At 41.4% G+C, this 1153433-nt stretch overlaps 6 protein-coding genes across 27 annotated transcripts in view; 3 read left to right on the top strand and 3 right to left on the bottom strand.

Moving 5' to 3' along the window:
• Positions 1-384221, top strand: part of SLIT3 (slit guidance ligand 3) — a gene marked incomplete at both ends in the record, with an annotated part of 527658 nt that extends 143437 nt beyond the window's left edge. The window contains 32 exons of the mRNA XM_082324538.1: positions 130501-130572; positions 157174-157245; positions 178795-178866; positions 183866-184029; positions 198861-199002; positions 215457-215528; positions 221640-221711; positions 230942-231013; positions 242933-243076; positions 245766-245929; positions 259692-259842; positions 261065-261139; positions 270206-270349; positions 273471-273614; positions 279415-279578; positions 281755-281887; positions 291250-291318; positions 292445-292516; positions 292700-292771; positions 299407-299478; positions 304139-304302; positions 308483-308607; positions 326007-326104; positions 332818-332957; positions 346166-346259; positions 352159-352296; positions 359192-359432; positions 361780-361910; positions 377602-377756; positions 380109-380394; positions 382624-382832; positions 383983-384221. Of these exons, the coding sequence (XP_082180664.1) occupies positions 130501-130572; positions 157174-157245; positions 178795-178866; positions 183866-184029; positions 198861-199002; positions 215457-215528; positions 221640-221711; positions 230942-231013; positions 242933-243076; positions 245766-245929; positions 259692-259842; positions 261065-261139; positions 270206-270349; positions 273471-273614; positions 279415-279578; positions 281755-281887; positions 291250-291318; positions 292445-292516; positions 292700-292771; positions 299407-299478; positions 304139-304302; positions 308483-308607; positions 326007-326104; positions 332818-332957; positions 346166-346259; positions 352159-352296; positions 359192-359432; positions 361780-361910; positions 377602-377756; positions 380109-380394; positions 382624-382832; positions 383983-384221 (4162 nt within the window). The remainder of the gene's footprint in view (positions 1-130500; positions 130573-157173; positions 157246-178794; positions 178867-183865; positions 184030-198860; positions 199003-215456; positions 215529-221639; positions 221712-230941; positions 231014-242932; positions 243077-245765; positions 245930-259691; positions 259843-261064; positions 261140-270205; positions 270350-273470; positions 273615-279414; positions 279579-281754; positions 281888-291249; positions 291319-292444; positions 292517-292699; positions 292772-299406; positions 299479-304138; positions 304303-308482; positions 308608-326006; positions 326105-332817; positions 332958-346165; positions 346260-352158; positions 352297-359191; positions 359433-361779; positions 361911-377601; positions 377757-380108; positions 380395-382623; positions 382833-383982) is intronic.
• A 10590-nt stretch (positions 384222-394811) lies between these two features.
• Positions 394812-416331, top strand: PANK3 (pantothenate kinase 3). 3 transcript variants are annotated; one of them, XM_082324139.1, is made up of 7 exons: positions 394812-394941; positions 404392-404744; positions 406601-406854; positions 407509-407685; positions 409310-409433; positions 411375-411500; positions 412905-416331. In XM_082324139.1, exons 1-7 carry the CDS (start codon positions 394914-394916, stop codon positions 412953-412955), a joined length of 1113 nt encoding a protein of 370 aa, XP_082180265.1. In that variant the 5' UTR covers positions 394812-394913; the 3' UTR covers positions 412956-416331. The 3 variants fall into 3 exon arrangements, with proteins under 3 accessions (XP_082180265.1, XP_082180266.1, XP_082180267.1); XM_082324140.1 differs by lacking the exon at positions 394812-394941 and adding an exon at positions 402370-402548; XM_082324141.1 differs by lacking the exon at positions 394812-394941 and having other exon boundaries at positions 404663-404748.
• Positions 416332-435279: 18948 nt separating this feature from the next.
• LOC309596412 (rho GTPase-activating protein 7-like) lies at positions 435280-493537 on the top strand (the record flags this gene model as incomplete). Its single annotated transcript, XM_082324592.1, has 11 exons — positions 435280-435394; positions 480545-480616; positions 482139-482220; positions 483345-483408; positions 484672-486008; positions 486471-486641; positions 487364-487523; positions 488930-489128; positions 490846-491065; positions 492825-492939; positions 493358-493537. The coding sequence occupies 11 exons, from the start codon at positions 435280-435282 to the stop codon at positions 493373-493375; spliced, it is 2553 nt and encodes an 850-aa protein (XP_082180718.1). The 3' UTR covers positions 493376-493537.
• A 2618-nt stretch (positions 493538-496155) lies between these two features.
• On the bottom strand, positions 496156-514358 carry RARS1 (arginyl-tRNA synthetase 1). Of its 14 annotated transcripts, none has more exons than XM_082324124.1 (19): positions 514287-514358; positions 512818-513202; positions 512505-512604; positions 510781-511132; positions 510122-510237; positions 508709-508843; positions 508016-508204; positions 504273-504384; positions 503160-503260; positions 502528-502649; positions 502077-502197; positions 501634-501763; positions 501199-501303; positions 500086-500264; positions 499431-499540; positions 498598-498703; positions 497196-497368; positions 496618-496865; positions 496156-496302 (listed from the first exon to the last, which is right to left on the bottom strand). In XM_082324124.1, exons 5-19 carry the CDS (start codon positions 510131-510133, stop codon positions 496193-496195), a joined length of 1953 nt encoding a protein of 650 aa, XP_082180250.1. In that variant the 5' UTR covers positions 510134-510237; positions 510781-511132; positions 512505-512604; positions 512818-513202; positions 514287-514358; the 3' UTR covers positions 496156-496192. The 14 variants fall into 14 exon arrangements, with proteins under 14 accessions (XP_082180250.1, XP_082180251.1, XP_082180249.1 ...); XM_082324125.1 differs by having other exon boundaries at positions 510996-511132; XM_082324123.1 differs by lacking the exon at positions 510122-510237 and having other exon boundaries at positions 510996-511132.
• A 1008-nt stretch (positions 514359-515366) lies between these two features.
• WWC1 (WW and C2 domain containing 1) lies at positions 515367-588319 on the bottom strand (the record flags this gene model as incomplete). 2 transcript variants are annotated; one of them, XM_082324424.1, is made up of 23 exons in its annotated part: positions 515367-515452; positions 515985-516106; positions 517289-517519; positions 518390-518482; positions 519942-520106; positions 520795-520963; positions 521728-521828; positions 522436-522588; positions 523952-524144; positions 524899-524985; positions 525901-525981; positions 527766-527874; positions 532033-532571; positions 534958-535047; positions 536539-536781; positions 542065-542138; positions 543195-543341; positions 543894-544023; positions 544938-545017; positions 545964-546040; positions 547750-547953; positions 553729-553838; positions 588201-588319. In XM_082324424.1, the coding sequence occupies 23 exons, from the start codon at positions 588317-588319 to the stop codon at positions 515386-515388; spliced, it is 3384 nt and encodes a 1127-aa protein (XP_082180550.1). In that variant the 3' UTR covers positions 515367-515385. The 2 variants fall into 2 exon arrangements, with proteins under 2 accessions (XP_082180550.1, XP_082180551.1); XM_082324425.1 differs by having other exon boundaries at positions 520795-520942.
• Positions 588320-605301: 16982 nt separating this feature from the next.
• Positions 605302-1140832, bottom strand: TENM2 (teneurin transmembrane protein 2; the record flags this gene model as incomplete). 6 transcript variants are annotated; one of them, XM_082323887.1, is made up of 30 exons in its annotated part: positions 605302-606182; positions 607373-607503; positions 610518-612132; positions 613027-613323; positions 617968-618203; positions 619829-620004; positions 626756-627630; positions 628125-628279; positions 629808-630040; positions 634083-634103; positions 637043-637292; positions 638830-638973; positions 640133-640400; positions 641121-641382; positions 642896-643015; positions 647487-647697; positions 658433-658579; positions 686253-686465; positions 687987-688187; positions 693701-693895; positions 714099-714200; positions 717038-717233; positions 725200-725405; positions 736320-736442; positions 775606-775844; positions 788986-789220; positions 839444-839653; positions 920690-920773; positions 1096101-1096376; positions 1140607-1140832. In XM_082323887.1, 30 exons carry the CDS (start codon positions 1140830-1140832, stop codon positions 605421-605423), a joined length of 8409 nt encoding a protein of 2802 aa, XP_082180013.1. In that variant the 3' UTR covers positions 605302-605420. The 6 variants fall into 6 exon arrangements, with proteins under 6 accessions (XP_082180013.1, XP_082180014.1, XP_082180015.1 ...); XM_082323888.1 differs by having other exon boundaries at positions 686280-686465; XM_082323889.1 differs by lacking the exon at positions 920690-920773.
• Positions 1140833-1153433: the final 12601 nt, after the last annotated feature.

The following is a 1153433-nucleotide window of genomic DNA, read 5'->3' as shown; positions in this document are numbered from 1 at the left end:
GCGAGAGGCGGTAAAAACGTAGGTATTTGTTTTCATCTTTATAAAAACATTTTACTGTTTTGTAAAGTTCAGAGAAACAGTTCTCTCAACTATGAATTAAATATCAAAACATAAACAGGTAAAAGCTTTGTTCCCTTTTAAGGCGTTTTTCTGTAAAAGACAATTCCTGAGGTTGGGCAGAACCATAACACTTTTCACTTTTTATCCCTTAATAAGGGATAAGGTATTGAGATCCTAAGTTTGGGAGGGTCTTTTGAGATTTTTTGATCCAACACCTTTCTGCAAAGCTCTATACATCAATGAGAGACTTCTCCCACAGGAGAGAGAGGAGCAGTGGAGATGCTCTACCAGCTGGACTACAGATGAAGAATGCACTGGGAGCGTAATCACAGTCATGCTCTACACTAAACATTCATCTTCCGTCTCAAAGCGTGCAGGAGATGACAGTGTCGCGGGGAAGGAGGTTTTGCGTGGAGAGAAAGTGTATACCTACCAAACCACAGGCTGTGGCTATGTGAGGAGGATCAAACAGCTCAGCTGCAAAGTATTTTTTTTTCCAGTTTAATTTATTTTGAAACTTGTAAATATTTGTGTCATTCATCATCCATATAGGTTCTAAAATTAAGCGTTCCTGAAACTTGGGTGGATTATTTTGAGACAGAAGGCTAACATTCTTATTTAGATTAACTACTGTTTTATTAAACCAATATACAGAGATGGTGGAGGTATACATAAACTAAAAGAAATGTTCATTTTGTTGAACCAAGCTGACAGGCCATGATTACAGATCATCTATTTTTGTGATGCAAACTCAAAATTAGTATAAACAGTGTGGACCAAACCAGGCTTATGTTTTGCTTGTTTTTGATAGGAGCTGTGTGGAAGGGATGTCTCTGTAAATCAGCTCCAAGATTTATTCAGTGATGTCCTGTGAAAATAGTCCAAGTCAAGTCAGTATTCATTTCTGAAAGTGTAACATTTTGCTCTTCAGACTTTTAACTTTGAAATAGGGAATACTACAGCAGCTTGCATTAATTGTTGAATGTGGTGGAGTGTACACTGTGTAAAAAATCCAGTGTTCCCTGAACATCATATCAGATAACAGATAAAATTCCAAATATGTAAAGAGTGGGCAAACTTTCTGACGACAGGATGATAAATCCTGTGGTAGTTACAGCTAAAACAGGCTGCTAATATGCATCTGAGCTCAGGAGATATTAAACTATATATAGATTCTGCTATTCCTAACAGATTGTTGTTGAGATACCTGACACATTTTTTGATGTTACATGCATTCAGAAGAGCTGAGCTTTACATAATTTCTGGTTAGTGTTAGTTATGTGAAAACATATTAAAATGAGTGGCCTAGTTAGGAAACTCTGCCACATACACAAAAAGGCAGGTTTGAAGATTTCTGCCAAAGATGCAGAAACTTTCTTGATACATGGCATTCTTTTCGTGACGTTTCTTTTGAATTCGGTATGGTTGCAAACTACAGCAAGAGGTTATCTGTCACAGCGGCAATCACTGGAACAAGAGCAACTGAAGAGTGTTCCTCGATTGCAAGTGTTACCTGTCCAGCCGATGCTGGCACAGCTCTCGCGCGCACTGGGAAGGGGAGCAGGACCAGGATCCTGGTAGCTAAACATCAGGCACAGGAGAAATGGTATTCATTTTAGCAGCCTTTGGCTAAAGACTGCCCAGTGCAAACAGCCTTCAGAGCATTCCTCAGGCAAACTCCAAACAGATGTGTGAACACGTGTATTCTGAGATCTTCTTGAGGCTCAGCTCTTTCTTGTATTTGCTAAGTTTAAAGGTAAAGAGAAAAGATGGTGCTGAGGCAAGGATTCGCTCAGATTTTATGCTCTGGATTCCAGTGTAAGGATAAACTTGGATGGGGTGAGGGGGACAGGACATAAATGTGCACTGTTAATATGACTGATGGAGTACGTGCTTTTTCTTCATATAGTGCTGTCACTGCTGGAGGTGCACAGGTCTTTTGGGTGCACGGGTCCAACTGGTTCATATCAGAAGAGCTGTAGAAGAATGTGTCGCATGGGCAAGCTATTTCTCTCTAACAACCTGCTGGGAAATTGTAGAATCACTTTTGCTGAAGTTTTTAGCTTGTTTTGCAGAAAAAGAAAAGCAACTGAAAATAGGGTTGTCTTACTCAAAATATTGGGTGTTGTCCCTTATCTGTTTTGCTGTCAACTTTGTCTATAATTCCCAGTATTTCACAAACCGAGGCTCGTCAAGCTGAAGATTATTTTTAATATTGTCCTTAGAACAGTGTATTAGGACTGTGCTTACAGCCAAAGGATTACTTTGGATTTTCAACACCTGAAATGTGTCTAAGTTGACCTTCCTTTTCTCTTTGGATATTTAGTTGCATGTCTTTGATGGGTGATGCAATAGGTCATGTGCTGTTCAACTATTTCTAGGTCTTTATGTCTATTTCTTACTTTCTCAATGCTAGCTTGGTGGTTCTGTTCTCTTTGTCAGGGGCATTAATCATAGTAGTTTAGATCTAACCTTTAGCATAGAGACAAGAATGTTCCATGTTTTTCTTACTTGCAGGGAAATACCCGAGGCTAGTGCTCCTGGCCACTAGAGGAGACACGTTACTGAAGCAGATGGAGATTTTTTTTTTTTTTTTTTTTTTTCCTCCTGGGTATCTATGTCTGATAGAAATGCTTTCAGAGAACTATTGCAATCTATTTCTTGTTTTCTTTGTACACCCATTTAGAATTTGGGGATGTATGGTTTTTCCGGTTCCTTACCGAGGCTTTACTCAGATTCACTACTCCAGTGTCCTTTTGACATCTCCTATCTTTCCCTCTGAAGAGTGGAATAATAAAGTCATTCAACTCTCGAGAACCACCTGACTTCTGATCACAAAATTGTGTGTTCATAATGATGCAACTGTGACAGCAATTTGCTGTTGAACATTTTCACTGTTAGTGTGGTTAAAGATTCATTTTCAGAGAAAAGCATCTGCAAATAATGCAGTGTAATTATGAAGCCACCAAGCAGCAGCCTACTCTGCTAAACAGCTCCAATCCTTTACTAGGATTACAAGAGATTTGTTCGATTTTAGCCACCACAATAACTGAAGTATCAGAAAATGGTAGTCACAGACGGCACTTTTGCCAGAGAATGCTTTTGATTCACTAACAGGACTTCTTAAGCCAAAAAGCAGTAACTATGAGCCTTGACTTTTAGAAACATTTTGATTCAGAAATTGTTCACAAATGTGTCAGATTTGGGAGCGGACGATGCTGAGGTTCGGACATTGCAATTTTTTATGAGTGGAACATGGCTGCTTCAGGAAGCCGATGATAAGATAAGAGCCTTTACCAGTAACTGTTAAAGCTACTAGAAAGCTGCTGTGTCCAGGGGCAGGCAGCTGTGGTGGCAAGCGCAGGGCTGGGAGTCCGTGCTGGTTCCTGGCCTGGGCCTGGCCCTCGTTCGCATGCAGCAAGTCTGCTGTGTGGCGTGGGCTCATCAAAGAAAGGCTTAAACTTTCTCAGAGAACCTCTCTGCCTCCCCGGTGCAGGTGCAGTCACGCTCAGGTCAGCAACATCCAGCTGTGCTTCCCTATCTCCTTAAAGCTGGTGCGTGGGTATGGGAGGCAGAGGGGAACCGCAGCGGTCAGTGCGAGGGGTCCTCGGTGTCTCTTCCCCCGCCTGCTAAATACTCCCCTCTGCAGAAACACCTTCTGGTGCTCCTGAGAGTCTCTTTTCAGAGGAAAAGATGCTGACAGTTGTTTGATGGATGACAGTAAAGATCCTGAACTTCTCTTGTTTACCTGACTGATGGAGTTTTTGTGAAGCTGCCGTTCTTAACGGAAGCGGTGTTTGGGCGTGAACGTGTAGTGTGTCCCGCCAGTGAGCAGATGGAGGTTTGTCTGAGGAAAAAATACTTACCTTTGTGTTTGTTTACTCTGGATTGACATCTCTAAAGCCTTTCTCTAAGCTCCGTTTCCCATTGAAACAACAAGGTAGGAGTGTGAGTTGCAGTTCCTTTTTCAGAGATGGACAATTCCCTGATGGGAAGAGTTTTTCCAGGAGCCAGCGTAAAGGGTTGTTGAAGAGCCTGTAAAATAAAACCACACCTACACAGAGACATGTACACACACACTCGCCCCTGTATCGATCTGTGATGGAGGCCTGAGGGACCCAGCGTTCGATGTTGAGGCCGAGAGCAGCTCAGCTTGCAAAACTCTGCCAGCCGGCCGCGGCGTGAGGCCGGGGAGCTGAGCACGCAGCCAGCCGGCGTCCCGGTGGGACGAGGGCAGGGACGCCTCCGTCCGCGCGGGGGGAGCCCGCCTGAAGCTGCCTGTCGATCTGTGGTGGGTGCGCATACTTGTCACAGCCAAAGGCAAAACAAAAACCAAAACAAAAGTGGAAGGTGACTTGTTTAAATGCAGCCCCCAGTTCTGTGAGAGCTTGTTGACTCACCACGTTGGGAGCCTGAGACTCGGACTGTACCCGCTGCGTCTCAGACCAGCCCTTTTGCTCTTTAACAAGTCAATTCAAGTGTCCTGCTTAAATTCCTGCTCCTGTCTTTTGTCTGGCCTGAATGTGCTCCTGAAATATTGCGAAGTGTGTGTTGCATGACCATTTTAACAGGGAAAAAAGGCGGTGGCTTTGGCAGCTTGATGTTTGCAGTTAGCAAGAGGTTGGTTTGATGTTCTGCGGTAACAGCAAGCTCACTGGAACTATTTTCTGCTCAGTTTGTTGATGTGTTTACTTGGGTTGGAGGCACACAAATAGTTTGCAGTACCCTTTGTCGGGATCAGCCAGAAGAGCAATACGCGCTCAGTGCAGGCGTTAAATCCTGCTTGGGTGCACGGTTTTTTACAGAAAAGGCTCACATTCTATCTGATGTTGCATAGGGTATAACTTTGCTACTGAGAGTATTTTCTCAGATAAAGAAAAGCAAGCCGTGTAAAGACTCATACGACTAAGATGCCTATCTTAATATTAGGACTTTAAGTGTGTGGCCTCTGGCACCCTCGGCTTTTTTGTGAGAACGTGTCATTTAGCATTCAAAGCTGCGATTTTCACTATTTCTGACTATTGTTCAACTGTACTTCAAGTAGCATTAAAAAGACAGTAATAAAGTGAATTTATTTTGAATGACAAAAACTGTGTATAATTAAAGGAACCTGATTTTGAGGAGGTAACCAAGAAAAAACCCACTCATGCCAAAATATCCCATGATGCTTCAAGAAAACCAAACATAACTAAGGATTGAGTTATAACCTATTGTATTTCTAATCCCTGCTTAACATTTCAATAAAAAGAACATTTCTCTATTGAGAAATTAAATGCTCTATATTTACATTTTTTTTATGAAATGAGAAGGAATGAAGTCATTCCACTGCATTATCTTTTGCTTGACTGACATTTGATTTCACACTCTTTAGTCAACTCTTGAGTTGTATTTTCCATAATAAAAAGAGATTTGTTTTCCCTTGCATGTTTAAAATCCATTGCTTCCCTTGGATCTTCAGCCAAGGGTTGATTGTTTTGGGTGGTGGTTTTTTTTCTTTTCCTTTTTCTTTTTAATTTCTGGATTGGTTTTTTAACTGTTACTGACTTTTCAGCCAAGATTTTTTTATTTTTTGTAGGGTATTTCTTACTTAGATAGACTTTAAGGTTGTGTCAAGCTGTACACTAAATGGAGTTTTTGAGAGCGATTGAGACTGCCATCTTAAAATTATCAGAGCACAAAGACAGTATAAGCAGATTTTATAAAGCACTTTAATCTCTGTTATGCCAAGAAATTTGGTAGTGGTGATCTAGGCAAGGTCTCAGAGAGACCAGAGACGCATAGTTTTGAAATAGTTTGGAGTCCAGATCAGCACTTACAGCATCAGAATCTGGGAGGCAACTGCATCTTAGGCTGGGAAACCCCACCCAATTCTTTTTTAGCTTTTTTTTTCCCCCCAAGAAAGTGTTTTCAGTGGGTCCTGATGTTCTGGAGATTTTTCATCTGCTGTTTTAGATTGGAACTGTCAGAACTGGGGCGGGCACAATACTGCACAGCCCAAAATTTCTACTCAGAGGGCTTTTTCTTTCTTTCTTTTTTTTTTTTTTTTTTTAAAGACCCAAGCACTATAGTGCTGAATATCAGAGCTGTCCTATTTCTTCACGTAGATGAGCGTGTTATTTCTTAGGGTGTACCAAAAACACAATCTGTAACACCCTGCATTCGATGTCTGGATGGTAAAGAGGCCATAAGTAAAAGCCCTTGGTCCTACTGTGAGAACTGTTAATGCCTGTTGACATAAATGAGTATTGAGGGTTCTCAGCTGTACTGAGCCGACACCACCACAGCCAGAGGCCAACTTAAATCAACTTTATTTCATTCCTATTTATGTCCCAAGCCTGGAATTTGGATAGAAGCTGCTGTTGTTATTTCATAAACCATATTTAAAAAAGGAGGCTTCCTTGCTTCTGATTTATTTAATCTTCATGTCTGTTGTTGTCACAGGAGCTTCAGCAAACCATTCTCATAACTGATTTTAGATGATTTCAGAATATTTTATTGTCGTTTCCTCTGGTGAACCAGGAACACAATATTCGTAGCCTCTTTGGAGGAACTTTATGCAGAGTAAATAATTCATCTCTCTGTGGAATCATTTTCTTATTGTTTCTATTGCAGAAAGTTACAATTGCCCTATTTTTAGAAATCACATAAAGAAACTAAATCTGAAGAGGTTTTCATAGAAGCATAAAAAAAGAAGGAATAGATTTGAAAACCAATATTCACACACTAGGAGAAGGGTTGTATCTTTTTTTTTCTTTTCTAAAATTAGATGCTGCGAAATATGTTGAGAATTAAGTGAGTACAAAATCTCTTCCGCTGTATTCACGTGTTTTGGTTAGACTGTAACAATCTCTCCCTTTGCGTTCGTATACTTGGAGAAAGCTAAAATGCATTGATACCATTGTAGAATACAATGAATTTATTTGCTTCAATACATCAATACTTGTAAAAATAGACAGTAGAAGGGATTCTGTAGCATGGGTCCTGTTTTCATTGAGGAGGTTCATGTGGTCACACATTTTTATAGAGCTCTTACGCAGAAATACAAGAACAGAAAAATGAAATATTAGTGCTAGTCTTTGGGCAACAGAGTGGCAAAAGTGTAGTGTAACAGGAGCGTATGAAGAAGCAGCTGAAATGTTTCTGAGAATCTACTGGAGAATCTGGGAACATTGGGAAGAGATGCCCAAAGTACAATCAACATGGAACCAGCTGTAAGCTGCTTGTATTTACAGCAGCTGAAAAAACCACCTGGTTGTTGGATTTGGATCTCTCTGCTTATTTTAATAGCATTTGGCCAGATCAGAGGCTTCCTGTCAAAAAAAGTTGAATGTAGAATATCCAAGAATCTAACTGAATAACAGTGCTGTCTTTGCACGGATGACAATATTTGCGTGGCGCAGAAGTGTTCCCTTAGAAATGCTGATAAAAGTATAGCAAAGCTTTTATATACTACTCTTCTGACCCCTTCTTGGTATTGTGGTTGGAACAGAATGAGTAGGAAATACATGTGAAATACTGTGTTTAAATAGGAAGTCTTACTGTGAAATTCTTTTCTTCTCCTGCAGTAGTGGGGGGTACTGGCTTGGCCTGCTTATTTTGTGCAGTATTTGAGGAAATTTCAGTGTTCATTGGGATTTTACAAAGTGTGGTGATTTCCGTGACATGCTTATAATACCTAATTAACAGAGCCACGAGACCGCGTGATATAGGTTATCATTTTCTTTCTCCCAGTCCTGTTATAATTGTATAAGAGTGCGTATATAATACTAATAATATATATATAAAATTATCTTCATTGCGTATCTATATAAAAATGTGGATTTGTATTAGAATGTAATAATTGTGTCGAACATATTTTAGAATGGAAAGCACAACTTTGTTATTTGATCAATAAGGGCCAGAAGGCTGCAAAAAAATTAACTGCTGTAGTATTGGGAGGATATTTTAGGCAATTGTGGATGTTTCTGGGAAATAGGGTAGAATGTGCTCCTAGCTTTCATTTCTTAACTGTAAGGAGAATGTGATTAATTAAAATGTTGCGTGTATTTCCACTACTTGTAGAAGTGCCAGTGAACAACCCGTGATGCTTGCAGAAGTGTAACTGTATTTTTTTTTTACCGGGGAATATAGAGGGACAGAGACAACTAAACAGAAAGGGACCCATGTCAGAGTACACACAGAAGTAAGGAGAACTAAAGGGTAATTGTTTGTTCTTCCTGTTTGTCTTCCCTTTCTGTAGCATATCGGCGATAAAAATTTCTATCGTTACCAAAGTTAAGAAGTCTCAGCTGTGTATAGACAAATGTTTAAGTGATGACCCCAGGTTTTTCAGTGTGTCTGCACATTCAAGTGGGTTTCCCATGTGTTAGTAGTCATAAAAACGTTGTGTGCAAATGCTTAAACTTGTTTTCTCATAGAAAGAAACCAGTTTAACTCTTCCTCCTGCACTTTGAGTCAGAGTCCACAGTTTTACAGTAAATGGTTGCAATGGCAATCTCTTACTCTTGAAAGTAAGGTTTCTTTATTTTCTGTGACATGTACATTAAAAAAAACATTTTCAGATTGATATTTTCTGATGGTGTTCCTCTTATTGAGAGGTGGCGAGTGCTCTCCTTTCCTGTTTTGCTTCTCATAGCCTGGGGCTTCTCTGAGGTCTGCTGGAATTGTCTCCTGGGGTGCCCTTACTCTGGCTCCAGGCTATCTGTAAGCATTATCAGAAATTACAGAATACAATGCACAGTTACTGTTCATTACTTTTTTTTTTTTTTTTTTTTTAGATACTGCACGAAATATACTTAAAAAGTGATGTTCCAGATTGATCAAAAAATACCTTCTTAAAATGCGCTACCACTGTCGCTGATGGGCTCGGCCTTGGCCAGCGGTGGGTTCGTCTTGGAGCCGGCTGGCATGGGCTCTGTCGGACATAGGGGAAGCTTCTGGCAGCCTCTCCCAGAAGCCACCCTTGTAGCCCCCCCGCTACCAAAACCTTGCCATGCAAACCCAATACATTCTGATAAGCTGGGAGCTCTCGGGTCCTGACGGGGTCAGTGAGCATCATTTTCAGTGGGCAGCTGTAAGTGCTGCTGCATCCCCAGGGCCTGCTGTCACCTAAGCAGGTTTCTGTCACCTGGGGGACTCTGCCTGGGGCTTCAGAAACATATCCTGAACTCATTGTTTTAAACCAAGAAGTTTGTAACTCAACCCACTACCTTTTTTTTTTAACAAAGGCTTGTTTTATATGGGCATTTCTGATGAGCTCCCACTGAATGGTATGGGTTTTGCACAGCTGGTTGAACAAATAGTTCTTCCACAGCAGGCTGAAGTCCTGCCTCCCTGGCTACTTCTCTCTGGCCTGACTGCAGAGGCTTTCTTTGGGGTGCTTTGCTCTCTTAGCCAAATGGTGTACAGAGGTCCTAGTCCCATAATGCCCGCTGCTTCTTCCAGTTATCACCAGTGAATAAGGTATTAGGATATGTAATTGTATATGCTTTTGACTGAAAAATGCGAGACGTGTCAAGTCTGAGTTAAGAGATGTAAATGAGTGGAAGATGCTCAGAGTTTCTGATTTGGTTGCCTGGAAGTGTAACGATAAAAAGATCCAGTTTTCTGTGAGAAATTTTCTTATAATTCAGCCAATGCTGTGGATTATTGTATCCCTCTAAATCCATGGCAGGAGACTGGAAATATGGGTGTTCAGAGCAAGGTAAAATTGCAAGAGGTCAGGCATCCTAAGATGATAGGGAAGGAGTGTTTGGCAGAACTGGCGTAGCTGCAATTTGCAAAGCAGTAGCGTTAGCGAGTGCTCACTCCTCAGTGGGCTTTGAAATTAATCTTGCCTTTTCTTTCGCCTTGCTATTTTTCTTTGATCATTCCCCAGAATTTAGGATACATGTTCTGATTTCTTAACACAAGCCCTCTGCTGTCTTGGCGTCGAGTGTGAAATGGCTGTTTAATTCCTGTAACCCTGGTTACTCAGCCAAGCCACAATCTTTTCGTTTTCTCTTATGCAATGCAGTGCTGCCCAGCTGTCTCTAGCGGACCGTATCCGCTCTTTGCGGAGCGGTGTGGTGACGAGAACCGGAGGCAGTGTTTTGTAGGAAGTCTCATCACTGTCTTCTACGACAGCGCTCTTGCTCCTATGGGGGATCGACGTAGAAGCCGTAGTTGTTTGCTGCAGACAACTGGATGAGTTCACCCAGTTTCTGTGGTGGGATACAGACATATGAACAACCACGCTCTGGCCGAAACCCCTGTTTAAGTGTTGAAACAAACTTAAATCTAAATTACACAGCTTATTAGTTGAGAGTCTGTAAACAGCAATTTCTGTTCTGAAGCAGTCTAATGTTGTTGGTCCTAGGTGTATCCTAATCCCCCAGTATCCTGAATCATATTATCACTTATGATTAATAAATTTTGCATTAATTTTATCTTTAAGAAAGCAAGATTTTTTTTTTTTCTTAAAAGAAAAGCAGTTAAGTAGCATCTAGTTTTCATTTATTTTAGAGGAAAAAGTAGGCTTCTGCAGTGGAATCTAATCTGAACACCTCCGCGTTCAGCAAGCAAAGGAAACCCGGCCCCGTTTCATACCGCCTCTAAGTGAGAGCAGTCGTAATGAAATGAGGATACATTATTCATTTGGAGCCTTGTTTGAGGGAAATGTGATAATGTTGCATGGTAGCACACATTCAGAAACGGGTATTTTGAACATGTCTGACTACCATGGCGTTCACGAGGCAGGCAGCAAACAACGGAGGCAGGCAGGACAGCGTGGCTTGTCGGTGTGTGTTTGAGAGCCCCGACCTGCTGAGGGCAGGGGCTGTTCGTGCTTCTGCCCATCAGGGTCGTGCTGTACTGATGCAGCAGGGAGAGCAGCTGGAGGACCCTGCAGTACCTGCATGGGTGCTCTGTATCGCCAAGCAACCACAAGGAAAACCTAGGTGAACTGGCAGCTTCCCAATGGAGGGTCTCTCCCAGGGTGAGACAACTGAGCCAGGGTTTCACCAGGCAACAGCTTGCGATATATTCCACAGCTGGATTTTTTTTTTTTAAGCTTTATATATTCTCTTTACAGTGACAAATAATATCTTGAGTTCAGCATTCGCTCAGGTTTATGGAGCTTACCAAAGCCATTTCATTGCTGAGATACTCAGCACGGTGAGTGGGGGTTTGCAAATGCAAAAGATGAGAGGGATTTTTTTGGGGAGGGGCTTTTTAATGTTTTTAGCTTTGGGCTATGAAGTGCTGGAAGCGCTGCAGAATTCTTTCTTTTTTTTGTTTTTATTTTTATCTGTGCGCCAGGCACTCGTCCATGCGCTCTGTCCTGCCAAAAAGACTTCAGCATTAATGTGACAGACCACCCTGCCCGTGGGTGAGGTGTGTAATTCTTTCTCGGGGAAGAGATCTCGAGCAGAGGCTGCTTATTATGTCGAAGTGCATGTGGTTTTCTGACAGGAGGTACTTGGCAATCCAGAGAAAATATTAAACTCTGCTTAACTTGGAAAGGCGAGGACGACTTAAATGCATAGTAAAAATCGTCTGCGTTTCATTTCTTCTCCTCCTCTGTGTTGGAAAGTCTCGGTGATGCTGAAGAGAGATCTTCCCTTGCTCTGAAGTACGTCCTCTTGTTTGAGTGTGCTAACCTGTTTGTGTCGGGAACAACTGCTGGCATTTGTTCAAGGATGGTTGTTTTTTCCATGGTTGCCTATTGAATCTATAAACGGGAATTAAATAAAATGACTGGTATTAAAATGGAAGTAAAACCCCAAACCCAACAATTTGGAGCTGGGAATCTCTGCAGTCTGTTCTCCATTTTTGCCGATGGCTCTTGAGCATTGCTTGTGCCACACAACTTTTAAAAACAGTTTTTTAATTTTAGAAGTGTGGATTTTTTTCAGCATCGGTATTAGTATATGTTATTATAAGAGGGTTATTTTTTCATTTGGTAAATTCCATTTAAGGTCATCAATTAGAGTTTATAAAGTCTCTCTCCCATTAAAACAAACAACCAACCTTTGGACTTTAAAACACCCTTTTAATTATTGGAAATCATTAGAAATTATCTCTTCTAAGGATTTAATTCCTTTAATCAAGCTCGCTACTGACAATAATGGAAAATTTTCTTCTTTTGTGGATAGCCATTTAATGCTAAACAAATGCTGAATATTTACGTTTTTACTTTTTGTTTTTATAATAATATTGCTATTAGAACCTAGTTTGAACAAGCATTCAATTCAGCAGGGTTTTTTTAGACAGAATTATGCCATTGTGCTCTGAATACTTGTGATAAAGCAACGAGTGTTTACATTCCCATTCCTGCCCATCACCATGCTGCAACCTGATAAGAAGGGACCCGGGGTTTGCCCCGGCGTACGCGCCTGCGCAGCGCCGGGCGGTGCCAGCTGGCCCCATGGGATGGCGACGTTTGGGGCGGCCTGGAATGGAGGTGAGGGAAAATCACGAAAGCAGAGGAGGGCGCGGGGCGGGGTCAGGCAGGTCTTCGGGCTCTTCAGCACCCCAGCAGCTTCCATGGAGTTCACAACTGCTAACTTAAACACAAAATAATTACGGGAGCAATTCTGGCACATTCTTGCTAGTGGTGCATTGGTAACCTGTTACTCAGCAACTCTTTTCTGTGTTACCTTGCCCAGTGTGCCTGGAAAGCAGTCTTAACATATATCTCCAAATGTTTAGAACAAAATTGCTGTTTGGTGTATATGCAAAACAAACAAACAAACAGAACCCTCTTTGAATTACTGGCTATCAATAAAGTTTCTTAGTAACCAGGCTACCACTGGGTTTCTCTTGAAATTAAATACTTCATGCCTTGATTAGGTTTTTTGTATATTTGTTTAGAAAGTTCTCCTCTTGCCAGCCTGGTGTTGCAATGTTTTCCCCTCTCAGCCCAGTAGCAGCCACCGATAGGACTCTCTGAAACTGGCTTCTGGGGCTCGGTGTTTACAGCTTCGCTCCTGCTCAGCCTAGCCGCTGCCTTTGTAACACCGAGGCTTACAATATACGGAAGGCTTAAGAAGAGGGAGCTCGTGATCGAAGTGCTGTTGGATTTCAAAGCTCTTTAGAGGCAAACTTAGCAGGGAATTGAATTCTGAATCTCAAGGAGAATGATAGGAAAAACAGCTGCAGAATTTCCTAGCACTTCATGTATAAGCAGTCTTTTTTTAAAATGAAAAATTACCATTTCATTGAACTGACATAAAATTGGCTTGTCAAGCACTGAAAATAAAACATGTTTTTCCTTTATTTCTCATTCCTTTTATTTTTTCATGATTTAGTTCAATTTTCAGCTTTTCCACGTAAAAAAACAACCACTCCTAGAATCTTTCTTACAATGACAGCCAAGAGTTTCATGCGAATTCACAGCTCCTGAAACTGAAGTTTTAAGCCATCAAATGCTGTGAGACTTGCAGCAGAAGTGCTGCATGTAACCAGCAGGTCTCGGTGCGTGCAGTCTCGCTGTGGGCTCTTCCTACTCTTGATGAATCCATCCCAATTCATTTGAACTGTTTAAAAGCAAACAGCTTCAAGATGCATTATGAAGCCAACACTACGTAGTGCAGGAATTGAAATGAGTAAATAGCAAGCGATTCAGATTTGATGTACCTAGATATGCCTCTAGGAATGTACAGCTGCCTCTGAATTCAGTGTTTAAGCTCCTGTCTGTGTTTGAACTTAAGCAACAGCCTAAATATTTCAGTGTTGTATTTTAACCATCCTGTTTTCACTGGGTTTTGGAATATACGTTTTCCTATAAAGTATTTAAGCATAAAGTGCAGTCATGTTCTTGCCATGTTGATTGGAAAATGAATTTATAATCTGACATAGGAATAACGATGTGTCCAGATGCGGATATCAAATACCATTTAGCTCCCGCTGCGTTGTACGAGCTCAAAACTCAAGCGCTGCTACGGAAATGAAAAGCATCATGTTTGCGAACAAGTTATTCCTCCCCCTTTGCCTGCTCCGATCCCGCGGTCAGCACCCGCGTCCTGCCGCATCCTCATCCGCCGCTGCGTTGTCCTGGCAACGCGCCGAGGCCACGGCAGCGGCGCAGGGCCCGCCGGAGGGGTCACCGGGATGCTCGCGGCTGGAGATGCGCAGGACAGGAGGCTGGACTGGGGCATGTCGGAGATCACGGTTTGTTACCTGCGCGCCTGAATTCACGTCTTGGGCCAGCACTTAATTTCTGACCTCCTCCTCCAAGCAAAGAACACCCTGTCTTCATCTTTGGAGTATACACATGTGGAAAAATCCTTAATAAAATACGTCCCTTTATAGGGAGTTTTAGCAGATCCTGTTTCAGAGTGGCTTTACACTTTTTAGGGAGGAGCCAGGTTATTCTGTGGTTGTTGAAGATTTCTTGAGCAAAATGATAATCTTGTAAAGAAGCACAGTTCACACAAGGGGGGAGGGTGTCAGCCCGAGTGGATCCCCCATGGCCCTCGCCAGCCGCGGGCTGCTGGAGCGTCCTCACCTTGGTGCAACCCTGGGAAAATCAGTCCTGATCTGTTGCCATCAAAATGAATTCATAAGGACTTGTTTACCGCCTTTTTATACTAGTATCGATGGGATTTTACACAAGCGTTTCCCGAAAATAGGGCGTTGTTTAACACTGGGTGGTCTAACACTGAGGCATATGATTTTTAACTCTTCCTGTGTTTACTGAAGTTGAAAATAGTGCTATTTGCTTTAAAGCAATTTTGCTTAGGCTTGGCGAACGTATTGAATTTGTTTTGATTATACTGCTAAACAGTGTTAAAGAATTCCAGCCAACTGCTGTGTTTGCAGAGGTGGGTTTTTTGTTGGAGTAGTATTTTATTAAATTTACAGAATAAATTTAATTAAAAGCCGGTAATTTCTAACATCTTATTTACAGTGAGTGTACAGATTTCATGCATTGATAGCTTTGCATATTTACTTGGCAATTTGTTAAAGTAATTTACTTTGTAATTATTTCATGATTACTAACGCTTTGGTGTCATGCCACTTTCTGTTAAGTTAAAATTTTGTTGTTGGCTTTGTGGCTCTCTGATCTCTGCAATCTTTGTACCACTCTGTAAACGAAAGTTCTTCATCCCGATCCTCTAATCTTTGACTTTGTTGTAACTTCCTTTGCTCTGCTTTTGTCTCTTCCCGACGCATCTGCGTGTGGCCAGTGTAAGAGGAAAGATGTTTAAGATGTCCTTTTGGTCCACCGAGGTAGGCCAGTGTAGCTATTTCTGTGTGGTTTTTTACGTAGAAATAATATTTCCTGTGCCATAGGTACTTTCCAACCGCATATAAAGAGCAGGCTTTTGTCCCCAGAGTGTTCCTGGTCTATAGGATTAACAGAAGCCGAAAGGATGTCCACGCAGCAAGTACTTGAGTGATTCAAGGTACACGTTATGTCTGTATTGTGTCGCCTTTTCCCCGTGACAAACGCTGTTCTTCAGCCCTTAACAATTAATTCCCCCCATCTTAACTCCATGTGGATTTTTAGCTTCAGTTCTGGGCTTCTTTATGTAGCAGCTTCTTCTGACTTAAACCACAGCTGGTAGTGGATGAGGCATTTTTTGGTGCCTGAAGAGAGAGAAGTGGTGGAAAGGCTTACACGTGTACTCTTAGGGTGAAATGAAGCCTAGATGAAAAGTGAAGTAAGGCCAGATGGAAGTGCTGTTAAATATCCCTAGTAGCCCAGATCTTAAAAGCTCTGTTTTCTTTGTAAAGCTTTCCTGCTATTCATTCAGCTTGGGGAATGCATCCCACAGTGTTACTTAGGGCAGTCACCGGTAACAGATGATGTGTTTGCAGCGGGAGCCTGGGGTGGCTCGTGGGGTTGTGCTCCGTTCCTCGGCAGTGAAGTGTTTGTACATGCTTTTGATGAAGATGCGTCTTCCTCTGAGACAAATGAAGAGCGTCATTTGGGCAACCCTGGGACTTTTCAGGGCTTCTTACCTCAGATAGCGTTCGTGCTCCAGACCTGGGCTGGATTATGTTTATCTGTTAGCTCGCGGGGTGCTTTTTACTACTGTGCCTGCTGCTTGTCTTGAAAAGAAAAGCTGAAGTGGTGTTGCTTGGTTTTCCTTTGGCTCCCACTTCATTCTTAGCCTTGTTATTCTTAAACATACTTCAGAAAACTGCTAGAAGACTTCTACAAATCTGAAATGGTTTGTGGGATTATCTGGGATGTATACTTTAGTTAAGTATGTGAGATTTCTTCTTGCCCATTCTCTGCTAGATTTAAAAGTTATAGCTTGAAAAACGACTGTTGGTAATGGCAATTTATAACAGCCTGTGTCCTGGAGCGTAATTTATGATGAAAAAAGCAGAGGATTTAGCAAGTCTAAAGCCTCCCTGTCTGTTGCTCTGTTTTAAGCATTGTGGGATAACCTAGCATATGCTTAGTTAGTCACTGCTTCAAATGTAGAAGTATTTTAACTTTGATACCTAATGTCTTTTGCAGACAGCTTAGATAATGTTGCCGTGTGAGAGGTGTGGTGTGTGCTTACATTTGCCATGGCTGCAGAAGAGGAGACAGATACCTGATGGTAATTTTTTTTTTTTTTTTTTTTTTGCCATGGAACGTAGATTACGGTTTGGCTCGTTTTGCTTGGAAACGTGTACGGGAATCGGATTCAGCGATGTCTCCTGTCCGGCTTTTTGGTCACTGTGGGGTGATAGGGTGGATGTGAGATCTGGGAGAGGTTTGAGGCGCAGCCTGGATCTTGCCTGGCTACCCTGGGGACCTGGCTTCTTGTTGTCCTGCTGCGTTCTGTCCCGGCACTCAGAGGGGCCTACAGCTGAGGGTCAGGTACTGGCACTGCCCTGGGTGACTGCAGCTTTGTCTCCTCCCTCCTGCGTCCTTGTATTTCACGTCTATCTTTAGGTGTGCTCTGCGTCCTTCCCCAGAAACACTGGGTTTTGCTTCGTCAGCACCTTTGCAGAGGTTGATGGGGTCGGCCTCTCGAAGTGGTGCTGACTGTGGACAGGGAACTGGTTTTGCAGAAGTCCTTCCTTTGATACAATCTGAGAGGAAAGCAAATGTGTTTGCATCTCCTTAGTGATCATTGCTACTCAGAACTGTTGACCTCTACATTAGCCCAGTTTACAATATTGACATCTCATTCCATGGGTTATTGCTTTCCTTCTGATATTGTTGTAATATACTAAACAGATTTGCTGTTGTGGTGATTTATGCTAAGATAAATTGCTGGTATGATACACAGGGATTTAATCTCTCAGTTTATCAATCTGCTTATTCCCCGTGCATTAAATTACTGCTTCCTCTGAATAGAGAAATTGTGTGGTTTATTATTTCTTGCACCATTTTGACAGACTTATCAATGTAGTTCAAAGAGTGAAGCTTTTATTTAAATAATACAGATGTGTTTGTTCAACTTTACGTTTAATAGTTCTGGCTTCTTTCAAGTGCGTGACCAGCTTTGCCTCAGATTTAAATATTTTGTTTTCCAGACGCACAGAGAGTGAGAGAAAGGATAAGGGTTTCTGCACTTGGAGAGGTCATGGGACAGAGTGAGCTGGCAGGAGCAGAAGCCTTGCTGGCGTTTGTAAAGCAGCACCCCGGCCCAGATTCCCCACTGTTTAAGAAACTCTGGAAGGCAGCTGGATTTTTCCAAATGCCTGTGCTTGCTCATCCACCCAACAGCTTGATAGTGAGAGAAATAGAAGTTCAATAAATAGGATAGCTAGAAAAATGGTAGGTAAATGCTCCCCGCCCCCTATTTTGAGATGGAGAAATCGTTTTCTTCAGTTTGGATAATTTTTGGTAGTTGAGCTGAGGTCTGGATTATAAAGATGCTCTGATATAGTGGATGCTTCCAAATGACCCCTAATTCTGTGAATTAAGTCTATTTTGTTTACTAGAATTGTCAATGGCTTTAATTTTTTTCTCTTCTAATATAAGCTTTTTAGCATCTGTACTTCTATATAATAATTCCAAGATTTTACTGGACGACTTCTTAGCTTGATTTATTATATTCCTAATCTTATTTCAGAATTCATGTGGCATGTGACTTCCTCAAAAAGTTAAATGTTGGGTTAGTGGCATTGCTTTGTTAATTTAAATTTAATCAATAGAAAATGTGCTGCAGCAGGAACACAGAAGAGCTCAGCGGGTCTCTGACCGGAGCTGGGAATTTTCTAACAGAATTTGGGGACGCTGCGTACCAAATGGACGCTTAATATTTGGCTGGGGGGAGCTGTCATGTGAATTCTCTGAAGCTGGTGATCCATTTTCAGTTAAACTTAATTTAGTGGGCATGTACTTTGTTTTATTACCTTCTTGTAGTATTTTCTATTCTGTGTTTTTGCCATGACTTATATGTCAGTGTTATAAATAAAGCTACTGATGAGCGCAGGCTAGCTTGTAATTTGATTTGGAGAAAGGAACTAAGCATGTTAACTTGGCTAACGACTGCAAGTATGGCTTTCATACTCATGAGTATGAAATGCTCACAAACCAAAGGACAGAATAGTTATTTAATTTGGTCTGAGGGTATAAAATTGGGTAGTACCATGGCTTTTATTTGAGAATAGCCGTTGGCCTCTACAGCGAATAAAGGACCTGATATACGGCAGCATGTAGCTCGTTGTTAGCTGCCAGAGTAGATGCGTGTGGCCTGGGAGCTTGGTCTGCTTCTGTAATATCGGCTGCCTTTTTGTCTATTTTTGGTGTAGCTACTGGTTCCTTTTTAATGGCAGTTGAGGAATGGATAAGGGTACGGTAGGATGACTGTAAGTATTTGCACTTGAGACAAGTGCCAGTCTGGGGAAAAAAATGTGAGCGAGCAGAGTAACATATTTCAGTTGATAATATAGAGAGTAAAGAAATAAGAAATGATAATGTGCATAAAATAACACAGGAAGAAGGGGGGCGGGGGGGAGTTCTCCTGGGACAGCTTTAGAGGTCTGATATAGATGGGCCTGGATCGAGCGCTGTCTTGCCTTATTTGATAAGCTTTGCCAGAAGCACGTAGCTCTGTAGGAGATTTCACGTTCCCCGGTACAAAACAGGGAACAGCAAAGGGTCGCTGAAGGTGCGGCCCAATCGTTCCTGGATGCAGCAACTAGCAGGTGATCGTACAAATAGCAAAGCGAATCAAAACAAAAGGAAGCTCTCCTGACTTGAGTTTGGCTAAGTAACGAACATGTTATAGGAACATTGCCAGCGAGGGCAACTCTTCGAATTGCTTTCATCTCCATGAGCTGATTCAGCACATGGGAAGGAAGTAAGGCTGAGATCACCTCTGAAGTTTTCTGTTTAAAGGTGTAGATTTAGATGAAATGAAGCAAATGGTGAACTTAAGAATCACAAGCTCACAGAGCGGGTATTTTTTCCTTTGAAAGGTTAAAAGAAAAGCAGAAAAGCTATAGCAGAGGGCTCGAGACTTAATTGGACGAATAACCGTATAAAGCGCTAGGACCTGGACAGAGCCACTTTAATAGGAGCAGGCTGAGTAAAGATGCTGATCCATTCTGGAAGGTCTGGTATTGAAGTTATAGGTATTTCTGTACTGAAGAGTGCTAATATAAAGTCAAAATAACGAAGCAGAGAAATCTGGTAGTTCAATATGTTCTAAGAGAATCTGTTAAGCTTCTTAGAAGTATTTTCCCTTCTGCTTGTTCTGCCATGAATTTAGCACATTGTTTTGTATTTCTTACAGCAAAACTGCCTGTTGTTGTAAAGAAAACTGAATTCCTTCTTTGCTGGTCGCCAACACCATCCTTTGTAGCATAAGGCTCAGAACTGGCATAGATTTCCACCCTGAGTCACGTATTTAGTAAACATTTAATTCAATTTGGGTATTCACCTAGGGAGGAGATTAAATGAGAGAGGTCAAGCAGCTGCTGACTGTTGAGTAATTCAATACTTTGGACATGTTGAGATTTTAATAAACATCAAGGTAAATGGTTTGAAATTGGAGCTGGGAGTCGAGACTCCAAAAAGAAAGGGTTTGTCTTTCAGTTTTAATTACGAAACCAGAGACCTCTATCCTCAAGTTTTGCAAGCTGTAGGAAGGTATAATGAGCTGTGTTCAGCTTTGATTCTGTATGTGAGAATATCCTTCAGGTACAGATTAAAAAGACAAATATCTAAAAATATTTTTAAAATTGTTGTTTTGGAGGCTACTAACCTACTACTTTAAAGACCATGCAGTGTAAGTGTAGTATACGTTCAGCATATCTAGACTGCCTATGTTACCAAGTCAAAAGAAAAGAGCAAACAAGACTTGGGTGCTGTGCCTGTGATATCCTTAAGCGTGATTGTGTGTATTATTTCTAAATTCAACCTTTTATTTAGGTTCACATTCATAAATACTGCTTTGGACTGAGATTTCCGTGTTTATTATTGCATCATTCATTTTTCTGCGGTTGACGAATACAGTTTTGCTTTCTGGTGCCAATCCAGGATGCTGCTGCAAAGGTCATTTTCAAAATCTGTTGCTTCAGATGTGACGATTTGTTTGCTGTGACCGGGAGGTGGAATCCCTGGACGTGTGTGGTGCAGAAGCTGGTTGTCTGCAGTTGCAGAACTCGTTCTCAAAACGGAGGGTGCAATCCATCATCCCCTTGCGATGCTTGCGATACAAGACTTCGTCTCCTTCAGTTTTGAAGTTTTTAAACAAGTTGATTTCCCCTCACACCGCCCTTATACTGGGAAGGAATTGAATTCCTGTAAACGCCTACTGAGCCCTTCGGTTTTGCGCCTCCACATCTGCCCTTTCAATCCTTTCTTGTGTTTCCTGATGAAAATACGTCTGCAGCCGCCTGCTAATGTGCTAAAAACACCTCCTGGCCCACTGACCCGCCCGAGCCTGCTGTTTCCTTAGAAGTCCCTCAACTCTCTTCCTTGTATGCATTTGATCCGTCGTCTTTTTCACTTGTGGTACGGCGAGTCTTTTGCCATCTGAAGATCATCTTTGTCTCTCGTTTCATCTTCAGCTGCTTGGAGTCTTGGTGTGTAATTTACAATTTTTAAGCTACGGTGATGATGGATAGCTTTGCGCCTCAGATCCAAGAGATCAGAATGGTGCTGTAATAAAACCTGATAGGAAAATAATTTATTCTCATTTTCCCCCACATCATGAGATTTATGTGCACTTCTAAGGTGTAACAACATCTGCCCTGTGTGACCTTCAACTGGAAAGGGAGTCTCCTTTGGTTCACAGTTCAACCTTGAATCTACGTTTTATTCTGTTCTAGAATATTTATATGATGGGATAACTCATCTCATCATGAAAAAACAAATTTTTGAATGTGAGCTTCCCTCTGCTATGCGTTTCTTCTGCTTGTAAATCCACTGTGTAGGTGATTTGCAAGTAAGAAAAATCTTAGAGATTTGTCCTTGGTTTGTGTTACATACAACACATAAGCAGAAAAGATGTTAGCTTGGTTAAATCTTCATGTATTTTGGTTTGCTAATAAAACTATTAGGGCATTTCAAGAATAGCTGTTTCAAAGAATAAAGCATTCAAAACACTTGCCTAAACTTACAAAAATCTTTTTCAAGTGCTGACTTTGAAGTATTAACCTTAATTCTATTTCAAAGTACGCAGTAATCAGCAAGTGATTTGAACTTTATTTTGTTTTGCTGAATTGATCCTGTTAAAATATTGCTATCAGGGATGATTTGTGTGGCTAAGGCTTTATTGAGCAAACAAAACTGTCAGAATTGTCCAACTGGTCAGACCAGGGCTCATTCTGGTCCGGCAAGCTGAGTGCCATGTGTGCGGTGGCTCCGGCCGGGGCGCGCGAGCACTGCGGTCGCTTGGCTGGGCGCTTCACTGGCAGCCACGAGTACGATACCGGAGATATTCCATACTCACAAACAGTAGCTGCAAGGTTTGTGGGGGGTTTTTTGGTGGTGTGGTTTTTTTGTTTTATTTTGGGGTTGTTTGTGTTTGTTTGTTTATTTTAATTTATCATTGGTATACTTTTTCCCCACAAATATTTGCATTTCTGGTTCTGAGAACAAGTATTATTTTATTTTCACAAGGTCTTACAGCAAGAAGTTCCACGCTACTGTATGCTGTATCAAAAAGCACGTCTTTTTGTTTTCAGAGGCCCTTCCTGGTAATTTTATTCAACATACTCTAATTCTCCACATGGGATAAGCCGTAAAAAAAATTGTTCTTGATTTCTGCTTAACATCTCATACAATTTCTTTATATCCACTCTTTAACTCCTTTCCAAGCTGGAAGTCCACAGCTGTCTCTGTCCTTGTTCAGAGAGCGTTCCGTGTTTCTGAGCTTTCTCGTCGTTGTCTTGCTCTTGGCTGCGTGTTACATTGCACTTCTCAGCTTTGATAAGCGCATCTTCCACTTTGTCCGTAGTCACTTCGTACAAGGAGGCTTCCTGCTGCCCTTAACTTTTGTTTTTACGACATTGACAAAATCCGAATCATCTGCAAACTTTGTTGCCTCATATACTCTTTTCATTTTATGAGTACTCTCACCCGCACAGGTCCTAGCAGCAGTGCCTTTGGAACCGCACTGCGAACTCCCCGTCATTGTGCAAACTGCCCGTTTATTCTCATCTTCTGTGCCTCGCTTTTTTAATATTACTAATGCACACAGAGACCCTTTCCTTTTATCCAGTGTCTGCTTACTCTTTGTAAGTGTCCTTGGTGAAGGACCTTGCAAAAAGCTTTTCGGAAATTAAAATACGCTGTAACAACAAGGTCACCCTGCGTAATATACTTGATGGCTACTTAAAATCATTCTTTTAGTTTAAGGTAAGACTGAAGTCAGTAGAAGCTATGCTAGCAGGTCTGCACCGTAATAGGCCAATATATGAATCCATTAATCCTGATTCATATTAATCCCAATTAAATATGAAGATTTCAGGAGCCACCTTCTTTTCTCCTCTAAGCTGCTTCTGAATATTGTTTTTGCACTTGTCACCTTCTGTTTGTTTTCTGCTGAAGTCAGTCTTGCTCCGTAGTAGTTAATGGAGAAATTTTATGCTAGTTATAAAGAGCTGAAAGCAGCTGGGTAGAGTAACAGGTGAAGCTTACCCTGAGGTAGCACCAAAAAAAAGAGAAAGGGTATTTGGCACTTTGTGTCAGAACTGCTCTTTGAATGACGCCTGTTCCAGGTGATTTTTCTGTGAATTTTGTCCATCGTTATGAAGGGTTTTCCCCTGCCCCTCTCATTTCTGGCAGTCCCTCTGACGCTCACCTAGTGGAAGGAAAAGCTCCAGAGTGGCAGCTTACTGAGCTCCAGTGTAACTATTCGTACTTCACTTCTCTGCTGTGGCCTTAAGTCTCGGGGGCATATCTATTGCATCTTTATAATCTTTTTGCCCTTAATTCTTTATGGCAGTTTTCTTGCCTTTGAAATCTATGAAAATAAATACAATAGTGCTTTTTACACCTTTAGCAAGTTGTTCCTCAGAATCTGTCTTGGCTTATCGCATTATTTTTTATTTATTATTGGAAAGATGCTATTTCTCTTCTCTGAGATCCTTATATGTCTTTAATCAATCCTTATGCAACTTGAAACATATATATTTTTTTTTTAAATTTATGATATCTAAAAATGTATGGTGTCTAAAAATTACTTCCCATCACAAAATGTAACTGGTCTATATTAGGATAATTTCTACTGCCAGTGTACATATGAATATGCTTTTGATTTTGGTCTGGTTGCTTGTGGTAATTTTGCTCTTCTTAAATGAGCGATTAACTGGTGCTTGCCTGCAGTCTCCTCTGTTGCTTATTCATTTTGGCTATACATTAAATTAGGATGCTGCAGAATTACTAGCTGAAATGTCCATTGGTCAAAGAAATTGCTTTGGTGGTTGGAAATTTTAGGACCTATTAATTTAGGATGCTTAACATTTAGAATCAATTGAAGAGTGTATCATTAACTATTTGGCTGATTTCATGATGGTATCTTTGTTATTTCACTAAACAGAGTTATCTTAAAAATATCTCTGTGCAATCTAGCAGTGTATATAAAATAATGGTTATATGGGCTCTATCAGTATAGCACATGCAGATTTGAGAATTGTATGCACATAAGCGACCAGACCGTGCTACCTGTGAGTTGCAAAGCTTCTGGAAAATATGTCTGTAAGGATCAGCTTTGTGCTGTTCTGCTGCTGACCTCCAGTACCAAGATAAAATATTTTAAAGCAAATTTGAATCAAGTGCCGCTGCTTGGTTCAGTGCATCCTGTAGATACTTTTCATTTAAAAATAAATTACAGAAAAGAATTTTCAGCCGCTTTTACCTTTCTCTTGATGTAGCTGACGTAAATTTTAATGAAACTCTGAGTATTCTTTTAGTAATGGCTCTTCATTTAAAAGTTACTTGTTGCTGCCTTGGCTTCTAGCTACAGCTTTTCTCATTCTAGTGCCACATTATTACCTGCTGGCCTTTGCTAAGGTCAGATTAGTTTGATCTTTAGATCTTCTATGCCGGAGGTTATGTTTGTGTAATACACAGGTAAAATTTCATTGCTGTGTCAACATTTATTTTCAACTGTGCAAAACGTAGTTGTTTGCCTATCAAATAAATGAGGTCAGCAGCTGGGTTTCATAAGCAACGTAGTTACAGTTTTCCTTTATACTTACTGAGCTCAATGTCGTCTTCCATCTGACGGTCAAACCAGCTCCAAGCAACATTTAAAAATAGAAGGTTGCGCCTTCCTGTATTTTCGTGTTTGTTTTGACCGGTAACTAAAGTACCGAAAAGTGGAGATGTCTGAGAGCAATAGTCATTTCCCTTTAATCTCAGGTGGGCAACTGGCTGTAATGAGACATGAAGCTGTCGTGTTGTTTTTACAATAGCCATCTCCTGCACAGACCACATGAAATGGCCTTAACACAGATTTCTGTATTTTCATTAGAGAGGGAAAGGTGTTTTTTGCTTCCTACAGGATTACAAATTTCTCTGTGTGATCCCCTGGTGTGCATATGGCAAATATCTGCTGTGATTGCTAAAACAGTTCTATCAAGATTATTAATTGCATAATTAGAATGTATAAATAAAACTTGTCACAGGACTTTGATTCTCTTGCTGAAATTTTAACGTATGATGATGTGCTATGGTAGCATGCCATAGTAAAAGCAATAATTGAACCATCAGACCACTGTTTCCTACTAATATATATTCCTTATAATTATATTTTTCCATGGCTTAAGAGAAAATTCACAAGGGGACAGTCTCACTCTTTGCACGGCTTGCTGCTTCATAAATCAGTGTCAGCATTTTAACTTAGGGGCTCGTCAACCAAGTGTGCTTATTGTCTCTTAGCGGGTGTCCGTGGTACCGAAAAGGATGATGAACCAAAAAAAGTAGTCCAACAAGTTATGCTTTCCCAGAAACAACAAGGAACGAAGATATTCTAGGGATCTTATGGCTTTGAGGTATATTTGTGTTTCTGGTTCACTCACCAAACTTGCACAGTAGAACACTAGTAGAACACCAAGCTTTGTGTAGCATCCCCAGATCTCAAGTTTCCTAAATTATAAATGTACTGGTTTTGAGCTTACATGTGCAGCCTGTGTTAAGCAAGAAGGTATCAGAGACAAGAACTCAATTGCTCTTGGCTTTCATGAGGTGCAGGACTGGTACTGTTTTCTTCTTCGAAATGAAGTCCGTCAGCGGAGGCAGAACTATGATGCCGTTGGAATAAATAAGGAGGAGGGTAGCTCATGTATTTGGTGGCGAGTGGGTAGAGGGTTCTCAGTAAAGACAGGCAGGGAAGAGGAGAGTTCGCCCTCCATGTGAAGGAAAGGCCCCAATGTCTGGAGCTCCTCTATGGACTGGGCGAGAGGCTCAGTGAGAGCGTGCACTGGTCGGGATCAGAGGAGAGGTGATCACTCTTCAAGCGTTTCTAGGCATGGGAAAGAGGAAGAGGTGGTTGGGAGCAGCCAGCCCAGGTTCTCCAAGAGTAAATCACGCTTGACCAACCTGACTGCTTTCTGTGCTGAAGTTACAGGGTCTGTGGGTGAGCGGTGGGCAATAGCCATTGTCCACCTTGGTTTTAGCAAGTTCTGCCCCTGGGATGGCATAATGCCCTGCACAGGCTGGGGACTGGCCACCTGGAGCAGTTCTCCTGAAGGACTGCTGAAGAGTTTGGGGGCCCTGTCGGACACAAGGCTGGATGTGAGTTAGTTGTGTGCCCTGCCGGTGATGGAGGTTGACGGCATATTGAACAGCGTTAACAGGAGCATAATCAGTAAATTGAGGTGATTCTTGGCCTGTATTTGGCACTTGTTAGACTAAGTGTAATGCTGGGTCCAGTTTTGTCATCCCTATTCAAGAAAGATGTTGATAAACTAGAGAGAGGCCAGCAGAGGCCCGCAGGATGGCTGGGGCTGGAGCACTTGCCTGGGAGGAGAGGCTGGGGGAGCTGGGCTCATCCAGTCTGGAGAAGAGATGGCTTCAGAGGCCAGAAACCAGCCTGCCAGTTCCCAAAGGGCCAGAGCCAGGGGTTTGTTGCGGGACATGGGAGGAGAATGAGCTTACAACAGTCACGAATTGAAACAGGGGAAGATTTGAACTAAATATAGGGACAGAAAATGCCACTGCGAGGGTAATTAAGCTGGAACAACCTTCACAGAGAGGCTGGAGAATCTTCCAGCTTGGAGGTTTTCCAGACCAGACTGAACCTCGGAGCTGGCCCTGCTCTGAGCGTGAGCTTGGACTAGAGACCTCCTGAGCTTTTACGTCCAACCGCAGTGATGCTCTGGTGTACTGTGATATACTTCTGATGTTGAGTGAGGTTTAAGTTATAGTGCTGGTAATGCATTCAGTAGTGATCACAAGGTTGATATAAATGAGGAGACAAGGGACACTGCACAGCAAAACCAAAACAAAATAGAAACCCCAAACCAAAGAAACAGCAAAAAGAAAGCAGAACAGAGGAAAACAAATCAAAACAAAGAAAAGAAAAAAACCAGCAAAAAAAGATATAACCTGTAAAAAGCCAGTAGAGACTTTTTTTTTTATTGCAACACAAATATCTAATGGCAAGTATTGGATCTTTGAATGAAAATATTTCATTTGAATGAAAATATTTCATTGTCTAGTCAGTAATAAAAAATACCTCCGCTGCAGTTCAGCTTGCAAGCCTCTTAGAATACTAATATTAAATATCTAATAGTAAAGGAGTGTTATTTCTCTAATTTGTGAATGTTTGTTTTCCCCTTCTTCCACTTACAGCAGTAGGTGAGTTGTATTGATCTCACACCGGCTTTAAAGATGAGGACTCTTTTGGATTAAAAATCAATTTTGAATTTTTCAGTATGTACAAGTACATTGGGGGAGACTGGGAGGAGGAAATGTGAGTGAAAATGGAAATAATGAGGGAAATCCATGTGCATTCTTACCTAAACCAGTCCTTACTTTATTTGATGAAAAATCATTATATAATATCTATGAACTGAGTTATAAATTTATCCTGTAAATTGCCGTTCATTTTCTGGATGATTCAGTGTTTGATACTTAAATCTGAAAAGACGTATTTATTTATTCTCCTTTGTGGAATCGACAGAAAAAATTATGGTGAATGAAGTCTTGTTTTTTGTGGCTTTGTATTTATTAAATATTTAGACTGGAGCCCTTTGTTTTGGCCATTTGCACCTGTGCCTTCAGGGAAATATTTTTCTAAATATCTTTTTAGACTTTGTTGCCACAGCCAGATGAGTCTGGATGCTTCAATGGATGCTTCATCTCAAAGCATTTCTGCTGAGGGGAAAAAGATGATCATTTTCAGAATTCTTATGCAGAAGTTCTGGCAAATAAATTAACCTTTCAGACTTAAATGAGGGTATGCACTGTAAAGTGGTTAGAAGCGAGTACGTATACTGCCTTAAATGAATTCAGAATGGGACGTCTGAAATCGCAGTAATGGCAAGCAATGTCTTCGCTCTCATGCCATTAAAACATTTAAATGCCAGAATACTTCCTCTGAGTTAATGGGCAGGTTGTGATTTACAGAACTGCTTTTGTGCTCGGTGGCTTCCAAGCAGTAGAGCACACGTGGGTCCAGCAGCATGTTTGGGCTCTCCAGCCCCGGCCTCAGGATCTGCCTGAGAAGAGGCAGCATCTGAATTACTGCTGGGCTGGGAGAGGCTGGCTGAGACCCTAGTGGCAGCTTCCGCAGCCCTTTTAAGGCAGTTGTCTATAGCAGCACCTCAAGCAGATTCATCAGCTGGCTTGCTCTCCTTTTTTAATACAAATCTAATTTTTAAGCATCGAAATATCATTCCATGTGTTGTGCCTTTTGTATTTTCTGGATAATTGTTTTCTACCTCCTTTGACCTTCTGCAGTGCCTCTTATCCAGCTCGGCTGCGATGGCAGTGCTTTCAGCAGCGTCTGTGAAAGATTTCAGTATCGTGCCGCTGCGGTAGCCCATGGTCAAGTCTCTGCCTATGTAATAGTGTGGGGTGTGCAAACCCCTGGGAACCTCTTTATAATACTTCTAGAGAAGGCAGTTTGACAGACCTTTGATGGTAGGTTGGCATTGGACCATGCTATAAGTGCTGTGTCGTGGCCTCTGTGAATCTTATTGTTTGTACAGTGTTATTCTTGTCAGTAAGCAGATGCAGACACATTTGGATGAAGAGAATTTTTTCCATCAGTTGGTAATTTCATTGACAGTAGAGTTACCGCGACAGAGGCTTACTTCTGTTTAGTTGTCCTAGCAAAAGACAGTCGTTGTTAAACCTGCAACTGCGGTTTCACAAACAAAAATAAAAGGTTTGAGTATGAGTGTAGAGAGAGGAAAACGATTTACAAGTGCATTTCCTCTTCCCTTCCTTTCCTGCTTCCGAGAGGTCCTTTGCCTTATTAAAGAGATCGGTGATTCACTGAGCATATGGCAACAAATCTGTTGAGTTGGTAATCTGTGTTAAAGCAGTGGCAATTTCCAAAAGTTAGGTTCAGTGATTTATGAGGGAAAAAGTGTTGCTTTCTTCCTTTCTCCAGATACTTACATCAAACTGTATCTGTACCAGGATGCTTCATTTCATCTTGAACATTTTGAGCCCGTCTTCCCGCAGTGCTAGAGCACTACATTTAACAGGAATCAGCTCTGGCAACACATGCTTTACTTGGAGCTGAGTAATATGCTCATGGTTCAGACAGTTGTTGCAGTGCAAATGTGTTATCGCTCACCCACAACAGACAAAGGTCAGGAATCGGTTTGAGCTGTTCTTGCACCTGCTCCCGCGTCGGTCCCGGGCTTTTTTCCTTCCCGTTTCTGAGCAGGTTGCTCAGTTTGGTGGTGGGAAAGGCGAGCAGCCTCTCCTCTTCTGATAAAAGAGAAAGGAGAATCTGTTTATGATTTCCTTTTGAAGTCAGCCCACCCAAACTGTTTGGTAACTCGGACTGATAAACACGGGTGAGCAGTGACTGTGATACAGATACCTAATGATCCCGTTTCCAGCCCAGTGAATACGCGTTGCTCAATAGCTTCATTACACTATCTCCGCTGAAGCAGAGGTGTCTGCCACTGCCAAGCTACCACATTTGTTGGTTTTTCATAGCAGTATAACAGTCTCAGCATCTCCTGTGCAGCCTGCTCTTGAGGTCTTCAGCTGGCTGTTTCATATAATTTCATATAAATAGCTGTGCTATTTATATGAAACGTAGTTTAGTTTAGTTTCTGGAGTATGGTTTTTAGAATAATAATAGAAAAACATTGCATGAAATATTTGAATGTAAGTATTATTAGCAATATGTGGTCCTCAGAATTGATGTGCTCTGAGGTGGTTTATTTTCTTTCTTTTATAAATACTTTTTGCAGTCTTTTAATGGTAAGCCATAAGTGCTAAGCTGCAAGACATGGCTTGTACTCTGATAATCACATTAATGAGCCTTTAGAATTGCAGAATCCTATGTTAACATCATATGTTTGTGTGCAGTTGAAACAGTCTTGTAGTTAGAGTTGTAAAGTTGTAATTATTTCCAAGTGAAAATACAGAAAAGCGTCTGTGATACTGAGTACCAAAGCCAGAGTCAGAGTTCCCAATGTGACGCCTCCCATAATCAAGGCAGGCGTGACCGTGTTATCAGAGCTTTGATAGCTTTGATTTCAGAAATAATCCCTGCTCTCTCGCCAGGAACACAGCTACAAGACAGGTCATTTTCTACTCCTGGCCACACAAGGAAAAAGAAAGAGCAAAAGCCAACCAGGTGCTCACGTGTGCTGGGGGCAGGTATCTCCTGTGGCCCGAAGTCCGTCCTGCTGCTGGTGCCGGCTGTGACACGTGTCGTAGGTCGATGAGATTTAGACACAACTCTCTCTGCATTAGAATAGAAAGGGGTAGTTATTGCTAAAAGCCATTTGCTGATCTTAATTCGAATCTCACAGAAGTAGTTTTCATAAAATTCTCGTTTACTAGAATCAAATCATTACTTATGAATAAAGCTTTCATTTGGAAGAAAAAAATGAAGCTTTAAAGCTCTAATGGATGTAAGCAGCTTGAAAACCTGAATGCTTACAGGTGCCAAGGTTGAAAAATAATTTGGTGAATAAGATTACATAAAATAAACAAGACTTTTTCTGAGAGGTCTAAGTAATGGTTTTTCAGTCCTGGGTTTGATACTGTTGAACTATTAGGTGACTATTATTGCCTTCGATAAACAACATACAAAGCCAAGTCCCCATTTGTGGGATTTTGGAAAAGGAGATTCCTAGACCAGGATTTCACATCAGTTGCAAGACTGGATTTGAAGAGTATCTAGGAGAAGTGTTTGCTAAACATGAATGTGCAATTATCAGAACTTTTAAATGTAATTTTAATGCATTATTGGAATTTACTTTGCACTTTATTTCTTCTCTGCATCATTCATAAAGCTTTGTCTGAAATATTGATTGCTTGGCTTGCTGTGCTAATTTTGGGTTTATTTTTCCTGTGTGGGATAAAGGGTAAAAGTGACTTAAGCCTCAAAGGCTGCGAGGAATGTTGGATCTGGCACTGAGAAAGAAAATAGTTGGTTTGCAGTGGGAATGGTATGGAAACCAAATACTTCTAATGCTTCCTAAAAGAAGAAAAATGAGCAGCTGATGCTGATGACTTGCAACTTTCAAACTTTTATCACAAATAACTTAATAAAAGTGCTTGTGTATTTTGTCAGCCATCATTGGAGTAGTTTTGCGCTATTACTGGAATAACACATCACCAGATTAGTTCGCTTTTACCCAGAGAAAACATAATTTGGCAGATAATAGAAGCACAGATGAAATTTGGTAATACGTGGCCTCATGATCATGAGTGTGTAAGTGTGCGTAATGACACCAACGTGCCTGTATATAAACCTGCGATGCTGCTTCATGTTCTAGATTGACAGCTGCTGTTCTTCATGTATGGTGGTGCCTCACTGTAACGTCCAGACACGTATGTGGGCAAAAGACCTGCGAACACCCAGCGCACCAGGACACCCGGGTTGTGTCTGAGAAAACGTGGATTTTTAAAGTCCCTCTGTGGAGGGGGACTTTAAAGTTGGGCTTGGGGGCATTTGCTATACCTTCAGTTAACTTTCTATAAAGTGTAGGTGTTCCTTTACAGAGCTCCTTCCGACAGCGTCACAAGTCGTGTGAATTAAGTTTTATGTAAAAATGGACTGGTTTGCTCCCAAGTTTTTATACAGTTATGATAGGATTTGGTTTGGCTTAAACATATGTTTGACATTTGTGGTAAATCTAATTGATGGTTACTGTTTTTACGGTAGATATCCCAGCATATTTTCGACCAAAATTTAATGCTAGTCTGTATACGTCCTTTCTAATCTCACTTTTGTACTCCTACGGTATTCTGTGGGTTATGATTAAGGCACTTCCTGAAACTGGAAAGCCTCAAGGTTGTGCGGAAAGAGATCCATCCCCGCTGTTCCTGCGTTATTCTTGGGGTTTCTGCACCACTGACTTGCATAACGTGTTGAATCTTTTACTCCCATAGTGGTATATGATGTTTGTATTCCTACTAGCAAAGTAATGAAAATATTTTTTTAAATGTATGAAAGCAAATGATTAATGTTATCCTAGTTAAGTATTACTATGTTATAGTTGTGGTAGTCTAAAAATACAAGCTAGGAAGCTAGTACTGCTGGGGAAAACACAAGTTTTGAGCTTCAGATACTTTGAAGGATAAAAGTTGTTTGGTTTTTTTTTTTTTTCCTCAGTTGTGTCAGTTACTAAGGCAAATACTGTCTTTTCCTACAGACGTGGCCTCAATGAAACGTTATTATAGACCTTAATTAGAGCTAAGATGTAACGAGCAGGAGCTTTCAAGGTAGTCACTCCTTTGCTTATCACTGTAACTTGTGATATGTAGGGAGCCTTGTGAGAGACAGCAGGTGGAGGTTTGGGTAGTTTGTTCCCAGCTAGGGAAGGTCTGTTTGAAAGAAGGGAGAAGGATGTACTTTCTCTGAATTACAAGTATGCAATCAAAAGAAATCTATCTAGTAAATGGTTGGTTTTATTTTTTATCGAGGAGATTCAGTGCTTATAGAAGTGGCTGAGCTAGGCTGTACCTTATGAAGAAGTAGCTATGAAATAGTTTATTTTCTTAAAACAGGTAAAATTGCAGCTTTTCTGGTCTTTGGTGGTGAGAGATACGGAGTTCATATCAAAATCTGAGGGAAGTGTAGAGCCCCTGTCCAAGAAACCCTTGGGGTCGTAGTCCCTGGCGGTGGCAGACCCTGTGTAGCTGACTGCCCTCAGGCTCTTCAGGGCCATGTTTTGTGTTACTCCAGCTGTAACAGGCAAATAAGCTATTTTGTTGTGGTGTCACAAATCAGTGCCTGCGTTTCGTCTCACTGTGCAATAGTAATAATAGGTCTCTGAGAGGACTGCCAGCACCGTCTAATCGCACCCCCTATTCCCTGGGATCATCATCAAGACTTCCAAAGACTGAGATTAAAGAATGTATTAAAAATGTATTTGGTCTCTTTAAAAATGCATATATCATTAATTGCTCTCATTTCTGCCTCCCTCCCCCTTTTTGTATGCATGCAGTTAGGACGTCCTTTGCCCTAGTCTAGTTAGTGGTACCCTACACTGCTCTCCTTTAACTGAACACGGGCAGACGTGGGAACAGGTAGTGGGCTGATAATAGTGTGTCCGTTGTGGCTGAATGGTAAATGGCTTCGCTGTTAAGAAAATCTTCCTAGTTCTTTGATGTAGAGTGATGAAAATCTTTACAGAACTGCTTACTCTAAGGTCTCTATTTGGGACTTGAGTATTTGAATGAGACTTTAATTCAATTTAAATGAAAAGGAGAAGTTCAGATTTTAGATTAGAAGAATAGGCCATGAACAAGGAAGGCCACTTTTACAGCTGGTCAGAAGCACAGTAATTCTGTCATTGGGATGCTATCACTCTGCTTTCATGTTAGTGTCTTGCTGGCTTGGGTCCTTTTGTTTTTTTCCAGAACGACATCAATTAAATCAGCGGTATCTTTTTCTAAGCTATGCTTTTCTTTAAAGCTTTGCTTTGTTTCTTTCTCATAATATTTTTCTTTTTTGAAGTTGTCACGCTTAGAACATTACTTCGGGCCGCAGCTTAAAAATTAAGAAAATTTTACATGAAGCCTGCTAAACCTATTGCTTTGTTACAGGTCTAACCCGTTCGTGTTCTGTGTCAATGACTTACAGTAGTAACAATGAGGTGAGTCTGGACTGGTGTTGGAACCAAGCAAAATGTAGGTGTTAAAGTGAGGGTCAGCCCAGACTCTGAAGGAGAGCTGAGAGGTAATTCATTTGTTAACTGGAACAAGATCCCAAAATCGGGATGCTGCTACCAACGGTAAAGAGATCAGAGAGTTGTTCAGGTTGGAAGGGACCATTTCTCCTTTCTTCCTTGTGCTGGTGCCAGCCTCAATACCAAGACTATGCTCAAAGTAGCGCAATAGCTACTGTGTGAAAGAAAGAAACAAATAACGAATGCAATTTTGCAGTGCAAAAATGAGTCAGTCCCTATTATGTTTGTAATCTCGCAGTTTTGTTAAAGCAAGGAGTAGTTACAGGCTGCTATGGCTTCTTGAGCGAGAAATCTCTCCCAGAGAGCAAGATGTGATAACTCCAGTGGAAGCAGCCTTCCAGGGAGAGGGCAGTCTCCTTGGTCCGTGCAGTAGGTCTGAGGCTGGCGAGGTATTGGGTATTTACTGCTTGCAAACTTGACACTAGTTCATTCCTGGAATATGAAACTTTTCATATTTGCTCTTGTTACATCTGGCAAGAGGCCTTAAGAAGTCCCCTGTTGGTGCTGCTCAACTCCGGTATCTTTATAGTTCCTTTGATTGATTTGACAGAGCATTCACAGGCCTAAAGCCAGACCAAGCTATTTTCTCAGCAGCAAAACATGAGAGTAGGAAAAAAAGGTACAGTCAGCTTTTCAGTTGCTTGCTTTTTTCTAGTTGCTATTATGTTAATGTGCAAATTAGTGTGCACTATACACATAATGATGGTGTAAGTCCCCATTGAATGTAAATGAAACAAACGGTCTTTCTCAAAATTTCCTAAATCTTTGCAAGTGGAACAAAACTTACACCTTTGCTTTTGAACGATGAAATGATTTCAAGATGATCTGTAGAAAATAGTGGATTATGGTTTGGATGTTCAATGATTTCTGTAGAAAAATATATATGTACTATCATTATTTTTCCATCTTCCTTGCCTAAAATGCAGGTAAGATTTCTGGCACTTCTGTTCATGCATCTCATACAATTTAGGAAATTAAATTGCAAAAGAAAGGAGGAATGAAAACTAAATGACCCACACGGTTCTCATGTACCTTATGGCCCAGTTCATTTGGCAGTTCCGTATTTTCCCGTGTCGTTCACAGTGCTAAGCTTTTTGTAAATGATGAGTGGCTGATGGATTTGCACCTGAATCACTGGCTGCAAGGAAGTTTACAAAGAAATGGTGGCACCTCAGTTGCATGTACGGCTTGAGAACAAACTAGTTGCAGGGAAGAGAGAACACACTGGGTTGGCTTATATAGCAGGAGAAATGCTTCCAAAACTTACAATACTTATTCATGGTAGGAAAATATTTCTGTGTTGTCTTTTCGCTTTTCCATTGATTTGGGGCAGTGAAACTCAAGTATTAGTAGTGTTGATTTGGAAGTAGAATAATTTTGGCAATCCTGGGTTACAAAACCCGCAGGAAGATGTCATTCAAAGCATATTATCCGTCAAAATCCAGCCAGCTGGATTGGGTTGACTGAGGTCAACTTCTCTGTATAAACAGGAAGTTCTTTTTTCTTTTTCTTTTCTTTTTTAGCATGGTGAAATATGTGTTGAGTGAGCTTTTAACTAATTTTTTTTTTAATTCTTTTGAGAACTTTTTTCTTTCTGAAATCAAATGTAAAGTTCAACAAATACTTTTCAGTTAATTCTCATCTAAAGTGCCAGTTGTTTTAAGTATCTCAAGTGTAGTCAAGCTGAATCTCCTTCACTGGAACTTAAAATCTGCTTTATTTGGCTGTACCTGTTGTCACCACGGTTTTTGGTTTCTTCTTCCGAGACTCTTCCAACTTTATCTCTGTTCCTGTATTTCATGTTCTCCCTGGATGGGATTTTCAGATGCAACTGAGGAACACAGATGGCATTAAAAAATAATGGGACTTGGCTACCAAATCATACAAGGTTCTTTGCCAGTCCTACCGTCTTCTGTTCGCTGCATTTGATGTATTCTCCTCGCTGAAATTTGCCCTTCTCTCTGGCTTGGTGAATCTGTCTTCTTTTACCATCACTTTGAGTGGACCTCCCTCCTCCCACTCGCCTTTAAATGTGGTGTGAAGACACTCCTGAGAGCACCAGAGGGACTGCAAAGGCAAGCTCCTTTTTGTACTTGAAGATCTTAGCTGTCCTGAGGTTTCATATAGTTAGTATAATTCATATGAACTCGGACTTGTACCACTGTGTCTAAGCCTATAGTCACAGTGAGGAGACAATGTGGTAACACCTAGAATCCTGAGCACGTGCAAATTGATTTTTGGGTCACATTTTTATCTGAATCTCCTCTCGATATTTGGTTAGCCCTGTTGGTTTTGTTTGGTTTTTTTTTTTTTAAGAACTAAGGAGGGAAGTGCGTGGTGTGTCGGTGTAACTACACATTGAAGTTTGTGCTAAATTACTTGGCTTGGGATAAAGATTAACTTTCTCTATACGTTTTTTGCTATTACTTCATTGTAATGCAATAAGATCGCAGGAACATTGAAGTGATAGCTCTGTCTGGCTTTGATGGAGTAGGTAATGTGGGGCAGGCTTCCTTAATACTTCTTCGCTAACTAAGCCTTCAGTGTGAAACATGTTTCAGAGCAGATAGACGAGGCCTCGGATGCTTTAAGATTTTTTTTTTTATCCTTTTCAGAGGTTGCGCAGTCAAGTACGTAAAGCAGCAGCCACTCCGCTCTAACTTAATGACTGTTACGTAAAAACAGATCAGGTCAGAGCTGTGGTTTGTCAAGGTCAACATCGCGTTTTTGCCTGTGGTCATGGTAGGTCCGTGGAGATGCGCGCAAAGGGCGAGCAGGGATGTAGTGCCTACAGTGCCTGCCACGCGCTGCCAGTCTCCAGCCCTTTTGTGTCCCAGGCTCCTGGAGGCAGCAGGTGTCTTTATCGTCAATAATAATTCCAAGAGAACGTTATTCCATTAGTTTGACCGGTGTCTGTTTGAATTCATGTTAACTTTTGCATCTAGATATATTTCAGCAAGAAGGTGTCACAGCTTTACCATAGTTGACGAAGCTGTTTCTTCCCTGTTGCCCTTCTCTGAACCTTTCCCAGTTCTACCAGTAGGATCTTCCCCAGTTGTTTTTCAGCTCTTTCTGTAGCGAGTATAACAATACTAAAGGTTGCATTGAGGGTGGAAAGCACACCTGGGATTTAAAGAGTGATATAATGACTTATTCTTTGTGTTTTGCTTTGCCCCTGAAAATATCTAACACTTTTTTCCTTTTTTTTTTTTATTTTTTTTTATTTTTTTTAAATAAAAAGCTATTGGGCTGACGTTTCCATGGCTTTGACTATTTAATCCTAGGAACCCTTTAGAAATTTAGGTAGATAACCTCTCATCCTGACAGTATCTTTCTGCTCACTTCATTGAGATCTTCCATAGACTAAGGATGCTTCTGAGGCATTGCCCAAACAGAGGTGTCCTGCAATGCGAACGTCCCTTCAGCGGGAGCATGGATACAAAGAAAGGTTTTTCTGGCTTTGTTCTGGTCTTATCTCTGAATGTCACTTGTATGCTTTGACCATCTCGTCGTCCCTTAGGCTTTCTGGCAGGGTTCTTGCTTTTGATAAATGAGTATATTACTGGTTTTGAGGACTTCCGTGAGTTCTTTTGCGAGTCTTGGTTTTGTTTTTTTTTTTTAACCCCGCCTAAGTAAGTGTCTTTTCACACTGAACCTGTTGGAGTTCGTGCTTCTCCCTGTGTCATTTGGACCTCTGAATGCCTTTTGAAAAATGTTTTCTTTTTTTTATGGTGTCCTTTACCGTATTTTCCAGCTGTGATGGCTTTCTCTTGGTCCTTCTAAAGTTCTTTTTGATTAGTGATATTTTCTCTGAATCTTCAGTGTGATGGCTTTAAATAGTTTCTGTGCTGCCCACCACGGGCTTAGTGTGTCGACTGCTTCTTTTAACTCCTTTTTAAGAGTTTAAGAACCTCCTTTTCTTACTTTCCTGCAGTTTCTGCTGTTGAAGTTAAACAAAAAAATCCACTAAGCTACATTCTTGCTGTTCCTACGTGGATATTGCATTTGAGTGTGCTGCGCTCAGTGCTGCAGAGCAGTTCTTTGATGCTGACGTTTACCCAGGTGCCACGCACTGCTCAGGGTTAAGGGAACCGTTGCTTTTCTGTTTGTGGCTTTCCTGCCTAGCTGCTCGCTGAAGCTGCTGCTAATCACGTCCCTGGGTGTAGGCTTCGCCGTGCCTCCTGATGTGACGTTAGCTAGTTTCCATGGAGGTAATGGAAGGCTCCCATTACTGTTGTGTTTTCATCCTGTGCAACATTTCTGCTTTCTTCCTGCATCTACTTACGTGCTTCTATTTCTGTGCTTGCTGTTGCTACTGCTGGCACAGGAACGGCAGATATTTTTTAAAAATATCCAGAAAAAGCCATGTATGACTTGAACCTCTGGTGCAACCTCTGGTTGCATTTCAAGGAGCTTTCAAAAGATTTAAATTTAAGTAAGAGATGCTAAACTAAAGCTAAATTACAGTACACACTCATACATTCTCCCTAACACAGGAAACAGCAGAATTATCTGATAATTCATGTCTATACAGCGATTGCTGCTGTGCTCTCCCAATCTCATTCTACTTTTGCTGCCTGTCCATGTACGCCAGACTTTGAAAAGTGCTGTCATTGCTCGTCAATCGGCATTATCCAGCACTGCGACTGCCAGCAAGGGTTTCTTGCAATAGTGCTGTGCAGCGGTGCTGCGGAGCACGGGTGGGTTTGGGGGAGTTCAGCCCCCTTCCTTTTCGGTTGTGTTGGGAGCTGTGGGTGATGTGATGGCAGGCTGCGTGTAAGCCACCAAATAAGACGTGTTAGAAATCTACAGAGAAATTAATCGAAGTGTGATGCAGGAAAAATGAGGATGGGGAGGGAGACGAATGGATGAGGGGGAGAATTTCCCCGAAGGTAGGGGAGTGTGGTGTAGAGCCTCCTCCCCTCTGCACCAGGCACCCGTGGGTGCACGTGTGCAGCATGTGCCGGGCAGGGCAGTTTGTACTGCATAGGATATTGTTCAATTGGCACATTATTTCATAAAGTTGATGTTTCCCCTATTTCTGGAAATATTGCATATGTGTAATGCTGTGTATGGATTTTGCTTTACCTTTGCTAACCTGGCTTTCTGTGGAAACCAAGGTTACACTGCCGTATCCCCACTCGGGTGGGAGGACAGTGGTCGATTCTGATCGTCTCCCAGAGGGACGGACACCTCTAATGGAAAGTAGCCTGAGAACATGGAGGTAGCTGGAAGAGACAGGCTTCAGGACTGACCAGAATAAGGACAGGGCTATATCAAGAGCTTGGTTTTCTTAAGCAACAGAGGATCTACTTTTTAAATGCTACAACTGCTGAGAAGTTTATTTGAGTCTGGCTTGCTAACACAGCAAAAACAGTCAGTCAGGAGGGACATGGTCATGGCCAAGAGGTGTTTTCATTTCTGTTACTCACAGAAATATGGTGCCTTTGCTTCTGCTTTTCCTTGTATTTCTGCTTAGGAGATAGAGTGGTAATTTACTCAGCTTATTTTTCTCTGCTGTTTGCAACTCTTTCTGAAGTTGGACAAACTTCAAGAGGGGCAGACCAGGAAACACAGAGTCTGAACACAGGTTTTCTTCCACGGACGGACGAAGGAACTGCAGAATGTCATTTGCAATTAAAACCAGAACAAATTTACACTTTCAGTTCCTCAGCTTTATGTTTAATTTTGAAATTTTTCCTTAAAAAGAATACAAAATCTAAAATTGTATTTTCCTATAGAGCATCGTTACTTTTAACTGATTTTACAGAGGGAGACGCTGTAGCCCGGACAGCGCTGCCTGGTTACTGCCATTGCGCTCGCCTGCCTTCCCGAACAGCATGAATGGGAGGGAGCAGCAGTCGTAGGTTGCTTTGCTGATTAATAAAATTCATATCATGAATCTCAAGTACAAGATCAGTTTTGTAAGGGGCGAAAGTAACCCCCACAAGCAAGAAAAGAAGCTGAGAGATGAGATTCATGCTGAAGATGGCTGTACATCTCATTAACGTTTATAACATGAAACTTTGTTTTATACTTGTGAATTTTCTTTGCATGAACTTTGTTGTAAAAATGGTTTTCCTTTACACCACTTATATGCTAAGTGGTTCTCTAAATATAAAATGTATTTCTTTATAACATGTTTTTTCATGTTTTTTGTTTGTTGGGTAACTTCATAATGCTGTTAATGTAGTTCGTTTGATCTGTTGAGGTAAAAGTAAGATGGAAAAATGCGAAATAAGGGTTGGTATTTTAATCTTCTTTGCTACTGAATGTAACTTGCCCTTACTGTGCTTTTATTAAGAAAAGCTATGCTTGAAAAAAATTACTAGTAACACAGATTTCCTGGCAGCTCCTCTACCTCTGTTAGCTTCTTTATTCTGACTACTTTTTAAAAAAAATTAATATATGAATTATGTGTAAACATCAGCGGCTTTTGTTCCACCCATTGTTTTTTATATTTTTTCACATACATCTGTAATAGCCCTTTCTTCTCCTTCAGTCTCAGATCGTTTTCTGAAAGCATATTAGTAAATTTGGAGAGAAGAGCTATTTCTAAAGTAGCCAATATCTCCTTGTTTTATTTTTAATGTCTCTTGGAAATGAGAGTAAATTGTTCATCAGGGCATTCAGGAGCGGTTGCCTGGAAGGAAAGGTATTAGAGGAGGAAAAAAGAAGGAAAAGCAGAACTAAACACTATTTCTTTCCTTGAGCTGCACATAGCATTTCCTTGGAAATGATTTGTGTTTTCATTCTTTCTTATTTGAATGTCTAGCTGATTTAAGTGTGGAGAAATATTTAATTAGGGATTAATGAAAGACCCTTTTATATTACAAATGAACATGCCTTCAAGCTAATTCCCTCTGTTTAAAATCCCACCTTGCTGAACTTCTAATTAAAAGTTTGAAATAAGTAAAATAAGTAAATTAATTTCTTTATGAAAAAATATATATCTAAATATTAAACTGTACACGTCTCTGCATCCTTACCATCCCATTTTAGCAGAGGTAGCACAGTTGTTCTTCAGTGAATTTGTGCTAGCTTTTCTTTCGACTCCCTGGAGTCAAAATAAAGGACCTCTGTCTTACTGTTGAAATGATTCTCTTGTTTGGTAAAGTTAAGTCCAGTTCCCAGTTTAGAAGTCAAACTGTAAGTTTGCTCCATGCTGTCCTCATCGGCCATGCGTGTCTCAAACGGCCGTTCGGAGAGACCAAAAATGCTAGCTCACCCCCAACCCCTTGCGCTTCTTTGAACCAAGAAAGAGCAACGCAGGAATCAAAGCAACAGCGGTGAGTAACCCTGCATTGATTTCCATTTTGCCAACCTTTATTTGAGATGATGAAAGCAATTGGCAAGGGCTGTGCCATTTACTGTGCTGGCAGGCCAGCTGAAGTCAGATTTTTTTATTGCGCAAATCTTTTCTGTTTTCTCCCACATATCTTTCTCTTTATTTGACATTGAACAGCAGTGGGAATTTGAGTTCCAATGAATCCTGTATCACTGAGAAGGAATTTCAAAAGAATTTTTTTATAGTTGAAAGAGCATTCCACAGCATGTGAGCTGTGATTGTACGTATGCGCGAGCACCGTTCACAGCCTTGGTCTTCATAGGTCTCTGGAGGAATATAAGTAAGCCTCAGCAAGCTCATTAGTTAATTCTCTCCATACAGGCATTTATTTTCCCTGCCCCCTTTTCTCTTTCTTTTTGGTTGGTAGGGAAACCCTAGGATCTGACAGTGAACTTTTGGTCTCAATAAAGCAGTTATACAGGGTTTGGGTGGAATTTCTCTGAACTTCACTAAGAGGGAGAAAATGTGGAAAATGCTTCCTCCAAGCAAAATATGAACAAAATGTTGTGATTCATTAAGCTCCTTCCTATTTGCCTGCAAGTGAGAACCTTACAGTTATTCAGCTGAATAGTGCGTGGCCCTGAGGGGGCAGAGCCAACAGAAAAAGAGATGGCATTAGTCCAAAGAGCAAAATGCATGTTTTCAGGAAAATTAGGAAATTTTGCTCCAGGCACATCCCTACTTGCACAGTGAGTTTGTTATATTGGGATTTTATATTGCTGTTTACTTTGGTTTTTAAGTAAGAAACGAAAGCTGCTTTTTAGCGTCACATGATATCTGGAGGGCGCTCCATAGAGCGGGCCATCTGCTTTAATGGCTTTGTATGCATTTAAGTTTCCTAGTTGAAGTGTTTCAAGTGACACCGGATGGTGGAAGGGCCAGTTACTTTGGCTGGTTTTGGAGAAAGTTTGTGTCAACTTCCTAGTACTTTGTCTTTGTTTCTGAAATGCACGATACTGGTTACAATAACCTATAAATAACCGCATTGTTATCACATTGGTTTTCATTAGTCTAGTATCCCATTTGTGTACTGTTGCTTGGAAAATTCAGATCTTTACCAATTTTAGAAGAAAAAAAGTGTTGGAAGGCTGATGGTAGAAGCGTCAGGACATGCCGTGGAGCTGCTTCCAGGAGAGGGCAGTAGTGTCATGCAGAGCGTTGATGGCAGCCTTCGCGCGCCAGCTGCTTGGTGAGGCGTCATGAGTTCTAGCGTCTGCGTTGTCCTCCGTGGACAGAAGAGGAGATCTCTATGGTCCCGGTCTCTGCATGGTCCTGTTTGTGACGTGCGTGTGAGAACAGAAGCCCAGCAGGTCCTGTGTTCCAATGCAATTAAAACCCTTTCAAGGGTAAGATTTGCCTGAGTACCTTGCAGCTGTACAGAAGTGAGCGTACGTTTTGCCTGCACTACACAAGTAAGTAACTTTAATCCTAGTTGACATACTGGACTTGTGTTTGCATGTTCAACTTTGTTGTAACTTGCGTAAAAGTCCTCACCGACAGAACACAGTATTTGAGGTATTAGCTGGGTACCGGGGGTCCCTAGAGCCGGGAGTACTTGACCTGGACACACACCCGTTCCACGGCCTGGAATAATTCCTGTCATCTCTTTCTGTGCAGTTATTGCATGTATATTGCTATGCAGCGTGTGTTGTTTACAGCGTATTTTTGGCAGTATTTCCTTTTGAAGTTACTGTTATGTGTTTACAGATGCAAATCTTGTTTTGTAAGTGAATTTACGTTCGCTTTTGGCATGTTATGTTCAAGTGTTCATGTAGTTGCGCAGGTCCTCTTAATTCCAGCAGAACTTTCGGAGAAGGCTGCGGGAATGCCTGCCCTCTCCCGGCAAACAGGAAGGCTTGTGTTGCCATGTTACCGCCAACCTAAACACCCTGGAAAAACTGCTCCTGCTCACTACCTTGCTTTATCTGTCCAGATGGGAAATATTGCTGAGCTGTAGCAAGTTTTCAAACCACATAGGATTTGATTGCTTGTGCTCAGTGCCATTCAGAGTATTTAAGAGCTGAATATATGGAATACTTTACAAGATTTCACATCTTAGTACCTCATTGTTTATACTGTCTGTGTTATCTATTAGACAAATAGTGGAAGCGACAAAATAGTTCCTTTTCCTTTACTTTCTTTTAGTTGTGGTCACAACTGCTTGCGTGCAACTGCAGACGAGACTGTAGTGGTAAGAGGAAACCTGGGGAATGTGACTTGGAGGAGAGAGAAGTGGTTAAAAAGATGAACTGTGAGCTTAATACCTTGAAGTGGCCAACAAGAACAGGACTATGATGACCCTTTATGTTCTCAGCTTGTCCTGGTGTGGGGTTTTGGTGCAGCAGCTGGGAAGCCTTGCTGGGGTACCTGTGGAGGAGGCAGTCCTAATGAATCACGGCTTCTGACGTGGGACGCTTTATACTGTGACACTCATTAACCCCTTGTTCTTCGCCTTCCTTTTGTGCTGCTGTGCTTGCAAGTGAGGTATCTCAGAGCACAGTAGCGGCACCTTTATCTCCAGAGCCCTCCCAATGTATCAGCCATAGCAGGTCCCCCCTCTTGGACACCCACTGAAAGATGTTCTCCGTCAGCTAACAGGAGGCACAGGATTGTGTTGGAGTAAAGAAAAAAAACAACAAAACAACTGAGCAACCAAGACTGGCCTTATCTGAGGAAAGGCTGTTTCTTGAGACTACCCGCTGTATTTTTTTCATATAAGGTTCTCAGCTGTTTCAAAAGTTAAGCTGACCCACCAACAGATGAATGTGGTAAATTCCAAGAGAGACATGCAGAAAAACTCCTGCAGATACCACCATATAGAGATTTATGTAATAAATAAGAAAACCAAAGCTACTGGCTGCTGAGAGGAAATGGAAAAAGAAATACTGATGCTACATGGATCAACTCTGCATTGTGGGAAAAATGTTGACTTAGCCCCAAATGGTGAGGAGAAAAAGGCGTGAGCGCTCCAGGAGCTGCGGCGCCAAAGGAGAGAGCTTGCAGCAAACCCTGGGGAGGGAGGCAGGGGAAATCCGAGCAGCACGCGGCCTGGGAAAAGCTGATCTGCTGTAGTTGGGCTTATGGCTGTTAGGTACGGGACAGTAATTTAAGCCTCCGTGAGCCTGCTACTGGTTTGAAGTTAAAACTTGGCCAACCTGTAGCTGAGCACAACGAATGATGGAATTTCTGTTGTCTCTTCACCAGGAGATGTGTGAAGGACACGGTTTGCCTTGTACAGCTTCTTTAAGAAGCAAAGAAAAAAAATTAATCCGCGTGTTTTCATCACTTCTGTGTCCGCAGATGCTGTCCACGGAAGCATCTTTGAGGAGCCTCCATAGTCAGGTCATCGGATCACTCGTAGTCCCAGGCAGATGGGAGCTCTTAATTTATTTTGAGCTTTTGTTTTCCTAGACGAAAATAATTGTTCAGCAAGTTGAGCTCAGAGTTTTAGAATGACTTGTCTTGAGTACATTACAGCACCCACATCCTATTGAATCACACTGTGTGTAGGCTCTTGGCAGGAGTGACTTCACATCTGTTTTAAAATTTTTGAATCTCTCTTAATATAATAAAGATAATGTTTATGAGCCTTTAAAACTGTGGTGTGGGAAAGGGTCGGCTGACTGCTGAAAAGCTGGTGTGATGATGAAAATGAAATAACAAGAATAGACATGGTCTGTATTATAAAAACATGTCTGACATGAAAACAATGACTTCTTCTAATCCTTTAAGGCTGTGACTATGGTTTGTCCTGTAGATGCTGCCTTCAACTTCATTTAACTTCGGCTTAGAAAGGGAAAGACTATATAAATACAATAAGTTGATCTTTGGCGGGATAACTTGTGGTGCCGTGCTACTATCAAAGGAAACAAGCAACTGAGAGCATAGCTGTAGGGCAGCTTCTCAGCACTGCCGCTGCTGTGAGTGTGTGTCTAGACTTTGCTGATTTAGCTGTTAATCAGGTCGAGGAGATGAAGACGCTAACCTAGACATGAAGGGAGGAGTGAAATAATAATTGTCGAGTAATTTCAGTATGGCTTTTTGAATGTAATCTCTAGTGTTTGTGGATGAAGAATTATGAATTATCTATGGGCTGCTATGCTGATGTGAATGAAGAGAATGTTAACTGGGTAATGCAAAACAGACTGGTATAATTAGCATGCAACTAGACTTCATTAAAACATACGTGAAGTAGTTATTTATCTTATTAAACAAAAACAGTTTTTTGTTCAATAACTATTTCAGCAGTCCTCCTTCTCCTTAACAACAAAATCTCTTTCCCTTCTGTGTTACACTTTCAGGAAAATACCGGGGAAACTTAATTTATATTGATCGTCCTCTACTGATGTGCCTATTTGCTGTATTTCGCTCGTCAAGCGCTGCAAGGTGTCTGTAATGCTTGCTTTCTAGTGAGCTAATTCAGTAACAAAGTTACATTTACAGAAAAGGAAAGGCTTTTGATTAAAGTCTATGTTTGGCAAAATAAATGCTCTGTATTGGTGAAACATCTTTTCTAAAAAGAAGGAAATTGTATGCTTTTATTGGGAAGAAACATTCAGTAAAATTGCTTTAACATCCCAATACTTTATTCCAGAATCCATGTAGTTTTTCCAAGGATTTTTCAGTAACAATTAAAGTGAGTACTGGCTGTAGCACACTTGGCTCTTGAAAATCAGCGCCAGACCTTGTTTTGAAGCGTAGAACTTTTGGTCTCAGTCACTATCGGTTCCCAGGCTGCTGAAGCCGCTAGAAGATGGGTCCCAGAGCGGGTTCAGGGACAGTTCTTTACCTTCCTGCATTAAAGGGTATTTTAAAAAAATCTAAAATCTGCAGAATGATCTAATAAAATGTTTTCCTCTGCACCTGTTGAAGATTTCAATCTCCTCCTTGCGTTGAGTAGCTTGGCAGATGTGTTGGAAGGGTTTTCCCTGAGAGAAGTGGAGCTGGTTTCACAAACAATTTTTTATTCTTTTCTTGCATTTTTATATGTCTCGCTGTCTGAAAAAGGTGTAACATCAGTGCTTTGGTTTTAAGAAAACTGAGTCAGGAAGGCTGTGGTTTGCCAGAATGGTTTCTTTCAGGAATGTTTTTTAAATTACATGTTTTTTCTTAAAGGAAAAATAAAACGTGGTTCTGAATTTAAAAAATGGATCGTATGAACCATGAAAGTCATTTTGACACTGTGATTTCACATTCTGTGGCATGGCTGCTTGTGAAGCATTTTGCTCAGCGCCGCACGGGCTTGGCTGTTTGTGCAACCATATGCCGGTGCGTATCAAGGAATAGATCTGGCATAGAAAAACGCCAGGGTTTTCGGTCTTTTAAAAAAAAACAACTTGTGGAACCGGAGCTGAGCATGTTTTGTATCAGGTGCTTTCCACAAATGTAGTCCACGTTTGGATGATATTTTCTTACCCTTTTGAGAAGTTAAGATGGAGTACTGTAATTATTGTAGTTCTGTAATTATTATAGAGTACTGTAATTATTATAGGCTATAAGGGGTCAAGATTTTGTTATAAACATAATGCAATTGGAAAACTTATTTGTTTATAGCAAAGTATCATGAGAAGGATCTTAGATGCGTTTAAGGTAAACAAACAAAAATGAATCTGTGAGGTTAGCCTGTGGCTCGGAGTCATCATTTTTCCTTGGGATTGCCCCCGTTGTTTGGTAAAGTTAATGTTCTTTCATGTTATTGGCTCAATTGAAAAGTTGAGAAATGCGAAACTAGAAAGATGTTGATGTTCTTGACATAATAAATGATATAACTCAAAGGCCAAGCCAAGCTTAGATAGCAAGTCTGCTCATGTAATTGCCAATAGTTTTCCGTTGGACTTGCAGGTAGTTACTTGGTAGTTTTACAGGTCAGCGTCAAGTGCCGTGTTCCGTTGTGTAGCTTCTTGCTTATGTGTGAGCATAAATGCCTCACTACTACTGTTTCAAGAATTTTTGGAGCAAAATTATCTGTTTAAATCATTCTTTCAAATGTAGACGCTTGCTACAGTGACAGCGTAAGCACCTGAATTAGTTGCCTTCAGGTCCTCCCAGTGAGTTAGCAAGTCCGGTGTTTGAAATCCAGAATAATCCGAAGTAAATGATCACCAGCTTCTGATTCTGATAGAAAAGACACCATCTGTCTTTTCCATGCAAAACATTGCGTCTATCAGGAGCAAGCTTGCTTCTTCCAGAGGGGCTCCAGTAGAGAGAGATCCATAGCTGTCAAGTGATAAATGTTCCTAATTAACAGGTGGCCTCCAGCATTTGTAGTCACTGCTGATCAGATGGTACATTGCCCACGTTGTGTCATGGACCACCGTGTGCTAGAACAAGGATGTAAAACCAACAGAAATGTATCATTTTTTGCTCTTAGTGATGGCAATAGCCTCACTAAATAAATATTGAAAGAAACCAGACACCAATACTTCTCTGCATGGAGACCAAAACCTGACGTTTTGTTGGTTCAACTCGGTTAATAAACAATTCTTGGTTGGTTAAAAAGATAATTCCTTCATGCGGTTGTGATAGGGGTTGTTCTGATGATCTGTATTCCAGTCACTGACCAGAAATTTCCATTGTTTGCGAACGTTACTCATTTTTAGGCTCGAGACATGAACTACCTCCTCCAGAACATGACAGGTAGTGGTGGTGGGGCGGACCGGGTGTTCCCCTGAGGAGAGCAGGGCACTCCCCTGGGCAGGACCGTGGAGCTGGAGCAGGGCAGCACAGCTGGCAGGTGGGTGGATAGTGCTGGATTGAAAGCACTGAGCAGAGGAACGGGCTGCTTCAGGGTTTTATTAACTTGTCATGGACGCTTAGTGTCCTGTAGAGCTGGGTAAAGAGGAAGGCTATTCCAACTTCTCATGCAAAAATCTCAGTAAGTGAATGATGGTACAATCAGTTGGCTTTTCTTGGAAGAACAATAAAATGGATGGAGGGTCATATTATGCCTGCCTGCATTAGCAAGGAAAATCATCTCTTGAAACATAAAAGCAAGTACGTATCCTGAAAGTGTGCTGAGCCTCTCCACTACTCGATTTGTACAGGCTGTTAATGTGATTTTAGCGAGGCAAGAGTGGCATCCAACATTAAAACAGATGATTTGGCACCATTTTCCTACTATACATTTTAGTTTTTCTGTTGCAATCTGTTTCATTTGTAGAATACATTGTCTAGCTTTAAATAATTTCTCTTTGGTTAAAATGTGACATAATTAATACCACTACAGTAGCATTTGTGTGATATTTCAAGTTAAACCAAACAATTACTATAGGACTATTTGCAAATTATAGTAGTAGCAGAAAAATCAATTAGATACTTGTTGCAAAAATCATTGCATCAATTGCTCATTTTTTCTTTCTTTTGCTCAACACAGAATGGGGATGACAAGAAAAGCAAGTTACCACTCTAATAGTTTTCTCTAGGACTAAGAAGTATAATTGTTACCAAATTAATGATAACATTCACAATTTCATTATTTTATATTGCAGTACACAAAGCCAAATGCAACAGCTATGAGGACTGTGAATTTATGGTCATGGCTTCCTAGTATCTTGCTGTATTTTAATTATTTTATTTATTCATTCTAAAATGGTGAATGTGTCCAGGTTTTGGTAGCTACGGGGGGGGGGGGGGGGGGGGGGGGAGTTGCTTCATAATTCATTTGGGTATCGGTTGTTTTAGCATCTCAAAAGAGTTTGAAAAGAAACTGGAATGCTATTTAATCATATTTACTGTAGACACAAATATATTTAATGTATATAAAATAAATGCATAAAAAATATGTATCTTTTTATGGTAATAAGCACATACTCCTGAATTTCCTTCCCCTTCCTTCTCCTTAGTGCTGGTGCAGAATTGTGTTTCTTTCTGAATGACTGCAAAGGATATGGTATGCATCAGGGAGCTCTGCTGTTCCTGGTGCCACTGGAATCTCTTGGGTAGATGGTGGATATTTCTTGTTCACGTGCTTGGGGACGGGCGGGTGTAACAGAGCTGGCGTTTGTACCCTCCATTAAGCTGTGTGAAGAGGTCAAGTAGATTCAAATTAGTGCTAATTCAGCTCTTATTGCTACACCAACTGTTCCCAATCCCAAATTGCTTCCACGCAGGTCTGGCACCCAGAGGAACACGAGCAACTTTTCCTTCTTTATGTTTTCTACAAAAGATGGCTAACAATAACTTTCTGTAAGCAACATAGCGTAGATACTATTAGATGTCAAGTGAAGTCTTGACTTCAAAATCAACTTCTGAATTTTTCTACAAAACCAGAGTCATTTTCAGGATACTTTGTTGCTCAGTCTGTTACACCCTGTACCCTGATACCTGGATATAAGGAGAAACTTGTTTTCCGTGAAGACAGTTGAGCAGCAGACCCCAGGTTGCCCGTACAAGTTGTTCAGTTTCCGTCTTTGGAGATTTTCAAGACCAGGCTGGATAAAGCCATGAGCAGTCACGTCTGGCCTCAGAGCTGACCCTGACCCCTGACTGGGGACAATCCAGGCTTCCCTTCCAACCTGAACTATCCTGTGACTCGGGGCTCTTGGGTGAAGAGTGGGAGGAGACAAAGACCCTATTTCTACCGTTACTAGCTGCAGTATGCGCAAGAAGATACTACTCTGAAGACCCAGACGTTTGTTCTGGCATAACTTTTTTTTACTGGTCCAAAATAATTTCCCCATATATTCCTTGTGATTTAGTGTTATTTCTGTCCCTGTGAATACACTTAGTAGAAAGTCATGCAATTAACTGAGTCATCCACATTAGTCACTCCATTTTTATTGTATGAAGAGATTTCCTTACGTTTTCCTTTGCTTATTTCGTTGTGACCCCTCTGAAATGACACATTTTCATTCTGAGAGAAACAGAGAAATGGCCAGTGAATCTGGGTTTATAATGTACTGGGTTTTAAATTAGTTTCTGAACTAATTAGTTTCTGAACTCAGAAAGCGATTTCTGAAGCAATCCTTCCCAGTAAGGATTTCTGTCTTGCCTTCTCAGTATGTTTGGCTTTCATTATGAAACTAGAACTCTAATTTTTTAATCCAAACCTAGTAGGATGATAACTTCTTTTTTTGGAGTATACTTCCAAAATAAATTTCACTTTTTCCGTAAGTACATCTGTTTTGTGAAATTTTGTTTAAAGAATTACTCAAACGCGTGATGATTATCTGTTCTGACTGATTGAGTCAGCGTATCAAATGCACAGGCACACAGTTAGAAGGAACGCTCGCGCCGGAGATTACAACATGAGAACGGCATGTTTGAACGCTCACATGTAGCACGCAAACTTGGTACTTTATACCGCGATCGTTTTTTCGCGGCAGTGCGGTACGTATCGTTCAGAAGGTATCAGTCATTTGGAATTCAAACGAGTATCTAATTCAGTGATTGGTTGTGCTTCAGAGTAGGGAAACAATAAATAGCTCCAGGCATTACAATTCTGCTGAATTTCTTTACTTGTTTGCACACTCGTCACTACCAGTGGGATTAAATGGAGAGATGTGCGAATTTGTCATATTCGGGCCACGTTCCTGTGTGTTAATGAGTCAGCTTAAATACTTCTGCTGTAATTGCACTCACTTTTAAAATATTATTGTTATTCAATATGTTGCAGTTTGGTACAATAGGTGATGATCAAGAGGAGACGGTAAAATCAAATTTTGCCTAGTGAAGAGGGTAGAATGAGTGATTTAAAAATGAGGTTTCATTGGAGTGGCAGTTTGGCTTGGGTAGTGGTGGTGGGGTGTTTTGTTTTTTCTTTTTGTTTGTTTTTGCAGTTCCAGAGAAAATCCCATTTCAGTTTTAGTAATGTTCACATGGCATCAAGACTTCAGCTTTATTTCAAGCAGCTAGGCTGAATGATAGCGTAATGCTACTGATAGCAATATCACCTTTGGAAGCAGCCAGTCCCATGAGCGAGACCTTTCAACCTGGTGAGACTAAAGCTTTCCATGGTTTAGATGTAGGTAATATTTCAAGCCACCTCTGAACCATGGTGCAGTGCTCATTTGAGGGTACAATTTAATATAGCATAAAAATACCAGTGACCATGCACTGTTTATCCTGCACGTGTGAATGACCGCTTAGTATTTAATATAGGATGTATATCCTTCTTAAAGGCTCAGAATAGATGCATTGTAGTGTTAATAGTTCATACAAAGTAGTAGTAGGTAAGTCTAGTCTGCGTTATACAAGAGATCAGACTTCACGAACACAGTAGCCCATTCTGGTCTAAAATCTGTGGATACACTCTCATTTGGTTTCTGGGGTTTTGGTTCGTGACATGCATCTGAATTTTGACTTAAGTACCGTTAGCGTTTGTTCTCCTTTCTCTTGCCCTTGTAATCTGAGAATTCTTGCATTAAATGTTCAGTTTAGCCAAATATTTGGAATACAAGGAAAGATTAGTTTCATTTGTTCGTGTTTAATGGAAATGATGATTGCTTTCACATATTCTGCCATGAAACAGGACTGGGGGACTTGATTCTGGGAGGTGCAGAGGGAGGCAGGCAGGCACTGGGGCTGCTGTCCTGTTTTGTCTTTTCCTTATTTAATTTTGTAGATGATTCTTAGTATTCCTCTTTTAATTGATAAAAATAAATAGTTCAGTCGGAACTGTGTGGTACTGCTGGATATGTCTGGGTAGGGATAGACAGTGTCCTTAGTATGCTTCCCCCAAAAGTCCCATTTGGGTAGCTTGCTTTAGATTTGTATTAGCCACCTTGTTTACATTAGCAGTAGATGCGTTCAGTTCTTCCAGTGCTCTGAATACCCGTGAATGTCTTCGGATAGAGCCTATGGGGCTTGCTGCACCGAGCATAAGGCTTTACTGGAGGAAATTAGAAGCGCGCTAAGAGGGTCTTGACGAAGTTGCTGGGCTGAGCGTCCCGGCGGCGCGGGAGCTTGCTCGGTGTGCGCGCCTTTTTGTATGTCCCCGTAACTATTGCTATGCGGATGGAAGCGTCTCCTGTATATCGCGTCGGGAGCAATTTGCAGATGTCTGGTAGATCGGTTTACTTTGTAGCCCCATATACTCTTTCACCAAATGACTTAAAGCCTGTTTTCAAAGGGATGCTTGAGTACACAAAACAGAGGGAAGCTGCTTGCTGTGTGGCTTGTATCAACAGAAAGAAACAAATCTATTTTTGGTTACTTACAAATGCGTAACTATTTGAAGAATGAATTTCCAAGGAGAGGGAAGTTGAATATACGTATAATGGGTTATGCAGGCTTCTGGCTGGAGACCTTCAGGCTTTGCTATTTGTATATCTCCTTATTTTCATTCAGGTGCAATGAGAAGAACACAGAGCTTTCTTTTTCTGGAGAAAGGTGTTAAGAGTTCATTGAAAATAAATCTATGAGTAACACTTTGTCTGTCATTGAGATAACATTAAATCTATTAAAGATCAGTAGAAATATTAAAAAGAAGTTATGGATTAAAACAAAACCAAAGCTCTACAGAAAATAGAACAAGTTTCTTTCCTTGATTTTTTTTTTTTTTTAACCTGAACTTGTTCCACAATGATTGTTTTAGAAATAAATTTAGGTAATAAAAATGAGCATGTTGTACACTGTGAAAATACAGTGAACTGAAATGGTAGGGTGCAAGGCAAGGGAGTAACCTTCTTTGAATCATTCAATTTGAGGAGAAAATAGTCTAAGCAAGGATACTTTTATGGCTAGGAATGGTTATCTTAATTGGTAATGCGAAGACTTGCCAAATGTGTTGTTTGTGATTCCCATGCCTTCTCCACCCAGAGCCTAAGGAGAAACAGAAAAACCCCAAAGTAAATAAGAGAAGGGTTTGCAAAGAAACAGTTGTGCTGCTCAGGACTGTACATCATCAGCGAAGCAAGACGTAGCCAAGAATGGCATTTTGTAGCAGATGCTGTGTGAAAATCAACTGTTTCAAGTGGAGACAGCTCTTTAAACATCTTATTATAGACCCGAGTATTTGCAACAGCTCTCCAGATAAAACAATAAAAACCGTGTCTCTTAATGATGTGCCCTCAAGTCAATGATGAACTGACAGCACACTCTGTTGGTGAAACCAAGCTCTCTGCAATTTTTTCTGTGCCTAAAGATGGTACATCACAGCCCTGCTGCATGCAAACCTGCAAAGGCCTGGGGTTAAGTACCCGATGGGAGTGGTTTTATAACTTACTGTCAAAGGAAGAAAACACAAGCAATCCTACAAATGGAGTCAATCAGTGATTCCAGGGGTATTGCATATTGTACTCGTGATCTTTGTGAAATATTTGTCCTTCTCGGTGACAGAACCATCTTAGACCCATACAGCAATATTTCTAGCTGCAACGCTCTGAAAGTGCGTTCTCTTGTTGTTGTTTTGGTTTTGTCATAGTGTCTCTTTCACGCAATTAAATCATACAATTAAATCTCATGCAATTAAAGGGAGGATGAGGGCAAGACTGCCTTTTTCTACTGGAATTTTTTGGGAATCCCTGTCTTTGCAAATAATTTTATGGAATCTAAAGCTAGACTAAACAGTGTATTAGAAATGTATCATTGTATGGAAGATTGCTTCTGCCTTGGTAAACAAAAAGGGGATAGAGTTGCTCTTTGTTTGATGTGCCTTCTAGCTTCACATAGTACATTTAATTCTTCCCAGAAAGTACTCTCATACTAACACAGCTCTTCTGAAGGTTTTCGGCAACGTCCGTATCCAAATTACAAAGTGGTTACTAGGCACACACACACACAAACACACCAGAAGGGCTCACCACCAGGCTTTCTGCTGTTGTTCAAAGCAAGCAAAACATTTATCCTGCTTTTCTCTTCTGCCTAACAACTCGGAGCACAGCATGCTTTTATTAGTTGGTTGACTGCAGTTGTAAGGCCTTTCCCTTCTCCTCCCATCGCTTCTTGTTTTTCTATGTGGTTCATGCACCATCGAAGTCCTAGTGGGAATGAGAGCCGAGGGCAGTGCTGTTGGGGAGCCCTGGGGGTCGGGTTGTAGAGGGGAGGGAAGGGGACTTAACACTGATAGGGAAGAGGATCTCGGGCAGCGGTTTGGGGGGAGAGTTAAAAGATTAGACAATAAATTTACTTAACAGAGACTAATCTGCTGGGACTGAACTTCATATCCTGTTTGGGGATAATATATTTCCTTCGGTGCTCTGGAATGAATCTGTCATCTCAAGTCTAATAATAAGAGGCAGAGGATTTTTAATCTCTGACCCCCTTCCATATAATTTAATAAAGGCTGGTTTCTTTATCTTATTTGGAAGCTAACTTATTAAACTGGTTCGTACTGCTCTTCTGAAAAACACAATTCAGGATTTTGCATTTTAAGGTTTTTAAAAATGGAATTGGGTTTTTATTTAATTGGGGATAATAACGTACTTGCAAAATATTTGTTATAGTCCTCGTTTCAGAACACAGTTGTTTATCTCTTAGCATCTCTGTTGAAATGCGGAGATGAGAAGCAGAGTCAGGCACGCTGTTTGCACATTCTTGGCTCCGCATCGTCACCAGATTCCATCTGACTGGGGTAGACAGAGGCGGGAGACCCGGAGCTGGTGTGTGACTTTCTGTAGCAGGGAATGATCGTTATGTGGGAAGCTGAGTGGGGTTTCAAATGTGGTAACCACATGCATAATTAGCTCTAAAATCACAAAAGTTCTCCTCCTCCCTCCCCTCCAACCGGCTGCTTCTCATGCGGCAGTGCTTACAGCTGCTGTGGAAGTGCCGCACCACTGACCTGACCCGTTGGCTTTGCCAAGCCACTTGGTCCTCTGCACGTTGTTGGAGAAAGCTCTCCTCAACTCTTGGGGAGCCCCCAAACCTGCTTTGATTATAAATCACTCTGTGGGCCTGAACGCCATTGTGAAAAGTTGTTACTCTCAAGGAACGTGGTGGCAGGTCTTGCTATACCTGATACAGGATGAGTCAGTAAAATGTAGCAAAGCACAAGGTAGGCCTTCCAACTTCAAAATTAGAAACAAAATACAAAAGGAAAAAAAACAAAAACCAAGCCCTTTCTTTAAAGGTCTGTCTGAAACGTAGGTCTGTGCTAAGGCAGGAGTGGCATCTCCTAAGGACCTCTGTCCAAAGGAGATGTCTCCAGCAGCAGTCAAGCTCCTTTGGTGCAAACCAACCAGTCTCTGCTCATCACAGACGTGCATCTGTGATATTCAAAGCACTTCTGAGATTCTGTTCCTACACAAGCCTGTTTACCATGCTCTTTCTATAAAAAGCCTTTTCATGTAACTTATTTTTAGCTTCAGAGTTTTTACTTTGTTTTTTCTATTACGAAAGGACCGAACATGACAGGGGATGAATTTCAGATTTGTCACAGTGAATTTTAGAGACTGAAGTAGAGAGGCTAATGCAGGCCTTGCAAGTAGCCATGCAATCAAATTCTCAGGTTTCTGTCAAAAATAAAAGTATAATCCTGACAGTGATTAAGAACTTATTTTCACACCTCCCAGAAGCTCAATCTAAGCAGGCATCTCGTGGAACTCTTAAGTGTTGAAGTGGTTACTTTCCTTTTAATCTTCCAGGTTGCTGTATCCTATGTTCAGTTTATGTTCTGGACACTTACGTTTGCTTCGTAGATACTGCTGAGGTGTGGGAGCTTGAGTACCTTGTAGTGTCGTTGCACAGTTTATGCAGTATGTTATTCAGTCCTTTTCAAAAAGGTGCCTTAGAAAATCTGGGCATACCTAATACAGCCCGTTATTCTGAGAGTTCAAATTACTAGTATAGAGGACAGTCCTTTCTTTTTAAAAAAAATGGAACTCAGAATTCAGCATGGACTCCTATGCTGGAGTCCAGATACCCAGCGAAGCTGGCGATGGGCTTGCAATAACTGAAGCGGCACTGTGCTACTTGATACCGGCCGTTCAGCCTGCGCCTTGTGTATTGGGCATGCATGAACAGGCACGGCTCTTCGGTGACTTTCTAGGTGACTGTTTTGTCGTTAATATTGGATTAATAGATTAGCAAAAGCTTGGATTTAAAAATAGAATTAATTTAGGGATGTCAGTCCTCTAGGGAACACGATTAAAATGTGAATATTTTGTTATAATCGCTGATTTCCATAGTAACAGCAAGTCATAGACTCATCAGATTCCCCAATCTCTTTTATATCCTACTGTTACTTTGTTGTTGAACAGCTTTCCTCTTCAGAGCAAAACCCAATAACTCGTATTTTCCATTAGCTGTAACAGGTCCGGTAATTAGAACAGTAAATTTTGTCCAGTAAATAGAGCATGTACTTAGCTGTGATGCTGCTGTTTTTACAGCAGAAGAAAAATGGTGACAATGGCAGTTTTAGAACTGATTCTAGTATTTTCCTGTAATTTAAACAGCAATTATGAAAAAAAAAAACCCAACCTGTTTTGCTTCATCTTGATAAATTACATATTATGGATGCCTCCACTATGTAGTGTTTTGTCTTCAGAGAGACTTTTATTAAAATGTTTTATATACAAAGTATGTTTCCTCCTTCATATTGATTGTATAAGTGGAAGAAACAGAAGAGAGATGAAAATTGACTATTCATGAGTGGTAATGGGAACAAAAAAAGGTTGAAAGAAAGATGGTGGTTTTTCATTGGGAAAGGTGATTTTCTGTAGCGTAGAGACAAGAACACTGGATTGCAACATCTGGAATGTTTGGCTTATCCCCATTAATCTTGAAAGTCAATCTTGTGACTTCTGTGGATTTATTTTTCCCCCCCTTTTAGCACTCCGAGTCATTAAATTGTCTGCTTCATTATACGCATTAGTACATCACACTCCATAAATCTCAATGGTAACTGCTATTCTCATGAATGTAGCTATTATTTTTGGGTTTGCTGTCTGTCTGTGTGAATTCATATTGTATTTTTTCCCCCTATGTTTTGGAAGGTTCCAAAGTTATCTGTTTGCTCAGTAACAAAGACCTCAAGCTACATCAGTGACCTCAGGGAGGTCTGATGCTTCATTCAAAGCAGGCAGACTTTCAAATCACATTTCTGAAGAATTCTTTGAACTGTTGCTAGATGGTAAACTCATTTTTCATACAGTCTCTCTCTCAAAGAAAAAAAAAGGAGAAAAAGCGTCCCAGGTGGAATGGGCAACGAGGCACCCTGTTTCACCTCTGCGAGTTGTCTCTCCAGGTCAGGTCCAAGGGGCTTTTAACGGGGCTCCCGGGGCAGGTGCTCGTATCGTTTGTGCTTGTTCTATGAGTAAATAAATTACTTCAGTCTCCAGGACTGTCTCCAGGGCCTTTCACCAACACTATAAATTCTTATTATCCAGACAAAATCAAAACCTATTTCTAATAGAAAAAGCGGGTCTTTTGTTTCCTTTTTTCTTGAATTCGTTTAAGGCAAAAGAAGGCAAGAAAAATTGCCTAAAATATTAAAACCTTCAGGCAGATTTTGTTCTGCTCCCCTGCTTGGACTTCTGTAATTAATTGGGTAACACACTGAAGCACGCGGCGTTTTTGAGATGAGAAACAAGTGAGAGTGACTCGGCAATCCTGATGGACCCTACAAATACTATGAAGGGCTTAAGAACTGTAGTTTGCAGTGTATTTTCATAAGCTAGGATGTCATTTTAGCATTAAGAAGGTTTATTTGACTGATTATACAGCAGGAGGGGAGAGCAAAGTGGTTTATGCTTTATGGTTTTCTCCTTGCTAGGAAGCAGAAGAAGCCGGGTAGGCTGATGTCTTCCTGCTGCTAGATGTCACTCTGCAAAGATTTTCTCTGTAAGACACAGTTTTGGGCTATTCTATCTACATTTTTAAGTTAGTGAAGCTGTTTAAATAGCAATAAATCATTCTTCAGGCTGGCCAGAATTAAAAGAGGTCACGGGCTAAACTGCTAGTACTGAAATGGTAAACTCTTTTGAATATCTTTACAAACATCTCCTTCCAAAGTTTATATTTGTTGTATTCTGGGCGTGTTACAGCTGAAGAGGTTTTAGCATTTTGATCTCTAAATCTAGAGTTTTAAATAAATCTAAAAGTCTGGGGAAGACTGTTACTCATTTCACTAGTGCCACTTGGAAAGGATTTTTGTAGCGGTAGCTACGATCCACACGCTGTGAAATAATACCTGCAGATTCGATGGCCTGAGAGCTCCTCCTTACCTTTGGCTTTTCTCCTGTTTTGTCCCTGACAGAGTTACCTGAAAGGCGTTTTCTCACCAAGCGCCTTTCATAATTCTCTGGCAATGTGGAGGGATCCTGGTGTAAAAGTAAATGAGGCCCCAAAATTAGGGATTTTTTTCTACACCCTGTGAAATTATCAAATTTGAACAGATGGCTGCTGAATATTCACTTTCTAGGAATAAAAAAAAAAAAAAAAAAAAAAGAAAAAAGAAAAAAAAGAAAAAGTGATAGTCTTTTCTACAGAAATACCTTATCTTCAGCAAGGTTTTAAATGTAAAGGTAATCGTCAGCTTTTACAGAGAAGTTGGTCTCCTTTCGAGGGTCTTTCAGCTTCATCATGGAGCATGATCTGAAACGGCAGTGAATGCATGGTGGATTTGCTTTGTGGCAGTTCACATGTGTTTGTGACAGTATTTACAGTGCCTGCCGCATCTTGAGCGCTGCAAACATGACTGAAATCAAAGCATGATACTCTGAGTGTGATTTCTTATTTAAACAACAGAATAAATGGTTTGTGGTTTTGTTCACTAGATGAACAGGGACCGTTAGTTTTGTGAGCAGTAAGTGTTGCATGCAACAGGCTCTTTAATCCTCGTGCTGTCTTTCTTGAACTTCTCATCACAAGCTGAAGAGCTCTCTTGAGAGCTGGGATGGGAGAAGGTAACCGCCAGTTTTGAAAGGACAGAGAGACTGACCTTATCTTTGCAAATACTCTTAGCCGGCCAGTCAGTCTTAGCTTTCTTCATTGAATTTTTCTCTCAGATCTTTCATGGGACCTCTGCAGGGACTTGATGGAAATGATTTTTGTTAAAACAGTGTTCTGTGTTTGTACTAATGGTGGGAAACATAGTGCAGAGCGTAAGTAATAACTTAGGGAAGGAAAACGATGAAGCTATGGCCAACAGTGCAAGGCGGGCAGAGAATAAACATTTTCTTGGTGCAAAAAAAATTGGAATTAGAAAAAAGAGAAGTAAACACAAATAGTATGTAACTTAATGTAGTCACTGGAGATGTTAATTATTTCAGTAGTTAGATTATTTCTGTGGCAAATATATAATGAAGAGTGAACTTACGCTCTCTGCAAGAACTGTCTGAAAAATATTCCAGTTTTAACTGTGTATTTGACTTACTAGTATGAAAAAGATGCTTTAAGTTTCTTCAACATGGGAAAAATATGCATTTGTTTCCAACCTTGACAACTACAGGAGTCAATAAATTTCCCTGAAATAACACAGCTGAAAAGCTTGATATAAAGTTTCCCATTGTGGTTCACCTTCAAGTATATAAAATATAAATAATAACCGAAGTAGACCTTTTCAGCAAGTTTGGAGGATGCGGTATCTGTGCGTTATAGGAAAAATTGCAATACGTCTATTTCTGTCGCTCAGGCTTCTCCGTGTAGCTTTGTATAGTCACAGCTGATCTATTAGAAACTATAGTTGCTGGAAAAGTTATGAAAACATTGGCTAATATTTTGCAGACTTGAGTTTATTTTCCCAAGGATTTTGCCTTTCATTTATCCCAGAGCCTTTCTTTAACAAACTGGGTGGTGAAAATATCGTATTACGTTTGAATGATGGTACATTGGACCCAGCTCTCTCCAAATGTGCGATGTACAAACTGGAAGCGTGTGGGCACTAACTCGTAAAATAAGCATAGACGTGTCCGGCATGGCCTGAGCTTGGCTTCTTCTCGATGTGTTGATGTCCTGGCGGGTGTGCTGGGGCTGAGCTTCTGTCATTGCTGGAGAGCAGGGGGGTGGCATTCTGCTTACAGAAAACCCAAATGAACCAACGATGTAGATTGTATTGTGATGGGTTTGATAAAGCGATTTCTGTAGCTAGATCTGAATCAGACATTAAGGATGAGCTTTGTTTGGTGGGAGAAACAGCGTCTCATGGCTGGGAGCTGGAAAAGGCAAGGGGAAGACAGGGCGTTAGCTTTATCCAACAGAGCGAGGCTGCTTCCTTCGCTGACAGAACCTACAGTAACAGCAGATGAATCTAAATCCCATTGTTTTAAATGAATCTCCTGTATTTATTTGCAAGAAGCATGGCTTTTTTCCCTTGGCATGGCAAGCCAGATTATTATCTGTGAAATTCCATATACCGCCGATTTCTTCAGACAGCGTAGGTAGATAAACACTGTATTTTGTTCAGAGTGAGATTTCTAATAGCAAAATTGTATATTTATTATGATACAGAGAAATAGTTATACAATAATTGTGCATATTTAAGTGTTCTAGTTACAGAAGCAAGCCCAAAATATATTGGAATCCTGTTTTTAACTCTGCCAGTGGTCAAGACAGCACGACTTTTTTTTTTTTTTTTTAAATGGCTGATATGACAAATGATACATGTAGAACACCTTTCTTAACTACAACCAAGACATTGTAGAAGCCTTAAATTGAGAGTTAGAAAAAAGAGGTGTTCACTTTACGCAAGTATTCTTGGACTAAAATTCTTACTGTGAATATTTGTGTGAAGAACAGATGTTAATCCAAATTAGAAAATGCCTAAAGACAAATACTAAAGAATTTTTCAATGTGGTTATTTGTTCTGAGAACCTAATTTTAAAGGAGATGCTCCAATTTTTGACCATGGAGTCATTCACAGGCTCCAGCTAGAATGATGGATGGATTAAATTTTTAATATTTGAAGCAGTTGATGAAATGCTTTCAACATTTAACAATACCAGTGTCAAACCTATTATTTATGGAATGTAGTTGGCAAATTTTTGCTGTTTGATAGCTTGGGCGTGTAGAAATCTATCAGGAAATGTATTTGTTGTCAGTGCTGATAGGAACCTTCATAACCTACTGCAGTGGAACCGGTTGTTCTTGAGAACGAGAGTCCAGTCATTGCAGATCAGGAGGTCTGAAGAAGCTGCCAATTTAACACCGTGAATATGGTGGGTTTGGTCGCTTAGCCTCAGGAAGCCAAATTATCTGTAGAGTAAGAGTGTAAAAAATGTTGTTTCATGGCTTTTGGATTTTGTTATCTTTAATGCGCACCCTGGGTGCCGGTAGTGGCTGTGAGCAATGAGTCTGTCCAGATTTCAGTCGGATGAAAACTGAGCGCCCTGCATTTGATCAGTTCTCCTCAGCAGTCTCCAGTGCTGGACTTTAATGAGACTTCATTCTAGTTCATTACCAGGGAAGGAGCCCCAGCATTTTGCTGGCAGAAAAGACGTGGCAATACAACAGCAAGTCAGGGTCGTTCTTTCTCTAAGTAGCTGCGGGAGGCCAGCGCTGCCCCAGAAATAGGCTGCTCTGTGCCGGTGGTTGGAACTGGGCTGCTTTAATCTGCTTCTGCTCAGCAGCGTCTGACCGCGAGGAGGACTGGTGGGGACTCGCTGGAGGACTGATGCCTGCTGTCTCCGTCTTCCTCACATTCTCACCATGAAAGCAGCAAGGTGCGCAAGGCTCCGTGGCAGCCGAGTGACACGGGAGGATGCATCTGGACCATTAAAACTTGTTTTAGCAGGACACCGATTCACGTCCTGTATGCTTAAAGCACCGAGGAAACCAATGAATGGAGTGGGCACAGTCGTGGTTACTATTAGGCTGAGGTATCAGTGATCAGCAGAGGGCACCATATCCTATCAACACAGCTCGCTACCTGTGTGACAGATAGGATGAGCTCAGGTTTGCCTTACTACATTTTTAAGAATTGCGTTATGACTTTGATCTTCAGCGGAGATTGAAGTTCAATGATTTTAAAGCTTTCTGCATGCTTTCTTTTAAGCCTTTTAGGCCATAAAGTGACATTATTTCAATCTTACGGTATATTGTTAAAAAGAAAATTTCAGGTGAGTAATGTGCTGCAATATCTCCTTTCTAAAGGCTGTGGGACTTCCAGCTGTGTACTCGTAGCATTTGGAAGCAGCTGCCCTGCTCTGTGATTTCAGAGTGAATAAGATTATTCAGTTACGACTCTTAAAATTCTAAAACCAAGGAAAAAAGTACTACCTTTTTTTTTTTTTTTTTTTTGTGGAGAAAGGTTGAAACAGACCAACAGGAGATGATTTTTTGGAGAGTGAGGATGGTATTCATTTTGTATTACCAGAGTCGCCGCATGAGGAAAGGTATCTGAAAATCAATGAACAAAGCCTTTCTACAAATCGCACCCACTTCTGGCTTGCTTTTCCATAAGAATTGCAGAGAAATTTAAGTTTATCGACATGAACCCCTGAAAGAGCCAGAAAAATGACTGATGAAAATAAATGGTTTGATTAGGAAAACAAGTATTTAATTAGCGAAACGCTCACAGGTTTCATTGGAAGGTGCCAGCCCCGAAGTGGCACAATCCTTCCTTCCCTCTCACGGTACGGCAAAATGTCCTCAGCTCCTTCTTACTGTTCCTAAGGGCCATGCAAGTGTTTAACTGACATAAATTACTATTTTGGTGGAACAAAGCGTTGGAGCTTTTCTAATACCAAAAGGACAGGAAGAAGCTACAGATATCAGCTGTGTTTTCCAAGCTATACAAGTTAGCTTTAATGTTTTTACCAGAGTGCATCACCCCACATAATTTCTCGATCTTTTTATAGCTTTACTAATGATGTTCCCATTTCTTCTATCATCTGTTGCAGTCCTGCACATTAGATTCAGCGATGACTTTGCAGAAAACATAGACTATGATGTTGGCTGGGATTCCCTTCCCTGGAGGTACCAGACATTTGAGTTAGGTGAGAGAGGGCAGGGAGCTTGCAGTTTTTCCTGGCAGTGGTTCAGTGCGTTTCTGGATTTGTTGTGACTCTGAAAAAGCCCTTTATTTAGTCTTTGCATGAAATGCTTCTTGCCTTGCTTTTTGGAATTGGTGAAAGTTGAGAGTATTTTATATCCTTAGGGACTTTACATTTTTTACTAGTGTATGTCAGTGTGGCAGAAAACTTTGATTAATAATACCTCTGGCAGAGGGAATACAGGGTCTGAGAGATCTGCAGTTTATTCGGGGGGAGCAAGATTAGGATATCAGTTGCTAATCTGGCTACTGCTACAGGAATAGAGCAATCTATATGTAATTTACTTTTTCTGAGGGTGATACGAAAAGGAAGAAATAATTTTATATGCGAGACACATGTGTGTTATTTTGATACATTGTCATGGAAATGTTTTAAGAGACTAAACTTAGTTAATAATACATAATGGTGCAGCTAATGCATTAGTTAAATCAATGAGTTATACAGGTCAATGAACTGAAACTGGTGCTAGAAGGCACTGAAGAGAAAATTAATAATTTAAGCTGTGCTGTATGTATTTTCTAAAGCTGAAGATAGGCAGGAGAAGGGATGGATAAATACAGTATGATGGATGGAAGGAAATGGAGAAACACAGATGATTTGTGTAATTCATCCAGCTGTCACTTACAGTAAATATGAAAATCTGTTTTGTGTCCTAGATCAGCCGCCTTTGCTTACGGATTAGCTTCTGCTCTGCCTTTTATTCCTCTCCGAAGATTTTTCAGAAGGATAGAGCCTCAGGAATTTAAAAATCCCCATGTAAACTAGGTGTTTTTCAATAACTTTTGTGTTCAGTTGTGGGAGGTACAGAGTGCCAGCTTCCTTTCCTTCGCTGCTGCCACTTAAGGAACTATTTTTCAGCAGCGTGGCAGGGGTTGATACAGGGTTTGTTGAGCGTCGCCTTTCACGACGTGGGAGAGCGGGCCGAGCCCTGGCGCGGGAGGGCGTTCTTCATGCGTGGGACTTCGGCACTGGAGGTTTATGGCAAGTTGAAGACTACAAAACCTCACGCTGTGTAACGCTGGCCATTAAGCAATCAATTGTGCTGTATCTGTAGAGCTTCTAGATTTATCCTAAAACAATTTTATTTGTTCTTACCTGACTGCTTTTCAGTCAGTGACTGAAATATGGAAATTGCGTGAGATACCGGTACATAATCTCCCCCACCCCCATTATATAAATAATGCTTAAAAAATAATATTTGCCTACCTACAGCAGTCAGGCCATTGAAGTCTTGCCCAATGAAATTAAACAATGATTAAAGTAACGGAGGGACCACAATATCCTTCAGGGTTTCTCATGAAACATCAGTAGAGCCACATGGAGCAGATCAGGTGCTAAATGTTGCTCTTGCAAAGGGTTCTGTGGAGCAGCTATAGAGTGTTAAGTCTTGCAGACCTTTTTTTATGAACTACTTGTTTAGGTAAGCACTGAGAGATTTTCTGCTGTAGTCTGCACACCAACTCTGAATGCCAGAGATCAAATTAAAAACTATTTCCCGCCTTCCCAAAGGAACTACGTTACCTATAAACCTTGTTTACCTTTGGGCCATGATTAACATTTCCCCAGAAGAAAGGGTTTTGGATAGCCTGCAAAGGAAAGGCAGCACAGGGATGCATGTGCTTATAGTGTCAATCTGAGAAGAGGGAAACAAGGAAAAAATATTTGTAATTCTGCGATTTCTCTTGATTTTTTTTTTTTGTTTCTTTTTTGTTTGCCACTTATGTAGTAATGGATGGGATGAGAAAATATTCATGCTGTGTTGTTCAGTAGGGAATAACAATAACGGTCAGGTTTGTACATATTTCTAGTGTATTTTTACTTTTTTGTCAACCCGTGTCCTGGTTCATGGGCCAGCAGAGAACATCTATATAAAAAAGTCAGTTGTTTTTTGAGTATCAGAGCATCCATACTACATGTTTCCTACAGGATATTTTCTGCCCTGCTGTGGGATACAATTGCCTTTTCTGGACTGTGAGTTCCATGTATGGTACTACCGAGATTTTATATGTGGCAGTAATGTGGAAGGACAAATCAAGTTGGTGAGTGAGGGGGAGAAAAACATCTGTTTGTTCAAAGAGGGTATCGTGTAGTGTAGGTGTGTACGTCCGAGAGTTGAGGAGAAGGCAACTAAACCTCAAACTTACTCTATCCCATGCGACAGTAATTCACACCGCCACTGCCTGGGGGGGCCGGGTTAATGACGATCGCCCTCTCCATGTGCTCAGCTGCTGTGCATTCTTTCTCTCTTAGTAATGCACTTAAGGGCAGAGCCTCTCCAAGACATTTCAGCTTCACTGGTCGTCATAAGTTTGGTATAGTGAGTCTGGCATCTTCTCTTTCCATGTTAGAGTATTAAGATCTTTACGGATCTGGACTCTCAAAACCAGCAAATACCTCAGTGCTGTGTTGAAGATATGATTCAAAATGAAGGGGTTTGCGTTTTTTTGTTTAGGATCCCCAAAACTGGTATTCTTTACTAAGCGCCCACCATTTAGGTAGCTGAGAGTAATCTTATCTCTCTGTACTGAATCCCAGTGACTTATCAGAAAGAAATGACATCAACAGCTCATAAGCTTGAGCGTACAGATTAGGATCTGTTCTTGCTTATGGCTTCCCAATAATAGCGAAAAATCTACCAGCATTCCAGTTCAAAGGGTAAAGCATATGAGTAGCAAAAAAAATCTTTGCTAAAGGCAAACATTTTAGATTTTGAAAACAAGCTTCTGCAAATGGCATTAATTGTTAAAAGCATGACTTCTGTGTCATAAGACATTTATGAAATTGAAAACTAATAGACAAGGCACTTCATTTTATAAGAACTCAACACTGATGTTTTAGACCTGTGGGCTAGGTTAGGTGTTCTTCAACAGTAGCATTTTTACCCTTCATTCTGATACGGCTAGCCCATATAAAATGAAAAAAAACCCCTGTGAACAAGATACAAATCAGCACCGAATGACAAATGGGATGGTGCGGTCTTTCTCATAACCAGGTGCCAGAAAATGGAAGAGATTTGATTATTTGGCAAGCGTAACTTAACACTGTGCTCATACTTTAAATTTAGATTCTAGAAACTTTCTACAGGTGTCTCTTCAAAGTAGTATGTTTTGTAAGTAGAAATACAAGTAGTTCCGCTGAACGTTTTTTCTGTCATTTGTGGTTCGTGTGCATTTGAATAATGTAAAAATACCCCGTGTAAACTGATAGGCCAGCGGTATCAGAACATCGCTGCTTGGAATCGAAAGTCGACAGACAGGCAGATCAGTTTCTGCATGTGTTTTTGGAAAGGTTTAAGGAATTTGAAAGTTAGTGGAAACAGCATCTGTCAACTATTATTGTAGTGTAGCTCTTCCTCGTTTAGCAAGCTGTCAACCAGTAAATTGTCAGAAAATCAGGCAAATGTATTTTTGTATACAGGCTTTGTCAAGTGGTAGAGGCCCGGTTGTGTCTTTTCTTGGCAAAGACGTTGTAGGTTCATGTAAAAATCTAAGCAACCTATTACTTCACTGAAAGACACCGAGTTAGGACAACTGAAAATACTTGCTTTCTGCTATAATAAATATTTAATAACTCCACTGTAAATAAGAACCAGTTGGAAAACAGAATTTAGTAGCAGGATACTTCAGATTTCTCTGAAGTGAGCTAAATGCTCCTTTTAGCAGTTAAGCCTTTACAGATGTCAGCTGAGGAGAACAAACATCTTCATAATTTATTTATCACACGTGAAAGCTGATTTGCTACTTGTTCATGTCTATGTTACTGTCATTTAACTGTCTCCATCATGTCCGCTTCACAGAAAATAAAAAGCTGAGATTCTAAAACAACTTTTTTTACAGATGCTTTTCTTCTCTCAAGGTAGACCTTATACAAGAGAATCTGATAAAGGAAAGGTACTGTCCATCTCAAAAAACTTGTCCAGGAAATGCTCTTTTTCCTTGAATTTGCATATCATTTTGTTTATGTTAAGGTCACCATAAATACAGTAGGAAGTTGTTATGTTTGTACATGTGTCTCCTTCAGAGATGTCAACCCCCCAATTTTAGAACTCGGTGTTTGCAAGAAAGGTATTCAAACCTATTGAAGAAGAGAAGCTTGGCCCCAATCTTTTGGACTGACAGTTTTACTGCATCTTTGAAAACCTTTTTCACCATATGTGACTGAAAAGTATTTTTATCTTCTGGGATTTTAAGACTGAGTGAAGATTTTGTTCGAACTGCAAGAAGGATCATAGGAAAGATCACTTAAAAATGAAAGGGGTGGGGTGAGGACAAGCCCCGAACTATTCCAAACTCTTTTGTTCCCTCTTAAGATTCTGAGTTGATACTGCAGTGAATTTTTTCTTCTGATTATAATGTTTACTTGAGGAAGATGGTGTTGAAGAACACCCCAACACCCCACCCCCCCTTTATTTTAGCTTTAATGTTCTTCGGATCACTCAGCTGCTAGGCTGTGCTGTGCACTGTTTGAAAAGAAGCAGAAATTGCAAGATAAGATCAACTGCTCACCTGGGGAGACTTACCAAAGTTTCAGATTTGAAGCACATGTTCCAAATGCTAGTCAGGGATGGATAGCATTAAATTCTTACATCTGGCGCAGAACTGCTTGCTTTTATGTTGGTTTCTTTTCTTGTTTTATTGTTTAGAAGGATAATAAAACCTCACAATAATATCTCATAATCAGTATAGCATATCTCCAGGCACCTTTTGCATGTTGTATTTGCCAAGAAGAACATACGTTGTAGTTTATTTTGCCTACAGAAATGTTGAAGGTTTGCATCTGGATCCCTTTGGAAATAAATTTATGATTTGTACCGGTGCAAAAAAGGAAGAGGAACATATTCTGCACCGGTTGAATATATGGTAATTCATTTTGGCTGGGTGGTAAACAGAATTAATTATCCAAGCGAAGGATACACCTTTTGGCATGGCTTCAGCTGCTGCATGTTGCCATAAATGTTTCAAAGCCAAGGTTCCAGCCATTTTCATTTGGCATTGGCATTATTTCACTGACATAAGTTAGTTCTGAGTAAGGGAAGATGATACAGAGAATAAACTGAAAATCCACCTTAAAATGAACAATAACTCCAACTCTTAGTTTTTCAGTGTATTTTAAAGGAAATTTTAGCTGTGCTGAGCACATGCTGATTTTCACTGCTTGTTTTTAGGATTGTGGGGAACACACTAAGGGCAAGGAAAAGAGTTGAACAAGGAACATTCAGGTGTCTTCATGAGAGCTTTCTCTTTAGACTTCTTTCCAAATAATCTACTTTGTTTCCACTAATTCCTTTTTATTCTTAAATCTAATTAAATGAAGTGTCGATGTCAATGAACCGTTTATTTTATGTGTTTGTTTCTTACCGGCAAATGTGTGTTAGCTGGGTGAGTATCACTGCGTGGGCCCTGTTCACACACTCCTCTCCAGGCGTCTGCGGTGGGCCGCTGCAAGGGGCGGGTGTTTCAGCTCAGCCAAGCTTTTCCTGACCCTGTGCATCCCTGACTGGTCTTACATTTCTGCTTCTGTGGCTTCTGCCCTAGATTTTTTTTCACCTGTTCAAATTCCTTTATAGTTTTTGAAAGCAACTGTTTCCTTAGGAATCTGAGGGAATCGATATCCATCCATCTTTGGAAAATCTAAGTCAAAATGCTTCCGGCTGGTAATTCTAGGGTCTTTTCTTCTCTCCAGTTATGTTAAGATGGCTGAGGTTAGTCTTTCCTACAGATATTCTTTAATCCTACCCTTAGTCTGATGCTGCTACTTTTAGCTCTAAGGAAAAAGTTCTTCTGGAGGTGTCAGAACGTTGTCCCATGAATCTCTAGATGGTGTTTCCAGTAGGAGGAAAGCCAGGCTTCGACTAGTGATATTTGGCCACGTTTGCATGGTCTGATGTCCTTTACTGGGGCCAGAAATTGGGCAGTGATTACATGGACTTCTGCATCCCCTTTATCCTGCATCTTTTCAGGTCTATTCAGTATATGGCTAATCTAAGTGAATTGTGTGACCTGTCCTCTCCAGACTTGGAGAGTTTCTCCATCAGCTCGACTTAATCTTAGATATTTTGGTCTAATCGCCTAGAATAGTTGTGCACTGTTTTATTTTTATTATTGCATTGTAAACTTGTCCATGTTACTAAGGCTTTTTTTTTTTACTCTTTTCTTATAGATGAACTATCTGCAAATACTCTATGAATATGCTGCTTTTCCTAACAGAGTTCTGATTACTAAGCAGTTTATTTTTTGTCATCAGCAAATGATCGTTCGCTTACTAATATAATGAACCATTTTAACAGAGTTTATCTTCTGTTAGTGTTGGTTATAATCAGTTGTCTGATTCAGTCTCATAACTCCATGCAAATTGTTCCCATCGAATTACATTTTTAAAATCTGACAGTGCTAAATCCAGTTAATTGTTTATGGTCTGTTCCATAGCGTAGTCAGAGACAATTTTGATAAATCAGGTAGCTATAAGTAAAGCATACAGATACATTACTGCATAACTATTTTTCAAAAATCATTAGTGTTGCTTTGAAAAGTGCTAGCTCAGTTAAAGACGTCAGCAAATTTGAGGGAAAAACAGAAAAAAAATCTATTTTTTAATCTTGGTTTAATTTAAAAGTTAATGCTGAAAAGTGCACAATTGAAATTTTATTTCCCTTATATTACATCTACTGATGACTGTCATGAGAGCAATAGGCTAGACATGGGATTAAAATTATGTTAGTTAAGTAATTTACCAACTACTATAGCGCTGTTTTACTCTTTTCTTTAGACTGCTAGCTTGAACTATAGACTTGAGAATTCTTACACCTTTAAGACGTTTTGCTGAACAAATATTAATTTAATATTAGGAGTTACAGAATGGAAACTATAGGCTATGCAGTACTTATAGTATTTCAAGGGCTGAATTTAATATAAAATGCAATCTTTCATGGAAACACATAAATTGGATCTTTAAAGAAATACTTTCCTACTAAATCTTTTGATATAGACAGGCATTTTCATCGAACGTGCTCTGAACAGATAATGTGAATGTTAAGGTGTGAACGTGTCTTGAAACAATGCTTTAATTTGCCACGGGAAGTTGTTATGCTGACTATAAATTACGTGACTTGCTCATGCTAAATAAATCCAAAACGAAATCTAGACGAGTCATTAAGGAAATAAAGCATTGGTTTAATTCCATTGTATTCCAACATTATGGAAAGACACATCTTGGAATTGGAATTGATTTTAGACCGAATATGTTGACAGGGAAATCCGATTATTTTTCTGCAGATGCACAGATATATCAGCTTACACTGAACTGCTAGTGAGATCCTATGAGGCATGTTTGCATATTGGCCAGCCTTTGCTAGGTCCTGAGCTTGAATGTTCCTCTAGTATTATGGATCAGAAGTTCATCATTATGATGTCCATGTTGAAATAGTTTTTAATCAGAGCAATATATGTTGCCCTTTCCATGATGTGATCCCATCAAGATCCCTGGAGAAACATGTTTGGTCTAGCTTGTCTTTCATATAGATCTCTACTGGTGCCTGGAGTACTTTTTTTATGAGGAGCAGGTCAGACTCTACAAGGGCTCGTGTCAGCCATCCTATTCTTGTACATTCGTTTGTGAATGTACGTTCAGAACTTGCGTAAGGTTTCATTCAATGTAAGGGTGTCTAATATAAATTTTATTTAGCTTTGATTGTATTCCCCATTTGATATGCGATTTCTTTACCTAAATCTTAATTATGCTGGATCACAGAAATAAATGTGATTATTTTTAAAACTTTGGGTTAAGATTTTTCCAAAGAACCCTACTCACATTGAAAATGATGGGAGCAAAACAACTTGGAGATGTCATTTGTGTCTTTTAAATACTGTATTGTCTAGTGCATCAGTTAGTTTCCCTAAACTTTGCAATTTATGATGAGTGAGTGTGAGAAGAGTTTGTGAAGAAGCAGAAACCTCATTTTCTGTCCACAACATACATTTGTCTTCTCAACTTGTTCAGTAAGGAGAGCAAACTGCAGTCTTGGTATTGAAGAAACTTATACTTGGGAGTTCACATCTAGCCTGTGTGTCTCCGGCTTAGGAAGCGCATATGGGAAAGGGAAAACCTGTCAGTCCTGATAAGTTACTTTTGTTTTAACTATTTTTCAGGTGGGGTTTTTTTGTCATTCACTAGAAAAGTTAAAATCATTAATGAAGTCAGACAGCTTCCTTGCCTTTGGAGTCTTGGGGTTTTGTCTCTGAACAACAGAAGGGAAACACTTGTGCCAGGTAGAACTGAGCTTCCTAGAACACCGCTACGCTGTTAGTAATAGGTCAAAATGATTTTGCAATTTCGATAAACAGTTATTATATTAAAAAGCAGCTCCTCAAATGTTTTACTGATTAATGGTTAACCAGGGCTATGCCATCTGTCACAAAGAAATTTTGAAGAGAAATCGAGCAGATCTTATGCCTCTGTCCATTAGGAACCGATATCAATCGGTTCAGGAAGAGTATCCAGGGTCGTTAGCTGCCGTTACGGCTGAAGCACCAACGTGTGCCTCGTACATCAGAGTTAATGATGCCTACGGTTTTGTGTTTGCATCCAAAGGATCTTCAAAAATTTGACTTCCTTTTTTCTTCTGTGAAACTGCCTATGGGCTATTTATCTTTCTTATGTATTTGGGAACTAAAGAATGATCTTAGTCTTTCTCATTTAAAAAAAAAAAAAAAAAAAAAAATCTCAAAACCGCCGCATCTCATGAAGCTCAGCTGAAAAACAGGACATTTCTCCAAGTTGGTATTTTTATTTTGCTGTTGAAGATTTTTTGATGACTGAAGTTATATATTTTAGTCAATTTTCTGTGACTACTCAAAGTAGAAAGCCCTGAGGTATGTTTTATTTGTCAGATATGACCAACCAAAGCAAGGGTTAAATAGAGTCCTTGAAAAATGTCAGGTTACGTAAAACCACATGCCAAGTGCTTCTAAAGTGAAAGGCATGTGAGAAAACAGGTCATAAATCACTATGTCTCTAGAAGACAAAGTCTCCAGTATTTATTATTTATGCCCCATTTTGATTTGCCAGTAAGGAAGCTCCTTGTCGGGATAAATACTGTAATTACAGTGGTAACATCCTTGGAGCTGCAGCATCCACCAGTGGGGCACAGCTAGGAGAACAAGCATCCTGTTAACGTTTCCAGATACGAAGGTGAGCATTTGTCTCATAGTAATTTCTTTCTTATGGGAAACTATACATAAACTATTGAAGAATAAAATGGAGGAAAAAAGAGGAAAGGAAAAGGAAAGGAGAGTTGTTAAAGTGCCTCAAGGAAAGATGCATACTTTTTTCTCATGTATTCCTTAAAAGCAAGGAAGAGCAAAGAGTTGTGGTTTTCTTTTTTTTTTAAAGAGCTTTTGAAAGACGGTTTGAAATGTCTTTTCTAAAGACATTCTTTCATATGCATCTATATAAAAACGTATATATTTTTTGTGTGTGTGTGTATATATGTACACATTTGGATCCAGATGTCTTTATAGCTCTGGCTAGAGCCAAACAACTGAAGGCAGACACAATGTGAGCCTTCCCACTACACCTCTGTCTAGACCCACACATGCTTGCCCGGTCCTCCAAATCCTTTGAGAAGAGGCTGCCAGATGGAGCAAAGTGACTCCATATACATACATCTCAATATGGAAAGTATACAGGTTTGATACATATCTAAAAGGTTTCCGAGTGATCTGAGAATGTTTTAAAGGTTTTCATGAGATCACCTGTTTGATTTTAATCTGTTGCAGATATCAGCTTTTTCATGGCAATCTGCTGACGCTGCAGGTTAGCTCACTGTGGCTAGTTCTGGTTTAGTCCTCTCTTGTGCTGTATCTTTCTGGCATTGAAAATAAATTTGCTATTCAGGATCATAATAGTCACCGAAGAAGAGACCATTATTTTGTGACATGAAAGTGTGTGTATCTGCAAAGCATGTTCAGCAGTTGGGAAATAGGGGCTGTGTTCTCAGCACGTCTGGACCTTCTATAGAAGGTGACATATGGGGAGCTGAAATTGTATGACACGTTTTTTAAATTACGGTGACTATTCTGAGATACACTGGCTGTGTGATTTTTCTGGGTTTGACTTTCATTTTGTTTACAAGTTTTTAATAATCAAGTGAGCTTTTATTTAGAAGGACACAGTATGATCCTTTGTACGAGAGTAGTTTATGCACTCTAACCAAATGCAGTTAAATTTCGAGTAAAACTTCCAGTTTGTTTTTTTTTCTGTGTTAAAGAAGGGCTTGAAATAGCAGTGTGGAAAGTTTAGGCTTCTTTTTTTTCAGTGGTGTTTACTCCTTTCTTCTAATCTGTAAGATGTTGGTATGTTCCCTCGGGACAGCACACTGAACCAATACTCTGGCAGCTTGGGGTTTATCCCTAGTCTATTCTTTTCTGGTTTTCTCCTGAATAAGTCACTTTATCTGTCTGCGTTTCTGTACTTCTCATGTATGAAGTGGGAATAATGATACTGTGACTTCATTGAAATAAAGTAGGAATTCCTTCGTGAAGATCAGTAAGTAAAATCCATGTGTTGGTAACCTAAGGTGCATTCCCTGTTCTCTTTGGATAAGGTGCCTGTGGAAGTATCGGATATCTTTTTGTCAAAATAGCAAAAAAAATGCTGTCTGAACTGAAGGTATTTTGTAAATTTCAGAGACAAAAAATGGCTTTAAGTTTCCTGAGGGATGTGTGATTTCTCAGCAGGAAGAGAAGAGAGAATTTTACTCTCTGACCACATTCATGGAAGCTGTTTCCATACATATTTTTGCCAGCAAACACTTCTGCCCTCCGTATTCCCTAATTCTACATCTCGTAGACGTGGCTGGCTTTCCTTGAATAAGCTTTTCCAAAACATGATGTAGCAAACCCTTGGTACAGAAAGTTTGGTGTTAGGGATCCGTTCTCTGCCATTTCAAATATGTCTCCATCTCCATCTAGTATGGCTCCCTACTGACAGCACGATTCCCATGAACTCTGTCAAAGACGAATGTGAAAGCATAGAAACTGCAGCAAGTATGAGTAGCAGAAAACAGGATGAATGGCTCCTGAGGGTGTACAGCACACAAGAAGACCAAGGAGATAGCACTTCAGCTCGCAGGGAGAAGGCATCATTTCTCAGCATGATTAAGTGCTTCCACGGAGCTGTAGCAGCTACAATAGCACTTACATCTGGTAACTTAGCTTTTATAGAATTCTTTTGCCAGATTTTTCAGTATTTCAATGAACATATGTATGTTTATATTGGAGAAAGGAGTTTGCTTTAATGTCATCCCTTCCAAGACACACTTGGTAATAAGCAACTCCAGATCACGCCGTACATTTTTGCATCAGGAGTGAACTCAAGATGGTATGCTGAATTTCAGACTAATGCTATGTATTGGTTAAGAATACACCTGGGTTTTTGAAAAAATGTATATCCCAATACAGGATTAGTGTGTGAAATTCAGGCGCCCCGAGTTGGTTATTTTCTTAATTTTAGGTCCTAATGTCTTTTGATTTTTTGTCACTGAAGTGATCAGAGTTGAATGAAGCTTTATGCGTACAGGTTAGGGAATGTGAGGAATTGGTGCCATGTGTTTCCCATTGCGGGAACCTTTATGATATCATCGTCGGAGAACATGCTCAATATGCCTTCCAGACTTGGCGTGCTCTTTAGATTGCATGATTGGTTGGGACTGTGTCCGTACAATATTCATATTCCCTTGGGGGCACAAATATTAAGATATTTAAAACATTTAATCCCTGAGAGGAAAGATTGCCTCCCCTCAAAAAAACCAAACCAAACCAAAACCAAAAAATCCCCATTCTATTCCTGATTAAAATGTATACAGTATCTCATTTAACAGCTTGACCTCCTTTTGCCATGGGGACTGTAAGAAACCTATTCAGTGGACCACTAATTCTTACCTATCTATCCTTAGGTACTCACAGAAAAACGCAGTTTTGGTCCCAGTTGCTCCAAACAAAGTCCTCCTTCTGTCAGCATATGGGTAACAGCTGTCATTACCGCTAGCCAGTTATATTGTCTGCTGTCCCAGTCCTTTATCTGTCCAACTCCAGACACTAATTCGGAAAATAAGAATAAATAATCAAGGCATGTGGAGCTGAGGCCAAGCTTTTTTTTTATTTACAACACCTGTTGCCTTTTATAGGGTTGGCACAGTTAGGCTAAGCCACAATGGCTTTCTAGATTTCACGATAACTGGACTGTCTGAAGAGTCTCTTTGCTTTTTATTTGCTTCTTTTTTTTTTTTTTTTTGAGTAACTTTTTATTTTCATTGAAAGGTTAAAAGTAAAACAAAAAATACCACCATGCATCCACTGCAAAATAATAGGAAAAAGAAGTTTGAAGAGGTCAGAACTTTGCACATTCTTACGTTGCAAGTGGAATGACTGCATTCAACTGGAGCACTGTAATTGCTCCTTCTCTGTGGATGCCTGTGCCAAGGCTGGGGACGTTAAACACCCCATAGAGAAAACTGTCCTAACTGTTGTCCTCCTCTTTATGCTTTTCCTCTTTCACTGATTTGCATACTCACTGCAATTTTCTCTAAATACACCTGGATTTTCTTTATTTTCTTTTCTAAATTTTCTAAATGTAATGTGTTCTGGGAGTGGGGGGGGGAAGAGAGAGAGGGGGGAAAAAAAGCCTGTCTTCCTATTTCCTCAGTTGTTTCAAAAGTTTCACTTGATTTGTTTCTTAATTTCTGCCTTATGAAACCATGCCGATTTAAGCTGAGATTTTTTTGATGTTTTGAACTAAGCAGAGCTTGCAGGTTCAGTATTTGAATGCAAGATGAGGCGAGTCTGGGCTGACTCCTGGCGCCGGGGCGAGCGGCTCAGTCACTGGTGTTTTGAGGCATCTGGTCTTTGGTGTTTTGAGATTGTACTGACCCAGAGCTGCTCAACACAGCCATGGACAGCTGTGCTGCTTTAGGTGTGATCTTGGAAATAAATCCCTTATGTGAATTTTTTAAGGCACACCTAAGTTTGTTATTTTTAGATTATCTGGTAGAGCTGAAAGAAGTAGACAGGCTTTGGAGAATGCAGGCCTTGGAGAATGCAGGCCCTTCTTCAGGTCAGACAAATTATCTTGTTTTCCTGATTATGCTAATTGGTTTAATGAATAATATTTTTATCTGTCTAGAAACCTTGTCTTACCTTTATCCTTAAACTGTCACAAAAACGAAACCTCGTTTATTTTAGGTTAGAATTTACATCAGTTAATGTGTGTTGAAATTTAGAAAGCTAGAAAGAGGACAGAAATGTCTAACAATCTTAATTAGAACTATAGAATAATTTAGGCTGGAAGGGACCTCCGGAGGTCATGAAGTCCACTGCCACTCTAAAGCACAGTCAATTATAACAATTTAAGAAAAAAAAAAATTAATACTATCTCTCTTCTGTCAAGGGAAAGCCATAAACTTGAACCCTGAAAAATGGAACATGTTTCTTGCAAATGTATGTATCTTGGTCTTAACATCCAGTTCCAGCTTCTGGACTACACAGTGTCCCCTGTATGGTACGGCTGGCTTTGCCACCTGGATCAACAGAGGCGGAAAATGATGTACTCGAGTTCCCAGCATTGGTGATTTTATGTGCTATTTAAAAAATAATTAATTTCTTTCTTGACAACTGATTGGTCTCTAGGTTTACAGGTACATAAGTACAGGATAAAAAGGAGAAATGGAAATACATCCTCTTGATCAGCTATATGCGTATTTTTATCTTAATTTGAAATAATTAGTTTGTTCCAGAGCTGCCAATGATTTCTCATTTCTGTCTGTAAACAAAACTTATTACAGAGTTAGAAAAGAAAAAAATACATTTTGAATAAAAAGGCAGCTAAAAAAATCTTAATAAAAAATGAATTATTTTTGTTAGTTCTACATAGAACCACCTTTTCCGCGCTAAAAATTTTTGCAGGCTAGGAGAAATAGCTAATCATGCAGGGCTTCTACTCACTTGGGTTTTTTCTTAATCATTTTAGCAAGGGTACCGTACAACATGTATTATATACAGCATGTGTATAATCTCTACCTATAAACATACATATTATACTCAAAACCAAAATCTATACAACAGACCTTTGAACGTTCAGTTTCCTGGTGAAACGCCGCAGTTGAAAATGAGCACAGCCAGAGTTAAAGTGATTTCAGTGCAGTGCAAGACTGATAGCCCGAGGTGGCACCCATTTCGGTGCTGCTAGGGTTGGAAGGTTTGCAGGTACAGGGAAGAAAACAGGGAGCTGAAGATGTTGTAAGAGTCTACAAACATTTGTTCATCCAGAAGGGAAAGCTGACAGGCCTGTTCCAGTGCAGAACTTTTTCCATAGGTGCACAGTTGCCATTTTCTTAAAACATACTTTTTTAAAACCTTGGCACTAGAAAGTGAAGTGACTGCTATGCTTTACACCTTCTTTTTCAATATATTGTGCCAAAAAGAACGTTTCTTCATAGGTAGTAGAGCGCCATAATAGTTTGTGCAGGGAAAAGAAAATGCTTGGAGCTGAGTTCTCACCAAATAGCCATAATTATGTTGTACGTAAAGAAGAAAAAGCATCATTCTTTGAAATCTGTTATGTTTTGGCAGCACATGCCCAACTTTAGAAACCATACATACCACCAGAGACAGTGTCATTCTCATAATTTCTTTTTCTCAAAACCTGCATGTCAAAATGAAATAAAAAACACCTGCCTGTTCTGACATGTCTTTTCAAAGACCATGAGTGCCTCTAAGTGGCAGGAGTAAATAGAGTGTCAGCATTAAAACTTTATGTAGTGCACTCCAAATGGGATTAAACATCAACAAATCTGTGCTGAAAAGATCTCTCCGTTTGTAATTTCCTGCGTTGGAATTACCACACTTTGAAGGAAAAAACCCCAAAATGCAGGCATTGACTGCGGTGTGAACACGAGGAGATGCTGCAGGTTCCCCAGGTGGAACAGTCTTCTCTCCGCCTATCAAGGCTTCCTCAAACACACCCATTTTTAGGAAATCTGTGTAAGGAACCACACCTGTGTTTTTCAGTGCCCCTAGAAATATTCATTGACCTTTAAACATTGTGATAGAATAGAGCAAAATTTATTAACAAAACTATTAACCTTTAAGTTGTTAAATTTTTTTCTTAATTTATGGCCCTACTCTCCATTCAGTAAATTTTCTGTAATGGGCAGCTCATGGGGGAGGTTGGCATTGAAGTCAAGTCACTGAAAAACCCCATGGGCTCAGTAACTGTTACCTTGACAGGGTGCATCTTTATAGGAGCGTGCCTTTGGAACAGGGTCCTTCGCTTGGTACTTAGCGCACAGTGGAGTCTTTCCCCTTTACCGAGGCTCCAAACCTCCACTGTCATATAAATACTTAGTTTTGTGACAGGATTGCCGATTTCATCCATTAGCCACCAAATCCAACCTTCTCCAACAGTTGCAAGTCCACCCCAAAGTGACAGTTCTCTTTAGACAGTACCAAACCATCCCAGAAGAAAGGGTCCCATTTTCGGTAGTCTTGCTAGAGAGCATTAGCTGTTTTGGTTTGTTTGTTTGTTTGTTTTTCTTTGTTTTTTTGTTTTTGGGTTTTTTTTTTTCCTCCTTCATAGTTGCTTTAACTAGATAGCTTTTTCCTTAACAGAATAAATATCTATTAGATGTCTACAAGGACAGTAGAAGAATAAAATTTTCCAAATTTAGATTTGTTGCCTTCTTGCTAGGAACATTCCCCGTGCTCTGTCCCTGACAATTCTTCTGGCAGTTATGTAATTTTCATTTTGCTCTATAAGATTTCATTTTATTTTCCTGTATAAATGCTAGTGTGAAACAAGTATTTTCTGATTAACTGAGACAGTTTAAACTTTGGGGTTTTTTTTTTTTAGCCAGTAAGGAAGCTGTATTCTATTATAATGACAAATTTGACTCCTCCAACCCTAAAAAATCCAGAACTTTGTTTTTCATTAATAGCAGGAGTGGAAGATTCCCTCGGGTTTTAAAACTGTATGTAAGATAAAAATTTATTTTGTATGTTCTCAATTAGTGTAAAAATGTGCAAATGTCACAGATTGTTAATTACTTGAAACTAGAAACATGGAAGAAGGAGAGGAGGCTCTGTAGTTTTTCTTTGATGTGGATGTGTTTCAGCTTCCCTATAACTCGGTGCTGAATGAAGGAGGGGGGTGTCTCCCAGGTGATAAATTTGTACTCTGCAGCCTGAAATTTATTTTAAGCTGTGGAAGCTGAGATATTGGCCATAGGGTCAGTTTAGGAAAACGCTGCCAGTGAAACAGTTATCTGGGCCTGGTACTACCAGCACGATATAATTAAATATGTTGTTTGGCTAGCAGATCAGAGTGGGAGTTGGAATTGGGGTTATGAGAGTGGAGCTAGCACAGCCAAACAGTCAGGCTGTCAAATCAGCCCTTCTATTTGCATTCTTCTTTATTTAAAAAGAAAAGAAAAAAAAAAAAAAGAGTGAAAAAGTTCATGTTGTCATTACCTCTTGAAAGAAGGTCTTACAAATTATGACACTTAGTGGAGAAGGTAGGGAGGGCAAGGCGGGGTGGAATGGCAAGGCAAGATTGATCCTTGAGAGGCTCAGGGAGTGGGGGGAAACACGTTACAAATGGTAATAAGGCAAGTTAAGAAAAATGATACCAGATGTGGCTGTAATGCCAACAATCAGCGAAAAATGTAAACATATATAAAGCTGTAGTAATAAAGCTGTTACAGCTGTAATGTTCAGGATGGAAAGAAAAATGAGGTCTCTCTTTTTAACTTCAGCTATATCAGGCTCTGGCCTCTACTTATATTTATTTTTCCCCTTGTCCATTTCATCCTTTTAGAATAGTGATCCATCTTCACTAAAATTTGTTAGAAACCATTTCCAACACTTTGTATAACAATAAAATACAATACTGCCGACATTTCTCACAATAAATGATTTTATTTATATCAAAGAACGCTTTTAAACTCTTCAGCGTATTTCACAACCAATTAAATTTCTAAGCGCATGGAAGCATTTGAAAATTCATCCCATTCAATTAAAGAAAATGGGAGGCTTAGGACTCGGCCTGTCTGTCTGTGCACCCCTGCAAACACACGTGCATGCACGTGCTGTCTCTCCTCCTCTACCGTCTAACAGTTTCTTGATCCGCAGTGTCCACTGGTGCTGGTAAAGTAGATGTGGGCCACCCAGGAGGCCACAAATCTGCCAATGAATCTTGCTCCAGTGGATTTGGGGCTCCCTGGCCAAGACTTTAAATCACTTCTATTCAAAAAATGCAGTACTCTGCCCTGACAACACTAAAACCTGTTGGCAACAGGGTGACCATTTTAAGGGCAAACCTTATTTTCTCATCAGCTGTAGGAACAGGGAACCCTTATGCTTTTTTTTTTTTGTTGTTTGCAGCTCTACCTTACAAATGTAATTTTTGAAAAGGTAATTGCATTTGTGTATTCCTACAGTGTATGGAGTGATCCATGCCTGCAGAACATTGTGTTTTTCACCAGCTATGCATTTAGTGATTCGGTATTTGATAATTAGGGTTTGTTTCCTATTGATCCCATGATTCTTCCTAGCTTTAATAATGCAATAGCATTTGGATCGTTTATTATTAATGATTAAAATCTTCAGGACTTTCAATTGCTCCCTGACCAATAGCTTTTTGGGACTCCCTAATAGTTACAACACATCAGCCTAGAGAGTTAGTGCAGTCCTAATACATCCTGAGTGCGAATGACTAAGAAGTCATCTGGCTGTTGTAAGAGCTGTAAATTTTGCATGTAACTGTGCAAAAAAGTACGTCCTTTTATGGTTTGCGGAGGTTGATTCACTAAGTTTGCACCACATTTCTCTCACTTTATGGGCTCTTGCATGTATGTTTAAAGGGAAATATTTTTTAATAAGCTGTTTTGTAAAACTATACTCTGAACTTACAGGGAGTGGATACATTGTCAGAATGCTAGGAATTTCCAGTCCTGATTATTATACAGTGTTGTTCGGTCCTTTCCTTATTTAGTAAAGCAGCTTGTAAGATTGTTATCTGACAGATGTTGTTCCATTCAGCTTCAGCATTTCATTCATGTGTATTCTTCCAGTCCTTATCATGGCATAAATAATTCCTATCTTTTGTTCTGGTTTGTTGACTGTTTTCTTTATTTGCATTCAAGTGGGAAATATCCTAATGTACAGGCAAAATATTATAATTGTTTCCATCGGGAAGGATTCAGCTTTGTGTTTGGCTAGATTAGCTGAGATGACTGTGTGTCATTAGCATGACTGCAGCAGGATTTCATTCTTGCAGCACGTGAGAAGTGTTGATGTCAAGAAGACATGTAGAGAGCAGCAAGATTATGTCTGCTTACTTGTCTATGTATGTATGTTAGGGGTTGCTTTTGCCTGTGACAGTTTGATTTGCTGCTACAAGTAACCACACGCTCACCATTTGAGGCGTACTCTTCTCCTAAAATGAAATAAGATCTGAAATTTGTGACTCCTACAGATATATCAATACATTAGTTCAAATAGATTTCCTTATTCTATCTCCTCTACACTGATTACATGAAACATGATCAGTAATTCAAATTTTTGAGTCATGCTTCAGAAACAGTCAATTTTCTTAGTAGTGATTTGAGATTCCTTACTATTACTGCTTCATGCAAAATAAAATCACCAATTCTGTCTGGGAAACTTTTCAACCACCTGCATTGGTTTCTGCTTCCTAACCCTAAGTATATCGATAAAGAGGCAGTCTTAAAACAGGAAAATTATCTTCAGGAGGAACAAAGGCTTTTGCACGTTGCTGCTACAGCAACAAGCAGCACAACCTGTCAGGTACTTCCTACTGTATGTAAGCATTGACCTTTCAGTAGCTTTCTCCTCACGCTTCTCTTGCTCGTATTCGATCCTGTGCCACGGCCTATCCTTTCCCCGAGCCCTGTGTGTGCCATAAGCACCTGTGGTCAGGCTCCCCTCCCCAAGGTGTCCAACTCACACGGCTGCGAAGGGGAAGAGCTGCAGCACTGTTTGGTAGCTGTGGTTATTGCTCTTGGAGGGGTGCTCTGCGCAAATCCCTCCTGATGTCATGTAATGCAACTAGAGCAGCACCATAAACCTACCCCGAAGTGCTGATCTCATGAGTTCGTCTAGAAAGAATCAGTGGTCTGGAGCTGTAGAGCAGTGTATTTCTGCAGAGAGGGAGTAGCAGAATAGTCATATAAGGGAGAGGAAATAGGTGTTGGAGGAAAAAAAATTGTTGCAGGGTTGTAATGAGCCACTTCTCTCAAGTGCTTGTACAAATACATTCTCCAGAACAGTTTGAGTTGAAAAAAGTAATGGCTCCTGAGAGCCATTTGGTATTCACTTGAAAATAGAAAAAAAATTAAATGCTTTACGCAAACCCCCTGAAACAACACTGCTTTGAGCTATGGACAGCAAATGAAGTCAGAGAGAAAGAAACTGCTGTTGTCAAGTTAACTTAAACTGAGCAATTCACTATGATTTTTGTTAATCAGATTTATAGTAACACAAGATAAACATTTGAGATGACAATGTGTTATCACAGGTATCTCTGCAATTCATTGGAATGCTGAAATAGTTCAAGATCTACAGTTTATTTTCAGAGAATTAGACCTTACTGTTAGGGCCACCCACAGAGCGAAGCAACTCCAGTGACTAACTGGAACTCCTCGTTCACCCTCTTATTTGTAATGTGTGCGAGGCTGCAGAAGCTGCCACTGCCCCACTGGGGTGCTCGGCCTGCACCAACCACCACAGCACCGGGGGGAGAGGACGCTGCCGAAATTCCCATCTCCAGGTCCATTGAAGCCACTTTGCTTCCTCCATCACAGTGGAGGAAAGTGGGGGGGGATGGTTCAGTGCAGGCAGGAACCCTCTCCAGCCCTTTGCCCTGAAGATAAGAATGAATAAATAAATAGCGACACTGTGGTCAGGGAGGCAGGTTGTTCAGAAGGGAGGCACGAAGTCAAGTGTGGGAGTTGAGAAGCTGGTGCAGATGGGGAGGAGGGACGAAGAAAATGTGGGAGGTCGTTTATTCCGCTGTTGAGTGCACCATTAAGTTTGCGTTTTCAGTCTGTAGTTAACACCAACCACAGAGTTTTGTCATGGGAAGTTTTAAATCCTCAAAAAAACTTTTTAAAAATCTCATTCTTTCTTGCAAAATCTTATTTAGTCCAAAATGATACTATAGTTCCTCTCATGGCTCCTTATTTCCTTTTAAGGAAATATAAATGTTTTTGTGAAAAGAATCTTACACCTGTAATAAGCAGAGTTTAAAATTTGCATTACCAATGATAAGAATAGCAGTATCTATGTGCTTTTCTTATTTTGGGTGTGAAACGGTGCTGGGTGACCTCACTGGCTCCTCATGGCAAGCCAACGGCGCTCCGCCTTTGAAGACAAGATGCTCAGATCCACTGGCAATAAATGGGTAGCCAGAGCTTAGAATTTCAGAAGCGAGTTACTTTTAAAAAATAAGTTAGACTTCATGGGGGGTGGAAGGGCGGGCGGGCGGTAGAGGCGGGCTGGGGGTGACGGGCGCGGCTGCCCCCGCCGCCTGAGGAGATGGCGCCCGCGCCGCCCGTCCCGCCTCGCCCTCCCGCAGGTGTCACTGTTGGGCCGCGGCAGCGAGGGCCGGGCACCGCTCCTCCGCCTCTGGCACCTGGGCCTGTGGCGTGGGGGAGATCGAGAGGGCGCTTGGTCCGTAAGTATTCTGGTCGGTATTAGGCGATGGCCAGGGAAATACTGCAATACAATAGGAGTGTCGTTTTCCATTCCTAAATACTCCACTGCCCACCTGCCCCAGCACTGAACTTCTGACAAAACTGGTGGGAAGATCAAGGAGCCGTGGAAGAGTACCTGAGTCTCAGGTGGGACCTGGCGTACGTGGCTGTGCCCAGGCCGCCTTTACTCTCCTGTCCGGGCCTCCTCAGGAGGCCGAGCGGCCCGGGGCAGCGGCCGGCCTTCCTCAGCAGAGACCGGGCGGGCGGAGCGGGGCCGGGGGCTTGGCGGCCCCTCCCTGGGGGGGCCCTGCTGCCCCCCGCTCCCCTCAGGTGCTGCGGCCAGGGCGTTCCCCGCCCTTTGCTGAGGAGAGCAAAGGGACAAAAGGGAGGGAAGGTGGAGCGGGGAGTCCCAGGGCTGCTGAGGAGCCAAAGCTGAAGAGATTGTAGAAATCGTGAGGGAAAGACAAGCCTACTGGGATATTGTGTAGTACCCCAAAGCTGGTAAGGTAAGCTACTTGGCTTGTAGTTAACAAAAACGTAATGCAAATTAAATTTGTCCTAAATACAGTTTTAATTTCTGTGAGGAGGCCTTCGGTCACCCTCAGGAGCGCAGGCAGGGAGCGGCCGAGGGCCGCTGCGGCCCCTCAGTGCTGGTGGGCGTCCCCCGCTTTAAACAGTGTCTGTTGCTGTAATGAAATAATTACAGAATCTCAGGCTGTTATCCAATTACTCTGACATTTTGCCATTCTTTGCCGTTAACTGGATTAAGTTCATTGTAAAAAGATTAGCTGTGGCATAGAGCAGAGCGTAACGGAGCGAGGCGCCTGGGCTGCACGGGCCCGGCTGCGGGGACGCGCAGCCCCTGTGGGCCGGGGCGCGGGGGCGGCTGCACCCTGCCACGGCCGGCGGTGGAGTAATTCATTACACAGAACAACGCAAAGTATCAAAAACCTGCAACGGTGATGTGGAAATCTTGTGCATCCTTGAGGCAGGTTTTTCTAATAAATAATTCAGGGGAGTGGGTAAGAGAAGTGTTTCTCTGATTATTTTCTCTTTATAATTGCTGCCTGTTGCCATCTGCATTGCCACAGTAGTTAATGTCCGTTTTCTAGAGTGGTGAGACACCCTAAAACTTTCTGTATTTGAAATGTTGGAATTCATTTTACGTATAATAGCTGGTACGATACTATGCCTTCTCTCTGAAATATCTGTTTTTAAAAGTATGAGACTGATTAGTAATCATTTCAGTTATTTACTTTGCAGGAGGTTTGATACTTCCATAATACACAGTTTTTCACTTGCCTTTTTTTCCCTTTGTTTCTCTCTTCTTGCTTTCTGATTTTGAGCGGCATAAACATTATGAGTGATGGTTGTTATTAACCAGTCAGACTGTGCAGATTTCCAGTGTTACACTTCACTCACATTAACCACACTGTCCCTAAATAAATTTTTACGTGCGTGATGGGCCTTGGTGCAGTTTCTCCGCACAAAATCCAGCATTTCAGAGGCTGCTGAAGAACCGCTTTTTCTATTGAAGTACAGGAACTGCAACAACAATAAAAACAGAGGGAGGGGGGGGGAAAAAAAGGAAATGGGCTTGTCAGAGTTGAGAAAGGAAAACAGTGTATTAAAATTGTTTTGAAACTATTTAATTCTGCTTGTCTCTTTCCTGCCAAATTGTACTCTCATTGAAGTCAATGGGATCTTTGCCACAGAATTAAATAAGGACATAATGGAACATTGCTAACGTCACTGCCCTGGCTTTTCCCCTCCCCTTCCTACAATGGTTTTCTTCCCTTCTTTCATTTTTATTTTTTTCTTTCAATGAAAGCTGGCATAATAATTATCTGGAGCCATATTTAGTGAGTGTAATTATAGTATATAGAATATAAATATAGTATATAGAATATAAATATATTCATATATATTTACTCTAAAACGTTAAATCTGTTTTTTTTTTTTTATTTTTGTGTTTTTTTTTTTTTTTAGTTCTGGATAAGATTTACTATTCTGTAGGCAATACTAGATGATTTTTAAATTACATTAATTTTTCAGCATCTTATAAAGCATTATACTTTGTAAAAAAAGGTTAATAGCTGCTCACGAGATTTTTGTGCACATATCAGAGCCAGGGTTGCCAGCCCGCAACCTTCCTTCCCAGACCTGTGCTGCAACTGGCTTTATTTCAAAACAGTGTTATTTGAATGTGAAGTCTGGCTGGGGGAAAAAATGTCTTAGAGATGTCCTTGGTGGTAGTGTTTGGATTTGATTCACTGGGAAAAATGGCTTGTAAGCTTTCTTTTCTGTGAAATTTAGACATTTCCAAATCTTCTCTCATTCCATATAATCTTTTTTGGGAAATTTCTAAATAGGCTTTAAAAGTGCTTCAGCACTTATTTTGTTGTTTAATTTAAAAGTTTGCCAAAATTAAACCATTCCTGTTGTACCTGTTTTTTTAAATGGGAAGCTTATCCTATTAGGAAGATCTCAGATCTGTTACATTTCAGTTTTCCAGTTTCTGCTATGGAGATATGTTTCAAGCTTAACTAAGCGTAACCTTTTAGTTGTTCTAAATGGGGCTACAGTTCAGTAGTTGAAATTTTGGAATTTATAAAATCTGGTGTGAAAACTGTAGCTCTTGCTTATGCTTTAGTAAGGCAAGTACATTTCCTGATGAAAGCTAATCAGCACTGAATTAATACATATTTCTTCTTTTTAAAGGTGAACTGCTAAAGGACTGAAACTGTACTTCCTTTTAACCGCTGTAATAGAATAGGTGCAGGAAATAAGACATGCAGAAAGCTTTCTTTTAAAGTTTTCCCAGATTCAGCACCTAATTTTCCTTTAAAGTATACAGCTTAAGCTGCTACATTTTTCCACTTCATGCAAAATAACCCTAAAGTACAGCAGATTTTGACAAATTCCTGCTTGCGGTGCCAACCAATAGCCAGTAACTGTAGCCTTTCCAAGCAGGTGACACTTGACCCTTTTGTAACTTTTTTCCTACCTTTGTCCCTACCTTTCGTTGCCATTGTCTCGTGATTTTACAGGTCCTGTCTTCCCCATTTCCTAATTATGTCTGTGGAACTTGATCATTATATGAGTAATTGGAGTTCTGATACAGGCTTACAGCATGCATTACAATGTAATATGAAATGTAGACACTTCTGCGCTAAGTAGAAGTGACAGATCAGAGCTTACAAATTGCATTCATTCACTTAAGAACCGCCTGGGACCTCTAAATTGATCACATGTGTTGTATGGATTATGTAATATTAATTAGGGTGGTATCCAATAGTGCAGCTGTGGTCCTTTTGATGGTTCTATTAAATCTCTGTTTTCAGGGCGCTGTAATTCAGTTCTGCAAGTCTTTTATTTCAAGGGAGGAAAACTTGAAGCATAATTCTTTCTTCACTGAAATTGAGAAGGGTTAGCATAGGTATATGTAAATTTAAGAGTGAACCAAAGAAAAACAGTATTCGGGAGGTCTCAGAATTCCAGGTACTTTTGCACCTATCCTCAAATGTATGTCTTTACGATGAACACTTTTCATCTCAAAACTGAGTATTTTCTGTTTTAACTAAAAATAATAATGTACTTTATTGCCCTGCTACTATAGCATTAATTTTTTACATAAGCTGATGATACTTTTGTGTTTCTTGAAGTATGTTGACAATTGTTACTCTATATTTATGGCATATATGTATAACATACAGTGTTTGTGATTGATATATGTGATCATTACTAGAGAAGAAATAAACTAAGGCATAGGTGGTACGTTATTTGTCCAAGGCAACATAAAAAAAGCTAAATGTTTAAGGGTAAGGTCACATCTTCCTGATTCCTATGCTCAGTCTTCTTAACTTCCAACTTTTCAGCAATTTTGATTTGATAATAAAATATTTTTATGAGGATATGAACATGTTGCAATTATTTTGTGCAATATTTTTAGTTGGGTTGGATGCTTATAATGAACCATATACGATGTTAAGGTTTTGAAGTTAATTAGAATTACTCACAAACTTTGGTCTAAAAGTTGATTTCTGCTAAAACTCAGAAGCAGCATTCTAGGGCTGATTTTATCTGCAGTATGAGTGGTATATCTTCTGATTTCACACCTTTAAGCTCCAATCTTCTAACATAAGCTAATACCGAATAGTCATAAAACAAAAAAATTAAAGGACTGTATTTGCCTCCTACAAATTATATTAACAATTAAAACATTACATTAGAGCTCTGTAGGCTGATGAGCCTGACTGGGTGTTGGTGATTTAATCTGCAGTGTGACTGATACTAGTGAATTCATGTAGGTGACCTTTTTCCCTTCATATATAACTTCCAGTTCAGAACAACAATGACCCGCATCAGGCAGGGTGCTCCCAGCGCTTCCCAGGCTATTGGAGCATTAAGGCTTCGGCAGCCGAGTCTTACAACATGATTGATTTGCACCGTTTTCCCCAAAGACACTATGTGCAAACCTTATTGTTTAAGGCCTGCATAAATACTTTTTATGTATTAAGAAGTTTCCTATTTTAGTATGTAGTGATAAAAATCTGTCATTATGGAGCTATTTGGGGTTACTTCTGTTTTTTTTTCTCAAAACATGCATTAATATTCATGGTGAAATTACACGCTACAAGTAGCATGTCTCCTTTTGTATCCTATTTTAAAGGATCAGTGGCCCGCGTTCTCTTTTTTGTGCTTTTGCATTTTTATTCAATGCCATGTTTGCTCTGAAGTTTACAGCAACTTGTTGTAAAGCAGTTCTTTTCCTTCTAGTTACTTTCCCTGTCTTTCAACCCCGAAGAGCTGCACTGAAGAGTCTAAGAGCACGTGCAGATTGCATTTCTCCCATGTGCAGTACTAGTTATTTCCTCAAAGCAATAATGCTTTTTAAGGTTCCAAAAGCATTGCAAAGCAAGGTTCAAAACTATCTGTATCAACCTTACTCTAGCAGCATGAAAATAAGATTCCCCCCCCCCCCCCCCGTTTGTATGCCACTTAAGTTTTCAGTATATACAATACAGTTTCAGTATGTACAATATAATGACAAATGGTATTTAATTTTTTACTTTAAAAATGCACAAGAAAACCTTGAAATGATCCACTAGAGTGGAAGAAAGATAAAAGTTTGCTACTGGGATCACTTAATTTTCATCATGTTCAAAGATATTTTATCACAGGATATCATAGAATCATAGAGAGATGTTATGTAGTGTTACGGTTGGTTAATAATCAGATTTCTTGTTAGCTGCAAAATAAAAATTACACCTGAATACATATGCCTTTTCATAGAGGATTTTTGTTGTCGTGAGAACTGGATTTATCCATTGGTGCGCATATTTATATTGTCAATCTTTTTAGTTGATACAGAAAACTAATTTTGTTCTAATCTTTTGCTGAATGCAAAAGATTATCCTTGTGTTAAAAGGAGCTCCTTGATTCTAAAGTGTGAATCGTCTCACCTGCTGAATTAAATTTTAGCTGTATCACAAAAAGTAATTGGAAGTAGAATGAGTTCTTACCATCCTTTAGTCTTCATATTTTTCCGCATTTATTTTGGCTTAGTTATAATTTAAATATGAACAGATACCACCTTCGGCTCTTGGAAAATAACTTTTTAAAAAACCAACCCCTTTGAAAATGCTTTTAAAAAAAAAAAAAATCATTTAAAATTCTACAGTAGTATTGTTGCCAATAGGAAAATATCACTTCTGCATGCAAACACAAAGTATTACCTTATGCTTATTCAAGAGAGCAATGTTTCCAGGAGTGGTTTTGTTCGAGGATGTACTTAATGGATTTTATTTAATGGAGTCACTACAGCTCGCTGCTTACCCAGCCAGCTGAAAGTCTGAATTCTGTTTGTTAGGTCCTGAATATGAAATGTGATTATATTTTTTTTTATATAATCCTTTCTTCTGAAGAACAGATAGTAGCTTTTATTATTTCTAAAATAAATTATAAAATGCTGTCTTGGATAACAGCATTTGGATGTCTCAAGACTATGGATTACAGAGCATTCAGAGCAGGATCTTTTCACCTTAATAGTAGCACATGCTTTTGTGCTTGTTTAAAAAACAGGCTGTTGTCAAGGGGCAGCTACAGGACGACTGTCGCTCCTGCTCCTGGGCCAGGTGTTTGGTAAAGGCCTCTGCCATCCCCACCCCAAGTCATATAATTTTCTGGCTGCTTTGTTCCCTGTCATCTTAATGCTGTTGTCTCAAGTCTGTGTGATAGTCAAGGGGAATGTAGCAGCCCTGCCGCTGGGTGACGGTGAGTTGGGTAAAGATTTAAGCCTGGAGGGAAACTTACTCTGCTTCTCACTGGCTCTTCCCAGGCCAGCAGGACTCTGCAAGGAAGAGGTGGTCGTCCTTAGTAGATACTGGTGCAGAATGTCAATTTTTATGTATCAGTTAATTTCCTGCCTACTTCAGAGTAGACTTTCCATCTCTATGAGGAACTTTCATTTCTGTGAGAAACCAGCCTTTTTGTAAAATTTTTTTTTTTCAAAGGTATTAGATGGACAAGCTTAGATGGATTTTGTGCCTGTTAGTGTGCTGTATGATCCATAAATGCGTGGAAGAGACTTTTTCCACCAGTGAAGGAAGGCTTTAGTGAACAGGCCCTCCTATCTAATGTGATACTTGACCTCACCAGTTCCTAGCGTAAATTACTGCAGTATTTTGCGTTACAATAGTATGTGCTATTTTGCTGTAACTTGTGCCTCAACTTCTCTGTGTCTGAAACTGGAATATAATTGTGTGCATTTGAAATCCTTCTGTGTCTTTTTTTTTTTTTTCCTTCTTCTTTTCATTAGTAATGAAGTAATTTTATATTCATCTCTTCCCTAAATTTCAAAGTAATGAAGGAGTAGGGAACATGCCTGTTTCCAGAAGAGGCATCGCTGTCTTTTGTTTCACTGTTACCCAGCGTCAGAGGCCTGCCAGCAGGTATCCTCTCGGGCTGCCCAGCCTCAGCCAGTTGTATGGAGAAGGTTACTTTCTGGGGTATAGTTAAAGTATGTTCTAAAACTGTTCTAAGTTTCATTCCATTGCTGGTTTTTCTCGAGCTCTTAAAGCAGATTTGCCATAAAATCTAGTGGATACATACGTTTCTTAATCATCTGGCTTAATAGGGTGGCTCTTGTGTTAAATACGCTGCATGGCCGAATGTTTGAACCATATTGTACTGCTGGAAAATCCATCTCTAATGAGATTTCACTGGAAGTTAACAGAGTGATATAAAGAAATGAAGCTAAAGGGCAATTTAACAATCTACTGTTTATATGAAATCAAAACGTTTTGGAGGAATACAGACTTTTAACTTGAAATGCTGAAATCAAAGAAATTAATCAAGTAACCTTTTACTACCGAGAATTTTATTTAATCCTTTTTGATATCTCAGCAGTTTCATTTTCATAAAACTTTTCCTTTATTGCTAAGTACTGAATTAAGGCATTCCATGATTTTTCTGTATGAGGGACTTTTGGGGTATTTTTGGAAGAGGAAGTATGTTGATTGTGGGGTGTCAATGGGATTTGCAGCCTATTTACCTGGTTTGTAGAGATTTTCCTTCAAAATCACACATTTTAAAAAGTTGCCAGAATCATCTAATTGGTTTAGGAGACATATCTTTATTTTACTTAAAATAACAAAGAAAACTTGATAGATTTAATCAAGACTAAGTCTTACTTCTTTGAGACATTAGTTTGTATTTTTTTATATCAACAGCTTTCATTCAATATAGTTTTAAACTTTGTGCATATTGAGAATAATGTTCCATCATCCAGCATAGCTTTAATACCATGATTTTAGTTCTTAAGCTATAGACAATTTTTAGAGAATGACATAAACCTATTAAGTAATTTTTTGTGTCCCTTCCTAAAGGCAGTAAAGAGGAAATGAAACAAAAGAAATGCTGTTATGCATGACAAATAGGTGAGGCAACACTATTAAATAACTAGACCACTGGTAGTTAATGAGCAAGCTGCAGTGGATTTTAATATGATAAAGCAAACTATTTTATTAATATTTATTTGGTTTTCTCACCGTAATAGTTTGAGTTTTTAATCTAGGAGTTCATAGGCTGCAGATCATTTTTTACTATGTGTAATAATACCATTTGTTTTGCTGTCCCTTGTTCAGGGTCGGTTCAAATGTTTGCAAGTTTACCAACCCATTCCAGCTAAGTGTCTGGCACTGTCATCATTTATTTCTGTTCTCTCGTTAAGCACGCTGGAAATGTGGTACAGGTGATTCAGTGGTGTAGCCCCTGGTGAATATCAAGTTAGTTCCATTACAGTAATAAAACCTTTTTTGTGATTTTTGTGAGCCAGTTGTGTTGATATGGTGAAAGCCTCATATCTTCAGCCTTTTCCTGTGACCAATCTCTTAATTCTCTGTAGCTCATATACAGTGTTTGCACTACAGTGTTTGTCAGCTAGGACAGTCAGTGCTGTATCGACAGCTTTCCTTTGATGCCGTATCTGAACTCCTTGCTCATACTAATCTTTCTCAGGTCAGTAATACTCAAATGAATACTGAAAAAGAGACCAATGGTGATGATTTCCAATGTTGTTACTTGGCTCCCTGATAGAATTTATAATTTTCTTTACCGTGCTCCTCCTGGCACTTAGTATCACACTCTCTTTTCATTTCCCTGGAATGAGAGTACCTAAGCCCGGTGTCGCTCCAAGGTAAGCTGGATTCCCTTATTGACAAATCCTACCCATTCCAAACAGTACTAAGTTCTCTTTACCTGATGAATTCTTGGTATCTAGACAGCTAAAAAACCACCTGAGATAGTGGGAGGTACTAAACTTAATGTGTCTTCTGCTTGACCAGAGTCCTTGATTAGGTAGCATTGTGCAAATTATTTATTCCGATACTGTACATGAAGACTAAATAGATTACATAGATTGCATATTCTTGCAGGAGAACAGGTCATTCATGTAGCTGCTAAATAATACGATTACAATTATATTCTATTCTGATTTGATATGAAACTCAGTTTTCTGTTAAATATATGTCAATCATATATAGTCATGTTACAGTGTCAACAGGTCTCTGGAAAGCTGAGTGGCATTCACCTTACAAAGCTGATACCTGGTCAGTGATACATGACTTCCCTGGACTGGCTCCAACTGTCCTCTGTGTACAGTGGCGTCAACAAATGTCAATACGCCACCGCAGTGCCTTTTTAGTCACCAGCTTTATTCGGGCGTTTGAAACTACTTGAGAATTTGACATCATTGCAGCAGAATTTTTCAGACTAGTTCTTCCTTTTAAGCAAAAGTCAAGTGTCCAGGGCACTAGTGTAGGGAGTGGGACAGGCGCATCAGACCTGCCTTTGCCTGAGCACGTTTTAAAGCACATCTCCTGCCACCAAGGAAAGTGCCTCGCTGTGAAATGACCCGCAGTCGTTCTGCTTGGAGGGACTGCTCCATCCTATGTGAATATTCAAATATAGTTTAGTGATTTCTCATCAAGTAACACTTGCTAAAGATACATCCCAATCAAACTCCTGGTTTTCTTTGTCCCGGGGGTAATGGTGAGAAAAAGACCCAAAATGTTTATGTATCAGCATAAGCGGAAACAAATCCAACTTTTTTCCTACATGCACTTGTGTCACATAAAAGCACTTAAAATTATAGAGATGCTGAACATTGCTGCAACAATGGATGTTTTTGCTCTTTTCATCTTTAGCATTAGGCAGTATCAAGTTGAGTGGAAGGGAGTGATAGTGCTGAAGAATTATGTGGCAGTTGCAAAACGATGTTTTGCATCCTCTTCTACCCTTTGCAATACCGCTAAATATTAGGAAGATTCTTCAGCTGTGGATGTTGGGAAGACAGACTGTTTATTGGAACTCTATGGAAATACACTTTCCACCAGACTTTAGTTAAACTGCATTTTTTAGTAATTAAACTAACAGCACTTATTAACTCGACCACTAATTATAGTATTTATACTAAACAATACAAATAGTATTTATACTCTAGTAACAGTATAAATGGAAGTCTTCATCTGGAAAGGCGTTGCCTTGTGCAAGCAGGGACTCCCCTGTTTATCTAAGTAAAATGAGTATTGCAGACTCTTCTGATAGGATGAAATCCAGGCTTCTTAGCTAAACTTGGGCTAAAAGCGAATTCTTCAAATCCTTCCTTATTTTTAAAAGCCAAGGACAGCATTACAATATAGGACTGCTGAAACATCTGAGCTTTCACTCTAATCTACACTTTAGCTTTAAACATCATCAATTAAAGTAATTAAGATTAATAGAATTCAATTCTGAGTAAGACAAGGAGTGCAGACTCTGAACTCTTGCTTCTATCTCCAGTTGTCTAGTTTAAGGAATATTAAGAGTACTGCATGGATTCCCATGAAATGAATGTGTGTAACTAACTACTCTTTTGCCTCTTTTTGAGAGATTTTCTAAGCAGCACAGACTGTTTTAGATAACAGAAATTACTGTGAAGGGCAGGATATTAATGAATATACGAAAACTGAAAGATTTGCTTTTGCAAACTGATTATTTTGCAGGGCAGTTTTTATATCTTATATATCTTTTTGGTAAACTATCAAATGCTTCTTAGCATTTTGTAGTGTTAAGGAGAGCAGAAATTTGGGCAGGTGGAAGGTTTATTGGTTGCTTCTTAGCTACAATGTACCCCTTGCCGTGGACAGAAAAGTACAGGTTGTGACAAATTAAATTTCTAGGAAATGTTGTGAGTGGAGAGACGACAGAAGAGTGTGAGGGCAGTAAACAAAAGTTTTAGTTAACAAATGAGGAGTTGTTTATGAAACATTGTTATTTTTGAAACATTATGTGTAAACTGTATGTGTACGTTAATGCTAATGTTAAAATTGCTGTAGTGTGATTTTATCTGATTGTCGATGCTGCTCATGGGAAGTGACTTGTGTGCCTGGCACGTTGTAGCATGTTGTATGGGTGATGTTAGAGTGCCCAGGGCTTTTGTGTGAGTAAAAACAATAGCCAGCACACCTTCTGGGTGCCGTAGGATTCCTGTAGGAAAATATGGCTCCTTTCAAGTGGGAAAATGAGCAAAAGACAACAACAAATATGGTCCTTTTTTCCTAGGGAGCACGCAGAGCAGTTTTTCTATTTTTAAGAGAGACAGATTAAGATTCTCACTGAAGAGTTTGGGAGTGTTGTCACAGATACGTTATGGAGAGCACGTTTTGCCATGTAAGATTTGTAATAACCATTAAGTGGTTTGTCTGATTTGGGCCTGTTGGATTTCAACAGCAAATCCCAGCTATAGCAGTGACAGGCAGAGCGCTTCTCTGCTCTGAGGGTTATATTATCGTATCCAGAAGGCAGGAGGTGATGCTCAGTGTGTAGAACTGGTCAAAGAGCTCTTGGGATCAGAACATCCACAAAATGCATATATTCATCCTGTCTCCCAGGCAACCCCCAGGCATGCCCCACGTGAGGAGCCCTGCCTGCCATGTGTTTCAGAGAGCCCCCGGGGAACTGCTTGTCATCTCTCAAAGCGAACATAGATACGGAACGCCTCCGGTTTCACCCTCTTCACCAAGCTCAGAAAGCAGAGCCCCTCTTTTATTATAATTAAGTATTCCTGCTCTTTTGAACTCTGAGAAAACAGCTTTTGTTCCAGAGCGGAGATGTAGTTTTTGCAAAATCTCCTCTATTATGTGAGGTACTGAAGGAAAGAAATTAAGAGAAGTAGTAAAGTGATGATGACTGAACAAATGATTGGGATCTTGCTTTCCTCTCATGTTCAGACTATTAGAAAGTCAATTTAAATGGAAAAGTAAGTACATAGCCAACTGTTACGTATGTTGAGAGAAAACTGTGAGCGTGTAATACAGATTACTACAACGGTGCTTTCCAGTTTATGGTGTTTTCAGGAATGGGATGAATCTGTATCCTTGCCTGTGTTTCCAGCGAGTGCTGCAGAAGTGTATGTCCTTGGTCAAAGAACAACCATGTAGCTGTACTCCTGTGTGTTGGTGTTGCTTGCACACTCTTTTCATTCTCCCCTTTGCCATGGTACAGCGGTATCATAGGGAGGGAGGTTCTTCAAAGGCTCTGGTGGGTGTCTGAAATAAACTGTTTTTCCAGTGTTCAGCTCAATTCTTGGATTACATTGGGACTTAAGATTTTCTGTCCTATTGTCATACTTTATTGTAAGGCTGTACTGATTCATAAGAAAAACTTGTATTATATCACAAAGGGATATTAAATTAATTTAATATATGGAGGTGATTTTTTTTTTTTTTGCCTGGAATTCCTGTTTTGTGGGACCAGGTCACAGCAAGCTCTGTTCTTGGCCACTCAGAAAATTAAGCTAGCTGTACATACTTACTTGGACTCCTGAACTGAGATCTTTCAATGTAGGCAATATTTTTAAATTAATGCGAGGGGGAGAAAACATTTGAGAAAATCAGCATTGGATCTTTGGGAGCCAAGACTCCAGTGTACTTTTCCTACCTCTGCCAGTCGTTTGGTGTGCTGTCACTGATAATTCAGTGTCTGTATCCATGATATGTGAAGCACAATTCCCATGAATGTCATAAAGTTTATTTTAATGTTATTACAATATTTGAATGCCTTAAATTAGTTGCCTAGGAAGGCAAGGTATTATAATTATGATATTTTGATTCTTGCATGCCCCTACACTGGAGAAATCCCTATTAGCAGGCATAGTCTTTTAGTAAATAGCACTGGAGAACTGCAGAGAAAGTAGATGTGCCGTAGCAGGAGTGCCAATGTAATTATATTTTGTTCTTCTGTCTGGTTACTCCTAGGGGAGAAGGAAGTCGGTAATTGAAATGATTAGGTACCAATATTATTGTGGCATTAGTTGGCACACAGGCAGTACTCAAAGCTTTGTCACTTTATAGTGGAGCTTTCTATATGATTCACTCAAGGTAGCAGTATTTAGAGTAATTAAGGGAAATAAGAGCTTAGCTGTTTAAGGGTAATAACAACTATAGAAGAAGTAGCAATAGTAATGATAATTTGAGACACCTGGTGACAATCTGGCCCTCTTTTTATTTCTGCAAGGGTATAGTTAGAACCTTTGGTAGTTTTGAAAGCAACTGTATTATTTCTCTAACTGGCAGATTTTATGCAATCAAGCACCTTATGCTTAACCTCTGGTTGTATTTGCCCTTATTTTTTCCTGACCTTGAGTAAATGATTGTCATTTTATGTTCTAGCCAAAGTCCTTGAAATGTTCCTCTCCAGAAAAGGACTCAATATCGCTGTTCTGTTCCCAGAAGATTGCTGGATACTGTGAGGGTGGAAACCATTTGCTATTACTTAATGAAAAAATGTCTTCCATAAATCACCTCTTCAAGTGGAGCCCACAGTGAAACAGCATGAGTCTTTAGCACTGCCAGCACTCTAATAGACTTATATATCCTGGGTACTCATTATTTGCTGGTTGTTAATTATAGAGTGTGTTTAAGACAGGAAATCTGGTGTGCTTCTTAAGGAAAAAGCAGCATGCCCATGCCTACTCTTTAAAGGGAGAGGGAACAGGCGAAGGAGGGGAAAGAAATGTCTTTTGTTTTTAAAGGAATGGACTATGTACTTCACCTACAATGAAACACATCTGATGTTTTAATGCACGTAACTGTCTGGGTTTTTTACTTTTTAAGCCTGAATATTGATGCTAAAGGATTTTAAGACTTCTAGAGAGGTTATTGCTGAGGTGATTTGGGTGCATCTTTGGGAGAATTTGTTTGTCCTTCTGGTAAAGAGTCCCTTTGGGTACATGTGTGAAGGATGTCTCTGGGGGAGGAAAACTGGAGCCTTAAGATCTTTATGCAGGTCCCTGCTTATTAGATCAGTTAATCTAATTAAGTGGTTTACTCTTGACTTCGTGCAGGCATGAATCAGAAGCAATTCATCTTGAAAGTCCGTTGTATGAAATCATTATAGTGGTGGTGGGGAGATGAGGGCTAAATCCAGTGCCTGTGAAACACCAGATTCTACTCTCTGCTCCAAGAGATCACTTTCACATTTTACTTCTGCACGTATGTCACTGGATGAAGTATATAAATAGCTTTACAGCGAGAATTGGCAACCCAGGTTTTCCTTCCTCCAGGCAACCCTTTTAACTGCTGCTCTCTAGTCCTGCTTCTTTCTGATTCTGTCTTTCTGGAAAGTTTATTTTTCTTTCTGTCAGTGGCAGAACTTCAAGAGGGAGGCTAGAAGAGAATGCCCTCCCCAGCATAGCCACTACTTTGTTGTTAATGACTCCCCCTTCTGACGGGGAAAGGCAGGTTTTGAACCCATTCAAACACAAGAGAATGTTGCTAGTCGCCTGCTTTCCAAGCTGGCTTGCAGAAGGGAAGAGTGGAAAGCTTCATCTTCCTCCTCCTTTGGCTGAAAGAGTGCTTGCTCCTGCTTGAAAGGGAAGACTTGGAGGGTAAATGTAAAAGGAAGAAACAGGAAAGGTGGTGCGCAACTGGAATTTGTGACCAGGCTTTGTTATTCACCTCTTTTTATTCAAATGTTATCAATAGCAATAAAAAGACATGGGTTGGTTATAAATAAGCTCACAGGTGATCTTTGAAAGCGTGTTACATTTAGATATCGGGGAACGGAAAATTGGCTGGTGTATTTGAGATGTTCTGTGTGAAGCTGTCATACCCGTGGGAACAAAGAAAATAACTGTAACAACAGAGGTTTTTCTTGATTTCTTGCTAGCTAATGATCCTCATTTGTCAAAATGTGGGAGGGAGAGACAGCATTCCTTTCCTCATGAAAAATCTTTTTGTATCTTAATTTCTAATAATGTATACACACATTGTTCAGTGCACATTAACGCTCAGAATTTTATTCTATGTGCTCTTGGCTCCTCTCAGGTATCATTGAGCACGGAAGGTGCTTCAAAACTAACTTTACTCGGCTGAAGTAATCTTTGCATCCTGTCCAATACATGTGTTTTGCCTTGCAGCAGAAAGGAGCTGATATAAAACTGATGGCAGACTGCCTCTGTGGAGAGATTCTTGTCCTTCTGCAAGATGAGGACTGTACATAGTCAAATTGTTGTATCAGACCAGGAAATCATCTGCAAAAGTATGGGTTATAACATAACAGTGCTAAAGACAGTTAACATAGTGAGTTCCTTCATGTAACAGCTTTATTGTACTATAGGTTTTAATAAGGCTAATTGCATGCAATTTATATCAATAATCTGTCAGGCTTTAAGACCAACAGTATTAGAGAACCTGTATTAGGAGCCTCTATTTCTTTAAGAATACTTGGCACCTTTGAAGACATTCTTGTTTTGAGTTAATTGGTATATGCTAGCCATTATATAATTTTTATTGATGTATAATTGTATATGTATATTGACGGGATATAAACTTTATTAATAATTTTACAGGAGGTGAGTGACTTTCCAAAGTCTTTTGCACTGGCATAGTTGGGGATTAAAGTTGAGACTTGCCTCCACCAGAAGTGGTAGAAGAAAAACTTTTCAAATTACTAAGACAAAATATAACTAAAATGAAAAATCCAACCTGGCATGTTGCCTGGAATTATGCATCAATATCTCTGAATTACAGCACACGTTTGTTTAAGTACAGACTTGAGCAAGGTTAGTAGCACAAGTGCCATACACATACTGCGCTTGTGTACTGCGGTGCGTTGTGGTTGAGGTTTTAAGAGAGTGGGTTTCCTAAGGCCATACAAAGTGGAAAACTGTGTCTGAAATTTATCTGGCTTTTAGAGAAGGAGATTCCCAAAGAATAGCAGCGTTACTGACAGAACAGATGCGATAAATTTTTGAGCATCGACTCTCTGTTGCTTTCTTGATCTACAGAGTTGGACGCCTACGTAGGCAGCCATACATGCAGGAAACATGTATGATTAGATGACAGCAAAGATATCTCAGCCTTTAGTCGCTGGGAGAAACTAGAATCTCTGGTTCCGTTTAAAAACACACATCCATGTTCAGCATTAGCTCGGAGGGCTGGCTCTTGCTCTTATCATGGCTTATGAAACTTTGCCCCAAGTTCAAAGATCCTAGCATAGAAAAATTAAGTGATGGTCCTACCAGTAACAGAACACTGTTTCCCCGTAACATCCTCACAGACAAACCAACGAAGCATGGACTAGAGAATTGGACAGTGAGGTGCTTGAAAACTGGCTGAACTGCCAGGTTCTCAAAGGTTGTGACCAGCAGCATAAAATTTGTCTGGCAGTGGTCAGCCTGTGGCGGTACCCCAGGGGTTATTACTGGATCCAGTACTGTTTAACATCTCCATTAATGACCTGGTAGGTGGGACAGAGTGCACCCTCAGCCAGCTTGCAGGCGATGCAAGGACTGCTGTGATACATCAGGAGTGCTGGCTTCGGCGCTGGGTGACCCAGTACAGAAGACACATGCACTTACTGGAGAGAGTCCAGCAAATGGCCACAAAGAGCATCTGACTTAAGAGGAGAGGCTGAGAGAGCTGGGACTGTTCAGCCTGGAGAACAGAAGGCTCAGAGAGGGATTTTATTAGTGTGTATAAATTCCCAGTGCGGGGGAGTAATGACAGGGGAGCCAGGCTCTTTTCAGCAGTGCCCGGTGCAATGGGCACAAATTGAAATACAGAAAATTTAGCAATTTGGAAACTGAGCAACCTGTTCTAGTTGAGCCTGCTTTGAGAAGGGAGGTTGAACTCGATGATCTCCAGAGGTTCCTTCCAAACTCACCCGTGACTGAGATGATTCTCTATTCTGTGATTGTGTATTCCGCTCTTTGTAATGAATGCAAGGATACTTGGTAGTAGTTTTATGTTCCCTTTACACCTGCCTGTTTCTTCACCTTTCAGTGCTATTTTTAGACAGAAAAAATGTGTTGAGGTCATGTTCTGGCCTAAGACTGTAGTAACATGCTGCAAGTCAGAGTTCATCCATATCTCCTGCCCTGAAGGCTTGTTTTCCAAAGGAGTCCTCCTCTAAATATTTTTATTGCTTTATGGCCTTGATGAAGAGTGGGAATCTTGGCCTGCCAGTTCAAGAATGGTCCTTCTGTGTTCAGACAGCTGCCAGCTGTATAACTGCTGCTGATTGCCTAAGCTTTCTGTTAAGGGAAAAAAAAAAAAAAAAAAAATCCTAATTTTGTAGCAATTTTATGACCCTTGCTTAGTCTTCACCTCAAAGTCTGTTTCCAGATGCCCACTAGGGTGCATTGGGGTCCACTGGTTAAAAACGAACCTCACTCTGTGTCTGTCTTGACCACAACAGAAATCACTGCAGAAAAACGTCTGCTTGCCTGTCTCATAACTAGGTGCAGTGGTTGTGGCAAATTTTTGGAGGTCAGAATTGTCATAAAGCAAGTTGGAAATTTTGACAAACCACAAAGGAAAGATTCTTAATGCTGAGGTAGGCAGTAGGCTGTGTTGTGTGTGCTATTAATTAGTACCTCTGTTACGTTTCAGTGGGAGTTATTCAGACTTATGCCTTTGCAATGATCTTTCATGGTATTAAAAGGCATTGCTCTAAAAAAATGTGTCACTGCAGTTACTGTGGGACATTGTTATGTTGCGCAAAGGAGGCTGCTTAAACCTGTGAACTCCAGCTGTGACTTCGGCACATTAGTTACTGCCAGGAGGTGGTGACAGCCCTGCAAGGTTGTTGTGTGGCCAGGACTGTGAGGGTCAGGGGCCACCCCTGTTTGGAAAGCTACGTCTAATAGTTGGCAATCCATAATAGTCTCGTAAAGCAATCCTTCTTGTGGTGTTTGTGAAGGGACTGTTATTTGCAGTCTGATTTCCTGAAGGCATGCTGAAGATAAGGAGACTTGAATAATCCGATGGCATAGGGAGCAGCAAAGAATAAACTCTCCTCTCCACTGAATGCAGAACACGGAAAGGACAGACCAAGCCAGCACTTCAAAATAGAGTGCAGGGAGAGAAGACGGAGAGGGGCCCCGTGTCCAGCAAACTCTGCTGGAGGAAAATCTGCTGGTTTACATTGTCTGTGGCTCTGCTCCGTCTCCATCCTACCAACCAGGGAGGAGCTTGCTTACTATCCCGAAGCAGGATGTTACTAAGCTGAAGGGTTTAGATGAAAACTATTTGGTTTTCAGCTTACTTTCTATCTACAAAAATCGCATCTGTGTAAGGGTTTACATAGACAGTATAATCCATCTTCTTCCATTTTCCCTTCAATAAAAAAGATTAAAGAAAGGTGTCTTGAAATGTTTAGGATCTGGCCAGTGAAGTACTTTGCTATCACCACAAGGAGGCTGAGGGTCCTTCCATTTTCCCGTGTACTTTGTATTTGTCACAGCCTTTGGATAAGGAGCAGGTACTGGTATGTCCGGTGTGGCATATACTACCCCTCTGCAAACACTTTATTTAGAAAATAAATAGTTTTTTATGTCAAGCCTGCCCCGACAAACTCACAACAAGCAAATAAGAAATGTGTATTTTTTAACTAAAAGCATATTGAACATCAGCTAAAGTCCACCAGGCTCAAGTACTGATTCTCCTTTTTAAATTTTCCTCAGAACAAAAAGACATCATGAATAATACCTTTTTCTGTCTCCCAGCGAAGCAGAGATTAGAAAAAAAAGCTCTATCTTTCTTTTTCCATAAACTCGTCCTGAAACACGCTTGAAGCATTGGAAAAATTAGTAGGCACATGATAAATTGGCCACAAGCGGCAGATGCGGTAATCTGTGTGCCTCTCTAAAATAACTCTCTTAAGGGGAACTTTTATGTCGTTATTTCTTAGCTACTCTGGTTATCAGAATAGCTTTGCACAGTGGCATATATCATGCTTTTATTTTAATTAAACATATCTCTAAGAAGGGCTTGTAAAAACGTACCTAGAGGTATTTTATAGGATTTGAACTTGAGGTCATTTTGTTCTATCCATCTCATTTGCATTCAGTAGCTTCTTCACATTCTCTGTGAGCAAAGAGTACTAGGGCAAAGGATGTCGGCGTGGGTAAAGATCATGGTTTTTGCAAGGTAGCAGTTTCTACTTCAGTAGACTTCTTCGTAATGTAGCTTCCATATAATGCTTATATAGTCTTTTACAGAGGAAGAGTGGCGATTTATATTAAGAACTTCACCCCTTCATTTTCTGAAACAGGTTCGTGTATTTTCTCACACATCTTTGGTCTACAAGGTGTGTCTGCGTTTGCCTTCATGACATCCCCAGGCAGCGTTCTCAAATACTAAAGGGGACAGTTTTGATTATGCTTAAACCTTAATAATTTCTAGAATCACCTTTTTAAAATGTTTTCTGTTTCATTCCGTAGTAGCAAGAAGGCAGATGAGCAAAATGCCCAGTTCCTAAGAATTATCTGGAGGGCAGAGCTGAGGGCAGTAGTTTCAGTACAAGGTAATGTTAAAGTAGATTGGCATAATGGAGTTTCAGTGGAAAGAACATGCATAAAGAGATACGTGAGAGAGTATATTAAATGGACTTGTGTCAGGATTCATTTGTTATATTTACTAGGGATTTGCCTGCTTGCTATACAAGTACCCTGTATTACTGTATTGAATTTAAACATCATCTACTCCTTGGGAAGATATCTTTTTTTCTTTTTGTGTGCTGCAATTTACTTTTTATTATCTTCCATCTAATATCAAAACAACAAATGATATAATTCATTATCAGTGTTGCGGTACTGCAGATTAAGAAGGTATTTCAGTGCAGTGACTTCTGCACGGTGTACTAGTAATTTGGCTGCCTCCCCTGGAGAAAACCAGGTAACATTTTACAGTGGGATTGTTGGCTGACATTTGTGGTATGGATTTGCTAGGACTGAAAAGAGTGATTCCATTGGGATTTTCAAATGAATCTTCTAAATCATCTATATGTGCTGTTATTTAGGACAAAGCCATTGCTAAGTTATGTGATCTTCAACAGAGAAACTGCGTACAGACCTTGTATTAGCTTTTAAAACAATTCTTGCGAAAGACACCATGTGGTTAATGCTGAGGTGTGAACTGTGTTTTCCGTGAGACAGAATTTCTGCGTTCACTTAAATACAGAGAAGAGATTGTTCAAACTACAGCACTGCGCAGCCACCGCTTAACTTCGTAGGGCTTTTATGGCAAAGTCAAAGGCTGGGACATCAGCCACTCTGTGAAAAAGAAGCTTCATTCTGGCAAATATATTTTAGTCGATTTCTAGGTTTGCGAGTTCCAAAATACGTACACATTTTAAAAGCTTTTGGGGTTTTGGATGTAGTTGTACAGTACATAAGCCAAACTGACACACATTTTTCTCCCACGACAACTGCAGATATCCTTCCAACTGATATAAGTTTAGTTGCTTAGTATTACAAAATCCTAAAGAAATCTGAAAAAACCTGAATGATTCTTATGCATGAAACCTGATGACAAAGGGATGGTGCAGGAATCAGAATTCTGAATAACCCAGTGGTTCCAATATAGCAGAGATATAATTTTTACATAGACATAGTAATGTCTACTCTTAAATCTTACAGTAATGTGGTATGATTATTCTTGATTTAAAAAAATATTCTCCGATGATAGTAATGATTTGAACTTTTGTAGCACCTTTAGGCTTAGACCTGCAAAGTTAGTAATGAACTGTTAGTTTTTCTAAATAAAGGTTGCTCCTTCATGAAATGCAGGTGTTCCATGTTTATTTTGAATATGTTGTGTGTGTATTTTAGAGCTTCTGCAACTAATGAATCAAATGTGGTCTGTGTTTTAGTGATAGCATTTGAAATATATATAATTTATATATATAATCTCATAGTTAATATTATGTTTATGTATGCTCACACACACATATGTGTTATAAGTAGAGGGGAAAGATGCGGGAGCTAGTGTTACTGAGCTGATCCAATCCTGACTTGAATTTTAATCATCTTGTCACCATCTAATAATGTTGTCACATACAGTGGAGGGCTCATATTACTGAGTTTTGGTGATTTTGGGGCAGTTTAAATTCTGCTTGCATCTTGTAAAGCAGGAGGAAGCTATACGTTAATGGTATCATCCTTCTGCTGAGCATTTCATTCTAAGCATTGGTTACTGGGGTGGCAATGATGGTCCTGTTTCGTTTTGCTACACTGGCAGCGGGGCTGTTGACTCAAGAAAGCCCGTAGTAGATCAACCCGAGCTAGTAGGATACTTCAGTGTAGCATTCAGCAGAGCCGCCTCTCTTCATGTAAAGAGAAGCACAGCTGTGCAGTCGATGTTTGAAAAAATTTATGTTGCCCCTTGCAATATATACAGTATATATTGTTTCACTGGCTATTTTCTTTCAGGTACTTATCCACTTATAACTAATCTGTATGGAAAGGGATTGAAAATGCAAATAATTTCAGATAGCAGAAGCTGAAAGAGTAGTGAGTTTTTCTGAACCATTAATACTTTTATTGATAGAGGCTTATCTTGCACTGGGTTAATAATGCACATCACAACACTTCTATCATTTTGCGGTTCGTTTAGCTTCTGTTAGCAACATGGTTGGACTCCTACATCGCTTTTACCTTGTTTAAAAAAAAAAAACAACCTAGTCATTAAACTGCATTAGCATCTGTAATGAGCTCAGGCATCCCTTTTCTGCTCTTTTCTTGCCTGTATTCAAGAAGCCTCTGTAGGCCTGTTTGATGTGAGCATTAAACACACAGCAATGTAGTTAAATGCAAAATTTTGTTCTAAGAAACGGTATGATAAAATTTTAATTAATCTTGTCATTTATTCTGATCCCTCAACAGAAAATTAATCCTTTGTCTGGAATACTTACTGGTGTATGGATTTATTTAAAGTCCTGGTGCTTCCATGTTAAAATAAATAATTTTTTACTTCCTAGAGCAAAATGCATAGGTAGCATATATCATAAAGGCAGCAATGTATCAGTCCTCATGTTTAGACTCTCTCTACAACTGGAATGTTGGACTTTTTTTATTTATTTTAATCTATCTTTTTCTTTCCTGTCATTACCTGATTTCACGTGAAAATTTCTTCGTGTGGTTCTCTTTTTCTTAATTCATTAGATTTGGTATGGCTGTTCATTGTATCAGCTTGGCATCTGGCTAATGTAGCTCATTCGAAACAAACAATATGCTTGGACAAACCCCTATAAAACTGACCCTGACGGTCTAAGCAGACGGGTACATATACAGTGTGACTGTAGTTCTTGCTTGGTAAAAATTATTTAGCCAAATGAACACACTTCTGTGTTCTCTTGTTAACCTGTTCCCATCCAATGTATGAAATGTTTAACAACATTTTCAAAACATTTTTACATGCAGTATTTTTACATCACCCAGTACATTCTGCTGTCAAAAGACGTTTCTCTCTTACACTGAAGGGAAAAAAAGGCAAACCAAAACTAAAAAGAACCTTGCAGATCTGCAATATAAATAAAGCAGTTTCAGTCTCGTTTTGAAAAGTTGTAAATCCCTATGCTATAACTTATGTTCTAGGGGAAGTTATAAATCCTTATGCAATTGCTGATGTTCTAACTATCACCCAAACTGGTCAGACTTCGGAATGTAACATAGAGGAATATAGTATGTTCATGCAGAAGTGACTCGTGTCATACAAAATTAAATATTTGTACCTATGATCAAAGGCTGAGTAGCACAATTATGCTAGTGTCTCTAATTCCCAGTTGCTATGTGTTCTGGAACAGGACCTTCATTATTCTCTCTGAAGTAAGTGACCTTGGGGTAAATAAGTATAAGTAGCGAAGATAATGACTAGAAAAAAGTTATTTTGTTTGGGTAAAGCTTCTGTCAGAAGGGCTGGAATTTGACAGATGAGCATCCAGGAACAATTCTAAATTAATTCAATGTCCATTTACAGCTCTCCTCTTCTATGTTGTCAGCTAGTATCACTGTTTCAAGGCATTCTTGCACCCTGTGTTGCGACCTCTGCTAGCAGATTGCTATTTGGCCTGCAAATGGGCAAAAAGAAGTATACCAGAAGTATCCTTATCCTACGGTCAGTGCATGGAAAGTACTACATGTGTAATCTCATGCCCTTTTAATAAACGCATAAAGTACTGTATCAGCATATGAATGGCCTACAGCTGGGCCCACCGTCCTATCAGAAGTGTAGATAGCATTGGTTTTTTTCCCATGTAATTCTAGGATGTGCCTCTCTTTTTCTGTTTTTGGGTTGGGTTTGTTTGTTTGTTTGTTTGTTTTTTAAAACCTGTCCTTGTTTCTAATCTTGTGTTCTGGCATTGGTAAGATATTCCTTCTTCATTTGTTCTTGAACTGGCTGTCTGCTGTCATGGCCTCGTGCTCCATCAGAGGATCCATTGTCTGGTGCTTTCCCGCTCCTCTGCTTCCCTTCTTCAGAGTTTAAAGCCAACTTGTTATTAAAAGGCCCTTCCTTGTGTGGGGAAGATCTGATAGCTACTCAATATCACTTTCTATTTAGTACAAAAATTTATTTTCATATCACTTATTTTCAGTGAAGTGGAGAAACCCAACATATGGTTTTGTTCTTGCAACCCGTAGCTTTGTTCAGTTCTTCCTTCTTCTCCCTCTTCCGGAAAATCAGTTCCTCTCTATGATAACAAAAAGCTATGAAATATTTGAGACAGCAGTTCATTTTGAATGTCATCAAAATCAGTGCTTGCTAGGACCTTGGGATGAGTTTCCATGTTGCTTAGCACAGAGGACACATTGCTCTGTCATTGCTGATGCTCCGAGTCTATCCAGTCCTGCAGCTTTCTGAGCAGAAGAGTTGGGGGGCAGGGGGAGGGAAGTATTTTTGTTTGTTTGTGGGTTTTTTTTTTGTTGGTTGATTGGTTTTTTACTTTCTCTGTCAGATTGTAGTCTTTTTTCTTCGTTACCTATGAATTCAAACATGTTATTCATCCTGCCCGGTGAGGATTGTGGGGTTGTTCTTAATGACTTACAGCTGTTCTGTGCAAGAAGGGAGAGACATTCAAACCAAACATACAAAAGATGTATTTTTTTAATAACATAATGCCAGAGTGCTACAGCATTGTTATAATACCAGTGCTCCCACCAGAGGCCTCATACATATGCATGATAGGAGACCACCACGTGGGAGAAATACTATGAGCATGGGGGAGAGAAAATGAATATTGATAAAACATGTCACAAACTGTGAATAGCCCACAGGAAATATATAATCTCAGTGGGTACACTTAATTGAAACAGATTAAAATCTAAATCCATGCAGCTGATAATGTTTTTTATCTTGAAAGGTCAACTGGGTTTTTGACACTCGTAGTCTCACCAGAAACCTGGGTAAAAGACATTGGGCAGGGTGTCTTCAATACATTTTATTTAGAATGGACATTTATGACTGGTCGTTGACCTTGAGATTCCATTAGCAGTAATGAAGGGCAGTCAGTAATGCTTTGTGCAAAGTACAGTAAATGATGCATATACACAGATGAGAACACGTCCCCTGCTCCATGCTGTGTTGGGATTGTACCATGGCACTGTCACTGCATTCGCAGTGCCAGTAAGATAAAAGGAAGCAGTGATACTAACAACAGTGAGACTGCTTTGGAAATATTTTTAGTATACGGTGTGTTGGAGTCCCACTTTTTCCATTTCTCTTCTTCCTTCCTCTCCCTTTTCTCCCTCTTCTCATTGGTGAAATACAAGACAAAATTTCTAATTCTCTACAGAAAAGAGGACAAACCCCATTTGCCTAACCACATAAGGAGTTTAGTTGAGTGCTGTCAGAAGGAGCTATTACCAAGAAATAAAATACAATAAAATGTTTCTAGGGAGCCCTTACATGAAAATGTTTTAAACTCCAGTTAATCAAAAAGTTTCAGACTGGCTCTGGGTGACAGTTAATGTACCAGAAGCACAATGCGTTGATTCAAGGATGATCATCTCCAAGCTCAACTAGTCCATCCAAACGAGCAGGAACTCAAGCAAAGGTGGCAAGGAGGAACAAGGATTCCCTGACAAAACTCAAATGTAAAAAAGAAGCATACAAGAGGTGGAAGCAAGGAAAGGTGACCAGTGAGGAATACATAGATACAGTCTGGGCGTGTGGGATGGGGCTAAGAGAGCCATCCCTGTGCGTCTCTTAGTTATCGTTATTTTTCGTCTGTGGTGGGATGCGAGGCTGGTTAGAGACCAGAGAGCTTTAGAAGCAAATGAAATCAGCTTCTTCATTCTATGACTTCCTCAGTCCCATTACATTGCTCAGTTACTTATAATGAGAAGGCCCGATGTCTTAAGTTAAAAATGATATTGGCAATGATCAGGCTGGCTCATACATGAGAAAAGTGCAGGAGGGGGAAAAAAAAAAGCATAGGCTAGGCTGCAGACATTCAATGTCTGTTAGTGGTCATTGAGAATAAAATATTGCATTCCTTATCGGTCATCAATAGTTGGATTCAAACTGAGAGAATTTTTAATTCTCATAATTTTCATCCCTGTTCCCATTAATTATGTATTAACATGGCAGTGAGGATTTGTATGCACGTAGGGCATGTGCATATTGTTGTTGTTCTTGTTGTTTTCTCATATTATGACATATTTCTAGTTAATGTGTCCCAGAACATAAAATTTCACTAATTTAATTTCAGTTAATTAAAAACGCATATATGTATAGCTGCATGTACTTCAAAGAATATTGACTAGATAGCACTTCAGTATAATCTTCCTTGAAAGGATATAAGGACCTAACTTAAGCATGGGAATGTAAGCTGCTCTTAAATTATGAAGAACAAAGGAAGTTATGAGTTTCATATCTGAGTGACTTTTATTAATTGTTTCTTTCTCTTGCCTCCACTTGGATAATATTTGCTTAGAGACATTACCTTCAGCAACAATTTGTTCTATCCTAAAATACTAGGTAAATGCGTAGTCCTAATAAATTCACCCAAACAATCGGCATTGTCAGCAAATTAAAACCATAAAGATGGGCACTCAGGCTTTAGGAAGTACATTGTTTTCTTAATAAAATAGATTGTAAATAAAAAACAATAAAAGTTGACTGGTGAAATTTCATTGAGTCCTGGCAATGTCGGCAAAAGCATGGAGGTTTTAAAGGTTATTTTGGATAACTCTCATTTTTAAATATAAAGTCACCTGAAAATCATCCATTTCCTTGAGAAAAGCAAGTTTGCTTTTGGAAATGAGGCTTACCAACCTTTGTCATTATACCAAGCTGAAAAAGCAATTGTGAACCCCCTACAGACTCATATTTTTCCCTTTCAAAACAAAAGGGAGAGAGAAAAGAAAAGCTGCCACCACTCAAGCAGCAAACTTTACCCGTCCTGTGTTCTCCAGCAGCTACCACCAAAAAGATCTTTTCCTGAGACACGGGGATTATTTCCTCTTTCTTTTGGAGGCTTTGTAGCATCGTAACATGATGTGCTTCTGCTTAAAGCAGACCGTTGGTGTGCAGTGGAGCTGGATGAAGCTTCCTAAGCCTGAGCTGTCCCTAAGACCACAAAGCTCAGGACCTTAAAGAACATAATCTTTAAACTAGGCCCGGAGCGTATGGAGGTTTCTCATGTTATGACCAGAGTGTGGGAGACAACCTTGCCCTTGGAAAATGTTTAGCCTGCTTTAGAGTTGTTGGTTGATTTATAAGCACTATGAAAGAAAGGGTGAGGAGACAGACAGAAGTGCAAATGCTGACCTCTTCTTCCCCGCCAAAGTGGGACGTGGCAGGTGAGCCTGCTATAAAGATCTTTTTTTAAATTAGATGCACTTTTTTTGTGCCTTCTCTCACGGAAGGAGCTGAACTTTTTTTAATTTAGGCCTGCTGGAGGTATCTATGGAAATAGTTTCTGCTCATAACCAGGAGCTCGTGAAAAAAAGGACTCTGGTAACCACTAGACGTATCTATCTGGCATTTTGTAACATCTTTATTGCATGTTGAAAAAATGACATGTTGAATTTTAAGGCACCCTGATACGTACTGCTCTAATGCAAGCTGAGTAGTACTGAGCTTGCACTTCTGACTCTGGTTTAAATGCTAGAAGTTCCCATTTGAAGTCGAAAATAAGAAATGCTATCCAGGTTTTAGGTGTGCTGTGCTACTGTTGTGATGGTAAGACAGAATGGACTTCACTGTGGCACAGGTAGGCGAGAGTTATACCTGTGGCATAGATGGAGAAACCCTTTGACATATACTAACTGTGACCAGACCCACCAGAAAGGTGGAGCATACTGGGTAATCATCTTCCTTTTTACATTAGTAAGCATTAAGTCGATCCCTTATCCGATAGACATTGACTGTATGCATCCTTGGCTCATTTAATCTTAGATGATTTGATTAAAAATTAAGTATTTAGTATTACTGTTACGCATTAAAAATATTTTCTTAGTTTTAGACAGTATTTGTAATTGTAATTTCAGCCTCCAGAACACCAGTTAAGTGAAAGAATAATAGAGCATTATATGCTAACAACCTGTATATTACTGCGACTTTGTTTTCTGTATAATAGCACACTTAGATTTGAAGAAATGTCTTTATTATTTTAAATACAAATATATTCACAAGATGCATATTCTCTAATTATTCTCCCTTGGCAAGTGTGTTTCTAATAATAATTTGGCATTTAAGTAAAATATACCTCTTCATCTTGTAAAGCTTAAAGTAATAACGAATTAAAGCAGTAGTTCTGTTTTATTTGAAGAACAGTTATTTCTTTTGGAATGTGTTATAAGCCTAGTTTTAAAGTAAATTGACCTTGTTCTCTGTTTATAAAATTGAAGTGTTCCATTCTGAGGTCTTAATTTCAAGTTTACTGCCACAAAGTTGTTGAGTGGCATGAGTGGCGGTGCACTGGGAAGCCAGGGAGGCCAGTGAGATCTTGGGAGGCAGCTTGCAAACGCAGTATCATTTTCTTTTTGAAGATATGTTTTAATAGAGGTGGATTAGTATTTTTTAATATATTGCTGATGCTTGCAATTGCAAGTTAGAGTACTGTGAAGCATCAAAGGACTGGAAGAACTTTCCCAGAAAATATTTTTTGACACTTCTGCGCCAAGGACAGTGTATTTTGGTGTTAACAGCAAAACCAGGTTTCCTGCAATTTGTCATTTGCAGAGAATACTGCCTTTGAGACACTGGCCTAAAGTATTCTGCATCTAAGTAGTTGAGTTTCATGTTGCCGTCATGTCTGCCATTTGAACTGTCAAAAAAAACCTGTAACTTTTTTTTTTCTTTTTTTTTTTTTTTTTAAAAAAAAAAAGTAGTCCTGAGCAACTTCTTTAGTAATGAGAAAATCTGCTCATTAGGGCATTTCAGCTTTGATTCTGTAGTTTCTGCAATTTGGAGTCAGCTACCCAAATCCTAGGTCTCATTAACACTGAGGTAAAAACAATCTTTCTCTCAAATGATTAGGTATAATCACTCAAACATTTAAATAGTCTAATACGACTTTCCTATTAAGGATGACTGATGGTTTGGTCCTGCAGAAGGTCTTTTGATTGGGATTTTTCTTTTCCTTGAATACGTGTACCTCTGTATGTATCCTTGTCCAAGAAGAACACAGCATATTTTATAACAAACTTCCATAGTTGGCTTAGAGCAAATACCGTGAAGAAAAATTAATTTCACTCGCTCATAACCAATCAGATCCCCCCCATTATTCTGTAAATGTGGAACACTTCAGTGATTATCAGGGGTTTTCAGCTTTGCTTCATAGTATTGCCTAAGCTGAAACTAGTGCTGCTTTTCATTTTCAGTGGATGAAAAACTTGGGAAATAAATGCCAGTTTAAAAGTTACGTATAACCTGTCAGTTTGTGATATTCTGTTTCTTTGCTTCTTGGGTTCCGACATTCCCTAGGAAAGCTAAAAATTAAAGTAAGTTCTGATAATCATGTAGATACTGCTGTCTCCTAATAACGACACATTGAGATCTCGCATCTGTCTGCCATTTTTACATAAAATGAAGTTTAGTCTTAAATGAAGTCAAAAGTAGAACTCTAATAGTTTTTATTTAAGTTAAAGATATTACCCTTGTATCTGCAGTTCCACGAATGACCATGAGAATTAAATTTAGGTATAAATGAAAGAAGGGAGATATTTCAAGAATGTACCATGGGATAACAAACCAATTTAATGTCATCAGTGCAGACAAATTAAAAAAAAAAAAAAAAGCAATTCTGAATATTGAGAAAAGAACACTTTCATCATGGTCTGAGTTTTGGAAGCAGTATTTAAAGTAGTATATTAGGGCTTAATATTGTCGTCTTTTTGTTTTTCATTCCCTTGCCCAAAGCCTCCAGCAACAGCATAGCACATAAACCGTTGCTGCTATTGACAAATCGAATGACGCTTTGCTCCCCTGTCATATTTTGCATTTAACTAGGCGAGTAGAATATCACAAAGCTGCTCTTCATTTGCAGAGAAGGCAGACTCACCTTGAAAGTAAGCAGCAGTGTAAGACATCAATCCTAACCCACCGGTCTCCGATTTCTGGTTAGGCGTAAAACGGTTGCGGATATAGACCCATTCACACATATTGTAATGAAGGGACTCTGCTGATGGAGAGGTCACAGCAGATAAACCAAGTGGAAAAGCTTTGACCTTTTTCTATTAGAACATCTTATTTAGGCCATCAGCTGGCTGGAATGGGTTATTTTTTCCTGAAATGTATTTTATTAGGTATAAATTTGGAAGTGTATGATGAATCAGCGTTTGGTGTGTCTTTAGCCTTACCTGTCGACTGCCACAGTAAAAGGATAAAAAGCTACACTGAAATGATTAGCTGTGATGTTCAGAATGTAATTGAACAATCTGAGTGGAATAGTGCAATTTCAACAGAAAACAAGTGGTTGTAGTTCAACTATATGAAGCAAACAGTGGGTACTCTAATCAAATAATAAATTATTTTCTATTTTATTTAAATAATGGTACTTCAGTATATGAGAAACATGGCTATAAAGACAGCAAACTCTGCTTGTGGTAACCAACTGAAAATCAGTTTAAATCTTTGAGTATTTCTAAGAAGAGTGAGAGAGAGGTAGGATGAGGCTTATATAAATTATTCCTGCTCTTCTTTCCTGACATTTCAGCCATCATTCTTAGAATTTTTTTAAGCTAACAAACTGATATATATCAAGGCATTTATCCTTCACTGTCACAGAAGATGCTGCCATGGAATTCAGCTAAAGAAATCAATTTAATGGTTTGACAAAGGAGAAAAATTAGATTGGCATTACAGAGAAATATTTAATAAGGATAAGAAATAAAGTCAAAGCACTTGTAATGCATGTTTTTCAAGTGTATAAAATACTGTTGGTAACTTTGGAGTGGGGAAAGTCTGGGGAAGCTGAGCAGAAGATGTCGATTGACATGAAAAAGCAGATAGCTGTTACATGCCTTAGATCTGAATGACCATTGTCAAGTCATACTTGGCTTTTAATTAGAGTTTAGTAAGGGTTTTTACAATGCCCAGTACAGATCATAGAATGACTGTGAAATAAATACTTTCTTGGAATATTTACAGGCAAAATCTCCCAGCTGGAATGTAATATATAGAAACCTGAAATTTAAATTATGCAAAGGTTTGAGCTGGATATTATTTTTCTAATAAAATTCACTAAATCATTCAGGTGAAAGAAAAGATGAAGGAATAATAAATGCTCTTATTTTACTTAGGTTTTTCGTATGTGAAACTCCCCGGGATGATTTTTGTTATCTTCCGTTTCTCTGTATTTGTTACTAGGTAATGACAGAGAGAATCACCCGTGAACAGGACTTTTTTTCCTGAGTCTTTTTGGCACAGGAAAAGGTGCTTTGTGCTGTCTGGTCACCTGCAGTCCTGCTGAGGGGGTCTGCTAGCAATTACAGGGAAGGCGCTTCTCACTTGAGAATACATACGCAATTTTACATGTGAGTTAGGTACTCTTCACCTACAAAGGCGCGTGTCCCTTGACATATACTAGAGAACTGAGTCGCTGAGGCAGATGATGACTTTGTAAAGGCTGCAAAAGTATATTTAGGACGGAGCCAGGAATTATGCCAGGAAAGGCAGCATCCAGCACTTTAACCCCTAGATGAGAACTGCCCATCCTTCTGACTGCAAGAGACATTCATTTGGGTTCTGTCTTTTTCTAAGGCTGCGTTGTATCTTTTTGTACTTCTGAGCTGGCAACCTGCAAAATTGGGCTTCATTATTCTAGAATTTCCAATACAGCAGGTGTTTCTGATCGATGTTACTTAGATTTGCCTTTCACTGGGAAGCTAGTGAGGCTAGAGGGACCTGGGGCAGCAGCTCGCAAACTAAATATCTTTTTTTTTTTTTTTTTTTTGAGATATGTTTTAAAAGTAGTGGGTTAGTATTTTTTTTTATTATTATTATTATTTATTTTAATAATGGTTGCAATAGCAAGTTAGAGCATTGCGAAGCATCAAAGGACTGGAAGAGCTTCTTCTCCAAAATACATTTTCTGACACTTCTGCACAACTTCTTCAGGTATGGTCTAGATTTCGGGAAGTTATGTTTGGCCAGAGATGGTGGATACAAAATTGAAGCAAGTCCAGGATGGGAGTGGCAGTCCCCATTGCCGGTGGAGTGAGATCCACGCACCTCGAGACATTATGCTAACGTAGTCTGATACAGAAGTCTTTATAGTAACTGCATGTCTGAATAGAAGAGTTTTGCTTCCTTTTTACTTGGAGGAAAGGCATAATAGTGAGCCTCAACAGGGAAAAAGGCCTATAATCATTTAGGTTGAAGTGCTTCTTAATTCAAACGGTGTGCTACTTAGAGAATTTGATAAGAAGGATTAGAACTGGAAAAGAAAGACATTTTTAAAAGCAAAGCTATTACAGGGTTCATTACTTTATTTATATGTTCTCCAAAATCACATGAATGAAGGAAAAAAATGAGAGAAAAAAATACTGGCTTCAGTTCAGAATGTCAATTACTACTTTTTTAATCCTCTTTTCACAATTTATTTGACATCTTGAACAGTAGCCAAAAAAGCTATTATAACTATAAAACACATTCATTGGTATAAATCTCATTAAGTTGAGCAATTTAATTAAGGTATTGACATGCTTAATTGATACGTGCAAGGAGAGACCATTTTCATATCTAATTTCCATATGCTTTCTGCTTTTAAAAAAACTAGCTCCGTAAAAATGTTATAGATTCAGCTAAGCCCTGTCATCCCAAAGGAGCACTTGCTACCATTTACCTTGATTTAGAGCCAACTACTCTTCTAAGTGGAGCTCCATTAAATGGATCTGATGTATGCCTGACTCAAACATGCGTCAGCTTCTCTTATGATCAATAGTGGAATATTTATATTAATAAAGCACCAAGTTAATTAAATAAAATAGTCTTCTGGGTAAACTTAAGATACTAGGGGATGGGCAGAGAATCAATATATTCTGCCATTTGAACATTAACTATGTGCTCTGAAATTTTATGTTATCTTAGCAAAGATGCTTGCAGTGTGGAAGTCTCAGATGCACAGAAACTCCCAGTGCAGAAAGCTCCTAAGGGTCTCGTGCAGGATTTGCTTATCGAGTTAGAGGAAAAACAAACAAAAAACCTTGGATCTGTTTGGCTTCTGTGACTACCCTCTTCCTTCCTACAAACACATTAGAAATCCTTTATTTTGGGTTGCGACTGGACATAGTCAAGTAGGTATTTTCCCATTCCAGCCTTGCCAGAGAAGGAGCGTGCATGAGAAACTTGCCAAGGAAGGGTTTATCAGTGATAGTGAAGGGTCATAGGCCACCTATTTTGTTTTTGAAGAAAATACCCTCAAGAAATTTTTTAAACTACCTTTAAAATCACTTGGCCGCTTGTGAGCGTGTCTAGTTCTGGTGTATTGTATGTCTCGGCCAAAAGGACAACTGTTCTTCAAGCCTTCTCCAGCAGCGTGGCCTGCAGCCGCCCCCATGGGCGCAGGGGCAAGTGGTGGAGCACGCAGGGGCCATGCTGCCGTGCCTCTGCTGAAACCCTCTCAGACAGAGCTGGGAGAGAGATTTCTACATGAGTGGGTCGCTTCGGACCGCTATGGAAACTGTTAGAAATGTAATCATAAGTCTCAGTCACAAATTCACACCATTATTTTGCTCTGAAATGACAAACTCCGCTGTGCTTGTTGCATTGATGTTATTTCTGTAACATGCAGATGGCCTTTGAAGGAAGCAAGTTCCCTCAGGTAGCATTGCAATGCACTGATACCACTTTATTCTACCTTTTATCTACATTTTAATGCTCCAGTAATACAATAAAGTGAAAAATGTTTCTGTAAATAATACTGCAGCTTTAAAAGAATGCCTGACTTTGATAGCCAAGGGGATGTGTGCAAGGAAAAGAAAATCTTAATTCAATACTAATAGGTTATTCAGTCAGCTTAGAACTTGTCCTGTGAAAATACGTTACCATCTGTTTAGTCAGAGGCACCGTGGCATTGCTAAAAACACTGTCACCTCTGGTCCAGAGGCGAGCAGTTGTGTGCCAAAGCGCGCGATGGAGGTGGAGAGCGGAGCGTTCCTGCCTGCAAGCTTAGCTGGCCGGCACCGGGCTCCTTCTGCTCCCCTCTCACACTTCTCGGGGTTGGTTTGAAGGCAGTGAGGTAAAACTGAGGGAATTAGAGTGTGTTCGTTTGGGCCTTCTCATGTTTAAAAACTGAGATGCGCTGGGCTGAGCAGCAGTCATTGCTGAGCGTGCAGCGATTATTGAATGTCTCGTGACCGTAACCTGGGGTCAGGATCTGAATGGGAGATTTCAATGAGCCCATTCTTTGATGGCTTCTCTATGAGAGATGCCGTCTACCATACGAACTGAATGAAAGCATCACGTAAACCCACAGGGACGTAGCATATGGATTAGTGTATAGAACTTATTAAAATAATCAGCAGGAGTAGTTTTGGGCTGTTGCAGGAAAATGGCGCTGATATTTTCCTGTGATGTATGATTTTGACCTGGTCAAAATATTTCTAATTACCAGTCACAGTGGAAAAGCTGAAGGAATAGTCTCCTCTGTCTTGCAGTGAATTTTGTGTTCCAGTAGCCAATATCAGCATTTTGGCATTTACTGAAAATACTTTTTGTTTTGTTTTGTTTCTAATTTTGTATTAATATAGAATCTTCTGAAGAAGACATATATTTGGTGTGCTCAGTACTTCCAAATACGCTTCATACATGGAGAAATATACTTTGGCTCTTCTCTAATGAAAGCATGTATGCTGCATATGAAAATTCAAAATATTTAATGGATGTAAATCTGTACTTCTGCTGTATTACTGTCTTTGGTGAAGTGTTGGTAATGCATCCCAACCCTACCATTTAGTATTTGTTTTGCCTTTCTTCTTTTATATCATTCTTATGTTCTATGATTTAGAAAGACTGAACAAAGAGTGCAAGCTAGAAACAACATTGGAACCATATGTGTTATAGTTGTATATAATCTATAGCATAATCATATACATTTAACAGGGTGGGATAGGTTTAGTTAGAAAACCACTTTCTGGGTTAGACATAGTTCCCCAGTATTGAGAGCTGTCTTTCCAGAAATTAGCTGTTCAAAGAAAGGGCAAGTGATTGCATCTGAGCTGGGATAAAAACAGATTCCACCATGAATTACTTTCTGGAACCAAACAAAACCCTTTGTGTATGGAACTGCAGTGCAGAAATTGTTGTATTTTTTTGACTGACTCTTAGTTTCTGCCTCTTGATTGTTGGTTTTCTGTATGTACATCTGGAAGTAATGATGTGAATAAATAATATCAGAATGTAAACTTTCCAAGTTTTATAATGAAGATAAATTTGTTTTTTTGATAAGATAGAACTATTTGTGTCATATGAAAAGGTTTTAAATTTTATAGTATCGAATACAAGATTTAAGGCGAAGTCAGTCTTTGTGTGTGAATGTGTAATGTAGACCAAACAGTTTGCGAGATAACATGCCTCCTTGTTCATTACTAGAAATGGCTGTGTTTAGTTTCAGTGTTCTTGGGCAATCCGTTTGCTTCTGAGTTGTTACTCCCCCCCTGCCCCTTTGGTAGCGTGCATTGATTTTATTTAAAAACGAATAATAACCCTGGATGCCAGTTTCCTGGCCAGAAGCTTAGTCAGATCAGTGCCGGGGAGGGGGGGAGCTGGGAGCTCCCATTATCGCTTGCGTTGTTTGCCTTTTAATAACGATTCGAATGTAATACATCATCTAAAGCTGCAAGTACAGAGGCTTCCACTGTCTGGGTGATGCGAGTTCTCTCCACCTTTGCATTTGAACGTAATTTTTTCCAAGTGCCAGGCTGTATTTTGAAAGTAAAGCAATGCATCTTTACCATCAAAAGCTTTCCTGTGAACTTCATGCTACACATACGTGACGCCCCTTGGCTAATTGTTTTTTTGCAAAAGCCTGCTGAAGTAGTTGAACAGAGGTGTCAGAAATTGAAGAAACTTTTAAGTTTGGGGTAATTGAAAGCCAAGTGTTGCTGTCAGGCATAGTTTCTTCTGCAGGCTCGCGTAGCTGTAGTGGACTTTAGAGAAAGTCATCGTCCTTCCCAGCAGTGATGAAATCGGATCACTCTGGAATCTGATATTTGATTTGAGAGTGCTTCAACGATGAAATAGCAATGTGTAGACTTCTTGCTCCTTCCCTTTGGAGCTGTTGTGCAGGAGGCCCTCCTCCCTTTCCCCGGTCAGCTACCAGCTTTTTTACATTTAATTTAATTTTCTGAGCTGACATTGTCAATCTGAAATTCAGCAACATGCCTGACAGTGAGTCAGAGGAAAGCCGAGTTCATTTTTGGAAGTGGCTTTATGCAAATAAATCCTTGTGCAGATTGCTGAAGCAAGGCATTTGCTGATGAATCAGAGTAGTGCCCTTGTTTCCTTGTCGTCTTCAGGAATGAAGCTCAAAATGTGCCACAAGAATCTGAGAGTTACTGCAAACAATTCATGCATGCCCACATCTCCCTATGAGTATTTTGATTGTTTGGGGATAAAAACTGCATTTGTTTTCAGAGTAGAATCTGGAGGTTTTCATAATGCAGCGTTTGGTTGGCTTCAGGGAACTTAACTCGGCTTGTAACTTTCTCAGGCCAGGCTTGCTTGTAAGTGGTGATGAAGACCTAGGGAGACTGTTAATTCTTGTGAATTGTCTTGATTTTAGCTTAGTTTTCAATAAAGTTTTAGCTCCTTGGCAGGTGATCTACCAAAACACTAAAATAACAAATCCCTCAATAAGCTGAGTGACATGATTACAAGTTTAATTACTTTTTTGGAGGAATTTATCATTTTGTGTGCACATTAGCTGAAGGTAATTTAGGTTTAGTTCTATGTTATGTTAGTTAGCATGTTTGTTCTACTAGTATACTTTATTTTTATTTTCTGTGTTTAAAACACCTATCTTCTATTCAGATGCCTTTTTCTAAAGCGTAGCACTATTGAGTGATAAACTTTCTGTGCATGGAGTGGGATACTTGAAGGTGCTTTGCCTACATGGATAGTCATTGAAAAAAAGAAATGGTTTGGTTATGTTTCAGTGAATCTTTTCTTGTATGTGTGGATAAGGTAGCAGAGTGAGGTTTGTAGGTGTGATTCAGCTGTAATGGTCAGGGAGGACCTGCTCGGAAATAGTTGAATAGCTTGTGGGTTCATGGAGCCTGCTGTAAAAAGGAGAAGCTAGTATTACTTAAACAGTGGCGTCTTGCATGAATATCCCCAATAGAGTTAACCACCTTGTGGTATTATATCTTGGTCGAATAAATCTAGATGTCATATCCACATAGAAAAATGCATTAAGGCTTTAAACCAGTCTAAATGGTATCTTCTTACATCTGCAGTGTTTCACAGAGGCTTTCAGGGACTAAACGATTCATAGCAGGAAAGATACGTAAAGGTGAAGTTGTGAAAGAAAAATAGAAGCTAAAACATTACGAAAGAAAGAAGGGACAAGATGCATAAAACCCTTTTGTCCTTTGTCTGGGGCTTCGGTACCTGCTGATGGAGTACAGACTGCTGAATATCACTGCAATAGATATTACTGGTCCAATATTATAATTTCTTTTTAAAACTTCTGTTGCAGCTAAAGCAATAATGTCTCCCTCTTACACTGCTACACTTTTTACCACAGAATAGCAGCCTCTGGATAACCAAGGCTCAGCTATAACCAGAATGTTGTTGTTCTCACTGCAGTGCATTGAAATAATTTGCAATTCATTTCTGCCTCACTAGAATAAATGGAATGTCACTGTAGTTGTTTTTACTATCCAAGGATTCTGTATAATTTTTATTACTTTTATATAGCCACAGAAATGCCTACGGTGATCATGCAAACAAATGAAATAATCGGCCTCTTTCAGGAGAACTTTGTGAAAAATAAAGCCTGGATCTTTACACATGCAATTGCTACTCACTGCTACAAAAATAGTCTATTTTCATAGCTAAAGTACAGGATCACAGCCTGAACTAAATAAATGCTATTATGACCATCTTTATCATTCTACTGTGTGACGGTTAGGTGCACCAGAATATAACTGGTCAGGGAGGTACTTCTCTGAATATATTAGTAAAGTGCAAAAAATTCTTTACTATAAAAATACTCATCATTAACAAAGGCAGAATTAGGTCAAGAAAGATCGTTAAAGAGCGAGTCTTCCTCCAGATGTTAATCAGTTACCCAGTGACGGTGCCGTTTATTAGCTCATGTTTCAGACTTTATGATTTCACATATTTATCTCCTAAAATAAAAACTCACAGTATTTTTTAAAAAGGTATAACCAGTAAACTGCAAATATCTTTTTGCTAAGTGATCAGGCTGGGCTTAAACAGGTGTTCATTTTTGGTCTGTGGAGATCTGAGGAGGGTAATATTGCCTACTGATTTTTAGAATTTCCAAATGTATAGAATTTCTTTCCAATACAGCTCAACAGGCAAAAAGTATAAAACACACAACAGGTCAAAAGTATAAAACTTGTTGAGTGTGGTTTTTTTTAATTAGCTTAAAATAAAGGAGCCTCCATATAGCTGAATTTCTACTTTAGAAAGTATTAACATGAATAAGCAGTGAGAGAGCTTTTTGAATTCACATGTTTTAGCAGCAAGCAAATATTTACAAAAATGGAAAATCACTGGGAGATTCATTACTTTCCACTGATGTCAGCGCTTCACTCCTACCTCTTTGAGGTGTATGTTGTTCCTACTAAATCATTTTAGTGCCTCTGTGCTGTGATCTCACTTGGTCGGCGAACCAAGTGTAATAGAAGTGCATTGGTAGAATTTGGTATTGTGTAGGAACGTCACCACATCGGGATCACTTTGGTTTGTCCGTGATCCAGTTGCGAATGTGTAGTAGTTCTGGATAATTCCACAGTAAAAGAGATTTTTCTGTCAAAATGAATCTCTCTTAAATACGTTGTCAGAATTGGGCATGCTGTTTCTCTGCTGGCAGGCCAGTCTCACTACGTGCGGTAAGGCTTGGTGTGTAAATTGCATAAAATGGAATACCTAATGTATATGACTTTAAGGTTGGGGGTATTTTTGTTTCTTCCCGCACCCTGCTAGAGTACCTTGCTTTAGTCACATACCGCCTCTCATTGTGTCTCATTGCCTCATCTATAAAAAGGAAGGATTGATTCTATTGATACCATTTTGTAAAGCAGTGAAGACCTATGTTAAATACTACTAATAAAGAAGCCTTATTGTCATTTGTCAGTCAGAAGCTTTATCGTATTTCTAGAGGGGTGCTTCTCTTCAGGTGTTTCCTCTGAGTCCACTGTCAGTTACTTTCCAATTCCTGCTCCTGGACGTATCCAAAGTTGAGCATAAAGACATCGAGGTAAAATATAGTGTTTGTGCGTGTGTTCCAAAAGACAAAACAGATGCTGCTTTCTAAAATGAAAACTCTGCTTCAAGATGGGTAGTTTTAAAATAAGTCTCCTAAATGCTCTCTGATCAGTATTTGCTCGGCATTTTAGAAACGGCAGGAGGAGGGAGGAAGAGTTGTAAAAGTCATAAATACAAATGTTCCCTTTAATTGGGTATTGACACATAGGTTATTTTTACAGTTCATTTAAAATAATAAAAAAATATTTACCAACCTTGTAAGAGATATTCTGGTGGATTTAATTTTTTTCTGGTTTTGTGTTGGGTGTGTTGACAGCCAAATGTTGTAGCACTGTGTCTAATTTAGTGAAACAGTGAGGGGGTTTTTTGTTTTGTTTTGTTGTTTGGTTTGTGGTGGGGTTTTTTGTTTGTTTGTTTGAAGTGACTAAGGAATTTTTTAAAATCTCTTACGAAGCGTGCCCAAATGTGTATCCACTGATCTTTTAAACATTTAGAAAGACTTCACCATGTACTGACTGATCTCTGCAGTTGTGTCAGGGCAGAAGTCACAAGTCTGTCAAAGTCCATGCAGGTCGGATCTCTTGAAGGGTCTTTATTAACAGATGATTTTTAATTTGGCCTTGGAGAAAGCGGAAGATGATGCTTAAATAATTATCTACTGCTGAGATCTTTCTCCTCCTTGATTGCTTAGTGAACACCCTTCCCCAGTCTTTAAGCTCAGCCTCTGCCTAGCGTCCTGTTCTTCAGAACGAGAGTATGTGTATGCGGCTTGGGTTAATGAGACTGCGTGAAGCTTTGAGTGAATCTTGAAGTATAGAAGTATAGAGTTAGCACCTATCACCTCACAGTAAAAGCAGATCAACAAAGAAATCGTGGTGTTTATCATCTGGAAGCTTAGCAGTAGTACTTGTGCAGTAGCGCGTGACTGTGTGAAAGCGGTGAGGACTGGTTTAATTGGAATTTTTGAGCTAAATTCCCTGCCTTAAAACAAACAAGACAATACTAGAGTGAGTTTCTCAATGGCTTCCCAGATCATGAACTGAGAGCCAGCTATATTATATTTAGCAAAAACACAATCACCTTGCATTGTTCAGGGCACAAAACATCCGTAGGACCTGCTCTTGTTTTGCAGAACTCAGATGCTGTCAACATCTATACTTTTCTTGCAGTAGTAGCAGGAAGAAATTTTTTTCCTTTTAGAAAATCAGCAGTGATGCCAAATTTCCACAGAGTAAATGCTATACAGTACTATTGTTCTTAAGCTCTTGCCTTGTAGCCCGTCAGCAACAAGACTTATCCATTTTTCCTTTTAGACAGAGAGTTAGAACTGCTACTTTATGGTAAATACCATCTTTTACACTGAACGTACAGGAAGGGAGAAGCCATTGCTTCACTGAGTGCATAGGGTCCCTCCTGAGAATAGAGGTGCTGATGTGAGTGTCAGACCTGCCACAGCTTGTTCTTATTACTATTGTAGTGAGCTGATTTGGTCAATGCTTTTCCCACCTGGAAGATGATAAATATCTTGAATTTATCTTGCATATTTACCAGGCTCAGAGTTACCAAATTGTCCTCAACAGCTAACTCAGTTATTTGTTAATCCATCTATAGAACAAGAAATCTCTAATATTGAACAGTTTTGGAAATACTAGGACAATAGCTCCTAGATAAGAATAGTATTTAGCTGTTGAAAATGTTAAATATTAATTTTAACCATTAAAAAACTACCACGCAATTTTGGCAGAGCAGGGAAAATTATTCTTCTGTTCTTTGCTGTAAATGAAAGGCCAGCTTAATGTGATACAAAGACATTTTAAAAAATGTGGTTGAGTATATTTACAGAGTCTGTTTTGATCCAATCTCGACGTCTGCATCCTTGAGTTTGTGCATACTGGCACTCATACCTCCAGATACATTTACCACGCACGTAATTCAGATCCATTTCTTGCATACCTCCAGCATGGTGATCCCGCTCTTGGCTCAGTCTTCTTAACACACTTCTAAGGCACAGCAGCCTTTGCAATTGCACACTTATCGCAAAGGAGACGGATGTGCGTCCTTCTGCACTGCTTCCTGAGAATGAGGGGCTGGAGCTGCATGAGAGGACGTGACCAGATGAACTGTAATATGCTCACTTCTTTGAAGGGGCATTGTATTGATGGGCAAGAAGAAAATGTAGCAGTTAGAAGGGAATCTGTGCTGCAGCCATTCTCCTGCTGGTTTTATGATCCTGGTTACGCTATGCTTGAAGTTAAGCAGGGTTTGAGGCATTGCAAGTTGTTGTGGATTGTAATAGAAACTCTGGGAGACAACAAAGCTTCGTTGAGAATGTCAAGCCTTTAGTTAAGAGAAAAAGACACTGTGAATATTAATATTCTGTGCTGGAATTGGTACAGTTATAATGGAGTAAACTTCTTTTTTTCCCCTGTGGATTTCCTTTGTATTTCTATCTCTTTGCATGTTACCCCATTTTGTCTTGCAAACTCTGCCCTTAGTAAAGACCGGTGCCTTTGCCCTGTCTCTTCACTGGCTGTAGAAGTCTTGTATCTTCCCTCCAGCTCTTGCTCCATGAAAAAGCTGACATGTATCATTCCTCGCTTCACTGACTTGCTTATCTTTGATTATGTGTTACTTAGAGATACCTATTCTCTTTGGATTATCCTCTAATTTTTCCCCATCTGTTACTCTTTAACTCCTTAATTGTGTTACTTAATTCAGTCAAATGTTGTAGGGTAGAGTTTATGTGCAACATGCCGTACAAATTAAAACTAATTCTAATGAGACAAATTGCAGTGACCAGGTTGTGTTACGTTTGTGACCTTTTGCAGAGCAGTTCAGCCTGGTTTTAGTCCAGTTGTAAAGAAATGTTGGGTTGAAGAGTAGTCACTAAACTTGAATGCACAAAACCTCAAGAATTTTTTATTTTGTTTTATTTTGGTAAATGCATAAGACTGAAATGTTTTTAACCCAGAAATCCTATTTATTAAAAGAATGTAAACAAGTTACCAACATGGATTAACTAATTCTCATTTTTCTCAGCTGCACATTCTGTAGCTGGAGTGAAGCTAGTGGGCAAAGTATTTATTTCTTGGCATTGGTGGCAGCTGACACTTTCTTACAATCAGTATTCATACCTTTCCATTGCGTGCTTTGCAAAATAAAACTAAAGAACATAAACTTTCCAATGTTACTGTGTCAGGAAGAGATGGTGCGAAACAATTGGTTATTTTGCACGCTCAAGCCCCCTATGCAGTTGAATCAACCAGTGTTTGTCGTATGGTTTTGTATCAGCTGCTACAAAGAGAGTTGTGTCTGAGCTCTCCTTTCCCATTCCAAGAAGCAATTAAATTATGGATAAGCTAGAAGGTATTTGAAGGAATGAGGTTAGTTATTCTGGATTTTTCCTTCATGTTAGCTGAACATTGGTTCCATGTGTTAATGGTGACTCTGTGAGCAGACTGTTTTCTTACGGCATCAACATACAATAACATACTGGCAAAGATACGTGATTGGCTGTGAATCATTTGCTCCTGAGTACTAGTTCTTTAAGTCTTTGCATTAAACTTTTAGATGTTAAAGGCAAGTTGAGTTCTTTGTTGGATAACACTGAATGGTGATCTTTCTTTTAGCCCATTTGAGTGGGAGAAATAATAAAAGAGTAGTGTTCAGCCACAATAAATACTTCTTAATCAAGCTGCTTTTCAGGCAGTTCTTTGTTTAAAAAGAGTCTTTTTAAATTTTAGAATCTGTGTGCCAAAAAAGATCTGGAAGATAACTGGTAAATGCTCAAAGGGTTTTTTTTGTTTTTGAAAAGGGAGACAACCTAAGCATAGTGCTATCAGTGTTGATTTTCTGGTTTTCGTACAGTACATCTTATTTTCAGTACCATTGTAACTTTGCAAGTCGTATTAAAGCAGCTATTGTAATGTTTTAGATCTGTAGTTCAAGTGAAGACTCTTATTTTATGAACGTTCAGAGGGTCTCTGGTCCAGGTAACAGATTTATGTTCTGTCACTGGCAAATTAAAAAAAGGAGTCTTAATGTATTTTATTGCTATGTTAGACAGTTGAAATTTCACTTAGGAAGCAATAACCAGTGTTAAAGCAGGAAGCCAAAACCCAGCATTGTAGCAAAGACTACAGAGGCACTTAGAAAACGTCAGCAGTTTTGGGTGGATTTTTTTTTTTTCTTTCCAATCCTTTTATCAGTAAGGCTCTTGCAATTCACATTTGAAGATCAGGAAAACAATATTAGACTTGCAGCGGGAGTTAATCTGTGTCCAAAGCATTTTAGTTAAATTAAAGTAAAAACTAAAAAAAAAATCTATTGACTTGTGCCAACTCTTGTTTGAGTCCGGGTTAGACTAACGCGTGGTCTGCTGTGCTGTGAGGGCGCCTGAGCTACAGCTGCTGGGTTTTGTTAGCTCCTGCATCTCTGATCTATGCAAACTTGAAGTCAAAGTTCTTGCCTATCTCTGTGGCTGTTTCCCCATCTCTGAAATGAGAGTGCTGCTTCCTTAGGGGCGTTCCCTGCACGCTGCTGGCTGGCGAAGCTGGTGGTTGAACGTGCCCAGAATCGTCGCCTGCTGTGCTTTTCACCTAGCCGGTTCCTCTGTGAGCTGCTGCCGAGGCCTTTTCAAGCGTGTTTCCATCGGGCAGGCCCCCTGTATGAAGGAGGCGGGGGGGGACACTTCCAAAAAGAGACCACACTTTATTGAGGCTGTGGCTGGTTGCAGAATCTCTGTGCTATTTGCACTGCTTGAAAGCTGTGTGGCAGGCTGAACTAGATGAAACTTGTCTGTATTTATGAAAATAACAGGGAGAATAATCCAAAACCATCCATTTAGCTCAACGTGTCTGTTTTATCAGTACGCAAATGAATGTGTTCCCGTTGTTGTTGGGCTTGCTGCTTTCTGTACGGAGGAACCTTTGTGAACGAGGGTGCTGCTGACATACTAGCACATTTTCGTTTGTCCTTAGGTCAAGTGCTTTTGGTCAGCTCTCTACCATTGTCCATTAGGGTGAGGATTTTTAGAAGTGTGTATTTCTCTAAAGGCGGAATTTTTCAGATTTCCTCCTTAGCATCCATCACGCATCCAGGCATTGGATTCGTCTTCCATTACAGAAATGGATGGCTTGAAACCTCTGTGTGAGAAATAGGAAATGTATTAGTAATCATCATTTATTTTTCTTCAGATTAGTTGTTTATTTTTTCTTGAATACCGCAATACTTTTTTGTCTGTTTTTTTTAGGGTTTTGGTTTGCGAGTTTTTTTGGTCTCACATTGGTTTATCTGGTTTTCTGCAGTTGCTGTTAGTAACTAATATTTATCTTGCATACTGTCAGTGAGAGCTTCCCGTTATGTCTGTTAAGAGAAGTAGGGAATGAAAAGCTGAAACTTTAAGATAAACTATGTAGACGAGTTGCTTGTTACAGCCTTCTGCTCCCTCAGAGCAAATGTTACGAAGTGCAGGGGCTGAGCCTGGTTGGCGTTGGCTCGCTTATGAAAGATGCCAAACAAGAGTTTGGCACAGTGTTAGGGAGCAGAGACGAACGCTCTTCCTAACTGTCTCAAAAAGGGACGACTGTAATTGTGAGAAGGCAGTTATGGAAAACGAAGCATGCAGTTGTGAATTTTCTTCCGTGCTGCGTCACTAACGCCGTGCAGGCTGTCAGTTCTTCAGACCACTAGAGATATTTATGAAATCAGTCCACGGTCCTGGAGGTTTAGAGAGGCACTGTTGTTAGCTAGAGGAGAGCCTAAATGGAAAATAAAATTAATACAATTTACAAGAAGATTGTCATAGAAAATGGATGAATTTCCTACAGTCCCCTGGTTTTGCCTGACTGCAAGTGAGCGCTGAGCATAAAGACAAAGCACAAAGCAAAAATATAAATTAGCCCTTTTAGACCACAATAATGTTAGAAAAAAATACTTGAAAAGCTAATTTATTTTTAAACCTGATATGGAATAATGCTCAATAAAATGCCCGACAAATGCAACTTGAGGTGTTGGTGGGTATAGTGTGGTTTTATTTGATCACACAATTCTACTTTGTTGAGCCCTTTTTACTCCGCTTTGTGTGTGTCTTGCTTTTGGGTCTTACTCATTTTTGCCTTCCTAAGCCATTTTGTCACACTTTTACTGTTGGCTGTAGCTCTGCTGTGCCTCGCTGTCACACCAAAGTGACTCCCTGTCATGAAATCGGTCTTCAGCGTAAGACTTCCTTCTTATAGGTCTGAAATACACTTTACTTTCAACTCTTCTGTGTTCGGGTTGCCTGATCATTTGTCTGGGTTGAAGGTCTGTCTTTAAAGAACTAATATTTTGTTGCTGGCAAAAGAAAGGGGAGGTGAAGGAAGGGTCAGGGTGTGGATCAGTGTTAAACAAATTGTGAAGGTCACAAAGAATTTTAATCTGGCTTGAAAAAGAGACTTGTATCCAGCAGCACATTTTTGTTTGTGATAGTCTGAATGGACAATTGTGGCTACTTCGAGAATTTGGTGTAGACTGCATGACTGGTATAAATTGAATTAGTCTCATGACAAGGACATAGTCCCCTTTTTTTTTCTATCTGCCTGATGGAAAGCAGAAGAAAGCCCTGCGTGACACATCTTGACCCACAGTGTCACTGTGGGCTTTTGTGACAGGCTCTGATTTCTGGCCTCTCATTTGATAAAGCCAATTTGGTGGAGACTAGAAAGGAGGCTTGCTGCAACACAAAATGTACTTACAGAAAAGAGTATCTGGTGGTGAGTACAGATGACTGCCGTGCAGCCTTAATAACCATTAGAAAGCCAGGGTTTCTTTCTGAAAACGGGGCAAAGTCTTGGGCTTGTACAGCGTAGGGACCCAGTCACACCGAGTGATGCGCTGTGTAATATCCTGCGCTGTGGTATCACCTGTCTTTGTCCTTTTCTCCAGTCATCCCTGTGCCTTCCATTTCCTCCATTTGGTTATTTCTTCCGTTTTTCTTTACCGCTCTTCTGCCTTCCTTTCATCTTCCTACACTTCTCTCTTCCCCCCACTTTGTACCCTGAACCGGAGTGAAATAGCTCCCTCTCTTCCACGCTGACAGGGCACCAGCAAAGAGTCATTGTGAGTGCCGCTTTTCCTTAGCCTGAAAGCATTCCAACTTTCTGATTCTGCATCCGTTTCCCTCCCATTCATGATGCCCTCCTACCTGCCTCCATTGGTGCTGGTAGGGGGTTGCAAACTTGGAAAATTCCAGTAATATTTATGGTGCATCAAAGGAAAAAGGAACTGAATGCAGGTTGTGTAACAGAAAACTGTAACCTGCCGTGCTCGTTGCTCTACCTGCACTTACAATGCAGATATAATGATTTCAACTGAAACATTTTGTGATGTTTTAAGTACTAGAAAGACATTTTGAATTGCTGTTGGTTTGTTTGTTTGTTTTAAACAAGGTTAAAAATTCTGTCATTCCCATCGATACACAGTGCAGTGGTGTTTCGTTTTTTTGGGGTTTTTTTGGTTTTTTTTTTTAAATGCAGTGGATCAAGATCTTTTCAGTGTAAATTTACAAAACTCACAAGAGAATGATTGTCATGTTTTTCCTGAATATTAATTTCAAATAAGGAGCAGGAGTAGCCAAGTATTTTTGCAGTTGGTAAATAAACAGGAGCATGGTGAGAAAATTACATTTACGCTACAGGGTTGCAATTTCAAGGCGTAAGATTTGGCTGCAGGTACTCTGACAGCGAATCATGGCATTGTGCCAGCGTCATGACCACATCTGAGTGATGGTTTCTGGAAGTTCTGTCATTTGTATCACGAATTCTGGTGGTTTTCGTTGGAGAGTCATTTCAGCTCATGCCTTTATCTCTAGAGGAAGTAAAGAAAATTGAAAACATCGTGTGGTGTAACAAATCCATAAACATCTACTTTTCCAAGCACGTTTATGTTCCATTATCTCATGTAGATTTGAGAAATGTGTTCTCTTGTTAATACAGTGTATTTTTTTTCTCTTCCCTTATTCAGAGACCTGAGTGAAAACCAGATAAAAGGAATCCCTAGAAAGGCCTTTCGAGGAATCATTGATGTGAAGAACTTGTAAGTGACAACTTCATTAATATTTGTGGTGAAAAACATTCTCCCTAGGTTATGATTGGCTGTTACCGCATGATTAGCTCTGTGCAACACAGAAGGGAGCTGTGGACGCTGCTATGTGCAGCAGGTTATCATCAAGGGTCTCCCTTGCTACTTTGGTCCGCACGTACGCTGTGCAACACACCTGGGAAAGTTTTGAGCAAAGAAAAAAGTACACTTAAAGGCTTTACCCGTCCCTGCAGTATTGTCCTGCAAAATCCAGTGAAACCACAGTCCAAGCCTTGAAGCAAGATATGCGTAGGAAAAGAACTGGTCGAGTTTGGGGGTGCGATTGAAGTATTTCACTTAGATTAAATTTTCTGTCCCGCCACTTGGGTGGGAAGTAAATATGGCAAAATGTGGCACATGGGCACAGTAGTTGAGCACAAATATCAGAAAATGAAAAAATATTATGAGAAATTAACCATGCATGCTTTGACAGTTTGTATTGAAAATTAAAATAATTTTTAAAAGCCATTAAAAAGAGAAAAGTGGGTTTTGCTGTTTGTGCTGATGAAGCTAGTCTGTCCTAGCCATTTTCTATGACATGCAGTCTGAAATATGTGTAAATAAAGACTTTCTACTCTGTATTTCCAGAGCTGCTAGAGGCTCTTACATGTTATGTACCAGAAATGGATTTTTGTGTGCACCCACACACTAGTGCACCATTGGCATCATTAGAGTCAACACGAGGTGAATTGAAAAAGGAAATAACAGCCAGCAAGTTGGCAGAGAGTCAGGATTTCCTGAGGAAACTTGCAGCCACTCTCGGAAGCATTTCAGAGCCATTAGAATTAGCACTGTGTTATTACACCAGTAGCTGAAATCTGATACCCCAACATGTTAAATATTGTAAGCACAGTGTAAATAGTATAGATTTTTTTATTTATTTAGTAGAATGGTCAGCTGAAGGAGATCTAAAAAGAAGCTCTTTTCTACAAACAGTCTTGCAACATACCTGTGCTCTGTTTTCATTTCTTGCCCCAATGAGCAACCTCTTTAGTGTCCGGACTAAATTTTTTCTATAGGCAGCAGGGGAACTGTTAAGGGCAGTCAACATGAGCCAAAGTGTGACCACATCTGCATCCAAGGGCAAAGCACAATTCTTGTACTTTCTCTGGTGATGCTGTATTGCAGGGAATATCACATCGCTGGGGTTTGTGCAAGGGAGACAGTACTGCAAAAGACCAAAGCAGGACTTCCCCAAACTGGAAAACCCAGGCCCGGGAGCAATGCTGTGAGACGCCCCTTGCTCTCTCTCTGAGCACTGTGCAAGGTTCCTTTGGAGCCTTTGGGACAGACAGAACCTGAAGACTTTTACACGTCACATAACAGTTACAGCTGTTTCTGCAGGCGTCCAGCGTACTGAGCCTGTGTTTCTTCAATGGTTTGTTACTTGCTTCATGTATATTCAACAGTGACTGTAGCTTTTCAGGTGTGAAGGCTTTTTTACCTGAATGTCAGCTTGAGAAAACACATCTCGAGGAGCCATTTAAACTCATCTAAGCCTCCTCTTCAGTGGAGCAGCATCAGAGGACCTGTGTGAACAGATCTAGTTTTTAAGACACAGGAAAATACTGGAGAATATAGCTTACAGTGGGAAGAAGTTTGTGGACTTTAGACAGAAGCGTGGCTTTTTTGTCACGTTAGCGTGAACTTTACTTACATTGTGTAATCTAGAGGAACAATCGATGGTGTTTTGTTTCAGAAAATCTAACTTTCCCAGCTATAATTCACTGTTAGTTGTCTAACTTCGTTTAAAATAGCAACATTCGCATTCAGAGTTGATTTCACCTCTGGCAAGGTGTCAGAGAAATCACGGGTGTTCTTTGATTTATGCACCCAGTCTCTGTGCAGAAGGAACCAGGGCGTCACCTATTACAGGAGCTGATAGCAAGGGATGGCTGGCTGGACTGCTTAGAGGAACTCTGTAAATGTTGGGATCTAAAGCTTGAACAAAAAATTGTGGCTGTCAAGTTAGGCAGTATCTATTATTTTGCTGTAAAAGACACAGTATCAGAAGTGCTTCCCTGTAGCCACCGTTCCTGTCTTTCAGGAATACTGAAGTTATCACAAAATCATAAAATAATTCTGGTTGGAAGTCACCTCTGGAGGTCATCTGGTCCAACCTCGGGCTCAGCAGGAGCACAAAGCTTAGTCATCTAATTAATAGATTTGCTGATGTGAGCCGCAAGTACTGATGGTGTAGATAAATAGCAGGAGAAGCAGCCTTTTCACTCAGATCTATAGTAATTTTTTCTTGACAAGGAATGGATGAATTGTGTATCCAGGGTGGTTCATTAGATCAGACGACTGTTGCTTCCAGACACAGAGTAGTGGCCTATGAGTTGCTGAGAAAAATGTGACAAAATCTGGAGCCAGTTTGCTGCTGGAAAGGCATTAAAATTTCTGCAGCAATAACTGTAAGGGTGTGATGCAAGTTGAACCAAGTTAATATTTAAAGCTCTTAAAGCTTTAAGCACTAAGCTTAAACATGCCAATTCCCATTCTCAGTCTAGATTTGGCAGCCAGATCGCTCCCTTCTGAGTCACAGAAATGACCATGCCAACGAGCGCGAGTGTTCAAGCACCTAGAGGAGGAGAATGAGTCCTTGCCTTTCAGTGCCATTCAGCTGCTCCAACACCTGCACTGCTAATCGCTCGGTGACTCTCTGACACATACGCACTAATGCGAAAGCAGCAGGGTTGGCCGTTTCTATGGTTATCACTTCGCAGATTTATTGTCATGTCTCAGAGTTCTTCCACCTTTGAAAGCGTAGTTTTGAGGGATCTCGGAGACTTTTAGACATAAGAAATAAAGTTATATATTCTCCTGCGCTCCCCAGCCCTTTCCAATTTGTCTTTAAAATTCATATAGGGAAAGGCTGGCATGGAGTTGTCTCTGTTTTCATGGCTTGACATTTAACATGGCCTCACATTCTTCCAGTTTCTACATGAAGTGTCCGAATGTCATGGCAAAGATGATAACTCTGTAGATATTATAACAGGGACACAGCAAGTGCTAGACCACGTGAAAGTCTTCAGATTAATGCTGTCTTTAACAGCAGTTTGAAAAGCTTCCCTCAGGAAAAAAATGCAGAGAAGTTGATGCAATAGACTAAGCTGGGGCGTGAATTCCTTTTGGATACAGGCTCCGACATACGCAGCCTAAGGGCTTAATATAAATTACAGTGGGTGCCATTGGAAAACCCTGTGAGAACTACCCTGTCTCAACATGGCCATAGCAGTAAGTAACACGAAGTGGCAGGCTGTGTCCCGTTGGAGCATACTGGTGGGGAAAAAAGAAAAAAAAAAAAAAAAAAAAAAATCCAGAATTTAAGGGAAGAGGGGCTGCTGCGTGTGCTAAGCGATGAGACTTTTTGGTGACGCCCGTCTAGCAGCAGGACTGCAGAACTGGCTTGGTACTGATACGGTTTTGGTCATTTAAAAAAATAAATGTTAAGGTGATAGGAAAGGGAAAAAAGTGTTACAAAAAGCAATGTTTCAGGATATTCTTCACCATGCCTTTCTTTTTAAATGGTAAAAGCTTTCTATCTTTTGTCATTCTCTTAGCAGAGCAGCAAGCCCAGGAAAATGGGCTCGCATAAGGGCTGTGCTAAAGAGCAGCTTTTAAATGTCAGGGAGACCAATGCTTCACATGAGACAAAGCCAAAGCAGCGGCTGGCAAGAATGAGGTCTTAAAAGTGAGGGAAATTTTGTTGTGTGGATTATTTTCATATGAAGTGTTTTCTGCCGTTTGACTATAGCATCAAAGGAAGAATCTGCACACAAAGAATAAGTTAGTAAGTCGACTTCTAATTAAAATACAGAAATAATTATACAGCTTTTAGAAGTTTTCATGAACATATAGTGTCCATTACCAATAGTGAACTTATATGGGAATTTGACATAAACTGACACTTTGAACATATTGTAGAATAGATGCATAAATGCTACTCAGTGGTCCTAAAAGAGTTGAACAAGCAAGGGCAAGAGAGAGCCAGCTTGCAGTGCGCACCTGTATTTAATTTCTGTTACTTATTACTTAGAGAACAGGAAATGTTTCTTGCAGGAATCTAGCCCCAGGTAAGCACATTTATTTCAAGAATTAAAGTATGTGGATTTGGGTCTTGTTGAGCTTTGGGCTAACTCAGCACTGTCAGCTGTGGTCTTCCATCATAAAAATATATAGAGCCGCTTCTTGGATTTCTGCACGTTTACCCTGCTTGTGTCACATCTCAGCATTCAGATGAGTGTTTCTCTGGTGAGGCATTCCTGCAGTTTCTGTTGAATTAGCCTGCCCAGCCCACCTTATTTTCAGCAGCCAGATTCCCAGAATAGGAATATGCAGAGATTGACTCAAATAAAGATCCTGTAACAGCAGCAACTGTTCTTTTAAGGTGTTGCTTGTGGTTATTGGCAGTAGGCTCCCAGCTCCTTGTTGTGCCCTCTTCAGGACTGTGAAGCTGAACATGACCAATTGAGCTGCGTGAGGATCGCAAAGCATTGTAGGAAAGTGATTTCGTGAAGGCATGATAATATCGGGGCTTGTTGTGTTGCAGGGATCATTCCCCCGTAAGAAATGCACGGGACAGATTTCAAAGAATTACTCTTCCTGGCAAGTTGCTGCCCTGTGTCCTTTTGCCATCTCTTGACAGAAGTTTATTCCTTTATTTTGCAGCATTGCAGTAAGGAAAATCAATAGCTCAAGACTTACCAGCAAGCAGAGATCAGTCTGAGACTAAAATGGCAAGACTCTAGTTGTGTGTTTCCCTAAGCCTTTTGCTCCTTTGTCACCCATTCCTGTCTTGTACCTTTCAGACTGAAGGAAAAGCTACTTCTGTAAGCAGTGAGAGTGCAAATGAACATCTCGGATATATACAGAGTGCACAGATGTGGTGTCGGTGTCTGTGTCAACGCAGCCTCCGTGATCCACATCAAGGAGCAAGTGCTGGTGGCAGGGCTGGGTGGTAGGAACTGGCCCGTGTCCGTCCTGTCTGTAGGGTTCAAGCTCTGCTGTGCATGGTCCTCTCTTTCACATCAACATCTCTCAGCTGAGGAAACTAAATGATTCACTGAAAGGAAAACATGAATACGTATGCAGTGCGGATGCGTGGGGAGAATGACAGAGCAGCAGAGCAGAGGGAGAGCCAGCCTGACGTGTAGATACCCCGTTTGAGCACCACACAGAGCTAGAGCCACATCAAATTACACAGTTACTGCTTTTTCTGTGAGAAGCTGCTGCCATTTCTTGCTCTTGATTCACTGGAACTCAGTTCTGTGCATATTCAGCTTCTGTCTTTTTCCTTTTGTAGGCTTTGACTATAAGACCGAATTTCATAGCATTGCAATTCAGAAAAACACAAGCTAACAGGTTCATCTGTCTTGATAATACAGGCTTATTGCATTTCTGTCTAAATATTTCTCAGCCACACACAAGATAATAGCTCATATTACTAGACCTGCAAGCTGCTTTCCTTGCGTCCTGGGGCCACTTAGGAAATTGTGGGTAATATCCTTCTTTATAGCCCTAAAGGTTCCTTTGGAGGGAGAAATTAAGCATTTAGATTTCTTAAAAAAATGCAGAAATACATCAGCGCATATGTAACATTTAATACTTCTGTAAGTCAGTACGCATTTATTTTCCTACTGGTTACATTACCTATGCAATGTAAAAAATCAAAGTTGTGTGAGTACTGTAAAATATTTTTGTGACTATTGGTTTCAGTTTCTTATTTGTTAAATGGCTTTTCCTGGAAGATACTCTTACTTTTTCTGCATGCATCTACTATTAGCATCGATCCATGTGACTCTTACAAAAATTAAACATCTACATTGCACATTCAGGTTTTGGAAAAAGCTGAACTTGCTCTTTACGCTGAGGGGTATTTTGCATTCCCCTACACAAAATATAAAAATGTTCCTATGTCCTTTTTTTTATCCATCACAACCAGCACTGCAGAGCATATTTGTAATTCTTGCCATTCAGCCATAGAATAGAAATAATTAAACATACCTGTCAAGTTAAAATAATGAATAAACCCAAGGAAATAATGATTGATCTGTGTGTAGCCATTTCATGAGCAGAAAGAAAGCGATTGTAAATTATTTGCTGTACATAAATATGGAGGATATCTTAATGAAATGTTACACTAGAAAACTTAACTCCTTTAGTCTGGGTTCTCAAGGGAAGCTGTTATCCGGAGCCCTCTGAAATTCCTGGCCTTAGTTTCTTGACATTTGTGTACAGTATTCAGTGTTACTGTTGCAGTTTGCAGTAAAATAAAACAAAAAGAGGAAGATAAACAGTTGGCCAGATTTTCCACTCGTTTGGTGTAAAATCTGGAATAAGTCTACTGAAGTCAGTGGTTGGCCTCAAATAAAAGCAATGAAATGGCCAGAGGAGAGTTGATTATCGCATGTTGGCTTGTGTATTTGCTTATGTATCTTTTAATAGGCTGAACAATATGTGTCGGTATTTGATGGTGTGCATAAAAGGCACAGTATATTTTAACTATGAATACATGAAAATTTAAGGAAAGGATAAATTTCCATTGTGGAACAGATTTCAGGTTGCTTTGATCTCAGCTGGTATCTTTGAGTGTTTTCAGAACTGGCAAAACAGGTCAAAGGTATTTAAACAGTCAGCTATTTGAAAATACTCATTAGAGACAAGCCTTTTGCACTCTTTAGGGGGTGAAAAGATCATATTACTTCAACCTTAAAAATTTGTAAATAATTTTCCTCCTCCTTATCCATAAATTCACACTGCACTCAATGTATTCCAACGGTGTATTTCTTTGTCTCCTGTAATTGGTATTCGTTGTGATAGTGACCATAATGAATTCAAGAGAGATCTCTGTGGCCATCACATTTGCTTTCCTAGGAATTCTGCTGTAATGCAGCATTATTATAACATTAAAATAACATGTTACCAACTTACCATGTTCTATGGAGAAACATCACCTGCGGCAGAAGTTAATTTTATTAATATATTAGTTTGAGCTTTTGCCATCTGTTCTACCCCCTATAATAAATGTAAAAAGCATATATTTCACAATTAACTCATTAAAAAGATATGATTGATTGAAATGCACATGCATGTTCCCTACACAATGCAGAATGCATTTAAGGTGAGATATGCAAAACCAACCAAGCAGAGAGTCTGAGTCTTAGCAGTGGACATTTTATGATACAGCAACGGTTATTTCTTTACATCTCATGCAAAGGGCCCGCGTGCCGAGGGACACAGAAGGTGGTTGCTTCCTTTGCCTCGAGAGTCATGGCCCGCCTTTGCAGGGACCGACTGGCCGTCTATCGCAGTTCTGCTTGGGGAACTGCTGCTGCTATATCGTCTGAGGACGGTTTGGCATGTATCATCGCTTTGCTTTTCTCTCTTCTAGTTTATTCAGTTCTGAATCACTAACCTTTAAAATCTACCTACCCTGATCTTTCTAAATAACTTCTCTTGTCGATCTTATAGTAAAAATCAGAGAAAAAGGCAAGAAGACCTAAATGCTGTGCAGCCTGACTTCTGGCAGGCAGGAGGGCGCAGGGAGGAATTGCATTTTCGTTAGCCCCCAGCTGAAGGTGCCTTACTGCTCTCCCAGTCTGTTGCCATCAGGAAAATCATAGGTGCTGCAGCCACAGCCAAGACTAAACCTGTTAGGAATGCAGAGATTAAAACTTTAATTTTAACTCAGAAACCGCATCCTTTTAATCACAGTTTCTTCTCTTCCTACAGTGAATAGGAATAGCCTTTTTTCTTGTTACGCGTGCTGCAGTGGGAAGGGTAGGCAGCGCATACACCATCTGTACTTCCTGATGGTACGTACAAGTGCGGCATCCTGGGCATAAGGGTGCGTGCCCTGCCTATAGGGGAGACTTCCCCTATATCCCTTCCCCCGCAGCAGAGCCTTGTGCAGGATGGCTGAGGTGAGCAAGGTGTCTTGAATAAGGAGTTAATTCTGCATTTTTCTAGAATATGGAGTTAATTCTGCATTTTTCTAGAATATGGTACGCATAGGCAGTGCCTCCTGGATAGCTGTGCTCTCTACCAGTTTATCGTGATTGTCAAGAAATATTATGTTTTTATAGTGTCATTACAATCCTGAAAGTTTTGCATATATCTCTCTTAACATCATAAGGAATAGTCATTCTTCAAAATTACCTTCTTGGGAAGAAAGTTTTGTGGGATTTTTGCATTGTCCACTGATGCTGAAAGATGCCGGTTCAGCAGTACTCTTGCTAGCTAGTGAGCTAATTCCAGTCTTGATAGCACATTTTTGCAAATGCTCTGCAGTAGCGTTATGTCAACTCTTCACATGGCGAACTGCAGGGTTTGGTCCCAACCTGCAGGATATTCCTGTATTTTATGAGAGGAGCTGCTAAAGGGAATGCTGCTTTCTTGCTTTATTCCTGAACAACTTGGGATGGTCCCAAATGCATCAGGGGGCAGTGGCAGAAACATGTGCAAACTAATAACCTGCAAATTCTGCAACACACGTGATAAATACTGGAAAACTCCGGAACCATTTCATGAAGTATTTAAACGTATGTCATATTTGGTAGTGTGATTAGACTATACTTGCGTTTTTAAAACGTATTTTGGTTTATGTAATCCCCTTCCCATGTCCCTTGCTAATAAGTAAAACACCAGGTGGACTAACCAGCACCGAATGATCTTAAATCTGTTGAATGTGCTAAACTACCACTTGTACTTCACTTGAGATTGATTTCACAGATTGAAAATGCACTGCTGCTGGTTTTTGTTTGGTTTTGTTTTTTTTTTTAAATGAAAACATCTGCATTAAGTAGAGTGGATGTCTGGTCTGTTCTCCTGTCCAGTTGCATTGCAGGAAGTATTTGTTTCACGGATGCCCGTAGCTGTGGGCTCGACTAGCCACAAGGGATCTGTCACCGACAACTCATTAAAAGCCAAACCATCACTCCTGAGAAACAGATTTCCTCACTGTAAAGGTTGCTTCCCCCTGAGTAAAATGTCAGATAAATAAAAGCTGAAATATCTCGTAAGTGTGCTCTACCTATAAAATAGAAGTACATAAGCCAGCAGTATTTAGTACTGGGAGGATGTATGTTTGGTGACATTTAATATGGTGGCATTTATTATTTTTATAATTTTATTTTTTCTGATGTGGATCAGAACCGACTACCTCGATAATAAGGTTATACATAATTTTGATTTACCCAATTTCTGTATTTAGTATATCCACTGCAATATATATTGTTTACAATATCAATTTTTGGACAAACCATAGATTTCTAAATATTTCTTGTAGGTGTAAGACAAGCATAAATACCAATTGTTTTTTCCTTTTCTCGAAATGTATTTCAAGCACCATTTAACGGCTGCGCTTTCCTTGTTCTTATGGTAAAACCCTAATGCTGATGGCAAGAAAGATGAAGTGTACCACACAGGCCTAAGTCGCCCTTTCCATCTACTTCAAATTCTGTTCTGATCTTCCCTATGCTTTCTATTTTGCATAATTTATTGCCTTCTCCTGCCTAAGAGGGCTTCTTCTATAGCCATTAGCAATGCAGCTCCATGAGCTGGTCATCAGCGGGGGTTTTGAAGAGTGCCATGGATGTGTCATTCCCATCAGGAAAACAGCACATCTGACACTGCGATGTGAACGTTTTGTGTGAGAACCCCAGGCTTGATGGTCACTTTTAAAATTTATAGTGAATTTTCTCTTTGATTAGGTGGAAAATAGTTTAAAAAAAATCAGTTTCAGGAATCTAGAGATTTAAGGTGTATATAATTCACTTGCCTAAATGTGGCATTGGTGTAAATTTTTAAATGAGGCCACAAGTTCCATGTCCAGAGCTTGACAAAGGAAAACCTCACCCCAAAGTTTGAATGGGATCCATTACCTGGGATTTGAAATCTGCTACAAAAAGTCAGGGTGACTATTGATATTTCCAGGAATTACTTATCCGCTTACTTATTTCGCTGAGCCCTGCTCGGTGCTTTCTGGGCTCATTATTCTTTTATCCTAATAAAGCATAGATAAATTTTGATGCAGCACCCATGCTGCAGCACTGCCTTTCTACAGAGGGTAATGAATAGCAGATTTGGCCCTTTTCTGTTTTAATAGTCTTACAAAAGTCTCTTTGACAGAAACAAACTCCAGAAAATACCATGATTTAAAAACAGGCTATGTGGTATTCTTACTGTCCTTTTGATATAGAACTTGAGTAAAACAGGATGTGACATCAGTTGAAAAAGTATGAAAATCAAATTTTCTTTATTTTGTACTTTTTTAGGCTAACCTATGCCTACAGTTTATCTTTGGACAATTTATGCTGTCTTTGTGCCATACCTTAATTTTGAATACATTTGTTGAAAATTTCCTGTAGCGTTCATTTATGATTGTCAAAATGAGCTTTTATTTTGAAAACAACAACAACAACAAAAAATAGTACTGGTTTTAATTATAATTCTAAATAGCTTCATAACCACTGTGAACTCTGAATTTACATCATTTTTATGATAGCCACACCATTCCAGGTTTATTGATTTTGTCATTTGCTTCATTACATTTAATGCAAACCTTTTGTGTGGAATTATTCCGGTGCTGTGCTGGGCACGGAGGGGTCAGCGTATGCCGTCTCTAGCCAAAACAGCATAGCAATATCATTTTAGTGCAGACTCCATGAATAAATGGGGGTTGTAAATACTGTCCACCAGCAGAACAAAGTTTGCCTTCTCCTCTTGACCTTTCCAGCTGGACAAAGTTAAAACCATAGCTCGAGTCGTCTTTTTTTTTTTTTTTCTTCTTTTTTTCTCTTTTGTTGTTTTTTTCTTTTTTCTCTTCTCCCCCTGTGTTTCAACTCGGCTCTTCAGTCAGTGCAACACATGTCTTTTAGCTAGCAAGAAAACGTGTCTTTTGGTGCACGAGAGCAGGAGGCGGGCAGCGCCGCCTTGTTCCGTGGCAATGCCATGCTGTGCCGTGGGGCTTCCCTGGCAGGACCAGTTCTGTGCAAAATGGAGATCTTGCCTACGGTGAAGGGATCTGCAGGGAGTGCTGCCCTGCTGCTCAGAATCAGTTTTGAAGGGCCAACGTGCTTGTCGGCTTTCGAGGCAGAAATACTGTGAGTCTCTCAAGTTGTTTCACCATTTCACTGGGATTAAGTCTTGATATTTCATTTTGTAAATAGGCAACAGTGTTCCTGGATTTGTTGTACCTTTTAAGGTGAATAAAACTTTCTCAGTTCTTAATTAACACTGCATCACTTTTTCTGGATAACACAATTACTATTTTTAATCTAACTTTGTTAAAAAAAGTGATGAAAACACTGGTGCAAAACAGGTAAGTAAATGGATTCTTGTTTTCTCCAGAAGGCAATGATTTAGGCTCAAAAATTAATTTCAGTAATTGATTGGGGGACTGGATTTCCTGCACCGCTCTTCCTTGACCACAAAATAAGATGGATGTCCCCCCTTCTTGACCCCACCTCAGCAAGGCTGCTGCTTGGCTATTGTCAGTCCCCAACTCAGCTGCAGCTTTCTGTGAGGGGACAGAACCGGGTATTTAAAATGACGATGACGACAAAGCCTGTATAGTTTCTTGCCGTGTTTAGAGCACAGAAGGGAATGATTATGTTTCTCATTCAGTGATTTCAGTCTGTTATATGGCTTCGCTCTCTTGCAATTGGGTGGCTCCATGAGATAAAGTGGCCACAGGAAAACGAAGCCACCTGCAAGTCAGTACAATCCAAAATTGTTGTGCCTTGAAAGGAAAACATTTTTGGAGGAAAAAAGAATTAAACTGTAATGGTATAATTGTATTTTGCAGTCTTTTCATCATGGATTGGTTTTATATGAACATATGTTCACTGTGTTTATACAGCGAGGGATGTTATACAATCCTTTTAAACAGCTGAACTGCTGCATCATTTGAAATTTTCATCAAAAGAAGCTCGGATCATGTAAATCCTACATGGATATTCAGAAGATCCTGTGGAGGATCCTCGTTTTATTCTAAAAAATCGTGTTTGTGCTTGGACTTGCGATGTTTTCTTCCAATGTAGAACAAGGATCTAACTCTAAGTGAGGCACAGAGGGAATCCTCAGGCACTCAACTATCTGTTATGAGATTAATAGAAATAGTGTAAAATTGATTATCTAGGTGTAAATCTGAGCATGGCTTTAGTAAAATAGCTTTGAGGTAGGCAAGAATAAAACCCCTTTTGTTTAAGACCAGATGACATAGGGCGAATGTGAGATGGCAGCATCGGAAAGAGCCGTTAGATGACGGTCTCATTTGTACAACTGATTTCTGCTACCGAGCATCATTTTCCTCCACTTTTTGTCCTACCAAAAGCCTGTGGGATCTAATTTTGCTTCTGTTTACCCCTTGGTAGTCCCATAAATGTCAAAGAAACAAATGAGAGAATTCTGTCTTCATGTGGAAGTAACCTCTGCTCCAGTCTTTTCTGTGTTTGTTTTTTTTTGTAAAGCTCTTTTTGGAGTTATTTTTCCAAATCATTGAACAGTAGTACAGTAACGCCATGGTAATATGCATACACGGCTTGTCCAAGGTACTATTGTCATATGTAGAATTCTTCTTCCTTTCTCTTGTTGTACTAGGGAAAGCGAGGATTTCTTAATTGTCCTTTTGAAGGATCATGAGACTTTGAAGAATGATCAAGATTATTTCCCAATATAATTCTGCCTCAATATCCTGTCAATCAGAAGTTGCTTATATGGCAGTCATGATAGTTGGTACTGGAATATAGAATGGTGCTTTTAAAAAAAACAAACTAACAAACAAAAAAAACCCCAAACCAAAACACCAAACCCCAGAATTTAACTTATTTAAACAGATAAGCTAATGGGCTATATAAAACTGCGACGTGGTGCACAAGATTTCTTAAGGCAAATGGTTTGCATTAAGATCAGCATAAGCAGTTCTTGCTGCATTTCCAGGTGCACAACATAAGAGTCACCGCATCCAGTCGGCTTCTCAGTGCAGCGAAACATTATTCTTTTTCATACGCATTAAAAATTGCGCGTCATGATGTGTGGTGGGAAATGGATCTTTCTGGTGTGAAACTTAGCTTCAGAAATGAGACTGATATTTTTTTTTTTTCTTTCTTGTTTTCTTCTTCCTTTTACTTTTTTTGTCACCCCTTTGTAGCGCTGTACTTTAGTTTCACCCTTGAACCTCCTTTATTTTGTATTTAATTTATATGCTTAAGCTCAGGTAATACGCAGCATCAGCTATTGATTAGGTCCTGCTTTTAAAACCGGTCTTATAAGGCAGATGACTGCTGCAGGGAGATCAAGTGGTTTGCCCGGACTGATTCACTGAATGAGGGGGCTTGCGGTTATCGGAACCGTTTTGGTGGGGGTTTTGTTTGGTTTTTAGCTCTCTGCCGTGAGCTCACATTGCTTTTGAAAGATATGGCGCGCTCGCTTCTTGTGGAGCAGCTGGAAACCATAATTAAGGGTTAATGTTCAGGCTGGGGAGGGGGGATAAGCAACAAGCTCTTGCCAGTAAGTTGGGCAAACAGCACTCTCAGGAGAATGACTGCGAAGGATGGGAGAAATGTACTGTGAAGCCAGTTGTGCAGGTATCCTCTTTACCTACTTACACAAGAGTTGTTGCTTTGCTTGCAAGAGAGAAAATTTTGGGGCAGGGCTTTTCTCTGGCCGTCTTATCTAAGCGCTGTCACATTTCACTATGAATTAGATGTTTGAGATTTTGTTTAAAGGGTCAGGTAAGGTAACTGGTGTGCTCTTTTGATCCAAACTTGCTGCTAATCCTACTAGGGAGTAAAAGTTTGCTTGCACATGACTGCCTTTTTGTTACGACAGTCCTGGCAGAGGAAGCAGCTGTGTCTGCTATGAATATATTTATGGACTAATGTCAGGAAAAAATAATAATAAAAAAATACCACCTAACAAGAAAGTTTCAAAGTCATATGGATTAAGTTAACGTTTAAGATTCTTTGTTAATGGCTTTAATCTTGTAAGGCTTGTAGAATCACTACTCAGTGGCTAGTAAGTAAATGTGAATGAACAGTTTAGACATGTAGCCATTTATATTTAAGAAATCACATTGTCTAAGATGACCTGAAGGTTGATGTTATTAATTTTAAAATGAAATATTTTTCTTAAAAAAAATAAAAACTTAGCAATTTGCGGAGAAAACTATTGAACTCTATAACTTCTACAAAATTCTGTGTATAAACCTGCATCTGCAATATTTCTTGTTGATGTTACATGTAAGGTGTAAAACTTAGATAATAATACTAACCATGTTTCTAATAATAAGCCATCTTCTACCTATATCTTTTTTTTTTTTTCTTTTTAAATTAGGGATGCAGTTATTTCATGATGCTGTTTTTACTAGTTTTAAATGGAGTAATTCTTTCACATTTCTGTGTGTTAGAAGTCCTGCGTTTATAGATAAAAATGGACTTTTAAGTTACCTTACTCGAGTTTCCTGCAAGATGGAATAAAGCCCTTTGGAGGCGACCTGTCATCCTGTGTGTTGTCTTGGAGATTATGGTTGTCCCTTGGTACTGGGATTTCAGTTTCAGATGCAGGGTCAAGTCATTCCTTGTCCAGCAGTTAATCTCTCCAAGCGGACAGGGATTCAGAAGGAAAGCTGAAAGACAGACTTCAGCACCTGTTAGGCTGCTTTTAAATTCTACCCAAGAACTAAGCTTACGTGGTGATATCAGGTACCAGTAGGGTTTTTGATGATAATTTTACTTTCAAGTACTGCAATTCAGTAAAACATTCGTGCTGTTATACATGTTTTACCTATGTCTTTATAAATGTACTTTGTAACAATAGTAACATTATCAATTACTATCTATTGCAGTGAGTGGTGTTCAGCACTTTTGATATGAACTCTCCCTGTTCTATGTTTTAGGTGGGTACTTTACATGTCCTGAGGCCAGGGAAGCATGTTTTAATTTAGAAATGATGTGGGTTAGTGGAACTGGAAGTGTTGCGTTGAGTTCCTGAAATTTTGTGAAACCTCCTTATGCTGCTGACAGCTGTGTGTCTGCAGGGCGGATGAATAAATGTATTAAAGGGCGAGGGACTCAAATACTACAGCAATCACATAAATGCCAAAAATAGATGGATGCCATTTGCTTTTATGAATTAAAAGAAATAGACCTATGGTTTCATGTAGATGGAAAGAAACTCTCCCTGGTGAATATGCGGAAGAGCTGTCACATATGCTCTGTGCCCTGTTCCCGCAGGAGATATAGTGGTGCCACATTGATTTGGTAAAACATTGTTCAGAAAGTTAAAGATCTGCTAACAAAAGCTGAATGTAGTGATCCAAACATATTGGATGCTTATGGTTCATATGGGTGTTCAAACAGGAACATTTGCTCCAAAATGCTTGTAAACATAAATCTGCAGGATGGATTGCTGTCTTTACCCTGGGTGATAAACATTTCACAGATGACATGAATTTGGCTGGCTTGAAAACAATAAAACAAAATAGCTTTTTTTTTGTCAACTATGATCCAGTTTGCTTTGTATTTCCATAGCACTTTTCAAAGTATTTCAAAACTGATGTAATTACTAGGTCCCAAGATGACCAAGAGCAACATTATTTTTGGTTCCCATTTAATATATCAGGTCTTTTATTTGCTTTCCTTTTGTACCATCTTTTCTGGCTTTTCTTTTGATTGACTTTTCTTTAAAGTTCTTTTTTTCTGTCTTTCCTAACGCTTCTTGTTCTGTAGATGCCCAGTTAAGTGTTTTGGGCTTTCATTTGTTACGTGCAGGTGTTTCATTGACAGCATAGGTGAGTTTTGCAAGTGTTCTAGAAATGCGGTAGGCTTGGGCAGAGGAGTGGATGGCAGAGGAGGACACAAGTCACAGAGGCATAATTTGTGTGACGTTTTCTTTTTGAAATATGCCATGAGATGATTAACTTGAATCTGGATAACTACTGGAGGAAGATGGATGGGTCTTCAAATTTATATATAATTGCCCAACAAACATTTCATGTCTGTGAGTGGACTTTGGCAATACTACCGATAAGAATCACCTTTAGGCTGGCCTGCTCCGGACTCTTGCATGAGGCTCTGAATCCACACAGAGTGAGGTTTCTTCCCCACGGACCTCACCGTATAGCAGGCAGGACACAACACTCGCATCTCTGGAACAAAAGGCTGTGATTTTGGAGAAGGCTGTTTGGTGAAAGTTCAGCAGTTAAAGCTAAGCTGTTTTATATCAGTGCTGTATGGCCCAGAGCAGGCTAAAGTCAATTGTTTTCCATTCCGCAATTGCTTATAGCTTATCCCCTTCCCTATAGAAATGATTTCCTAATGTTTTGGGGTCTCTGTGACAAAGGTGCTTTCCCATCGTGAGTCTCCTAGCTCCTGGGTGAGGCAGTGGCCCAGCACCCTCCAGTCCTGGAGCCACTCTCAGACAGTCACTGCTTTTTCACTGAAGGCTCTTCCCTGGTTTGGAAATGCTGGTTTCTTTTTTTACGCTCTGAGTGTTTGCCAAGGATACCCCACCTTGTAACAATAACAAAATAGCAGGTTTTAGTGCTTATTTGAACCCTTTACCAGACTTCTCAGACTAACAGGTGTGTTATTTGCTTACTCATAGAATAAATACTTACATATGTACTTATACGAGTAAACAAATGTACTTATGAAACTACATAAGTTAGATATATCGCACACAGAGGGCCCAGAGAAGTGGGCTTTGTACTAAACATAGTACAAATATCAATAAATATATAAAAAGCGCACAGCAAGAATTCACCCTTTCATCAAAGTTTTTGTAGCATAAGCAGGTAATGCAGAAATCCAAAGCACGTGTTTTGTTAACTTATTTCTTTGAAATCACATAGGAGAACAAGCAAATTTGGGGCAATGAAGTATAGAGTCAGAACTGTAACCATAAGAAGTAATTCTTGAAAGTGGGGTATGGAACTTCAATTCATTGCCTTGAGTAGTGAGAATGAAGTTTGATGTAAACGTCTTAAAAGCTCAGAAGCTTGATGATGAATTCTAAGGTCTCTCTCCCACCCTTAGCACCGACTCGTCTAAATTTGCCCGTATGCTTATCTAGTATTAATTACAAGTCAGCCACAGGTCTGACTTACAAAATGAGATATGATGCTAAGAAATGACAAATATAAAGACTCTTAAAAACGGAGGATCAGGATGTTGCGCGTTCATCGAAGCAATGACGGGAAAACAACTCTCAAATGTTTTTATAGTATTCATTGCTAGCCTTGTTTTATATCAGGAAGAGGGTAACAGCCTTAGGAGCACAGGTATATGATGCACATGGATCTGCTGCTCTTCTTTAGTAGGCCTGAGAAGTCCCATAGCTGCAAAGCAGAGAAACATGTAATCAGAGTGAGGAGTCAGGATTTGGAGCTGCATGTGGACCTCGGCCATTTAGCAGGATTTGCCTATTAAAATCTCTGATAATGCCCAGACAGGTAGGCAGTGAACAAGAGAAAGCTGTAGCTAAGCCAAATGGCTCCTTGTCTCAAAGTAATTGAAAACAATTATTTTTCATTGGTTATTTTTCACTGGCCAATTTTATAGTGGAAATTACTAGAATAATTTAAACTTCATGGCTCAAAGGCGAGTTGCTGTTGCCAGATCAGTATAAGAGAAAAGGCATAAAACCAAACCAAAAAACCTGGAAGCACCCCACACAGAGACCTTTCATCATCTGCAGTGCCACTTACTCATCCTAAAATCTGAGCCCACAGCTGAATGAAAGATGAAATGGCCTGCTCCTTGGAACCCTGTAGAAAAGCTTCTGAGCCTGCGCTAAGCAGGATCAATACTGGAAACCCCTATCAGAGTGATTTAAAACTAATGCAGCATCTTGAAATACGTAGTGTTCATTAACTATGCTTCAGTGACTGTGGGCTTCAGTTATTATTTTAGCACTTCTTGGATGTTGAGGATCTGAATATGACCATGTTAAAAAAAATAATCCCCCAAACCAAAATGGAGCACCGAGATATCCCAAACTGTTCTTCCCTCCCTAGCATTGACTGGCCATTCTTGTTTTTTTAAAACAGTGTAATAAACCAGGATCTGATTGAAAAATTAATTGGTGTGTTTTACTAAGATACTGCAGTTCATAACTGCAAGATGTTAATTGTTTGGGTATTAATCCACTAGGTATTAATATCAATTTTCTAATTTAGGAAAAAAAAAAAAGTCACCAAAACACAAAAACCAGTAAGGTTTGCCCAAATTTACCAGCCCTGTAGCAGGGTTGACACTTTGCTGTGATTTTACTCACAACATTTACTGTTTTGGTATTATTTCCTCCTAATATTTGCCTTAAGAGCTAGAAAACATATCTCAAGTCGTTGTATGACTGCGGGTGATAGAATTAATCTAATGTAATATGTGATTTCAGAGGGGACAGATGTCTGGAGATCAAATGTCAAGATTCCTTTTTGCTCTGTCATCTTCCTAACTGTGTAAAAGAGGTGCTTCTGGTGTCTGGCCCTTGGGCACGTTTACCTTCGCTTAATTGCCGAGGTCTGTTGCATTTGCTCTCTGCCATGGCCTCTATCTTGTCATGTAATTTTCATGTTTGCTGAAAAAGTCTAGGCCTCTTAAAGGCATGAGAGCCCTAGTTTTCCTCTCAAAGCTGAATTTAGTAAATTATTAATAATGGAACTGTGTAAACAATGAAACACCAGAATTAATACGATTTTCACTAAGTAACCCTGTTAAATAACCACCTTGCTTTGCTACATCCCGCCCTTTATCCTGGCAGTACACGTGGGCATCTGTAGCCCCTTCTCCTGATAAGCTGTGCGCGGCCCTGTGCTGCTGGGCTCCCGCGGGCAGCCCCGGGGAAGCCCGTCGGTGGCGTCCTCGGGCCAGCAGCCCTGTCGTCTGCCTCCAGAACGTCTCCTCTCCTGCGCTGTGGGTAAGAACCAGCAGAGCAATAACCCTGCCTTGTTGCGTTGCTCCACAGAGTTTCTTGCAGCCCTCTGGCCTGCTGAAGCCACGTTTTGGAAATACTGGTAGCGCCAAACAAATTTTGTCTGTCTTTGACAGCTGACAGCCGATACAAATTTTAACATTAAGGGATGAAGCATTCTGTGTCTTAAGTTTTGGTTCTGTAATGAATTTGTTACTACACAGAACATACGCACAGAATCGTTTTCAGGGGAAAAAACCCAAAGCCCAGTTGCATGCTGCTATATTGATCTGCTGTAACAGCTAGCCTGTGGAGGCTTATTTGTTTTCCCTTCAAAATGAGCATGACTTACGTGCTGTTAGTTCCATGCAAGTAATACTGTGATGGTACTTGAGCCTGTGTAAACATTGACCTTGCTTACAGTACGCATCCTGACGCGTGCCTCAGGCAGCAGGGCCATCGGGGGCTGACCGTGGCGCAAGTTTGCGGTGCTGCCGTCCCCGAGGAAGGATGCGGGCACGGGGAGCCTGGTCCCTGCGGGCACGGGGAGCCTGGTCCCTGCGGGCACGCTGTCCCCGTGTCTCCCTTAGAGCACCACACAGGCACGCTGAAGGGAAGGAAGGGGCTCAAGGTTTGATGGAAGCGATGGCCACAGACGTGTAAACAGGAGGTAACTTCCAGCTATTATTGCCGGTCAGAGGTGGAACGTAGTAGTTACTTAGTGATCCTATTCCACCTGCAGCACCTAGGTGGATGCTAACCTTCTGCACCTCCTCTACCTCATGCTCTTTGTACATTACAAATTTCTACTCATTATCTAGATTAAATATCTGCATATTTTTTTCTATATAAGTGCCTTAGTTTCAGATTTTCCACAGTTTCATAGTAACATCCCTAATGATATGATTTCCTGTTAATATTCCTAATATGATTCCCTAGTATGATTTCCTATTAATAAGGTGAATGATTAGTAACATTTTGGAATTAGAACTCTTCTTTACCTGTGGTATTTGATACCGGGCAACTGAAAATAACAATAACTAAACCGAAGATTTACGTAAGTGCAAACCTTCTGAAAATGTTAAAACCACTAGGGTAAATAACTTTCATATTCTCTAACACCTATTTTATCTTCCTCGTTCCTTCCCCTTTTCCCCTTTGGGGCTATGGCAGAGGAGAACAACAGATGGTTATCAGTCAAGAGTAACTAGGGAAACCGCAAAACCTGCCCCAATTGCTATGGAGACAGCCATTTCTGTGCTTGGTATGCACTATTTGTTACATCAGCAACCAGAGAGAGTTAAAAAAGGAAAAAAAAAAAAAATTGTTCTAACCCCCCTGATATTGAAAGGAAATCTTGGGTTTGTGTGTATTTATCCTTGTGGGAAGAGGCAGGACTAGTCTCCATGTTCATTTGCCACTTAAGTTTTGTGTTAAGCTAATACGATGTCTATTTTTTGACAGAAACATTTTGAATCATGAGTTAATGTAATAAAAAAACGTAGAGTAAATACTTAATACTTCTGAATAATCTGCAGACTAATTGTTTACAAGCAACTCTTCCCTCCCAAATCAGATATCCCTCCCTCCTTCTTGTAGCAACCTGGCAACACAGGTCAGGTATGAAAACTGAAGGCAGAGAATATGACTGTGCCCAATTATTTCATGCAGATGAGCTGTTTCTGCACAATGCTTCAACCATAGCTTTTGGCAAAACCACATCTTTAGGAAACAAAAAAAAAGGAATTTTGGAACACTTGTAAAAATCCCAGAGGGAGATTTCAGCTTGATCACAGCAGCTCTGTCATTTGTGTTTTGCACCACCTATTTACTCCACTTGAGACTTATTTTACTGTTGAATTTAATGTATTAATTCTTTAGATTTTCTGATACAAGCAAGCTCTTGGAGAATGATTTTAGTAAAGCGTCAATAAAGAGTAAAAATTAAACGTGAAAAATGCATTAAAAGCTTCTTTGAAATAACTTTCTATTATTTCAATTTAATAGAGTTCAGTATTACTTCAAAGGGCTATCAATTATCATTTATGATGCTTCCTTATCAATTCAATTTAAGGATAAGGACTTTAGTTTGGTAGGTGAGAAATTTTACCTAGATGTATCGGTGTCACTTTCCTTTCAAATCTTAACGTTCTCAAAGTTACGTAAGGACTGGTTTGGAGGCTGGACAATAAATGTTATAGAATGTCTCTGTAATTCTTACAGGTTATTGAAGAGCTTCAGTACTAGGGTATGAACTTTACAGGAAAGTGGTGGCATAGACCCAGAAGTTTGTATTAGGAAAAATATGGAAGAGGTTTGGGGAAAACGTTGTCCAAACGGAGGTTCTTTTGGGGATGTAATTAACAAAATTCATTTTTTTCTAACAACAATTCTATAATAAGTTACAGTGAATTTACCTTCCTGGGAAATGACTACTGAAAATTCCTTTAAATTCTTTAGTAATGCAATACCTTTAATATGGATACTTTTGGTTAAATATGCAAGTCTTTTATTAACGAGGAAATGGCTCTTGCTTAATCTCCGATACATAACAGTAGATATCTGTAACAGTAGTAATTTCCTATCTATAACAGTAGAACTTTCTTAAATATGCAACTATTCTAACACTGCTTTTTATGCTAAACATGTAAAATATGAGAAACAAAGAAATCTGAAAAGTATTTATTACGGTACTTGTTAATACAGGCTTTTATTTAAATATTTAACTAGGTTGTGGACAAAATATAGAAAGAGGTTATAGTGATTAAACTACTGTCACATTATAATTAAAAACCAGATTAACACTTGCGCTCTGCAGTGGCCTCGGTGGTGTTTGTAAATGGAAAAAAAAAAATCCCTTACTGAAACAAAGTACAAAACACCGATTATATAGTTCATTATTGAGAAAAGTTGATGCTTGAAGGACCTCTTCTTCACGAATGTGAGTGGCTAATTGCAGAAAAAATATTGAAAGCTCTTATATATGGCATCAGGTTAGTTGGTGTACTATGAAAAAACGTTGCTAGTAAAATAAATGTAGGGGGTTAAATATTAACTAGCTTTTAATGTTAGTAAAAGATTAGATTATTTTGGTTTTGGAAAATTTCACCCTGGATGAATTAAATTCTTTAATATTTTAGAACAGTTTTGGATTTTTTTGATAAAAATCAGCTTTGTTGCTGGGGATTTTTATCTCTCAAATGCATTTGAAAACTAAACATTCCTTATTGTTGTGAGCAAAACCTCCAAGCCTCGGTATTTAAAGGATTATTTCAAATGGCAAAAGAATATCAACATTATAAAATCCTATTCTTTCCAAATGTTATTTGAAATTTCGCTCTCATGTATGATAGATAAATATTCTGTCAGGGGAACCGTGTTTTAAACAGTTACAGTGGTTTCTTGGCCAAACCATAGACTGTCCCGTGATATAAATCTATTAGGATGTGGCGTGATTTCTCATGTCATAGAAAGGTGATTTATGTCTAAGTTTTTTTTCTTTAAAACATCAGTTTTAAAGATAGACAATGATCAGTCAGTTGCATGTAGTTTAGTCACATAATTTTCCTGCTTTTTAATAAAAACTGAGAGTAGCTATTGAGTCATGGTTAGAGTCAGATTATAATAATACATATGGCATTATGTATTAGAGTTCTACCATATGAAAGATGCCTTTTTCTCCAAATAATTTTATAAATTCTCTCATTGTTTATAACCATTTGTCTGTGTCACACTTTACCTAAATCCCATATACCCATCAATATTTTCCTTGCTCGAGCGTTGTGCCCCATTCTCTGGCATCTTCTGGTATTGCTGTGTGTATCTGTTCGTATTGTCTGGTTGCTAATTGCCTGGCGGGGGATCTCGGGTCCCTGGAGCCTCCCAGGTGAGGTCGGAGTAGGTAATTCAATCACACGCGGGCTGCTGGGTTTCCCAGGCAGGGATCTCGGCTCACTGACGTTGGAGCAAGAAGCGAGCCCAAGTCCAGTGCTTTGTGTCTAATGCAGGAGAGGTTCGCTGTTTAACCCAAACGCTTTCACCCAAATAAAAGTTAGATGTCTATCTACCTCGCAAAAACGTAGAAGTTCAAAGTTTGACGGTGCTTATTTGTTCATGCCTTGGCTTGTAGCTCTTATCATGTGCCATACGTATTGTATGGCTGTTTCACGCAGCTCAGTTATTGTGGTTTCATTCATCCTTTAGACTCTTTTAAATATAGAGGCTCACTTTTTCTGTGTGAGAACCCTTATTTTCTTCAGAGGCAGCTGAATCACTAGGTAGTTTTAGATAAAGTCTGAGCTTAGTGCTGTATTCCTTGAAAAGGCAGGAGTAAACAGAGGTATAAAATGTGACTTTGTCCATTTTAAAATTGTGTCTTAAATCTGAGTTTGTGTTGTCTGACCTTTATTACGCCATTACATTACACCGTTACATGCATAACGTTCAGAAGGCAGCGATGAAGAAATGAGAGCAGTGTCGCGTGTTCCTCAAGGAAATGTACGTGCCACCTGTTTTGAAATACCGATTTTGGTTTTTTCCTTTTTTTTTTTTAAGTTGTATTTTTACTTTCTCTGCGTATGATTAATTTTATTCAGGTAAGATGCTCTTCTCAACAAATGTTAGGCACGTCTATTCTGTGCGTTGAAGAGCTGCATGCAGAGCTTACCCGCTTTGAGTACGTGATCTGGCTGCTAGCCCACATCACAGGCTTTTTATTTTGTCTTTACGGGTATAAAAGTACGTGTTGGACACCTGTCTGTGCATTTCTGCAAGGCTTTACGTGAAGTTTTCTCAAAACTTTAAACTATCATGTTGTCTTGGAAGGAAGATGCTGTTTAGACTTTAAACTCTCAAATTTCTAGTCTCTGCTTAACCGCTCACCAGGCTGCTGTACAGGTGCAAAGAAAGAGAATTTCTCCATCTTTACACATTGAGAAATAAATGGGGAGGTGAAGGGTCTTAAACACAGTCATGCCTAATTTTAAGACAACTAATAGTTCTATTCCTTTTCAGAAGAAATTCTCATGCTTTTAAACACGGATGTGAATGTTTTGGCATGATAAGCTATCAGGAGACGTGAGCTCTGTCTGTTACAAAGAAGCATTAAACGTGTGGACGTCTCCCAGAGACTGTGCATCTTTAGTTTATGGGGCACGCAGAATCAGGTGTATCTTTAACGAATATTTTCCCTGTTTACTGACTATCCTGCTAAGTCCATGTCTTCTGGGTGTCTAGAGGTTTGCCTTGCTGTGGTCCTACGGATTAATCACACGGACTAAACTTGGTTGTTAGCGCTAGCATGACTGGACCTATAGAAATATAGTTAAGCTTGTCATTACGCTTTTTCAACAAAAATCAATCTGAGCGCGCAGCGTTTTCTTAAAAACACAATGCACTGTGAAGCCCTTTAATCAGAAGGCTTTGCGACTTGCACACTGGGTTTATTTGCTTATTTTAGTGTATTTGGCAGAAAAATCAATATTATAGTATAACTCAAATAAAAATAGGCAATATATAGTACTTCCCGTGGATGAAGAGAGAGGTGATTCTCAAGTTGCGCCTGCTTTCTCTTCGTCATGCTAGCATGTGCCAACTTTATGCTTAATAAAGCCAACTGAAGTGTAAAGTACTTAGTCATGCAACTAGCGTTATATTTAACTCATTTTAAGTTTATGCTTCCTGAAATCCACCATCCTTTCTGTTTGAGCAAAAAAATTTTAACCCACACAATTAAACAGAGATCTCGGAAAAAGCCACTCAGCAGCCACTGCTCCTCCTAGCAATCAAAAATATATAGTTTTTAGCATCTCTGCTAGGTGGTGGGAGAAGCAGAGAGAACATAAAGGAATATGTATGTATATACTTATCTACTTATGTATATATACTATGCATGAACTCTTACACTACAGAAAAATCCACTCTGGATGATTGTACATCCCGGTCAGTATAGGAGACATCACTGAAGTTTTGCCAAGTTCAGCATGTTCTCCAAAGTTACGAGAGCTATGAGAAACCTCAGCTGGGCTTTATGCCTGCTGAGCTCTTTAGTAGACCTTATAGCGCGTATGGTTTTTTCACGCACTTTAAATCATAAAAACCCCGAATGTTCATCCAGACCAGACTACATTACAAAGGATAAGTTTCCCCTACTCTTCAAATATATACATATTCAAGATGTTCAGTGTTAGTAGATCAAACTCAATTTTTAAAGGGGTGCATAAAGATTATATTTGTTGTTGCTTCATTTAAAACTTTGTATCGCCTTCTGCGCTCTACCCCAAAGAGACTTTGGTTTGGTTTTTTGTTTTGTAATTATACGGCAGTGCTCTGTCTGTTCTTTATTGTTGTATAATAAGAAAGTTGTGACAAATGTCTGTTTAGACCAAAAAATAGGTACAGCAAATAATTGGAAAGAAGTTGGTAAAACTGTACGAATATATTATACACGAGCGTAGTATATTTGCTATCTCTGTGTATATATTTATTATTTTGTAATAGCAACCAGAAACTGCAATGCAGTCTTGGTATCTTTGTTCATGGTACTTCACGCACACAGGACAAATGGTCCCTCCCTCACCAAATCTAAAGTATGTGCTGTGCAAAGGGCGGTGTCATACAGACTTGGGAGCCCGCATCTATTTTTTTATGAAATGCAGATATTGTACTTACACGTGGGTAGGTACATAATTTTATTTTTCTAAGTGTAAAATTTAAAGGATCGGATGTCAGAAAATGTAATTACTGAATTTTAAATTTCAACTTAAAACTTCAGTTTTCTAAGCAAAAGGGACAGATGTAGCTGTACTGCTGTATCCACATGTATTGTAAAATATATTTAAATGATGCGTATGCAGGGAGACAAATGAGAGAACTCCACCATCCAAATATTAAATTACACATTTTGAGGCTAAATAGTGTTTTAAGTGTATGTGTATATAATGCGTTCTGTCACTGGATTGCTCTCCCTGATGCAGTTAGACGGAATCTGTATTTAGCCAGAAATCTTTCAATAGAACGGGCTACCAGATGGGACCAGTAACAATGCAGAGAGGCATCGAACCACCACAGACATTTGGTGCTTAGAATAATAAAAAGACTATAAAATTAGATTAGTTGAGTCTAATTTGGAATTGGTATATTCCCTATGCACTCTCACAGCTCTTGGGCAGATAAAGCCTGGAGATTTAGTACTGTCAGGACAGAGGACTCCAACTTCCAGTAAAAGAAAAAAAGGCATTCTGGGAGGTCACGGAGGGCAGCACAGTGACCTCCAATGATTTACAGGCCTTTAGCTTAATGAAATTGTTTCAGTGACATGACGGTAAAAGCTCATAATGGATTGGATGCCCTAATGTAATGAAATTACTCCCTTCTGCCTTTAAAAAAAAAAAAAAAAAAAAAGGCGCAATTAATATTTACTGAGACCTGACAGGCTTCAGTGTGCGGTAGCGTGCAGCGCTGTCAGACAGCAGCGAGCAGAGCCAGAGCAGCGTGGCAGCTGAGCAGCCCTGCGCGGGGTGGCGAGCAGGCGCTGCGAGGGGGTGGAGGGACACCTCGGTGACGGGGAAGCCCCCAACCTGGCGCTCCGAGGCAGCTCTGCCCGTACCGGCCAGCCTTCATCCTCTCCCTTCCTTTCTGCAGGCAACTGGACAACAACCAGATCAGCTGCATCGAAGATGGAGCCTTCCGAGCCCTGCGCGACCTGGAGATCCTGTGAGTTGACTTGGTGCTGTGCTGGGGCGGCGGGGGGGTGGCTCTCCCCGTGCTGCAGTGCTGGGTGAATCGGGGGGCTTGATATCCTTGCTTCCCACCTCAGACCGGTGGTATAGGTAGCAAAGTGAAATCTCACACTTCCCCCAGGCTGGGGTTACTGCTAATTAAACCACAATAGACGACTTCTCTGCTACCGCTCCTGAGGAGCAGGGATATTGCCGTGCTCGCTGCTGCGTGGAACAGATGGGGTTCAGCAGTATTCAAAGTGCGTCCGATGTATGCTCTGCAGCCAGAAACCCGGCCAGGTCTGCGTAATGTCGAGTAGCGGATGGGTAACAGGTTCGTGGGGAGCAATATTATGAGATATCAGACTATTGCCCTAGACAAAAAGCTGTTTAAAAGGTGTTTGGTATGTAAGAGGGAGGAGAGACGGGCGTTTGGCAGGCTTGTTCAGTGCAGTCATTGGCTTTTGGGGAGGATCCTTCTCTGAGGGCTGAAATAACACCACGTTGTGCTCTTCACGTACCACAAACTTTACACATCGGCTGTTAAAGCTGCAGCACAGACCAAAAAAAGAAAAAAGGGATTTGACAGTGAAAACTGACTCTAACAGAGAAAAAGCACATTAGATTTAGAGCACCATGATTGTAATGTAAAATCCAATATTACCCAGAAATCCGTATCTGAGCAGATAATTTGCTTATTACTAACAGTTCCTTGTTCACTTAGAGACCTTTTCTGGAATAGGTTTTGACTATATGAACTGATATAAAGCTTTCCCTGTTACCTGAAAGTTACTGCTGCAAAGGTGAATGTGTTAATACTTGTGAAAGCACACAGTTGTAAGCCAAAATGGAGAGGGAGCCGGGGGGACCCCTCCAAAATTCAGACCCTCAACATCTGAACTGGAGTTAATACTGGTCCAGCACTGAAACAGTATATGCTTAAATACAGCAGGGAAGGCCTGCTCAGACTGCTGAAAAGCTTGCCCTTAAATTACGTGGTATGAAACAGCAAACGGTAGGTGGGTAAAGCCAGCACCTGCCTCGCACAGTCCTGGCACCTGGAGATTCAGCAGACTCAAGGCTTTGCCTTTGCTTCTGAGAACAGGCAATACAATGGCCTTTATAGGCAGCGCTGTGCCACGCGCCACAGTGGTTTTGAATATGCATGTGAATAATACTGGGAATTCTTCCCCAAGGACTCTACCCGCCCTCGGACTGATGCTCAAAGGCGTTCTGCCATCAGTTTCAGCAGCAGCAAGTTCAGCTTTCTGAGGGACCTGGGAGTGGTGGGTGTGCGTGTTTGTCTGTCACAGGCATCTGGGATGCTTTTGGCCTCTCTCTCTCCCGGGCTGGGATATTGATATTGATCAGACAGTGTGTGTTGCTCGTATTGAGCTAACAGTAGGTATCTGCAGAGTTTCTTATCTGGGAACTTACGTTATCAAGAGTATTGTTGGAATTCTATATTAATAGCACTTTTCAGGAAAAGTAATGTGTTACCACTATAAAGTTTTACTTGTCTGTCAGATTGAAAAGTCTACTGTGTGGTGAAAGAAAGGAAGAAAAGAAAAAAGTCACGTACTCCTATAAAATTGACCTTTTTTTTTTTTTTTATGGACTGATTTTTCCATATCCGCAGAGAGTGAATCAGTCCTCCACTGACAGTAGACTGTGCTATGACTTTCACTAAGATAGGCTGGACAATAGGCAGAACCTTTTCCATAATATACGGCGTTCTGCAGGCTCTGAAAAAGTTGCTGGGAATGCATTCCTTCTCCCTAGGATGCAGTAAATGTTGAATTAGTTTATTTCTCTCTCTGCTTTTAATTGGTTAATTCTATGCCAGTTATTTGTGGGTGGGAGAAGAGGAGGATATATAAAATACATCATAATCAGTTCTTTAATGTATTTTTAATTTTCAGCACAGACATACTGCTACAGGAAAAATCAATCTTAATTCTGAAAGATTAGAAAATAGATTGATAATATCTATTTCTAAAGGTATTTTTCTTGCAGTCACAAAATGTGAGTTTTATACTTCCAACCTAATCTGAATTTTTTCCAAGTTTTTCTTCAAAGAAAGTTTGAGCATTTATATCTCGCTATCAAAATAAATTTTCTTAATGCCCCAGAGAATATCATATCTTCAGTTGTAAAACACTTATAATGTTAAAAAATTAAAGCAATTTGAACCATCAAAGAATATTAACAAGTGAAACCAGTTTTCATCATTTCAGACCCACTATATATCTTATGCAGATATATTTGAACCTGCAATGCAATATGTAGAAGATATTTAATCATTCTGGCAAAAATTAATCTAATTATCTGTTTGAACAGTTTGTAAGGGTACCAAATAATGTATTTTGTCTTTATCTTACTGAAATCTTGTGACCTTCCTGATATCAAGCGTTTACATTTCTGCATCTTTTCTCTGCACACCCGCCTGTCTACAGAACTCTGAATTCTGTAGATAACTTGGGGCAGAGACAAAATGCTTAGCGTTACTCAAAAAATAAATTAAGAACACTTTCTTTAAAAGCACTTTGGTTTCTGGATTGCACTGTTCATTCACCTTCAATTCCTCAAAAAACATGAGTGCAAGGAGCTTGGTGATGTGGTAGATGTAGGAACAGAAGGAAGTTGTGCAGTTATCCTTCAAAATGAAGAGCACTCCGTAGTCCACGTTACTTATTTCTGTTTATCAAGCAAGCTGTTTTCATTTACTACTTTTATTTTCTTTTTCACGTGTTATGAATAAGTTCCTGTAGCAACAAATAGCACAGAGGCAGAGGTGAAAAGACGACTGAAATTTGTGACTGATTTCAGTACTCAAAACGGTGCCGTGAGTTGCTAACTCCAGCTGAAGCTTGGGTCAGACCACGGCGCCGATTGCGGCTCCCAGTACAGACACTGTCTTTTGAGCACGTTTTTGTTCATGAGCTTCCGTGTTTCAGATGTCCCAGAAGGCGTCCCTGATCCTATAATCTGACCTATGTAGACCGTAATGCAGGTGCCAAGCGCTACTGGTGACTCTGAGTTTTGGGTTAAAAAGCTGCAAAAACGTTGAGTATAAAGTGCTTTGGTGCCTTCTGCCGATTGTCTTTGCCCCTGGAGCAAGGTGAAGATAACGCCTGAGAAATGGCATGCAGAAATGACGTGCTTACTTAAACATCCTTTCTTGGCAGTTTTGTATTGGGGCTAGTGTTCTTCATTTTTGTGTCAGATTTCCCATAAAGGTTTTGTTCTTATTCTGTTGATAAAATAGCTATGTTTCTTGTTGACATACTTCCTTTCCCCCTTTTTGTAAGACGATAAAGCATATTTCAGTGGGTTTGTTCTTGCATTCCAACACACAGAAAGGGGTGTGCAACCACTGAAACAGCAATAAAAAGTAAAAGGGGCATGTATTTGTAAGGGGGTGGCAAAAGTTATTAGCTAACTTATGACCTGTTGGAATAGAAATGTGCAGAAAAGTTGGAAAAAAATCGGTGTGAAACTTTCGCCAACTAAAGTGTCATTTTTAGTAGGAGAAGATTTTCTGCTATTCTTAATTTTTAGTTATGTCCCGTGGCAATATCTGGCAATAAGAGTATTATTGAGAAACAGTTATTAGTGTAGCTGTAAGTACATTTAAAGATTATTAAAAAAACCTCACAAAACAAAACCAAAATAATACCCCAAAGAATTCTTTAAAGTAATTGTCCACTATTCCTTACGGTGTGTGGCAATACAACGTTCATGTTCTTTGTAGATTAGAATTTAGTCCATGGCGTTATTTCCAAATGTCCAAAATTACGAAGCATAGGAGATAAAACTCTTCCAGAGCTCAGAATTTCACCTTGAGTCTCTTTGGATACATGAATAAAAGGAATTAGTTTCAAGGTGGTTCAACAAGCTCAGTCAAAGTAGATAAACTAGTAATATCGAGTGAGTGATCACGCTATTGTCATTAGACTGGAAGTGCTGAACAGTACTTGTGTTTTTAGGATCTGTATCTCAGTAAGATACAGAACTCAATTTAGCAGAAAACGCTTTTAATTTATCTGTTATTGTTTTGCCTCGCTGGGGTAGCTTGAACACTGTGTGGTGACAAGGCAGTTGTGCCATGTGGACAGGACAGAAAGAATTACGAGTCACTGTTGGCAGCTTAGGTGGAGTGTTTTCCTTGGTTTATATTGTAAAAGCTGTTTTTCCTCCTACTTCACAATGATAGCCAGAGGGACTGGAGCTTGAATGTATTTTGTTCATTGTGGATTTTCTGTAAAAAAAAATTCCCAAACCCAATCATACCAAGAGCTAATCCTAGGAGGACTGCGGATAGTATTCTGTTAAAGAGGCAAATGAGTTCTTGCCGTACAGAGCTAGTACGGGATGATTTGGGGTTTTGGTTGTTGTTAGTCATGTTAACTGCTGTAGGTCTTTCATATAATATCTCTGAGCCTGAAAATCCTCTTTCCTGAGTTTCAGCTGCTTTTTGAAATGAATGACCACTGGCTCTGAGTCTGTAGCAGCAAACTACGCACGCAGGAATCCGCCATTCAGCTCTGGGCGCTCTAGTGTGAAAAATTGTGATAATTCACTCACAAGTAATACGGAAGAAGTGCAAGTACAGTCACCCAAATATCCACAGCAATTTTAAGTTGTAACTTCAATTCCAAATGAGCCCTAAACATTTGATCTTAAAAAAAAAAAAGGTAATTTTTCAGTTTGTAAAATGTAAACATAAATGAAAACACACCGCCCTTCCATCCCTGAAATCTTAAAATGAAAAGGAGTCATAGAAATTAAAATTGTTCTGTCAGTGTTTGTATATATAACCTTTTCTCTCCGAACATTCCTGCCTCGCTGCTCTTCCTGCTCCACGGCAAACGCCCAGGAAAGCACGCAGCCACAAGCGCCGCGCACTGGTTTCTCTCAAACTCTGATTCAGCGCCGAGTCGTGTTCCGCAGGACAGAGCGCGATCTGCCAGACCGGTTGCGGTCTGCGTCCCCCAGTTCTTCTGCACGTTGTCTGACACATCCAGTCATTGCGAGCGTTTTACAAGTGGAACAGGGTTATTCATGCTTTCCTTTTTTCAATCCGATACGTTTCTGTTATAAAGGATTGCGTTTCATAAAAAATTTAGTAATCTGTGCAATTTCTGCTAGAGATGTCATGGATGAGCGTGCTTACAATACACACTACCTTTTGTCCTAGCAAAATTCTAAGAACTTTTCTGAACATGAATCATTATTTTGTGCTACAGCCAGGATTTAATTGTTCCTGTGGTTGTCTTCTGTATTCTGAACACTCAGTTATATAGTCAGTTTTACTTATTTGCAAAACGCTATTCTGGGCATGTCTTAACTAGATAGAAGACTTTTATTTGCTTTCCCAACCTGGAGAGTCAGGGAGCGAAAGTCATGTCATAATTCTAAATATATGAGATGTCATTGCTTAATGAAAGCCTGAAAATGCCACACAAATGTGATTTCCTCCTCTGTTTTGCTGGAAATTATGATCGGTTGAGGCAATCAGGATCAAATTTGAACTCTGTAAATTGTGTTCCTACAACTGATCCCAAAATACCTAAATACAATAATGCAAATGAGATTTCTATTTCAAATGTTGTGCATGGCTGTTTTACTTACTTATACTAGAGTACAGTAAAATTAAAATGTTTGGGGTTTGTGGTTTGGGGTTTGTTTTTTTTTTTTGTTTGGTTGGTTGGTTTGTTTTACCCAAGAGTATATATTAGCTCAAATGTATGTAAATGAATAAAATGAACCTAAAATCATTACTTATTTCATCAGTCAGCATGTACATAATACATGTCATAAAACCAAAACTGAAGCGGGTAACTATTGGCAGTGTATGAGTAACTGAAGTATCTACCAGTTAGGTGAAAAACAAGGAGTTTGGCTTTTCTAAGAGCAACCCCGGTTTGCTGTGTCGAACTTGTATCACAGGCAATCAGGTTGTGCCAGAGGAAGAACAAAAGTCGTTCTGGCAATTGAGAAATGGTGCACCCAGAGTACAGAGGCATCCGTGGACAAATGATAATTGCCATTTTTCTCTACTCTGTTACTGATTAGACTGTCCTGTAGCTTATACCCTTCCCATTCTTCCTGCCTCCTGTATCGCTGTAGGTCTTTAAGGGAAGGAGAAATGCTCCTGAAGAACCTGGCTGCTGTTATTACAAGGTTTCTGTTAAATAAATCAGTTGGAGATAAGATTACAGAAATGCCTTTTTCTGGAGAACTTTTAGAAAGCTGCTGCACACCCAATGGACCCTAGTGAAACGAGATGCATAATTAGCATAAAGAATTGATGGAGGAAAGAGGGAGCGCTTACTGTTGCTTGATAAGAAATGTTTTTATTTGCTGATACATGTCGGTGGGAGATCTGATGTCATTGCTCAAGATATGGAAATGGAATCTGAGATAACCTCTGTTCTGTAACATATCACAAAATGTAAGGTTGGAAGTACAGCATAGTGAAAGGAACACTCTCCAGATGGCACCGTGGTGACAGGCTTTATATCAAAGACCAGCTGAGATACAATAAGAGCGGGCAAGAGAGGGCCTCTGAAAATCACTGATGCCTGTTACAGATGTAATGTAACTCTCTTTATGGGGAGAATATATTTGCATAAATTCATTGATCAATGATTTTGCTAATCCTGCAGTATTCCAGGCATGTCCCAGAAAACTGATGAACATTTCTATCAATCCTCAGTGCAGATGCCTAATTATATTACATATTTAGAAAAGATGGATTTTTCCCCTCCTGGAGCATATGTAGTAGTTGAACGCTGTGCTCATTCTCCTTTCCTGCTCCCATTAGGTTGGAGGTTTTTTTCCCTTTAAGAATAGCCCGGAGCCGTGCAGGCTGCAGAACTTATCAAGATAAGAGCAGTGCCAGGCTAGAATTATTAGTTTCATGAATCACTGACCAATATGCTTTTTGAGGAAGGCCCAGTTTTATGGCTTGTGTAGTGTAAGCCCTTTATTGGTGCTGCAGTCGCTGCTCCGAGAGACTCCAAAGTCAAAACTCCAGGAGACACAGAGATTTCTGGCAAACCTTCTCACCCGTGATATTAATTGTTTCATTTGCACGCTCTGCTCATCTTGTGACCTGCCCTCCCTCCCCTTTGACTAATACAGTTTCTTCGTCAGTAGTATAAAGGATGTAGAACAAGCATTTTGACTGTTGAAAGTCAAATGAATGTGAACGACTTAATCCAGAGGACACTCAACTGTATATTTAATGCAGACGTGCAGCTCAACACCTTAACCAAAAGCTGAGCTGAAGACTGTGATGGGACTAAAACTCCTCACGGATGAAGTTGAGGTGATGACAGAGTTCTGAGGGAAAGTAACAAGTTCAAGGTAGATGAGTAGTCATTTTATGCCATAATTTGCAATTCACTGTTCATGTGACTCCCCAGAGCAGCTGGACGACGATACTACAGTAGCGGGAGGTAATCCTGTCGGCATTAACAAAGCCTCTTTGGCTGGGGGAGGAGTCTGCATGCTTGTGCGGCACAGGTTTCCGTGATATCGATATCAAATATACCAGGACATCCTCAGCCCTTCTGTGACACCATTGGGGGTCCAGAACTGGTGGGGAATGCGGGGACTCCTGCTTGCTCTGGGGTCAGTCGCCACAGCAGCAAAAACATGATGATTTAAAAAAATGTTTCAAAACACATAATGGTTACATTCTTCTGTTTCTGTGTGCCATTAAAGGTGTTGGTTCTGACCTATAGGGGTATAAATGGTTTGTCTTTTTCAGAGGTTGCTTTTGTCCCTCTGCTGCGCTGGTAGGACAACATAGACAAAGGCTCTGCGCTGTGGCCATCTTTATACAAGAGAGGACTCAAAAGCCTGGTTTCTCTAGAAAGAGAGAGTAAAATTACGATGGGAGCTCTGTATACTGGAATTGTTGATCTACCACTTCAAGCGTTGTGTCAGATATTTAATCTTAAACTGTAGCTGCTGGGATCGGGGTACTATGCATTCCTTATTATCAGCATTATCCGGTATTTTTAGCTGGGACAATAATATCGTACCTGTGGTAAATTAGAAATCAAAATAGTAGTATATAGATAGTTAGCTTGTAGATGAAGTAGATAATTACATCTGCACCTGAAAAAATGCCTAGGTAGAGGCTTCTTCTGATCTAAAAATCAAATAGTGTCTTTCTTCCCGTTGTTCACAAGGTTATGCATATAATGTAAGTACATATGATGAAAAGAGCATGTATCTTATTGTTAAATCAGGAAAAATAATTTTTAAAGCTTTAAAAAGAAAGGCATAGATTAGTGTAAATTAGACTTTCTTTATGTAGCATATCCAGCTATGTGTTTAAGAAAAAACAAAATATAAGAGCGGCATTAAGGATGGAAGTATGAAACAATTTTAAAGTAATTTGGAGCCAAATAATCACAATTTCTATGTTAATTTAGTTATCATATATGAGGCAATTTCATGTTAACTGGTTCGATACTTTTGAAACGGAATTACATTTCTTAATTTTCTCTTTTGGGGTGTATAATCCAAATACATTGTTTTAGTATGTACGAATGATGGATGGCCATGCTTAGGATATCTGCAGACCCTTAGAAACAAATTTTAGAATGCTATAAGGTCATCCAGAAACCTTTGCTGTGACATACCGTGTTGCTCTCGGGTATTTTAGAGACACCTCAGAAAATAGCTTGGTCAGTTGAAAGAGCACCAAATGAGGTGGCTACATAAAGCCATCGAAGGAAACAACGAACAATAGTGCCATTAATTTTTAAAAATTGCATGCATCCCTCTTGTCTTCACGGTGTTAGGTGGTGTGAGGTATCTGTGGTTTGCAAGTGCCAGACTGTGGCTGAGGTTGGGATTTACGTGAGGGTAAAATAGAAGAGAACATTGTGGAAGGCAGGTTGATGGCTGTGGTAAAGAGATGTAGGAGCATATACTGAACAAGGTCTTTGTTCACCAGACTGGGAATTTAGATTTGCTTTTGCATCTTTTGCCATTAGCATCTTAGATCGTGTCTCTCACCAAAAGTGCTTTTTTGGGAGAAGGGAGGGCGGGAAAACAGATCTTGTTCATGGCTTTCAGCTTTGGACTTGGCTACCGTGATCGATAAATTGCCGCAATGCAGCATCTCTGCGACGATGCTTGGAGGCCGCTGAGAAGCCCCCGTTGGTGCAAAAGGAGGTTGCGGGCTGGGCGGGCTCTGGGGAGGGAGGTAGTCCACTCCGCGAGCACCCGAGCTTCTTACTGGCTCCTTGGGCAATTTCAGTGATGTCTTAAAAGGGTTGGGTCCGTTTTATCTGCGAGACACCCCGTCTTCCCATCCACGGCTAGGGCGTTAGAAATGAGGTGAGGCACTTCAGCTAATACTTCGGCTGAAACAGAGTAGGACAGACCATCCACAATGGCAGTTATATTTTATTTTGTATGCATGCAAATGTTACAGAGAAACAGCCATGTATGGAGAACAATTGACTCCTTTTATTTAGCTCCTTTTTGCACTTGTAGAATATTCCTGAACAGATCATGAGTGCTTCGAATTTTTTTCTGTGTATATTTTATTTTGCACTTTTTCACTCTGTGGACTGAACGCAAATGAAACACTGTGAGTATTTGCTATTGAAATTGTTATGGTTTCTTAGCTGTATTGCATACGCATGCGTGAATATAAGCAGGTATTGCTGCTTCTCATGGGCAGGTGGTGTTTGGGAGAAATGTAAAAATTGGAAAGATAGATGTTTTTAAACGTGTTTTTAAACATATTGACCTTTTTCTTGTGTGATGCACACAAGCGCTGTCTAACGTATTATTAAAAGAAAAACTCAATGTTTAATTCCTGACGGAAAGCAGATCCCTTTCCAGCTTCACCAAGAAACATGTAATTGCCCTTGTCTAGGAACTGCGTGTTGTCTTTGTTCTTTCAAGACATTTCTTTCCTCTCTAAACGTAACTTTTCTTTAACGACTGTTCATACGTATAAGTCTAAATTCACAGAATGTGTATCTCGCACATTCCCTATTTCATCCATGTGGAATTACATTAATCTATTTGTAAGCCTTAATTTCCAGCGTGTATGAATTGCAGGTAGGGGCATCACATACTGGTAGAATATAAAATTATTGCACAAATATGGTCTGTGTCTCTTGCATTTTGGGGAGGCACTTTTGGCAGTAGAGGCGAAGTTCCCTCTTTAAAAGATTTACTTCTTTTCCTTCCTCTGCTGTCAATGGTTGAGAGTTGCCTTTGCGCTTCCGTGCCACACCATGCCCATGTTGCCGGAGCTATGAAAGATCTCTTCCCGCTGCCCTCTCCCAGTGGGAATGCCAACGGCCTTGGGAGCTGAGACACCGGGTTGCTGAAGGCAGAGGGGCTGCTCTGGCAAGAGGAATAAGGGGCATTGTTTTGCCTGCAGGACCTGGTAGGTCTGCCGTCGGAGGGAAAAAGGAAACCGGGGGCTCTGGCAGCCCGCTCTCCAGGGACGCCAATCGCCTGCCTCCTCAAAGGCTTTTGTAAAACCTTGTGCTCTGACACCCAGACACTCAGGCTAAACTGCTGCGCCAGTGCCGTTTCTGTTCATTGCTATATTTCTGCTTCCCAGGCAGCTGCCTGCTGCATGCGTGGGGTTTGCCAGCTCAGCCCGCCTGCGGTCCTAGCGGTCAGCGCGGGACTTGCAGGAACCCGCAGTGCCGCATTGCGGCAGTTGATGAAGTGGCAACAGGGTGGCACGGTGACTGTCCCAAAGAGATCGAATATTGTCACATAGCTCCTTACAATGGATGCAGAAGTCCATTTTTTGTCACTTTCTCTAGCTCTGAAAAGACAACTAATTTCTGTCTTCCACTTGGAATGGCTTTTCTGTTCCTGGGCACGTTACACCGACAAGTATGAAAAGGCTATGTTCGTTATGGTAGGGAAGTCTATCAAAATAGAGGCTTTTACCGTAAGGTTATGGCATTAAGGTTGCAGTGTACGTAGGATGGGACAAATGAAAACACGGTTTCGAAGAATGATACTGTTCCTTTCTGATCCAAATTTAATCAGTTTCTTTACAATTTCTTTTGGTGGAGTCCTGTAAGAAAACCATAGCACTCAGCTGACTGAATGCTGAAACCTTTTACCTTGGAAATCTTTGTCATTAAATGCCTTCAGCCTGAACAAACAGCAAAAGTTGCTTGCTCCTTGAAAATATAGAGTTGGACTGTATTAATTTGAATTGGATTATGTTTATAAGACTGATTTAGCTTCAGAAAGGACTAAACAGTAGCAACTGTTCAGGCAGGAACCTGAGAAACAGTTTTATTTTGCTGAAGTACCGATGCGTCAAACTTAAAGGTTTGTATGATCTGACTCTGTCTTCTTGATACTTTTTCATCCTTTCCATAATGCACGCTGGTGGGCTTTCAGACCTCGGTATGCCTTGAGAACCCAATCCAGTTTCCATTGATTTTGGCAGGAGTAGCACAGAATCCATAAACTACACTACCTGACATGCATGCATGCAGTTGGGTCACACCAAGAACTGTCTTTAGTATGAGAGATCTCTGTATAGCCTAAAAAAAAAAAAAAACGTATCTATATAACAATTACTTCATATTAAAGTAATATAATTCTATTATTAATTTAATTACATTAATTCATTGAACAAGAGATTTTCAAATGAACGTACAAAACAAAATTTAGGTGAGTTGAAATTGAATACAATAATGTTTTTGATCACGGTGCCTCCTGTGAAAATCTGCGCCTAAATAAATAGATTGCAGCGACTAGATTCACTCCCTGCTGCGATCAGCAACAGGATTTGCACTGACTTCAGTGGGCATTGGTCTGGGTATTATGACAATTGGACTTGTTCCCAGTGTTTCTAAGCAGTGATATCAGCCCTGGAAATTGGGTACCATAGAGAAACATCAAAACCACCCTGACGATTTAAAACATTTATTCAGTGTTTGTAGAAATACTTGTCTTTCTCTGAGTCCAAATACGTACAGAAAATTATGGATGTAATTGGGAGTTAGAGCCACAGCAGTCGTTCCCAATACAGTGTACTGGAAAACGTGTAGCCTTTGGGCAAAGACTTGAGAAAATTTCTTGATTCAAAAAAAAGTAAAGGCAGTGTTTCTTGTGCCATTTTTGAGTTCAGAAAAATAACTCATTGGAGAATCTTAATTTAAAAATAAAGCAGTGGCAGAATAATTTCAGCCTGCGTTCTTTTGTCTTTGCATCAATGCTTTTATAACTAAAATTTCCATTCAGGCTGGATTGAATTTGTATTTTCTGCCTAGAACTAGAATGTCATTTAAAAGATTGAAAAGCTGATAGAAATTTTTCTGAAAAGCTTTTTCAACTCTCACTGGGCATAGGCGCTAGAAAGAATTGGGGGATGCAACTGGTAACTGTATTTTGTACAGCTAATAGAGGTGATTTGATTGTGTGGGAAAATAGATAGGTCTTTCTGTGTATGGAAAGAGGAGACTTCCTTGAGGGGAAGCAGTAAAACGTTTCGTGGGAGACCATGTGAATGACATTCTTGGCTTAACATCTAACCAAGTCCACAGCCTAAATGAACTCTGTACCCTCATTCTCTGTATAACCTTTATTATATTTTATTTTACCTTATCTTGGCTTAGCTCATTTTATTTTATACTATTCTGTTGTTCTGTTTTCTACTTTATTTTAGCATATTTTATTTATTTGTGTGTCGGTATAAGTAAGTAAATTTAGGCATAAGGATGCATATATGCACATACAACATAAATGCAGGGCTAAAGATAACGCTAGAAAGGTTTCAGCATCAGTCACCAGACATAAGTCACCAGAATCCTTAATTTTGCTCCCACTTGCATACATACGACAGTACAATCTTTGATTGTACAGGCCCGTATGATTTTTTTTTTTTCTGGCCTCTTTTACCCATTTGCGCGGATTCCTAGTCCCAGTCTCTTTACCCAGATAGCTTGCCCAACCATTTTCGTAGCTGCGGGTCCTGTCTTTCCTCTCCTCTGCCCTTAGCTTCAGCTCCCGACCTCGCCAGTCCCAGAGACTCCAGCCAAGGCACAGCCAGTCCCCAGGGAGAGTTAATGCAGCAATTACAGGACTTAAGTTAATATGGCCTGAAGTTATCGCTATAGGCAAATGTGATCACCCCGATTCTTGCTGGGTGACAGAACGGGCATTTTTAAAAAATAATTTGTTATTACGATAACCCAGTTTCCCCAAAGCCTGATGCTTTTGAAAGTAATCTCACTCCTTAAGGGGGGGGGAAAAAATCTGCCATAAGCATCTGGCCTTTGTAATAGCTTAAATAGTTAAAATCTGACAGTTATATGCAAATTAAAATCAGCCACAGAATGGGAAGAATCAGGCAATTGTAGCAGTAAACACTGCTGGCAGTTTTCTGCGTAATTCCATGCTAAGCTTATTTATTTTATTTTTTCATACATTTCTAAAAAGAGCATTTTCTTTCCTCTGCATCCTTGAGAGTAGTCATATTTCTGATGAAGCTTCCCAAGTTAACAATGCTAGAGCCTCTCATGTTGCTGTAATGAGAACATTTGCGAACACATCGGCAAAAGACTAATACTAGAACAGAAACCACAAATTGGCAACTAGTTATTTTTATTTATTTCAGTGGATTTTATGTGTCACCTGGAGACTATTTAGAAGATTATTTTCCTTGGCTAACATTGCGTTTAAAATAGCACTTGTATAGCGCCAACTCATTTTAGAGTTGGGTAAAAATATTGAGACAAAACTCAGCTGTTATTGCTTTTGCTGCTAATTTGAGGTGTCGGATCAGAGCTCTGCTGCTGTATGTCAGTGAATAAGGACCCTTGTGAGATCATTATGTTTTCTAACAGTTGAGAGTAATGGATTAATCAGTGCAGCATCAGTTGCTTTCATTACATGCCCACACGGTAGTTGTGGACTTCAACTTAAACACTCTGTGGGGAGATGAAAGGGTTGAGTACAAGAGGCACTCAGGACTCACCAAAACTCTGAAGAGATCCAGTTGAGTTTCGGACCTTGCTAACGAGCAAATCTTGGATGCCTTGAAAGTTGAGGGTGAGGACTGTGCTCAGTGCTGAGGGATAGAGTGCCGGAGCCATTTTGCTTTTTCATCAGAGGCCATGAGAAGCAGTAAATGTTTAATTTAATGCAAATTCCTTCTGACCCGTGTGAAAAATAGCTCCTTACAGCTCTTGAAAATAGAGCTCTTCTTACCCTACAATCTCAAAGTTAATTACAAACATTAATTATGGCAGTGTATAAAATTCAAGTCTTGGTTTTATTACTAAAAATAGATTTAGATTTACTTTTTGGAATAGGTAAAATGCCCCTGCTGTTAGATGTATTAGGTGGTACGTGGGGGCTGGAAGGGGTCTGCAGTTGTCACCGATTGTGCCACCCTGGGGCAGGACCATCGAGCCCCGTGCCATTCCTGCCAGGGCTTCCTTCAGTCTTTTGTTACAGGCTTCCGCTGCTGATGGCTGCACACTCTGTAACAGCTCTTTTCAGTATTTTTCCTGTTCTTATTCTAAGAGACATTTCCCCTATATCTAATCAAAATTCCCCTTTCTGAAATGTAAACCTGTTACTGCTTTGTTTAACCCTTGTTGAATACAAAGACCAGAGAATTTCTTTTCCCTTTGCAATGGCTTTTTACGTAGTTGGAGAGAGGTTTAAAAGTAAGTGATATGTATCTGCTAACATAGAGGTCTGAGGTTCTGTCGCTGTTAGTGTTAATGTTAGGGCATGGTTTAGTGGTGGACTTGGCAGTGCTGGGTTAACGGTTGGACTGGATGATCTTGAAGGTCTTTTCCAACCTAAACGTTTCTATGATTCTAAATTTTGCTGCTAATGCACCCGAATTCTCGTTTCATCTCTAGTATTTCAGACAGACCCCAAGATCCTCTTCTTTATGTGCATAAATACTGATGGAGATGTCTAATCTTGCATGGATTCAGTAGTTCCAGTCCGTGTGTACACTGTGAAAAGATTCCTTCCCATATTTTTATTTACCAACACTCCACACACAGACACACACCCACACCCAAATCTTTGGGGTCTTGGAGGTGTCTTTCTGTCACTGCCAGGGCCAGCAGAGCTGCTCAATATTTTTTTGCATCAGTTCACCCACTTCTGAACAGAAATAACATTATTAAGAAAACTATTTACATGAGAGGTTTAATTGTGCTTTGAGATGCCTTGGTTAAGTCTTAATGAATTTTCCGGTCTCATTTACTGGCTGTATAGTTGCACTGGGGATAGGAAGCCTGGAAACCATGGCAGTTGTGGGAGAAGCAGTAATCGGGGAGTATGGCAGTAATTCACTCTTGGGAACGTTACAAGCCTGCAGATGCACCATTTGTAGCTATCCATTGCATGCACATAGATAATAATCTTGCATTAGGCCCAATTACATGGTGTTATGGACACACAACACACGGATTACATACACAGCCAACGAGCACACTGTGATAAAGCAGTGGTGTAATTGAAGGAGACAGAAGGAAATGTTAGACTTGTTAGCGCTACCAGGGCTGCAGTGCCTGCTACGGCTGTTCCCCACCAGCCTTGCCCCTTTGCTTTTCTGCTCCGTTTCAAAGTCTCACTTTCAAAATACAGGTTTATCACAGAGTGGGGTCACTCAGCACCTTGTTCTCTCCGCAGCGTGTTGAGAGAGTTTTGAGCAGGAAAAGGAAATGAACACCGTTATTTAACTTAGAGCGAAGCCCAAAGACGCACAGAAGCATGTGCTGCCAAATGGGGACCGTTGTTTGCAGGATTCCTGCTATCAAATCCACTATGTTAGAAGCCTGTAAAGAATCTCTAGTGCCCAAACGTAAAAGGCATTCAAAACCAGAAAGATAATAAATGATCTGCCTTTTCAGATCTCTTTCTCCGTTTACGTAGCAGTAATTATTCTAAGAATATTTCTTTCTAACTGAGAATTCTGCAAATGCTGCAGTGTCCCGTGATCAGCCAAATGTGACACAAAAGCAGCCTGGCGTGTATCAAAAACCTGAATGGCCAGCACAGCAGACCTCTAGTAACTACGGTAGATGCTTATTAAGGCTTGGGGAAAAGTGTTAATCAAAAATTTAATCTACCATATAATTTTTCAATTTGATTAGCTGTTTGTGCTAATCAGCTGCAGAAATGGCATGTCAGAGAAAATCAGTCTCTGTTACTGTCAAAAAACAAAGGGAGTCTTCAGCAGACATCTTCTCCCCTTCCCCTTTCGTTTTAATCCATTCAGATTGTAAACAAGCAGCATCGCTGTGGGTGTTGTAGCGATGCGCAGCTAGTGATCTATGTGCATTATGAAAATGCCTTGTCCTTAGAAAAAAGGGCATTTGCGTAGTGGTTTTTCCTTTTGCCAATGATAAAATAGGATACCGTAACTACTTTTAAGATGGGAAGCAGGCGGTGGTATTGTCATCAGTGTTATGTGTTTAACAAAAAACCCAACCCTCCTGCGTATTTTCCCACTTGAAATGTGGCTGGAAAACATTGAGACAGTGACTATTTTACAGTGTACTTATTGAAGTACTAATTGAAGGAATCAAATAGTTAATATTTCAGATAATTCTGTTATGTTGTATAACTTTTTCTGATATCACTGCCAGAGGATTCTTTTGGTTCATGTCTAATAGTTCACTGGAACAGAGTGGGTAGAGATATGGTAATGAAAGTAGTATTATTTCAGATGAATAAGTCACCAGGCATTCTAATATTCATTAGATGATCTTAATTGTGTCATTAATTGAATTCCAAGTAAGAGAAACAAAATCTCTGTGTACTCTGTAATTTACAGAATTGCAAGTGTTTGACTATTGATCTGACAGCCTGGGATTTCTGCTCTCTGAATTAGTCCAAGGAACGTGAAAGGATGCTTAGAGTTCCTGAGTTTTTAAAATAAAATACTTGTATTACTAGTAGTTTCAAAATTTAAATCCTTTCCTTTTTTTTTTCCAAAGTATCTTCCGTAAAAGTTGTGTGATTTCTTCTAGCATTAGGAGGACAACTTTCTTCTGAGTCTCATCTAGTCCTGAACACATGTATTCCTGTTGAAGAGGGTGGAGAAAGGAGTAAAGAATAGTGCATAAATATTATTTCAAAAAACACACACATGACAGTCATTTCTACAGGTTAATGATTTTAATGTCATTACATTGAGTCTGGAATTAACAGCTCTTTGTCGGGACCACAGTGGTGTACATGAATTTGGAGCAAGTCGGAAGAGAACGGAAATGCAACTGCACGTAGTTAAATTTGCACAAAAAGTTTGAGGAAGGAGGTAGGTAATGGTTTTCAAAAAGTGACAGGATTGCAGAGTGAGCATTCTTTCCTTTAAAAAAATTCTGATTAGTAGGGGCTGTAAGTCTACTCTTCAGGAGGAGGAAAGCAGCTCCATGCATGCCTCTAACCAGTTTCGGCAACTGGCAGAGGAGTGAGTGAGGAGAGCAGTTCCTCTGGGGTTGTAAATTGAAGTCAGTGGGACTATGACAGTTCATACCGGTGGAGGATGTGCCACCTCGAAGACTGCTGATCCCACGTTATGCGTCTTCCAAGTAGTCCTTGGAGGATCCTTAGGACTGCTGCAGTCTGCTTCTGCTTAGCTTGCAAGATCTGACAAGGATCACGGCCCAAGGTGGGAAGTTTGCTGGCATAAATAATACTGCCTATAACCTCAGTTTCCTGATTCAGCATTTTGGATGTGAATAGTTTACAGGGAGAGGACTTCTAAATGAGAGGACAGTGCTTTTTCCAGGGACAAGGGTATATTGGGTTCTGGAAGAGGTGGGAGGTATAAGGCTGGGGAGGACCCAGCAGAATACAAGTTTCCCCATATGACGTTGCAGGAGTCAGAAGATTCTGGAAGTTTTCTGTTTCTCACAGATTCCTGGTGTTTGTGCGTCTGTTTCTGTGGATTTGAATCTTAGTTTGATCAAAACGAGACTGGGGCCTTTGAGCAGCTAGCGGATGACTGGAGCAGAATTTATTTTCTCCCTTCATGTGTTAAAAACGTCGCTGTATGGTGTGCTTACCCCTGTCGGGACACGCGCTCTTGAAAATCATCACTGGGAAGGCTGCAAAGCTTTGCAGAACGCCTCTGGAGCACACCACTACCTGAGAGCGTCCCCGTTCAGGAGCCGCGGAGCTCCTGCTGCGTGGGAGCTGTGTGCTCTGCCCAACCCGAGCAGCAGGGCTAAATTCCTGCAGCTACACCTGGGCTGGAACGCAGAGGGTTCACTCTCAATTAGTGCCCTTTGCAGTGTTTGGCCTTCTTTGTTCTGAAATAATTGCTGTTATCATAGATGCTTTATTGCCTTCATTATGGTTAACATTTAAATATCAATGGAATAGTATGCTACTAAGTCATCTGCGCAATAGCTATCTGCTAGAGTTATCCCTGAAATTTGTGTTTAAGGAGTATATTAATTCAGCACTGGCTTAGGATTCTTAGAAGGAGGGTTATATATTTGTTGATGAATTATGGGAAACCTTTGCTTATTAGGGGCAAAACCTGAGCCGCTCTCATCTGATATTTTGTGAGTAGAAATACGGTGTGACTGGAATAATGTTTTGTCTGTTAAACAGAAATATTTTAAGAAATTTAAATATATTTTTGAATCATCAAACCAGACAGTAAAGGCTGACCTTTCCGCCCCCAGATGAAGAATTGCACTGGGAGACAGGGACGTGTTCTCTGCCCTGAGTTAGCGCAGGGGGAGGCTCGCTGTCACGTCCTGTTCTGCCTGAATCCAATCCGCGTCCTTTTGCAATCAATAGGAAGTCTCCCTCGAATTCCTGTGGCTTCCATTGACTCCCGTAGTGCCACGCGTGACCTATTCAGACATCAGCTATGAATGTGATTGAATTTTTGTGAGCTGACTTCACATGTGGCTTTTATTTATCAGTGTATATCTAAAATCTTCCAACCAAATGCATAGCTCGTTTTTGTGTAACAGGCAACTGAGGCAGAGGGTGAATTATATTTTTATGGTTACAGAAAAAAAAATGGTGGTGTAATTAGAAATTCCATTTGTGAGCCCTGTTTGAACTTCTCAACATGCACGTGCAAATGCAAATAGAAAATAAATATAGATATTGAGGGGTGGGTGTGTTGATGTATATATGTATGCACCCTTATAAGAGGTTTTGTTCACTTTCTGAAATGGTTGTACATGCTTTTTTTGGCTGACTGTCTACAAAAGACTGTGGTTTGCATCACTGGCTAAATAAGGTAATCAAGCAGTAGCAATTGTATGACAGAGAGGTTCATTTTGCACCGTACGAACTGCCACGGTGGGACATTTGTGTTGGCATCCTGACATTAGCAGGAATTCAAAGGCAGAGCTTTTCAGCCCTACAGAGGTAGAGCAATACTCGCCATCTTCACTTCCAGCTCCGAAGCCACAGTATGGCAGCAGGATGTGCGGATCGTGATGCACAGCTGATGAAATGACATGGCTGATAGCTGCGAGAGCTTACTTTCAGGTTTACTTCTGAAGTTGTCAGTATTGCCCTCTTCATCTTATCCAGTAAATTTATAATAGGCTGCATTTTGAGTCTTTGCATATTGAGAAATTGAATACACAAACCTGTAATTTTGTACACCCGTTGATCCCAATACTTAGCTATGCGTTTCTTGCCCAGTTTTTGGCAGCATCAAGTTTTCCAGAGGATCTGGAATGAATACTATATATTATACTCTAAGCCATGATGCATTGAGACCCACAGCTCTTATCAGCCTGGTGTGTGAATGTGTGTGACTTGACTGACACCGATCTCTGGCAACAGATCTCACATGCAGATTCCAGATTTCCAAAACTTTGCTTTTACTGACATAACTCACTCTGCTCACAGGTTTGGAAAGGAAGGGTAATTTTGCTCTGTTGGTGCAGTTTGCTGTCATGGGTCTGTCAGCCCCTAAGCTGGTTCCAGATCGATGGTGGATCCATCTGGCGCAGCACTATGCTGAAATACCAGCTTACGATCCTAAAAACAAAGTGGTCGTGTTCTGTCCTGCTGGGATGCGGCGCAGCCGCAGCACAAACACGCTGCTGCCAGCGTCAGAGCCTGCTCACACGCCGCTCCTGGGTGCGCCTGCACGTAGCCGCGTTACCCCGCAGCCTCCCGGCTTTGCCAGTGTGCGTATGTGTCTTCCCGTGTACCAGAAAAACAGTCTTCGCAGGGTGTAAGCTAATTTAGCTTTAATCTGTTGATGCTGTAGATGATGGTTTTGCCAAGCAATTTCTAGGCAGAACTGTAAAAATGTTTTTAAATTGGCAGATGACCAAGAGGGCTAAAGAGTTCTGTAAAACTCTTCGAGAGCTTGTGATTAAATGTCCAATGTAAATACATAACATTGGAACAACAACGTAGTTCAGGGAGGGGTAATGTGCCGTTAGGTTGCTTCAGCAGGTGTTTTCTTCAGCCCATACACAAACGCGCAGAAGCGCTATCTCCTGCCCAGGTGATGATTCTGTGGAGCGCCGTGCCCCTGGTATAAAGCAGGGGTTGCTCCGTGCCGCGCCGCTGTGGGCACCGCGCGTTTCACGTAGGCAGCTGCAGCCAGCAGCAGGGCTGGCCGCGCTGGCCATGGCGTCATCCCCGGCCCCATCAATTCTCATGACAAACTGGGCTACTGTATTTGCGGATTTGGTGCGTTTGGAGCATGACAATTATGCCCTGTTGGAGGGCTTTCCATTTCCTGTGCCATCTTGATAAACTTTATAGCTTCTAATTTGCTAGAGAGTCATTGATATAATTAGGAGCTACATAAATGGGAGCAGCACACTCAGCTGATGATAATCGAGTCAGTTCATTTCTCATAAGAAGCGCTAAGGGGGTCCCTACCAGCAGCTGAGATCATTTTCTCTTAAGCTCTGCTTTGACAGAGCAGCAGAAATCCTTACACACCTGGGTCGTGACATGTTTTATTATGGTCCGTTCCACTACCTGTATATTTTTTTTCATAAGGAAACCAAAGAAAGGGTATCCATCCGTCCGTGTGTTTTCAAAAGGGCAATTTGAGCTGTCTGTCCACGTAAGCTGGCTGTGTTAACAAGCCTGGGAGAGTCAACAGCTCTCTTTGTGTGTGCGAGTGAGCGCTTTCAGTGCAAAGCTTTCATGTTGCGGCGTGCGAGTTTGATGTTCCTCCACTCAAGTTGCGTCAGGTTTTCAAGCAAAGCGGCGGCTTAACCAAAAAGTCTGAATCCGCTCCGGTAGTCGATAAAAACTCATCTCCTCTGCTTCTTGGTACTCGGACATGGTAAATAGTAACCTTCATCCATTCTTAGGCAGCCGTTGGTTGCTTTGCCCTAACAACATCTTTCTCGCTATGTCACAAGCGGTCTGAGGTATCGGTCAGCATGTCTGACTGCTCACAGCCTGGCAGATTTATTACCAAGAGTTTTAGCAGCTTGTTTCTGTAAATAGTGTGTTGGTGAAGAAATGTTAAATAATTGATCAATCTATTATTCTCTTTTCTCTCTTTTTTTTTTTTTTCTCCTAACAGTACTCTCAACAATAACAACATCACCCGCATTCCTGTTACCAGTTTCAATCACATGCCAAAGATCAGGACTCTGTAAGTAATATCTTTTAATATTATAATAATAATAATGGTCTAAGCCAACTCTTCGGATATTTGTCGTCTTGTGATAATCTTATTTCAGTCTCTTCCCGATGTGAACGATTCACCCTGCTCTCCTGAGGAAGACGGCCACTGACCCTGTGAGGGCCGTGGCGGCCCGGCAGGGCCTTGCGGCTGGGCTGAGCCACAGGGACCCCCCACAGCGGGGGCAGCCCCCGGCTCCTCCGTGGGCACGGGGATGGCTGAGGCCAGGCCGGGACATCAGCCCACGGGTGGGGAGCAGCTCAGACGGGGCCCGTGGCCAGGCAGGGTGGGCTGGGAGCCCCGGGCTGGGCTGCGTTGGAGTCCTGGGCCACGGCAGGGCTGGGGGAGCCCGGGGAGCCCCTGGTGAGGCTGGGCAGGGTTGTGAAGGCGGCTGAAATCCTATTCCTTCTTTTCAAATTCAGAATACTGATTTCTGAAACAAGAAATTTTTTAAAGAACTTGAAAAAAGCTTCTTTTCCAGATACTTTCTGAAACAAAACATCACTGATTCTGATGCATTTTTTATAAAAGCTTCTCTTATGTCAAATCCATTTTTCTATAGCTGGGCACCATTCCACTGAAAAAGCCCTGATCGACTTTAGTAGACCAAAATACAAAGACTGTGAAATTAGACTGTGTGCCTTTGTATAATTTAGCCATAGCCTACCAAAAGCATTTTCTTTAAATAAATTATTCCTTTAAATTCCTTCAGGGAATACACAACTTCAGGAAAAGTCATGTTTAAACAAAGTCTCTCTGTTTTTTCTTTCAAAATCTCGAACTCAAATAAGATATATTTAGTACTAAAAGCAAAGAAAGGGAAATATTAGCTAGCCTGAAAATTTCCTGTGGCACTGAAAAAATAAAATGCTTTAAGGATGTTACATACGCATGTGTAAAATCATATTAAATAAGTTAACAGACCTGAGGAAAAATGGCTCTTACTCGTGTCAATCTATGTAAGATAGCGTCTGATTTAAATTCACTTTCTTCATTAAGTGGTGACATTCATAGATCTTAATAAGTAATTAAATGGAAATTAGATATTTGTCTTTTAGAAGAGAATGGATAAAGAAGATAAAGGTGTAGGGTTAAGGTTCCTGGAGTTTTGCCTTTTCTCATTCAGTCACAGTGGTCCAGAAAATTTGCCTGGCTTCTTCAGATTAGTCAGTCTTGGCTGTTACCAGAGCTAAATGCCTTCTGCCACTTTCCTTTTAGTTTAATTTCGGAGATGGCTTTGTATATAGCTCCCTGGAGACTTACACTGACTAATCCCCCTCTGCTGTAATTAAGGGGGGAAAAAAAAAGGGAAAAAAAAAAGGGGGAAGGAAGTCATAAATAGGATTTATAAAGGGAAGCTTTTATATTGAATTCTGAGAGCCACATTTTATAGAACATGAATGCTGACCCACTCTAAAAGGATTTGCTGGAAATTTAATTTAGGGTCTATGGCTAAAAGGGCACCTTTGCAAACTTGCATTCGTATTCATTCACCTCATGTTCTGTAAAGGTAGTTTCATCAATATCAAGTGGCACGTTTCAGTCTCCAAAGACTGCCAAATAACACGCAGTACCCTTCTTGGCAGTTCAATACAGGAATTAAAAAATCCTGCGTAGACAGGTGGAAATACAGTAAAATGGTTTTGTTTTCTATATTTCTTTCCATCTGTTTCAACAGAGGCAGAAAAGTCATCAAAATAGCAATTAATGTAAGATAAATACAGGAATCAAATAGCATTTCATAATTTCTTCTGCTGCTCCTTCATATTGAAAATTCTTGCTCTATCCCCAAGTCATCTTAGGACTTTTCACAATTAATACTTTATTAATTGCAAGTATTAATGAAACCAGTTTGTATACCTACATATTACTCAATATTTTCTGAACATCATCTGTTCAGAGTTTAAGGCTAATACTGATTTGATTTAACTAAGTTTTGTGTAAAAGGATAGTACTACCCTAACAACTAGATACACCCCTGAGCCCACGTAAAAATGTTTTTGTTCACGCATTTAAAATATTTATATAAAGATACTATTTGGGGGGAAGCGTTAATATTCTCTCTAGTTTCCTGAGCTTTATTTCACTTGATAACCTGTTTCTCCTGCATTAATATAAAACCTCAATGAACAGTTTGCACAAAAGGAGAAAGCTGTCTGAGGCGTAATGGCTGAATAAGGTCTACTATTTCATCTCTTGGTTGTTGATGCAAATTCAGCCCAAATGGATCATGAATAATGTTCGTTACAGTTTGGTGACTGGACTGTGTTCTTGGAAAACAATCATCATTGTACACCTTCTCAAATAGCTTCACACTTAGACATGCTTTTTCCCCGAAGCTGTTGGAGGGAATCCTTGGTCTGAATGTTACTTAAGTAGGGACAAGCCCTTTTTCCCACCCAGCTGAGGCCCAGCGGGGTGCGGATAGTCTTTTCTCTAGGCGTCTCTCTTACGCACTAGTGAGATCCATTAGCGGGACATTTGGGGCTGCTTGTGCCACCGCTGCATCTGCTGTGGTAGTTCTGTGGATAAATAGCTTTTTCTTCATGGCTCTCAAAACAAGCTGCTCGTCTAAGAAGAGCAGAGGAGGCAAAATAAAGAGTATATTCAACTTGAACATGACCTCTCAGGGAAGGGGGGGGGGAGGGGGGAAAGAGAAAAGTGCTAGTAAGATTTGAAGCACTTGAAGAATTCTTTTAAAATATCAGCTTTTCTGTGCTAACCTCTTTTCTTTAACTGTCTTTTCTGTTGCTAAGTTTCATTGATCTTTTAGCTTTGATTGGAAGTGACAGGAATTAGTTTTTATTGATCTGCTTTCCTTTGCTGGAAACAGCTTTATTTATGTTAAGGCATGTCCCCCATACCTATTTGCTTAACGGTCAGTGTCCTGTTATCTCTGCATGTGTGAGTGACTGCTGAGATAAGTAATTGCATAATTTCTTTTAGTTTTGTTATTTAAGGGTAAACCGAAAATGTACCAAATCACTTCAGTGCTTTTCACGTTCACAGGGAATTGGTGTATTATGCTGTTGAAGTACTGTGAAAAGTCTTTTCGTGGCTGTATTCATTAATATAATTATCAAAAATATATTCTAATAGGCTGCTTTGTTAAGCTTGATAGACTCTCTGAATGGTCTCCTCTCAAAAGCAAACTGCAGAATGTCCGTGCAGAAAACCTGAACAAACGACAAGGCCGGGCTCTGCTGAGGCAGGCGAGCTGGCGAAGAGGTGCCAGGCCGCACCACCAAAATGGGAAAACCCAGAAATCAGCTATAAAAATTTAGTGAGGGGAAAAAAAACAACTCACAGAACTGGAAAGCTGCCCCTCTTGTGAAAATGTGGGTTTGTTACTCCTGCCTGCCTCCATCCATACAGGGGATGCGGGGGATGGCACGGGATGAGCTCTGTCTCAGCTCCTGAAGGAAGATGATTCTGAATATAGTTGTTGACTGCTGTGGGGGGAAGGGATAATACTTTGAGGATTTAAATGAAATGCTTACTCTCTAACTTAGAACAAAGTCTTACTTAGGATGGTTTCTGGCTAGGTGATATTTGCTCTTTTTTCTTTGTAAATGGATTTATTTGTTCTTTCAATCAACAAAAAGTGTTCCAGGCAGATTAATGGCTCATAATAACAAAACATATTACTAGAAATCTAACTTACTGCAGTGTCAATTAAATAGCTTCATAATCCCTAAAAACAAGGTCTTCTAGCCATCCTTCTAAAACAATTACGTTTTACAGTGCTCCAGGAGACTAATGTCTTCCAGCTCTACAGGAATAACTCTTCAGTTCCAGATTTGTGGTCTTTTACTGTGGCTGCCCACCCCAGACGTGCAAGTCTGGGGACTGTCAGCCGCGGCACCGCTGCTGACCTGCGCTGCTGCGGTGCAGCATGAAGATCTCGCGGACAGACAGTTAATTTCTTTGGTGGATGGACAAGACTAAATCCTGTGCCCACCAATTCTGTGCGTTTTTGTAAATGTAATGCCTGTAATATTAGTGAATAATGCTTTGTCTAACCATTTCTGACAGGATTTTCAATCTCTTTTATCATTTCAGATTTGGTATAACGCTGCAAATGTATGACTCATTACAAGGAATGAAATAATTAATGTCCTAGGCTTTTGCTTTGACCTAAAGTTTGGTAGCTATTAAAATTACCAGATTCGCTCCCTGAATGCATCATCGTTTTGCAGGCTTCCCCCCACAGTGTGATAATGCTCCTGCACATCTCTAGGGCCAGGCGAGAAGCAGGCTGGGAGGGCAGCTGTGCGGCTAGATCTTCCGTTACAAAGAACGGCCCCGGCGCTGCTGTGTGTCGTGACCCTGTCGTGGTCCCCTTCTTCATCACGAGTTGAAAACTCCTGTCTAGAACCTGCATACTCGTGTTAAATTGCCACTGTAAAAAGAGCATTAGTGAATTTGTACAGGCAAGACAGGACCATACAAGGTATCAATAGCCTCTGGTATGTGGGGTCAGTCTGTTTGTCTGTCTCTCCCGCTCTCTCTCCCCTGCCTCCCCAAAGAAGAGAGAAGAGGGAAGAATCACCTATTGTCCTGTTTTTCAGCCAGGTCCCTGTGTTTATACAACCCATCTTTTGAATTTGCTCGACGATACCTCATCCATGCAGTTATTTCTGATATGAAATCACAGACAAAGTGATTACTTGGAGGAATCTGAAATCCTGCATGTTCTTTTCTCTATAATGGCCAGCTCATGATTATGTGTAGGCAGATAATTATTTAGCTTCATTCTTCCAGGACATTATAAATAATAGCACTAATTTATATGTGGACATTTGTATATTATATGGCAATGTAGGCCTGACTCAGCTGTAACCAATAACCTGCAATGGTCCTACTTAAATTGCAGTGAAGAGCCAGACAGCCTTGTACTTGATGGCTCTGGTTTGTGTCTTCTGTTCAAAAAACTGCTAATAACCGGAGGGTTTTCTGTCGTTCGTAGGCGGCTTCACTCCAACTTCCTGCACTGCGACTGCCACCTGGCCTGGCTGTCTGACTGGCTGCGGCAGAGGCGCACCATCGGGCAGTTCACCTTCTGCTTGGCACCTGTCAGCCTGCGGGGTTTTCTGGTGGCGGAGGTGCAGAAGAAGGACTTCGTCTGCTCTGGTAATGGTGCCAATTATTCATTTATCTATCAGCTCATGGTTTTGTATTGATAGTCACATAAAAACAGTGAGTGGAAAATTACTATGTTGTGTTTGAATGCCATTCTGTAGCAGTCCTGTTTGTTTTTATCATTGCTAAACTGTGTGGGAGTAGATCAAATTGTTATTTTTTTCAGCTTTGTAAGAATTACTGGATTCCAGTTAACATTTCAGTTCTCAAATTAATTTTTCTACTTTAGCATTGCCAATGATATCAACATAAGAAATCAATTAGGTGTGGATAATTTGGTATTTCTCAAGGGAAGAGCTCTATAGCTGACTGCAATACGAAAGAAAGGAAATAGAAAATGCTAATCTGAGACTGTTGATAAATGATTGGACTACAGAACGTGAGGAGCAGATTTTATCCCGGGGACCGAAACAGGATTCTTAGGGAGCCAATGCACTTTGCTGTTCCACAAGTTTCCACGCTGATAAATGAGGCTGATGATACATGGCCAACTCGGAAACCATGTGTCTATATGTTGGGCCTATTCATCAAGTCTCTGGAACTGCACTTGGCTCTTTTGTGACAGAAATGCATTTTCTTAAGAAGAAAAAGAAAGAAAGAAAAAAAGAGAGAGAAAAATAGAAAAATTGGAAAAAGAAATCTCTGAATTTGGCTGAAAGGGAGAGATCTGGCAGAGGAGAGGCATGGCAGTGTGTATGCTGTGAAAAAAACAAAGGAAGATACCAGACACAAGTTTGGAGATAGTTTTGCAGGCCAAATGGTAAGGAACACGGGGAGCTTGTTATGAAGCCGATGTGAGTCCTAATCGTGATAGACTGTGAGTCTTGTGGCATTGTGTTCTTTATCTCTCACGGCCTGTGAACCCTAAAGCTTTATCTCCTTGATACATGTGTTGGCTGATGGAAATACAGTACAAGTGCTCGTGCTAGAAATGTTTTTAGGAATGCCTTTTTTCTATAGTTTCATTTACATGTGGCAAAGAAAGAGAGAACGGTTGTACTTAGAGAAGGAGGGTTTGATCCCCTTAACTATAGCATGGATGGTAAATCAATGCCCAGCCCTGGAGGTGGGCAGGAGGTGTTATGGGCACATGGAAAATGAAGTTGTGCACCACTGATTTTTGTGGCATGATTTTCAAGAGTGCTGAGCAGCTTCTGCGTGGTTGTGGACATTTGATGGTGCCCAGAATATCTGATAAATTACATCAAAAGTTTAACAAAAAGAAAAGTTCAGAAATCTAACAGTCTTGGGAAAGGAAGGAAAAAAGAAATGAATAAATGAATTAGCTATTAGCAGAATCTAATTTTACCAAAGAGGTAACCACAGCATTTTTTTCTTATGAAATGAAGTTTCAGATGGGGCATGAGTTCAGCTATTTGGATTTATGATACAGTGAAGTGAAGGAAAAAGAGTTGTTTAAATCAGAAGAGTTAATAATTGCTTGAATGAGAAATGTGACGTGGACAGAGCTCATCTAAATGGAGATTTCTGTGCAGACTATGACTTCCAAAAGAGAGAAGGTTTTTAGCAGTTGCCTGTTGGACCAAGAACATATAAGAGAACTCTCAAGATTGGCCTGGTTTTTGGGGGTTTTTGGTGGGTTTTTTTTTTTTTTTTAAAACGTGAATTCATAAAAGTTAAAGGAAAGAAGCTTCCAGTGAGACAGTCCATCGACTGTATTCCCTAACCCTCATTTGGGAAATGAAATATACTGAAAAAGAAATAAATTCGAAGAGCTCATTTTAGTGGAGGATTTAGCAGAGAACTCAGCTTAGTACGTGCTAGTTCAACAAAAACCTACGTGGACAGCTAGTTTGAAGAGGATATAAATCTTCCCTGCTCCTTATTACAGCTCTTATTCCTGATTTTACGGCATAATTCGTTCGTGTTAGACTATGAAGTCAAACTAGGACAGGAGGTGAATAGTGAACTGAACTTGTCCCTCTGCAAAGGAATTTTATACGATTTAAGCTTATATGAGTCACTGTAACTAGCCTCGAGCTGGCAGTGAAAGCTGCCTTTGCATCATAGTTATGAAGAGCTGAAATACAGTGTAGTGAACTACTCCGTTTAAGTATAGGCTCAGCATTTCAAGCACTTGTGTTTTTATGGCAGTGGGAATACCATCACAGCAGAAGAAAACCCAGCTTTTCTTCCACTGTAAAACGGGCTTCACCAGAGCATTCCAGTTCACAACGCGTGCTGTTGCGTGCTTCAAAGCAGAAAGAGTAGAATCAAATAATTTGGGGAAAGAAGAAAAACATCCTTGAAAAACTGAATTCTGGTTATTCTTTGAACCCTATGCAAAAATAGGATTTTTTTATAATTTTATGACAAATGTTCCTTTGGAAACAAATTTTGAATGCTACATACTAAGGAATAGCATAAGTTGGAGAAGAAAAAGTGAAACACTGACAGAGAAGTGCCATAACTGGAACCCAAATTGCTTGATTCCTTCTGGACACTGTGCTACCAGTCCTGTACAGTAACGTTTATAAGCATTAGGTGCAAAGTCTCTCAAGATAATGTTGCTGGAGTCAGAGTTATGTGCAGGTGTATCTGTGTAAACTGAGTCCTACCTGTGTAAATTGAGAGTCTGTCTTTTAAAAATGTTGTTCAGCTTGTGCACATAAATTATAAAAATGCTAATTCAAACGGCACTTGTAGGCAAATTGTGAGCAGCAGAAAAGCTACTCCAGGTCTCACTTGTTCATGCCCGTGAGCATTTGGCTCAGAACTGTAGGTAAATGTGTAGGATTAAATAGTGCGCAGTTGCCTGGAGGTAGGTTTGCAAATACGTCTAATTGGATTTGTGTAACTGAGGAGGCAGGGGAAAGGTCATTAACAGAACCGAGCAGGGTTGGGACTAGGTGGCCCCTCACCATCGGGGGAGAGCGCTGAGTACTGCTGGCAGGCCTGTCACCCACCAGAGCCTTCTGGCTGGCTTCTTCGGCAAGCTGTCCCCTCCTCGGAGGAGAGTCTCTCTTCCAGAGCCACCCCTGACAGAGCAGCCTTCCTGGGCCTTTGCCTTGAAGCCATCTGTTCCCAAAGAAATCTCCAAACAGACTCTTCCTCCTGTACAGCCGCTTACTGAGCTCTGGGATGTGTTTGGAGAGATGGTCTCCTACAAGAGACGGTCTCCTACAAGACAGGATGTTGTGGAAGAGGAAATTGTGCGGCACCAGAGGATGAGTGCCCCTGTTGATGTGCTGCATGTAGATCGCATGATGGATTTCTCCTCTCTCTCCACTGTAACTTTGCAATTCACTGCCTCATTGCCGTGACAAGAGAAAACAGTACACTAAACAAAGACTTCATGTGAAATACTACCTGCACTCTGATCCTTGAGAGCTGTTTATTTTTATATTCCCTTAGCTAGCAGAGAAGCATCTGGGGGTGCTGGCTTATGCTTGGTACCTCTTAGAGCCTTCCAGTCTTTGCTTGGATCAAACCCAGCTTCCTTCCCATGTTCAGATGTTTCACTGTTGAACTGGCTTCTCTTTCTCGAGCTCTGTCTCTCTAACTCTGTCTGTCTCTCTCTCTGCCTATTTGTGTGTCTCCTGTCCTCCTCTGACCTCCTTAAGATAGTAATTTTATTTCATTTTCCTCTCATATAAGTTTTATTATGGCTCTTTGATTTTTCTTCTACCTGCTCTTTACTTATTGAAGTTGAAATTAATCTACATATTGAGCAGTTATGTCAGGTCATAATGTGTTTTCTCACCTGCGTTAGTGTGGCTGTAAAGCTTTGCAAACTGAAGCAAACTGAAGCAGTGGGTTCATGAAGTTAGACCATCAGCAGCACCTTCAGTGCTCTGTGCAGGACCCGCCGAGTGAGCCCATTTGGATTTTTTTACAATGATGAATCATTCTGTTTTTCCGAAGTTACATACACGAGAAAATAAATATGCGTCTGAACTGCATATCTAAGAATAAAGTAGATGCATTCAGGAGCGTTGTATCTCATACCATGATGCGTAGCATACTTCAGCCACTGCTGTCCTCAGCGAGCTGCTGTCGGAAAGCTCCAACGCCAGCAGTTCTCAGGGGGTTGCTTGCAGAGGAGGCTAGCTGGCAGATAAGCAGGCAGAGGCTGTGGGTTGATTTCCGTGGGTGGCGGTGGGAAGTTGATTTTTCCTTCGTGCTCTGCTGCCGATTCTGAGGCAGTATGTTAGGTCTTGGTGTTGACTCCGAAGGTGCAGGTAGATACAGATTTGTTATAGTTTTGGGCAGTAGCTTGAGGTATTTTACCGTGGGCAACGTTTGCAATGGAATATGAAGATTGGATGAGATTTCTTAGAATAGACTAGAGATTGATATGTCTAACAGTTAATGAATTCATGCTTTTCTCAGGTAAGAAGCACCAGATTCTAAAATCTTGACATTAATTTGGAGCTGATTTGTCCTGTATGTGTTGTGATGTGAAATTTAGCAAAGTTTAAGTGTAAAATATGTGATTTTTAAGCACTTCTCTAAGATAGGTTTCTTTAATAATGAAACAAGCATTGTAGGGAAGGAAGATGGATCCCTACATCATTCTCTTTTTCATTAGAAACCATTGTCTCTGATTCTTGATCCTTAGTTCCCATTCGGAAGATGTGCAAGAACCTGAAGAAAATCAAGATGCATAATTTGGATTAAATAACTTAAAATTCAGTCTGAAATTGATGCAAGAGAGACATCATGACCAGAGCCAAGTGTCTAGTGATTTCTGGCTAAATAAACTGATACCGATTTTAAGAAAATAGTGGATTGATCCAAATCTCCGTTGAAAATTTAGTTTCTGGTTCATACAGCGAGACTGTACCTGAGGTATAATGAAGAGGAAAATACATTAGCTTCCTGCTGCTTAATGCTGACTGGAAGCCCTAATGAGGAAGCAGATTTATTTGTTTAGGTGAGGTCAAACGGTCTTAAAACATAGCTGTTACTCTCTGGGCCAGACCACAAAACTCAGGAGATTGCCTTGGTCCATTTTTCTCCTAATAACTTCATAGCATATTGTTGAGGAGACAACCAACAATGAGTAACTAATAAAATATCACTCCTCAAGCTTAGTATCTTAATGAGAACTTTCAGAAGATGCCAAAGGAAAAGTGTGTGGGGAGAGGAACTCCCCCCCATCTGCTCCTATTTAAAAGACTCTGTGCCATAATATAGCTGCATAACGAGCAGCAGGTCTGCTGCTTTCAGCATGGGACGTGGAGGTACTGCCAGCAGGGAAGATTGGTGCTCCCTGGAAGCTAAAGAGGGGCGAGAACTATTTGCTAATGATGCAGATTTTGCTAGTGCTGGGCAGTAGCAATTCCTCCGGAGGGAGCAGAGCGGTTTCTCTCCATGCAGTCCGTCCCCGTTCGTACAGAGAAGGGCTGCTGATGGCCCTTCGTTTCGGTGGTCGCAGGAAGACGGATAAACAAAGTGGGAGACGGCGGCCTTTTTCTCTGCGTCTGTGTGTATGAATGGTCGCTTTCTGCCGTGGGGGACGTCCTCATTGTACAGCTGTTGTATTGCTTTTAGAAGTGAGCTTAACCATTTCATCTAACTTTGACCTCTTTCCAAAACAGTGACCTGTGAGTCATATTGGACAAATAACATCTTTTTTCTCACCGTTAAGTTGGTTCACGCTTTTTGTGACCGTCAACAGACCCTATAAGTGCTCGTACAATGGAGCCTATGCAGAACTTTCAGCGTTGTATGACTTCTAAAGCCTTTTGGTAAAAATTGTGCTTTAAATTTGGTCTTAGAAACTTTTTGTGTAACTCTGATAGAATTTTTACCTCCTGTTATAATTTGCTACCACAAACCAACATTGCTGTCTAGTCTAAAGAAACATTTCAATACTGTGCATTTGTTAGGTGCTCCTCAAATGAAATCCTATAGGAGGTTTGGAGAGATACTAATCGCTATTTATCAGAGTTTGTTTGTTTTCTGTTTCCATTAAGTTTCTTATTACAAGTTTAAATTTGCTCTAGCACTAACAGTTATGTTGTTTCATACTGTAAGAATTTACTCCTTGAATTGCTTCATATGTAAGATGCCGCATATGGTGTTTTTTATTTGGGGGACCGTCTTGCAAATCTGAGGGATAAATATGTATTCCTAAGGCACTTAATATTTCTTTGAAGACCAAAGCTGAAAATTTGCTTTAAATGACAGTACATTTAGCTTCACTGTCTGAAAATGATGTCTAACCTTTTCAGTATAATTACCTTTGTTCTGGAATTCTCTTTTCCCCAAAGCAGTATGTGTAGCTCTTTAATGCTTATTTAACGATGGCGGGTTGGGGTATAATTATTCAGGCATTGAGCTTTTGAACTGTTGCTGTAAGAATAATAATGTGGTTAGTTTTTATGTTAATATCCAAAACCAGTGGCTTGTTTTATTACTAGTACGTTGGTAGTATTTTGGTATACAATGGAAAGGCATCATGGTGGTCTGTCCTGCCAGGGGTCGGTGCCGCAGCCCTGCTCTGAGCGAGCTCGCAGAGAGGGCGGTGTTAAATACGAAGGAACAGGGTTGGCTTTGAGTATGTGGCCAAGCCTTTGTGTGAAACCTGTAGACTTTTTCTGTTCTATGCATGTATGTGATGGGCAACATGTTTATGAATACTCAATTAATAAGAGTAATTTAAGAAAGCATAGAGCTGCTTATAAAATGACTGCAGAATTCCGTAAGTGAATAGGTGGCAAATACACAGTTACAAACAGTCAATATCCGGTTTGTGTAATTTTCTGTCTTATTGATGGTGAAATTTAGCGATGTTACACCGTTCCATGAAAACTGTGTGGTGGGACCATGGCCAGCTGCCAGGCGCCCACCCAGCCGCTCCCCCTCCTCAACAGGACGGGGGAGCAAGCAAGACCCGCCCCGCCACCTCCTCCCCCCCTCATTCTCTGGCTTTGCTGCTCGCAGGGCTGTTCCTCACGCTTTTCTCCTCGCTCCTCACTGCCTGCCGCTGTTTTGCCCTTTCTCAAATACGCTTTCCCAGGGGCAGCACCGGCTGCACTGCCCGGCTCAGCTGTGCCTGCAGCAGGGCTGCTGTGGGGCCGGCTGGAGCCGGCACAGGGCAGCCCTGGCCTCTCCTCACAGAGGCCCCGCAGCCAGCGCCTGGGCACGGACACCCTGAACCAAAGCCGAAGGGATCTCCTGGCTCATTGCATTAATTCCTGGTAATTGCAGGCAAGTGTGTTTAGGTCAGAAGATCCATAAGAATGTTATTCTATAAGTTCCAGATACCATAAAAAGCGTGAATGTACCAGAGGTCGCTTGCAAAAGACCAAAGGCAGCAACCTCCGCCTACCCCAGGGGGAAGGCAAGAAAGGTTGCTATTGCCCTGTGTTCCTTAGCGTGTCGCAAATTGCCAAAGAATTTGGTCCAAGGAATTCCGAGGCGGCTCTGGGAAGGGGAGGATGCCTCACTCTTCAGTCCTTGCCCACTCATCTGGACAGAAGTGTTCCCTCGCTCCAGATCTGGCCATCGATTGAGCTCGTGACCAGGCTGGACCCCTCGGGTGTCATTTTCAGGAGGAATGTCACATTCTGCCCGACGTCCTCTGAGTAGCTGTGTCAGTCTGTAACGCTTCCGACTGAAGTGAATCCCACCTTCCTCCTCTTCCTGAAGAGACCAGCTTTTGCGCTGAGGCAGGGACGGTCCTGTGTTAGCTGCGGCAGGGGAAGATGCAAAGACAAACGTGCCATCAAACAAAATCAAGTCGTGTTTAAAACTCCTTTTCGAATACCAGCAAATCAAACCGCAGGGACTCAAAGCGTAGTCTTAAACTGTTCCTGTCGCTTCCATAACTTTATCAAACTTCATCGTGAAACAGTTCAGGGTCTTTAATGGGTAACCTGTTTAGAAGGCCGTTCCAGAACTATACCCCCTTCATAGGCTTACAATTGATCGTGACCATTATCTATCATTTAACCTTGTACAGGTGGTGTCCTTTCACTTAAATAATTTGTCTTCCTCTTCATTTTTATGCTTGAATATATTTATAAGTTCACTGTATTATTTCTGGACCTATTTTTAAATGTCACTTCATATGCACCTTCCAGACTGCTGATACGAATTGAGGAATTGGCTTTAATGAGATTACTGTGCAGAGATGCCATTTGAACTGCAGAGGCACTGCATCTTTTAAGACTTTCTAGTAGCATTATTTTTTTAGTCTTTAGCCTGTTTTGGAAGAGCAAATAGTATACAAACCCAGAGAACCAAATACACACCAACTGCCTTCCTTATGGCGCAATAGTCAGAAAGTTAAGTTCTGCCTGCTTTTAGGAGAAAACGCCTGTGTTGGCAAGGCTGGAGGAAGAGGTTCAAAGAAAGGCTCAGAGTGGGCACAGGGCATAGGAGACATTCAAACTCTACCTTTTCAATCCCTCCTGTGGAAGACTTAAATGGAATAAACTTCCCTGAGAGAAAAACAACGTTGTCATAGTTTTGAAAGGACTTAAGTTGTCTCACAGATTCTGTTTTATTAATCCTCCAGAAGAACAAATCTACCTATTAAACCTCAGTTGTTACAGGTGAGCCTGCTTCTTTGTTCTACTTTCTTCAGTTTTGTTTAGAAGTATTCCATACAATTTTGGCACTATTACTGTTAATTAAATAAATGCAATATTAGTGCTTTTAGAATAAGACGTTGCGAAGTAAGGTCTGATTTTCAGTGGTGTTACTTTACTGATATATTTTGAAATACGCAAAGTAGGTTTTTGTAGAATAAAGCAGGCTTCGTTCATTACACTAGGCCTTCCTTTCACTGCGATTGGATATTTCCTTTTGTATTCCTCAATATTTGTTTGTAAACCAATTGATGTTGACTTTGCCTACAGAACAGTTGTGCTCATGTGCCATGAATTTTTAACAGATAAATTTACTGTTTGGGAATGTTCAGCAAAACAGTGAACTTGAATCAAATAATGAATATTCATGACTAGCGAATTTTTGCATACCATGAACTTGATGGTATTAACATCATCAATCAGGGGCTCAAGTCACTAATCATAAATACTTAATGCTGTGCTCAGCAAAAAGCTGTTGAACAACCATAGATGGAAATATTTGCATAAACCATTTGCTGCACATTCCTGTAGATTAAACACATTTGTACAATTTTTTCTCTGTTAGCGGAATAGTTGCCAGCAATAAGGAGTTTAACTTTGCAGATAGTCAGTTGTGATTGACTTGCCCGTATCTGTCTGCGCGACTGTGCACGCTCAAGTGTATTTTAATACTGGGATGCAAACACCAATCAAGAGCGATACATCCGCTTTAGGTATCTTTTTGAGATTGTGTTCTGGGAGTCTAGTGAAAACTGTAGCTCGTGTACTAGTAATTGATTTCAGGTGTCCCAGCATTGTAAGAATTTCCAGCGGGTTATTTAATTAAACTGCAAAAGGTCATAATACATCCACAGATCTGCAATACTCACAGTGTTTTGCTTATTGATCAATAATTTCATGTCTGCTATACTTAAAATGATATAAAGTCACCAAAGATTTTTAATCGGTAAATCCTGTCAGATTTATCTTAAAATCCATTAATACTTTTTACAAATAACTAACATTTTGCTGGTGGAAAAGAACTGCTGCAAAGGCAATTGGATAGGTGAGGAGGTAATAAAACCCGCTACTTAGTGTGCCGTAATTGCGTGTCAGTGCAAATGAGATTAGTTTATTTAGTCATTGCAAAATTTATTTTAAATGCCTGTGACATTTAAACTGTTCATTTATCCACCATAACCATTCTATTCTAATTGTAATATCAGTCTATTTGCTGCTCTTAAAAGGCTAGAGGCCAATGAGATGCTTATTTGAAAAAAGCACTTAATTTCTCTGTAAACTGCTGGGTCTAAGTCTCTCCCCTGTCTCCTTTCTCCCCATAACACGTAGTCTGAGACTGTAAAATAAAGTGGTACGGGCTAATGGCATGCCAGATATTAAGTACCATAATTATTGAGGCTGTCATTCCATTACATCAGGCACAAAAAGCATAGTAATTTTTGTTAATCATGTTCCTATCCTAGCTTCCACATTTTGTTAGTGTTGGTTTTTTAATAGCAAAATGTATAATTGAGTTGGTGATTTTTATCTCTCGGAGAAAAATATAATTAACATGGTGAACTAGTGCTGCTGTGTAACAGAAAAAATCTGAAATGACAAGATGACAGATAGTAAGAAGAATTTCAGAAGTAAAATAATATAAATGCAGCTGGCTTGTCTATGGCAATTTGCTTTTGTTGCATCCATGCCATAAGGAGTTTACTGCGCTTGTGAAGGACACAAACGTCCTGACCCTGAAATATTTTTGCTTTTCCTGTGTGTTTTCTTTTGAAGAAGTATTGGCAGCAAAAGGAAAATTCATTTTTAGATCTCAAATACCTTCTTTAGAGGCCGTATTGCCTTGGCGCCCTTGATCTATCTGTGCGCTTATACTCTGCATACCTATGAAAATCATACCCAAATTTTAATTTTAAGAACTTCAAATTCCATAGCCTACTTAGACTTGTTTTCTTGACCAGTCTTTTCTTTACCAGCTCTCCACAGCTATACAAACATTAAACTGATTAAACCTTCTTGGATTTTTTTGTGCTTTAATTCTATAGATCTGCTGTGGAGCTAACAATAGATCCTCATTTAACTGAAGCAGTTAAATCCAAATCAGATTTGAAATTCTGTTTATAGCATTATTCAAGAAGCCTTTACCTTAACAGATGACTGTTTGTGTAAGAGCTGATGGAATACGTGCTAGATTGTTGAGTACGCATGTGTAATACTGTATTTTGTTCTTTGCAAAGGAAAAACATAAGCAAAACCATTTGATAATAGTGATAGCAATTTATGCACAAAGTCTTTTTATTTCATTAAAGTTTTCAGAAATCTACAGTCTAGATCTGCTTCTGCTCATGAAGAAGAAAGGAATTCACCGAATATTAAAGGGCTATATTCAGCATGGAATCAAAAGTAGTTTTACTCTAAGCACAAAATGTCAGTCAAAAGTGGCAGGAGTACCGGATATTTTGGAGCACTCAGAGAATTCCAGCTTGCAATGAGAAATTAAGTTGATAAAAATACTCCTCTTTCCATCCTATTTTAAGTGAAATGAGAAAACCGATCACTCATTACATGTGGAAAATAAAGAGTCCGCACAAAGATGGCCTCTTTCTTTACTTTTTACTTTATTGTCTTTCAGTGTAAGGTGTTAGTTTTTCATCCCATTTCGGTTGCAACTGCGCTAAGAATAAAGACATGATATTGCTTTCTCTCTCTATCATGTACCTCCCTGGTTAACTAATTGGTTATTTGTTTTACTCACTAGCCATAAATCAAAACTCCATTCACACAGAAGTTCCTCTTTCATAGTGGAAAATCACAGGTAAATGGGTTTTGGTCCAAATTCAGAGTAAATAAAAGGACTCCTATTGGCTTCAGTCAACTATATATCAGGTGTTTGTTTGGAGAGGATCTGAAAGGCTTAGTGGGCAGCACAACTAATGTTCTGATTTACCCTTTGGCCTTCCCATTCAGAAAGTTGCTGGAAAGTTCCATGATATTTAACTGTAGGATGATATTAATTATCACCTTGTTACTGTTGCTACCTGCTTTTTGTGCAAGGAAGACTGGCGTTTCTGTCTTTTCTCTCTTTTTTCAGAGCGCTTTATGTAATAACCTCCTTTCAAACCATTCCTTTAGCGTAGAGCACTCTGCAGTACTGCGTCACACAAAATATGGAGGTGATGAGCTGAGGTCCACTGAATCTTCTGCTGTTGATGTAGATGCAGTCGAGTCAGGAACAGACTCTTAAAACTCCGACTGGCAATACATCAGGTTTTTTGATGTTGTACCCTAATGAAAAGGGAGTGTATTACTGCTTCTCTAACCCACGGTGATATGTTGTAGTGTTGTAACTGTGCAAAATGCATTTTCCCCTTGCTACAAAGCCTCTTCAGAAAGCACGTCAGATGTGTGATGATAAAGGGTGTGTGGAAGGTTTGACCTTGCTGCCAACTTTCTTTTTGCCTCCCAGAGAGCAAGGATTGCTCTGAAGTGTTTCTTTCCAGTTCGATAATTTCTCCCTATCCCTAACAGCTTGCAATAGCTCGTTTGCACTTCCCTCATTCTTCTTTGTTTTGGGCATTGCACCACAAGGTAGGCAGACAAAGACAAAACGTAAAATGTATGTGGTCAGGTTGTAAGAATAAACCTCTTGTTCTTATGCAAACATAACAGAGGCCTGTGTGCGTTTTGAGGCAATATAAACTACTTTTGGAAGTATTTACAGTTAAAATCTTACAGAAACCTTAGACTCTGTGAAAGGCAGAGCTGGCAGTGCTGTTGGTGATATGCGGCAGAGCTCCATTAATTTTGAAGGAATTCTATTAATTCACAATGATGGTATGTCTGCCCTGCATTTCTATAGTCGGAAGACAGACCCAAGAGAGCTGCTTGTCCTGCCTGTTATACATGTACACATTTAACTAGTGAAGTTTTTTGGTTTTTTTTTAGTTCAAAGAGCTACAACTTAAATACTGTATTGCACACATGGTCACATATGTAGACTACGTTAAGACAATGTCTAATAAGATTTTGAAACTGGAACAAGTTGAAGTTCAGGTTGCCTGATACATATGAATTTGATTTCTTGGGCCATATGAATTAGGATTTAGATTTTAATTACAGTATTGAATTATTTTTTTACAGTAGATTTTTGCCCAGTTGATTCTGTAGGGTGAAGCTGCTCAAGTATTGAAGCCACCCCTGTGTTGAGATAAAAGACTGTTGCTGATAAACTCCTTATCTTCAACTGTCATGGAAGTCAGAAAGGGAACTGTAAATGAGACAGGATATTTTAGCAAAGAGAAAGGATCATTAGGATCATCTCATGATGAAAGCAGCTGCCCACTCTCATAAAGAATGAATTTGACTGCTACCCGTGCCACAAATGTCCTGTGAGATCCATTTTTTTCAAGGTGGTCACTACCTCTGAAAATCTAATTTCTGGATGCCTGAACTGGAGTTCTGAGGTCTGGTCTGCCAAAATACAGTCACTCACAGCTCTGATTAGTATCAATGAAAGCTATATTTAAAACCCACGTTTTTCTTCTGCTGTCCTGACAGAAAGTCAGGTGATGACCCAAGGAAAAAAAAATTTCAAACCCAGTACTTTAACTTGGCAATATTTCGTACACAGTTGAAATGGGGATCTTATCCTGAAACGCGACAGTATATTTTAATATAAGGCAGTTCTGTCATCTCTGGCTACAAAATAATATTTAAAGGGGATGGCCACTTGCTTGAACTAAGGGAAATTCAGACAAACAGAAACGAATTCACATGCCCCCTCTGCAAGTGCAAAGTCAGCCTGTAGAAGTTTTCTGCTGACATCTTTTCAAACTGTGCTTGCCTTTCAAAATAATGACACTTAGAGGTGCCACTGGATGTCTTTCTAATGTTGACTTTTCATTGCTGTTTACAAGTCTTTGAAAATAGGAACATATGTAGGCTTGCTATACGAGTTGACGTTGTTGTACACGGTTAAGGGCTAAACCAGAGGGTATGTAGGCATAGGTCAAGAGAAAAAATTTATAAGAATGTTGCATTGTTATAAAATTTTAATTGTCGTAATGATATTGGTTTGCAAATTGATGCAAACAAATATTTTTGGACTTTTTGTCATCTGCAGTTCTTATGTATGAAAGTATCAATCACGGGTCTTTGCCAAGACAAAACCCAAGAATGTACAGCTTTGTGTATAGTTTTCCATGTTTTCACATGTATTTGTTATTTGACAATTATGATGTTTTAATTTTTCCAACCAAAGGATCAAATATGTTCTGTGATTATAATCTACTGTAATCTAGAAAAATACCCGTTTTTCCTGTTTCTATGATGATTTTGTCACTTACCAACACAAGCCTCCGCATTCAGCCCTCTCTGTCTGGTCAAAAAGGTACTTGAGGTTTCTTGTGTTACGTGTACTTTGGCAATATGACTCACCATAAATAAGTCGGTAACTGCTACATCTTGATAACCTCAATTAGCATAGCAAAACCATTTTCTCTATGTCTAAGTGTGTGTATATCAAAATTTTAAATGTAAGAATCATAACCATTTGAGTAAAATTGACATAATTGCTAGTTTCAAAAAAAACTTAATGACACTTAATTAAACCTGAATCTAATGGATCGACTAGAACGTATGTAGAGCAACGTCCTCATGCTAAACCTTTGCTCCATAAGTAGTTTCTTGTCTTTCAGTGGAACTATTAGATTAAGCAAGGATTTGAAGGTTTGAACTCACATTTTTCTAAATTCTTTTTGTGTTTCCATTAACTGCATTGTCTAATCCTGAAAAAAACTAGCTTTATATTTCCAGTCTTTATGCCATAAGAGGTTACCTCATTTCAAAAACATAAGTCATCATTGATGGCAGTCTTCTCTCAGTATGTAAAAATACTCGAGGAGTGTTTATGTAATCGAAACTTCTAGGCAAAGATAACTTTCGGAAATACTACTTGATCTTAAGGCTTATTTTTTAAATCTTTGAATAAACTCTCATGGCTGATCATGGAGGGGGCCAAAGAAGTGTTCATGAGGGAAAGAGATGGATAGAGTGGAGACTGAGGAAGAATAAGAATACAGTAATCTTTTACATGTTTTTTCTGCAGTTGATTTGCAGCACATTATATTCACTGAATCCAAATACATTATTACTTAACATAGTAAAAGGGTCTGGAAAACTCAGAGGCTGATGTATTTTGTTGTTAAAATCTCAGGTGATCATTTTTCAAAAGTAACGTTCAGTGTTTTCCTTACGTCTCAGGTTCCCAGTCTGAACCTCCGTCGTGCAGTGCCAGTTCCATCACTTGCCCATCTGCCTGCACCTGCAGCAACAACGTAGTGGATTGTCGAGGAAGGGGCTTAACAGAAATTCCAGCTAACCTACCAGAGGACATTTGGGAAATGTAAGTGCCAGTGTAATGCACCATTCTTTTCCATGTCTCTCCGGTTTTAGTCCATGTCGTATCATAGCCTCCTGTGTGGAAGAAAGGCACGTGTTTTGAAAACTGTTCCGAGCAGTTACCAGGTATATTGTCGTTGTCCTCTTTGCTCTCCTTCTTTTGATCTACAGGCTCAAACCATTCTTTAATGTAAATTAAGATATTGTTTGAAGTTTCTCTAGCCCAAAGCAAGATGAAGTTCTTGTCATATTATGTTCAGATCGTATTTACATCTCACAAATCTGGGATTACAGTTTATAGTCAGGAAAGAGAAATACACAGTCCTTTTTTTTGAAATTGAATTGGTTTATTTTTAGTTGGTCCATTCCCCAAGAGATGGAGAGATTTCTTGTTAGCTTGGCAGGATGCATTTGTAATGAAGCGAAGTATAACATCAGAACACATTGTCCCTCCTGATTTTACCTTCTATTTCTTGTCTCCCACATTTTGTTATTGCCAATTCTTTAACACTTTTGTGACTTTTTTGTGTTGTGATATCAGATGCTGGTTTTACAGGCTTGTTTGTCTCTACTGCCTTTAGGAATTGTAATCATCTATTTTTGTGTCCGTGACTTCATACTACTGTGGTCCTGAAATACTGTTACATTAAACCAAGTTGCTTTTGGTTAGTCCATAGGGAATGCAGATCAATTCCTTTTCCTTTTTAGGTGCTTGTCGTACAGAGGTTACTGACATCCAGCCAGCTTTTACAGTCTACGTAGGATGGGTTCAAATGTTTGCGTAGTCACTGGACTCATTCAGCTTCTCGTTGCAGTAGAAATACTGCTACATAGCAAAATTCACTAGGATAAAGCATAAGTTGCATTGCTCATGTGTAGCCTGGCCCGCTATGATATGCCAGGGATGTGACAGTTATGGCCAAGGAAGATGATGTGCTATGTTGTTTGCTGGTGATCTGCTCTCCACCGCCACTCCTTTAAGTCACTTTATCAGTTGCTTTTGTAATTGAAGATTCACCTCAAATTTGTTTGGATTGCTATCTCAGCACAACAGTTTAGGGGTAGCTTATGCTTGATGGTGCATCTCCACAGAAAAGATATATTAGAAATGAAAAAATTAGCTCAGTACATGCAAAGAATAAACAACATCTTAAAATTAACATTGTTGAGGATGTATCTAGAGCATGTAAAAATGTTTACAGGAAATATAAACCCTTATGCAAGCTGTTCTGAATGCCCATTACCTGCTTGCTCGCCTCCTGACAAAGTTCAGAATGTATTGGTTATGTTCATTTCCAGTATATTGTGGCACACAAAATATGCATGTAATACTTGTTTTTCTGTGCATGACAGTCAGTTAAAATTATCCTGAAAATATAAATTGTGTTTGGCATACTAAGAATATTCAATGTTTTAGTCCTGTTTCCAGTTCTGTCAGATGGACTACAAATTTTCAGGAGTGGCTGGAATGGTTCAATAATAAGGGACAGAGGATGAAATTGGTCCAGACTTGCTCACAAATTAGGGTTGGGCTAGGAGAATTGCAAAACTTTATTTTTTAGTGTTGAAAGTGCTAGCAGAGATCAGATGATCTTTGTGGCTCCATGCCAGTCACATGGAGAGCAGCATCTGCAGGAGGACCAAGATTGGTGCCCTCCAGCACTCTCCTGGCAGCAGCGCGCCTCAGTGTGAGAAAGCAAGTGAAATTGTTTGTTTTTAGTGTTGTTATAATAGCATCGAGTATCTAAGTCGTGTCTCTGTTTTGGTTGCTCCAGCCTGCAAACCTGGTCCCTGTAACTTGTAAAAGCAACTTAGGAGAGCAGGAAGTGAAGGAAGACCTGGAGAGCCTTTAAGTTAGATGATGAGGTAGCGAGTCAAGATGCATGCATTTTGAGAAACTTTCATAACGTGGGGGTTATAAACCTTCTAGATCCATAGAACACAACATAAAGCTCTTAGCACACCGTTTAATGATTTAGATCTGTCAGGCTTCGTGCACTTTAGGCAGGACTTATTTGAGTCTTTGTCTGTAGATAAATATCCTGTATCGCTCTAATCCTGCACATATCCTTTGCAACACAGAGGCACTTCAGGTGGGAGTAGTTCTGCAGAACGCAGAGTGTAGCCCTCATGAAAACATTTATTGCTCACTTTCTGTGGGAATCAATCCTGTAAAGATTTCATTTTTATGGAACGTATATATATAAAGACGTTTAAGTAGCTCTATCTATTTACGATGAGGGTGGTGAAACACTGGCACAGGTTGCCCAGAGATGCCCCATCCCTGGAAACACTCAAGGTCAGGTTGGACGGGGCTGTGAGCAGCCTGATCTGGTTCAAGATGTCCCTGCTCATTGCAGGGGGGTTGGACTGGATGGCCTTTAAAGGTACCTTCCAACCCAAACTATTCAATGGTTCTATGATCCTATCAGAGTAAGTCTTAGCAAGTGGCGTCACTTACATAGAGTGTTTCCTACTGGTAAAATGGTGTTTTCATTTTGTAAAAGTACTAGCAAAAAAGAGCAATTAACCTTATACCCAAGGGCAAAGCATTGTATATTCTTATATAGAGTAAACAATATAGTTACATAGAAAAATATTTCTGGAAAGATGGAAGAAGCCGCCGCAGTGTTTTCCTGGAAAAATCCTGACACCAATTCTTTTCACCAAGATAGCTATTTGGTTTATGCAGAAGCCTGTCATACGGCTCAGAAATTCAGTTTGTCTGAGGCTGCTCTGGGCTTATTCAATATAAAATCCATCCAGAGGTCTGGTTCCAGCTACACATGGAATAATGACTGTCTTTTGATTTGATATGTTAGACAGAATACTCTTTCACTGTAGTGTTATAGCAATGGGGCCAAGTAAATTCTCTCTACGTGCTGCAACCTACATCTCTTGCTCTCACACAGCAGGACGGTTGTTTTTTTTCCCTTGGGATTTGTACCACATGGCTGGCATTTAGTCAGACCCTTTGTATAAAAGGTGGCTACGTAGTGGTGCTGCCTGAGCACTTCTTTCTGGACTCTGTAATCCTGTGATCTGATCCTCATCGTCTTTGAGAGACCTAACTCTTACTAGAGATGAGATTCCTCCTATGGAATACGGGGTACTGACAAACTACACGGCTGGGTTGCTGTTACATAGCATCCTAAGCGATATTACTTGAGATGGTGTATTTTTCATTCAGGCGTTTCTATCTAGCGTTGCAAATATTCATTCCACTGAAATACATTTCCCCCTACAGACTGTAGTCCATCCATAATATTTATATGATAGTATTAAAGTGCTGTGCCTTCCTCAGTTCCACTTGGGGCATTTCCAAGTTCCTTTGCTTGCTTATTAGTTGCATTCAGTTACAGCTTTCTAGTTCTTCTATTTCCCCTTAACTCAGTATTTCTTTGTAAACCAAATTGTGTCCGATAAGAACCCTTGACTGACAAACTGTTCTACAAAAATGAAACACACAGCTGTTCCTCTAACATGGTTATTAAAGGTGACCTACATTTCGCTCTGTGTTTCGGTATTAATTAAAGATCTTTTACTCAGCCTTCCTGCCTTTCTTCATTAACATGGGTAGGCAGAACCTTCTCTGACAAAGCTGCCAACAAGTCCTAAATTTGTTTTTGTTGATAAAAACCTGTCACAAAACAGACAACTCGCCTGTCATGGAACATAAAACAAGCATCATATGACACTAATCTTCCCTTGCTGCTGACCGCTGCCCCATGTGACTTAGAAGTCTGTTGTGTTACTCTACTACACCTCTCCCCAGGGTGCGTTATCCTGAAGGCCCTCATTGCAAGAATGTTTATTATCAAATAAAGGAGTGTAGGAAAGCTAGAAATCTGTATCCCAGCCTTGCTTTTTCATAATTTCATAAAACAGGTAGCTAGAATGTACAGAATGCAATTCATTTTTTTATAAAGCTTCTTGTTCTGTGGGGAGCAGACAGCAGCAGCCAAATTGACTGAGGAAAAATGAGTTACAAGAAATTGAAGCTGAGGAATACAGACTGTGTGTTGAATGTTATAAAAGATTCTCTGCTTACAAAGTGGCTCTCTTGTGTTTTTCAGAGGAGAAATGAACAGTGTATGTTATGGAGAAATACATGAGAATAAGCACAGAAAAGTTTTGCATGAATACTTGGATGAAAACAAAAGTCATTAAGCACCTGGAGGCATTTACTGAAAAAGAAATACCAAAACAAATATGGCTTGATGGCTTGCTGGTAAATGAACAATATAGTCATTTCACTACATTGGAACAGCATCTACAATAAAAGGAGAAGTTTGCATTTATTTAGAAAGGGTGAGAGGAAATGCATGCAAGATGAATAGGGAACATAGTATGAATGCAGAATGGACTTGACCTTGGTGGGATATGGGAAGGGAGGGATGATCTACAAACTAGCAGGAGACAAAGTCTCCAAAGAATCTGTTTTTCTGATCAGACTTGATCGCAGCCTCACGGCCGGTGCCTGTCAGGCTGAGGGACAGCTCAGCCCACGGAGGCAGCAAAGCCAGGAAATAGTAGAGACCTGTTAAATCCAAAGCTACCAGCTGTGCCTGCGAGAGTCACTGCCCTGCAGCTTGTGGGAGCTGGGAAGGGTGTTGAGAGAAACACGCTTGCCACAACAGCGGCTTTCCCTCAGCATGTGGTTTGGGTGGTTGTTGGCTCCGGACATTGGGCTGGATGGATCTGAGCTCTGGCACTGTCTGCCCATTCTCAGTCATTAGTAGTTGGCTGGTTTTATGCCAGGGAAAGGACAGTTTTCCTGCGCTTGCAGATGTTGGCCACTGGGAGTAATGGCATGGCTAGCCCTGTCTGTAGTGTTTCAGACGGTATTTTTGCTTCAACATGCTGCCTGCCAGGCTCATTTGATGCCTGGAGAGCGCTGGAGACTGATCAGTAACTCCCTATTAATCTTTTCCCCACCTCGCTACGCTTTTCCTCTGTCCCTTCCTTAGAATGAAGTTTTCATGCTGCTTGTCTGTCTCAGACTGATCTACTTAATTTTTTTATTTATCGCTGCGAACAAGGCTGTATTTTAGGGTATTGATTCTGGACAGCTTTTGTCTGAGAATTTTGTACACTTTAAAACAGTAATGCAGGAACTACTACTTTGTGTTTTGTAAGTTTGTGTAAGACCTTCCTGAGCGAAAGCGGGGAACAGCCCCCCAGCGGCTGGCCCTCCTGCTGCTGTCTGGTCCGGAGCGCGTGGTGGAGGGTGCTCACGCTGTGGTGCCCAGAGGCAGGCGGGCTCCTGGGCGGCCGGAGCAGCAACCACCGGCGCCAGCGCTGGCACTGGGTGCTGCTTCCCTGAAGGATCTTCAGATTGTGTAAAAGAAGGACTTGATTAATTGCTGGTGCTAAGGGCTGGGTTGTGGCCTGGGACAGACACTTGAGAGAATAAAGACTAGCTGGGCCCCGTACAGAAACTGTTGGGAAAAGAAGGCTGAACTCAAATGAGGAAACAACAAAACATACGATGAGAAAGATTGGGAACAAAGGAAATCAAGACAGATTGATAGAAGTGCTATGAGTCTGAAAAAGTGGGGAATGCTTGGTGCTAAGGCCTGAGACTGCTGGTAGCGAGCCTGGGCCACAAGCTCTGCCAGGTGGGCTTTGGGGATGCGGCAGGAGGGCTGGGGACACTGGGCAGCTTGGGTGGGAGCTGGGCAGGCTGCAGGGCCAGGGCAGGTGAAGATGGAGCCGAGGAGTCTCTTCCCACCAGAAAACACACGTGTCTTCCAGAGCCTTCCTGCCTTGTCACCGCGTGCTTGAGAAACCCGGCAACAGTTGGCCTATCTTTGTCCCTGTGCAGTAGTGACCATCCACGCAGAGATTAACTGTTAGGCTACACAGGCATTTACTGTTTTAACTGCTGCTATTCCAGTTAGGCATCAATGCAGAGGTCTGGGTGGCGTACTTCCATTGCACATGAGTTTCCTTGTGATGGAATTAGTTATTTCAGCTTTTCTTTTTGAATCCACTAAATCAAATATAGTATTAAAAAAAATTTTAAAAAATTAGAACATGGCAAAGTTAATGTTTGCAGCTGGAGTCTTCATTCAGCGCTTTTGTATATATTTGTTGTGGTATGCACTTTAATTACAGCATAGTCTCATGTTGCTGTTAAGAGACCGGATTTGTTTCTTGTTGTCTAGGGATGCATCAGGGTTGTGTAGTGAGGGAGCCTGTGTATATAGGATCTGTTTATTTGTTGCAGAAACAGGGAAATTCTAAAATGGGGACTGTGGGGAAGATAATCTCATGAATGCTGTTCGGAGAATTGGGTTGTATCTCTTCTTGCCAGTGGTTTTATTAATTGATTCTGGGCAAGTGACTTGCACAAACTTTTCATGGGTGGTCACTAGTGATGTAATCCTCCGTTTCTGGCTGACTCAGCTGAGATATTCAGAAGTGCTGAGGACTTACAGCTGCAGCAAAAGTCAATAGGAGCTGTGCTTTGAACACGTTGTGCTGTGCAATGCTAATTAGTTTGAAAAGCCAAGTCCCAATCATCTGCAGACTTATAAATCAAACTCCGGAATCCAAAGTGTATCCTTAGATCTTGAAACTGATCTTAGATATCAAACCTGTGCTTTTTCATATCAAGCTTGCTTTATCACTGTTACTTAACCTTTACAATGCTCTCTGTCTGGTGAGATTAAGAGAAATATAATTGTATAAACCAAGAGTAATGCTGGATAGGATGTCTCTAAATCAGAAATGAGGACCTTTTGTTTAAATGCTGATGTAATTACTCCAGACAGAGTAAAGAGGCTGACAGTCCCTCAAGGAAGAGTGCTGCTTAGGCACCCATATCTGGTGAGATAATAACCACAGCTTCCCATCTGGCTTCTGAGCAGAGTAAAATAGGATGGCAGCCCTTCTACCAGCATCTAGGTTTGGCTTAAGGTCAGTTTTGAGTCACTTGTTCTGTGTTGGTTTAGTTTATCATTCTCACTATTGACAGCTGAATTGGTGACTGATATTTTTGTAGGTATGAGTAGTGCTTCATTTTGGTGCATATTTTCTACTCTTAGGAAAAATGCTGGAGTTTGAGCACTAAGGAAAAATCTAATGCACTTAACTGTTGGTTTTCTCATGGTTCTGTCAAAATGAAAATGAACCTACTTTTCTGCAAGAGAATCACTTTGAAAGGTGATGTTCTACTTGTTCCACCTTTAATTAATGCTTTTCTGACAAATTTAATATTTGGAGAACTGCTGTCATGAGGGTACCACTGTGTTGGGCAGTGTTGCAGACAGACCTGTAGATCGGCAAGTTTGTTGCTTTTGTTGCTTCAGTGATTCTCGTGGGCAGGAATTAACCTTCTCTGTTCTTCAGTACCTGTAGGAGCGTGTATTATAGGAGAGCAGGGACTTCAGTTATAAATCTTGATGAAGCTGTTGTGATTTGAGGAAGGTGATCAACAAGTTCTGGGCATTTAAATTACTGGTATGTTCAAAATCAATTTTCCACTGATTAAAATAAAGTCAGAAAAGCTATTATAAAAAGATTGAGCACTGGTAACTATTTATTGTAATAAAATTAATTCTTTCTTATATAAATTATAAATTAACTGCACCATAACAATTTCATGTATATTAACAATTAGCTTTGAAGTTCTCAGCTTCTTAAAGGCAAGAGTTTTTTCCTTTTTCAATGATACAAGTGTGTAGAAACTGTAAACTTTGTGGATAGAGGAATGACAGTTCTGCATTTAACACTGTTCTTCCTCCTAGAAGAAAATTATAATAATTTTCCCAGGCTTCCAGTAAATACTGTAGCTGAAGCCAGCACAGTATTTTTGAACACTGTAATAAATGTTCCATAATTGCCTCTGGTGGCAAGTTCTCTGGCTAGGGAATCAGGTTGGCTCCTGGAGTTGAATCATACAATATGATTTTCATTCACTTCTCTGAATTGGCTCTGGACAGCTTCACATGTCAAATCTGACTACTATTTTCTGGATCTCACCAGGCAAACTGTGTCATTCACTCCTTGCATTCACTATAAAAAAGAGGCTTCTATTGTCAGGCCAAAAATATGTAGAAAATCTTCTATTCTGTGGTGGTAAGACACAAAGAATAAAGAAAATATTTTAGATTGAGAGTCAGTAGAGAAAATATAAATATATGGGAAATGTTAAGCATAAAGGTGTCTTCTGTGCTGAGACAGATTAAGGAAAACGGGAAGCTACGTTTCACGGTTTTAGAAACAAGCAGTAACGGCAGGGAGTTTCTGCTGTAAGATCAAGGCAGGATTTATTTCTTACCTCTTTTATCTGTAAAATTAAGTGTAACTATTGTCATCTATAGGCATAAGAAGATGTTTTTGTTTTGATAAATGTAGATTTCATACACGTTAATTTTCATTTTGGCTGTATCATTTTTTACCTTCTTCTCTTTATAATTGTGAGATTTCTTTAAAAAAAAAAAAAAGTTAGTGCACATGAATTTTACTCAGGCAAGCTGTGTAGGAGTTAGTAACCTTACAAGGTTTGTAGTTTTGGGATAGTTGGTTTTTTTTGGTTTGGGCTTTTTTTGTGTGTGTTCTTTTTTTCCAGAGACATCACTTCAGTCTAGCAGGAACATAAATTTAACCTTATTAATAAAAATGAATGGTATGAACCAAAAGGCATATATCTTTTTATCTAATACAAATGTCACTCAAAAGCTCCTGTTTTGCCAAGCAAAATGAGGCGATTGTAATGTACAATGAGTATATACGTCCTGAAAGTTGATTATGAAAGTGTAGAAGGAATCACAGAAAATAAAGTGGGGAGCATAAAATCATAACTTTGAAATAAAATATCCTAATCAGATTTTTTACTGCATGAAACACTAATTGTCTTTTGGCTTACATGTGTTCTTCTGTTTATTTTCCTAAAAAAAATTAGGTAAAGAACAAAGGATTTGAGGAATGTTTGTATTCAAATGACAGAATCTGTTTTATTGACAAAATATTACAGGTGGCAGAACTTCAACTACCAGAAAGCTATTTAATTTTCCTACTTATTTCTTGTGTTTTACCTTTTCCTTGTCAGTATGTGTAAATGTGTACTAAAAATAGATGTTACAGAACACACAGAGCCCTTCACCCTAAGTTAGATTATAGATTAAACAATTACTATTTTTCCTTTCTCTCAGTTTACTGCTTCTATTTCCACTAAGTCTAAAAATATAATTTTGTGTGAAAACTTGACAAATACAATGCAAACCAACTTGAAATCCTCAGATCCCTGAGCTAGTTATTGCATTGTTACTAAATTTGGAAAGTGATCTGGGCTGGAAGTTTCTTGAAGTAACTGGAAGTCAATAGAGCGTGGGCAGGACTGCCCTACTAAAGTAATAATGAAATAGCAATGCGACTTGTTAAGGGATTGGTCTTTCTGGGGCCTAACGGAACAAAAACTTGCTCTCAGTAAAGCAAACATTATGAGTCTGCTTTGTTAAAACCATTCCTGCTTTTTTACATTTATGAAATGTAACCATAGGCCAACTGTTACTTTGCAGTAGGCACTGTAGAAACCATGTGTCTGCCAAGTATAGACTTTGAGCTTCAGATTAAAAAAAAAATAAACAAAACCAAAACAAACCCCCCAAAACCCAATCCAAAAGTAACAAGAAAAAGCGCTCAGCAGAGGTCTAATGTTGAGTTAGCCTCAGAGCAGATGCTGCGTTGTTGATGTGAATACAAGAACCTCATCCTCTATGTAGCACCCTGCGGGCTGGTCTCCTTGGAGCCTTCTGAACTGGAAGTACTGGGTCTGAACTGGAATCACTGGGTGTCACAAAAATCCAGGAGTGGGATCCACGTTTCTGCTGTGTTTGCTGCACCGCAGCATCTCGGAAACATAAACGCACGTGAACACATGGATGCTGGTTGAATGAAGTATGCAATTAGGCTGCGTTTCAGCAGTAGGGAGTTGGAAATTGCCAGATCTCTCCAACCTCATGACTCTCTCTTTCCTGGATTTGCGTTCACAGCCATGTGCCTGTATACAAGTAAAATTCTTCCTGCAAACTCTGATCCCAAGTCCATGGGACCCAATAAAGTCTGCTGAGATGGGAAATTATTTCTGTCTAGTCTAGAATAAGAGCAGGGAGACATTATTTTATCTTCTACCCTAAACCAGCTCCTGTTTAACCTTTAACATCCTCACTGATTGTACCCACTGATGATGGCTCACAGGGGAGCTCACCTGAAGCCCCTGCTTTTACGTCTGGGCACAACCCACAGACAGTTCATGCAGTTGTGGCATTGCAGTGAGAGGGAGCGCAGGCACCGGCAGCATGCTCGGTGAGTGCCTGCACCCTCGCTCCAAGGATGAAGCAAGGAAAATAAATGAATGAGACTGGCAGGAGAAATAACAATGAAAGGTGACGAGAAGGGCCAAAAATGCCGCCTGGGATTGTGGAGTATCACAGTGGTAGAGGGAGAAACCTTGAGGTTTGGCAGTATATTACTGCATTCTGGCTGTTAATGTTGATAGAGACATTGGTGTTATGTGAAAAACTGTTTTGCAAAATACCAGTCTACAGATTTCTCTGGTGTCTTCCTGTTTGTACCGCATTTGATGCAAAATTAGCATACCACAACAGCGCTGGTGGATTCATAACGTGACTGCCGTTAGAAATTCAGCATTTACCAGCAGATACCTGACCAACTGCTCAACTACAGAGTTGTGTCAGCTGAAACTAAATTCACTGTGGTATGTCAGAAGATCCAACATCACTAGCACTACTTTTAGATGAACACCATGGTACCAGGGAACATATCAAAACATCTGGTTTCATTCTGAAAGATGTCTTTTGGTGAGCAAAATTATCTGTGTAGCTACCTAGGTAGATTTATGTTGAAAAGTCCCTTTATTCTTGATTGGATTTTGTCTATTGAAGATCTGCCCTTAGATGAATAGTTAAGAAGCAGTCCTTTTTAAAACTGTAGCAGGAGCTTGACAGCTAGACCCTGAAAATCAGCACCAAACATTGGAATATGAAGGGAAACTCTAGTTGTCACCTCGTATTAATATAGGTGGGCAGTTTACTGGCTCTCAGCTCTCCAGTTCCTAAGGGAGACTCAATGAGAGGGATTTATAATACATATTATTAATTTTATTTGGAAGTCATTCAGGTAGTGTGATGAAAGGCAGCAGTATAAAAATCTTGGAGAACCATATGTGTTTAGGGTTTTTATAGTGGTGATAGAGTCTTTGGCTGAGGTAGAGATTGAAGGCTTTAACTGTCTGTTAAAACAAGTAGTAAGCACAGATATTTAAAATGCTGAATGTCCTGCCATCCTAAAGCACTTTGTTTTCGACCTGTCAGAGAACTGAGGGGTGAGAGACAGAGCCACAAAAAGGCTGTTCCTTGGTAATGTAGGCCCATAAACACTTTCTGAAGCACCAGGACTGCCGGTTTTTTGCCTTGCGCTTTGCAGAGAAGTGCCCTGTGCGGTGCCGCAGTGCTGTGGTGTAAGGGGCGGTGACTGCCGCTTCTGCGTTCTTCACTGCAGAATAAAGCGCGGGTTCTGACTGCGTAACTGCAGGGCAGGATTCCTTCCTTCCCAACAAGGGTGCCTCCTATCCAGGGCTGTCTTTGGGTAAATACTGCAGTGCAGCTACCTGAACCTGTTGTGCATGGTAGGAATAAAGCTTGTATTTCAAATGAAGAGGCAAGAAAGGCCTCAGGACAGGGATCAGATCTAGCCCATATTTGTAGTAAGACCACCAGATTTTAAGTATGATTTATTCCTCTTAAATACTGAAAATATATCTGTGGACTTTTCTTCATCGAAGTCCAAAATGTACGATAAGATATGTAAGTCCAAAATAGGAGATAAATGTAAGATAATGGTCCAAGCAGCTTTTATAATCCAGTTGTTCTCACTCCTTGGCAAGGAGGACCGATCTCTGTCTTGATTGTTTTGTGCTCTAGAAGTTTCTGCCTTCCTAATATAAACGGTTCTCCCTGGCCCTGGGCTTTGTCACTGTGGGGGATACACATGCTGCTTGCTTCCCCCAAACAGTCCTTACCAAGCTCCCTGCAAATCTCTGCTTATAGGGCAGGAGAAAAGCGAGGGGTTTGCCCTTCCCAACAACGTTCACGCAGGTTGTGTGCATCCTGCCGGACGCCACTGTGCTACGGGTTACTGCTGCACACTAATCTGATCTTACGCTTTCTCTCTCTCAGAGACTGCTTTTGGTTATTGGCTGCCTGAGTGATGTAAGCCCAAAAGAGCCCCGGCACTGGGAGCAGAGCGATGCGATCCCGAGCAATCTGGCTCATTCACTCCCTTTCCCTCTCTCCCAGCAGAGAAGTTCATGACTGCCCAATGCAGAGGGACGTTTCTGACACGTCTCAGGCAAGAGCTCGATGGCCCTGTTAATAGAGCATGGCTGTCTCGTTTGTAGGCTCTATTCATCTGACAGCTAAGAATTATCAGTACTGACGCTTCACTCCCTCTCTCTTTTTCTCCAAGCTAGTGATTTGTCTATGTTATGGGTAGGTAAGCTTGACAAAACATTACACATTAGCAGCTGAGACGGTGTTTGAAATGGGAAAATTGCTAGCAAACTGCTCCATTAGAGACCCAAATAACAAATTCTTTCTTTCCCTCAGTGAAAGAGAGATAGTTAAGGCCCAAATTAATACGTCTGTCTCCCCCACTCTGCAGGGGGAATCACTCTTCAAGACAAATGGCTTCGTCACTCCTGAGAGCGTGAGCTGGCTCTACGAAGGCTGCATTAGGCAGAGATTTTATCCTTTGTGTTTTGCCATCCGGGGTGTGAGCAGTACAGGGGCCTGATGAGGAGGTGATGAAAAGCTGTGCACCTCAGGGAACTTTGAGATGGGTTAGCATGGGAATTCGAGTGCTTATTCTTTACTCTGGGATAGTTTTTCATATTTAACTGCACAGTTTGCCCCTGTTTGTTTTGGTTTTGTTTTTTTGTTCTCTGATATGTTTGCTTTTTGCTCTCGTTGCTGCAAAGTCATTTAAAGAGAGTGGGAAGGAGGAGGACTTTATCCTGTCTAGCATCAAGTTATTACAAGAAAAATGCATCTGAATCCATTGGGCCCTTATACTTTCCAATCTCTGATAATATATTAGAGAAAGGAAATTGTTCTTGTCCCTTGATGTTGTTGTCAAAGACTCTAAAATAAAGCTTGAAGAGGCAGACAGAGCGTTGCTGCATGTCAGAAGGGGGGAGATATGCTTCAATTCATCTAAGCGATACAGCTGGCAGCAGGCGACATGGCACAGTGAAATGGGTAACTGAAAGGAGGAACAAAAGCCCCTGAGAGGTTTGAACATGGCCAATTTATTTTATCAGCTTTGTGAATTCTACTTGTGGAGTCTTTTAAATAGATCTTCTTATGAACTACCAGAGGAAAATCAAGGAAAGTTTTGCTGAGTTTTAAGAAATCTTAAATGTGGGGGGATAGTAGCTCAAATGATCAAAATTTCATCTTTTAGGACTGTCTCTCTTGTACAAAGTTCTTAAATGTGTTGTATAATTATCTTATAGTGTATTGTGGTGATACACGAAAAAAAAAATTAACTCACCGGTGTTGCTTTGCACTAGCACAGATGGTTTTATAGTGTATGACAGCACTTCATAGCGTACAGGGATAGACCATGAAAAATACAGTTTTTCAGAGGTCATGTTCTGGGTAAACGAGGTAATTTTCTCTGAAATAAGATGTGGCTGTAAAATTTAGATTAGCTTTTCACTTTTTGGAGAAAAAAATGACAACACTAGGTAAGAACTCTGTTTTTCACTTTATTTGAAAGATGGCACCTCTTTCCCATTATACCATGAGTAACACTGGTTTATAATTAAGCCTTCATCACCTTGAAATTGCCAGCACCCCTTCTGGCAAAACCTAGTGTTTCCTAGAGATTTTTAATCCTGTACTGTCCTTTACGTATCATTTACGAGCTCAGATGAGGTGAAAGCACAAAGTATTAATACAAATAATTTGTTTTCTACTATTTTAGTTGTGTAACTTCATTGTGTTTTTTAGCCTATGCCTGCCAATCTATAACATGCATTTATGAAAAAAATGAACGGAAGTCAGATTAGTATTTCATACTTGTAAAATACCTGCTTACTTAATGCTGCACTTTATTAAACGCTCCAAGATCAGCTGCATTTTGTGCCCAGGTTGGACTCCAGCTGCAAACACACCCTGATGAGAGCACACGCTACTGCTTGTTGCTTCTCTGGTAGCATCTGCAAAATGCAGTGCACTAAGCATAATGTGTTATGTGTAGTCTTTAGTCCTTTATTTGCAAGAGCTTCATACAATAAAAAGATGTAGGGTGCTAAGGTGAAAATACAGCAGCAGATGACAACAGCCTTGTCCATCTATTTCTGTACAGGCCATCTGCTGCAAATTTTGTAGGAAAGGGTGAAGAATTCAGTACTGCTTCAGAAGGTAGCTCTCTTAAACAACCCTTTTTCTGTATTCCGCTCCACCTTTTCTAGAAATTTCCTTTTTTCTTATTACTCAGGATCTGTGGCGATTCCAATTTTGGCTTTTTTTGCCCTTTGGGGGCAAAATTTCTGTGTATATTTCCACCCTTGAGTCACTAAAATTTCCTTGGAATATTAAGGGATTGTAAAAATGGGCCGCGTTTCCCCCCATCGCTGTATTTTTGTTCCCCTGTAAGGACTGCTATGCTGCGCCTATGTGCAGCATGTGTGAACCCCCAGTTTCCATCCATAAGGCGAGGGAATTAGACAGGCATGGCCCTCTTTTGTTCCTGGAAGTGTCTGCATAGAAATACTTGGGAGGAGTTAAACACCAAACTGGCAAGCTGACAAAAAGCCTTTATGGGAAGAGTATGTGTACTGCTAATTCTGGTGACAAACACCCAACAATAGTAGCGTGCTGAAGCTTACAGCAATTTGCATTTCACTGTGGACTTGCCAGAAACGAAACACTTTATATTTAGACCAACTGGAAGGGAAATCTCAGACACTAATTCAGATCACAAAACAAGGAATAGAATTAACTCTGATCACAACCTTTAAAATAGACTGCTACAGAAATAAAAGAGTGCATGCACATTGACTGTACAAGTTGACTGTGCAAGTATCACAATGTTCATGACTTAAATAGCTTCTCAGAGTATAACTGAGCTGGCAAAATACCTTATTTTCAGGGAGAATTTTCTTTTGTCTATTGAAAGCCCAGATCAACAGAAGGGTACGCTCTGCAGTAGAGGGCTGATGGGCCTTACACGTTTTCTCTACTATTCCCAAGTCCTTTAAAACCATGATTTACTCCTCCCTGCATCTCATTTTATCTCCGTTCCTGGTTTTAAAATTTTTTATCCCCTCTGCATTGCTGCAGCAGCTCTAAATGACTAGAGTGATTCATTCCATCATTCCAGTGTGTTTTTGTATTTCAATTCTAAACTCTTTCCAACCACAGATTCTTGCTGTTGAAACTGTTTCTTTTTATGACATTTTTGGAAAAAAATACACAACGTTTGAATAATAAGTAAGAGCTAGGTAAAATCAAATTTTGCTTTCAGTTCCAACTCTGCAGAATTTTAGCTGCCGTGGTCATTTGAGTTTGTTGGATAGGGATCCACTTTTACATTTCTAATTGAGGTGAATATTTAGGGTTCATCTGAGGAGTTTGGGGAACTTCCTGACAAAGACTTGAAAACACTTCTGGGAAGGAACGGAAATTAATCTTAGTGGTTACTGTACGCGGTATCTTAAAGCTGCTTACATTTTATGTTAGTGATACATGCCTTTATGATACTTCATAAAGAATATTTCTTTCAAACCAAATCTCAGAAATGAAAACCGCAGCACTTTCATGCAGTCTCAGCCACATTTTAGAACACCTTCAGTATTTGGTAGTTAAAATAGGAAGATACAGTCCTTCTTTGCTCTGCTTTAGCATAGACTCTCCCCCCTTGAAAATCTGGATTCATATTGCAGTGAATTCCACTTTGTTTTTCATCGTGTTCCCACAGATCATTGCTCCTGAGTCGCTCTGATAGTATTATTAATCTGCTTATTAAGCTGTCACAACATAGCATAGCTTTTAGTTTAGATAGCTATGTTCTGTTTACAACAGCTAGTCAAGGAAAGCATCTGTATTTTTTACCTTAACTTTGATTAAGCAGCAATAAAATATACCTACTATTTTTTATTCATTCCGTGAGCTTTAAAGATGCAATTTCTATACCTGTGACTTTTTTCTATACAGATTTTGTGTAATCAGTGAGATTATTTTATTTTCAAAGTTATTTTCTCAGTATTTTCTCCATTTAGTGGCTTTCTAAAGAAAAATTTGTTTTGCATAGAAACTTTATAAAATTGTGTTGTATTGATGTAAAAAATTGCTGTCATGTTTAATGTTATTCCTGTCGTATAATTTTTTTAGTTAACATGTATATTACTTTGTTTGTTTTCAGACGTTTGGAACAAAACCTCATCAAAATCATTACCCCTGGAGCTTTTACCCAGTACAAGAAGCTTAAGAGAATGTAAGTTTTAATAACAAGACCAACGTGCAAGAGCAATCGTGAATCTTCTAGCTTCAAGTTCAGTATCTTTATTTTAGAAACATATTGGCAATTTCTATGTTGAAATCACTGGGGATTGCACAAATAATCTCTTCAAAGTGTAAGCAACAACGGAATTTGGTTCAGGATGCCTAACAGTGCATGAAATCCTTAATAATGCTTGATTTCACTTCCTATTAAAAACGATGTGAGTTAATTACTTGCTAGTCTGTTCAAACTTCAAATCTGCTTCCTCAGAAAAGATTTTAAGTTCTATCTTTTCCCTCTCGTTCACTCTGGTATCTGTTTGCACCACTTCGATTTAGTTGACCCCAGTTATAGCAGAAGTGCATGTTCTTGCAGAGTAGTTGGGATATTTTTTGTAATGCATTCAATGTCCTGATGCTGAAATGGTTTGATTGTTCACAAGAAAACAAAGCAGCCTGCTGGAGCTTGTTTCCTCTATTTCTTAATGACCAGTAGATACCCAGACAATTCTTTTCTTAATAACTCTTGTGTTTTCTCTTTGGATTTAAAAAAAATAATCCTGATTTATAGCAGCGCTCTCATGCAGATAACCTGGGCATTGCCCTGGTTGGTCTTTGTTTTCATTTTTAAGTGGTATATGAGGGATGTTGTGACAGTAGTACAATGATGCAGACAATGGTAAAACAAGTTACTCCTGCTTCACCGTAGTATCAGGATGTTGATGGGTACCAGTGAACCAGTAGCTTCCAGAAGTCATTCAGGCTTTGTAGCTCAGTGCTAAGACTGCTAAAAAGGTGCCTTTACAGTTCTTGTTTCCTGGTGTGAACAGTACTTACTGGAATTAAGAAACTGTCAGCTTATTTCACAGAAGACAGTGGATTATCAGATAGCTAATGCTTTTGGAAACCGAAATGAGCTTGTGCTGTACCTTTGGATTTAAGGGTAAAATGACTGTGTTTTCCAGTCTAAACTTATCAAGTTCCTAGAGCTGAAGAGCTGTAAATATGGATCTTAATATTTAACAGGTCAAATCATCAATCTTATAGTCTCTATTCTTCTGTCTCACTTTCAATATAGCTGTATGTATTTTTAAAGAAGTACTGTATTAGATAGCAAGACGGTAATTTCAGTGAAAAATGACGGATCCCTTTTCAGTGACCTAACTTGTAAGTTTTTCATTATTAAAGTCACTACTTGGTTCTTTCTGAGGTATGACTAATTTTAGATTTTGGCAATGTTTTACTGTCCTTTCATTTTTCATGATTGGTGAACTCTAGTTTTATGGGAGTTAACCAAAAAAATGTTCTTTAACTTGACTAGCTGCTCAACCCAATGTCACGCTTACTATGTGAAATGATTAATGGTAGAATTTCACAGCAGAATTCCATTAGCAAGTTGTGTTAACAGCTTTCTGGAGTACAATTGGCATACTCGTTGAGACCTGAACTCATAGTTAAATAATAAGTTATTGTGCCAGATGATCTGTATCAAGGCTTAGTTAACGTGACAGCATTTTGTGGAAGAACCTGGGGTAGATAGTTAGGCTGCACAGTGTCCCAGAACAAACATGTGGTTATTGACCTGTCTCCTTGTTAAAGTTTTATTCCTGCTGGACATTGAGGCTCTAAATTGGGCGTCACTGTTGTTACATAAAGTTTAATTGAGGACATTTGTTCCACTACTTGAAGAGATTATTGACGTCATCTTTTCAGTGTGCAAGATTCCCAGGATTGTTAAAACAAAAATATACTTTGGTCAAAGGACTACCTCTTAAAAGAAAAGAATTATCCATCCTTTTCCTTATGGAGGAAGGACATGTTCGATATCACTGAAGTCTTCAGCCTTTCTTAATTTCTGTCACTTTGATTTCAATGAGCAGTGCAATCGCATGAAGATTATTGATTTAATTAATTGATGCCCTACCCAGGGTACAAATGAAGAACATTATTGTTATTGTTGTTGTTGTTATTATTATTAACTATTATTTATAATAATTTTTATGTAATTCAGAGGATAGCATTAGCATAATATTGTGAATTGTATTGTATTTTTCTCCTTCTGGTGAATAGATATGCAAGAATGTTAGGGATAATAGACTGCTTACTTGCAGCACTCTCAATATTTTGATTGTTTACCGAGTATTTCCTGCAAGATTATGCAGTTTCCTTTTCTTAAATTATCGGATACCTGAGATTAATTTTGAGGTAAGAGCCCGTTGTCCAAGATAATCTTTATATGACTTGATATTAATAGATCAAGATGCTAGCAGAAGATGTCTGTATATTAATTCAAGTGTTATATTTACATCTGGCTGAAGTTTGCTATTTAGAATGTTTCTTCAACAGCTTCCAGGATGGGAGAGTTATTTTGGTGATTGGGTTTTAGCAAAGGAGCTGAAATCTTTTGTGTCCTGGACTACTTCGTAACTGCCTACATCTTCTCACACAATTAATTACATGAAGCTAAATGTATCTGTCTCAGAAGGAAGATTTGGCACCTATAGGATTCAAATATGCAGTTGAATTATATAACCTGGGATGATGGTTCCCCTGATTTTGGGGTGAACGTAACAGGTCCTGGCTCTGTGCTCAATTATTCAAGGACTTTAGAAGAGCTTTGAGGGGCTTGAAGGAGATACATCCCACCTTCAGAATTAGAAGTTGTTGTCATTATTGCATGAAGTATCCAAGCCCAGACATGCCATTTTGAATTCATTTGCATAGCAGTTGTGCTTACACCATAGTTCTGTAACTTCTAGCCTACGAGTTCCAAAGTTCATGGCATTACCTCCCATTTGTCTTTGCTTTTCTGAGGCTTTTAACTAACAAGTTTGTAGCACAAGACTAAGAGCCAAGTACATAGAGCCACTTAGAAAGATGTGGTTGTACCTCTCTAACTCTGATGCTTGTAGTGGCATTTCATGTTGTCAAATTAATTTTACTGTATATTAGCAGAAAACACACTGAGATTTCATAGTCTCCCCAGTAGCTCTGTGGCATTGCTACTTTTGTTAAGCAGTTTCTAAAAACTAAACCATATATGACATGGATTTTTGCTGAGTACTCTTGTCAAATGAGAACAGTCCATTTTACATGTTAGAGATAATCGAGTAATCTGTTTCTAATAATGTTAGTCGACAAAGAGAATATTCATCCCATGCTATTAATAGTTTTGCATTTGGCTGCATCTAAAAATAAATCTGTTGTGTTTCAAAACCTTTTACAGTAAAGACATTTAAGCCCTACAGTCATGTGTTATACAGTGACTCAGAGGGTATCCTTGCTCCCCTGGTGCAAAATCAGAAACAATTTGCGTCCCTAACTGGTAACCGAGCACAGCCACCGTCCAAGCTGTGTTAAACAACCTTTTGAAAGAAGATCTCTACCATGCTGTCAGAGGTGCAGGGAGACTAGTATGAGGTGACTGATGTATTCCCTGCCTGGGTGGAATCCTGCTAAGTTTATTACATTTCCAGCTAAAGAGCCACATTTCCACTGAGTGATTCAGAGATACCCTAAACTATGAAAATGAGCCTTATGTGATCTAAACTGACTTAGTAGTGCAGGTTAGAAAAACCCGTATCTCTTTGTCTTGATGTAAATCAAGCACAGAATAGGGTAATCTTACCAAAGCAAACCAAAGGAAGGGAACAAAAGCACAAGGACATAATTGGATCCCTTTGCTTCAGACAAGTCAGAAGGAGATGGCGCCTCCTTATCCAGCAGCAGTGGAGCTTGGGCTCTAATGGAAAGGAAATAATGTGTCTAATTATCTTCTAATGCTGATTGTAGTGCATCTGCATGAAGTGAGTGAGTATCATCACCCAGCATGGCATTTATGCACGTTCAGGCACCATTAGTTATACGCTCATTAGCGTCCGGACATGGGGAGAGAGAAAGGATGGAAATGTTGAAACGTAGCAAATCAATAAAATAGTGCTGAAATACTTGTTTCAGAAACTGGATGCCCCTTTTCAGGTGCTTGTCATTGTTCAGCAAACTCATGACTTCTTGTCCTTGTAACAGGTTTTAGCATGTTCCTCAATGAATAGATAGCACAGATCCACATCAGACTTCTGCTTACATAAGAATTACTAGATAAAAAGCAGCACATGCTACCAGGCAGTCTAAACAAGTTTCACAAAAACCTGTATAAAAATAAATATTCCTACTTTCACTTTCACAAATTTGGCTGCTGTGAGTTGAGCTGAAGAACCGGAAACCTTCATGGAATGCTGTCCTTGTAGGTGGGATGTTGTCAGAGAAAACGTCAGTAGATTGCAGAGCAGTTGTTTGACGAGCCTTATAAAAGAACCAAACCTTATAAAAGGACCAAAGAAAATCCCACTTTATGTGGCTAGATTTGAAAACAGTTAGAGGACTTCATTAAAATTTTAACCACCAGAATATGTAGCTCAAAACATGCATAGAATGGAAAACCTTCTTACTTTCCGATCCCTAAGTTCTTGTTCAAGTGATGTTGATTTAGAGTCTGACTGGGATCCTTAGCATCTGCCCCAGTGGAAATAACAGTGAAGATGCACATGAAATACTGTGTTAAACCAGCTTCAGCTATCAGTGAAAAGATTTGATACTACTGATACAAGCTGATACCAACTGTCAGTGAATGCAACAAGGCAGCTCCAAGTTATGCCTGTAGCTAAGCACCTGGTTGAGCTGATTGACAGAAAGATTAGATTGCAGTGACGGTCATGATAAGGCACCCAGTTCTGAGCGTCTGGGTCCCAGGTGTAGGAAATTTGGCTCCATGTATAAAGAAATTTTGGCATATTTATCTCTGTGTACTTGGTTGGTTATGATTAAAATTTAAGGGTATTTTCCAAACCAGGAACACACTTTCCCTTGAAAATGACAGCAGGCTGTAACTGAATTCCACTCACATCATAGCTGAAAGGGGGGAATCTTGCTGGGGCTCCCGGACAGGGTCTGCAACGTGCTGGGCGTTCCCTGCAGTGCTGCTGGCTTCAAAGGTCCATGATTTCCATTCAGATGCTCAAAGGCTTTCCCTAGTGTCTGAAAGCTCTAGGCAGACCTGCCAGTGCTGTGTCAACCCTCTTCTTGCCTGCCTCACCAGATCAAGATCATGGTAGCATTTTGTGCTGCTTGTTTTCTCTAGGCCATTAAAGCCCAAACATCACTGGTACAGTGACGAACTGCTCAGTGCCACTGGTGCCTGCGTTGGGATCAGGGGCTAGGTAGTCCTTTTCTCATCCCCTTTCCCATTGGTATTAAACAGAGGTGGTGTGGGAAAACTCTCACCTCAGAAGAATTTTGTGATTGTAAGAATTATTGATATTGTTTCATATAAATTGAGACTAACCCTTAGTGGAATTTCCTAGGGTTTTGATGGGAATTTTGTTTGGCTATCCTACATGTTTCTAGTATTTATGAATATGTTCATCTTTACATCTCATTTACCACACGGTTTCTTCTCTAAGACAAACACAGTCTTGCTGCCTCAGAAGCCATTCCCCTCGTCCCTACACCATTAATGACCTGACACTGTTAATCCCGCCGTCTTCCTTAATGCATGTTCTGCCAGCGCTTTCAAGCTACCTTAGAAGCTCTCCTCACCTTATCTATCTTTTCACTTATAATCAAAATATGATCTTCTGTACTGTTATAAAGTTAGCCTTCCATGCCTGCATTTAAACAGCCAGACAACCTTTATGCTTTGTCACAGGCTGCTCCTCATGCTTGAGGGCCACCCTACAGAGTCACAATGCGATCTCCATTATTAAAAGTTCTTAAGATGGTTTTATCAACTGTTTTTATTCGATGGACTACCTCACTGTTGCTCTTCAAAGGTCTTCATAAAACCCTCTGTTTATAAAATGGAAGACCTTATTAACAGGGGGAGCTGCCGATTTACTGAGGCTATGTCCTGTTGTACTGACTGATGTTTTCTGATCATTCCTGGAATTTGACTGTCTGCATCCTTACATAGCTCATAATTTCTCTGAGGAAATAGAATCTTTTAGTTCTGTTTTTGTATCAAGTATATTCTTCCAATAAACTACAGCTAAAATATTTTCATCAAATTCCTGTTTACAAATATTTTTTTAATCCTCCCTTCTCTTTACAGAGACATCAGCAAGAATCAAATAACTGACATTGCGCCTGATGCATTCAAAGGCTTGAAATCTCTCATTTCATTGTAAGTAGAAAGTAGAACTGAATGGGCATTTGGGGAGAGCTTGCATGTAAGAGAAATAAAAATGATAATGTGCTGTCTGGGAGAGCTTATGTTTCTCTGTGCAGCTGCCAGCTTGCGTGAAGCATCTGATCTTTTGTAATTGAAAAATTGGTTGTGAAGGTTAGAAGGAGGAACTGTTTACACATCTCTAGTAAGTTCTTTTATAGATGAACACCCCCAAGGTTACTGGCTTGTTCACTTCTTCAAATCAGCGCATTAACTGATCTACTGTACGTGTGCACCTGCAGGCGAATCCATGCCCCCCAACTCGTCACGGCACACAAAAACCTCATCATAGCCCAGACGCTGTTTGGTGGTGTTAATCAGGGCGGAGTCAGGGGAAATACTTCCATACTGAATTTTTCTTCTGTACTAAAGAACTGAGATTGTGAGTTTTTTGGTTTCTTTGGGTTTGGTTTTGTTTTTGCTTTTTTCAAACTAGTTAGGGAAGGACCTAAGCTCTTAAGAAAACTTTTATATTTCTTAGCTGTAATTACTACTTTATTAAGCTGGAAGGGTACTAAAATATGACTTCATACAGAAGATAAAAGGAAGGTAGGATCTCTTGACAACCATTCGTTTCTATTTATAGAATATAGAAACTGTTTTATTTGAATTTAAATGCAGCTATATTTCAACCTAGCTACCCACAGCACTATTAAAACAGTGGAGCTTTTAATGGGTAAAAGGAGCAATACAAGGTCAGAAGCTGCATATGGAGAATGAACTGGAATAGAGTGTTAGAAAGAGTCCCAGGTTGAGAGAAGAGGGTAAGCTCAACTGGAATGATATTTACCCGCATTAATTTTAAAGACACTTTTAAAACATTTAGCTCATTAATATTCATATAACACAGTTTTATTTTTAAGAGTGTAGTTTATTTCTAAAAGCTACCATAATTTCATTCTCTGAATACTGGATAATTCCAACAACCTATATAACTTGTTGACTAATGCTAGTATTAGAAGGTTATTCAGTCCTAAACTTATATGTTGCAGTGAACTTCTGAGCCAGAATGCAGAAGGATGGGCCTTTTTTTGTGCCCTGAATCCAGCCGGGAGAATGCCAGAAATAGATATTAAGTGTTGCTAGCCTGTGTTGAATAGTTAGGGTGGTGTTATTCAACACAGTGTGGAATGGTCAAATCCCTCAGTGCTGTCTGGAAACGATTCAGTAAGAGAATGACATTTACTGAAGACTGCAGTTTTGGCTTAGTATGAAACTACTGCTGATCCTGTAATGCTACAGCTTTCTGGTCCTGGCAAGCCTGCTGGCTAGGAGCAAGCTGGACAGGCAAGACATTTCTACTGGGGTTGACTTCCTAACTCAGAAGTTATTCAGCTTTAGCTATAGCTAATTCAGATACCCCCAGGTGGCCTCAGGAGTGGGACAGAACACATCAGAGTGGACAGAGAGGAAATGAGAATATAAACTGGGCAGGAATTTATAGTGTTTTGACTCGCACGCAGAAGCAAGTGAAATGACTGTGTATTCTCTGCCCAGTCATCCAAAATGATATTTTGAGTAAATGATGTTTAAATATGGTTATATCCAAGTGGGTAAAATAGCGCTTAAGTTACTGCTAGGAGGTTACAAGGGGGAAGAGAGGGGTCAGAGAGATGAGATGCAGCACAGAAAGGGCTGTAGTAAGGGAACTGCCCCTTAGTGTCTGTCTCTGCCTCAGCTTTCTCCTACCGCAGCCACGCAAAGCTGTTGTAACACACAGTCTGTTTCTCCTCTCTCTGGCAGACTGGTTTCAAGGGCAGTATTGACTCCAGCCTTGAAATTGTCAGCTTTCTCCTCTAGGTTCAGTTGTCCATTGTGCTTGCCATTGGCTTTTACTTTCTTTTGAAGGGTTTTACTCTTGCTGTTCGTTGCAGGTAGGTCTTACAAATGTTTTCCCTATGGCTGATAGGCAAGAGTTAGTTCCCTGATCTTTCATGACCTGTCACCCACACCTCTGGCAGGTTCTTCCCTGCTGGTCACTTCTGTCGTCGTTTCAATTTCTGAGCCCTAGATACCTTTATGGAGCAAGATTATCTGCTCTTCTGCAGAATCTGGGTTTCTCTGAAGAAACCTCCCCAGGTTTCTACTTCTGAGAAGTAGAGGATCTTCTTTCATCTGATCTCTGCTATAGCCACCAGTCCAGTTCTGTCAACCGCAGAAAGACAAGTAAGCGCAAGAGAAGAGGACTCCTTTGAAGTGCCAGCCCTCCCAATGAAACTGCCAAAGGGGAGAGAACAAGGAGGTAGAAATGAAGTAAGACAGTTTGCTTACTAGTGTTTTCTCTTTTAAGCGTCTCAGACTTTTTGGTGCCTGAGGCCCCAATAACTTCAGTCAGCTGCATGCCCTGAAGGAACGCTGCTCTGCATACAATGCTTCAGCTCAGCTGAGAGTAACTTTTATTTTTTTGTATATGTAAGTCAAATGTGATTGGTGGCATACATTTTAATGAGACACCATTGAGGTTTAATCTGTGCACAGAGCAGCTGGACTTTTCAGCTAGCTGAGTTAAAACGAGAATAAAGGAGGGGAAAATATTAATGCAGAAATGAAAGTAAGCAACTTTGTTTCCATTAAAAATTAAGTACTGCTGTACTGCCTAAAATCCGTGCTTATTTTCCCCCTGCATTATTCCTATTTTCTGCTCCTCCTTTTACTCCCTGCTTGCCTGCAATTGCAGTGCTCCCTATGGGTCTAAGAGAGTGAAAGTGCTTATCTGGAAGACAGCCAACGTTGTTAGTCTAGCTGGCTAATGGAGGCCTATATATAGTGGGTTGCTACTCTGCTTTCTTCTGAAGTTAACTTAGGTTAGTGTTTCCAGGCAGAAATGTTTCTCAGAGTACTCCGCCTATTGTACCTATGTGAAAATGGAAGAAAAAACGGTGTATTATAGTTTTGAAAACACAGGAATGTTTATTACAGAAGCAGTTTCCCCTAAAATATATAAAACTTAAATCTTTTCAAAGGCAAAGTGATCCATATGCTAGCAGGTCATAAGTTTTTATTTTAAATCTATATATTTTCTCTAACAAGAAATCCACCTATGGGAGTCAAACAGGTCACAAAATCTTAACACTTTAAATAAGCCATTTCTGCTTTAGATTTTCTCTGCATTTAGCATTGGTTGATTGCAAAAGAATGTGTTATCTTATTATTTTAAGCAACAGTTTGAGAAATGCTCTATTTGTGGTACATGGTGTTTGTGTTTCATAGTTAGAATTGCACTTTGCTGGAGCTAGAGTGGTTAATAACACAGCGCAGGACATGGGGGCTAAGTTATGAATAGTTTCATGTTTCAAGATTGCTGCATGTACTTTCCAAAGTAAATTAATTTTTCATTTAATCAACTCAAAATCTAATATCAGTGAGAGGATTGTATCAGCGTTTGGTTATTGTTAATAGTATCAAAGATAAATGTTATTCTTGGGGTCAGTAAACTTCCCACAACTATAGGTTTGGAAGGCCATGTCCAGACTGTCCGGGGACATTTTACGAGATATGACAAAATAGTCTAAGCCTTCAGTGTGTTAAACTGAAAGAATAAATTTTAGACCATTGCAGAGGGAGAATTCTTTTGCTTTTGTTCATATACTGAATTAAGCTAGTGAACAATTTAAAAGCTTAGATCAGCCTGGGCACAACGACAAGAGACAGCTTAGATTTTGACATAGCAGTCCCATTTAGACCATCATCTCCTGGGTGATGATGTATGTGGTGTCATTCATGGTGATTTGAAATCTGCAATAAAACACTGTCTCTTGCAATAACTGCCAAACTTATTTTAAGGTAACAAATTGCTTTGGATAGTTTTACTGTGATTTATTTAGCCTAACTTGTTCTGAAGAAATATGAAATAGTGCAGGGAAAAAAAATTACATGTCTAAGTTTCTTTCAGATATTAGAAATTTATTGCTGTTTTTACCCCTATCAATTCCTCCTCTTTTGAAAACTTGAATTCTTACTGAGCCTGTGCCATTGTACGTAGCTTGGGAAATATAATTCTTCCTAGCAAGAATTGTTTTCACAGTCTGAAGGAAAGTTAAAAGCATTCTGAGGACTGAAAAAGACATTGCATAAAGTCAAAATTTGACACTTCGGTAAGAATGTTTCAGCCATGCCAAAATAAAGGAACACTTAGCTGGAAACCATATGGCCTAGAGTAAGGGATTCTGTGCTAGGCTTTCATACCCCCAAAAAGTTCCGTGTCACCTTCCAGAGAAAAAAATCTGTATTCAGGGATCTGACTTAATAAAGCAGCTAAATTGCAACTATATTTGCAAGTAAGGTAGGCCGACAAGCTGTAAAATAAAGACAACACAGCAATTATTGTTTCACACCCTTAGAAGGTGGTATGCTAAACTTTAGTGCATATGAAAGGCCATGTGTTGGTAAAGTCTTTGCAAATTCCTGAATTTTAAGATTGTTCAAGAGGTCAGAATGTCTAGAGACTGAAGAATCAGTGAGACTCCTATGGCTCAAGACCCTGCCGCTGAAGGTTTGTTACGTGCTTAATTACGTTCTCACCCAAGATAACATACTTGTTGCTACGTGTGCTTCCAATGATTTCTTCGTCTGGTATGTCCCAAGCTTTTAGATGAATCTATGCAGTGACTATTTTCGCTGTTTAATCTTTATTTTTAACTGCTTAGAACATCAGTTGGATTAGTCTGCAGCACTTGAAGTTTAGTAGTAACAATTAATTGTTTAACTGGAAATGTAATATTTAATTGTGTCTTGGAATAGATACATTTTTGGGAGAATATTAAAATATGATGCCAGAATCAGGCTGAAGAAACATAACGCCTCATTATGACTTTTATATATTTGTATAATTTCTTATTGCAGATCCATAATAACTCTTCAGCTGAATAGGGTGCTTCTTCCAGGGATCTCCTCCAATGTTTGCAGTGCAGCCAGGGGTCTGTGCTTTATGTATGTTGTCTTTCCCATTGCTTGGAAGGTTGATGGCAGCCTGAAAACTGCTGCAAGTTGTGAGCCAATGTGCCAGGTACTTTTGAAGAACTGCAGCTTGCAGTTTGTGGCCACGCGGAAAGCATTTAGCTGTGAACTGGCGAGCTGATGGCTCTGCGTGCCGGTAAGAATACGGCCCTCAGATGGCTCAGCGCACATCTGCCGTAACAGCAACTTGCTGATGTTGGAACGCCACCTGCAAAAAATCTGAGAAAAGTTTGCTTGAGCTAAAAATACAGTGACTGATTCTTCACACTGGTCATTCAGGTATTGGATATGCCTGCCTTGTGGGAAAGGCGAGAATGAAATTCACGCACTGGCAAGTCTGATGTGTTTGCACATCTTTATGACTGTTTTCTCCATTCAGACTGGTTTCCATCTTTGTAAAAGAGACTCCCATGCGTGGCGAGAAGAGAAAGAAAGGAGCAGTAAGGAAAAGGATACCTATTGGTGTCTCAGTCAGTTTTGGCTTAGTCTCTAGTTGCTACTTTTAAGATTAGCATTGTGAATATAGAATTAAGCTATAGCTCACTTTTCTTTTTCTCCCCAAATGTACATCATGTTTACGGTAATATTTTCTCCACCTGACAGTAAATGGTATTGGTCAGACCTGTGGCTAACCTGCTCTCCCAGCAAAGTTGAGAAGCTAATGAACAATCAGGAGCACACAATAAAAATTTCAGTAATTTTTTTGTGCTCTAATAAATGTCATTCTGATGCACTGGTCTGCTGTCTATTGGCAGCAATTATTGAGCTGATTTTACTTTTATTACATATTGACTTTGTTAGTGTATTTTTAATAAAAAATATTTGGGGGCTAAAGTTTCAGGTGCTAGGGGATAGGAGGAGGGTTGTATTTCCTGTGCCAAGCTTGCCCAGTAGCCAGGACACCTGCCCGTCCAGCAACATATGTGAGGGATGCAAGCGAACATACATTTTTAGAACTTGTAATGCCATAGGCAAATCCCCTAAAATTTATCTCTGTTGGTAAAAGCATTGGAGATTTAAATGAAGTTCTGGAATTGATTTGGCTGAGTTGCCTGTTACATGGCCTTTTGAAGTTATTTTTTTGTTTGGGGTTTTTGTTTGGTTTCTTTTATCCCCAAAGCTGCTATTCTGGAAACATTGCGGTGCGTGCTAGTGAGACGGGCAGAACGACCGGACGCAGAGGAAAGCGGCTGCGGTAACGGGGCGTACCCCGCCTGGCCCGCCTTTCCTGCGGGCTGCCTCACCCTGTGCTGTTAGGGGTGCAGCAGTCAGTACATTCAGAACAAAAGGTGATGGGTCAGAACCTGACCAACGGTCGTATTTGCTGGTATGGGTACGCTGTCTTAAACAGAGAAAGTGAGAACTCTGAGGAAAGCAAAAGTTTCGGTGCTTTTTGTTAAACAGAAATCAGGAACTCTAGAAACGAGACGCAATGCATTATATATCTCCCCTCCCCTCTCTTTGCTTCTTTCTGTAGGACGGGTTGCCTTCAGCTCTGGCATGGCAGGCAGACAATGGCATGAGCTAATTTGGCTCTGTGTAGTGCTGAACATGAATATGAATTAGAGACAAGTGCCTGAGCTCTCATACTGACTTTTGTTTAGCTGTTAATTTGTTTGAATGTTAATGTGCCACATGCGCGTAAGCCCAATTAGGTTTGAAAATGCTTATTTTCTTTTCATGGCTTCTAAAAATTGAAGCTTTATTTTATTTTATGAACTATTTTAATCTGTTTTATTTTGCTCAAAATAGTAGGATGTATAAACACATCCAAGGTTTAAAATTCAGTGGAACACTGCACTATGACCTTCTGACTCTTAAATTAAGAGCAAATGAAAAATTACTCTAATAAGAGTCTTATTTTGATATTTGGATTTAGTTGAACCATAACTAACAACTGCACCGGGTGTTAGTGTTTGAGGTTTTTTTAAGATTTTACTTTACATAAGTGTTTTTACCTCTACAGCCAGAATAACCCTCAGTCTGGAGCGGGGATTTTTTTACTTCTTTCCCTGGGCATTTTGTAAAGCTTAGCTTCTGAACTCTTTCTCACATGCTACAGTATTATGCATTATTGATCAGCATTGGTGATCCTGCTACTACACAAAACTAAGGAAGGTCTTCATCTAACATCCCAGAGCTTACAATCTAAACTTTGTATACAGATGATGCACTTGCCGAAGAAATGTTGTTCAGAAAGAGTGGAGACTGAAATGGAAATATACTGGATTCTGTGGGCATTAACTTAATATTTTAACCTTTTATAAATATTTTATTTGCAGAGGTTTTGCTTTTGCTTCCTGATACAGGTGCTCACATCGGTTGCTTTGTTCAGAAAGAAGTCTGTGAGCCAGCCATTTGGATGTTGGTTTAGAGCCCAGTGAAATTCAGTGACTTGAATATTATCTTTTATTTTGAAACTGCTATCTAAATGGACCTGCTAGACCTTTCAAAGTTCAGCCATCATTTCTGTCTAGTTTTGGGTAGAATATTAAAATCTACGTACATCGCATGAAATTTTGTTGAAGTAGGAAATTGTGTGTGTCTTCTGAGGCTGAAATTAGGAAAAAATGAGAAAAATCAGTGGTACTAGCATTCATTACTCACAAAAAACACTAGCTGTCACAGCACATTAAAAGCCAACCTCCTGACTCTGCCTGCAATAGATAAAGAGGAATCATGTTACATTTGTTTAGAGACAATATAATGCTAGATTAGTTTCTTGGGTAGCAGTTCCGTTCCTGCTAAACTACGAAAGTAATGAAAAATGAAGTTTGAAGTTCAGATTTTCATATCTAAGCGGTGTTATTTTATTTAGATTCATTTTATTTAGGCTCAGAAATGAGCTGATCTGGGAACTCTCCCACAGAGGTGATATACTTCCAATGACTGATGAAGAGTAAACCGAAGTGGCGGTACTCTGGGAAGGCCAGAGGGCGTTGTAAATGGTCCGTCATGCTAAGTGTTTGTTTTTCAGTATGTTCAACTCACCATAATATTTTAGATGTTGAAAGACAGGGTAAGCCAGCATTTCAGCCAGCATCCAAGCCTCACATGGCTATTTGATTCATTGCTAGCATATTATTCCACGTTAAAAAGCTCAGGAATTAACCAGTTTAGTGACACATAAGCAACAAATTTTTGGCATGAGCTGGTTTATAACCATTTACTATGTCCTATGTAGAACATAGAAATTACATAAATACTGTTTTTCCCAATTTGAAGTCTATTAAAATGTTTAGGTAAGGCGTAAAGCTTTCAGAAGTAGTCCAATTTTCTTCCCTTTTACCAGGACCCGTATAAGCTCCTAACGCACTTTCTGGTTTTGACAAATTTTATCAGCTTGCAGAAATGACATGGGTAAACACTTTAGCTGTGGTTGAAATTCAGGTGTTCCTGTTATATGTGATTTTGCGCTGATCCCTAGGTAACACATCTTAGCATAACGGTGGGTTTGTCTGTTTTTCCCTTTAGTTCGATTTCTGAGGATACTATATGTGCATTTTGCCATTAAAAAAGGAAATATTTTTAATATTAAAACGGAATCATGGCTATCAGGTCTAATATATTTATGGTTGAATAAATATATACAGTGACTCTCATTTGTGTTATTAAATCTTTACTGATTTTTATAACTAAACTATACCTAAATTATTTTTGAGTTTCTGAAATATATGGCTGTTTCCAGTTCAGGCTAAATTTCTTTATATGAGCTAGTTGAAATGGTGACAGCAGCTGGTGAAGCCATAATATTTTATCCCATGATGCCTGTGTCACATTTCATGCCGATTATTACACCTTAAGAGATTCAGTTATATGAAATTTTATCTACAACCAACTTGTGCTCCCTGGCTTTTAAAATCAGTATCACTGAGCAGAATTCTAGGTTTTTGCATCAGACAGCGTGCCTTTCAATGGTTAAAATATTTCTAAAAAGGGTGGGGAAAAAAATTCCCTCAACAGAATGAAAAATATTTCAGATACAGTTTTTGGATGATGTCCAGTTTCTACATTAAAAATGCTTTCCAACACCAGACGAAGCCTGAATCATAACGACTCATTTAATACCATGTGCTCTCTGAAAAGAAAATGAGATCAGTAGTTAAATGAAATGCCCACAGATCCTGGGCATGGTGCACAAGATCAATAAAGATGATAATGCAGAGATGTGGGAGGACACTAAACTGGTCTGTTACTTAAGATTTATTTTGTCTTCCTGAATCTTTCAGAGTGCTCTATGGAAACAAGATCACAGAGATTCCCCAGGGCCTTTTTGATGATCTTGTGTCTCTGCAGCTGCTGTGAGTATGATCCCTTCCTCTTCTTTATTTTACAGACTAGCTAGATTTACTGTTTTTTCAGCTTCTGACATATATATAATCACCTTTTCCACTGAAAACTCACTGGGACGTGCTAGTCTTCTTTTCTGTCTCAGGCAAGAGGGAGGCAAGGGCTGAAAAAAAAAAAAAGAAAGGTGCCAACAGTTTTATAGCACAGTGTGTATAATGGGTAATAGACACAGAGGATTTAAGTGCGGGGAGGAAATGAGAGACTCGGTGAAGTCCAAGAAAGGAAATTTGGTCGCCAGCTGATGTGCGGGTGGGGATGCCATCTGATTGTTTTTACACATTTAGCATTTGTGGTTGAATATCTAGATCCTTGAGGGTTACTGTGTCTCAAGTACCTGCACATGCAAGCAAAATGGCAATATGAAAGATCTTACTGTTGCGAGCCATGCTCGGTTCCATATTCTTATTATGCCAAATGTGGCTTAGTTGCAAGAGAAATTATTTCAGAATATCTTGTGTATTTGAGTATTTTATGCCATGTGTGCTTTAACACACAGTCATGATCGGGGTAAGATATATATCATACACTCTTCAGTATTTATTAATGTAGCATATAAAATTTCCGAAGCCAAATGTGAAATTGCAGATTTCACTCACTCTTGTCTCCATAATCACATTGGGAACCAGTAACTCCTTCAAAGAGAAGGAAATCGGCTATTGCAGCCAGTCAGTAGAGGGAGCAGAAGTGAAGTGAGTTTAATATGTATTCCTAACGTTCTGATTACCATCATGGATGATGCACTCAGAAAGGTGATATATGATAAATTAATCAGTTCTGGTTTATACCACACACAATCCTCCACCCACAAGCAATAAATTATATAAAATATAAAATAAAAAGTAGCTTTTAGACATGTTATTTTAAGCCTTTCTGACTGTCTTGACATAACCAGAAATGAATATCCGAAAGTTCATGATCACCAGTGAATGTGTCACTCTATGGCTGCAGTCTTTGCTGCGCTTATATGCTATATAAAAATAAGCGTAGATTTAGATTAGAAATCCATGAGCAAAGCCAAAGAACTAAAATATTAAATAGTTGAAATTCCTCTATACGTTAAGTGAAGGACTACTCAGATGTGTAGTTTATCCATAAGATCTTAGTTGCAAACATGGACAGCCCTATTCTAGAGAAGGACAAGCAAGAGCACGTGCGGTTTGGTTATGACAGTCCTTGAGCTGCAGCGGTGGGAAGCTCTTCGTCTCCTCCTGCACACAGCCAGTTGTCTTCACCTTTTGCACATACTTTTTCTGGCAGCTCCTTTGCTCTCTCCTGTCCCGTATCTCACAAGTTTGTTAGTACTTCAGTGCCTTCATGGCCAGGCTGTGCGGCGAGAGAAGACTCTGTATTTAGGGGGGAGGTAGTTTGCCCTGCGTGAGAACAGCAACCGTGAAAGTGCTTAGAAGCTGGGACTCAGTACATGTTGGTATAACTGGCATGCTAGTCGTTGCCAGACTCGGGCTGTATTTGGTACAATGAAGATGCTGCAAGCAAAAGGAGAGCTAAAACGTAACTTGTCGCTTTGACCACTGAGAAAGAAACTATGTTAAAAAAATCTGAGCTTTATCATAGTCCTCCCCCCCAAATATTTTGTGGTTACAAGTTTGAAGTGATACACAGTTGCTCTATCTAACCCAGGACGCTTTACAGATAGGATCTTTCCCAGTAGGAAAAAAGTATAAAAAATATAGTCCTATAAAAATGTGCGTCTAGGACTTTTGCATAAAGCATTAAGCAGGTGTCAACGCCTTTATACTATAATCCCTGTGTGCCTGTAGTGCAGGCTTTCAACAAATTATATATTTAAGCCCCAATGCAGTAATTTTCCAGTCTGAATTAGCTCAAGTGATGCCTTTTTGTTAAGGGGGCAAAATCTACGTGCCAAAGAATCATTAAAAGCTGTTGCACTTCAACCATTTAAACATGCTCAAGCTGAGAAGATGTAAGCAGGTTGCCCCGTTATGGGATTCCCAGAGTATTGTGGCTCTGGAGCCTTTCAGGTTCTTCTTGAAAGTGTTTGAATGTAAAGTAGCTTTTCGCAAGGAGAGTGTTGAATGATCGTGCTTTAAATGCAAACAAACGTCTGCACACTTTTCGGATCGTGGCTTTGAAGCAGCTACTGTGTGATTGCTTGTAATATTTTAATGGATACCAAAAAAATAAATTGCATTCGTTGGTTTTAGACCTGCTGTTGAACAGTTGGAAGAGTGCCCTATGATTAGATCTAATTTAGTGTTCAGTGGGCTCTAGATTGGATTTCTTCTTATTAGTCTGGAGACACACTGATAAGAATGCTCTGATTAAGGTAGCCTGGTAGCCAGTATAATTTCCTAAGCTTGAGCTGGAGCATTTTTGAAAATATACTGGTGTTATGGTAAAGCAGGACACAATCCGAAAAAGGGAGTTGTTGTAGGTCCTGTATAAAATCGTTGAGATTGTATTTAGAAGGAAAAAATAATTACTGTGAAATTGCAGAGCAGATAATATTGTTATTTACTGTTTTGGATAAGACTCCTCAGAGTTTCTCAGAAATGTCGTTATCCTTCTGTTTAAATATACTATCACAATATAGGCCCAGATTATTCATCTTTTATTGTGGCAGAATTGTTTTGTATAAGTGCCTGACATCTGCAGACAGTACCACTGACGTCAGAAACGCTGTAGCTGGGTACGGTAATGCTCGGCTCAGGCATGGCAGCATCTTGACCTGCCCCGTTTGACTTTGCTGTATGGGAAATGAAGAATTCCGAACAAGTGTTAGACCACCTGGCTAGCTTTAGAATTCTGTATTTCTGTCATATAAGACAGAGGTGAGTAAGCCAATATTATATTATATTTGGCAAGAAAATAACCAGGCATGGTTAGATAATGAGGTTTTTTACTGGGGGCAGGGGTAGGGTGGGGTGTTGTTTTTGGTGGGTTTTTTTAGCCCCTATTGATGTAATTCAAAATGTTGCTTCTGAAGTCTTCATTATAATTAGCTATCTTAAGTAGCTAACATTCCCCACATAAATAATCACAATTGGATTTCTGTTAAATTGCTGATTTCACAAATCTTATGTCTTCCTGAACATGCGATTGTAACCAACACGGCAGCAACCATTATTACAGAAGTCCAAGTACATCTCTGTTCTGTGGAACAGAAGCTTTTCTTGGACCGTGGCACTTGCCTTATCCTATTTGAAGTTGCCAGGAGAGAGGATGCTAGAAAGCTGCTGTAGCTGCTGTACCCTATCCTCATACGTTCTTCTTTTCAGCAGTCTTCTGAGAATTTTAGGTCAATTTGCGTTTGAGAGAGCTATACTGTTTTCCAGAAAGAGATAACTGGAGTCTGATTTTTGGGGTTTTGGGTTTGTTTTTTTTTTTGGAACAGTAAACTGAAACTTTCATTTAATTGGGGCAACAATCCATCCAAGCTGTGAAATAGTGTTTGATTAATTATCGTTGTTAGTGCAACTTGCATTTGAATATCAAAAGAATGGAAAGGGCTTCAGCTTAAGGTGGAAGTTTTCAAGTAACCTTGTGGTTAAAAAGCTGTGGCCACTTTGAACTCCTGTCCAGGAGGCCTTAGACTAACCTTGGTCTGTCTAGAAACGGGAATACATTTAAATGTCCTTCTCACCTGTCTTTTAGTTTTCCTGGAATGTGGACGAGCTCTTTCAGGAGCCCTTGAGTTTGCCAGACTGTCTGCCGGTCACTGCGCAGGGGGCACGCCATAACACTGCACAGCTCTTCCCGTGACCGATAAACCTGACGGTTGCTCTGCTTGCTCCCAGCTGAGCAAATGCGCAGAGCCAATCTGCAGTGAAACAGCCAGTCAAGTGGCTCGAGACAGTGAGCTGTGGGTAACGGGCACCAAGTTTGTTAGCCAGTATTTTTCATATCTAAGTACTACACTTTCCTTTCTGCAACCATATTAAAACAAACGTTGTGGGAGCCTTTTTATTACAGTTATACACTGTCTGTGCTTCACAGTGCTCTATTTCCTGGAACAAGGAGGTATCATAAAATCTCTACTGTTTAAAGCGATTGTGTAGCAAAATAATATAGGGGGATGAAATCTCATTTTTCAAATGTCTGGCAAGTATCAGTTTTCAATAACTCCTTTTCCTTAAGGAAATTTACTTTGCATAGTTACTAATCATACAAGTGCTCACGTGTGTTGATCCTAAATCTTATGCTTCAGATCCCCATGGCATGCTGGGCAAGAAAGAATCTCTATAGTGGACTCTGTTTTGATGTTGCCAGAAGTAGATATACTCCTGGGGTACATATATATTGAAATCAGAGGTTTGTTGTATTCCTCTCTCATAAACGAAGCCAAAAGCTTACAGCCTTTTCCTCCTTCTTCTAATGTCTGATCATTAGGGAAAATTTAACATTGTAGTTGGAAAAGACCAATAATCATCCTGGTGCCTGGAATTTGACGTATTGACAGATAAAGTAATTCCAAAAGTGGTGAAAAATTAGACTTCCAGATCCAGTCATCTAACCTGGGTTAAAATTGGAACTAGATCTAATATTTACAGCTTCAACTGACCTTTATTTAAAATTGACCTGTGTGGAGTGACGAGTCATGGGTGTGCTTTCAGAAACTGCGATTATCAGTCTTCTCGAAATTCAACCACTCAAATTTTGCTTTGAGTGATTCTCCTTCTTAACCTACTTTTTATGCTGTTTCTCCTTGGCTGAATAGTGAGATACCTGGTACTCCTCACCTCTGGTGAGGTTGCTTGGAACATATCTCCATGGCAGATTTGCCAAGTTTGAAATGCTTGTGTTGATTTGTAATTGTAAATTCAATCCCAGTACTTAAGAGCTTAAAATAGGATCTACCAATTATTTATTGTATACTTTTGGAGCTTGTTAGAAGCTCAAAGAAAATCCAGTGAAGTACAAACCCATACAAAGTATTTAAAAAAAAAAAAAAAAAGAAATACTGAATTACTCTAAAGAATGTACATCAATTCCAGTGTCTTGTATTGTATACATTACACTGTTATATACATAAATATCATTAAACAGTGATGCAAACAGTATATAAATACCAGAATAAAGAAATTACAGTTTTCCATTTCCAAGTCCTTCATAGCACAGTAGTCTCTCCTCCTCCCCGTATCAATCTTGCGAGCTCTAAGTGGCGTATAAAATCTTGTTCGATGGAGTTCTTCATTTTTCTCAGGGGGGAGAGACAACAGGCATTTTTTAATGAGCCCTTCTGACTAGATGTAAGGGGAAACATATTCACAACGACAAGTCAAGCAGTGGAGCAGGCTGCCCAGAAAGTTGTGCATTCTCTGTCCTTGAAGATTTTAAAGACCAGATGGAATAAAAGTCTAAGCAACCTGGTCTGACCTTATAGCTCACCCTGTTTTGGGCAGTCTAACAGGACAAGAAACCTCTCAAGGTTCCTGCCATGCTGAATTATCCTGTGACCTGATGAAATAATTATTTCTCAGATAAAGCAAATCGTTAAATATCTATAAATTGGTCATGCTTCGAGTGGGGTTCAGACCAGATGACCTCTGGAGGTCCTTTGTAACCTATGTCGTTTCTGGGTTCTGTGACTCTATAAATTCTTAGCAAAATGACGTATGAGCTTTTCCCTTGATTGCTCCAAATATTTCTGGCTACAGCAGAGATGCTATGCAACCCTTGTCCTTCTAGTCCAGGACAGAATACACTCTGCGCAGACCTGTGTAATAGCTTTAGAATTGTTTTCAAGCTGTTTGCCTCAAGCTTTTTTTCCTTCAGATTTCTGCATTTAGGCTGCTATTGTGATAATACTACTAAACTCAATAACTGCTGTTAAAGTGAGGGAGCAGCATCTGCCAGACACAGAAATACAATTACAGTCAAGCACTAATGAAGACTGCAACAGCATCTGCCTTTTTTGTGTGTCACTTCTGTAGCCTGTCCGCATGCAGCTTCCCAAACAACCGCTAGTTCGTACGTCAGCGTGTAATTCATTAGCTCTTCTGACGCCAGTGCTCCAAGCTGGACTCACCTGACAGAAGCTCTCCTAGTTATTATTACACAAGAAACGAACTCCCTGATAGCACAGGAAGTTGAGAAAATGTGTTTATTCTGCTGTGCATCTGAATTATCATGCGGTTATCTAATATCAGCTGTGACCTTATCTGCAGGAGTAAATTGGACAATATTGAATTTTGAATAACAGAAGTCCAGACGCTATGGCAACATGTGCTTATAATTCTCCAGGTAGTAACGTGAGTACTGCAGGATTGTTTTATGGATGGTGTTCAACTGGAGTTGCAGTCTTTTGGATCAGGAATGAAAGGAGGCCTTTAAAATCTCTCCAAAACAGGACTGTCAGACTGCGCTCTGTGCTTCCTTCTTGACTCATTATCAGCTCGTGACTTTCCTATTTTAATTTACGTTGAATAAATTTGTCATCGCCATCACCATCATCATCATCCGGTTTTCCTGAACGCGGAGGAACACTTGAAGCTGGCTCAAGCAAGCATGATGATGATTTCACACTGGTTATTATCCATTGAAGCACTGACAGACTCTTCAGTGGTCAGTCATCACATTAGAAAATGTTAATTTAGGAGATGTCTAAATATCTTGACACAGCGAGAGGCAGTCAGATTGCTCCCCTACACTCCAGGCCATTTTAAAATATTCCTGGAACCTAACAGAATTATTTTGCCAATAAGTAAGCAGGGGCACACACAATTCTGTCATTAGACGTTGCTCATCATCGACTGCTGGGAGGACGGAGTACTTGACTAGATACTTCCGTATTGGCACTTCAGCTGTTCTCCCGTGATAAGTTGTGTTCAATCAAAGATGACGCTTGATTCCCTGTAAATTTCAAGAGAAAATGCTGAAAAAAACATGCCAAAAAGTTTTTTGACTTTTTGTAACGGGTATTGTATATCTTAAGGAATGCTTTCTGCCCAGAGTCCTTTCTTTGCTGCCCTATGGTGCCTTTGAATGTAGGTGAAGCCTTTGACTATTGATATTCTATAGAAGTCATGTATATTCGATTTGTATTCTCCGTTACCCGTGCAAAACTGTTACCCAGTTCCCCTCTTCCTTACACGTCTCCTGTGCATTTTACATCTGCCTTTTTCTGGTGAGTTCTCATTTTCCCCGGTGGAGTCTGGCATGTGGGATGTGCCAGCCAGTTCACGGGATGCCGAACATTTTCATTTTCGTCATGTTGTCGTTGCTGTCAAAACACAAAGCTAGTGAAAAAGAAAGAGTAGTTTTCCGGTGCCTCTGTGCAGCTTTTCTCCCTGACACTTTCCTTTTGGCTCGTTAATGTGGGATGATTTCTGGTCCGTCCTGTAGCAACAGAAATCAACCTGCAGTCTCCAGCATGTGTTAAGGTTGCTAGGCTGCTGTTTCATTCTCCAAGTTACATAGTTATTTTCTGATAGTTGATTACTTGACTTCACTGAGCTGAAAATACAGACATTGCTAAGGGTAAAAGCTATATAAACATCCCCATTTGCTCTTAAAAAACAATTTTTTAAACCATTTTGGGTTTGGAGTTCAAAATGTTATTTAAATGTTAGATCACTTGAAACTGTGCTTAGGCATATAATTCAATTATGGGACCATCTTAATTATGCAGATGGTGCTTATGAGCATCTGATACAATTACAGTGCCAATTCAGTACACATTCATTCAAAAGGCTTAGCTGAAACACGTTATTATTTCAATGTGTGTGGACAAATTCACTTTTTCAGGAAATGGGTTCATGGAATTGTAATACTGCTCTGCTCTGCTCATTGCTTTCAATGGTGTGTAAACCACAAGGTCTTTAACCATTCTCCTGTATCCTCTGGTGGTCCTAGGCTTGCAAGGGATTTCTTCATGGTTTTAACATATCCAGAGGGATGAAAATGGAGACTTGAGTTAATAAACCATCATCCCTCTGGGTAGCAGGCGGTTTTATTTCTACTTGAATTTTTAACCTCCTTTTCAATGCTGCACCACATCTGGAGGCCGTGTGTAAATCTCATCCAATCAAGCTGATAACAAAATAGGAAAATCAGTGGAATTTACTTTCACCATATGTTGGTGCAAAATAAATAGCATGTAATTCTTTTTAAATAAGACTCGACTTTTAATATTGTCCCTTCTTTTCGTGTGAGTTCAATGAAAAGGAACCCTTAGTATGTTTTACAGCATGGTTCAGTGTTTAAGGAAGATCAGTGTTTCTAGTTCCTATAATATGTTCTTCTCATCTGCCTTTGTGTGAGTTTAAAAAAAATTTCTTATAACCACTTTTAACTCCATGTGAGGCCAGCCTTGTATACCTAATTAATAATTAGATGCCATTAGGGGGGCTGTGACAGTGAAGAAAGATCAAGCAAAGAATTGGAACTTACATAGGGGAATAGCCATAGAGGGAATATCTCAAAGTAACTGAGAGTTTTGAAAGGAATATAAACCTTAATGCTTCTGGCCAAAAGTCATCCTCTAACTCACGGTAAGTAGGAGGAAAACATTTTTAAGCATGATTTATTCTGCTTTCTCGCAGTCTTTCATTTCTCCCCCCTCCCCTTTTCTCACTGATTCTGATCAGAAATAGGACATGGGTCTATCTCATGATCCACCGAGTATGGCCACATCTGTGTTACTGTTGAGCACACCGTCTATCCTCTTTAGATTTAGGTACTGCAAATCTATTGTGTAGATGATATACAGAATAGGTGGTGTCACCTCAGAAAAGCTGTGTAGTACCTGAATTCCCCCATCCAAACAGTCTGCACAAGCACTTTCCTGTTCCAAATTACTTTTTCTGATGCTTAAGGAAGAGAGTGTGCCTCTGTGTTTGTGGCTGTGTATAGGATCAGTTTCTCTCATTTTTGGTATTTGGCTCTTACAGAAATGTCACAGATCATATCACCATGAATCTAGTCATTGAAAATTCATGCCAGGAGAACTTGTCACATTTTAAATTCTAATTTCCAGCATTGGGTTTATTCATGTTTTGTTGAAACTAATCAGAGAACGAATTCAAATCCTGTGTATTCACTGCAGGTCTAGGTCAGCTTTGCTCTGAGGGTTTATTGAGTGGGATCAATGATGGTTAGACTTCAAGCCCACTCTTTGCACAGGAGTGAATAGCATCTGCACAGTGCAGCTTTGCTACGTGTGCGCTTCTTAAGCATCACCAAAAGACATGCTAGTTGTCTGCATATACAAACACCACAAACGATCAGTTGTAAATTCTCTTATTACTGAGATTATTTTCAGTTTTGCTTTATGCTTTGTTAGAAGTACTGCTTGCAACATAAAATAGAAAAAAAAAAAATAGTATCTAGCAAAATAAATCAAAGTACATACTTGCTTTCAGTTTTTTTCTTGTATAACTTAGGTACCAAGCCTGTGCCATGGAACAACCAACCTAAGCTAACGTGCGTTACCTAAAAACAATGTGGGACCAGTGAACGTGTGAACAGATATGTTCAAATGCCACTTAGGCATTACAAATCCTTTGGTTTCTACTCCCTGTCCTTGTGAACGTAACTGTTCATAAGTGGCGTATTGAACAGTATCTGGGGATTGAACTCAGTAGCCGAGTCTGCCTTCTAATGACTTGTTAACCTATTCTGTATGGCAAAGGTAATGTACAAGCTTGAAAGAGAAATGCATAATGCACGAGAACCGAGAGAGAGTGAAGGTTGCTTTGGCTTGAACATACGAATGGTGATAAGAAGCAAATAGCAAGAGATGACATTGATGTTTGCTGCTGGAGCAAAATCTCAGAAGTCGAATGCTTGGGAGGAACTGTTCCTGTAGCCTAATATGAAAATTACCCTGTTACTGCCGGTGGAGTTAAGAGGAGTGTGGATTAGGTGTCACATAATTATCAGTCACAGAAATACAGGTTACAGAGGGATCATACGAGTGCTGCTTATGGTTTCATAAAATTATTTTAGCTATTAGTTCATGCAAAAATGTAACCTCATTTATCCATCATTGCCTTCTATGGGACTTTCTCTTATCTAATGTCAAACTTCTTTTTCCACAACTTACAAAGAAGAAATTTCAGGTAAATTGACACTGACTTTTCTGTTGGCTAGAAAGGTGGGTTCTGCTCTCATGCCCTCTCATTCCGAAGCACTGCATTCCTGCTCTCCTTGAGAAAAGGGCTCTACCCAAGCATGTGTCCATCTTTTACATATCACAGTTACTGTGGCCATTCACCGCAGTAATGAGGCTCTGCCAAAACGACAGTAGGAGCAGAGAGCTGTAACGAGTGTACGATGTTCCAAAGGTTTCAGCAATGCAAAGGCAGGGTGCTATGCAGAGGCAGCACCTTCTGATGTTATTTTTGGAGCAAAAGCAAAGCATCCTGTGCAGCTAACAAGCATGCGTTTCTTCCCTGGTAGGTTGCCTGTTGTCTATAGTGGTTTATGTGCAGTTTGTTGAAAAAGGAAGCTCCCTGTGCTGTTGGAGGTGTGTTTAAGATGGTGTATTTGCTTGCTGAGGAATGGAGGATGTCTTTTCCTTTTTGCCTATAAACACATTTGTCTTCTGATTTAGTATTAGTGTGGTGCCTCATAGAGGGCCACAAGGTTGCAATATGAAGCCCTTCAAACCCATTGACAAAGTAGCAAGACTTTTGTGACCAAGAGAACTGAGTTAACAGCACGTATTGTTTGCAGTGTACCAGGCTGATAGTAGTCAAAAGACGTGGATTTTGGCTTTTGTAAGAAGAATGGGTCATTTCCTGCCTGTTTTCCTTCTAAGGGTAAAACACCACGTATGCAGATGACAATGACAATTTAAGTGTTCTTGTGTTTGATTGTCTCAGAGGGAGATCCAGCTTGCTGTTGGGATTGTATATACTTGTTATACGTGACAGATATCTGGCTGGATAATCTGAGAGAACTTGCACAAATACTGTCCAAGATTTTCTGGCTGAACTGATTAGTTCTGCCAACTGGCTGCTGTGTAGATGTGTGAAATACATATATATATATATATATGTAAAAAAAAAAAAAAAAAAAAAAAAGTAAATTGCCTTTCTACTGCTTTTCCGCAACTGCATAAGAATCCAGTGTGACTGGAATGGAGTTGATTCAGGGAACTGTAGGACAGCGGAGGTTGGAAAGGACCTCAGGTGGTCCCCAGCCGATGAGACTGGAGAACTCTTGCTCAAAGCAGAGTCACCTTATTAGGTCAGAGCAGGTTGCTCACGGCCTTATCCGGTATCATCTCAAAAACCTCCGACGATGGAGACTGCACAACTCTGAGCAACCCGTTCCACTGCTTGACTGTCCTTAGGTATGAAGTGAGCTTGCCTTTCAGTAAGTTTTAGTCCAGACCCTACACTTCTCTTTTCTTGTCTCTGAGGAGAATCACGTTTTCCTTCCTTCCACGATCAAATTAACCCTGCACTGCTTATCAAAAGATGTCAAACTTCCAGAATTTCAGTTAGACTTAAGACAGCTGCTGGTAGAGAAAATTGAAAAACAAGGTTCTTCTCATTGTGGACTTTGTGTAGCATGGAATAGCAAGGTGGGGAGTATTTGCCATTTCTATTTATATTAAGCTGAAGACTTCTTTAAATATTTGTGTGGTATTTTGAAGAAATGGGGGCAGGGGGCTCGGCATACAAAAAAAAAAAAAAAATCTTTTAAGTATTTTAAGATAGCTAGCACTGTTACATGTCTGTATATTCCCCAGCTAGGAGAGTACTAATGTTGACTGTGGTTTTTTTTCACCTTTTTAATATAACGGGCAAATGAAGACCTTTAAATGTGGGTTGGCTTTGGTGGCTGCGTTACTATTTTTTTAGATTTAACCCCAAAGTTCAGTCTATCTTTATTTGATTATTACAAGATTAATGAATTATAAACCTTTCCTCTGTTTTCAGGCTTCTCAATGCCAATAAGATCAACTGCCTGAGGGTAAACACGTTCCAAGGTCTGCATAATCTCAAGCTGCTATCTCTTTATGACAACAAACTGCAGACCATCAGCAAGGGGCTCTTTGCACCTCTCCGATCGATCCAGACTCTGTGAGTATGCACGCATATCATAAATGACAGCGCGCTCTTTTTCCCCCAAAGATGTTGCCTGTCTTTGCAAAGGCTTTGCATCTGACATTAAGACAATTTGGAAGACACCCCAAGGTAATAGCCTCTCCTTTTCTGACAGAAATAAAAGGAGCAAGAAGAAGCAGCATTGCATAAATTCAGCACAGCCAGCTATCGATACAGCCTGCCCATAGTGACATGAATGTCATAACTGTATTAAGCTCCCAGAGCAATTCATTCATACTGTTTGTTGGGAAGATGATATGTAAATTTGACTCTGTACAATATATGAACAGCAGATTCTATTGAAACCATTGCCTAGCAGTTTTTAATGAGCTAGTGACTTGGCATCTCTCCTTACTGGTTCGGAGTCCTGCTGTACAGTTCGTGACTCCTGAAACCGTATTTCAGCTGACATTCCACTCAAGGGAAATGATACATTGTATTATTTGATCCATTAAGAAAATCCACTAAACATTTTCTGAGAGTCTGTGAATTGGAGGCATTAGGAGAAGAGGGATCAGAAGCAAAATTGGAAGCAAAAGTATAGAAATGACTCGATATTTTACGGAAGAAGGTTTCATCCTAAAGCTGTGAGTAGTAAGATAATAAAGTAAATAGTACTCCTTCAGAGCTGGAGTTGGCAGCCTGATATAAATGAAAAACAAGGAAGAACCCCCTCACCCAATATTGCACGTGTGTTTAGATATATTTGTGTGTGCATATATAGATATAAGGCTCCACAGGTTTATGTAGTATGTAAGTATATGCATTTCCAGTATTAAAATATGTATGTGTATGTAGATATACACATACTGGAATATATATGCACATCATATATGTGTATATATACACATACTATAGTACTGGAAATGTATCTGTCCGCATGCACATATATATTTTAATACTGGAAATAGAGCGGCTAAATTACTTTTGGAAATGTTTTAATTCATATGAAAATGAACTGTTAGGGATGATTTCTAGCAGCAGGGTACCTGCTACGTCCTCAGGCGGCCACAAACACAACCTTAATTTCTAACAGATATCTGGCCAGTATGTATGGCTGCAAATCATTAAGGCATTAGAATAATCACGTACGACCCCCCCCAGCCCTGCCTCCCTACCTCTGCCGTGCTGTCGTCTGCTGCAACATGCTCTGTGTGTACATAGTTATATATGTAAACAAGGACGCCAGAGAAGCTTCATTTACAGAGGTATATAAGATTTGTCAAGTTAAACAATGGGCAACACCCTTCAGGTATAAAAATTTCTCCTTGGTTTCCATGGGGTTTTGTTGGTACTCCTGGTGGCCGTTACTTAGAATGGACTTGTCGCTTCACACCGAGACACTTTTTCATTAAATGTTTTGATTCATTCTCCCATTTGTAGTACTCCAAGTGATTGCCATTTTCTGCCTTTTTTCTAGAGCTACGAAACCAGTCCCATATCTTGTGTCTATATGCTTGTTTGTTCTTTGGACCTTTCACACCAGGAATAGCTCTTCTACAACAGTAATCTTTAGTTTCTTCAGACACTTGCTGCTATGTATGCTTTCACTTCCCACTCCTTGACAGCCCTTGCCCTGTTGTATTTTATACTTATTCTGTTAAGTGACAGTTCATAAATATAACTGCAAACAGAAAAGAAAGTAAGTTTCTACAGGTGGAAAAAATACACTGACAGTAACAGAGCAGAGTTCTTGTGAGGATATAACTTTACACTGCTGTCTAAACCAAATTTAAACATCTGTCTTTTTTTAAACTGTCTTTGCAGTTATTGGAGAGCCATGTCCTGCTCCCTTGGAAGTTAGCGGGACTGGTGCAAGTTAACTTAACTGACATCAGAATCAGGCTCTGAGAAAGACCTGACACGCTCTCCTGATACAGTGCTCAACTTTGTCAAGCAGAATGAATCATAACAGCAGCAGAGAAATACTGTTTCTCTCTAAGATACTCCAGCAGATTTCTATTAACAAAGTCTAAATATCCAGTTAAAATCAGTGCTGTGATACCTGTTTCCAGTTGTGGGGGAAATATGTTGTGCAAATTCTGGTGAAGGATAGAGTCAAGTTCTTACCTTGCATCAACAGTTCAGTCTCAAAAGTAAAAATTTTTGGTCTAGGAAAAAATACATACTATTAGGGGAATGCTGTTATGCATGACGAGTGTATGCAAATACCAGCTTCACTCTTGAGAAGAGGCCTCTGGATCGCTTCTGGCTTTGCCTACAGATCCAAGGCACTTTACTAATTCACATTTTGATCCCTAGGAAACTGAGCTTGCCCATAAAATTTATTTTAAACCAGGATACAAAACGATGTTTGGGTCAGGTGCATGTAAGAAGGTGCGTTTCTCTCAAAAGGCAGCATATCAAGCTCTCAGGAGGAAACATTGGACTTTGTAGACAGAAGGTCTGTGTCCTTTGAAGCAGGCTTTGCTATACTAATTTTTGTTTTTTCTGTGAAAGGACTTGCAGCAGGCTTAATGAGCTACGAAATGTGATAGCTCACAGAATTCTCCCATTCATGTGCAGCTCCGTGTGGTTTCCGCCAGGCCTGGGTTTTTGGAAGCTTATTCAATTACTCTACTCTTCAGGTTTGCGTTTGTGAAAAACAGTGATGGAGTACAGTGTCACAGGTCACTTCTGATTAAACATCCCATCCTTCTCGCAGACATTTAGCTCAGAATCCATTTGTGTGCGACTGCCATTTGAAGTGGCTGGCTGATTACCTGCAGGATAATCCGATAGAAACCAGCGGCGCTCGATGCAGCAATCCGCGTCGCCTTGCCAACAAACGAATCAGCCAGATCAAGAGCAAGAAGTTCCGCTGCTCAGGTAATTCATTTATCCAAGCTGTACTGCACTTTCAATTCAGAAATAAGCAGGTCCAGAGAGCCTACTAATCAAATCTGCAGGACAGTGTTTGCTATAAATGGATATTATGGAGCATCTTTTAAAATTAAATTTGGAAAATTCAGTTAGTTCTCCAGAAAGCCAATTACCTTATGGATTTAAAAAAAAAAAAAAAAAAAAAAAAAAAGGAACAAAAAAAGGGGGCAGTCTATAGCTGTCTTCTGCGTGTCTCTTAAAAACAAAGAAAAGAGAAAAGCTTGTGACATTTAATTCTAAAAGAGTTACTAGGTTATAAAATGTCTGAAGAACAAGGAAGATATATATGAATCCATGTGGCAAATGTCATCTTTTGAAGGGGTGGGAGGTGGATGGATCATCATTTTTATTCAGGCAGAACTTTTATTGACCTTAATGAGAGCTGAGCTCAAGTAAGTTCTCAGACCTCAAAGGCTGAGAACAGTATGAGTGAGCTTTTTATACAGCTGGCAATGGGCATTTCTGACCTAGGATGCGAGCGAAGCAGGAGGTGAGGGGATGGCACCGATTCACGTACTTTCACAGATTTTTTTATATCCACAAGCAACATGCAGTAATTCAAGCAAAACTGCCAGCGAAGTTGGTAAGATTTTTGGTTTTAGTAAGTTTTGAATCAAAACTTGCATCATAGTTTAGGCAAAGATTTTGTGTTGTGAGCTAGATGGAAAAATGTTTCCACCTGAAAATAACCTCCAAAGTAACATAAACACCTTTTTCTCAACCGTATCCGTTCTTTATTTATGGTCCAGCTATCAGTAAAAGGACATTTATTGCCTTATACAGCACAACTAACCAGACTGCTTCTTCGTGTGTTTTTTCTATTGGTTGTATGTATTTTAGATTACTGCATTTTTGTATACTGTAAAGACAAGCAGGTTTCAGTGAGCTAACCTATTAGTGTGTACTGAGAAGAAAAATGACTATTATTGATGGAGTACCTTGCAGTGTTTTCTATAAAAATTGCTCTGATTTTTGTCTTTTTCCTCTGAAAAAAAAAAAAAAACCATGATTAATTGTGTTCCTGGTGGTAAAAGATTAATGACTCTAGATGGGGATGCAGCATGAAACTGAATGGCAGCAGCCCAAAACAAGCCGTTGTGCTTTGTGTATCTCTGCGAGCAATATGCTGAGCTAAACCTTCTCTTTATGGGGAAAATAAAATAAAGATAACTTCATTTGCAGTCAGGTTTTCTTGGGCATGCTTGTTAAAGTCTTCAATCACTTGTGACTCAAGCCACAAAATTTATAAGCAGAACTGAAATTATGACATACTTTATCTAGGTTTTTGGATTGTGTCCATCACAGTAAGAAGACAATTAGTCAGTAATATTCATATTTAAAGAACCTGGAAATGAAAATGCATAAATATAATTTAGAAAGGAAAGTAGACTGCAGAAAGAGATCAGTGTAAATCTGTACCCAATTTGCCATTGTTATTTTCTTCTGCTTTTATTAATAGGCTAGAGAAATTAATGTTATGTATGTGCATGCATGCCTTGAACAATGGTGCGGGCTATTGGATAAGGCAAGCACCATCTGATATCATTTATGAAAGGTCATAGCTAAGAAGAGCAACAATGCAGAACACAGTACCTGGTGATGTTCAGAATAATATTTTGTGTGAGTTCTTGTCTTGGGGGTCCTTTCCTTCAGGCATTAGGCTGTTTTTTCCTTGGTCTCCAGTTCTACGAGTATATCAAAACCACATGGAAAAGGCATAAACCTGACTTATGAAGGAGGAGAGCAGGGATTGTACAGCTTCAGAACAAAGATTTCAGCTGGATGAAAACTAATTCTTTTCGAAAACTCAATAGAGAAGATATCCTTGCCTGTAGAGTTTCCAGATGGCAGTGAGATCCATTGAACTTGACTCACTGTCTGCTCACATGAGACAGGGAACGTCTAATGGTTTAGAAGAATCTTAGTTTGTAAATCAGTCCGGAGAACAGACCTCCTTGGCACCTGTTCTGCTCAAGTTGTCCCTTTGAATCATGGCTGCTTCAGACTTGGCATTCAGCAGGAATTTTCCATGTTTTCATTTTGAGGAATATGTTTCATCCCAGGTTTTAATGCAGCACGTCTCTGTGCAGAAAAGTCCATGAGGTATGAATCTTCATCGTTCAAAGTCAGACTATTGAGCAGTGCTTTGTGTTATCCAGGGATGAGCCTGCACGATCCCACCGGGATGACAATGCTTAGTAACTTGTCAGTGCCCTTGCTGGCTGTGGGATTCTCCCTGTCTAGTTTTCACATCTTTTGCTCAGTGTATGAGAAAAGAATTTTTATTTTATATCCTTTTGTAAATGTGCATCTCTTTTCTCAAAGGATTCTTGTTTCAGGATCCTGATATTCTCGTGTAGCTTGTTTAATAAATTTAGTACGTGTCAACAGTGAGAAAAATGGTTCTGTGGGGGAAAGCTCGGTGAATACGAGGGGTTGGTTTAGGAAGCAGCGTGAGGGATTTTATCCTGACCTGGTCTTTGACCTTTGAGAAGTGATGAGGATGCACAGAAAGTGTAAGCTCTGCGGGAGCAGAGGTACTCAGCCGGTGTCAGGATCACACCCATGCGTAGTTAAACTTAGGTGAGCTTAATACTTTGAGATCAGGGAAAGGACCGGTTCTGAAGTCATAAAATTCTGAGGTTGTCCTGAAGCAGTCTGTGTGTGTTCCACATTCATTTCAATTCTACAGAGTATCGTAAAGGGGACTGTCAGGAAGGACCTGGCATGAGAAAAAAATGTGATTGTTCAGTAAATTAAGAGAAGAAAGGGAAGTGCTTTTTGTACGAGGATAGGAGAGAGAGGAGTGGTTAGCAGGAATGGGGAAGAAAAGCTGAGATGCTTGAAGTTTCATCAGTTTGAAATGGTAAGGAACATCAAGAAGGTAGTGTCAAGGGGACATATTCAGAGATGCAGATGGGCTAAATAGAACTGTATTTGATTAATTAAATGAAACCGTGAAGACAAAACTATGCAGCATAGTAAAAAAAAAAAAAAAAAAATCCAAATCTAGAAAACTTAATCCTGCATATTGTTTCCTTCAGTTTTCATTTCAGCTCCCCACCATCCTTTTAGATAGTATTTAGCAAGAAGAACTTGCCTTCTGTTTTTAATTCATCATCGAGGTACTTTTCCCAGATGCTATTTCCTCCCTGAACGAAATGACTCAAGCTTTTACTGATAATTACGGAGCAACATCTGCAAAGGTTATGAGTGGCCATAGGAAGGAGATTCTGTGCAACAGGTAGATAATGTACATAATTCTTTTTAAAAGGAGAATTGGAAGCATTATAGCATGAAATGAAGGAACAGCAGGGAAAGGGGCATGTTTTTGCCCAGGGCTGTGAGACAGGCAAAGCTGTTGAATATACTACCAGATATGTTTAAGCCTCAGACTGCAATAGATACTCTTTCCTGCGTTTTTCTGCCTTCCATTTAATGCAATGCACCAAAATAATAATAAACCTCCCCCTCGCTCAACGCTCTCCCTACAGCTTTAGAATTTGAGACTAAAAAAGGTTTTTCTTGAAAGAGAAATTGGAGGAACAGGCTGTGACTAATTCTCTCTCTCTTCTGTTTAGAAAAGGGAAATACTGTCATTTTCAGTGGCAACAGTAAAATTCTGATGATCATTTTCTTTTTGGCTGCATCTGCCCGCTGTGACCACCTAAGGATCCAATGGTACTTGCCAGCCTTAGGTCACTGGAGGCTCCCATTCTTAGTAGGAACAGGACGAAAAAAGAACAACAAAAATAATCTGCCCAGTAGCGTTTGATTAAGTTCGCTACACAGCAGTTTTGTTTTCTAAAGCAGCACTGGGCTTCAGGAGGAAGGGAAACGAATCTATGAGCAGATTGTGTTGTCTCTGTGGTAGCTTATTGTCACTTCAAGAGCTGGCAGGATCCTTGATTGCTGTGTGACACTGTGTATGAAACAGCTTTTGCAGAGAGCTGCCCTTGTATTCAACTGTATATCTTTTTTTTCCCCTGTGATGTGTTTGCGTTTTTCAGTATATTGTGTATTTCAAAAGCGATGAAAGTTCCACCTGCCGTACCTACACAAACCATTTCTGATAATGATCAAAGCGTATGTATATCTGCGAGCATAACATCACGAAAGCTTTTTATCTTCTGATTCTTAGAAATAAGAATCTTAGAAATAAGGTTACTATTTGAAATACTATGGAGTAAACCTGTCCTCTTGCTTCCTCTCGCGTTGGGGCATACATTGTATCTAACTGACTTTAATTAGTTACTTCGGTTCCAGATAGTGTTGTACAAATCAAAAGCACAGGGGATAATGGGAGGAGGACAATGAACCATCTGCCAGCACAATTCTCTCCTTTTTGGACACTGCTTCTTGTTAACCCAGCCCAAATCAAAGTCAGCCTCTGCGGTGTGGTACATATGCATCCAGAGCTTGCATATTTAGGGCTAGTGTCATATCTCTTTTGTTATCTCCTGTTATTACATTGTAATGTATTTGCTGTTTGTTCGCTCATAATTTTCAAAGGCATTTGATATAACCTCTTCCTACTAATTGCAGTTTTCCTCCTAATTCTTTATGTGTCTTTTCCAGTCTCCGTCTTCATACATACTCACCTTTCTTGGGTTACCTGTCTCCTTCGGAACGGAGTTCCTATTACTTGTGATTACCTGAAATTTTCTTCTCTCTTCTCTGCATTGTTTCGGCCTTAGAAGCACAGAACTGCAGGGGATGGAGTGTTCCCAGTCGGGAGAACACAGGCTGCACATCAGGGCTTTCTGTCCGGTCCCTACAGCACTTCTCATGTTTCCCGTCTCTTGGTCTCCCTAGGTTATCCCCTTCTCTGCTCTTAGTGACACGTAAACACTATTCAAGCTCGTTGAGCTCTCAAAATGAAAGGTGCAATGTATTGTTACACCTCAGCCAGTGTTTAAAAGTCATGAAAGGCAAGTGAATTGAATCCAGATCTTACATAATTTATCTGATTGAAACAGTCTCTGTAGTTCCCGTAATTTGCCAATCACTCTGATGACAACTTTGCAAATTCCTTCCGTTTTCAGTAAGCAAACAGTCATTTACAGGCTATGTATTCATATTCCTGCCTTTAGCATTTTCTGTTTGATGAAAAGCACAGATATCCACCTGCTCTTGTCTGCCTTGTTACAGTGCTGCAGTGCCATGTGCTCGGGGATTCGCAGTTGTGCTTGCCCTTAGGGTGCTGGTCTCCAGCAGCTCCTGCCTGAGCAGGCACCGAGCCCTGACAGCTTGTGGGGTTGTCCGTGCTGGAGGTGACGGTGGTGGGGATCGGCAGTCCTGCACAGGACGCTCTAGGCCTGGTCACGTTTGCGGGAAATCTTGTCTGAGGCCAGGCTCCAGCGCTTTTGCTCACCAGGGCTTTTGCTTGAGCAGAGTGAGGGAAAGGAGTATGAAACATTGCCTATGATCTGGACAACAGGAAAATTAACTGCATTCAGATTTCTTTCTGTGGGGTTTTTTTGTGTGTTCTCTTTTGTTTTTATTCAGTTAAACGCTGTGTGTTCTACTTTTTTTTTTTTTCCCCCTGAAAGACACAAAGACTCAGCAAAAGTACCTTCAGAAACTCTGACTATAGGGAAACTGAGGATGTGTGTTTGTTTTGCATAAGAATAATTCTGTCTGAATGGAAGGTTGTTTAACAGCAACAAATCACCTGCAGATTAAATCCTAGACTGAATTCTTAATTATGAACCTGAAGTCTTCACCGCGCACTGTAACCGAGTACATTTGAGCTTTGGTTTGCGTGAAATTTTTCTGAAGTTGAAGTCATTAGAGAACACAACACGACTGCTATGACTAATAGTAATGGAGCTAAATTCCCTTGTACTGTAGAAATGTTCCTGTTGAAAAAGTAATTTGGCTGTACTGTATATTGATTATAGCCCTCCCTTTTCTGTAAATCTTTAATAGCAATTCAGATCTTTATGTTAATATTTGCATCAGTTTCTCTAATCCTTCACTGGCTCATGATGAACACTACAGTGAAGGCTTCCTGCACTGCAGTAGGAGGAAAGTAGGCAGAACAGAAACCATTTTACTCAAGGAAGCATAAGCTTAACATAAAGCAGGTGGGTCTGTCTGGCAGAGAGTATGGTTCTTAATAAGAAAGTAAATTGACATGTCTCAGTTAAAGAAGTTTATTTTAAGGCTGAGCCTCATTTTATTTTCAAGTTGAAGTTGTCTTCAAAAAAACTAAACATCTGAACTGCTTTGTAACCAGCCACCATCCTTATTTGCAATTATAGTAAAGAAGCAATGAAAAGAGGGAGAATGAATGTCGTCACAGATGCATCCATATCACTTAGGCATCCAAATAGCACAGTTGTCCTAGATTCCCCATGTAGGCAGAGTACAGAGCAATATAGATTCCTCACTTGAGATCTGAGTTGTCCTCTGGAGGTGTCTTCATTAGCTATGGCAGAAAGCTGAGCGATTACTCCTGTAACTCAGATGCCTCAAAAACTAAGGTGAGACGGAGTTTGTTTCTCTCACGTTGCCATTGCGTGTGTTGAGATTAAGCTGAGCAACACTTACCAGAGATACAAAGTTAGCACTTTTTTGTGTGTATAGCGGTCACTTGAATAGGGTAAAGAAAATAATTGGAGAGGCATTGGCATGGAGAGAGCTAGTCAGCTAAAACCAGTGCAAGAATGTTTGAGCCTGCAATTGGACAATAAATTTTCATCTGACTATTCTGAGCCTGCGGCAGTCTCCTGAGGTGTTACAGCTTGATGGGACACTTAAAAATAGGGTCCTATATACAAATTCTCAGCAAGCTGCGGATTCAGTGCCTGATCAACAAACAGATCTTGGATTACCGGAGGTGAATTAACACTAAGAGCAAACCATACAATGCTGCTTGTATGTTGAGTATATCTAGAGGGTGGGGTTTTTCATGAAAACTGGCAAGTATCTGGAGATAAGATCATTCCTTTTTCTACTTTTTTTTTTTTCCACCCAAACATTTATGCAGAACGATGTTAGGCACACCCAAAGGCTTATGGAATTTTTTTTTAAATGTAATTTACAAAATATTGTGCTTCCCTGTTTTTTTCTGTTCTCTTTGTCCAAAACAAAAAAAAAAAAAAAAAAAAAAAGAAAAAAGAGGAGGAGGCTCTGTTCCTGCAGCTTTTTTGTGATAGTCTGCAACAAGCAGAAAGGCCAGAATGTGCCTGCGGAGTATTTTGCCTCTCATGTATTCTGGGGACATAAATTAGGGTTTTGGCAGACTTTGCTTTGTGTGCTGGTACCTCTTGTTCATTGTAGTTGATGATTAGCTTAGGCAGTTATTGTAAGCAGTGTTTAATTAGTGCAGCAAAGGAATAGAGACTTGTTCAAAATATTCTCTAGGGGTTTCTCAGGAAGACGTTTGCAGGGCTCTGACTGCATTTGTTTCCAGTAGGACTGAAAGAGTTCATTGACGCTGAAATTACCGAGTTTATTACAGAAATTCCACTTAATACTGAAAATCAGTATATAATATAAAAGTCTTTGGAAGATATGAACTATTACTTCTCTTTGCTTAACAGAATGCTGTGGATGAATTTATCTGAAGAGCCCATGCCAGAATTGCTGCATTATTAAACCAGTGTAGGAATAAGGGTATGGAACTCTGCATCCTTCTTTGCTAGAGCCATACAAAATGATTGGCAGGAATGCTAGTTATGGGTATAATTTCTGAATAAATGAGGTGTGGATTCCAGGGTTATGCATACTTTCAGTGAATCATGGAAGAAAATTAATGCCTCTTTGTGCCATGTTGCATGAGTCACAAAAGAAAATTAATAATCTAATTTTTGTATCAGTTAGGACTCTGGCTAGTTTGGCAGCTTGTGGGGATTGAAGCTTTATTGTGTTAGGTTCCCCTAAAAAGCTGCTTTATTTTCTTCCTTAGATTGTAAAGATAGACAGTAAATCAAATTGTCTTTCATTGCTGTACGCAAACCCGCAGTATGAGGTGACTAAGTTAACACTGTACTTATTTTCTGGAGTTCCCAAGTAATTGTGTGTTGACTTTCTGCATAATAATGCTGGTTCATAGCAAAATGGTGCGGCAGAGCCCCTTGCTGTATTATCTGTCATCTCTGCTCAAGTACTTGCATTGTTCTCCGTGTAGGCAATGAGTATCTGCTTGATGCTGACTTTGTTCTTTGGGCAATGCAAACCCCTTACTAAGGAAAGTGATATTTTTTTTAAAAGCGCAAGCATTGACCTTCGCTGAAGTCCAGCAGAATGTTCTGAGCAGTTGCAGAGGACAGCCGCTTCCTCTCTCGGTCGTGAAGCCTGCAAGAACATTTGAGACGTGACTTTCAAAAGCGCTCTCCGCTGGCATAGCTCTGCAGACGTTAAAGGCAGTGGGAGTTTCATTTCAGTGGGAGCAGTCAAGCCAAAACTGAATGCCCTGCTTTATACGTCAAAGTTGCAGGAATGAGTTACAAGAAGTAAAGCTGTTTGAAATAATCCAGGATGTCAGAAAGAGAGAATGCTTCCATCAGCAAACGATGTACAAAACCCAACAAATATTATGCCAAGAAACAGACTACCAAAATACTCCTGTTCGCCTTAATATGTCTGTAGTAGCATGTGTGTGCTACCTTGCTGTAAAGTGCAGTTGGAAAACCAAGAAAAGCAGCAGTAATTACAGATTGTCAGTGTAAGTGGCACCAGCACGAAAGGCCGCTGGGAGCTGAAATCAGGCTCAAAGGGCGCTTGGGGAGCACTTAATGCCAGAGCTTGGCCATCAGCTCAGAACATACTATTATTAATACGAGCTGCGGTATTTCTAAGATTGCATTTAAATAAATGGAGAAAACCAAAATGGCATTTATCCTGAAAGGAGACACCGGGAGAGAGTAAGTAGCTAATAAAAAGCAGCGTAGATTGGGCGTTCAATATGTGGTGGAAGTTGCACATCCTTCCCGGAAGGAGCTGTTTGCCGTCCTTTGGTAGTATTTTCTATCACGTTAGTTCTGTTTCTGAATTCGCCTGGGCTCTGTTCTTGTACACTAACCCCAATTGTGCTCCAGGGTGTTCCTGCAGTTGTAGCGTAAAGGATGACCTCTTGTATCCAGCACCTTTTTGCATGGGTGGAGTGGAGAGCAGCTCTCCGTGAACCTTCAGCTTGTGCTTCTCCATTGCTGCTTCCTCTCAACGCTCTTCTCTCTTTGGCGCTGCCTAACTCTGACTCTGGCTGTTCATGGGGTTTTCCTTTGTGCTTGATCTAACCATGTGGTAGAACAATACAAATTGAACATGGTTCTGTCAAGCACCATGGAAGGCTGCATACTCCCTGCCGCATGGCATGCTGGGATACTTCTGCTGTTTTCAGAAGCATCAAAAGGTGAGAGATTCCCCTTTTCTCACAGGAAAAATGAAAAAGGTGAAGTGTTGCTTAACCAGACTCCCGGGCACTGCAGGGGGGAGCCCTAGTGACGTTTGCGACAGACTTTCCAGAGGGCTTGCATGCAGAATAACCATTTCTAAGTAATTAATCTGTTTAATTGCTCTTAGAATGAAGAAGTTAGGCATCCTGTTGATTAATATGATTCAAGGGTGATTCCAGCCATACCGACAGAGATGAAAAATCATTTTTTATCTTCTTACCTTATAAATAATGTAAGCTACATACCTCTATTTGAGCTGTCCGGTGAGTCCTTCTACTTGAGGTATGCTTTGGATGCGGCTTTTGTAACAAGATGCCTGCTACTTAACGTAACTTTGGACCTGATCTGAGCAACTTTACTGCGCTGGCATTTCATTATGAAGAAGTATACTGCAAAAGAACTTCAGAAGAGTCTGCAAAGCATTATCTTTTCTCTCTTGAAATGACACGGGTAACGTGGCCTGTATGAAAACAGTATTTATCCAATAGTGACAGAGCACAAAGCTGAGTCAGCATACCCAAATGGGCCAGTTTAGCTTGGACAGCTTAGATAAGATCTTTAACGTACTTCTGCCTAACTTCCCCTCTATGTGAAGTAGAGATAATTACACCTATTCATAAAGGACTTTGAAAGCCTCATACAGAAGTTTTCTTATACGGAAATATTGCCTCATCTTGCAAATTTGTTACGTACCTGTTGTGGAGCCATCAGAAGAAGGACATCTGAGATTCTTAGATTTTCTCTGTAATTACTGATAAGAATTCATACTACCGGTGTGAAATTATGACAAACAACGTACCTCCTTTTTTTCCTGACAACCTATGAGAATTGTGATCTAGTGGTTACAAGAAGAAGTGAGTGTCAGGATTCCTGGTTTTTTGTCCAAGTTTTAGACCAAGTGATGTCTGTGATCATATTTTTGGTACCAAATTTGAGGCAGCTGGATCCATCTTTTCTAGAATGAAGATATCAGGTCAGTATTCAAGCCCCTGTTGAGACAGCTTGATTTTTTCCAGAAGAGATCATCCAGCACTCCTTTTAAGTCCTTTTAGGCAAAGCTAAGTTTTAAAAGCTGAAATCGGGTTTGCTAAACAATGGTTAAAAAGAAAAGTAGGACAAAAAGGTATTTGTCTCTGTTGCTTAATTTCTTCATGTGGGTATTAGAAAGGCACCTAAAATTTTTGAGCACTTGGAAACGTCGTGTTTCTTTATCTCAATACTGCTGTTTTGTAGAATGGCGTGTGTGTTTGTTTTATGATACTGAGGAATTGCAATGTCCTGGTACCTGATAGTGATGTCACGTAAGTTGTGAAATGAAAATGTTATCAGAATAACTAGCAATTCAGATAAACAGAGTTGCCATCAGTTAAATACAGGCCTTGCTGTTGCCTTGGCTTCTCATTTTACAGCAAACTTAATTCTTTTTAATTTTGGAAATTACTGGAAAGTCCCAGGACATGTTTTACATCTAGCCAAGCTTCACGGAGTTCTCAGCTACAGTGCACATATGCTTTCAGGTATAATAAAATGACCAAATGCCTGGTCTGGAATAGTAAAATGAAGCCAAGTGTTTCTTCTCTGTCTGTCCTGCATCTCTTTTCCATGGCTTTCCACAGATGATTTTACAGCATACAAGAAGTCCTACATGCACGTGATGGGTAATTGTTCTTCCTGAATCCCGTCATGTTCGCTCCGAGCCCTGCAGCAGTACGCTGATAAAGCCCTGTGTGTGGGAATGGATATACGCACTTAAATAGTTCTGCAAGCAGATGGCTGAATTTCACATTAGTATCCCAGATGGGAATATCTTAATAGAGCAGCCACCTGTCCAAGTGATCTCAAGGCTCAGGTCAAATAGTAAATTTTATCTAGTCTTTGGCAGGTGATTCCTGCTGTCTCACAGTCTAATGGATGACTGAGTACTTGCTCATATACATGCTGTTGATGACTTTTGACTCAGTGCTTACCTGGGTAACTCTTATTTAATAAACCTCATTTAGAAGAAAAAAAAGTCAAAGAAAAAAATAGAGTGAGCGAGAGAAAGAAAGAAAAGTACAAAGGTGATGTTTGCTCCCTTCCTCTCCTGCCGAGCCAGGAGGGCTTTCCCCTGTTGTAAGCGTGGAGGCAGTGGACTGATGCCCAGGCAAGATCAGCTTCTTGTAGCTGATGCAGTGTGGAAAGCTGTATGCCATCAGGAGAGTGAGACTGCTAAGTCAAAATGTGGTAAATATACTTTACGTACTTTGCCAGAAAGCTTGAGAGAAAAACAAAACTGATTTTCACCCTCTAATGTTATATACCCCTTTTCCTCTTTTGTAAAGCATTCCACTTACTTTCCCATCCTTCTTTTTTCTCTTAGGAAGATGAATCTTGTATCTATCCGTAGACTAAAAATGATACTTAATAAATTTTTACTCTGTGTAACTTCGTGACGTTTGTGATTATTCTTTCAAAGAGAGCTTTTACGATGAAAATTAGAAGTGCTTCTTCGAGAGTTAATTTGAGGATTTCCAAGATGCTTTCTGATCACTGGAAAATTTTGTTGGGTTTTTCAAGGCGTACTGTAATTGTGGCAGTTTTAATAAACTCTGGTCCTGATAACGGTTCACCGTTGGCGTTATTTTCAAGGAATCGTAAACAACCAAATGTACTGTCTCATAGACCTAGGAAGGAATAGCTGTATGTTCTTGTAATCAAGCCATAATACACTCATCACTTATCGTTTTAGCCTGACTACCAAGCCTGGAATTTTTAGGACTGGAAATCAGATGGGTTTTTCTGAAAGGATAAGAGTTTAAATGATGGTGGTGTGGGGAAAGGCTTAGAGTGTATTTTTATAATACTTTAAAATGCCCAGTGGCCCTAATATTTTAAGTGCTGTGCTGTCAAGCTAAAACCAGGAGCCAAGTCTCACTTTAGATGTGTAATTTACAATAAGCATGATAACCTGCAAAGTATTTAGCACCACAGAAGCGGTAATGTACAAAGCTGTAGGTGATGTTTCTCATAGTCTAGTTCGGAATTACAAAACTAACCTGAAGTGTGTCTGTGGAATCAAAATGTTAGACTGCCTGCAGAATTGCTTGCTTTCACTGCATCACCCTGTGGAGGTAATGCATAACGTAAATTAAAATAATAGTGGGTTTAGGTGACTTCTTTTTTCTTACAGAAAACAGTATGCGGTCATAAAATGAGCAGTGGTGTATTTATTGGTCTGGGAAGGGGAAGCAGGTGAAGAATGTCATCAAGTCTCTAAAAACAAATTTCAGCTCAGGTTTAAGTTTTTATTGATGTTTTCAGGTTCTTAAAAACTGAACTTGGTCAGATCATTCCTGAGAAAGCCTTGCAATTGACTTTTAAAACTCTGGAAAAGTTAAAAAGTGCTTCTTGGTAGTTATGATCACTGGGCGTTACACAAGGTTCCTGAGACAATTCTGGTGCTTCCATTATGAAATACGAAGCGAGTGGGTAGGTATTGGCAGTCTTGGCAACGCTTTGCTTACATACACATTTATTAATGCTCCCAGTTCCTTGAAGCACAGAGATCAAGTTTCCAACCTGCTGCTATTAAAAGAGAAAAACCAAACCTGAAAAGGACAGATTAGTTCATTGGGCCTAATTGGAAAAGCATTTCATTAGAACGGGTCAAAAACCCAGTCAAAGAGGTCTGGCAATCATGGTATAATGGTACATCAGGGAGTGCTTCTCACTAAGTATGGTCTACCCGTTCCTTAATTAAAATGAAAATGATTTAAACTGCTATTACTTTCCTCTGCTGTTTGTGTAACATGGTTAATAAAGGTATCTAATTGTTGGAAAACTGACAAGGTTCTCTGATAAAAGAATGCTCTCAAAAATAACTCTAGTAGCTGAGGTCTGAAAATTTGGGGCTTTGTAATGACATCTTTAAAAATCCTTGGTCATTTGAATGCACCAAGATAGCTCCCGCTTTCATGAGTTCCCTTTTCCTTGTTGCTGGACTAAGTTCCAAATGGGAAAAAGTGACTTTGCTGGAGCTCCTTTGAAGCAGGCTCCAACAGCTAATTAGACGTGCTTCAAAAAATACTTTAACAGGTAGGCTTGTTAGACAAGGAATTAATCTATCAAGGGAAGAGTGAGAAAACACAGACTAGTCTTGGGAGTAATTTGAAAAATTGCTGAACAAAAATCTTTGTCAAGTATTAAAATCGCGCGCAGGAGCTGGGAGCTGACAGGAGGCAGTGTTGAGAACAGATTCCATAAAGTCTCTGATTGCTGCAGTTATCAGGAGCTGTTTGCTGGAATATATTTTCCTTTTATTGCAGGGTCAGAGGATTACAGAAGTAAATTCACCGGGAAGTGTTTCATGGACCTTGTCTGTCCTGAGAAGTGTCGCTGCGAGGGAACAATTGTAGACTGCTCTAACCAAAAACTCACCCGATTACCCAGCCACCTTCCTGAATATACTACTGATCTGTAAGTGCTGCCTCTCCAAAGTGTGCTCAGCAGGGCGTGTTGGTTTTCCTAGTTTTTAAAGGCTGTAAAAGGGACTCAAGGCACCTTCTACTTTAATCTCTGTGTGAAAAAGGGGGAAGTTAATTTTATTTCAAAGGAGCACCACAACTCTCTTATTTCCTTAGCATTCACGCGAACTGTGGGGATGAGAAAGGAGCCGTGGCCCTGCGCATCAGCTGCCTGTGTGTGTCTTCTTGAAGCGTTGACCTGTTATGGGGCCCAAGCTGTATGGTGCCTTTCCCTTCCTCCGAGTCCTTTGTCTTTGCATCTGGTCATTTTTATTTTAAGAAATGGATTAACCCTTTTGAGTTAAATCTGTGATCAGGAACTCATTCCATCTCAGCAGTGCCTGCTCCTTGAGTGAAATGGCTCTCGCTAAAGCTAATGTATTGTTAAGCTATAAGTGATTTTATGAAATTTGTTTGCTTTTAGAGATTCTTAGCAATTATAAACATAATATGCTGCTAAAGAGAGTGTGAGAAAACATGTTTATTACTTAGTAACTTAAGAATCTTGTTCTTTTGTTATATTAGTAGCCCCTTCAAACACCATTCTCTTTTTGTGTTAGTACTCTATTGATTGTACTTAAGGTATTCTATTTAAACCCCCATAAAAATTGTTGATCTGAAGTTAAGATTGAAAAATATGAGAGAGCGACATCCAGAAACACAGCAAAGTCTCTACACAGAAAAATGGAGCCGCATGTAATCAGATAAAGAATTTTGCATCCCAAGCCTGCCAAGACAGTGGCCTTCACATTAATTTTGAAGACAAGTAGACTTTGATGGGAAGGGACCTGAAATCAGATCCCTTGTTTACGCGGACCACATCTCCAATTGCATGCCTTCTGTAGCAGAATGCGTGAAGGAGGTTTAGTCACGCAAACAAGGCTTTTTAATGGTTAAGGTTAATAATCCTGCGCATCAGAAGAAGGTGGCATTCTGACACTGTCCTTTGGCATTGCGCTCTTAAAGGCGTCTTAAAAGCTTTTACTATAGATTGTCTTCTATGGTCCCTTTCCTTCAAAGCTACGCTCTTTTCACTCTAGGAGTCTGAGAGAGATGGCAGATAGTGTCTTGCTTAACAAAGGTCATAGTTCTCTGTGTGGCAGCCCTGCATGTCACAGAGCTATATCTACAGACATCTGTGAAGTATTAAATGTCTTTTTGTTTGTTCCTATCAGGCGTTTGAACGACAATGATATTTCTGTTTTGGAAGCTATCGGACTCTTCAAGAAATTGCCCAACCTCAGAAAAATGTAAGTTTGAGTCACTTGCTTGTTAGAATACATGCTGCTTTGGATTATAAGGAAGGAGGAAGGGATAAATTTTTTATAGTTCAGTACTGCAGTGGCAGAAATTGCTTTTTTAATGTGAATTTAAGGAAACTGAATGAGTTGCCTGTTAGATGCACAGGCCCAGTTAAACCACAGTGATGGATGAAGATCCCTAGGCTGACATGTCAGTATTCTTTAGGCTATGTTTCTTAAAGTCTTCAACTCATGGAGACTGAAGGGGATATTCTGTCCCAGCATTTATTCAGATGTATGCTTATTGTTAGAGATGGCTACAAAGTTTAGCACTTTGGTTTTGTCTTTTGAATGTATTGCGTGACTCCAACTAGTGTGATTGTTTCAAATAGTCAAAGGAAAACAATATTACAAGATACAGATTACAAGGCAACTTCTTTTGATCATTATTGTTTTAGAGAGGAGAATCGATTAGCTAATTTAGAGATCAGTCATTCAAATCTATCTGTATAGTTCCGTTAACAGCCTGAGTCCTGGCATCGTATAATGTATATATTTAGTAAGAGCTGTGTTTTGAAAAGAGGATAATATATTAGATACCTCCTGATAGCCTCTAGATGGATCTTTCTGAAGTTATTGAAAGTTTTAAACCTATGGCCCCATTGCTAATGTCTCATCTAACTGTTTACTTTTAGTAAGATTTTATTGCTATAGTCAAGGTAATTTAGGGAAACCAACCAACCAGGCTTTCTGTTCTGCATTCATTTCACATGGTTTCTGCCGTCTGGAGCTTCCTAGCCGTTTGAATCCATGTAAGATCTCAGGGGCTTTGGAGACAACTGTAGTGGGATTCTTCTGTCAGTTTTGGTTCTGGAAGAGTTTCAGATGCAGCAGTGCAGGTTTGGGAGCGGGGGCTGTCTTTGGGCAAGCACAGGGTGCCAGACTTGGGGAGTTACTCGTATACGTTAGCCTGGTATTTTATGAATGATCCATAGGTTGTGGCTACAGTGCACTTAGAAAAAGTTGTTGACATTGTTGAGGTGCTCTGTTGCCCGTGCAAGTAGGTAGCAAATGGGAATGAAAAATGCATGGTATATAAATTATACACAAATAGGAAAGCATCTGTCCTCGTCAAACCTTCAGGATTTATGTTTTGAAAATTGGAGAGGTGCGATAGCTGGAATAATTTCTTGCATTTTGTTTAAAACTTACCGTAGGCAAGTTATGGTGCTGTCCTTCCTGTTCCCGTCAATCACTCAGGTGGCAGGGATGCCTCGACAGAGCTGTGTTGTTATGCATAAATGTGGCGTGAAACACGTATGAGAGGTTTTTTTAAGAGTTTGCTTCCTGTGAAACAAAAAAATCTTTCTGCTCTGTTCTTGACAGGCAATGAGAACCGAGGTGTACCATTGCAGTTCAAACAGATGGCAAAAAGAAGTAGTTGTGCCCTACGCCTCATAAAAAGTCTCTCCCCTATGGATTTTTTTTTTAGTGGCAGCCTCCAAGCAGAGGCTCTTTAGGTAATCTTTGTAGCTGAACTAATTTCTTGTGTTCTTCCTGATGTTGTAAAGAAGTATCTCAATTGGAATAAAGGGATTTTCTGAAAAGGGTGTTTTTTCATATAAGCAGAGCAACATTTCAACCATAACCTCACTCAGTAGCTTGAAAAGCCAGATTAGACGTCTTTTTCCTAATTCTCCTCGTCCCATTTCATGAAGGGAAGGGGTTACCAGGAAAAAACAAAGCAGCAAACACACACCTCTTTCCTTCTACGTTATTATGTGGCCTTTACTAAGTATCTTTCTGCTAATAATAGGCCTCTTTCCATCATGCAAGAAGGGAAACGCAAGGAAGTACCAGTGGATGGGATTGCCACTGCTAATGGTCCTAATGCAGCAGCTCTCTGTGTGTGGCAGGAATGTGATGCATGTGCTCTTCATTAAGTCTGACTGCGTACTGCTGCTATTAAATTAAGGAGGAAAAATATTGATCAAACCCCCATTTTTCAGTGTGTACAAGGAGCAAGAATTTTTACTGTTATTTCATTGGCATTATTGACTCTGTCTTATCATATTCCTTGTCTGTTCAAGTGTTAAAGGAAAACAGCAGGTGGAGAAATCTGTCTGGAAATTGCATTGCTTCCTAGGCTTAAGAAGACAATTCAGAGCTTTGCAGTGGCAGGCCGTTAGTCTAAACACCTTTTTTTCTTATTTTCTTTATTTAATCTCTGTAATTCTCTTTCTTCTAAAATGAATCTGAATATCTGGAATCAGGATATCTGAATAGACATTTGAATGATTGCCCTCTGATTGTCCTTCACTTCAGTTTAAGACTAGTGACAGATCCATATCAAGGAAATTTGCAAAGAAACTACTTTAAGAGTACCTCGGTTCCACAGTGACTAGTAAAGCTCCAGCATAATTCCACAGATAGAGGAATTAGCCCTTCCTTCACCTTGATGAGTGTTTCATCTTGGTGCCTCCTCATCTTATATTATGCTTAAGTGTAGCTTTGGTTTATAACATAACACTCTGAGGTGGTCTGTAAATTGGACTTTAAGGAGGATTCGGATTTTACTTGCGTTCTAAGTGTACGCTCACATTCGTTGGTTTGTTACTCAGGCTCTGTCAGTTGTCCGTGTCTGTATGTGTGTTGCTGCGTATCGCAGTCTCTTGGGTTTTCTAATAAGATTCCAAAGGGGTGTACTCATAGACTTGGCATTGACGTATTAGGGTTGCTCCAGTGTGTATATGTGAAAATAGTCTTTAATTATATATTCACATAATAATTTTCAGTTGTACTCTTGTCGCAATCCCTTGCTTGGTTCCTCATCTGCTGATTCAGCGTGGTTTCAATTCTCACCGTGTTTTGCCTCAGCGGAAGGCCAGCGTCCGTCCCTCTTCCCTCTGCCTCTCTCTGGCCACTGACACAACTCCTACTCTTCTCACTCAGGCTCCCTTCCTAGCCCTCACGGGCGATTACTCCACTGCATTGCCTTGAGCTTATTTTATAGCCTTCACAGACCTCTGGGGCCCCCTCTCTGTCCAGCCAAGGACATTACTTCTTAATACTGCCTGGAATTGCTAGAGTAGGTACTTGGATAGAGAAATGTGCCCAGTCCCAGACTTCGCACAGTCCGTAGCTCTGTGTCCTGCACTGTCTTGAGAGACATTGGAAGATGTCATCTGAAAAAGAATCTGAAGTGAAAAAAATGTCTGGAAAATTAGCTCCTAAAATTCAAATTTTCCAAAAAATATATCTTGCAGTCTCCTTGGCTTGTGGCATCTTAAATCTCTGTTAAAGACTAAAGATTCATCCAAATCCTAACAGATTTTTCACAGGGAAGATGTATCCTTTGAATAAAACACCTACGTGGCAGTTACCAATTAACAAATTTGAAATCGGAATTTATTTGAGTGTTTTGGGCTTTTCACAAAAAGATTATCAGAGTTTTGAGATATGAGAAAAATGGTATTTTGGTTTGCTTTATTTCCTGGAATACGTGAACTTCCTTCTTTTGTTTAAAAAAAAAGAAAAATAAAACTAAAAAGCATCTACCTCTAAACATGGAAAGGACATCAGACAGTTCATTCTGTAAATCTTGCCAGTGCTGTAAAGGAAACATAAAAAAAAATGGGAAGTGTCAGACCACCTTTGCAATAGGTGGTACTGCTAATCCCACCTCTAATGCATAATTAGCTTTTGGGGTGTAATTTGTCTGTAAATATTCCTCCTAAGCTGAATCTTATTGTATGATGTGTCAGCCCAGGATTTAATACATTTTAATGCAAACCAAAATTGAATTCTTGATATAGAAACGTAAAGGTCACAGATCCATAATGCAAAGTTATGCCACATTTTATTTAGGAATTAAATTGGTAAGATTACCCTGCTGGTTTTTAAAAGGTTAAAGTGTCTGCATATGCGTGTTTTTTGGGTTTTTTTTAAATCAACTTTAATAATTAGCTGCAAAATCCCATATACATAATGCTATTTTCATAACCTAAATTTTAATCCATCTTTATGTTTCATGCTTTTCACAGTAGAATAAAAAGGTTGCTGTAGATTCCTGCAGACAGATCTAACCCGGTGCAGAAGTAATTTACTGGGTTCTCCGGTGGGTTTTGCAAAATGCCTTGAAGTCTGTGTTGCTTTCATTGCGTTCTTACCATATTACCTCACCTGATCTCGCAAGCGTAAAGGTATGACTTGTCTCTGAAAGCTAAAGTCGCATTGCAGTGACTTCCAGGCTCCGAGAACTGTGTTGCTAGTATTTTGCAGGGTGGTTAGAAAAGAGCAGTTTGAATCTGCTTGAAGTGCAGGAGAAATACAAGGGTGTGTTTCTGAGCTCCGTAAGAGTGGGAGCAGCTCCATGACTTGGGTTTTTGGGGGTATCCTACCCCTGTGAGACAGAAAGGCTTTAGGACCTGCAGCCCTCCAGCCCTGGGAGCTGGAAGCTTCTGCCTTTCACAGAGGAGTGTGTTGCCAGTGGGAGATCTTCTCAGGCCACACAGCAAGGTCTCACATCAGGCAGGGGTGAGGGGCGACACTACCATTCACAGAGGTAAGGCTTTGACTTTTGTGGAAGGGAGCAGTTCTTTGCTCGCAGCAACTACCAAATTCAGCAGGAATCAAACACTGGAGACCCCACAACTCCCTGCGACTACTTCAAGTTGTTAATCGGTGAAAAAACCCTCCAGTGCTGGGGGACTCCCATGGCAGTGGGAGCCTGGAGGGGTCTTCTGGCTGTGGCAGACAGGTTCAAGCTCCAAAACCCCCTGGGTACCTAACTCAGTGGGAGCAAGGAGATACACTTGCGTGCTGAAATGGGATGCTGACCCATAGGGAGAGGCGGCAGCTCCTAGATGTCAGCTCCAGAGCCTGCCCGCTCCCCGCTGCCTACGGGAAATCAGTGGGACTGGCCATTGCCACTGAGGTCCCGGCAGCTGTTTCTGCAGAGAAAAAAATGGCAATGAGCTCACATTCAAAATAAAAAGGTGACCTGCCATACTTCATGCACTGCTGGGGAGAAAAGGGACTTGTGGTCTTACAACAGGAAGTGTCAGGCTGTCTTGGCAACAGCTGGTACTGCCAACCCCACCTCTAGTATATAATTGCCTTTGGAGGCCTAATTTGTCTGTAAGTATTTCTCCTACGCTGAATTGTATGGAGTGTCAGCCCAGGATTTAACGCTTTTTACATGCAAAATGAAATTGAATCATGATAAAGCTTGCAGACTAGAAGTCAGTTTAAAAGACAGAATCTCAGGTTTCTTGGGGAGGTAAAAGTAGTTTGTGTCCCTAGAAACAGCCGTTACCTGCTGTTCTTTCCTCTAAGCATAAATTTTGCCATGACAATTGAGGTTGCAGTCATCGTTCACTTGTTATACAGAAATGGACTTTATTTTCTGGAAATGATTTTGCAGAGAGTGTTGTGGTACATGGCATTTGGGCTCTTCATGTGCCTCCCTTTTTTTCCAGTGAGGCCGTCAGTCTGCTCTGCTGAATGAATGTAGGAATGTCAGTGGGTGTACTTCACTGTCTGTAGTATTTAAGCCTTTCAGTGCCATCCTGCTTCTGAGAACAACTCACTCTATAAAACCCAGCCAAACTGTTGGTAAAAGCTGTAAAACCTTCTCAGCAAACATCTTTCTTCCAGAAGAATGCAACAGTATTGGGATTTTCCTCCTAACTTATACTTAAAAATACCAAACGCATCACCAACAGACAGAAATATTCTAGGGAAAGCCTCACTCAGAACAGGCTGTTTGTACGGTAAAACTACAAGGTTCACGGTGAGACCAAGCAGAGCCTTTGCAGTTGGACTGCGCTCTGGTGGTTGTTCTTGTGGGAAGATGTGTCGGTAACGCAGCAATGAATAACATACTGGAATGTTAAAATTGACCCAGCAGGTACAGCAGGATGAATGGTTCTGTTAAGTCTGAATAGAATCCAGCTTGTTCTGTGTTGGTTATAAGATCAACAGAAATAATATTATTATAAACCTTAGCCATAAAGTAAATAAAATCTGACTGAAAAGTGAGCTGTGTGAACAATGTCACCTTGATAGCTTCTTAGATCTGTTCATTTCCTGTTCACAGCCCCACATAAAGTAAACCCAGGCTTTCTGAAAATTTCTTTTGACCTCTTGCTCAAAATAAAAGTCTGGATATAGGATTAAACTTTATCACCAGGGTAAATCAGGGAGTCGTTACGGAAACAATAACCTTTCCTGAGTGACCAGGTTGACTACAGGTTCCCATTTGAGTCCTGCCAGGGGGCATAGGTATCTTGGGAAATACTCATTTTCTTTTCCACTGTGTTCCGGTATTTCAAGAACAATCCCTTGTAGAAGCTTAGCGTTGCAAGAGGATGGGACTTTTCTATAATGCGAATTTGCTGTAAAGTTTGTCAGAATTTTTTTTCTGATTAAAAAAAAAAACCTCCTTGTCAAGTGCTATGATCATATATGAAAGATTCTTTTAGTGCTGGGAAGGACAGAGTAGAGCTCTCTGAGTTGCAGAGCAGGCAAAAGTTTCACTGCTTTCATTTTTCAAGGTTTGTATCAGCTGATTATTTTTGCTGGTCATTCTAGACTGAGAAGTATGTAATTTGTTATGTTTATTATTCTAGTAGGTCAGACTTTAAGGAGGATGCTTTTTTTTTTTTGAGTGAATAAGTGCTGTCATCTACCATTTTTTTTAGTTGCATTCTGGTACGGGAAGCTTTAATTCAGGTAGACAAATAAAGAAATCCAGGTTGGCAGAACATCTGCTTTGACAGTACTCCAAGCAGGTTTGCAGGGCAGTGTTGTCTTTATGTATTTATTATTGTAAAGCTTGTCTTTTCTCTGCCTTGCAACTTTAATTTCACCATAGCATTTAATCTTGGATTTTCAAATCTTTTGCGTGGGAAAGATATATATATAATTGCCTTCTTCTGAAACTGCTAGCATATTTTTGGATGATTTTGTGTTGTTGAAATGATCAGACATTATCAACTCAAATGAGTTCCCTATCTACAGTTGTTCTTTGGCAGCAATTAAAATTCAGATGGTTTGGATTGTATAAAGGTGCCAATTCCTTTGCAAATTATGGCCAGCCTTTTCCTCCAATATTTGCTCTTTTTTGTCTTGAGTATCTAATCATCCATTAAAATTGCACCCATTTTTAAATATATGTGACTAAATGTCTTCTAGATGGTAAAAGCTAAGTAAGAAAACTTTGTAACTACAAGTATAGGTCAGTTGGCAATCTCTGAATTGAAAGTCAAAGTCTTTGTGTATTATAGTAACTCACCCTTCCTTCCCATTTGCTTATTTATTCATTTATTTTTGTGCAAATATGCATCACGGCATGATCTTTACCAGGAAAGTTATCATTGAGAGCAGTTATTTGTGCCAGTATTCAAAAGAGATGCTAAGCTATAAACATTTCCACTAGAGAAATAGCTGAGCCCCAAAATTAAATGCATATGTCAGAATATCCTTCCTCGACTTGCTTTGACACTGAACATAAACTCTTCATGTGAGTGTGAGCACAAAGCACTGAACTTCTGGAAAGCAAAGTCTGCATGTAAGTATTTCTATATGGTTTTATGTTATTTTTGGCTGATTGCTGGCATATTCCTCTTCTTTCTGATCACAGAATGCACAAGAGGTGATGGGCCACATGCTGTAGGGCCCACTATCTGACAGTTGTTCAGCAGACATAAACCAGCGTACTCAAGTTTCCCACATGAAACATATCTCCAAGACTCAACTTTTTTTTTTTTTTTTTTTTTATTAAGTGACGACTTCTGCAAAGAGCAAGACCCACATTATTTCTATCTGAGGCCAAGCTGTCCTGTTGCCATGTCTTCTGTCAACTTTTATCCCAACAAGATTGCCTGTTCTTCTGAGCAGAGTAGCCCAGGTGTTAATCTGATACCTTGTCATTTGTTGTATATCACCTGGAATTGGATTTCAAAACTATTACTCATGCTGCGTGTGTACTGGGATCATTTCTGGAATAATGTGCTATTCAGTATGAGTAATAGTGCTGGAATTCGGCATCTTCTTGGGAGCAAGAGCATACTTTCTCTTTTTTGTTGTAGACAGTAAAACAAAGAATAGTATTTCCCGTCATAAACCTTAACAAATAGGATTATTCATCATGATCTATACAGGGCATCATAGGAGATGCTTGAAGGACTGAGGCCCAAGGTTTTTAATGTGCTCAAGGCCTTTTATATGAATGTTTTAAATAATTAAATGCTACTTATTTTTATGCATCTCTAATGGCATTTTATCATTCAGAAGTTTTCTATTCACTGGGTTTTTCACAAATATGAAATATTCAAAAGATTAATTTTGCATTTCATCAGAACTTCATCTGACTTTGTAGATTGAAGTTTTCCAATGTTGATCTATATGCAAACATCTTGAGACTGTATAGGCAGAGTAAATATTTAGAAAATAATGCTGTATATTGCAGTAGCTGTGAATTGAGAATTAAGTGATACTCATTTCGTTTTGAGTGGTGGTGTTAAATTTAAGTGCCTGGGAGTTCACGAGTGCACGTATTAAAATTTGTGTCAGATACATGCAGTCACACAGTTTTGTACGTTACTCCAGTGTTGAGTTTAAAAAGAGTAAAGGTCCTGGTACACTAAATAAAAGTGGTCCATATTTCAATGTGTGATACCTATTTCAGTGGTAGTAACGTTAACTGATTCTTGCCAGATGAGCACCCAGTCTCAAGCACGGTCTATAACTTCATGGACATAAATCAGATGTTAGAAACCCCCACTTATTGTATCCCTGAGACCCTTATAAGCAAGAATGACATGAGGTGTAAGAGCTGGTAATTCCATTAATTTAAATACTCTTGATATATCTGATACACTTGTGGGTTTGAAAAGTGAAGGGGAGCTATTTATAAGTACAGGAGGTAATCTTTTGAACTTCAATGAATGTCTCCCTAGATAACCAGTAAAAGGCACATATTCTTCCTGTCTTCCTCCTTCTAGCGTGATGATATATGTTTGGAATAAAACACTAATAATTTTCTTATTGTGATTGGTTGTGTCCTTCCAGAAATCTCAGCAACAATAAGATCAAGGAGATCCGAGAAGGCGCATTTGATGGAGCTTCAGGAGTGCAGGAACTGATTCTGACAGAAAATCAACTAGAATCAGTGCATGGACGAATGTTTAGAGGCCTCACAGGGCTAAAGACACTGTAAGTGCAAACACCCATCTTTCTCTATTCCTCTGTAAGTTGAGTGGGAGTGCTCAAGTTCAGCAGTGCCTCCTAAAATATCTGTTACTAGAGAACAAGCTCTAAGGCAGGGTCTTGTATCACTGTCTTGAAGTCTTCAATATATTTCTAGTCCTGGGTAGGTTTGAGATTTATCAGATTTTCAAGTATTTCAGGAGTAACATGATGGTGAACCTGTCATGGGTCAAATTTGGGCACTTCTAATCATTTAATACTTTTATTATTTTGTTATTTCCTATGGAAACAAGGCATGTAGTTTGCTATCTATTAGTCCATCCTCCCACTCCACCTCCACCCAAATTGGAATTGTTGGTCTGCTTGAACCAAACATCAGAGTAGGCCAGGAGCCCTTTTAATATCCTACAAACTATATGAAATCAGTAGGTAGGGAGAGAAGAAAGACTCAAGTTATTGCTGCCACCAAGACAGGTACAGCTAAGCAACATTGAGGCAGGCGTAACCAAACTGTTGCAGGTCCTGCTGACAGAAGGGAGCTGGCCACCCACTCTGCACCAGGTGTAGTCGTCCATGAGCACAGGCATGCCTTTGGACTAGCCACAGCATGCTCTTTCTTGCCCACAGCAAGTACCATAAAAATTACGTGTGGGTATATTATTAATGTGGTCGTGGTTGGGGAGAGTGTGAAGAAGACATAGAGCACAAATGCATAAGAAATCAGTCTGGTATTACTTTAGTGCTTAGACAACCTTTGTAATTTATTTCTGAGAACTAATGCTTATACCTAAACTCATAGTACCTAACACTAATTTATTTTCATGTTAAAAGTTATATTGGAAGAATGATCACAGACAAGATTTCAGGATGGTGTCTAATCCACCCCATCCACCATCCTGAGAAGCAGTCAGGGCCTAGGCTTCTGGTGACAGCAAATACTCATGCCAGATAATGTGTATGATCTGTACGTGGAAAATACCTCTCTTGCATAGTCTTCCCTGCTATAGAAAGAAAGCACTTGACTAGGTGGATGCTGTCTGTAAACAGACTCTAGGAATCAAAATGCAATGTAAAATCTGCAATTTATTCATTAGCAGCAAATACTTCCTATGTTGCAAAGTATCATGCCACAATTACTTCAGCCCTTACTCAAGTGTAAAAAGAAATCCAAGTTTCACTTCAAGGACTTTGGCCTGTAATGATGAATAGGAAACTTTTGCTGTTCCTTTAACGTTATTTTTCTGTGGTTACAACCATCTGTTCTTTAATTTAATGTATGCACTTTACTAAGGGATTTGAAAATACTGTCCATAGATACTAAATTAATTTTTATGCTTAAAGCAGCCTGTGGCAGTGCTCCTAAAGAATATTCAGCATTTTTTAATAAAAAGATGCTTAACATTCAAGCTATCCTGCTGACCTGACCTACATTTCTCCCTAGCTGATAAAACACTCTAAATATACACAGCATGATATGAGGATCTGTAAGTATAAGTTTTCCTTCAGAAAGGGCACACAGTGCATGCTGAACCATGATATGAAACCAAAGGTTTTGGCTTGAGGGACGTATATTTCTATCCATTAATTGACTTTCCTTGAGCATTATAATTGTGGTCTTTTACAAAGAGGCCACATTGGACAGGGTCATGGTCCAGTTTTTAAAAGATTGTGTATTTCCTGAATGTAATAAATCGCTGTGCAAGATGTATCGGCATCCAAATTCGGTCATCCCGTCTTGCAGTACTGCTGCCTGATACTTTACGTACAGAACTGAGAAAATGTTTCCTACTGCTACTAAGCCACTAAGGGGCTTACTTTTCTTGTTTACTACCCTGTTCATTTTGGAGCTTGTGGTCTCGGCCTGGCTTTCAGGCAGCTTAGTACTCCACGTGTAAGGTGAGTGTCTCTTTGCCCTGTGACTCTTTCCCGACATAGTTTCACCTCAGTTGCAATACCAGAACTGTTGAGACTGTAGCAGCTGTGATGGTAACTGTACACAGAGAACAGTAATGCAAAAGCAATGTAATGTCCAGGTCTTAAACATTGAGTATTTGTGACTGCACTGTGAATTTCGTGCCAGCCATATCTAATTTCTCTGTGGTGTTTTTCACATATCTATCGATGTGGTACCTAAATGCCCAACTGGCGGATACCAATCTGAGATTTAAATCCAGACTTCTAAGGGAGTCTGAATTTTCATTGATCACTGCATGAATTTGATACCAAGGAAATAACCCTCCTCAATTTGGAGGATCAATTCACTGGAACAGCAGCGTGAGCTGCATAGATTTTGTGGAGTTTTGGTATTATGCTTTAATTACTGACTAATTTTTCACCTAAGTAGGAATATCACAACTGCGTAGTGATGTTTGCAGACCCAGATGTTGATTGGCATGCAGTGTAACTAATACACATGAGCCTTTTTTGCTATGGAGTGTAACAAGATACTACAGTCTTTCAGATTAATTAGGCTTTATCATCGAGTTCATTGTTACCATAACAACTCAGAGAGATGTATCTTCCAAAACACAGCACTGATTCATCTGGTACAAGCACTGAGCAAAGACCATTTTATAGGATGGTTACTGCCTTCTGTCTTGTCAATTAATGATTATAATGACTTTTCAGAGCTTGTGTTAGGTCTGGAAATCTTTCCTAAGCTATTCCTTGGCTTCTGCCGAGGGTGCTGTTTCCTTCCATACTTCTGCAGCGTGGATTACAAAAACCATCCATGATAGAAGTAATGCAGCTAGTATTGTTATTGTCACACATTGCTGGCAGTCTTCTTCAATTGATCTCGGAAATACATCTTCACTTACTCTCGGATATTTACTAAATTAAGACTTTAGTGTTTATTTCAAGTTTGCCACTAGTCATAATTTTAATAGCATACTACTTTCAGATGTGGAGCTCCCATCAGCCTCTAATGTTGTGTGGAAGAAATGCGTTTTAAATTCATGAGACAATGTTTACATGAATCTAGCCCTCCTTTAGCTGTGTTGTACTTCAGCAATCAATAGAGTACAGTGCTTGCCAAAGCATCTGTTGATGCCCTAGATAAAGGACCTCCTATCCTGAAATTATACCTCCTCCCAGTAGTTCTAATTCCCTGTTTTAATCCTTGCAGGATGCTGAGGAGCAACTCTATCAGCTGTATAAACAATGACACCTTTGCTGGACTGAGCTCAGTGAGGCTTCTTTCTCTGTATGACAATCACATCAGCACTATCACCCCTGGAGCCTTCAGCACATTAGTCTCTTTGTCTACAATGTAAGTTATCTTTTTACGGTACGAACATGTCATGATGCTGTTATTCCATGCTTTCCTTTTAAGAGGACAACGTTTGAGTTTCAAAGTCAAACTACTTATTGTTCATATATGGAAAACCTCGTTTAGGGAAAGAAAACCCCATCCTACTGAAATCACAGGTATGGAGGATTCAAGGTGTGATTTAGAAAAACATTTGAATTTCTTCTGGCTGAAAAAACTTTGAGGTTGCCAGCCTCAGGCAGGGTGACCGCATGTTCTGCTGTGTCACAGGCTGGTGCAGTGCACAGCAGAAGCTCATGTAAAACAATCTCTGCAGATTCAAAGTGCACAGCTTATCATATACTTTAGCTCCCTGAAGCTCCTTTAGTTTCAGTAGAGTCTAATTTTGTAAGAACAGCTTTCTTGGATTTCAGTTAAGTCAGTTAAATATCAGAAGAAATCTACTAGCTAATGCTTAGATTTTCAGAAGAGCCTAAGAGGGCAAAATACTCCAGTCCTACTGAATGTGAATTTGAAAATGCCAACCTAAGCTTATCTGATAATTCTCTTATATTTCTCAGTCCTTCTTTGAAGCATTTCCCTTGCTGCCTAAATACGTTTACATGCTTTTTGTAGCATGTCCATTTTAATGAAGTACAGACTGATAAATACGGAAAGAAAGTCTGCTCTTTGTTTCCAGCTCTGAACGGATGTTGCTGTTAATGGAAGTTGTCTGCTTAATTCCCTTCAAACTGCCCTGAAAATACATCGTAATTGTTCAGTAACAATAAACTATTGGTGCTATGGCATTTCAGGTTTTGAAAGTATTCTCCATCATGTTTGGGGGAAGAAGGAAGTGTTGAATCTCAGCTGTTTTGTTGCTCAGACTTTTATTTTGTTGTTCTAACTTTTCACCAGCAAATAAGGTATCATTCTGGCATTAGCTCCATGCAGCATAAAGAACCCTGGCTTTTCTTCTGTTTACTTTCTGTAGTCCCAAAAGCCTCCTTGAAATTGATGGACAAAGAGAGAAACGCAACCAGATTATTTTTATTGACTGTTTTCAAGTCACAGGTCAAAGCGAGTGGTACTTGCTGAAAGCTTGTCCTCACTGTGCTGCAAGGAACGCCTGCCTGCTTCTCACACGATTGCCTCTGTGCTTCCTTCCGCAGAGCCCTTGATAGCTGTGGCTCTCTGAATCAGTCTACAGAGTCCCTACCTTGTTTGCATAGAAGCGTCTTTGTCATGTTTTGTTAGAAGATAGCCCATTTTCTCCTTTCTTCAGCTGTGCATAAAGATTATTACCATTTCTAGCAACAGCAATTAAAGCTGCTGCTAATTAGAATGCATTGCTTTGGCACTGACTTATAATAATGTTGGTCATGGCAGGTTCCTAGCTGTGTCTTGATGAAAAAGTTTGTTCTTTGACACATTTTCACTCCGTGCTTGATCCACAGGCAGGAGAAGGTGTGCTGTTGACTTCTTTAGACATTGGTTTAAGGCCATGGTGATATTTCACATATAAATGCAAAATTCAGATGTGTTCATTTCCTAGCGGTACCCCATTGTAGGTGGATATATTAGATGACAACACTAGTGAAGACAGATAGTATGACTGCTTTCCCGTTCAACCCACACTTTGTGAGTTAATCGGGTATTGTAATGACCTATTTTTGCATCTATTAATGTGAGCCAGAAATTAATACAAAGTTTGACATTTCCATTTTTATCTTGGCGTATTTACAGCACTAAAAAATATTCCTCCTTTTGTTGTTACTCTTTGTGAGTCAGCCTCATTGATATTATCAAAACACAAACAGCTCTGAAAATAATGCCCTGACTAATGGTTTTCAACAGAGGAAGAACATCTATTTTGTAAGTTATTGGTAAAAAAATAGCAGTTTTTATTATTTCTTACTAGTTAAACTAGGTACTGCAGCATCCTCATTTGAAGAGTGCTTGCACTTCTGCATACAAAGAGTTCAGTCATGTCTTTCAGTCCTTACACAGTCAAGTGGGCATGTTTGCAAGCAGAGCTGGTTTTCCATGAATTAAACATGCAACTATTCTAGTATAAACTTAACCTGAATTCCAGGATATATTGTCAACCTAACTTCAACAATATCCAGATGCGTTTCAGCATGTTTTTCTAACAGGTCACTTGAATCCATTTAAATAGTTAATATTTTATGGCTTCTTTGTACTTTTTAAGAGACGCTTGTAGTAGGATATGCGTATTTCATTCCTCAAGACTTCTATTCCCCCTTGTTTTTAAAAATGTGTCCATGTCCTTGAGTAAACACTTACGAATTTAATGTTAATACGACATCTTTGCTAAAAGCTTGATTGCTTTGTTTCTGTTTGAGTGGTTCAGTCACTATCATACGTGTAGGAACTCTGATTACTAATTATGAATTTTTTATAACAATTTGTCTGCCCAACATTACTGTCTGTGATTTGAGAACTCCACTTGAATAGCCAGCTTCCAAAATAAAGCTGTTGCAGATAATTGACCTTTCCAGACTTCCAATTGCTTTTCAAGTGAAGTAGGGAATCTTTTGTCCCACGTGACACTTTACAGAGAGTCTCGATCTTGCTTTTCCAAAAGTTGCATCACAGTCTTGCCATGGAAAGAGCACGTACGCAGGCACGTGTATGAACCTCACAATACATTAAAGCAAAAAACCACTGCTCTGAAGTTGGACAAAGGACAAAATATAGGTGTTGCTAAAGTGGCAGGAGGACGCGTGTAATGCGTGACAATATAAATCTGTCCTTTTTTTCCCCAGTTACTTGAATTTCAAAACTGTAGATGTGTTTATTTATTCATTTTATATGTAACAACTTATTTCTTTCTTAGTTCCTAAGAAAAGCATATTCCAAATTCTAATCCAAGGGTTTAATAGATTTTAGGTCATATGTTAACCTGTGTTTGCCAAGAAGAAAACGAGGGTTTGTGGATAGTTACTGCTGCTCAGCTAGTGAGCAGTACCACATTAAGTCAAAGCAACCTCTCCTCTGTAGAACAGGGATAATTACTATTTTGACGGGAGCATTTTGTAGATTGAATGTTCGAATGTTTCTGAAAGTTTTTGATATAGCCCAGTAAGATGCTCTCTAGATGTGCAAAATGTTCTTTACACTCAGAGCTGCTAGTTTTGCAGCAACCTGATTATATACACCTGCTGCTTGTTTCCAGTTGGGGTTGTTTCATTCTAAGGATTTGTGTCATGGAAGTTCTTCTGTGAATATAATCTCGCCCTCTTCCATCAGTGGAACAAATGGCCTTTGAAGCATTGGCTCACTTAGCGTTGGAGGTTTAAATACTTGGTTTAAACACTCTGTTCATGCCAAAGTATGTCAGTATGGAAAATATACAAGGCATCCTGCATGTGGTCCCATTATGGATTAAAGAAAATGGAAAACAATTCAGAAGGAAAGTAACTAGAATTAGAGTAATGCTTTCCGTGCTTTCCTCACGTCCTGTCTGAAAGCTCCTGTGTAACCTGTTCGTTTTCTCACCTTTATACAGCAAGTTAGCCTTGCCTTTCAATCCTAGTCAGCATGAAGCAGGTTGAGTATTTTTATTATTGAACATTATGCTGAGGTTTTTCCTCCCCTCAGTTCTCCCTCTACACAATGCACAATAGTCTGTGCTAGATCCACATGTAATTACACACCCAGAGCTCCAGGCTAGTGCAGTGATTGCAGTATGCTTTTTTACAACGCAGAGGGCAGCTGTAAATCATATTCTGGGTATAAGATGTTGGCCTAGAACCTATATAATTTAGGAATTGGTTTGGGTTTGTTTTCTTGCTGCCACACCTCAACTGAGCCATATGTTTTTGTCTTCAGCACTATTGTTTTCTGAAGGAATTGCTTGGCTGAAAACCTAATGTGATTTTGACTACATGTTTAGGTTGGTAAAAGTATGTTGCAAGTGAAGACTTACAGGGTCTTCAGGTACTACACCTGCATTTGAAGAGCCTGTTTCTTTAGGGCCTTAAAATTTTTGTCTTTAAGATATGGTATGCTTTAGCGAAATTTCCTTATAATCTTTTTTCTGTACTGCCAAAATAATAACTCTCGGACATATTCACATATGATGTGAGAATTCCATCAGCGTTAGTTTAGATACCTCATTTTCCGTACATGGGGCTCTGACAGCTCATTTTTCTTCGATGAGGCAGCCTCATACTGAGGCTATTGATTCTCTGTGTCTTTGTACACAAAACAGTCAGCCTTCTTTTTTTACCAGGAATATCAGCCTCTTTCCTTCATCTGAAGTTTAGTCATAAAAAAGCTTACACACAGATTATGGATAGGCGTTTCAGTGCAGGACTCCAGTAAAAAGTTTTTTTCCAAGATTCTCAGCACTAATTCTAGTTAGCTTAGAAAGATCGTTGCTTAAAATAACTGTCACCTTACACTCCTTTCATTCAAAGGATCACAACCTATTAAGAAATAGAAATGAAATCTTTTCTGTACTGACCATCTATGTTACAGGTGCTCCACTGAGAAATTGCTATGCATCCCTGTTTTCATGGCTTGACAACAGGGTGGATAGGGCTTTCTTTTTTTAAACACTGCCAACCCAAGCTACGTTAAGAACCCATCCCTCTCATGGAGGCTGTCGAATGGTTGCTTTGGGTACTGCCCACCACGGTGCCGCAGCTGGGCTGCAACTGTGTGTGCAAGATATTTTGGGAGCTGTAGCAAGATTTGGTGCAGACCTCACAAGGTTCACAAGGCAGTAGAGCAGGCGCTTTTCACTACAGATATACTGACCTTAGAAAGCTTCATAAGAAGTGGCTCAAGCTGACAGTCCTGCTCAATATATGTATATATTTATATATGTACATACGGAGTGCTATCCTTACTATTTCAATAGGAAACCCAAATTCAGGTTGCCAGTGGCTCCCACCTGGCACTGGTTTGTATGGTACGTAACACAGGCGAGCGGAAAGCATGAGCGTACTGGGGCAAGGAAGAGTGTGCTAAGCCAGCTGGGCTGTACGTATAGGGAGTGGTACGTGGAGGTCTGTGCTAAGGGCTGTACGTATAGGGAGTGGTACGTGGAGGTCTGTGCTGGGCTGTACATATAGGGAGTGGTACGTGGAGGTCTGTGCTGGGCTGTACGTATAGGGAGTGGTACGTGGAGGTCTGTGCTAAGGGCTGTAGGTATAGGGAGTGGTACGTGGAGGTCTGTGCTAAGGGCTGTACGTATAGGGAGTGGTACATGGAGGTCTGTGCTGGGCTGTACGTATAGGGAGCGGTACGTGGAGGTCTGTGCTGGGCTGTACGTATAGGGAGTGGTACGTGGAGGTCTGTGCTGGGCTGTACGTATAGGGAGTGGTACGTGGAGGTCTGTGCTGGGCTGTACGTATAGGGAGTGGTACATGGAGGTCTGTGCTGGGCTGTACGTATAGGGAGCGGTACGTGGAGGTCTGTGCTAAGGGCTGTACATATAGGGAGTACATATAGCGGTACGTGGAGGTGAATTTAGACTTGGGAGTGAGCTGTAGCTTGGCTTGAAGTCCACTATAAATACAGCCCTGGTAGTGATGTAAGTTTGTCTAAATAATAGTTGTAGCAGTAAGTACTTTGGTTTATAAACATATATATATATATATATTTTAATTGCAACCCTAGTCCTAGTATAAAACCTCCATAGAACATCCCTGACCTGTAGAACAGAGGAGGATCTCACAGAAACAGATGGCAGGAAAGAGCTTGGACTTGGAACCCATCATCTTTCTGTAGTTATTTCAGTATTTCTGTATGTTCATGCTTGATGCAATTATGTCTTGTTCCATTGCAGTAATTTGCTGGCTAACTCCTTTAATTGTAACTGCCATTTGGCCTGGCTGGGGAAATGGTTGAGGAAGAAGAGAATTGTCAGTGGAAATCCACGCTGCTTGAAACCCTTTTTCTTAAAGGATATTCCAATCCAAGACGTAGATGTCCAGGACTTCACCTGCGATGGTAAGAAAATCCAATTCTGTTTGGCATTTATGATAATGTTGGCACCTCTGTGAGGACCTCCCTTCCTATCAAACAATACTGCATGGTAAACAGTTTAGTGATGAGGAAGACAGCTGTCTAGAGCTGAAGATCATTGTTCCCTATCAGGAGTTTATTTTTATTCTTGATTTCCAGTTTCTGAATTTCTACTATCTACACCTAAATATAAGAATGAATTTATTATAGACAAAGGCTCTGCTTTGTGTAATCCCAGTATAATCCTGGCCCTTCCTTCCACTTCCTTAGTCATACACTTAGTTAACACTCTGAAGCCGGGGTAGTGGTGCTTGCTTGGAAAGTCTTAGTTTTGGATACTGTTCAGTTTCATCAATAACAGGTATGAATACAGGGAAATGAAAAAAAAAAACCTTAGATATTATTTGAAATGACTCAATGATTCTTAATGCTTTGCTGGGTCCATATAGGTTTAAAAAAAAAAAAAAAAAAAACAAAGCTGACATTTCTTTCACTCTCCAGGTAGTTCTTTGTCTTCTGATCAAGCAGATTTTAGAGAAGATAATAAAGAGAAAAATTGACTGATGAATGCACTGCTAACTTGACTTGTATGCTTTTAAGACCAGATATGCTGGAGCTGCAGTTAGTCATACCTCTAAAGAGACCATAAGAGTGACAGAAGTTTCCTACTTAGAGTAGAAATTAATTCTGGTCCTATTTGAGCAATCTGGCAACAGGCCCAGGTGCTTGGGCTCAGAGCTCAAGGGACCCAAGTTTAGTCATTCAAGAATAATTTGCTTTTAGTTTGGGAGAGAAAAAAAAAAAATCCTAGTCCACAAAATGACATTCCACACCTGGGAGCTTTCTCTATCACACAGTCACTCAGACAGCCATGGTGAATGGAAGGTAGATGGTGGCAGGGTGTAAAACACAGAACATAGGGGAGAATTGAATATGCTGAAGAAACGTGCTCTTTCTGCGGGTTTATGAAAGACTTTGAATTTTGTTTCCAGTCATTAAGCTCATTAAGCTCAGCTGGGGAGAACAAGAAGAAAAATCTTCCCTGTTCTGTAGGCTGGTCGTGCTTCTCCATCCCTCTGAATACAAATGATTCCCTGCCTGTACATTTATGGGTAATTCTGTTATCTTGTATCAGGACTTCCAGTCTTATTCTTTAATCTCGATGCTCATGGGTACATCCAGCAGCGAGAAGAAAGAAACAGATCTGTCTCAATTAGTCCTTGCATCAGTTTAAAAAAAAAAGCAGGCGGCACATAATGACAGCTGTCTCTGTGCTCATGGATTGCAGCACTGTGTCTCCGTACTCAGGCTGCCTGTACTCACAAACAGTTGTGCGGTTCCTCTCACTGTCATCTGGAGAATGTGCCACTAAGTGTTTCCTTTCATCCTCATCGTGATACTGTAGTATGCATTTGCCTGGTGTTTTGCAAAGCCTGTTGCTTTTGGGGAAAATCCATGTTTTAATGTTCTTAACTTCAAAGAGTTGGTTTCTTCTGCAGAAACCCTATTGTTCTTCAATTACAAGATTTAATCTGCTGTTTATGGACCTTTGAATCCATTTTTGGAGAAAGTAGATATTTTTATGTGTGCACAGATGGATTGCCAGCAGTTGGAAGTATGCTACTCATTTTGTTGTTTCCCTGGTTATCCTTGTCAAAAACAATGAGGTTGTACAATTCAGAAAATAAATGAAGAGCCAGACGGACTTTAAAAAGTAACAAATTAACATCTAAAAGCTGAATTTTAAGAAAATCTTCCTAAAGCAGAAAAGAGTGAACATCATCTGTCTAGATGAATTTAAGGGCAATGTTCTGGTCAAGTTCTCCATTTCAGCTAGTACATTGGGGGTGGGGGGAGGATTTGGGATTCATATAACTGATTTTACTGTAATTTGCAAAATTAGAGAGAAGTAAATGCTACTTAGAAAAAAATATTTATTTAAAAATACTGCTGTTCATTTTTTGAACTGAGGTTCCTGTTGCCTAAAGAACCTGTATGAAGGCAGGCTGATCCAAAGCATTCGATCTACCTTAAAATATTGTGGTGGTTACCGTGGATTCAGGGGTGTCCCTCCTTGGTCCTTGTAAGCAGTTATCTTCAAAGTGCATCACTCTGGGCTGTAAAGCTGACTTCCTAATACGCCGTTTCTCTCCCTCTGCAGGTAACGATGAAAGCAGCTGCTTGCTTTCACCTCCTTGTCCTTCCCAGTGTACCTGTGTGGACTCAGTGGTACGTTGCAGCAACAAAGGGCTGCGGATATTGCCCAAAGGAATTCCCAAAGACGTGACTGAGCTGTAAGTTACCTTTTGCATGGCTCCTTTCATGAGAAGTTCATGAAATTACATCATAGCGAGGCTTTGTAGGTCCTTGGGGGTTTTGCCTTTGACTTTAGTGGCTGGTGTTTTGTGCTTTGGTGCTTTCCGTATGTTTTGACTGTTATTTTTATACTTATTTGTCCCTTGACTGAATACATTGCTCTGTAATGGGAGGAGAGTTTATCTATCCTTGTACCCATTAATTCTGTGTGTAGAGAACAAATGCATATATTAGTATCAAATAATCCTGTAGTGCTTCTGAGCAGCCTAAGCTCACAACAGGCAGTTTGAAAGGATGATGAAAATATGTTCCTGACTTATGCTGCTCTGAGCTAATTATCCTCTGAGGAGATGAAAAAAAGAAAAAGAAAGCAAGCCAGTGGTGGAAACAAACAATGAATTCTTTTCTCCAAACCTCATGAAATGGTAAAATAACAGATAATTAGATTAAATTGTAAAGTAAATTCATCCTAGTTGAGAACCATCTTTCTAGTTGTCTTTTCATCTACCCCTTGCTATGACTTTACAGTGGATTTTGGTTCTTTCCATGGAAATAAAATACACTGGTGGAACTGCTTGGCTTAAACAGTTGGCAATAGAAATACTGAGCTTTTCCCCTTTAGGTCCTTATTCAAATCTATCCCAGGTGAGTTGTTACTGAAGCTTGTTACGGTCTCATCAACATTTCTATGTGAAAGTAATCGGTTGAGTTGGTTGGTATTTTCAGTGAATTTTGTAATGGATTAAAGTCTGATTCTGCTGATTTTTAGCATCTAGTACTATTTTTACTATTTAGTAACAAGGCACGTGACGAATGAGATACACATCTTTTTACTCCCTTCCCAGTGGGAGAATGGGGTCTGCACTGTTTTTACCAGTGCTGTAATCAAATACAAGAATTTGTTGCTGAATGAGGAGTGTACTGAAAGTGTATGTGGTAACTCAAATGAACATGGGAATTTTGCATTAATTAATACATCCTTGCAACACTGTTAACCAGGGCATGGTTAACAGTGGTTTGAATGAAAAGCCAAGTCCTGGCCTGTATTCCCTTATATATTGCCATCAGCGATAAAAAGTCTGCAAGGTGCTTCCTGGTCTGTTCGTGTTCAGGTTTCATTCCATTCAAATATGACTTGCCAACAATAAGATACCACAGATGTTACTTTGATTTCCACTGCCACACTGAGGAATTTTTATGGTTGTATTTTGCATATTGAGTTTTACTGATACTATCTGATACACTGAAGACATAACTTTCACAAAAGGAGTGAAATTAATCTCACATTCTTGAAAACTGCTATATTTCTTGGCAAATGAGGCAATAGCCTGGAACTGAGCAGTTTGAGTTCACAGGAGTTTACGTGACTGTCTTCTTCAGCAGGAGCCTCTTGGCTGTGCAAGCCTCTAGTTCGGCTTTCTGCTTTCAATCCAGAAATGTGTCAGCAGAACACAGTCAGCCATGGACTGGCTGGCTCTGAATATTTCATGTTCTACAAATATAACCTTGAATCTGTCCCAGCTGTCTCAAAATTCAATCCTGATCTCACTCTCGTCTCAACCAACATAAACTGAGCTCCTTATTTGTATCTATACCAAAAGATGAGCTGCAGGTACTAAAACTAAAAATTTAATGTGTTTGTGGAAACTGTGACGAGAAATAAATAAATAAATAATCCATCTTACTTGCCTGCCTTCTGCTTCCAGATTGAGAGAAAGATGTTGCCCATAATCTAGAAGGGACTGTATCATCTAGGTCCCAAGTTGCTAGTGTAAAAATACTTAAGTATTTTTATTGTTCTGTGTTTGAGAATTTGTCATTGCTACTATGGTAAATAGCATCTCCTGTGGAACCCCACCTCTTGCTTCGTTTTCAGGACACCTAAACCTTGGCAGAGAGAAGCCGATAGCTTTCTGGGCGCAAGGTGAAAGAGATTTATCTTGTTGAGTCTATTTACACTCCTCACACCAAAATACCCCCATTTCACTAGGACGGTCCTAGATCCCTTGAACTGTGTCCTAAGGCTGAAGTATCTTCTTAAAGCTGTTTTGTTTCTGTCGTAGCGGTGGATATCTGTTTAGGACTTGAAACTGGAAAGCACACAAGTTACCCGCTGCAGAAGATATCGCGGCTTTTGCATGGCCAGAGAGAGCCACAGCAGTCTCCAGGGCAGGGATGCCTTCACTTGTCTCACGGGTACAGTGGTCACAGGTGCTCAGATAGATTAAAAACCCTTCCGCCGTGTTGCCGCCACCCACGCTGCCTTTCTCGCCTTCCACACTCTCATGTCAGAGACCTCTGGGCAGCGCGCTGCGGTCTCCGTGCTCCCACCAGGCACTCGCACAAAACCACGGTCCTAAGGACAGACGTCACGCCAAGGAGAGGACAAGGGTGTAAAGAGCCTGTTGTCCTGGCAGCCCACAGCTCCCTCCCTGCGGGACGCCTGAATGGTGATACGATGCAGGGGAGCATTTTAGAGGAATTTTTATGAATGCACCAGTCTGACATTTATAAACTTCCATTATTGATGTATTCATTTACAAGGCACATTAGATGCAGTGCTTTTTATTAAATTGTAGAGTGTTTTTATACAGCATAGTTTAAGAAAAAGAACTGCCATGTATCTAGATAAACCAGTCTGTTACAGCTGAATATAGCCTTCGCAGAAGTTCTTTTAAATTCTTTTAGAGGTCTTAAACCAGGAATTCTTTCATTGTAACAGGTATTAAATAGCAATGTGCAAAAATGAACATGCCTCTTGCACAGGCACATAGGGAAAATGTTACCCTTTGCTGGGTCAAATTTCACTGTACCTAAGCTCAGCAAAAAAGATCACCAGCGATGTTTTATTGCATGGTGGACTGGAGACATAGGCTCGCTCCTTCCAACTTTCTTCCTGAGTTTCTCTTTTGGATGTGTATATAGACAAAACATGTGAAAACCATTATCTCCTTCATATTTAGAGCTTGGAATGACAGGAACATCCCTGTGTTTGGTTTGTACCACCCTTGGGAGGAGGGATTACCTTGGCAAGGAAGGCTTCCATCTAGAAGAGAGTTGAAAAGATCACTAAGTTTCCTGGCTTTTTAGAGGGATGATGATGCAAGAAATTTTTATTTCCCAGTGATTCCTTCACAAAACCATCATGGGCAAGCCTTCTTTCAGCTTCCTGGGAATGGGGAAATATTATGTTATTTCTTGCAAATTCCTTTGCTTTATATTTACATACTGCCGACATTTTTTCCCACTGTTTGCTTGCTCTGAAGAGAAGCCTCGGTTTTTTTGAACATACTCAGTTTTCTGATCCAGATGTTCAAAAGTGACATGTTCATGCAACGAGCTAGTTTGGAACTTAGCCTCACTGCCGCTTAGTGTTTTAGGCTTTCCTTTTCTTCTTTTTTTTTTCCCCAAATCCGTTTGAACTAAGTTTCCCATGCTCTTTTTCCTTTTACATATTACCTCAGTGTGTGAACACTAGTTTTTTCTTTTTTTCACAGAAGTATAGTCTATTTCTAATAAAGTCTTATCTGACAGCATCCAGCTGCTTTTATGGACCTACAGCAAATAATATTTTGCACTGGGGAAAAACATTGGAGGCAATTATGTGGACAGCATGTGCATAAGCTGTAACATAATGAGCATGGTGTATTTTAGAATAAATACGTACTAATCACGTCATCTCTAGACTCCAAATGTTGTCATGACGCTGAGCTATATGATAGCACTGACGGGATTGTTAGGGAAAACTGCATCCATACATCGTTCATGATTATTTTTCTTTCCATTTATATTAATGCATATTAATACTTGCATTACTTTTGCCATTTCTCTTTCTCTCCTCACAAACCTCCTCTCTCCCATCTGTGTTTTTTACGTGTTAGGTTCATTTAGCCTGCAAGCTCATTCAGTACTTGGCCCAGCAGTTCTCACAAGTCGCTGACCTGCTTACTAGCAGAGGCACCCCACTGAACTCTCGTTTAGCTCTTTATTCCCCACCTCTAGTTTGCTGCCTGTCGCTGCCTCGGCCTTAGCATGGCACCTTTATTCAACCGAATCTCCAGTCGCCGAGATGGTTTTGACAATTGCTTCCCATACATTTGCTGCCACATCTGCTTGGAGGTATTTACCACCAATCTCAACCCTCCTTTCCATCTTCCAAGGCACTTGTGATTTCTCTTGACTTGTGACTAAAAATAGTGGCTCATACCAGGGCCATGCAAATTGTTGCAATAAATGTGCTCTAAGCAGTTGGTGATGATACATGTAGAACGTTGGAACACTTTAATGCCATTTTTCAGTATGCCTGTATTGCTGTTGATCAAAGGGATAACGGAAGTGAGATATCTGATGAAAATCATCTGCTTGAGAATGCAAATGCTTTTGCTTGTCTGGCAATCTGCACTATTTTATACACTGACCCTTAACACAGACTTCAGTGAATTTTCGTTTGATAATAAACGAGAGAAACAATTTAGATCAAAGCTTAGGCTTACATGGTCCTGTGTCATAAAAGGTTTTACAGCCTGCTTAATTCACTGCAGAGGAAAACTCTCCCATTGAGAGAACGGATGGTTCTGTAGAGGATATTTTAGTAACAGCTGAAATAGAGGACTTAAATCTGCATTTCAAATCTGATAGTTTAGGAAAAGTAAACAGTATCAATACTGTCAAATAATGTATTCAGTGACTGAGGAAGTTTGAGTACATATCGGAAACGTGACTTTAGCACTAATAGAGGTAAGTTTAACTTTAGGGCCTTCACTTTTCTCTCAAACGCAGTCATGTTTCTGTGTGCCAAACCTGTAGGTTGTGGTCTGACATAAAAATGCAGCAAAATCCAGAGTCCAAATTTGCCAAAACTTAAGATTAAGTTCAAGATCTAGATTTGTACCTAGATCCATACTTGAATTTTGTTTCTTCTCAAGAAACTGTAATTGAAGCTCTTAAAATTCATGCTTTGTGGATATGTTTCATCTTTCACAGTCCAATTCTCTTCTAGACCACCAGTTTTAGGAAATGAAACTTGCCTCAAAATTTGAAGATATTGGCTATCTGCATTAAATAGTTTAGACTATAACATAATTTTAGAGCTGCATAAAATTCTTGAGTATCATCTTTATTTGTAATGTAACATTCTATATGAAATATTTAAAGAAATTAAAGGAAAGGCTTTGTGCATTTTCAGTTACCGCTTGAGAACTGATTTCTCTCTCCAGTTTCTTCTGCTAGCACAGATTGCCGCTGTGAGCTTGACTTTATGCCTGAATAGACATTTCAGTACAAAAAAGGGTCCAAGTGATTCAAATGGTTACATGATGCTTTGGCACCTTGTGCTGGTTATATCACCTCCAATCCAAGTGGTTTCAGTATAAAAATAGACAAGTTGGAAGAAGAACAGCTGTCATCTTTTATGCATAGTTTTAAATTTTTTATATGTGATGTTAGTGTGTGCGGAAGGTGCTGGATGAGCCCCGGGGCTGCTGCCAGCACTGGGCTCTGAGAGCCGGCGCGGTTGGTGGAGGCACGGAGCGAGGCAGGGCCGTGCCCCGCAGTGCCAGCCATCCTGGCCAAAGAGGTACCTGTCTCCAGCACTCAGTCGCGTTGCGGGAGAAGACTTTCCTGGTAGGTGGTTGGTGCCATTTTATGAGAACGTGAACACGTGGTTTGGGGTTTTTTTCAATTTTGGCTCTGGTAATTGCTTGTTGGTTGCAAGTCATTATTGAGACTTCAGGATTCCCAGCAGCATTCATGGGGTAAAAAATAATTTCCCATCTGATATATTAAACTACAGTCTAGAGACTTTAGGAAGCAAATGAGATTGTTTTGGATACTAGTCTCAGTGTTTGTATTAAGGCAGCTGACACCCACTCTTGACTCTGTCTATACATTAATAACTTGACTCTGAGCATTAAAATTAGACATATATATTTTTCATTCATGCCAGGATTTCTTTGCATACCACATGCCATGTACATCACCTTACTTTGGCTAAGCATTGAAAAGAATTAAAAATACAACCTTCCCTCCACATCATTCTGTTACGGTTTGGTTTGGTTTGGTTGGGCAGGAGGTCTGTAGCTTCATCCATGTTTTTTTATTTGTATATACGTATACATAAATACACAGAGTTTTGTAACTGGGCTCCACCCCTTCACCCTCAGGAATAATTGTTCTTCACTCTGTCCAGCTCCCAGCCCCCCTGCACCCCGTACATCGTCGTCAGCCCAGCAAGGGGCAGAGCTGCTGCCCCCGCATCCCCTCCCTGCGCTGACGGAGGCCTGGCCCACGGTGGGCAACACGGTGCAGCAATTGGCTTCTTCAAATGTTGCATCTTGGATCCTCCTGATTCTTGGCATGCTCTTATGCCCTAAACGCTCTGGTTCTTTCAAATTCATTGCACTTAAATGTGCTTTCAAAATGAATGCCTTTTGCTTAGAAAATATTGCCATTCTTTGTATAATGTAGTGAAAGGTTTAACAGTGGTGGATTGTTCTTATTCATGCATGGAAAGCATATAATCAGTAATTTTTCAGTGTAAAACTGTGTTTGTTCAGAAATTATACCGGTGGTATAAGTATTGCAGCTTTCTGCTAGCACATTTATGTAACCATCAGATCACTTGCAGTACAAATCCAAAGCTATTCAAAGCAGATCTTCTGTAGGAGTTTAACTCCAGGGGTCTGCATGTCTGTGTTAGCCTGAATAACGAAGCACTGGATTAAAATGTGCACCCTCAACTTTCGATTGCACCAGAAGGGGAAACAGGGGGGGAAAACCTTGGCCAGCCGTCATCAGTTTGTTCAAATTGCAGGCTGTTTTATATTGGGATCAACAAGAGAATATCCTGAAAATATACTTCGAAAGATTTCAACACATTGCAAGAGTTGAGTCTCCTTTCCTAAAGGAAAATCATAGATAGCTTCCAAATACATAATACATGACCTGCTTTTGATTTCCTTTGGAAATCCTTGGGATTTTGCATTTGGAATAAAGACTGGAAGCATGGGTTTAAGATTTGCGACTTTCTGGGATGAAAAAGAAGGCGCGGACTCTGAGCGGCTTGCTGCGTCCATAGCAGACCACGACTGGGGAAATGAGACGTGATTTGCCCTATTTAAATAGTAACAGATGTGGTTGAATTCTGAGGATCTTCTACGTAACAATTTACGGTGTGAATTCTCCAGGGAACTCCATTTTCAAAATAATTTGTACCAAATTGAGTCAAAACGAAGCAAGTGACTTTACACTTGCTGAACACGAATATCCATGGGAGGTGTAAATGTGGCATAGCTAACCCATGCTCTGCTTTGGGATACTCTGCGTCAGCAGAGCAGCTGTCACTGCTTTGCAAGGGCTAACTTTACTGTGCAACGCTCTCACTCGCTGCTTGTGATCTTTGTGAATGGAGAGCTGAATGTGTTCAGTAGGTTTTCTCATTAAGGAAGGATTTTGCTTTTGGTTAAAAATTCAAAAGCCTGTAGTCCCGCTTGTCCAGCCTCATCCTCGCAGGAGCTGGGGCAGCTCCGCCACGTGCTCTGAGGTAGCTCTGCCTTGCTGGGATCCTGCGCACAGGCAGAAGGGACCATCGTGAGCCGGGGGTACTTTAGTTGAAAAGAGAGCTGAAGCAGCAGCGAGAGGGCATTATGCTGAAATAGAAGGCAGAGGGGGGAATAAAATGTGACAGTTATAAAATGTATTATGTAAAAAATTCTGTTAGTGTTTAGATTTTATTTTTAAATGATATAAAAATAAAGTTTGTGGGAAAATTTTCTTGGATTTAGTTTACACAAATATCTCTGTGCTGTTAGAGTTAATGTAGAGAGGGAACATATAGCACAATAATAATCTGTTATTCTTGTTGTTTGCTATAGTAAATGCAGAATAAGGAGGTCTGTTGCCGAAGAAAAGGAAATTGTATGTGTGGGATAAAAATTCTTAACATGATTATCGGATTGTATTTCCAGCAGTAGAGGCAGCACATTAAGTGTTCTGGTGTCTGTGGGCTGCATTTCCTGGCTACGCTTGATTATCTTTCAAAACATACCACATCAGTTGCGTTGCCCCGTGTCTACCGTAGGACAAATCCCCCAAAGCATCTTGTAAGGAAGGGAAATACCATTTCATCTTTTATCCTCACCTGTGGAGGGAGAAGTGCGTTCCTCCTACACGGTACTTTCTGAGAAGGCTGGATTCGTTTCCCCGGTAGGTACAGCTTCTGGCAGGTGTCTGGAGGATCACCTTGACGGTGTCATGGCACCACAGTGGTCAGTTCCATTGGAGCCTTGTTACCTTCGTATTTTCCAGGGACGCAGTTGCACCCAAAAGCCAAGGTTAAGGAAAAGAAATCCAGCTCTGTCTGTATTATTTTGTGACGAACAGGAAAAGGCCCACATCCCATTGCTACCACAGGTCAGCTGTGGAGGCTTGAGTTCCCATGCTCTCTTCTGGGCAAACTTTTGGAAAGTATTGTATTTGTTCAGGGTTTTTCTCTTGGTTATGTTCATGTTTCTTTAGCAGAGAAAACCTGCAAAATACAGGCACTATACTCAAGAAAATGATGACATAGGATTATCCCAAAAGGCTTCAGCCCTGCTGTGCAGGTGTCTGAATAGAGACACATCTAGTGGTGTCTCAAGCAACTTCCACCCTGGCAACACAAGCTATTTTATTAAATACACTTAATGCTTGTAGGAGGAGCATGTATTCAAAGAGAACTTGTTTTTTGGCCTTCAATTTGTACCAAGTGTTCCTCCTGTACCAGCATACTTGGAAAAGGAAAGGTGAGGAGGGTGTATATGCCGTAGCAGGAATTGCTGTAATGGATGTGGCATCAAACTGATGGATGTTTGTGTTGACGCTGGAATAAGTGAGACAGTTTGCAACACAGAGACCTGGCAGTACGGCTCCTCTTCCAGTTGTGGCTGTACCAGGAACTTACACGCGCAAGACAAAAGCTTCCCTAGCGGGGTCAGTCAGCACTCGGCATTCTTACAGAAACTGGTTAAGGTAACTTTAAGTTCAGGGCACAAGCCATACAATATTTCTCCTCTTCTTCAGTTGCTGTCATAGAAGAACCAAATGGTCATTTCTGTTTGCTGTAGACCAGGGATCCTTTATTCGCTTCCAAGTCTTAAAAAAAATTAAAAAATCAATAAGCTGTCATGCTTTGCATGTCGGATAATTCACTTATAAAGGAGAAACTGTTATAGTTTCAAAGCAGTGAATCAAAGATAATTTCCTTAGTGACTGACTTCATATTTTTCTCATTCATAGTGCGGATTGAGTGACAGGAGTTCTTGTTAACGTGTTTGTGTAATTGTCAAATCTGACTTGTTTTCAGATACCTGGAAGGAAACCATCTGACTGCTGTGCCGAAGGGGCTCTCCGCCTTCAGACACCTGACACTGATGTAAGAAACACGTGGTTTCAATGTCAAGAAAATTACATGACTCTTTCTGCACTATGTTGTAGGTGGAACATAAATAATTAGTATTTGGGGGAAAAACCCACAAAACCCCAAAACCTTCTGTAATTAGAATTTGGAAAGAATTTCACAGTGGCCACTGCTGCCAATAAGCGTTCATAAAGAGTGGAGAGAGAGTGAGGTGACTTGAGAGCACCAGAGACCCTTCCTCTGCAGGGGCTTCCAGCCTCTGAGAGAGGACTAAGCTCTCGTGCTGGCTGCTACAGTTTCACTTGGCAGATTTATCTGTGCAAAGCTGTAAAGGTCATTAACGGAGGAGATGGCATTAATTTGTTCTAGGTGAGGCAGTATTTATAATGCTAAGGCAATGAAAATTTGCATAGCTGTTTCTGCTATGAACGGTCATACAGACAGAGACACAACTAGACTCTTTTCAGTAAATTGCTCCCTGAAATACACAGGAGTGAAATTTCTTGCCTGAACTATTTATCAGAAATTTTCAAATGCTGTTTGAATCAGCTGTAGATACTCCAGGCAAATGGGCAGAACAACCTCAGACAAAAACAACGTGGAGGGGAACACTGGAATCCTCTGTTTTAAAAGTGTTTTATTTGGAAACATCTCTAATTTTGTTTTTCAAGGGAGAGCAACAATAAAACATTCTGTTCGACCCTAAAAGACTTTTTTAAAATTAAAAATGAAATTTTGTTCTAGTAGCTGTCAATGTGAAGAGCATATGGAAATGGTATGCCTGTAATAAATTGCAAAGCAAGTTGGTACGGTAAATATTCACCCATGCTTGTATCATCTATTAATTTATCCTTCTTCAAAAATTTTACTTGTATTCACTGATTTGTTTGTTTGTTTGTTTTAATGTAATGTGCTGGAAATATGCCTTGATATTTCTGAGTCTGAAGCTTTTTAGGGGAGTCTGATGTGCTTTGCTTTTAAAGCTTATTCAAAGTTGGTTAGAAAATATTATATCAATTGATAATATGTGACTTTTCAATTTCTTCAAGCATTTTTCTGTGCAGATATTATGTAATCTTTAAAAAAGTCTTATTTCTTAATTTATACATCTAAATGATATTTTCTGTCTGTGTTTCTTCAGTGATTTGAGCAACAACAGCATAAGCGTATTGGCCAATTACACTTTCAGCAACATGACCCAGTTATCAACACTGTAAGTAGCCCAAAGTTTTGGTAACAGTTTTAATTGCTTTTCAGACACCATCTTAGGCATTGAACGATTAGTATATATCTTGTTACTTAAGCATGTGGCTTTCCATGCTTCTTTGTCGTTGAATTAGTAGTGAAATAATGAAAGAAAATACAGTGTTGTAACTCTGTTCTCTCATTCTCCCAGCATCTTGAGTTACAATAGACTTCGGTGCATTCCAGTCCACGCGTTCAATGGGCTCAGGTCTCTTCGAGTGCTGTAAGTACCACTTCTTCAATGCAGCTGAGTTGCAGCTTATTAGAATGCTGTTGATGGCAGGGAGGTTTTTAATGAGCAGATGGCTTTCGCTTGATTCAGTAGTCATAAATATTTTCACACAATTAGCTTCAATGTACTTGTACTTAGGTGCAATATGTCCGGTAATGACTAGAGCAGGTGAATGCTAAACTTTGAAAAGAAACAATTACATATTTGCAGGATGAATGACTTTTCTCTGATAGTTCAGGGACAAGAACTATCATGAAAATAGGCCTCCAAGAGACTGCATAGAGTCTGTTTCTCTCTTCTACTTGAACAATGTTTGGGTGCTCCACAGGAAAGGACTTTTCTCTTGATCATATTTTAGCGTGTAAGTTTCCATTGGATGCTCCAGCAAGAGTGTCTTTACTGAAAACTTGTGCATTTTTAGAATATTTTCTATTAATTTAAATTTCTGCAGGCAAGTTTTTACGTAAAAGTATGCAATCTGAAGGGAAGTAAGTTAGAAGTCCCCACACTAAAACAATGCGTAAGTCAAGCCAGTGGCTGGGTGCCAGTGATGCTGAGATGGCTGTCTCAGATCTCTTTAAGTTGTGAATAAAATTTCACCCCGTGTTGACTGGTGGCACACTCGGAGATGTCCACGCGTGATTTCTTTCTTTGGAGATCCTTTTCTGCACTCTTTCCTTCCAGTGTTGTTGCTTTCAGCAGCTTTCTGGATTGAACAATTTGCTTACAATCTCTTCTGAAAATCGTCATCTTTATATCATCTTGGAGCGTGGGCTGTGGGCCTGTTCCTTGCAGCCAGCAGCCCCCCCAGCTTTTCTTAGGCATCTGCTAGGCTGACTCCAGCTTCAGTCTCATATTTACTGTCTCTTGCTCCCCTTCTGCCTCATCAGAAACAAACCCTGAGCTGGGTTTGCTCAGCAGTTTGTGTGCAGCTGTCAGGACAAGGCGGAGAAGCCACCTTCCTCCCCACTGCCCAGCAAGACAAGTGGGTCAGCATCACCTGCACAGTAAACTGAAAGCAAATAAATTAAATGGCTCATCTGTGATGAGATTAGTCAGTCTGGTGAAGGAGAAAGAGCTTTGAACACTAGAAGGTCGGGACAGAGGAGTTGAAGAATATGTCCTGAGTGCTTTGAAACTTCAAAGTAGTATTTTCTATTTTTCCTTTGAAGTTAGATGTCATTCACGTGCCAAAGTTCCTGTGAATTTAAAGAGCAGTGGTTGCAGTGCACTGACTCCATAAGCATGGAATTAAGGTGTCAACGTGGGCACTACTGCAACTGTGGAAGCAATAAGGCAATGCTCTTTGGCCGAGTCCTTTCACTGTGGTTTGAGTGGTAAAATAGATATCTAGGTTTCAACCTCCTAACTTACGAGACAGCTTTAGATTCCCAGTTTTCATTATTAAAAGCAAGAAAGATACGTGATTTGGACTTGTTGTTTTAAGTTTGGCTTAGGACTCTGATTTCTAGCGCAGTAGGATGGCCACATTTGAGCTGTTACATGAGTCCTGAAATTCAGCCACAGATTAATATATTCTGTTTCATGGCCAAATAAATTATTCCATATGGAGCTGTCTTCTGGCCTGCTTCTGATATGCAAGCTAGCTTGATTAAAGCTAGTTTGGGACTCTCTACCCTGAATTACAGTGTAGGCATACCATGCCGCACTCTTTCCAATAGCTGCAATTTGTCTTTTCACTTCTGTTCTTGCAGGCCACATATGGACAGAAACAAAGGGCAATATTTTAATAACAACTGCTATCTTTTGGCTTTTTTAAATGATCTGCTAATCAGATTGAAAAAATAACTTCCTCTTTCAAAGGAGAAGCCCTCCCTGTCTTGCACAGAGCCACACGAGTGTAATGAAGCCTAAATGGGAATCTCTGCCTCTGCTCCGTGCTTTTGGAAGCCTCCAGATTGATTTGATTTATTATGGCCCACAAAACTCTGGTATCAGCTACAACTTTTGCCACATGTCATCTATGTTGTTATTAAAAATCAATTCTCCAGAGAGAAAATGTCTTCCGAGTGACAGTGTGCAATCTGTTATTGTCAGTTATTTATTATCCATATTCTCGGGGGAATTTAAAAGAGAAAACATCAGCAAAACAATTTCCACTTTTTTTTTTTTCTTTTCATAAAAAGAATATAGAGATCTCATTACCTTTGGCTGTGCATGCCTTTGGAAGTAGCAGACCCTTCTCATACAGGCTTCTGTGTCTTCCAAATTCCTTAGGTTTTCTTTACCTTTTGCCTCTCTGTAGTAAACAAAGTAAATATGTATTTGAAAATCAGACTAATCATGGATGTATGATGAAGTTGATCTTCAACAGATCTGGTTCTGTCCTCTTTCTCTTACACTTTTCAGCACAAGCCCAACTGAGAAAACTGCAGAGTCAACATGTTTATGTTTAAGCCTGAATATATATCGGCTTTTACACAATCAGGCCTTGAATCTTCAGTCGTCGCATGGCTTATCCGTAATGGCAGCCAAAGTGTGCTGGGGAGCAATTTCAGCATAGAGTCTGAAGAATTTTTTTTTAATAAGCAAAAGTTGATATCAGTAGGTTTTTGCACCAAAACTATTGCGGTGAAAAATTGTGGGTTTGTTTTTTGGTTTTGTTGCGAGTTTTTTGTCCAAAGCTAGTCTTTTTAGAAGCTAAATGCAAACAGATTTTAAAAGCTGAGCTTGAGACAAGGAAATTATAAATATTAGAATTCTCTGGTTGACCTGAACTGATTATTTTAAAGGTTATTTTTCTTGTGTGATGATGTTTTAACTTCTGACATTTTGTCCTGCTTTAATTAAGAGGCAAAGTCCAGAAATAAAAATATTTATAATTTTATTTATAATATATAAAAACAATTTTCCATGTTACATTTATGAAAAAAAAATAAAATTAGCTACAGAATATTCTACTAACATGAGATATTCTAGTTCTACTGAATACGGATGGATATTTTACTGCAGTTCAAAGTTCACACAAACATAGTAATACGTGTGATGATATAGCTACCACAAATACTCTTCAGGCACAACCGTAGAACCAGTTTTTGCAATATGCTTTCATTGTTGGATGCTGCACTGAACTGACGTAACAGAAATATTATTTGACTTTGGTTTTGGTTTTGGTTGGGGTTTTTTTTGCATCACAGAATGACTACTTGCACTTCTCCAGCAAATCCGTAAAAGGCGCTGCTGTTAGGAGCGTTGAGCAGTGACACTGTGGCTGCCCACGTCCTCTGACATCTGAGCTGTGTTGGGTCCTGCGGGGTCTGGCATCCTTCGGGGTTCGTTGTGCATGTCTGCCCTGGATGGGATGTGGCTCTGTAAGCCAAGCTTCCAGCCACATTTCTGTCTTTGCAGGGTAGATCATTGTTTACTGAAAAAGCATCCCCTTTGTGTCTCTGGTAACCTCACGCACGAGACAGTGGGCTAGGGGGCAGGACTTGGGAACAGTTAGCAAAAAGCAAAACCCAATCAAAGAAAACCCAGCCCAAAAGGATACTTTTAGTTCATTTTCTTACCTGAAGACAAAGTAATAAGTTAGTGAGATGACACGTAAAAGAAAGTTTTTATTTCAAGAATTCAAGAGTTTTGTGACTCTGTGCTCTGAGAGGAGATTCCCATCACCCTAAATTCATACCCCTGCTGTTTACCAGTATTTAGACAAGCGGGTATCTAGAAGTTGTGCTTTTGAGGGAGAACAGAGACATCAATGTGTGTGCTTTAGCTGTCAAAATGTTTAAGATTTTATTTGACCATTTGCTTCTAAGGATTTTTGGTATAAAAATATGCTCCTGTTGTTGATCCAAGAGGAAGAAGATTTTATTGCATTGTTAAATTCTCTTGCCACTATTTATTATTGTGGGTTGTAAGTTTTTTAGCATTTATCATTTCATTTTAGTTGCATGGGTGATGATGTTGCTGACGTCATTTTTTTCATTAAAATGGAGGCATTTGCATCCATGAAACGTACCTCAATGTTTCAGATATGTAGTCAAGCCGTTCATTCCAAATGGGTTTATATTTTTGATCGTGTTACCTTCTTACAGATAAATGGCTTTGTCATGCTGCAGCTTCTCTTGGAAGAAGTTTCCAAGACATCTAGGAAAGAAAATGCACCCCTTCACAGAATAAACACAGCTGATATGACGTGAAGATAAATATAAGTTCTGCTGTCTGTTCAGAGAGAATCATCTTGCACATCTTTAAGTAGTTTAAAAGATGAGAATATAAGCTCATTATGAGTTTCTGCTTATTTAAGTATGCTCATTTCATTGAAGGAGGGAACATTTTGATGACAAGTTGTTGACCAGACCTGACCTTGCATCCTCATACCAACAAAAATACTCCTTATTTAATAGCTGTGGGGTATGTCTCAGTCAGTTGGTCATTCGGTATAGAATTAGTGAGTGTGCTTTATCTGGAGTTCCTGTGTGGGAGCTCATATCCTTCCTGTTCCTGTTTGGATTAATTGCTTAGAGATCCATCCTTATATATGCCAAGTGTTATTATTAATAGCTGAAACCTAGGTATGCTTAAAAGCAAATTTCAGAATCAGGATATTGGAAGGGGAAGTTTTTGGTATACTGGTGTCAAGAACTGGAGAGAGATGCCAGCAGGATAACTGCTGTAGTTTATGTGGTTTCATGCTCTGTAGAAAACCTGCAGTACAGTAAGAGAGAAAGTGCAGCTGCAATGAGCAGCTGTGAAACGCGATCGTGGTAACATTGCTTACGCTCACATAGTTCACAGCCCCGTGGCAGGGCCCAGGCTCGCGGGAGACAGGACAAGGTGTATCTTCCCCTGGCAAGTTTGGCTTTCCTTGCTGTGTGTATGCTGGTGTAAGGCAGCGTGTAAAGGCAGAATTCATGAGAGTTATAAGGCATCATGTAGATCCTGGTGAAGCTTATAGTGGTGTTAGGGTGGAGAAAGGGAAGAAAGGATGCAAAAAGAGATGCTTTTATTTTCATCTGAGGCTATCGTGTATTTCCGTGGGCCCAGATGTTTGGTTTGTTTTAAACAAACTCAGTGTGCACCATTTCAAGCATCTGTACAGTCCCCAAAATAAAAAATAAGATGTGGTTGCTGTGTTCTGCAAATCACTAGGTCAATTAGACAATAAATGACTCGAGGGAAAGAGCCGCTACAAAACTGACGCACGGCAGGTTTCTGTTTTCCACCCTGCTCTGCCACATCTGGAGCACTGACAGTAACTCCTGGACCTGGGAAAGAGGACATAAACAATAGAGCAGTTTGCTATAACTGAGCCAGCTCAGGGGAGAAGTGCAAAAGAAAATATAGTTTTACAGTATCGATGTCCTTTTCCTTTGCAAGTTTTGTACCAACTGTTGTTTAAGAAACAGCTAGTGAGATCCAGCGGAATCTACTCCTCTTGACTCCTTACGAGCTCTTTCTGTCTGTTACTATGTGAAGTAGTAAGCTGGTATCCAGTGACATGCAAACTAGAAAAGCTAGAATAAACTATAAATATTTTTCCTCTATGCTATTTTTTGCCAGATAATTATATAGCGAGGCAGAGGATGCAGCAGCTAAATAGCTGATTTTATTTATTTATAAAATAAAATCTTACATGATTGTGTGTCTTCTCCGGTGCATTTTCTGGGTAGTTTTTATGCAGTTGTCACCCCCAGCGTCCTGTGCTCTCTCGCAGACTTACTTGTTGATGCACGTTTTTCTGTCTGGTCGTCGCTCGGTGCTGCAAGAAGCGCTCTCCCTCTCTGTTTGTCTGCCACAGCCTCTGGTGACGGTGCCCTCCTTTGTAGCAGGGCCTTCAGGTGCAGTTGCAATGAAACCACGAGGAATCACAAATAATGATTTTTGCTCTTGTGTCTGCCACTTTGGATACAAGTGTTGTGCTCTACAAGCTGCAAGAAAAATCTTTCCATTTATGCTTGCCTATGTAACACACACATAAACGTATTTCTTAGAAAGAGATAAAGTGGCTGCCTAAATTGTCCTGGAAACAGTGTAGGAGCCTTTTGCAAGGATCCTGAAAACCCCGCTAGAAAAATGTTAGTTTCTTTGCGCAGGGTGAATAATGCCCTAAGACAACTGATTTCAAGTGTTTTCCCTGGTAGCATAAATATATTTGTCAAATGGATTTTTAAAATACCACACAAACAGGTATTTCCTACTGTAAGAATGGGAAACTAGAATGTGAAAGTGGAGATATATTTGCCCTCATGGACTCTTGCTCTCTCCTAGGATCTCTCTGAAGTCAATATTTAATTTAACTTTCACAGTTCCTATTTTCCCTCTTCTGTTTTTTCTGTGTTTCTGGCTAATGGGATTCTATGAAAGCATACGGGTCTGTATGTGAGGGTCTGCTTGTCATCAATATACTTCTAATAGCATAAATAGTATGTCACCTTTTTAATTTAAAACATTAGTCACCAACAATTCCGATTGTACCATTATTTTAAATGTCAACATCTAGAAGTAGAAGTAATAAAACATGGAAGCTCTTGAGTTGTGAAGCTCATAGAAACTCTCAGAGAAACAAAATTACATATCCTTCTTCAGCACCATTTCCTTCACTTGTGGGGAGCAGATAAAATCCTGCGGTTTGATACCTTCCTGCTTCTCCCCTCTTCTAGGACGCTCCATGGAAACGATATTTCCAGTGTTCCCGAAGGTTCTTTCAATGACCTGGTATCCCTGTCCCATCTGTAAGTACTTCTGTCTGGGTTCATCTGTTTGATTGACGGTTTCAGGGTTGGAAAACAGTGCATATTATTACAGATATAACATTGTATAGCTTTCTGGTTTTCCTGCTCACTTTCCGTGTTCTGCTCTGGATATTCATAGCGCATCTGTTCAAAGGAAGTAAAAGAATACTAGAACCTGTTGTTGTTAGTTACCAAAATATTTTCTCAAGGAAAACCAAATGAGCAAATGTGACAGCTTCCTCTTCTGTGGACTTTGTGTTTAAGGCTTTCTTTCAGCATTGTCTATGTGAAATGCAGAGTGTGTTATGGTCTGAGAGTGAGACAGGAAACCTCCCACAAAGAGCAAATATTAAGCAAATGTGAATTCTGTGCTTAATAAGTGTCATATGTTTTGCATACCGAAATGTTGTCAGTGTATGAACTTGTTGATGAATCAGTACTTCAGACATATATATTTAATCATATGGATATCGGCCATTTCACAGCATTAATACTTCATTCCATAATTTGCAAAAATTATTAGAAGTTTCAGCTATTCCAGGAAATTACTATTGTATTGGTGGAGGTCCAGGATATTTTTAAATGCAGTTCGGTTGATGAAAGAACTGTAACGACAAATAGCTGCAGTTGTTACAATATAAACCTGAATTGTAACAGTTGATGCCAAAAGAGTGAACAGAAAATGTTTTTTCGCTGAGATAATGTGTGATACCGCACATTATTAGACAATAGATGTAAAGGAAAAGTAACTTTATGTGGCATGTTTCTTGATTACTGTCCTCAAGTAATCAAAGGGTTGGGTATGTCTTGGTCATTTTGTGAAGTGACTACTTTCACAAGCTGATAGGGATATTTGCTGCTCTGATGCTGCCCTCATGCACACGAGTCGATGTTGGCATACAAACAGAGATGTGTGCATTTAACGTAGGTTTTATATCTCTGTTTCTCTCTTTGCAACCTTAAGCATGCATTCCAGAACACTTACCTGAGCACAAGTTTCAGTTCACATTTACATACTTTCTGGATAGCAAATATGTCCTCGGACTGTTTATTTCTGCATAACAGCTTTCTGTCTCAGTTTCTCTCTAGACAATAAAAACTAAAGATATCTCAGATTGGTAGGGACAGAAACCATACGTCAGCTACTTAAGCAATTTCAACTTCAACTGAGAAATAGCCTTCTCTGTTTCAGGCTTACCCCTTGGTATCTAAGTCAGAGAAAATATTCCTTTTGCACAAAATGTATTTCTTCATCATGTTCCCAGTATAGTCAAGTCATTTTATATGTTGTTTGGAATGGAAGTCTGACTGAGCTGAAGCCCTGTATCTCCTTTTGGAAGCGCAGTGACACCTTCCATACTGGGAATCTGGCTTCTGAGGGTATTTTTAGAACTCAAGAGATAAACATATCATGCCCCATTTGTTTGGATTTTCCTCAGGGTTTACTTTAAAGGAAGTGCAGATACAATTTTCCTGGGTAAACCGTTCACCTTAGGGAGTGATAAAAACCCCTTTGGCCCAATACAGTCACTGCAGTCTATCTGTTTAGATGTATGTGCTGCCAGAAATGTAAAATACACAAGGCTCAAATGAACAGTAATAAATAGGATCCATAAAATAAATAAGACCTGTCTGGGGTGTAATTTGCACAGTTGAACAATTGAATTTTACAGTGCAATTGCGCTCTCCAATTTCTTAAAGAGGATTCTGAAACTTTTAGCAACCACAATGATTTTGCTCTTCACATGCCAGAAAAAGCTGTGCTTATTCAAACAAAGTCATACATCATTGAAAATAAATTCGTTTTGAGCTCTCCCTGATATATAGATCTTCAAGGAGAAAGCATGCACTTGGAATAATTTTGAAAATGATACAAGGGGTTGCTACTCGTCAAACTCATAATGCACAGGAGAACAAAATTTTGTGTTAAATTTACAAGCTGTGTGGCTAAGAGTAGGATAGGTATTACGGCTGGAGAAAGCTGACTACCGAGGCGCTGCGCGGGGTGATCAGCCTGGGCCTTCTGCATCAGTACAGCTGGGGGGCGGCGGGAGGGGGAGGGTAGCAAATTCACCTTTAGAATTGCAAAGAAGTATTTATGTAGCATAGACAAAACTATTGATTTCAGTCAGTCTTCTGGAATAGCTTTAAATTGGTTTGTAATTGGAAGAACAAAACTGAGATCTAGATACTTCAATCACTTCTTCCATAGCTGTTTAAAGCCTACAAGAAAATGTTCACCACATTTCCTTTACATTGTAAACATCATATTGTTGTAATGTCACTATTATACCAAACGATGTAGCTGATATACCTCAGTAAAGACACAGGAAGGTTTGTATACGGTATAGACACACTGGTTTTGTTTACTATGTATTACTTTATTTACTTGAATCATATAATCATCTATTTAGGCTATGACTCTACTAACTTGTTTAGTCCAGGGCAATGATAAAAATGTTACAGCACTACTGAAGGATCAAATATATTCATACTTAAAAAGAACGCAAAATCTGTTGGGGTAGAACCGAGACCTTCACAGTTAGGTCAGATCCTGCATTTGCTGTCCTCACCGTCGCTGGTACACCCAACTCCGTAACTGATTCCGTTCCTCAGTACTGCCCACGCATAAACTGACCTCGGCACTCCAGGGGCTCCTCAGCGAAACCCTTGGTAATGGGTGCTGCGACCAGCAGGTATTTCTGTCAGACATATTTTCAATAAACAGCTCAGATTCCTAGTCCTATTGCATCATCTCATCTTTACTAAAATTTATGTTAGTTACCTAGAAAAATAAGCTATCCCCTCCTCTGTTTCTCCACATTGTCATGGCTAGAGTTATTTTAATTGCCTTTGTTCTAAGTTGCCTCAAAAGAAAAAAAAAAAAAGTGTCTGAACAGAAATATCTGCACAACATTTTGAAAATGCTGGTGGTGGTATTTCATTACAGCACAAGATGTTTTTACCTTCTGGAAATATTTTGCTGTAACGGGCAAAGAAATAGAGAGAGTATGTTAGAACTCATGAATGAAAATACAAGAATTCACTATAGTTCCTAGAAATGAAGGGGAAAACAAACAAACAAACAAAACCCCCAAAAACCCAAAGAAAAAAAAAAAAAAAACAAAAAAAAAAACAACAAAAGAACGGAAAGATGCATGTGATAATTTCTGCAGTTGTACAACAATGTTATTGGTAATCATTTCTAGTGTCTATAGAGCAGCTTTATTTCTAACGTGGTTTATGAAGATTAACACGGTAACTAGTTTTCCGTTGTCCTCCCACTCCCATTTTGTATATGGCAGTTGCTGAACGCTAAAGTTAATTTCTCGGTCCAGCTTTCACTGCTGCATTTTGTTTGACCTTGGACAAGTGAGCCAGTTGATCACAGTTACAGGGTCAAAAAGTCAACCCCGTAGGTTTTTTTTTTTCCGTTGTAAGCAATGGATTTACAGAAGGAATGGATGGATATTTTTTAATACTGTGCTGCAGTACACATTTAATTTTGATGAATGAGCCCTAGACAGGGTTTGAACCTATGAACTCTCATTATGAATCTGTCTAGGGCACAGTGGGTTCATTAGTCACTCCAATCGAAATGTATCAACAAATTTGCTGAGGTTTCTGTCTTAATATCCTGTCTGATATGCTTTTATTTGAAAGAAGCTTGAGTTTAAAATACCGTCTTAAAAATAGTTTATAACATATGCAGAAACAGTAAAGTCTAAAATCCAGTTTGAATTACTGGTTTCTTCAGTATCTCTTCCCTATGCTAATCTTTATTTAGCTAATTTTCTTCCCATGGCAATTCAGGTGTTGTACAGCTAAAGCCTTACGTTTACTTTCAGCAAAATAAATTCAGGCTTCCAACATGCATTTCTTCACACTTTCAAAAATTAATTGTTTTTAAACTGACTTTTCTGAAGTCTGGACTTTGGAATTGACTGATTGCCTGAAGAGACACTTTCTTTAAGAGAAAAAAAATAGTATAAATGAGTCAAGGCAGCACCTAAATTTAAGGTAAAAACATTGTTTTCTTTTGGATAGATCTCTATGAATAATGAAGAAGTTCTGTGAATTATAATTACACCATGTGAACGCATCTACTTCAGCCATATGCCCTAATTCAAGTGATGGGTTAACCAGCAAATGTGTTTTCAAAGCCGTAAAGAAACTTAGCAGCCACCAGGTTGGGGTTTTGAAAACAGGGGTATCCTCTGTGTGTATGTTTCATCCAGTGAGGAGGCATTAACTCAGTCATCAGATCCGAACTGAATTACACAATTCACTGTTAGAATATGCTCATGAAGGCCAAAGACTTAAAGAAAGGGCACCAACATGATAAATTTGATGAAAGCAATATGTCCGGCGACATTGCTCAAGCACAATTGTTTGAAAAGGTGGTTTATTGTTTGAAAAAGTGATTTGTTGTTAGGTATTTATACAACCTCCCTAACTGATGATGGGAAGAAAGGGAAAGAGTGGGAATACTGGAGGAGATAAATCTAAAAGACTTCCTGAATACTCAGAAGATCTTTCCCATGTTTTGAAGTAAAGCGTTCCTGTAAAAGTGTAGAATAAAATGTGCCTCAGAGAGATCAGGGATATTATCTTTGCTTGCAAGCCAAAATAACTGCTGTTAATTGTTTTTCACCACTAGGGCTCTGGGTACCAACCCTTTGCACTGCGACTGCAACCTCCGCTGGCTTTCCGAGTGGGTGAAGGCAGGGTACAAAGAGCCAGGGATAGCCCGCTGCAGCGGGCCTGACGCCATGGTGGACAGGCTGCTCCTCACAACACCGACTCACCACTTCCAGTGCAAAGGTAGGAGCAAGCCGGGAGGCTCTCTCTTCTGTCCTGTTGCTTGTCCTCATGTACAGTGCTTTGTTTTTATACTCTTGGAAGCTGTTTGGTTTTAAAGTGAGTTTGGGGGGGAGCTGGGTTTGGCTTTCACTTTCTGAACCATCACGTTACATACAAGTTCCATTTTCAAGTGTTCTTCCACAAAGCGCAGTTAACTGCACCACTGGGAAAAAACCAGCAGACCTCAGAAGAGTTAGTTATTCCTGTTGTTCGCACCAGGCAAGTTAGCATGTAGGATGTTGTTAGAACTTATTTGAGCAAATAAATTGGTTTTGGCCTTCTAGCTACCCCGGAAAGCTTTGGTAAAATAGGGGTTATTTCAAAAATATAGAGCACTCTAGTTATTACATACATTTACTTGAAAACTGAGAAACTGAGAATTCTTCTGGAAAGCAAATATTTACCGAAAGTACATTTTCATTTGAAGATCTGCAAACTGTTCTCCTCAGCTCTGCATCAGAAGCTGTTGATTATGGAAAATGTTTCGTGTCTGAATACAGCGTACATTCATTCAGGAGAGGGTTGAGGTGCAGCTGTTAACGATAGGGGTAGTCTACGATAGGAGTATGCTGCATTAGAGAGCGGTTACACAAATGATAAGGAGCACACTTTTTTGTGGATAAACTAAGTAGCTTATTGCTGAATGTAGATTAGGGTATACCTCTACGTTCTTATTGTAAAAAAAGTTTTGGACGTTCGCTTAGGTTACTAGCAAGTACGTGAAGATGGAGCTGTATTTATAGTGGAAAAGATGGGTCAGTAGCCTCCTCTTAGAAATGGAAATGAGGACATAAAGCCTGTTTGTATGCTTCCCAGAGTGCCATGCACATTTACAGTACTGCTTGGCAGCATGATTTTATAGAGGCTGGGATTAAACTGCTGAACAAACAAATGATGGTGTTGAGGTGGGTTTAGAACCCAAGTTCCCAAGCCTGAGCTGAATTTTATGTCCTTTCAAGTATATTTTTAATAACTGTAACCTTATAATTTAATTACTTTGAAATGTCAGTCTCAAAACTATCAGAACTGACTATAATTATCAGAACTACAGACTTCATAAGTCTCTCAAATGTGAAGTACAAATATACCCTAGATACTAAAAATACCAAATAATGTACTTGTTCACACGAAGAGAAACAAAGAAAATGATCATATTTGCATGTTAAACAGTGTCTGAAAATTAATCCAGAAAGAGAAGCTAGATGACTTCTTCATTCTGAAACTGTGATATATCAGTAGTTATGCTCACTTTCTCTCAAGACTAAGCAAGCAACTCCTAGGCAAGAGATAAGTAAAGCTGTGATCCAGGCTATTAAAAACAGCTGTATGGGTTTTATGTAAATATTAGTTTGGTCCACTAGAAAGCTGGTGGGCTTTCTATCCCAACTGTCTCCGTGGCTCGTTTTATCTGAATAGAAGAGGAGAAAAAAGTGTCGATTAGGAGGTGGTCTTTGGAGAAGCAGAAACTGTTGCTGGTCTGGGCGAGTGGCAGTATACTCCGAGAAGCTCCAGGCCCTAGCAAAATTCACCTTTTCTCATCACAATACGTATATTTTGAAAAACAACGCATGATTTGGTAGTCTAGCTGAACCCATTTCCCATGTGCATGTTTAAGATGCAGTGCCTCATGCTGTCCTGTCTGGACATCGGTGATGGTCTTTTATGGTAAAGCAACACAATTTCTGACAATGTCACGTGCAGGTTTACCCTCAGGCTGGAGCCTTGCGCGTGGCCTGCGACAGGGTACGGTGCGGCCTCGGTTTGTCCTCCAGCTGCATCGCCCTCTCGTCACTGAGCTGTAGCTGTGACATGTGCCTGTCAGCAGAAGAGCAAGACTGTCTGTGGGTGACACAGAGCGTCCAAGGATACGTCCGTACTTCTGCCTGTGTAGATTCAGTCCTAGCTCAAGTACTGCTAGCGCGGAGCTCAGGGTGGGCTGGACCCCCCCGCGCCCCTAAAAGCCTGGGTCATTGCTGCAGAAGTCAGCCCATGCTAAGTTTGGTACCTTGAGATGCTTGTATAAAAGTAGTGCATAGATGTCCTCTGTGACCTCCAGTAACTTTTACATTAAAAAAAAAATAGGGTTTAACTTATTCTTGTTAAAATTATGTTTTTAGCCTGTGACTGAGCAGAAGGTTATGTCTCAGCAGAGCCAAGAAAATAAAAGTATGTAATGTGCAAGTCATGCAAACTCAGCTCTGCTTTTCATTAAATTGCCCTCCTAGTTATGCAGTAGAGGAAAGGAATGTGCTGGGCTGAGGGCATTTTGCTATATGGATTTATAAATCAGATCCACAAGGGCAAAGTAATGAACTACTTAACTGCTAGGAACTAACGCTTTTCTTATTAGCTCCTACATTGATTGGCTTTTATCTATGCCATAGGAATAAATGGAAAAACGTACGTGTGTGTATTATGAAATAAATAAATAATAGAACAAATTCTGGCTTAGTGACCTCTAAGTCTAGCAAAGTAGCACTGCTGCCTGTCTCATGAGCTCTCTGAGGAGCTACTTCGTATATTCTTCATATACTCTACCTTCAAGACAAAAGTAGCTCAGCTATGTCGCATTCCACCCAGTCAGTGCCAGAAATTCAGATGTTATTTCCTCTTGCTGTCCTAACTCCAAGTTAAAAACATGTATGGTATTTAGTTAGACATAAATGCAAAGACAGAAGAGGATGACAACAGTCTTTTGTTTCATTTTTTGGATTTGTTACTTCTTGTGTATTTATTCCTCATGATTGCATGTTGCACTCTGCAATCAGCTGCGCCCTGTTAACAGACCATTGCACGTTGCACTCTCCAATCAGTGGCCCTGATAACCCCACCATCAGTCTGGGATCGGGATATAGCCTTTACTTTGCAGGTGCTTTGCAGCTGAGGCTCCTTGGTACCCATTTCTGTTATGTATTCAAAGTTAACAGTGAAGGTTTCTGCCTCGTACAGGACGGTCCAAAGCAAATCCTTGACTGGAAGGGATTTTTTCATCCCTAGTTTTGGTAACCTTCTACAGCTCCGCCTTCTCTCTAACATGAAGTATAAGCTGCTTTTCTTCACTTTCAGGGTGCTTCACAATTTACTCCTCCTTATCATTTATCACACAATAACAGAAGCTCTGTGCCCACTTCTGATTAGCACAGGACCAATTTTAAGTTATTTTAAAACGTATTTCCTCCAAAAAAGAAATAAAATTATTTTAGGGTCTTTACTGCCCGATATAGTTTAAGCCCTTTTAAAGTGTTAGGTTTTATTTTTTATGTGTAAAAGCCATTAAGTCATTAATATTTAAAATTTAGCCACTTCAAAATCACCATTTCTTTAACTGTAAATATTACTGTCTAAATTAGCTTTCTGTAAAATCTCAATAATAAAATATTGATTGACTTGGTACCCCAAATGTACTTAGTGTTGGTTTGGTCTGTGTTAATTTTCCTGCTCACCCACAAACATCCCTACTTCTCTGGAAGAGTTCTGTTAAAAAATGTGATTTATTAAATGGTTTAAATATGGCCATGTATATTTACCTGCATACATTTACATGTTTGTGTATTTGTCTTTGTTGCATTTTGCCAAGATAGCTGGATGTTGATAATCATTCTTCTGGGCAGAACAGGAAGAAAATAAGTTTTGAACTCTGTTAAAATTAAGGATGGTAGAACACTTTGCACCTAAATATTCCCATAAGCCTCTAACTAAATCTTTCTTATGCATGTTTTTCATTTCTGCTGTTGCATCTGCACTTTCATTCTTGTTACCAGCCATAGAAATGTCATGTTATAGTTCCCTAGGGGTTGCTATTGCAGAATTTCCAGTGCTGAGAGAAGGAAAAATTGCTGAAAGCCATATATATATATAAGCCCACTCTCTGGAGATTCCCAACATGTTTTTTCAGAGCTGATGTTTGCATGTCCAGGAGAATATAAGCGTCATTGAGACTTGCCTTGCACTTGATTTAAGTACTTAAAATCTCTCTAATCCCTGGGAATCCCATGCTGTTGTGTAAAGTTGCACCCACAGCAAGTGCGTTTGTGCCAACGCAGGGTGAACACTGCATTAGGAAAAAATGTATGTGTAAGTGCGGGAAGTATTAATTTTGTAATCCAGTTCTCTATTAATACACTGTGTTTTGCCTTTCCAGAGCCAGTAGATATCAGTGTTGTGTCCAAGTGTAACCCCTGCCTCTCCAGTCCGTGTAAGAACAACGGGACGTGCAACAATGATCCAGTGGAGTTTTATCAATGCACTTGCCCTTTTGGCTTCAAGGTATGACTACAAATGTACTACATGAAAAGCAATAAAGTGTTCCCCATCCCTTCTGTTTTCTTAATTGTTGTACCATGAGAAGTCAATTTTACAGGCAACTGAGCTCAAAAGATCCCTTACTCAAGCAGATTGTGTGTGACCTTTCAACTGTGCCCCGCTACAAATTTTATCCTGTGCAATAGGAAAGACATTTCTTTCTCTCTGTGCCATGACGATACAGATCATCCTGAGCAACTTGCTCTAGTTGACCCTACTTTGAGCAGGGGTGGTTGGCCTAGACGATCTCCAGAGGTCGCTTCCAACCTTGGGCGTTCTCTGATTCTTGGGCATTCAACATCCATATGAAATGGCAAGTTGATTTTATCTTCCTTTTCATTTCTTTTCTTTTGCCAGCAACAAGATAACCATTTCATAGGCTGCCAGGCCAAAGGGGAGGCAATTCAGATGAGAATTAAGGGCCAGTTTAGTCCGCGGTGACAGAATGATGATACTTGCTAGCTTGCATCCATCTCACACAGACTGATTAGCAGAAAGGTGAAAACTGATTAGACACAACCACTAGCTCAGCTGTCTCTGACTTCTGAGCACTAATGTCCACAGAGTGATCTCCAAATGTGAAATCCTGTAGATGCCAAGCATTGTGAGCGTGCAGTGTCAGCATCTTGAGAACGCATTTGAGAATCAGAAAATCGTGTCATTGAGGAATGCAGTTTCTTCGGTAGCGATGTATAACTCCCATTGGCAGCACCGCGTCATGAGAGCTTAAGGCTACCAAGACTTGGTTTCAGAGTTGCTCTAACTGGAAACCTAGCTCAGTAGTCAGTAGCTGAAGGATTAAGTATAAGTAATAGATGATGCATATGATCTGTTCACAGCCTGGGGGAGATGGGATGTTATGGCCAAAGAAGTAGGTTGCATCCTGTAGACTGTGATTTTATTTGCATCATTGGATGTTTCTTACAGAGTCTTGGTCAGTTGAAGCAGATGCTCATAAAACACAGAGTAATAAGAACTATAGGGAAAAAAAAGAAGGGCAAAACCAGACATACATGTGGGAAGTAAGTACAAGTATTCATGTCTTACATTTCAGGTAGGATTTAGGAATTAGTCGGTTCCGATGCTGTCACCATTTCCCTTCTCTGTTTGCCTAGGATACATCCGAGACGGTAAAAGAGTAATTGTGGTAAATCCCTGAAACACTGGAAAAGGGAAGATGCTCATTTCTTCTGTTTCACCCCAGTGCCCCCACGCTTGCTACTCAAGAATAATAACGATTCTCCTAAGTAATTGAAAAAGCCATGGGAAATTTCCTCTCATTAAAAAACCTTTTACCCATTAGCATATCAACGAGCAACTTTTCTAGGATCTTAGAAGACCACATTGTCAAAAATTCATTCAGCTGAAACTAACTATTTGGTAACCATTGATTTGTCTTTGCAGTGAGGGAAACTGTGGCTGTTTATCTCCTCAGGTTAATAGAACAGTCATTTTAATTTGACGTTTAACATAAACTAGGTTGAATTCTTCAGATGAGACTAGGTGACTGTTAAGATAACTTGAAAAGTAAAAGCTTTCAGAACTAGCGGGAAAATACAGAAATCTCTGTGTATGTCTTCCTCTGTAAGGCACGTGTCATGGAACGGGTATCCAGGTAGTTCAAAGTAGAAATGTGTTCGCTGTGAGCGTATCTTTTTTTTTGCATTTGTACTGCTAGAAGACATGTTTACAAAAGGAGGATTTATTAACAAGAATCATCAAGAATAATCCTCTAGTCATATTAGCAATCACTTTCTAGTGTACATTAGACTTCAGTATGGGTTGTTTTACTTAGAAAGGTTTTGATAAACTCTTGAAGTGACTCACTTTAAACATCTCACAGAGCATCCAGCTTTTCTCCTCTCTCACACACTTTCTCAGGTGACATTCGGTGTCTGAATGTAAAACCTAAACCCACTTGGTGCTTGTAAGCACCAAGCTGTCATCCAAGCATGGCAAAGAGCAAACAGACCCAGGCATGGCACTTAGAGCAGAGTTTAAAAATACTGCCTGGATAACAGTACTGGGACAATTGGTGGAAATTTAATAAGCAAAAAAGAACTGCGTGTCTTTACCACAGGTTTTTGAATAAAAATGAAATTTGACAGGTCCAAATGCAAACCATATGAAAGGAGCACTCTATCTACCACGCAGTTCTCCACCAGAGATTCATGCTAATTCAATAACAATACCTTGCTTCCTTCTCACCAGCCAGCACCAAACAGCTCTATCCATCTGGAAGCTATTTCCCAGACCTTGATAAATTGCCCTAAATCTGCCCTCTCAGCATTTGTTTTTCCTTGTTTGATGTAGATTTTGAAAAAATCCTGTGTGGAAGAGTGCATCAATAAAGTGAAAAACCCACCCTTTTTTCAAATGTAAGCTCATTGAAATGAGCTGATGGCTTTATCATGTTCCCTGGAAGGGGACAGGCAGTTACAGACCGCTTTCTGGGGTTCCTGCGCTCATGCTGGCCTTCAGGGAAAAAACAGTAGGCCAGCTAGCAGAAAGCCACCTAAGTTACCAGTTGCCAGACTGGTGTCTGATGGAATCAGGAACTTCTACCAGTTAACTGTAGTTGCAAAAGCCTATAGATTTATTTTTCACTATCACATCGATGATGGCTCAATCTCTTATTTTTCATGATCACAAAAATGTTTTTGCTACTGAGCGCATGCCTTACGGGGCTTTCAGCAGTGTGTAGTGCTGCCCATAATGGCTTTGCGTAAAGTTAAAAGCGGGATAACTCGTGGACCACCTGAGCTGAGGGGCCGATGGGCCAGGCAGTTGTGTTTGATGACAGAAATATAGATTGCTCACTTAGGAACGGGGAAGGCTGTGTGCTGATAGCTCTCTTCGCTGCTGCTCTTTCCTTAAAATGGGCGATGAATGTGTGTGCTATAGATAAGCCATGGTTAAAGCGGTGTTTTTTCAGTTGTTCTTTGGGGACAAAGCCCCGAAGACGGTGGGAGACGGTGTGAGAGTGCCACCTGCGGCGACTGGCAGGCTGCACAAGCCTGAGCTCCGGGGGGCCACCAGTGCTGCCAGGAAACGCCTCTTCATGTTATGAAACTTGTGTTTTCATATTAAACACAGACATAGGTGTAATTATCCAGCAATTTTTTTTTTTTCCCCGTCTTCTCCGTAGCATTCTTTGAAAGATTATTTAAATAATATGTGTGGTTTAGATTGTGAAGTATGATTACAAGTAGAGAAGTGAAGCTTTCTTCTTTAAATGCTGCTGGCCGCCTGCGGTGCAAGTGTGTGTGAGTGCAGCTGGTGGCTGGTAAACAGATAACGGTACCGTACTAATTCATTTATCCTGCAGAGTGTCTGGCTTTTATGTATTCCCATTGATACTGTAAAATCAAGTCTAGGGGTGTTAGAATTCAAGAGAATAATCAAACTTGCAATCAATAAGCCATTGAGAAAGGATTTACTTGAATAGCTGTAGTAAAAGCTAAGGTGAGTGAAACCAACACTCGCTGTACTTTGCCATTGCTGTATTCTGAAAATGCCCTTTTGGATTTTTTGGTTGATTTTTATGTCTTTCCTACTTTTTTTACTTAAAACTGAGGTAACAACAAATGAAGGAGAATAATTTTCTTTCTTCCGAAAAGAATTATTTGTAGAACTGAGGAAAGAGAGTTTAAAATACATCGTGTTTATCTCAGTGAAAGACCATTGCCAACCTGGAACATGAAATGCAATGCCTGCCTGGGCATTGCCACAGCCTCTTTGATTGCTCAGATAAATGGGAGCCTGAGCTGTGGGGATGCCGGGTGTTTGTCAGCTCCGGGTTCTGCTGTTACCGAAAGCTGTCTGAAATGGAAAGTGCAGATAGGTAAAATTATATAGCACATATCCCACACTTCAGGCAGCAGATGCTGATGCGTGTCTGTGGTAGAGTTGCTCTGTAAATTTTATCCAAATCTATTCACCTCCCTGTTGAGTTCAGCCAGTGTCCTGACTTTTCTAGCAGCACGGCAGTATCTTGAGGGTTCAGGCAATTTCACCAGTCATCCAGAATGACAGATACAACTGGAAAAATCCTGGGTAAAGCTCTTGGGCTTTGGAGAGGCAGTATTCTTTGCAGCCAGACTCTTGTGGTGGGAGGCATTATAGTGAAGCCAGAATGATATTTAGTGAGGAAGCTGGCTCCAAAGTTCTGTTAGGAATTTGGCTCTTCCTCCTCCCCGCCCCCCGTGCCAGGTTTTCGTCCCTGAAAACAGGGTTAGAAATTGAGAATCTCAGAACAAAGTGTCTCTGGGATATGCGGAATTTGTGTCTATCACATGTCGTACGCAGATACAACTAACGTGCCAGTACTTGAGCAGATAGATGTAGCTGAGCAGAAGCTGTGACTGCTCAGCCCAGGGCTGATAAGCAGGTTATGTCAGTACAGACCCCCTGCCATTAGCATGGACTCAGTGCTGCACTGACCGTATCGGTTGCTCGTGGGGTGCACATGGCCTTGCATTTGCCTGGAGCACGCCAAATGAAGTTTGCTGTATTTGCACTTTGCCGTGCAGATGTACTTCTGTAGCGTTACATGAATAATCTGTCAGAGTCCTAGAATAATGGCTGTTTTAGGAGTATTCAACATAGAACCGGTCTTAAAGTGTAGATATGGTAGTGTTTGCTCACGTACAGATATTCTGGCCAGCTCTCACAGCTCAAGGCCAAGACAGTGCAAGTTTATTGCGATGGGCCAGTTTCTCACTTAGTTGTGCTGGTTTGGGTGGGGTTATGTGAGTGTAACCAAGTGTAGAGTTTGGCTGCTGATGCATGCCAGCTGTGTGAGAGTCCATGCCTAGTTTGTTAGGCTAATACTGTTTGGAAATGTAACTCTGCTTTTGTTTCTTTGGATCTATTAACATATGCATATAAGTCCCCATATACATCAGTCAGTGCACAAATAAACCCCCGAGTTGGAATTGCAAAAGGAGGAGAAACTGGAAGAAACTTTTAAACCAGCCTGCCCTCACCCACGTGAGACAGGAGAGCAAACGTCTCTGCCTTCGCACGTTACTCTGTCGTGGTCTCTTTGCTCTCCCAGTGCCAGGGTCGGGGGAGAGGCAGTGGAATGTAAGCTCCATGCCAAGTTTTGATATGAAGAAATCAGCGCAGCTGATTCTGCCTTGAACTTTCATTCTGATAAATTCTCCTGGAGCGTGTGTTTATGTGATCTGGGGTGTTTTATTTTTTGTTTGTTTGTTTTAACCATACTTAAAATACTTATTAATGAATGTTGAAGAAGCATTTTCCACTCTTAGGACAATAAAGCAGAAAGCCTTTAGGGATGAGAAGTAATGGGTGGCCATGTAAAATGAGTAGACCTATATTTATGTATGGATTTTTAGGGCAAACACCAGTGTCAGCAGTAGGTGGTTATAATTTCATGTAATGCTCCTAAGGCAGAAAAAAAACTGCAGAAATCACAGTATTTTCCTGTGTATGCTTATTCTGTAAAACTTACTATGCATCCGTCAGATTTGTGTTTCTTTCTTTCTGCCCTTTCTGTTATAGTAGTTATAAAGAAAATGGAGATTTACATCTAGAAGAGCATAAAAATGAAATGCTTAAGGAGGGATTACCGCCATAGTTGCTGGCTGAAGGTGGTAAGGCATGCATGCACCCACCGCAAGCCCTGTTAAAAACAGAGTAATGTATTGTGGCATGCCCTAATGAGGGCTCTTAACAATAAAGCCAACTCTGAAGAAGTATTTCCATTTTTGTTAGGCCAGCAAGAAAGCAGATGTTGAGCAGCTTCAGGCATTTGCTGTGTTTGTTCAGTGCTGCATCAGGAGAAGTAGCTGAGCAGTTAAAGTGAATAGTAAGCCATACCCACAGGTGGGCACCGTCATATTCATTCTTTTGTCAATGTGGATTATTCCCCCCCCCCCCCCCCCCCCCCCGCCCCGCTTTGTTTTTACTACTGTTTTTCTGGTCTAGTTCTAAATGCCTTAAGAGACCAGGCTTCCAATCTTTCTTTTCCCAGGGTAAAGGAGAAGTTTTTATTGGCATTTAGTCTGAATTTCAGGCTCGTATTCTTATGTTTGCCTGGTCCTATTACACTAAATAATAATTTTTCTTCCTTTGTGGTTTGTCTGTTTTTCAGGTGATTGCTGGTTGCTATAACTCTGCTTAATCAAGTTCTCTTTAACCAGCTCTTAATTTTCTGCATCCCACCATTTCCGCATAATTGAATCAGTTGAAGTAGGTGGTCACAGCTGAAAATCCTTATTGTTAGATTTTCTTGTGATTGTCTGTCATCTGTTATCCTTGAGGCTTTCTTGGCATTGACTGTACTTGACAATATGACTTTGGGGTTTCTTTGATTGTCCAAGAACATGAACAGAGGTTGTCCTAGGAGGTTAATTGCCTTATTTTCCCCTTTCCTTTGGGGATGATGGAATTGGCAAAGTTGCCGTAAGCAGGCTAAGCTGAAAAGAAAGAGTGAGAGTAAACTCTCTCCTGTTAATGGAAATGATACAACGCCAGACTAGCTTGAGAATGAGTAGATTGCTGTGTAGGGGTAAGTGCCCATACACTGCAGGTAAAGTTGTACCGAAGCTCTCTGCGCTCCGGTGCTGGCAGCGTCAGGCTCCAGTGCTGAGCCGGTGCAGGGCAGGCGCCCGGCTCCATGGCCCCCCGGGGGTCCCCTCCTCGTACTTCTGAGCGCCTCTGAAACAAATGTAGTGCTCTTGCTCATTACCGTAGCGGGCATGTTTGATCCCTTTAGTAGTCTGAAAAATTCATTTGCATGTTCGCTTCTGAAAACGTCACCGCCCGCCTGGGTTACCTGTTGCGGATCAGCCCACTATCAAATTACAGTCTTGGTTTGTGCCAGAAAGGATTGCTGGTATCTCTGAACCGGCAAGCCTTGCAGGGGAAGCTTTACACAGCTTCCGCAAGCAAAACAGCTTATACTGGCATGTTTGCTGATATAACTTGTATTTCAGTGTGAGACGTTTTATCAGTACAGAACTGTTCCGCACCAAAAGCCTGCATCCTTAGCAGTCAGGGACACGCCAGCAAAAGTTTTTTCAAATGGACGGTGACTCTTCCAGCATCTTTAGCTCTGTTTATTTCAGAAATCAAGTGAGTGCTTTGGAGAGGTGTTTTAATCGCATAAGCCCTGCCTCATGTTAGGTTTCATTGGATTCCTGCATGTGATGTGTCCCTCCTCTCTCATGCAGTCTGTGTTCAGTAGCTTGTTAGGCATAGGTTAATTGCCTTGAGCAATAAGTTAAAAATACAACAGTTATATTTTCTTTTATTTCTTATTAATAGGAATTGTGTTTTCTATACAAATGTCCAGTCTTTATAACTTTCTCTACAGTGTTCGCATTAAAAAAGAGCCACTGGCTTTTGATAGCCTGAGAGTGAAAGTTTTGTTGTCACTGCAACATGTATTTTAAAATAAATAGGCCCTTAAGTGTTTTGAGGGTACTGAAAACATTGTTCTCATTCATTAATATTGGTTGAATTAGAGACTACATATAAAATATTCACTGTCTTTTTTACATCAAATATTTTGGATTGGATTTTAGGTACAGAGGCAACCCTGGGCAAAATCAACTATTTTCAGTGTCCCTAATTTACTCCTGTGTCTCCCAAAACATTCACCCAGTGATCTGCATCAGGCAGTTGACTGAGTAACCCTGGAACCTCTACAGCACCTGCTCCATCCCGTTTGGCACCTCTGGACTCAGTTCAGATCTGCGCTACGTGAATTGATTCTGTGATAGATGAATGAGGTATCTTCTGTCATTGATTAAAAGCCCAAAAGACCACTGAAGCCCAAAGTGCTTATGTAAGGAGAGGATTAGAAGGACAATCAGGATTTACATGGTAATGAATATAATTGCAAAATAAACCTTAGATGTCCACTGAGAATTAAATTTCTTACTCATAGGAGAAGAACCAGAGATTTTAAAAAATAATATGATGAATCCTTGCACTTTGACTTTGACAGGCATATTCTTGATTACTAGCTACGGAGGTAATGGAAGGTGTATTATGCCCAGGAGGATCATAAATCTTTCTGATTTAAATAAAATGAGGCTTAAGAGAGCAGAGTTCGCCTAATTTGCTATAAATTGACAATTGTGATTTATTAACAAGGACAAGGAAGTCACTAAGAAGTGCTGCTGCCATGCCCAATTATTGTTTAATCAGATGCCCGTGAAGCTAGGGTGGCATAGAAGATAACTGTACAGTGCTGAAGATGGTGGGGTATAAATAACTATTATCTGTATTTTTACTTCAGACACTAACACTGCGAAAGTTTTCAGAGGGAGTTAAATTAGCCAAATGGCAGGGGGGGAAGCAACAAAACCAATATCAATGGATCTACTTTTCATCATCTAGCTTCTATGCCATTTAGCAAATAGTATTTCTCATGATGCTTGTGAGCAGTGGGCAACTTTTTTGTTGTATTTGTTGTGTCAATGTAGGTACAGCTGTATAAACAATGATAGCAAACTAAAAAAAGAATTGTCTAGGTAAATTCAAATTTATTTAAAAACGTTTTTCAAAACTAGAAATGGATGAAGTTAATTACTTTTTCATGTTAAATTAATTGGCTTGTAAACAGCAATCCTCAGAAGGTACATTTTTATTACCCCATTGGGACAGATGATTAAAGAGAAATAGTTAATTCATCAGCACTGTGTATGCCCCAACCTACAGGCACCCAAGGCGGGGATGTCTGTAGCAAGGTCTGCATTCAGAAGGAGATGTCACAGCCTTTTTGTGAACAACAGATGATCAAAATCTTTCAACTTCCACCTGGCAATCTAAAAGCGGTCTGATCCAAAATTACTGTGATATTATCTATGCCTTGCCAAATAATTTGTATATATGCCTAAGCAGATGGATCTAACGTACACCCTGCCAGCTCTTGTAGTTGTTTGACCTTGCCAATGAGCGTCATCTACATCTTTTCCAGATTGAGGCTTAGCCATTATGTCCGTGGCCAGAAAGAGCATAAACAAGGAAACAGTATCACCTGGATCTACTGAAGAGCTTTATACTGCTGTATATAGATATCAGTGTGTAAGCTGTCTACGTATATCTTAATATCGGTGCAATCAATTAGGAAATCAGTTTCAAATGGTTCCGTTGGTAAAATAACAGTAGAGTGATTCCCAATGCTATATTTTTTAGCCCTTCCTGCAAAAGAATTTAGATTAATTGTATATTTTAAAGTTAGTTTCATTCTTCACTCGGACTGCAGCATCTCTAATTACGTAATAACTAAGGATTCCCTTCGCAAAGTGGAGTAGCTATGTTTGCAGTGACCGCTGAGTTGTCCATCAAGCCCTTCATGCTGTAATTAGTGTAAGATGGCATGCTAACTTTCGTAACTTGCTTTAAGATTTGCAATACATGTAAAACTTTTCCTTTTCACGATCTCATTGTAGCAAATACTGGGTTTCTTTGCAATGAAAGGCTCTGAAATACACAATTGTGAATAGAACTTGAGAGAATTTTTCCTGCCAAACTTGTATCTGGGTGTATTGGCTGTGTAGCTGAATTTCTGGCATCGTGTTTCCTTGGTCAATTATGCAAAATCCTTCTTGTTTCTCCTTTGTATTGATGGCTTCTAAATGTATCTATTACAGGGAAACTGCTGAATACCCTATTCTTATTTCCTAGCTTAATTTTCTAGTGGAATTGAGGTTTATGTGATAAAACTTTGTTCGTGAGACATCTCTTTCCCTTCCTGCCCTGGGAATATTTCAGTTTACTCTCCAGTTTTGACTATTTATGACGGAGGATCAAGGTTTCAAATGGTGAAAGACAACACTGGTAAAGATGCCACAACTTAAAAGACCATAGCATCAGTTTATTCCTTATTGGATAGCTGTATGCCATAACTTTGGGAAAACCTCTGATCGTAGTTCTCACTTTACTAAGCACGAAAGAAGCAAAAGTCAAGTTAAAAAGCCATTGAAGATTTTAAACTGAATTCTCTTTCTGTGCTGAGTGTCTGTGTCTTCTGTTATTTCTGCATGTTTTTCCCCCTCTCCTCTCATCCCATCTCATCTCATTCTTTTATATGAAGCATCAGGAATCATGACTTGTTTACACACCACATTTAGCCCTTCACTCTGCTACTAGACCTTTGCAGGTCTGAATACATGAATGAGTCCCGCTGGCACATGCAAATGTAGTTTTAACACTCAAGAAATCAGCATACATCGGAATTGTTCAGAGAAGTGTGTTTAATAAAATACTTCCCAAGCTACGGAGGGAAGCAGAGCAAAGCTATACATAGTGGCTCTAAGTGTCCATTTTTTCTTAATTTCACAACATTAGGAGGTTAAAATTTTAAAGCTGGCAGATACTTGTAAGTTTGAATAATATCCGTGAATATGCACTCATAGAACACATTGTACTTCCGAGTTTGTCTTTCTGTGGATTTTCCTTCAAGCCTGTCATGAAGTGGAAGATTTACTTAGCCTTTTCCCTTAATGTAATGATTGCTTATTAACTTCTGACCAAGAAACCCGTAAGACAAGTGTATTAACATTTGTGAGACTGAGAGTTGGATATGGATGCATTACTTCCACTATTAGGAATGTAAAGGACTAGGTTTGCCCTACAGTATCTTTGTCGCTGGTAATTTTGTCTGATTTCCCTAAAAGCTTTAGCTGTATTTAGAGCTTGATAATTAAGTTGTTTATGAAAATTTCCTAGTTCTTAATTTGAAGTCTCTATCAACTATATTTGTCTTCATCTAGTATTTTTACTACACACGTGAACCCTACCATATGTTCTCTATATATACCATCTAAATAAAATTTATTATGAACACACTGTATATTGTTAACAACTCAAACTTTGGTATTTCTTTTGTATAGCTCATTTTTCCAGCATGCTTTAAAACACTGTAGCCATTGAACAAGGCTGTAATTAGCTGGAGAGAGGTCTCCCTATTCACAAACGATCGAAGTTGGATAGACTTCTGCCTGTCTGCAGGTGTCTTCATCACTGGCTGGATCATGTTTCTACTGCAGTCAGCAGTGATAGTTTTCTACACTAGGAGGTGTCTACCTGGATTGTCTACCTGGAATTCCTGTAGATAACCTGGATTTCTCTAAGGCTTTCGATACCGTTTCCCACAGCCTCCTCCTAGAGAAACTGATGCGTTACGGTCTAGACAAGTGGTCTGTGCGGTGGGTGGGGAGCTGGCTGACAGGCCGCACCCAGAGGGTGGTGGTAAACAGCTCCTTTTCAAACTGGCAACCTGTCACAAGTGGGGTACCCCAGGGATCGATATTGGGCCCACCACTGTTTAATATCTTCGTAAGTGATCTGGATGACGGGATCTAGTGTACCCTGATGAAGTTTGCCGATGAAGTGGAGACTTCAGGAGGGAGAGCCACCCTGCAGGAAGACCTGGATAGGCTGGAAGAGTGGGCTAACACTAACCTTATGAAGTTCAACAAGGACAAGTATAAGGTCTTGCACCTGGGAAAACATAATCCAGGAGTGCCACACAGGCTGGGATCTACCCGGCTGGGGAGCAGCTCTGTTGAAAGGGACCTGGGGGTCCTGGTGGACAAGCAGCTCAATACGCGTGAATGGTGTGCTGCTGTGGCAAAGAAGGCCAACAGGCTGCTGGGTTGCATCAACAGGGGCATCACCAGCAGAGAGAAAGAAGTCATTATCCCACTCTACTCGGCGCTCGTCAGGCCACACCTGGAATACTGTCTTCAGTTTTGGTCCCCGCTATACAAAAAAGATGTGGACAGGCTGGAGGGGGTCCAGAGAAGGGCCACAAAGATGATCCAAGGACTGGGAAGCCTGCCGTATGAGGAAAGGCTGAGAGAACTGGGTTTGTTCAGCCTTGAGAAAAGGCAGCTTAGGGGAGACCTTATCACCATGTTCCAGTATTTAAAGGGTGCCTACAAAGAAGATGGAGACTCCCTTTTTACACGGAGTCATATGGAAAAGATGAGGGGTAACGGGTACAAGTTCCTCCTGGAGAGATTCTGGTTGGACACAAGATGAAAATGTTTCACAATGAGAACAATCAGCCACTGGAATAATCTCCCCAGGGAAGCGGTGGATTCCCCAACATTGGACACTTCTAAGATTTGGCTGGACAGGGTGCTGGGCCGTCTTGTCTAGACCATGCTTTTGCCAAGAAAGGCTGGGCCAGATGATCCTTGAGGTCCCTTCCAACGTGGTATTCTATGAGTCCATGACACCTTGTACCTGTGGTGAGCTCCGTGCTGCTGCCTCTGATCTGTGCCCGCTGCTGTTAGAAATGGGTGAAGGATCACATAAAAATGGACGGAGGTCAAATCTCTGCCATGCGATCTTGAGTGAAGCTTTCAGTCTCCATAACAATACTAATTTGTGAAAATTAATTTTTAAAAAATCGTTGCAGCGGTTGAAACAGCGTCAAAGCAAATATGTGCTTTTTTATCGTATTATCCTTCGTTCTTCCTGCTGAGGTCCTTATTAGTTTTTGCTACTTGTTCTTGGGTGTTTTACTGATCATGATGTAATGTTTTCCAGTATTGGGTACTTGCAAAGGCTAGAATTTGGCACAGCAGTACTGAGGAACAGCTTGTTTATACACTAATGCCCAGTACGGTTAATTACTGTTGAGTATGAACTGAAGAATTGACACTTTCTAAGTATGGTGGATAGTTTCTGTTCTCATTCACTGAAATATGGAGCTGGAGCAGCCCAGATAAAATCTGGACCAGCCGAGGTACTTCAGATTTAAAAAGGCAGCTGGACTCTGAACATACATGTCTTCTGATTAGTTGCAGAAATTTTATGTTTCAACACCTAATCCTTTCCTCTCTTATAGAAAACGAGATAAATTGTATAAAAGTGTTTTGGATCTGATGCTTTCCTATCAGACTAGACAAAAATTTATTGCAGCTTAAAAAAGCTCTAGAACTAAAATATTGCACACAGAGGGACCTTCATCCTCTTTCTGTGAATTGCTGAGACAGTCATATCTTCTTGCCTGTCCTTGAAACAAAATCTGCACCTCCCTTTCTGATTCAGACTTCATTAAAAGGCTCTTTAGTCTTGACGCAAATATACAATATTCTCCTTTGTAACAATAGTTATTTCCAGGGAATGTAATTCAAAGAGTTTTTCCCAGCTCACAGATAAATTAATTTTAGTGATGCTTGACAGAAATTCCATTTTTCCAGTAAGAACAGTCTTACTGTAAATTGAGTCTAGAGAATTGCATTATTCATTTGAAAGATGTTTCTAGAGCGTCTTTAGGCTCCTCTGGGTAGTGACAGTCTTATACAAAAATAAAATGGCCTTGCTTTGCTGTAGATTTATTAGTACCAATATTTTCTGCAGCTTCTCTCCTTTCAGAATTCTTTGTTTTTCATAGTCTTCTGTGTTAGAGAAATCGTTCTTGTTTTGTGGGCTCTCAATGTGCTATTGATGAAGTCAACTTAGCAGATAATCCTCCGAGAAAGATTAAATGCTGTTTGCCCATTTATTACAATGAGTAAACTGAGTCAGAGAGACTCTAATTTTCCTAAAGCCACATAGCAACTTAGTGTTGTAATTAAGTCTGATTCAGCAGCACATACTAATCGGTTTCCATGGTGCCTGAGGCCCAAGAAGCCAGTAATTCAGCCATGTTCCGTACAGAAATGAGAGCTGAGTCTAAGTCATGAGAGATTTCATGTGCCGATGAGAGAGACTGAAAATGCCTTGCTCTCATTTTAACATTTATCTTTATTAAATTTTTACAAGAACGTTCAAAATAATCTGAGTAATTGCAATAGAAGTGATGGGACTGTTTTACACGGTGTTCAACTGTGACAAAAACCTTCAGAAAAACAGATGCTGTGGTTTCTGCTTTGCTTCTTGCTATGCTTAGCTGCAAAGGGTTTAGTATTTGAGTGATACAGGTACAAAGAGCTCATATGAAACGGAGGTAACTGACGTTAGTGAAGTATCTATAAAATAGTCAATTCTTCAGGGACACAGGAAAAGTATTTGTGATCTTAGAAATATAAAAAATGGCATCTTCCAGCTTCACTAGGATAAAGTGGTAACCACACAGGATTCACAACACAGATGGACAAAGCACAGGCAATATTGCAGAAGGGTGGCAGCGGATTAGCGTTAACGCTGCATGGCTCGCATCCGTCGAGTGCTGCGGACCACATGGTGCCAAAATAAAACCTGCATGAGCTTCCCTCGGCGCTTTCCCAATTCTTCCCTGAGACATTTGGGGGCTCGGGATTTCAAATGGAGAAGGACAGGCTGTTTGGCAAGTGCAGCATGGATGAAGCAGAAACCCTCTCTGCCAGGTCTTGGGTGAGGTCTTCGCGTGCTGCCGGCACTGCTGTGTTGGGGGAATGAACTCACAGCGAGGCGGGGGTGGCCAGGTCTTCTGGTGTTCTTTGGAAATGTTTCTCTTCTGATTCAAGCAAGGAAAAGGATGTCGCTGTTTCCTTGTATTTGCACAAATTTTAAAATGCAAAGCTGCTTCTCCTCTCTCTGGGGAATGCTGGGGACAGAGCCTCAGAATTACAGCTTTGTCTCCCATTTCTGTAACAAAGCTCCTCTGTGGTGTTGGACAAGAGTATAATTACCGTGTGTCTCAGTTCTTCTCACAGTATGATGGCAGTGTGTCCTACCTGACAAAATACTGAAGATTTCACTAGTATTTGGAGGACTGAGCTGTATGATATGTGAATGGGAGAGCCTAGCATCATCAGTGGACAGACCAGATCAAATGAACTCTGTAGAAAAGTTCACACTTAGAAGCTGGTTTTGGTTTTTTAATGCCTTGATTAGGCTTAATTGAGGCTGCACCAATTTCAAGATAAGCACTCCAGAGACAAACTAAGATTGCTACTATTATTTATACAGTACTTAAAGCATGAATGGAGCTTGAGCTGTCACAGAACCAGCACAGTCCTTGTCCTGCTGGCTTGTCACCTCCAGGCTGGGCACGTTGCTGGAAATGGGCACACCAGTCGAGCTGAGCATGAACTTCTGATCAGTGTAGGATGTAAGAGAGAGAGGTGGGCAACAATGAACAAGGGTTAGAAAGATGTCACCAGCCTATTTGTTCTTCCCTCAAGAGCGAGATTTCCCAAAGAGATATACAGCCACAGACAAACTCATCAAACCCGTCCTGGTGCGGTTTTCCCGAGAGATCTGTTCCCTTACAACGCGCAAAGCCTTGGTTCAGGAAGCAGCTAGGTTCTTTTGAAAAAAAGATCGGGAACATTTTCCTTGTTGAGAGCCGAATAAGCCTTTCAAACAACTTTGACCTAAGAACGTGAGAAATGCCATCGTGGGTCCGTAGTGCATTTAGTACAGCGTTCTGTCTCTCATGGGGGCAGCAGCAAATCAGAGTAGCCAAGCCTGGCCACCACTCCTCTCCAGTTCTCCCAGCGCCCACCATCATCCAGCTAGGGATGTTGATGTCTGCCTATTGCCATTCATGTCTGGTTTGGATCTATTGTATGTGAATTTGTCTAACGGCTTTTATACTATCTGATTTCACAACCACCTGTGGCAAAAGCATCCCAGAAGCTCATACTTTGGAAGAAGTATTTTCTTTTATCTATATTAAGCTCGTCTTCTAACATCAGTAAGTGTCCCTCTACTGCTGAGGGATTTAGTGTGTGACAAATTCGTCACCTCCATGATTTTGTAAACCTCAGTCATATCACCCCCATCAGTTTTCTTTTCTCCAGACTAAAGAGTCTTAGTCTTTATAGTATCTTCTTCTGAAGTAGTTGCTCCATCTCCTTGAACATTTTGGTAGTCCTTTTCTATGCCTTTTCTAACCCGACTGTATTCATCCAGAGGCAAGCAAATCATTGTCAGGTACCTGCCAAGTACGGCGTTAGGTTTCTCCAAGTCCATTCTTAATTCTAATGTAATGGTATATCCTAAGTGAGAACAACAAAGTCTCAAAGCGAGGCGGAAAAACAACTAACAGTTGATGCTCTCATGTGCAGTACATGACTGAAGCATCAAGATGCTTCATTTGGATAACACAGCCGTCATAAACAAATGAGACTATAGAAACTATCTGAGTGTCTCCTGCTCCAGTACATCACACTAGGTATGTAAAGTGTGAAAAGGGTCGGAAGCTGTGGCAAATTCGGTGGAGAAAGGAATGACTGCTGATGTGTGTTGTTCAGCAAGGAAAGCTGGCGGTGGCAGGCGGGTGTTCAATACTGATACACAAAAGTTACAGCTGTTACGAACTGATGTCACGGCTGGCATCTGTCCTCTTTGTTTAGAGACTTACAAATAGATAAACCATTGTTATTCCTCTAAAGTACAAGGTAAATAATGGGTTTTCAACCAAGGCAAAAACACCCAGCAACTTTGACCGAATGAATGTATCTCCTGAGGTATTTTTCTCATCTTGATTGCAGTCATGTGTCAGCTTTCCAGTAGATGAGCTGGCAAAGGGCCACTGCTAACGGGATCTTCAGTAGGAAGAGTAGAGGGATCTCTTGAACTTCTTGTGATTGCACAGATCCCTTGAGTTTTGAGGCTTTCAGGTGTCTTTATTCTACCCTACTGTGTGAGTAACTGAAAAGCAAGACCAAACTCTTTCATGTATTTGCCAATTTTACAAATAGCTTGTCCTAATCAGCAGAATATACCCATCGGAGAAATATGTCTATGCCTTGAAGAGCCAATAAAAAGTCAGTTGGTAACAGTGGAGGTTGTTCAAGCTAGTGAAGTTCAGTTGGAACTGATGTATATTTTAGGGCAATCTTTAAGAAGGGAACTGATTCAACAATGATATCTGAAACAGGTTTCAGTGTGTTCTGCAGAGAAATTCAGACTCAGCTCCCATGATAAAAATGAATTTTCCCCTTTAGGTTTTGACAATGCGTGGTAATGAGCATGGTGTACTGTTGCAGCATTTAACTGAGCGCTTGGTAAATGCGCTTGAATGAGTGTTGGCTCTATGTGGTCTTGTGCTGACTGTGTGTGGCCTTCTGATTACCTTCGGTCATGATTAATTCTTTTCATTGTAACCAACATTAGAGATTAAAGTGTGTTCGGGTAATGATGAAACCAGCTGTTTCCTTAAAATAGTCAAATGAAAGAGTTAAACTAAAATCTTGAAACTGAAATGATACCAAGATACTCACCAGTCCCATTGGTCAGAACAGTTGGCCCACCCAAATTCTCCCTTGAGTGCTGAATGTATCTGTCCATCAATAAAGAACATCAGGTGATGTGATGGGTCTGAAGACCACAGACCTCCTGTAAATGGTGCCACGTGTAGGGTGAGGGAGCAAGAGACATTGATTCAGATGGCGTGAGTCTTACTAACCTTGTTTCTTTTGAATTTTCCCAAATAGGGTCGAGACTGCAGTGTGCCCATTAATTCTTGCATTCAAAATCCCTGTCAGAATGGAGGGACCTGCCACCTCACCGAGGCAAATAAAGATGGATTCAGGTAGTAACACAAAGTTCATTTAAAATAAGATGATAAAATTAAATGTGTTTCTACTTTGCAATAATGAACTATAATAGCTACTTTATAAAAGCTGCTGCATGTGACATTTCTATTTGCTATACAAAAAAATTAATCTGGTTTCATTGGTGACAAATTGTTTCCTCTGAAACAGGCCTCCTTATTTCTCATAATGGAATATACTCTTAAGAGCTGTTTTGAGCGGTCTCCCTGATCTGCATTGTGTTATCTGTGTGCTAATTTTCCTTGGGGGCATTTCAAACTCACATATACCCTTTTTTGTATTTGTAAAGTAAGCATCTGTTGCTTGACAACCAGATGCAAAATGTTTTCATACTGAAGAATCTTGTAGACAAACAGGCTTTAAAGAAACAAAAAACGGGGAGAGATTGCCACATCTTGGGCATCGTGCCTGCAAGAGAATAACCTTTACAGTTGGACGTTACGGGTTTCAGTTTTCCCATGTAGGAAAGATGTAGCATGGGTGGGGATGCTCCAAGAGGACTCCAGAAATTTTCATGAGGTAACTGAGAGATTTGTGCTGCTACTTTACAGCTAAGAAAATACAAGTTTGAGGCTTTGGCCACTAGTTGTCATTAAAGTTGATACAAATTTTTTTTAGAAAAGAGTTGCTGAAATTTTTGTAGATTTGGTCCTCGGTATTTATGCTATTTCTTGCACAAAATACGTACAGAAGTACACCATACTGTTGTTTCAATTGCATATATGAAAGCCTCACTTCTAAAAGCTTTTATACGTTACCGAGGCTGCTGTTTTGTCTTCTCCTATATATAGCTTCCTACCAGTGACAGCTGGAAGGAGACACAGAATTGCAAGGTTTATAAATGGTGTAAGCAGGGAGTCAAACCAGTACATTTTTTCAGTTTGATTCCAGTTTAGTTTCAGCTGTGATTAAGATGGTTCCAACTAAAGTTAACTGTTTGTTAACCAAGTCAGCAAACCCATATCTTATGTCAGAAAATAGGATTTTTTCAAATTAGAAAGGGCCAGGTAAAAGTTTGGGTGACTGACAGGACTTTAGGTGCAGTGGGGGGTTAGCACCCCCCTCCTGTTCCCCTACAAATGGTAGGATGCCTTTTATATTTCCAGCAGAGCACTGTGGCTTCTTTTTGACTCCCCAAATCCCTCCTGCGGAAATGAGGCACAGAAGAGCTTCCATTTTGCCCCGTGGGGAAGCAGAAAATGGAAGAAGTGCCCCAAAGTTGCTCTCTGTCTCTGTGCCTGCCCACCCTCAAGAATCCCCCCCTTACAGAAGCAGATCCAGCACATGCTGGGCACAGGAGGACACTGAAGATACTACAGTGGAAAAGTGCAGGTGGACAGGGAGGAAGGGACACTGTCAGGCTCTGTTACAAGCAACAACCTGAGGCTTTCCAACATGGCCACGTCTCCATGAGGGGCAGTGTAGAGCTCAGCTTGAGCACCTGTGACGAGGCCCTGAGCAAAGCAGAAGAGCGCATCTCCTGGGTACAGATGCATTTGTACGGTCATACTGGTGCACGGTGGTGGGAGAGGGCGAGGAGGCTCTGCAGACCATAGCACGTGCAAATGGACATGCTGCTTGAGAGGACCCCCTCGATTTTGGTGAAACCACTACTCTGCACTTGTGATCTGATATACCTCTTCTGAATTCAGATTTTAGCAGGCCTAGCAATTTCTGGAGTAAAAGTTCAGGTTCTGCTTGAGAGAAATAAAGGTCCGGTGGTCTTCAGTTCGGGTTCCTTTCCAGTCACCCTCATGTAATACTGTTTAGGTAGCTTTTTCTAGCTTGTGCTGAAGCAAAATTGTACCATATTAGAATATCTGTTTTCTGTCACTCGGTACTCATTTTTCAAAAATCTAGCTGATATTAAAAATGTGCTAGTAAAACATTTTATAATATCCATAATACTGGAATGAAAGGCTTCAGCTTATATTTTGGATCGTGTTTTTCCTTGGCGTTTTAGTTCTCTTCAGTGGTAGAAAGTAAAAAGTTTTGAATGACCTGAAACGAAAGCTGCTTCTAAATTTTTCTCATGGAGAATTTTCCAATTTCAGAGGCTTTGCTTCAGTTCCAAATGAACGTAGTTTTTGAGATACTTTACAAAACTGCAGGGGTGGTTTTGTTGCTTAACAACATTTGAGGCTTTTTAGGGAAGATTTCTGCTTTTATAGTTATTTATATGGTTTCAGTTGGTCTAATACAAGGCACATAAGACCATATCTCAACAAAATCTTGCTTCATAAAATTAAATGTTCAGCTTAAGAGTTGCTCTGTTTTCTCTCCGTGTTTTTAATTCAGTCAGTCCATAGCCCCAGCTGCTCTGGAGAACAGGAGCGTGGGGCTTTAGCGTGTCTTAGAGAAATGTGGTGGTGGGGATGGAACAGTCAGTGATAAAGAAATATTTTGAAATTGAATTTGGTTGGTTTGGGTTTTTTTGGTGGGAAATCTCCCCTCCAGTGGATGGCAGCAGTCAGAGTTACGTGCATATAAATTACGTTCATCAGGATGGGAAAACATTGCCTTCGATTATATGCTGCGAGGAAGTGGATGTCAGAAACATTTTCATGAGAGGCCTCCTTGGATTTTTCTGTTGTGTGGCCTGTAAAAGAAATTATATCTTCTGTATATTCTCTTCCCTAGGGAAATATATTCATACACAAGCTCTGCTGCCAAACTTGTCAAATCTTTACTCTTGCAGAAAGGAAACTTAAGCCAAAGCTCTCTCCCTATGAAATGCCAAGCAGTTTAACTCTCAAGTTTCTGTAGCCTTGGACAAGAAAATTACCTTTTAAATAATGCTAAGGTGGCGATGTTCCCCAGGCAAAGACAGGAAATTCATAGTTATGACTGCGATTCCAGCCTGACTCGCCCGCTGTGCCTGGTGCCCACGAGGGCTCGCAGCAGCAGGCGGCTGAGCCGCTCAGGTTTGTTGTCATAGCAGGTCCTGGTGGGGCAGCCGAAGGGCAAAGGTTCAGCTGGAGTTCTTCAGTCCTTCTTGGCATCTTTTATTCTTGCACTTTTTCAATTCTGAGTAATTTTCACATTCTCTTTTTTTCAGGCAGGGACTTCTTCTGTATTAAAGAACAGTTAAGTGACATCCTGTGGCTCAGGAGATTAGAAACATGGAAGTTCTTCCTCCCTTTGAATAGCTCATTCTAATCTAATCTAATCTAATCTATGTCTTCTTTGACAGAAGGTTGCCAGAAAAGGTGCTTATTGAGACTGATAATGTAAGATGGTCAATCAGACGTGTCCTGGTCATTTGGCATGCCTGTAAGTGAGACTTTGAGAAAGGAGGCAGAGCTCTCAGCTCTGCTTCAGTTAGCCACAGGCAACCAGCTGATCTTTGATAACCTACAGCGTTGGGAAACAAAGTCTCTGGATTATTTTAACTTTTCTCCATATAAAACCCCCTCTATTTCCAGAGCGTTTTCTTTAGCATTTTCCACAAACTTTAAGTTCCCTCATAAATATAAAATCCTGGAACTGATTAACTCCCTAGTGTTAATTCTGCCTAGTTCAAGGAAAAACGTTGCACTTCCAGACTTACAGGCTACTCCATTGGGATGCAGATGTAAAAAGCTCCTTTACCAAGAAACTGTAATGTTCCTGAAAGAATTTACTATCTCTATTTAAAAGTTGATTTTTTGAAACGTGATACACTGTATGCATGCCTATTTTAATAAACAGATGCTAAACTGTTACATTAGAGTTTATGAAAAAAATAATTTTGAATATAGTAAACTTACAAAATTGTCAGTATACTTCAGCTCCAAAAGTTTACCCCCAGAATGTTGTCATTAAGTTCTGTGTTCCCTTGTGCCTTCATGAGGATAATGGGGTTTTACTTAGTTCTTTATTTTTAGGAAAACACAACACTAACAGAAAATCCGTGAACTGGAGGAATAGGGAATTTGGACCTTTATGCGATCACAGTGTCTTAGAAAATAGTTCTTTCCGGCATGGCTCCATTGTTTCTGAGGTCCAAATGAAATGCTGTCTCTCACTGCTTCACCATTTAGTCAGTACAAAGTTTTCATCATTGTCTCTGGAATTAATTTTCTCTCTCGGTCAGCTGGAACCCAAGTTTGATGACCTTCCAGTCACTCTGCAAACTTCATTTTTCTTCTAAGCTTTTTCTGGGAAAATACATACAAACAGTCCCAAACTGCAACTCTTTCAACATACGGTTCAATCCGGGTCCCAAATTGTATGTTTTATCTTTTAATTTCAGTCCTCATATTTGGCACATTTGAATGCAAGTCAAAATAAAGAATCGTACGTAAGCAATAATGTAAAGGCTCCCTATAATACATAGGGACCAGTAGCCAAATGTCATCAATTATGCTGACATTTCCTTCAGTATGGAATGTTTCCTAATACTGAGCAATTGTATGTTAACAATCCTGTATGTATTGTTACTAATGGTGACTCTATTGAGTTGAACCATTACTGTGATAGTATTTAATAATGTCATTTTTAATTGCATACATCCAAGCTGTCCCAATCCTTTTGTGGAAGGAAAATGGTGTTATATTCACATAAAAATAACCAGCACAAAGCCACTCTTGTTGCTTTTCTTTAAATGGAGAGAAAAATTTGTGCTCCCAAACTGAGACCTTGGATGCCAAGTTGCAGCCTGGAGCATATTTTTATGGCTGAGTTATAAACCGCTGAAAATGGGGTTTTGTAATCGAAAAGGGAGACATGATGAATGTGCCACTGTATTTAATTAGATGTCTTTAACCCTCTCCCCGACACTTGCATTGCCACAAAAGATGGTGTGCCAGCTCTTCTTTCTTATCTGCCTCCTGTGATCCTCTGGATCATTGCAGGGTCAGCAAGAGGACATATTTTATTAGCAATAATGAGCTTCAGACAGGAAAAGAAAATATTTCTTATTGATTTATTGTGTCCTAAATTGGATTTATTTGAGCAGTTTGGTTTTGGTTATTCATGGTGAAGGTTTTCCAGCTCTCATGACCTGTGAATGGTCCCTGCAGAGCTGAATGAAGATGACTGTTAGCATGTGACCTATATGCCTGTTCTGTACCCATCTAGAAGATCTTACTGTTGTGGTGGCTCAAGACACATTCCCTGCCCTTTTTTCTTCCTCTTTGTTATTCCCTTAGTTTCTGAGGTTGCACATGTCATGAAGAACCTAACCTTATCCTGAGGGTCCAACCTAGGACCTGCTGAAGGTGGATGCAGAGCTCTGTGCCATCCCTCCCTTGGGAGTCCCTGCGCTCTGCTCAGTCTGTGGCACACAGGAGGAAGAGAAGCACAGGGCATGCTGCGAGCAACCAGCCCAAAAGTGCTGCAGTTTTCTGCACGGATTCTGAAGATCTCCTATTTCTCCAGGGCATTCCCCACCTCAACCCCATGTCACCTACATAAAGCAGGATAACCACCCCGTGTCCACTTTGTCCGTCTGAGCTGAGAAAAATACCCTGCAGCTATCTCTGCATTGGAAATTCTCCTGGTTTCAGAGAGCAGTGGATGGCAATTAGTGTGATTGCTCTGGTGCTTTCTGGTTTTCGTCATCATCAGTCAGTAGTGCTTTACCTTTGTTCGGTTCCTTTTCTGCCACCAGAACTTGCATGGGAAAGGAAATGAAGAGCTGAGTGGATGTGTAGTTTGGACGGGAACTCGAAACAAGACAACTTCCCTTCCACACACACGCTTTCTGTGACTAGTGAACAGCCATACGCTTCAAACGTCCTTGCTGGCTTCTTAGAAGCCACTGAAAGGACTGGAGCACTTAACACGTGTTTTTAGACTCTCTTTTAGGAAACGGGCCTCCAGTTCTTCATCGCTTACGGCTAGTTTAAAATACAAAAGGTTCTCTTAGCAACCATAACTTCTAGATCTAGAGAGGAAACTGAGATTGAAAAAAAATTAAAGTCATTCTTCAACCACTTAGTTCCTTACACTCCCTCTAGGGACCACACATCACAGTCTTGTGAGATAAAATATTTAGTGCAATTATTCTTCAGTAGTGTCCACGTCCTCACAGAACCATTCCTAGCGCTCTCATTGTTTGTTTGTGTTTTAGTTGAATTATCTAGACATCATCAGCTCTTCTACAAATAGATGTTGGAGGAGCTGTAGAAGTACTGAAACCTTACTTTACTTGTAAAAGCAATCATTCCCAAACATTTCTTGTTTGGACAAGTGACAAAGTGGTAATGAAAAGAAAATGTTCATGTCTGTAAACTCAATTCAAGCCGTTGTTCTTTAAAGAGAGTGAGCTATCTAAAAGCTGCCAAGTCGCCCTATGATTGTGCAGTCCTCAGTAGGCAAGTATCCACATACTCACAAAATCATTAACAAAATCATTAACAGAGAAGCCAAGGATTTGAATATTGTGATGAGTGTTTACTCTCCTGCCCTGGAGATGCTTGCTTCGATTCAGGGCTAGGGTTATCAACAAAGAAAGCAAAGGGAAGCACGACAGAAGCTGTCTCCTGCTGATGCTTTCATGTCTCATGTAAATAATTACATGACCCCATGAACCATCAGACTGCATCCTTCACCAAACACATGGGGTTAAAGCGCTCTGTACTTCACAACAGCGGTGAATTTGGCTCCAGCGATTCACTTTTATATGATTTAATTCCGTTTTATACCTCAAACCTCCTGCCCCTTCAGATCCATGCTAACTTTTATTATTTTTTTTCTTTCTCCATAGCTGTTCTTGTGTCCTTGGGTATGAGGGGGAGAGGTGTGAAATAAACCCAGATGACTGCGAGGATAATGACTGCGAGAATAACTCTACATGTGTGGATGGGATCAACAACTATGTCTGTCTCTGCCCTCCTAATTACACAGGTAAGAAAGGGCCACAACCAGAGAACAGGAATCCATGAGGACTCCCTTCCGTGCCTGAAGGGGAGGGTCCAAATGCATGTTTACTTTGTCCAGGAGTGTATAGTTAACCAAGAATCTAGTCCCATTTTAAAGCAACCTGGATGTCTTACTGGAAAGATGTTAGTTCTACCAGTATTGCAGTACACGTGCTCACAAACATGGCCACTTTTCTGAGTCAAAATACTGATGCTTCGTTGTAAAATACATTAAAAAATAGTGAAGTTTAAGGTATCAGAGAAATTTGTACTTCTGCACGCACGTTCTGTAAATGTATTTCAGAAATATTCCCAGTGCTGAGCTGAGTCTCATATACATCTGTTCTGAATCTTGGAAAATAAAAATAGTTCCTGTTTAAATTATGGTAGGAAAATAGGTTTTGGGGCATGGCTTTCACCTGAGATCTCAGAGGTCCGCATTTGTTAAATAAAATGAGCCTGACAATGTGCTATTTAAATTCATTATCTGCATTTCACAAGTGGAGAAGCAAAGGCTGTGCAAGAACCCGTAGGCTCAGTTGCAGACTTCAGAGTGCGCCCGTGGCAGTCAGCCCAGCTCGGCAGATGTGCAGTCACCTGCTAAGTCCACGGTGACAGAAGTTGGTAACTGAGTTAGAAACGGAATTAGTATTTCCAGCGCCCGTCCTGCATTTCAGATAAATTCCTTCCTAAACCTCCTGCAAGAGCAGAAACCCTCCTAAGTGGTATCTAAAAGTGCTTTTTCTCAAGTCATTACTGGAGCATACCGTTGACTCATTCAAACTGCGTTAGCACGGCCTTCCTGGCTCGACATGGAGTGGTAAGGAAACACCTGCAATAGTTCCTACTTCCATCCTTTGAAATGGGTTTATTACCTTCTAAGCATGGAGAAATAATGAAGGGCTTCTTGTACACTGGAATATATTACATGTCAGGGGATTTAATGAGGATCAAGCTTGAGTGGCTGAGTAAGGCAGGAGGAAAGCTTCTAGAATTTCCAAACTCTTAAAATACTTTTGTGGCTGATACAAAGGAGGCCCATGTAAATCTTTAGCTGAGAAAAGCCTTATGACTTGAATGTACATTTATTGGAGTTCTAAAATGATCTTTCTGCCAAAAACTGAAAAACTTCAGCTTAGCAGAGTAAAGAGTTTTGCTTATAGGATGTTGAGCCCATTGTGCTTACTTGTGCACTGTTTATGTGAGCTGTTCTTGGGTGGTTTCAAGCAAAACTCTATACAAGGAGGCAGAGTTTTTACATTTACAAGAGGAAATATATTTGCCCGGCCAAGAAAAGAGATATCTAGTAAGGAACGGAATCCAGCATATATGCAAATGCGCTATCCTTTTCACAGGCATATTGCAGATTATCTTGGGTTTTGCAGACAAAAAAGGCAGGAAAGAACTAGATTGGGATTTCTTCTCAAATGGCAGTCTGGATAGGGGCCAGAGAATTCATATGATATGATACTGCAGAATCAGTTTTGCAATATTTTTAATCAACTTCCAGCTTTTTTTTTTTTTTTTTACCTGAATATTGTCTGTGCTGTGCTTATGCTTATTAGCAGGAGTTTGTCAAATACTAGACCCCAGTCTTACAACGTAGGAGACACACAATTGTATATAGCACACAATAAGCATTTGCTATCACCATGCAGCCAATAGTTTTGACTATAGTTGAAACAAACTGAATTTTTTTAAGAAGAGCAGGAAATACTTCTGGAAAATATAATCTGAATCATAAGTGAAAAAGATTGCAAAAATAAGGGTGTTGCTTAAATTAGAAAGCTGAAGCGTTAACAATAGTTCATGTGGGTTAAAAATAGGAAGAGTTTAGCGAACTATGATAAAAGAATTGCCTTAACCTGCTTTACCTCCATTTTGGAGGGAGATATTTCATCAAACCTGATCAGTCACCTAGAAGGACTCACTGCGGTGCAGCTGGCTGGGCTGAAATATCCCTCGGAGGTACACCTGGCCCTCTCAGAGCAAAGGCAGGGAACAGCATAAAATGGCTGGGAGAACTGAAGCCATCAGCCAAAAGAAGTTACGTACGAGCCAAGCAAATCTGAGCCATGGTTTTGAGGGTGCTCTAAGAGTCGAATCCAAACACAAGAAACTGGACATGATCTGAAGTTGCTTGATTGAATGAACAGCAGCTAAGGAAATGCCGTGGAAGCACACAGGCAAGTCACGAAGAAGCACTTTGAAAGGATTTGTGTGCCTGACCTGAACAGAGAGGGATCTGTTGACCAAAGAGTTTGACTGAAGTCTCCTGTGACATCCAGGGCATCTCTGTGTATATTCTCTTTAAATAAGCTTTTTTATACTGAAGCAATACCTGAAGCTACTATGGCAGTATCTATAAAAAAAAAAAGTAGGTGCAGATGACTTTAATATTGTGTTGAATATGCTAAGAATAGTGAATGCTAACATTTCAGAGAGAAAGCGGGTCACTGGAGGAGTCAGGAATACTTATTCCGGTGCTCAGAATTGTGCATCGAGCTACCTGCCTCCCTCTCAGGTGCTGACTGTGCTAAACGTTGTGTTAGCAAACTGTGTGGGCCTCAGAGTTGCCAAGTGTATGGATTTTATCTATGTTTATATGAGCAAAGAGTGGATGACGGAGGGTACTTTCCAGGGAAGCAGTTTTTCTGTGAAATAGTCTGGGGGACGGTGAGCCCTCAGTGTGGTACTTTGCCTAAAAGGGCAGTGATATCCATAGGCCAGGTGTATCTAGTGGGACCGAAAATGTAGGTAATATCTCTTTGTGTTGTGCCCAAATATTAGACATAGTTCTGTTGTTCAGAATTCAAGGAGCAAATTGAGAGATGAGAAAGAGGATTAGAAGTGAAACATAAAAAAACATTGGGGGATTGAGAACAGGTCTTGAAGATCTCAAGAAAAATCTTATTTGGCTTAACAAAGAGTAGCAGACAGAGCAAGCTTTTCTTTTGCCCTTTTTTTTTTCCCCACAAAGACTTATATGGAGAATAGAAATTTCTTTAAAAGGTTCATTGGCTGGCCTTTGTGGCTGAACAAATACAGACCATGTATTTTTATCAGTTTAGTTATACAAGACTTGTTGGTTCTAGATACAAACTGGATTTCTCAGCAGATGCTGTAGTTCAAACACAAGTTAATTCAAGAGTGGTCTGTGTTACACTGGAGATCAGACTAGATGTTTCTGTACTGATAATCTGTGATGTTTTGAGTTACAGTCAGGCTGTTGGTTATAGATGCCCAGCTCAGCTATTGCAGATTCCGTCTTTCCTCGACTGTAGAGGCAGGCAGGCAGGCTCTGGTAGGACTGCGAAGTAGGTAGCCGGAATCCCTCATCACTCTTGTGGCCTGGGATGCCATAATACTGGTAAGACTGCAATGCTATTACAGTAAACACTGCATGTATGAAATAAATGTATGTTGTATACAAAGAATAGTCTGAATACGGGGAGGAAGAAGATCCAAGAGCATGTATGTATGTTGTTCTGTAAGAAATATTTAGGATCCCTCTTGGTTTAGTTGACTAATGGTTAAATCATGAGAGTAAATCTTATGCTCCTTAATGAAATGCAAATTAAAAATGCATGTGTTGGAAACGTTGACTATTGACAGAGTTGCAGTATCCAGGGTTTGGTTTTTTCCATACCTTAGCATTTTCCTGCTTTATCTTCTGTCTGTCTAGTTTTACTTGTTATAGCCTTTTTAGGAAACAATATCCCAAATAATGATGCATAAATTTTGCTTTCATCGGTTGGAATAATGAAGGCCAAAGATCTTTCTTCAATTAATAACTTTTTGCAGTGTTTTCCTTTAAAATTCCTTGACAGTCTTTTCCCCCACTCAAAGTAGATGAAAAATGGCCAATCTGTTAAGTGACTGCTGAGGGAAGGAGTTTCCCACACTCCAGCCCCATTTCACTTTCATTTAAAAAAGAAAACAAAAAACCACACCAAAAACCGACCCACACTCGCACAATAACCTCCTTCCTAGTTCCTTTCCATCTAATAACTTTAAAACAATGTGCAAATACAAACGGATTCTATGAAATAGGCAAGTATAAGTTAAAGACGACAAAACTGAGAGGGAGGGTAGGCAGATAGCTGATTGCCATAAAAAAGATTCAAGCCCTTACCTGCACCACCAGGATTCCTCACCATTCTTCAAGTCAATGTTTTCAATGTTTGTTGCCTGTATTTACATAACCAAACCAATACTCATGCTGTGTAGCAGAGTCCTGATGCCTTTTATTGCCAGCTGCTGTCTTATTTTTCCTCTCCCCAACTGGTTACTTTAATCCTGAAGCTAAATTATAAATATGTGTTTCCTCCAGGATAATCGTGTACCCAAAGTCCAGCCAGCTCTAAAGCCTGAGCAGTCTGTGGGCTGCTGTACAACCTGCTGGGACCCCTTGTTGGATTACAGGTCCTCCTTACAGTTTTGTAGGCTTTCCTCCTCTTCAAAAAGAAACATGTATAGGAACATCGAGAGGAAGCCGTGAATTAGATCAGTTACCCCGGTACTTTTCCTTTTTGTATTTTTCTAATTTTTATCTTTTTCTAATTTTTGTCTTTTTGGCTTTAACGTGGCCTACGTGCAGCTATCAATGCAAACATTGCGCTGTCTCCCTAGCTTTGTAGTTTAGAAATGTAGGGCAAAATTCATACAATTTTTCCCTTCCATTCCTTTTTTCTGTTCGCTACTGTCATAGACCTTCTTGAGAGCCATCACTGTTTTGCTTATAGTTCTAGATCCAAATACAGCGTTTCATGCCTCCAAAGAGATCCTCTCCTCAGCCTCACTACCCTCTGTGCTCTCCCTTGCAGAGGTGTCCAAACATACATTAAGGACAAAATGCACTGTACCAAACACCTACTGTGTACTTTGGATGGTTTTATGCTTTACTTGCTAGTTTATTTAGTTTTGTTTGTTTGCTGTGACTTTTCCTTCTTCCTATCTGTTTGATTTTAGCCAGAAGCAGAAATGCATAGTGCTTACACACAGAAAAATCAGGAAATATTTCAGGTTTTCGTAAGGATCCTAAAAAGCCTCAGCAAATAGCCACACTTCTTTGTTCTGAAACGTAAACAAAGAAATTAGTGACTTCTACTGCTGAAAATAGGTCTTTTCTAAAATACATGGCATCCCATGGTGGGAAGCGGGGGGAGCAAGCGTTTCAAAATAGTTTGTTTCCCTGGGAAAAAGCTGCGAGCAGTGTGTATCGCAGAAAAAAAAGAACGACAACCAAAAAAAAAGCTAGAAACTACCAGACATTTCTGGTTTTATGTGTTTGGAAGAGAAGGCTAAGATCTATTTTACCTTAGGGGACCTTGTGGTGTCCTGTGGTAGATGGTATCTGAGATTTTTGCAGTTATGCTACTTTTAGACAGAACACTATTCACTGTTGGTGATTACGGTCACTTTTTCTGGCACATCTGATTGTGGTCATGTTGCATGGCCAAAGCCAAGCACTTATCAAGCCAAACAACTCTGGAAGAAAGAAGTTGTGTCGTGACTTGTGGCTGACACTCTGCTGGAGCTCTCCAGCCCGTTTCCCATCGCTAACCGTGGTGAGACTGGTTTGCAGCAATCCCTGAGACGGGCACCAGTGACAGCTGAATGAAGCTGAAGTGGATCATTGCACCATAGGTTATTTTTTCCCCCTTGCGAGTTTTTAACTACGTGCTTGATATAGGAACAGGAAGGTTTTAGGTAGTGTGGTTCAGCCTTGTGGTTTCACAAGGATATGGACTGCCTAATAAACACTGAAGGCTTAAACAACTATATAACTATCAGCCTCTTTTAAAGTTTTGGAACTTTTAGCCATCATTTCCTCGAGACAAACAGAAAATTGTGGTCAAAGTTTGGTGTGTTTTCTTCCTTTTATTTGGAGGAGTTCTGCCTTACATGGAAGTTTCTCAGTTTTAGTTACTTGGCAAATGTGAAGTGTGTTTGCTTTCTGTGCAAAAAATAAAAAGGCACCCGCATTTCCCACTTGTATAACTGTGAATGAGAAGAGCTGGAAGTTTTTAGCTTTGTTCAAGAGCCTAAGCCCGTTTCCAGCCCTGTTTTATTGAGAGAGAACCACATGTCACTGCTATCAGATTGGACTCTCTTATCTCATTGTACCGGGACTGAAGAAGGAAATAGCACAGTAACTGGCGGTGCTGCAGCCTGCCTTTAGTCTCGGTATGGGTGTCCTGTCATGTGGGAGCCCTCAGCTCCAGGATTTCCTCTGGTCACGTTCCCATTTGTAAAATGTAGTGTGTCATGTTTGGGGAACCAGATATACTGGAGAATTTCTCTTGGTTCATCAGGACCACAGTGTATCTCTAAGAAAATGGAATCTCAGCTACTACTCCCTTAAAGGATGGGTGGAGTGAATATCATCCTCGAGTGGGATTCATGACTCATTAAATCCAATCTGTGAAGAAACACATCAGAGGATTAGAAGTTCACCACAAGCCCATTACTTACCTGCTTACTGGCAGATGGTGCATGCTGCATAGTTAATAAAGCTGGGAGGAGCAGAGTCTGCCTATGGACAGTCAGCGTGTTCAGCGCTCCGACACCACAGTGGTGGCCGTGTTGGAACTGCCAGTAGGAAATAAGTAAATCTTTCTGCATAGAAAGTATTCTTCAGAGACCTCAATTGGTTCAAAGGCTGTATTTGCGTTTACGTGGCAAGGTTTTGTAGCCGGGGAGGAGGGGGGTTGTAAGGTGGCTTCTGTGAGAAGAGATCAGGAGCTGCTCCCCTGTCAGACCTGCGGCTGCCTAAAGCTGAGCCCATCAGCAGCGCTGATGAAAAAACGTGAGAGAAGCAACTATGCAAACGCCAAGGTCCGTGAAGAAGGGGGAAGAGGTACTCCAGGTGCTGGAGCAGAAATTTCCTTGCAGCCCATGGAGAAGACCACAGTGAAGCAAGTTGTCCCCCTGCAGCCCATGAAGGACCACGTCGGAGCAGATATCCACACGGCAGCTCGTGGAGGACCCCGTGCCAGAGCAGGGGGATATGCCTTGAAAGAAGCTGCAGCCCACGGAGAGCCCACACAAGGAGCAGGCTCCTGGCAGGAGCTGCAGCCCATGTAGGAGCAGGTTTTCTGACAGGAACTGTGTCCCTTCGGTCTGTTCCTGAAGAACTGTATCCCGTGGAAAGGACCCACACTGGTTCTTGAAGAACTGCAGCCTGTGGGAAGGACCCACCTTGGAGAGCTTCATGAAGGACTGTCTCCCATGGGAGGGAGCCCATGCTGGAGCAGGGGAACAGCGCGAGGAGGAGGGAGTGGCAGAGAGAAAGCGTTATGAACGGACCGCAACCCCCATTCCCTATCCCCCATTCAGACAGGCGTGAGTCTACAGTGTCTCCGCTGTCCTGTCTGCCAGCCCCAAAAGGACGTCTCAGAAAACGTATGGCATCTCAGATGTGACTGGACGCACTAGATTGTGTGAATAACTGAATTGATCCCTAATAGATTCCAGAGAAATCACGTAACCCGTATGAAGTAATACAGCTCAAAAAAATGGGGGGGGGTCCAGCAAAATTAGGATCTATTCCAGACGCAGTGGTTCTGAGGGACAGTGCTATATGCAGGTCACTACCTTGTAAGAGCCCTGGAAATTGTCTGGTTTGGTTGGTGTTTTACATGCTGTGGTGTTGTGGCATTTATGATGTTGAATATGGTTTTTTTGTACTTTGGCAGTGCACAGAACTAGAACATATTCCTTGTTCAAGATTCAGAAATAATGAAAGGATCATTATTTCTTTACCCAGATCTTGTTTAATCAGTTATCCCTTTTTTTAACCTCAAGATTAGAGATAATTGCTCCTTAATTCTGAAAACCAAGCCACTTTGGGAATCTCAATGTGGAGTCTAACTTCAGGTTCCCACTTAATAGGCCAAAACCTGATACGTGAAAACTCAGATATGAGTTTCTAAAGCATTAACACAGAATGAAAAGCATAAAGTAACTTTTAGTTCTTTGCCTACTAAGCGTTGTGGGCAGTGTTTGTCAAGCAAGATCCAACTTCATCAGTAATCCAGCCGGGGAATTCTGCTACAGTGCATTTCAGGTAATTTCTTTTATGTTTTGGTATCTAACATGGCAGCCGAGTGCATTTGCTGCTGAAGGATTTTCACAGAGTTTCTCTTCGTTGCAAGCTGAAACAGTTTGGAAGTAAAAAATTCCTTTTTTTATTTTCTAAGATGAGCCTCAAATCTTTTTCATCAAACATCAACAACATTCCTAACTGAATTAGTTTCTTGGAGGAACATCCTATGTCTGTCCCACCCAACCATTTTTAGGTTCTGTGTTCTCCTGAAATTTCCAATTGGCACTGACTTCTTTTTAATAACTGAAAAGAGAGAAGGGGAAAACAAAACACAAAAAAACCATTTCTTCCGATACAAGTTATTAGATACAAAATGAGTAATCTCTTATGAGAAAAACAGTGCAGTATTTTTTATTAGCCGTAAGGAGAAGAGTTCCATTCTGGCTTACCTGGCAAAGTTCAGAAAATTGCAACATACTATTTAACCACCCAAATCTGTATCTCCTCCCTGTGCAGCCTGTAAAAGTTTGCTCTGTGGATAAAGGCCAGGCTTTCTTCATCCTTTCTTCACTGTAAGCGCTTTCCTTTTCTCAAGTAATGTTGTGAAATTCTTGACAGCATTTTTGCTTTTAGTCTTCCAGGCCCTACAAAAGCTGCTCTCACATTAAGCATGAGAATATCTTCTATGTTGCTTTACCAGTTATTTCATGAATACTCTGAATGGGAGAACAGAGTATCACCCCACTGACATATGAAACAGAAGAAAAATCATCTAACTCATTGGTTGCAAACTGGCCGTCTAGATTGTCTTTTCAGAACTGCAGTTTTACTTACAGATAAGTAAAATGCTATTACTGCATCCAATCTCTCTCTCACTGATTAAGGAGAATTAGTGTAACTTGGATCCTGGGTTTAAAAGTCTAATGTGGCATGAAATATATCGCTCTCATGATAGCACGGAACGGAAAAAAAGAAAGATGATGATTAAACTGTGTGTAAAAGTCATCTTTATTGCTCTGTTGTTGTTTTGGCTTCGTTCTGAGACGTGTGGAAGGCTACAGAAAAGCCCAAGCGTGTTTCTTGGCCGCTCTTCATAAGCAGCAAGCCCTGTAAAAAGTGAATGTGGAAAGCCCTGTGAAATTCATGATTTTGCTGAAAAATTAAGAGCAGGAAAATGTTGCATGAGACGAAGAAATATTTTGCTGTGTTTTTTTGAAAAGCCACAAGCAATGCTGGTGAAGGGGACAAGGGAGGTAGTTTCAAAGGGGCAAAATACCTTCTGTGTTGTTTTGGGATTTATTGTTCTCTCTCTCTCTTTTTTTTTCTTAAACGCATGAGACAACGGCAGTGGGAGATCCACCTGTTAGTGTTCCACCTGTCAGTACAACTTGGTTCTTATCTGGAAGTTGCATTTTTTGTGGCAGATCAGACTGCTTCCTTCATCTGTTTAGTGCGTGCTTCTCCTAAGCAAGCACCAATTACCAGCACGTTACCACCAGCCTTAAGGAGTTTGAAATGCAGTGCCCATACGGCCGAGGATGGGCCTGTCTTTATAAAGGTGCCCTCTTCGTACCACACCTCAGTTCTACAGACCACAGAACATTATTGACCTAATACCTCCAGCTACTATGAAAAATAAAACCTGATGGCAAAAGTCATTTTCCTCTTGTAAATCTGGCATAGTCTTAATCTGTTCTTCACTGGAGTGCATTGCGCGTTGATCTATTCTCTTTGGCTTTAATGAAAGAGAGTAAGCGTGCCTTGATGAAACAAAAAAACATTATTTGGGATAAAAAAATTTGCTTAACTGATTAGAAAAGAAGTACAGTCGTCATTTTCTCATCTTGGATACAAGTACTTTCAAAACCCTTGTGTACCCAAGTTGGAGCTCTGATTTGAGAATACATAGGAGAGGGGAAAATGGGGAGGCTGGATTATTCTCTACGTTTGGGAAAGCATTACACTGAAGTTTTCTGTTGTTTTAGCATGATCAAATGTCTCCCACAAAGAGAATCAGTGCTGCTAGAAGTTGGCCTAAGATTAATGTCCAGTTTGTCTTTAGGTTCGCATAGCTATCCAATGAGAAATTTGGACTAGACCTTTAATTGCTGCACAGAGGAGCAGCCCTGTGTCACTCCAAAAAAAGAGGATCAGATTTTTCCTCTGATCCTGACATTAAAGCAGCCAATGAATATTGCACTCTCAGGTCTGAGGGCAGATTTTTTGGCCCGGATATTTTCTGAGTGAATAAAATATGAGAAAGTCTTTGTGTAGCTGGTGCCTTGGGTTTTGCTTTTCAGAAAGCGTTTTATTTCCCTGGCATGCTTTCTGCAACATCTAGTGAACATTGGTGGAGCCTGAAATAATGTTTCAAGAAGAATTTTCTTCCTGAGATGAGGCAGCTCTAGTTGCAAGGCATTCCCAAGTGAGCTCCCTAATGAGTGATAGATGGGAAAAATAACAGGAAGGATCCTTAAATGTTCCAAGTTTTGCATGAAAAATGATAAATTTTTTTGGATGCTATGTTTGGTACCTAGCCTAGAATTCTCCTACATTTTGATAGTGGTGCCTTCAGAATGACACAGTGAGTCATAATATTTGACATTTGGGGAGATTTTTACTGGATCTCTAAGCACTTGTCAAGACTGTTGAGAAGAATACTTAAAGAAGAATTATGATTTCCTTTGAGAGTTTATGAAACTGTTCTTATTTTTTTAAAGCCTGTTTCCTTTTCTTCAAAACAACAAAAAAGAAGAAAGAGAAGCTTCAAAAGTATGTATTGACCATTTTTAGTGAAAGGATAGTTGAAGGCTTCTATCTGTGCTGTATTCAGTTATTAAATGGTCTTCCAAAAATATTTCCAGCTTTAGATCATTGAGTTCTTTTAATGTGACCAGCCAGTTACTTTTTTTTCATGTTTATTTTCACATAAGATTCATAGCACACAAGGGACATGAGGAATACCAAGACGACGAACTGGCAGTTGTCCAGGCATCGTAGCAAGTTCTGACCTGCTCATGTTGATGTCTGCCCAAAGGCTGAGGGAGTTGCTTTGCTTGTTAGGATTTGGGAGGGTTGGTGGGCTGTGGATTTGGGGATTGCTTAGTAAGCAGACCTATCTCCAGTTCTGCCACCTCAAAAATGTGTTAATAGCTGTCCCCAGTGGCAGCTGTGTTCGTATTTGTAAGACTTGAATGTCCCTAGTTGCTTTTGAGGAGTAACAGAGTACAATGGCAAACCTCGAGCCCAGTGAATGATCTGTTTCCCTGGTTCCCATGGATTTGCAGCATTCAATCCCATTGGCACGTCCCCCTTCCTGAGCTGGATACATTCGTTACCTTTGCCCAAGATTTGTCCAGGGCTGTAAAAAGACTTGGTAGTATTTAGTAGTGGTGGCTTCCTGGGATTCCTTGGCTCCAGATGGAATTGGTTGCCTTAGAACTGATGCTATGAACAATAAACTGTCCACTGCAGATTGCCATGCCAGATTTCTCTGGTGTTGCCCAACCCAGCCCACTAAAAGTCATAAGGGTATGTAAGGCACATGAATACAGGGTTTGTGCTGGTAGTACGCTCTCTCATGCCTCCAGGGCTTGTATTCTTGCTCCACTTTCTCACTTACGCTTGACAACTCTCAAAAGCAGATATATTAGATGTTCCATGTTTGAAACAAACAAAAAAATGAGTAATTTTTGCAAATACAGATTATACTTCCATTCTAATATGAAGAGTCAAATAAAGAGCAATGTAATTTGTACTGTAGGGAGGCTGGAGATGTGGGAGAAGTCACCTGAAGGGGTGAGCTGGGGGGGTTAACAACTTAAACCGTACCTGTCACCACCAGAGTCATCCTCAAAATTGTGCTCTCAGTCATCCCTGCCAGATCACAAGACTGATAAAAGGAGGACGGTTCTGATCTGCATTTTTCCATCTGAATTTTGATCTTTGTAGTTTGCTTGGCTTGCGTTTTCAAGTTTTTCTCTGTAGCCGCTAGAGTTAGAAACGTAAGGATTTTTGAAAATGGAGTTTCTCCCAAGATAGGTGGAGCTGCAGCTTCATGAAAATACTGCTAAAACATCGCCAGCCCACCAGCGCCTCCCACGTTATCCTTTTTCCCACGCTATCCACATGGCTTGTTGCTCATGTGGTGGTGTGTATCGTGTATAGGCACACAAAATATGCATAACCTTGAAACCCTGCAGATGTGGTCTTCTGATAGAGCTGCTTGGGGGACTTTGGGACTGTAGCTTTTGGGGGTTTCCATGTTGAGAGTACCTGACCTTTGCTTTTCCTGCAAGGCTTTGGGAGGTGTGGGGTAGCTTTCTGTTGGTTTCTCGGGAAGGCAGATTTCTGTGGTCTTTGGCTGGATCTCAAATCCTGGGGTACTGAAGTGTGACCTAATAATTTAGGACTCGGAGAAGGGTGGTATTTCAATAAACTATCTGGTTTTGAACATTCTAGAACTATTAATTATTAAAATTTATACAAATCCAGGGAGGTGCATGGCATGTAACACACCATACCTATAAACAGCTGAGCTGAGCTTACATGTGATGGGGTTTTTTCTGAAAAGACATCATCTCCTGTGAGCACAATAGAGCTAGTACTTTTCTTATAAATAGTGAATGTTTTATAATTGCGTGCAGTCCTAAAGCTGGTTCCTATTATTGAGAGTCACAGAGGTTTTGGGGGGAGGGTTTGTGGGTTGTTGTTCTTTTCCAGAACGATGTCCAATCAGCTTCTTTGGCAGAGTATTAACTACGGCTAAATGATGTTGCAGTGTGAAAATGTTACGGTCTAATGAGCAACTTCGCTTTTGTGTCACTTTCTTGCTTTGACATAAGAGGTTCTGGGTCAGGAACTGCCCATTTGATCCTTAGTCTGTCTCCAAGTGGAGTTTATATGTCAGTACTTTTTACACCAGCCTTTCAAATTCATGTGATAGAAACAGTGCAGTCACTATAGGTCAAAGGAGCCCAATTTAATGAAGTCTCACGTGCCCTCACAAGCAATATTGTTGCCTCCTGCTGAACTACTGCGTTGTCTCCACGTAGGGAGGTTCGCCGTCCCTGAACATCGTGGCTGAAGCTCCTTCAGGATTGTCCAAGTTGCGTTACAGCTTCTTTGCTTTTCTTTTGCCTCAGGTGAGCTGTGCGATGAGGTGATTAACCACTGTGTTCCTGATCTAAATCCGTGCCAGCATGAGTCCAAATGTCTTCCCCTTGACAAAGGAACCAGGTAAGCGCGTGTGTATATTCGTCTCCACACACTGGGCAGATCCATCCATTGGCTTGACGAGGGTTGAACTGGCACTGAGTTTGGGGTAAAAATCACCAAAATTAATGCAAATAGTGCAAGACTACATATACTTCAGACCATGTCACGTTTTAATTTTAATGTACTGAACTGAATTCTCTCAGTGCCAGGAGGCACACAAGGCGCGAACATCGTTCTTCCACTTCGATCGGTCTGTGGCTGCGTGCCGTGCCGCTTCCCAAGAGTTCCAGCCTGCACCATTCCTCTCAACCTCCACCATCCGACGCCAGGTTGTTTTTGGACGACCCCACTTTCTTCTTCCCTCTGGAGTCCACCCAAGGGCCACAGCGCAGTCTTCTGTCGTTTTTTTCCTCAGGACATGACCGATCCAGTTCCATCTCCTCCTCCTCGCTTCGTTACTGATTTTCTCCATCCCCACCATTTCTGATGCTCGTCGTTTCCGCAACTTTTTTTTTTTTTTTTTTTTTTTTTCCCCGGGAGGAGGTAGTTGGCCTCCTGCCCAACCCCCATGACTCGGAGGGCCAGTGGTTTTTCTGTCAGGGTGGCCTTCCCTTAGGCTGCGTTGGTTCGCGGCACCTTCTTCAATTTTATCCGGTGCACCCTCCAGAGAGGGATCCCCTATCCACCACCCAGGGGACGCGCCTGCTAGCCGTGCAGCCCCAGCCGAAGGTTAATTTTAATGTAACCATACATAATTTTCTAGCTTTCTGTGGTTTACTTGAAAATAATGGATGTACCCTCAGAGCAAAGAAATTATTCTGGTATAGAGCATGGCAAAAAGAGTACTTCTGGAACAGTTACTGCAAAGTATCTTGCGCTGCCTCAGAAACTAAGGACGGTTTCCTTATGTGTTCCTTAGGGCATCCATCAATTCAAGCAGCATAACAGGAGCCTTAACAGATGTAACTCAGCTCTCCTCAGCCCATGCTGGCTCAGTGTTTAAAATCCAGTCCCCATTCTAACTACTGAGAAGGGAAAGAGAAACTTATGGCCAGAGCATAAAGCTGCAGGTCAGGAGTTTTCTGTTGTATTCCCACTTTAGCTGTTGTCTTCTGGAGTGGCTGGCAGTCTTGGGGTGCATTGGCAAGGGCCAGCCTTGACTGCAGTGGGGCTCCTCTCCCACCTGGGCAGCAGCAGAAAACCCCTGAGCTGGATGGCTCTCACTCGCGCGGCCTTCTGTTGGCTACGGAGGCGAGCCTCGCTCGGCTTACGTTAGATTTTGTGAAGTCTCCTGTGTTTGCATTTGCGTATTGGGAATGGCACTGACTGTTTCACAGGGGCAAAGTAAAGCCTCCTGTTTTAAATGGCAGTAAAACATCTGGAGATTAGAGGGTTGGGGTGTTTTGAGAGGTGCGTAGTAGCAGCGTTCATTACTTGTCTGAACAGGGAATTTCAGAGCAATTTAGCAAATAGAGACAGTCAATTGAAAAGTCAAGCTCTATGGAAAGCTTGTCAAGAAAAGATCTTTGAATCAAAGATGTAAGAAAGGAGGACAAATTCAAGAGAGTTCAGTGCAGTGCGTGAGCTGCGTTCTGCACTTTACTAAGGCTGTTTTCACGGCTGCGATGCAGTCCTGGGGGCTCACCAGTTCCCTCCTGGGAGGCAGGGCTGGGGTTTTGTCGAGGGATGCCCTCACCCAGCACACCCAGCGTGTCGCAGGGGAGAGACGGTAGCACTCTTTGGTCTTCCTGGTAACTTGCAGTTGGTATCAGATTGTGTCCTGTAAAGCAACTGGCACGTCAGAGTAGTGTAAACTAATACACAGAACGTTTCAGGATAGTTCAAAGGAAGCAAAGAAAAATTTTAGAGATGCTGGCTATCTAGAGAGTAGCTGAACCTGTGCTAGACAGTCAGTGTGTACAACTCAAGCCTTTCTTTTGGGTGAAAAACCTCCAGACAGAAATGTTTCCAACTCTTGAGGAAGATGAAACTGTTAAATGATTAGGACAGTTCCTGAAATGATGCACAGGGACTGGATAAGGAGCTGTGTACTGGTACATAAATAGTCCCTGATGTTCTTTCCAGCTTTCCTTCCTAGTTGATCCATCATTCAGCTAATCCAGTAGCTACATCATGTTATGAAGCAAAGGCTTGTAACTCAAATTACCTTACGTTGTTAGATGTATGAAGGGATGGAGACGGCTGTGGTCCTGAAAGGTTTTACCCTTGCTGGAAGCATTTTCATACCTGCCACCAAAATAATTTGAGTAAATAAGACACTTTTGCTTGCTTGCTTGCTAGAAAAGTGTTCTTCACAGTGGGGCCATTAACCCTTGAGGGGAACCTAAATAACTACTTGTTAAGTCTTTTCTGCTACTGTTTGTTGCGTTATTCTTCCCACTATTCATAGAATGCTACACAAAAATCCAGAATTTCTTTACTTTTTCTGTCCTGTTTTGCTTTCTAGCAGGCCAGACTCGAGAGGTGAAAGAGCCTGCCCAGCCTTCAACGTAGATTCATCCAAGTATTGCTTTTTCTTTCATGTTTTAGTTGCACCAAACCATTCAGAAATGGGCTGAGAGCCCTCGGCAGCTTTTGCAGTGATCCGTGGTTGCTGCTGGGTCTCACTGAAAGCAACAACCTCCAGTCCTGTGCTGCTGCTGATCCCTGGAGCAGTCTGATCCCCTGCCCTGTGATTTGCCACGCGTTTAGCACGTAATGGTGCAGTGTCGTGCCACATGCAGAATGAGTCAAGCTCATGCACCAGTCCTCTGCTCTGCTTACAGAGGCGGGGAATAGTAATGGCAGGATTCAGGCTTGTTCCTGAGCTGACCATCCACTTGTCAGGTTTGCACCCTGGGCACGTGAGTAGGACACACCAGTGAAGAACATCATAGCAGCAAGGACGCCAGTCAGTCTGTCTGTCCTGCCTTCAGCTCTAGTCGGTCTGCAACTCTGCAGAGAGAGGAAAAGATGACAAAGACAGGAAAAAAAATAGGAAGCCAAGTTATTTATTGATATGGGGAGGGAAATTCCATTCTGGCCCTGCAATAGAAGCCATGATTCATGGCTTTAATACAATAGACATTGAGTGCATGCAGATGCAAATCCCGTCAGATAGGCCAACATTTTAAACACCACTAGACATGTTTTTAGGCTCTCTCTGATACTGGGAATGTTGCCATCACTACAAGGCTGTAGCAGAAACAGGATTTCAACTGTACTGGTGTCAGATGGTCACTGGGAAATGAGATAACTAATCTAATCACGTAAATTACTCTCTTACCAGGATTTGAATATGAAAGTTTCTTTGCCTCCTCCTTTACTTCATCATGCTTTTACTGATACTCAGTCACTTGCTGGCACCATGTGGGATAGGGATGGAGACCTTGGGTTTCTAGGAGGAGGCTGGGTGAGGCACTCACATGGCTGAGCTCCTCACCTGCTGCATTTTTTGGTAGCTTCAGCCTAGATGTGGCACACTAAGAGCTCAGAGATGACTGACCCAAAAGGAATTCCATGCTCCTAAAGGGAAAGCCAAGCTTGGAAGCAAAAACTCGGCTATTTCAGTGTGTGCTTGGCTGCACAGAGCTCTCTGCTTTCTAAGCTAAAATTGCAGGTGGCTTTCCTCATTTCCAGCCTCCACATCTTTATTGTGCTGTTACTAGAGAAGAAGAGTAGCTTTCTGTATGCCAGAAAGCAAAACAAAAATCAACAAAAAAATACCATTTAACACAATGAAATGACTTCTAAAAAAATAACTTCAGGAAAGGAGCATGTTTTTCCATTCACTGTATTGATGTTGGAGCATGGTATAAATATACTTTATTATTCTAAAGCTTGGAATTATTACCTGACAGCTTAAAATGCTGATTTAATGCAGCCCTGCAGAGAAAAGTGGTGGTTCTGTCATTACTGAGATAGCCAATACACATCATAAAATTGATGCATGGCAGCCCTGAATAAGGAACTGCACATCATTCGTTATTACATCACTTTATATTAGGACTGCAGGGATCAATAAAAAGCAACAGGATTAAATGCTGCCAATTCCCCCCACAAAGTCTTTTGATTGACATTATTTGCTTGCAGGTGTGACTAAAATGTTGCCAAAAAATGTTGCCCGCTTCTTATGGTTTGGGGAAGGAACACTTTTTGCTCTGTTTTGTCATCTCCGTTATGTTAATCACAGTATTCCCTGAGCCACCAAGGTGTAAAAAAGCAATTCAGGCATGCAGAGCTGGAACGTCAACCATCCTGTGGCTGCGGAGGGTCGTGATGGGGCCCTCCTTGTAGGGAGGATGGAGAAAGAAAGTATATGCATCTACGTAACGTTACCCATCCTACAGCCTGCAGGTTAATAGGCTTTGCCCTATTTCCTCCTTTTTTAGCCAGTCACAAGCCATGTTTTGAAATGGAGACTGAAGGTCACGTTCTTCTCAGTGCTTCAGCTAGATGGTTGCTGAAGTCCTGACGCTGTGGCAGCCGTTCGCTGGTCATTGGCAAACACAGGACCCACTGTTGCACTCTGGCAAGATTCCCCCAACTCGCTGCCTTGCACTGGTGAGCTGGGGAGAGGCCAGGATCCAAAACACACTGTCACTCGGAACCAATTTCAGCACAATCCTGCCTGGAAAGTGGAAATATCTTTCCTCATCAGCTCCCATGCGTCCAGTTCCCCTGAAGAGGTTTTCCACAAGAAGCCTCCTCCTGCACTTACCCCACCAGGCTGCTGGCAGGGAGGAGGAGGAGGCCAGCAGAATAGGTTGCTGGAGCAGTAGTTTCTTGCCTGATGCTGCCTCCCTTGACTTTGTGGTGTCTCTCCTCTTCCAGCTCTTGGTGGCAAGCACGCTGGGTCCAAACAAGGGGCTCCAGCAAGAGCAGAGACTTCTTTTCTATTACTGAAGTTAAGTGTAGCTCTCCTCTTGTTTTGGTTTAAGTGATATGCCTTTTGTTTTCCAGATGCGCAGTAACTTCCAGCTGTGAGGAGTAAAACGTGTTTTATGGACTAAAGCGCGTTCATGACTAAAAGTTGTCTACACTATCGATTCCAAAAGAGGCTATTTAGCAATCCCAAAAGATCTGTTCCAAGTCAGAGACTTTGGGATGCATTTTCTATTGTCAGGTTATAAACTCCTGCAAGGCTTATAATAGAAATGCTGATGCAGCCTTCGTACAACACACTTGAGAATTGTATAAAATAAAATAAAAAGCCACTGTCTGCAGGTTTGGGTGCATCCCATTGTGTTGCTCCTACGAATGGTGTTACCCCATAGCAGCAGGTAGATGCTTCGCCTGAGCATCACTACGGGAAAGGACAGGCTTCAAAGACAACTTTCTGTAGTTGCAGCAACATTTGCTAGGCCTTGCAAATGGACGACAAGCAGGTGGTGGTCTCAAAACTGATGATCCTTGTCTTTAAATTTGCTGAGTTTTATAGCTTGCTTGCAGATTGCTTCCACTTGGAAGGTGGAACCTTACTGTGCTCTGTGTAGCTGCACAGGGCCAACCTCAGACACTCAGCAGCGTGCAGACATTGGCAAAATCGTAGTCTGAGACATCGGAGCAACTGCCCTTGCAGAATATTGCCCTTTGAGTCTGTAAGGTTAGAGAAGATGTTGTCATCTTTAGCCTAATTGGGAGACCGCTGTATGATCACCCTTCTCCACAGACTTGGGTGAGGAAAAGCAGTAGTATGGTATTGCTTTGCTCGGCTTGAATTTAAGCAGATTGCAGAAGCTCAGCTGCAGACAGACAGGAGGGACTGGAGCATTTCTGATGGCAGGAATTGTGCTTGATGTTTCCAAGAATAATTGCTAACACCTTTCCATCTCAAATCAGATTGGTGCTAGGCTGCCTGTGTGTGCTATTGTCATGAATGTTGAAACAAGCTATTAAAAGTGATCTTCTTGTATTTCAGATGTGAGTGCTTGCCGGGTTACAGTGGAAAACACTGTGAAATAGATGATGACGACTGCGTGGGCCACAAGTGTCGCCATGGAGCTGTCTGCGTAGATGCAGTCAATGGCTACACCTGCGTCTGTCCTCAGGGTTTCAGGTACGTGAGAGTCAGCTCCTCCCCCGGACTGTCTTCTGTACATAGTGGTGGGGCACTTTCTTTAATTGCTTTCATCCTCAGAGCTAAGCAGCCTCTAGATATGGTATCGATCTGTCATTCCTACGTGAATGGATGGCTCAGTGCTTCAAATCTTGTAGATGAGGTAGGTCTTAACAAGTTAACTGAATACAGGGAATTGATGATTCTTGCTTTGAAAACAGCAATTTGCCTTTTGTGCGGTGCTGTGTTACTTTGCCTGCCTGCCTGCCCCAGCCTTTCCTGGTAAAACGCTAGGTAATACACTCACATAAATTATATGGAGATAAACTCTGCATGCGCGAGAGTGAGCAAAGGATAATACAATTACACATATGAACCCTCAGACCCGGCTGCAAGAAAACATGTGTCTGAAGATTTTGTGCCAGTATCTCTGTGCCTGTTGTGCTCAGTACGATTTGGGCTGTAAATTTCCAGTCTCTGATTCTGACAGCTGCCAATATATCTGACTCCTGGAAATCTCTCTGTCTGTCAAAGATAAGTGTGCTGCTCCAAATGGATTCACTAATCATTGCCTGAGGCTGGATACTGGCTTCCTTCCAGCTAAACCTTTTCTGCGTTTGAAATACACACATGAGACAAAGAAGGAGTACCTGAAAAGATCAGTCTTGACAAAGCAGAAGTTGCATGAACACTTATAAATCATTTTCTTTGCTTTGTATCTGCAACTGTTCTCATTCTTCTTGCTTTCATCCTTGCTGGTTTTTGGGTTTTTTTCCCCTCTCGACACACATTTTTATTGCAAAGCAGACAGACTTCCCTGAATAGGCATTGATATATAACATGATGTCAGCCCGTGGTTTCACAGAATCAGACTTGTTATTTACAGGTTATCAGATACCCTCTGAATTTCAAATTCATACCCTTTTCTCCATGTTTCATTCTCTGCTTCAATCCCTTTGATGGCCTTAGGGATCTTGCAAATTGGTGACTGGCAAGGATAACAAGTGGCTGTCCCACAGTGGAATTGTAAATGCTCGATGTTATCTAATTGTTAGAGTTGAGAAATGGGATTGCAAAGCCGTATCTGGAGTCAAGGGTAACTCGAGCCCGTCATCAGATGGTAGCGACGGGGAGACTTCTGCTGCAGGTCCTCTGATCTTTAAGGCATGTCAGTACTAGGCAGTGATCAATGTGAGGTTTGGTTTTGGTTTTTTTTTTTCAGGAAGGCAGGGTGCCAGTTTGCAGAGATGTTTTAGGTTGTGACACAGATGAGCAGAGCAGTTGGGGTAGGTGGAAGACTGGCCTGCGTCCCTTGCTCTGTACCAAAGAGCTCTACTGGCAATTTGGGCAGTGCCTCGGGTTGGCTGATCTCACACCAGGGACTTCAGGAGCAGAATCTGCAACAGGCCAGCCTGCTCCCTCGCTCAAATGAGGGGGTTTCATTCCACTACAAGTCCTCCAAGAAGAAGAAACATCTTTCTACACAAAGCTCCAAAACCCAACTACTAGCTTAGAGAGCACTTTGTAGCCCAAGGTAGACTTAGGTGAGCAAAGTCATCCTGCTGCCTGTCAACAGCAGAGCCAGGATTAACTTCAGGTCTCCTGCTTGCTTTCATTTTTTTGCACCCGTCCATGCCACCTCCCTAAATCTCCTGTGCAAGATGCAAGAGAGCAAGGGTCTTTTAGGAGAAAAACATCGCAGTGGGCACTAACAGGCTCCCTCCGCCAAGGTGGAGAGCAAGCTGAAGCCCCTTGTGTTCTCCATGCAGAATAGTCCCTGATCTTGTTTGATTTCAGGATTAAAATTCTGCCAACAAAATATGATCTGCTCATTATTCCTTCCATGACTCCAGCCTTTTGTGGTTTAAAGGCCAGCTGCTCTGAAGCGGGTTCTGATTTTTTTTTCCCCCCTTTTAAGATTGCATTGCAAAGACAGTGATTGACAGAGTTCAGGCTTCTGATGTTCAGGGTTATAGACTCAACTGTTCACGAGGCGTGCCTCAGGCGCTGGGCTGTGCGGCAAGGAGATAACTTTGCAAGTTTTTGAAGGCTGCAAGTGTTGATGAAAAGGAGAGAACACAGGGGGTGGTCTGACAAAAGTAACTAGGAGACCTAAGATGATAGTTTATTAATAAAGTTTTTTGGCCAAGTATCAGGAATCATTTCCCAGCAGTGAGTTTGCAGAGTAACCTCCCAGTTATCTGGAGCTTATGCTGTTGTAATAAATGGACCTGTAACAATTTTATGGTTGTCACTACGCTGTACGTCAAAGCCACGTGGAGTCACACGTTAATAAGGATGTCAAAACTTACATCCTCGCATGGTTGAACAAATGGCACTCCGGTAATTCTTACCACTGTAGGGCCTCGTATGCACGCTGACGCACCTCTGAGGACAGCCCCAAAAAGCAGTAGTACCAACGCGCACATGCCTGTTTTCCCATCTTAGCATTTCCTAGTCACTGTTCGTGTGCAGTGGCGCTCCGCACAGCACCTTTCCTTATCACTCAGCAACCTTTTGCAGTTATATAATACACTTTCTTCCCAAAAAGTTTTCAGTGTTTTCTTCCCAAAATAGCACTCGTTTACCCCCTGTAGATGAAGACGTTTTTGAGAATTTGTGAAGCCCATTGGACAAAACTTAACTTATCAAACCTTCCCTCTAGCAATCAGCCTCACAGTAGCGGTGTCCTGATAAATGTTGCTCTAGTGGGGAAGCACACATTAAGGCAGCTGAGCTCGATAGAAAGCACTGTTCCTCCCTTGTGTAGATGCTTCAGAGCTCCCCACTGGGATAGTTTGCTGCAAGAAACTCGGCAGTGATGATTTCAATAAGTGAGATTGTACCAGGCAGAATGGACTAGGCCAAGCTATGCAAGTCAGGCTGTGCTCCACATTCCACTGCTGGGGAAATGAATAGTGTTAATTATTTCTAAAAATATATTTTAAAAAAATACTTTAAAATAAAGAAGAAAAGGCCTTGACAGACACTGTTGCTAACGTATCTTCTAGATGCCAGTAGCAGGGCAGCTGCACTTGTAAAGCCACCCACTGAAGGGGTTTCACGGCAAGGGAGGGTTGTGCAGGAGCTGTACTGGGAGCTCAGGGAATCTCTCAGAGCAGCCCCAAGCACAGACACACTGGCTTCTTGCAACATTTGCTTTCTGTTAGTGGAGGCTGTTGTGGGTTGCATGGATTTTTTTATTATTATTATTTTTAACTTCCATGAAATTACAATTATATACACTAACTTTCCTTCTGCTTTCTAGTTGTCACTTGCAGACAAAACAAAATGATTGGCATTAGGTAGAACAAAGCTAATGGGCTGGGTCAGAAGCGCTCCTTTCTGCTAGTCACCTCTGGAAAACAATCACACCTGCCATCAGGGCAGGGGTGACAGCCATCTCTGGGGTCGAGCCTAGTCTGATCCCATTGCTGGCTCTCCTGACGTGTTCGCCAGCCAGCTGCAAAGCCCTGCACTGGCAAGAGAGATCCCACACTTAATGAAACCAGGCTTTGAAGAGGAAAATGCTCCAGTCGGACAGTCCACTTTAATGCCTGGCTAGCAATGGGGACGTGGTGCTGGTGTGTCCTCAGCTCATCAGCTCTGCCTGGGTCTGACTGCTGTGCTGGTAGGCAGCTACTACAGTAACTACCTTAAACTGGCAAGAATTGCTTTCTGTGTATCTATCTTCCCATGAAGTTGTTGCTATTTTTTAATATTCCCTTGGTTTTTTGGAAAGGGGAATCGAAACCGTCTCTTGCTGAGTGGTGGTAAGGCCCCGGGGTACTGCGCTCGCCCTCCGGGAACAGGGTGGCCCATGGGGCTCTGCCACGAAGCTGCAGCAATGGGTCTCGCTCAGGAAGGGAAAGTTTCTTAGTCTATAACTAATTCATAGTTCAGGTGTATTCACAAAGAAATGTTCCCAAGAACAAATTTACTTTGAGAAACACATCAGACTGAGCAAAGACAACTATTTCCCATGTGCGGTATTCCCCCGCACCGTACTGCCCGCCGTGCTCCCATTTCCACTGCTGCCCACAGCAGGCTGAGCACCGCACTGACCCTGTCTGTCTCCTCCACATACTCCTTGGAGCAAAGTAAATGGGGTTTATTGATTGCCAGCAGTATTGCCTGCCAGATTACACTTTTGAGATACGTGTGTCTAAAGGAAGAGATTGGCTTGTCCCTGCACAAGATTGTGCTGTTCTGGTAGAGGATATTTACCACTTGGCTGACCGGGGGTGCTTTGCTCCCCCCAGCCCCCCGAACCCTTTGCTGACAGTATTAGCAGCCTGTGACTGTGCCCATTACAGCACCGAGTGTCACCCGGGCAGCAAGGGGAGGTAAGGGCTCCCTGTGAACCACAGCTCCCTGCCCCTTCGAGAAGCGAGGTAGCAATGGGACGGACATGGGGAGGCAGGCTGTGAAACATCACTCTGTCCTTGTGGTGAATACTGGCAGTTCAGGGCAATGCAATGAGAAAAGTGTTGAAATGCAGTTTATCCTGAAAAGTACCGAGAAGTGGTTCTGGCTGAGAAGGAAACATCCGCGTGTTTGTGTACACAAGCACAGCCAACGCCGAGTGACGCCAGGGCGGGAGCGGGACAGTCCCTGCAGGGCGTGCGCACGGGGCCGCGGCCAGAGGCCAGCGCAGCGCTGGGCCTTAGGCCTCGGGCACCCCCAGCAGTGTTCTTCACCCTCCACATGCTTATTCCTGCGTAATAGATTTTTGTTTGCCGTACCCACATCGCCATGTACAAGGCCAACATGCAGATTTGGGCACAGTTAGGAAGCTGGTTAGGGTGTTCCATGCTGTAGAACAGCTGTGCGGAAAGGAGAGTTTTCTGGCCTTCTCCCAGGTGCAAATCCCAAATGTTCGCATCTTTCAAGGCATTCTTCAAGTTTCCCTTTGTAAAAGTAGGAATGTAAAACCCTGTGTCTCTTCTTCTCTCAGACATGATAGAAAAGCAGAACAACTCCATGGCTTTTGATGCAGTTCAGGATCTAGCCCTAGAGGTTTAGGCTCTCATTCCACACAGCGCCGGAGTCGTGATACTCTGTGCAAAATTTCACATGAGAAAATGTAAAAAGGAAAGCAGTCATCTCCATTTCCTTCTGTTACAGAGGCAGCAGGTTCTGGTCTCTGTGGCTAAGCAAGATTGGTCTTGAGTATGTTGTGGCTGTTTTATTTGCTGTTCTTGCGCGTCTTGTATCAGTACTATTTCCTGTAGGGTAATGGCTTGGATTTCCATTCTAATTGTATCTAGGAACGTTGCCTAGCAATTCACTGAGCTTCCAAGTCTCACCTGCTTTACTGGAGAGGAGTGAGGTTTTTGGCGGTTTTTTGCATTGTTTTTATGAGCGCGCTATTATTCCACAAAGTGCTCCCTGAATGGCAGGAAATTGCTAGTGGGACAAGCGGGATTTCACTGTTCCAGGACTGGGCTGATGGGTTATTCCCTGCGTGAATGGGTCTGCCACAGTCCTCCCCTGGCAAGCCCTCTGCCCCCGCAGCTACCCGCACGGTGTTCCCCCCTGCACAGCCTGATGCACGCTCCCTACTCACCACCTCCTAATTTGTCATCGTTTCACTGTCTACACGTTTTCAAGCAGTCACAGAACTCCGTGCAGAGAGGTTATGTTCTCTCATCAGTACAGAAAGGGTTTGTTGGGTTTGGACAGCGGTTGCAATGAGAAATTTGGGGTACAGGTGCAGGGACATACCGTCTGCAGCCAGCCAGCCAGCGGGCCTGGCCCGCTCCCTTGGCAGTGCCCGCTGACTTGCACAGGCCCAGTGGGGGTACTGGGCAGAGATTTTTCATTTACTTTTTGCAGTTTAGTCTGACACGTGACATCACTGTGAAGGATGACTGCAGCTTTTTGCACTTTCTCCCTTTTCCCTGCTCCTCCTCTGCTGGTGTCGCTACGTCAGTGTAGCTGAGTTATTCCAGCACACAACCTGTGAAGCGTGCAGCCATGCTGAATCCAGGAAGGCAGCAGGGGACTGAGCCAGCGCTGCTCCGGGGAGATGTGGCCCAAGCCTCAGAGGTTCCTACACGTGGGTTTTGCTCAGCCTCTCCTATAGTTAAGACCGAACCACAGCGCTTTCCTCCAGATCTGAATACAATTCGAGTTCACAAGTACTCAGATCTGGCATTTGGTTTTCAGTTACCTCTGACTCCGGGAGATCTTTCCTTTGCATTTTTCTGATCCAGGACACTGCCAGCCACAAACTCAGCTAAAATAAGGTCGATGATCCTGATTCTGTTAGAAACAATCAATTCAGGGCAGCTGCCCATCAAATAGTGCGGTATCTGTGCATTGCTTCTGAGACTTTTTAGCAGTTGCCCATCTGTTGATGATACACTTGCTGATAGACAGTAAAGCAAGTGAGGAGGCTGTAAAAAACACTAAAAATAGAGGATTTTCCCCTTGCTTACCACCAGCAGAGGTAGACTCAGGTCACAAAGCCTAGGACAGGGATTTTTGGCTGAGTAGTGGTGCATGTTTCTGGATGGCAGGGAGAGCAGGTGAGGAAATCTCAGGTTTGGGCTTACATGGCTCCCAGTTTTTGCTGGGAACATCTGCACGGCACAGTGTGGGATGAAAGCTATTTTAGACAGACTGCTGTACCTTGCAGAGCTAAATAACCAGTGCAAAGTGCAGCAAAAATTGCTTTTCGGTATTTGAACTGGCTCGTTCAGACCAAGCGTGGGCATTTCTGTACAGCGCTATGCTCTGTAGCTTGCACACAGTAAAGCGGGCACATGGTAGCTGAATCTCAGAGTCTCTGTACCACAGTAGGAGAATAACATCAGCATCTGAAAGTGTTTCCTTCCTTACAAAAATTGCAATAATTGAGGCCGCTTCTTCTTTCCTTTACCTTCTACAGTGGACTTTTCTGTGAAACTCCTCCGCCGATGGTTCTGCTCCAGACGAGCCCGTGTGATAACTACGAGTGCCAGAATGGGGCCCAGTGCATCGTCGTGCACCATGAGCCCGTCTGCCGCTGCCTCGCTGGCTTTGCTGGGCAGAAGTGCGAGAAGCTCATCACAGTCAACTTTGTTGGGAAGGATTCCTATGTGGAGCTGCCGTCGGCCAAAATCCGCCCTCAGGCAAACATCTCCCTCCAGGTATGTCACGCAGAACATCAGCTGCCAGCCCAGTGCTTTTCTAAGCAATAATACATACACGTGTGTATTTTTTTTTTTTTATTCTGAAGGAACAGGGCCTGTCGGCCAAGACGATGAAAAAGTTAGAGACAACTTGTGAGCCAGTTGTCTGCTCTAAAATTACTGAAACATTAAAGAGCAACTAAGGCACCACTGTAACTTTGTGGACACACGTGCTGCCTCCAGAATCTCACCACTCTTTTATTCCCAGATGGGCAGTGTAACTAGAGACGATTCAGCAAACCTCCCTGTCTTCTTACTGATTTACAGCATTGTGTTTCATCCTGTAGAAATTAGTGCTTAATATTAGGAGACTTATTAAAAGAGGCTGCTCTAAATGGCCTTTCTAGACAATATTTTGCTTACTCTTTTACTGTGCACTTTCCATAGATAAAAGTGCTGTTGTTACACCTAAATTTGGTTTGCAGTCTAAGGCTCAGAAGGCAATGGAAGATAGATACTAAAGGTGCCATGCCGCTACTGTCAGCTTTGTGGCTGTGGATCAGAGGTGTTTTGGATACTTAGTCCAAGATGATATTTAAGTGATTTGGAAGTTACTTGCATGCACAATCTAGTAGGCATTAAATGGATCTTTTTTCCCCCTAATATCCCAAAGTAAATGAGGGAGTAATTTCTAGCTTTATACATTTTCTAATGAAGAGGTGTGTGGAGCACATGTATGACATGACACATCTCTCTCTTAGGCCACTGATTGTTAATCTGGACTATTTCTATGCTAGATTCATCCTACAAATGAAGCATAACATTTCAAAAGATGTGAGAAGAAAAATCATCACTGTATGTTTTTTATTGCATTTATTTTCTCAATTTGAAGAGATTGTATTCCACGGTTGGAAATCATGTTCTACACTTACTTGATGGAGTTTAGTTGTAATTAAAATACCAGTGTCAACATGTGGGGAAAAGGACCGAATTTCCACATTAGGAATAGATTTTTAAAGGGTGGTTCCTGCAAAGTTTATTCTAATGAGAAAATTCCATAATTAATATTTATCTTTAAGAGCTTGAGTATACAGTTCATATGAAAATGAAGCTGATTCATGTATATTTGAAACTCCAGTTTTTCTTCAAAATTCCCTTTTATTTACTATCACAAAAGAGATTCTAAAATTTGGGCACTCTAAAATATGGCTCCCAAAAGCTCCAAATACTATAGGTCAACTTTAAAATCTGGACATTGTCTTCTTAAGTGTACAAAACATGTTACATCAGCCATAGCTTGAAGAATAAAACATTATTACAGCAAGCACATGCAGATGACTTTCTCACTTCTTGTTTCCCAGGCTGAATATTATTCTTGCATCCAGTAATTAATCACTAGTGAATTAAAATTAGAATACCACATTGATTATTAAGAATAGATAGAGGAAATCTTATTAAAACGTGATCAAGAAAAAAAAAAAAAAATCTTTCAAGGGCAAAAGAATAGTTTTTAAAAATACATATATAAATGCAAACAAATTTTTAAATGTACTGTTTAGCTTCAGCATTTAACAGCTGTTATAAAAAAATAAGCGAGAAATCTCAAGTAATATGTACTGTGAAAATAACAGGCAGGTTGTATCCAAAAATCCCATTTTCGCTCTTCTTTTTTTTTTTTTTTCCCCCTTTCTTTTGCACTATAGGGATATTTGAGAGCTGGAGACTGGGAAAGCGGAGTCCTTGGTTTTTGATTCAGTGTTCAATTTTTTTTTTTTTTTTCCCTTGATGTACATCAAAGCTAGAGGGACGAGGGCTACTCTATTCTTCCTGACTCTAAATGTCCCATGTGAACTCAGCGTGACTTGCTAGTAACTCAGATTGAGTGAATAACTCATGGTTATGCTAAATGTGGGGACAGGTCCTTCTTTCCTTCTTTTTGTTCATAAAAAGTCTGTGAACAGATCAGCGCCCACTGAAATTTGTTTGCTTGTAATTGTGACACACTCCTGCTGCTGCCAGAGTTGATTTTCTAAACCTCCACTTCAAGCTTGGGTAGTAGCTGAGAAATAAATTCTTTATTGACAGGGATCAAATCAATTGCAGCTTTCACCTCCTGAAAACTAGTTCTCATTTGAAACAAGGGAGCCATCCCGTAGTGGGAGGCTGGCCTGTTTGTGTATGAGCTGACTCAATGTCACCAAGAGCTTTTTGTGTCTCGTGGCTCTTGCTCTCATTGTTGCTCATATATATGATTTATTAAATCATATTTGAATTGCGTATATGATTTTCGTTTGATTTTTAATATAGGTTTATTTCTTCTTTAATCATTCTCAAGCAACCTTACGTGGTTATTAATGTTTCACAGGTAGCAACGGACAAGGACAATGGCATCTTATTATACAAAGGAGACAATGATCCTTTGGCTCTGGAGTTGTACCAAGGACACGTGAGGCTCATCTACGACACGCTGAATTCTCCACCTACCACAGTGTACAGGTAAATAGCTAAGCTTTACCAAGACGGTTGATTTCCAAGAAAGATGGAGGGGTAGGATTTTTCTGAGTAATGTGCATGGGAGAAGAACCTTTCATTTTACTTCACTGTATCTCTTTTATGTATGTAATTAGATAGGAAAATCAGAATAAAGACTTAGCTAGAGGCTGCATGGTTAAAAATTGGCATTTATTGGTAATACCAGTGATACTGTGTCCTACTGTGATTGCAGGAAAGCGTTGTGTTTTGTCAGCTACTGTAAAGATTTAGTTTCAGGTGAATGTTGTCCTTGAAATAGTTCCAAATAATCAGTTTCTTTGATGTTGATATTTAGCATTAATTTACTGTACCAAGACAGAACAGTGACTTTGCAGGATTAGACTGTGTCAAACAGGAGGAGCGGGGCTGAATTCCTCTGCAGGGTGGGTATTTTGGGAAGAACTCTTACCTCTATCAGTAGTAACTACACCAACCATGCAAAAGCACAAACTACAACTGTAAATTGTAGGGCAATTTGACCTTCAGACACTTGGGGATACCAAATCCACAGCTCTTATTCATTAGTCCCAGAAAGAAAAGCAAATGGAAAAGTGAAACCCGTGCACAGAGGCGTTTCCCTAGGAACGAGAGATGTGCTGCTCGTGTTCCGCTGTTCCTTTAGCAGCCCTCTCCCTGAGTTAACACCCTTCTGATTATTTTTCAGCCCCGTTGCTCCAGTGTGTTCTGTGTAAACATGCAGTTGTGACCACATGGAGCCCTTCTGGGTTCAGTGCAGTTTGATGGCATTGTGGATGCAGAAGAGCTGGATCACCCAGCCCACCTCGCTCTTGAAGGAAGGGCATCCTATTAGAGCAAGTGAAAGGAGGCCACCACGCATCACTAGCCAGGATGGGCCTCCTACGTTTTCTGGAAAGTTTTCTCAGCACTTGGTAAAACTTGAGCCTTTCAGGAGTATGGTAGCTGTGCAGAGCTTTCTTTAAGGGGAATGGTGACTTGTTTAGTAAAATGAGAAAATTCTTTCTGTATAAAAGCAAATTGGGCAATACCAATGCAGGGGTGTCACCAGGAAGAGCAATGACTTGTCCACTGTAGGAATGAAGACAGCTGATTTTCACCAGCTGGATAGGTGTGAAAAATTTCTCTGTGTGTGGCTGCTAATCCTAATTGATTTCATGTTAGAGCAAAGCTGAAGTTGTTAAACAGTTTTACGCCACTAGTTAGAACATAGGGAAAAGCTCATTATGTGTGGGCGGCACAGGGGGTGACGGATCGGTGTGGATGCTTGCTCTCCGTCGTCAAGGGCAGAGCGGTGTGGTGACAAGAGCTGTTGCCACCATTACAACAACGCTTTATGGACCTGCTGCCTTCTGGCAAAGTTGCCAGCAATGGCAAGCAGCAGCGTCCTCATTATTCCTGTGCCCTTCATATTGATCAAGGAGGAGGTCTCCAATTCAGACTGACACCTCATTACCATAAGATTAATGGCCTGTTCACTACGTTTTGTACTGTGTGATCTGTTGAGATGTGAAAGAAGCTGCTTAATAGGATGCCCTTTCTGAAATGTCACTCTAATCTTTTATTAGTTTAAGGAGTGGAGCAAAATGGGATTAGCATGGAGCTTGATGGGAAAAGATTAGGTTGATTGAGAAAAACTGCAGCTAAAGAATGTCAAAAAGGGCCTCTAAATAGATTAGAAGACTTGTTTTCCTCAAGGGCCGAGGAAGGGGGAGGAAACCTGCTTCTCTCCTTACAGTCATGGGATTTAAGGGTAGAAGGCGTGAGTGGATCTGGTGTGACCTCCCTGTATATCCTGTTTGACTTTTAGTTAAGGTGTAAGCTCTGTTTGGCTAAGACGTGACTTCCAGCTTGGCACCGAGTTTTGACAGGAAAATACCAAATAATGGAAATTCCCGTTTCCTTTAGTAGCTTGGACAATGGTCAATCACTTCCATTATTCAGGCACTGGCCATCATTTTGAAGTTGTGTCGCTAATACCTTCTGGATGTTTTAGAGGCTTTCTCCAGGGACATTAAAGCCCCTTTATACCTGGTGCTGGTTCCCGTGAGTTTATTTGTACTTTTAATTGCATTGTCTCCTAACTTGCATTTTGATGAAATGAATAGCTGATTCGGTGTGATGCATTCTACCTAAGCCCTAAGAATTTGGGGAACTCTTTTCTGCAAGTTCTACAATTTTTTGTTTTGCATTAAAAATAAGGTTACTAGGAGAACCCGAAACATTGAAATCTTAGCCTCACCAGTGGTAAAACAGTTTGCCTTCTCTATCATGTACTCCTTGCTGTCTTGTTTAGATGCCTTTTTCAATCTCAACCTCAGCAGAAGTGGACTGTTTGCCTTTGAGAAGCTCTGTTGAAAGACTGTTAGATTAATTTTCACAGGCAATATCAGGCAGATTTAAGTAGAACTGCAGTACAACGTTAGTCTGGAAAAGCCCAAGATTAACTCGCTGTACATTCAGATTTGCTTAACACGTATCCATTCCTATGGTATGTTTGGATAGAAAGGTGAAAGTTGACATTGCACTTTTCTTTCGTTCTAGTCAGACGAAGGTCAGCAAGTGTCCAATGGAAAAGACTGCCTAAAATACATTGTCATTTATCATCAAGTTAGAAAGAAATACAAGTTAATGCATGAATATGTAATGATTGAACTCGCCCTTTTAAAAGAAAAGCCGACTGGTCTGTTATTGGCACTCCTCACTTGTAAGCTGCAGAATAACGGTTTCCTGGACATCATAGTAAACATCTTAAAGAAGGTCCGTTTTTTAAGTAGGATTCCTATTTGCTCTTTCTTTTATTCTATTTACTTATTCTATAGCTGCACAAATGAGAACAGAAATCTGTTTCTGAGTGCTTTATTGACCTCCTGGTTTCTGCACTGGTGAGAGTTAACTCTTCGTGCCATGACAGTACTTAGTACCAACAGTGAGTTCTTGAAATAAGGTAACTCTTTTACACAGATACCCTACCTTAATTTAAAGATACCAACTGATGAGGAACGTGCTGCTTTTATTTACCACCACGCTCCAGTTGTTAAAAGTTTGAATTCACAAAGAGCATGTAATTCAGTAGTTCCAGCATTCAGCCATTGATACTGGTATCTGTTTAACTGTATTCTATAGGGAAAGCTCCTATTTTCAGTCTTTTTTCCTACATCTGTTCTTTGAACCAGAGATAAGACCTTACTTGTAATTTTTTTTTTTCTGATAGGTTTTATGCTACTACACATTTATATTGATTTGGATGCTAAATTAATCCTTCCTAATAGAAATGGAAAATAGAAAATTGACACAAACTACTGATGCAGTTCCCTCCAGAGTTCCCAGATTGCCGTGTTGCATACAGATTGTCATATCTGGTAAAGAGCAAGATGCAGACGTCATTGGTGTAAAATCATACGTTTTCATGCAGGCTTCCTGACAGCAGTGAAAAAGGAGGCAGTTAGGAAAACATTAGAATGAATTGTGTTTGTCTTTCTGCAGAACCTACACCCAAATTACATTATAATCCTTTTAAAAGTATCCTTGCATAATCTGTTTTCAGAAATGCTACATCATTAGAAATAGTTCTTATAGACTGCATCGTGCAGTTCTCGTGGTCTGGCTAATTCTTACATAAAATAGATGGATGTTCTAGTGGTTAAAGCAAAAGGCCTGAAGTAAGGGAGCTTAAATTCTTACTGTATCTGCCTCATACAGGGTGACAAATTAAATCTGGTTCTCTGTGCACAAAAAGTACAGAAATACACAAAAAATAGAAGTGTTTCAGGAATGTGCTGCGGGTCTCCAGAGGGTGAGGTTCCTTCTCCCTCCAGGCTGTGGAGCAGCACAAGGCTCTTGCCCCGGCAGCATCTGCAAACTCCCCGTGCCGCTCCACGTCGCTCAGCCTCTGCCCGTGGCGGCCGGAGCCCGGGGAGCCGCCCGTGTGGCCACCGGCCCTCGTTGTCCAACAACAGGTCCCTGGCCATGCCGCTCCAAAGAACTGAACTTCGTGGTTCTCAAGGATTTTGGTCCTCAGATTTCAGAGACTCCTCCGCGCTTCTGGTGCTGAGGTTGAACCGTTTCTTTGGTGATGGAGGAACTTCCACGCCTCCCAAGGACAGGGGAGATGGGATTTTTGTGTAATCGCCTCTCTAGCTGCAATTGCTTATCTGTAAAAAAGCCTGGGAAGCCTCACTATTAATTCAGTGCCTTCTAGGGAGGAATGTGCTGGAGGAGTGAAAGCATTAATTATTCTTAGGATCATTATTAGAGCTTGTCAAACCCAGTTTTTACCAAAAGTCTCTTTGCAGAGCTCACTGCATGACCGGTCCTTTCCTTCCTAAGACCTTCATAGTCTGCAGCTTGTGCTGTGCCTGTCCCTGCTGGGATTCCTGTTTGATGCTTCTGGATGGTCTCTAAATAGGCTGTTTTTCAGAGATTTCTATGAGACATCACTGAGCTCTTAACAATTCTGTATATTTGTAATTCATTTTATTCTCTCTATCACACACACTTATTTTTTCAGGTACTCCTTAGGGATTTTGCATCAAATATAATGAAAGAAACCAGTATTAATCTCTGACCTGCACAGTAAAAGTTGTAAAATTTGAATGTACTTATACATCTTGCATGAGCCAAGGCAAAGGACAGATGAATTATTTTTTGCCTTTATAAAGGGCTCTGGTGTATTTGAATGGGACAAAAAAAGACAAGTGTGTGAGTTCTTGTCAAACTACAAACATTGTATTTCCCTAGTTTTTCTTGGATTTTTGTGTAGTAGGACAGTGAAAATGTAAGGCCAAGACCTTAAAATGTCATCTAACTTTTATCATTAGGTTCAGAATCAAATATTTGCTTTCATGAAATTCAGAAACTTTCTTCTGCTGAGATGAAGCTTAAGAAGGGTGAAGTTTTGTCCTTCAGGCTGCCTGAGGACTTAGCAGGCAAAATCTTGTTAAGCTGAATTCATTTTTTCTCTTTGTAAATCTCTTCAGTATCTCTTGCAAGAGTGACAGTTTCTCATCTCTCCTCTCTCCCCTCGCCTCCGCCTAGCTCATTCTCTCCCGTGTAATATCTGGGTACCCAGAAACGCTGTGCTGCAGACCCACAGCTTTATTTCTAACCTTACTCATATGCGTAGGGTGTTTCAGAGCGAGGTGTTTTATCAGAAGAAGGCAAAACCTTTCACAAAGCAAGTCGGCGTTGGCATGTCTCTGTACCAGCTACAGGAAGGTAGGAATAGGTCATCTAAATAAAGCCACTTGCCCCGGGGTAGTGACAGAAAGACGAGTTACATTCTCTGAGTCCCAGGTCACCTTCTTCAGGGCCCAAAACCTGGGGCTACCGGTCTAAGCTGCACTCGGATGTCCCCTCTCAAGAGAGGCCAGGCTGCCCCGGTACACACGGGCGCTGCCAGCCTGCAGGGGCTGCTGCCGTGCCCCAAGGCCCGTGACGGAGGCAGGGCCACGCGTGGCTTTGTCTCCCCCTCAGCACTCACCAGTGAGCTTTGGAGAACCTACGCCACAGTCTGCGAGGACAAGAAACTCAGTAGCTGCTCCTCTGCCACAAAGGGTTTCATGCCGTTTTAACTAATATTTTGAATTAGCTTGTATTACGATCACTTGAAGTCAAAGCAGAGATGTTATTTGTATCCTTTTGATTAGGAATGTGGCCATCTACACCATCACTGTCACCTTTATCACTGTTTTTTAAAAAAAAAATCAGAATACTGCTGCAGACCCAAATCAGCTTCAAACAGGTGGCAGGAGACAGTCCTACTCCGCCCCAATCACTTTTTAAGCAGACTGTGCTGGCTTTAATGCATAGACAACATAGAAGCAAATTGTCAGTAGGAATTGTCAGGGGAACGCAGCCAAAACGAATCAATGTGTTAAAATACCCCGAGTTCAGCCTCTAGCTAGAGCCCAGCTTCACAGCACACTGGCCCCGTGCAGCTCCTCTCTCTCCTGACTGTACTGGACACTTCAGAGCATCGCGCCTAAAGATGGGAAGCAAATCCTTCACAGTCATGACATTTCACTTTGCAGTGGAGCGTGTTGACCATTCAGAAGTATTTTCAAGAGCATCAGGAAGATGTTTGCTCTTGGAGGCTTGCTGGGCTCTAGAGGTAGCTCAGCGCCTTGCAGGTACTTGCTGGTTTTCATGTTCAAAGTAGTCTTGGGTTTATGTAAAAGTGAATGGTGAAGCCAAAGGTTGTTCTCTACAGCGATTTGACTACGACTACAAATAATATAGCTCTGTCATCAAAAGAAAATTGCTGCTGAAAACGCAGAAACCCACATGATAAATGAAGTTTTGCCCCTGTTTGTTAAAGTCAGTAGCTGGGTTGTTTTAGCCCGTTCAGTTCAAGCCTTAAACCTGCCCAGCCAAACCAAAAGTAACTGTGAAATAAGAACTGTTTCTTTCACCCCAGCAGATAACCTGATTTAGCCATTAGTCGGTCCGTAACATGGCCTCACCGTTTCTTCTAGCGAGAGCGTCAGTGACACCACGACAGTGGTCCTGGCAACCCCCGAGCCCTCGTAAATTAGTGCCGATGCCAGTCCACCTTCTGAGCAGTCAGTTTGGCTTCTGCATCTTGGAGACACGCTCTTGTGCTGAACTCTGTTTCCAGTGAGTAACTAGGAGAAAGGTGTGCAAATGTATTTTAAAAGGTATTTTCTTGTTGTAGCACAGGTCGTTAGTCCAGTATTACATTGCCAAAGTTGGTTAAAACTGATTACTTCAGAGGAAGGTTGAAGGATTCTCATAACAGACAATGATGGAATAAACCTAATCATAGTTAAAATGACTTTATAAACTTCCTGTGCACTAATGACTGGCTCATGTCTTGAATTGTAAGGGTTTTGCCTTGCAACAAAATGTAGCAAGCTAATAATATAACATGTTTATTTTTTTTCTGCCTGTAAATTTCTTGTAAACACGATGACTAACACAAAGTTTAGATGTGTACCATGTGTGATGGATTTATATCCCGTTTATACCAAGCGCCAGGCTCTGGATTCAATCGATACAGTCTCTGTTAGAAGAAGCGCGTGCAGAACTGGCACCGAGGGGGATCGCGGAGGTGCAGCGTGGTTCTGCGCACGATTATTTCAGGGCTTCGTCCCGGTATGGAAGTGTGACCCACAGCTCTGCGTTTGCCAGCATGCCCCGGTGGGTATGGCAGCTGCTATTCGGGTTGTCAAATAGGGATGGATTTTGTTTATTTTGGTGGAAGTAGAGGCATACAGCTGTAGGTATGTTGCCACAGATGAGGTGGAAACAATTTCATTTCCTGACCATGTGTCAGGTTTCTAAGTAGACACAGCTTTTTTTTTCTTGGGGCTTAGCCTCCAGTTTCCGCTAAAACCCATCACTCTCTGTCTGTCATTCTAATTGGAAGCGTTTTTTAATTGTATTCTGTAGTGGGGCTGGTCCCCGCTGCTGAATGGCAGATAACTTCGTATTTTCCAGGGCTGAAAAGGGGATAGATGGCGTAAAGTATTCCCCCTGATGAAATGACTCCGTGAAGACACTGGATGGACTTCCTCACCAGAACCTGAGATTTGATATCCAGTGGAATGGCAGAGCGGTTTTCAATAGTGTCTGATCCCGGCGCTGAAAAGTGAACACGAGCGCCCTGGTTTGTCCCGGGTCCTGGCGGAGCCGGGGGCTGTGCCACCGCAGGCCGCGGTGCGTGCCACACAGCTGTACGGGCCCAGCGCCGCCCCTTCGCGGCGGGGGACATGGCACTCGGCCCCTCTGCCAGGGCCTGCCTCCCTCTGTGCTGTTCACAGTGTCTTTTTTTTAAGGATAACTGATTTAATGTGTCCCAATAGCATTGCAGAATCTATATGTGATTGTTTTTACGCTCTGTATTTACTGGGTTTGTTATTTTATATGATGCGTGCTACAGTAAAAATACGGAGATGCAATAGCTCGTTGCGCTGCAGTACGCGGTGTGCCATGATGCGTGGAGTAAGATGGGAAGGCAGCGACGCTGTGATCTGCCATTCAGGAGAGGCCTTGGACTTGAAGAGTTTGTTCAAGCTGTTTTTACTGCCATTACGCTTGCGTTTAACAGATTCTCAGTTAGCAGAGTGAAGCATTCAGCTCTGCAGAGACACGGCGATATTGTAGGAGACCAGTGCAGGCCTCAGCCCCCCAACAGCGCGGCTGGAGGAAGGTGTCGGACCTCTCGCCCGTGTCAGGGAGGCTGCGAGAATTCACTGCAGACAAGGGGTGTTTACCCTGGCCACGAATCTGACCCTTTTATGAACAATCTAGGGAAAGGGGTCAGGATTGTGTTAATGGCATGTTGCAGGGGTATAAAAAAGGTCCTTGCGTTTCCCTTAGAAGGTCTGTAATACAATAACTTTCACTGTTGGCAGGGGTGCTGCAGGAATTGAATTATGACTGGAAATTAGATATGCATAGCCTGGCCAAACGATCATTAAGGGAGATACGGTAATCAGCTGCCAGTGTTTAAGGGCTGTAAACACCAAGAAGAGAAAGGTGGTTTATTTGGGTGGTCTACAGAGTTGCAAGTAGGAGAAAAGGTATAAAACCAAGCAAATGAAAATGGAGGTATCGAGGAAAAAAAAAATCTTTGTCGAGTACTCTCAGCCTAGGAGACCTAACGCTCGAGTCATGTAAAACAGGATTGAACATAACAAAAGAGAGTGTATTTTAAGCTGAAAGTGAACTTGAGTGCTTTAATATATCTCTTTCACCTCTTATTTCCCTAGCCTTGCGTCTCATTAGCATTTTTCATACTTTTTTCTCAACATGTGGTTTTTATTTGGCTTCTGAAGATGATAGTGCTCGAAGGGATGTGTTACTGTAGAGGTAGCACAAACACTGCTCCAATTATGATTTTGCCTTTGTTGCCATGGAGAAGTTTAAATCTATTTTAGGCCAAGGACTGATTGTAACTGGAACTAAGGGCAGGAGGTAACTGTAGCTTGGGAAGGTGAAAAGCCATCACCACCGATCCCTGAAGCCAGGCTGGCACAGTAGGAGTTGCACAGCTCCCAAGTTGCTGACAGGGCAACGCGGCTCCCCGCAGCTCTCACCTTGTGTTTCTTGACTTTGGTACCTCTTCTCTGGTGCCTCCTCTTCCCATGTGCTGCAAGCTCCTTAAGCTCCTTTGGACACCTATTTCTGCTTACTCCCTTCTACTTTGGATGTTTCCAAAGATGATCCAAGTTCAGTGCTCCCCACGGCCTTCACTCCCCAGTCACTTACCGTTCCTGTGTTTGCTTTGTTCTGCGCTTCAAACGAGGCATGTCCCCATTAAGACAGAGGTCAGGAAAATCTGGAGACTGTAGCTAATGAATTGATGTCCTCATTTGCATAATTGATGGTTATACATTTTCTCAGTGACATGGTTTGCTGTGATACTTAAAGCTATTTTTGTGTTTGACTTCTCTGCCCTGCTGTTCTCTGCTGTCTATGCTGAAGGTATATTACCTGCCAGTGAAAAAAACTAACCCCAAAGCCCAAATTTTACAAGTTCAAATTGAATGCTTTAATCCTTTAATGCATTTCTGTTCACTGGCATATTTACGGTGGCTCAGCTCTAAATCTCTCATGGGTATTAGAGCAAGGGGACTCAGTGTTCAGAACATCTGTGTGCGCTTGGGGCTGGAGCAGAGGGGAACGAAAATATCGGAGGGAGAGGAGAAATAGATCAAAAATGAGAGTAGAAATCAATTCTTTCATATATTCCCTGGGGGTTTATGTTTAATACACATCCCTTTCCCTTCATTTCTTTGTGTTCTGGAGTCTAAGCCCCGGCAGAGGCCGTGCCCGGGGCCTGTCTGCAGTGCCCTGTGCAGTGGGTCCGTTGGCTCACCTTGCGGGAATCGCTGTGACAGATGAGGCCAGCTCCCTGCGATACGAGATCTCAAGGGCTCTTTTACAGAGCCCTCCCTAGTGGCCTCCCTCCCCCGCGAGGGCAGCGCCGAGCTTCCCACCCGGGCACAGAGGGAGCAGAAGGTGCTGGACCCCGGGGCCGGCTCATGAACTTTGGGAGCTGGGCTCTCCTCACACGCCCAGTATTTTCCTCTTTTTTTTTGGCCAAATCTGATCAGATGCCACGGCCAGCTCTCCGTGAGGGTCACCTTGATGAAAGCACTGTAACGGGTTGTGCAAGACATGCAACCTGGGCTATGGGAAGACGAGCGTAAGGGAGAAAAGAAAGGTGAGGGGTGCTGCGGGGTGGGGAGCAGCGAGTGCGTTCCCTTTGCTGGGAGGCAGGGCACCGCGGGGCGGCAGCTACCCCCCTCGGCACCCGGGGGCTCCCAGCTCCCACTGGGATCCCTTCACCGTGCTGCCGACCCAGGGAAATCCTCCCGCCAGCCTCAGCGTTTGGCTGTGCGTTACTCCCTTCCCGCGGGGTACGTACTTTAAGGGACCAGAAGCGGTTACACTTGGAAGGGAGCTGAAACGGTTTCTCAGGGTCGGGTTTGTAACCAGACTCAAGTGACGGTCCTGCCGGGACCCTGCCTACGGCCTACGAAATGGCTGACGAGGCAGGCCCTCGCCACGCTGCTTACTGCGGCACGAGAAGCAATCCCTGGGCCCTGAAGAATCTTTTCCGTTGCATAAAGCCGGTCTTTTGATTCCTTTTACGCTTGCATTTTAGCAAGTTTAATTACTAAATTCCTGAAAATCCTTGTTTACACTTCAAATGTTTACACTTCGTACGTAATTCCTCCCTTTTTTCAGCAAGAATATATTGTAAACTATATAATAGGCGGTGGTGGTGGTCCAGAATACTGCAGTTGGAAGTTGGCTAAAAATTCATGACTGTCTTTTTCAATAGCTTGGAAAAATCTCAAAAGCCGGGACGTGGTTCGTTAGTGCCCCTGAGAAAAGCAGTTGGCTCACATCTAGCGGCCTTTGGCTTCTTCCTTCAGTTCCCTTCCCCTCTCCCTGGCTTTGCTCAGACATACTATTTTGATTTAACCGTACAGCATGACAACCTTTGCGAAAAGGAGGGAGCTGGGTAACGTCAAGCCGGCTGTCAGGTGCGACACGGCGAGATCTGTTTCAGTAAATACCTTCTGAGCAGCGAGCCAACCCAACCCAACCCAACCCAACCCAACCCAACCCTGCCCCGCCGGCTCACACGCCCCTCCGACTCCCTGTCCTGAGCAGCGAGTGCGGAGCGGGGCTGTGAATGAAGCCGGGGGCTCCCTCCCGCTGCCGGCAGAAGGGCGGAGGCGCCGGCGCCGCCGGGCCGCCCCCGGGCCCGGCCGCTCCGCGGAGCTCCACCGCCCCCCGCCGGGCTCCGCCGCGGAGCTCCACCGCCCCCAGCCGCGGAGCTCCGCCGGGCTCCGCCGGGCTCCGCCGCGGAGCTCCACCGCCCCCGCCGGGCTCCACCGCGGAGCTCCGCCGCCCCCCGCCGGGCTCCGCCGCGGAGCTCCACCGCCCCCAGCCGCGGAGCTCCACCGCCCCCAGCCGCGGAGCTCCGCCGCCCCCCGCCGGGCTCTGCCGCGGAGCTCCACCGCCCCCCGCCGGGCTCCGCCGCGGAGCTCCACCGCCCCCCGCCGCGGAGCTCCGCCGCCCCCCGCCGCGGAGCTCCACCGCCCCCAGCCGCGGAGCTCCACCGCCCCCTGCCGCCCGCCGCTCCCGCTGCCGCCGTCCCTGGGCGCGGGGCTCGGCGGGGCCCTGCCGTGCCGCACCGCCCCGTCCCCGCCCGCCGCCGGCGCCGGCGGGGCGGGTTCGCAGCTGGCCGGCAGCGGCCCGGTCGCGCTGCAGCGCGGGTTTGCTGAGGGAGCGCGGCAGAGCCCCGCGCCCGGGCGGGTACTGACGCACCGCCGGCCGTGTCGGGAGGAACGGCTCCCTGAGACCACCTGATCCCCAATAAGAGTTGAATTAAGATTTTAATAAAAGCCTCGCGGAGAGCTGGGTCAGGAAGAGGCCCCTTGGAAAAAAAGCCGAGCACAGCAAGTTTGTGCTGCGAGCTGCGTTGTGATGCACTGTTCAGCGTCTGTGGCTTTCTTCCCTTCATCTCCAGCCAAGCCACTGTCTCCAACTGTCTCAGACGATTGCCGAGTCTCCTAAAGGCCCAGCTACACAAGAGGCTCTGAGGAGAGTTCGTGTAGCATTTCTCTCACCACTGGTTTCTCCCCCAATGTTGTCTCCATCTCTCTCAAAATCCAAAGGCATCTTAACATCTTTCTGTCAGCAACAGCAATAAGTGCTTTAACACAAGGATCTCCTGGCCGGGGATTTTCTGCCATCCCGGCTGTCCACATTCAGCCTTTCTATCGTGTGTTTGCGCCTTTTCAAAAGGGAAATGAGTGCTTTGCCCGTTTTGACTTTATCCGCTTTACAAAACCACAGTGTTGGGCGATGGCTGCTTTGTTTCTCAAAGTCCGGGCACAGGTTATTTAAACTCAGAGTTAAAAAGTGAACGCGTCGGAACTGAGTAATGTTCACCCAGGTGTACCTACAGACAGGGACCCCTGGCTCCCTTTCCAGTGAAACCAGCGGCCCTGGGTATGCCGAGAGGCGTGAGCACCGCGCGGGGCGGCTGCCTCCAGCGCCAGGGCACGCAGGCTTGTGTTTGCCTGCTCGTCAAGGCGTAATCTGGGAAAAGCACCCGCTGTGGAGGAGTAGGTGATTAATGCCTGTGAAATCCTGGCCCAGGGAAGAGCCAGCCCTGCCAGATGTGATAATGTTGTCCTCTGACAAATGGTCATAGCTTGGCCTTCTTCAGATAACGATGTAGTTGTGTGCGTTAGCTTCAGATACCGACCCCACCAGGGAAGGGTTCCCTGTCATACAGCCATCCATCCCACCTCCTCAGCGCTTGGCTGTCAGAGCCGATGGGTTTTGGCTATACTTCTTCCTTTCATTGGCACTTCTGCGTAGGCGAACAATTACAAATATGCGTTTCCACTTATCTCGCACCTTTCAGCTGGAACTCTAAGCACCCGTATGAATTGAGCATTGCAACACAACAGTTAGATATGCAGGGAGCAGGCAGGGATCACCCGGTCGGCGCACGGCCGTAGCACAGCTGTTTCTTGTAATGTGGCAGATACTTAGCAGAATTCAAGAATATCCAAACAGAAAGTTTGGCCCAGGTGTTTTCAAGCTTACTTGAGTTGTCAATCCATAAAGTAGTCTGCTAGAGGTGCGGGCCCCAAGACAGCGGGCTCGGCTACGGTGGTGATAGGCTTGCTTTTCGGAGGTGCGGGCGCTACCTCACCTCTGGCACTGAGTCTGGCTTAAGTCCTCAGCCTCTTACCCCGGCCCAGGCAACTCACTGCCCTTGCAGTGGCCCTGACAGAGCTGTATTTTGAGCCAGACTGGCTACTGGATCAACTGGATCTGCGTTTTTGTGCAATGCCAAGGCTTTATTTTTTTTTTTCTTAAAAACACTTCAGACAGTACCCTCAGCTGCAGGTCCCTGAAACGTAGCTCCCCGGGGCGCTCTCGCCAGCCCGAGGATGGGCCGCAGCCGCGTCCCAGCCGCCTCCCTGCAGGCCAAGGACGAGCAGCTCAGCCAGCAGAGCCTTCCCGCGGCCGTTCGTGGCAGAACTCGCTCACCTCGCGTTTCTGCAAAGCCACGCAGGGACGGTGCTCGTTTACTGCTGTCATCTTATGTAAACTTTTAAAGGCCTACGTGTTCGTGGTTCATCCCAAAAACCTGGGGTGACAGCAGCACTGCAGAGGCACGTTAGCTCAGTTCTGAAACAGTGGTGCGCTCTTCTTAAACAAGCACGTCCTCAGAAACGCCTGCAGTGCTGACTGTCTGCCTGACGTGGCTCATGTAGAATTGGTTATGGCAGGTCTACTGTAAAACACTATAAAAATGAAACTTCTTCCAGGAACAACTGAATTCTGGTAATTTCCAAGTCACGTAACGTGTTTCTGAAGTTGAGGTCCTATTTCCATGCTACAACGCCCTTACACATCAGTTATGCAGGACCGGGCGCTAAAGATGGCAGCATGTCCTCTGGGCTGAGAGGTGGACACAGCTAAAAGGGGATTCATCCTCGGAGAGGAGTCGCTCCCCTGGTGTGCCTCTTCCTCTCCACTGAGGGTAGAGAAAACCTGGGTAAATAGCTCAGGGACATCTACGTTGCAGCTTTACAAAGCACCTGAAGGGGATCTGACCGATGCCTTTGTAACTTACTGAGAGGATGCTGAGCTTACGGGCCATTTGGATGAGCAGAAACCCATTCTTAAAACTAACCTTTTACATTTTAAGATGGTGTTTACCACTTGTGCAGCAATCCCAAATCCAGGTTGTTGGCTAAGCGGTATCTGAGGATGCCTGCCTCCCACGGCTGGTGCTTTCTGTCCTTATCCTTGCGTAACAGAACCACCACCCAGCTAGCGAGCCTGCCGGCGGGAATTTGGAAAGGGCTGCTTGCAGGCCAAGCTTAAGCTGTTTTGGCAACACCGTGCACGCGGGCAGTTTACACAACCCACAGTCTGATTTCGGCTGTAACTGCTACTGCTATTAGATTCTCATTACGCGCTGGTGTTTGCATGCGTACGGAGCAGAGCCTGTACCATTTAATTACACCTACAGCGGTGGAGATGTCCCATCGCGTCTATAACTCCCAGCCTGATTTGAAACCCTCCTTGTGCAAGAGCAGGTAATCCCACCCTTGCCCTTTCTTCCTTTTAGGAGTGCATGAAGCTATGGAGTTGTTTCAGGGAATTTCAACACGCAGCATAAAGGCTCGAGAGCTGAAGCTGCCCTGAAAACAAAAAATGATAGTGTGATGCAAATTGAATTGTACCACTGCACCTTTTAATTTCCGGGAGACTGAAGATGAAGGTGAAGATTGTACGTGGGTTGGGTTATCTGACTCGCTGCAGGCTTCATGCATTTGAAAAATCAGTGTTAAAAACACCTGAGCAATAAGTACACGGTGCCTTTAGTATCTCGTCTGCTCAGATGGCTACCTGCGCCCTGTCCCCCCCCAAATTCCTGCTGTCTTATTCGCAAGCCTCAATCTACACCTAAATGTTTCTCAGAGAGGAGCAGCAGTTTGTCGGTGTTCCTTGCGGTCAGGAAGGACTGTATTGTATTGAACAAAATACCCCAGTCATTTACAAGCCAAAACCTCCTGAATTCCTTCGCTGGCTTTAAGAAACTCAGCCTGTCCTTGCGCCTCAGCATGCAGTTACGAGATGCTTCTGCTGTGAGGAAACGCTGGTTTCGGAGGCCCCTGCTGTCTCTTGCCCCGAACTGCAGTCCCTCACTGCCCCTGTGAAATAATTTGAGCTTAACCATACAAAAAGAAATCATTTCAGTGATCCGGATTGCAACATGGGCACCAAGCAGCGCGACAGAGGGGCAGCAAGCTGTGGCTGAGGGCACACAACAGAGGATTTTAAGTAATTTTGCCATCAAAGCCAATATATCGTGTAGCTACCCCATTGCTTTTCTGCCCGGGGAAACTCAGCCGCAGTGGCTACTCTCCTGATTAGCTGTCCTCTCAGGTGTTACGTATGCGTAGGTACTGCCTGCACGGGCATCAGCAATGTTTGAACTTGCACCTTGGAGGCTCACGCTAGAAGAAAGGTCAAGGACACGGTGACCGTAAAGGAGCGTGGAATGGGAGCTCTGCCTTGCAAGGTGCGATACCGCGAGACAGGGTGTCACAGAAGCGGTTCGTTGTTAACGTCGTCTCCTCATCCGCTTTTTGTCTTTCAGTGTGGAAACAGTAAATGATGGGCAGTTTCATAGTGTGGAGCTCGTGATGCTGAATCAAACGCTGAACCTGGTGGTGGACAAGGGGACTCCCAAGAGTCTAGGAAAACTCCAGAAACAGTCTTCTGTCAGCCTCAACACGCCCCTCTACATTGGAGGTACAGTGAGTTGCTCTGGACTTTGAGGTTTTAACAAGTCTTCTCTATCTTCTGGAGAAGACTCTTGGGGGGAAGAACTAGCCATTTGCCTTCCCCCTCTGCCAGAGGTTGCTGCCCTGAACAGAGAGCCTGGAAACCACACCTCTGCTGTTCTGCTTCATAGCCCGTAGCCCACCAGCACCCCACCGCGCGGCCAGCACAAGCTCGCAGGCCAGTTTCTGTGTTAGGCGGCAGTTTCTGTGTTACGCGGCCATGGCAGGAGCAACCAGTTTGTCATTTCTAAACCTTTCAGAACTGGCTGGCACCAGGATGTCGTGGTTGAAGAAAACAACGGAAGTATCACAACCAGTCATGGCAAAAAAGCAAATCAATAGTCAGTAGGTTTAAATATAGCATAAATGAGCTATATTTCTGCTGGAAATTGTATAGAGGTCTAAAACTTTTTTGGGAAAAAAAAGATTAAAAACTCCAAGCCATATTAACACACAAGATAACTAAGAACTTCTTGGCTAATAGTTTTCTCCTTGGAAACTGAAGCCAGAGCTGCAGTATTAGAAAGATATTTGAATTAACTGAACTTCAGTTAAGAAGTTTTTTCCCATTCAGTACTGAATTTTGGGGGAAGGAGGGGCCAAGTGGGGTGGGGAACAGATGCCCAGAATAATGAGGGTCCCACTGATGGGGTGTCTGGATGTGAGAGGCAGAATGAAGGCTGTGCTCTGCCCGATTGATTTGGTTGTGCCAGAACCACCCCCCAGCTCTGTTCTGGACTGAGTCTTGAAATCTCTCCTTTTTGGTGACGCGGAGTTCTTGAATTTTTAGCCAGCCTATTCTAAATACAAGACTCAGCAGAACAATAATAGACTCAGAAAGTCTTTGGGCTTTTTCTAATGAGATCATTGAAGCCAACAGTAGAAACTCTTACTAACTTCACTTGGTGCTGGTCAAGCCTTTTGTAAATAATTCCTTTTAATAACACTTTTCTAAAAGAACCCTGAATATTGCCCTTGTAAATCAGAAAACTGGCTAATCTTGCTCTGTACAGAGCTGAACTTTTGTAATTGGCTCCTATTAGGAATGTCACAGGCTATTAAAGAGCGTTATGCATCAAAGATAATCTGCTGGTGAGGCCATCACCATTTCTCCCTCCAGCACAGCATAAGATACCAACCCCACAGCAGTTTATACACAGGGAGCTTGGGAAGCAATCATGTGGAAAAGTTTTGTTAATGGATGAGCATTGTGGATCAATACTAATTCTCAAAAGGTACCTACAAAAACGCGCTCACAGGGCAAATCTGAGACCTGAAACGAAGGACTATTGGATACCAGAAGCCATGGGCTCAGTGGAGACTTTTTTTTGTTGCCCATTAAAATTCTTCTTGCTCCTTTCTAAACCCTCACTGTTCCGCACGTGCCGCCTCCCTGCACGTAGCATTCCCACAGATGCCAGCTGCCCTTCCGCTGCAGACGTTCAGTTAAAGTAATGGATTAAATCACCCCGGAGCAACTGTTCCTAACCTACGCTAAGCTGTAAGACAGAGCTGGGCCTTCACGTGCCCACGATTTTGTCCCTCTCTCCAACTACATCACCTGGTCCCGCAGCTTTCCCCCTAATGCACAGTTAAACAAAGATGCTGGTTTTGTTTTGAGACCATCTTTAACAGTGGAGTTACTTACAGATAGCAAATTCAGAGGCCTTATGCGGTTGAAAAGGGAAGCGCTTGCCTACGCTAACGCAGCTGTACAGCTCGAGCGGGTGTCGGAGGGGAGGGCGTAACGCACCGTCCAAAAGAATCTGCTGGCCATCTGAGCGTCTGAACTCTTCCACGCGCCTGAACGAGGTGGAGGGTGCTCGCCACAGAGCCTTGGCCTGGCTCCCGAAGCGCGGTTCCCTGCCCCAGTGTGGATGGGGTGCGCTCCTACCGCTCCCTGTCTTAACGCTGCCAGCGAGCAATGCCTGTCGTGCTGCAGCACAGAGGTGGTAGCTACCTGCTGGCGAGTAAAGACATTCTTAAACCTTTCAGAAGGGTAATTGCTATCGAACTATCGACAGAAGGAGCGTTATCTAAAGACAAGAACACGTGGCCATCGGCCAAAAAAACTAGGCTTTTTTTTTTGCTTTTTTTTTTGTCAGACACTTCTTACATAAGCTTGGGCAAGTGATTTTATTTTTGTTTCTATCCATTTCCAGAATGAGGACAATGAGGCGGTGCTATCTTACAACGGTCCCATACAAATTAATTCTTTAAAGATTATAAGGGGCTGTGACAAAAGAAACATGAGCAATTATAATTTATGTGCTATCATTGCAACTGTGAGTAAACCTTCCCTTTTTGTTTTTATCTGAAGGGATCCCGACCTCTACTGGATTATCTTCACTGCGCCAGGGTGCAGATAAGACACCAAATGGTTTTCATGGATGCATTCACGATGTCCGCATCAATAACGAGCTGCAGGATTTCAAGGATTTACCCCAGCAGTCACTAGGAGTCCTTCCTGGCTGCAAATCCTGTAACATCTGCAAGCACGGTATTTGCCGGTCCCTAGAGAAAACAAGCGTGATTTGTGAATGTCACCCAGGCTGGACGGGCCCCCTGTGTGACCAGGAAATTGGAGACCCATGTCTTAACCACAAGTAAGCTCGACTGAATGCTGATGGGAGGGCAGAAGCTTTACAGCTGATGCATATTTCACATGTCATCTTGTAAAACCACATCTGACTAGTTTTTGGAGGTGCTGGGTTCCCACATTAACAGTTGTGAGTCAGCATCCACGGCAACTCTCAGTTTCCACTTCTTGTTCTGATGTTGCTCACTCTCCAAACGAGCTCTTTGTCCTGGAGGAGCTCAGGTGTTAACACTGCAGGTCATACTTTCAGCTGTGACTCTACACGTTAAAATATGAAAGCTCCTGTTAATGGCTATGGCTTACCTCTGAGGTGGCGAGAGCCCGCGCTTATCCAGAGCAGAGCTGCCTGTGAGCGGGAGGTACACGTTTGAGGGGTACGCTCACAGCAGCGTTGGACCCAGTACTCAGACTAACTCCCTGAAGACCATTATGCACTCCAACGTGAACAGTTTTAAATTTCCCAAATAGCTGACTTAAATATTACACTCCGAAACACCCCTTTAAAGTGCAAGTTTAAAGGATAACATGGAGTTTGCATGCGAGGGCAGCACGAGTGTAAAGCATTCACAGTTCAAAGGCTCAATAACCGCATCTCCATCAGAAACACGGGGTGAATAGCTTGCTTATGGCGAGTACACAGGGAAGCAGTCCAACGCAGCCCAGCAGTCTGCATAGTTCTGGGCTGTCTCATACGCAGATGGAAGTACTTTGGGTTTTGAAGCTACTTTGGTTGCGCTATCTGCGGAAGGGGCTTTTCACAAGCACGTACTTTTGACAGGTAAATTGACACAGTGAATAATCACTCTCTTAAGGGCAGAAACATAACTTGGCAGAGGTACCATTTTAAACTTGCTTCTGGTTCTCATTCTGCCTCATTCTGCAAAGTACGGAACCCTGGAAAGCGTTGAGAAGCACCTGACAGTTTACAGACCAAAGGTACCAAGACCCAAGCGAAGAAACACTCAGAAGCCCAAATGTTTCCTTGAATTTCCAATGTCAGCGTGAAGCTGTTGTGGTTGGACAGAGAAAAATAAGGGAGTTGCAGATGTTTATGTGACGAGGGATTGTTTCTCTCATAATCTAAGGAGGGTGGTGCAGTCATGAACGCAGCCCCCTTGCTAGGGAAAGTAGCTGTGCATATTTGTAACGCTCGCATACTGTCCCACCTTTCATTAAATCACTTCAGCCTTTTGGAGCTGTCTCCTTCAAGCCAAGCCCTCTGCGTCCCGGGGAGCACGGTGCCCCGCCGGCGGGTGGCTGCTCCAGCGCTCCCCGGTTACCTCGGGGAGGAAACGCAGCTGCAAAGAACAGGTAGTTGATGATAACAGGAGTCACTATCCACGCACACCTTTGGTTAGCGGGGCAGAAAATGCTGGTTTATGTAGGCTGTGACTCCCTTTATTACAGTATTTTGCACGTCTTGACCTGACTGAAACTGCTTTTAGTATTTGTGCTTTTTAGTTCAAAGCTTAAAAATGAAATGTACAAGGATTCGGCAGAAGCAGGGAACAATTTTAAAGTACCAGAAAGAAAATAAACAAAAATAAGAGAAAGACATGGGTTTATGTCAAGCAGGACCTGACAGAGCAAAGGTTTCTAAGCCCTGAGCAGTTTTTCCTTGGCTGGGCAGTGCTGCTTTCTTCCCTGTCCTCAGCCCATCCAAGTCTGTCCCTGTCCCAGAAGTGGGGCTGGTGTCAGAGAACCTGCTGAGGATCAGCACCCCTCCCCATGCTATTCCTCAGCAATCCCCAAGCTCGCTGCAAACCGCACGAGCCAGGGAACCCTTCAACTACAGCCGCCTGTGACTGAGTCCGTGCATAGCTTTTCCACAAGCACCTTCATTTATCACCCTGTTTTCATCACCTGATACTATTTGTAGAGTAATTCTGCTAAGGAAGCCCGGGCACGCAGCTTGATTGTTGGCACTTAGTTCCCCGTGCTGATGCTGTAAATGCGAGCGCTCTTGTGCAGTTGCCAAGCGTTGGCCCGTGCTCACGGAGGAGCCTAATGTTTTTCAAAGGGATCACTTAGGATCACAAATTCTAAATGTATTCTCTGAACATTTTCCAGTATTCACTGAAAACTCACAGTTTCTTCAGAGCGTTTGACACTGAACTGCTGTTTTTGGATTAGTATCCTGGCATTAAAGGGGCAGAAATGCCAAAACCAAACATCGCTGGGAAAAGGAACTTTCATGTCTAACACAGGCCAGCTCTAAACGCCTCTCTTTCTCCAGGTGTCTGCATGGCAAGTGCATGGTGGCCAACGTTGCTTACACCTGTAAGTGCGTGGAGGGCTACACAGGCATGTACTGCGACAAGAAGAACAATTCCTCAAATCCCTGCAGGCTTTTGAAGTGCAACCACGGGCAGTGTAAAACTTCCGAGCACGGGGAACCCTACTGCGAATGCGACCCTAGCTATAGCGGAGAACATTGCGACAGAGGTACGCTGGGCCGCAGGGCCCGGGACGCCGCTCTGCTGCATTTCTGGTTTACACCGTCGTTTTTAACTCTCTTCCATGTGACTCGTATTTGGGGGTAAATGGCAAATAGTAGAAAATAAAGCTAGGTCAGTCTCTGCAGAGCTGTATAGGGAGGAGAAAACAACCAGACAAGAGCTAGCTGGCTACTACCCAAACGTATGGAACGGGGGACATCTGTAGCGAAGGGTTTTATTCTCTGCCTCCTGAATCCTCAAGGTTTGCTGCCCCCAGGATTCTGGTGGGGTGTTTAAGGGAGAGGTGGTTGCGAGGTTTACCCTCGGCAAACAGCGTTCAGCTAATTGCAGCGCTGGGAAAGGAGGCCTTGCCCTGCACGCCGAGGGCTGTTAGAGATGACGTGAGCAGGAACCGGGAGGCAGGAGGTACCGCGCCAGTGAAGTGGCAGCGAAGATGCCCGGCTCGCTCCCTCGGGTGCAGCTGGGCGGCTTTCCTGGGGAGTCCCACAGATCAGGCTGGGCTTCCCGGCCGGGGCTGCGGCCCAGCTCTTCTGCCCTGACCCGAAAAGACTCACTGGAAACTCAGCGAGTTCTGTCTGCATCCCTTCTGCCTTTTTTCATTCCTGTACAGAAGGAAGGTGCTGGCTTGTATTATTTTTATTTAGGCCCTGCCTCTCCTGTGAATGAACCACAGACTTTCCAAATTACGCACACATTCACGGCCTCACCAAAACGTATCTGGCTGGTGCAGAGTGACTGCAGAACAGCACAGGCCTTTCCAGGTATCCCAGATTGCTGATGTCACGCAGCGCAGGCCGGCCTTTGATCCCGAGGAGCAGACGCAGTAAAACTAATTCATATTTTGCAGGAGTGCTGCAGGATTCAACACTCAGCATTCATTAAAGCGCTTCCAGAAGTGCTGATCAAAGCCAGCGGGCTGCTTGGCCTCTGCCTTCTGCCGGATATTACACATTTGTGTAACACAAGCTCCGTTTTGATGGCAGGTACAAAGCAGTAAAAGATTAAGGTCCTGCTCATGCCATCTGTTTGCCTTGAATATCATTACACGTACAGGGCTGTCTGCTGATGTTTGGGGAATATCTGGCAAAGTAGTTACCACATTTTTATTTTCCTTTACATCTCTGTTGTCTCACCAGAGAATCTCTGCCAAGGAGAGATAATTCGAGAAGTAGTCCGTAAGCAGCAGGGCTACACGTCGTGTGCCACTGCCTCCAAAGTACCGCGCCTGGAATGCCGCGGCAGCTGCGGCAACGGGCAGTGCTGCGTTCCTCTCCGGAGCAAAAGGCGGAAATACTTCTTCCAGTGCGTGGACGGCTCCACCTTCACGGAAGAACTGGAGAGACATGTGGAATGCGGCTGCTCAAAGTGCTTATAAGCCATTCTCCAGTCCCTTGCCACTTTAACCGACTCAGAAGCGCTATCAAAACGGGACCTATTTACTTTCAGAGTGAAGAAGAAGAAAAGAATTATTAAGTATATTGTAAAATAAACAAAAAATAGAACTTATTTTTATTATGGAAAGTGACTATTTTCATCTTTTATTATATAAAGTATCGCACCACTTTGGGTATATGTATCATATAGTGAGTTATTTTTACCATGAAACTTTTTTAACAGTTGTAAGAAAAAAAATTTCAAAAGTTAAAAGTTAAAAAAAATATAAAGAAAACATAGCCTAACAGGAGAAGTGTGGGGGTGACTTTATGTGTATGCACAATGAACAAGCGTAAAGGTGTTCCAAGGACCTGCCACAGAACCGATCCGGGCTGAAGAAATCGCCGAGGCTCCGGGTGGGTCTCCTGAGCGCGGATCCCCACGACTGACAGCCATCTCGCCTGCTCAGGCACCCCGAGAAAGCCTCCCCCTCGGTCCCTTGCTCTGCCTAACACTGCCGACGCTGCTTTCTCCCTGTACAGTGGCTCCGCTTGCTGTCCTCGAACTGGTTCCCCGTAGCACGTAGGCGCTGCCGTAGCTTGAGGCTAACCACATTATTTGACTATTGTAATACTAGAATACATTTTTTGCTGTGTATGTTGTATTTATCTCCCTTCACGTTATATTCTCCAGCGACTGTATCTATAGAGCACAGGCAGCTTTTTCCAAAAGAAGGGGACGAAGGGAAAGGAAGTGGGGAAATATATGTTGCTTTGGGAAATTTGGGGCAAAATGTGAAATAAGTGCTAAGTAACGCCTAATAAATGACACAGTACTTTTGTGTAAACTCCTCAGCTATGTTATTTCCCAAGTTTGTGCCTTCTTGCTCCCAGCCCTGAGCCTTTTTTTGTATATGAAATATAAGGAATGCACTGCTACATAGCTTGTCACGCCTTGACACTGTAACTTGCAAAGGTTGTAAAGAGCATGAAAATATTGCAGGTGCCAGCGCGTACCTGCAACGTAATGGCTTTTGCTCCCGCCGTCACTTGAGCCAGGGGTGTAAGCTGGGCTGTAGCTGCCTGTTCATCCGCACTCCGGCACCCAGCAGCTGGCTGCTTTTCCAGCGCTTCTTCAACGAGCAGAAGTTGCACTATATCCCTGAGAAGGTATTCGGCCGACATTTGCCCGCCTTAGCAGCGCTCTCTTCTCTGCACGAGGACAGACGGCACAGCTCCACCCCGTCCTGTTCTCGCGTTTGGGGCAGATTGACCGATTCAGCCAAAGCTTCTCCACCCGCACGCTTCATATCCCGCACCGGTGTCTCCCAAAGGACTCCCGTTAACCTCAGCTGCGTCCAGAGCAAATGCGGAATAGGAGATGGAAATCCACGCAGGGATAAACGCTCACCGTGAATGTGAGGCAAAAACTGACTCTGGGAGCGAGCTGGGTTTTTGGCAGGGCTACCTTTCAGGGTCAGTACGTACGCGCAAAGAGCACCGTGGATACCTTGAAGTTTCTCTTAACTCCCAAGTTTCAAACATCCCCATCAGCAACTGTTGCGTTATCAGGGTAATTTCTTTCTTTCCCTAACGTAGCAAGTATTACGGTCCCTCTTCAAGTTCTCTTCCTCGGAGAGAGGTAAAGTTGGAGACGATTCCTAGCAGCCGTAAGCTCCCTTTGGGAACGCTCACTGGCCTCACCAAAAAGATTTCAGATCAGGCGCTTCAGCAAAGGATGGGTAGGAACGTTGAATCAAGTAAACGGGGCTTTCGTTTGACCGGGGCTTTGGAAAGCTGCACAGAACGCAGCGCATTGATACTGCCCTGACAAGTACCAATGTTTATTTCCCCTTAAAGAAAAGCGACCATCTAGCTATCGTGCAGCCGGAGAGCTCTAACCTGCTTAGCGTTCTTCTGCTACGTCAGCCTCTCCTTCGCTGCAGCAGCTCATTCGTATTTGTTACTACCAGAGCGACTCGAGCAGGAGGGACATAACCAATACAACAGCCGTCTCGCAAAATAAGTATCGGTACGTGGAGCCTGCGATCAGTGAAACGTAAACCAGTCACTAATGTGCCAAACGCTGATTGAAGCAGTACAGCTCAAGAGCCAGGGAAGAACTAACCCTGCTTGCAAGTGCTAGGGGCTGCTTTTTATTTTGAATAGAACGTCAGAAGCTCGCAGCAGCTGGGGTTTGTGGTGTGCAACAAAAATCACCCAAACCCACAACCTACAGGTTTTAAAAATTCATGCAAGTAACTGCAGACGCTTGTGCAAATACGTGCCTGGCACACCACTACCATTAATGTTTCGTTCCTGCTTAAAACGCTTTAATTTCTAAAGAAGCAGCTGCTACGGTGCCAGGCAGAAGAAATCCAGTGGCGTACAGGCCCTCCGTGTGCTCTTCTGCACGGTTTGCAGCCGCTGACCTGCCGAGGCCTGCAGAAACACGGCCCCTCTCCAACGCCACCCAAACCTGCGTTCGCTGTGTCCCTCGAGCAGCAAGGCGTACGAGAAAGAAGGTGACGTTCGCCGGTGGCCTCGCGCCTGCTGGAGGGTGCTTTAAAAGGCGCGACCTTGACCGGCGAGGCAAAAGCCATCAACATCGTGTTAACGCTTCACTCTGGGATTTGTTCAAGCAAAGCCTTGCAGCAAGGTGACCAGCAACAACTCGGCGAGGCTGGCCCTGTTCCTGGCCCCTTTCTGTCGTGGCACTTCCATGTTACGCGTTGGGATAAAGAACTCAGAATATCTATTTTGTAATCAAATCATGCCATTTTTGTATGCTTTTAGGCAGCACTTGCCATTGGATAGTGATGCTTTATGTCAATGATTCTCTGACTTGCTGTAGAATTATTTTATGTTAAGAAGAAAACAAAAAGCATTCAGATGTGCCAAAAACGTGAGGTTAACTGAAGTGTAATTAGCTCTGAAAGTTCCTCTGTAACCTGCCTAACGTTACAATAGATTTCAAGAACTGCGGGTACAATGCAGTAGTTTTTACCTCTATAAAGTTTTAATATAAAGTGAAGAAAGATGCTTACCCTTAAAAAATGGCAATGCAGACTGGTGTGAACTGATGTATTTTATTAATAGATTCTCATTGTGATGTAAGTTTAAATAAATTGTTGGGTTATGGAAGGTTGTAACGTACCTTGTGATGCAGATTATTTCTGTGTGTATCGTTTGAGGCGCTGAGGCTGACCTTTCAGACGACAGCAGGTAGCTCACAGAAGATGAAGGGGGAACTACACGCGTTCCTCTTGGACAAATCTAGTCAGAGAATGGCTGTAGTTAAACGTAGCATGAACAGCGGTTACGTATTTTTATGGCATCACGACCTAATCTTTTAGGAGTCTTACACGCACAGATGAATTAAGCCACATAGGTTTTGAGCCTGGGCGTTTTCTTCAATGAAATACTTTATTTGCTGCCTTTTTTTTTTTTTTATATGTTTCAGAAAGGCCTGCAGCAAAAATACAGTCATTAACTAATGACTGTATAGTTATTTATACAGAATAAACGAAGAAATACTGGGAATTGGGGTCAGAGGAGGTCTGGCTGAGGAAAGGGAAGTCACGCAGCCAACAGCGGATGAGCGCGATCTCGCGGTGCCCTGACACCCGTCTATTCCAAGTTTGCTGCCGCACCTCTGCAGCTGGCTGTTCCTGGCGACCCGGCTGTAACAGACCTCTTCACCGCGCTCACTGCGTTCCAGCCCCAGCACAGAATAAAGGGAAGCTCCCACCTCGCCCGTGCCCCTGCGTAAGGCTCACTTTTGCTAATTGTGCTTCAAACTACGGCCCCTCGAGTTGCCTTTGCCATTCCATGCAAAACTGGTGACAGCACTCAGCCAGTAAAAGCACTCAACCTTAACGAGCATCATTAAGCCTGAACTATGAAGGTTAATTATATAATTGTAGCAGATGGTAGCATTTTCACCTAAAGCAAACCCAGCTGAGCCCACTAAAAAGCTAGCGGGGACTGTTCAGAAATTTCTGGGCACCGGCTGAAGTAACCGGTTTGCACAACAGTTGTTTGTATCGCTCGTGGCTTTGCAGCGCACGGGTTCCTCGGCGAGCGGTCAGGCAACCGCAGGCCAAGCATAAAATGCTGGTTTGCGCTTCTGCTTGCAGTGCTCTAGGTATCGCTTTTTAGGTCTGAGGCAAACAACGCCGAGAAACCGTCTGTCCCGCGTTCCTCTATCGTCCTTTTTCCTAGTCGGCAGGGAACAGTTGGTGGTGTTGCTGTTTGCAGGGTGTTTGGCTGCGGGTTTTGCGTTGCTCGCTGGGGCTCCTGTCGCTTCTGGTCTCTGTGACCTCTTTTACGAGTTACCTCCCGATTCCCACTTCGGCTTACGCAGGACAGGCTCACGGTTCAGTGGGCCGGGCCGGCGGAACGGGCTTCCTTTTGCCAAGGCCCAGGTGCTCTGGAGCAGCCCCCTCGGCTGAAGGCCCCGCGGGATGTCAGACCGGATCAGCGGGCGGCAGGGCCAGCGCCGCTCGGCGTGGGCCGCGCCCCGCAGCCTCCGAGGAGAACGGCAAAGGCGGGGCCGCCTCAAAGGCGCCGGGGCGCGGGCAAACGCCGCGACCGGGGCAGCGCCCCCCCGCCGGCTGCGGCGCGGCGCGGGCTCCGCCAGCAGGCGGCGCCGCAGGGCGCGGCCCGGCTCCGCTCGGCCCGGCTCCGCTCGGCCCGGCCCGGCTCCGCTCGGCCCGGCCCGGCCCGGCGGGAGGGAGGGGAGGGGAGGGAACGGACTCTTGCAGGTGGAAGGGAGCCGCAGCGATCGTCCGGGCCGGCCGCCGGAGCACCTCAGGGCCGGCCGAAAGCTGGCGCCTGCTGTTAAGGGCATCGCCCGAACGCCTCTGCAACGCGGGCAGGCGCGGGGCGGCGACCCCCTCCCGGGAAGCCGGTTCCAGCGCCCCAGCACCGCTCGGTAAAGGCTTCCCCGGCGCCGGCCTGAGCCTCCCCGGCGCCGCTTTGAGCCGTTCCCAGGCGTCCTGCCCCCGGATCCCGGGGAGAGGAGCCCGGCGCCTCCTCTCCACAAAGCTGCGGAGAGCCGCGAGGTCGCCCCGCAGCCTCCTTGCCTCCAGACGAGCCCAAAGCCCTCAGCCGCTCCTCAAGGAGCGGACGTACGCGTGACACGTGCCTTTGCTGGGGAGCTGCACATAATTTCTGGGGTTTTATTGACCCTGTGCCATCGCCTTCCTAGCGCTGTTCACGCGGGTGCTGTGCGGGAAGGAGCCCTGCTGTTCCCAGGAGCCACAACCCGGCGAGGTCGCTGCCGTCAGGAGGCCACGGGTCACCCCAAGGCTCCGCAGGAGGATGCCCCTGCCCAGCACCGGGAGGGCGCGTGCGAGGCCCGGGGCGTCCAGCGCCTTCGGCACCATTCCCCGCAGCAGGACGGCGGCTGCCTGCGCTGGCGAGGGCGCAGCTGGGGCCCGTGCGCGGCGGCGGCCTCAGGACAGCGTCACGAGGGCAGCGTCGCCGGGCTGCTGCTGACGGTGCCGCCGTCACCTCGGTGCCCGCGCCTTGCGGAATAACAAACAGCTGGTTCTGCTGTTTCTACCCTGACTCCGCGCCGTTTGCTCACGCGCTGAGGCACACGCGCCCAGCAGGGCTCTGCGCCAGGCCCTGCAGCCCGCGAGACCCTCGGCGGCGCAAGGGAGCGCGGCCGTTCCCCCAGCGCCTTCAGCCCTCAGAGAGCCCTGCGGGCAGCCGGAGGCTCCTCGGGCGCATAACGGAGCACGCAACGGAGCACGCGGGCGGTACGAGCGGTACTTATTAGTATGAGGAAGCTTAAACTTACGCCACGCCGCGCAGGGGCGTCCCCTAGTCCCACAGGCAGGGGGAACAGAAGTTGCTGCGAGACGTGCATAGCTCTGCATCTCGTTCCTACATGATCTCTTGACCTTCTCCTTTCCCAGGGCTTCCGTGCTTTCAAAGTAAAGTGATGCTCAAGGCAGCCCGTGGGTGACGCCGCCTTCTCCTGCTGCCTACGACTCTTGTCCCCGTGGCACAAGGATCACTCCTTTCCTGTAAAAATAACCTCTTACAGCTGCTGTGCCTTACCGGGGGAGGACGAGCGCACGCCCTACCTCAGCCACGTGTGGAGGGGAGGAACGAGGGTTAAATGAGTCCTATGGGATCAATGGCCTTTGCGCTCCGGGGCAGCTCAAAACCCAGGGGGAACCAGTCCCTTACGTTTTCGGTGGTCCACAGTCTTCCAGCCAATCTTCCACCAGCAGCACGTAACCAGGCAGCTCCCCTGCCGAGGACAGGCGAACCCGAACAGGCTGCCGGCCGTGCGCCGCCGTCCCGGGCTCCTGCCCTGGCGCCTTTATCCTGCCCCGCCGCCTCGTCTCCAGCGCCGAGACCCAGACCCTGCGCTAGCGCACGGGACAAATTTCTGCAAAGACAGAAAAAGCCAGAACTTAGGTACAGATTTCACCACCCTGGCGAAACGGCAAGAGGCTTTGGTCCAGCGCAGGGCTAGTCCCTAGCCTCGCCCTTGGAACCTATTTCCTCTGCAGCTTAAAAATACGGCTGAAGAAATAGCATAAGGCAGACAATAAACATGAAATTATCACTTGAGGAACCTTAAATTTTGTGAAGTGACAAGCACCTGAAGCCGCGGTCCTCCACTGAGAAGGGTTGTTAACGAGAGGCAAATGACTGGTTTCTGCCTTAAGACACTTTGCATGCAGAGCAAGGTTACAGAAACCAAATACCACAAGGTAATTTACGCTGGGACTCTGCAGCACGCAGATACTATCGTGCTTTGGCCGAGCATCTGATAAGATCATGCACAACAGGCAGTTACTATACAGGAGCTTAAACTTCCTTAATTAGAGGCCAGCACATTTCGCATCTCTTAAACTGCCCTAGTTTCTTCTGGGTAAAGCACTCACTGAATTGTTGGGGTGGTGGGGTTTTTCAATGTTTTCTTTTTTTTTTTTTTTGCTATGTAGAGGTAAATGCTATTTAAGGCCCAGACAGTAAATACCAAAGTATGATTTAAGGCACTAAGAACCAGATAGAGCAAGTCGGTCGTACCAATAAATAAATGAGATTCTAATATAGCGGTAAAACAATTTTTGTCTCGCCCCAAAACATCTTTGTAAGTAATACTGGTTTAAAAAAAAAAGTCCTCGCCATCAGGTGTATCGTTCATATCGAATCCTCTCACGTGGTTTCATCCCACACAGACACTGTAGAGTACTTCAGGATAGTCGTTAACAATTATTGCTTGGAATTGGTTATATAAATCTATAGACACACACTTATATTTATAGAGCCAATCATACCTTCGCCTTCAGACTTATTTATTCTTACTTATGGGATATTCAAAGCAGCACGCTGGCTGATGTACAAATAACTGCAATCTAAAAGCGCTCATAATCTATAAATCAACTTGATCTGCAAATTAAGGGATGTCCTGAGCCTCTCCCAGGCCACACTTCTAGTTTGAGCTAAACCTCTCCTCTGAGTCGGACTAAAGATAGCTAGGAGTTGAGCTTGGCTTGGTTTTTTTCACACATTCTGTCTTAGCTGTGATGATGTTCAGCTAAAGCATTTCACCTTCTTGTGAAGTGGTGCTTAAACTGAACTTTCAGATTTGCTGATCTTGTTTTGAACTGAACAGCCCTCAGTTCATTAATTATCACACAGCCCTTTATTTATTCGCATTTTTTACATGGCGAGATGAATTAAGAAGGTTTGCTAGATAATTAGCTTAAAGTGGGCATCCAGCGCATTCAAATTCAGAACTTGCTCCTAAGAAACCCACGTACAAAATATCTATTTTTTGTCCCTGACTGAAGTCGGAGGCTGGGAAAGCGACCACCGAATCGGCATTGCTGCAAAGGGAGAGTTCTGATCTCCTCGGTGACAGGCTGGGTCAGGAAGTTTTCTGCCTGTTTCCAGAGAGTGGGAATTGGACAGCTGTCGGGCTGTGGACTAGGGTTTCCTTGTTTTTCTGGGTTGCATGTATATGTTTATTACTGGCACTTCCCAGAGGTGGTATTTCGTTTCCTCTAGAGGTAGAAGGTGTGTAGGAAACATAGTCAGAGTGCAGGCGCTGGAAAAAACGCCTCAGGGTGAAGGTACGGACAAACCCCACCGCAGATCTGTTTTCCCCAACCCCGCCAGAGAGGTCTGTGCGACAGCGGGCGGCTCGTTTTGCACAACGCGTTCCGCACCGCACGGTCGGGTGACGGGCAGGAAATGAGAGGCTGTATCTTATGATCACGGTGTGTATTTATGAACGGGCACAAGTTAACTTCCAGGTAGCAGCCAAATTCTCGTATTCCCCAATATGTATGTAAATGCCTGTGTTTAAAATTTGAATAGTAAACTACATTGCAGTGAAAAACCGCAAAGCCAGGCCAAAATTTCCTCCCTTTAAGAATAACACATGGGAATTTCCACAATTACATGCAGCTTACAGGAAGAGAGAAGTTCTGCAGCCTTGTTAATGTGCTCTTAACTTCCTTTAAAGGGCAAGAAGTAAACATTAAGAAGCCTTCAGAGTAAGTTTTCCAAATACAGACATTTCAGAAAGGAAACATGATAAATGGGAGATGGCATCCACATGAGAATTTCAGCTTTTTTTAATGTAAGGTTCTGGATGAAAATGAAGAACTCCTTTTATGATGGGTTTTAGAATGACACCCAACAAAATACCAGTCCTCAAAGCAGATGCAGAACCCCAAAATGAGGGATCCGGGGTCCCTCGTCTTGCACAAAGGTGGGCAGCGTGGGGAGCAAAGCTCTGCTGGACCTACTGGGCAGGAGCTGAGGACACGTCTACGTCTGAAATCTTCCCTTGATGTGGGGCTGTAAGCGAACACTGTCCTCTCCTGGGATCCGACATCCAAAACCCTTTCGTGAAGGAAGGTAGTGGCCAGGACTAAGCAAAGGTCGCTTGGTATGGGGTGAAAGGCTTTTTGGTACGTGCCTGCCCAGACAGAGCTGATGCCCAAATCCTCCTTCTGGACCATAGCTTTTAGATCCATCCTAGATCACGGCAATTGCTCTAGGATCAGTTACCTAGATCACGGCAATTGCTCTAGGATCAGTTACCTAGATCACGGCAATTGCTCTAGGATCAGTTACCTAGATCACGGCAATTGCTCTAGGATCAGTTACCTAGATCACGGCAATTGCCCTAGGATCAGTTACCTAGATCACGGCAATTGCCCTAGGATCAGTTACCTAGATCACGGCAATTGCCCTAGGATTGCACGGCACTTCATCACAAAGGGGAGGGCGCAAGATGGCTGGCTGCGCTGTTAGGAGCGCTTGCTGCAGAGCTGGGGAGGGAGCGGTAGCTCAGAGGCCTGGCCGTGCCCTGCCACCGTCAGCAGGCTCGGCTCCGGCGGCCCGCAGCAAGGAGGCCCCCCGCAGCCCTCCTACGGGGCGTCCGCGGCAGCCCGCCCTCCCGCCGGGCGAGGAGAAGCTTCCCGAGGGCTGCGGGCATTCGCGCAGTTACTGCGGCCCGGGCACCGGCAAACAGAGGGGGCAATTTCCTAAACCGCTTCCGGTGCGTCGCTGCGTGAGCGCTGCCAGCCGCAGTCGCGGGAAACGGCGGGCAAGCGCCGGCTTCCTTCTGTATTCAGGGGCACTTGCACCTGAGGAGCGGCGCAGCGGGCCCGCTCTGGGGCGGCACCGGCTTCGCCCCACACCCCGCGTCCACAGCGGCAGCCGCCGCGGCCGCGCAGGCCCCTCCGGGCCTGTCCCGCTCCCCCGCGACCGCGGCGGGGGCAGAGCGGGACGGGGCGGCGGCCATGGCGGCGGCGGCGCTGACAGGATTCCCGCCCCGCCCCGCCCCGCCCCGCCCCGCCCGGCGGCGGCGCCCCGCGATTGGCGGCGGGGCCGTGGGGTGACGGCGGGCGGGCGCCGCGGGGCACGCCGGGAGCTGTAGGCGGGGCGCGGCGGGCGGGACTGCGGCTCCCGGCGCGCCTCGCGCCGCCCCGTGACGGGCGGGGGGCAGCGCTGCGGCTGCGGCAGCGGCGGGGCGGGAGCGGGCGGGAGCCGCTGCGCCGCCTCGGCCCCATTGTGTGGCGCGGCCGCGGCTCCCCGGTGCCGGCCGCCATCTTGTGCCGGAGGGGCTCCGCGCCGGGCCGCCGCCTCCCGTCTCGGCCGGGGCCTCCGCAGGGGGCCGGGGCCGCCCCTCCTGCCCAGAGGGGCCGCGGCGGCGGCGGGGGGCAGCTCCTGCGCGCCGGCCGCGCCCGAGCGGGGCCTCGCCCGCGCTTCCGCCCCCAGGGGCCGCCCCGGGCCGCTCGCCCCGGCCGCTGCCGTGCCCCGAGGCGGCGGGAAGGGCCGCGCTGCGCGGCGCGACGCGGCGGCCCCGGGACTGATGCTCGGGCCCTCGCAGCGGGACGCAGCCGCCGCGCCGGGCCGGGCGTGAGGGCCGCTGCGCGCCGCCTCCCGCCCCGTCTCCCCGCCCCGGCTCGACAGCCGATGCCGCCGCTGGACCGGCACCTGCCCGCGCCCCGGGCGTAGCGGCGGGCGCCGCCAGCGCCGCTCCCCAGGAGGCGGGCGCCCGCCGCCCACCGGCCGAGGATCAGGAGACCGGGGGCCGGCCCCGAGGCGCTGCCGCCGCTTCCCGCCCCATCAGGCGAGGGGCAGGAGGCCCACCCCGCGCCCCGCCCGCCCCGGCCGGCCGGCAGCCGGGCCGCCGCCGCCGCACCATGAAGATCAAGGATGCCAAGAAGCCGTGTAAGGCGGGGGGGGGGGGGCGGCGGGGCCTCCCCGCCGGGGTCGGGGTCGGGGTGGGGGCCGGGGCTTGCGCTGGAGGGGCTTCTCCGGGAGCAGAAAGCGGTGCGGTCGGGGGGGGGCGGGGGCCGCGTTGGGCGAAGGTGGCACGGATCGGTGCACCAAACACCTGCCCAGGCGGCTGCAGGTGCTACGGGTTTGTGTTGTAAGGGTAACCAACTTCTGGGCTTTACGGGGTTTTTAGAGAGGCTATTTGTTAATATTTGGGTACAAGTCTTTCGTGATGTGTGCTGAATACAAGTCATGATGTATGCTGAATGCTTAAGAAGCACAGCTGTGAAAATATTTCTTACTATTTATTCTTTTGGATTATCGTATTTGTTTTGGAGGGCATAAACGTGGTTCAGACATGAATGCAAACAAAATGTCTTGGACTACCCGCGCTTTTTTGTGGGAAGAGAGAACTGGGTTGGGGAAGGCTAGTCTGCCCCCGAGCAGTGTTTTCGCAGGGTAGCAGACGCACAGCGGTGCGGGTCAGCACACCTGGCAGGCTTACACCTGGGAGGTGCCTTACCTGAAAGGGGTGCAGGTGTTACACCACAGAGTTAGGCTGTTTTTTCTTTGTTGTCGTACTTAAAGGCTTATTTTCAGGGTGAGTTACTGTATGGATAAGATGGCCAGTCCTGAAGAGCTAGGCCTGCTGTTATTCTTAGTCATATGACATGCCTGTCTCATGAAGAGCATGAGACTAGGACAGTGTATTGAGAGTGTATATTTTAAACATATTGTTTCAGCAGCCCAGCCAGAAGAAAATCACCAAACGTTTAACGCAGGAAGTATTAGTGTAGCTCTAGAAATAGCTATAAACATAGAATTGTGTTTGGCTGTGAAAATACTTTTGTTTCTTGTGGTGTGTTAAGGAAACCCTAAATGTCCATTCTGTAGCACACGATTAGCCATCACCTCTTACTAGTGCCAGTGTGTGGAAATTGCGGAATTGGCTGTAATCACGTTTACAAAGAGTGCAGTTCAGGCAGCATTTTTTCCCCTGGTATAATATTTAAGGAATGATAACAAGACTCTGAAGCAGTTGTTGGCTGTAAGACATTATAGCGGTTTGGTAATTTAAAATGGTGAGAGAACGGCTGCTTCTACTGCAGAAACCTGCTAATTTCAGGAGTGTCTCTGCTGGGCCTCAAAGACTGTCTTCTGCAGTGGTGGATTTAAACCTCATGTTTAAATAACAATGCTAACTGCTCTGAAGAAGTTTTAACTGCTTAAATATGCTAAATTTGTAGTCGGATGCTTCCAGTTCTTGAACCTGAACTTTGATGTTGGTTTTATGATGGGAATCAGAAACAATTGGAACTGCATAACCATAATACAGTGTCAAACTACGTTGTTTATTTCATCTTGACTCTTTCACTTATTTTGAACCCGGTGGCTTTTTTAAAGATAACAGCGCTTAGTTTCTTAAGTAATGAACTTCAGACTCATTCTGCAGACCTCTGCTCCTGGTTAGTCACTGGGACTGAAGTGGGAGGGCAGCTGAGTGTTTGAAGAGGAGCAGATCCACAAAAGACTGAAGATGGAAAAGTCCATGGATGTTCAGGGGCTTTGGTGTCCGAATACTGCCGTCCATTTGGCTTACGTGCTCAAATTGACCTGGAAGCCAGGTTGGGCTCACAAAACCACTTTTAGACTATCTAGTTACAAATTATTTGGCAAAGACAGTTGTAGACAGTTTTCAATACGATTGCTGAATGGGTATACGTTTCTTAGGCGAAGTGAGCATTTAATCATCTGTGTTGGAGCCAAAATTGATGCAGGGGCAAAATGATTGATCATTATTTAACCAGAGGTGATTAGTCTGTTCTAAGAGCCTGCAAAGCGGAATTGAGAAGATTGCTTTAGCCTACCTGTACTTCTGTCTGCGATGTTTAGCATCATGACAGAAAGCATGATTGCACTGACTAAGTGCCGTGTCTGTCATCAGAGGCGCGGCTGAAACGGAGGCACCGCAAGTTCAGAATTTCTGGTGTGGATACGCTGCCTAGACGTGCTTGTGCCGTCCTCCCTTTTGCATCTTCGCCTGGCTAGTGCTTTTGCTATTTTGTTGTAAAAATGGTGAGAAATGCAGCTGAAGTTATGGAACACAGCTTCTGAGCTTGACTGTCTTGAAAGAGACTAGTAAAGGGCCATTTAAGTTTCATTTGCAGGTCGTGGTAGGTGCTGGGCATTTTAAAGGAGGATAACAGAAATTCAAATTAGGAAAACCTTGTACTAAGCAGTTGGTGTAGCAGGGGAAGCTGGAGAGGTTGTGGAGCCTCCACCCTCGGAGGATTCTTGAAAAACTTCGGAGATCTTCAGGTCTTGGCTGGACAAAGTCGTAGTTGACCTCATCTCGTGTTGGCCGTTTTCCTGCTAGCGTGACTGAGAGGTTGGACTAGGTGACCTCCGGAGGAACCTTCCAACCAGCAGTTGCGTGATAGCTCTTGTGAGGAAATGCCTATGGGGAAGAACGGCCGGCTCTCGTAAGAGAAACTTCTAGAGGTTATTTGGGGGTGGAGGTGATAAATGTGAGAGCAGAGTCTTGCGGAACCGCTGCTGCGTGAGAGGAGCCACTCATTCAGAGAGCTCTTCATGGCGGCGGGGGACGGCGAGGCCCTTGAGAGGAGGAAAGTGCCGGCATGCTGTGCTCGTCGGGGGAGGCGGAGGCCTTCACCTTGGCTCTGGAGCGTACCCCACTGCCGAAGGACAGGCAAAGGCTTCTGGTAGTTAGTACGCAGTGTATGTTACTTTTTACAGTTTGTCTCTTTTAATTGTTTATTAGAAATAGTTTGGGAACAAATGCCTGCATTTCCCTTGAGGCAAATTGAGACACATTAATGTATGAAAGTACGTAGTAGAGATTTGCAAAATGCCGTATCACTGTAGAGAAAAGATTAAAATCTTAACTTTATTTTCTCTAACGTGGTTTTACAGACACGTGTAGTCATTGTGGACACAGTGATCCCATGCAGGATTTGCGTAGTAAAACTGACGAAAAATCCATTTAGGTTGCTGGAGAATCTTTTTTAAATTGATTTTTCTGCTCATAGAACTTGCTGCTTAGTCTTGTGGTATGCTAGCATTTTCTTATTAGTCCTTGAAAGCTGATTATTAGCCCATAGCTGATGCTACAGGCTTTCATTTCACTGCAGTTGAAAAATATATTTCTAATAATGAGTTAATACTGCCAGGCACAGTTTATACTGTGTTTGCATCTGTGTTAGGTTATGCCTCTGTGTGCTGTATCTCACTATAATAAATACACCTATCCCCAAATAGATGGCTGCTGAGATGTCAACAAAATTAACAGAATAAGCAAGGAGGGAGAAGACGACAGCAGCAATATCTTGTCTTGTGTTAGCTTTACATGGTATCCACTTGTAGATGTGATAAACCTAATGAAGAGCAGTTACAGTAATTGCCGATTACCGCCTGTCCTCCCACTGGGAAAGGTGGCCTTTCTGTAGCACGATTAGAGGTGGCTGAGTGGGAAAGTGTGGTGAGTTTGCAGAGTTTGATGGAGAGGCTTTCCTGTGAGGGAAATGGGAGGAGGTGACAGTGCATGTCAGACACATTTCATTCGGGTGTTTATTCTATCCAGCCCAAATCTATTTTGAGCTGGACTTGGGATATTTGAACTAAAAACCTGTTACAAAACTAGTTAAGCAGAGAAACTCTCCGGTGTCTCGAGGGCTCAAGGACACCTGATGTGCAGTTTTGCTCTGTAGGGGCTCACAGGCATACATCTGCATAACATGCTGCCTAGCCATCAGGTTAATCTCACTTGATTTAGCAGTTCAACCACCTTTGATGTATTTTCTCTTAACTTGTCCCATTGGAATGTTAGCTACCTTAGACTGCTAGCTGATTTAGGTGTTAGAGTTCACCATTAATTTTTACTCTGCTGGATGCAGACATTTTAGGGAAATACTAGAAGTGTAAGAATGTATGCATGTACATAGAGGAAAATGCATTTGGAGAGACTGCAAGATACATTTCATTTAAGTTTCTGTGTTTATAAACAGTGTGTAATAGTTCAGTATAACTTTTATATAGTTAACTTGTTGGTAATCAGATAAGAACGGGATCAAGGTTGGCTTTGTTATCAAAGGCTACCTACTGAGCTGAATTAGAAGATAAGTTTTGTGCATCAGAACTGATAATACTGCATACTTTCATGAAGAACTGTTGCTGTGCTGGCAGAAATAAACTTAAGTTTTCATGTGATTTCGTGATCATTTTCCTTTCTTGTATTTTAAGCCAATATAGAATCATGAACTGCAGCACGCTTCGGCGGTTGTTTCCCAAGCCACATTTGTACTTGACGTGTAACAGTCTTACGTCTTAATAATACATAAGCTTTCTTACAAAGATGACACAAAATCTAGGAGCCTGTTCTCTGCTGTCACTGACAGCTGTGAATTTTTTTTTAATGGTGCAAAGATCCCTGTTTGAATTAGGAGGTAGCTACTCTTCTTCGAACGTTAGTTCTTGTAAATTTAATGCAGGGTTGACGCAGACTGTTATTTTATCTTACAGTGAGAAGGAAGTATTTTAAAGGTGTTTGTTTCAAACATGTTATTACATTCATAGGAAGAAGCTTGCACGTGTAATCTGTTTCTCGGTCTTTAAAAGCTAAATACAAATAAAGTGTTAAACTGAAGAATCTTATGCTTGACTGAACAAGGGGGAAGTAGTTAAGTCTCTGAGTGTGTGCTTCTTGCAGCTTTGGGTCCAAAACAGGCGTACAAAGTCAAAAGGGTAGAATGCAGTCTGGGTGGAGAACTTCGAAAGCCCTCTGCTCTGCTGAAGCAGAACCCATAGAACAGGAAAATACTTCAACCTTTGTGCTTGTATCGGCACGAGAAAGACTTTTTACTGTAATTATTTCCTTTTGCCGTATAAAGACCTTGTATGATAAGATATAAGTAACCTTAAGTTTGGTGTGAGAAACTATGTACGCCAAGAACTTAAGTGCAAACACAAGAGAAGGAGGCCTCCCTGTGTAGCTCTAAAGAATAACTTAAAAAAACACCCGAGAGCCATCAGCTTGGGTTTTCTTACTAGGCAGAACTGCTACATCATTACTTGACCCCGCAGCACCTTGTATCCGCAATCGTCCCGTGCGGGAAGTACTTTTCTGCATTGCAGGAAGTAGTTCTAGGGAGTCCTCTTAAACGTCGTTATTTTTTTTAACTCTGAGCAGGTTGCCTCTCAAAGCTGTCTTCACAGCATGTGTGGAACAATCTCGTGCTTTATAGCGAAGGTTCTTAGTTGCTCTGTCTATGCAGGGACCACAGTGGCTCCTGGCAGAGCCGGGGAGTGAAAGAAAATCTGGATTTGGAATTAAGGAGGTTGGATATTGCGATACTCCTCTTGCTGTCCTGTTGGAGACAGTTCTATTTGGTGTGAAGTATCACATTAAACCATATGGGCTTTGGCTTCCCAGTTTGTGTTCTACTTTGCATATTTGTCTCTTCTCAGGTAGCAAAAATACGTATTTTATGTATTTTTAAATAGAGCCTGGCTTGACTTCCTAAAAGCAGAACGCATGTTTTTGAAGCGGTTTTAAGGCAATTGAGCTTGTTGAGTAAAAAGCTCGATTCCTGCTTTTCTTTTCTAAAATTGCAGCTGACCTCTGTAGAGAGGAGCTGAACTTTGAAAAGACCGAGCACTGGGTTTGTTCTGTGAATAGCAGTTAAATTCTCAGCAAGGAATACTTCTGAGCTGTACAGCACTTTTTGTAGAGTCTTCCTGGGAATAAGAACAGTTACAAAGAGGAAGAGCCGAGAAAAATGTTTTAATGACCAAATCCCCATAGAGCTGCAGGAGAGGCCCAGTTTTAATGCAGGTGCACTGACTCTCCTTATGAATTGAAGCTGCGCAATGATGGTTACAGTTGCGTAAGTCTTCAAACCTGATATCTGCAGAGCTATAAGCTTGGAACGAAGGTTGTGCAATTGGTATTGGTCTCATCCAGGCATGTTTCTTTAACTGGGACTGCCATAAGGATCAAGCTGATGTCTGGGGATATTTTTTTCAAAAGATTGTGCTGCCGTCATTCTGCTCCTAAATCTCTCACTCAAAGAAGCATGACCCACAGATATGAGTACAAAAATACTTTTTATAGAATCATTTATACATGCTCAGCCCAAGGTACGTGCCGTGCTATTTTTGTCTTGTTCTAAGACAGCTTTCAAATACAAGACTGCCTCAGAATTAAATTTTTCACGGATTTGAGAGACTATACCAGCTACAGATGCTGGTAGATATGCTGCGGATACCGTATGTAAGAGTGAAAACTCTTGTGCTTTGAATATGCCTCAAAGAGCAGCAACATGACCATAAGCAGAGTGCTCCTAGTGTGGTGTAAAGTAATGCACAGGTTCCTTGTATGTATGGCACGACTTAAAGGAGAGCCATGGCCACGTTTAGCCTGGCTGCCCTGTGGAGGGGGAGTCTTGTAGGAACCTCGAGCGTGCTCTCCATAGTGTGTTTTCTGAGTAGTCCTTCATCCTGAATCTCTCTGTGGCCTTATTTTAACCCCAAAAATGAAATCACCCTTTCAGTAATTGGAAGCGGAACTGGTGTTTTCACATGGGTTCCTGTTTTCTCCGTTCTCCCTTCACCCAGATAGGATGGATCCTGAGCCAAGATCCACCCAGAGCAAACTGATTTGAAGGCTGCAGCAATAGGAGGAGAGTTCACAAGGCTTCCATGTTGCATCCACCTACAATTACGTTCTAACTCTGTAGAATCAGTGTATTTCTAATATTTAAAGGTAGCTCAAACGGATAAATCTTGTAGCCTTGCAGTCCCAAAATGGCAGCTACAGCTCAACTGATTGCGCGCTTGCTGTGTATGTGTATCCCCTTCTGTGTTTGGAAAACAAAATGGCTTTAATTTTCCTGGCTAGGCCTGTATATAAATCAATCACGAGTGGCTTACATACACAAGAATCCTTGTGTAATATCTTCTTCTGGGTTGCTGGTATAAGGAGTAAGTTAACACTACGTGGGCCCAGTTGCTTGTCAGAACTCCTCCACCTTGCAAATGAAACTTGAGCAATGTACTTACCAGCCAAATCTCGACAAATTTTCAATAGAAAAATATGAAACTTCTTGGCGTTTGTTGCAGAGGTGGAAACTGACCTATTTCTTCAGTCTCAAAATCCTTAAATTGCTGTTAAGATCATTCAGTTAACCCAGAAAACTGATATTGTACAGCATGATCCCATTTTTCAGCATAAAACATGTTTTTATTTGAATTATGGAATAAACTTCCTTACAGTTCAACTGTTCTTGTTTTTTACTTGATATACAAGATTCATAAACCTAAATATTTTTAGAGATGTGACTAATGCTATATTTGCAGAAGCTTTTTGCATCATTTAACGTGGGATGTGGTGGATCTTCGGACAAACAGGCATGACTGGCACCAAATCTTCCTTAAGCTCATCGCTTGAACTTTCAGCTGTGTCCCTCGCTTTCTTGTTGTGGCAGGCTGGATCCGAGTTACTCAGTAGGCCCACTGAGCAGGAAGAATCCCAAGTATTTTCGGTAGTATTTGGCTTGCTGTGTGCTATTTAAATTCTGAATGGGTTGGATTGACTCCTGCAGACACTTTCTGGTCTGCTGGGTGAATCAACTTCCCTGCCTCGGTTTTGGTTCTTGTGACATTGTGTACAATACGAGACTGAAACTTAGTGAGATAGCTTAATAAAGCATCAGTTAATTGTGGTCAAACAGGAAGATGACAAATTTTCTTATGCCCAGAGTCACAGTGCAAAGAAGTGGGGTATGCAGTTGTAAAGTCAATTCATATGTGACTTCAGTCTTATGCTTAGATCTCAGCTTTATAGAACAGATACCAGGTTTATAGAACTTCTTTATTCCCACTTGGAGCTAGATTTTACTCACAGAATTTATCCCTGTAGTTAAATTTTGTTTTTCAAGGTGAGTAAGGTTACTGACTCAATCTTTTTTGTTAAGATCTGACAATATTCTCTGGACGTCCATTCCTGAAAGTTGAGGCAACTTTTCAGTTTCTTTTCTCTAACTTTTTCATTCATGTGATAAATGAACTGGCATGCAGCCAGCCTTGACTAAATACATGAAAATATTTTGTAGGCCATTCTTCTCAAGGATAGATCCCCACCGGCTATGGAAATCCAACATAATTACATCTTACTCATGATGAACATATTAACATCTTTTCAGTTTTGTTCCTGAGTTTCATACTTCTATAATATATGAATTGCATCTGAAGAAATAAATTGGAACTCTACAGAATATTAAAAAACAAACAAAACAAAACAAAAACCTAAAACAAACAATCCAGCAAGTGATGGTGTCAGTTAGGAAATAAAAATACAAGCTTCCCAGCTGGATGTTCAGGATCTGTCTTAAACTTACAAATTACAGTTTAAACACCGTTTCTGGGAGATGACAGTTGGGAAACTCCCCGATGAAGATGATGCCTTTGCTGTAGGGTTGCTGAGTATCTGTATTACCACACACAGTTAGGAAGATTTGTTGATACAGGCATATTCAAATCATGGTCCTAGGTGGCATAAACCATAGAAACCCTGTTAGGAACTGCAGTCATCCCACAGAAGTGACAAAGACAAAATACTTGTGTTTTAGTATTGTTGTTTTGTAGTACAGAAATCCCCCCTTTCTATCCAAGATACAAAAAAAGAAAAATTGGAACCTAGATTCAGTAATATGAATTTTCTATATTGCATGTGCTTCTTAACAGTACTTTTTGTTAGCCCTTTGTAACTTCCAGCGGTATACGAACAGCTCTCTTCAGCTCCATAAATTGGGCATCTTAACTGTGCCAATTTTTAAAATACATGCAAATAAATTAGTGCTTCCCTCTCAAACAAAACACATGTGAGCAGAGGAATACCTGTCCTGCTGCTGTTGTCAGCTATAATGTGTAACCTGCTTTCTCAGGAGTGTGCATTGCAGTCTTTGTGCTAAACTATGTCAAAACTATTATTTTAGAAGTGAAGGTTCTTTTAATCTTTGTTCTCAAAAAAAAAAAAAAAAAGTGGTTGAATTTTGTTTGTGGGTTGGTATGAAAGATGTATGGTTTGGATGATGTATGGAAAGATGTATGGAAAGAGTATGGTTTGGGGAGTTTCTAGATGGGCTTTCTGACCACATGTGACAGCATTTAAATGTGTAAATAGAGTTGCTCGTTTTTCCATTTTTACCTGCGGCCAGAGGGATATTTAAGATCATGTAATGGAAATGAGTACTAATTCTTTGTTCCTGTGAGGATTTTTGTTAATGTCTTTCTTGTTGAAAAGTATAACGTTGGTTTAGTCTTAAGTTACATGTATTGCTTTTTCTCTTTAACAAAGCTAATTGATCAATTCTTGTATCTCCACAGCTTTTCCATGGTTTGGCATGGACATTGGGGGAACTTTGGTGAAACTTGCATATTTTGAACCTATTGATATCACTGCAGAGGAGGAGCAGGAGGAAGTTGAAAGCTTGAAGAGCATCCGCAAATACCTGACTTCCAACGTAGCCTATGGATCCACTGGCATTCGAGATGTCCACCTTGAGCTGAAAGACTTAACGATTTTTGCTCGAAGAGGAAACTTGCACTTTATTCGGTTCCCAACTCATGATTTGCCTACTTTTATCCAAATGGGAAGAAATAAAAACTTTTCAACACTACATACGGTGCTCTGTGCTACCGGCGGTGGCGCTTACAAGTTTGAAGAAGACTTTCGCACAGTAGGTAGCCTATCTTTCCTCATACTGAAGCTGATGCCAAAAGCAGTGCTGGTGATGGGTTAAAATAAGCAGTATTTTGAAAAACTGTGGAATGCTCGAAGATTATTAATTATTCATTTGGTTTTCAGTCTTAAGTATGAAAATCTAGAAATATGCTTTCCAACATCATCATAATAAACATGAAGATCTAATGCTAACAGCTAATTAGAAACTTCCATTAATGCAGTGAAATGCAGGGCACCTTTGTGGAAGTTAACCATTTTCTAATCTGTGTTTTCTCTGATGGGAAATGTGCTTAAACTGATGAGGTGCTTGAGTCACTTTGGATTTTCTTTCCTAAGCAGTCTTTGATGGTAGGTTTTCAATGCTTGTGGGTGGGATTATCCTCATTAATTTAGTCCAGTGCATTGTTTAGAGATCTGTGACAAAATGCATATCTCAAAGACAGTCTCTTTTTCAACCGCCGAGTGGTTTGGGATTTTCCTGGGGTGTTTTCACTCTTCCCTTGATGATCAGAATTGATCATTTGTTTAGATGCAGTTTCTATCTGAAGATAGTTACTAACTGAGAATTGTATCACAGTATCCAGTGTGCACATGTCCTAGTTTTAAAGTGGCTGCAGACCTCTCGTGCTTCTAAAGACAAGACGACTTTCAAGAGCGCAAAATGTTTGGTTTCAAAAATCTGCTTGTATTTCCGTTCCTGTGCCAGTCTTGCGTTGAACTGGTGCAACTGTTTGTGGGGTAGGGTCGCAATTTGTACAGCAGAAGTAAGTAATTATCTAAAACCCCACAGAAATTATTTATGTTGGAACAGTTCCCTGATCTGCTCAACAGTGAAGCTTCACAGCTGTGCCATGGCAAGAAAAGCTGAAGGGAGCTGGGGGAGGAGGAGGGGACCGGCAGGGCTGTGGTCTGGTACTGCTGTCAGTCAGCAGTGTGCAATCCGGTCTGATTGTGCAACTCCATAATCTACCTGCAGGCTGCTTTTTACGTGTGAGCTTGCCCGATTCGGAGATAGACTTTATGGGTGTGTTTTCTCGGATTAGCTGCCTAACTGAACTCTCTAACTGTTGGAACTCCCTGCTGTGGTAAGGGAGAGAGCATGATAACTTTTTGTGAAAGCCCAGAGTTAAATAGGATTAAGTATGGTGTGAAATGACAGCCTTCCTGGAATCCACAGCACCTGTTAAATCGTCTTTCTGCTTTATGAGAGAATGGCACCTTAGATGTCATGTGCAAAACTGAGGAAGACCTGTAATGAGCCTAAAGCCCTGTAGAATTTCTGACCTGTGGTTTTCTTATGATCCTTGGAGTGTTAATAAAGTTGCAAGGATAGTTAGTATGATGCCACTGAAGTTTTTATCTTAGGTTTTTATCTGCTGACATCTTAGAAATGACTGTTTGACTTCTAAGATGGGGGAGGAAGCCCACAAACCTTGGAAAGATGTGCAGATGTCCGAGTTTCACCAAGATGACACTTGATGGGGCCTCTAGGGTATTTGGTGACCTTTTTTTGATTTAGATTGATGAAAAATGTTGCTAATTTTTCAATGGATTAATGTCTGAGTATCTTAAAAGTTATCTTTGGGATTACCAAAGCAGATATTTATACTGCCTGTCTGTTCTTGATTCAAGTCTGAGATCTAGATTTATAGTCAGAGTAATTTGCTAATTGATGTATTCAGAATTTACCTCTGAATTCTTTGCTGACTTTATAGTGGGATCAAAGTTCCTGAATTAGTCGCCTGAGATAGCTTCGTAAAGTTAGGCAGTACAAATATACTCATAAATTTGTAGCATGTTTAAGCAACGTTAGAACATGTTGACACTGCCTTTTTTCTTTTTTTAACACAGATTGGAAACCTCCAGCTGCACAAACTGGATGAGCTTGACTGCCTTGTCAAAGGCTTATTGTATATAGACTCTGTCAGCTTCAATGGCCAGGCAGAGTGCTATTATTTTGAAAATGCCTCAGATCCTGAGAGATGCCAAAAGATGCCTTTTAACCTGGATGATCCATACCCGTTGCTGGTTGTTAACATTGGTTCAGGAGTCAGTATTTTGTCAGTCCATTCCAAAGACAACTATAAAAGAGTAACTGGAACAAGGTAACTTAAAAACCTAAGTTGGGGCTGTTACTCTATGGAACAATGAGCCTTCTGCTTTCAGAGTGGTTCCTCTCCCTGACTCCCCCCACCTATTCCTTCCCTCGCTCTGTAGTATGGAAAAGTATTTTATCTTTAATTTACTGCTGCATTCATTGAAGCCCATTCCCATAGTTCTGTTATTGAGGAGATTCACCTCATGTCTTATTTATCAATGGATGAGTGCTGCAAGTGCTCCACAGTGAGAGTTTTATAGGTTTTGTCTTAAGTTTTGATAATGTGTCTGGTGAACCTGGGGTTCTCTTGCTCCATAAGGATAAATATGCCCACACATGTGTTACAGTAAATGATCAAGGATCAGAGTCAGTGGCATGATGTGGGTATTTAGGGAGTTTGTCTCTGATTAAGTCTTCCAGCTTACCTTTTGAGAGTTTATAACTATTTGTTAGCTCTTACTGTATGGTTAGCTTCTTGTAAGTGACTTAGGTAAATGTTAAATTGATTGACAGCTGTTTGTGTAGTGAACCTTGAGCAAGAAAAGCAGACAGCTTGGTATCTAAGTTGGAGGGCTTTATTTGTTTGTTTTGTTAGTCAGACATGAGAATCTTTCATGTGAGGAAATACTATTTAAAATCAACTAGTTTTCTTTCTTCTTAGTCTAGGTGGAGGGACCTTTCTTGGTTTATGCAGTTTGTTGACGGGCTGTGAAAGTTTTGAAGAAGCTCTGGAAATGGCATCCAAAGGAGACAGCACACATGCTGACAAGCTGGTTCGAGATATTTATGGAGGAGACTATGAAAGATTTGGCTTGCCAGGATGGGCTGTAGCATCCAGGTAAGCAAGACATCTTTTTGTTGGTTCTTTTGCTGGTTTGGGGGGCTTCACAAACAAGACTTAAGCTGTTAATACAGAGAAAACTGCTTTTTGCAAACTTTTATTGTAGTCAAGTTATGTTTTTATCCCAAAAGTATATATACTCAGTTTTCCTGAGGATTTAAAGCCACATGCAACTGCAAGTGCCTGCTAGCTAGGTATTGAAGAAACCTCACGTGGTATGTCATATACAGATTTACATGAGCCAGAGAGAACGTGAGGTGATCACAGGAGTGGAAAGAACAAAGCGCAGAGGAAAAACAAAGCCGATTACTTTTTGACTTCCTAGAATCTTTTAGTAGGCCGTTGTCCAGAGGGAAGGTGAGTGGAAGACGGCATTTGTGTTGCTCTTACAGTAGTATCTCTTCTTTTTTTTTTTTTTTTTTTTTTTTTTTTTTTGAAAGACTCTGCTGTTTTTGATACATGGTTGTCAGTACAGGCACCTGGCATAATGTTTTAACTACTTTTCTCACTTAGGAAGGCTGTTGAACATAAGCAAGTTTGCACCATGAGAATGAATGTATTTTACTGCCAATGACAGAGGATATTTGTCATAGCTGCTAGTTTTATTTCCATTGGGGAAGATTATTGGTGATGTTACAGCTTCTCTACCCTTAAGAAATGTAAGAAGAATAAAATTTGGGAGTGAAACCAATATGTACATAAGAGTTCATTGTATCTTTGCTCTTATTCAGTAGTAAGAGGTCTTAATTCACAGTAACTTGATTCTCCCTCTCCAGCCAGCTGAGGCCAAGCCTCTTGAGAGAGCATATGCTGAGAGGTTTTAGTATGTGTAAACTTCACACTTTTAGTCAATACATCTTAACTTGTTCTGTATGTAGGTACCTTCTGTTCTCATTTACTTTAAGACCCTTAGGATCTTTAATGACTATTTGAGTTTCAGAATAATCAGGATTCTGGCTCTCTGAACTAACTTGGGTATGGCACAGAGTCCTTAGTGGTAAAATATGCATAGCTGTGGATTCTTGTCTTGTTTTTTCTTTTTTATAATTTGTAAGAAATTATCTACTCTGTATAGTAATGGAAATGGCCTTCTAATCTAGAACTGTTCATTTACACAACCTGAACTGCAGCCTGTCAGCTGTTTATTTTCTGTTTGAAGATTGTGTTCCATCATAAAGCCATTCAACTCATCTCTGGTTTACTTTTAAGAATAGAGGATTGGCTAGATACTATGAGTGAAGAAGCAAGCATGAGGAGTTGCAGGATTCACCAGTCACACTTAGGCATTGACTTAATTTACAGTGACTAGATTTGCAGAGTAGTCTTGCCTAAGAGTAAGACTACATTTTGCTGTAGATGCTTCTTCATGGAAGTCAACAATCTAAACGTATTTTGTTGGAGGTCATTATTGTAACAAGATTGACTGTTTCCTGTGAAGGAATAAATACACGTGTTGTAGTGTCAGTTGTCAAATTGCTGTATGTAATACAGACTTTAAAAGGGAACTCCTTAAGAACAAACATGATACTTAAGTTCTGTTATAGCATAAAAATTGCACTCTGAAATTACTTCAAATGCACATGAATCACTTTGTACTTAATGGAAATTTTTCCTGTTCTAGTTTTGGGAATATGATCTACAAAGAGAAGAGAGAGTCTGTTAGTAAAGAAGATCTTGCAAGAGCCATATTGGTCACCATCACCAATAACATTGGGTCTATTGCCCGGATGTGTGCAGTAAATGAGGTAAAAACTTCTGAGAAGGAAAAGGATAAAATGGTGTATCATTTTAAACCTTTTAGTACGTTCTCAAATGAAATTAAGAAATTCATGTAGTATTAAAGAACTAGAATCATGGAATGCTTTGGGATGGAAGGTACCTTTAAAGCCCATCCAGTCCATCCCCCCTGCAATGGGCAGGGACATCTTCAACCAGATCAGGTTGCTCAGAGCCCCGTCCAACCTGACCTTGAGTGTTTCCAAGCATGGGGCATCTACCACCTCTCTGGGCAACCCCTTCCAGTGTTTCACCACCCTCATCGTGAAAAATTGGTTCTAGAAAAACTAGGAATTGTTTCAGAATATTTTGACCGTCTTTGGAGAAGCGGGACAAGGATATCTTTGCCAGTGGGGGGGGTAACCTGATGAGGAGGGCTTCAAACTAGCTTTGTTAGGGAATGGAGCCCAAAGCCTGCAGAGACGTGAGGGAGCAGGGGAGCACAGGATGTTGTGATGAAAGGAGTTGAAGTCCCCTTGCGAAAACAGGATGATTGTGGGCCCAACTTAAGTCTCTGTACACAAACACATGCAGCGTGGGATACAAGAGGACCTGGAAGTCCTGGTTCTCATGAGGGACTATCCCAGCCTCTGTTGGAAGGGTAACATGGCAGATCACAAGCAATCCATACTTCTCAGTGTGCTGGGGACAATTTTCTGACACAGGGTAACTAGGCAAGCATGGTGCTGGACCTGCTGTTCACGGTTGAAGAACTGGTCAGGGATTTCATTGACAGCCTTGAAATAGCAGAGTTTAAGATCCTGAAGAAAGTGAAGAAGGCACGTAGCAGAATGGAGACTCTAGATGGACTTGAGTAGAACAGGATTCTGTTTTGGGGGGGATCTGGGAAGCATTATATTTAAGGGTGGGGGTAAATGAGTACAAATCAGAACTCGTCAACTGCACAAATTAGCTTCATTCCAAGTTTTATTGGTCTAATTCCAACTACATCACAGAACTACAAATCATAAGAAATAGTTAATGGGGGGCACAAACTCATATCTTGAACTGATGTATAAAGATAAAATGGATTTAATTATTTCAGCTTCCTGGTATACAGCAGAATTATGTTTGCGTGCCTTAACAGTGTGTTTACTTTTGTCTTCACTGTGAACTAATCAAGATGGTGAAACACAGTTGCATGTTATAGTCATTTGACTACAGGTTGAATTGTAATACTAGTTTTTGTAACAACTTGGATACGAGTATTCATCTAACATAATTAAGGGCTTATTTAAGCACTATGTTAAGCACTAACACAATTAAATTTTCTTTGATTCTTGCTCTCATATCATTAAACTGGTGTTTAATGTTGGATTTATTTCAGTGAATGAGGAAAATTAAATGATTTTCTCTTTTTTACATTTGACTTGATTAAAATTCACAGCTCACTTCTAGTATTTAAGTCTTAGTCTAATGTTATGCTGAGGTATACCGAGGTCTGAAGATGAAAGGAACATCTGTTATGTCTTACTGTCTTCGGCTTCTTTACAGTGCTGCCTTGTTGCATATGGATCAAGCAGCATTGTACAGGGCTATGAAGGCATTGAGTCTTCTCTACCAAATACAAGTATTTTTCATTTAATTTCACTTTTAGCTGCGCTGTTTCTTTGGCTTAATTACTGAAAATGCTCACTTAATTTGAAACACAAATGCTACTTCTCTGTAAATTAAGTCCTTTAATTCCTGGGGGTTGCATGTTTTTTCCTTTTCCCCAAGTATGCTGTGTTTTAAATTTTGGAACCATGTTTTAATTGTGGGTTGTTTGGGGTTTGTGTTTTGTTTGGTTCCCCCACCACCTCCCCCCCGCCCCTTGCTCCAGACAGTCTGTTCTTTCATAGCTTAATTTTTCAGAGCTGTGTTAAACAGTGAAAAGACTTAATCCTTTGCTGTTTTTCTCTTCTTTTTAGAAAATAAACAGAGTTGTGTTTGTTGGCAATTTTTTACGTGTGAATACTTTGTCAATGAAGCTTCTTGCGTATGCACTGGATTACTGGTCAAAAGGCCAGCTGAAGGCCTTGTTCCTAGAACATGAGGTATGCTGTGGTTCATTTATCTGTATGTATTGTTTTACCATAAATCAAAAATGCATGTATTGAGTAGCTCTCACGTGTGATGTCTTGAGACACCAAGTTCTCAGTAAACATTGAAAATATCAGGAGATTTGCCATTCTGTGTTAGTTCTCTGGGGACAGTGCGCTCTGCCAGGGAAGCACTTCAGTCACTTTGGGGTATCCCAGTTCACACTATAGATCTTTGGAGAGGGACAAGAAATTGTTAAGCTCCGCACTAAGGTTCGAGAGTCTTCCCTTGGTTGTGGGTGGAAACAATAGTAAGTATTGTATTTCAAAAGATTCCAGAGAGATCTGGAGCCATGGGCCTTTGAAATACTTGTATTGTTCTCAGCTGAGCTTGAGCAACATCCTGAAAGTCGAGACTGCTTTTAACAGGGACTGCTTTCCTACCACCACAGATACGCCTTGAAGTTGTAGTGATTTTATGCTCTGTGACCAGCCTGCTTTTGGGCAGCTTCTGCAATCTAGATCAGCATGTAAAGCTTGAGAGAGTTGACCTGTTTTGGTTAAAATATAGGCAACCAGTATTAATTACAGGTGCAACAGTTGGGAGATGCGTAGCGTCTTGGCAGTGGGCTGGCAGTTTTTGTCCTCAGTTTGTTGGTCTGCAAATATTACAGCATTGCATCTATTCCCCTTCAGTTGATTCTCGCAACTTTTTTCCTTTGTTGCTTATCCTGAGACTGACAGTAGTCTGTCTTGGTGCTAGTGTCTGCAGTAATAGCAGAATGGTTCCCTGTTAGTTCTACCCCCTTCAGATTCTTCTTGCATAAATTCCAACTTCTTGCATTTGGTCAAGTGTAGATTCCAAACACTTCTGTATTTCGTAGTTATAGGGAGGGGGAACATCTCACTTCCCTAAAGGGGAAAAGTAATCCAACAGGAGAATGTGGTTCTTTGTATGCAGGTAAGTATACAGTCCAAAAAAATGATGTTGAAGCTTGGACGTAGTTCTTTAAAATTGTGAAGTGCAGTGAGTTTAAGAAATTTTTGACTTGGACCTTAGGGATAGTGTTGCTATGGACATTGAAGATCCTTTGGCAACCAAAATATGCAGCCCCTCTAGGAAAAACAAACGAAACCTGATTTCTGTGCTTTAGGAGTCACTGATACACTGCAGGACTCCCAAGATGTGTATGGGGAGGCTTGGGGTGAAATCTCCTAAAGTTAAGCTAGAGAAAAAGGATAAAACGTTTGTTGCACAAAGCTTTAAAAAACTATTATGAAAGCTGATACATTAAAAATGTACAGCGTTCTTTCTGTAGCATTGGTCCACCAGATGCTTTCTTGTCATTGAAATGTGATTAGTGCAGATTTTAATACCGTACTTGAACCTGAAATATTTTTTTGTTTTGTTTTGAACAGGGATACTTTGGAGCTGTTGGTGCTCTTCTTGGGCTGCCAAATTTCAGTTGAGATTCGAGATGTCGCTACACTGAACTATTTTCCACCTGAATGACACTTGTTTATGGCAATGGGAACTAAGTCTGGGGCGGGGAGAAGAAAATAGCAGATTTTCTGTGACTGTTTTTAAGACGTGATTAGCTACTGACTATTGCCATTATAAGAAAGGGGGTTGCGCTCTGTCGGGCATTGAAAAGTGAACTGTTTGGGGGTGGTGTTTATCTTCTTTGGTACATGTAGCCAGTATTGAACTTTTAATATGCAATACATCCTCTGAAAACAAGCTTCCAGAAGAAGGAATGCCAAAACTTTAAGTGCTCAGCATGAAAATATTGCAAGTTTACTCCTGAGGCTTTAGGCCTGTCAGTTTTGTATATAATTGATGAATGAAAAATTGTTTTCATTAGTTATACTCTATTATGAGCACAATTTCCCATGTGTACTTACAGAAAACAACTTTAAAAACGGTAAGGTACTATCTACAGGATGAGGGAACTGTAGACAATTGTTTCCCACAGTAACAATAGTAATTATTTTATTTTTATGTGTAATGGACATAACATTATTTTCATAATATTATTTTAATTTTCAGTGGGAAGAATAGAAACACAAAAAAATCAGCCAAAGCAGCAGATTAAGCAGTTGATGTTTTGAAGGTTTTGTGAAGATATTCACTTGTCCTCTTCATTTGTTTGAAGATGCAGCTGGTATTTTGGGAAGATCCCCTCTGTTTTTAGTTGTATTTGGAAAAGAATTTAATGATTAATGAAGGCAGGTTTGGGGGTTGGACTTTTTTTTTTTTTTTTGAGGACATCACTTCCAAAATCCCTTTGTTTTTTTTTTTCTCTCTTATAAATTCTGACATCACGCATCATTATTTGTAAAGGTACCACAAAGCCTGAGAGAACTGAAGAAATCCTTATAAAATAGACTAAATATGGGACCTCATAATTCTGATGCTTTGGCTCATTTCTGTAGAGGTTTGGAAAATTTCTGCCCCATCCTACTAATTTGAAAATGTGATTTCTCCTTAATTTTGTAAGAGCTGATCAGAATCTAATTAGATGTTGAAGATGAAAGGTTGTTAGCTTGCTTTTGGATTTGGAAGTTTGTTTTTGAAAGTTGAGGACAGCATCAGAGTTTGTATTGCAGCACCAAACGGACCAATATTTAATGCACTTGCAATATGGAACCATTCATCAAATCGTGGCCTTGGGATAAAATCCGTACTCTGGAACTGATCTTTGGGTTTTTCTGTATACTTTTAAAATTTACAGTTGTGATTATTGTAATAAGTTTAGTCCTGAAGCCAGGGCATGAGATCTTAAACTTGTAAGAATATCACACAGTCATTAGCTATATGACTCTCTGTGGACTAAAGAGCCACCCAATTTTATGATGTCATTTTAATGTTTAATACTTCATTTAAGTGCATGAAGAGCAACCAGACTAGAACACGTTCATATCTTGGGTTTTAAGTTATTTTTAAAACTGATTGCTCAAGTATTCCACAGCATGGCTGTGTTGTATTCACAGACACATCCACCTTAGATGGTGTTAGAAACCTCTGTGTGCTATTTTCAGTCTTCTCTCTTTTCTTAAAATTCAAAGCCCCATACTAACATAATTTTTTTTTTTTTCTTAAAATTTATGTGGTCCTTTAAGAGCACAGTAACTTAAAGTAGCCAACTCATTAAGCCCAATGCCAATCACAAATGCAGTTGCATTTATTGTTGCTTTTCCTGGTACTCATACTACGTGTCCATTGCGCTTGCTTTGATGTTTCATTTTAGACATAAAAAAAAGAAAACAAAAATTACACTCGCAGTTCAACTGATGCTAAATCAGAGCACTTCAGAAAATAAGTGGATATGGTTTTTATAGAATGTCTTTATAAATGCTGTATATTGTTCCTTTTCAGTTATGATTGACTATAGAAATTAACCTTTATTTGGTCATAAAACTTCGTAAAAACTTCATTTTCTGCATGTTTTGACAGCCTCCTGAAAATTTTGCAAACCGACTGGATATTTTTCTTGCAAAGTGAAGTACTTTAAGACACATACTACAGCTGGATTAGAAACAGTTCCCTTAGACCATATTTATTGCTACTTCTCGTTTTGTGATACTGAAAGAGAGAGCTGCTCTTGAAGCAGTAGTTAGAAGTTCCTTGTATATTTAACCAGAAGCACGTGTAGAAGATGATTCCATAATGACCATGGTTAATTTAAACCATTTGAAGTTGATATGACCTAAGATACATTTTTAAAGTAAATTGTACAGAGTTACAGAATAAATTAATGGAGTAATTCTTGAATAGCTGTACTGTACAGAAACTACTGTGAGAATCAAAAAGTATGCCCTACCTCTATTTTACTTCCCTTGAGCTTCTAAAACAATTGGCTTCCTTTTGCTAGTTTTATCAGCACAATTGTTATTTCATTATAAGAGCAACCAGAGAAGTTTTCAAGCCTGACTGTAAAGCCCAGGGGTCCTGTGTGTAAGCCACATCTTTGGGTTTCATCTCATTCTCTCTCAACTTAGAACTTGTTGCTAGAGTCTCCACAGATTTACTCTACCACCAGTAGAAATGCTAGGCATCACAAGCAGTTGCAAGATAAGCCTTGAAGTCTCTTCATCGAAATTTTCTTCTAAATAGGTTGAAAAGGCTTGTTTCTTTTATACAAATCACTGAAGTAACTTGCTTTTTCCTGATCTTTGTTTTTACTTTCACCCTCGCCGTTTCTTTTCCTCAAAGACTGGTTGAAGCACCTTTAGAGTGAGTTGATTCAATGTGATGTACTACAGTAGAGAAAATTTGGGGTTTTCTCAGGGCTACTGTGGTCTTCTCAAGTGGAACCACTTCTCTAGAGGAACGTTGTGTGATGTTTCTTCTTCTAAAGCTCCTTTTGAATGTGTAATCGCTTTCAGCTCATTCAGCCATGTGAGTGCCTTTTAATTTTTTTCATGTAATGCCAATTTTCCTGGTACCGGGACTTTATCCAGGTGGTTTCCTGACCAGTGTTGCTTACCAGAGAAATGGCAGATCATTTTATTGGCCATGGAGGTGATCCCTTCAATCTAGTGTAGCTAGAGATGCCAGGAAAACAGTGTCAGGTTTCTGGCTTCCCATCCCTGTGGCCCTTACCTTGGGATAATGCTTTTGCATTTCTTGGTCTCATCCCTCCAGCTCAGTCTTTTTAAGTATTGCGCACAGTTTTATTGTACCAGTATCTCCCAAAAAATCATGCAAGTTTTTAGTCAGATAAGTACAGATTATTTCTGGCCAAAGAAGTTCATTTTTAGATGAAGCTATTCCAAGTTGGTATGGCTATTAAACTTAACCACTTTCACCTTTCTAGTTCTACTAGGGTAACTGCAATTTGAATGAGAAGGGAACTTCTACAATATGTTTTGAATATTTAGCAAGCTGGAATGAACATACACTCAGCGTTCTTTACTGAAGCTAGCAGAGGTTTAAGCGTAAACGCTTTTTCATTCTTTTAGTAAAGCTTCAATAAATGTAACAGTTTGGAGAGAAGCAGCACTGATACACTTTCTTTGTCTTACAGTTTGGTCCAGATTTTCAAAGGGTCTTCAGATGTCTGACCTGCCTTTTGAAGATCTTTCCCTCTCTCTCTCTGTAGTGTTCTGCAAGCGAGCACCGGTGTGATCTGCCAACACCTCCACTCAAAATTTGAGAGTTATGGCGTGGAGAGAGTACGAGACCGCGCTGTCCCACTTACTCTCAGCCTGTATATTAAGAACAAAAGTTCAGTTCTGGCTTCTCATAACGGATTAAATATTCCTTCAGTAGTACTGTGAGATTCCTACTTGCATTTGAGTTGTTGGTAGTATACATGCAAGGTGATTACATTGCCTTTAAGGGTTGTAATACTAACTCTTTGTCTCTATCCAGTATAGGTCTTCAGGAAATACCTACTTCCAGATAAGTGGCAATAACTTCTCATTTCTAAATGTTTCAGAACAACAGTGAGATTTTAATATTTGGAACTAATTAAAGTGTCTTTTATCTAGAGCAAATCTGTGCTTCTTAAAGACTAGATGGTGTCTTATGCATTCAGTCATTAGCTTAGGTTAATGCCTGAATTTCCATTCAAGCTGTTTTTAAATATAACTTTCACTGTTCACGTTCTGGATACTAGATGGCTGTAATCCTGAGGGAACAGTGTGGTTGAGCTCAGAACAGAGACGAAGGTCGGTGCGGTTCTGTTGAGCTAGTTGTGGTCAGCTTTTTATCCCGAGTCCATTTGCACACGCAACGAGATTAGTGTTTTCCTAGCGGCAGGGCTTTCTAAATCCTTTTTTCGGATTATATAGGTTTAAAAAACATGTAATATGTAATAGAGCTTTGCTTAGGTTAAAAAGTGAACAAAACTCTGTGGGTCAGATTAGAAGTACTTGACCAAGACCTGTAGGTCACAGCGCAGAGCTAGAAATGTGCTTGACACATACAGTTACTGGTTTGGTTGTATTTTTCCATTTCCCGTTAACGCACAGTGAGAGAGGGCAGACTTAACAATCGTTGTGGATAAAATGGGTGAATTAAGTCCTCAGATATGAACATGGGAGATAAAAAATGCTTTATCACAGTATAGAGGGATAATTCCCTGCTTACATTCTTTAAGTTTTACTGCTATATTCCAAAGTCCATCACCAGTATTCTGTCAGCTGTGATAAAATTACTAATTCTTTTCAGTTTAAAAAAAGTCTGCAAAGAAGCCTGTTTTATTAGTTTTGTTTACTTCACACGTGTAAAGCGTATTAAGTATTCTTAAAAACACACTTTCTGAAAACATCTCAAAAGATGCTGTAATATATTTGTAATTATTAATGTGCTAATGGAATATGTTTGAGCAGTCTAGGTTTGCATATCCGAGTGCCAAATCCTGCTCACTTTAGTTACCTGAGTAGGCGATTCTCTGAAATGGGGATCGTTTTAAAGTAACGAGCAAGATTTGGGCTCGAGGTCTTCTGCCTGGGGAGCACAGTAATGCTACTTTGCATATTCCTGCTGGTGCTAAATCATTTGTTGAAAATAAAGATTCTAAATAGAAATTGTAAATAAAATATTTATGGCCTGGTCCTTTTGACAGACTTAAAATTTATCGTTTGCAAATATTTTTTGGCCTTATTTCAAGTTTCCCTTTTGTGGTTTTTTTTTGTTGTTGTTGTTGTTGGTTTATTTGAGTACGTGGACTGAGTTTGTTAACGTGGCACGTCATGGGCAGGTTCGGCTTCCTGCGCTGCTTTCCGTGAGGCCGGTAACGTCCCCGTTGTGCGTTACGATAGGGGTGCCTTTTCATTGCTGGGTTTCAGTGTCGTCCTTCAGCTTGTTTTGTCGTCGTAGCTGTTCAAACAAATAATATCGAGTAGAACACGACTGGCACTTGTTCTCTGCTAAAACTTCAAGAAAATCGGCCATTACCGTAAGCAGTTGGGGAAGTTGTTGAAAATGCAAAAATACCCATTTAAAGTAATTTTAAAAGCTAAATGTGTTAATTAGTCTTGCCTATAAAATAAACTGGAATATGGTGTATCGGTTGCTAATCTTTGCTATAAATTGCTAGCATTTCACAATTCTTCTAGCATCAATTTCAGAACATTGTAAATAAAAGCTTTGGGAGGAGGTATATTAGTTTCAGATTGTGCATTACAAAAGAATTTAATTATGAGACTAGTGAATTAGTATTTTGAGACTTAATAAATTATGACATCTAGAACATGAAAATTAGTGTGTTGATGTTATAGAGATAGGATACAGAGGGCTTTTGATAATCTGCACTTTTTTATATTTCTGAGTTTTGGCATTTTAACAAACGAGTATTTAATTTTCCATCTACTGTCTCGTCATACGCAGGCCTTCTAATCACCGGTTGCTGTTTTCAAATACTTGTTTTAGTTAGTGAGCAAAACGGACAGGCAAATTTATAAATTGTAAACCCGTGTTAGGATGGAAGTTCTCCGAAGAGCCATTTGGTTAAGTTGCCTTATTCTATTACATTGCACTCACGTTATGTCTCCACTTTCTTGTTTACTGTTCAGACACTGAAGATGTGATGTAAAAATATGTGCTACAAATTTTTATTCATAAATTACTGATTAATACCTTTGTGTCACCTGTTAATACAGCTCTTGTAAATGATACCTTTATGCCATCTGTAATACAGCTCTTGTAAATTGTTTAAATTATTTTTCTTTTTATAGATTCTCGTTACTGAATGTACAGATTAGATCCCTTTAATATGTCACTGAGTAATTTGATTGGGGCCCAAATATGGCCAATGCTGTAAGTCATCCCATCAAAACTGTAAATAATTCTTTACTGCTTGTTTGCATGAATGAAGTTTGGATTTCATTTACTTTGTCAAACCCCAAGTCCTCTGTGATGGGCCTACTTTTTACAGTTTATTTTCCTGGGTTTATTATCATTTGTTCTGTATGAATGTTGAAACAGTAATTTGTCTTTTTCCTAATAAATAATTTGAGATTGTTCATTGTTTGCCTACGTTTGTGGGGTTTGGGGGAGGGGTTTCTGGGTGTGGTTTTTCCCTTTAGCATCATCAATTGCTGTGATACTTTATACTGGGGGTTGTGGTGTAACATTTTACACTAAGGAGACATGACTGGTATGGTTTTCGTGCTCTTCCTCTTTAATAAAAGCCTACACTTCACAGTTCTTAGATTCAGGTCCTTTTTTTAAAAATATTTAATGTCCTAAAGAACGTTAGTTTTGCAGTCTCGGAAGTAGAAAGCATGCCGTGAAGCTACCGTAAGCTTTTGCCTTCCAAATCAACTTGAGGGCGCACGCTGCTTGCTGCACACAGGTGACTCAGTGATGATTTCCTCTTGAATAAAATACTTCACGTATAAACGGCACGTTCTATATAAACTGAAATTACTCCTCCGTGGAACTGTTCTTTGCTTATGTTTTGGAAAAGCCAAATGACATTGTCCTGAAGTCGTTCCGACCGGATGCCTAGCGGGCAAGAAGTTGTCGGGAATGAAGCCTGTGCCACACCGCATGCCGGCAGCGCGTCTGGTGACAAGCTTGCTGTGTCAGAGACCGTTCGGCAGGGCTCACCGTGCAAATAACTTAGCCATCCAAACTACAGATCTTTGCTTTAAACTGCCAAAGATGAAACCCTGAAAATTCCATCCTGTGTTGTATCTCCATCGAGTCTGGCAAAGGGGAGCTCTGCGCCGCAGGGATTCCTTCTACCTAGGGGAAATGAGCTTGTAAGAAATACGTGTTCCTTTACAAGTTTATGGGGTGTTGATTTGTTTGGTTTGCCCTTTTTGGTTTTTTATGCAGAAATATCTCTTCTTTCTTTGAGTGTACCGTAGTAGCCTTTTGTGGAAGCTGGTTTGCATTTCAGCTGGGGCCCTTAACTGCTCCCTGGCGGGGTAAGCTGGGTGAGCTTCATTGAGTTCTACCTTACCTGTGGATCTGATTAAAAAAAAAAGAAAGTTTGTATGAAACAAGCGACTTCCTCTTACCGTAAGACAATTCAGCCAGCTGTGTTTGAATTTTTATTACACTCAGACATGCAAACCTCTAATAACCCTTGTAACTTGCCTCTTTTTAGAACTAGAAATTTTAGAACTAGAAATTAAACTCTTTTTAGAATTAGAAAAATGAAGTTGGCTTTTTGTCCCAGCAGGGAAACCCCCCTGCTCCAAAGGCGTTTCTGTCCATCACCAGGCGTTCAGGAAGTATATCCGCTGTCTGCCATTTCGGGCTGCGGCACGAAGAAGCAGCCGTCTCCTTGTGCGCGGCGCGCCGGAGGTACCGGGGTGGGTGACCGCGCTCTCCTGTTTCCAGTCTGGAGGGAGCGGACAGAGCGCCGCGTGGGGGGACGCGGCACGGCGCCTGCTGCACCGCCGGCTTCCCTGCCTCGGGGAGGTGCATCGTTGGGGCTACGGGGCAATCCGTGTTGCTCCCTCTCCGGGAGAGAATTTTTACGCAACCTGTAAGTATGTAGTTGAGAGAGTGAGTTTGGCAATGGTGGCTCCCGTACAGGGTCACAGGGTGAGTTGCCTCCGGGAGGCTGCAGTGGCCGTGGCCGGCCCAGACTCCTGGCGGGATGCAGGAAGGGAAATGATGAGACTACCTCTGCTACGGCAGAGTCGTAAGTAGTTACGGAAGAAGCAGTACCAACTTTCTGTAGGTAAAAATCTCTTTTCCAAAGACAGAACAAAGCTCTTTAGTTCCTGAGGGTGCCTTCCTTGGGAAGGACGTAAAGCTGTGCCGTGTAGAAAGGAAATGTGTGCACTGAGAGCGCTTGAGGCCTCGGAAACATGCTTGAGTTAATGAGCAACCTGGCAAATTTTTAATGTGGGGACAGATACCTGCGTGGTGTATGAACACTACCCTCTCAACCCTTCAGATTCTGGCTGAGCAGTGTTGACTGAGGGAAGCTTTTGGCCATAGTTTATTACAGCATTCTACATTGTTTTTCTTTATGTAATTATAAAGGAGATTTACAAATCATTTTTTTTGCACTAAAACAGCTTACACGTTGAGCAATGAGTAGGGGCAGATTTTTGCATGATGAAACCCAAATGGAAGAGAGATCCACCACGACAGCGTATTTCAAGCAGATGATGAAATACGTTCCATCAGCCAAGGGGGAAGAAATACAGAGAGTGAAGATTCACAGCCAAACTCCAGCCTCTGCAAGTCCTGAAAGGTAAAGGGCCTGCAGCCTGTGTGATATTAAGGCAGAGTAAGCACCTAAGAAATTATTTGCAAATTAAAATTTGAGTTGTTTCTGTACTGCTTGTCATAGCCCTTTGAGTCTGGTTGTTCAGCCGATTTTCCATCCACCCTATTGTCCACCTATTCACTCTGTATTTCACCAGTTTGGCTCGAAGTTAACTACGAGAGGTGATGTCAAAGGCCCTGCTAAAGTCAGGATGAACAACAGCCGATGCTCCTCCATGGGCTGCAGAGCCAGCCATCACAGAAAGCTGCCAGGTCGGTCAGGCACCACTTGCCCTTGGTAAAGCCATGCTGTTCCTGATCACTGCCTTGTGTGCCTGGATGTGTCTTCCAGTAAGACTTGCTCCGCAGCCTTCCTGGGCACCGGAGGGAGGCTGACCAGCCCGTACTACCCCGCGTACACCTTCCCGAGGACGGGCGTGATGTTTGCCTTGCTTCCACCATCAGGAACCTCCCTTGGTGGCCATGACCTGCCGGTGGTCAGCCCCGTCCTCGCCCTCAGATGGAGCCTCTCTGGTCCCACGGCATCGTGTGTGCCCAGCCAGCTCCAGGGCTCCTCAACTGCTTTCCTCTGCAGCGGGGAATGCCTCGCTCCCACCGCTCCTGCTCCTGAGGGCAAACCTTAGAAGTGAGAACCTGAGGCAAAGAAGGTACCGTATTGTAGCCTTGTCTGTGTCTCTTGTTACTGGGGATCACGGGGCTTAACAAACAAAACGGGGTGGTTCTGTTGAAGGAGACCAGTGTATCAGGGTGAGCGATATCGAGGTGAATGGCCCTGGGTTTTGGCCGGAGGCTGGTTATCAGAGACGGGCGGCAGCGGAGGAACGCAAGCCTGGGAGCAGCGAGGAAGCAGGTGTTGCTAGCAAGGGAATGCAAGGAGAGGCGCTTTGCGCAGTGAATGCAAAGAGCCGATACCCAAATTGGTGGCGTTAGAGACGTAGGAGAGAGGTGTCACTGGAGGAACTGGCTGCAGCAAATTAAGTCTGCTGCTTTTAAAAAGTACTCTAAGTCAGCGTCATTGACCTGGAAGCAGTGCTAGCTGTTAACCCCAGAACTGATGTCATCCACAGTATTTGACTTTGGTTTGAGTTTATAGCCCCTTATTGCTTTTCTGTTGTGATCAATTTATTATAGCTTATCACTTCACTTGAATTCCCTGGCAAGGTCCTGCCAGAGGCCATGCGTCCCTAACAGTCAGCTCAGGACAACAGGAACCAGAGCATTCTGCATTTTCTCATTTTGGGTAGACATACCCCTTTCCAGGATAATCCCTAGCAGTCCTATCACCTACCTGGCTGTAACTTTTCATACTAGGAAGAACGTTTTGTTTCAGCGTCTCAGGCTGGTGGATACGCTGGAGAAGGGTAACCTCTTCTACGGGGTTAAAGTCTATGTAGGTAGACTTTATATTCCCCTTCTTCTAGGGGAAGCTGAGAGGCTTCGCTCAGTTCTGCATTTAGTTTCCATGGAGTTACATTTCACTTAAGGAACACTCTGCAACGGATTAATCCGATTTAAAATCTTAACCAAGATCTACAGGTTTATGGCTGCTTATTAGCTTGGGGATCAGCCTCCAATCTGTGAGTAATACAGTGTTCTCCTCACTTTTCTGAAGGGGCTGTATTAAATGTATAAAAGGTTATGAGTCTTTCATAACCCAGACGTGCCCAGGTATGCAAATTATCGATCTGTCTCTGACGCAATCTGTTCATGTGCTTTTTATATCACAGGCTTTGGTCTGGTTTGCTATCATGGAGAGTTACTCATGTCATTTGATAGCAGACAATACAATTTCCCAGAGAACGTGTAGGAAGTGCAAGGGTTTACAGCAGTAATTTAAAACTAAGGGGGAAAGGCAGTTTCTTCTTCTTCAGACAGACTTTTCAGGTCACCGCTGGAGAGCTGCACGCAGGGTATGGCGAATGCCGAATTGCTGTTTTGAAGCCGGCTCTAGGACTTCTGACGTGGCTGGGCTGGACAACACAAACCCGCTCATGGGTGCCGCTGTTCCTTCTTGCCACCGAACATGTTGCTGTTACTCATTTGTCCCCTGGTTAAGCAGAGACTTTTGTAAAGGATTTGCCTTTCATGAAAGGCACATTGCTGAGCTAATGGTCTGCACAAATGCCCCAAGAGTAGAGCGCACCTCTTCTTACTGGAAAGGATAAGGGAGGAAAAAGCCACAACCCAAACAAACAAAAAACCCCACGGTCAGTAAGACTCCGTACTTTGTAAGTGGGTACCAGGGGAACTGCAAGTGTTCAACATCTAATAACCTGATCTCTTTTCTGGCCATTAAATTTATTTATTTAAAATTGCAATTGATTAATCTTTGAGTTTGGGGTATTTAATGGCAGCCAGTTTTTAAGAGAGCCACCGTTGCCCATCGTCTGGAAACCAGCCTGCTTTGCGCTGCCGGCCCTTCCCGCAGTTGCCTCTCGCAGGGGTTGGTGTGGGTGACTCCCAGGCAGGGCCTCCTGCCCAGAGGTCCTGCAGTAGGCTGAGGCTTGGCATCGCCTTCTGATCTACTGGGAGAGGTGATGAATTTCAACAGCATGAGACCTTTTGCTTATAAACTTATAAATGGGATCAGTTCAGAAGCCGTTTAGCCATCGCTGGCTCGAGGTGTAGAGCTGACAGCTGGAGGCTGTAGCTGTTTCAGTTTTTCTCAATTAATCCGTTACTACCTCTGCGTTAACACCCCACTGTCTCTGGCATTTTATGGGTATTTGTCAGCTCAAACTGAGACCTACATGAGACAGGAAGACACTTCGGTCCCGCAGTTCTCACGTCCTTTGGGGGTTAGGGTTTGATTCTGCTGCCAGAGGAAAACTGACCACATGGAGAAGGATGGAGTAAAAAAACCTTCAGCCAAATAGATATTAAGTTCTGCTGTAGGACGGTAAAAAAAATCAGTTCCAGCTTCCACCAGGAATGTATTGTAGATGTTATAAGCATCTTTCACACCAAATACTGCTGCTCTTTGCTCTGGTGGGGTGAGAACGGGGCCTCTGGGGATCTCACAAAAGGTGTGTGATCTCAGGTTCTCCATTTTCAGCTGCTCTTCTCCTGCGTACTGGGACCTCGCACGGGGAAGGGGGGCGGAGAGTTGCCAATGCAACCAGCTGCCAGACCGAGAGAGGAGCTTTAGGCAAACATTGCAGTATGCGGGAGGCTCCCTTAGCACACAGACGCAGTTACAAAACATCCACAGCATGTTCCAGCCTGGGAAATTAATGTAGTATTAATTTTAAGCTGTTTGGTTCACTAGCTGTGGCTGCGCTTCAGTTCCGTGTCCGCTTCCTCTGTATCAACTTACAAACCCCAAATTAACCCTGACACAACAATAATGGCTCATTTCCCACCCGTGGCTCTGCAGGCCACGGTGCGTGGTGATTTCCCCTGCCCGCGGCTGGATAGGATTGATCGGGGCGGGTGGGAGCCCCCTCCTGCCTGTGCCCACGGCAGTGACACCGGGTGCTCACCCCACGTCGTTCTGTGTCACGCAGGCGTGGTGCTGAGGGACGTGGTTTAGCGGTGGACTTGGCACTGTTAGGTTTATGGCTGGACTCGATGATCTTCAAGGTCTTTTCCAACCTAAACGATTCTGTGATTCTACGTTTTCCTTTACCACCTTCAGCTCTTGTGAAATCTGGAAGTGAAGTCTCTTCGATGGAGTATTCCCAGTATTCCCAGCGCGCATTTCCTAGTTTTCTAGAATTGACAGCAGGTTGTGTGGGGAAAGAAAAGTTTCCGAATCTTCACCGGAAAAAATTTTTTTCCACCTTTTTGCTGTTAAAGATAGATCTTAACTCGGACTCTGACATGCTGCTTCCATGGAGGTGGATGCGATGCACCACCGTGTCCTTACACACGTGCACGCAATCTCCTGACTTGCTTTGATACCAACAAAGCCGCGATGCCGGACTGAGGCTGCCGCAATAAGTATTGGGGCTGAGCTTACGTGTTCTTTAAAGTGTATAACCTATAGACGTTATGCATATATATATGCGTGTGTGTATTTGTAAGGCAAATACCGAAGCCCGCGCTCGGCCCCGGCACGGGAAGGTTTGTGGTGAGCGCTGAGTTGGAGCCGCGCAGCGGGCCTCAGCTCCTGCTCGAGCCGGCCTGAGCGCAGCTCGCGCGCCTGAGGGAGGCCGAGGCAGGGCGCGCAGTCACTGCCCGGGCGTTGGGGCAGCCTCCGTGCTGCCGAGGTTGGATTCTTGCGGCCGGAGCGACGGCAGTGACCTGCAGCAAGAGCGGCGGGGGGACAGGAGGGCGAACAGCGGCCCCGGGGCAGGGGCGGCGGGCGGGCGGGCTCCGCCGCGGGCGGCCATGTTCGGCAGGGCCCGCCAAGTAACCGGCCTGCGCGCCACACTCCCGCTCCTCGTTAGTATAGTGGTGAGTATCCCCGCCTGTCACGCGGGAGACCGGGGTTCGATTCCCCGACGGGGAGACAGCGCACCCTTTTCCTCTCCGTTCCCGCCGTGCTGCGGGAGTATCTGCTGCCCTCTCCACAGATTTTATTTGTCCTTCTGTCCGTCCAGGGTCGGATCCAGTGCGTGAGAAGAGAGGCTGACCAGCTACAGCCCAGGGCGGTGCGCGGGGCAGGAGCCGTGGTGGTGCGGCAGCACGAACGCTGCATAACCCACGGGGTTGTGTTCCCCTTAATGAATTTCTGGTTAGCTGCCCCCACTGCCTGGAAGCAATCTACCCTTAGTTTTTAAAAATATCCAGTGATTTGTTACAACCCTTGATAATTTGTGAGACCGAAATTGCCCTTATTGTTACAATTTTGTACCTTATTTCAAGCCTGCACGTCCTTATCATCATCTCCGTTACTAAATTTATATGCCAGCCATCAGAGGCATTTAAATTTTGACCAAAACACATTTTTGAAAGCAAGGTTTCACCTGAAAACTGTGTGCGGGTTTTTTAACCATCCCAGTAAACATATATGAGTCCTAATACTTCCGAGAGGTTCTTCTAAAAAACAGAAGAGCCACCCCGCTTCAGTAGCTCAGCTGCTGTCGGAAGCGAGCTGCCCACCGCGAAACCTGCGTGGCCGCCTCTGCTGCCGGAGCAAACCCTGGTCCGTGGTGCGCTGGCAGCTGCAGAAGTTGGTTGGCGTTGGTTCTGCGCTGGATCCTAGGAACGCGAACCCGGTGAAGCAGCCATGGCCTCTGCTGCGACGCCCAGACAGCGCCGTGCGAAACCTTCGGTGCCGGCCTGCGAGTCCGAAGGAGCGTGGCCCGGATCTCGGCAGGCTCCTGGGGCCGGGCCCCGCGGGTACCGCAGCGGGGTGGCAGTGCCGGGTTGTGCTTGGTGGCTGCCGACATCCACCCGCCTGAGCGAATCCCACCGCCGCTCTCCGAGATTTCTCATTTTTCTTTCAGAGTTTTTGTCGCCTTTGCAGGCGGTGACTGATACTGGTGTGTGGGACTGAAAATGTGAGATTCTGGGACTAAAAATGTGAGATTCTGGGACTGAAAGAGCGAATCCGGGCTGGGGCAGCTGCAGGTCTCGCTTGTGCGGGGGGTCTCTGCAGCACACACCCGCTGAGTCACAGGCTTCTTGTCAACTCTTTGCTAACTTTCAGGGAGAATTATTAAATATCTTGTACAGAAAGAATACTTACATTTCAGTAGCTTGATGAGCAAGAGTTTGTTTGATTGACTGTTTTACTGCAAGCGATGTGTTTGCAATAGGGGTCACAGCTATAACGCCAGTCCTAGAGCTTCTCCCTGAAAATGTGCACGTCCCCCATCTGTACCGGCAGAGGTTGATCTAGCTCTTCTGGAGCACGGACATCCAGACCTGCTTCGGTCACCATGTTAGCGATCATCTGTTAGCTTGTGCTGGCTTCTGCAACTCTTCCTCCTAGAAGTGGTGGTTGGTTCCAGGTGGGCTTCACGGGGAGGCTGAAACCACTGAAGAAGTGAACCTATCTCAGCTTAGTTCTAAGGTTATTTTCAAATACGTTTGCTAAGTGTTGTTAAACTGTGTTTTATCCAGCCTAGGCAGTGCTCTGGGACACCTGCTGGGTCTGGGAGCGCTCCCAGGGACGCCGGGGTCTGGGGCAGCCCTGGGGCGTGCCTGCAGCCCGCCGCAGGCGCGGGCACGGGGCTGCTGTGCTGAGCTGGCCCCGGGGAACCTCGGCCGCCGGCACAGGCAGAGCCGCGACAGCCGACGGCAGCACGTGCTCGTTAATGAGCCTGCTCCTGAGCGTGTGATCTGAAACCTGACGTGACTTACAGAAAAGGTCTTTAATTTCTCTTCAGAGAAGGCTCACGCAGCTGCTGCAGGATGGGCAAGCGCGGTGCGTGCCGCTCTTCATGGTCCTGCTGCCAGCAAGCTCTGCCCGACGTGAGCGTAAACCGGTGGGGCGGCTCTGGAGGAAAGGGTAAGCCTTCGCTTCTTGGAAGGCGAAACACTGGCGTGGAGATGACCTTTCACGAACAGATGCAGTGTTGAAGGTAAAGTTGGGTTTCACGCTTCGTGGGCTCTCACGTTTGGGACGTGCAGTTTAACGTCGAAAAAATTTGTGTTAGAATGCAATTTGATGGCACAGTAAGGCTTTCAGGCACTCCTGGCAATATTTGATTAACACTTTACTGGTCTCTAGTCACTTTAGTTAGTGGATTGTAGGAATTGGAACAGATTTTTCCAAATCAGAGGGTATCAACAAAATGCTAAAAGAAATGTCACACCTAAAAGCCTCCTGCCCAGCCACTGCAGCTCGCGCTGATGGAAAGTGTTGCTGGAGCAAAAAAATTCCAGCGCTTTTAGAGAGACTTCTTAACAGCTCTTTCAACAGATACGAAACTAGATGTGTTGAAATAACACTTGTCACTTACGTGTTTATTTGAAATATGATTCTACTTTATAGTATCTTTCGTGATTTCATTCAAATGCCTGTGTTCTCTGAAGAAATATGAGACTGCTGTCCTACCCTCTCCTACTCCCACGCATACAAAAACAGTATTTTACTCGAAGGGAATATCTTTTTCAGGCTCTAATAACTTGTTTCACGGCTCTTCATTCTCTGTCTTCAGAGACGTGGTGATCCTCTTGAGCGGTCTATTTGTAGCCTGTAGAGGCTTATAAATGTGTCATTCTGCGACTATGAAAACTGAAGCTGATTTTTTTTGGCACAATATTGTCCTTTTAGAGAATTTCCTGGGAAACTGAGAGCATCTTATTTTAAAAATAAATTAAAGAAATCATTCTTTCGGCTCTGGACTCTGCTTTCCCTGCTACTTGGCTATGGGTAATCTTTCGGTAAATTGCTGGAAAACGTGCCTTCATTTTTTAAACATTACTTTCCAATCCCTGTTTTTTGAAAAACGTGTTGGGTTTTTTTACCAGGTGACTCCCTCACGCCCCACGGAGCAGCTCTGCGGGGCACAGCCTCTCCCCGGCACGTCCCTGGTTGTTCCTCCGCGTTCAGGAGTGGCCGCTGTGGCTCTGGCCGCTTCTGTCCCCGTTTCTTATCTTCACCTGGAGACACTCCCGAAAGCCTGCAGAGGCTGAGCGCCTGCAGCGCTGCATTTTGCAGCTTGGCCCCGGCAGCGCACACAGCCCGGCGCCCATCAGGCCCCTAAGCGTTTCGCTGAATGCAGGTCTGGCCCAGCTGGAGCTCAGCGCTCCTCGCAGCATCTGCAGCCGAGCCGGGCTGCAGCCGAGCCTGGGGGTGGGCTGCGACGGGGTGAGCGGGGTTTGTAGGCGGGCGAGCTGGTCCAGCCGGGACTAAATGCCCTTTGGTGCCCCCTGCGCTTGGTATGGCTGTGTTTCTATCACGTACAAATGAATTATTTGTCCAGTGGTGCCCGTAAAAGCACTTGTGAGCCTGACGTGATGCACGTAATAGGCTGAAAGAGCAGAGGGAGGTGTTGCGGACGTGCGATGGGCTCTTCTGTAACGCTGGGCAATATGTACCTCTCCTCCCCACAAACCCTGTCCTTGGCAGGGTGATGAAGTGAAACTGCTCAAACAAGTTTTCTTTAGTGATTTAGGCTTAATAAAATCTTCCTTAAACCTCTAAATTTTTTCTGCAAAACCTGCCGTCGGTCCTTTTAAGTCATCTGTTGTCACCTTCAGCCCCGGCGCTGTTATGAAAGCAGATCTGTGTTCCTTCACCGTAACAGCGCCCTGGCTGTAGCTAATACCTTTCCTTCTAGGGCAGCAGCGCCTGGGTCTCGCCTTCGCGCGCATCCAGCGGTTCTGGTTAACGCCCGGCAAATGCCTCGTGGCGGCAGCCGAAGGCAATGCCTCCGGCTGGTGCTCACGTTCCAATGTTTGCACCAGCGTGTTCCCACTAGGCTAGCTGAATAGCAAAGTACTGAGTTCAGCACGCCCTCACTACTTGGTGTTTTTATCATTTAAGGCTTGAGACAACTTGCAAATGCTTAAAATAGCGTGAAAATGCCTGTGCTGGCACAGACCCCCAGCCCTACTGGAAGGCTGTCTGCTGTTCTCTTGGTGTAAAAGTTTCATATCGTCCACAAAACAATCATGGTAAAGCAAAATTTTAAATAACCAAACCTATATGACAGTTATAATTTAAAAGGAAATCCATAACTTAAGGGTGTCAGAAGAACAAGTTGGCTGAAAAATAAGAGTTGATGAGCACCCAGCTGTCCATCACGTGAGTACCCTGGCTTCAGCGGGCTCCGCTGTAGGAACTCCATTGATTTCCACAATTGTTCCACAAAGGTATTAAATGAAACTTTGTTCGTATAAACTACAACTAACTACGCTACTGCCAGGTTCTCTATGTTGGGAACGTAATAAGTAACATAAACTTCTCCGAGTGAAGGAAGAAGGAAGCAGAGGGAAGGGTTATGGGAAGCAGGGGAGCATCTGCTCCGGACGGCAGCTCAGCTGTCCAGGGAGACAAACCTTTGCAAGTTCACCGTGCCAGCGGGGCTTTTCACACGGCCGGGCTGAGCCCGCTCCTCACTTTAGCAGCTCTGGCCCTGGGCCTTTTTCAGACTCCTTTTCCAACCATCAATGCCCCAGGCTATGTGCTCCCTAGAGTAAAGCTAATGCAGGTCTGCCGTTCCCCTGCTGCGGAACGCCGCGGCCCTGCAGAGGCACCAGAACTGGGAGGGCTGTGGCTGCTGCGCTCGGTAGCTCGGTGCTCACTCGTTGCTCCCTGAAGGTCTCTCGCCTTTGCCAACCGGGAAGCATGTGTTTGCTTGGGAAGAAATGGGAACGTTAGCCTGTGTGTGACCGTTTGCCGGTTTCTGCCCTTTCTGTGACTCTGACGTTAGGTCCCACAACTCTCCGCAGGCTTTCTGCTGATGCCCGCCGTCCCCCTGGTTTGGCAGAGAGGTGACAGCATGTGCTGGCTTGTGTTTTTTGGAAGCAATGAATCCAAAATAGGAGACAGATTTGAGCAATCAGACGGGTGCAGCGCCCCAGCCCGCTCCCACCGTGCGGCGGGTCTGTCCGGAGGGCGGTAAGTCCCAGCGTCCGTCGGACAGCCGGCGGCTGGGTGACTGGCGTCGCACCCGCAGTGCAGGAGGACATCGATTCGTTTCAGTGTAATAAGCTTACAACAGGTGACCAAAGCCTTCCCATGGATGTTTCAGACTGGCTTAACTGAATGTAATTGCTACTTCAATTGCTCTGTGAAGGCAGTCCTTAGACGCGACAGCTGACTTGCCCAGGAAAACACAACTGCCGATATATCCGTCTCCATTCTGTAACACAGTGCTGTTTCTTCCTGCCTTGTATAATTAATCCTAAAATCTTGGTTGAACGCTCCTCTCGAGGAGGAAAGAAGCGACCTCCGTGTTGCTGTTTGTAACACAGGAATACGACTGGGGTAAGAGAGAGACAGGCTGCTTTTATCACCATGGTATTTGTGAATAATGTTAGGGACGACAGATAGCAGGTTTGTTCTTTGCTCTGAGTGTGAACATTAACTAGGGATGTCTGATCTAGTTATAACCTCCTTCTGCTAGTGAAACCTCTCCCTTGGCGTGGTCTGGTTTGGGAAAGGACAGCTTTAGCTGTTAGACTAGAGATGGGAAGGAAAGCTCTTACGTGGGTATCTAGCAGCTGAGATGGCCAAATCTTGCATGTAAAGAAAAATGAGACATCCCTCTTACTGGAGACTATCAGCATGTTTTGATGCCAATGCCCAGCCGCCTATCTTCAAACTGTATATTTTTTATTTAACTGTGAATAAATACTCCTCTGTGCTGGCTAATAAAGCTGTCTCTTTGGGCAAAAGAATGACTCAAGTTTAACCTTAGCTGCTAAGTCATTAATTATCTTTTTTAACAGTATGCACATGCTCACACACCCCTTTAAATCTTTCTGAGAGATAGTGGCAGCATCCAAAACACGGTTACCATCAGCAGCCAGCTCAAGCTAAACCATCACACCCACGGTCTCCTTCGGGTGCAGGGGAAACCCAGATGCACAAACGCTCGAGTTCTCCACAAGGGAGATGCTAAATGGTTACATACAACCCGTTCTATCATGGCCTTTTATGCTATGGACAGGTTCAGATTATTTTTGCAGTGACTCTAATGACAAGTTGTTGGCTTTTTTTTGTTCAAATATGTTGTTTTACCGTTCTGGATAATTTAAAAATGCCAACGTTACCTAAATGCATCTGCTGAGTGAGGATGTTTGCTTCATCTCAAAATGGCCTGATGTTTTGGGAACTGTTTTGGCCCTTGCAGGAGTCCCAAGGCGGAGATGTGAATGTGAGAAACCTCTAGGAATGTGAGTTACTTTGCTGCTTTTTCCTAGCCACAACTTTATTTCTAGCCTGCCTCATGTTTAAGAGAGGGAGACAACGGGAGGTACTTTAGTTCCTTTATGTGAATAGGCTGACTGCTCATTCTTGATTTTTTTGGCTTTATGAAACAGATTTTCTTCTTTACAGCTGCAATATCTCCAAGAAATTGTAGGTGACTGCCACAGACTCATAGGCATCAAGTTAAAAATGAAACGAAGCAAAACGAGTTTGTAGAGCACGGCAGGAGCGTGCCAGCGCTGCTGAGGCTGGGGCTGCTTAGAGGCAGCAGAACCGAAGGCCGTTCCGCGCCCTCGGGAGGACCGCTGGCTGTCCCCGTGCAGGGAGCTGTCGGCTGTCTGTGGGAGACAGCCCAGCGGCACGCAGCCCCCGGCGCGGGCACCAGCACGGCCAGCACTGCCCGCTGCCCGGTGCTGCCCGTGGCGCTGCCCGGTGCTGCCCGTGGCGCTGCCCGCAGCAGAGGGGCTGCACGGAGCTGCCGCCGGCGGCTCATGGCACGTTATGGGTCTCTCTCGGTGAAGGGCTGCCGTGGGGAGGAGGCACGTCAGCGGTGACCAGAATTCCTCCATTCCTGCCCTTTTAAAACTCATCCGACCTTTTCTCATCAGCAGAAGGAAAACTACACTTCCCCAGGATCAGGCTTGAAGCAGAGCTCTGCAGGTGGCACAAAATGCATTTAACAGCTTTTTAATATTAAAAAGCTCTGCGTTTGGTTAGAAGCATTGCCAGCATAACTCCAGTGGGAGGTGACATTAAACGTATCAAGCAAAACGAAATGAACATAATTTTGTTCCTTTGTGTCTCTGTCCCAGCTGCTCGTGATGCTTTTTCCTTCCCCGAGCAGCAGCCGTGCCTAAGGGCTGTGTGATGGCCCCAGCTGCGAGGAGCTCCGCTTTGCCCTCAGAGGGCTCAGGGTGTCTCTGTGTCCCCCCACGCAGCTCACGGGGATGGAAACCAGCCTCTTGCACAAGTTGCGATGTGTGTGTCTGCCATCACTCTTCAGGTGGCTGCTTATGTCGGCTTTAAATCTAAATGCCTTCATCACGCTAAGTCTCATCTTCGTGGAAGGGTAATTCCCTGTAATGCATCCTGAATGCGGCCAGGGAGGTGTCTGCAAACCGTCCTGTGCAGGACGAGCTCGCTGCTCCGGGCGCTTCCCTGGCAGGGAGGAGTGGGGAACGGCTGCCTGCGTGGCCCAGATACACCTGTGGTTATATCTGGGGATTGCATTTGCCCAAAACCAAAAAAACTTCTTGAAATGGAAGCATATACTTAGTGCTTTCTCCTCGACATGATACTAACTCCAAGTGTCTTAGAAATACAGGCCAAAAAATCAGCTATGCATGTAAGTTTGTCGTATCAAATGCGTTACACGTGGCTGAGGACTACCCGGTCTGCTCTGCTCTGCAGGTCTGAATCAGGCAGCGGCTCTGAGGAGGGGATGCTTAATGCTGCGGTTCGCAGCCTCCGAGCAGTCGCCGAGCCCGTCAGCAACTGCACCTCCAGTCCTCAGATTTTCTTCCACTGAGGGACATCAGTTAAGTTGTCTTGATCAGGATGCAGGTTTGCAGCATCAGTCCACAACCTAAGGACTCCGCTTTAAAGACTTCCGTGGTGCTCTCAGACCCCCCGGATGCTCGGTGAGGAGCATCCAGCTGCGAGGGTTTGGTGATTTGTCAGCTGAGGTACAGGCGCGTGCGCGTCGGTGATGTCCGTGCTGGGGCAGCCCGGTAAGGGTTGCTGTGCGCTGAACTCGCTTCAACAAATACCATGGAAACTCCTTCCCGTGAGATATCAGACCCAAACCTGCTGCCAGAAATAGAAATGGTGGATGAAGCCTGAAGTTATCATCTCCCCATTAATTTCTTTTCCAGGACTGATTTTTGCCAAGGAGCTTCATCAGTGCTGAGCTACGTGTCACGTATTTGCTTTTTGTACGTATGCAGTGGCTTCCATTGTAAAACTATTTCATTCTCGCATCCCAAATGGGGAGGGAACCTGAATTTAATGATTGGGTGGGCTTCTTACTTCTTCCAGCGTGCTCTTGTCAGAACATACTTATGTGGGCGCTATTCCCAGGCATGTAACTGAATGGGTATGTGGCAGAGGATTTTTGTATGTCCCCGTCGCCGCTTAGAGAGTGGAGAGCACAGGAGAGAAGTGCCTTTGGAGCAGGGTTTCTCTGAGGATGTTCCTCTGGTAACTGATTAATCTGAGTCCTGGAGACCTCTTCTGTTGGAAAGGTCTCCACAAAACCTTCACTCAGGTTAAGCCCACAACGCAGGGGAAACATCCCATTCCACTTCTAGACCAGGCTGCTCTGTTCAAATTAAATATTAAAAAAAACCCTGCAAACCCAACAAAAAAACATCCCAAACAACTGCTTACTAGTCACAGGCACGCGACCTACCGCGCAGACACTGTAAATCAGCAAGCTCCGAGAGGAGGAGGGAGCCGTTACACAGACGGTTAACGCAGAGCCGTTGGGAATGCAAAGGTACGGCGCTCCCAGAAACACGCGTAGCCTCGTGCTTTATTTATTACCCTGCGCGGTAGGGAACGGCCGTGTTTATACGAGGTGGGAGCCGAGCCTCAGCGCTGGGCCAAGCTCCGTGGTGGGGACCCCGGCGGGGGCCACTGCCCCGGGCTCTGCTCCCCTCTTGCCAGAGGGATGGTCATGAACTGCCTGCAGACTTCTCCCGTGCAGAAAATTGCCCAGTTCCGCTTAAGAGGCAAAAGCTGGGAGAATGGCTTTGCTGTGGTCCTAACGTGCTGCAGTTTCTCTCCGAGACGCTGGATCCGTACGGGCAAGGATGGAGGCACTGGGCAAGCCCCGCCTGAGGCGATGCCTCAGCGACCACCCCGGGGGCTCCACCAGCAAGGCGTGGGATGGCTTCTGGAAGTGCGCGAGGGAAAATCGCCTTGCAGGTCAGTCCAAAGGCATATTTAATCCTGTGTTGGTGTGAGTCAAACATCAGGGCTATGGCCTTGATCAAGGAATGAAAAATACCTCTACTTTTTTGGCAAATGTGCTCCTTTTAATGCTGCTGTGTTGTGTGTCGTGCTGGCATGTCGCACCAGAGTGCTTACCTTCACCTGTGCTGCTTTTTTCACTTGTGGGACCAAGTGGGTTTTTTGAACTGCTGGTTTGTATATAAAGCTGCAAATTTTCAGATTTATCTACAATTTGATTTCTAGCTTTCAGTATTTATGTTGTTCTTTGGCTGGAGTTTCGGAGGCCTTTTAAAACACGAAGGTGTCGGTCAGCTGCGCAGTGCCCAACAGCCTCTTCTCGAGGCGCACGAGTAGTGCTTAAAGCAAGCACTTGTGAGGACAAGCCCAGAAATAAGCCTGAAGGAGTAAGCGAAGAAATATTCCCTTAGATACCAGCTTTTGGCTAACGATGCATAAAGAGCTTGGGACAATACAGCAAAAATTCACGTTCCGAGAAACTACTTAGTGCACAGACTAACACGCCGCTGGCCTGTTCCTTGGGGAGAAGTGTCAGCGTTCCACGGCAGGCTGAAATCAGTGCTTATGAAATGCACGCTAAATAAAACCTCCTTCCAGAACAGCGATGTTGCTGGAAGGAGCTTTGGGGACTTTAAGCCTGGTATACTGTGGTAAAAACACATACGCTCTTGGGAGCAGTGAGGAATAGTTGGTAGGTGAATACAAGGAGTTTCTTCCAGAGCTTTGCTTTCAGATCTGGCAGATTTTCAGAGTGAAGTCAATACAGAAGTTCTGGATAAACCCAGGTGTGATGGAGGTAAACCTTTCCAGAGCATCTCTGAGTGCACACAGTACTGTCGTGTCCTGTTAACAACTACTGTGGGCAGCCCAGCACGGGAAAGCAGTGCTGAGGTTATTTTTAAGTTGAACTTGTCGTGGTTTAACCCCAGTCGGCAACTAAGCACGACACAGCCGCTTGCTCACCCTCTCCACCCTCGTGGGATGGGGGAGGGAATCGGGTGGGAAAAAGTAAAACCCGTGGGTTGAGATAAAGACAGTTTAATGGGACAGCAAAGGAAGAGAAAATAATAATAATGATAAAAGAATACACAAAACAAGTGATGCGCAATGCAATTGCTCACCACCTGCTGACCGATGCCCAGCCCGTCCCCGAGCAGCGATCGCTGTCCCTGGCCAACTCCCCCAGTTTCTATACTGGGCATGACACCGTACGGTATGGAATAGCCCTTGGGCCAGTCTGGGCCAGCTGGCCCGGCTGTGCCCCCTCCCAGCTCCTTCTGCACCAGGCAGAGCATGGGAAGCTGAAAAGCCCTTGGCTGGTGTAAGCACTGCTTAGCAACAACTGCAACATCAGTGTGTTGTCAACATTATTCTCATCCTAAATCCAAAACACAGCACTGTACCAGCTACTAGCAAGAAAATTAACTCTATCCCAGCCAAAACCAGGACAGAACTCCAAAGCTTTTAGTGGACAGGGGGTAAAAAAAATCCATTACTCAGCTTTTGCCTGCACTGACTGCAGTAGGAGCTAATTTGATGTGAGGCTGAATAGGGAACTCCTGTTCCAGTTCGTATTTTCTTCCTTCTGCTGTTATGCCGTTATGTTGCTGTTATGCTCTTGGGTGTTGCTGATGTTCACGAGGATTCTAATGAACAACTTGGGCAAAAATAAGAGAGTAGGTAGTGGGGATCAGCTTGACTAAAACAAGTGAAACACGAAATCTCCAATTTGATCCTTTCAGTCTGGAATTCTGTGCCCGTCAGAGCAGTACCGGGGTTAAGGACAGACACCTGCGGGAGGGGGGCTGTAAAGGAGCGGGTGATCCTGAGGAGCGGTGTGAAGGCAGAGCAAAGCTCTGCCCGGGCTCTTTCTGCTGGTACTCCATGACGAATATTAGTGGCTCTGTTACAGCCATGAAGCTAAACCAAAGCCTGGGTCAAGCCAACCCCTAGCACGTGGGGAAGGTCAGCTTTCGACTTTAGATCTGAGCTTCCCAACTGTTCTGTGTATTTGCACAAAATCCAAGGCTGCCCCCATCATACTGTGAAGAGTTGAGATCAAGAGCTAACCTTTGCTCCAGGGTGCCTGGATTTTGCCCCATTTAATGTCTGCCGGGGCTGGGCGGGTGCCCCGCAAAAGCAGACTGCTCTGCTGCACACCCGGCGGAGCCACTGGGGCGGCCGCACACCCAGCAGGAGCTACTGGGGTGGCTGTGCCGCAGCCCTGCTTGATCAGCGCCGCCGGGAAGCGGGCGAGTCCCAGGAGGAGCGGGCGGGTGGGTTTGGTGCCAAGCATCACGCGGGGACACGCGTGGTTACAGCCCCCGAGAAGCTTGTCTGGCGCCTGTGCTTTGCAGGAAGGTTTCTGGTATACTGCGTAGTGCAAGCATACGGAAACAGCCACTTGCAGCTGTTGGACAAAAAATATATATAATGGTTTCTTTGGCTGGCACCAAGAACTTCTCATCCTTGACAGATGCAAATGCATGGCAGAAACCCTTAGAAACAATTTGCTTCCCTGGCTAAGTCCAGATTTTTACCTTCATGTTGTCTTGTCTTTAAAAACAAACAAATAAATAACAACACCAGATTGTTTTTATTGACTTTAACATTGATTTGTCTTTAAAAAGTTAAAAAATTAAAATAACCACACTAGATCAGCCCAAGAGGGCTCCTGGGATCCGAGAGCCTGACCCCGCCTTCAGGGTGCTGACCCTGCAACTTTCCCATTTCACTTCTTAACACCAGCATCTCTAGTATCTCCTTGGTGTTTCTTGAAGTGTAATTGGTATCTACAAGCCAAAGCATAACTGGAAAGCTCTTAGGAATGACTGCCACAAAGCCCATTTTCTAAAGGTTTCTTTTTGTCTTTTCCTTCTACCCGATGCTGTTGGGAAATCTGGGACTGGTGTGGTCGGTGCAACTGGGGTTTTGGGGTGGCTGCTGCTCGGGGAATCAGCCTGAGCTGAGAAAGCGAAGGGCCAGTCCTGGGCTCCTCTTGAGTTTTGGTGTTTACAGGAAGGTGTGAGCTTGAACCTGCATGGTTTTTCAGGAAGCCTTCCTAGCATGTCAAAAATAATACCTCTAGCTGTCCACCTAACTGTCCAGCTACCTCTCCACAAGGCTTATACTCCAAGCGCTCAGGCTGTGTGTTAGCAAGTGCATACAAAAGGTGCTGGGCAGTAGGAATATCGAGCATGGATGTTACTGAGGGGCTGAAGGAACACAAATTCTGCCGGGTGGATGGTCTCTTTCTTCTGTAAAACAATAGCCAGAACGTCGATTACAGCTCTTCCAGATGGTACGAATAAGGCTCAGCCTTTCGAGGAGCTCAGAGTGCAGGTATTTGCTGTTTCCCAGGAAGGTTTGTGTTATCCCTCTGTCCTCGGGTCGTGTAAAGGCACAAACTCCCACTTCTGGTCCTGGAGCATATCACAAGCATCAGCCTTCAGGACTAGAGCTTATTGCAACTCTGTGTTTCTCAGAAAGAAGTTGTAAGATAGCAATCCTGATATTAATTGGAAAATATACACATATAAATGCGCACACACACACACACACACACAGAGAGAAATAGTATATAAAAATATGTTTTGCTTTAGAAAATATCACATCAAAAATAGAGACTCTTTCAACAGTTTCCTATGAAAAAGTGCATGCATCTGATTGAACTCAGCCTATCCCCTGCCGGGGTGACACAATTTAGGTAATTCTTAAAAACCCAAGCTATAGCTATCTTAAAAATCCATAGAAATCATCTCTTATTCCAAACACGAGCTAATGGGCTTTTGGCAATCTGGACCTCTGCTCTTTAAGGTATTTCAATTCTACTAAGCCTTTCACAACAGCCGTTCTGGCACTTCATTTGGCCAGAGCTGCTCCCTGCTGCCGTAGCACGAGCCCCAGAAGCGCAGGCCTTTGTCCCGAGGGCTGTGCTGGTACGCGTGCCGTTGTTGGTGATATGGGTTAGAGCTTCATTTTTTTCAAATTTCTGTAGATATCAAACACGACCTGTTATTCGTCAGAGGAGAAAAATTCTTTTTGATATACTGTGTTTGATAGACTCCCATTAGAGAAAGATGGGGGAAAATTAGGCATGACAAACTCCTTGCTTTGTCAAAGTAATTCTGGGCTGCATTTGGAAAGGGAAGAAACTCCTGCAGCGAGCCGCACTTTCAACCATTTTTTTCTATTTTGGGACATAATATAAACCACGCCGAGAGCTTTCGAGGGGGAGACGAGCCAGAGCCTTTTGAAACAAGTCACTTTCTGCCGGTCCAACTGCTGCGTAGTACGAAGGGCTGGGAAGCAAAGATTTAGTGGCATGTTTGGGGCTGGCTCCTCTCCTTTTCCCTGGATGGCAGGTTGTGCTCCGTGCCGGGGGTCTCCCAGGAGGCTCCCCTGGGCTCGCAGGAGCAGAGGGACCGAGATACCCGTCTGCCACGCTGGGAAGGGGTGGGGGGGCCAGGTGCACCCCTTGTCTCTCCTCCCCTGGTCTCTCAGGGGCTTTTTCCAGAATGCCAGTTGCCTTGACAAATATTTTGCAGTGTTGTCACAAGCATCCCGGGAGACAGCGGTCCCTCCCCTTCTGCCCAAAGACCGGCAAAGCTGTATGTAATCCTAAAAAAATGAAGCGTGCCGTAGCCCGTGCTGCATCCCTGATGCAGGGCGGTGGCTGGGAGGCAGCGCTGGCTGGAGGGGAGGGCTCCCTCTGGTTTGTGGGTGCTGCCTGCCTTTCCCCCAGCAGTACCTGGCCCAGCCCCGTCCCCGGGCTAACGCAGCCCACCCGGGCCGGGCAGAAACGCTTATCCCCCTGCCCGCGCTGCCTCTGCACAGCGCGCCTGCAGCGCTGAACGCTCAAGATCCTCTCCCGGGGTTTGACAGACGCTGGATGGGGGGAGCTCCCCCACAGGCATCGCCAGAGCTTGCTTTGTCTTCCAGGGAGGTCACTACAGGCTTTATATTTGCATCGTGAGCTGGTGCTCTCTTCTCCTGCCTTGCCTGTACAGGACAGAGGGGGTAGGAGCAGCGTTTTTCGCTGTGCCAGCAGCTCTGTAGGCAGCAGGGCACGTTGCAGAGCCCTAACGTGGAGCCCCGAACATGCCCGGTGGGAGTGGCAGGGAGGTGAGACCTGGCCTGGGCTGGAGATGCTCGGGGTGCTGCAGGGGCAGCCATCCATACCCAGGAGCGGGACAAGGCTGTCCCCTCACTCACCCAGGTCGCCGCCTCCTCTCCCAGCAGGAACCCTCTTGCTGAAGTGGCTCCTGGGGCTCTCGCTGAGCAGGGCAGACCTCTGCCATGGCTGGCTGAGCAAGTGGGGAGAGACGCTCTCCCTGGGCTGAGCCCGCGCTGCTCCCGCTCGTCTCAGCACAGCACCAAGCACGTCTGAACTGCCCAGCTCTCCCTGCACGAGCATTAGGACCAGGGCCTCTGAATGTATTTTTTAGCAACTGTAGGGTGATTTACCTCCATATGGGTTGAGATTTCCCCACCTTTCTAGTCTTGCAGTCACCACCAGAGACTTGTGTTGGCTCAAGCCTCCTTCCAAGACATCCTTTCCTGACCGTACGTATCGGCCACCCATAGCCCGGCCTCTGCTGGGCTTCTGTCTGATCACACAGCTCTGCCGAGCCCTGCTTTGAGATGAAACATCTTGTGTTGACTCGTTTTGACCCGGCCGACCTTCCAGAACAGACAGTTGCACGCGAGTTACATTGGGCTGTGAGAAAGTAGCACGGGTGGGTTTTTCCTAAACATAAGGGACAGAGCTGTGGGTAGTATTTACTACTCTGCACCAGATGTAAGAGCTCTAATTTGGCTGCTTCTCGGCTTGCCCGTACTCTGTGAAGAAGAGCAAGCGATGGCTACCTGGACTGAGTCTCCTGGCTGCAGAGCGGAGCAGGTTTTGATGTGTACCCAGCTGGAAGCCTGGAGACACCCTTCAGTACCTTTAAGGAGAGGCTCAGGTCTGAGGGCCGGGGCGGCAGGGAAGCGCGATGAACATCAGCCAGCGCTCTGCCACGCGCGGCCCCCGTCCCTTGCAACACGGGCAGGTGTTACAGGACTGAAGTGGCATTTGGTGACGAGACTATAACGTTGTCCGCACCAAAACCTGCTAACTGGAACAAAACCTCACCACTTGTAAGTGCTGGTAGAGGGACAAAGGGCATTCACTGGTGTTACAGCATGAGCTTTAGTGCGTTGATACTGAACCGGACCAGTGGCACCTACCTGGTGTCCTCTGCCCAGCACTGGCCAGATGCAGAGGCGTGGGGACTCCAAGCCTACAGAGGCACACCTGTATGCAAACAACGTATATGACAATACTACTCCAATTAAAAAGTATTTAAGATGTGAATATATGGGTATCAGCAACCCTGAAAAGGTCTGCAAAGAAAGGGGAAGATGATATGCTGCTCCGCGTATGACAGGATGGCCAAAACACTAACATGATGTGTGCGCGCAAACTCCAGGAGACTTTAAGGAGGAGCTGAAGAAGGTTGGTTACTTTTCAGACAACTTTTGCAGTTGCTTCTGGGCTGCTGTGCTTAGCCCAAGCATCGCAATAAAAAAAAAAAAAATTGGTAAAGTGGATAATGCTGTGGATAAATGGAGACCACGCAGAAGATCCAGCTACTGGATTCCTGCGGTTCCTTCTGACCTCGTGGTCTCCAGCAATGACAGAGGGGAGCAGCAGGAGCCTGCAGTGCTCCCGTGGTGCCGCTGCTCCTGCAGAGCCGGGTCCTGGCACTTGGAGGAGCTTCAGACGAAGAAACGTTTACTAAAGGAAAGGCAAAATGGTCCTGTTCTCCTGGTGCTCTTTCTGGTTCTCTTTCCTTCCCTGAAGCCAGCATCTACCCAGGCAAACCACTGCTGTGTTGCTGCCCAGATGGCTTCCAGTTGACCCGCCGACTACACAACTTGTGCTCACTCACTGCAAGCTGCGCAGAAATGTACTGCTCTGTCTTTGTAAACAGGCTAAAAATATCGCGGTGCTGTTCCTCCGAGGGCCCGGGAGTTCAGAGAGGCTGGGAAGGAAGCCGGGGTCAGGCTGCCTCCGGGGACCAGGCGCAGGCGTCACACGTAGGCACGGAGCCACGGGACGGTCCCCTCCAGCTCTGCAGAAACGGGGGCTGGCTAGGAGAGACCCAACGGGTCAGACACAGCGCTGGTGTCCCGCCGGCCCAGCCCTGGCGAGTCAGCGGTGCCAGGTCTCCTCGCGTTAGTGCTAATTGCGTGAGAGCGCGGGAGATGTGGCTTGGAAAGCCCCAGAGCTGCATGGCAGCGGGGAGCAGCCCGAGGCGGTGGGACTGCTCACAAAGCTTGGCTTTGGTTCTGCTCCTCTTCTGAAGAGTAATTATTCTCTTTTCTGTATCACTGCATTCATTGGGTTCAGTGGTGCAGGTACCAGCGTCCTGCAAAACACTGCCTTCTCCAGGTGGTGCCACCCCCAGTCAGCCGGGGGTGCCCTGCGTGAGGCTTGTGTCTCCGTTTCCTCTGATTTCTGGAGTCAGAAAAGACTGTTCTTTCAGACATCCTAGTTTAAAAGCAATTAAAAGCTAATTTCTGTTCTCATCACACCAGTGTACCTTGCTGAAGTCCGTGGCTATCCTAACCACATCCCGGTCAGGATAACCAGGACCCATGTCTGGATGTCTCCGTCCACAAACAATGCAGAAGCGTGTTCCAACTAGAAACTCATCAGGAGTTATTTCAGTTTGCTATATATGTCTGGCAGCCACGAGGACCTGGAACGTTTTTGGATTTTCCTTCCTTAGTGCTTAACCTTGTTACCTGGTGCAAGACTGTGCGGCACAGAGTTAATTAGTAATGAGCTCTCGTGCCCCGTCAGGCGTCTGTTGTGCACTGTGAGCAGCTGAAAACGGAGACCAGGGATCAGATCTGGTCTCTGAGCACGAATGGCAGAGATGCCTGCTGTTGTATGCTACCTGCCTTCTCCCTCTGTCTCTCCACCGTTCTTGTAAATTTAATATTTCCCCTACGCGAGCTGGGGCGGTGGAAGCCAGGGATCCGCTGCTCTCCCTGGGCCTGTGGCAACTGCCTGGTGCTGGGCAGTTCGGTCTCAAATGAAGAGGGAATAGGTCCAAAACGGAATAAATGCACGTGGTGGGCAATAAACACATTAACGCCCAAATGTGCTACTAGCATCATCTAGTCCCTACCTGCCCGAAAACCCAGTGGCACCCCAAACTGCCCAGCGCGCAGGTGGGTTGGCCTGGAGGTGGGTGCTGCCTCCTCACCCGCTTGCGGTTGCCTTCCCGCAGCCGGTCTCGCCGTGAGTCCGCTGCCCTCGCCGTACAGACGAAATAAATTCAAACTGACCGGCTGCCTCTTCTCCAACCCAAGTGAATTCAATATAGAGATTGTTTTAAAGAAAATAACCTTTGCTGTGTAAAAGGGTTTCAGCGTAAGAGCACTGGATTTAGCATACTTTTCCCATTGCCTCTGGCAAACCTCGGCAGAGCGTCAGGGGTGGCGTCCGCATTGTAGCCCTCGGCAGCGTGCTTTGCACTGAGCTCATTCAGCTGGGCCACGCTCCAGTTTATCGAGGATTTCTCACTGTCGTAACTCTAGTGCTTCGAGTACCTCTGTGCGTTTCGTTCCTCTCTGTCCCACAGCTGATTTAAACTGTATGTGTCCTGCATTTAGGTCCTGACAGTATTTCTTGCTGGGGCCCCTGCCACCCACACCTTTGGCACTGTCAGACTCAATCCCTGTTGCAAACTGGGTTGTTGATGCTGATGTGAGAGGGCAGGCGACGGGACTGCGGATGCATTCCGAGGGAAAGAGAAAGGAAACGGCATCTCAGAGCCCCGCCGCGATGCGAAGAGCGGCTGGAGGGGGCTGTGACCGAGCTGCTCTTTCCCAGGGAGGATTCTCCACCCCGTCCTGGGTGGGATCTCGGCAGTCCTGCTTAAAGCCGAGCAGACGGGGTTGGAGTTCAGTCGCCCCAGGCAGGACTTGCTCGCTTGCAGGGACACAGGAGTAACTTCTGCACAGGACAGCGATACGTTGCAGTTCACTCTCCCCATGGCAGGTAGGAGGAGGTTTATTTTCTTTCCTTGATTCTTCTATTTCTTTAATATTATTACCGGAAAACAGGGCATGAGCTGTGTTGGGGGATGGAACGGCAAAGATGTGAGTCTGGCTCTTCCCACCTGGGATGTGCTGCTTCTGGCTGTGCTCATTCAGGCAGAAAACAGAAAGTTTTACAGTGATAGATTTTGTTTGGGATTTAGAAAAAAAAATGCAGTTATTATTAGAAATTTTTAAACCGAATGCTTAAGCAGCCCCATGACACGTGGGGCATTTCATGCTACAGCAGAGCCTGATCTCGAAGGGCCGCAGCACGGCGTGAGGGTCCCAGGCAGGGCAGGGGATTCCCCTCCAGCGGGGAGCCGCGCCCTGCCCTGTGCATGGATATACGTGCGTGGGGTTTATTTTGTTGTACGTCGCACGGGTCATTAGTCATCAAATTCCACGTGCTGGCCAAGAAACGGAGGTTTTAGTTCGTCAGATAAAACATTCTGTGTCTCACTGTGAGCGTCAGCCCGGGTGGGCAGGGCAGCAGGAGAGGGCACTGGAGGCTCCTCACAGGGATCACCAGGACCCTTAGTGCTCGCCACTGAGGTTGCACCCCTGCCCGTGCGTGCGCAGGCAGGGCAGGCGCAGGCTTTCCCGCAGGGGATGGATGGGGTGGTGGGAAAGCAGCAGCAGTGTGTCGTGGTGGGGAAAGCCTGTCAGCCCTTGGGAAAACATCAGCATCAGAGAAGTCACCCTGAGCACTGATGCCTCTTCCTGAAAAGTAATGGCAAAGTGATCTCTTTGCCGGGAGGAAAAGAGGCGAGAGGAGGAGACCTTTGCAGTGGGTGCGTGAGCCTGCAGCAGCGGGGTGGCTGTCCCGGCACCTGGCACGAGCAGGGGCTGGAGAGGGGCAGCGGGTGCTGCTCCAGGCTTTGGCGCTCAGCCACGCTCCCGGGTCCTCCCCGTCCTCCCCAGGGCAGGAGCAGATTTTTGGCTACAGGTTGAGCACGTGTTTGCTGTCTCAGCTGGTTCGACCCCTCGGTTGCTCTCCCACCCCGCTGCTGCTGTGCCCGGGTACCCTGGGCAGGGCTGGAGCCCCTCGGCAGCACCCCCAGCCGCGGGGGCTGGTGCCCCCGTGCTGGGGCAATCCTGGCATTGCTCCGGCCGTCAGCTGGGCCAGCTTCAGCTCCCGCCTTTGCCGAAGGCTTGCTTTGTAATGCTGAAAAAATCCTACAGTAACTCTGACGGATCTGTAGGAGGGTATTAAGTGTCTACATGTCAGATGGTGGCTTTTATTTTATCGCTCCATGTAAAACATTTTCTATTCTCTGGGCAGGAGGTGGAAGTGTTACAGTGAATGTTTTCAGAAAATGAATTAGTGTCATGTCGTCCCTTCCCAGCGATGCTCCCCTGACAGACAGCCGCTGGGGCCGCGGCTGCCCGGCCTCGCCGGCAGCTCTGCTCTCGCGTGGGCTTTGAGGACTGTTTGCCAGGACCACAACTGGGAATAACACTGTATTTCTTGTCCTTTGCCTCTCTATAAAATAAATCCAGCTGAGTTTTCAACCCTCTGTTTGCTGATGCTCTCCAGCCAAGTTTTGAGTCAATTTATTTCTCATTGCTTTTCGTCACCCTGGCGATGTGCCGAGCACAAGAGCTGAGAAGAAACACAATTAGTTTGCTGCATTTGAGGCCAGGGCTGAGCATCCATCCATTAGTACACACAGGTCTTCCAGATGGTTGAAAAGGTGTATTTTTTAAGGTAGAAAATTACTTGTCTTTTGGAAATGAATAAATTGTTGACATAAGCTAAAAGTCATAAGAGGAGAATGGGTTATGTTGCCAGATATTCACCATGAGAACATTATGCACTCGAGTGCTGATAGAACCAATGTGGTGGGAAGCGACCCAGAGGGATGCTGGCCAGAGGGGCCGAGCCGCTGGCCATGCCGTGCCCAGCGGCAGGGAAGGACCCACCTTGCCCCATGGCCGCTGCAGCACAGGGGTGCTGGGCAGGGAGACGCCAGCCTCTGTCTGCTCTCCTGTGCGTTCCGTTCACCGGTGAGAGCTGCTCGTAAAGCCAGTAGAAGTGCCCTGTATGAAGTGCAAGCCTGAGGTGGGCATAGGGTGACCCAGGTCCCTGTGGTACCCGTTCGGGGTGTGTGGTGGTGGGGAACCCTGCTGGGATGCTGCAAAGGCCCCCCAAGCGATCGTGGGGCTGCTGGGGTCAGCGCTCCCGGCCGTGAGCGGGGGTACCCCTGTCCCCAGCACTCGTCCTGTGGTCAGAGAGCTATTAAGAGACAGGGAGTTGGTTCTGGAAGCGTTTTCATGTAGGTTGCTGTTCTTTTTGGTATAAGTTTGCCATTCCAGCTTCTGAAGTCCACGATTTAGGAACACTTGCAGGGTTAGCATTATCTGGCACCTGCCCTAAACCCGGCCCTCGTGGTCTGGCAAGACCCGTGCAACAGGGGCTGCGTGCACGCGCTGCCCCTGTGCCTGCCCCTCCTCTGCCTCTTTCCGTTTCCCTCGCTGCTCCTGGGAAAAGGCAGGACCTGGCGCTGTTGGAAGGCGTGCTTGTGTGGGAAGGGAACTTGACTTCTCTGGTGAATAAATAATATCAAACAAGTAGCTGTTTTATGCATTAAAACAGAGGTTTATGAAAGGCAAAAGACAAAGGCGCTGCTGACAGCTCGGGAAGTTTTTACTGTGGTGCCTGACATCTGGCTGCCCGAGCCTGGGGACCGCTTGTGAGTCTCAGCGTGGCTCAGCGGCCTTAAGCAGCTGAAGCAGGATTGGTGCTGCCCACCCTGGTTTCGGCTTTCCAGGGCTGCGGTACTGCGGGCCCTGCTGCTGCTTCCATCGTCTTCCAGAAGCGGGGAAGGAGCAGGGTGTCTGCAGGGGCTAGAGGTTTGTGGTGGGTGCGCAGAGGGTGGTTTTACAAAGAGGCCAGTGCTCGTCTGCTGCACGGCAGCTTCCCGCTCTCCTTCCCAACTCTCAAACGAGAATGAGGATCCTCTTGAAATTTGACCTTTTTTCTCAATTTTATTCATTGTATTTGGTAATTCTTCCTCCTTTTTTTCACGAAGCAGCAAGGTAATCAGATGACATCCCTGACTCGTGCTACCCGGCCTTGCATGATGGGGCCTTTCTATTTGTTAGGCAAAGCCTATTGATTTAATTTCTGTATCATTATTCAAGCTAATATTGAATATGTCACTGATGGTGGTGCATGAAATCGAACAGAGTCGGAATAAAAGGGTGACATATTAAATAAACGCTTGCCAAAGGAAGGAAGGAGGTAGAGGTGAATGTGCAATAAGGTTACGCGGTGCCGTGGCTGCTGCTCAGCTCTCTGGCTGCATGCAGGCTGTTAGCGCCTTTGGCTTCTGGGAAATGTTGCCAGGGCCACCTGAGCTGGTCAAACAGCAGCACTGGTTGCTGCTGGGGGACACGGATTGGAAGCCATATCAAATAGTTAGTGGCCAAACTTGTATCCAGCCCCAGCGAGCGCCTGTGGCACTGCGCAGCTGCAGCCGTGGCTGGGGGGGTGACGCCGGCAGAGCCGTTCACTCGATGGCTGCCTGGGACCGGAGGACAGGACCTTTCCCACCTAGTGCAAGGAAGATGAGAGCTGTCTGCCGAGGTGGCTATACTGTCCCTTTCACCAGCACATCTCGGCCTAAGCAGAAATAGCCGTCATACTCGACATTACACGTAAATACATAATTATGCATAAAGATGGGTCTGAAGAGTGTGTAATAAATGCAGACACGTCTGTGGCTGGTTGGCCAGGGACTGTGGGAAAGACCTGTCCAACGCAGCTTTCTCTAGGCTCTCCGGGTAACTTGCCACTAGATGTCACAGCGTGCTTGGGTTTGTGGCTGGGGACCGGCGAGCCACGGCGCTGGGGACCCCCACCCAACCCACCCAGAGCAGCGGCGAAGTTGTTCCCTGAAGTCCCTCTATTGGACTGAGAAATAGCATCTTTATGGCTGTTCTTTTGTTTTAGAGCATTTTGGAAACATTCTTAGATTTCAGGTGTCATTCAGCAAAGTCAGAGAGACCAACAGGTGAATAAAGAGGTTCACCTGCTGCCAGCCCGGGGGGTTGCCCGATGGGACCCCTCGCCGGCAGGTAGCCAGTGGCCCTTCTCCCACTGCAGCGAACGGCAAACTCGTTAGTTTGTTTAGCAGAAGCGTGCTGTATGTGTTTCAAAAGCTCTTGCTCTACGTGGGACACGTTTTGCCATCGGTCCCGTTCCCGCCAGCACGCGGCAAATCGAGGCCAGAGCTCGTGCAGCAGTCTGCTGCTGACCTCTGCCTAAACCATATCAAGCAGCTATTTATAGGCACCCCGCAAACCGCGCTGGGCCCTCTGCTTCCTCTCTCATCTGAGCTGAATCTCTAACCCGCTCGGCAGCGCAGGGAACGTGAGTTCTGTGTGCTCTTTCATTGAACATTGTGCTGAGCAGCGGTAGAACGTGTCAGGTTTGGGCGGGCTGGTGATGAGATAGGCAAGTCGTCTTCTGAACCTGTTACAGTTTTATAAAAAAACAGGTATATTGTTAAAAGACTAGAAGTAGATTAGAGTGTCATGCATTTGCTGAATAAATAAATGAATGACGGCATTTAAGGCTTCCTGGTGGAAGTGATTTATGTACAGACCCAGGCTGGCGAGGCCACACCACCACCCGTACCCAGGCAGCTCTTTGGTGAAGCGTAGCTATTGAAGTAATGATGGCATCACTCTGCTGCATTCATTTGCCATCAAAAATGAGCATGTTTTTTGACAATCTCAAACTGAACAAATGACACATCCAGGTGTTACCTGGGATGGACAGCGGTATTCTTTCCTCGTGTTCAGTAGCATCGCTGATCTTGAGACTAGGATCTGCCCAGCCTGAGTGGGGATCTTGTGCTCTGAATGCCGGTCTTCAAGCTGGAGAGCAGCTCCCCGGACCGGACACCGCTCCCTCCTTGCGCAGGGGAAGTCGTGCGGCCGCGGGCGCTGCGGGGGGAGGCAGGACTCGAGCACCACGGACCCAGGGCTGCCCCTGGGTCGCAGCGTGCGTGTGCCCTCAGGACAGATCTGGGGACCTTCACACATAGCAGAGCGCTTACTAGTCTAGCTACCCCGGAGTCTGTGGGGAGCTACCTAAGGCGGTACGTGCGTGTGAGTAGTAGATTTATATTTCCAAACAGCAGCGGTACACCTTCCCCAGCTCACACACTTTTGTGCCACAGGAGGTGCCCTACAAGTGACCTTGAAAGAGCAAAAGCCCACTCCCAGGCTGGCTGTGGTGAGCAGTTCCCCATCAGACACCGCTGCCAAAAAAGAAAAGGGCAAAACAATATTTTACTTCATAAATCATGCTTTTTTCCAAGTGTATGTATGTATCCAATTCTTTTCTTCTCCCCATGTCCAGAAAACAGGGCTGTTCCCAGGCTGGCTCTACCTGCTATGTCAGCATGTGAAGATGCTCTCATAGGGTAAGGGTTTTTTTAAAAGGGTCCATAATTTAATAAAAACATTCCTAAAAAGCCTGTGGTTTTCAAAAGTTATCTAGAAAGAAAACTCATTTTGACTCTCAATGCCCTTCCATCCGTAGCAGATTCGCTCTTGCAGCCACCACTGAGGCTGTGCACCCAGAGTGTCTCTTCAGACCAGCGTAGCAGAGGGCTCTGTATGTTCAGTGCTTTAACTGATTAGGCCTCTGATTACAGAAGCTAGAGAGTTGTTTAAAGCAACTGGAAGGAGAAATCACAGGGATTATCTTTGAACTGCTTCCAAACTGATAGGACATTAAACAAAGAAGAACTTGGAGAAATTTAGATTACAGCTTGTGACCTGAACGTCAGCCATCGTGCTGCGCATACACCGAGGCGTGCGTTCTCTCTGCAACAGACAAGATGGATGGGGTATAGCTGCAAACCGCTCGCTGCTATTAATTTTCACCACGTGAATCTTTCTGACCAATAGCACATTATCATTTTGCTTTGTCTGGGATTGCCTTTCTGCCCCCCTGCCGTGGCACCAGTCCAGAATATGTACAAATCTTATTTAGTCACAGTTAGTGACCGTGCCTTAATATTAGGAGTCTCCCCAAATACTTACTGTGCTGCTTTCTCCTTAGAGAATGAGACTTGGGCCACCCTATCATTCCCTGCCATAACTATCAGAGCAAAAGGTGCTTTGAGCAGAACAGGTTGCTCCTCAGGAGAAGAAGAAGGATTTATAGGCTAGGGGACATCCTTTGGTGCTGGGAGGTCAGAGTCCAGTTCCAGCTCTGGGGAAACGGCGTTTCCCTGTTTCGGTGGGGGTGGGAGGAGGGATGCTCAGGATACATGCAGAGAGGAGAAAACGTGAGATAAACACCAAGAAAACCAGCAAAAGCTTCTCCAGGCTGTCCCGCCTGAGTGTCTTAAGGCTGAGTGGGGTCCTCACGGGGCAGGCCGTGGTGCATCTTCTGTGGCCCGTGGGCAGTTCCCAGGGGCTGGCCGGGGCTGGGAAACACCCCGGTCTGGCGAACACAGCATCCCTGCAGCGGGCGGGAGCAGCCCAGCGCCGGCTCCCCGTGCTCACCCGGGGCTGAGGCATGGGCAGAGACCGGAGCTGGTGGCCGGGGAATCAGCATCGGCCCAAGGGCAACAGCCGCAGCCTGGCTCCTGCTCCGAGCAGCCAAGGCCAGGTGAGGCTGCCTGCCCGAGCCTCAGTTACTGCTGGAGTGCGAGGAAGAAGCCGTCTCCTGCGCGGAGATACAGGTGGTGCGGGAGGGTGGCACTGTCTAACAGGTTTACTTCTGTAGGATGGTGCTGGGACTTGGGGCAGCAACTCTTCAGGGAAAAAAAAACAAACCCAACACTTAAAATTAACATAAATCTAATTTTCTGTAGTTATCACCAATCTCAGATTAATTCTGCAGCATGACCAAACTGCTGCGAGGCCCTCACGCGACTATGTTTAATATGTACTAGTGTATGTATTAAATGTGATTTCCGGACGCATTAGGGCTTCTCAAGGGGAGTGCAGATAAGGAGCGAGCTGGGAGGCAGCTGGCCCAAGTGCTCTGCAGGAGGAACGTGTGGGCACAGAAACATGCAGGGCCCCGAGTTTCCTTTCCCTTTTTTTTTTTTTTTTCTTTTTTGCTCTTGTGCTGGTCTGTCACCCTCAGATGTGTCACCATTTGACTTACACCAGTTCATGAGCTGAATCTGGAGCCTGGCGATTAAAACTCACCAAGGAAAGCCCAGGGTAGGTTAAAGCGCAGCGTGGCCAGCACGGCCCCCAGAGCAGCTGCCAGGAGGAGGGTGGGGAGGGGAAGACCCAGCACCGGGGCTGCAAGGTGGGACACGCGCCGTCCCAGCGCCCTGCCCTGAGCAGCCATCCGCACAGCCAGAGGCTCTGATGGAGGCTTTAGCGTTGCTTTGCTCTGTTCCTAAGGCTATGTGAATACTCCTGGAAGTGAAGTGCATTAGCTTCTCCTCCTCCTGAAGTCAGAACCTGACTTCTTCCCGTTTATCCCGCTCCCGTGTCAGCTGGATTCATACAGACTCACACTGGTTTCCCTGTGGCTGAGCGCGGTGCCGCAAAGCTGTGATCTGCTGGTGCCAGGAGAGTCTGCACTTACCAGCTGTAAGGAAGCTGCCTTTTCAGTTTGCTTCTAGGCTCTACCTTCAGAGCTGCCCAACTTTTTAACATTTTAATGCCATGTGCCAGGGAGTTTGCCTCAACGGCACGGGACTTCAAGCACAGACCAGGCTCCTGAGGTGTAGAGCTTGTCCATCTCAGGGAAAGAGAAATTCCTCCCTGGGGCCTTTACTGGAAGCGGTTGGATGGCAGGCAACACGATGGTTCTGCTTCAGGGGCTGTACTTTTCCGGAGGATGAGGCAGTGATGATGCCCCAGAGTGAGCAGGTCTCCAAGTGGAAACAACCCCCAAAACCATTCTGTGCCCAGTGGAAGTGCACAGGAGAGGAGCTGCCCAATATCTGCCCGGATGAAGTATCTGGCTCAACATCAGGCCAGCTGAGTCAGTGGGCATTTTCCCCTTGATTTCAGAGCTGTGGGGTGGTTCCTCCATGACCTGACGAGCAGACCCCGGGATCCGTCTGCACGGTCAGGCACGGCAGTGAGCTGGAATGAGGGGGGCACGCTGAGCGTGAATAGGACGGACTTGGCCTGAAATCCCACGACTGCTGAACGTTTCAAGACAAGCCGTGCACGCTCCTCAGCGCACACAAGCAGAGGCCACGTGCGGTCCCAAGGTATGGGATCCACCCCTCGGTTTGTCCCGGAGTCACCGCAGCAGTTGGCACGGGAGCGATCTTCTGTTGCCAGGGGAAGAGAGCACACGATGTTCAGGGAAGAGAGGTCAGGTCTCTTCCTGTTTAAATGTTTTAAAAAAATGCTTGAGCATTTTAGTGGAAAAATGACTGAGGGAACCATCCAAATTAGGAAACAGGAAATACTGCACTAGCATAAATATAATTTTGACGGCTGAAATGAGAGGCAAGTGGTTGTCAGGTAGGGCTGGTAAGCACGCTGCTGGGCTAGCAGCTCGCGCGGAAGCTCCGCAGCCAAGGGGCATCTTCTCGCTGCCGCGCACGGGGACATGCCTGCTCAGCGGTCGTCACTAGTGCTGTGCCGGCTTGGATGCCGGAGCCAAGTCACTGGGTGCCTTTCATCTTGGGTTCTCCCCACGTAGATGTGTCCTTCAAGTGGGGAACTTTAGCATTTACAGCAGTGGCTACTGAAAACTGTGACACTAAAATCAGACATTTTATGGAGTATAAGTGAGTAGCAGACCTTCCAGTGCCAAGTTACCTGTGCAATGAAATTAGCTGTTCATATCTAATGTCAGCCCTGCTCTTGACTCTTTCTCCTCTTCAGCAAATCACTGAACCCCCCCAAGCCCCTTTCTAGCCATATGTTAAGTTGATGTAATGCTGCTTTTATATCTGTGCGATTACTCAATTACTCCTGCATCCGATATTGCAAGTAATATGCCCTCAGGGCTATGATTCAGTTTTGCCCATTGATTTGCTGCGTGACCTTGAGCACCACATTAAATATACTTTTAATATTCAAAGGAATTGTGCTCATTTATGCTCATGATCTTGCCATCCAAACTCCTACTCTACACCCAGCTTTCCAAGCAGAGTCTGCTTGTTATTTATTGCGAAATTTAAAGACGGAAACTAACCTCTTCTAAAGTACAAAAGAGATTTGGGAGCCTAAGTTCCATTCAAATTCACCTCAGGCGAGTTTCAATGGAGCTTGAAAAGTCTAAGAAATTCAGATACTTCTGAAAATGTCACCCTAGCGATACCTCCAGGGTCTGACATTACACAGACACCTGAATTACTAAGGCAAGTTCCCTTTGCTGATCCAACCTGATTGCTGCGGAGCTTGCAAAGCATTGAGTATGCACATATTTAATGTCTGCTGATGCTGGGGGGGGAGGATGCCTCAAAGTGAAAACTACTGTGCATTTAAAGTTGTTCTTCTTCAAAACTCATCTCAACCCCGTGCCGAGTAATAACAGCTTCCTCCAGCTCCTGGGGAGCCATTTTGGAGGGGCTGTCTGGTGCTGCTTGCTTTCTTGTTTTAGTCACCTATATGTTGTGTGCATTGGCGAGATGAGCTGTTGAGTAGCGTCTGTTTGAAGAGAGGTCTTCTGGAAGAATGAGTGGCCAAGGGAGAAGTGTGGGTAGAGCTTGTCCCGTCACTGGGATTGGCCCCGGCCTGTGATGATACAAGGGTTTTGAGAGTGTTTTCTCTTGTGCATGTTTGTATAAGGACCAGCTGTGGTTTTTTTTAACTCTGTTGGAAGATCACTGTGAAACAACATGGACAAGAAGCAAACCTGTTTTCTGAATATTTTAAGAACTTGTACCTTAGATTTTGTGCATGTTAACTGAAAGTAAACGAGACTCGGAAAAGCAGCCAGTATGGATTTGACCCTGGGACCATTCTGGGAATAAGCAAACACAAATAACCCTTTCCTAAAAACGTTCTTTGCAACCCCACCCTTCAGGAGCGATCTTCTCTGCAACGGTGTAAATCTGGACAACATTGGCAGTCAAGGGCTGAACTTCAGCTCTCATTCATACTCAGCAGTTACTCCTACGGTACAAATAGCTCCCTGGAGCAGGAGGTGAGTTGCTGAGAAACCACGTACCACATATAGAGCAAGTGAGGGCTGCAGAGCCTGGCTGCTTGTCACCCCAGCCCAGTGAAAAGCCACGGGCTGGGGGACAAGAGGTTGGCGTGGGACCTCAGCAGCGGTGGCAGCAGGATTTCATCCCCACTCAAGTGTTCCTCTCCATACCTGTATTGCAAAGGATTTAAACTCCAAAATCTCTGCACTGCTATTAATGCACCAGAGCTGTGAGCAGCTCGTGTCGGCACGCCTGTAAATAAGAGCACTGCTGTACAATTTAATTCTTTGAATCTGTAAAGTGCTTCATGCTCCTTGCCTGTGAAACAACATAGAAATAAGCGTGATGTGTAATTTCTACAAACACTCCAGCTTCTGCATAGCAAGCCCTCAAACCACTGAAATAGCTATACAGCATCAGTGAAGACAAGGATGGTGATAGACTTAAATGGTTTAAAAAAGTAAAGCTACCAGACCTCAGCTGTGTTCTGATTATTTTCTTTGAATTTGCTTCCTTTTCATTGCTTTTTTTATACTGAGACATAAATAATGTTAAATTCCAGATCACCCATGGGTCTGAAATTTAGCTGTAACAAGGACTTCTGCCAACTTTTACAAAAGGATTTTGCTAACATGAAAGAAAAATAGCTCATACATAATAAACACTCCTCCTGACCCACGTTATCCTTTTGCATTTAAGGTCAAACATCTCCGAAAGGAGAAAAAAAAACGGTAAAGGAGATGCAGAGAATCAGCTGCAACAACAAACCAAACCTCTGCGTGAAGGTCCTCCTGTCAGGGTTTTGTTTTTCAGGCTGTTCGCAGCTGCCACTACATTTTTTCCTTGGCCTGAATAATGTAAATACTGGGCTGGGTAGTGCTTTCCTTTACACTGGTGTAAATCTAGGTTGGAGCTCAAACCTTGGCTTGACGATACACACACTTTATCCCTGGGATCTCAGCAGGACAGCATGTGGTATAAAATTAATCACGGGTGTAAATCTATGCAGGACTTCTGCCCAGTTCTGCAAATTTGACTTCAGACGACCTCAAAGCAGTTCCTCTGGAGTTTAGCTGGTGCGACACAGGCCAAATTTGGCTTAGTACATTCTGCTGTACCCACCATGGAGGTTCTAGCCAAGAGCAGCTATTTGGTAATAAACTGCTAATTTTGAAATTCTTCCAGTTTTCTTTTTCTTAGTAATATGTCTCTCTGTCCTGCCAGAGAAAATACCTACAGGTTTCGTAATCAGCTTATTCTGCTGCTGAACTGGTTATGCATTTTGAATGGCTGAAGTAGATGTTCTTTTTTGGAGATAACAAGTAGAACACTTATCTCCTCCTTATATTAACTCCTTTCTCCAAGCCCATGCCCTCATGATTCAAGTAAGACTAGTGAATATTTAAGATGTGGTGGGAGCATGTTGGAGAGGAGGTATTATCATACGGTGGCCAATTTCAAATTCTACTGATGGTTAAGTGAAGATGCTAAAAATGCAATTGAAAGAGGAATGTCTGGTTCAGAAGACTGGCAGCAGGGAAGAGCTTCTGGGCAGTCGGGGGCTGCTGTGAGGTCCGGGTGCGGGGTCCAAGCGTGGCCAGGCTGAGGAGGCCAGGCTGCCTTCTCCCTGCCGCCCTGAGAGCTGCCTGGCACGTCAAGGCCAGGATGCGCTGCGCTAATCAAGACATGAAGCTGGCCTTGGGGACTGGTGTTCTGGCAGCCCACCAGGCTTTCCTCCAGGTGCAATCAGAGGAAACATCAGTTTTCAGAGATTTTTCTGATCCAACACACTCTCTTTTGACCATTTTCTAGAGTTTGGGCAAGCCTGACTCTGCTTTTAAAAAGTCACCTCTTCAATTTGTTTCGATGCAAAAAACGTAAGCAAAAATAATAAAAACTCTACACAGAAAACCATAAAGTGACCAGGCCCTGCAGTACAGCCCACTCATTCCCGTATGCTGGCTTCACCTCGTGCCTGGAAAAATCCGTGTTATAAACAGCGACTGCTCAAGTTTGCAGTGAATCAGGGGGAGGCTGTACTCACGTGAAGGTATGGCGATCTTCATGAGTTGTGGCATGCCCTAACACTGGTTCTCACATGGAAACGTCTGTCTTTCTTTACATTTCCTACCGTTGGTGCTTACTGTATTGCTCCTTTTAGACTCTGCTGCTGCTTAGCTGAGCTTTGAGCCGTAGCAAGGGCCCCTGGGGAGGATGCAACGCATGGCCCAGGAACCACCAGCCATGGTCTGAATACTATCATGACAGCAGTGGCTCCTACTCTCCACTCCTGAGAGCCAGGGTGAAAATTAGTTATTTCTACATGCCAGGCTGGTATCGTGTGCTCTCCTGAGCAGAGAAAGAGCACAACCCTCCAGCCGGGAAGGTGAGATGCTCGGGTCCCCCGCTGTTCATTGCCGCGGCTGAAGGTGTGTTCGTGCCCTCAGCACTCCCCAAGCCCAGGTCCCTGGGGTCCCTCCACCTGCCCTCCGGTAAGGGCATCTGCTTCCTCCGAGGACTATGCCAGCCTTTGATGCTGTGTTGAAAAAAGGGCTGAATTCCTCTTGTTTCTTGAAATAAACTTGCAAACCCCTTGATCTTCCTGAGCTGGAGGAATATTTTTACAGATTGTTTAATTTCATTTGTATTCCTGAGCGTGTGAGAGAGACGTCAGTGTGGTTAAGGGAAGGAGAGCCGGGGAGCTGTGTGACCAGCCCATTTCCAGATCAAAGATAAGACATCAATGATTCCCAGCCACTTTGAATCCCCATTAATTTTTGGAGGGACAAGGAAAGGAATTATTTAATGGAATCCCCTGTAATTTTTCCTTTATATAAGGTTTATGACACAGCAGTATGGCAGGAAAAAAATCATTTTTTGTATTATGTTGTCTATCCTTGCAATGTCTTCCAGGACACTGGTGCTTATAGCATTCTAGCAAAATATCAGGAGATAATTCTGCAGCAGCTCTTGTCTAATGCTACACCATCTAAACTCGTCTTCGCACTTGTGTATTTGAAGTCGGGGTAGCCAGAAGAAATAAAGCTTATCAGAGGACAGAAGAGGCAAAACACAAGGAGGGGAAGTTACTGGTATACCCAAATTAAAGTGAATAGCTTTATTTAAAGGCCTTAGCAGCTGGAAGAAGCTCTTTAAGACAGAAACCATCTTTGCTCTGAGGCTGTATTGCTAGGAGGTCTCATGGGTGTCATCACCAGGTACTTGTAATAATGTCACCATTTCCAGGAGCTGCTCTTAGCACGAGCAGCATGGCAGGAGAGGAATTGCTAAGGGTAGCTGACTGAGGATAATGGATAGTTGAATGGATGAAGTTGAGAGGAAAAACTTAATTGGAATTAACTAGCTGAGAAAAGCCTCTTGATCTGTCAGACAGTGAAATTGCCTCCCAGGAGCAATAGTGTAGTCCCAACCACGTGGGCATTTAAAGCCAGTCTAATGTCTATGATTCCCTGAGTTAGCTGGAGTATCTCAATAATTGGAACTGACACAAAGATTTATCTTCTTTGATTGACTAGCTTTCATAGAGGCTCGTCTCTTTGTGGTACTGCACAGAGCTGTCAGGGCAGCTGTTTGCACTTAAACTGCCAGAAGCTGACAATATGTATCCATTTCAGCTCTTCAAATGTGTTCTTTGAAAAAACACTTAAATCACTGGAATAGACAGTACTAATCAGTCTGCAGGAAAATGGAGCATCCTTACCTGGGGCTCACTGCTATAAATCTTCCTGTGCCAATGCTCAGTTATCATACAGCAGTAGAGAGCCATTTAGGTGCATTACTGCCAAATGCCCAATCAACCTGAAAAATTGGGCTGATTTTGGCCAAGAGAGCAACAGGAAAAGGTGTTTTGCCAAACATATAAAAACAAATGGTTAGTATTTCAGCAGAAGCCCCCATTTACAATCGAGCAGGATTAATCACACTAAGATGATGGAAATGATATCCCATGCTGATTTCAGGAAAGACAGTGTGCGGCAGCAAGCTGGCCCTAAAGGGGGAGGTTTGTAAGGAGGTTTTGCATTCAGCATTGCCCGTTTACCTGCTGGGTGACCCTGTGCAACAGCAGCGTATCTCCTCTCGCTCTGCCCTCTCCGATTCAGCACAGCTCTTCGGAGCAACACCTTCCCCCTGTATTTTGGCCCTTTCCTGAGTGCACAGACAGGACCTGGAGAACTGAGATGCTTCTTTTGCTATGGTGAAGCACAGCGTTTTGGAAATCAGAATTTACGGAAATATTAACTCTCAAGCTGAGTAGTGTATGAGATTTATGAGATACGCCTAAACGCATTAGGTTGGAAGCAAAGAGAGGAATAAGCTACTGGTACCAAATATGAAATCTGCTTGGTATGTTTGCTAATTGCAGCACCTGGACGAGCTTCAGGTAATAGCTTGTCTTGCTTGCAAGGTTGTAGGAGGACTGACTCACAGCCTGACTTCTCAGCTTAGTGACACAGCCTCTCAAAAGCCCGCTAGCCTGTAGGCACACATTGCTATGGTGAAAAGTTAGGCCATCTCAGTCTGCAGGGAGAGAAGCCAGAGCATGCTGCTGACTCTCTTGCAGGTCTCCTCTGAGCCAGTCGCTTCATCTCTGGCTGGTTCCTCGGACTTATCCGTTTGCCAGTCCAAAGGGCAGCTTCACCGGCCTTGCAGTGCCTGCCCCACCTGGAAAAAGGGAGCTTTATGCTCTGAGGATTTCTCTAATGCTTCAAGCTGGCTGAAGCCTTGCTCTCCCCTTAGACCTTTAAGGTCACTAGTGGGTAGAGGTGGATGTTCTCGCTCCTCAGCAGGCTCCTCCACCGGCCACAGCCGCTGCCCACAGGCTGACATGGAAGGGATGGGGGTGCGAGACATTTCCTCTACACCAGGATGTACCCGTGTGTGCGAGAGGGTTTGTTTTCTTGTGTGCTCTCCCTATTGCTTCTTGGCCTTGCATGGTGAGAAAAAGGATGCAAGAGAGCAAAGCAGATGGGAAAACAGGAAGGCTCCTCCCTAGAGGACACAGCCCCCGCCCTGGGTGGGAGCCCGCAGCCCAGGAGGGACGTGGGTGCCGAGGGGGGTTGCAGACTGGGGAGCGGGGGCCGCGTGGCACTGCCCCGCAGCGCGGCAGCGCTCCCACCCAGCAGGCTGAGACGCCGGCTCGCAAGCACGCCGAAGCCGCGGGAAACCACTCATCTCACTGCACCAGCCACGTCCCGGCCACCGGTGCCTGTGGTTTCTGGGAGGTGTTAAGCTCCTCTCTATTTCAAAGCATTTTTTTTACCAAGGTTTCAAGGTCTTCAGGTGTGGAGAGCCAGTTTGCCTTTCTGTACCATCAGTTGTACTGTTATGACTTTGCCGTTCGTGGCCTGAAATGAGACCTAGTTAGGGAAACGAATGTAAATGAAATATGCTATTTTTTTGCCTGGAATGTTGTCAGGCATAGCGCTATGAGGATAATATTCTCACTGACTTTTGAAGAGTGTCTCTGGAGACAAGAGATACAACTGTGCATATGATGGACCACCAATAGCACTACCAGAGAATGGCTATGACTTAATGCAGGAACTCTGTCCAGGTTTATTCTTCGGCAATCTTAGCACTTGCTGTGATGTTCATCAGCTTCAGACTTTGAAAAACAAGGAGTTTGCATCTCATTGGAGCATTCTTTTCAAACTATTACTTCTTCTGCTATGAGAAGGTTGGGTTAAATATATCTATACAGATCCAGGGAGAAAAAGTTAAAAATTTAAAGTGAAAATTAAGGAGAAGAGTTGATAGAAAGAGGCAGAGGCTATTTAAAGATACCAAAAAAAAAAAGGAAAAAAGGAAAAGGTTAAAAATACACTTTGAGAAATTTAGGCTTTGGGTAATATCTGCAAAGCTAGAGCCAATTGTTACCACAGGGAATTTTACACAGATGTGTATCTGTTATTACACTCTTCTGTTAAGTTTCTTCATTCCTTCTACTGTTTGTAAAATCTTCCCAGTAGATCATGTGTTCTGCCGAGCCTGATTGTCCCTGCATGCGGGCTCCTGGGTTATCAAGTGAATCCTTCTCTCAGAAGAAAAGAAGCCTTCAGTCCATAATGCCCCCGTTGAACCAGCTGGACCTGGACTGGGCAGGGTCTAAGGGAGAGCCCTTTAGCTGACGGACATGGACCAAATCCAGCCAGTGATGGCCACCAAAGTGTCCCAGGGAAAGAATGTGCTGGAAGAAGGCCCTGCTGCCAGTTCAAACACCCCGCAGCGGGAGCAGCAGGCATCTTCTGTATTTGCCCTCTACTTGGTTCGTGAGGGCTTTGCTTCTGGCCCACCACTCCCAGGCTGGTTTCCCACACCTCTTCTCCTTCAACAGTCCTTGAAAAGTGCTGGCCTGAAACCTCCAACTTGTGTGTTAAGCCATAAATCCTGCTACTTCCCATGTTGTGCAAGTGTGCAAATAAATAAATATTGATTGTAAAATGATGCAGTCTTTATGAAATCAAGCTAGACTGCTTGGCTTTTAATAGCATCAGCCCTGAATTACACGTCTGGACTAGACACAGTGCAGAGATGAATTTCCTTTAATTTGTTCCAGAGTAACTCACCATTTAATTTAACTGAGCAGTTCCTTGTTCTCCTGTTCTGGAATGATGGATTGTGAAATGCACTCCTTTAAATTAATCCAGACGCTTGATTTCTGTCAGCAGAGTAATCTTTCTGAGTGGTATGCTAAGTATGCTTTTAAAAGGTATGGTGAATATGAATGCTACGCACTTGGTTGATGATTTAAGTGTTTACCCTTTCCAAACATTGCAGAAAAAACCCCAAATATGGCTTAGCTGCATTTTTTATAACCTTTCAGACGCGATCATTGAAATAACATCAAAAGGACTTAAATGGATTTCTAAATGTGATGGTACAAGTGAGGGCAACTCCCCTCTCGTCTGAGAACCATCAATCTGAAATGGGGCTGAGCAAAGCTTATAATATGTCTGATTGCAGGGCTTCCATAGATCATCCAGAAAGCTTTCTATTGGAGCCATTAATGGTAAAATATTTCATGTGGGTGCTGTCACTGCTTATGCTGGCTTGATGTTGCAAGGGACCGGTGCCCATTTTTTTTTCTTTTTGCTGTTTTTACTTCTTAAAGATGAAGTGGGGCATTTCTGGAGAGGAGAAAAGAGGGAGTGGATGAATACTTTATATTTCTATACTGTCTCCTTTACAAGAACTGCAAAAAGTTATAGTGGAGTTGAGTAAGTGATATTGATGTAAAGCAACCCATCAGCTGCTATCAGCCCAGACGCTCCCTGACTCTGTTATCAGAGGGAAGGACAATCTGAATGCCACAGCTACAAACTGCACAGCATTCCCTGGGTCCAGCTGGAACCTGACAGCAATAGTTATTCTTAAATGTGGGAAGACAAGAGCAATCCTCCTGTCACTGAAATATGTGGCAGTGCTTTTTAGGCAAAGGTAAACGTCCCTGAACGTTTATCAACACATGAACTGCAGTACACGCTTGTCTACCCGTTCATTCTTGGCAGGTTTACCCCTACAGAAAATGGCACATCTAACGACTGACCTTGGCTGAAATCTGGGTTCCTACTTTGGAAGTAGGGGCAATGTGTTGGAAAGGGCATTTGGAATCAGGCGGACGGAATCCTTTTACTTCACTGCCAGTGGTAGACATAGAGATGGTATCTTCTCTGCAAAACAGATTTAGATCTTACTGAGAAATATGTAAAAGGCTTGTATTATCCAGAATATTAGGTCAAGATGTTTTGCAGAAAGTGAGAAACCGAGCTCTTCTGCAGGGCACAACTTAGAAGGTGATTGCATGTGCTGACATCCTAGTATTGACAGGATAATGTAGCTTTTTTTCCTGATCCTTCCGAAGCCTTTTACGTATGGAATGCATAATGGACTTGTTACCTCGACTAGGTAGCTAACGTGTACCTTATACCTTCCAAATCTTACTCTGCACCAGCCTATGACGTTTGGCTCAAATAATTTTGTAGATGTTTGGCAAGCAAAGGAAACGGCATGTGTGTTTTTTACTCTTCTGACTTAGCCACCTTTATCTGCCTCATTACTTAAAAAAGAAGGCGAAGAATTGAAGTCCGCTTCATGCTTGTTGCCAGCCCTCTCCCAGGACAACACATACTGTTGTGACCTGCCAGCTCCACGTCCTGTACTAGCCTACACAGCCACGCCATCTAAGGAAAAATTGTTCGGCTCAATAAGCTAGGAGTTGTGTTATGCCTGGTTACAGACAAGAACGTGTGTCCATCGTAAGTAGGCTGGCACCAAGCTTTACCTCAGTCTTAAGCAAGGACTGGGTACTACTGAAATCTGAAGTGAGCTAAGGCAAATCAAGATATTTTGATCTGAAGTGCTTTTATTAATGGGTTTTCATGCTTTGGGTGTTTTAGTGTCAGTATTTCTCTTTTGAACATCTTAACAGCAATCTTCAAATCCAAAATGTGTGAAATACTCTTCTTTTGCGTTTTGAAAGCCTGTTACAGCAATAACAACCCAAAGGTTTTAAGGTCTTAAAACCAAGCTTTACTGGCCTTACTATGTTTCCAAAGCAGAAACTGGTTATAAAGTTGGTTTACCATAGTGCCTGGATAGCAGATGCCTTTTACATCCGTCACCTGGTAGTGGGCACCTTGTGGCCAACTAGAGATGTTATGGAAGATACAGCCATGTATCTTAAATGTATATTAAATTAGAATTAAAATGCAACTGGGCTTTTGCCTTGACTTCACGCTGCTGTGTGGGATAGGACCATTGGCTCAGTTAGTCTTCAGACCTAGGCTTACAGCCTTTCTTAGAACCGCCAAAGGTTTGCTAGCCAGAATAGGTGCTTTCAGCTCCTTCGGGAGAGGAGCTGGGAGAGGCTGAAGGACCTGACAGAGATCACAGAACCAAAACTGGGTGTTGATGTCTTCAGTAGTGACTTTGGGTTCTCTGTTATCCCCTAGAACGCAAATTGTGACTAAACCGTGACTTGGTGTCAGACAGTTGCACTGTGAGTGCCCAGCTCGCCCCACAAAGGACGTTTTGCCGGGGTGCTGAGAGCCTCCGAGGCGCTTGCCAGGGGCTTGGCATAAGCTGGTGTGGGTCGCAGGCCACGCCATAAGCTGCTGCAGTGCTGTGCTCGCTTTGGGCCAACCGGCTCGGGTACTCTGGACATTTCTGGATGTCTTCTAAACATGCAATGGTGCTAGAAATGTTGTTTAAATATTTGTGAGTTATTTAAAAATAGTGCGTCAAATAAGCAGCCTTGTGACGCCCGACAGATATCTGGCTCAGCCGAGTGCTTCGGTGAAGAAGGAAGAGGTCAGCACGAGTTATGTACACAACTTAAACTCTGACGAGAGACACGCTGGATCCATAAAACACAGAGCGAATCTAGTCCCCCGTCAGAAAGCCCCCGTGCACGTGGGGCGCTTGGTGTCCGGGCGAGCCCGGGTCTGCAAGCACAGATGCTCTCTGGGACCTGGAGGACAGGCACCCCGTGCTGGGGCTGCCCTGGTTTGGAGGTATTCAAGGTCTCTTAATATTTCACCTGCTTGGTGCCCATCTGCATTTTTAGGAAACTAAATTTTAGGAAGCTCAAGGGAATGAATTTGCAGTCGACCTGATTAAGGCCTTTTGGCAGTTTCTTCTCAATATTATTAGATGGAGCATTTTAGGTCAGGACAGGTGGGTGCTGAACAGAGGGGAAAGGGATTCCTGTGGTAGATGTGAGAGCTGGACATTATCTATTAATTATATTAAGTATTTTTAATGAGCATTAAAACATTCATAAAATGTTTTAAAACATTCATAAAATGTTAAGGTTTAAAACGTTGTTTAAATGTTTAAAACATTCATAAAATGTTTTAAAAGCTGTTTTCATACGTGAAGTGTATTCTCTTCTTTCACAAAACAATTACCATGTAGAGATTGAAATAAGCTGCCAGGCATTGCTGAGATACATTCTAGACTGTTAAAGAGGCTGAGCCTACTATCACATTTGAATCTAGTTTTATGTTGCCTTTCAATCGATTTGACGCCAACTCCAGACCTATTGTAAAAATGAGATACATGATTAGAACACCACTGTCAGCTTTCCAAGGTTCTTCTTCCACTTTTTAGAGTTGCTGCAAAGGAAATTATTTTTAAAGCATTCAGAATTTTGACCTGTTTCTTGGCTCTTGTCGCAATCCATATAATGGCTGCAATGGAAGATCCTCTGTAGTTACCTGTCTAGACAGCACATTTTGTACATTTTCAAAATGGATTTACAAGTTACTACGGCAATTTTACACTTTGCCTTACAGATTCTGACCTGTAGTCTCTTTCCCCCCGCACTGGTTACTTTATTCTTGTTCTCTTTGACATCTTCTGCTCATTCAAAGTGCCAAAGTGAAAAGCCAAAATGAGTCTCAGCTTCTCTGAGGTCCAGATACAAGCTGTTCTGCTTTTCAGATGAAAACACTACGTCTACTTACAGAATTTATTGAGGCTATGTATTGAAATCTTTCTGGCTATTATTTTTCTCAAATGGGAATTGCATTTTCAGAAGTTTACTATAGGCCTAAGATTAGTGATTCAAATGAAAAGTTTAAGCATGTGTCATAGAAAAGAATGCATAGAAAAAAAAAACATAGAAAAAGAATTGCGGAGTTTTCTGGAAAGGTCTCAAAGATTTCAAAGGATTATCTGTTGATGATAAACTTGAGCTGGGAAAATAGCAAATGACATAAATTATATCATAAAATCACTCCATAGTCTACAATGATAGATTTGGCCCAAATTAACCACCACAGTTTTTTCCTTCTCTCTTGTTGACGCATTCCTGGAAATAGATTGGTAAACACTCATCAAATGTCTTTGAAAGCAGTTTCAGCCTGTGGGAGGACTGCAAACTGATCCAAATTGCTGTGGTATTGGTTGTTCACACCGAACAGCAGCTTTGCTAGCTGTAGGTAAGATCTATTGGTCCCCAGTTATTCATCCAAACAAAATTACGGCTTCGCAAATGCTTGCAAATAATGAAACAAGGATGTGAACGTGGCCAAGCTGAACTACTGTGGTGAATTCAAGCAAGTATTTGTTAAATCTCCTTAATCAGTATACTATCAAAACCTCATTACCTTTCAGATTTTACTATTCTAATAAGCAATTTCACCAATAAATTATCAAGATTTCCAAAGTTTATATATTCTAGTGCTTCTTATTCATGTAAGCTATCATGCCTAGCTCTCCTGTAATAAACCACTACGTGTTCCTTTGCATCACATTGCTGACATTGATGGCAATACCACGCTGATGGTAATAACACTGGGCCACCAGTTCCAAAATACTGAAATTCAGATGTCTTTTTAATTCTGTGACATTTATTTAGCTCAAAAGCAAGAAATTCTTGGAAAAACTCACAAGCAAACCTGTTCTCAGGAGATTTGCAACCAAGCGGATCTGACTGCATGTGCAGATAAGCTTGGGATAGTCTTTGATCTAGTATGGCGCTTGCCTGTTGCTGCTTCCTGAGCTGTTAAGACATATTGTTGGAAACCAGCAACTGTCTTTTCGTGTGTAAAATCAATCATCTGCTAAAATTAGGAGGTACTGGCTTTGGCTGATTGGCAAAAAATTGACCTGTCCAGCTGCTTTGATTTGTTGCTGGGACGAGCACCCACTGGACCTTTGAGGAATCCTCTGTCCAGCCGCTTTGTTCAACGGCTTAGAAACTATGAAAACCGGAAGGAAAATAAGCACAAGGCGCTATTCTGCTGTTCTCGTCAGGCAAGAAACAGCTGTTTGTCAGGAATGATGACTGACAGAGGATCCAGAGTTTGGATACAGATCCTATTTAACTCAGTCTTGGTTCACAGCAATATCACAGCAATGTCTGGCCTCCAGAGGGAAAGACTTGGCCGTCTGTCAGTCTGTACGTTACATCACCTGCTCAACGAGGGATGGTGGCACGCTGCAATTTCTTGAGGAATTTCCATCTGTGACACTGTTTGCCTACATACCAAGCCCAAACCCCGGTGCGGTGGCGGTGCTGCCGTCCAAAGGGTCAGCGTCTGCGCACAACCTCTGCGGCATCAGCGCTGGAGGCACGCAGCTCGCCCTGCCTCCGGGCTGGGAAAGGAACGGCTCAGAACGGACTTTCAAACACCTTTTCTCCTTCAGGCCTGGTCTATGTGGCAGAGGGACACAGCGGCATAGAAGTGATTCTTGTTAGTTATTTTATACAAAATGTGTTATTTCCTAAGTGTCAAAGTGTCATTTCTAGAATGGATCATCCATTCACGCTTGAGTCTGAGCCATTTTGGAGGCATGTTGGTAAGACACAGAGTGGGCAGTCTGGTTATTTAGTTAAATAGCTCAAAATGCCCTGGTGAGTTTGTTCTCTCTACGTGCTGCTGAACTGACAGGCACTGATTTTTATTATTATTATTATTATTATTATTATTACCACCCCCACCCCCAGTTGAGTACCATTTATACCAGTGTGTGTATATTAGGTAAATCAAAGTGAATTTGCTAATCTGGGCAAGGAATGATCACTTGCTGCTGGATTTTCTTCCTCCTTTTTTTTTTTTTTTTGAACTTGTCTGGTGGGTTCAAACTCATAACCAGCACAACCAATTTTCACAAGCAGCGGGGCATCATATTGAAAACCCGAGCAGTCGTGCCAGGGAAATACAACGCTCCCCACCTCTGTTCAGAACCGGCACGCCCGGATCTGGCAAATCCCTCAGCACCGCTTCCACGTCAGAGGCCCGTCGGGTTTACCTGGCAGAAGCAGATGCTGTGTCCAAGGAGGTAGGGAGCAGTGGGCAGAGGGGTTGTGAACGAAGGCTTTGTCAGTCAAAGCTAATTACAATCTGTTGGCTTCTTATGTGGGAAGAGCTGAAAGAAGATACTTTTCTTTTCTGTACAATTCCGCACATATTAAGTAGAGGAGCTTTATATATTTCTTGACGTTTTGTCTCCTCCCATGCAATCGTCTGGCTCTCCCATTTTACGTAATGTCTTTGGCAATGATCACCGCTGTCCGAGGCAGGACACTGTGTTCACTAATGCCTGAACAGGACCTGGCAGGCAGCTCCAAGGCTATGCCGTGGCTTGCTCTTTTTCGATTTGTTTCTCACATGAAACCCCTCTATGTTTCCCTTGTTATGGCTTCAAAAATTTACTATGGAGAGTAGCAGACCCCAGCCTGATTGCTTTGCTGGGAAAACCATTTTGTCATTTGTGAAAGAATACTACTTTGAATAAAAAACAAGCCTTAATGACAGGGAGTCTGTAAGGGCCCATGGGTGGTGCATGTGAAAAGAGTTAAGAGTCATCTATTCCCAAATGTCTCAGGTGTGACCTAAAAGCTTCCTCAAGACCATTTCAACGGCTTATTCATTCCACTGTGCAGAGCCTCCTCTAGCTGCAGTGTAAATAAACCAAGCACAAGTATTCTTATGATTCTAGAAATGCACTTTAATAACAGAGTTGGCAAAACTTTTCAGAGAGGATGCTTTACTGGGAGTAGAAAAGGTAAGAAATTACAAGCAACGACCACATTTTTTCTGCAAGCTATGCAAAATGATTTTTTTTAAGTTTCAACAGTTAAAGTCGGTGTTAATTTGAATTCAGTATGCTTTGAAACCAATTCTATTTATTTAAAACATTTACTACGTTTTGGTAGAAGGAACTGAAATGAAGCCTTCAAGGTTGTGTTATCGGCTGGTTGAGGTCTTTCTTTCCTCAGGGACTTCTGTCTGTGAAGGCAGATTTTGTGAAGCTGTGTTCCTCAAGCATCTGGGCCAATACTCGGTGGTGTTAATGCTTTTATGTAGAGCCTTTAGAAGTGTTGGTGGCTCTGCCTTTGGTGTTACCTTTGCCTTCGTGATTGGCTCTTGACATAGGAGAAAAAAAGAAGTGATTGAGAAAATCTAAGTGTTTGCTCTGCTCGTTTTTCTCAGCTGGCAGGGGGTCAGAGCTGTGACTTTGCTCTGGGTGCCCTGTTCTCTGCACCAGGCAGTTAACCTCTTCCGTGTGCTGTTCCCAGGCAGGGAGGTTTGACGTGGATATACATCCCTGGAGGGAGACCCCTCAGGGAACTCCATGCGCCCACTACAAGCACATTTCTGCTGAGCTTTTTCAAGTTAAATGTTCTTGGTGAATCTATGAAACAAGATGTTATGTTCTTTGTTGCCACATTCTCTCACCCACATTTTAGGAACTTCGCTAGTTCTGGAAGAATTCTTCAATTTGTTTAGTCTAACCATAAAAATTCCTCTCTAAAAAATGCTTTACTTGTAAAAACAGAAGACAAAAACTAACTTCCAGCTTGAGATTTGACCTGCTCTAATGAGAAGCAGATTGCACAATTTTAATGGAAATAGGGGCATAGGGACTTAAAGGAGTGAAGATCAAACCAAGTCACTGTCACCTGCTGGACAAGGCAACACTCCATGCTGTTTTCCAGGATCAGTAATTCCACAATATTTCCTTTCCTAACAGCATAGAGCAGCAGGTAAACAGCCATATAAAAGTACTAACTTCTTCTAAGGGATACAGGAATAACAAGGATGCTTTACCTTTTCCTTTAAAAAAAGGGTTTGTGTTTTATTCTATCTTAGTTCTGGTATTAGAAGGGGAATTTGCCTGGTTTTTATCTTGCAGGGATTTCTAGGAGAGGCAAGGGGTACATTTCCTACCGTTGTGAGCTGCTGTGACCTAATTGTTGAAGGCTGAGTTTGGAAAGGAAGACATAAGAATGAGAACTAATGATTACCTGACCTTGTCACGGACCAAAATCCACAGCAGGAATATCTCTAGATTTCAGGTCTGTGTTTCCTAGGTGAGCTTGGAAATGTGAGAGCTTTATCTGCTGCAGGCTTCACTGGAAGGTCCCAGCCAAGCAAAGTTTGTTGGGAGATGGAGAAAATACTATGAAATACTATGAAAACTATTTGAAAGATTTTAATCATGCTTTAAGATTTTGATGGTGGAGACGGTAAAAATTGGGTCTGAGTGGTTTTGAGTGACCCCAACCCGGACAAACCACGAGGATATGTTTGCTGTTCCAACAGCTTTTTGACTGACTTGGAGCCACAGCATTTGATCTTGATTTTCAGGGGAAAATCTGCTGTTAATTTCAGGGGGCCACTGAATGTGCTTGTTTTCTCATAATTCTGTTCTCACACAGATGCTTTCTGACAGACAGACCAGAATGATAACTGGATGCTACTTTTATAATATGATGGGTTAATGTTTTGTCTTCGCCTCAACATCACTTAAGTGTATCCAAGAATCTATTTTTAACAATATCATTTTCCTCTTTTTAAGCAAGGTTGAAGACTTTATTCAGCTTACTCTTGTCACAAGAGAAGAAAAATAGTCATGCAGTCCAGGTTTTCATTCATACATCTTGCTCCCTGAAATACATGTACTAGCAGTTTGTCTAATCTGCCTTGCGTCGTAGATGATAAAGTTTCCGTCTTTGTCCTTGGGAAAATGCTTTTCAATCAATGGATTTCCTTGTCAGGAAGTTCTTGGTTTTGTTAAGCATTTTTTTTTTCTGAATTTTATCTGATTATTTCCTATTTTAAATCCTTTTCTATTGAGCTTATTAATTTTCTTCTTTGTAACTGACAGTTCTTCCCCACTACCCTTAATATTAATCTCTTTTAACTCTGTCTTAATGTATTGCCTGGGTTTTGTTCTGGATTTTTCCTCCCAATTGGTCTAACTCCTTAATTAATCATGCAGCTTTTCTCTAAACAACTTGTTTCCATAGAAATCTCTTTCTTGATGCCTACTAGTATAGTCACAGCTGAAGTGAGATTTCTTGATCTCCTATGGTAACCCAAGGAAAATGGAGAACAATTACTTAGGGATTTTACTAAGAGAAAGTCAGAAATGAAGTCCAGTTCAGCTTTGATTCCTGAAAAGTGTTTGTTGTGGGAGGCAGTAAAAGGGAGCGATGGGAAGAAAGGAGTGAGGTGAGCTCTGGTAAATGTATTTGCATGGGAAATATTCCAGTGACATCAGAATTAAAATATGCAAGAAGCTTGGCTTTAATGAGATGTGACTCCACTTCTTGGCACAGTGCCTGTCTGAAATAACTTCAGTAACTTGGGGCTTTTGTACAGTTTTGGTTAAGTATGAGTGAGGGATTTAGAAGCAGCAGGCTCATTTATAAAACTGATTCATTTTGTTCATGCAGTATTTTTTGAAGTTGTTTAAAATGACCCGCTCTGGGATTGCCTTTCACCATATTTGAGCAAGGTGGAATGTAACTGGTTTGGAGACGCTGTGTACAGAATCCCACTGAGTAGGCTGATGGCTGGGGTTTTTGGTCAAGTTAAGTCAGCCTGTAACATAACCCGTCAGAAAGGTTCTGGAGAGTCTTCTGCAAGGGTAGGTGGTTTCAGAAAAGAGGAAATCAAGCACTAATGACCGTTTGGGGAAAAGACCCCGTTTTCCGGGCTTCAGTCCCAAACAATGGCGTAAGCTTTGGGGCTTTAGTGATGCTGTTGGGTGGTCCTTGGTGAGCTGCAGAGCTGGGAACGGAAAAGCCCAGGTGAGAAGGAAATAGCTTTTCTTGTCCTCTTGCCCTCTGGCTTGGGAACCTCCATCAGCAGCCCCACAAGTCTGCGGCCAGGCAGCTGGGTGTGGAGGGTTTGACACACCGCGAAAATACCCAAATGCCTCTTCTGAAACTGAGACATCATTATTCCAGGCATCCTTGTGAAAACATTAATTCCTACTTCGGATTTAGGTGCTAAGGACCAGCTTCTGTAGAGCGTAAACTTACTGGGGGGGGGGGGCCTGAACCTCCTGTAGTCAGAGGCTGATGCGAGGGTCCCCCAGCTTCGTGGATAAAATGATCAAGAGCGGGGAATGTGATTCCTTCCTGAGAAGCCTTCAGAAATTCTTCACTTAATGATATGTCATCCTGAAGTAGTTGCCCCACAAGATTTTCTGTAGGCCTTTTCTTGATCAGTTACCCATACAACTCTAGGAAGCTTGCCGTAAGTTTATTGTTAAAGTAACTTAAGTGCCTAACAGAGAGAGAAAATGAGAATTTTAGACCTATGCATTGTCATCTCATGGCAAATGCCCAAAGGAAAATGAGTGGGAAAGAGAAACTGCGCGGTCTAGTTGGAGCATTTCTATCACGTGGAAGCAGTCTACTGATGTTATCCCCAGATTTACATTATGCATTCTGTCTCCCTAACCCAAGCACATAGCTGAGAATTTCATCAGTGCAGGGTGTGTACTTTTTATATTGCTTTGGGTGGGTCTGGCAAAAAGCATTTTCTTAGCTAATCATAGCTGGACGCCGTATATCACACTACCTTAATTTCTTTTGTATTGCGTGTGTGTGCCAATATCAAACATTTTTTTTTATTGTGCCATACAAATTGCCAGTTTAGGAACCAATTGCATGAAAAATAAATCATAAGTCTGTGCAAATTTTGCATTTGGTTGTTATACAGAAACCAAATCTGATGATAATGAAACACACCCATAAACTGCAACTTTATTAGGGTATAACGATCCTAACTGAGGTTGGGGTAAATGAAATGAACTAAAAAATGCATTACTTCTTAAATCTTCATTTAGAAAAAAAACCCAGACACATCCAGAAGAACTCTTGTTTTAAATAGAAAATTTTTGCTTATCCACTGCATTCAATCTCTTTTTTTTTTTTTTCTGCTGTGTTGTAAGAGCCTAAACACTACAAGAAGTTTTCCTACAGAAATTTAGAGCCTGATCTGTTTATCCGGAGTGGTTCATAGGGTTTGAATTATCTTTCAACCTCTGTAAATTAACACAGCATCCTACCCTTATGTCTGCCCTATAGAACTGAAATGCCCAAGAGTCCAGCAGATATAAAATTATTAGTGATTTAAAGTTAACTTCCAGGGAAATAATTTTAAATGTATTAAAAGTTTTGATATGTTCTTCTGAGACCAGCCTACATGACACTCTGGACCTTGTTGAATATCCCACCACAACGGTTGTTCAGGTTGTAAAGGCTGATTATGTATTTTTATTAAAATTCTACAATTTTGTATTGCTCATCTTAGCTTGAAAATCAGCTCAAAAGTTTCTCTTTTTTTAAAAATAAATTTAATGTGACAAAATAGACCATCTACATTTAGAGCTTGAGGGGAGGGGGCTGTATGAGTTTAGGTCAGTAACACAGCATCGTTAAAAGCAGAAAATAAAATCATAGCAGCAATGAACTACAGCAAATGCAAAGAAATCTAGTTAGTTGCGAAGGTCACGAAGCGTGCTAATGTTTTTAGCACACAGGTTCATTGCTCAACTGCATGTGAATTTTTCAGACCACAAACTGATTTTTGTCTAGACTGAGCTTATATAAGCAAAATAAAGGCAGAGGTTCTGTCCGTTCCATGAAAACTGTTGTGGCAGGGGACCTAATTGCAACACAACCACCGCAGCGTGTGGCTGGGTCACACTCAGTGGCTGGGCTGGTTTTAATCACGGGTCCCGGCTCCTCTTCTGTTCCATCTGAAGTCAAAAAGGAAAAGTCTGCTGCTAGGCACAGTACCTCCCGCGCGGGATGCAACATCGGTCTTGGTTTTTTGTGTGCAGGGTGGAGGCAGCATTGTTCTAGGTATTTGTTAGGAAGGACAAAATGAAACAGTAGCTAGTTTTGTAAAAATGTGAGTAATCTGTCAAAGCTACGTTGGTGAAATGTTGGAACACTGAGGTAAGCCAGCAACCTAGCCGTGAAGTGTTGATTTGCCTTCAGTTACTCCTTCGCTCTGGATGAAGGCAGGTGGCTGGAATGAGACAGCACACTCGAGGCCGGTCCCGTAGCGAGAGGAGCGGCCCGCAGCGGCGGGCGCAGCCGGCGGTCGATGGCGTCCGTGGGTGAGAACCCAGGTGGGTGCTGCAGGGACCCTCCGCGCCCCTTTGGTGGTGCTCCTTCATCCGGGTGACGGTGGTTCCCGGGCTGCCTGCGCTTCGGGTCGTGCTCCTCCAGGAGCTGTTGCTTCTGCTTCGTAGTTGGGCGCATTTAGGAAGCGCTTAGTAGATTTTCTGACTTTGCTGCCTATCTTTGAATATCAACAAGCTTCATCAGGGTGTATTGACTGAGTAAAGTTTGCTCATTGACCTGGACTCAAGAGCTGTGAGCAGGCTCAGCACAGCGTACCCGCAGCAGGGCTGATAAACTAGATTTCTTTTAAATACTTACTGGCCGGCCTCTTGTTGGTTTAAATAGTTCCTAACGTGTAGGTTGAACTTAGAGCACACGCAGAGGTATAATTGGCATTTTGGAGAATCAAGGAAAACTTAGTGCTACACGATGAAAGAGCACGGACAATACGCTGGTTGGGGGTTTTGCTGCTTCTGTGCTGTAGGTTTGTTGCTGTTGGCTCTATTGGAAGCAAGCAGTTACCCTTCCTGCTACAGTTCCTCCGAGGAATTTTACATCGAGTATTTCTCAATCACGTGCAAGGGTCCCGTAAAGAAACAGCCATAAGGAGCTGCTGTGTCAGAGAAATGTTGCATCTGTTGCTGTTTTACAGCCGGCAGGACCGAAGCAACGTGTCTGGGATTAGACTGCAGGGAGTTAAATCCCGTCTCTTGCTCCATTTACTTGGACAAGAATTTTCAAGTGTGGATTTGGAAAGTAGAGAATTACACTCTCATTTCCCATAAAGCCAATGGGATTTAGGTACCTAATTCCCTTGAGCCCTTTGAAATTCTTGTAGAGCAAACACTACCTTCTCTAACTTATGTAGAAGCAATTAAAAGATCAGCCAACACTGTCTAGTTAATGTGGTCTGCGAAGAAAATGCCTTTAAACTTGTCTAGGTCCCAGTAACCGACATGGGAGGCTAATGACAAGGACCTGAGTAAAGACCTTAATGTCAGCTTGGGAGTCCTAGTAATCAGCTTGGGAAGCTAATGCCAAGGAGCTGGATAAAGATGCAATTAAGGTTGCCACAAAGTACTGGGATACATTGCAGTTCCCAGCTGTGGTAACTGAAGAGTTGGCTGCCGTTCCAAAACACGAGCGTGATAGTAAAGTAGGAATGAAAGGACAAATACTTTGGCCTTTTCATTTTCCAGACATTTATATTCACTATCTGCATGGAGCCTAAATTATCCTGGAAAAATTCCAAGCAATAATCCTTTTTTTTTTTTTTTTTCCCCTCTTTCTCCAGTGGGTTAATAAAGTACAATTAGGCTTTTCTAGTTTGCATTTCACAAGGGGCAACAGAATAAACATTTCCACTTATTTATGATCCATCTCAGCTTTTGGAGAGTTTGACAGTTTTACAAGTCCCTGACTGCTTACCCTGGTCAGTGCAAACACCCCGCTTCGAAAGCATCGCATTTGAGCCTTCAACACTGAGAAGACGACGTGTTCAGACTCTCTCTTTAAGTAAGAGGAGATAACCTAAGGAAAAAAAAAAAAGTTCTTGCAAATCCTGTCGCAGGTATAGTGCGGTTCTGAATGTCCTCAGGAGATCATAGTTCTAGCACAGCAAATGCATTTTTCATAGAGTGTGTATAAAATGAAATACCTTATTAGCAGCTGTAAGTCATAGGGAAGCAATACAAATTTTTATTGCTACAGGAAGATACACAGACCAGAAAGATGCAATGGGAAACTCATAATTTTATCTTCAAATGGACTCTGGAAAAGCCTTGTCACTTCCACCGCTGCCAGCACAACCGATAACGACAGGATCTAAGTCACTGCGTGAAGGACTTGCCAGCTCACAGGCGACGGCTCGGGAGCTATAGGCAAAATGCGTTGCCGAGCTTGACGTGTGGCTGCCAAGCATGCCCGGTGCTTGTTGACTCCGGTTCTGGAGGAGGCTGAGGGGGCGAGAGCTGGGGGCTGTGGGTGATGAGAGGAGGCAGCCGCACCCCGCTGGGCTGCAGCAGTTGGCTGGGCCGGGCCAAATCAAGCAGGTTGTGAGGCGGGGGCTCTGGGCGTCTGCTTGTCTGTTGCTGTTGTACGAGGATTAGTGCCATGTGGGAAAAAAAAACCTTCCTATGTGATGACAGAGATTGGGAAAGAACAAAATTCTTTGGATTTTTTTCTGTGTCCTTTCAGGTTGGTGTAATATGTAGTCAAACAAAGTCAGAGTCAGTCCTACCCTCTTTTCTGTTCTCCTGTCTGTACTCGCACGGCATGGGGAGGAGAGGCTGTGCGAGTGCCTCCTAGCTGGGCATGCTGAGAAAATCTGCTCCTTTTCGTAAGCACTGCACTTGCATACTACAGGAACGTGGACAAGTAGGGTCCTGGAGTAACTAATGGAGAGGTGCTGCCAACAGCAAGAAAACCTCCCAAACTGTTTGCTCACTGGCATGGTTTTGGACGATTCAGACTTAAACACAAATCCCTCTAATGAATTAAGACCTGATCACCATGTGATTTTTACCTTTCAAAACTGAAAAACTATTTTGTATGAAGATAGAAGTAAAAGTAATGCATCTACCATGGTTTTTAAAAATATCCTAAAAAAAATATTTTGAGAATAGGAGAGCTACAGTGAAACCTCTGTGAAAAATGATAGGTTTAGGCTAAGGTTCCATACTAAGGTTCGTGCCTGAAGGGTGGCAGGCAGTCGCGTGTTCCTATGCCTCTCCCTGCACGTGCCCACCGTTGCCCTTGTCTTGCCACTGGTGCTCAGCTGAACGTGTGGCAGCCAACTCAGAAAGCCAAACCATCACAAACCTGACCATGCCAAAAAAAAGTGGATCGTTTTCTGCCAGTTTGGCTGGCCAGGCCTGCTCGCATGGGCTCAGCGGTGTCGGTGAGGAGGGGTAGGAACATGCCGTCGGGGAAAGGAAAGAAACAGGGCTCCTGCTTTGGCAGCAGATCTGTGCAACCGAAAAGTCATGCTGCATCCTGAGAATAAGGTTCTTTGTACTTATGCTTTCAAATAGAAATTCGTATCCTGCCATTTTATTTAAAGGAAGTATTTTTAAAAAATTGAAGTACAGCTTGACACTCCTCTTTAGTTGAAGTCTGTGTTCATCCTGCAGTAAGACTGACTGGCCTGATTCATATACAGCTTCTCCTTGGTTTCAGTTGCTGCCTCTCCCTTGTTGTTAGGGAAATGCTGCTTCTTGTGAGGAAAACATCTCGGAGAGAATGCCTAAATCTCAGCACAGATGTCTTTTCATTATTGCAAGCACTCCTGTTAACACTGATGTTCATTCTGATAGGGATTTAATACACGTTGTAGCATCTGGTTTCTAAGTACCTGAGGAGCTTGGGTTTGCTCTCCAGTCTGCAAACAGGGTAGTGCTCAGGTGGGGGAAGGCAGGTTTTCAGGTCTTAAGCCCAAGCGGATGAAGGAGAGGAGGTGTCAGCCAAGCCGAGGCAGATACTGGGGCTCACGTAGTACAGCCACGGGATTGCCCAGGTCATGGACTTGTGTGTTGTTTCTCATAAACATCTGGTAGTAACCTACCACCCATAGCCCATGGGGAAACAGCTGGCTTGGCAGGGAAATTTTGCTGGCAGCCTCTAATCTAAGATAAAATATTAAGCTTTGGAGGAAATGGATTTTTTTTCATCTGCTTAGTTATGAAATCAGTTCATGAGAAGGAGGTGACGTGTTTAGGTTGCTCTGCTATTTCAGTTGCACAGGTAGCGCCCAAAAGATCTGTTAAAAAATTGTCATCCTCTTGTATGACATCTAGCTCGCGGGCAGATATGGTGCAATTGCAATAGTATTTGGGGATGCTGCTCCAAACCGGCTTTCTGAAGGCTCCCCTGTTTCCAGTTTCTGTTCAGGAAGAGCTAACTTCTCTCCAGCAAGCATCTAACGTCAAGAAGAACAAAGCAGTTGCTATCAGCTTAGATTAGTACATCTGTTTTAAAAGTTCGTTGGTAAACCTGGAAGATTCTTTGGTAGTGACTGTGCGACTATAGAAATGGGAAAGCAAATTCTAACCAGGCAGTGAGGCTGGCTGGGAAGGTGCACGTCATCATTGCCTGGCGAGGCGGAGCAGACAGGCTGCAAAGCCAAGCTAGGATCAGAAGCTAGGAATGGGTCTTCTGCACAAATGGCTCATCTGTACTATTTGTCTTGCCAAAAAAATTGTGTGAGGGTCCTTTCCATAGCCCCAAAGAGTCTTCAAGAAGATTGTCTCTGCTTTTCATGAAGGAATCTTACATCACAGGAAACTTTGGCATGCTTTTAAATGCATGCCTTAAAGCATCCTGCGAGTTGCCAGAACCGTGATCGTTTCTTTAGCACCTCCATTAGGGCAGGATTTATAAGTATCTGTTGCACGTTTATAACAGTTGCTGCCCAGGGTGGGTATGTTAGTGTTAGCCATTAATGCTGCTCATGATTATTGCTCTTCTTTTACGTGCCTGTGACTTTTATTCCCAGATCTTAAGAACCCTTCGGTGTCCCTGACGGAGAGCACTGCTGGGGTGCTTCATCTGTATTCTGCCATTACTAGCTAATGAGTTTTCCCTTGTCCTTCAGGCTGCACATGCCATAAAAGCCAAGCAGTCTTGCACGTCAGTACTGAGTGCAGCCCTATGGAGAGCAGTTACTTCCTTTTGAGCAATTATTTTTTATTTCCTTTTTATTTCTTCCTCTCACATTGATCATTATCATAGTAATACAGGCTGGTCTGGGAATTTCTTTTCATCAGAGTAAAATTCCTAGGCATCCATTTTCCCTTTTTGATTTCAGTTTCCAGTAGGACTGGGAGGAGGCAGCATAGACGTCCCTGAAATACAGGGGCATCAGTAGGACACTTTTGGTAGCTATTTGAACAGTGAAATAATGGCAGCAAATCTGACGGCAAATAATGGTAGACATGCAGGTCAAGGACTTATTAGTGCTTCATGTGTTATCTCCTAACGCAGCAGAGGCATTGCAACGTGGGAGTGTGCAAAGGTATGCTAAAAGGCCTGAAGATTTACATTAGCAAAGAAAATTCCCCCAGCTCCTGTGTCCTTGTCCTATGGAAGAGGCCACCTCTAAGTGTGAGAGCGTCATTGTATTTTCAGTTATATTAATTGAAAATGTCATCACTAGCTGCAAAATATTTTCTCTTCTTATTTGCATCGCTGTTCGTGGCTTGGTTTGCTCTAAAAATAGTACTTTTAACGTGTCGGGAACTGGGGAAGCTTCAGCTCTTACGCAGCCACTCCTGCGTGAGCTGAGGAAAGCTGTGCACGGGCTCAAGCTGACTAGCTTGAAGCGAGGGCTGGAACGAGGACAGCTAGAGTTTCTCCACAGCTGAGCTGGTTGAGGGAGTCTACTGGGTTTTCCAAAGTGAAAACCACTTTGCCTTTGTGAAGACTTTAGCGTTAGGCTGGTCATCCTCCCGGCTCTTTTCTACAGATTTTTTTTTCTTTCCTGTTTTGCTCTGTGAGTACAATGCTTGTGTTTTATCAGCCCCCTGTCTTGGTATTCAGCAAATGCTGTGTTATGATAAAGATTATGATAAATTGTGGCACTAAGTATAGTAATAAATGTAGGTGTAGTGTATATAGGCTATTGTGGAAGAAATTAGTTTCTGTTCTGCAGTTTGGAAGGAAAAAAAAAAGTCATGCATCCGTTTTATGTAGAAATATCCTTATCATCCTGTGGTATCGCTTTACTCCCAGATGAAAAAGCCATAAAGTTTTGTGCAGGAAAGCCTTTGTTACGGATGGCATTGTCCAAATGAATCAAGTGATAATGGAAATAATTTAAAGTTTAGAAGCAGGATAATAAAATCCTGGAAGTTCTGTAAGCTTTTTGATGAGTTTCTGCAGTCTGTTGCACTGATGACTTACAAGTGAGAAGTTAGAGCAAAGCAAGCAGTGAATTTGAATAGGTATGTATGTGAAGTGCCTTGGAATCCTAATCTTTGAGCGTACCTGTAAAGAAAATAGTTTTGAGAAACAGGTCTGTTCCTCTAGCCTAGCATGCTACATTTTAAGGTGCTTTAAAAACTTTTCTCTCTACTGAGCACGCTTGATTTTAAGGCACTTTAAAAATATTTCTTTCAAAGACGTCTTTGCCTTTTGGTTGGCGTCTGTTGTAACGTGTGCTGGAGTACAGGCAGACATACAGAAACTGTAGTATGGGAATCCTCTCCTCTTCAACAGACCCAGTAATTTCTAGTATTCGCAGAGGTTGGAGCCTGCTGGCAGGTACTCATGCTAAACACGTTTATGTTTTTGAGGTCTGGTCAGTGTTCTGTGATTCTGTGGAGTTACATTCTGCTCCTGCTCCTGTAGGAACGTTACAGTGTTGGCCACAGGGCTTTATGAATTGTCACAAAATGAGCAGCTAATTCTTGACATCTGCTGTGCTGAAGTGACTGCCAAGCTGCGCTGGTAGTTGGCAAGGAAATAAATATTGATAGACCCTAGCAACAGGTACTCCTGAGAACTCTTGTTCTGGGAATGCTTAGGCTGGTCCAGTGTTATTCATGTTGTGATGATAGCATTTTAAGTTTATTTATAGGATTTGTTTGTGTCTTATCACCATCTCTCAGAGCTGGAATGCATGAATGGGCTTTGCTGTGCGACGTGTGTATCATACACCCTTCTCTGGTGACTCATTTCGACATAGGACAGATGCTTCACTGTCCGAATCTCGGGTAGCTGATGTACACCGATGTATGACATCTCAAGTATGTGCTCGCATCTAGACTCTCCTGTGTTTGCTATCTATCCTATGTTGGAATGACTACTCCAGAGCTATGTACATAAAAGTCATAAAAGTGTGTCGGATACAAGAATTTCTTTCTTTTTAGTAATATACTAACAAAATATTCATATACAAGCTCCTCTGAGAATCCACCAGATAAAAGTAGCTGGCTTACGTTGTGAAAGCGCTAACTCTTGTGAGCACTGTAAGCGAACAATTTTATGTTCTCGTTGCAGAGATTGAAGCCAGAGAAGCCTGCGACTGGCTGAGAGCTGCTGGTTTTCCCCAATATGCTCAGCTGTTTGAAGGTATGATCCCAAAGACTTGTCAAGCAGCTGACACCCAGTTCAAGTGTTAACATAAATAATCTTTCAGAACCTAACACTTTTGATGGAAGCACTTCCACATTCTGTAATATCTTCGTGCAAACCTGTGGAAAAATAATAACCTGGTGTGCGTGTTCTTGCAGAAGTGACGTCTTAATTAGGTTAGCAGGGGCTCAGCGGAATTCTGTAAAGGACCAAATCATTCCTGGTTATTGCTAGACTGTAACTCAGTCAAATTTCTGCTTTTGTGATTTTTTAGTTGCTTATAATTTTCTCAGGCTCTTTTCCTTGGTGTGTTGGGGTTTTCTTCCAACTCACTGGCTGCAACCAAAACTCATCGAAGGATCCCCAGCCTGTGGTCTTGAGCAAGATTGTTTTCTGTTGAAAAAGAATATTGGAAAAATCATCTTGCAATCTTGCATTTTTAAAACAGATACTGAGAAGCAGCCAGCCATGGTCAAACAATGTAATTTCAGCATGTTTTCAGGTTGTTAAAGCTACAGAGTGCTTATGAATTGTGAGGGAGATAGGGATTTGTTGAGAACTTGTATAATTTTTAGACATTTGTGCTTATACCTTAAAACTGTTCTTCTTCAAAACGTTTATTGCTACAAACATTGAATGTAACAAAAGCTAATCTATTTTTAAGAGAAATTTGATCAAAGAACTATGGTTAAAAGAACAAACGGTAACTTCTGCCTGCTCTCATTCCCACCTCCTCTGGTCATTGCAAAATTAAAAACTGGAAGCCAAGCAATAGAGCCGAATTTGAAAGCTGTATACTATGAAACATGATGTCTCGTGGAAAGGCTTCCCGCTTGACTACAGCAGATTTTATTACATAAGCTGTCAGTCTTACAGTTTATTGGAAATGTACGTTGCCGTGCTTCTGGATAACAAATCCTCGGTATTACCTTGCTGTTTCTGCAGTGGTCTGACTTGACTAGGTAAGTTAAGTTTAAGAAGTAAGCCAAGAAGAGACTGATGGATCTCACTGGTTCCCCCGCCTGCCAGGCTAAATCTCAGGAGCTGGATCACTGAACTCCTCAGCTGGTGTGTGTTGATCAGCTTCAAGCACAGCACGATTTGTCAGGCCCACTGCACCTCGAAGAGCATATGTCCCGTGCTGCATCGTACCTTACCGTCAGCAACAGCACATGGAACGTGCTCCTAGTTTTACACTCTACTTGAAGGCAGAAGGTGCAGAGAACCTAACCTAAGCAAAACTTTGATTTTTGTATTTCTTAGCTGTAGTCCGTAATCACTGCAAGCTCCTGGCAATGCAGCAAATGCTTGCCTACCTGTAGCTAATAGCAAGCAGATACCTACATTTATTCTCCCGCTTGCTCTAAGGAACTGATCCTCACTTACTTGAAGCACATTTCTGTGAATATATAGCTATAGAAATAGATTTAGATGTATTTTGTCTATGATAAATATGTTGCAAAATTCAAAGTCTTTGCAATTGTAACTCAGATTTCAGATTCAACTTCTTTGTTTACAGATATGCAGTTTCCTATTGATGTAAAAACTGTGAGGAAAGATCATGAATTTTTAGATGGAGATGCGATTGAATCGCTTTTCAGGTAAACGTTAATTATGAATCATCTTTAATACCTCCAGGCTCCATAGTTATTTGTCATTCAACTGTTCGTGCCTTAGTTTTTGTCAGAGACTAAGTCACCAGTGCTATGACTGAAGGAAAACACTTCAGCACATACTTTAGTACCACTGAAGTTTGTTGTTTTAAGAATTTAAAGGTAAAGTAAGCATGTGTCTGCACGTCTTCTTCAGCCAAGGTCTCAGTGACGTTATACTAAGCATCAAATCTGTATTTTCTGTGATGTGAAATGTCTGCAGGCTGAGAAAGGATAATCAGTTCCCTGCAAGCATATGGTAACGTGACAGTTTGCTCTTTAGAATCGCATATTACGGGGTGCAGGGATTTCCTCTGGCTAGCGAGCTTCCCCGGAGCTGGTCCAGGCGATAAACAGCAGAAATGAGCTGCACAAGAGATAGGCTTCCTGTTTCGTTCTCCTGAACGTTTTTTCGAGTGAGAAGCAAAGGTATTGATTTGAAATTACTGTTTTGCTGCAGCTGTTCGCAGCACTCCGGTGAAATTGCATCATCAGGGCAAAGTCAGACTCATTGCTCTTTGGGCTTTCCCCGTGTCAGCGTGGCAGGATAGCGCAGAGGCGTTCTACTTGGCTACCTGCTGCAGTTATTGAAGCCTTCTCGTTATGGGATTGTTGAGCAGCTGAAGTGAGCTCCAGCCTATCCGTGCCACACCGCTCGGCCGATCCAAGGGACGCAATAAGAATTTCTAACTCTTAAGGGACCGGAAAGTTCCTCTTCTGGCAAAGAGATCTGGTCCTTTTCTGTATTGTTAAGTCACCTGAATTCAAATTCTGCTTGTAACGGGAGCACCGACAGGAGCTGTTTGCATGTACATCTCCAATGCACAGCAGATATTAGAGAACCTTGGATATATTTTGTTTCTTGATATGGCTTCTGTCCTGAGTGCTCCTTGAAGGCTGTCAGCGTGCCTCCCTGTTGATGCCACATATTTGTTCGACAGTTAAGTGACTGACTGGTTTGGGGCTTTATGACTCCACAAATTTGAACTAAAATCATAGATAATGAAGTCCTTCCAAGGATACAGGTTAATGTCGTCTTTTTTAAAACTTCTGTCTTTTTTCTTACACCCTAGGCGGCTGAACACATTAAATAAGTGTGCGTCAATGAAAGTGGAAATAAGCCGTCAGAGGAAACGGGTATGTTTATAAAATACAGTTCATTTTCTCATTAAAAATGTGTTTAGCTATTATATCAGAACCCTTTTTTTAAAAGGTCTATAAAGGATTACCAATTTCTGAACCTTTCTTTCTGTTCTTTTCGATCTTGCAAAGCTCTTTCATTTGCATTTTCCGCTGAAAAACATAGTAATGGGGATTGAAATTATGTAATGTTCATTTTGTAACTTTGTAAGGTACCTACCTTAGGGGCGGGTTTTGAAACAGTTTTTAAAAATTATTTGACACACATTACTGTTCAATAGTTGCACCAAGGGCCCTCAACATGTCTTTTATTGCTTTCCTAAGTAGTTTAGCATCTTATTTAAGGCCCGAAAGTGAAATTTCACTCTTATTGACAGAACAAAGGATAGGAAATTAAAATGGACAATCCAAATAGTGTCAGCCAATGTCAAATGTCCAGCCGGTAGAAGCTGGATAGGTTTTAGCTGTGCTGGCTTTGTCCTCTCCTGCAAAAAAGTATCGTCCATAAAACAGTTATAGCCGCATCCTGGCTGGTTAACACCGAGACAGTAAAGCCTCTTGGGTACCACGGACTAACTGCAGGACTAGCAAGAAAATAATGTCATTTTTTTGGAAAAATGTCTAGTTTTTTGAGAAGTTCCACTCTGCCGTCAGGAAAAACTGGGGTGAGAGGGTCCACAGCGAAGAGACGGGTCATTCCCATCTCCCTAGCAGTTTGCTGGCCGGGCGCTTGCTTGGAGTGGGGACAAAACAGCCAATGGAGCACCCGGGGCAAAGGGCCGGGGAGGCTGAGGTCTCCAGGAGGCTGCGCCAGGTATTGCTGCTGCCACAGGCCCGCAGCCAAATGCTTCTTCACCTGACAACGGATGACTTTTGGTCACAGAAGCATGAAAGAGCGTTCGATTTGTTTGGCTTTAGGAAAGGCCATGTAAACCCAGTACAATTATCTTTCAAAACCTCTGGATTTGCCACAGAACAGAATTTTTCATCCTCAGATCAAATCTGTCATCTTTTCGTGTGGTGAACTTACCAGATTTGTCAGCATGCTTGGGAGTAATTTGTCAGCATGTTTTTCAACTAACAGAACAGAGCTCAGGGCAGACCTTCAGCAGCTGAATGGTTACATTCCCACATGTTGGTCTTGGGTTTGGGAGGTAGGCAGAAAAATTAACTCTCCTTTTCTGTTACATTTTTTGATAATTTAAAATTTGCCAAACTTTGCCCTTGAACTGTACTTTTTTTTTTTTTTTTCTTCCTAAGAGTGATGACTCTGAAGATGATGAACCTTGTGCAATAAGTAACAAATGGGCATATGAGAGGTGCAGTCGGAGATGGTCTCGTATCGAGAGCCTAGAAGATTTCCCAGGAGAGGAAGGTGCTAGTGCATCAGTCCCAGGCAGTCCAATACCGAAGAGCATCAGCAACGAGGCTACTGTCTTTCTGGATCCTGGCGAGAAACATGATGTGTCCTCAATTCACAGTACTAGCAGTGGTGACAGTGACGTTGTTAGCTCCCCAAAACCTTTTGAAGATGTGGAAACCAGCACGAGTTCCTCAATTAAGGTGGCTTCACTGGACTCTACCTTTAGTTGTTCTCCTCCCCCCAGTGAATTTTTAAATATCACCAGTGAGGAGAAGTTTTTGGATAAATCACCATGTAAGAAGAGGAAGAGCCTTCTAAAGAAAATGGAGAAGCTGCACTTAAGGAGCTGCAACTTAAGGAGTGGTCAGTCAAAGGCCAAACCTATAATAAGTGAACCTGTTCTTCTGGAAGGACTTAATGAAGAAAAGATGAAGATGCTGAACTGTGTAAATATTTCCGACCTCTCTGGCATCCAAACAAAGAACAATTCTTCCTTTTCTCCCCAGAGCTGCAATAGCAGCAATCAGTCTGAAAACAGCAGCACAGTGAGCACCCCGAGTCCTGTCATAAAACCACGAAGCCACTATGAAGGAAGGGGGGTGTATGCAGAGGACTTGGATTCTAGCAAGCTCTTGCTGTGGAATGATCTGTCTCAGCAAAACCTGAAAAATGACATGAAGTTACGAACGAACCAGATGTTTCAAATACCACAAGGCCATAAACCTGGCACTTTCCCCAAAGCACTTACAAACAGTTCCCTGTCTCCCGTAGACAACTCTTCCATCAACTGGAGAACCGGGAGTTTTCATGGGTGCAGAAGGAGCCAGAGCAGAAGCAGTTCCAAGGACTCCAAAGCCCCCAGGAGCCCCCTTTCATGCACAAACAACAGGCTAAGTGTATATGACAACATGCCCACTATTGAACTTGATAAGTTGGAGGCAATAGAAGTTGGTGATGATGATGTTTTTACAGAACTGAACAATGTTATAGAAGATGTCAATGGTCTCAAGAAGTTGGTTGATCAGTGGACAGAGAAGTTCTCAGATGATGGGGATTCGGACTTTACCAGTGACTTGACTGCGTTGTATCCATCCTCAGCTAAAGACATCTGCCTTGAAACAGAGGGCTCAACAGCAGACCTCCCGGCCACTGAGGGAGAGAGCAGCTGTGAACTGGGCAAGGAGATCAGTTCTGCAGACCTGGCATACACGACAGACTCTAAAAAGACCAACAGGTCAGCCATCCTTGGGTTTCCCTAGTAGACTGCCCCTTGGCAACCTTTCCCCATTGATTCTTTCCACTCAAAATGTAATTGCTTTTCCAGAACAAAATATCCTTCAGTAAGTCTGTTCTGGGTAGCAGGGTCTGCACCGCTGGTGCCAGCTACTGCGGGTCTGTAGGCACTCTGGGATCTACATCTGCTCTGACCTCTGTTGAAAGGAGGGTGCTCACAATCTGCAGGAGCACTCAGCCATTTGGAATCAGACTTTATGGCTAGCTTGCTGTATTTCTTATCGAAACATTTTGTATTGCCAGAGTACCTCCTGGATGAGAAGTACCCTGTTAAAATGCCACTAACCACACGGTGGTTGGGAACTGCACGTCATTTAGAGTCTTGAGTGCTTCACAGGTGCAGGCAGAAAACTAACAGGGACAATGGAAATAGTCCTAAGCTTAAACAGTATTTATCCCGTAGGCACGGGAAGCAACACTGGTCTACGGAAGAGAGCGTGAACTTGGACAGCCTTGCCATCCAGACTGATAGCCAGTCAGCTGCCCAGCTAGCCCGGACACAAAAGCTGGCTTTGTTGAAACTCACGGCTTTAATGGACAGATACTCCCCTTCCAGTAAGCAGGGCTGGAACTGGTAAGTTGTCTAATATTAAAGCAACCTGTGCTGGAAAGAGAGGATTTGATGTAAGCAGGTGAATTTCCTTGCCTGCCTAGATTACAGACGTTCAAGATGAGGAGTTCCGTCCTGTTAAATCGCTGGCAGTTTCATGGTTATTTCAATGGCTCCAGGATCTCCTCTGCTATGGAGTGCGCTTTTGTGCCTCGCTGGTGGTCATGTTATTACTGATTTTAAAGCACATTATAGCTTCCTCATTAAATTTGCCCATTTGCAGGGCTTTGTCAGAGGTCCTTCACAGAGATTGCAGGACCGGTGGTGAGAGCTGGCTGGGCTGAGAATCCATCTCTTCACCATCAAGCCCCAGTTTGAACTAAAACAGTGACAAAAAGTCAGTCACTCGTAGGACTTTTACAACTATCACTTAGCACCTTGTGATAGGGATCTGGTACTTGAATATGGAAAGAAGTGAAAAAAGCCTGCAGTGTCCTAAAGGGATGGAATATATTTCACATGAGGATGCTTTATTAAAGCTGATTTCGGTTTTGAAATGAGGAAGTCATTCCTGTAACTGCCCTTAATGTTTTTCTCTCTATAGCTTATGACGCTATGTGTACAGGTATGTGGCAGAATTTGGGGACGTGGCAAGTATAACTAAATCCTTTCCCATGCGTGTAACTGAAGTAGCAGGCGGAACTGTGCTGGAGAGCTAAGTTGGATGCACTGTTTTTTGTTTTCAGGACTATACCAAAGTTCATTAAAAAAATAAAAGCTTCTGACTACAAGGACAAAAATGTGTTTGGGGTTCCTTTGCTTCTGAATGTTCAGCGAACAAGCCACCCACTGCCTAACGGCATACTGCAAGCACTGGACTACCTAAGAAGCCACTTTCTTGACCAGGTATGAACTTGAGGCAGCCCAGAGCAGCTCTGTTCCATAAACGGATCTGCTCTAGGGAACCAGTCTCTGCTTCCAGCTTTCGTGCGGGACTTTCTGGCCTCCTAAGGCTCTGAATAGGCAGAAAGGTGTCGGTCTGAGCAGGTGGCCTGCAAGGAAATACCACTGCTGTTTCCTTCTTTGAATGCCTTTAGTCCTGTGCCTTGCCTCACTGAAATCATCTGCAGTCAGTTCTCTTGGTGCAGGCAGCCAAGCTGCCTTCTCCTGGGGAGGCCGCGTGTCTCTGCTCCCTTGGGAAGGAAATCCACCACGCAATGTCGTCATTCCCTCTGTGCTGTGGTTGCTGGTAGTGCCAGAGCTAATGGGATAATTCATCTCATTTCAGCTGAAATGTACCACTAAGCAGAGACAAAACGTATTAGAGCAGTGCCCGTAACATCTTTTTCTGGATCTCAACTCTGTATTTATCCACTAAGTGGAGATGCGTGCATGGCAGTGAAAGTACGTGTTGCGTATGCTATTTCTATAGCACAGGTGCAGAAATGGCAGACCCCGTGCCATGAGACATATTAGTTAAAGAGAGGGCTTTTTTTTTTTTTTTCCTGTGCTTTGCAGTTGCATAGGCGTGCAATATTATGCTGAAATACAAAAATGTGTGCACCCTGCGACGTCACAACGCAGTTCGGTGGCGCATACCGGCGCGTGAGCAGGCAGTTGCTTATGAAAGCAGCGTGTTTCATTTTGAGGTCATGGTATCCGTTCAGTTAATATGAATAAACCAACGGATGTAAATACTGTCTCAGCGGCACACAGTGAAACTGTCAGCAGAAGCTTTGCTGAGGTCGAGTTCATGGGCAACTTCTAAATCTAGGTTTTGTCTGAAATGGGATTGACATTCATATTAAAAATAAAATCATGATTTCCCTCAGAATGGCAATTGCCCTTTGCCAACCTGTAGACATATTAGATGTATCAGACATATCAGATGTTAAACCTGAACCTTGTGGATCTCGCAGTCTGAGTTTGTTCGCTCCAGCATGGGCATCAATGTACGTTTGCTTTGGGATGAACACACGTCGGTGCACTAGAAACTTGCAGTTCTAATGTGTGAACATAGCCTGCTCAAGCAAAGTGACAGATGTCAATAGTAATGACTTTAAAAATAAAAAAGAGTAATTTTGCATTAAATGAAAAGCAAGCAAACAAATATGAAAATTGGTATGTCTTTCACAGCTGGTTCTGTGGGCTGGGAGGAATATCCGTGCTGCTTCTAATGATACAAAAATATTTTGGTGTTAGGTCCCACTACCATAGGCTCTTAGCTATCAAAAGGAAAGCAAAGGATCAATTATTTGTCAGAGGTTTGATTCCTGATGAGTCCTCTCTTTAATATTTTCTTTTACCTGTAGGTTGGCCTGTTCCGAAAATCCGGTGTTAAATCCAGGATTCTCTCTTTAAGAGAAATGAATGAAACCAACCCGAACAACGTATGTTACGAAGGGCAGTCAGCATTTGATGTGGCCGATATGGTGAAGCAGTATTTCCGAGACCTTCCCGAGCCTATATTTACCAGCAGGCTCTGTGAATCCTTCCTCCACATCTACCAATGTAGGTCACAAAAGCTATAGTTTTCCAATTCCTTGAATATCTTACTCTTCAGCTGTACAAGGCAGTGGCTGGACCAGGACTAGTGCCATGTCCCCTTGTAGTCAGAGGAGACGAGTCAGGCAGGGCGTTTCTGAAAAGATGAGTTCATTGTGGCTTTAGACTTAAGAGCTACACATCTGCATCCTATGGGCCAGCTGTTTTCTAGCACTGGATCTTTTCTGTTCTTTGAAGGATGAGTGTAATAACATACGTTGAAGCAGCCCTCCTAAACTGTGTTTTAAAACGGTCATTTCCTAATGCAAAATTAAGAAAGAACTCAGTCCCCTGGTTCATGGTATGAAGTAGCTTCTTGTGCAAGAAGCCATGTTATATTGATGACACTTCTGTATTAAGGCGCCCAAGCAGAGTTGCTGTGAAACAGCATCTTTCTGCCTGTGCTCTCACTGTTGCTTTCCTTGCGACTCAACCTGGAAAAGAAGGAAATGTGAAGCTGAAATCTATCATTGAATATAGTTTTAATACAGGTTCCATCTCCAGTACTTTGCCCTCAAGGAATTCACATTCAAAAAGCAGCTGGGTTGGGGGAGGAACTGGCTGTAGGCACTTATGGTGATGTTGCTACAGGCACGTTTCTTTTGAGAAAAGGTTTGGAAAATCAAAGTATGGGATTTCTGAGTGGGCTGGTTTCCAGCCTGTTCTATGTGACTTTTATTGACATGAGTACACGAGCTGCTGCTGTCCTGTGTATGGTGCAGGTTCGTGAAAGTTTGGCTGGGTTTTATTTTTTAACCTGTCAGGCTTTTAGAATTTTGTCTGAAAACGGTTTGGTTATTTGTTTGAAGCAAGTTTTCTTTTTGCATCCACAAGTCCTTTTTGTGAGGAGGTCCACGATTCCTGTGTTCAATGGATGTGGAACCGTTTTCTTCCATTTATTATAACCTGGCCGCTGTCCACCTCCCACCTCTTGTTTTGGGATAGAAACAGCGAGTGCCTTAATTCTACTCGCCCATTTTGTGCCACGTGTGATTTGAGTGAGTGCCCAGATTAAATCACTGTCTTTTGGACGTAAGAAATGCGCTGCTTTCACCAAGCAGCACGTTTTGTGTGTTCTACATGTGTGCTTCTACTTGGAGGGAAAGAGTGAAAGTGATCTTCTACCCTTCGTAGCAGTGTACATCGGAGAAATCCTCATGACCGGGGGATGCGCGGCAGGTTGAATCGTACCTGCTCTCCCGAGGAGCTGTTTGGGCACACAGTCTCACTGGGTTTCCGTGTGAATTAAAATCTGTTGGCAAAACATTGTTGAGTTATCTGAGAGCATCTCTTCTCTTCGTGCCTGAAGCTGAAAGGAAAAGACAGTAGAGTAGCTATCTGCTCCAAAGTATCATTCCGTAGTAATATTTCATGGGGAGACAGGTCCTGATTTGGATTGCAATCAATCAGAGCAGGTTCAGGATAAGTTCATTAGCACGGTGTTCAAGATAAATTGCAAGTCAAGTGCCAGCATCGGTTGGTGTGATGTGCATCTTGACAGGCAATAGGAGCAAACTGTACCTGTGTGATGTGGCGGCGGTAATGGCCGCTGTGTTGTCTGCTGTGAGCTGGAGTGACAGGGAAATGGATGAACCTACAGTTTCAATGCCCTGCTTGGGACACTGTTGATGGATGCTCTCTCTGCAAGTCACATGTGATTTTCACCGTTTTTTTCTGTTTTCAGACGTGCCGAAGGAGCAGCAGTTTCAGGCTGTCCAGGCTGCTATTCTTCTTCTCCCAAAGGAAAACCGAGAAGCTTTGAAAATCCTCCTGTTCTTTCTGCGAGATGTGGTTGCTTTCGTTGAGGAAAACCAGATGACCCCAACCAACATTGCTGTCTGTCTTGCACCTTCTTTGTTTCACCTCAACACCCTGAGACGGGATAGTTCCTCCTCCTCCACCAGGTATTAGCGCCTTAATGCTGGCATTGCTGCTCTCCATAGTGTTCTTTGCTGGAACAATGTCTTCTGTAGCTGGCCTAGGATCAGCGTCTGCTTTTACGGGGGAAATAGCGCGTGTGTCTTGGGGTTTGTCTCAAATATGGTGTTCAGGTCCAGCAGGAGCTGACCACAGAGCCCATTGCCCAGCGTAGAGAGCAGTGGTCACGCTCCTGACCGGTCTGTGTGGGAGCTAGCCTGCCTCCCTCACAACTGCTGTACCGGGTCCGGCTGCCCAGGAGCCCAGCAAGTGGCCCACTGTTCGCGGTAAGGTGGTGCTGGCCATTGAAACTCTGGCTCCTGCACTGGTAGCCTAAGCCCAGGTGCAGCTTTAAGGCCCCGCAGATATCTGGCAGATTGTCGCAGTTGCTGGCACTAGTTCTGCTGGGGGATAAGGGGATCGTTCCTGCCAAACCGAGCCATGGGATTCCGTAAATATATCTTAATAAGTAAAAATATTTAGGTTGCATAGCATCCCCTGCTTGTACGTGCAGGGAGGAAGGTGCCCTTGGGCCAAAGTAGACAAATAATCTCTGGGAGCATTCGTGCCTTATCTGGTCTCCTGAGGCAGGGCTGTTTGCTTTACTCCATGCTCTGTATCAGGGTAGGAAAGGACAGCTGACTTTGACGGAAACATTGTGCACCCATCAGAGCAGCGAGTTCATCACCTCACACGGGGATCTAAAGAAAAGGACTGGTTCCAAAGCAGAAGCTGTCAGACGTGCTACTGGCATCTCTCAGGATAATAACGCAGGCTCGGGATAGCACAGAGAGGGGAAAGAAAACACTAAGGGCTCTTATTCTGAATGGCCCCCACCGCCTGGAAATGCCTGGAGCCTAGGGCTGCCCGGCTCCCCCCGGGCTGAGCCGGCACGGGGCCAGCAGCCGTGCGGGCGTTGCGAGGGCAGCTGGGGATGCGATGGAGCTGTGGAGGAGCAGGTCCGCCCCGGATCGCGGTTGTGTCTGAGCACCGGGGAATCATACTTTGACAGCTGTACCTCTTTGGCTTATGCTGAAATACTAGGACCAAAATAGAAACTGTGTTTTCTCTTTGTTGTCACTGTTTAGAAGCCAGGCTGCTTTGAAGCTTTAGCTTTTTTGTAACATGGCATTAATGCTGTAGCGCAGGGTTCCGACTTCAAAGGGTAGAGGCTGACAAGTCTGACTTTGAGGGGCAGAGCTGAGGACTCTTATCTTCCACTCAATTTTCAAGCCATTTGGCAGGAATGCAGATAGATAAAAGTATCAGAAGCCAGGATTAATGATGTCATATAGTGATTATGAATTAAAAGAGGGGACTCTTTGTGAATTGTGTTTGGTGTGGTTTGGGCCAAAGGCTTTAAAAGGTTCTGCATAGGCTTTGCAGGGTATCAAAGGAGCTTGATATTTGAAGGCTACACACAAATCAGTTTGGAGTCATGGCTGTCTTTGGCCGAGTGTGTGATGATGTGTTTGGGGAATAAAAAGCCTCGACTTGCCTTTCTTGGGCATACGTTGTTAGTGGTCAGTACTGCCCCGGGCGCTCTCGGGGTGTGCTGGGAGGGACCTCGCTGCAGTAACCTACCGTGAGCCCCTACGTGGCACGTAAAAGGGTCCTCAATGCGGTGCGTTTTTGCTGCCGCTGCTGGTTTCCAGCCCCCAGGCAGGCCAGCCTGTGGGCACGGTGTACGCGTGGGTTCCGGCGCCCTGCTCACGCAGCCGGCCTTTCGCCTTCCCCGCTCCGTAGATCCAGCCAGAGGAAGTGCAGCTTGGGGAAGCCAGACCAGAGGGAGCTGAGTGAGAATCTGGCAGCAACGCAGGGCCTGGCCCACATGATAATGGAGTGCAACAGGCTATTCCAGGTACGTCGCTTGCTGTAGCGAAGCAAAAGCCCTGAGCGGCCCGCTGTAGGTGGCCTGCTTGGAGCAGCGGTTTGGGCCAGAGGCCTGCAGAGGTCCTTGCCAGCCCAGCTCTTTCTCTGAGCCTGTGATGGGTGCGAGTCCTGCTGACTCCAGTACACAGAAAATGAATGTCATGGCAGATTTTACCGCAGCTGTTTGTAAGGGCTGTGAGAGCCTTCCTCCATTTCTCCCTCCAACCCACAACTGCTATGGGGGTTTGACTCCCCGGGCTTGGGGCAGAGGCTGCCATGTGCCCTTGCCGACCGTCCCTTCTTGTGGGACCGGGTTGAAGTTGGGGTTTTGCTGCTGGGTCCTGGCTGGAGCACAGCCATGCTTGTGCCTGGCCATGGACACGAGTGATCTGGACCTTGACCCACAGACTGACTTCCCGGCTTGACCTCGGCCTTTCCTCGTCATTATGGACTTGCCTGGCGATCACTAGACTGTGGCTGACCCTGGTTGCTGTCACTGGACCTGATCCTGACCTCCCTTGCTGGCTCACCTTCCTGGCTCAACCTCGGACCGCATCACCATGGATGTGTCTGATGATCTGGACTCTTGGCTGGCCCTGGCTGCCATCCCTGGCCTGGCTCAGGTACTGTGGGACCGGGCAGCTGCCCTGCCGGCCCTGTTATCCCACTCCGCTCCCGGCCCCTTCCCCTCGGGGGGCCGCCAGCCTTGGTGCACCCCGACAGCCAGCTTGGGCCTTCTCACGCTCCGCTCCAGCACCAGGGCTGGGCAGGAGCCGATGCCCCATGGCTCCCTTGCACTGACACGCGGCCCTGCCCCAGGGCTCCCCTGCACTGATCCCCCCAACCAGCCCCTTGCTTCTGAGTGGCACCCGCCCCCCAGCCCAGCGTGGGGTCCCATCTCCCCAAGGCATCAGTCCCCAACCTGGCCAGGGCTCCGAAGCGCCCCCTTCACCCCAGCCCAGCCGCCGGTCCCGGTTTCCTCAGTGGTGGCCTGAGCCCCTCTGCCCAGCCCTGAGGCCCCGTGGGGGTGCCCTGACGCCTGCTGCCCGCCCCACAGCCTACAGCCAGCCCTGGCAACACGGGAGCTGGCCCCATCCTGGCCGCACGGCCCCCGAAGTAGCCCCACAGGGACTCTGACCTGCCCTTGGACCCGCGGACATCCTGCACGCTCCTGCTCGGGCGCTGCTGACGGTGGGGCTGCCCCTCACCGAGGGGAGCCGGGGCCCTGCTGGTGTGTCCCCACCCTGCCGGGGGGTTTGGTGCCGGCACCCAGGGACGGCCAGGAGAGGGCTGTCGCCCTTCGAGGAGAGGCCGCAGGCAGCGCCGCGGGGCAGCCTCCGCCATGCCCGTGCCTGGACACGCACCCGCCGCTCTGGACCTGGACCCTGACGCTTGGCCCTGCCGGTCACTGTGGCTGGAGGCGCTGTCACCGCCACCGAACCCGACCCTGCCTGGCTTGGCCTCGGCACCGATGGATGCGCCTGCGCCTGGGACTCGCGGTTGGTCACCGCTGCCGTTCCCGGGCCTGCCCTGCGTCTCCCTCAGGTAGGGTGGGCCGGGGTCCTGGCCCTACCCCACGGTACGGCACTCGGCGCCCTGGCCCCTGCTGCTCCCTGATGCCACGGTGGGTGCTCCAGAGGGGCCCGGCCTCCTGCCTGCGCCCGGCCCAGCCACGGGAGGAGGGAGGGCACGGCCACGGCACGGGTGCGCACAGAGGGTCAGGTAGCACAGCACGTGGTTTGGGCAGTTGGTGAAGCTCCCGGCACATACGGCTGTCATGCTGCTGCCAGCGTGGCACCAGAGCTAGGTCTGGTTTTGTTTGCGAGCATTGTTCAGCCAGCCATCATCGGCAGCGCAGGTTTGCACAGGTCTGCGCTTGTTTAAGTAAGTGCCAGACCCAGGCCCATTAGGTGCTAGGCGCTGTCGAGCTGTCATAGCTGAGCCCTCCTCCCCAGCTGTCTACAGGGGAAAGAACCTGGGACATCACAGAAGTAGCTATCTTTTGTATAAATATATATACAGATACATATGTACATGTACATATATACACACACATGCATATGCGCATGAGGACCTAAATCAAGTGCAACACCTACTCTAATGGTAGCAAAGCCACATTTCTGTGCTGCGTTACCTCGCAGAGCGGAGCTTCCAACAAATCCCAAAGCAAAGGCAGGAGCCACCGCCCCACTGCCTTGCCGTTGGCCTCGTGGTTACTCGAGATCGATATGCACCCACCAAAGATGTCTGCCAACTCTGTAGGGATTTAAAACATTGCTGCTACAGGGAAAGGCATTTCCCTTGTGTCGTCCTCTGAGGGAATGCAGTTAATTGATCTGCTCCTCCCCTGGGCTTCCTGCTCCTCCAGACAAAACCGCTGCCTGCCTGCCTACGCCAGCACTGCTGGCAGCTGACTGCTGCTCCCACAGCAGGCAACCCAACACCGCCGTCCTCTGAGCAGCACTCGGGAAGCACCCCTTTTCTGAGGGCCGGTGCAGGCCACCCACACAGGGCAGCGATGCAGAGGTGTGTGTTTGCTTGTAGGTGGTACGCCCCTACTGCCTGTACCCCGTTGTCGTGGTGGTGTTTCGCACCTCCCTGGTGTGGGACGTGAAAGCGCAGTCCTTGAGTCTGATGTGTGATCTCTTTCGCAGGTACCTGACTGTTGCCTTGATCAGCTCACTAACTTCCACGACACAAGCATCCTGAGCACGGGGCCTCGCACGGTGGGCTGCGAGGAGACCGCTTGGCTCCCTTGAGAGCTCTCTGCTCTGCTGAGGGATGCCAGAGGTGACATCAAAAGCTGGGTGACCTGCTCACACCTGGCAAATAAGGTAAAGAGGATGGTGGGAGTCATCAGAGTAAGGGGGGCTCTGGGAGTGTGGTTGGAGGGTTTCCTGGAGGTGCTCTTGGGTGTCCTGAGGTCTTGGTCCTTAAACTCTGCAGACTGAAGCAGAGCAGCCCTGGGCATGGGCCTGGGGGGTTCGGTTCCGGCACAGAGAATTGCTCTGAGCTGTGCCCACGGCTCCTCTTGCTGCCTCTACCTGCTGCTTCTCAAGCCCTGCTCCTGTTCTCTCTTTCTTACTTTCCCTCCTTCCTCCCTCCCCCAGCCTTTCATTCCTTCCTTCCTTCCTCTCCTAAGGGGGTGCTCCTCCCCTAGAGCATCTTCCCTTACCACCCCCCCAACAGACACAGACACCTCCAGTTGTTTAGTCCCTTTATTGTCACCCCGCAGGGCACAGCTACATCCTCTGCACAGGCTTAATCCCCAGGATGTCGAATCCTTTGGCCATGACGGTGGCAGTGGCTTCGCACAGCAGCAGCCTCCACATGTTCACCTTCACGATCTGGCCTGCAAAACACCAACGGAGGAGCTGGAGCAGCCGCTCAAACAACTGACGCCGCCTTCTCCAGGGGAGCCCCATCTGCCCAAACCCTGGCCCTGGGGCCGGGCACACTGAGCCCCCCCTTCTCCCCAGCCAGCCCTCGTGTTTCTGGGTGACACAGGCTGTGCCAGCCACCTTCAGTCCTCCCACACGGACACCACTCGTTCTGCAGCAGCAAGTACTGTGACAATGGCCTTCCCAGCACAGGGAAACACCCCGCAACTTGCCTGTACCACGGTATGTGACACAGGCACACGCAGCACCCCTTGGCCAACACTCACCACTCTGCCTGTCCTTCTCTACGCAGTAGCAGTTGTCGTAGAACTCGGTGAAGGTGGTGGCCAGCTCGTAAAGGTAGTCACAGAGCGTGTGCAATAACAAGTCCTCCAGGATCTTCTGCAAGATCTCAGGGAACCGCAGGATGCACTTGCCCAGCTTCCACTCCTTCTCATGGTCAAGGATGAGCACCTCCTCCTTGGCTGCCTTCCGCAGCATCTGCTCATCAATATTGGCCAGGCGAGCAATAGCCCTGCAATGATCCAAAACACAGTCTGCTCGTCAGGGTCCCCCTGCTCAACCTGCCCCAGGGCCAGCCGGCAGCTGCTCACATGTCTGGCCTGTCTCAGGGCCAGCACAGGCCACCTGCAGATCGCCTCACTTGCCCACTCCTGGATTACCAGGCCAGAACAGAGCAATCAGCCCTGGGAATGCACAGGGAGGTGCTGCCCTCGGAGCGATCCAACAGCAATAACAGCACCGATGCAATTAAGTTGCCCCTTTCTCCACACCTCCCTTTGCGACAAAGGCACAGAGAGCACCAGAGACCAACTCCAAGTGGCTCCCAGCACACTCAACCCACCTGATCCGTGTGAAGGCATACAGCAAATATGCAGCTGTGTTTCCTCGGTCATCCAGCATCTTGTCAAAGGAGAATACGTAATCATTTAGTCTGTTGTGGGAGAGATCTGCGTATTTAATACATCCAAAAGCGACTGACGTCTGGGCAGCTTTCAGCTCTTCTGCCGTGAGGACCTGTTGCAATTTCAAAAGAGGTAACAATCATGAGGAGGAATGCTACGTCGGCATCACAAACTGCAGCACGCAGCCTTGGCCACTCAGCACGGCCCAAGAGGAAAGCCCAGGCCGCCGAGGGGATTTTACCCACGCGGTACTCAGTGGAAGACTCACACCCACCTTTCCACCTCGGGGCCCCAGACAACCCCACATCCACCCCTCAATTCTCACTGTCAAATGGCTCTGCAGCCCTGCCCAGGCCAAGGCTGCCTCCCTCTACTGCTGAAGGCAGGACCTCTGTGCCCCAGGAGGTACTATCTGCCATACAGGTTTGATGCTCATACTGTGCTCCTGCTTATTACAAACTGCATGTACACATTAGCAAACACGTAGCCCTCCTACCCTGATAGAGCATTTCAGACAGTCCAAACACTGATAAAACCCCTCACTGGAGGAACAGCGCCCTGTCGGCATGGCAAAGCACTTTGTGTCTGAGTCAGATGAGCCCTTGGGAGATATTCATAGTTCATTGCTGTGCTTCCTCATGTTCCTGTTTAAAAAGGGACCTTTCACTTTCACCCTACGCTGCACAGCACCAAGGAGCTGCACTTCCCAATTCCACTGCCTCACACAGTGCTTGTGAGTTTGGTCCTTCTACCCATTCCATGTCCCACACCGCCCAGTTCTCTCCAGGCCATCAGGATCCAAGACAGACAGAAATCTCACTAAGCAAAGGGCTTCCCGCAAACTCAGCCACAGCCCCCAAGGGAAAGGGTGAAGCCTGATGCCAAAGCCCCCTGTAGATCCCCAACCATCCATCACCAGAAGCCACCGCTACCCCTGCAGGCCAAGGCTGCAACTTTTTATATTCTGCCACCACCTTCTGCATCCTGGGGGAGTCACTGTTGCTGCCATCACACCAGTGAGACGTGATGGTACCTGCAAGGCCAGCTCCCCTGCCAGGCCCAGTCCTCAAAACCTCTGCAGTACCAGCCAGAGGCCAGCATGCTGCCTGCAGCTCACGTTTTCTCACTGCTGTGTACTCGGGGATGCTCTTCTTTACCCACGACAGCACCTTGCCCGAACTGCTATCAAATAATCACACCGATTGTGTACGCAACCCACAGCATCTCCCGGACGGTTTGGCAGTGCTCGTATTCTCAGCTTGCATCCAGAATGCAGAAACTATAAATCTGTGAACAAATCTGGGAAGTTCTCAGGAAAGATAAGCAATTTGTCACAACTACCTTGTCCCGTTCCTTGTCTTTCAGCTTGTCCATGGCTCGTTTCAGCCCTTCTTCCAGCAGATCTATGAGACGCACTGTGTCCCCTGAACGAGTTTTGAACTTCTTCCTGAAAACACAGAGCCAAAATGACCACCTACCTGCACAAGAGGCAAAATACTCCCACAAAACATGGGGATCTCGGAGAACACCCATGGGGTGACCAGGAAGGCTCCAACAGTCAGAACTGTCCCAGTTCCAGACATTAGGCAGGACACAATACCAGTGCCAGACCCCTGCCCAGCCCAGCACATCACCTTTAATTTGATATATTGCTATAGCAAAACCACCCAGTCCGCAGCGGCACAGGACCGTCAGAGCACGCTGATTTAGCCACACCTTCACCGAAACACAAGCACAACTCTGGAGCACAAGGGCCTGGCTTACAGCCCAGGACACAGAGGTTCTTTTCCCAGCGTTCGTTTCATCCACCATGAGGCACGCAGACAATAATGGAAATCATGGCCTTTACTGCTGCAGTCTCCCAGTATTCACATCAGCTTCCACCAGCCATTCCCAGTGCCTCTCCCCACATGCCAGGCAGCAGAAGCCAGGCCCAAGAGGGAACCTGACCACAGCACCAGTGACTACGTGGCTCCAGGACCGTGACACACAATGAAATGACACAGGTATAAGTAACAGCATGGATGTGGCGCCTTTTTTTTTTTTTTTTTTTTGGCATGCCACACACACACATATGTGTCAACAAACAAGAGCAAGTCTTCTGCATTCCCTCAAACATCCTCTTCAGAGCACATACAGAGGACAAACTAACTACATCCAAAGACTTGACTTACTTGTCTTCTCCCAGCACCACTCCAAACGCGGCATGGGCCACTCTGGTTACTTTGGGATCATACCAGCCGATCATCTGTCCAGCTGCAAACACTGTTTGTAAATGCACCGACTGCAAGGGACAAATACCAACAACCAGTTCTCAACCCACTCCTCCGGGTACAGTTTTCTTCCCAGCTTTATCTATCTCATCTCCTTCACAATGCTGCTTTCACAGTGAGACGTAAAATGTTGCCAGCTCCACAGAAAACTTCCGCTTTAGAAAGTTCAGCCTTTCAAAGCATTCTCCTGGCTTACAGGAGCAGCAACCGGCAAATTGCCATCACTGCTCAGACACAGAGCTGACAACTTTGCATTTCCTCAGGTAAGGAGAGACCCGAGTATAAGCAGTACAAATCTCGTTCCAGCTCTATTGAGACTTAGGCTTCACCCACCTCCAACGGTAACCGGGTCTCTCCCTAATCAGTCAGTTCCAGGGGCTCTCCATGGAGACCGCCAGCCACCAAACTAGATTCACCACTACACTGATAAGGACAAGAGTGAATACACCACACTAAAAACCCTGTGGCATTCTACCTTTGTTACTGTTGCATCTGTCATTCATCACACTTTCTGATGACCTGTACCAGCAGTGACAGCAGAGGTTGGCATACTCACCTGGCCGCTATCGACAACATAAATAAGGATATCAGCCTTCTCTTCGCACAGCCTGTGTTTAAGAGCAGCTAAGTCAGACGTGTCATATGTGTAACCTCCGTCTGATTTCATGATTGTCAATGGGACAGGGAAACCTGGGACAAACACGATCTTCCGGCCATCATCGACCTGGACAAATCCTAGAAAAGCAATGGAAGACATTCTGTGTCATATTGAATGGGGAGGTTTGTGGGCCAGCAGAGGCAGAAACACTTGCCTTCCCAGGTGCTACCAGAAAGAAAAGGCCATGCACTCACATTATCAAATAATTCATGGCTCAAAATATGAAAAAACCTAAACGACAACTCCCTCGCCAACCAACACACATTCTGTACTGCACTTCCAGAACTCACACTACACACGAGGAAGCAGATCTGCACAGATTTGGCCTTACCGTAAGAGACCTAACTGGATTTAAAAACAACTCCTGTCACTGGCGTCCAGACCCACCTTTACAGCCACAAAACCACCATCAAAGTATGGCATTAAAGGCAACAGAAACTCTACGGAGATGCAACGAGGACTCAGCACAAAGTCTCTCAGAGAGAAGGCTAGTCAGAACACTTCAGATGGTGAGATTCAACAACTGCCAAATCCAGACAGGAACCACATAAAACCGGAGCCTTGGTATGCTCCACTTGGCTTCTCGCCTGTCTGAAAGTCAACATCATCCAAAAATGCCACTGTCTTCACAGAGATTTCTCAGGCAAGTTCCCATACAGGCACAACACTAAGACTGGGAAGCCTGTCACGTTATCGCTTCTTGACTATTTACTAAGGATACAATAAAATCCAGTAGCATAAAATCATGCTATTGCCTACAAATATCACAGACAAACTGCTTTTGGTGTCGGCAAGAAAGATTCCAGCTTTCTGGACTCAATCCTGCTACTGCTTCTCTGGGAGGAAACGCCACAGAAGATCCACTCGGGAAACGTGGCTGAGAAAAAAGAGCAAGGGTGGGGAACATGCAACTTCAAAAACATCAGTCCTAAGCCTCGCTCAAGAGGAGTGAGGTTACCTCGCTCATCCTGACAGCTGCAGAATTTCTGACTCTGAGACCAAAAGCCTCACCTTTATCTTCAAATTCTTTCACGATGTCTTTCATCATCTCATGGTAGAACGATTCCCCTCTCTCTATGAGTGTGATGTCCAAGCAGTTGTAGATTTTCTGGAACTCTTGAGGAGGGAAACAGAACAAAATACTTCCATTAAATGCACACAGTAGGAATTAGTGGCATATGTTTACCAATGGGCACAGCAACTCCCTAAAGGCATTTTCCATCTCTTGGTGAAGCCATCAGACTAGGACTCAGGAGACAAAAGATTTAGCTGAAAGCCTCCACAGACAGCCCAGTACTTTGGTTGTATCGGCTTTTTTCTTTAAGCTTCTCATAGCAGCCTGGCAGTGATTTTCAAAAGAAAACTAGAGGATGGACTCAGACATAAAGGTGAGGAAAGCCACACTGCTCTACTGCTGAGACATATTTCCGAATCTGGCAAAGTCACCTTTCCGCGACACGTCACAGATCAGCTCCCACGCTTTAATGAAGTCTGGGGTTTTGCTCTGCAGCAGCACCACACATTGGTAGGCACGTTTCTTAAATTCCTCCTCTGTGTCAAACCTCCTCTTGGATTCCTACGGTAAAACACAGTACGTGAAAAAGCATCTCTTTCTCCCCTGAAACAAGCTAACATTCGTCACAGGCTCTCCAAGCATACTCATCTCAAAAGACAGAGAAGCAGCACACTTACAAAGACAGACCTTTAATCATGCCCCATGCAGACAACCAGATACTGCAATTCATTACACCCAGTAGCTGGTTATTGCAATAATCTATTAACAGTGATTCAATTCTTTTGTTTCTCCAAAACTACACTGCAATTTGTAAAGCTCCTCAATCTGCTTTTCAGATGCTGACATAAATATCACACTTATTTGCTACAAATACCTTGTAAAAAGCTTGGAGATCCCCAATGGGAGGAGAAACAGTTAAGTAATCCGGAAATTTGTCTTGGAGGTGAGCAATGAGCATTCCAAACTGGGTGCCCCAATCTCCTAAATGGTTTAACCTTGAAGCAATCAAAGAGGACAATAATAATGATTTCTCAAACATATGCTTTAAAATACACAGATTTTAAAAATATATGTTTTAAAAGAAGAAACACACATAATATCAGCAATCAAAAACAGGCAAGCCCCCCCCCAGTTTCACTGCAATGAAGCTGCTGCCCATCTTGATTCCTAACCCTGCTACACTTGCTCAGCTTAGTATCTTACTACACAAAAAGGATTATTTGTTATGTGCTTATAAAAAAAGACCAATAGAGACCAAAGCATAGAGATAGGCATTGCATAAATTTAGTCAAAGAAGCCCACTCCACCCAAAAGTCGACTCTCACCTCAAAACATCATAACCTGCAAATTCGAACAGTCGGCACATACTTTCTCCAATGATGGTAGACCGTAGGTGGCCAACATGCATCTCCTTTGCAATGTTAGGGGATGAAAAATCCACCACCACCTTAGACACAGTACCAAAGGAAAAAATTAACAAAAGGCAGCAGTCATTATCACACCCCATGTGTTTGATCTGGGGTTTGCTGGGGATGCGGGGAAGCAGGGGGGAACAGGGCTGGAACAAGGCTCGCCTCTGCTGACCCTCACAGCCTCTCTGCTGCCAAGAGCACACAGGACCAGAGAAGGCCCAGCGGGGGACACCAGAGCAGGCTTCCAGCCTGGGGCTCTGCTGCACCCACCCGGCAGAGCGTCAGGGATTGCTCCCAGACTGGCCCTGGCACAACACGCCGTCCTTGGGGAGCCCTGTCCCTCACCCACCAGAGACCACGCCGGGTCCATGCGGCCCACCCCACGGCCCCCAGTCCCTGTGTCACATCCCATTTACTCTGCTGTAACACCCAGCTGACACGGACATCTGCTCAACAAATCACTTCGGGCAGAATTCCAAAGCTACCTGCAGTCCAGCGCGCTTCATTTATGTGGGAGCAGGCTGCCTATGTGCTTACTGCCGTACCTTTTTCCTTTTGCCGACAGCTGGTGGTTGAACTCCATTCATCAATAAACTGCTCAGCTGCTTCGATACAAAATCCTTTCTCAAGTGGACGTTGATAAAACCTTTAGAGGAGAAAACCAGCAATGAGTGCTGGGGCTGCAGAAGCGCCTCAAACCACTTTTTGTTTCCTTCCCCCTTGGATTTGTGTTTCCTTGCATCAAGGACAAGAGCACATGAAGTTAGCTTGACAAGACAAAAAGTTTTTTCAGCAACAGGACAACAAAGCTGTCACTAGAAGACAATTTCTGTTCCCACATTACAAGAGCCTGTTTCACACCGCTGTAGCCTTTACTGCAGGAGTCAGATTCTGCAAGCTAGTCCACTGACAGAACTCCTTTTTGCACACTGTCACTCAAAGGTGAATTTATAAAAACATTTTTAAATAAGAAAATAAATAGTCTTGCCAGGGTTTGCAGAATGCAAGACCAAATCCTGCTTTGTCTCCTTTTTTTTAAATTAATATCCTAAAACATAGTTACACCTGGGATAATCCATGCTTGTGGAAATGCACCGTTTTACTTCTCCTGCTTCACAGAACTAATGAATGAGCTTCTGCCCAAGCACTCGAAGGGCTGTGCCATGTGATTTTTGTGTTTATGCTGCAGGAATCTGAGCCCTTGTATTCCTTCCTGGGTCACAAGGACAAAACAGATGCAGCAATTAATAACCGCCTTGCTACTCCAGCATCTCAGTGCTGAGAGGACAAGGTCTCCTCACCATGCAAGCAACAGCAAGAAGGGCATATCAATTTTTGCTGTGATTTCATGATTCTGGCCTGATACCCATCACTAACATTCAAAGGGGAAAAGCTGGTCCCCTAAGGATCAGTGGAAAAATTGCTAATTAAAGGGCTCGGGATTGCACTTGCTAATTCTGATAGAGAGGTAGATTTTCTGCACAAGTCTGAGGGCTACAAAGCTTACCAAGACAGAAGAAGCTAATTCACCCTGTAACTCCAGCTTTAAATCACAGAACAGTCGAACTCAACTCAGCTTCCCTGATCACCCTCCAGTATAAAATCACCCTATCATCAGCTTTAAAACATACAAGGTGTGTAACATGACACTGTCTTACCAGGACCGGCAATTTCAACCTTCTCAATGCATTCGTTGGCAGGAATATTTTTTGATATCTTCTCAGCGATTTCTCTTGGGCTAACCTTCTGCTCCTTGGTTTTGAGCAGTATCTGAAACACAACAAGAAGATCAAGTAAAAGTCAATCCTCCAAAGCAGAGTGAAACAGAACGCATAGATACCACAGCATTGAAAGATCCTCATGATTCTTTCGCTTCGTAACGCAGACACACACACAAAGAAAAACATCTCTAGCGAATTTCACAGATTAGATCAGCTCCTTCCACATGGCAGAAGTCTAATTAGACCCAAGACGTTCACTCCCTTCTGCTAAGGGCAATTAAAGGGCAGTCCCTGTGTCAGAAGAAAATCTTCCAGGCCATTTTTCAAAACCTGTTAAGTGGTTTGGCAAATTTGTATTTCTCTAAGCTAGTAAAAGACAAGCTCTTTAAAAATCAACATAGCAGGCACAGTCCTTCACATTGCTTCACAATCCTGTTTATCGGTCTCACGGGTATCCTCAGCTCTGCCAGCATTCGTATTTGAAGTTTTGAACTGTGCCTACAGTACGTGCTGAGTGTGGTTTCAGAGCAAGTCTGATGATTTATGATTAAAAGCAACCAAAGCAAACTGCCTTCAGTCCTACCTTAGCCTCAAACTTAATAAATGAATAAATAAAAAGCAACGACCCCAGCAACCAAAGATAACCCTAACACTGCCCAATTTTCTTCAAAGAGCACCAGAAAAACTACTGGTAAAGTAGTTTTCCCTCCAGACGTAAATGGTCCACTGTGAGGAACTCCAATAACACGATGCAAGTTCACATACAGTGACAGAATCACAATAGTTTGGGTTGGAAGGGACCTTCCTAAAATCACCTAGTCTGCAATTTCTCTGCCCGTTCCCAAAGCATCTTCTCACATAGCTTTTTGCAAATCTTAGAAAAACACCCTTTAGGGGGTTTCTGTGAGCTAGCCCAACCCGTCCCTTGCAAAACACTGCATTCACACCGTATAAAATCACCACAACTGTTTGTTTTTGAGCACATGATTTTCCATTCTTACTGTGACGTGTTTGAAAATAATCTATCACCTCACTCCCACCAAGGCCACGAAGGGCACATACCTCTTTGTCGATTCAGAATTTACACTCACTGCTGCTTGTATTCGCTAACTTGGCAGTCTGCTGCAAAACGCGACTTCTACTTAAGTTTCAGCGTCCTGTTTAACCTGTCACACAGCTGATCCCAACAGGGTCCTTACAAGGCTTAGAATGGGCAAGAAAAGAAAACCTTTGTAGCCTTTAATGCTACTCAAAGTGCAAACTACAGGAAAGATAAATGCAAAACCACATTATGGGCATGTCATACCGGATTACAGGCATGTATCTGAATAATTCCAGAAACAGTCACCGTACTCCTATTACTCTAAGGAGCAAGCAGAGCTCCTGGCTCAAACCCCAGGCACTAATATGCTAACGAGCTCCCAGAAAAACAATATGCGTTTGTGAGGGCCGTTTCCACATGGGCGCATCGCAGGGAGAGGCTGCTGCCTGGCACGTACTCCTCAGGGCACGTCCTGCTCCTCTGGCAGTCGCGGTGACGGGTGCTCCAGCTCTGCGCACGGGACAGCCCGGGGGAGCAAGGCTCTGCGGGGAGATGTGCACCACAGTCAAGTCCCTAAAACTCAGGCCGACGGAAAGTACATAACCTGCTGCCCTCAGAGGGAAATGACTGCACTGCATCCCCTGGCTCTGCTGTGCTGATACGCTCTGAGTGTGCTGCCGGTGTGAGTGTTGCCAAGCTCAGGCCCAGCTTATACGGCGCGCCTTTCCAGGGAACAAACTACAGCCAAGCCCAGTACTAGGAACTCACCAGTACAGCTGACAACCTGGAACTTGAAACCCTGGCTTGAAGGGGACTGTTCAGACACCGAGTTATGCGAACAACGTCAACACTGAGAAGCCAGGACTGCTCGAGAATCCCAACCGCGACTTAATTGGGGTAAAGCAGCGGTCAAAAAAATGGCAAGGCTCTGAAAGCCCGTGTCAGTGCAGTCACCCAGGGTGCTCCTCTGGCTGGAGCCCAGTCACAACACGCTAACGAGACCAAGGGAAGATGACACGTATCTGTCAGGGCTGTTTCCGCCTTGGCACTTCAGGCCACGAGCCTGCTGCCTGGCACGTATCGATGCCGCCCGCGAGTCAAACTCATTGTGGCAGGACAACGGACATAGCGGCTGCAGATGACAACCTGGGAGAGGACAATTCTGTGCGCGTCGGTTCAAATTCGATGTCAAGATTACCAGTCTAATAGATTAATAAAGGTGAACTGACAACAGAACATTTAAAAAAAAAGTTGCTTCTGTTGAGATTGCAAAATAAAAGATTCGTAATTACAAAGAGTCTATCTACTTACACAAAGGCACCAATGCCTAGAATGCGCTACCTTCTTTCTGCCCCACCTCCTGGTTTTACTTCAGCACAGTCCCAGCCCACTGAGCAGCTCCTGAAGTGTCCCTTATTCTGTTTGGGTCATCTTTGGCCAAGTATCTTCCAGAAAGCAGCAATGCCATAATTTTCAATGTAGCTGTTGATACTAGCCAGGTTACAAAACCCCCACTCCTTCCTTTGCACACACTTAACAGGTGTTCTGTAAATTGGAAATATTCTTACAGTTGCTTGAAAACCTCCAAGATCAGAACATCATAACAAAAAAAACATGTTTCCTGCCATTTGCTCAGTTAAAAGAAAATATAGATGCCACCAACCATAGATGTGGGGATGCCCACAGAGCCCCCCTCAGCAAATGCTTGGATAACAACAGCCAGTTCAATAGGAACATCCGCACAAAAAGTGTGCGGAATAGTACACTCAGATCCCTCTGAAAGAGGATTTGTCACAACACTGAAAACGCTTAAAGGAACACAACAACAATCAGCCAAATTCAGCTGTAACCAGGGAATTAACAAGAGACTTCTGAAACAAAGGAGCCAGCCAGGGCAGCAGGAGGGACGGTGCCTGAGCAGCAGCCTGCGCCTGGCTGGGCGCGGCGAGAAGGTGCTTCAGGCGCACCACCGCCTCTGCGCAGGCCCGACAACGACCCGCGCCAGCCGGAGCCGCGAGCGGGGACCCGCGTGCGTCAGCGGGTGGGCAGGAGCTGCAGCGGCCGCAGCAACGGGAGGTGTGCGCAACGAGGGGGACCCGCGCGCCCCGAGATGGGGTGCGTGTTTGTAGCCCACCCGCCCTGTGAGAGGGGGGGTGTAGACATAACTGTGCAAATGTGTGTGGGGCCATCATCCTTTCCTCGTGTTACAGAAGAGCATTTAGAGATTTGTAGGTGTCTATCAACATATTGTAACTGTCCAGAGTTGTGATTTATTGTTTTGCTGATATTAGTTCCAAACATATAGCTCACTAATTGGTAGTTAATTGCACATCATTAGTAAATCAATGCACACTTAAATCCCGATTTGATTTAGATCCCACGAACTGAGCAGTTTTTCTGTGTGACACACACGTAACTCGCATACCAGTCATCTAAACAGAATTTTAAAGGTCTACTCTGTGAAGGCCAACGCTTCCCCTAAAACGCCATTAGACACTCACTGAATTCTCAGCGCAGAGGCCTGCAACAAGCCTGAAACAGGTCCAATATTGCAGCTCTCACTGTGCTGTCTGTCACTTAGCTTCCGACAGACAACATCCCCATTTTTTCCTCTCTTTGTAAGATCGTTCAGATTTACCTGTGTTATGCCCATGGCGCTGTTACACTGGTAATCCCCAAATTTGGGCTGCTGACTTGGCGTCACTACTAGCGGTGGGTTTTCTAAATCTGGGTAGGCAGCCTGAATAGCAGCTCCAAAGATCTCCTGAAGACAGCTGTTGATATTAATCATGCTTTTTGCTGTTTTACTTCTTTCCTCTTGAAGGCTCTGAAAAAACAAAATCCAGAAGGCTAAATTCACAGCATCCGAGGAGCCTTTACAACCCACTTTTTTTCTTGGCTGCCTGGCAAAGCGTGGCTGACAGATTTGGCTGACACCTCTAGGCAGAGGAGCGACATATACAACATAAAAATTCAAGAGCTGCTACTCCCTTTGAACCTCCCAGCACAAACACTTCCCCTGACTGCAGGGCTGCATCGCTTCTCACACCTTTGTCGGTGATCCTGGTAGAGACCTGGGCTGGGCTGCCTGTTACAGGACTAGTCAAGACTTGACGGTGTGGGCTTATTAACCTACTGCCATTTTGCATAAAGTAGGTTTCTGTTTAAGGAACCAAGAAATATCTGATGTGCGACCAACAATTAAGGCATCACAATGCAGGGTGAGCACGCTGTCACACATCACTAGCTCTAACAAACCGACATAATTTAGTTAGCTTGTCTTAATGAGAACAAAACCACATGCTGCAGCATTAATTCTTTATTCCCTTACCTTTCGAAGGAAGTTTAACCGATACTTAAGTTTTGCGTTTTCGTCTCGCAACCCTTCCAAACTCGGGGAGACTCCCAAGCATCCAAAGTTCTTCAGACGCTCAATTTCTGCAGTTAACAACTTGATCTCGTTTTCCTGAAAAGCAAATTAAATTATCAGACCGTAATTCTTGGAGTGGAGGGACAGAAGGTGAGGAGCTGCAAGATCTCAGATACAGTTCTAGTTTTGCCTCATGAAAGTAAAAGCAATGCCATGTAAGTTGAATAGTTCCAAACAATTAATGCTTAAAGGTGGTTTCTATTTCTGTCAAAAACAGGGATTCTGAAACATTCTTTAAAAAAGTCAGTGAAATAATAATCTCACTCATATCAAGACAGAAGTGCGAGAAAGACAACAGGTCGTGCTAATAAAACATATTCCCAAAATAAGCACTTTCTCCAACTTTTTTAATCTAATAAAGATGTCAAATGTTTCGACTCAAAATTCCCTAAAGCCTCATCCAGCCAGTTTCGCCATCTCACAGGCCACAGTTTCTCTCCCAGAGGATGAAACCACAGTCACTCACACAACCCCAGCAGGCTCAAACGCCAGCCGGAGACAGGAATGCCAAGGAGCACAGTGTGCTGCTTGACAGGGGAATTCATACGGCCATTTCTGCAGCGCGCACTCCCTCACCTCGCCACACCACCTTTCCTTCCCCACCTCCACCGTGGCTTCTCCCTTAAAACTGCCATAAGGCATTCAGGAACAATCAGGAATTCCAGGTGGACCTCTATGCTTCAAATAAGCAAACTTCCCCGTGCCCCTCCAGACTTCACAGCCCGGGACACAGGCAAATACTTCAACAGGCAGTCTTAGCCCCATGGCTGAAGCTGCTGCAAGGAGCAGTAGTTTTCCTCACCCCATTGCCTGAAGAAACCAAATACCTGAAATTTCATCTCTGTTCTCCATCTCTTATCCTCCCCCATAATAGGCTTTGTGCCCATCAGCCACAAACCCGGCTGACAAACACAAGTCTGGAGGCTACTAAAAATTTAAGCCGCTCACTGGAGGCAGAGGCAGGTAGAAGAGGCAGCGAGCACTCCCCACCCCGGCTCGCCAGCCCCTCACCTGGCTCGTTCAGGCTCTCCTCTACCACAACTCCCACAGCAGGAGGCAGCTCAGGCTACTATTGTAGTCAAATAGGCCACCAAACCTTATCAAAAAGGGCTCATTTACTTTGTTGCTCTTGAAACAATCAGAATATTTAATTAAGAAAAATAATTGGGCCAAATCTTCTGGTCTTATACATCCACCTGAACAACAGCTCCCACAAATGCCACTATAACTAACTGCAGATGCTCAGAAAAACCTAAGCTGAGCCAAAATAATCTCAAGATTGGGCTGTTTGTGGAGCAAGCTCAAAATGAGTACTTTTGAGGTCATTCTTCATTTGCGCTTCAGCTTCCAGCACACTTTACAGCCTCAAGGTCTCCTCTGCTACAGGAGAACACGATGCTTCCTGCAGGTTCAGATGTGAAGGAACAGCACTTTGGGAAAAAAAAAAAAAAGGCTTTATCAAAACATCTGGTTTGGCATTTAGCCAACTAAAATCACTGAACAGCACAGCTGTATCTCAAAAATAACTCACTTCAAATAGTCCATCATAGCTTTTCCTTTTGCAGCCTATTCTTTTTCTAACCCAAGGCAGACCCCCCAAAACCCAGACTGCTTTTCTCTCACATACACATACATACCTTCCCCCATAAAACCACCAGAAAATATATTTGTTTTCAACTTTTCTTACCGGCCTGACCTCGTAGCATTTCATGTAACTTACAGACCCATTTGAAAAATTTTCAGACTGAACTTCAAGTTTAAAGTAGCGCAAGAGAGATTTCATTGCATTGTTTTCCAGTTGTTTCACTGGAAGTTTAAGTAAGTATTATTGCTACAAACTGACTTAAAGGAACATCGGAGCAGCAACATGCATACTCCCCCCCCCCGCCCAAATGTGCTTTAAGAAAAGCACAAAGATACGTTCTACTCTTAATGTCACATTATCTGTAAATTCTGTGTCCGCCCAGTGTTACCTTCTCTCTAGCAAAGCCACCAGCGTCAGGACAGGTTAGCAGTCAGACCCTCAGGAGAGTTTTGCATTGAGGACAAACATTGCCCGGATCCAGAAATTTGCATTCTGCTCTTGAAATTAAAATCACTACGTATCCAAGCCAACAGGCAGCTCACGTTTATTCCCCCTGCATTAAAAGATTCCCCCAAAGCTACAGCCACCGAGATATTTCAGTACCATTGGCAAACTCTTCAGAACAGAGATTTGATTTGGATTTTCTTCCATAATCACAGATGCCTCTGGCTACCCAAGTTAAGACTCGCAGGAGGCAACATGACCAGTGTCTTACTGGAGCTTTTTTCCATCTTGTTGGACTACAAGAGAGGATGAGGAAAGAGGTTTATCCATGTGCATGGCCAGAACCCAGAACAAGGGTTCTCAGGAATCACCGACCCCTGGGGCAGACATCTGGCCCAAACAGCTTTTCCCACCCAAGTACAGGGTGACAGCTAGTATCCTAACCGCTTGGATTTGGCCAGGAGGTAAAAAAAACTCTTAAAACAATGCCACAGTTCAGGAAATCCCATCTGCTTCTTTCCCATGACTGCACCAAAACAGCAAATTCACAGCACAGACACCTGCAGACAGGAGGTGTTCCAGCTGGCCCCATTTCAGATCTGGCCAAGCCCAACGTGTCAGCCCAGACCGGCACACTCTCCTATCATGTCTTGTGCTCCTCTTCTGCAGAAAGTTTCAGCAGCAGTCTTTATGTTACTTGAGCGTGAACTGAAAGCAAAAGGTTTCACGACGGTGGTCTAGCTGCCTATCCCAATATTGCTGCTGCCATTTAAGTCTCCCTTTTTGTGCTCAGCAACAGCTAATATGAAATGAACTTTTCATTCAAAACCACTCAGCAGAAAAGCCTGAACTCAGGAATGATTACTTAGTTCCAGAAACAATGGGGTTAAGACCACAACGGCTGGGCTGAGTACAGCCAACAGCTCCAAACCTGGCAACAAGGGCACCCTGGTTCCCGGGCCAGTCAGGAGGGGAACGCGGCTCACGACCCTCCTCCCGCTGGTGACCAGCAGCAGGACACGAGGAAATGGGATGCAGCCGCATCAGGAGAAGTTCAGAGCGGACATTAGGAAAAGGTTCTTCACGGAGAGGGTGGTCGGCCCTGGGAACAGGCTCCCCAGGGAAGTGGTCACAGCACCAAGCCCGTCAGAGTTCAAGGAGCGTCTCGACAACGCTCTGGTCATCTGGTTTAGTTTTAGGTAGTCCTGCGAGGAGCAGGGAGTTGGACTCGATGATCCTCATGGGTCCCTTCCAACTTGAGATATTCTGTGATTCTGTGACCCCCACACCCATAAACATGTTGCTGAGCTCGCCTGGAAAAACGTCTTTAGACATTCACATGTCACAAACGCCCCTTATCACAGGATAATAAACCTAATTCTCTAGCAAATCACCTACGAATGCATTAAAGGGATATTATAAACTCTACATTCTTTCTGAAAAACAAGCTACTACATTAAACTACAGATACCCCTTGTAACTCCTCTCTCACAGTACCTACCACCCAAGTGAGGAAGGGAGACAACGCCAATACACCTCTGACCTACAAAACGTGTAACTGAGAAAAGGAAGGAAGACGCTGCTGTTCAGGACATAAAGTTTCACCCCCTGGATTATTCTACCTGCACAGCCCTGGACATATCATAACTTGTCAGTACAGGGTCATACCTGATGACCACCTCATGAGAAGCTGCGGGAATTACATGAGGCCATGCTGACATCTCCAAGGGCTCTGTGGTCAGCTGAGTACTAGAAATCTTCCCCTCACCTGTGAATACAAAAAAACTATAGCTTTTTCAATAGGACCAAAATCATCCTTACATTTGCCCTTAGCACCTAAGAACGTCTTCCAAAGACCCCACTGAATTAACATGAAACTTCCATAACCTTCTATCTCTGGGCTTTAATGGGATAGAGCTTTTCTCCGTCACATTTAAAAAAACAGAGAGAAAATGGCCTGAGAGAGCATGGCAAACCATACCTCCTGCATGGTTTTACCTCCGCTACTACTCCGCCAAGCCTCTGCTGAGTCGGCTCAGTGCAATAACTCGGCACACACTCTGCTCTTTGCTGGGTTATTTTCCCAAAGAGCTAATGATTCCTGCCAGCCGGATCACAGAGGTCTCCAGGGCATGCTGCAGCTGGCACCAGGGAGCACGCGGCTGGGAGCGAGGCGATGGGTAGGTTCAGTCTCAGTAATTCCACACGCCCTCCTTCAGCCTCCTGGAGTCAGAGCTGAACACTGTCTCTCTTGCTTTGCTCCAGAGCGACTGGAATTTGTTTACGGACTACAGACCAGAGAGCAGTGACGGCAAAGGGAGAACCACCTTGCCAGAACACCCAAGATGCCCGTCCTCTTCTAGCAGCTACAAAGGAGAAACGCAAAAACAAAGGCAAAAAGGAGCTGCAGAGATTCAAGAGTCAGATTTATTGTCTTGGTATTTTATGGCAGTGCTTACTTTATGTTTGAATTGTGAGTAGAAAGCATACTGAGAAGTTGCTTAAGAACACATGTGCGCTAGGCAAACACACACAAGCCAAATGTCCAGAATCTCTCAGTTACGTGCTCTTGAGGCAATACAGGACAAGCTAACCCCTAGGATTCTAACTTTTTCTGAAGCTGCCTCTGTGCTGTACTGTCCCTATCAGCCATTGGTGATGGAAAACCTGACAGCTGGATTATCCTTTTTAGTCACTGAAAAGGGACGGGGTTGTCACCATCTTTTCCCAACCCTAAGCACCTTATGGCTGGAACAATCCCGCTCGAGAAAGCCACGACGGCCATGGGCCCGCCTGCCCTCCAGCAGGTCCCTGGAAGCGCCCGCCGGGCCCCTCCCGAGGCGGGACGCCCTCCTGCCCGCCGGGCGATGCTCGCAGGGCAACCGGAGCGAGCAGGCAGCCGAAGGAGCAGCGCACAGAGCGAGGGCCGCACCACACAGCCCCCGCCTGGCACCTTCCCGCTGCTTTTTTTTTGGTAGCTTTTTGCAGAACCTCACCTTGAGCCCTCACCCTCGCCGAAAGGGCCCTGAGCGGAACCGCAGCCCGGCCTCAGGGCGCAGGAACGAGCGGGCTTTCGCTCTTCGTCTCAGGAGAAAGGGGACGGGCTGGGGACGGGGCTCAGCCCCCGCCGGGCCCGGCCCCCGCCTCCCCCGCGCCGCGGCCGCAGGGCGGGCCCCTCGCTGCGGCCCGAGACCCGCCCCGGCCGCCGGGTGCCGCTGGGGTGCCCGGGCACAGCCGCCAGCTCGCCCCCGCGGGCCTTCAGCGCCCTCCCGGGCGGCGGCCGCCGGGACCTGTCCGCGGGCGGGGCGGCCGGCACGGAGCCGGTGCCGGCCCCACGCGGGGGAGCCGCCGGGGCGGTGCCCGGCCCCAGGGCGGTCCCGGCCGCGCCGTGCCGCGCCAGCCCGCCCCGCTGCCCGCTCCCCGCCCCGCTGCCCGCTCCCCGGCCCGCACCTGCCGCGCCAGCCGAGCCGCGTACTGCGCCACGCGCGCCTCCATCCTCCACCGGCCGGAAGCGGAAATGGGGCAAGCGGAAAGCGCGGGGAGGGGGCGGAGCGGCTGGGGCGCGGCGGCAGCGCCCCCGCGCGGCGGGGAGGTCCGGGAGGCCGGCCGCCGGCTCGGCCGGTGGTCCGGCGGCTGCCGCTCGCCCTGCGCGAGTTACCTCTGCAGCACCTTTAGCAAAACCTACACTCGGAACAAAAGGGAGAATGCAGAGGATATGCACCAGCTGCCTCTCCAAACGCCTGCGCTGCGGGCTGTGCAGAGCAAGGCCCAGCACAAGCTGTGTACTTCCAGCGAGTGACAGACAACCCCGCCGCGTGGGCGCCCGGTGAGGGCAAGGTTCACACAGGACAAAAAGCGAGAAGGCAGGTTTGTCCAGAAAGGTCACTTTATTGGAAAAAACCTAAAATGGACTTAAAACCTGCAGCCCTCCTCCCACAGCAGTGGTGTCAATGGGCTCCCCAGGTCACCTTAACAGACCCGTTACAGACAGGAGCTGCGGTACAAATGTTAAAAGTGCAAGTATGCTGAACTTCACACCCACTTTTATGACCTGGCAGGAAACACAAACGCTTCACAGCTCACAGAGAACTCGTTCACAGCACTCGGGAGGCAAAACCGGCTCCCTGCATTCCCCACAGGATACGCAACACATCACTCGGAGGAGAGTCCGATGCAGAACATCATAGAAGGTAGGGGTGAGGTTCCTTCAAATTTATTTTATTGCAGTAAAACCTCTAAAAGGTAGAGCTGTACAAAAAGTCTAAACAGCATTATTTAAGAATAACAGCACCTTACGCTGCATTTGTTCTTATTTAAAATTCTATTTCCCAAAAATACATTCCTAAATATACAAACTATACAATCTCGTCACTTTAATGCTGGTTTCTGTGATGATATAACTTTAACCTAAAAAAGTCTTCAAAACATCCACATACTGACAAAAGCTGTAATATACAAATGCCTTGGTACCTTCATAAAACCACATAAATAACTTCAAAACCCAAACTGCATTTGTAGAATTGTCCGGAAAGCAAATACTTTATGGTGATCACACATCGTCTGCAGAGAGCGTTGGAATGTTTACCCTCGGCCGTGTGAAAAATGCCATTTTCTCTCTAAAAAAAGATGATCAGTTGTTAATGCAACAGAAGTCTTGCCAGAAACGTCCATCATCCACATTAAAATTTATCCCACCAGCTGTCGCCACAAGGAGCAGCAGCACATCCTCTCACAACCTACACCTCTTATTTACATATCAGACATGAGGCATCCTTGCAGCTAAACTCACAACGCTGACCTTAGCGAACAGCCATTTCAGAAAGGCTCGGGGTTTTGGCTTTCTGGGCATGTTACTTGGGGAAGCAAAGGGCTGCTTCGGCATCAAACACAGGATTTGTGAATTTGTTGCCAGGTGGGGAACGATTTGGAGTGCTGCCGGTTGCTTTGAGGTGACGTGCAGTGCTGCAGCTCGTTTCCCCAACTCTCAGACCTTATACTTTGATATAAAAATACAGAAATTTTTGTTTGAGCACAACACTTAACTACTTCTACAGCGATTAGCTTTCCTCATCAGCATCTCGGTCACCCATGGAAAAATCACGGTAGCAGTCAATTTTTCCTTCCCCTTTACCAGTGAGCTGTGCTTACCTGAATGACTGTACTTCCAGAGGCTCCTTCCGACTCTGCCCTCGCAGCCTGTGGACATCCTTGGCAGCAGCTCTCATCATCTTATCAGCTTTGAGCTCACACGTGTGTTCTGTTTTTTCCACCTAAACAAATAATGGAAAAAAACCTGTGTTTCCAGGAGGAATTATTTTATCCCAACTAATCTCCAAATACAGCAGTATTTCAGCTGCAGCTCTGAGGGGCTTGGAAACTGTTGACTCTGGAATCACAAGCCACAGAAGCTAAACCGAAGGCTTGTCAGCTAGCCATTTAATGGAGAGAGCTTTTTGTAAGGTCTGCTTCCAGCCCTTTAGTAAGAATCGTGGGTGCTGTCTGCACCTTCTTTGTATCTTCTTGATGTATTTTTTAAGCCAGCAGATCAGCTCACGCAAGAACGTGGCAACCCATGGTCCAGCTGTGCCCCAAAGAGCACCTTGTACCGACTCACTCCTCCACCCGGTGCCCTAACAACTTCCTTTCTGCCCAAATCGCAGAAGTTGAGAAGGAGCCCTGTACATGAGGGCAGGTACACGAGTACGATGCAGACAGGGCAGGGTAAGTGCTAACCACGGCACATCACGCCTACTGTGGACTGGGAGGCTGCACTTCACAAAACGGATGGCATTTGTGACTCTCATGCTTGCACCTGTGCTGAGGCAGGAAACCTCTGTGCTGGTAAATGCACGGGTTAGGGGCTAACAGAACTCTACAGGAAATTAAAAAGGGGTCAAACTCCAGCAAAAGTGATAATGCTTTCAAATTGAAAGACAACTTTCATAAAAGAAAACAAAATTGTTTAATGAACTGTTTGTTGAAATTCTTGGTAATTAGTTCTGTCTCCTTTCCATCCCTGCCCTGCACTCCACCCTTCAAAAGCAGAAAGATAGATACTATTAGGCGCTTAAAGCCAGAAAGTCTGCTGTCATCTGACTTATCGCTTCATATGCATAAGGATCCTATTCTAAAGTCAAGCATCATCCATGCACAAGTTTTATGCGGCCATTATTTCTCTTAGGAGAAGCAAGAGACATAACTGCTATCTTCCTAAGCCTCTATCTGTGGGAAGGCAGGCACAGACACTGCAGTCTGTAAATACCACACCTGAGAACAGCCAGGCACTCAAGGACTGCAGCTTCCGTTATCAAGCGCTTGCTTGACGGAGCCGTAAGTGGAAGACGAGTGACTGTAGTGCTAAGGCTTCATTTCCTGACTGTCCAAAGTACCCTGTTTCTCAAATCACGCTTCTCAAACATCATGAATAAAATCCAAGGGCAGGTATTACTCACTCGTTTTTCCACTAGTCTCAGGAGCAGTCGAAATCTCTCGTCATCCTTCACCCACTGCGGCAACTCTTTTTCACCCTGACTTTGAGCTTGTTCCAACTGTTCCTTCAGTTCTCTCAGCACCGAGATCTCCTGAACCAGCCGATCATGCCAGGTTTTTGAAGCTTGCAGGTCCAGCTCCAGGTCTAGTGAAGTGCGGATTAGGCGCTCTGTACCGAAGGACTTGATTGAAGGCTAGAAAAGAAGGGGTGTGTGAGCACAGTGACGAGAACTGTCCCAACCACTCCCCCGTGAAGGGCCACGTACATCGCGAGACCCATTTTTCCAGAACTTCTCTTAGCACAAAGCATCTCTATTGATCCTGCTTTCCAATCCATTTCAAGACAGAAAGCACAAACTCAAGCAAGTCTTATAGATAAGCCTTTTGATTTTGGTGTTTCCACTAAATTTCTTCCTCAGCAGCTTCTCCAAATCAAACAAGTCTTGCTTGCACACCTTGCTCCTAAGTTTAATGTCTCATCTTCAGATGAATCCACAATGCAGCAGAAAAACCCGTGCTTGTTTTTTCCAAGCCTTCTTGCCTTCTGCTAGCTTCAAACACAAGCTGCCTCAAGAAAACCATCTCCTTAGGAGCTCAGCATCAGTATCCCGGGGCAATTTCAGTGACTGCCATCACAACGGGCACAGGGGTTCATTGTGTGCCACAGAGTCACTACAACAGGGTCACCTGAGCACCTGAGACATCAGTCTCCTCACCCTCTTCCCCAGCTCCTCACATTTATTGTAAGTACTTAAGAATCTCACAACAATAAACACAGCAAAACTATTTGTGCTACTTCTGCTCTGACAGGATGGAAAACACCAGGAACCATCTTCCTAAATTGATTGTTTTAAATGAGCTCCAACTTAAACGTTCCTGTCATATGCTGATAAATCAAAGAAAAGTAGCCTGGAGAGACTTCTCACACACAAAGAAAAGGTTGTGAATGAAATCATGTGGCAACTGATTTATGTTTGCAAATTCTTCCTTTAAACCAGTTTTCTGATTTTTTGCAAGTGTCTATGCTAGAGAAAAAAAAAAAAAAAAAAAAGTGAAGTTTTTACCCGTTTCACTCTGACACTTCGTCTCTCCATTGCATTTCGAACAAAGGGGGGCTTTTTGGATAGCGTTGAACTGTCACTGTCACTGCGATTCAGCTGAAAATGAAAGTGAAACCCACATATTTTTCATGAAAGAAATACGAGCAGTGCATACACACATTATTAGCAAGATCGGAGGGTTCTGTACGTGATTATAAGCAGTGATGTAAGCAGAACTATGAAGTTTTGTGAAAGGCTACAGCGGACAGCTGCCACCCCAACCTGAGTGCACAACACGCAATCCATTTGGCACAGCCAGATCCTGCCACAAGCCTTGAACTCCGTCCCTGTTTGGGAACAGACTGCGTGGAAAGAGAGACACTAAGTCGGGGTATAATAGGGGACTTTACCCCACTGCCCTTCTCCTGTGCAAGTAACTAGGCTGGGCAAAACAGCCTAGAAAAATAAGCTCTAAGTAATAATAATAATAAAATAACTCTTTTTTAGCATCTGTAAAACCTGGGGCTATTTTACTAGAGATTTCTCTTTTCTAAAATCACCTGTATTTTAAGCTCGTGGTGCAGGAGGTAGGTTTACCTGTAAGCTATCCCCCTGGGTTTTTCAACTTAAGAGTTGTCACGTTACACACATACAGCCTGCCTTCTTTTGTGGTTGCCTTTAGACCCTTAAAAAGAGCTCGACTCAAGTAGGGTTTAATTCCCTTCTCATGTTCCTTCTCAAAGTTGGAGGCGGGGGGGGACAGGTGTGTGGGATCTGCATGTGCTGGGACACAGTACCTCCACCATCCAAGCACTGGCCACTGCTGCAAATTAAATAAGGTTTGTTTCTATGGAAGCACCTGCTTCTGAATCAGAGAAAAACTGCACATCAAATCCGGCTCAGCTGTATTAAGAGCATGCCCACTTAGGACAGGTCATGTGTGATAAAAGGCAGTGCTTGCTTGTTTGCCAATTCAATTTAAAAGACGAGTTATTTATAGTTTAGGCTGACCCTCAATCCAGGAAATAATTGTGAACAAACATTTCAAAGCAGTGGAAATGACATCCTGACCCAGTACGTGGTCTATTCAGTTACCTTCAGACAAAGCACGCTGGAGACTTTCAAGCTTCCACAATTTTTTTGCTGACATTAGCAGGTACTTGCCTTTCCATTTCTATCAAGCTTTTACATTCACCTCATCTAAAGTCAGGTGGACACAGCTAACTCAGTTCAAGTTAGCACAGAACAGTCTTAAAGCAGCGGGAAAGGGTCTGATACGCAGCTTATTCATCACTGTCTTACAGCATCCCTTCCAGGTTAGTTTGAGCATCTCAACATGCTGCATGTGCCACAAACATACGTACACATATATATTTTATAAATCTGTGCTTAATACTATTAGTTCCAAGGAAAGATACTGTCTAGGAGGTAAGGATAGAGCAACTTCTGAAGTCAAAGGGGGAGAGAAGAAAGCAGTGTCAGGTCTTTGTGAAAAATTCAGACTATGTGAACATTGATATCATGCATTCATGAATGAAAAACATCATTTATAACCTTAGGATTGCATTTTCCTTACCCGACACACATACTGACTTTGCGGTCCTGGGGAAAATGTTTTTGAGCGGATGATAGTGCTACCTCTGACAAACTGCGTTTGGGGCGGATTTGCTGCTCTTTTGTCTTTCGGACGAACTACGGTAGAAGATTGTGCCAGATTCTCCGTGTTTGTCTCTTTATCCACCTGAAAGACAGACACTGCAGTGTAAATGCCAGCTTGCCATCTTATCTATGACACGTACCCGTCTGACAGCCACACGTGATACATCAGTCCCAGAGGCATCCCATTCAGAAACAGATATTCTTTACCCCTTTTCATGCAGGGTGTCCTGACACTTCACTCTTTGAACTCAGTAGCTGCTACATTAACTGTATCGCTCCCTAAGGGCTCCGCATCTGTTGATTGCTGTACCACACAATTGATTCCAACGAGCTTTGCCTGTTGATCCAGGACATCAGCGTGACCTGGCAATCCCATGCAGAACGGAGGTATGATTTCAAAGACCATTCCCTTACTTGTGCATCTGAAGCGAAGATCCCAATCGCTGTATGTACGTGCACAGAGAGCACGTGTACAGCACACGTTTGTTAGACTACAACAATATTCAGAATTAAACAAGGTCAAAGCCACAGTCACATTAATGAAAACGGTTTTCATGAGCAGCAAAAAGGCATGAAACGACGCTATATTAACTGTGGGACAAAATGGTCACGTAGAGTTATTTAAAAATATTTCAGGTAGATAAACATTTAAACATCAGTGATGAACTTTCAAATAACTGCTGTAGCCTTGCTCAGCTCAACAGCAACCCAGTCAGCTGAGCAACGGGAAGCTTAACTCATCTTTCTGTTCAAAGGGCCCTTGACCTTACCTTCACTGCTGTTTCCATGTGCAGCTGGGAATTCAGACTTTCTTCTGTTTCCCACAGCGATTTTCCGGCACAGAATTCTTCCTCCTCCTCTGCTTCATTTTCACTGATCTCGTCCTGTTCTTCCTGATCAGGAACCTCTTCGTCTTGCCTGTTAAGAACAGCCTTGTTACTGAACTGGCCGCCTGTGCACAAAACTCTGGTGTTGCTGCAGGAGTTACCTCCTGTAAGCTGCTGGACCGAAACGCAGCCCCAAGGCAGCCAGTTGTACCTGGCAGGCCCTGTAGCCACTGAGACTGCGCAAACGCAGGCTTATAAAGGAATGAAGGAGTGAAGCTGCACCAGAAGGCAACCGTTACAGCCAAAAACTTCATACTGATCTTGCTTCAAAAGAAGCAAGCTGAGGGTTCAGCCATGTGGTCTGAGCTTAAGGTGAGCACATCTTAAGGGCAGCTCTCAGGGTGCCATTAATCTTAGTTTAAAAAGTGATGCCGGACAACATTGAAGCATTGCTTTAACATTGTTTTCAGCTCCTTTGAACTCACAGCTGGCTTCTCCATCAAACCCATTGAAACATTTGAAATAAAAAGCAAGCCTGACCATTAATAAAATCTGAATCTGAACCATGTAAACAACACCCAAAATTAATATGCAAGCAAAGCCTTGCTCCATAAAGTGAAGCTTTCATGGATGTCCATAGAACATTGTACAAATAACAAAATTAGCATAGCGCTATTGACTGTTTTCTACATTTATCTGCTTTGTTCTCGTTTCCCAAGCACAACCTCCAGAACAGAAGAAACAGGATTTTTCACCGAAACAGAAAGAGACAGAAGCAGCCTCCCACAGCTCTGTATCATCTGCTTTCTTCTCTGCACATGAACCCCCAAATGCTCTGATCATCCCACAACGCGAAGACGGTGGGATGCTACCTACCAGCTCTCTCCACTAGTTAAAGTGCTTCTGCTTTCCTCCAGTTTCTTCTCCACAGCTTCCAGTTCAACAGCTGTCTGCTCTAAGAGCGCCGAGACAGAGTCCTGAGGAGAGCGAGAGGCTTCTTGTGAAGATACGACTCTCACAAACTGCAAAGCGCCCAGCCCTTCTGGTCAGAACAGCCCCAGCCAGCTTTCCTCTGGTGGCCGGAGAGAGTCGTAGTCTCTCCACCGTGTTCTTCAAGCAGCCTATTGCACGTACAGTGCTCAGTCAAGCCTGTGTGAGCAAACCTGGCCCACCTCCCCCAGTTACACGAGCATATGCACGTGTGCAGCTACAGGATGAGCATATTGCATGCCATGCACGTGCAAAGGTAAGTCCGTTATCTTGACTCGTTCAGCAAGTCCATTGCAGCAAGGTGAACTGTCTAGTGGGAAGAAAGGCAAGAGCTCACACACCACTTACACCGGACCACATACCACATCCCTCAGCTTCATGAGCAGCAGATTTCAGTAAGTATTTAGCCCAGGACAAGGGCATATCTGTAATCGACATGTTAATTATTTCGCTGGACTTAATGACATTTTCAAGTTCTAAATATAAACACACCAGCCTTCACTTCTCGTCTATTGTAACAGTCCTTCAGCCACATAAACCCTCTCATTAGTACTGTTTAGAAGAGATTTGTTTGATTTAAGCAGTTGTTCTTACTGTTTTTTCAGTGCAGGGTACTTCAGAGTGAATATTTCCTTGCTTACTTTTCCTGGTTTGCTTCTGCAGATACTTATAACTAAGGAGGTTATACCAACGGGTTGATTTCTCTCCGGATCTACATATTTCAGCAAGGCTAATTTGTGCTCCACCCTATTGAGAGCAAAAACACAGTTTTAGTGTAATACTAAAATGAACCGCTACCGCACCACCATAAGAAGAAATGAGAGCGAAAATCCAGGACTACTTGACTTCAGCAAGTTTGACAAAAAGCAAAATTGCCCTGTTTATCCCCATTTCAACAGCACTAGTAATGCTTTACGTTGAATTATTTTTCACATTGTCTAGGACTTGCAATCCAAGTAGCAAGTGCTTCACTACAGCTCTTGTGTACAAGAATCCAGAAGTATCAACGGTGCTACTGCAGCCAGGATAAGTTACAGCCAGAGCTTCAAGGAAAAAGGGAAGGGATCAGGAGACGGAGACTCCCTTTCAAGAAATATGCAAGGCTGACAGAAATCACTGCCTCAGACTGATATGCTTTAGTTTTGTATGTTCCTCTTCATCTGCCGTATCATTTTTTTACTGCGTTACATTTAGTACACATCCTGACATATTCAAAACCAAAGTAAAACTGATTTGCAATTTATCTAACCTACATCTGAGTGGACTCCATCGCACCAGCCCAGTCCAGCAGACTGCATGCTGAGCACACCTCCTGCGTGTTAGCGTGCTCCCACCTGGAGCTCAGCTACTGTAGGACTGTACACGCTGCCAAAAGAGGACAACCCCGTTTGGAAAACAGATGCTTTCCTGAACCAAAGTGTGCTTTGCGAAGGAAGACATGCAGAAGCACCATAAAACCTGTACCCCTCCAGCCAAGGGAGATGCTGCAGAACACGTGCAGGACAAAACATCAACTTCTCTGTAACTTAGTAGTTGCTTATGTCCCAGCTCAACACACCCTACTCGTGTTCTGGAGTACAATACTCCAGAAATAGTTCTATTAAAATCAACTTGCTCAGGTAATACCGAGCAACACAAAAGCTCTTCTAAAATAGGGGATAGCTGCCTGTGGCAAGACTAGCACTCCAAAAACTATACTCATATAGATTTTAATAGTGTAGATTAATAGCAGTTTTCAAAAAATCCTTTAGAGATCTTCAATATTCTACAGTGGCTTCTAAATTCCTGAAAGAAGTCCATTCTCAATTACATTACAACAAATGTTTCCAAAAGAAAGAAAAATAGGTAGGGTTTCACATTAAATCATGAGAAAAGGGAAATCTAGTAGTCTGACAAAGTCACCAGTAGTTCTGAAACAAAACATTTGTCTAATAGATTCCGCCCCCCCCGCTCAAAATCGTTACTGCAAAGAACACTATGTGGGAGAGATGACATAGCTAAGGATTATCAAGAAAACTTTCACAAAAATCACCATATTTCAGTTTAAAATTTTGTCTAATTCAAAAGAGGAAACAAACACAAAGATATTAAAATAGAGATTAATACTAACCAAACATTCTTCAAGGTGAGACTTATCTACAGTGCAAACATCGACTCTTAAAGTCTTCTGGCGTAAAGCCGGGTAAGAGATAGAAACCCAAAATACTTCATTGTACACAAGATTGTCTGAAGCTTCCATCGGTCTTGTGCGAAACAAGCAGCTTGTGCTTTCTGAACAGGGCAGGACAGCCACGCGAATGTTCCTATTGAAAAAAGCATTGCAGTCACTACCACCGTACAGGTTTGCAGTCCCCTCCATTGCAAGAGCTCCATAAATCTGTAAGTGAAATTCATCCTGAGCACTGTGGACACTACTGTCCTACCCTATTCTTTGGAATATCAGTCAAACGGAGCATCTCATCACAACATCAGAGACATGAAGTGGCAGGAGTTGCCGTAGACTTCATCCTTCTGAACTTGTAATTGAACATCATGGGATTATGTTTTACGTGGCTGTTTACGTCTGTGCAACTTGTCACACTGCTAACATACCCTTTTGTAGGTAGAAACAGCTATGCAAAAATGAATCAAAATTTTGTCAGCTTATTCAGCACACAGCTGAATTTAAAAAAACTTGTGCCTAGAATGAGTCTAGCCGAAGCTGTACATTCCCCCACACAGGCATCTGTGCCGGTCTCCAAGGATGAGTTCTGTAGCAGGACGAACGCCCCTTCTCCACCCGATGCAGCTGCTCTGGGCACTGCTACAGTTAAGAACCTTGCTGGCTAATTCCAGGCAAGTCTTTTCCTAGCAAATACAGACCTTCAAGGAAAAAACTGTATCTTATTTCAGTTTGTGGGTTTATTAGTTCATAAATGTTGCTACACGTAACAAAGTGTAGAAGCATTTCGGAAAGGGTAAATTTAAGAGAGTGTGAAAAAACAAAACCCAACATCTCACAAATTCCCACTGGAATCTCATACAGATACTTGAGGCATGTTTATTTCACCCACTTACACTTTTTGATCTTGTTGTAACAGCAGTGCTGGAACATTACTCAGCTGGATGACCAGTATCGCAAATTGTTTATTTTTGTCATCATATCTGAATTGGAAAGACACAAAAAAGGATTATTATTAGAGAAGTCTCCCTTGGACTCCAAGAATGAGTATTCCACAATCAAACAACATTAAAAATTTACAAACAAGACAAAACTATAATGGCACCATGGCTTGCCTAGTTTAAAACAAAACCAGTTTCCTATTACATGAAGCTTTGCTACCAGAACATCCAGAATTTAGAACAGTCCAGAACATCCAGAACTTAGGAATTCAGATAAAACGGACTGCAGATTTGACCTAACACACATTGCTTTTCCTGGGGTCTAGCCAAATTGCTGTTTTGTAACTAAAACCTTTTGAAAGGCCTTATATAATGACTGTAATATAAAAAAGTTACAAGTAGAAATACTTGAAGTACAACAGTGAAAATGTTATGGGTAACCACTGTTCTACCGTTGATGGCCATGACAAGAGAGTTTTGCGCTACGTATTTTTTTCCTCAAATCATAAATAATCTTCCACTAAGTGATTTAAGGAAGGTGCCCCTGTGCCTACTTTCCTATGCCTTCCCCACTACTTGTGGGATTCAGGTTTGGTCAATGACTACGATTGCCATTTACTCTCAGCAGGTTTTCCCCCACAAGCTGCACACTGAAGGAGACGGCAAGCCAGCAAAAGGCTTGCTCCAGCCCAGCACTGTCAGTGCTCCCATTGCTAGTCTGCACCCTCCTACCACACCATCACCAGTTGATTTCCGCTGACATTGAAGAGGATAACTGGGCCAAGGACCTCCGAGAGCTGAGTGTAACTCTCAATTACACTACAAAGAGGGTGTTAGTTAGTTAACACTGATAGGACAGGATAAACAGGATAAGAAAACATAAAGCACTATCCTTTAAATCCCATATATCATTCTTTCCATTGGAAGGAAAATCTAATAAAAATGTGTAGCGCTTACCTCATTGCAATTTGCACTTTAGCTGTCCCAACTGCTTCTGTATCATCACCGTCAAACACCATCACTTCTGACACACATGGTCTGAAATAAATCAAAGACAATTAAGGACTTGATTTCCCTCCTACTGAACTGCTAGCATTTAGCTGATACAAGACCTTTTCCCTTCCATTCAGGGGTTGGGTATATGGTTTTTGTAAAATTAGCAGCTAAAAGAAAGCCCATTTAAGAAGTGCGTGCAATCACCCTTAGAGGTACGTATTACAGTGCTTATCAGCAGAAAGTAATATGCCTTCCCCCTTCACTGCCAAAAAAAGCCACACAAAAGACTGTGCAAAAACAAGGCAGTGGGGGTTTTTAAAGGGTACCCTTGACTGGATTTTAGCAAAAACAGCTGACTGCCCAGCAACAGAAATAAGACTTAACAACTGCAATCCTGTCGTGCATCGTGACAGCAAAAATTCTGAAGTTTGATTAGATTTAAGTCATTCCTTTGTTTCTTTAAGAAATCAAACTTCCCTAAGCACATTAAAACTGACAGAATACACTGACTGGTCTTCCTTGAAACAGCTACCTGCATCATTTTCCTCCCAACGTACTCCTCCTCCAAAGTTTTATGCACTGAAGTCCCCAAAACTACGTTCATTGTCTGACTCAGAGGCTATGCTGTAGCACATTACAACAGGATTAGCATTCTTCTCTGCTAAGTATTTTCCATATTACTTAGCACTCTCTTGTATTTCATTACATTTCAGCTAAGAGGACAACGTATTGCTCATCCTACCCTCACCATTTATTACAGGCATCAAAATGATACTGTAGTCATGGCAAAGGTTGGTAAGTCAACGACCCGAAGAACATGAAGTAACGTCAGAGGTGCGAGTGTGCACGGGATGCCTTCCGGAGCTGTCAGGCACTGTCCCTCCTCCCCTCTCGCAGAGCTCCCGAGCCCGCTGAGGGGACACGGGGCCTAAGACACCCAACTGTCTGACTGCCTGGCTTGCGCCCATGAGGTCTGCTTTACAGAAGCATTGCACGTTCTTGTCAAAGTGCATTGTGCTGTAAACTTAAAAAATTATTCATTTATCTAGGGAGTTAACAAAGATAATGAATGAATGGGGGGGATGCGAGATGAGCAATTTTTCACCTCTGCAGCCGTGTCTTGCAACAAATGACTCCATAATTCATCTCAATGCCAATAAAATAGTAAGAAAATCCGTGTTAGATGCAGCCAGACCCAGTACCGATAAGATCAGTACCTTCCAGTGAACTTTTTGCCAAACCACCCCAGACAGCTTTAGCAAGCAGTAAGGGAGGTCCAGAAACCCAGCAAGAGCGGTGCCGCCCAGCTCCGGCTATGAGCTATGCGCTTAGGGGGAGAAGTCCTGCCGAAATCACCGACAGGATCCAGCACTCGGGAACTGCATCGCAGCACGTACGCATCCATGAGGCAGTTCAAGGTGCTTCTGCTATCTTCCCGAAACATCCCGAAGTCCTCTCGCGCTGACTGAGGGCTGTCACCGACACCAGATCGGCTCACTGACAGGAGGGGGGCTTTACGCCTGCCAGATGGCTCCGCTCCCCCGTCAAGGCGGCAGGCACAGCTTACCAGCTCCTTCACAAACAGACCAGCTGTTCAAACAGTTCTCCGAGAGCTTGCTTTCAGCTACTTCTATTATGGGAAGCATGGGTCATTTTGATAATCAAATTCAACCTGCTCATAGTTTTTTCAGAAGCATTAAGAAATCTGTGATTGAGAACTTTAGCCACCAAATTACAAAAAAGATCATAACCAGCATTATTCCAGCTGACTCCTGTGTGCAAAGCTGAGCCATTGGCTTCTTCCTAGAGAGAGATCTGATGTCTACCTTTGTACAGACGCCTCATACACCCCGCTATCTCCAGCAACAGATTCATCAGACACCGCAGCTGACACACACGCCACCTTCAGTGCCGTCCCTCCAGCTGTATTTATACCTATCAGAAAAGCACAGAGGAAAATCAAAAACAGGTGTTAATGAAAACAAACCACCTGGATCAGGAGCAGCTTTTATCTTATCCTCCCCCTGAATTGCATTTTTTCCCCACCCAGGTATTGTTAAGCAACAGCAGGTTTCTGAAGACAGAGGGGACACGGGTAGGGCAGACTGCGCTCAACAGCCACCGCCAAGTTAACGCTCCAGGACGGTGCTGCCGGACTGCCCTGGAGAACACCAAGCCGCTGGACAACCAGAGGAGCAGCCTGTGCTGCAGAGGTGAGAGCAGGGCTTCGTTGCGCAGTCAATGCCCATTTAATACTCGGGTGCTGCAGCAGCGTGCCCGCAGGCCGAGGTTACGCACCCCTTGCGCCGAGCGCGTTACATCTGGCTCCCCCCGCCACCTCCGCGGGTGCAGGTCCTCGCAGGCAACGCGAGGAGAGGCTTTCAAAGCACCTGAAGGGCAGAGGGGTACCCGTGACAAGGTGGGCAACGTGCAGAAGCAGCAGAACTTGTGAATTCCAGTGAAGTTATAAATATGAACCAATAAAACAGCTTCTACTGCGAGTCACCCTTAAGCAGGCAGTAGGCCTTCTGGTCCTAGCTACCCCAGAGAGCAGCAGCAAGGCAAACACTACTGACCAAGCTCTGGCCAAGCACGGATTAGGCTGAGAGGTATATCCCACCTGCAGAGCTTATACCAAAAGTTTAGCCTCAAGGAGGGGAAACAGCAAAAAACCACCACCTGCCTACCCCTGAACCCAAAAGGTTGGCGTACACAGGAGAGAAGATGGGTCCAGAAAGACCAGGTTAACTGGCTAAACGTGGAAAGTAAGAGAGATTATAGGATTCAACGTAGCAGCCACATGCAGGAGTGCAGGGAAAAGGAGATAGGAAGAGAAACCGAGGAAGCTGAAGCAAGGAGTTCTGCACAGAGGTGTTACCTCACGTAGATTTCTTGTGCTACAAAACAGCGAGCTATGCCCTGGAAACTTCTGCAAATTCTGCACCTTTTCACCTGAACCACGACATTTCTGCAGAGATATGCTTCAGCCGAGAGTCTGGAGAACTCTGTCTGCCCAGGCGGCTGACGAGGGCTGGGACGTACCCAGCTCCTGGCTCCCCCTCTCTGGCTGGGCTTTGGGGCGCCTGCTCCGAGGGCGAGCAGGTGCCGCGTTGTCACGCTGGGAGCAGCTGTAACCCCACAGCAGAAGCGTGGCAACACGCTCCTCTCCGAGGGGCTTTCGTCTTTCAGAAGCGGTCCCTCTTTCCCGTAGCCTTAGGAAAGCACATACCCCCAAACCAATACATGGTTTCCATCCCATATTTTCTTTCTTACAAAGCAGTTTGTGGGGTTTTTTTTGCAGTCTCAAAGCCACTTGAATTAAAAACAGGTTTGAAAAAACATCAGTGCAAAAAGCGTGCAAGCTCAACATAGGGTTATGGAACAATATAAGAAGGACTTGTTCTACAATCAACAGTAGAGGGTGCTACAGGTACCACCAATATATTGAGTGCACGTGTGCAATTTGGGCCCATTTATCCATGTATTTTTTGACAAGACCACTGAATGGTATTTTTCATCTTGGTATTCCCGTGGAACTGCTGGACAGAAATAAATGGCCAGACCTTTTCCCCATAGGCCAAACCACATGAATAAAAGTTAGCATCTGTAACACAATATATCAGTCATTAACTGAAACAAATGGATCCATTTAATACTGGCATTCAGTGTTTGATCCATCCTCCCTCCTGCTGCACGCAAGGGCCTGGCCCCTGCTGCACTCCACATACTCTGGGCTGTGCTGGAGGTATGCGGGCAGGGTGAAAACTATGTCTCTTCTTTCCTTAGTGCTGCTTTGTACCCCCCATCCCATGGTTTTAATATGAAAATAATTTCCTCCCCACTGGCTGGCTTTCTAGATCAAGTTGTTTGAGTTTTACGCACTGCTCCCAGAAACGCCCTCCGCAGAAGGCTTCCTCACCAGCAGGCTCAACCTCTTTTTCTCCTTCAATCGCCAATGCCATTTAGTCATTTCAACCCAGAAAGCCTTCATTTTTGACCACTTCACCCAAGCACCTTGCGGCCAAGGGGGGCGAAGACAGAGGGTGCACAAAACCCAGCAACGAAGTGGCTATCTGTTTGTACAGCTGAATGCTAAAGTGTAACCCCGAAAAAAGATGAACGGGTTCACTGAAAAGGATTCATCACGCAGCCATCCTCTTCCTTACTTTTTTTGCAAAGGACTTGGAAGCTCAGCCCTGCAAGTCTTACACACTGAACCTGTAACTTTTGCATGTGGCTAATTAACACAAAAATTGGACTTTCTGTTTTAAGTCTCTAAAGAGGTATCACACTAAAAAAAGTTCATGGAAGAGTTCAGAAATGACTCAACTCTCTCGTATATTTCCAAGCAGGCAGACAGCACTTCCCATGGTTTTTTACCTTTTTTGCCCCCCATATCAAGAATTTAAAGTTTGCTCTTCACTTCCTGCCACTTCCCCTTCCACGGGCTCTCCTGGACACACGGCGACAAGGCCTTGGAGAGCCACGTCGTGCACTGTCCTCACACCCGCGCCATTTCCTCAGGGAATGCCAGACTGCCGGATTCCAGGGTCTGCTATTAGTTTCACCTACATCGCTCAGGTATCTCTCAGGTGAGAGAGGAACCCCTATTTTAGCTTCAAAGGTTCTGTTCTAACGGAAACAAAAAGCAAATCCCTCAGATATATACTGTTCAGCTCCACTTACAGGAACATGTGAGCATGCTTTGCCCATGAGGCCAAGTACCGACCACCCCAGATCCAGCCACCACGTTTTGGGTGCTACCCTGAACCCCCCCCAAAATGCCTGAGGAGTAAAACCTCATCTCGTTATTGCCCTGAAATAAACTACTTATGGTGATTATTTTGTCTGCTGACTGGCTAACAGCAATAATCACTTAATCTGCTTAACACCTGAGCTTTCACTTTAACAGCCCTGACAAATCTTTAAGAGCTAAAAAGGTTAAAACTAATCAGCACCCAGTTCTAATAAGAATAATTACTGTTTCCTACTCAAATGCATAATACCTTTTGCTTGTAGGAAAATGGTAGCTCAAAGGGGAAGAACTGCACGCATGTCTTTTATTGTATTTTAAATAGCAGCAGCCTTCCCAACGCAGAAGGCGGTGATGACATGGTGCTAGTTCCCTTTCTTCACATAGGCTGTTTTATACTCCTATGAAAAACAGAAACAAACTGCGCTGCTGGCTCATACGACTGTAGCTTGCAAGTTTATATTGCCTTTAAAGCTCTTCTTCACTGCAGTTACAAATCCAGTCATTTCACTCGTCTCCATTGGATTTAACCCAACTACAGTGGCAAGGGCTTCAGACAGGCCCTAGCACGAGTGCCCTGACTGCTGCCGCCTCCTTTCCATCCACTTCAGCCCAGCCATCATTCTAAAAAGGGATGAGCCCTTCCCACCCACCAATAAGCCATATGCATGCATGAGAACATCCACTATCTCTGAATGTCTTATTTTATCGTGCTCACAATCTAAACACGTTTTTGTTGCTAAGAGACCATCCCCCTCAAAACAGCAGAAATTCAAGCGCAGCATTGACATGTCTGCTCAGCTGAAGTTAATAAATTCATTGCCACTGATCTACTGGGAACCAGAGCAAGACGTTGCGTATGCTGAGGTGGCGGGGAAGGATTTTTATTATCATTTATTAACTATTAAACTAAAGGCCTTTCCCAGTCTTCCTCAAAAGCTTAGCCAAAAAGTTTGTGTCAATATGGCATTACATGCCTCCCAATTTCAGACCCAAAACACTAGATATTCTGAATAGTTAAGTGCCAAATTAAACCAGGCATCCCACCACAACCATTTATATTTGCACATGAAATCCCTGTAATTTGTGTACACATGCATTTAAATGCACTAAAACCACACCTAGATACAGTCTTCTGTAAGACTCATCAGATCAGCAGTATTTTTTGTGTACAAATTAAAATATCAACCCAAGCAAGGTAGAACACACAGTTGAATACACTTTTCAACACAAAGATATCAAGATGACTGACAGCTTTTGAAATACTTGCTTCTCAATGCTTTATAAACTGCATTAAAAATAAATGCATGCATGTGCATGCAAATAGTTTGTTACCATACCTTGACCTAGATGTTTATCTCCTGCTCTAGGCTCTTCCAGTCTACAGCTGCCACTCCCAGTGTTTAGGGTGAGTTCTGAGAGATTTGTACTTATCTCTGCATCATCAAAATCCATATGGCTTGAAAAGGTATCACCAGTTAGGAGTGGGTCTATCACCAGTGGAGAGCAAGGTGGAGATGGAGAAGAGAGAGATGACCTTGGAGACAGCGATGTCATGGATTTTGGAGTACCAGACAATGATCTCAGAGCCTGTATGCGACTGGTGGTATCTGCTTTGTGAGTTTTTGCTACTTCGTTTTCGTGAATAGTGGTGATACAGCCTGATGGTCTAAATCCAGTGGCTCCTTCTAAGAGCAAGTCAAGTTTGTTTTGATAGTCTGAGTCCAACTGCTCCAACTGCTCCAGATGCTCAAAGTAGAGATCAGTGAAACTGGCTGAAGTGGACGAGTCCTGGCTGGAGGTGGCGAGAGATCCTCTGCTAGATGCAAGAGAGCCAGGGCTGCTGCTCGAGGAGAGGGAAAGCATGCTGGTGGAGAGACTGAAGAAAACAAGTCAGAAAACCATTATAATGTATCTCCTGATTTCTCAGGAAAACACCGTGACGTCACCAAATCTCTAAGTCCACATGGGACATTTTGCTTTGTTAGCTCAGGCCATATGCATTAGTCCCCACAACAATCCAGAGCCACAGTCTACCCCGTGGAAAAGTTGGGTCACTTTTCAGTAAAAATAATATAGTTCATACACATTTTCCTACTCACCATATCAACCTCATAAGAGTCCTTGTTTAGCCAGAACAACTCTCATTAATAGTTTCAAATCAATTAAAATTAGTGACAACATTCACTTCCTCCATTTGTCTGGAAAAAATCTATAGGTCCTGTGAATCTCCAAAGCAGACCACAAAAAACAAGGCCCATGCAAGAAGAAGTCATTGCAACCAACTGTCTGTCCGTATGGCAATTTTCTTCCATTTGCCTCAATCTTGGACCCCCAGCCAAAAGGCAGTATCACAGCTGCCTGGAGCTGGCCCTCAGAGATCACAACAGCCAGCAGTTATCAGAAAACTGGCAGGATTTACCTACGTGAAAGACTGCTACGTGGAATCCAGGGCCAGGAGAGCAAGGGGAAGAGCTGGGGCTGGGCTGTGCAATCGGTTCACACAAATTATTTATCCCTAGAGATCTAGTTTCAGAACATAACTGACAGCAAAATTAATTTTAAGCAGGTGCTGAATAGAAGTCTGTTCAGAGAGAAAGCTCAGACACCACAGCACACTGTTTTCTGCTCAGAAGACCCAACAAATCCTCCAGTACCGACTACAACATATACCATCCCTAGAAATGCCATTTAAACCAAAACTCTTGCTCCAGATATTAAATACCTCGCTCATTACTGACTGTTTAAAGACCCTTAACCCTCACTTCAGATATGGATTAGCTATTGAAAAATTTCTGCATATGTATAAGTGGCTTAAGTTGCCCAACTGAAAAACAGTGAGGATGTTAATAAGCCTAATAATCCCTTGTTTATTATTTATGGGGTAAAAGCTAGAAGCTGCATTCGTATAATTATGCCCATGACCTTACACAAAAAAGGGAAGTATGCAGAATTTAGTATCATTTTGGCACAAAATGTCTTCTGCATTTGTATGACAGATGTGCACTGCATCACATCTGTTCAAAAAAGCTTTTGGGCGAAACGTAACTGAAACATGATAAGTGTTTTTGCATTTTGGCAGTATATATAGATCTGGCGAGGACTAATAAATTTACAGCTTTTCAGTATATTTCACTATTAAAAGGGAGGGGGCTTTAGTTAATCTTTTGCCTATCAACAAACTGGGCTCAACTTCATTTTGTGCATACCTTTGAATGCCAGACATTTTGCATTATGGGGTTAATAACAAATGCTTGTTCTTATGAGGGAGCATGCCAAGAACACTGGGCACATAGTTAGGAAGAAATTAGTTTCACATGCTTCTTGGTCACCTCAAAAGATCCCTAATCAGCTAGACGAAATGAAAATATGATGCATTTCCACTGCATAAGAGCATCACAGATAGCTATTCTCCATGATGGCTTATTTACATGTCAGTCTTGCACTATGATTTCTTTCCAGTCTTTTCGGTGTCATCTTCACAAAATGAAACAGAATCCAAGTGGAGCGGAAGCTACAAACAGAGTAAATTCAGTACATGCTGACAGGAAAAACCTCAACCAAACAAAAACCCCACCAAACTCTCTTCCTAATCAAGAAGATAAAACCATAGTTTTGGCTAATGATGACTTGGCCTTACTGCCTGCAGTCACACATTTGTCTGGAAACAGTAATCCTATGCTCTTCCAGAACTACAGCCTGAACAACCAGACCACATTACAACTGCAGAAACATTTCTGTGTACCATACGAAGCAGAACAGATTCAGGGATATCTCAATACCTTCTCTACATTGCAAGCAAGAGCACACTTGGAATTAATCTAGAGAAATATCATGACACTCATACGTTAACGTGTAGCTGCATTACCAAGAATCACTTCACTTGCTGTGTGTTAAGCTGTCTTTAACATACTTTATTAATATAATACTTCCATAATTCAAACATTACTAAAAAAATCTCTGCTATCCTTAGTCACCTAAATATTACATGTTCAAAATAGAAGGGATTGCAGAAAATCCTTCTGTTGTCAGGCAGAGGCACCACCACAAGGTTATTTATCCCATTCTAAAGCACCCATTTAAACCGAGCCGGATGTATAATCCTCCAGGCTTCTCTTCCCATTGACTACCCAGGGGTCTTAGGTCGCTACTAGAACTGAAAGGCCTTTTAGACCTCTCAGCTGGGAGATGACGTTGTTAGCAGAGAAAGGCAGTTACACCACGTGCAGTTAAAGCACCTACAACTTCTGTAAAAGGTTACGTACCTTTTCAGCTGAGTGTGCAACATTGCAACTAATCGTGTTGTTTCTTCCAGTTCTCGGACTAGCTGATTTCTTTTGCTGTTCAACTTCAACCTAGGAGAAGATAGAAGAAAAAGATGACCTAAAGCAGCATTTACTATTTAAAATGAGGAATAAAGGAAAATTCTATTTTTTTTTTCTATGAAATCCTACAAAAGTTAATAAGAATAACCAGCATAACGTGGGACAGAATTTGGTCAAGATGCATAGGTGTTTATCAACTTCCAATACTCTTAAAATGTGGAACTCAAACCTGAAAACCTTCACAACATGGAAAATAATTACAGCTGGTATGACAAGAGTTAATGTTTCTAGGATCAGGCCTCAAAAAAAGCCCAGCACATTTTGCTTGCTCTACACTATTGCATTCTTATACTTACTGTGCTAATTAAGGTGTAAATGCTTTCATTTGCTTTCAGTAAGGCCCATGGATGACCAAGGTTTACGTGATTTAGTTATTAACTGTCTCATTATAGCTTTACATGAATTATGGACTTTAGCAACATCTCAGTTTTATTTCACACCTGAATTGGTTTGAGACACAAACATGTGCACTTGGGTGCTCATTCTCTAACTTAACAGGCCTCCAGACAAGAAATCCTTCTCCAGAAACATGCTGTTTCTTTGGCACACTAGAACAGGACCATATTCTGAAAAATCACAAACAAAAGCATTCGTCTTATGGCAAGACCAGAAACATCTGTCGAACCACAGATATTTCAAGCTGGTAAAAGTCCTGCACTTGAAACATCTGAGATACCTACAGTTTTTCCAGCATGATAAAACCATGAAAAGACTACGTAGAAAATTGGTGTAGTCTGGACACTGAGCATGTAGAAGAAGTGAAAACACAGAGCCACAGAGAGTGAATGCAACACGCCTATCCCATATAAATGCAAGAGACTGCAGCTGAAAGTAACACTGCCATAGCCACCCACATTAATACATCCAGATTGTAAAGTGCTTGTAGGCAATGCCTAATGCAGTATTCATCCTCACTCTACATTCCCATGAGATCTCCCCCTGCAACACAAGTAAAATTAGGGAGGACAGTTGGCATTTTTTTCAGCTAGTTCAGATTCACAGGACATTCCATGCAACTCCCACAGCCCTGTCAAATACCAGTTCCTACAGGAATCACATACAGGGATGCTCAGAACAAACAACAAATTTTAAAAATTTAAAATTCCATCTGTTGACATTTACCAAGCTCCAGACTGCACAGCAACTGTAGAAGCTGCTGCGAGGAGCTAGCTGCATACAGAAACATTATAGTACGCTAACATTACAGTGGGCTATTTTGAGCGTTTCTTACATTCTCACAGAAGATCCATTTGTAGGAACAACAACCTTTCCCCACTTGGGGAGTAAGACTTGCCGGCAGTTTCTTTTGGGAGATGATGTCAGAAACCTTGTAAGTAAAAACGATCTCCTTGGAAATCTGAGGGCACACTGCTATCGGCATTCAGGCAGGGGATGCTGCTGCTTGCTCCCGATTGCCTCTTGTCCAACAAGGCAAGCTCTGTCCTATGCCCAGTAACCTACCTCTCCGTTAGAGCTTTGCTCTGAGTGTCTCTTGCAGCCTGAAGGTCTTCCTCTAGGCGCCTTCTCTCCATCTCCAGTCTCTCCACCTCTCCTCGCGTCCATTTTCTGGGGCTAATAAATCGCATTTCTTTTAAGAGCTCCTCTTTCTCATTAATTAGTATTAGACGATCCCGCTCAGAGTCCAGCACGCCAGGCCAGGCCTCGCTGTCAAGCTTAGCCAGCTGTATTTTCAGGTTTGCTATCCTGCAGCAAAGAGAGAGCAGTTATTCTATGAGGAGTGTCTGAGCTACTGCTCCACAGACACACAAAGGGGAACCACGACCCACCACATCTCCCACAGCCCTGAAGGCGGCTCTCAGCTCAGGGACAACTACCCTCACCCTCACGCCCTCCTTACCAGGGCGCTGTCAAGTGATGGCACTGCCGGGAGGCTGACACGCACAATGGGATTTTAACTCAGGTTTGCTCCCAATGGTAAGCTAAGTCTCTAGCTACCCTGCAGTGGCCACCAGTCAGGGAATAGTATAAGAGAAATTCTGGATCTCAAAAAAAGCTGTCAGATATACTCTAGAGTGTTTCATATGCCTTACAGCTAATGACCTCACAGGACTTGGTGTGGAGAGTATCATGCGGTAGATAGCTGAGCTTTCATCAGTTCTATGGAAAAGAACGGTATACTCTCCATATACGATTCAGAGAGGCTGATAAAGATCAGTGGTTACTCAAAAGTTCAGAAACTAATTTTCTCTTTACAATGAGGAAGTTAATCATATGCATGCTGCTACTGGAAGAATCCAACTATTGGCTCAACACTGAAGCATTTGGGACACGTTAAAGAGCTAGGCTACTTCTGGTGCAACGTGCACCTGAGGATGCGAAGAGTGGAAGAGGCAATACAATCCTACCTAAATCCAGAGCCACCTATTTGCATGAAATGTGAAGTCTGTTTTCACTGGAGGTATCATTCCAGATTTCAGTTCTAAGTCTGTATCACTAATCCTTCAGCACCATACTGCATTATCTCAGGCAGGAAGATGATTACTAAAAGCAACAGCAATACAAAGCTAGAATTTAGCAAGAGCTTTGACTGACAGCAGAGGATAGCACAGCTCGTGGCAGGTAAGGAGGCTGCTCGCTCCACTATCTGCCCATTCCCAGTTTCCCAAGTATCTGAACTACTGATCAGTTAGCTCCACAAATGATCAACTTTCCAATGCAACGTACAGAGGGAAGCAAAAAACCAGCAGCAGGCCAGGACACAGAAACAAGGGCAGTAATGTCAGTCTTCCCAAAGGAAGCTGACTCCTTCGGCCTCACTGACCTGCAACTCTTCATGACCTGACGGGGCGACCACAGCAGTTTGGTGAGAAACAATAGCAGAGCTGGAGTTGAATAAGAGTTACCAAGGACTTGCACTTCTGGATCTTGCACAACCAAAAATGATCGTGTGGGGAGTGGGGAATGGGGAGGGCAGAATGGGCTGGGGTGGAGAAATTACAAAAGCTTAGACGGCAAACAAGGAGGAAAAGTATCTTGCAATATAAGGCAAGTTAGTTGCAAAAATAATACACCTGACTGAAGACCAGAGAGCCAAGGCATACGTGCCCCTTCATGTGATTAACTCAGGTTAATCTCTCACTTAGGTTTAGTAAATACATAAGAAATGGAAGTGAAATGCTGTACGTGTAAAATGGAAGCCCAATATTCATCTCACTTTGAAAAGGGCTTTGTGATCGGGCAACAGAATTACTCGACTTAAACTGGGCACAACAAATAGTTGCGGGTACTAATTTGGATTCGTCTCTTTGTAGAGTTTGATTTATGCTACAGAAGCGCACAGGATGGTGCACGCTTCCTCCAGCAAACCCGCACATATGCAGGCACAGAGCAAACTGAATGCCAACCAGCAAAATCAAAGTGTGCAGAGTAAGTAATAAGATGCAGATCTGGGCAGCAGCAGCTACATGACTGCTGAATGGCCTTGAAGAATAAAGCTTTGTCTTCCAAGCTCCGGAGGCCAAGAGGAACTCGAGCCCCGAGAGAGCCTGTGAAGGATTAGGCTCACACGGACTGGCCTGCCTCCTCCATCACAGGAGACAGATGAGAGATCACCTTTCTGAAGAGAAGCCTCACTTGCTGTAAACCCATTTCCCACAGCAGGTTGCTTACTCTAATTAAAGTTCCATAATTGATAGATATTCAGCTCAACTATTTTTAGGTCTTCTTAGGAGCTGTTTTGTTTTTGAGCGCCTGATTAAGTGTAACACTGTGCTCCAATGAAGAATTAACAGTGGCATTAATTCATAATCCAAGAATTCCTCTGTGCATTTTGAAGGGATATGAGTTTAAGAGGATTGGTTGGCATTAATCTGATCACTTTTGGCATACATTTGCATGGATATGGCTTTTCCACTGGAATTTGTTCTCTATGCATTTCCGAGTCTAACAGCTTTGTTAAACTAACCTCAAGTTTTACCCTTCGTAAATGATATTCTTTTTCCCCTTCTAAATTAAAAGGGGGTTTATGTATTCTATTTGTCCAATAAAACAGCATCATTACAAAAGAAATGCTTTGCAGAGTGTCTGGCATTTGTCTGCAAACTCCAGCCCTTCAGCGTTCACTGACTGAGTGTGAACTCCCTCACTGCCGAGCCATGCCAGGTTTGCACTGCAAAGAAACCAGCAATGCTGGGCTCGGGTCACGCAGCCTTTCTGAACGGCCGCTAGCTTGCAAGACTGAACAAAATACAGAACGGGAAGCTCAAGTTTTATTTAACTGTTTTCTTCTTACCTGGAAAAGGTAGTTATATGATTTATTCATTGTCATATCAAGTCTTTTTTTTTTTTTTTTTTTTTTTTTTTTTACTGGGGAAAGCTGGTACTTATCTGTGATATAGGCATAACGTGTAAAATTTTTAGTCTCTTTGGAGGTCGCTCAGAGCACATGCATCTCCACAGAAACGTACATTAAGATGTGCATCCGCAATCAGTAATTAACGATCCTATATCAGATCAGCCTCTGTTCTTCAGAAAAAAAAAAAAAAAAATCAAAGTGGGAGGTGTGGTCTAACAACTGACCAGTCAAATACCCACCGTTGTTGCAATGCTCCTAAATGTGACATTGGAATATTCCATCTTAGGAGATTACGAAATACACTTTTAAAAGCCCAGAGTTACCACCAGTCACACAAAACCCAAGCTGAAAGTCTAACTGTTGAAGGAACCAAAACAGCGCACAGAGTGCAAGTGCTACGCAACTGAGTTGCTACTCTATGTCTGAAATTGTACAACATAATTTAGTTGCATCTCTGATTACATTTATACTGCAGTAGCTATCTCCTTGTTAAGATGTACCACTGACATCTCTTTTGACATGATACGCATTATCAGTTTCCACACCAATTAAACTAAAGATTTGTCACTGCAGTTGCCCTTTGGTTTTTTCTGCAGATTTAACGTTATCTGCTCTAGGGCTCTCGTCTCACCGAGTCATGAAAGAAAAGGACTTGGCGGTGGGTAAGGGGACACGCAGAGATGTACCCCGACAGTTCTGGCGTGGTGAAGTTCAGCAGACATTCACCTACATCTGTGGCTTTCGTCTGGCCCACAATACCATAAACAGGGTCTGCTACAGTCCACTTTCAAAATCTTTATAAATCTAGTAGTTCTAACCTAATTAATATGGGATCATCTTGATTTCAAGGCCTTAAGTTTCACCTTTCCAGATAATGCAGAGCTAATAAGATGGGTGTATTTCCACCATTTAGCTCCCTTCATAATAGGTGCACGGGCAAAGCACTTGCTCTTCCATTGTGTTTTTGGATCATTTTAATATTGTGCTGTGGGGACAGGAACCACTTCTAACACACACCACAAGGAGGAATTTTCACAGGAGCAGAAGGTTCCTTGTGAGTCACTATATCCATAGTATTGTTCCAGCTTAAAACCAGTTAAGGTATTTGTTTCTGCAGCTCCTACTAAAGACTATGCCAAAACCACAGTTCTCTGATAGCTGGAGATCTTTTCATTTTAGCATCAATTATTCATGCCTATTCAGACCCATCTTTCCTCGCGATAATGTTTTTTAAACTCTGAGAAAATCTATAGATAATCTAAGACAAACATGAAGTATCAAACCTTCTTTAACTGCAAGATGGTGCTATATGCCCTTCATCATTACTTCAGATGAACTACTGCGCTGCCTTTATAAAGTTCTGTTTCTTTTTAAAGAGCATATTAATTATCTCCCAGGTTTGTCATTATTCACTCGCCCCTCCTTGGAAAAGATACAGGCTAAAGTAAGGGTGCTCCACTTCAATCTGAAGATGTGAAGTCAGTGTGAATTAGTGCAATCTTAAGCAAAGCTTAAAAGTAAAGAGCAGTTTTAACACTGAAAAATTAACTACTGCATCTGAGGGGTTAATATTAACGTTGTTTTAAAAAGACGCAGAAAGATTTGAATGTCAAGGTCATTGCGGACTGGCAAAATAGTTCTGATAAAATTGCTCCATCTAGGATGAGAAGTGTAAGCTCACATCAAAAAGCAGCTGGGCACACACAGCCTTTGACAACTGCCACAGATACAGATCAATTTTATGCCACTGAGAAACACGGCCTATTGACCATGCCAATATACTAAAATGAGAACATTATAAGTAACCTTAGCCTTAAAGCTCTTATCTCTAACCGGAGACTGGAGAAAAATCATTCTCTTCACATATATCGTAAGTAGAGATTGTACCATACATCTGAAGTTTGTTTTTCTGGAATTGCAAAGTCCCTTTAGAGCACTTAAAACTGACATCACCACCGGTGACGGTTACATCGCTGAACAAGGACTAGCCCAGCCAAAGTCTAAATATCGCTTGGTATTTTTTTGTTTAGCTATTTATCCATAAAAATACAGGTACTTTCTAAACAGTTGAGTTAGCTATTATCTATTAAAAAAGAAACTTTTGCCTAAAGAAACCCCAAGAAACTTTTGCCTAAATTAGCCTGCTAAGTAGATATGAATTTTTTAAATCTATTCTTCATTGATCTCAGATCAGAGGGCAAGGGTGAAAACTTACATTCTTACAGATAAGCAGACGAGCTCTGAAATTGTAGTCATTGACTATATTTTGATATGTGAGGTGTTAACACAATATACGCTTCTCCTTATCTGACTTAAAGTCATGCAAACATTCATTCCACTTTGAACAAGGTAAGGAGATGCCTTGCAGTACAGTCTCCTTATTAGGAATGACGAAGCATTGGCAGCAGGCAGCAAAACCACTTATGTCCCCACAGGTGTGGCCAGACTGAATTCTTCATGTATTAGTCACTCCTTAGTAATTTCTAGGATGGTTATTTATTTCTTGAATGATAACGTTGGCCCAGAAAGCCTATTGCCTCACTTGCTCAAAAATTACCATGTTTATTTAGCAGTAATGCTGGGTTTCAATCTGAGTGGCACCTTTTCTAGTGAAATGTATCTTCAGAATAATCTGTGTGACAGCCAAAAGCTACAACAGTCCAAAGAATTACCTTCTCTTTGCTTCTTCATATTGAAGGCGTAATCTCACTTTCTCAGCCAACTGGTTATTGCTGCTGGTAATAAACTGAGACACAAAACATAAAATCAGCAACTTAGTAACCAATCCTCTTTTGATATTGCCTATTGAAATTGATGATGTTACAAGTTACACGTGCTCTTGTCAAACTCATTCACTAGTTAAAGCAATCATAGAATAGGAAAATATTGCCTTTGATTAAACGTTTCGTGATTGCTTCAAATACTTAAAAACCCACAAGATTCAGAGGATCTTTTTGGCCTACTTTATCAGAAAATCTACCACATGTATCTCGGGCTTCTATTTTCACGCACACACAAACAGCGTTGTAATCTTTCTTCTTCAATTCTCTTTGAGACCTTTAAGTGCTGCATTGCATTTTGTTTTGGATGACATCTCACTTTGGTTGTAAAGTCTTAAAGACAAGGGGCATCCCATCATGCCCAAATCTGCAGACCGTTAGTCACACGTGTGGCCCTGACTGAAAGCGGCTGCAAACGTTTAAGGAAAGGTTCGCAGGAGAGGCTTCTGTGATGTCCTGCGAGACGTACGATGTACCCACAGTGCCGATCGAGCCCTTGCTGAGGCTGGCACCAACCTGGCAGCTATGAACTTGTTGCACAAGCAGGACTGAAAGTTTATGAGTACTACACGTTGGGATGGCATCAAAATATCTGCACATATGCTATTCATTCTCACTTGTAACACACTGAAAGCCAAACGCACTCTTAAGGGAAGAGTCCTCATTAGAGCTTAGCCCATACGTAGCTGCTGAATGTTTCTCCTCCAGCAGCATATCATTGCTTTAAAGAGCTAAGGGAATATTTGTATCACAAGAAGCTACACCTACAGGCAAAATAAAACTTCCTTCCCTTTTATTCCCACCTGGGTTGTTCTAATACAGGCAGTGGGGGGAAACAGCTGGTTCCCTTTAGGGATACATTAACATTGCACACAAAAATGAAGGTCACGCTGAAGTTTAAAGCAGGAGAAGGTATCATTTCATAGGTACCTGCCCATGCTTGGAAACTCGTACTAAGGCAGTACTACATATAGTTCAGAGGAATGTCTCCACACGCACTTGGTTTCTCACACATTACTCACATTTCCTGAAACATCCGTCTGGGAGCTGACATCCAGGTACTGCCGGGGTAATAAAGGGCTGGAGCTTTCCACGGACACGCTGCTGGCCCACAGGTCTGACTGGGATCCTCTGTCATTCACAAAGCTGTCCTTTAACCTGGCTAAGCTCTAAAACCATAAAAAGTCATGAGGTGAGCTCACTTCTGCTCAAAGTACCTCAGCAGCTACATAGCTTTAGCCTGAACTACATGATTAAGATCTGACCGTGTTTACTGTGTGCATTCAGACCCCGCAAACACGAGGGCAGGCACGGCTGGACTGCACCTCCCGCCGCACGAAGCAGCCCACAGGCGTTAGCACACCGTCTGGCTCTCTGCCGGAGACGGCAGACCAAGTGGGCCACAGAGTTTTCATGGCTCCTCCAGATCCGCTCTTTGACAGCAGTACAGTCACACTGGTTCATTCTTGATCAATAAACCCCGAGACAAACACTCATCTCTAAGCAAGTGCTTACTACTGTTAGCTGCTATATTTTATACTTCTTGATTCCAGGATCTGAAGAACAAAAAGGCTGCCGTCCAACCACAATACAGAACTAATTTATGTTAATAAAAATCTCAATCACGGATCTGAAATACAAAATACTTAAATTACTTCTCAGAAATTCAATGTGTTAGCAATGGCGACACAAAATACTATAAAGTCATCCTGTTTCAATACCTGAATGAGGTCTTGTTTTTCCTTCTCGCCTGATGTGATGGCCTTCTTGAGAGCTTTCATTTCACTTAAAATGGCTTGTGCCTCATCAAGTTTGTAGCCACCTTGAGTATCAGACATTTTCATGTCAATTCTGCATGGAAATTTTTAAAAAATACAGTAAGCTAACGTTTTATAAAGTCCAGTTAATTTAGTCATCCTAGATGCATGCATCTTGACATTAATTTTTAGGAAAAACACACTCTGAAGTATAATAAAGAACCCCACTCATCAGTGCCTAAGTTACTCCACTCAGAAGTACGTTAAGCTTCAGAACTCTGATTTTAGCCGTATCATCTCTTTGACTCCTTAGGGAGGACAAAGATGCACACGAAACCCCCAAAACAGTATGTCTGGACAGACTGCTGCTAGTTACCTTGTTTCTAACCCAGAGAGGATCATCTCAGCCATCTATGAGAATTACCTTATTTTCAGTCATGATTACAAAAACCAGGCACAGACCTCCCATACACAGATGTATTTGCTTGCACAACCTAATTACAAGCTGCCTCATCCTTCCCTCTTCTCAAAGGAATTCTACCGCAGTTGATGTTTTTAATAAATATTAACCAGTGACATTACTTAAAACATGCCAGATGTCTACTCATACAAAGGTAAGTACCTGAAACTTTTCCTTCCCTTCCACTCCACCCCACATATCTCCTCAGTGCCCTAAAACAATAGCTCTTATAGTTACGACAACAGGCTGTACTGTGTCATCCATTAAGCAATACTGAGTAAAACAGAATACCATTTAACTGGCGAGATCTTGGTTCAAAATCTTTTTGCCAAGAAGTCAGTTCTGATGTGGTCAGTCACATACAGGCATTGATTTGAGAGAACTACCCCCACGGCTGTGTACTGCTTTCAGTTGCGTATGCCTAAAGATATCAGCAGCAACATATTTCAGCTTACGTTATTTAGGCAGCTATTTATAAATATAGAGGGGGATGCATTACAAGCCAGAGATGCTCTACGCTGAAAACAAGATCTTGAGAACAAACTTACTTCTTCAGCGTTTGAAATCCATGCTCTTTGTACTGGAGCTCTTGCTTCATGTGAGCTACTTCTCTCTTGAGTTTATTAACCTGTAACAGGGTGTCACATTTTTAGAATGATACTTTATATGAATATTTAAGTACAGCACTACCCATTCAACTCAAAACTTATTCAGTGTAGACAGTGGTCTAAACAAAGTTTCCAGATAATCAGTTAACCTCAACAGCAGCTAACAGCCCTGACTGCATCCCCATCAGGACATCATCACTGCCTAGGGATTTATCCAGTACCCAGATATTATACCACTTAATAAGGGGCTCAAGGGAAGTTCCAACCTCATAAGCAGAAAAGCTGAGAAAAATTCAAAAGAGACTGGAATGAAACAGATGTCGATTTTACCCAGTAATGTTTAAAATCTTCCCAGTCATTAAAAAGAAACATTAAGCATCCGGACAGGAGTTATGCTGCAGCGATAGAAGCCATCCTCCAAGACAGCAAACTAAAAGGCCCCACTGCATGAGTAACACAGCAGGATGATAATACATACTGTAAATCCACTGACCCTACAGCTTGCTGTTTTATATTCCTCCACAGAGGCCAGACTGACCTACTTTACGTTAGTCCTTTCTTCTTCCCAAACCGAGCTCTGCATGAGAGCGCAGGCTGCCGCTGCTAACAACCCGCACTAAGCCCAGGACAAAACAGCTGCCAGTCTCTGGAGAGAACTCGCAGCTCTCCAGCGCTGCGGCACACCGAGGAGCCAGCGCGCAGCTAAACACCCCACAGCGTACCCGTACAGCAGTATGTACTGCCAGCTTTCAAGGAAGTCTAAAGTCTAAGGGGAAAAAAAAAAAAAAGTGTTTCAAACTCTTAAGACGGCAACGTTTGATAATTTTGATAAATTATCTCCTAGGTTAAGAATGGCAACATTAGCTCTTTCAACTGCTTTGGCATCTCCTTTTTAGAATTTGCCATGACGACTGGAAATATCTGAAGATTACTCGTGGCAAGCAAAGGTCCGTTCGTACTACTTACCCTGGATTTTGTAGTAGCAATCTCCGCCTTGAGGATCTCTGGGTCATACTTGGAACTTGACGATGAGCCAGAGAGCACTAGAACAAATACAACACCCAGTTTAGCAGCTCTGCCTTCCTCCCCACTCTTCTACCAGCCCCACCACAAATCAAGACCTCCCATCACTCCTGCACACCCAGATCTCCATGCATTGCTGCTGTAGGCTTTTTACCCATTTTCCAGATCTCTTCTGACCCCTCAAAGGCAGGGAAAGGCAACAGTCCAGTCAAGTACTCCACAAAAAGCGTATACTAAAGAAGCCAGAGCATGTCCTGCCTCTGCAAAGTCTTGATTTGTTCCAGGTTAACACACTTAACTCAGACTCCCAAACACGTTTACTCCATTCAATAGTGTGGCTTCCTGCATTTCCAAAGGCATTTAACAGAACTGAAGGGACAGGCATTGTATAGACGTTTACTTTATTTTTTTTTAAGACTTTCTCGTTGAGTAAACAATCCACTGAATGTTTAGAAACAAAGAAAAGCAAAGAATGAGAAGAAACTGAAAAACGCGATGCAAGCCTTCTCACAGCCTTGAGGACATAAGCAATCATACAATGTGTCACACCGGATTAAATCAATGTCCCATTAAGAGCAGAATTCTCTTCTCAGCAGCGGTTAAAACCCTTCTGCTTCAGAAGGTACAGAAGCTCCCCAACGTGCAATGTTGTTAGAGGTAGCTGTAGGCAAGGGAGACGTTTTGATCCTTGCAGCCATCAGTTTATGCCCTATAAAACATGGGAAAGCATTTCTAGTTCTTTCTGTTTGGTTGTGTTTTTAAGGACAGATTGCGTCATGCCAATGTAATTCATGTTCACAGTGTTCTTAGTGTACCGCTTTGGTACACCAGTGCTTAGGTAGAATGCTCTTAAGAAAAGACCAAAAACTGTACTTCAGAGATGACGCACAGGACCCTAGTCAAATAACAATCCTTCAGCTGACAGAAAACTACTTAAATACTTTTTAACATCAGGCATAGGATTAGCCAGTGGAATTCACCGCCATAAGATATAACTCAGCAAGAGTGAAGCGGGGGGAGGTCAGTCCATTGATCTGGCTAGCAAGAACATAAAAAGTTTGCAATACTAAGGATTATTAAAAAAAAAAAAATCTAGACTTGCAGGAAATAAATCCTCTTCTGGACATTTTCCAGCTCCTAACTAGTTAAAAATAAGGAGGAAATTTGGCCTTCTGTAAACATTTCTGCACCAACTCTTGAAGCACCGGGTATTGATATTTACTGTGTGACAAAGAATATGGAGCACAAAACAATATTTTTCATGCACAGAGAGATAAGCCACCAATGTTAGCTTTTACATGGTGTAAAATACAGACCCTTAGCTCCCCGAGACAGTCCACTCAACTACCTGGGATGTTAAACTCCAAAAGGGCCTGGGAATGCTATTTGAGATGAGCCTTTTTGCCTTGTTTCTATACTTTGGACAGGGGAATTCATTTTTTCACATTAAGCCAACCACCACATTTTTTCACATTTGTTGAAGCCCATGCTGAAAATCTGCACACTGACTCCAGGGAGCGAGCCAACCACAATAGTGTTTCATAACAATCATCCTTTACCAAATAGGTGCGAGGCAGCTATCGCTTTGGAGACAAACTGAGCAAACGTGGAGAGTGACATGGCATAACACATCCCAGTGCTCTATCAGAGGACCAGCTTCAAGCATTTTACTGTCCTAGTGGGTTCATGACTGAGAAAGTCACTGGATAAGAGTTCACTAGCTACTCACAGCTGGTCTGAGAGCCCAGTTTGTGCTCCCAAACATCATGCAGCTGCCGATATTCTTGCTGGGCCAATTCAAGCCTCTGCTGTTTCACTTGATAGATCTCCTTCTGCGCAGCAATCGCCTCCTGGGCCAGGACAAGATAGTCTTTCAGCATATGCTCCTGCTCCCGCCGCCATTGCACACGAGGGTCTTCTATCTGTGTAGTTTCTTAGAGAGAAAACAGAAGGAGGCAAGATGAATGGAAAGCAGATTTGTACGGCTGCCTGAAGAAGCTCCACCATTTATGGCAATATTTTAAAATAGCCCCTTGCTCCATCCCCTAATAAAAAAAGTGGAACGAGGACATTTTCCTTTTTTCTTAGGAGGTGACCGCTGCTCCACAATGAACTCCGATGAGCTCTGCCACGCTGAATCGCTGCATAGAACAACTCATGACAAAATCATTGTACAACTGGCCAACTCCTCTGCTGCTGAAGCCATCTGGTTCTGCCTCTTAAAGCATCCACACAAGCACATGCACACACGAGCTCTAAGACACTGACATTGACTGTTAGACTTATCGTTATTGTAACTGCTTTACAACATTACTAATAAAATACCTCTACTATTTCAGTGATAAACTTGCAGAACACATCACTGCCACATGACTACATTGTACTGCATCTGACAACGTGAAGGCAATTACAACTCTGCCCATCCTCTTTGGCTGCCAAGTGGCTTTTATTCAAAAGGGGCAAGAAAACCTTCTCTCTCAGATTCCATAGATAAGTAAAAATAAAAACTCATTAAATCACAAAATGTATTCGTGAAACCATCTCAAATGACATTATATAAACAGCATCTCAGAAGGGGCGTAAACGTTTCCTTCACTGAAAGCAGGCAACAGCAGTAAATCACTGCAGAATACAGGAGGCGGAGTTTAAGAAAAATATTTTTTGGTAACATAGGCAACGCTGTCATGAACAGCTACACCATTTCCATCTCCGTTACCCCAACACAACCAATACATTGCTTTTCAGGTTTCTAATCATGAAAAAGGCATAAGGTCACAGACACGCAGCTAGTCCTAATACTAATTAGGCAAATTTATTGTCAGTATTTGTCTTGGTTTTGTGAAGAAGTGTCCAAAATATTTTTCATTTCTCTTTAAAGGCTATTCTATGTTCTTGCTTGGAACAGGTTCCACTATTCAGTTGACTAAGGGCTCTAAACCGTCTAAACTACCGTGCTTGAATAAGGATGCCTAGTTACCACATAATGAATAATTAATAAAAAGGAGCTGCTTGAAACTATCAGTAGGAATCTAATCTGCATATCTTAAGAGACTCTTTAAATATTTAGTAAAAGCTGCCACGGTGGAAGGTATGAGCAGTTCCTAAGTGAGTCAGGCATAAGACTAACACCGCAACACACAGGATGGAGGGAAGAGAACAGTTTGACAATAATCCTAGGAGCAGAACTAGAAATAAAGGATTTTACCCAAGGGAGGGACACTCAACCATTTTCACAAGCTGTCCGTGATCATGCTGAGGAGAAAATTAACAGGATACTCCAGCAATAACTTGTTTTAACAGTATCTCAAGACCCAAAAGAACACATGGCATTTCAAGTTGCAGAGCAAAACTTAGAGAAGCTGCAAAAGATGATTAAAAAAACAAAACAAACAAACTTTTAAGACACTAACAGTATAGTTTGCAGAAGCATTTCAACAAAAAGTCTTTTATAGGTCCTGCTAGCAGAAGGAACAGCTCATGTAATATTAAAGCTAAGCCTGGGTCTGAAAAACTGCCCCAAAATAATTTGAGCGAAAAGTAGGTACTTGTGCCAACTGCAGGTGCTGGTGCCCTCCCAGACAGCACTACGGTCTCTCAGAGAGGGAGCAAAAGAAAAGTCAGGAAGACACAGCAGCGTATCAACTGTAAGAGTCAAAACCCCAGGCTCTGTTCTTGCTCCCAGATCCCACTTTCCAGATAACCATTACCCAGCCCAGATGGGCTAACTCCCTTCACTCCGCAGTTGAAGCAGAAGGGGAGAGTCTGCTCCCAGTTACCCCGAGAGCTGCCCCCCATATTCTCAGACACGCAGCTTCCCCAGACCAGACTGCATGAACAAGCACCAGCAACCACGACTCATGACTCTTAATTTCAAGCTTAACGAGTATGGTGGCAAAGTACCCACAACTCTTGAAGTCTAATTCAGGACACTGGGTCATAAGTCTACCTGTACCTATGGCTTTTTCAAGCTTGGTTATTTTCAGTTTCCCCTTAAACTAGCAGTCCGTTCTTCCTATAATCGCAAGAAGGGAGGTGGAAGCTGCTGCAGGGAAACCCTTCCACTGTAAGCAACCAGGAGGAAGACTATAAAAATCGACATCGTCCTGAACACCTCCATTAGGTGGTGAAACGCTGACACTGCCCCAAACACACACACCACCTGACAAAGTGAACGCGTGGCAGCCAGCCCATAGAGAGGATGGACAACACACTTATGCACTGAAACTGCTTTGCTCCCATTTTTCTAAATATTCACCTTAACATTTTCAGTAATCACAGCACAAACTGTACCCCTTTGACTGCAGCTTTGATTTTCAAACATGTAATAACAATCTATGAAAGTGTTGGCCAAGGGCTCTTGATCTGTCCCAGCTACTGAGAAATGCAAAACACATTCAAAAGTGAGATGAAAGGACTACAGAAATGCAGGCTATTACATCATTTGTTGTCTTGTGAATTTTAGCTTTAATGTTGAGCTTGTCATAAATAAATCTGATTGTTTCATGTTTGAAGAATGTCATCTTACTGTGCTTGCATCAGCACCTGGCAAGAAAATCATCGTTTCTTTGTGCAAATCACATTCCAAAGAAGCTCTCCCAGAGACACACACTCAGGGCTATGCATTAATACTGTATTAGGAATATTCTGGGTACTCAATTAAACTTAACTGTATTTATTTTGCCTCAGAGAGAAGGTTAGAAGTGTTCTCCATCTCACTTTTTTTAATGGCTCCTGGCTTTAGATTTAATTTAGGTCTGTCCTTGGGCTTGTTTCTGATAATTAGTCTCAAATACTTCAAGCGTGCAGCAAGAACCAACATGCCTCCATCCCCTTCACACCCTCTGATGACGGTTCCTTCCTGCACAGGGAATCTGCAGGAGACCTTGGGGAGGAAGAAGGTTTTGGACACTCTCCAGAGGACACTTCAACATAAACCACAAAGATGAGCCTCTTGATTAGTTGAAGCTAAGTGGATATGGCTTGCTTTATCATGATTTGGATTAGAGCTGGCATAAGAAATAGGGCCATGATTTTGTTTCTCTTCTTTTTAACCTCTTAATTGAAATTCTAGGGCAAGTCGTGCAGTCTCTGGCATCCCACAGAAGTGAAACTTAGGTGTCAGCATGGTTTGAAGCCTTCTCTGCACACCCTTGAAGGCTGCGGTGCTTTTGAGTGGCACAGACCAGGGGTAGCTGCCCTGGACGACACAGGGCTCAGATCTGCAACCAGATCTTTGTGCATTCACCCTGGGGCCCTCTCAAACAGAAAACTAAGATCCTGTTTCGTTTGTCCCACCTACATGCTGCAGTTTCTGCTAGCTGAAATGCTCAGGAGGTCCAACAAGCTTCCGTGTCCCACAGCAGGCTTCAGATCCAGGGTTTTTTCCTGTACCTGAACTGTCTCCCCCCCAGGACCACAGCTAGCCATCCTTCTTTAGGCAAATGCCAGTGGAGTAAGTTAATGCCCCAGCTTTGGCTAGGATGGGCCACAGTGACAACAAGCACTCAGCTTCCTCCAGTGTGGATAGGAGAGGAAGACAAATAAGAAGATATAAATGCATCTCAAACTGAAGAGAAAGTTCAGAGGGGACAAAGAAAATACTCTTGGGAACATCCTCTCGTTTTACTTGAGCCAAGTTTTTCCTGTGGCCAGAGGTGACCTGATGTTCAATTCAGAAGGTGGGCCGAAGATGATTTCTTTTGGGGACAATGCCAGCTCGCACAGCGCCTGCAGAGGCTTATATCTACTGCAACAGGGAACTGATCCAAGGGGAAAACCACCAAGCCCCACAGATGTTTCACTAGGAAGGGACAGGGAACAAACAGCTTCCCCAAAAGCACTGTACAGATAAAACTGAATTGGCAGGAACCTCTTAATCCAACACTGCTGCCTAACACAGCGAAGCCCTTTAGTCACTGGAAGGAGGCATGCCCCTGTCTCTGGGCCTGGAGCACCCTGTAGGTACCTCCCACACCCCAGCACCCAATACAGCAAACTCCAGCCACCAGGGAAGGGAAGAGAAGTCCAGCCATACTTTTGACTCCTTGGGAGAGCTTGCCCAGGCTCTTCTCCTTTCCTGGCTGCACACAGTCATGAAAACATTAAATCATTCAGAAGGAGGTAAAAAGAAGTCTTAACAAGACTTCAGCTCTTACTCCTTTTGTAAGCGTGGTCAGCACAGGAATAGCCCAGACCCAAGTGAGACTGGAAACAGCATTAAGATTCAGACTGTCTTTAAAAAGCAACCTTTCTTGTAGAAGTGAAATGGACACAAGACGTGGTCTTACACACCTACAGGAGACCCCAATTTGTGTCTTGCAATTTAGCGCTTTCTCAAGCAAAGTTTGGCCAGTCCTCTCCCCTGCAGATCCTCCTTGTGTGATCTTGTGTGCTTGTCTACCCTTTCTTCCCACTATCCTTTCCTGTAAAAGGAAAAATCAACATCCCCTGCCTCACAAAAAATAATTAGGATAAAGCCATTTAAAGATAAGTAAATACTGTGATATTGGGATGACACAAGCTCTAAAAAATACTTGTGTCACCTCATCTGGAGACATTTGATCTTTGTATTACAGAGAGCAGTTAGTGCTTTTTGAGAATAGGCTTTTTTTCATTCTGCATTTTAAATAACCAAGAGAGGTTGCTAAAACCTGAAGGGTGCGGTCTCAGGCCAGGTGAAAACGTGGCTTTTCTGAAAAAGGGAAGGGTGTAAAGATAGCCAAGAAAAAAAAAACAGACTTCCACATTTTTATTAAAAAAAAAATCTTGTAACTTACTGAAAAAAAATTGTCGAAGTTTTCAGTTGAAGTCCTAGAAGCAGATTTAAAAAAAAACCAAACAAACCCAAAGCCAAACTTCAAGGCACTTTTGTCTTTTAAAAGCTTTTCTCTTTGCACGAGTTACAAACACCCCCAAAAGGATCTGGGCATGGTTTTGCTGTGAACTTCTGGCCTGCAATTGGAGTTGCTCTGTAAAGAGAACCAAAGTCACTGATTTATTTTGTTTATTGCTTTTTTCAGGGGATTTGCTCTAGCACAACCCAATACACGTTTCCTAACAACGTCTGTAATGATATATTGAGTTCTGTATTTTCTTATAATTCAAACGAGCTTATAAAGCTTAACACTTCTGGTTTATCAAGCAATCTAGCAAAGACAGTAAGCAGTGGCGTAGTTTGAGGATACGGAATAAAAACGCCAAAAGCCTGAACGTAACTCTTTTCCAGCTTGCACACCTCTCAGGATATCCCAAGCCTACCTGAGAGTTTGCTCTCTGGGAAAGGCGGTGCGAACTGCTGCAGCTCAGGGAGCTCAGGCAGGCATTCAGTTTATCCCTGCCAGGGGAATAAACACAAGACCTTTGCACTGTTTCCAATGGTCTTGCCACAAGGACAAATTCCAGGCTAAGAACAAACTCCAGATCATTGCTACCTAGTTGGACTCCTCAGCAGAGCCAAGTCTTCCAGAGGTGTGCCCATAGTATCGGCTTGAACGTGACTGCTGATTGGAAGACTGAAAACCAAAAGGTCTCAAATTCCTGCTTTAGAGGGAAGTAACTTGTATGATGGAGGACAGGATTCGATATCACAAGCTGCAGATCTCATCTACCCTAAAGCATGCTGTTAGCAATTTTGTGGTTTTGTGTTCAGTGTATTTTAACACAGGCACAGAACAATCACTCTGTAAAAATACAATAACGTGTCACTTACTGGTGTTGTGGTCTATGTAATAAACTCCAACCTGAGGGTCATAAGCTTCTTCCCATCCTAACGGCAATTCATCACTAATGCAGTCTGCAAAGGTTAGTGGTTTAGTATACCTGAAATGCAAAATAATATTTAGGATGAATAAAAGAACACTCCCACATGTCTGTTCCAAACAATGACCAGAAAACAAGTACCACAAGGGCTTCAGTACAGAAAAAAAAAGAAAGTTGAAAGCTATTTTAAACCAAAAACTCTTCCCTTCCTTCATCTGCAGTTACAGCAAGATGAATTCAGTCTGACAGAGCTCCCGAGCCTTGCCCGGCTCAGCCAGTACTCTCTCCACAAAGGAACATTAAGACCTTTGCCAGAAACAATCCTCGTCTCTCAACTGAAAGAACAAGACTGTTTGCAGGCAAGTACTGTATCAAAAATATGTAGACAAGAAGGAGCAAGATGAGAAATGCAATTTGCATAGCATGAATAATTAAGACTGCACAATCAATAGCAAGTGCTGAGGACTGTGGGACCACTTGTCATGCAACTCCACTCATTTGCATTGCAATATGTTCTGTTTCATTAATGACAAACTAGATTAGCTTCTCAGTATCACAAAAATGTGTAACCCACTGCGTCCAAACGAGGAAGTATTTCCGCAATACCGCTCTGATGAGTTTTTCTATTACAGACAGCATCCAGCAACAGCCTGAATGCTTGTATGGCTAAAAACAAAGCTTAGAGTACCCACTCCCTGAGCGACCCCACAGATCTTGGCCACTAAAACCATGCCCCTTTGCTCCCTTTGAGCTAACGAGGTTCAGCTTCCACCAACAAAACTACTAACCAAGTGTATCACTGCAGGGAGGCACAAGCCAGGAGGAATTAAGCTTGCAGGTATCTCGCAGATCCAGCTGCCAAAAGCATAACATGCCACAGGCCCGTAGATCCACCGCACAACCCCAACACACCGCATGTGGCCTGTCTGGAAGGAGGGCCATGACTTGGTTTGGGGCCCGTCAGTCAGACGCACCAGGAGAGCCCTTTGGGCAGCAAGCACAGGACACACCGTAAACCACCACCGCCCCTCTCTAGCAGCTATGCTGCACGTACAAAGAGCAACTCGGTCAAAAAGCAGCCATGGAACCGTACCAAACTCGGCCACGTACAAGCGGCACGCCACGGGAAGGTAAGGTGGTTAAGAAAGCAATTTTCCAACCCACTGTAAGAGCCTGAACAGGTTTGCAGAAAGTCTTTCATATCCAAAGGTAATTCAGCAGGGCTGGCAGTTGAAGAGTTTTGTTAAGTTTTAAGCACACTTGAGCATACTTCATCTGGAGGCACTGAGCAACCAACTGGTAGCCTCATATTAACATCTTACAGTCGCTCATTACTGTAAAGGGGAATTTTAGGAAAAAGCCTCCAACCATAAGAGGTTCAACATAAAAATCAACGTTTAACGACCCCCCCAGACATGACCTGGAAGCCTGGTAGACAGTAAGAACGAGGGGGAAACATTTCTGTAAAAGCTATGTAAGCCACCAAGATCCCTACTTACCTGCCGCTGCACTTCACTTTCAACACACTGCCTTTGCCATCTGAAGCAGTGCTTGAATCACTATTTTCTAAGAAAATTTCAGTTTAATTTAAAGCTCTGCAGTGCAAAAAAAGAACTCAGAGCTTCACAACACAGAACTGTGAAACTTTCTCAATAAAGTTTCACTGAAAGGTTTATTTTTACTGTTCTTAATCTAGACTGTGTACCAAGAGCGTGTTTGTAGAGAAAATAGAGATTACCTGAACGTAAAATAGAATCTCAATACTTCTGATTGCTATCCCTTTTCCCTGTTTTTCCCTGTGAATCAAGCTGTTTCCTCAGCTCAGGAGAGCCCAGTATGCGCTGCTCGGAGCTGATCAAGTCAAAGATGCACAAGGGTAAAATGCAGAGCAAGGTCAGATACAAGCAGCTCTCTGGAGAGAACACAGACCAAAGTGCCACTGCAAACGTGTCAGCAGTTACTTAAACATTAGGGTTAGAAGTGTCACCTCTCTGAAAACTGAACTGCTGCCTGCAGAGAGCGGGGGGCTCCTGAGGGTGCCTTCTCCCCCAAGCCCATCAAAAAAGATGCAGAAAAACCTCAGTGTCCTCAGGACGGTCATGCATTTGCAAAAATCAGAACAAAAGACAACCACAAGAACTCGTCTCTGCTTATTTTTTTCCGACTTAAGAATCAAGCTGATATTTAAAAGCTGTCTAAGGGCTGGTCTCAACTTCACACACATCAGGAAAGCCAGCTTGATGATACTTCAATGTAAGTGCTGAGGACTTGTGTTGTAGTAATTATTTGATTGCCCTGATAAGCATGACATTGTTCTTCCATGGCCAAATATTTTATAAAAAAAATTCAATGAAGAATTTTCACCTATAGGCCATGGTAAAGCCTAGACTTAATGCTTATTAGATGTTATTTGGAACAAGGGAGAGGAGGAAAAGTTAGTATTTATTTATTTGTGAAAATATATTTCAAGTCAGCAGGGACAGAGTGTGCCATCTAGGCCACGCAGTAATTAAACCCATACTTAAAGTATACTAGGTGAGGGTGTGCTGCAGGTATAAAACATCCCTCAGTAGCTTAATTTGTATTGGACATTGAGCAGAGTTTTCTGCAGCAGAATTCTGCTCAAGAATCACATCTAAGATTAAAACCAAACTTTTTTTTCTTAAAAAACAGTGCTGAGCTACACAATCTGCCCCAGGACTTGGGACTGCTTTCATCAAGGAATGGCACTGTAGTGCCAACTTCGATGCACCAAACTCATAAAGCTTCTGCTCAGCTTTTGTCCAGTCCTATTTTGCTAGAGGCAGCTGAATTCCTTCTAGATGTGCTCAGGAACTGTCAGACTCGATGGGAAGCCAGGACCAAGCAAATGAAGGATGCTTATTCCTATTTTCCATATGAAGTGTAATGCATGAACTACACCCAGTCAGTTCTTTCAGTTGCAGTTTTGGAAAAAGGGGAGAAAAAGCCAGGCAGGATAGCAATGACACAAGCCAACTGGAGACTTGCCAGTTACTAAGGCTCAGAAACAGACGATAATTTCACCTTTGAGATTCAGATTTTCAGCATATCTCACAAGGAGCACCCACCACCAAGCACGGACTAGCGCTGTCCTCCCTGGCTGACTGCAAGCTTGCGACTATCCCATTTGTACAGAGGAGTAAGCATTCATTAAAGAAGAAATCTGTCATTCAGCTAGCAAACAGAAGAGTAATTAGTTTTAGAATTAAGAGAGTAATTCCATTTATTACAGACAACATATGTCATATAGCTATTTCCCCAAATAACTGCAGCTTCATAACCAAATTACTTACTCTTCTAAACTCCTTTCCCTTGCTGTTGTGGGAAAAACTGGCACAAATCAAAGAAGCAATGCTACAATTACAGATGAAAGTCACGCAATATGTTGTGTAGCCAGACTATGAATAAAGCATAAAAAGAAAAAGGAGATTATTTCCTTCTTTTAAGATACGATTTTAGGGGTTGTTATGAAGACTGAAATAAACCAATTTTCCAGAAGGGGTCCAAAATCAAGCACCTCCCTAAGCACACTCACAACGTAGCATGACGGATTAATCGAGCAAAAGGTAACGTTTCTTTCTCACAGCAAGACATGATTCAGTTAGTGTATTATTTCTGCATGAAACAGGACTGTTTCTGCATTTGGGAAGTTAAAGCTAGGGCACATCTGCAGAACTATTTCTTTTGAAACATCTCCTTTGCAATTCACAAAGCTTCCGAGCAGCCTTGGAAATATCTCATCAACTCAGTCAAACCACGTTATCATATAATAGGTCCTCTCTGTAGCCAGACTCAAAGCAGCAATCTAGAAAAATGGACCCCTTTCACCCACTGTGCTTATAACTAAGGAAGAAAACCTACAAAATTATTTATGCATTCCTTACCCTCCTCCGTTAGGGAAACCTGCAGATACATTCATCCAGCTTTCAAAAGAAAGCAAGGCAGCCAAAAGTTCAGAAAATCCTGACTTTGACTTCTGATCTCCAGTCACGAAGAGGGAACCAAGGGGGAAAACCTGAAGCCTGTAGGTACAGCATTTTTTATTAAACCCAAACTAATCCAGTTAAAAGAGACAATATTTTCAGACACTTGAGTTTGCCTGCGTCTTCCAGCCACGCTCACTTTGCTCTAACGCCCTTTAGAGCAGCAGTTAGACCAGAACTACCCCTGCAGTGCTTCATCTGCTTCTAAGCTGGAGGCTAAACTTGGTGTGGAGTTCCTACAAGAGAAACCAGCTGGAGCTAGAGAAGATCTTTGTAAATCACAGCCTTACTCTGGCCTTCCAGCTCACCAAAAAGTAACCCACATGTTCATCTCTTATCAACTCACCTGTATCTCATGTTCATCTTACCTGTGACCGCCCTTCACCCATTACCTAAGTTTTAATCAGGGTCATTTTTAGGAACATTTAGTGTTTTGAAAAAGACCTGTCAACCTAGATTTATCAATTTCCATCATATTTTCTTAGTTTTCAATATGTTTTTTCATTTGATTTCATTCAAGAAATTTACTTGAGCAAATGCAATTGCTCCTTAGGACACCCAGAAACCAGGTACCCTCAGCAACCATCACACGCAGCAAGTGAAGAAAACTGCTTCAGAAACTCATCCTGACAACAGAGGTAAAAGATAACAGCATCACCCAACTTCCTAACCTGAGGAGTATCTTACGGCCTTCAGGCAGAGGCAGGCTGAGGGCAAAGCCGTTGCCCACCCACCGGCCAGTGAAGGCACCGACACACTTCATCTTTGCAAACATCTGTCCCCAATAGCTCCAGTATTTGTACAGCAAGTGATGCTCAAATCCCACTCCCACAGTTGGAAATAGAAAGTTTCCTAGCTCTAGTTTATAAGTCACATCATTTTTAAATGACAAGGGTTTCTATATTTCTTATAATTTTTGATCTATCACCTTCAGCTTCTTTCACAGATAAAACTGGAAGCCAATGTTATCATGTGCAAACACTATTAAATGGAAACTTGCTCATCTCAGATTCAGAAAGCCTTTCTATAGTCTTTAACTCCACTGCTGTCAATCAAAAACCTCATTACACAGGAAACTGAAGGCAAATAATCCTTGTATAACAAGTTTTTGATTGACAGAAGGTTTGTTAAACACGGCTCTAAGATCACAGAGGCTCCTGACAGGAGCAGGAGATGGGTGAACTGTACCACTTACAAACGTGGAGTTAATACTAGGAAGGTAACAGAAATCAGTTCTGAACCTCTTAAAAGCAGAAGTGTTTTGTTTGTAATTATTGGATTTCAGTGCCAGTTGGTGGCCTACAGCAAGCTAGCAAACCCACGTGCAGCTTTTCCGTTAGGCTCATGGCCGTTTGTACGTATATGTGCACGTACGCATATGTGCAAACAGTGCACTTGGGTCACCAAGACGTGAAATGTTTATAAACCAACAGTGGATTGCCAAGTTTCTACGCAGTACGTAAACCCACTTAATCCCTATGTTTGCAGGGTTCCTCAAACCCCCATTACACAGGAAAGCCATTTAAACAGTAGAGCCTTATTTTAATCAGTTCAGTTCAGATCACGTGCCTTTATACAAACCCTTCCTGACTCTATACGGGTGAAGCTACACACCAGGGGATCTCCTACCTTTACTGTACCGATAGCAGCGGCTCGCCGCATAAGGAACAAAGGTAGCACCCGGATCACTCAGGACCTTCGTGTCAGCTCCTCTTACACCTACAGCATTAGCCAGCAAAACCGAACAGCTTAACAGCCCCGTTCACTTCTCCCCTTCCCTCCTGCACTCACAGGTACGCAGCGAGTATGTGAGGCATACAGGTTTCAGGGGCAAGAAGTCAAGCTAGATACCAAAATTATGAGTTCTGGCAGATATTTCCACTCATACCATGTTTCTTACAAAACCAAATAGTTTTTAAACCCAGCATTTTGTGGGAGAAGCTTGGAGTCAGGTTTTATTTTCAATGGCTTCTACTTCTTTTTTTTTTTTTTTCCTTTTATACAGCATTTCTTCATTTCTCATTTGAATAAAATTCACTGCTTATTAGGTGCCAGGATGCGCGACAGAGCCCAGGACAGAGAACGGGCTCCTCAATTCCAGCTGCCGCACTGGGGAAGCTGGACACCTTCCCCGTGGGTCTGAGTTTTGAAGAACCTGTTAATGGGTAGAGCTCCTGCTGTAACTCAGAAGGCTGCTGCAATAATCACTGCCAGGAGTCCCGACACGATGACATACAAGCTTCTTTGTTTTTAATGAGGTCATCTCATTCTCAAGACAGACGATGATTATTTTTAAACTTCAGCATAGAAAAACCTATCACTTTGCAGACAAATTTTCTAGGACTACGGCAATCTCCTCCTCACAAAAGCTTTTAAAAATAGACTCCTACACATTTATTACTCAACTTGGTGATCCAGCCCGCAAACACACCAGGGCTATCCGTCTCTATAGTAACTATTTTCCCTGGAAGCATCTTCTCTCACTGCAGGGAGAAGTGCCCTTGGAGGCTGGAGGTGTGGCAGCGGAGAGGCCCTGTTTTATGATCTTGCTGGCGAAGCCTTCCTCACTCCACCACCACGCACCCGGGCACGATGGAACACTCCCTTGGATTCCCACTCCAACTGCAATTTAGGGAAAAGGTGATGAGAACGGCTCATCCCTAAGAGCCCGTATCCTCGGCAGTGACACAACAGGCAGCTCTGGGCCAAATGACGCCCTCAACTGCACCAAACCCTCAGCAACGGCAGTGGTTTTCGAAAGGGAGACCTCCACACTGAGGGGAGAGGAAAGGAGTAATTCAGGACCACCGTGAGCAGCTAAAAACTATGAATGGGAAAGTGCTTCCCAGGTAACAAGGAGAAGCCCTTAAGAAGTGACCACAAATTTGGGAAGCTTCTTAACTGTGCTCCAAGTAACCCGATGAGAGACCAAATACAACATTTCAAAGTTTTGGAAGCCAGACATTATTCCAAGACCCACAAAAACGCAGTCACCCTGAACTTCTCATTACCCCAAACAGATATCATTTCAATGACTGTGTACGGCATTGCAGCCTGGTCCTGGCCTTGCTGTGATAAAGGATAACTAGGAACAGAACTACACCTCTTACAGTAAAAATGGGGTCAAGTCTGAGAAAACCAGCTTATTTCAAGTTGTCGCTGTAAACCAAATGCATTTGCTTAAACTACAACCTAAACATCACCAATAGCAACGCCCTAAAAAAACAACAAAACATCTCAAGCAACTCAGACTGCAGAGCTGTTTTCTTTTCAGAAGTGGCTTCCTTCGTTGCCACGGTTATTGAGCATCTTCTCAGCCTCCCAAAGGTCTCTCATCTTGCATCTCCTCCTGGCTCCTGATGCTCCACGCATTGGGCCGCCTCTGGGATAAGCAAGCCCAACGTGTACCCTCAGAGCTTATTTTCCAAGCTATCTTAATTTTGAACAGTTTTATTGACACTCAAGAACTCAGTGATGTCCTCTACTGCTCTTTGGCCAGCACATGAGAATAACCGCTGCACCTCATTACGGTGATCTTGAGCTGTATGTAATTTGCCAGTTTAGACCCTCTACTTCATTCGCATGAGTGGGTAACATCCAAATTCTTTTTCTACAGAAATTAGTCACATGCTGCTCAAGTAGGTTCTATACAAAGCAGATCAGGAGACACCAAAGACACCTGAAGTATTTTGAGCATTCCAAACACTAATACATTTATACCTTTAATAGTAATACATTTCTATTACTTAAACAGATTCATGGAAGCATTGAGCTATATAATGAACAATTTACCACCCCGCCAGGCACAACGAGCATGCCTAGTACGCATCAGTCTAACAGTTAGCCGCTTGCTTGTTCTATCCACTTTTGAAAAGGCTTCCATGTTTACAAGCTCTACTTTGCACACAGTGACAGCCTGTTTGCCCATGCATTTCTCTTCAATACAGATCATTTACCCCTGGAAGCAAAGAACTAAGTTATTTGCGAGGAGAAGACTATCAAAAACCACTTACAGATTTCAGATCATTCCCAGAGATTAACAAACTGGTTCTGCTAGCAGGAGAGAGGCAGGAGGTCAGTCATACCTTCTTAATCACTCAAATGCAAAATTCCTGGGATAGTTCAAGGTTAAAAAGTCAGGAAATGGGAGTTGAGGCTTCTCACAACATTAACTTGCCTGCCAGCCTGCATATCCTGGATGCTTTCCTGAACCGATTAAGCAGAAAAGCTATAAAAGAGTAAGGTACAACTTGATGAGAACAGTGCAACACTGCTAAACTAAAAGCATGCAAGAGTTGGAATTTAACCGTGCAAGTAATTCAAATGTCTTTAAATAGTTGAGGTTGTTTTTTAAGTTTGCCTTCAGTTCTTCTAGGATGAGAAGTAGCCTTGCCACCTGCACAGCCTGAACAGATTAACGAAAACCAAGTCAGCTCTCTCTTCACTCCGAGGTTCGACTGCTCTCAAAGAAGGGGACCGGTCACTTCACAGTAAGGGGTAAATTGTCTACCAAACATCCAGACAGAGTAGTTAGACTAGTTTCTTGACATATTTGGGAGATTATGAACTGGAAGGCTTGTCTCTGTTCTTGCAGCCTGCACTCCTACTTCTCTGAAAGGCTGCCTGTAGCGTGGGTGGCAGCAGTTTACATTGGCAAGACGCCTCAAGATAAGGAGGTGTATAGGACAGACTCCCCCCCACAATACAGCTCCTATAGCAGCGAACCAATAGCTACTGTCGCAAAAAGGTAAATATTTGAGATTTTGGCAACGAGGCAAGTATCGAACAATTGCTGTACCTCAGCATTCAGGAACACGTTATCCCATGGATGGCGGCATGCAGAGGCAGGCAGTGGCGGCAGAGTGAGCACTGGGCTGACTGCTTGGATGTCTGTAAAGGGGAACAGATTCGTTCACCCCACAATCTGACTTCATCAGGCACTGAATTTTCACTTCATGTATGGTGATTAAAAACCTTACGCCTGAGAAGTAATGCATGTTGCTATATTTCTTACCAGCATGTTCTGCCTCTACTGTGAAAAAGAGCAGTATGACAGCAAATACCTCCTGCAACGCTACCAGCTCCTGTGCCCTTTATTCACACGGCATTTGAAGTGGGAAAATTCTAGGATGGCATCGCTGGGCTCATCTAGGCTTCCTAGTCTACCCAACGTGGAAACCAAGCATTGCTAGTATGGAAGCGTGTTTAGAAAGGGGCAAGGGAAGCACAGGACGCTGGTTTTACATGCACGTAGTTTGCATGCTGCTCCCTGGTTCACCTACTAGCACTGGGCTAATTGCTAACTCTGTACAGCAGCTTTAGCACGACTGCCTGCTTGCTATTTCTGCATTATAAATGTTCTTGAGTTACATAGCTATTTGATGTTCCCGACCCCAAACAGCAACATTAGCAGGCTCTTTGTTCTGCACCACTTGCAGAACATAGTCTAGGCAAGCAGCAGGGCATCACCACAGCCTCTTCTGCTCTTTGCCCCAAGACACATAAGCTGCAGCCACTTTGCTTTTATGCAACGCCTAGATCAGTTCTGGAAACATTACTTCACTGCTCTCTGATCTGACAGCAGCCTGTCAACTCAGAAATCTTGTCCAGACAGAGCTGAATCCAGCTACACATAGGGAGCTTCCAAGTCAAGCGAACCCCAAAGAGGCCTAAGTGCAGCCACAGGAGGACATGGGCCCCTTCAATGCCGTCGTACACTCAGCAGTACCAGGTAGGAACAGGAATATTTCTGGCTGCCTGTAAGAATCAGAGGAGATGCCTGGTCAAGATGATCTTGGAGCAGTGGAGAACACAGAACAAAAATCCTTCTAGCTGCAAAGCAATTGTGAATTCAAGATACAGAACATGTACTTAAGCATAAGCATTGCCCTGGAAACTGTAATCCATGCCATATCCTTCAAGAGGGGCAAACCAAAATTATTTCAACAGACTCAGCCTTGCGGGTTAGCACCAAAGACAACTTTTGGAAATGAAGGCATGGCACCTCACTTGTGCTCCGAAGAAGAGAAAGCCCAGGTTACACAGCCCTCAGCTCATGGATGCAGCGACTGCTGAAGCACATAAGGAGCTGGAATTCACAATATCAGCTTTACTATCTACTACTGTTGCTATTAGTGTTGATGCAATGCCTTCTCAGTTCCTGAAAAGTCATACTGTATAAAAATAAACAGAAATGTCAAAACAGGAACAGATGTCTAGAACAACCTTGGGAGAGTAAAGCTTTAGGAGATGAAAAGAGTTAGGAGCATAAGATAAGAGTATAAAGCTAATAGGTTTAGTACCTTTTTCATCCAAAGTAGCAAATCCTTGATTTACTACGTAGTTAAGCCACAAAAAAATTATTCCAAACTGCGTTTATAGACAGAACTGTACAAAGCACAAAACATAGCTCAGTACTTCACGCATCGCAAGGGAGTCAATACAAATAAACAACTATTGAAGTTTGCTCGCTCATTAGAAGACAGCAAAAAATGAGATTTGCATCACCAAGTGAGTTTAATTGATTTACTCTTACAAACATCATTTATTGTGAATGACCCACTATCAGTATATTTTGCCAACAGATTAAATTTGCATTAACGTAGAAGTTATAACGCCACTTGCTCTTTGCATTCCCCTTCCCCCCCATCTCGCACAGATTAAAGCCCACCAGCTCTGAAGCGGCACAAGCAGCCTGCTGAAGATCTGCGTGCCCAGCAGTCAGCTCAGGAAGAAAGAAAATAGTCCTTCTGCAGAGAGGCACAGGCCAGAGACTCAGGGACCACAGCTCAGATCAAACTGGGAGAAGGACTACGGTTTTGGTACGACTTTCAAGACTCTGGTACTGCACCACTAAGGTGAAAGCCTTCTTCAGGTTCAGGACAAACATGCATTTCATCACAGGCAAAGCCAAACATATCAGCACCATGGTATCCTGAAAGCAGGATGCTGCTTGTAGCACCCCTTGCAATTCCCAGCTGCCAGGCCCAGGGGGCTGAGGGCGATCCCCCGTGCACGGGGGTCTCCGCTGCCCGAGTGCGTGTGACACCAGGAGAGCTGCCCGCTCCCTCCTGAAACACCAGCCCACAGCCTCCTCCGGGGACACTGTGCTCGTGGGGGACCCCTTCCCTCTCCTTTGCACAGAATTTACACAGCCACAGGGAAAGTCAGTGAGTTTCCCTAAAGCGTTCTAGATCAGTGTATGAGCCTGAGAAAGGGGACGGTAACTCTTAAATTCAGCACAAGTTTCATTATACCGAGTTGCCTTCTCTTCTGCCCAGCAGGAGCATTTTAGTCTTACTCAAAATTTAAAAAATTTGAGACAAATCCCAGAAGCAACATGTCATTTTTCAGAACTCAAGGGAAAATTCCTGATGAAAAATTCATTTCCCAAGACTGTTTACAACTCAAATATTATTGCAGGGAGTATTATCTGAGGATCTCTGTGAACACAAGCTCATGGATGCAATCGGTATCAACTGTTCAAAGAGGGTGTAAGTAGAAGGGCTCAGCAGTTACGTACGAGCAATAAACGATATCCTGATCACAAATTATAACTGGCTGCCAAAAAAAAGCAAGGTGGCATCTTTAAACGCGTGTGTGCATGTGTGTGAAACTGTCCTCTCTTACTATGGGGCAACTGACAGTTGTTGTGCTGTAAAGGCCTTGGGGAGAAGAGACTGCTACATGTTTTGGCCTGAGGCAGTTAACCAAATTTCTACCTCATGCAGTGTATCGTAATTTTTAAGTGTCCAATAGACCTTTACAGAGGTACCAGGTATCAAAAGCTTTATAGTTATTCCTCAGTTCAAAACACACAGCACTTCTTTCCACTAAGCGAAGACTCGGCGTAGGTACCACTTCATCACTGCTTCTCACACTTCATGGTCTAGGTATGTGTCAGAGACACACCTTACACATAGCCTTACTATTAATATTTAGCTACTATTTTACTTTAGTCTATGAGAAAAGAGCACGGGAACCTCCTTCCAAAGGAACAATCTTCCTCTTTCCAATGTGCTCTGGTGAAGGTGACTAAAAACACCTTAGATTATTTGTGTCTTTTTGGTATCGCTGTATTCCTACTTCTCCCATCCCCACTTCTTCCTCATACAACAGATGGGCAAAACTCGTTTGGACCTTGAAAGATTATCAACTCCCGACAGCACAGTTAAGTCAACTACTCTAAATTCCTTTGGAAGCAATAAAACGTACTTTGAAATATTTCTCATAAGGGAAATATTCTAGGCAAAAGAAATCAATCACCAATGGTCTTATCATATTATCTTTGCTTTCGTGTGCTCAAGCTTCTCACTGTTATCAAATTCATCCTTCTCCATAGTCGGTCTCTTGCTCTTCCAGAGAGTCAACTCTGCTAGCAATGTCTCCAAACTTTGGGAAAAAATAGCAACCTTCTTCCACATCTTAAAAAAAGGCCAGATTTACAGCACTCCCTCTCAGGAAAGAGCAAAAGATTGCAACTTTTTATACAACAAAATAAAATCAGAGTAGTCCCTGAAGACTAAATTCTGATTTTGGTGATGACATTATAACCTTACTGGCATTGATGCTATAGTACAGGAACGTTTCACCTCAACAGTACTGGCCATTCACCACTGGAAGTCACAGAGCTAATGAGAACAGCCAAGGCCTCCTACACCCACATTAAGTGCCTGTGATACAAGCCCTCGTGAGAAGACAACCAGCATTCTGCTAAGTCAAGCTGAGAGCAAGCCGGTGGTCCCGCAGGCAATTTGCTCCTCAGGAACCCAGGTCACAAACTCCGGCCTGGGAAGATGTAGGTGGGTCGGCATGTTACGATCCTCTCCCCTCAGTTTTCATCGTAACTGAATGCCTGGTGGATATTGTTTCACTACGAGTGGTTTCAAGGTTTATAATGATAGCCTGTCAAAAAAGTTAGCTTCAAGTCTCTAAAGGTTCTGTACCTCATTCAAGCTCCTGGCTCGTATGACAGCAGACACATCAGCTCAGTACCACCACACTAATTACTCCACGTTAAGAAGTGAAGGAGGTGAATCACAGCAGAACAGGCTGCATTTCATCCTGGCCTTACAAGCTGAATAACTTCAAAGAAAAAAAAAAAAAAAACAAAGATGCTACATTCGTCTTAATCAAGTATCATGGCAAACAAAAGCTGGGGTTATGGCATCAAGCTCGGACCAACAAGGAAGCTGGCTAGCAAGTCCACCAGTTTTGAGAGAAATGGTGTGTTCACGCCATCCCATGCTTTGCCCAGGAGCAGGCTGTGGACAGGCAGCTTATTCTCTGTAACCCAACTAGATGTAGCACATGCCAGCCGACCAATCTTGACAGCTCTGCCACTCAAGAGGACCAAATACTACTGCCACAAGAGCATCCGAGGTGATGGCAAGACTACTCATCACGCTCCTCCGCAAGTCGATTCAGCTCATTCGACTGGGAGACAAGCCTTCACATAGTAGAGCAAAGGGACTGCCCCAGCCAGAAGCTAACCAAGCTCCGTCTCCCTGAGCAGAGGCCACACCATTCCACAGTAGCTAAAAGCAGGCTTCTGAAGATCATTAGCACGTATTCAAACTCCTAGCACACATCTGGATCCTCTAAAACTGCAAAGGGTCTGAATTTGATAAGCAAGACAAGATTTTTGCCCAAATGCTTTGTTAAGCATTTAGAAAGGAATTACTTGAAAGACACTGGCAAACACGTGAATTCCTCTAACAAAAAACACACAGCACCCACAAGTAAGTTCATATAGCCATGGAGAAAGAGAGAGGTTTTTATTCTATCCTTGTCAAGAGAAAAAAAACAACAACAAAAAAAACGACTTTCAAGTATCTGCTCCCAAAGTTGCAGCACAGTCTCAGAAACAAAAGTCCCACAGTCACAGTCAAGCTGTCATGATACTTAGATTTCTTCAGGAATGCAGCATTTATCATTTTGCAGCACATATTCATAGTCGTAGTAGTAAGTGTTGATTTCTTTTTTGCACTACAAGGGTTGTTTTATCTGTACCGTGACACTTTCCTGGGATGTGCTTCAGGATTAAATGCACCCAAAAAGCATTTTAAAAAAGGATCAGTTTGTAGGCAATGCAGTTTCTTAACCTGAATCAGCATGTGACTGTACAAGGACACGTGCTAGTACAGGGGAGGGAGGGAGGGAGAATGGTGTCAGATCCACAGCACAAAGATATCAGCAACTGAGCCAAGGTAATGGTCTGTCACTCCCACAGAACGCATCTCTCCCACCTTCCACCCTACGCACCCTTTCCTTGCTCCCCTTCCCAGTCCAGCACCTCTGCTCTCCCCGTCGCACCCTCCAAGCCCTCCCGCAAACTGCTTCCATCGGTAACACAACACAGGAGCACCCAGGCTTTTCTGCCGAGTGAATTTACAGCTGGGTTAGCAGGACCCAGCAGTCGATAGCATGCCAGCGACAGAGGAGCGTCAGGAACAGAAGCAGGACTGGGGCAAACCGCAGCCCCCCTTGTTGGTTGTGATGAGCTATCTGGCTGCTCACCAGATTTCTGGGCACCAAACTCGCAGATGAGCTTCATCTGCTGTGGAATCATAATTAAAACTGGTCCTCTCGAGTGGCCCATCTTCTCCAGCTGCCAGACTTTGCCTTGCTACTGCCTTCAGACTCATTATTACTTATAAATGAAGTATATAAAAACGGTCGACTTTAGAAGCTGGTCCCCCAGATTTACGCGCACCCTTAGACCACGCCAGCCCTGCCGCGGGACGGAGGGACGCCCTGCCGCCGCCTGCGGGAAGCGATCTCCTGAAGACGTGATGAGCTGTTAGCTGGCGCTCTGTGCAGCCGCAGCGCTCGCTGTCAGCCCGGCCGGGCAGCACGCTGTGCGCAGCGCAGCCGGCGGAGGAATGTGCTCGCTGACTGCACCTTTTCATCTCGATAAGGATTTTCAAGGTCATGTTCGCTTCCCTCCCGGCTCCTCCCCGGCTCCAGTGAAATCCCAAGCACGCAGCCCTGGGCCCTGCTAAGCGTTCCCACCCTCCGCGTCTCCCGGACACTGGCACAACCTGTCGCATTCCTCCGCCCCAGTAAACCCCAGCCTTCCTACTTGCTCGCGGCCAGCTCCCCGGGGTTAGCCTCTCTCCTAAGAGCAAGCAGGCACAGCACTGCAAGAGCAACTGCTTTGCCAGCAGGCCCAGCAGTTCCTGTGCTGCAGGGTCAGGATAACTCTGCAATGAGGCTTGCGACCTCCAGGATTAACATTTCTGAATTAAGTATTTCATGTAAAACCAGGCTGCAGCCTGGGCCAAAGCCTGATCAAGCTCGTGGGCCAAGAGAAGGGCTCTAGTCGTAACTCGCATTGTGCACGCTAAAGCACACGGCTACCGGATCTGGAGAGCCTGTCTTCCAGGGCACTGCACGGAGGCTGCCTGTGGGGACAGCCCCTGCCGCCCTGTCCCACGTCCCCAGAGCAGCCAGCCAAACCAGCCCAGCATCGGCAGCCAAGGGGGAGAGCTAGCTGCCTGCCAGCCCCGAGCTCGGAGGAAAGGCAGAGGTGACGGTGCCGGGCCTGGGAAGCCCCTCTCCTCCGGGCACAGGGGATGCAGCCCCCTCTCCTCCACCCAGCAGTCATCGGTGCATGGATACAACAAGCTTAAGGAGCCGCAGACTCTCCTCACACCACATAAGATTTCTAGATAACTACTGAAGAATCATACATGCTGCCTGCTTACAAAGCCAGCTAATTATACAATCTGTTAAGCATGTATGCGCACACAACGGTGCTTTGAGTCATTAGAGGATGGGATTTATACTTCACTGCACGCATCTTGCTCTTTGTGAGTGCGTGCCTGGATACAGCCAAAACGAACACAAGTATCTGGAATGTCTGCAGCTCGCCAGCCAGCGCATCTGAATACAAAGCTGAGCCCTGCGAGAGCGACTGGCTGCGTGTGACCCCAGTTGCACATATTGCTCCCCCAACAATGTTTAAAATCCCTATTCCCGTTTTTACCACTCCGAGCATCTGAAAGTGGAGTACGGCATAATGTGTAAGCCATATTCTGAAGCTATAACCGTGATGCTAGCGAGGAAAAAGCAGCAGTGCAGGTGATGGGTTGTGAAGACAAAGAGCTCAACATGGGAGCCAGCAGCTCTGCCTGCCATAATGCGGTGCCCCGGGTTTAATCCCGGCAGAAGGGCCCCGGCGCTCCGGCAGGCAGGGACCTCTGTTCCTATGGCAGCAGCCGCTCCTCGACGGCCGAGCCCACGCCAGATGGAGAGCCCTCTCCTAGGTGTCTGCCAGACAGATAACGCCCTGCACATCAGAGGCGCCGTCTCTTCCCTTCAGTCATTTTGTCTTCATTTACTAGTGCCCGGTTTTGCTCCCATTGACGTCAGGCGGATCGACTGGAACGCGACAGCTCTCTGCAGAGCGCCCCAGGCCCGGCGCCCCGCGTCGGCAGCTCGGAGCGGGGCTCCCTTCCACGCCGCGCGTGGCCTCACACAGCAGCAGCTGGCCTGGCTAAGGACAAGTGGCACACAGCACAAAACCACGGGGCTGCACAGATCTACCTGTGCTCAGCACTTTAGTTGGCTTCTCCTTGTATTCCTGTACTCATTAACAAAGCATTTGGGGGCTTTTTATGTAAAAACTGAGAGCAATAGCTATGTTTTTCATGGATTATGCAACATTTCTGGCATTTCTTATTTTTAAAGGAATTTCTTCTGCTGAGGATTTCACTTCAGCTTCCCAGATCTCCAAATATCCAACATTACCTGCAGGTGAGCTCTACCCCCCCCTAATTCTATTGGCTTCATCCCCATAGCATGGCTCCATCCTATGGAAAGCCCTGTCCTAAGGAATCATATACCTATACCTTATGCTATACTTTCAAAGGGATGTACTCTGCAAAGGATTTTCCATTTTTACCTTCTATGTATTGCCATTTAGCCTGATTATTTAACGTGAACTCCAAAATAGGACTTTAAACATTTGGTGCATAAGGCACAAAATATTATTTAGGGGCTTCGTAACGAGTGAAGCCAAACTACCTCCATCTTCACACGTTTCTCTTCCCTGCAAGTCAGGGGAAGCAGCAGAAGGCACCAACTCTGTAAGAGTTTCAGGTTTTTCTTGGAAAATATGAATTGGTCAAAATAAGCTCTTAAAATCTAGTAGACACCACACAAACCTAGCAAGGTACAGTAGGAAATCACATCTTTATGCCATACCAAGCCCCAGCATCTGCTCATCTGTAACAGGGTACTTTCTCTCTTTCAGTTTTGCAGGGGATGTAACCAGGAAAAGAAGATGGTGTAGATACCCTCCTGCTCTCCTCACAAAAGAAGCCCTCCCTGTGGAGCAACCTAGCAAACAGGTCACAGCATCTGCAGGTGCTTTAAGGCACAAGACATTTCACTCCTGAGATTTTCTTGCAGGGCACGAAATGCCCTGGGTCACCAGGGACATCAGCCTTTCTGAGAGGAATGGGACGAGAGGCTGCATTACTTTCCAAAAAGCCATGCTTAAGAGCCAAGCTAATTAGCAACTCAATTGCTATGTGCAACTCTTTTATACATCCACCTTGCTCACACAAGAAAGTACTAACAAATTTGACTATTTGAATCACCGCCACTGGATTTCCAAGCTAACAGCTCCACAAGAAGATGCTCACACGTCAAGAGATGTCCAATTCCAGAACAGGATGTCTCTCTATACATTTAGGTTGTTCTCATCTCCAGTTACCTTAAACAGTACCTTTCCTCGAAATCTAGAGAGCAAGGTTCTGAAAAACAAATTACTTCAGAGCCAGCCTTCTCTATGCACAGTCCAAATCCTGTATAGCTGACATTGTTAGAAAGACATCCTTGTCCAGCTTACGTCAGCCGTGTTTTCCCTTCTTCCACTCATCCAAAAAAAAGGAAAAATCTGGGGGGTTTTCAGACAGTGTAAAATACTTTTTTTCCCCCCAAGATCAATAACATTTTTTCCCCCAACTATCAGTTTTCATAGCCTTTGTAGCTGCCAAAGGATAAGAAGCAGCCAAATGAGTAAAAACCCCATTTTAAGTCTTACTCAGTGAAAACCAGTATTTGTAGCAAGATACTTCAGGTAAAACTGAAGGCGCTGTGGAGGTGTCACCCGAAGCAGAGCTCTGCGGGCGCGCGCACGGCCCGTAAGGGAGCTCGGGGCAGACACCCAGGCGCGCAGCCCGCGCACACCGCGGGCGCTGCTCTCCAGCCAGATCACGCCCGGCACTGTGCAAACGATCGGTTGCCTGATCTAGCCTCAGCTGTAGCTTGTTTATAACTCGCTGAGGCTGTTAGAATACAGCCATCACTGTTGCTCAAGGCAATTACCTAAAATATCTCAGCTATTCATTTCCACCCTTCTTTTTAAGCCACAGCCGTGTTCAATGGATCTGACATTGTGCCTTATAGCACCGTGCACCCGGCCTTAAGCCAGTCACCACGAGAGCTCACGGGTTTGAAATTTGCTGCTTAACTGAGTAGTACTTCACCATCAGTACCTGAATGAGATACAGCTCCCATGCCGGTCATTTTTTCAGCAAATAGTTTCACTGTATTATCCATTTTCTTCATTTCTACCCAAAACCCGATGTACACCATCAATGCAGAATTCTCAACGCATATATTAACTTACTCCTATCAGCTCAGCTAAATAAATCGTTACCCACAGTTCAGCTCATCTGCAAAGACCAAGCTGAAATTCTCTGGCAAACAAAATACTCCCGTTGCCCTTGCCTAGTACCTTTAAGCTAACCTACAGACTGATCCAAAGATCCAACTTGCTATCAAGTTCCAAAATCAGTGATGAAACTGCAGAACTATTAAAAACACAGACGTTACTGGCAGAGGTCTTTGAACACTCCTCCTTTCCATTAATTATGTCCTTTATTCAACGTCCTTCTAATAATTGCCAAATCAATGGCATAAACAGATGCTTCTACTGTTCCAAACCAGAGAAGACAAAGGACAGTGATACTGCAGAAACTGCAGTGCTTGGGATGAATGAAATATGACATTGAAACTCCAACAGCACTTCAGAGAAAAATGTTGAGTGTTTTGCTAGGCTCCTGAGCAAGGCAGGTAAATGGTGCCTTCGGTTATGCACGCAGAAGATACAGGGAGGAGATCCAGAAAGAAGCACACACCTTTTTTAGGTGTCACCTTCACAGCGTCGCAGCAGATGGAATTACAGCCCACAGCGCAGCACTGAGAAAGCATCAATCTGATATTTAAGCTGTCTGCTTTGAAAGACAAACTACAGGTGACACGGCTGCCTCGCTGAACCCATGCTCACCACCCGCGGTGCCAGGCAAGCACAGCACAACCGCACCGACTGCAGCTCAGGAGCAAGCCGTGACGTCTAGGGGAGCCATGTTTTGCAGGAAGGTCGCTCCAACCCAGCAGGTCACTGCTGCAAAAGACAGTCCTTGGGACACTTCCATTTATCGCAGCAGCAGAAGCTGTGTCCAGAAGGAGGGGGAGCAGTTTTCTGTGTGCCAGCTAGCTCAGTGAGGAGATGGATGTGCACTGGGGCTGGAGGAACGGCCACTTCCCATGGTGGGAAGGCTCAGTCGCTCCCCAGCCTGCTCCGGCCCTGCCAGCAGGGCTTGAGCTCAGGCCCACAGCCAGACCTCCAGCGGCACGAGGGGCCAAGATTAAATGATGCACTACCGCCACAACCAAGCTCTAGGGCAAAGCTTTTTAGCTCTTCCACCAGCAAATGTACAAGTGGTTACAATACTGTAAGCAATGGTTCACTGCACTCTTTTGAGATGGATCCAGAGGCAATCACTTATGGTTAATAAAATGGGGGGAAAAAAAAACATATCAAATTCACACCCGATCCAGCCTCTACCCGAGCAGCAGACATTTAAAAAGTGAGGTTTGTTAATAAATTAGTCCCTTCTATTTTTCCTCATTAACATATAATACAAAATATTGGCATAAAACCAGCTCATGCAGCCTCACAGTGATCAGAAACATTATGCCTCACACATCAGCCATTCCTCTGCCTGCACCTGAACTGCTTGGTGGGCAAAGTGTCCACCATATAAAGCCAAGAAGTTACCCGCTCAGGGTTCAGTCTAAGAAGGACTGGGTTTGTTTACCCCAATTTTGTCCTTTCTATGGAACTAAACCAATTTATATTCTTCAAGTACCCAGCGCTGCATTTTCATCCCCTTATGTGACTAGCCACCAGCTTAGACACACTGATGCTCTGACATGGCAGACGATAACAAATTCCCAGCACTCATTGTAAAGCAACAACTTTTCACAGTTACCTGGAAACGTTATTTCAAATCAACCGAAGTACAGCTTTGTACAGCAGAGCCCCCAAGCACCACAGGGACATCACCTCTGCTACATGCCTCCCTGATCACAACACAAGACAGCAACAGGGAATCTCGGGCTCCTCTCTGATCACCAAGGAGCAGAACCTACCTATGACCGAATGAGAAAAACAAGTAAACAGGACTAAAAGGGCAGTTTGTTACACCTGTGCCAGCCAGAGACACACATAGGTAGTCCTTAGTGAATTGAGTGCACTGCCCTGTTCTCTTGTTCAGTTGAATCAAAGCATCCCAGAAGCAGGCTGCTACAAAACAGGAGCAGGAAAGCTAAATCAGACGACACAACTTTCAAAGAGGGACTAACCACAGCGGGGAGGAAAGAACACGAGAACTTTGCTGGCATTTCCCATCCAGCACGGATGTACTTTATATTCTTCCCGATGCAAAACTGATGCGCAAAGGAGAAAGAGCTCATAAAGCTGCAAAAAGGAGCAATTCCAAAATGAGCCATCAGGAATACCAGGGGAGAGCGCAGCAACACTTTGCGATGGTCCAGATACAAGAATAAACCACAGCTTTCCCAAGGGGTAAACGGAGAATTTAGGCTGATGTAACTGAACATGCGTAGGTCCAGTTTTAAAAACTGAGCAGAATTTTAATCCCCCAAAAATGCGGTTCTTTAGTAACTGACCATAGCAATACAGAAACACCTGCCATTGCAGAAGTCCAGTGCTACCCAGCCACCAGTCTGCTGCGCAAGCAAAGCAGCTGGTGAATCCAGAGAGGACACAGGCCTGCTCCTTCCAGCTGCGAAAGGACCCCGAGGAAGGCGAGGGCAGGCACGGAGCACGTAAGACGATCGCATGACGAGTCCCAACCTTCTCTTGTCGCGCTTGTATGAGAGGCCTACGCTGAACTCTGTTTTCTCAGCAGGCTGCCTGTCAGCTGCTGTCCCGTTTGCAGAGCATCACTTAGTCCGATGAGTGAAGGGCAAGATAAACCAGTCGCATCACCCCACCCTACCCAGAAACTCTGCATTCTCGCAGAGCGCTCACTGGCCATAACAACCCAAGTTGCAGGAAACAGTTATTCTATAACAGTATTTTTCCCCATTCATGATGCTGGAAGGTGTATGCTTTGTCTATAATAACTTCAAAGCTTTTGAAAACCAAAAGCATCAGCAACAGTACACCCATATTCATTTTTCAGTGTTACATGAAGAACTGAGGCTACGTCCTCTAAAGGCGATTCACTTCCCTTGGACAAAGGCTACTTCTTTCAGACGTCGGCACTCCAAGCTCTATTACTCATCTGCCTCCTTCCTCACCTACAGAATATGAAAGTTTAGACAAAGGAATTTGACATTAAAATCAGCTGAGAACAACATCCTAACAAGTTTCCAAGTCTATTTGCTTTTCTTAGCATTATAAGCTTTACAATATTTCTTGCAAATCTCTACTTCACATGTTTTGTTCAAGACACTGATTATCCTAATAAAATAATGCCCAAAGCACACCAAAAAACTTTTAATAGAGTGAAAATTAGAGAATCAGATCTATTACACCACCCAGCCTTTCCCCTCCACTGGAGAAGCATTAGAGCCTTTGGACACCTCATTTCAACAAGAAGGTTATTTAGTTCTAGAGTTTGGAGTAAAGTATTTAATCGCTAAAGGATTTGCAAATTACACATGAATATGCATGTAGCACTTCTCACCATGACATAAATCCTATTGTATATTTATGAATGGATTGCTTTGCCTCCAGCTTCTACATGTATATAAACACAGGTTTTAATCTTCAATTCCTTCCTCCCTCCCTTCTTTTTAAGGACTTGCTTCAACAAATTTGCATTTTTGGAATCTATTATCTGCAGTGTATTTCTTGCCTTTTTTTTTAAAAAAAAAAACTCTGTAAGCCTCCTTCTCCCATCAGGCAAAATGCTTACTTTATGAAAGGCTTTAAAGAGCCTGTAAGCATGGCCGTAAGAGAACTGAGCAACAGTGTTATACAGCTTGTGAGAGAGAAAGTGGAAGCAACAATCACTGGAAAGAGGTGTGCTCCGAGCATCAGGGCTGGGAACGGGGAGGCATGAAATGACAGGTCAACAGCTTGCCTTCGACTGCAAAGACACTAGCTAAGGGGAAGTAAACCCTCCATAAGCATCTAGGAAGCAATACAAATAATAAAACTCTTATTGTAAAATCCTTAATTCATATTGACCGAAGTCCATTATTCCCTACACCTTCCATCAGGTATCTAGGCTGGTCACGAAGCAGCTGGATCAAAGCAGCATTTCAGCCTGGCTTCTACAATATATTTGGTAAGAGGCATGACTGTCATTCAGAGAGGTGTTACCACACATCTGCCCAGCTACTCCAGGGAAGTAATTCAAACAATAATGCCTTTAAAGGTCACTGTTAAAATGATTTGATTTACGTTATTTCACTGCAAATCTATTCTGTAATAAATCTGATTGCAAAGAAACACTTACCAACATGCAGCACTCGATCAGAGGCAAGTGTCACAAGCAGATTTCCAAGCAGGATGATTATGGGTGTGAATTACCACTTGGACCGTTCTCATTTTTGTTACTACACAGCAAAACCCTAAACACCGAGGAGTTACCTGCACCAGCTGCCTTCCTCCTTCCAGGACCTGGCGTCACTTGGCTCTGTTCAGAAAACAGGAGCAGCCATCGCGTCCCAGCCCCATCTCACTGCCTTGCAGGAGAGAGCACAAGGGTTCTGGCAGCGGCCACGGAGACACGATGGGACACGGCCTGACACGAGACCAATTCCTCCCACCCCCAAATACTGTTCACACAACTGCCTGTTCACACGTCTAAAGCAGGCTGTGAACCGCAGCGTGTTCAGCTGCAGTCATGTCTTCCTCCGATAACGGAGGGACCTTTTCCCGATGGGAAGGAAGAACCACCACAGCCCCTGACTCCAAACCCACAGTGGCCACACTAGAAAGGACCGCCAGCCCATCTAAGCTACTGAAGATGCCACACAACTTGCCAGAGCTACCATCCAAACTGCAGGAGCCTGTCTCTGGGAAACGGATCGAAAATAAACCAGGAAGCACTATGGGGTATTAGCTACAGACTACTGGACAAATAGAGAATAAAGATGAGAAAATTCAACACAGAACATTTGTTTTAGGGATAAGAGCGGTATTTACAAAGGATGTGTGAAAACAAGCCTGAGCGGAGGACTCCGTGTCACCAGTTCAGTTGCAAATTTGTCTTTGCGAACTGAGATTTTTATCCATGCAACCCTTTTGCAAGTGACCGAGCCAGGTTCCTCAGCCACATACCCCTCCCTTTCCAGCCACACATTCTTCTAAAAAGAAATCTTAAAAAGACAGTGAGGAGCAGTGCCCAAGGAGTACAAGAGATCAGGTGAGCAAACAACATGCGCTTTAGGAACGTATTTACATTCAGGTTATGCTTCTCTTAGCATCAAGCGAAGACCACGATGGCAGATAGCTTCTAAATGGAATTACTAGTGCGCCAGTTGCATGAGAAACTAGCAATGCCATCTGATAGTCTCTGAATAATTAACAGATGACATATGACAACAGATCTACCTTTATGCAGAACTACAGACCATCTCAACTGAAAAGATATCGCATTGATATTCGACAGACTGGATTTAAGTTAAATCCGGAAGCTTCTACATTCAAATTTAAAAAGCAAAAAGTAGGAAAGTTAGGAAGTCTAAGACGTCTTGCAAAACCTCGGTGCCACAGAAAGCCACGGGACATGCTAGCAGCCATGACATTTCACTTTCCTGCATATACAGGTTAAAATAAGGCAGAATAACACTCACTGAGGACTGTAAGGAGATCTCTTTACCAGACAAATCTGCCTATTTCTAGAATATCGGAAAACTTACTTTTTGAGAACCAGCTGTTAAACAGCCTAAAGCCTTCTATGTATGTGTCCACGTAAGAATTAAACAGTCAGCATCCCATCAAGGCTACAGACCGTTTCACTTTGACGCTTAGGTCTCGCAGTGCGGAACTTACTCGTGACGCAAGACAAGACAAATTGCAGGGCTTACTGCCGCGCTGGCTGACAAGCTACTCAGGTTAGCTGGATGTAGAGATAACTTCAAGGAATTTCAGAAAAATCTAAACAAGCGGGTGAACTGACAGCTGAAGTGGAGAGAGATCAGATGTTGAGAAATGTTGAACAATATACTGAACAGAAGAGTTTAACCTCCTTATTCTCTGCAGGGTTAACACGCACCACTAATCAAATACAGCTGAGCATCACCACATGCATGCTCCAACAAAAAAGTCTGTTCAAAGTGCTGATTTGATTTCAAGTTTAACCGTGACAAAACTCTGCAATACGAAAATGTTATTCATGTTAAGGATTTTTTTTTTTAAACACAATTCAATACGAAAAGCTCATCTGGAACACTATATACAGTACAGGTCATCCTAATTTAGACAAGCCTTACCATTTTATCTTAAAAACACTTCCTTTTCAGACCAAGTTCTTCCTTGGGAAAAGTTTCCATCTCTGCTATACAGGAATTCATTCAGGGCAACAGCAGTCAATGAAGCTGCAGCATTAGCATTACTCCACTAGTCATGGGGAGCATCTGGAAAAATCCTAAAAAGAACACAGAAGCTGCTGCGGCAGCAGAGACCTTCCAAAGAAGGAAGGTCTCTGGCTAGCTGAGCCACCCTCTTCCCATCAAAACAGCAAAAGCCATAAGCAGCGACCAGAAGACTGAACCAAAGTCACATCAGATGCTGAGGAAGAGAAGTGGCACCATTCTGAACAAAGGTTGGGTCCGAACAGCAAAAGCCTGTCTAAAGAGCACTGCAACAATCGGACAGCTGTGAAAAACTAGCGCAGCATCACTAATTGAGCACGGACCTTACCCCCTGTGCACTGTTGCAGCAGAACCGTCACACCTCCTAGACCGGTGACATAAGATGCAGAAGCACAGCACCCACATGCTGCCTCAGAAACCCTGCTAAACCCCCAGCGACCCACGGGAGCCCTGTGGAGCAGGCAGTAGATATGCTGAAGATTTCCCCTCAGGGACAGCAGCGCTGGGGTGAGCAGAGGTTTCAGCTTTAGAGCACCATGAAACACCCAGGTGCGCTACTGCAATGCAGGCAACGAGGAGCACCCTCGCCTGCCTGCCCGGGACAATACCTGTCCCGTGCCCGGGGTGCTGCCTGCGACCCCACTCCCACCCACACACCTCCTCCCGTGCATTTCAGCAGCTGCAGAGCAAGCCGATTCTAGCAATTGAGTGTGATAAACTCCACCTCCCAAAGGGGTTACTACGAGCTCCTCTGTAGCCTGAATCAGGCTGGCTGACCCAGCACCACCCAAGACAGGCCACCAACCTGAGACACTTCACAGGAAACAGACTGGATAATTTGCAGAGCTGCATCACATGTGACAGTCAAATACTTTCCATTATCATCCCCACCCAAATTCCCTTTGAGATAATTTGGATAAGCAGCTCAAAAACATAGTCTTTCAAACAGTCCAACTACGAGAACTTCAAATGTCCAGGATGAAGCTGTCAGTGAGATGACTCTTCTCATTCACTCAGGGCTTAGGTGCCACAGTCCAACTGATGGCTGCTGCCAGCCCGTGATGCCAACCTGCCTGAGCCCCTCGAAGGACGTCCCGCAGGGTTCGTGTGCTGGATGGCTTGGAGGCCGCATGGCAAGGGGACAGCCTGCCCAGCCGGGCCACCAGCATGTCTTCTAGCAGCTGCAGAGGCTCAGCTGGCTCAGATGCCACATGAAATCAAAAGTTATGCCTGGCACAAGCAAAATTAACTGCAAAGTTATCCACAGCACAGCTTTATAGAGCAGTTCTCGGGCTACCTACATTTTCCTGTGCTGCTCTAGGGGTCCAGAAGATTATTTTGGCCACTGCTGTTCTTCTGCAGGCCATCCTCCCTGTGGTAGGGTTGTGAAGGATGAAATAGCAGAGCCCTCTCCTTTGCAGGGGACTGCCCTTGTTCTGAGTACAAGGGTATGAAGGCAGTTGTAAGTCACGTATGAGAAATTTTCAAGTTGTTGCAGGTTCATTTAAGCAATACTTTCGCTTACATTTTAGTTCACGATAGTTATGTGACCACCTTACATCTCAACTCTGCATAGAGCAGATATGAATGACTGCCTCTTGCAAATCAATACTGTTTATTGCGTGCTTTAAATCAATAAAGCTTTCCTCCACAGAGTAAATTCTTCTAAAACAGTGATTAGGCATTTGAGGAGAACTAAATAGTTTCACTGAACAATACCATTAGTCCTGAACCATCAGCTTGACATCCCAACCAGAAAGCACTTTGTCAGAACTAATTAATCCCCACAGCACCTCTGTAAGATTGAGAAAGCAATTCATCTGCTTTTTAAATGTGTTGGGTACTTATGTTGCAGAACATCATGGCTGGGGTGGAAGCTGTAAGTACCAGCATAAACAGAGAACAAACCAAGCCAGCAGAACCCATCCAAAAGCATGAAAAAACAGAGAATACTGACAGCTGTAGGATTTGGCTTCTTTGCATCTTCCTGCGACACACCAAACCTCCTGTGACTATCCAGAGAGTCTTCCAGATGTCACTTGACTGGATGAGTGGCAGTGAAAAGCAGTTATTATTCTATTGGGAGCACTTTTGTCTGATGTTTGTTCAGCCAATTATCTATGCATGTAGCTTAAAAGGGAGGGGGGAGCAGTAACCTTAGGCTCTGTGAACAAGAACTCTGGGTTTTATTTGAGCAGTTAAAGCTAAGTCTTCATTACCACAAGCAAAGCACGTAACCTTACTAAACAGGTCTCATGAATGGCAACCAGCCAGCATAAAAAGTATTTTTCTCCAAGGAAGTGGTCGATCTACACAGCTCTCATATCTGCACGTAGCAGCAATAGTCTACACACCTCCACCTGACTTTGCCTAGCTGCTGCAACCCCCTTTATTCATTTATTTTTTCAGCTAACACTTGCCCTGCTGCTGGGGCGCTCAAGGCCACCAGGTTCAGGCAGCCAGCCCCTGCACAGGGAGAACATCAGCAAGGCTTTCCCAAGCCAGCTGTATGATCTCTCCCCCTCTTTGAGAAAGACTTGAAGTTCTCCTATACTTGACACAACCGAGCATCAAGTCAAGCCCAGAACATTTCAGTCCTGGCAGAGAGCAAGATCAGCAGAGTCTCCGTAACACGTGCAGGGACGCATTGCGGGGTGGTGACGCTGCTCGGCATGCTGAGCAGAGTGCAAGGCTAGCCCTGGCAGTGTGCAGTCACCTTCAGGAGCACAGAATATGAATCAATCATTTACTAATAGATTCCTCCAGTAACTGAGATAAGAGCCCGGTCTGAAAAGGTAGTGTGGCAGGTCAGTGACAGGACCACCCTCAGCCACCTAGCACATCTTTATGCACAAGTTATTTCATTAAACTTTTTTGGACAAGCCTTCTCATGTCTTCCAATAAGTTTTCTGGCACAAGCTAGAGGAATTTAAATCAGGTTCAGACGTGGACAAGTTTGTTGCAAACTCATCTTCCCATAATTGTGCTAGCTATGAAGACACTGGTGTGAATTACACCTTTAGGAGATGCTCTGTCTCGCTGCTGAGTTCATCTGGCTCTGGCCAGTGAAAATCCACTCTTCCTGTAAAAATCAATCAGAAATCACAGGGCAAAGCTAAGCACCTCCAGCTTTGGGAACACCTCCCCAGCTGGGCTGGCAGAGAGCCTGACCAGGTCAAGCGCCTGGGGACAGTTTCACCAGCGCACCCTCAGCAGCATTCCCGGGCTGCCGCCGGAGCCAGCCCCACTCCCACACCTCCTAGCCTCCCGCTCAGCCCCAGCCACGCCAGCACGAGTTTCTGCATGAGCATACACAACCCGGATCAACTGTTTCTGTCAAATAAACCCAGGCAGTAAAATAACATTTTTTCAGCCAGACCAGCTTCTGGACCTCGCTCCCTGCACTGATACAGAATCTCACTCCGGCAGCAGCAGCAGCTGAAGGTGCCCCATCAGCGACACCACCGAGCACCCGCCCCAGGTGACCAACGCAGCAGCCACCTCTCACCTGCCGCATCCACATCTGCTGGGATTTACCAGCCCATTTTCTGCCATTCCACTGGACGTAGATCAAGATAACTACTTTGATATGAAAATACATGGCCTAGATAGGGATGAAATTGTTGATCCCCTTGCCAAGTAAGTTTCCAGTCCGTGGCAGTGTCACTAACTTCATAAGCCATCAGTCTTTGAGGCAAAATTAAAGGACTGATCTTGTGAGTAAGATGACCTTGCCAGAGCAGAAGATGAAGCTCAACCTACATATTTCTAAACAATGGGATTTACAGAGATTTCTTCAAAAGCAATTCTGATCTTTTAAGACTCGGAATTCCCCAAGATGCATTAAAAAGCTGCTGAGCTGAACAAAGGGTTTTTTTCATGTTCCATAGGGAAGGAAGGTAAAATAATGCTTTTAGTAGTTCTAAAGTCACTGCCAACATCCTCTGTCACTACACACGTGCGAGTACCACACCTTTAGCGGTGATGCCCTTGTTAAAAAGCATCGTACCTGTTGTTTCCAGCTACCCTCCCCAGTTCGAAGTGAGTTTACCCAGGTGAGGAAGCACACTGGCTCAGAAGGCAGTCCCTGCAGCCTCCAAAGCGATCAGCACATCCTACTGCAGGGTTTGTCTGGGGAGTCTCAGGAAAAAAACAAACACCAATAAAGTCTGATTTCTCATAACTGAAGAGGTCTGATTGATTTCAGCTCCGATCCACTTTTTCCAATTACAGGTACAGCCTCTGTTAATTCATCTTGGAAGACTCTTGATATTAATAAATTAAAAAAATTTCAAGTGTCACAATAATCTTACTTGCTGTCCTTGTCTCCCTATATATAAACCAATTAATTTGCATTTACTGTGGAAAAAAAAAATAATGTAAGAACAGCATGAGTCCTACACATTGACACCTGTTCCCAGAGACTGCACTTAGATGACTATGAAGACTGCATTTCTGTCACTCACTTCTGTACTCATGGAAAATGGTTATCAACGGCTTCTATGGGCACACACTGAACTGCCTGTTCTTTATAAAATAATCAGCTATTTTGGGGAATGCAAACATGAGAAAGCAGCAGATCCACATATATATGACAGGGTGTTTGGCTAGCTATCAGTAAAGAAAGGCAACAGCAGGCATCAAACTAGTAGCCTTCAGCGCATGACCTGCGTTGCTGCCAGTGATGAAAGAAAAACCTAGGGAAATGCTCCATCTTTGAGAATTTTTCTCTCTTCTCCTTAGGCTTACTGATTTTCATCTACAGAAAAGCACAGCTCCTTTTATTCTTGCTGCTTTTCATTGCCCTCCCTTCTTCTAGCCCTTTTATTTTGGAGAACTCCCACATTTAAGTTAGCTATATTTAGCTTTATTCCAGTGCCTATGCTACAGGCAAATAATCCAAGTAGTGGACAGTTACATATGAAATTCTAGCATGATGCTCACATTTCTAAATCTTTAATACGGGAAGTTTGGAGACCAAGCGTGCAGAGCAGACTGGGGATGAAAAGCTTCGAGACCAGAATAATGCAGACACAAAATACTCCGCAGTATTTCACATCAAGCCTAGAAGGCAGACCTAGAGGGGCATGGCTAGATGATCGTGCTCACTGTATGACACGCCTAGCTTTTCTTCTGTAAAATCCTCAGGCTCAGCAAACCTGAATCTTTGTGAGCAAACAGATGGCCCTAACTATTTTAAATGCACAAGGTCTTCTACATGTGGCAACACGCACATTGGCACATATCGGCCCTGAACCTTGGCAAATCTCTTCCCTAACTCTCTTTACCAAAGCTCCACTTTGGAGGTTCAGACTGGAAAAACCTCCATATGGAGTAGGAAGGGGTTTCAGGGAGCAACTGCAGAATCTGGGCTTTCACTTAATAAACGTCTCCAACCCTTTACATCAATAAGAGCCTTCAAGAAATGAACGGCCATCAACTGAGGCGCTGCTGCCTCCCAAAACGGAAAACATCTGCTGCTGTTCAGTAGCTTCACCAAACTTAAGCTAGAAGTGCTCCTATTTCACTAGCTTTCGCTCTCAACGGGAGTCCAGTGACTGGGGTAAAATGAGAAGTGCAGTCAGCTCCATCTAAAATAACCTAGAAAAAACTGCTTACGCCACCATGCCAGCAGGAAGAGTACAAGAACACAAATACTGCAGAGTGGGACAGATTATCAGGCATCTCCAAATCCTCAGTGCAATCAGGAAGCTTCTGGGTTGAAAGGCAAGGAGAAGTGAAAAAAAACCTATCGTCTTCCAAGACAGTCTGAGGGAGAGCAGAGGTTCCCCTAAACCCAGCGTAAAGAACCCGAGGACAGCCCACCCACCGGAACCCAGACAGCCACCTCTAACCCTCACGTCTGATGACAGCAGAAACCTCACTTGGGGCACTCTGGTGGTGCAATTTCTCCTTCACACTGACGTTTAAGACCAGGCAGCAGCCGGTGCTAACGTTTTGAGACACCATTCTTATTTTCTGTTTGGTCATCAGCACAGCACCTTACAGTGCAAACGCACCCTCTGTGTTAAGAAAGCAACTGGGATGACTCTCTGGCGTGTTTTACCAAATGGTACGTACTGGTGCATACCTGAAGGATTGTGCTTGCTTTTAAAACTAGGAATTACTTAATTTCTTCCCCTAGCTCCGTAAGGTTTGATCTCCCATTACGCTGTATCCAAGTCCTGAATTACCTAATTTCAAACAAATCTACAAAAAAGTCAGCTATGTGAGCTTCCTTTTACACAAGGAAAAGGACAGTAGGGTTTTTTTTTTCCCCCACCTGGTCACTAGAACTGCCTTACGGCTTTTTAACCTGAAATTCTTGCTTACAAGGTACCTTGATTCTTTTCTGTTACGCCATACCACAGGTACAGTAACGGCTGAGTCACAAAATTCTTCAGATTATTTACCTTAGATGATTTCCCAAACTGCTCTAACCTCCACAGGCTTCCCAGGACTGCCCTGAAGTCTAGTATACCCTTAAAAGGCACGAGGTAAAACTGCTCTGACACTCAGTTGCTTCAATCAAGATGTTAAGCATCTGAGCATCACTCAAATCTCTCAAGGAGAGGGGGATGCTACCAGGTGCCAGTGACTTCCTACTGGCACGGTCCAACGGCCCCTCTTGCTCATCTGCAGGACTGGTGTCACGCCTTACACCAGCGCTGGAAAACCACCGGCTTCACCAGCCCAGCTTTTGATTTCGTACAGTCCAAGGCCCGCTGAGGTCCCCACCTTTCACCCCCTGCCACCAACACCCCTCCCCGCGTGCCCCCAGCACACCAACCTCAGTTAGCACCACTGCAAACCTGACACCAGCTGGTGTCGCAAAAACAATGGGCAAGCCCGTGCCCTGAAGCTAGATGTTATCCCTGCTCATGTTTATTTCCACTAAATTAAGCTAGAATGAAAGATTTAGGGAAGGTTTAAAAACCTGTGCATCCTATCTTCAGCCACCAGTTGTTGCTCCCTGAATAAACCGCTCAGGTACTACAAAGGTACGGTCCCACTGAGACGCCGCCGGGTTCAGAGTGAGCACTAACAAACACATACATCTTCCTCCACATCCCTCAAACTTGCAGTTTTACAGCCGTGTTTCCTAATACCTATGGCTTTTCGCTGACAGCATGTGTAAGCACAGCACACAGAGAGCACTGTAGCAAATACACAAACCAACCTCTCAGCTGCAGCGATTTTAAAGATGACTTGTAAAAGGCTAGGCTTACAAATATTTAAACTTAAAAGACACTGATAAAGTTCAATGATGAGTGCGTTAATCCAAGTTCACTACCACAGGGAATGGTTATCTTATGACTTGACCTGATCAGAAATTCCCCATCAGCTGATTTTCACAGACAGTGGTAATCAGTTGAAAGAGAAATTTCTTTCCTCTATGTCAGAGCAGGGTTTCAACTCATGCAAGCACAGGGTCCCCCAGGTGATGACTAAATGTTGTGTCACGTAGTTGTTCTAGTGTTGGACCCATAAACTCTTCAAAACCTTGAGGATTTTCAGGGGGAAAGTGTAATTCGGCTTGTTTTCTTGGTAGCCCTACTGGAAGATGACTCAGATGCAAAGCTCGTCAGGGCCATGTGTATTCAGGTGTATTTCTATGTGCATAACAAATGTCATGTGATAGGAGTTATCAGTACGTGTTTGAATATTCTCCTGTAACAGTGGTCAGCAGGTAATGTTTCTGCGACAGCTCAGTACACATGCGTAAATAAGGCACCCATTCAGTTGTTTCTGTCATTTCTGAATCACTAACCAAGGACAGACGAGAATTCTTAGAAGCCACTATTAGGCCTATTAGATTTCTTACTTGTCTTCATTCTCTGTAACAAAATAAAGATGCCAGGAAAGCATTCCTAATTTAAGCTTGTATTGGCTTATGAAGGTTAAAAACACACCTTGAAACAACCGTGTTATTTGCTCTTCTTGACCACATTACCAAAACAGAAGCCTCAAAACAAGTTCCAAACCCCCAGCCAGCAGCAGGTTACATTTGCGTACAGTATACACAAGGATTATTCCTGAATGCAGAACATTCCTTGAAATCTTGTAAAATTGGACCACCATTCACTTCCATGCTTAACAAAGAACCAAACTTTGAAGCAGAACTGGAAAGAAGGTGAAATACTGGTGGCCCCTTCAGAGAACTGATTGCTGGGGCAAGGGGAAGAAGGGCAAAGAAAGTCAGAAATCGCACAAGCTGCCCCATAACAAGGAAAACACCCACTGTCAGATTGGTGAAGTGTGTAAAATTTATCGACAACAAACCATATATTCAGATTGCTGGAATTTCCAGCTCATCGAAATGGATTTTTGAGTTGCTGTGTCCAGGAACTTCAACTAACAGAGCATTAAATGTGAAATTTAGACGCTTCTGATTTCAATAGCTATCCAGTAGTTGAGCTGCCTGCGTGCCTATGTGGGCTTACCGTAACTGCCTCGAGCATGGAGCCAGAACGTGTTAGGACAGAGTGTTGCTTGGTAAATGACCTGGGTCTTGAACAGCAGAGACTGTGTTCTGCTTCTCTCACTTTTTAAAGCGAGCAATATAAGGAAAGAGCTCCTCGGAGCACGCAGGAGCCAGAGGAGACTGCTGGGAAGCAGGAGGCAGACGGGGCCATCAGAAACACACCCTGAAGTCAGCGACCTCCCTCATCACCACACTCACCCAGGCCCCACAGCCGCTGGCGGAGGTGGGCCAGGAGGCAGGACAGGACCCACCGACGCCGCTCCGACCCTGCCCTGCCCGTCCCTCCCGGCTCCCCTGAGCCACCGCCGCTGGTGCGGGGTGGCCCTGGGGGCGAGGAGCCTGTGAGGTGACCCGGGGGCGAGCAGCCTGTGAGGTGAGGAGCCTGTGAGGTGACCCGGGGGCGAGCAGCCTGTGAGGTGACCCTGGGGGCGAGGAGCCTGCAGGGTGAGGAGCCTGCAGGGTGGCCCTGGGGGCGAGGAGCCTGTGAGGTGACCCTGGGGGCGAGGAGCCTGTGAGGTGACCCTGGGGGCGAGGAGCCTGCAGGGTGAGGAGCCTGCAGGGTGGCCCTGGGGGCGAGGAGCCTGTAAGGTGACCCTGCGGGCGAGGAGCCTGTGAGGTGACGAGCCGGGCTCCCCGCCCCGCCGCGCTCCCGATGGCCGAGCCGCTGCCAGCCGCGTTTCCCTCCCGCCCTAGGGGCAGCGCGCAGTGCAGGTCCGCGAGATGCCGGGAGGCGGGAGAGCAGGTGGGCAGGGAGAGGAGAGGCCAACCACCAGCACCGAACCGACCGACCGACCTCCCCCCGGCGCAGCGAGCAGGCGCCCCGTGCCCTGCCAGGGCCGCCGGGACCGAAGCGACCGCCCGGCCCGGCCCTGCCCGCCCGCGGGGCCCAGCGGGAGCCAGGCTGGAGCCGAGGGACGGCAGCGGCCGCCGAGGGGGCGACTGCGGAGCGGGGGGAGGAGGCGCTGGGGGCGGCAGGCGCGGCTCTGCCGCCGGTGCCCCCGCGGAGGGGAGGGGAGAGGAGGAGGGGCCCCCGCCGCCCGCCCCGGCCCCGCCGCCCACCTGTCGCGGGGGTCGACCCAGCTGGTGGTGCGGCTGCCGTGGTCGATGTAGTACACCTTCCCGTCGTAGTCCCGCGCCTCCTCCCAGCCCTCGGGCAGCGGCAGCTCCTTCCGCGGCATCGTCCCCACCGCCGGCCGCGCTGCCCCATCCACCGCTCCGCTCCGCGACGGGACGGCGGCGGGGGGGAGCCGGCCCCGGGGCAGGGCCGGGCCGGGCCGGGCCTCCCCTCCCGCGGGCAGCGAGGAGCGGTGCGGGGGCCGCGCCGGCCCAGCCGCGCAGGGAGGCGCCGCCGCCGCCGCCGGGCAGCCTCACATGCCGGGCCCGCGGCGGGGGCGGGGCGCGGAGCCGGCTGAGGCGGGCCGGGCCGAGGCGGGCCCCTCGCCGCGGCGGGGGCGGTCCGGGGAGGGCGGCGGGCGAGCCCACGGTCAGCCCTGCGGCGCGGGAACCGCGGCCCGCCCGGCGCCTCACGCCTCCATTTCCTCCTCCCGCTCCGGCGGCGGCGGCCCGGGGAGTCCCGGCGCGGCCCCGCCCCCTCGGCGCGGCCCCGCCCCTCGGATAGGCTCCGCCCCCCTCGGCGCGGCCCCGCCCCTCGGACGCGGCGGGCGGGGGGCGCCGGTTCTTAAAGGCTCCGCCCTCCCGCCCCGCCCCGCCGCGCCGCCGCGCGCACGAGAGCGCCCCCTGCCGGCGGGGCGGGCGCGGCGGCGGCGCAGGGCGGGAGCTGGCGGCGGCGGCGGGGGGCTGCGCGCCGCCCTCAGGGCCGCTCCCCTCGGCACCGGGGCCCGCGGCTCGGCTCGGCCCCCCGAGGGGGAGCGCCGGCGGAGGACAGGGTCGCGATGGGGACGGCCAAAACCGTAGATCGGGTGCTGGGCGCCCCCGGGGAGGCAGGGGTGCGGGGGTGCAGCTTGCCGCCGCCAGGCCGCATCCGGTGGCTCAAGCGCGGAGCCCACGGGGGTGACGGCGGTGGCCTGCCCGTCCGTGCGGCCTCAGGCGTGAAGGCTCCGCACCCCGGGTGCGTGGGTGCAGGGAGAGATCGCCAGCAGGCGGGATTGTCAAAATACGTGGGGCAGCGCGAGAAAGGCCCCGGTCGGAGCCCTCCGCCCTCGCCCCTGCCGCCGCTCGGCACGGCTCTGGCGTGGCCGCGGTGCGAGGCGGCAGGAGCACCGAGGACGTACCCTCCCCAGCCTTCTGCCCCAGATGTCGGCAACGCAGGCTTGAGCAGGCCGTCCGCGACAAGATGTCACGGTGAACGGTCGGGACAAGATGTCGCGGTGAACGGTCGGGACAAGATGTCGCGGTGAACGCTCGTGCGCTGGCACGCGGTCAGGCCGCGAGCTGGCGCGGCAACCGGCGCGGCAATGAGGGGAGCTCTGCGCGAGGCCGTGTTCTCCCCCGGGAGCGCCAGCCGCCGCCGGTTTCCCACTGTCAAGGGTGGGGGAAAAGCAAGGCGTTTGTGGAGCTCCGGCTATTGAAACAGCAGAATGGAGCGGGGATCCCTGCCAAGCATGGGGTGGAGAAGGGAACAGGAGGATGGGAAGAGGGGAGCCCCGAAGGGCTGGAGAGGAAAAGTAAAAGCGATAAAGACAATTAGAAATAACATCTCATTTTTGTGCCAGATTTTGAAGGTAAGATAAATTCTTTCAGGCTTTCTGACAACCTGCTGGGAGTCAGAACTGCTTATTCTCCGGAGGCCGAAGCAGAATGCAGTAGCAGTTGGCTGATGAAGTGGTTGAGCAGGGAAGAAAATGAAGACAAGTAAAACTGAAAGTGAGGCATTTGGAAAATAGCCTGATTTAACCCCATTATTTCTGAAGCCAAACTTGGAGGGGGCCACTAAAGGTGTTGCTTTTATGAACGGGACCATACACAAGGCTTTTAAATTCATAATACAGCAAGAATAAGGGAATAAACACTGTATCTGCCCACAACTCTAAATGAAGCTTGTGGTTTCTTTTGGAAGCAAAGCCTGGGAGCACTGGGAGCAGTGCCGCTCCAGCGAGCAGACACCAGGACCGCCCGGAGTCCTGGGCCAACGCCAGCGGCGTGCACTGGCTTTCTGCGGGGCACTGGGCTAGTCGCTGCGGCCATCGTTTTCTCTGTGCTGCTTTTAATCTTGCGGATAATGGTGTTTCTCTCTTTGTAAAACACTCAGCAAAGTACTTAAGGCATTTAAAAGGGGCAACTGTAACAATAGGAAAAAAAAAATCAGCAACAACTAATCTTTTTAAATATTGCAAGAGAAGAAGTGAATAACAAAGTGATAACAAATAAATGTGTGTTTTCATGTTCCTGTATTTGCGGTCTTGTGTTCAAGCACAGCGATACTTCCAAAAGGCCTCTTTCATTTTAAAATGTTTTTTTCAAATTTTCAGAACGTGTGTAGATCAAATAGAGAAAGGCTACATGTAAAGCAGCCGACCAAATACCTTTTCTTTTCCTGATGTCAGCTGTGTTTGTGAAGAAAGTAACTGTGTAATTTTTTTTAAAGATAATTGCTTTTGAAATAAATACCTCGGAAAATATTTGCAGGTAGTTCTGACTCAAGTCGAAAGATCTTATTTTTCTACTCCTCTGTTTTTTAACTCAGAAAGTAAACCCTCTCATTGAACCATATGAATTTATGAATGTAATCAGGAATGCGCATGTGGTAACTTACTCCCTTTTACCTCTTACACTCACAACAAAAGAATTCAGCGTTATCAGAGTCTGTTTGAACTGTAAAGCAATAAACAAACAGGTGATTGTTTTCCCATGAGCAAAGAAAGGGAAGGTTTCGTTGGCAGGTAAGCTCTCACCTTATGTGAAAAGGAAGAACAGAGCAGAGAACAAAGTCTGCAGAAAGCTCTTTTTTTTTGCCCCGGGGCCAATGTCTCCGGCATGACCTCATGCGCTGCACACCGCCGTCCCGTCCCGCTTTGCAGAGTCCGCAGCGGGCCAGGTAGCAAACCGCTCAGGAGCACGAGCAGCCATTTTCCTTTGGTGATGTCTGGTTGCTTGCTGCTCGGGTGCTTTTTTGCTAATGCCTTCAAAAGCCTGCATTTTTGTACTCAGCACTTAAAGCTCTATTCTTAATTGACTGCGAATAACAAAAACACAAATGTCAAAAGCTACCAGAGCACAATATTGGTCTCTTAGGCAATGTCTTCCGGTGTCTGAACTGAAATAGGAGGAAAAATGGGTTTCAATTCAGTTGCCAGGGAACAATTACATTTACCTGAAATACCACATTTTGTTAAAACCTCCAGCATTGTTCAACTTGAAGCACTCCTCTCGTTCCTCTGGAGGGTTACCTTATCCTTCCAGAAAGCCTCTTCCCCACCCTGCCCACCCTGACTGCATGTCAATTTTTTTCAGTTTCCAAATGGCATTTTCGTTTTTAAAAAAAAAAGTCAAAACCAGGTTTGGAAAGACGGAACATTTAATTCTGGCAGTAACCCAAGCCCTTCCCGCTTTCAGAAGCCGTTTCCAGCCCGGCGGGAAGAGCAGAGGTGCCCACGAGGCAGGGAAGAGCACCACAACCTGCTGTACTTTCCAGTCCCAACATGAAAGGAACTGTCTGTAAATATTGGCAAAGCCGCTTCATTGTTTTCTTTCAAACTACGCCTTAAAAAAAGACACATTGCTGGAGGCCTTCAAAAAAAAAAACCAGGCAGCTGGCATCCGCAGAGCCGTCCTGTTGCTCTGGCAGGTATGGGCGGCGCCTTGCCCGGTGTCCCGCCGCGCCCCGCACCCCTCGTTCCAGACCGAGCATCTGGCGCGTCGTTCCGCGCGCGCGCGGCGGTTGGGACCGCGCTGCCTCGCAGGCAGCGTCGCGTAGCCGCGGTGAGACGCGAGGCGTGGTGGGAGCTTCAGGTCCGACTGGCAAGGTGACTGTTAACCGGGACCGTGCAGCAGGCTGGGTTTCCCCCGCCCTGGGAAGTCTGCTGGCTGGAGTTCTGCTGCGTTTTGGCCTCTCGCACGAGGGTCGTGAGAGGTCCCTGACTCGTTTGCTTGTGAAACAAGACGCTACGGAATCAGAATCGTTTAGGTTGGAAAAGACCTTCATCAAGTCCAACCGTTAACCCAGCCCTGCCAAACCCACCACCATGTCCCTATTTAACTGTGCCCTAACTGGGCGCTGTCTGGAACAAATCATTTCACCTGGGACTTGCTCTTTAGGGAACGTGCTGATCACTCTCCCGCAAAGCGCATCCACGCCGGGAGATGCTGCCCTGCTCAGCTTGGCTACACGGGCACACCCTCAGTGATCCAACACGGCTGCTTAACTCTGGCTTTGTTGTATGGAAAATAAAGCTCTGGATGTTTTGTCCCTTCGGGCTATAGTTAAGGTCTTACTTTCAGACAATTTTCTTTTTTCTCCTGTTTCCCACCTGACATTACTGAGGAGCAGAGCTGGGAGCACTGATCAAACCCCAGGGGATTTCAGTAGTCCCCCAAAGCGTATTGGGAGAGCATACAACCATCCTGCTGTATGAAAAACAAGCCTGCTTTTTATCTTTTATTATGTTTTCTGATTTATGGTTTCATACATTCTTAGGTGTCTATGCAGGAAATAAATAAAACACTGAGGTGGCTGTTAGCAAGTATTCTTGCACATACCCGGGGTATTCTAGTGTAAAAAGGCTCTTGTAGCTGACTCCCAAGCTCACCGTGGGAGAAGCCCAAAATGTCCAGAGGCACGGGTTGCACCAGCCGTCCGGAGACCAGACTCAGAGAGTGTCGTGGTTCCCGAGCGAGGAGGTCACAGCCCCGTTGGTGGCCGGCTTTGGTGGCAGCAGGGTTAAGACGCTCCTGTCCCTCCGGCTTCTGTTTCTGCCCTCACCCTTACTGACAGCTCCGGCCACCCTGGCAGAGCTGTGCGTAGGAAATATCGCCGCTCCCCTGGACAGACCACCCGGTCCCTGATCTCTCCTTCAGGAGCTGCTTATTTGCTCTTTCATCCCATCGTCCCGGGTTGCGGTGTGACCCACCAGCACTTGCACAGCGGAGCAGCCAACAAACCGACCAAACCAGGCAGGCTTCTTCAATGGGCTTGTGTCAAAGCTAGCAGAGAGTGGAAGGGAAAGGGCGATCAATAAAGGAATCTTAAAAACTAAATAAAATAAGAAGGGCAGCTGGAAAATAAGTGTGGGCAGGTTTAAGACCTGCTCATTGTAAGCCAATCAAACTAAATAAAGGTTTCTGACAAAGAGGAAAGTTTAATCCAGCCGCCTTCTATCAAAGCCTCGGGCAGCGGATTCTGGATTTCTAATGCTAAATTTCAAGCTACCTTTGTCATGCTGTTTATCATGAACAGCATTAGTAAATATAATGCAGTTCTTTATGCTACCCTAGGCACTGAAAAAAGTGAGCAGAATCCCCCACATTTGTTTATTAAGTAGTAAATATATTACTTGCTTTTGTGAGTGCATAGGATAAAATTGTGTATCTAAGGAAAAGTCAAGAATATGTCACATGGCAGCTAAACCAAGATTGAAAAGTAAAGGCAAGAGACCTGAGGGTGGGTCTGGAAGCTCCAGCCTTAAGAGGCCTCAGCCACTGGAAGCCTTGTGAAAATGCCAGTGCATCGGCAGCCCCGAGCCCGCCGGGCTCTGTCCCCGACCCCTCCCCAGCCTTCGGCCGCGACCGCCTCGTGCGGCACAGGAGGACGCAGGAGTTCTCAGGCTGGCACTGACCAGGTGCTCTTGGAGCTCCAGCTGCATCGCGGCACGCTTGAACCACAAGCTGCCAGGTCTGAAATCATCTTTTTCCAATCCTTTGCTCTGGGTATTTTTTTTTTTAGTTACTCTGTTCAGAAGTAGCTTGCCGTAATTGGGAGCTGTCAGAGTGTGGCGGGGCCGTTACGCAGGGCTGTTTATGAAACAGGGAGAGATACTGGGCTCTGTAGGACAGTCCCCAGCCACTGCTGAATCAGGGTTCTCCCAAGCCACGGGTCAATGTGTACACCAGCGCAAATGTTCAGGCCAGCCCCTGCCACGGGCAAGGCTGGCTCTAACACGGCAGCACGGTTAACCCCCAAAGGCAGGAAAACCCTCCCTCAGCTGAGCGCTGCCTGGGAAGACCAGGATATGTCACAGGACACCTGCGACAGGGACAGCCCTCGTCATCCCTGGGGCTGTTGGGGCTGCCACGAGCATGTCACTCAGCCACGGGTTTGCTCTGTGTCACCTTCACGATCCTTGGCACTTTGTACACCTGCACCAAAGATCTTTATCTTTCAGCAAACAAGCCTGCAGCGAGGGAATAAATTCCTAACTATGACCTTTGGGTGCTCTGAGATTTTTTTTTACTTACAAACAAAACAGGATTTTTATTTTTCTTTCCCAAACAACCCTTATCTCTGTTGTTTTATTAGACCCTTGTGTGCCCACTGGAAACACTGGACTGCAATCTTCCCTTGATATTGCTGGGACAATTCGGCCTCTGTCCTCCCTGAGTGTGTCAACATCCCTTGCAACGTGCACTAGGATGTGTGTTTTCTACCTTGCAATAATTAGGAGCTGCTTAACGTAAATGGGAGACCACCCCAGCGAAGCTGGAGCTGCTCGCGTAGTGGTGAGAGTCTCCGATCCCAGCGTGAGCCCCCGTGCCAATCGCCAGGCACTTGGCTGTCCCCCGTGGGGCACCAGCAGCTCTTGGCAGCTGCCACCCAGCGGCCCACCCAGCCGCTCGGCGTGGGGCTCTGCTGAGCTTGGTGGGAGCTGAGGCCACGGCGCCAGTGCTGAGCTCCTCAGCAAAAGCGGAGGCAGGTCCGCCCTCGGCAGCCAGCCCTGGCGCTGTCGTTGGGAGTTAGGAATGGGGCCAAACACTCAGGCACTCTCAGTTATAAAAAAAAAAGTTTAAAAATTTCCATCAACCTGTCATGGAGAACACATATGACAGAAAAATCAATTGGTTTGGTATCAGTTGCTATTTGTACTGGCCCATTATTTGTTCAGAAGTTAGGGAGACCTCCTCCCGTACGCAGGCTTCTCTTGATCATTTGTCAGCTCACCAGCCACAGAGCTGCCACAGCACTCCACCTTTCTGGCCTGAAAATACAAACTTTTGCGTTACTGCCAGCGTGGCCTGTGACTCCCAAACCCCGAGTCACCCACAGCCGGGTGTCCCGCAGCAGCGGAGCGGGGCGTGGGACGTGCACAGGACGCGGCAGGGCCGGAGCTCGTCCTTATCAAGCGTGACAAGTGCCTTGCGCTGCGCGCGAGGAGGGAATCGCCGGCACATGCACAGGCTTGTAAAAGGAAAGTGTCCATGCGCGGTGATACCGGTAATCGGTCTTGGGCTGTAAAAACACCACAGTGCCACGTCAAAACAAGCTGGCCAAGCACCGCTGCGGACTGGAGCTGCACAGGCACCACCGGGGTGGCAACGCATGCCTGACCCAGGGCAAGGGGAGCAAAATATATTTGGTTTTGCCAACACGCGTTATGTTTTTAACCTGACGGATGTGATATTTCTCTTGGGGCTCATTTTACACTACGATAGCGACAACAGGGCCCCGCAGGTGGGATTTCTGTTGTCTAGCATGGGGCCCTGCAAAACCTCTGCCTCCGTTAGCGTTAACGAACAGTTTCAGCGGTGGAGCTGGGGGCAGCAGCTGGTAGCAAGGAATGGGGAAGGGATGGGTGCCGTCGTCTCTCAAAGGGGGAAGCGGCCGGGCGAGGAATGCCAAGGCTGCTCTCGTGAACCGCCTGCTCCTCAGCCAGGCGGCAGTGGGATGGCAGCCAGGCACCTCGGCAGTCTGTCCTGCCGCCTCGGCAGTCTGTCCAGCGGCATGTCTGCAGCTGCCAAGTGCAGGAGCAGCGCAGGGACGTGCTCACCATGGGGTGCCATTGCTGTGTGTGGCACGGCAGGTCCCAAAGGGGACAGGACCACTTGTCCCAGCGAAGGGCGCCAAGTATCGCGAAGGCAGAAGGAAGTTCTCCAAGGCTTTCCTTTCCCACCTACGTGCATCTCGCTCGCTCAGCAGCACGCTGTTTCCGTCAGGCATGAACTTGAATTTGGCACCCAGAGGCTGGTGAGGTGGTGCCGGTGCCCGCAGCGCGGCAGGGGTTTATCCCCGGTGCTACGCGGGGCAGGGGGCGAGGGGCTGCGGGGGCGAGGGGCTGCAGGGCTGTGTGGCAGCGCAGCAGCCGTGGTGTTGCTGGATGAAGGTGTGTGCACAGCCCTGCGGAGTCAGGGCACTGCTCCTGTCCAGCACACGGCAGCCTCGCAGCTGCAGCAGCAAAGGAAAAAAAAAAAAAACAACCCAAAAAACCCAACAAACTCCACCTAGTTACTTTAGTTACTTTACTACATAAATCAGAGACACTAAAGAAACAACTGTCCATTTAAAGCAGCTTAGTTTCACTTAGAAAATACTTAACAAGTGGCTAGGACTCTAAGGACCGCTTATTGCACGCTTTAGTAATCCACACGCTGCTTTATAGCTGCTGCTCCCCCCCATCGCCCGGTACCGCAGCACTGAGCTCCACCGGCGGTGTGGCTCTCGGTCCGCCTTTCCTCTCGGGGCCCCGTAGCGCTGAACGGGAGAGGTCTTGCGAGGCCAGGCCGCACCTCAGACCAGGTACCGGCGGCTGAACCGAGGCGGGTGCAGCAGCCGGGAGATCTGCTATGGGGGCTGCGGGGAGCAGCGGGCGGGAGGGAGGTGGAGGCGGTCAGTGGGGCTGGTGGAAGCACAAACGACAAAGCTGACAAGCTGGGCCACTGCCTCAGGTAAACAGGCATAAATTTTAAATGGTGGCGAGTTTGCAGTTATGTTACCTGATGTCAAATATGACCGAGAATAATATTTTTCCTTTACCTCCGTCAAACCTGACGGAGCGTAACGGGAGTGTAGGAAGCACAGCAGCGCAGCGGCCCCGCGTCCTGCTGACCAGGCAGTGCTCCCCGTGCAGGGGTGGGCGAGAGCGGCCGCGCTGCCCGGCGCTGCCCGGCGGTGCCCGGCGGTGCCGGTGGCTCTGGTCTGCGCCCAGCCGGGAGGAGCAAAGGCCGGCATGGCCGCAGCTGGGCTGAGCACACAGGTGGGAGCTGGGGCTCCTGGCCACCCCCCACAGCTGAAGCTGCTTCGTGTGATTACCTGTGAGGCTCAGCCCAGGGCAACAGAGCCCCGCAGACACTTCATATTTCTGTAAAGATCAGCGTGAGCTGTCTGCCCAACTGCCGTGGGGGACTTGGTGACATGGAAAAGGCTGAGGTACTCAATGCCTTCGCGGCCTCTGCGCTTCCCTGGTGTGATCTGCCTTCAGCTTGCCCAGGGAGAAAGGCTGGAGCAAGGAAGACTTACCTCGGTGGAGCAGGATCAGGTACGGAGCAACAAATGGGACATGGACAAGTCCCCGGGACTTGCTGGGATGCACCCAGGAGAGCTGAGGGAGCTGGCTGGTGGCACTGCCAGGCCGTTCCCTGCTGTCTTTGAGCGGTCATGGCAACAGGGGGAGGTTCTGGGCAGAGTGGCTGATAAAACAGAGGGTCTTCTGCTGTCCAGGGGACAGGCTGGAGAAAGGGGCTGATGGGAACCTTGTGAAGTTCAGCAAAGGGAGGTGCAGAGCCCCGCACCTGGGGAGGAACAACCCTGAGCACCACTAACGAGCTGGGGGCCACCCAGCTGGAAAGCAGCTTTCCAGGACAGGACCTGGGGGACATCAAGTTGACCATGAGCCAGCAATGTGCCTTTGTGGCAAAGCAGGTCAGCAGCATCTTGGGTTGCATTGGGCAGAGCATCACCGGCAGGTTGAGGAGGTGACCCTGCCCCTCTGCTCAGCACTGGTGAGACACGTCTGGGGTGCTGGGTCTGGTTCTGGGTGACCCTGCGCGAGACAGACACGGACGTGTACTGGCCAGGAAGGTGACGAAGGGACTGGAGCATCTGACGTAGCGGGAGAGGCTGAGGGAGCTGGGACCGTTCAGCCTGGAGAGGAGATGGCTCGGGGGATCTTATCAGTGTGTATGAACATCCGAAGGGAGTAGTAACGACGAGGGAGCCAGGGTCGTCTCAGTGGTGCCCAGTGACAGGACAAGGGGCAACAGGCACAGGCAGAAATACAGAAAACTCTGGTTAAACCTAAGAAATACTAACTTTACTGGGAGGGTGGCTGAGCACTGGAACAGGTTGCCCAGAGAGGTTGTGGTCTCCATCCTTGAAGGTATTCAAAACCCAGCTGGACATGGTTCTGAGGCCCAGCTCTGAACAGCGGCTTAGCCTCACGCGTCCTGTGGCCCTGTGAAACCCAAAGAAAGGAGCTGGACTCCAAGCCCTCCATCAGCCTCCATCCACCCCACCCTCCTCTTCTTAATAAGGGCTCTGGGCTGCGTCAGGTGTGAAAACTCGCCTCTCTCCTTAATGGCCTGCCTCCCCCCCCTGGGCAGAGACCAAGGCATTAAGGTGGGGGTGTCTTGGAAAAAGATCACTACAGCCTACAGAGGCAAACAGGAATCTGTTTTTTATCTCTCGGAAGAATTTTTGACAGATGAAAGAGTGATTTATCAAGAAGAGCCTGTTGAGTCATTGACTATTGCTGACCACTAGAAGGGAGACAGCTGAATTACTGATTTATAGCACTGGGTAATGTTTCTTAATATTTTGCTTTCATTTTCACGATTGCTTCAGTTAATGAAGTTTGGGGAGGGAAAGGTATTTGAAACAGTCACAGGGCTTTAGCAGAACAGGCAGTAGTACAGCCAACACAATTCTGCCGGCAGCTTTTCTTTTTATATGCAACTATAAAATTAGATAAAGCCTGCCAGAAGCTGTCATCTAAAGATGTAAAACTTCTGTAAATATAATTTCTCCAACAGCAATGCTGCTGAGCTGCCGTAGCACAGCACGGACAGTGTTACAGCACACTGCCTGCCGCCTTCTACACTCGTGATGGCTTAACTGCCACTTCCATTGTAAATCCTGTTTGTTAAGGATTTATAAATTGGCTGCATTCACTTGCTTCTCTCTGAAAGTTGGCACACAGCTCTCTCCCATGGTGTTTTTACCACATTTTAGTTTATTACTCTCTTTTCTTTTCCTCCTTGGCTCAGAAGCACCACAGAAATAGCCTGACTGTAACCCCAGAACCACTGAATCCTCGGTAGAGGCTAAGATGCTACACAAATATTTTAACGAACAAAGAAATAAGGGAAAGCCTAACCTGTTACATTAGATACGTATTTTGAAGAGCTCCTGCAGGACTTCTGGGAAGAGGAGCACCCCGCTCCTGCCGCAGGAGGCGCGGGGAGGCCTGGGCAGGGCCGGTGGCAGCCGCTGAGCTGCCGGTGAACTGAAGCGCGCGGGTGGGTGCGAGGCATCTGCCGGGCGCCGACTCTTGCCTTGCTGCCAGCCCCGCGTTCCCCAGGTTAAGCAGCGGCTCTTGGGGCTGGCGGGTGCCGAGGCTGGCCGGCGCGCAGGGCGCTCGCAGCAAACTGTGCGTGGGCAGGGCCGAGTCCCTGCCAAGCTGTTTCCTTGCCCGGGTCGTCTGGCCGAATGGCTGGCCGGGGTACCCGAGCACATCGCACCCGTGCTTCCACTGCTCGGTTTTTATTTATTTTTGGTGGTGGTGGTGGGGAGGCTGAGCTGACATAGGGAGCTCTTGGTCAGCTGGGATTAAAATTAATTACCAACTTGGCCCGTTAGTGCGATGGGTCCTGCTGGGAGGGTGCCGCAAAGCATGTTGTGAGGGGTGTTGTGTGACCCGCGCTCGGCTGCTTGCTAAGTACCGCTCGCTCTTCCGAGTAGCTCGGGTCATCGCCCGTCGGGTGTTGCTGTAGACCCACGCGGTTGTGACCGCCACTCTAGATCTGCCCAGCACTGCTGCGTTCGGTTAGGCAGAAGCAGAAAAGGCTTTATCAGCACAGGGGACTTTGTGCTTTGACACGGGCAATAGTATTTGCCTTTCTAGAGCTCTTGGTCATATTCAAGCATTGTGTAGAACTATGTTTATTAGGGAGATGACAGACATCCATGGCAAGGAAGAGAGAATTGTTTAGATATGATGGACCTAAAGAAGCAGTTACAGTGTTTAATGTGTGTATACTGGTGCCTGCCAACCCCAGGAGCCTCCTGCGCCAGCCTCTGCCCGGCGGAGCTGCCTGCGAGAGCCAGCGCTCCTTCGCTGTCTTCCACGGGCTGAGGGTGCCCGTGAGGCTCTAAGTTCGCTCTGCTAATGCAGGCATCTGGCGAGGAAAGTGTCAGCTGTGCTGCGGCGGATGATGGCCCTGTCTGAAACTCTTCTGTGAGCACGCAGCCCTCGGCACTCGGTGCCACTGAGGTGGAGAAGTGAGTTCGATTCCAGAGCAGTGGCAGGTTTCAAATGCAATGAGTAAGGTTTAAACTAAGTAATCCTTGTAAACAAGAAACCTTTATGCTGCAGGCTGTACCTGAAGAGGCTGGGAAGGAACTTTCCTTGTCGGCAGAAAAGCTCAGAGGCAGAGGGGTGCGGGTACCTCTTTGTTACCCTGCTTAGCTAAAGCCAGGGAGCCTGTTCCACGCTGCATCTGGCTAGTAAAGCCCCATTCCCACATTCAAAATTACCCACGGACATCTCCTCTTAGCTTCTCTTTAGAAAAAAAATTATAGCTATAGAAGGTCTTGTCTTCCGCACAAAATCTGTATTTCCTGCGATTAAGGGCCTTGTGCTTAACATTTGGATGGTGGACCATCCATGTAACGCCATCCTACCTTGGTTTGTAAGGTAGGATCTCGCCTTGAACAGACGCACAGTTAAAATCAAGGCCACCCGAGCAGGTGACTGACCTTAACATGTGGTTCTCATGCAAGATCACCAGATGAACACAGGGCAGCGTGACGGGGTGACAGAAACTTTACTTTTTCGGTTTCCTAGGGCTGCAGCCTCAAAGCTGAATGTCGAACATATTCCCATGTTTGATCACCACTGAGTGCTTCAGCAGTGTTTGCAAGGCTGTCAGCAGAAGGGTCAGCCTGACAGACATTATAGCACAAAGCAGTTAATGGAAATCATTCAATGGCACTCAGCTCTGATGTGGTTTTCTTGGGTTCCTGGGGGAGGCTGGTGCTTGTTTGCACAGGGAACTCTTGGCCAACAAACACGAGAGAGCCTTGGGAGGAGGTGCTGCGGTCACGTCCCGTGCAGGTGAGGGATATCCAGCTCTTCTGCTCTTGCAGCAAGGATGAGCCTGGGCTACATGAAGATCGGGGCCTTACAGGGCAGTATTACAGAGGCAGAATGCTGTTGGCACGTTCATTTCTGGCAGGAAACTTTTGAGAAGCTACATTACCCAAGGGATGGGAGGTGAATGCTAGCAATACCAGGGCCGGGCTCCCATCCGGGTTTCAGACTGGCTCTGGGCCTTCTCAGAGCCCAGCGTGTGTGCGTGTGTCAGCCCTTGCACTCCAGGTAGCAAAGAAAAAAAAAAAATAGGGTCTAAATGCTTCCTTCCCCACATTTGTTCCCATGCGAGTATTGTGGAGCCATTGGTCTGGCCCAGCTCTAGGAGGAGCTTCTGTCGGGGCCTTTATTTGGGCCACACGGAGGCCGCTGCGGAAGGCGACCGCGGCACTGCTGGCGGCCCGGCTGGGCAAGGAGGCGAGGCCGGCACCTCCGAGCGCCTCCTGGGCAGAACTGCCATCGAGCGGCCGAAATGCCGCGGGGTGCAACCGCGAGAGGCCCGGCGCCAGCGGTGGTGCGGAGCAGGGTGCGCCGAGACACGCGCCTGCACCGGCGGCCAAGCCCCAGGCTTTGGGACGAGTCAGGGAGCAAAACAGTTTTTTCAATCTGAAACGCAAGGTTATAAATACCAAATTGCTTCAGTTACAGCAATCCAATAAGGAAGAAGGCAACGCACTCCGATGCCGATTCTCCGCCTGGTTTAGCTTCCAACAGAAGCCTGTTCTTGGATTTGTGTCGGCTCTGCAGCACCTCAGCTCACGCTCGCCGAGTGCGAGGGGCAAACCCCTGCTCGCAGCTCGTGGGCTGGCCCCGTCGCAGCGCTGCTGGGGACACAGCCGCAATGTCACTGCTAAAGCCACCACTTAGCTACTCTCCCATAAGAAGGATCCCCGTTCACGTCTCCTTTGCGTTGCTTTAGGTTAATCGCCTATTCCTCGCGGAAAAGTGTAGCAAGGAAGAGAGAGGAAAAGCAAGAGCTTTGAGAGGAGCAGGAGATGGCGATTGGAGGGGAGTGAGGAAAGGGAGGGCTGTAGAAAGGAAAAGGGAGAAAAAGATACAGGGGAAACCCAGAGGGGACCACAGGAGAGGCGGCAATGAGTGGCTGGCCACGGCCGCATCAGGCCAGTCGTCTCCCCCGTTCGCTAAGTGAAAAGCTCTTTAGTACGGCCTCTAAAAGTCAGCTTTAGACTTTCCATTTAGGCCAGTTCGTTTCCAGACATGAGAGCATCTAGCTCTTTGTCATAATTACAAAATACAGGAATTCTTCCAATCTTTTTGATGCACCACACGAGGGTTTTCTAAGTAACTGGACATCCTACGGCTTGCTTGCCGAAAGGGCGGGCTGGCAGCGTGCCCACGCAGGCACGCTGTCGAAGGCGGCAGGGAGCCCGGGCGGGAGCGCAGCGGCAGAGCCGGGAGGGAAGGCTGGCAACGGCCTCGGGCGGGCCCCGCACCACCGTTAGCGGGATCGAAGAGCTCAGGCGCGTGGCGGGGGCTTCGCGCGGGGCCTGTGCGGAGCTGCACGCAGGAACCCATCGATAGCCCTGGACAAACGCTCTCTGGTGAGTACTTAGCGGGACCGGACCGCTTCAGAAGCTGCGTTTAAGAACATCCATATGACGTGCACGTTATTCGCAAAGGAGTTGGGTAGGGGGTGCATCCCTGCAAATCTGTTACCTCTCCTCCCACAGTAATTAATATTAAAAAGGGTACTTCGCTTTTAGTTTAACTAAGTTTCCTTTTGAAGTAGCAGAATCTCCAATTCTGAGGAGTTTCAGCTTTAGGAGAATGGTAACAGAATGAAGGACATCGGGGACTGTGCGACGGGTTCTCATTTTGACCCTCTCAACTGCAAGAAAAATGCCATTCCAGCGAACGACCGAAGCAGCTTACCAGTGCGGGGCGAGGGTCACCCAGAAAACCGGTGATAATGGCAAGTGTCTCACCTTGTCATTTCACGCTTTATGCCTCTACTAAAAAAAAATAACAATACTTCTTTAAGAGGTTTCACTTGTAAAGAACAGTCTGATAACAGCACTTCAAGTCCATCAGCACAGAAAAGCACCTGCAGTGATGGACACACAGGACTTCATCTGAAAAGGTGCCCAGACCCATCCTTCAGAGGGTGGGCAACCGGGCCGGGGGCTCCAGCGCGCTGCGCAGGGCAAACGCAGAGGCCAACGCTGCGCTCGGGCCGGGGTGGCTCTTGTTTGCCCAGCAAAAAGGGGACGCGCTTTCCGAGCGCCGTAGGTGCCACCCGACGCGGCCACGGAGCCGTTCTGCGTTAAAAATGCCCGGGAGTGAATTAATGCCCATAATCAACTCGAGCATCTGTGTCGATATCATGAATCATTAAAAACCTCATTTGCAACCCCAAAAGCAAAACTGTTCTCAAAATGAAGTAGAGCTCCCTAGCTACATACTGCAATGAGATAAAAGCGGCAGGGCTCTGGCTGACGGACGGTTCCCTTTTAACATCCTCAGGAGTGACGGTTTGCTTAGGAGAGGGTCTTTGATCTTACCTCCAATTTTTGAGTGTGGTAGAAATGAGCAATCTCCCCGAGACGACAGATTTCACGGAGGCTTCCTGGCTCGCACGCGGCCTTCCGTGCTCCGCTTAATGCCACGGTACTGCACTTTCAAACTGTTCGGATGTTCCTGTAGGGCCACTGAGCTGATTCCAGGATTGAAACATGGCACTTTGAGGGTTGCCAGTCGTGAGGTGCAGAGAGGGAATTACTACTAAAGCATTTCCCAGTTTTCTGCCGTATCCTAAACAGAGCTTTGGGTGATGGGTACGTAGGACTTCGCTTACCCGGAGACCAACGGACCAGCCCTCTGCAGAATCCAGGGTACGACAACAGCAAGTCATTTCGACATGTAAGATGCTGTCTGCATTAGGTGACAGTGAGACCCTACTGTTTTTTCGTTTTTAAAAGATTTCACAATGGAAGACAAGCAATTCACAGGAGTTTTAGAGACTTTATTTATGTATAAACAATTTAAACACTTTGCCATAAATTATCTTTGCCTGTCTCTAGTCTTTGCTTAGCAGCAAATTAAAATTAATATAAAAACTCAATGAACAATTCATACATGTATATTACAAAAAAGTTCTTGTACCAAAGTTCTTTATTAGACTTTTTTTTTCTTTTTTTTTTTTGTGGTGACTGTAATGTGATTGTCTCAGTTTCTCGACCAAACAAACACACTAATAATTTTTAAATCTGAAACAGTGATTGTGCCTTCTGGCTGATGTATGTACAGGGTGATCTGACGTGGTGCCCATTTGCAATAGTGTAACACAATGCCCACAGCTCTACTGGAACTGATACCAACAAACTACTGAATCTAAACAGACTACACCCTGTAACTGTGTTATACTGTCCACAATGGAAATCTTCAAAGACAAACAGAGTATGAAATTTATTTGTAGTGAGTTATAGCCACCATTTTGAATGTCACTTTACACTCTGCCCTCTTTGAATAAGTTAAGCTTCAGGCCAGACAAGTGGAGGGTCAGAGTGCAAGTGTGGTTTTGTTACTTTTAAATATATTTTTCTTTACTATTTCCAGTGCGCTCTCACTTGCATTCTCATTGTCCTCCAGTTGCTACACACAAATCACCCCAAAGTCATGTTTTAAATGCACCTGTATTTTGCTTTAAATGAAAACCTCTTGGATATTTATCAAACAAGCAGTCTGAATCAGCTGTGTTTCACCAGCTGGTTAGTGAAAGTGGCCCACTTGGATTTCTTAGTTTGCTCACGTGTGAATGGAGTGAGGTAATACAATACGAGGCCTTCTTTTTGTTTTTCTTTAGACCCAGAACAAGTGGGTAATATTTCAGGGGTACTTTTTAATTTGTATGGTTAGAGTTTTCAGTCTGGCTTTAGTCCACTTCAGGATGTGGTTTTTAATCACTTGAACAGTAGCATTTAACTCAAAAAATATGAGCTTGTTTGCCACTTACTATCCCAAAGTAGCTCAGCCTAGTGCCCCCATTTAGGTCTTCATCTCCTTAGGAGAGGAGATAACAGTTATGACTACTGATTCATCCAGCAAAGGATGACAGCAGGTTAATTTGTTACCTCTTTCCCATTTCATTCTGTCTTAAAAACTGGATGTTGCTGCTACTGTCTGCTAGCTCTGGGTACTGCTCCACGGGCAGGACATAATATCCCTCGTAACCTTGAACCCTTCCCGTGTTCAGAAGCTGCTGCTTCTCTCCGTCTGTCCATACGCGGCTGCCCTCTCGGCCATCCCGTGCCTTCTGCTGCTCTTTGGCCCAGGCTGATCCCAGGGCTCGCTGCCGAGCCTGGTCTAACACTCTCGCCTTCTCCTCGTCCAGCGTGTCGGGGGTCAGTCCGTAGCGGATGTTGATCAGCAGGGTGGAATACTGAAACTCAATATTCGTAAACCTTCGAGTCCTCCCGTTGACGAGGAGAGTGGGCTGGGAGACGGTGACGTTGACTCCGCTCTCCAGGACCTTCCGCCCGCTGGTCATCGCGAGGGTGACAAGGTCGCTGTCGGCCGAGCCTATCTTGACAAAGTAATGGGTATCCTTCCCCTCGATGCTGTAGTGCATTTTTTCCAGGTAGTGAGCACTGTTAAGGACAGAGGCAATCTTTCTGCTATCATCTGTGGCTATGCTGGAAATGCCAGTGGTTACACGGCCTTCCTTCACAGCAAACATGATTCCTTTCCCAATGATAGGAGTGGTTGTTGCGAACCAGTGACCTGCTTTCTCTCTAATATTGGCATGTAATCTTTTAGATATGACCTGTCCCTCAAGAGCCATGAAAGCTTGGTTGTGTCTTTCTGTCGTCTGCTGAACTCCTGTAATTAGCTGGGGAAAACAAGACGGAACAAAAAAACACCAAAGAAGATACAGATCTGAAAATACGCATTTCAGAGACCAACACTAATCTTTGCTTTGCTTTTTTAAAGGAAAGCCATGCAGTGAAAAATTCTACGCTACGGGAAGACCACCCTCAGTTACCGCCCCTATACCTATCCCCTTCAGAATCAGGTAATCAGTCATATCAAATAACATACTTCTCATTAATCAGCCTTTGTAGCATACATGTACCACAAATCTCAATTTTGGCAAATTATATGATGTCCGTTATGAGAATAAGTAAGACATAGTCTAGCACAAGTTTAATCAGAGCTTAAGCCAAACAGAATCAATTTATTAAAAGGTGGCACTTAACTTATGGACACTTTTGCCCAGAGACTTCAACCAGTATATAATGACTAAAATGCTTACGAATTTAAGCCTTTTCGAAATTACACGAGATTTGGGGTTCAAAATACCAAAGCAATTCCTGAAGAGGAGGTTTAGATTCTCAAGTAACTTAGAAGCCTGTGAAGCAGGACGTTTAGGTTTACGTGACCATTTCAGTTCTGTTACCACAAATGTGAAGTGAGCCTAGCATAGACTTAGTTGGAAATTGGCCTAGTACTCTTTCGGAGTTTACTAAATGGGTTGGAATTTATTATGAAGGTTGAAAGCATATACCATTCTCCACCCTAACCTGACAAGTAAGTATGAACACTGTAACTGAAGTTAACTGAAGTAGCAAACCAAAGCCTCTATGAACAGTGTCAGACAAAAAATGACAAGAAATCCTATTACAGAGTGAGAAGTAGAACCATTTCTTAGCAGTACAGCAAGTACCAACCTCAGTTTATTGCAACACATATGTTATTGGGATGGTTTTACCAAAGGTACAACAGATGATAAATTACCCTGACAAAGTCTCCCTTTGTCATTGCTAATCAAGTTAATTGAGTTACAACTTGTTAATCAAGGAAGAACTCAATAAAAGACAAACTAATGACACTGTAATGATGGTAACAACGAAGGCTGGCAAGAAAGGCATATGTTCATTAGTATAAAATCTAGCTATGCTCACTTCATTTTACACTGAAATAAATACTTGGCCTTCTGCTGTAACTACAGAAGAGCCCAGCAGTTCTATTCATCGAGTGGGGCAAATTTATCAAGAAAAAGAACTTCATATTTCTGCCTACCTGTCCATTTTCACATGCTTGACTCTCAGACAACTCATATGGCGGTGACACAAAGTACATTTTTGCTCTAGGGAAACCAGGAATAATGTTGCTAAGCTGAAATCCAAACATCACCAACCAGCTTTTGACATCTAAAAATCAAAAATAAGCAGGCAAGTGAGAAATAAATGTGTGTAATAAATATGAGAAATCAAAAAATTTAGCAAATCCATCCTTGGCCGCCTTAATTTCAAGTAGCAGGGGAACTCATAATTTATATTACAGCGTGGCACTTTACAGAATTGTAGTAATCCACCATGAACAGGCACAGGAAATATTGCTTTAAATTTACCCTAAACAGTTCATCAGGGATATACCACCTCTTTCGTTCTTTTTCCATTACAGCACACGGATGATCCAAACGTTTTACTGGATGCAATACTTGTTCCATCTCTGACACCTTCTGATGTGGCTACTGTAACCTATGAACTGTATTGTAAAATGATGTTTTATTAGGTTAGTACTTCTGAAAACATCTGCCAAGTCCTTTGGGAAAATACATGGCTTCTCTTCTGTGTCCTACTTCTATTAGCTGTCATCAGGTCTCGGGAGGCTCCATTAAATGCAGTGAGAAGCCAGACTTGTAATTCAGATGTCTAAATTTAGGTACCATGAATATCCTCCCCATCCCTCCAGGCCCAGTACGGCAAGCAGGAGCTGCACGGGAGGGTTGCGGCTCAGCTCTGGGGTGAGCTTCGGGAAGTTCCAGCTCTGGGTTCGACCAGTAAAACTCTGTCTTCATATCTACTTGAAAAAGCTAACTAACTAAATCAATAACAGTAATTCTCACTCAGCAGGTATTAAGAACTAACGATGTATTTTAGTTATCAAAATGAAGTTTTTAACAAAAAAAAAAAAGCCCATGACCCCATTTTACATTTCTGTTTCCTCCTCCTCTTTTCTGGCTGTCATGGAGACAAGCAGCAGTGCGGGAGCACGGGCACTTCTCATTCGATTTGGACCTATGTTCATGACCGTTTCTGTTTAAAAATCTCTCCTGTCTTTTCCAGCGGCCTTGTCTCCTCGCTGGCCTGCGACGGCTCCTGACGCTGCTGTTGCCTCTTCTTCCCGTGAGCCAAACTCCGTGTTTGAAAAGAGACAGGGCCGTGGCAGGGCACCCTCGACGCAAGGGGCGCGGGCTGGATTTCGAGCGCTCCAAGCGCGGTGCCGGCCGCAGAGCGGGCTGCGCTCGCTGCCCGCGGGGACGCGGAGTGCCTGCCGAGCACCCGCCTGCGCACAGGCGGACCTCCGGGACGCGCTCGGCCACGGCACGGCACCCGCTCGCTCTTGCAAAGCCAAATTTTTAGCAGAGGTAACGTTACGTCATAAAAAACGTAGTACTTCTTTGGCTGCGGACAGTCGACAGCAGAAGTCTTCTCTTAGCCATTCTGACACTAAAATAAGTAGTAGAATACTCTGCTTCTACAAAGATATTTGTGTCTATCGCCCATCACACAGTGCCTACCATATTTTTGCTCTAGCTTTGGACTGCACAGGGTTACCGCTCCTTTTAAAGGCCTCAATTTATTTTATGGTATAATGGTATCTCCTGAACAATTAACTTTAGCTGCCCTAATTCCACAAAAAAAGAGGAGGGCCTGCGTACAAGGTATATAGGTTTGCTTAGCTAATGTGCTTTGCAGCACTGCACTTGCTACAGGAATTCCTTTTCAACAAAACCCGTGAATACAGCAGTGCCGGGGTTAACAGTAAGACTGGACTGGGGCGGGGAAGTATTTTCTGTTTGTTCGTTTTCTATTTTTTTTTTTTTTTTTTAAACTATAACAACCAAGGTGCCACCATAATCACTTCTTGTGCAAGATAATCTGTTTAGTCCATACAGCAACAAATATTTTCATCAGCAATGAAGTATTTTTACAGGCTACAAGGTGTGTATTATACCGAAATGCAATATATCTTCCTAGATTTCATCCAGCGGATGGATAAATTAAATTGATGCAATTTCAGAACGTAGCAAAACACCATGAGATGACACTGAAAATCTAAATCAAACAGTGGTGGATGAAAATAGGAATTTTGTTGAACTTAGGACAACAGATTTTGATCCCAAGGTAATTTTAGTCACCAATATTTTCACCCTATCAGATACAAATCGCACTATCTTCAAACTGCAAGGCAGCTACAGTAGCACCTACGGTGTGTTACACATACGATTAGGTCCCAATGTACTCATGAGACTTGCTATGATTTTCTTTGAAGGAAATGCACACTTTTCTTGAAATCCAAATTACTGCTAAAATTAAGATAGTTTCTTTTTAAAAATGATATCACTGCTCTAATTATTGTATACTGCATACTCAATTCTGAAAAGCTTTTCCTGAAGACATATTAATTACCTTTCTTTTTAGAAATTGCCAGCAGCTAGTTCAAGTACTGTGTGATCTTACTAAGTGAAAAATTATTACTAATTAAGAAGAGGTTACAAGTTTTACCCAATTCTAACATACGCAATCACGACGACTTTATTGTTTCTCAGCTCTACACCCTTCATGAAATTTCTTAGTCTTTCAGGAGGAAATAATTTTAAAAAACATCAAGATTTTTCTTTTAAAGACTAAAGACTGTTTGCATATTAAAAATTAAATGGGAAAAAAGAGGTTTAATTAAATCTATTCTTGGTGCTAATTCATAATGTGCCCATGGGCGCAGTCAGCAGTTAATTTTGAAAGCAGCCCTCAAGGGAAGAGACGCTGGGCAGTTCTGGTTCCCGATTCTGCAACTAACCCGCCAGTCATTCTTGTAGGTGACTTCACTTTTCTTTATATAAAATCAGAATGAACCCATCTTCATACAGCACTGGTGCAATAGGAAGAGCACTATGGCTGTGCTGAAATGAAATATTTAGGCAAATTTCCCCCCCCCCCCCTCCATAATTCAGTCTGGCTTCTCATTTAGCGGCCTTCGTTCGGGGAGGAGCAGTATCAAAGACTCAGGACTAGCCAGCCCTCTTCATAGCACAAAAAGGAAAACGGCCCAGCCTTGATGGGAGGACTCAGCAAATGGCTAGTAAGGAGAAGTCTGATTTCTTTCCCAAATCAACCTCCAAACTGTAGAGTTATTTATAAGAAATACAATGAAGTCTCACCTGTTACATAATTCTTTAGATCCAGTTCATTGCTGAGAGGGTTGTTACTCTTGAACATGTACAGATTGAAAGGAGCGGGTTCTTTACCAATGTTTTTCCACATGGTGTAATCAGGAGATGTCCAGCGTCCAGCCAGGACATCATAGTCCCTTTGGGTAAAATGGACAAGTTTGGTTAAAGGATCATACAGCCCTCCATGGAACCCAATAACCAGCTGGAAATCGGGGTTAGAGTCGTAATAAATCTCCCCATATGCTGTGTACTGAAGCTGTTTGATCATGAGGCCATTGATGCTGAACACGGCTAGCGGAGTGCCTGTGTTATCAGAGGCGACATAATACTCTTCCCCGCTGCTGCTCTCCATTGCAAAGAGGTGGCCTTGCAGATCGTAGTACAAAGAGGTAATTTCTGAATTGGAATGATTGTAGACGTGAGTTACCCTTGTTGGATTGTGAAGATCAGCGTAAAAGTACTGTAGATGATGCCCCAGGTTAGTCTTACAGGAAGCCCTTCGGCCGAGTCCATCATAACGGTACTGAACACTCCACCCGTTTGCTTTGTTGTAAGCTCTTGTTAAGAGTCCTTTGGAGTTGTACTCAAATACATCTGAGCCTCGCTGGCACAGGAATCCATCATCATCAATTTTGTATGGTATGTCACCTAGGCGGGTAATCCTGTCTCTTAGGTCATAGCGCAGAGGCATCAATCGGACGCTGTTTCCAGGATTCAAGAGATGAAGGTTTCCATTCAGATCGTAACTGTAACGCCAGGTTGGCCTATCATTTACTGCTACGCTTTGCAGCTGCCCATCTCCATCGTAATCGTAGGTATACTTGGTCGTGTTGGCATACGGACCAAGTTTCAGTTCCCTTTTAGTCACCCTTCCCATGCTGTCATATTGGACAGTCATCCAGTACATCAGGGATCTGAACATCTCATACTGCACTTCTTTAATGCGTCCATGGGTATCAAAGTGCTTACTCAGTGTCATAACTGCTGTAGTAATAATTTGGTTTATATCATAATAAATAACTCCAAACTTGCCAAAATGCTCTACTTTGCCAGAAATCTCATCGTAACGGTAAAGATCAACTGGAAGAGGCGTCTCACTTATTATGGGTTTGATGCTTGCGATTCGAAAGCTATTATCGTGATACGTATAATCGAACCTTGCATTGACCATACCTTCTTCAGAGAATCTGTAGATTTGTTTGTCAACGAGAGGACCAATTTTACGATAGCGGATTGTACAAGAAAATCCTCCACTTTGCAAATTCACCATTTTTAGGACACCTGTCGTTTCATCATATCCAAAAGTAACTGCAGTGCTGTCATAAACAATTTCAGATAATTTAGACAGCTTTCCATACTTGTAGAAGACTTGTCGGCCAGTACCTAAAAATGATGTTTTCAAAATCCTCCCATCATCGCTGTAATCAAAAATCACTGATGCATTGCTTTCAGGAGGATTATAAATATTTCTGATGTAGCCAACAGAGGTGTGAGTTGACATGCTGTGCCGAGCAACGCTCGGCATGGTAACAGCGTGAAGTCGGTCTGAAGAATCGTACTCGAAGATGTACTGTCGTTGGCTCTGAAGCAGTAGTACCATCGACTACAGGGAAAAATATGAATACACAGTTACTAGCTTTCAGCCTGTGACCTCTCGGAAGGCATTAAAGAAAAGAAAAGTTTACTGAAGAGGCACTAACGTTATATGAATACAAGGAGAATTAGGTACGTTAGTTAGGGGCACAAAGCTGCTCCGGAGTATTGTCAGATTGCCAGATGAGAGGATCTGCTACTTGGAAATCAATATGCTGACACTCCAGAGAAAGTGTAGGTTAGCAACCTATTAGCTACGCTCCCTGCAGTAGGACTTCTTTTTTTCTGAGGGATGCAAAGGAGTTACATAAATGACTTGATTTATCTTTCTGCTAGCAGTTGTAATTCCCAACTATTGCTGTGAAATACGTGAGAAATTAAGCAGAGAACATCAGCTCTGGTTTGCTTAAAACAACAGATACAAAGAAGGGAAAGGGAAAATAATATGCAATTTTGAAGTATTTAGGACACTTTTATGATTGAAGTGTCTTAATTAGGCTAAGTAAAAATGCATTACCATATTTTCATTAAATAAATAATGATTAGAGATGAATTACCTGTTTCTACCTGAACCTTTTGTCAGCTTTAGTCATGCATTTTTGGTCTTAATTAAGCACAATTCATTGTGTTAGTTTATGCCATTATACGGCAGCCTAACCACTTTCAGGAAAATATCAAAAGACACAAACCATGAACAAAGTATTTCCCACTAAAAATTAGTCAAATTCAGTTGACTAATTGAAAAATAAGGAATTTTGCAATGGGGTACAAAGGGATTCTCAACAGCTGGAATACATCAAATTTAGGTAATTTGTATGTGTGTTATGTACAGAGCTTAAAATGAAGCCAGATAGCATTTTGTCTCTTTGTAGCTGATATCAGAAGGTAAACCAACATCACCTACTTTTTCTAGATAGGTGTAGCTCCAAACCTTCCCATCCGCAAACATGCGCGAGATGATCCTGCCTTGCTTATCGATATCCGTTCTTTCACTCATGGCACCGCGCTGGAGCCCAGCCAGGCGCCCGTTGAAGAAGTAAGACACGTTGACGGCAGCCAGGCCGCTGCTAGGTAGCCAAAGGAAAGGCCGTCCTAGCTGATCGTAAATTATCCTCAGCGTAAATTTCCGGTGATCGTCATAGATTTTTTCTGTGCGAATGTTCCGGTCGTAATCAATGGACAGTAAATTCCTTCCGTGCACCTATTGAATGAAAGCAGGCTGCATTCAGCGAGCGGTGGGCACTACGCCTCTGTGGATCTTCAGCGTAAAAATAGCATGCACAACAGAGAACTCCATTTCCCCACATGTTTGAAAAGAGTAGGATGTCTTCCTCTTAACTGGCTTTTGCTTTCTACTTCTCCGGGTATTCAAATACGTAACTTTGAGTGTTTTACTGGGGTATTTCCCATCTCCCTGCAACACGGGAGCTGTAATCTTACAGAGAGCGGCTTCCCCCCTGTCAGCACAGACCGACATGCTGCACACCTAGGTCTCAAAGTGCAGAGGGTCAGCGCTTAGCAGAGAAACGGATTATTCTGCATGGAAATAATCCTACTGCATGGAAATAATTCTTCTACTTCAGCAGTTCTTAGCCTTTTTCCCTACAATGACTGCAAGAACAATAGAAGAAATTACAATTTTGTGTCTTCATTGAGGTTTAGCCACTTAGGTGCTGTAGCTGCAACACCCTGCTTATGAATTCATTAATTTAATGTTTTCTTAATTTACTTTCCAAATATTCAGTAGATCCCTCAGCAACCCGATCAGTTGGGATGGGTTTCATTTCTTCTGATTAAAAATCCTGATCATACAGGCTGGGAACGATGGACTTCCAGTTTTGAGAAACAAAAGAGCTAAATAATTAGCTTAAATATTTTTCTTTTTTTCCCCATTTTTTTTCAGGTACGATTTTCAAATCAAAGTACAGCATGAAGTGTTTCAGTCCCAGATTTTTTTTTTTTTTTTTTTAATAAAAGAGCAAAACAGAAACAAAGGAGCATAAGAATGCCAAATGGAGAGGCTTCTAGTGAGAGTGCTATAATGAGAGATACATAAATATATTCACTGGAGGCTAAGCCACAGAATTCAGGCTAATGCTGTAATCTGATAAAACTCCTTAAGTAATCTAATTGTAGATGCATCATTAATAAAGTAGAAGTCTTTAAATTAGACGTAATTTGAGAGCAATGACTACTTAAAGAGTATTCATCAGTTTCTGGGAATTTGTTCTTCAGCTTATATTTTACAGTAGCTTTGATTAAGCAACGTTTTCTCTTATCCAAAATTAAACTGCACATCAAACAATATGTAAATTAACCCTGAGCCTTTCTCAAGGACATAAAAGTTATTCTGAGATATTTTCACTGGCAGGGGTAAACCCAATTCCCATCCCCACCAACTCTGTAGGAATTCAGTTATACAGAAAGCAAACTTAAAATTAATACAATTTTGTGTTTGTAAAGAAATAATTATTGCAAATTATCGCTCATTATCCTAATTTTTTCCATTAATAAAATTTAGCTCTTTAACAGTTTGCATTTCCTCAGTGGGTAATTAATAGAAAAAGCTCTTTTCTGTAGGTTTTCCCAAAGGTTATCCCAGCAACAACTTCTGTGATTCAAAGAAAAGACAGGGTATTTTTTTAAAACACCTTGGCAAAATAAATCCTATTCTGCTCTCCCGTTGTAGTGGAAACAAAGCCAGGGAAGCCAAACTCAACATCAGTACTTCTCAACTGATTCTCTAGTTTTGTAAGCGTAGGATCGATCCTGATGAGAGGGACGTATCAAAAGCCTTTCCTTCACAGAGCTCTTGGGGAAGCAGAAGAGAGCTTTCACTTCTCAAAAACATTCAGCTATAACATTTATAACATTAAAGGGCCAGTGCATGACTGAAAGATCCCCATTTCTTAAGGACAAGCAGCTTTTCTAAAAAGCAAAAAAAAAAAAAAAGTTTTCAGAAAGATTGCAAACTGAATTTTAGCTTTTGGGGTTTTGTTTGGTTTTGTTTTGTTTTTTAAACTTCTGAAGCTTCATAAAGCAGCTGGGATTTCTGGGGTTTCTTCTCTCCATTACAGTAACTGCAACTGTAATCTGCATGTAGGAAAGTCTGATTCCAGGTATCCTCCCTTTTCTGCTAAACGGTATAAAGGTTATTAGGTTTTTTGCCATTGAAAACTAAAGTATTAGGGTTTTTTTAATGATTACTCAGACAAGAGCTACGCACACACACAAACATCACTTGGAGAATAAGGAAGCACCTGCTTGGATAATTCAGTAACTTCATTTTCATTTGTAAAATCGGTAAAACCAGAGCGTGTAATTGTAGTGTCAATTAATGATATAGAAACCCAAACAGAATGACTAACTCCCACTCTTCCTGGGAACACTAATAACGCTATTACCAGTATCATGACTGAAGATTACCTAACAAGCTCTTCCTCTTCTATTCCACTACCTACGTGCACATCTGGGTTTCCCCGGGCTGCTGCTGACCAAGCGGCAGCAGGGATGAGCCCTCTCTGCCTTGGGTAAAGGTCTTGCAACAGAAATCGCTTACGTGATGCTGCACTGTAACAAAAACGCTTCAGAAGGGAATCTTATCAAGACTTTATCTGAAACTACAGCAAGACACTGAACGTGTGGTGCATAAAATAGTAGCGGACAGTAAGCAGGATAACACAAAGGTGAAGTGCAGGTCTTCCTTTCTCGGCTTAATGAAGTCTGCCCAGGCACGTTTGCAGAGGCCGACACGGAGAGCTGCCAGGATGAGCAGAGCTGGGGGGCACAGGTAGCAGCACTACCTGAAGAATCATAGAATAGTTTGGGTTGGAAGGGACCTTTAAAGGCCATCGAGTCCAACCCCCCTGCAATGGGCAGGGACATCTTCAACCAGACCACGTTGCTCAGAGCCCCGTCCAGCCTGGCCTTGAGTGTTTCCAAGGATGGGGCATCTCCCACCTCTCTGGGCAACCTGTGCCAGCGTCTCACCACCCTCATCGTAAAAAATTTCTTCCTTATACCTAGTCTGAATCTCCCCTCTTTTACTTTCAAACCATCACCTATCGCAACAGGCCCTGCTAAAAAGTCCGTCCCCATCTTTCTCATGGGCCCCCCTGAAGTATTGAAGAAAAGGGGTATGGGCTCCGGTAAGGACTCACAGGAGGTGAGTCCCGTATAATAACAACCCCTTTCAGTAATACGTGATTCTGAATTGGGGATTCAGGAGACGGCTCCGCACGCTCTCTCACCGGCCGTCCCGGCGCCGGTGGGCGTTTAGCTCTGTCCCTGGCCTGTGCCGCTACGTGCCACAGCCGTCCCAGCTGCCGCAGCCCACCCTGCCTGCCACCTGCTCCCCCCGATGTCCCAACACACTCGCTCTATTTCGTTCACTAAACAATTTATAAAGATGAATTAGAATAAATGAGATGCAAATAAATTCTATGCTTTCTCCATCATTTTCAAATTTCATTTTCAGTCCACTCAACCTGTTATAATCTCATAGTGATTTTCATTTAAAAGAGCTAAATGGATATGTGATTATTGTTACAGGAACTAACACCAGACAATTAAATGTTGAGGTGTTGCTAGATAAAGCAGTGTTTTGATTTGCATAAACACGATGCAAGAAAATCCATCTCAGGCAAGGTTTCAGCTCTAAGATGTGTTTAACTTCAGCTAATTACCACAAGTACCTCTATTAAATTTTTAGTATTGAGAGTTAGGATTACAGCAATTTCATTTCAGGGTCCTATTTATTTTTATTTTGAACACCTCGTCAAAATGCAGAGCTGATCTATTTTCTACTTATAATCAACTTCTGCGGGTCAACACATCAGAAATCAATTACACAGCCATGAAATTTAGTCATTAAGGATTAGCTGCTAATCTCATTCCATTTTTTGTCTAACCTTCCCCCTCTCCCCAAGAGGTGCATTCCGACATTTGTGAGAAGAGGGAAAGACTTGTTAATTCAACACTGTGAATCAGATGTTAAGCAATACCAAAATTTAACATCCGAGTCTTATTATTTTTTTGTAAATTACTACATAATTGTTTACATATATTGCATTTAATAGATCATCTTGAACACACAGAACTGTATCTCATGTCCAACGATGTTGAAAGAATTATTAAACGTACCAGGACTTGATAAGCACTACATTTGTTTTCGGCCCAGTATCTCAAAGCGCTTCCAGAACTGTATACGCTGAAGCAGGCAGTGAAAGTTTAGATACTTAAGGGGTGAAAAACAGGCCAGCTAAGTGCAGAATGGGATTAATCCAGCTGCAGCCCATCTCTAATTTGGCAGGGGATGGATTACATGACCTGAGTGTCTGTCTTATCCTATGCTTATGGCTTTGTAATTATGGCAATTATTTTCCAATCGTGCCATTTGGGAAAGGGAATAAAGACAATATGCCTGTCTCAATGAATCTGTAGGGGGATTTTACAGAAGCAGAACGTAACCGCTCAAGCTGTAATCGTGTTTGCTCCCCGGGACTAGCTGTGGTAAGTGTGCCACAGCATTTTTAAAAACAGTGAGTGGTTGGGTTCCCCCCCGCCGCCCCCTTCAGAAGCAGAGTGACTTGCAGCAATAGTCTGGGTATTTTTACCAACCTCTTTTGGAATACTTTTAGTAATGAAGCTTCGATAGCTGATTGCAGCGGATGATCCTATGCAGTTAACTGACCTCTCAAATAAAGAAAAGATTGTCATACCAAAGACAGTCCCAGAGTTGTACATTTTTAACCAGTAAAAATAGGGAAGATGTCCTTCAAAATGGAAAATTAATTTTCTGCCCACAGAAGAAAAGATCATCGTTGTAACGACAGACACTACTTACCCTGAGCTTTCTTCCAAACACAGTCACTTTGCCTTTAATCTGTTCCTTCCTCAGACGCCATTCAATTGAGTTTAAACCATTTTCCATTGGCAGAGAAATATTACATCGTCCTATGGTGGGAGTCACCGTCCCCGCCAGGACATGGGGTTCGCTGTGAAAGCTAATGCTCATGCCATTGGCATACATCACTCTCAAGGTACCATTATTACAGAGCTGGTAGCTGTTCCTCACTTGATCTACAGCAATAATGAAAAGAAAATAATTTAGCTACTCCAGTCATAAAGAAAACATATAGCTTAATTTGATTGGTTTTTTTATTGCACTCCTGTTGATGTTAAATGAAGTCAGCCTGCAATTACCATTTACGTGGTACTATGGTGGAAATTACAGATGTTACGGATTCACGTAAAGAACAGTAGTGTAACAGTGAGCCTGCAGAGAGATACTGTGTTTATTTCATTATCCTTTCCCTTTGGTCTTAATTGTGAATCAAAATGCACAGTGATATGTGTTCAACCACGTAATGTACTTCTAATACGAACAAAAACTCCTGACAACTGTACTGCTGGATAAACAACGAACCGTTAAACTCCAGGACAAAAAGAAAAAAAAAAAGACGACTGCTGGACTCTCTATGAGTGGGAAGAAGTAAGCACCCTTCTTTTCCTTTCCCTCTGTTTAAAAGCTGTCTCCAAGCAGGGGCTTTGTACAGCATTTCAGTTTGGCTTTAAATCCTCCAGGTGTGGGGCTCCAGCAACGCAAGCTGGCAGCCACAGCCCTTTGCTTGCCGGCCATGGCCCTTTGCTTGCCGGCCTTCCTGCCAGCCCAGCAGAAGCGCCCCAGCCTGATGCGCACACCCGGCCTTTCGGCTGTCGGAGAAGAGTTATAAAAATAATCCTGGACTTCTACGGACTTTTATGGCTGTGCAGTTCTCCAGCTGTCTGACACAGCCAAGTCCATTCTCAGCCAGGATGGAGCGCTACAGTGTGCAACTGTCACCAAAGCATCGATATTTGTCTGACAGAAGGACAGCATCTACCTAATTAATCATCTGGTATAAGAGAAATAAAGTCTTTGCAACCAGGCGTGTCACGGTATAATAGTCTATAAATGTTGACATTTATGTCAGGAGGAGACTATTGTTCAATGATGAAATTCTTATTCCGGTGGCATTATAGCTTAATTAAAAAACCCCGTCACTCACCAAATCCCTTTCAGTCTATCTTTGATAACTGACTGCTTTCGCTTCATCAGATAGAGCGCCTGGGCGGTGCTGGAAAGCTCTATGAAAACATTTAACCGCTTTGCTGCTGATCTCTCCTGCCATGCTTGGGCTGTAACGCTGTTCTCAGAAGTGCCAGCTGTGGCACAAGATCATCCACTGCCCCGACTGTTCTGCATTTTATTTAACGGTAGTGTATAAATTTGGCAGATTTCACTTCTAATAGTAGGAGGTTACCTGAGCCTCTCTCTCCGCAAGGACCTCTACCCAGGCAGCCAACGCGCAGCAGCCAGACTGCATCTCTGTGGCACTGAAGTCAGAACCCGTTTTGCAGTGAAGTACAGAGAAATATGTGAGCGGGCAGAGCGAACCTGACCCAAGAGTCCTGACCCAAGACAGGACTAACTTACGCCAGCAGATCACGACCATACAGATTTGACACAAAGTATGATCGTGAAATGTCTCTTACCTGTCCTGAAGACCTGTCATTTTAGGAATAAGCTTTATGGGAGTTTTTCTTGCAAACCTTATATATTTTTCCCCTGCTCATGAGTGTACTAATGACACGAATCTTTTGCGAACTGCTTTCTCAAGTTGTGTGTGTGGTTAGGAGATGTGCTGAGAAGCGTGCTTTGGTACCTTGAACAACTGTATAGGAAGCCTCCACAGAGGAGAGATTTGTGATGACCGTGACATCGTCATCCCGATTAGAATTCTCAATGTCGATGGTAATAGACTTTTCCATTTCTCGATGAAGGCTAGTTACCACTCCAGTGGGACGTGTTACATTGGTCAGACGCCCTTCATGATCATAGCTAATAGAAAAGTTAGTGAGAGCAAAAAAGCATGAGGATGTACGTTCATTTCAATACCCAACGTATTAATAATTCACCACATTTGTGCAAAAAACCCAGAATGAAACAGATTTTCAAGAACATCCTGGCCATACCTATTTCTCTGTTCTTGAAAGAGTCTATAATGATGAAATAGTAATTTTTAGAGACACTGATCTCAACTACATGACTGTAAATCCAGGCTAGCACCTTTTGAATTATTAAATTAATTAATTAAATTATTATGGATATACAGAGTGATATTTGGCTCAAACAATTATAATTAGTAAATCCATCTGTACTTTAATAGTTGCATTTCACTCTAAGGAAGCGGACTTATGATGGATACTACAATATACAATTGCATCCACTATACATTTGCAATTGAATACTTAGTGGACACTACTAAGTATGGTCTTAAGTGACGTATCAAGGAATAAACTTGCCATAAGAGAGGACGTCAGCTGGAGAACATAATAATTTCATTTAGATCTTATCTGCGGTATCAAACTGCATTTTGGGGTCAGTATTTTGGCTCATAAAGCTGAATGATGAGAAGTTAAAGCACAGAATAGGTTGGAGTTGCACAAAGGGCAGCAGTCAGCACTCAGAATATACCTTAGAAGATGAATTAAGTGCTCCGGAGGCATAAAGATAAAAAAATAAAAGAAAAAGGGCTCTCCATGAGTTTATTGAGTTAAATTTATTTAGAGGTATAAAGCCTGAGGAGGGGGGAAAGAAGGAATGCTGCCTGAAATCAAATCATACTGTTTCTCCCTTTCCTGTAGTATGCTATACTTGTGTGCATACGTATGCTAAAGAAGCAATCCCTTGGATCTTAAGGGCAAGAAATAGGGACCTGCAACAAAATCAGTATTCCAGTCTGACACTCTGCTTGCTGCAATTCTCTACTTGTGCAAGAGTCTCTCACCCAGCCGCTACCAAAGCGCACATACTTCTAAACAGCAGAAAGGCAAGAAAAAATGTCCTGTGTAGATAAAGGGAAAAGTTTAGGTAGAGATTGAAACCAACTGGTCATCCTTCGAACGTAGAAATCCAGGGAGCGGGAAGCCTGGAAGAGAACTGGTAAATCCATTGCACTGCCTGAGAGTAACAGAAGAGAAGAGGAGCACATTTAGTATCACGGAGCTAGCCGAGTTCTTTGTACATCGTGGTTAGCTGTAAAGATGAAAAAAAATCAGTGCTTTCAACATGACTTTTTACAATTAAATTATTCAGAAGCCTCAAAGTAGGCCACCTGAACTGTATACAGTATCTCCAAAATTCATACCCAAACTGGCTCCTCAGTTAATACAAATATAAAATATGCCTTTCCAATCCATTGCAAATGGTTGCACCCATTCAACTGAATATTGGGGAAGAAGGAAAAAAATCACCTGTGGAGCAACAAGCCTTACCAGAACCAATGGAAGTATTAGGCAAAGAAGTAAATCAATAAAAGAAAGCATCATGCGACCTAAAAGGGACCAATAATATATTGTGTTCATTTAAGCAGTGCAGGATCAAATAAGATTAAGCACATGATTTTTCTTAATAAAAGTCACACGTTTCTACTCATATATATATATATACATAATTTTTTTTTTAACCATATCAACAAAATACTGGATAAAAGATAATATGTTGAGATGATCTAGGAAAGGGGGCTTGGTCAAGTCTGTATACAGGTCTTTGCAAAAAAATACTGAAAAGTACTCATAAAGTATAGATGAGGGAAGAACTTGATCCAGTCAAGCATCCATCTAGCAAGGAAAAACAAAAAGTACAAAAAAGGGACAGTTTCAAAAATCTCAGAGGTTAATAATGAGACAGGCCCTAAGAGTCTGTATGTGGACTACCGTGGTACGTTTAGTGACCAGCAGAGGGATGAAGAGAATTCTTAGGTGCCAAATTTTACAGAAGAGACAATGTTATTTAGGACAAACTAGAAAAGTCTATGAGTGGCTTCAGCGTGACTATGCAGAGCTTGGTGAACGTCCAGAAAAATGGTTGGCGAAATTCCCCATCAGCAAATATATTTTAGGCAATGCAAATGAGACATTCATTTAAACTCTTCATTCACATTGCTGGGTTTCTAATTAACCCAGGAAAAATTCCTGGGGATTGCTGTGGGCTACTCACTGAAAATCTCTGTTCAAAGTGCAAGGGCAGTCTAAAAGTAAATATGGATGAGGGTATACAGAGACTGAAACAGAAAAATGAAAATATTGTAATGCTATTTCTAGAAATCAGCGTTTTGCCTCCCGCCACGGGGCATATTTCCCAGTGCTGGTCACAATTTTTGAAATCAGCAATGGCAGAGATTAAAAGGGTTTATAAGCAAGGGATGGACACGCGTCAAGTGATACAAAAGTACTCTCTGCGAAGATCTGCAGACCATTTAGTTTACGAGCTAGACGTATAAAAAAATTCACTACTTAAATGATATATACAGACTGCAATACCCATGTATAAAAAAGGCATTTCTACTTTATCCATTGCATCAATAAAATCGTATTTAAAAAAATACCTTAAAGGTAAAAGATTCTAAATTAATAAAACAGAAACCGTTTATGTACTACAAAATTTAGTAGTGACATATTACTGAGTTTTTGTTTTTTTTGTTAAATTTATGTATTATGTGAGAGCAAGTGCTTAGTAGAATACAACACCCAGACGCTTATCTGAATAATAACAATAAAGCTATATAGGAATTAAATGGTTATATACCTTTCTTCTTCATGACATGAACCCGGGTCTAATGAAGTAAAAAAAGAAAATTTTGCAATGGAAAATATACTAATCGACCTGGGACTTCTTGGTATCTTCTTCAGAAGCAGCCACTACATATCACAGTCTGTGACACAGCATCAGGCTAGATGAATCAGATCTGACAAGGCAATCTTTGTATCTTCAAATAAGGTGGGTTCTGGATACACTGAAATTCCTGAGCTTTTGTTACTCACTGCAACTAGAGTAAGGTTTCATCCCAAGTTTTTGTACTAATAGAATTACAAGGGGAGAGATCCTTCCTTGATCCCAGTATCTTAAAAAACCAGCACCTCCTGCTGCCCACTACCAGCTCGCTAACGTATTGCTAACTGCGACCAAGTCTGCCCGAGCAGGCAAAGGTTTCCGAGAGCGGCCAGCTCTGGGCGACCCCAGCCACCGGCGCCCGGGCAGACACGAGAGCTGTTGGCCGATCCTGCCTGCAGCCTGAGCTGGTGCCCGCCAGCCTGGCGGCTCTCAGCTGGCCACCGCCAGCCCGCGTGCGCTGGGCCACCAGCCGCAGCTATAGCCCAACCGTGAGACGGCGCCGAGCACTTGGGCGGCACCTTCTCAGATAGCTACAACTATCTGCCCTGTGCATCCCTTCGGCGGGCCTGTGGTAATGCACTGAAGGCTCTTCTCCCATCTCCAGTATTATGGCACCTCTAAATCTCATGCAATTTTTATTGCTAGCATTCGGGTCTTTGAGGTTTGAGACGCGTACTGCTCGACAGCTTGCGGGTGGGAGTAGCTAGGACAGTGCCATACACAGTACTGCAGAAAGGAGTAACAGCAGCTTTTGCCTTAAGGCAGAGCAGGGCAAGGTGCAGATCCACATACATTTACACAGATCCCTACTTTCTCTCCCTTATAAAAACCACGCCGATGCAGGAAGAAAACCGCAGCATTCTCTCAGGATGCTCCCAAGACCAAGCGGAATACCACTGAGGATCACTTCAAAGATCTGTGCTTCATGCCCAAAACCAAGCTTAAATTACCCCATGTGAGCCTGCTGGTAGCTGTTACATTATTTAAGAGCCTTGCCTGTTCCTACTGCAAACGAACTGCATGCATATACACGTGCGCTATACACATAGATGATATACGTATGGAGCGTGTGTACACACGCACACACACAAACAGTTTGTGTATGCATTTCTCTGCATATACACATGCATACCTTGATATACGGCACAAATTTAATTCTGTGAGCATGTTCAGGGCACAGTTTCAGATACCCAATAAGACAGCACGGCACTTCAGCGTCTGGTTGATATATATGCACTGAAATAAATCTTTCGTAAGAACTTTAGTTCATGTAGTATTTTACTCCTTAAAAGCCATTTGTTCTTTTCCAATTCTGCTGCCATATTAACAATTTTGGGTATTGATTATCTCTGTATGAATGCATGAACGTAATGGCACAGAAAACTATTTTGTTGTCCTTATAAACTCTCATTGGCTAAGTATTTCTTTCATCTTCGATTGATATTAACGTATAGCTACCAAAATAAGTTGCATAATGATGAATACAGAATTTTGCCCTTGGAGCTGCTTCGAAGAACAAATAGAAACCAGAAACCAGTATTGAGTGACTGCGGACCGTGACTGTTTGTAAATTTGATTTAAATAATTCTCACCATCTTATTAATAATCCCCTCAACTGTGGGGGTACATGAGATGACAAGGCATATTAAGGAGCTACTGTAAGTCAGTCAGCTGCTGAGGATCAGCCTAAAGGAGATGCCTCTGTTTTTCTGGTATTTTGTAGTGAGCCTCTCCAGTGCATATAGCTAACTTCTAGTCCTCACAAAGGGTTTTCCATGCCCATATAGAGGCACGTATCTTCTTTTAACGCCTTTGTGAATGGCATTTTATGGCTTTTTTCCTAAGATAACAATCACCATATATAGTTTATTTTATACATGTACTATAAAGTATATGCATTTTTAATGCAAAAAACCATCTACACTGTCCTCTCATCTATGGGCTCTATGCTTATGGGAATGTAGGTACAAATCTGGGAGAAAGTAAGTTATTTCTGCTGCCACATCACAGGTACTAAGCATCTAAGGCAGCTCCTCAGGCTGTACTTACACCTGACTATGGTAGTTAACGTCCACTGACCTGAAGCAAGGGTTGCGCATCTCTTCTGGTTTGATCTTGGGAAAAAATCTAGTCAACATGTCAGCGCTATATACACATTAAACTATATTTTCAGGTGCATCTCAGTAAGACATCAAAGCCCCTACCTTCTATATTTACTTTGGAATCGTAGTACAACTTTTCTGTTAAATCATGCTAACTTAGTACTTCACCTGATTCTCAGCCACCAGTTCTACCGGTTTTGTAACTTGTAACTTTCCGATGGCCTTTTTTTATGTTTCATTGATTTTCATGTAGAGTTTTAAATTACTTTGTGATTTAGTTTTCCACAATTAATTACTGGTGTTTTGAGAAATAACTAGTTTATATGACTTCTGATCTGAATCTTGAGCTAGCTATTGAGGAAAAAACAACAAAAAACCCCTCCCTAGAAGGGCATCCACATCTCATCAGCAATAACGTGCGATTTTACCACCGTCTAGTACGGTGAGCTTTTACTTGCTCTTGTAATCAGCGGGTAACACCTTCATGCGTTCACATACCTGGATTATTTCTGTAACTAACGTGTGGTAAAGAAATACTCTTTGCAAAATATTAAGGAGAAAAAACCTCCGTATGTGTACCCCCAGCCCAGATGAAAAAGCGCAGTGGTTCAGTTTCCAGGGCCCAGGAGAAGGGGACCACGAGAGGGCACTGCTTTCCTTTCTACGGAAACGAAACACATCACGGACAAAACACTGATGTGCAGCGCGGATTTAGACACAGTTAGAGCAGGCTGAGCGCAGTTCTTTTTTTTCCTGCATTACTTACGTTTTCTCTAAAAAGAAAGAAAGTGGTGGCTAAGATGAACGCATTAGTAAACTGAAATAGCTGTGCATCATTGCTAGTCTGTAACCTTAAAAATAAGCCCACAATTTAAAATTAAATATAAAGCCCTATTCATACTTTTTACCCACTCACTTGAGAAATGGTATTTAGTAATCATTAATTAACAATTTCAAATTAAATATATGGCATCAGACTAGCCATACTTAAAAGTTATATCTATTTTCAATATATCATTTAGCTTCTATTTTTAAAATTGTTTTGATCAATGAATGGCAATAAGACTACTAAGAACAGGATCACTATTAATAAAAATTTGACTCCTTTTTTTAGATTTTTAATGTACTTTTGAACTTCATCTCTGATGAGTTTCATTTGAAGAGGAAGTTCTGCCTTTTTAATCCATGCGCTCATGAACACCAGTGTGCTTTTGGGTTATCTACAAATTATGGAAGTTACACCAGGGGTCTGACAGATAGCTGGGGATCTAATTTCCTCACTTGTCTCAAGAATGAACAATCAGTGAAGTTAATCAACATTTTAACAACCGTGAGTAATACATGAGTCTGAACAGAAAGATATGTAATTTGAGTTCCAAAAGAAACGGCAGCGTTAGGGTTCCCAGCGAGAGGCAGCTCAGTAGGAGCCACAGATTGCTGGGGGCTGCTCTGGATGGGAGTTATCTGCAGCCGTGCTGATGACTAAGAGCAGGGGCCCAATCTGGGAAATCAAACACGGGTTTCTGAACGTGGCACACAGTCCTTCGCACTGGCGGTGGGTGAGCTTCCCCACCGGCCTCAAACCGCGGGCAGGAATTTAGGTGGTTCGGTACCCACCCAAAGGACCCGGCCAAACTGATGAAATCAAGAAGCCACTTAATCATTTCCAGTATCATACTAGACTGAGATGTAACAACGGCCTTATTCAGTACCAGTGAAAAGCCTACAACAAATTTCAGTAGGGTCAGTTTAGGGCCTACTCGCTACCATTTGAAAAATAAATGTACGCTTAATATATCCAAAAACATTCTTACTCATAAAATGTTGTCCATCCTGTTTCATCACTCTTCGTTGCTAAGAGACCACTGTTTCCGTTATATGTCATTAATCCGAGCTCCAGGGTCTGTGTTGAGACTAGCTTGAGTCCACCATTAGTGCCAACAGCCAGCGTGACAATCTGATTATCCGGCATCAGTAAATGGCGGGGCATCCCACTGGCATCCCGACGGACCTTCAAGGAGTTGCCATTGTTGTCCATCACCTCCGTGACATCGTTATCGCTGCTATAGGTGAAATTGTACAAGTACTCCCCGGTAACAAGGCTGAGAGTGTACTGGTGAATCCCATCAGCATTGAAGACATACAGCTCCTGTTCTCCTGGAGATGCAGCTTCATATTGGTTAAAAGAATTAAGAATGGGCCTGTTTTTACTGACAGCCCTAATGCGGATATTTCCAAGATCAGCTATGTAGATGGTACCATCTGGGGCCACAGCTAAGGAAGATGGTGAATTTAAGATGGCATCAGTGGCATACCCATCATCCCCAGAATAGCAATTACAGTTGACATCATTTTTGCAATCACAGTCTGAAGCTGCCCCTGCAAGAAGGCATATTTCTCCATTGGTAGTTACCTGGCGTAGCCGATTAATTTTTTTTTCATCTGTCTCACTGATGTAAAGAACTCCTGTGTGTGAGATGGCAATGGCACTGGCTGATTCAAGTGCAGAATGAATAGCCAGTTTGCTAAGAGAGTAGTCTATACCGGGAACCTGGCAGTGCATGGGGCGTCCAGCAATAATGCTAACTTGATGATTTTCTGTGATCCGTAAAATAACATTGTTCTCTAGGACATAAAGTGAGTTGTCCATGGGATTGACAGCGAGATCAGTAGGCCACTCCAGCCGTACCTATGAGTTGCACAAATTATTACTGTAAAACTCGTAACTGAAAAGTACACTTCTAGTGTTTAAAATTCCATGTGTAACAACAGCAAATTAGTGAGGGGTTTATCAGCGTAAATCATGAAACCAAGCCATGAACGGCAACTATTTCAAACAAAGATTTTGTTTTTCGGAAATATTAAAGCTACGTGCAGTGGTAACTTTGGCTAATTGTGTTTCTGTGCAAAGAATGAACGCTACATTGTGGAAGCTCTACAATAATTACAGAACAACAAGCAATTAAGACAATAACTCCCATTATCTCAACCTTATTTCTCTATAGTTGCATAAATAACCTGTGTTAGCCACAGTAAAAGGATGGTTCACTCATTTCAGTAACGAATCAAATACGCTATCATCTTGTGCTGCATAATGTATTTCTTAAGTGGCCAGGCAGTCATCCAAAATAGATGCCCATCTCTTCTACAGCAGAGAAGAAAATAAATGCAGTAAGAGTCTACCTGGGTGACGTCCATGCTGGAATCACAGCTGAGAGGTCGAACAGCAGTTAGGTCATTGGAGCCCAGCAGGGTTGATATAATTCCGTTCTGATCCACTTTTCTAATCATAGTGGCATCAACAAAATACATGAGTCCATACTTATCCACTGCAATTCCTGCAAATATAAAAACCAGGCATCAGTGAAGCAGTGAGCGTCAGGGCAGGCTTCATCTTATTAACAGGTTTACAAGATGGTGACGTGTGTTCGCTTCCCCTGTTCTTTCCTCCCTTCCAACCTGAGCACAGGTCCTGGAACCCTCCAAGTACCTGCAGTTCTGCTGAATAAATGGCATCAAGCAGGTTTACCCTATGGAGCTTTAAAGAAAACAAAACCACAGAAATCCCCCAAACATGCCAAAGAGCCAGCAGAACGCATCGGCTTATTTCTAAATTCAAACTCTGTATGATACATTAAATAAACCCAACTGAAAAAAAAAAATTATCTCCTAAGTTTTAATCTCAGAAATTTGAGGCGTGGCTTTCTTCATCTGAAGGATCTAATGAGGAAGAAAAATTTTTAGAAATCTTTTAAAATTGCTTTAAAAATTCTGAAAAATTAAGAGGACATTATATTCTTTCAGGACGTTTTTTAATTCTTTGACCTGTTGCGGTAAGGAATAGGGGAAGAACATCTGGTGTTTCCAGATGAAGACAGAGGGGCTTCCAGCCTAGGAAAAAAGGAACGGTTCAATGCCTGTCCCATTGGGAGTCCTTGGAGAGGAAAGGCACCGAAGGAAAGGGTGCTCCCGTGGAGGAACAGGAGGAGGCTGCTGCCTGTTGTGAAGGAGGGCAGGCTTTTCCTCACTTGCCTTTCCTGCTTTGATTTGGCGCACTGCCTTGTCCGTTTCTTGGGCTGAAATTAAAATATTGATCTAAAAATTTTGTCTTCAAATGGTTGCAGTGCTCATCCTATTGGGCAGTGAGAGAAGATACAGCTTTACCGTCTTAACTTCTATGTAGAGGCTTAACTTAAAACACGTAAGCAGCTCTGTCCTGTTAATATACTCTGTATGTATTAACTGAAACTATTACCTATACAAAGAAACAGGACTGTCCATTTTTATTTGCGTTTACGATCATCTAGTTATTTTCAACCATCGAAATAAAACCCAAAGATGTTTCAAACACCTGGCAATACACCTGATTAATTCGTCCTTACAATTAAGATGAAACAATGGGAAAAAAACGTCCTAAAAAGAAACACATCCCCAAATCTCGACATTGTCTTGAAAACTTTCTGCTAAAAATTAGAAACTGGAAAGGGCAAAAATCATTTTATTCTTCCTTTGCCTCGGAAGAAAAAGGGGATACATAGAATAACAGCTCAGAAAACAGCCACAGCAGGCAGTTTTTCTCCCCAAAGACTGTATCTCGAACAGTAATTTGTTTCCCAGTTTACACGCTTGCTTCTTGGAGTGAGCGGTACCCTGCTAATTTGTGTTCTGTTCTCCTTTTGCAGCCTTCAGTGTTGGGGTAATAAAGTTTGCTTTAACTAAACAAAGCACGAACACTTGCCAATCCACTGTAATTAAAGCCCAGAATAAAAATTACCGAGCAAGGAGTGATTTAATTGCCAGATAATTATTTCCACATCCAGCCTAGCCTCACGCAGTCATTTTCTCCAGCTTCTTTTCCTACTTTACCTCGAGGGCTCATTAGGGTTGCATCCACTGCCTTCCCTCCATCCCCACATCTGGCTTCGTCAAAGGGCAGGCACTGCTCTCCAGTCCCTGCCACCACTTCAGAGTTACCAGCTAGGTCTTTCGTGCCAGCGAGGGACTTGACTTTGTATATCCGTCGACTGTTGGTGTCCGATACGTACAGTGAGCCTGAAACAGGGTCCACGGCCAGATAGTATTTATGAGCGGGATTGTTGCTTTAGAGAAAAAGAAAGCATAAAACAGAAACAGCTGAGCAGTCTAGAAACTTCACAGGCTTTCAGAGCTTAGATACTCATCAGGCACAAAGAGATCTGGAGAGAAAGTCCGACACCTTCCTACAGAGGCGGGGTCTGAAGGAGTACCACCTGAGGACCTATCTTGATTAGGGCCTGGTCAGTGTTTCAGAAGGACTGTCATTTTAAATCTCATTCATCCTGCTACACCAACCCTTGCACAGCAGAGCCCAATAAGCCAGAGCTGCACAGCAGACTTTCCTCTTGATCTCTTTAGCCCTTTAGATCTGCTCCACATCAATTCTCTTCGGCTTAGCTCTACCTGTTGCCCCCCTCCCCGCCGCCTTGTTTAACTTCCCCTGAAAGCAGAAGTCGTAAGAGTAAGATCAAAGAATCAGCTTCTGAGTTACTTAGATTATGCCACAGGATTTGTGAGGTTTTGTATAAATAGGAGGCGGAGGCATAACAAATTTATTTCTAAAGCAAATTTGTTCTCAGTCATTCTTATCGAGAATCTCATTTACGGCAGACGAAGTTGGTTATAGAACTAAAACCAGAGACCCCAAGTGCCTGACTTTAACTCCAAACCTTCTGTTATTGAAAAACTGGTCCTCAGCTTGCGATTAGAATGGGTGCTCATATGGAAAGCTACTTCTCTTCTGAAATGTATGTTTTTTGACAGCTTGTCACATTTTGGAACTACTTTAGCAAATCATCTGCAAATTGAGAAATGTCAATCTTCGCGATATATATAAATTCACACACACAGAACTGCAGTGCAGAAATATTTTCAAAATCTTGCCTGGCTAGTTTAACTCAATTTAGTTGGATTTTAAGCATGATGTGAATTTTGCAGCCTTTGGAGCCTATGGGTGAGCGCAAATAAGGTCAATGGTGGTTTCAAAGCATAGAAGACAAATGAAGACAGGAAGAAAAAAAATGAAGGTTACTTACCAGTAACCAGAGATATTTGCCTCCAAATATCCACACTCCTAGCTTCATGTGGCAAAAGTGCCCATCTCCAAGAGTGAGGATACACAGAGGTAAGTTATGATGGACATAAGCCATTTCTTGATCAGACTCGCTGAAACTATAGTAAGGCCACTTTCGGCAGATGGATTATCAGCAGCACAAAGACAACTGCGTTCATGTGGTCATGATCAGATTTGGAGGAAGGAGGAGGCCCAAAAATATCACTTTCTACAGTTATCTTCCTCTATGCCAGTCTTTGACGTGTCATGATTTTAGGTCAATAACAGTTTGTTCTAAAACCGTAGAAAGTAGGAAGGAGATTGGTTTGATCAAAATTCAGTAGGCAGAGGTAATACCATCTGCTGAAGTCTAGGAGTGTAGAAATTAGAGATGAAAAAATACAGTAAACAAAAAATACTTGGCAGGTTTATTTCATGCATGGATCTCAAAGTACTTTAAAAAGATGGGTATTATACCCATTTTACAGAGGAGGAAACTGAGGCACAGAGAGGTTAAGTGGTATAGACAAAGTTATGCAGGGAGACTAGTGACATGCTTGAGATTAGAGCACAATCTCTTTATTCCCCAAGTTCCTCTCCTTATCTTCAGCAGCAGACTGCACCTCTTCACTAGACCCTTATCACACTCCTTCTCATCCCTCCAAAACCAAGCTCCATCTTCTTTGCCACATTTAAAATCATTTCTTTCAACTTACAAGCTTTCTCCAGTCTCTCGAGTATCTGAGCCATACAAACACCTGCACGTTTGTCACTGTTTTGAAATTCTGCTCTCTTCTTCCACCATGCTTTTCCCTTAACACTGCAGAACAAACTTTGCCGTGACACCAGCCTTGTGCCATAGTTCACAAACACACCCAAACTTAGCTCAAGGCTTTGCAACGGCAGCAGACGAGCCAACAACTGAGCGCTGCTGCCGCAGGCTCGCTGCTGCCGCAGGCTCGCTGCTGCCGCCTCCCTGCTGGCCTGCAGCCCCGAGCGCCTTTTGCCTGGCCCTTCTAAGACATCTGGCACCCCCACCTCGGCCAGACAGGGAGACCCGAGGCTTGTACAAACGAGCTGGGCACAGACGTAGCTGCTCGCTGCCGGAGGCAGGGGTCTTGCTTGGTCTCGGCGATGGGAGCTGCTCACGACAGGGCCTGGGGGAGCTGCTCTGCTGCCTGACGCGGAGCAGCAGCCGCTCAACGAGGCTGGAAGGGTCTCTCTTCTTTTTGGACGTGATTTTGCCAGCCTGTGTCTGCCTTCCCGAGCGAGCACAACCCTGCTTCCCCTCTGCCCACAGCTAGCCTTGGGTACGTCCTACTGCTACCAGGATGGGATAAGGTATGCGTCAGGGTAAAGAGCAATGGCGGACCATGGGCTCGTTTCCCTCTCCTCTCCTGCAGCCACTGGTGTGCCCGTGGAGCTCACCCTGCCTTCCTCCTCTGGAATCTCCCTCAGGGCAGTTTTGCCGGGGAGTCAGTCATGAGCTTTTCTTCCAGATCAGGGAGCAACTCACTGGAGCTGCCGAGCTGCTGTACGCCCCTTTGCTCTTTCCTGAGCTCCGTAAGGGAACAGAACGTGGAAGACTCTCCACCTAAAATATCTGAGGGGCTTTGGCAGAAAATGACTGGTGGAAGGCAACATGCACTCACCGTGTCCCCAAAGAAACTATGAGATTATTACCTCAAACAGGGATGTATTCTATAAATGAGTAGCAAATATTTCTCAAACTGGCATCTGAGCAATTAAAGACCTCTGCCTCTTTCTTCTTCATGCCGTTGTACTCTTTTATTCGAGTTACAGGAAGCCAAGGCTTGTTCCTTGTTTTAAAAGATTGTCCGTAACGCTCGGTATTGCTCGGAGGCCTCTGCCAATGACGCCTCCTCCTCTAGCCCTCCCCGGGGATGCAGCAGTTACCACCACGGCAGCCTCACTCTGGGCGGCGAGGGAGCCTGCTGCCTGCCAGCAAGCACAGGCAGGATCAGCTTGGCCTCCCGATTCTCCTCGTACGTGCATCAAATTCACAACAGTGCAACAACAGCTTTTCTTTAAATTTAACCAGAAAGAGAAGCGGCCCAGAGCAAATCTCTAAGCACCTGAAAAATTAACTAAGCTTATAGTTGCAAATGAGGAGCCTCCAGCATCACCAATAATCATTAGCGAATTGTAAATTAATTTATCCAGATAAGAAAATTCCGTGGAGTTACACTTGCTATACCAAAATATACCGTAAAGGGGAAATCCTACTATTTAGTCCAGACATCTTTTGCATCTAATTTGTATTATAGAAATGGAAAGTATGGTTTTAAAAGGGTGATGCACAGAACACTATGGAATAGTTTACAACAGCTCTTCTTGCTCTTGCCCTTGATATTCTCCAGGATAAATATCCCCCCCCGTCCCAGGTGTGGCATGGAAGAAGGTACAAGCGTTTCCTAGGCTGCTGCCATCCAGAAGGCCTAGTGCTCGGGTGAGACGATGAAAAATCGTTTCTCCTAACGTCCGGAAAGGCTATGCCTCCTTCGTGAATCTTACACTGACTGCATCTAGTGGTTGCATACAACCAGCCCCACAGGTTGACTGACTGTTAAATGTATTTGATGAAACAAAATAGAAACTAAATTATGAAAAAGGACAGAGGGTTCAGAAAATCATTAATGACCGGAAAATGAGTTTTTGACCTATTTGCAGTCATTAGTGCTTTTGTGAACCTTTCTGGCATTTGTAAAACTGCTGTTGTAGTTTACCTCAACCATTTAGACCAATTATAGACAGCAGGGAGAACTGTTTATATAGAAGTTAGCTTGGGGTTCATTATACTTGCATTCTACTAGAAATTTCTAATTACTGTCAGAACTTATTTGGTTGCTTTTTGACTGCATTTCATAATTGCTAACGCTTATCATATTCATAACACACAATTAGCACATAAAAATGTTTCTATATATGGTACATGAAGAACATAACATTACACAAGAAGCACAACACAAAAAGCAAACACAATGAAGCAAACAAACCATATCAAATTATATGGGAAAGAGCTCGTGTCTTACCTATGTTTAAACTCTTTATTTCTTTATAGAAAGGGAACAGAAGAAAAAAGAACAAACAGTTAGCTGAAGAATAGATGGTAAAGCAAACATAGTATTTGTTTTATTTTACAAAAGGACACAGGAGAAGATATCTCTTTTCAGCACTAGCCTTAGCTTGGCTTACGGATGAAGAGCGACTGGGAGTGACAGAGTTGCAAGCTAGTTCCCTAGTAGGACACCCCTGCCCCCAGCCCCCACCCCCCGATATTTTACAGGAAACTTTCTGGCCCATTGAAGGAGTTTTCACATGGAAATGTGTGCAGCTTGCGGGCTAGGAGTGAGAGAAACTGGCCGTTTTCTGAATACAGAACTGGGAAGGGGGAAGCACTGGGCTTCGGATATTGTCCGCCAGTTAGAGGCAACCTCTTTAATCAAAATAGTTTTCCAACAGGCTATTTCTAAACAAATTTCCGCTAGACAGTTTATTTTCCTCTTCCCGCAGTCTCTAAAATAATTGCTTAAAGCAAGTTTGGATGCTACTTGGTATCTATTTAAGCCTCCCGAAACAAATCTTCGGGTAAAAAAAAAACTTCTAAGTGAGCAGTACGATACTGTACACCGGGAGATATATACCATTAACTGATCCCTAGTTTACTGTCTAGACACAAAGTCAAGGAAAGTGTTCTCTACTTCCCAGAAGTAAATGAATACATTCTCCACACCACAGTGTTTCACTGTGTTTAGGAATACCCGCTGAATGAAACAAAGAGGTGCGTGACTCCTGAGCTGCAGCATCCAATGCACAGCCCCAAACTTGCAATACCAACGCTAAGCGTGACGTGCGACACTCCTGAGTCAAGATTCCTGTTAGCCACTCTGCTCAGGCACCTTCATAAAGGACAGCGTGAAGCAAATATGCACACTGGGATATTCTGACTTACAACGTTACTCAAGATTTATATTGGCTTATGTAAAACCAAAATTATATCCGTTGTGAAATCTACATAAAGTGATGTATTTGGTTTGTAATACTTATGGACTCATTATTTGCAACATTATTCAAGCTACTCGACGCTAGCTGAAGACTCTGCTCGCATTCATACTTAAATGGCTCAAATCTTTGATCTCTTACCCGTGTAACTCATACAGATTTTAAGATGACCACTGAATCACAATTACTGCTACAGATGATGATTGTTGGAATGGACCTTAATTCCCTTCAGAGGAACAGGGGCAAAACACATCACTGCAAATCCTAAAAATCTATGTGTTCAGTCATTTGCAGCTGTCCAACAGCACTCAAAATAGAAGAGCTTTATTGTTCATTTTCATTGCTAATAGTTACAACAGAAGCTAAAGAAACTATGCTATGGAAAACAGACTTTCATAAAAGAAAAAAGAAAGTGGACAAAAGCAGATTAAGAAGTTTGTCTTCTGTTTCTTTACTGATGTCCTCTCCCATTTTCCCTCACACGTGCTGAAAAGCCCAAGTTTTCTCTCGCACAGAGAGAAAGCAAAGTACTCAGACTAATACTGTTGTAAACTTGGAGACAACATTTTCAAATATCAAGTGTGCTAGGAAACTTTGTCACTGGCTGATGTTAGGAAGTGAGGTGCATATAAATGCCTTATATTAAGTATCCTAATTTGAAAATGTTTCTCTTCACCTATAAAGCTGTAGTCCTATTTACTAGAAAGCTAAACAGAACTGAACGAATTAGAAAAAAAAAAATCAGCATGTTCTATGTAATGCCGAGTTATAGTATATATTGATATAAATATTTATCGCAGGTCACACATCCGTACCAGCTACCTTCTGTGGTTTATACTGAGCTGCTAGCAGAAAGCACTGCATGACCTGTGACTTTTTTTTTTTTTTTAAATACAATGAGGCAGCCTGACGGTGTATGAGGTAGGTGTCAGAGAGTGATTTCAGAGTAGAATTGGCCTGAATTGGATCTCTTTTCTTTTATATAAATCAGAATTCACAACAGTGACATCGACAGAATGACATGAATGGAAGAAAGGTGTAAAATAGAGCTAGGCCTCCTATTCTCCAACAGTCCAATCATCTTGCACTTTTTCCCACTAATTAAAAAGTACGGTGGAAGCAGAGGAATTGTTTATTGGCATATCATGAAAAAAAAAGGCTGATGACCTAAATGCACTCACTGTACTTTGCAGCTATATCCGATTTACGAGAGCACTAATCCTATTGCCTGACTGGGCTGCAGAAGTATCAGAAGACAGCCAGCGCAAGCTATTTTTCTGGAAATACTCAACAGTGCTGTAACTATAAGGTCCAGTTACATGAAGCAGTTTGAAGCAATAGCTCTTGCCTCTCCTAGAAGAATGAAAAAAGGAGATGGAACAGAAATGGGTGAAGTGGTACATTCTACACTCATGCCTTCCCTATTAAGTGACCAAATCTTAATGTTGAGGGGGGGAGGGCGTGATGGGGAGACAGAGATACAATCTTAAAGAGAGTTCTGATGATGCAAAGTGTCTCTGTATGTCAATCTTAACTGCACTTGCCAACCTACAGAAATAGACTTAGGAGTATGGGAAAGAAGTGGGAAAGTGGCTCTCAAAACCATTGATAGGAAAACTTTCCCTCTAACCTCGTAAGACTGTTATACCTTTGTTTATCACTGTGGCTCAATACCTAGAGGGCAGTCAATTCTCTAGTTTTCAAACAAAACTAAATGCATAATACTGAGAGGAGATTATATCAAATGATCACCAACAGGACAGGAGGTGGTTTGTACGTTTTGTACAAGCTGGTTTGTACTCTTTAGTCCTTCTCTCTAGTCATTGCACTGATAAGCTACAGACTTTGAACTATGCATTTCTGTGCCCCATTTCTCCACTGGAATTTAAATAGGTTGAAGTGACAATGTTTTACAAAATTATAAAAAGTAATGGTAAAGGCTGATTTGAGCACAGGCTACGGAAATGAAGTGCTAAGATTAACACCTTACCTCAGCTCCAATATACTAGTCACGTTCCTGGATGGGAAGATCCGCCGAATATAGTTAAAATCTCCAACAAAGAGACTTCCATCAATACCCACTGCCAGTGCTACAGGGGCCAAAAGCTTATTTCCTTCTGCCAGACCATTGCAGCTAGGACAGGATATGCTTCTTCGGCGCCCATTCCCCATAATGCTGGTTATCACAGCCGGCTGCTGAGTTAGAAACTGATTTTCTCCATTGCCTTTGTGCAATATACCTAATAACGAAGAGGAGGAGAAGTGGTTATTACAATCATTCGTTGCAGGGACTTCAGGTTGTTCTCTCTTTAACAGCTGCTGTTAAGGACTGTACACTGAAATGACTCCAGCACTTGGTTCTTCAACGGTGCAAAAAGAGTGAAAGAGCTTTGCAGTAGTAAAAATAAAGGTGTAAGGAAGATCCTCTGTCAAAAAACACAGACCCAAACCTAACCCCAAATTCCACTGGTATTCATTATGAAAGAAAACACTGCCATACATCCCTCTGGCCTGGCACAGTGGTTTAGACTGTCTTGTTAACTGGGAAGTGAGAAGGCAAACAGTGGAGAGGACACGTTCCTTATTTGTGTCCCTGGATCCTCTCACTCCAGTTTCCTACCTTACAGGTTTTTTTTAATTTTGTGCCAACCTTACTGTTCTCTTTCCACCTCTCAGTCTTTCATGCTTTTTTCATGGAAAATGAAAAATGAGAAATGGAGATGCCAGAGAAGAGGACAGCACAGAAAAAGAAAAGATAGGAGAAAGATGAAACTCCTAGAAGGGCTGCTAAGGACCAGCGAAGGAAGGCAAGAGGGAAGCTAGTGGTAAGCATCTTTATTAGCCTTCAAGAAATGCCTTTAAGACAGGATTTCTTTCCAAAATATTTGTTCAAAGAGCAGACCCCTGCTCCAAGAAGGGAGCGGATTCTCTGACAGAGCGACCATTTTCAATGTATCAAAGATTGTAGATATCTGGCCGGAAACTTTTAGCCTCATGTTCTTTTGGAAATGCAGTTGTATGATCCTAATGTAAAGTAACTGGCTCCCCACTGGTGACAACAGTGAATATCATGCACCATCCAAATGGCTATCTCAACTGTGTTTGATCTGCTGCACAGCACTTAAATTGTGTTCAAAGAGCCTGATCTTGCCTACTCCGAACACTTTAGATTTCTTGAGCAACAATATAGTTTGCAATTTGTTAATGCAGGGATCAGCAGGGAGGCCGTAGAAAACACTTCACAGGGATCAAATGAAATACATCCTAAGCATTCAGCTCTCGTCAAATATGAAGACCATGAACATTCAGCTTAGGATATGTAAAGACAAAGAGGAGTGAGGAAAAAACCAAACGGGTGACAAAAGAAGACGACAAATGAGACTCAGTATCTCGTCACAGACTCCTACTCCTTTTAAGTCCCATCTCAGATTAGAGGGAAAAAGGTCAAACAAGAGGAACCGGGAACGGGTGTGGTTAAGATCAGAAAAGCAGGGAAGGAAGACAGAAAGACATCACAGGGGAATAAACGAACAACAAAAGAGAGGATAAAGATTTGGACTTTGAGAAAGTCATGCTGTGCAGAACAGTTCAATATCTGTTGAAATTCTACAAAAATTTTCTGACAACTGAAACATGCGCCATACCTTACCGAGATAGAGATGAAACAAAAAGAGCGGAGAAGTTGCGTTTTTTGAAGTGTAAATATAATGCAAACAAAAAGCGTTCACAGACAAAACTCCATATAGCACAGAGAACACATGGAATTAACTAACTCACCACTCTTGACATTAAGTACATGATGTTTATCCAAAGACCATCCTCCTAAATTTGAGGGATCTAGTTCAAATCCTTGCAGCAGTGCTGTCCTCTTCTCCCACAAAATGAGACTGGGGCAAGTCTCGTACTCAAAACCCACAGAAACTGAAATAAAATAAAATAAAATCTAATATTCTTGCTGAACAAACACTGAATTAAACGTCCAGAGCACATACAAATCATTCAGCATTCCAGTTCCCCAGCCCCCTCAAGAAGATGGAGTGATTATATTCCTCTTTTTTATTTGACAGTATTAAATTCAGATCTCTGACTAGACACAAATTTGAAACTTCATTCGCATGTACTCTGCAGGGATCTGATCACTTCTCTTTGAATAGCTGGCATCGGGAAGTGACTGGTTTGGCGAGAGGAGAATGAGAAATATAATTTTTAAAATCTAATAAAATGATTCTATCAATCAGATAACAGGGCAAGATCAAACTCTTAATTTGCCAGATGTTCACAGCATTTATTTAGTGCGTTCATTTTACATACCACATACCAAGGAGCAGTGAAAACTTTGTGCGCTTTTAAGCACACACGCACTGTGAGGATTACTCAGGAAAGCAGTCCCTTATGCAATAACGTAAGAAAGAAAAGCTATAGCAAAGAAGATTTTAGAAAATATGCAAAAGAAATAAGATTTTTAAAGTAAGTTTTTCTTCCCACACTGGCACAGCTCCGATGCCCATTTTTAGCACTGTTGTACCAAAATTTTTCTGATATTCGAATGAAAATGAAAACTTAAAAATATTATGATGATCACTCTTTTTCCCACCCGCTAGAACCAAGCAAACAAAAACCAGGTATAGAACTACAAGACTGAACAGCATTAGAAAACCACCATTTTCATTTCAAATGTATTATACCACAAGAGGCTATAATAACAGCATGCATGAAAATCCCAATGCACTGAAGAATGCCAGCCAGTCCAGCATGAGGTTCATTTGTTAACTGAAAGAAAATAAAAACATAGTGATGGACTAGGTTTCACCTAAGTTCCTGTGGCCAGTTTTTCCCATTGTCTGGTCTAAACCTTCTAAGTCAGCTACCGATCAGGACACACAGGCATGTTGATGGAGTTTAGACCCTCTGAATGTGATCTTTAATGTGTAAAAGAAACATAACACAAAGATAAATTGTGTCAGGAAGACAAGAACTGTTTAGTCTATATTTGCTTCTCCATAAGAAATCTTTGCAGTTTTCTTACTAAGAATTACAGGTGTTATTTGCAAAGTTTTGGAGCTTGTATATGCTGACTTACCTACAGCATCTGACAACCCATAAACCTTCTGACCATATGCATCTGTTTTGTCCCAGATAAATGTATATGCCAAGTTGGGAGATGCCTGAAATGATTTTTGAAACAGATGCCCTTCTACCGCTACCATCAAATGAACTTTGATTAGATTCAGCGGCACAAGTGACTGAGTCATGGCGATCTTAAGTAAGGATTTGTATCCAGCAGTACGGGAACTCAGGTAGCTAAGCTTTATACTAGAGCCAGGGATCTCAATTTCTTCGTGAAGAACCTGTATAGGAAAAAGATCAAACATTTTACATTAGCGCTTTGTTATTTTTTTTAGAATAACATTGCCTTGCATATTCTTATGAACTTATGACTTTCTACTACTGGGAATGGTTATCCTCAAATCAGTGCAGTGATGCAGTTCAGCTGACATTTCTGAACAAATCGTTATTTGGCATCTGTGTACACTTCTTTTTACGAGCCCACTGCTGGCAAAAGTGCAAATAAGTACAAGTAGTTTCACTGCAAGTTATGTGCAAGGGGAACATAAGAAATACAGTCATGGGAACCCACAACTTCCACTAACATATAAAGTAAGGACCAGCTGAATAAAGTAGTGAAACAACAGTACCAGTAGAGTTTTCCTTTGTCCTAAATAACATACAAGAAAACAGCCTGCGGTTAGCAGCACACACCAAGCCTTTGCAAAATTCTCTTGAAACACCTAAGCTGTCAACTGAAATACAGAGATATACTTGATTTATTGTACGATAATGAGAAGGTGCAAGGTAGTCAAAGAGAAATGTGTCTGGGTGACATAAACCTAGGATATCTCCTGCAGACCTCATTAGAAAACCTGGTATCTGTCAGAATGAATGCAACTCTACAGAGGCATCGCTACAGCAATTCCAGGGGACAAATGGCGACTCTGTGGAGAGTGCTCAGGTCCGCGCTAGCATCTGACCACCGATTTCTATGTGCCTTTCACTCACGCTGTTCTTACCTGGGTTTCTGGTACAATGGGATTCCGGCCAGGAGCATCGCTGAAGAAAGTTGAAAGTGGTGATGAAATGATGACTGGGTCAGGACGGACAAAACCACTTAGATCACAGCTGGGAATGGAGTTCTCCTCTGTCTTCATCACAAGCGTGTCCATGGCATAGAAGCTATTCCACGGCAACCACACTGTCCTCTCCTGACTCATAAATGGGGCCCGTTCAAAGTGCAAGGTTAGGGATGCTCCGCCGTTTGCAACCAAGTCAAATCTAGAAAAATGTGGGCTTTAGAAGTGACAAGACTGAATAATTCCAGTAATAGCATTCCTGGCTAATGAAATGGGTATATAGGTATACCTATAGCAATAGGTATATTTTAAGTGTCATGCTTCAAATGATCAGTAATGGGATGTGAACCTTGGCAACTAAACAACTGAAAACCAGCCAAGACAAGCAATGATTTGAAGTCACCAGACAAACCCTGTTCCTATATATTATAAAATCCGCATTAAATAATTCAAAAATACCCAAACAAACCAACCAGCACATTTATTATTACAAGTCACCTTTATATGTAAAAGCAGAGAAGCCAGGTTCATACTGAGCTGGGCACTGAATTATCCCTTTCCTAAAAGATGCCGCCCCTTCAGCACAGAACGGGGCACATGGCAGTAAGAGCAATGAAAAGTTTTGCTGCTTTCGTTCTACCAATAAGATAAGAATTCCTGTCCCCAGGACAGTTGATCTATCATTTTTCACAGAGATTAGGTATTTACTCTGAAGCCCCTACATAATCATAGCAGTAAGGTGGCGCTGCGCAGGCATTTTGAAATCTGGCCTAAATGAGTAAAATAATTCTAGGTTGTTCTGACAACAGAAGTAGAGATCAGTTGTTTCATGTAAATGCTGGCAACGTAACAAATTACTCAATGATTTCAATAATCGATTCAGATCTAAATACAGTTCAGCTCTCCATTTACTGCAGTATTAAACCACTGAAATCAACAACATTATACTTTTATTATACCAGAACAATATTCTGGGAAATGGGGAAACGAAATACTCCCTATAGTTCAGCTGACTCATATCAATTATTTCAATTCAATTGTTTGCATGCAAGATCAAGATAAAATGGCAACTGTTTACCATGCGCGTGTCACACACATACTGTTTTAGTTACCACAGCCAGTAAACGAGATAAACCACGACACATTGATTCTTGTTTATCTGCATTTGTGTGCATTTCAAATCAGCTGATACAAGGGGGAAAAAGCACTTTTTTGCACAGCAGGAAATTGTCTAAATATATTCAATTAGAATCTTTTGATTACATTCTACCCTGAAGAAACTCAAAAGATAGTGCATCTTCAAAAGAAGAGAGAGGCGGAAGGGAACTTTTAACAAAGTATACTATTCTGTAATGATACTACTTTTTTTTTTTTTTCCCTAGCAGTGTTAGCCTGCCTCGCATTTTAAAATAAAATATTTCTGGTCTCAGCTGGATATTACTGTAGTCCACAAATGTTTTCATGGAGACAGAGCAATTTATTTGAAAGGAGTCTGCCTGCTAACACATTATTATCAGAAGTCAGCCTTTTCATATTTACTTGCAGTTAGTATTCAGAATGCCATGTGAAAAATTACTTTTGTGTTTACTGAATAGCTCTTTGCCCTGGGAGGGATGCAATGTATGCTACCACATGGTTCCATTAGATCACACCATCTGTTAATCAGCAAAGATACTACATACGAAATAGGTACTCAATGAAGCAAGCAAACTCACGTGCCATCCTGACGAGTGATGGTATAGCCGTACTTTGGATACTTGACAAATGACACGTTGACCCCAACTAGAGGAGTTCCATCTGTAGTCACCACTTGGCCTCTTATAAGAGACACAAGACTGAAAAAGAAAGATAATTAAAGTTAGTTACAAAAGCAAAGTTACATTGTTTATAAACTGAGGAGCGGAAAAAGTGTGCCTCATTTACTCTAAATCCAATTTACTCCGAAGATTTTTAGAATACTGAGGATACCACAATATTGCCCAGCTCCCTCTATATACTTAAATCAAGAAACTGCTTATCTATGCAGTGAGGTCATGTATACAGAACGGGAATTAGTGCCTTCCTTGTCTAACGAGGCTTTGTCTCATTGTCTAACAAGGCTTTGCAGAGTAGAAAGCTACCTCACATTCGGCCAAGCCAGAACTGTGACCCTGAAGTCCCACTGAAAGGGTGACTGGGCACGTCTCAAAAACCTCCCTGGTACAGTAGCACGTCTGTGGGTGCCTAATACGCTTGAAAAATAGGGCGTAATGCCATACCTCCCAATTTTCCCAATTAAGATCCACGTTCCTTCATCTTAGGGAGTGACTGATGTTTGTACACTGCATTTAGTCCTGAATTGTAACCCTTGCTTTTCACTTTGCCAACAGGAGAAAGGATTTGGGTTTAAGGCCAGCTTCATGCACAGACAAAACAAAGAGTTTTCTTAGCCAACAGGTTAAGCAACTTTGCTTAACCTAAAGGAGATGAAGACGGGTTGCTCCTGTAAGAGGCACAGTCAGTCTTTTTCTCTTTTGAGAGCGCTTTGCTGCTGCTAAGTGCACAGCAGGCAGAAATTGCTGCTGCCCGCCTGGCTGCGTTCTCGGCCTCCTGAGCACCGGCAGCAGCGAACCCCGCTCCTCCCGGCTCTGCTGCTCTCTGGCACGGCCGGGCTGTTCCTGCCCCTCGCCTCTCCTCTCGCAGCTGGAGGGGAGCCTCCATCCCCTGGCTCCTTCCCCTTCCCTGTACCCTGAGAGAAGCAGACCAGTGAGTGGGGGAAGCTGCACGGTAAAAGGCAGATGGAAAAGGAGAAGCTCCTTGCAGATGGTTTCCATTTCTACACTGGAAATGTGAAAAAAGGAGAAGGCGATCCTGGGAAACGGAGAAAGTTAAATCCTGCTGCAAACCATAAACTCAGGGACCACAAAATTGCATTTTCCCGTAGCCCTAGATGAAAAGACTTCTATTTCAGGACTACGCCGTCCAGCACGACCCACCAACTCTCAGCTGTAGCTATAGAGAGAGCCAGAAAACGAAAAGCCCCGTTTCTGAACTGGCCGTGTGCCGGCAGGACCGGAGCTGCCCCTGAACCTCAGCAGGCTTCAGGCACAGCATCCTGGCTCCAGGATCCGGGGGCCCAGCCCGAGCTGCAGGACACGGGGGTTACCGTGAGCGGTGTTTTGCCAAAACCTGACAAAACGCAGCTGAATTCTGGGAGGGCTGTAACGCCTGCATTATCCCCTACGCTTGCATTTCTGAAGCGATGTACGTACCGGAGAACATCTATTTTCATCAGGAATATCAGGGGTTGTTTGCAGGTCTTTTCTATTAACTCTGAAATGGTCAAGGTCCTGTGATGTAAATTTTGGACTGCGTTATATTGGCTATTAAACGACGACTTCCTCGTCTTTTTATTCCAAATAAGGTATAATATTGTCTTCAATATTACATAAAAAAGAAACTAATCAATGAAAATGAGCCATTTCTGTTACTTTTCTTTTATAACTTTCAACCATACTTGACCCTCCGGGTCAAATTTCCAAAAATCAACATTTTGTAACAGAATATGGAATTTAACAGAAAACTGATACCTGTTGAGAAAATCTAGTTGGGAATACACTGGACCAAAATAATTGTCTTGGCATTATTCTTTTTGCTTGAATTATTTTATCTTACAAACACTCAGAAATAGTTGTCGAAAGATAGCCACTCAAGCTTGTATAGGGGAACAGTGCAGAAAGTCGATTTAGAAAGAAATCATCATATGGCAGAAGAGAACTAATAAAGTTCATGACTTAATTTTTTCTACCTTCAGGTTTATTATTTCAGGAAATAATTTGAATAAGAACATTTTGGCCAATAACCTTCCTTTTTATTTTTAAAATGCCAAAATACGGAACACGATGGATATTAAAATTGTACTAAAATCTGGATTTATTAGAATATGTTGACTACCAGTCACACATAGGACAACCTTTCTTTTTGTAATCTTTTAAAAAAGTAACTGACAAATTAAGCTGATACGTTGTCTTTTTTTTTAACACAGAAGTTAAATGTGTAAAAGCACGTAGCGCTTTTTCTTCCTGAAAACTTAATTTCATCTTGTTTCTGCACAGAAATGATCAGCGAGATCTAAATAATTTCGCAATCAATACATTTTGTTATTGATTGCTTTAGCAGGGTAGGAAATAACTTCTTTTTCTTATACTGGTACTGGGAAAAAAATCATAACCACTCTTTTGTCCCACTTTTTCATCCCTGTCATTGGAATGAGAGGTTGAGCTAAGGAAAGAGAGAGGCCACTGCCTTTCATGGTAGCTAATTCGTGAGACTATGGCAGCTTCAGCAGACATGAAATTTGGAGTCTAACCCTGTGGCACTTTTTAAAAGTCATAAACCTTAGTTTTAAAACTTTCAGTTTGACACTGTACATTAGACTTGCCTAAAATTGGTACCAAAAATAACAGCCGAGCTGCAGAATTCTCAAAAGCACCTTCACAACTTAGAGGCTAAGGCCAATTTTAAAATGTCATTAATATGCCATTTGCAAAGATATGTTAAAATATGCGACGTACTTCAGATGAATAAAACAGAACTAAGACTCCTGCCACGAGGAACCCTAGAAAATGTATTTAAAAAAAAAAATCTAAAATTTCAAATGACATTTTTTCAAAGAAGCCTCAGGATTGCAGTGCCCAGCTCCCAGTTAGTCTAGAGCTCTAATTCTTAGACTGTTCTGAAGACTCCAACCCATATCCATACATAAACAACTTGGTCATTTCTAATATAATTTCTAATATTTCTTGGATGGTGCAAGAATGTTGCATATCACTAAACTCTTCCAGAAATTTGGAATGATAATCACCTGCTTTTGTGAAATACTTCAAGAGCTAGGAATAAAGTGCTGGATCCCGTTAGTAACAGAGCTAAGCATTATCAGATGGTAGTGGAATACAGATTCTAGGTGGCTTCATGAGGCACCTGCTCAAGCCCCGGTCAGCACACAACGTGTAACACGATGTGTACGGCCTGCTCCTCTTCACTCAAGGAAATTCTGCTGACCGTAACATATATAGAGCAGCATGTACCAACCAGCCTGTGGACAATACGCTTTTTATGCTGCAGCCTGTATTCCTTTTTGGACAAATTATTCAGCCTCATGAATTAGTAAGCTTCTCTCTTATCTTGTTTTCCTTTTCATGCAACATGGCAGAAAATTGCAAGAATTCCCCCATTTTATTTTTACAGAGCCAATGAGAAAAAAACTCACAACAAATTTAGATGAGAACAGAACAATTTTCTTCCATTTTTCCAAACGACTTCATGTGTGTGCACATAGAGTATTCTATAGAATAAAGTCTATATGATATAGAGTAGGATCCAACAAGGCTTTTCTGACAGAATATGGAAATCATTGTGCTATTTGAGCATCATAGGGGTGAATACAGTGGGTACCTGCCTGGTGTATCCAGAAACATTATGATCCTCATTTTAAGGACAAATATTTAGCGACTTGCTCTACCATCACCCAGTAAGCCTATAATGAAATCCTGACTGAGAACACAGTTTCCCGTAATGAAGTCCAATCTTTTGGGCGTTATCTCAGATGAAGTTCTTTGGTTTTAACTTTGGCAATATGAACATAATGAACATATTCATCAATTTCTTAGCACCTTTCCATGAAGACATATTTAAACAATATTGATAACTAGGAACACCAGTCTTCTTGTAAGCATACAATGGCATCAAACATCAATGAATGATGTGCTGGCTTTTAGATTCATTATAAATGTATAACTAACAATCACAGGAAGAACAGACATAGAAAAAGAAAACGAAAACCTAGTCAGATGTATTGATGATGCAAGTAAAACAGCAAGTAAAACAGTTTTATATAAGGAATAAATAATAAAACGCCCTAAGTTAACGTATCTTTGAAATAATTTGAAATGTTATTCCATTATTGAAACTTGTGTTAACGGCTCTAAATAAAATGCAATCTCTTTCTAACTGGAAACTAGTTTGCATTTTCCTTTGTTCTAGATTGCAGTCCTCATGAAATGTCAACCTCAGAAGCTCCCACTCAGTGGAAGGAACCTTCTTCTAGGTATGCCAATATGTTAAAATGGTAATAAAATTCAGTGTTATAAAATAAAGGCCCCATCACAAATTGCAACAGAGTGCCCTCAGTGGGAATGATGCCTGAGATGCAAGCACATGAAGCACCTGAAAGCAGCATCTCATGTTAAAACATGAATAAAACCTCTGGGAGAAATTTTCCCATACAATGCAACTGCACAGATACAGCATCATATTTATAGCTGCTACCTGCTGTTGAAGGGATTTTCTCCTGGGATGATATGAGTGCTGTCCTTCCCCACTAAGAGCTTGATTCGATCATAGAATGACTTCACAGCTGGTGAACCAGAATGGCTCTGTTGTATGATGTCAAGAGGATCACGTGAACCCCGGCACAGCAGGCTATTTTGGCAAGTAGACTGGAGGCAGCAGTCTGGGTCTAGGCAGTCAACCAAGCCATCTGAAAGGTAAGAATCATCAAGATTCAGCCGGCTGCACACTGCTATCAAGCAATAATACAGGATGTTTTGTTTTGTTTAGGTTTTTTATTTTTATTTATTTATTTTTTTAATCTTTCCAACAAAGCTTTTAGATTTCTTTGCTGGGCTGTAAGAGTCTTGAGAATTACGCTGTTTAAATTCATTTGTCCCGTTTGGGGAGATGAGGGAAGGAGATGGGGGTGACAGAGTACGTTATCATTACCTAAATAAAATAAAAATTACATTCTACCCATTTTGGCAATTCGTAGGGAAGTGCTGCTGGAACTCCCACCTCCCATAGATATCTGAATCGGACCTTGTTCGCCTGCTGGGATAAGGAAGGATCAGTCACAAAGTTGGTGGGTTCAGTCATCATATTACATATGAGGTTGTCCATCAAGAATATTTCTTAAGAAGTATTTTTCAGAAAAATTAGAACTTAAACACCAGAAATTAAAATGGAATCCTCAATGGGGAGATCAATCTGTACACTTAGATAAAGCACAACTGACTATTTTTAGCACCTACAGTAACAACTTCTAGCATCATCCTTTCCTTTGGTATCATCGTTTAACTGAAATATGCTCTGTCAATGGAGTTCTACTGTAACTTAGAAATTAATAACCATTTACTTTAAAATATTATCATCTCTAACAATTTAGAAACATTTGTTCATCTACGCTGGCAAGAATCAGGCATTCAGTCTGCAACCTACTTAGGTCTGTAAAATTTGAGAGACTCCCCAAGGCATATTAATCTGATTTTTGAATACAAATATGGCCTGGGCACATACTGCATATCACACAGGAGAGAGAACATTCCGGTAGGTTAGCTGACAACAGTACTTTAGAGTAAGATCATGACTCATGTATTTTCAAAATTTTCAAATGCACAACAGACCAGCATTACCCTACACAGTTATAACTGGAAAAACAACAACAACAAAAGAAAAACCAACCCAAACCTATAAAAACCTTTCTTATTTTACAATTAGCCTTGTATTTCCAACAGATTGTGTGTGCCTGAAATGACTGTTTCTGATTTAAAAACAAAATTGCCAAGGTATGCTGACAAGGTTTCATTCAGCCCTCTAAGGACATTTAAGTTAGACAAACTACCTTGTTGCAAGAGCTATACATTGCTTTAAGGTCAGTCGCCTATTCACATTAAGAGCTCCATTCATCTTGAAATCCTTTCCAACGTGGCGGCAGGAATTTTCTTTTTTGCTACAGTCCATTTTCCACCCACTTTATATAATCACTGTAAGGACACCATTAGCTTCAGATTATAACTGAAGGCAGTTTTTCTATTAAGCTCTGAGAACTTTTTCTCAGCACCCTGCGTTCTCTCTCCGTTTGTGACACCTCTACAACTATGGACTTAAAGCTGCCCACTCTTTAGTCCGCTCCGTTCTTTTATTCAGATGACCGGCAGTCGAGAGAATCCTATCTACACATTAGAAATAACAGAAGCAAAACACAGGATATAAATGACTGCCTTTGACAAATTTACATTTTTACCTGTTCGAGCTGCATCATATTTTTGCTATACCTGCTACTAGAGGTGAGCATATGTTATGCCTGTAATGACCTCATCATGCAGCAGATTATGGGATGCTGTGACCGAACACTTCTGATGACACCACGAACTTTCAATTGGCATATCAATCTCTCAGCATCCTGTCAGTCATGCGAATCACATCTTTATGCTCGCGAGCCCCCTTGGATATAGTCTGACATTGCAATCTTCAGTAAATTACCCTGTCACTGCCAATCTCACCGTTATCTCACAAACAATCAAGCAGGCAATCAAACTGCTCTGGATTGCCAGTTCAGGACCTGGGAGGCTAGAAACATCTCCATTCAATGCCAGGGAGAAACCTGTGTACGATTCCTTTCATGGTGGAAGGTTTCTATGCAGTTATCTGATTTCAGACTTGCACGCTTTCAGATGCTTACAAGAATATTTAGAAAAAAACAGGCATATACCATAACATAAATATACACGATTTACTTGTTTGGAACATTATTACTTATACTATATGGCTACATTCCCCCGTACTAATTTATTCCCAGATGGCAGGATTCGGGAGTTAGGATATTTTTACCGTATGCCAGCGAGTTGATCCAGCTTGCTGCAACAGCAGAGCTGAGGCACGGATCTGTTCAGCACACGCAGCCAGAGCCTGGGCACTGCTGCGTGGTGTCAAAGGCTTACGCGCTGCTATACTGCTTGCGTTCATAGCTGTGCTGCTGCTATTATTTACTTTGTTGCTGTGAAACCTCCGACTCTATATATGAAAGAGCATTGATTACTGCCAGAATGTATTTGTTTCTAGTTCATGTTTGCCTAATTAGCTATCCGGACATATTATCACAGAATGGCTGAGGTTGGCAGGGACCTCTGGAGGTCATCTGGACCAACCCCCCTGCTCAAGCAAGGCTACCAAAAGCTGATGACCATGCCCAGACGGCTTTGGATATCTCCAAGGGTGGAGGCTCCACCACCTCTCTGGGCAGCCTGCCCCAGCGCTCAGCCCCCCTCACGATAAAAAGGTGGTTTCCAGCACACCCCGGTGCCTGGGGTTGTTCCTCCCCAGGGCAGGACCTTGCACTTCACGAGGTTCCCATCAGCCCACCTCTCCAGCCATATTGTACCATTACACATGAAGTGAGTTGTTACAGAATCATTTAGTTGCATTAGACTCAGTTGATTAAAACAAGGGCTAGAAAATATGCACCTTCTGTAAGAGAAAACTCTGCCATAAGCATGAATTTTAATTAGAATTCAGTACTTTGTTTTTTAATATATATTTCAGAGCTTGTCGTCTTCCAGATTTCCTCAGGCACACTGAATTATTTATATGCTTAATTCAATGACAAAAACCCCACCATTAGCCTCACCAAGATACTGCTGCTTTTCATAGTGTACACATCTGAGTTTAAAGTGGCCGGTTAGCAGCTCTCTGAAACTCTGTATGCTAAGGGAAGAGACTGTAGAGGGAGTTAAGGTTGGGCTGACTCTCCTCCAACAGTTTGAGACCAAAAGAAGTCCTGACTTGGCCTTAACTGAGAAGAAAGAAATAAGAAATTTTGATCTGATTTAAACTGGCAGCAGAGGATTAGCTCTCCATTGCTGCTCGTGGTTCTTCTGAATCCCCTAATCTTTTCAGAAACAAATCAAGTGACATGGTATTCCTCTTGAAGACTTCACTTCTGTTAATGGATACACACACTTCTTGACTTTCTGTGAACTCTTGCATAAGCTTTTTGGCAGACTTAACTATGCAGCAAAAAGAAAATTTTAAAGTATTACATGTAAGCAGAATAATCTACTTGTGCACGCCATATTTTAAGATGGCCTTATTATTAAAGTTCTCAGTAGAAATAGTGATATATTTTACTGCTAATGTATTTAGAACCTCTCATCATCAGTTTTCCTTCACCACTGAATATATTTCTCATCACGTTCAGGTGACTGGATTCCACAGAATTGGGCTACACTTTTCTTTGGAAAGTTGACGTTCGAGCTATTGTTTTTTTTTTAACTCCTACAAGTAAATTATCTTTAATTTCCACTCTTCATCGCATACTTGCAGGTTGCGCTTCAGGTTCAATTCATGACGCAGGTTAGAATGAGCCAACTTTGACCCGACACCCAGCTGCCCGAGCGAATGCTTCCTGTACCCAGCAGGGGACAATTCTGTTTCCAACCCAAAACTTCTGAGCCCATGCTCAGTAGAGGGCATCCTTACACTTCACTAGCTTCAGGAGCTGGGGACTTTCAGAGCGTAATTCCTGGAAATTTTTCTTTTTTCAATACAACAAACATTTCAGACTGATGATTAAAATGGAGGCGGGGAGGGGGGGAACAGCAGCTACTACGAACCCTGAGGGTAAAAGGGCCTTTGATCACTCTAAGGGCAAATTAGTTAATTTATCATGATCCGATTTTAATTATGTGTAGTATTAATATACCCAAGGTGAAAGAATTAGAGATGCTCTATCAGATTATCAAAAGAGTAGGCCTTCTCTCTGCCAACACAGAATATTTTAATTGAGCTCTAAAACTGCACGCAGAACTGTTTCCACAGACAGGCTATTCCACAGCCCAGTATATCTTATTACCAGGAAGCTTTATCTAATATTTAACCCAAATTTTCACTTTTGTAGCTTGATCTAATTCCTGGTAGCCATATTGGCATATATCACTCAAAATAATTCCTCAGAAGTTCCTGGTGCTAACAAGAAAGGGAACGCTTCTAATCCCTTTCCAGCCCTGTGCCTCAATTAGCCGAACTGGAAAGCCTCTCTGCAAACCGTCAGGATACCCATCAGAGCACTGGCTTTTATAACAAACGGTAAGCACAACAGAGTATTTTCGGAAGCATAAACCTAAACCAAAGCTGCCTTTCAGGAAAAGCTAGATTGTAAATCCCAAATTGTGGTAACGTAGAATAAGCCTGGCTTCTGTGTAAGCTGGGTGTGCTGCTGAGTGCCCAAAAAACTCCCTAAGGGGGTTTTAAAGTACCCTAGAATAGGACATTGGTAGAGCAACAGCCCCACCGCCCTTGCCCACTCAGGAGCCCTGCGCTGCCCAGAGCTCCGGCAGTCGGGAAAACCCTCATCGCTAGGAGCACCAGCCGGAAGAAACTGCGGCAGGTGTAGCGCGGTGGTCCTTCAGAAGCTGTTAACACGGGGGGATTATTGATGCTCCAACTTCAAACCACACATCGCTTCGAGCAGAGTTGACACAGAGGGCTCCAAAATGAAAACAATCTTGAAAAACATGTTTGTTCGGTTCCAGCGTACACACGGATACCTACGCAGCAGCCGGTGGCTTTTTAAATCATGGAATTTGCAGTCACTGAATTTCTTGCTTTCGCTTCGCCATGGGTTCTAAGAGCGTGTTACTGTAGTAACATACCCCGCGAGGGGCAGCGCGAGGATAAGCTGGCTAATGGGTGCAAAGGCGATTAGAGGCTGACATGAAGTTTTAACAAAATCACATCCGAGCACACTCATTAGCTCTTGTCAAACTTACATAATGTACAGTTTTGATACAGATTTTGTACTCGAGCCTACGTGACTCACTCTGGCCCCCATCCACAATAGATTTCAACTACTCATTACATTTAATGTTCTAAAACTGACTATTGTACAGGCTCTAGAAAGGTATTTTCTGCGCCAAGAGTATTCTGGGTATTTATATTGAGAACTTCATAAAATCTTTTGTCTGTGCTGAATTAGAGACCCCTGCTGAGGCAATGCTTGTTGAGGCAAGCTAAATTACATGATTTGCTTTTGTGCTGTGAAATACTTGTATTATCTTAAATGTCAGGAGCCTGATGCAGTATCAAGTCACAGGATTTGTAATTTTGTAAAAGCAATTTTTTTCTAAATGTTTATTGCAGGAAGACACTTCTCTTTTCTTTCTATTTTCTTTCTGTCTAATTTCAGAGATGAGTTTTCTAAGACAACTCAAATAAACAGCCTTTCAATCAGTCAAGTGCACTGTCCTGACAGTGAACTTCTCTAGAAATGTATTTTTCTCGTGAATTGAAGAGAATTCATACTGGAGCAGATAGCTGGCTTTCTCTCATTCATTATCTTTAATGTATTGTGCCGAACAGAATTACCGCCAACTGTACTTCATGGTGGGGTCACAGCTATACAGTAACAAACCGAAGGACAAAATTTGCCTTCTGAGATAGGCACAACACTCTTTGGAAAGCCAAGTGGAAAAAAATTAAAACATATTTTAAAAAAGAATGTCCCACTTTGCATAGCAAACAAGGAATTCCTCATCCTATTTAGCTTAGTATTCTGTACTGCTCTGGGCTGCCTCCTTTCCTTCCCCACCCAATTCTAGTCCAGATAATTACATTTTAAGGACAAATGTGATCTGTGAAGTGATATAAGCAGTGACTGCATTTAAACTTTTTGGTTTTGTTTTGGTGGTTTTTTTTTTTTTTTTTTAACCTGCCTGCACCTGCCCTCTCCATCCTGATCAAATGTGAAACAAGCCAATTTAGGAAAATTTTGGCTCTTCTCCTTTCTCTGAGATTACATCATTTAGCCGTCCTGTCAATACAAATTATAAACATGAGCAGAGCAAGTTTGAAAGGGTGCAAAAGGTGGGAGGAGAGAGAAAGAAGGAAAAGAAAAGCCTAGAAAGAGTAACCCGAGCGGGTGATGGGGACTCCTGCCAGGGCTGCTTCTGCAGAAGCCAGAGTTCTTAAATCTCTCTCCCAAATTATCCCACAGAACTCCGGACAAAGGCCCCTCAAACACGAGCTCCTGCTATCAACTGCATCCAACGTCTAGTGAAACTATTCTTTACAAAAGAAATACGATGTTTGCCATGCATTACATTATCCATTTTACTTGGAAGCACTGTAAGGTCCGGGGTGAAATCTAGTTAAACGCACACAATTTATGAAGACTGTTCCAAGATACTAAAAGCATTTTGCAATTTAGGAGCAACTAAACTATTGTAAAATAGTTATTGTAAAAAGATGGGTATGAATAGTCCCTGTAGTGATTTCCTCATGCAGTATGTCAAAAGAAATATGAACTTAAGAAGTGATGTACCTTCTCCCATTCCTCAAAATATCATTTCTAATCCCTTAATTTCCTAAAATAAATCCACGGTGAATTAAATGGGTTATACATGTCTATTGGGAAGATTATACATTGTAATCACAAGTATAGGTCTTAAAATAAAGCTATTTCTAATCCCTCCAAAAGATGCTTAATAACTGTTAGGCTCCTGAGGGACTGATTAAGGAAAGGGATTAGATTTAGAAGTGGCCACAGTAAGTAAATTATGTAATCCAAACATGTTTTGGAAAACAGAAGCATTTTCCGATTAAAAAAGATCTTAAAAGTGACTCAATGCCAGAAAACCCGTACCTTTCTGTTAGGCTTCTTCCTTACAAATAAATAGATAGATAGATAGATAAGTAAATAGACAAATAAATAATTAAATAAGAGACTTGCAAGGTTTTTCAGCAAAGTAGCCTACGCACCCTTGCGACCCTAGACAGGTTCATAATGAGGACCTCGTTAAGCCCCTATCTAGATTTGACACGTGACGGGAAGGACAAATACGGGTGAATTTGCCAGCGCTACCCTGGAGGAGGCAGAGCGCTACTTGAACAGCTCTAAGAGGAGAAAACCGCTCCGGACACTCTCTCCTCTCTCTGCTCTGGAATCCTGTTTTATTTACGTGAGTAATGCACACTGACGTCTCATTTAAAATGAAGATTTGTAAGCCTCAACAAGACAGGGACACATCTGCCTCTTCTAGGAATAAACCAACTAAAGGGCATTAATCTAAAATTGAAAGAAAATATTAAGTATAATCTTTCATTTTTCTCTTTCTGAACTATGGTATGGAATTCGCATTGTGGCAGATAATAAGACAAAACAGGACAAATGGGAATCCCTTTGGAGTCAGTGGCAATGCTCTTCTTGACATCCATGAAATGAAGACTTGGCCTAAGGCCTTTGAATCTGATTGTGAGATACAATTGCAATAAGAATGGCTGAACAGTGGAAGAGCACTGAAATATGTTAAATCTGTTGCCTCGTGGGGAAGAATGGAAGACAGAAAATGATAGTTGCATTTCAGTGACACACCGAAGCAACTATATTTTAACAAGATGAATAAATGGATGGAAAAGGAAGGAGATTCAGCTGTCCAGAAAAGGATCTCATTTAGGCAAAAAATTGTATTTTTAGCCACCCTACTGCCTTTCGAGAGAATAGCTTGCATCTTCAGTACTACTCCAGAACTACTTGCTTATGTTAACAGAGCAACGTTGGTAATGGAGCAGCAAATGACTTCAACATTTTGCTGCAAATAAACTCGGTTGAGTCTCAAATGAAAAGAGAGACTGGGAGGAGAGGCAATTTCTTGAACTTTCAATGACCTTGTATTTTATGTGAAACTTGGGGTTCTCTAACTAGCTGAATCTTCAACGTTGATTCCCATAGTACAGTTTTCAGCTTTGTCTAATGAGAAAACTTAAGTTTATCGGTTCCTTTGTATACACAGTCACAATTGCAGGAAGGTGCATGTCGAAGCACACAGCACGCATCCCTCCCTCCCTCTCCTTTCCTGCACACTCCTGCGGTCTCCCCTGTGACAGCATTAATAAACATACAGGTCACAGGACACGTTCCTGGCCAGATGTGTAGTGAACCAGACACATAAAGAGCAGTGCGGCTTAAGGCAAAGGCAGAACTGCACTCTGAGATACTAAGCGATTAACGCTACGTTCAGGCTTGAGTTCTGTTGTAGCTCTTGTGACTGACAATTTGATGGGAATGACAATGACTCTGTCCTTACAGCGCATATTGGAAAGGACCCCATGCCACCTCAAAGAAACCTGAAACTCAAAATATAATCAAGCAAACCGAAATAGCAAAAATCACAAAGGCATGAGAGAGACAGGAGGGTACTGCGGTGCCACGCAGCCTGTGGGTAACTCGCAGCCTGCGCCTGCTGCGCCGTGCACAAAACGCAGGGCGGCCGAACCAACGGGTTTGTCCGTTCGGTTTTTCAGGTATCCCTTGCAAGGACGTGGAGACACACCTGAAGAGGCGTTGAACATCACCTAAGCTCCCTTACAGAAAAACTTTACAGAAGCGTAATAAGGACGAGACTATTAGAGCGCAGGAATAACAGTCAGATTGAAGTACTGAGCTAAGGGTCAGAAGACAAGAGATTCGTTTCTGCCTTTATCATCAAACTCCCATGTGAAAATGTGTGGGTCAAATGGACTGTGGTTGTTTGGACCTTGAACTACACAGATTTTCAAACTCTCTACACTCCCACAAGAAGCAATGAGCAGTAACGTCTCTAGCCTCTGGAAAAAAACAACTTCAACCTGCAAGCGTTGAGAACGTCTGAAGAGTTCTCCCCTTAATCTTCCTAGCTTTCAGCTAGACCAGTTTTCTTTCAGGTGCGACTATGGTAAACCAGAAACCGTGCACCATGCATGGTAATGCTGATTAATATTAAATGTCTGCTGTATGGCATATTTATTCTACGTATTCCTTGACTTTGATGAACTACTATTTGCCTACTATTATTTAGCTACTATTATTTTAACTACTATTATTTAAGTTTTAGAATTCTGCAATTTTAAATTGATAGGAACCGCTGAAAGGGCTCACTGGTCATTCTCCCCCTGTCTGCCTATCTGTTTTACAAGTGCAGAATATTGTCTTGGATAAGTAAGTAAACATCTTATTCCGGTATTTCTAATAATGTTTCCCAAACTCATGTCTTGTTTTGAAGAAAATCTGATGATACGACTATTTTCAAATTTTCCTTCAAAGCCTGTAAACACGGCAAACCTAAGCAGTTCATCTTTTAGTTTCTTACACTGCATCTTAACACAAGTTTAGTGGGGTTTGTTGTACAGTTAAATGCCAAATAATATAATTTGGCAATGAGATTCTGCTCTTTACAATTCAGTAACAGTTATAAAGCAAGTTCCAGTTTTCTGAAATTGAATCAGCTCCAACTCTTTTAAAATATTTCTGTAAGCACTGATCACGTGTGAAACTAGCAGAGGAGTTACAGGTTAAAACCAGCAGATGATAGTCAGATGTAGTTAATATCATGTAATCAAAACCAAATATACCTGTTCCTCGGTTTGGGACTTACACTCAATTTCTACACCTTGAAATTTTATATAAAATTAAAGCACTCATCTTAATGACAATTTTACCCTAAAAGCAGCCGTTCAAATAAACCAAACGCTTCTTTGCAGTTTTAGGAAATACCATGAGTAAAACATTTATTAATCAGCAAACAACAGATGCGCTCCTTAGATTAATTGTTGGCCAAAGAAAAGTGAAGAAGTCTCAAAGCTGTGTGTGATGTTTGACTTTTAATGATGAGCAGAAGTAAGCGAAAAAGAATCTATGTGACTTATTAAAGACATTGTAATGAAAGGTGTAAAAAACGACTTCAAATGAAGGATAGATTAAGCAATATCATTCCGATGGCACCACTTCTCAGAACTCCTTTCAGCCCAGCATAGCCTAATACACCACGGAAGGCTCTACAAAATGAGATAAACTAAAGCCTTCTTTAAAGGTAAACACGGAACACAAATGCTGTATTTGATAGGGATATGCCTGATAAAGGAGAGGGAGAAGTGAACTGGCATCTCAGAGCCCTACCATATACGACTGTTCAGCACACCTCACTCAGTCCTTTGAAGTCTGGCACACAAACTGTGCAATATGACAGCAAGCTACAACCGTTTACGCAGGTTGTGTACATGAGAGCGTGACCCTGGCCTCCAGCACAGAGCAGAAAAATACTGCTAAATGTCCTGCTCAATCAGCCGCTACGCTTGCGCACGCAGGGCCAGTACGCTGGTTTGCAATTCACGTGCGCCAAGGGCCCACAGGAAGAAGTTCTGGTCCGCTGGGCCATGCTCTCCACCGTGGCCTTCAGCGGGACGCGGAGCGGGACTGAGCCTGCCTGCTCGCTCCCGACGCAGGCGTCGTGGGTCACCACCTCTCTCCACAAGGCCACAGCTCGCCCCGTCTCATTTGTTTCAAAAGAAATGTAACAACAACACTTGACAACAATGACAGCCGAAGTCCTTCTGAAGGAAAATGACTCGCGAAGAAAGCGCGTATAACCCTCTGTTCTTTGGGGACTGGGAATTGAAAGACTTTTGCTCACCTCCCTCATTATCCTTGTTATCGGCGCAGGCGGTTTCCATGGCGACGTTGCATCCGGGCCCCCTCCAGCCGGTCTGGCAGACACACTGCCAGCTGTTCTGACCCAGCGTGCATCTCCCATTGCCATTGCACAAATCAGGGCAGCCATCTGGTTGGAGAAACGGAGAAGGTAAGTACAAGACACACTCGTTCGCACTGCCGCTCAGACTTCTGACAAGATTACTGTGCAGACAAAAAGGCTGGCTCCTGCCGGTGGGACAAACGCTCTCCTGGCCCAGAGCCGCAGCCCTGGGGTGGAGAAGGAGGGTAAAGAAAGAGGCTACCTCAGAGGAACGGGGATTCAACTCAAGCCAAAAGGCAGGAGGAGTCCTACCATCAGCCAGAATACAAGTTTTAAGAACCCTGTAAAGGTTCAGATCTTGAGTTGATAGAAATTACAGTCTGCTGGCAGAAGATCACAGCCTCTTATTTTCCCCACTGGATGCGTGTGTGTACACATACATGAGGGAGACTGTCTTCTTCAACAAGCGCGTCAATGTTCAGAGTGCCTTTTATATCGTGCATTGCATACTTCTCCAGAGCTTCTCTAAACACAAGGCTTAAATAAGTAGTTTTGAAAATATTTTCCTTCTTTAACAGTCATTTTAAAAGACCTACTTATTTAACACTGTTTACTTATATTATGATGTAACATTTCAAGCTTTCTGAACGACGTGTTAGAAGATATATCCCACAAAAGAAGCATGTTTTGAATTGACTATGGATATGAACGTGACTTACTGTATAGGAAGAGCTGAATTAATAAAAATATTAATTAGCTAAGGTGCTTATATGTTCTAACAAAATGTCCATAGGTAACAGAATACCTCGACTGCTTTTTCCTGAAACGAAACGAGTCTCAGGAGGCACCACTGTATCTTACTGAATATTCATTATGAGAAAGGGCAAGAAAACCAAATTCCAGCCTTGGTATATACAATCAAATCCATCAACGCCCAATCCACACAAGCACGTGTATTTGCCCGTGGAGGTGAGAAGACCTGAGAGTCCGGCAGCAGAGCTCTCACAGCACCCTTTCATTAGCCTGAGCAGGAGGAGAAGGTCGTGTTGCCATACTGACAATAGATGTTGGATCCCAATCATTCACAAGCTCTCTCGTTTGAGCTGGAAATACAGTCTAATCCTGCCATCTCTACAACCACCAGAGAACATGGAATGGTTAATCTCCTTGCTGTTGGTCTTGGGCAGAAAATTTAACCTCAAAACAGCTCACAAAGCTTCGCGCTCTCTCATCTTCCCCCCCACCAGCAGTGGTGGGTCACTGTCAGCATCAAGATCTGCAGGGACCTGCTGCAGCCCTCGCAGCTCTCACCCACTGCCTGGGCTCGTCCTTTGCATTTGCCACCGTGACCCCGAGCTGTGACTATTAATGAGGTACTCCACCCCCTTCCCCAGGCATTTTCAGAGCACCAAGGAACTAATGGGCACCCTACCAGAGGCTGGGAACTCCTTTCACCAGCTGTGAGTGAGGCAGGCAGCAGTGGGAAATATCCTGAAAGCAAATAAATGTATTTTCTTTGTCTGAGCAGCACCACTTCAGATGAGCAGCACCGGAGAAAGACTAAGATGACGGTATGTCACCTTTGTGCCCCTTGGCCTCTGCAGGTGACCGGGAACAGGAGCAACTGTCAAACCAGCACAGCGCTCATGCCAGAGCCGAAAGGCTGAACAGCCTTCCAGAAATCACTAATTTAGACTGCCTGTGTGTTTCTACAAACCTGTTCAGAAAGCCACCGCTCTGGGTCCGTGTCTGTTCCTGCCCCTCCCAGCTGCCTCTGCTGTAGCCCGGCGGTGTTAGAGAGGAGGCCCGCCGACCCCATACTGGTTTTCACACTGCTGCAGGAGTTTCCCGTGCGGGGAAGCGAGCTGCCTTCTATCCCTGCTACTCGCACAACTGGTATCACAACATGTAAGCATTCACTGTTACTCTTCCTCACTGGGTTGTTACTCGATACATTCAAAGTGAGTAATTAAATTTTAACAGGACTAAGTAGTCCACAGCCACATTATTTTTATGTAATGCTGAAAGTTTCCTTTACTATTTCTTTTTTAAAAATGAATGCTAGGCCTGTGGAAAGTGCTGGACTGAGACCTCAGCTGTCCCACAGAAAAAGTTCTTTACAGACGACAGCGACCCAAGTTTCGGTGCCTTGTCCTACCAAGGTGCCTGAACCTGCACCATTTCTAGCAGTGGCCCAGCAGCTCGATCTGCACCAAAGCTCTGCGGAGTGAGATACCACACCTCCGTGAGCAGGGCCAAGACCATGCAGTTCATATTAGACAGAAAGCTATCAGCAGCTAGAAACAAGTCCTAGAAGTTTTATTTCAATGCTGTTGTGTCTTAAAAAAAATGCAGTGCCCCTTTCACTTAAATGTAAGGTTAATTTGGCATTACATATCTTAGACATAAAAAACTGCACTTACTTTTGCAGCACAGGTAATATATTTTCAAAGCATTTTATCTATTTCTTTCATTTGTCAGGTTGTTTGAATGACAAAATGATAATGTTTGAAGGAAGGTATTGTACTGTAGGACAAATTATTTGTTTTAAACGAAAAACAAACAGTAATTGTGAATATACACACACGGGTGGCTTTATACTGAGGCACTGAAGAGAATTAAATCACTAAAGCAGTTTGCTTTGTAGCATATGAGCAAGATGAAAACATGAACAGTAGGGAGCTAGCAAAATCACTGAAAAGTTTTATGTGCAGCTGGGGATTAATGGACATGACTTTGCGTTTAGCTTAAAGGGAGAAGCAAGCATCACCGGTACAGACATGATGTTGCTAGGAAACACTATGCTACCTCTATAGAGTTTATTTAACTGTGGCCTTCCAAAGACAGACTTTGTGTTTCAGTAACATAAATATCAGAAGGAAGGGAAAAAAACAGCAGTAGCCTACAATAAGATCCAAGTACTTTGACAATAATGTCTTCCTTAGAAGATCTTAAATTAATGCTGTATTAACTTTTAAAACAGCATCAAGTAATGGACAATTATTTAGATACTTTGCATGGTTATGTGTGTTTCCGTACATGCGTGTGTGCATATACGCATGTTTGTTTATGACCGTCTTTCTTCAAGCAAATATTTACATAGCATTATAGTCTGTTAGACCAAAACTTGTTCTAACAGCCTGTTGACCAGCTGGACAACACAGCTCCATTATGATCGACTAATAGCAAGTCGTCTTCTAAAAAAGTTTATATTTAGGCAGTGCACTGAGTATCTCCATTTAAATCTCCCTACGTGCGCACATGCGCAATGACTAGTACCGATGAACGTCTGCACGCACAGCATTTGCACATGGCGAATGGGCCTTGATGCGCTTCAGCGGGTTTTGACAGCGGACAAGGTCACAAGTGCCCAACCGAGGAGCCTGCGGAGTCTCAGCAAATGCTCAGCGCTCGCAGCCGGACGTACGGTCTTCGCTGGAAAGGCACACTGCACGAAGCACACCCTAACACTCCGTGCACTGATAAAGCTTGCTTTCATTCCGCAGTCCTGGCTCACACCGAGCAGTGTATTACCTCCTGGCTGTCTTACGAATTCACTCGCAGAGTAAGGCAGTCAAAGAGAGAGTAAGGTAGTCACAGAGGGAAGGGCTATCAACATCTAACCTTCAGAAGTAATCCGCCGTGGCATGAAGCTCTCAGTCACAGCACAGAAAAGGGCCCTTCACGCTAAGCAGACAGGTTGCTATTCCTGGTGTGTAGAGAAATTCTACTCATCTTTTCTATTACAGTATGCTTAATGGAAAATGTCAAAAAGCTAGGTTAAAAAAGAAGAAAGTGCTTGTTTAAAGTGCTAGATTGACAACCTATTTATTCACAGAACAGGCAGAGTATGGGCAGTTCAAGTGTCTCACACTTTCCCAGCGATGCCTCTGCACAGGCTGCTGCTGCTAGAGGTGAAACACTAATGCAGCCTCCCTTCTCTTCCAGTCTCCGCCTTGCCTGCGGGACCGGTAACTGGGAGCTTTCACACAGGTACCTGTGCCTTTACGATTAGAACAGCAAGAAAGATGTCGGTACTTTCTGCCATGCAGCATCAGGAATCTGTGACTGGCACCGTGAGGGACCAGCGGAGTAACAGAAAGTTTCAAAATCAAAACACTAAAATTCACTCCTCTCCATACCACAGACAGACGAAATGCCCAGCATTCCTGTAAAGTGAATGCTGGAAGGCAGCGGCAAAGGAAAACGAGAAAATAAAGGCATTATATCTCTGTATCTAACAGAGAAAGATGTAAACTGGGGTTTTGTACAGACGAGATCCCAAAACACTTTTCAGCATTCATATGGACAGTGCTTGTTTCTAAGAAAGTGATAGTGCTGGATATATTTACAAGAGAATACTCGCAGGTTTTAGCTACAATGAAGTTATTCTGAGACTAAATTGTAAGGTGATTAATTCATTTTTTTAACCCAGCAAATTAATTTCCCGTATCTAGGCAGTATATCAAAAATTCTAATCCAGCTTTGGGTAAATCCTGCACAGAGCTCCTTTTCATTCCACTGATACTCACAGACTCCAGGTGTACAAATACACAGGTACCCAGCTACCCAGGCATATATAGATTTTCCTTTGCATGAACTACTTTAAAACTCCAAAACAAACATTTTAAATAAATCAAAATATAAAGACGCACTGTCCAATTAATTTGTGGTTTCAGTCTAAACCTTAATAATCATCAGAACTCCCAGTTACGGTGGGGCCAATCACTCTGAAAAAGAAGGAGGGGAAAGGGCAGCCAGGGAAAAAGAAGTTAGAGAAATCCTGTTCTTTTTAAAGTTTTCAAACTTTGAAGGAATAGGTAGCCTCTTAGTATAATTAAAGGAAAAAGGGGAATAGGAGAGAGAGGGGAAAAATGTAAAACCTCTCTAGGTGATATCTTGTAACCACTTAGAGAAGCGGACGACGTTTTTAGCCTCTGCTCAGTTTGTACGTGGAAAATGAGAGGTAAATCAAGAGGTTACATCTTCTGAGCCTGTCTGATCCAAAGCTGCCTGTCAGCCACCTATCCTCCAAACTCCTCCGAACAATATATTCCAGCGGGCAGGATGGGTTGCCAGCACCTCTCCCCATTTAGCGCCCATGTAGTATCTGGAACGTAGCCTCTCCCGTTTCCCTTTCCACCTAGCCCCATTTTACACATCCTCATCCGAAGCCTGCTGGCAGGCAGTGGAGCCTTTTCATTGACTTGAACTGAGACTGGACCCGGTGGTCCGATGGTGAAGATGCCCTGCGGTAGAGAGGGCGCTGTACGGCACAGAGTTTTCTTGCTCACAGGACACACATGGGTTTTAAGGGGAACATTTAAATTACATTTAAATCCTCCTCATTACAGCTGTTAAATACCGAACTGTAGCAAATAAAAGTAGTCTGGGATATGATGGTACCTACAGAACATAGAGAAATGACATAGAAGCAGTAACGGTAATAGCCTGTTTAATTTGGATTTTAGAGGATAACCGCTGTTTTCCTATTTTCTGTTCATTCCTTCAGTGAGCTGCTGGTATGCCTACGGCTATCTAGCAAATAATAAATGAGGTACATAGAATGAGGTACCTAGCAACATTGAAAATAAAATTATGCTTTTTATTTTGCTATTGTTATTTTTAATCTTTCCATTCCAAAGCCTACAGGGCTTAGTTAAAGCCAAAGAAAGAGCATACAAATAAAAATGACACATAGTATTATGGTAGGCACACACAAGTTATTTTCTACAGAGTAATATTTCAACTAAAATAAACTCAGGTCCAAACCATGTAACTAAACATCCGTCAATGCAATACAGTGTTGGCTGAGCGAGAGGTGGGGCCCCTTGGAGTCAGTCTGGACAGTTCCAGAACAGGCTAGAGAGCCACGCAGAAGCACTAGCTCAGGTCTTCGAAGCAGGATAGTCACAATTGTCAAATTGTTAAGAAGTAACCCAGCTTTCAGGGTAATAAAAGGCCTGATTTCACTGCTCAAGTACCACAGGAGTGCTGCTTGCGGCCCCAGAGAGCGCTCACACCGAGCAGCACCTTCTCCGTGGCACTGAAGCGTTTGTCGCCAAGATGCTCTGACCGGCTTCCTTGCTTCTTTTTTTTTCCCTTTTTATTTTTTAGAGAAAACTTTTTTTTTTAACATTACCCGATACTCTAAGTAGTTATTTAAGCTAGATATCAAACAAAGGAATGTATGGAATAAATAACTATTTGCAGATGTGTTGGGGGAGATGAATACCTGCCACTAAAGAATGGGCCAGCTACAATTCTATTTATTGAACAGGTTGGAAAAAATGGAAAGGCCGAGAAGTAAGCTTCAAGAATCCAGAATCCTGATTTCCTCCACTCTAATGCTTTCCGCGCAGGCAGACAATTGTGAACGTTAAGTAAGGTTCCTTAAATTGCCTGGGATATGTAAGCCATAACAGAATTTCCTTCTAAATTCTATTTACTACGTTATCTATGCAATTTCTGTCTTTCACATGTAAAGGTAGGAACTCAGAGAACATCCAGCTTTCCAAACGAAATAGGAAAATACGAGAAAAACGTGTGTGACTGTTTAGAAGTAAACCCCTCACAAAGGGGGACTGCTAGTATTAAAAAGGAAATCTCAAGAAAAGTCACTTGCATCTTGCTGAAGAAAAAAAAAACCTATAAAAAAGATACAGGCACACACAAAAGGAAGACAGAGGAAAGCTCATGTTGCAATATAGGTCACAAAAACTGGAGATTGAAAAAAACCCCCCACGGGTGTCAGAGCATCACACCTTGTCAACAAGGGGCTGTTCCCAGCAGTGCATCCCGTTTTATCCAACTTCACCTGAAGCGACCCAAGCAGATGGGCTCCCGTTACCTTCTCGGAGGGAGCCACCCTTGGGGTCTCCCTCTTGTGCACAACCAACAGAGTTTCCCAACTATCACCAGCTTTCGGTGTGACCCCCCTGCAAGCTGCCAACAGCTGGGCAGGGAAAAGAGGGTGACTGTGCTACACTGTCCTGAGACTTGAGGAAAGCAAACAGAGCAATAATCAAAAAATCCATGTCTGCTCAGAAGGCTGAGTATACACAAAGAGCTTCAGCTGAGCCCAAGGATTTGGGCTATTTATACATATAAAAGACAGTTTCAAGAAGGAAGGGAGGCTGCATTGATGGGAAGTTTAGTCACAAGACTGAGAAGCTTCTGCAATGCTAAGAGACCAAGTGCTCTGCTGTAGCCAGGAGGCCAGATCCAGTCCTGCAAACGTGGGGTGTCCATGGGATCCCGTCTCCACACAGCTCCCACAGCATCCGCAGGCGGGGGTAAGGGATGGCGCGAGCACGGTGCGCAGGCAGCGTGCTGTCCGCACGCCCCAATATTGCCAGCCTTAACACAGAAGACGCATCACGTCCTGCGCAGAAACCAGCTCTGTGCACGGTGGCTTTATCGATGCTCAGGTGATGATCATTTCAGATGTGTACCAGCATAAGCAAAGTAGTTATACGACACATACGGACATAAGTAAAGACACTGCTGCAGCCCAAAAGCTACAGCGTATCACGTAGTTTCTTCCATACGCTAAGCAGATTATTTGCCGGGATTTTGAGCAAGAGCTAAAATTTGACCCTAGCACCACATTCAAGTTACACAGTGTATGCTTTTCAAACAAGACTCATATTCAACTCATATTCATATACCCAATAAAAAGATACATAAAAGATGCAGTAAAATTTGTATTTAAGATAGCTCCGTCTTTCAAATTAATCTTACTGTAACAAAATCCATTTAGAATATAATTCCAGGTGAAACTGCATTCATAAAACCAGTACCACAACCATAATCTTTATTGTATTAATGTTTCTGATACGGGATACGAGGACCGGCATCATCCTTTGTAATATGTAATATCGTTTCTGAGAAAGAAGCCTTCTCAGGTTGGATTTATCTCTAAAATAACGTCTATATAAATAGTTTAGTGGCAGTGTCATGATAGAGCGACCTATCAGACAGGACGTGTAAATTCAGTCAATTGAAGAGTAACAAGCAAAACATTGACCTCATATTTAAAAGAATATATAACCTAATTAAAACGCAATAACTAAAATCCCTACATTAATCACAGTGTTATGGCAGGGATTTTAAGTAATTCGTTCATAAAAATTAGGATTCACACAGTAATTGCTACTCAACCTCCTTGCACACAACGCAATTTGCTTTTTTATTATCTAGAATATGTGGCAGCCATAGCTTTTAAAAAATATGCATTTGAACTTTTTTGAATAGACGTTTCGGTAAAGTGTTGGTATACTTTTAGACATACCACAAAGCTTCAAGAATCTCATATATGCTGATGCACAAAGCTCTGCCACATTTCCGTACTCCTTACCCATTCTATCCTCTTCGGGTCATAGGGAGAGACAAAGGGGAAAAAATACAATGTAATTCTTATGTTGAGTGGTATCTGTATCTGGTAAAAGGAAACTTGATATTGTGCTGTCAGATCCCAGACACTAGATTTCAAAAGCTCAGTTTCGTTTGGCTAACTGAAATTTATAAAATTCAACACAAATGACCTAATTTTTCCATATTTCAGACAGAAAAAAAACACAAAGCCATAATTCTGCAATTGTTAACAGCTAAGACGATGTATGAGCTCAGGATCATGCCCAGTTTACTGAAGCACCTGTAGTATGCTCTTCCGACTTTGGAGGAAAGCCTGACATCATGTGGTTTTCAAGATTTTCCTGGGTTCATGTTCCTCTATGCAGTTTTCATACAAAGGATGCTGCTCCTCCATCCCGCGCTCCCAGGCAGCCTAAGCTTGCCAGCGGAGATGGCATGCTGCCATCCGTATCTAACTTGAACCCAATTTAACGGCATTGTGAATGCAGCCTGTATAAAACCAGAGGCAAGCCCTATCCTTCACCTGCTCAGATACGAACTTTTAAAATCCCTGTATACATCAAGATGCCACAAAGGCAGGACCTAATTTCAAATATTTACTATCCAAGACCCCGCTGATATAAAAAGTGGAAGATCAGGCTTGAAGAGGGCAGGATCGCTTGACGCTACCAAGGCTTTGCCTGGTAGTGGAGAGTACTCCCAGATCTCTCCCGTCACTGACAACCCTCCAGTGAGGCAGATGTACTTTTTCTCTATGAATGCCCCGATGGGTCAGCAGAGGAGACTACATTGTCACTGGCTAGCTCTTCTCAAGACACAAATGCCACCCAGCATTTCTCCTACTTCAAATTTTAAAGGAAAAATCACAGTCTGAGCTTTCTGAGCTTTACTGCTCAGAAAATATTTTTAAGCAACATTATTTGTTGTAACAAAGTTTCAGTGCGGAGGCAGGGAATGTAAATGCCAAACCAAATTAAATCAGACATTTTCTGGCAAGCTAAATATATAGATACATTAAATACAACCACATTAAAGTAATTCTTCAGGACTTATGTAGACCTAAAACCATCCTACAAACAAGATAGTTGTAATAAAGCGCAAAACATTGTCCTCTGCTGTGCTCACACATTTACATCTGAATCTAGGTCTCTAAATCAGGTTTGGTAACAATAAAATTATTTCTAGCATTCTGCAGACAACGATGGCCTAACACAAAATGATAACAAGGCAAGCTTTCAAACTCCGGTCTCTTCAGAAGCAACGCACAGACAGAAACGGGGAGAACAACAAAACCACCCACAGGTATGCCGTGCGGAACGTGAAGGCTGACGCTACAGGCAAGGCCTTGGCACTAGCCCTGTCAAACACAAGGTGTACTGCCAACATTGAAAAGTTTGTCTGCCTGAGGAAAACTGACACGCTGCAACGTAAAATGAGCCGTTGAACTGGAGTGGGTAGGCTTCCTGGGATCGCATCCTCCTCCCTCACTGAGAGGCTCACTCTTCATCCCTCTCGGTTGCAAGAGCTGAGGGCCAGGACACGAGCTGGTCCACACTGGCAAAATTCAGCCAAATTCACTTCAAAATCAAATACATGGATTTCAATCGGCTACTGTACCGCCTCAAGGTTCACGGCCGTCTGCTGTGCCTGGGCCCTTCATATAACAGTTAAAATTAACCTACTGGTCGTTCTTCAGAAAAGCATGGATTTTCTCTGGTTTCTATGCATTAACTGACTACCAAGCATGGTGAAAACCCTTGGATTATAAACTGCTGCTGGCGGTTTTACAGCCCGTCCTCCCTCCTGAAAGGGCCCTGGATAACTAATGCTTCTCCTGTCTGAAAGGCAACGAGTCACTTAGAAACGGAGATTCCCTTTCATCGGACTGGCACGAGCCTGAGCACTCCACAAAGAAGCAACCCTTGGATGCATCCGTTCATATCACTGTATGAAATATCCACATAGCCAAACATCACTAGCATCAAATTTTCCATTTCCATACATTTTTATAAAGTCCTACTAAAACTAAACTACCATTCTAGACCTAATGCCGTTTTGGATTTTTGGGGAAGACACAGTTCTCAATTCAGTCATTTACTTCAGAATACTTCTATTCCCTTCACAAATCCTCCAGACAGGGCATACAGGAGCCGGGCTACCAACCGCTCCCGAGGGACTGCCAGACTCCATTCCACACCTCCCGTACAGCCCATTCAGCAACACAATACATACGGGCGTAAGCCAAATTCAGCTAAGGGAATACTGAAGCATTTCTTCTTAACAAGAACAGGTACATCAAATGTTATTTTAGTTCTCTCACCAATGGCTTACTAAAGAAATTCAAAATCAAGTTCAAGGCCTTACTTCTTATCTGGTAGGCTCAGGATATTTAAGAGCCTGCCTAAGGTACAGGGATGGAAATGGGGGTCAAGAGCTCTGCTAAGCTGACAAAAGCTAATCTTATCTGTGTAGGAGGTGGAGATTTTAATAAGCCAATTCAAGACTGTGGAATGAATTCCTTCACTCTATAAATAAGAACTTACTTATATATTAAAAAAAAAAATAATCACATATTATCCACTTTTTCTCCAAATACAAATTGCATTTCTTTGACCGTAACTCCTTTAATAGACAACTAGCTTTACAAAGCAGAGGAGTTTAAGTCAACCAAGATGCTCTGGTAAGCTAAGCCAGCATTGACAGTGACGAAACAGAACTGTTTCCCTTACGCCAGTACTACTTAACAGTAGTTTACACCGGTATTTCTAATCCTATTTGAATTCAGAGATGCGAGGGAATGGGATGTGCGCACACACAAGTAGGGCACTGCAGGGAGAACAAGCCGATATTGTATACTTACGTTGCTCCACGTGCTACGGAGGATGCTGAGCTAGGGCGCTGAGTAACAGCCCATCCGAGGTGCAGTAAAGAGGGTGGTAGGAAGTCTGCCTTAAAAACGATGGGCCTGAGCCTGACGTCCGACCTCACAGCTAACCCTGCTTGGAGGAGGAGGCTGGACTAGATGGCCTCCTGACATCCCTTCCAACCTGAATTAGCTACGAACCCTTCAGGATTAGAGCTTTATAATTCGTAATTCTCAGGGCAGGGAATCCCAGTTTTCTCAGGCATTATTACAAAATAATTACTTGCTATTAATCAGATATTGATGTCTGCATAGAATTTATAATTTAGCAATTAACGTTGAGGTATGCAAATGCAGATCCTCTGTAAGTGTGCAGGTTATCACTATCAGAAGAATAAATATGAGCCTTAGCATAAGTATGCATTTTCCTCCATTACTGCATAACAGATTAGTATGCTTTAGGAGCAAATATCCCTTAATTTGGTACAGAACTTTGGAACCCCTTCAGGATGAAAAGTGCTATATAGACAGATGTATTATATTTTGCAGCTGATCTTCTTAAAGTATTAATCACGTGGATTCCAATAAGTGGCTGCGCACTGCATGGTTTCAGACTAACGGATTCCAATCATTTCAGCTGTCTCAAAGGAAAATCAAAAGAAAGCACTGAAGAAAAAAAAAAAGAAGTTTTTAAGAAATATTGTGGGATAGTTCAGAATGAAAAAAAGCCTTGATAACACACACTGCGTGCTTCTCGCACCCCTTCTGCCTTGCAGGAATCCTAAGTCTTCATGACAGCAAAATATGGTTAAGTAGTGACCAAAAAAAAGGATATTTGAATATTAAAATAAATATATCTCACATGTTTGTTAGAGCTAGAATTTATGGAGTTTAAATATATACAAATGTAACGGATGAAATAATGCCCACAACATAAGAGCAGTATTCTGCCACACAGGCAACATACGTAAAACAAGATACATAACCAATGCATTCTGAGTTATGGGAGTATTTGTGTGTGCCGAGTTGTCTGGCAGATGTAGGATAGGAGATGAATCTTTCACTACATAAAATACATTTTATAAACACGCCTTTAATTCTAAAGTGCTAGACATCCATTCTGCATCCCTTTTCAGTATACAGAAGCCTCATGAATATCATGCAATTTTCCAATTTTTATATCTACCAACTGCACAAATAACTAATAAAAGCTACAGAAATAAAAATGTTGTTTTCACAAACAAACAGTTTTTAATCCTGCATGCACAGACAAAGCGTAGGAAAGCTCTCTTTTTGCTCCTTCTTTATCTGCCTAAGTGGTGAAGGAAGAAACCTCATAATCCTTCAAACATAGCCAGTTGCCTTGATATTTAAATACTAAATAAATCTGGGAAACCGATTTTGATCTACTAAGGAGATCACCTTCACCATTTCACCCCCAAGAAAGCCAAGGGTATTTAATCTGCACTTGGAAGAAATTTGAAAGAGAAAAGACTCTTTAAGCTCTGCTTGCTTTATATTAAAAATATTTACTATCTGGCAACTGATAGCTCTGCTCCTCCCCCAGCCTCACTAGAAGTGACCTTAATTCTCCGGAACAAATACTTCAGTCCTTCTGCTTACGGACAGAGCACTTCTTTCCCATTTCTCTGCTGAAGCCAGCAGAAGCACCAACCAGGCTTTTAACTTGGTTGCCTCGCATCTATATTTGACCGAGTTGTTAAGCCACGCGGGGAGAGGCAGGATGTTATGGGCTATAATGGGACCGCTCGCTAGGAGCACTTCTCTCGGGAGGCGAAACACAGTACCTGAGCGAGCTGGAGATGCAGCCAAGAAACCCAGAGATCGGCTGCAATACGATTGTATGATCAATACATTGGATTAATCCACTTTAGTCACCGATTCATGTCAGGTGAAGAGGTGCACAACTACGCGCTGTCATGATATTGGCTTCAGTTTCAAAAAAAAACCAGGGAAAAGCAGATTTAACATTATTAAAAACAAAGACCACTCAAGAGGAATTTCCAATAACAAAAAAAACCCAAAACAACAACAAAAAAATCTGTGCGTGGGACATCTAAAGGACAATTTGCTACAGTTCTGTGCAATTTGCTCTTTCTTTGCAACATTGAAAATACAGCATGAGTAGCTAATAGTATTTCTAAACATATCAAATAGATGTCAAGGAAATGTTACTTTTCTGTTTCCTATCCAGGTTATTAATTAGCATTATTTACCCTCAGTGTTCAAATGCAATTGTAACTTTGGTTACCGTCCTCTGCCCGTTTCCCATAATTTCAGTTGGGTACAGTATAATTTTTCATTTCTTATCCATAGTTGAACTGTTGCCGCATTCGAAGGAACACATTAGAAACAGATATTAATTAGGCTTTCCTTCAGACAATAACCATTTGTTCAAATGGTTTTCCGCCGGAAAACCCAAAATAACCAGAAAAAAAAAACCCAAACAACTCACTAAAAAAATAAATACCAAGCAGCATAGACCAGCCTCTTCCACTGCACAGCAATACTCCACCAGCTCAGAGCAGAAAGCGAGCAGTCCTGCCCTAACCTAAGCTGCAGAGGACCTCCAGAGTACCCGACTCTATGGTCCCTGCCTCGCTAACAAAACAACACCTCGCAACGCCAAAACGCTAGCTGAGGGTCTCTCACCTGGGGATTGATGCACTTTGTCTCTATTGAGTTTATGAGATCTCCACGGGTCTTAATCAAGCAAAGTGAACTTTGGAATGGCTTTAGGTTTCCGAGTAAATACGTACGTGGGAATATGTTTAATCAGGCATAGTGCATATCCAATTTACTGTAATAACTTCTGTAAGCGGTTAGGAAGTTCTTGCAAAAATCCTTCTTAACTGGGTATCGCTCACTGGACAAACCAGCCCGCAGTTTAATGACGTCGCCTTTCTCCCCAAGGTGCAAATCGGTTCACTGAAGACATTTCAGTGCATTTTCCAGCGAGCGTGCCTGCTTCTCCTTCTGAATGAAACAACTTACTGATTTTAATTATTTCCTAAGCTGGAACGAAGTTACCCAGCTCAAGCAAGGGCTCAGTAGCAGTTGCCCTATGAAACCTTATCTTTAATAAACCTGTAATTTTTAGTCATAGAACAAAAAAAATAGAAGCAACGCTGAAAAGAAGCGACATCTTCCTTTTCACTTCACTGTCATTTGTTCACATTTGAATGACATCTCTCCTCACATTTTATAGCATCTTTATCTCAAGCAATAAAATACAGAAAATAAAATAAGTAATTAAGATCTAGGGGCATATTCTGCAAATAACTTTAAGAAAGCTCCCATTTAATACCAACAGGAATATTCACCTTAAGAAATCAGATACACTATATACACTTTGCTAGAAATTTTTAAAAATAGTGTTTTATCTCAGAAATGCTGACAAAAATCCTTAGTACATAGCAGGGGAAGCTAACTATAAAGGTTGAATAAACAGATGCAATATTAAATGGAAGGCAAATACGTTAAATTACCTCAATTCTGCTGAATAAGTATTTCCCTTCACAAAGCATCTCATACTTAAAACTTTCCATGCAGTAACACTTTTAAATTAGGTATTAAGGATTTTAGGAATTTCATGGTAACTAGAAATACAAATACTGGTGAAAAAAAGACTTTACTTATCGAATACTCTGTGTATGGAAGATTGAAAGATTAAAAGGAATGGAGACATCATCGGGTTTTAATAAGCACTGCCTTCATTTTATTTTAACAGAACTTCATGTGGCATGAAAATATGAACAATTTCAGGAGACACTTCTGTGTATTCACAAAGTTTGGTATCTGAGTGATCTCTCATACGTAATTAAGTCGTCTGATAAAGGATACGAACTACTGTTTGAAAGTAAGGAGGGGCCTGGCTAATTTTGATTCACTTTTTTCTTCAGCATATAAGCAATCAAAATTGTTATAGAATATATAACAAAAGATTCCAATGAAAAATCATAAAACTGATAACCTCTACAGGCCCCTCTGGATTTGAATTAAGGAAAGCTGCAGCTGCAAGCTAATGCTTGGGCATCAATATAGATTTTTTCATTTCCCCTTCAGCCTTCTAGCTACATATGCAAGACTAACACGGTATATACACTGTTTAGGCTTCTGGTTCATAACCATCTCTGCAGAGGAATAATGCTGAAACAAGGAGTGCAGACCCCTTTACGCAACCTTAACATTTTCTATCGTGTAACACTCACCAAGTATTTCCTTCAAGCAACTGTTGCCCTCGCAGCCTTCACAAAGTGACCTTGACTCTAATAACCTGTTCTCTAAATATGGAAGGCTTTCTCCATTCTAAATCAATATTTCTGACTTATTTTTGGGGAAAAAAAAAAAAGGTTCAAACATTCACAGGACACAACGAAGATATATATGGATTGGCTTCATGATAAAGAATCAATTAATAACGATCCAAGGGAGGCAGTAACAAAAAGCAATTTTACCCTTAGTTTCCAAAGAAGCCAACAAAAAGATGCACTGGATATAAAAATCTGTGTCACTATACTTCCCACCCTCCCCAAATTCAACTACCTATTAACAATCCTGCATGGTGAGCAATGTCAACCTTCATTTCATATTCCTAACAAACTCCTATGCAGTGATTTTCTGTCTTAAGTCTAAAACATCTTTTCAATATTTTTTGAAGCAAGAAAAGGCATATTGCCATTATTTTTCCAGTACTGTTATCAAATTACTCTGGAAAAAAAAAAAAAAAGTAAGGAGTAGAATTAATCAGAATCTGTTAACATTTTAACAAATTCATATTGTGCTTTCACTTTTCAGCAGTAAATAATGATCCACGGCTTCCTGCTTTCAGTAATACTTTTCTTGTTCAAATGCAAGCGACCCTGCAATTTAAAAATAAAAGAAAATAGGGAAGAGGAAGAGAGACACCCACCTTCCTTTTCTATAACTGCTTAATTCTGGGCACACTACCTTGCACTGTAAAACTGTATGCTATAATGCTAATTCCTCTATTAATTTCAGAGAGAAGTGATCTGTAACCCAGCATATACACATTTTGCCTTGCCTTATTAAATGGAAAGCAAAGAAGTCAGATCAGTTTATATTTAAAATGTGCTGAAAAGTTGATGGCACCATGCTACATTAGGAACTGAGTTCTACTCTCTGGTATTCCCAGCGGTTAAAACAAAAAGTCAGTTCTCTCATCTGTACTAATGCGTCTCTGGTTTTAGGAGAATCAGCATCTTCAGGGACATCTAGGGTTTTGTGTTTGTGCATGCTGAATTTACAGAAATAACTTCAGTGCTATTCTTGAGGAACTCATTCAACAAGAGGCTCAGCAATCCCTTTTGATTCCTAACAACTGGAAAATCACAGTATTTGAAGCAGTACTACTTTTAAGATCAATAAATCACCATGTTCTAAGTAAACATGTTATTCCTAAACCGAACTTTTTTTTTTTTTTTTGTTAATTTGTTCTTTTGGATAATTGTCCTCTTAGTATTGTTTCTAGCCTAAAATCACAACCTAGTAATATTTTTCACTACAAACTGATTTAGTTTTTAATTAAAAAGAATGGGTTTTAATCATGATTACACCATTGTATTTATTTCTTAGATAACAAAACTATTATCACTACTATTTCTCTTCAGAACAGGGACTGCATCTTGATGCACTGTGGTTCTCTAGCTCAGATGTTCAATGCTCTGAAAAACTGACTATTTGAAGGCAAATTAAAACGTATGTGGTCTAGATGCATTTTGAATCTTACTCATTTATCACACTCATGAATAACTTTACTCTTTCAACATCTACCTAAAAAAAAAAAAATCTCATCTGCAATTTTATAATTAACTGGAATGAATACAGAAGAGATTAATCTTTACTTTATATGGGTTTCTGTAAAAATATACTAAAATGTTAAAAGTGTATATATTTTTTAATTATATGAAAGATTAACTATCAGCTCGTGTAGTTCAGTCTACCCTCATCACTCCAGAACATTTAAGAAGAAATACTTAAACCTTTCCTTGCAGCTATTTTGTATGGTATCTTATTTCACAGCATTTTAAAAGCAGGCCACAGTCTCTTGATGCCGAGTTGATCAACCTGCTCCGTGCTGGACTGTTAAAAGCTGTGAGTAGAAACGAAAAATACAATGGGATTAGGAAAAACCAATAAACCCTGACATTGACTGGCAGTTTATCGAAACTATGGCTCCCTATTTACAGAATGCAGGAAAGCCACAGCCTTTTAAAAGCCATTGTACAACAGAGAAAATACAAATCGGTTGGGTAGGACTTAGGTGCCATTATGTAAGCTGTGTTTGAGAGAATGCAGAAACTGTTTTACACTTGAACATCTGGGACTCACTGCACGGCTCCCAGTAACCACCGAGACAGCACCAGAAAAGGCAGTGAATCCCAGCTGTTAGACATCAGTCACGGGCCATAGAACTGGCAGATGACAGTAAGGCCGGGGTGAAAGTCTCTTAAGTTTAGTAGAATGAGAGGGAGAAAAGCTTTACATGGATAAGCAGACAAACACGTCTCCTCTGCCTAAAGTTTCGTTAGGTATAATGTTATGATCCACATCACACTGAAGCCTTTCTGAAAGCAAAAGTTACCACTTTTTCATGAAAACTGCTTAACTGTTTAAGAGAGGTACTTATTTAGACTGAAATATTTAAGTCAAGTGTGTAGCATCCACTGCTAAGGGTCAGCTCTCAGATTTGAAAATCATCAGGGAGACAGCTGGACCACGAATCCTTTCTGCTCTAATCCTGTTATTGAGTGAAGAGAGAATGAGGATAAATACAGTAACCTTAATTTCTCATGTCCCACTTTTCCTTCAGCTTTTAGTGCTATGACTGTGAACTGCTGCTAGAGTAATGAGACACCAGTATTGCTTTATCTCTATCTATCCCAGCATGGATGTGTTTTGAATACAACTGACAGAATGAGATGGAGAGTTATATGTCAATCAATACGATATCACTGAAAACACTACAGAAGTGTGTCCTGGAAATTACAGAAATCTAAACACTTAGTTATAATTTTCATGGCAGCTATAAATCAGGTAATTTTGACCCCAATATTACTCCAGCTATCTGCACTTTCAGCATACAGAGATGAACGCAGACCATAACCTCAGACCCGAACACCTTCAAGAACACTCAGGTTTGTATTTAGTTCTTACATTTCAGTTACATAAGTGATGTTTGTAATTTCTTTGGGCAAATGAGATATACTACGTTATATGATGATTTCTGCTGGACAGAAAACTTTGCTTCTTTTTATATGTATAGAAAACTGTATCTAAAATGAAATAGATTGAGGCTACCTACAGGAATAATCTCCAGAAGCGAGGTTATCCTAATAAGCATTTCATAAGCAGGTCAGGATAGGAATGGAAAGAAAGAACAACCAAAAAGAGCTGAATAACATAAATCTCCTAAAGACTTTGTTCAATAAGAATGGCTCAAAATACCTCCTAGCTGGTACCCTGAACAAGTCCCCACATTCAATCCTTAAGATCTTTTAAAAATTGTCTTAGTAAGGGCTTTTAGTGAAAGGAGGATGTATCAATATTCAACATCAGTGTGTATTTCATCCTCAGTGAGTAGTTACCGCACAAGAGATAACTGACAGTTTAAAGAGAAAGCTTTCAACAGATTCATTTTTCCCCAAAGCCCTAAATAGATCACACAGCAAAATCCTGAACTGACACTTCAGAGATGCCACGGAGACCATTTTTTCCCTTTTTCTTTTTGACACCAATATTTTTAATACAACATTAAACTAAGAAAATATTAAGTAGAGAATTTCAAAATCATCAAATATCTCAGGAAGACAAGCCTCTAACTTCTAATGCATCCTATGGTTAATTTGATATTATGTAGGAATCGGAGACAAAATTGACAAGAAGCTGGAAAGGGAAAGCCTTGCGTCTGAATTGTTATTCCATAGAGTTTGCAGCAGTCAGGCAAAACACATTTGGCTTTATTTGCATCTTCAAGCATGAAAGATTATATAAAACTGATATTGAAGATACAAGAATTATACCTTGAGAATGTATAAGCAAGAATGCAAGCGATTAAGGAGAAGATACCTTTAACAAGCAGGCCTCAAAAGCATGGGCAGATATTGTTCTCTTTTGTATTTTTTTCCTAGTAAGTATAAATACTATATATATATATATATGCACACATATATTTCTCAGGATCTGGTACTACCTTTCTACCTCTATACAATCTATGTCACTGACCTCTCACAAGTATTCCCATGTCTTTGTTGTTTTGTATCCAGCAACACCATGTAATTCACTCACTTGCTGAAGCTGTGCTTGACACCACAGGGTACAAAATAGCACAGAAAACATTATCTGTGGAAGAAGAGAAGATTGCCTGATGCTGTGAATACTCCTATGAACAGCAAAATCAGCTTTGCCCTTTCAAAAGTTAGATCAGCTGCCTGATTGATTGCCCTCCCCCTCTTTTTGTGGTCTTTTAAGAGTTCAAGAATTGGCCAGAAAATCAATATAACTCATGTAGAAGCCCCTCCAAAAGGAGAAAAAAGAAACGTCATTTTAGTTTGGGAAACTATTCACCAGTATCTGCTGGGTGCATCTTTGAAGTACCAGACAAAATGCAGGAAGCTTTGCTGAAAACACACTCATTAAATTTTTTGGGCTAGAAAGGGAAGAAGTAAGGTCATGTTCTGCAAATATTCTATATACAGAGAAGGAAAAAAGCCACTCAAGTGTTCTGACACTGCACTGTGACATATTTCAATCATTTACAGGAAGCCCTCAGCAAAGAATGCAAACAGGAAAGTTCTTCCTCATGAATAAGCTTGCCTTTTAGCCAAAAAAGATCCCCAGCTGCCCCGTGCAAATTCTGCAGATGAAAAGGAATTCTGTTTCTAAATTCCCTGAAAGTCAAACCGCTCTCACTGTACACAAATCTCTGCATAGAATATTTCCTTCCAAATACATATAATCAGCTATCTTGCTCAGCTATGATAAAGTAAGAGGATGCACATGGTAGTTCTGAATTCCTTGGTGCTACAGAAATAGTTTAGAAAGTTTAGTCATCCCTGATACCGAAAAGTAGCAAAGTATGTTTTAGTTATTGGGATAGGAATTTACAAAGTTACAAATCAGACACAAAAATTAGCATGAGATTCAATACAAGAGCTATTTACACAACGTGTAATCTGGGGACATCACAGCCAAGAGATTTTATTAAGAAGTTTTGGAGGTGAAATAAAAGACGACACATTTACAAAACCGACAAAGCACCCCAACGGCAAATGTAGTTGGAAAAGACTGGCTTGGGGAAGACTGGCTGGAAAGCTACTCGGTGGAAAAGGACCTGGGGGTGTTGGTCAACAGCCGCTGACTGTGAGCCAGCAGGGTGCCCAGGTGGCCAAGGCAGCCAACAGCATCCTGGCTTGTATCAGGAACGGTGTGGCCAGCAGGAGCAGGGAGGTGATGGTGCCCCTGCGCTGGGCACTGGTGAGGCCGCCCCTCGAATGCTGTGCTCAGCGCTGGGCCCCGCACCCCAAGGCGGCCATGGAGGGGCTGGAGCGTGGCCAGAGCAGGGCAGCGAGGCTGGGGCAGGGGCTGGAGCACAAGGCTGGGGAGGAGCGGCTGGGGGAGCTGGGGGGGCTCAGCCTGGAGAAGAGGAGGCTGAGGGGAGCCCTCATCGCTCTCTGCAACGGCCTGAAAGGAGGCTGGAGCCGGGGGGGTCGGTCTCTGCTCCCCAGGAACAAGCGATGGGACGAGAGGGAACGACCTCAAGCTGCGCCAGGGCAGGTTTGGGTTGGGTATTGGGAAAAATTTCTTCACTGAAAGGGTTGTCAAGCATTGGAACAGGCTGCCCAGGTTGAGTCCCCATCCCTGGAGGTATTTAAAAGCTGGGTAGATGTGGTGCTCAGGGACATGGTTTAGTGGTGGCCTTGGCAGTGCTGGGTTAACGGTTGGACTCAATGATCTTAAAGGTCCATTCCAACCTAAATGATTCTATGATTCTACGATAAAAAGCATTATCTTTCCAGGAAGACATTTCTAATTGCTTATTTACTGTGAACTTGCATCTTTACTGAAGCACAGTGATGTTGGACTAGATAACCACTGGTCTAATTGACTAGTACATTTCCTTGTGTTTGGTTATAAAACGTAACATGATATAATACAACATACATGACCAAAACATCACTTTATACGGAAAATGTCTACCTTATGAGTTTCTCTATGCTTGCATGACGGAAATGAAAATGTAAATTATATGCAGAGATGACAGAAATCATTGAGAATCTCAGATTAGTTCATGAGGTACCGGCTACTCTTCCGTTTTGCTGAAGAGACGCATGGGGGGAACCACCCTATCACACTCCAAATGAAAGCTTGACACCACGTACCTAGAAGACTGCATCACAGATGTGCTTATCAAGAAACCCGCTACCAGGTGCACAGACAATAGGATGACTGTATTATACAGGTGATGAACCTGAATCTGCAGAGACAGAAACAGCCAACGTCTCTAACATTCTTGGTCATGTCATCATATATATTACCAACATATTTCTATATCGTCAGTAATGAAAAGTGGTCATGACCCAAATATTCTATGCATTTTTCAAATAAAATGAAAAAATGTGTTCCTCCCTCTACAGAGCGTGCAATCTAAATTTCTATCATCGTCGTTAGTGGTTTCTTTATGCCTTAATAGGTTATAAACTGTTACAGATTAATTTTAAGTTAGAAGTGCATTGGAGAAGTCTAATATATCTAGCTCCTTCTAAATTGCTCTTTGTCAGATACGATGGCTTTCCACTGTCTCCTCCCACACACTTTCCATCTCTCCTGAAAATTGCTTCATCTTTGAATCATTACTGTTGTAATTACAACAAGAGAAATCAGTAGTAGAAGAAAAAATCTTTGACACAAAGAGCATTATCATGGGACAAAAATATCCTGCTGTAGCCAAAGATAACACAACGCTGCATTATTAATGTTTCTATCGATTATTGACTTCACGATAAGGTAAAAATCTAAATCTTTACACTTTATAAGTCTTGTAGTCCTTCCAGTCTACAAAAAATATAAACATGTCTAAAAGCTAGAAAGGGGTCATCCCAAAACACTTGGGGAAAAGATATTTTTAGTAAACTTTTTTTAGTTAAAACAGAGGTGGAATACTATCCACCTAGTGTTCAGCTGGGTGAGTCTTGGTACTTCAAAGGGAGAGGATTTGAAGTATTTACCTACTGGGTGTAATATTTGCTCTTTGCTTGAATGTTTCAGAGTGGCTCAATATACACATTGACAAGCCATTATTCTGCAAATACAGAACACATAGATTAGTCTCCTTGCTTGGATAAATGATCAATTCCACTTCTAAGAGCAGCATTAGATTCTTAAAGCGGATGACAGTACGAGTCAACACAGGCCATTGTAAAACAAGGTACTTAGAAGGAATGCTTCCTTTTAAGCTCATTTAAAATCGGACTGGAAGAGAGCTCATACAGTTCAATGATTTTCTAGTCAGCTTTCTGCCCCAGGGCAGGATGAATTACCTCTCTGCGATTCCTGACAGACGTTTGTCTAAATTGTTGTTAAAAGCTCCATTGACGAGGATTCCACAACTTCCTCAGATCACCTACTTCGGTTTTTCATTTACTGTTACAAGGTTTTTCCTAACACCTAACCCAAATCTCCCATGCTGTAACTTAAACGTCTTATCTTAATCACCGCAGACACCGAGAGCCCTCTCCTTTTCCTGCACACTTTTATGTATCTGAAAATTTTAGGTTATATCCCACCATGTAGGTGACAGGATTGTGGTTCTCTCAAATCTGTCGTCTTTATTCAAAGCCCTGAAGACACAGAAGATAAGGTATAGGGCTAATACAGATTTCCAAATCCGTTATTTACTAAGGAACATGTCCTACCATTTGACATTTTCCGTACAGAGGCCAAGGACTCAGTGGAGGAAAGGGAGTGGCAGATCCCCCCTCCGGAGTTAGATTCGGAAAAGCGGTACCAAGGCCAGGAAGGAGACTCTGCGGAGGTGCGCACGTCATCCCGGTTCGTGTTCTGCCTAGCAGGTAGACAGTTGGAGGTTCAGCTTCTACGGCTGTCAAAGGGGGTACAGCTCATTTGCATTGAAAATAATAATAATAAAAAAGGAACAGAGAAGATAAGAATTGTCTTGATCGTAATCTGCAGCAGAGTATCCATATTATCAAACATCCTTTACTACAATCTTTTGCCACTTTCAGTCTGAAAGCAGGAGTGCTTAACCTACATCTAATGTAGGACGAGAGCAGACAAGAGCAAGGCTTTGGGAATATGACAGGCTGCCACAAAGAAAACCTCACACACAGGCTTCTGGTGAGAGCTTACCTTACGAGATACAATGTGTTTGTGGGCTTTTAAATTTTACTCATAATTATTTAGGATTAAATCCTGGTTTCACTGGTCTCAGTGAGATTTTTACCAATGACTTAATAACAGTTGTATTTCATGCTGCAGGGATATGAACTACAGATGGAATTATGCTTTTAAAATGGTATTTTTGACTGTTTCTCAAGATCTCCATATATATCACACTGTCCTTAGTATACACTCCTGATAGTTTATATGAGAGCACCGTCCACAACAGTTTAAAACCAGCAGTTTTAAACATCTGAATATTATTTTCAGTGAAAGTCACAGATCTGTTTTATAACAGCATGCTTTAACAACACTCAGATGATTCAAGAAAAAGCCAAATCCTCCATCTTAACATTCTGGCATGAAATTGGTTCAGGATTTAGCAACTGCTATATCTTAGTCTTTTGCTTTGTTATTAGTTTTCCAATATTTTTTTCCTCATCTAGATTACCCTCTATTATTTAGTTATAACTTCCTCCATAATTGCAATCAATGAATAGTAATCACTTAATAAACATATCCTGACAGGTCTATTTTTGCACTGGGAAAAGATTCATTTTCTATATCATCACTCCACTAAGCAATTTTTCTTCTCACCTGAAGTAGCAAAGTAAAACGTAGTGCCTGGTGCAGAGTTCTGCTCTGCTACCTACAACATTTGAGCAAGGCCAGACACCACTCCTTTCATTTTTATATTCTTTGGATATAGATTTATCAAAATCTGCGTAACCTGGAATTTGCATTCACTGATTTTTATACATAATTCTACTGCTGCACATAGGTGAAAGCTGCTTGTGCAAACAGCTTGTTAACGCTGAGCTAATAATGGCATTCTCCGAGACTTCTCAGAGTGTTTTTCTTAAAACGCAGGTAATGCAGAGAGAAACTGCGTTCTTGTTAAATTTTTTGAGCCTAGATACTCAACATCAAAATGCCAAAGAGTGTGCATTCTGTCAACTATCTATAAAGGCCTAAATTGATATTAAATAGAATAAAATATCCTGAATGAACCTGGATACTTGCAGGTTGCTATAATGATTTCTCTTCCACTGCCATGCGAATACAGCGCATGAAACTGGTAAAGAAACACAAAGAAAACAAAACCTATTTTGGTTTGTGTATAGAAACCTGTTTTTTTTCTGCGCAAACTAGATTGATTTGTTCCAAGTGGGCTTGGCCTAAAGTCACTGGAACGAAAGCAAGTTTTTCTACTGACTTCAAGAGACTTCAGACTAGGTGTAACAATAAATGGAAATTCAGAGTAAATAAACTCTCCTACGAGATTCACATTTTTCTGCTTGAAGTCCATATGGAGAAATTCTCAAATGTCTCGTGAGGCAAGCCTGGCCATTCATTGCTCCTGAAGACCTAACATGGGTATTCAAAAATTCAAACTATGTGCAGGGAAGGGAGAGATTCAACCTCTGCTCATATGTTACCCCATTCTGTTTGTCAGGTACCTTCCAAACAGGACTAAAACGATGGCTTTGGATTAAAAAAATAAAATAATTAAAAAAAAATTAAAAATCAAGGTTTGAATACATCACATTTGCATTCCTGAAGATTAACTTTTTAGGTGGGCACTCTTCAGGGAGTAAATCTGACATTAAATGGTCTGTCAACCTCTCAGTTGAAAGCTAAACTACAAAGGGAGTACTCTAAATTAAAATGAGTTTCCATAAAATTTAAGTACGCTTTAGTTCTTCACACTAACGTTTAAAACATCTCGAGCAACTCATCCTTGGTCCAAAGTATCAATTCACCCTAAGGACAAATTTTCCAGTGGCAACTTCTAGCATTTTTTGTACAAATACCGACAAAAAATTACTTTTACCACCCTTATCCTCCGAGCTCTCTCTCAGTTTCAGCCCCACGTAACACGAACCGGCAGGATCAAGCTGAGCGGTCCCTCCGAACTGAATTCCATTTCTGGCATCATGCTCTTGCTTTTGTAAATGGCCTCACCATCGGGCCTCGTGATACGAGCATATGAGAATTCTTACTAATACAGGCCTGTCACAAGAATATATAGCTGTCTACATGCAACAGGCAACTTATGACTGCATAAATTTAAATGTACAATAACTAGAAGGGTAAACTTAAATTTTTTGCCCTAGTCTCATCTTTGCTGCAGGCAGACTCACATTAAGTTTCAAAGAAATCTTTCTAATACATACCAAACAAAAAAAAGCTTATGCACATTTTAATCACTTCAGCAGTATCACCCTTTCTCTGAAAAGAAGAATTGATTATATACATCAATAATAAGTAAAATATTTATTTCACAGCTCTGAAAATTAGACTAAAAATCTCACTTCAGAGTTCACTAGTTCAGCACGTAATTGTCAGAATTCTTTTAAGATCTCAGTACAAGGCATCTTTTTGTGTGCACAGTAATGAAGACTTTAAATACACTAATTACCTCTAAACATAGGCATATTACTAAAAGATTATAAAGCAAAACAAATTTTGCGCAAAGCAGCAACTTTTAAATAAGCAATTATTACACAATTTAATGCAAAAAAAATATTATATACTAGGCATTTTGTAAAGGTCTGGGAAGTGCTTGACATGAAAACAAAATGCCTGGATTAATCTAGCAGAGATATGTTGATATGATGGAAGTCAGAAAGCAATTGTGAAAAAACACTCTGCATCTATGCTGGTGACAAAGTGTTCAGTCATAAAAGCTTTGATTTAAATCATATTAGCGTAGTGTGGTGGAAGCATGCAGCACCACAACATCAAAGGATATGCCCCCCAAAATATGTATCTGGTTTTTTTCCTCTCTCCAATAAGAGTATACTTTTAGTTTCCAACTCGTGTGTGTATCAGAAGTGGTTTGTTTATCCAGGGAGAAATCAGGGGGGAATGAAAAAGAAAAACAGCTTGAGGGATGCAAGAATCTCACCATACTTTTAAGTAAAGAAATAACAATTCACTTGTAATAGGACTGTCCCATTAGGGTCCCTGATTGCCATGAAAATCTCAACTGACCTACTCCTTTTCTTTGTTAAATTTACCACTTTAAGATAAGTAAAACAATATGACCTTGGATTTGACTCACTGTTTTTCTTTTAAGGTAACCTCATAGTCCTCCAAAAATTCTTCAGAGAAAAATGCACTTGCCTGAATCTCACATTGTCTCAGCAGCTGGATACTCTTGTTCCAGATAATTTTGCTCGGACTTCTCAGAAGAGATGTGATCACTCAGAATTTCCCATTTTTGATTAGAGCATAGGTAAAATAACAATTTTTTCCTTTGTTTTCAGTAACTTTACGAAATAATCCGAATATACTACCTGACTGCTTGTAGAGACAGGATGAAGAACTTCATTTAGGAACAATTAATTCCTCTTCAGAATGAATTTTCAAGCGTGGTAATTGAGAGGATAGAACATCATTGCTTTGTGTAAGTATAACCTTTTTGAACTTCCCAGGCTGACACATCACAGCTGAGATGCAATCGTGTTAGTCACGGCACTCTGCGTGATGCCACTGCTGTACTGAGCAGCACGCTATTAGGAAAGGGTACAGCAGCACGCTGCACTACCGACGGGGCCCTCCCATGCTGGGATTGTCTATATGCAAACACCATGCCCACTGGCACAGCACAACACAGGAGAATGCTAGGGAGCTATTTCTGTAACACCAGGAACACTTATTCCTCCACAACTTGACCCCTGCTCTGTGTGGTGATGGTGCTGATGTGTTTCAGATGTGATGTGTAATAGCAGGAGAGCACTGATGCATCAGACCAGGAAATTAAAAAAGATGCCATTCACACAAAGGAATGTTTAGTTAAGTTTGAAAATCTTGGCTCAGATGATACTGTGATGGACCATTTGTTACATCTTTACTTACTAATGTTCATTTGCTGTGGAATTTGTTGCTGGTTTCTTCCCTCTACAAATCAGTTTGTTGCTGATTTTAAATGATTCCAAGAGCTCATCTGCATTTCACCCAACACATTTTGAGTCAGAGACAATATCTGAAAGCGCTAGGGTCCTTAAAGGAACAGCCTATTACAATACACAACAGTAACTATGTTTCTACGATTTATGAAAAGAAAGCAATATGTGCCTGTTTCGGTGCCTGTCGTTTGCCTACCAATGGTGCAGTGCTCCCCATTCCAGCCCTCTCTGCATTCACATTTCCCATCTTTACAAGTTCCGTGCTCCGTACAACGGGGATGACACACACGCTGGTCACACGCCACTCCTGTCCACCCTTCTTCACAGCGACATGCTCCGCCGATGCACACCCCGTGAGTGCCACAGTCTACGGAGCACACTTCTAGGAGAAGAAAAGCACAAAGGTTACAGCTAGCTTACGGCAGCGGGGCAGAAGCAGCAACCTGGCCGTGAAGGGAAAAGCGAGTACAACAGGTATGCTTTTGCTGAAAACTGTATGCTGTCAAAGGCTGGCCTCTTCATATTCAGATCGAACCCAGCATTTAACTTCTGCTGAAAACCAAACTAAATTCTATTAAAAAGTTGTTTAAAAAAAATCTGCTAATGTATGCTGGACGAACTGCTGTAGAGCTGCGTCCTCTCGTCAGATACAAAGGAGTTTCAGAGGTAGCTTCCCCAACGCCCATCAGCAGCGCAGAAGGGGAGCACGTAGCTCTGGTTTACTCAAGGCTGGACCTCTGGTGATTTTGATACAGACATTGATCTGCGAAGAATGAGACTGAAACTCACCTAAAACTCATTCAGCGGAGAATGGTGACCATTCAGGGTCACCTAGGCTCTAGGAGTGCCGGGTAGAGGACACTTGCAAGGGAGAGATTTTGCAACCCTATTACTAACATGGTCAGTTATTTGCTGTCTTACTCCAAAAATTCTTCGACCGCTCTCTGCCAGCTGAAGTTGTAGAAAAGCAGAGGGGTCTTTTGCCTCATGCTTCATCAAAGAAATTGAGAGCGAAACTCTCATTCATGAATTTTTCTGGCTGCTGATGCATGAAGCAGAAAACACACATCTTGATATTCATTTCACTGGTGGGGTCTTCTAAGTCATTAATCTTAAGAAATAACTGAATAAGTGTGAAAACTCTAAATATTATTTTGAGAGACTTGCTTATGGCCTACAGCTCTGTCTCAAGGTTCAGCTTACAACAGAAATGCAAAATTCCCCGCATTTTTTCCCCACAAATAGAACATTTGCTGTCTTGTCAAAACTGTTTTTTTCTCTTTAGCTCCTTCTGTTACACTAATCACGTTTTACAACTGTAGCTTTGGAGAGGATGAAATTTTTTAACCTACACTTTTGTGCCTGCTTTTTAGTGTCTCTTGCTCTTAAACTATTTGTTTTCAATATTCCATGTACAACTGAAAAGGGAAAAATACCTTTTATTTGACAAGAGATTTTTCTGTTTTGTGATGTTTTTCATAAATGAGTAGCATTTCGATGTGCAGTAAAGCAAACCCCCAAAATGTACTTAATTGTAGCGTTTTTCATTCCCCAAATGTTATAAACATATTTATAAATTACAGAAGTTTTCATTTACAGTGGGGAAACAGATGTGAAGCACTTAAGTATCTTTTCCACTCCAAATGAGGATCTGTATTAGAACGAAATGTAAACTCCTAACCTGCGCCCCCCTCACCCCGCAGCTGACAGTCCCAAATTAAGAATGTCACAAAAAATAGTGTCTAAGACATAAATACACTTCTTCCCAACAGAGCTAAACTGGACCACACATGTTCCAAAGGCGATTTTCTAAATTATTTGCATTTGAAACTTGCCATAGATATTAACGTTTTAACGAAACAGGAACATTATTGCAAAATCAGGAAAAAAATATTTTTCTTACCAACGGAGCAGTCAGGACCCATCCAGTTGGGATCACAGCTACAAAGACCCGTGTCAGACAGGTAGGTACCGTGCCCACTGCACTGGTCCGGACACTGGGCTCTGGGAAGCTCACAGTTTATTCCACCCCAGCCTGGGCTGCAGAGACATTCTCCATTCACGCAGACTCCGTGGTTGGAGCACGTTGGATCTAAGCAATCAACTACAGAAGAAAACAAAAACAACGTAGAGAAAGGTCAGTTCACACAATACGATGTTTGGAAAACATGTAGCTGCGCGCTCTGGAAAGTTTCTACCACTGTGACAAATAAGGCAAATTGATGTAGTTCTTCAAGTCATATTAACACCTGGTCTGAGAATGAGAAAGTGTGAAGTAATCTGTGCGTTACATTAGCTCCAAATAAAGCAGGGTGTGACTGAACAATGAAAGCTTACTGCAGGAATGCCGTAGCGAAGAAGCACAAAGACTTAAAAATAACACTTAAATACACATAATAGGAGTTCCACAGATAAGCCTTCACCTGAGGACATTTCTTCTGAAATAACACTGAAGTTCCAATGGCTCCTGTTCTATATTTCAATAACAAAATAAAAAAATAACCGAATAAATTGCACTTTTTAAAGGATATTTTTCTTTGGAGTATCTTCATCAATACTGCTATTATTACTATTGAAACGCTAGAGCACTGGGACAGTAACATTATGATATCCACTTTAAGTACCTAGAAGTCAAAGGATCAGTAGCTTTCAGCTTCATTTAGACTCCTACATTACTCAGGCACTTCTGAACATTTCATTCGTGGTCCATTAGTAGCTGAGCTGTGAAACAGAGTCCTGGTTACTTCAACCCATGTTCTAACCAGCAGATAATTCCTCTTAAAGAAATAAAGAAAACCAGATATAGATATTGATTTCATGTTTTCTGAATCCAGAAACAACAGAATAAGAAAGTGAAAATAGTTATGAGGGAAAATCATCCAATGAAATTTCAGCTGCTATTTCAATCCTGATAAATAAAGGAATGTTACGAGCTGTCTTTCAAATAAACTCTATCAGTAACATTACGGTTTTCCAAATTTTTATCTTATATCATGAATTTGCATAAGTATCCTACACTCTACCGCAAACACCAACATAGAGGCTTTACCAACTGCCTCTGGCTGTGGAATTGAGGGCCAAGGTCAAATTCATGTCCTAACTGAAATGAATTCATCTCATGACTGGTATATATTAGCTCACAACAGAAGGACCAAGAATGATTGGCATTCTCTCTTGCAGCTCCAGGAAGATCTGAGTTTATAATGAAAGTGATTTATCTCTCATCTTTTCCAAATTGATCCTTCTAAATTAAGGCAGAGACATTTTCACTCTACCTTATGTGAACAATACTTGATCTTTCAAATCTCAACTTTTCTATAAACATAGAGTCTTGTCAAATTATTTTATGTAGTTGCAGAACATTTAAAGTAAGTATAGAGATTAGATACAACACAGAGGATTGAGGCAGGCACATTTAGAGATGCAATACCATGAGCTATCAGAATAGTTTTGATTTTAACTCAGATGACAGTAGTACAGGAATAAATTCCTATAAAATTTCTTACAAGATTTTCATTTTAATGATGACACTGGCGAAAGTTTTTTTTTTTTCCCTTTTTTTTTTTTTTTTAAATATAATGCTTAGTTAACTGGTCATAAAAACATTATAATGCAATTTTGTATTTATAAGTAAACTAAGATTGTTTTGTGGCTCAGCTCAGATAACATTTGATAAATTCCTAAATTGTTTTAAAATTATTCAGAATGCTTATCCTGTACTGTTATTCCTTCTTGGTGCTTAACAAAATTAGAGACCCTCCAAAGTTTAGAATATGTCTTTCATACTATTTCTGTTGAGCCTGATAGACACAGAGCTGTGATAGAATGATCCGACTGAATAAAGAAATAAAGAACACAAAGATTTAACGGTCAATTTACTTCTAGGATGAAGGTTACTTTTTCCCCCTAAATTTAGTCTATTTTTTTAGATGGCATTTTAATAGAAAATTTGAAAGGATAACACGTGTATGACATCGTATGTGGCAAGACAGCTAACTTTAGGAGATACTGCTGAGTCCTAACGTACTCTCCATGTCAGAAATGTATCATCTTCCTTCTCAAATGAAAGTACTAATGAAAGCAACGTGGAGCATATGAAAAGCACCACCTTCTGCTACATAAATTACCTGTCTTTCCTCTATCCCGAATTACAGTATTCATGCAGCTGAGACTTATTTCCACAGAATAAGCCTATCGATACCCCTAAGCCCCCAATCTCCCTTGCTTTATAGAATACCACACTAACCACCTTTGTCCTTTGTTCTAGACAAATATACTTTATAGCTGTTTTGTTCTATAATATGGGTAGTAATAGCTTTCAAAGTTTAAATTGAAGAGAGTTCTTACTTTGAACTCAAATCTTGTTCTATTTTAATACATGCTCTTACAGTTATCATCTTGGGCCAGATCCTCGGCTGCTAAAATTAGCATAACGTGATTACCTGCAATAGAACTACACCGACTTACGCGGCAAAGGTTCTGGCCCCGAGCCTTTTGAAGGGTTTACAATGGTATTTAATAAGGATTTATAAATGGAGCTTCTCTGGTGTTTAAACAAAGGGAACGCGCCTCAGCGAGGAAGTACGTTAGACTTGGTACTCAAAGCCCCTTGGCAGCTCAGATCATTAGAGCTCATTTAGTATTGGGCCCTCTGTAGATTTGACAAAAAAGGTACTGAAAACAATTTATATCCCAAAGGACAAAAAAGGAGGTCAAGGAGTTTTCTGAACAATATGTGCCATAAAACCCCCAAAGAGCCATGAATTACACTTACGAAGTTAAATGTCATTGAAAAATGACTCGACCATGGAACTGACAAGAAAACCACCCGTAACTTAACCCAATTTGGCAATTTCACTTGTCTCCCCCTAAACCAGATTGAATGAAACCTGACAAATACGCCACTTCATCTTGTGTGCAAATTTGTTAATAGAACAACAGTGTTTATGCTGCAAAAATTGTGCATCACAAATATTGATTTTGGTGCCACTTTCATTTCAGGTAAATTGTTTGAACAATATGACCATGATGAATATCAGAAATAAAAAGCTAACGGGAAGAAAAAAATGCTGACCCACTTATTCTAATTCAATATCCTAGCTGGAAAACAGCGAATGAATCAACCTTCACCATTCCTTTTGGAAGCTCCAATCAATAGAGGAAATTTCGTATATTATATATAAATACAGATATATTTATTTGTGTCATTCCACCGTTAGAATGGTAGAATTTTAATTCATGCAAAGTCTTTACATAAGATCAGATGATTACCTGCAACTGGAGAGACACCACTTCATATTATACCCTTTTTCCCATAGCTCTTGAATTAATGTGAGAAATACGTACAGAAGAAATGGAAATTTAGAATAGAAACATGACGGTTGATTTTTATTTAATTGTAAATTAATGTATTGACTTATTTATTGCCCAATGATGTATGCAAAAGGTTATTTTAACCTTTCTTGTCACGTTATTGGCCCCTTCCAAGTTCGCAGTTAATACCTCCTCCCTTCGTAATCCATTTATCTTTTTAAGAAAAAACTTATCCTTTCAAGCACACTGTTGATTAAATAATGTATATCCTTTCACTTCACTTAGTAATTCACCTCCCCAAAAGCTCTGTTGACGGACAAAGTTTTGTAGCGTTTCCAACTTGGAACGGTGTTAACACCACCTTCGCAAAAAGATACGCGCTAGCTCGTTCTATAAACTTCTCTGGAGTCGGCGATGCGTTTGGTTCACCCATTTCAAACATTCACCTTCGGATAAGCGGAATTAAGCACTACAACAGCCTAGTTCTCTTATAGGAGTGACAGGGGATTCAAGATGTCTGGCTCAGACAGACCACAGCCATTCTAGGCAACTGAAAGTAGAGAGGTAATTTCATGCAAGTAGCTGGAAACTACAATCAAGATCAGGGAGGAACTGCTTACAGGGTAAAACTTACAAAATCAAATGAAAAAAAGATCATTTTAGGTCATATACCATAGTCTCTCTAATAATACCAGCATCTATATGACAACACAAAACATGATTAAATTTATATAACTTAATTAGACTAAGCAAACAATTGCAGTTAGTACCAGAAAGAGAACTGCATTCCTGGGGAATAGACTGGATGTTGCAGAGCATGCTAAAGACAGTCTTTTCCATCTTTGATTTCGATGAGAATGCTAGCTATAGCAAGGCATTTCAGATGTGAAAAAATTATTTCCTATAATCGTACACTCAGGATGAACTGAGAACTATCAATTCTAGCAGACAAAAAGGACATTTCAGAATTTTCCGGATATAGCTTAAAATGCAACCCATTAAAAACTCGGGAAAAACTTTACTGACTTGAACTGGGTTCCGGATTAGAGCTTTAACAACCAGTGTTGTGAAGCTTTCCTGGAAGGAGACGACAGGAATGAACTGAACAAACAGTTGCAGTGTTGACAGTCCCACTAGTGAGGACCCTTGCTTTTTTTTTGCTTCTGGGAAAGTAAGTTCACTCAGACTAATGCAAGATCTTGTCCTAAAGGCGACGACTGCGGTCCACGCCCAAAGGACAAAACCCTCAGTGCTTTAGGTCCCCATAGTTTTCTTCCCTTTGTTTTCTGATGAGAGAAACAGCGGTTTACTATAGGGTAAGATAAAAATCGGTACACGTGTCGCACAGCTCTGCATCCCACTCAGAATACTCCATAGAGACTCTTCAGTCCTAAAAACATGCAGCTCCAGTCCTATCGCTTTAGTCCTCAAACTGGTCCTCCTTTTGGAGGATTAATAAGCTCTGGAATGTCATCATAAAGTAGCTTGAACGATTACTGCTCTGAGGATGTGCCAAGGTATGCTGAACTGTCTATTTAGCAATCATCCAGGGAGTTAAATTCCTTTTTAAAACCATACTAATGTATTTTAAAAAGAAAAGCAGTCCAATTTATGTTGTGCATTCTAGCAGAAAACACTGTGAATAAAACATCGAGCTTAATCTATGACAACACTTTGCACGGGTTATTTTGTTAAATCTGCTCATTCTAGGTACACAAGGACTTGGACACTTTCAACGTGAAGAGCTTCTCTGCATTTAAAGGACAGTTATTGTTTGTGTGTGCCATCTACCTTTCTTTAATCCCATATGATTGCAGCTAACAGGAGTAATTTGCCCTACATGAAGTCTGTAAGCAACATGGATACCTAAGTCTTTCAAATTTGTTTCATCAACTTCTGTCTTAGTAGTGACTGATATGTTTGCTTTGTGTGGAGCTGCAGCTATACAATTTCGTCTACCGCTGCTCCTTTTTCCGCTGCGTTTCACATCTAAATTGTTCAATAAATAAAATCCATAAGAAAAGATTTATCTCCACTCTTCAACAAAGGAATTATTCAGGTTTACTTGCGGCAGACATTCTTAATAATGCAAAACAATGTATACAGAAGGCCAGAAATTTTGTCTGAACTTTGACAGATCAGTAAAATTGGGATGGACTACATTTTTACCCCTCTTCTACAATAATTCGCTACCGTAGTTTTACATTTAAATGTTTACTCTGTTCTTTCCTTTTTTCCTACCCATTAAATAACTCCAAAACCCAGAAAACAAACTCACAACATCACAGAAAGACAATGTCCTACCTTCTTCACAGTTTTCTCCTTTGTAGCCAACGGAACAGACACAGTTCCCTTCGATGCAGGAACCATGACCTCCACATGAGGGATCAATACACTGGCTGATGGGTACATCACATTCTGGACCTTTCCAGCCACTGTAGCATAAGCAGGTGCCTTTAGAGTATTGACCATTGCCACTGCACAGAACCGGGCAGGCAGCTGGAAAATTGAACGAAAGAAAAACAGCATACAGGGTCATACACATATTCATGTAAAAGTGCACTAAAAATCCACTACCAAATACTTATATTCAAATACACTAATTTACTGGTGAAAAAAAATCTAAGATAATTTGTAGTAGCTCAGTTCTTCATTTCCCAAAGAAATATTTTGATTACTATTTAATAAAGCACGCATGTGTTGGGCATTCTGAGAACACAACTACTGTTCTTTATAGACTATTGATGGTGTTTGGGATAACTAATGAGCTAATGTGAACAAATCTGAGTCTGACATTACTCTGCTTTGTTCCACTAGGTAACATCCAATTTTCACAGACAGCAGAACACAGAACATTCAGTTCCCAGAACATTTTATGATATAGCATCTTTCTTCTTCCGTAACATTTTTTTTAATGTAATGTCCCAAAAATTTTTTAGACCCTTTGACTTGTTTTTTTCAGTGTAAGAATCTTGAACACAGGAATAACACAAGCTTTCATCTACAACAAGCGCGCCTTGCCACCAATATCCCTGCTGAACCTCGTTTTCCCAGATCCCAGAGTGACTGCTTTTACCCTCTGTGTATCGGCAAGAAAGCACCATTAACCCTTATCCCTCCCCTCTTGTATTATTAAGGGGGTAAGACACATTCTGAGCAAATATTCATTTATGCAAATGAAGTGAAGCCTTTGAATAATAAAGGTAGTCAGCAGGTCTTGGATGCCAGGAATCAGATGTTGTACATATGCAGAGCAATGGAAAGAAACAAGCGGTTTATTAAAAGCCAGTTGCACATAAATGTTACACTAAGGCATACTCACACTCCTACAGGCCCGCGTCTCCCACGTGAACGTGGCAATCTGTGAACTTACATGCCTGCCAAAGACTGAATGTGTGGTCACCAGCCAGAGCAATGGAAAAAATAACAGGAGAATAACAGAAAATGGGAGTAATGAAGTGAATCTTTGAGAAAAGGTACACTTTTGTGCTCTTCTCTCTGATGCAGTTGGATAAAGACAGAAAAGTATTTCCCTGTCTTTTCACCTGTCAAAGTAATTAGAAACTTACAGCTAGTTTTACAGTGCCAAAAATATACTCAAAAGCTACTATTAATCATTAAAAGGCCTTAATGTCTTCTTGCTTCTATTATCCCTTTGACCTGAATGATCAAGAAGAACCCAAGTAATTGATTTCCAACAAAGAAATGTGTAATTGTCCAGTTACACAACTTCTCCACTCTTCAGTCCTGTAACCCTTATTAATCTTAGCTGTCCCATTGATCTGCTGCAAAAACACATTTCAGGATAGATTTTTTCAAGAATTTTCTGATTTGAAATGGGAGAAAATCGATCAGAAAAAAAAAAAACAACCCACATTCAGATTTGCAACATGAGATGTTGGCTAAAATTGAGAGTGCTAAGAATTATTTCAATTAAGACTACAGGTTGATGGGCCACATGTGACATGTATAAGCTTTTTTAGCCTATTTTATCTACAGTAGAATAATAACAAAATCAGTATGCTTAAGTTTGGGGGTTTTTTGCTACCCCTCCTCTGTCTTAGGGCCATACTGTCCATCCTTTGGTAGCAATAGGACTTCATTCTACTTCATTCCCGGTGTTCTCTCTCACTGGGTCTTGTTCAATCTTTTTCTTCCTCACTCCAAAAATGAATACAAATCTGAATAAAATATAAACTCCAGCAGCAACTTTCTGATTTCAGATGTGACATACGTTCACCAGTGCTTTACTGAGTTCAGTGAAAAAGTTTATGCTGAAGTTCTACTGGTTTTACTTTCTGCAGCTGGCTTCAGAATTAAGTTTACTGAAGCAGCTGGATTGAATTACAATACAGACAAATATCCATTATGTCCATACTGCACTCTAGGACAGTCTGGTTTACATCTTTTTGCACATCATCATGAAACACCCTTCCATGATACACAACACACTAAATGAGTAGCAACTTGAATGCCGTACGACTAACTACTCCTTCTGTCCGCATGCATTACCTCATGGAGTCTATCTCAGGTCCTCAGCATGCACTGCTTTTCACTGCCTAGATATGCTAACTGCTGCTACTGCAAGTCATACAGGTGCGCCATAAAGAAAGGGATCCAACTAGGACCACTTCCACTCTTCAGCTATGAAGACCTGGGGACACAAGCAATCCCTTTGTCCGTAACTCTCCATTTCCCTGCAATTAAAAGTCACGTTTGGGCTGTCATTGATACATTTTCCCAAATCACTTCAGTCCTGCTCTCTTTACTTGCCATGGTGTAGAGGATCTGAAAGTGACTGATCAGAAGGCAGCTTGTCCTGAAGACCTGGAGTAATCATCAGTGGCGAGTATCTTGGTGCCACCTTCCACACCCTGACACACTGTAGAGACACTGTCCCTTTATGTGGGCTTCATCTCAACACAAAAATACCTCTCTCTAGAACAAGGCACCTCCCAGCTCCTGTATGCAGTGGTTAAGCTTGCAGTCCCTTTGTTCAAGTCCACCACAGAAGGAATTAATATTGTTAGATGCAAATTCTCTACATGCTTCTGAGCCATTGCAGAGACTCAATGTCATCATTATTAATGGTTGCTCAATGTGGATGCTCCAGCTGCACTGGGACATGCCAGCATACGGCTTGCTTTTGCCCATCAACCTCCTCACCATGCTGCGATAAAGCTGCAGAGAAAGAAAAGGTCCCAGGAAAGCTAAATGAATCAGTAGGCAGTAGACAGTTTCTTCAGACAAACCACATTTGTCCAAGTAGTTACAAAGATAAAAAGTCAGAGTTGATTTACAAGCTGGATACAAGCGACGAATAGCTTTTTTAGTTTTGTTGTTTTACAGGTCAACTTGGCACTCAACACCTGAAAGGACTTCTGTTCTGCACGCCTCTCCTCTGGAGTCAAAACTCAAATAAAGGCAGTAACTCTATTTGAACAGCACAGTCCCCTGCAAGAGGGACCGAGCAGAAAAAAATCCATTATTGAAATAAATTAAAAAACAAACCCAAAAAACAACAAGCAACTTAGATGTGACCACTGTAGACCTAGCTAGATAATAGTGTGCCAGCCACCGGCTGCAAGATTGCTTCTCTCCTCACCTTGCCCCTACGTCTCATCAAGCAATGGGCAATTGTCGTCCAGCTAAAAGAGGCGTATCTGCTATTTGGAACATGCCTATGGGAAGGCCAGTCTTAGCTCCCACTTTTGATCTGTATTTGCAGGGTTCAACTTCTGGGACACCAGAGACTGGCACAGCAGAAGAAAGATTACTAGATGGTGCTGGGACTTGGGCTAAAAAGCTCCCACAGTAGTTTTTTAGTGTTCTCTTACTCCGCTATGGTGCTTCAGGAATTTAAGAAAAGCTGAAAGCCACGTCACAGCTTTTCATTGCTCTCTTCATGCTTCTGCCAGGTCAGAGGTCTGGCTATGGCTCATAAATCTGTTCAGTCCTTGTGAAGCTTGTATCTAAGTTGAACAGTAATCCACGCTCAGTGGTCTGCCACGGCAGTACGCGTTGCCAAGATGTTAGCGACTCCAGAACTGACTTTGGACAAACGAGAGAATCTGTCATTTAACCTTAGGGATGAAATGAATACAGTTAAGATTAAGACACTTGCAACCTAAAGCCACAAAGTTTGATCTACAACCCTCTGCTGGGGTTATTCTACAAACTATGTAACAGGAATATCACTTTGAGAATAAGAAAAACGACAGAGGTTCTTGGTCAGATTTTGGCATTTCCAAGACTGCCACGTCACTAAGATTGTAGGAGAAACACGTAAGCAAGAACGCAAACAAGCGCAGGTTACAAGAAGCTGGCTTGTCACTGCTGTAATAAATAGCTCTTCATTAACCTCTCAGCCATCGTTTATAGGCTGTCCTAAGTGAGGAACAGAGAGAGAATCAAGCTGCTCTTCCATAGAAAACAGAAGCAGGCAGTCTAAAAAGAGGTCTGCCACCCTTATTTGCTAGACCATGTTGCTGCAGGGCGAGACCCAAAACAGTCCACTCTAACTTTACATCCAGGTGGCTTCAACTGCTGTGCAAATAACTCAAGAGTCATCTGGAGTTCTTGTTACCTAGGACTGCTTATTTTCCCTACGTGAAGTGGATGGCCGCTATGCCAGGAGAGAATTGACTGTTCAAAGTCTGCCGAAGGAGTGTGAAGGAAGGCTGGTTTATGTAATAGCACAATTGAGCTCCATCTCATTTCTGTGGACAGATAGGTTGCATAAAGACAACCGTGCATCATGTACCAGCACTGTCAAGAAGTGGATAGAGGTCTTCAGGAGTAGTTATGGGAACACTCAAGTAAGTTAAGGGTATATCTCCTGAGCGAAGTTTGGATAAGCACAACAGGTATTAACCCTAAATGTGGTTTCGGTGCCATCATTCTGCCCTTTACCAGTATTCGAACAAAACCAGACTAAGTTCTTAATGTGGGTCTCAGCTGATTCAATAGATATTACAGACCTCTGAGTCCTGTAGGCTGCACACATTTAAGAGCATGAACTGAGCAGGAAAGACCAGCCAAACATCCCTCTAGAAGTTCTCTCTCTAAAGGTTATCTTTGGATAGGTATTTTGGAGTAAAGTTAATATTCCCTGATATATGAGGAAAGGTGATTTGATAACAGCCTGGTACACATGTACTAGGAGGGGAGATGGTAAGGGATAATGCCCAAATGGTCTGGCATCAAAAGCCACCATTTTGTCCTGTGACACTTCACACATAGGTATCCCAGCTGCAGTCTGTGTACATACTCCTTTCACCCACCCTTATGGTATCCACACGTACATACTCACCAGAGGTGTTCTTCTAGAGCATGGCAAGGAACCAGTAAAGGATATCTGAGGAGTCAAACTCTTGGAGGCTGTTGCAGAACTTGGTTTAGTATCACAGCTGCTTGGTTGAGAGGCCTTCCCCTGCTACTTGAAGTTCCAAACAGGATTTGAAGGCAGAGTTCTGGCTTGGTTCCTCTTGCTGCAGAGCAAACATTACCCTGGTGCGGAGAGAGTCCTGTCCCACTAGGATCTAGGCTGTCAGTTCTCTACCGCAGACTTTTTTCAGTTCCTCCTCATAAAATAGACAAATTGGTATACTTCTCTTGCAAGTTCTTTGAGTTTCTGGGCACAAAAATATGCAGACTTGAAAGGTTTTTGAACTTGCGTCTGCAATGCTTCCCTGTACTGGACCAGGTCACAAGCAATGCCCTTACATTGCTCATATTTTGCAAGCAGCTCAGTTTTACATCCAAATGTAAATTTTCAAACGGGGCATAAGGTTAGCTTCCTTTGTGCCATCTACAGGCCTATTCAGAGCCCAGACAAGCTGTCAGGAGTCACCCCAGATCAAGTCAAAATTTTTCATCATAGGTACCACAGAATTTTGTGGTGAGACACTCATGGCAGGTTGGTGAGGAGAGTCACTGGTCTGGATGGACAAAATTGCATTAAGCCCGTTGGGGTACTGTTTGAGTAAGGACTAGAATGGTTGTATCCGTAATGCTTGTAAGCCCTAATCTTGCATATAAACCAGATTCTTCTCACCACAAGCTGGTGCGCATAAAAGATGAGCTTGACTGCCTATTCACAACGTAAGCAGCAAGGAAAATTAGGACTGGGTGTTGAAGTGCAAGTTTAAGGCTGCACTAACAGAGCACTTAGACACCATCTAAAGTGCCCTTACATCCTAAGCACTGCGAACTGTTCCAAAAACCAATTTTAACAAGATTATCCGACAAGTTAAAGCTCATGGAAGGACATTCCCTGATTGAACACATAATTAGACAAATTTGTGCAACGACAATCTACAAAGGCTACTATACACAAAGGGACATCATCTGCTGTAGGAAATCCTAACACAAGTTACCTCCAGAACCAAAAAAATTTACTGGAGAAGCATCGAAGACAGGTACAATTTTTACTCTTCCTCAACTATCTGCTGTATGCCACCATCAGAGCTGAAATCCTGGGTAAAATGGAATTTTGGTCTGAGCCGTTACAGCTTTACTTCCATAATATAACCTCTATACAAACAAACAAATTCAGAAAAAAAAAAAAAACATTCTGAAGAGACACTATTTATAGTCCCATGTGAGACACATTCAACCCTTGTTGACCTGTACAGAACTTTGTCAGACCTAAGAGAAGTAAAGATTATTTTTATCTGTAGAGGATCCTGTTTAGGAGCAGAAAGTGAGTTTCAGTCCCAAAACTTTTGCTAAAGCACACAGATTAAAAGAAATGTGCCTGGCAGCATACGCACCTACAAAACTGCACGAGGATCACCTGTTCTGTACATGGGGTCACATACTTGTGCGTCTAATTGGTCTACTGTAACCAGTATGATCCAACCGTGGAGGACATGCCCTCATTTTAGCATGCATAGCACTTGTTGAGGTTTACACAAAGTTCACGTGGGGTCAGCCAAGAACTTGGTTCCACTTCGAAACATATGGACACATTTTGAGTCTTCTCATCAAGAAGGATTTCCAAATTTTTTGAGTCCGGTTTTGCCCAAACAATTCTTCCCTACACTCATTACTGCAAGTCAGCTCAGCGTCCCTAAGCTTGGAGGAAGTCATTACGTATCATGGAACAGAGTAAATGTTTTTCCAAGTCTTTAATACAACCATATTAACATTCTATAGTTGTCTCTCAAAAATCATCTGAACCTACAGATTGGCCAGTTTTGATATGCTCTTTGGATAGAATTGCACAAATTCCTAGTTGTATAAAGAAAATGAAATACACAGTAGCATAATAGAAATCAAGCTGTTCTTTATTTCACTGACCACCGGCAATTGTACTGAAGACAGATGTAGGTCAAACTTCTTACCGACGGACCTTACCAGGGAACCTTCTGGGTGCAGTTCCTCTAGGGGATAGTTAATTCCGACTCTCTAACAGCACAGACTTGGGACTTCCTTTAGCAGAGATTAAGCTGCTGCTGCTGCTGAGAGATTATGCATGATATTGCCAGTATATAAAGAAGATGGATTACTGGTTAGGACAGTCTAATCTGAAACCAATAAATGCATTCCAGGTCAGCTCCAAACTGGAGTAGAAATACAGGAAAGATCCAAACCCAATGTCATCTACAACTGCCTGGTTCCAAACACCTAAAAAATATGAATAGGGCCACATTGTACTGGCGTTTTTCTCTTTTTGGTCTTTATCTTGGTGACGCATATGTAGCATTTAGTCTACAAACACTGATCTCTCTTCAATGGACAAATTAGATTAAGACGTAAGCAGGTGAAGACGTATTTTACTGATGCTAGAGCTGAATCCTGCTACAATTGTATACCGAAGCCCTGCATAATTTTAGATTCACTCCAAAAGCTACAACCAAGTTCTTGCCTACAGTCAACCTCCTAAAGTGAAGTTCTACCTATTTAGATATAAACAATCCTAATTTCTAAATGGCTTAATCCACAGAACCACTAAAACATTACATTACTATTATTGTAAACAAAACAGTATTGAAACATAACAAATTATCACATTCCTTGTTACACCAAGCGTTTGCCCATAAGATATTTCTAAAAATCAGGAGACATTAAATAGATGAGTATTCTTATTTGTAGTTTAAAATACAATTGTTTTGTTTGACAACACTTTCCTTCATATTTTATGTTTAAATCTATTTTCATCACTTGGGTGCACATTTCATTACTTGTCTGCATGCCTATTAGTCTGAACTGGAGTTCATTTATGGATATGAAAATCTGAAATAACTTCTAAGACCACGCCATGGCTTACGCTGTTTCACTTTGACTAGTTTATGCTGGTTTTATGCTGCTTTCCTGGTAAGAAGCTGCCCCACCCCTGGCAAACTTAGCCCCAAGAAAATCATTCTGGAATAGGAGATTGAATGAATCCAGGCTCATTTTCTCTCATCTGTTCTTCATGCCTCACGAACAAGATATTTGCATGGTGAGGAAGAATGGTGTTTGGCCAGACTGCCTGCTCTTCAGAGGCCCCTAACTTCCGTCAGGCTGAAACGTTCCTGAGAACTGTGACAATTAGGAAGCTGTAGAACATCTTTTAGGTTGCTCTAAGACCTTGTGCTCTTCCAAGCAGAAGTCATCTTGTAGAAATTCACCCAGGAGCAGAAGAATGAACAACGATGAATAACTGTTACTGGTGTCATACGCTTTACTAGTTCATGAAACTGTTTACTATGACTACAGAACACACACAGAAATGATTTAACAGCAGTGTTAGTCTATGCTTGCAGGCATCAGGTCAGCGTTAAGAAGAAATGTACAGCCCTTCATAGCAGTCATGCTCTGCAGTCCTTACTGCAGGTGCCCAGACCCGAGCCTTGCCGAGCTCCCTTGTCTAGCTCTGTCAAACTGCACATTAGTAAGCAGCAAAGAGACTCGCAGAAGAATTTCCAGAAGGACAAAAAACCCATCAGGTGTGTCAAATCTCTGACATTCAGAAACCATTTGGGGAAAGCAGCACACGCTGACTTAAGCACTAAAGTATGGATGCTTTAATTAATCCGGGGTGAATTTAATTGCTTTAGTTAAGTGGAAATCGGGTTAAAAATGATGCAGAGCATGCTGGGGTGTGTTAAAAACATGACATATGAGTTGGATGAATCGATAAATTAAAAGCGCACAGATGTTTTAATTAAACCCAGGAAAGTTAACGAAGATCACTAGAGACTTTTAAGCCTATGATTAATTCAATTCATTTAAAATACCTGTAGAGATATGGGGATGCCTCCATTTTGGGAGTTATAGAAGTTCTCAATCGATAAGTACTTAAGCTGTTCGACAAAAAAAATGGCAGGATTTTTATAGAAGTGACTGAACAGCATTAATTGCACAATGAATATTTACATTCTTCTGAACACTCAGCAAACTTTTGCTTTGGCCAAAATTTATCAAAAGGGTTGTAGTTTTTCTCATTGCCTTCAGCGTGACCTTATCTGTCAAAAAGACAACACTTGCTGTTCCCTCCTCTGCCATTCTACAAAGTATCTCTTTCCATTAGATAACGGCTTTGCTTACAACTATTACACAAAATCTATGTAAGAAATACGAATGTGTCTTCCCACACTATCTAGCAGCAATTTCCAGAACCACAGCAAATTCTTAAAATGATCTCTTTGGGGTTGGTGAGTTGGTACAAGAAAATTTTGCTTCATAAATAGACCCTTATAATATTTTTAATAACAATAACAATGCAGTCTGTAAGAATAGGGAAAATAAAAATCAGGCAAATGTCAGATACATTGGAACTAGTTTAGTGGTGGACTGAAAGGGCTGAAGCCCCATTACTGCTAGCATGAAGATGAGCTTAGACAATCTAGCTAGCCATCAACAGAGATCTCAGCCTCAGTTCTCTGAAGATACTGGAGTCCTGAGGGGAGAGAGAAAAAGGCCACCGTACTATCTCCCTGCAAAAACCACAGCTGAACGTAAAAAAAGATCTGCAAGTGGTATAAAACAAACTACAAATTGGAGACAGAGGGAAAAGAGGACATTTGAGTTCAGCTAGACACTTGAAAAATCAGCTAGCTGTGCCAGGGTTCAAATGTCTCGAGGGCTTTCTCCTGTCAGCACTTTCTGGATGCAGCACTTCGTCAGCCTGTCTGCTCCCCCTCCACTACTGCAGAAACTCTGCAACTGTCACTACCTATATTAGAGGAAAGATTGTAGTTCTCCATGCAGTACACTACGATGATTTGCAAAATGGTAGGTCGATTTGCAGCCAATCCAGTTAGGGTCCTCCCTATCTACTGCACCATTAAAGAGCAGCGCAGTTTAATTTCTTTTTCATATGCATCGGTGCACTCAAGGAAATGGAAGCTACCCTGCACTGGTTCTGGTTTACCACAGGAGAATGTGACTGATCAGTTTGCCATATATTTTGTGCCCTTGAAAATAAAGGGGAAAAAAACCCCAAACCAAATCAAAACAAACAAGAGGGAAGAATTCTTGTGCTGGTTTTGGCTGGGGTAGAGTTAATTTTCCCCACTGTAGCCAGCGTGGGGCTGTGTTCTGGATCTGTGCTGGAAGCAGCGTTGCTGACCCAGGGATGGTTTGGTTCCCGCTGAGCAGCGCTCACCCAGAGGCGAGGCCTTTTCTGCTCCTCACCCCGCCCCAGCAGCGAGCAGGCGGGGGGCACAAGGGGCCGGGAGGGGACGCGGCCGGGACGGCTGCCCCCCCTGCCCCAAGGGACACCCCACACCCCAGGGCGCCGTGCTCGGCAGAGAGAGCTGGGGAGGAGGAGGAAGGGGGGGCGTTGGGAGCGATGGCCTTGGCCTGCCCCAGGGACCGTTACGCGTGCTGGAGCCCTGCTTTCCTGGGGATGGCCGAGCGCCTGCCCGCCCCTGGGAAGGAGGGAATGAATTCCTTGCTTGGCTTTGCTTGCGTGCGCGCCTGCTGCTTTGCCTACGAAACTGTCTTTATCTCAGCCCGCGAGTTTTCTCCCTTTTACCCTTCCGATTCTCTCCCCCATCCCACGGCAGGGGAGTGAGCGAGCGGCTGGGGGGGCTTAGGTGCCGGCTGGGGTTAAACCACAACAATTCTTTTCAACTCTGCGCATGACACATGGGATTGGAGGAAAATGTAGATGGTGGATACAGTTGTCCTGAAAATATTGCCTTGCAATCTAAAACTCTTTTTCTGTGGGAACTAGTAACATAGAATCAGAGCTGTGAAATTCCTGCTTCACATATAGAGCAGTGAAGTTGATACAACTACAAGAACATGCAGAGAAATAAATTTTACTTTCTACCAACAGATGGAAATAAACAGATGTTGAAATCGACTACTGTCATAGACAAGCACGTAGATCTTCATTTGTATGTCTTGATAACTTCATCACTAAAAAAACTGAGGAGGAGGGGAAAACTAAACTATTTCAGAGGTTTCAGTAGCTATCTCAATGGAAAGAGCCAGTGAGGAATCAAAGAGATGATGCTTCAAGCTCACAAAGAGCGGCAGTAAGGACAAACACCAAATACCAGAATTATCCTTCCAAACGTGTGTGTTGTGATTCATAACAGAGAAGAACTAACAGTATGAACTCATTTATGCATCTAGAAAAAGAAATGTAAAAGTGAAACATTTCTTCAAATATTTTTGAATGGTGTAAAAACTATTACTTCTCTGGTAATGGTTTAGCTCTGGCTAAACTGCAGTGCAGTAGATGTAGGATTGCACCCATAGGCTGCAGTATTCAGGGCATTTAAAACCCAGACTGCTCTCATTTCATTTGCTACTATTTGCCTTACTAAATTTACGAGAAAAGATTTAAATCATAACATGATGAATTGCACAGTTCCACATTAGCTGCAGATATTTAAACATTTTTCTGCATTTGAATTATAAATTTTTTTGTTTGTTTGAGAAAGCGAAGGGGGAGGACAGCTAACCAAATTTAATCTCACCCAAACAGGGTCTAAACCTAGGAAGAGATCTAAGTTAGATGTTCAAATTTAGATATAATGAAGATATGAAAAAAGTCACGCATGCTGAAATCTGAATCTTCAGGGCTGTTTCTGTTATTCAGGGATGGCAAATGTCTAAGGATCTCTTAACAGCTGTATTTCTATTACGTGACATACAATACTACTTAATCATACTTGCTTCAATGACATTTACCATCATCGCAAGGACTCCAAGATGATCCCAACACAACTGCAAAGACAGACTCTTAGAACTTAATGAAATAAACAAATACCAGTACAAGTCCATGGAGACAATCCAATCTAAAAACCAAAATGTAGATTGCACCACAATTAAATAAGCTAACCAATTAAACACAAAAACAAATTACAAAGCATGCATCACAGCGAGCACAATTCAGCTCAGCAGAGCATCATTAGAGCAGGGAGCCACCGATGGAAGTATTAGAAGATTGGAAGAAAGATTTTTGGCTTGCCAGAAACTAAGCTGCACAATGGTTTGCATCCTGCATGTATTTGTATGCACGTCCACCTCCTTGCTGCACTGGGAACCTTTTGAAATATTCTAGTTATGAGAATTCCATTGAAACAGAAAATACTTGTGCAAATAGATGTGCTGTTGCTGCACGTGTATAAGAAGGGAGGAAAGATAAAGCGAAGGAACTGATAATAGAGCGGGCTTCGAAAGCAGAGATCAAACGAATATACCCTGCTTCTAATAAGTATGACAATATTACTGTAATGCTGTTGAAGAAAAATCCATTAATAAGGTTTTACTGTGTTTCCATATGCTTTCCATCTTGGATATAAGCAAAGCAAACTTCTTTATCATACTAAGCCAACAAAACTTGGTTCCAGTTTGTAGGCCTCAGCTACAGCACTGCCTGTGGCTCTGCCTTTGGTCTCTGAATTTCTACAGGTTGGGTAAGGAGCGATCGATAAAGATGCACTAGCGTTCACTGAAGCCAGAGGCTCATAATTACTTACATGCCCGCCTCTTTTTGCCTATCGTGTCTTGTCCAGCAGTGGCATTAGCAACCTTTCTCAGTTATTTCCTTCCTCTTTCATTACTGAATTGTTCAGCATTCCCCATTTTTTTCTTAATCCTTTTAGCTTTGTCTTCAAAATTTTCTCCTACAGAAATAAGTCTACCTTCTTAGCTGCACCACTATCCTGCGAGCTCCTTGGGAAAAGGAAATGCATAATTTCTTGGGAAAAAATATGTAATTTCAAGTTCATACGCTGCAACATGAATCTAGAAACATATGAAAGGGCAAAGCAATACACAGCCACAAGTTTGGCTGTATGTTTACTGGCGGTTTAATATAGAAAACAAACGCTAATTAAGTTGCTATACTAGATGCAAGTACTGGGTATATTTAATAACATTAAATAAATATCTTAAAAAATTTTAAAGCATTTTTGCTGCCCTGTAAAGGCATAATTATAACAAACAGTAGGAAGGACGTGTTTCTAAACAACAGGAGCATCCCCACTTGAAATTATTCAGGACAAGTTCTTCTGCAGATAACTTCTTTATAACCGTGAATTCAATGCCGGAATCAGCAGAAGCCGTAAAATCTTTAAGAATAATGAGAAGTTAATATTTTGCATGTTGAAATCCATATTTTTAAAGTCTGTTTTCTGAAATATTCACAATGCTAAAAGTAGCTCCTAGGTCCTATTTCAACTTTGTAAATATTCCCTTACAAAGAATGCAGAGGACACGAAGCATCACCTTCCAGCCCAGCGCAGGCTAGGGAGTAATCTCAGTGTCTGTATGTCACCATCCTGTTACTAATAGCACACGCCTTGCGAAAGTCTGCTAATCCTCACATTTAATCTACAATGTACTATAGGGACAGGTACACGTTTTTAAAGAGTAATGAAATGTTAGGATGCTAAATGACTTGTAACAGAAATTTAACAAGGTATCGGTTGTAGAATTCAGGAGTCCAGGCTCTCCAGTCCCTTGTTTTTAACTCTAATCTCCAATAGAGTTCATGAGGATTGATGAGGGAAGCTTCAGACTGGAAACGATGGCTCCTGTATTCTGTTCCTTGCCGCGCTACTGACTGTGTGCCTTGAGCCCCTTTTGGAGCCATGACCACTAAGAAGTCAGAAAGAATTCAGCCTGTGACCCCTCCGGTTCTTGGCTCCTGTTTAAATTGCCAATTAGAAAGAGTTAGAGTGGTGGATTTTGTGCTGGCTCTACTTGTCTACCTGACACTGGATCAAAGCTACTATCTCATTTCATGCAGGCAAGTTAGCAGCTGATAGACGGCAACAACTGTCAATCATTGTCAAAATAGGTTACATGTCCATTTATTTATTCCGTAATTATTTTAGGCACAGTTGATGGCACAAAACCCTTTTCAGAGCATACTGAAGTTCCGTAAAACTAAGGGCAGACAGACAAGCACTGCCCTGTACATAGAACTCACTGGACGGCAAGCGAGGACATGATCAGTTTGCCAGAAATGAAAAACGTCTGCTAATAAAATATGAGACTGGGAAAACAAGAAGAAAATTTATAACAAAGGCATGTTAAGGTACTGAGTCGGAGAGGTGGGAACTGCTGGAGAGGAACTGCGAAAGACAGCCTTGTCTGTTCAAGTACCAAAATGATGCTTCCACCCCCCGTGAGGGAAGACCTGAGTGACAAGCCAGGGCTGTGCTGCTGCTGCAGCACGTACATAAGTTGGCACACATACACACATAAACACGCAAAACCCCAAAACAAACCCACCCAGAAAGAGATACGAAGAGAGAAGCTGAACATGCTGAATTTTGTCAACTGCAAGAAAGGATGTGAGATACGTGTGGGTGACAAGTCATGAATGCAGTATTTCCAAAGAAAAGCACACTTTTTTCTTTTTTTTATGGTTACAGTGTGATGAGACATGCTATGATTATGAACGCATAAAATGGTTGCCCACAAAGTTGTTATTTGTTTAATTTCTCTTTTCTCTCTAACCCACTGCTTCTCAGCCCATCCCTCCATTCTTGCTCTATCAGAATGGACAACACCATTGTTCTACCTGTCATTAAGGTTCATAATCTGGATATTATTTTTGAATCATTCATTTCCTTGCCTCACATTCAGGCTTTGACAAAATCTTACAATTTGTTCTGCGTTGCATCTCTTTGTCAGAATTCTTACCCTAGCTTTCAGCAAATAAAAGCTACATTAAATGAACATCCTTTTCTCCAGCGTTGATAAATTCAGTCTTCTTCAGTCATGTCTGTGCGCAACAGTGCTGCAAAAATCATGTTGTTAATCTGTTAATCTAACCTTCAGCTATGTGGCTCTTCTTTCCCTGCTTCAGGTCCTTTCCTCTTATCACACGGAACATGAACTTCATGCTCCAACTTCATTTACAGACCCGCTTCACCCCAGACTGCTCACTGCTAGAATTCCCACTTCAGCCTCTCTGTGACTTACAATGCTTTTGGAAGTCAAATTTAAAAAGAGCTTTTTTGAGCTCTTTCCTATGCTCCGTCTCCTTTGGAGGCCCCACTTGCCCTCCATTATCCACATGATGTTACCTGTCTGCCCCGTTATCTCTCTTTAAAACTGCCTTCTACCAGAGTGGTCCCCAAAACTGACAACAGTCACATTGCTAGTGTGTTTATAACACTGCGTATCACATTTTTTCCTTCTATCTCCATATCTGTCAATTGGTTCCCATTCATTCCCTTTCAATTTGTATTGACACGGTGAATTCCTGGAGGTAGGCACTGGTTTTATTTATTTCTTTTGCCTGTAAAGCACTAACCATAATAGATTAGCTTTAACAAGTACTATTGCCCATGACAATCTCTTTATTCTGCCATAAAAATGGTGTTTTTTCCTGTACTGTTGTTCCTCTCCCACTCTTCTCTCTGCCAAACCAATCTGCTTTGGGTACCATCATGTTTAATCCAACCTACTTCACTTGTCTGATCTATAATCTGCTATTGCACGAATGTGCAGTGAGTCACTTGAATAGTACAAGACACACACTCCTCAGTTTGACCGTGCCACAGACGACCCGAAGTGCTGCCTCGCCGTGGGCCCCGTCTCTTCTGCCAGGCTACGAACACGTGCAGGACGAGCAAAGGAGAAAGGCTATTCAGTATCACCTTCCCCTCCAAAGTCCAGTGAGCCTCTGTCTGCTTGCACTATTTGCAGTTCCTAAAATTTCTAGCCAAGTTTCGAAGGCAAATACAATTTTCCTTACTCACACAGAGAGGAAATACCAACTCCTATACATTACCAGCATATGCCAGACACCCGTCCTTCATGTGGGCCACACGCTCTACAGCAATGAACTGAGTACTGAATTATTCAGCATGATACACTCCAAAATTCATGTTTTCCCCACTGCAATCACTCCCAGAACCTCTCATGCCACCGGGAGCATTCTGGACATGGCACTAAGAGAATAGCTTCAAGCAGGGTATTCAATGGCCAAAACCCCATTACTTCATGCACTACTGCCCGAGCAATAAGCCTCTGAATAACCTCGGAGCAAGAAGAGTCCCAAGCAACTGAAATTTGAATAACAACTGAGAAAAAGCAAGAGTTGCTACTTCTAGCAATTATACCTTACTTACCTAATAATTGACAGCTTTTTACAGTGTTATACAGAGATTAACAGTACACACATAACAAAGAAAATGGCAGTGGTAGGAACTCTTACTGTGGTGCGGGCAATCATCAGAAACAGCAAATCCATTAGAATAAATTTAAAAATACACAGACTACACTTAACAGCTTAGTAACTATTTCAAACTAAATAGATGTCGCAAAAGAAATAAAAAGAAATTTTAAAAAACCTACCCTTCTTTTTATACTTATTAAAGTGGCGCCGTCCTTTGCCAGTAAGCCAAAAACAAACAGAATGAAAATAAAATAATGAAAAACCCACACAAGGAGAACAGGAAAAGAAACTGCTAACAACATAAATCTAAATCATTAGAGTTCTTAAAATCATATTAAAAAGTCAACTGATCAAACATGGTACAAATTTCTGGTTTAAAAAATCCAAAAGCCTTCAATCCATTTAGATTAAAATATTAAACATTTCTTATTACATTGCATAATCAACTAAAAGTATCTGCTAAATGGCAACTTCATGGCAGCTGACACGAGCTGCTTGACTCAATTTTTCTCCTGTACAAATCGGACACCATCTTTTAACAGGCTATGCTCATCATGTCAACGTAGAAATCCCATGTGATGGTACATTGTTTCACCTTTTCAGATTAGCTAAATATGCTTATGATGCAAATCCTAGTATTTTAAAATGCAAAATTAAAGGAGGCTCTGAGCATATTTGCAAAACAGTATAAGACAGTGTCTTTGGAAGTGTTTTTGTTAAAGGAGTGGAAGAGTTGCATGCCCTTCAAATATATTATGAGATGAAACGAAATCATAGCCAGCTCTGAGTCACTTCTAGGAACCCAACTCATTGGAACACGGAACTCTACAAATGGTGAAAAGCAGGACAGGACGAAGGATGCCTGCTTACAGATTTACCACAGAACTTGGCAGCTGAAAGTCCAAACTATTATCAGGCATTAACAGTGGGAACACTAAGTAAGAAGGACATCTTGATATACTTGGGTGATTATGTCATAGAGGTTACAGAAAAATAGAGATGAATACAAAAAAGTGACAACACTCCAAAGTAACATAATCATAGCTGCGTGTCCGGTTCTTTAATCGATCCTTGTCCGTAGCATTGCTTTGTATCAATAACTCCTACAGATAATTGTGGACAGAAGGTTACTCACAGTGCGGTTCAATTTACAGCAAATCTTCCACTGGCTTTAACTATACACATTTGCTTTATCAGGATACATCTCCACCCACTGAACTATCTTTTGATTATCAGACTTTTTTTTTTCTTTATATGCCATATTTTATCCACACGAGATTAAAACGTATCATTACCTTTTTTGTGTGTTAGACGGAATTCTTAATTAGGTTAAACTGCAAATGGTTTCAAACGGAATCCTGCCTGAGCAAGGATAGAGTAAATCTGTTGATACTAGCTACCTGAGAATAAGTTATTTCCACAGATAAGGGTGAGAAATAAAACATCCCAGTATCTGGCAAGGGTGTTTGAAAGGGTGAAATTTGCTCCACTTCAGTCAGGGTTTGAAAGTGTATTTCAGCCTGCGGGCTGGGCCAAAAGTTCATCTCTTTCTAATAATTTTTGTGGCATTTTCCTGGAGCTAATGGATCTGAAGTCAAATCTGTGTTGTCTCTCATAGATTTCCTTCATTTTTATCTTTTAGAACTACACGGGTGGAGTAAAGTAACAGAGGGAGTACCTGCGCGCTGTCTGCAAATAGTTTGCAGATGACTCCTCTCAAGATTCCTCGCCCCTGCTGCCCTCAAGATCAGCCCTGTGACCAAGGCTTCACTGGTATAGAGGCTTCATATCTATCAACCTTGGGTTTCACCCAGTGCGAAGCTCTTGCACTGCTGTGTTATTGCGTGAATCAAGTTCTAAAAGCCATCTGAGGGGCTTGTTCACATTTTCTCCACATTTCTCTATTTGAGTCTTGCCTCAAATTATTTTACAGTGGAGAACTGAGACATTGAAAGATGCGTTGCTAGGGAAATAATAACAAAAAGATCAGATGGAAAGAAAATCATTATCCTTCTGTACTTGTGACAGCTTAAATATAAATTTAACATTACGGTAAATGTATATTAAACATGTATCATACATATAATATGCTGGAAAAGATTCAATTCTCTATCTCATTTTACTGTGCTTTACCATGCATACAATCCCAGTTTTGAATTCTGTCTTCTGAAACTGCTCTCACATGTAATCAGCATTCAAGTAAGCAGAAAAATCTGCGGACAGGAGAACAGGCATGACAGTGCCTGTGAAATGGGTGAGGCACACAGCCCGTACACCCCACCTCAGCCGCACACTGCTGGGTACGTCTCATAGCATAAAGGTGCGCAGGTACGTGCTTGCACAGAAACACGAGAATTCTGTCAACACACCCATTTTGTCATTTTATGTAGTTTTTCAAGCTTCTTTGTTCTTTAGAAATACCATGATGTCTGACAAGAAAACAGTAGAAGAGTTGAAAGAAGCTTCCAAGAAACCATTTCTGCTCTTGAGGGGAAAGAGACAACACAGCAAGGACAAAGCAGGAAGCGGAGGGAATGTGCTGAGGGGCAGGAGAAGCCTGACAGATCAGTGTGACAAGTACCCTACAAAAAAGCTATTTATCTGACATAGCCTGAACGAAGTATTTTCTAGCATTCACACAGACTACAGGGTTACACAGAGGTTCAGAACACAATGCAGGATTGCTCCACAACTCAAAATGCAAATGAGGCGATTCCATGGCCATGTATGTGTGAAGAGTGGCAGTGAAGCACACAGTCACTGCATGCATACTTTCACAGGTTAACACCACAGAAATGCATATAGCTGTCAATGCATATTTATAGCACACACTATCACACCATTTACTTTGTAATATACAGATATCCCCTCTATAAGAATTTGCCAAGTGTCTTAATTTCTCAGGTAATCAAACAACATGCATGCTGTATTGGAAGCATTCTTTAAAATGAGGACTGAATGAGCACTGAAATAACATCATTAGCTTTCCAAGGCCCTTGGGGTCTTTATTTTTTTTTTTTTTTTTGTACTGGGGCACCTCCAAGAGCCAAATACAGAGACACAAAATGGAAATGACCCTCTCCAGTACGGCTGTAACAGCTATTCAAGGAGTATTTCATAGACACACATGGGTATGCTGGATGCCACCCTGCTACACCAGTGACGGAGGTGGGGCACAACAAACTGTCCTCGGGACTGGATCAGGAGTCTAAGAAGGAATAAGCACATTTCTAAGGTCCTTCAAGGCATTTCAAAAAGCTTTCAAAGACCAGGCTTTCCCCCTTTGAACACTAACAACCCTATCCCTGTGGAAAACAATGGCAGGCACCCGATATTGATAGCGTGCCTAAATCTCCCACGAACTAAGAAGGAAGCAAACTGTAAAATGTTATGACTGTGCTCAGGAACAGCAGGATATACAACCAAGCCACTGATTTAGACAACGTATGTGCTACTAGCTGTATAAACTAAAGAGGCCCTCCTTTATAAATCTTTTCCCTATGACAGCTATCCCAAACTCTCAGAAAAAAACTTGGTAAACACATACTGCCAATCCATAGCTGTCTTTTATATTTCTGTTTAGTCCTTGATAATCATGCATCTTTCAGTTTTAGTTGTTAAAATTTACAATCAACACTTAGGAAAAGGCTTATTTTAAGACTTTATCAAGTCCTACTTATTTTCCTAAAAAAAGGTGACCTTCCTTTGGTCAAAGAGTAATTGTATAAGCAAGAAAGATGCTATGAAGTAGAAGTAAGGCTCAGCCAAGCCAGAATATACATTACATGCTATTGATGATGATATTTAGTGTTCTGTTGCAGACCAATTAATGATTATCAGAAAGCATTGATGATAATTCATCCACTTTCACAAAAAATAAATCTTTTCTGCCATTTCTGCCTACTACCTTTGACACAAAAAAAGCTGTAGTTATGCAAGCTCATCAGCAATGTAGCAATACTTCCACCTGATCATATTTACCTAAGAGATCTAAGAAAAAGAATGCATATTGATCTATTTGAATCTAGCTTGGAGCCATGCTAACAAGCAGGCACTGTAGATCCATACATCACAAACACACACTGTGGTTATTTGTAAACATAGGGGAAATGATACCTTTAGCACAATCTGCTCCATGAAATCCGGGAAAGCAGTGGCAGACGCCGGATACACACTCGCCATTCCCATGACAATTACGTGGGCAGTCTTGCACTGAATCTGAAATACAAGCATCACAGGCACATTAGCTGGTTCCTATTTAGGCTACAAATTCTTTGCTTAGTTTTTCTTCAGTTTATTTTGTCTAAGTATTTTGCCAACACTGAGAAGAACAACCCCTGTAACATTAACACCACGAAGTTCAGGTGAAGCAGAAAGGTACCCAGTTTTATGGCAGCATGAGTAAGCGTAGAGATCTAGTGAGATACTAAAGTCACCTATTAAGTCTCCGAGCACCATTAGACCTCAAAGCCTTCTGATACTGCTCAAGTCCTCTCTTGGAACAGGTAGACAGGACTGCCTGTGAAGACCTCTACAGCTATGTGTGAATTCATACTATGTAGCAAACATAACGCTTCATCAGGAAAATCGACAATCTCCCTTTTGCACTGAGACTTTGATCCCGCACAACCACTTTTCCGTGTGAAACTGATTATCCCAAGGAGTGTATCTTCTTTTCCTTCAACAGACATTTAAAGCCTCATTAATTAAGCTGACAGAAATATCTGCTGAACATGACAAAGAGGAGCTCTTCTGCTCTGGCAAATATTCTTTATCCTAAAAAGATTAACAAAAAAGGTGCAAGTAGCTACACAAGAAGATGAAGAAGAGGTCTGTAAAAACAGAGGACAAGGTTTAACACTAGAGTTTAAGTGCCTGACTGAAGTGTTGATGACTTCAATAACCTGAGAAGAATAAGCATGTCAGCCTGATGATAAAATTTCAGTTGTACCAAAATATTCGTTTTCCACAATTTCTGCTATTATTTGGATAACATATACACTAATTTGCATAATAACAACCTAGAAATAAAATTCCAATTTTGAAATTAATTGTTAAATCACTTTCATTTGAAAGCTGTTGGATTTCCGTGGAAAATATTTTCAACGCTGAATTATTGGAACAAAAATTTAATTGGAATGTTGTTACTCTTCACTGTTGCTCCCTGTTGTTGTGGAACCTGTGGTCCCAAACTAAACGGCTCTGTCAGTCCCAGCCACCAAACAAATAGCAGCTGTACAACACAAAATGAATTTTGGATTGGGAAGGAGCAGAACCAGAGTATTTTGCTGTCAAATTAAACTGAAAAGAGGAAAAAGATTCAAGCACAACTATAAATCTAATTTCACAGTTGCAGGACACTAAATAAAAAGAACCCTAAAGAAAATTTTCAAAGAGGTGTCATGAGCTTGGCCTCTTGAAATGATTCATGTAAACAATGACAAGGAAAATTGAAACGTAATGCTCAAAAAATATCAGTTTGTCTCATGAAGAAACTTGTCTATAGATTTATTCATTATTTTGCTTCACGGCACACAAAAGCGTTTTCTATGTATTCAAAATCATGGTAAATTTAGCATTGTCTGGGAGTTAACATAATTTCTGTTATTCTTTCTCCTCTTCCACATCAGAGACGCTTTCAGCTGTCTCAGATCCTTTGATTATGAAACACCTGATCCTAGGTGTGTGTAGGAGAACCTCTGAACTGGACAAACCACTATACTTTTCTCTACATTTCAGTCCAATTACTATTATTGCGCCATCAGGCAGTCTACCTGACTATTAGACCTCTGATGCTCTTGAAAGCTGTAGCCTAGACCAGGCAATTCTTAAGGACAGCTTATCATAGCTGAAGGTTTTCTAAGCACAATAGTGGCATAGCAAGATACAAGCACGAGTGTTCTTGTTTTTGGAGATGCAGAAAAAGCCTTCTATGGGCAAATATGCAAATATACATATCAACATGCATAGCACCTAGTAACTCTCACAAAACGACATATGAGCTATGGAAGAAAAATAATTTTTTCGTTTTAATTGAGGTTAACAGAAACAATTATATTCATACTTAATGACACAGCATTGGCTATCCTCCTACACCCTTTGGGACTTAAGCCAACAAACTGAATTTTATACTAATGCAAAAGGAAAAAAATTAATCATATCATTAATCAGGCAAGACTGGAAAAGACCTCCAACTATTTTTCATCAAGCTTAAAAACTCACTTGGACTTTTTGCAGCTTCTCTTTCCCTAAACTAACAGGAATTACAGATTTATACAACATAGTGCCATTTAACACTTCACCACCCAGGATGGAATAGCACATAGACTATCAGAACTTTTTATGCCACTGTGACGAGATATTCAGCAAAGTTCATCAAGCGCTTTGAAGTTCAACAAATCTTCTGATAAACTTGGAGAATTTAGACTCAGTTTGATTTTCAACTAAATGGAAACCTATTCTTCTAACAAAACTGCAAGTTTCTCAGATCATCGGCTAGATGTTCTTCTGCTCCTGATTCCACCATGTTGAGGAGATGACCCGCTATTAGGTGAGGAGTAAGCTGTAAAACAGCATATGGCTAATTAACCGCCTCAGTCTCTGGGGTGACTGCAAACAATAACCTCATTCGCAGGTATCAGTTTCTCGTGCTGTCTTTCTACTAAGATTAAACAGCTCTCCTGTTGGATACTATTCCACCTGGGTGTAAAGAAGCTTCTCAGGAAAAGCAAATAAGAAGTATAAAAATGACAGAGATAAGGGAGAGGAATATTAACTGAAGAATCCTTCAACCCAGCCTGAACTTATCCGAGTCTTGTTTTCCAGAATTAAACTCAAGATCTATGGGAATGGTAAAAACTTGAAAGAGAAATCAGCAAATTAAAATCAGCACCCTGTTACAGACCTTTTGACAGAGTAGTGTTGAGAAAAAAAATGCACAACATAACATAAGGATAAACAGGCTGAATACTGAAGACTGCAGGAAAGTATTATGACTTTAAGTAAAGGAAGGCATAAACAGAGGGGAAAAATGCTCAGCTTGTGGAGGTACCTACCCAGAATAACTGTACTGAAAGAGACCACTTCTTTGTCCTTGCCATCATTGTAAAATGCCAGGTGCCACAAACCCACATCCAAGTATTGAACAAACACAGCCTCATTCTGCACAAGGGTCTGAATACTTCGGCGTTCCCGAGGGGACTCCACCACACTCCATTTCTCTTTCCCATCCAAGCGTTCCATGAAATCATACTGCAGGGTAAAAAAACAGGGAAAAAACAGGGGGGGAAAAAAAAAAAGAAAAGAACAAAAAAGAACACAAACAAACAAATCCCCAAACAAACAGACCTGAATACCGAATGATATTTCAGCTCAAAATCTGCCACTATATTTTCTCTTCTACCTTGTCATAAAATGGTATTTCTGGAAGATACATCAATGTGAAACTAATATTTAGTAGTCGGCCACGGAACACACAGAGATTCTGTGACTCTTATCCTTTCTTAAACAGTGACATAGAATTATGCATCTTTGCTCTGCGTAGGTGATCAAAAATGTACAAATGGTGTTTCTTGACAGGCTGGGTTTTGAGAAAGAAGTTGAAATCAATGATTTGACCCATCAAATTTTAGGTTCCTACACAGCTTTCAAAGCTGGAAACCTTCAACCTATGAGAGAAAGACACCCTTTTCTAAGCAATCGCCTACAATAAATTCTTGCTGCAAGAAGAACGGCAGCCTCAGCTGTAGCTCCAGCCATATAATTGAACGGAAGCCCCCAGAATGTGAGAGCAAACAGGAACAGCACAAACAAGAAACGCGCTCGTCTGACGTCAGGTAATTCAGCACCCGATAAAAACACACTGTACACGTTTTTACATCACAGAGTAAGAGTTGCTTACCTGAGTTTGTATGTGGAACAATCAGGGGCAAGTAGGATACAAAAACCAGAGGTAGCATGGAAAGGAATAACACAAATCAAGTGGCTGAAGGAATTGAACTTATATTAAGGAAAACTGAGAATTACTGGTTGGATGGTTTCCAAGTAAGGTAGACCATTACATTAATCTTTGGAAAAGGGATCAAACAGAGCAAGTGATTATTTAGAGTATAAGAAGGATGGCACCCTTAATGGCATGAAACTAAAAAAAGAAAGAAAGAAATTTAAGATGAATGTCAGATAAGCTTCCCATCTATTAAGCTCAGTAATAGCCTCCCAATGGAGATGCCACAGCATCACACAATTAAACAGGACCGGAAGAAATATTGGTTAATCTACAACAGGGAATAACTCTGCGTAACAAAGCAGCTGGACTAGCTGTCCTAATGGGCTTTTTTTTTTTTTGTCTTTAATGCCTGTGATTCTGGAGCTCTCAAGCTGATGCTATGCTCAATTTACTAGCTCTCATAGTCCCTATCTAAGGGAAGCCCTTCAGAAACAACAAAAACAATATATCTAATCTTTTGATGGTTGTATAACAAGTCCCCTATGAAAACACATCTTGTTTTAGACACATTTATCTATGTAGGAGTAGATAGAGATAGATAGACACGTCTAAAGAAAGATGTGTATATTCAATAAAATACAGTAATAGTATGTTCTTGCTTGCCAGTAGTTTCATTGCATTTCCCTCCGTTATCTCTAGCACATACAGTCTGGGCTTGCGACAGCTCTGAGAAAACATACACCTTCACTTGCTTTCAGTTTAAATAGAAAACTGTAATCTTGCATCCTAAACAGACCAAACATGCAGAGAGGGCTGTCTTTTACACTGTATTCCACTCATTACCAGTGAGTTCTAGCAAATCATACGCAATAAAATAACAAAGATTCTCCCTTCTAGTAGAAGAGACAGACAAATGGACTGATTTAACATTTTAGTGTCATGCGACACATCTATCTAAAACCGGGGTATAAAAGCTGACCTTTCTATTTGAAATTTTGTAACAGTTATATATGAGCAGTACAGAGTTCTTGATACACTTGGCCTTACAACAAAGGGAAAAGCATGGAAGTACTGTTACTTTTCTGTTACACATGCGGAACTATGACACCAATACGCAGCCACCGGGGAAATCCACGGCAGGGTAGGAATTTGAGCCCAGGTCTACTAATGTTGAAAGCTATTGTCAAGGAGGTGCATTATCCACCCTTTCCTATGCCTTTAACCGTGGGGAAGAGTAGGAGAATTGGAATAAAAGGTTTCACCAAAGTGTTAATATCAGACTGCCATCCACTTGAGCTTTTTTTCACACAGGATTTTTGCAGGAGAAGGTAAATCAGGTAAATTAGAGCATTTAAGCCCAGGCACACCAGAGATTTAGAGAATTCTGGCGTGTCAGAGGTGCCAGACACACATATATCTCTCTCTCAAACCAATGACATTTGGCAATATTGCTAAAACCTATCGTCTAACAGTCAGAGGTTAAGGACAGGCTCATCACCTCCTTGGGAAATATTATTACTTGGGCAACATCTTGGGAAAAAGAAATCTCGAACAGCGGTTCACAAAGGGTCAACTAAGGAAGTAGCAATAAAAGCTGACATTTCTCACTGGCAACATGCTGTTCATCTCTGCTTGTGCTGGCAGGTTCCTCTGCCTCCCCTCCGTTTGATGCTGATTCCACCTCATATAGTGGAGAAGGCTCAGCAGTTGGCAAGATCGAAGGGGAAGAAGAGTATTCAGGCTGAAACTGCTTGAAGTAATTTTAGCTGCAGAATCTCTCTTCACAATGATGGGGTGTGAGCTAGTGAGAGCAGGTCCCTTGGCATGACTCCCCATACGGCTGCAATTTTAACTTCGGCAAAGTTAAGAGTGGTATTGCCCCTCTTTAATCAAACTATGAAGAACTATTGCATGCTCAGGCAAAAGCAAAATGGCTAAACCTGAATAACTTTGCGAATGGTGAAGTACTGGTGCAAACTGATACAGAATATAACAATACATTTTCATCCCTCTTTGGATTCCTCAGGACTGAGGGAAAAAGAAGGAAGATAATGTATCTGCTGGTGGTTCCCTAGGTGCGCAAATCTTAATGTGTCAGCAAGTACTAGGTATATGTACCCCAAAATCTAAAATCCCTGACTGAAGGGTCATCGAGACGGTACTGTGAATTCATAACCAGATAAGACTGCTTCACATGGCTGGCTGAATCATCATTTGGCTTCTTGTGGCCCAGCTGATTTTCCAATTTACCACACTTGCGTGATTAATTGCTTTTATATAATGTTGTGCTGAAGATATCACTCTTGCTTTAAGGCTACTTATTGACAAATACGCATAGATTAAAAGACCCATCTAGGAAAAGAATGAAAGTACTTTCATGATCATTAAAAGTAACTGCGGAATTTTTAATCTAACACACACAACTGCTAAGGAACAGACAACTAAATCACCTGAATTAGGGAATGGATCTGTCAAACCAAACTAAATGTCTGAAGTAATTTGGAAGTTTCACTGACTTTTTTTTTTCTTTAATGATCTTTTATATTTCATGGCTTCATACTGAAAGTCACACAAAAATGGCAAAAACTGCTCAGAAACAAAATACACCAGAAATCCCAAATGACTGCACCTTGAGTTCAGTTTTGCAGGGCGGAGTACTTACTACGATTAAAGCTCCATATAAGCAAGCGACTTGCCAGCCAACTTCTCTGAACAAATTCCAAATTCAGATTGTCAGTGAGTTTATTTTTACTACACAGCATACCAAAACCCTACTGCATACTTTTATTTACAAACCTACATCTCATACTAAGTTCTTTCTGGGCAATTTGTTTTTAGAATTTCTCCATTCAGTGCTTTCTATCCTCCACTGGTGCATTTTATTCACAGGCTAACAAGGACTTTCTTTTTCCAGTAACCATGGGGAGGCAGCAAAACGGTTTTGGAACTTTACGTGTACAGTAGCGACCACGCTGCACAACGCCATCCGTATAGCACAGATCGACAGAGCCCAGGTGCCCGCGGGAAGCAAACTGGTTGCGAAAGCATGGCGAAGCAAAGAGAGCTTGCAGGGGTCAAGACTGAAAATGCAGACAGCCCGCATAATCTTTGTGTGTTTTTCTTAGATTTGAAACTATCTGCATGCCTCCACAAAATCCCTAACAGTGTTTGAAATTAGGAATTGAAGAGAAAGATTTCTTAGAGCTCTTATCTTAATAATGGATGCATATTCAAATGGGGCGGGAGGAAGGAAAACCCATGTTTGCCTTTGTGGCTAGCGTTCGTCTTTATGCCAAAGCCCTGTAAGACCTAAGCAGCCAAGAAAACATATGTCAGGGAAACTTGTTTGCAAAGTGCTTTAAAATCAGTTCTTCATAAAATCCAGCTGGTAATTAAAATACACCCATGAAACATCTGATACCCACAGTGACAGCCAACCGACTTGTTTCAACATTTGAATGGGACACAACACAACCAGTACAATGCAGCACAGCACTCGGTAATAACAGCACAGCTGCCAGCAGATAGCTTTTAGGTGGTCAGAGCACCGAAATGTGTTTGACCACTGGCTAAAAACCAAGGTAACACTGAAGCTCCCCAGCTACTCAAGTTGTTTCAAATAAAGCCATTTCCTGGTCTAAATTAAAACAGTTTTCATTTTGACATGAAAAATTTCTAAGTATGAAACACTCTGCTGGAAATGAAAACACCACAACTCCGTGCACTGCCTTCTCCAGACATTACAGGGATGTTTCTATAAGGTTACCTTATTTCATGCATCATTTGGAATGTTCTACCAACGTGTAGTAACATCATAATTGCTGTAATCTCTGTAGAGTCACTTCATGCATTATTTGACATTTACAGTTCATTTTCTGCACATTATCAATTTTATTAATATGACTATCCTCTACTAATTTCCTATTGATCATTCAAGCCTGCAATGTGTATTTTGTTATTTCTATGCAGTACTGCACAGGTTGGAAGAATTTTGCTTGAAAGCAATGCATTCCTGCTTCTAGTCTGCTTTCCACGCAAAACTGCATTTTTACCTCTCCTCCAGAGCTCGATTCCCGACGCACATGGCACACAAGGCTGCTTCTAGACAAGTTTACAGCTACATCAGTTTGACTGACTAAACCAGGCATTTGGAATATTTGCTAAACAGTAATACTGAGAAGGTTAAATCTCAGCAGGGCTCTCAGACAGGAACTGCATCTTGTTGTCTCAGGTTAATCATGTACCTAATTTGCTGATTATTGACTTGCTCCCACAAAGGATTTTACTTGGCTTGACATATCAGCACTGATCAGTGATGAACTGTCAAGTGTAGCTGTTCACTGCTTTACAGCTCATGTCCCTAACCTGCAGAAACAAGGATTTTAAATTTCAATTTTAAAATATCGTCTGCTGTCAACTTCAGACTATTTTCATTAATACAAAGCCATTCTGCTCCTTTCTGTTTGAACAAGGCTTCTTTTCACTAACTCAGGTCTGTAACAGCTTGCCTTTCTTTTTCTAAAATTATTTCTCTTGGTAGCAGCTTGGCTGAATTTTGATTGCTGGGCAAAAATGCCAAGCAATCTTCTGCTGTACCACCCTGTTGACAAGCACCAGGACCCTGCATGAATACGGGAAAGCAATTCTGCAGATTACACTGGTGGATTTCATTAACTCCAGCTATGGAAGAGGATTGGAATTGCTCCTCCAAAGACTGGAAAACAGGTTATCTGAGGAGGAATCCAGATCAGTAGGAAACACAGTTGATATCTCTCATTATTTAATTTAACGGAAAGGTCTCAAAATTTGTATCCTATCCACATAAGGTGGAGTGAAAGAAAGAAGTGAAACTTTCCCTGATCATAGCCTTCTCAGATGAGAACATCATAATGAAACCTAGAACAAATACATTTGATCACAGTGCAATAGAAATTAAAGTTCAGCTTGAATTAAAAAAGTAATTTGTACTACCAGTTACATCCAACTATATTTCTTGTAAAAGATACGGGCATATCTCCATCACGTCTTAGCCAGACAATTATAATTAACTTGCATTTATAGCAAACCTTGATGATTGCTTAGGAGCTTTCGTTGCTCTAAGCCATTTTCACTTCATGATTTATACTTTTGTTTGTTTTCCTCAACTAAATTGCTGTTTGTTTCATGGTGGAATCGTAGGGGAAGTGAGCACCAAAATTCTGAATTAAACGAGACATGCTCAGTGAGTTATACCGCTACCTCATTGCAACAGTTAAGTATCCATAGACATAATTTTGCCCTCAAGACAACATATTGAAGCAATACAGCCAAAATCAAAACATTCTCAAGAAAGGCTCCCACCCTGGAACATATTCTCTGTGGATATCTTCTGTGTTGCTTGGATGTCCGGCAATGGCTGAAAATGAGTCAACAGTCCTCTGCAATTTCCCCAATGTATCTAGTCCTTGTACAGAACTTCAGGATGCTGTATGCTAACCTCTAGCTATAGGGAAAACTGACCGCTGGCCCTCCCCTCCCTGGGTTGTGGACTGCTGATCCTTAATTGTTACCAGTCAGATATATCCACTCGATAACTCGCAGAACATTTTAAAATAGCATACTAGAGGAAGCTGATGGAGTTTGGATAGTCAAAGCTCCTTGTTCAGCAATTCTTAGAAGTACAGGTCATAAACCCATGTAAACCTCTTTTCTGCTTTCCTCCCAACTCTGTTTAAAGATTTTCATTCTCAATTCAGACTACAGGCAATAATAAACACCAAGGAACAAGAGGCAATGCAGAATAGTTTTATAAATTTGCCTCACATTGGGAAGCAGATCCAAAATTCAGTTAATGTAAGTGCAGTTTTCCCCAGAAAATTAATTGGTTCACTGTTTGTGCCGTGAGTTTGTGCAAGCACACGGACACAGTTCACTTTGGGTTGGTATCTCCTTGCAGGCAATACATAGCAATGCAATTATGTTAAAGCCTCTGGGCTTTTAGCTTAGATCATGCGTTTTAACCACTTATGTAATTGCAGTCTGCTTTGCCAAATGAAAAAAAAAAAAAAGTAGTAGCAGTGCTCTGCAAATCAGGGCAAGGCATCTAGAAATGTTAAACGGGGCTTTCCCAAAAGGAATGACGGAGTTCTACATTTGCTTTTTGGAAATCATACACTAAACAAAGCATTTTAAGTTTAGGTGATAATTTCTGAACGAAGAACCGATTTTTAGCAGCAAGGATATGCATGAAGGAAGGGGTCCTTTCCGAAAGCTGGTTGCTATTTCTGCTTCCCTTGCTCTCTAAAGAATGGAGGCTCTTTCCTTTTAGTACGTGTAACTGCAAACATATTATTTCTCATTACAGTTCTAATCTAAGTAAATAGGAATCTTTCGATTCCCATTAATGAGTTTTCAATATAATAAAAAAATTTCTCCCTTTAACAGAAAATATGGCTATATCGTCTCACAGCAAAGAAATTAAAACACCCGCTGCACAACCTAGAAGGAAAACACTTAAGTTTGGTCTCACTAACTTTAAAAACATTTTTACCTACAGCCCTTAGCTCTGCACTACAGGGTCACTGTAAAAATGCAGTGTTACTGAGTTTTCATCTCTGAGGCTGGTTAGAAATCAAGAACTGGGTTTCCCAGCTGCAAGACTTGCCCCATATCTGAGTCAGATATTATACCTAAATACCGTCCTTGAGGGAAAAGTAGTAAAATGAAAGCTCTCAAACTCATGGCCACTGCATTATGTTCTCTAATACGGCTGGGTACCCGTGATGCCAAAGTCTGTTGCATAACCCAGCAATGCCATTCCAACAGCCTGTGGAGATTAAAACTTGTATGAAGACAGAAAATTACGTTACCACATCTAGCTGTGCATGCATTCCAACTGTAGACAGTGCTTTGATACGGTGAGTTTGACCATCATCACTCATCATTTTTGACTGGTGTATAATTGGATAGGTTTATCCCAATTGGTGCCAAGATTTTGTCAGAGGTTTTTTTGTCCCAAAACCTTGCGTGCCAAACTGCAAGTTATTTTAAAAACCTGAATGGCAAGATCATCATCATTGATTACTTCTTTTACCTGTGTGCTGTTGAGGTATGTAATAACCTAGAAATCTTACTATCAGGGTGTTCAGTCAAATATCACAAATTAAGTAATTCCCAGGATACTGCACAGAATCCCTAAACTTGAGCTCCATAAGCTCCAACATAAATCTAACACAGATGCTCTAAGCTTTTGCATTTTGACATTTAAAGCCGACAAATACATTGATAAAGTACCTGGGCATGTGATGGTGGGAGTCCTCTTCTTATATAAACACCAAAAAGAGCATCCTTCCCTAAGGATATGTTGAACTTCAGAAACTGTGGCTGGCTGATATGGATCTGAGACCGCCAAAACACTCCAGGGGGCACCTCCTGGGTGACCCTGCGGCCAACTTCTGTTTCTCCGCTATCTATGCTGCTATTCCTAGTGACCCATGGTCCTATAAAATAAAAGCAAATACAAATCAAATGAGATAACTGCTTTTAATACAGGTATTTTTATTCATTCAAGATGAACATCTGTGGCAATGTCACTTTTTAAATCAAACCGTAACTTTCCTTTCTTATTCTGATGCAATTTGCTTGCTGTTCCAACCAGTACGTAAGAATTTGGCCCCTATATGTGAAGTAAGAAGGCTGTGAACCTTTTTCCGTGGAGCACCTGCAATCTTCTAATCCCTCCAACCCTTTAATTCTGCGATTGCTCTTTACTGATCAAATATAGTAACAGTAGAGAGTCAATTAAGCACATACGAATCTTCCTGTGCTCTTTTCAGCTGCATCTTGTACGCAACCAGGGTATAAAAAAAACCTATCAGAAAGGTGAACGGAAGGGGTGACTTCAATCTAAATGAACTGATTGCAAATTTTTATTACCATTGTTTTATATAGTAAAGTAGTCCAATAAACTCCAGGTCATAGACGAGAGGGTTGACAGAAGAAATGAAACGCACAGAAAAGGATTTAGAGGACAGTGGCTGTACTCTAACACGCACCTCCTCCCTCTTGAAACCAAGTTAGTACAACTCAATGTGCTGCCTTTTAAGCTCTCTCTGCCTGAAGCAGGGACTACCTACACGTCTTTCCCCCTCGTGCTGCGGTTAATTAAAATCCATCATTTGATGGTTCTTCAGCATGCATTATTGAAGACAAGACACAAGACCTTCCTGGTTGAGTGCTCTGGCTTCCAGCCCATGAAACAGTCAACCTTTAAAACACGGTGCAAATCCCTTCTGTTCTCGGCTGAACAGGACGCTTCCGAGGCTACGCGTATTTTAAACATGGAGCGCGATACGTGAGGAGGTAGCAGTGCCTTCAAGCTACAGTACACAGCAATGTTTGATTTGGTGTTCCATATTTCCAAACAACATGGTGATAAATTCATTTTAAAATTATTACAACAGACGCTCTAAAGACCAGAAAACCACAGAAAATATCTGTTAATGATACCTTTAAATTTCTGCTATTGTTAATATAACTATTAACACACACTGGACGGTAGCGATACCTCCGATACAACCTGACAGTGTTTGTTAAAAGCTCGATATTTACTTCATTTTTTTTTTTTCATGGTGTAATGCTATTTTCAATAACTGGCAAGTTACTTTTGAAATACATTCCAGCGCTGTACGAATGTAACGGGATGGCAAAGAACGACATATAATTCCAGCAGGTAAGTACATAACAGCTTTTCTGTCTTGACTATCTTTGAGAGCTGCAATAGCATGGTTTTAATTATAGATTCCAAATTATCTATGTTAGCAGCACTTACATTTGTACATAATGAAACAGATATTCGGTTAGCAGTGTTTTGAAATGGTAAAAGAATGCTCTGAATACCAACTGCTATACAGTTTTGGGCAACTTGTTTGCTTTTTCATTTTCTATGTTAATGGGTCTACAATAACATCACAGCACTAACAAAAAAAAGAAAGCAGAAGAAGCTGCAAAGACAGGCTGCAAAGAAAGGAAAAATTATATATTTTCCAATTATATATTTTTTTCAATTTGGTTAATTTCATGACTACAATAGAGATGCTCTAGTCCACAGAAGCCAGTGGGAATCTTTGACATAAAGAATTCTGAAGTCAGTAAATGTAATCTATTTCTGAAATCCGCGCATAAAATTGGTGGGAATCTGGAGCTTAGATCTGTTTGAAATCAGAAGCCTCCCCCCATGTTGGAATCTGCTTCTCATTTAGTTTCTTTTTAAGCAATACTTCATCTTTATACTTTTTAATACAGTATATAGGTAATATTTTTTACTTTTTACTACGGTTCTAGACTTCAGTGAAGCAGTGGTCATGTACATTCAGAGATATGGCTTGTATTAGCAGCACAAATCTAATATTCCAATTAGCTAAAAAATAAGCAGCTTATAGGCACTTACCTCATGTCATAAACAATATATATGTATACACACACATACATCTCAGGGCTATTAAGTACCGATACAGCTACTGACACACATAAATAGCCTATGCCACAGAGTAAGTTTTAGAAAAACGAATCCTTGTCAGCACACTTTAAGTGATGTGGTGTTAGAATGCCCTCGTGCATACATCTGGTTTACAAATTACCAAGTCACGTGTTTTTCACCTACATCAACTAGCAATTATACTGAATATTGCTTCAGCCATTGTACCTCACCTTTATCCAGTGCAGCAAGCTTACTGAGCATGCAAATGGCAAGGCCACCATGGTCTCTGTTGGAGATTAAGGTTTCATTGGCTGTTAAAGCAGCTCCAAAACACCACCATCGATGGCTTTTCCTAATTACATTGCTTCCTAGTCTGCTGAGTATATATTCCCCAGAATTATAGCTTTGCAAATACATGTAATTCTTATGGAGGCTCAAGTTTTAGTATTTCTGTTTAAATTTAGCCTTAGCCTCCTTTGGTTTTCCGAAATTCTATTTTCTGTTTCTGTCTGGGAAAGGGCATTTTTCAGGAGTCAAGAATCCTCAAATACATCAATTAAGCTAAAAAGAGAATATTCCAGTCATCAAGAGAACCAGAGTTACATTCACTCTACTTCAGCATGCACCTCACAGGAAAACAAATATATCAGATGTCAAACTTTCCCAACAAAAAGTTATTAGAAAGAGACCATTCCTTTATATTTCTCATGAAAATTTTGAGGTTATTAGCTTAAAAATTGGTGAAAACTGCAGACAAGACAATTGAATTTGTAATTATCGATCAGCCTAGAGACATAATTCAGGTTCCTAATCCTGAAATGATTCAGTTCAGTTTGGCATTATCTTTGGAAGCATCTCCCCATAGATGCTCTTTTTTTGCTCTACAACATAAGCGATCCTATTTCTAGCCGTCCAAACCGCTCCTCCCGAAACATTTCAGTGTCTCGGGAAAGTCTACCTGGGAAGAGAACCGTTACAGCGGTAGGGGTTCAACACAGCAGAGGATTTTATGAGCAGGTTAGATAAGCAACTATCACAAGTGATCAAGATATATTTAAATTACAACAAGGAATGGAAAGGATGGACGACCCCTTATTTTCAGCTCTGTATTTTTGTAGTATGGCATGCCTCTGCTCTACGTCCCGTCCATGCCACACCTGTGAGAAACAACTGCTGCCTCACCTCCGGCATGCTGAAAGGCATCCTTATTTTTGCTTTTAAGAATTTATTACATGAGATCCTGTTTTTATGGCTCCACATTACAACGCTGAAATAACACAAATTAGAAATGCTTGAAGTTGCACTAAAATGAAAGCTTTATATTTGCAAGTTTATCTAACAACTTAAAAAGTTTTAAGTCTAGCAAGCTATCAGAGCTCTAAAGATTGTGCATTTTTGAATCATACTCTCATAAATTCCTGCTGAGTTACTCTTGTCGGTATGAGACACGCAACTAGTGAGAGCGTCTTGGTTCTAGTCCTTGCTTCGACACAGCCAGCGCACCTTAGCTGGCCACGATCTTGACGTTCTCAGATGACTACTTGTGAAATAGAAATGTTAACAACGACCTATTCAAAATTCTCACCTTAAAGATGAGTAACGCAGAGCAGTCATGTAAAAATACTATAGGAGGTGTCTTACCATTGGCCTCTTCATGTTCCTTCCTCCCCAAGCTAAAATACAGAAATGAAATGCAAAGTAGATACGACCACTGAACCTCTTTTATTAGTCAATAGGCTTAAGTTTGTTTTTTTAAACCTGAAAAGCAGAACATCACCCTAGCTTTATATTTGCAATGGCTTTTTCTGCACTAACAGCTTCACTTATAAACTCTGCCTCTGGAGACTCTTAACGTAAACTTTTTTTTATAGCTCCCTTCAGTCTTCACCTCCTGATGTAGAGATGTATCTTGCCACCTGGCTCACTCCCTCCAGCTATTTTTAGAAGCTTTTCCATTTTGACGGACCACTGCAGATCACATTCAAAGAACATCAACTGCATTTAAGTGAAGTTACAGATGTGACAAACTGACAAATCTGGGAAGAAAGACTAACCCAAACAACTCATGCTACTGTGAACAAATAAATCCCAACATCATTATCTCTGCCGTGGGTGACTGTTTTGGAGTTAGTCTGTTTATCTCACAACGCCATGGATACTTGATTTTTTTTTTTCCCTGTGATTTGCTCTCTATAAGCATCTACAAAAGAGAGTTTTAAAAGCATACTTCTTCATCTTACCCAGGGGAGCCATTTCAATCACTCAGTCAAACATATATTTATCAACTAAATAACACTTATTCATTTAAACTGCTGTGTTATTTACCCAGTTGAATTACTATTTTGGCATATACATTTGAAAAGACTGTTTTAGCACTCAAGTATATTTGCCTTTGAAGCTATCAAACAGGCCACACATGACAACAGCAATGCAAACTCCCCCTGCTAACTTGTCAGCAGGCCTCATCTGTGAGCTGGAGGTCAGTCTGAAGGTGGCAGCTGATAGGACATGCCCAGTCAGCCTTTAATTTAACTGATGTCAAGCAGTGTCAGCTACGGAGGCAGAACTGTATCTACACTGAAACCAGATATACTCGAGTATTTATTATAGGCTCCTCTCCCAAACTGTAGTTAAAATTAAAAAAATAAAAATGAAATCTGGCTACCAGCAGTGTCACGCTACAGACATCACATTTAAATAGCAATTAACTCCAGCGCTTTGACTGTGTGCCTTTGTAACGGTGATGACTGTAAATTGCGTCTTGATAACACTCTTGAAAAATATCTAGCAGAATAGCCATTCCAACGGATCCATAATGAACTACCAAGATAATCTGGACAATTTCAAATTAAAGACAAGGAATAAATATCACCAGTGCTGGTTAAAGAGAATTCTCTTTCACTTCTCTTCCTGTACCCCTGCATCTCTTATAAATCACTGCTGCAGACATAGCTTTCCTTTTCTTTTTATCTATTTTTCTGTTGTTGTTTGTTATATAGCTAGGGATTTTCACAGATGACTCAGAATTCCAGAGAAATTTACGGTACAGCTGTGTAAAGGAAACCATTCCATATAAAAATACGCTCCACTGACTTTTTGTCAAGAAAGAATGTGTGGGAATTACTATGGTTTTCAATGATAGCTTGATTTTTTCCTCAGGTAAATTGCTACTTATATGACCAGACATTTCTTATTATTTCAGAAAAGCGAACAAAAAAAGTAGGAAATGCCTTTTCTACACAAATTTCTTCAGTGGAAAAAATATCAGTGCTATGCACTATTACCACACTGATCACTTCCTATATGAACTTCTGCTTCAAAATATCTGCTACTAATACCTCAGTGCCCTAGGACCCAAGTGAAAACAGATTCTTTTTGAAATGTGTACAATAGATTGACTGCTGATGCAAAACAAATTCCCACAGCTATAATAAAGTAAAAAGCCAGGAAATGAGAGTTTGTCTGGAGAAGCTGCTATGACACATCTTGAACTTCAGTTATGCTGAAGATGCCGGGGTACTAATGAGCTCTATTTTGTGAAGTGAGGAGGAAGGAAGCTGCTGAATTTGTATGAGCTTTCACAAGTCCAGTAAAACAGCTTCTGAAACAGAATCAAAACCTCAGGTTTGCTGGTCAGAATCCCATATTTCTACTCTGGCAAAAGGAAAGAAATTCTGCAGAGAGTGTTTGCTTAAGAGCGCTGCTCTGGCTTAGCTGCAGCCAAACAATCTGGCCCTGCAGGTAGAATTAGGAAACATGCCTTAATACCCTGATACACCTAAAAATTTAGGCACATCCTCACATTCATGTGGGCATAGCTTCATAAGATTCATTGTTTTCAGAATCAAAAGCAAGTTATAACAGAAATGAAATTAAGATCTGTTAGTTCACTGCATTTCACAAAGAACAAATATACACTAGCAGGAATTTCTACATCAACATAACAATCACCTCTGATGGTATATGATACACTTCATCACCTAACCTTAAACACAGCAACTCATACTATCACCATCAACACAGTCACGAAAATAAAACAACTCTTCTGTTCTGTTGAACTTAGTCAAATACTTTGCTTCTGCTGAGACAGCCCTAGAGCCTGGTGTATTTTCAGAAGACCACATCTGCAAGCCTTCATAGCGTCCATATTAATACTTCTGCTTGCTAACGTGTTAATTAAGATCTACATTACATTAGCCACATAACTACTTAATAAGATTAATCCACCTGGAAAATGATGGCATGTCTTGATTAAATTGAATGAAGGTAATGGAAGTGACATTTAAAATACATTGATTGTTATTACATTTTGATCATCTGTTTCAAAGCGTCTGAAAGGAAATAGTAGAAACCAAAAGATTCATGTTGTTTACAATGTTAATGAGATATGAGCGTTTCACCTTTTTATCTTTGGCAATACGACAAAGAGCTCCCTTCGGCTGTTCCCGAGCCCTTACGCTGCCTGATGAGCAGGATTAGGTTCCAGCAGGAGCACAGCTGCGGGCAGCACCCGTGCCTCAGGCAGTCCAGTCAGGGCCTTGTGCATCTGAAGCCCAACTCATCAATACGCAAGGACGGCAAATCTTCCCTTTTAATAATTTTGCTATTCCTTTAACGTCGCCTGTCTGCTGCATTGCTAATAAAATATCTTAACTACTAGAAAATAGTCGTTTCTGTGTGCAAACCAAAATGTGACTTGGAGCTGCAGCATCTGGCAGAGGTCTCAACACCATTTGGAGAGGGCTGAAGACAACCTATACGGCTTCACAATGACTACTGAGTTTAGCTTTCCATAGCTATTCAAGGCATATTTCTGCTAGATTAGTAGAAATACGTTTTCCCCCTCTCTCTTCTCAAGCAAGTAAAATGGTGTCAAGCTTAACAGCAAATTTAACTTTCTTCATTTCATGATTGCCATTATATTTACAATGCTGATTTTGATAACTGGAAGCAAGTATTTTTCATGACACTTCAATACTTTACCATTTAATTAACTGTAATTGTCTTTTCAAAATCCACACACCGTGGTAGACTTAGTGAAATATCTCATAAACTGAGCATGAACCTGGATCAAGCTGGTTGGTCCAAAGAGACCCTGGATTACGTGAGCATCAGAACACACATTCAAATCTGCCTTTTCCAATTAGCCAGTATATTTATGGTAACTGAAGTGATCTTTCAGGTTCACAATCCTTGCCCATAATTATGTTTGGTGTCTTTTAAAATGTAGGTTTCTAGGATCACAGACTACAATCTCTTACTGTGTTTTTCAGCTTTATAGAAACTTACTATAGCAAATAATCACAATAAAAAATACTAAGTCAATTTTGAATTAGTAGAAAATCTGCTAAATTTGCGAGCACACCAAAGACAGACAAAGACAAATGGGCTTCACTCTCAGAAAGCTTTTTTCCATGTCATTACTATCTATCTTATCCCTGTAGCAATTCCACAATTCCATGGCAGTGCCAACTTTTTCTTTTTTATGTACTATGAAGGGATACCACCTTATCATTTGTATTAAAAAGGGAATTGTTCTTTACTTTTGTCTCTTAATCTAAATCCCTAGTTAAGTACAACTTCCAGAACCTAAAGGCAAAAACAAAAAAAAAAAAAAAAAAAAAGCAAGCAGCTCCCTTGTGCTTTGTTTCCAGTCAGAGCGTGGTGGACCTCACTTGCACTTTTACAGCAGCACTGAGGATTTTCCTACCCATTGCACTTGCCTACTCCTTTCAGGCATCCCGAGTATCAGCGAGATGTAGCGTGTAATTACAAAAAACCTGCAACTGTGTTATCTTAATAGTGAATTTTGTTTTCATTCAGATAGGAAAATGCAGTAATAAAGTAATTTACATTCCTCTTAAATTGCAGTTTTATTATTTCATACCAGAATTTAGTCTTTTAATAAGGAGCAAGCAGATCAAATTGAAATATCTGCTTTTTTTTTCCCCCTTCCGAATTGCTCTACTTTAAAATGCCTTGCTTGCTGAGTAGGCACAGCTTGTGTTTAAGTGGCCGTTCTCAGCCTAGGGGTTAAAGGTTTCTTTGGGAGACCCATGTTTTGAAAAGAATGGCTTCATCCTGAGTTGTGTCAATTATAGAAAGGTCACTCTCCACAGCCAGAGCCCTGAGCCCTGAAATGGTTGTTGTGTTAAAAGCTGTCAGAGGCTTTCCTAAAAACTGCTGGGATAGCAATATTAACTTGGACATAATAAAAGGAAAGGTGAGGTAGAAAAACTTTTCACCCTTCCCTGCTATGAGAATGTGTCTTTTAGATATTCCTTGTGTTCATCCAAACCTGTCATTCATACTATTCCACTGTGGAAGATTACTTGCCTAAATATTGTTCTCCCCCCTTCACCCAGATTAACAACATGTCAGCAACCTTCTACAAAATGTCAGAAGAACAAGTAAACTTTTCCAGCATGCTCTGAGGAAAGCTAACTGCAGCAATTTAAGACATAACTAGCAGCTCTGTCTCCTTGTCTCCTCTACAGGAGGTTACCACTCCCCAACCAGCCGGCATCTCAGCCTCTTCAACTGGGCAAAGCTCATTAGAGTGGGGCTGGGATAAACTGCCAGAATTTGCACTGGAGTGCCCCAGGCAGATGAGCACATTCCAATTCAACAATCCTGCTGCCCTATATTTGCACAGAGATGGCAACAAAAAGCTGCAGGGGAGGGAATTTGGAAACGTGTTAAACACCGCAGTTGTCTGCTAAGTGACCATAATTGCAGACTGGAGCTCTTCAGGTTCCTGCCTAAAACCATAGGGTCCCTCACCTGTGCACAATCTGGAAGAAGTTCAGCAGAAATATAAACATTCTGCCTTGTACTTAGGGGTGTGCTGCTGGTCCAGCTTGACCTACAGTCAGAGAAGAAAGCCAAGCCAATAAACCACTGTCTGAAAATATACAGTTTTTTGCCACCGCTAGGATGTAGGATTTCATGAAAAGGAGGAAGGCAAAATTAGTCCCTCCATGGAAAACGTGAAGAAGCTGAGGTGCAGCAGCACTGTGTGTCGAAAACAGAAGCAAACCCATGAAATGATCGGACACACCAAAGAACAACTCGGCTTCCCTTCCCAGCTCTATTTTAACTGAGTTTTTTCCAATACATCCAATGCAAGTATCCTGTGCTAGCATTTGTTTCTAACGCTTCCTTCGGCAAACAGCAAGTTTAACAGGAGCCACAGGTCCTGAGAGCAAGCCGATGCTCAGCTCTGAACAGAACTCCTCTGTTGACCTACAGCAACTGCTCTTACCTCTCTTCTGCTTCAGCCACCCCACCTCCACAGTACCCTGAGGCCTGCGAGGTGCTCTGACTAATCGAAACATTCTGTTCCCTCTTCTTATCATAGTTTTTGTAATAACCAGGGAAAGCCTTACTGCGACGTAGCAGAGAAAACACCTGAACCTCACCAGTAAAACACATTCAATTTAAATGATTAAAATCCTTTTCATGACAAGTAATTTCTCTGTATTTTTGACATACATTTTCTCAGTTTAAGGAAGTATTTCTGCTTCTAGATTTTCCCTCATTCTTCTCAGTGCCCTGCCTCTGTCATCCTCCACTGGAGCACAGTTTTCCTTTAGGAGAAGCAGCAGCCATTTGTTGCCTACATTGCTCATACTAATATCACAGGACAGATTATTTACTATGGGTCGAATTCTGCTCTCCTCGATGTTCTCTATTAGAATTACATCTGAGAAAGAAGAAAAAACAAGGATTTGGTCCCAGCTGAAAGCCAAAGTTCTTGACTTCTCCCAGGCAGTACAAGGTACTTCTCCTACTAAGTCAAGCTTTTTTTTTGAGATCTCAGAGGTGTACCTGGAAACAGGACATATAGCCAGTAAAACGTGTATTTCTTGCCTGAGGGAGCACGTCTTCCTTTGCAGACGAGGGTCTAGGTGAGGGCCAGAGCAACAACAGCCCCGCCTGGGCAGAGAGCCAGCGGGCCACCCCCGGCAGCGGAACGCAGAGAACACCGACACGGCTACCGACAACCTGGCACAGCGGAACGCAGGGGACACCGGCACGGCTACCGACAGCCTCGAACAGCAGAACGCAGGGGACACCGGCACGGCTATGAACAGCCTGGCACAGCGGAACGCAGATGACAGCGGCACGGCTATGAACAGCCTGGAACAACGGCACGCAGTGAACACCGGCATGGCTACCAACAGCCTGGAACAACGGCACGCAGCGAACACCGGTATGGCTACCGACAGCCTGGAACAGCGGAACCCAGGGGACACCGGCTCGGCTATGAACAGCCTGGCACAGCGGAACCCAGGGGACACCGGCACGGCTATGAACAGCCTGGAACAACGGCACGCAGTGAACACCGGCATGGCTACCGACAGCCTGGCACAGCGGAACCCAGGGGACACCGGCACGGCTATGAACAGCCTGGCACAGCGGAACCCAGGGGACACCGGCACGGCTATGAACAGCCTGGCACAGCGGAACCCAGGGGACACCGGCACGGCTATGAACAGCCTGGCACAGCGGAACCCAGGGGACACCGGCTCGGCTATGAACAGCCTGGCACAGCGGAACCCAGGGGACACCGGTTCGGCTATGAACAGCCTGGCACAGCGGAACCCAGGGGACACCGGCACGGCTATGAACAGCCTGGCACAGCGGAACCCAGGGGACACCGGTTCGGCTATGAACAGCCTGGCACAGCGGAACCCAGGGGACACCGGCACGGCTATGAACAGCCTGGCACAGCGGAACCCAGGGGACACCGGTTCGGCTATGAACAGCCTGGCACAGCGGAACCCAGGGGACACCGGCACGGCTATGAACAGCCTGGCACAGCGGAACCCAGGGGACACCGGTTCGGCTACCGACCGCCTGGAACCGCGCCCCGGGGCGCGCGCAGAGCCGTTACCCCGCCGGCAGCCGAGCGCGGGCGCCGCAGCCTCACCTCGGCCTCCAGATGGCAGCGTCGCCGCGTCCTCCGCGCCCGGCAGCCCGGGCCGCAGCCCGTTGTTGAAGGTGTGTCCGTCCGCCGGCTGCAGCTGCCAGTTGAGCCCCAGGAGGTGCATGGCTGCGGGGAGAGAAAGGCGGGGGTGAGTTCGCCGCGCACGGGGGAGACCGCAGCTGAGCTCGCTTAGCCCTCGTTTGGAAAACGCGGTAAGGCAGCTCGCCTCACGGGAATGTTAATATGCTGAAAAAAGGCGACCAAAAAAATCCAGAAGAAAGCCCTGAGGACTCACATAAATCTCTTATTTTTGTTCAGCTATCAGATCGTCTCGGTTACTGGAACGCGAAGGGAAGCGCGCTTACAATGCCGTGTATCGGCACAGAGAGGCGGGCACTGTGTTCGGGCTCGGGCCCCTTCCCGACTCACAGGTAGCCCCCAGTCCAAATGAGATGTGGTAATTTATACGTTGATTGTAAAATTAGCTTTAGCCCTATGTATACTAATGACATTGCAATGCAATTATTTTGTGTTTATTACAATTTAGTTAAACCAACAGATTTGACCGCCTGTGTCTTCATTTTGTAGATTAAGCCTTCCCTGACAAACCCAGGTCTTGGCCAGCCCTTGGACCTCACAATTTTTTGTAGCCCAGCGCACGACGCTCGCCCGCCTGGGCCACCCAGCGACGAGGGCGGGCTAGCAGAGCTTTCTGGCGGCAGCAGAGCGCGGTGGCCGTCCCCAGCCGGCGGCGGGCCCACCGGCGGCCTGAGGCGCGGCACCACCTCCGCCAGGGCGGGAGCCGCAGGCCCTGTGCCAGGGGCCGACTGCGTCCCGCGCAAGCCCACAGGTCTGAACCACCCTCCTAGCAGATTTATGTGCCTCTTCCCCTCGTGTAAGCAGAAGCTACCTGAATACATCTCCATACTCTCATCATATTATCCCTATGGCATCCTCCCAATGTAGAGGAGTGGCGAGGGACAGAAAAGCCCACAAAGCTGTTTTTGTTCGCTTTCTCTGTGCCCACCATCAGCACTCGCCCCGTTTACACAGGATGTATGTAAACCTACGTACCACGGAGAACAGCATCTTCATAGCATTATATACTAAATGGTGTCTGAAGGGATTCACTGTCAGTTTAGGAGCAGAAAATATATAGGATTATGAGCACCCTTATAATTGTGCACGCCTGCAGTGTCAGATCCGCATAAGATCAGCAGGTATTTTGCGTCCAATTACAAGCAATTGTGGCAGAGCTGGTGTGGTCACAAATGGACCATCACTGGCCACGCAGCTAAGAGTTCAGAGATTAAACATTAGGGATAGGTAAGGCAAAAGACTTCTCACAGGAACTGCAATTTACAGTGCTTCAGACGTCACTCAGATAATCTCTGAATAATACAGGGAATCCATTTAGATGACCGATTCATATACCTATTCCTAAACCCCAAGAAAACAAAACAAAGCACCCCCCACCCCCGGAATCCATCTATCCGAACTCCTGGAAATCCCTCAGCACACAATCTATGCAGAGTTTAACCTCCATATTTTTGACAAAAGCAGCTGAGAAGCAAGACAGCTTTCATAGCATCACCTTCCCCTAGACATACCTACGGACCAAGCAGATGTCTAAGAATAGTAACAAAAATCAGGAGACATTTTGTGTGAAGAGGGCAGTTGCCAGATTTTGCATTCATGCTGAATTTGCAAAATTTTTTCCTATTAGGAAAAAAAAAATTGAAAATACATTAAAGCATCAGGTATTTTAAAAAATACCAAGTATAAACCTGAAAAGGATGTTTTGCTGAGAAACTACTCAAGATTCATTTATAGGGAATGTTTAAGAATTCCTGGAAAACATACAAAAATTTTACATGGGATCAAATGTTTTATTCAGTTTCAACTTTTTTTGTTTTGCCAACACAAACATTTTAAAAGCCTTTTCAGTCTAATCTCGAGCAACTGATTTTCTTTTCAGTACGGCAGTGAAACTGAAAAATTATTCATAAAGCTCAAACAACGAACGAGGCGCCAGCTCATACAGACTCTCCCCATCGAGCGAGAGACATCATCTGTGCCGTAGACGTGAGAGGGCCGGGGGACGCCAGGTAGCGGAGCAGCTTGTGGCGTGTTTGTGCTGTCAGCAATTCCCACGCGCTGCGCACACACCGGGGCTCCAAAGACAGAGTTCAGCTGGCCCACCCCAAAGAGTGCATAAAGATTAAGTGAATTTCAGAGCCCCGAAATGAAAACAAGTCATAGAGGAGAATTAGACTTTTGTGTTTTATACTCTCAGGGTGTCTATTCAAAGTTGCAATTTTTTCTATTTTATTGCAAGTGTAACCATAAATGTAGGTCATTTGCAGAGATGAAAGTCTGCTGCTTCAAGCGTGCACCATTCCTTACAACAAAGAGATACGGAAATCATAACTAATAGTCTGTCCAAGAGAATTATAGTTGGTAACTTATAATTACCAGGTAAATTCAGACAAGGAATTATAAAAGATCTTATTAACATGGTATTAAGAAAAACTTTGATCCATCTGCTTCCAAGTACGCCATGATTTCGTTAATAACTCCATTGCTCTGTGTTTTAATCATAGACGCACATTAGGTAGGAGCAATTAGAGCTCCTTCCTAACGGGCAGGCATTTGCACGTCTGCTATAGTCCCTTATAGAGACAGAGAAAAGACGACAATCTCCTGCACAGCTCCCGTATCCATTGCATGATCTACAAACTTCCACTAAGACAACTGAGACACCAGAACGTTCACCTTCTACCAAGAATACCTCGAGAAAAGTATGTCACGGGGGCCTGAGGGGAAAGCTCCGTGTTTGCACTGCATACAGCAAACCTGACTGGCAGCCGAGCAGGGAGAAGAAGGAGCTACCTATTCTCTCCAGCTTCAGAACGCGATGAGATGGCAAATTTATATGATTAACCTTTTGTTCTGTTAATCAAACAAAAATGCCTCCGGCAAAGGAATAAGTAGAAGTCCGTTTAATTAGAAATACGGGGATCCACTCAGAAGTTGAGTGCATGTGTATCAGAAGAGAAATTTGGGCTAGTGAATTTGTGTCTGTTTCCCATTTTTTCTATTATGGGGTTTTGTTTTTGTTTTTTGAAACTACAACTAAATAAGCTGTGATGCTGTGGCTTTGCCTTCTTCCCCAATGACACGATTTCATCAGATACTACAGTACTGGCCACATTTTCTCCAAAGGATATTCACCAGACAGCTGAGTTGGGATACTCAGCTAGATCCAAAGCTGATCATCAAGATAAGCCCCGATTTTCCAAAACAGCCCACTTACTTGAACGCATTTCCGGAGTTCGGTTTATAGGCTAACCTTCAAGGACAAACATATCCCTGAAGATTTTAAACAGAAAAAAAGTGCCATTTTATCTGTTATATGTATGGTATATTCACAAATTATATTTTACAGAGCACTTAACGTATGTTTTGTAGATATTAGTTGGGTTTGTTTGCCTTTTTTCCACCTCAACATTTAAGCATATTTTCTAAGTTCTTGTCTCTAATACCTGATTTTTAAACATTGAGCTTGTCAGAATTTATCTAGTTCATTTAACACTAACATCTAGTAACTCAGGATAGTGAAGTGTGTGTTTATATTCTCTAAAAAATGAGAATATAAACCCAATAAATTCTGAAGTAAAACCTTTGCGGTTTAGGTAAAAAATAATAATCAACCTCTCACTCCCACCCCAGCAACACACACACACACACGGAGCGAAAGCGCCTCAAACTGGAAGCTAAACCTGCATGCCCATCACGAACAAAAGCCGAGATCTAGTTCATCACTCCAGGTGGTAGAGCTGTCACAGATCAATCTAAGACTTACATAAGACAGAGGTTGCTAGAGTGAATCACAGATTATTTTAAGAAATCCCCAAAGGTATACAAATCCACAGAAAAATGACAAAACTTACATGCAAAACTTTCTCGAATGTTCTCTAAGACTCAGTAGTGTCCCCACGTTCCTCTTTCGTTCAGTCCCCTCTCGTTCTGGCCATAAGCCCAATGCTCACTCCGTTCAGAGTTTCGTCTAAGGGACAACGGTTTCCAAGCTCAGGAAGCTGTTTCCCCTTTGTGCGCTCCTGTCACTCTTGACCACATATTTTTAAAATGAGAGACCTCTGGTGTCTTCACGTGCTGGAGATCTCCCTGTAGTACAACTCAGTGCCTGCCAATAGGCAGGGCAGAATCGGGTTTTGCACTTAGCCCTTTACTCTATGGTCTTCCTTCTTAAAAGGAAGCAGATTAACATCCACCATTTTCCCCATTCCTACCGCATCTTCCCAGTTGAGCTCTGGGAGATATGCACCGCTTGCTTGTTAGAAAATGCAGTGTTCCCTAAGTGACTCAACAAGATGGGAAGATTATAAAAGTGAACGGAATTCAGAATGTTTCCATATATTAATTTTCCAAGTTGTCATGCTTACTAAACCCTAAATTATTGTCATCCAAAATGAACCCAGCAAACTAAGATCTCACTTTGTCAGGATGTATCTAGTCATACTGTGTTTAACTGTAGCAGGCCAGCCTCTTTTCATGTGAAAAAGAAATCGGTCCGTTATATCATGAACAACGTTAGCAAAAGAACACTAAAAGCACGTGATACATGTGGGCTCTTGTATTACAGGGGAGTGGAAACACTAGAAGTTTCCTTTCCATCCACTCACGAGGTGAGCAACGATGTAAGTCTTGTTACTCCAGTATACTTAGTCTTCAGCAACATCAGTGTGATTTCCCAATCAGGCCTAATGAATCACAGACATGATGAAACACAAGGTACCTAATAAATCTTAGCGGCATGTAATTTTATAGCATATATATTCAAAGAACTATCTGCACATCTGTTTTTTATTTCACATGGTCTGTCTATCGTTTTAATGCACCACAATATTTGTATGAAGCAAAAGAAGTTTAGTGTTTTACACTTCTGGGTGCGTATATATGGGTAACCTGGATAACTTGAAAAGAATAAATGTATCGCAAAAAATTAAAAAAAACAATTAAACATTGTATGCTTCCTTTGTATTAATCAGATGAGACTCGTGGTTCTTTACTAGTTACTACTTCTTGATCATGCAACAGAACTCCAGGAATACCAGAAATTGATCTTACTGATCTCAACTAGTATTCATAAAATAACAGTTACTTAAAAGAATAGAAACATAGTAGTTTAATGTTCTACTGCTATTCCTCTGGAGAAATAGGTTCAAGTTCAACCCAAGTCACAAGTGAAACGAGTGTGTTAGGCCTATTCCCTAGTGACTACTTGTCCCCACTACAAAATGAATGCACAATTCATCACAGCTGACAGCCTCTCCTCAAGAGATGCCCGAGACGGGAACAGCAGGGCTCTGAAGGTCAGAAACGAGCGATGGAGGAACTGCATGGGAAAAGCCTGCATGGTGGCTGAAAACGCGGCACTGGATCCTAACCAGTGCTTTTAGGTCTCTATCTGACGAGCACGGATTATTGGGCAGCTATAACAAGAAAAGCAGGAAGCCTTCCCTAGCTCCTCTCACACCTGCAGAAGGTACAAGACAGTTCACAAATACACACACCATCAGAATTTGCTGAACCAAGTCTCAGTTGAGATCCGTATTTTGCTAACATGTCTTAGGATTAAAGGAAACGGAATGCAGCGGACAGCTAGGCTTTGTCAGATGGGCAATTCTGCAAGCGTTATTCATGTACCAGCTATCTCATCATGGTGGGCATCAGTAAAAGTCCTCTCCCACAAAATCTGGACTTGGCAACAAATATGCCTGACAAGGTCAGAATGCAGTAAGTCGTAGGTGTTTGTTACAGAGGCTGACGCCATCCGTTGCTCGGTGGTTTTGTTGGCCAGCCTTCCGCCGCGTTTGCAGCGGGAGGAACACAAGCACTGTCAGTATGCAGCCAGAATGGACTATATGGCTCCTTGGAGGAAGTGATGGCTGAGGCAGTTGTCTCAAAGAAAGCTGCTGAATCCAAGGACCTGGACTCACAATTATACTAACGCCCTTTCCTATTCTGTTACCGGCAGAGAGGGACAGTGCCTCAAGGAAGTTCTAATCTGCGATTCCTCCACTTAACATATATTAAAGCGCTTAGAAAATCATTACCAAAGAATATGAGTCTTTGCTACTTAAAAGAAGCAGTCTTAAAATAAACAACGTGAACAAGTGTCACCTTTCCTTGCTAGAGAAACAATGTCGTCTCTCCTAAAATTCAGGACTAACTGCCAGAACTTGCTATCCTTTCGTGAACACCTAGTGTGACTGTGACAAGGATGCCAGCGTCCTCCTGAGGGTATCCAAGAGATCTCAGAAAAATTCATCACATTCCCAGGCCTTTTTCTAAAAGCAAAACAAAAGCCATATGGCTTGCTGGGTGGACATCTGCCATTTTTGAGATATTATCTACAGGAAAGTTTAAAGTAGTATTTTACAAAAATCCAAAGCTAGCATATATGATACGGTAGAATTCCAAATGGAAAACAGACCATGCAGGGTGGTGACAGAGTCTGGGGCTGATTCTGCCTTATTCAAGAAGAGGGCTGACTGAGAACGGCGTCAGGACACAACGCAACCGAGCGACTGGGCTGTAAAATGGCAGACGAAATTCTAAACCCAGTTAAGATAAAAATAACATGCGCTGGAGAGGAGTAATCTTAACTCCACGTATAAAATAATGAGCTCTGAGCTGACTTATCAAACTGAAGGGAAATTTTGGGCTGGATGATGAAGTTCCCTGAAAATTTCAAGTCAAACATTGAATCATTATGAGAAGAGCGAACAAAGCCAGCAATATTGTTATGCCACCTCCCCTCATCTCGGAAAGGACTTAGAAGAACCAGAGTTTGGAAGATCAGTAGGGAAAAGCACATATATGATTTGCCCGTTCTTACAAGACAACCAGTTTCGGATGCTGGAGATAAGTTAATGGATTATTTGACTTTTATCTGACCCAACACAGCTGCTCCTACACGTATACGACACTCCTTGGTGCAGTCCCAATGTTTCTTGAAGTGTTTGACGTGTTTTTATGCCCTAGGCTGTACCACAGCATGTCCCTACCTATCCACCAGCCCAGACGATTTAAGGAATGTTTAGATCAACGCATCACAGGCAAACCCTTGAATTTTTATGCCACAAAGCATTTCTTAGAAGCAGTATGATTTTTAGGCACCCTAGGGCATACGCTTCAGTACATCGAAACAGGCTGAGAATGTTGTATATAAAATGGCAGCTGCTGACATGCCACAAAGTTTGTGCAGGTTTCTCAACTCGTGTAGTTATTCACCAGCACAACAGTAAATACTCTAGATAATTAATAGCAAAGCTGAGTCAGTTATGATTATGAGCGATGTATCTTCAAAATATCTCATTGGAGATCTCAGGGACACGGGAGATAAGAATTTAACGTTTACACTTGATGCCAGAGATTAAAGATCAGGTAAAAAAAAAACCATTCCGTGGACTACCAGTACTTAGTGAATTTATGAACTTGTTTTGGAATATTAATGACTAAGATCCTACAGACCTCATGCAAAACATTTGGATGTTCTCCTGATCGTATTGCCTCCTCTACTTGTGAGCGTTCAATAGTTTGCAGGAAAGGTTAAAGCAGTATTTCAAAAATAGATCACAAATTTAATATTACTGTTGGAGAATGCACGCAAAAAGTACAGCTTATTGACTGTGCCCATCGAAGCTCAGCAATGAATAGATGGCTTACTTTCAAGGTCATTCATTCTCAGTAAATCATCTTAATCATCAGTAGGTTATCCCGTATGCACTATGTTTCCTTAACAAATTTAAATTAAAAGTTCATTTGGGAACTCCATTTAAAGCATGACGAAAGTACACAACTTTAAGAATTAACAGATCTGTTTAATTTCTGTTTAATGAAAACACTGTTTTCATTAAAACAATAGGTTTGCCTCTACTACGGCTAGAGAGCACAATAAAGAACCATTTTTCTGTCTTCTTTATCCTACACGTAACATTGAACAAGACCTTGCACTTCTCCAAGTCACTTTTTTTTAGTTTACAGCGTTAAAAACGGAGAATCCCGTTAGCTACAATGGCACTGCTGCACATTTTTGTAACATGTTTTTTCCCACTTCTCCATCGATTGAATTAAGCTGATATCCTTACCCACATACAAGCTTCTATACGTTACCCATCTACAAGTTTCCACTCGTTAACTGTGCCTGAGCTCTTCTATAGTTTTACTTAAAATAACAACAACAACAACTTCTTGTAACTTTCCAAAGAGAAAGATGGAGTGTATTTTCTGACCACAGGAGGAAAGCTGTGACTGATTACCTGGAAAGTTTATGCAACGACGGATGTAATGAATACCGGGTTAGGGGTTCTGCTAGCCTCCTCGGAGCCGCAGAGGGAACACAGCCCTGTGCTTCTCTAATCCAAGAGCGATCCTATCAACACAGTCACGGTAAAATTGGAATTTCAGCACCTCCCTTTCTGCGACACGAGCAGAGGGAAACAGAGGCAGACCCTTGCCTTTGCACGCTTGGCACGGGCAGCGCTTGCTGCGCGCGAGGGGAGCGCACGCTGCCTCCCCGCCAGGGCAGAAACGTCGGGCACGCTCTTGCCGCTCACCAGGGAGACACGGGAGACACTGTGCCTTTCTGAAAACACAGCGGAAAGGAAAGTTGACTTCACACACTCTTAAACATAAGAAAGCAATCCTTAGGCATAATTTCACCCTCAGCATGTAAACTCTTTCAGACAATAAACTGTTTGGAACGGGGCTTTTGCTTTATGAAGCATCCAGCCCAAGAAGCATTTTATAGAAATACCGTAAAGGATCTATGAATGAGTGTATTGTTGTAATTGGCAGCAAAACTCCTGCTGGGATTTATTAATTGCTTTCTTTTGAATAAATGTTATTAAAGATGAAAAAGGAGATGGAAGGAGGGCTATAAGATGGCTCATTGTCACTGTGTTCATATGGAAGAAATAGGGGGACCCCAAAAAAGCACATTTTTTTTTAATTGGTCACACACCGCCTCCAAGCTGACTGATTTCTTTCCCTGTCCACATCAGTAAACTGAATGCAATGAATTTTCAAAGCACAGCATGAAAGATATACCCACAAATCCCATTAGTAGTAATGTGATTTGTGTGCTTATCTGCCATGCAATGCTTTGAAAGTTCATTCCTCTATGTCCAACTTCAGTCTTTCTACCTCCAAAAATACTTGAAAAGCTTGCACACACTTGCAGTCACTTTGGGGGTGGGGAAAATCGGAGGATGTGAAGACCTGGCTCCCAATTCCAAGGATAACAACAGGCAAGCAGAGCTTCGGCCTGCAAGAGCAAGGCTTGTACCTGGGGTGGTGGTCAGCTCCCCAGTCACCATTCTGACGGGGACTGGGAAAGAATCCCGGGTTTAGACTCTTCGACTTTTCTTGTTTCAGTCCTCTTTACTGAAATGTTTTGATTTTGTGCCACTTTAAGCAACCTTTTTCTCACAAGAAGGGTAACAGCTTTGCATGCTGCCTTCAGCATCTGGAATCTCACGACAAAGACCTTAAAAGCGAAGCAGAATACAGTGCGCTATTCATTTATTCTCGTGACAGGCCTTAGATTGCACAGAGCGTAGAAAACTGGCACAAGATTAATCAGTTCCTGAGACTGTATAAAATGAAATCACTTCTTAACGGCAATTTTAAGAGTCAAGGCCGCAATCTTTTTGGTCTTGCATCTGAACTAGATGGCTGTAACTAATAAGAAAAGTGTTTATATTTTTATTTACCTAAACCAGCATCTTTCGGCCTGGAAGGTCCCAAATCACCTCATACAATACCCACTTTACCAGCCTTGCCAAAACAGTGCCACTTTTGAAATAGGCTTAGAATAGCAGAAAGGGATGCTCTTGACTAAAACACAATGGAAAACCTCTTTTTTTTTTTTTTTTTTTTGAGCAATTGTGAGCATTTAATGTTAATACAAAGCAAATTGAATCCAATTTTAATTTCACACCTAAAAGACACCATTATCACGAACAAAGTACCCAGCTTGTCTTTATTCTGTTTCCAAGAGGAGGAGGAACCTAGCTGAGACTTGAAACTGGTGTTTCAAGGAATATAGACACAAATATACTCTCTTAAATCACTGATGCCTGAACTTACAAGAATCAGGATAACTGCTTTACTTTTAATACTGATTGTAACCCTAAGGGATATCATGTCAAACATTTATTCGACTACGTTCGTCTTCCAAAACTGCAACTGCCCTAATCTCTACAAACATGTTGAACAAGATTTTCGTAATCTAACTGTTCCAAAGCATTCAGACCTTGACTCAACCTCTGGTTGTTAACCACATTGATAAGAAAATAGTTTTTACATTTATTACTCATTTGCATACACTAAATGAATTGGAACTGCATGATTATGAATGGCCAAATTTCTGTCCCTAGTGCAAAAAAGTATAATTTCTAATCACAGAGTATATTCTTCTGTTAATAGAAATCATACAAATAGTTTAATTTAATCACCTGACTGTAAAACCTTGCACGAATGATAAAATATAAGGCTTTACTCTCTACACAAAGTAATTATTGGAGTTAAACGTTCATTACAGAGGAAATAAATCTGAAGATGAAAAGTAAATATGATTTCTTCTCCCAAAGCTTCTCATTCATTTTCAACACTGTAAACTGTTTATATTTCTTTCATGATATGCTTCAAAAGGTATATATAAACATAGCCTAAATTGTATCTTGATATTGAGATAAAGGTACAGATCATATTTAGCATCCAGGCAGATTTAGATCTTCTATACGCCTTGCAAAGCTGACATTATTAATGTATTGTGAATTAGACGTCCCACTGATCCAGAATAGAAATGTATATGAAAATCAAACATACAGATTTTATTTGATAAATATCTTATGCAACCAGTCAGGTACAGCCTTGTAACTCATATTCCTTTGTGGGTTTTTTTTAATGGTAACTTTTTAAAAAATAAACAATTATAAATTGGACTTTAGTTATGTTTTTGAGAATTTTTTTTTCCATTGTCCTTACGTGATTTCTCTTAAGCATTTTCCATAATGGGTTTACTATAACTGGCATATATTCTATTTTTAATCTTATACCTGTCTTATTCTTGGCAGGTTTCCAAGTCTGAAGTTTGCTTATCTTGCCTTCACAGGAAAAATAGTTTTTCTAACAAAGGAGAGACTGCAAGTTTGCCCTCCTGCATCCGTGCCTTCTCATCTTCCCATCTAGAATTCTAGAGCGGGTAAGGGAGCGCAAGCTGCCGGTGAGGAAGCGATTTCAGTGGGATCACACCACTATGGAAGTACATGAGGAAACAGAGAAATCAATGAGGGGTTTATATGGCGCCAGGATTTTCGTTTTGGATCCCTGCTTTATTTTGAAGTGGCAGAGTTGCAAGCTTTCAGACTGCAGCAGTATAGATTTTATACGGAATTTCTGTATGTGTGTTCATATATGATTACCAGTTGCATCACCAAAACATCCTGTTATACAATTTCATCAGCCAATATAGGACTGAAGAAAAGCTTGCATATGCATTTTACATCCCGAGAAACATCATGATAGCACACCAGTCTACATAAGTCCATTTCAAGCACTGTGCACCATGCCTAATGGAAGAAAATTGTATTTGATTTGGATACCTACATCCCGATTCAGCTAAGGAACATCATCATCATATACACTTAATTAAATTTTAATATTTGCATTACTTTATCTATTATGTCTTAAATTGCCTTTTATAATATGGGTTTTTAAGACTAGCTCAATTTGATCTTCTTCTTGATATAACAAAATTCACAGCAGAGAGAGTAGAAATCACTGTTAGAGATGGAGCTGCTGTCCACAACAGAAAAATGAAGCCACCGTACTGCACGGAGCATCCGATACCTGATCATTTTAATGAAGCTTTCTGTCTTGCATACAAAATGGTGCAGAAGCCAGTTCCACTCTCTGAGGCCAGCAATGCAGAATGCTCATCACCAGTCAGTTTAGAGCTGTTTAAAATCAAGGCCCTTTGTAATCAAGGTCAAAATTGTCACTGACTTCAGTGGGGAGAGCTTCACTTCAGAACCCATCTATTTTCAGAACCCATCTATTTATTTTAAGTATTTGAGACTGCTAATGTCATAACAATGCCTGAAAAAATGGTGTTTTCTACAGGCAACAGCAATGCAAGCCATAAAAAACCGTTATCCTCCAAAGTCAACAGTTTAAATTGCAGGGTGAACTGGCCATGAGTGATAATGCACTAGCATATATGCATCACTGTATACAATTAATTAACGAATCATAGAATAAAATATGAGCTAGATTACATACCCTCAAAAACCTTTGGCTTCAATTACACACGCTTTGTAAAGCATAAATGAATTATGTTAAATGATCAATACAATAAATTTTAACATATTTAACAATACCAATAAAATAACGGGGAATTAGCCTTCAAAGAGAAGACAACTTACACTACAAGGGGCAAAAAGCAATATATGGTAGCTAGAACTACACATTAGTACTTCATAGCTAATGCTCAAGTTCTACTTCTTCATGTCTGTAACACCCATTTGGCCAGCAACCAAAGCAGGATTATATATCTTTTTTCTTTGATGGATGGAACAGCCAATGCTATATTAAAAAAAAAAAAAACAAACCAAACCCTAAACTGTATTGAAAATCCATCTAGCATTTCAGCCTCACTCTTCACTATCAAATTTATTTTCCTTTTTTTTTCCTTTCAAGAATTTGCTTCATCTTGGAAGCAGGTATCAAAACTGCTCCACGATAACTTAAAAAGAAAAATGACTAGAAACTCCTCAGTGTCACTGTATCTGACAAGTTTCTGCAATGTATTTACCTTCTTCTTTCACAACATCATTACTAACATTTAAGTACCCACAAAGTGCTACAGCTGAGATTTTTTCCATCCATTTCAATTTGAAAAAGATGCATTTGATTTTATGGTCTAATAGAGAAAATCTGCTTCTGTCTACTGGAAGTGGCTGTCCATACTAATTAGCGAGAAATAAAATACACGGAACCTTTATTTTGCTAGGATATGAACAGAAATTAAAATGAAGACACTACCAAACCTATTCCTAAGTCTTTACAAATCTCACCTACTAGGACAGGTTTAAAAAAAAAGACCCTGTGATAACACCTACAGAGTTATTTCACCAATTTTTCCATTTAAATGTGATTTTGACAATTTAATGACTGCATTCTTTCAAAAATAACAATGGTATTTTATGCCTGTCATGTAAATGTAACTCAGGATTGCTATCAGTTCATAAAATTATTTCAGAAATCTGTTCACATCCATGTTTTTGCAGAGTTTACATAAACTGCAGCTCTCACTTCGTTCTTCAGAAGTATTTTAACATTTGCGTTCAAGTCCTCAGAGGTAAATTTTCAGTTCAGATGCAGGATTAACGAATTTCCATCCCTATATTACATTATAGTATTCTATGCAAAAGCAGTTCTCTCTTTTATAGAGGACCAGAGGAATTTGGGACCAAACAGTCTCTGGAGCATTGCGTTGTTAGCACGCAGGTTGCAGAAAGCACCATGAAAACAACTGCTTTCACACGGTGCTTTCTAAACCGCAATATTACCCAACGCAATAAGTAACGAAGCTGAAGTGATCAGATATTGTGCTGAACAGTGCAACTGGCTGCACCGTACCCGCGAGGTCTGAGGAAGGAACGCGTTATATACTGCTGTATATTTCTGAGCCAGACCTGTGACGGTCTTTGAACCTTTGCTAAACCAATTTTGTATTTGAAATATTTTCAGAACTTATCTTCTCCGTTTTAGCAAGCCAGACACACCAGGCTGACTGACTCCTGTCGGGGAACAATGGGAGGGCCTGAGCCTGCAGCGGCTAAGCACTCTCATTGAAAAAAACAGAGGATGCTGCAATAATTGTCCTGAGAGGCTAGAAAGGAAACAAGACTCTATGCTGACAGCTTAGCTCAGCGTGAACTCTCATTTTTCACACGGAGCTAATTAAAAACTGAAATTAGTTAAATATGGAAATGACACTTGCAAGCACTTTAGCTGAATTCTGGCAAAATCCCTCTAGAGTGCTGCGACACTACCTGCTGCTTCAAAACTCCCCAACTGAATTTCACAGTTAAAAGGCTGAGCAAAGGGAAAGTTATTACAGAGATTTCCAATTCAAAATGTGTCTGTAAAATTCGAAATTAAATTTCACGGTAGCCCTTTCAGTAACTAGGGACGTACTGTGCAGTCCAACGATATGGTGCTCAAATAACGTCCCTGCATGTATGCTCTGATTGTCTCACCTTTAGGCGCTGTGCTGGTCGTGCCAGAACTGCGAAGCTCACAAGGATACCGGCACTTCAATGCTGCAGAGATAAGCCATGTACTGCTGCTGAAGTAGTTATTTGGAAAGCATGGACGCACAGCACATAAAGGAATTACTTCCACAGCTGAACAGCAAAAATCTCAGAAAATCAGAACCAACAACCAAAATATTTTATGCCTCATGATTTCAATTTATATTTGTAAGTGCCGAATACATATGCAGAGAAGGGTCTACACTGCAATAAATTACATGGCCTATATATATATCTCTATATATATCTATATCTCAGTGCTTTACAGACAAGGTAATAATAAAAAGCACTTCTGCATATTTAAATGGGCACAAAGAACCAAGGGACTGGATATGCATAAAAGGTATGATGACTGACATTAGCTTTTTGACTAAAGCACCATGTGAATCCCATTTTGGTGCACGTGACTTGCCTCGTCTGCATAAAAGCAAGGGTATTCGCCCAAGGGCAAATATGATTTCTGAATGCAATTTAACGAAACCCGCCCATGGAGCAGATCATTTTGGATCCATACCAAGGCATTCAGGATAGCCAATCACTTTCAAAACAACTGGAGCGTTTTGATTTTATTGTTTTTCCTACATTCCATCCCTTTACCCTTGAGGCAATCCCCTCCCACTGGCCTGCCGCCACTATTGCACCAACAAATTTCTGTCTAGGAAAGCCAGCAAAAGATGCCATGTAGCATGAAAGCCACTGTTACTCCCAAGTCTGCTGGCAGGGGGTACTGCTGCACCCAGCCTGCCAAACCTCTTCCCTGGCAGCTCTCTGTATAATCTGTATATCACACTCAGGCTTTGCTAATCCAGGGCCTTGAAACATCTCAGCTTACCCAGCTGGAGGGGATATGCTGCAGCTGCACCATCAGACCCTCTTATTTTATTGAATTTTGAATATGCAGTTTCAAAGCAATTCAAATGAATTTGCCCAAGGCCTCAGATCAGTAAAACTACTGATACCATCTGCAGCAGGCTTCCTAAATTTGAAGCATTTAAAAACAGGGGACAGGATAGGAGCTTTCAATGTAAGGACTGACACTGATGAAAAGCTTGCTAAAAAAACTTGGTTATGCCTCATTTTGGCAAGGAAAGCACTGTATGGCTTTCAGCCCAGTTCTCACAATAGCACTGGTAATAATGGGAAGTTCCATTTTAAATTATTTTTTAAATCATGTATATGTTTCCAGGTTAAAAAGGAAGCGTTTATTTGATCACTGAGTTTCATCTCTTTTACAGCATCTGTACGAGTGGAAATAAAGAGCAGACTATGATGAACATGAACTCTTAACAAGAGGGTGTATTAAGAAATCCAGAAACCAGCATCTGGCAGGTTGAGGCCTCTTTCAAGTTTATGAAACTCCAGTGAGGTCATTGAAAGATGGGTTGCCCTAAAGGAGGAAAGCCAAAGGCATGACTGTAACACCCTTCCCTTCAAGTAATATTTTTAATAATGCCCATTGCTTAATCATATTCAATACCCTTAAACATCCCAGGTGATGCTGAAATGTACGTATACACAGCACCGTTTAAGTCCTGCAGGGACACAGAGACTAACAGCAAGACTACAGTAAACAGATACCACATTTTGACAAAAGTCCCTTGTTTAGAACCCTGCTTTTACAAAACAGCGGAATTGTAAATATCCAGAAAGGGCAGAATAATAATTAAAAAAAAAAAAAAAAGATAAAGATACTTCGATGCCCAGGGCCATATGTAGTTACACTGAGCTGAGTCTCCTACAGATTCTGCACTGCCAACACAACCCAGATCTGCCAGCCAGGAAACCACTAATGTTTCCCCACTCATAATGCCATCCAATTCTCCTTCCAGCAAGCAGAGGCAAAAGATTAAATTCCCTATCTAGCGGTTGTCCACGCCCATGGTCCATTTAGAATATGCCTGACTGACAGGTACAAGCTTAAAAACCACGGGGACATAGACCCGGCTGGCTATCAACCCAGGAGGCAGAGCCTCAGCCAGAGGAAGCGGAGCATCTCGGCCAGAGCCCCGTGCAAGAACCGTGTCGGGGCGGCTGTGGTCCCAGCCTGGCGCCCTGCACTCCCTCACTCCACGCTGAACAGGGAGCCGCAGATCGGGTTCTGTGGTTCCATTGCCCCGACTGTGTCTGTATGCACAACCCTGTCCGGAGCAACGATCTAGCAGGTAACTAGCACCTGCTTCTCTTGTCTGTGGGTTGTAACAGCGCCCGTAGTATCTGTATGAGTAACTACCCTATCTGGGGATCGGTATTCTTAAAGAGAGAAATTATTTTTGTCATCTTCTTCTCCCTCTTCTGTCGTCCTACCTGAGTATACTCACAGGAAGATACGGCTTGGTGAGGGAGCTAGAGGCAGAAAAGGGGAATCTGGGGAAGGGTACTGTCAGATACAGTCAGGCAGCTTACTTTGAACAGCAATCATAAGCCAATGACTTATCCCTTTTAAAAGATCCCTAAAGAATAAACTATAAATAACTTGCTAGAAAGAACAACATATATCCCAATCAACTTGTGATTGTACTTCAAATCTGCAATGAACATTCACTCTCCAAAGTGCTTTATGCCACACTCGGCCCATGGCGCAAATCTGGGTGAGCACCACTGGGATAAAACCCAAGACTTGCTTACGAGGGGGACAGCCATGCAGACATCTGCTTTTGTCACTAATGCTTCTGGGAAAGTATTTACTCAAGAAGAAAATGAATAGTGGCTTAAAGGTGAGAAATGAAGACTGAGGATTTTCATCTTCAGGCACTTAAAGGTATGTAATCATTGTCTTGTTCTTTTCCCTCCTCTCGCACCCAGAAATATCCAATAAAGTTTAAAAACCTGAATCAAGGAAAAAAACTGAGCCTGCAGCCTCCCTTTGGGGAGGGAGAAGAGAGGAGGGAGCAAAGGGGCCTGACAGACAGAAATACATTATATATTCTTTCCATAACCAGTATAACATAGCGATGTGAGCCAGGGCATTACATCCACCAAGCACACATCCTACAGCCATCTCTGCCCTTGTAGGAACTATTTCAGTGCTCGGAAGATGCAGCGTGCACAACCCAGCAAGGTCATCCTCGTGACGTAAACCAGCCTCCATATGCAGAAAGCAATGGAGCGAAGATTATTCCCAAAGCTGGGGCCAATAAAGGGCTACTGGTGCCAGGAGGCTGGCGAGCGAGGTACCCCCAGGGAGTTTACAAGCTGGTTCTTTGAGCCATAGGCGAGAACAAGACTCCCAAGACCATTCAGCCTCACCCCGAACTGCTGCCTCATACTGATTTTCTTTGTAAACAGAGCCTACATTCATCCCCTAAGAGGCAGAAAGAGTCACGTTCTGACTTTGCCAACTACAGGGTCCTCAGCGGGAGCTACACAGGTTTTGTCCCGTAAAGTGATTCTGGCGTTCTAGATAGTCTAAGTCATTAAATGAATTCTTTGAATTGTAAAACTTTAGTCAAGGTCATTTGCAAATGCAAACCTTGAGTTCAATTATGTTTTACCAGCAGATGACACAATTACAAGAAGAAACCTGTTTTTATAACTCAACAGTCTTTTCCCCTTGGTTATCAATTTTTAAATACAGGGCATGAAAAAAGGTGTGCTTTTGAGAAAATTCTGAACGCATCAATGTTTCAGATCAGTTCTACTGCACAGAACAAGAAAATGTTTCTTTTAATAGTGTGATTTGATGTAATTTGCCTTATGATTTTTCTTAAGGTACAGCAACTGCTGAACAGAAAACGGCACATATTTCATTTCAAGATACAGAGCCAAATTCATCCCTGCATCTTTTTCATGCCCCATTGGTGTAAGCCTATTATTTTCAATGTAGCTATATTGGTGTGAAAAAGGAATAATGCAATCATGAATCAAGTCCATACTATTTTTCATGACAATTCCACTTCAGCAAAGCCTCAGATATAACCTAGTGAACCACAGATCACGGTAATATTTTATAAAATTTATTCAACAAAATGTGTTAAATAAACTTACATTTCCGCCTGTATCTTAGCAACTTAGCAACCCTTAAAATATCAGACCACGGGGAACAAGCCTCCAAAATCTTACCTACAAATGCAGACTTTACTTTTGAGAATAGCCGTGCCAACATTGATGGCCATAATTACGAGAATAAATTTTGCAGAATGGGGCCATAACGCATACATTTTACCTGTGTCTGCAACCAGTCCTTATGGTATCTCTTAATTAGTGCTACCATCTTCTAGGCTATTCACTACATCTGTCATGTAAGTTCAATGGCAAGGACATCAAGCTTTCATTACAGGAGATAACAAAATAAAAAGTATCCCTAAATAGCTTAAGTGTTCCATGGCCGCTTGTCGCATGTTTTATGGTTTCCACTGATTTCAGTAGCAGCCCCCAAAGTGAGCTGGAGGAAAGAACGTGCCCTACGGCCCTGCATCTTGGGCTCGGGCATCCTTCACAGCACCAGTTTTATGCTCTCCGACCAACTACGGCCAACGAAGTACCACGTACGCGCTATACCTGAATATGAACCCATCGCTAGAGGGCCCAGAACAGCGCTCTCTAACTGAAGTCCAACAGCTGCATGCAGAACAGGGAAATGAAACTTAATTCCTCATGGAAAAATGCAATGGGACTGTATGAAAACTGCAGGAGCTGATCTGCACCAGCTTTAGTCTTATCTTTAGATAGACCGCAATAAATCCTTAGTATTTGCAAGGAAAACTGGTTTATACTAAAGCAACCTGCAGTTTTCCCTTGTAAGAGCCAAGAAGAAACTTAATGCTGCGCACGAAGGGTACAACCACTGGCAGCTTTGTGAAATGAGGGAGAATGCAGTGTCAATAGGACCGTGCCTAATTGATAATTAGACCAAAGTAAGAAATCTGGGGTTAAACCCTGTAGTCTTAACTCAAGATTGTCCCCTCAGTACCTTTTCATCAGCTTCTGCATGATTTAGAGTTTAAATTAAAGCTTCTAACCCTGAGCTCAGTATTGTGAAAAGAAAGACAGTTCAGGAAAGCCTGGCTCTTCACTCAGCTACAAAAAGGGCCAGATCCTTCCTGCTTCAGCCTTCGGGGCTCCTTCTGTTGCAGGCAAAACAAATGTCTTGTGAGCTGGGAAGCTAATTTCTTTCCTTATTCGCGCCAGGTTGACATCGCAGACGTTCCTACCCCCCCCAGCTCCTCACACACCTCATGGCTCCTCGCCGGCGCTGGGCGGCCTGCGGCCATGCCGGGCGCGTCCCTCGCGGCTGCTCGGCCCCTCTCCCTCCGCCGCCCGCGGCCCCGCACCAGCGCCTTGCTGGGCACTGCCTCAGGCACTGCCGAAGGCTCCTTGCTCCCCAAGAGAAACGGGAGAAACGTGGCCCCTGCCACTTCAGAAACGCTGCAACCAAAACCACGTTCGATGGCGGCTGCAGGAACATTACTCTGGTGTACCTAAGGCACTGGCATCCTGGAGACTGAGCTGGCAAAAAGTTAGAAGATAAAGCAGAATACTGCTGGTTTTCCTCCTTCTTTTCTAAAAGACAAGTATGAATTGATCATTACTAAAAACTTTTCTTGACACAAGCACTGCAAAGGACAACTAGGTGTGACCGGGACGCAAACCCCACTTGCGAACACCCGCCCGGGAGCTGCCGGCCGGGCGGGAGGCGTGCGGCCCGGGACCCGGTCCCCGCGACGAACCCCGACACAGGACAGGCCCCGCTTGGCCACCCTTCTTTGACACCTTCCAGCTGCTAGCCATGGCACGCTGCTTTGCTGGGTTTACCTCAAAATCTCCTCGGGGATGGCTGCAGTATGCATTCGTGTAGGCTGATGATTTAGTGGTTGCCCGCTGATACCAGAGAGAGGAGCATTTTTCCCTTCAGTGTCTGCTTTGTAAATCAATTGCTACATTATGTGCTACTTCATTCACATTTTTTTGGGCCTCTATCTGACGTAAGACACCTGCTGTGGCGATAACTGACAAAATATATGGAACCTGGGGAGAGGATGAGGGAAGAAGAGGACGGAGGAGGACTCTGACTGCCTTTGCACACGCGACCTGTTGGCAGAAATGCTCAGGCAGCGGCACACGAATGCTGTAGACTGAAGCTATTGAATTTTTTAGTAGCACAATAGACCGCATACCATTGCTGTTGCACCGGAATACAGGCACTTAAAGAGCAATCTTCAAAACAGTAAAATAAGACGTACCCAGCTGTGTTTCAATTCGTATATATCAACAAGAAAACTTGTACTTTTCCATAATAATTCCACAGAGAAATCAAAGAATAAAAAGCTATAAAAAGCCTGAACAAAATTCTAGAGTAAAACTTTAACCATCAAGAAAAATAAATCTAGTTTTATTAATCTGTATCATGGAAACACAAGCAATTTCAAGCAGCTTCGCAACATCTCTCCTAATTAATCTGTATCAGGTTATTTGGATGAAATCACAATCTTACTGTCAAGATCAAAATGTTCACTGTCTTCTCCACAAAACAACTATTAAAATGTTTAAAAGCAATTTGGGAATGTTGGCAAACAGAGTTGTCGACATTACAAACAAATAGGTACTGCTAACATTCACATCTCCTTATATTTTCTCTTTCTTTTGCAAGGCCTTATGATTTTTTTTTAGTAGTAACATACAAATTACTTTCCTTGGAATCAGACTCGAGATTCCTGAAGATTCTTAAATGAGAAAACACGTTATCGCCGCTAACAGTAATACAAACAGAACTACTCCTACAGGTGACAGCATTGAAAGGAGGAGCGTGTAGTAGCAGCATTAGAAAATGGATGAGTAAACCAGAGGTGGGAAAGCGCAGGTCGCTGTGCGAGCGGAGTAATTTTGAAAGCTTCACTAGGGGGCTGGGATCTGCTCCCTCCAAAAGAAAATCAACTAGAAAGCAGAAATAACACACTGCTCTTTCTCCTTTGTCCGTAAAGTTCTGTTCATCAGGTTGTATGGGAAGTAGAAGAAACCTTCTCTTCTTCCCTTCAGAGCAGAGCATTAATGTAAAATATTTAATTATTATTGCTACAGCTTCCGCCACATTAGATTGTACTTTAACTCATTTTATTTTTTAAGGTGACTATCCTGCTGATAAAAGACACTAGACTGATAGCCCCAGAACCCGGTATTTGCCATTTATTCTCAGAAGAGGAGCAGTACTGAAAGATTCCCCAAGTGGTCCAGCTTCACTCCTGCTCTGAAGAAATTGCTCCTTTATCACTGTCTATTCTGGAAAAATAATATGCCTCAGCTAAAATAACGGTAAAAAGTGACTTAGCACTGAGTGCGGGCAAAGGGCGTCATACCTGACATCCAGGCAACAACCAGTGGATTCACTTCATATCACGGCCTGGTTCCCCTCAACGGAGCCTTCTCAGAGCTGGGCCGTGCTGGTTTCTGTGTGCCCTCTGCTCAGCTTACAGGAGGAAAGAAAGTGCAGAAACAGCTGCACTTCCCCAAGGAGCAGCGCTTCCCCAGCAAACAGCCTGAGAGGCAATACTTTGCCCCACAGGGATGATAATTTGGGGTCCTGAAATAAAAATGGATAGATAAGGTTGTTCCGGGAGAGCAAGTCCTGCATCCTAAAAGACCAGAGGAAGACTTTCATTGCTTTGGTAGCACCCAAGGCTACAGCCCTCTCCTTGCATAAAGTTACCTGGGAAAATCAAACTAGCTGGGGAACAAGTGGTTAGGTGGAGCAGGACAGTGAGAAAAATACTCTGACACACAGATCCGCAGAGCTCCGCTGACCCTCATATTACGTTTTAATAGAATATCAGAACTCGTCTTAAAGAGTATACAGATATTCTTCATCAAAATAACTAATAAAATGTTAGTTATTCACAAATACAGGTGTTGAGATGTTAGCTAGAACAAATTATTTTGCCTACTGTAAGGGAAAACAATGTTAAAACAATGCTCCAAGTGTGATGTGAACATCTAGGATTCTTTGGGAAGTGAATGTAGTGAACCTCATGGTATCATTCCAGCACTTGGTGAAGAAGCCGCTTCACTATCACCAGGCACAAACATTCACACACACAGATCTCTCCTCCTGAACCACCTGAAAACAGGCGCGAATTGTCTATCATGCTTTGCTGTCTTAATAGGCATGAATTGTCTGTCACGCTTTACCACCTTGTGCTATGATTTCTTTCTGAAACCCAATGCTCTTCATTAGATCTAGTTATGACATTACTTTTGAATACCAGAATATGGAGCCTGATACTGCTCAAAACAGACACTCAAAACCAGCAGACCCAAGATCCATTTTTTACAGTAATGTAAAATATATACATTACTGAAACTCAATTTAGTCATCTGGAATGTAGGAATAATAACATTTACTTTCCCCACAGTAAAGTGCTTATAAGCTAAATTAGCATTAACTGTTATTCATCTCAATTCTAGAAAACACTGAATCATAGCTTTAACTTCAACCATTATTTGTTAAACATGAATACGTCATTTCATTGAGCAGGAAATAAAACTTTTCTCTTTCTTTTCAATTCCTCCAACTATGATTATTTACCAGAAGCTAATTTAGCCTATTTACAGAAAAATCAAGTCCTTCTTTTGGCTCTTCTGTGCTAGAATTAATCAGAAGCAGCATGATTCCGTGTTTAATTTCAATCACGGCAGCTATTGCTTTACAAATAAATAAAACTTACAAAAATTTTATTGCTCCTAAATAAGATGCTTGCTTTTTCTTAAGGAAAATAAAATTTAGAATAATGGCTTCTACACGAACTTTTGTTTAATTATGAGAGTGCCACAGAATATGGGTTTTCCCTTAATACCATTCAAGTGCATAATTAAAACTGCATGTTCTTGAAAGACATCAGCAATATCTGGGTCATCTAGAAGATGTCCAGACCGTCAAGAATCAAAATGCTCATAAGGAAATACAATTTGGAGGGGAAGAAGGGGAAAAAAAAAGTTATGATTAAAAGAAATCTATCAACTCTAACTCCAACCACAGAGGCAGGTGCTAGGAGGCGGTACACGGAATTCCTTTTGTAGACCTGGGACTCAGTTTATTTCAGTTTAAGTTGAAAAAGCTGGTTATGAAATTTTCTAGCTAGATTTACTAAGAGGAGAGTAGAATTTAGCCCCATCTGTTAGTCCCTGGCTAGGACACTAGTGCTATCTGTTTTCCTAGCATGGCATCCCAGCCCGTTTCTGACCTGCAAGCTCCTACAACAGGTTAATGGTGCCAGAGAGCCCCCGGGAAGCGGTGCCTGCAGCACTGCCACGGGCAGGGAAGGAGCGGACGGGCGAAGCCAGAGGATCTTGCATTAAGAGGGAAGGAAGCGAAAAATCTGCACTGTCCCCTGCCTCCTCCTCCTCCCCCCGGGCTCGCAGGAGAGTGCATCGAACCTTCAGCCAGCGAAACAGGGAGAAACTTTGCTTTAAAGCTTTAGAGGTGCCTAAGAACACTTTCAGCTCGGGTTTTGCCCAACCATGGGCTGGTTCTAAGCCCACGCCGTCAAAATGAGAGTTAGAGGGATTTTCTCCAGCTTCATAACTGGGACAAACTGCGTTGGCCTAACTGGCTTCTGCCTGAAGACTTTCTCTAATGCCCTCTTTCACAAAAACGTAGACAGGGAACGGCAGTTTTCTGCAGCCCCAGCTGATGTGTAAATCTCTTGGGAGAGTCTAGATTTAGTGTTCAGTGACCCTTACGTACGCGATGCTAAAACTTACGCAAAACCTTGCACTGAAGCTACGGCCAACCCTGGAGCAGCGATGGGCCTAAGTCACATTTCTCATTATAAAAGAATACAATCTTATAATTCCTTATCAGTAAGCATTGGTGGCCCATAGGTACTAGATTACTCCAAAATATTCAATACTTTGAGATACTGTGAATTTTTGAGATACTGTGAAAGAAAATAAAAGCATTTCCAGTTACTGCCCAGCGATTTTTGTAAACTTCTCCCTGCTGCAGAAAAGCCTACACAAGCTATGATTAATTTTCCCATTCCTGACTTTACTTACATGTGCGTTTCCAACAAACTTCAGAAAGGTACATGTGGAATATTTTCAAGAATGGGCCTAGGGTAAACTTCTGACAAATTCATAAAATAAGCAAGCTAAAAAATAGGGGAAATATTTTCATCGTTTCTGTGAATTTATAGTAATATTAGTTATTTTTAGTACAGCACAGAAGATTACCTACGTATGACTTCAGTGCATCTAGTAACACACAACAAGAAGTAGGTGAAAGAAATCAGTAAAATATATATAGAAATCAGTTCAATTTTTAGATATCTGTACACATGAACACAAACAATAAGCAAACTAGAGACATGTATAATATAATTCTGTCTACTACAAATTTGGCCTTTTCATAATCTGCAGCCCAAACTCTATTATAAGCTTGCCATTTCAATCTGGACCTTTGACTTCCAAGAAAAGGCTTTAGGGAAAAACTCTGTTTATATTTAGAAAAAGCTTTGAAAGGTAAAACTATCACAGAATAATATTATCTTTATCTTACCAGACTAGTCAGAGAGTTCAAACTGAAATGGCATTTTATACTAAGCAATAATGTCTCAATTTGTAAACGGTGTGCAGGGCATCTCTATTACTGAAAACCAGGGGTAACGACTGCAGGATTTCCAGTTCCTGATTTGACAAAGGGGATATTTTCACAAAGGTGGCCCACAGGGGTTGCAGAAGGCCCCCCTCCACAGCTGGCACTGGTAAGTAGCAGGACTTACCAAAGACTGAACACACGTTGCACAGTGCACATGCATGTTGTTGTAAATCGTATTTAACAAAAGATATCCCAGCAAACGGGGGTAGGAAGAAGCCCCACAGCCCTACAGACACTTCGAGTGAGGAGAAAGCATCTAGGATTTTGTACTTTCCTTCAGCCAAGAAAGGATATGATTGCGTTTAAACTGCCAGCCCAGGGAAACAAAGAGTCACTGTTGTCTTCAATGCAATTGCATGCCTTCACCTCTACCTACGAGTGCCCCTGTGCCTAACCGTTATGATGGAGACTAGCTAAACACTGGCTGCTTAAAAGAATCAACTTACTTTCGAAGCCCATCTCCTGCCCTCTGATCAAATCAGTAAATCTCTCATCTGAAGATTTTAATGAGCGACCGTCCTGAGCAAAGTAAAAGACTGAATTACTGCCACCTCCAAAACCCCGTATCTTACCCTTGGTATTTGAGGCCTGTTTTGCCTTGCAAGAAATCCAAAAGTCTTTTATCTCTGAAAACAGAAAGATTTGGGGTCACACGGTAAAACTGAGTAAGAAAACTTGCAAATTTTGGCAAAAAGCATCCACACAAAAACTTACTGGTGATCCACTGTGTTCAGTAATTTACCCATGTGTTAAACCCCCGAGTACTGAACTTAGGAAACTGCTTTGTACAGCTATAAAAAAAGTATATATATGATTCCAGAGTCGTGACTATACTGAAGAAAAAGCAAGGTATGCAATACATGCAACCGTCACCTCTTTTGCAAACTGCTCTGGGACTGTCAGAGTATACAAGTCGTAGCACGCAGCAGAAGCTGTTAATGGAGAGCATTTAAACCAAAATCTGCTGAAAGTATGTAAAGGATAGCCGACAGCTGAAAAAAAAATTCATCTGCGTGGTAAGAGAATTCCTGAGCTTTGGGCCCTGAGCTTTGGTTTGGACCTTTCTAGTAGGAAAAGCTAAGATCTCTGCTCAGGATAAGGCTCCATACTTAAAAGGTAAAAACCAGGACGGGTTTTATGAAGCCAGTCCAGTGTGCTGCCCCTTCCCTGGGAGACGACTGACTGCACGCTGCTCACGGGTACCGGGCAAAGGCATCGGCCACGTCAACTGACAGACCAAGGTCCAGGCCGTAGAGCGGCCGGTGCTCGGCAGGGGAGGATTTGTAGCACACCCCAACCTGCGGTTCACTCTTTGCTGGTGTCTCTGGGGCTCCCCAACAAGACGCAGCCAGAAGGACCCAGGGACGGCGGGCTACGCGGGCCCAGTGACCCAACCCACTCGCCCGCGCTCTGCGGAGGACCGCTCATCGGCAAAACACTGCTCTACTAACAGTAGCTACTAAAAGGCCTCCTACTTCAGACTCGGGTTGAAATGCAGGCTGGGATGTGGACAGCTTTGAAACTGGTATCAGAGAATTCCGAAATGGTGAATTCCATACTCAATATCTGTTACTCAAATCAGGGAAACCGCAGTCAAACTGTACATTTTCAAATGCACACACAGTTGAAGCAAAGAAAATTCCCACTCTTTCAATTTACCTGTCATGTATCTAGTATTCCAGGAGTTTCAAATCAATATTAAGCAAATTGCACTGTGTTTAAAAGTCTTTTTCTGTTCTAGCTGTTTACAGTTTTCTACTGGTAAACATGGAAGAAAAGAGGAGTGATTTATGAACGCTCACTTTAAAAAGTCAAACAACATATTAAAACAATACTTCATAGCATGGTCAAATAGAGTTAAGCAGAGCGTTTTCACAGTGATTTTTATAGTAAGAACATGCATAGATTTTTGACAGGAAAAAAGAAATCTAAAGATGAAGAGAACCGTGCGTATTAGATGTTAAACCTTTATTTGCCCTAAAACAAAAGAGAAAACTCGTTCTGTCAGAGACCTATATAAAATCTAAAAGAAGAGATGAAAATCACAGCTTTTCAACCTCAGTAATTTCCCTTTACAAATATTCCAAGATGAGACTGAGTGAAACCCTTCACCAGACTACATCCTGAAACCCAATACTATTTCCAGTCCCTCTGCTAACATGAGAGGGGGTAGTGCTGATCCAATGACAGAAAACCAATCAAGTAGCAAGATGCATCTCGCTGTTTTCTCAAATGTCTATAAATCCACTGCTTTCAGTAACACACTTCCTTAGCCACAGGCCTAATTGGCAGCACTCGCCGGTGGCTGCTTAGGCAATTGCAATGACCCAGGTTGTGCAAGCAAATAACGAGCCCCTGAATTGGCGAAGGAGTGTCAGAACGACGGAAGAAAAAATTGGCCAAGGGAGCACATCAGCAGCTGTATGTGCATCCTCAGGTGGTGCTCAAGGAGAATGTATATTTTAATTTGTAGCCCATTTGCTGCAAAAGGATCGAAGTTTAAGATATGCCATGGAGCCCAATATGGCAAGCCAAGCAAAGAAAAGGAAAACAACTTTTCTATATTTCTGAGAACAAATAGCTGTCTCTACCATCACATCATTGTTTTACTATTACCAGCTAATACAACAGCAGACAGAAAGTGCAGCTGCGGTCCACAGAATATTTGGCATTTCTGGCCCAAGCATAATCCCTCATGTAATGAAAAACCTATTTCTATTTCTGTATCCTCGCTACTCTTCATACTGAAGAGGCTTGCGTCTGTCTCCCATTTATTGAAGCTTATTCTTCATCTAGACAGCCAGGTCTGGTTTGTATTAGAAATTAGGTTTTAAATCACTATTTTTCTATTATTTATTTTAGGATTTTCAGGAAGCCTCCAGAGGTGCAGAAAAATTCTTCTTCTGAAAAAGAGCCTAATACTCTTAATGAACCAAGCCCCAAATCCCTGACCCACGTTAAAGAACTATGATGTTTTTAAGGTTCAAAATAAATTCTGGATATAAAGACAACAATATTATTTTAAGAGTTCAAATGACATAAAAATGTCAAAAAAAAGTTAAAAACTCCCCATGCAAGAGTAAGACTAATCAGATCCCTGAGCTTTTCTTACTGGGCAGGCTCCATTACGGGCTCTTCCTTTCTCCTTTCTCATGTGGTTGGGGTTTTGCATTTCAGTGATTAATGGAGCCTCAAGATGTAGAAGGGGATATATATATATATATAAAGAAAGAAACAACAGGTGAAATCAACTTTTGGCTCAATAAATCTTATGGGCCTAAATTGCATCTCCTTTCTCTTTGTACCCTCTGCTGCCTTGTGGCCAGTTTTAACACGATTCTCTATTTTTAGGCCCCAGCTCTGCACCACATTCTTCTAAACACGTACAGTTCTCTACTCGGAAAAGACCTTATACGATATAGGCATAATAACCCATCACTGCGAGGTAAATGCAAGCACGATGTTGCATTGCCTTTCTCTGGTAACGGTTAGTATGCCTGCTGTGAAATTGCTTAACTTCTATTTCACTTTGAAGTATTTTGCACTTAGCACAGAGCAGCAGAGATATCGCAAGTTCACACCTACCCTTCTATTACCTTGGGACACTTGCTATGGACTCCTGACATTCTTCCAGCATCTATTCATTTTCTCACCATATCAAGCACTGTTTTCCTCTCTTTTAAAGACTGTTAATAACGGAACACAGAAACCCTCTATAACAGTACGTTCTTACAGAAGAATAATCTCCTTTCTTCTGCAAAAGAAACCATTACTCTCACAACTCCAACTCAGCTGAGACCGATTCCAAGTATCAGGAGCAAAACCTGAGCTTGCTGATAAACCACATGCCTTGGATCAGACTAGCTCCCCTGGAATTACACAGGGGTTTCATGGTTTCCATATTTAGGAGACACAGTTGTAGCACACGGCTCCTGATATAAAATGGAAAATTTGTGATTTCGTTCTTCTGACTACACAGAATTATTTCAGCTACACTGCCAAACCTTTTGATAGTAGCAGGTTGGCTTTGCACTTGCTGTTGGTACAATTGCGCTAAAGTCGGTTTACGTGGCCAAATTAGGATAATGAGAACCAGCAGTTGATGCCTCGCCTCCTGCTGAAGCAGACACGGATAGGGCCTTCGGATCATCTCCTGCCTCCCTCATGTAAGTCTGCAGCCTCTGAGTACTCCATTAGTTACACGCACTCAGCCGCACCTCACAGAAAGTAGGGAAGCCTCTTGCAAGAGCAATAAATAAATTGAAAGGAGGAGATGCAAATATACAAAATATAACACATAACCGCAGAAATAGTGCAGTACCCTCAGATTTAAACAAAACAACTGTTAACATACAGGTAGAGGCAGCATATACGCAGCGGACTGACTGACCTTTCAGAGAGTCTTGTCTAACCCAGGTCAATGCCTGCAAGGCAAATGAAGTGCCGCAGAAACAGGGCACCCCTTCGCATCCAGCACACGGGGAACCTGTTCCGCCACACTCGCACTGGTACGTGAAAACATCTTCTGTTCTGTGGCTTTCCTCAGAAAGCATTTAGTAAGAAAAATGTTGGAAGAAATCAGCTGATCAACCAACCAGCAAATTAAAAAAAGGTTAAAATTAAATTAACTGCAGCACTGTTATGTATTATGTATATTACCTTTTAAAAATTAAACATGACACAGGGGCATAAATCTGGACATCCCAGAGAAGGAAACAAACTAAATGCGGAGCATATTCAAAGTTTTAGGTAAGGTCCTGTAAGATCAACGTAAAGAATGACATTCCTTTTCCATTCAGGAACTATATTAATACAAATGCTTGTCTTCTCTAGTAATTATTTAGTAATAGCCAAGATAAAGACATTAATAGTGTCTAATAATCACACAGTGGGGCTCAGTAGTGATTCTCTCATTATCAAATCTGCTCAACATACAAGTCAAAACATGATTTTTCTAACCAACTACATTCTTCATTTTGGCATTGTAATTCAAGCTTCTGATGTCAGGAAAAAATATGAGAAATGAAGTAGGACAGAATTCCCTAAATATTAAGAAAGTATAAAGGCATCAGTCAAAAAAGGAGCCTCTCCTTCCTACACCCCTTACTCTATCAAATAAAATAGGCTTTGGCTCGCCTACCCATCACGGTCAAATTCTGTTGTGGAAAACAAACACCCGCTCATACGCAGTGAAAGGACCACGTCTCAGAGTTCAGCACTCGTCATTATTCAAGCAAAAATGCCTCAAATCACTAGAAATGGCAACAACTCCTTGCCGTGGTGCAAACTGGGGACTGACTGGCCGGGCAGCAGCTCTGTGGGAAAGGCCCTGGGGTCCCAGTGGACAGAGAGCCAAACATGAGCCAGCAACAAGCCCTGGCAGCAGAGGCGGCCAGCCGTGTCCTGGGCTGTAGGAACAGAAGCATGGCCAGGAGACTGGGGGACATGATTATGCCCATCTGCTCTGCGCTCATTAGTCTGCGCCTAGGATAACTGCATGCAGTTTGGGGCCTCCCAGTACAACAAAGACATCAATAAACCAGAGCAAATCCAGGGGAGGCCAGCAGGACGGTTGGGGGCTGGAGCCCTTGCCCTGGGAGGAGGAGCTGAGGGAGCTGGGTTTGTCTACCCTGGGGACGAGCTGGCTATGGGGGCTTAAAAGCAGCCTGCTGATACCTACAGGTCGTCAAGAAGACAGAGCCAGGCTCTTCACACCAGTACATGGTAAGAGCATGAGAGACAAAGGGTATACATTGAAACAAGGCTCAACCTGGATGTAAGGAAATACTTTTTCCCCGTGAGGACAGTCGAGCAGTGGAACAGGTTGCCCAATCTCTGTCATTGGAGGTCTTCAAGACCAGACTGGACTTCAGAGATGACCCAGGTTTGAGCAGAAGATTGGACTAGAGACTTCCAGAGGTCCCTTCCAACCTGAGTTATCCTGTAACCTTGTAAACCTAAATCTGGAGTGCAAAATTTGCCCCAGGGATCAGATAGGTTGTCATGGAAGATGCTATTTTTCCTGATTATAACTACAAGGTTGTCATATAAAGAATTAATAACACGGCACAACATAACGTGAATATGGTCTGCTAGGTATTCAAACTCACTGACCTTGGCAAGTCAATGACTTTATTACTGGACATACAGAATATATAAGATGGCTAGGATTTTTTGTATCTGAATAGTGAAGTGAGCAGGTAGCTCCAAGTATGATGCAGCAAGACTACATAGCCTGAAGAAGCAAAAGCTAAAACGAATCTGAAAACTGTTTCTTAAACAGTTTTTTAAATTACTGGAAGGAGGTAATTTCACCACATTGTATTATATGGTGAGTAAAGTTTTCTGTCATTTCATAGTGATGTGTCATTTCCCTTCCCACTGTTCAACTTTTGCACCATAATTTCTGTAGTCTGTTGCCCTGTCTTATTATTTTCACAACTTGAATTTAATTCCTGTTTTTATATTTCGTCTTCCTGCAAGTTCCTTGAATACTCCTTGAATATTCTCGTCTCTTTAGTACACTGAAGCATTTTTTATTTGTGGTCTTTTTTCATGGCTTTCGTAATAGCTACATCAGCCACAATTACAAAATTCATGTCACATCTTTCAATCTGCTATTACCCCATTGAGCAATAGTTATACTCCTAAAAGCAAACATGTACTTCTACATTTAAATGAACAAAATCCGTAAGGGCGCTAAGTGCAAAACAACACAATGAGTTAAGAAAGAAGCACAGCAACAAGTAATCGATATAAATGAATCCATAAATGATCAACGGGTGATCTCAACGTAAACAGCTGCCAACAGAGCAATGCTTCCCTAGGGAGAAATGAGACATTTTACACTGATATTGAACATTGACTTTTCAGAGAGAATGACCACAGGTTTATTTGATAGGTATCTTTGACTTGGCATTATATTAGCAAAATTTAATCTTCAATATCCCTTATGCTTACCCTTCCCCTGAAAAATGGCCTCATCTCAGTACGTTGGGCTCGGTTATAAAGCATGTCTCACTAAAGTATCTCAAAGCTTTTTCTTCATTTTCCCCCCCGACTTCCTGCAAGATGTGTTTTGCATCTCCTTACGTCTGCTATCTCTTTGCCCTGACCAGACTTCATACCTGTGATTCTGGGATTAAATTCTAGACTACTAAAAAAATTCATAATATTCACTATTTTCACGGATGAAAGTGAGAACAGGCTCTGTTCCGCAGCCATTAGGAAACCCAGGATATTTTCTAGTTTGCACACGGTAGGACGACGACAATGCATGTGAAGCACAGCATGTGCTTCACAACTGAGACAAAAAAAGAAAACACAAGCATCTCTGAGGAAGCCATTCTTGCAGCTTGGAGTAGAAAAAGCCACAACCTGTACTGTGTAAATTATAACTGTACTCCTAAACTACTCATTTTAAACACTATCTGTCTAAAATTTCCAGGTTAGCCATTGCTATCCTATTATATCACATTGCTCATTTCTGCGATACTAACCTCCACCACGCCACATGCTTTGAGTCGTGCAGCACCAGCTAGAACAGCTAGCATCAGCGGGGCGGTGGCATCGCTTTACTCAAGCTGACAGCAATATATTGTAACAGCTTCTGGGGAGCACTACCAGCACCTGTGAAAAACGTTTTCTCAGACCCGTCCTAGATTGTGTTGTGCAATATGCATTGAAAACCAAAGATGTGCCCCCCCAAGACAACCCCAATAACGCACAAAAGGAAACACCCTCTTGGTCTCCTGTTCCTTGCCAAGGTTTCAGAGTATCTTTGCTTGACTTGGTAGCTAGGCAGAAAGGGTTTTCAATCTCAAGTGCCAAGCACGTGATAGCACTTTGTGAGTTATGGAAACATTAGTCTCACTTTAGTTTCAAGTGCTGAGGTTTACTGTATGAAAATCCGCAACAGAGACAAAGAGAATTGAACAGGCTGGTAAGACTGCCCCTTCCCACTGAAAGGCAGCTACTGCCATTATCTCTGAGATCTCTGCTAGGCAAAACAACAGGTACACTGGCTTTTCTTGGAACAAATCTGGAGATCAAGCTTTTATTTTTGACTCAGGAAAAGCACGGGCAAACTATACCCAAATAATTTCACATAAAAATCCTCCCGTTCTTTGTGGCATTATGCATATAGAGCAGCTGGAGCATTTTGTCTCTAAGAAAATTGTCTCCTTCACCTAATGAATCTCTCGCACCTTTGGACCGTGAAACAGGACACTTGCTAGGCCAGAAAGCCACATCTACAGTCCCTGGAGCCAGGCTCCGCGATTCCCAGCACTAGTGCATAGATTTCTTATGGAATGGGGCCAGATGCTTTTCCCCGAAAGGCTTCGAAGCCCCTCTTCTCAGAGGTAGCACCCGACGAGCTCACCGAGCTGCTACTCCTCTCTTCTCTCTCAGATTGACTGATGCCAGTCAGTAAGAATCACTGAATGTGTGACATTTAGAATATGACAGGCATATTCTAAAATTTAATTATTGCCCCTTAACTGACACCTATTTTCAATGCAAATTTAAGAACAGAACCTTCTGTCATCGGCTAATCTTGCAAGATGCAGAGCTCCCTCGGTCTACACTGATTTCAAGTGGATCTGATAGCAGTGACTGGCAGCCAGATGACCTCCCCCTCTCAGAGCCTCCGTCCTTTTTTCAGTCTTGGTTTCCAAAATGCCTAGCATATTTGATTTCACTGAAGTCTGGACAAGACCAAGTCAGTGGTTTTCTGACTCTACAAGTAAAAACAACAAATGCAACATAAAGAATCAAATGAAATGTAGGTTGCCATTCGTCAGAAACAACTCGGAGAGAGAGAAGAAAAGCAATTGATACATAAGATGATAGCCACTTCAGCAAACTGTTTTGATGCATCCTGATCTGTGGGATCGGGGACAAAAAGACAATCGGACTTATGAGTGGAAGAAATGACAAATATGAATGAACAAGAAACTTCACACAAGCACTGAGACTCATTTGTGGGAAGAAAGTAATTCAAGTTGATACCAACACCTGAAGAACACAATCTTACGCAAACTGTGGTATGTACACATACTTGATGCAGAGGAAAGATGAGACTTCTACTTCCAAGTCTAATTTTTTCAGAAGCGCCATAAATTTTATTGTCTGTCACAGAAACAAATGAATACTTTTCGGGGTGCAAGAGGGATAACCAAACAAATTAACCATTTATTTGCCTATATGCCTTTTATCCTTCAAACACCTACTATGATGCTTTCTAATAGTAAGAAGTTTACCAAAATATTTGTTCTGTGCACAGCTATTTTTCAGGCTCTAATTTAAAATATCTATAGGAAATAAAATAAAAAAAAAAGACATTTTCTATGATTTGCTTAATTAACCGCCAGACCCTCTGGCAATTCACCCCTTTCTATAGCACGGAAGTGAATACATTATTTTAAGTTTACGCAGAAAACTGAAATTTATCTTAAACCTCATGTGTCTTTAAGGTCCAATAACACTGAAGAATAAAGCAGTAATAATATTTTCATGTGCAACATACGCACTAAAGACGTACTGCGAGCATGCTACTCTCATAACTTCTTTCCGTCATTTTCCTTTTATTTTTCCTGTATCTTCTTGCACGTGATAGGAGTAGATAAAATAGCATCAATACTCCAAAAGTCATCAGTATGAGTCTCAAGATACTATTTTCAAGTGGAGCATCTTTAAACCCATTGTAGCTTTTAATTTCCACAGAAAATAACAGTTCTATTTTTTTTCCCCGAAAGGAAAGTCCAAATACTTTAAATTACCACATTTTTGATGTACTGACATGTTGATGGTCAGATGTTCTCTAATGCTCAAAGTTAGACTGGCAGAAATCAGAGCAGTGTAGGGACTTACAAAAATGTGGTATTTATGTTTGGCAGCAATCACTTTGTGAAAAACACAAGGTGACTCTCTTTTTCCTCTCCTTCTTTCTTCTTTATATTTTTTCCCCTCCAAGTTTGGCATGAATCTAAAGAGCTAAAAACTAATTTAACATGACAAATGCTTTCATCACTCCCTTAACCTCTGAAGTGAACACTGACAAAGACAATATGTGCGGTATATGCTTTCCTTTTGACACTTTCTAAATTACTTTCTTGTAACTGGGTTTTAGCACCAGTCCAATATCTTCAGGATGTCCTCATCTGAATGCCTGGTTCTACATTCTTCATATGTCACCCAGGATAAGAGGAATAAGTCCCGGGCTTTGTGAAACGACGCATGTCTCGGGCAGGATCGTAGGACAATTTTATTTACATAGTGCGTGCTGGAATTTACCAAGATGTCGTGCAATACTACCAAGTTACACTCTGCGTTTCGTTTACATCTGGCTCCTGAAGAAACAGGGAGAAGTGATAAACCTGGCTTTAAATAAGCAGGCAACATTTTGTATGCCATGTAAGCTAAAAGTTAACTGAAGTGAATGTTTCCTGTTCTCTGCTATTAAAAATAGTATAACACTCAGCCATAGAAACACCTTAAAATGCTCTTTTTCATGGAAACGATCTGAAATTTTTGCGCCTCTGCCTATTCCTTTAACAAAAAAACCCAAAGTTGCTTGATTTATTTTCAACCTGGGGAACGTGATGTGTGTCAAAGTTGCTGCAGAAACGCCATCAGGGTAAAGGAATTCAAGCACAGAACAGTGTGTCTAAGGTGGCAAACCGTACGCCCGCAAACCCAAGCATATTCTGCACGTACATGTGCCATAGCCCAGTAAACCAGTGCCACGCAGACCTGCAGGAATTCTTCCCAGACATCAGTCAGGGTAAGCTGCAGAGGGAGATTTAGGAAAACTCAGATAACGATGGTACTGACTGGCCTATAAAGGAAGAGTCTATCTAAATAGCCAGGCTTCGATGGCATTTTGTGCCCTAAACCATCAATCTACGTGTATCTTAAAAAAGAAAATAAAAACCAAAGTCTCCTTCTAACAAGACATATTGTCATTATTTTGACAAATGTTTAACTTCTTAAAATCTCAGTAGTATCTTTATTTAACATCAATTATGCAGTGTGGCAAAAAGTTCCAAAGGTTATTATCCACTATGAATTTATTTTTAAAGCTTTAAACGTACTGCCTTTTCATTTCATTCATTGTATTTTTGTTTGTGTGTTATCGGAAAGGCAATAGGAATGCCTAAATAATTTTTAAAATATTTATTCTTTTCTATCTGTTATGATACTTGTTTTGCTTGTCTCTTCAATCACCCCCCCTTAGAGATTTTTCCATGCCAGCCATAATCTTTCGCATGTTTAAACACATAGACAGCATGTTTTCAGTGATCTATCCGTATCAATTCCCCCATCTCTTTTATTACAGGACAATTCATTTAGAAGTCCTGAAGACTATGAGAACTTCAAAGTATTCTTTCAATATAATTTAACTCGTATTTGCCAGCATTGCCTTTTTCATTTAGTCCTGCAACAGTCTTGATTAGCATTGATACGATCATCTTCACACAGCCCAGATATATTGACAAACCTAAGTAGCAGAACCATTTGCTGCAAATTTTGACGACTTTTTCCGTACCTATTACTTTTAGCTAATGTAACCCCAGTGATACAACCTCTGCTATGGTGGAGAGCAAGAAATTTTCTTTATGAACACGTACGGCAGAAAAACATTATCAGCACCTTTAAAGCCTCTCCTATGCCTGAAGTTCTGACAGCAAAATACATCAAGAGGAGTTACCGCAATACGGAGTATTGCCCTTCCTCCTGCACGTCTTGGGGGAACTTAACATCTTTCTTCATCCCAAGACTGCCAGCTCTCCTGGTAGATTAATAGCTCGCACTTTCCCACTGTCTCAATGATTAGGACAGAATTGGGATTTTGGTCTGATCTGAACATTATTCTGGTCACCTGTTCTGAAAACAGAAAAACATTTTTCCTCCTGAGAGAGCAAGACAGAGTTATTTTGTCTTCACAGCAGTTCAGGGATTAGCAGGTCAGGAGCTCCAGAAGAGCCGCAGAGGAGCGGGACAGCTGGTATTTCGCATTGCTGCTCTTCCCCCAGGAGAGAGCATGCTTAGTTTTCCCAGGACTGAAGTTCTGTACATACCCAGGAGAAGGCAACCCTCCCGAGAACTGCAGAGCAAGGAAAGGTTCTTAAGGGTTTTCTTTTTTTAAATCAGGAGACGATTTAGCACCTTAAGTATGAAGCACCTTCAGTCATACTACTGGAGGACAGCAAGTCGCAGCAATTTAATGGGTGGATTAGCTTATAGCTGATGGTCTTACACCTGCTCTTTGTCACGTGGAATGAATCGTATGAGTTTTTGCTGAGAGTGAGGGAATTAAATTAATGAATGGCCTAACTAAAGCACATCCCTTTTACCTTTCTGTTGTTCTCATGCACCTAAGGCAATGCAACTTCTTTTTTGTTTTCTTTTCTTTTCTCTCTTCTCCATCACTTTAAATTATGATCACAGTGGATCCATCGAATTTATTCACGGGATTAATTGCAGCTCTTTTCTGGTTTTGACAGCTACTCTTCAATATACTTATTCTTTACTGTCTATGCCATGAAGCTTGTCAGGTAACTTCTCATTATTTAATCCTTGAGCCAAAACTCTCTTCCTAAAACCTGCTTTCTTCTGTTCATTAGCCAGCTCTATTGCGCTCATCATTCTTTAGTCAGGAAAGAAGACCTCAAAAACTTCTGTCAAAACAGATCACTTATGTCATTACTTGAAATGATAGATCATTCATCAATTATTAAGAGTCAATGCATTTCCTTACATTCTCTCTTGAAAGAGCATATGAAAGCGTATAAAGCAATAACCATGTTGCAAAGCTTTGCTTTAGATTACAATAACCTAAATACCAAAGAAAAATACATTTCATAATCCATCACTTCAAAGTTATGCACATGATTAAAATATTCAACTTGGAGGATATCATTTCCCATGTGCATAATCACTGAAACAGAGAGCTGTTGTATGATAACTGTCACGTTCAATAAATCATGTGCTTTCCAATCTTTTTATTTATATATCAAACCAAGCCTGTTATTCTTCTGAGGTTTTCTACAGAAGAAATGCAGAAAGATGGTTAGCTCTGTAGCATTGAGTATGCTGGGATGTAGGCCTGGCCTAAAGAGACGGCAGCAATAAGGTGGCCAGTCAGCTCTCTCTTACTACTGTCTAGTAATTACCCATGGAAACTCACTACTATGAAAAATGGGGGTTTCTTAGAAAACAGTGTCTATCCTGTTGAGTCAGATTATAAGGGATCAAAAAAAAAAAAAAAATTCTCTTCAAATGGAGAGAATAGGGAGAAAATTCAGTACATCTTTATAGGTCTTTTGGGCACTATATACGAGATGAGTTTCAGAGATGAAGTAAAACCCACACAGAATAGGTCTGGAAAGTATTATCAGAAAATAGCAACAAGCTACCATAATTTTGTCATTTACTCAGAGAAGGCAGAGTTTGTGCAGCATGTCATTGTCATCAACGTATTGTCCAAGGCGCTGTAAAAGGTACAAAATACACAGCTAGCTTGTGCAAACACTTAGAAAAACCTCCAAAACAACAGACAATGAGGGGGATATGGGGTGAGGGAAGCAGAAGCGAAGTAAGACAGACAAATAACAGAAGCATGTTAAAAAATCTCGAAGGACCACAGAAAGAATTAGCACATGGTATAGTCAGTATTAATATATTAATCACAGGAAACAAGCACAACATTTAGAGTTCCTTTCTATATTTTTGCTTACAAAATACTAAGGATGTGTGGAATATGGAAAATACCAGCACCAAAATGGAACTATCCAACTATTTAGATCTAACACTACCAGAAATTTAGGCACACAGACAGGTATAGACTGAGACTTAGTAATCAAAATGACTTTGTGTTTTTCATCTCAAGGCAGAACGCGATGGTAATATTTGAATTCAAATGCCAGTAGCCTCTGTTACTTATATGGATGCACCACCTATCACAATTTCTTCCAAATATTTTTTAAACATATGGTAGTACATCAAAAAATCATTATAGCACCCTCTCTTTGGACCATCTATGAGAGATGCACATCCAACACCTACAGTTAACACTGCACATTGAGAATTCTGAATCGATTTCGTGCTTCCACTGACAGTGAACAGAACTTGAACATTTTATTTCTCCTCATTAATCAGTATAAGGAATAATAATTTTCTTTGCTCATTAAGAACACAAATTTGTGAAACAGACTGACCATCCTTTTATCTGCTGAATTTTCAGTTGCTGACACAGCCATGTGATTTGACAGAGAAAACACAGCCTTACCTATGAAATATGCTAGCAGGATGGCAAGCAGGACTGCAGCAGCAATTGCAGATAAAGCAGCACATTTCCAGCTACAATACTTGGAGGGTTTTTTCAGCTTGAACGCATTCCTGGAGAATGTATTTCTAGGTAACAGTCTGGGAGGTGGAGTATAAACTGTTCCTGAGGTCAACGGGTAACCAGGGGAAGAACTACTGAACAGCGGAGTAGTTCCAGAAGATGTCTTAAACAAGAAATGCCTGAAAAACATAAAACGGAACATAGTTGAAAATGGCAAGTCCTGTAGTTAAGAAAGAGTATCTCCTATTCCTATTCCATTCCAGCTGCATAAGGTGTTAAATTCAACTAAAAAGAAAAAGGATTTTGTATGAAGAAATAAGGAGACGAAAATTCTCATGGTCTTTTTGCTACCAGCGCTTAACAACTGTCACCAAAACACCGTGTCAGGATACCTGCTTAATTCTTTCTGCAGTTGGATGCAACTTGACCAGACACCAGCTAAAACACCAGCGTGACCGGTGACGTGTCTTGGAGTCCCAGTTAGATTGCACCTGTGAGAAGTGTCAGCAGCCCAGTAACAAAGCGGATACTCGGAAGTGATGTCATCATCAATTCCTTTTGGGCTGTGTTTGCTTAGGACAAAGCAACTAACTCCACTACAAAGAACTGTAACGTTTATTAGCGTAACGGAGCCCTTGACTTTACGAGAAACCATCCTTTCTGAGTTCACAGGTTTACCTGATCTCCCTGTGGAATCCACTACCCAACAAATATTCTAAGACAAAAAAACTACGAGTCTCATTAACGCTCTTGGCAAAAGCTGCCAGCAAAAACCATTAAGAACATATTGAGCAAAAACCATAGTCCTGTAAGAAAAGATCTTGCCAGAATTAGAATGAACCATTATTTTTTTTAATGGTACACAGGTTTGGGATGAACAACTAAGACAATCACCAAAAGCCCACGACTCGGCAGAAAAAAGAGGACTTCACCTACCCATACATTTGTTAAGAAGAAAATAAGGGGCAAAATATGCTACCTAACGAAATCACAGAAAATGCTGCCAACACATTCCGGATAGAGGAAACGGAGAAAGCCAACTAGGAGACTGGCTCCTCTACATTAACTGCTCACAGTCAGGAAGAACTGACTACAAGCGTGTTCCCCGTAAAGGATAAAGAGAGAAGCACAGAACAAAGGCAGCGGTCTTCAGGAGGGCCACTTGTTTTGAGACAAAAGAGCTTGGAAGCAAAAGAGCTTTTTCCATACCCTACCCCTTCACAGCTCTGACAAACAAGGGCTTCTTGGAATCAATGAGAATGAAGACACTCAGTGATCTCCAAAATCAAAACCATAGCCTGAAATAACCCAAGCCTTACTTCAAATGTGAAAATGTTTAACATTTTTATTCAGACCAGAATCCAGCATGCCGCTCTCAAATCACCTGCTGGAACTTTAAAATCAGTTTCAGTCACTGCTTATTAGGACAATGATTTGGGAGTTGGAAACTGAAACGTGTTTCCGAAGTACGTTTTCCAGCCCATCCTCATGCGTGTGCATACTTCCAAGCAGAGCGTTCGCTGTATACCTATTATACAGCATAACCCAAGTGATTTTAAAGAGCATTAAAGCATGTGTTTTGAAATGAAACCCAGAGCATAATAAATTGCACAGTATTTTCATACAGGCGGAAAACAGTAAAAGGAAGGCTGGCTAGGTTTCCCAGTTTTATGATTCAACATTCACATTTGAAGACAGCCTCTGAAAATACGGTCTTTTTTGGTTTTAATGCAGTCATTAATACACTTTATGAATGAACATGAGAAATCACTTTGTTTGACACTGCCTTTGTTATTAGGTTTTTTTAACCCCCAAATGGCCTTGTACGTCCCTTACAACAGTGATCAAAATTCAGTTTGTTTCAGAAAATACTTCAGTCACCTACGATAGTGGCAGTATTCGCTGTCGTAACTTTTTCTTTGTGCTTTGGAGACACCGCAGAAAAAACTTCAGACACACAAGTACACAATCAGAAGTGGCTTTCAAAGCCTAACTATCTCAAGCAGATTAATACTGTGTTCTGGGTTATTTTTTCTTTAAATGCAGTACTTGTAAAACAAAGAAAGAAGTAGAATAAAAGGGGAATATTCTAACCAGTTACTTGACAGAAACGTTCTGTCGTTTTTTTCAAATAAAGTTGCCCTTCTTGCTTCCTTATCAGTGAGGCTCATTAGACGTTAGAATTGCTTCTTTTCTACACATTGTACATGATCTATGAGAAAACACAGTAAAGGCAAATGCCTAAAACCCAAAAAGGGTTTCCCTCTCAAACTTACCTAGCCTTTTAAACTCAAAGCCACACCTTCCAGTTACAAGAAAGCAAGAAATAATGAAAGTCTGATTTCCTGAACACTTCATTTTAAATGTTTCTTTACTTTGCAACAATTCAATGAAAAGAACTGTTGGGAAAATTATGTTCTCAGGCTGGTTGGTTACACTAGATCTATTGACACTTCTGTTCCTTTTGGCTGGTTAACACCTGATTAACACTTGTTAGCAGAAGCATTTTTAGTCCTTTCTGCTTGCTCTCCGGTGCTGGGAACACAATACCACTTCCATGATAGGAACGAGGGATTGAAGTGACACGGGGCATGAGGAAGGACAGACGGACAGCAGGAAGAGAGATCCGGTGAGCCAAAGGCAGGGGGGAAGGCTCGTCCCGCTCCTTCAGGCTAACTCTGCATCTGCCTCAGCCCAGGACTCCCTTCTCCTCCTAAATCCTCCTGGCACGAGCGGTCCTTGCAGGTTCGGACCTAAGGGTCTCCAACAAACAGTTCTTACTGTTCTGTCCTTTTCCCTGCCCAAAAGCAGATCTCTCAGAATCAGTCTGGAAATTGCAGTCCTTGGCACTGTCTTTATCTGAAATGTCAGGGTTTTTAAACCCAGGACTTTTATGTCCTCTTTAGCTGAGAAGGCAGCTACAGTACCAACAGAAATTTTAATATAAAGCATCGTTAAAGTAAACTCAGATATATAATGAAACTCTGCTCCCATTAAAATTGAATTAATGAATATCTAGATATGCTTTAATAGAACATGTCAATCATATATTGTTTCACGTGAGAAGAAAAAGAAGTAGAAGAAAAAAATCGTTCCACTGTGATCCACTTTGTGACACATAAGGTGTGTAAAGAAAACCAAAATACTTATCCATGCCAACATGATCTCTATTATATTGTTAGAACCCACCAGAACTTGACAGAAGCCAAAAAGGCCAATTGAAATGGATATGTGGAACGGTGTCATTCTCAAAGCAAAAAAGAAAAAATATCTTTGGATAAACTCTGAATTTTGTCACACCTACGAGTCCTCCCCATGGATTTTGAAAGCTGAAAGTTTACCGTCTTCTTATTCTGCCTTCAGAAGTTTTAAAAAGACATTTAACTAAAGATATGTTAAGTATCCACCAAGCCATTTTGGAAAGCGGGCACTGCATTCAGAAGCTGGAAACGGGATTAGCGGAAATACCTCAAGCTATAGTAAAGCACACCAGAAAGGCTGAGAACATAACGGACAAAATACTTGGACCCCCAGAGTTTTAAGTCTAGATTCAGCTACTAATGGAAATAAATCGACTCGTCTCAACTCTATCCCTAAACCCAATGATCTATAGCTATATTTTTATGTGGGATTTGACATGCTCTGGTACAACCAATTGTCTGTGGGCCCAAGCTGCACAGAGAGAACATGAGCATTTATCAACATTAATTACAGTCTCACAGCGGTAAGACTGGGAGGTATTGTACAACGACTGCTTATGAAAAGAAATTATCTTATTTGTACCCATTCACTTAATTTCAAATACATTCCATATTAGAATTAAAAAACCTGTATATTCTTTGTCTTACCTGTTCACCTATCAAACACTATTAAGAAAAACACATTCTCTACCTCACAACTAGCATTAATAATTTGATTTAGGTTGGGACTAAATTTCTATTTTGAAAATGTGGGAGTAAATTTGCTAAGTCTCAGCCCAGTCTCCCTAATTTCTGTGCACCACGAAAACATTCCTATACTGGAAAACTACAAAATATGATTGTCAATATACAATGATTCAGTAATTTCAGCGTCCATGAAAGCTATGGAAGGAGCTCGCATGCTGCTCGCAGAAAATAAATTAACCCTGTAGCTCGCTCAGTGCTCTCCTCCACCGCTCCGCAGCTTTCTGGGCTGTGAAATGCCCCCCCTTTGCTTGAAGCAGCGCGCGCTGCTGATGCGCTGCATCGCAGACGGGGACCTCATCGCTGACGCCGGGAAAAAGGTGACATCTCTGAACGCTGAGCTTGCGAGGGGACATTTGTCCACAGCTCTGTGGACTAATGGTAAATGGAAAAAGCTATATTTTGCTTTCTTCATTAATTCAGAGCTCTCTATAGCATTTATTTTCCTACAGGTCAAAAGGACCTCTGGTGTTCAGGGAATAGTGGTCTGACAGAGACTGTATTAACTTCCATATTCTTTGAGAGAACAATCTTTTTTTTCCCCCTTCTTTCTGGTCAGATTGTCATGGCAGCACGCTGCAAGAATCAGTTGAGGAAAAAAAATTGGGTTTTGAGATGAAAAACTGTAATAGAAAGGAAGAACAAGATACTTTCTAAAATAAATTGCTTCTTTCCCTCCTCATACTGTCCTAAGCTTATTCTGTATGAAAAAAGAAATACAGAGAGCTGGAATGCTTAAATTGTCTTTTTTTCATAGTTTTTTTTCATAGGTTTGTAATAGTAATTAATAAATAGGAAGGATACATACCAAGAGAATAGTAACAGCTCAATGTAGTGGTTCTAGGACTCAAAAAATATCTTCAAGCTGTGGTAAAATCACATCTGTCTATAATTTTATTGGATATCTATTCTTAGCAGAAAAAAAACCAATGAAATATAGAACGCAACATGCTGGCTTTCACGGGGGGGAAAAAAAAATCTTCTGTAGTCCAAGTCCTCCAAAAAAGTAGCCATGAGTCATTTTATGTCAGCGGAAGCCTCAAAGAGGCTGCCAAATTCAGACAGTGAAGTTTTATGGCAGTTTTCTAACTTCCATACAAAAAGAAACCAAGATTGAAGAAAACTACAAGCTGTTCTTATGTCTCTGAGTGTTAGACTGGTGCGAGCTTTGGTTACCTCTGTAAGGGTCTCTCGGTTTTTCCCCAAATGAGATCTAATTGCATGTTCTTGCTCTCAGGTTCTTGCAGAGAAAGACAGGATTATCAGCCAGGCATACACAGCTGAGGGCTCTCTGGTGTGGTAAAACTGCACCGAAGTTTCTACGCTTTTTAGTGTCCAGAACACAGGGACTTAGGTATTCCCCAAATGCACTGGAGTTAGCAATAAAGGTTTAACATGTTATCTATAGGTGTTTCGATTGTATAGTTACAAGAAATTGTCTCAATCATATCAAATCTACAGACTAAACTCAGTAAGATGATAAGATTTTTCGGTGGAAAGCTATTTAAAATACACACATAAATGAAGCGGCCACTCTGCACAAGCGTGCCTGCGGGCACCCTCGCACCCCAACGCCCGCTGCAAACAGAGGACAGCCCCACCACAACACGCTATTGCAGCGCTCTTCAGCCTGCCGCAGGTAACCGATCTGCGACTGACTGTGCATGGTGCAGGAACTAAGGGCACTCCGTTAGGCCCAGAAACAATAATTCGCCATGAACACATCAATACCAATGGGACACTTCTATCCACGGTACCATAACTCCGAACCTCGCAGCAGCCACCCAGCTTCCAGCACAGCTCTAATACCAGCTCCCCAGCTCTCGAAAGGTTCACGATTCCTTAAAGGCTGGGTTCTTCATATCCCCAGGCAAAGTCTTCTAAAAAACGCAGTGTGTTAAGCAGAGTGTCACGGATGTTGCCTTGAGTACCAGACTAGCTCGTCACTGCCATCTCCACACGCTTAACACAGATGCGGTTGGACACACAAAAGCACAGTAATTGAAAGCTGCCTGACAGGAAAGTAGGATGCTGTACAAAAAGGCAGGTGCCAGCCTTTGGGCACCCTGATCTGTCATATTATTAAACAAAAACAAACAGCCAGTGTTCACAAAGCTGCAGTTGAAAACAGAGTAGGTAAAAAAAGGCAAAACATCTGTATTGTACCACAGCTGCAGCATTAGCTCTGTACCAGATACCTCTTTACAGGACAACCTGCATTTGATCTGGATTGAGATACTGTTGGGGAAGCTTTTACAACCGTCTCTCTTTCTCTAATCCCCGCTGTAAGCTGCCCGGCTCCAGCAGCCTCCTGGGGCTCTCCCTGCCTGTGTTCCTGGCTCCGGTCCGTCCCAACGGCACAGCCTTGGCGCAGGCTGCCCAGAACACCGCTGACACAGAGCTGCGAGAGTCTGCAGAAAGATAGGGTGAAAAATAGGGAGAGAGGGAGGATTGCTGAGATCATTAGTAGCTCAAGAATTTGAGAAGGAGAACACCAACATGGAAACGCATAAAATCTGACAGAGGAAAACCCGGGAAGGCTGGCAAGGATGCATTGGGTTGAATGGCTGGCGTTGATGGAGCTGCTGGCACACGGCAGCTCAGCGACCCCAGGGAGCTACGGGAGCCACCTCCCACCTGCCCGACTGGTGCCTGTATGGCCAAAAAGGATTCTGGGTGCCCCGCACCGGGTGGTGAGCACGCTGACTCAGCCTGTCAGCTGGAATCCCAGCTAGCTTTCGGGTGAGGTAGCCAGTAAATCATTGCTTTACCCTTTAAATTCATGCATATCCTTCTTGCACTATTGTTTATTCTCCAGGAATGCAGCAATGAAACTGTTAGTTAACAGCTCGTAAAAATCATAGAATCATAGAACGGTTTGGGATGGAAGGGACCTTTAAAGGCCATCGAGTCCAGCCCCCCTGCAATGGGCAGGGACATCCACAACCAGATCAGGCTGCTCAGAGCCCCGTCCAGCCTGGCCTTGGATGTTTCTAAAAGGATGGGGCATCTACCGCCTCTCTGGGCAACCCCTTCCAGTGCTTTGCCGCCCTCATCATGAAAAATTTTTTCCTTGTGTTCAGTAAAATGAACACGAATAGCTGCAGACACAAACACAAAAGATCTGTTACTCTGCATATGTACTTATATTAAACTGGAGCAGGATCAAGAATGCAGATATAGCAAGATTCAAGCAGCTCTGAATCAGCTCAAACTATAGGACCTTTCCCTTCTTAACTGGAAAAGCTTGTGTCTTTTCTGCTGTGAAGTTCTGACTACTATGTTGCATAGTGCAGTCAAAGTGCTGAAATGCAATAATGCCTACATTTGTTATTGCAGTAACAATGACAATAACAACAGTATTTTGCATTTCAATAGGTCCGTGCATTTTTAGCTTTCTACATCAACTAATGAAGATAATTTCAAAACACTTCTATTTTAAAAGGCATACATGTAAGTTCTTCACTATCTCTTAATTCAACTACTCACTTAACACGAAAAAAAGTAAAAGTACTAGCAACAGTGCTATTTCAAGTCTATAAATAACTATAAATAACAGAATAGAATAATAAACTCAAATCTCTCAAATAATTTTGTTATCAGTCTACATGTAAACTTAAAAAATAGAAACCTAAATCACATCATTCGAGATTAATTTTTTTTAAATAAAAAGTAACAGCCTAAACATACCTGCCCCTTCCTGTGCAGTCACTCGTGCTGCCTGTTCACTCTGCACAACCCAAAACTTAAAAATGCAAGCCAACAAGATCATGAAAACATGCAATTATCTGCAGTCTTGAAAAACTTCTCTGAGCTTATGTGTATGTGAGTGGGAGATTTTCTGAACCATCATTCCATATCCCACTTTTGTAGTGTTTTCCTTCAACCTTTTTTCTCTCCTATCACAGTCTACATTTGTTATGAAAAAGATACTACAGTAGCCTGCTAAAAATGACCTTTCTACAATGTTTTTGGAATTCCTCCAAGTACATGGCCCAAAGGTGTGTGAAGTCCTCGGGGACGCTTTTAACTGTGCTTTACTCGACTCTTCAAAATGGTTTTGATTTTTAGATAGGTCCAGAATCTATCTGTGCAGATCCCATTTATTTGGGAAGTCCACACAACCTTCCTGCACCCTTCACAAGCAGGAACAAGGGAATGAAGGAGTCAGCTCTTGCCCCAGCCCTCAAACTCAGAGGACTAAACTGCTGTAGCATATATGCCTGTAGCCTTATAGTTTAAGTAAGTGGTAAGAGAAAGCCACATAAGACAAAGCAAAATTAGAGCGAGGAGTTATTTCACTGTTCCAAGTAGTTGTTTGTTATGCTGAATATATCCTAGAAATTTGCATCAACAAAAGGAAAAGAAATTTTGTTTCACTATTCTGTTCCAGAACGTTTTGCATCATGTATAGAGATATCAAAATATTGAGACATTATTCAAAAAAGGCAGACAATTGTGGAGAGCGGCTGTAACTTGGAACTTCTGCACATTCAGAAACTTCAAGTTTACATATTCAGTTCAGAAGTTCTGCAGCTCATCTTGACACCCTAGTATGGTACAGCATCTGCATTCAGTATTAACAACATTTCAGATACTTAATTTCTTTCTTTAAAAACCCCCTCAGCACTGAATCCCGCTCTCCATGTACTCTGTTCTTGGCTTTTTTGCCCCAGCTGCTCTAGCCTGTGCATAGCCACCGTGTCCCGCGTTCACTCCTTCACTGCCCGGACGGCGGCAGCTGCACAAGTGCTGAGCTCAGATGTCTCCCTGCCCGGGTGCCCCACGACTCCGAGTTCACGCACTGCAGCGGTGCAGCCTGGGATACAGCTCACGGTGCTACTCCATCCATTCACCTCCCATTTCTGTCCTAGCTCGCTCTCCTCATCGGACTGGCAAAGAAAGAAAAACAGCTTGAACCCCAGGAGCAGGCAAATATTCTGAAGAGCAACATGTTTTTTTTTTTTTTAAGGCTGATTTTTCAGATTGCTCAATCTTTAAACTGAACTTTGCTTAAATGACACTACACTTGGACCGCTGCTCTTATACTACAGCCCACAAGATGGTCTAAGGAAGCAGATCTCGTAATCCCCAGAAGAGTGACCATCATCCTTTCTCCTGAAATACAGGAGAAACACTAGTATGTTATGTTCTTGACAGAACCCTAGTAAGACCCTTGTGAGCAAGCTCAACGAAATTATAGACAGACATACAAAATTATCTTTACAACTAAAAGATTTGGACTGAAAAGATTTCAAAGTATAAGACTAATTATGAGACTAAAGAATAAGACTGATTCCTATTTAATTCTGTCCTTTTTTTCTCCTGGATTAAGTATTATTAATTATAACAGTACCAACTAAATTAATATCAATATAAAGTACCAGAGCAGGCATTAGTACATCAGGCAATCTCAGTCCAACATCCACCCATGAAAGCTCTTCTGTTATCCTCGCTTGTGAGTCATTCCGGTTCGGACCGGCGCCTGCAGATGGCCCTGCGTGAGGTTCCCGTCCCAGAGAGGACTCTCGCAGTGCAAAGCGTGATGCGAACCTTCCTCGCAAAGCCATGCTTTTCGCCCTGTGCCCTCAAAGCATTTCAAGCTTTAAAGCAGAGCGCTGCCTCTCTAGCTGTCTGGAAGTAATGAGACCCACCCCAGGATGTTCAAAGGTAGTATTTTCATCATTCATCCTCTTCGAAAGCAATGATTAAAAAAGCAATAAAGGAACACCTCTTCACTGGAGAACGTAGAAAACAGCACTTTGGAAAGGAGGAGGAGGAGATGGTTTGAAACAGACTGCAAAAGGACAATAAAAGTTAAAGAGCATTAAACAGCAGCTCCGAGCCTAAAGGTAAAGCAGCTAAGTACTGCAGAAATGAACCATAAAAATAGCACCATAAAAATACGGCGATGCATTACTGCATCCTTAGTTAAAGATATTTCAGCCCTTCCATTATGGACCCTTATTTCAAAGAAAACAGAACAACTACGTAGCCAGCCTGCAGGCCTGTTGCAGGCATAAAGCAGCAGCAAACTAGGGAAGATACAGTCCATATTTGTTTGCCTTGATCCAGAAACGAGCACACTAATATCAAGCACACATCACTGGAAGTGTTCAAGGTCAGGTTGGGCAGGGCTTTGAGCAACCGGATCTAGTGGAAGATGTCCCTGCCCATGGCAGGGCGGTTGGACTGGATATCTTCAAAGGTCCTTTGCAACCCAAACCATTCCACGATGCTATGATTCTAAAAAAGCGTAATTAGCAACTCCATATAAGCATTTTGCAATCTTGTAACTCCGCTAAAAGGAACAAGCTGCTGCAATACAGCTAAGCATAATTATGTAAAAGATACAGAACCACAAAGGGTACGTGGAGACTTAGGGTAGAGATGCCTGAAGAGGCACGTTTGCTGCGAAAACATGTGCAAGCAGTAAAAGCTTACTTTACATCGCAAAGAAAATGAAACAAATGTGATTAACCTCCCCCTCTCCCCCATCAATACTGAAACCAGAGGTGGAGAAAGGATATATTTGGAAAATGTGCTGTCTCCAAATAGTCTGAATTTAGCCCAAACTGCCTAAGACAGCAAAGGAAAGAAGGGAAGGGAAAAACATTCTTACCAGAAGAAAAAAAACAACATGCAGACTCACGTTGTATTATTCAATTATTTCAGTGCTCGGTACTGTTAGATAAAGAGACGGCTGGAATCTAAATTGTGTTCTGAGTTTTGTAGTGCTGCCATAAAGCATTCCCTCCAGACAGCTCAGGTACCTCTTTTTGTTTCATAACCAGTAACGTGACCACTTGCACATTAATTTCATTTGAGAGCAGAATCTACTGAAGGTAACTGAAAGGTGAAAACTAAAAGTTGTGAAACTCTTTTCTGATAAAGTAGGTGCTGTCAGCGCTGCTTTGCCTCCTGAGCACTCCACTGCTGAGATTAATAAACTGACAACAGGAAAAAAAATTAAAGGGTAGTGCACTGTGAAGAGGCAGGATAAGAGGGATCAATGTTTCACAACAAGGCAAAGCTATAAAGTAAAGGCTGAACTAAAAAGTCGGCAAAAAAGTGTCATTCTTTTTTGTGGCTACTGGTATGAATTTCGATGAAATACCAGTTTTAAAATGAAAGAATTACAGGCTAATTCTGAAAGTCTCCAATGATTCTGCAGGCATCAAATTCAGCAAAACTTGCTGCAAACCAGGAAAAAAAAAAACCATCATCTTCTGAGTTAATATTCTTGTGATGAAACTTGTCATCAAGTCCTGTCAAGTGTGTAATTTCAGAAAAGAAGAAAAATTGATCCTGAAGCAACTCTGGAATAGTCTTAGAACACAGCAATCCTGTCAGGATGTTTTCTAATGTCTTAATGCTTGCGTATGACAAGCCTATCTGCGGAAAAGCTCCCATTAACTGCCGGGTATCTTGCGACCTCCAAAAATAACAGTATTCACAAAGTAACCTTTTGTCATCAACATGAATACCTATATATTCCCAGAGGTTTTATGATAAAAAATAGAAAAGCAGAAGAACCAAATTTAGTAATGGAATCGACAGTCTCCACATACAGGGAATAGGCACAAGATCAAACAGTAAAAGAAAAACAGCCAGGCAACTGCCCAGTCCTGTTTCTCAGGGATGCCAGTATTATGACAAAGAACCATTTTGTGAATATCCCAAGGAATTTCCTCCCTATAAAATGCTTGGTAAATTGGGACAATCTTAACCCATCAGAAATGACGTATTTCAGGTACCGTTGCACCCAAGAAGAACTTCATGTGAGAACAGATAGACAAGGAACGGCAGGGGGTTGCTCTACACTAGAATTACAAGTACGTTAGAGTCCTGTGGGCAATGAACCACACAGCAACAACTGGCCCCGCCTGAATAGGACCAACATTTCTATCTTGTAATTCTTAGTAATAAATACCAAATCCAGGATGGCAAAATTAAGTTCTAAATAGCAGCAGATGCTCTCACAGAGGCAGCAGTTAAGAGCAGAGCTTCACTCGCCATTCTTTTTGTTGGCCAAAGTTAGCTCCAAACCTTCAGAAAGTGAGAATCCTGTTCCTTTCTCTTTTTGGACATTTCAGGCTTCAGATAGCTTGTATTTGCCATTCAGCCCCCCCACTTCTTCATGGCCCCCACGCTACCATTTTAGCAAAGTAGGGCAATGTGAATGCAGCCCCTTGTGCCCGTTCCAAAAGTGGGCACAGGAGCCCAGACTGGGCACAGACTCCCCGCTCCTTTCAGTCTCATCTGCTCCCCACGGTGCTACAACCGCTGATTAACTGCTGGATAACAACAGCCTGGGTGTTGTAAGCTTCAATCCAGCTATGCCAACACCTCCCAGAGCTCCAAACCAGAAGGCAGGCTTTAATCAAACTCTGGGAGGGACTGGGCTGAGACTGCACGGCGGTGTAACTGTACCATGCCTAGCTACTCTGGGCGTAATCCAGCTGAGTAGCATTAAATTCCTGGAAGGCTGCAATTCAAAGGTAATAGCTCAGAAGCTGTGGCAACCAAGCAGCTGAAACCATGGTACGAGTCAGCGTTACAAGCAGTCCAGCTCCTCTACCTGTGTGCTGTGGTTACAGCTGTCCGGGCAAGCAAGAACACTCTACTGTGCCAATCACTTTTTCAGCACCACAATGGCTAATTTTAAATGCTGGGAGATCAGCTCTGCCAGCTCCGCTATTTAAAGCACAAGTTAAATATATTTGACGTTCCATACCCCAAATGACAACAAACCAGAACATTTAGAACTGCAGCATGTCAGGCACTTATTTATTTATTTCTCTGGCAGGCCTAAGTGCTGCACCTTTTCATTTATATGCAACTGTTTGCCCCACGGGCATCAAGCTGTTAACATGTACAGAAGAGATTAAAATGAGCTTGCATGCTGGATGAAATATAAATTAAAGTTATAGTGCTGTCAGTCTGGAATCTGGGATTGTTTCTCAAGGTCTCCCAAAATGCATAATTTCAAATGAGTCTCTGTTTGTTACTTCAGGAAAGGCAAAATGTGTAATTTTTCAGCAACACAGCCAATATGAATTATAAGTAAGTTGTCCCTGAGCCTGTGAGCAAAATATGCGGTACTAATACCATGAGTCGTGTATGCAGGGATGGTCCACATGAATAAAATGTGCTCTGTGAACAGAGAGATGTCCACCTGTCTACCTTCCGATGCAAGGCACATCAGAGGCTTGTAGGTATTCTAATGGCACTAACTCCCACCGCTGTGTCAGGCAAGGCCACCGTTGACACAAAGCGAATGAAACCCCATCCCCTAAGGAGCCGAACGGCTTTCTCGTGCACTTCAGAGACCCGTGCAGCGGCACCCCCAGGGCTGCCCACCCACGCGACCCACCTGGTCTCGAGCGGGACGTTGCTGTTGAGCACCCAGCTGTCCTGGAGCTGCACGGACTCGGGGGTGGTGGCCAGGTCGTTGGGCGCCGGAGCGGGCGCGTGGATCTGGTTCCGGCGATTCGTGAGCGAGTTCCTGTTGAGGGAGTTGGCAGAGGAATGGTGATGGGACAGGGAATGGTTGTGAGGAGGAGGGAGAGGCGGCCTCAGCGTTGACTGGCTGTGATGATTTGAAGGGCCTGAAACAGAAAAGAAAAATAAATCACAAATGTGTGTTGACAATACTATTCTCCTTGGCATTTTCAAGGGACCACTGCCTGGAAAAAAAGCCAAACCGCGCCAACAGGAAACTAAGCCTGCGTGCCTTTTGGACCTGTCGGCATTAAAACATCAGACACCTCAGATCAGGGATGGTTAGAGATCAGAGGTACAACACAGTGTTTCGAGGTTGCACAGTTGTGATGTTCACAAAGACTACATTTAGATTTAAAAATACTCCTTTATGGATTCTCCCTGGAGAAAGGCTCCACTGTGGAGGAGCCAGGACAGCAGTCTAACTTGACCATCCCGTACCCAGAGGAACTTTTTCCTCCCTGTTTCTATCAGGGACTTTAAGGAGATGAGACTTAATGGATAAAAAACAGCTTTTGAGAATACAGTCTTTAGGCTTCTATAAAACTTAATCAGAGGTCTCAATCTGCTTTCATTCACTGTTATTTCACCAATCAGCTTCACACAAACAGTATTTGCGCCAGTGCAAAAAGATTAAACTCCAAATACGAAAAGAGAGCAACAATGCAATGGTGATATCCTTCGTGTTCTTCCACGTCCTCAGGATTTGGGCTGTATTTTTCTATTTAGCAACACCAGAAACACACACCAAGATCTGAAAATTATGCTACTCTTTCAGCCTCTTTCATTGAGAAATGACAGATGATGCTTTTTAGAGATAAAGAAGGATATACACTTTTCTCATTCTTGGAGTACTGACATGTTTGCATGTATAATGAAAATATTTTTTTCTAATCAATAAGGCAAGTGGATTAAAATAAAAAGCACATGAGAAGAAAATAGAATAAGCAGGTGTCACTCTAGCATAGTCACTTTTCTAAACATAAATGCAGAACGGTAAATAAGTTTAACTGCAATTCCATATGTTGAAATAATTTACTTCTAATAAAAATAGCACAAGAGATTAAGAAAACAAACACTGTAAGTGTATTATGAACTGCACGCTTTAGTCATTATATCAAGTTGTAGTTTTCTAGTGAACAAGAATCACAAAAAGTAATATTAGTGAAATTATAATTATAATGATGTACGCTTGTTTTTAGAAACGAAGCACATTCTGTACTTAATGAATCAAACAATAGAAGAAAACATCACAAGGGGAAACCATTTGCAGCTAGACTTGATCTATTTTTATATGAAACAATGAAGTATAGAAAAACTGCTGAACTGATCAACTAACTGTAAGTTAATTAAGGCCAATATTCAAACAAACAAACAAACAAAAACCAAACCACAACCCAGCCCAAAAAACTGACAAACCATTCAAAGGGGGCTAATCCCAATCGAGAATCAGGCCATGCCGCCAGCAACTGAAATTGGTGCCTCATGTCAGGCTTCTGAATGCCGAGTTCTTATCAAAACACCTTCCACCCTTGGGGGATGGTTTAGACTCTCACGCTAAGCCATCCCAGAGAGAAGTAACCAGCTCTTTTCTTTTGTACAGGGCAAACCACACGATAGTGCAGGTCAAACACTGGCGATCGGGGGGCCACAGCACTGACCGTGTCCTGGCCCCGAGCCCCCCTGGGACCGGCTCCTCCCGGCCCCGTGCTGCCGACCCCCGCCCCAGGGAGAAGCAATGACAACGCCTCCTCCTAACAGCAATACAACCCGGGAACAGCAAGAGAACAGAGGTTTTTGGAGAGAGATCCTTAATTTTCTTAAGCGTTTCTGTGGGCCCGGGGAAGCACAGGCCGATGAAGAAGACGCAGGCAGGTTTACTGGGACTTGCACAAGGCAAGCAGAAGCTGTCCTCTGACAAGAAACTTTAAGAAGGGAACGATAATGAATTCTGCATCCTTCACATGCTGCTTTAAATCTGCACATGAGTTTCTTTATCTTTTTTGAATGCCTGTTGCCTGAATGCTCACCCCATGGTAGAGTCAACTGCTTTAAATACAAGGACACCTTTCATGAACACATCCTGCATTTCAGGGCTGTCACATGTGCTGCTCCCCTCGCTACCCTTGCCGTGGCTATGTCTTACCTGAGCTTGAAAGAGACTGTTTAGCCCAGCAAAGTTTGCGTTTAAAACCCCCACTTGGACCTCCTAAAACATCAATGTCTAATCTGCACTAGGTCCCCAACGGCATGTGGAGTACGACACAGCAGGAAGGAAATGTGCTTGGACAATATCCACACGCACAGAAGCTTCAGTGGAATTACTCTCCTAGTCTGTGTTCTGGCTTTAAACAAAGCATGTTTGGATTTCAGTAAGTGGATATTTATGAGTGATAAAATACAAATGTGGGCCCTTGTGTTAAAAATTACTTCAGAAGTCTCATGTGCTTCGTATTTTCTCAACTTACTTTGGATGCAGCTTTTCCTTTTGGAGGATAAATATGGAAAAGTCATACCCACTTAAACAACAACGTTTTGCTCCAGGAGACACGGTAGTGCCAGCTATATAAAGACTCTGAATCTTGAAACCACAAAATCATAGAGGCTGTCCTTAAAAGTGAGCCAACTGCACAACAATAAGAATGAAGAGAATTTCTGTAAGATTGGGGAAGCAAGAACTGAATTCAACTTACCACAAACTAATTTAATCTGCCTCAAGACTCAGTTCCCACGCAGTAAATAAAATGTACCGAACAAAATAAGCTGTGCAGAAGGAACTGAACATCTACTGCAGCTGCAAAACCTCAGAAATCTGGTGTAAGATGAATGTAGCATTTAATACAGAATAATGAAACAAATACCAATAACAACGTTATATAGATGTTATATAGTTTATAGTAAAACATATAAAAGCTTATATATAAAAAAGTACTAAGTAGGGAGCATGCACACACACTCATGTGTATATATGAGAGAGATAAAAGCTTAATACGCTGCTTCTTCATAAACCTGTTTAAATGAATCAAAAGCAGAAGCTGAACACCACTGAACTTGCCAGGGATATAAAACTGCATTCACATCTGAACACCTGAGCACTTCTTTATCAGCATCGTTGCCTAAATTAAAACTTCAACGGCAGTACCTGCAAATCTGCTGAGCACGAAGTTCAGAAAAGTAGCTCACTTGTCCCGTAATAAAAGCTCAGCAGCCGAAAGGACTGGCACAACGTTCCTTACAATATGACATGCTCTGCGGCCTCTTGCAGATTGCTTTATTATTTGGAAGCTTACACACAGTTAAGTGTCCTGATGGAGTACATCTGGCTTTTTACATCAGGAAAGAGATTTTATTTTTGATATAGCGGTTGCCAGTATTGGTTTGGGGAAAAATACTGAGGAAATGATGTCTCTTCTCAATTATTACACGAATGAGGGGTGTCACCAGAATACGCTACACAATCTCAGATATTTAGGATTGAATGAGAAGTCTCTTAAAACCACAATGAAAATCAGAGAACCGGAAATCTGAAATACTGGTACCCTCCATGTTTTGGCTTTTTTTTTATTTTTTAATTTCTCATTTAAATTCACAAATAGACAAACATACCTAATTCTAATGAATTTTAGTACACATTGATTGGGCTGAGCACTTCTGAAAAATCAGGGCCTGATGACCATATAATCAACACGCGATTCTTCAAGAGGTCTTACTGCAGTCAAGAATATCAGCAATGCTCATTTCAAATGTGCAAATTAGAAGCTGAGTGAGGATAAATTGTGTTCTAATTAAGTAATCTGAGAATACAAAGTCTGATCTACATATCTGAAGTAATCATAAGCTATCCAATTGACTTATTTGGGTTTAATCAGAACCAAAATGCTAAAAAAGGAAAAAAAAATATTTTGCTCTGTTCATTCTTTTATCCAGTAAAACAATTAAACAAATCAGGCTAGCACAGAGGTAGAATTCAGCTAAAGAAAGATGCAAAATCTTTGTTTGTTAAAAACAAAGAAGCAAAACCCCACCAAAACCCGCATAATCCTGCCACTGTGGTCTCCCCTTCTTTTGCCCACACGAGAGCTGAGGATCTGCAGCCCCGCGTACGAGCCACGGCTACCGCCCTCTCTGCAGGAGGCAGGCTGAGAGCAGGGGTGCCGTGGGAAGCGCCGGGCAGCCGCTGCAGGTCCTTGGGGAGCCTGCGCCGCTGCATCCTAACCGCCTTATTCTGGCACGAGCCTGGCAACCTCAGGGATCAGGAAAAGCCACTGGATGTCACAGCGCTACAGGTGCAACAGCGATGGCTGCGGGCTCCCGAGCACGCGCTTCCGAACACCGCTTCTCAGCTATTTTTGCAGTTCAAATGTTGCCTAGAATACAAAGTGAAACTTCAGATCTGCTTTAACATGGTCAAATTATTTTTCAAAGTTCTTCCAAGGCTTTGGTACGCTCACTTAACACATGCGCTAAATCCATGCAACACAACGATCTGAGGAGAACAAGTCAATCTCCCACCTCAGAGATTAAATTCAAAGCAGAATCAGCAGCATCCCTAATCTAAGCAAAGCAATCGCTTCCCTGCATCCCAGTTCTTTGTCATTACTACCTGAAAAAAGTAAGGTAGATTGTATCTTAGTTGTGCTGAATTAGCCTCTGTGCCATGATTAAATGCTAGAGACACATAAACACCTCCTCTTCAATCCTTTTCACAAAAGAACTAGAAGAAAAAACCCGAACACATATTATTTTTCTGAAATGAACAACGATGCAGCTATTTCCTTATACATCTAAACAATACAAATATTGAACGCAAAAAGATAATGAAGCTGACGCATTAAAAGAAAAAAAGAATTAAGTAAACCCACAGAAAATCCTTGTTAGCCAACATCAGAAACCCAGCCTTCAGTATTCCTAGTTCTTTATTCAAATAACTCTACCACACTGGTTTCTCAAGGAAACCACATCATCTGCTACCACAACGAGTAACAGGTTTTTCACAGAACCACGGGGCCACCTTCCAAGCCAAATTCATCTTCCAAGGCAGATCCCATTACTCAGAATCAGGCAGAGAAGAAAGCATGGAAACCCCCAGGAATACAACGCAGTCCCACGAGGAGCCGCCGTCTCCAAGGCCAGCTTTCCCCTTCGTTTGAGGTTGGCGGGGTGGGACCAGGGCTCCTTCCCAAGCAATACAGACCTGGGTTTATGCTATGCCTGCTTCAGTTCTGTTCATCTGCTTTAATTCTCTATGTTATTTTGTACAAGGCCATAGGTAACCGGAATCTAAATGTTCTGAAAATGCTTTCAACATATGCTGTAAAGAAGCACGTTATCTCGCTCACAACCACGGATATCATTAGCTCTCTCTCTTGTTGCTGTAAACCCCAAACATTTGCCAGGTGTTCTTCTTTTGTTCGCATGTTTTTACAGTGTTTGAGGCAACGGTAGGTTGAATGACTGGCTGTCATCCAAGACGGTACACTTCAAACTGAAAATTCAGTAAACGTGTGGTATAAAATTGTAAGTCACTTATCAGTCTCTGCCAGTGCACTGCAGCCGTCTCCTCAGCACAATATTAGAATAGAAAATTAAATGTTGCTGTGGCAAAAAGGAAACAAAAAATACCCCACTGCTTTACCCACAATATCCAGATAATCGCAGAAAAGGGGAAAGGTGGCTTAATGGATAAAGTCTAGGACCCTGTCGTAGTTTCTATATCCTACTCTGACTGAGGCAACCCTTGAGTGATTGCAGCCAAATCACTTGTTATCTACAAGCTCTTTATCCATATCCTTCGCAGGAGTGCTGAAGGTAAATTACCTTACCACTTACACGGCAATCAGATACTGCTGCAGCACGAGCCGGTCACACGCCTCGGGCCTGCGGCTCCCGCCTGCGGGGCACGAGTTCATCGCACGGGAGGCAGGAGCGGCAGCAGCCAAATTAACTCTGCCAGACCCGAGCTGTCGCTGCGCGCACAGAGCGCGACTGCTGCTCCGTCACGCTGCCGAAACCAGGGGTGCCGAGACGCTCTGCGCGGACATCCAAGTGCATCAGCCTGCTTGGAGCAGGAATATGAGCTTGTTCTCAGCATTGCTGGAGCCAAAGCAACGGCAGACTTGGTCTTTGTACCGGGTGGATTGGTTGGTTGTGAAAAAGTGGCGTGCATGCACACGCAAGCAAAGGCAAAGAAGTAGGACCCTTCACCGGGAGTCTAAGCTGAGGGTTTACAGTCATATAACCAATTTTCCCAAGTGAGGGTCACCTACAACAAGGTTAAAAACCACTGCCCTACAAAATAGTATTATCCGAGATAACCATGTACTAATTATATTTGCTGAAATACATCGCTTATATTCATTATCACACTGCATGAGGTGCACTGGCTGCATAAAATAATGGCTAGGCAATGGCAAAACACATCGCTTTAATAATAATGCTTTCTGTGGACTCAGTGTCCTGTGATACTTGTATACATGCATGTATGTGTGTGTATATCTATAAATAAAGATGGGCATACTATTTCCATTTTTACATATTATAAAAATGAGTCAGAGGTTAAAGAGAAGTCTTCTTTCCAGTTAAAAAACAATCCATGCATTTCACATCTTTTCCAATCAACCTTTTCGTTTAGTTTTCCAATAATGAAATAGATATTAAACATATTTCAGAGAGACTAAGGGTGTATTTATCTTCTTTAGCTTAGATATATGACTTTTGTCTGAAGAAGGCACTGATGTAAGAAGAACTAAAAAGAAAAGCGTACATATATATTTCTAAGCAATGAAGTTCATCATTACCAGGGAACATTTAGTGCAGAATGCTAAATGTTGCTCTATAGACTTGGTTCTGCAGAAGGGGAGAGTTGAACCCTGTGTAGAGACTTACACAAACCCTCCCCAAAGCTTACACAACCTCATACACCGAGAATCACACCAAAGAGAAAGTGAAGACATGCATTTTTCTGAACAACATACAGAAACTTCTGAACAGAAATACTTAGGCCAGCATGGTAAGCCTGCTGACATTTTCCGGATCGGAGTATAGCTTGAAAACTGCTGCCTGCCTGGATGGTCCAAGGGGGAGCCTGAAAATTTTCATAGTGACAGAAGAATAATTGTACTGTAATTTCCAATTCACTGAGAGTCTGGAGTCAGGTGCAATGGAAAGTCATCCCCGGAGCTATTACAGCGGTACTTTGGATTTTACATAACCCAGTCCGCCAGCACACAACGCTGCTTTCCAAGGGGGCAAAAGAAATGCTAGTCACAGGTGTTTTAATGCAATACATTATCTTGATTATTTCATAAACGTCATGGAACGTATTAAACATTGTCCAATGTAATTTTTTTTTTGGTTAAACCTAACCTCATTAAAAATTTATACGAGAAAGAGTCTCTCAAAATAAATTACTGCAAGTAACTGCATCAGAGAGAAGATCCAACAGGAGACCGAGATCTCAGCGATGCCTAGGTGAGCTTTTCAATAACTCAGCCTTCCAGGTACTGCAGATCCTTTAAGAAGGAAAGGTCTATCAGCAGAGTAACGATTTTGAATTCCTCTGTTGTTCTAAGAGTCTGTAATGTCAAGTCTCGCCACTGAAAAGTTTGGCAGCCGAACTATTAATGAAACTAAATATATTGAACATGGCTTTCAGCGTCAAGTAATTTCTCCGCTTCTCAGGCAGTATTATCATGTCTTCCCAGCAGCACTAACTTTTGTCAACTGCTGAATTTTTTTCTTATTCCATTTTATACTACTGCCTTGGGATGATTCAACATAATGCACACTGCACACCAATCTAGAATTTTTTCAGTTCAACAGCAGTATCAACAAAAATACACTATTTTCTTGTTAAAAAGAAAAAAAAAAAGTTTTATCTTACTACAGTGCTCTTCCATGGGTTTTCAGGGTTAGAGCATTTTTTTTCAGAAATATTTACAATATTACCCCTTCAGCCCAAAGAAAGCAGGAAAATAATAATGAAATACATTTTCTCCTTTAGGCTGAACCACCTGATAATCAAATGGTGGAAATAAACACTGATATATAAGAATCGTTAACATGAAGACTTACTGACAGATACCAGTAAATGCACGGTTCCTGGAGGAGCTTCCTGGGACAATTCAATTTCACAGCTCCTGGGAAGCCACTTATTTACTACCTGGACCATCTGTTTCCCAACACGTAGAACAGGTAAAAATAATTTGTGTGGACTATATGGAAAAAATAAGAGAAGCGTTGCATAATGCTGGAGTAAAGAAAAGCAAACACAATGCAATGCATATATTGCATTGAATCAGACTTTTCCATAGGTTATTTCTCTTTTTAAAAGCAGGCAAGATACAAATAAATACAAGAAAGAAACGAGCATTTGTCTGCCTCCAGGGTGCCGCAAGCTGCAATACTACATGACTGGCATTTCTTCCATGGGCAGTGGAATTTGGTTTGAATTCTTTATTGGTTGGTATCGGACAAAAAAGAAAGTCACAAACCATTCAAATAAGAAGCCCTGTCAAAGTTGCCTGAGTTTTCAAGGTGCCAGAGAGGTTAACCTCAGCTGCCATGAACAGCGGGTTCTGCTATTCAGAACATGAAACCATGGGTTAATGAGTGAAAATGCAGGGTATCATAAGGTGGTGTATGAAAGCCCTCACGCAGTTTATCACTCGGCAGCAAGTGAGCCAACATTAAGCCAGCAGTTCTTATAGAAGTGTTTAATTAGAGTTTTTAGTGTGTGAAGGAAAAAAAAAAATCCAAAAGCAAGAAACAACCATACCCCCCCAGTCACACATAATAAAACCGAAAAATCAAATCAGGAGAATTTCAGCTATGAAAATGATCGGTCTGTGTCACTGGGTGCCACCCTGGGTGACTAGCTGGAGCAGACCAAGTGTTGTCTTATCTAAATAGCATTACCAAGTATCTTGCAGAAACTTAATCCTCATCAAGCCATTAAACCTCAGTGCAACTCTCTATTATGTGAGCTTGAAGAGGCTCTCAGAACAAGGCTGCGGGTCTTTTTTTCTTTCTATTTTTTCTTTTATAAAATATACCTGTCTAATCACTTACCATCAGTGAAAAAGAAAACACTGTCACTGCTCATCCCCTGGGACCGTGCTGCTCGCTTATCTGACATCCTCTGCCCAGTTCACCCAGCCTACCTCTGATACCATAATTACAATGCCACTACGAGCTCTGGGCTGCCACTTTAAATGTGCGCTGTTCTTACTTCTCCAGCATGGAGAAGGCAATCGAGTTTGCAACCTGAAGAGACTGTGTAATCGTACTGGCAGACACCAAAGAACGAAGCGGTCCCACATTACCAGAACAAACAGAACGCAGGGGACGTGTGATGTCTTTTGGCAATGCTGCTTCTTCCCAGTGTCAAGGGGAGAGCGAATAGCACAGTCCTACCCAGTATCTATACGGCACATATTTTTGCAAACACAGCTTCACCCCAGGTACTCAGATCAACATCATCTTTACCTGTCCTTCTCTGTCTCAAGGCCATGATTTTATTTTTCTGAGAAGACCAGGAATGCAAAGAGACTCAAGTAGAGAGCCACAGAAGTATGGTATTAATTGAGCAATGAGGGAACAGATCCCATTTTCTATTTAAGGTATAAAAGTATCTATGATAATTGAATTATATAGTGTTTCTTCCTTCAGAATGTCTGAGACCACCACAGTACTAAGTGGAGTTTAACGTCTTGAAAAGAAAGAGAGTGAACAGCTCTCAGGTGCAATGCTGTATTCACAATAATGATAGTGGCAATGTTAACGAAGAATGTAAAAATGGGAAAACAGGATGACCCCAATATTTTACCGAACTAAAGTCATAGGAGACCAGAGAGTAGCTAAATACCAGGATTGCAGTTTGGCTAAAACCTCTGGATAAACATCTGCCACCTTGCAAAAATCCCAACAGCTTTTTCTAATGATGAGAAGTACTCAAAAGCTATGTTTGAAATCTCTGCTTTAACACATGTGTGGATTGCTGGAATGCCTTGGACAGAAAAGGTTCATGGCAGTTAAAGCCATAATGTGATAGATGGATTTCAGAAACCTCACAGACCAAGGGGCAAAACTTTTTGGCACTGAAGTTGACTTGTGAAATCGTGACACAGAAGAAAAGGAGATAAGGAGGATTCTGAAGTCAAACAATTCTGCTTCTCTGAGACGTGGGGGCAAGGAAAGAGTCAGCAACAAACAAAGGAAAAAGACACTAAATAAATATGTCCTATGAGCTCTTCAAGTAGCGTGATAGTAGTCTTCTATATAGAGAGGAAGCTTCTTGATGATTGTGTGTGTTACATGTATAGGTAATATGCAGATTAGCAAGTAATTTGGCACAATACAAAGAGATCAGTAGACGAGAGCAGAAGGCCCTAGACCCTCTCTTCTACGCTATATGCTGTTTGCATAGTGTAGGGCGGTAAATTTGGACTAGATTTAGTCTGATACACCTGGATCAAGAGTTCCCACCATCCACGTGCTCTGAAGAAGTCTCAAGGACCAATCGTTGTTTCCACCTCTCATGTCCCCACTAGAAGAGGGAGCCCATTTCCATCAATTTGGCGAGATACTAATAATTTAGTAGATGTCATGTTGCAATTCTGTATTTGAAAAATACAATAAGGATTAGTTTGGCTTGATATCAAAACTATGATACAGAATGACAGTGCACAATCTTCCTATTTCTAAAATAATATGCAAGAAAAATCTGTGTTAAGTCTTTGCAGCCATCTATAGAGACATGTTCAACACGTCAAGGCTCTTCTGCAAGGACCGTTTATCAACCACAATTTCCAAGAAACATTCAGAAACAGAGAAGTCAAGCTTAAGAAATTCCAAAGTCAGGGGGATATTTTTTTTCCTAAACATCTCTAGTATTTTAAGTGAAAGTTATTTTCATTATATTATTATCAGTAAATTACACCTGTCTATAGTTTTAAGTAGTGGGATACTTATTAGGTGTCCCTACTTAACGTGGTGTGAACCAAAATCAAATTACTTTAAAAAATAAACCTTATCTAGCTAAACTGTTGCTGTTAGGTAGCTGTGACTCTCCATGCCAATAACAGTTATCTTAAGAATTAAAAAAAAAAAAAAAAAAAAAAAAGATATCCATTCATTTTTAGTAATTTTCTTGCTACTGGTATGTGTGAAAGATTTTCATTTACACTCATTTATCAGCTCAGACAACTTCACTAATGGGGAAATTTATTCTGGTAACAAAGAATCAAACTGCACCTTGAGAAGGGTATCACGGGTGGGTACACGCATACGGCACATGGATCAGGAATGAGTATGACCTTCTATCAAATGCAACCCTCAAAAATTATGGTTATCTTATCTTTGACACAGCCACAAAGGCAGATGGATGCCCAGATAGCAAAGATTTTATTTTAAATTAGTGTTTCTGAAAGAAATATTCACAACCATGGGAAGGCAGAAGAGATGTTACACTGAATAGTAAAACATGGTATAGAAAGGGATCACAAAAAGCAGTACCCTTGTACTCTGGCAACATAGACTATGGAGTTTTATCTGTCAAAATTGCTTGTAGTCAATGTCACACACACTGAATTGATCAATACCAACAACCACAATGTAATAACAATGATAATACTTAGTGTTCTCTAAAATATCTGCCGTGTGTTCTTTTTAAGGTGCTTCATAAATGAAGCCTCCGAAGGTAAGGATGTTCTCGGAATTTTACAGGCACATAAACGGAAACAGAGGGAGTAACGAATTGATACCGAACCGTGTGACCGTACCCTGGTCCCCTGGTTTCACCCTGGTCTTTTCCTTCTTACAACAGGCCTTCCTCATCTGGCACATACCTTTCTCCCGTCACAACAAATTAAAACGCATGAAAACTCATTCCTGTGGGTGCTAACAGAAAGTAACCCATATTTTAGTTTAACTATTATTTCAAACAGGTTTGGTTTGTTTTTTTTCTCATGCAGAATATTTGAATAATGTATTTCAGGAAGCAGAAACAAATAGGACAACTTCTACATTGGATAACGATCTAGAAATGCAATATCGTTCTGCCTGATCTTTTAGCTAGCTGCTAAAAAACAACAACAAAAAACCCCAATCCAAACGCCACAGCTGATCATAGATTTTCCACATGATACCTAACACAAGTCCTGCCCATTGGAAAGGATTACATTTTCAAGTTAATGTCTAATTAGTACATTTTAACAGAAATGTAAGAGCAAAAGCTACCCTCTACGGGGCATGCAAGTCAATCATCGTTAAAGCTTAAAGACTGTTCCATGCATATTTTCTGCATCATAAAAAAGTAGTCTGGAATAAAACCCAAACTACACATCTGTGTGGGATGCTGATAGACATCTTGATACGGTTTCGCTATTTCAATTTACTTGCATATTGTTTGATACAAGCTCAGGGAAATACGGCAAGCTGTGCCATGAACAGAGGGGAAGAGAACTAACTCTCTGTTGCTGTACATTGTCTTTTTATTAACTGAGACTCCACAAAACTCTAAATTTATGAAATACTCAAGAAAAAATTATTAAATTATTCATCAGTGATAAGACAATTAAGAAGCAAACTAAGGAGCAAGTGGAAGCTTGGTCCTGAGGGAGAACAGCTGGTCCTCTCATTAGAAGTATGTTTTGGCAGCAAAATAGCCTCTGAACAGAGGGAACCTGCTGCTAAAGCAGCCTCAGAGTCAAATTTAGGAGCAAGTGACAGACAGACTCATGTGAAGAGTAAGGTGGGTATACTCTGGGTATCGCCGCGTGGCTGGTGCAAGCTGCATACCCCCTGCTTTTGGCAAAAAGGCGCCGTGCTTTTATTGCACTTTGGAGCCACAGCGTTAAGACGGTAGCCATCTCAGCCACTGGGCAACTTTGTGCTGCCATGTGAAAAAACACTGAAGTAAGCTTAAAACTCAAGGAAAGATACTATTTGCCCTGAACAAACCCTTAGCTGAGCTCGGAATCTAGTGGCGAGGATGGTGTCCGAGCCACGGAGTCACCCTGTGCCCCCCTTCACACTCCTCGTTTATCGAACAGAGAAGCGCTCTGCAGACCCGAGGGGCGCTGGGTGGGCAAACACAGGGAAGCGTCCTGAGCGGCCCGAGATCTTCGCAGGAGCAGGTACCGTGGACATGCTGAACGTCGGCATCGTCCAGCTGCAGAGCGGACAACCACCCACGGGCAGGAAGGGATATTCCACCTTTGTGGTTGCAATTGTGCAGGTGCTATTGGAAAAAAAAGGAACCGTACGATGTTAGTGACATGGAAAGCCTTTCAGAGGTGGAAAAGAGAAGGAAAAGGAGTAAGAAAGGGAAAAGACAGACAGCCCTTTGGCGCAACGCCTTTTGTGGAGTGAAACAGCACGCACAAATACAGCACCGTCCTGCTCTAACAGACTGCTTCATACTGCCAGAGCTCCAAGGGTGTCTGAAAAACTCATCATTAAATACCATTGCTCCCCATGCCTTCTCATCCCTCTCTTTCTGCTGCCTACTATCTTTAGCTTGTGGGCTTTTTCATACTTTCCTTTTGTAGTTTTTATTTCTTTTCCTGTCCTGCCATCTGAGTAATACTGAGTCTGCATAGTTCAGATTTACCCCTTGGCTCACCATCTCTTACAATCTATCCTCAAAGACATCCACCTTAAACTCCTAGGGAAAAAAATAAATCCCATCTCTCACCACAGCATCACAAAGGACTTCTTAATTTGTATAACTCCATTGCTGGAATACATAATTGGCGACAAGTATGATTTCTGCTCTTTAACGAGTGCCCTTAAACATGTCTACAGCAACAAAAACTTTCTGTAGCAGCTGCTGAAACATGAAATTCCCACTCACTGGCACACCTAGTGTTCTATACATTTGAGAAACTTTTTCAAATAACTTAAAGGTCCATAATTTTTGGTGACATAGAAATGTAAAACCTTCATCTTAATTTTGCACAATTTTACTTCCTAGTTAGATAAAACACTGCTAAAGTTTTCCTCCCTAAACGCCACCCTCTGCTTTCCTGTATTTCCCCATGTGTGTGGAGCGTTACGCCGATTCTTGCCTAAGATTCAAACATCTTGCATAACTGGCAGGAATTCTGACATCCTCGCATAGCACCAAATTAGTCTCAGCCTGGTTCAAAACCTGATTCATCATATAAAATGTAATAATTTCCACTCCAATCTTCCTGCACATATTTGTTCACTTGGGTCAGCTGGCAAAATAAACATTTTAGCCTTTCCTACTGCTCCAGATATGTCATACCGAAGCGGGTTTTGCATAAAAAGAAATGGCATGCTGCTACCTCTGTAACGTTTTTAGGGCCTTAGTTATAAATACTTCAGCTGATGCTCTAGACAGGAACTCAAGCGATGCAGATCTCAGCTCTTCCCACGAACAGCAGGGAGAGTTACAGATTCAGACTGAATCGGTGCTACACTAATTCACCCTAGGTGATCGAAGAAAAAGGAAGCATAGGCAAAGCTGAATTTCTAAAGTGATGGAATGTATAGGTACCGCGTTAACAATTCATTAGGTAGACGCAGTTATCTGGGCACATAGGGGTACTGGGCATTCAGGAATGCACAGGACAACGCCCTGGTACACAGAAATGACCCCTGATACACAACAACGATCCCTGCCCGCTCGGGAACAACTGCTGAGCAGGTGAAGCACATCAGTCCTGCGGGCCCCGAGCCGGGCTCCTGCAGAGCTGCTGTGCCCAGCAGCAGGCACCGGGCTGCCCGACCCCCCTGGCTTGGGACAGCGTCGGCCCGATGGCCCAGAGCCACAGAGGCCACAGGGGAGGAAAGAGGAGCTAGCAGGGACAGCGCTGGGAGGAGGAGGAGAGGAGTGGGGCGCCGAAGGCAGCGGAGGAGCCTCCTGCCCAAGGTGCCAGCGCTGCACCTTTCTCAGGTGAGAGGGAGAACCAGGAGAGCAGAGCAGGCAAGTTGAAAAAGGAGGGAAAGGAAAAGGTGCAGAGCTCCTCCAAGACAGTTTGCATCTCTTCAGGCAAGATTCAGCATAAATCAAAAGAGAGGGAAACAACCAGGGAGCTGTCAAGGACGGGACAAGGGAATTGCGTAGGCAGGAGGGATGCAGCATTGAACAGGGTGAACTCCAACGACACACTTCAGACATATCTATACGGCTCTATCACATACTGTAGACACATCTATACCTGTAATTACTTGTAAATGCATACCCATCTTTTATTGATTAGTGCTACAAATGTGTAGCAGCTTGTGTAATGTACACCAGTCCCTCAGTCCTAGTAACACTATCTTCTTTCCAAATTCAGAGATGTTGCTGGGAATTCCTGTGACATACACTTCTTAAACCTCAGTACTATTTTAAAGGGTTTTAAAAATAGGGAGCCAATAGCTATACTATACACCTATAGTACAGTAAATTTAAAAGATACTTTCATGGACAGATCATTGTTTTTTCAACACTGTAGCTTTTGAAAACAAAATTATTTTTCTTTCTCAAGAAGGAGCAGTTTTTGCAAAAAATGCTTCTGCTAAGGAAAAAAAACCCAACCGATGATCTTAAGCCACGTTAAAGAAATTGTTTTAATCCTGCCACTTAGACATCCTGTTTGAAGGGTCAACCTCACCCAGAGCAAAGACTGATAAAGGAATCATTTTAACCCCAACACTTCAAGATACCATCTTTGGACTCAATCCTACTCAAAGCAAGCGATGACAAGACAAAATTGATACTTCTATATATTCTATACTCTTCAAAAAAAATAGATTGTTATTTCCTAAGCTAACATAAACAGATCTGTCTCTTCTTTACGCATTAACAATTAATATGGATCCCGCTTATAGACATCTGTAACGCTTTGGGCTGTATTTATGGTGTGATAACTGTGTCATTTTGAGACACAGTGCACCAAGATGATAGAAAGACATAGCTGAACTGTTCACTCATGCGCCTATCTAAGGGACAACACTGTTTTCTTGTTACAAAATACTGCCCCGAGCAATGAAAAGTTTCATAAATCTTTTTCTACCAGCGTTGTCAGCTTCTATTTTTGCCTGTGGCTGAATGTGATTATAATCTGTTTTCACCATACAAGAAAACAAAGTGATCCAGAATATAATGACTGGGGAACATTTTGGAGCCCTCCTGAGCTGCAGGATATTTCCAGCTGCTAGCATAGCTGATAACGGACTTAATAGAGCTAATGATTTCTAATACCACTAACACAAGGCTATTTTCACAGTGGGTAAATAATGACTCTTTTGTTTTGGAAATAGTTAAGGAGTCATGTAGATGTTTGATAAGTACATGATACAGTATAAATGCAGCAATATTTGGGTAACTAATGGTAGATTACACCATAGCTAGAAGATAATATACTTTTCTGTTTCCTTTTAAGAACTTAAAAGTTTATAACCCTGTTAACACCACTGTGACAGCAAGGAGATTTCGCTGTAAACAATTACAAGTAGTATTTTAATCTAGGCATAAAAATGCATCCATTTGTTTCAGTGCACTGCATCTTTGTTTTTATGTTGGTAATTAATATTACGAATCTTCACTAGAAATAAAATAAAACCTAATTGGATAGTAAAAGAAATTTTATTGAGGGCTGAATGCAAAAACGGCATCGATGGGGCTAACTATGAATACCATATATGCCTACAGTATTTTACTTGATCCTGACTGTATGGTTCTGATGAGGATTAACATTTACTTGGTTTCCTCCTTTCCTGGTGTGTAATCTGTGTTCCCCATTCAAAGGCATGTGTTCCCACCAGGGAGAACTGCACTCCGTAGCCTAGAAGATTCCTTCCAGTTCTTTGTTCGCATGAAATGATATTAAAAAAATTTCCTCTGGTAAAACGTATTGCTCCTTCCCTCTCCCTCCTCTTCCTCCAGAAGTTACATACCTGCCTATATATGTTGCAGGTATGAATCTTCTATTTTTCCTTAAAGACATTTGAACGTCATTCCACATTAAGTTCGTGGTAGCTGTAAGGACCGTTTGGGACTTCTGCCCTAACTCACTGCAGTATCCTGCAATCCCAGCGTTTCACGCGCCCTCGCTTACCCTAACTTTCCCCTTCCAGCATTCCCTGCCCCACGCTTGCTTCTCGGCTTGGGGCCTCCCGCCCTTCTGCGGCCCTGGCTGCGGAGCGGGGATGGGGCTGGCTTTGGGCAGGGAAATCCAGGGAGCAGCCAGGAAGGGCCCCAGCTCCCAGCCGAAAGCAGCCTCCCCAAGCCCGAGGGTGCTCTGGGAGCTTTGCTGCTCCGTGAGGGGGACGCGGTGTGAGCGGCAGGCAGGTCGGGGAGGAAGGAGCGCTGGTTCGGACGCCAAACTTACTGTGAAATTCTGCACTGTTGAAAGCCTGGGCCTTAGCGTGTGGTTTTACTGCCATTTGAGTTTCCTGAGCTGTATTCAATAACAAACAGGATTCCCCGAACGGGATTGTATTTCAGTATGCTCCGTATTCCCGTACCACCCAAAATCAGTGGTATCAAGCTGCTTAGAATCCAAACTTCTCAACAAGCAGAAAGAAGATTAATTATAATTCTGATGAAGGAAACAAAGTAAGGTTTAAATAAAATAACTCAAGCTTGAAAGAGCTTCTAAAGGCAAAATTAAAGAAATAAAAGGACATATGGCACGGACAGAGGATAATAAATGGTATAATGCAACAAAGCAATATCTACCCATTACAAACTTTATAGATTTTAGGAAAGCATATGATAACCCCCATTGTGATTAATTTTCATGTATCTTGAAATATTACAGGAAGCAAGCAAAAATAATTAAGTTTACCAAACTGTATTTCAAGGTATGGCTTCTACGGTTAAACAAAATGCAAACTTAAGCAGAGTGTCTAATACAGCTGCCGGTGTCAAACTGAGAATGCAATCTCTTCTCTTGTTTGTCACTGCCGCTGTTTCATTATGAGAAGAAATTGTAGACTGGAACAACAGAAATATTTCATGGTCTAAGAGTTAATAGCAGATTTTGTTTGTGCTGGTGATACAGCAGTTCTAAATGACAGGTCAAACATGCAAGGAACACCACAAGATTGTTCCACATCACAAATAAATCAGGTTAAATATTATGAAAAATAAATCTAGCAGGAACTCCAGGTTCCAAATCAGGTTTTGTATTAGAAGGCCAAGAAATACAGGGTTTGTAAACTCATATACTTGATAGACACGAGCAAGCCAATGGATATAACCGTATGGAAACAATACCATGATCAAGTAATGCGACAGCTGCATTCACTAACTTCAATGACTTGCTCAAATGTTATTTCTCCCTTAACATACAGACATGGAAACGGGAAAGCCACTAGATGCAGTTATTTATGCATTCTGAATGCTAACGTTTTCAGAAAATATTAGGTATTACATGAATTTAATTCCTAAATACTACGACTCAGAATTCAACTTTTTTTTTTTTTTTAAATAGCACTCAATATAAAACAGAAATTCAAGATACATTAAAAACTAAGCTGGAGCACACAACATAGCTGGCGTACCACTGACAACTGGAGAAGCACGTCAAAGGGCCTACACGTTCTTAAAACCCAGAATATTGAGCAAGTTTAATAAGAATTAAGGGTTGCATAATTAAAATCAGCTATAATATCATAGTGCAGAGATATATTACATGCATTAGCATATAAAAATGAAAAGAGTGGGAATTTTGGAGATCAAGGAGCTCTTCTTATGTATCAATACAGGAGTTGTAATGCCAACTAAAATTAGATTTAAACATATAGATCAGGAATTAATCACAGGAATAGATGGTTCTTAAAGAAAAAAGTAATAATTGGACAGTGAATTAAATATTTTAAGTATCTGGAAAATGTTTATGGAATGGAAAAAAGCCTAGTAGAGAGTACTTAACAAAGAAGGTCTTGAAAATTGAGAAGATATATAGGGAACATTTTGCTAAGTCTAAAAGTTATCGCATTTTGTTAAAAATAATTAAAATACAATATACTATGCGGTCCTTCAAAAGGAAGTAAAGCTATGTAACAGGTGGTGGGTTAGGAGATGCAAATCAGTGTTGACAAATGCAAGAGCAACTTGCAAGTCTTCTATTAACTATTGATTAGAAACTCCCTAAATGAACTCCACGAAGAAGGAGGTGTGGAGGGATGAATTTTTGTAAACAGGCCAATGAAAATAACTGTAATACAGCAGATATTCCAGGAGAACATTCTAAATGCATAACAACAGCAGAAAATAAAAATGCAGCATATCTGCTAAGCTCTGACATTAAGCGATTGCATGCTGCATCCTTATTGCCGAAGTGAAAGCGATCATGGGCTGACTTACGACGTACCTTGTGTTAACATGCACGAATATGCCAGGTTAGGAAATACCGCAGCGTTCGCTCCCGTTGTGCGGAAGGTGTTACGTGCTGCCCTACATCCATCCTGCCTCATTCATGCTCAGCGTTGTGAAAAAAGCAAAAAGATTTAAAATGTCTACTTAGCACAACTGTTGTCTGTAACCTTAGATTAGCATTTAGAATGTGAACCTCGCAGCATCCTCCGCTGCAGATGGCGCTGATCCACGCTCACTGGGAGCGGAGCAAACTCAGAACTACCGAGGACCTCAACGCACGCCCCGGGCTGGCACGCAGGCTGCTGGTTATCTATGTCCATGGTGCCAAGCATGTTCCCCAAATCTCCTAGAGCTCTCTGCATTTGTATCTGTGTATTAGTGAGCACAAACCCACCACTTCTTTATTGACTATGCCCCTGAAAAGTTTGTTCTCTCTATCTACGTAATGTGGACTTAGGTCGGAAATCTTACTGATTCTGTTAGAGAGCTAAGAATTGGAAACACTACGAGGTGTGCAGACACACATTTTTGACGCTCAAGTCTCAGCTGAGTGAAGTCAGAATTTAAAAGTCAGTCAATAACCTCCTCCAGCGACTTCTTACACTAGTGTTTTAGTGAGACGTCTGCACATCTGACTGTGGCAGCTGAAAGCAGGCACTTACTCTAACGTCACCATCAGGGCACAAGCACAGAATTTAGCTTGGTAAAGTGATATGTCCTGGACTAATAAAAGAAAGAAACTTTCCCAAAAGCTCGGGTAGCCAAAAGGTGGCTTGTGATTGCCTCCCCAGACACAGCAGGAAGCCACGCATACAATCATTTGGTTTCAGACCTGACGATCAGGTACACTGCTATTGCTTAGAAGGACAGGCATTCTTCTAGCAGTCGTGGCCCAGCATTTCTGCTGTGAGATCACCTACGCTGCCAAAACAGACGCAGCAACATACTCCTCTGCTGGCATATATTAACCAATCATGCGGGAAACCCAAATACACCAGGTTACAGTAACAGTTAGATCCATTGATCAAGCCCAATATATTTTGTAAGTGTGCAGAGCCGTTTAGAAAAGATTGCATACACATCTACCGCGCAGGGATCAGCCTCCTGGCTGGCTGGTACCTAACTGAACGTCTCTGCAGATGGTTCAGCAGCAACCTACGTCGGGAGGTGCGGCCGCGCCGCACCCAGCCCTCCCGAGGCTCTCCCAGGGTGGGCAGCGTGGGCAAGAGCAGGGCCCAGCGGGGAGGCAGAGGCCAGGCTGGGGCACGCCGAGCTCTGCGACGAGTGCCAGGCACCTGGTAGTTCAGGGTCCCTCGGCTCACCCCTTTGACTTGTCAAAGGGACTGAGGCGTGCCCAACTCCAAATGGAGGAGTCCTGGGCCTGTACTGTAAGCACAGTTTATGGCTGGACATAAACTGCATAAATGAAGTTAGAGCTTCCTCTTCAATCCAACTACTTTGCATTAGATATTATTCTTTTCACTTGTCAGTCAGGCCTGTTATTGCTGTATGTTGCTCAAATGAACTGTGGCATCAATAGAGCAAAATAAAAACAAAAGCATTGCTTAGGCACGGCCTAAGTACTTATATTACTGTCATAAATGATACACAATAATATACCGTCTTCAATTTTCTAACACTTGATAATTCTTCAGTGGAAGAGGCAATATTCTGCTCTCATTTTTCGGTAATTCACAAGATTCAGACTAGCCAGCCCAGATGCAAGTATAACACATTTGTTTTTCAGATATTCTTAGTTTACACATCTGATTTTTCTAACTCCAAGCAATTAGAAGCCCAGTGCAACTGCAAACAAAGCTGCTGGTCAAGGAGACATTGCAGAGTAAAAACAGAATAAGGCTTCTCTAGATCATAAATTAAAGAGCTACAGTGCTACAGGCGTTGTTTATTCACATTTAATAAGACTGTAAGAGACAAGCATGCTGTCTGCCTCAGTTTTTATGGGGGATGTGGAAAAAAAAAAAAAAGAATCTCATGATTCATAAAAGCTAGAAATAGCTCATCGTTTATTTGTGGTCCCTGAATTATCTATCTGGCACCGGCACCGTCAGGCTGCGCAGGCATACTGCTGGGCTGCTTTCACTCCCATCCCACAGAACAGGAGACCTCTGAAAAGGAAAATCTATTTCCTTTTTATTTTTCTTTCTAAACACCGTGTACTCTCCAAAACTGTACTTATTTTCTTGAAGTAAAAACAACAATAACCATTACGTGAGAGAATAAAAAAAATAAGGGAAGGAAAGAGAAGTGGGAAATGCTGTCTCTGACGAGGGCACTGCGGGAGGAGACACAAAAGGTATTCACTTGCTTTGATCTTTCACGAAGTTAGAGCTTCTGGAGTTGAACGAGGCAGGTGAATATTATCTTTGTTTGTCTTTATATATATGTAGGTAGATATCTATCTATCTGTCTGTCTGTCTGTATCTATATATTGCTGCTATCACCAAGTTAACTCAATAAGCAGTTTGACACAAGGGTTTCCTCTCCTAAATGTATCCGTCAGTACTCTTTCCTACCAAGCTGGTGCTTGTCGTCTACGAATCGGTCAGTTTTTATCCCTGGGTGTACCTGAATGCAAACAACCTTTTCCTTCCAGACCGTGCTCTCCCGAACGGTGCAGCACGTTTTCCTCCCGAGAAGGCACTGTGTGCCACCATCAGGGTTCGTAACACATGGCGAAGTCACGGCGCATGAGATTTACCCCAAGCAAAACAGAAGGGTCACCGAGGCACTCGAAGGCTGCGTGGCGCTCGCGGGCGTCGGTCTATGGAGAGGAAAAAAGGAGCAGGCAGGTGCCCTAGCTGTCTCCATTCTATATCGCTGCTCACCTCTGATTATTTTATTAGGTTCCCATTATCAGCCTTCATACCTAAATTGATCTATCGAGTATGGCAGAACCCTTTTTCCATGCCTGCTCTCTGCGAGGCTATTCTGATTGCTCTCATTATTCCTTCTTTCCAACAGAGAGATATTCATTACCCAGTACGTAAATCTGCCTCGTTTCAACCCTTTGCTTATAGCTCCAAATCTGTCACTACACACATATTGTGCTAGTATTTCTTACCTGCTAAACTATTCCACATCACAGCTTTTAACTGAACAGATTTAGGGAAGGAATTGAACGCAAACTGTTAAAATTATTATTAGAAAGCAAAAAATCCACAGGAAGCATAACAGCTTCCTGAGGCCTCTGGAAATTCAAATATTTCCTGTTTCATTCTCATTTATACCTCAAAGTCTTCAAGCTAGTCATTTTAGAAAATTAAAACAAAGAATATTGCTCACAACCATACCTGTAAAGCAAAGGACCACAGAAAGCTCTACAGCGCACTCAGCTCCCTGCTAAGAATAAGCAACAATGTCTTTAAACCATCATTTCCTTCCATTCTGTAACCTCCTTCCTATTGCCACAGTATTCCTCTATGTAAATCGGATTTATTTATTTATTCATAGGCACTGGCATACCATTACTTTTGTCAAAACTGGCCTCGCACGTACTGTTGTCTCTGCGTTCTTATAAACGAACTGGAAAAGCAATTAAGATTCCCCGGCATTTCGGAGAGGGGAGGGGGCGGCCACCGCACTGTTGCTAACACAATCTCCGTAGGCGTACGCTAGTGCAAAATGACTGCATCTCTGTGTAGAGGGAGATAAGAGAAGTGACATAGATTAAAACAAATTGTTGATCCATACCAGAGAGGAGCTAGGCAAACAATAGCAGTAAAAGCATAAATGTCAATTTGGGATGATAAAGGATACAATCTAAATGTAATATGAGAGGCCTCCAGACAAAAGGAAGAAATAGAAATTACACATTACTGAAGTACCAGATGCAATAAACAAACAAATATGTAAACACACACATGAATATGCATATGGACAAATTCGGATCACAGGGTTGATGGCTCAAGAAACTGGATTTCAAATTAAAATACCGAACAATTTCAAAACAGTTTGACTGCTAGATTTGAAGGAAAAAAAATCTTACTTATACTCTTGGTAATTTTGTTTTAATTTTAAATAATCCACAAGTATCTCAACCTGCCTTCCCCTACACCCTGCATTTGCATGCTGATGGCACAACTGTCCCTAAGACACGGAAACCAATGCCGGGAGATTCTTTCTTGCAAGAAGCTAGCTTTTTATCTGCTGAAAAGAGCTGTCAAAAGGTTTCTCTAATTGCTTTCAGAATTTCCTCTCCTATTCCCCTTAACATTTTCTAGTACCCTACTGCCAGATGAATTAAGGTTTCAAAGCTCACTGAAGTAATCTTATGTCTATTCTAGCCTTGGCAAAAAAATAAAATAATTTCATCCAAACTATGACCTAACAACTAGTCACACAGATCTGTTAAAAGACCTATCCAAAATTCACTTACTACAGTCCTCCTTGGGAGTAATATCGCTACATTCTACCTGATACCATTGGATGATCCAAACCTTTCTTTTGTTATGAGAACGTAAGACATCCAAGAAGGTTAAATTTAACTTAATACAAGAAAGTTCACAAACACAAATGAAATTATCAAAAGCTACATGTTAGTAATCAGTTTCTAAAGCACAGTACTGCAAGAAAAATTTCTGCAGTACCACCAAACTGGGAGATATCTCATTTATGATTTTGACCTATATTTGGGGTTGACTGCAGACACACATCAACCTGTCAAGATCAATTTTTTGATGTGAACAAAAATCAACACAAAACCAAATTAATCAAAAAATGTGCAATTACACGATAGCTGTAACAGAATTGCCGCTTATCAAGTTGTGTATTTAAATAATCATATATGTCAGGTGCCTGGAGGTTGTACCGTGCTACAGACCATAACACCAAACGGTAACAGTAACCATCTTTACAGTGCCCTGTTGACTCAACTCTCTCCTTAGTGTAACATTGCAAACTCTTACCTTCCAACATGAGAGATAAGAGGAGGTGGGAAAGAATGAAAACTTACAGGCAGAGATTTTATTTCTCCAAGTCTGAAACGCAACTCCTATTTGAAACACAGTCTCCTATTTGACATACAGTAGCACATTTTTCGATGTACGTGACAACAAATGCTACCAAAATCATTAGGCACTGGTAGCGCTAGCCTCATACCCTCCTCTGCACTGCCTTGACTTAGAGTGCCTCTGCTCGCATGGACTGGTGATGACATTACGAGCAAAGCATCTCTGCAGCAGTGACGGCAGACAGAGGAGAGACTGAAGCGGCGAACCTTTTGCTACCATCTGCCCCAAGAGCAGCGCTCCTTTTTCTCCAGCTATCCACCGTCGCAGGCAGGGCACCTGAATGTGTGGAATCCACAGAGCCTGAGGGTCTTGGACAGGGTGAGGCAGGGGCAGAGATATGGCTGTCTCCCAGAGTGGCAGCATTAGTGCTTCCCATTTCTGTCTTACACTGCGGTCTCTGCCATGGGGTGAAGTCCTCCGTATTCAAGTCCTGCTACACCTCCACCTACAGAAGAGATCGGGAGGAGCGGGGGTTATGGAGAGGAGAGTAAGAGTTGAGTAGAGGGCCTCCACTCACAATGAGCCCTTGTCCAAGAGGTCTAACGCCATCATGAGACTTGATGGTGATGCAAAACTTTTCCTGATGTCAGTGCTGTAGAAGGCACTGCTGCACACGGTGCACTCTCCAAAGCGTTTCACGCTGGACAGAGACAGAAGATCCTACTGTGCGAGGCAGCAGAGAGGTGAGAACCAGACCTGCAGAGGAAGCCACCGAGGGATGCCAGGCTGCAGGGACAGGACACTGAAACTAGCCTGACGAGAGGCTGGGACTTGTCTCTGTCTGGTTAGTCAGAGAATAGGAAGGCTGGACCGAGGGCTAGAGAAGATTGAGGGGGGATGAGGAGCTGGGAAATGGAAAGCTGTCAGTCAGGGTGATGGAGGCAATGAGAGAACAACACATCGAGGTGCTGGGAGAAAGAGGACAGAAAGCTAGACCTAACAGAGAGAGTGGAGAGACACATCTGAAGATCCCAGTAAAGGAAAGAGGGACTGAAAACTACTGAGAATGGAGGGAAAAAAAACCAAAACAACAACAAAAAAACGCCACACAGAGCCAGACAAAGAAAAGAGTAGTAGTCAGTTCCTAAGAAACACTAGAAGATGAGCAAGGAAAATGAGAGTTAGGACTGGACAGACAAGCAGACCGTGTACTTAAGAAATAGGAAAGCTGGAAAAAGACCACCGCGAGAATGGTGGGAAGCCAGCGCTGCTCCCTGGGACAGATGCCGGGGCAGGCCACAAAGCTGCTGGGGCTGCGGGGAGCAGAACAGTGCTCCAGCGTCCTGTACACTGCATTATAATGGACAAGACTGGGCAAATTCAGACTGCACAGACAACCTTGTTACTGACAGTTAGCAAGCTTCTAGGTGCTTGATTTTGCAACTTTAACCTTAAGATCTTTTTCAGTTCTGTGTGTTTTATTTTCTTTGGCCATTTTGTTCTAACACCCAAAATTGCTGACAGTGAACAGAGCGCTACAGCTCCAGCTGGTGAGCAGGAGCTGCGGCTGCTACCAAACAACACACAGCTATTCATTTATTTGAGGGTTATCCTTATTATTTCTCATCACAACAGTATTAAATAAGCTATGCACATACACTGATGGAAAACAGACTTCACAGTTCCTGTCAGCAGTGCTGTATTTGTTATAAGTTTGAATTTTTATTTGAAGTTTCCTGAGCTGCTTTGTTAGCTAGTGAGTTGATCTCAATTTTGCGTTGACACCAAAGCAGAGCAGATTAACTTGGAAACGGTGCCCAAAGCTTGAAGTACTGCTGGATCATTTGTCCTTATTGAATGAAGGCAGATTTCTGCATTATATTACACACTGCTACTGGTGCCACAGTTTTAAATATTGTTCTTTTCATCACTCTTTGTCAATTATCCTACATTCAGAGGATTTTTTAGCTAAATAAATATTCCTGCATGGTGAATGTCAGAATTAGGAGAAAAGTCCTGAAAAGTCAGCTTATAAATGAAATTCTGATTTCAGGAAATTCATTCTTCTCAGATAGCTACATTTCCAGAAAAAAATACCATCTCTAATATCATTACCTGAATATAGCAAACCTGTATTGTAAAGGGTCTTGGCACTGAATGATGATAGGCATCAGAGGCTTAATGTTTAATTACTGAACTGAGTTTTCTGGAGACTTAAGTGCTAATATCATTCACTCGCTGCTGTTGGCTATGTGGCAGAATATTGTGATTGTTACGACCTGTCAAGGAGAAGTGACTCATAAACTTCGCTGCGTGCTACTCAAACGCACAGCTGGTGGGGATAAAAAATGGACAGCTATTTATGGCAGCAAATCCCAACAGGACATGTCTGACTTTACACATACGTGAAAAACAAATAGAAAGTCTTAATGAGAAGAGGAACGTGCATTCCTATACATTGTGAAGCACAGAACACAAATTCATGACTGATATTTCCCTTATATTTGTATGTTTTAGGGGCTAAGAGTAATCTCTGGAACACAAGTGTTACTATGACTAAACTAATTCTCATGTTAATTAACGAAGGTACCCTCCCTGGCTCAACAAAGAGAGCGAAGCAAGCTGGGCTTGGCATCTTCATTTAATACGCTCTCCATGTAAACTATGCAGTAAAGGGACAAAAGAAGGGGGAGCTCGAAGAAGATTCAGGTATCTGATTTTTGGTTTGCTGCAAATAGTAGGGGCACTCAGTTCATCAAGGAACTGAAGACAAGAGCATCCCTATACGTGCTCACCAGGACTGATCATCTCGGCGACCCACGGGCAGTTTTGTGGGGAACAGCAGGTGTGGGTGACTGACTCACAGCTCTAATGGGATTTTTCCCCCCTAGCCTGTTCTTCTGTTCCAAACCATTGAGCAAGCTGAAATAGAGTGAGTTAAAAATCCACCCCCCCAATGTATCAAGAACAAAATATACACCTGAGCATTTTTTTCACTTCGTCCAAAAATGCTACCAATAGAGGATGCAAGAAGGCAGCAACAGTGCCACAAGCATTTCTGCAGGCACTGCATCGATCAGGGCTGCTGCTCCCCACCAAAGCAATCTTTTTGCAAATACAAGCTCTTAGCACCACAATTGATAATGTTCACTTTCAAAGACAATTTCAAAAGGCAAGAATGTGCAAGTCTCATTTCTAGATATGCTGAACAGTAGTAAGGATAAATGCTTGTCGTGGTGGTAATGAGAGGCCCAATTTCTATGCTATATACAGTCTGTTTTTAAAAATCTACACTTTTCAGCATTTACATGCTGCTTTGTATGCGTGAGTAGTTGTATACATGTTTGAGAGTGAAGGAAAAAAAGAAAGAAATCCTTCTTTTTCATACAGGAGCCTAAATGGAGATTAAGTCCTGAAAATCCAAAGCTTGATTTCGGATATTGAATACATCTTTAAATTTCTCTGTCAGAGCTCTGTTCTCCACTCTCATCTGTTTCAATCTACTTAATGAAATAATGTTTTATATAATAAATAACAGGGGAGTTAAGCCAAGGAGTTAACATTAAGCATTAAATAATGAATCAACACAATTCTTGCCAAACACATAGCTTAACGTTGTTTACAAAAAACCAGATACATTAGATTTGATCTTTAAAAATGAAGCAGAACCCTACGTTGTTTGGGAAAGGTGATCACTCCTATTTTGTATCTGCTGGCCAAAGGCCTGTGATTCTGCCCCGGCTGCAATACTGAAGAACTGAACCGTTGTTTACTAAGGTTCAAGATAACAACAAGAAGGAAGACTAAGAGGACACGGGAAGAAAGAAAAAACAAAAACAGTGCAGAAAGGCAAAAAATAGAAGCGATGGAATAAAGTACAAAGTCCTTTATCAGAGAAAGGTCTAGCAACAGGCACGGCGTGTTTCTGACACGTGGTCCAGAGAGCTCAGTGCCGAGAATCAGTTTAGAATTACACACGAAAAGACAAATAAGGAGCAGCACCTCTCAGCCCGGTAGGACATTCTCCAAGGGAGACACCGACAGCGGACCCAAAGCAGAGGTAGTTACAAGCTCACCTTTGCACAAGTATCTGTAAGAGTGCAGCTTCCTAGCGTGTTTTGGCAAAGTCCATGCTGCCAAAAGAGGCAGTTTGGTCCCAGCCCTCCCACCCCGGCCCCTTTCCCTTCTCTTGGCAAGTGATACCATCAGCGTGCTTTGAGTCAAATCAGCCTGATAATCCAGCTGAAAACAAACCTTGCTATCCGGCCTGGCCTGGCTGACAGTCAGAGCGCTCTGATGATCCACCTAACTAGAGAGTCTCTAGAGCCGGCACAAGGGAAGGGGAGCGGCAGCAGCACGAAGCCAGAGGCCGGGGAAAACAGGGCTGAGGCTTTCGCAAGCAGCACAGTCTTCGGCTGGTGGTAACCGATGATGAAAATGTACCCCAAGGTATGGACCAGCAACGGGATTCCCTGGCCAAGAGCTGATTAACTTTGAATTGCTGCCAAACTCCACCCTCCCCTGCACCGTGCTTAATGCTTGTGCAACTGCCTGGGAAACCGGTGCCAGGAGCTATCAGCTTCTGAGCGGAGCACTGATTTTTTTTCCCTGGGGGTGAGATTAATTTTCCTATCGTCTACACAGGTCAGCCCTTTCTTGGGAGCAGTGGTGATGATACACGGTGGGGATGGCGACGGGAACGCCCAGCCTGCGGGCAAGCGCTCGCACTGACCTCAGCAGCAGCGCTGCAGCTCCCTGAGCTGCTGCCAAGCCACGACCCGACGCCCGGCCAAGGCCAGAGGGAACGGAGTAAGGAGCTCTCCAGCCACGTGGAGGGGCACGGAAAAATACACAGCATGAGAGATTATGTATACCTAACTACAGGTGCTGTTATTTCACTTGCTCTGTTAAGTTCTATTTACGGAAGACCTAAGCTTTTAAGCAAATCATTAACACGAAAAAAGTTTTCTGCAAAAAAAATTCTAAGTCATCTTAATTGTAGTTTTAGGGAGGGAAAAGAAGAAAAAAATAGTCTAATAAACATTACAGTAAATGCATTTAACACATTTTGAAGGACAAACGTTTTGCCAGTGGTCTTATGACTGAAATATGTATATCCATAAACTCTGCTGACTTAAGGCATTTGTACAAGCGGACAAAAAATCGCTGGCACAACGGTGTATTCAGACACACGCGTGGGTGCACACACTCAGTGTTCTATAGTTTTACTAATTCCTGAGGAGTTTAGTTTGCTAAAAAGGGTCATATTTTAATTCTGAATTAATATTAGAGCTATTTCACTGTGTAGATGAATCCCTATTTAATAATATGATATTGATAATTAAAATTTATGGCATCTGTAAAGTACCTATTTTAGTAGTAAAAGAGTTGGATAATAACGTGTGTTTTTCTAAGGCACTAAACTGAGACTGAAATAACCTCTATATATGAACTCTTTCACAGCTGGCTACAGCACTCTCTTTAAGTCATTATAAAGACTCTCTTAACTTTACCAAACATGGTGTTTGGCCAATATGGTACTGCACTTTAACAGGAGACACACACAGGCTGCACTTATAATACCATGAACCTGTACATCACTTTTATGAAAACGAGGCACTTTAGAACCATTAATGCATTTCAAGAAAAAGGTGTCAGTCTTCGGCAGAAGAGACAGCAGGCAGCTCCTCGTCTGGATGGGCAGGGAAGTTCAGCTCTGTACATTCAGCTACGGCTGCTCACAGTAATCAGCTCAGTTTGAGCCAAGACCAGAGCTGACTTGTGCTGCCAAATGAAGGCAATGTTTTGCCCATAAGTCTCAGCACTGGTGAATAATCATGAGAGAAGGCTCTCAATATGGGCATCGCTAATGAGACGCTCGCAAACGGAGGCCTTTGGAAAAGCCTGGCTGCGCGGCGTGCTGCTTGCCAGCACCGCTGATTAACCTGCACGCGTCTCCGTGCCGCGGTCCTGCAGCTCCCGCTCAGGTAGGAGCACGGGCGGAGCAGGATGGCAAGGAGCTATGCAGACCTACCCTTTGCCTTGGGTTTGTATTTCTGCATGCTGAGGGAAGTAGTGTAAGGGGCATACTAATAAAATAAACCGGGGATATATCCAATAAAACAAAGGAATAAAGGTATTCCAGCCCTACACGTGAGAGCTCATGTTCTTCATTTCAGATAATGTAAGCATACTCCTCTGCAGCTCAGGTATGATGTTTTTTGCTGTCTTTTACTATAAATTAAAAATTAAGGTGGCTAAATTTCTTTAAACGAAATACGGAACAGACTGTAATCTCTTCTCCTTATGTAAGTGTAATGGACACAAATGAGAACACAGTATGATTCCTAATATTATCTAACTGCATTTTTCCGTGGGCTGGCCATCGGGTCGGATGGCCGCGCACTGCTGCAGCTCGTTCCGCTCCTGGCCCCCCGGTTCCGGAGCTCTGCAGTGCCGTTTCCTAGCGGGCACTGTTCTAGTAAGCTGATCACCTACAGAACATACATACCAAATGGCTGTTCAGAAGTGTCTCCAGATGTTTCAAATTACTGTGGCACTTCAAAACATAAGTGAAGTACCCATGAAAGATTATATAAAGGGATTTCCATGTTCACAGTTTAACAGAACTTAAAAAAACCCACCTCACCCCTTGCAGAATAGAACTGTATTGAACATGGGGTTAGGCTGAAAAAATGAGTCAGTTGACCTTTTGAAAGAATGAACAGGTTCCTGTTCTCGCCACTTGCTTTCACATGGCTGACTGCCACAATGCGCAATGTAAACATCGTTTGGATTTCCATACCTTCACGTCTTTCCTCAGTTTTAAACCTTCCATTACCTCTGCAGAAACAAGCTCTGTCCTGGGCTTGAATTAAATTAGAACTACTTTTGAGGGAGAAACCCAAGAACCTTTCTTACAAGTTTCCGTAAGATCTTAAATTGTCCTAGCAGCAATGTTAGAGCATTTGCTCTTGATAAACAGACACTGGATAGATTAAAAATCACAGGAGTTAAACTGAAAACAAAACATTTTCATAAATTACACTTCCAAAAAATTAGCATCAGATGCCTGTTTTCTCCTGAGACGATTCTAGGGAAAAATGAGTCTCACTGGCCAATCCAAGATTTTATCTAATGTATGACCTAATTTCCTTCCAAAAAGAAATCTGTTACACATCGGCAAGAACAGCATGTAGAGATGATAAAGAGTAGCCTCAGTGGTTAATAGTAATTTAAGACCAAGCAATAGAAGTGTCCACTGACAACACTTAAACCAATGGTGTTCCTCTGCATGTTTTCGTCTGTATCTACCTTATTCCAAAACACGTTTCAATAATTTTGAAACACAGCAAACCCAGAAAAACATCAGTTTCTACCTGCAAAATGTTACCAAAAAACCACAGGAAAATCTCGTGGATGTTTCTTACTGAAAATTTGATCTTATAGAAAATCAGCACTGCTTCTTACAGCTTGGATCCTATCCCCTGCTATATGGGCACAGAAACAATTCTAGTATACCAGCGGTGCAATATATAGTTTTTCTTTACTTCAAAAAATAAATTCTAATCATATGGGTGAACTTTCATGCTCTAGGTGAAAGCAGGTAGTTCTGTAAAGAAAATAGATAATTAATATACTAGATTTTTTCAGAACATGGTTCTGATGCGTAATGAATGCTTTGCTTGAAGTGCTTCATAATAGCATTTTTGTGCATCTTTTTGCAGAAATTTCTTAAAACACGGTGCAATCTGAGCAGTGCAGCATGCCTGACTGTTTAAAAAAACCAACCGCACAACAAAAAAACCCCCAACCAACCCACACCTAAGTCTTAGCCGCTGCTGTCTCCCAGGAGATTGTGACAGATTCGGTGAGAAACCTGGGACCTGTGCACATTAGAAATTCTTTCCTGCAGGGTTAGCAGGTGTGGGCTATGTCAAATAAATTTATTGCAGTCTGTGCTAATAACGAAAATTATAGAAAACCTAGATGAAAGTGCTCTGCATCCAGCTAATTTGAAGCTACCTTACGAGACAATAACAAGCTTCTAACAGTTTTTCCCTTTTTTAAAATACACTAATTATGCTTAATGTTCCCTGTCGCATTAGCTTTCATGGTAATTATATTTCAAAACTTTTGCAATTAGGGTACAGTTAATATTGTGGAATATTGCAATTATTTTTCATTGTGACACCTCCATTGAAAACTGGTGGCATAATGATCACATTGTTCAACTAAATCAGAACTGTAGAAATATGGCAAATGAACCAATTATACATTATTATTTCTAATTACAGATAATGCCCTTTTCCTTGCTTTTGTCCAGAAGAATTTCTCAAATACCCAGACTCTGCCTAATTTAAAAAAAAACAAAAACCAAAAAACCAAAACCCACAACTAACCGAGTTCTCCACCTTCATTTTTTTCATACACATGCTAATATATATGTATAGTATGTTTATGTATACTGCACATCATATATTTATAACACACGTGAGCGTGGACATGTGTGTATAGGTACATCAGCATATGCAGAGATAATTGATGGTTGATACAGGCTCAGTCAGTGCTAGCTATAAACGTAAATACCACTAAGTTGTACTCGCTCTGTGTAAGGATTTTACTCACTGATTGCTCCTTGGAGGTAACTTCAAACGCATTACAAATGCATTCTACACCTTTGCTAATTCAGCCCCATGTTGCCTCAAACAACGTTTCCCTATTTCTGCTCACCCTTCCTCTTTAATAAACTCAAGGTCTTTGGCTCTCTTTCCTTAAGCCTCTAGCTCTCCTTTCCATCATTAAACCTAAACAGCAAAACCCCCACATGTACAGCCCTGATTCTGTGTTTATGGATGCTGAATAAGCTCAAGCACCTGATAAACGACAACAGCCGAAATCTCTAAGAACTAATATATATGTAATTGTTAAAATTTGATGTTCACTCCCGGGTTCTGAAGAGGCTGTTTGCAATTAAGCCATTCTATAACCTGCTAGGACAGAACACTATTACACAAAAGTACACTCTGAGAAACGCAGCGGAGGAGCTGGAAAGGAACCGCTAAACAAAACAGCCAGACAGGTAATGGGAGATATTCTAAGCATTTTCAATACTTCAGCAATTCTGAGAGTAATTATAATTTACCAACATTTACATTCTTCATACGGAATTTTAATCAAAGCTCGCTTAATTAAGTTTTCATTTAAATTACAATAAACCAGTGATAAATAAATCAACGATCAAATCACTGACTTCAAACAGAGAAGACATTTACCAAAAACACTGGCGTGCCAAACCCCACCATCTGTACATGTCCCAGCTACCAGCCTAATGAATTTCAAGGTTATATCACCAAGTGTAAGATGTAATTTCTAGCCAACATCAGACAACGGAAATAAAACACATATAAGATGTCACACCATTTCTGGCATGAAAAAAAGTCTGGAAATAGGTTTACATGACTCCTTATTCCCCTGAACAAAGAACAATATAAGATTAAGCAGAACTCCTCCAAAGATCAGTTCAGATAGAAATCTGAAAATTGCAAATCTCAGCTTCTTCAATATTGTGGAGTGAGGTTTCTTTAAGAGTAAAGCCACTTTTGGTAACCTGAACAATGAGCACATTTTCAAAATGAACTATAACCCTGTCTCCTCTGACCCTCTGAAACTCTAAAAGCTGATTTGAGTGATTAAATGACAGCTGGAAGCCCTGAGAAATCTGGCACGGAATATAATTTTTAAGAATGCCTCAAAGTCCTGCCATCACTAATGTCTCACTCATCACGCACCTTTCCATCATTTCTTGGCTTGTATTAATTGATTTTTTTTTTTTTTTTAAAGTTTATGTGATTTTATTTTTCTGGACATAGTATTTTTCATGCAATTTTTGTTTCCATTGACTTAGACGTACAGTCCCCACCATCTGCTGAGCACTGACAAAATACAGGACAAGTAAACCGAGCAGCAGAGCGTGTTTCTCCCGCTCCGGCTAAGATCACTTACAGGCATGTACGGGAAGGAGAGGGCGGCTCACAGGGGTTATGTGCAGGTATATAAGCATGTTCGACATGAACATCACCCATAAACTATAAAGGTCTCCAGGCTGGATATGGGCAATAAGCAAACACATCTAGGAATATAATCATTTATTAAATAATATCTGCTGAAATATTTTTAATAGAAAAATATTATAATAGCCTTGAAACAGTTTAACAATGGGGTTTAACAGTGGTTACTGGTTTAAAAGCAGAGATTGAATTATTTTCCCCATGAAAAAAAATAGTAAGTATTCAAAATAAATAGCTTTTTTCCCTAAACTAATGGCCACATCTAAGATCAGTGCTGTAGAGTCCATCACATTTAAGAATAAACTAATCTTTAAAGACTCCTCAAACATATTCTTAACAGGCACATTCAACAGTGAGAACATTTTAACACCATAACCATTCTGCAGGACACTTAAAATTTTTTGTTTTCTATGGAATAATTCTGTCAAAATCTTTCAAAGTGTTCTGTCACATTACAGACAAAAGTTTTAAAGTAATGTTCACCATAAAAAGGGCTGTAAGATTTTGAAGATTTATGAAATAAAGACAATACTTATGCGTACCTATTTAATTGCTAGCTCATCCCCTGCATATGTATCATGCCTACGGGATCAATGTTCCGGAGCAGTGAAGCATGTCAGCATAGGTGTTAGTTACCCTGTTCTTCGTAATGATCATTTTTTCCATTGGACAATACCTTTGGCTTCACTGACAGCTGTCAGAACATCCCATTAAGACCTCCAGAGGACACACAATGTACACTTCATCACGGGACCGGCTGGGTAACGTAATGTTTGAGCGCAGTGATGGCCACCCGAATTACCTGAGTGAATTTCACTTGTGCATTCCATTACTTTTGTGGAAGAAACTTGAATATTCCAAGTTCAATTAGAAATCCACTGCTATTTTAATTCGCTTCATTACACAATTTTTAATTTTTTTTTTTCAATCAGGTGTGTGTTGTGTTCGTAAGCTGATAGGCAATTTTATTTCCTGAAATCTTTACTATGCCCTTTTAATTCTACGCAAATTCCTATGGATTGATTAGCCCAATAACGCCTGTGTGAGGCATAACAATTCTCTACAATGACATAGCAGAGCTATGCACCGCTCTGAGCCACTGATATTTAAGTACTCCCAAAGTGAGTACCATTTGCTTTTTTGGAGCTCTTCCAGTACTCAAAAAAGCAACCTAACTTTATTATCATTAAAAGCAACAGCATTATATTTCTTTTACTTGTCTAATCTTTGTGAAGGTTCAACTTTTTTTCCTGGTGATTTAATTTTCATCAATATCGAATCTCAAATGTCTCATGAAAAAGATTCAACAGAGATAAATGGAAGTGCAGGAACCTGAAGTTTGATTCTAAATTCAAAAAACTTCTTCACAGTACTGCCTCTATGTCTTGACTAAATATGTAACGTTTGCAGTGGACCAGCCAATCAGTCACTACTATTTTAAGCTTGATTATCTATTCTTTTTTACATCCTGTAAGTAAGCTTTTAACACTGTCAGCTAAAGAACAGTGGCATACCAATTTCTGCAAAAATCCTAAAGTTTACATCAAGACAGCATAAAAATGACCCATATTCTGATATGGATCACCTGTAAAGTGTAAGTGGTTTCAATATCCTTACTTCAGATTCCTTAGCAATGAAAATTCAGCTATAGGGCATGTTATTTTGTTGGTTTACATTTTGTAGTTGTGAAACAGAGATCGCCACATGAAAAAGCGCTAGAAGTAGCACTAGGCATTGAGTCAGTTGTTCAAAGAAGGTTTAAGAACACATAAAAGCATAAGAACAGTTTCATTACCTGAACGTTGATGAACAGGGTACAAACAAGGAATTATTAGAGAGCCTTCAACTATCATCTAATAACACAGATTAATAAAAAGCAGCTGGGAGAGCAGTAAGAAAATAGGTTCTCTTTAATTTTGTGAAGCCTGTTAGAGCAGGCAGCTCTGTGCCACAGGTTGTACCGTGTTTGAGCAATTTGCTCTATGTCTGCTCTAAACATTCTCCATTGCTGTGAATTTTACTCATGGGAATATTTAGCAATGTTCACATATTGTTATTATACTATTAAATTAACAATGTCTCATATCTTCAACAGATTTCAAGATGCAAATTGAAGGTGGAGAAAGCATCAAATCTTATGAAAATATGTATGTACTTTCATATAGAACTTGGCAATTTCTATAGGAACATGGTGGCCTGTCGAGCAGAGAATCCCGCTCTCGTGGTCGGGTTGCTTTGGGAAGTACTGACGCCTTCCCATCTGTGACGTTTGCGCTGGGTTTGCTTTGCAGTGAGCAAATAAAAGCTTTTCTCTGAAAAGAAGAACAGAAGCCGAACAGTAGCTCAGACTGAAGACTAATGGGGGGAGATACAGAGAGTTTTGGTGTTGGGAAACACGTGGAGGGGTTAGAAAAACCATAGAGAAGAAAGCTCCCTTTTTTCCTTTCTGTTTGTTTATTTATTTATTTATATTTTGTTTTTCTGTTCTTTGATAAGACTATGCTTAAAACAAAATCTGAAATGATATAATTTCACTACAGTTTTCTCAGACTTTTTAGATGCTTTCTCGTAAAACCACCTGAGAGGATTTTCTGGGAACTAGACATAATTAAACTGCAGAATTTTTGCATAGACTGAAACCTAATGGTGATATTTCTGTAGATCCTTTTAATATAAGTCAGCACGTTAAAGCATTAATTCCTTAAAAGAACCAACTGCAATGTACTTTTTTGTTAATCAAATGAACTTAACAGATTGGTTATTAAAAAACAGTTCAGAATTAAGATTCCCAGAAAGACGACAAAGTATTTAACAGATACGTTTAAACATCTAGCTAAAAAAAAAAAAAAAAAAACACAAAACAAAACAAAACACAAACCAAAAACTGAACCAAACCCACATGCGTCCTCCCCTCCACCCCAAACCAAACAAAACCCAACCACCTAGAGAGAACAAACATCAAACCAGCTATCCAGAAACTGAATTTGGGCCTGCAGACCCCTGAGGCATTTGGAAATTTGAATGGAATCTGCCTATCCTATAAAGAAAATACTATTCTCTAAACCAACCTATACTATCCTATGAAGAAACCATGGAATGCAATCCATTGAATGCTGATGCAGCAGGACCCACCAGTACTAATTTCCTGAAAGAAATTCAAATGTTAAATATTAAGAAGTTGCTATCATCTGAACTAAACGTGGCTGAACAGTTTAACATCCATGTTACCCAGCAGAGTCAGCTACGCTGCTGGGGACCTGGGTCTCAAGGAGCAATCGCTGTAGCTCCCCAGAATAAAACTGCCATGATAAAGAGCTGTGAAACAGTACCAGTTGCTTTGTGACAGCAGGGTATTAATGGAAATTGTTCCAAAAAAAGAAAATGAAGCAAGACTCTTTAATGCATTTGTGTTTCTGGCATGATCTCAGAGGAACTGAAGAATGAAGAATGTGGAATCTTTCCAGCTGTCAACAGTAAAAAAGAAAAGAAAGAAAAAGAAAGATATTTAGGAGAACTGGTGCGTGGTTGGAAATACGAGTGAAGAAATAAGTTTTGTGGCCATCTATATACATCTAGATGACGTTTTCTAGTGATTTGTATGATACAATTTTTCTCTGTAAATGATTTGGAACAAGCGGCTGTGCTATCTGTGTAGATAGACTGGGCTTTATTTGCTGACAGTACACTTTAAAAAGTTTAGTTTCTAGCCAATGTCCTGAGTCTTTTCCTCAGGTTAGTTTTGTAAGTACAGTCCCTCGCCAGCCTTTCTGCATTACCAGAACCACCAGTTCTCAGGCTGTTCATACACATCCGTCTCCATAATCTCACCATGCTTTCAAGTCAGTCTCAAATCGGAAACTCAAGAGTCTTGGGAATTCCTCCTCTTCTTCAAGGCCGTCTGGTTTTCTCTGCGTCCTCTTCTCCAGAGTGCATAGAGCACTCACCAGTATAACTGGCTGGCCTTACCATGTCTACTAAGTTCACCGATTTCAGAATAAATAGCTATTCTTTAACTGGTTTCTGCCTAGTGCCTGCTTTACACCACAGGGAGACAAAATACTCTTTAATACCTAATTAAATTTTGCTACGTTTTTAGCTGAAAAAGGTAGGGGAGGAAGGGAGAAGAGTATTTTGGAAAATGCAGAAACATCTAGCTAAAACAATCATTATTTAATTTTTGAAATGCTAAACCATTTCATTTAGAAGATTTTTAAGCAACTATTTTCACCTTTTATTTTGAGGATTTGCATCTGGGTTTGGTGTTTTTTTTTTTTTTTTTTTTTTTTAACCCACACTAAAAGAAAGTTAAACAAAAAGGTTGAAACTTAAAATGGAAAAAAAAAACCCAAACCACCCACATTTTGCTTTAGATTGAAGCAATTCATATTGCTCTTCCTAACCAAATTTGCAAATTGAAGAAGTCCAAATTCCATATTTCATTCCACATAAGCCCTACCAATTGACTTTTTTGTTTTGTTTTGTTTTGTTTTGCCTCCATGTTACTCCCTTTTGTTTCTGCAGCAAGTTTGCAGCTACACTGGAAATGAAGGTGCTAGGAGTTGATGAAACTTGTGTCACAGGGTCACTGGGATTTATACGCACTCCCAAATCATCCCAGTCCTGATCCTCATCGCAGTGTCTTGCTTCGGAGACATCATTTACCACTTCAGCTCTAACTCCCCAAACTCCCTTCACTTCATAAATTATGTTTTCAGAAACCGGGAGCTCACAATCTTACGAAGCTTTTACACCTTTTCACGTTTGCTAGTCCCTACAATTGACAGATTTGTGTCCAGTGAAACAATCATCCACCCCTTTGTGGGAACAAATACTAACAAACATGCTGAAGCACTCTTTTGTTAGGCAGAACGTTTCACACCTCATTACAGTGCCTATTAACTGAGGAGTTAGCCTGGTGTTTGGTGTGCAAAATTCCCACTGATTCCAGTAGAAAAAGTAATCTGTAAAACCCCAGATAGTTACCATGGCCTATACATTACCGATTTAATTAATCCAGTGTGAATATTGCAGTCCAGATTTCCGAATTCTCCCCAAATCATATGAATTAGCAGTTGGGACTTCCCATTTTGTGATACACTAACAACTGTCCCCCAGGTCTGGAGATTCAAGACCAAGAAGGATGCTTCAAAATAACAAGGTCATAAATATTTTTCTTAGGGAGTACTGAGGCAATACTGAACCTTTCTGTTGTTGTTACGAATTCAAGTTTTGGGGCATGGTACTTCGCAGCAAGCCCGTCCCTCTTTGGTAGATTTTGAAAGATCTAGCAGCAGAGTCCCTAGCTTTTAGGGTTTCGGTATATATAGGCTTCTATACCCATACATTGCTTTTTATCATTCATAAAAGGTCATTCTCATTTTCTACAGTCTTCTAGCTATTGTTCCTAAATTAACAAAGCATCAAGGACAAGGAGTCTTCTCAAAACAATACAACTTCTGATTTACTAGGGGTTTTTCCAGATCCCAGACATGCAAGATAAGTACCAGCTATCACTATAATCATAAAGATGCCGTTATATTTCTGCTTGTATGTATGTATGTATTTCTTTATTTCACAAATCATTAGACCTGACCTGAATAAAAAGAGTGAAAAGCTCAATTACTGAAAATCACACTGTTACAGCCCTATGATATCCAACACAAATGCATTCAATAGAAGGGAACTATTGCAAAGGAGCGACACGTAAGGCAATACCTTGGTGGGGTGAGGCAGGGACCGAAGGAGAGCTGAATGACAACTAGCACCCTGCGTAGATGGAAAAGGTCACTGCAATAAAAGCAGCCTAGGGAACTGGGAGCAAGGGCAGCATTGCTACAGACTGGAAGAAAACACAGAATCCAAACCAACGGAACAGAGCGAGAGATGCGATTTCATTCATGTGCGAATGCCACAGCTTGAGCTGTGGAAACATTCGGGAAGCTGACAAAATGGAACGGGATTCCCTCTATGCCTTGATGTCAAGATATCTGAAAAAGTAAGCATTTACTCAGGCCAGTAATTAACTTTCACAAACATTCAAAGTCCTCAGCTTTTCTGTATAAGAATCTGGCAGAAAAATAAATTACATATATTTGTAATGTAATAAAGAAGGCAATATTGTTTGGTTGGTTAGCTTATGTAAGAAACCCCTCATCTGTAGTTTTAGTATGTAATTATTACAAACAACATAGGAATTACAAACAAGAAAGGAACCGGTCAGTTCAAGACTTGCACTCAAAGTCCTTCAGTTCCTGAACCTTGAGAGTGGCGCGAGCCAGCGACCGCCGGGCCGTAGCAGGGCAGACAGGACGCAAGTAAAGAGCATCCCCGCAGGCAGAAGCAAGCTGAAATGCCATGCTCAGCTCTGAACCCATCCCACGGCATCAAAGCCTCTGAACATTTACTGGGCCCCCCAACACAATCCCCATGGTGTGCACCTCCATCATGCTCCCTCTACAGGAAACATCTGTAAATCTCCATCATCATAAAGCAGCTGTTAATGGAGGAACCACGTGCTTTTGTTAAATTTCCACTGCAACGGTGGCTGCACAAGGTTGCTGCTAAAGTTGAAATCGTTAGAAAGACAAAATCCTGGTCTCCAAAAGCATACATCAGCAAAACCCAGCAGAAGACGCAGTGATGCAAGCAAAGGAGTCCTCTTTACACCATGGCTTAATCCACTTGAGGAACTGGATTAGGAATTAACAGGAGAGCAGATTTTACTTGGGTGTGCTGTATCTTCAGTGGAGGGTTTTGTCAATAAAGCTATATGTGCAAACCCTTTTAATGCACATACTCCCAGAGCGCAACAGGGCTGTTACAGGGAAACAGAACGGGAAAAGTATTCAGAGTAAAATGACAGAGTTCAGATTTCTTTCTGTTTATGCTGAAGGGATGTAAGAGAGATGCATGGGACAACTGTCACGCAAAGAGTCAGGCATGAATGGGGGGGGGGAAAACCAGCCTACAGTGAGAATAATTAATAACCACCGAGCGGTTTCTCCAGCGATGCAGTGAGTTTTCCACCTCTTGTAGTTTTTTAGAATAAGATTGAACATCTTCTAAAGGAAAAAAGTCCTAATTTATATTGATTTAATCATGCATTTTATGAAGATAAACTCAGTTTCTAAAGATGTTAACGTAATCAATAAATGACATATATTTACTACATTTAGATATTTATTTGCCTGATAAGATGTTAATCTTTATAAGCATATTAGAAATAGGTATTATATAACTATAAAATTTATTAAAGTAATTCTATAACCAGGAATAATATTTAAGCACTACATAAATTGACAATTTCTCATTTAAATAAAGCAGAAGTGTATGGCTTTGTCTTATCAAAATCAGGAAACCCATAAGACAAGATACTGACCCAGATGAAAAATGTCCCCTTGCCTATAAGTGTTTGTAACAGCCCTTATTTGCATTTGTAGGGAGAAGGAATGAAGTGATTAAACTTCTCGTTATTACAAACCCAACCAAACACACACCCCACAGAACCTCCTGTGCACAAATATCGCAAAGAATTCTGAAAAATTATATCCTAAAGTTTAGGTCCCCAATTTAATAATCTGCGAAGCACACATGGCTTACACGTGCTTGACTCTTCACTTTGACTCAGCTACCAAATCGTGCTGGTGACAGTTGAAAACATGAAATGTTTTCTAAATGTTGCCTTTCCCTACAAACAGCTGCAGAATCCGCTACGGAAGTTGTTAGGACTATGTCGTTGCCAATGAAAAAGGAGGTCTACTGCAGAAGATTCAAAACTGTATCAAAAGGCAAAATGATTGGAAAACCTGAGCACTTCCCTCCCATACAGCACAACTTACAGCACAGAGCATTAGCAAGAACAATTTTAGGCTTTTCTACACACAAAGGAAAACCACACCAACCGTGTCTGGACTCAGCACATGAAAGAAACAAAACAAAATAAAACAAAACAAAACAGAGTTCTTCTGCTTATAATTGTAATATCCCCAGTGCCTTTCAGTTTTCATGCCAGGTACCAAGTCTAGGCACCCATTTTCTTGGCACGACAGCATGGAGCAACACTATCTAGCCTTTAAGTTTCAAATGCATGACATTTACTGGTGATCTCAAACCAGCTGCTAGGAGACAACATAAGGACTGGTCATGAGAAAAAAGAAGGCCTGACTGGCCATAGCACCTAAGTTGTTGGCCAACCATGATGGCAGGTATCAGAAAACAGCAGAGTAACGTGCTGGAGAAAAGGAACCTCGGGAAGTTGGTACCGCGGCTGCTTTGCTGTGCTGCTTTTAGTACTACAGAGGCTGCCAGCTTAACGCATTTACAAGCCTTAAACTAAACTGATGTAAAAGCAGCTAAGAAAAATCTCTGCAGCTCTCAAAACCATGGTGAGCTTAAGAAAAATACAGAAACAACAGAATTAGAATATCTTCTCAATTCTACAGCTTTTTGTAATGCCTTATCATTTTTATTACTACACAACCTTCTGTTTGTCTGTTACGATTATGAATTCATAAATTAATAAATACAATGTTTCTGCAATATCTTAATATCTAGAATCACGTCTTCTGGCTTAAATTCAGACATCTGCTGGCATTGTCAACATAAGCTACACAGATTAGCAGCAGCAATAATAGCAGTAATAGTTGCAGCAACATGGAACAAATACTTAAGGAAAAGTACACCCTTTGGTTTCAGTGGGAAAACATAGTTCACGCTGTTCCCTCCATTTCTAATTCCCGTCCAAAGCTCTAAAATTAGACCTAGTGCTCAAGAGATGCAACAGAATTAGAATGTGACTGGCCATTAAGGATTTAGAGAATTTAAGTATTAAAAACAAATTGGAAAAAAACAATCTATTTAAAGACCTTGCTGCTAAATATATACACTGTTTAAAACAATATGCATAGAAAGAGACTATTGCTTAAAACCTCAAAGCCAGGAGCCAGTCTTCACAGCATGAACACTAGCAACCAACAGGTTTTCGTTTCTATTCCATCTTATCTACTGTAACAGAGGAATCTTTCTTGGACACTGTCACCTGCTGAAGAGAAGCCTTTGAGAAACAGAGGGTGGTTTACGCTCTTCAGCTACATTAAGCATTAAGGACAGAATTCTTCAAATCAGCGTTGCTGTCTTCTACTTCTGGGGCAGCACATAACAGCCATGGGTGCCAAGGCAGGAAAAAAGCCTATGGCACTGAAACTCTCAACAATAACAAGCATGACAACGGACCCAGAAACAAACATATGTAATTTCCTCTTAATTTGGAAATAGAAATTAAAATGATAATCTGCCACTCTTTTTTTGCCTTGTTGTAAAACATCAGCAGAAAAAAAAATTGCTAACGGTACTCCAAAAGCAAAAAACAACCCAAAAACTTCCTGCGTAATTAAAAATAAATATTGATCAAGCATCCTATGCAAGTAAGCAACCCTATTGCACTTTCCATGCAAGTGTGTGGGCAGGACCTCTACCACCTGCAATGACAGTATATGAGCAAAACATGTTTGATGATGCCATACTGTGTGGACCAAGAAAGAATTACTTTGAGTCACCACAAGAAAATTGCTTTGAATCGGAGCAGAACTAAATCTCACCATTTTAATAGCCAACACTGGGAATCTACAAAACCTCTGAGAGCGTGGAGTGCGGAATGGAGCGGCCTGTACCTTCTCTTGGGGCTGCACAAGGAGCTACCACAAACCTGCTCGCTAAGTTCTGGCCAGCCTTCTGCCTTATAAAGAACGTGCAGGTCTTCCACACCTCTAACAGGTACTAACGGCTGAAACTGTTACGGTGGATGTGTTTGAGCATTTCCAAGGATGCAGACTTTACAGCCTCTCTGGGCAAACTCTTCCCATGCTTGATCTCCCTTCATGGTAAAAAAAGTTTCTCCTTACATTTAAACTGCATTTCCTATATTTCAGTTTAAGCCCATTGCCGCTTGTTCTGTCAGTGGACACCCCTGAGAAGAGCCTGTCTCCCTTGTTGTTACTCTTCCCCGTTGGGGTAAGATCCCCCTGAGCCTTTTCTTTTCCAGACTAAACGGTCCCAGCTCTCGCAGCCTCTCCTGGTCTATTAGATGCCCTAGCCCCTTGGTTACTTCAAGTGGCCCTTCACTGGACATGCTCCAGTAAGGCCAAGTCTCTTGTACTGGGGAGGCCAGCACTGGACCCAGCACTCCAAACGTGTCTCCCCAGTGCTGAGCAGAGAAGCACCACCTCCCTCGACGCCGATGGCAGTGCCGGCCTAATGCAGCCCAGGGTGCTGCTGGCCGCCTTCGCCCCAGGGCACAGTGCTGGCTCATGGTCAGTCTCTTCCCCCAAGATTCCCAGGTGCACTTCTGCATAGCTGCTTCCCAGCTGGTCAGCCCCAGCACGTACTGGTAGAGGGGGTTACTCCTCCCCAGGTGCAGGACTCTGCATCTGCCTTTGCTGAACTCCGCGAGATTCCTGTCAGAACATTTCATGCTCAGTACTGAGCCTGGTTAACTGGAATAGTTCCACCAGCAACCCAGCAACTGGCCATCATGCTGGGACAGCTATGCATGCTATTTTTCTTATCTACAGTTTAAACCCACGTCTTTCTGGCAGTAAGATGAAGGTGCTACCTACTGAGATAGCCAAACTCTTTTATTTAGTCTCTTAAGTAAGCCAAAGTCAATCTTCTATGAGAAAAAACATGAGCTATGGATTCTAGATTTTTGTTGCTGCTACTTTATTTTCTATCATGTAAGTTGGCAGATACAGAAATTACTTTCTCCATTCAGCAGGGGGTGATATTTGATCATCTGATGATCTTGATGAGATGTAATTATTATTCTACAGGATTCATTTATTTCTTAAGGATGACTGTCTTCTGTATGGGTTTGCATTATACACTAGAAACTGGTAATATCTGTTTATTTGATGCCAGACTGCAGAGGGTTATAAAACATACACTTCCAAGCACTCCCAGCAGAGGATCTCAAAGATGACCTCCAGCTACAGTGCATTAATGAAAGTTCTGGCTTCCTTCAGAAAAAAGGTTTTTACATACTGGATTAAACAGCAACAGGTAATATCTGTTGAAGGCAGGAGATCCCTCTAGATATTTATACTGAATATAATGAATATTGATATTTTACATACTAAATTACCACAAACTAAGGTCATAAGCATAAGGAGTCTTATTCTTTATTTGAACTCTAACTCACGAACAACACTGAACAACAACAATTATTTCATGCAAGCCAACCTATTTCTCCATTCCCCTCTCCGTGCTGCCAATAACTGCCTGTGAAAAAAATCAAAGCAAACCCTGCCTTCTAAGCAGCGTCCAAACTACTCTGTGGGCAAATACGGTTACACTGCGCCAACTGCTTTGTATTATTGTCTCTGAGCCAAAAAGACATGTTAACACTGACGAACTAGGCATGTCCCCCCTTCCAGTTAAACTTCAGTAACTTCTTGGGAATCACGACAATATCTAATGCACAGTTTAGAATTTTCCCAAAATCAAAATACTCCGAACCGTTCTGCATCTACTTTCTCATTGTTAGAACGGGCGATGATGATGAATGTATCTAATTGTGGATCCACTGTATCAAAAGCTATTGTGCAAGTAAGTATATCCTAGGTGTTTTACTCGGGTTGAAAAACAAACAGTTTTTCTGTTGGGATTCCAAAATTTGGTTTAATAGGAGTAAATCCTATATAAACAAGTAAAGGCAAAGGTGCTGGCAACAAAAGCCCTTATCTTTTTTTTCTATGTAAGACTGAAAGACAGCCTGTTATATTGTATTATGATTGAAGCCATTAAAATGGCATTCCAACAAGATGAGTCACCTTATATTACCAGAAAGAAAATACACACAATGTATCCAGGAAGAAGAAATAAACTTATTCTACCATTAGCTGTAAGAAACCATCCTAGAAAATGGTGTGACAGGAACTGACCTTCTTTTAAAAGGGGAAAAAAAAAAATCTGCTAACTTTTCATGGACAAAACGTCTCATTTCCTCCTATAATATTTGTGTTTTTCAAAATACTATCAGCAGGTGCACCAGATTTCAAAAACCTCTTGTCCTTCATCACGTATAATTGTGCTGCATATTATATTAAGAAATACAAGCAGAGGAATATAAGTGATGGGAGTTCAATTAAACGCAGCATAATATCTGTTGCATAGAAAATGATTCTGCAACTGAAATCAGGTTCTAATGAGGGAAAAAAGGAATACATTTTCACATATTTTTAATTACACAGAATTTCCTCAAACATGATTTTTAATAATATATTCCATTAGGTTAACATCATATTTAAAGAAAGTGCATTTTCTGATTTCATTTTAAGTCTGATTTTGAGCAATTATTGTGTCATTGTTCTGCAGTAGAAAGGTTGAATTCATTTACTGTGTGGTTATGCTAGTTATGATTGATGTCGCTTCTCCAAATGATAAACCAATCACCCCGATGATGTAATGCCATTTTAAGAGTGCTATAATCACATTTCTCTCAAACTGGAAGCTCTGATGAGTTCTAACAAAGATTTATTGTAGATTAAAGGCCTTCATAATATCAACAATAGATTGCTCATTTGATGGAAGATTTGATTAGGTAATTTTTTTAGGCAAATGAGTTTTCCAGATATATCAAGAATGGCTATTGTGAAGGGCAGAGGGCAGTACATGTGGATGACTATCAGCTCATAGCCAAGAAGACTCATCTTAAGCTTGTTGAGGAGCTACCCTCTAATTGTAGAGGTTGAAGCAAGCATAAGTGTACAATCAGACAAACAAGAGGACACTTCTTATTTAATACATGAGAAGTACGAGACTCCTGCAAATATTTCATCCTCAGCATGTACTTTGAAGACTGTGATAGAAATATTTAAAGAAGAACCTAGAAAATGCTAGCAAATATTTATTAATGATCAAAGATTATCTGGAATCTAAGCCTTAAATCTAAATATCTTCAAATCTTCCTTTTTAACCCAACCCCAAATTTAAACAAAATATTTAAATTTATTTACTCTCTCCCAAGTGTCTGCCTCTATGTCGCTAACTTTCCACAGGAACTAAAATGGATTTTAAAAAATGCTTAAAAAAGAAATCAAAGCATGGTCTACCATTCCATATCACGTAGATGGTAAAAGCTACTCTGAGAATCTTTCAAGAATAAAGATGAGCCACAAAAAATGGTGAGCTTTTCCAATTTAAGGTGTATGTCACTATCTGTTGTATTTTCTTATAAACTCTCTAAAGGAAACATTGTCAGAACTACACAAAAAAATGAAATCGCTAGCACATGCTTATTAGTTTCCAGAGGATGTACTAAGACCCGAAGAGCTCATGCTATGGAACACTTTCAGTGGTGATCGAACAATTATGCATGTGTCTATGGTTAAAAAAAAGCTGTTTCTTATACCCTGAAAATTAAAAGTCTTTATATATTATATGACTATTTATTAAAGAAGGAAATGGAATATTTGGGGGGAAGAATGTTAAAACGTAGAACGAACAAATCAGCCATTCATAAACAAATCAAAGCATATCTGAGCATGCCAAAAAGGTGCCTTGGGTCACTCCATAGTAACGAGTGTGAAACACAAAGCTTTTAAGGATATAAAGAAACAATGATGATTATTTAAAATGAAACATAAAGAGCTCTTCCATCAAATTTTCAGATGTTGTTTTACTGCAATGTCCTTCATTTGGCTTCATAAGAAAAGCCACGCTGGCTCACTCAGTCTCCAACAGCAGCTATAAATACCAAGTATTCAAGTATCCTCCAAGTCTGTTTTTGGTTCACATTCCCTGACCTTGATTTTCTTCTACTTAGCAACCCTCGTTGCATCTCTTTCCCATTTACTTCTCCCAGCCCCTTTTAAGCCCTTCTGTTTGATCCACCACATCCTTTAGACAATGTTCTCCGTTTTGTTCTTTATTCCTTTCTTCAGCTGTCAACATTCACCTGTTCCTGAGCTCCGAGATGAAGCACGCACGCCCCCAACAACTCACTCCTGAGTGGTAATGGTCCATCGCTAACCGGTGAAGCAGAGCTGCTTTTTCTATTAATATCACTTCATGTTTCTCTGCCCTGAATTTCCTCTGCCATGTTATTGCCCTGTTACTTAGTCTCACAATTTCCTTTTGTGAATCTTCAGAGTATGATCTCTTCCTTAGCAGCCTGCCATCAGTTACCTTTTTCACCCCGCAGCTCACCATCTTCTCCAAGTATCTTCATGTCCCATGAAAAGTCATTGGGGAGTTCCAGCTTCTGCTTACCATCTTTCAAATAACTACTTACCCTGCAGGAATCCTCCCTCTTACCCTCTATTAGTCTAGTTTCCTTAAAAGCACTTAGTGACAGATTTTGCTGAGACCCTTTTGAAACTACAAAGACCCTTCATCAACTAGATCACCCTTATTCAGAAATGGCTGACCCCTTCAAAGAACTCCTCAATGTTTCTAAGGCAGGACTACCCTTTACAGAAGCTATACTGACTCATCAAAGATAGATCATACCCACTTTTTTTTTTTTTTTCTCCATTTCTATAGTTTCTATTGAGTTGCCCTGTACAGATTTTGAGGTCTGCAGCTCCACAGATCCTCCCGAGCCTCTTAAAAACAAACCCTCAAAACTGGTATCATATTTTCCACCCTCAAACCTGAAGTACCAAGGAAGCATGCTCAATCTTTGAATTATTATTTCTTTGTGTAATTGTATTTTAACACATCTGAACGGATCATAAAGTTAAAGGATAACTCAGGATGGAAGGAACCCCAGGAGGTCCCTAGTCCAGTCTCCTGCCAAGCAAGGGCAGCTCTGAGGTCAGACCAAGTAGCTCAGGATTTTAACCAACTTGTTCTTGAAATCCTCCAAGGACAGAGACTGCACCGGCTCCCTGGGCAACCTGTTTCAATCCAATGCTTAGGACAAAAAGTTTTACCACACATCAACTCTGAATCTTATGTTTCAACTTCTACTCGTTGTCTCATCCTCTCACCACCAGCCACTCTTTAAAGGGCACCGTTCAAGCGTACTGTGTGCACCCACAAAGGGCAACAGGTCCACACCACATACTCTCTCCGACACTGTTCGGATATGTATTGCTACAGGAAAGAGCGACCTTGAGCAGATCAGAAACAGCATATAAGATATAAACTTACAGTGTTTAGTTAAATAGACAGGAACTGCACAATAGATATCTATGTTAAAAAAAAGGCAAAAAATAAGGAGCTATAATATCCTTCTTTTGTTTTGTCTGTACTTCTAAAAAGCAATTGCATCTTCATTTCTCAATTTTTGGCTGTCGAAATGAAAAGTCAGCATCTGCTAATAAAGAAAGAAAAAAAAAAAAAAAAAAAGAAAAGAAAGAAAACCCTAACCACTACAGATTATGTGACTGATAGCAGAGTTGCAAATGTTTTAAAACAGTGGCCTGAAAGACAAGAATTAATTTGCAGAAAAATAGCAATATCTTAGTTAAATGTGACATTGGGAGTATAGAATCAGACAGATTCTGAAACAAGAACAGACACAGAATGGCAGAAGCGACACACATTTTTAGATACAGAACCTCATCACCTACATGAGATACTGGACTAGCCTAGGCAGAACAAAGAACCGTTGTGTGTACACCTCTCTTTTACAAGATGCATCAAAGAGCAGGAAACCTACTTTAAAAAATAAATCCCTCTGATGACAAGAATTCAATAATATTTTTTACACTACCTATAACACTCCTAAACCAAAAAAGCTCTCTGCAATAAAATGAAGGAAAAACATACATGACGTATGGTGTTTCCAAAGAAGTTTTCTTGAAACAATGCAGTAAGATTTTTGTTTGCCTTGTTTCCATATACGCTCTCAGTTTTGTGGTGATGTAAGAACACATTTGCAAAAAAATGCATAAAACCGGCACAAACACGTCACAAACAAACTCCATACGTTTGCAATTTTCTTACCACTGCTGGAAGCCTGCTGTGGCCCTGAACACGCTCTTAGCAGATATGAATTAGGAGAGAACTCCTCATCAGGATTGGTGTCCATGATTTGATGGGACGTATTGCTGTCTAGCAATGGCATCTGGCAGCTAACTGGTGGAGGATTATGAGAACTGGGCAGCTGAGCAGATGGGAGAAGGCTAGACGAGGATGTAGGTGGAATGGGACGACCTGGGAAAGAGGACACAGGGATCAAAGATCAGCAATGAATGTAATGAAAAAAACCAAACAGCCAAGTCATTGCACTGTAACTGTCCGTCGTTACATACGATTACTGCTGCACAGAGCCACAAAATCTCTCCGCTGGTACAAACTTGTCCCTTTGCACCACATTCAAGGCAGTGTGAGCACCTATGTTGTGAACTCATTCCAAAAATCTCTCCACAGCATCAGCTTGCACCTCATCAGGTGAGGAGAGGCCGGGTGAACGAGAGCGACTGCACCCCCTGGATGGGAAGGGTCCCTTCTGCTGGGCACCCACACGCCCAGCAGCCAAACGCCGACAGGCCCCACGCTGCGCTCTCAGGTGCTGCAGAATGCAAGTGCATCGGCTACACATTGTACCAGAAGAATTGTCAGGGAAATAGCTTTTTTGGCTAAATACGACCAATGAGAAAGGGGACTACAATGAGTTGATTCCTGGAGTTACAACACGTCTGTAATCATCTCTTAAAATAACGGTGGTGGATTTTTAATTTTTTTTTTTTTACCAGGGAAATTGCTCCCATACAGGAATCTATTAGAGATGTGTAACAAGAACCATATGAAGGCTACCTGCAAGCTAAGATTCCTCCTGCGTTGTTGTAGGTCTTCCCAAAACCCACTGAGGGCTGTGACGGGAAGCACAGGGGACAGCAGGACTGAAAGGGAATTCGTCCATTTGTAGAGACGGGCTAAGCTGGAATATGGGTTGGAAACTCTAAGCTTTCCTGTCCTTTCCCTCTCATTTCTTTCTGCACCGGTGCTGCAGGGACAGAATTTCCTGCCTGGCTCACCAGACAGATTACTTTCAACTCCGAAGCCCAATCCTTAATGTGTATGATACACCTCAGCCCACTGCAACAACATATTTTTTGGTCAACTAAGCTAGTGGTATCAAGTTAACAACAACAAAAAAATCATATTTATTTTTTGCTTTTGCGAACTTTCCTCTCATAACTTCATATCAATCCATCAAATGCAGACAGATGAAGACATGTTTTGGGGTTTTTTTTGCATTGCCTATTAGAACATGACCAGTTGTAGGGATGTGAGGAAGAAGAGAAACACGCGTTCTGATCTCTGCAAGTTTATCTACTGCATTGGAGAAATTGTTCATGAATAATTTATACATGGGAAAATATGACCTCTGCGTTACTGCCAAAGCCTCTGAGGCACAGAGAGATCTGCTGCAAGCTAGCTACAAATGTTAAAATGCAGCAGAACTACGTAAAATGGTGCATCCTTATTTCCATCATTCTTAAAGAAACAGTAGCAGAGTAAATATACACTGGCTTTCTCATTAGTTACATCTTCAGTTTTGGAATCAAGAACGCCTCACTTCATATGAATTACATACACTAAGGTTTATATCGTTAGGTAATCTTCTAGAGTCACACATCGAATTCTAAGTGAGGGGATAAAGAAAAAAAAAAAACAAGAAAGTGAAAAAATCCGGCCATACATATAAATTATATTTGGGGAGCAGCAATCAACCAAAGGTACCCACAGAAACTGAAAAAAACTTTCCCTGCATGGTACCAGCACATAGCATGAACTACTTTCTTACCTTCAAAAAATTTAAAATAAAATAAATACCTGGAGAAAGGCAAGTGACTATTATGCTTATTTTTTATTATATTTTTAGCACTGGATAAATTGATGATAAGACTAAATGACCAAGTTATCATACGACAGAAATGGGTTTAAGCTACTCCATAGTAACCCCCATCTACTGTCTTTTATGCTAGAGAAAATTCAATATGCATTGAATATTTTCATTGTGGACTTGCATTTATGGGGAAATAATTCGAAAATTGATGACAGGAATAATGCTGATTATGCTATTCTTATGAAATAGTACAGTGAATGTCCTAAACATTCAAGGGAAGTGATTGAGCAAAACCAGTTTCTAATTATTTCTTTGCAATATGTTGGAAACAAGCAGAGAGGCTGAGGTTTCACACACCTCAGACAGGAATGTGACACTGTGCCCATTGTGTGCATTTAATTTTCACATATTCTGGCTCTGCTTCAACATTAAGAAGTTAAAAGAAGCAGCTTATAAATTCAAAATCTGCATTTACTGTATCGTATGGAAATACTACTGTATTATAGAAGAGTTGGACGTGTGAGGTGATGAGAGGAAGGGAAGAAGATTTTGCCTTCTGTGTAAACTACATATAGTATTTCAGAGAAATGTAGGTAGGTTTTTGCAGAATACATTGAGAGAAATGAAAAAAAACCCACAAGAATTCTTTTGCCAGGAAAGCTAATTGTTACCTTCATGAAATAATACAGCCCAAGTCCCTGAAGACAAGGTAAAACGCCTAATTACTATAGCTCTGTTTGTAGCTTAGAGGGAAAAGAAGGCATCAAGTTGTTAAAATGTTGCACTATTTTGGTGGGAAGTTGGCTCTTGAGGAAGATTTGTCCATAAGCAAATTAACTGAAAAACATAGATGTCTGTGAGCCATAGAACCTATAGCCAAACTGTCCTGTGGTTAGATTTCCTAATAAGCTGCCAAATTTGATTAAAACTTTTCTTGTGGTTGGGGCATTCTTGATCTTCCCGTCAAGCTGATTTTTGGCATCTACTAAACATTAAACTCCCACGACAGCCTTTCCCTCTACAGTAGCGGGGCTCTAGTAGAGCTGCTTCTCTCTGTACGGCTCTCCACGTCCCCCTCCCCGAAACACAAGGGAATACATTGAAACACCCAACCTTTTGTAAATTTTGGTGGGAAGCGAGTTGAAAAATTACTGAAGAGGAACAGAAAGAGATACTATTAAGCTTTGTTGCCGTAGGAAATGAATCTAAAGGGTAACTATCTGCAGTACCACAGTTGAGAGAATGGTTGTGAAACTACCAAGGAGAACTGAACGTATGCAGTTAGGCTATAAAGAGCATGATAAATGCAATTTATTTGTTACTATGTACTCCTAAGTTAGAAATAACAGGTTCAATTCATACTGTTGGATACTAATATCTTGGTCAATCAAGTTCAATGTATTACTGTACCATTTAAAATAACAGACTAAGCTTTACAGATTTGATAAACCTGAGCTTCTTGCCAGACTCATTCATGTCTCTGCAAATACCTTAACAGCCATATTTTGAAACCCTCATCTCTGGAAATGATTCTCAATTTCCATCACTTCACAATGGGACTTGCAATACCCAACAGCATTATAAAACATACTGTGATTTATGGTAACATCAGTATTCTATTACGCTGCTGTTTTCAAAAGTTAAATCCATAATGTAAACAGGAGTTCATACAATTTGCGTCTACTCTTCCTATATTAATATGATAAAGCTTCTGTGAATAAGATTTTTATCCAGTTGTGCATTGACAGAAACCCTATGTAATGCATACTGATTTCTATTGACAGCAATAATGTAATTGTGTAATGTACCCAAAGAAACATAAACTAGATACAAATGCTAGAAAGGGAAACCAAAGTCTAAAATCTGATATACTGCAATTTCAGTAGTAAAAGTTAATATTAGTTTTTCTTCAAATCTCTGTTCATATGCATGTTCATACCGCATATACTTGTGCATGGCAAATACTCATACAGATACTGAATACAGTATTTGTAAGGCATTTTTCAAAAAAAGCAAACAGACAAGAACAAAAAAACCTCCCCCCCCCGCTTTCTTCTGCCCTTTATCTTATCTTACTACTTAGAGTGAAGGAAAAAACTTGATAACTCTCCTTCTGGAGAGCGTTCTGATTTGGGATAGCTTTGGGCTTCCATGCCACATGGCACCTCATTCTGCAAGGGCCTTTTTACCCTCTTATCACTTATATTCCCTTTTTCCCTTAAGATTATATAGCAGACAGCACAGGCTTATTATTTCCATTTTTTCTTTTTAACAGCATCACATCTTTCTTCATCAGCCCAGGAACTTTTATGAAACCATTCCTCAATTACTGCTACACTTTAAGTCCCTAAGGCTTAAAATCCGCCACAGAATCAACATTCAAAAATCGTGTCACGCTTGTCGCTGGTAATGATGCCACAGCTCCGCAAGCATTTTCAGGAAGCCATCCCCAAAAGCTGAGTATGCAGGTCAGACATAGGCGTGAGGAATTCCTTCATTCTCCTTGGTGAGGCCAGCTTCACAGCCAGACAGAGGCCGAATAAGGCACCAGCTTACCAGCGTGAACCTGCCACGTGTGGTCATGGTACAACGCGGCAACGGGGCGACAGAGCAGACTGGCTCAGGCCCCGGCACTTCCAAGACAGCTAAGCAGGGTTCTGTTCATCTTCATCACAATATCACATTTGGGAAAGAGATACTCTGGTTGCTGCTAGCCTAAAAGACCAAAACCCATCACCAAGAAAAAAAAAAAAAAAAAGACTGCCTGCAATCACTCCTAGCATTAATATACATAAATAAAAGACACAATCAAAGAAGAAAAGCAGGCTGCTTATCAGTTACTGACGGATTTTTGCGATGGGCTTTCCATTCTCCCCCTTCTTTCTCCTCTTGCGAAGGACCTATGGAGTTTTGTGAGTGAATGAAGCCCATGCGTGTGTGAAACCCTGGCCTCTACATTCCACCGTGCTGTGCGACGGGAAGCAGGGAACAAACACAGCAAAAATCACCAAAATTTAAGAATTTTGACGCAGTCAAAATTCTTAAGAGAGACTGACCCAGCAATCTCTGGGTAAATATGCATTACAAAAATACATCTTGAAGAGCTGTTAAGTAACCTTTCAGCTAATTGTACTATAGTATAGTATTACTACCTAACAACATATAAGAAACAGAATTGTATATATATTTATATAAATCTTTATATATTTAAATAAATTTACCCACACACATTTAGACAGATACACATAATATCCGAAAAAGATGATTTTAAGAGGTCTAAAGGATCAATCCAGACTCCTTAAATAGCCATTCTGCCATTAACTTTGTTGTGGGGAAGATCACAGCTTGTTTGTTGCCATCCCCCACTCCTAAGTTATCCACTTCAATATAAAAAACTTATTTTATTAGAAAAGATCTGAATCCCAGAGGTGGTAAATACAGATCTCAAAGGTTATTGCACCTGCAATGGAGTTCTCAAGCTCTTCCCATCAGGAGAATCTCACTTCTAAGGTTGGCACACGCGCCACTTCTAAGGTTAGCACACGAGTAGCAAAAATCTGTGTAGACTGTTCAACCCCATGCGTTTTCAGCGTGTCACAACGAGAATTTCATGTATCTATAGCAGCATATCTTCATTGATAAACTACATTTATGAAGGCATCTCCCTATGCGTAGAGGCTTTTATAAGCAAAATCAAGTTTCAAAAGCTTTAAACAGCAGGTAATCTTCATAATGAAGACGTTTTGATATAACTATTTTCTACTTCTCGAAGTCAGGCTACCTGCTATTCATGCAGAAAATAAACATAAATGATCTGTAATAACTACAGCTATATTCAGACATATTACTATTAATAAAGTCACTTATGCCTTTGTTCTACTGCTCTGGTCATAAGGACCAGGACTCAAATAGAAGAGAGACACACGAGCCAAAAACTCACTGCGCAATCCTCGACACATCAGACTGCAGAAAGAAGGGAAACTAAGTTAACTGTTCTCTTTAAAACAACTGTTTGGAAGATGTACTAGCATGGAAGTATTAACGCAGGAAGCTAGGGGAGTAAGAAGTGAAAGGAGAGCAGCTGTTTCTACATAACTGATGGCATCATAACAGAAACTGTATAACACGTAATTGGCAATTAAGATTTTGGAATTTACTGATTGAAGCTGATACTCGTGTTAGACCCATACAAAGTATAGAAGCCTATATAAAGTAATCCCATAAAATTATGTTAGTGACTTAAATGATGGACAGTATCATTAGCAGCAGTTGCTGTGTTGCTCATATTTACTATAATTGTACAAGGAAGGCTATCTAGTAATGGCATCGGCTGGACATTAACTAGGGATGACAGAGGGATCAGCTGTCCCCCTCCTGTCCTCCCTTCCTTCAGGAAACAGAGCGGGAGAGGCCCAGGGCATCGGTCGGAGGAGGGGAGCGGGGCCCTGCTGGCAGGGGTACTGCACCCCCCCCGCCTCCCGCACCACACACAGGGCACTGCATCTCCAAGTCAGCCTAACGGCAGCACCTACGCTGTCAGCAATATTAACTTCCCTTGAAAGAGTGAGAAACGTTGCTAAATGTGTCAGGGAACAACTAGAGAGGGTAAGATGCATGTCTCTGCAGTGCAAAGCACTATAAATTAAGCAGGCGGCTGATGAAGGTGAGACTTTCCTGAGGTATAGCACATTCAGCAGACTCTCCTATTCCTCCCCAGAATAACTGCTTTCTGCAAGAAAAGACTGCCCTTCAAATATTCATGCAAAACACGTCTTGCCACTGGGCTGGACACTCTCACGCAGAGCCGTATTTAATAAAGTAAATATATATTGTCATAACTGGCATAAGGAATATAAATATTTTGTATCTGATGAAATTACTACAGTTAACTGACAACAGGAAAAATCACCCGTTTTCTGCATAGTAACAGCATCTATGATTTTTGCAGTTAAAATGGCATTTGCACTTCAGCGCACCGGAGGCCAGTGAGGAGCCCCAGCGGGCAACGCTCTTCTCAGGGGGGCAAGTCATTTCCCCCAGAGCCAAGCAGCCCGGGCTGCCAGCTCTCAGGAGCAGGAGGAGACACACCATGCCACCAAACAGGTACCTCCTCTGGCAAGTGGCACTGCTAATTTAGCTGTAAAGAGGACTCAGTTAACCCTTCATTCACCAGACTGTGTTTCACGTTGACAAGACAAAACGAAAGCCCAAAATGAAGAACGTGAGAAGACGAGGGAAAGAAATCTGACAATTTGTGATCATTTTCTTCAGCATCGGGTTGCTTTCTGTTGCCTAAACTCCTGTTGCGCTTTCTTTCCTCTAAGCTTCAAAACAGCAAAAAGAAAGATATAAATCAGGATTTGGATGATAGAGAGTTATCGCTGAAGAAAGGTACTTCCAGTGCTCCTGAAGCTCCCATCTCTCCGAAAGCAACAAGTGAACAAAACCAGCCAAGAGAAGTGTTTTCACAGAGTCCATTTCACAAGAGCCAAAGGAGAATAAAGCATGGGGCTGCTATTCCTGCACAGACCTGTTTATTGATGTTTTTAGGTATTTCTCTGCATCAAAAAGGACAGTCAGAGCAACTAAGGATGAAGTTGATACCACCATATCATACCAGGGAAAGACAGAAGGTGGCTTTGAAACAATTAAAAGAATGCCAAAAAAGAGCTCTAGATGCAGTAAATCATCATCTGTGCTTTACCTAACAGCGAATCAGCACATCAGTACTATGGGTTTGTATCCTCCCCATTTAACAAAATGAACAACACCCCGAGTGCCTTGCTTAGCTTTTTCAAAACTTTTGTTATGCAAAAAAAGCATAAAATCTGAGCAATGGCATGAACAGAGTAAAGATAATAAAAATATAATACTAATTATGTAACTACGGTATAGGCAAGAATATGCCCCAAAAGGCAATTTCTATCAATGTATAAGACAGACCTGTCTCTTTGGTCAGCAGCTCCTCTGCGAGCTGAACAGCAGAGCCCTGCATGGCACACAGAGAGCCCGGTTACGCCGTCTGCACCAACACTTTGTACGTTTGGCTCTGCCAAGTAAGAAAGGGTGGCGCCGTTTGTGGGCCGAGACGTCTACGTCTACAACTACGTCTTTGCGGACTGCATGTATGACGGGTTGGCTACTGTCCACTCTGCTCTCTGGGGCTGCCTGGAGCTATGTGCCTTCAGAAGGACTTCACTTGGGCCCCTGAAGCCCTCAGACCTTTCTTCCTTTTTTTTTTTTTTTTTTTTTTTTTGTTTTGTTTTTCAGTGAGTTTTTCATTTCAGGGTGGCTGAAACGTCGAAAGGCTCGTGTTGCAGCTCCCCAGAGCAACAGGAGCCGAGCGTCGGCGCTGCTGAGGCACAGCTCCATCACATCATCAACACAGGAACTCCTGTTGCATTCAGGGTGAGCAAAGCATTTACGTTGGCAAGACCTCCAACGTCCCTCCCCTCTCAGGCAGGCAATGGCACTAACTCTTCTCTCAACCACACCAGGGTGCCTAGAGCCTTTCTGTGAAACATCGAAAAGCAAAATCAGCTCTAAGGGGAACAAAGTCGTCAGAAAGAGGGCACTGAAGAAATTAACCCATACCTTCCAAAATCTCTACCTCCTTTATGAAAATATGAAACACAGTAACATAGCATGATCTGATGCAGCATAAAATATAGTTCTGAAAGATTCTTAAATTCACATTGTACAAGCAAAATAGTGCATTTCTTTAGCAAACATAATCCTAGAAATCATGATCTTACCTGGGTAGGTATAGCATTTTAATAGTCTAGAAGTTAAAACGTTGTTTAAATATAACAATCCTAAACCTCAAGGCTATTTCTTCCTAGGTACATGTTATAAATCATATTTACATTTCCAAGCAATCCTACGGGTGGGGGGTGGAGGTAGAGATAAATCAAGAAAATCCCAAACAAAACAAAATAATCCTAGATTCTTTGTGACAGTAATGCAGAAAGTCTCATTGGTTTAGCATTGTTGTAGTTCCAGTTAAATATTGCCCGCAGGACAAGAAATCGTTTATAAGGTATTATATGTGATAGAAAAAAAGAAAAATTTGTAAATGGCAACCAGTTTCTGTTAAAAAAAAAAAAAAAGAAAAAAAAGAAAAAACCCAATGTTAAAATATATTCCTATTTAATGTGTTCCTCTTCCCTGTCCCCTGAAGTAGAACCATTTACTGCACACACAGGAATACAGTTTGAGAGCTGTAGGTAATAGAAAAGGGACAAATGAAGAAGAACCAGCAAGTCCTGGTCTCTATCTTTTATTGCAGATGCATCCTACAAGCTTGTGCAAGTTTTCTTATCTTCCTTAAACCATTTGACCTGTGTATGTGGTTAACATTTCCTCAAGTACTGTGCATGTGTAATTCTTGAATATGAAAATCACTGTACCAAGGCAAGATACTATCATTACTAAAATCTATGCAGAAGAATAAGACTAACTTGGAAATCAATCGCTTCTCTTCTGACTTTCAGTGTTAAAAGTTAATTTAATTTTCCTAAGCAATCCATCTACAAAATATATCAGTTTTATGGAATTTGGATATTAAAAATAAGTAGACAGTCATGACTTAAAAATTATCTAAACCAATTCAGCACGTAAAGCAATAATTTACTGCTGTCAAAAGCTAATGTCACTTAATTCTTGTCTTGTTAAATCATCTGTTGTCCCTTTCTTTTTTAGTTAAACAAAGATAAATAATAAAAACAATTTACAGCTAGAAGATGTTAGGGTTTTGCAGCTGTTCAATGTCTTTTGGGCAGATGAGATTCTGTAATGAGAAGTTATAAGCCTCATTTTATAAAAGCTGTTGCTGTCTTGGGAAAAACATCGGTGAATAAGACTAGAAAACTCTTTTCCTTCATGAACCTATTACACTGGCAAGCTGATTACTTGGCATATGTTTGATACCTTCATAGCTGGAAAGCAGTAACTTGTTTCAGTGATTTTTTTTTCCCATCACTCATCAAGTCAGAACGCCTTCTCCGATCCTACCGTACCTCTGATTGAGCCAGTAAAATCAGAGCGAGGAGGAACAGACAAATCCACATGAGCATAACTCACACGAACTCGCATTAACTTAACTTCCCCCCAAAAAGGTTCTACTGAACTAACTATACCCAACAGTAAATTATAACAACTCATCAACTGCCCGTTCTTTGTGGGACCAAAATAACATTCTAAGATTAAGAACGCATTTAGAAGAAACTTGGAAGATTGACAACCACCATCATATGTGACTGAATTTCCACCCTTATAGTAACTTAATAATAAGTGCAGCTTTTAAAAATTGGAAGAAAGAAAATTTCCTATTTATCAATCTTATCAGCTAAGCGTTCATGCCAACGAATTCCACTAATGAAAGGGTTGTAATTAGGCCCTAGGTGGGTAATTACCAGGCACCCTATGTAATCTACCTCCTTAGATCAATCTATAAGTACTTGATTTGATCTTTATTCTAGTGGCACAGAGAGTTCAGACTACGCTGTGCTACAAACTTGTTTCCACTATCTGAACACCTCCTCCTGTTTACCCTTACCTTATTTTACTGACATTCTAAATACTGTTAAACAACCACTCACGCCATCTCCGCTGCATATCCTCCTGAATGATGTTGGCTTTATTTCTATTAGAGAAATTTATTTTCAGGAACGTTGCAACACTTAGTGATTCAAGTGCCTGGAGTCACTAATAGGTGGGAAAAATAACGCTATCTTGAACAAACATGAGAAAACTCCGACCTGTAATTATTTAACAAACTGTGTGAAAGTCATACATAGATGGTACTAATTGGTGGGACTTGGATAATGATTAGGGAGTTTGTGTTAACTCTTTACAACCTACTAAAAAAGCAGCTCTAATTTCTGGTGAACAAAAGTGGAATGAACACAAGGCTTCACACGATCAGTATTATGTAAATGGCTAAATAATTTAAATAACGTGCTTAAAATCTGCTCTATCATATAGTGCAGTGCCAGTGCTATGTTCTGGCTAATTCTGCTTCAGGTTACTGAAGTCTACTTTTCCTAGCCACACCTACGGTGTGAATACGGTGTTCCGACTGGCTTCCTAAATGGGCGCAGGATGCACTTCGGAATGAGGGCTAAACATCTGCTGCGATACTCTCTAGAGAGGTTTGTATTTTAGTGCTGGGAGATACTAAGGTGCAGTAAGAAAAGTATCAGTATGACGGGAATTAATCTTCCATTACTCTTGACGCCGATACTTACGTTTACATGATTTTATCTTAATTACATTTTTCTTGCTTCACCTGGTTTCTTCTCTCAAGATCCAAGCTTGCATTTCTTACACAACCCGTACTGACATTAGGAGAAATTTTGGCTGTACAAGGAAACGAAAGGCTTGACTCTTCAGTCATGTATGTCACTGGCCGGATTTTCCAAAGCACAAAAGCGCGTGAGCATTTAACTTCCCTGTGTCTTACTGCATCTTCAGGCAGCTAAACTTGTTTTCTTCTTAAACATTTAACGAGTGCTACAAATGTTTAAGACTGTTACGATATTTTACACTGAACATTTGTGCGCCCTGACAAGAAGTTATTAGGCCTTGTAACAGATCTTGCTTCAAGAATGAACATTCCACCACTTAATAGCAAACCACAGTGGAGTCTCAGCTCCATATAAGTCAATATAAATTGTATTTTTGCCTTCAGCACAGCCAGGATTTCACCCTAGAGTCCTAAGAAGCTTTTGCACAGAGAGAAGCTCCCCCAACAGCAGTCTTTTCCTGACTGGAATACCAGGCTGCTGCTGTTCATTCGATTCAGGATGGTCCGCTGTGCTCAGATCCAGAAATACAGCTTGGAGCTAAACTGCAGCTCAAAATCAAAGCGGGAAATGAAACACCGTCACTAATGTGGAGCTAGGCCTCTTTAGCCCTTTAAAAGTCTCTCTGCTGTCTTCTGGTAGAGCTGACTACTCCCTGAAGAAGACACAGAATACAGAAAGTATCCAAATACAGAATTATGGACAAAACTACCAAACCACTTGCAAATGAGCAATTTAAGTGCAGATACAATTTTTCTCACTCCCAGTACTGAAAAAGGTTTGAAATATTTCCGTCTTTGTAAAGTTGATTTCCAGTTCAGAGTTTGGGAAGTAGACTCAAATAAAGAAACAGAATAGAAGTTACGGAAGCAAGGACAACATCATTTACTGTTTGTGGGCCACACCTTAAATGGACACTGGAATCTGCTCACTTTCCTTACATGAAAGCTGAAAAATGTTTCAATTTCTTAAGTGAGGTTTATGTCAAATGTCACTTTACGTGAAAAGATTTAGCCAAAATAAAGCCTTTCTGAGGGGCCGATTGCAACACAACAGCTATCGGACCATTAACTATTTCAGCACTGCTGTTTACGGCCATAATTAACGGCACTCTGGGAGAACAGTCCGGGAAGTTAAACAGATAAATTACCTTTTAATGAAAAGAAATCGCAGGCATGAAAGACTACTATATGGAAAAGGAAGCTTCACTCTGCAGTACTAAGAAAACCTGTAACCTGATTAAAAGGCATTTGCAAGCACAAAATTAGATATGTTAAAAAGGTAAGAAGACTTTTCATTATAGTTACAGTTAAATTTGCCAGAATGAAGGAATAAAGGTACATGTTCTTCCCCTAAAAACAAATGGGCTCTGTTCCACACCTTTTGGCAAAGCAAAAACCCCACTGAAAATCAATCGGGCTACAGACTAGCTTGAACCTGCTATTCTGTATTTCGGCATGAACTGTATCTTTAAAATAATGACAGTTCCTCTCATCTTTTTGATCTTAAAGCACTTTATAACTACAGCTCAGAAATACATGGACAGAGAAGAATTAAAGCAACTGAAGCTGAAATACGCTACTTAGGAATCCAAAGTTTGTTTACACCATTAGAAGGCACTCAAATATATATCCCCATAAATGACAAGGTCCCAGCAGCAAATTAACAGGAACAATTTTCCCATCTCAGGAGCTGTCAAGATGGGCTCTGTTAGCCAATTTATCTTACTCTAGCACATCTCTGGTGCTTGTCAATCAATATGTGAAACATTTGGTGCTGATTGCCATTTTTCTATCCACTTCCTTTTGCCTCTCGTACCAGGCAATTTATTGCAAGTCAATCAAGGTTGAAGCAGACCTTGTTTAAATAAAACACTGTTGAGTTCTTTTCACACCAACAATTTCAAAAACAGAATGAGCTGTAGCTTTTCACATTTACATTTATACTACTTTTTCTGGTTTTCCCAAATGCCATGCTCAAGCTATAAGTCATAACTAAACTCAGCCGAAGGCTTATGGAGAAAACAGTCAGGGAAGACGAACTGAATATAACCGTATATGCTTTCACTGTCACAAATTCAGTCTATCGATGGAGACAGAGAACATTAAAAAGTACTTAAGTACTACGGGATTGTTTCTTTTTCATTCTTGCTTGAAGCCAGGTCTCCACACCACAAAAGCAAGTTCTAAGTTGTCTGAACTTCTTAACTCAGGATAATTATTTCAAATATTCATTGTCACTGCCATTTTAGGGTAAGAAGGAGATGAACTACTACATTGATAACTGCATGTCACAAATAAAAGTATGAAGAAAATAAATTCTCCCAACTAAAAACTTGGCACTGTGTTAAATACACTGACAGCTTCCCTCTCGCACCCAGACAAAACCACCCGACAGCAACCCAGCCCACATCGTGTCTGACTTTGGCACCAGCTGGGCAGCACCTGGGAGCAGCGAGGTGGACAAGTACTGCAGAAACAACTTCCTTAGCAACAGAGAATATTACCTGGTGTACAAGTGAAACAACATACCATCACTATACGTAACTCTTAGCAAATAACATTTCTAAAACCTTGACTTCTTTCTGCACAGTAAGACTTGATTTTAGACACAATACCTGAACTTTTCCGCTGTGCACAATGCTATTTCAGTTTTTAGGTTCGCCATGGACTGCAAAATTAACCACATGATCATTCCCAACAGCGGAGCATAAAACTACTGTCTTCTGAGTTAGAATGGCGATTAAATACCTGAAGCACGCATTTATGTGCTACAACTATAGAGAGTGACAACAACAATTTACTCAGTTTAATCTCGTTATTTATTAGATCCACATACACTAAATCCAATGATGGGCAACAGCAACAAAAGAAAATGCAAGTCAGGTCCACCCCTGAGATCTCACAAGGAATAATCTCGTAAGAGAAACAGAGGCTATATTCCTTTAATAACAAAGAGATAAAGAGAGTGGCTATGTCTTCAGTTGTTACTGTTCTTATTAATAAGATTATCCATTACTCCCCTCTTTAATTTTAAGTGATGCAAGGGTGTCAGACATCCCCCCCAGCTCAACAGCATATATGTAGTATTTTATATATGCTTTTTATAGATATATATGTTGTATAGATATGTTTTTATATATATGCTAGAAAATAAATTGCACTATATATATATATTTGCTAAAAATGAATGGCTTTTGAAAGAGACAAAAAATTATCAGTGCCTTCGCTGGTCAACAACTTACAGCTATCATAAAAGTATAAAAAGAGCTTAGATTATTAAAAACTATGCCTGATGTAAAGGTCTCAAATTTGCCTGTAGTTAACATCTTGCAAAATTTCATGACAGCAATGTCCCTGCTCGTTTGCTAGTACTTTAATATGAGACCTAATATCTTCTCAATCCGTAGCTCATACGATAAAATCCATAACAAACCTATAACAGAGTCAAAGACTGATTGAAAAATAAAGCAAGCATATTATAAGGCATGTACAATCACCAGTCCTATCCTGTCCAGCATTTAAAAACCCTTACAGCAATCTTTTTGGCCAACATAATGCATGATACAACTCAAATGGGTTGTATCTCACTATCTTTTGGATAAAGAATGTACTAGTTTAATTATAAAAGAAGAAATGTCAAACATTTTAGAACATTAGTCTCATAAGAAGCAAAAACCTCTTGCTGTTGATCCTCACTAGGGGTGTGGCTGTCCCCAGTTTAAGGATCTTCCCTCTTAGGTTGCTGCAAGTGATAGAAAAAAATCCATATATGAGAGTTAGGTGTATACCACAGATGTGGATATTATATAAACACATACAAATATGTATGTATACACACAAGTATATGTGTACGCACACTAGGATATGTGTAGGATATCCTAACCTTACCGAGAGCTGACCTTTAAGTTCACAAGAAATTTCTCATTACTCATCAGAAGGCAGATGTGTGTTTTACTTTATATTGATATCACTAAGGAAAAAAAAAAAAAAAACCAACCCAAAACAAACAGCGAGACAGAGATAAGAAAAAGTTACTTCCTGCAAGGCAAACCCCGTTAGCCTGCTTCATGCAAACATGATGTCAGTATATGCTTCAGGAACAATAGCTGGTAGCCCACAATACAAATTATGATAAAGATAGTATAATAATTCGAGATTCCTAGTTTAGGCTTAACTCATGACAAAAGATAATGGGTGATTTTCTTGCCTAGTCTTCAAAAAGATACCTCCCACACTAAAGCACGAAGAATCACACTTATGTAACGTTTATTTTATCATTTTCAATGCTAGGAGAACACTCATGTATTAAGAAATTTTCCATTCATTCCACCTCACATATCTAAAACCGCCCTGAAGAAAAAAAATGTCATTTTAATCCTCAGAAAGCTCTGGGCTTATTCAAATCTAAACTTTGCTGCTGGGCAAGGCATGCATGGCATTTTTACAGTCCTCTCAGCTCTGTGGAAGTTACTCAGAGCTGGCAGAAAGCTCACGTCTGGAACGCAGGTTTACAGCTGGGCTCTGTCAATGTATTGGAAAGGCATTTCATCCAAAATAAACCCAAACACAACAAGTAAAAAACCTTACACCTGCTTATGAACTGCTTCTCTTTGCTCATAGCAAAGATTGTCTTCATCACTAACATATTTTTCCCAACAGTTATACCAATTTCTTGGTAAATTTAAATTTTTCTTGCCCTCAATAAGCAATTGGCTTAGGTCAAAACGGTTAGAAGACCGTCCCCTTTCTGCCTGCCCCCGCCCCCTGGTCCTCTGTCCCCCAAATCTTTTCAGACTTCCCATCAGGGCCCTGCAAAGACTGAACACAACATTTGATGGATTTTAGGGGAATGCAGATGAAGTTAGTAGGATGGAGAAGATCGAGACAGGGAGAAGTAGCGCACACAGCCTGACACATCACCTGCCAGAGGGTTACAAAGGAAGAGGTAGTTACGATTCTCTCGGAAAAGGCCATCACATACTTCACTAACCTTACTGTTAGCCAAAAGTCCAGGCTTTCTATCTGTTCGTATCCTCTTTCTTTTTCCCCCATACCAGATTGTTTAAAGCCTGTACCTTAATTTGAACCTGAACCTGCAATTTTAGCTGCTAAGAGAACTGCACTTTCCTGTCTCTCTACAGCCCCAGGGACTAATTGAGAAGATTACCTGAAGGCTCGAGGTCTAAACGCTCAAGGGAAGAAATACCTGCTTGAAACGATTTCTACAAAGAAGAATGACAGAAAGAGGAACAACCAGGAGATCTTTCTGTCACTGGAGGTTTTTATATTACAAATGATGGCATGATGTATGTGATCATGTGCTGGGAAAACCAGTAATAAGGCAGGGAGTTTCAGTGATTTCTTTTATTGCAGTACATAGAAATCTAATTGATAGATAAAGTGCTTGTTTTCACTACAAATCACAGAACTAAAAAGGAGTCTTGCTCTAAAAATATTATAAGCTAAGCAGGGGTCAAGTTTCTTCTGTCTTTGCCAACCTGCCATGGTGAACAGATGAGATTTGTTAAATATATAAGGCTGGAACAGTGCTTCTCTCCAGCTATCATGGAGATCATGTTAAAGTGGTACTGAGGACTAAATGGAGTAGATATGTAAGAAAGAGTCAAAGACAATTTTAAAAGATGCCATTTTACCTACACTTAATGAAATGAAAACTAGAAAATCCACACTCCTCTTCTATTAGAAGTCATGACCCCATCAAAAACTGATGTACAAAACTGTTCCAGCAAGGTCGGTTAATAGAAATAATACATCACAAGCCAGTCCATTTGGGGCTTTTGTTCTTAAACACTTCAGTAAATGGGCCTGTTTGTTAACTCCAACAGATAATTATGAAGTGCAATAAAAAATTCAAATTATGTTAATAGGCCAGAGAACAACGGCTGTTTCTGAAATCACTGGCAATTACTAGACATAATGGTTCTCAATTAAGCTGGAGGGTATTTTCAATCGTTCATAATTCACTATTTTAAAAGTATCACAAAAATATATAAATGTAAGCTGTTAATAAAACTTTCAGACCAACAATGTAGTTGTTTGTCACAGAAAGTAATACCTATCTTATTTTCATAGTGTTTTTTCTCTTGTGAATGGTATGTGAAGATATTGTTAGTGAAAGGAAGGTAACTACATGGGATTTATATCTCATAGTACTCCTAAGTGCAAGAGGAGCTATATTCCTTTCTCAAGCAACTTCAGTGTCCCTTAGGAATACGGCTGGCAATCATGCATGTCTTTACCAATTCTATTTTTAAATACTGCAGCTCACTATATAAACTCCAATGCATATGCGGATGTGAACCAGGGGACCCGCTGCCTGTCCACGTTCAGATTTTACTTCCGATGTTTTTCAAGGGAACAAAATGGACCAAAAGAAAAAATGGAAAAAATAAGGCCTACAATAAGACCAAGAAATCCTAAGGATCATCTTTCAATTATAAGCTTGATGCACCGTAGATTTCCACCAAACCCAATAAAGCAAACGCCTTTAATAAATGAAGCCACTAAGGAAAGATCAATAGGCCATAATCACTATCTACACTTCCACTAAAACCACCGCTTTCTTATCCACCACAGGTGTAACCGTGCATCAGGAAAATGGCACATTTAGCAATTGCTAAATTCTCATCATAACTTTACTACATATGATTAATGATCAATTTACTGGAGACATGCCTGAATACCCTAAGTAGATACATTTATACACAAATGTGTACACATGTGTTTTATTTATTTATTTCAAAATCAACTATACCTTAGAAACACTTCCTCTAATCCAACCACTTCCATCTTCCTCCTGCCATGAAGCAAAACTTCTTTCATTTTTATTCAAATACATTTGCATACATATTCCTGAGAAAGAGTAAATAATTCAAGAATAATTCCTAACTGTAGAAATCTGTATTTTCATATTTAAACAGCAACTCAAAGGCTTGGGCACAACACTGGGAATCAGTAGTGGAAGTCAGTCAGTCATCATCCAGACCTTAGGATCTTTTGAGACTCTTTATTGCTTTGACCTCATTAGAATGGTGCAAACAATGAGCTAACAAAAATCTGTCTCTCTAAATACTTTCCCCTTTAATTTTTTTAATAGTTCCACACAAAGGGAAAGGTTAAAGCCAATTAAAAGAGATACAAATACTATGATTATTGCCCTGACAGACTGTTAGTTACGGGATTTGGTCATTTCACTTCAGAAAACCATTACTCCCATTTCTGAATGAATTAGTAAGTACACTGTTTATTTGCTTTCCTTGGGTTTTTTTGTTTTGTTGGGGGTGGTGGTGTTGCCTTTTTTTTTAATCCCTTCTTTTTTATTCCATTTTCTCTTTCACTACTTACTTTTAGTCTCAAAGCTAAAGTAAATCTCAAGTGTTACAGCTGGACAAGGATATCTACATAAGGACTAAATTGTAATTTTAACTTCACTCCAAATGGGGGAAAAAGATTCTGAATTCATTCCTATGCAGTAAAAACTTGTTATTCTATCTCATGAAGATCATCATACAATACCGACAGATGCCTAAAAGCTTCTAGTGCCGAAGGAACTGTTGAAAGAATTGAAACAGAAGTACTGATGAATGATAATTTTTCAGTCTGCAAGATTTTGCTTTCCTGTACTATATCTAGCAAAACACACATGCCCCAAAAAACCACCCCACCCCCCCGCAACCAAAACTCCTCATTAAATAGCTACCATTTTTATGTTACTTCATACTGTTTGGCACTGTGAGCTGCAGTCGTCATTTTACTTTAAAAAAAAAAAAAAAAGTAGAAAAAAAAAAAAGTAGAAAAAAAAAAAAAGTAGGGGTTACAGTCTCCCAGAATTCCCCATGACCTCAGTAGCTGCTATGCACACAGAACTGCGAACAGAATATTACCATTAACGTTATAATCATAGTAAACAAGCATCTGGCTGTCATTTAAAATACAGCTTTTCTGTACTGATAATAAGAAGCATTTTCTGCTAATTTCTGTTATCTGTAAATCTCTTTTGGCTTTCCAGCTCTGCACTTAATGTGCTGTACACGCTTCACTTTATGCACAATGAACACTCGCATCAAATGTCAGCATGTCTTCTTGTTATCTTAAAGATAGGCAGGGATTCATTCAATAAAACAGCTAAAGAATAAGGAGATAAGGAATAAGGAGGTAGCTACTTATTATGCCACAGATATTCAACAGAAACATATATATATTTATTTCCTTTTACATTGGGGAAATAATCATAACCTTTTGCAAAAAAGCAGGGTTTTTTCTTGGCTAGCTCCATTAATTTAATTACAGAATGGGAGCTGAAGTCAAGTTTAGATCAGTCACTTGTTTATCCACGCGTCACATCTCTAAATCAGCGAAGTACTACAGTACCTGAGCCCCAAGTTAGTTGTACCTGCTCATTTTCGGGTGCCCCTGATGCTCTCTGCTAGCCTGTTCCTACAGGACACCTGCAGAGGTGTAAACCAGAAGCTGAGCTGCAAACAGCTGCCCCGTTTTGGTTCTCGTGCTTCCTGTTCTGTCAGACTACCAGAAAACTCATCTGCAAGTGACCTTTAAAAAAACGTACAAGCACAGCACACAGGTAAGAAGCAGCAGCCTTCAAAAATGAAACTTGTTTAACAAATTTCTCTCCTTGATTTACTGGTGTAAATCACAAGCAACCCAGTTGACTGAATTCACTAATATGAAGTCAGTACAAGGAATGTCACAATTTGCCACGGGTTTTGAACTTTACAACCGTCTTTACAAAATACTTCCTATGCATCAGAAATAGCAATATACTTATTAAATAAAAGAAAATTTTAAAAATCTAAATTGTCTTCAAATTGAGTGCCTATCTTTTTAATTTTTATTAAACTTTGTTGCTCATTCTCCCCCTCATTTAGATGCTTGCAAAATAAATATAATTATATCCAACTTTAATAACTTTGGTACGCTGAGCTGCAGGTGCTAGCATGCTGTATCTATTACCATATTTTAAGCCCTTTTAAGAAGATTGCATTAATTTCTATGATAATTTAGAGCCCATAATGCATTCCAAGATGCGAATAGATGTTAATCACCGCAGAATGATTTTGCTGTATACTAACGAAGTCATGCTGTAACCAGTAACTACTAACTTTTAAAATTCAATATTGCCACTGAAAGACTTGATTAAGATTTTGTTAGAGTAACGATATCCCTGAGAATGGTTTAAAAAAACCCAAACTAATCAACAACTACATGAATTGCTATATTCCTCCTATAGAAATTATTAGGACTGAAGATGTTTATAATATCCGTTCCGTTCTTTGCCCAGTATTAACAGAAGTTATCCACGCATATTTATCTTCTGCCACTACCGTAGACTTAGTACAGCAGCTAGCTCAAAGACAGCAGGCAGAAAAGAGTCTTCGTTATTAAAATTATATTAAGCTCAATATTGCAGGTACCTCACTGAGGAAAAGCTGACATCAGCGATTGCATAACTATTCCGATATTAGAATATTTAGATTGATAAAATAAGGCAAGAGTTTGCCTCTATGATTTAAGTCAAAGCTCAGTTTGTTCCATCAACTTGAACAACCTCTAACAGAGCAACATCCAAATTTAAATACCTACACAAAGAAGTGGAAATTGGCAACATTTTTCTGGAACAAGCCCATATACAGCTTTTCTGCAACCTAAAGGTAACTAAGGGATGTCTTTTCTGCGTTAGCCTGTTCATTGTTGTTGCTTCCGGACAGTTACTGGAAGCGGGATGTACTAAGGTGGTACAGTGCTGTGTGGCTGTTGGAAAGGTGCCTCAGAAGGAAGGAATACGCCCACCTCCTTCAGAGCTGGTGCTAAGTGACCCATTTCACAGGCTGAGAAAAGCTTTCAGCTTTGCTACCCCTTGCCCTCTGGACAGGCAGGGACACTGGTTATCCGTTCCACTGCCATGTCTATATGCGTGGTACTGGCTACATTAAACCCCAAATCTGCCTTCAATAACCCAGGAAGAAACAGCCTTAGCAGAAATTATTGCTGCACTCCACAAATCCGACAGTTTCACTTAACAATGGATGGTTTCAGCCACGTTATTTCATAGGAAGATTACAGTTCCATCTTCCCAGATCTAGAGCACTAATTTCTTGAGGACTGTGGTCAAAGAACAAGCTTTTGGGGAGTTTACCACAAAGTTTGTTTTTTGGTTTCAGAGTTAGAACAGAATAGACTAAACCATTTTGGTTGGAAGAGACCTACAACGATCATCTAGGCCAACTGCCTGAGCAACTCAGGGCTGACCAAGTTAAAGCATGTTGTTAAGGGCATTGCCCAAATGCCTCTTCAACACCGACAGGCTTGGGGCATCAACCACCTCTTGAGGAAGCCGGAGCCAGGGTCTGACCACCCTCTCGGTTAAGAACATAGTTACAATGCAGAGTAACACCACCATCTTTGTGTCTTCCCAGGTCCCAAGTGATCTAAACAACAGAATCAAGTTGACATTTCAAACTTCCCATATGGTCAAAATTTTATACATTGAATTCTCATGAAGGAAAATTACTGTTTTAACGTTTTTTTGCCTGTAGACAACAAGCAGGTTCAGGCAAGCAGCTGAAAGCCGTTACGACATTGTAATAATTCAAATTGTTGCTCCCTCTGCCAACAACTGACCTACATGCAGAGGTTTAACTGGGCGCTGCGATTCAGCAGTGTGAGGAGGACTGCGGGTACCATGTCCATTACAATGAGTATTCTTCCCCAAAGTCTCTTCTTACTTCTTCGAAGATTTTAAAACTAGCAATCACTTCAGTGCCATGCTCTCAGGTGGGTTTCAATTTCTGGGGTCTCGATGATGCTGTCAGCGCAATCCTTGAAATACATTACGATGCGCTGGAAGAAAACCAGCTCCTATGTGAAACATGCCTCAGAAGAAAATTAAAAAGGGGGGGGGGGGGGCGCTTCTAGATCAACTTTTATTATGATCACTTAAAAGACTTTGCACTCTTTCTGGCATCATGCTTGATACTGTTGAACACTTCCAAATTCCACTGACTTCAACAGAAGTTCATTATGCCTTCCGCAAATGTGCCAAAAGGTAGAAGAAAAATTTTAAAAGACGGCTTAAAAGGTCTCAAATTCTCTGAAACCCACAAATGTAACACTAGAATTCCTGATGAAATTTGAATTTTGAGAGATACATTGAAGGATTCCGTAAGAAGAATAGCTTATTTACTCTTCTTTTACATTTAAGCAGTTCACTTCACAAGATTAATATCTAATTGAGAAATGAAGTATTTAAAGCTGGTTTACTTCTTTTTTTTGAAATAACAATCTGGGATTTATTTAATGGTTGTGTATTTTTGTAGCAGCAGTCAATGCCATTTGAGCAGTGACAGGATTTAAGCTGCCACCAATACAAATTAAATCATTAGCTGCTGCGTGTAGAAAAATTCAGAATCTTGAATTTAAGTCTCAACAGACAAGCAGGGGAAAAATTTATTCTCACACATTTTATATAAATAATCACTTAAATCTGTACATGTTAAGTACAAAATATGTGTTAGCATAACAAAGTATCCGGTTCATACAAATGTGGTTCTTGCCTTCCTCATTGAAAGAGAAGAAAGTATTAAAAAAAAAAAAAAAAAAAGTAGTAGTCTAAAATAAAGCAACTGCTTGAGGAATTAAATAACTAAACAAACAAGTGCAGTATATTTAATGAAAAAAAAACATTAGAATGGCTACAGGAATTTTATACCTAGAAGCCCTACAGAATTTTAGTAACAAAGAAGAAAGTTAAAAAAGGTGAATAAACACCTAAGCAAGGGGCTCATCTGGAGAAGCCTCAGATGGCAGAAGACGGAGGGAGCGCACGGCCCCTCACTTCAGCTCGGCAACTCTCCATCTCTTCCTCTAGCCATCAACACCACCGGGTTCTTCAGGGGATCCAGGAAACGCGAGACCCACAAGGGCCCACGAGCACACCTCTGAGCTTCTGCCCTGCCTTACCTACCACCTCTCCCGCCCCGCAGCCCGACCCCCAAGCTGACACCCGTAGGCGTGAGAAAGGAAGGGCCACGCAGCCGCGTCTGGGAGGGGACGGTGACAGAGAGCCAAACAGGCGTCACCTTCCCTGGCCACAGGCCGTTCCAGGTCACGGCTCTTGAGACCCAGTTTATCTTGCACTATAAAACCTGCCTTGGGGACGGAGGGATGCACTGGGTGGGGGGGTGTGGGAAAGACTTTCAAAACACCGTGGTAAAGTTGAAAAGGACAAAACAAAAGCGTAGACTTGTAAAATCCGTCAAAACCCATGACCTTCTACTCTAATAGATCTTAGACTTTCTAACAGCATAACCCTACAACAAAAAGTGTTTCTAAACCAATATAATAAAAACCCTGGACAAGACTTAGTATTTCATTTACTGTAACTCCACTAATTCAATACCATTATACTCAATGTACAGTACTGAAATGAAGATGAAAATCAGGTCTACCCACGTATTGGAGTAGGAGACAGAGAAAAATAGTAGAAGTTAATATAGACAACTCTCAATATAGAAAAAGGATTAATGCTACACTTCGTCAGAAACCTTTTCTCTACACATTAATGCTTTACACAGTTGGAAAAAACAAAAGGGCCTGAAGAGGCAACAGGCATTATGAATGCCTCTGGGAGCTCTGGGGTCTCCAAAGGACCAAGAGGCCACAATAAATTAACACCGTTTAGAGGAACTGAGGAGAGGACCAGGCAGAGCGGCTAACAGACGTATCTATAATAATTAAGTACCCACAGGGACACTTCTATTTTGGTTCACAAATTCTCCCTCCTGATATCAAGTCGCAAACTGGGTAGCTCAAAGAACAAGATAATCAATAAAATACAAACTGCAGTTTTTAAGAATAGAAACAGTTGAATAATGATGATTTGTTTGTTTTCCTTTTTAAACAGGGAACCCCTGTAATATCCGTGAAGGTAAATTTATAAGGACTATATAGCCAGACATTAAAAAACGTTGAGCCTTTGAGTAAAAGGTACATGATAAACTTCAGTGCTTAATAAAATAATCATAATAGTTAGAATCCATGACAGCTTTTTTTTTTCCAAATATTTTACTTTAATTGTAAAGTTGAAGAGGAATTTTCTATCTTGTAATTTATGATGTCAGTCAAGCCACAAAAACCCTAAGCTAGAGTTAGGAAGAATTTTCCCATTTACAGCCTCACATTACAATATGTGTACACTATCGATATTTTATGACTTAGAATAAAGCATTTGCCCTTTGTCACTGTCAAAACCAAGACAATTACTGTAGCTACCCCTTCAGCCTCTTCTGCCGTAGAGTTGTCTGGTATATCTTAGAAGATGATAACTATTTTTTTAAATGTTTTTAACTTGAACTGCACAATGGATGCACCTCAAAATGACTACTTTGTGTACCTTTTTCAAAAGGTATTCCCAGATTCCAAGAATAAAAAAAAAAAAGAAGAGTTAAACATAAAAGTGTGTTAAAAGCTTAAAACTTGTTTAAAAATTAAAATCAGTGGCGCAGCACAGAAAATGCCAACCAAGCACTTGATCAGCATTATTCTTTAAGAAATCTGGCTCCCTTTTTAAGTAACATTTTTTGAGTCAAGTTTCTTTTTCAATTTAACAATCTCCCTAAAACTTCTTTCCCCATTTAGGCTGCACTACCTAACAAATGGCTTCAATGTCCTTTTCCTCCCTTGAATGGCCATGCATATTTTGCCAGAAACATGAAAAGTAGGAATGCAATTGCATTTGTGCTGATGCTAAATGTTAATAGATTTGCCTAAATGTCTGCTAATAGCACCCCTAGAATTAGCTAGACTAGTAGTGCATGCCTAATGTGTTGTTTTTGTTGTTGCTGCCTTAGCTGTTTTCTCCTTTTTTCCTCAGTAACAAAAAGAAAGGCATTTTTAGTAAAATGTTTCTATACATCTGCAGCCTGTACAGCAGGCATGCCACTAACATCATGTAGCACTGACATGGCATCATTAGGATTATAAATCCCCACATTCTACTGTTTCCTTAAATTAAACATGAAAAGTTTAATGTTTTTTTAAATTAAACATGAAGCCCTGACTTTCAGAGCCAAAATATGTCCTTGTATCACCTCTTCTAATTCCTGCAGGTCACTTCTTTTGTTAGAGAACGTACATGCAGTCAGAGGATGAGGCTCTTTTATTGGCGTGTACTTTCAGAATCTTGTGGGTGAACAAAGCCTTTGAAAAACATTTTCTACAGGCCAAAACATTTAATAAATATGCTTTACACTCCCAGAGCCGCAATTTGCTTAGAATCACAAAGCAATTTACAAATGTAAAGGATTTTTAAAATAAACAGTTAGAAGTGGCTTCATTGAACAATCGTATTTTTAAAACTAAATAATCTGTGAAAATCAGATAATACTGTATTAAAAAAAAAAAAAATCTGTTTTACCAGTTTGTGTCTGCAGTAGCTGTACAAATGCATCATGTTATCAAAGTCTTCTACTGTTTCAAAATACAATAAATGTAAAAATATTATGGAAGACACCACCTTTCTTTTTAATAAAGGCTGCTGATTTCTAGCTGTCAGTTGACTAAGCCACCCTGAAATACTTTACTGTTACTGCAGTGCAGGACAGATACTTAGTCCTTCTATTTCTATCAAAAGTAGTACGTAAAAAAGCTGTACTCTAGTCTGCAGATAGCCACTGCAGACAGAGCACTTACTACTAACGGAAAAAAAACATGGAGCCAGGTCCAAGAAACAAACTTTCAAATCTTTAATTAGAAATTCTGGTCCTGATTCTAACTATGATAATATTAAACAAACCGAAACAACTCTACAAATCTTTTAATCTATGTCAATGGGAACGCACCACTGTGAAGGGTATGAAAAATAAGAATCAAGTCTCTGATTATATTACCTTTCAGAAAATTTGTTAGCGTGTTATTAGCAAAATGTTTATTTGTTAATTATAGTTTTAATTAAGATACAACAATAAATTATCTTTGCAACATTTCTGCAGCTATTTACAGCCCCTGAGACTTAGATATCTCATTCTATATCTGTAAGGCTGACTGAAGCAAATTAAAGTTATACCACAATGATCACCCTTTGCTCACCCCAAATTCCTCCTGAAACTTCAGAGGAGGAATGCAGTGTTCCTCCAGATGTCTCTGTAAGCCACCACAGCATAAACATAACAACCGTTATTCTCATAAAGAATGCCTCAAACCTGGTTTTCAAGGCAGAAAATCCTGATTTTTTATTTTTTTTTAAACTAATTGCTACACTGTTTGCATAATCTAGGATCTTGCTAATGCCAGTCAAAATTAAAGAGAGATGGCATTAAGAAGAGATGGACAGAAAAGCCTGTATGTATTGGATTCATTTGCTGCTCTACTTTGGTGTCACCCATTTCCCTCATCTCAACAACTGAGATTATCCTTTACAGTAAGCTTCTGCTATAGGATACCACGTGCAGCTCTTCTGCACAATAAAGCATATTCTGCCGGTACCAATAAGGCAGGAATGTCTAAAATGTCTAAGTGTAGGAAGATTCTTCCAAGGTGAACTGCAATGAAACATGGCTCATCTATTAGCCATACATACATGGCGTAACTTCTGACTTAAGTTTGGTAGCGCTGCCTTCAGGACCCATCACAGAAGAATACACCCATTTGATTTCACATGAATTTAGAGAATGCCGGACCACTATGGAGAGCGGGGTATGTGACAAGGAGCACATCAGATAGAAAATATACCCCAAATGTCAACACATTCTAGATTCAGCAGGAGATGCAGAAGCCACCTGCTCCAAGTCTCAGCAATATCAGTTTTCAGAATCGTGCAGGTCAGGGACATTTTTCCAATTACAATTATCAGGCAAAAAGTCTCTCTCCAGTATACACGCTGCCATGATTTGAAAAGCAAGGTATGCCAGATTCAAAAGCAGTGGTTTTTGTTGTTTTTGGTTTTGTGGTCCCCCCCCCCCCCCCCCCGAAATCAACAGAGCGTGGTATGTCCCCTTTGAAGAAACACGTACATTAAATTTTATCTTTCAGTGACAAGTACATCTATATGAGGCACAACTGTGATTGTTTCACACCCAAAATGGCAGGGAGCTCCTTATACAACATGGGACAGTGGGGGGTCCCTCCTCACCCCAAGTCCAGCCCAGAGCAGTTCTATCAGCCTACAAATGTGTTACTGCCATGGAAAGAAGAACGATGAGCTAGTTTCATAGGTATTCCACTGCAACTCTATCAGGAAAACAGAGCTGTATTCATTTTTTTTTTTTTTTCACCCACCCCCCAGTCTTAAGTGAAAAGAAAGAATAGCCACATGGATACCTTCCCATATCACACCTATACATACCACCTTCTTTTCCACGAGCCAGAAAGCACAAAGAAATGCAAAATTAAAACATGAATATTTGAAAGGCAAGTATTTGCTGGATAATGTAAGCTACGTGGCGACTCAAAGCCAAATGCAGAAGATCTCTTTTCTGTGGTTCTGATCTGTGGTTCAGGGACATAGCAATACAATAGCACTAATACAACTATATTACAACCGTTGCTTTTTTATATTTTTTCCCCGTATTATTTGTACTTTTCTCATTATCTATCAATTATCTGGATTTTTATGGTCAAAATGAAACAAGGCCAATATATACCTGCCAGAAAACCTGCAAACAGAAACAGGTTTTATAAACACACCCCACAATTACTCAGTTTCACAGCACTGATGAGGTCGCTGCTCTGCTGACATAAGCAGTACTTTCGCATGCTGTGCATCAGAAGGCTTTTAAACATTACTAAGAGATATGCGTGTGTAAAATAAAAATTAAACTCTTTAGACTGTATTGACTTAGTATTTCCACACAACTACTAACGAATTAGTTAACACTAGACAGAAGCACCGATTTTGGTCTTTAGTAGCGACTCTTGGAAATACATGGGAATAAAGAAATTGTACAGTATTATTCAAAAGCATAAAGTGCATCTAACTGACGAGGTTGCATAATTTTCCAACCAACTCTACTCAGAAAGGAGAATTGCTCTTCTTCCCCCCTTTAAAGAAGAAAAAGGTTTTTCCTCTCTCCAGCCAAAGCACTGCAGTAAATGGTACTTTAGTACAAAAGGTACCGAAGCTGCTTCCGTTCTGCTTTAAAAAGTCTTTCAAGTGGTGCTATTTCTGTATCCCTCTGGTAAGTGTATTTTGCTGCCTTAGTTTTGCATAAGAAGGAACAAGGCTAGGTCAAGGACGCAAAACAGCCCTGTGGCATAACGAAGAGAAGACCTGACCACTCCTATCTTTGTAATGCTGTCTTGCTTATCAACATCTTATTTTTTTCTAATAATATTTTGGTATTAATGCCACACTGCATTTCGTAAGGACAACTTTTGCTTCATAAATATATATACACACACTAGAAAAAATAACTGAAAAATATCCCAGAAGAAATGTTTTCCTATAGCAATAGCAATTGACAGTAAATAACTGTTACCCCGTTACCTCAAATTTTCAAAGAATGCATTTAACATCATTATTTCTGCAGCCATGTTATTTGATTTCATTATACAGCTGAGCAGAATCTTGCATTTCAAATGTCTTACACTCAGAAAGTGACTCTTAGCTGGTCAGAGGTATATTAAAACCAAGCGTGTTCAAAGGTGTAAAAAACCAGGGAAAGGTACGGTCGCAGCCACACAAAGCTTACACCGACCAGACGACGCAGAGCACCAGGTACTGCGCTGGATGCACTCTAAAGGGTTACAGCCTTCTTGTGGCGCCGCCTTAGTTTTTCCCATATTAAGGAATAACATAAGAGGTGAGACTACTTGATCTGAGTATCAGCTCTATTACATGATTAGCATATATGGCAAGGATTTGTTAGAAACATAATAAAACATAAGTGAATTGATACTGGAAAGTGTACCCCAGGAAGAAAGTCCCTTTTAAAGTACTAAATCTAATATTTTCATTATGAGACATATTAATGAAAATGTGCTATTAGTGTCACAGCTAGAAAAAAAACACATGAAAATTTATTTATTGATTTTATTTCACCCTGTGTATTCTAAGAGAAGCAGAGAAACATGTTTGGATTTGGAATAGGTGGTTTTAACCATCAAAGTTCAACCTTTTGACAACAAGCAGTTTGACAAGCCCTACTTAGCCCTGCAGTCGCTTGAAGCCTATACTATAGAGAGACATCTCTAGTGGAAAGACAGGAAGGAAACAGAAAGCAGAGCTACCCATTTCTTCAAAGATCTTGTCATAAAGTCCTAATAAAAACATAGGGCATACTTTTCTCTGAAAGGCTTTATACTGAAATGTCATCGTCAGAAATATGCGCATATTTCACCCTGCTCACCTCCGCAAAAAGTGTTCACAATCATAGCCAGTCTCTTTAGTGGCACTGTCAATATACCTATGAGGACATATAAAAGATTTGCTGTACTTAGAATATATATCAACTTCAATTCTTACGTTTCAGTTCCTTTAGCTCAGGGAGTAGTTGGTGATAGAAAAGTGGACTACAGTTGGCCATCGGAAGTCATCCATGCCATCCGCTCCCTACCCAACCACTGCTAGTAACCCCTTGCCTTCCCTTCCCTTTCCCCATCAATCAGCAAATGATTCTCCAAACTAAGACACTTAAACGTTTGGGAGACTGTAAAATTATTCTGGGAACATGTAAAACCATCCTGAAATAAAGACAGCTTAAGCAAGTTACGATCGCCATTGCAGACAGCTTCCCTATCATACCTACATCTTGAAGCAGTTCAAATGCAACTCAAAGCTGAAGTAAAACCTTTAGTGGATTCCAAGTAGTAGTAATCTGTGGCATCTAAAAACACCGCCTTTATATCATTTGAGGCTTCATCTACAGAGTGTGTTAGAAGCCATCATTATAGTGCTTTCTACCGGCACAAAAGTCTGATCTTCCTCAACATTTAGCAGGCAATCCTCACCCTCGTCAGGTGGTCAGCAGCACAGCCTTCACACTGTGTTCTTCCAACTTGAGCAAGGAGTTTCAAGCCACAAAGATCCAATGACACAAACTGCACTTCTTTACTTGGTTACATGCTTAGTTTGCCTTACGGCGCTTTACAGAGCTGCTCTCCCTTTCGTAGGATACTTTCTTCTTACTCTATCCCCTGCCATTACAGTGTCCTGCTGATGACTTTCCTCCCACCAAGTTTCCAAGATGCCTATTGACAATGACAAACAAAAGGACGATAAGGCCACTGTTTTTGGTTTGGATGACAGGGTGTAACCTCTATGCAGCTGCTGTTTTTCAAGCATAAACTGATTCCGGTATTGCCGATATCAAAATACTTTAAGCCAGTCACAGACTGGATTAGGTAAGAGATTCAGTTTCATTAACATCTTAGGTACCTGTCCCTGCCTTAAAAAAAAAAAAAAAAAAAAAAAAAAAAAAAAAAAAAAAAAGTACCTTATTCTATTCAGGCCATACTCTCTGTCTGCTAGCATGCTACTCATTTTCTGCTCAAAACTAGATCTTGAATATAATTGACTGTGCTGTATGTTGCTGTTGCAGAAGATTTCCATAGCTCAATACACTAGTTCTCCATCTCCCTTAAGGTGAAACCATGGTAAAGACCAAAAGAACCTCCTGGTTGTCACAGCCCCATCATGACCTGAAACTCAGAAAATTGCACCTTCAGTAACACGCAGCACATCCCTAACGTTACTTTGAGAGGGAGGCTTACTGTTTGCTGGGACCCAGAAGGAACCAGCCTTCTAGCTCTTGAGCCTTGTAGGTCCTTTGCTCCCATCACGCTGCGCACAGGTGGGCCTTCCCAAGCCTGGCCTTTTAGGACTCATCTGGAAAGCCCCCTATTCCCTTCCATCAAGCCAGTTTTCTGTATCTGTTTACAAAGCGGCTGATATTGTCATTTCAAAAAACGTTCTAAGTGTTCTCAATGTAGCCCCCGCAGATTTATACAGAAATACTTACATGCTTCCTCTTGATCTCGCTATTAATGCGTACGTACCTTTGTAATTTGGGCTTCATTTGTTTTGCTTAGCCGTGCCATTTCTTGTCTTCATGTTGTCAACTTATGTTTCATTCTTTTAATAGAAAATAGTTTATGATTGAACGCCTGGAGGAATGAATGCTGGATGATGTGTGCTTTTGCACTTGTCAATCTTTTCCAGTCTTTAGCTTAAGATCTTTTGATAATCTTTATATTTTAAATGCCAGCAGCGTGTAGTTTAGTACCATTTTGGTTTAGATGAACAATAGTGTTTCGAGAAGAGTGACAGAGAGGATTACTGGTTCCAGAGAGTTGCTGTCTGCCAGGGATCTGACCTGCGTGCCGACATCCACTACTCACATATGAGAGAGGAACTCGTAAACGTGGCACTCAACATAATTAATGTAGTAATTTCCAGCCTTCTCAAATCTGCATTTTATTTTGCTTCTAGGGACTTATTCTCTTCTTTTGCATCTTTCTCCGCTTATGTCCAAGAATGTTTACTGCCTCCATATTGCAATCTCTCTCCACCAACTCAAAATTTAGTCTCAAAATTTTCCTTATGTGTTTGGTTTCATATGCACTATAAATTTCCAGCTCAATTACAAGTTTCTTGCTCTGGTCATAAATTTTTATTTTTGGATAGGACTAGCAGCACCTTCCCTGAACAGTTCACAGCTTGCTTCTATACATGTACACCTTTGAGCATAACATCATAGTCTGTGTGAAAGTGTGTGACTAAGATACATTAACCTATACTAGTGTCTTGAAGCCCCAGGAAGGTACAGAACAACTATTGTTATGTTTGCAGTTGGCTACACTTCTGTATTTTAAATATGGGGATTAATTTAATTTCTGATTTGACTGTGCAGTGGGTTGACCCTGACCTGGATGCCAGGTGCCCACCAAAGCTGCTCCATCCCTCCCCTCCTCAGCTGGACAGGGGAGAGAAAATATAGCGAAAGGCTCGTGGGTGGAGATAAGGACAGGGAGAGATCACTCACCAGTTACCATCATGGGCAAAACAGACTTGGGGAAATCAGTTTAATTTATTGCCAATCAGATCAGAGTAGGGTAATGAGAAAATAGAAACTTAATCCTAAAACCCCTTCCCCCCACCCCTCCCTTCTTCCCGGGCTCAACTTCACTCCCAATTTCTCTCCCTCCTCCCCACCAGCAGCACAGGGGGATGGGAATGGGGGTTGGGGTCAGTCCATCCCACGCTGTCTCTGCCGCTCCTTCCTCCCCAGGGGAGGGCTCCTCACACCCTGCCCCTGCGCCAGCGTGGGTCCCTCCCACGGCAGAGAGCCCTCCACAAACTGCTTCAACGCGTTAGTCCTCATATTTGGAATGTTGTCTTGTTTACGCTGTTCAGACATTTGTCTGTTTGGGAGGCGTAAAGTGAGACTGTCTAGTTTGCACAGGCTTTAGTATGCATAACTGATGTTGTACGCCGCTGAACAGCGCTGAGGTAAAAAAAAAAAACAAAAAACCTGCACCTTTATGAAATAAAAAAGCCGCGTACAGTGAGGTCATATCTATTCAAGTGGAAAATATTTTCTCTTAAACCTTTGTCCCTGACTTCTACTGCCAGACCCTAACACAACTGTTTCCAAAAAACACCCATCAAAACCAAAGAAATGAAGAAACAAATAAAACAACTCCTTCGAACCTTCTGTTATGAAACTGGAAATCAATTATATATGCTCCTAGGTAGTTTGGGAACCTCTCCTCTTCCTTGCTGTCCCTGTGTCTAACGTAGCCCACAAGCCACTGAAAAGCACTTAATACTGTACACACAATGAATAAATAATGCAACAATTCTCAAGGTCAAAAGGTGAAAACAAGACGCGTCTGGGAACATTAACATGAACTTGTACCTTAGCTGCCTGTAGGAAGTAGAGGTGATGAAAAAACAGCATGTCAAGATGGAAACTGTGTGAGTACTGACGCCTTTCAGGAGTAATGGTTTAAGAAAAAAAAAACCAAAGTCAATATTTACACTAATTCCTATCGCTGAGCTCTTGAATGAGGAATTGTAATGGTTCTATGATTCACTTAGCCCTTTCTGAGTTACTTCACAAATATACCTTATTCCCCTGACTGCTTTTTCCTTCAAGTAAGTGTCTGTCCTCGTAATGTATTTCTCAGGATAAACCGTATGCCGATACTGTTCTCCACAACAGCCATCAGCACTGGATCAACAAGTAAACCAATACACTTGTTCACACCTACTTAGTTTAGGAAGGCTGAAGATGCTCTTCAGAACCCGAGAAAGTAAGATTTCTGGACCTCTTTTGTATGTGCTATCACACATGTAAGATGATACATACTTTAGAAAGGTAAGTGGGAATTTTCCATTAGCGTTCTGCCATTTGGAAGTTCAGTCGCGTGAAGATGCAAGAAAAATAAGGAGAAGCGGAAAGGAATCAACTGGTTTCATGAACTGACCAACAGTATACAGTCCAAGCCCAAATGTTAAGTCACAGGTGACTTTAAGTGTTAAAATAAATGTTGATTACGCATTACTTCAAAAGTGTCCTATTTTTCACTTGTAGAGCTGATGAAAAATGCCTGTAACGTATTTGAAAGCTACTACGTACAACTGTTCTTCTCACCTCTGAGAACACGGGCGACAGGCAAGCACCTTGCGCACACCCCCCCCGCTGCGCTGGACCGCACCAACGCGCACTCAGAGAGACCGCGCTCGTTACCGAGCTCACAGGCAACGCAGAGGAGATTCTCTGGCTGATCCGCGCACGCAGCAGAAAAATATTTCTTCACTGAACTCCAGTAACTCAAACGCTGCCCGCTCAAAAGCAGTAGGTCATATTTAAGTATTAACACCATTATGTTCCAACGCAGAGGTAAATTTAAACTGTCCAAAGCGAAAAGAAAACATCCCTTTGTTGTGACAAGGGTCTGTTTTTGCAGACCAATTAATTTTTGATGAAACTTGTAAGACTTCTGTAACCCAAAGTTGAAAGCATGCAGTGGAGATGCTCTCTCTGGCCAAACGTTTACCAAGACAATGAATAAAAACCAGAAGCAAACCAGAAAGCATGAGGAGAAGGAAAGAAGTGAACCTGAAGTTAAAATGGGCCTTAAAATGCAAGTAAGACCTGAAAGCAACAAAAGAAGGTAACCAGCACTGTCTCGGCTGGTCGGAGAAACCTGCACAGGGTTTTAGAAAAGCTCACAGCAAATCCGTCTACTGGTGGCTGAACTTGCCAATGCACTGCTCACTGGTGACCTACAATAACTGTGCCTGCTGGAGTATCAGTTCAAGTATTCACCAAAACTTACTGTATTTGCTAAGTAATATGTACTACTATCCCACAACTACATGTCAGGATTTAAACTTGCTGCAAAAGCTGCTGTGAGGTCAAAGTTACTAGTCATCTTGTGAGTACATTCTCTGTATGAGAAAGACTAGGCAATGCACTGGAGAAATCAACCATTTTTAAAATGTGTTTAAATATAACCAATAAGAAAAATATTAAAAAATCCCTAATTTGATGTGGATTAATCAACAAATAAGATGATCAAGTAGAACGCGTTTCAGATGCAAGCGCAGACACCAGAAAACTACCAGAACGCCCTCCTAACAGAATTCAGAGTACACTTAATACTCTCCACCAGTTCTGGCAGCTAGAGCTGCCTGGTTTGTCTCTAACGTAGGGAAGATGACTGCATTTCTCTTAAGGAAGTGCTATATTAAGAATGTGAACACAATCTTTCTTCGCTGTTTTAGGAGGAAGAAGAAAGTAACAAATGTAATTCAAGTAACAAACGTAATGCTACACCCTGTACCTAGGACACAAGCAACCTCTGCGGTGCCGCACGAATAGCAGGCTTTGCAACGAGCAAAACGCTGCAGACTAAATCTCTTAGAAATGAAACATTCTCGGCCCAGCCGCTAATCCCCGTGACCTGGAGCAGCTCGCTGCAGACTGACCATATAAAGATGAACTAAAAGGCCTTGAGCTTTTTAGGCTATGTCTGGCCTAGAGATTCTTTCACTGAGGACCTTTTCTTTTTTCTCAGGCTGCAGTGTGCTCATCTCAGTGAAAACTGCACTTAACCACACACTGTTCCATTATTTAGGAACCAGCTCCGGAAAAAAATAGCATTTAGGATGTGAATGGGCACTTAGCTAAAGCCTGCATAATGCAAACTAATGGTGTTCAGGTATGTGCCCTAATGTATATGCAAATCATGCTCTTCATAGACAACGCTATATATATACACAAACATATATATGTAAGCATATTAGATGTATATACATATATTATGTAAGCATATCGTTTTATATATATGAAAAGCATTTATATATTTATGTGAAGCATTATTTATTGTATATAATAATATTGCATATATATTGTATAGATAAACACATATTATATACATTTTATATACAAAACACTAACTGGGTATTTAATTGTAAAACAGCCATTCATCATTTTGGATAAAAACTGCATTTCCTCATAGATTTTTTTTGTCCTCTGCTGGAGGCTGTACAGGTATAGAAAAACTTAGGGCATCTCAAATGAAAACAGCAGGTGAGAAATGGAAAACAAATAAAAGAAGGGGTTTCCTGCAGCACCTATAGCCAGTATCTTCCTAAAAGATACTGTAAATGCCAGAGTTTACCTGACATCAAAAAGTGACTGGACAAAAGAAAACCACCTCAAAGGCTAGTAAATATAAAAAGACTAATCCTGGGTGATCAAAAGCAAAGCGCAAACCACTTTTCTCATTTTATGATATATGTGTGGAAAAAAATCTTGAGTTGTATGTATACCTGTGTAGGTTGTAAGATCCACCTTTGGCGGGATGGCAGAATCCGTTTTCTTCTCAGGAACTTACTGCTAATTTTTTTGTCTCTATCTCTACATACGCATACATTTGTTTTTCCAGGTTCTAGTAGAGCAATAGTTCTTTCCATTTAAACTCTGGTATTGACAAATTTTTCCATCTATGCTTATCACAGTCTTTTTTAACTATACAAAACAATAGAATTAGGCCTAACAGCAATAAATTTCTCACACTATACTTGCAATAGCCAATGGTTGCCTATGGAATTACCATATCCTTACATGCTTACTTCAAAAATCATAAAGCACTCCACATTTTGCAAGTATGATTGGATAATGGTGCTCCTTTCTGGTTTTAAGCTATATTCCTCTAGTTCTACATTTACTGGCTGATTGGTCTCCTCACAATCTTTTCCACACTTGTTTGAAATTATTTAACTTTTTAAATAATCCATCCTTCACTCTCAATATATCTTTAGCTTTTGGCTCATGTAATACTTTTCAACACTAACTCAATGCAACCTAATGGGCTGGCCTAAATCCATCAATATCTGCCTTTCATAACCCCAGAGAAAACTAATGATAAGCGGTCGCTTGTTTACAAGGCACTTTCTTTGGTCACCACTAGACAAACTTTTCTGACAGGTACCCATTACACATAATCTAATAATGGACTTCATTTAAGAGTAATACCCATTTAGCATACAGATGTTCAGGCGGAAGGTCATGTGGCAAGTAGAAAGACAGCAATTTGCTAGAAAATGCTTACGTCCCTGTAAGAATATTAGCCTTCAGCAAAAGCGTACTGTGCTGGTATTCTGGCTGTGCCAAACCCAAACTGAACTGGAATCCAACTGAAATGAAATACCCGATACTCTGACTTTAAAAACTCATCACTGACTTCTCCACTGAACACACGAAAACTGCAAGATGTCTTTGTTCTCCTACCACGCTTCAAACATCTCAGTTAAGTCCTGAAGTGCTCGTGTCCCCTTCTTACAACAACGTGCAGACAGAGCGGCCAAGCCAAGGGCCAAAGGCGGCACTCGCTTTTCAGCTGTCTGCAGGAGCCTCACAGAGGCGTTCCCAACGCCGGCAGTCCTCGGCTGACCCTACAAAGACTGGACCTGAAAAACTACCTTCTTCATGCGCTTACAAAATGCTGTTGGGAGCCTTGTAGATCCTGACAAGAAGGGTTTTGTATGCTGGTGCTGGGCGCTGTGACTGTCAAGTCTCCACACATACCATGCCATTAGTGGTCATGATTAATACCCATAGCCAGACTTGGGTAGAAAATTTTGTCTTTAGACTCCCAGAAAAGTATCGTAATCTTTGGGCATCGTATCCTCTTTGTTGTACTGTATTAGATAGAAATCTAATAAAAAAAGCGCTTTTAAATAGGAAATAAATGGCCACCATCACGTTCATTTGCCTTTGATATTTTCAAAGCTTTACTTTTAGAGGGAAAAAAATAAAAGAGAACTTATTTTGATACAGCACAAAAAAAAAAAAAAAAGGCTAAATGTAAAAAAAACCCCAAAAGACAAAGAAGAAAAAGAAACAGAGTTCAATTCTTGGGACTTCAGGATGATTTTTTTCCATCTTAAATATTAAATTCATGAACAAGTGTAGCTTTCAGTCATATTCAGCAAGTATATAAACATTTGTTAAACTTCTGGAATGTATTTAAGTTATGCTTAAATGTTTTGGTGAACAAGGGCAACAGTGGCACTAATCAAAATATAAACTATAGGCAATTTCACAAACAATGTTTCTAAGCACTGAGATGACAAATTGTTCTTTAGAATGAAACCAACAAAATGGTATTTCACCTGTTACCGAGTCTAGTAGTTTCGTAACAAAAACACACTAAGGAAAGCTAGAAAATTGGACTATGAATATAGCACAAAATCACAAAATTCATTTTATCATTTCAGTTACCTTATTGATTTACAGTGTTTTCCACTAGATCATTTCTTTCTCTTTTCAGTCTGTAGAGAGTTAAGGTCTACCATATAATGGTGACACCGTTCATCTAAAACTTAAAGCACGAATCTCTAAAATCTCTTCCCTTGTTTCAGGTAATAAATAGATTGCACTGGACAGAATAATTTTTGCCCAACTGATCAATAACAGCATTTTATCAATTTCTGCTATCAGTTTGTCAAACTCATTTTTTTCCTGTTTCTTTTATAGGACCAGTCCCTTCTGACATGACATCAGTTCTAATTCACCAGAACAAGATCAAAACCCAGTAACACCAAGGTAATCGGAATCATTTGATGTTCAATCTGAGACTAAATAATTTCAAATGAACGCATTCATGCTAAAGGAATGTCCATATATTTTAACCCCCTCCCCCCCCTTTTTTTTTTAAACACAACTACTACCAAAGTATTTTGAATTATCCTAGGGCATCAACAATTTGCAGTTTATCTGCTGGCCTCCAGCTATTACATAATGGGTAATTAGATGCTGAATCTTCTAGTGACTTAGAAAAATAGTCTACATGTTAATTGCTTTTATGAGTCCTTTAATGTGATCTGGGGACAGAAAGAATTTTGGCCTGTCTCTGAATAATAACATTACTGGCAGCAAGCTTAATTTCTTTCCCTTTTTTCCCCAGACATATCTTTGAGGTTTTGACAGATTTCCTTACCTCCTTTCCGTACACTATATATATATATTTTTACCACCAGACTATTACATTTTGTATTTAATTGCAACCAACGCTCATTGACCATTTTCAATGCAGCATCCTAGCTAAAACTAGATTTCCACCCCCCCATGAAAAGACAACTGTATTTTCCATAGCTTATTTGTTTCTAGTAAAAAACTTTGTCTCTCCTTTCTTGTTTAGCATCCTTTTTTGTGAAATTATAATTGAAAAAGGGACATTTCTTTCCTTTCTTCTTCCAAATCCTCGCAGTGATCTTTGACCTTTGACTCTCCTACAGACAGGGAATCACGAACATCTCCTCTTGCTCTCGACAGGCTGACAGTGGTGAATCTTTTGCCATCAAAGCTACCGCTGCCACAACACAGACTGTAGAGGCTTGACTTAGAATGTTGCCTATAAACACCTCAAGAAATGAGGTGAATGTCTAGATCTGAATTGTCAAAATTGGAATGTTTGTGTGATTTAGTTAAGAAAACATTGAGTGAATTTGAGAAAACAGAAAACAAAAACCCCACAAAAAATGAAAATAACGCCAGAATATTCAAAATTAGCATGGGAATATACAAACACAGGAACTTCCAGAACACTACGTCAACACTGTATCTTGTCCTCGACAGCAACAAGTATGTCCAGAAAAAAGTATATGAATAGGACAAGTATATAGTGAGGCTTCCCCAAAAAATTTTTCCAGTCTCCACTGACTTACACCTCTTGAAGGAGTACGACAGATTTCTGTAGTCAGAAGGGGAAAACAAGCATAGCAAGAGACAGAATTTAAACACGGAAATAAATCACATGCTTTAGGGAAAAGAGTAAGTCATGGAAATTCATACACACGCTGCTACAAGAATGTAACCATTTTGCGATGCTCTCCACTTTGGCCCTCCAAATAAACAGAAAAAAATTTCTGTTCAAAATTTTTGTCTCAGTCATTCACATATATCAACTACAGGATAATCCAGAAAGTTCACAAGTTCCCATAAATTCATGATCTCCCTTAACCACCTACTGTAATAATGTTAGTCAATGGCAGGAGAGCGGGGTACAAGAGACAGAAGTTTCAGAGCCGATCAGCCTAAACACTGAAATTCATCAGCACAAGACAGAAGAAAAATACTCACTAACAAAAAGAAATCACAAGTGTTGACATTAACTGTAAAAGGTTTTTTTTTTTTTCTCTGTTCTGTTATGCTTTTGGGGATTTAACCTGAAGGCATGCAGTAAATTCAAATTTTTCTGAAACCTGTGCATTCTCCAGTTATTCAAGTACAGAATCCCCTCTTGGAAAGCCCTAAATGCGAATCTGAGCATATTAAGTGCCATACTTATCAAGTCTTCCTAAAGAATTATCTTAAAACACAGAATTCTTGAAGGGAAGAAAAGCTACCAAGAAACAGTCCATGCTACTGTGAACAACCGGCTTCTGGGTTGTTGAAGCTGTAGCTCTCAGAAGAACCTATTAAACAGAAACTGCTTCCAGAATACACCTGAAGAGCCCAGCTGAGAGCGGCACCTGGATTCTCTTCAGAGAAAGTTGGGGGGGGGGCAGAAAGTGTTGATGCACAATTCCTGACTCGGGTCCAGTGCTTACTGGAATGACAAAACTTCAGTCCTACCAGTGTTTATTCCACCCCATGCCAAAACGGTTTGACGAAAGCACAGACTAACCTCTACCAAACTCTGTCACGGAGAGTAGAATTACTAGTCTCAGGACTATGTATAAACAGGTGGAAACAAGTGCTTCGCGTGGAGAGCGTAGGGGGAATGACTAATCAATGCAGCTCTCCAACACAGGAGGAGACGCAGGAAGGCAGACGCTGGTTGGCATGAAGAAGGAGACTTTTGCCCTCAAGAACTCTACCAATGGAGGAAGCAGCCTGAGCTCGGGTGCCTGCCCCTAGTTTCAACATGACCAGGACCGCACACATGACAGTCCGCTTGCTTTTTGCCTTTTAAAATTCCATTTACTCTCATTTTTTTCAAGATTTCCTGCTCATGATCCTACTACCAGCTAGGTACACCTCTGAGCTAGTAAAACAGCATTGTTATTACAGAGGTATTTAAGTAACAATAAGAAAAACAGAAAGAGGAGATTACCAACAGATGTAATTGGCCAAAGCAGACAGACAGATCTTTTTGCAAAAGCGGCTGTCAAAATTTAGAGTTACATACACTGCTGGTGAGCTGCAATCAGGCTGTGTGCAAGTTAGTAAAAATCAGAACAAGAAAGATTTATAATTAAACTAATTAAAATCTTACAGGCAGTATAGCAAGTACTTCTGAGTTCTTGATGTGGCATGCTGATTCTTACATTTTGAGAACTACTGCTCTACATGGCACAAGCACTGTATTGGGCTCCATCAAATAAAAGTCTACGTCTTAGAAATCTCAATTCCTTAACACAAATCTGAATGTCAGATACAGAATGATGTGCATGGCTGAATGAAAGACTGACCTTTGTGAAAAGAACCTAAGGGCCCTAGGAATGTATTATGGTGTGCAGAGTCGTTTGAAGCTACGATAATCCACGTGCTTACCCTCCAGTGCTTAAGAACATTTTTTTTCTAAACATACAAACAAAAAAACCCCACACCCAGCAGAGTAAAGGGTTCCCACAAAATTCCTAGCAAAACAATTTCTTAAAAAACAAACAACCAAACCCCACCACAAACTTTTCTTTTTGTAGCTTCAAAATTGGATGTCGCATCAGTCTGCTTACTTGTATAGCGTTGAATATATACATTCCATAACCTGCCAACACAAATGAAATAATTTGATACCGTTATAGTTTTAGCTCTACAATTTTGACTTAATTTGGTGGAATTAAGATGTTCTATCCATTTTAACGTGTACCTGCCCTCAGATTCTGACATGTAAATTATTTAGAAGTAAGCACTTTCTTCTAAGAAAGCCAGTGCTCCAAACTAGTCAACATAACAGTCCTGGTATCCACAGAATTCAACTGCACATACTCAAAAATTAAACTTCTCTAGAAATACTTCTTAAGTATTTTTTAATTACCTTAGATCTAAAAGCTACACTCCCTCTTCACACAGAAGCATCACTGACTTTGCTTTATCAAACAAGCCTGGGAATAGAGTGGGAAAGAAGGCTGTGCCAACTCTATTGAGGTCAAGTGGATTGAAGTCTGCTTGTGCTATCTGAATCACACATTGGCAGATGAAAAGACATGCCTTTTACCATCTGTAAATTTTAATGTGCCAGATTTTGGCTGCCATGCAACCTAAAGTATTTACTTCACTGAGGTACGCAGAAAGAAAAAAGGACACAAGAAGTTTTTATCTAGATTTAAGCTGACAGCACTAGATAAAAAGTTTATGCTACAGTTTAACCGTTTAAATTTAAGCACTGAAGCAAATTTCTCATCCATACAGAGACGTTCTGATGGAAAAAAAATACTGATTGTCTCTTGATGTCTCCATGCCTTCCTTTCTGCATTTTAGAAGAAAACAAGTATGCGGATTTTTACAATGGCCTTGAAAATGCCATTTCGCTAAAACTGAAGGTACATACAAATGCCTGATCCTTTCAGGGCTTGTAGTCTCAAAAGACCATTGCAAATGCAAATAGCTAGAGTTGTTACTGAGGAAACAGAAACAATGAGAAGAATAAGAATGGCAGTGGCGGTGAGGACAAGAAACAAGATATGTGACAGAAATTATCTTCCTTGCAGCAGGGAAGCTGGAATCTAGTTCTATTTTGCAATAATAAGTCATGTGGTAGACTGAGGGTAACTTCAATCAGCTCTGCAAACCTCATAGCCTATTTTAAATCACCATGATTTATGCTTCGTCCAGAAATAGTACACAGTGGTGCAGCAACATACCTTTGGCATATTAATACATTTGCCCCATTGCTCCCCCCCTTTAGTCTTTAATCCCATTCATATTAACCCCTTATTTCTCCAAAATCTGTACCGAGTAAACTGATAGTATTATATTTTCCCTGTATCTGTCAATATTTTTTAAGGAAAACTATTTTTTTTGTCCATCAGATGTCTACTGAAGCCAGAAGGGTACAACAGTATTTACACTTTTGCATTGTTGCTTTTCTCTTGGCACTAAGCACAAACGAGAAGAAGGTAGCTTAAAATTGAAAGTTGAGAAAAAAACCCCACAGTTTGAGTGAAAAAATACACAAAAGGCAGATGTGGAGACATGCTGTCTCTCTTATTGCTCTCATTTCAGTTTGACTGCTCTTTTCTAATTTTTCCTTGTTTTCACATGTTTAGCTTCAAGAGCCATACATTTCTATCTGAAGAATTACATTAACTAGGATGAAGAATTTCAAATTTAAGGAAAATCTGAGAGAATTAAAGAAGTTCTGCAGAGTAGCTGAAATTTTGATTAATTGTACTCTGAAATGGAGGAAATTCCTTCACAGGTATGTCAGAAGCAAAATCCACCATTTCTGGAACAGCAGGGGGAAAAGCAACAAAGCATGCCACAGAGATACTGTAGTTACTGTGGGAAAGCCTTTAAGCAAATGCCAACCTGGCAGAATGGAACTATCTGAACATAGGGAAGAAAGAACAAAACATGAGATGCACAGATCAGATTTGAAATCACACTTTTCATCTAACTAAAGTCACTGTAATACCTACTGAAAACAAAAAAGCATTTCTAAACTGCAAGAGTTTTTCTTCATTTTGTCCTCTGCGCAGCTCCGTAAGCAGCATTAAAAATACCAAACATCCAGAACCTTTAAGGAATTCCAGTATCTTCCAAAACTAGAAAGAGTTGAATTGTGAGCACTGTGGCTACGGAAAAGCACAAGACCCCTTCCCACAAGGCCATCCCCATTGAACGACATTTACTTTTCTGTTCCAAAAACGGTTTTGATGTTGCAATTTAGCTTTACCCTAGAGAAAGGGAAAGCACAGGTGCAAACTCAGCCTTCAGACCCTCCGCTGCAGCTCTCCTGGACCACTGCCCGCCACTTTCCCCGCTCAGACCTGTTCAGTTTAGTTGTTGCCAAAGACAACGACAAAAAAGCAGAATTGTCATCCATGCACAGATTACAGGAATTTGGAAATGATTTTTGCATGTCAGAGATCCAAATAGTTTACGAGATAGACACTTAAAGGTACCGCACACATATACGTAGCATCTCGCTGTACTGCGTACAATTTAATCTGTTTGCAAATCTTCCCTAGCAGTGACCATTACAATGCACTCACACAGACACTACAAGTCCACTATGGCAGAAGGAATGGAATAAAGATCCCAGCTCTGATTTCTATGATTTTCAATTAAACTTCCTTTTCTGTTGGAACACGGATCACCTGCTCCACCATGCATACTTCTGTATTATTAATTTGTTAGCTTGCTCGAATCACAGTTGAAAACCTTTCAGCCTTGGTTTGCAGCAATAAATTCAACTGACAGCTGAAATTTGGAACGCTCACTTAATATTGATTCTGAATGTAATAACAAGAGACATGACCTTTTGGAGGGTGTAAAATATGGCTGCCACAACATCTGTGCCACATTTCTTGCTGTTTAGTAATATGCTCTAACAGCATGGAGCTGGCATTGAAGTTAAGCTTTATTATCAAGCAGATCGCTCCATCTCTCTGGCTTCATTAAAAAACCCCCACAAAACCTTACTCCTCAGCCCACCCCCAAGATGCTTCCCACACCTAGCACTTGCGCGCACATCACTGTTTCTAAGACCTAATTTATCCTGCAGTAAGAAAAGAGATGTCGGTCTACTAAAAGACACCCTCTCTGTCAGACATGGCAATTCCAGCAGACTGAAAATCAGGACATGCCTTTAGTCAGTGAAAAGAAGGGATTGTGCATCAAGTATCCTAACCAAATATCTATCAAGTTATACTGTTTACAGTTATCTTTCTACGTATGAGGAAATACCTTTACATCTTTCCTTCCATTCTGACAAAAAAAGAACATATTAATACCATTTTTGTGTGCTCTGACACCACGAACACCATTTTAATTTAGCATTACCCCAGGATACCTTGAACTAATTTTGCTAGGCTGGATACAGAATTGGTTGCATCTGATTTCCTTTCAGTAATTTCCTTTGAAGTGCTGGTATCTTTAAAATATAGTTCAAGTAGGCAGAATATCAATTTCTGTATTTTTTAAAATCCAATTTACATAACTTCAAGTTATGCAAGCAGTCTAACCAAGTTTCAAAACCAGACTTCTGTTAGAGAAAACACCCCCCCCATTATAAAGAATGTTTTAAGTATCTCCTGACTTTGTTTTGTTGACATAACAAGTAAACTGAAACAACTAATCCCATTATCCTTATAAACAACACCTCTTTTACCTCTTAATGAATAATAAACACAAGGAAGCAGATCTTTACCATGACACTGTAATTTTGAATTTTACGACTTCAGTTTCTACGCTGCCAAACACGCGGTAGCAGCTGAAATTTTAAATGCTTTAAAGCTTACCCTTCAAGAAAAATTAAAAACCTTCATTGTTAAGTAAAGCTTATAAACAAAAGACTTGTTGGCAATTTAACAAATATGTATAACACAAAGAACATGGAAATATTTTCTTTTTTAAAATCTTAATAGACCATATACTGCAAGCTTTGCCAGTGTATGTACCTGTACTGGCCTTGCGGCCAGGTGGCCAGTACGGGTGTAATCTGTATCAAGCAGATTGTGAATGCCTCACGGTTACACACTGACAACCAGAGCGCTGCTCTTTTAGTAAATGTTTTATAAAAAACTACAAAGACAATGGATTGAAGTATATAAAAATATACCAAGTATATAAAAATATTCCTTGTGACGTAACCCTGCGACAGTGGGAACAGATTCCCAATATGGAAGTTTCAAAAGGCATTAAATATCATTGTATACGTGTACTGACACATATTAATTCACGCATATTACATTTCATAAATATATGTATATTTGATTATTACTGAAGGCAAAATTAATCTTTAATGATTACTACTTAGAATTTGAATTTCATTTAGATCAATTATATATACACACACTATCATACTAAAATGGCTAGTTCCTGTCTTTCTCTCCCCTGCTCTGAACATAATTTAATTTAATTATAAGATCAGCACCTATACCAATCAACTCTCTCATTGTGTTACAATAGATGAAGCTGAGACTATAACAAAACACGATGAAAGACTGCTTGGGCAAGACGCGAGAGAATGACTGAAAGAAAGAATTGTTAAATTGTTTCAACTACAATGAAGTCTGGGACTCATTTGAAGAAGCTGGAGAATAAAATAAAATACTTAAAAGGTGTAACTGATGTTTGAGTTCCCTCCAATCTCATAATTAGCTACTATCATAGAGGAATAAATTCCATGGAAGGTGAAAACAGTTGAAAAAAGTGTTCTTGAAAGACTCGGGGAACCCGTGGGTTTGCTCGTTACCCAAGCTTCCACGTTACATACAGAGCGCCCAGAAACTTCAGCAGTTTAATCTCTGCTCAAGCGTGTCTGAAATCGGCACACTTGAGCTGCATGCCAGTTGTTCTCTTGAAGAGCAGCATTTACAAGTCCTACGTGATGGAATCAACTGAAGCATCAGAGATAGCCATACACGTACAGCTTTGGAAAAGGTTTCTCGGTATGCAACTGTGTTAGACTTGAGAGTTTAACTGCACAACCAGGCTTTCGAGTTTGAAGCAGTGCATACCAAACCCACTGTGATGGGTCTCCATAGTTTCAAACACGTCTTCCTTAGAGGCTCAGACCCACCGCTCTCTGCACACTGAACTCGCTGCCCTCCCTGCGGAGATGCTGATGTGGCCTTGCACGCTTGCACCCTTGAAGGCATCAGAAAAAGCAGAGGTAAACAACCACGAACTGGATTACTCCTACATTCTCAGTTGAGACAGAATTCAAAACTAATCTGATTATATGTACATTATGAGCCACTAAGAATCTTTTTGCAGCAATTACCAAGCTTCCACACATAAAAAAGGGCATTTTATTTAGCATTGGGCTAATCTATCAAGTGGTAAGCTTCAAAGGGAATGTTGGGGGAGAAAAAACCAAACAAAAAAAACCCTGAAGTAGGTTTATAAAGCAGGGATATTTCTTTTTTATTGAACTGCGAAGAATTATTTCAGACTCTTAAATGCACTGAAAGACTTCTAAATAAAATACAATTTCTCCTTTGGACTTTCAAAGCTTAATTCCCAGTGATATAACTTCTTTAAGTTCTAAAAGGCTCCAGAGCAGCCGTTGGCAATGCTGTCACTGTTTCTGATACACATCTCAAAACCAGGAGCTCTGGCTGGTTAGGGCAGAGCGAAGGCACGCTAACTAGCAGTGGCTGACACCTGCCTTTAAAATTCATAGCCAAGATTATATGACAATTACAGTTATGCTTTTTAATTGCAACTAAAATTTGTCAGACAACCAAATATGAGCTATATGTTTGTTTATAGATAAAACAAGGCTGAAAATGGAAAACTGAAATAATACAGCATAACATTATACATGCATATATGCTCAGGCACATCTGTAAAACTAGATTTTTACCAAAGCTGTCAGTGAATATATTAACATAGCTGTAGGAATACAAGCACGCAACACGGAGTGAAACTCCAAAGTAAAGGAGGAGGAGCTGTAAGTGGAGGAGGGATGCGAGAGGGATAACCACAAGAGGCACTTTCCACACTCCGGCTCAGAAGTGAGGGCATTCAGACACTTTCCTCAAGTGTCTGCCCACTACTGCGCAGAGTGTGGGCAACCATCAGGAAGAAATTCAAGTTCAGTCAGAAATCTGTGACATGATCATGGAGACACAGTAGAAGAGCACATGTGACCGGAAAAAGGACAAGCAAGGATGAGAGGAGAGGGACTACCACTTGACTGCACAGAGTACCAGTTAGAAGAGGTCATGAAATGACTTGAGTTTGGGATCCTGAGAAAGCCTGGGAAGGCAACTAGCAAGAGTCTGGACTCTGAACTTGAAAGTAGGCTTCGGTGTAGTCAAGGACTCGCTAGACAGGACCTCCTGGGGCACAGCCATGAAGGACATGCCCAGGAGATGTGGCATGCAGTGAGGGGACAGTGAGTCGGGGTGGACGCAGAGAACTGGAGAGGGTTTGCCAAGAGTGCTGAAAAAAACCGATGGATGTTGTCGTAAGGTGACATCCACTTGTGAAAATCCCTGCCATGCAGGCAAGCCCTTGCTAATGCTATGCTCACCTAAGAAAGGCAAGAAAGAGAACCCGGGGAACTACAGGCTGATCAGGCTCACCTAGAATGATGCCTGGAAAGAATCTGAATTACTTCTCTTTGGAAACCCTTTCCAAGAACATCCATGACAAGAAGATAATCAGGAATAGTTAATCCAGATTTACCAGAGGGCAAATCATGCTTGACCAAAATAATTGCTTTCTACAATGAAATGACTGGCTATGGAGGCGAGGAGAAAGCAATCGATGTTGCACTTAGTTTTTAGTGAACCTTTTGACACCCTCTCCCACAGCATTCTCAACTGCACGCTGAAGAAATATTGTTTGGACAAATGGACTTTTTGGTGAGCCAAAAACTGGCTGCATTGCTGGGTCAAAGGGCAGGCACTAACGACTCAGTGCCCAGCTGGCACCCAAGAGCAGGCAAAATACTGCAGGGATACTGGAGTCTGTATCATTCAGTATCTTCATCAGAGACCTGGACAATGCGACAGAGTACACTGTCAGTATATCTTTGGTTGGTGTTAAATTGGGGGAGTGACTGACACAACAAATTGCAGAATTTCAATCCAGAGGAACCTTTAAACTCGAGGCCTCAAGATGTTTTGCAGGGAAACACAGAGTTCTCCAAGGGCGGTGGAATAATCCCAAGCACCAGCACAAGCTGGGAAGCGGGGAGCTGAGTGGCAGCCCCGCTAGCCTGCTTGCTTTAGTTCTACGGAATTCACAGAACTCTGCTCTGTGGCTTGAGCCTTCGCAGCCAAGTGAGAATCCTCCTTGTTGCTCTCAGCAAGCAAGGATAAAATAAACGAACTACAGTTTTCAAGTATCATAATGTATTAGGAATACAATGGTATGCAGCTTGGTTTAAAAAAAAAAAAAAAAAAAAAAAAATTAAGTCCATTTGATTCTTGCCCTGTATACCAATAAATTAGTAAATCCCAGTTTCAGCAATACCCAGCAGTCATGATTTTTAAGTTGACTCCAAAGACTGGACGATTGCCTTGTTAGCTATTTAGAACTAGATGCAATAAAAGACACAAGGACTTGCAGTTAAGCACTGTAGCACTTGCTTCCAGTTAGGCACCTGTGATTCTCCATAGATACTATGGCAAGAATTAGGTAACTCAGAAGCGTGAGTAGAAACAGCACCAAAAACTCTAGCTTCTCCTAGAACCGCCTTGAGTTAGTCACCAGGAAGGATGGAGCACCCTAAAGTATCGAAATCCCATCCCACCTCTCCTTCCCCGCAAACACAGGCATGCAAGTCAGCGTTGCGGGATCCACATCTGCTCATCTAGGATCTAGGCTTTTCAATGTTTACATTTACAAGCCTGGAATATTTAATCTAAAACCCTACCTACAAAAATGGCATGTTTTGTAAAACAAAATAAAAGTGTAAATGGGCAGTTAAAGCATAATCATAAGTAAAATATACTAATAATGGAGACCGAGATGAATACTAATCATATGAGATATAGAACAACATGTATTTTATAACAACAAGTAACCCTGGCTCTAAAGAAAAATCTTTACATTTTCATCAAAACATAAGAGTATACAAATCTAAAATTAACAATACATAATGACAAAATAAAAAATTCCACCAATTCAAGTTCATCACAATATGCGCAGTGCTACTTTGTTACAAGAAGTTTTAAATTCCTCACACAATGCGAGTAACTTGCAAAGTAGCCTAAGTGCCACTAATAGGGAAACCAGCGGTGGTACACACCAAGCAATACGACACACCACACCGCCTCAGGCCGTGCTGTGGGTGCTGGGCCACAGATGTTAGAACGCGTGATCTCTCAAACCGATTCCCGTGCGCGCCTAGGACAGACAGACATTTCTGTCAAGTACTGTATGCCCCAAACTGACATCTGTTTTACTCTGTCGCAAGGCCTTCTTAAGTGACACAGAAAATCAACAAACTCAAACAACATGTAATACGAGTTTTTAACTACAATTTGACTGCTGGACCCAAAAGGCAAACGTCTGAAAAACAAAGCAAAACCAAACCACTGAAAATACTTCTTCAGAGAATTCCCAGCTAACCTTAAGGAGAGTCACTTTCAGACAAACTCAAGAATGTTTATTTGCCTCTATGTTGTCTTCAAGCCGCAAGAAATTCCTTCAAAAGTACTTACCTGCATTAGCTTTGGTGCTCTTTTGAGAAGCATAACTGTGGAGACCGTGCCCCAGCACAGTACTTTCTGAGGTATACCAAGATATTCCCTTCTGTTGTCAAGATTTGTTTCAAAAATCTTTAAATGACCACTGTGATAAATGCTGTTGTCCTGAAGTATTTTAATAACATACTTTAATTCCTCACTTTTATAATTCCATTTCTAGGTTAGCAATGCTGTTGCTTTGGAAACTGTTTATTTGCCATTGTTAAACTTATCTAAAATAAAAGCTAAGTCAAGGGAAGATTGCAGATAGGGTTACTGTTTCTTATCCAGTGTCTTGAGAATATTTGCAAACTGAGACGAATCTTGGGACTATCCAAATTTGGGCTATGTGTCCAAAGAGCCTACAAGTGACAGCAGCTAAAGATTAGCACCTCTGGTCTCCCAGTGCCTCCGTGAAGAAGCAGGCGGCAGCAAGACAACCGATGCCAAAGGACAGAGCAGAGCAATTAACTAGCGAGAGAACTGCAAATGAAACACGCTCTTCTGTCTTAACTTACATGTTTAGGATAGGCTTCAACTAGTTCTAACAACTGAAAAACGGTTATCGAACCATAACTAGTCAAGTAGGTACCTCTGCAGTTAACGAACAGAGATCTGCACCACAACAGGCAAATTTTTCCCATGCTACCCAAAGATGAAGCCTGCACTCTCTAAGTGCCTGTCTTATTTTTCTGATGATTAACTTTGATTAACAGCATATCTTTTATATTAGCGTAAATTAGACAAGATGAATTCTATCTTTATTTTCTTATTTTCAAGTAATAATAATCTTAAGCCCTCAGGCCAGAGGTTATTTGGAGCCTACAGAATGGCAGAACAATGTAATTTGCCGTAGCATGTCACTTGTGCCACCCTCCTTTAATCTCTAACATATCAGCATACGCTACTCTCTATTGCCCTGTTGAATTTGGCGCTATTTATGTCTCCTGAGTCACGGACGGTCTATTGTGTTAATGGGACTAACCTCCTTATTTGGTACTTTGCTTCAAGCTCCCACTCCTAGGAGGAGCTGATTATTTGAAAGCCTCAGCGTTACAATCCTCCTAGCTTCAGGAAAAGACTTTTTAAAAAAGGATGTGGGTGTAGTCTAAGGATTTAAAATAAAAAGGCCTCTAAAAATAATCCATTTATAGAAAATCAGCTCGTGATATTGTCAGACTTAGCCCATAACCTGCACTTCAAAATTCCACTTATTTTTAGACCTGTTATTTAACTATACATATATTTTAACCTTGTTGATGGAAAGAAAGATGACAGCCACAGAATCATCTAGACAAAACACCAACATCTAATTTGCATGTTTACTAGTATTATACATTGAAAGATGAGGGCTGCTTCTCCCCAGGAACTTCCCTGCTAGTATGATATCATATCAGTGACTCCTCTGTCTAGGTTTAGGTCACACTTTCATTCAGTTGCTTTCCTGTGTGGGGAAGCTTCTAACAGGCACAGTTCCACCCGCTCGCCTAACTTCACTGCAGTACCGAAGGCATATGGGCTGCACGCAAAGGCTGATCTGCTCAAACAGCAAAGAAACCAGCTCCTCCATCATCACCTTTAGAGGCTGGGCACACACACGACGCTGCACAAGTGCCAAGATGTTAATCTCAGGCTGCGGGCAAAATTTATCTCCCGAAGCTTTATCATTCTATGTCTGTACTAGATAAACCTCAGTGTGGATGTTTACTGTGAAAGCCGAAGAGTTCATCTACATATCTATTTGCATGCGCATATCAGTCAGTTGCAGAAAAAACAGAAGAGCACAGGATTGGTAGAGCTCTCCATTGACATACCGAGCATGAACATTTATCCAGCGATCATAAATATGCATTCCGACAATGTTCTTCCATCCCAGTATGCAAGTGGAGACCAGAATAGCAAAGAGTAGTGAAACATGCCCTCGGAAACCCACGGTTTCCAAGTATTTTCCAGGAATATGAAATCACTAAGGACAGACAAATGCAGGACATCCTCTGGAACCTCTGTAACAATGCTTTTTTTGTACAGGTGAAAACATATTCACAGAGTCAAGTGGCAAAATATTCCAAGCAGCTTATTAATCACAAATACAGAACAAACATATCAGTGCAACTGAAAATCATCAATGCTAATGCAGAAGGCATCTCTGATTAGAAAATGTTCAAAAATGATTATACAGATGAGCAAGCCTGATTTTTGGGATCATCTTTCTGCATCTGACATGTAAATGTAACTATTCTGATAAATCAGAGTAGAGAGCATCACAGTATAATACCGAAAGTTGTATTTTAGCTTAAATGGATCTGACCAACTTTTTAGTAAGGAAGCTGTGATTAACTGTATGTTTATCTGCCGCTCTGCAGACAGGTTGCAAAGCGGAGACATAAAACATGCAAACCGTGTTTTACAGAGTGGGTCGCAAACCCTTCTCTTCGTACTAAAACTTCCTAGGACTACGATGTTTGTGACCTCGGGGAAAGCAAAATTATACACGTAATTTAAAAGAGAAAGAAGAATCGAGAGAGCTGGGGGAGAGAAAAAGGAGTTAAATCTTGAAATGAGTCTAGGAAAAAACCCAGAAGCCATTTGCCATTAATTCAATGTAAAGAATACGTAAAGAATACGTAAAGAATACGTAAAGAATACGTAAAGAATACGTAAAGAATACGTAAAGAATATGTAAAGAATAGTAAACGCTATCCCTTTCTTGTCCCTGTTTCTCTGCTGAGTCATAATAATGTCACGTTTCACAGAACTGGAAAGCACGTTGACCCACAGGCCCCTGTGCTTGCCATCTCCTGGCTGGAATACACAAACATCACCACATTCAGTAGTATGCTGCTTGACAGTTGGCCTATCAAAAAAACACATACAGATTGGTGAGAGGAAGAAAATATGGCCCAAGCAGCACATGCAATACTTCTCAGCCCAACAGACAAGCGAAGAGGAAGCAGCCGTCACTAAGATGAAGGGGTAAAGAAATGCAGGAGAAGAGGGAAAGCGGGGGACCACTAGTGACACCTTATGCTGGTAGCTGAGAGCCTGCAATATGCCACTGCTGCTTCTGAAGGATGCACGCTACTCAGCTGAGTGTCTTCCCCTCTCAGTTTTAGGATAGGTTTTCCCAAAATGTCTTCCCAGGTATAAGCTAAGCTAAGCTAATTCCCAGCAAAACTAAAATTATATTACATGTTAACAGTTTCTAGGGTGATTATACATATAGCACAAGGAGGTGCTCACACGTGCCCAAGGTAAGGAGGGCACAGATAAATACGGGGAGAACAAAAGCTGGAATGCCGAGGCCCTGTTTCTATGAATCCCTGATGCTCGTGCATTGGCACTTTCTACTCTGACCTCCCAGGAATCAATTAAGAGGAGTCACATTCAGAACGCAGCACTTCAATAGCTCTGCTGGCAGCAACACTTTGATTTGTTTGACATTTACTGATCACCTGGTAAGCTGAACGCTGCAAATTCTAAGTTGCAGAACAACAAAGCTAAGGAAGGAAAAAACAAATACCAGCACCGTGAAGCTGGAGGAACAGAAGCTGGGCTAGCGTTCTGTTAAATAACTTGGGACAACTCTACAGATAAGCATGAGAAAGTGAAGGATCAAGCACTAGGGATAAGTTGTACTCACTCAAGTTCTTTACTCCAACACTGAATGTCTTAATGTTTCCCACTAAAAATCCTCCACGAAATCTTCAGTGTAAACAATAATTCTCTCTCTCTTTTTTAATTAGGCCCTTCTTCCTGTCACACTTAAGAGTAACTTATCAGGCTTTTAACACAATGCCATTAATAAAACATTGTCTGAAGATCAGGATTAAAATAATTAGAGCACCATGGAATCGCATCTTCAAATCCCATTAACGCTGACTCAGACCATCATTCAGAAGCAGTTACAGAAAGCTTCACCAAAATGACACTATTTGTAAACATCAAAGGATTCAAAATACTTTTCCATTTGCTCCTTCTCTTCGTTGGTGCTCAGGTTCCATTACTAGCATGTAGCCACGGGTGCACTTCAGTGCTGACACATCAGTACGGGAGTTAAAAAACGGGATTATGGAACTGGAGCAGTTTTGCATAGCTTTCTAAGCTATGCCTGATTCCATGTTTAAATATCTCAGCTTTGGGACTACCATTTCATTAATCAAACTACAGAAGAGGAAAAAAACTGAAGTGAAATTAGATTTCTCCTTAAGCCAAGATATTTTAATAATTTCTTGCAAAAGGAAAACAAATAGAGCCATGTAACAACTTGAGCTTTTATCATAGTGAATTTTGATCAGAAGTTGCGACACTCCATAACTTTGCCTATGTGTTCTAACGGTTCTTTAAAGAGAACGGTAAGGGCTTTACAGTGGTTTAATAAAACACTTGGTCATTAATATGAAAAATATGGACAGCCATGTAGTATCACTGATCACCATCATTATTGGATGTTTTAAACTTTGGCCAAAGTGAAAACTTAATGCGGATACCTCTGGTACCACAGTGGCATAAAGTTCCATCAGGAAAGTTGAAATATTTCTGATGAGGGAAATAGGAAGCAAATAAAAGAAGTGGACACCTTTTTTTTTTTTTTTTTTTTTTTTTTTTTTTTTTTTTTTTTTTAAAATCATCTACTACATGAAATTATGGGAGAAATACACCTACAAGCTGGTGCAGCCTTTTGCCTTCGAGTGCTAGATATTCTTCTCAAAAACAAGAAACCAAACCAACTAGAACCAATTACTGAAAAAATAAAGTAAGTAAACGTTACCATTTGTTTCTTAATATAACTCTGAGCATATTTACACATTGCAACAAATATTAAGATTCCACTGAAAAATTTCAGCACCAAGATAAAAAACCTGAAAGGATGTAGAGGGGATCTAGAGATTCTCTGCAAGCATCCCAAAACTATCCAATTCTCTTCCTTCTTTTACAACACCAAAGAATAAAGACTTTTCTCTATCCAGAAGTTTAAATGGTCAAAATGACTTTCATTTCCCAACCCAACAGACAGAGTGGGAATCAAAGCATGGTTCAGAGGAACAGTAAGGTCCTCAGGCTAGCCCCAAGCACACTGAAGAACTACAGCTGTTGAATTTTTTTCCTTGATAAGCACACTAGTTACAGTTGTGCTCAGGTTTCATTTGAGAAAGACTATAAACCAAAGTAAAACTGTGCAGTTCCAGTTGTTTGGGTTTTTTTTTTTGTTTTTTTAAATAAAAATGTGTTTCCATGAAACTACAATTTTATAAATAGAACGCGATTACTACATCTTTTCCCCACACCCTCTTCTATGCCATTGTATATCCTTCTCTGCTCAGATGCAGTGAAAAAGTTTACATTCAGAATTGTTAGCTTTATATTTAATCAAGTGTTTACACAACTGAGCTTGAATCATGCAACATCTTCATGTGACAAAAGAATGAGAGGTATTAATAATTATTACTGTTTTCCATTTAAGAAAACTTAAGAATAAGCCCAAGGATATTTGTGATATTTGTCAGGCTATTTTTCTAATTCATTTAATTCTTTTCCCCAGTAAGGCTACAAATAATTATTGCATTTTAAAGAAAGTGTGGTTTGTTTTCAGTTAGTAACACAGAGATGTTAAAAGTATTTTCCCTATTAAAAAAAAAAAAAAAAAAGGTTATTTCTCCTTCGAGTTGAGCGACAGCAGTTAGTCCTTACAAAACAAAAATCCCATCTGTCTCCCTGATAGGAAATGGACAGTAACATTTCACCACCGTTTTAACACTGGGGTTTATCATCAGCTATTTCAGTGTCCTCCACTCCTCTTTCTTCAGTTTCACGCAATGCATAATGATACAAAACTCCTAGTTGTTCAGAAATCTATGACTGCAATATACTAGATACAAATTAAGTATATCGTTATTTGAGTCACCTTTGCCTTCCAAGGCATACTCACTATGCAGCCACTGTTGTATGTAAGACGGCAGCAAGAGAGTTACAGATCTGGGAAGAAGCGCTGCACAGACGGTACAAAACCACAGTAACACCCTAGGAAGGAGGCATTTTGATGGGTGAACGCCGACGTGCACCGATCTTAAGAGATACTCGAACAGTGGAAGGACAGAGTAGGTTTCACAGACAGAAGCTGATATAGCAGCTCAGTAAACTATCACAGTCCGTGTTATTTTCCACATATGCTGGGAAAAAAATGCAATCAGTAGAGGAAACTATTTGCTCTGAATCTGCCTTTCCATTCAATGTTGCTCCACTATTTAATACTACTGTTAAATTTGGATAATATTGATTCCAAGGTTTAGAGTTTATAGCCTAAAAGAGGTTAAAAATCATAACTCTTTGCATTTATGGTGTACCTATGAAGCTCTCTATGGGAAACACGGGTGTATAAACTTAAAATTATAACTACCCACTATATTCTGTGTATTCATTAATATATTGATTTTATGTGATAGTATCTTCAGGAGATTTGGTTCTGAGTTGACAGAGAGACGTAAATTGCATTTCCCTACCATGCCCTTAAGGCTACATACTATACCAACAGTGTCAAATTCAACATCCGCCGCTGAAATAAACACCGTCAGTGGTACTGCTGGGATAGTGCATGTTACGGGGGCCAACACTGCCATTTAAATTCAATAGTACACCAAACAGGTTTTTTTTATTATCTGGCAGAGCTGAGGGGAGAGGAGGGAAAGTAACTAAAATGGTTAAACCAGGGAATCAATCCCCCCCACCCCCCGACTTTCCATATGTCTGAAAAGAGACCCCAATTAAACACCACTATACAGGTCCCCCTACAACAGTCATAATCCAGCAGCAGATAATGTTTATTAAACACACCTGATTTGCAAGAGAAGAGATTTTTAACCATTTTTGTATGCAGCATACTAGTATTTGCCCATTTGTACCCGTAAGACTAGTGAGTTGCACAGTTTGATTCATGTCTTGCGCAAAACACGGATTTTATTCCAACTCCAGAAAAATTAACATTCAGCATGACTGACACAACTCACGGTCTTCCCTTAAAGAGAAAAAAAATCCTGTAATACACCTCCACAAAACAAACAATATATGCTTCTACCCCTAGCCCTTCTTCCTCCCTGCAGACAGACTCAGCGTGTGGTTCCTGAGGAATTAGTTGTAGAAGAACTCCCCTGCTGACAGCAAAATGCCAAATGCACGTCCTGCACATGTAATGTGTCTGACATTTCCACATCTCACCAGGTTAACGTTTCTGACAAGTGCTTAAAAATATATGTCTTTTAAAATGTGTGTTTATTGCTGCCTTCCTACCTCCACTTTATAGTGTTTTAAAATGTTATTTTACTCGTGAAACCACCTCCACATTTGTCTTTTAAGTAGACGTAATTGCTTTTTGAGGGTCAGATACCTTTTTGGAATCAATGGGTACGTTTCAGTTGATGGATGGTATGAAATGTGCAAATAGTATCTTCTTCATATACAACAGAACTGTTAAAAACTGAAAAGAATCAACATGATTGACAGATTTAACAGGGGCAGCACTGAAAATGTTTTAACACCCTACCTTCTTTAATGCTGTTATTCTCTGCAGTAGGAGACCTTGGGAAAATCTGCAAAATTTTCAAGTGTTAAAGCCATTTCTTCCCTACTTCTGTTTTTTTTCCCATGCAAGTGCAAATTCCCTGTTGGGACCTTTTACAAAGCCAGGAGGGATCTGGCACAGACACAGGACCAGTGCATCAACTGTAGTTGTAGTTGAGTCATTACAATTTTTCTTCGGGAGCAACGTATAGTGTTTGCAGAAGTGCGGTACTAAAACTGTACCCAACAGTTTTGGGCACACCTTCCAAGAAGCCTTATGGCATTACACACAACGGACATTACATTAATTTTTCTCAGAACTTCCAAAATGCTTCTGGATGGTAGGTCAGTCCTCAACTTTAAAATGTGAATCATGGAAAGTGATTTTATCTAACTCACCCGAAGAGACCCTTGGTTGTACACTCGGCTTCGCGTAAAATAATTCCAGTACACACAGACATACCTGCACACATTTACACATGTTTTATATATGCCTTTGAATTCATATTTGAAATATTTTCTCCTCATTAAGTATGTTTTTCTCTCAATGCTACTGGTATTGCCAATGACAGTAACAGTCACTGATGCTAATTAAACTTTACAATTTTGCAGCGGGATTCATAAATTACTATAATTTCTTTTAGAAATTGAATTGAATAATTAAGCATTCCTCAATAACATGCTGCACACCATAAAAATGACAAAGCCCCAAAACCCAGGCATTTTAAACTCTGCTACAGAATATCTGCACCATTCAGTAAAGGCATTTTTTCCTTTCTGTACTGTCAGTCTTGTACTTTTTAACTTTGCCTGCCCCTGATCATGATAAAAATAGATTTCAAGGAAAATTAGAGGGTTTTGAACTTCCTTGGTATTCAGTCAGAGAGGTCATTCCTGTTTCAAAGGAAGACAGACCTCGTTGGATGCAACACAGAACATTGAGTTCTCTGTAAATTCCTGCTATCTGACCCAGCCACAACTACTCATTTTTACTTCTAACTCACAGTATATACTGACAGAGTTATGAGGAGGATGGCAAACACTGTCATCAAAATATTTTTAGCTTGAACTGAAATCACAGTATTTCAAAGTATTTCTCACGAATCCCCACAGGAAATGAAGCTTATTGTTGAACTTGATGATGTTAAAGGTCTTTTCCCACCTAAACAATGCTATGATCCTACTTAACAGGAGATAACGAAGCTCAATGCCCTTATGCAGAAAAGCTTTGCCCCTGGTGTATGAGAATGGCTGCAGGTACAGAGTAAACTTGGGAAAAAGAACTACGACTATGACATATTTAGATGCAAGATAGCCATGTCACATAATTAGCTGAAATAAATTAAAAACAATAGAGCTGTTATAACACAAGCACTAGAATTTTTTTTTTTTTTTTTTTTTTTTTTAAATCTGGTTTCATCTGAGTTAACCTGGTCAAGCATTTATAGAAATAAACTCGGAGCACTTGCACACTTCCTTAGTGCCCCACGCATGATGTAGCAGTGGCCTGCTGACAAGGGATAAGGTATAACTGAAGCCATACCTTCTTAAACGGCTCCAACCGAACTGACAAAAAACAAGTGTATTCCCTGAATCTGGCATCTAGCACTTCCTTGTATCTTCCTGCAATTCCCCGTATATTCTTTGGAAAGACACGATTCTCCAACAAGCCACTGGAAAGGAATCCTAGAACAGCTCATTTTATTACGCCAGACATATCAGGCATATATAGTGGCGAGGACAACACGAGAGAGGACAGAGTAACTTCAGACTGGCCGTATGTTCATGACCAAGAGAGCGTTACATTGAAGACGTGGACTTCAAGAGTTGAACTCCTTTTTCCCCGTCAGGATCAAATGTTTGGCACCCTGTTCTGAACTGTACACCTTCCAGACTACCCCTCCAATTCACAAGCTAACCTTCATCGATTACTCTTGGCTATAGATAGGAGGACTTGGCCTTCATTATGGATATATTCTGTTTCTGCTTTCATCAGTAATACATTCTGGATTAACCTGTTTTAGAAGTTTTTCCAAAAGTTGTAATTTTTAACAAAATGTTCATAACTGACTGATTCCAGGCTGTCTCATCAGGGACCATGAACGCCCCTGACTCTGAGACAAGGTTAAAGTTTATTTATCTAAATAAATACTTGGTTCTGTCTTGTCAATCTTGTCATGTGCTAGGGACAACATGACCATGCAACCAACTAATTTTTAAGTTATCAAAATGATCAAATGTTAATCCTGTAACACATACTTAAGACATTCACATACCATCATTACGTGAACTGTATTCTATACTTGCAGAAGATGGAAACCTAAGCTATTTTAGAGACTTTTTCTGATAAAGTTTGACTTCATTAGTCTCCTGCTGTGCTTAAAACTCCCAAAACAACAACTTACTGTTTTTTGTAATTAAAATAAACAAACAAATAAATAAGCAAGCCATTTTTATCATTCCTAACAGTCACAATGTAATCTCAGGCCAGGCAGTATATTCTATGCTAGCGCCATAAACAGTTGTGCACAGGTGTCATTTTTGCCTTATTTTGCACAGTCCAGACCTACCGAGTGCAGCATGATATTGCACCACCTGGTAGTAAAATGTTACAACAGGTATCCCAGCCACAGAAGAGTGACTTTGCACATTACAGGACTCTCAAGAGCTAAAAGAATGGATTTCTCTTCCCCCATTCTCCTCTTTTATTTTTAATATTAAGGCACATGTTTCTTATAAGGCTTAGATGTAACTGATTTTTCGCAATTTGTAAGTTTTATCTTTGGGTCCTTTAAATTATCATCTCAGTTTGAGTAATATCTTTCCTTGGCATATAATCACGTTTTTATTAAAACTTTACTGCAAATATTATACTGTATTGTTAACTGCATATTAAATTGCTTCGTTTTGTTACAAAGTTCTTAAAGCCTAAAAAATTTCTTAAACTCTTATCTAGCTAACAGATTGAATCGTGACTGTGTAACAGATTGAAATCTCCATAATGGGAGATCATATCAAAATTCCTCTGGAAGTCTGCTACTTCTTAAATGAACTATTTAAGATGCAGGGGAATACAACGTGGGGGAGCGGGAGAGAAAGAAGAAAAGTGAACCAGCGGATTCAACAAAAGGAAGGAATGAAGCGCATGAGATAACCAGACTCCTTGACAAGGGAGCTCAAAAGCACAGCGAAGAAAAAGCTGTGACTAATTTATTTATTTTAACCAGAGGATGATAGAGAGTACCTGTCTGCTTGATTTAGGGATCACTGGGAAAAACACAAGCCTACCTGTCTGAGAAATTGTGTCTTACAGCAGACGCAGCAAACCTGTCTTGCTGTGCCCCTACAAATATCTAACAGCAGTCACAGACCTGTTGAAGGGAAGGAGACAAAAAGACGACACAGAAACTTCTTCTATATTTTCATTTTATTATTTCTTTTCCCTGTTTTATTTACTAACATCCAGATAACCAATTAGTACAGAGTTAGCATCAGTAGAAATTCAGATGCTAGCCTGTAAATGGGCTTTTTCATGCTTTGTGTTAAAGGTGCCACTTAAAGAATGCTCCAGGTGCTCATATTCCCTACATAGTGTATATATACTCTATAGTGAAGTGCTGTCGGTCAGGCACAGAAATAGGAGTTTCAACAAGAACAACAGCTGATGCATTTCCACATACAAGTTACCAACATCTCCAAGCTATCGTAACTAAAAAGCAGAACGAGCAAGACAGCTGAATGCCTGCAGCTCGTCAGTTAAAATCTAGGCATCCGGCTTGAGGAATCAGGACCAAAGACTATATAAAGGTTTTAGCAACCAACGTGTTCAAAAAAGGAAGAGAAAAGCAAATTCACGAGAGGAGTAAGAGGAACATTACACTCAATGCTGAGGGTTTCTTCTGGATATCCTGCGTGACAGCACTGTCTACGGAACCAACACTGCCCAAACCGCACAGAATCAGAGCACCAAACAAGCTTTCTAACACTGAAACACTGAAAAACAAACAAAACTTTGTTACGCCTCTAACAGACTCAATCCTTTCTTTTTCTTGTTTTTCCACATAGAGCAAGACCGATTATTGTGTACTCTGTCTTTGTCTAAACTCCACCAGTGTGATAATGTGATGTTGCTCTAATTTAACCCCATTATTCTTTTGTCTTTCCCAAAGTGAAACGCCACTTCTCTTCTTCCCTTTGAGGTTCATCTCAAACAACTGTCTTTGTTCTTAATGAGACCGATCCATATGTTTGCTCCTGCATATTGTGTTCAGTTAATGGGAAGATTTTCTAACACTATAAAAACCCTTCTATTATTTGTTCCAGTCAGCTTTGTGTTCTTTTCAATAGCTGTTGTAACCGTTACCTTTGATAAAATGTCCCATATCCAACATGTTCTACTTCTGAATAGTCATCCCTCCCATGAACTCAAGCTTATTTATGTCCCTTCGGCAGATGTGCCTCTCCTTTCCTCAATTTCTTCCTCTCTCATTGTACTGTACGTGTTTAAAAAAACAAAGCCAGAATGTACAGTGAAGGCATCGATCAGGCAGCCTGCAGCAAAGCACTACACATGAACTGATGCATCAAAACTATAATTTAGGTTATTCATCAACAATTATACTTCTAAATATTTGCTTTGCTGATTACCAATAAATCAACAAATAGCCATTATCAGAAAGAAGCAAGTTAATCTCTTTGTTTACTTTTCCTGTTTTATAGCTACTAATCAATGACCAAGAATGAAATTACGTGTACGAACTACTCAGGTGTTTTTTTCAATAAAAATCAGGAATAAAAATAACATAAAAGTAACTAGATTGGTGAGAGTTTTGTATGAGTGTACATGCACAGTATGAAAATATTATAAAATTCATTGAAATTACTAGCTTCTCTTCTAATGTGAAATAGCTTAATGATTTTCTTGATTTAAATGTAGACTCCTGTGGCTCAAACAAGTTGCTCTGGCAGCCAGGCATTAACATGATACTGTCAAGTCCCAGACGAACCCCGTTTCCATGCCACGCCACCTTATGCCAGAAGCCACAGTGGCACAGAGCGGTGTGGCACAGAAGGGTGGCCTCACACTCACCACGAGAGAACATGACTAATCCTGGAAAATAACCAGGGTTATCAGACACCCCATATGGATGCTAGATGTTTGCTGCTGCTTTGCTCACAAAGCAATGCTGAGGAGCCCTAGTGGCTTAAGTAATATTCCTGATTTTCTTTGTAAATAGATCTCATGGCTCTGTAAACAAAATATAAGACAGGACATGGGAGCTCACACAATTGATTCCAACTTCTTTGCATATAGTATGCATAACACTTGCTTTAGATTATGGGGAACATGAGTCCAACAATTTATGTCTAGTTTTATCTTGGTGAATACCTAGTAAACTTATCCAGCACTGAGAAATATCTCATGGGTACTGTCACTTCAGTTTTCTCTTATGCCCTTTCCCCATCAGATATCATCCGAGTTCTCCCAAACACGCTGGCCCGCTGTGGTCTAACCATTACAGCATTTATCTTGAGCAAGTTTTCAATTTTTCATAGTGACCTGCAACTATGGCAGGGTTTACTAAAACAGTTTCTCTCTCCATATTCTATTCCCTTGACAAAAAGAATACATGCTTCTTCTCAAAAAGGCTTAACATCATTATTCAAACATCACCTTTTACCAAATTCCCTTGTTTCCAGCAGGCTGATGGAACTTCTGTGATCAAATTTTATTTTCCCAAGAAATAACAGTTAGGGCTGGAAGCTGAAGAATTCCTACTACAGTCTGAAAACATACGTCATACAGCAATTAAAAACCCTCACAACCTCACTGCGTGGGACTGCAGTAGCCATACAGTAACCATAGCTACTCATTTCAATGAAAATGAAAAGAAATAGCAATGAATAACAACGAAACCATAAAATACATTATGAAGAGCCACACCAAATCCTGAAAGCGAAGAAAACCTTCTTAATGTAAGGGTGAAGAAGATGTGCAAAACAGCCAGCTTTTTGGTTTGATTTCCCATGCTCGTATTTACCTCTTAAGTAACATATTCCAAAAGTATATGTAGGCATCCGTTTCGACACTTTTGGACAGGACAAAAACAGGAGAATTTACCAGCTGTGTATTGTTGTCTGATAAATAACAAGACGTGCAATTTTTGCAATAATCCTGTTACATTCAGGTATGTAAAGTAGCATTTTGAGTAGAGAACTTAATGTGAAGAGAATGAAGAAAAGCGTTTGTTAAAGTCTTGCGAAACCTAGCACGGCACCAGACTCTCCATTGCACATTTACACAAAACATTCCGAGACCAAAATTTGGATCCCGTGCTGGCACTCTGCCAGCCTGTAAAGCAATTGTTACTGCTGACCTTGCCTCGCGCCTTGCAGATTTACTAAATATATGCCACGCAGAAAAAGATCAGCCAATTCTCTCAAATACAACATGGGAGGTACAGGAGGATTTAGATCTTGCTAATTACTTGCTTACAGGGCAACTTCTAGTATTTTAATTCTTATTTATCTATGGAACTGACATCATGTTATGAGGCAATGAACCTGCCTTTAATGTCTGCGAGTCTAGGAAAAATCAACTGTTTATCATCTGGCATCCTCATCCAATTTAATGTTTAACTAATGCAGAAGTTGAAGTACTGCTGTCTCATGTGCCACAAAGAGCTTTGTGATCAGATAAGATTTTTATGATGATATAAGATCAACTCTGGGAAATACCGGAAATTTGGGATACAGGTGTCATTTATTATCAGAACACTGGCTCTCTACTCCTTTGCTCTTCATGCCACTGGAATAACCCGCAGCGATACAGTGGAGCAAGCAATGATCTGGGTTCTGAAGAGATGGGAAGTTCTACAAATGATGTCAAAAGGCTCAGTAGCCTAAGTGCCTATACCTAAATCAAGATTATTATCATTTCAGGAAACAAATTACAGGACTCACACAAATGAACTATCTTCTTTCTATGCCACAGAGGTACATAGGGAGACATTAATACAGACTCGTAGAACAATAAAGGTTAAAAGGGACCTCTTGAGGTCATCCAGTCCAACACACCAACCTCAAGAGCAAATTTCAAAGTTAGATAAGGTTAACTTCTCACTCTTTTTCATTCTTGATAGGAACACCGACATTTTGTAACTTCAGATACCCATTTTGGTGCCTCAGATAGGAGCAGAAAGAGGAAGAGTTGAGCTTAGAGCCCTTACCTTTGCTACTGACTACTTCAGGGGCCTGGATTTTGTTGGTACAAGCATATCAGATCCTCTCACACATGCAGACTTAAACAATAAGCAGGCTTCTACTATTCCTGTGTACACTATGGTTCTATGTTTAGACAAATTATGCAATGTGCTTTTACATGAATAATGGAGATGATTTCTAAAACTTAAAAATTTGTTATTTACTGAAACCTATATAAAATCGATGACAGCAAGACACAACATTCAAGTGACTCCAGCGTCAGAGCTTCAGGCATTAGAATAAATGTTCTTGTTTGTCAGATCTTACAAAGAAGTTATGAATGTGCCAGTCGGGAAGACTGTTCCAAAGCTCCCCCATTCAACGATGAAATCACATTTTCCCGTTAACCCCAAGCATGTCATTTATCTCTGTCAGAAGAAAGCCTTCAATGAACAATAAAGCAAGGGTCACCACTTTTCATTAAGAAGAAATCCGATAGTAATCCTGACTCTCCCAATCTATGTGTGATATGGATGGGAGAGGGGGGATGAGGGAAGAAATGTGAACATATATGAATATAAGCATATATTGAAGAAATAGTTGTCATTTTCATATAGTAACTTCGAAAACTGTGATAACAATAAAGATCTACCTTCTCTATTCCTACTTATGTTTTTAGCAACTCTTGTACGTTAACTAATATTCTGTCTTCAATTTTTTATTGGTATCTAAATGCAAACCTTGCATTTTTTCAAGATGAGTTATGAATAGTTACATTTACAAGAAATACCAACATTTCCTTGAGGTCGTTTTTTTTTTTCTTTATAAAGAAATGAGGAAACAATAATAAAGCAATTTGTCACATCGCTTGACTGAAATACGTGCCACTTACACCACTGCGGATCAGCAGGTGCACTGCTGCATGAAGTACTCCCTCCTGTCATTACTTGCAAGGCAAAATTTATAATATATGAAGATGAAAATTAAAAGTGGGCTTGAACAACCTTACCAAGCTATGGAACTCCAGAGTTGCAGATGTTTAAGTACGGACAAATTTAGAAGAAAGATGATTAAAGTTGCATTTATACAAAACACATTAACCTATCAAAAGCCAACTGATGCAACCTCATAGGAATATTTTAAATAGCAACATCCTAGGAAAAATCATTCAAAACACTGCCTAGGATATGTGAAAGCTCAAAGTATAGCACACAAAGTCAATCGCATAACTGAGTGTATGCCACACAGGAAATCCCAGTTGGGAGCAGATCAACAATTTGAAGAAGTATAAACTCATGTCTGAGCTGAATTTAAGAAAAAGATTTTGGATTAAAACTCCAAACTCAAATATAATTAGTATCAAAGTATACATATACAAAAAATCTCCTTTATCGAAACTTCAATAGCATTTATTTCAGATGTATCAGAAAAGTGAAGGTCATGCTGCATGTAAAATAATACTTTTATCCAAGGACTAAGTTACAGAACTTATATCTACACAAATAAGAGAAAGTTCAAAATGACCACTACATCGTCTTCTGTATGTACCTGCTATGACACAAAGACCTGAATGACCAACGCCTTCTTTAAGAACAACTGGGATCTCTCTCTCAAAAAAACCCAAACAATCAAGCTGTTAGAGGTTACCAGGATGCTGACTGGGCCTAAGCCTCTTGTGGAAAAAAGAAAACAAACAAACAAACAAACAAACCCAGACAGCAAAAAAACCAAACAAACAAACCAAAACAAAAAAACCAGCCAACCCAGTCCAAAATGTAAATCTACAAAATAAATAATTCTTGCCATCAGGAAATGCAGGCCTTAAATTCAGAGTCTTGCTTTGATCAAGCAAATATGACAAAAATTCTGTCAAAGATGCCTCTAGATGTCAAAGCTTAACTGGCTTATGAAATAAAATAAAAATTAAGTTAAAAAAAGCTAAAAAAAACCCAAACAAACAATTGCCAAGGAAAACCATATCCCAAGACAGCTTGGGATAACTTAGATCTGGCAGATAGTTAAGACTGATGGGAACCAAATATCATATGCTTCAGAGGCTCCTGGAACACCCGAAAAACAGTGAGGATAAAACGATACTAGGCAGCATTATACAGGAAGGGCAGAGGCTGTCCTTAAATGCATCCAGGAGAATCCTAGTGATTTATGTGCTTTGCTTTTACACTGAACTAAAAGAACCATGTATATTATATTATATTATATTCCCAGCTAAAAAAAAAAACCCAGGTACTGTTTCAATCACTGTATAAACTGCTTTCTTTCAACACAGTTCTGTTAGCTTTTGATTAGTTTTCCCCTCTAGTATATAACTGTTGAGTCCCTTAACTGGCTGATTATAATCCAATACCACGTGTATGCTGGACTCCTTTTTAACAAATTCTTCAGCTTACTGAAAAAGAAAGTATGTTGAAACAGCTGCTAGTACCTAGTTTACTCATCTAGATCTTGTGCATGTTGTGCGTGTTGAGCACAGATTAATTATACACTATGCCTCTTAGCGTGGTCACTCAGGAAAGCACGATCTGTGCCGTGGTGCAGAGTTACAGTCCTTTGTCTTCACCTGCACGTGCAGTTTGGAACAATAAACATCTGCTCATGCTACCACTCATGAACTTTTGCATAGCATGGACCGTACTTGGCAACGACAATGACAAAGCACTGTGAAAGCAGTGGATTTTGTGAGGTATACATAAACACTTCATAAAGTACATGCACATCTTTATTATTTAAAAATGTAAATTCACTAGAAACACAATTTAGTTTTCCTTTAATGGAAGTTATTTTTCCTATCAGGGTGCTTACAGTCTTTTGGATACTAAGGTGATGTAGGTTTTCAGCTAACAAAAAAGCGTCCACATATGACAGGCATTCTAGTAAAGACAGGGTGGCGTGAGCTTACCGCAGATTTTATTCTCCTCCAACCTCCAACAAAGTACCTGTTGAACAGTGTAATTCACTTGAAAACTACATTTTTATAATATTCATTAAAGAAAACATCAGGAATGTTAAAATCTTGAAAAACTGTCTTTCTCATCTCCTCTGCCCTCTTTAGGAAGCAGACTCGGCTTGTGTCATTGCTCCTCTAGGTTCTCAGTAGCTGAACTCTCCACCAGTACCTGTTACTATACAAAAGGTGTAGATATCCACGTAAAGTGTGCCTTTCTGTCCTATTGCTTCAGTGTAACACTCTTCAGTGCATCTTTCCCCCCGTTTCTTGACATGTAACCTTTTTCCATAACAGAAGAAAAACTTTGGGTTTGTATCTAAGTTATAAAGAAACAACAGTTTAAAACCAATATAATTTTACTGCCACTTTAATCACACTTTCTGATGTAACACGCTTAAGAAGTGATTTACCTTTAAGCTCATAGGTTCAAACATTACTTCAACAAATGAATGATTAAGAATTAACCGTGCAGTGAACCGCAGCCACGCGTCTGCTGACACTAGCAAGTGTTGGCTTGTGAGCTGCACTGCCTAGAGAGGAGCAGGCAGCTGAGCTTTGCCAGAGAACACCCAGCTATAAGATGACACAGGCGAATCTAAAAATGCAAGGTGAAATAGAAAAAAATTAACCCTGACTTTTGAAAACTGGAGCTTACCAAGATGTGGATTATAAAATCAAATTGTTTATTTTCAGCCAATATCCCTCAAAATGAAATGTAACTTAATTACCTTATCATGTCACAGACAGTAACAGTTGCCACATACGAGAGAGAGAGAGGAAAGAGAGACATACTGTTACTTCGGAGTACAGAGAAAAAGCTGACAGAGATTAAGTTCAGAAGTTAACATCATTCTGGGAATTCAGAAAATTAAATTCTGTATGTTTTTCTATCAGAAATAACAAGAATGGAACTCATTGCATATGTAGCTATAAAACAAAATTGAAATTATATTATACATTCCCCTGCAACTAAAATAAGCAGTCATCTGCCACCCTTTTATTAAGTGATACCACTTTAAAAGTAGTACCTGCATTTTCTACTCTAAGCAGGTAAGGCAAGGAGGGTTGTTCTAGCCACAGGTCCCACAGTACATTGAATACCAATCAGACTAGTGTTTAAAAAAACAAACCAAACAACCAAAACACAACAACTGAGGTTATGCTGTTTGTACAACCTGACTTTCCCGTGAATGTAAAGAAGGCTCAGAAGGAGCTGCACCACAGTGCAACAGATGATAGATGGATATTAAGATAAGGACACAAGGCTATTCAAGTCCTGTATGTTACAGTAAGCAAGACTGAAAGATCTTCTATGCATGACACTTCAGGAAAATGAATGGATTGAGATGTTATTCTGAAAAGATGCATTTTATTAAATACCAATTATTACTGTTAAATTTTGCATTTCAATAAGCTTTGCCTCCTATCATTATAGGACCTGTAATCTTTTGACTGCACAAAACATTCATTGGCTATGCTCCTTTAGCTTAATAACGGCTGTAAATTTAAGTAGCCTACAAACAGAAAGGTGTAAAGAAAGCATTTTGTCTCCTACACAATAAGAAGCTGTATCCTTTGTTAGAGGCCTCTTGACTGTGCCTGGCATCTTCTCAGACACGCACCTCTTCAGCCACCGCTGCCCGCGACGAGCTGCGGCTCCGCAGCCATCTCCCGCCCCCCACGCGTACCGGCTGGGGGGCCGGCCCGAACTGCGCCGCAGATTTCAGGGACACACGGGCGTACACGTTATTCACCTGTATTTCCAAATCTGGGTATAAATATAATTCAAGGATATATTTCTGTATAGGTAATAACATGTATTACACAAAACCACAGCTATGCACGTCACCTTCTTGATGCACTGCAAATACAGACACGCACTCCTGTAATTTGCACATACAGAATTTTTTTCACCTATAAATTAAAGAAATTCAATTGGGAGGTCTAACTAAGCAAATGGGAAACTACAGCAAAAGCAAACAAAGCTGAAGTTGGAAGGAAAAGTTAACCAGACTGAACTTCGCATTATTTTGCTGTTCCAAGTTTAAAAGACACATATGCGGTTACCTGAAGTGTTCAAAGTTTTCTAATTTTATGTAGTAGGAATCTTGTAGAAAATGTTTGTTTGTTTGTTTTGTTTGTTTGTTTTTTTTAAAGACTACCTCAATAGCTAATTAAAATCTAGTCCAAGAACAACTTTTAGGAAACAAATGTACATAAACAGTTGAAGAAAGCTACGCAGGTAATTTAATAAATTCTAGGATTTCCAGATTAATTTTAGAAATCGCCTATTTTTAAAGAGATCAGATAAATGTAATTCTTTTTAGTTTTCTGAAATGGATCATATTCTAGGTTTGCCTCAGTTGAGCTCCAAAGGATGAAAAAGTAAAATTAAAAGGACCTCCTCCTCTCTAAATATGAAGTGGCTTTCTACACAGCCCAAATAAAATAAACTAAACCCAAATACTAAAAGAAATCCAGGGGTTTATGAAAATACTGGTTCTACTATATCTTCATTTTCAAAAATGTATTGATGCAACTGAAAAAGACAACAATATCTGTGGCTGATAAAAGTATGCCATTGCAAATATCAGTGGACAGTAACACCAGAAAGGGTGCTTGCAGGAATAAACAGTTTTTGAGCACGTATCTACAGTTCTGATGATACAGGCTAAACCACACATGCTGCACTATTCATCTTACTTTGAGAGTCAGGTTTAAACATACTTCTAGACTGCTTATGTTAATGCCAAGAGACTTAAACTTGGGCAGTATGAATTTATGGCAGGTACGAGAAAAATAAAAGGAGAGCAGGTCGCTATGTCAAGAGAAGCAGCACAGTGGTCTGCCCTGTATTACTCTCTTGGGGCATGCCTGGTATATTGGGGAGGGCACTTCTGATAGAAGCCCTTAGAACTCCAGAAAACAGCTAACTACAAAGGACCTACATGTAGGGAAAAAGCCCATAATGTATCTTTTAAAACTATAGAATATGTATAAATAGTAACTTTCCATAGAATCCTGTGCTTACATGCCTTATCAACAAGGAGGCTTAATAACTCCTCGTGTCAACAGGGACTGGAATAAACAACCCCTGTCTATTTATCTATGTCTAGTTTATTTTTGGCAGTTTTAGTGGAAACAACTTAAAAACATGTTCTTAAAAACATGTTCTTAAAAACATAGCACAGTTTTCCAGAGGTTGCACACATTCTACATTCCAGTAGTCTGTCTAGCCAAAGGTTATAATCTTAAAGTTAGGTAAGTATTTATTAATGAAGTTCTATGACTACAACTAACACTAATCTTAGCTGGCTAACTCATTGCAAATGAGAAGTCGTCTTTGCAACGCTCTAGGGTGAAAGAGAAAAAGGCGCATTTCAGAAATTACAATTTCTCACGATCCACAACGTAGCAGGAAGTGGACGACAGAAGACACCACTTCAAACGGACCTTGAAGAAGTCCGAGCACCTAATACTGTCCAATTCTTCTGGCAAACTTGTATTTAACAGGAATTCCAGGAACTCTCACCTGGAATTCCTACCTCAGGTTAGAAAAACATATGAATATTGAAGTAGATATTTCTATAATGAGAACAATGAAGCTGAAGGAAAGGGAATTTCTAAATGCTAATTTGATTGTCATGTAAAATAACGCTCAGAAGCATGACCTAGTCAAGGAACCAAATCTAGAACTGCATTTAAATTAATTAAAAGCAGACTAAGGAATTCAGGTAAGTACCCTTATTCAGCACACAGATTTTTAAAATATGTTTTCCTATATTAATTTGACAAGGAAAACAGAGGTAGAAGCATTCTGTAATTATGCTGCCTCCACATTGTTAACATAAATTCTCTAAATTCTCTAAGAAAACCGTTTAAAATTTACTTAGAAACCTCAATACCTCAAATTCAGTCGTTCTATATCGTTACAATAAAGCTAAATCATGGAGGAATGATCACATCAAGAAGGTTTGAGGCTATAGTAATGTCTGTATCCCAACAACCTACTCCAACAAACGGTCACAGAACTACTCTGCTGCTTTACCAATCCAAATACTACTTCCCATCCCAACTTCTCACTCTAGAGAGCTAATCCACTGCAAAGTCCCCATGAACCGCTGAACTTCATACCTAAAATGCAAAGTTAAAATATCCCCCATCAAACCAGCCACAACCCAAGTGCTCCTGCTCAGGAATGATTTCACTTAAAATCCCTGAAGGTGAACGGCACCACCTGTTTTTATACAACATTTCTTAATTCCTATAAAGCAGCTCAACTGCTTAAATTTTACTGACTTCAAATTTTGTCTGTATGAACCTCCACATGTATTTAGTGTATCCGTGTACTCACACTTAAGAGATATTTCTGTCCTTTCCCATGACTTCACATTTAACTTTGAGACAATCTGATTTCTACTACCAACAGATTTAGAAGGACATATCTGAAAAAGCACAGTAAAGGAAAGCAAATCCCATTTAATTTTTTGGTAATAATTAACATTTGCAGTACTTTTCCTATTACTACTACTACTACTTTATTACTTAACTTAAATACTTAATATTATAACACTTACAATTGTTCATTGTATCATATAACACTTACAATTGTAATAATACTTAAATACTTAAAAAGTATTAACCACTCTGGCAACTACGCATGCCCGAAATGACATCGCTTCCTAACACTGCAGACTCGACTAACTCTGAGCCACCTTAAAAGGAACGTCAATAATTCATATCACAGAAGTGACTTAGAAAAGGAAGAAATCAATACAGTACATGTCAATCCTATCTATCTTCTTTAGATTCACCTAAATCTATCTGAAACACACTTTCCTTATTTCAGTCCTGCCTCTGCAGAATTTTAATCCTTTAGGCTCTATTACATGTAGCAGTACTGCGCAGCCATGGCAGTTCTGGTCTTAATTTCCTGTTTTAGCCTTAATTTCTTCCTAGATTCAAGAGATTGTTGATACAAACCCTAAATTTAAGCCACAAAAATGCAGGTGTATTGAATACTGCCCTTAAGATACGGAGCTCGCCATTTTTTACAAAAGTGTAATGAACTTTTACAATGAACTTTTAATCCAACATAATGTTCAGAAACCAACCCACATTGAAGCTAGTTCTGAGTCAGATCTATGAAACGAAGGATCCAAACCTTACTGCCAAGAGTAGAAGACAAAGAGCAGTTTGACTGCAAGTGCAGTTCTGTTACTTTTGACAAGGTTTCTATAAAAAGAATGAGGCCTGACAGTGGCCAAAAGAAGAGATGCCTTTTATTACTCTGAGTATGTCAATTCTAGTGACTACGCCAGGCACTTGGTAAATGAGAACACGTGGCTGTTCAGTCTCTGCTGTGCAATGAGCTGTCAGGCAGGTTGCACAAGCTGTTTTTACTATTGAAAAGCAGCACTAATATATCTCCCCCAAAATGATGACACTATCACATGATACACAAAGTCAAATTTCAGAATCAAAACTCAGGGGCAACGTCTACAACCGATCCTGAGAACTGCCAAGTATCCTTGGAGTGGAAAGAGGAGGGAGGGCAGCAGTAGAGTTTTGCCCAAACGATGAATATATTCCAGTGCTCAAAGAAGGCTGAAGATTTTGCATGCTAGATAGGTAACAGATGAAGATTCCTGGTATCTAAAGAGAAAGAGGCCACCTGATTTTTTTTCTAGTTGCAGAAAATTTAGTCTTCCAAAATGCACTCCATTTCCCACTTCCACATGCTATTTAATGAAATAAAAATCATGCTTTATCTAAAAAAAAGGCTACGTCAGTAAGTTTCAGTAAGTCCTTTTGGGGCCTCCTGGCATTAATGCCACATTCAATATTGTCATTAATCGGGACCAGGTAGTTCAAGCCATGCGGGATTTGAGGCACATTGTTTTCCCACCCCAGACTTTGACGGAGAAAACAAAGCTTTCATTCTAAATAAAAAAATGGACCAAGTACAATCAAGTATGGCCAGATTCTGAGCATATACACTACAGAAAAACCCGTCTCTGAAGCACATTCACTCTACTGAACCATCACTCAAAATTTAAAGAGTTATATCGGGATCAAACACTAACTCCTAACGATACTGTTTAAGGAAATAAATTTTGAAGCAGCATGAAAAGGTATTACCAGGTATGTCTGTAAGTCTTACTGGCAGGAGAAATGCTGTGAAGCTGGTTGAAAACACTGAACTCGCTCGCCCCAGTAAGGAAGCGGGTATCAAGAAGCGTGCTGCAGAGTCTCAGCCTTTCACCTCTCCTTATTATCCCATGCAGATTTAATTCTTCAGGTACAATAATCCCATCCACTATCTACATTTCTATCAAAATGCTTGGCCCTCCACTGACAACTTCTGAATGTACTTATGCATCGTCAATGTAAAAATCTTTAATACGGGGAAGAGTTCTCAAGTAACATAGTTTAAAATAATTTACTGTCATCATTTCCTCATTGCTTCTCCGTATTAAAAATTATCATGTAATCAATTTTATTTTACTTACTATTATGGCATTAGCGACTATAAAAATTGCGCCCCAGATGCAGATCCAGTTTGGAATAAAGCACATTATATTTCTAGTTCATAATCCAAACAAAAGAAAGTGCTTATAAAAGCAAGCTAGGGAACCTCACAAAGCAAGCACTGGCCAGGCTCCCTCCACTTTTACCCTAGCAGTGGACGTAAGTAAACCTAAACTAAGGAATTATGGCACTAGTATAAAAAGATATGTATGGAATTTTTTTTTTTTTAAAATCAGTTTTCTTGACTCCCTCCTTACTCAAGTTTCACAGCATACATATGGGTATGCATAAGTAAGGGATTTTTTACCCTAACTTCATGCACAGCAGCTTGAGAAATGTTTCAGATTAACATAAATGATAATACACATACATAAGGCTGTCTTTCAAAAAGATTTGATAATTCGTAAATGCAACGTTTACACAGATCAGGTCAAGTCAAAAGGTTTCTAATATAAGTATTTAACTTATGTAAATCTGTTTATCGCTGCTAAGGAACATGGGATGACTTCAAATGCTCACTAACTAATATACGCAGTACACAGTGCAACTCGCATGAATTCTCATTCCAATTTTTAATTACTATGCAGTCTACAAAGACAAAAACGCACTGTCAGATTGCTCTTTTTTTTTCTTTTATCAGAACAATTAACATTAATCGCATATTACTTCACAGGCACTGCTTTTCTACACATTCATTAGTAAAATAACAAATTGAATTGAGTTTGAATAGAAGTATTAAAATAACCAGAAGTACAGAAGTTCACCCTTAAACATATTTCTATCAATATTTCCTTAGCCAGTGGTCACAAGGAGGTAATGCAAACCTTCATTTATACTCACTATGTGTTTCAGGACTCCAAACAAACAAACAAACAGAGACAGCAATTCCTTTTAAAATTGTTCATATTATGTTTTTTCCAGACATCATTGTCTGTTTATACTGTATACTGTTTTACTTGCATAACTTGTCAAAACGTTTTGTGAAACTATAAAAGGAGGACAAGGATTTCATACTATTAAACAGACCTGGGTGGCAGGAAGGGAAGACATTGAATTTGTTTTTATTTCAGATTTTTAAAGTTTTAGACAAAGAGTCTGAATACATGTCACTGTGGAGTCCATCCTGGTTTTTCACCTACTAGAGAATAATGTAGCCAAAGTTTTTTTTCCTAAGGTTTCCAATCCATGGCTTTAATTTCTATCTCAAAATCTTAAAATTAAGTATTTACCCATCCATATGGAGAGGCAGACATTTACTTTTTTGGATTTATTAAAATCTACTTATACTGATAACAGCATAGGGACATGTGATTTGGCACGGTAAACCCAGGTTTAACAGCCTAATTGCTTGGATTTTGTGTAGCGGATCATTATGTTAATGCCTCTGCAGTAAAGTGCTAAATAGGAATTCCCACAACAAAGACTTCTCATTGCTGACTGAGAAGGAAAAGGTAGGACATACTGGGGTAATCTGGGACGAGACTGCTCTTCAGGGACCCAGGAGAGGAATCTTCAAACCAACAGGCTACCAAAGGGAAGAAAACACGCCACTGCACAGAACGCCATGAATTATGTCTTTATCTGAATAACCCAGGGACACCAGACGATTACATCTTGTCTTGCAACCTTGCTTAGGAGGAAAGATAGCTTCGCAGAGCTTTACAGGATAAAGACGTACTCTATAAAAGTAAACAAATCTGCATATATGAAGAATTCCTTACTGTACAGTATTCAACTGGATCTTGAGATAAACTTCCTTATTTTGTTCTGCAGTTGCAATGACGGCACTGCACATTATGCTCCCTTAAATACCTTCTCCCATGTAAACAAACGTGACGTTGATCCCACACGGCACCTGAACCTGCTCTGTCTTCACAGCCCCAGATTCATGGACGTGACAGAAAACTAGGCTTGCTTAGAGGTCTACGAATGTCACTGTGGAAAAATTTTTGCTTTGGTAAAAGAAAGGCTAAACGAGAAGTTTTCCATGATAACCACTTATTTTGAAAGAATAAATAAAGGCTTAATATTTTTGATCCAATAATAAATTGGATCAAAATAAAAAAAATAAAAGGCATCAACATAGCTATATATTTTCTAAGTTCCTGCTAGTAGTTTAATATTTCCTTCAGTTTCCTGAAAAAGTTTCATTATTGTTTTCCCTAAACTTATGTCCACATTTAATCACCCAAAATGCACCTCCACCGCACAGCAGATGTGTCATTAACTATTTCTGAAAAAAAGTGAAATAAAATCACCCAGCATGATAATACTATGGAATAAGTCAACACTGGCAGATGGTGTTTATTTTGTCACTGCCTGTGTTAAAAATTACCACCTATTTCATCAGTTTCTTTAAGGTAGAAGCTTCATGTAAAAAGTGAAAAATCTATTTTTTATAAGCTGTCATAGAACTCCTTAAAATATAAGCTCTTGTTTTCATGGCTTCCAGTTTTCTAGGACATGGTGCAATACACAGGAGATCAGTTTGTATAAATCTGACATGATCGAGTATTTTGCTAGCAGCTCAGACTTTCAACACACAATCTGTTTTGTTTCTCAAGCAAATTTGCAAATTCTTTAGTTCAAATACCGGTGTTTTCAAGACAAATTCCGTAACAAGTGTTAAGCCTGCTCCTAGGAGAGGCACCTGGCAGAACTGTCAGCTTGTTTTCTTCTATGACCCAATATGCAAGAGAGCTTTATTTCCCCCTCAGAATCTCCTACATTCTCATTATTTTATATTATCACACAGTTTTGGCTATGCAGTTTGCATTCTCTGGTTGATCGTTTCTTAACAAAACAGTATGTTGCATGAAGAGCAACTGTACAACCTGGACTTGGCTACTTAAAGAAATCGTTGCCAAAGTCCCATGATAAAACCAGTTTTTGCTCATGTATTTTTGAAAGAATTTCCATTAAAATGGAAACCCCCAAAACCTCCCATAAATGCAAACGCATATAATCCTCAGTAAGGCAAACCTAGACTGAAAGCAACAGTGAACTGAATTCCTCACTACTGTGATTTGAACAGAATTATTATAAACACTAACCACGGTATCCATACACAGTATTCAAACACAGTTTTCAACAAAGTAAAAGAATTTATTTACATCTGAAGGCTACTGGACAGCAGTCTACCATTCTCACTGATGATTTTAAATGTCATGCCATAGAGAGATCATCCTCCTAAATCAAATCCCCACACAACCAGTTGCATTTTGTACCTAAACATCATAAGCACAGGATAAAACCCAATCCATTTTCTTCCCCCAGAAAAGGCATAATCCCTATCTTAATTAAATTACAGTTCAATTGATAACGTCCCAAAATTCCTTTAAGAACCGACTTGTGCATCACAGATTATCATAGATCTTTGAGACAGCTGTATGCTTGCTGCAACAACATATCAAATATATAGCTTATTAACTATAGCCATTCACATCTCCTTTTGGTATTGACAGGATTACACATGAATGCAGAGACGATGGACCCCACTACAATGTCCAGATTTGTATGTTGACAGCTTACTCAAGATCATCACGTTGAAACAAACAGAGAAGATGCTTAAACCGCACTACAATGGCTGCAAAGCGAACCAAAAGATAGGAAATGGTAGAAAAAGGGCTGCCTGGACAACCACAGTTACTGCACTGCCATACGGTTTTTTAATTACTTGACTCAATCCTTTCTCCCTCCCTGTTAAAGACTTCTGTTGCACTTAATGTCCAGGTTGGCTTGCGCACACCACACAAGGAACCGATGCTTTTACCTTCGTTATTTAATGAGAAGCACAGGCCTCTCTAAGTGTCCTATTCAAATCATACTCTAAGCTGAGCGCTATGAAATGTCTTCTTTTGCTTTTATATATCGCTCAACATTACACTATCTGAATGCTTTAAAAGCATTAATTAATGTTTTTGATAAATCTCTGAGCTTTTGCTACATTACTTTACAGCTACCAAAAGAAACTCAGCGTAGTTTTGTTTGTTTGTTTTTAATTCTAGATGCTTAGTATGAGATAGATTTGCTATTTTTTGGCGGTTTTTTTGTTTGTTTGTTTCTCTTAAGAATTTTTCTTCCAAAAAAAAGAGAAGTCAGAAAAGGTGAGATTTAAGTCTACTCCAAATACTACATAGGCGAGATATTTTCCTATAGGAGGCTTTTATCCTTTTTCCTTCCAGAGTCTGCACATGGATCTGATAACAATCCTTCTGCCTGAATTTCTGAAGCACTGACCATTATAATACCTATGTTCAGCACTTAACCTCCTTTTTTTCCCCATTACCTCTTGGTCTGCACCAGCAGCATCTTTCTCCTTAGCAAAGCAAAAGCTGAATAGATCAAGAAACCTAACATTTTATTAGAACACAGCAAAGCAATCCACCCACTAAATGAGCACACTCGATAACTGAGTACCTTTAAAATGAAAAGTCTGAGGGCTCTACTTATGGTGATACAAAGAGTCCTCTTCTGTTGACACAACATGCACACGGAAAGCTTTGCAATGCTATTTGGATGCGTTCTCAGCCACCTGAGGCTTTAAACCAAGGTTAGTGCCATCTGTCTGTTTTTGGCAGCATCCACATTGATGTAAAAAATCCTATGGCACATTTTAAAAGGAACAGAGAGAAAGCTTGGTTTTGGTCAATTCCCTTGAATTATTAACAAAATAGATTTGGCTGACATCAATGCCAGTCAGCACATCTGGACCTATAAGCTCACTGCACCTTTCTTACCACTCTTAGAGCATGCAACGAACTATTTTACTAGCCATATCAGATTCAGTATGTCCAAGTAACTAGACTCATAAGTCATAAAAAGTACTAAATTTTTCTATTGCTTGCCTCAGTTCTTATTTTCTTAAATTCATGTTACTGCCAAGCCAGAGGTGGGAATTAATACTACCATCAAATATTTTTGAGTTGCTATATAGTTATTAATACATTCTCATGCTCCTCTTAATTTCTAGAGCCCTGAACAAACACAATACCAGAAATTAAAAGCAATATATAAATCAAGTTTGTTTGAATTGGGAAGGGTATCAGGTTGTCAGGGAAAAGAACTAAACCAAAGGGAAGCAATATTTGATGAAAAGCCTCAAAGCTTCAAAGGAGAAAAGGCATTGTTCAGGTGGATGCAATTTGTAGGGTAAAACCTTTCCATGATCCTGGAAAACATACTCGAGTATTTTTCTTTGAGATTTAGCATGGCCTAAATAGCATAACCCATTCATTTTCCCTGTGCCAAAATCCCTTCTGCAACACCAATAATTATGAACACTTCAAAAATGCAGAGACATTTACAAGATCATTTCTGTTCTTTATTAATTTCATCTTTATTACCAACCATACACATGCCACCTTGGGCAATTTTTAGTACTATATACCAGCATTAGGGAAATTTAATTGCTCTACCAAACGCCCTGGCTCCCACTCTTCGAAGAAGCATGGAAATACAAAAAACGGTCCTTATCTCCAGTTTGAAAACGCACTGAGCATTCTTGGGCCGCATTAACTATGAAATGGTCACAGATGCTCAGTACTTTCCAGATTTTGATGTAAGAAACTGTCCCAGGATTTGCTCAGACCCTGAGATTCAAAGCATAATGCCATTCACTAGTTTTTACCAACAATCAAGCAATTATGGAAAGAAATAGATCAGAAAATCAAACCGGGGGTGATGAGAAAACCTTGTTTTATGTCTCATTTAAACATTAAGCAAGCAGAATATTATTCCCGTTTAGGTCCCTAATTCAGCAAAGCATTGCCTTAAGTGCTTAAATGAAAAGCCCAAATGGAAAGGTATCTTTCATGTATGTACTAGGTCACGGCTGCAATGGAAGGAAAGAATGAAGTATCAAAATATGTCTTTCATTTCATTAGGCAGTCAAATACAAGGCAAAAATTGCAGTGTTGGGGACAAAAGACTTTATAAAAAATGGCCCCTGCTAAATTACTAAGGGCACATACTGATAGTATAGTTAGTATAAGTGTACATATCCAATGGACGAAAAGCGTTTTTTGAATTCCAGAAACATCAAGAGGAAGACGTCACTGAATCATTCATTATCTTTGTACTAAAAGTCCTTAAGATGTCTTTGGATTTATATTACTACAGCTTGCTAGTTTTCTCTTTTGCTAAAAAGTACATTGCAAGCTTTTTCCAAACATCCTCCTCCTCCCAAAGGAGTTTTGCTCTCAGGGAAACAAAAGGGTGTGGGGGGGTGGGAAGTAGTGGTACTTTAAAAAAAAAAATTCTTTATCAATGAGGTGATTCCCTACAAAACCAAAACAAACCAATAAAACCCTCTGATTGTTTTACACAGTCCCTAAGAGACAAAACTTCAGTGCTACACCAAGTTTAACTGTCTGAATCCGAAACTCTTAGATCAAAAAAATTGTAATCAAGACTGAAGAGGAGCAGAGCTATCACTAAATCTTTCATTATTAAGTCAGATTTAATAATCCCTGAAGCAACATGTATCACATGCAAGCTTTTACCAATGGGATGGAAAATACGTAATTGCCCTTGTGAAAATACTGCCAGATACAGGTACCATATTGTTTTTAAATTATGCCTGTGTGTACCCAGATCTGGCACCTCTTACATGGCTTAGCTCGCTCGCTCGCTCGCTCTCCGTGTAATGAGCCCTGTCCCATGAAGCAGCATCAGCTTGGGGAAAATGCAGCCCCTTCATCACCCAGTGAAGACTTCCAGTAAAAACCCCACCCTTACTTAGTTCAATCAAATCAGGAAGGTTAATACTCAACAATGAAATAGAAATAAGTAGTAGAGAGAGATCAGGTTTATTCACCAGAATATAAATACCCAGGAGGAACAAACAAACAAAAAATCCCACAGTATTTAATAAGCAGAACACAAACAGAACCAGATAAATCATTGTAAAACCCACAAATTCCAAACTAGGTTCTAAGTTTACAAGGAATACAGTTTAAGCAAGATAAAAACCTTACGTATTAGAGAGTTCTTTGTCTCAGCCAGCTGCTGCCAGCTTGTCTGTCTGTCTTTCAATTTCTCAGAAAGGTGTGTGTGAAAATCTAAATGAAATAAAATAAATACATTTTAGAGATGGCTCTTGTCCTCCTTCTCTTCCATTCCATTCACTGTTGGTGTAATACAGCCAAGAGAGCGTTTCACCTCCTCCCACCCAAAGCATTCCCGAATAATAAAAAATACATTACTCATTATTAACTAGAGATTGAGAATTCTTTTGTCTTGTTATCAATGACATATAAAAAGGCATATTGAGTAGCAGCAGTACTGGTGAAATCTTGCTTTGCAGGAGGTACACATACCCACTTTCATTAACCAGGAAAAAGGACAACGCACATAAAAATCCGGCTATAATACGTGTGTTAGAATTTAACCTGAAGTCCATGAGAGTTTCCATACATGCTGTACAGTAGGTATTTAAGATCACACTAACTTATTTTTCGTCTATTATCTACTACTCCTATAGCCAAATACGTATCATTACATCCTTCTGAAAGATAATTTTTATTATCTAAAAACAGATTCTTAAGATACATTTGGAAAACAGACACTTTCAGCTGTAATATATCACTCCTTACACGTTTATTACAGCATAATGACTTTTAGATTGACTATCAACATAATCATAATGATTTGAGTAGTCTTTCTCTTTGACCAAAAAGAAAACAGGTCTCTTTTGGTTGTACAACTAATTCAAATATACCCGGATTTTGAAAACATGAAGTAATTAGAGAGTCCTCTTAATTTCAAAAGCACAAAAATCAATTGAAAAGTGTTATTAAATTTCATAATAACAACAGGAGAGTTTTCAGATGTAATAAACAGGAAACATAAAACCTATTTTTATTTATTTACATAAATCTTCTTGCACAAACCAGTAAGACAAGAAGCCTAATAATTAATGTATGGTCACTTTAATTCTTGTTCTTCACTGCCTTTAAGGCTTCAATGGGAAGTTATTTTACTTGATACATCTCAGATTAAAATCCTTAATAATTTTTACAAGATAATAATTTAATCTTGCACCCAACACTCACCAGAATCAACAATGAAAATGTGTTCTGTATACCACAGTAATTTATTATATGCAAAGAAGAAAATGCAATGCAAAAAGTGTCAACTTAAAGATACAAAAACAGCTGACCAAAACAAAAAAATAAAGTGCTTTGCATGCTAAAGATGTAAGACAACAAATTCGCTATTTGTTAAGAGCACAAATATTTTGGACCTAAAATGCCTGCAACAGAAATAATGTGAAGGAATGACAGCTCCTGAGTTTTACACTACTGGCTTTGGGGGGAAAAAAGTAATTTTAAAGAGACAAGTTATACTTTTACTAACAATAAAAATCAGACAGAGTTTACTAAACTGCCTATATGTCTCCTTGCCAGACATGAAATTCAAGTTTGATGTGGTATGACTAGAAGTCATTTGCAGGTATTTTGGCTCGTGACTAATTAGTTGAGCTTTACTTTTGATGATACAGACTTTTGATTTAAAAGCAAGGAAGGAGAAGAGGAGATTTTTCAGGAACACTCTACTGAAAGATAATTCTAAGAACAATATGCAAGTGAAGCAAAGCTATGTGAAGTACGGAGCACAATGACTATCAATATAAAAACTTCGGTAAATAAATAAAAAAATCATTGCAAATTTCCTCATTTTGATGTTACCAGCAATTTTCCTAAAAATATAATACTAAAAGTTGATGAGATTGTTTTCATATTTTTCCTACTTTAAAAATAGGAGAAATTAAAACATAAGTAAACACATGCATACACAGGAATATATCAAAAAGGAAGTAATGGAATTGTTTCACTAAGCTTTTTCCCCCCCCGCTTCCTTTTTTGTGTGAAAATAGGACCAAATTCTTAAATGCAGTGCAATTCTTCTGTGGTACTTAAAATTAAATTAAACAATTTTCGTAGTTTGCAATTTTACAATATGCAAATTTTTGAATTCTTTACTGTCTCTATTTTCATTTTAATAGAAGTTTTGCTTTCATTTCTCTTTCAAAAGGAAAAACCAGAATTAATCCATCACCAGCTTATCTATTGACATTTTATCACATTACCCTTTAAGCTTGTGTATGTTACTGAACCTGCTGTTTTCTCTTTTTACCTGTCTGTGGCCACCTTGGGATAGTCAATCCTTACAATTACAAACGGTACAGATGAGGACAACAAACTGTTCCTTGCCCAAGGAAGCTGAGCCAGCCCTCTTTTTGATGTGAAACATCTAAAACTAATGGTTAAAACCTAAGTTCCCAAGCAGTGTTTCTCCAGCAATTAAAAAAAAAAAAAGTTTGTTATCAATGCCCAAAGGAAAGAATAATTTAAATGTTGAGACATTTTAAAAATAGCGTCATCTGAAGGGAAGCCTCCATGGGTATTACCTTCCTTTGACACTCACAGGGAGTTAAACCTAATTGCATTTAGGGTTATCTCTAGCAGCTACACTCAGAATCAAACATCCTCATGAGGACTATTGTTCTAACTAATCTACTTATTAGGCTTTTATTCAGATTTAGTACAGTCTTTTATAAAAAACATCTCAAAGGGATAGTAATGGATTTTGCAATTATCAGACAGGAAAGAATAGACTATGACCTACAATCTTTGGCCTTTCCAAAAATTAGGAGAAAAATCTTGTGTAAGTAAATCTTCAGATCATTAAGTTAATTTTAGTCCCTATCAGACACCACACTTTACATCTGGAAAAGGTAAAGCTTGTGTGAATTTACTATGCTTTCCTCTTATACACTCCTCTAACACACCCCCTCTCCCCCCCATGTCCACAGGTCCGTTTGCTCCTACAGTAACTGACAGAGAGAAATCTGCTTTCTCTACATCACTTTCAAGGATGAATGAGTAGCAGTTTTCGGCTTGCTGTCTCAAGTCCCAGTTTAAGTTAAAAATCAGTGCAGATACAGCTAATTTTAAGTAATAACATAAATACTAGCAACACTTTTTGAAAATTGAGAAAACAAATACTGCAATTCCTAAACCAGTCTCCTGTGAGGCATACAATGTTCAGACTAGCTGCTAGTCTTCTGCACAGCATTCAGCAAACTCATTTTCTTCTCCTTTCCTCACAGCAGCCTTTTCAGAAACTGATACTCTGCTTCCACCGTTTTACTCCTTTTTAACATGTATCTAATGCCCCTCACACCCCAGCAGGCTCCCATGAGGCCTGGCACTCTGACAAGACTTACACGACATCTGCTCGCTGTCCGACAGAAAGGCTGACGGGGAAAGGCTGTAATTACTCTCCCCATTTTCAACCCCTCTCTATCGCTATGCCACGTAACCAGCAACCAGGAGGCACCCCTGGACTCCACGCAAGCAGAGGTCCCGCTCATCAGGACCCCACCGCAGAGCATTCTTGGGCCCCACAGGACAAGTCTTTCTCACAGCAAAGAGGCTGATCACCAAATATCACGTTGTTCTTAATTTATGGTTCCTCTGTTGAGCTGGCCTAACAATGGCTCGTAACTGTCACCTACCCAGGAACACGCATCACTCCTATCTCCTCTTCCTCTCTTCCACCCCATCCCCAGTTCCGTTCTTCCCTTGGAATTCTCCCCTTCGTAGTCCCGTCTGAATGGATGCTTCCAACTATGCACTATGAATTCTCACCCTTATTAGTTTAGTCAGGTATTCTGGAATTTCACTTTTTAACATGTCCCAATAGGCATCACTAAAAGCTTGGCTACCAGTCACACAGTATATGTTCCACCCTTCAAGATGACAGCACTTTGTTTACGATTTTTTTTTTTACAGTATGAAACCTTTTTGCATTTTATAAGGCTTGCTTTTTCCACCCATAATTCTTATGCCTCTATGTCAACATTCATCCAGAAAGTAACTGTGGAACTTTAAATATGACCAGAGCCTAAATATCCTCCTAAGCTCTGTTCTCATTTTCCCCTCTTCTATTTATCAAAGGGCATAACCCAGTTTTTACTGGTAATAAACAATAAAAAGATGGTTTATTTTTATAAACTAGCACTTCAGAAGCATTAAAAAAAAGGTCTTACAAATAAATACCCTTAATTTCTCAAGCTGCTTCCCCTCCCTCGCAACATGCACCCAAGAAGATCCAGTAACAAACGCTCGCTCCCATTTCTGTCACACCTACGTGGCTCAGGCTTGTCCCAGTTGTCTCTGATTGCCCCTCTACTGAACACTTTCAAGGAGCAGATGATGCTCCTCTGTTAACACCTCAGTAGATTTTCACTGCTATTTGCTCAACACTTATTACTGATCATTATGGTTTTTGAGGAATAGGACAAAAACCGTAACAACTGACAGCACGCTCTCTCAGTACTGGGCAGGTCAAAGTTCTATGTTTTCTGCAAATAACCTTTTTTGGTTTTGTTTTTTCATCACATTCTCCCCTAACATTTTGGATCAAGCATACTGGACAGACATAACAAATGCGGTATTCTTAAGCTACATGCATATCATTTCTGGAGGCAAATAATGATTCTGAAGAAATCAGAAAAAAGTCAGTAATACAAAAATCATGCACAAAAGTATGGGAATATGAAGTGTTCTGTAATAAGAGAGCCATACAATTTTTCTTTTCCTATATTGTCTCGACAGAATTACTATCTGCTGTTTTACTCTATTATGTTCTATTGCACATTTTATATCCAATGTTTTGTTTGATCTTTTACAAAAGTTGTATTAATTTTTCTCTCCTCTGAAGCACATTCATCAAGCCAACTAAACTTAAAAAAATCTTTCCCTGCATAGTATACTAGCAGCTCTCAAGCAGAATTATTCTCCAATACAAAACATCCACAAGACATATTTTATTTTTTGAAAGTATACACTTAAGTATGTTAACACACCACCAAATACTCATGCAAGAATGACAAATGCTACAAAGGAAAATGCCCTAATATTAGTACAAGTACATTTGAAAGCCTATTATAGTTGAGTGAACTCAACAGCACATACACCATTTTCCCTCTCCTCTGTCTACCAAAGGTAAGGTTACAACACGGGAGTCAGAAGAATTTGTGATTCACATTGCTCTTTATAATGTCCTAAATATTACTAAACATGAGCAGCAACAGATCCACTGCCCCAGGAGCTGGATTTTCCAAGTGCTCTGCACATCTCTGATACAGAATCAAGTAAGCAACTAGCTACATTAGAGATAACAGTGCAGGACTTAAAATGACAAATACCTTCATTTTGTATTTTCATCTCCTATGGACTAATAAAAGCATTAGGATGTACTAGTACTGTAAGAATCACAGGGACATGCATAATTCAGATCAGCACTTAGTAGGGTGCATTGATGTGTCTGCTTCTTTGTGCAGAAGTCTGTCTACACTGAGGAACTGAAACTAAATTTCATGTGGATTTATTTAAGTCAAATTAAATGGGTTCAACTTGTTTTATTTCCGAAAAGAATTAAATGCAGGCCCTCTTAAGTCCAAATGAATATGTCTACATAGGAGTTTCAATCAATTTCACAAGACCACTTTAAAATCATGCCACAAAAATCACTGGTGATTTGAACGAGTCTTCTCAAATGCCCCTGAACAGTCAAGCCTCAACATCTAAAATATCCGTAATTGCCTCCTAATTCAACATGGTCATTGACTCACATCGAAAGAAAAACTGGAAGTGAAACTTCGTAACATTTTTTTCTCTTCTTCACGCTGTTTCCTTCTGGTTTTGTTTTGCTTTGCTTTTTAAAGTAAGTGTCAATTTAACAACTATTGCTTCATGCTGTTAGGAATGGGTGAGTATCCCCACACGGGTCAATGACTCAGCTACGGGTCAATGACTCAGCTACGGGTCAATATCCCCATCATTTATAAAACCATAAGCCACAACTCTCATGGGAATAATTTATTAAAAACTAAGAAAAGCTTCAGTCTCAAGTAGCAACTACAGGTACTCTAAGGTTGCTTTCTCTTTCTTTAATACCTCTTCCATGCAAGTCTTTTTCCAAAATAACACTTTACTATTAGTTCAGCCTCTGTTCCAATGACTATGTTTTTATATTTTAAACTTATGCCTGGAAAGACCAATATCTGAATTATTAGGCTAACAGGGAGAATTTGATTTACTAAAGTCCAAACGAACTGTTTCTGGTGAAAGTTTGTATCACTTTTTCAAATCTAGCAATTTGAAAAACAAAAAAAAAACCCCTCACTAATTAAAACCAGTATCCTTACACAAATATGGTGACAAAATTCACATTAATCAAGTTTTACAACAAAAGTGGTCAGGTATAAAGTTTAAATTTAGAGGGAACTACATGCATTGTACTACAACCAATCGACACTTCAATTAAAGCACCCACCGCTGTTATTTGTCACTTTTGGCAGCACACAAAACTGTAAATAAAAACTATATACAGAAGGCTAAAAAGAATTTAAAGAATTCTAAAAATAATCCCTTAAAAAGAATTTTTCTCCTTATTGTGGGATACATATTGATATTCTGTACTTTTTCAGCTTGAGAGTGTAAAAAAGAATAAGTCAACCAAAGTACTACCGTAGAAATTATCTGCCACATACTACTTTGCTGCTGCTTCTGCGAGTAAGAGAATAAACCAAAGTTAGCCGCTCTTGATAAGATTGCACTTGTTTTCATTTATCAACAAATGTCAGCAGAATGGAGCGCTGTGACAGCTGCAAAATAAGCATTAAGGGATTCATAAAACAATGGGAAGAAGTTTTCCAGTACAAGCATGCAATTCTAATAGCTCTAAGTTATTATAACCACGTTGGGCATTGTGTCACCCCACCCCTCCTCCAAAACAAACAAACAAAAAAGCAAATCACCAAAACCTGATTTCTTCTGTCAAAAGAACAGTGTAAAGCTCAGGCATATGGACAAAAAAGGTAAGAAGGACAAAAGTGCTACCATGTTAGTCCTACTGACATATTGGGCATTGTTTTCCATGACCTGAATATTCCATAGGCCCTACAACATCCTGTATGCGTCTAACACTGTAGCTTATTGCTCACTGAAAATTAAGGTGGCCCCTAAAAATATAAAGAAAACCCAAACCAAATACATACAGTTGTGCTCCTAGGGAGCTGGTGATTGAGATCAATATGCTAGTGATAATAATGCCTTACAAAAAAAAACAAACAAACAAACAAAAAAAAAACACCACCCAAAAAACAAAAACCAAAAAAGCTCTTAAAGTATTAACTTCAGCATCTGACTTTCTCATTATTCAGTTATGTTCTTCACTGTTAAGAATTATTGTTTTTAAATTGTTAAGCCAAGTTAATTAATTGAGGAGCCTCAACGACATTGAGACCTACTTCTACTTACTGATCTCTTTCTACAGCAAGTTCTATTAGTGAAAAAAAAAAATCAAATTACAGTTTTCAAGTAATTTAGTTGCTAATTTGTCATCTGTGCCTGTAAACAATTTTGAAGAACTAGGAACTGACACACAATTCACAAGAAGACAAGTAGACAAACTTACTGTCTTACTGTGTTATTTGTTGGGAAAAAAATTACAAAGGACATGATTTCAATCTCAAATTTCACCAACTACCTCTTCAGCCTCTATAGTGAGATCACCTACAGCTTTGAAACAAATCGATTCTCAGTACCCTTTGACAAAGAATGTAAGTACAATCTGTAGCGAGTCAGATTTTTATCACATCTCTAGCCTAAGGAAAAGTATAAAACTAGAGTAAAGGTATGATGCTATATAAAGATAATCCTTCAGAATAGCCTCTGAAACTCTAGGAGTTTCTCTCAGAGTTCCTAAAAGTTTTATCCAACAGCCTTGGTTGGATTTTTCTTCCATCAAGTAGAATCGCAGAATCACAGAATCATTTAGGTTGGAAAAGACCCATAAGATCATCGAGTCCAACCGTAATTTCTCAAGTCTGTCTTTGAACCAGAGTAAATTGCTAGTATTTACAAGGACAAGAAGTCCAACAACTTCCCTGAATGTTATAAGAAGAAGTAGATTTTTCTTCGCTTTGGATCTGCCATTTGCTAGTTTGATGTTGTATAGTTCCCATATGGGGAAAAAGCAGTGAACAGTCATTCCTTATTCACATTCTCTAGCTCACTCACCAATGTGCAGACTCCAATCATGTCACCAGTCATCGTTTTTTTTTAGACTAAAGAATATTAAACTATTAAAGTCATTCTTCACAAGGAAACTATGCCATTCTTTGGGTAACCCATCTCACTGGCTCTTATCTTTTACAATTCTACTACATCATTCTTTAAACAGAAGAATGAGAATTCAAGATATGGACAAGGTATCATTCAAGGCACGGATATCCCACACCTTTACAGAATGGCAGAGATGATATTTTCTGTTTTGTTCTTTATATAAACTTTCCACTAGTTCCCCTTGTTTGTTTTAAGAAGGCAGTTGTTTTCATTATTATAATATTGTATGGATATCCTTTCATAGGATTGTCCACTGTCGCACTAACATAACATTCCTGAATAGCGACAGACAATTCAGAGCCCATCATATTTCCTCATCAATTATCAATTTCACCCGCTCTTTTCTCTCCCACCCACTCAGCATCATGAGATTCTTCAGGAAATTTTTCACTGTCTTTGTCTTCACTACTCTGGATAACACCTGGCATACAGAAAACGATCACCTCCGTACATATCTGTTTTCCCAGCTCATTTTAAAAAAAGGCCAAAATTAAGTGTGCCCCATGAATGGAACAACAAAGCGCAGGAGGCAGCTGTAACACCCTCAAGAAACCAGAAAAACTCAGCTCTTTGATGTAACAACGTACGTTTACCTTACACATCATGGTAGCTGCCTCCCTCTGCACGTAACACAGGCTTGTAATAGACAGACTCATCTGTTTCCTGATAGATAGAACCTAGCCTAAGGACTCTGCCCAGGTTCCACCAACCAAGCAGTTTATAGAAGAGCCAGAAGAATTGCCTGGACAAGACAGACATACATAAACATACCACAAGTTCACGCTGTGCACTGTTAGAGAGAAAGCATTAGACACAATGACTCTAAAGGGATAACATTTTAGAGTAAATAAACATAGACAATACTTCCTACATGTACCAGAAGGATATTTACGATGTGAAAAACACTGCAATATATTCTATCTATCTAAGCTACAAATACTGAGTCATGTGGCGACTAACCTAGTTTCCTTTTCATTTTCAGTGTATTTTTAGTTATTCCCTGTTGGTTTATGTTTTCATTAAAACCTCAGAGATATGTCCTTTTGAAGTCTGCTGGAGACTGAATGGACATATGATGCTTTGTAAATAATACCTAGGCATTTTCCCCCAATGTTCTCTCTCTCTTGAAGTCATACTTCTAATAGGAGCTCAGCTGAAGAGCAAATAAGCATCATTTGTTTACCTCTTTATCTTATCTTTCCTTCACAGGAATTTAAATGCAAATGTGAAATAGAATGAACACCAACAAATGCATCAACTGGTAGTGCAGGCTAATGACTAAAATCAGCAAAGGAAAGGAGACTACCGTGCTCCCTGCTTACTGCCACAGCATTCTGCAGTTGGCAATACTAAGTGTTCTGTATATCTTGTGTATCTTATTTTTGCAACTGAATTCATATAGAAATACTCTGAAAATCATCCCGGTATTTACACAGAAGCGGTGTCATTCATTTCTGTAACCTTGTGGCATGGCGCGTAACATTTTATGTAGACAATTAAGGAGATAATATTGATGTGAAATAGAAAAGACAACCCAACTAAGAGAAAAGCCCTCTGAGTGCCTCCAGTTGTGCAGAAGATGCATTAGAAGGGTTTCATTTTGGGAGAATGCTGAGCTTAATTTGCAATAAGTGGAAACTTCTAATTGTTCTCAAACCAGAAATATAAAGTCAGTGAAATGGTTCACTGTTGTCAATTTTTTTTTAGCACCAAAATGGACCATAAAACTTCAAGATTTATGCATGGACTCCAAAAGTACTACTAACTGTACCCGAATTTTTTGTTTTGCCCTTTCTCTACCACTGAATTCAGTTACAACATTAGATTTTGTATAATAAACAAGCACAAAATATTGCATAATGACCTAGCTTCAAATGAAGGCTCCATTATAGTAATGATCTTGATAATTATATTAGGACAGTCTATGTTTCCCTACAGCTCTTTATTTTTCAAATTTAAAGAGGGTAATGTGCGTGATGACAGCTCTGTGTGCTCATAAGACTATTCTTACTTTATCCTGCCTACTTTCGCATGCTCCACAAATTCAGTTTTAAGCTGCAGTTTTCAAGTATTTTGTCAATCACAGTTTATCAAATGCATTCTGCTAAGGCAGCTGTCAGGACAAGATTCAGCAATGACAAGCTGTCTTAGCTCCTGTTCATTCTATCCTTAAGTCACCAACTCTTATTTTTATCTCTGAGGAGGAGAAGTACTCCGGCTAGAAAAGGATCTACCTGTTCACTCAGCAGGCAGCTGAGCCACGCTGCTGGCAAGGCTCCTGATCAACAGAACTAGGAGTACCAATAAATGCTCGGCAGTCCATTTATGCTTACTTTTTCCTTATGATAAGTGCTATTCTGAAAATACTACTGGCACTCTGCACATAGAAGTGATTGAGTAAAAAGATACAGTGCAGGTTGTCAATTTATCCTGAAATAGCCTCTAGTGGATAGAGAAAAGCCATCCAAACCATAGCAGAAGACAGTGCTATTACACAGAATTGCCAAATTCCCCACAAAACACTGCAGACAGAATTCTGGCCTCTGTTACGCACACGCACAAAATGATAACAGCATACATCACTATTTGTGTATATAGTGAAAGATCAGCGCATACGGAAGTATTTTCTTATAAATCCTGGTAATTAAGAACTTCATGGCATCTTACTCTGTACAAATGCTGTAAGCGATATTTCATAAAGGCTAAAACTGGGATTATGCCAAACTTGCCTTTTAGCGTTAATTGTGTTATCGACTATATTACCTAAAAGAATGTTCACTTATAATGACAAATCATGACTGGGAAGAAAGTATAAATCTGATTCCCCCCGAGTTATCATCATGGAAATGCCATAAGCATAAGACAGTACACAGCTTATCTCCCAATACTTTAGTTGATCAAGGTGAGTGCCATTTATCCTATACATGGTCTGCTGTGGGATGAAGGAAGGAGTCTGAAAAGTAGTTCCAGTGTTAATCTAAATCAAATCCTTCTGCTTTAAAGGGAACAGAATGAAGATCCAGTCTTCATTAAAGAGGAAGCAAGAAAAAGGCAAAGTGATGACTTAAATTTTAGAAGTGCTGAATATTTCCTGCACCAGTTGAGATTAACAGAAAGCAGTATTTGAAACAGGCTGGCATTTGAAAATAGACCGTATGTGAACTTATGACAAAATCTTCACTTGTTGTCGATCTTTTAAGTGTCCATCATTGTCCATTTATGCCATACAAAAAGGAACAAAGCAATAAATGGGCCAGAGCAGTCTCAAAACCAAGAGAAAAATCATCAAGATATGAACACGAAACATCAAACTACCCTAAAACAACATCTCATTGCCAACCCTAGCATGAGAGAAGGTTAGAAACAGAGCTAGAGGCGAGAGTAAGGGTGCAGGAAGAAGTCAGAGATAGGATCACAGCATGCAAACGTGTCAATAAGCAGCTTGGGAGTAGCTGGCCTGATGTTTCATAGCACTGTAGATTGTTTTTGTCACAGACCAAACTGAAATCAAAAGTACACAAAGGAGTATTGCATCTTAGCAACACTCCCCAACTCCCTCTTAGGGCAGCTATTTTTGTATTATGATTCTTAAGGTTCCAGATAAAGGAAACCGTAAAGCAAATGAGAGAATTTAAATTTCATTTATACCCTATATCCTCAACTAGCTTGGATAAAAATACTGGAACAGGTGAGCAGGGGCTTTTTGCTATCTTAAAAGGAAATTCTTCCACGTATTAAATGGTGCACTTCGTTGTATCACATAACTGCATTAAGAATTTGGGTACCTGGGACCATAACGCAGATGATGTTCAGAGTTCATAATGTTAACAGGTTATTCCCAGAATTGTGAGAGTCTGAGGGCAAAATGATGGTGGCTGACCTTACTGAAAGACGATCACTACGATCGAACAGGACCAATCCTTGTCAGTACATACGATCAACTCACAGAAACTTCTAATATTTCAGTTATACTGACTAGCAGGATGTGTAGAACACAAAGGACATTGAAATAAAAACACCAACAAAAAAAAAATCAGGAACATGTAAATGACAAGTTTTATGTTTTTTGTTTCTAAGGAGTTTTCTCTCTCTTGTTAGCTTAGCAGTAACGGGGGTGGGGGGGGGTGGTGGTGGTGGGGTGTGTGTGTGTGTGTACACACACACAAAGGTTAGCGTTCTTCCACTAGAATAAGCTGCTAAATGTCTGCTAAAGGCAGAAGGACATATGTTCATGTACTGGTTATTTCATGGAACTGTCTCTTCCTCTGTCACTGAGGGTACTGTCTACTCTAAGTGATTCTCATTCACTAGTTTTTGCAGAAACTCGGTATTCCCTTTATCATCTCTGACGTATTATAGATAAAAATCCTTTGTTCATTTTTTAATATTGTTTTATTTTTTTACAGATTCACAATTCTATTTTCAACATGTCTTAGTTTCAATACTAAACCAAAGTTACCTCTTTCTTCTTTTCATTGTTCTAACAGTCTTTGTCTGACATACTTATTTAGAAAATATGATTGTGGATGCGGTCCAAATTCACTGTCTTATCAGTGTCCATATCAGAGCAATTTATAAGAAGAGGCAAGGCTGGTAAGATATCAGGAGACACACAATTAGACTTCATTAACCCAGAAGAAAATCTATTCCCAGGTAGCTACTGGTAAGGGGCATGACTGGAAAGATTACAAACACAGACCTAAAACCAATTAAGTAAATATGTACTTACTATTTCTGATAACAATACTTCAAAAGTTAGCAACGATGGTGGACAAACAGCTCTGTCGGATTTCTTACTGTAGCTCAAGCAGCACAAAACCATAGCTACAATCAAATAGCTTTCTGAGAGCGTAAAACAAAAATCCATTCCTGTGCCTCGAATTCCCATTTTTAGGACACCTGTATCAGCTGCAGCTTGGGTGGCTGGGGAAATAGTTAAGGAAAAAAAAGTGACCAGAACGTTACTCCAATTCTGCAATCTGCTGCAATGGCTTTGGGGACTCAGAGGCAGTAGGGTGTAAAAAAAGCTAAGCTGAATAAGCCATAAGATGTCTTTTGGGCATGGGGAAGGGTGGTTTTAGTGTTGGTGGTTTTGTTGTGGTGGTTTTTTTTTGGTTTTTTTTTTTTTTTTGTCTCTGATGTTCTGCATCAGGAATAGCTCAGCCAAAACAGAGAACCTATTTCTATAATTCTTATATTCTTATGAATCTATTTATTTAGATTCAAACCATTTCCTTAGAGTAAGTATTGTTATTTTTCAGTGAGAAACTGAGGGCACATAATGTTACTCTGGCTTGACAGCCCTGGTCATCCTCACAACAGAAGACAGCTAAGTCTGTTTAAAACTAGTGGTAGAATGGGTACTCCAGAGTTAGCCAGTCTGCCTAGAAGAATAAGGAAGAAGAAAGCCCATTAGATCTTGAAGAAAACAAGGTAGAGTATGGAGAAAGTAGTAAGGTCCAGTATTCCACAAAAAGAACTTTTGCCTCTCCAGTAGCTTCCAGTATTTAAAACTAGTCCTAGTATTTAAAACTAACGCCAGAGCAAACCTATACCAATGGGAAGAAAAAATCTGACTGTCAAGAAGTCATCCCAGTGACAGCGTGACTCTTGCCTCTGTCAAGCGAAGTCGGGTAGTCACCTAAAATGAAAAGATTTCACCTTTTACCACTCATGACTCACTGAGACCTTGGTATCAATGAGAGACTCGTTAAAGTAACCATCGTATGTTCCATATCTAACTCAGTATTGTGTGTCCTGGAGTTGCCATTCCGGACACCTACAAAAGAGTGAAAGAGCAAGAGAAGCATTCTGTGGTACCTCCTAGCTATAGCCGTTCCCCCTCTCAGCAATCTTCCACTATGACATGTATAATACTCCATAAAAGAAAACCAGGATTTACATCATTGTTCTGTTACATTACAAATGGAAAAAAAAAATGGTCTGAGATAAGCAAGACAAAATAAAACAAATCCTAGATTAGAGGGTGAGGCAGAAGAGATCTAATGTTCAGCTCTGTAAAGGAAAGTAATTAGTGTGATGTGTACTGCAGGAACAGAAGAAGGTGTAAAGGTAAAGCCACGAATTGAACATGAAGTAACAGTGCAAGGAAGGTACTGTTAGATGTATTAGCAAAACACACCAAAAGTAACAAGGCTCCAGCTGAAGAACGTGTATCAACTTTGAAGTTTAATGATGTAGATAATTTAGAAGATATGGAAGAAAATAACTAGAACATTAAGGTGCTTATAAAGAAAGACTTGCAAAAGGGTTGCTTAGTCTGGAGAAGCCAACTGTAGGTTAGGAAAAAAGTTTGTATTTGTGATCAATCACTCAACATGCCCTTTAACAGTAGAAGAAACGATGACTTAAATTTTAGCAAGACAGATTGATATTGAATGCTCCAAAATATCTACTAACCAGGAGGTTATTAACAAATGAAACACATTACCAATAAATGTGTAGAGTCAGTGTCACTGAATGCTTCCAAGAATAGGTCAGGGAAATATCCAAGGGATAGCACCCTTGGATGGAGGATGATTGGTCTCAAAAAAAAAAAAAAAAAAAAAAAAAAACCAACCCAAAAACCCCACCAAATACACACAGGGATGCCCTTAGGTGTAAACAGAAACCTAAGTAAGTCCCAAGTTTTTCTACGTATTGAGCAAGTTCTTGCTAAGTATAGTGACCCTCAAAAATTTTTAAATCACCTGACTTTTGTTTGCCCACTGCACAAGGAATTTAAGCACTTTACTCGAAGTTGCAAATCTTACTCCAGAAGCAAGGATTATTGGAAACACCACTCAGTACAGCATGTGTATGCAAGTCCTTTTGTAGATCTGAGTCAGCGTGTCCCTTCCAACTCTTGTTTCTAGGACTAAATGTAAAAAACAGTTTTGTTTGTTTTGAAGTGCAACGGTTCAATTCTTTAGCCATCACAGTGACTGACAGAAGCTCAGCAAATCCTTCAAAGACAGATCCTGTTCCGTGTTCTCCTTTTTCACTCCATATCTACACCAAATTAATCTAGATGTTCATACAAAAACTGTACCTTGTGTTCACAGCTAGTCTTCCTGGAGAAAAACTGCTAAAAAAGAAACTACATAGGTAGTTTCTGCCTGTTCATTGCACACTGCATGCTGGCATATAAAGGAGCAATAAACTGAAAAACCTGCAGGAAAAGTTGGAGTAAGAGTCAGCATACCTTAAAAGACAGCTAAGTAGGTGAGAAAACAAACATGCAATATAATTGGTTACAATTCTGTTAGATCTAGGAAAAAAACAACTCAAAAGCTCCAAGGACCAAGAATTAGAGAGGACTGTCCTGAAGAAATATGTTCAGATTGTAACAGGTGTAGCTGAGCATTTTATTCCTCTAAGACAAATAAACTTAACACCTCACACATCCTTTCAGATAAAGGATTAGATACCGTTCCAACACTAAGACTCTATTTAGAGTGAGGCAGGGCAGGGGGCTGGCCCCACATCTAGGCCATACTTCCTCTCCTTCCCCCTCCCGCACGGCACTCGTGGTACAAGCTTCTGCCTCCTTTTGTGCTGGGCACAAATACTGAACACATCGCTATTTTTCAGTGGATCCAATAGCATGGAAAGCATGCTTTATGTATAAAATACTACACGGAACTTCTAGTTTGCCAGCTAATGTAAAAATATGCCAAGAGATAAATTTAAGAACATAATACAAAGAACTTTCACACGCCAGTAGGTTTTTGGTTTTTTTTTTTAGCTTTTATTTTAGTACTAGCCATTGGATCAATTTACATCAGTCTGAAAAAAGGAACAGTTACTTTAAAAATAATTTTCCTCTTTCTATGTATGTAATATCTCCCAAGTAAGAGAACATGACGCAACATCTCCCCTCAGAAACAGGCATACTAAAATGTATTTTCATGATGGTGCACAAAATTGAACAAGGGATTAACATGCACAGTATGACAGAAATTTTTATATAATTGTCAAGAAAGCAGAATGAAGAGATGCAGTGACAGGACTCTTCCAAAGAGAGATGTTACTTAAGCACTGCCAGCAAGATGACCACTGGTTCCTGTTTAGTTTTGCAGGAAAGACAAGAGAAAGGTAATAGAAATGTATTCCAGACTTCTTAGAAGGCTATATGGAGATACAAGAACACAGGCAGAAGACAATTCAAGTGAGCGAACGCATCATTAGAAACTCATTTTCTCAACAGTGGACAGACTGTGCCTCGGCCCAGCAGTAATCCCCCAGCTGTCATTTCTTCATTTCTTTTATCACAATACCCCTGATGTGGCTAGCTAGGGACTGACTGGTCATTAAACTGGGATGTTAAATACCTCACCAGTCACCCATGGCCCAGGAGCTGTACAACGAGTTGGGCTATTGTGTGGTGCACCTAAGGTATTAAATCATCTGGGAGTAAAGGCACATATTAGAAAATATGACTTAAAACCAAACCTTTACTATATGCAATGATGTTTATCGTTCATAAAGTCTATATAGCTGCTGACCATGTTCCAACACAGAGAAACTTAGAGCTGTAAAACCAGCACTCTTCTGAACTAGGGCGCGAACAGAGTTTGGCAACGGTGACAAAGCAGAAGCTCTGCTTTATGGAGGACGTTGCAAATGCACTTATTCACCTCCGGACATACGAATTTTACAAAGTAGCATAGCATGATACAATTCATATATTCGCTGATGAAGCAACCAGACATTTTAACTAGTCCTTCACAACTGAAAGGCCTTTTTTGTCTTAGCTTCTTTTTAGAATTACTCAGTCTTATTATTGCATCACAAGCATTTGCAACTATTTAAGTTTCCACATATCAAGTCCTATTTTTCAGTAATGACAGACCCTAGATAATCATCTGGTACATAGAGATCATTAGGAAAATCAAACCTATAATAACAGTACTTCACAAAACGTGCAACTATGAGGTGGAACATATTACTTCTGAAAGGTGCAAGTAAGCAACGTCACAGCTGAAGTAGCCTTTTCAAAAACAAATACGCCGAAGTTTATCTTTATGACCCTTCCTTTTACAAGCTGACACTGACAAAACCCTTTTAAGCTGTTACTTACTGGTCAACATCTCCAGCACGCATAAAAAAAAAATTAGGGGTGGGATCTTGTTTACCTAACTTAGATGCTTAGACCATGCCCAAATTCTTGACAGTGAAGCCAAACCTGCTATTCTGTACAGTCAGCGGAGAGAAATAAGCACTCTGGAGACATGTTCAGAGGGAGATCTTGTCTACCTCACTTAAATGAGTGAACCCAAGACAGAACGGTCTTCCTCTGGCAAGTATCCGAAAGTATTCATCACCCTCTACTGACTCTATAAGGAAATCAACTCTTGAGTTGCAAAATTGCTTCATTAAGCACAAGCTAGGCACAGAATTATGCAGATTAAACCTGTGCTTTGGACGCTTCGTTCTTTTAATCCCCAGAACACAGCGTAAAAACAACCTTGCTAAAAAAAATGCTCTTGCATGACTGAGTAATATAAATTGATACAGCAGACAAGGAAAAATGTTAAATTTAAATGTCACTAGGCACGAACAACCCTTGGCTGCACTAAGGTATGAGTTGTTCAGCCCAGGCAGTGATATACTACGAAGAGACCTCAAGGCCTGTGATTAAGCCTACATCTCCACTATGTCAGGAAATTCTAGACCCCCACTTCCACTACTCCTCACCAAATTCCTGTTGCTTTATTCCTGGATGTCAACTCATGCACAGGTATTCGGATTCCATAACACATCACCAGTTTGAGGTAAGATGCGTATAAAGGGCCAAAAAAAATTGTAAATTCATCCCCACAAATCATACCTAATGACTCTCTAAATGGAGAAGTGGAACCTTCTTGATACTGAAGTGACACATTGACCTTTTGAGTAATCGTGACAACTTACACACGGGATTTGCCATGCATCCCATCACAGAGAGAATATATTGAGAGAGCACTCTACTACAATTCCAGTAGATAAATATCAGTAACTAACAGCACATTCACGTGCTAGACTACTTACGTATACATAGAGATTCAATGCAGTATGATATATTATCCTATCAGTTCTATTTATTTAGACAATTTATTTAGACTGCCCAATTTTATTTCAAGGTATGCACAGAAGTTTTTTTAAAATCATTTTTGAGGACTGAAGTTGTGGATTTTCCCAGAACATCTATGATGTTCCATGAATCTTCACCCAAAAATGAGAGATTAATGGATCTAAGTGGGAAATTTAGGATAGTAACTACATTGCGTATAGCAAATACAATACATAAATATTGCCGCAGTCTCCCTTACATGAAATTAGGTACAAAGGAAGATTATATCAACAGAACTATGAGATACTGAATTAATTCACCTTCAAATATTAGAAGTAGTAAATTTTCTGCTCGTTTCCAGCTTTCTAAGAATCATCTTAATACTAAATATGTTAATGTATCTGTACTCATTAATGCATTTTTATACTACAATGTTCTTCACAGGACCCTGTGGTTAATAAACATTAGGTATACTATGTTTATTTGGTTTTAAATGTTAATTATCTTGGCTTTCAGAAAAAGAAAATCTCATCAAATGTCACACAGTCTAAAAAGAATGCAAGTAAGGAATGGTAAAGCACTGTTATAAACTCTCCTTGTTTTCTTTTTGTTCGGTTCATCTAAGACAGCTAGATATATAAAACCCAGGGTGATTAAAAAGAATATTTAGGACTGGTTATTCAGATGTACCTGCCACAGCTGCATAATCAAGATGGATAACATCTCTCCTACAGCAGAAGCATTTCTCCTTTTTACAATCACCTTTATAATTTAACTAGCCTGAAGATTCTGTTGAACTGCAAAAACTAAAGATAAAGATGATTTTAATGTCACTGTGAATCAGTTAATTTCTGGTTCTACTTTTCATCATCAAACAATTACATCTACAACCCTCCTTGCTCCATCCCCCTCCCTCCTCCCCCAAATTCTAACGTGTGCTAACTGCATACACAAAACAAAAGATGAGAGAGAACTGTAGCTACAGCTATGGCAGCATACCTTTCACCGACAGTGACATACTTTACTGTTTGCACAGTAAATAAATTTGTTTTTCTACATTAGGATTATTCATCTCTCACATCTCCACAATGCTGCTTTAGAATTGGGCTGTAAAACAAAATAAATTAATCTGTTATCATATCATTAAACTTAGTAAGCATTTTTTATATCCCATTTTTCCTCAGTACTTCTCCTGTATAGGCCCAAACCCCTACATAACCAATCACTTACACTTTTTTCACTTTATGTTTTTTGCGTCAGACCATCATCTTCTTCAATTACATGTAGATATGGACTCTGAAGACAGCTACTTAAGGTCACACTAGTGGGAAATTACAAGTTTTCAGCTCCCCAACTATACTAAAGGCTTGTAGGCATTTTAATTCTCCAGCAAGTTAATACTTAATTTCTCTTGCTTTGCTTACTTTACAACCACAGGGTTTTTTCCCCACCGTTGAGAGCACCTTCTTCTTTAATGATATCAATACTATCTAACGATCTATGTGATGTTCACTCTTCCACAGATCTAATGTTTAATGGCTTTAGTATGTCCCTGACCTTACTATTTTGGGGAACAGAAATACAGCAAGAAAGGACAAACTGAGGTGATTGGGTAAATGAGTTTCCCAAATCATTAACACCATGAAGAGCAAGGATTCAGTGCGTTACTTCAGCTTCATAGGATATAATTACATGTTTTGATTAGCAGATATATTTTCCCAGCCTCAGGTGTCAACAAGGGTTCAAGTGTATAACATGTATAAATGGGTGCTAATTTTACTAGTCATGAAAATGTGTTTTGCTAATTACATTTATATCATCTTAGCCAATTTTCATTCAATATTGCTTCTCTGTAGTACATCTTCCTGTTTATTTCCTTACAATGACATTTGAGCTCTTCCAAATGACACAGCGATTCTAAAATTCAGTAGGCACGACAAGTTACTTCCCCACTGAACATCTGTCATAGCCATGAAAAAGTAACAAGATTTACAGAAGTCTATACAATTTTGTGGTCATTTCTGTACCTTTGTGAACCGTATCCCATTTAGGATGTTATCATCTGGAATTAAAATGTTATCGCAAAAGTGGTGCTCTTCTTTCGCCCAGGTGACTGCTAGGAGTGTAAGTATTTCTGATTGTTGACAGCAAAAAAGAAGGGAGCGAGCCTGTTTTAAGAAAGTGAAGCCCTCTTCCCTGCCCTGCTGTTTCCTGACAAAGTTCTTCATGCTTTGCTAAGAGAAGTGAGATGAGGATTGACAACGGAAAGAATCTCTTTTCAGACAACTAGACATAGAATGGTTTGAGTTGGAAGGGACCTTTAAAGATTGTAAGATTGTCTACTTGCATGTCCTAATCAAAACCATTACGGAAAATATTTAAGGCTTTGAATACGAACTTGGGATAAAACTATTAACCACAACCTGCTGGAAATTGGAATGCCTAAGTAAGAGCACGCTTCTACAATTCAGACTGCAAAACAAGAGAACACCAATGACCCAAAAGTAACAGTAATATAGTTTATACATTATGTTCACTTTGAGTCTTTCCAAGAGCAACGTGGTGCCTGAATGGCGTATAGACGAGAGAGCGCTTTCTTCCCCGCACCATCGTGTTACTCATTGTTACGTAGGAAATTGAGCGGTATGAAATGAGTCCGCTACCTCTTCTGCTGCTTATGCCTCTCAGTATACTGAAAAATTCATCAGGATGCTGAATTGCTGCTACTTACAGGCTCATACAGCAGCACAAGGAAAGTAAGCACCATTATAACCGAAATCTTACTCTTCAGGCATCTTTATTGTATATTTAAACATGAGGCAAATCCTTAAAAAGAAAAGCTATGGAACTTCACTTTTCAGCATCGGATTAACCTTCTCAAACTAGTGCTAAGACCTCTTACCTACTTCGTATAATTAAATGGTTAATACGAAGCCATAATTCACTAGAGAACATGAGCCAGTTTTAGCAAACAGCTAAAGACCTCCACAGTTCAGTCCTTCAGCTTACAGCGTGGCCTCATGCAGTGTTGGCATGGCTGAGGCAAAACTTTAGAGCGTGTAAGAAAGAACAATAGGCCAAGAACAGAAAATTTCACAGTATGGCTTCAGGAGTTGCGTGAATGCATGTGATAAAATATTGGTTTGATCTGCTCAGGGTCTGCTCTTGCCACTGATACTTCAAGACCCTTACTAATTATTACAAACATGACTAAGTCCAAAAAATAATTAAGGGGAAAATCACATGGAAACTACTAACATATTCAGACTATGTTAAGTTACTGCAGAAGAGTACTAGCGTAGGGACTGGATTTATAAGCTTGCGCACGGATTGATATACCATAATTACTAACAACTGACAGACTTTAAAAACGATATTAAGAACTTACTGCAAAAACTTTCATAGTGAACAGGTTTAAACAAAAGCCTAACCATGCTTCCAAAAATGAGTACAAGTGATTTACATTTCCCTCATAAATATTCTGAAATAATATCTACACAATAAATACTACATATTCTTCTGATAAGACCTGAAGACACTTTGCGCCTATTCAGTACGTAACAAAAATACTGTTAGAGTGCCAGTTAGGCTTTGAGATAAATACTTGAGCACCGTTGAGAGTATTTTTAAAGAATACAGTGCCAATACCCTTAAAAAAAAAAGTTAAAGAAAGATTAGAAGTTTCAACTTGTAGTAGGTACAGTATGGCAGATAACTGAGCCATGCAACACCTCACCGAAGCTGCACGCAAAGCTTATTACAAAACTACCATCATATGGCTGGGCACAACAGACCAAGTGTGATTTTTTTTTTTTTTTTTTTTACTTCTGCTCCTTTGCATGAGCTATATTATGTGTCTTCAGAATTATCTAGTTGGATGGAAAGACGTAATTGAAGCCGTCAGATTTATGGCGAGAGGCTTCTTTTCTTTTCCTTTACTCTAAAGGCTGCAGATAGCTTTGCCTGTGTTTTAATATTTTAAATTCGAAAAATGGGAGCAATAAGGACATAAACTCAAAGATATTGTATGCATGTTCATTTTAGCAGAGTCATCAGTACTATTTAGTTACCAGTGGACAAAACCTCTTCTGTCATATGCTGTTGCTAAGGTTTTAAGCATAAGCAGCCTCATTTCAGCAAATGAGAGTTCTCACACACGAAGATGAATGCATGTTTAAATGTTTTAATCGCAAGGGGATTAAATGTGCATATTCTGCACTTGGCTAGAAAAATTAAAAATAAAATTTTCTGGGTTTTATTTCTTTCCATTAAAGTTATTCTTACTATCTACAATAGTTTTTAGGAAGTATGAACAAAAGCACTGTGGACAGCACAGTATTTCATGTATATGAAGAATGCTTAAAAATTATATTTTCGGGGTTTTAATTGTTTATACATCAAGTCAAGTCAGCTGCCATAAGAGAAGAATTGATACATTCATGCTGTGTGTTATGAACTCTAATCATTGGAACCCCTTTTCAATCTTGACAACTTATATATTAATTTGTTCTGGATTTCTTTGGGTTTTTTAATGGTATTTCTGTTAATAACAGAGTAAGGTTATACATCATACTTTTATTCCTGATCATTAGAAATGTAAAGCACAACATGAGCCAGTAACTATAAGGGAGGGAAAAAAACCCTTAAATATGGGGGGGGGGGGGGGGGGGGGGGGGGGGGGATAAAAGGAGCAAAGTTGTGCTAAAACTGGATGAATTATTAAAAACCAATTTTGCTTTTATCTTCAAAAAGGCAATACGTTAGGATTAAAACTTACAATTAAAATAAGAATTGTGTACAATAATTTTTTTTTTTTTTTAAAAATCAATGAATTAAAGGATATTTCGGTATCACAGACATACGTCAAGAACAACAAAAGTTGAGCCTACAGCTTTCAATGAAATACTTGAGAAAAAAAAAAAAAAAGAAATCTCTAACCAATTAGTGATCATCTCAGAACACTCAGAGAGGACGAAGCATCCCAGAGGAACAGAAAGCAATATCTGCCTTTACAAAGCGAGGGGTAGGGGAGGAAAAGAAATTAATAGACCTGTCGGCTTAACTCTGATATCAAATGACATGGAACCAATTGCTAAACATGAATTTTGTGAAGATAAGAAATGAAGATAAGGAACAGTCAACACAGCTTTGTTACGAGTGAATTAGAGAACCAATTCAAATTTGTTTCTTTAGCTAAAAGGGATGTGGTACTCTTGGAAAGGATTTCAACATAGTGTACCAGATGATATGTTTTATAGCAATTTAATCTTCACCATGAAAAGACAATGTAAAGATGCCTGGCCCAAGGCAGAACTAACAAGTCGTTCCTGAAAGATACTGTAGAGTGTTTCTATCCTTAAGGACTACAAACTCGAAAGCTGGTTATCCTAAGAAACTGTGGTATGTATATTTTATTTTATATTTTTTTAAAAATTGACAATAAGTCTTTCAGAAATCACCCAGTAAATCAACAAGTAAACATCTGACCCAGCTCAAAGAAAGGGAATAAAAACCAGGTGTACATTTCAATCATGCACACCACAAACATACACTACATTTAAAAATATTCTATGAATATTATATTATGATATAAATATTATTTATGACAGTTCCTACAGTGGAGATTTTCAAGTGAAAAGAAGAAAAAAGTGTTTCAGAAAAACATGAAGAGAAATACAACTCGCTAGAGAAGCCGTAGAAGGAAAGCAATCCCCACTCCCCTGCACCTCTCAAACTTATTTTGAAGTGACAGGGAAACAGATGATGTGCCACATTTTGTAAATTGTTACTGAACAGACCAGGTGAAGAGGAATGCATCCTTCAAAAAGCCATAGACAGCAACCATTTCAGGGATATGCTAAAAAAGCTTCCCTCCACATCTGTAAGTACACTCAGAGAACAGTATTAAGGATTTTGTATTTTGTATTACACTATTTGTCACAAATCCAGCAAGTCCTTGTTGTGATGGTAAAATAACAACTTTGGCCTGGATAGCAAATCCCAGAAACTGAACCGTCAGGTGCGGAACGGAACGGAGCCACTCTGACGTTTCACATGCATTTACTTCTCCATCTTCTCAGGTAGTGATGAAGGGACTGCCTGAAAAGTAAGCCAATTCTTAACATACAAATAAGCACTACTATGCAGTTATTACAAGCCACATTAGCCTAAAGCCTAGTCTAGGATTTAAACCCTCAGTGGCGTTTACCATATGTTGTAACTAACTTGGCTCTTTGTTAACATCTTCTGGACATCGAAACGCGTGTCAGTCTCCATTCACAGTTTAGCACTGTGCAAACAGTGCTGTCTTGATTTCAGAACACACAAAAATTCGGTACTTGGTTACACTTATTCTTCACCTATAGAAGCTTTATTTGGGGAGCTATTTCCAATGATAAAAACTTGACACTTTCTAAAAATCCCATTTCTTTATTGCACTGAAAAGACCGCTAGCAGATGTAAAGCACCTTTCTCCTACTGTGCTGTACACCCAGTCTGCACATTAGAAGCTTGCATAACTGCTGCTATAAAACATCCTAGCTACTATTTATTTGCTTAATTCACAAGTTAAAATTTTCAAGTAAAATCTAAAGACACCATTACCTCGCTCAACCCAAGCACACTTTGATATACTTTCAGGCTATTATTAGTTCATCTAGTTATTCAGAACCAACAAGACGTAAAGAGTTAATTTCTAGGTTAGCACAGCATGCCTTTGGGTAGCATTATATAGCCTGGGAAGTGAAATAATCATCATAAAAATACATGGCCGGCCATGCAGATGTTACTTTAACAAAATGAACTTTGTATTTAAAAATCAGAAAAAAAGAGATGAACAATATTTGAGATGCAATGACATCACTACCACAGCTTTAATAGCCCTCAAACCTCAAATATATTTTAATGCTAAATTCGCTTATAAAGCATTTCTATTTTCCTACTGTGAAAATCATTGCCAGCTTTTGTTATGAATTACACTGTACTTTTAGGACTTCTGTCAGGGTAAATGTTATTTACAAACACCTATGTACTATTTAGCATGCCTGAGGTAAAACAAAAAGAACAAAATCCGAAAAACAATCAAACAAAAAAACCCCTTTAACTCTTACATATCTAATACATATAGCAACTATTTGTGGTGTACATCTTTGAAAGGTCAAGAGCCTCAAGCTTATCTTCTCCTTTTCCAAGAGAAAGAAAAACTATTCAGGAGAGAAATAAAATGAACAGAAATTACACTATACCATTTTCATATACCTTCATTTCAATAGCAACGTTAACATAGAACTGTCTTTACCATTGTTAGTAGTACTTACACAGCAAGCGTATTGCAGAAGAACAAATATTTTCCATAATTAATTCACAGTGTAACATGTGGTTTGTCACTTAGCTATTGATGAAAACATTTAATTTAATAAAATTCAGCCTTTTCCTCTGTATTCCCTCTCCACATTCTATTGTCACTAATTACAGCACCTTCTCTCTCTCTCACACGCACACAGGGAAAGCTGCCAAGCAACTCCCGCCGGAGCCAATGTCATGGCTACTTTTCAGATTACTAGGAGGGAATATGTAAACCGCACTGCCAAGTACCCTATCCGTAGGGATCAAGTGTGTCATTTCAGAATCCGTAGTCTCAGATGAGTCAATCTGAAGTCCTCTTGCCCCACTCCAATACCTCAGTCAAGTCATGCCTGCTGGCAGCTAGTCACCTTATACTCCACTGTTGCCAAAGTTAAACTATGAATGCTTATGTTTAAATTGGGCACCAAAATATTTGAGTACCAAAGGTCCTCATTCATAGCCAAAGTATTACCTAATTAATATTTAAATTAGATATTGCAGTTTTCCACAAGAGGTCAGAAAAACTGAATTTTGATATGGTTACAGACAGATGTTTGTTAAGCCAATGAAATACGCTGCATCTGCAAAAACTTCTATCACCCTGTTCTGTTAATGCTTGTTTAGAAACACACTGAACTATTTTGCTTTATTTAAAATAAAAATAAGAAATTATTCTTTATTTCTCATTAGTGTATCAAATGTCGAACGAAAACAAAGCCAAAAAATCTCCTCACTTTCACATTTTAAACATCTGTCATTTCTTGAGATGTAAATTTGTGAAATTAAAAAAAGAAAATAAAGAGGCATTTATTGTAAGTCATCTCTGGTCATAGTTTGCTCACCCAGATACAAAAGACTCTAACTCAACTGGGCCGCCTCGGTTAGAATGACATTTGCTATTACAGGTAAAGCAGGAGCCATGTCTTTTGTTGGTCAGTTCCACACAGAGGAATCTGCGGAGCAGGTATCCACAGCAGAAAGGGCTGCAGGGAGCTTTGCAAAAACAGAATATCTTCCTTCATTAAAGAAAATGTTTCATTTAGCGAGATTTCAAAGGCAATATCATATGGAGACTGAAAAAACCCCAGTCATGACTCCACATTAATAGCAAAGCCACCTTGTAGTTGCATCACTATTTTCACAAATGAAGTAACTCTTATGCTACGGTTCTACCACAAAAATGAAGCATCAGCTCGCTCAACCTTGAACGGCCTTCTGTTTGGCAGCGCTCATGAAGAGTAACCTCTTGAATTGTACTGTATGCCCCTTTCCAGGCTCTTCCATTAATTCCTTTCCAGGCTCTTCCATCTCGCACACCAGTACCTTTCCATTACAACCACACTCTGCCAAATCCAAGAAGCAGCTAAGAGAGTTTGCCCACCAGGAATTATTTTGAAACACTGGCAAAGAGCATAGACTTCCACAATGACACCTAGCACCACTGAATACCAAATTCTTATCTGCTGATGTAAAAGTAAGTCTGCCATTTAATTCAGTAGAAAGCCGACTTCACCCACCGGATTCCTGCTGTCATTGCACAGATTCAGAAAGCTCTGTAACTAAGGACTGCTACTGCTGTGTATCTGCAGCAGAGAGAAATATTATAGGCATCTTTTTTCTTCCACATATACTTACAACATGATAAGGAAAAGAACTAATAGAGAGTAAGGAACAGATGGGAAGAGAAACGAGCATAGAGGTAAACCTGCAACCTTAACAGAATATTACTCTATTAAGCTAACAATCACATTTTATTTCCTTATTGTTTTCAGAAAAAGAAATTTAAATTTAGCAATCTTCGACCCCATTGCAGGATAAATACAAACTAAAGACAAATACAGGCTCTTTTGCGATGGATGGATGCGTGTAACTTCACTAGAATAGAAGTAATTGTAACAAAAAACCCCACCACAACAGCAAAAAACCTATCTGACCAGAAAGGAGGAGGAAATAGGGTTTTTTCATTATGCAGAAAGATATTCTTTGCACCAAAGAGTTCTTGTAAATTTAATAACAGACAGCCTATCAAATTAATATTCCTACATTAATTATAAGATTACAATTCTCTCTTTTTTGGAATTATTGCTTGAAACTTGTTTCAGAATATTTTGCATAGAATCTCCAATTTTTTCAGTAGGAATTCAGTAAGGACAAATGTTAAGGATACAGCAGCTGGCAATATCTCATCACAGCAATGTACCTCTTATCACATTTCCAAAAGTCCATCAAATGCACATCAGAGGAATGATGAGCAAAACAATAATTCTGAAGATTTAAGAAATCGGTATTCAAATGAAATTTAATTTCACCTTGTCCAGAATATTCTCTTTTATCTTGGGGGGTGGGGTGGCGTGGAATTCCATACTATCTCATTAAAAAAAAAAAGTAACAAAGATACTGGCAAGTTAGCAGCCGTTTCAAAATACAGGCAGAGATAAATAAAAGACAAAACAACCATCAACAAAAATGATGACTCCCAACTCAAGCCCCTCTCCAGCTGTTCAGATGTGTACATACAGAGAATAAAATAGCTGTAAGGCTGTTTTTCCTTCCTTGGGGAACTGCTGTCTTTTCCATCACTGCAAACACCACTTTAAGCAATTGTCATGTCTGAAGATCTCTTTGCCTCTCCCCTACCCTTCTTTTAACAAAATGTACTATAAAGCTTGAACTAGAACAGTATAAAATAGAGCAAAATTGTCACTGAATCTTAAATTTATTGACAAAATTCCTTCGTACACATACATTTTAAAATACAGATAGATAAAGCAATTTCCCCCTGCCCCCCCCCCCCCCCCCCAAGCAATATCTTACTATTATCTAATCAGGTAGGTAAACCCATACAAGAAAAAGAAAGCATTATCAACTTCCTTAACTCACCATGTTCATAAAGTATAAACTTATCCTGTTGTAAGAAATGGCAAACTAATATAATGTAAGTAAGAACAAGTATGTAAATAGTTTAGAGAACCTACTTGTTGGTTGGAACGTCTCATGAATTTTCTCTATCAGCATTAATAGTCCTTGATGGACTATTTTGAACACAGCACGACGTTCTCTACGTAAGCAAGCAGCGTTTTTCATCAAAGCCTAAAGAGGAGTTGCGGTTACAGAGACTATTGTTTCACTATTTTCCGGCAGCCTACTACAAAAAGAGAAGTACACTGGCAAGGTAAAGGACAAGTGACTTTTCCAAACTAAATAATGAGGCCTCCAAGAAAGGGACCTTCCTTTCAAGGAAAAAAAGTTATGTACAAACACCAGTGTGCAAATTTTTATGATTCTACGAATGTTTGTTCAAAACACAGTATATTGACAAAAGGGCTTGTCCTCTACAAGATATCGATTTTTAGCAGTGAACTGTGACACATTCAGTATCTTCCTGTCTCCTTGAAATTTTAATATAAATAGAAAAGCCTGAAAAAGCCGACACATGTATGGATTTAGCATAAGGAAGATGAACTAAGGCCCTATTCTCCAGTTTTGACATTTGAATGAACGTACTCTTTCATGTTTTAGCACACTATTGCTGGTTGTGCCAGAGAGAGAATTGTAATCAAAGAACACATTGATCCATATAAACCATGTGCAAATGGATGATCCTATTTGCATTCTATGAAGACTATGCAAATACATAAAGCACATGCAAAACTGGGATGAAGTATGCAAGCAACAATATCCATAAACTACGTATAAAGAAAACACTCTGAAACAAATAATTCCGTAATCGGAGGAAGTACAGCTTCATTAACACAAAGGTTTGTACCTGAAAAGCCCCCTCCCGTTACTGTAGCATAAATGTTCCAAGCATCCCACTATTTTACATACCATTCCCCTTTACCAGTTTCATACGGCTCTACTCCTATTCTGCCATATGAATACTTGACATTAACAAAATTGGAAGTGCAGACGATCATCGTGTTTCCTTGCTGCACTAGTGAACTTACTTTAAAAGCCTTTAAAATGGTCTATTGACCACACCCCTCCCTTATTAACTTCTGAGACATAATGATGCTATAATCTATAAACCTCAGGGCTTCTTTAACAGTCCACAGAGCAATCATTAAGTTAGCCGCTCCTCATATATCCCTGTAATTGCATTCCAAAATGCAGTGGAATGCAGTAAAAATATTGTTAGAGGAGTTCACTGGTGAAGATTAGAGTTAGCTGGAAAACCCAGCTGTCACAGTTCATTATTTTCAACAGATTCCATGACACCCTGCCAGAACTTGCCTTACAAATTGTTCCACGCTGCTTTAAGAGAGAAAACCTCCAGAAAATGCCTACAGGTTTCAAACTCCACCTCACCTTCCTAAGGTACCAGCTGATCTGAGAGCCTGACAGGCTGCTCAGGGTTCATGCTGAGTAGACATGAAACTGTTGGGAATTTCATTTCTTACCCAAACTGGTGTGTTTTGGGCAGAGAAACATTATGGAAATTTCCATTTTCCAGAAAACTTGAAAACAACCTGACTTTCACTCTGTTTTGGAAGAAGATCAAATTCAAAGAGCTAACTGCAGATTTTGATTAGCTTATTGAACATTATATGTCATATGTTCTTGGTTGTGTGCAAATTTCAATAATAAGTAACATTTAGACACATTATCAAGCTTGGTGAGCTAAACGTGGCCTCCATTTGTTAATGTAAATACAGACACAACGGATTCCACCTACTCAGAAGGAAAAAAAAAAAAGAGAACAGCAGAGCAATAAAGCCATGACAATGGAAGGAACGTTTATCTTCTCAAGCCACTGTTATATCAATACAGAAGCACAGAAATGGACACTTGCACGCATACCAGGATATAGTGAGAAATACACAACATCTAGATAATCTTCCACTTAATTTCATAGGTTCAAAATGATCTTAAGTAATCATTTTACCAGTAAGATCTAATTTTAACAGGATCTTTCTAGTAAAACAAACACAAAGAAGCTGTTTGGATGTTTTGGTAGAGAATTACTAACGCACATTTGCAGATGTAAGAAAGGCTTAGAACACTGTATTTCAATGGAATCTCAGTAACTAAAACCAGAGCTAGCGTTACGGTTTGAAACACACTGCAATTACCTTTTTAAGAACAGATTTGATTCTAGTAATCCATTCTTAATTTAATTGAGACAGTGAAAATAAACACGCTAATACTTCCCAAAGCAGGAAGATTATAAAGAAATAAAGAAATGATGTGCCCAGGTAACACACCTGACACATTTACTAATAATCCAGGAGGTGTTTTGGTTTTATTTAAATAGAAATCGCAAAGAAGAATAACACATTCCAAACTTATCTCCCCATTGTTTCAACTTGGTAGCAAATGCTGCACTGCATCAAATGCTCTAAATATAATTTAATTACTGGAGGAAGGGCGAGAGATCTCTCAGTTTATTGCGCAACGTAAGAAATGGATAACTTCTATTTAGCAGAAGAGAAGCTTAAACTCAAAACAGAGAGCATACGCAACGATCAATTACATGTGAATAGTCATTCAAAGATGCCAGACGGACCAATGTATATAATGACTTCTGTATACTGAGCTTCTAATCCGCAACACAAAGTCAGAAGTATCTCAAGAAGACCCACAGAAATACTAATGTCTTTCTCACTTCAGATGAATTTCCTTTTCTCCTTCCTGACGAATGCAAGTTTAACTATCCACAAAAAGAAAACTGATACCTAAGGAAGTTTCCCACACAAGAACCTATGTGCAACTGAAAAATCAAACATGGCTTTCCCCCAGGCTAACTTTATGTTAGCATCTACAGTGTTCAGAAAAAGGCTTTGTTGTTTAAATTGGTAATAATTAGGGTAGGACAACTGTGAGGTGAAACTTCTGAAAAAAGACCCCAACATATCACAAAAACTCTACATGGGCAAATAAATTAGCAATTGATAGCTTCTGAGATTTCTTAGTTGCAATATTGTTTTATTCATTCGCTGTGAGGTATTCTTTATCACATATTTTGCATTCTTGTTCAAGTCAAGACAAAAGATTTGAAATCTGAAGCAGAAATTCTTCTACAGAAAAAGCTGTGTTGAAAACAGTATTGGCATTACCAAAAATAAGAAGTACTGATTCTCAAAAAAACCTCAAACAGTTCAAATGTAAACATGGTTGAACTTGAATGTCTCGCTTTTTCTGGATTATTTTTTTGCAAAAATGATTCTCAATTTCCTGTGAGGAAAATAATCCTATGATTCTATAAAGCGAGAACAGTAATTTTCTTACTTGCCCATCTTCAACATAGATATTCCGATAAGACCATAAAACAACAAACAGGGCCTGTGTTCATCTTTAAGCTCACCAAAGCACAGAAGACTTTACTGGTGAAAATATATAGCTCAGTTAGTCTTTGCCAGGGCAGAAATTATGATTATCTGATGAAAATAAAATTAGTCCTATTTATTACGAGAAAAATCCTTTACAATACATTCAAGTTTCATAACATTGATTCATAGACGTATTTGGCATTTTAAAAGGCAGTTATTGTGTATTAAAGCTGTGCAATAGAAGTTCATAAGGATGTGGACACTGAACATACAGTCATAGGTGGTGAAATATTTACTTCTGAACTTCTAAAAAGAATCTTCCATGATTCCATGACCTAAATAGTCATGTTACTCTGAAATAGTAACAATTTAACACAGTAACAATATTTTATGTTAAAACGTCTCTTATATAACCAGTATTAGTTATTAGCTTAGAATGTTCAGTAGATCTGTCAGATGGGCTCTGCTGTCCATTCATATTATACTCATTGTAGGGCCAACAGTTCACATAAGCAAAAACTACATCGTAGGATATTAGCACTATTTTTCCTGGTATTGTGCAGTATCTTCTTCAAACGGAAGACAAATGCAATTTTAAAATATCTATTTCCTCAACACTTTCAAAAGATTTACAGTTAGAGAAGTAGCATGACAAGTGATTCCATTATAACACCTCATTTTTGAGAATATAACGTAGAACTGAGCACAACAAGCAGAAACTTGATATCGGAAATCTAAACTGAGCTGAGATTATATATGTATATATAAAAATATATATATAAAAATAACTAACTTCCTTTAGAGTTTTACATGACGAAGAATAGAAGAATGAGAGTTTTAATTATTTTAGATAGTGGAGGTTTATTAAATCTATTATCCACTGAATACTAACTAATGAGTGAGTGAAAAGCAGAATAATTCTGTTTCTAATAAGTCCTTCGGAATGGCAGTTTTACAAATAGGTCATACCAGAGTTCTGCTGTTTCTTTATGGGATAGGCCTACTCTCTTCAATAATGATAAAATCAGTTGGTCTGTATAGACATCACCATTTATAGTGATTTAATTTACTACAAAATTATGATCTTTCTGTAGAATTCCTTAATTAGTATACAGAAATTTTCAGGGGCTTTATCCTTCATGAATTACACAGAATAGTAAAACCAAATAAAAGCAAACCACAGAAAATGGTTCTACTTTACATTATACAAAAAATTTTCAGTAAACGTTCTCCCTGTCTTCTATTTCTTAGACTAGGGAAGTGTGCATATGAGCAAGAGATGAAGAAATCACTATACTGCTCATCTGGTGTAAAGGTATTGATAAACTTACTTATGGATTATGGACATTCTTACAGTCGAGACACAGAGAATCCTTCTGAAAAGCCAATCATTGTTCATTAATGCTTCTACTGCCTTACAGACAGAAATGGATGTACTAAGTCTCTCAGTCTGCATCTGAAGTTTGATGTATCCACTGTACTGGATGGGGTTCAGGTTTACGTGCATTTATTTTTGCTAAGGTTTATTCCACCTGTGTTGAAGGATAACAGTTTTTGAGGAAGACTAAAGGTGAAAAATGAAGCAGCACAGGCTCATATCTGAAGCTGAAATATGTAAATAAGTGTTCAAAACATCTTTCTTTGACAAAATTAAACAAGCACTGGAAGTTAACGTAGACCTGTTTTCCAATGAAATAAATCAGTTCCATATTTACTTTATCTTTTACGATAAAGAAATTCTATGATCAAGTTTCTAACTTTCCAATGGTCGGATGAGCATATACAACCCTCAAGAAAGATGGGTGAAAGACACAAGAACAAATAGTTATGACTGAAAATACCAATCTGTATCCAATTCTTCAATTACTTACATTTTTGAATGAATTCCTATTATATAGTGTTTTCATTAGCATAAAACCCCCCACAAACCACCTGAATTGGGCATTTCAAAGAATTTTTACAGTATGTATTTTGATTCCCTGCTGCATTAGCATTCTATGGAATACAGTCTCTCAAATATGCTTCAGGAAGCCAAAGCACTCAAGAAACTTTTCAGTCATCCCTATCCAAAGTTTGTAATTCCTCCTGTTTAATTATCCCATTGCACTCCGCAAACAGAAAGTGTTTTCTCCAAGTACTGGTCAAGCCATTTTGCAAATCTGCTGGCTCCTGCAAGTCACAACATAGCAAGCTTTAGTCCATTAGTATGACAGGTAGTGCTCTTACTAACAACTGCTTTTTACTCCCTCTGACAAATGTGCTCTGTGCCATGGCTGACGTTTGTGTAGTAATCAGGACTGATGGATAGGGACGCCAGTGCTGCTGAAAGTGCCCCCCATTTTAATGTGAGCGATTTGTCAAATGTGCCGCTATCGCACTGCTGTCAGGCACAGCCAGGAAAGCACTCTGTCATCTTTCCACCAACCAAGGTCACTTTGGCAGGGACAGGAGAACTCTCCAATGAAATTTTCATCTTTACTGGCTATGTGGACGGCCTGGTCTTCACGGCATTTAGTTGATTTTAAGCGGTCCTTAAAAGTTCTTGCAAAATGTCCTTGTTACCAAACACTAAATTAAAATATAAAAACACATTGAAGCAAAATTTGCACAGCTAGCTAACAACACAAATTTGAAGTTTCAGAAATGCAGACTTATTGTAAATCCCTGCTTGTCAGGTTCTTAAAGGATGGACTTAATTTAAGAATTATTTAACAATCCAAGGACTTTTGCCACCAGAACACCTTAAAATACAAAGACAACATAGTATGGAACAATGATTAAATGATCAAAGCGACAAATCAACAAAATATGTCTGCGTATCTTCAGGAAATTTTGAGTAAACTGGAGACTCCAAAAACAAATGATACAGAAATATGAAAAAAAGTAGAACCTTTACTCTCTACCATATAAAATGTAGAGAATGGGTAACTGTTTCTGCACTAATTGTCATCTAGGAGCATATTAAGAGGGGTTTTTTTCTTTTTGCAGTATAGCAATCTCTAATTCTTAAGCATGCTTTTTTTTTTTTTTTTTAATTTTTCCATTGTTTGTGCCAACACTCAAAAATGTAAACTCACCAATGCAATTTAGATGTTTCTGCATTTTACAAAACAAGTTATCCACATCTCCAGTCACTTATATAAAAATCTGGTCTTCATCGACTAAGGAAGTTAAAGAACTTAGTGACCTTCATGCAAAATGTCAGAGAAAAGTTATACCAAAGGCATTTTTGAAGTAATAGCTTCCGGGGAGGGGGGAGGAAGGAGGTGTCTTTTACAGATCAACCGACAACGCAATAGGTAAGTCACATCACTCCTAGCACTTCAAGAAACATAATACAAGTTTGTCCACGAGGCAGAATACAAATTGGTGCACCCCTACAATTCCATCCTAAATCTTGAGTATTTACTGACAAAACCCAAAGCCTGCAAGGAAATATCATTCAAGGTAAAAAGCCATAAGATACACAGGCAGGCTGTAATAACAGAAAATGAGACAAATCAAACCACACTACTCTTGCCTGCTACAAAAACCTGAATGGTGCGGGCAGCCCTGTGCAAAGTTACTCTCACAGCTACATCCACCCCAATCCTATCGGCAATTATTTTTGTTTTCAAGGATTGCAAAGATGAAATAAAGAGAGTCTAGTTCACACACACTGATGCTACATCCTTTTTTTGCTATGCATTCCTCCAGAGCCCCAAATGAACTGACAACAGCTTAGAAAACCTCTACTACTGCAAAGTCACTCTCAATGCTCCTACTCACATCCTAAACTGCAAGCACCGCGGAGTTGTTTGATAAAACCTTCACATACTGTAAATGCATTATCTCTAACCTGACTGGACGTTCATTCTATGACTGTAAAGCAAATACACATTTACTGTTTTAGTGACCACAGAAAAACTACTCTTTCCCTTTTTCTAAAGCATATCATCACTTCACATCAAGAGAGACTCGAAGATTAAGGAAAAGGGATGTTGGAAAGTCAAGAAACCAGAAAAGGTAGATATTGTTTGTATTTTATTTGGAAGTCGATCTAGCCCAAGAATGGCTTTCTCATATAAAACATGTTAAAAACCCACCAGGACATTTGACCAGTCTCTTTAAAGGCCTCCTGCTTTTCTTCTGACCATTTCTTTAACAAAAATTTGGATGAGGTAGTGATTTCAACTTGCTGTGAAAAATGTAAGCATACCTTCTGGGCCAGAAGGCCTTTGTTTGGCTGCAAACTGTGGCTTGGCATTACTATAAGCATAGAACGTAAATAATGACTAAATATCTACATAGTTAAGATTGCCAAAACCATTTTATTCTAGGTCAAATTTCTGGGAAGCTTCAGAAAAATGCGACAGCAGCATCTAGGAATATAGTTAAGGGAAAATACAATTCCTTGTGAACAATGAACTCGTGCTGTTTCTTCTGTTGAAATCTTGAATACCTCTACATTAGACAAAGAGAGAGTCATCCTGCAATTGTGGGTGAAACTTCTGCCGTTATAAAAGTTCATACCAAAATACGCAATGTATGAAACTCCAAAAATTACCACTTCTACAGGTACAGCAGAGATGTACAAAAGAATAGCAAAAAGACATCCTCAAACCCTGTGTTCCTTTAGAAATTGGTATCACCACGTAAGAGTCAATCAAACCTTTGTGAAACTACGGTAACACCAGGCATGGGACAGAAAGGACGAATATCTGTTCTGCTGTACTTTAAGTTGTAGATGCCCAGAAAACAAAAAATAAGAAAGCAGCTGAGCTTGAATGAAAAGGCTTGAGAAGCAGCAAGGGGGAAAAAAAAAATATGAAAACAGGAAAATAAAAACATTGACAGGTGGAAACTGCAAATATCCAACTGCAGCAAAGATTAACGAAACTGTGCATTCAGGATGTAGGTGTGACTATGTATATACATCTCCCTAATTTATAGAAATATATATGCAAACCCTATCATAAAAATGTTTCAAGTTGATCAGCCACAATGATGGAAAGCTTTTGCCAGTCCCGGTTTACTCCCCAGATTTCTCCTCAGGTGAAAAGAAGGGTATCATAACCAGTTCTCAAGCATAAGCACTTGCACAGATTACATTTGGAGAACTGTATATAACCATACACATACACATTGCTAACACATAAATAAATGCACATGGAAAAAACCATACAGACAGAATCCTCTGGGGAAGGGAGGACTTTGGAGACAGAAGAGCAGCAATTCAAGGTCTAAAAGTTAAAGCGTTGGAAATTTTACTTGAGAACAACCCTAAAATAATTGAAGTTTCATGGTTGCATACAATATCAGTCAGCAAAATTAATAGTTAATTACACTGAGAAGTAATAAAGAATGTGGGAGCTTTAAAGAAAAATATTACCAAACAAAAATAATCATCATGAAAACAACAAAAAAAGAGCCATTTCTAATCTACTCTTAAACTGACATCAAGGCAACACTTCCAGCATTTGTGATCAAAATAGTAAATACTCAGTCTCGCTCTCACAGATTCCTTGCTAGAATTATTCCCTGTACAGGAAGTGATAAATTGAACCCATGTATATCTTCCAGTTTCCTCAGCCAAATGCTTCATGCTGCCTATTAAATATTTGAAGACAGTCTATTATTTGAAAAACTTCAAGCTGAAACAACAAAAAACTTAGTTTCTGAAAGATAAAAGTAAGCATAAACCAAACCTAAAACTACTAAATTGTAACTTTGTACAAGACGAAGAGCTGAGATATATCTCAGTTCATTCTATATTTTAGAAGGAACTAGAAAACTATTCAACAGACAAAGAAGAGTTATTAAGCACGCTAAATAATGGTAAAATGATAATTACACTGGAGATTTGTCTTAATAAATGAGATGCGAAAGGGTCTTTATTATCCACCCATGTGCATGTAGAATTTAATTAGTTATCACCTATAAATGCTAATATCAGAGCTGCCAATCCATCTCCTACACAGTAATTGAGGAAACTCCCCAAAATGCCAGAAGTGAATGTTGAAGAACTCCTTGGTTAGAAAATAGTTAACCCAACAGCAATATGGAGAGAAGGAATTCCTCAGAGAGCCTAAAGAAAGAGATGTTTTCATCTCATTACATCTACCTTCATAATTATAACAAACTCATCAGCCTCTAGATGAATACCACGTATAATCATTTTCCTGCATATTTTCCAAAGCAGGAAACTTAACAAGATATAAATGCTACAGACTAATTTAGGCTATTTGCAGTTCTCATCTCATCTTGAACTGAAATAAGAAGAAAAGAAGTATAGTTAAGCTAAAAATAACTAGACAGACACTTTTGCTTATTTATTTACTGCAATCCTTGCTCAGAGCCAGGTAAGTAACAGGTTTATCCTTTTTAAAGGAAGGTAAATTTAGAGCACGGTCAGACTATGGTCTTTAATAAAAAAGTAATGCAAATAACTAGAGAAGCTGGCATGCTTCTAATCTACCTGAATGGCAGCTTTCATTAAAACATTTTAAAACACATAAAAACAAAAAAACCCAAACCAACAAACAAAAAAAACCAACTCAGAAAACAAAACAAATCTTAAAATATTATCCCACCAAAGACTAATTTCACTTACACTAATACAAAAAACTAGGCAAACTAGAGGATTACATTCGGCTGAACAAAATCAATCACATATGAAGGACAGTAATAATAATCGGGAAAATCCTGACCCACCCAGTGAAAGTGGAGCTCTGCCAGAAATACATTTCTTGGCAAGGCTCTGTGCCCACTAATTAGAGACTGAACCATCTGGGGAAAGTTACTCTGTGTCCTCAGGAATTGATACAGAGCTGTCCAAATCCACCTACCTCTCCAAAAGTGAAACTGTGTTGTTACACATATTGGCACAGAATAGGATCAGGCAATAGCGTCCAACGCGAATCAGGAGGATTACAGATGAACTGGGGGATAAAGGGTGGGTGTATGTACACATGCACAACACCTGCTTTGTATTCCCCCCAGAAAGGCAATATTTTTCTTCATTATCTGACTGTGCTGGAGAGTGTGCAAAGCTGCCAAACCTTTGCTCCCACAGTAGCGATGCTGTTCCATAGCTCCATATGAAGATCACTGAAGGAAGTAATAGTCTTTGCCCTGAATACAGCTGTTTTTATTGACACATACAGAAAAGGAAACCAGTGAATAACCATGTACCCATTTGACACAAAACACAAATCTCTTTAATCTCAAACCTTTCAAATCTGTTTTCTTCACAATCTATCAGTATGGAACTGTAGGGAGGAGAGACACAAGCGTTATCTCGAAGAGTGGTCCCAGCAACGACTCGCTCAAGCATGGCTCTATGTTCCCTGCTTCACATGCTCAAAAAGGAATTTCCTTCTAGAGAGTCAGCGTGCACCACTCCAGTTAGGATCACCTAAAGTTTTTAAACTAAATACTATGAAAAGTGGTATGCACACTGATCCCATTTTGAAGTAACCGCATTTATACGTTTCTAAGTCACCAGGGCAGTGGGAGCTCTGCGTCAGCAAGCCTTAAAATCTGGCCTGATAAGGAAATTGGTTTTTCACATACAAAATAGACTGAAATCTCTTTTAACACTTAATAAACATAATGGCGGTCTTTCAGATGTGACATGATTAAACTGTACACTGAAGGAGAATCCTGCTTTCTTTTTCTACTTTGCAACTTAACAAACTTAAATTTCATCTATTATGAAAGATGTATTTAAAAATGCCCCTCTTCCCCCAAATCACAAGCAGTATTAACAGGTAACTTTTGACAGGTAAAAATGATCAAATGCATATGGACAGAGGCAGCGAAAAAGAACTGACACAATCATTTGTATTTTTTGACAAAATATCCAAGAAGTTTAACACAAAACAATTTAAGTTTCATTTTAAATGCTTATTTGCTTGCCAAAAGCATATTTTACACAAATGTTAAAGACAATACACAGCTTTGCAAAAATAGCTACTATGGCTGAAGGGCTAAATTGGACCTGAAATAATGGGTTGAAATCATGTGAGTGCAAAGATTTCTTTTTTTTTTTTTTTTTTTTTTTAAAAACCCAAACATATTAGCATAGCAGGTGTCTCGCTGCCCTTCCTGCCAGCATGCTTTACACGGCCTTTGTGCACTGATTGGTATGCTTGAAAAGGTCATAAAAGAGAAAGGACAAAAAAAAAATAAGTGGAGGGAATATCTGAGAACATCATAAAACAACCCGAAGTGCTGACTCATGCTGTAACCGTACAAAGCCGAAAAGTAGGCCACTGCAGAGAAAACAACGGAAAGTCTGAAAAATTCGCTGCCTTCAGTAACGTGTAAAATTTGTATTCGATAAAACAGCATACAAAGGAGGAGCCCAAATTTCAAGCAATAGCCTTAACTGGAAAATCTTCTGGAACGTATTCCTGTCCTTAATTCCTCGTGCAGACGACAGACAAGAGGAGCGGGGCGGCAGCCCTCTTGCCAGTCCCCCTCCAACAAAGGGGAGCGTTGTTTCCACGCAGGCAGCCACAGCTGCTTCCCGGCGCTCTTGTGGGGAACATTTCTGAAGATCTCAGTTCAGAGACTCTGAACACTGATGGTACACTGGAGATACTACCTGCCCCCCCTCCGACTCTCAGTGTCTTTTTAGCTGACTATTAGTCTGTACTAATCAAGTAAAGCAGACTAATAACTTTCCTATTCAGACATAATTCATTATCCTTATTTACCCAAGCTGGCAAAATTTAGAAAGATTATTCCTTCCAGCCTTTTTAATTACCAAAATTCTACTTGCTTTAAAATACCATAGTCTCCCTTGAGTATTCAGCAGAGCTGAAGATCACCATGGCAATAAGAAAATGGTGCCAATGTTATCTTGGCACTGACTGTCTACAGATCTCAGGAGACTTAGCACAGGAGAAAATTGAGCTCACGTAAAAGCAGGAACTCACTCTCTCTAATGATTTTAATATACCTTTTATTTTTGTTAATTCGATGTTAAAGAAGTTGAATAAAAAAAAAAAAAAAAACACCTTAGAAGCATACACTTCCCTAAACAGGCAAACAAAATAGTTAATGAGTTCACTATTTCAAGGTGAAATCCACTTTACTTACACAAAAAAAGCAAGGTCCTACAGTAAAAGTGTTGCCAAAGCATTGGAGGAAAGAAGAACAACCCCCATGAAGACAAAGTTTGAGGGGGAAGAAAAAAAAAAAAAAAAAAAAAATCTGGAGTTCTTCAGATCCCTTTAGATCTTTGATTCAGGCATGCGATGAAGCTTTTCTCTACAACCACAACACATGCAGAAACCTGTAGTTTTGCTGCCCAGCATAACAATGCCCATGATTTGGGGTTTGGTTTTTTGCTTCCCCTCCTCCCCCCGCCAAACTGTGTCAAGGAGACAAGGAATACCTTTTATCAGGATTCTAGCAGTAATCTAATATGCAACAGAATCACACAAAAACTGGTAGCAACACAAATGAAATCTGCAGCAGCTGCAGTACTGCTCCGAACTTTTAAACTAGCCTTTCTGTAAAAAGCCACTGCAGCACGGGGGTATCTCCTGAAGGCCAAGTACCATACAGACAACAGTGACAACGCGCACCAGAAGAAACTACTACTAAGCCATGCAGGTCGATACAAACAAAGAGCACCTTCCCTTTAAATTTACTGTAGTGCCAGTACAACTGCAGGTCGTCTTCTTTACGGTACCAAACCAGCCACTGATACTTTATGTTCTTTTGCAGTCAGCAAACAGGACAGAGGGGGAAAACAGACTATATATCATCCCAGTGCCTATGCACACAAAACGACAAGCTAATTTTGTGCTAGTGGAAAGATGCATTCAAAATTTCAATGAAGAATGAAAATGCTATATTGCAAACACCAGAAGAGGGATTTAACTCCATACAGTGCTGAGTAACTGAATTAGACTTCAATGTGAAAAGAAAATGCCAGTTCCCTCAAGCCTCATTTTATAAATCTGGTTTCTAATTTGTATTGTACCACTCTCTCCATATACACACAGAATAATTTTTAAGTGGTTAATATAAACTTGTGCTGACATTTTTGTTAAGGAAGTAAATGGAACATATTAGGACATTGTTTTACAATGATGTATTAGTTGCAGCAGTACTTGTGCTTAAGATGTATTTTGGGGGAGCAAGGAGAAAGATTATAGCGGGGGGCGGGGGAACTACAGTGACTCTTCCACTGCCTGCATTCTGATGGTCAGAACATTGGCATCAAGCGTATAAAAGCCATATGCAATGCCTGGCTTTTACAGAGCCAGCAGTGCCTAGGATATTAGAATTTTCAATTTGAATCAGGTACTTGCTTCAATCAGTGTCACTTGTGTCTCTCACAACGCCAGAGCTACACAAATTAAACTGAATGTTTTAATTCAAAAAGCAGACATTCTGATGCAGATAGGCTTTTTGTTCATGTAGATGAAAGGTTCTTTTTCCATCAGAAGGCAGGGAAGGAATAAATATTAAAAAACTCTACATGTGCCACCACATAAAACTATTGATACCTGGATAGGTCTAGTTTAACACACAGGTATTGCAACACATTGTACAAGACCTGCAGTTTAGTACGGGTTTGAAATACAACGCCAAGATTGCACAGAAAGCAAAAAGGATATTGCACTTCACATTAAATGAATTCAGACCATCATGAATAATACCCATTCCACTAGTGAGGTCAAAAAAGGCTCACTGCTTATGCAAGCTCATGGGAACATTTTAGCAAGAAATACAACAGGTTGCACTTAGGATAAGTATGGCTGGTAAAGGCAACAATCCTAAAGTTCCCGTAATGAAAAATGTGGTATCATGTTGAAAATTACTGGAGTTAGACATGGAAAAACATGAACAGAGACTGTTGTCCTTTGCCACGCCAGCCTTAATTGTCGAAAAGGTCCAATCGCACTAACTCAGCTAACCTGAAATCAGCAGGACTACGATTTGCACATCGCTGTGGAAGGACGCTTAGCTGGTCACCAACACACAAAAAAATCTCAAGAACTAATCACTGCTTCCTATTTAATAATAGAATTCTAGATGGATGGGTTATTTTCCGCCCTCAAAACGTATGCATTTCAAATAAACATTCCTGGAAGAAGATCTCTTCAACTTCCCAGGACGGACTCTTCAACTGATCCATTTGGAACTGCAGTTCCTGCTGTTTAAAACAATGGGGGGTGGGAGGCAGGAGGAGAACGACACCTTTCAAACTGCTAAGCTTCCTGACATTTGCTTAGCAGACGTTTTCTGAAGAATAACAGAAATATCTGCTGGATTACAGGTAGAACAAAGCTAATCCTGACTCAATTAGCTTCTTGGCTTTTCCCCCATGTGGTATGCCAGTATCAGAAAACTGCAAGAAAGAATTAATTAATTTACAGTTATTTTTAGATATTAAGCTCAACCTTTCAGGTTACTTGCCTTCCCATAAAAAGGCTCTATCCTTCCCAAATTAGTTCTTCTAAGGAAGTTATTTCAGATGTGACCAAGACAAAACCTGTGATCCAAACAAGAACAGATCATCTTGCTTAGCTTAAATGTCTTATGCAGATAAAATTGCTCAACCAAGTACACACAAAAGGGCATAATCTAGCTCTTTAAATATAAATGGATGCTGCAGGTTATAGTCCTCTGTGCACAGCGTTCATGCATTTTAGTTCTCGATTCTTCATTCAAACCCACACAACTGAAATATTTGGAAATACATTTTTTGCCATTTGAAATAAAGAACTGTTTAGTAACAGAAGTATACAGAAAAATAATGTTAGCTGTAGAAAGCTCTTTCCGGCAGTCAAAATTTATTTTGGTTTAAAACGACTAGACTACTTTTTTACACTTCAATATTCCTTTTGAGCCAAATTCAAGTAAAATAAAAGTGTTACTGAGTCCAGAGAGGATCAAATTTCAATTCAAAGGAACAATTACTAAGTAGAATCAATGATCTTCAATAGTCTGATACACTATTTTACTTCACTACATTATAGAAGCTAGACTGCAACTTTTCTCCTAAATTATTAGCTCAGGGTTTAACAACTGATGACTAAACCTGCATGAAAGTTATTTCATTCGTGACTATGCAATTCTTTACCTCTACGTTTAGCTACTTTCACCTTCCCTGAGTGTCTCCCCTAAGCATTGCATTTTTGTTTTACAGATTAAAATGAAAATACTGCATGCTTTATTAGGTTCAGCTCTCTTATAATTACATTTGGGCTAAGAGACCAATGTTGTTTGTCAATGTAAAATGCAGCTCTTTGGCACAAACGTTTTATTTGCTTGTTGTTTCCCCCTCCACCTCTCTGGCATATGTCAAATGTTTAAACAATATGATCTTGATGGCAGACTAATGTTAGTACTTTATGTACAAGGTCAGCTTTCCAATGCAAAAAGCAAATTGAGAAAATGTAATTGATTTAAAGCTTTTTTAAAAAAATTAGTTTAAGTTTAATCACAATGTATTTAAATGAAAATAAAACTCACATTTGAAAAAAGCCCAACAAAACCCAAAAAACATAAATCCGTGCCAGCACCTTCCAGTTTATAGTACATTCTAAGACAGCAGTGTAGAAGCATATAAACAAAAACATAGTAGTGTAGCTTTGAAATAAAAAAGTTGTAACGATAAGCCTCCTGTAAAAAAGGCCTTCTACTAGCTGTATTCCTAACAAGCTGTAGCGCTACAAAACACAATCCAGTACGAAATAAGGGTTTCAAATTAAAACTTGGTTGTATCATAGGAAGTAATCCAACTGTATTGTGCTCACTTGTGACGTAACAGTAGACTAGTGACTGAACCACACTGCTAGATACACAAAATAGCATTAAGCAAATGGAGTAAGGCTAAAGGGTCCAAAGATAACAGCAGTTAGATAATTCATGTATTTACTGATCATTACATCCCTGAAAAAAATTTAGTCTTCAAAGAGTTACGTTTCACTCCACTTATTCTTTTGTGCATGCACTACACTTTGCGCCTGCACAATGCAGAATCAAACCCTCCTTACTCTTGCGATGGTCATCACGCGCATCTCCTTTGTTCACACAAAACTGTGACCCAAAAGTCCTGTAACCGTGCCCTTTGTTACAATTTTGTAATTAAAATTAAATTTTTTTTTTTGCACCACCTGTATTGCCAACCTTGTTTATTGACCTTCATTAATTTTATACTTGCCCCATCCCTAGAAACATTCAAGGTCAGGTTGGATGGGTCTGTGAGCAGCCTGATCTGGTTGAAGATGTCCCTGCCCATTGCAGGGGGGTTGGACTTGATGGCCTTTAAAGGTACCTTCCAACCCAAACTATTCTATGATTCTACGAGTATACAAATTAATTAGGAACTGTACCAGTACTGCTACTTACTGAATTTTTGTTTTACTAAGTATGTTCTGAAATGATGTAGCAAAACTCTGAAATTAATACAAAAATCACATAAAGGAATGTAATATCTACTTCCTCCTTCTATCATTATCATCTAGGTCCTACTGATTAGAACAAAAATTCATTCTGAGATTTAGTACAAAAAAAGTAATCTTCTAAAGTAAGCACATTTCTGTTAGTAGCCTCATTTCAAACTGCTCATAAGCAAGAAGAAAACCTTTAAAATATTCAGGTACTACATCTTTATTTAAGTAGATTATAATTAGATTATTAACTCAACAATGCATGGATCATACCTTCCCACATATTTGTTCAGCACTTAACCAGACTTTGACCTACTGAGACAGACGGACTCTACCCAATGTAAATCAGGAAGAGGGTGGTTTCAGCAGGGAAAATAGTTGGCTGACAAATCAGTTGATTTGGTTCCAGCTATAACACTGACCTACTTGTATAACATGCTATAAGGCATTTAAATTTCACTACTTCTTGTAAAAGGGAAGACAACCTATCTATTCCACAATGAAGAAACTGGGTTAATGTTTCCTGATTTTATATTTTAAGTGAGCAGATTATCTAGGTGCAATTCTTACAGCATAGGAATTCAGGCCTTCTCTTTCCAACGTTCACAGGAAGGACGAGCAACTGATATTCCATTCTGGGAAGTAATGAATGCAGAAAGACAAGGAGTACCCAATCCCTTTTCTCCAAGACCCAGAAAACAGATCTAAGTGCCTGTCCACAAGTGAGCAAGCATGCGTGTGTAACAACTGCAAGGCCCCACAAACTTAACCGAGGGAATACTGCAAAGATAAATTAATTAATATTTATAGAGCACTCAATCTCAAGTGCTTCTGTAAAGATCTCTCTCGTTTGCTTTCTTGGGTTCTGTTATCAAACATGCAGGAGGCATAAATAAATACAGGTAGGACATAAAAAGCTACTCACATGACTATTACTGATTGCGCTTTAAGAAAAAGTAGTCCGTTTCTCTTCTATCAGATCCTTCCCTAGCTCTTCTTACTACTCACACGTAAGATCCTAGCTATTCATAATAAAGTGAACCGGTGTATTTATAGGCAACACTATGCTAGAACCAAACACAAACATTGAAGAAAACAAAGAAAAACCAGTTATGAAGACTCCAATCCTTGCAAGTCTCTTCTGATTTCTTAAATAAATAAATAAATGAAGGTAAAATAACTGCCTTGAATAATAATCCCTTTTGTCTTTATTTAAAAAGAAAAGTATTAGCTAGAAACATTTCATGAATCAAATAAATCCCAACTCAATATGGTATGCACACCAGTATATCAGATACTGTTTATCTGGAAAGTTACACTGACAAGTCCCTCTCAACTTATCTTGCAGTATCTGTTTGAAATCTTCCCCTTTTTGATCCTGTTCTGAAATCAGAAGCGAGTTGCCTCCAGCATTTGGAATTTAGCTGTCAAATACATCTCCATGAAACACTTAAAAAAAAAAAAAATCATACTAGGTGCTGAAAAAGTTACGTACTGGCCTCATTCACTACTGAAGGCAGACAGAACCCCTACACATGGCTTTTTCTACCCCCACCTAGTAACTACTAATGCTTCACATTCCTTTCTACTGTGAACTTTTATGAAATTATTCCTCTAGTAAGATGTACTATCACTGGAGGTAGTTTATACAGATTAAAATAAGCAACTACCATTCCATGTACAAGAGTTTCATTCTTACGACTTACACCTCTTTCTTTCCTCTTGTTTGCTTTACATTTTGGTTTACGCTCTTCACACTGTACATTTATGAGGAAAGGAATAAGGTTCCTTCATGTTTTTGGAAACCAATCAGAATACTACAGTATCAATGCAATTAAATAATTAAAAATACAATGATCTTGACTGAAGAGGTATTTCAATATACCTCTTGGCATAACGACAGCAATTGAAAACCCTTCTAGACTGCAGCCTACTGGGCACTTGCTTATTTATCAACTTACTCCTTTCTATCCTGTTCATAAAGTGGAGGTAACGAAGGAAAACTCAAGGTATTATTGGTGGGTTTTTGGGGGGTGGGTCTGGTTGAAGCCACTCTCCCTGCATTAAGGAAAAGACTCCCATTGAATGATAAAGGACTCACTGTTACACCATTACAGGAGACGAATTGCATTAACCCCTGCCCTTCCCCATTGTACTCGCTGCCCACTGGAAACAACAACAGAATTACTAAAATCCCACACTCTCTAATGGGATGGTAATAGGATTCAGAGGCCATTAGGGTAAAGGCAATCCATATTTTACAGTTTAATAAGCTCTTGCTGAAGATGCTGGATCCCTCTTCAAAGCCAACAATTACTGACTTAGTATTAACAAATCCACAACTGTCAAGACTGCAGAATGCATTCGAGATGAAGTCAGCAGCTTATGGTGACAGACTTTAAAATGTGTGTAGAAAAATGAAAGCACTTAAATTGAAATAATTTGTAATTTTACAGTGATACTGGTTATTACTGTCATTTCAGATTTCTTTACATCCAAATGTCATGGTTACTCAAGTTTGCACACAATTCTCTCGGAGTTCTGTGGTGTTTGTTTTAGAAGGCAAGCACTGTTGTCCTGTTTTCTAAGCATACACCTCTTGTCACAAAGAAAGAAAACAGTGAACACAGAACTAGAAGAGACCAACTGGGTCATGAAATCATAGATAACCACACAGACAATTTATTAATATTATGATTACCTATAAGCAGATTGTCTACTAGGCTGTAGATTCAAAAGAACCCATCATTCTCCAACAGCATGCCTTGAAGCGTAAGGTGTAAAACACATACTTACTCTGCCCACTGTTACCTTAACTGTTCTTTAAAAACACCGTTTTAATGTTTTCGAAAGGTGACGTGCTGAATATTTTCTTAGGTCCTTTTAAGATAGAATCCTATTATCTATATTTTTGTTGTATCCAGTTATTCCCCATTCTCTTGTGTAACTGATTGGGGACATAAAGAACAGTCCACAGAAGACCCAATCCACTCCTTACATCCCTGACACCAAATGTATGCCTCACTTAGACACCCACCGTAAGCGCTGCTGGATCTAAAAACCCCGTTTCCACTATTCTTTTGTTTGCATTTCTGATGGGGGAAAAAATCCCAATGAAAATGGATGCACTTTGTAGAAGTGGTAATTCTGAGACTCAGTTTTGCCTCCACAAACATTCGTACAGTTCTCCATGAGGTAGACAAGAGCCACTGTATCTAAAAATACAGACCACTGCTGTTATAGTATAATAATTTTGTGCCCGAGAGCTCATAAATCACATAAACACATCAACAGGTACGCAAAATAAAATATACAGACATAAACCAACTAAAAACAAAAGCCAGCAGTCATTTCAAACTGAGGAAACATTCTTCACCTTTTGTTTTCAATAGCTCTGACAACTTCGTCACATTTTTGACGTATTTGTAAATATCCATTTACAGAGGTAATATTTCTCTTTTGCTTATATACATATATATATGCTCTTTTGCTTATATATTTGCTTAGTTGGTCTTCAGTGTTATACAAATAAACTGTGAGATTAGGCTCTTCAGCATTAATTCCAGCACGTGAAATAACTCTGTATTAAAGGCCACAATACAAAATTCTGAGGGGCCATACTAGTTTCTTTGCGCTTAAAATAGAAAACAAGCAGGTATTCCCCAAGGTAGTCATTCTCCAGATATGAGTTGCCTAGTAAGTCCTTCTCTCAGAATCCAGCAGAGTGTCCAAGGCAAACTGAGTTCAGCCTAGCTTTCTTTCTAAAAATATCACCTTGTCCCATACTGGAATGAGGTACTTCCTTTGCGTGGGAACTCATTAGATCACTAAAAAGATCCTCACCAACTCCCTGAAAAATAGTAAGGAGGCATGAATAGGAATGCCAGGGTTTAACACCAAATTGACTGTACGTTTCTCTGCAATGGATTGAAAACACAGGCTTTTCCACAAGTCTCCTGCCTTCTCATCAGCATCCCTTCTCAGCATGTCTGTCGCTAGGGGCCCAAGCAACGGAGAATGAGAAAGTTATGTTTAGCTGTGCAAAGGCATTGCACCTAGACCTCTTTCATGCAGACACATTATTAAGTCTTCTTTTCTGAGGTGGTATTTTCATATATTCAGATATTGCAACTTCACATACCTGGACCAGGCTGATCTTCAAACTTTTCTACGCTGTTTACATGGAGAGCCACCAGACTTCAGTAAGGACCATGCATGTTCACTATTTATCATAACATATCAATAATGAATGTAAGTACATCTTTCATTACCTCCACAGTTTATGTTAAAACCATACATTTAATGAAAATTTAGAGCTGATAGTGTTCCCGCTTCTTCAAAAGTAGATACACTGAAGTTTGAGCTCCACTTCCACATCTTCTTTGCTTCGTTACATCTAATGCTCAAAGAAAGTTTTCAGTACACTCAAAGAACACAGGGGGGAGAAAAATGGAATGATTCCTGTAACAATTAGCTATGTTTAGCTCACTATTAAAAGAAGTTCCATACGCTATTTTGAAAGATGCCTTCCAGGGTATCTAGGGACATCATAAGACATTTTTGAAGCGTATCTTCCAGGCAAATTTAACAGAAATAACTAAAAGCCAAGTAAAAAGGGAATTCATTCTAGGACAGGAACTAATTCTAAACAGCGATTGTCCTATCAGTATTTTACAATACAAAACATAACTACAACATGAGCAGACGACCGATATCAAATGCCACATGAATGGCCTCTTTGAAGAAAAAAACAGAGCATACAAACCAATAATTTCTAAGGACTTGTTGATACAACAATATACGTGTGTTACTGTAACACAGCCTGACTCTAGAATCAGATTTTTTTTTCGAGTTTATGTAGCATGGTTAGGTAGCAACTGCAAGCATCTTCAAATATACTAAAAGCCATGTGTAACTACAGAGGTGTAAAGAGAGTGCTAAAGCTACATTAGTACACCTTCCCATGCAACTATGCCCTAAAAGGACCTATGTTGTAGCACAATCATTTATCAAATTGAACAATAATCTGTGTGTAATGGATACATACTACCCAGTTCCACTTTTTAAGAACTGTTGTGTTTCCTTTTTGGACTAAAGGTGAAAAACATTTGATCAGTGGTTGGTGAATTAACGCTTGGTGAGTTTGAGTAAGTCTTAGAAGTGTTTTCTTTTCAGATGCTTCTTACAAAGATGAGGAAAAACATGATGTTAGTAAAAACAAGGAAATAAAACCCCACAATCTAAGCAGTACTGAAACCAAACACACCCAGCAGGTGCCATCATGGCATCACCTCTATGAATTGACACATAACTGAATTGTTGCTAGCAGAATACCATTGGATTAATAAAGCTTATTATTTCTGTGTTCACTGCAGTGGACTTAAGATTCCAGTATCTTTTTGGTCTGATACTGACTAAAAAAAATCAGTTCCATAATGTAATGAAGCAGTTTATCATTCTCCTCCAAAAAGGATGGAAACATAAAACAATGTACTCGCTTACGTTCCAGAATCAGTAAATCTGTTGTAACATCTACTTTTTCTTGCAGCTAGCTCACATGCTTTTATTGTTCAGAACAGTCTAAGTTGATTTTTTTTCAATGTACAATTCAAAATCCTGCACCCAAACCACAATAATTGTGGAACAAACAAATAAAGAACAAATTAAAAACCCTGTACACCCTGCTTGCCTGCTCTAATGCAGAGCTCCTTGAAAGGATCATATCAGTGTTAACTCACACTTCATCTATACTACCCTTTCCTACCTTTCTCAACTATTCTTTAGCGCAGAATTATAATTGCTTTAAATTTTGATGTTAGATTTATAAAACACCACTAGAAACACAAAACTCCTTTTTGCTTGCAGCATAAATTAGAATTCGAATCAACTCCTTCAGAGATAAAAGCTCTACATCTCTGCTTAGTTTCCTAGAAAACAAAACAAAATCAAGTAATGGAATATTAAAAAAACCCAAACTTGCAGCTTGTAATAAGAAATGATCAAAACAGTTTTTAAAAAGAAAATAGAACCTTCAACCATAAGTGATCAGTTCACTTGGAAGATTTCATTTTGGAAGGTGGTGAACAAGGATAAAACAATTAATTTGTTAAGGCTGGTCAAGGGTAACTGGGTAAACATGAAAAGAAAATGTGTTGTCTGCACTGTAGTCCTGATTTGCTTAGCATTTGACATACGGTGTCTCAAAAGACCGTTTTATTTTTTATCTCAGTCATTCTAAAAATCCTCTCAAAAGAAGGTAGTACGGAGATGCAATGTAATGAACTATAATACAATAATCATGGTTTGGATTTCTGTCAAGTTTCTTAGAACGTAAATGAGCATTTATCAGGAATTTGCCCAAAACAAATAATTTACACTCATTTCCGCAACAAGACAGACATGATTCTCTTTCATTCAGCTCTTTGTTAACTCTGATTAATTACTTCACTTCCAAATTTCATTAGAAACATATTCATCTTTTCTAGGTAGCAACAACTGACATGCTGCATCTTGAAGTCTCATATTAGAAAACTGAACATCTGCCCATTCCTTACATTCTACTGACCTCTAGAGACTGTATGTATATATGTATAGCACATATACATTATTTATGTGCATATACACATACTAGAGCAATGTCACAATAGATTGCCTTGAGAGAAATCTGTGTGCAGTATTTGATGTTACAGTTTTTACTTTAATCACAAATTGTTCTTAGAAACATTTTCTTTCCTGTGTTTTCTAGACATGAGGAATCTCTTGCTATTTTTTTCTCTTTCCTCTCTGTGTCCTTCCAACCCAAACACCGTAGCCTTTTTTATCTGTTAGGTACAGAATTAAGCCACAAGTATGAATACCAATATAAATATTGAAATAATCCAGGTTTTGTTTAAGCATGAACACCTGCCGGGGAGGGAGCACCACAAAGCCAGAAGCTCCTAGTTATTGGAAAATAGTCATTATTGTATGCAGGGAGAGAAGAAAGTCTCTCACAACTTAGTATTGACACTTTCTCCCCCACCAAATCGTAACATCTTGCAGCAGCTTCCTTGTCTCCATTTTACTGCCTGGGAAAACACTGTACAAAAGCTTGTGTTGGGTTTGACATTTAGACCAAACAGAAAGGGCTGAAGGACTTGAATTTGTCAATTAAAACCTATTCAAAATAGACACTAATCCAATAGTAAAGACAAATGAGGGGAACAGAAAAGACTATGTGCCTCCGTAACAAAGTTAGCATAACTGACACTTATGAGCCATTACTTGGTAATACTGTGTGGTCAAGTCTAACAAAAAACATTACCACAAATACATACAAAATTGACATGTGAAATTTTAAAGGCACATTTTCCAACTGAAAATACTTTGTATTAAGTTTCATATCAAAATGCCCAGAAAATATACAAGGGGTTTTCCAATACTGCTAATATTTTACAGAGAGGACAGCTCATAGGATACCTTCATATGACTTTCTCCTCTGGAATCTCACAGACAAAGGCAAGTTTAGGAGAATGATCTGAAAAAAATGTCCTACTTCAAAAATCTTTAGCTAAAAAAGCTTTTTAGCTATTTTTTTGTTTTTCCTTTGAGGGGTGGGGGACAAAGCTTTTTAATGCGGCATTTTACACTGTCATAATCATATTGCATATGATAACAGAATACACATTTTATTTGATCTGGAATCAGCTATGAGCTACAGGTTGAATTTTATTAAATCAATATAAGCTATGGATAGCAACTGAACTCTGTATCTTTCAAAAATTGCACGCATAGAGTAAAGAGCTGCGTTAGCTAAATATATTTTACACAATACAGCTAAAAGACAATCTACATCCACCACTTCAAGTTACTCAGGAGTTACTTCAGCATAAATGAGGAAAATATATACATCCATGTCTTCTCCTTTAGAAGTAACATCCTTAAGATAACTTCATTACCAAATCCTGTTTCTATTTTTCTAAATTATTTTTATTCACCTTATATCAAATTTTAATGAAACTATCACAGTGATCAACAAATGATATAGATGCATTTGAAACAAGCTTCCCAAGTAAGTCATTAAATTACTATTATCTGCAGTACATTTTCCTATGTACACATCACGGCTTTATATCTCAATAATTTACTGCAAACTCCTAGATATTCCTCCTGTATTCCAATAATGTGAGACTAGGTATGTATTTTCAAATTTGAAATGGGCTTAAATTAGAATACATAGATTCAGATTTGTGTGTTTGTTTATACATACATAAGCATCGATAGAGAAACCTAGAAATACAATATTGCTGCTACTGAGAAATGTGGCACTAGACTCAGTTGTGGCCAGAATTATTTACCCTATTCAGCTATTCTGAGCTTTTCATAGCGCACTAATAAATAGAATTCCACTGTACAAGTATGCTTGCTTTTCTCTTCATGACTTTGAGAACTGAGAAATACAAAGATAAAAGTTTATTCCTTAGGGCTATATAGTGTCATAAGCCTTTAAACTGAATTTGCCAATGTTTTCAACAGGGAATTCTCTTTAGAAACTGATGACATATTACGATCTTTTAAACTAAATCATGTACCATTTCATTGAACTGACAAGTCTGAAAGTAAACTGAAATAGGGAAGGTACAAGAACATAATTCTGGTAATATTCTCTTACTGGTAGCAGTCAGGCTTATTTTTCTGAATGACATAGAACTGTAAAAATGTAAAAGTGTTCATGAACTTTTGGCCATGCCCAACTGACAAGCACAATGTTCAATATCAATAGCTAATTATCTCTAAAGCCCTAGGAACTTCTAAGTCTGAGCAAAAAAAGGTGCAAAAAACTACACATTACTATTCAATAAATATATATCGCATTGACGTTTCCTAAACAATACTCATGAAACATGGGAAGATTTCACTTCTTCCGCATATTAAGTATGCAAACAGTTTTCTGAAGGTTAAGGAATTACCTTAGTATGTACACAGTAGTATGCATGCACAAACTCAACAATAATTTAAAGAAGCAGACTATTAAGGAAAACCCCTACTGGCAATAGCAAATCCGTATAGGAAAAAACCCCATCAACCTAAAGCTCGTCAGATTAAAGAAATTTTGGCGCACACATCTGCAAAACCCCATAAAAATACTAAAACCAAACTACAATAAATAATCTACAACGCAAATGACATGGGAGATGACTGTAGAGATCTGCCACACATTTTTCTATCTGCATTTTTTTCCAGTTATAAGCAGAAGCTGAAATTTTCTTACACAGTAAGTAGCAAACTAAATAAAGCCTTGCTGCTATGTATTATAAAATTCAGTGAAACACAGTAATTTTAATTCTAAAACCTGAAATCTCTTCTCTAAAAGGTCTTCAACTAATTCTTGGGTTTCCTTTTTTAGTTAAGGTACAGATAGGTACAAACCAGCTGAATGCAGAGAGATCACATTTTTATTACGACTAGCCTAAGTTTTGCATATTTATCTTGCTTCACATGAAAAGCTATGATTAAAAGAACAACACAACACACATTAGTGTTTTGAATTTTAAATCAGTTACGGTTGATGATCATCTCCAAAAATAAATATTCCCACAGATAGAGGTCAGTGGTTGCCTGAAATTGCATCAGTTAGCACCTGTATACTAGAATCCTCCACTCCTTTGGGACTGCTTTATCATTTTATCAGATTAATTAATAAAACAGTAGTTTTAGCATAGGACATCACAGTTTTCTACCCACGCATTTGCCATTAGTTACTCTACAATTTATTGATCTGAGCCTCATCGTAGGATTTCTCTCAGAATTTAAGCGCATAAGATGGTAACTCACAATTGTTCATAGCTAAAAAAAAAAATGTACAAATAAATACTGTACAAATTACGAAAGGGTGGGTTTTTTGCTTTTAATTATGTTATGTGTTAATCTGGTAAGCTCTTACTGTTCTCACAGGAAAGCAACTTCACTGCATTGGAATTCTAGTTTTGACGTTGCATGCATTTCATTTATTAATTTATAATTAAACGTTTGTATTTTCTGAATGTATTTTAAAAAAAAAAAACTCCAAACTTCTAGGGATACTCTTTCAGCCCTTCCTCTGAGAAAACATGCATGTGAAACAATGTTAATACTAGTGATAAAGTGTTAGAAGTGGCAAGTGAAAACTAAAAACCTTAAAAAAAGACAGCTGTCTCTACTCAGCACATGTACCTCTTCAGATTTTCAGATTGAATAGAACCTAGGATGATGATGCAAGAAATTATTCATCTCATATTATTAAACTACCAACAGCCTGTATAACCATTCGCCTTGAGATTTTTCTTTGGTTTTTGTAATCTCACTGCATTTCTTTTCCTCTATGAAGTAATCTTTGCTCTCCAGCAACATCTACTGGAACATCAGTAAAATGCTGCTATTTATATTAGTCACCCATTTAACATCTAGTAGGGCAGAGTTAGTAAATGCCAAAAGGGGAGATAAACGATCTGCAATTCAGATCCTGCAGTCTGGGCTCAAACAGATCAAGTTAGCTCATCTTCAACCTTCTAGTTTTCTGCCATTTCATGAGGAACAAATTCTTTGTGACTAATTCGTATTGAAAGTCATCTACCATTTACACTTAGACATACTTTATTTAAGTCACAAAATATCATTTAAAATACCACATTACATCCAGGACTTCCATTTTTGTCAGATGAGTTACTCTTCATTTCAGTTTGATCCAACAGGCACTTAAACAGATCTGAAGCATAACAAGAGCTTGGAAGAAAGTATAGAACCATTTTGAAAGGTGCAAGAGGGGTGTAATGGCAATTCCAATGCCAAATAATAAACAACAAGTTCAGCAAAACTATAGTTAAAAAGTAAGAATGTCCACTACAAATCAGTGAAACATTTACAAGTTCTTTTGTCTAAGTTCTCAGAAAACGGATCTGTCCCTTTATCTGAGGATGAATATGTATGATTAACTACCACTGAAAGTAAAAGTAGTAAGGCGTGAAGTCCCTCTACACTGATGGGAGACGAGGCTTCCCTGGGGGCTTGATCCCATTCAGCTGTGTGGTGGCTTGTCACTGCCTATCTTGTAAAATCAGCTACTGCAAATGTACACAGAAAGCACTGCCACTGAATTTTGCGAGGTACATAGCGCTGCGCATTCGTACGTCTGCATGCAGGACTGAGTCATTAGGGTAAACTTGCATAAAGACAAAAGTTCTCAAGTAAACATATTAATTTCTACCTGCAGTATGCTCATGTGCAGGTCTGCAACGCTAAGATCTACCTATCAAACACCATTTACTCTATGACAGCTTATAAAGTTAGCTTTTAATAGCTCTGGTTTCAGAGCCAGTTAGTTAGTACTCTGCTTTTACAAATAACTCTGATGACTACAATATTATTTGCTTTCCTTTAAAACCCTAATAACGGTCCTACTATCCTTGACTGCTTGTTCCCTTTTCAGTATGGCAATGAAATTCAGAACATCACCGCTGCTCACAGAATCCCTTCCTTCTATTTAGAGTCTTAGTTTGCTCATACAGAAAGCAACTGTAAAATATAAGCGCAGAAATGTAGGGAGGAAAAAAAAAAAGGCACCAAAGCCAGTGAAGACCAGAAACAGATGTCCCAATAGCCAAATATGCCAGTTGTGAATAAAAAGCACTTACTGGCATGTAACATTTTAGAAGTAATTAAAATTATTTTTTGCCTTTGGAATCCCTATAGAGCCTCAATGTATTTTTATAGAGAATAAAAGGGCATGTTTCCCAAAACCACAAACAAACACTTTAAGCTATATAATTTTATATTATCACAAGACTTAAGTTCATAGGCTTTGCCTGATAAATTAGCTCCTCTCAATAACTGTTAAACAGAAAGCCCTTTATTGTAATCCAAGTGCACTTGTGGACAGCACTTTCAGAGTTAACTCCATTTGACAACTGACATAAATCCATTATTCTAATTTGGTGATTGCTTTACTAAACACAGATGCAGTTTATGAGTTTCAGTCACGTATTTCATTCAGGATGCTACTTAATCTCAATTTACAAAACATAAACACGAAATAGGTTTTACAGTATGTCTAAAAGGGTATAGCTATTCATCCGATGAAATGCCAGGCAAACAAACCATATTCACCTAGACCTAAACTCAATGCTACATTTTACCTTACTAAATAAATAGTAAATAAGTACAATTAATTTTTAGTTCAGCTCTTGCAACCAAATTGCAGAATGCCAAGCTCCTCGAGGGTTACTAGACTCAAAAGCTTTTCTTATACCGAGATTGAAGCACTGAATTTAACCTTAAGCAAAGTCCAGCTTTCACAAAAGCTGGTTCTCTGATTTATCTTGATACACAGAGAAAAGGGGGAAAAACAATCATTCAGTGTGAATACAGCATCTTCACCAACCCATTTCTAATTCAATTTATAGCACATACTTTACATCTTAAACAAAAGGAATCTGATACAACACCGACGCTGCCTCTTGCTGCAGTTGCTTGCCTCAGTTACAAAATGCTGAAAATCTACCGCTCTGACCAAGCCACTCCATAAAACATTCGGATTCAGGCACTTCTTACCTGCCTCAGTTGAAGGCTTCCTTCCCTTGTTAGCAGTATGAAGCATCCTCTAGCCTTCCCAATCCTCACCACCAGCTTCAAATTGCACAGCTAAGTCCCTTTTTTGCAAGAAAACGCTTATTGAAAGTGATTAGTTTTTGTTGTCCCTTTTAAGTCCCTCCTGCGGGAAAGAGCAGGGGAGCGATGTGACGCCACCTTTTAATCTTTTGCAAGAGTGAAAAGGCAGAAAAGGAGCGCTCGATCAAACTGAGCTTCACACATGACTAAAACTCGCCTGAGAGGCTGCAAGCTCTGGCTAAAGCACCACTAGGCGTAAGTGTAAGAACAGAGAAGAGGGGAGAGTCAATGAAATGTGACAACGTATGTGCATCAAAGACAGGAAAAGAGGGAGAGAACAATAAGAGAGAGATCGAGACAGCAATGAGAGAAAGAGAAAGAATGAGAATGTGAGGGAGAATAAGCATGAAGAAAAAATAGGAGAGTTTTGAAGCAAAGAATTTGCAGAATAAAGCCAAAGTGTCTGGCAGCTTCTGTTTTATCTCAGTGAGCACGACATACTGCCTCTCTCATTTAGCAACACATTCTTGTCTCTTCCAGGTTTGAAAACTGAGATAATCACAATGTGTGCCTGGTTTTGCCTGATTGGCATACTTGTGTGCAGTATACCTGAGATTCCCCTCAACCGTCTCCTAGAGATGCATTTATGTGCAATTAAGTTCATATATTCATTAGGAAGGACACCTCCCCCCAGTCCCAAAAACCAGGAGCTGCTAATTTCTACATCAATTTACAATATAGTTTAACTGGCAGATGGAATTCTACTTATAACTACTAACAAACTGCCACTGATAAACAAATGACTGAACAAATGTTTAATGTTGATAACTGAGTTTTCATAGCAACAAAACATATTAGCATTGATAAGTGCATTTTAAAAAAGAGGTATTACAGAAGCTTTCTTTTATTTATCTTGTTATTTCTATATGAAGTTGCACTAAGTAGTAGGAGGAGAAAAAACGTGACCCAGAGCTACCATTTTTAAAGGAATCGGTCAGAGACATGATCAGATTCCAAATTTTTTCAAAAGCAATACAATCTAAGAACTAAATTTAAAATTTAAAATCTAATGATGAATTCCTGCTCCTTTCAAAAAGGTCCACACACTTAAGTCCTCATACAAGCAGAGTTCATTTTAATGTAAGATGGAGGGGGGGGGGGGGTTGTTTGTGAGGCTTTTTTTGTTTGTGTTTGTTGTTGTGTTTTGGTTTTTTTTTTTTTTAAACTATAGATACCATTTATAACATTAGGGCAGCTTCTATACTTTACTTTGTTTATACCTTTTACCTTTTCGAGGTAAAGGCAAATAGGCTTTTAGCCAACTGGCAATTGGTCAGCTGGCCAAAAGGCATAATGCTTGCCTGCAGAACCAATGCAAGTTCACAGTAAGACTTACTTATTACATGGAGATGTAAAGTTAAGGGGTAAGCAGAAATGTAAACAAACCTGAAAAAGAACATGTATTTTCTCTTTGCTGCAGCATCCTATTTGGGCCTCCCCTTGGATCCTAGCATCTCAACTCCATTAGGGAAAAGCAAGGACTATGTCAGTGACATAAGATTCTGGAAATCTGGATCTAGATCTCAACGGTATGGCATACTTCTGTGTTAGCTTATGCAAGTCACATAGAGCTACGTCTAGGCATCTGTGTCTTAAAGTACCTACCTAGTTTAAAAAAAAAAAAAAAAAAAAGGTTTAACAGCTCTACACAACTCGCTATCCTCTTTTGTAAGGATTTCCCAGTTCCAGAGAGGAGGTTATGAAGATGAGTTCATGAATGATTACCAGGGAATCAGTGGCCAAGTTCAAGACTGAGTACTCATATATCATTATTGTACCGTAAGTTTTACAAGAATTGATGTTTTTGTATGAATGTTAACCTCCAGAATCTCACCATAAACTGCCATATTAAGTGTTGGGGAAACAGAATCCAGTTTTCATATTTGTAAAGTACAAGTTGAAAAACAACTCTTGAAGCTCAAAAGCTGTCCCAAACCCCACACTTATGGCTAAGTTTGTGATTGCTACAGTGTTTCACCTGTTATTTTTGTCCCCTGGGGGTTGGTAGTGCCCTTACTTAAATACAGATCCATTAAAATCAGATTCTCACTAATCTTCTTGAGGAACCTTCATCACATGAGCTTAGAGTAAAATTTACCATAGGGAGAAAAATATTCATACGAACACTGGACTTTTAAACCTCTCTCCATATGCGTACCAATACAGCTTTAGCCTGACCTAGCAAAAGAGCATTTTGTGTGATGGTTTAAATCAAGTATTTCTCCTTGCTCTGTTGACGTAAGGAATCTAATAGAAGCAGTGTAGCTGCTTTAAAGACCTCCTGTTCTCTCTTCCAGACATGAAAGAAATAAACACCACTTGAAGATGTGGGGGGACAGGAGAAGGAAGGAAAAAGAGAGATCTATGTGTTCAGTTATTGCAAATTTTTCCAGACTATTATTAGTAAGTACTCTAATGGAAGTGCCTAGCTACCTTTTAAAAAGAGAAAAAAAAAAAAAAAAAAAAGTCCCAAGTTCCTGTAAGAAGCTCACATGGGTGTGCATAGGCACATGCCTGTGCACACTTAAGTTAAAATGAGTAACAGTAACAATTAGGGAAGAGATCTTTGCTGGCTATTTCCTATTTAATTTTGTACTTCATCATCCTTATTGGTAAATTGCTTTTCTCATGGAATTCTTGATAAGTAGTTTCCATGTATCTTACAATGTACTAGATTATATTCATGACAACAATTTTCAAAAAAAGCAAACACGTATATACATACTTCTAGAAGCATTCTTCATTCTCACAGGCTTATCTACAAATTCACAATGCAGTCAAAACCCTGTATTTACATCCAAGGTCAACAAAACACTTGAAAACATGCATGCAGTTTGTTTGTTTGCTTTCATGAAGGATACAAGATCATGTGGCTAGAACTAAGCATAAACTTACATAGTTTATTAAATACATTCTTTTCTACAAGAACTGACCTTGTGTTTGAACTAAAAATGTTTGGACATTGAACTGCTTGAGTCCTGACAGCTCCAGTGAGCAAAGTAAGTTATTCTCCTATGGAAGATAGTTACTCTATAAATCGGCCACATTTCCATAAGACAGGCTAGGTCTTTCACTAACATGAACGCAAAACCTGTATTTTACTGCTGTTAAACGTGCTTCCACTTAAGCTTCCTCAAGCAGTACTCCAGTAGCATACAGACAGCACACAACAGAACATTACAAAATAACCACACAATGAAATGTACTAGTAATGCCATTTTGTGCAGAGATATAAATAACTGATTTCCAGCCCATTTTTTTATACTGTCACCATTACAGAGAAAACAACTAATCAGAGCTTTCGCTCAGTCTTACCCAAGGAAGTCAAGTCAAGTTTAATCACTGAAAACCTCTTGATCCCTTACTTCTCTACTCTACTAGAAATGTGGATCATTCTTCTCTTTGGTTTAGGTCTAGGATTTCATTAGCCTGCATGCACACACATACTCATGTCTGTGACTTAAAACTTGCAAGGTAATAGTAAAGAACATTCAACGCATTGTATTGTTTCAGTGATGCTGAATCCCCCTCCCCACAACGCCGGGAAAACGCATTGACAGCGTTATCTAGAACATGGAGCGTCACGACAGCAAATTATGGGGAAATAAAGCAGCAAAAGACTACAACAGTACTCAGGCCTCTTAAAGGGATTACTGGCCAGGAATACTCATTGACTACATATCCTTTGGAGCTAAACGAAAGCCTCTAGCTAGGCAAAAGAGCTAATGACCACTTTCTCCTACCAACATCCTTCCGTATTTTACATCTAACAAAGACTTTCTCTTTTCCAATTATCAAGATGGCATGAACACAGAACTAATTTTTCCAACCTTTTGTTTTTGTTTCTTCTGTTTCAGACCTGAAGAAAGACTGTGTCTGAAAGCATCTTTTTTCAGTTATATCGGCTGGTTTAATAAAACATACCACCTTTTTCCCCACAAACCTTGTTTCAATAATACCTTTGAATCTTTCTCTTACACCACAACCACTATAAAAGTAGAACAGCACTGTGAGGCCCTTCATCCCTCCCCAACCACCATTCCCTAGACTGCGATCTGTTCACTGCTCAGAGGAAATACAACAGAGTAGCACAAAGGCTAGAACAGAGGCAGAGCTTACAAGAGAATCCCTTGTGTCTTATATTGTTTATACTTAACTTCCCAGCATCCAATTTACAACAAGAAATGAAACCGGTGTGGTAAAAGAAGCGTCATGATCAGACACAATTTTACTGGTGAGAGGCACGAGTTAAAGACCTTGCACAAGCATAAGCTACATGTAACATCCTGGCAGGGTGAAGGAAAACGTGATGCTATTGCTGGTATGAATTATAAAACCACCTAAATACTGCTTTTTGCGCATAACTGAATACATGTGATAGCATCATTATAAATTAAAATTGTTTATGACCTCCATTTGGTCCAAACACTACAACCTTACTCACTATATGCATGGCTGAACAAATTTATCTATGACTGCTGGTGTTACACAATAGAAGAAATAGCCACGTGTCGTGCAAAGGAAACAAAGAGAAAATACAAGCAGAGGCTTCTTCAGCAGAAGCATCTTGTAATTTGGCTCTGAGTCATACGGATTTCTTAATGGAAAATAATCTTCGATTCTTATCATTGTCAACTCAGTAAGTGATAATAACTAATACCTAAGTTGTTATTTGTTTATACAGTTAATTTTTAGTTATCTCTATTTCATAAAATAAGTGTTAATATATTGTGAAATCAGTCATTTCATGAATGAATGGAAATTCAAAGTACCTTTGTAAATTTTGCCTGACAGAAGAATTAAAAGAGGAGATAATCAGTATGTTCCTGGTTATTTGGGAATACTAATTCCAAAGGACATGTAATTGCCCCCATTGTATTTACTTGTAAAACCATAGAGGAATATGCATTAAAATAACATTTCAAAATTCAGGCTTCTGTGGCGCCAACTTGTACTACTGTCTGCTTGGTACATTTCTGTTTAGAATTTTTGCTCCAACTATAGCTCTGAATTCAGACACACAAGCTAAGGCCTTTTAAGACTGTCATCGGTACATCAAACAATTCCTGAAGTATCTCCCCCAGAAGACTTACATTTTTTAAAACAGCAGTAAACTGATTACCTTCATCTGTGCCTAAATGGTTCATGTGAACCTCCTGTGCCTCAACCAACATTAGGGATGGAAAGAATAGCTTACCTACAAGGTACAGGTGTGCCTGCCATGACTTCTTCCTCTAACATGGGCTGAGAGCTCCATCCCGCTGTATAGATACGTTCTGCTTGCAAACACAAAGGCCAGCTTCCAGAGGAGAGCTGTACAGCTTGTAAAGGATTTTCTTCACTACTAGATAATTTAAGTTCTCTACATGAAGTACAAATCTACACTGAGTCAATAGAGTACATAGCTTCAGAGAGCATACAATTTATTTTAAAATACTGGGCAACACCCTTAAAAACTGAAGAAAGCCTAGTTTTACTGCCCAGTCCTCTGAATTAATATGCAACATTCATGCCTTAAGTATACCCTTGAGCATTCAGTACTTCTCTGAGCCACAGCTTCGAAGATGTGTTGGTTTCCTATGCGCTAACTTGACCTATATTCAGGCTGATTTCTATTCTGAGACTATTTCTGCTGTGAATTCAATTCCAGATGCTATATACGTTGCTTTGCTACACCTACGATACAGATGCCAAAAAGCGGAAGGATGTCAACAAATTAAAAGGCCACTGCTGTTGTTCGCTAATAACCAGGGCTTGTCAAAAACCATGCTTTTTTGTGAGCTGATCTTGGCACAAGTGTATTTCCTTGATAATGTGGAAGCACAGAACCAAATCTAGAAACCTCCTTAAATTATTTGTTGTTATGCTAGGGTCCAAAGACCTGCTGACTTGCCTGGAGCTGAGCTTGATCTGTGCCATGTGCCAAGGATGCCTAAAACTCTTTCAGATGGGGAAGGCTTCCCTAAAAAGGGAAAATAAGCCTGCAAGAGAAGGAGGAAGGGAGAAAGTTATTAAAGAACAAAGTTCCAAGAGGAAAACAGAAAAATGGCTCTCCATCTCTAATATAGGGCACAGCAGAGGAAATGGAAAACAGGGACAAAGGTCTTTCTTTTTAACACTTGCTCCTGTTTACTCGTGTCCTGATCCACAATTTTTGCACCAAAACTCCTGTTTTCACATTTATAGTGCAAAGGTCTTACGGGATTGGGTCTTACCCTACTAGTAACACCTGACCATTAAATGCTTCAAACTGTTTCATGTAATGATCAGTGGAATAGTCATATACTATAATAGAACACCTAAAATTCCACTTACCTCATGAAACAAAATTGTAAAGCCCTCTAAGTCTATCAGGTCAGCTGGAAGACCCCTAGAGAATTCCAAAGACTTCCATTTCTGCATGTTTATAACAGACCCATGATGAACAGTTAACTTTACACCAACAGCTACCACAGTAGTGATAATGTGAGAAACACTGGAGAGACTGCTATACAAACAATGCCATAACAACAGTATGCAAAAACAACCACACAATCCCTACTCGGTGCCTGTGTATGTGTGGAGTCCTACTTACAACACGAGTCAAGAGGTTTTTTCATTAAACAGTTCCATGCTGTATCTATACTATGACTCAAGCAAATGAGCAGATAAGAAAAAGGGTGGGTAGTTTCAAGTAAGTCTGGTTTACTATCTGTCTGTTGTGGTTCAGAATATAGAGTAAAATTCCACCAAGGCGGCTTGACATGGCATATAAAAGCACCCTTAAAACACTTTTCTTGGCATGCCATCAGCTCTCATCAGACATAGGATATTGGTTTTGATGAACCTTTGGTATGAACCAGAACAGCTGTTCCTGTCTTTATCCCTGTCACACCACTAACAGAGAATGCATAGTGAAGCAAAAGACTAAAAAAAAAATTGGTAAATGTAAAGTACTGATTAGAATGTTGAGAACAGCAAGAACTTGACATGATTGACTCCTGAGAACTTTAAGACACAGTATTTTAAGCAAATTGTTAAAAAGCGACAGAAATGTTCAAAAAAGCATATGTATATTAGAAGTTCTATAAAAAGCAAAGATGACATTACATTAGAAATGAATAAAACAAAAAAAAAAGCATTTATTTTTAGTTTTAAGACAACTGTTTCACAGTTCTCAAACGCAACCAGATCACATTATAAATAGCAAGACGTGGCTTTTTAGCCATGTTCATTCTCATATCCATAAGTAACTTGCTGTATTTAAAAATAAACAAAATTTAATACTAACATTCAATATTTTTTTCCTATATCTTGTTTTTCTTTAGAAGATACAGATTTTGATTCCATGGAAACTCAATTGAGACCGTGTCATTTCTTCCACTCAGCTGACTAAAAGAACTGGTGAACTATCTGCCTGTTATCTAAAATGTTCTTCAACTTTATGAAGTCAGAGACACTAGAGCAAAAACTTTCCAGCAAATAGTTTCTGACAAAGTGAAAAAAGTAGTTAGCAAAGAAGTGCTAACTAGTTTTACTTTTAATATCTTTCAGCCAACCAGTTTATTACAACCATTGTCATTTTTTGACATTCTCTCTCCTATGACAATCACGGAAGCAATTCAAAACTTTACTTACCAGCCAACTCTCTTTTACAATAATCTCATTCTTACTTGTGAAATCTGGAACAAAACAGTACAATTTCAGATGCTGAATACCTAAAAAAATCTCTGGAAGCTGCCAGGAATAGATATGAACTACTCTATACAATATGACGGAGTCACCACACACATTCCCTGGAAAGTACTCGTCTTAATGCACAACACCAAAAGCATGACATTTAAGGGGTCCAATCTTGGAAAAAATCCAGAGAGACCATCTTATAAACACTGGAATTGTTCAGTAACCTCCATTTCTTCTTTCCCTGAATCTCCTGGTTTCTTTCTTTAGGGCTTTTTAAAACACGCTTCCTCTCTCAGTGCCTCAGTACCCCTACCTATGAAGAGAATCTAGAGATAACAACTGGTTTGTAAGGGTACTTTGAAAACTACTGTTGAAGAGATCAGAGAGGGGTATCAACACATTAAAAAAAACCCAACCAAAACAAACCAACTTTTTTCCCCCAAATACCCCATTTTTCTCCATTAAAACTGTGATTATTGACCTCAATGGGAAAACGTTTGGCACCCTGATGGAATTTTACGTAACCTTACTCCTTATTCATGATAGCTCTTCTACTGATTAAGGCTCCACAGTTAATATAATAATGTAAAGTAATACCACGCTGTTGTGATTTTTTTTTTTTTAGTATAAAGGATATGACTGCAGTCATGCAATGCCGAAGTCATAAAGGGTGTTTTAAACATTCTGTTGCCCTGTTTATCTCTATCACATCACCTGTTTTTTGTCTCAACTCTAACAGATTTTCTGTTAACCAAATTCACAGAGCATTAATTGTCATCAACCGATACATGTTCATGACAAAGAAAAAAAGAAGTGTTAAAAAACATATAGTACTGGGAGTTTCATTTTAAAAATACTTCTCAGTTTGATACGAATTAGCCAAACCCATTCTATCATCATAGGTAACATCTGATTCAAGGCCTAAGTAGTTCCAACACATCTTCTGGTGTTCACCAGAATGGAAACCTTTCTTCATGCTTGTCAAGAAGTCCTTTAAGACCAACGAAAGGCTATTATTGAAATACTTTCAACATCTGCTGACGTTTAAAGCTCACAAGACAAAGTGTTTACCGTAACGGTGGCAGGAAGAAACGCTAGCCCAGGATAAGCCACCTGACACTGAAGACACGTCTGCGTTTCTCCTACATGCGCTACGAAGCACCGTCCACGCAACACCCGTTCGCAGCCCCGCGCCTCGGGAGCTCCCCACGCACTGCCGGGCGGCAGGCAGCGAGCCCCGGGCCGAGCCCCGGGCCGCCCCCGGCTCCCCGCCCTCCGCCGCCCCTCAGGAGCCTGCCTCGCGCCCAACGGCCGCCCGCGCGCCCAACGGCCGGGCGGGCCCCGCCCCAGGCGGGCAGCCCGGGCCCCGCCGGGTCAGGCCGGCGCTGGGGGGAGCGGAGCCCTCACAGGCCGTGCTGCGACACCCGGCGCCCAGAGCACAGCGGAAAGGCGGCTGCTGTCCAGGCACGCACGCAGCGCCTTGCCCGGCGTTCGCCGTAGCTGCGCAGGTGGCACCTCCACAGGGGGCGGGAGGTGCCACGCCAGGCACTTTAATCTCTCACGGCGCTGACTGAAACTCTTTTGAAAAGGCGGCGCCTCTCCGGATAAAGGTGCTCGGGCCACAAGACCCCGAGGCTGACTCCTCCCGCCCCCCGCCTCTCCTCCCCCAGCCCCGGCCGCTGTAGCGTTCCTCTGAATCCAGCAGCTCTTTAAAGAGGGAGAAAAGGGAGCATAAAAAAGGAAGACAGAAAGAAATAAATCCTAAGTTTTGGGTTGGTTGTGGGTTTTTTGTCAGATTTTCGGGTTTTCTGGGGAGAGGGGTTATACTTGTTCTTCTTTTTACCTCAGACTTAGACACCGAACCCGCACAGGCACCCTCGCCCCTCAGCAAACCCCCAGCCCTCAGCGAGGCGGGAGCTGCCAGCCGCGGCCGCCGCCCGGCCGGAGCGGAGCCGCCCTCCCCTCCCCACCCAGCAGGGGGGCGGCCCGGCCCCCTCCCGCCACCGCCCTCCCGGAGGGGCGGCCTCCCTCCCCCCGAGGGCGCCGGGGAACGGCCCTCTCCCGCTGCGCCCGCGGAGCAGCCCCCGGGGAGCGGACGGCGCCCGGCCCCCCGCCCGGCCCCCTCTGGGCGGTCCCCCGGTAGGACGGAGCACAGACCTGCGGGCGGGGCGGGAGCCCCCCGGTCGCTGCCTCCCGGTCGCTCGGCGCCGGCCGCCGCCCCGCCGCGGGTCCCGCTCCGCGGGGGCGCCCCGCCGCCTCCCCCCCGCGCCGCCCGCGCGGCGCCCGGCCAGGGCGGCGGTTGGGCGCGCGGGCGGCGGTTGGGCGCGCGGGCGGCCGTTGGGCGCGAGCCGCCGCAGGCTGCTGAGGGGCGGCACGGGCGGGGCGGGGTCCCTGCCCCCGGGGCGGTGGCGGTGCCTCTCGCTCGGGACGGCGCCCCCGCCCCGCCGGGCAGGGCCACGCCGCGCCGCCGCCGAGCTCCGCACCCACCTGCAGGGCGTTTGCAGCACCGAGGGTCGCTTTGGAAGAAGAGGAGGTGAACGTCCCGCGCCGCGGGACGGGGGCAGGGCAAAGCCGAGAAGTTCCGCGGCGGCCGCGGCCCGCCGGCCGGCCGGACCCCCGTAGCGTCCGGGCACCGGCAAACGCCCGATGCTGGACCGGAGAGACAGCGGAACTGCGGGCGCCTCCCCGGGCGGCCCTTGTGAGGAGAGGTGAGGAGGGAGAAGAGCGGTGTTTGATGTGAACCAGAACTGACAACGCCCGGACGCAGAAGGAGCTCCAGAACGAAGAGAGCAGAGATCCTTTGGACACCGGTTGCGGCTGTGATGTGCAAGGAATACCTGAAGAGCTCGGCAGGGCTCGCTGATCAAAAAGAGATGCCAAAGGGCTCACACTAATGGCAATTCTGTCTAGCCACAGTCATCAACGTGACAAGGCTGATGCTGCAGGTGCCTGCAGAAACAGGTCTTTTATTTTCTTAGAAAGTCAGGTATAGACTGGGGGCTTTGCTCATGCATAAAAACCAAAATTAGCACAACTGATAGCTGCTAGTAATGTGAACAATTAAGGTGTCTAGTTTTCACCTTAAATTAACAATTTTAAACACAGGATTGCAGTGCATTTTTAACTACACTGCTGCTGAATGAAAAAAAACTATTTTTTACACGAGTCCAAGCAGAACTGGAAGCTTTAAATTAAGTTATAATCAAATAAAACCTTATTAAAATTTAGTCCCCCAGTTACAATTCAGCAAAACCAAAAAACCATTAAAAAGCGCACACAAAAAAAAGAGTAGGAAATTGAACAACAGAGGGAGACAGGGACACGCAGAATCAGTACGTATTCCAAAGAACAATATGCAAACATGGAAATGTTTTTGCTCTGGCTACGAAGGCCTCACTCGATATTCGAGTGTTTCACTCTTGAAGCAAAGCACTTCCTTGGAATCTTACCTCAGCCAGCTCCCTTGTGGCCTCGAAGTACCCTGAAGTTATTTCCACGCGTGTGTATCATACTTTTGCGTATGGCTATCCCGGATTCTAGACGTGCAACCTACCATCCATTGTACGCAGATGACCCTTATGTATATGGGCCATAAGGGACAGGAGCGCGCTCTCTTTACCAGTGCAAACCCGCATTGCCATTGCATCACCTACACGTTCCTAGGAAAGGATCGTTATTCTAGGCAGTAAAAGAAAAAAAAAAAAACCAACAACAACCAACAACCCTTCTTGGAAAAGGCAGAAATGAGAGCCCCGACTGAACTGCCACCGCTCGGTCTGCCTGCACAGGTGACAGATGCTACTTACTCCCCTACCAACAGGCACCGAGTGGAAAGGGAGGTTGCATCTCTTTCGTTTATTAAGTGGATAATGACTGCATATGCTGTCCTGCAGCCAAACAACAAATAAAAATTATAATGTACAGGCCAAATAACTTCCTTGGAATCTAGACACATTACTATGCATAATTCCCTTCCTAATGGTTATAAACAGACCAGAGCAATAGACAAAAATAACATTCTACACAGAAGCATGATTATAATCAACTATGTATGACATTTCTGTGCCATTTGGGTTAACTTTCAACAGCATTCTAACATAGCTTTTCATTTTTCAGGTAATATCTTGCTTCGGTAATTTTATTTCGAAGTAGAAAACACCACCTAAGGTCACAACTACTAATACAGTGATAGAAGTCACCCCAAATACCAAAAAAATGTATTTCTTATTTGCAATAGGCACCCCCAAAAAACCACAGTGCTAGTACTGCCACCTTATTTCTAGTGTGATGACTAGAAAATAAAATGTAAACAATATTTTTATTGTTCAGACAAATTACATTGAACTCCTGAGAGTCAGTGTGTCAAAGCATGCAAAATCCAGGACGGAAATAGAGCTTTGGAGATCAAATTGCATCTCAGGTTGTGATTCACTGCTGGAACTTGGGAAAGACAATTATCTTTGATGTGGTCAATTTTTTCTGTTTATATAATGGTGGTAATGATACCTCATAAGGACCCATTTAAGGGTTTAATAAGTGATGTTTACGCAAAATTTTCAAGTTGCCAATTATGATTATTTAGCTAAGTGTTAACCTAATACATATGTAAGAAAACAATAGTAATGTATTCCCCAAGATGATTATGATCATCATTATTATTAATGCCACATGCACAAGTGCAGCCGTTCCTCACCTGCCGAGGCATGATGTTCGTATGACATTGCGGGAACCTGACAGGAAAGGCACGGCACGGCGCCTGCGCACGTTGCTTTGGCCAACTTAAAAGTCAGAATGCGTGGAAACTGTGCTAGAAAAGGAAATGCTGGAAGGAAACCATGCTAGCAGGCACAGTTCTGAAATGCCTTAAAAAGCCCCATTTAGAGTCAGCCTGAATCATTTTGACTTCGCCTTGTGACTTGCTAGTGAGGTCAAGGAGAAAGCAGCAGGAGTCCCAGCACAGCAACCGAGGAAGCAGCTGCGGCCACCCTGAGACAGAGGAAGTAGCGAGGAAGTAGCAGGAGTCCTGGCGAAAATGGGAGGACACAGAGAGCGAGCGGGGCAAAGAAATGTCATTGCCAGTTTTCTCAGGTAATGTTTTACCCAGAAAAGACTGGGAACCACTGCACTTGGTACAGTCCTCCTCAAAACAGAGCAAGGTTTTATTCTAGCAAATATGAATACATTAGGGAAACTAATAATTGAGAAGACTTTAGAAAGCCCCAGGAAAAGAAAAATCCTCTAAACAAGATTGAGCAACAAGTCTTTGAAAGAGGTCTTTTGTTCCCAGCACAATGCTCCCAAAATCTGCTGCTTCAGAACAGTATTCATTTAAGGGGGGGAAAAAAAAAAAAGGAAGAGATCGATAAAGGGAAAGCCAAGAACCCATTTTAAAGAAAAAGCACTTCAAATCATTTTCTTACTCTTCAGATTTTTTGCACCTATGCCTGGAGGTACGTTGCCCGCACTCCTGAACACGGGAGGTTCTTGGGCTTTACTGTTTGCACGGTTTTTACCCTAGCTGAAACAGCATTTCCTAACAGGGCCAGCACTATTTTGTAGTCAGCAAAAAAAATTCCATTGATTGGCCTGCCAGTGGCTAAGGGACAACACATCCTGTACGGTCTGTGCCGGTGCTTATGGGCAGCCAACCGGGGAAAATATATATACCTCTTAGGTGCAGCTCGCTGCTCAGAGCACATGTAATTCCAGCTGTGGGTAACAGCGAGTGTTCAGCTGCAGTTAGGAACGGTAAGTTCTCAGTTTCAAGCTGGGCAAAACCCCACGCCATCCATTTCCCAGAGGCGTTTTCAGAAAAGCCAGCTCTCTGCCTTTGGCCAGCAGCACCTTCCGCAGCGCGGGAGGAATGGGCAGAGGAAGGTACGGGCCGAGGCTTCTGAGGGGAGAGCAGAGACAAGACAGGGTCTTGTCATCCCCGGCATCCCGGGACGAGAGCACGTGGGGCTTGGCACTGCTGAGCTGGAGACCTGCCGCGACCCCTCAGGCTCACGGGGATGGACTGGCAGTGCTTGCATGATGGGATACGAGGATACTTAGGGCCACGACAGATCAGAATGAAGCTTCAACATAATAAGGATTTCCTTTACAAACAAAAAGGAGCTGCTATTAGCATATCAAACAAAAGCACAGGTTTCATTTTATTAAGCAGTGTAGAAAAAAACCCTTAATACCGACACTTCTGGCTCCTATAGTGGACTTTAGTATAGCCCTGAGGCTGTAACAATTATTGTCAGCTTTACTAAAGATAATAGCCCATCTACCTCTGCCCAGAAAAGGCAAGGCTCATGCTTCAGCTTGTCAGTCTGTTGCACCTAAAAATATCAACACTTTAAAATTATAATACATTCAAAGTATTTTATGACTCTTAAGGAATAGACACAATAGCAATAATAAAGAGGAAAAAGGAAATTCTAGGTTCTATAATGAAGACCAATGGCTTTAGAAATCAAACATTGTCACTGGCACATTTTTACTCTGAGAAAATCTGCTTCTCTGTCGGTCCTTCTCCGGAATATTTAGTCAGCTAGGTACACACAAATTTGTGTGAATCTCAAAGGTCTGAAATTCCTAAAAGTCTGACAAACCCCCTAAGATGAGTACAGAACAGGTACCAAAGTTGTTGTCCCTCTGACAGGAGGGTTTTGGCGCAATCCAAGAATCGCCTGTTCTGTTAGACCTGGCGCGTACTGACCCGCATCCGACCCGCTCCAAACCCGACAGCCTGCGCTCTGCTAACGAAGCGGCTGCGGGTAAGAAGAGGCAGGCGGAAAGAGAACTACTGGGAATGGGAACGGGGAACGGAGGGTGCTGCTGGCTGGTGATGCTCAGGTGCGGGTTGGTTTGGGGTTTTTTTTTTCCTATGTGCCAAAATCCTAAAATGCTATACGCTCCACTGACGTCAATAAGGCTCTAGCGATGTACACTAGTTTACAATGTTTAAAAGTTTTCATTTTTCTTTCTCTGATACTAGCACCATTTACCTCACTGTAATTAAGTCTCTACTAGAGTAAACTTGTTTCTAAACTCTCCTCAAAACCCTAAAACAGTTTCTGCAGCCTGTTATACACATAGCATATTTCTCAAAACAAAAATAAAATAACTAGCTTTAAAAAACCCCCAAATTATAATTAGCACGTATGTATTTTGGCTGCAGTCAGTAGTAAGAAATACAACTTACTGTAAGGCAAACTACAATTACACATATTCATGGCATTCAACATATTAAAATTAGATGGCAAATCTAAGATGAAAGTGACATTTAAGTGAATGATTTCCATAGTCTATGTCCCCATATGTTCTCCATGTTGAAATGCTGCCTCTCTGAAAATATCATACTGACATGGAAGCCCACAGAGATTCCTTTCGGGGCACTTAAAAGTTTTGTATTAATAACTAATGAAATACAATGACTTATTGCAATATTTTTATACACTGCCCTTCCTGCTTTGAAACTCGGTCCAAAACTACACCATGAATAGCAACGTCAGATGCTCCCCTGACGGGCCGTAGGGGTGTGGGCGCCGCCTTTCTTGCCTCCCCGGAGGTGGAGTATGTCACAGCCTCGGCACTTCCAGCCTCCCCCGTCTGCAAAGCTACTGAAAATATCTCCTATTCACACATGCTTTTTATGTGCCGTGGGACTAACAAAGGCAAAGCAAAACAAAACCCTATTTTTCAAGCATACATAAATAAAAACCTAGAAGTAGAAGAAATGTACACAAATAAATTCATCTGAAAGACATAATTTAAACAGCTCTAAGATTGGACTTCTAGTGTGTCTATCTGCTAGAAAATACAGTAAGGCGAGCAGTCAGTTTAGGTTTCACTGACTTGGAGGTAGCAGGCCCATTGACTTTAATGAGGCCAGGATTTCACTATGCATGTAATCCGGAAAAATTGCAGTAGTATTCTCGCAGGATAGGGCAGGGCAGGCTGCTACGTGATTGAAAGGGGTACATAAAAGCGTACCCAGTATGTCACCAAGACACACAAGCCATATTTTGATGGAATGAGAATCCAGCACAATACAGCGCTGTATATTGCATTGAAGGCTTTTTTGCTTTGGTCATTATTAGGATCTATTATTACTGTTTTTTATTAAAATTATACATAATTGTAATTGATAATGTGTTATTATATCCTCCTCTATGTCAGAAGTAATGAATGTCCTAAATTAAGCAAAAAACCAAACCGGTAGGTGAATGCAGGGTTGTTCACACTGTGATTTATGGCGGGGAAGTATTTCTCATCCTATGGACTGTTTTAAGACAAGAAGGCAGGGCGACATTTTCTAAGTTTTTTATCAAAATTAACATTAGAAGTTTGGGGTTTGCTTTTGTTTGAATCACAAATTAGAAAGGGATCCAATAGGTTAAAAAGTATAGAGTTGTACTTTATTAATTTAAATTTTCAAAAGTAGTCATTTAAGTATGTACATTTTCCAGTAGTTCGTAGGTGCTACGGATCTGGGAAGGCTGCGGCATAGGTGCAGCTCACTCAACCATATGCTGCTTTCCTTAAGTAACCCATTATACAAAAAAATAAATATCTTGTGACAGATTGTTTTGACAGCTAAAAAAGATTTAAATTTTTTGAATGCATTTGACTGAAAGGCAAAAATGTTAGATAGATGTTAATGTAACAGATGTCTAGTTTTGCATCATCAGCCTGAAACAGGCAATTTCTAGCAAGTCTCCTTGCTGTATCACAACATGAAATCCTATGAATTCCATACGGATATGCCTTTCACAAACTTCAAATGAGCCATTCTCATTCAAAGGCAAGTAAAATTGTTGTGAGAAGATGGTACCACCTGGTTGTAATTCTGATCAAGCAAGTAAACACATCCAGGGATAATAAAACTGATACACTATCATTTACATTACAGTCTGGAATAAAAGAACATTATTCGTGACTATATGTTAAAAGCATTAATTTACGTGAGAGAAATCAACTAGATGGTCTCCTAAAACCCATACAGAGTCTTGCAAATCTAATTATCATATGGCTAAACAGGAACCTAGGATTTTTTTTTAAGCTTTGCTTTGCATATCTTAAAAGGTTTTTATGTTGACTATATCGTCATACTCCATATATCTATGTATGTGTATATATATCTGCAAAAGAGTTTAATTCTGGTTTTGTACTGGTCGTAGAAGAAACTGAAATAACTATAGCTTAACTAAAGCTGTTGTTGCTAGCACCATTACCTACAATCTTAGGAAGCTTTGGGATTCAATCATCATCATAAAAACCATTTTGATGGTTTCATGGCTTCAGTGGGTTATACTGCATAAAGTAAGTTTAGCACAGTGCGAAATTTTCCTAAAAACGGTACAAGACAGTTGGCTATATCCATTTTGGATCTCACAAGTGGCAAAAACCATTCTGTGCATTTTTATGTTGAATTTGCATATAGTATCATTGTTCCCATTTTACAGAGTAGGAACAGAAAATAAAGAGATTGAATTACATGGGAGATCCGGAACTACTTACTACCGATTTAGAAAAGATCCTAACATTCATAACTGACAAGCTCAAAAATCTGTTGCTGAAATATAATGTCTGTTTGTTAATGCTACCTGATCTCTAAATAATGAGGATCAACGATATTTACCTACTTAATAGGAATATTATGAGACAAATCTAATTCATGAAAGGGTACTTAAAATCACGCATTCTGATTTATATGCTTATATAAATTGCATTTACCTGTTCTAGTTGTGATCTACATATTGGGGCAAGCCAGTGTATTTGTGACATTGAATCCAGACTTAAAATCTGCAATTTTGAAAATGGGAAACGTGCTTCTCCAGGAACAACATTCAGCTGCTCCAGATTCTTTATCAAGTTTGTCACCTTTTACTAAGTAAACACCTGTTATTTCATGACCCTGCCTCAGTTTTAACTCTTTTTTAAAGAAGTATTTGTGTTGGATCTTTTCAGTTTTTCTGGTAATTGGGAATATGTCCCATTGTTTGATTAAGAAATAATATGGCAACACATAATTTCTACAAGCTGAATAGTATTAATGATAACTCAAAGAATTCTGGAAGACAAAATAATTTTTTTTTCTTTGTTTTAACATAAACAGAATAAAAAAATTCTAAGTACATTCAGATTATTCAAAAACAACCTTCTCAAGAATCAAAATTGAGGAGTCGAGATAAAGGAATGGAGTTTCTTTCCCAGGTGAAGCCACCCCCTGAAGTGACTTAAAAAAGGTTTTGAAATTTATGGAAATGCTTTTACAGGGCCACTTTTTACAACAGAGAAAGATTAAAAACACATACCTTAAATACGTTATGTCACTACATCAAGCACAAAATATCTTTTTTTTTTTTTTAGTATATCTTTACAATTGGAAGGAGAAAGATGAAATAAAACGTGGAAATGAAGTTTTCCCACAAGTAGTAAATCATCGCGGGATACCAAGAATCTGCTAATGATTCATACTTACGGTCTGGTCATTGCTGCTTTGTATACACATCTTCGATTTTTTGACCTTGCTAATTAGGCTGCGTGGAAATACCATGAAATGGTTGAGACAGATGTCAAACATCTGCAAAACCTACCATAAGCTGATGTTTACAAGCTTGATTCCATCTGCTTAACTTCACAGAAATCTTCTTACGAATACTGAAAACCATTACTAATGAAGGTATTCTTTATTATTATTTCTGGTTTGACTAGTATAATGATTCAACAATACTGCCTATTTTAATTTTGCTTATTATTCTGCTACATAAAATTAATACAGAGCAATAAATCTTTGTATATGTAGCATATCTCAGGTTGATGACACAAAAAAAATTGGGCTTAAATTCTAACCCCCCGCCCCGGATTGACACAAACTAAAAGATGGCGCACAGGAGCGGATCAATTGACGGCATTTCTAGAGCTCCTTTGAAGAGAAGATAACAGCGGTGTCTCAGGATCCCGATTACCCATGGGGGGGTAGCTCTTGCATTTTCATTGACATGTCAATTACTTGGAAGGGGAGCAGGAATAAAGCCTAAGGGTGTTGAGTTATAAATTAGGACACTCAAGTTGACAGAGAGATTAGCTCAGTCTTTGAGGAAAGAAGAAAGACAGAGTCCTAGAGAATACCCGCTATCAACTGATTCTTCTCACCCCTCTCAGTGGTGTTTTAGGACAGACATCCTCCAAAAGTACGACAAAATTCTTGTCCTGACAAACATGCCCTGCTCTGGCAAACATGGGGAATTCCAGAGAAATAAAAGACTCCCCTGAAGTTTAAACAAACAGAAAAATAAAACCCACAACCCAACAAAAAAATTATTATTCAACACAAGAAAACCCTCCTGTGTTGAATTTTTCCATACGTCTACTAAATTTAAACTAAACACGCTTATATTTTAAAAAAAAGTTCAAAATGCTAAAATGCATTACGTATTCTATCTATTGTGTAGCAATTCCCGACCAACTACAGCCTTAAAAACAAGGAGAAACCTGTAAAGCAAGATTGTTTACCTAAAACCAGCAGTATACATTTTAATATTTTAGTAAGGTTCAGAAACTCTTATTTCTAGTACACATAATACGGTAGCGAGGACGAGTGACTAGAGAAACAAACTGGAGTTTGGAAAAGTAGGTTGTATTCTCAAATTTGCTTCAAGTCATTTGCCTGCCTCTTCCTCAATGTTCTCATCTGTAAACGGAGATAACGACACCAACCTTTTCTATAGAAACACTTTGCAACCAGCTGATTACAAGCTGCATGCAATAGCTAAGTATCATTATTGTAAACAGTAGTGGAAATTAGAAAAGTCACAATATCTGGAAAACTGTCATTATGCAAACTATTTGTGCAGCATTTTGATGATGAAAAAGATGTGCTGATCTGCCCCCTTAACTTCCAAGGAACATCAGCAGGCCGTACCAGTGTAAATCAGTCCATTTCCAATAACGCTGGTAAGCCATGCATGGACGCTTCCCTAAAACACACTCATTTTTCCATTTGCACGGCTTCAATGCAGCGAAATACCATCTCCTAAATACGCTTCATTTTCCGGAGGTCTCTCTCTAAACTTTCAGTTTTTTTCCAACATTCTTATTAAGTCCTCACACAGTCTTTATAATCTAAGCACCGGTTTTCACACTTACATTTTCACTCACATGCTTAAAAATTTCAGCTGTACTCAGTGACCCACCATTTAGGAATATGCAGTGGTTTTAAAAAGAGGCTAAGACAGAAGCACCATAAAATAAAAAAACGAAATTAAGAGTTCACTGGGATTGAATACAGAGAATAAATACTTTGCTCAGCTGTATAATGGATAAGATTTTTAAAAAGCTGACACCTGATCAAGCAGTTGATAGCCACTTCTCCTGTTGCATGGTAGCTGCTGCTGACCTATTGATGGCTTTATTAATAAACTTGGGGTATAGGCGTAAACCCCACGCAGATCTGCCTGCCTGAACGGAAAAATAATTAAGCACATCCAGCCTTTATGCTATTTATTTACTCCTGTTTTCCATTCAGCTCCTCCAACAACATAGACTACTCAATTTCTCTAATATTTCGGAACCAGATTCTGGATAGTATGGCAAGTTGATACCATGCAAATATTGCATCATTTGGAGGAAACGTTCTGCTGAGGACAGTTGAAACTTCAGTACAAGCCATTTCCACCGAAATAGAAATCAATTTAGTGGAGATCACAGGCAAATTGCTTTTTTCGCTATCCATCTAAAAGCTACATTTTGAACCCACATTATCTTTAAAATTAAACTGATAGTAAACAGTTATTGAAAAATGTTTATGAATATGAATTAGAAGGCACCCAGATTCGATAGACAGACATTTCATTTTCAGAAAGTTGAGCAAAAAAGGTTGCATTATCAAATTCAACAGAATCAAAAAAGACTAATTCTTCAGTCCTCCAGCACTTTTAAATATTTTGTTGCATATTTAAACAGTATACAGGTATTTTATCATTAACATTAGTTTCATACCTTTCCTACAGCACGGTTATTTTCAAAATCAGGCTCCTTCTTATGTTATTTTAGAGTAAACTTAGAAGTGTTGCCAAAGCCAGGAATGAAAAATGGCTGGTTTTATTTCCTCCTTCGCGTTTGTATTTTGATGCTGACAGAAGCACAATGCTATATACTGAACACTGTCTATGTTTCTAGCTAAAATGCATTTATCTGCTCTGTGACAAAATTACTAGTAAGGTGGATTTTGTTTATATAGAACTCACGTCTCTCATAAAAGAAAAATGCAAAATAACCCCCACAAACTTAATAATTAACTATCATAACAAGAAACTTATCAACATGACATACTTGAACTATAAAACGTCAAAATGGTAGAATTCCTATAGCATTTTGATTATTCCATCCTTAGCTGTATTGTGTGTTCAACTGATTTAGGGTATATATAGTCATCCGTTTTGTAAATAGGAACATTACAGAGAGTTTTTCACCTGGAAAATAAAAACAAATCAAATTAATATAATATTCTGCACTGTCTAGTGAATTTACCAGCATCTGCAGAAGTTTCAAAATACCTATATTTTAAGTTTTCTGGATCTTGCCTCCCTCTTTATCAATACAGTCATTTTCCCACCCCCAATTATTGGAGCTTAATTTTGCTTTTTATTTTAATTCATGCAGTTCAGAGAAAAATAAAAGTTAAAGTTACTGTACCTTAACAAATGTACCTAAAGTGGCACTATTTTTGCATGCATGAAAGCTCAAAGCCTCAACAACTCCCATGAGCGATTACTCTTCTAACACTAATTAGATATTTGCTAATTAGTGTCTGATGTGTGAAATGAAAAACATTTTGAAGCTGAAATGGATAGGGTCTATAAAGATAGCAGCGCTATCCCAATTCCCTTTTTTCTGTTATCATATTTCATAAATATTAATAAGATCACATGATACTACCCCTTCTATAAAATTATCTTTCGGAAAGCAGCCTATTGTTTGGTATAATAGGGCTATGTCAATATTTTGCATTTAGTGTAAAGCACTCAACGGAGGGAAGTGTTTTCTCTCAGTGTTAAAGAGATGTCACATTTCATGCATCATTTTTATGCTGCATTAACTGGTCCCTCTTTTTAATAGTTTATCTTTATTGCACTGAAATGAAGAATGCAAAACAGTACTGAATAATCCTTTACATTTCTGAATAATCTGACTAAATTCATCTCATTTCAAATGTATCTGGAATAAAATATAAAGGATGAAATCGTTTTTTTCTTAAGCAGATACTGAGAACATCAAATTAGTGTCTCTGCTGGTCATTTCCCGGAAATGTTTTGGAATGTTAGAATAGTTAAAATGTAATAGTGTCTTGAAAAGTAACTTATAAATTTATACTACAGATGTCTGAACAATATCTATCTTTGATCATGCACAGAAAATCGTTCCAAACTGCCAGGGAGAGTTACCGGTGCCGTTTAATGATACAAAACTATTTCTCTATCAGAATATTAATATTTAGATCCAAGAATGAATTTCAAAGGAAAAAAAAAAAAAAATCATTAAAGTGACAGAGGTGAGTAAGTTCAGACGAGGAAGTTAATTCCAAACAGGGATACTGAAGTGCTGTTTTACGGTAACTGCTCACCTGTAAATACTGGCCGTATCACAAATGATAGCTAATCAGAGGATAGATACCAACATTTTAAATGGTACCTAAGCATGAATTGACAAAGGTGACATTGAAACATAATAATGACTAGATTATCGCTTTCCTCAGGCTGACATTTTGTGATTATAATAATACCGATCAAGACGATTAAAACGATAATAAAAGGCAAGTTCTAAGAACCAGAATAAAACAGACACAGGCAAGATAATATATGACAAGTGAAGCTACAATTTTGCATTACACTTTTTCAATGGAATTTCTCCGTTTCAGCTTGAAGTGAGGCAGTTCATTAGTCCCAAAGGTGTTTCTGAAATAGATACCGCCTTTTCTACCAATACAATATGCTTTTCATTTTTCAGAATTCAACAGAAGAATAAGTTCTTCAATGTCTATTTATCCTGAGACAGTAATTTATACTTCACATTAGTTTGATACCTTTATCTAACTTTCATGATTAAAGCATCACAATATTGTTCACACTGATATTCAGTGGCAAATTCTCATTTCACTTAAATTTGTTTGCTTACCGATGTAAACATATTAACGTCAACTACAGGAGCTATGCCCTCTACCTTTAATTACCGTTCCTTCCTTACCAAACATTACGGGTTATCTTCTAGAACATACTGAAATATCTTGCCATTTACCACCCTAAAGATCGCTTCCGTAACAGTGATAGGGATACAGAGGAAATCAATACAGTTCTGATTAAACCTACATAAAGTGGTCCACTGAGGCGGACAGAAGTCCAAGACAGAAGATGACTACTTTTTCTGTGATCACACAGATAAGCACGAACCAGTTGAGACAGATGTATGTGGAGGTACTGTGTCATGGCACATACTTGGGGTTTTTTGCATTTTGGTACACAAACCTCAAGAGTTCTGGGGTTGCTATTACGTACTCCCGCGCGCGTGGCAAACCTTCCTCAGCTTTGCCTTAGGAATCCCTCTCCTTCCAAGGCCGTGACAGAAGTGACAGAAGTCACCAAAGGCAACTTCACTGTACAGAGCATCGGGTTCTCTGCTTTGCCGATAAACGCGATGCCCGTTCACCTCTCGGTTCAAGACTTGTTTGGCTGGGGAGGACAGGGATTGCACTCTCAGCTGCCAATTAACGTCAGCTAAAATGCTTGCAAATAATTAAACTTCACATTTGTGAGTTCTGCACATATTAATCTAGTTGTGCTCTGCTGATACTGTGAAGGAGTGAAAAAGCCACTACTTGTTTGTTTCTTTGATCTGCAAAATAAATGACTGGTTAGAGCCAAACGTCTCACAAATGCAGTATTCGTGGTGCATCTATTAGGAAGAAAAAAGGAAAGAAAATTTTGGTACTTAGACAAATGTTTAAATTGTTAAGGAAAAAAGAGCGTAAGAGCCACTCAGCCTTAACAAGTTGCTGTGTTCAGTGAAGTACAAACTGACACCGAGCACGCCTATAATCCAGTTTTTCACTGCTCTGGATACAACGAGGATATCCTTCCAACCAAACACAGAAACTGATTCTGGGTCAAACACATCACTTCCAAAACCGGAAGGAATCACTGGGCATTTTGCAGTATTATAAAATAATATAAAAAGTCCGCGCTAGCATATTTTTGATGGAAGCTTTGCCAATACACTTAGAGTGCAGTTAGGTGATGCAGCTGCCTCAGTGAGAAGTGAAGTCAAGAAAGCGTGCTGAGGTAAGCACAAGGTGCTGGTTCTTGTAGAAATCGTTATGGTCCTAAAAAGGTTGATCGTATGCTCATTGCCAAAATTTACATACTGTATCATCAACAGAGTAGTAGCAACTGCTGTCCTGAAGCAGTCCATAAGAAACATTTCTGCCAGGGATGATCAAGGGACAAAGCAGATCTTCCTTCAAGGTACTTTTTACTTATGTAAAAATAGGAGAAGCCTTGGGAGGGCAGGAATGTATCTATGTTCAGAGAACATGGAGTTCAAGCAACAAGCTCTATTTTTTTTTAATAGGTAACTTCAAAGAAAACCTCCATCATTGACGTGAAGAATACTAATAGTCTGCACCTTGTGTTCTTCTGTTTGTCATCAGTCTTGCAACCTCTTAAAGATATTTCATTAATATATTAAAAATATTTAGTATTCAGTATCTAAGTCTTTTAATTTCAATGGCTTTCTTGACGCTCTCACAGCGCAAATGTATGGGACTGCCGTGTAGAGCTAATCAACCTCACTGGATGCCTGTAAAAAATATCCACTAATTAAAATGAATCTTTGATAAGACTTATTTTGTGAGTCATCATCTATATGATTAGGAAAATACTTGTCTAGTAACTCATAGCAGCTCACCGCTTTCCGTGCTATTTCTGCCATTTCCTTGCAAAATCCTGAATTAACTGAATCTTCTTACGCTTCACTTATCTAGCAGGGAATTTTTTCCTAAAGAACATAGAGAAAATCACAGCAGAAAAAAAATTCCAGCCTTTACTTAAAATAAAAACGAATTTTTAAAAGTGTTTCTGTTATGACCAAACATTTATTCATTTCAATGTCTGGAGAAAGAGTAATAGCTTAAGTTTTAAGATAATGAAACTCACTTTCTATGAAAATGAAATGGCATCATATTGTGTAATAAATGATTGTTTCTGCATTTTCTCTCTCTTCAACTAACTGAAATTTGACTTTCATTGGCAAAGTTTAATTATTGAACTTTTTATCTAAATAAAAAATGGAGAAGAAGAATTTGTCAGAAGACTGATTTTATACAGCTGTCAAAGAATAACAGGAACACATTCTTAGTAAGTATTAAAAGTATTTAATAGCCTCGGATTCACGTAGCTGCAGATCTTTATACACCTTGGTGGAAAGCCTGAAAACCCAATTGCATTTGCATGCTCTCCTAATGTTTCCTGGCACATGGAGCCTGCTATTTTTTATCAAATGGATTTTGGTCTTTCACACAATTCCATTGTGCTTTGGAACTGTTCAAGTTTCTACATTCTCATTTTTTTCAAATATTTCCAAGTGCACGAGCTTTTATGCCAAGAACGAAAGTCTTGCATGACTGAAATTTAATGAGCTGAACATTCAGCTTTAATGTTCCTCCTAATGGATCAAATAGAGAACGTGTTAAAAAACAAACAAACAAAAAACACACAAAACCTTCCCCCCCGAAGCCCCAAGAGTCCCGTACAGCCCCCTGCGCAGGCGTGCTGCCGGAGCGCCCGGGCCACGGTGCAGTTCAGCACCTACTGGGTAACAGGAACCGGGACAGCCAAGGCGACGGGGAGCTCAGCTGCCTACTCCTGCTCACGCTTTTCCCAGCCCAAGAAGCTGGGAGACTCGAATAAACTGTAAGGTAGCTGTGGAACGACTGGTGTTAATGTACTGTTACCGGTAGAACTCACCGCCACACCATCGCTGAAAATCCACTCGATATGGACACCACAAACAGAAACAATCACGGTAATATTGCAAAGAATAAAAATGGTAAAATGTATAAATCCTCATGCTACCACCAATAGCTCTCTAAGGCTTAGATTTTTCCACTTAATAATTTACATACTTAAAGTTTCTCTCTCTCTCTCTCGTAGTTTGTTAAATATTCCTATGACATAATTGCTGTCATGGCTAGCAGAAAGAGAAGCTTGCCTGGTCGCACCGAACACCTAACCTAACAGTAAAATTCCCAGGGTAATAAACTGCAAGACGAAAAGTGGCCCCTAAACCAGCTGTGCAGACGTGGCTACAGATAGCAGCTACAAGTGGTGCAAAGGAGTTACGGCAGCGCTAGGATTATAAAATACAACCGTATTGACGTAATGTTTCTCGTAACATGACTGATCTTCCTTTTGTAACTTCAATGTGATGGATTTTGAAACAGCCACTCAGATGATCAATAGCTATTTTTCATGGCATTTTTGCTATTTCAAACTTATTTTTCCTTTACTGTTTTTACATTCACTGCACCCAAAGGATCAACCTCAGCCTCTATTCACAAATTATTTGAGTTTAAGAAAACATATACATTCACTTTCCACCTCTGCAAAAATCTGCAAAAAACATTCCTATCACATTGTTATTATTCCTACTATCATCAATGCTGTCGTCAGTGTAAATAAATGCAGATAGGGCAGACAGAAGCAACGGACAACGCTCCCGAAAGCGGACAGCAGAGCTCTCGCGGACCTGCCCTCCGCGGCGGCGGATGCCGGGAGAGGCGGCGCTGGCAGCGCCTGTGAAGGCGCCAGGCCTCGGCTAACCAAGAGCGCGGGCCCCTGGCCGGCCAGCCTGTCCTGGCCTCGCGGCAGCTTTGCTTTAGCTCTAACAATGAGTTGTTTAATAACCAAGTGCCTATTGCCTCATTTGTTTGACTTTTCCTTAGCGTTCTATACTCGCGTGAAATAGCTGTAATTTTTAAAGACTTGTAACAACCCGTGGTTGGTCTGGGCAGCATTTAGTACCTCTGACCCTAGCGTATCGACACAGCACGCTGCAGGGCAGGTGACTGCAAAGAGAGGGGCACAGGGGGACGTGGGAAACCCCAGCACTATAAACGCTCCAGCGGTCGGTTACAAGAAAAACAGACCTGGGAGGCGGGCAAAACTCTTTTTTAAGGGTAACGACGAAAACCATGAAGAAGTCTATACCACATATGAGACACTGCATATGCAGTAAATTCCGAAGTCACACAGAGCTGCAGACCAGTGAAGAAGCAGCAAGGTGCAGAAGCACGTCAGAAAATTAACAGGAGCCCCAGGCGTTCCCTGGAGGGAGGAGGATGAAGAACCCCTGGCAGCGCCATCGTGCTGTTCCCAGGAAAAGAGAAGGGCGAACTCCCCGCCGGCAGCGCCGCACCCCTCCCGCAGCACCAGCGACTCACCAGCCCCCCGGCTGAAGTCCGCAGCCCGGGGACCCAGGGGCAGTGGAAGTGCAGCACAACGTGAGAAAGGAAGGGGTAGATGCTAGGCAGCGTGTGCAACGATTTTAATTGTGTTATTATTGAGACTTGTATTATTTAATGGTTTTTTATTGAGATTTTTCCTGTAATAGCTTTTTCCCCTCTCCCTTTCCTTCTTTTTCTGTAATAGCTACATCTGGCCTAACAGTAATTTTTTGATTAGTCTGTTAGGATTTCAATTACATTTACAATAAATTCTTGACTTTACATATGGTTATGTTTCTTTTTTGTTATGTTTACAAAGATTTGGGTGATAAAAAAAAGGAGCTAACCTGCAGTTAAGGCTAGGTCCCCAGTTCCCCAGTGGAACTGTGAGCTTTAACAAAACCAGAAGATCCAAATCATCTTATGCTTCTATAAGAGGAGACAAAAGCAGAATGTATTCTTTTAATTATTCATGTTCAAAATCCATATAGATTTTGTTTTGAAAGGCTAACAGTGTGATTAAAGAACAGAAGGAAAACATATGTCTAAAGAAGCACTGTTAAAAAAATACTTTAGAAAAATGTTTCATTGCATAAAAAGATCTCTAACTTCAGGAGCTATTTAGCTAGGTATTTGCGCACAACCAGCAGGAAAAAATGACTGAGTCACTCCAAATGAGTGCGAATTGGCAGGTCTGCAGAGCTCAGCACTATCTCTGTTGCCAAGTGTCATGCTTCATACAGAAGACTCACGCATCAGGTGTCCATGTCACACTTTTATTTCACTCTGCATAAATCTCACACAGAGATATCTTGACAAGGTTTGTTTTATGCCAACACAAGTACTCCATAAGCATTGCTCTGATGGGAACTGGGAAGACCAAGAGCTGGCAGCTAGATCAGCTTAGGTGGTAGCGATTCCTACATCAGATACAGAAGTTACCAGCAAACTACTGTGCCAGTTGTTGCTGGAGCCTCAGCACTTACCCAGTAACACGTGTCACGTCCCGAGAGCTTCCACAGCCCCAGCGGTCACGGCACTGCTCTGCTGCACCGTGGCGGCGTGCCCCCCAGGCAGTAACCAGCACCGGCTGCATCCCTCTGAAGCCGGGCTTTGGGGAGATGGGTGGCAACGCAGCAGCCAGGGGCCGCTGGCGCAGTGACCCCGACATCTTGCTGGTATGCAAACATGACTATAAGTCAATCATCTTACTCCATGAACAGCGGACAGCCCAGGGCCCGTTGAACTCTCCTGCAGGGCAGCAGGCTGCATGCCGGGATCGCCCCTCGAGCAGGGACGCCTCTCAGGGTCACTCCTCGAGGCTGAGAGAATGCTTATCGCATCAGATACTTGGTAAGTGAGCTGGGAATAAGGGCGCTGAAACTTTGTAATCTTAGCTAAGTGGTATGAAGGACTGATTACGCATATATAAACCTTTAGACGCTGTTGACCAAGTCTGAGACTAAACCTGGACCCGGCCGCACCCGGACTCCTCTCTGAGGAGGAGCTGAGAACGGCCGGGGGCCCCCTCTGACCCTCGCGACTCGACGGGAGGGTCTCCCTCCCACTTCTGTCTCACCTTGTCCGCTGTGCAATAAATAATCAAGTGTACCTTGCCACCGACTCTTGTTAAACCACGCTCGCGTTCACCACTAAACTTTGTAAACTCGCTGTCTTATATCTAAAACACATTGCTGCTTCTCGCTTGCGAGTGAAGTGAATCTCTTTCTGCGACATGCACTAGCTAATCTAATGCATGCTGACCTTGGTAATACTTCTGCTTTTAGGCTCTGGAGAAAACGCCTTTGTTTCTGTCAAATGAACGATATAATGAAACCTGTCACGTGGCAAACCACATTCAAACAGATTTTAGTATGTCATATAACTAGTATTTTATGTTTTATTCTATTTAGTGTTTTAAGTTCACTCCTTTATACAACACTCACATGTTTTGTTTAAGTCTGTCTATATTTTATTCTATTTTGTCACATCTGATTAACCTCTGTTTGAAACTCTTACTTTGCATTAGCACACTGGCTCTATTCATATCTGTTTTGAGCTACACGGATAAATCATGTGCTTGGAGCACTGCCTCGGTAATCAAATTGTCTGCTGAGAGTGCAGTTCCACGCCGTAATTTTTGCTGGTGGTGAACCCAGAGTAAACAGATCCTGCCCTCCTCCTCTCGCGCCCACTCATCCCTGCCCGTCCTGCCGGCTGCCCGCTCCTCCCGCTCGGCTATTCCCACGGACGGAGCAGCAGGGGAAGGGGAGACAACTGCCAACACGATAGCTGAGGATCTGACTTACACAGAGTAACTGCTCTATCCTCAAAAAAACCCCAAACAAACAAAAACGCAAACAAAACCCCACCGAACCCCCCAAAGCGAGTGCCATTTATAAACCGCTGCGGCCACTTCACCTGCACAACCACAGGGGCTGTCCGGGGGCCGGCGCGAGGAGCCGAGCAGCCGCCGGGCCGGTGGCTCTGCGTCAGCCCGCCCGGAAGGGATCATTAGTGCCGGCCTCTGCCCCGAGGGCGAGACCGCGATGGGGGACAGGAGGCATCTTAGAAGTGAAAGGTCGGGATCCTGTACGTTCCCCAAAGAAGATAATTATGCTGAAGATTTCCTCTTCTATAGCAAGGCAATTTCAACTTTGAGCTCAGTTTCCTTTGTATACTTTGTTTGGTGTATATCACGACATCCATCCATTATTTTACATTGTGTTTGAAGAAATATGGGTACACTCTGCAGATCTTTGAAATGTTCCATGGCAATTTCGCATTTTTATGTTTTTTTTCTCTATGTATTGTCCATGAATATTACCCATCTGGTTTTTTAATAATTTTTAGAAATACACGCCATATAGGGAAGAAATCCATTCTAAGAATTACTAGAAGCTAACAACCCCACAGTCATCCCAAAGAACTGTTCCTGCATTTCTAAAATCCCTGCAGTAGCTGCCGAGAGGTCCAGCCCACAGAGCCAAGCTGGCACCTGCTTCACAGGACTCGGGAACCCTCGGCATTAGGCACCTCCAGGTCTTTAACGTGCTCCTGGTTCTTCCTCTGCATTTGCTGCCACCCTTGGTCTTCCCAGTGCTCTGATGCCACACACAATGTGGCTGCTGGCTTATCAAGAACAGGTCTTGTAATAAAATGCGCCCTGCAATCATTTCATTCAGAAAAGGAGGTTTCATCCTGGGAATCGCAGTTTTCAAGAAGAACAACATTTAGCAGGAAAAGAAAAACCACTGTTCTGTTACGGTGTTTTATGCAAATTCCCCTGAGGAGTATATGGGGTAAGCAGCTAAAGCGCAATGCCTTCTTAAGCACAGGATTCCTTGGAAATTTTGTTCTCCAACAGACAGAATGTTAAATCCGCCTATGTTACGTATCTCCTCCACTTGTACATTTATTTCCTTATCTCATCTATTCAACTTACTCCTTTAAAATACTTCACAACATCCCCAATTCTTGGACCAACTCAGACAGCGAACTCATTTCCCCGTTAAAAATGACATGCAATATCCCGCACCCGAAACTTTCCTAACCTGAAACAAGGTTCATTAGAGAGGAATGCAAGCTTCTTCATTAAGTATATTAACTCCTTTTTCCTTTTTAGTGACAATTTCTTGCCTTCAGTTTCAGCATGCATTCGATTTCATATGACAGTGGAAAGCGGGAAGAAGAATCGCTGGTACATCACTAGAGTTTTGTTTATCATGTGCGGTAAAACGTTCTTAGATAACGCCTCTATTTGTCTGCGACACAGCAGGGAGTACACGAAAATGTTTATTCTGACCCCTCAGCAGAAAGAACTCCCTTAATCCACTCGCTGATGAGATAACGCTGTAGGATTACAATAATCAACTTGCAGTATGTCCTCTATTAGGGCACTAAAGATACGGCATTTCATATCCACTGGGAAATGATTCTTCGCTTACATAACACTGACAGGCTTTCGCCCTTCCAGATCACATTTTTCACCCCATGCTGAGCCCTCAAACTGCTTCTGTATCAAATGGCTAATATTAAGCCAAATACTACGATTCTAAAAGCCTGCAACTAAAAGAAAAATTGTTCGCAATGCCCGCTATTGATTTAAGTAATGGATTGATAAAGAGACAGATGTTAACAATATACTTAAGCTTCTAAGCATCCTCATAGGGGTAGAGTTACAATGAACTGCTTGTGAAGGGCTCTTATTTAAATGTAGATACAAATCTCAATCACTTCCTGCCCTAGCAAATTTTAAAATTGCTAATACTGCGGTTAAAGCAATCGCTGCGTGGATTCCACCACAGTTCAAGTCGTGACCATTGCCTGATGTCACGCAGGAATCCTCCATTTGCTACAGAATTACTCAGTTTTGTCAAAATTCAAATAATGAAACACGGGGAGGAGGGGAGGGAAGACGAGAGAATTCAGATAATTCATTCAAACCTGGATTTTTTCCATACACTTTTCTAAAGGAAATTTTAAGTGTCAAAAAATACGTATCTTGTGCTCATTATTAAATGCTAAATACCACAGTGTTTTGAGCTGCCTTGTGGCCATTGTAAAGAAAACAGGTGTTCTGATAGATTATAAAGTGTGAGTCAGAGGATGTGCAGAACAGAATTTTAATGAGGCTGCGAGCACAGAAGTCTGACTAGCCTTTTGAACATGATGCTAAAACACTGAAAGTAGTCTTAAAAGAGACAAATAGCAGGAACACAACTAAAAAATCCTCATTAATGTACACCAAGTGAATGTGATATAGAAAGTCATTAAGTCAGGTTTTGTTAGGCATCGGTGGAGCTGATTACCACAAGGTCTGCGCGAGCCGAGTCAGATGCTCCGGACAAGCCCCTCAGAGGTGGGGCTGGCTGGTTCAAAGGGGGATTCATCATTTTCGCCTTTGGTCCGTCCGACTCCTGCTGCTAAAACATGCACATTTCTTAATGATTTGCTCGGCTATGTGAAGGTCCAATCTGACGTTACAGAAACAACAGCAGGAAAATCTTTGCTGAGCACCTAATCCAGCCTCCAGCCTCCCTTCTCTCCTGTACCAGCAGCAGATGGCACAGAGCCTCTGTGTGGGCTTGCTGACGCTAGCTCCGAGACCTTCCCAAAACAGGAGCTAAAAGCATCCTTACCACATCAGATAACCATTCAAATCGCTCCTATCGTTACAGTCACACAGAGCCTCTCCAACAGTTTTAAAAGATTATAAACAAAGACATTCTGTGATTGACATTTAGGAATAAAGTAATTTTGAAAAAATTAAATAATTCTTGCAAACCTGGTATGTTTTGTTAACATAGAAGTTTTTGCTGACCGTAACAAAATTGCCGGCTGAAAACCAAACACCACAGGCATTACTAAAAGGCGAACACCTGGGTGGGTGCGAAGGAAAAGGACTGAAAGTGGTCTTCCAAACAGACACCACACCGATTGCCCCTGAGACAGCTTTACTCACGTGATTAAACCAAAGGAAAGGATGGAAGAAAAAAATTGCATCCCTGTGCACAGCTTAAATGAGCACTTGCACACATACGCAGTTTGGTGAAAGCGTTTGTTTTGCTATCTGTGAGCTCCAAGTTAAGCATAAATGTAAATATGGGAGTGGATCTTTTGGTAATAGTAAGAGGACTGCGTTAGCTATAAATCCATGTGCAAAATATAGAGAAAAAATATTTTGAGCAAAAATATGACATTCGCTTTATATGAATTAACTATTTTAGTATAATTCCATTAGCCTGTTAATTAACCACACACTTTATTAAGGTTATTCTCTTCCTACAAATTTCTGTCAAGCAGATACTATCAGCATCAGTACTGTGTTTCTGCAGCTATCTAGTCCATGCTTTGTGAAGCACATGAGTTGTTAAGTGTATGCGTTTTTTTGCCTCCCACACACTCTTGGACATATGCTGTTTACTTTTTAAACTCCAAAAAGTGAGCATAGAAAATTACTTCTACACAGAGAGGATCTCTTCAGCTCAGCCTTAGAAGCAACATCCACTTGGGTTGCTGACACTGGAAGCTAATGAGAAATGACATAGCATTAACAGCAGAGGGAGGGAGCTATTCGTGACTGCGAGACCGACGTTGAAAGAATGCAGGTACAGAAGCCAGGACAATAAACAGAGCAGCAGTCTCCCTTCACAGAGTTCACTGTAACACCAGTGGACAACCTCTTCTGACGACACTGGATACGTGCTTTGTAACCCAGAACGAGGATCCACGGTCTCAATACAAATGCAGAACAGTCCGATCAACTGGGCTGTACTAGTTTTCAACAGAGAGGGACAAGGTTTTGCCTGTTTTCCTGAAGCAGAGAAGGTAAAATGGCCAAGCAATGGGGATACCCCAGGAAAGGTACGGAAAGGCCAGGTGCGAACTTTGAGGAAGCCTGAGTAAGAGACAGCCTTGGGAGAAGCAGGCTGCCAGCCTGCGGCCAGCTGTACTGGCTTGGCTGGCTGTCACCTTCAAGAGGCCTAGAAAGTGTAAAAATCCAGAATGCCAGGACAAGGTTTGAAACCCAGAACGTCCAAAGTTGCTTGGAAAATGTGGTCACATCTTATCTCGGGGGGGACCGTGTTCTTCTGGTGTCCTTGTGGACATATGGATCTATGAAAGTGCGTGTGCGTGGATATATATTTGTACGTATGTGAGAATATATGCCCTATGGATATATAAACGACAACTTCAGCTTCCACACAAAACATCCTCTAGCGGGGGTAAGCCCGGAGTGCACCTCTCAGCAGCAGAGCTCGTAAAAGGTAGGGCAGGTGCGCACACAATGCTCCTGGGAGTGGTCGGATCCTTTCGTTAAGCCTTTCACCTTCATACTGTACACTTTGTGTTGTTTTCTGTCAGAGTTGTTTTAGTTCTGTTGTTCTTCTGGATAGATTTACATATTTTTAGAACTATGTCAAATTAAATTTCTCTATATTTAGATAATCTTATAAAAACTTTAAGGACGTTTCCTGTTCACGGTTATTCTTCTCCCTGCTATTACAGCTCTGAATAAAACAGATGGAAATAAACTTGGTAAGGCCTAATTACAAAAATCCTGAAGTTGAAAAAAGTGCATTAAAGAAAGAAATCAAGTACTTGAAATTCCAGTTTGTATCCTAGTAAGCAGAGGAAGGACCTACAACGAAAATGTATGCCCCTACACCTCAGTACAAGTATAATGGAACTACACCGACTCACACTGAAGTGCCAGCCCACACATCAAATGCCTCTATTATTATAGCTTAAAGCATACACGTAGGTGGTGGGAAAGGTGACTGTGAGTTTCATTCTCCTTGGCCATATACTCTGGTCTTTCTTTAAAAGAAAAAAAAAAAAAAAAAAAAAACAACAAGAAGAAACTGGAAAAACAAGAGTACATCGGGATGAATACCTCTAAATTATTCCACACCCCCACCTCTCCCAATCACATTCAAAACAATTCATGATGCAGAAAACCTGTGACCCGCACACACTTTCTGCACTAAAAATACAAATTTATATGACTTATTTGCAATGCTCATGAACAATACAACACATACAGTGGGTACGTCTGTATCACAAGTATTCAATCTATAAACTGCCAAGCCCCTTTAGCTAATTCTTTAGCGCTCCCGATTTCCCCCTTCAGCCAGCTGAAGATCAGCGGTGCCAAGGATATTCATTCAGCCACGAACGCGAGATCATCTCTGAGCACTTTACACAATTTTTCTCTTAAGAAGCTTTTTAATGTATAGTTAGGGATTTCTGCACCAAGTGGATACTTGTTAGCACTTTACAATCCAGTGCAAAACATATGTTCTAAAAAGATATTAAAGAATAGCTCGAATGGGTATTTTGGTCACCTCACCAACAGTTCCTATCTGGATATTCCTGTGCATACCGGCCATTTTCAAGGTGTCTATTTACATACACCCAGCCAGAAACCATGAGCATTAGAACTGTATCTTTTTTTGATAAAACAAAAGAAGCTTCATAGATATCTTTGTATCACAGGCTTTGTTTTCACTAGGATTTTTTATTTCCATTTGTAAAATGAATTATACAAATCGAGATTTTACAAGCTCTCTTTAGAAGAATAAATGTCTCTGCTTCCACACCTGTTTCACTTAAATCCCCGCTCTCTCAAAATCTCTATTAGTATAATCCAGCTAAAGCGTGTGGCCATTGCCATTAAAAAGAGATATTATTGTTTCAATTATCAACAGATGGCTTTCATGCATACTTTTTTTCAGTCTCGCATTCAAATGCAAACCTGCTCTAACAACAACTTCTTCCATGGTTCTGGCTTTGGGAGTCACGGGGAGCCGAAGGGGAGGAAGCCCTAACACCAGCTCGGTGGCAAACGCCTACCGGATCGTGTTCTTACTGATTTCAGCAACAGAAGTTACCAGTAGTAAAGCCCAGGCTCAGAGCAAGTAAACGTTCTGAAGTTTTAGCATTAGTGTGCTATAGATACCGTTTAAGTTACATTTTAAAATAACCCTATTGTAACCGTTGCATATTAATCACTTGCCTACAGAGAGGAGGTAGGAGTTTGACAGTGTTGCCAAAGAAATGTCAGTAAATGAAAACCGAGTGCCTAAATTCTGGGTTGGAGAACAACAACCCTTCTAATTATTGCACATAAGTTATAGCTTTTGTGTGGTAAACACCTAATAATCAGTAACTGAAAATTAACCCTTCAGGTTTGAGAACCAAACATTTAAAATATTTAAATGACAATGCTAGTGCAATGGCCCTTTAAAATTAAAATGCATGAGGTTTAGTAGTTTACACTCTGCCAGTTCCCTAATTCAGTTCAAAATGCTCAGATCTTCAAGGAAATAATCTTGCTACAAACTTCCCATTTCGTTCCATAATGTCTTCCGTAGGATGCAAAAGAATAATCGAAGCAAAAGGACCATATACATTTGATTTATTTATTTTTTAAAAGTTGATTCCTTGGCAATAACCAGCGCATGAGCATGTTTGTGAGTCAATTGCTTCAAAGACTTATTCCAGGCAACTAACTAAAGAGAAACGTTTAACTGTCCCAACGGAATCTTTAGCTTGTCTTCCCTTCCCCACTACGATGAAACTGAAAACTGCACAAACGCACACCTAATTTCCAATATCAAATTTATCAGTTGCTAGTCTTGTCAAAACCAGTACACCCCAAGCCAGAGAGATCACTGCACGATTGACACCAGAACTGTATCGCCTTTCCGTCATCCACGTCACATAGTCTCCTGGCAGCCCGGCTCCGGAGCTCCAGGTGGGAGCCGTCCAGCCCGGCTGGGCAACGGGAGCCCCCCAGATCTCCCCTCGGACCACAGAGGGGCCCAGCACAGCACCAGCGGGCCGTGCAGGGCATCTTGTCTGGATTTCAACGACTGACTTACAAATAGAGGCAACAAAGTCATTGACATTATCACAGGATAATGGCTACGGACTAGTAAGCACACAAAGTTCCCTGTCTCCTCACTAATGCACTATATGGTCCGCCAAACTTTGTCCTTAAATGACGGAAAACATACAGTAAGATGTAAAACACACCCCTCGTTGTCCCCCCCCCTCCCCCCCGCCCCGAGATTTCATTTACAAGCACAAGTAACTTTCAGAGGATTTCCATATTTGAAGCACAGCCAAAAATGGTACAGTAGGAAACAGCTGTAAGACAGCCTGTTGGATGCATTCATTTTTGTTTTCTGAGCATCATTCCAGTGGCACAAATGATATTTCCCACATGCCCTCAGTCTACAAAAATGATGATGGAAGCTTCATAAATTACTGATGCATTGCTTAGACATACTTCATAAAATTAATAAATTCTTCATGAAGCAATGGAATGACGTGAAAGCTTCCAACAGAGATTGCATGTAGGTCTTCCTTGGGTAGCTGTTAAAAAGAAAAGCCCCTTTAGAATTGAGATTAAGATGGACCAGCTTCATGATTAGACAGAGCACTCACACAGCGATGAAATTAGAACAACTTCATTATTTTCCGGCACTCTAAAAAGAAGTATGCACAAAAGACTAATAAAAATTACGCAGCAAGAATGCAAAAGAGGAGAATCGAGACTGCATTGGGTAAAGGCGAGGCGTGGCTGTGCATGCTCACGTGCAGTAGCACAGAGTGCTGTGCACAACTAATACCTAGTAAAAACAGGCCTCTCTGTACCTTCTATCATCTCTCCTGGAAAACTGTCAATTGAGAAAGTAACTGACTTTACAGTACATTAATTAGTGTATGTTGTGTACTTAGTGACAACTTCAAGTTCTCACTTGGGTTACAAAAAATCCACAAGGTCTGTAAAGTACATACTAACATGTGCTCGCATCTGTTTCCATTGAATGTACAATTTTTCAGCCCTAGAAAACTCAGAAAAGCAGCACCTAAGAACAAACTCAGAGAGATACATATTAAATGAATATTAATTAAATGAATACAAATTAAATGAATATTAAAATGTTTTCAAATTATTTATAGCAACATCAGCTCTGCCTTCTCTCAATGGGTGCTAGCATTTAAGAAGTTCATATTTTCTTTTCTTCTCCTAAATGTCAGATGTTTCCTGCTTCTTGTTTTTACCTAAATACGCAGGACAAACCTAAGCCTGCTGCTCAGATAATCCTGCACGGCTAATACACAGAAACAAACTGCAAACAGCCTGTACTCTTCCGGAGCGGGTTTAGAAACAGTATGCCATTTTCAAATAAAAATCATACAACAAGCTTTTCTTATGCCAGGGCAAAATCGGAAATGGAACGGCGGCCAAGGTCACTATATCCAAACACCCCTAAACGCTGTGACGAAAGCTGATGCTCTCCAGCCTAACGCGAGGCAGCCACGACAGAGGTACGGCGGGACAGAGGTCCAGCAGGGTCTGTAAGCGCCTGCTCAGCCCTCAGAGCGCACGATGGACTACGAAGGGAGTGCAGGAACGCTTGAATAAAAGGTATGCTTAATTGCTTTGCTAGACTTGAGGCCTGATTATTAAAGCATCTGGCAACCCTACTGCAAACAAGTTTTGTATGTGACTACACTCCGCGGAGCTAAGCAAGTCTGCCGAAGAATGTAAATGTTTTCAGGCCAAGGGCCTCATTTGTTTCTCACAGTCTTTTCCTTGCCACTTGCTTATATTAGCATCCATCAGAAAATCTTAAAAATCAAACAGAAACACAGCGCTTTGTTTCCAAAAGTACCACCATACACATATTACCATCACTTGTGCTGCAACCCGCTTTTATCCGTGATAGGCTCTAGTGTTTTTCTTTCCTGCAATTATTGTCATCGATCCTGCAATGCCATAAACAGGCCTTGCACCTAAAATATTAGTTTCTTTCTCAGGTTTCTTGGATGTACAGTTGCAATATTGAGCTGTTTATGGTTACTAGATGCTGTGAATTCCTCTGTCATTTCTAGGAACCATTTCTTTTAACTATATATCCAGCTCTACCTTAAAATGAACAGATCCACACAGGAGAATCTAATTCCTTAAAATATGCAGTGGGTAACAGGGACTGTTTAGAATATGAGGGAGATCATAGCTGTAAGCCTGCCCATAAGCTTGGGATAAATGCATTTTTTAAAAGACTACTGAAATGGAAGTACTTTAGATGATGGGATTGAGGAATGAATCCTTTGAGGAAACAGAGATGCTTATGATAAAAAAAAAAAAGTTGCTTGTAAGTTTGCAAACTGGAAAAAAGCATTAAACCCAACACTTTTCATAAACAACCAAGTACTTATTATTTATAGGAGTATTTGGAGTTCATTATTTCTGAACTACTTACTTCACAAGTAAATGAATACATCATTCAGGCCACTACAAATAAAAACCATGTGCAGAACATGTGCTTGGCATTTCAAAGTTATTTAGGAGGGTGACAAATTACATTCTTTAATTATTGTTGGTGGGCTAAAACTAGAGAAGCCTTGTGCAACCTCCTTTGATCAATATTCTGAGCTGACACAAAGATCAAGGTTAAAATGTGGTCATCACATCTTAATGAGGACCTTGCTTGCAGAGGAACCCCAAATGAACTGATCCCTCAGTGTACCTACATATTATCAGCATTTTTCTCTAAAAAGAAGGAAATCTGGAGCTCAAATACCTTTACAACCGTAACAAGAATTGGTACTAGTCTCCAGCTGAAGACTAGAAATGGATTTAATGAAGGACTTGGCTAATTTTTTTTAAAGTGATTCTCCACCAACTTTAATGACAAAAAGTTTGGTGTCAGCAAAGACACAGGTCTGAGAAAAGAGAAAGGAGGGGAGGAGCTCGCTCTGCCCCCGCCAGTCGCCCCACAACGGCGGCAGCGCAAGGCTTTGCCGACATCTTGCTTCTTTTCAAAGAAATGACTGGTGTGTGAAACCCCACATTGTGGGGGATACAAAGCCAGAATGTTGTCCATACATAGCAGGCAAGACCTATCCACAGTATAATCACACGCAAACGAGGACCTCGCAATGCTTCTCAGACTACACACTGCAAAACCTGCCCCCGTCATCCTTACGGTGAAAGCACCCTACCCCTAGAGGAGGCTGGGCACCAGCGACAGAGTTCCTTTGCCAGCTGACATTAGCGAAAGACTTGCCAACTGAACAAGACTCTACTTCCACGCATTGTTAGGATTAACGGTCTGTTTTATTGCTTTGTTTTGCAGAAGGAGCTCTGTACGTTTTCCAATAGTCACGTGCTCTGAGTACGTACAAACTTGTACATCCTTACCGATGTGTAATACGCCTCTGGAGCCACCCAAGGGAACCTGTCCAGTACTGGTTTATGGAATACACTGATGGCAAAGCCAGCACTCTGTAGCACTTACATTTAAAAAAAATACGTATGAAAAAAACTGAAGAATGGCCTGGCCAGTCCTACTGGGTATAAGATACTAGGGTCCATGTCGGAGCTTCATGCTCTTATGCCACAGAAAGACCTGATGCTGACCAACGTGAAGTTTGGAGACATCCCAAATGAGTCATTATTTGTGTCAATTCGAGAAGGTCGTACCCAGACTCGTAAGAAAACACATAGCACCAACTCCATGAAGACAGAAAAAATGAGAGTGTCTGCTTCCTTGAAGGTTCCAGTACATCTCATCCTATGCAACACAGAATTCTTCTTTCCCGCTGCAAATATTCAATCCAATAGCATGCTTTGGTTTAGAGACAAAAAAGCACAGCCAACAAGATCATCTTGAACTGTTTGACAGGTTTTTTTCCCTTCTGAAAGCCTCAAATTGCGAACATCTATCAAGCCATCCTTTCTCATTTAACTGGGTTGTAGTTTACACTCATAACCAAACAATAAAGTTAGAGTAATGAGCTTCAATCACAGGACTCGAGCAAAGAGTTTAATTTATACAGATAATTAATATCACCACCTTACTGTCCTGTCCTTGTTCTTGGTGCTGTACTAGGACTTGTAAATAGTGGAACATTATCACCAGCGATCTGCTCATAGTATCAGAAACCTCTTCGGAGATGAGGAGCGATTCTCCTACTTGAAAGTAGCATCAGGCTTTACTACACTGAAGGGACGTGAGCAGAGCACAATCCCAGGTTCTTTTACTTATCCCATTTTTTTGAAGATCCAATAATGCCTTTGGAAAGGGCTTCCAGCAACTTGCTATGTATAGCATTTTAGTAGTAGTAATAATTAAGTAGTGATTTTAAATGTAATAAAAACCATATACATCTTCCGACTGAGTGATTAAAAAGGTGCAGGCCCAAACTTAAACAAATTTAACTTGGCATTCATTATTTTACTTAATTTAGAATCAAGAGCATGTATAACTTTCAAAATGCTAATTAGAAATGTGAAAATAAAGTCTTAAAATGGTTTCAAAGGGTAACATTTTGCACGATTTCTGAATTAACCTAAGCCAATCGCTTCTTCCTCCTAAGAATTAAACAAGAATTCAATTAGGCAAAACCATTAAACTGGCAGCTTTAAGAGCAACTCTTCTTTCTGCATTTGAATATAAACACTTATCTTAATACCAAGCTCGGCACTGTTAAAATCCCTTGTATTCAAGAGAATCCTTGACTCTTGTTATACGAAGCAATTTTGATATCAGGAAATCAGTTGCTTGATTATTTTTGTTTATTTATTTATTTTCCAAACTAAATTACTATTTGCCAAAACACCTTAGATTAGAAAACAGCTTTATTATGAAATTACAGCTAGTTGGTTCAGACTTCTTACAAACCCCAGTTGATGTAAAATACCAGGTTTACATACTTCGAAGTAATCTGAGCAAGCAGTGCCAGAAGAAACTGGACAGAGGATCCACATTTATTTCCGTGCGATCAGTAAGGACTTTCCAAAATAAAACACCTGCAAGAACTGCATTGAAATAATGACTGGGAAACACTGACTGCCCCTATTATTCTGGGATCCCAGAAGGGAAACCTTTTCCCGCACTCTCACAAAGCTTTGCGCGTGCTTCATATTGCCACGTGTACGAGAGCTGAGCTCGAAAAATGATAACTGGAATCTGGAGGTAGTGTGCGAGGGTGAGAGGAATTACAGGCTCTATTCTGCTTTACGTGTCAATAAAAATACCAAATAATTAGCACATTATCAGTTGCTTCAGTTGCTATTCACATTCATCGGGGTATTTTCTTAGGACCAAGGCAGATTAGAACCTGCTCACTGTACAAAGGGAAGATGCCTTTAAAAGGAAAAGCCAATAACCATCTGTTGCCCCTTCTTTGCTAAGCGATACTTCAGAAGAACACCCAATGTTTGTACACACAGAAAATGAAATTAAAAAGCAGCATAACAAGCAAGGGCTGGTAGCTCCCTGTACCAGGACACCTGTGTCCATCACAGCACTTCTGGAGTCACATTGCTGCTGGGGGAGGAAGCACAGCCTGTGGGAGGAAGAAGAGCGTGACACAGCACTGGTCTCCATGCTCCTCTCCGGCCTCCTTTTCTGAGAAAGGGCAGAGATTTATTTGAGAGGGAAATAGCCATGAAAAGTGAAAGGAGAGAAACCCTGAAAAGTAGCAGCATTAAGAGGCCAAGGCAAGGCTAGAAGGCAGCCAAGATAACGAGGGCAGGAAAGGGGCCAGCTAGAACTGACAGTCAATTAGCTGCAGGGCAGAGAGCGCCTCATCAAAATCTCAGAAACACTCCTTCAATGGCAAAAGCTCCCTGTTTTGGCTACCTTTTCAGCTGCTCCAAACAACGGGGCGTCCTCATCCTGCGTGAGAAAGAGAAGCAAGAAGGAGTCACACTGGCCTGGCAACTCCTCCTCCTCCTCCTCGAAGAGCCTTTGCCTATTACCAGATAATTAACGGCACCTGCTTGTTGCCCTCCAGGCAAGGGAAAGGAGCACCTTGCAGATGTGACTGCTCCTTGCTCTTCTCCTCTCCCCCATGCACATGCAACTCTTGAACATGACCCTGGTACCAATCGCTCAGGAAGAAAAGTAAAATGCGTACCCTGCCCGCTTTCCCTGCGTCAGCACGTATGGTCGCTTATTTCCCAGGATAAGCAAGGGTTTGTTTTTCTCACTCTTGCATTGTTTTGTGTTACAGTGTTTTGCTTTTCAGTAAGGCTAGATAGTAACATTGTTGCAACAGGTGAATTATAGTCTATTTTAATAAGCATCTTGGTTTAACCTCTGCTTGTCTGAGATTAAACTCTCAACCTCACCTCGGCATTTTGTTTTTCATCAGGGAAATACCAGACTCTCTGTGGTAGTCACGAAGTTTCCTCAACCGCTGTGATAGTTTTTCCAATACATCTTAATTTGTTATTAACTATCAGTGCAAGTGCTCTGCAGGCAGTATCTGCAAGGGTCTTAGTGATGATGGTCTCAGTGGTTACCCCAGCCCTCAGAGGTTTGGTGTGAGCAATCCCCCTCGCACAGACCGCCAGCCAGAAGCCACTGGCTCGGTACGAAGCACGCTGAAGCAACCAGGAGACGACAGCGAGGTGTGTCGCGATCCCATCATCTCTCATGGAAGAGCCTGGGGACAAGTCACCCAGCTCCGCTCCTCCCTCGCGCTGCTGAGGGATGGGATGAAGGCGCTCGGGTTACAGCACGGACGCGCTCCTGCCACGTTGCGGATCTTGGCACAGATGAAGAGCCAGTGACGGCCTCTCCAACCCCTCCTGGCCCCCTCAGAGAGGTCCCCCTTTGGGGACGAGAGAGTCGGGGAGGGGAGGTGGGTGGCACCGTTCAGCCCAGAGGGACAGATATGCCTCCTGGCCCGGGGGTTCTTCACCCCTCTTCGATTTTGCAAAAACAAAGTATCACGTTCAATAGAAATGCAGAAAATAAATCAATTGTAAGTAAGGGTTGAGAAGTTTACGGATTTATCTAAATCATAATTTCAGCTATTCTTAGCAGACCAGGCCAGGCAGAGTTTTTTCTGACAGGCAGCTGATGCCTCCTCGGGCAGCTCAGCGGTGCGCTCAAGGCAGCCACCGGACTCAGAGGTGGGTGCCCACCTCTGCCTCCCTGTACGCCTTCCCACCTGCCTCTCAAGCAGGAGACGAGAAAAACTGGATCGCTTTTGGAAGCAATCAGGAGTTCAAGGACTCTTCCCAGTGGAAACTACTGGTCAAATGACAAGAAAAGCAGTCCAGCAAAGAGGGTGCACGCGTGCGTTTCAAAACTCTTCTCCATCTTGTGACTTGCTTAGGGTTTGCTGGCCCAGTCATCGTCTCCCCCCCAGCCACAGGGTTTTGGTTACTGGTGGAACCACAACCAGATGAACGTAGGAATGACCATACCACCTCCAGCCCCGTACTTCAGTACATACTGGGTTTTCCAGTCCACACAGTTGTGGGAAGAAAAAAGGAACTGGAATTCGGCTAAACAAAACAGCCAAGGGGGAAAGGAAACCCAAAGGCAATTTTTTCTGATCAAAAGCATGGACATGAAGAAAAAGAAAATCTTGATTTTAACCAGAGATGGGGGGGGGCATGTCCCTGATTTGTCTGGCTTCAGTACTTCTACAATCCTGTGCTGTACTGGAGCCCTTAGTCACGGCTTCTCACTGCCAGGTTGAAGAAATATTTTCTCCTGCAGGATGGACATAATTTTTCATACTATGGTTTTAAGACAAGCTTCATATTCAGGAAACAAAAAAAAAAAAAAAAAAGAAAATTCAATGTTGTGTAGTATTTAGATTCTGCATATCTAAGTAGGCATGATGAATTAATCACAGCAACAATGAACTGCAGGAAAAAAATACAACAAATACATTGAACTTTCAAATTTTACACTGAAGCAAAAGAAACCCCTCAAGTTATGCAGTACAATTACCGTAACACTGTTTTGGCTGTGCACAGTCAGTTAAATAAGATTAATTTAGCAACTTTTAAATATCAATAAGTAATAAACATCTTCATGTGTAGGCCATGCTCGCTCATTCATGTGCTCTGGAGTGTATTCAAAAATTATTTCTTCAATTAGCTAGACATAGCGTCTAACAAAGGACCTACTTCTCATTAAGGATTATTTAATCACATGTGGAGATTGGAAGGCATTTTCATTAGCTATTTTTGAGCTCTTGATTAATTTAAGAGATGCTTAAAATGTTTTTCAAATGTATTTTCACCCTATAATAACCCCAAAGAATTTGCTCTATCCCAATCCATTCTTCTCCTACCATCAAGCATAGGAAGCATGCAGACGCTGTCAGAGATGTGCCAACAGACCTCCACCTAGAGTATTCACTACTCTGAAGCCTGCGACTGGAGAAGGGAAAAAATAGTACTTCTCACAAAATTACAGGAAAAAAAGCAAGACACAACCCTGCTGCACAATTCCACTTTGTCTTATAATAGCTTGTTGGGTTTTTTTAAAATCTGTAAACCTCTATTAGTATTACACTTTATTAGGATTTTGCAACTTAAATCAACACCTTCTAGAAACTAGAATAGTAGCAATATTTTTAGTTTTACTTGCAACTCATCATTACCTTGGTCCCCAACCATGAAAGATTATACTGCAGTAGGTAAGCTGAAACTTTTTCAGTCATCTGTCCTGAAATCCATACAGAAATGCACTACACAACAAAAAGGTCTCTTGTAAAATACTGCGTTCGCTCTAGACGCCACAGACAATGAAGGAGAGATGAAATTCGTAGCTTAAGTACTGTAGTTAAATAAATAAAGCAGGAGATTTCAACGTATTAACAACAACTTAATCTCTTGAAAATGAGAAGCAGAAATGAAATCAGCAAAAATATGCCTGACAGCTATGGTTACAAGTGACACACAGAAATCTTATTTATTGTTCTCTTTCCTTGTGAGCTGGTACGTTATGTACCCCGCTACTTGGGAGTTGATTCTGAAAGCAATGCTGGGGTCGAAGATTTTCTTACAACTATTCCTCTGTTTTAATTCCCAGAAGGAATGCAGAAATAGGTCACACCAGCTCACACGCTGCTCTCTAGCTAATTTGGTATGCTAACTTCTATTAGCAGTGCACTAATTTCACCTATAGTACATCACAAGCCACTGACACTTCCATACATACATATAGTTGCTTTTAAAGAAAATAATACTTCATCAGTACTAAGTTATGGAGACTAAGTCAGTCGTGAGAAGCTGATCTGAGAAGTCTACCACACGGCTGGGTTTCCCATTCATTTAAACAAAAACAGCTGAAAGGAAATGCATCACGTTCTAAGTGTTCCTCTTCCCTCTACTATTATTTCCATATATCATCATGAATACTGAATGAGCTTTAGCAAATACAGAGACTGACAAACAGCATTGCTTTTGGTGAGAGAAATCCTTCCTTGAACTGCCTCACAACCACGTTCCTTTTCTGCCTTATCTCCTAGCTCTGTTCTGCGCCTATTCAGACCGCTGTTTTCTCTGCCGATCTTCTAAATCCTTTGCCTTTCTCAACTCATGTTCTTCACTTTCACTTTACTCGCATTACCACTCCTGCTTGTCCATATTTTGGCTTTCTTTCTTAGACAGGAGAGTGTGTTACAAGACGTAAGGAAAGGGTAACTGGTATGAGCAAATACTAGCAATCAGTACTCCGTACCTGATGCTCCATTTCTAACTGACCTGTCATACACACGTCATTTCAGACCTTGGCCACAAGGCATTAAAGTAAATTCACCAACATCAGTGATTTTCCAGGTTCCTCACTTCCCATAACTAGACAGCAATGTCATTAACAATAGCGCATTTTCTGTGACATTTTTGCCTGAGTCTTTTTCCCTGAACTGATAACAAGAATAGAAAACAAATGATATGGTCTATACACTTAAGTGATTTGTAATGGATTCATTTCACACCGAGACGTGGTAAGTAACACCATCCAGCATGCAAAGTCACTACCACAGAGTTTGTGATTAAATGTGAACAGTACAACATGCAGGTAAGGTATCCAGGAAAACTGCCTGAGCTCTCCCACTGCCCCTCACCGACAGCCCAGACGGACCGGCTTCTGTAACGGTCCAGAGCAGCAAAACCCCAAGGACATGGAGTTACAAAGGCGCGGCTGTGAAGTGGTTAAACTATCCTGATTCCTCCCGGGGAGTAAAGAGTCCATCTTCAAGAGCATGGCTTTGGACAGGCCAGAGCCTGGGAAAGCTTGTGGGATGGCTGCAGCAGCTCTAATGCGCTCAACGTACTCAAACCTAAAAAAACCCCACCCAGAAAACCAACCCCCTATTTGTAACAGGAGATCTTACTCCACTTTGTTTCGAAATTTGTTTCTTTGATTTCTCTTGGTAAAGGAAATTAAGTTGTCTCTCAAATTGGGAAGAGAGTGTACAGGGTTAAGTCCCATGCAAATCTATTTTCTTGCCTCTGAAATCTTTTAGAGTCTAAAGAGACATAAGGCACTTCAGGATCCCTAGCGATATGATTCCCCTGCTCAGTCTTTACAGATGACAGGAATGCCCAGTCTTGTTATTTTTATATGATGGAAGAGCCTTTTAAAAGGTAAAATTAAGACACATGACTAGGAATTGCAAAGCAATATTACTCATGCTACAAAAAGCCTTACGGTGTAGAAAAAAAAGAAAAAAATAAAGTACATACCAAGGAAGGTATCTGCAAGTACAACAAAAATCTGAACTAAAGAAATACAGAACTAGCACCCATAAAAAAATTACTAGAAATGCAGAGGTCATCCATTTAAGATAAAAAATTTTATTCATCAAGATGATGGAGAAACACCTAGAAAAGTAACGACTTGAAACTAAAATTGGTAGAACAGGGCAGATCTCACTAGTACACACCGACTAGCGTATTATATGGTAAGGTAAAAGAAGTGAACTGTTTCCAGTTGGTTTGGGTTCCGATTTATTTTATTGTTGATTATTTAATCCTCCTTTTGCTTGCTTTCCCACTGACAAAACTGCGATAAGAGAACTGCAGAAGCACGCAGGTTAGAAGGGACCTCCGGAGATTGTCCGCTCGGAGCTGCTGCTCAGACCAGGTTCCACAGACTGGAGCCCGGGCGCCCAGGGCTTCCCCCAGTTGCTCCTTAAGGACCTGCAGGGACAGAGGTTTCCCCAGCCCTTTTTGGGCAACCTTTTCCTGGATCAAAGGAGAAAATCCTAACCAAATCTAAAGAGAAAATGGTTTTAATGTTTGAAGATGATGAAGAGTTTGAGCAGAAGTTGTGAGGCTTATAAGTGTATTTTCAATCTGGTTTCTATAAGCCTATCTACATACAGCAAGTAAGTATGTCAATGTATGCAGCCTAGTGTCTCCCACCGAAAAAGCTACCTGAGCTCAAGCATTCTACAGTCACGATTTCTCAGTGGGATTTTTTACTTTATTTAGGAGGGAAAACAGAGCAAACAGAATTTTTGGGGGGGGGGAACCAAACAAATGCAAAATTTATAGCTTTTCCTTGCCTAGGCTTTCCAATCCCCAATTATGATGACTATAGAAATGGTACACACATGAAACGGATACCATTCCTTTAACTGATTCAAGATGACTGCCTCAGTATATTTCTCTGAAAATTGTGCATAATCCCTGGTCTAAATAATATACAGTCCCAAATTAAAAAAAAAACAAAACAAAACAAAACAAAAGCAACACTGAAATAAAATGACCTACCTTGCTTGTGCCTTCCTTGACCAGACTCAGCAGCTAAGACAAACATTACAAAGTTTTCGTACTTACTGTAACGTTAAGAGGGAAGCAACATAAATATTTCATGTATCTCAAATGTTGACACTTGAGAAACGCGTTGTATCGGCACGCAGGCCATGTTAGTTATAGACGTGGTGCCTCTGGTACAGGCGGAAGAGACGATTAGTTTGGAATTCTCCAACACTGACCTGCTTAATTCCTCAACCCTAAAACTGCATTAATCTTATGGTAGCTTTTGCACTTAGCATAAGACATTTTGATTTTGTGAAGCTTCCCGAGGGAAGTCAAAGCACTTAGAGCACTTTACAGACAGAGACCGCCTCTATCCAGGTTTGGGGCAGGGAATTTTTTAGGGACAGGACTGATAACGCCACATACATTATAACAGAAATCTTCCTCCTTGCATGAAGGAGGGAGAACATTGGCTACACAAGTCTTTACATAGTCTTCAAAGCACTGAAAAAAAAGAAAGAAAACACCACACCAGGATTCAGTTTTAACGGTCACAGTCACGGTCTATTATGTTGACCAGTATTGTTACCAGGTGGTTACCTTCGATTTGTTTTTGAAAATGCATTGCTGGAAGAGTCAAGCAAAATCTAATCCCGGTATTATGTTTCTTATTAAAAATCCTAGATGGTTCTACACTTGTGGATTATTACGATTTTGAGAAGTACAGCTACATTGTAGAAGAAGCTTCACGAACTCCTCAGCAGACAAATCCCTACTTCTAAATATTACACTGACTCCTGCTCAGGAAATCTTATCACACTGAACCCTCTTTTATTAGAAACTTTATGATTATCAGCCTCAGCACGGTTTAAACTGTCTGAATACTTTTCTTACATAAATATATTAGCTGTATTTTACTGTAGCATACTGCATGGGCTCAGCTTCAAATCCTACTCATAACAGTTATATTGGCAATAATATAGATGACACATAATTGCATTTTTTTAAACTGCTAGTCTTCCCCCCCACGCTAGCAGAGCACATAGAAACCTTTCCATTATTAAAACCTTTCATTTTTTAACTTTTTTTTTAATTTCTCTTCTCAAATTCCAATAGACACAGGATACTATTACTATATAGCAAATTAGTGAATCTTTACAAACCTTCTAGTAATACTGAAAACAAATGGTATATGTTTACGTTCAGTCTATCTTATAACGTTCGCTATATTTGAGAATGCGTTGTAAGAGAATGATGTACTCGGTATGTAATTACATTATTTCACTTTGTACATATAGATGGTACTACAGAAGTTTTTCACTATAAACAACTAGTGCATGAAATTCTTAAGTCGTGGAAAAATGTAATATCTTAAGATTCCTTTTAAGTAGGATTTATGACAAAAAGTTAAAATTTCAGGTTTTCTTCATGGATTAAAATATAACACATATTTTCTCAAAGATCCTGCAATGCCTTTTTCATAAGAATATTTACTTTGAATAATCGTGATTACTTATCATGTACTATCTACTCATCCACTTGTGAATGAAGCTGTATTATAAAGCCTATATCAAAATGAGAAACTCAAAATAAAATGCACTTTTTAATTTTGAATGAATTCCATGAAATAGCTTGTCAAAAGTATTCATATCCTGACATTTCTATTTCTGTCTATTTAACAGAAAACTGAGTCATCAAACCTGATGTAAACAGTTCTAATTTTACCTAGCTTTGCAGTCTACTTAAAGGACTATAAAAAGATTAGTTGTAAAAAGCAGGAATGATCTTCTAGATGCGATCACGGGAAGGGAAGCTGTCTCCTATGGCTGGTCATAACCATCAGCAGAGCATTTTTACATTACGGCATTGGGCAGACAGCATCATCCAAGCAGAAAACTCGTGTAAAAGAACCTTTTTGGAAAAGGGAAGACATACTCTGTCTTTGAGGCAACTGGTTTTAATGAAGCGAAGAGAATTAGTAGTATCTCTCTTTGAATTCTTTGGGGTTTCTAAAAGATATTGACTTGCCTGATACCCAGAATCATCTCAGGTGAGAGTCCTTTGCTATACTGCAAACCCAAATGCAGTATCATTCTGGTAGCTCCAGGAAGTTAAAGATAAGAAATAAAAGCTAAATTGGTCTTCTCTTAAAACACAGAGAGTGAAATGCAAAATGCAAACAAAAACAGGAAAAAGAAAATTAATCACTTAAAAATCTAAATATTAATCACAAATAAATGAATTTGGTTAATACTTGGTGGGGTTTTGTGTTGTGTTCCCCCCCCCCAAAAAAGCCCTACGTGATAGCATGAGGTACCTCAGGAACATCAACATTCTTAAAACTAAGGTCATTTGCTCCAGTTGTATAAGCTGTTGGTTTTTTTTTCTCTGCTCCATTAACAGTATAATTATTTGTGGAAACTAATCATTAACTTTGTGTATTTGTCACAGCAAGAATCCGAGTCCATTATTTTTAAGGTTTTTTTAAAGCTCCCCATGATTTTTGACATTTTGGAATGAAATGAGTGAGTGGGAGGGTAATGTGCAGGTGAACAGCTGTACTAACTTTGCCGAGAGCTTTAAAATAATAGTTCCGAGCGCTGCATATGCGGTTGGCAAGGAGCAAGGCTGCGGAGCTGCGCTGCAGGGGCAACAGCATCAGTCCAGCAGGCCTGAACAATGAGCTCAAACACCTGAGCTGGCCAGAGGCAATCTAAATTAAAGAAAAAAAACCATCTTTAAATTCAAAGAATCCTCAAAATCTTCAAACTGAAGAAAAACATCTCAAGTTTTCAGCAAAGATAGGGATCCAATCTTCTATCTACCTCTGGAATCTCGGGCGTTCCCTTTGGGCATCTAATCCTTACGCTGCAGGAGAATAAAAGACATGCAGATTTCAACACGCCTCTGGGCCTCTGGACAGCCTTTTAATACAGACGACAGACCCGGTGCGGGACCAAGGAGTTACAGCAAACTCTCAAGGGCAGCACACGAATATCTATTGGAAGTAAGATTTTATAAAAGTGAAATTAAAAACAAGATCTATTGATTAATGCAGTCCCGCAGAATGTACACGTGTAGTTTAATACAAAATCAATGGCGTATTTATTACCGTGGCAATTTCCAGAGTTCATTCCATTTGGTTCCTTTGCCATTATTTACATTTAAGAAACCTACAATAGTATTTGTAAACAAGAAAAAGACCACAAAAATATCCTGAAAATACCTCTTTGAGAAGAAACAGGGGAAACTGGAAAAAAACACCTTAGGAAACAAGTATGATACTTACAATATAATGTAACATCTTTATATTGAGGATACATTGGAGAGTTGCAAATGACAGTATCCGAAAGCAAAATAACTGTGAAATTTTTAACCACAGCTATAGTTTCACTGAAACTAAATTCTGATTATTTTTTTTTTAATAAATCAGAGTTTGTTTTGACATGTCAAATATAATAGATAATTTCTAAGTTGTCATGGAAGTGAAAGAATATTTAATGTTTGTACTGCAAAGAAAATAGCTACAAGAATGAATCACTTGTTCACAATCATGAACTGCTAAATAGAACAGTCTGCGAGATACTTGATGAGAGTCTCACATGCCTATTTGCCAGAGCCAAAAGCAACACTTGTTATAGTTTTTCTGTCTTCATTTGTACGTGCTATTTATTCAAGAGACAAGTGGATGATAAATTATCCATAAACTTAATTTTAGCAACAGAGCATAGAAGGGTTTTGCTGATTACCGGCAGGTGATTTGCTGCGGGTAGTTCTCTGCGTCTCTCACATGCTATCGCTCACACTGCTGGCACGCTTCCTTGATGAACAGCATCGCTGACGAGCAACTAAAATCCAGGGACAACATGAACTCAGGAAAGTAACCCATTTGTGCCACCCTGCTCTATATACTCATCTGTAGAAAAGGGCTAGAGACGGTGAGACCTCCTAACACAGCTGACACCACGTCAGCTGTAGGTAACTGCCCAACTTCTCTTTTTATCGTATGCCACCTTTAGAGAACAGTTTTCTTTTCCATCTTTGCGCAAGACTGGTCAAAGGTATGCTGATAAGTACTACGATAATCAGAGTATGCATGTTATACAAAGGAAGAACTAAAGGAGAACTTTTAGTGATTTATTGTAATGATGCAGGCAACGCTCCGTACCCGGGATCCTGACGCTGCACGTGCAATGACACCCGGTCCCTCTGTCTTCAGCGGGAGGCTCTCAATCCCCAAGAGCTGCCGAACACGCTCTAAGCACAACCTCATCTCCTGTGACTCTACCTGTGAGCAAGTCGCTAGGAATCAGCTGCTGCTGTTGACTCTCTGATCATCAAGCAGATTTTCAGCTCCATGACTTGCGTCTGGGTAAAAGCAATGCTCCTATTGAGTTACTGTAATACCTGCCTTTTGTAATACCTGAATAGTTCAAAAAAACCCAAGCCCCATGATGACTTTATTAAAGATTTTTATTGTAGCCGATGATTTGTATCATCAAAACAGTTTTCTCACATAGAATTTCTTCAAAACAAGACAATATGTATTGTGAAATCAAAGAAAATCTAAGTTCACTTTAAGAACTAGGGCAATTCAAAGCAGTTGCTTGCTTGTCAGTTAGGAATGTGACATTCAATGGTATGTACATTAAAGTACTTGGAAAAATAGATTTGGGTTTTTCTCCTCCCATTGTTCCCGGACTCAGAAGCATACAGAGTCTCACTGACTACAAAAAAACTCTCTGAGCTTTGATTTACAGACTTTTCCCTGCTAGGGTGACTGATACTGTTTTTATAAACGTATACATTTATTTCAAATACTGCCCTTTAGACCATTAGTTTCATAAATATTTTCTCTGCCTATAGCACTGATAGGTATAACCAAATAGCTCGAATAGATTAGCCTTACAAAGCCAGAACTTCCATCACAATACATATATGAAGGACTGGTACAGTAAGGGAAATGGACCAACTCCACAGCTGGTATCGAGCCAAACCAACCCTTCACCAAGTTACAAGTTTTACTGCTGGAGCTTGGACTTCATTCACTGACTTCAATTTACACAGACAAAGGAAACAGATCACAATTAAAAATGTAATTTAAATCAAATAATTTAAATGAATCCCCCGTTTACCTTTTAATGGCCTGATATTTCTATTCTTACCTGATTGCGGATTATGCATTATTAAGGAGGCTTGCCTGGCGCTTAGTTGAAACCGTGAGTTAGGCATACGTAGGGCTGCTTTTACGAATAAAGTTCACCCTTGCCCTAACAGCCTGCCTGGTAACTACTAGTCATGAATAGCAGCGTTCAGGGAGGTGGGACATCTTCTGGGAAGAAGGTCTGAAACCCTTAGTTTTACTTCTCGAGATTGCTGTATTCACTGGATGGCAACTGAATAAAAATAACGCTCTGAAAACCTCATACGACTGCCTGGAAACATCCTGCTCCTACAAGGCTGACAGATTTGGTTAATTGTGAGGAACTCCTTCACTCATAAAATAAATGAAATGGCTTCATGTCATTTCAACAAGTGTATACCTGGGAACTACAATATGAATTAGTCTTAATTTATCTGCGGTACTGCCTGTACGCTTTATGAAAAGTATATGTGTATATACAAACAGGGTAGAAATTAACTTCTGCCTAAGGCTACCAGCAAATGTCAATTAAGCTGCCAGACTTTCAGGGGTGGGTATTCCGTCTCTCTGCCTGGGGGAAGCTTTGTATTCAATTTATTGTTGAATAAGACAACCAGTTTGGCAGGGAAACAGATTAACAAATTATACGGTATTTTTTTAAAAGGTGAACATAACTTAGTGAAAACAAATTTAAGGAAGCTTTCTTATTATTGTTATGACTATTTTTCAATGTATAAAGCTGGAAAGGGAAAAAAAAAACATTAACTGTCTGTAAGCAGGATCTAGTATGAGCAACACAAGTTAAAAATGCACTCTTGGCTTTGTTTTATTATTTCACTATTTTATTAATATATAAATATTGGTGGAAGAAGCTGCTGCCATACCCAGCCAGAGGATGTAAAAAAGTTGTGTTCTAAACAAGATACTAATTCACTGTTAAAAATGCTTTGTTCTTTCTATTAAACAAACACATAAATTATCTCTGAGTCTGTCTGTCTCTTTGCAAAGAACTACTACTTACCATTTCAAGCTTAGGTCTGTCTTAATGTTGCCATACCTCTAGAGATGCTCAAATAGTTAGGTACCAGTTGGTATCCCGATTCTATCCAAACACAGCCGTTCACGCCCAAGTTAATTAATTACCCTAAAATGCATGGGGTGCTGCTTTAGACAGAATGGGTACCGTGTTGGGTTCACCTCACGTACTGCCTACCCTGGTTACTTCCATACACAGACTTTGTGACTTGAAGGTCCTCCCCCTGCCCCTCAGCCCCCAGAACCGACAAAGCTTCCATGTCAAGCGGAATGTAAGATTTCCAGCACTCTTCCACGCCAGGTTCTCCGCACACTGCTGCTCTTGCTCAGGCTAGGAGTTCCCATTTAAAACGGCCTATTTTTGGCATTGATTCTGCTGAGATAAGACCTAGTTTGTTTACTCATACCATTATACATACGATCAAACTCTTCCTCTAGGGTGTAAACCAAGCCATTCTGAGGCAAAATCTCCACATGCAGCCAAACGTGTGGAGAAGACCTACACCCAACTAGGCGTCTTCACTATCAACTTCTTGTTCACTAATATGGCCAGATGTCAGAAAGGCAATGTGGTCTTGTCCTGGTTTCAGCTGGGATAGAGTTAATTTTCTTGCTAGTAGCTGGTACAGTGCTGTGTTTTGGATTTAGGATGAGAATAATGTTGATGACACACTGATGTTGCAGTTGTTGCTAAGCAGTGCTTACACCAGCCAAGGGCTTTTCAGCTTCCCATGCCCTGCCCGGTGCACAAGGAGCTGGGAGGGGGCACAGCCGGGCCAGCTGGCCCAGACTGGCCCAAGGGCTATTCCATACCGTACGGTGTCATGCCCAGTATAGAAACTGGGGAGAGTTGGCCGGGGGGCAGCAATCGCTGCTCGGGGACGGGCTGGGCATCGGTCAGTGGGTTGCATCACTTGTTTTTCCTGGGTTTTGTTCCTCTCCCTCTCTCGTTGTTTTCCTTTTCGTTACAAATTATTTTTATTTTTTAAAAATTTTATTTAAATTATTAAACTGTACTTATCTCAACCCATGAGTTTTCTTACTTTTGCTCTTCAGATTCTCTCCCCCATCCCACCGGGGGGGTCTGTGTGGTGCTTGGTTGCCGACTGGGGTTAAACTATGCCAGGTCTTTAGTGTTTCGGGTTTTTTTTCTGATTTTGAGTAGAACTCTGTTTTCTCTTATCTTGTGATCTGAAGAAAATCAGTACTTACAGAAATTATCTATGACTGCAGGGATAGGAGGACTTCTGTCTCCTCAACATGTAATTAATTCAGTGTTCTGAGAGACTGAAGAGAAAATAGAGCTGTAAAAGTCACCATGTAAAAGAGCATTTTGTTTGTTTGGAGAGCACAATGAGAACATTCCCATGACTGCTGGGGTTCCTGAAATATATATATATATATATGTGTACCGTCTTACACCAGAGAAAAACTTAAGCCAGAGTTTGCTTAAGAGCGTGCCTAGTCTGCTGGATTGAGCACGTGCCCAGGCACCGCGGCAGCGGTGCTCGTGCCACGGGAAGTCTCTTTCACCAGTCTGGCAAACAGGGCGACGGGGTCGAGGAGGCACTTCTTGTACGAGAGCCGAGTTTCTTCCGCTCACTCCAAGTAACGGTTTTCCTGCATTTAACTCTCATTACAACAATAACAGAGGGACTAGAAAATGCCATCACTGTAGGTGTCCTGTAGCTCAGATGCTTGCAGCCCATGCTTTCACACTTTCTCTCCATACCCCGAGTATATTACACAGTGTCTTTGCCATTCAGTGTACACTCAGCTTATGCTTTTCCAGGATCCATTAAAGGTTACCAACACGCTCACCATAAGCTCTCGGTGTTTGCCAACAAATATTGGCTAAAGGGTTCTTTGTTTCAAATGATTTGCAAAAAGTTACCAGTTTACAAACACAGAACATCAGAAAAAAAAAGGCCCGAGAGAGTGCTGTGGCAAACAAGAAAATCCTCACAGATGGAGCATCTACTCTCTCATTTTCTCTCCAGGAGTATTCTTTGCCATTTAGAGTCTTCCCACATTTAGTTGTACAGTAAAAATATCTTTTGCTGTCTTTCCTCAAACCTTCATTTAGCAAAGCGTGGAAAAGGATTGAAACAAAAGTATAAAAACTACTAAAAAAGAATAAAAACAATTGTGCAGGACTACTGTATTTTCCTTTAGAATATTTTGCCTGTCAGGGCTATTCTAACTTTCAGCCTCCTTTTGCACAGGGCAGATGGGCCTTAACCTTTGCAGTGCTAAGGGCCTGCCTTCTGCCATTCCGCAGCTGCCCCGTGCCTTCCCCCCTCAGCTGCGGGGCAGAGGGTCCCCGCTCCCATCCTGATGTTCCTGCCCGGTATTCTCATGGCTTTGCAGCTGCAAATCCTGATGTCCTTGTTACCCTGGGTTCCTCATGGCAGAAAATCACTCCTTCTTTCCCCCCTCTTTTCCTACCCCTTGTTTTGAAGCTTCTCCTTTCTTTAGAGGAAAACAAGACTTAATGAATAACAAGGTAAACAACAGTCATGGAAGTAGGCGATAAGCATGACCCCATAATATGCCTGCAGAAAGCGACACCCGCCCTGGTCACAGCGCACACTGCAGCTGAGAGGGGCACCTGAAGCAGGAATGAGCACAGGGTGCCTGAGCAGGTCCTGACACAACTACGTGGTCCCTGCGGGACAGCAACGTGGAGGGCAACCACCTGCAGCACTGGAGAAGGCACGCGGCCTCGCCTCCGCCCAGCTGGCCACGGCCAAGGTGGCCTTTTTTCCTGTCTCTCTTCTTCACTACTTACAGCCGTAGGGTTGAGCCATGCCGTTAGCCAGGGCCCCCACAAGTAAACCTTGCAGCACGTAAGCCTGGCTCATCATCCTTTCTGCAACGCTTTGCAGATATATTCAGAAACGATGCCAGACTAAACCTCAAAATAACTCCCGACACCATTTTCTTATGCTGTGGAAGAGGAAGGTAATTTCAACAGGAAACTGAGTGATCACGTTAGCACATTTTCTGGATCACTATCACTTTAAGACAAAGGGGCAAATAGGGATGTACAGCAAAACAATCAAGTTCCAAAGGAAAAAAAAATCCTATCAAGGCAACTGTACTTCTTATCAAAAATTGTATTTTTGATTGCATTTTGATTGTATTTTTGCCTAAAATGCTAAATATCATTCTCATGGCAGCGTTTTTTTTTTTTTTTTTTTTGTAATTAGGTACAAGTATACTATTTACCATGGCAGCAGTGCTCAAATCTCATTTATTGAATGGACATCATTAGAGCGAGCAGAGCTCAGAAAGGTTATTAGAGCCTCATCTGAACTACGAAAATGTCAAGTCAAGTGGGAATGGTGAATGGTGATATGAAACTTATTCCAGTTATCTTATGTTAATGAGACGAAACAATGCAGAGTTTTCCACAAAAACAAAACAAAGCAAGGAAAACAGCAACGAGATGCATTTGTGACCAGAGCCAACAATACGTTCAGTTTTATATATTCCCAACATCATTAAAATATGCCCATCTTACCGTTAGTTGATCATTGCTTTTACCTCCGATCCACCAAGTCAGCTTTAGCGTGCGAGAGGTTGCTAGTTACAACATGGACAAAAACCAGCTGTATATATAGGCAAGTAAAAAACCGCAAAAAGCCCCTGTGAAAACAGTGATTTATAATTGCTCTTCTCTCACTAGTGAAATTCATGTGTCACATCACTTCTTTTTTCATAAGCTTTTCTTTTCCCCAGGACATGTCTCTCAATTTCTGTGATGAAGTCAGAGAGGTCCGACAAGGTTTTAGAAAAACCAAGTATACATTAATTCTAAAAATTTAAAAAAATATTGGCCATGTTCAAAATCCCTATTTTTAGCTTGTTACACACCTTTACTGTTTCAGAGCGAATATGTCTTAATAGGATTGTCCAATAAATGTGTCACTATGAAGATGCAATTTTTACATTACTTTTGGAATAACATGTTGCCATCCAAATAAAATTAACTGGGATTTTTTTTTTTTTTTTTTAATACAGAATATGTCCTTCCTGGTTTAAAGATAGAGCTTTTATACATGTAGGAAACCCACTAACTCAAGAGCGTTACATGTAAAATACATATTGCCAAAAACGGCAGAGCCTCATGAAAAAATACTACCTCACCATAGCAGCTCACATGCATTGTGCACAGCGTGCGTATTGAGGTTAATGTGCACAAAAAGGGTTTTTTTTCGAGACCAGTAAAGTATTGGCTATGATCTTTTTTCTTCTTTAGTGTACATCTAAGTGCTGTTTTTCTTTCCCATTCTGTTCTACAAAAGATCTTGAGCACCTGTTTTGGCAGAAAGCTTAAAATACCAGGCAATCAGCAAAGAAGTGTAAGAGTGGCTTCACAGAAAATTGAAGCTGCGCAACAGAGAGGAAAAAGGATCTGCAGTAATCCGTGTAGGGCATCTGTTTGTTGTTTTGCTTAGCCCTGTTTGGTATAAATTAATACCTAAATTTTGAACTTTTGTTTTTTTTGAAAAGACCTCTTCAGTTTTTCAAGAGCTGTGCTTACACGATGAGCCTGTCTGCAATCCCATCAGTGGCTATCCAGATAAACCAAAACCTACAGAGCAGACAAGGCCTGAATTTGAAGACTTGATTCTTGGCCCCAAAAAATCAAGCATTATTAAAAAATAACAATTAAAAGCTCACACTGTAGTCCTCCTATATATTCCACACTAAAAACTGTATGATAAAATAACATTAAAAAATCCTGACAGATGACCTTCAGAAATTAATAGGTAAGAATCGGTACATTATAACAAAAGGTTCACATTCTTATTTTCCTTATTTCTGCTTATTTAAGACCCTGGCACATTGATTTGCTGTGTGGGAGGATTCCAGCATCACTGTCTTTGACGGGACTGCAGTAAAGTCAATTGGACTGTTCCTACGCTCAGTTTACTAACCTTAAATTTGGAAATAAAAGTTTCTGGAGGCCCGATAAGGCCATCGCATCACTATAACATAAACCTCCAATACAGAGAGACTTTCAGACCCAGGCCTAAATATAATGACACCAGAGACAGTACAACAGTCCAGAACAGAGGGGGTCAAGGCAGAAGGGGCACGGGCACCGCACAAGAAGGGGGAGAGGCAAGAAAAAAAGCCAGGATTAAGAAGCAAATAGAACTTGTGCTCCAGGGCTCCTCAAGTCATGGTTGCATAGTTCATAAGGTTTGAAATTTGAAAGGCTGTGTTGCCTTATTAAGAAATGTTATCTTGATCTATAATTACATCTGGACCATATATAATAAGCAATTAATTTTTATCAATACAGATTAATACAATTTATGTATTTAAGATCCCAGGAACTGATCTATGTGTTTGTAATCTGTGCTCATTTCATTTTGTGAGGCTGCCTATTACTGGCTTATTAAAGCCTCATTATATTATTAAGTCCAAATGTCAATCTTGGTTCCAGTCCAGGCTCTTCTCTCTCTATTTAGTAATTACCAACAGAAGTAATTTCCAATAGCAATGAGTTTGCCACTTGCTGACCAATACAATGTTTACAGTAACATTCTGAGACTTCATTTCTTTAACTAAAAGGATATATTTACTCAAGACCAATTTGCGGTATTGGGAAATGTGGAACAAGGAAGATGTTTACATCATCTGTTTTTACATGCAAACGATATATATGCATATATTTTACACGGGGAGAACTTTCAGAAGAGCTACCCAGCTTCCACAACCATCTGTCTCACCCATGGCGAAAACAAGCCACATATCCTAGCAGACTCTCGCATGGTTATTAGAAATGGACGGTAGAATCCGCTCCAGCTCACATCTCCGGCTTTCATGCCTTCTAGAAGGTAGAAGCAATTATTTGCTTTCTAGCACAAGTTAAGCTTGTCGCATTTCATCTTATTTTGCATATTCAGGAAAACTCACCTCAGTAGCTATGGCCATAAAAATACTACGATTAGCTCATTCCTCCGATTAGCGGTATTTTGTTGTTGTTTTAAAGGTATTATGGCATGAAATTGTAATTAAACAAGTAAAAAAAGCAAAAATTGTCTTTTAGAATTTCAGAAATCAACGAAATAATGGCTTCATAGACAGTCCTAACTGCAAAATGGTTATCTAAGAGATCTCTAAGTAAATAATTAGATATATCACTATAAGCCTAAGAAGATTTTAATAATTACCCCAAATTACACCGGATTAGGAATTTTAAAAGCATTCTCCATATTAAAACAAGAAGACCTAATCTACCAGGAACAGCTTCCAGGATTCTGTCTAATGTGTTGTCAGTATATTTCAAATTCAGGAATTTGATTTTAAAAAGCAACAGATTTTTCAAAGATTATTCTCACACTGGCTATATATGATACCCATCTGTGAATTAAAATAAAGGAAACTATCAAAATGTTCCTTAAAATCAAACATATGGTGAGCGTTCACTATGTCAGGCTCCAGCTCATTTCTCCAGTAGCTGGGCCTCTCCACATCTGACCAATTTCAAGTTTTTGTTTTTGTTTTCTTAATTTTAATCTGTTGCAAAGGTTTAACGAGTTCAGCAGTAATATGTGTAAGATCTGAAAGAACAATTCAAGAATGTTTCATTTTAAATGCAGATCAGAAAAGTATGGTTTTATTTTTATGTTTATTTTCAGTTTAGAAAAATAAACACCATACTGATAGAAGGTTGCTTATGATTAGGAGAAAAAGGACTTTTTAAAGGTTTTTTTTGGAAGAACAGCCAAACTAAAGGAAACGGCTCAGCTACTCCGCTTGCTCGGCAGTATTTTGCTGTGTTATGATCTGAGTCAGTTCCAAATGATAAATTTAGACCACAGTTAGCAGGAAATAGAAAAGAGGAGTCTCAATCCTCTTGTGAATCTCTGCATAGGCCCTGAGCCCAGTACCTCTGATATCCATGAGGAGAAGAGAAAAAACCTAGTGGGAACTCCCCCCCTACCCGCCTAATGTATTAGGGGAGAGACAGAGAGAGCCCAAGCACACGCTTCCTTTGCCGGAAAGCAAGCAGCCTCCACCTTCCTTTCCATTTCGGGGGCATCACCTGGACAAGCAGCCCAGATGAAGATGGCCTCGAGCGGGCAAGGTGCGGGCGGTGCTGCCTGCACTGCGCGGGAGGCTGTGGGCCGGGCCGGTGCCCGAGCTGCTTCTCAGCTCCCAGGGACAGCGGCGCGCTCAGAGCGGCACCAGCAAAAAGCATCTCCCCTCTAAAAATACATGCACCCACCTGGGAAAGGAGAGTCTGTTTTGGGACAGAGCGCTTTAATAATTCTGAATATTAAAAAGATAAGGTTTTTAAAAATGAAACTTTGGGCTTTGCAAAAAAATGGGAAAAAATATTATGTAGAAACCATTTCAGCAGGTCAATAGAAGAGACAGGGAACAAAAAAGGAAAGCAAAAAAATAGTAGACTACGACGATAAAAATTAAAGAACACAATTTCCAAAGTTAGAGGCCTACTTGAACCAGAAACTCCCACCATCATTTCCCTTTCTTGGTTTATGGATCTATTTATTAACTTACTTACATTTCAAGATGTTATTTTAAGGACTGAAACCTGTACTGTCTGGGGACACCTGCTTCTCTTTGAAACACTGTTGGGAGATAGATTCTAAGGGACAATTTATTTATTCCAGTTGTCAGGCTTAGAACAAGAGATCCAAATAGAGATTTTTCAGATTTCTCTCTCAGCGTTTGCTGGTTCTCTAAGATATGTGACAATGTCTTCATTAATCCTTGCGGCACAGACAATGGGTGCAAGTCAGCACAAGCCCAGGAAGGCTGTGGAAGCCTTCTCCGAGGCTGCAGGTATAGGGATGAGCCTAGTTTCCCAGCAGCCGCTGGAGAGGGGCTCTAGCATGGAGCACATGAGTTTTGACAGTTGTTAACAGACAGCTCTGGCCCCCTCACTCACCAATGGCTGCAACTCCCCGCAACTGGGTTACTCAAATTGGGTTTTTTGTCCTCTTAAGTTCCCTCAGCCTGTCTGGATAGGTTTCTTATTTAAAAATCAGTTAAAGCTGATCCAGTCCATTATTTTTAGGCAGCTACCTTTGGAGGCCAGCGGATGACAACAGAACGGAAAATTCCTTTCCTCCTGCAGCTCTGCAGGTGCACTTGCATCATGAAGGAGCTTCTGAACAAAGCAAATTGTACATATTACTACTGTCTTCAAAATAGCTTATGAACTTTTCAGTCCATTGTGATCACAGTTCCCTGTATTAGAAGGGAGCCTATGCCCTTAAATCTTAACTCTGTGAACTCTTGCCTTTAAAGTACCCAACATGAGAACTTTTTCAGGAACAGGAAAGTCTGAACTCTAATGAGATCCTCTCTGACAACTGTAGAATAAAACCTTCTATTATATGTACTACAGAGATTGGAAACACATTTGCTATACCTCTCATTTTTCCTTACGATCCTCTCAGTCCCTTAACTAGAGTACAGTGTCCCTGACTTGAATTTATATCATGCTTTTCAGGATGCAATAAGCAGCAGATTGCAGAATCTAATCGCTTAAGGAAAGATAACTTCATGGAGAGACAGACTATTGTGAACTAGACTAAACAAAGCAATATATTAATGCCTACAGTAATAAATATAGAAATGTGGACGCAGTGACACTTCTTCATACTCTCGCTTCTTTGAAAATCAGCCGACTGACTGAGCAGCAAACAAAACCAATTCATTCTAGAGTATCCAGCATCGAGCAGATTTTCTGCTGTGTAGCAAATGACTGAAGGTTAAACTTATTCCAGAAGGTAGGATCTAAGTATCTGAGCCTCTGCGTACAGAAGAGAGAGTAAGGGAGGCAATGCATAACAATACGACACAAATCCTGGTATCTTGACTGTATATCCTCTGCTATCCTGCACAACAAATTTAAGTGTCAGGTACAGGGAATAAAACATGGGGCCTAAACTTGGAAGCCTGCCTAAGGAGATCAGTGCAACGGGGTTCAGGGTTTGAGAGTTCCCTAAAGCTCTGCTAAAGCCAGAAAGGAAGTAAAATTCCCATTCCCAAACGAACAGGCTATCAGCTGTTGCTATTTCAGAACCATGGAAATAGCTTTATTGATTTTAATTTTAAAGTCTAGAAACTGTGGCCTTCATAAACACATACACATTAGGTTCAAGTGAAGAACTATATCAAGATCCTAAGGCAGAGTACAAGCTTGTAAGACTTGCCTTCGTACGTGCTGTGAATTGTGGCCAGAAATTAAGGCTAAATTTTGAAAGCAAGACAACGCCAATGTCGTGGGGTTTTTTGTTTGTTTGTTTGTTGTGGGTTTTTGTTTGGTTGGGTTATTTCCCCAAGAGGACAAGAGGAGGAGCTGCTGAAATAGGTCTCTCAGCTCTGCGTCACATGATGCTACTCTCTCTCTTCGTGACCGTATCACCGCTGTCTCTGCTTAGGTCGAGCTACCTGGCCAAGCAACATGGAGCCTCATTAAAACTCAATTTCTGCTGAAAGCGGAGCACAGGTAACATTGCTGGTATGTCATCAAATGTCCCCACCTCTTTATTTGGATAGCGTCATCAATGTTTGAACTGAAGATGAAGTAATCTTAACTACTGACAAAGGTGAACTGAAGATTTAGTTACAATATCATAGAGAACTACTACAGGCTTATGAGTGGAACCAGCACATCAGCCTCCACTGGCAAATGGCATTTGGAGCCCTTTAGCTATGTCCAGTAACAATAATTCTGTGGAGATACACAGTACGCTCCCTTGAAGGACACTGAGCAAATTTACACACAAATGTCTTACAGCTCAAAGCATTCTTGTGTTAGCAGGCATCACTGCCATTACTGCCATCCTACAAGTCAGACATGGGAAAAAAAAGAGATAAAAAGACTAGAAAATATCCCCAATGACCCAACAGCCACAAACCAAGGAGCAGCACTCAAGTCCTCCTCTTCTTCTTCGGTCATTATCATCTCTTGCAACAGCACCCTGTGAGACGATGCTTCCTTCTACCCTTCACTACGGCATACATCACCTCAAAAATCTTCCTTTCAGAAGAGAGAATTCTGGTTTCATCACAATATTCTCTTTTATAATATTGGAATATATCTCAAAACAACTGAGTCTTCAGCAGTCCTATCTTAGGTTGTGTCTACAGCATTGCATGCTCTACATGAGGATTTCCAGAACGGCAAAAGAATTCACTATTAGTGTTTTAATTTTTAATTTGGTTTTTTTGTTGTTGTTGTTGGTTTTTTTTGGGTTTTTTTGTTTGTTTGTTTTTTAGTATTATATGTCCTCCTAAGTTCACTGCATACTTTCATCGCATCTGACCTATGCAGGTTAAGCATCTGAATACAAAAGCACAGTGTAACCGAGAGGTATATTCTCCCAAAATGCCCCTCTAAACAATCACAGTATTTTTTTTTTTTAAATAAATATTCTACCTCCCTTTATTTTTGCTTTTTTGTAGGGAAAGCCATTTGATGAAAAAACTTCATGTGCCATGCAATATCTCCCAAGACTAAATTTTAATGACTGTATTAAATAATGGCTACAGGCCAACAGGAAAAGGGCTTGCATGGCAGTTTAATTGACAGAGTATCTGAAGTGCCCTTGAAAATTATTTAAAAGTTTATTACAGTCCTGGAGGTCAAGAATGAAAGGCTTCAAACAGCAGTTCTGCTGAGGTCCTTCTCTGACCCAGATGCTGTATCTTTGATGTTCCTATTAATTCAAAAATTTAACTTAACACACAGACACCTTCAAAAACTCTCCACTTTTGAAAATTTGCAATCATTCATATACCGTACAGCTCAATAGTGTTTGAATCTCTGACTGGAACATAAATCTGTGATGAAGCATAATTACTTTAAACCAAATAACCTACAAGATGCCACAAGCTATGGGAGAACACACTTTAAATGTCATTAATTTAATACTGAAGCTGTAAAGAAGTGAAACATGTTGAAAACAAGTATAAACTGACACAAGTATTTTATATATTTATGAAATACCTCACAATGTACTTTGTGAGGTTGTGCGTATAACGACATTCCTTTCTCATGAACATTGCCGCTGTAATGAATTTTGCATGATAATATCTACTAAATAAATAGTTCTTGCTGTACTTAGCAATAAAGTTTGCAAAAATTAAATCACTCGTGAGAAAGGGAGTATGCTTTCTACATTGGCATTGCCTCCATCGCACGTCTTGGGATACAGTTTACACATTAGAAGCGTTCTAGCATACATATTTGTGTAGAAAATAAAAAATGTCTTCATACTGAACGGGAAACCTAAATTTTCATTCTGCCAGAGGACAGAGAATACCTTAATGACTCTACCATATACATAAAATTACCAGCATGGCAGGCTGACAAAAAAGAGGTTAACTGACAGACACAATAGCGTCACCTTAACCCAGATGTCAGGAAGCATGTCATTATTGATATTCAAAGCTGGAACAGAACAGTTAAGTGAGTCACAGAAAGCTGAACAGGCAGGTATTTAAAATATCACGCGTGTAAGAATAAATTCATTGCTCACCTTATCTTAGAAAAAATGAGGTCTTTTTTGTGGGTTTTTGTTGGTTTGTTTGTTTGCGTTTTTTTAGAGCTTATCATTCTGTTAAATATCTTCTCTATATGGCTTTGGATGGTTCTACAATACCCACATGTGGTCTAAGACAAACTGACCAATTTTTCTCTGAGTTTTCTGCATTAAATCAAGATAATTATTCAAAGTCTTAAGAAAATCTGAGCTCAGAATTCGGCCTAACTGATCTCACTGTTATGGATGAATATATCTCCAATTCAATCCAACATGAAGCACGGTTTAAACATGTTGATGATAGGTGGTCAGAAAATGTACACGGTGAAAAACAAATCTGCATGCTTCACTTGACTGATTTTCAAGAATGCAGAGCATTTAACTCCTGTTTTAATTACGACAAAACAGGATAAATGTTTCAAGGGAAACGAAGGACAACATGTATGAACTCTGGTTTTACTTCATTTTTTCCTCTTCCGCACACATATCAGGTATTCTTAAAAGGACTTATGAACTGTCAAAATAAGGCTCATCCTCTTACTACTTTCACAGCACATATTTTTATATCTACATAAAACCGTAGAGAAGTACATGATCACCATTACATATGAGAAGCATGAGGCATGCCATTACAGAGGATCATGTTATGGACACAGGACCTGTTCACACACACAGAGTATCCATACTGATTCTCTTATTAAATTTAACTAGTTTTTAATATTTCCAGCAAAAGTAGAGTTATAGACATTTTAGGACAATTTACTTGGAAAGAAATTAGTCTCTTCATAATACCAGTGAAAGGACTATGAATGGTGAAAGGATATCTAGCCTTAGTTTGAAAACAGCTATTGGCCGTAAACTCCACATACTGTAATTATGACATGAATTAGTAGCTTCAAGACATGTTAGAAACCTTTCTTCATTTTCCTTAGAACAGATTTATAAATCTGGTCTCCTCTGAGGAGGTGAATAATTTACAGTTCCCCACCCCTAACTTGATAATGAAAATGAGTCCAATTTGAACTTTTAGCTCTTTGACATCGGAGAATATATCTAATGCAGAATTAGAATGTAATATAAATGCAGGCTGGATCAACCTATTAATCATTTTGTGATCTTAGTTAAAAAAAAAAAAAAAAAAAACAAAACCTATTAAGAAAATTGGTAATTCAAATGAATCATTACATTTCAACAAATGTTAGCTTTTGTATTCTTCATTTAAGAGGAATCCCTATTTTTACCAGAGGTATTTGTCCAGAGTCACCTTTTTTCTAAAACACTAGACTGCAGTTACCCTCAAAACAAATTTGTCTCCACAAACTTAAATAACAAAGATAATTTTTAACCCAGAAAGAAGTCTCAAGCATTTCTTCTAAAAAACCCAAAATCCTTAAAATTCTCTTCCACTTTGTGCCCATTTTTGTAACCGCATGTCTCTCTATCACAACTGCATATAAAACTTTATAGAAAGGCAACAATGCAATAAGAGCAAGTTTATCATAGCTAATACTCAGGTAGCAAGATGACTTGATACATAGATTAAAATGATGAATTATGACGCCTTCATCCCTTGCTAATGACACAGAATGATTTCTACTGTCAAGATCATGAAATTCATCGCAATCTTCACTACAATTCATATCCCAGTTGAATTTGAATTCATAACAAAAGGGACAAAAAGGTCAAGGTACCAAGCTAGACAAAAAAAAAGATGCCAGAACAGACACTGAATATTCTATTTCAAGCATCCATCCTTGACAAGCAAGCTGCAATTAAGATAAGATTTACTTTTATGCATCAAGTCGTTTAGTTTGATCTCTGTAGCTGCACACACTTTCCCCTATTGTTTGAAGCATGACTTCAGAATGTTCAGCACAAAAATACATAAAACACTATCAGGAAATACAGTTGTTTCAGTCCGTCACAGAGCTGGTCTGAACCAAGGACAGAGAGCAGCAGTACGCTCAGCTAGAGTTCAGGATTCCCAGCTTTATTTCCTAACTCAATGACAGCCTTACGCAGCCTTGGACAAATCTCTTCCCACATCTCTGCCGCCCTCTCCAGTTTATAATGCAAGTGTCCATAATAATGGCATCACAGTGACACTAAAGGAAAAAAATTTACTCATTAATTTTGATGCTATTTAACTACCACGCAATGGGGACTACTATCACCCAGCGTACGGGCATTTCTTAGTTATGCAAAGCCCGGTATTCCAGCAGAGCTAGTTACGCAGCAAGCGCCCCATCTCCTTGTTTCTAACCCTACTGAGAAACCAACGATTTTGTATTATATCTGTCCACTGAGTTTTCCTGTGTCATTGTAACGGAAAAAAATCACACAGTGTGAGTTCAAATGTAGGCTTAAAAAAACCTAACCCAACGCAGCAAAAGATCACACTGCCTAGTATAAGTAAATCTAGACTCTAACCTTCCTCAAATACGTGGACATACCAAAGAGTCGTAGAATCCTATAGATTGGAAAAGAACCCCAGAGGTCATCTAGTCCAACATGCTGCTCAAAGCAGGTCCAAGTACAGCAGGATGCTCAGGACACCATCCAGTGGAGCTCTGAGTTTCTTCAAGGATGAATGAGGTACCTCTCCAAGCAACCTGTTCCAGTACTTGATCACCCTCATGGTAAAAACTTCTTCCTTGTATTGAATTGGAATTGCCCACGTTGCAGTTTGCATCTATTGCTTCTTGCCCTATGGCTGTACACCTCCGAGAAGAGCTTTGTCCCCCTCACTCTTCCATTAGGTACTTGTGAACAGGAATAAGGTCTTCTATTAGGGGAGAACAAAACCAGTTCTTACAGTGTCTCTTCTAATGCCACGTGCTCCAGACACGCCCTAAACGGAGCTACTGTGTGCACATCTGCCTTGGTCACAGACAGCACCTCAGCTACATGAACAGTGATCAGATCTGTGAGACTTCTCCGGCCTCTCCTTTGTCTTTTGCTTTAACCAGAGTCTGACCGAAGCTAGAGCTTCAGCTGAATGATATGTCACTCTGTCATTGAGTCACGTTAATTGCTACAAGGCCTGCTAGCGAAAAGGATTACGTATCTTTAAAAGGGATGGCTCTTGCTCCCACATCTCCGATACTGATTTTCTCCTTCATGTCTCAGATTTGTCACAGCCATGTGTCAGGTAAGTCACTGGTTGACATACTCTCAAATATCCACTAGTTATGATAGTTATAAAACAAGAAAAAGGTAGAAATTGGCAGAACATGGAAGACTAGGAACAGCTTCTGTGCTGTACGACCTGATAATAGGGGAGAAAATAAGGCTCTAAGCCATTATTTGTTCAACTTCTGTAACACTGGAGTATGGCTCAAGGAACACCTCATGAGACAGAGATGAATATCAGGGTAACGTAACTGCTGTATTGCTGTCCAGCATCGTACGCATGACTGACCATCCCTCCCTTGAAAAACATTACCAGGACCGAAATCTAGCTCCTTCCCCTTCCTCCTCCTCCTCGTTATCCGAATGCTGTGCCATCAGACCAGCAGCAGCAAACACGTATTCTTGATACGTAAGAGGCCAGAAAGGAGAACAACGGATTCCCAAAAGGGTTCAGAGAATAGCAACCTAATAACCACATAAATGATTAACGGGATTGAACTGAAAACCACCACCTAGAAATGGGAAATCTGTGATGCCTGGCAAGTTGTAAGAGAAAATCGTGTCCTCTGTATGATGCGAACAAACATCAAATGCAACTATGAAATGAGCATCGGTGCTAAAGAACAACCTTTTAGGGATGATAAAAATAAGAACTTAAAGAATACAACTAGCTAATAATGTGTATGGTTTAAAACTTTTTTTTTTTATTTTTCTTTGCTATCTGAATAGCTACTACTTCCTTTAAAGGGGTATTTTTTGTTTTGGGTGTTTTGTTCCAACCCCTCCCCCCGTTTCTACATTAAAAATGCTTTAGCCCATTGCTGCTTAAGTTAGGTAAGAACAAGAGACAGTAATCAGATAAAGATCTAGCACTCACATTTTTAACAGCCTGAAAATGTTGAGAGATGCCGGATATTTTTACACAGACCCATTCTCTCTTGTATATTACAACTGAGAGAGCAGGAGAGAGAACGACCATTTAGGTCATTAGAGCAACATTTTCTACTCACCTAACTGTCTTCGGAGCCTAAGTTTCATTGATTTTCCATGGGACTTATCTTCCTCAGTCACTCCAGGGCTTTTGAAGACGTCATCATTAAGCAGTAATCTAATCTTTTTTTTCATCAATTGCTACCAGCCCTGACTAGTGGAAGTCAAAACCATCCCACTTGCCGGCTTAAAATAAATACTTGAAACCAAACCATACAATAAAATTTTGATCTGCTATAAACAATATTGACAGAAGACCACAAAAACCCACCTTGGAAAGCTGATGGGTGTAGCTCAGTGAAGAGAAACAGATAAAAACAGTCAGAAAGGTGAATCCCCATTAGTCATCCAGCCTGAGAACAACACATAAAGCTCCATTTTGCCATACCTTTCTCTTTTAATAAACTACTATCTTCAAGTATTAAGGCGGTTCAGGACAATTAAATTGCCATCTCAGAGAGGCTAACTTGGCACAAAATTTTAGTCATGCAGCTAGATCCGATCTATTCCGATCTATTACAGTCTGATGAACTGTGTGTAGTATGACAGTGAGTAAAAATCCCCTTACTATACTGCTAAAAATACCAGTACCATGTTAGAGATAAGCATTTAAGCCACACAAAGCAACAAAAAAAGGGGAACGTTAATAACGTGTGCGTTTCTCTATTTCTTGTGTTTGGGGGAAAATTTGCAGCAGCCCCAATGTTTTTTTAGGTACATCTCAGATGTGACAAGGCAACTTATTATTGAAAAATGTTCTTTACATTTGAACAAAAGCAGCAGACAAATGTGACTGAGAACTGACTCCAAGTATAATCAGTAAGATATAGAAATAAGGACAGATTCCAGAATTTTTCCATACTCAACTCTAATTTTCATCTCCACAAACTGCAGACCAACTCCCTGCTTGTGTGGGCTGGTAATGGTTCTCCCTTGGGTTATTATACACTCACTCAACGCTTCTGAGGCCAGACGTGCCCCAGCTGTACCTCCTCTCCCATTACTGTCCCCTTACGGGAAGTGGGAGGTATCCACTATGTACCAGCAACATCTTCACCAGAAACTGTGAAGGGTTTTTTGTTTCCTGGAGGACCTTTCAGCCCTGTCCACGCTCCTGCATTTTGTGAAAACGTTCTTTGTTTTATTTTGGCCGGGGTATTTTGACAGTCTTGGAAAACAAAACCAGCACTCTATGTATTAAAAGCGGACTTGAATTAACATATCTGCAATATAGAATTAATTTCAGTGATTATTCCTTGCATATTATGTTTAAGGTCACCCTACCCCCAAAGAGAGAGAAGCGTATGACTACACCGCATAAACGTTGCAATTTCTCAGAGACTTCCAGTTGCAAGATAAGCTTATATCCCTTATATTTCTGCAACATATTGCTCTCTTGTAGGTCAGTGTAAGGGGATAAGGAGGTAATTATCCTGCCTCCTTCTCACCCACTTGGTAATAATTTCTTCCCTTTATCCCCTTTTCTACACTTGTCAGCACATCTAGTGATAGACAAATGCTGCTTCTAGTGAATACTGAATATTATTCCTACCTATTTTACAAAAGCGTAATAATATTATGAGGAACATTACAAGGAATGTTATGAGGTGGTTTAAGACCTCCATGTTCGGCCAGATTTCAGCTATGAAATGAATGAAACCGGAGAGAGCGTCCAATTGACGTTTACACAGAAGCTTTTGCAATGAGCCCGTCTCAGAAAATCACACATGTAGAATTACTCTTTCACATTTGCTTTTGCAAGAAAGTTGCTTGATATGTATTTCAAGCTTCTGAGACCCAAAACCAATTGCCAGTTGCTAGTTGATTTTTGGAGCTTCATTTTAGTTATGTTAGCTCCTGTTTATTAAATTGAAGATATGTATTTTATTTTTAAACAGCACTTTGTAGTTTTTTCCATTGCTGGCAATTAATTTGTTCAGTGAAGAAAAAAAGAATACTTTCATGTATTGCTATGTTTTTTAATTCTCTGCTGATGTGTGATTAAGTATTCTCTTTCACACAGAACAAAGAGACTTGTTTCTCTGTTATTGTCTTCTCTTTTGTTTTAGGAAGTACAGATGAATCCATTTTATCTTAATTTGATATTTCTAGTAAAAATTAAACTGATGATTTACTTTATAAAGTTTTTTAAAGTGTCATTTTTTCCCAAAGTTATAGAAAAGCTGAGAATGACGTATTTTATGTAGAACTTTTCTGCCTGACTGTGATAAATACTGTGAAAGGAAGGTTACTGCAGAAAGTATAGACATAACTTTGATATGAAGGTTTAAGTCTTAAGTCCAAAAGCACTTAATATTCCACAAGGACCTACCAGTCAGTTCACCTTACATATTTTCACTCTCAAGCTTTTCCAGAAGTCAAAACTACTTTACAGAAAGGAAAGAACCACATAATTAAATGACTTATATTATGTTTAACATAGCAGAGCAAGAAAAAAACAGTTGGATCTAGTTTAAATTAGCGAAGATGAAAGAGAGTTCTCATGCTGATCCCACATTTCAAGATGTGAAAATTCATATAAAATTGAAGTTCCAGTACTTAAAAATGATAGGTGTCAATTTAAGAAACAGGCTGAATTAGCTCAAGGAACTGATTGTGATGATTTGAATTCTAGCAACTGAAAAATAATTGTGATAACTGAAGAACAGAAGAAATCAAGACTGAAAAAATTCAGATGTCAGGTTATGGTCTGGTCTTACCAAAAAAAAGGAAAAAGAAAAGGAAAGGCAATATTAAAGAGAAGGCATACTGTTGCAAAGTTAATAAATGGAAATCAGATATTGAAAAGACTAGGTTATTTTTGGCAGCATTAATGTTTACAATAGACTGCATCCCCAAACCCGTATTTATCCAGACATTTATGATATTCTACTCCTGTTTGGGGGGCAGGGAGGAAGCATTTTAAGGAACAAAGACTTTCTGGGAGCAAGAGAAGAACCATTTTATATGGAGTTAAGATGCATACTGGCCAAAAAAGACTACCTGAAAAAATGTCAACTGCTTATGCTAGATAGGTTACGTATGGCAAATAAATCTTCCAGGATGAGAAGACGAACAAGTGCAATAGTGGTAATAGAAGGTATGTTGCAAATGGCTTTGGAAATACTGCAAACCCACGATTGATTCCTATAAAATCCTTAAGATGCAGTCCTTTACAATAGTGGCAATTAAACAGAAGCAACTCTAAGTGACTGACAAAATGAGTTTGATGAAATACAATCTAATATAACTTTTTAAAAGCAAATACGTATCACCAGATTTAATAAGCATCAACAGAGCTTATTTTATAAAGCAAAATGTTGTAAAATGCTAATACAGCTAGACAAGTAGGGAGTTACCTTTTCAATATTTTTTTATTCATTTGCTCCAACTGTACAAAGAAAATAAGCTTTACATACAGTAAAATCTAGCAACCTACACATCAAGGCATACCTTCCGCTCACATCTGCATACCTTCAATTACCTTAGATGGTCTCATTTTAAGAAAAGTACTAAATACCCTACAATTCCTACTTTGCTTAACCATTACAACAATAATTCAGTTGAGTTGCAATTGGAAACCTGACTGTATTATTCTGCCATTTTAATAAGCTTTTCAAATGAAAATCTATTATGCCTAAACAGCCTGTATTAAAAAAAAAAAAAAAAGGAAAAAATCTGAAGATACTAGAAAGCATTGCTTCCTTTAAAAGTGTACGCAAAGGCTTCAGAAAACATTTAATAGCGCTTGATAAAGTGATTCGTTCTCGTTCCACTCCTCAGCCATTGGGTCTGTAACAGAGCTGAATCCCTACAGAGGGGGTCCGTAGGACGGGTCTGCACACCCTGAATGCCACGACGTCCCTCTTTGTTGGGCATCCTAGGACAGATGGCTCTGCACACAGTCTCTTTCATACAGTGTATGGCAATGCCAAAAAATCAGTTGCTATGCAACCTCAGTATCCCTTCACATCAGCAGAAGTAGGTGATGTATAAGCTTGAAAAAGCTAGTTGTTTAGGGCAAAGAGCCTGCAAAGATGTTACAATTCCAGGCTTTCTCATAAGTCACCATCAAAATAATCTGCAGTAGCTGAAATGGAGCACTACAGCAACTTGCTGCCACTGCCTGCTGACCTGAACGGGGGCAAACCTAAACCCAGCGTGTCGGCTGGCAGCCTGGCAAGCGAGCAGCAAGGAATCCTGCGCCAAGGGGTTGGGCAGTGGATCTCCACACGCTAAAACGATGATTATTTTTATTTCTCAGAAGAGCACTGGACAGTGAGGCATCTTCAACAAGAGGAACAGAGACTACAGTATCCTACAAAGTGACCCAAGTGTTTGCCTCCCTCCCTCAGGTTGTGGAGGTGGCGAAGAGATGACACGGCTGGAGGTGTAAATGATTTAACTGCTAGGTAATCATATGAAGAGGGGACTGTGACCTTTATTTTGCTAACTGTCTTTTAGAAGAACTTCTCTAATTTTGACTAGGACAAATTAGACAATTTCCAGAAATAGTTCTTGACCTTGAGCACATAAACCTTGAAGGCAACTATCGCACAGCAAATAATTAACTGATATATTACCGGATCATACTATAGCGTCCTTTAACAAGATGGCATTCTACATATTCAAGCAGTGAATTCCTATTTTCCAAGTCTGAGTTCTGCACAGATAAAAGTGAACATTAATAAGGGAACAGAAACCAGAGGCTCAAGTATCTGAACCATGAAGAAGAGAATCATTTAAATTGTTTCAATCTTTTGTTTCTGGCACCATGCCGTCTAGTCATATAAAGCTGTAATTGAAACCATGCGGTGTGTGTAGTGGGTTCATTACTGGCTCTGACTGAGTCGTCTCATGTGCTAACCATGTACTGATTTTTTGCATCCTTAGGGTCAAGAACTGTTCACCTACGTATTTGTTAGCACATATGGGTTCTTATTCCTTCTAGGAAATTAAAACTATCTAATATTAAAGAGCCACAAATTGATTTCTGAGTCCAGCTCCCATGTGATACTGAATGGCATGTCTAAGCATCTGTAAAATAAATCATCTGTGAAGATATTATATTCATAGACTTAAAATATAACAACGGTTTAAATGATTGATTCGTAATACTTCGCTATATGATAAATACTCAGTTTGCTGCAAATCCTTATTTGCTGAGTAATAGCTTTCCACTGCTAAGAAGAAAGCATCCATTTTAGAATGAAGTACCTTGCCTAGAAATAATTAATATATGATTTTAAGTATAATTTTAATTATGTCTGGACGAGATACCATCTAAGCTTCTCCTCTAACATGCCCTGAAATGAAACCCATATATTTCACACAACGTATAAAATTAAAGTCTGATAATGATACTTTTGTAGAATTTAACACAATCATATCTATTTCATTAGGCTTTACTCATTAGCTTAGAACTGTTATAGAATTAAACTTTCATTCAGGAAAAACAGGTGAAATGTCTGCTACTGTTCAAAATACTCCTTGTCTTCTGAAGTAAGGCACTGCCAAGTAAGCTGAAACAACAGAAAAATAGAAAGACACAGGTCTCTCTGGTAAAAGAAAGCTGTAAATTTTGACCTGAGAACAGCGAGAGGTTTTCAGAACAAGTACTATACTTTCAGGCTCAAATCTTGCTTTTTTTCAAAAGTATAAACAATAAAAATATTTCACACAATTGATGCATTTGCTACTACTCATGAACATTAGGCATTTAAACTTATTTTACTATCATATGACAAATTCTGCTATCTATATTAAGATTTTGTAATGTTTTCATAAACAGTTCAAAACAAGAGGATTAAGCAAAAACATCGTCAAAGGTCTGTCCTTATTCCCTCCCTAAAATGTTTTTAATCTTTAACATCAAGTGGGCTTGTGTTGTCATGCAAATAAACTAAATTTATGGTGAATGCAAGAAGAAAAATCCAAAGCAAGCCAAGCGCCCCTTTTTAGTTTTACAAAAGTATCACGAGATATTCTGGGGGGGCGGGGGGGGAAGATATACAGGTAAAGAAGAATTCACAGATTGCTTCTATTCCACCCCGAGGTCAAGATTTCACCTTTCTTCTTTCGAACAGTGTTAGCCATTTCATCAGCCTATGAAACCATAAGCACTTAACTTTTAGATTTCAAGCTCTAATAATCCACGGCTGCCCTGGGAATTCAGGGGGGGAATAAGTTAAGCACTTCAACTTAGGAAGCAATATTATTAACATGAGGTACTTCAGCTTGTATTTATTTGTGGGTACGAACCTGGGCTGTGTTGTCTGTGAAACTACTTGATTTAGATATAAAGGGAAGTAACTGCAATTCTTAAATAAGAATGTATTGTTCTTTCGCGCTATACAGCAGTTGATCATATTCACGTCTGTACATGTCTGACCAAGAAGCTTCTTTGACGAAGAAGCTGATGTAAGCATAGCTGGTTTTTTGCTATTTACAGGTACAAGTGCTCTCATAACAAGTAAAGACAGGAATATTTTCAAACTAAGATGGTGGCTTTACAAAAAGTACCCATTTTATTTACACTAAATAAAAGCTAAGCTATAGCACACGATTAGTGTAACATTTAAAAAGATTCTGTGCAAACAGTCAGCGACTTGTACCTTTCCTCAGCGTGATCCATTTCCTTCTGTAGCTTAGCAACATTAAGACTATAACAAACAAAAATTAATTGTGCCAATGCTAATTTCCATATGTGATGCTCATCCAAGTGCACTGGAACCATTTACGTTTAAGCTGCAACACACCCTACCTCACATGCATACAATAATAAATTATTACAATGCAGCTCAGGGAAGCGGAGGGTTGTTGTGTTGCATGTAGGAAGGAATTTCACCGTATCAGTAATGTTGACTGTCAGTGGGAGCCAGTGCAGCTGAAGCAGATGTTTCATGTTGATAAGCAGAGACTGGAAAAGACATCTCTAAGCCACTTTTTCTTTTTTCTTCGTTTTCTCTACCATACTTGGCAATAACTGATCTAGTACATTTGCCATGTGCAGCCACTCTGCTTAGCGGAGACTTCCTCATCTCCTTCCATAAATCCAAATTAGCATTAGTCATGCTAAATCACAAACCTCCTCCCTTCGAAGCTCCTTCTCACTCCTCCAACTGGGAACTCTCTCTTGCTATCAGATAGGGGTGTTTAACTTTCTTTTGGTTATGCTTTCTTAGGGATTTAAGAGGGAAAGACTCAGCCTACGTCAACGCTATTTATCAACACAGCTATAAAAATTCACATACAATGGGAATCTACAATCATCTAAGCTATACATTATCTTATTGCTAAGACATCTGAATTACAAAATGCAAATTTCAGTACAATTCTATAAAATTGTAATTATACCCTGCCATATTCACAGTATTTGTTCAATCCACCACAGCATGAATAGTCAAAACTAGAGCCTAGCATTACAAGCCAGAACTAAGGTAATTGAAATCTCATTCTCAAACTGAGCAAAACAGGTAGGTTGGTACAAAAGCTACCCTAGATTTAAAGAACAGTTTATATTGGATGAAACCTCTGGCCGTCATCTAGTCCAACCCCCAGCTCAAAGCAGATTCAATAAGACCAGTCACGTTCTCAATATCTCCAGGGATGGAGACTCCATATCCTCTCTGGGCCCTTATTCCAGCATTCGACCACGTTGAACAAAATTTTTCCTTTATCAGTTGAAACGCCTTGTGTTTCAACCTGTGTCTGTTGCACCTTGCGCCACAGCTGTGCACCCTGAAGAACAGGCTGGCCTCATCTTCTCTACACGCTTCCGCTTGGCAGCTGTGGACAGCAACACGTCAGAGAGGCAAGGGAAGGGTATCCATGCCAGCCCTGTGTGTACTTGCCTGGTGTCTTGCCACTTGAGAGCAGGAGTGTACAGAAGAAGGTTAATCACTTGCCCACCACCATCCCTGAAGAAATAATGCAGTCTACGCTGAAACGGTCTCAGATTGCGTGCCTGCTTGTGGAGGCCCTTCTGCCCAGCAGTAACTTTCCCTACTGCCCTCAGGGCATGACTTTGGATATCCACAGAGGCTACAGTTGTCCTGGATAGCGTAGTTCCAACACTTCCCTCCGCTTTTCTCTGACTATTCTTTAGATTTGGGAATAAGCTCCTCCTTGTAGGTGACATCCCAAACATCAACCTAAAGGACAAATTATTTTTCGACTATCTCTTGCAGTTTTCCTCTCCTTCCCCACAAGGAAGGGCCACGTTAGCTGTACATCCCGAACTTTTGGAAGTCAACTGAGCTATGCGGAGCTTTAAGAACTATGTATCAGCCTGAATTTCAGGGGAAGACAACCTCTTCCCTTACAAATTAGTTTATAAATTAGGTAACAGTTTACAAATAGAGAGCTATGTTGGAAGGCATTCTGGAAGATGTGAACACACCACTCAATCTCAATGCAACCTGAGTTACAATAAAAAAAAATGCACGGAAGTCTAACAATAAGATAAATTATACCTTCCTCAGTGGTTAAAATATTTGAAGTAGAAAAAATAATAAAAATCTATAAAACACACTCTGGAATTTATTGTCCTTTAAAAGCTCTATGATATTAGTTGCAATCACATCCCTACTAATTAAATATATATTAGGCTACAGAAATCAATGCAGTTAGAGAAAGTAAATCAAAGGCAGAATGTAGCTTACCGATTACACTGAAAACAGCTTGCTAAAAATGTAAGGACTCCTAAATACTGTAAAGCTTTTCAAGATATTTCCTTATCATTAGGCCGCTAGTTTTGTGAAGTCAGAAAATATTTAACAATTATTAAAATCTAGTTGCAGAGGAATGTTAATATGCAAAATTTTATTTTAAGAACTAATTTAATTAATTGAATTACTAGGATAAAAATGACAGATGTTAGAGGACATCAGGGACAAATTTTTAACACTAAGCTAAACGGTATAAAAAAAATTTTCTCCAAGCCATTATCTAATCGCATAATCTACATTGCCAAAATCTTCAAGAGCAATGCAGGTAAAAGGCGGCCGTTGTTTTAAATTTACAGAGGTCTTCATCTCCATCACTGTAACTGTGCAGCCTCTTCCCAGTCACTGATCGCTGCCATACCTGCGCACCTTACAATGGCAATGAAGACTGGTTATTCCGAAACTCTGCCTTACGAGTTCCCATCCTGCGAGGTTTGCTGTGAAGATCTACGTGCAGCGTCTCCTTCTCTTCCACTCTGAGACGAATCCAGCCTGTTTGATCCACTGGCTCAGGGGAGATGCAACTCCGAGAGGCAAGTCAGGGGTTGTGATGCTTCAGGGGCTCCCTGGGAGCGAGGGCTCACCGCGATCCACCGGCCACTGCCAACAGGCCAGCTGCAGAACCACTGGTCCAGTTCAGCCTCGGCTGGTGAAAGAGTGGGAGCTGAGTGCATGTGTGCCCTGCCGGGGAGCTGGGTAAAAAAGGGCAGAGCTTACACAGGCAAAAAGGGCTGCTCATACAGATCCAAACTGCTTTGGAGCCATGGTTTTGGGGAGATATTCCCTGTTTATGCTATGCAGGGAAGAGGGAAGCTACTCTGGAATAATGGTACTGGACAAGAGACAGGCCTCTGACAGAGATCTTTCAGGAAAAAAGGAGAATTCACGCAAATAGATTTATCCAGGCAAGTCACTGCACACGAACAATTAAAGCATGGGAAGGAACAGGGTAAAATACTCTGAAGCACCTACATGACTTGGCAATCTTCATTTTGGAAACAGATCAATTTTAGTGGGAGTCTGAAATTCCTGCCTGCATCTGATGGTATGCAAAAATCTCACTTAAGTCCTGTGAAAATTCTACCTGGATGTAAACCATTCAATGTGAACCAGAAGGTGAGCTTATATTTAAAATATATATATATATATTTAGCTTACTATGTAAGTAACAAAAAGAACGCAACTGGATTTCTTAATTCTTGGATTAAAAACTGTACCATTGTTAAGACACCCTAGTCACTGATAAAGACTTCTGTACATATTATTTGTATTTTAAGTGAAAAAACCCAAAACAAACAGACCTCTAGCAATGAAAAACACCATGAACGTGGTGCTGCCTGTCAGACCTGTGCCTGCAGGTATAAATTGGTATGTTGGAATAACTTTAGAATCATGCATAAAAAAAAAGTATCTTTCCATCTGGATGTAAATGAATCATTTAAATACCATTAAGATTCTAAACTTGGTGATTTCTATATACACATAAAGCTTCTAATCTCCTTTCCCTTCTTTTCACCCATTCAACCTTTGTGGTATTTATGACTGGTCAAACATTCACGTTTGTTTGAATTAACTAATGGCTTAGGGTTTTGTGAAGGTCACCATCCTGGTTTACACACATGGCTGAATTACACATCTCCAGAGCTAAAAGCATCAGATATTAAATTTTGAGTTAAGTATCCTTTCTAGCAGGGACCGCAAATCACCATCTGCAGCAATGCCTTCCTTCAACCTTGACACTGCCCTAAATGTCAGACACCACCACCCAGCCATCAAACCCGTGCACCCTTCTGAAGGTCACTGCTTTCACATCCTCCAGGCTGAGCTCGGATACTGAGCCCAGCATTCTGGCAGGAGCAAGCCCCCGTCCCCACCAGCATCCCGCAGTAGGCTGGGCTACCCCCGCAGCCCTTCAGCACAGCCCCGCTCCCTCCTGACTCCCTCTCCTTCCACGGAATGAGGCACCCAGTGAAGAAAGGAGCCTGCAAACCACCCTCACCTGGCAGGTCCGGTGTTTTGTGTCCGCTACGGGGCATCTAGGCCTACCCACAGAAAGCTGGGAACATGAAGAAGACCCTGAGCACCGCTTCAAACCCACAAATATTCCTAAAACTGTAGGACAGATCTAACGTGTGAAATGCTTACTGTCTGTCGAAAAAAGTACATCAGCATTAACTATATAATACTCACTAATGGCAGCTTCTGTCTTTTCCCCTAGAGCAACTTTGCCATAGCTATTGCTCCCACAGCACACTGCCAAAAAGACAAGAGAGGAGAGAAAGAAGAAAGAAGAGCAAAAACTTAGCCAAACTTGCTTGGCTTAGACACTTACAGGAGGAAGCAGCCATCTCCCATAACTACACTTGACTGCAACCCATCACAGAAGGAAAACACAACAGGCAAAGAAGCTGCAGCTGTTACTGGAAAAGATGTACGAAGAAACACTGCCAAATTTATTTCCAAAAGTATCACAAACCTGAACATCCCAGGAACACTGAGTGTCTGCAATACGGCTGTATGTAAAGGAGATAAGAAATGCCATTACATATGTTTATCTGCCTGCATGAAATAAAGGAATGTGTAAATATTCATTCTCTCTTTCACAAAAACCAAACAAACAAAAATCCCACAACTTTTTAGCAGCTCCCGTGAGGCCAAAGGAAGTAGCAGCAACAGACCTTGCCCGAGAAGGCTGGCTCTCCTTGGGGAAGCTTGTAGGGCGCTGGAAGTTATGCTAACCTTTTATGTCAGAGCTCTCTCTGAGCACTGTTTAGGTGTAACATATTAAATGTATAATGGAAATGCAGAGTCATATAAACGTAGGCAAAAAGTAACAAAAATGCATACATATAAATTGTATAAACTAATGCTATTTGAGTCGCTAATATTTTAATTGTATCTAATAAAAATTAAACAGATATAAGTTTCTCACAGCACGGGGTCGCCGCTGTACTGTGGGCAGAAACAGATGCACGCTACAGTGATTCTGAAGTTTTTTTAAAATTTCCTGCATAATTGTACTACGAAGTATAAGTTTAAAAAGTTCTTTGTGATCACAACCAGAAGGGCTAACCTTTCACATATCATCCAGATGCAAGAATATTTTGTTGAATACAGAGTCACCCAGAATGACAGCACTTAGAGATGTAAAACACTGCTGTTCATCACAGCACAGCATTAAAGGTGAACCTTTCGATCACGACTGTTCAGCTCTCGACTCTGCTGGCTGCCTCATATAGCTTCTTAGCTGGTTCAGCGAGCTGCTGTTGGTAACACTAACTCATCTATCCCTGCACAGGCAGCTATGGAGGTGACTGCAACTCTGAGGAAGGGTGATAGGTTCAATCATTTACGGGCAAAAAGAACAAATTTTAAGTCGCACTGCTCTCCTTTCCCTCTTCTAAAAGGAACAGTAAGGAAGCTGATGAGGTATTTCACCAGAAGCCTTAACCACCATCTAATACCAGAAGTGTATCTTGGAGTCTGAGCAGCTGAAGAAAAAAATATATTCACATTATGCTGAATTCTCAAGGAACAAACAACAACATTCATTTTGAGTCATTATTAACCTAACAGACCATCAAATGCAAACACTCTGAAGTATGATTCAGTTAACGTTTTAACAATTACAGCTTTTCTTGATAAACACATCCATGCCTTCTACAGATTAATAAAAAAAAAAAGGGGGAGGGCGAGAAAAAGAAGCTCTGTTCCATCTTAACAAACTTATTGGTTTTTAATGAAGTATAATGCAGCCAAAACAGTGTTTCAAATGAGGATGCATTTGCACAAAGGAAGCTTGAAGAAGCAAAGACACATACTGTACGTACCCTGGATCATTAACCAGCCTTACCAAACCTAGTAGAATTTCAGCTCCATCTAGTTTATCATACTTCTTATCAAGATCAATCCCCATCAATGCTGAGATGCAGCATGCTTTCAGCACTTAACAGCTCACGATAGGGTCCCCACTTTCTGGATTACCAGCTGTGTTGCCTGGCTATGCAGTGCGGAGACTAATTCTCACCCTTTGGGCACTGCAGGTTTTACTGCTTCGGGAGGTACGATGGCAAAGTTACTCTCAACTTCGTTAACTGATATAACTTGCCTGAAGTTGGCGGGTATGCGTCTGTGCGGATGTATTACGTACGTATGTATGCATACACCTTCTCCTTTCTCTCTTTGTTCCCAAAGAGTGACTAGAAAGCGGCATTTGGAAATTCAATAAATGATCTGTGAAATAAAATAAGATTTATTTTTGCTATTTAATGAGTTAGTTGCATACAGACTGTGTTGCTAGACCCAGGCTATACAGCTGAGTGAGGGATAATAAAACCCAGGGACCAGCATTCTCTGAAACACTTCAGCTCTGTCACTCAGGAGGGTGACACATTAACTGATGATAAACCAACTCCAGAATATTTCAGTTTATGGAAGTCAATTTAAAATCCTGAAATGTGCATTTTTGAGCCTTGAGAAAATTAAACTTTGCTTTGGTTTCAAAAGATTTGGCTTTGATACCAGCAAAAGGTAATATGGTAAATAAATGGAAAAATATGGAGCTATTTTAAGTGCAGCAGCTTCTAGAAGAGGAAATCTTAGCAGAATTGCTATCTCTGGCTGGAAGGCATCACCCATGGGCTACGAAAGGAACAATATTTCACAAGCAAGAAAGGGAAGTCATTACAAACAAACTGTCTTTTCTCACTGCACCTATCTTATCCTGAACTTAACTTCTAAAATTAACTGAACCCAATTACCCAAGTTTCTATATGAGGGGAAAAAAAGAAAATAAAAAGAAAAAAACAAAAGGAAAAAAGCTAGCGGGGGGGGGGAGCAGAAATGAAGCTGTAATATTTAATCAGTATTAAAACTGAGCTGGGGCCAATCAATACCCAACAAATTCATTTTGGTGGCAAACTATTTAAGTTACAGGCTATTAAAGGATTTCTCTCCTCTAACGAATTGATGTCTCACTGCTGTAGAGAATTTCTGCAGTGCTTCATTTAAAAATTCAATTAACCCTTTGATGAATGAAACAGTAATTTGTTGTATTTTTCTGACAGGCAAAGGTGTTATAGAATTAACTAACATATAAAAAAGATGTATTTTCAAATTATAAAGAACTTTCCTTTTAATTTTATTTTGAGCTTCAAGCACTTTTTTCCCCTATTTTGCCTGATACCGCATCAACGGTGCTGATGAGGTGACATTAACTACAGGAACCGAGATCCCTCAGACCCCTGTAAGATTAGCCTTCCCAGCACGAACTCCAGAGACCCTTGCTCCTCGATCTGCTGGCTTTGCGTGCATAATCCCACTGACACACAGCACAACTTGTGTGGGTAGAGCAGATCTGCAGGAATTCCGACTGCTTTCCTGATCCAGAAATTATAAAAACAATTGCTCTTCTCCAAAATACACTGATACAATTGGGGCTACATCTACAGCAAAAGATAAAATTTCATGCAACCATTGATCAGTACTGTCTGCATAATTGTTGCTAAAACCTCAGGAGCTTCATCAAATTTTGTATTCAGTAGAGGCACTTTATCCTGTACCACTGCTTTTTTGTTATGATAATTTAAAATTCACAACATTATTCTTCATGACAGAAACAGTTCATGATATTACATGAATATTAACATTGCAATAAAATATCTCCATTTTGACAAGACAAGCCACAAAATTTAAAACGTTATTAAAATAACCTGAATCAGATTTTTTTTCTTAAACTACATAGCACAAAGTTCCCAATATATTATATGTTGTTGTTTTAAAATGTACGTTGGTTCCTTATCCTTCCTTTTCCCACGTCCTGAAAATAACAACCCTTGCATGTTGGATGGCGTGTGCGTCTCTGTGTGTGTGAACATCATTGTAAGACTTAACAGAACCAGAGAGAGAAGAATGTTTGTCACATATGAAAAGCAGCACCAATAATTATTCAATGAATTTAGAAATCAACTCCAGCGGTGAAGTATATGAGATTCCTGCTGATATTGGTCATCTGAGAAATAATGATTTATTGCTGCTCAGTGCACGCTTACTTATGTGGATACAATTTTCCACTAAGAAATCAAAACAAAATAAGAAGCACAAACATTTGCATGGTTCCTTCAAAGAGACTGAGAAATAAATTGAATACTATTAAATATGTTTAGCACAGCTGATTTAGTCCATGTCCATGAAGTGTAAAACATGCAAAAAGCCCAATGTAGTCAAGTTACCTTTACATATTTTTTTTGTAAATGGGTTAAGAAATAAGTACTCTCCTGCACAAAATTAGAGGGAGACTCTATAACATTCATTTTTTGAGAACATTCTCAATGGTTGCTATTACTTATTTTAACCTCCATTCACAGCTTCATTCATTTCAATGCAGCTACTTTTGATTTACAGCAAGGTAATCATAATCCACGTGTGAAATTTTAAATCGACTCTGATGGCTTAACAAGGGGAAAAAAAAAAAGAAAAAAAAAAGTCAAACTTTTAAATCTGGCCTTTCAATTTGTGCCTTCAACTATATACATATTTGATGGCTGGATCTGAAAATGGGTATTAGCTCACGCATGAAAAGCAGCCAGGTACCACAGTTACACAGAACTTAAGAATATGCAGCACTACACCCCACAGACTCATCATAAACAGGATTGGGAGACTGGATTACTCAAGAGAGAAGTGGAATGCCCCAAAAAAGTATTATTTGATCTTTTTTTTGCAGACTACTACAAGACCTACCCAGTCACAGGCTTAATTCCAGTATGTCGTGCATTATGTACAGCTCGACATCATTAATGGTCAGAAGTCTTTGCAACCAGCACCATAAAAACCAAACACCCCCCCACCCCCGCCAAACCCATGGTAATAATAATTGAAGAAAGCCTTTCAAGATGTTGAGTGAACATTAAACCAGTTAAAATTAAACGCATTCCTATTGTGAGCAAGAGTTTTGCAGGACTATGAGATAAGGGTAAAGCGTTGCCGCTGATGTCCTGCACCAGTTCTCGGGGGCTACGTCCATGAGGGCGCAGAGGAGACACAGAATTCCTGCTGCTTTTTTCTACACATGAGCAATACTATCACCATCTCTGGTTTTCTTCAGTTGCCCCAAAACATATGATCAGTAACTCCAAGGTTCCTGTTTTAACTACAGAACAGACATTTGAACCAACACAAAGTTAAGGTTATTTTTTTTCTTTGAAGCAGATCTGCTTGTTCTTCACTTTGTTTTACAGAAAAAGAAATCCAAAAGCATTGTCCTAATGGCAATGCTTGGATTAAAGAGATTTTTAAAAATAAAACAAAATCCTCTAAACCTTTGCCTGCAGACGTGATTGAACACTCCTGAAGTTGGTAGAATTAACAATTCTAAAAATGTACAGTAATGCCAGATGCTGCAGCCAGTTGTTGTTGACTATTTAAAAAAATGTAAATTTGAACACATCCTGACAGTATGATGCTCTCTTACAATTCTTACGTTTCTTACAGAGTTCCAGCTGGGAAATTATAACTGGAAGACATCTGTCCCTACATCTTATATTCCAAAAATCCGTAAAGGACAAGCTTTTTATCAGACTGGTGAGAGCTTTTTGTTGAAAATATAATTTCTCAGATAATCAATTATCTATCCAATTAGATGGCTTTTTGAGTAAATCCATCTTTTCAGAAAAGGGAACGACAACTCCTCAGCCTCCCACTAATATCCTACAAATATCCTAATCAGCTTCCTACAGTCATACATGCTCTGCGAAGCAAAAGCCTGATTGGGTCTCCTTGTAATTGTGAGCCTAACTTCATCTAATAGCTCTTGCTAAGTAATAAGCTTACCAGATATCACACGAAAATTATGGCACCCAGTTGAATACATACTTTGTACTGCTTCTGAATGAATATGAATGCCTATTTAACTTTACTTAGCACTTGATCCTGATTCCATTCAGCTCACAGAAGAAAAACAGTCCTTGATATTAATGCAGCAGAATCAAGTCGGTAGGCACGTAACCCACTCAATTTCTGCAGAATACTCAGTTAAGAGTATTTAACTCTAGTTAAATAGATGCCTATGCACTCCTAAAATTGGGTTTAAATATTTGAAATTGGAGAGCCAAATATTACATGGTGAAAGACCACTTCCTTCTGATCCAGCTGTCATACGACTGTCGACAGGCTTGAGCCAGGGCAATCGGATCCTTCTGCTTCCTGAGCCGCCTCGGACCTTCCCCTGCAGCCACCAGCTGCGGAGAGCAGGCAGCCTGCGCGATGCCCCGGAGCACAAGGCAGGATGGATAAAGCACGTCATGGGCGAGGTACTGACCTCTAGATGATCTCCAGCCATTCCTTCCAACCTGAAATGTTCGACGGTTCCCTAACACAGACTTACGCCCAGGACGCCAATTGTCTTTTTAAAATATAAATTAACAAAAAGGTCTAGATAGCTCCTAGCACGAGCCCACAAAAGAGAACTGGTTGTTCAAGAGAACCTTACAAAGCTAGAACAGAACTGTGCGTTTTTGAAATCTGATCTGGTTTTTTTATGCAGTCCTCCCTAAAACATAATTCTCTGTGAAGTCCCAGGTGCATAAAATTTTGACAATTCCAATTGAGATGCGAACAATCAGGATTGGACTTAATTCTGCTCACAGTTGTATCACAGGTTACCTACCTTTTCCCCTCCTCAGTTAAAACTGCATACATGCTTAAGAGAAACTCACAAGTTAAAAGGCTTTTGATGATCATTTTAGCTTTAAAATTCACCAGAAAAGTAGCTTTTCTTCTATACAACTCCCTTAAAAAATCTTCCAGATGTTTTTACTAAATAGAAACCTTGCTAAACACCACAGTCAGATGTTAGGTACTTGTACTCCATCAGTAACTTCACTTTCAATGGTCAAACAGCAAAGTCAACCAATTGCTACTGTGTTCCACTCCCTCAAAACAGATGAAAAAATATTGCAGTGGTAAGCACAAAAAAGAAGCACTTGAATTTTAACTGGAACTAGTAAGGGCAAAATGAGCTGTGCTTATGCAGCCAAGCGTAGTAACATGGGGTATGAAATGACATTGGGTGAGTATTCCAAGAGTTAATGAATATCAAGGGGGACACAAATAAATTTATGTTGATATTTTGATGGAGAATTTCAAAGAGATTAGGTTCACGGCATGCTCCTGAGGGAACCATGACTACGATAAGAAGTATGAGCTATGAGACTTCATTTCTGAGAATTACTTAGAAAATAAATAAATAAGCAGCCACGGAAGTTTTGATGACTGGTGTATGGAGACTTACACCTGGCTTGCAACCCTTGGGGAAGAGTTAAACAAGAGAGTCCAAGAAATAATGGATTTCCGAGCAAAAATAAGATATATTGAAAGCAAGTGAATAGAAAATACAAAGGGGGGGGGTGGTGGAAATGAAAACAAGACAATTCCAGTAAGCTACAGAAAACCAGCAAATTGTAAACAACGCATTTAAACCATCACGAAGATAGATTCGTTGAAGTCCTTGGTATCTAAATGTCATTGTTCTATTTTTAGGTGCCTGGTATTTAACACAAAATATGACCTGTACTAATTGATATTTAACTACTCTATTCAATTTGTAAACACGATATAGAGGAAAAGACAAGATGAATGCTTTATAGACATTAAGACGACGGCGTCGGCAAGGACAGTGATGAAAATTGGAAGGGTTTAGTTTACATCCTCCGAGATAGCATACTGTACACATCAGTCCCTCGCTGTCTGTTTCACTGATTTGCATGAGCACTATAATTGACAGCTTGTTAACAGCTTATTAGGGACTCCTGTAACAAACACCACACACAAACCAGCAGAGTGGACAGAGACTCTAGCCATATATTCTACTTTAACAATCCCAACTGAAACCCGCAGGTCAAAAACTGCACCTTGATTGCTAAGAAATAACTATGATTGGGGTGGGGCTAGAAAATCAGCAGATGCAAGAGGAAGAATATAAGAAGAGCCACAGCAGCTCAGAGAAATGGTCAGCCAGCCTAGCTTCTTGTCTCCAACAGCAGCAAGCGCAGGGAGAGCTCTGGCACGCTCTCCCAGCCTCAAGCAATCTGCAGCTCTGGGACTGTCTAGGCCAGGAGTGGCGTTTCACGTTTAATAGCCGCTGATGGATTTTCTTCTGCTACGAATCTCTCTAAATGTATTTTGAACCTCTGTAAAGTTTGAGCACAAGTAAATGGTTTAAAATACCCTGCTATTGCCATTCTTTCTGTAGATATTATCCTGATGCTGATTTTGGGGGATAAAATAAACAAACAAACAAATCGGTATGTAAGCTGCAACTTTTTCTGCATTTCTAAATATAATGTAGTTACAACATGGCCTTCCCGCAGCCTACGATGGAAAATGTCCGTTAGCATGAATTGCAACATATCCCATGCAAGACAATAACAGCATCCTAACACATAGAGAAACCTATTTGTATTTTCTAGTGAGGGAGTACAAAGCTACTGAAAGTTGTCCTTACTTATCTTAGGATGAAAGCCTTATTATAAGCTCATTTCAGTTGAACAAATCTCTCTGGGCTCCCTGCTGAGCAAGGCATTTAAACTTTAAAGCTGAAGGCATTCATTTTCCTTTGCTGACAGTGAAAACCTTCCTGCACAAGCACCACGATGCACATGGAAGCTTTCAGATCGCTCAGCGGCAGAACGCATTAAGGCATTTAGCTGCTTACTGCGTTTCTCTGCAGTGAACGGACATCAAAGGCATTCATTTCCACGGGCAGCAAGAGTGGACTCTTCAGTGCAACTACCGTTACCCCGCGCAGGTTGAAGTGCTCTTTAGATTCCAAATACAGAATGCAGTGACAAAATATTCCGGGCGATATTTTTCAGATCATTCTGACTGGCTGTTATTTCTGAGAAGTATTTAGCATAGCGGTCCAGGCAGTGGAGAGTTGAGAGGCCCTTCTCTGGGTCAAGGCACATAATAGCCATCAATATGGAAAAGATGCATGTTACTGAACCACGGCTTCCTGTCTTTCACTGTCCATGTTGCTAACAGCTTCTACTAACAAAGCTTTTTTTGTTTTCTTTTTAAACAAAATAATCTTTTGCTTATGCCAGCTGGTGATCCCTGTCTATGAAAAGTTACTGCCAAATACAAATATTCAAAAGTATGACTACACGCTACAAAAGGGACCAAGCACTCCTGTATGCACACTTAGGAGCAAGATTTTAAATGCGTATCTTCTTATGTATTGGGTGACTCAGAGATCAGAGCCGAAGTTAATCACTCTAGTTCGCCCAAGTGTAACATGTCCTCAAATCAAACACCCAAATCATAAAAACTCCCTGCCACATACGGCAAGGCAAATTAAAAAAAAAAAAAATTATTTTCACCTCGTGTATCTCTTCAATTTTACTTAGCTTAAATGTTGGATCTAGTCCTACACTCACTGATACTCACTGAAACCAACACAAGGGCAGCTTTTGATCATCTGTTCTCAGAAGAAGCTTCTTCTATTGTAATACCAAAAAAAGTATTTTTAAATAATGATGCTGTAGACATGGCAAAAAGAACAACTCAAAGGAAATATTATGTTGTCTGTTATAATTTGTGTGTGGGAGGGTTTTTTTCTTTGGTTGGTTAGGTTTTTTTTTAAACATATTCACGGTTTACTGTTGCAAATAAGGATGAGAGTAACTTAATACTAATTGTTATCAGTACGTAGATCAGGAAGATTAGGAAATTACTGTGTGACTGTAGTGTTCATTACCTAGACTGCATGCAGGTAGCAATAGGGAGTTCACAACGCTGCAGTAATAAAGCACGAGACCAAGCCAAAATCTCACTGAAACGTGGACTGATTGACATCTGAAGAGCTAAATAGATGCAATAATTACGGAAACACTAGCTTACCAGACTATATTTTTTAATGTATCTATGAAAAAGGTAAAGGCAAAACACAGAACAAAACCGAAAGACCATCAACCTACCATTATTATTATTATTAGGTCACGACTTCAGAGAAGATTCTGTCCAGGTCAGATCAAAAAGACACATAGCCCTAAGGACTCATTTTGTTAGGTGACAAATACTTTATCATAGTCTAGAAAAAGACGTATGCATGCTACTAACTTTTAAATGTATGAGTATTTGATCTATTTTACATTGAAGTCAAGGGACTATTTCCTTAAACTGAAGAACTGTATGAATAGTTTTCTTAATTGACACCAGTATTAACCGTAGTATTTAGCACTTCACTAATATTAAGACTTCTACCAGTAAAATAACAAAACTATTGCCAGTTCATGTTACTGAAAATTGTGGTGGGGACATTATTTTTATGACTACATTATACTACGTGTTTTGCTTTATGTATCAACTCTAAAAAAATAATATATATGACTCAAACACAAGATTTGAAATGAGCCTAATAATGAAATGAAGACAGAAAATCTTAAGCAGAAGGAACGATCCATTCTTCATTAAAAAAGAAACAACCAGGAGTGGGCTTCAACTGTAGTAAAAAAGATTCAAATTAAACATTAAGAAAAACTTCCTAATGACAGAGACAGCAAAACAGAGGAACAGATGACTGGAAGTGGTTAGATCTTCACCCTGCGTATAAACTGATACGCCTTGCTGACGGACTAAGTAACCTTTAGAGGTCTACTTCAGACTACAGCTATGAAAATGTTTCTCTAATGTCATATTAGAATGTGAAATTGTTTTGTGAAAATGAAAAATTGTATTTGTTCTTAAAGCTGTCTAACAACATGCATAAAGTGAAATCTGCTGGAGCAGAGAGGAAGACAAAAGGAGTTCTGCTATCTGGGCACCGGGTAGCAAACACAGAAGTCTGAAGAACCATCTCCAGCACCTATGTACCAGGCAGCGATCCCAGGAAGGATGGAAAATTAGGCAGTGGTTACTGATAACATTAAGAATTCCTGTTACGGCTCATCATGTAACTACTAAAAATATAAGAGAGTATTTCGTGCTTTTCCTTTTCAAGGGTTTTAACTGACATAATCAATATTAACAAAAATGACTTTAACACTCCACTTTATAAGGCTCAACCAGAAATTTAGCCTGATGTTCAGCAAAGATTATATATCCATAGTACTACTGATATCCTCTTTGTTAGGCTCACAAAAAGAATGAGTTAACCATACAATCTGTTGTCTTTTGGTGTAGTCTGCTTGCTTTTTATATTCAGGCTCTGCCTCTTACTACTTTGAAAATATATTTGAAGAATTGGCTTTAATGATTAAGAATATTACAGAGAGAGCCAACCCACAATATGGTAAATGTTAAAGTGGCAAGATTATAGATTTAAATTCCAAGTGTCCAGCAACTAAGCAGGGCAAGCTGAAAAGAGTGGGAATTGCTACAACATTGGCCCTGAGTCAATTCTTACATTTAACGACCAGCAATTTTGATGGTGTTTGGCAATCTTTATTTTACTTACAAATATTTGCATAAAAGCAAAATAAGACATTTTAAATAGCCTCAAACCAGTTGTAAGAATAAAAACCAGCTGTATTTAGTGTCCTCCTAAAAGGGCCCTGCCGCTGTACCAAAATTTGTGGTGCTCTGTAACTACTGAAATTGCGATATGAGATTGCATTCACTTTCATCTTACCCTAAGTAATACTATTTTCTACAACTGTAAAGGAACTGCACCATCATATACTATGCACTATCATATCATAATCTATTTAAAACAATTGGCACAGCTACAATAAGAGTAATCCTTTTCTGTAGCTTCTTCTTTGCAAATCACCCAAATGCTAGCAGTTGAAGAGAGCCTTTGATTTCTTTTCATGTTGGCACCGTAAACCCCCTCTTGTTCGATACACACATATCCCTCAACTTCTGTCAAAAGCAAGAACAAATTTCCTAACCAAAACTGAAAAGTCCTTGGCTTTTCAAATGACTATAAATTGCATGGCTAAGTGCATATGGCCACAGGGCTGTCACAGTTACTTTTCTTGACAATTCATCATAGCATACTAATTCTGTAATATCATTACTGTGTCTCTTCTCACTGTACTGATCCAGCCAGTTAATTTAATCAACTAATAATAGATTCAGAAATGGATGCAAAGGGCCCTAGCACTTCAAATTATATTACTAGAGATGCACAGCAGTGAAAGCAACGTATTCTGTACTTAGCATTAAATATAACCCTAGCAAGTTATATTCTTCTAGTAAGTTGGACATTTTCCTTTAAAATGAAAAGAAAAAATATTTGTAGAAGTTCAGAAAAGGTCTTTTTCAACAAGATTAAAAAAAACAGTTTATTTCACACTAAGCATAACTTACAATTATATTGCATTAATTTGAAGAAAAAATTATAACCAACTATTTAATCAATTATCATAATTACTGTAGGTAAGTTTCAAGGTAAAAAACACTGCAGGAAAGAAATATATATCTGTAGTGGAAGCTAAAAGTGTATGATTAACTGCAAAGTGAGCCATTCAAACATGGACAATTAATTTTATTAAATTTTAATCTTCTCTGAAAATGTCAATGATGATTAAAAACATTATTCTCTAACATCTCAGTCCATTTTGCATGTCATGAAGACTAATACTTAAACTTTGTACGATAAGGAAAAAAAAAAATAGCAATTCAAAACACAGGCAAAACTGAAATGCAGACTGCATCCAATTTTTGCTTCTAAAACACTGACGACCAAAGCAGTACCCCGTGAAATTTCTGAGTATGCAACACAGCCTCGGATCTAATATCTGCTCACTTCAGCTACGGAACCTACCCGATCTAAAGGGCACATCCTGCAAGACGCCGCAGACCTCGCGCGGGGACGGGCATACTTCATAGGCGTGGAAAAATTTGTCATACTTCAAAAGGTGCTACCAGCTCTCAACAATATTCTGATGTAGGTACGTGTGTGTGTGTGTGTGTGTGAGCTAGTGTATCCAATATACGTAAGTGCGTGTTCAAAGTCGCTGCACCCTTCATCACCAACATATTTTTGGTTTAGTGCCCTCACAAGACGAGGAGCAGAGCTCCTCCGGCGGGGAGGGCAGCACCAGCCGCGCGGGTGGCTCTTCCCCGCTCCCGGCCGCGACCAGGGGCTGCGCTCACCTGAAGCCGCCGACTGAGCCGCTTTAAGCCCTGTTTGCACTATCGGAGCGTTAAAAAGGACAAGGATGCCACTCTGGATACGGCGTACTGTGAGGAAACCATGTTCAACAGACCTGATTTCAACCCCCACGTAGAATTTTCTACTTAAGATTAAATCTAGATGAATTGCCAATGTCAATCCAATTAATCTTTTGGGGAGCTTAGACTAAAGTCAATGAATCTCTGCACTTGCTGAGGCATTTTGTGTATTGGGGCCTAAAACAAGGCAAAAGCGGGCTTCCTGATGTAAACAGTTAATTTTGGCAAAACTCAGTGAGCAAGGGCGATAGAGATTTATAGACTTACTCTCTGGCCATGGTTCAGGAAGGGAAATGTTTAACATTTTAAAAGCGATTAGAGGCCTCCAAAATGCAATGAATCTTCAGTACCTGCCAAAGCACTCTCCCTGAAATGAGGGTGCCTGAATTCAGACTTGCATTAAGGCCAGACTAAATACATATTTCTTAAAACACATTATGCAGAGATCAGTGTGTACTCTCCCTTTAAGGTGTCCAACGTCACTTGTTACTAAGCACGATTCAAATTATGCCTACCTAGTCTAAAAACAAGGCATCTGCTTGAGTACCATAATCTAACAAAACAAATAATTTTCCTTTCATCAATATACAACAGCTTTGTTCATTACTGGGAAACGTTAGGTGGTGAAGTATTGAGTGCTATGCATTTTACGCTTAAATCAATGTACTGTCTTGCAGTTATGCCACCTAATGTGTTTTTAAGCCATGCGCTACAGAAATCAATGTGGTTCTTATTTGATATTCAGTGTTAAGTTCAGCCTCATAAATTTAGAATTGCACTCCGTTATTTTGATGGTTATGTATTAACCATGTCCTGTAAGTTTTATGATTTTATATTCAGATGTGCAGTAAATCATGCCAGTTATACACAAATGGCATACGGTGGCTTTATTTTTACTGTCCATTCTGGAAGAGGAAGAAAAGGATGATTCATTTGACCTATCGGGGAAGAAAAATACAGTATATCAGATAAATTTCAGAAGGTGTATCAGTAACAAAATTAGGCTCCATAAAATTTAACTGAGTCTTTTCTGAGACAAACTGATTTGCAGCAGATAAATGTGTTTGATATACTTCATCTTACCAATATTTTACACCGGAACAGGCACACAACAGTTGATCATTCTTTGTAACACATCTAGCAGGTGCTATGCTATTGCCTAGAAATCAAATGCTACACTGTAAATATTTTTTCTAAAAAATCAATATTGGTATACAGAATAAAAACCAAGCCCTTTTTCAGCAACTTCTAAGATGTTTTAATAATGGAAAAACTTTTCTTTTTTTTTTTTTTTTTTTGAAGTATCTACATAAACCTTCTCTTGTACAAGAAGCCAGAAAACCAGGATTCCTCAAGCTATGCTTTTTTCCTAAGTGCAAACTTTATTTTTCTTCCAATTTGCAATTTAATTTCTTGCCATGAAACAAACCACAGGTTCCCAGACCACATGGCAATGCAAAGAGTTTTTGCTCACTTCATTAAATATGGCTTCTCTTCAGCATTTTGTACCATACTTTTTTTCATACAATGGTAATGTCACTGCTTATTCAATATATGTCAAAACAACTGCCATCTATAGTTAACTGGAGAATTGTTTTTCCCTTCATCATTTTACTGGTTTTGGCTGGGGTAGAGTTAATTTTCCCCACAGTAGCCAGCGTGGGGCTGTGTTCTGGATCTGTGCTGGAAGCAGCGTTGCTGACCCAGGGATGGTTTGGTTCCCGCTGAGCAGCGCTCACCCAGAGGCGAGGCCTTTTCTGCTCCTCACCCCGCCCCAGCAGCGAGCAGGCGGGGGGCACAAGGGGCTGGGAGGGGACGCGGCCGGGACGGCTGCCCCCCCTGCCCCAAGGGACACCCCACACCCCAGGGCGCCGTGCTCGGCAGAGAGAGCTGGGGAGGAGGAGGAAGGGGGGGCGTTGGGAGCGATGGCCTTGGCCTGCCCCAGGGACCGTTACGCGTGCTGGGGCCCTGCTTTCCTGGGGATGGCCGAGCGCCTGCCTGCCCCTGGGAAGGAGGGAATGAATTCCTTGCTTGGCTTTGCTCGCGTGCGCGCCTGCTGCTTTGCCTACGAAACTGCCTTTATCTCAGCCCATGCATTTTCTCAGTTTTCCGCTTCTGAATCTCCCCATCCCACTTAGGGGCAGTGAGCGAGCGGCTCATTCCCCAAACAGGTACAAAACAGCCTCACATACCACTGAACTGACCAGCACCACCAGATTTTCCCAGTCTGGCAAATTTCCAGATCGAAGGATGAGCCGGCAGCAAGACAGCGTAATGCCCTTGGTGACAGAGGACGCTACGGTTACACCAGACCTCCTCTATTGTCTTCCACTTTCTCATGTGAAATCCTGAAATCAAAATCCTCTTTCATTTTCCGAGAGTGGTTAAAGACTGAAAAGTCCATTTAAAATCATGGTGTGCAGCAGTGTAATTTTTTTTTTTTTTTAATGTTACTATAGCTTAAAAACTAAATGGATAAGAATCACCGGAAAGACCGTGTGTTTCTTCTGATAGCGATTCAAATTACAGAAAATAATCTGACAGTATCTACAGTGTAATCCAGGAGAAAAACAAGAAAGCTTTTCTTTAAAACTAGTAATGTCTACACTGGGCATTTGCATGGATTCCTATCTAATCGTACCTCAGCAGTTCATTGCTATAGCAGAATAAAAAGGTGTTACCCTCGGTCATCCCAATGGGCCGGAGCATCCCGACTCTGGGGGAGGAGGCACACTGCTCATCTGCCCACAGCTTACCCTGTCGAAGTCTCTTGGAGTTAAGCCCTACATTTTCTGAATTAAGTGTTAGATCTATAGTCCAGTATACGCTGCACTTTACAGTTCAGAATTAGCCACACCACTACAGTAATAAAACCAAAACATAAATGAACCATGAAATGTATTAAATGAGGCCCCGTCAAACAACTGAATTTGGTTTTGCATGACTTAGAATAGGCAAGCAAGCTTGGTTTATTAGGCCTCACATTTTATACCGACTTGGTTTCATTTTTGAACTTATTTTCATTAGCTGCTTTTGTTAATAAATGCCAAATGACTGCACAGGTCTAATTTGGGTGAGCTAAGAATCACAAATGAAGCCACTTCTATGTAGCCTTATTAGAGGAAGGCAATGAAAATTTATTCTGTTTCTGCCTGTGCAGTGGGATAACCACTACATACGAGTCCCGACGCAATCAATTCTTTCCGTACAACTTCCATCAACTAGAACTTCAGACATCCTATGGTATGAGATTTATTATTAAGGCTACTCTGGATTTACTGTGAAGCTAAAATACAGTTTATGCTATGCATTATTGAACTACGTTATGGCATTTGATTTTTCGTGCTTCTGCTAGCAAACTATCATCATCTGGTGCTAGGAATTAAAACCAAATTCTCCTGGGGGCAGGATCTATCTATTCCAGAAGATGCGTCAGTGCAGTGTAGTTTTGGAGGTCCATAGGTCCTTCCTTTCCTTTTGGAACAGTCATCAAAGACCATCAAGTGCACCGTACACACAGAGAAACAACAACAATTGTTAAGAAATTCCAAATGACTGCACAGAATATAATCATACTCAAATTAGCTGTTGTAGAGTTTACTGTATATACAGTGGTACTTGTATTCTTTTACACTATTTTTTTCTAAAACGTAACAACATGCTGGCAAGCAAAATTAGATGCTCTTATCTTCCAATTTTTACTATAATCCTGAGCCCTGATTTTCTCTGCGCAAACCACATACAGATTTATATTTTGACAGTGGGAAGTGGGACATATTTATAGTTAAAGAGAAGGAAAAAGAAGGGAGCGCTACAAAGTATGTTACATAATAATTATCTCTCCCTAAATGAGAAATGTTTTAATTCATCGTATCTGGTACGTTGAAGGAGTTCGCTGCCACAGTAATTTATGGAAAGGATTCCCTAGAACTGAAGCAACTTGTTGGTTGACTAGAGCCCACAGAACAGTATTGTAAGGCCTGTGACAATTTTCCTTTGAAGAAAAACTTCATTTTATATTAATAGCTAAGGTCAATGTCCAGCTAAAAGTCATTTCATAGAGACAGAGAAGTGAGAGAGAGGGCAAGGTGGGGGGGGGGAGAGACCATAATACGGAAATATAACTTTATTTAAAACATTAACCTACAGGGTCCATTTCTCCCAGATTCCTTCAGCAAAAAAGTTGCCGGGCAGGTTTCAGCGGCGCACCAATAGCCCGTTTTAGCAACCCAAGGGCAGATATAAAGGCAGCAGACTCTTGAAGGATAAAAAGAAAATCTGTGCAGCATGTTTCCAATTCTGCTATACTGGCAGGGAGAAAAAAAACCAAACCAAACAGCAGCAACAAAAATAACCCCTTTCCAAACCACAAACTTTGCTGAACGACCTAGCCCTCGGCAAACCAAGAAACCAAACTCTCTAGGAAAGGGTCGGGCTACAACAGATCAACACAGCGACTTTGACGGAGCAAGGGCATATAGGTCAGACTGCATAAAAGAGCCAAGAGAAATGACTCCTCCACACTCCCACGCTGGATCACACCTGCCCAGCGGCTGGCAGCAAGGACCAGCTTTTAAGGAATCATCGGGCGACACAGACTTGGCACCCGAGGAGGAGAGGCGGGAAAAATGCCATCAAGGAACACACTGTTTGCTAGAAAGGGAGAGCAGGAAGATGCTCAGAAACCCTCGTTCCAGGTATTCTCTTATCATCCGCTCTGAAGGTGGAACGGAAAAAACCCTCCGCTACCACCAGACTCCACACCACACCTATGCCTCAGTACGAGCGCCACAGTGCCAAGGAGCCCTGGCTTACGCCAGCATCCTTGCACCTACAATAGGATGCCGCTTCAACACTTGGGCATTTGTGTAGGATGTTCATTTATATATCCAAGGTCATTAAAACTTGCTTCTGCTATACATACCAAGGCATTACATCCATCTTTTTAATCTCTGCTTCTCACTGGGAGAGCACTGTGCTTTAAAATCCGCAGTCTTTTTTCTGAAATGTTCTTCCTGCCTACCATGGGAAAAGATTTTCCAGCAGCCATTAGCTACAGCCATTTTCACATCTCATTTTAACAAGCTATAAAAGCAGAACGACATGCCAATTACATGAAATAAATAAAATGAGTGGGTACAAGATGGCTAAGAAAACCTCTTGCACTGCATATATTTGTTAGAGAGTGTATTAGGGTTTCACTAATGCATTTATAATCCTGCAGAACAGTCTGGCACATCTGCATCTTCAGTACAACAGAACGGCAAAGATGATACAATCCTCAGAGAATTTCTATTTGAAATAATTTTAGATCTGTTTTATGTATACCAAGGAAGCTGCCAGTCAATCTGATCTTCAAACACGCCGAACTCCACAGAGGGAACTCTGGTAAACTGCAGACTGTTCACCTAAACGCATTTATTTTAGCAACATGAAAACTAGTTGCTGTGTTTGGCTAATAATACGTTGCACATTTGGAACTTTGTTAAATACCTTAATTGTGTAGCAGAGAATAAGGCAGTTAATTTACACAAAAGGACACAGAGGTGAATTTTATGTCTACATCTCAGAACAAAATAAGTAAATTCACTGAACATATGGCTTATTAAATTTAATAGTTCCTTTCCAAGATGATTCTGATTGCCATGTTTTGAAAGATAGGATTTTAAAAAAATTTCTTTTGGATATTTGCCGTTAAGCAGATACGCCATCTGTTTCCCCAAACGAAAAGAAACTCAAGACTTTGATTACTATTTTCCTAACCAAGATTTAGGGTAATGTATTTCTAGTACACTGATGAACTAGATCTGACATCACATCTTGGACCTGTTTATTATTCGTTTTCAAAGAAGTGCCCACATACAGGCGCAAACGCACTACGTGATACCCGATGAGGGAACCATAAGGAAGCACCACCACCTCTTGCACCACTGTCAAGCGCTGTTGGTGACACCATGATATTCAAATAGGCATCTTGTATTTTCACTCAAGTTTTAAGGAGACAGATGTCTAAAGCATAACACTCCAAACCGGACTCAGAATTTCTGTCATAAAACGCTCGCATTAAATAATAAAATAAAAAAGGAGGCCACTCACAAATTTCATTGTAAAAATATATATCACAAATAAGATGCCGGACTGAGCAGATCACACAAATTCTGTATATCAAGGGGAAAAGTGTAAGCCCGACAGTATGCCAAATTCTTGTAATTTATGTATTTTATACTTCAAACCCTCCGAAGTCCAACTCATTTTTCCTGCCTAGTTATTTTCTAGGGAAATCTTTTTTGCTAGCAGCCTTCCAGCCAACACAAGCAGTAACTCACCTGTGTCTGAACCAAAACGATTCTTTCATTCCCACCGATAAACGTATAGATTATGCATCTACTTCTTAAGTCACCAAGTACCTCTTTCAAATCCAGCGTGAAGCGGGAGAGAAGCCCAGGAGCAGCGATCAACGGACTGCTGGCCCCTGATCAGTCGCAGGGGCCAGTAGGATACCTCAGCCATCGCTACCGCAGCAATACGGTCCGGGTTGGTCCTGACTCGGGAGGTGAATATCACTGCTCATTTATATCGCATGAAGCTTCACTTGAGACTCTGGGGCATATTACGTTCAGCGCATTACAACAGAGCCGAACAAAAATAAATCCCATATATAGTCAAAGGCATAGTGGAAAACCACAAGTGGTGAAGAAACAAAGATACATAAAAAGCTGGTTTCATCAGCCAAGTCCTATGTATACTACGGAACTGATTTATTGCTACAACACTTTTCTGCTGTTTTAATAGCTGTATTAATCAAAGCATTAATCAAAGCAGCTTCTGAACCAGAGCCTGACTCCTAACTCGCGCCCCCTCGCACAGCGCAAGGCCGACGCGGCGCTGCCCTCCGTGCCCCCGCCTGGCAGGACAGCGCGGGCAGCGCTGACAGCTCCCTTCTCTGTACACTAGGGACAGAAATGCCTTATATGAAGGACGTAACGACGTAAAAAAAGTTGTTTGAAAAGTTGCATTTTAAGCGAATCTTTTTTTTATTTTCTTTTGTCCCGAGACAACACAGCCAAAGCAGAGGCTGCTGTACCCCGAAGACTGGATGCCCGCCTTCTGCCTAGACAGAAGGGCTCTGGATAAAACCTGCACAACCTGCATCAGCGTATGAACATTTTTTAACATAGTAACACTGCAAGAAGCACAAGCAGCAAGAGCACAGAAGCATTCTGTAACACTCTTAAATTAAGTACATAAATAATATATAACCACCCAGGGGCAGAGAGAGAGTTGTGGTATAGCTGGACAAACGGGGCACAGGAAAACATGTGCGAGAAGTAAAATCTGCAAGATAAGAACAAGGGCTGTAGAACAAGCGGGAAAGATGTCAAGAGGAACATGGTCCTTAAAACAAGATACGCTATGCTGGGAGCAAATGAGATCCTTGGTTTTGGGGGAGGAGGACAAGAAGCATAAAACCACTGAGGAGCAGTGAGGAAAACCGGGGAAGACAAAGTTAGTTACTTTGGTTCCGGCTCCTCACGCCCAAGATCTCTGCGGCCGGCGGCCCGCCCTCGGCAGCGGGGAGCGCGGGGGAGCTCAGCACCGGCTCAGCCCCGGTGCTGCACGGGCACAGCGGGCTCAGCGCGAGGCTGCCGAGCACCAGCTCCGCAAGCACGGGGTGAATCGCGATCCAGAACTAAGTGTTCGTCGTTAATGAATATCGTCTAGCAGAGTCTTGGTTTGAACTTTCAAACTGGCTGGTCTTTCAAACGCTCTCCTAACTGGTAAATAAACATACTTAGCTGACATTCAGTTTCAACAGAGAAGGCTGTTCGCACCGGAGGTCAGCAGCCGCAGGCGGGAAGCGATGGGCACCACAGACTAAGGCGAGGCAGCTCGGCTCAAAGCCGTGCGGGCTGTGCAGGCACCTCTCGTCTAATGCAGAACAAGATAAAAAGAGCCAAGGCGCAGCGCAACTCTGGGAGAGCCTCAGCCGAGGGGCTGTGCAATACCATCACCCCATCAAAGGGCATCCTTAATTGGGACACAAAACGCAGGAATGCTCGGAGGCTCACCAGACACTGCTCTGGGTTCGAATCACGCACGTGGTGTGACCGCAGTTCACGTGCTGCCTGTTGTGGTCCCATCTGACAGTACGTCTGGGTGACAGGTAATAATTCTTAAATAATAAAATTACCATGAGATAATTTTTCTTCCAAATATTTGATTTAGAGTATGAACCAGTACTTGAGCACATGTTCAACCTGCCCGATTATCTTGCTATTGCTCAATAAAGGCTGCTTGGCCAGAGCTTTGTATTATCTGTTTAATAGCAGCAGCTGAAATGAATTTACCTAACGGGATGGATTTTTCATAGAAATTCTTGTACAAAATTATCAGAATTCACTTCCTGAACTTTGCTTCAATAGCGTAAGAAAAGGTCTGTAAAAAATGTTGCCCCCGTCAATTTAATTCCTCAGAGTTCAGAAACTCTTTAAAGGATGAGTCAAGTGTTTTGAGACCATCAGCGCACAGAACTAACTTCATCAGGTTTGCAACCATTTCGCAGACCGATGAATACTTTTACCTGCAGAAATAAACGGAGCATGGACTTCACATTACTACACTCAGCACCCCTGGAACTGTGCATGCCTATTCTAGGTTCCATACCCACAACCATCCCATTTTTATAGCATTGCCATAAATGCACAACGTGTATGCATACAACCCAGAACTCTCCTTCGTCATCATTGATTAAATCATAATAATGAAGTTACTCTCCGATTATTTCTCAAAATCCTTCTTAAAATACCATTAGTATTATTTAATTAAAACTTAAAATGGACTTGCAGAACCAAGCTTTTTGTTTCTAATTCTTGCAAAATTCCTTGGAATGTTAAGATTTATTAAACTTGATTACAACATGTTATGCTTACATACGCACCATTAACAGCTCATAGAGTTCTGGAATTTACCTTGCCTTCCATAAATAAGTAAAGCAGATCTTGAAAAATTAGATAAACTCCAAAGACGACTATAAATTTAATTACAGCATATCTTTCTTTTGGGGGGACGGGCAGGTAAGGCTTATCTATGAACCTCATATGGAAAGCTACAGTACAAATTCTCCTTTCCTGCTGCTAGCTTTTGTCGCAGCTCGTCTCTTAGAACAGGTTTCACGGTATTTGTATTCAGATGCAAAAATTATTAACTAACCAAACGGTAAATCCATTCACAAATGCATTTTAAGCACGAATGAGTCATATATGTGCTCACATAAGAAAAGTGAAACAGAAATGATCATCATACTAGGTGTTTTGGTCCAGCATCTGCCTGTGGCTACATGTGTCTCATTGCTACCAAAGTCTGTTGGGATTTTATTAAGTAGCAGAATTTTTTCATAATTACAGAGTCAAGTCTGTTGGTTATAACACCTGTCAGAAATATGCAACTTATGTCCATAATGATATGTTAGCTAAATACTTTCTGTTTTAAGAATAACTTTTTTTTTCTTTAAAGAAATCAGAAGACGGTACAATTTCATTCACCCTGCTTGGTATACAGCTTATACTGCGTAGGAAGACCTGAGTGACACCAAAGGCTCACGCTGGGCTTCTGAACACTCACTGCATTACTCCTGATTATGTCCGAGCACTCTAGCATCTCTGTAAACACAACAAAACATCTGATAAAATAAGGTATTTGTGATCATATCAATGATTTTTCTCATCACACTCACCCTGACACAGTTCAGATTTGTAACAAGTGCATATGCTGCAGTACTTGTCTGTTGGTTTATAACCAACTTTAGGTCTACGTCTACTCGCATTTCAAAGTCACTGACTACTTTCTCTTCTCTCTTCTTGTGTAAGTTTGCACATCTTTATAATACCTTCTGATTAATTTATCACATAGTAAAGATTTTAAAAAATCATTATCCTTTTGATCTAAAAATCCTTATATTTCATCTTTAATATGTTCTTTTGAGAGGATCTTTCTGGAGAAGTTGCCACGTATGTTCTACTCCTCTGAGACATAACAGCAGAGCTCAAGTAAGGCTTTAGGAGCTTCAAATCACAGTTAAAATTGTTGGAAAAGTTTTTGTTTGTTAAAAACCCCATTTCTTTCATGCTAAGAAAAATGAGAGTACTATTGCAGTACATACGGCACAAGAAAACTAACAAAAAGGAAATACATAAAACCAATAGTGGAAAGAGTGTCAAAATTATCACCACAGAAATGATTTGAAGCATTTCTAACATGCAGTTATTTCGCGAACTAGACTCAAATAAGAAGGGACAAAAGTAGAGAGAAGAAAAATATTGATTGCTTCAGATCGTTTTGCTAAGATGATCATTATTTCTGTAAAATGATCTGTTCCTCCATTTTTTTTAAGCCACGCAAAGACTTCATCGTACATAGGAAAAAAAAACCACCTCACTTTGCACATTTATACTGCAATATTCTGCTTTATAAAGAGTGCTTTTAAGCCATCACGTGCCAAACAAAACTAGGAGATTATCTGGAACCACATTAAAGTCTTAAGCTCAAGGCACTATGTTATATTAAAAAAAAAAAAAAAAAATGCAGAAAGGGAGAATAAATAGTCTTTCAGGCAAGGACTGCCATAATATTTTTACCAAGACTGAGAATGATGGGAGAAAAATGTGGTGAAAAATACCAGTAAAAAAAATGAAGTACCTAAAAAAAGAAGGTTAATATAAATTATCAGGGGACTGACCAAAGCCACACAAGGTGTACAGCTACCTGGTCTACCTCCTTTAAACTTCACCATGCACAATTATTTTTCTTAATGATGCTGATTGTGAAGTCCTCAGAATTCTGTTCAAATCCTCCCCCCACAACTCCAGCCTTCAAGTTAAAGCACTGCAGCACTGATTGCTCCCAGAATGTTTTCTCAGCATCTTTAGCAAAGCAGCTGGACTGAGGATAAGATAGAAAACAGTGACTATTAATGTCTGCCTGCTGTGGGTATAGGTCCACTTGCTAACATTTATCATAGGTCTCTTATTTATCTTTTTCTCTTAAAAAAAAAAAAAAAAAAGCGCCACACAAAATATCATAATTGCAATCACACTAGGCTGCCTTCATCTGTCCTGATATGTATGGAAGTAAAACATAATGAATTAATTCAAACCACCGAAACATCTGAAAACACAGGAGAAATTCTGCTTTTAAATTAATAGAAATGTTCATTTGATAAGATCAGATGGCATTCAGTCACCTAAGAGAGCCGATACGGTGCTCCGTTATGTACAGAATGTCCTTACTTCGGGGTAAGGACATTAAGTCTACGAATGGAGTCCACAGGGAAGAGGACAATGAGTCCTGTTTGAGACAGACAGAGGACAGGCTTGGAGCGTGATCCAATCCCAAAATTTAGGATTAAACTGCATATGGGTACCCATCTTCAGATGCTCTTAGTAAAGTCAAATTATAGGTCAAGAAATAAAGTATCTTAAAGAATAAAAACTGGCTAAGTATCACAATAGAAGTGGTCTTGAAGTATGCAGTAATTATCCAGAAAATTAGAGCTGGCAAATTAATCTAGACAATCAAGACTCAAGGAGTCTCTGAGCAGCTACCTAGGGATATATTGACAGGACTGGACAGATAAGGTTTATTAATTCACTATTTAATACTGAAAATGTAGAGAACTCCACAAAGGAAGGAAACAAACTGAATTATTTACATATATTGTTAGCTTTAGAAATAACTGTGAAATGCATAAAAATGAGAAAGAAAAGGAAACTCCAAATATTTGTACCTCATTGACAAACATATAGCACAAACAGAAGTATTCAGTTCCTAGCAATCTTGTGGCATTCACTGACACAATAACCCTTCAAGGCCAACAGCATAGAAGGTTTGCTGTAGTAGAAGAGGTTATTAAAGTGAACATGAGCATTGATACACAGATGAAAACCACCAGAACTTATTCTCTGTATTGCTATAGCATGCTTTTGAAAAACGGCATCCACGCATGCTTAGTCAAAACATTTTTGATGGCAGGTTACCACTTCCTCGCGCAGGTGTGTTGATTCCTTGGCTGTCCTAAACCTAAGCGTTTGATGAGTTCTCTGCAGCCTCCTTGGGCTCCTCTTTCCTTTGCACCTCGCGTCCCACTGCTTGGTCTCACCCACGCATCTTTTCACACTGCAGGTCAGTGTCTTAGCCTTTACCTAATCCTTCCTACCCTGCACCTTCTTTCTATGCATTGTACAAAACTGTTCAGAAACAACTTTTTGGCACAAGTGCTAGTAATGCTGTGTTTTTCTTAGCAGAAAGAAGTTTAAAAAGGGGGGGGGGGGGGGGGAAAGGCGCTACAAAACACAAACCCCACTCTTATGCAATTATATCCATTCCCTTGTTTTGTCCTTATTCACACTGTGTAATATAGCTTAAAGCTGTGGCATTATTGGAGATACAAAAATAGCATACGGCTCCTTAAAAAATAATTCCCCTCTTTTGAAAGAAAACTGGAAAGAGGAGTAACTTCATGGTAATTCATCTTATTTCAAGCTTACTAAATAGAAGTGTTCTATGGAAAACTGATAAACTCATTTCTTATCTAGTACCACTCAAGTTTTTTTTTTGTTTTGTTTTGTTTTTTTTTCCCTTCAGAAAACCATTTCCCCCCCCCAGGAATCATGATTACTCATTCTTACAGCTCAGCATCTGAGGAAACAGAAGCTATATTTTCACTCTTGAGCGCTAATTTGATGTTGAGAAAAGTCCCTTAACCATTTGTGTGAAAAAATCCAACTGCTACCTTTCAATATTTCCGAATGACAGTCATGGCTCTAAGCAAACAAACGATGCTCACATATTGTGCCTTGCCTACAGGCATGTTGTTATAATTGAATGATATTATGCCTCCTTACAAGATGGTATCTCAGTTTCAATAGGCATGGAAGTATCAGTTTCCACAGGCGTCTTGAACTTCCTGGCAAATACAATTTCATCAACTGAACGGTCTTCCTCTCCGTATCGGCAACGCGCTACTGGAAAGCCTCAGAACGACTTGAACAGTCAGCAACTTCTGAGATATTTATAACTGCAGAAATCACAAAAGCCATCCTTTCCACTGAACTGTTGCCCAGCTGTAAAATCTGTCCCAGAGAAATGTTATTTGAAAGCCCTCAATAACACCAGCATGGTTCTTAATAATTAAAAAGTAAAAAACCTACCAAAACCTCCTCTTCCATCTTAGCCGATAGGAAAAGAAGCTTGGTAAGTTCATATTTTTTATTTCATTTACCTGGAGAGCTGCATTGTGTATTTGGGAGCACAGAGAAAATACCAAAGGATGGAAGGTATAAATATGAGTTCACCTTGCATCCAAGTACAGTCTGATACACTCTGTGAATGAACGGTACCTGTGATACAGTCCAGGAATCAACTAAGTATCTTCGAGTCCAGCTTGTGGAAATCTCTCTCTCAGACCCCATCACCTGCCCAGAGATGGATAATCACTGTGCAACCACAGACTTAGGTGGACAGATAGTACATATAAGCCTACGGCTTGTACACATTTTTGATATTAGCAAAGGGACCTTGAACTGGATGCCCCGAGGAACCAGCACAGCGTACATCAGCAACTTATTTTGTAGTAACTGTACCTCTTCCTGTGACTTCCTGCACAAATAAAGCTGCCTCTTCTTCTGACACCAGCGTTGTTCTGCTGCACAGTACTAAGTATCTAGAAACTCAAGGTGATTTTCTCGGTAAGAAACGAGTGATGTAGAGTTTGTACGCAACTACAGTGTAAGCGGTGTTAGTTAAATGTACGTTCGTAACAAGCCCAAGTGGATAACCAGGCAACAGCCCCTTTTTAGGACTTGGTTGCTCCAACTAGCGCTTGATTTCCTGAAACCAACAGCACCAATTCAGAACTGAATCTACACACAGCTCTGCCGCCAGTTGCGCAAATTATTCTCCGCAAGGCCGCTTTTTCTTGCCATTGCTTTACACAACTAAAGGAAGAGGTACCCTTTAGAAGCAGCACCTCTTCCAAAATTCAGTGGTTTTTAGCACAAGAATGTGGAAGATCACAGCAATGGCACCCTCTGGTGACAAACAGTAACACATTATAATGAAATAAATTATTCAGCCTGGAAAAACATTTAAAGCTACTGCTTCATGTAAACCTATTTACATGGAAAGCATTCCTACAGCAAGTTACAAAATGTAGGTGGTCATTTTTAAGAACAACGATAATTAGCCTTCAATAGCAGGCAACTTTACTGAAAAGGCAAGTTCTTCAAAGTACTTCCATCTCTCCGATATCATCGTATCTTCCTTTCATGGGTTCTAGTATAATCTGATGTTCTTTAACCATCAGATAAACAAACTGTAAATTGAAAAAATGGTCCTTTATTTTTATCATAGCTAGTAGCTCATGTTCACATACGGTTAAGATTTCAGCATGGTCTCTGTAGTGCTACCAACGGCCTTTGAGATGTTGAAGAACGTTGATGAGAGGTCTGTGAGCCAAAGACTTCACAGGTGAGTGTTTTGGAAGTGGACAAACAGCTGCTCCTAAGAAATCTTTCACTTGATTCGAGAGGCAGAACTTCAGCCTTTCTGAAGCATTGCCAATCACCCCCATAGCTTCTTAAAGCAAGAATGTCAGAGATTCAGCAATTTCAAATGCTACAGAAAGACTGAACGAATATATAAAAGTATTTCCCTTACCAATGTCAAGGGACTGCCATAGAATGTGCAAAAGCTTAAATTAAGCAGAAAGTTGTCTTTCATCCATGTGAAGTTAAAAGTAAAGCAAACAGGTGATTTCCAGGTTGCTCCTATAGTATCTGACAGAAGTAGTCCAATTCTGCCAGGAGCTTCTGCAAAAAGTTGAGTCACAAAAAAACTTTATGGGTAAAAACATAAAACTCGGGCTCACGAATTACATTTCCTCTCCTCTGATCTAAGGAATGGAACTTACGGCACATCTTTATCATTTACTACCTAAGAACTAAGCAAAAAACAGTTTTAATAAAAGAGAGTAAAGTAATAATCTCTCTTGAAACTCAGTAATTATGGGATTATTTAGTTTTCAACAAGTTCTGTTTATTCTAATATACACATATTAAAACTTTGGCACTAAAAGAGCTAAGGTACAGTTTCCCATCCATTTTCTATCTGAAGATGAATTCTCTTTTACCTGAATAGAATGCTACATTTCAACATCATGTTAACAATCAATTCAAATACATTGTCTTCGACAAGCTGCCAGATTACTTGAAAAGAACAGTGTGCAGAGTGTAAACACGAAGCATATCAAATGAAATATTTAGAAACAGTAATAATAAACAGCCACATGCATGTGTAGTTCTACACATACGCCAAATAGGCATTCACTGTACTATCAAACAGAGTTCGTTGGTCAGACTCAGGCCAAGCTTCATGAATCACGGCATCACTGAATCATAGAATGGTTTGGGATAGAAGGCACCTTTAAAGCCCATCCAGTCCATCCCCCCTGCAATGGGCAGGGACATCTACAACCAGATCAGGCTGCTAAAAGGTCGACTAGAAAAAACAGTATGTAACTTCACCTAATTATGCACTGATCAGTGAAACAGGCACGTCTTTGTAGTTAGGGAGATTATTAATAGTGCTATTAATAAATGCTACATGAGCAGAGGTGCCAGTATCTGGCTTGACAAAATTAGAGAAGGCTTTTGGTAAAATTTCACAGCCTTCTGAAAGGGAAGACAGAAAATAAATTCAATGTATGGTTTCCTGTGATGTGTGCTTCAGTTTACAAGGGAAATGTGAAATACCTATTTTTTATGTTTCACCATGATAAATTTTGTTAAACACTGTGTACAGGCAAACCTTCCCGCGAAGGTTTTATCGCTCATCAGCCACTCACAATGCATTTATTACCAAGCTGGATTAACTTTATCACACACACATCTCTGTTACAGAAAAGTATAAAAAGGCATTATTCTAACTCAGTTATGCTTTGAACAAAGGCGCTGCTGCTTGCTTACCTAGGTGACCTATATCATCTAAGTTTGCTTTAATAAAACTAATAATTGACAAACTGAATGGTGTGCTGTAATGGAGTTCTTGTTAAACATAGTTTCATCATTTCTCTCTAGTAGATGGAAAGGCTCATAATTAAAATATTAATTGAAAAATCTCATTGTTATTTTGAGACTTTTTTTAAAAAGCTCTCCATGTTGTGACCTTCACACAATGACGCAGATACAGCTGCACGCAAAAGCTCTTTCCCTATGAATTCAGGAAAAAGGAAGATCACAGCTAGCCTCAGCAGTCTGTGAACCCAGCTGCTGCAGTATTTTCCAGGTACCCTTAATTCACCAGCCTATGGTTTTGTTTTCCTCAGTTTCCTGGCTAAATACTGGATTTCATTTCCCAGGTCTCAATTCCTGGTTGCCTTGGATCATGCAATTATGTAGGGGGCATTCATATAATCCAAAAAAGTCACTCTGAAGAGAGAGACTGCAGAAAAGGACACAGCTTCAGCCAGGTCCTGTGGCAGAGGTACTGAAATCACTGACATCTCAGAGAAAGAACAATTTACAAATTGTACAGACACTGAAGCCCTGACTCAAATGAATGGGCCAGAAGATTACAGACACCCATGGTATAAGAGCTCACCACACCACGCATAAGAGATTTTTTTGTTTTGTTTTTAATACTCCATCCATTTCTTCTATAACCATGAGGGCCAGAAATACATTTATCTCTGGGAGAATAAACGCCAAGATCCTGGTGTACATCTCTCTCGTCAACACGGAACTGAATGGAAAATCTAACGGCTGCCAAATTGCTGATTGCCAGCTACAAGCAACTGAATGTCAAGATGGCATTTTTGTACCCTTTTAGGCCACCTAAGCAGAGCTGGCACTCTTGCCACACCTGCATCCTTACTCTCTAGAATATCACCACACACTGTGTTCCAGATAGCATGTATTCAGCTCTTTCAATATATCTGTACGTTTAGCACTACTCCCATGGCATCATCCTGCCGACCTACGCTACAGTGTTACTGGGTTATATTAGAATTGTAACAAATGTTTAAGATTTATATACTGTCATTTCATATCCTTGTCTTCCACAAGGCTTCAAAGTTTGCCAGTACTACATACCCATTTTTTGTCCTTAACCCCATCACCTAGCCTCCCCCTGCACCGAATGCATAAGCCATTTACCTGGACAAAATTGTAGCTGATGTGTAGTTAAGTCTTTAGAAGTCGTTCCTGCTAGTCAATTCCCTCATTAGGAAACCACTTCCTATCAGAAGTGCCCTCAGGTTTTGAGAGCACATCAAAATTGGATCCACTTAAGCAACCAAGCTTTGATACTGTGCTTTAATGACTTTCTAAATTTGTCATTTACAAAGTACTTTACAAGCCTTCCTAAAGAAGAGATGAAGTATGCCCGTGCACGAGCTAACCTCCCTAGCACTCCTTCTTAAAAAGCCTAGTTGATGTATGACGTATGCAATTCCATTTTCTGAGTATATGACATTTCATTTAAATCTCATCATTTCCTTAGGACCATCTGGACACTTTCTCAGTTATGAACAGCCCGTACAACTGTGGCAGCTCTTCCTCTCTCTTCTTTCATATCTGTCCCTCCTGCTGTTTCCAAGCTACCTGGGTTGATCTGGGAGAGAAAGGGGCACGGTGTTCCCAGCCAGTACTAACAGCTGAAATCAGCGGTCTACTATGCAATACACAGCAAGTCTACAGCTTCCCTGCTTCTTCTTGTACACAAAACATAGACAGACTATCTCAAAATAAGGGCACATTATCTTTTTTTCCCCCAATTAAAGACTACACAGATCTCCTCCAACTGTGTCACCACTGTTTAAACACCCTATTTCAACAAGGAAAGTATTTCGCAAAGGTGAAAGTGAGTATTTCTTAGTGGGAGTATTTAGGAAGCAAGCTTAATCTCCCAGTTTTTTTAATCCACACAGAATTCTGTCACCAGGAAGGTTAAAAACTTCTACTTTCAGACTGGTCTTAGCACTCAGAGACATTAGCATGCATACAACAAAACCAGAATCTTCTCAAGAGCAGAATCACAGTTTCACCATAACCTTTTCTGCAAATTATGAAGTGTGAAATAGAAAGCTGAATAAAAATGGAAGTAATAAAATATTGAGAACAACACGTCAAAATTAAAACAGGAAAAATAAGAAAACAAACTCCTCGGCTGTCAGCTGATGGTCTGGTGCCTCTCTGTACACTCCTCGGATGCAGTAATAGCTCTTCTTTCCCACTGTAAGTCTAAGTCTGTTATTCAACAACATCCCAGGAAAAGCCCAGATTATACTGCTCATAAAATTGAAGCAACAATAAAATATGAGGTCAGTTTGAATTATGGGGTGTTTTTTGTTTGCTTTTTTAAGGTTTACTTTACATATGCATTTGAGAAATTACTATATGAAATCACTACTGAAAACTTCATAGCAGGGGAAGAAAAAGGAAAATATAATTTCCCTATTTTCTCATAAGATTCAATGAGAAGTACAACACATAAATACAGTTTCTCATATTTTATCCTACAATTTTCCCAACTTCATTTTACTTTATTCATGGTACTCTATTTTTTTATAAGTGATATGCACACACAGTATTGTCTGGTATTCAAACTTGTAATTACTACAATAAAAAACACCACCAAAGTAATGTGGAAAAAAATAATAGAATTCCTTGTCACCAATATGACTAGCACAGCAAATACTGATGGACATCGAACCTGAAAATATCTGAAGCATCCTACAAAACCTTTCCATGTGACTTGAACCCTCACACCTGATGCTGCAGACAGTCTGGCTCCAGCGGAGTAGGGAAGATCTCCAGGAGGAAAGGAGATGAAGTGAGGAAAGTGCATGGCACTACCGGATTCAGCGTCAGGACGCTCCACGTTCACTCCAATAACGCACCACTCTTCCATGCCTCACCAGGTACAGCTGGACTATCAACACAGAAATGGCTCCGTACATTCAAAATTATTTGCTTTTCACGGGCATTATCTACAAAGAGCTACCAAAATCACCGTGTTTTATTGCGGATTTCTTTAAAACACAAACACAGATTGCCACAGTATGACCTTGAACTATTTTCCTTGTTTTGCTGAAGTTTGAGATTGCTTTATTTCTTCCCATTCATTCTTGTCGTGCTGCTCAATTCAGAATCACTACTAGTAAGATAAAAGCATTCCTTGATCATCTTTTTTGGTCTGACATTATTTTAATAACATGGTTTCAGTCCTGCAAGCTCTCCTCCTCCCCCAAGACATGCTTTTTTTCTTTTCTGACACACAAATGTAAAACAGAAACTTCTCAAGTGTTTGATATTATAATATCAGAGTAGAAATCTCATGATAAACATTTTATGTCCCATTCTACCGGTGGTATTAGCCATTATACACAATAATGGTACTAACACAAAAAGTGTCAAGGTAACAACCTTCTACAAAAAAAAAAAAAAGTCACCAACACCATTCCGGATGTTTTCTCCTTTACGACAGGAGAGTTAACATGATCTAAACCCGTACCAAACTGAAAGCCCTCCTTGTGGATTCTCTTGGAGTCTGTTAGTTCATTGCAGCACTCTGAAATATTACTGAGGTCTGAGTTTACATGCTACTTTTCCGTTCTCCTTTCTTCTACCAAGAATTGCATTTTCTCTTCTGTATTACTGGTTTGTTCAGCTTTTCACTCTCATCTGTCTAATGTTGGTTGAGTTTAATCACCTCCCTAACAGCCTGTAACTGGTCATTCAGTAACAGCGAAGCCAGGAGAAGAGAAGGTTGCAGATCTGTTGCAAAAGCATTCTGTACATCAGTCCTCCTTAATTGTGACCGTTCTGTTTTCATGGATTTTTAAATTGAAAGTCGCTTTATTTTACAACTGGTTTTATATTTTTGAGAAGGACATCATTTTCAACTCAACTTAAAAAAAAAAAAAAAAAAGAACAACTGCTCTACTTTAAAAAAAAAGAAAAAAAAAAAAAAGCCCTGGAAGAGTACTTGCTTCAAGGTCACTACCTAAACACAATCAGCACCTCAGCTTTACTCTGGAAATAGGAATACTGTAGGCTTAGGAAAGAACACATAACAAGTGGTGACAAACGCTACTTTTGAGAAGTTTTTCGTGATGTTTTGGAATAAACAGTTACAGGATTTAATAAAAGGAAAGAAAAAATAAGCATTCAGGAACCCTCTGGTATATCCCCTATACTCCGTAGCTGTGGGTCTCTGCAAATAGTTCTCTCTACAAAGCTGGCACACGACAGCAGAGGTGAGCTATATTTCCCATTGACTTCTCACATTCGTAGATATCACAAAAAGATTAGTTTACTTAAATCTCACAACTCAATACATCATGTCGAATTACAATTTGGTGACAGATTTGTTGTTATACGTTCACATTGCCATGTCTAAAGAAGAGACGGCCAGATCGAGACAGTAGTAAAAGCGCAAGATATGATAAGAATTTAGAGCCTAATCAGACTTTTGAAGATAAAAGTGTTGCTTTTCAAACTGGATCATCAATAAGGTGCTTTGTTAGGAAGAATTTTGGTATACCAAGTAAAACACTGAATTTAAATGAGTTTCCATTATTGCAATTTATCTATAAGCATTTCAAACCTGCTAATATTTCAAGGTTCACAGAATTCTAATTTATGATAAAATTAAATCATACTAAATCTAGAAGTGCAGAAAATGGTCATAAGCTTTGCGAATGGGAACAAAATCATATTGTTAGAGCAATTTCTAGAAATTAAGCCTCCTCTGTGCTACTTAGAGATGTACTAAAAGTGACATTAACAGATTTAATATTACAAGAAAAGTGAGAGGTATGGTTTGTTTGTTTGTTTGTTTTTTTAAGTACAGTGCTACAAACTGTGACAGCTTCTCAATATTTAAAAAAAAAATATATCACCTTTAGATTTGAACTACTGTGTTGTAACACAAGAGTTGAACTGTAGCAGGGGAAAAAGCTTCAACAGTACTTTAAATAAATTCAGCGGTCTATGCATCATGAGTTCCCTCTAATATTGCTAGGCATAAATGGATAAAATCTCACACCAAGAAATGTCCTGTTTTATGCGACTATCCTGCAAATCTGACACCATATCAGAGAGCGAATTTCTCTTGAAGTACAGATTCTTGTTACTTCCTCTTCAAGACGAATACCTAGCAGGTTATTGATCTGCTTCTGAAGGACACAGTGTTTATTATGTAGGAAACCACTGCTGGGCACAGGCGTGAGAAATTAATCATGGTTTTGTAAGTGTCCACACTGTGGTGCTGAACCAGTGGGGCAACTGTCAATCTATATGATAATGCATCCCAAAACTTCATAAAATCAGTGATGTGAAGAAGCATTGATTTTTGACCTAACCAGGATTTGTGAGAGAATAAAACTAAAAAGTTTACTGAAGTTAACGCCTCTGTGTATATAGTAGTTGCATCATACTTGAGTGTTTGGGGTTTTGTTTTTGTTTTTTGGGTTTTGGGTTTGTGTGTTTGGGTTGTTTTTTTTTTTTTTGTAACAACTAAACATACAGAAACCCTTATCACAAAACCCTTTCCAAGTAAAAATGAATTCCACATACTGGTTTGTTTCTTGCATGCTGTTTGATCATGTCCTTCTTTCTCTTACTAAACATCATTGTTAGAAAGATCACTTATTAAGAATGGATTCACTACACTGTATTTCCAATTACTTAATAATTCACTTATTGTAAGGAGGAAAACAAAATGCAAGCAAACAGACTCATTTTTTCATCAATGTCTGTGGCAGTATATGTGAAAGTAGGTCCTGAGATTAATCTTCTCAGACAAACGGTGTGGCACAGTGCTTCCACTGAAATGGAGACACTCACCCTCAGAGAAGTGAAGTCATGCTACAGAAATTAATCCAAATCGTTCCGTAATGCCAGAAATTCATTAGTCGGGTTTTTTATTTGAAATCAAGCACAGTAGCCTTACCAAAACTATACTAAAGTCAATGGAAGTTGTCATATTTTCTGTGAATGGCATCATTAAAAAAAAAAAAAAAAGGGCAGGGGGAAATCAATTAATCAGTCACTGATGCTTTTTAAAATACTGGCTTCCTTGTATGCATCATTATTAGCAAATATACCTTTCCTTTTAGGTTTGGATGAAGAAATGTATCCTGCTACACCTAGGGAGAGGAGATATTACTTGAAGATTCCATTTAAATCAACAAAAAAAGATCGCTGTGACAAACAAAATCAATTGCACTTTCCTGAACTTTTTTCTGTCAATATAAAAACTGTAATTCAGTTTTGCCTTGTTTGCTCTGACAAGCAGTCGCTTGTGCTTCTAGTGCCTGGCACACCGGCTTTGCTGAAACTGAGACAACTCTCAGGGAGTGTGGGGAGGAGCCTAAACTCTAAACATCAGAAAAAATTCCTCTTCTGAGAGGCACCCAACATGGAACGAATTCAATTTTATCACAAGTAATATGCATAGCCGAAACCTGGTTTCATTAGCTGGTATCAGCTGCCTGAATAGTTGCTCTGAGGGTGTAATGTTAGGGAGATTCCTCTTCACCTTCTCAGAATGGCAAGTGTCAAAAGCTTTAGTTCATATTTTAACTAAGCTGAGTTTGCCCCTTCATCACCCTACAGGATGGAGGGCAAATTCCTGCAAATCCGCTTTTACTATTTTTCCTCTTCAGTTTAATTTAAAAATATGTGAGCACAGAAAATTCCCCAGGTAGAAATTTTTAGCTGATACATATAAAGAACAGGAATCTGGGTTATATGCATTTGAAAGGACAGCTGGCTTAACGCAGTTTACTTGGAGAACCAACCAACGTCTAGGTGTTTTGTCACAAACGACTGTTGCGCAGTCTAAAGTCTTATTTCTATGAACTTAATAAACTATACTAAACACAAGTGCTTTGCCTCAGTCTGATGCATCCGTTTGCTTTCTAAAAGCCCCCCAATACTTACCAATAAGCAAACACCAAACTAATTTTATCTTTTTACAACTTCAAAAACATGAAAAAACACACAAAATTAAATCTGATTGTTACAAATTAGCACCATTGTTACAGCTACTAGCATACTGTAGATTATTAACATTACTTCAAGCTGTGTCTAAAAATCACATATGAGAAACTATTTCTCTTAAGAAATTTCTTTCTGCTTCTCATCGTTGTGTCATTTAAGGTACTCTGAGCACAAACTTCTGTGAAAGATTATTGCGTGGAAAGTAAATTGTAAGATAAAACACAATAAATATCATATGATATACATGTAATAGCGTTTCCTGATATTGAGGCTAAAAAACAAAAAAAAAATCCCAGCATTAAAAAGCAGCTTTAGTCGAACTGAGAAAGAAAAGTGAAAAATTCACCTTCAGAAGACTACTCATGTATTTTTAAGTATGATCACGTTCTCATACATGTGCATTAAGAACATATAGAAGAAAAAAGGCCTACCATTCTCCTCATCTGACTTATTTTCATTGTCGGAGTCGGTAAGCGTGAGTGCTGAGTTTTCACGACTTGACAGACCGGAACTTCGCCTGGATTTGATCCCTCTTCCCCACAGCCTGATGGCATGCTCCGGAGACATTCCCCCCTCCGTGTCTGAGTCAGCATCAGAGCCGGTGCTCAAGGAATAGCCTTGATGGAGTATTCCTATGTCTGAGCAGTAGCCACTTCGATGGGGAGAGGGTTCACAGATTCCTAGTTCTGCAAGGGTGAAGTTTGTTCCTAGAAGGGCAATTAAAAAAAAAAATAAAAAATTAAATAGTTTAAAAGCTAGGGGACTTATTTTAAGTTTGAAAATAACAGACCTTTTTAATTTCTCTGAACTATGCTGCATGCTAAGCCTTTGTAATGAATTACATCTCTGGTGCACAGATCTAGCAAGACTTTAACTAAAACATATTGAATAGAGTTAAAATGGATGGAATATGCAAAAGAAAGGTAAGAAAGATCTCTAAATTTTAGGTTACTATTTTGGCCCCAAATAATTAATCACTGAGGTGTGTGACTAACATAAAGCTCACGACAAGAGCTGATGACATGACCTGCTTTATTATGTATCTAACCTTCTATTTGTAGGACCAGAGCACGAGCTTTGAAGCTGAGCATTTGATTACTCAAAAAAAGGAGTTTTTTCTTACAAAGCTAATTTTCTCATACATGAGTCTTCCATAGAGAGAGGATTTTTTATTCTAATTTTTCATATAGCTTCCTATTTCATGGAAAATAACCACTTATTTGGGAAAACAGAGTTTACAAATACAGATCCCTTGAAAGAATGCAAACCTATCAACGTCATGAAACCTTGACACCAGTTTTGCACTTTTACATTTGGTGAGATTGGTAGTTTAATCTCTTCTACAGAAATCAAGATGGACCTCATAATCATGGTAATTGTTTTCTACCTTTTTTCACCATATTCAAGAAGAAAGCATGCACTGAGACCAAAATCAGGAGGTCACTGGGTTTAAAGTCAAAATTTTCAGGAACAATGTCAAAACATGTAACCTTCAGCAGTTAATAACAACTCAGGGGCCAGCCTCATACATTTTTAAAGCACATGGAGTCTCCCAGGATTCTCAGAAAGCGTAGACTTGCTGGCTGATTTCTGCTTATGTATTTGTTTCCTACAGTAATGAATGGGACAGTAAAAACATACAGGGAAATATTCACTGGTCTTTAAGGCTTTCAAAGGTTTTGAAAAGCAAGGTGAAAGCTTTGTTACATTGGGCTATAAATGAAGAACAAAGATAGACTGAAGTTTCTGGCCGTATACCCGCCAATTAGTTAATTAACTTCTTAATTCACAGGGAAACTAGATCTGTGGTCTGTGTTTCTAAAATGGTAGCTTCATTTTGTCTAAAAGCAGTTCATATTTTCTCCTCTTCCTCTATATATTTAGCAGAATGAAGCTATACAGCAGAAATTCACATACTAAATATAAAACATACTTAAGCATCTTCCATTAATAAAGACGTTAATTGTATTTTTTTTTTTTTTTTTTTTTTTATTTAAGTATTACAACTTCTTTCATGGATTAGCCAGGAAAGGCTATACAGTATTAAATCTATTTGGTTCATCTATCTGGATCAGCCCTCTCCAGTCTCACACCTAGCTGTTAAAGTGTTTTTCGGATATGGGATGTACGCACACATCTACAAAACGTAAAACTGGGCCCTACTTAACGTTATTCCTAGAGCTCGTCAATTAAAGGCAGGTGACTGATTTCTTCTGGAAGACTGAGCTGCGTCTTCATCCAGCAAGAGCTAGCCAGCAGCGCAGAGCATGGCGAGAGGGAGCAGACATGCTCTCCGTCACCCCCGGCTTAACCAGCGAACCGGCCAGCAGCAAGAGAGCGGCCACCACCACCTGGTAAAGAAATAGCACCGACTGGATGCTTCTAAAGAAATGAAGCATTTAGTGGCAACGTTTAAAAAGAGTATTAAAAGGCTGACATGAAAAAAGTCAGCTCTCTTTCATCAACACCAAATTAACCTGAACCCTCCTAGTGAGGAGTATATTTTAACCTGCCTTCTAATATTTATTCTAGTAATCAGAAATTTTGTGGTTTAGTCAAAAGCAATGAACTGAACAGTCCTAAAAATGAGCTTCTCAAGTGCACTTCAGTGTAGAGATTTTTTGCCTTTTTTTTCAAAAGAGCTCTAGCATAATACGTAGATGAAACAAAGTTACTTTTAAAGAAAATGTAAATTTTAATCATGTGCAATTTCAGTAGAAGAGATTTAACAAAAACAGCTCAATTGATTAGAGTTTTAATTTAGCCATATTAACAAACTAACCTTAGACTCATTTAAAAAAAAGGTCAAAATGAACTCAAAATATAAAATATATATAAAAACTTGAGTGAAGTGAAGCCTACCGGTGCCACACTTTCTGACCTAGACAGGTAGAGTGCATGTTGACATTAGACACACATTAAAATTACCAGACTCATCATGAAAGTCAGGTTTTTCAAGTTTTCTTGTTTGCTGGTGGCATATATGTCTACAAATACACGCCAATTATGAATATATTAGCTTAATCAAGCTGTTTTACATACATGGCAAAACATTTTAATGATATACGGTGGATTTTAACAACCATTACAAGCCCAGATGATTTCACTCTGATTAGCATCCTGTATTGACGTCAAAATCTGACTATAACATCTGATGCAAAAAGCAGTCTTCAGAGGGATTCTTACTTCATTTGTCTGAGGAAAATGGTAAAGCCACTGAAAGCGGAAGGAAAATATAGCATTCACAGAATTCATTCATCCATTTGAGTTTTATTATCTGGGAACTTGGCATCTTTCGGAAACGTGGAGAAAAGGATTTGAAAACTGACCAAATCTAAAAAAATTCGAGGAGGAGATCAGATCAACTCAAGAACACAAACACAATCAGCCTCTGAGCCTCTGGGAGAGGATTTTCTATGCTGCTTCTCCGAAATCTCCTTACAGTCTTAGAACAGAAAATCTCCAGCATCCTGATGATAGACATGAAATATTCTAGAGATTTTCCTCTCTAACAAAAATGTGTTCTTCTCTGGCAGATTCTAAATTAATTTATTAATTTTCAGTGTTTGCTTCTGCAAAATATTATTTGAGAGCGTTCCGTAAGACAGCATACAACGGCAGAATAACTTGTCCTTGGATACCCACGGATAACCACATAAGAACATATTTTGGAGGCGTTTCTCACATCTATATACACACATATATAAAAGCATTTTTCGGATATGTATTTTATATCTAAATATATAAAAATGTATCTATATATATTATACTTCCTGATATCTTTGTAGTCCTTAATTTACTGTAAAATCTGAGGAAAAGGAGATAGAAAAACTATAGTTGTGCTCCCTAGACCTTTTCTTGATCTGGATCATATTCTCCTGCATGCCTCGTTTCCCTAAAATGAAACTGTCCACATCTCTTGAATAACATAAGAACTGCTTTCACTAATGTAATATTCTCTTATTTGCTCAGCCATTACTGTGCATTAAGGTATTAATGGCATTAGTAGACCACCCTTGTAAATTCAGATGGAGGATAAATATAGTTCTGGATGCACAGAAATAATTTATCCAATAATTCATAGCAGAAAGAACCCTACTATTACTCTGCAAATGAAATATAGACTCAGAAACAATGAGAAAACGTCTAACCCATTTCTCATCCACGCAGAATACTCCATACGGGATCCCGACAACAGAAAGGTCACCAGGAGCAATGCAGCCTTCCTCGCCCCCACTGCCAGCCAAACTACAGCACCTACGAGCTGGAGCAAGGAAACGCAGGCACCGCCTGGCCTGGGGTTAAGACTTAGTGTGTCCCTCAAGAAGTTATCTTCCTTACAGCTCTTTTAGTGATCAGGAGATCAAGCAAATCAAGACCTCCGAGAAAAAAAGCAAAGGCAGGCGGGCAGCAGTATCTGTTGCTTGCCATACCCTGGGAATTAAAACTGTACTGCTGTGTATTCACAGAGAGAAATCTGGTCCATGAGCTCTAATGCGCTGCTAGCACCAGCAGTCAAGGCAGATGGATGGCTTCTTATAGTGTTATACAGCATACTCTATTTCTAGGGCTTGCATGGGGTTGAGAGTAACTGCATTTTACCGAAACTTCACTTGCAAAGTAGGACTGAAACGTGCAGGCAGAATCCGTTCTTGCACATTCAAAACCAAAGCGTGTTTTCTTTCAGATTCTTGTAGCATCTACTACATTGCTGGTGACACTAAGTGAAAAGAGATAAATAACATCAGACCCTTATTTGGCGAAAAGAAAGAAACCTCTCTCTCTCAAAAAACACATCACCAAAAAAAAAAAAAATTACAAGGTTTTTTGCTTTTTCATATGCAACAGAGCTTACTATCCTCCACCCCCCCGTCCCTTCAGCCCCACCTGCAGAAATCACCAGACCATTTTCATTAAAGAAAAGCAGTTAATACCAGCTGCTCCCTTCAGGTGTATGTAATCTCTCATACAAAAACAGACCAGTAGTATACTAGTTCAGAAGTGTAATATAATTTTATGTACTTCATCATCATTGCCCATAATCTACATGCTGTGAATAGTCTCTCAATAGGGTAGAAAAGATGTTTTCCTTTTAATTAATACATCTACTATCTTTTGAGCACGTTTCCTTTTACAGACATTTACTACTTAAGTTATTTAGTATATAAATGCTTACTTAAAAGTGTGTTTAATTCAAAGCTGTACATTTCTACTCATTATCTCAGCTAAGACTAGAAAGCATTACCATATAAGCAAAGGTTATTTTCACGTAACCTCTAGGCAAAGGTCTCATTTGGGTAATTACAAATTGCAGGAATTGCCCTTCTGAAGATTAAACTAATCCAGCTGTGATCGCTACAAGATGCCTCAGAGGAAGACATCTGAAACCAGTAATGCACAGATATGATAAATCTGCCTTCAACACTAGATCGGCAGTTCAAAACTGGGCTAAGTCTAAAATCAAAAGGATAAATATCACTTACATCCTTCGCTGCTATAATCAATTACAAGAAGTATAACAAGAATACATTTAAGACATTCCATCCTTTCTCAAATTTTTGTTATGTTCACAGCTATAATGATTTTTGCTGGCACAAGTACCACAATTTAGCTCCAATCTGTGGTATATGAATAGGTCATTCTTTTTAACAAACTCTGATGCACACGTAATTTTTCTCAATTCTTTGTGAATTTATTATATATTATTCTCATTTGTTATAATGACAGGGAGAACAGATTATTCCAATCTCATTTTTTTATCCACTTATCGCACACATTTTTAACATTTACCCTTTTTACTCATCTTCCTTATCCAATAAACAACTGCCATTTTTTTAATCCTTCTTTGTATTTCACCTGTTTCAATACTCTTCTTTTCCCATGATTAAAGATCCTGTTCTACAAAATGTTTTACTGACTTTTGTTTCTAATTCTACACTATCAGATACTCCAAACTGAGACTCCAAACCTAAGCTGAGGGATACACTACTGTCTTCCTGCACTTTTGAAGCTTTTCTACTATTTTATTTACGATTTTTGAGAAGAATTATATTAACGTAAGCCCTTTCTTTTGTAAATATCCCCTTCTCCCTCCCCCTTTAATACATCATTATAAAATAACACTGCATCTTTCTGGTGGTTTAAATACACTTAAATCAGAAGTAGCTTTTCTGTGCAACATACAGGAATTTTAGCCATGAAATCACAATGACTAGCCTCTGTGGCAAATTTAATATTAGCATGAAACATGTCTAGAAAATGCTCTCTCTTAACACCATTGCTATTACAATGACTGCAAGATTCCTTCCCTGAAGAACAAATTCAAAAAGAAAAGCAGAAGGCCAAGATAAGCTCGTCTTTCGCTGTGATCCCGCCAAGCAGAGAGAACCCCCCGCGGTTCGGGAGGCCAGGTAAGAAAGAGGAGATCCTAGCCATGAGACTCATCAGCCTACAGCAGGTTTATGAGCTAGCTTTTCCTCCCCTTTATAATATCCACAAACGTCATTACATAAACGGAACTCTTTACCTGAACTCTCCTAACACTCCTGTTTCCTAACTCTCTATTCATTTTTCCCTAATAATAGTCCCTTGGGAGCGTGGGGAAGGTAAGCTCCTGTGGAACAAACTCACCACTGATCAAACGCTGAAAATACCAGAGAAGGGATTCCTTAGAAATTAGAAAACAACAGCAATGAACAAGCTATACCTTGTTCTAGGTTTTAAAATCCATAGCTGGGGGTTAACTGCAGCAGTAGGCTTCCTACACGTTTCTGTTACTGCCTACTACGAAGATTCGCAGGATGACATTTTCATTATGAAATTCCAGGTATTACTAGTCAGGAAAGCTAAACATTATATAACTAGGCGAATGTTAACTTTAACTCTTAATGCTGATAGATCTTCCCGTCGCAGAGCACATTTGTGACAACGGCATCGGGAAATGCTGTATAGATGGTACTGAGAAGCAGGAGAATGTCACCGAGGTCTTTACGCCCATCTCCGACGTGCTGTCACCCAGCCGGCACGGGCCTACGTACATGCGCACCCCGCTCCGGTAATACTTACTACCATTTGGAATATACAGGTACGTTGTGAAATTTTGTTAAAATACTAACACAGTAGTACACACGCAACGATTTTTAAAATTCAACAGAAACACGATGCTTTTCTTAAAAGTGAAACTCCGGCAGCCTCGGTGCCTTCTGCAGCAAACTGACTAGAAGCAGCGAACAGAAATCCATACACACGTTACCACACGTGGTTTGAATTTGAAATATATTTTCTAGCTTCTCTCATCAATGACAGCAAAATCCTTTAATTGTCTTTTTTATAATCCTCTTTCTGCCTTGCTTCTTTCTGACTCGGAGATCCCCAAGCCTAATACCAGGATACAGATGTTTCTCTTTTTGACAATAAGTCTGTTGACTATTAATACAGTAGATTCATATCCACTTGAAAAAAGTTATAAGGTTTATAAAACCAAGCATCTAATGAGATTTCACTCTAGCGCACAATATTATATAATACTCAGTTATGTGATCGTATTCTATATTTCCAGTAAAATTTCCTTCTTCAGTGACTGTGGAGCTACTCTCTCTCTTTTTTAATTTTTTTAACCTTCCTTATTCAGCTGTTATATACCAACTAGAGAATACAATATTTTTAATTACTTCACACACATTCTCTATGGTTCTGCTGAATGCAGTCTCTGAGAACATCTCAAACATTACTTTATTTATCTTCACCTCCTTGTGAGGTGAGCTTTTATCATCCCCATTTTATAGCTTTTCAGCTAAGGAAAGGGAGAATAGAACAGGCTCTTTCCAGAGCATACACTGATTTTGGCAGAACAAGTACCATCTAAAAAGTGTATTTCTGGCATCACCTTATGGTGACGAACTACTTCTTAATGATATGCTGGTTTAGGGCAAAGTATGCATTTATCGTTTTCTCCTCAAATTCTCATGTCGGTTAAGGACAAAACCAGATTTGGGAGGACAAGAGGACGGAGCTAGGTGGGAAGCATGATTATTATCTACCCAGCACAGCCCAGGTTAAAATGTAATTCTTCAGGCTCATGTTTTACTTTCTTAGGCAGTCTTTCATTTATTGTAAGCTTTCCAACTTTTCCAAGCTCTGAGGAGCGGGAAGAGGAGAACAGCATCACTTATTACGAAGGGATGTGTTCTTCCTACGGATCTGTCCATTCTGAAACCTAAAGGAGACAGGAAAAAAGAGCACGCAATTCTGTAAGCAATTGTTCTGCTCTCCTCCGCTGCTTCGTTCACCCTTCTGGGTTCTGCCTAGGCGCACTTCTCCTCCTCCTCCTCACTGACCAAGTGCCAGCAGAAAGCAAATTCAGGGCTGAGCCTCCCCTATTATTCCCCGTGCCGGTGCTCGGCAGCAGCGCGGGAAGAGCAGCTATGGGAAAGTCCTGCCCAGGCCTGACCCCGCGGGCCGGCAGCAGCTCCTCGGCGCACACGCAAGCTCTCATCCGCGCTGCAGTCAAACTCCAGGAACTCGATCGTATTTCAGCAGAGATGCACAGATGGATAGCAGGGAAAGGTTTTCCAAACTTGGACTCTCTGATTCAAAGGATGGAGATACTTTAGTTTAATGAACACAATGGTCACGTCATGTTTTTACTGCAGGCAAAATAACCTATTTTCTCTAGCATCATTCTCAGAACCAGTCAGACACTCCCAGTCCGTCTCCAAACAAATCAACCCGAAGTAGAGAGGATTTATGGCAAATTCCAACCGGATCAGTTTGATCTAAGGTTTGAGGTGTTATTATAAGAAATGCATGTAAACTCAAGTACACACGACACATTAACATGCAAATAAGATCTTCCTTTCTCAAAGCAACTTTAGGCCTCTCCATGTATCTACGTATCTCTAATGAAATGTATCATCTGTCATTTAGAAGGCAATGACTGTTTTGTGATCAAAATCGAATTAAACAGGGTTTTGTGCACTAAACTTGCACAATGCATACCTGTATTTGCATAAGTATGTCCCATGTCAGTGATGGCTTCCTGGGCAACCTCCAGCAGAAGGGAAAAAAATCTGCTCTTTTTAGGGCTACTTAGTGTCTAGCGAGACCATGAGTATGACCAGTAATCTAAAACGACTCTAATCCGATTTTTCTGCACTCTTTGTTGAAGTGACAAGAAAACATGAGAAATGTTTTACATTTAAAATAACAATACACTTTTTTGCTATGTGAACAAGACTGGAAATGCTTCTGCAGATGGGATAACAGACATTTTAGCATTCTGAAATTAGTTGTGCCACATTACTCATGCCAAAATACGTCCATTACAGCACAAAGTTAACAACTGGGCTGTTGTGCAGCATCGGGGACTAGCGGAAACTAACTTCCACATATTAAAAAGAAAGACTGAAAGCAACCCACAAAAACTGTGACTGGGGGAAAAACAGCACCAATTCTGTTCTTTTCGTCTGTAAAGTGTAGACAACAACATTGTGCTAACACAACTGTCCAAACGATTTAACATACCTCTGCGTTTTGGGGATAAAATCTGTACCAATTCACAGCTATGTACTGTGACACACTCCAACAATAACATGGTTATCAATGACTAAAATTCAGTTCCTATCCCTTTTTCTTTTACTAGCAGCAGAGAAAGAACAGAACACGACGCTTCGTGGCAAGTAATGATGCTGTAAACCTCCCAGCTCCAGTCCAAACACCATCAAAGTAACAGTGGGTTTTGGAGGTGGTTTGGGTTGGGGTTTTTTTGGATGGAATCTTACGAGAAGGAGTTAGAGTGCATATTTTCTATTCCCAGTCCAAAATGACTCAAACTATGGAATAATCTTGTTATATGCCTGTTTCCTTTTTAGAGATCATGAATTTCTAAATAAAATCCACCACAGAAGCACCAAAAAGAATAAGAATATACTGCATTTGTGTACATAAAGCAATAGCCACCATAAAAGAACACAGAAAGAATTATTTTCAAATTGCTTTTACATGTTAAACAACCTGCTCAACACCCAATAATACCTCCTTGTCACACTAGCATAGTATTTTCCTATGAAGGTGTAACAACTACGGCTCCATGGAAAACGCAAACTTCAAAGAGAAGTCAGTTTTAAAGATAGTATAAGGAGAGAATGAAGTGCTACCCCAATAGAGAAGAGCCAGCATTTAGGATCTGTATTGACTAGCCGTGTTTGAGATGCACAGTTGGGCTCATTTGGCACAAAGTAGTACAAAAATTAGACCATGGTACCCACATAGTCCGAGATCTCAGTCCCCACCACTAAAAAATGGTATGAGTCATTTGCATGCTAGTCTAGCTCACAAAGATGCTGGTCTTCTGTTGTAAGAGCATTTTAGTTATGTCAGAAAAGGACAGTGAGCTCTCCTTGGTCTCCAGAAAAAAAACCCTCAGTGGACCATAAATACATAGCTATGAGTACTTTTGGATAAAATCACTGTACAGCTACTAATCTTCATTGATACAGGAATCTGAGTTCAATTATTAAGAAAGATTTCTGCGAAAATCTGTAGGAAACTACCAGGGGATAAATTAGCTGGTGATAATTTGCTGAATTCGTGAGAAGCCTTTTCTTATTTTTATACTGTTAAACCAAGATTTAAAAACAGTAAAAAAATAAATGCCTGTTCATGACTTGATAAATAAACTGTGCTCTCAAGAAGCAGTAGAACTCACAGGTAATAAGCCTTCATGCTTTCATAACTGTTTAATTGGGAACTCTCGAAAAGCCTGAATCAGCTGTCATCACAGGCAAAACCTTAATTGTTTTCTTTTATACCTTGCTTCACAAGTTAGGAACATGGATACTCTATATTTTATGAAGGTCCCCAGGCACATATAAAGATTTCTTAGCACTAGCAGCTGTCAGCTGTTTAGTCACAAGGTGCTTCTTCACTGTAAACATCATGTCACCTAAAAATAACGGCAATGTAAATTGTATCCTGTACAGTAGAATAAAAGAAGTTTAAATCATCATTCGACTCAGAACTTCTGTGTTTACATTCTGAATGAAGCTGCTCGTGACGGGTTTTAGAAATGCCAGAGATGCCAGCCTTTCACTCTGCATTTCTAATCCTGCTAGGAGGACAATCAATAGACCAACACGAATGATTTTGAGGACTGATGAAGGAATTGATCTAAAAAGGGAAAGAAGAGCTTCCTAAAAAATTCAAACAATTTAAATGCAGCACCACATGAATTAAAAAAGTATATTGAAAAAATCCATATAAACTTTATACCAAACTTAAAGAATAATGAAATTAAAATAATTTGAGTACTGTAATTTTGAAGAAAAAGATATATATATATTATAATCAGGTATCAAGGAAAACAGATTAAACTCTCTGAGACAGTATACCTACTAAGAAACAGACACAACCACATTTTCTTTTATTCATCACTTGTGTTCATTGTATGAGAAAGATCAGGAAACTTCTTTATTTATTCGATTGAATTATAAATTGCTTTCAGTTTTTAATTTTTAATCCTAGTAAAATAATTAGTTATTTTCATGGGCAGTCAGTTGTGGTATTATAAATGGAACAGTTGGTGCCAATTCAGATCACTATTGGGCCTGAACTTTGCCACAGATGACATATACACCCTTACTACAGGATTCTTTTATCTACCAGTGACTATAATTTGCAGACTGCATACACAATCGTGAACACAGAAACCGAGTGCATCCTGGCCTGCCTGGCCTGTACAACAGCTGTGATGCTATAGGCAACAGCACAGCAGATCCACCGGGTCCATTGCAGGAACTGACCGGTCTTACCGGGCTTCTGCAGAGCCATGGGAAGAACAAGCACGGCCCCCTTCCATGCACCTCTTTTCCTTCCCTACACACACAAACCAAGCTGCTGGTCTGATTCCCTTTCTGGGAGTCACTGTATAGCCAAGCGCAACACCTTCATTTTAGCCTGTTGCACTTGGGCCGCTGTGCTGGCAGGCGCGCGCTGTTCCCAACATTCTCCTCCTACCTCAGAAACACAGCTCTGCTTGGTTAATGCATCTGTTTCTCCATTGTACCTAAATTTCTGTCTGTTCCAGTGGTTCCGAATTTCAGTTCCAGTGTTTTAATTTTAATTTGGATCACTTTTCCCCCCTTCTTCTTCAAAGAACAGAAGTGAAGATCTGTGGTGTGTGCCAATAAATAGCTTACAGATTACGTTTATTCTAATTTTCTGCTGTTTGAAACTATGTCTTTGTTCTTATAAAACTCCATTTTAACAGTAGGGCCAGTTGTCACCCTTCCATTGTCCTTTCCCTTCCATTTTTCTCTAAAATGTGAAGGACTGCTGGCATTGACTTTAATTTGGTTAATAACAGAATGGAGATGTAATGTGCCAAGCAGTAAGTTAAGCTCCAACCACCACTTCAGCACTGACCCTCTGAAGAGGCAATATTAAGATACCTAAACCAAAACTATGATTCTGTCAAATCTTCTTTTATGTGTGGGAAAAGATTGACCCTGATTTTTAAAAAATGATTTTTCAAAACTGATTTTCCCCCAATAGGTCAACTATTTTACACAAGAACCAGCTGTAATAAAAAACATTTTACTGCCTAGCTCTTCTTTATTGCTTAGTTCTGCATTAAACACCTTCAGTCTAAAACCAAAATCTTAGTGAGGCATTATTATTAGGAGATAACAGAGTAAATACTACAAAGAGAGCCAGACCAAAATTTGGTTCATTTGAAAGAGAGTTACTGTGCAGGCTCTGTTATCTGACTATTTTTAACACGCACGTCATCTCACTTGGTAAGTGCCTTTACTTGCTTCCTAAGTGCCTTGCAGATCAGGTGAAATGATAAATTCACATCTCACTGATAAAGGTCAAGTATACCTAGGTATCATATGATGCCACTATTTTTTTTTATTTGTTTATTATTATTATTTTTCATTTTGCAGACTCCAATTATAGAATTCTTTGGATTTAACAAGAGCGAGATTAGACCGGATTGTTCATTAATCCTCACACTAGTTCACACTTTTTAGCCTACCAACCATTTGCAAAGAAGCATTTTAGTCTAGTTCATGTATTTTCTTTTTGGCTATATGGGAGTCACAGGCAGTTTTCAATCTAATCCCACGTTTGTTTTGAAAGGGAGTATGGAGTAGGTAACGACAGCACTGAAGACTAGGGGTGGAAAAAGTATCTCCTCTCTCCTGCCTACAGGATCCCTTGGATGAGAGAGCTTGCCCATTCTGCTCCCAGCCTCTTTTCCCGTCACGTGGATACTGATGGAAGTACTGCGGCTGGGTGGTACTGGTGTGCGTCTCTTGCCTGTGGCCTTTCAGCCACTGCCTTATTTGAAAAAAAATTGTTTTCTTAATTACCGGTGCGATAGGGTGCATGAGCTAAGCTGGCCAGTAGCTTCAGATGGCTTAAGCTGCCATGACAGGCTCTGGACACTTCACAGATTTAGCCATCATTTGCAGACTGATGAACCTCTGATTCAGCTAAGCATATTAAAACTTGCCAGCACATTATTTAAATTTCAGATTTGTGGATCTCAAAGGCATTTAGTTGCTCTGTTTTCTTCTTTGCCATCTCTTTAATGACTTCAGAACAGGGAACAGGCGTACATGTTGGAAAACTACCCTTGATTTAAGTTCTACAACTTACTTTTGTCATGGAAACTGAACACAGTGTATGTTTTATAGCTTTTTTTTTTGGGGGGGGGTGTAATTTTTTTTTTTAAGCTGGGAATTTGGCAAACAATGTGCATAGATATATAACCAAGGAGAAAGACATTTCACCCTTCAACGGGAAAGCCAAAAGAAAGATCCCTCAGCCCAAAATAATGAACAATCCAAAAGTTTCCAGGGATTTCTGATGTGGAAAGTCAAAAGAGAAATCTATAGCCAGATAGTCAGAAGCGTAAAGTCCTGATCAACTGCCATCCTCTGAGTCATTTTAGGGATAACTTTAAGAAGCCCAAAATCAAGACATTCAAAGTCAACTATGTTCTCTGTAGAGGGGAAAGATACTTTTTTTTTTTTTTTTTTTAAAGCAGAAATGATCTGCACAAAATCGTAAAATGGTATGAAACACGGCCTGGTAAAAATCAAGCATTGAACTAGTCATATTCCTGTTGATTCTTTTAAAAACTATTAATATCTAAGAATATATTTGAAAATGAGCTCTAAAGTGAAGTCGCTTTTAAAATTAAATGCAGGATAACATGCATGGACACCATGTACCACACCTCCTCAGACACTACTCACCCGAGTTAATACTGTGCACTGACTGCATACATACCAGAATTTTTCCAGTGTGGTTCTGTGGGCTGGAGCTGGAGCACCCTTGTGAGCACTGCAGTCTGTATGTCCTCCATCTCATAGGACTGGCTTGACCAGTCACACCCAGCCAGAATTAGTAAAACCTGACTTCAGAGGACTGGTAGCAGAAAATTTGTGAACAGGGAATTGAACCAGTGATCACCTGGTATATGCTCTCTTCTAGCTAACCTACCAGAGCTATATTAAAATGAGAGAAACACTTTTGTTTCCACTTTACCTAAAATTTTGGCTTTTTATCTTTGACCTATTTAACAATACTTGCCTCTGAAGAGTTCCACTGCAGGCACAGCACACAGCAAATGGGGAATACTGCCGAAAAATTCTTTCCAGTGCAGGCTAATGCCACTGCTATTCTTTTATCAGCTTTTAACACTTCTGTTATCAGCAAATTGCCCTTTTTGGAGGGGGGAAAAGAACCCGACAGAAGTCTGCTTTTATGAATGCCTCAAGCCTTCAAAATGAACAGTGAGAATCTTGTGGTCACTGTATAGGCCTGTCTTAAGAGCAGATGTGGCACTGTATAGTTTTGGCATTAAGTACTGTCAAGCTTCCTTTCAAGCAAAGAACTATTTATCTACTTAACACAGAACATAGCCAACTTTTGTAAGTTTCCTATATTACATTTATTTCAAAATGCTTGGCATTATTAATCCTTTTTATACTGTTAATATAAAGATTCTGCTTCAAAACCTCAAAAACCCAGAAAGTTTATTTTTTTCTCTCTTTTTTGCATTGCATGCACTGATGAACTAGCCTGCTCAGCAAGCATTTAACAGATTAGACACTTGAACATGGTTTCAGGCAATGCTCTCTCATGTTTCTGCGTATTGCCTGATAAACACTTCAAAGTAAACCGCTCATAAATATGAAATGAAAAGCCGAGAAGTCGTTATGCACAGCTTTGAGATACAAATCTCTTTATTCCCCTCTGAAGTGGAGTTTGATTGACATAATGAGTCATAGATCCTGTCCAGGGACACACTGCCTTATCCCCTTTTTCTCAGGAGACAGGGAGTCTTTAAAGAAATCCACTTCAGAACTTTCTGACAGACAGCCACAGAAAAGTTGAACACTACACAAATTTATTATTTTGTATTAATACCTGCTTTAACAACCATGACACATGTCAAAGATTGATTCCAAAGCCATGAACAGGCCCCAGCATCCAAACCTTTTAAAGGAGGCCAAAGCCAAGCTGTGCATTTTATCCAGTTATCACTGACGCGGCCACACAGGCCTTGGATCTGCAACCAAAGGAAGACTCTTAGAGCCAGCGAGGGCCCTTGCTGAGCTGGGTACCGCGCCCTGCCGCTGCAGGGACCTGCGTATCCACAGGGCCCCTTTGCGAGCTTAGGGAGTAACAGCTCCATTCCCACCCGGTCCGGAGCAGCTATTACTCACAGAGCTTCATGGAGAGGCAGGTGAGCCCTTCTGGCTCGGGCTAGTCCACCACCGAGCCTCACACGCGCCCTTTGATGTCTGCACAAGCAGCTCCTGCCTGCAAAACTGCATCACACGCATCTGCGGCACAGACCCCTCTACCGCCTGGCTCTGCCTGCTAGACATGTCTCACCTTGGGGGGAGAGGAGAGGAGGGGAGGGGAGAGGGAGAGGTGGCCAGGGGATGCTATCACCCACGTTGCTGCGACCCTCATTAGAAGGCGTATTTATCAGGTACAGACTCCCTACCGTCATTTCCTATACCTCACAGGTCTATGCTGTGAAGGAGATTAAGACTTTCATGCAAGAAGGAGCAGTTAAAATCATCTAGCCTGAAAAACCTCTGAAATGCTAATTTAGATATTGCTGTTAATAAATGATACCCATATGAAAACGACAAAAACTATGGCATGTGTAATTGTTGGCTATTGGTATTCCACAAAACGTCTATTCCACAAAAAGCCGAGCTTTAAGCCAGCACAGTGAAACTGCTAATCAGTAGCGCTATAAACAAAATTATGGTGTAATAAATTGTTAACCTACAATTTTATATTCGCAACCCGCATTTGTAGTATTTGTGGAGCTTTTTAGAATGAATCCAGCAAATATCTGCCTAAACTGAGATGCAACTTCTGGCACTTTGCTAGCCATACTGTATGCATTAAATTATACATCGTTACTGGCTTTTATTAGTCACTACTCCCTATGAAATAACCATACATAAAGTACACAAGATCCACCACTCACAACTTTGCTTCCTTTTGTTAATGGTTGTGCTATCACTAACGTTAGACATGATCCGTTCACATAATTTATACAATAATACATGCATCATTAAGATTTAAAAAGCAACAGTAAAAAATTAGCTTAATTTGTGGTGTTCAAAAGGCACTCAAAAATATTTTTATGTTGCCAATAAAATTGAAAAGGCTAGTATCTATAAAAAAGCATACAGTGAAACAATGAAATGGTGAGAAGACTAAATATTAAAAGAACTGAATTCATATTACATGTACATAATGAAACGTTCAAGCCCAGTTTTGCAGCAAAAGGCTGAGTGAGATTTAGAAGCTTAAGATGATGAAAAAACCACAATGTGGTATCGCCATCCATCTACAAAGAACATTGCTGCCTCTGCTCAGTCCTCAGTGACTGAGATTACTAAGACATTATTTTTCCCTCCGAAACATATACTGTTAAAAACCTTTACTGTTGTTACTTATCGTTTGCAAATTGCAAACACATTTTGACCTTGCCTTATATATTGTGAGCGCTCTTCCTTCTCTGCTGTATATGATCATTCGCATCTTAAAAGTCAATAGTCTGCACCGGCTTTTCTAATCACTAGTAAGCAATATATATTTACATCAAAATACAAATACATGAATTGCAACAAATACTGAGCAAAATGAGGAAGTGCTGAAAAAGCCAAAAACTAAATCAAAGCTTATGACTATAAGCAGGCATTCTCCAATTTTGCAATTTTTCACTATGGATTGCCCTTTCTATGTAAATTAAAAATCTTTGGCCCAAATTGCAACTCTTTCTTTGTAACTACTTTGAATATTTGTGAGGAATGATTATCATACAACTATGGAATTACGGGTATACATCTTGGCACGTATCTGAAAAAAACTGTCACGCGCAAGTATTAATTTTAACACATGTATTATTCCAGGGTCCTGCTGACAGACTGCCACACTGAAAGGCAAATGAGGCATCTGAAATATTCTGAATTACTGAAAGTCTTCACAAGATCTGCAGCACTCACAATTCATATGCAATTTAATTAATATTAGACATACGAGTAAAACTAGATACTTCAAAAAAGAACTAGACCCTAAAATAAACAAGCCTTTTTGATGATAACTATGCTAGAAATAAAGTGTGTGTCTATAAACTAATGTTATTTTAAGAGATTATAGCTCTGTTACTGAGCTTTCATTACAAGATGTGAAATACTTCGATAGGGCTTCAAGCAGCATTAGGTATTCTGACGAGGTCCAAAAAGCACAGCTGTCAGTCAGACCCTTGGCTCTGTCAGTCACTTCAGCACACTGAAACCAGGCTGTCTCCAGGATAAGTGCTCCTCAGAGACTTGCAGTTGCTGCTTGACCTACAGCCAAAAAGCAAGTGCTTCGCTCACTAGATCTATTAGCCCTTTGACTTTATTCATTCACTAGCTAATATAAATACATTGCTAAAGTGAGTGATTAATTCAATTTCTTTAGAGAGAGTGCTAAATTCTTGAAGCCTCTAGTATGACTATCCACGGAGGCTCCAAAACATTCACATAATTAGTTATTAATTATGGAATTGCAGTTAGAAATCTGGTAAGAGCCACTAAGTTTTTAAATTTTTTCTTTTCATCTTTCCTCCAAGAATACCCTTTCCTTACTGCACCACAGCTTCATTTAACATAGACACTACAACGACTATCATCTCTATCTATTTTTAACGGAGTTATCTTTGCGCTGGAAGCCTGTTCAACAAATCATCATCTTTCCATTTCTTGTTTGTGCTTTCCAGGTTTGACACCAACACAACAGCTTAAACAAGAGCTTACCGTTGCTCCTAAAGGACCAAGACTTCCATTAAAACTGCAGGAATTAGACAATTTATAAGAGAGGAAGAAACCCCAGAACACTTATGCGCACACTGTTGAATGAAAGCGTTTCCCTCCATTACTGGAGAGAACCAACAAATATCTTAAATTACCTAAGATATCAATATAACAAGGAGTCTGGAAAGCATTCTGACATAAAAATCTGGGAATCTGACTCGACAGTCCATTGCTTTGACAGGAAAAATGCCATCTTTTTTCTTCTATATTTAAGATATATATATATATTGGCATCTTCTGATCCAAGTATGGCATGGTGATGAAAATACCAGACAACAGAAGCGTCCAACCTAGAAAAGGAAGTTCCCTTCCGATCATGTTGACAATTTTTTTCATTTGTAACCAGAGGATCTATATAGTCAGTACTGATCCTGTGGTAAGTTTTGTAAACGAGGCTTATGTTAATCAAACAAGTTCCACATAGCTGGACTTAACGGAGTAAAGAAAGCCACCACATATTTTGAAAGCTTCTATAGAGACTTCCTTCCCTGCTTAAATCTCATTCTGTAGGGAAAAAAGAAGGAAGGCTTTTACTGGTGTTATAGTGAATTCTAGCTTTACATACCGTAACAGCTATCACTGTAAGAGAGAGGCCATATCTGCTAGTTCACTCATCCGAATTGCCTTAAGCTTCATCAGTTTTCAAAAAACAAACCAAAAAGCATACACCAGAATGCCACAAAACCCCACAGAAGTCTGCAAAATGTGCCAAGAGGAGCGCTTCACTTTTAAAGCTGCTGGTAAAGCAGGCATTCATTTTCAGTACACACAGAACAGTTGCAGCTTAGTCCAGAAAAATGAGCAAGAATATTTTCAACTCATGCATATGTTTATATTTACAAAAAATTCTTCCCGTTTATGCCAGTAGCTAAAAATTTTTAAATTAGCTAAAAATTTCTGATAAATAGTCAAACATTCAACAACGTTGTAACTCAGAGCTTATTTGAAAGCTGGCAACCACTTGGAAGAATATGTCTTTGAAGTCAAACTAAAAAAAGTAAAATATACATCAGTATATGCACTTCTTTGGTTGCCATTTTCAGCAAAGTGACATATATATGTTTTAGTACCCTCAACCAAGGAAACAATTACTTTCGGATAAAAAAACCACTTCCTCGCAGAAACCTGCACCGCACAGCTGTCTGCGCGATGGCCAACACTAACCTGAGCTCAACACAACTTGCGGGATGCCTTCAGAAAGGCCGCATTTCAGGGCTGGAAAGCATGATCCTTCCTACACAGTATGCACTGCACTATGCATTTAGTCCTTTGAGAGCTTTCAGGATGAAAAGACTATAGTTATTACTACCATCATTATTATTAATGAAAAATACACATGTAAAATTAGGTTTCGAACACAATGTTTTATAGCCCCTATTTGTCTCTGTGGACATACGCCATAATGGCTTTAACAGACCTTTAACACTCACTGACTAATTAATCTTTACACTCAGGACCCAGCACTGAGTTTTATTCAGTAAGGAGCAGAAAATAGCATCTGTGGATTGGGCTTGCAAGGTCCACTGCATGAATAAATTGACAGGCTACAGGAAGAGTCGGTATTAAACGGCTCCTCTCGTCCCCTCAGTACTCCTGGAACAGCCTTCACCCGCCACTGAAGCTTCCCTTCGCAAACTTCTTACATACGATTTATTTTTATTTCCTAAAGTGCCTCTCTTTAACCTTACAGAGACTCAGTCTTCCAAATACATTGACACTGACAGAAAAAGTATTACAGGGACCAGATACCACTTTAAAATGTAACTGCATTTCTGACACAACCAAAGTATGCACCAGCAAGTTCAGCTTTCCTATGGAGAGTACAAACGAACCATACAAATTAATAGACCCCAGCAATTCATCAGAAAAACCTTTAGGCTTCCATTTCAAACTCAAACATGTTCTAAATATGAAAAAGCACAGGGAAAATATTCTGCAAAAAAAGGCACAAAGAGAAAATACCCCATGCAATTTCTTAATAGAATAAATTCAAGCTTTACTCCTCTTAAAAGAATTTTAAAGGTATTGTAAAAGAGCAAGCATATAGGGGTAAATTTCTCTCATCTCATTTGCATGATACAGTTATAGTCAATATAGCTTACCTGGAGTCTTGCCTTACTTTAGCTATAAAGCTGGGCAACCAGAACACCACCTTCAGTTACAAAAAACAAAGTGTTACGTGTTGACTAGTCAAGCTTCAGTGAGATTTCATCAAGATTTCAGTAGAGATTTCATCAAGATGAAATTATTACGGGTTCTAATTGTCTTTTCTAGTATAACTGTAGGTAAACCCTGGTAACACTATGAAATTCAAGAACATGATATCTGTTTTATTCCATTAAGCTAACTTCAAGAATAGCTTACTCCACTTCTTTTATAAATAAAATTACATTAGGAAACAAGCCTCGCGACCTGCAGCACAATAAGCAGTAATGACAACAGCACAGCACTCATTTTGAGAGTCAAAAATGACCTCCCTAGACTGTCGCTTTATCAAGGACGATCACAAATTAGCTATGGTGTATTTTTTACAACAAAGCATTTATTTTTCTGTATGCCTATAGAGATAATATTTGTCACATTAGCTCTTTTTCCATTGGAGTTGTTAACCACTTGTTTAGCAAGTCTGCTTTTCACAGCAAAGAGCTATTAATTAAATCCCAGTAGGACTAAAATCTGCACTTATTAACGGTTGGACAGACCCAAGTAAAGACACGTCTACTCCTACACCTCAGTCTACTCCCTTACTCCCCTTGTTTTTCCTCACTTGTTGAAGCACATTTTCAGTTTCCCTCCGTAAATTCCACAAAATCCTCCCTATCAATGAGCCATATTCTACTCTCAAGCCACTTCTAACTGATTTCTCAGCCTGAAAAACGGAAAGGGAGGTGAATCAACTAGGAAACAAAATCCTCATCTGCCATTGCTCGATCAGTCACAGCTTATGGTTTTATCTCCTCAAACATTTTCCCATTACAAAAAAATGAAGGCTAGTAATGCTCTATGCATCAGTATATATAAAAAAAAAAAGACTTAAAATTTAATAGGAGTTTACAAGGACACAGCTTTGTGAATTACACTCATACAAAAAGAAAAAAAAAACCTGAAGTCATTTCTATTTGATTTGAATCCCATTTATGTATGACAATATCTGCTACGTTAAGAGATCCTGACAGGAACAGTCCAGCTGAAATTGCAAACACGTGAAGCTGGCAGCTGGCTCTTTTCCCACTTACCTGCAATCCTCTCCAGTAGGGAGGAACATTACCAAGCACTGTGTAAACTTTCACTCCTGCTTTAGAATTAAAATAACCCCTGGCATAAAAAAAAAATAAGTAACCCATTAGATTAGTTTTTACTCAGATTAACCATTTACTCAAAGGTCACATTTAGACTAACTTCCTAACTGGCAACACACTATGCGTACAGTTTAAAAGCAATGTGGTGTAGCAATAGTCGTTTTGTGATCAGCTATATCGCATTCATCATTAGGACTAATAGAGTCATAGCCCTGTCCATCAGAAAACTGTAAGCACAAGGAAAATATAATTCCAGCATAAGAAAGACTGGGAAAAGCAGCTGCATAATTCCAGTCTGTTGGCCCAGTTCATCAGAAAACACAAATAATGATCTACAACACACCACTTACATATAACACGAAGGGTATGGTTCAAGACAGAAAAAAAAAAGGGAGCTCAGTATTAAACCAGAAACTTAAATTCTGTACCCTACGACCACAGCCTGATGTTCACCGCTGACGTGGTTTCACGGCCAGGAGAGAACAGGCTAATGGCTGCTGTGAGTTGAAAACTGTATTACACGCAAGTCAAAACTACTGTAGGACTGGATCTAGATGGTATCGGATGCACCTTGATTCCTTCTGTTTCATGTACGTGAACTGAAAAGAGATAGTGACCCTTGGACCTAAATTTGTTAATGGCACCTCCAAACTGGAATAGTAACAAGATTTTTTTCAGACTAGAAGAGAAACTAATGGTAAATTACAATGTAAAGGGCATGGCAGAGAACTCTGGTTTAGGTTTCTTGGGTTTGCTACATCTGTTCTGAACAGAAAAAAAATCATCATCACCTTTCTCATAAAATAGGTCAGAACATATATTCTTCATAGAACAGTGCCATTAAAGTGCTTATTTATGTAGAACATTTAGTTTTACACGGAAAGTATCTCATTATTATTTGGAAGCTCCTGAACAAAATATTCACCCCCTCATTCTGAGGTATCAGCTCTGTAGCTCAGCATCATTTGCAGCCACAACTGTGAGACGGGAACAGGCGCTTGGCTTCTGCTGCGACTTCTGCATTGGATCGCCACCTTGAAACACTTGACAGCCAAAGTCTTTATACAACTGAATTAGCTATATAAGCATGTCTGGGTACGAATTTAACTGTGCAAACCCAGAAATGTTAAGAAGAAAATTTGAAGATTAAACTAATAAATATACCTATACGAACTCCGATTTTTAGAAATGTAATAGCTTTACTTTGATGTGACAGCTTCCAAAAATCAACTAATGGAACTGAAGTAAGGTCACTAGAATTCTGAATAAGAGTGCCCACAAAGTGAATTAATGCAGTTTAACTACTACTTTAAACTCTTATGATTATTTTTTTCTCAGTGTCTTCATTTAGATACACATATAGTTTAATTTTCTTGGAGGCGCTGATAATTAAAAGCGTTGTCTCCATATAAAACCTTTCGACTTTTATGAACACATTTTTAAATTACTCAGATTATGTACGGATGGGATTGTTTTGTTTAACCAGGTACATTTAAAATTACCTGGAATTTAAACTACTTCTGCCATGCATTTTTTCTAAAGTTCCACAAATTCCAAAGACCTTGTCCCGCACTTTACAATTACCTGAGGGTCACTCATATATTCTTGCTTTCTCAATATAAACTGGTGGATAAAGAAACGCCAGTTCTCCACGGACAGATGAGGCTGGCCACCACACGTATAATCCATACGCGTATATTTAGCACTGCCCATATTTAGGGTACATCATGCTTTGCAAATATACTTAAGTATCACACAGGGAAGAGACTCATACCGTTACCCTCTCTGTTACAGATAGGAAAACAGAGCTCTAAAACAGGTGCTTGCCTGAAGACTTAGAAGGATTACTGGCCAAAGCACAACAACAGCTCGAACCCTGCATTTTAACTTCATGTTTTAAATCAAGGCTGGCTAGATGAATCTCTAAAAGGAGTATTTCTTTTTGACAGTGAGATGCACCCTGAGTTTCAGAAAAAACAGAACACCATCTTGTTTCAGGTTTTAATGAATGCAATGCAAGATTTACATTGCTTAGAAGGATGGAATAATCTGAATAAGCCAGTCTGGAAGCTTTAGCTACTTCATTTTTTGCTAAACACTGTAGATATTGCACAGGGGACTGTGAATTATACCGGCACAAGCAATATCAGTTGTTATCAACACCAGTATTGCAAAGAATCAAGTGACCACAACAGCATACTTGAAACACAATTTTCCTTCTGCACTTCAGCCAGAAAAACACTCATCTGCTAGAATAACAAAAATCCCTCAGATTTAGACCAAGAGGCTGGCTGAAATATTTGTGCTAGGGCTTCCAAATGTGAAAGGGGCCATAGCCATGCCTTGTTAACGTTATCTTTTTCCTTCCCTCGTGACGCGAGGACATCCATGCTCAGCTCAGGGGCTGCATTTTGCCTGCTGCCTTTTCCCAATGGAAAGCTGATTTATGATTACATCTCCTGACACCACAGGACAGTAATAAGTGAGTATTACTGAAATGGAGACTGTGGTAAATTTTCTTTTAGAGTATCACTCAGAGAATCAACAAAAAAATCCTATCTCTGGACAAGATCCTGCATAGTGAATACTGGGTTTAGCCAGCAAGGCAAAAGTCATCTTAAAACATGGCCAGTCAAGTAGAATTTGCATTTTCTGAGCAGTCACCACAGTGAGAAAGTTAACTTTGATTCACAATGAAAGGCACGGTTATCACTGACTTCTGAGATCTTATTCCCACTTGTAAGTCAGAGCTAGATGACTCCTAAAAATTTTGGCAAATCCAGCTCATTTTTTTCTTCCCTTCTTCCTTTAATTTTCTTTTCCTTTAATTTTAATATTTGTCTCTAAGGTGCGAGAGTCCTCACTCAGCCTCCACTATTGTGTCTCTTGAAGCCTACCTTTCCCATTTCTTTGACTATCTTTTGTTCTCCCCAATCCAGGAGTCAGACTTCTTTACTAAATAAATTATATTAATAAAGCTGTCAAACTGCTTGAACATGAGTAATTCCTACGTTAATAAAACTCAGTAAAAGCATGTCTTTGACTTCACCTTCATATTTTTAAATTCTATTTTGTAACAACAAATAAAGCACTCTAAGCTTTATTTTTCTAAATGATTATTACATTTCCGTGATGGATAAAGGCAATATGTATTTGCCAGAAACATCAGAAAATTAGATGAAGGCAAGACACATGGAATTAACTGAAGTGAAATTCTCCCTTGTGATAGATGGCTTGGAATTTCACTAATCAGAGAACGTTGCTTAAAATCAAAATAATTTTTTATTAGTTAAGAATACATGCTACATAGACAATAGATAAGGAAAGAAAAAAACAACAATGAAAATATTAGCTAATATAAATAAAAATGGATTACTAATCTAAGTGCAAAGATTTTTTTTTCTTCCTTTTTCTGCTCACAATGTTATTCATGCCCCTAAGCAACTCACTTCATCTTTTTTCTCATACACTTTGTCTGTAAAATGGGAATGAACCAACATAATTTATCCCAATGGTATAATATGTGAGTTAGAGTAAGACAAAAAACAACGAAATCCAAACATCTCGTAATTATTTAACTAGGATTTGGTACGTCAGTATGGCACATACCATCTTAGCTTTTGTTCTCTTCAGGAAAAAAAAAAAATGTGAATGACTTAAAATGTACACATTTTTCACTCTTAAGCATTCAACTGAGCCTTTGTCTTCTTCCATTTTATACTGTTTTCAGCTACATAAAAGATGAAGTAGATGCATTTCGAGTTGTTTTCCTTAGACTTAGACTTTAAATATTGGGTAACTCTTCTCATTTACCAGCTTTCACCACAAATTAACATGCACATCAAGACAAGTTCATTATCATTTAGAGGCCTGTTAAAAAGATGAAAAAAGAATTGCACTTTAAAGTGCCCTGGATTATCTAGTGGTTAATAAAATCAGCACTGAGTAAGTTTATAGTTCATAACAATCAGTTTGCCTTTCTTCCTTTCTAATCAAAAAGCTCTGAAAGTAAAATTTGCATTCTAAGTAAATAAATGCTCATTGTTGGAAAGTATCATCATATTTGTTTTCTGAAGGTAAGAATGATGTCTATATACAATAAACAAACACAATTATATAAATAAAGCTATGATATCAATGCATTTTGGTGCTTCTAAATACAGTACTTTGGGGAACTGTAGTTGAAAAATTACTCTTGGCATGTAACAATCCTAATTCAGAGAAAAATGTCTGCATCTTACAGATTTATATAAAAGTTCCATTATTAATACATTTCAAATGTTTGTACGCTACCTAGGAGAATAATATATTACATTCTTCTGGAACAAATAAAACCAAACTTAGCATATGATTGTCCTGCTGACATGAAATTTCATTTAACATTAGCAAAGTGACAGTTATTTTATATGTGGCCCCAACGCAGAAGAACTGTAAAGTGAACAGAGCATTCAAATACATGAGAAGTAGTGGTGGTCCAACCGTCAGTCACAAAATTATCGTAAGCAAGCATTAATAATGTCATAATGAAAACTGTAAAAATTAAAACGGCTGCTTTTTACAGTGAACTGAGATATACCATGGCTCTTAATTAGTAAGGGTTAGGGAAAAAAAAAAGAAAAAAGAAAAAAAAAGCAGCGTTCTAGCTATAGGCCCTGCAGCAGCGGGGTACTTCAAGCTCTGAAGTAGTCTCACTGAGTTCAGTCACAGACATGGCTAATATGCATTGTGGGGAAAAAACCCTTGGGTGGGGAAAGATGCCACCACAAGAGCAATTTGAAATGTATAGAATATGCACGCTGCCTGTTGAGTTCAGCACTGCCCGAGCTTCAGAAGAGCACCTAATAACGCATCACACACTAACTCTGCCTCCAAGAAACTCAGGTACCTCGGTATTTTTTGGTCTCAGTACTATATTAATTTACATCTGCACTGAAGTTCTCTAAAAAACATCTTCAAACAGATTCCTCAGAAATTGCTTTTTTGGGAGGGAAAAAAAAATATTTGTCCACCAATCAGTACATCTTCCACTCCCAACAGCGCTCTCATAAATTAATTTTTATGACGCTTATCAGTATATATGAATTCACACTGTATTTTTAAGTGTACTTGGAAATTGAAACAACAAATTAAAACCCCCTAAACTCTGTAAATGGCGTCAGGCGATCACAGAAATCCTTACCCTGCTAAAGAACAACGTGCTCCCAGATCATAGTGTCTTTTGAAAAGAGACTGAATCTTTGAGGTTGATAAAACACAGTGACAAAATATTGATGTAAAAATACATACACCATTTCATTTACTCATTGTTTTGTGATCTTTTGCTTTATTTATGCCATTTTTCCTTTTCCAGTCTCTAATTTACTTTTCGATCCAAATTGCTTTTACAAGTCTTACCATGATTTATCCTGGAAATCAGTAAAAAAAAAAAAAAATCTCCAAATAATATAAACATCGCGGTCTTTTCATCTGTCAGCAGGATATGTAGAAACTTCATCTGGCTACGAAAACAAAAAAAAAACTCGTCTTCAAATTGGTGACCCCCGATGGGCAACTTTAGCAGACCAACTTGTACAGTCAGAGCATTTTAATGCGTTGGCATTTTCACACACCACCTACTAGCCTGGCACTCTTAGCTGTATCTATCCTACAAAATAAACATAACAATGATCTGGAAGGTGGAATCATCATACCTACTTTATAATATTTTGATATTTTAATTCCTTAATTTTCTATAATATTAATGCATTGTTGGCTGACAAAAAACGGAAAAACACATAGTGCTAATAGAACATTTCTGTTGAGCATTCCTCCTCAATTCTTATTTAATGATCCAATTAAATCACAATCAATAAGGAAAGCTTTTTTCTGAACTCTGCTTGGTTAGGTGTAACCGCTTTCCATGACGCCGGCGCCGCTCCCCTGTCCCACAGCCCAGGCCGAGGTACGGGGCCATTGACACCTGCGGAACCGGCCTCAGCACGCCCCTGCGCCGGCTGCAGACTGGGGGCAAGCCGCTTGCTTGTGCCTCATCCCTCCTCTCTCTGATAATGATTTCTCTGGTTCCCATCTGTTAGAGCACTCTTGCACTTACAGGCAAAGCTTGCTTTATTGTTACAATTGTATATTTAACATAGGGTTATTCTGAAATCTTGCACAGTAGGTATCCCATACAGATACAGACTTGACTATCACTGCATTTCAGAGCGAGTCCCAGTTACACCATCGATTTTTCCTTCAGTCTGTCTGTGGTTTTGAAACAATAAACAACAACTATATGGCAACACAAATTTAAGAGGCTTTTTCTCTCAAGAGCTGAGATAGTGTTTATATCTGTAGCCTAAATACTTCTTAAAGGACACCACTGAACTCAGGAATTACTAAAAGGCTCTGTACCAGGACAAACTTTCTTAAAGGTTTTAGGAAAGGCATTTTGCACTATTTTTTTTCCAAATTAACAAAAAAAGCCAAATGACAATTTAAGAGAGCTGGCAACAAGATCATCTGAAAAAGCTCATTAGCTCTTGTTAAATTAGAAACTCACAAGCCGAAGACGAAAGGAAGGAATGCTAAATGCCGTTCAGTCACATCGCCTTCGGGTAAACAAAGCCAACCACATACATTTCAGCCATCCTTAAGCATCAGTTGTGCCATACGCACTAAGCAACAAGAGCAGAGAAAGAATTACAAGTATGAACACCCGTTATATTTGCCACCACCACTCAGAACCTCTTCTGGGCTTGGTCCATGGAAACCCCTGGGAACACGCTCTCCCCTTCCGTCCTTCTCCTGACACTGTCAGATAGCGCTGCCCAGGTTGTAGACTACACGATCTGTTTTCCTGGCTTCCACTTCCCAGAATGGAAACATACTGCAGATAACGGAAGAGGGGGATCCAACAGGAGTGTGAAGGTAAGCAGGGTTACAGCAGCATTTGCCTATGCTGCTGAAAGTACGTATGTCGCTGGTGAGCTTCAGGGTACTGCCTCCATCTACGTGCTACTGGCTTCCCACAGACCTATTTTAATGCTGTCCATAGTAATTCTACTATGTAGGCAAGAAGCAAAACCCGATCTTGTATCATCACCACCAGCCGATGCTCCCAAGCTGTACAGAGCAACGCCCATTGATACCATCTTACACATGCTTTTCCTTTCACCTCCGTCCAGGTTATTTTGCAAAGCCTTATTTCCAGTTCTCTCCATGGTTGGGATGGCCGTTTTATTGATAAGACTTTCCAGATAAGAGCTAGTTTCAAATATTCTGCTAATGCTTTCTCTTCTTGCTGCTTCTGTCCAGAGTTAGCACCCTAAAGCCCATACCGATACCTTTCTTTCTTTTTCCCTCTTTCAGCATTGCTCCTGACTAGCCTTATTCATCTTCTGTTCATCTTGGTAACACTTCCGTATCAATCCTCATATCTCAAAATTTACCTTGCCTTTCCAACATGAAAGATACTGCCACTTCATTTAGCTTCACTAGAAAAAATTTTTTCTGATATTTTAAAAGCCTTTATTTACCAGTATCATTCTGCATAGGTTAGGAGTCCTTCAGAAAGGACAACCAACGTGAGAAAATCATGTAATTGTTTGGTGAATGCAGAGAAAAAAAACACACAAATGCATTCAAAATATTTTGCCAAGAATCTAAAGGTTCTTGCAAAGAATTCCTTGAGAGAAAAAAGAACTAGAAAATTTGACAGACACACTCTGCCACCTGCATATCCAAAAATATCTACAGATTTCAGCATAAATATAAAACTTCAAGCATAACAGTCTCCTTGACAGTAAGACAAGAAGCCACTTTCCACAAGTGCCCTCTCTCCCCTCATCTGCATTTCAGGTTACGCCGTATGTTAATTTACAACCTCGAGTCATCAGAAATTTAAGATAGTCTGTACAAAGATGTTTTTAAGCGCAACAGGAGGAAGCTAAATGATAAGGATACACAGCCTGCCCTCCTACACAACAGGGTCTACGTATTACTTTAGCTGCTCAAACTGCTAACAGGTTTCCTTTGGGTTGTTTGGGGGGGAGGTTTGTGGCTGCCAAAGATCATATGCAGAATTAAACCACAATACTGTCTTCTTGGGGCTGCTGACAACCGAAAAATATCTTTTAATAAAAAGGCTGTAGGAAGGTAAAGTTTGTGCAGAGATTTAGCTCAACTTCACCCTCTGTCTTGAAAGCTGAAGTGATAAAGGCCTTTTACATATGACACCTCTGCAAGGGAGAATTTCTCTTACGTGAGCAAACAATAAATGAAGTACTTATTTTAACATCTCATTAGATGCGAATGAGATTAATGTAAACTGAGCAATTTGGCATTTTTTCAGGCATATTGTATAAGCATAGCTCTAAGTAAATTATACTGCTGGACTTAATGTAGGCTTTGAACATATTAGGAGCAATACTTATTTTAAAAAAGCATACTCGATATTCACTGATGCTACCAGTAACTACGAGTCTGTTTCCTTGCTAAACAGTCATATGACCTCCGGAAACACAGATTTTAATTCCTATTTTGAAAAACAGTACCGTAAACATGTCCAGGAGCTTAATTTAGTCAATCGTTTTGTGGAAATGTACTGTGCGTTTTGGTAACAGCATGTTTTGATATGCTACTATATCTTCTCTCTTGCAGAACGTTATTCAAATCACGTGAAGAGGATCTAAGGTAAATCTCTATAAATTTGAGCCATTTGTTTCATGTTTGCACAATCCTGGTGTGAATGCAAGTATAGAAGTCTTTCCCGTGCCTGACAAATATACTAACTACCCTAATTTCTCTGTTATCTGGAAGATATAAAGAGGGAGAAAAGGGTATCAGTTTCACCCTCTCCAACTATAGCTTCAACAATGAGGATACAAAAATAATGATGCTGGGTAATTAAAATGTTCTTAAAATAGCATTCAAAACCACTATACGTTAGGAAAATCATCATTTTCAGGAAAACAAATTTGAATCTAAATTAAATTCCTATTCTCCCCATCTACTACTACGCAACTGAGCAAATTGATACTTTAGAGTCAATAACTGAATCAGTACTATTAAACAATCTTTGTACATCTTACAACACAATATTACAACTGTGAAAATCACCTCTTAATTTTGGGTTTCTTTAATCTGCCAAGTCATTCTATTTATTCTAAGTTGTTCCTATACACAGATACCCCATCTTGTTCTACAGATAATCACCATGTTTTGGAATGGCAAAGTTTCTGTTTTATAAATATCCCATCTGTATGGTAAGAAGATAGGTTGCCACACTTCTGAAATTTTCTTTGGTATACGCTTTCTTAAACTGGATATTAAGATCCTCAGCAGGAAAAGAGATACTGGAGAAAAACTGGATAAATCCTATCCCATTATGTTTTTGCAAGCTGTAAAAATAATGAGGAAACACACAGAGCGACAGAAAATTCACTCTAAAACAGTACTTCAGAGGCATTTTATTAACAAGGACTGCTCTGCCTGGAGTAGTGATGTCCACAAAAAACCTGCCACCCAGAAACCCCCCTGTGTGGTATAGATACACTTGGATCAAGGTATAACATTGTTATGCTGTCAAAAAAAAATGAAGGAAGAAGATGAATTTAAGAGACTGAATTTAAGATGGAGGAGTCTGTCATGCAATAACAGCTTATAAGAGTTAGAAAGCCGACATATAAACATAAAAAGCAAAGCTGACATATTTGATAACCACAAAGCCTGCTTATTCCAAATTTACTCTCAATTACAGTCATTCTGGATTACACAAAATGAAAAAACCAAGTTCAGGGAAGTGCAGCGTTACAACGCTCGTCTCAGTTTCTGTGCTGTCAGCCTCTCTACGTGTGACGGAGTTTCCCCAGCCTCCCACCCGGGCAAACACTTGGGGGAAGAGAAGGCAGCTTCACAGCTTCCAACCCTGCAACACACATCCCACCCCTGCACTGATACTCGGGGTGACGCAAGAACGCGGCAAATATGCCACGGCAGCTTTGCGTGATTTGAAGCTGAATGTCATCGTGGAAGTCAGGTGTTTTCTTTAAGGGTCAATTCTAAAACTCAGGCTAAGCCTTACCTGTGCAATACCGTCTCTCAAAGGCAAACAGCTGTGGGTAGTGGACTTTTCGAAAAGACCTTAACATATTAAGCCAGCGCCTCATCTCTGTTGCTTTGCTGCAATTACCCCAGACTAGCCAATGCACAGTAACAAAAGCTTCATTACAGTTTGTTAATAGTAAAAACAAGCACAAAGGTTCATTTTACTTAAGAAATGGTAGAGAAACGGGCAAACACAGATGAGAGATTGTTGCACTGAGTCAACAAGAGAGAATCACATAACTGAAGTACTGAAGACATCTAAAACCACAATCTGTTGTGTACACAGTGATTTCAGAGAGCAAATAACATTTCATTTTTCTGTGCTGCGTTCTGGCTGAATCATCCACATTCGAACAATCCTAAATACAAGTACAGGATTTTAGTCCTCTATCAATACTAGATAATATATATTTCCAAGTCCCCCAAATTTAATGTTCTTTCTTCTAATTAGACTGCTGCTAGATCTGTAGGCAGTCCTATAAACCACTTTAACCTTATTTTAATTTTTCATTATGAAAATTATAACTGTTCATTAACTTTGGAAGACACAGCATTACAGCTGTGATATATCATTCTCATATTATTAACAATCTACTTTATAAATTCAGTGCTTGAAGCAGATATTGGTAATAATGTCTTACGAGTTTTATTTTTGTGTTTGTAAGAATTTAGAAAAAAACGTAATGGGGCACACACGCTTAGTTGCCTACTCGTACACAAAATTTTATTCACTGTCATGATTTTAAAATTAGTGCCAAAATATAATTGCACCAAATTTAGCAGACTCATTAGAAACTAAACCCCAAACCCCCAAAACAAGAAACTATCTGACTATTACTACCCTCCTCATCTCTCCAACTCTTTGGTAGGATTACCTAAGCAAGAATGATGTCCAGATTATCACTTTTTGTCTAGTGAACTTTTAGCATATTGTGAATAATTTTCATTGAAGGCAATAGCTTCCCCCAGAGATTAAGCGCCATTTTAGCTTTGCTTCAATACTGTTTAAATGCCTATCTCAGGGATAGAAAAAACTCCAAGAGACAACCAGATATTGCTATGAAATCAAAGGGAATATTGCTTACAAAAATTTTTTTTGGTCCAGTAACTACATAATTTGAAATATTAATATTATATTTATAATATTTAATGTGTCAGCTTAAACTACCATCTTTAAAACACAGTGTTCTACTGAAAGTACTTAAAAAAAGCTAGAATACTGTGCTAGACCGGGTACCGCAGAACGGGCCATTTGCTTGAGGGAATGAAATTTATGCAACTTGTTCTACATGATGGTCTTTTAAAAAAAAAAAAAAAAAAAAAAAAAAAAACTACTGGACTTAAGATTGCCTCTGGTTTAAGTAGCAAAACCTAAAATATTGATATCCAATACTTACACAAGCTGGAGTGATTAGTGTATTTGAGAAGACAAAGTTGTACTGAACTAAGTCATCCTGCAACTGAGCACTTATTATTTCATATAATTAAAATTTAAACTTCTTTCTAGCCAGCAATCAGCACACAACTTGCTAATTTCTAGGTGAAAACTGATCAAATGCTATTCTACCTTTTTCACATAGAATACTAGAAAAAATACTACTGATGTTGGATATTTGTTTAAATTTTCTTAACATTAGACATTTCTTTACATTTTACAACAGCTGGTGGAACTGCCAAGCCAAAAAATCTCAGCTGTAGAGCTTTGTGTAATCCCATCATACATGAAACTTTCCATGAAGTTTAGGTCACGTATGAATACATTCAAAAGATATGCTAAGAGAAGAAACACAGTGACAGCAGCTATCGAGATTCAGAACTTAAGAGCGGACAATGAGCTGATAAGGAAAGAAGGAAAAGGACAGTGACATGCATGCAGCTAGAAGATGTTTACACTACTAGGAGTGGCAAGGCATACCTGGGCTGATAACCTGGATAACGGGAGCAATGCAAGGAACAGAACAGGATGGACAGTCGTAAGATCTTCCAAGCAAAATTTTTATTAAGCTGAAGAAGCATCTTGCATGGTAACCAGCAGAAGACCAAAGTTTGACTTTCAAAATCACACCGGACAAACTACACCAAAGAGAGATTTCCATACTGATGACCAAATCGTTCTTCTCTTGTAATCTACTGCAAGCAAGTACCTTACTTTGTGAAAGCATTTGATTGTCGTAAGGCAAACCAGCATCATCGAACACGGTGGTAGTCACACAGAGCTCAGAGCACAGAATCATGAGCAAGACAACAGGCACCACTTTTAGTGTTACGTCAACAACATTTTCAAGTGCCAAATTCAGTTTGTAACATCCAGGTTTTGACTAAAGCTTACAAAATAGCCTAGTTCTTAACTACTGAGTTTTCCATAACGCTTCTTTAGGCGGATAATTCCTCTCTCCATTTTCTGGACTTGCTCAAATTCAGCTAAGATGAAATCTCCTACTTTATTTTTCACTGCATGAAGAAGAAACAGAGAACCGTGTTTTTTTGAGTTTTTCCCGTATAAGCTTTCTGCATCCGTTTTAACAAGGTTCTATCACACACACGTGCAAACATCCGAGACCCGTCCTATATCATGTATAAGAAACAGCATTCCTCAGAGAGGCTTTTCTCCAAAGAGTTTTAAAAGATATCTTTTGATTCTGAATTAAACTGGATGCAGGGACTGCCACCAGCGGAGGAGTAGGAATCACAAACAGCTATAACCCAAATATTCTAAGGAAATGTAAGCAAGTAATTACAAATAAAACTGCTTACATTCATGCAACTTGTTTGGCAACAGCAGTATACCATAAGGAAACCTGCTACAATTCATAACAGCATCTTGTAATAAAACAGCTTTATGCATCCCTCTCAAACTGTTTAGTGCTCAAATCTCATCAGATGGCTGAGTAAGCATTACACTTTGGGACAGTAAATCTCTGCTTCCAATATGGTCTACATTCACAGACATGTACTTTTGCATTCACTGTAAGACACTTCCAGCTAAACACTCATAGAAAAAATAGCAATATATAAAAATATCTGCATGCTATTTTGTCTAGTCAGCTACGTAGACTCTGAAAAAAATTAGGAACCTTGAAGGACCAGTAGCTCAACAGGAACTGACTGCTACCAGAAAAAGCTAATTTGAAGTTTGGATTTACCAACATGAAAGTAGTATGAAAGGGCTATCTTTATACATCTCACTGTCTCTTCAACATGTCTTTATCCACGGCACTGAGGCATATATGGCATTGCTATGGTACATTTTGCTTCCTTTAGAGAAAAACTAAAAGATAGGTAAGTGCTTAGACATGAGCAGCAAATCTGAATTCATGACAGAAGATGACACTATACAGGCAGATGCTTCAAGAGCTCTACCTAGATAGACAGATAGATAGATAGAGCTCATAGAAAAGACAACTGGCTTAACTGCAGCATCTAATTGAATCTGCAAAGAAAAAACACTGGGTATTATGGGTGTTCCAATAAAACAGAAAAGGGCATCACCAGACCTAATGGCTAGTAACTGAAGCTGGTTTCCAAAATCCAAAGAGAAGCTGACATCTGCTTCCCACAGATGCTGCCCGCCAGTGGAAATGACGGATTTTCTGCCTATTGATGTTTTCAAGGCTCCAGAATGTGCTTCATTCAAGGACAGATTACTGGGATTAATGTAGAAATAATCTGATGAAAGTTAATGAGCAACTGGATAGGAGGCCAAACAAGAGAACTGGTAGCACTTCTGACCTTAAACTCTGAATCCAGAGACAAATAATATAAAACAAAAAGAACAAATAAAAAATGCTGGGCCCTGCTTACCCAGTTACACTTGCTTCTCATTTTCTTTTCTACTAATTTTGATTCCCATTTATAGGCTTTAAGTGAATTGGTCGTCAGCACTTTGACCCAACTCCAAAACATCCATGCTTCTCTAAGGATGAAAATGAGGTTTGGGTGGTGGTTTTGTTTGTTTGTTTGACAGTTTCCTTATGTTTTTCTTACTAAGTAAACTGTGTGTACTTGGGTCCAGTCACAACATTTGAAAAGCTTCTAAAAATCACCTAATCCGTTTGAGGTATTAAGAGAACAAACAAGGACAAGAAAACAAATAGAAACATAACAATCATCACCACAGACCAACCAGTTGTCCACTCAGTCTAGAATTTAGGCCCCAACAATAATAAGATATTTCAAAAGAACATGGGGAAAAAATAAGGTCTAAAAGACAGTTACAGAATAAACACAATAAACACCTAAAACCTTTTCCCAATGCATTTGAGCTGAAAACTGACTTGTGCATTGGAGCAGTGCATACACTTTGGTGCTTAACCCATCTTCCACACACTTCAAAACTATACAAATGTCTAATCCTTTCCTTATTTTTCTGAAGATGTGGACCTTAAAAACATCTGGTATGGGAGAGTTCAACAATGTGTAATCCAAAAGAAATGTCTTTTGTCAGTTTGAAATTTAGGGATTTCCGTTTTATTTCAATATTTTTTTCTTCCTCTGTTTAGAGAAAGGAAGAGGAGAAGCAAATGGCTTAATTTCTCTTCACCAGAAAACAAACTTTAGAGGGGTTCCCAGGTCCACAGCAGAAACAAAACAATACTCACTAATGCAAATTCTGGACTACATGACTTCTAAAGGCTAATTTTCTGGTACATGCCTAGGATGCAGGGACAAAGATGCCCAGTTCAACCCCAGATCAAGCATAAAAGCTTTTTCAATCTGAGATTTTCATGGTAATAGTTGTATTAGAAAAGCATCTGACTCTCTTCCTTTCATCAGTTTGAGAACACTCACAAGTAATCAGCCTCCTTTCCAAACTCTTCTTGCTGGAAAATACACCCTAAAAATACCTATGTTAAACTGCAGATCCTTCTGAAGACAAGAACCCAGAGAAGGTGGAATATTTGCAGAATTTGCACAACTTAGCCATTTTTGTTAGTAGGACTAATCAAGAAATAAGTATTTTCATTTAGAGTTATCTTATTTTAAAAATAAAAATATTATTTCACCTCCTTGTAGCACATTATTTCCCTTAATGATGGATTTTAATATAAGAAACAGCATCCACATGGATGTGCCTAAATATTACAAACTTCTTAGAAGAGCGTGTGCACGTGTGTGTAAGAGAAAATGGAGAAGGATTTATAGGATCAAAAATTATTATTTTCAGTATCCAAAGTCTTAGACTTCTATTACATAGCTGAGCAAAGGGATGATGAGGAAAAAAGTATACAAATAGGTTTTCTTCAACATACAGTTAGGCCCTAGCATTATAAGGCAAGCAAACACTACTCCTCTACTTTGAAGCACAAGATCCTTTTGTGTGATAGAAATTTGCAATTATGAAGTATAGGAAATACAACTCCTGTTAGTTTTGAAGTGCTTTTGAAAACATATTTGCATTAAAATCGTTACTAAGCCTATTCTAGAGTAGACCTATGTTTTTTTAAAAAAAATATTTTATTCACAGTGTGCACAAACTACATGAGTTGACAATGTCTACGTTTTAGACGTTATCCTTTTATATCTAATTTACACAACGTTCATGTAACTTTGTAAATGGTTAAAAAAATAGAACCTAGTTTAACTTAATCATCAACTAATGAGGAGTCCAGTACAGCAGCAGTAAAGAAAGCAGAAGCTCTTTCTGAAAGCTAAATAACTGTTTAGAAAAAAAGAAGCATAAATCTATACATACCTATATATTTGCATCGGAAATCCCTGCATTCTGATTCTCTAATTTAAACTGTAAACAAATGCTGATTTTTAATAATGATCACTAGAGAAAAACTGCCAAGAATAAAATATTATTCCCTGAGAGAAACTGTGTGTGTACACAGAATTCACATATTATGTCTAGCTGTTTGTTGTTTATTCTACAAATACATATTAATATTAGAATAGTACCGCGTTTTTCAGCACTAGTCGTATTAATTATTACTGGAGTCCTCTGTCGCCATCATAGCTTCTCTATACAAAGTTTCAGAAGACAGTATTTTATTAAACTCCAACTTCATCTTTATTGTGTTCACCTAGAACAAGATTCCCGGTAATACTTTAATTGATTTCATTGTGTATTTAGCTTGCTAGTTGATTACATTCTTTCTGCAGCGATGACAGTTGAAATACCTCAACATGCTGTATTGCAACGGCCGCCCCTGACTTGCCGGGCTGGAATACATCTCCTGTCATTCAGAGGAGGCCTCCTAAGGGCCAAGATGCTGACCTAACAGCTGGCTCCACCAGCAAGAGTTACACCTTCATGCCACAAGTCCCTGTTAGACGGTCTGACTTCCCAACGGTTAGTTCCAGCAGGTCTGAGCAAGCAACCACACCAAGCAAGTTAAGTCATAACGTATGAAGATGGGAAATGGTGAAACGGCAAGAAAGGCGGATGGAAGGGGAATGAAAGGAAGTGGAAAGTAAGAGATCATCAGAAAAACTGATTTAAACTACCATTTACAAATCAGGGAGCTTGCTGCTCAAAAGGAAAAAACAAAACAAAACAAAACCAGACCACCACAAAAGAGCAAGAGGAAAGGATTTATGCATATGTACTTGGAAGTACCCTGAAGACTGAGAGTCTGTTCCATGATGTTGCCCTGAAAAACCACTTCTAAAGAGATTTCCTTCTGATTTTATGTTATTGTGACTCAGATCTAATATACACAAAATGTTAGTTTAATTCTTATTTATCAGCAGATCTTAATATTACAGCTCAAAAGGCCATGTGCCTGATGCTACAGTGTAAATGAGAGGAGGTATGTTAGATTTTGGGTTAGACTTTCTTACATCTTCCTTTCCTAAGAGCATATTGGGGGAAGGGTGCTATAAAGGTTTGTACTTTTATTTATTTGCTACTCTAGCAATGCTGCTACATAGCTCCATTATTAACAATACCAAAACAGATGAAAGCACAGATGAAAAGTGCTTTCATGTTTTCAAATCACATAACAATAAGAACCATATAATCTTTTATGATTTGGGGAGGGAGAAGGTAGGGGAGGGAGTTTTTATTCAACATCTTTGCTTTATTAAATAAGGTATACATATTAGAATATAAATTTTTATTTCTTACTAATGCCGTGCTTTCTGGAGAAGAGAAACTGAATGCAGTTGTCTCGCCTTAATAAATGTTTTACACTGGGATCGCGTATCTCTTAGGTAACCGTTAAAACCAAAGTAAATCTTGATTCAACAGCAGTGCACGTCACATGTGTGTACTGGTTGTAACAGGGACTTTGCCTCGAGGCCTTGTTCCCCACACGAGCTACCCTACATCTGATCGATTCCATGTTGAGGGCTTCCTCCTTGAGCTTCTGCCACCTGCCTCTACCTCGGACTTTGTTTGCGTAAGTGTAGGATAGACCGAAAGGCAACATATTGCAGAATGCCACTCAAAACCTAACATGACAAAGGGAAACCAGGAATGTGCTCCCACTCTAACCAGAATACAAGAAAAAGTTTCCTTTAATGTCTTTAATCCAAATCTATATAGAGAACATTTAATTTTTCAAAAGGTCACAGGTTCTGGAAAGAAATGTTTAAACTAAAATTAGTAAAGCTCAGTTGGATTTGGAAGGGACACACCAATTTGAGCCTAAAAGTTGAGTACAACTCATGTTTGATGACAAGGTGACCAAAATCTCATCTTGGTGTTACGGAGAGACAAGCAGCGAGACAAAGTCTGGCTAGCCTGAGAACTTGTGACAACAACTATCCCCTCCATGTGGCAGCACATCAGTCGTTGCTCAACACAGAATACCTGACCACAATAACTTTAAATCGGAACAAGCTTAATCACTCTCATGAAGTGTTCTTACTGCAGTGTGGTTCTTCGAATGTGTCCAGTAAATTATTCGGTGATAGATTTATGACATGAAGAAGAAGAAGAGAAAACAATATTCATTTTTCTCAGCAATCAGAGCTGCCCTAGAGTAGGCTGTAAAAAATACAACGTAGAGTCATCAGACTGGTTTGGGTTGCTTTAGGTTTGGGGTTGGGGGGTGTTGACATTTTTCTTTTTTCTTCAAGAAACTTATTCAATATGTATGGAGAAAAGATGCAGTATGAAACACCCGAGAGATGATGAGTAATATGGCATAGTAACATAACTTCACGTGAAAGAAAACTGAGTGCATTACACTTCCCAAATGTGCCCCTCTCTAAGGATTGTCTTGTGATAACTTAATTTTCTATTTGATGTTAATAAAAATACTGGACAATCTTAAGGGACATTATAAGGCATTTGTTATAATCATTCTCACTACTTTTTTCTAACTCCCTTTAACATACCTATAGTGTTAAACAGGATACAAAAAGCACATATTTTTAAGTATAAAGGAATAAAAAAATGGAATTTGCGCTGATATACAGAAAGATATTGGCTGTTGTTCTTTACTGAAATTATTGCGCCATACAAAAAAAGATGCTGTGACATATAGAAAGCAATTCAACTGTGGTAAAAAAATTCAAAATGTTTCAGAAGACTGTTGGGCCCAGTTTAATATGATTGTGTTTTTAAGACTTATTTTTAATAACTTCAATCATATACTCTAGTTGCTCTAACATTTCACATCAGAGATTTACTGCTAAACTAGATCTGACCTGAGAATGAGAAAGCAGTCAATTCAGCATAACTATTGGCTAATAAATTTTGCATCAGCTGAAGCCTGGCATTTGGCTCAGGCAGAAACGCAAAATCCATGAGCTATGAATGCCAAGCGAGGAACTCTGGACTAGTAAGGTTTGCCATCACCCCTTTGAAGCCCGGTTTAAAACTCTTAACAACTCAGTACAGTGTTCTTTTAAGCACAGTTTGGTCACAAAGTATACTTGAAGAAAAGTTGCCATTCAAAGCAACCTCTTTAAAGAAAGATTTTCCAAAATTCTCATTTTTTTGCCTTAAAGGATATCTACCTTCACTATGCTGCGTCAGCAGATGAACTCAGAAAAAAGGTATCTTCTTGGGGGGAAAAAAAAAAAAGTAAAGTTTGATAATTGGTTCTCTTTGGTGGAAAAATACATGGCATATAGAGATATTCAAGTATTACCAGAAGATTGTAAAATATTCCAAATATTCAGAGGTGTCAGAACTATTGTCAGGCTTTTGACATATCCTAGCAGAAAGTAGAAAAGTTTCTATTCATCTTAAAATACAGCATTCAAAAAAGACTCCTCAACTTTAAATAAAACTTGTAATGTTTGAATGCACTCTCAGATCCACTGAAGGACTGTATTTTTCAGACTGATTGACTAATGAATATGCAGTGCAGGTACTGAATTATAAATACATTTCTATCTACATTAGGAAAATCTAAGACAAATTAATAGCTCAAGTATGCATTGGACCTGCCATTTTAGCCAAGAATCTCAACACCCATTTTGAAGATGATCAGAAAATAAGCTTGAAACAAAAATACTAAACCTATTCTGAATTACTTTGCACAAATATTATTACCGATACGTTAAAAACAGACTTTACAAGGGAAATTTTATTATTTAGTGAAATTACAGGTAAACATCTTAGGAAAAGCACAGTAGAAGTAATGCCAGACTAAGGTGCTTCAGGTAATATACAGTCATGTCATCCTTCATGCCTTTATACCAAAACTTCCAAATACCACACCAGAAAGTAGCATCTATGACAAAGAGGAACTTTCTCTGGTAGGCGCATTGGTCAACGATTAGCACAAAAAGCTTATTTCAAAACATGCAAACGATGACAAAGTTTTTAAGTTGTGTTCTCAGAGCTAAACTTCCACCAACATTCAGTTTTCCTATTGAGTGCTTTATTCACACTAGCTGAGAGAGGTATTTATACTACGTAGATCTGCTTTTTCATGAAGAATGGGACAAGTCAGAACAGAAGGACAATAAAATACTAAAGCAAACCAAGATGATCTGTTGAAGACCTCTGAGCTCTGAATGTAGGTTTTGTTATTAGCATTTCACTGTCAAACCGCCATAAACAGAAATGGAAGCACTACAACTTGGTCTTACGCTTAACAGATTTTTAAAACCAAATAACACATGATCAGGCAGCAGCTAAAACAACTGCTTTGAACAGTTCCAGTGCCATGGTTAAACCAGACACTTTTCAATAAGCCAAATGCATATAGCTTTACTAATAGGAAAGACAAAATGCTGAGGAAAATATCTACAATTGCTTAAAAAATATGTCAAGCTTTTTTGTAATAGAAGAATAAAAAATTCTCTAAAGACTATTTATTTTAAGCATGTTTATTTCCCACAGAATTTAATCCCATCAAAACACCCACTCAAATTTAGAATAAATTTACATGTATAAATTCCTAGATGTCTGCAGCTGGAAACCGCATGCATAAGATGTAATGAACAGTATTTCCTACTGTATGAACCACATTTTTATCCATATAGTATTAATGTAGAAAGTGAGAACATGTACCAAGTCTTAATCTAGATCTACTTGCCACATGATCTCAAATATCATGTCAGTAGAGGAACTTCACAATCAGAAAGATACCAAACTTTCAAATACAAAGAATCATCATATAGACTTGTTTGTTTTCTAAAGAAATTTTCTTTCTAAACTTAACAAAAGCAGGAAAATAAGGAGTTACCGCTCATACTATTTAACAAAAAACTTACTTTGGCTCTCTAAAATAAACTTTATTTATCTAGACATAACACCACAGACTAGCAGGGGGGAAATAATAAAAAATAATAATAATAAAAAAATCTTTAAAGTGTTTCAATTGAGCTACAAACAATTTGCACTCCCCTTCATAAAGAGGGCAGATAAGAACACATTAAGAGCAGGAGGAGGATGAACAGTTGTCAAATCAGTAATCAAGAGAAAAAGAACACCCTCATGAAATGCCAAATAACGACCAGGAAACTAAAATGAGGCACTTGAGCTTAAGCATCAATCATCCAGACAGGGAAAAGTAATATTTAGATGACTCCTGTACACAAAGGCTGAACAAACCACAGTGAAAATGGCTCCAGTAGCTTGTATGATCTAGTTGCAGTTTGAGCCATTATCTCTAGGTAAATAGCTGCTTTTGGCTGGGGTAGAGTTAATTTTCCCCACAGTAGCCAGCGTGGGGCTGTGTTCTGGATCTGTGCTGGAAGCAGCGTTGCTGACCCAGGGATGGTTTGGTTCCCGCTGAGCAGCGCTCACCCAGAGGCGAGGCCTTTTCTGCTCCTCACCCCGCCCCAGCAGCGAGCAGGCGGGGGGCACAAGGGGCCGGGAGGGGACGCGGCCGGGACGGCTGCCCCCCCTGCCCCAAGGGACACCCCACACCCCAGGGCGCCGTGCTCGGCAGAGAGAGCTGGGGAGGAGGAGGAAGGGGGGGCGTTGGGAGCGATGGCCTTGGCCTGCCCCAGGGACCGTTACGCGTGCTGGAGCCCTGCTTTCCTGGGGATGGCCGAGCGCCTGCCCGCCCCTGGGAAGGAGGGAATGAATTCCTTGCTTGGCTTTGCTGGCGTGCGCGCCTGCTGCTTTGCCTACGAAACTGCCTTTATCTCAGCCCGCGAGTTTTCTCCCTTTTACCCTTCCGATTCTCTCCCCCATCCCACCGGGGCGGGGTGAGCGAGCGGCTGGGGGGGGCTTAGGTGCCGGCTGGGGTTAAACCAGGACAATAAACAAAGACAGACCCTACAAGAACAGAGATTACCTCAGAAAATAGAACTGGCTGTTTGATAGACCAAGCACAATGCAAACACTTCCAAATGTCTGCACACAAATGTGAGAGAAACAAGGGATTAGACAAGGGTTTAATTAGTGATGCTAATTAATAGATATTTTGATTTAAAGGTGAAGACAGACACTGACTGCTGGCAGAATGCTTTGAACAACTTGTGTGACGTGATATCAAGTATAAAAAATGACCTTTAATTGAATGATCTCCACAGAGAAGTGTGATAACTTAGAATTTCCTGAGTCACAATATTAGAAATGTGTAGTAGAGAACTATCATACGCGATTAACAAGCACATACAGAAAATAGTAGATTTTCAGCAATTAAAGATGTACTAGATAATTTACCTTCCGTTGAGATGGGCACAAAGGACTATACATTTATGCCTGAAAACTGCCTATATCTTGCTTGATATAAACCATCTCTGATTCTTCAAAGGTAACTAAACCAAGTAATTTGTTTTAAAAACCATATCTAATTGTTGACTGAGTGACAATTTAATCAGGCTATTTGGTCAAGTTAACCAGATGCTTAAACACTGTTCCTATGAAGCAATGCTCACTAATGGCCTAAACATGCAGACTCAAGATTTATTGAGACAAGTAAATACCTGAATGAGAGTAAAACTATGTGTGTGTACAGTGCAAAGGCACGACGACCGTTTTTTCAACTAAAAACATTTAGATTGTTAATTTATTGGACTTAACAGGTCTTTAAAGCGAGGAACATTTTATAAAAGAAGAGATTACTTCACCTCGCTTACAAGTTCACACAGGCAGGTTATTTCAAATATTAGTTCTAGAATCTTGATGCTGCGATAACGTATCATAGCCAATTATAAAAGTAATTAGATGGGTTTCCTCCTTCCAGTTTTTATGAGGTGAAGGGTAAGCAGTAAGGGTAAGCAGTGACAAAATGAAGTTAGAGGAAACAGCATTCCCATTTCCACATTTCAATTACAGAGGAGTTAATAACAGGAAAGAAATGCCGAGGCACCTGATTAATAATGAATATACATCAGCCATACGGGGTTTTACTGTAACAGTGTTTTAGTTATCTTTTCAGTACAGGTACTCTGTTAAAAACAGACAAGTTCAGGTGAAAATGCTATTATTATTTCTAAAAAGAACCTAGGAAATGTAATACAAAGTTAGCGTACTGGCCAACCCTGAGATCCGTGACAAATACAACATTTGGTTAAGGGTCACTAGCATTTGTGTTTACCAGATGTTTTCAACAGTGGATCCTGGTCTGCCCCATTTACAAATAGTAAATTCCAACGGTATCAGAAATCTGAGAAGAGAAAGAACTTCCTAATTTAACATAAAACAGTTGACATAACGGTAAAATGACATCCATTCTCCTACAGTTCTTTCACTAAAGCTCCTTTTAACACTGGTATACTTTAACGAGCAACAGAGATTGCCTACTGAGGATTACTGTAAAAGAAATCAGGTCCAACTTTAAACGTACCTTGCCTTGGAAACTCATCCGACTCTCTGTGAACCAGGTCAGAAACTCGATTTCCATAGTGCATCCTGGTGTCATGATCATACGCCTTCAGTGTCTCACTTGAGCTGTAAGACTTCTGAGTTGGTACTCTGCAGTCTTCACTGTCCAGTGAAGAACTTGTATAGCGACACTCCTTTCCGCACCGGCCCCTCGTCAGAGAGCGGTGTCTTCTATCTTTTATATCCATTATTCTGAGTCAGGTAGGCCGTTTTCAGAAAAGCCACTCTTATATTTGGGGTCACTGTCACCTAAAACCAAGAAAGGATAACAAAAGAATGAGCAATGTTGCTACTACGTTTTGTTTTATTCTGCCTTCCCTGACTTATCCTTGAAGAACAATGCGGCACAGATCAAGAAGAAAGAGAAGACCCACATGATGCATCCTTAGAAATTGAAATAATTGACCCGAATGGGTGGGGGGAAGAAAATCAAATGCTGTAAGAGAATTGCATTCTATCTAAATTATCACCTCATTGAAGAGTTTAAAAAATAATGTTAAAACAAAAACATTGTTATCTTTTGATTTTGGAATGAGCACTGATAACACAGAACTGACAGAATAACATTTGTTCCTGTTATGCAACAGTACAAAGAAAAGCAGACTCAAACCAGCTTTAATTACTTCTGTTCCTCCTGCAGGAGGGCCTGCAATTAAGAACGAAGCATGCAGGAGAGTTGCGCAGAGGAGATTGTACCTATTCAGCATGAGTGCATGACAAGGGTGTACATTATCCTTTAACAGTGTGTTCACAAGCAGCAGCAACTGATTTTATTGCCCCTGGATAGCATAATCCAAGGCCCTGTTCTCAACAAAAGGTTGGACCAGGTATCTTCAGAGGTCCTTTCCAGCCTCGACATTTCTGCATTTTTATGATTCTCTGAACACGCTTTGGGAATTGGCTGCTCTTGTGCACCACAGAACACGCCTAGATGCTCTTCTTCACAATCCCTCAAGATGATGAGTTTATCCATCTCCGGCAGTTGGAGCTCTTCAAAATTGTGTAAATATCTTCTTGCTCACTGGACCAGAAAGAGATAGGTTCTTACAGTCTACTTAATTAGGACACCCTTACTGTGGCATATATACTTTAATATATGCACAGTTAGCGTGCATAAACTGCAAAATGAAAGATACTGCAGAAAGCAAGGAATACACTAAGCATGAGCACCCTAACCACTGGGGGACTAATTACTTCGAGTTGGTATTGGTATGGATGTCTTTCTCTCATGGCATCCTATGCCCAGGTCTGTACTAGTCCTGAGAAATCCTCATGACAAAACTTTTTGCTGAAGATGAAATCTTCCCACACAAAAACACCCAGATTTGCTAACAAGCAAAACTTGGAACAAAACTGCTTTTCTATACATGGCTAAGGAGGTGAAGAAATGGTTTTGGCAAATTTAGCTGGGACAGTTGAAGACATTTTCTTTCTCATTGTCCCCTCTCAGTTTAGGTGCCTACTTGAAAGCCCACCCAGCAGAACGGGAGCAGGTCCTGCACACCAGCTACACCCAGTCCCAGACCAGTCTTAAACTACCAAGCACTTCAACAGTACGATTCCTTCTGCCACCTCTGCTCCCAAAGTAACAAACTCCAGTGAAAGACGATAAAAAACCCCGAAGGCAGTCATGTCTTTCGTTGTTGTATTGTTTGCACCCACAGGACACGAGTCGTAACGCTGGCATAAGTATTGGCTAAATCATTGCTTTTTGGCTGGAATAGATTATGTCCCTAAGAGAGAATGAATGTACTTGGCCAGAGGAGCTAGTGAACTTGAGAAAAGGTTTCTTGGCTTCATTTAGACTCTGACATTTAGACTTGTTATGTTTTGTTTTGGTTTTTGTTTGGTTTTTTTGGTTTGGTTTTTTTTTTTTTTTTTCTTTCTTTTTTCTTTCTGTATTTTAAAGAAGAAAGTTAGGTAACCAGGAGAAACAGCTGCTTTAAGCCACCCACAGGTACTCTGCAATCTGTGAGCGACAAAAAGTGTAAACATGCTTACTTTTTCCTCCTTTTTCTCTTATTTTTAACTATGATGGTACACTTCAGAGGGGAAAAAAATGCCAAACACCACACACAAAAAAGCCAAAACAAAATTAAAAGACATTCAGCCCTTAAAACTGGGAGGGTTAGTTTTAGAATTTTAGATTAAAGAGAAAGGAAGACCCATTTCTCACCTCTCTGAACATCCTAGTGGCTAAAGCTGGCTTCTCTATATCTGAATTATTCAGTTCAATACTTTGGTCCTGTAATATTTATTAAACTGCAAAGTACGTTAACTGTAAAGCATGTTAACACTGGTGGCACAAACACTTGCTTGAAGTTTGAGGAGATATATGATCGTTTAGATTAACAATGCCTGGCTCTTTGATCCCAGTTCAATACTATTTCATCAATTCAGATATCAATATATCACAATTATAAAACACAGAAACAGTTGAATACAGTACAGTATTGAGCAAAAACTGCCAATTACTCTCTGGATGTCTTCACGCTACTGCTCAATACAAAAGCCTATTATTCCATATGAAGGTATTGCCCATCAGTTCAGAAAAACACACAGCTTTTTGTTTTTGTGATTGCTAAACTTTAAACTGTCTGGCCTGATTTCTGTTGTTTCTGAAAGAACATTTAATTCCTTGTTACTATAGTTAAAAGAAGGATTTACTATGACTAAGATAGAACTTCTGAGTACTTCCATGATATTAGCTTATTAAAGCATCTTCTCAGGCAGACAAGATTTTTTGAAATTATTCCCTCAATAGACATTCTTTTGTAGAGTTCTGTGCAATTACCCTACAAATACAAAACCAAAAGGAAAAGGTAAGACAATGCTCTACTGTTGATAATGCCAAGAAATATTCCTCAGTCACCCTCATGTGCAGGAGGCAAGGCCCAGCGGCTGCGCTGGCATTACCATGACAAGTCCAACAGGTTATCGCAAGAAACTAAACGTAGAAATACGATAAATATGGCCCAACAGCTTTACTTTGACCTTTCTTAAGGAAAATCTTGTTACAAGAATCAGACATCATAATAATTTCGTAAATAACTTTATAATACTATACTATTAAAAATTTCTTGAACTTTACTAAGTTTTAAGAGATGCTTAAAAATATTATGGATAATTTGAAACATTTTTATTGGGGTTTTTATTCAATTACATGTTCATATTTATTACAGTACTTCTCTTTTTTTTCCTGATTTTTCTATTACTTGAGGACAAATCCCAAGCATTTGAGACTAAACACATCTATCTAAATGCAACAAAATATCCTCATAGGTTCTTCTCTCATCCTCATCTCTGCTTTGGGGATTTCTGTGAACAAAAGAGGGAAAAAGCAGTTCCATAGCATTGTCAACAAACCACTCTTAAAATTCAGACAACAGTATCACCATACATGGCTTAAAATAGGATGAAATGAAGTTGTAACACACTCCTAGCAAACTTGTTTCACGTTTTTCTCATGCTTATCTTGAACAGATGAAATACTGTTTCAATTCAATGCTAACCACCTTCCCCGTTACGATAGTCAAACCCTTATGTTATGTATTCCTGGAAAGGTAAAATGTGATAGCTTTGGTTAAGCGAGAATAATGGTGAGACTCAATTCGAGTTGAAAATTCCTGATACTCTTTGTCTTGCCCGTCTCAAGGGCACTCTATGAATGGTTTATTTTGAGTAATTGACCTAAATAGGAACCGATTTAATAATTTGTTTCAAAGGATTTCACTAAGACTGCTCATATTGACCCACTTACACTACAGAGTAGTACAGCCACTAACAACTGACTTCAACTGTTTTTCTCATCTATCATTGTTTTAATTTTCTATGAAGCACTAATAGGACCCCCATCTAACTTTCTGAATAAGTTATTTATGGCTTCCAAAAGGGTTGGTGAAGTTCCAAAGGTGTATAGTCTCAGCTGATCTAGACCTTCGACGGACAGTAAATCTAAAGCAATAAATGGGACATGCTATATTTGCTCCTGACGCACAGACATATATCGCACGTGACACAAGTTACATGTGTCTAATCAACTTTGGACTCGCTATTCACCCAATGTAAGATTTCTTGTGTTCATGTGCAGCAACTATTCACTTGGACATGACTACAGCAGTGGCAACAAGAGCGTAAGTGGTAACTGTGGGGTAGTCCACGGCCCTTAAAAGTGTACGTCCTGCAGGGAGAAGGGAGAAGGGAGAAGGGAGAAGGGAGAGAAGAGAAAGCTGAGGAGCTGAGAAGTGAACCAGTTTTCTGTTTAGGGGTTTTTAAAAAAAATTGACCACTTTTTTTTGTGTTAGCAAAGTCAAATCAATAGGAGGCATGGAGGGAGGACTCAGAAAGAATTTTAATGGCTTAGCAAAGCCTACGCTAAAACTCTCTTTAAATTTGACGTTGATTCATACACTGATCTTACTTAAGTTATGGGCTTGTTTCTTGCATGTTCTAATGATCCCTTATACTATTACGGCGTACATGGCCATTAGAACTGCCACTCACAATAGACAGAATGCAGTAATCACTTGGAAGTTCAAGAGAAAACAAAGCACTTCACATTTACTTTGTGCCCCTAAATAACCTAGCACAACTAGATCAAAACATTACAATAGTGCATACGATATTAGAAACAGTCTTTTTTTTCTTTTAAAAAAAAAAAAAAAAAAAAAGTAGTAGTACACCATGTACCAATCTGTTCATTAAAGAACAGGTCTCTTAAAAGCCTGTACTTCTTTTCATCATCAACAATTGGAAATAGGCTTGTGATTTAGAGATTCAAATGCTGTTCTCATTATTTTATGCAAAGACTATTTTTGAAATGAGAAAATTCAATAATTCAGCTTTGGCACAGTACAAGTTTTCAGGGAATAAATAAAAGGGTTATTTAACTGCTGTATTTTTTGCTGATTTTAATATTAGTGAAAAAGCACATCTCTACTTCTTGATCACCTCTGCCTTTTTAAAAAAGGCAATAAATAAAATGCAATTTTTTAATGAAATACTATCGTATGTACACTTTGTTACATGAAATAATGTTGACGACCAGTATGCTGGGTTTGATTTGGGCCAAAAATCAAAGTATATTTGGACAGTCTGGTGTAATAATGTAACCTCATTTTCCATTGATAAGTCTTTCTTCTGGTTTTTCATATTCTTTTTTTTTTTTCTCTCCAAATACTGAATTTTCCTTTTAGTGTAGCTACTCTATGGATTGCATTGCAAATTAGACGCACTTAGTACAACATGTAAAATAGCTATTTCAGAACAGTTTTGATGAATGATTCAAGTTTAAGTAATAGAAGACATACAGTGCTTATAGGCATTCTGTGTTGTGCTTCACTGCAGAGAAAAACAGCTTTTTCTTCTTTTTTTTTTTTCTTTTAGTAAATAAAAGCTATAGGAAGTATTTTCAGACTAAGGGCAGTTGAAGTTGTAAACAACGATGAAATCAAACACTGTGCCAAATATTTATATCATATATGTATTTTTATCTACTTAAATATACATATTTTTATTTCCAGACTATCTTCTGAGATTTCTGTATTCCAGGAACTTCTTACAAATCCCAGAACTGTTTAAATCTATTATGAAAATAACATCCCATTAAGAAAATAACATGCCATCAAGAACTGATGGAACGCCCAGGAGCTACAAGACAGCTTTCTAGCAGTCTTAGTCTCACATCACTCACTGGCAGCTAAGGTTTAACCCCTTATTTTCCACTGAGCGACGGGCAGTGAGGGTTGATACATGTGAGCACATCCGCTTCTCCGTACTGAGAGGCTGCAGAATCACAGCTGACACTGAGGGAAAACGCGGAGTTTCTTTCCTAAAGGTACTTTATGTCAGTTGAAAAAGCAGCTAGACAAACTCAGATACAAATTCCTAAACGTTATTAAATGTGGTTTCTGGTTTATGCACCTCATGAGCTGGGGATCATCTTAGATTCGGAAACCGTACCTGTAAAATTCACTATTAGCTAAGCATCTGCCGGTGTTCAAGCTCTGAGGCAGTGTGGCACATATGAACCAACCAATTCTTTGTTTTCATTTCATCTGCTAAGAACTGTGTGCTTTTCCTCCTCTGAGAACAACATGCGAAATAGCAAGCTTCACAAACATGTGACAGGCTCCAGAGCAGGAAGAAAAATACTGGCCTTTAAGCCTCCATCACGCAAAACTAATTTAGTGCCTCGATTAGCCCACGCAGTGTATTTACATGATTCTTCTTGAAAAGCTGTTTTAAAGTCACTAAAATATTACTTGCATCCTACATATTTGAGTAGCCAGCCACCGAAAGAGTACGGCAACTATCAGGTTGACTCCCATCCTAGATGTTACAGCAGCCATTAGAAGTAGATCGCATCACAGACTCAGAAAGGTGGTCATGTTTTGTAAAAACATGTGACACAAGCAATGAAAAAAGTACAGACATTTACAAATAGTAAAAAGTTTAACTCATTTTTCAGAGAAGGGCTTATAAACCCACCCAAGTTAGTACTTATTAGAACATTACTAGTTATATAAATAAGGCTGAAATGACATCTACTTTTCTTCCAACATACACAGAGATAAACGAGCAGAAAGAATTTGAAGGAGAAGTAAAGAAAATAAAGTGACAGAATAAAAATTTGTGTGTGCCCTCGAGTTTCTCAGTCGTGTGACATTTTCAAGTTTTTCCTCTTGGAGAGTGTTTTTCCTTCTTTTCTGAATGGGGAATTAACATCCCCTATTCCAAACACCGCCCAAATAAAAAAAGTAGAGGTTTTACCCTGGGATGACGTATTTCCACTCCTAACTCAAAGCTGTTTAAAGGGTGGTTACAAAGAAGATGGAGACTCCCTTTTTACAAGGAGTCATATGGAAAAGATGAGGGGTAATGGGTACAAGTTCCTCCTGGAGAGATTCCGACTGGTCACAAGAGGAAAATGTTTCACAATGAGAACAATCAGCCACTGGAATAATCTCCCCAGGGAAGCGGTGGATTCCCCAACATTGGACACTTGTAAGATTTGGCTGGACAGGGTGCTGGGCCGTCTTGTCTAGACCATGCTTTTGCCAAGAAAGGTTGGACCAGATGATCCTTGAGGTCCCTTCCAACCTGGAATTCTATGATTCCATTTACAAATATTCATTAGGCTTTAGGACAGCCATGAGAGCTAAATCTGTGTTATCCTTATTCTACAGAAAAATTAAACACCGAAAGGGTAAGTGTCCCACCTGAGGTCATACAGTGAGTTGGCTGCACACTGGGAACCCCGAGTTCCAGCGCTTGGTTTCCTGCTCGCAGTGTAATTGTTATCTACATACTTCTACCATTCTATGCAGTCAGATAAAAAAAAAGAATCAAGCACCATAGAACAATACAATAAGCCAACTTCTCAATTAATATTACTTAAAACTAGGATAGCCAAACAAGTTGACAAAATGGATTTAAAGATCAAATAACAACTGGCCACTTCAGAAGACTAAGTTTCCTAAAATAATTGCTTAAAGAACATTATTACTCTTCTACTGCCTAGAAAGAACAAACAATACTATTATCTACTGCTAAAATGCTGTTAATGAAGAAAGGTAGAATAATTTATCATTGCATAATTAACACAATGCAGTTAAGCATGCTTTAAAGATTCTGTATAATAGTTTCCTATCACTAGAGAATACTTTTGAATCAGGAAATAATTGTCTAAATAATTTTTGATTAAGTCTTTGATCAAACTGATCAACATTTACAGAAGTGAGAGAGATCTAAATGCCCATGCAGTGAATGACAACTTGCTTTATTTAATTGTCCACTGGTGATGTTCTTTTTTCCTTCTAATCCTAGGGTAGAATGCTGTCTTTAATTAAGTTAATGGGATTTTTTAACCTTACTAGCAATGGAGCCAAGACATCAAGCTGGTTTGAGCACAAGTCATGCTCCAGCCATTCCCCCTCTCTTTTGCTTTCAACAACACTTAAGTCATTAGTTCATTTAATTTTTTTTACCAGCATTTTCCAGTGTTCTGTCCTCTTGTTAGGCTCCTCTATCTTTCCATTTTCTTAAAAACCTTATTTATCCCCATAGTTTCAGTTACGGATTTGAATGCTGTTCATTTCCACAAGCCTTTTCCTTCACACGCAGGCTAATCCATCAGCTGTCTCTGAGAACTCCTGGGCGCTGTGTTTCCATATTAGACTCAAGGGCTTTGATGTTAAACCTATGACTGTGCTATAAAGTTGGAGAAATGTGACTGACATGCAAGGACTTGTGCTCTTCTTGCACCCAAGCAGGTCCCAAGCCAAGAATTTTAAGACAGTTCCTTCCTCATTCTTCTCCACTTCCTTATGTTAAAATATTCCATAATTCTACACCTGTTGGGCACCTTCATTCCTGCTGGCAACAGCAGAAGCTGTACCACTGGGTAAAAGATCAGCCAGAAGAAAACCATTAGGAACGCACCTTTCATTTTCTGCTTACTCTTCACAGATGAATACACTGTTAAGGGGGAACTTTTCCAGAAGCTGAGATCAAGCAAAGCTCCTGTGTACATCTCATCAGAGGATGCTGCTATAAGATGATGATGTTGCTGAAGAGGTTTCTCAGCGATCTTCAAACCTCTAAGAGACTATTCTCAGAACTCAGCAAATGTAGTAATCATGCGAACAGTTAGGAGTTTGCTTTCCTTATCATTTCAGTTGAGAGCACCACCTGCTTTTGACTCTAAATTTACAGCATTCTCTCTCATTCTGTCCAAGAAACACTCCCCTTCTTTCTTTAAAGCCTCCATGGAACCTCTCCTACCTCAATTTGATACTAACAATTTTCATATGCTCATTAACAAGATGCTTAATATGCTTTCTCCCTGCTAGCAGTGTCAACCTAGGAAAATATTCTTTGAAGAAGGCTTTACTAGAGACCATTCTTAAGGCTGTATAAACTTATCATGATAATAAAATGCAACAATATTTTAAAATGCCTAATAGTATTTAGTAGAATTTCAATAAAGAGAGCTATTCCCAATTGCGCAAGTAACTAACCCACTCAGCTAAGCTCTGATACTCCCCTCTATTGGGGGGGGGAAGGGAAAAAAGAAAATAAAAAACCAAAGGAAAAAAGAGTTGTTTTGTTTGTGTAAACTATTACCCTTACTCCTTGGGAGTTCTCTGCCTTTGTAAACACACACAGATTTTATCAGAAATAACAATTTCCTAAAGTGATCCTTTGTTTTAAAGGCTCAAGGTAAGCTGAGAAAAAGTTAAAGGGAAAAAAGAAATATGGAGGACAATGGAACATCACGTTACGGCACATGAAATAGATGATATCGTATCTCTACAGCTTCCATAAAAGAATTTTCTGAAACATTTTAAATTCTAGATAGCCTCAGACAGCTATGAAACTTTGCATAATGAAGTTAGAAGGCTGCACTGTAAGTTTCTCAGCTAACAACTACACCTCAAGTGGCGTTCCATCTTTCAATAAAGGAAAATGAATTGCTTTATAAAATTTAATTAAACCTCACAACGACGGATAAAATGAATACAACTATTATATAAAATGACCAACCATAACTCAGAATCTCTGAAGTGAATTTCCAGTGTCCACACAGCAAGGGGTTGGCAGGGACAGAATTGAGGTCCTGCCACCCTGAAAGCTGGTCTACCCAAACCTGCAATGCAAGGTTTGCTTGCATGTTATCATAGCAGAAGAGGACAGAAAGGGTTATCTTGATTAATGGAAATCTTTTTAATAACTTAAGTCAAGAAAAATACACTTCTAGGAAATCAACCGCTCCAAGACCACAAGAAGCAGCAAATACCTCATAATATTGTACAGTCACTGTGCAGACATTACTGCATCTTCTGTTCCATCTCCACATCACGAAGAAAAAGGCCACATCGCTCTGGAGGAAAATCACTCTAGAGAAAAGGCCACAAGCTTCAAGGCATGCTAGCTACCTAGTCATTTAGGACAGTACATGTAATCCAACGTATACTCTCACACTGCAACTCCATTCTGCAGACTTCTTGGACAGGACCATCATTTTGCTTACTAGTCTCTGTCCGCGACTATCTCCAAAGAAAGCCTGGCATTTGCTGGTGGGTAAGAGGTTTCCTCTGCGTCACTTTGTCAGCAGTCACTGCTCACGTGGCTGAGTTGTCAGCAGCAAGCCCATCCTGGCTCCTCAGCTGCCACAATTCTCAACTCTCTATGTGATCTTCATCCAACACCTAGCAGGAGGTGCCTGAAGGCACCTGGAGACAGCAAGGTCTTAAGCTGTACCAGCACAGAACATGGGAGCTCACATGGGGATATTCTCAGATAAGCTACTGCATGAGAAATGCAAACAACCATCTCCTATTCACCACGTGTGGCTGAATTTTAGAAAGCAAGAACAGCCACAAGGAAGTAAGCAGTTAAAAAAACCACTCTCAAAACTGCAAGGAATCTTTACAAAATCCATTTTGTCCTTTCCTTCCGTTGCCGTTTCACAGAATGAACAATAACAAAGCTGCAATGTCTAATTTCTTCTGAAGACTAAGCTCACTGCATTGAAGCCAGCCCCCACAATTTTGCCATCTGGTGCCTAGATTGCCGTGTATCCAGACCAGAGATGCCTACATTCTTTGACTGCCATGGTCAAACTTCCCAGGCAAAAGCATCAGCATTTTATGACAAGCAAAGAGATCAAATCTAAGGGAACCTGGCAAGAAAGATTTAAAACAAATTAAAACCAAATGTTGTTTCACCTACCACATTCAGCTGTATCACTGACTCTTGCAAAATAAAATTTATAATTTCAATGAAGACACTTGGTTTTAACTAAGTATTTTGGAATTCATAAAGTTTATAGCTTTGTTTTTCAAAACAGAAATGTAACCAGAGGTCCAAAACTCAGTTGATTCTTCTACTAAGGATTAGATGTTATGTACAGAAAACAAAAATAAATAGCGCAGTTTCACAAAAATTACATCATGAAACTAGAGTTCTCTACAGGCATAACCAGCTTGTTAAAAGTTAAACACAAGCCTTAAAATTCTGTCTTTGTTCCAATGCTATATTATCTACCTAGGTAAATGATTTCTTAAAATCATTATTTTTAGCAGTACTTTACAGATGGCAACAATATTGCATTGAGTTCTGCTCCCCCCACAAAACAAGAAGGATGTTCATGAACTGGAGCAAGTCCAGGGAAGGATGACAGTGTCTCAAGGCACTGGAGCATGCGATCTGTGTGGAGAAATGAAGGAACGGGGTGCGTTTAACCTGCCGAAGAGATGGCTACGGAGGACTTAGCGGTGGCCTTCCCGTACCTAGGAGGCTAAGGAGAAGAGGGAGGCAGGGTCTTCAGTGAGGGGAACCAAAGGCGAGTGAGAAACCATAGGCGCAAACTGAAGTACAGGAAGTTCTGATCAGAAGTCAGGTGGGTAAAAAACACTATGGGGCCAAACGAGCACTGGAGGAGGTTGCTGCAGCGGCCGGGGAATTTTGCACGCTTTCAAGACAACCGCACAAAGCCCTTAGCAACCTGGTCTCAGTTCAGCATTGAAGCTTGGGTTGGGTGAGCTCCAGAGGCCCTTTCCAGCCTCAATGGTCTGTGACTCTCTGATATTCTTAGTTTAGGAAAAGTTCCATAGTCATTGAAAAAAATCTAAGTATTTATTTAGGAAACAAGCCTGTAAAGTGAACAGATGATGAAAGAAAGCTTTCTAAGCTGAGCACACAGGCTTAAAAAGTCAGAGCTTTTTAAAGTAGAAAATTCATCTAAACTTGCAGGTTTAAAGCTGAGTTCAAAGCTTCAATAGCACAATAAGGCAGAGGCTCCATTATGTCTGCACACGCGTGCAGATTGCAGAGGACCAGCAAACATCACTGCAGCGGGGTCCTTGCTACGCAGTCCTGCTGACGACAGAACAAAAGGAAGTCACACAGAAATGGTATGCCTCAGAAAGCAGAACGGGCTTTGCTGCTTCTTCAGTTTCACAATACAGACCCTCTGAGGGAACAGAAAATGTCCAAAATGCACTTCTAGAGCAAAGAAAATCTACAGGGGCTAAAAGCACAGTTTAACAGAAGTAACAAGCACAAGCTCTATCATACTTCCCAAGGCACTACTGCAAGTTCATAAGTTTCCAAACATGCCATTAGACAGTGCTGACTTTGAAACAGTCCCTTACAAATATGAAAATAAACCCAAAAGAAAACAACTCTGCTGTATGTTATAATGACACTACCATAAATCTAAAGAAAACAATGCATGCAAAGGAATTGTAACCTCTAACACTTGAGAGTCCACCTCTCCACCAGTCACAGCCACATTCCCACGTCATGTAAATCAATGCAGACATACTCTTTTTCCACTGAGGTTTTTGTCTTTTGCTTGGCAGCCCAGCAAGCATGGCATTCCTCTGTGCCTATCCTATAGATATGTGGCCAATGACCAACTTTAGCTGTGTGTGTGTGAAACTCAGATATATGGTATGTTATTCTGTCTGAAAATCTACATATTATTGTAAAACAGGAAAAAATATCAAAAGCTGAAGTTGTTATAGTGATTTACCTACCAAATCCTTCCATTTCTATTTCCATTGCGGAATATAGCCCAGATAGCAGGTATGAACCCATGACCCCACAGAAATCAATGGTGGTTTCTCTTCCTGTGTAGTCCTGTCTCCCAAACAGCAAAAGGCTTGTTGACTTTAGGTAACGTTTCCTCTCTGCTGTATTTAATTCAAAGCAGGGGTCATTCTCTGTTCATGGAGAACACAAGCTACTAGGCCTGGGTACACAGACAGAACAGTCATATAA

The sequence above is a fragment of the Platalea leucorodia genome (assembly GCF_965183815.1).
Source record: "Platalea leucorodia genome assembly, chromosome: 11".
In the NCBI taxonomy this organism is placed as follows: domain Eukaryota; kingdom Metazoa; phylum Chordata; class Aves; order Pelecaniformes; family Threskiornithidae; genus Platalea; species Platalea leucorodia.
This window is presented reverse-complemented; position numbering and strand designations above follow the sequence as displayed.

What these genes read in the sequence shown, in the direction of transcription:
- RARS1 (XM_082324123.1), bottom strand. Translation starts at nt 511,043, where the DNA reads ATGGAAGAAAATCCAAATCAAATCTCTGTTCTGAAGAGTTTGCCAATG. An exon ending in GAAAGAATTTGAAGATAAAG is followed by an intron (nt 500,265 to 501,198) that starts GTGAGGCTTTTG and finishes TTGCTTTTCTAG; the next exon opens with GATTTGTCCAGGTCGATGAT. An exon ending in ATGTTGTCGATAGCGGCCAG is followed by an intron (nt 499,541 to 500,085) that starts GTGAGTATGCCA and finishes TGTCCCTTGCAG; the next exon opens with TCGGTGCATTTACAAACAGT.
- PANK3 (XM_082324139.1), top strand. Translation starts at nt 394,914, where the DNA reads ATGAAGATCAAGGATGCCAAGAAGCCGT. An exon ending in CAAGGATGCCAAGAAGCCGT is followed by an intron (nt 394,942 to 404,391) that starts GTAAGGCGGGGG and finishes GTATCTCCACAG; the next exon opens with CTTTTCCATGGTTTGGCATG. An exon ending in CCTTGTTCCTAGAACATGAG is followed by an intron (nt 411,501 to 412,904) that starts GTATGCTGTGGT and finishes TGTTTTGAACAG; the next exon opens with GGATACTTTGGAGCTGTTGG.